Consider the following 1,118,198-nt stretch of genomic DNA (forward strand, 5'->3'; position numbering starts at 1 on the left):
CCTCTTTTCATGTGTCTGTTGGCCGTCTGCCTGTCTTCTTTGGAAATGTCTGTTCTTGTCTTTTGCCCATTTTGTACCTAGATTATTTGTATTTTGGGTATTGAGTTGTATCAGTTATTTATGTATTTTGAATACCAATCTTTATTGGATGTGTCATTTGCAAATATCTTCTACCAGGCAGTAGGCTGTTTTTTAGTTTTGTTGATTGTTTCCTTCACTCTGCAGAAGCTTTTTATTTTGATGTAGTCCCAATAGTTTATTTTTGCTTTTGTTCCCTAAAATTGAAGTTAAATTTTAAATTATCTTTCTGAGAACTGCATTTTCTGAAACTATTTTAGTTGACTTGAACAGTTTAAGATTTTGACTTTTTTAAACACTTTTTCATCCCAGAGGATTTTATATAAATCATATCTAAATTGAAAACAGCATATTAAACACACATTGTTGGGAAAAAGGATTATTGAAGAAATATAATGCCAAGATAAAGACAATGAATATCCTTATTAGGTGCATAGTAAGTAGTAATTGCCAATACCTTGTGATTTATGTAGATATTACTTCTTTTCTTTTGGTCCTGTGTGCTTACTTTTTACTTTGCATTTTTTTTGTAATTTTTTTTTGGCTATTAAAAATAATTAGTATCTTGAACCTTATATTAGAATCTGAGCTGACTGCCTGGAGTATATACTGATACATTTTTGCTGTGTTCATGGCTAATTGAGTATTTTCAAATATAATTTTCAGAAGAAACAAAATGTATTTCAAATTGAAAAAATATGCTCTGTGTTACATATAAGTGAATTAACATTTTGCTATCTATTGCTGAATAACAAACCACTCCCAGTATTAGTAAGGTAAAACAGCAACTGTTGGTGAGAAATTCAGGTGAGGCACTGTGGAGACAGATTCTCTCTTTTCCGTGGTATCTGGGACCCAGGTAGGGGAATAATAGACTTTATCTCATATTAACATCTATATATTTTTTTAATCTCTACAGATAGTTCTTAAGATCATGTAGCTTTGGGATTTACTGTTCTAGGCTCAAACTCCAAACAAACTGAAAAAAAAAAAATCACTGATTATATTTCACAAAGCATTTCTTTTGAGCCTACTTAATTTGCTATCTAAATGATATCCATAGATTCATGAGTAAGGCTTTGCCAACAAAAACAATAACGTACAGATTATAAATCTTTCAGAATAGAAAATGAGGACAGATGTTGACTTCCACACTCACCACCCAGACCAAACTGGCAATTACCAACAGCTGGCTCAGAGTGCTACAGGTTTTCAGAGGGAAGACTTCTGTATGTATGTGTATGTGTTTGAGCAAATATTTATTCCTGGCGATTTACTTTCATTGCAACTGCTTATTCCCAATAAGTGGTTGTCCCAATTTAAAGGTGGAGGGGCTGTAGGAACGAAGAGTGTCAGACCCTGAGAACGTGATAGCGGAAAGGTAAAGTATTCGTAGCTTTGAATAATGATGATCTAATGAAAGATACTAAGGACAAGGTTGTCCACAATATTGTTTGGTTATCATTAACTAATCACATTATCTTCCCCTTCTCTCTGTAGCAGTCAGTCTCCTGAAGCAAACTACATGGTAAATTCTTTTGACAAAAGGCAATTCCTTTTCTCCATTTCCTCCTTAACTCTGTAATGAAATCCTAATGAGTAGTAAAGGTTTCTGTGAGTAGTACAATAATCATCCATTGTATTACTGATTGAAAAGAACTTGCTGCATATTCAGAGAGATATAAAGGACCTGGTTTTCAAACAAATAGTTTTGATAGGCAGATTCAGGACAAATCTAAATTGTATTTAATTACGCTACTGTGCAGTGTTCCTATAACAGTTTTTCACATGTCAAGTTAATATCTTTAATATCTTTAAGAACTACTTTAATGTGTAGAGTCTATTTCCTGATTAGCTACATCCATTTTAATACTATTTCTACATATCAGTACTCTGGGAATAATGACATAATGGTAGTCTAGGAAGTCAAAATATTGTCTTAAATAAAACCTTTAGGGATAATGTTTTGAAATATGTATGCCTATAGGGAAGGGGGGTCTTCTAACATTAACTTGATGGCCTTTCTAAAAATGAAAATCTTTTTGTTTTCACCACACTCTCAATTGCCTACAGCTTGAAACTCCGTTTTGCAAAGGAAACATATACATATGATGAAAAATGTGCTGTGTCAAGTGTGTTTGTTATGGCATCCCCAACCTAATGAATGACTTGCTGTAGCCAAGAGCTTGAGGCCTCTTACCTGAACACGTGTACATATATTTCATCGTGTGTGCTCACTGTACCTTTACAATGTTAACAGAGAAAAATATGAATACATCCAAAAAGTTTTACCCAGAAGAGAAAACAAAAGTGATTTTTAAAAGTTAGGTTTCAAAATAAACTCAGTTGAGAAATTATGGGCACATGGCACATAGCTAACAGTTCACTGGAAAGTTTTGACCTTCTTGCATTCTGTCTTTGCAGTTCAGTCTCCTCAAAATATACTGTCCTTGGATTTTTACCTTTTGGTATTATTTTCATTTTTCATTAGTTCCTTCTTTAATACATCCTTTACATCTGACTAAAATATCCTCGATTATATCTTAGCTCAGCATGGAAAATTACCTCTCCCACCCCAGACAATCACAAAATTTAACAAAGCTTGGTGGAAAACAAAACAGGACAAGTAACCTAACAAAAGATCTTTGAATTGGACCACTTGCTATTTCACAGTTTTACTTCCTTTAACTTGCAAGATAGATGACAGATTGTATTCGAGTTTAGCTATCAATATAATTTATTGATACCATTTTAGCTTGATTTTGTGATTAGTCTATCACCATGAAACCATAGGTCATTCACTTAAAGTTTTAAGTGGCATATCTTCTGTGATTACCCTGATTTATTTCCACAATTGAGAAACACTTAGGTCAAGTGATAGAATTGAGGTAGAAAAAAATAAATTTCTTTCCAAAATCATTTCTTCTAAATTTTCTTATCAACTTTGTATACTTGTGTAGGACATAAACATAAGGAACAAATATATAGGAACAAATACTGTAAGGCACTCTTTGATTGTGGAGACAATTATGCCCTGTGTTCACTATTAAGAATGAAGTCACAATGGGCCATTTCTAAGGGATAAAACTCACTGTACAAACTCATGAATTATCAAATACTCCTAAGAGGAGAGGTTAATCATCAGTAAAATATTACTTCTAAATGTGTGGCTGAGAACTACAGAAACACTGAAGTACGATCCAGGTGATGAGGCTACAATCCCCTGCAGCCAGTACTAGAATATGATTGTAATTAAGAAAGGCGGAACCCAATCAACTGTATTATAAATTGTCAAAAGAAAGAAAGTATCCAAAGAAAAATACATGAAAAGATAATTCAGAGATGTGAAAATACAAATGGCTAATGAACAAAGTTGCAAGTTCAGCTAGCAACTTAACACAATAGTAATGAGATATCATTTTTACCTATCAAATTATCAAAGATCATGCATACAGTAATACCAAATGTTTGCAGATGTTTAACAATGTCTCATACCCTTCTGGTGGAATGTAAATTTTTATCTATTCTAGAATGCAGTTAGTAAATGTATATTACTAACTGTTAAGTATATTTATAATATTTTGATTAAGTCTACTTTTGAGAAGTTATCCTATAAGGAGTATCCCAGACATATATATAATTATATACAAAGTTGTTCAATGCAATTGTTAATAATAAAAAGTTATAAATAACCAATATATCAAAAAACAGGGCACTGATTAAATGTATTTTCTGATACAATGGATTATTAGTTATCTTTAATTATGTTCTTAGAGAACTTAATGACATGTTAAGTAAGAAAAACAATGCATAAATATTTTTGTTTCATTTATCTATATGCATCGAAAAACAAAAAATTAGTCAGAAATGCCAAATTGTTAAAGGTTATTTTTATGTTCTGAAATTGTGGTTAAATTGTGCTTATTATTAAATGATTAGACAATAATTATTTACCTTTATTTAGTAATCTTTACAAGTAGGTTTTCAAACTTTATGTAGATCTCTGTGAGTTGCTTTTTGAGAAATTAACAATGTTACTGTGAGTCTATCATGTTTTATGTAACTGGAGTTCATCTCTTTTTACTGGGCCCACCATTTGGTTTTTGCTATATAACAAACTATCCCAAACTTAGTAGCTTAAAAGAGCAATCACATTTAGCGCACAATCCCATGGGTCAGCAGTTTAGGCTGAGCTCAAGTGGGCAGTATTTATGCTGGTTTCCCTGTGCGCGCACATGCAGGGTGATTGGCTCGTAGCTTTATTTGGAGATGGGTTGTTCGAGGACAGCATCCTTTATGTGTCTGATGGTAGGTGCTGGCTGTCAGCTCAGGTGATGGAGTTAACTGGGACGCTTATCTCCAACAGATTGGCCTGGGCTTATACACAGAGTGGCAGCTTCAGTGTTTCCATGAGCAACAGACTCCAATGAAGAAGCACTTTTAAAGTTTCTGCTTGCAGCACATGGGCTATCCTCTCATCGTCCAAAGCACACGGCTAAGCCCAGAGACGGCATGCAAAGGTACTAATTAAGGACATGAATTTAGGGAAGAATAAACAAAATGAGGGACCGTCACTGCTGAAATGTACCATACTCTTCTATGTTATTTCAAATATGCCACAGTTTACTTACCCATTATCCTCTTGACAGACATTTAGTTTCTGGGTTTTTGTTTTTTATTTTTTGTTTTAGCAACAGTGTTATTATGAATGCTCTTGTATATGTCTCCTGTTCGTAAGTGCCAGTTTTCTTAGATAAGTAACTAGGAGTGGAATTGGTAGGAAAGTATGTGGTCAATTGTATAAGTTAATGCCATTTTTTCCCATTAAGGCTATTCCAATTATACTCTCACTGGCAGTGCAGAGGAGTTGTAGAGATTAGAGAAATCAAGCATTAACAGCAACAGCTAACACTTACTATATGCTTTATATATACATATATATATATATTCATATATAGTTTAAGTATATACTGTACTTATGCTTTCTATATACCAGATGTTGTTCCTAGTACTCGACTATTGACTTACGTAATCCTCACAAAAGCCCTATGAGATAGATACTATTTTCATCCCCATTTTACAGATAAGGGAACTGAGGCAAAGGTTAAGTATTTTGTACAAGATCACCCAGCTGGTACATGGTGAAACCAGGGTTCAGAGCCAGGAAGTCTGGTCCCAGAAGCTGTGCTCTTAATCTTCCCTCTACCTCGTAACTCTACTAAACATTCAAGAAGGTAGTGAGAGCCATTATGGAGGTCAGTACACCACCAGATTAACATGTAAGGCAAGTTTATTTGGACTTGGGCCTGACCTATTTAATAACATCTCTGAGGTCTTTATAGCTTAACTGCCAAAGAGCGCAGTAATTGAAAAAATAATGTGATCATGCCAAAAATTTTTCCTTGGTTTTTAGTCAATAATGATTTGCCAGAGAATGTGTTTTTATACATTAAATTAGCTCTGGCTAAATTAAATAAGAATCATTATTCTTTTTTCCATTATGTGAACCAATTATGGGATATATATATTCACACGTATCATATCGTATATGGCACATTATGTATTACTTGTTTGTATAATATATATTACATATTATATGTGCATAAACACAAAAATGTAATACATACACACACATATACAATCCCACACTCAGTGAAGATTTGTCATTTTGCATTCTTCATCATCCAGTTAGCTTTTCTCATAGCAGTTTAATTTAATTTGAAAAATTACCCCTTTCAAGTTAAAGAGTGGTCTTGGTGTAATAGTAAATTTGAATGCCCTGCTTCCAACCATGGGAGACAAAGGAGTAATTGGAAGAGGTTTTCTTTACAACTAAGGTACAGGCAAAGCTGAGTTATGTGAATGACACCCCAGGTATGACCAGACTTGGGTGCATGGTACCACTGATGGATAATTTGCAATCCAGGGAACCATACCCTATCAATACACTGCTCATTAAAGCAAAGTACTCTGCACTTATTTCAATAATGGAATTTTAAATGAATGGTCATTAAAATATTATTTTACGAGAATTCTGCTGATTACATGTATCCAGTGTTCTGGAGCTAATGGATAGCAAACTATAAATAATGTAAAGATCTAAGTACAGTATAGTTTATGCTAATCCAGAGCCTATTCCTCTACTCACCAAATCTCTATCCCTTCCCTCCTGAGTGCCAAGCTAATTTGTATTTCTCAGTCTCTGATGTATTCAGACATCATCCTGTGCCTCAATTCTGGTCAATGAAATGAGGAAAAGTAAGATTCTCCATATGCAAGAATAACTGATAAAACCTTTCATGCATTCCTCCACCCTATTTTCTCTTGCATCTACCACTCATTATGAATTTCCAGAGTAACCTTGGAAGTCAGATGACAAATTGACAAATCCTCCATCAGTCTGAATCCCTGTTGGCAGTGTGGCCATTTACACTTCTTCCCCCTGCCTGAAAACCCTTCTCAAGAATACCTTCTGCATTATCTCTGTCAGTTTTCTGCTTAAATGCCACTTTATCAATAAGGCCTTCCCAGTCCATCGTATTTCAAGTGGCAGCCATTGGGGGTGCCTGGGTGGCTCAGTCAGTTAAGCATCTGCTCAGGTCATGATCCAGGGGTCCTAGGATCAGTCAGGCCCCCTGCTCAGTGGGGCATCTGCTTATCCCGCTCCCTCTGCCCCCCACACCCTCACCCCCTGCTCATGTTCTCCCTTGCTCTTGCTCTCTCACTGTCTCAAATAAATAAATAAAATCTTTAAAAAAAATAAACAAAATGGCAGCCATTTTTGAGGATACTCTGTGCCCCCTTTCCTGATTCAATTTCTTCTTATAGCATTACTTCCTTGCACACTTCTTTATTTTTCTATTATCCATCTCTACCTATTAGAGTATATGCTGTAGGAAGGGAAGGGTTTTGTATTTTTTTAATGCTATGTACCCAGAACAAAATAGAGTGCAACAATGAATATTTATTGAATGAATGAATGAGTGAGTGAATGGCTATTAGGAATTGTATCTACATATCACAGATTTCAGTAAAAGGACTCATGAAAAGAGTCCTTATATATTAATATTTTTATTATATATTTTAAGATGTGATACATTTTTTTAGAAACAACCTAAATACGATGAGAGATAAGGAAAAAATCCTGCTCTCAGAAAATAGAGCTAGGATTTAAGTGGGAAAAAAAGAAAGAACTGGAGAAATGACGGAGAGTAATTACAGTGAAAGTTCAAAGGAAGACTGGTTTAAACATTACTTGTAAATTGTCTCTATTTTGATTAGCTGGTAATTCTTATTCTGTCACATGGATTACAGAGCCAGAAGAAAGGTGAGGGGGAAAAAGAAATACCAGACACTTAAATTATAACCCAGCAAAAAGGTCAAAGAAATGCTGGTTAACACTTTGCTTTTTAAGGTTGATGAAATATTAAAAGAACTAAAAGCTCAAAAACAGAAAGAAGTCTTTGCCACATTGGTGCCAAATTCGGACTGGTGCCCAGAGGAACAATACAAATGCCATCCTTCTGGCAAGCAAAAAATTCTGAAATGAAACCTAATAATACAAATAGAAAGCAGCCATCAGTGTGACTAAGTATCCATTCCGTGGGCCTGCTTCATCGGTGGTTGTGTTTCTCAATCAGTTATAGTGTTAAATATCACCCAACAGATTAGAATAGAGCGGAACGGCTCCAGCTGACTTGAAATTAGTCATGATAATGGGGAGAAAGAAGCTTCTGGACCAATCCCAAGCTTCATTTATCTGCAGGTTCTGAATTTTTGAATCCAAACTTCATAAGAATCAAAAAGGTTTTTTAAAAAAGGATAAATATAGTTTTCACCATTTCTTAAATTACCTTATTACTCTTATAGTATAAATACAGAGAAATGACAAAAGCTAGGTTGTAGGAGTTGGGAAGAGAAGAGCGGGGGAAGCCTATCTGAATATCTGTGAATTCACCAAATCTATGACTTTTTCCATTGAACGCTTGTGTCAGTCCGTGTAACCCAGCGCTGCCAATGTAACAAACACTGCCACAGTCTCAGTGGCTTAAAACAATGGAAAACTATTCTCCTGTCCACGTCCACTCTGGGTTTGCCAGGGCTTCTGCTCTATGTGATCCCCGTGATGAAACATCTAGAACATCGCCCGTGATCAAGGCAGAGAGGAAAGACAAGGCAGCAAATCGCACAGGTAACATATAACGTTTTTTGCCTATATTTTATTAGCCAAAGCAGATATTTGCCACGCCCAACTTCGAACGAGCAGAAGTACGCAGTCCAACCATGTACATAAGAAGAAAAGCAGAAATATTTGCTTGACAGAAATAGCGAATACTGCAATGCTCGCAAAAACTTATTTGAGAACTGAAACTAAGCCTCGGGCTCGTTAAATAACTCCTCAACGACACTTGTAAGTGGCAAAGCCAGTTTTGAAACCCAAGCATTTCTGACTCCAGGAGAGAAAGAGATGGGAATAGGGAAACGAGGACAACGAATTTTTGATTATTCAATATTACTCAACCCTTGCTGCTGGAAATTGTCTTGTCTTTGGAACAGCAGCATCAGTATCACCTGGGAATTTATTAGAAATGCACAATCTCAGCCCCATCCAAGGTAGTGAACCAGAATTTACCTTTTAACAAGGATTCTTGATGATTCATATGCACATTAAAGTTTGAGAAGTACTGTCCTAAACTTCATCTGTCTTTGCACATACGTTAGGTTGCATCGGAAATAATCTGTGGCTGTTCTCGGCTCTAAGCCTACACCTATTCATTCAGGAATTATGAATATCTTCCCCCAAATTTCCCACCACCATCAGCCTCTCATTTCTGGGACGCCTGTGCAAGAATGAAACAAATACACTTGTGCTCGCTCAATTCTAACACACCTCTCTCTACTTTCTCTCCTGTGATCTCCAGATACTGGGACTTCTCTTTCCTGCCTCTGGTAACCCTTAGGATAATAGATATATCCTATTATCTGTGCCAGAGTTGGGAAGAATGCACCTCTATGGAAATCATGTTGAAGCGGGAGAGAGCAAGGTTCTTGTCTCACGGAGTCAAAAAACCGAATCTTGTGGACAAAGGAGAGCAAGTAAAACAATAAGGTTTTGTTAAGTGAGGATACAGAGAAAGCTCTCAGGAGTGAGAAGGGGCCCAACAAGGTTGCCACTGAGGGCTTTGAGGGTTGGTCTTTTATAGAAAGCTAACCAGGGAACTTTAAAGGTTTTTAACATCTCTACTGATAGCACCATTGAGTAGGGACTAGTGATAACACCTTCAATGGCTTACTTCCTTTTTAGGGTCTGGTAATTCTTGGTTGGTCACAAGTTGCTATTCTAACAAGACCACACCTTTGACACCTAGGACAGGATGGTCGGATTTGTTTTCTTATCTCTGGTTTCCTTTCCTCTCCAGATTTTTGAATTTTTGTGAGCCTGATCCCGTAGGTAGCCCCCTACCTCCTCCCACCCCCACCTAGCCCCGCCTGTCCCTTACTCAATGTCACAACTGACCGTCTGGGCCTCTAAGCACCACTGCTTATGCCCAGAATCAAACACATTCATTCACATACACAGCTCCCTCAGCTTTCCATTGGAGCAACACGTTTCAAATGGCTCAAGATCAGTCTAACAACCAAGTGTGGTCAACAGTGATTAGGATGACAGACAACCTTCTCTCATCTCTATTGTGCTCACAGCTCTTCTTTTTTTTTTTTTCTTTCCTAAAAACATCAACCTCCAGAGAACTATGTGCCACACACCCACTTCAGCCAAAAAAAAAAATGAAACTCTCTTGCATATTATTAATTCATGTAAATAACACTTGGGGTAAAGAATACTTCAGCCCAGCAGAAATTATCTTTTTATAATTAACATTATATCTAGGCTATCAAATAGAAAGTGATCATTTGGAATAAATCGAAAGACCCTCTTATTTTGACAAGTGGCTTAGCTTCATACTACTTTCTGTTCAAAAAATTACGGTAGAAAATATTATCCTCAAGTGTCGACATCTTTCTCTTGTTAAAAACAAGACCACAGGCCCAAAATGGAATTGCTTCTACTACGCTCCATGTGACCAGACTAAGACTGAACCAACTATAGTTTCAGCTCTCTGAGAAATGGAATCCGAAACCAGTCGGTCAGGACTCTCCTGCTACCAGTAGTTAGGTAAACTGCCTGAGAGATCCCTGCCATCCTCTAAGGGAAAGTCACCTTGTAACCAATCTCCTTTTTTGCCTGGTATAACTTCCTTGCTCTTCCTCCCTCTGCCTAGAAAATACTTTCATTTTGTACAGCCCCCTTGAGCTTCCTTTCTCTGCTAGATTGGATGCTGCTTGTTTTGAATTGATTTTTGCCCAAACTCTTAAAAATGTTAATACACCTCAGTTTATCTTTTAATACTGTTATAAATAATAAGAAATTAAATTTCTATAAGAAAATCTATAACTCATAAAGAAAGAATGAAAAAGAAAAGCCTAAATAATAAGTACATATCAACAGGACAGAGTGTGCTACATGAAATATAAGCCGACTTGAATTTTCCTACACGGGCCTATCCTTCATTTTAGAAACAAATCCCTCCTGCCCTGAACTGTGGCTAAGATGTCTGCCTAGATAGAACATTTCCCAAACAAGAGGGCCAAGCATTCGCCCATGGGATAGGAGCAATTCTCAGGTCACATACTCTAGAGGAGCTGTTATCTTCCACTCACTCATTTCCACTTTCCCAAGCCTAGGAAGTAGCAACCACCAGGAGTGGTCACCTTGGATCCACGGATGGAATTTGTGCGATGATGGAGAAGCAACTCTTCCCAATCTGATTATGTACCAGCTTAGAATTTTATGCAAAAGAGACATAAATCTTCTATCATGTGTAAGTCTCTGCTAATTGATCTCTCAAAGTATTTGGATTAATATTCTAATACAAGACTTCACATAAAAATAATTTTTTTCAAAAAAAATCTTTTTCAACAAATTCCAACCTCTTAAAGAATATCCATGTAACTGAAGGTCTTGCTTTGACTGCTTGAATGAGAACTAAAAAAAGCAGAATTATTACAAAAGAACAGAAGGAAAAGACATCTGTATTTAACTTTAGAAAAGTAAATAATCTTTACTTTTTAAAGCAAATTTGGAAGAGTTTAAAATTTTCACAGGCATAAATTCAAATTGATTTGCCAAATACTTTTGCATGCAGTAAAGGAGGATTTTCCAAGTCTATACGTTTTATTTATGCTTTTTCTTTTAAGATTTTATTTATTTATGTGACAGAGAGACAGCCAGTGAGAGAGGGAACACAAGCAGGAGGAGTGGGAGAGGAAGAAGCAGGCTCCCAGCGGAGGAGCCCGATGTGGGACTCGATCCCGGTACACCAGGATCACGCCCTGAGCCAAAGGCAGACGCTTAACAACTGCGCTACCCAGGCTCCCCTATTTATGCTTTTATTTAACCAAATGTATCACGTGAACCTTTAAATCTCCTCTTTCTGGATTTCTCTATTCCTATAAATGAGGTCCTCATTTTCCCCAGCTCCAAACCATTGTTCCAGCCTTCATTCCTCTGTCTTTCTGCCTCTTTATTGGTCCTTTCTTCCTCTGTGTTGAGAGCTTCCCATGTGAATTTCTTCCCTTTCACTTCCCTGCTCTATCTAAATCGTTACCCACTTCTTCCAGAATTTTAATGACCATTACTCCAGCTGCTTCCAACCCCTTGTCTTTTCTCTTCTAGTTCAGAATGCACTGGGGCATGTTTTTAAAATCTTCATTGTGCAGATCATTCCCTTCTTCAAATAGCTTAAAAGATAACTATACATTTCAAACTTAAATGTTCTATTACTGAAATCTATTGTGATATGTTCCCTTTCTTCATCAATAGTAGTCCATAGGATCCTCCCACTCACCTTCATCCAAAGATAGTTACTCTTTATTTCCTGAATACAAAACACATAGTCACACCTCCATTTGCTCACTCCATACTCTGCCTGAAAAGCCTTCTGTATGCAAAACCTCCCCAAGGCCTCTTCCTCCTCCAAAACGCATATCCTGGCTCCACTCTTTCCCTAAGATTGTCAACTGTCCTAAGGGCTCAACCTCTCTTCTTCTGAATTCATGGGGTTATTATCTGTTTCATTCACCTGGACCCTCTACACTTTCTCATACTTCATAGGCCAGCAGCAAACAGTTGTAATACATATCCAATGTACGGTGCATGAGGCATTATGCCTAATGGTGGGAATTCAAAGAAACGAGAGATATGGTACCTGCTACCTTTGAGAGTCTTACATATGATTTGGAAAAACCTAGCATCAAAATTAAAAGAAACAAATCACAAATCAAGATTATATAGAGCCCTCAGAATTTGGAAGTAAGGTTGTGAACACATTCAAAGTTATAGCTTTCACCCTAGCCCCTGGGATTTTATCATTTCATTTGTCATTATTCTCCCAAAACTCAATTAGTTTTAAAACTATTCCAAAAATTAATATTTAAAGCTCTTTGAAATAATAAAATGTAAAAGACCGATAACATATATATAACCTTTATGTTGAACAAACATCTCTCTCCTACTGTCAATTCAGTACCTTTTTGGGGAAAGAGTTTTCTTTCTTTTCTTTTTTTTTTTTTTTTAAAGATTTTATTTGTTTGACAGAGAGAGACACAGCGAGAGAGGGAACACAAGAAGGGGGAATGGGAGAGGGAGAAGCAGGCTTCCCACTGAGCAGGGAGCCCAATGCAGGGCTCAATCCCAGGACCCTGGGATCATGACCTGAGCCGAAGGCAGACGCTTAACGACTGAGCCACCCAGGCATCCCTGGGAAAAGAGTTTTCTAATGTGTCTTATATGAAAAGTGGGATGATTCCATGCTTTCCCATTCATCTTTAGGTAATTAAAAAAACACACACACACACACACAATCACTTTAAGTCATAAAACATCTCAAAATCACTAATAAAAACATCCAGTGCCACATAGTAATTAACATTGTGAACCTGAATTCAAATGGAATCATCTCTCTCACATGTCACGTGGAGATGACTGAAAGCAGAATGTAAGCAAATGGGGAGGGGCATAGTTTTTCTTCCCTCCTTCTGTCCATTCATTCTGTGATTTTGACAACTAAGGTTTCTGAACCTGCCCCACGCAGAACAGAGCAGATGTAGTGGGACAGGAAGCATCTTACTTACTCTCAGAAGGGAGGCTCACACTCTTTCGGCGTGGTGGGCTCAGTGCTGGCTTGCCCACTCCTTGCTACTCCTGTGGATTCTTTGGAAATCTCACTTATTACACTCTTGTACATGAAACTCCCTTGACCCACACAAATACACTGTATTTTGTGCTTGCTTATTCTCTTTTCAGCTTCTAGAAATTAGTTCTCTACTTCTGGCTTCTCCTCTTCTGAGTCCAGGTCTCCCATCTAGGAGCATGCCTTCCTTGCCATGTTCTACATCTGGGCAATGGGGGAAACCATTTTTTGCTCAGACAAATGAGAGTGCAGGCTAATCTGAGCCTAAGCAGACTGCTGGCCCATCTCTTACTCTCTAGATTTCCCGGGCATTTCGGAGACACTGGTCAATTTGCCTTAATTCAGGATATCGAGCTCTTCTGGTTAGGGCTGTCAGATTTAGCAAATTAAAGTACAGATGTTCTAGTAAATTTGAATTTTAGATACTCAACAGATATTTTTAGTATCAGTATATCCCATGTAATATTTTAGACATCCTTTTTACTAAAAAGCTATTTATTGTTTATCTGCAATTGCAATTCACTTTTAACCGGAGTATCCTGTATTTTATGGGGACACTCTGCTCTAGTAGTTCTGCTGATGTCACTCTTTGGACCTGAGGTGACAAGGGGGCTCCCCCAGCTCTCTACGTGGGAGAGGAGTCAAAGGAATCTCTCAGTTTCCCTTACACACATACACAAAAAAAATCCTTTTTGTTAATCCTCTACCAATCTCTACTCTTTGAAGTGTTTTAAATAATCAACTTTAAAGATGATAACCTTTCTTAATATTTCCTTTGAAAAGTTTCCTCTTGATTTGCTGGGGATGCAAGGATAAAAGGAATTTCATGCATTGCTGATAAAAATGTTAATTGTTACAACCACATTTGTTTACAACCTGACAGAATCTGTTAAAACAAAAATTACATATACAGTTTGGAGAACCCTTTCCTGAGAATCATCATATCCATATAAAATGACACTAGTATAAAATGTTTTATAACAAGGATATCCTAGCAGCATCGGTTCAAAGGAACTAAGAAGAAAAAAATCAGTAAAAATTTAAATCACCATCAATAGAGGAATAACTGAATAATTTATGATACAAACCTCACTCTGAAATACTAAAGAGAATAAATTAGACCTATTCTGATTGATTTGGAGAGATTTCCATAAGGTATAGTTAAGTGGGGAAAAGTCTAAATTCATGAGAAAGTACATATTTCTGATAAACAATCATTCACTGAAATAGAAATGTCTATAATTTTTCCTATAACAGGATAATGGAGAGAAATATAGAAGACTACATATAATTATGCTTATGACCCAGGCCATGGGGAATAAATGTGTTAAGCGTTGGGGAGTCTAGTGGAAGATAAGATTTTAGAAAATAGAACAAAAAAAAAAAGTCAGGAAAAGTGTGCTTTTATATATGTACATGTGTATATATATATATATATATATATATATATATATATACACATAAATTTTGTACATACACATGTAGCATTTAATTTAAAAAACTAAAATAAAATAATAGCTATCATTATTTTACTTTTTGCCAGTGTAAAAATTTGCCAGTGTAAAAATTCTACTTTCAAAAGCTCTTTTACAAAGTATTGATCCTTTCCATTAAACTAGACCGAGAGCTGGTCTTTATTATTGATTTCAGCATACAACCTTTACCCCTAAGGCTTCAGGCTAACTCTGTATAAGTAAATTGTTCAATCATTAAAATAGTTTAAATACCACAGATAGTAGCTTTAGCTCTTTAAGAGCATACGGTAACCAAAAAAAAGTAACTTTACTGTAAGTCTTAAAAGGCAAACAAGCTGATTTTCAGAGAAACAGTAGTGAATAGAGTAAATCAAAACCATCCAACAGGAACTCCTTCAGTTTGGTAAAAAACACAAAACTTACAAACCTATTCATGCAGGCATAACATCTTTTCCTTCCTGTTAGATTAGAAGAGATGCCACTTCTCTTTTATTTATTTATTTTGGGGGGTGGGGGGAAGTGTCCTTTTTTTTTCATAATTTTTATTTTGTTATATTAGTCACCATACAGTACATTCCCAGTTTTTGATGCAATGTTCCATGATTCATTATTTGCATATAATACCCAGTGCACCATGCGATATGTGCCCTCCTTAATACTCATCACTGGCCTATCCCAATCCCCTCCCCCATCCCCTCTGAAGCCCTCAGTTTGTTTCCCAGAGTCCACAGTCTCTCATGGTTCATTCCCCCTTCTGATTACCCCCCCTTTCTTCCCCTACCGATCTTACTATTTCTTATGTTCCATAAATGAGTGAAACCATATAATTGTCTTTCTCTGCTTGACTTATTTCACTTAGCATAATCCACTTCTCTTTTAAACACAGCCTTTAATCCGTGCTTTGAGATCTATTCAATTTCTGTTCTGAGGATGCTTGTATTATTAATTGTTGCTTCTAATTCCTATTTATAAAACCAGTTCCTCTCAACCGAATCCCTTTTTCTAATATAAAATTACACAAAGTCATCCTTCAACTCCATATTTGCCTCCACTTTATCATGTACTCTTACAGAAAAATTGTTCATAGTTTCATCTCTACTTCAGCTCATCATTCCTGAATCCACTCCAAACCAGCTTTCTCTGTCTTTTCTATAGTGAAAACTCACCGATAGTACCATTGACCCTCATGTCACAGAATTCAATGGATATTTTTCTATCCCCATCAGATCTGATGTTTCCACAGCATTTCTATTGTCTCTGATATTTTCTTTTTCTCTTCTTGGCTGATATAATATCACCATCTCTTGGTTTTCCAACTATGTTTCTGTTTTCTTTTTTATCAGGTTTATGTCCATTTTTCTAATCCTGACTATTTAATGTTGTAATTTCTCAAGGCCCAGATATCTTCTCTTCGCTTTAAAAAATTAGATGCATGTCCTTAATACTCATCTCTATGCTGATGACTTCCATGTTTCCATCTTTGTAGTTCTGGCTAGACCTTTCCTCTGGGCCATACCATACATTCAACTGCCTGCTCAGCGTCTTTACTTGGAGGTCAGAAACATTTTAAACTCTTCATATCTGTCACTGAGCACATCATGTTCCTTCAAAACCTTGACACTCTCCCACTCTTAGAGTACAGCACCGTTATCTTCCAGAGGCATAAACCGGAAGCCTAGGAGTCATTCTTATTACCTCCCTCCTCTCATCCTCCCATATTTAATTGATCATTAAATCCTTTAAATTGATCATCCAAATGTATTTCAAACCTCTGCTCTTAACACCATCTCCTTTTCAGTCAACCATTGTCCAAGCTACACTCTTCTTATTCATGGACAATATTTATAATAAATTAGAATATATAAATTATTTATTATTATTATTATTATTTAATCCACTGACTGCTTTTGCTTTATCTATATTAGGTCTCCTCCCACTATTCTCCATACTAGGCAGTAATTGTTCTAATAACAAATTTGATCATATAGATTTCTACTTAAAATTCTTCAATGACTTTGAATTGTCCTTAGGAAAAAGACTTAGGTCCTTAATATTGCCTACAAGCCCTGTATGATCTGGCACTTTTCATCATATTTAGTCTTACCTTTTCCCAGATCTTCCTTTCCCAGGGAAATATTTTTAAATCTCACAATCTAAGTGAAGTTGTTGTTGGTGGTGGGTTGGGGTTTCTTTTTATTTTTTGTTTTTGTTTTTGGTTTTTTTATGTCTTATGGTATTACATTTCCTTCCTAGTGCTTATCTCAGTTTTTAATTAAATATCTATTTATGACTTAACCTTTCATTTGTAGCCTCCATTAGAACAGAGAGAATTTTTATTTTCTCATTCTTGCATTTCTAGCTTGAAGCCCTGAACAGGCACACAATCTACACACAAAAAAATTGGTTATTCAATAAATGAAAAGAAATGGGCATAGGATAATGTAGTGTTTGAGAGAACAAGTTCTAGAATCAGAAAACCCTGAATTTCAAATCTGATTTTTCCCTTACTATTTGTGATCTTGGGCAGTTTATTTCTCTCCTAGTTTCCTCATCCTTACTAAGGAAATAACAATTCTTACCTCATGTGGTTATTAAAAAAATCAATAGCTAACATTAAGTAAGTACATTGGGCTTGGCACTGACCTAATTGTTTTTACATGCACTATCTCACTTAAAATTAATACCATGACTACGGTAGGTGTTAATATTATTCTTGTTTTAGACGTGAGGAAACAGATAATTAGAGGAGTAAGTAACTTTCCCAAAGTCATGCAGGAAGTAAGTGGAAGAGTTACGAGTAAAAGTTAGGTCTATTTGACACCAGAGTCTGTGTTTTAAGCCTTATTGCTTTACTTATTCTTCTCCTCTACTAATCCAATGTGTGGCTCCAATGAGATTATATACCACTGCTCACCACCGTGTCTAGCACATGGTAAATTCTCCAGCAAAAGCAATCAATGGTTTTCTCGCTGTTACTATTGCTACTATTGCTACCATTATTATTATTATTAGCACAGATTATAAAACCTAGGAAGTAAAAATGATACTCATTTCCCAAGAGGATAAATTTATATCATCTTAATAAGTCCCCAGTCAAGTCCATCTGGTACAAAGCCGGTGGCTTGCTTCTAAGAAAGTAAAGCTTTCTTCCCAATCTTCAAGTTCCCTCCAAATCCCTTCATGTCTAAGAAGCCTGCCCAATACCTCCAAAAGAAAGAAACTCACCCTCCTCTGACCTCAGTGCAATTTGAACTTGCACCAGTGATAGAGTCTTCAATCACAGGCCATCCTGCATAATTTCTCTTTAGTATCATTCATCTTCTCAGTTTAGAGACACCATGGCCTTCCAACTGCATTAAAATTTTGCTTAACTCCAGCCTTTCACTACTTTATATTCCCTAAGCACCCAACCAAATGCTTTGCACACCATTAGTGAGGGAACAAATATTTGTTAACTGATTGATTGAAAAGAGACACAAAACATCATAATTGAAAAACATTCTTTATATCCTCTTCAGAGACCAAAATGTCAATGTTCAGATGTGAGTAACTCATCAGAGGGACGTTGTAAGTTCAGAGAAAGTTCACTCAGAGCTATAGTTTCTTCAAAGGCTTCTCACTAGATAGGCTAATTTCTCACTAAGCCTACTGATTTCCACAGAGACACTATCATAGCTTACAGAGATATTTCTGTATTCTTAAATTTATAAAATTTAATAGCACAGCTCTTCATAAAGATTTAATGACTGATTTTCTGAGGGCTATTGGCATTATTTATAACTGTTCCAATTGTAGTTATAGCTGGCACCCTAACATAATCAAAAGGGTGAAAGTAGAACAGTGAGTTAGAAAAATAAAAATATCATAGATGTAATACATACACTTCTTATATACTGAAGAACAATTCTGACATACTTGACACTGTAATAGGTAAGCATTAGGTTTTTCTAATTGACATTAGAAAATAAGTACACACACACAGTACTATCAATAAGCTCATTCATTATACCTTTTGAGCTACATGTATTTCATTCTTTTTATTCCTATTTGTGTCCACTGACCTTTTTCCCTGTAAGAAAATTAACAGTTTAATAGTATTCCTGTGTACATATTTATCCAATGAACTGATAAGGTTATTTACCTACTTTTGAGATTGACTTAAAATCTTAAAATCAATACAATCCAGATTTCCTTACAATAGTGGTTTAGGAGTAGAAGTTGGTTGAAAAGATGAGGGGAAGACAGGATAGGCCTAGAAATTGTTTTGAAACTGCACTTACATGACAAGTATACTGATTTGTTTAGACGAAATGATTTCTTGGATTGTCTTTGAGGAACTGATGGAATATAGTTGGGAAAGACTATGCTCCCCTCCTCCAGTCCCTACTACTTCCACCTATTTTTTCTGGTGGCAAACCAGGAACACACTGGCTGAAGAATCGACAGAGGACATTCATGTGTTTCAATCTCTCAAATCAGTTAAAATATAAAAATAGAAATGTTAACTTTCTACTAAACCTAATTTATCAAAATTTCTTCTAGATTTTATTCGTCCTTAAAAAATAGCCAAAAACATGTTTATTTTGAACTGTGTATGCAAAATTTCTGGAGTCCTGAATTTTAGATAAAGAGCTTTCTTGCTTTTTTCTCATATATCAATGTATTCTCTAGTCATTTTGCGAATAAGTACTTGGGAGCGCTAAGTACCTCTTTTCTGCAAGGATGTCTTTCAGGTTAGGCAAAATTGCAAGTTAAGAAATTTACATTTTTAGTCTTATTTTTCTCTGTTCTCATGAAAACAAGGTTTCTCCAAAAATATCTTCAATGCATTGTTTAATCAAGAAATTGTGAAATAAAGAAATCTGTAAACCCTCACAGAAACTAATACTAATGACCAGTAGTTAAAACGCATGTTTCAAGGGTACAAAAATGTTATATAATAGAAAATGTGCAATCAGACCCAAGTCATGATGAAACCACAACATGTTTTGAATATATTTGATTGCAGACAACATTGTCACTTTGACTTGTAAATTGTGTTGGCAAATATCTTGTTCTTTTTCATCATTTTCCAAATAAAGAACTAACATCCAAAGAGGCCAAGTTGCTTATCCAAGATAAACTAGCCAGATATTAAATTATTCATTACTAAAATAAAAATTTCTTAATACACTTCTCATTGCCTAATTTCACAATCATTTTCTCAATTAAAACATGTTATTCTTTAGTAATGTTATAAAGAAACATTAAATATTCAGGTTTTAAAAAGAAGCCCATGTCTTGCCTATATTAAATACATTTCATTTAATGACTTACAGGGAAATTTAATCTGTTACAAGCATTGGATAACCTACCAGCAATTTCTGAAGTGTATGTACATTTTCTTAACTTCTATTTAACTTTTAGAACACAAACTGTAGGGAAACATGGGAAACTAACTCTATCTCAGGCAATAATGTAAAAATGAAATAGAGTTTTGTAAAGAATAGTCTCTATATTATAAAAGAACATAGGTCTATAACATCTAATAAAGTGTATTTTCTTCTGGCTTCTAACAGACATTTGTCTAGAGGTTTTCTATAGCATTTAGAGAATAAGCTGAGGTAATTTTCAACTTGTGATAAAATGATAGATTGCAAAACCTTCTCCCCACCAAAAGAATACTTATTGATATAAAATATCTAAAAATTCTTGTTATTAGGGCACCTGTGTAGCTCAGTCAGTTAAGCGTCCAACTGTTGATTTCCACTCAGGTCAGGATCTCAGGATCGTGAGATTGAGCCCTGCATAGGGCTCTGCACTGGGCTTGAAGCCTGCTTAAGATTCTCTCTCTCCCTTTCCCTCTGCCCTTCCTCCCACCCTCCCTCTCTTAAAAAAAAATCGGCTTATAACTAATATCTTTTAAAATACACAACTGAATTTGTGAGAAAGAAAAAAAAAAATTGTGAGAAAGTGAGGGGAATCTCCAGGGACCAAACACCAAAGAAGCAACAGAAAACTAAGGTGACAAATGTGAGAGCAAATTACAGTAGGCTGTTCTGGAAAGAAGAAAGGACCTTATATTTGAGTTGAAGGACCCTAGGGAAACAAAAAATAAAGAAGGACAGAATGAAAGAAAAGGAAGGAAGCAAGGAAGGAAGGAAGGAAGGAAGGGGGAAGGAAGGAAAGAAAGAAGGGAAGGGAAGGAAGGAAGGAAGGAAGGAAGGAAGGAAGGAAGGAAGGAAGGATGGACGTACAGATAATTTTAAGGGTGATGACATAGAGATTGGCAAAATGACTGTTTTAGATTGGATAGTCTAGGTCTCTCTCTGCAAGTTAACATTTGCTGAAACATTAATAACACAAAAGGAAACAGCTACATAAAAACCAGGCAGAAGAGCATTTCAGGCAGGAGAAATAGTAACAATATCATTATCTATTATATTCATTCAGTCATTAAAGATATCATGGAAGATTAACCAAAAAATGTTCAAAATAAAATTTTCAGTTTAAAATAATGTCTGAAACATCAAAATATATTTAGTATGGTGCATTTCTGTAGAGAGAGAGAGGCATCCAGAAACAGAAAAATAATTGAGAGAGTAGACAAACACTGCTTTAAGTGGGACTATATTAAACTAAAAAACTCTTCACAGAAAAAAAAAAATAAAAACTATCAACAAAGTGAAAAGGCGACCTTCTGAATGGGAGAAAATATTTGCAAACCGTATGTCATATAAGAGGTTAATATTCAAAATATATAAAGAACTCATACAACTCAATAACAAAAAACAATCTGATTCAAAAATGGACATAGAAACTTGGAGTAAACATTTAGAAACTTAGAATAAACATTTTTATAAAGAAGATATTCAAATGGCCAACAGGTACATGAAAAGGTGCTCAGCATCACTAATGATCAGGGAAACACAAATTAAAACCACAATGAGATATCTACTCACACTTGTCCGAATGGCTATCTTCAAGAAGACTAGAGATAACAAATATTGGCAATGATGTGGAAAAAAGGGAACCCTGCACACTGTCGGTGGGATTGTAGATTGGTGCAGCCACTGCAGAAAACACTATGGAGATTCCTCAAAAAAAATTAAAAATAGAACTGCCATATGATACAGCAATCTCACTTCTGGGTATAGATCCAAAAGAAGTGTAAACAGTATCTCAAAGAGATATCTGCACTCTTGTGTTTTTTGCAGCATTACTCGCATAGTCAAGTTATGGAAACAACGTAAGTGTCCATCCTTGGGTGAATGGATAAAGATGTGTGATTTTTATACAATGGAACATTATTCAGCCATGAGAAAGAGGGGAATCCTGCTATTTCCAATAGCCTGGATAGATCTTGAGGGTATTATGCCAAGTGATAATAATTCAGAGAAAGACAAATACTACAGTGACATCACTTATATGTGGCATCTAAAAAAGCTGAACCCATAGAAACAGAGAGTACATGGTGGTTACCAGGTCCATGGCTGGGGGAGGGGAAGACAATTGGGGATATCATTTTAGGGTAGAAACTTGCAACTGCTAGATAAATTCTGGAGATCTAATGCATAGCATAGAGATTACAGTCAACCATACTATATTATAAACTTCAAAGTTGCTTAAAGGCTAGATCTTAGTTGTTCTTACCACAAAAGAGAAATGATAATTATGTGACATCACAGTAGGGTGAGCTAATGCTAAGGTGGGTAAGCACGTTTCAGTACGTAAAGGTATCAAATCAGCATGTCGGACATCTTAAACTTACATGGTCTCGATTTTAAAAAGTGGTTATATCTGGGATGGAATTATAGGTAATGCTTATGTTATTTTGTTTATTTGCATTTTTTTCACAATAAACTTTATTTTGAAATAAGAAAAAATGTAATATTAAACAGTTAACACCATTATTATTATTGAAAGACTCTAGTCATCAGTTTATCCATTACATTTATCCATTGCCCCAGTCAAAGCACCATGGCCTTCGTTTCAAAATAACAAACTGCTCTTTGGCAACCTTTTTGATTTGAGGTAAAATGAACTAAATTAAAATCTCAGGAATGAGGGAAATGGATATGCTCTAATCTCAGCTATCTGTTATCAGCTATCCGCTACGTGTTCCTGACTCCCATACTAAGCTTTCCAGAAATTGAGCTCACTGCAAAATTAGCACCAGTGACTCAGAACAGGATGCGGCGGGAGTTTCACCACCAGCTGGTTTCGGGGCATGTGATACCCCATTCCTCAAAGCTTGCAAATGATGGTCATTAAGGATTTGCTTCAGATGTCCTAATACATACCTTTTACTTCCAGAATCAAAGCAAATCTACAATTACCCGGGGAGCACAGACTCAGGCGGACTTCCACTAGAGCACTAGATAAAGAAATCCATCTTTATTTCCCTCAGGGGGACTGCAGCTGGCGAGCATCCCTTCTTTCTCTCTAGTCCCAGAGACACATTGACCCAGTCGGGTACCCAATCTGGCCTCTCTCACGCCCCATGATGCACTCAGAAATGATGTTTACAGAGGGCTGACAAAATCGCAGAGTCACAGCTACAACAACACGGAGAACATTATTTTTCTAGATAAAGGAGATTATTTGCTACTGGTGAAATTACTCAGAACCACAGTTCATGGCTGTTCCATGGGCCTAACCCATGGTTAGAACATGAGCAAGTCTGGGAAATACTAAATCTAACAATCCGCAGACTCTCTACAAAAATGTTACTGTTCTTTTCATTATTAACAAAAGCTTGGTTTTGTCCTCTTGAGGCTTTCCTTTCTGCACTCAGGCCTGTTTTCATGAATATTACAACATTCCTGTTTCCGTAATAGAGGCTCCAGACCGACCTCCTTACTTTGCTGAGGGTGGCAAAGACCTCACAGATACATTTCCTCGTCCTGGGTGCACACAGAGATTACATTTCCCAACCACCTTTGCATTTAGGTTTGGGTCAAGATGCCAGTGAAACGCGAGTGGACATTTGGTATATCTTTTCCTAATTGGGCCCATAAAATCTCCAGGGGCGGTCAGCTCCCTCTTTCTTCTCAGGAAGTGAAGACAGAAATGGCCCAGATTCGCCATACGACAGATGCCTATATCCCAGTCTCTGCTTGGAAGAAATCTGCCTCGGAGAGACTCCTGATGTACTGAGGACCTAAACAAAGTAAGAAATAAGGTGTTATGATTAATGTATAGGCTTCTAAGATGTGGGGGTGGTTTGGATACAGCAGGCTTCATTAACCGTCCTAATACACTGAGTCTGAGTTTTCTCATCCGTAGTAGGGGCAATCTTATATTTATTTCAGAGTGGTGAGAAATCAATGAGATAGTACATTAAAAAATACCTAGAATGGTATATTACCTTCATTATTGCTGTTCTTTGGGGGCTATCATACTAGTTAAGACTGGCCTCACCCCTGGGGCTCACAGACTTCACAACAGTCCCACCAATCAAGCTATCCATCCCATCCCTTGGTCTTTTTGCTCAAGACACTTCACTTTTAGATAGCTGCTCCATTAGAAACTATTACTTAGGAGCTGTTAAAATTAGCTTAAAAGGTAACCTTACCCACAGGGTATTTGCATCTTAATGAATAGTGCTTAATGAATGAATGGCCTTTAAGACAAAAAAGATTGAAGTTCTAACCGTGTAATTAGAAAGAAGCTAGTAACCCTTGGGTACAAGAGTAATTATGACAATTATATGTTAAGTACTAAATGTGTACTCGTCTCTGAACTAAACACTTTGTATTTATTATCACATTTCATTGTCATAGTACGCCTATGAGATAGGCACAATTAAAGCCAATATTCTAAGTGAAGAGACTGGGGTTGATTGTGGTTAAGTGACATGCCCAAGGTCACATAGTAAGTGGAGAAAGTAGAACGAGAGCCCTGTTTAGATTTACCAGCTGAAGTCTGCACCCTGACTTTCTTCACCATGCTGCTTTCTGAGATTTGGGGTTGGGCACACAGTGAGCATTTGATAAATGTCAATTTTCCGTATCCTTTCTTAATACTGTCCTTCCAATCATATTGGGTATGAAACCCTCAGTTCTGCTTTGTGATATGGATGGTAATGATACCTGACAAGTTGTATTTAGACCAGGTCCTTGGAGATACGGAGCCTCAAACACTGCTGTATAAGACACACGAATATTATTTTTAACCAGAGGTACATAAAAACATAATATCTGTGAAGTTCTAAAAAATAATTGCTTGGACACCATTGTTGGAAAAATATAATTAAAAACAAAATCTTCTTCTAACCCAGAAAGACTCTCCACAAACATAGAGAAAGAAAACAAGTTTGTTGTTGAATAAACTTTAAACCAGAATATAATGGGCATCTCAGGCAATCCTCTAAGAAATGCGAAGACAAAAAGAAATATCACCCTTTTGCGTAGCTGACCAGATACAACGCATTACATACATGTTCTCAAAATAAACAATAACTAGTCCTCAAGTAAGGGGACTTGACAGCACTATTTGTCACACATAGTTCAACCTAAATTTACCTGGTAATTGAAGTGACTATCATTGTTAGTTAACTGGCTTTATACAAAGGAAAAAACACATTTCTCCTACCTTTATGACAGGAGGTAATTTTACAACTCAGAACAAGAAGCCCAAGGAGGTTGCATTTCTACCCTCCGAAAAGACTGGGAGATGGGGACATTATTCCCCTTGATGTTTACATTTCAAAGGAATGGCTCACAGGTCCTTGAGAAAGACATTCCTGGGTTGTAAAACAGGCAAAAGTCTTACTTAGCTATTGAAAGGATTTACATATATTTCAAGAATAGCATAAGAATTAATAACGAGTTTTCTAAAGTAAATTCTCTAAGAAAAAGGAGTAGAAGGAAATCTCTTCCCCTCTTTGCAACGTGGAGAACTAAGCCTCTTATTTTTAACTTTTATTTGTCCATACACCATTCCCTATGAATGGAACCTAGTAGTATCTGAGATCAGCCCTAGACTACTCTGTCGTTGCTGTTCCCCAGTTCCCCAGAACTCCCTGTGGGCAAACACAGGATACTCGCTCGTTGACTAAAACAGCGCATGTTCGGTGGTAGGAATTGGGGAAACTGAGTCACTGAGTAGTTCGATTGAATAGACTGTAAACTCCTAATTTAATACTGTTAAATTGAAATCGTTCTGAGAACCACTGGCACAGGACATCCGAGTTGAGGAGAGACTCTCTTGTATATCAGTCCAGATGTATTTAACTTTGAGAAACAGAAATCCAACTCTAATTATTTGTAGAACCCAGGAAAGGCTTGAACAAGTAAGACCTCCTTGAACAAGTAAGACACAGCAGCTGTCTGGATTCACACTCTCTTCTTCTCTTGTCTCTGTTTCATCCTCTCTTATCGCCGAGGCTTATTTCCCTGCCCAGGGAAAGAGAGGCGGAACTCTCAAACATACATAGGGAAAAATCAAGACCAGGGCTAAGTTCTGACTGGTTTGACAAGTAAAGAGACAATGGGCCACTTTTTGATTCTTGATACTTAACATGGACAGTGAAAAGGAGAGTAAGCAAAGGTGCCGGCTCCCCAGGAATTTTATACCACAAACCAAAAAGCAGGACCCTGAAACAAAAGGGACCAAATGACCTCAGCATGAGTTGTAGGGTACCCTATCACTGAGGATCCAATTCTCAATTGCAATTAGGTGTTTTACATCCTGCTGCTGTATTCCGGGGCGGGGAGGGGAGACAGAAAGTCCCATGCCTCATCAGAACCGGGGAGGGGATAACAAACGGTCTCATGACAGCCTTCCGGGAGTAAGAGAGGCAGGAGGGGCATCACCGCCTAGCAGCTCCTTACAAGCCTCCCATCCTTCCCTACCGTGGGAGGCTCACAAGGCATTCTGCCAAGTTCAGGTGAGCTGTAGGTCAAGCATTTATTTTCCTGTGTAGTCTGCATGAATATGTAAAGGTCATCAGGGCACCACGGTGCAGCCATTGCCCAGCAATAACCACTAATAACTCCCCGTTTTGATAAAAGTCTTGCAACTCTCTCACTGAAGGGAAACTGATCTAGAGATACATTTTCTTAATCTATGTTTTAAAGAAAAATCCCAGGAAAGGGACTTATTGATGCAATGTAAATTAAGTGCCCACATTTGGATTAATCAAGAGCTTTGTACTATTGGAGATCCTCTCTCATGATCTAAAGGGAGCTAGGGGGAAAATGTGTGTGTGTGTGTGTGTGTGTGTGTGTGTGTGTGTGTGTGTGTGTGTAAAAACCTATGTAGAATCCCGAAGTGCACACTGAGAGGATATCAGCACAGAAGAGGGTAGAGGAGTCCTAGAGAGCAGGCAATTCAGAAATACAGTATTAAATTCAACAAATAGGGAATGGTAGTTTCTTATTGTCTCAGAGTTTCACTGAAGTGCCATAACTGAGAACCACTGGTAATCAATAATTTACCCATCATCTTTCCAGACACATCTCCACAGAACTTGCAAAGAGGTGGTCAAATCCAGTCCTGTAATTCCAACTAATTTTACCTTCAATCTATACAAGCGTTCCTTAAACATTTGCTGTAATGAAATAGACCAAGTAAATCCTCTAAAACTGATTATTAGTTTTAAAGAGATATGGGTGTTCCCTCCCTTCTCGTGCTTCCCCAGCTCAGGATCCAAGTCAGGAGGTCCCCACAAGCACCATCACAGAGATGAGATTTGACAATCTGCAGGAAAGGCTGCGACCTCACTTTCTAGCTGGATGATTATGGAGCTTTTGAACTTGATAGGCTCTCCCAGTACTGGGAGAGAGTATGAGAGAAGAGTCTAACTTGAGTCTCCTGGAGTTTGGGTGCTAGCGAGACTATATCCTGGTTTTCATCCAGAGAAGTCTGAGGATGGAAGGCTGGATGAAGGAGGTGCCATGGAGGCAGCCTGCATTTCCAGGGCTGGCTGGGCAAGTGTCAGCGTGTCCATGGGCCCAGTGTCCAGAGAAAGAACCCCACTGGAGAGGGCTGTGTGCTATGGTGAAGAAGCCAGAGGTGCACCCGCAGAGGGCAGGAGTGAGAATGTGGTAAGAGGTTGACAGGATAGTGCATCGTCCAGAGAACAAAATGAGGACTGTTCCATGAAAGGTTTCTGAAGGAGTGGAAAATATCCCAGGAGAGAACGAGCTTGATACTCCAAGAACACAGGATAGTAATTGCTAACACCGGTGATCTAGTAATTTGAAACCTTCTTGATCATCACCTATGGCTGAAATACACTTGCCTGGCAATTTGGTACACACGTGCGTGTGCGCACACACACACACACACACACACACACACACACACACACAGGGACATACACTCTTCTCTATCTTGAGAGAGAGGAGAGAACCAAAATTTCACAAAATAATGCTTATCCTTCTTACACAGATGCATTCTGAAATCTTTTCGCTCAGTCTGTGCTATGCAAAGTGATTATGTGTCCATAATCAATGAAATTCAGTATACAAACTATAAATGAATCTTGATCCTACAGTCTCCCAGGAGCCAGAAGGAACAGAAGCGGTGGGACAAGACCAGTGGTAAAGCAAACCCTCACCTGCTGTGAGCCTGCAGGGCTGCTTACAGAGTGAACAACAGATTGAAGTTATGGTTTTATATTTAACTGAAATTTTCCTCTGTCTGTTCTAACATCCTAACACACTTGGAAAAACCATGACATCTGCCTGACAGGGATGAGCAAGGGAGACGGACCTAACCTGTTGGAAGGCAGTGTTTGGAAAAATAAAATAAACTCATTTCCTCTTTGTACCCCATTGAGCTCGGCACACACAATAAACTTAGTTTCATAATAATTATTACTTTTTCTTATGGACAGAATATTTGTGTCCCCCCCAAATTCATATATGAAAGCCCTAACGTCCAATGGAGTTGTATGTGGAAGCAGGGGCCTTAGGGAAGTAATTAGAGCTATCTAATCTCAGGGTGGGTCTCATTAGAAGCCTTGTAAGAAGAGGAACGGCTCCGTGCGTGCATGCGTGCGCGTGCGTGAACCTCAAGGAAGGCACTTGGAGGTGGCTGGCTGCGAAGCAGGAAACACGCTCACTAGACACTGACTTTGCTGGCACCTCGATCCTGGGCCTCCTCGCCTCCTGTCCTGTAGGAAATATATGTCTGTTGTTTCAGCAGCCGGTCTATGGAACTCTGTCATAGCGGCCCAGCTGATAGAGACACGCTTTATAAAGACCTGAAGTATTTGTCAGGTGTTTTCATAGCCATTACCTCATGTGATCTTTAAAATAGATAGTCATAGGTAGTTTTAGAGAGGAGTTTGATGTTTTCAGCTCGAGGGCTTCAGTCTTCTCATCTTCTGATCCCGAAAGTCAACTAGTAGAGGTATTTGTGGCGAGAACTCAGGAGGAAAGGAGAAAGGACAACACAAATGCCTAGGATTAAGAGCTCAAAGAGGGTGTTTTTTTTATGCAGGTGAGCAAGGAAGGGTCGCTGAGGAAATAGTTTGAGGAGCTGCTCCTGCGTGTGATGGGAAGCCGCGCCGGTGACAAGGACATAGGGCTGGGACTGGAATTCAGACCAACTCTCAAGCTCATGCTGCCTCGTTTATTTCAGTTGGTAGATGCTACTGGGTATCTTCCGAGTTGTGTCTGAAATTTACGTATCAAAGAACAAGGCATTATCTTCAGATTGTGAAGTAGAAAAGAGAATTTGGCATAGAGAATTGACTGAGAAGGAGCGGCGCTCTGGATGGGAATAAACAGTGAGATATGTGTGGTAAGTAATTCCCTCCACCTGTGACAATAACAAGGAAACACTATAGAAAAATTGTTCACCCTCTCATATTAAAAAGCGCACACAATGGGGGCGCCTGGGTGGCACAGCGGTTAAGCGTCTGCCTTTGGCTCAGGGCGTGATCCCGGCGTTATGGGATCGAGCCCCACGTCAGGCTCCTCTGCTATGAGCCTGCTTCTTCCTCTCCCACTCCCCCTGCTTGTGTTCCCTCTCTCGCTGGCTATCTCTATCTCTGTCAAATAAATAAAATCTTAAAAAAAAAAAAAAAGCGCACACAAATAAATAAATAGTGCTGTGGTATAAACAGACACGAATATAGAGCCCTGACAATCCATAAATTGAAATAAGGATCCTAATTTCTGGAAGGTATAGAGGCCTGCATTATACCATTGTGAGACTTCTAAACTTGGCTGCTTGAAACTGTATTACACAAATTCATTTAATACCCTGAAGAATTCTGGATAGCTTTTTTTGTAACATTCTCTGCCATGGAAATTATCAGTGAGTTTGATAGTATAAACTATAGTAACAGGCAAACTGTGCTTAATAAGAATGTCACAGTATTGCAGTGTTTGTTCAGATCTACTTAAGAAATTATTAGTGGCCTAGAGCTCCAAGGGCTTTTCTCAAGAGTACCTCATCCTCGGGTAATTTTTTTTTTAATTGTTGATGTCACTATGACTAAGAAATAGAGCTCTTAACAGCACAGAGATTTTGTACATCTTGTAATTGGCTTCACCTTTTCTCAGAAAAAAAATAAAAAACCTCAAAGCCCTTCCATGTATATACTCTATATCACCACAATAGAACGTTGAAATGAGAAACCGGAGGCGATCTCTTCAAATGTCTCTGGAATAATCTGTGAGTGCTAACAGAAAGAGAAAGAATATGTATGAATAACATGAGAACTGCTATACTGAGTTAAAACTCCGTAGACTCACTCTGATGCCCAGAAGGGCTCCTATACCTTTTCTGATAAAAGAAAAAGATGTAAGAGAAGTTAGGCTGATGCCTTCAAAACTGTCATTTCACAATCTGTTGTAACTTTATCTGTGGCCAGGCTCACTCAGTAGCAAGACTAGAGCTTGAACCTTTGTGGAAATACAAGCTGAGTTAGTATTGGCATGTAATAGGTGTGCCTGGGTGTCTCAGTCCGTTGAGCGTTGGACTCTTGATTTTGGTTCAGGCCATGATCTCTGGGTGGTGAGATCCAGCCCTGAGGACAGCTCCCCACTCAAAACAGTCTGTGTGTCCCTCTGCCCCTCCTTCTCTGCCCCTTCCCCCTTAAACAAACAAACAAATAAATCTTTAAAATATTGGCATGTAATAGTCATTACAAAAACTTAAAACATTAATTAATCTGATAAAATCCCAGCAAAGAAGCTGTGATTTTAGGGCTGTAGGCAGATAAAAAGAAGAAAAATCACGAACTTTGTTGTTACTGTAGAGCAATCATCCTTTATTTGTCATTTCTTCTTTAATCTGGCTCCTCCCAGCCTTCCATTACAAAGAAAAGGCATGAAGTTGTTAATTTCAACACTGTTTCCAGTAAATGAAACTAAGGCTAAGCTAAACTAAACCAAACTTTTCTCTATGACAATAAGCAGCCTTCAGATATTTCATATCAAAAGATAAAACAGTAAAAGACATTGTTTTATTTTTATATGTTATTCTTTCAATTTTTGAATAATTTGATTATGTTTTAAGAAAATAATTATTTCTTGAAGTATCTTGAGATTTTATTAGCATTGTGTTTATTACTACTTACTACCTTTCATCATTATATTTTTGTAGGGAGGCCTGGGAAGCACAAGGTACAAAGAAAAAATATATATCTTCTGCAATAATGACAATAATAAACCAAACTGAGAAATTCTAGATGTAAAAGGAACTTGAAAGATTGTTTGGTCCAATTGCCTCATCTGACAAATGAAGAAACTAAGGTTCAAAGAATGTCAGTAGCTGGCTTACCTCACTTGTCCAAGATGGTTAGCAAATTACACATTGAGTTCAGTGGGCTGTCAGCTATTTCATACTGTCTTTCTTCAGGGACAGATCCTTCTTAAAAGCACTTTTTCCTTTAGTCATTTACTTTATCTTGTGAAGAATAAAGTCTTGGTGGGTTAAATTATAGCAGGTAACCATCCTTCCAACTTGACTGAAAGTTAAATAATCAGCTATCCAAATCAAGACCAAACACTATTTTATTAATAGTTGCTTGTCATATCTGACCTTCTAAAATGACAGAAGATTTTTGTTGTTCCAAATAAATATTAAAAATTCATGAAAGTGTTTTTGTAAATAGCTTATTACCTATAAAGGTATAGCCTTTTAAGACACCCTTTAGTATAAAATATGTATAACTGTCTTATAGATTATTAATAGGCTCCCAGAATGTTTAGCACACTAGACGTGTTAAAAAAACAAATTGGAATTTTGATCCCAAGTTTTGTTTCAAATGTGTTATTTGACTTGTGGGAGAATTTTCTTAAATCATTCATTTCTAAATGTTGATTTGCAAATATGCCCATGCTTACCTCTATTAGTAGTCTCAAAATAGATCAGCCAGAATGATCTCATACCAAAGGGAAAAAAAATAAATGCCTTTGTAATCACAAAAACAATCTTAACTTAGTTCAGTGATTCAGGTCACTGATGTTAAATATGTCAGGATTAGTTAGATCATAGTATAATACAAATACAATAACACATTTCTGTACATGAATTCAGATTTATCTACTGGACATTTTTTCCATCAATAAAAGAAGAATGCGAACTATGGCATTCATGACCTAAATAAAAAGATGAAGATGTTAAATCAGTTCCTTGGTGACTGGATAAAATATTATTAGAAGGCTAAAAAAAATTCTAAAAATATAAGAGCAAATATATATCTGAAAGTGGCTAGTCAGAACTTGTTTCAAAACCTTCAAGATGAGTCACAGAGAGAAATTTTCATATGATGCATTTCTTTTGTGCAGTAATTCTGTTCATTTGACAAATATTTAACGAACACATACTTTGTGCCAAGCACTCTACCCTGTGTTGAGGACACAACAATGAACAAAATTCCCTGTCTTCATGGAGCTTATATTCTGTTGGAAGGAGACAGACGAGATGTTGTATGTAAAATGCTGAGAAGCGCTGAGGAGGACAAAAGCAAAGGAGAGAGAATAGTTTGGGACTGGGCAAGGGTGCTAGTTTGGATACATTTAAGTAAAGGGAACAGCAAGTGCAAAGGCCCTGAAAAGGAATGAACTTGGCCCTATTGGCACAACATCAAGAGGACAGTGTGGGTGGAACAGGGTGGGTGAAGGAGACCATGGCATTGATGAGGTTGGGGAGATAACTCAAGCAGATTATGGAGGGCCTGAAACTACTCTAAGCACTCTGGATATTGCTCTGTGTTAGTTGGAAGGCATGGGGGGAGGGGCGATTAGGTCCAAAAGTGATGTAAATCCAACATCTATTTTAAGAGTTGAACCTGCCCTCTGTGTGGAGAATAGTCTGTAGAGGGCACCAGCAAAGCAGTGACTGGTTAGAAAGCTGATGCAGTAATCTGGGCAAGAGGTGATGCTGCTGGTGGAGCTCCTGGGTGGCGCAGTCATTAAGCGTCTGCCTTTGGCTCGGGGCCTGATCCCAGGGTTCTGAGATCGAGCCCCACATCAGGCTTCTCGGCTAGGAGCCTGCTTCTTCCTCTCCCACTCCCCTTGCTTGTGTTCCCTCTCTCACTGGCTCTCTCTATCTCTGTCAAATAAATAAATAAAATCTTTAAAAAAAAAAAAAAGAGGTGGTGCTGCTGAGCAGAAAGGGATGTGAGGTGGTGGGAGTCAGATGTATTTGAAAGGAGAGTAACAGGTTTCTCTACTGATATCAATTTGCTATGTGGGAAGCACCATAATGGCCTCCCAAAGTGTCCGTGTCTAATCCCCATAACCTGTTAACATATTAAGTTACATGGCAAAGAGAAGTTATGGTTGCAGATGAATTAAGTTTGCTAGTGAACTGACCTTAAAATAGGACTCTCTGGGTGGGTGCAATGTAATCAAAAAGGTCGTTAGAAGTGAAAGAGGGGGATGTGAGGACGATCTGGCTGTGACCTCTGTCACCCCATTGATCACCAGGATTGATTCAGCTGATCTGACTGGCAGATGTCCCCTTACTCCCTCACCACCCCATGTGTGTCCCTCCCAAAGCGGAGCTCTGCATCAAAGAGGTCGACAGTCCCTTGATAGAGGAAGGCTGTTCTTTGGTCAAGGGTATATGAGTAGCTGTGGTTCCCTGCTAGAACCTTCTTCTTCTTCTTCTTCTTCTTCTTCTTCTTCTTCTTCTTCTTCTTTTTTTTTTTTTTTTTTTTGGTCTTTTAAGCTTTTATTTAAGGGCGATGATCTATGATGTAGATTTTAGATCTTATTAAAAGCAGCCACGTCCGTGGAGCACATACTCCTCAAAAGCAGTGACCCGCTCCTCCAGCATATCTGTTCCAACTTTGTCATCTTCCACTACACACTGAATTTGAAGTTTTTTCAATTCCATATCCTATTGGAACAAGTTTCGAAGAGCCCCAGACCAAGCTGTCTGCCTGAATGCTTCGGACGCGCTCCTCTAGTTTTGCCATATCTGTCTCATCTTCCCAAGGTTTCACATCTAGTAATAGGGAAGACTTGGCAACGAGTGCAGGCTTTTTGGCCTTCTTTGACTCATGCTGTGCAAGGCATTCCTCTCTTAGCCTCTTCGCTTCTTCGCTTTCCTCCTCCTCATCAGATCCAAAGAGATCAATGTCATCATCATCTTCACTATCTGTAGCTCCACTTCCTGCTAGAACCCCTCAAAACAAACCGTGAGATAACAAGTTTGTGTCGTTTAAGCAGTTTGTCATGATATGTTACAACAGCAATAAAAAAATGAACCCAGATTAGTATGGGGTATCACAGAAAGAGTCAAGATTCACTAGAGGTTTAATATAATTTGAATTTTATAACTTGTTCGGCTCATAGAGTGCTGATTTATTATTTGCATAGCTAAAGATGCTTTTTGTATCTTTTGAAAATCTAAGTATACAAATGAAGTCTTTCTGATTCAAATGTTGGTGCCTATCAGTAACGTGACCATCTTTCCTTCATTTTCCATTTTCTGAATATGAACACAAACTTTTATTAAATTTGATAGTTTAACACAAAGCTCTGTGAAGTGTGATTGTAAAGCACTGAAAATATTTTTGAAATTAATGTCGTAGTACTTAAAAACACGCATTGTCTTTCCAGATTGTCAGCTTGCAAGGTTAAGCCCTGATAGCGTTTGGTGTCATATCAAAACAGGTTTGACTCTCTTTCTTTAGCTTTGCCTTCCGAGCCCGTTTACAAATCTTGCAAGCAAACCATACTATGAATTTACAAAATCATCTATTTTTTTCCCTGAAAATAAGCTAGCAAAATATATTGCTCAGTTAACTTTATTTTTTATTTATATCCTCTCTATCGTGTGAAAACCAATTGAGGCCGAATCACTCACTTTCTTCATTCATTCAACAGATATTTATATTTTTATATTTGGTTCACTGGACCTATAAGAAAATCACTTTTGTCTGAGACCATAACACTAGCTGTGTTATTCCCTTAGCAATAAGTTTGAAGGCAACCAATCAGCTGGGGAAGACAGGTTTTAGCCCAATTCTTGGGATCCAGAAGAACAAAGATATGACAGCGATTGTTCCTAGAGATTTGGACATATGTCAGAGATATTTTCAATACCTGAGAGATGAGGTGGGATCAAACTCCTGGAAAAACCAATAAGAACAAGATCAAGGACAGGCATAAGGCTCAAGTGAGAGATGTAGTTTACATTGACGCTTTGATCCTAGAGGCAGGAATTGGTGAAACAGAACGAATCCTTTCAAAGTAAGGAAAGCCTCAGTCCTAAGGACTTATAATGGGGACCACGGTGATGCTAAACTTAGTGACCAGTTGAGCATCGGGGGTTATATCTCCCACACTTGACGCACTGTTTTGTTGGCAGTTAAGGGAACATGCGGGAAAAAGCTTCGCAGAAGGTGAATGGCTCTAGGATCTCAGGTGCAGGACAATGATTTCATCCAAAGCCAACCAGACCGGGTGGAGGGAGTTGAGGAAAGGCAGATTCTGTGATTAACTCAAAAATTGTGTGGACCTGGACCTCCATGGAACTGTGTGGGAAAGAGGGAGGGTATAAAAACATAATAAAGAGGCAAAATAGAAGAATGTCGGTTGGGTTCAAGGGGCAGAGCTAGAAGAAGCTTAATTCTAAAAGCTGAAAGGAGTAAGAGAGCTCAAAAGGGAAAGCATGAATTCCCAAAGGCTGCTTTTTTTTCCCTCAATGCAAAACTGAAACCCTTCCTCTCTGTCTCACTCCAGTAGGGGCTTTTTTTTAATTGTGGGCCTGTCCATGATCTCTCTTCTCCATTGTTTGTACTTCCCCTTTCCTGTGCTTAGACCAGGAGTTAACTTTCTAAACTTGCTAAATGAATCTCCTCATCCTTTTTTCAAAGGAATGTGCAGCCTCGCAATAATTTAAAAGCTTCTCTCTTTCAGATGTATGTCAGGCCTTCCCCTGGGGAGCTCTAACTTTCATTAGAACCGGTCACATCAAAAAGTGGAGCTTATCTGAAATAATTAAGAAAATATCCAGAATATCTTAAGCAGTTCCTCCAACTATAGGTACTGATGCTGCAGACTTCTTGAAATCACGGCTGGTCTCAGCACCCAGTTCAAATCGGTCATGTCGCTGCCTCGCAGGATGGAGGTGAGGGTAAGGACACAGACTTGCAGTAGGCACAGAAGTTAAGACGGTGCCAAATAATTCAGCAATGAAGGTAAATAATATCAAATATCCATCAAAAGCTAAATGAATACCAAAATTAGAATGAGCAAAATATCAAATTCATGAGCAAAATATCATTATTTTAAATAAAAATGGGGTACGTACCTTAGTCTTTTTTTGTTTCTCTGGTAAAAGAATATTTGGCCAAAGAAGTGAGAATGGACTTTAAATTATGTATGCACTAATACATTCTCTAGCAAAGAAAACAGGGTATTTAGCTTATTGATTGTTCTATATATAAATGTGAGCATTAACTGCCAAATTTTGCTTCCAATGAAGCTGTGAAATCAGTTGCTAATTAATAAGCCACTGAATGCCTAATAATTCTGATTTCATTTAACTTTCACTTTTACTTATCTTTCACTTATCATTTATCTATACAAAAACATTTTGAATATTTGTATGGGATGTTTCATCACCAAGTTTCTATATATGTGTTCCTCAAGATACACTAGATATAAGAGCTACGTGAAATTTTTAAGAATGCTCCAGAGATAGAAATAAATCAATGCAAATGGTGTGTAACCAGTTGTTAGACATTCACCCCACTTCCATGTAACCCATCTGTATCAACTGGAACTTAAACTTGACCCAAAACCAGCCATGACACCAGCTTTCTGAAGAAAGCCAAACACAAAGCGTGTAGCTTACTGGATACAGGAAGGACTGTCGGATGGTCACCGTGCATGCTGCATGACCTGTCGCAATCATCAGGCTTTCTTGGATGCCCAGCCTTTCCTGGGAGCCCCAGACACCACGTCACATCTCTCCCTTGGCTTTTTCTGCTAGAGTAGGAAACTCAGCTCCTCTCTCCTTTCTCCGGTCTTCCTCCAGAGGAAAGCCCAGTGCCAGCATGAGTTGTCTTCTACTCCATAGCTGACTGATGAAGTATCTCTTTAACAAGCAGATCACTTTTCTCAGGGATATTTCATGTCTGCTGTTAAAAAGATTAAAGTTTCACAATGTTGCTACATACTCCTAAAAAAGTTTACTTCCAGCATATTCCTTATAGAGAAACCCTCTCTCCCCTGGGAGATGTGAATACACAACAATTACCTGGGGTTCCTAGACCTACCCCACTCCTCTGTTTTAGGGAGCCTGCAGTTGTGTCAAAGGATGTCTTCCTGGCTTCTCAGTCTCCTAAATACATGAAAAGTTTTCCTCTCTCCACCTGGGACACATCTCCCAACACAGGCAATTTATTCTCTTTGCCTCTATTCCCTTCCCAGGGGCAGCTTATATCTTCATTGGTTCATACCTAGAAAGCACCATAGATAGGCAATAAAGAAAGAAACCACATCAGCAGCTGGGTCCCTTGCCCTACTTCCTCTGCTCTCGGGACAAAGGTTTGTTCCTGTGTACACGCTGCCCCCTTCAGCAGCTTACTCCAGGGGCTCTGTAGTCTAAAAAGCGATCTCTTACTCTTGACCACTATGTAGTGGTTTTCTTTCACGTACTAAAATTGTTTGTCACTCCAGCCCATCTCTCGATTTCCAATATTCTTGCCTGAACCACTAGGTTGAAGTTTTCCTTACGGTGCACTCGCTCCCAATAGTCCCTGTCTGTGTCAAACCACTCTTTTCCACTTCATGTAATTCTAGGAACTCCTTTTTGTTCTCTCTGAATCTATGCTCAAATTCAACGTGGGACCCCTGCATGTTAAGGAGGTTTTACAACCGCTCTGTTTGTGCTAGGAGTTAGCCAATTGTGCTAAGTGGGAGTCAGACTTCCTGGCATCCTCTCTGACTAGATCCCCTTGGTATCTTTGGAGGACCTTCCTGGCCAGAGGTGGATGATCTGTGGCTCCCGCTTCCTGGAATTAGACTCAGAGCACGTCCTCCCGGCCACATCAGTGTCAGCTCCCTCCATCTGAAGTGTGCCTTCAGTAGCCATTCCTTCTATCCCATCCATTCCTACTATTCCGTCATTGTTTCTTTAGGAGTGTTGCCCATCCTATTTCCCTGCTCTAATTTAATTTTACTAGCAGTGAGAAATTGAGGGACTTAATGGTCTGTCCTGGAGCCTGCAATTCTCTTCATTGTAAATGGCTGCTTCAGCAACTCGTACTAACTGGACATAATTTTTCACACTGTGCTCATCGGTGCTTCTATACAAAAGTCCCTCAAGTCTTGACATATATGTGAAGGTACTTTCAATGATATGTGTTTACAAACTTGACATAAAATCTCCACATCTACCTGCATTTTTTAGTAACTTTCCGACTGATGTCAGACATTCTACTATAGAAATGGAGGCATTTGTAGTTTTTGAAAGTATATATAATTCTTAGTGCCGGACTCTACACATTTTGTATTAATCTCTGTTGCATCTATACTTCAGAAGCTTCTCACCCCACCAGCGTTTCAATGATGTGTTCCAACCACAATTCAAAATCTTCTCAAGTTCCTGGCGTAGGAGTCCCTCCCCTCCCCACCCCGACTCAGGTCTCCAGAGCCTGGGTAGCATAATTTCTCAACCAAGAGCTCAAACACTGGCCCTAATATGGTTTTCAATAGCAGTCCAGTTACAGCTAATAAAGTCAGTCGGGTCCCTTAATTAGCCCAAGCATGTGTGTGATACATCCCCTTTTTTCTTCCTTGACACGTTCCAGTTTTCTAAAAAATGATGTCAAGGTTGGTTTAAACACAAATGTACAGCTGGATACTTCATCAAGGAGTTTCTTTGATCTGTTCTAATAAGTTCACAAAACACTGGGCCTGTGAGGCTCCAAGTGAAACACTCAATATCCAATCACACGTTGTTCCAAAGGTTTTTCTGCAGCATCTCTCTGCCTTTCAGTTTCTTTACCGGAGAGCAGCATTGCTCCTAGTACATCAATCTCCACTCCCTGCACCATTAGCCGTGAGGAGCAGCCGGTAGGGGCTCTAGTAAGAGTGACATTTTAATCTGATAGGCATCTAGATGCCCTCTGAAGATAAAGTATCTCAGAAAATTCTCTAAGGCCCAGGTGTCAGACACCCCTTAACAATACAAGTTATCTAGTTCTTCCCCAAACCAACTCTGATTTAAAATATAGCTGGTACTTCAGTTTCCAGAGAATATCCAATCACATCACACATATTGAGGGTTTTTTTTTTTCTTAGCTCTACTCAAGTTTTGTGGGAACACGTCATTTATCTTAATTTCATTCCTCAGCTCCATTCACTAAACCTCTTCCGTAACTTAAATCTCACCCACACGTGGGTGCTGAGCAGGCAGTTTGCAACATATGCCTAGAATTCAGGAAGCTCATTTAAACTGGAGATAAACATTTGAAGCTTTGAGAGTCCATAGAGTAGAGAAGATTTTGAAGCCTGAGCTCTGGGGCATTCCCAATTTTAGAAGTTAGGGAAATAAGGAAGAACCAACAAAAGCAACAAGGAAGGAACAGTCACTAAGAAGAAACCAGAAGTATATAAAAGCTAAGGAAAGAAAATAATGAAAGGACACTATGCCAAATGATGCCAATAGGCCAAACAGAGCGAAGAAGGAGAGTTAACCTTTGTGTTTGACAATACGGTAATATGTTCCTGGTTATCTTGACAAGAACAGCTTCAGTGGAGAGGGGTAAGGCCTGGCTGAGGTAAGTTCAAGAGAAAATGAGAGGAGAGAAGCTGGAGACAGTGAGGATAGACAATACTTTTGAGGAGTTTTGCCACAAAGAGAAGCAGAGAGAGAAGCCACCAGAGTAAGTAGGATCAATATAATTTTTTCATTGAGAAAAAATAACATAATTATATGCTTGTTAGAAGAAAATAAAAAGATACAGGAAAGAGAGGGCAGATTTGCTAGAAGGATCATCTTCAGAAGGTAAGAGATCATGGGTGAGTGCACCAGTGCAAAAGTTGACCTTTGCTAGGAGCGGAGACTGCATCCACAGTAATAAGAAAAAGGGCCCAGTATATGGACCCTGATGCCTGTGTGAGAGATTTGGTGATCGGTGCCAGTGGTAATTCTCTTCTGATAGCTTCTTCGTTATCACTAAAAAAGGAAGAAAGATCACGAGTTGAGAGTCAGTAGGGAGTAGGAGGTTGGACTTTTAAGAAGAAAAGTAAATAGGTGTGAACTAATTATGTAAAAAAGTAGAATGATTAATGGACTGGGAATATATATATATGCTGAAGTCCAGGCAACATTAAAGGCTCACTTGAGATTAGTAATCAGGAATTTAAAGTGAGATGGAGCTATAGATAAAGGTATGGAGTCATCTAGTTTTGTTCAGTTATGTAAGTTCAGGCATATATTAATGGGAGAATTTGATTTAATTAAGGTTATATTTTGACCAAAAAAATGTATAACAAAGTGAGAAAGGAACTAAAAAGTTAAACCTATATGCAATAGGCTGACAATAATGACTGATGAGGAAATTAAAACAGAGGAGCGAAGACATGAGGCAGATAAGAGAAAATACAAAGGGGTAGAATCTGTAAATTGGAGGTGCTGTGAGTATTATGGTTTCTGGATTTGGGATTTAGAAAAAATAAGTCTGACCGAAAAGTAAGTGTTAATTGTGATGAGAGAGAGACGCTTGAATTGAGACGAAGAACAGGATGTGGTTTTCAATAATGAAAAGTTCTAAATGATAACTTGGGCAAGATGGGCAAGAGTATAGGGCAAGGTCATTGGGGGAAGGAAGATCAAGAAACTAAGTAGCCACATCATCATAGGACCATCTAGGTAGGTCTTGAAATTGTCAAGAATTATGATCCATGTAGGAGACAGAGTGTATACCAGGAGCAAAATCCTTCTGGGCATCAGAGAAAATGACTCAAACATTTACAGGAAAGCCATTTTTTCTCTCTGGCATCTGCTTTAAAAAAGGGAAAAAAAAAATGCCTGGGTGGCTCAGTTGGTTAAGTGACTGCCTTCAGCTCAGGTCATGATCCCGGGGTCTTGGGATAGAGTCCCACATTAAGCTCCTTGCTCAGTGGGGAGCCTACTTCTCCCTCTGCCTGCCACTCCCCCTGCCTGTACTCTCTCTCTCTGTGTATCAAATAAATAAATAAAATCTTTTTAAAAAAAAGAAGATGATTTTTTTCTCCTTATCATTTTCCATATAACGACAAAAGGCAACAAGTAGATCATTCAGAGGATGAATTGAATATTGTTATTATAGGCTGCTTATCTTATTTATCTCTGCCTCCTTCCTATGGGAATCCTGATTCTATTCAGGTATCCACACTTTCATATTGAAATCATATGTCAAAAGGACTACTGACATTACCTGTCATCTTCAGATGGTGCCTGATTTTATTAAGGATAATTGCATCACGCTTGCCAGTGGTTGGTTAAGGAATGGCATGTGACCTGACTTGTGCCAATAAAACAACAGAAAGATTTTCCCAGAGGCCCTAAGTTCCTCCTAGAATTCCACCCCCTCCCAAAGGACTTTCAGAAATGACAATACCTTTCAACTTCCAGTTGTTATCATGTATGGATGTTAAGCCCATGCCCTCCTTGCTATCAATCTGAGGATAAAGCAAAACAAGAAAAAGGAAGAAGTCAAATAACCGTAGGTTATAAATGTGTTTACCCTGAACCAGACTTCCATTTATATTAGTCTATAAATTTCCTTACTGTTTAAGGATAAGCCCTTGTGATGGGAGTTTTCTCTCATTTGGATAAAACAGGATACTCAATTTATGCAAAGGAATTTCAAAATATTGATGAAATGCTGTGTATCAGAGGTATGGAAATATTAAATGGAAGCAATGAGAAATCTCATCCTTATGGAGTAAGTCAGATTTTTCAGGGATATACACTAAATTACTGGTGATCAGAATTCTCCAGAATACCCATATAATATGTATCTTATTTTAGGCAACTGGAGAGTCTCTTATTTTTATAAATTAAATTAAAAACACTTTATTGCCTAAAATATGAAACATTTAATAACAACAATAAAAACGATATCCTGGGCTGTCTATAATGGGAATGAATTGATGGGAAGCATGAGCATAATTGGAAGCTGGTGGTCAAAGGGTGTCAGAATAGGGAATAGTTTCAAGCATACAAAATGGTCTCATACAAAAGAAAGTAGGTCCAATAATAAGAAAAAATATCACTATGATATTTAAATGGCTAACACTTATTTAAAAAAATAAGAGATCAATTAAAAATACATTTTTGGTCATGAAGTTCTCAAGGTATCAAGAAAAACTGAAGACACCAAGTTCTCATAAAAAACTGATGGTGACGAATTTATCATTATACCTAAGCGAACATTAAAATAAGGTAGAAAAATAGCCATACTGAATAGGAGGCCAAACATGAGTGCGTTAGTACTACAGTACACCTACTCAACCAAGATGTGTAGGAAGGGGAAAATAACTCTTGGGAAATAAAACATGTTTTTTTTTTGTATAATTAAGGAGCACATAGATTATTGGATTACTGATACCAGTTATTCCTTGCGAGTACAGTGAGAAGACTAATCATCCCTACACATTGCCTCATGTCCTTACTACAGACGTCAGGTATGTCAATGGAATATGAACAGGTGAAGTTTATTGCAGAAATTTTAGGAATCGTTGCTAGGTTTTGTGTCTTTTCCTTTTGCTCTGTCACGAGGACAGTAGCTCCCCCACAGGGGCTTATTCTTCAGTCTGGATCTTAGAATGAAGACGACATGTAGAATAAAGTCAAAGATAACCCACAACAGACACATAAATGAGCAGCCTTTTTTTCTGCCTTAAGCCAGAAAGCTTTGTGGTTGTTTGTTATTACAGCAGGACCTTGTACACACGAATGCAAAGCATTCAGACAACGTGTATACATATGGGATTTAGACAAGAGAGTTTATCTAATTGAAGGAAAATCCATGTAAGGGTCAAAAAAAGAGATGCATATATAAAAGAGCTGGTCCTGTGTTATGTAATCATAGATTATAGCACATTGGAGATAAAATTAAATTCATATTAATAATCAAAAATAAAAATTTATTTTCCTCTGCCCCCAGCTGCTCTTTATCCTCTTGATCTTCATGCACAGATTCCTTCCAGACATTTCCAAGAAATACCTTCGGGACATATCAAGGGAGATGCAAGATTAGTCTTGTTGGTTATCTTGCAGCAGCTACCACTTGCCTCCTCTCTGGCTCAGCTTGCTGCACAGATGTCCTCTGTGTCTGCCAACATAAGAAAGATTATTTCCAGAGCTAGTGCACACCAGAGGCCCTGGCATTGCTGTCGACATTTCCTGGAGTTTGTGCTGAGGCTTCTGACGCCAGATAGCCAGGGAGCTGACGTCTGCAAAGCAGCATGGCCTGTGTCCCTGCTGAAGTGTCGATTGTTAACTGAACTTCTATCACCAGTGCTGTTGAGCCCTTATTCTGTCATGTCCCTCAGAAATTTTAGTAAGCAGCTCATTTTCTTTATCACCCCTTCCCCCCACCACTCTTTCGATCTTTCTCTCTATTTCCCTCTTTTGCTTTGGTTTGTGATTCCGGGCCAGATGACTTTTTCACTAACTTTACTCGTATTCAAAGTGGTCCCTTCTCTCCATTGCCTTTAAACGCAACATCTTTAACTTCACAATAGGTCACATTCTCTCCCAGGTGAGTCCACAGTGCCCCATATTCCTAGATCCTTGCCCCAACAACCCTCCAGTGGAATATGCCTGGAAATTCAATCAGTTGATGTGTGTTGAAGGCCCATTCCATACTGGAGATGCAATGATGAATGAGAACAGAGTCCTGGCCCTTCAAAAGCTTAAAATCTGTGGGAAGAACTGAAAAGTAAATAAGAAAATTGTTTTAAGACGCCTCTAGCATTAGCAGGAAGCTAATGAGGGTAAATAGGCTAGTATTAGTGGTCAGGGAAGAATTTCTTGGGGAAAAGCATGTCTAATTTCAAACCCAAGGCATGAGAGGAATTACAGCATTAAGTGGCAGGAAGAAAAGCAAGGGAAGCAGAGAGAGCAGTATTTGCAAAGGCTTAGAACTGAAAGACTGTGATCAGTGTGGAGAACTGGAAGTCAGACAACACAGATGGCTCCATGAAGGGCATAAGCGCTATGAGGGCAGAAGAGTGTCACTGCATCCCCCACACCCAGCAGTTACCTGGTACACAGGGACGACTCAGTGAGAATGAATGATCTCAGATTGTGAGGAGCAGAGAGACTGATGAGATATATGCTAGAAAGTCAAGTGGGAACAAGATCATGAAGGTGTTTGTGAGGCAGCTTAGGTGTTTTGGGTCAGAGAGCAATCAATAACTGCGGAAAGCTTAGCGTAAAGGAGGATGTGATTACATCTGCGTTCCACTGCAGTGTTAGGATGGTGTAGATTGATGACTAAGAGTTGAGAAAGAGGTTCTACTTAGGAGGTCTTTGCTCATTCTGGTAATAACTAATATTTATTTTATGTAGGAGTCATCAGCTCATTCTGGTAATAACTAATATTTATTTTATGTTTATTGTGAACCCAACTCTATTCTAAATGTTTTAGTTGCCTTATCTCATTTAATCTTGTCAAAAACGCAGTGAGGTAGTTAACATTATTTCACATCTTTTACAGGAGGAGGAACCTGAATCACAGAGAGGTTAAGCAAGTTGCTCAAGGACACATGGCCAGTAAAGAGGTAAGAAGCAAAATCAAGATTCAAAACCACTTAGCCTCTTTCCGGGTCCTAGACTCTTAATCTCTTCCTTACAGTCTATGTCACAAGAAGGATGATAGTGATTTATTTGAAAAAGGGTAAAAAAGTATTATATTGGAGAAAAGTTTTATGAAAAGAGGAAAGTTAAGGAGGGAAAATTGACAAGATTGGAAATAGGATTAGATGTGTGCTGTGTGGACAAGGAAGACAGAATCCCGGATGGCATCCAAGTCTCTTGCTTGGGCAAGTGAGAAAGTACAAAAGAAGGATTTTGAGGGTGGGGATAAATTGGTATAAGACACATTTTACTGTAAGTGCTTGTGACATATCAAGTGGAGAGGTTGAACAGGTGGTTGTAACTATTGGTATGGATGGCAGTGTAGAGTGGAGATCTAGGTTTGAGTCTTCACTGTAGGATGGTCATTAAAGCCAGGTAGGGCATGCTCATTCAGAGACTATGAAGTGAGAGAAGAGGACCAAGGATGGAATCCCAATATATGTGAAAATTAAAGGGACATCCAAAGGGAATGTCTCATTAAAAAATAATAGTAAAAATAAGAGTCAATCCAGGAGAGTGTGATGGCATAGAAGCCACAGGAATCAGGGGTTTTAAGAATGAGGAAATGGAGATTCAGAAACAAAGACCTGATTGTCTCAAACAGAAGTTGCAGGAAGTCACAGAATTGCAGGAACACTTAAAAGTCAGTTTTGATGAATTGCCAGAGGCTTAATATGGACTAATATGAGACAGAAAAATTTGGAGCCACAGCCTTTGGAGATCCCCAAACTTTTGAGGGCTTTCCCTCCAGGAACCCCACTAGGTTCTCATAGTGGGAATCCAAAAAAGATCCCTTCAAGGCTCTGGCAGAAAGGAAGAGTAACCATGTAAAGCATCTCGGTTTTTCTCCATAACATAGATTTACTCTCCAAGGGAAGGACTACTGGCTGAGCTTAGGAAAGGGAATCCACATGTTATCCCTCTCTAGCCTTCCTGTCTCAGGGTGGAAAAGCACATAGTCAGGAAGGACATGGCTTCACAAAAATAGACTGGAAATGTGACAGCCAGGGAAATGAGTAGGAGGCAGGGGGGAAAAAAAAGCTAATCACTGGAAGAAGGACAGAAACTCTAGTGAAGACGATGACCAAGATAGCCTCGACATTCCCCTCAGCGGGACAAAACATTAGACAAGCTTCCTCCCCACTCTAGGCTTCTGACTTCCCTTTTTTGGATTGTTTCCTTTACAAAACTTGTCATTGTAAATTCTTTCCCTGTCCCTTTGAGTCCCCCAAAAATTTTTAAAAGCCTCTTGCCAGGACTTGTTCAAGGATCTGGGAGCCAACCCGTTGCAATGTAATGATCACAGAAGTGCCCCTATCTCACAGTTTCTGTGGGAAGTTGGGAGCCTAGCCTTGGTGTTCCAAATTGTACAACGACCTCCTATCATGGAGACAGGAGAAAGTTTACTTTTCCTTTGGGGAAAGCCAATTGGAAATCAGATTGCCTAAGATCCACTGCCCTCTCTCTTTAAAAGTTCTCCTACTTTTTGTCAGAGTGGAGCTGAGTATCTACGGCTGGTCTTTGCTCTCTACCCTATTCTTGGCAATAGTATCAGAATAAAATCAATATCTCTTTTTAAACAAACAAACAAAAACACCGAGCAGCTAACAGTATCGAATACTGAGGAGATGTCAGTTAAAATGGTCTGAATCTCTCCGGTAGACTTTAACAGCAAGGAGGTGACTTAGGACTGTGAAAAGAAGAAAATTTGGGGATAGAATGTTCTTGATGGTGAAAAAAATCCAACCTATACTAGATGCTCCAAAAAGTTGGACTTTTAAAAGTGCAGTTTAAAAACAGAGAAATTGGACTTAAATAACTTTTCTGTTTCAAGCAGAGGGAATCAACTCTAGGTAACTGAAAAACAAAATGGAAACTTTTTAAAAGACTAAAGTGTCTCAGCCTCATCCAGGACAGAAATGCAAGACCTCTAAAGGATGGAGTAGGCAGCCTCCAAATGCCTCCCCCTGATCTTTGCCTCCCAATATTCATGTCCTTTTTAATCCTATCCCCTTGAGTGTAGGTTAGACTTAGTGACTCACTTCTAATGAATAAAATATGACAAAAGTGACAAAATGTCATTCCCAATATTAGGTTGCAAAAATACTATGACTCTTGTCTTGATCACCTTCTCTCCCTCTCTTTCTCCCTCTCCCAGTTTTTGCTCGGGGGGATATAAGTAGCTCTATGTTTGGTGTATGGAGTAGATGACTTGTTTCTTCAGTTTCACAGATTTGTGGATAAAAGGAACTGTATCCAAGGAACTATACCTAAGAAACTGTCTGAGGATCGTCATTTGCACCTGAACCTGATTTCTATACAGCGCTTCTGGGCTTCGAGGGTTGTTGTAATAAAATGAGACTTTTGGGGACCTCAGGAAAGGCTGGGTATCTTCTGGCTATGGTTGGGACATGAATCATTGGGGGCTCGAGGGTAGACTGTAGCGGGTAGCCTCTAAAATAGCCTTTACTGATCTTCACTTCTTGGTGATCTTACCCTTGGGTAATCCCCTCTTCATGAATGTGAGCTGTTCCTCTTTTTTAAATGATGAGAATACAGCAAAAGTGATGGGATATAAATTTCAAGATTAGGTAACAAAAAACTGTGACTTAGGCCTGATTCCCCCCATTTCTCCCTCTCCTTCCAAACCTAACTCTGGGAAAGCAGCTTTGAAGAAAGCAAGTAACCTTCTAGAGAGGTCCATGTGGCAAGGAATTGGATCCTAGCCCACATCCAGAGAGGACCTTGGGCCTGTGAATAGCCATAGGAGTGACCTGGGAAGTGGATCTTCCAACAGTCAAGTTGAGATGGCTATAATCGCAGCCCACACCTTGGTTGCTATTTTGTGAGAGATCCTCAGAGGCAACCAGGAAAGTCGTGTTTTGTTTTTTCTGGTAAGTCTTATTTGGATTCCAAATACATAAAAACTATAAGATAAAAAATGTTTATTTTATTAAGTTGCTGTGTTTGAGAGTAATTTATTATACTCTAACAGATAATTAATATAAAGGAACAACAACCAGGGAGCATAACTCTATCTGAACATCCTCTTTATTTCTATTATCTGGTCCTCTGTACTTCTCTGTGTCCATCATGGTAGAAAACACAGAGGCCCTTGGGGCCCAAACTCCTGGGGAATTAACTGGCCACTCTTAAGTCAGTTATCTTCTCAGGTAATATGAAATATGGTCAAAGGGGCAGAATGCCACTGTGCACCCCCACAGCTACCATTGCTCATGGATGGGGGTGGTGGCAGTTAAGGGAGGTCCTAAAAATCTAAGCACACACAGCCTGCGCATAGAAACTAAAAGAGATTACATTTTGAGTTTCTTAAAGGCATGTTTTACAATTGACATGACAAACATCTCCAAATATACATTCTGTTGAAATTTCAATATTTCCCAACCTAACAATTTCTATCATGAATTTTAAGTCATGTTGGATCATTCAACTATGTGGTTTTTTAATTGCTTTTCACATGCCTGAGGAAACTCTTTTTTGAAGTCAGAAATTATTGCCACTTGCAAAAATATTTAATACAAAGGAATACTAATCATTCCTGATCTGTATTTCAGAGCCAAATGCTCCTTAGGTGGGTTAGGTGGAAATAATAATAAAATTAAGGAGGAAATATGGCCTTCCCCACCCCACAGATAAGAGATTTGAATTCATCACTTTGAATACCTCAAGGTAATACTTGAGATGCTATCATACTTATAAAAATATTTATTTATAATTATTTGTAATAACATGTAAGAGCAATGAAAAAGTTGCTAGATAATTAAATCAAAATGCGATTAGGTTTAAAAAGATAAAAATAGTGCAATAGGCTAATTTTAAACTTGATCCTGTTAAAGTATTAAAAAGCACAGGATACTAAATACAACCAAAATAACTGATAACATAGAAATATGGGTGGAGGCAGAAAAGGGAAAGATTTGATTGAGGTATAACTTTTTTTGCTTCTAAAAAATTTGTGATGTGGTACAATAAAAACATAGGTGCAATAAAACTTTAAATGTGTGGTTAAAAGAAAGAAAAGAAAAGAAAGGAGAGTTAAAAGACCAAGGGGACAGTAACAAACTTGAAAATGTTAAAAAGTGATTTTTAAACTTTGAAATTTTTTATTCATTCATGTGTTGTACATTTATTTACTTATTTATTCATCAGATATACATTCATTAAGACCTATTTTATGCCAGGTCTTTTGATAAATTCTGAACAAGACAGATGTTGTACTTGTCCTCTTGGAGTATTTTGAAAAATTTTTTTTCTTAGAACAAATACTAATATTCCGAAAATATGCGAGCCCAGAGTGAAAGAAGGAAAATGAAAATCTAAGCAATATATTTTGCAAATGTCGAAACATGTCTGGAAGTCAAGAATACTTTTTTTTCTATTGCTACATCATTGATGGCAAGATTTCCAGCACAAGGCAGATTAGGGAGTGTGAATGCCGTGACCACTACTGAGTTATTTTTAGGAATTAAGTATGCAGGAAATGCTGCAGCTTATATTTAGATACCTTGGGGATGCTCTAGTGTTTGATAACCTGATTGAGCTGAGTCCTGTTTAAAGAGAGCAGACAAAGCATAATATGCAACTTCACATTCACAAACAGATATTTAACCCAATCTCACTTAAAATATTTTCTATTTGTTTTTAACATGGAAGTGTCCTGAGTTTTTTTTAACAGAGGTGCACCCATGCATACACGTGCACACGCACATAGGAAATTTTAAAAAGGAATTGAATTGTTAGCTTTTTGTGTGTGATGTTATGCTACTCTGTTTCCTTTCTACCTGGGGTCCAAATCTGAAAACTTGCAAAGACCAATAAGAACAGAGAAGGTGTCCATTTTTCTTATATGAGTTAAGCAAGCAACTGTAAAGCAAAAATGCAAGCCATAAATAAGACATCCCAGGCACCAACACTACATCTACCTGTAGGTTATTAGTCTCAAGTGCTGTGCCTCTCACTTATTCATTCATATATTCCATGAACAGTTATTGGTCACAGTATATATCAGACATTAAAGGGATGGGAAGATGGTAATGTCAAGACACAGCCCTTGTCCTCACAGAGTTTATAGTCTAATGGAAGACTATACAGGCACGGACTAACGTATGGTTCAGTTAGTGCTAACTACTTTGAAGACAAAGAAAACAAGGTAAGGGGATAGAGAGTGATGGGGACGTGGTGGTGGCTATTACAGTGAGATTATAATGGAAAGTTTCTCTGAGCAGATAGGCTTTGAAGAGAACGCATAAAATGAGTGGAAAACCATACAAAGATTGGGGGAAAGAAAATTCTAGAAAGGGAGAGCAGCCAGAGAATAAATTGTAAGAAAAAAATAGGCTTGACATAGTCATAGAATTGCAAGAAAGACGGAGCTGTAGAGGACAGGGAGAAAGGAGGTCAGAGAAGGAACATATACCACAATATACACAAATGTAACACAGTTAATACAAGATTTTGTAGGCCATATGAAATATTATGGTTGCTGTTGATTCCTTCTTCTTCCTTAGCTCCCCCCACCATGTGAAAAGAAAACTAAAATAGACATGTGAGTCCCTAGATTCTAGTGTTTACTCTGTAACCTACTTGCTGAATGGCATTTAGCAGGTCACTCAACCTTTCTGTTTTCTCAGCTGCAGACAAAAATAATAGATGGTTGTTGTCAGGATTATCATTTATGATGTGCCCCATTCCTCACGAACAATCGATCTACGGTTCAAGAAACTAAGAAACAGGTTGGCAAATTAATTTGGCTTAAATTAAACATCTAGTAAGGGGCGGATTGGGGGTGGAAGGCAATTTTCTCACTGCAGAGGTGAGGCATTTAATACGTATGTTATTCTTCAAAATGAAGTTGTATATGAGAGTAAGCTTTGAAACAAAAATCAAAGTATCATCTTCTTCACCTGTTACTTGACATACTTGATAGCTCTGACTTATTCAGTACTTATTCTAACATTCCGATCCATGTCTGCCCTGGGGATAAAGATAGGGAAGACCCTAATGTTGCCCTCAACTAGTGCCAAACTTTTAAAGGAACCTTTACTGTATTTTGCAAGAGACTATTTCAGTTAGGGACAGAGTAGAGAGGGAAGGTTGCACGTATAAATAGGCACGTAAGTCAGCCTTAAGGATAGTGTTTTTTGGCTAAAGTTCACATTGGTCCTAGCATTTCCCTGGCCACGGCCCTGGTGCAAGTCTTCATTGCCACGGGGAGCTTGAAAGTTGGAAGCAACCTTAGGAATCAACATTTCAGGTCCGTTAGTGTCCACTTGTTGGAACCGCACTGCACGTGCTCAATGTTTGCGCCCATGCCCTTTTTTTCCCACTATTTTTTTCCTCTCCGTTCTGGCTTATTTTTTAAACCTCTCTCCTACCTTCCTTATTCAGTTGTTCGTCATACTGACTTAGCAGATTCCAGTGCCTAATTGTATTTTAAATAATATAATGTCATATTTTATTTGCCTTTTTAAGTTTTTCCTTAGCTCTCTTAAGTCTTTTTGTTTCTTACTTTCCCCAAACTTTCATTTCTTCTTCCCTTCAATCCATTGAGAGGGTGAGCCACCCGTCCTGTGCCTCGATGGTGCCGTCTCAAATTATACCGTCACTCTCTTTCTCCTTATTTTGTTTTATTTTTCTTCTTAGCACTTATCTCTGCCAAACCTACTCTAGTCTTATTCATTATCTAACTTTTCTATTCGAATTCAGTAGGATTCTTTGTCTGTTTTTGTTCACTGCTCTCATACCAATCACTGCAGCCCAATCCATTTTTGTTGAATGGATGAATCTTACTTTTTAAAAATTTCCAGAGGTACATGCTCTTCTAATGTGAGCTTCTTAGTGTTCTTTTGTGAGTTATGTTGCTTTCCTTCTTTGTTATAATAGTTTTTAATAGACTCTATCTTGGGGCGAATTTATCTTCATTTACATATCCCTGAATGTGGGGCAAATTTATAAGCATCTGTTCTAACTCAAAATAGAGTAGATATATTCCACTAACTTCCATGGCCTGTTCTACCCGAATATCACTTGTCTCTTCCCCTTCAACTATGAGTTGGAGTCTTGGCTCCTGAGGTCTCACCCATTCAATTAACTTGGAGGAGCAGAGAACGCTAACACGGCTGGCAGCCATAGTTAGGGACTTTTATATCTGCATTTTTTTTTTTTTTGGCCCTCTGTGTTTCTTAAAATTCTGCCTAAGTATCCTGCTTTGCCTATTGAGTTGTGAGCATATGCTGTCCAATTAAAGTACCTTATAAATGTGATTCCTGTCTTGGGACGAACTGATCACTTCAGTGACAAGTTCATTTGAAAGATGTGGATTCTTTTAATTTAGTATAGATGTGTAGTTTTGCCCTGGCAGTTTGTTGCTATTGGTCTTTAGTTTTAAAATGGCTTTAGGAAGTTCTTTATCATTCTCCTGCTTTGTGCCCTTGTAGTGGGTCGAATGGTGGCCCCAAAATGATAAGTCCATGAACCTATGAATGTCATCTTATTTGGAAAGAGGATCTTTGCATACATAACTAAGTTTAAGAATCTTGAGATGGGGGACGCCTGAGTGGCTCAGTTGATTGAGCTTCTGCCTTCGGTTCAGGTCATGATACCAGGGTCCTGGAATCGAATCCCACGTTGGGCTCCTTGCTCAGCAGGGAGCCTGCTTCTCCCTCTGCCTGCCAATCCCCTTGCTTGTACCGCCCCCCTCTGACAAATAAACAAATAAAATCTTAAAAAAAAAAAAAGAATCTTGACATGAAATTATCCTTGAGATGAAATTATCCAGATGGAGCCTAAATCCAATGACAAATGTCTTGATAAGAGACACACAGAGAGAGGGAAGAAAAAGGCCATGTGAAGGAGGCAGAGATTGGATTTTAGGCAACCACAATTGAAGAACACTTGTAGCCACCGGTAGCCACAAGAGGCAAGGAAGGGTTATCCCCTAGAGCCCTCAGAGGGAGCAGAGCCCTATCTGCCGAGACCTTGTTTTCAGATTTCTGGCCTCCAGAAACTGTGACAGAGTAAGTTTCTGTTGGTCTTAAGCCGTCCAATTTGTGATAATTTGTCGTGGCAGCCGTTGATGCTAGATATCACCCTTCCAGGTAAGGGGGCAATTCTCTCTTTGATTTGAATGAACACTGTCATTATCAGAGAGTGAAAGCAGAAAGAAAACCAACGGAAATCTCTGGTCACATGTATCTTTTGAAGTCCTTGCATTGAAATGTCAGCATGACATTAATATGCCCTCAGGAAAGCAGTTTCCAAACGGAGTATTCCCTACTCTCCCTTGTCAGCCGCGCCCCACACCCAGTTCATCCTTCATTTGCCGAAACAGCACAGTGTTCTTTTGAAAACTGTATTCTATATGTTGTCTGTGTAGCAATCGTGTTTGTGGAAAGGTCCATAATATGTCCCGGATTCCACCTTCATTTTGTTGCAAATTATAGTGTATTTAGCAGCTTGTCCAAGCAATGTAAGTGGAAGAAAAAAAAATTCTTTAGTTTTGAGGTTAAGGATTTTTTCCCCATTTTAAAATCTTCAGTCGTGTTTTAGGCAGAAAAAGAGTTATAAACCCGCACTTGCAGTCATGTCTTTTTTGCAGTACTTTGTTTTGCTCTTGTGATCTAAGAGATAGTTGTTACATTCACTAACTTCTCTCCCCATTGTCAGTCTTGGTCAGCATTTATATGTTTGTATGTACGTGTGTTATTAAACACAAACTTAAGTACCATAAACATAAATTCTTGATCTTATAAAATTCCTGTGCAGCTAACATAACAATTCTAATAGCGTACACTTTAACATTAATGGTTCACTGCTTATTAGACACGCTTATCACCAGAGTTCCTTCCTGGCCCCCACACATTCATGGTGAATATCTCAGACTATTCAACATTCCACAGAACTAATGTTTTGTAGAATGTTGGGGGTGATACCACTGGCTGCATATTCTGCCTACACCACGTGACAACCCATTGCTTTCTCCCCAAATACATATTCCACAGAGCCATAGATTACAATTCCTGTCAGAGGAGAGCTGTCTAAAAAATACGACATAACTACAAACATGTGATCTTATCAAATATTTCTTTAACATCTCAAATGCCATAATCCAAAATACATACCAGTACCATACTCCACGAATTCTCCAAAGCAATGCAAATGAATGGAAAGGCTATGGGGGATGTTTCTCCAAAATGTTCCCCTGAAACTTGAGATAAAGCCTAGTCTGATCTAATTTAACTTCTTCATCAATGACCTGGAAAAGGGTGGGAGCCAACAGCACATTAATTAAATTTCCAGCTGTTGCTTAATTGAAAGGTGTTGCACCTGCCAGCTGAGGACAGAGACGCTGAGGTTAAAAGCAGGAGTATAGAAAATATATATACCCAGGCTGGAAAATAATCTAAAAACCAGATCCCATGGTTTGAAGATACTTAGGATGGTGTTCATAGTTGAGTAATTCTCAGGTTGAAGATGGGAGTACAGGATATGATAATACTGTTATCCATTTTAAGTGACCAGCAATCCAGTGTAGGAGAGAGGCACATAGAAGGACATCATACAGCACACAGAGATGCAAGCAGCTCCTTAAAAGATGTGCAAATCTCTAGTTAGAATAAATATAGACGGTCACATTTAAAAAATAGGAAGAAGAGATAGCTGAAAAAAATAATGACTTGTAAAAATAAAAACGTATGTTAGCCTCATAATTAAGTCAAACTTGCAAAAAAAAACTTGCAAGGGTGAGGTCACATGAACTTTAAAAATACTCTCAATTTATAGGTAAACAATATGACACCATGAAAGCTTAAGGTACTAGTTTGGGCTCCTAAAGCAAAAATCTGACAGAAGCAGAGCTAAAGTTAAGTCTCCTGACAACGAATTTCTGTACTGGGTCCCTACACCATTGCCAGATCCCACCTGAACATAGCATCAGGGTGTGAAAATATCCTGATCCTAATATAGGGGGTTCCTGGTAAGGAAGCTTTAGTAGAAGGTTAAAATTCCCCAACTGTTCGGAGGAATAAAGAAAGCAGAGAGAGAATCAACGTTAGATGAATTCAAGAACAGTTGGTTGTGGTATCATTTCTTCTCTGCAGACCATTTAGTGATGGTTTCCAAGCTGACTTGTGAATAGTGGCAAAGAGCTTCATACTAAGAATCAGAAGAATTTTCTTTAGAATCTTGAACATTTATTTTAGTATTGTGATATTCAGCTTCAAGATTTGCAAATTAAATTCCAATAAAATTAATTAACTAATTAAATTGCCAATTAAGTTTGATAACCTGTATTAACCATTTAATAAGTTTATGGTTAGGATCAAATTTAAAAAATTATAGGAAGGATTCTGTAAGAGAGAAAACTCACATAAATTAAGATATAATTTGCCTGAATCCTGACTTCATGACATGCTCTAACTTTCCAAGCAGGGTCCACTCAACTAAGGTCATGCAACTGCCATAGATTGTTTAGAAAGTCCATCCAGTAAAGGAATGGATAGTCAGGAGAAGTAAATTAAAACAAAGGTAAAGAGATAGCTCCTCCAAGGCACCTGGGTGGCTCAGAGGGTTAAGCATCAGACTCTTGGTTTGGCTCAGGTCATGATCTCAGGGTCGTGAGATCGAGCCCTGCATCGGGCTCTGCACTGAGCATGGAACCTACTTAAGATTCTCTCTCTCCTTCTCCGTCTGCTCCTTCCCACTCGCTTACTCTCTTAATAAGAGAGACAGAGAGAGATGGCTTCGCTGAAGTGAAAGGTTGCTGCATGTAACATCACTCAGAAGATAGTAGGTTGATACTCTGTATGTATAATCTGTAAGAATACTAAAGATTTCTAAATTCATTGATTAATAAGACTGTCCCAGGGAAGTCAGCCCAGACTTAATATCTAGGACCTAGTAAGATGTAGAGGAAATGGCAAAATTTTAGAATCGGAACGATCTGTGTCTGTACCCTAGCTTCACTGTTCAAGGGCAATGTGACTTGGGAAAGTCACCAAGCTCTAGCCGTTTCCCTTATAAAAGGAATGATAATATTATTAATGTCAGAAAATTGTTGTAAGGATTAGAGGAGTACATGCACATTCTCCAATACAGTGCTTCCCCTACATCATAATTACTTCTATACCTTATAAAGCGGCTATGGGAAATTTCCTCCCAGCTACGAAAACACTCTCATGGATTGCACACAGGTCAACTTCTAGGAGATTTATTTAAAAACCCCAAGATTGAACCGAGCTGTCAAAGTTAATGAAAATAAAGACAACGGGCATCGAATGTACCTAGTTATAATTCCACAAGTGGTACGTGATCATACTGCGAGAAAATCTTGCCCTCACAAAATGACAATATGTTAGATGATTTCATAAGTCCTTTTTCATTTTTAATTTCTCTGGCTGTGATTTTTCTAAGTAAGGAACGATTCAAACCTATGTTGAGGTAGCTAGGGAAAAGCCTGTTCAACTACCTTTTGCTGTGCTATTAGTTCCATTAAAACCAACTTATTAAATATGGGCAGGTCAGGTCCAGGGAACAATGAAAATTAGAAATAATGTGTCAGATCTTTTGAGCCACAAAATAATCACAGCCATGATTTTCCCAAAGCTAACCATTCATTTGCACCCTAGCACTTATGAATCATTATGTTATTGTTTTTCTCTTAATGTCTGCTATGCATCAATGGTCATAATGGATGGAGATTGATGGGGAATTGAGACTTAGCAGCAACTTAGCAATTAAAATGCTCAACTGGTCTTTGTTCTAGTGTTCCCTGGTGGATATGGCCCTGTTCATTAGTCTGCATGTTGATTATAGCCAGTGTGTGCTATCGACCTGTGTTTCCCAGCCCCATGATTGTAGGAGCATTAAGTTGCCACAGGCATCTATAACAATTCATACCTCTGAATTTAATGCTGCTGACAATTATGCAATGAAAAAATTATAGTCAGCTTTTGTGCTGACTTGAGAATATCTGAGAAAAATTTCAAAACCTGTCTACCTCAAATTAGTTTAATAAGACAAATTGAAAGCCTCTTTCACTTCATATCATTGACATGGTTCTAAAATTGTCCAGGTACTAAAAACATATTTTCTCATTGACTTACTTTATAAATTTCAGGTAAGGTTTGTTTTTAGATTCAATTATTGGTGACTCCATTACATTAGTTCTAAATTTCTCTCTTCTGCTCCCAACCTTTTCCTCTCTGTCAAGTAGTTAATGATGTGTAAACCAGCACTTAGGTGTGCTGAGAGAGCATGTTATTTCAAAGAATGTGATCATGAATCTTTTTATGAAATAGCTTTTAAAAATGTGGACAATGAGCCTGAAATATATGTTTATATTAGCTTTCTTAAAGCAGCATATGTCAAAATAATTCTGATATGAAGAATGAGGATTTTTAATTGACACAAAATGAAGACTTAGTTTAGATCACAGTGATTGAGAATGATTTTGTAAGACTTTTATTTAGTAAACTTTACTTAACATCACAGGTGTTAAACATGAATATTCGAAACACTGTTAAACTCATCAGCAGGACCTATAAATACTTTCACTTAAATGTTTGCTTTAATCACTGAGGCATTTTAACAATGTAGTTAATTTTGGGGGTCCTGTTTTAACACCAGTAGTAACACCTACAAACTCTTAAGCATTTATCTTTCCCAGGGATGTAACATGGCCTTTGAGCATGTAACTCTGTTAGGAGGAAGAGAGACATGAGACAATGCTTACTTCATTTTTCAAGGTAAGGATAATTTTAGATTGAAGTAAAAATTATGAATCTGTATGAATGTGAACCCTATGCCTATATAAATTAGGATACTGAAATTTTGTTCTTTGCTAGAATTTAGGTATTATCGTCAAGTTTCACTACCTTGTCTATGTCTACAGAAGCGAAAATAAGGGATAAATTAAAATGTTTTTCAAATACCAAAAACGGAAGCCAGAAGAAACAGGTTAAACGACCATTCAAGAAGTAGTGATGTCTTCTGACCTATTGCAAGTGAACTGTTAACACAGCAGCTCATCCGAGTACATTTAAAAGTCATTCTGTGAAAGACCAGCCCCTACATCACACTGCTCTGTTGGACGTAAGGTCACTTTATGAAGTTAAGGCAGCGCAAAACATATTTCCCATTATTTCACATTACCCTAGGTTCGGAAAAGACCTCTTGCCTGGTCTAATGCAGCCCATTGAATCACTTCCTATGTTTCTAAAATATGCTGTAGTCGCATTGCTGGTTAGTTTGAATATACTCTTTATAGAGTTACTTTTGTTAGGGTTTAAATGACATCACAGTCTATACTAAATTCTAGATGATCATGCTACCCTGACATTATCTAAGTCCGCGGACCTCTGTTGTACCTCTCAGAGAAGTTCACGCAGAGACATTGCACAAGTAATGCTCGTCTGGTTGCAGAGCAGCACCTGCTTCAGGGGGGTCTAAACGGAGAGACATCTCACGGCCTCCCTTTCCAACCGTGACAAAAAAATCACTGACTTGCGTGACATTGCTGGAAACCCTCCTTTCCCATCATCACACTTGTCAATTTTTTAGTTACAAAATTTTCTCATTTGAAGACCCTTGCTAAAATTGCGGTGTATTCCCTTGGGCAGAGAAACAGGTGAACTCTCTCCCATCCGTTAGGTGAGGAAGGGGAAAAGGAAGATGCAAAAGTCAAGGCTATTCTGCTATTGACTGGAAGGAGGTGGAGCAGGAGACTGGTAAGATTCAGGGAATCGAAGGATCCAGGTATGAAGAGGTGGGCAGGAAGGAGAATGAAGACCTAAAGAGCTGTGATATCAAGAGGAGCAAGAACTAGAAAACATAATTTGCTGTCCTACCAGAAGCATTTTCATTATTTGTAATTTTTTAGGTCCTTCCAAAGCTGTGCTACCCCTTATTTTCAATTTTTCACCAAGTAATCAAAATGCAGAAACCCTAATTATCACTTAGAGCAATAGAATCTTTATTCCTAATTTTGTTTACTCAGTTTTAGATTACTGTGATGACATTGGCTTCATCTTTTCACTGCTAGTGATAGTGCTAGATCTCGGCTCATCTACTGCAGAGTTATTTTAGTTTGAGAATTTGGGCAAACACACTACGATTTAAATCTTCATAAAAGCCTTCTTTTTGCCTACAAAACAATGCTGATTTTAATGATATTTTCAACTCTGATACCAACCAAAATAAATTCTTTATTATTTCCTATCATTTCCCCTCCACCTAGATTGACTTAAGTTCTTTTCATGAAAATAAAATAATGATTGTTTTTATTTGCATAAATTTGATTTAAATTTGTTATTTTTTCCATGGAGTTTTAACTTCCCCTGTTTAATACATATTTACTTTCCATTCTTAGGTACCAGTAAGAAGCATGGAAGTATAAGTCAAAGATATTGTCCACCCATACTGCTTTCTCAAAATAAATCACTTTGTGTATAATAATTTAATATAAAAGCTATAAATTGTAAGAGCTTCTTATCTGAGAATCATGGAGTCCATTCCAGGACTCATCTATTTCCTTTTACCCTCACCCCTAACCCACTCTCTAGAGTGCAACTGAAAGCCAGACTTGCAAGATATTTGTTGAGATTCCCATCAGCTAAAAAGAATCAGAACCTCTTGTTAGTCATTTTTCATCCGAAATCCCAATAGCACCTTCCATCATGATGTCCTGGTAATCAGAAGTAAGAGTTACCTCCTCCTCAGCCTCTGAGACCCAAAACTCACGGACATAATTCCTGTTGAAAGGGTGTTACAATAACAATTATTCCTAGGATCTCCTTGACAACAGTAATTGTCCCAGGAACCTTTGTTCTTTTCAGTATTCTTCTCTAGGACCCTATACATTTTGTAGCATCCAAACCGTCCTCTTGGGTGTCTAATCTCTTAGCATAGTATTACATGAAGAATTATCTAATTATCCTGTCTCATTTTTCTGGATACTGTAAAGATCATAGCTTATGAGTCCTTAGCAATTTTTGGTGTGTGCTGGCTAAAAAATACGACTCATGCTGCGTCTAATGTTAGCTTCAGCAGGGGGAAAATATGAACAAAGTTTAATAGGGAATGACAACATGGACCATTATGCCCCACACGTGTTTTCCCTACTTTATGTTGTATATCATCAATTCCACAGAGCTCTTTAATTCTTATGAACCTGACTCTGCATGTACAAGTTGTAGCTGTGTAATGTAACTTTTCTTTTCGGTGATTGATCGTGAGCCTTAAAGCAGAGTCATGAAATGTATGGGGAAATAGAATCTGAGTTATGTAGCTGCAAGTAAGTACTCAGATAATGTAATTCATACAAAATGCACAAGAGAACTAATATAGCTAAAAGATACAAGTCAGATATCAGGCATTCTGTATAGGATAAATATTTTTACTGAAGACACACTTTTCAAAAAGCATTAGAAAAAGATCTGGTCTCTTAGCAGGCAGATCCAGAGAGAAAGGGATAATGTGTGTTGAAAACATAGAGGAAAGAATCCAGGAAATGGAAAGATGGAATAGACTTATGATATTATTTACCATGACATCGCAAAGAAAAATAAATAGAAATAAGATCTGTGAAGTAGACAAGATAAGACATACAAGGTAAGAATTTGAACACATTTGAGAGGCTTAGCAAAGCAAAAGTGGCCAGGAAAGGAAGGTGATGAGAGTCTTTACAACAGAAAAGAGGGTGATTAAAATCAAAGAGGCAAGACATTATATTTGCCAGGATGAAAAGTTATCCTAATATTGAACAAATGGTTTTAACTGTAGGATAAAAAGTAGAAATAGTTAACAGGATTCTTCAATGATCTGAATGAAAACAGAAGTTAATATCAACCCAAAAGTTGTATTTTGAAGTGGTAAGAAATAACAAGATTTCAGCAGTGGATTTTGTCAAGAAAATATCATAAGGCCTATAGGCAATAATACTGTGTAGGTACACACACACACACACACACACATATACATAGATATATATGTAAAAACTTGCTATGAGAGTAGATCTTATGATGAGTGCTCTTATCAATAATAATAATAATAATAATAATAATAGATAAAGAGAGCAGGAGGAAACTTTTGGACACAATGGGTATTTGTATGGCATAGATTGTGGTGATAGTTTCACCAATGTATACTTATCTTAAACTCCTCAAGTGGTACACATTAAATATGTACAGATTATTGTATGTCAATCATATCTAAATAAAGTAGTTTAAAAAAAGAGAAAATATCAGTAGTATGCAAAAGTTAAATAAAAGATATTTCTTATTTGGAACATATACCCTTCAATTAGACCATTTTCAGCACCAGTATGAATTTGACAAGGTATATCAGCTAGCTATTCTGGCATAACTAGCTACTGCAAAATTTAGTGGTTAAAAACAAGAAGTATTCATATAGCTCAAAAAGTTTATGGGTCACCTGATCATTTCTATTGATCTGGGCCAGAATCAGCTGATTAAAGCCCCCATGCAGCTGTACTCAGCTGATAGATCAGCTGACCGGCCCAGGAGGGCCTCAGTTGATATTATTAGTCTGTGTTCCATGGGGCCTCTCACCCTCCAGCTGGCTAGGCCAAGTTTATTGACAGGTGTTAGCAGTGATACTAGAGAGATCTGAAGCATGCAAGATCTCTTATGGCCTGGGTGTAGAAGATAAACCATTACTTCTGTCACATTCCATTGGCTAAAGCAAGACACAGGCTATTCCAGATTTAAGGAGAGATGAAATAAACTCTACCCGTATATGTGAGCAGCTGCAAAAATTACATTGGAAAGGCAAAGGACAGGGGTTTATGTAAGTATTAAGTTATGCTGGCCTGAAAACGAGTGGTGCTGGAACTTAGTTTCTAATGGAATGGCTAAAGAGTGGGCTGAGTGGGGAAGAGATAGCAGGCTCAGATGGCTTGGTTATATTCTATAAGAAACATAGTCTACAGGAAGACAGCAGTAGGGGCAAGCCTGAGAAGTGGAAATACAGACATACTGATAGGAAGCTGTTAAAATAGTTAAGTGAGAGGGGCACCTAGGTGGCTCAGTAGGTTAAGTGCCTGACTGTTGATTTCAGCTCAGGTCATGATCTCAGGGTCGTGAGATGGAGCCCCACATTGGGCTCCACAGTGGGTGTGGAGCCTGCTTGGGATGCTCTCTCTTTCTCTCTCTCTGTCCTTCCCCCCTACCCTTCTTTTGCATGCACACGTTCACTCTCTCTCTAAAAAATAAAAATGAGCAGTTAAGTGAGAAAATACAGAGTAGCAATTAGATTGAAGAGTTATTCAGAGTTAAATGGTTGATAGATTGGGCGTTGGCATATATGAGTGAAAGCCGATGAATACAGAAGAGGAACTAAAGGGTTTAAGTGTAGACAACTGGGTTGATGTGGCACTATGCACTGAAGAACATTGCAGGGATAATTGGTTTCTTCTTTTTGTGTGTGAGGGGAGTAACAGGGACTGTTGAGAATTAGTAGAGTTTTGGAAATGTTAAGTTTCCATGCCTCCGTTAATGCTGCATTTCAGTGACATAGGGGAAGTAGCAGCCGAACTATAAATTGACGCAAGAGTGGAAATTAAGCAGAGACATCTTGTGCAAATAACTCTTTTATGATGCTTCTCTGAAAAGAAATAAAAGTTGTAGGATGTAGCCAGAGGAGAATGAAAGATTGAAAAAAAAAAAGTGTTTGCTGTTTTAGTGTTTCCTTGCTTTTGTTTTTAGGATGGGAAAGGCTCCAGCATTTTTATATGTTTGGGGGGAAAAGGAGAAATGCAATATACAGGTGGTGAGAGGGCTGGGGATAGGATTGGCTTTTGAAAAAGAAGACAAAACAATTTTTTTAAATGTACATTAGATGCTTTTTTATGTGACAAGATGGGAATTTGAGAGTTAAATCCCTTATCAGCTCTTTTCTCTGCTCAGATGGTTTCGGTAGAAGAATAGAAGATTTAGGAACATGAACAAGATATAGAATAGCTCCTTTGGGACATCTGGAGGGAGAGCAGTCTGAGGACACATACAAAGACTGTGACAGAGGCTGAGGGTACTCCTAAAAGGAGGGAGCTTATTTGTGTTGCCAGGAAACACCCTCAGCCTTTTCACAGGTGTTACTACATTGAAATCTCTAATCAGCTCTTTCTGAGGCAGGAAATCCCATTCTACACATGGAGAAGTAAAGGCTTCTGGAGGGTGCATGACCTGCTCATCCTAACAGAAGGGGGAGGACCAAGGATTTCAATCCAGGTCTATTTGGATCCAAAACAGATCTTCCCGTATCATACTTCCCCTCAATTTCAATTTTCTATGGTTTTCTCCTGGTCCTTGCCTACAATTTATGACCTCCTAACTCCCATCCTTGAAGAGAAAGAGCTTCTTCCTTTATCGCAAGTACAAGTCAAGGGTTGGTCTTTCCTGAGGAACCATTTATAAAGATAGGAAGTTGCTGCAAGGACAGACACTGCTGTCTCATTCCCCATCCACCCATGGTGGATGCCCACTCAGGCAGCAGGCTTGTTGATCTGCTCTGATTATTTATTATAAGGATGCGATATGGAGCAGTGGTGGAGTGGCATGCACCCCAGATATAGGGTATTTCCTTTGGGTAAAGGAGTATCTACAGAAGGTAGCAGGGCTTGTACCCAAAAAGATTTCGTGCAAGATGGTCCTAGAAGAAGAAAAGAAGAAGAAGGGGGAGGAGGAGGAGGAGGAGGAGGAGGAGGAGGAGGAGGAGGAGGAGGAGAAAGAAAGACTGAGAAGATGATGGAGAGTGCCAGAACAGGTTATCTCAAAGTACTCCTCCTTCATCTGGTGCCTGTACAGCAGAGACACCTTGTTCAGGAGTCCCTAGGAATCCACCCACTCATGTCCTCCACTAGACAAGAAGCACGGGGTGCCCTGCAACAGATAGCAACTAAAAAAGGATGACAAAACCATCCAGAGTTAGTCAAAAAGAGGAGGGGGAAGCTTTAAAATAGGTATGACATCAAAACTCTAGCCTGGACTAAATTGAACTGTGCTTTCTAGAATCTAACAGAGCAAAAGAGCTGGAAAATCCATATGAAATATTTAGTAACAAGAATAGGAGGAACAGCAAATTATGGTTAAATAAGGTGATTGCAAAAGCAACCAAAATCACTTCTTATTTATGCCCCCACTAAAATCAGATTCTTCGATAAGCAAGTAACATGGAATCATAAAAATTTGAGTTAAGGGCGCCCGAGACTTAACATTTGACAGGGTTTGGAGACAGCCTCAGCATGAAAGTCAAGACTGAGGACTCATATACCTAGAGATGGTACATGGCATGCAAAGGACAAAAATCATGGTAACATTCATAAGGGGTTGTTTATTGCATAATTTGAAATGTGTTTTTACCATAAGCATCATCTTCACTCAAAGAGCCAGGTCCTGTATCTTGTTTACTTCTCACATTCTTTTTTTTTTTTTTTAAAGATTTTATTTATTTATTTGACAGAGAGAGACAGCCAGTGAGAGATGGAACACAAGCAGGGGGAGTGGGAGAGGAAGAAGCAGGCTCCTAGCGGAGAAGCCTGATGTGGGGCTCGATCCCAGAACGCTGGGATCACGCCCTGAGCCAAAGGCAGACGCTTAACGACTGCGCCACCCAGGCGCCCCTACTTCTCACATTCTTGTCCTTCATCTCCATGCCAGGTGAAACTCCGTTTTCTGCTTCACTTAAAAATAAATCTTCTCCATTTCATTGATAACTTCTGGGTTTCTTTCATCAAAAAATATAGCTAATTATCTATCCTCCATTTGAAATGAACTCCTTACTCTGATTTTTCTTTTCTGGTTAGTAGTCAGTCAAGGTTAAGAGGTTTAAATGGGCTGAGAGAGTCCTTCAGTGAACTCAAGAACACCCAGGAACGGGCTCACAGCCACTGTGTGTCTAATTATGTGATTCTAAGTTCTTCCTATCTGGACTAATTTTAAAATGCAAGTGCTCTGTAATCCATTCTCTCTATAATTAAGTAAATAAATCCTAACTGAAAGTCTGAAGGTTTTAGGGAGCACAGTTCTTGACACAAATTGAATGTCAAGTCCTTTATTGTGTTCAGTGATGTCTACCTAGATATCTGCTATTTAGAATGATAAAGAATCCCTCGAAGAAAATCCTGATGCTGCAAAAAAGATGACAGATACTACTGTGGTGCCATGGAAACTGACAGACCTGAGTTCAAATCTATATGTTAGCACCTTCATTTCCTCAATTGTAGAGATACTTCTCACTTCAGAGATATAGAGAGTCACCTGGGTGGCTCAGTTGGTTAAGCATCTGCCTTCGGCTCAGGTCGTAATCCTGAAGTTCCAGGATCGAGCCCTGCATCAGGCTCCCTGCTCAGCAGGGAGCTAGCTTCTCCCTCTCTCCCTCACCTCCGCTCATGTTCTCACTCTCTCTGTCTCTCTCTCAAATAAATAAATTAAATTAAATTAAGTTAAAAGATAAAGTGACCAACAGGATATCAAATTTAAAGTGCCTGCAACATAACAGGGGTGTCTGGCTGGCTCTGTCAGTGGAGTGTGCAACTCTTGATCTCAGGGTTGTGAGTTCAAGCCCCAAGTTGAGTGTAGAGATTACTTAAAAATAAAATCTTAGGGGCGCCTGGGTGGCGCAGTCGTTAAGCATCTGCCTTTGGCTCAGGTCGTGATCCCGGAGTCCTGGGATCGAGCCCCACATCAGGCTCCTCCACTATGAGTCTGCTTCTTCCCCTCCCACTCCCCCTGCTTGTGTTCCCTCTCTCGCTGGCTGTCTCTATCTCTGTCAAATAAATAAATAAAATCTTAAAAAAAAATAAAATCTTAAAAAAAAATAAATAAGGTAGCTGGAATTTAATATATGTTCACTTTTTTTCTTAGTATTCATATAAGAGGACTTGTTATATTCATTCCTATAGTATTGTGATATGTTATAAACATACTTATAAATTGGGAGCCCAATTTTACAAGTGAAGTAACTTTGCTCTGTGTTTTTGACCAAAACAAGGATGGAATAGGTCTGGGAAATCTCTCAAATTCATTTTCATCATTTAAATCTCCCTGGGGTGCTTTTTTCCATCTGAGTTTCATGCCTTCCCCTACGTTTCGATGTTGAGATGCTTCCTCATTTCCTACTAGATGTCTCTACTGTATTTTATATACCTATGAAAACAGTTATGCCAATCAATTCTCTCTCACATCCGTTTGGATTGTAAGCTTTTCCCGCTTTATCTCTGACTTGGTGCAGGAGTACATGTTACATAGCAACTTTCTGTTAAATACATGTTTAAATAAAAAACAGTATGAGATGGAAGAATAAATTACCTAAACTTCTTGAGTGCTTACCGTGTATCTAATCTGTGCTAAGTACTTTACATAGATTATCTCATTTATACGAAGCTCTTGAGGTAGGAATAATTATTATTGCCATTTTACATATATGACAACTAAAGCATAGAAAAACTAAGTAGCAGAATGTTGTCACATGGATATGATGAAATGCGTGTGAGATTCAAACACAGGGAGTCTGCTCCTCAAGCCTATGCTATTATTGTATTAATGACTATTTTTTCTTTCTCCTTCCCCACCCTCACTTCAAATTCTATGAGGCGACGCTTAAGGAGAACCATTTATAGAACTAGGTGGCTTAGCAGAGGCAAAAGCTATGTTAGAACATAATACATCATAGAACACATACATGGACTCTATTAGTTACTTATTACTACTATAACGAATCACCACAGACTTAGAGACTTAGTACAATATGAATTAATTATCTTAGACGTATGGAGGTCGTACATCTGAAATCAGTTTCACTGGGCTAAAATCAAGGTGTCAACAGGGCTATATTCCTTCTGGACGCTCTAGGGAAAAATCCATTTCCTTGCATTTTCCAGGTTCTAGAGGCTACCTTTATTCCGTGGTTTGTGGCCCCTTCCTCTACCTTCAAAGCCGGCAGTGTGGCATTTCCTCTCCCGTCTGGCATCTGCTTCTGTTGCTTTGAATAGACTTTTGGTAGATCCTGCAGGTGAGGGCTTAGAAAAAAGGGAGAGAGCAGTAGAGGGGGCCTCTCTTTTCTTAGAGAATAAATATATTACTGTAAAAAGAAAGTTGATATAGACATATATGTTAAAGGCACTGCTGGTGAGTGCTCAGAGAGAAATGAGGAATAGATTATTGGAAGTTGAAGGAAAAGACATCCTTGCTATACAATGGCAGTTTAGCTGACTTGTGGCTTTCAATTGTGTGGGATGCAGAACTGGAGAACAACGAATTTAGATATTAAGCTGAGATTTCTAGAGTGTTGAAGGTGTGATCTGGTTTCTTTTTGCTGCTTATTCTAAAATGCTACATAAAAGAGATGGAAGAACTGTTAAGAAAAGAGAGAGAGAGACTGAAGACTTGATGATGTGGGAAATTTCAGCTTATCCAGATTGCAGAAAAGCTAACATTAGGAAATTCACTGTCACAAAAATGTGCTCTGGAGTGAAAACCAAGTGTAGCTGGACAACCTTGTACTAGCACCTCGGAAATATCAAGAGCTCAGAGTATCAGCTCACACAGAAGGTTCTTTGAAGTGATTAGTCGTGTGACTCACAGATCCCCTTAGTCTTCTCAGCAGAAGCCAAAATAGGACATGCAATTTTCCAGGAGGAGCCCCTTGCCTAATAGAGGGAATTCCTGTGATAGATACTTGAGACTCATGAGTTTTTGGAAGGGTTATACCAGCAGAAACACTGACCATTTGTACTGAAAGGGACAAAGAGGACAAAATGAAAAAAGCCTGCCAAACTCCTAAAAAGCTATAGGCAGGAAACAGGATCATAAAACTACTCACCTGTAAACACATATTACTCTTCATGTGAAAGAAGTATGACTCCAAGAGATGAACTGTGAGCCAGAGGGTGGAGCCACAAACCACCGAGGATTATTCCCCGTCCTTGGAACTTAATAGAGTCCATCTCCTGGAATTTCAAAATGGCTTGGAACTAGTAACTCTTTTTTAAAAATTGTTTATTATTATTATTATTATAATTATTATTATTTAGAGCAGGTTTAGTTTAACCTGCTCTTAAGGAAGGTACAGATCTTTTCTTCTCTTTTCTTTTCTTTTCTTTTTTCTTTTCTCTTCATTTTTTGAATGGGAATGTCTACAACTGTAATTGTATCCTACCCAACCATTGTATTTTGGAAATAGACAATTTGTTTTCTAGGTTCACAGGTTTAAGATAGAGAGGAATTTTGCCTCAAGAGGGATTACTCCCAGCATCTTATACATACCTGATTTAGATGATGAGATTTTGGACTTTTGAGCTGATAAGGCTTAGATGAGATTTTGGACTTGAGCTGATGTTGAATGTGTTGAGATTTTTGAGACCTTGGTATGGGATGAACATATTTTCATGTGGAATGGATATGAATCTTTGGAGCTCAGAGAATGAACTGTAGTAGGCTGAATAATGACTTTTCAAGGTGTCCCCATTCTAATCTCTGGGTGCTGTGAAAATGGTACCTTACATGATAGAAGGGTCTTTGGAGATTTGATTAAGGATCTTGAAATAGGAGGATTATCCTGGATTATCTAGGTGGACCCAATGTAATCATAAGAATCATAAGAGAGAGGAAAGAGGATCAGAGTCCAAAAGAGGAGGTGTAATAGAGAGAAGAAAAGATGCTACACTGCTGACTTTGAAGTTGGAGGAAGGGAACATGGGCCAAGGAATGCAGGCAGCCCCTAGAAGCTGGAAAAGGCAAAGGAACAGATTCTCCTATAGAGACCCCAGGAAAAATACAGGCTTGCCAATGTCTTCATTTTAGCCTAGTGAAACGGATTTTGGATTTCTGACCTCTAGAACTATCAGACAATAAATTTATGTTGTTTTAAGCCACTAAATTTGTGATAATTTATTACAGTAGCAATAGGAAACAAAAACATGATTAGCGAGTTGTCAGCTTTATTTGTTTAACGATATAAACATGATTTTTCCTGAAGACTGAAATTAAAACAAAGATAAAAATGAATGTCGATCCCACATGAGCAATAGAGATCGACCATACCAAGTCAAGTCTCTTCCCTGCAGTTATGATATCTCTTCTAATTACATGGCACAGCATTAGAACACGGCAGATATGATGATAAAAATTCTGGATGTACAAGTACTTACTCCAGCTATTAGTACTTTTGAGTGTATACACTCTCATTAATAGATGTTAATATACAGAATACAACTGTCTTTAAAAAATACTTACTTTGTATCCTAGAAACTTGATAAAACCACTTTTTAGTTCTAGTAGCTTCTTCCTAGATTCCTTAATGATATACTCTGTAAATAAAGACTGTTTTGTCTTTTACAATATATATGTATTTTATCTTATTTTAATATAATTTAATTTAAATTGTTTTGTATTATATTACTTCTTAAGACCTCTAGTAAACAACTGAAAAGAGATAGTGAATTCAGACAACCATGCCTCATTCTTAATCTTAGAAAGAAAAAAAACCATTTCAACTTTTGCCATTAAATAAAATACTAGCTTTTCCTTGGGTGCCTTTTATTGAGTGAGTTCCCTTCTAAACAGATGTTGAATTTTGTTATGTGCTTTTTTTTCATCTACCGAAATCATCCTATGATTTAATTTTTTTTCTTTTAGTCTGTTAATATGATGAATTGCATGATTGCTTTTTAGTGATAAACTGTGTATTCCTGGATAAACTACATGTGGTCATGATACATTATTAGTTCATGTATTGGTAGAATCATATTGCTAATATTTTGTCATATTTTGTCAAGGGTTTTTGTATCTTTGCTCATGAAAGATATAAATCTGAAGGGTTTCTTTTAGTAATGCTGGTTTGGCCTAATGGAATGAGTAGGAAAGTGATTACTTACTATCTATTTTCTAGAACATTTTGTGTAGAATTGGTACTATTTCTCCCTTGAATGTTTAATAGGATTCACCAATAAAGCCATATGGGCCTGGAGTTTTCTTTATGAGAAGAGCTTTATTTAAAACCTTGAGTCCTTTGACAGAGTAGAGATATTTCTTTGTAAATAGTTTAGTAGTTTTTCCCCTCTAAGGAATTTACCTATTTCATATAATTTGTCAACTGTATTGGCATAAAATTGTTAATAATATCTCTTTATTATCCTTTTTAAAATTATAGGATCTGTAATGGTATCACTTCTTTCATTCCTCATATTGATAATTTCTATAATCTCCTTTTCTTGATGTCTGGCTAGAGTTTTATCAATTTTATTCTTTTCAAAAACTGGCTTTGAATTTATTATTTTTCTTTATTGTTTTATGTTTTTACATTTAATTGCTTTCTATTCTTTATCCTTCTGCTTACCTTGGCTTTAATTTCCTCCTTTATTCATAGTTTGTCAAGTTGGAAACTTAGATCATTGATTTTCAACCTTTCTTATTTTCTTATATAAACATAAAGGGCTATAAGCTTTTCTGTAAGCACTGCCTGCACTTCAGATTTTTTTTCCTTTAATTTTTATTTGGTCACAGAGGGTTTGTTTGTTTGTTTTTTAATTTACCTGTAGGGGCACCTGGGTGGCTCAGTCAGTTAGGCAGTTAGGCATCTGATTCTTGATTTCTGCTAAGGTCATAATCTCAGGGTAGTGGTGTCAAGCCCCAAGCTGAGCTCTGCACTCAGCATGGATTCCGCTTGTCCCTCTCCCTCCCCACATCCTTCCCCCTGCTCTCTCTCTTTCTCTCCTCCTCTCTAAAATAAATAAATAAATATTTTAAAAATAATAAAATCTAATTTTAAAAAGAAAATTAAAAGAAATTATTGACCCATGTGTTTCTAAGAAGTGTGTTAGTTATTCTCTAAATATTTGGGGTTTTTTCCCAGATATCTTCCTATTACTGTTTCTTGTTCAACTCTGATATGATCAGATGACATGCTTTATATGATTCTAATTCTTTTAAATCTGTTGATACTTGTTTTATATCCCAGAATATATTATGTCTTGGTGAATGTGTCTCTTGTACATTTGAAAGAAATGTTTTCTGCCATTGTTAGATACCATGTTCTATTAATGTTCGTTATGTCAGTTTACTTGATAATGTTGTTTGGCTTCTATAACCCCACTCATATTTTAGATCTGCTTATTCTGTCAATTACTAATGACATATCTTATTGTCATTGTGGATTTTTCCACTTTTCTTTGCAATCCAGTCAGTTTTTGCTTCAGGTATTTCAAAGCTGTTATTAGGTGCATTTACATTTAGGATTGTTTTTGTTTTCTTAGTTAATTCGATCAAGATTGAGACAAAAGAAGCAGAAAATGATGAGACAGAAATGGGACTTATTTGGCAGGAGTTTTATAAAAAAGATTTTCTTAAAATAATTTCTAGTTCAATGTTCTATCAAATCACCCAAACAGAAAGGCATTTTAATTGTCAGGATGCAATTCGTTTAACAAATAAACTCCCACTGAGTTATGAATGGTGCAGAACGGGGTGCAGAGAGAGCAGCAGTGAAGTTTTATAAGATACCTGTAGATGGATTTCCTTCTTAGGCATGCTTCATACAGGAATTCTCCATGCATAAACCGCCTTTACTGTTCATAACTATGTGCCTCGCATACAGGAGATGGCAGGAAACAACACTTGCAGAGAGAAAAACTGTACGTAAATTATCTTCTCAAATTTGAAACACTAGAAAGCACTGAAGAAAGGAAGATGGGTTAATATTTCCAACCTTTACAAATAATCTCTGTCCTTCTTTTTTGGCATATATAGATCCCTCTCTGCCAAACAGTATTTTATTTATTGTTTGAAAAGCTTCAAAGGCAACCTGGCCAAATGTATTCCCAGGAGGTTGGTTCACCATCTGCTCCAGCAGTAAAACTTCATAACACTTGGTAAATATCAGTCCCGGGCTATGTCTACACAGCAGCAAAAAGAAGCAAAGATTTCATAATGCTGTAATTATTTTTGGTTACCAAAAAAGACAATTTGACTTGGAATATGTTCTAATTCACATTAATTGATAATAATCCTAATCATTAAATATTAACCAAAATTTGACTTTTAATGATGTTATGTGACCAAAGTAGATTACGAGAAGCCTTGCCCTGAATAAAGTTTATGCAGATAGAATAATCCCATTGTATATTTATTTATCTAACAAATATTTACTGAGCACTCATTATGTATCAGGCGCAATTCTGGAAACTGGGATAGAAAAGTAAATTAAATTAGATGTGGCTTACTTTACATTCTAATGTAAATATAGTCAATGAGCAGATGAACATATGTCAGTGTTAAGTGCTAACAGGTTAAAAATGATGCAGATACACTTTTAATGATGGTCAGGAAAAGTTCCTCTGAGATGACATTTTAATAGAGGTATGACTAATGCCTTGTTCACAAGGCAGTTATCTGAGGGAAAAAATCATCCTAGGTAAAAATAATAGATGGTACAGAATCTTTGAGACAAGAGTCAAGCAAGGAGACCAGTGTGCCTCATGAAAAGAAAGTAAATAAGAGGAGAGGACCAGGAGGTGAACTCCAAGGTACCTGGAGGTAAATGGGAGGGTCAGATCACACAGTGCCTTTTTCGTTCTATTCCAAGTGTGACAGAAGATCATTGGAGAATTTGAGCAGGGAGTTATTTGATCAGGCAGTCATTTGATGTTTTGAAAGGATCCCTTGGGCTGCTGAGTGGAAAAGAAAACAGACAGTATGAATATAGGCACAAAAGGGGAAGCAGGGAAAGCAGCTAGGAAGACAAGGGATAGATCCAGTGAGGGAGGGTGGTGGCTTAGGACAGGCTGTAAGTAAAATAAATAAGTAGTATGATTTGGGATCTTTTCTGAAGAACTTTTGCTAATGGGTCAGATGTGTGAGAGAAGGAAGCGTCTATGTCGCTAGGGTTACCGGGTCAGTGCGGGGTGAATGGTTGGGCCAATTACTGAGCTCAATATATCAAAAGTGATATGCTTATTATCTAAATGAGATGTTGATGAGGCAATTTGTAGAATTCTGGAATTCAGGAATAGATGCCTAAACATTAAGACAAATTTGCGAGTCACCAGCATATAAATAGTATTTAAAACCACGAGAATGGGTAGAGAAGAAAGATCTGAGGTTGGAGCTTTGGGTTAGTCTATTTTTGGTAGCCTGGAGTAACACGTCACAGAGAGGAAAGAGTGTCTAGAATGAAGTAGCCTGAAAACAAGAGCATGTGGTCTCCTGGAAGCCTAGGAACAAACGAGTTTCAGAAGAAAGAGGAAGAGATTAGCTCTGTGCATGTGCTTCTTAATGCTTTCTCTCATTTTATTTCAATCAAAATCAATATGAGTAAGAACTAATAAGCACATTTTATCTGTGGAAGAGCTAGAAGATTAGGTTGAAGTAAAAATAGAAAATCCATGAAAAATATAGTGTTACATATATTTCCTTGTCATAACACCTGGAATCCACACAGAAACACCCATCTTTTTATTTATCAGGTCATCAGAGCTCATAAAATAATAGCATCTCCGATGAGCAACACACGTGAGTATATATCTGCATTAGTTGTTATGTTTAATCACAACAACAGAATCATTTTCCTTTCTTTTTCCATTTCTGGATTATCAGTAATGTGGGTAATCCAATATATTTAGAAATGAATCATTCTCACTAAGAAACTAAAATAACTGTATTGGACTCATTTCCAAATGTGCTATTCTTAGCTAATTAAAGGGGGGGAAAAACTTTGAACTTTTATGTATTACTTAAAAATTTGAATATTAGGATGCCTGGGTGGCTAAGTCAGTTAAGCGTCTGCCCTCGGCTCAGGTCACGATACCAGGGTCCTGAGATCAAGCCCCGCATCAGGCTTCCTGCTCAGTGGGGAGCCTGCTTCTCCCTCTGCCTGCTGCTCCCCCTGATTGTGTGCTATCTCTATCACTATCTCTATATCTCCGAAAAATAAAATCTTTTTAAAGTTTTTTGCATCTTATCTTCATGCTAAAACTCAGTGTCTTAGTCTACATAGGGCACCAAGGATATTGTATTCTGTTTTCTCTGATGTTAAAAGAGCCAAAACTAGTATATTCCCTTGATAAACACACTGTCTGTCTATCCCCACAGAAGCCAGTCTGCGCAAGTTAATTGCTTGGACCTGACAGTGCAGAGAACAGCATTAATAAATGGGGTGTACTGGGTTGTAGAAAGAACAGATGTGAGTTTTCTGCTCCACTGTACGGTGAATTAATTCTCTATCTCTCCATTTATATACTGCGGTCACCATTGAAGACCTGTGTTTAAAGACTCTATGGTAAAGCACTCTTCATATGGTTTTCACTATTTCAAAAGTCTCCAGTGGCACTTAAAATTTCTCCTTTAAGTTATAGTCCTTTGTTACAGTGTTGGGAAGCAGGGATGTTAACTTGAAATGCCACTAAAATACGATTTTTGTTTCTCGTTGCTCTAAAAAACTCTTCCTTACAGACCTACTGCCTGGAGAAAGTAGAACTGTGTAATTACCTATAACTTTGTTCTAGTGGAAAATGTAGTTGAAATACATTTTGTAATAAATTTTGCCATTTTATTTTGTATCTGACACGAAGGATGCACATCTCTAAGCTCCTAGGAATATAGCATTAGCTAAGGGTTCAGAAGATTGATCCATGAAAAGAATGCACATATTTAAATATCACACACAGTAAAAGTGGTTTGATTTTTTGTTTTTTGGGGGGTTTTTTGGTCATAGATTTCATTATTTGAAGCCAAATGTCATGCAAACCTCATGTGTATTTATTGCTTCTCTGGGCACACATCAAACTCTTGTGGATAAAAAACATTCTGAGAATCTATTACTAGACAGATTAGGGCTCTGGGAATATGTTTCCGGCTCCTGCTTTATTCCAAGTGTCGTGCCAGGTGAGATCCAGCTCACTCAATCATTAAAATAGTTGAGTGTAATGGTAAGAAGCTTTGCTTCTGAAGGGCTACTTCTCTGATTAAGATTCAGTTTCCTTATTTGTAAACGATAGAGAACAATTGTACATAACTTATAAAGATTAAGGAAATTATGTCTCTAAATTGCTTGGCACAGTTCTTCCATAGAAAGCTCTGCTAGCTATATACAGCCTATGAATCAAAAAACTGGTAACAAATGAAGAAGCAAATTGCTTCCTATGTAATGTGTCCCAGGTTCCATAGACCATAAGAGGAAAATCTGGAATTTAAAACCAAGGCTATCTATCTCCAAATACCTATCATCCCCACATGTATTGACTACTTAACTGTACACAAAGCTAGGAATTTACATGCAATATCTCACTCAATTAAAAAACAAATACTTGTGGCAATGGTATATTTTTTCCATTTTACAGTTGAGGACCCCACAGATCAAATGTACTAAGTGATATTTCTAAAGCTGCCAAGGTCATAGAAGCAAGACTCAAAACCATATCAATTACAATGCAAACTCATTGGAGGAGGGACCCATGATCAGATTCTGTGACTAGCACGTAATGAGCATCCGTTACATGATTGTGGAATGAATGGACCTGACTCAAAATCTGCAGCTTGTTTCTGTTTCATCACTCTACCATGCTCCAAGAAGATCTCTGCTAAAAGTCATGCTTCACTGAATGTTACTACATGTAGGACTTCAAACCAGTAACCTAGCTGCCAAGCCAAAATAAGTTTTCAAGGCTGCCACCGTCCTGCAAGGGTGCAAGATGAATCCTCGTGTCACATTGTATTATTCGTTAAATAGCTTGTTTTGAGAAAGGGAAAAGGCACCTAAGCAGAGTCAGAAAGACAAATACGTATAGACCCCTAGTTTCCTCATCTTGCTGCTGAAAGGACCAGGGCATCTCCTGGACATAAAACGGATTCTGATCCAGTAGCACCAAGTAGACTAGGTTTGAACTTTCCCCAATTTGTAGAAATTATGTAGAAATGCCACCTGCAATCACCCGGAGACTTTGAGACCTGATGAATATTGTGGCCCTCTTTATCAGGGGAGGAAAGTACCCAAAATGTTTCAAACTATGCTGAGATATAGCTGAACATGAGTCATTCTTGTACAATATCACTTGGCTAATCACGGAAAATTTGGCTCCAGTCCTAATAACCTTTGAACTTCCATATCATGTAAGTGGCTTCAATAAATTTAATGTACTGTACTGTGTTCACTTTATTTTAGTGATCAACAAATTTAACATGATGTCAATGTAATGTGAATAAAAATGTACATTTAAACATAATTCTACATTATCATCCCATAAGTATTAGAAATTTTAACAAATATTTCATCTTTTTATTTTCCTTGTTTATGTCATTAGATTTCCCCAAACAAGGAAAAAAAAAAAACAACTTCAAAGTTATTTTTAATGTTTTTGAATCCAGACCTAACTAAAATGGTCTCTAGGGTCAGGTGTAACTGTAGTTTAGGAAGAAGATTCTCCACACAGTTATGCCCAAATACCCCGGCTCTTTTATTATTCAATTCAGACTCTCACTGATCATTTGCCAAATCATACTAAGGCAGAAACAAAGTCAAAATAAGACAAAATAAATTACAGCTGTAGAGACAAAGTTAGCTTTCCCACACTTACAGGTAGCAGGGAAAATGCCTGATATTCTTAAGATTCAAACTGATTAATTCCAAGACACAGGATGGATGAACTAATGCTTCAGTGAAATGTACATTGGTCAGGATCTGGGTTTTCTGTTTAAGGGTTGACATTTAATATAAAAAGGAAGCCGAAAGCAACAAATTCATTGGCAAGCTTGGCCTAAGGAAACTATGAAACCACATCTGCTGAGAAAGCATCTCATATGGAAAATCCAGAAGCATTAGGAATGCTAAGGATACATAGTTAAAATTTCAGCACGTATACTTCTAATAATCACAGAAATAAGGCTTTACATTTGCATATATCTTTCATTTTAATTCTCATTTGCATATATTTTCATAAAAACTCCACTTTTGTATATGGCTAGCATGACTGTCACCCAAACAATCATGCTCATTCCTGTTTCCATCACCTCTCTTACTCCCTGTCACGGGAAGACTTTGGGCGCGCAAAGTCAGAGGCAACAGGAGAGGTGGTGTTGGGATGGTGACATGCTGAAGACGGAGGCTGGACTGTAAAGCAAACTTGGAGTTGAGAATCAGCTCTCCCTCGTGCTGGCTGTGTGTCCTTGAGCAAATGGTTTAATTTCCCTAAGCTGTTTCTTCATCAGTAAAATGGAGATAATAATTTCTATCTCACGGAGATGTGGTGAGCTTTTAAATGAGATCACAAATATAATGAGTTTTGCACAGAGCCTCAGGCATAAAGACACTCAGTAATTTTAGCCAGAAATATGATCGTAACTATTATAAACTACCAAGGAGTCCTTAGCAGTGAGCTCTGTGCTAACTACTTTACATGTTCAAAAAGATGCCGTGAAATATTTTCATTTCTCTGCGCAATCCCCCTTCAACCTGTACTTAATGTTAACCCAAGATTTTCCTCAATTTGGGGGCAAGAAATGAGACCACTCTTGCTCCAAGCAGGGGTTATCGATAGAAGATGGGGAGAACCGATGGCCAGTTATTGCCTTTTAGGGTCTGAAAACTCCCAATCTAGGTAAAAGCTGGTCAAAACAAAACAAAAACAACTTTTTAAGTTTTTCCGGCACTCTCCCCACCACTGACAACTCCAGTTCTGCTTCCGAGCTGAGGAGAAAGAAAAAAAAAAAAGAAGAGTCGTGGAGACAGAACTGGAGGAAGGAGGTCAGAAGGACAAATTTCCAGTGAGAAGATGAGGAAGCACTAGGGGGGTAACGTGTAACACAGCGATTGTAGCCTGCACTGCTCTGTGATGGGACGGCCGGGGAGGGAGTAAACCCTACGAGTTCTCCTTACAAGGAGAATGTTTTTTCCCTTTTTTCTTCTCTTCTTTCTTTTCTCTTAATAGTATCTATCTGAGAAGATAGATGTTAGCTGAGCCTATTATGATAATCATTTCACAATATATGTAAACAAACCATCAGGCTTACACAGTGACATATATCAATTAAATCATAATTACACTCGGGGGTGGGGGAGAATTAAGAAAAATTGTAGAGAAATATAGAGCTTAGCTGCCTGGCTGTTGATGCACCTTCAAATTTGGGAAAGCAAAGGTAGAGGGTATTCGAGGCCCAGTTTCCGGCGGAGCTCTAAGAGGCCTGCAGGTGTGCCCCGGGTCACAGTGGTGTGGCGGCCAGTTAAATGACAAGGACTGCCTGGGGTTTCCGTGGCAGAGAATATCTGCTGAAAACTCAGTTTCCCTCAGTCTCAGTGAGGTTGAGAAAAATCATCAAATCTTACCTGCAGCTAGAAGAATGACATAAAATTAAGCAATCTTTAACTCAATGGAGATATGCTTTCACAAATGGTAGCCTGCGCTGTGTGGCAGGAGGCCACCGAAACAGAGGCCAGTGGACGAAGAAGCCAAACAATTGTGTGTCTCCTTGGATACCAGCACAGGACTGGTATCAGACCAGTGGACCAAGAAGTGGAGCTCTCTCCTTACCAATAATACAGATTTTTTTTATTTATAAGCCCTAAATCTTAGAATCAACCCCAGGGATAAAAAGAGTAAGGAGAAACAATTCTATATTTGATTTTTAGCTTAAAGTCATTGCCAAATGTCTAAGTTTCCCTAGGATGTATTGCTTGCAGGTCCTGATCCTGGATAAAACTGAGAATCAAAATAAAAATTAAGTTCAGTTATGAGAAAATAAAATTATTTTTTCATACAGTTGGACTTTTAGCCTGTGAAAATATTGTGTGTCCTACGTATGCAGCTCTCACGGACGGTTCAGGTTAGGTTTGATTACCATATAGCAAAAGAATAAACCATGTATCAGAGAGCTTATGTTATTAGTGCAACACACACCCAGACCCTGTGACCACAGTTATGGTAACGGCCACCAGGTATACAGTGGGTCCTAGCCGTTTGTGAGTAGTGACGTGGTTCTCAAACATGGAGGTGCAGAAGGGGCTTATAAAATCGCCCTGTACCGCAGAAGTTCTCACCCCCTAGGTCTTTGGTGGAGTGCAGGGGTCTAAAGCTTTTTTTTAATTTTTAAATTTTTTTTTTTATTTTGAGAGAGAGACAGAGCCCAAGCAGAAAGGAAGGGCAGAGGGAGAGGGAGAAGCAGGCTCTCCACTGAGCAGGGAGCCTGATGTGAGGCTTGATCCCAAGACCCAGAGATCATGACCTGAGCCAAAAGCAGATGCTTAACCAACTGAACCACCCTGGCACCCCAGGAATCTAAAGCTTGTACATGGAGTCTAGGTTATTTTGATCCTGGTTAAGCCATCTTAGCAATGCTGGTTCCAGGTAAAAAAGAAGGAGAGACAGACTAAAGTCTATGACCAAGTAGTAAAATGATTACATACACACAAAATAGTTACTAGGTAGTAGCATTATAGTCACTCTTTAAGGAAAGATATACTGTCTTGCAATATTTAGGAGAATATAGTTAAGTTTAAACAATTGGATTGCCCTCTACATTTATCTATTGTTGTCCAGGCAACTACAACCATAAATCCACCATCGTGAAAGTAATACAAAAGTTATTAGAACAATCATGGAATGTAAGCATTACTTCAATATATAAATCCGTTGTAATAGTAATTCTTTTACAAGTAAATCACAAGAGGAAATACGAGTTGACTAAATGAATATACAGCAACTGTTTAAAAACAAATTTGAGAACCTAAACTAGCAGTTTAGTGGGCAAAATAAGGCATTTTACTGGCTGCATAAAGCATGGGCGGCTGCATCTAGTAACTCCGTAGAAATCAGCCATTGTGGTGTTGGCCAGAAGGTCAACAGGAAGACACAAATTAACTATGACGTGATCCAGCCACCCTGTCCCCCTTCTCATGTCTTCTCTAATCTCTCACCTCTTGTAGGAAGAGAAGGGTTTTTTCAGGCTGAGTAAAGTCACAGAGACTTTTTCAGCATATTATGACAATAATATTATTCTCACAGTTGCTCAACAGTTGCTCAACATTTGCCGATTGTGGGGCGTGTGTGTGTGTAAAAACTACCTCCATTTACCCAAGACTGTCCCAGTTTTGTCACTACAAGGCTCACATACCAAGAAAACTGAGTCTCAGCAAACCAGGATAGTTGGTCACCCTATTTGCAAGAGAAAAGATAACGTGCTATAAATATTCTATTCAGAAGAATATGAAGACGTGTAATATTAGGAATAATGTTTTGGACAGTATTCATGAGTTGTCTTTTTTGACTTTCTGAACACAAGACTTTTCATTGGTTTACTCAAAGCATCCATCTACCTGAGGCATGGCCCGTGAGGAGCTCTTTGACGAGAAGTAAAAAGTTTGGGATTTGCAGTGGAAGGGGTTCTTGGGTGAAGAAACAGTGTAATGTTTCGCTTCGTATATGTAACTTAGGGCTATTGGGACAGTAGTTTTGCCATTGTCAATATTATGCTTTGAAATGATTGTTTTTCCAGTGAGCCTATATTCTTGAGAGAGGAATAGCAAGATTGCTTTGTTCCCATTGTAGTTCACCGAAATAGAGACTCAAAGACAGAACACAGAGTTCACCTGTAGCATAGAAAAGATCTTCCATCTACCTTGAAGAGCTAAGTTACTTTTGTGATAGAGAGATTCTATGACACTGGCGAAGTGAAAGAATTTCTCTTCTTGCCCTGGGGCACTGGAGAGAGAAGGAGAAAAGTGGGATGTAGAGGAGAGACAAGCGTGAATATGTCCTGTCTCTAGCTACCACTGAAATTGTGCCCCACGGGGTTAATGAGGTTAAAATTAGCAGAAAATTTAAAGCTTGGTTTTCAGAAAACTGTTTTCCCCAATCAGCTAATGTTTCTTTTCAGACTCCACTAACAAATATACTAGCGGTCTCTATAGAATCCGGACACTGATACGGTCCAGCCTATAAACAAGCAAGGTTCTGCATTCCTCAGGCCGAATGGTCTTAGCAGCCAGCCTATAGCAGCTTGAGCTTAGCCACCAAGTCAATGCCTGTGCAGAGGAGCCGAGAACTGTCTGTCAGTTACTTCTACTTTATTAGAATGTTAAAGTCTCCACCCGAGGAAGAGCACACGCTTCATTAACCTAACACACGTATCAACATGTTTCTAAGTACACCTGCGTAACCTTCAGCCCGCCTTTACATACAATGGCAAAGCTTCCCTTTCTAAACATTTACCCTAAACCCTAAATACCAAGAACCTGCTCATCCCTGCTCTGAGAGTCACGGATTTGGATATTATTCTTGGTGATCTCCTTATTTGCTACAAATAAAAATTACTTTTGTTTGACGACTCCACCGATTGTAGTCTCTGTTGGTAACTCATCAAGGAGCCAACTCACATTAATCCAGTTACACCACCAAGGAGGAGCGCAGAATGTCCCCACTCTCTGACTAGAGTTCAAGAAGGAGCCTATCTCACCCAATGCCTGTAGCAATCTGAGGTGTTGACACGTCAAGGTAACTGGTGGCACAGAGAGCCCCAGGTTGCAACATTTCCAAACCACACTTGATTGCCATGTTTCATGGATGCATTAAGAGTTAATGGATCCAGATGATATGTATTATGGACAAGGAGGGTGTCCCCTCCCCTGGCCAGAGTCTGGGAGGATCTCTAGGCTAGAATGACAGATAGAGAATCGGGTAGATGCCCAATCAGCAATCAGCAGCAATCAAGGTGAAAGAGTGCCACACCGGGCATTATCAGGGTCAAAGTAACTATAATAACGAGTTCACCAGCCTCTTCTTCCAACTCAAGGCCACTTAATCCCCACACATCTCCACTCATACACGAGACCTCACCTGAAGGAGAGAAGCAGGGCAAGAGGGAGTCTCAGAATCTGAGACACCGAAAAAATGTTGTTCGAGAAAGCCTGAACTCTACCATAAGGATCTATTTAATAATTAGTTACAGCTAAGCTCCAAACCAAACTAGACATTTACTCATTTACTTTCTACCCTCCTAAGGTGGGTGTTCAGAAAGAAGTCCGAGTCATTGACTCAAAATAGAAACTACTTTTCTTTTGTTGTTCTTGAATATCCTTGTTGTAGTGTAATTGAATGACATTTTTAAAGGTGTCCATGCACTGACCCTTTTTCTTAAACACAGAATCAGTACTCTGGTATGAGAGGCTGTTAAATGTTCACCCAACTCTCTTTTCTCTTTTCCTGGGGCAAGTAGCTGAACTATACTTAGAAGGCTACTTTGTAGGTCATGTCAGTAAATTCTAGCTAAATGAGTGAGTGAACTAAGAAATGTCACTATATGGTTGGCTAATTAAAACCTCTACATACATCTTTTTCATCTCCTTTCTGCTGAGTAGACACAAAAAGCTGAATCAGGTGATATAGCCACGGGCTGGCAGCATCCAAGTCCCTGAATCACGAAGCGGAGGAGAGCCACCCATGAACCACTCTGATTGGCTGAAACTTGAACTTCTTCCAATTTTCTGGGGTTCTGTGAGTGGAATAGTCACAGCATCTGGGATTTTCTCCCTGATCATGTAAAGTTCTCCCATAGATGTGCACAAATTAATCCCTAGCGAAAGACCCAAGGGAACCCCAATGCAGATTGCTAAAGCTCTTTATAGACGTGGCTCCCTCTCTCCAGTAGTTTGCCCTACAAAATTTAACTATCTCTGCCTCCTTGAATTCCTATCTCTGACTCTTCACCTTAATGAGACATGGCTCTGCCTGCATCTCGCTTCCCTCCGTCGTTGTCTGGAAACCAGCTTTAGGAGATAGCCAGAGCGTGGTAGGATCCACATCATTTGTTTCCTTCTCTCAGGGATCACCAGCTTCCTCTGCTTATTGTCTAAGTAAATGGAAATCGTTGCTTCAAATGTCTTTTCCCCCTACTTTTTGGTTGTTAACGGTAGGAGGCTAAATACCATCTTCTTTCCTTGGTAGATAGGAGTGGGAATCCTAAAAGTTATGTGATTTAAAATGCTTATTTTATCATGGATGTCAAAGGCTTTGTGCCCAAAAACAATTCATTAGAATTTTGCTAACCTTTGTGTTTATGTAAAGTGCCCTCTTGTTTCCATTTGAGAAACGTAAGTTTTCTACATTGGTGTATAAATACATAGCTGGTCAATTGCTTGAAGTGGCTTAATGTCAAATGCAACTTTATACAAATATTTTCATACACTTTTAGCAAAGACATGCTATATATTTTAGGATTATGTTTAGACTTGTAGTATATAAAAATCTTTTACAAAGGTTCATTTGCATTTTTAGCTCTTCTTCAATTCTAGAAGGAAGGAAGGAAGGAAGGAAGGAAGGAAGGAAGGAAGGAAGGAAGGAAGGAAGGAAGGAAGGAAGAAGGAAGGAAGGAAGGAAGGAAGGAAGGAAGGAAGGAAGGAAGGAAGGAAGGAAGGAAGCTAACTGAATCGCTAAGCCAAGCTCATTGTCTCTTTGGCTGCTAGATTCCTTAGCTCAAACAGAGCAACTAAGCAACTACGTCATGTCTCTAAGTTATGTCTGCGAGCCAAAATAACTGTATTGAATGATGGGTCTCATGGCTTATAATAGGCCAGGTTTTATTGGTAAGGCTACTGTGGTAGGCAGAATTCTGAGATGGCCTCCAAGATTCACACCCCTGGTGTACATGCCCAGTATGAGATTTTCCCCTTGAACATGGACAGGGTTTGTGAATATGGTTGGTGTCACTCCTGTCATTAATTTTCATTCTATGCAATGGTGAAGGAGTTTTGCAAATGTAATTAAGTCACTAATCAGTTTGATTTTGAGTTAGTCCAAAGAGAGATTATCCCAGGTGGGCCTGACCTAATCAGGTGAGCCCTTTATAAGAGGGTTTATGTTCTTCCTGAGATAAGAAAGATTTTCTTGTCCTAGAAGTAAACTGCAATGTTGTGGGAAAGCCAATAAAGTACTTGGGTAAGGACCACATTATGAGGAACTGTGAGAGTCTTCAGGTTGCTTAGGGTAATAGATGAAACAAGAAAATAGGAACCTTAGTCTACACCCAAAAGGAACTGAGCTTTCCCAATAGGTACGTGAGCTCCAGAACAGAACCCAGTCTAACCAAAACTTTGGTCAGACTGTAGATTTGCTTTGTGAGACTCTGAGCAGAGGACTCAATCAGGTCATGCCTGGATGTCTGGCTTACAGATACTGTGAGATAATAAATAAATGTTATTTCAAACCAATACTTTTTGGTATTTTTTATGGAGCAATTGATAACTAATGCAGCTGGACTGGTTAGTAAAATATTAAATACTTCTACCAGTTTGGAAATAACCCGTCCTCAAGCTCCTAAGAATCCTACCACCAACACTCAGTCATCCAAGCTATCGTTGTTCTCAGCTGAAGGGACATTCCACAGTTCAGCAACTCTAGGACCCTGCTTCCTCAATATGGCAGTTTCCCTTCTGACTGGCCAGTGATCTGGCCACATTGATTGTTAAATATTTTTAATATAATACTTAATACATTACATGTTATTTAATTATACATTATATGTTTCATATATATTACTATATTATATACATAAAAGGTACTTCAAAGAGTTGTAGAGATTGTAGGGTATAGAACAAGAGAAGTCCCTACCTTCATGGGGATGACCTATAGGCTAGGGAAAAGATAGAGAAAAAGAAAATCAAGTTAGCAGGGGCGCCTGGGTGGCACAGCAGTTAAGCGTCTGCCTTCGGCTCAGGGCGTGATCCTGGCGTTATGGGATCGAGCCCCACATCAGGCTCCTCTGCTATGAGCCTGCTTCTTCCTCTCCCACCCCCCCTGCTTGTGTTCCCTCTCTCACTGGCTGTCTCTATCTCTGTCGAATAAATAAATAAAATCTTTAAGAAAAAAAAAATCAAGTTAGCAAATACGATTTTTGACAATGATAAATACTATAAAGGAAACTAACAGGGTCTACACGACAGAAACAGCTTCTTCACGTCCACTTTGCCAACTTAGTTTTCTGAACTGCTCTATTTTGTCACAGCTGCCTTTTTGGCTGCTTTTCTCATTTTATGATGATGATGATGGTGATTACAATGATGACTATTATGTACTTATATAATCAAAATATAATATTATTATAGAATTATATAATTAAAATGTGTAGCATTACAATATAATAACCATCACGAGTATGCATCTAGTGTTTTCTCTGTGCCAGGTGTGGTGATAGTTGCCTAACGTACATTGTCTTACTCAACCCATTGAATACCTCTGTGACTTGAGTACTCTATGAAGTACTTGTTTAATATACATAATGTAGTAAGTGTGATCTTCAAAAATTTAACAACCAGTATGACATACTCATTGGCCAGGGTGATGAAGAGTGATTGGCAGGCAGAGAGAGAACTCAAAAAGGTGGAATTTGAGCTAAGACCCAAAGATTGAAAAGGAGCCAGCCATGAAATAATCTATAAAAGATGAGGGTAGAAAAGTAAACCTGGTCAGTTTATTTAACACCATTCAAGCCATTGTAAGGAATAGAATTTTATTTTTAAGTGAAAGAGGAAGGCTTTGAAAGCTTTGGAGCAGAAAAGTGACATAATTTAGTTTGCTCTGTTCCCTGTGGCTTTGGCCCCTAGCACCTAATAGCCAGCCGTGCCATATTGCCAGGAGCTAGTCCTAGGAAACTCCTTTACCACTCTTTTCTCCACGTACCCTACTAGCGGTGTGCCCATATGGCCTCTCAGGTGAATGAAATTTAGTTGAACTGTTGCTACTTGTCTTACTCTTGACACCCCAATTTTTAGGAAAGTTTTAAGTCAAACCATACAGCTTTAGTACTTGCTACATTTCCAAGCATATAAATGAGGGGTCTTAGTTTATCCTGCCCCTATTTCTGGGGAATTTCTGGATTGCTACATAGAAACAAAATTAATTGCTGCTCTCTCCCCATCGTTCTTTCCTATGCTTTCCTAATTAATATGGTGTTTTGATGTCGTATTTTGGGCTAGTGTTTTAATCACACAAGATTTTCCGACACAGAATGGTCTGCACGTGCCCCAAAGGGGTTTGGATGTCATGACACGTTTTAGCTGGGTAGTGTGGACGACAGTTTGGGTCTGTGTGCTCCTCCTGGTGCACTTTCAGCCTCGAGCAGTGCCGTTAAGGACGTGGCTGGTCTGGCAGCTCAGGCGGGGGTCTGCGTGACAGAAACACCCACTGCCCGCCCAGAGCTCGCCAACTTCATTTCCCGACCTGCACTAATTTGGTGTTGCTACACCCCACTCCTCGCAAATTCTCTGCTTCTTAGCTTCTCCTCTCACTCTGTGACGATGATGGTGATGAAGGTGACGATGATGATATAATAATGACCAGCACAACTATGCTTCCGCTGTACCAAGCATGGTAATAGCTGCTGAATGCATATTATCTCGCGGAATCCGTCCAACGACTCTGTGGCTTGAATACAATTTTAAGGCCATTTTACCAAGGAGAAAACTGAGGCCTAGGAAAGAAGATCTCATAGCTTGTGAGAAGTGAACCCAGGCTTACACTCAGAACGTTCTGACATTGGAGCCCATGGCCTTACCCACTCATTCCTTTCCGGACCGCTGAGTATTCTTGTCCCTCCAAGCTACCCCTGCTTTGACTTAACTTGCTGTGCTCATAGCCTCACTTGGGTACTAATGCTTCCAGCTCTACCTAGCCTTAGGAAAAGCCTTTCCATATACTGTCCCTGAGTAATTAGGCAGATCCCTGGTTTGTTTTTGTGACTTACCCATAATGCCTCTTACCATTCTTTCTTACTGGAAGCTAACAGTGGCTCATAGATCAAATGGAAACCATGATATGAAAACTTTATAATGTATACAAACGGAGTTATTATTAAATTACTTTGTAAAGGCCAAAAGAGTTTTTATAAAAGGCAAGAAGTATATTGTTTCGTTGATTAATACCCACATTGTTCCCCCAAAAGGATTTAGGGCCATTAGAAATGTAATTTCAACTCAACCTGCTGTTCTTTAACACAGCCTTAAAAATAGTAAGAAAAAATTAATTGAAAAGAAATTTATGTTATTAAGTAATACTGTTTGGCTTTTCCCTTGGTCAGAAGTGAATTATATTTGGATTGTTAGCCAAAAAACACTTAATAGTTTTGTAAAAAAAAAATCTGTTTTTCTCTAACCATAATGTTGAGAATGGTAAAAAAAAAAAAAAAAAGTTTTCTTCTTGTAGAATCTTCTAGATTCCCCTAGTCATTTATATTTAAATATGAAAAAGTGTTCTCTTCTCCTCTTCTAAACTGTAGTAAAAAGAATATTCACGCTCATTTTCCATAGATGTTTTGAATTTCCTTTGTTATGTACTTATTTAATCTGCTTTTCATAATTGGTCTATTTTGCTTTTTTTTTGCTTATCTATTCGTCATAGAATAGCATGGAAGGCAATCTATGCTTCTTAACAGCAGGCAGTATGTATTTTGTGTCTAACCTTCTAATGGATGCAGACTTCAATGAACAAGATAGAAATATTTTAAAAAGTACAAGTATTCAGATATCTTATATCTCCTGGCTGACCACAGTACTGCGACTGAGCAATTACATTGTTCCAAATGGAGATAATTCTTTAAATGATATTGCAGCATCACACAGCTAATGGTCCACTAATACTCAAGACTAACTTTTCTTGTTATCAGAGCAGATTATCTCTGCATCTTTATATATGCAGACACATAGGTAAAGATACACCTGACATTCTTGTCCTCAGAAATTCCTTTGTGAATTAATAGGTGGGAATTTTTCAGTGGTAAGCTTCAGATTTACAATAAATTCAAAATATATTAATAAGTAAAAATAAAAATAATTATAAAGATATTTTTTCTCAGTTTTAATGGCAATAGTGTATTTTGAATGCATTTTTAAAAATTTGTTTAAAGATTTTATTTACTTATTTGACAGGGAGAGAGAGAGTACAAGCAGGGGGAAGAAGTCAGAGGGAGAGAGAGAAGCAGTTTCCCTGCTGATCAGGGAGCTGGATGTGGGGCTCGATCCCAGGACCTTGAGATCATGACCTAAGCTGAAGGCAGACGCTTAACCGATTAACTGACTGAGCCACCTAGGCGCCCCTTGAATGCATTTTTGGTAAATTTATTTGAAGTGTTTTCCCTCTCTTCTGTAAGCTGAATTTATTTTGGCTCCTCATTTTATACTCAAAGTCACAAGAATTGCTATATGCAAGGAATATGTGTTGCAAATATATGTTCCCTTCTATTTTCTTTTGGTGATCCAAGCAATCTTTTAATGACTTGCTATGGCTGAAAACATACATTAGAATGATGGTGATGGTTTATTATTATTCTTTTAATGGAGGGCATTTTGAAAATACTTGTTAAAGTACAGGATAGGAGGGCTAGTTGGCAGTGAGACGTATAAACATTTTCTTATTCATATTGATTTAAATTGTGCTAATCCTGTTATCTACTCATGGAATTTATATAAAATCCAACAAAAGGATCTTTTAGTTTACTCTAAGTGTGCAATTCAACGACAGCTTAGTTTTAGTTGTGTAGACAGGGACATAAAATTTATGTGATTCTTCTCCAGAATAATATAGATTCTTGGATATATAGTGACTTGGATATGCTTACTTTGTTGGTTTGTGTCCATATATGAGAAGGTGGAGTTTATTTTTTTTTTATTAAAGCACATTACATTGGCATTTTCTCATGTAATCTTTCAATTCGCCTAGAAAGTTGGTACTGATACACATACCAAATATTAAGTAGCAAAGTGTCTCATCAATGTCTGCCTTTTAAGATGATTTTGTTTAAAAAAAATCTGGTTAAGCAAATTTACAGCTAAAATTATGTTTTCCAAAGATTTTATTTATTTATTTGAGAGAGAAAGAGAGCACAAGCAGAGGCAGGGGCAGAGGCAGAGGGAGAAGCAGACTCCTCGCCGAGCAGGGAGATCGATGTGGGACTCGATCCCAGGACCCTGGGATCATGACCTGAGCTGAAGGAAGACACAACCCACTGAGCCACCCAGGTGCCCCTCAGCTAAAATTAAAGAGATAAATAAGTCTACTCCAATTCCTTTATGATCCTTTTTCTTCTTCTAGAATCCTCATAACTACAGTGCCAAGATGGTTTATATCAGTTTTCCTACTTTTTCTTCACTTTATTCTTATTTATTTTTCTTGAGGTCTCAAATGCTATGATTCATCGTAATTTTTTCCAATTATCTAATTACTTCTCATTTTTACAAGCCAAACTGATAAGGGTATCTTCCCTGTGTTCTATTGGGAATTTGTCAAATCTTAATTATTCGTGTTGGTAGCAAAGCCTTTCCTATAGACAATAGAATACTAGTCAGGGATGATTGGAGTGGCTTCTGGGGACAGGAGATGATTTCATTGTGTGTCCTGCTACCATGAATTCATGTGTATAAATAAAACCAGACTAAAATGAATCAGACTAAAATCAGACAAAAAATACCCATGAAAGGTAACACAAATTACTAGAAATGCAGTGGGTAGATTCCGAGAGCTGAGAAGATGTTAGAAGTGTCTGTGAATGTTCAGCATACTTAATGAAAGCATGGACTCCAGACCCAAACTTTCCAGCTCAACTGCTTAACAAATTGGGCAGTGCCCTCAACCTTTCTGAGCCTAATCAGTAAATGAGGGTAATATTAGGTACTGTGGACTGTTGTTAGCACCAGGAATATAGCAATAACAAAGCATAATTTATGAGTTCACAAAACTCACATGGGGGAGAGATAATAAATAAATAAAGATATAATTAGGCAAGGTGTAATAAAAACAAATAATACAAGATAAAAGAATAAAGTGGAAGTACAGGAGGTTGGGGAGGTTGTCAATATTTTAGAAAAGGTAGTCAAAGAAGATGTTGCTAAGAAGTTGTGGTCTAAGGGAAGCCAGAGAGCAAGCCATGTAGATTTTCTGGAAAAAAAAAAAATCCTTCTAGGCAAAGAATAGGAAAAGAAAAGGCCTGAGCCAAGGACATGTGTGGTGTGTACAAATAGTAGCAGGGAAGCTAAAGAGGATTCAGCAAAGTGAGACGGAGTGAAAGTAAGAGAAGGTAAATTTCAAGAGGTAGGAGACAGTGAGTGGGATGGTAGCAAATCATATAGGGTCTTGAGTCAGAGTAAGGATTTTGATTGTTACCTTCAGTGAGATGAGAAGCCATTGGAGTATGTCCCATACAGCAATGACATAAATTTGTTTGTTTTATAGACTAGCCATGATTTATGTGTTGCAAAGGACTATAGGAAAGAAAGAGTAGAAACATAAGGGAAATTAAGAAATGAAGTAATTGTAGCTCCAACTAATTCAGTAGCTCAGTGGTCATGCTGAGAAATGATCAGAATCTAGATGTAATTAGAAAGTAGGCCTAAATGAATTTACTAACATACTGACTGTGAGATAGGAGAGGAAAAAAAAGGCATTTTGCCTTAGCTTCTGGAGGAAAGAAATTGACATCTACTGAAATGATGACAATTAGAGGAGGAGCACTGTTGGTGGGGAAGTTAAGGGACATAATATATTATAGAGGTGACATATTAATATATTAAGGGTATAATATTACATATTAATACAATATGTCCTTAATATGTAATATTAATATATGATACACTAATTATATTATTTTAATATAAATTATATAATATATTAAGGACATGATATATTAAAGATGCCTATTAGTAGGTAGCTTCCTGCAGAAGTCTGAAGTTTGTCATGGAGGAATGTAAATTTGGAATCAATCAGTGTATGGCTATTATCTGAAGTTATGACACTGAATAACATTCTCTGGGTAGTTGTGTTGATAGATGATGGGTCTGAGAACTGAGCTCTAAGGCATTCCAACGTCTGAAGTTAGAGAAGATCATAGAAACCACCAAAGGATGCTGAGAAGAAATGGCTTAGTGAAGAAGGAGGAGCACTTAAGGAAATCCAGAAGATTAGGGAATAAAATGTTTCAAATGCTATCAATAGATGAGTAATGGGGAGTGACCACTGAATTTGGTAACAAAGAGATGATTGTTGACCTGTGCAAGAGAAATTTTGGTAAAATGGTGGGGACAAAAGCCCCATTGAAATGGATTCCAGAGAAAACGGAAAAGAAGCAACAAGAGACAATTGTTCTTAGCCAACTTTTTCAGGAAATTTTGCTACAAAGGAAATAAGGAAAAAGGGTAATGCCTAGAGGAGGATGAGTGATCAAGAATTTTTTTTTAAATTCAGAGATTGTTGTAAATATTAAATTAGATAATACATATGAGATAAATAGAATGGAATAGGGCCTGGCATGAGTGAACTCAATAAATATTATTATTATTAATTATTCACTAAAATTATTTTCCATAATAGCAGCAAAAAGCCAACTCTGTCATTTTCCTTCTCCCATAATAGCAGCAAAAAGCCAACTCTGTCATTTTCCTTCTCAATCTCTGAATAACCAAGCAATTCCAGGAGAAGAGAAATAGAAATCTCCAGAAGACAGAGAAATCACCTTGACTTGTGATGACCAAAGTCAGCTGAGTTGGGGACAAGGAAATAGAGATAATTCAAAGCCATGAGTTATCAGATAAGCCAAGCTCTGTATTTTTGCTATGGATTTCAAACTTTGCTGCATTTGACACTGATAACTGCCTCCTCCTTCATGAAGCTCTCAGCTCTCGTGAGTCTATGACAACTTGTGACAGGTTTTTCTGCCTCACTGAACATTTCTCTAAATTGTCTTCTTCCTCTCTAACTGTAGATTTTTCCCAACATTCTGTTTTCACTCTTGGTCCTTTCTCTTCTTCAAAGATCTCAACATCCAGAGAGGCCTCATTCTGACTCTGTTCAAATATGAATACATTTTCTTAACCCTACATCGGCTCTTCCTACTTTTTTCACTGTTATAATTGAATCATCTTATTTGGTGGCTACGAAAAAATCCTATCATTTTCAACATCTTTCCTTTTCACTCACCTCTCAAATCCAGTTACTTGTCCGGCCCTGTAGTGGTCATCCTCTTGTCTATTTGTTTAAATGCCCTGGACCACTATTGATTCACAAATTTATGTTTCAAGCCTGATCCTCTCCCAAGAATTCTAGACTCATGACATCTCCACTTGGAATGCCTAATCATCACTTCAAATTTGACATACCCAAACTTGCAATTCCTCAAGGTTCCCTGTCACAGTAAAAGGCACCTCTGTTCATTCATTATACGAGTCTAGAACTTCACAGTCATCTCTGACTATTCTATTTCTCTAACATCCAACCTCCCATTCATCAGCACATCTTTCAATTCTGCTGTCAGAATGCACCCCAAATACATCTCAAGTCTGACCATTTCCCACCATTTCCACTGTCACTACCATTATCTTTCCTCTAGATTACTGAAATACCCTCTGTGGAAAACAGGTGTTAGCCAATATCTTGTTCTCTCCTACTGTGGGAGAAGTACAAAGAAGTTGTGCTTTTGTCTACCTGCTGTGATTAGCCTGGCAAGCAAACTAGATGCAGGTTATGATTTGTTTCATTTTCAGATGAAGTCACTTCCCTGTAATCACTGACTCTCTAGATCTCGTTTTCCTTCCTTCATCAATTGTAGAAGTACTTGTTGATGTGGAGGTGCCAGAGAATTGAAGGAACCTATAATACTACATAGAGAGTTGCCTCAAACCACAGCACGCTTTGCATGGGTCATTGTCTAGCCTGACTAACACAACCTCCAAATTGATCTCCTTGATAAGCTCTTGCTTCTGCATCCCTATAGACTATTTTTTTTAAAGATTTTATTTATTTATTTGACAGAGAAAGACACAGCCAGCGAGAGAGGGAACATAAGCAGGGGGAGTGGGAGAGGAAGAAGCAGGCTCCCAGCAGAGGAGCCTGATGTGGGGCTCGATCGCAGAACGCCAGGATCACGCCCTGAGCCAAAGGCAGACGCTTAACGACTGAGCCACCCAGGCGCCCCCCTATAGACTATTTCTTAACAAAGCTGCCAATTGCTCTCTTAATTCATAACATACCATATCAGTCTTCTGTTCCAAAGCTTCTAATGCCTTCCTGTTATACTTTGAATAAAACCCAATGCCATTACCAACACCTTCATGGCCTTGAGTACATGATTTGGTGCCTGCTTAATAAGAAGTCTTTCCATACCTCTTCCCCTCATTCTCTACTCCAGCTATACCGGACTTCCTTAACTCTTCAAATATGACTAGTATGTTCCTGCTGGAGCCAAAACCAAATTGTCATCTCTCTTCTTTCTGCCATCTACTCTCTGGTCAGTGCATCCATTAGCAAAAGTTAGCCAGAGCTTAGCTGCTGAGGAAGTCTGGAAAATGTTGTTTGCAGCCTTCTAGTTTCAATAGTACAGAGAAGAGAATAAATGAACAAGTGTGAAGCTAAGAACCAATAAACAACGATCTAGTGCCCTTGGCATAATATAAATTGCACAATAAATATTTATTGAGAAGGCAAAATGAGTATGTCCTCCTCAAAGTTTCTCCTATTAATCAGCACATGTTCATGAGATTCTGAATAATAGAGAGAGGCACAAGTAAATGGCAATGCAGGTGGTGTTCTGAGAATTATATAATGAGTAAGCAAAATTTTCCTGAAAACTCAGACGAAGCAAGCCAGTACAATGAGACTCTCTTCTTATCAGTAGAAGTTGCTTTACAGAAATTCACTAACGCTCGCATTCAAACTCCCCTCCTGGAAAAGTGAGATAGAGTGCTGTCCTGAAGCTGGAGTGCCAGGAGCTAAATCTGGCAGTGATGATGGGGCTGACGTGAGAGTCACAGGGCACGAACGGAGTTAGATCTAAATGATGGCAACCAAGGGTAGAACAGGAATTAAGCCAAACTGGTATTAAAACTCAAGCATCAATTTCATTAAACTAGATAGCGAGGCAGAAAGCAGGAACCAGGCATCAGGACAAGAACTAGTCACTGAGGGATGGAGAAGAGTCTCAGAAAGAAGGAAAGGAGGCAGAGCTTTCAAAAACTTCCTGTGGTTCTGGAGCATAACTCACTGCAGTGTGGTGAAGATGAGCTGTGTTCGTAACCTCTGCATGGGGGAGAGCAGACGCGCGGTAAAGTTAGGAAAACACGTGGCAGATGAAATTTAACTTCTTGTTATTCTGTTAAGCTCCGGGAACTATGATAAGCATTTTGTATGAATGCATTATCTAATTTTCAGTTCACAAAACCCCCCCAAAGTTATTCACAGTCTCAATTTTACAACCAAGAATAATGATACCCAGAGAAGTTAAGTCACTTTTCCCAAGTCACACAGTTTAGTAAGGGGTACAGACAAAAGCAAATAATGACCTAATTTCACAGCCTATGATCCTTCCCGGTAGCTGGTAAAAGCAGCTGGCATCAAACATATTAAATGTATAGGACTCATGCATACATGCACACAGAGGAAAAAAACATTTTATCAATAATGCAAAATATACTTACAACTGCCTTTAGAACATATATGGTGAACTGATTTATCTTGCTAATTAAGTTTCTTATATTAATATTATAATGCACTTTTTTGCCCAGCAGCACATTCCAAGCAATGAAAGCAATGAAGGAAGGCAGGAGCACAATGGTGTTGGCTGGTGGGAATGCACATTTGTGACAATAACCCACAAAACAATGTACACATGGGTAATTGAGAGAAGACTGCATTTTTCTACTTTTGTTTTATCAATGCAGTATTCATTCCGTGTTAAATGTATGTTGATGATAAACCGCCCATTGGAATTTTCTTCATGCTTGTAATCACTCTTATGAGCTTAAGAGGAAAACACACAAAACATAAATTTGAACTTTTGAGTTCTACTGTGGAGATATTGCAATTAAGTGCTATTGAACCAGGCTTTGTAATTTTTTTTAAAGCTGTAGAAAAACACATCAGTTTATATGTTCCACCTTTTTACCCCTTTTCTCAATGTGTATTGGATTAAAAACAATGGGCTGTCTTTGAACTGAAAATGCGGCATTTAAATCAGCAACACCTATTTCCCAGCACATTTTTGTAGCAAAGCCCAAGAAGAAATACAATCAAAAGGCCAAATTTTACACACAATTTAAAGATGTAAATTTAAAAAACAAGTGACATAAAGAAATAAGATATTTGTCTCTTAGAACTTGACAGGAGGTAACATTTTACCTGAAAATTGTTTTGTTATTAAAAGCTAATGTATGTAGCAAAGATTTGCCATTGTTTCTGCTCAATTTTTATCTCCCCTGGTGATTCCCACATCCTTTAATGGAACTACTACTCTTTGCTCTTCCTCTATAGCGGTGTTAACATCTCCAGAGCACTCTTTCACCTCCATTCAACTCACTACAATTTGAATCTGTCAACCGTGGGGATTGTCCTCCCAGCATTTCTAGGTGCTATATATTTAAGGAGTACTTGACAGTTCTTACCTAATTCGACCTCTCTAAAACATTTAATACTATAAACCATTAACTTCCCTTTAAAATTTTCTTCCTTTGAGTTTTGTTTTAACATTCTTCTCTGGTTTTCTTCCTGCCTCTCTCATTGCTCCTTCACGAAATCTGTTGAAGCTTCCCCCTCTTTCTTTGTCAATGCTCAGTGTTGGTGTTCAATGAGATCTACTCTCAACTCTCCTCTACAATTCTTTTTTGGGATCTGATCTACTCTAAATTATTATTTCAAAAATCATTTTTCCAGTCTTGACTTCTCTGGTAAACTCTAGACATTTTAATCATACCGCACATTGAATAATTCCCCTTGAGCCTCCACGTAAGCAAAACAAGAAAGGGGTCATATTCCTGAACAATCTGCTGGCTCCCCTGTGTTCTGTATCTTATCCAATGTCATGCCTATTCTTGTAGTTTTCTTAGTCCAAAATCTGGCAGTTGTCCTTAACTCCACCCTCACTTCCAACACCCACCATACCCCAAAGAAGAATATATATCAGTTCTACAATTTGAATATGTGCAAAAGTTTCAGTCCCCTCTCTCTTTACCACCTCTCTTACCTTCTTTCTCTCAAATTATTTCAACAGACTCTTTTCTTTTTTTCTTGATTCTGGTCTTGCCTACCTCCGATATAGTCGCTGCCCTTTTCTTATGGTAATTCTTATCCAGTAGGTTGCCATTTTGTTTTGTTGATGGTTTCCTTCGTTATGCAAAGCTTTTTAGTTTGTTGTCATTCCATCTGTTTATATTAGCTTTTGTTGCTTGTAATAACTTTGTATGATGACAGATGATAATTGGGCTTATCATGGGGATCATTTTGTAACGCATAAACGTAGTGAATCACTGCGATATAAACCTGAAACTAATAGGGTATTGAATATCAATTATACATCAAAAAAGAAAGGGGAAAAAAGTATTCCCATCATGTCACTGTCCAGCTTACAATCCTTTAAATATTTTACATGGACTTTGTGTCTCCTGCCAAACTCTCAGGCATTGGGTACAAGGTCTTTCATAATCTGACTCCAGCTAACCTCTTGTCAGTATCAACCTCTATCCCAATACCCTAGTATTTTAGTATCTTAATAGTATTTTAATAGTAAAAAATCTATCAAACTATGTAGTTTCTCGAGTGCACTATTGTCTTCTTTCTTATCTTGGCACATGCCGCTCACAGAGAATACTGTTTCTGGTATGTCTCCTCATTTGGTTCACCTCCCCTACATCTACTTCTTTTTTACTCAAGTAGAGAGTTTCCATGATTCACCCTTCCCAAGACACACACACACACACACAATTTGGGCCAAGTGCTCTATCTCGAGATGAGGATTTACTAACTTCAGAACTATTGGTATTTCAACAAGGATACTTCTTTGCTGGGAGGCTGTTTTGCACAGTGTAAGGTGTTTGGCAACATCCTCAGCCCTACACACTCAATTCCAGTAACATCTTGGCCTCCAGTTTTGACAATCAAAAATTTCTCCAGACATTGGCAAACGTCCCACGCTGGGGCAAATTGAGTCTTGCAGAGAAACACAGCTCCCGGTTCTTCCCTTCAACACTGAGTAAAACTATTTGGGCTACCTTATTATGTACACTTTCCAGAAGCATAAAGAAAAAAAAAAAGAAATCTTAGAAATGTATCTCACAAAATCAGAGTAAAGGTGCTAACCAAAACCTAAAACTCATGGTACACAGAACTACAAATTGTACTTTTGTGCATGGGTGCAAAACCTTAAAATTAATAACAAAGGGAATTTAACAATGAATTAAACAACAGTATACCATTATTAAATCAAATTAATTTCACAGTTGCAAAAATCCTTCCGTAAATATCAAGAGATTAAATTTACAATTCACTGTATTTGTTGGCCAAGGGGAAAAATATAATTATTTCAATAGATACTGAAAATTCATTAAATTTTTTCATTTCTTTACTAGCAGAGTGCCTTGTTTCAAACTAACATTTTCCCCACTCCTAGCCATGAAGAAGGGTTAAATTACTCTTTTTTTTAAGATTTTATTTATTTATTTGACAGAGAGAGACAGCAAGAGAGGGAACACAAGCAAGGGGAGTGTGAGAGGGAGAAGCAGACTTTCCACCGAGCAGGGAGCCTGATGCAGGGATGACCTGAGCCAAAGGCAGAAATTACAGCATTGAATAAGAGCTCTGTGGATGTTTATTTCAGTTGCTTATCAGACCTTGGTAGAAGAGAGAATTCATGAAATGGAAAAGAGATTTGGGGAAAAAACACCTATACATAAGCAAATAAAAAGGATGGAAAATTTGGAAAATTATATGAGAGACACATAGAAATGGTGACAAAGATTAACAGAAGGTGAAGAAAGAGGAAATGGGAAGAATCAATATTTGGTACATTAATGGCTACAGGCATCAAGCCAGGTATCCAAAAGTTTTACAAATAATAAATATGATACATTTAAAAAAATACAAAATAAAATACTTAGGCAAATTTCATTTAAAATTCTAATATTCCATAAAATAAAGAAAAAAGAATCTAGAGAAAAAATATATGAATAACTATCCTAAGGACAACAGTGAAAGTGATAACATAAACAACAGAAGGCAGAAAACACTGGAAAATGTTCAGACTGCCAACACTGTACTCGAAACATACACACACACACCACTGGAAAATGAAGGTGAAAATAAAAATAGTTTTAAGAACAAACACTACAAGAATTCATTCCCATAGACCTACACCAAAGAAATACCAAAGGGAGATCCTTAGGAAAGGTGATGATTTCAGACAAAAACATGGAGATGTAGGAAGGGATGAAGAACACTAGAGAAGGTGATTATGAAGGTAACCTAATAAATATTGACTATACAAAATTATGGTAATGTCTTATGGAACTAACATATACAGGGTATTAAAATGGCGATGACAATAGTAGCACAAAAGGTGAGAGAGAAATAATGTAGTTAATGATTTCTATGATCATCACATTATCTGGGAAGTAGTCACAGTAATAATTTATATTTTAATAGATAAAGAATTCATGATGTTATCCTCAGGTTAACCACTGTAAGAATAGCAAAAGAGTATATAACAATCAAATTTAAGGGGTGGAATGTAGAACATTTAAAAAATATTTAATCCAGAAAAGCAAGAGAAAATGATATAGACAAGATGGAACAAATAGCAAACAAATTGTATGTTGCTAGATTTGGTTCCAAAGGTATCAATCAATAGTTTAAGTGAATTTGACTAAAATATTAAAAGACAAAGATTGTTAGACTTGATTTTTAAAAACATGTGCACTATATGCTCTGTAAGAGATAAAATTCAAATATAAAAATACATAAAGGTTCAAAGTAAATTGATGGGAAAATTAAAAGGATGAAAACATTACCAGAAGGAAATGAGGGTAGTGATATCACTATCATACAAAGTAGACATAAAGACAAAAAGTATTGATGGGGCGCCTGGGTGGCTCAGTCAGTTAAGCGTCTGACTCTTGATTTCAACGCAGGTCATGATCTCAGGGTCCTGAGATCGATGCCTGTGTGGGCCCTATGCTCAGTGAGGAGCCCACTTCAGATTCTCTCCTTCTCCCTCTGCTCCTCCGCCCTCATGCCAGCTCTCCTCTCTTTCTCTCTAAAGTCAATCAATCAATCTTTTAAAAAAGACCAAAGGTATTGATAGATAAAAGAGGGATTTTTCATAACATTAAAAGGCAATTCATCAGGAGATATAATAATTTGTTTGCAAGTAATAATATAGTCTGAAAAATACAGAACAAAAATGGACAGAAAAAGAACAATCCATAAATGGGCTGGGAAATTTTAATACACATCTCTCAGAAAGTGACAAAATAAGCTAATCAACAAAGCAAATCAAAAACAGGTGAGATACAGATCATTTGAACAATGCAATTAAGAAATTACCTAAGCATCATATTTAGGTCACTATATCCAGCAACTGAAGAAAACACTTTATTTTCAAATGCGCATCTACCAAAATTGACCATAAACTGAACTATATAATGCGGTTCAAAGGATTGAAATCATGTGACTTTTGTGACCAGTCCATAACAAAACTTTTAAATTCTATTTTAAAAAGGTACTTAAAAACCAAATATTTAAACATAAAGCAATATACTTCTAAATAATCTGTGGGTCAAGGAGGACATCACTAGGGAATTTTTAATCATTTTGAAATGAATGATAATGAAAATATAATATCAAAACTTGATAATAGATAAAATCATGCCTTAAATTCATACATGAAAAAGAAGTGCTCAAAACAATGACTTAGGTATTTTTCTCAAATAATTAAGTAAAGGATAATAGCAAAAATGAATGCAACTGAAGAAGTTGCATTTAAAAATTTCATAAAAACTTGTAAAAATCAATTTAAAATAACTAAAAAATAATGAAATCAGGAGTTCATAATTATATCATTACAGATTACACAAATATTAAAAAGATATAAAATCAGCATACCAAAAATTTGAAAGTTTAGATAAAATTGGCATATCTTTTTTTTTAATTTAAATTCAATTAACCAACTTAGAGTACATCATTAGTTCAGATGTAGTGTTCAGCAAATTATCAGTTGTATATAACCCCCAGTGCTCATCACATCATGTGCCCTCCTTAATGCCCATCACCCAATTCCCCCATTCCCCCATTCCCCTCCCCTCCAACAACCCTCAGTTAGTTTCCTACAGTTAAAAGGCTCTCATGGTTTTTCTCCTTCTGTGATGACTTCCCATTCTGTTTTCCCTCCCTTCCCCTATGGTCCTCTGTCGTATTTCTTATATGCCACATGTGAATGAAAACATGGTAACTGTCTCTTTGATTGGCTTATTTCGCTCAGCATAATACCCTCCAGTTCCATCCATGTCAGTGTAAATGGTAAGTAGTCATCCTTTCTAATGGCTGAGTAACATGCCATTGTATATATGAACCACATCTTCTTTATCCATTCATCTGTTGATGGACATCTTGGCTCTTTCCACAGTTTAGCTATTGTGGACATTGCTGCTATGAAAATTGGGGTGCAGGTGCCTCTTCACATCACTACATTTGTATCTTTAGGGTAAATACCTAGTAGTAGAGTTGATGGGTCATAGGGTAGCTCTATTTTTAACTTCTTGAGGAGCCTCCACACTGTTTTCCAGAGTGGCTGTACCAGCTTCCATTCCCACCAATAGTAAGAGGGTTCCCTTTCTCCACATCCTTGCCAAAATTTGTTGTTTTCTGTTTTCTTAATTTTAGCCATTCTGACTGGTGTGAGAAATATTCTTGTAAGATTTTCTTAAGCTATGCTGGCAGGGATAATGGCTATCTCTGGGCCTAAGAGCATGGATTCTTTTTCAGCAAGGGTAATCTGCTGACTATCGACCAGTCAGCCACAGAACTTGACACTAAACTCTCAGTATAGTAGCATCTTTTTAAGAATGCAGCCAGTCACTGGGTGGCTAGTTGACTGTATTGACAGTAATTCATCTTTCCTGAGATTGATATGTAGAAGTGCCAATAGTGCCTCAGCTACCAGAATTGTCAAAGGGCTCACGGAGTGTCTGATTTAGTGTCAAGGGATCCCTACAGACCATTGCCTGGGACTAAGGACTCACTCTGGGATTAAGGGGGTACAACAAGGGGCACTTGACCATGGACTCGACAGGTCAGGTGATCTTATAGAATGTTGGAAGGGCCTCTCAAAAGTGCACATAAGGTGTTAGTTTGGAGAAGACATTCCATAGTATTAGAGCATTGTCCTTCAAGCTGTGGTACCGTATACTTCAAATCAATGAGACTGTAAGGCAAAGAGCTAAAAGACACGGGTCTATGAAACAAATGGTGGAAGTAGAAGGTCTTCAACTCACCATGACTCCTCTTTATCCTCTTAGAGAATTTGTGCTTTCTGTCCCTGCAGTTTAGTCTCTAACAGACTAAATATCTTGGTGCCTGAGTAGGGCATGGAGTGGGGTGGAAACCCCAACCAAGGACACAGTAAATGTTCAACTAAATTTAAACCTAGAGCTGCTACCCAGTCATTTTGGGCTCCTCATACCAGAAGACCAGCGGGTAGATAAAGAGTGACCACACTGGCAGGAGTAACTGACCATATTCTTATGTAGACCCTGGGGCAGTGAGGAGTCTGTCAGGACTCTGGGCATTCAGCAAGTTGCTTCTCACTGTTTCCATGTCTATTGATAATTATGAATGAGCAGTTTCCGGGACCAGGGCCTGACAAGGGTAAGGTGACTAAGGGCCCAGACATCTCATAACAAATGTGTGGAGAGACACCAAGTAAGCAACCTAGAACAGAAGGATGTCCAAAGATGAGGGGAATCTAGAACGAATGCTGGAGGAGGGAAAAGATGAATACCCAGGACAGCAGTTTGTTCATTAGGCCTTATGAGTCTTCTTTTCTGAAGAAATTTTGACTGGCCACTAACTTGAAGGAGAGATGGCACCTAGTGATGTTATCTTAGGGTGTGAGTAGAGCAATGGAAGATGTGGACATTAGCAGAAGCTGCTGACACAACTCTCATAACCCACTAGCATTCCTATCCTCATACATGATGGTGTCTCCTATAAACACCTGCGACTTCGCACAAGGGCTTTCTCTTGGCCCTCCCGCAGGGCAGGTCATAAGTATTAGGCCTCAGCAAACAGCACATGGAATTTGGAGCATAATTACCACAGGTTTCTTGTCTCTCAGTAGAAACTAACTCTGAGGCTGGTTTTACATAATCTCCCAGGGTTCTGTGGGGCTCAGGCTCACATGTCCATAAAAGTAATGTGTTCAATAATGTTCCTTTTATTGATTTCCTTCCTTTCTCTGCTTCATTTCCTCATTCCCCTGCTGGTAATTCCTGGGATTCTCTCCCCAGTAAAGGACTTGCACTCAAATCTGTATCTTCAGGGTCTCGTTCTAGGGAAATCCAACATGACACCTTGTTCCTGGTTTATAGTTTACATTCTATTTTGTCATTATAATCAGTCTTAAAGGCTTTGTCTTTAGATTCATTTTAAAAGCCAAAGAGCACAAAACAGACTTCACATTATTATGACTAGTTATATATTGTTTGCTGCACAACAACATGGATCATGTTTTCTTCTCCATATGTCCGGCGATAAGCTTGCTGAGCCACTTGAAAGAAAAAGCTGAAAGTTGAATTAATTCCTTTTTCTCACATTGCATCAATTTACCTAGAATGCTATGCATTTTTATTTACTTCACATTTTTAGCATTCAGACATCAGCACCCCCATGTTGCTAATTCTCTCCTTTTATAATTTTATATGTATCCAAATGCTATTATCTATCTATCATCTATCAACTATGTTTATATCATTTAACATATGTATGTATGTGTATGTATATTTTTACAAGCATGTGATCATGTCATCTGAGAACAAGGTCAATTTTATTTATTTTCAGTCCTTATTCTTTTTATTTCCTTTTATTTCCTTATTGTATTAGCTAGAAGCGCTAGTATAATAAGTAGAAGTGATGATAGCTTGTAAAGGCATCCTTGTCTTAGTCTGAATTTCTTGTACAAAGATTCAATATTTTACCCTGTTTGAAATATGCTTTTTTGTAGGTGCCCTTTTTTTCATTTAAAGAAGTCCCCTTCTGTTCTTAGATTGCTAAGTGTTTTTATCATTAATGGGTATTCAATTTTATCAAGTATTTTTGCATCTATTAAGGTTATTTTTTCTCTATTATGTTAATGTAGTGAATTACATCCATTTGCTTTTTTATATTCTGAGAAAATATAAAAAACTGGTTTGGTATAGATTCCTATTTGTATATAATGATATTTGATTGGCTAATATCGTGTTTAGAAATTTTTTTTTCCTTTTGAAAAAGAACTTGGCCTGTAACATTCCTCTTTTGTAATATCTTTGTCAGATTCTGGTAACAAGGTTATTCTGTCCTTATCAAAACAGTTGGAAAGTGTAAATTCTTCCTTCCCCCCACCCCGCCCCTTCCTCTTACCCTTGATAAACTTTGTGTGAGATTTGTTTTATTTATTCTTTAAATATCTACAAAACTTCTCTGGTATAGCCATCTGGGCCTGGGATTTCTTGTGAGAAGATTTTTAATTACAAATTATATTTTTTTCATATTCGATTAATTGTGTTTTATAAGATCAGGCCCTGGTCCCTGAAACTACTCATTCATGATTATCAGTGGACATGGAGACAGTGAGAAGCAACTTGCTGAATGCCCAGAGTCCTGACTTTACAATGGTGCAAAAGCAATACACATTCAGTAGAAACTATACTTCACATTTTGAATTCTGGTCTTTTCCCAGGTAAGGGTATGCCATGGGATACTCTCACATGACTCTGGGCGGAGACAATGAGCCACAGCTCCCAGTCAGCCACGTGATCACGGGGGTCAAGAACTGACACACTTACAACCCTCCCGTATGCATACAACCATCCTGTTTTTCAGTACAGTATTAAATGACATGAGATAGTCAACACTTTATTATAAAATAGGCTTACTGTTTGGTTATTTTGCCCAATGGTAGGCTAATGTTAGTGTTCTGAGCATGTTTAAGGTGGGTCAGGCTAAGCTGTGATGCTTAGCAGGTTAGGGGTATTGAATACATTCTCAACTTATATTTTCAACTCATGGTGAGCTTATGGGGACATAAACATATTGAGAAAGGTCTGTTCTTCACTTCTTGAGCCAAGCTGAGACAACCGTATTTACTGGCCTAAAGGCAGTGTTGGGAGGCAGGGGAAGATCCTGAGGAAGGCAAGCATGCAAACAAGGAGAGGCTTTCTCCTCTTGCAAAGAGGGGGATGTGGAACTCCTGATAACCTAGAACATTCAGGGAAATATAGGAAATCAAGCTTCTCAAGTCTATTTATCCAAATATCTGCACCCGGCTTTAGGGTCCCACTCCTTCCCTCTCAGGTCTTGACTTTGATGTGAGGATGGATAATTCAACCTCCTGTATGACAGTGTCACTCTGAAACTCCAGGTATTGGACATGATTTTTCAGCAGATCCTAGCCCCTTACCCGCAAGATTTGAGATTCTCTTTATTATCACCACGGAGACCTTCTGGCTTTTGTACAATCCCTTTGTTACGTGGTAGCTGACCTGAGCCTTGTACACTCTTCCTTCAGGACTCCTATGGAAGCTAGCAATAGCAAATCAACTCCGGGAGTCATATAATTTTTTTCCTCAAGCCTCACAAGGGCTAAAGCTATAACATAAGCCAGTGCATCTCCTTCCACCTGTGCCTTATCACAATTTGTCACAGATAAGAGCTTTAGTAATTGTGATGCTAGGCACATCGAGGTATGCATCCATCTTTTACCAAGCTATGAAGCACTTCCCAGGAGTTTGCTTACCCCAGATCACTTTTTTCCTGCCCTGAGGTATATGACCAGGTGTCCTGAATGACATGGTGTCCATTAGGAGGCTTTTCCCTCACTGCTGTCCTGCAGAGCTACCTCTCAGTGTAGCAACAGTTCTTTTTCCACTCATGCCAACGTATCAAGCAAACCGTCCCTGACCCAGGCCCAGGTGTTTGCTTCTCCACTAACTAGGCCTAAGGAACACCCTAAGAGGCCATCACGGTGAGCTTATGGAGAGTTGGTGAGGGAATTCTTACTGCCTTCTGACTGATAAGCTCTCCAATTCCAGAATCTCACATCAAGGGGTCGACTTCTGGTATAATGTTGAGTTTCTCCACAGCAAACCCATATACCCTAAGGAAGAGGTCCAAGGATAAGTGACTTATTTGAGAGTTGTGCCCAAAAAGTACTGGCAGGGGAAAGAGGGAAATAAGGAAAGAAAGCCAAATAAAGAGTGTGTTATCAAGCAGGTTACTGTGATGGGCAACTAAAATGCAGTCTCACTGGAGAACTTTTAGAGACAATGTAAAACATGCCTCAAATTCATCCTTCCCAACGGGGAGGAAAGCTGGAGTATTTATCTTCGAACTCCAATCCATCATTGGCCAGGGACTGCTCCTGGGGTGGTACGTCCCGCCGCTACTTCCAGAGGCCCTGAATGTAAGTTGAGAAGCCCTGTGATTTTAAGAGGCAGGAAGTGCAATAGGGCGCTGTGGTACATACGGGCACAGTGAGGGACAGGCGGATATGGGCCTAGCATCGGTTACATATGCTCCATACAGTATAGCTGATGGAAAGTGAGGAAATTATGGGCACAGGAAAGATTTTATTTCTTAGAATAAAAAGCTAAGATATTATTACATAGGTACTTCCACATGCCATGGCTTTAAAGAGATAGCTTATTTTAAAGTTCCTGGTCAATAAAGGGTTCCTCTCCATACAGTCATTCAGAAACCAAGCCTATGACAGTTCTGCCATATTCAACATGCAGTTTCCGAGGCTGCACTGAACATCACCTTTCAGCCAGAGAAAGGGGAAGAGGACCGAAGACAGAGATTTTCTCACAAGCAAGGATATTGAAGCTAACAGACATCATTTCCACTTATGTAACATTGGCAAAATTTTTGTCGCACAATAACACTTAGCAACCAAGATATCTGGCAATTGTTGTTCGTAGCTGGGAAGCCACATTCCAACAAAACTTTTTTCCATGAAAGTAAAGGAGAATAAATTGTAGGGTCATTTCTCGCTCAAAAGGAAGAGCACTAGAGGGGATTCCGGATACTAATTAAAGTTCATGAGAACAAGAAATAATTATAAATATATTATTCAAAGTTGCAAAAATAATCAATATAAGTATCAAACATTAGGGAAAAAAAGAGGATTATTAGTTCTATTTCTAATTTTTTGAGGAGGCTCCGTACCGTTTTCCACAGCGGCTGCACCGATTTACATTCCCACCAACAGTGCGTGAAGGTTTCCTATTCTGCACATCCTCACCAACACTTGTTTCTCCTTGTCTTTTTGATTCTAGCCATTCTGACATGTCAGGTGATCCTTCATTATGGTTTTGATTTGTATTTCTCTGATGGCTGGTGTTGTAATCAATGTTGAGCAACTTTTCTTGTCCCAGCTGGCCATCTGCATGTCCTCTTCGGAAACATTTATTTTCAGTTCTTTTGCCCATTTTTCAATCAGATTATTTTTTTATGTTATTGAGTTATATGAGTGTTTAAAATGTATTTTGGATATTAATCACTTCTCAGATACACGATTTGCAAATATTTTCTCCCATCCATAAGTTGTTTTTTCATTTATTGATTGTTTTTCTTTTCCTCTTTTTTTTTTTTTTAATTTTTTTGCAGTCCCTCTTGGGTGTATATCTTAAGAAAATGAAAACAGGATGTCAAAACTGTATCTGTATCCCCATGTTCATAGCAGCATTATTTATAATAACCAAGATATGGCAACAATCTGTCAACTGATGAATGGATAAAGAAGATATGGTGTCTACCTACAATGGAATATTACTCAGTCTTGAGAAAGAAGGAAATCTTGCCAATTGAAATGACAAAGTTGGACCCTGAAGGCATTATGCTAAGTGTGATAAATCAGAAAATGACAAATACTGTGTGATATCACTTATATGTGAAATCTACAAAAGCCAAATCTGTACAAATAGAGAGCAGAACGGTGGTTGCCAGGAGATGAAATGAGGAGATGTTGGTCAAAGAGTACAAACTTCCAGCTAGAAGATGAATAAATTCTGGGGATCTAATGCACAACATTGTGATTATAGTTAACAATACTGTATTATATACTTGAAAATTACTAAGAAAGTAGATTTTAAATGTTCTCACCACAAAAAAGGAATGTGATTATGTGATGTGATGGAGCTGTTAGCTAAAATTCTTGTAGTAATCATATATATATATATATATATATATATATATATACATACATACATATATATATATTTCAAATCAATATTTTGTATACTTTAAACTTACACAATGTTATAGGTCAATTATATCTCAATAAAGTAAAAAAGACATAAGGTACATTTTAACCGTAGACAGTTAAAAAAAAAAAAGAGGAGAAGGAAGAGAATCAATATAAATTAGCCAAATACTTGTTTCATGAAAGGGAGTTGATAGTGATTGTCTAAAGGCAATAATAGAAGTTCACTCGTATAATTTAGTGGCTTGAAAGAATCACCAAAGGAATTTAAAGCAAAAAAAAAAAAGGTTTTAAAAATCACTGCTTTTAGATATGAGTGTGGGAAGAGGAGAGTAAAATTTAATTTTACCATTGCTTTGAATATAATTGAAATACATTTTGAAAATATAAAAAAATGAAGTATGTCTTGATTGGCTAATATAAAATAATTTCTAAAATATGTTATTGGGGCACCTGGGTGGCTCAATTGGTTAAATGTCTAAGACCTTGATGTGAGACAGGAATCCATCAAAATCCTAGAGGAGAGCATAGGCAGCAACCTCTACGACATCAGCCACAGCAACCTTTTTCATGACACATCTCCAAAGGCAAGAGAAACAAAAGATAAAATGAACTTGTGGGACTTCATCAAGATAAAAAGCTTCTGCACAGCCAAGGAAACAGTCAAAAAAACTAAGAGGCAGCCCACGGAATGGGAGAATATATTTGCAAATGACACTACAGATAAAAGACTGGTATCCAAGATCTACAAAGAACTTCTCAAACTCAATACACAAGAAACAAATAAACCAATCATAAAATGGGCAGAAGATATGAATAGACACTTTTCCAATGAAGACATACAAATGGCTAACAGACACATGAAAAAATGTTCAAAATCATTAGCCATCAGGGAAATTCAAATCAAAACCACACTAAGATACCACCTTACGCCAGTTAGAATGGCAAAAATTGACAAGGCAAGAAACAACAATTGTTGGAGAGGATGTGGAGAAAGGGGATCCCTCCTACATTGTTGGTGGGAATGCAAGTTGGTACAGCCACTCTGGAAAACAGTGTGGAGGTCCCTTAAAACATTAAAAATTGAGCTACCCTATGCTCCAGCCATTGCACTACTGGGTATTTACCCCAAAGATACAGACGTAGTGAAGAGAAGGGCCATATGCACCCCAATGTTCATAGCAGCATTGTCCACGATAGCTAAATCGTGGAAGGAGCCAAGATGCCCTTCAACAGATGACTGGATTAAGAAGATGTGGTCCATATATACAATGGAATATTACTCAGCTATCAAAAAGAACGATTTCTCAACATTTGCTGCAACATGGACAGCACTGGAGGAGATAATGCTAAGTGAAATAAGTCAAGCAGAGAAAGACAATTATCATATGGTTTCTCTCATCTATGGAACATAAGAACTAGGAAGATCAGTAGAAGAAAGGGAAGAAGAAAGGGGGGGGTAATCAGAAGGGGGAATGAAGCATGAGAGACTATGGACTCTGAGAAACAAACTGAGGGCTTCAGAGGGGAGAGGGGTGGGGGAATGGGATAGACCGGTGATGGGTAGTAAGGAGGGCACGTATTGCATGGTGCACTGGGTGTTATACGCAACTAATGAATCATCCAACTTTACATCAAAAACCAGGGATGTACTGTATGGTGACTAACATAATATAATAAAAAAATATTATTATATTAAAAAAAAGTGTCTCAGTCTTGATTTTGGTTCAGGTCATGATCTTAGTGTTATGGGATCAAGCCCCGCATGGGGCTTTGTGTTCAGCCTTGAGGATTCTCTCCCTCTCCCCACACTCACCCATGCGCACATGTGCGTGCTCTCTCTCTCTCTCTTTCCATCTAAAATAAATAAACCTTTAAAAACATATATTAACTGATAAAAGCAAATACATAACAGTATACTTAATGCAATCCCATTAGTGTAAATAAGAAAGGATTTACACACACACACACAACAGAATAAGCTTCTTTATGCTTATATATATTTTTAGAATGATACATAAAAGATTTTCAAATGGTTATCATCAATGAGTGAAATTGCTGATCAGAAGTTTGGATTAGAAAAGGAAATATTTCAACTTTTTGGATTTTTTTAAACCACTTCATTACTTTTGTTCACAGAAATTTTCAAGTTACACTTAACAGGGAAAATAAACCCATAAGGCTAGAAAGTCAAACACTCCTAACTACATTTTCTAGCCATGTAACTTAAACTGTGAACGATTTTAAATTCCTCAGCGTTCACTGCAGCCGTCTGCCTCCCATCAGTCGGAATCACCGAATTATAACACTACAGAGTCGCATTAATCTGGGCACAGAAGAGCACTCCTTCCTTGCATTTTCCGTCAGTGCTATCGGAGTGACTTCCATCCACCGAGAACAAGACAGTTCTAAGTTTGCATGCATTCATTCATCCATTTATCAATTCATCCATCTCCTTAAAATTTCAAGTCAGAAGCAGCAACAAAATCATTAGAAGCAGCTGATGAAACATCATGACGGTGATGGATGGTAGAAAGAGAATTTCTGGAGACAGCGATGTTTCGGCACGGCTATTTGCATTATTTAAAGAGGCTCTGCCAACTCTGGGCAGAGCCGGAAGACAGTCTTAGTCTTTGTCCAAATTTTTTTATTCTTTTTTATCACAATACCTTTAGAAATAATAGCCCCGGGGGGGAAATATTAAAAGGGGAAGGTTTTATTAGTAATAATTCCTTCTCTAGAGCACTTTAATGAATGTGATTATTTAAGTGTGGCAGATGTCCTCGTGCATCTGCTCACCTGTACACGCTGTGTACAACCAAAGAGAACTAATGACCACTTTTAGTACAATATGCATTCATGAGTTATATTTTGAACATAAGGTAAGATTTCCATTCCCACATAATGAAACTTTTTATGATGTGATTATTTTTACTTTTCAGCTGGCTCGATGCATTTTTTTTCTTCAAAAGTGGTTAAATGTGCCAGATAGTTTATGCACTTAGGTCCCTGCGGCCATTTAGAACATCACTCGGGCATTACCTTTGCCTGATGCTTCTGATCACATGGGTGCATTTCAAGTTGTTCTCTGAGATATCTAGTTAAGTCATTTAAAAGCATGGTGTTGGTTGAATTCCCACTCTTCACCCAGAGAGACAGGATAGGCTTGCTGCTGAGTGGGATTGTACATTCTGTTGGGCCGAGACCAGAGTTCCAATCTTACCTATCAGGGTCATGGAGGCCGAAGAAGAAAACAGGAAAAACAAAACAAAACAAAACTCAAAACCTGCAACATGCCTAAAACCAAAATGGCAGGAGGTGACTCAGAGGGCCGTAAAATCTGAGACTATCAGAAGCAGACTCCAGAGTAGAGATATAGAGAAAGAAAAGTCTAGAGCTAGGAAATGAGTTCAAGAAAAAGAAAACTGGACAAGAGGCCAAAGGTAGGCAATTGTCTAAAGTGGGGGTCAGTCTGCTCTCTGTGACAACATCTGCCCGGGTAGAATCACTGTGTGCGGCTCTTCAGCGGGTACAGTGGGTAAAAATAGCAGAGGGTGCCAGTGGGGGCGACCCCTTCAGGTCTCATCTGCCCAAAGGCTCTGGGTAAGCCAGTGGGGCTGAGCTCAGGTTAAGGAGCCAAGCCTTCACTTCGCTGCATTATGACTTTTAGACACATCCCCCTCTCTAACCTAGAACAGTCCGTCCTCCCTCAGTCAAGTAACAAGTGCATAAAAACACATAACAAAACCATAGACGAACAAACAAAAACAACAACAACAAAAGAAATGAGGTAAAAGTTAGAGGACAAATCAAAGAATGCAGAACAAAGAGTGGATACCAGCTTGACTATGACTTAGGATTTTCGGTAGCTACTTCTCCACACAATAAAAAAAATCACCAGGTGTGTAATGTGAGGGCAAGACCCCATGCCAATGAAACAATACTGTATTTACTCCTCTATTTTTTTAAATGATGGGATTGCATCATTTAACTTCTTCTACAAATAGGTATTGAGTTCTTACTGTATATGTTCCAGGGAGGTATTCTGGAAGATGCTATGGCTTTTGCTCTCAGGGAGCAAAATGTGCTCAGGGAGTTTATAATCCAATGGGAGAAAAATCAGCAATTCCCCTGAGATGGGCTTTCCAGTCCAAAAGAATAAAAAGAGTGGAACAATGGAAGAATGGAAACTGGCTGGGAGGAAGGGGTGGCTGAGGCAGGCTGCCAGCTTCTTCGCAGTAGTAGGTGACATTTCATGGAAGCACAGTAAGACACTGCAGTCTCTATAAGATTAGTGCATGGCTTTTGAATTTATAGACGCTTTAGTAAAATAACAAATGCCCCATAGAAATTACGTAAGTGTTCTGATGCTCCAAATTCCAATTGACAGGAAGAAATCTAGTTACAGACACTAGGGAGGGATCGCTTTCTTATGAAAATGGAAAATGGTTACATGGAAGGGCGGGGAGCTGTCACACCTGAGCTGAGAGGCGGTTCAGCGTCATCCCAACTTTCCAATATTTTGTGATGAAGAAGCCCATCTTCTTCCCGCTGTCTCTAGAATCCGGAAGACTTGGATCTGAATCCCACCACACTACCAGTTACTGGGCTCTTCTGCAAGTGTCACTATCTGTGAAAAATGGTAATAAATAACACTTGTCAACAATGAAGGATTAAATGAGAAAATGGAAAAAAATGCATAGCTCACAATGAACTATGTGGTCTTAAAAATAAAATGAACTACATCCTTGGTGAGATTTATTTTGATATATTTTAAAGGAAAAACTGGCCGTGGTCATAGCTAGTGCAGGGAGAGAAAACTTAAGGTTTCCCATCTATTGTCTGAGACTTCCACCCAGCCACAAGATCAGAGCTCCGCATTTCCCACTTACCCTGTGGGACCATCAGAAATTAAATAATTCCATTAACATATAGCTCAAGCCTGAGCTGTCATTTTGTAAGACAGAAGGAGAAGTGGAAAGGTGACTTGTGGGTTAACATTATTTTGCTGCCACAACGAATTACCAAAAATTGAGCTGCTTCAAACAACACCATTTGTTATCCAAATTTCCCATGGGGCAGAAATCCAAGCACAGTGTGGTTCTGGGGGGTTCTCTGCTTAACTTCATGAGGGGGAAATCAAGGTGCTGGGGAGAAGCCACCCCAAGCTCATCTAGGTTATTAGATTATTCTCTTGTGGAAATAGTAATTATTTGGAAAAAGTAATTATTTGGATATTTCCTTGTGCTTGTAAACATGAGGTATCTGTTTGCTTGCTGATCGTCAGCCCAGAGCTTCTCTCAGTTCCCTCAGACCACGTGCATTCCTCCTCCCATCATCCTTTCCATCTCCACACCGGCAGTGGGTATCAATTACCTCTTACCGTTGAATGACTCGGACTTTCCTTCTGCTGCTTCTGGCTGGAGGACGTTCTGTGCTCCTAAAGCTCACGTGATTAGATTGAGCCTACCCAGATAATCTATTTAAGGCCCCTAACCGTAATTCATCAGCAAAGTTAATAATAGAGTCACAGTTTCTGAGGGATTCGGGTATGGACATCTCTGGGAGGCCATTACTCTGCCCAAATCAGTTTGGTTTCACTATGGGAGCTAACGGAAATGGTTCGGCTATGGAAGAAGAGGAGGGACGTGATTGAAAAGGACTTACAAACTGTGATCGACTGGATATAAAGAAGCCGAGTCTGTCTGGGGGTTTTGTCTGTTTAGCACAGTGTTTGCTGTTTGGTTGGTTTTTAACTTGAATTTGAATGTCTCTAGGGTCATCGTGCATATACTTAAGAGTTCCAGATTCCCCAGCGTTCCCATGGTCTGACCCCACCGCATTCACGCAATTGTCTTACATCTTACAACCGTTGCCTCTGAGAACATCTGTGCTTGCAAAGTCTACCTTGAAATGAGGTCCACAGGAGACAAAGGAAGAGGATAGGAGTGGGGTATATGGAAGTCAAGCATGTATTTGGTCAGGGGACGACAGTGTCATAATTCCAGCCGTCCCACCCCATGAGGATCTGAAGGGTGCTAGTAGATCACCTTTTGTAGAGTATTTTCCAGAACAACCAACCAAAAGATGGCTCCTATCTTCAGTGATTCTATCATCAATTCCCCTGATACTTTCTCCTCTAGAAAGGAATTGCGAGCATGCCAAGAAGAACAGAAAGGAAAAAGTCTGCTGAACATAACTACACTAGTATATAGCAGAGGCTCAGGAAATGGTGACTAGTCCACTAACCGGTCTCTCTTTTCATAAACTCATTTCTTAACTGTTCAGTAAAATGTCTACAAAGGAAGATCTGTGTGCTTGGCATCTATCACACTGACAAACTCATAACATGAATACTTTCACAAGAAGCAGCACAGTGTGACCCAATGGTTAAGAGCACAGCTCTGCGATCAAACTGCCGAGATTCAAGCCTTAGCCCTACCATTTACCAGCCGCTTCCTACGTGGGGAAGTTCTTTAACTCCTCTGTGCTTCACTTCTTTTTACGAGGAATGAATAGGAGATTATCTGATATCTAGTAGTTATTCAATAAATACTGAATATTATTATTATTAAGGCATCTTAATTGTTTTTATATCTGTGGTCTCTTTTTTAAAGGCTGGGTAATGTATTGGTGAAACACTAAAATGTTGTTCTTAAATTTTGCGTTTAAGATTTAAAAAATGTGGGGGCCTGGGAGGCTCAGTTGATTAAGCGTCTGACTTTGGCTCAGGTCATTATTTCAGGGTCCTGAGATCAAGGGCTGCATTGGGCTCCGTGCTCAGCAGGGAGTCTGCTTGTACCTCTGCCCCTTCCCTGGCTCCTGCTCTCTCTCTCTCTCAAATAAATAAAATCTTAAAATAAAAAAAAAGATTTAAAAAATGTACTGGCTTCTCGCTCAGTATTCCTGGAAGATGTTAAAGTAAACTGATCTTTCAGGAAATAGTCACAGTGGGGAGGAAGGAACAGGGGTAGGACAATAGATCTGAATGTGTGTGGAGAGGGGGGACTGTAACTGACAGCGATTAGATAACTTTGTGCCATTTAGACCTTAGCCCGAGGTCGATGTTCCATGAAGCTGCCGAAGCTTACACTTTGGGAAACTTCACAATACAGTACTCCTCCAAAGCTTGGGAGGGGACCTAGCAATGTGTGAACCTAGTTTTGTGCTGGCAATTGTAATCATTTTCTTTCTTTCTGTTCTTCAGCTTTACTGAGGTGTAACTGACAGAATTGTGAAATGTATATTTGATATATGCATACATTACGAAAGGATTCCCCCCATCGAGTTACCACAGCCATCACCTTACCTATTTACCTTTTGTGCGTGAATGAGAGAACACTGAAGTTCTATTCTCACGGTAAAATTCTGTGTGTGTACCTCCTTCATAATCATTGCCACATTATCTTCAAGGGCAGGAGTCATTTATTTTCTTTATTGTGACTTCTAAACATACCACATTTCTAGCATATTGTATGTTACAATAAATTTTTAGTGTAGGAATGATAAAAGGAATGGAATAAATGAAGAGAGATTAAAAAATCGTTGGTAGAAGTTACTTCTTATGAATAAATCTTGCCCTCCCAAGAAATATTTCAATAAGTGTGTCATTGACAAGTGTCATGTCTTTTCTTTCTGTATTAGTCTCCTGAGTACTTATCACAGTACAGAGCACATTGTAAATACTTCTTAATTGATTAAATATTGTCAGCAAGGGCAATCTAAAACACCCTCCATTTAACTTCTCTGATAGAAAAGCTAGAGTGCCACAGAGTAGAAAAAGGGGCAAATAAAAACCAGCTTCTACCCAGAAAGTGGAGGATTTACCTCCTTCCTTAATATCTTTTAAAAAAATACTGATTACCCAGTTTAGGGAAGAATATTTCTGTGATAAGAAGCCCACAGCCATTTTCATCTTGTAGCAAAAGCCAGCTGGAGTCATTAGTTCCTTTCATAGATTAATCTAATATAGGATTTTATTTTCCCATGACTTGGAAGTACATATTGTTTGCATTTACTGATTTCAAAGTATGTAGTTCTGGGTTCTGCACACAGTAAATGTTGATATAATTTGTATATCCTAATTGCAGAAAACTTGTAAGTAAAACTTAAAGAATAAAACTATTTTAATCCCAATGTAAGTTTTAAAAAGTGAGAATTGGTGTTCTTTATAGCTCTTCTAATAAACTCATAACATTTTTTTAAAAAGCAAAATACTTTCTCTTTTTTTAATATTTAATTATTTTTTTGAGGGGGGGGGCAGAGGAGGAGGGAGAGCAAAACTCAAGAAGACTCCCCGCTGAGTGGGGAGCTGGAGGCGGGGTTCAACCTGAGGACCCTGAGATGAGACCTGAGCTGAAACCAAGAGTCCAAGGCTTAACCGACTGAGCCACCCAGGTGCCCCAAAAATGCTTTTCTTAAACATCCATATTACCATTGAAAGTGCATGAAAGAAGATCAAGCCAGGAAAAATACGATTGGGGTCTATATAGGTACATGCCAAATATAATCATTGGAAGTATTTAACTATGTTTCTATGAAAACATACCCTGAAAGAAATGTATTTTGTCATTTATTTCTCTAAAAGCTGGCACTTAATGCAATCTAAGATTACAAGCATAAAATTTGCATAGCATTATAGGAAATTAGAATAGCAAGGATCTGGGCAGCAGCACATTATGAGATGCCATTAGAGAAAAATGGGTTTCCACCTTCAGGAAATATTGAGAACTCTCCCTCTTCTATTTAAATGACAAATAATCATTATCAATATATATATTTTTACAACCACAAATATATTATTTGCCAATCTTCCTTTCCTCCAAATGAAACCTGGGCAAATCAGTGCACCTGAAATCAGCTTGCACTGATGTAACATTGCATGCCCCCAATCCGTGGTCGTAATGATAATTGCAGCTACCATTTATTGACTATCCATTCTATGTTGATACTTTTACATACATTATTTTAAAATACACACTATACCTCTAAGAGCTAAGTATGATTATACCCCCTTTCTATAGTTGATTTAACAGAAGCAAGAACGCTCACGTTGTCCAAGGATACAGGCTTGGCTGGGAAGGTGCAGAGTCAGGAATCAATGTGGGGTGCCAGCTTAGCTCTCCTCCGCTGGGTCATTTTTACTCTGGGGAGAAATCCTGAATCCCATAGGCTTCTATCAAGGTTTCCTTCCTCATAACTTTCCATTTCCTCTGTAAGTCTATTTCTTCCAATTCTGACCCCCGGGGAGAACAGCTGGTCAGTGCCCTTCTAATAACATTAACTGATTCACTGAGTAATTGAGTAATTTTTCTTATGAGAGATTTTTAAAACCCTAGAGAACCAAGTATTTACTCACAGAAGGGAAAATACCTACATTGAACTAATCCAAGAAGAATGTTCCTTGAGCATCAAGCTTTCCCTATATTTTCAGTGTGTGGGGGATGGAAAAAAGCAGACAATGTAAGAGAGCCAGAAGTAAAGACATTTTCTTCATTTTTTTTCCTCTTAACTATGATCTAGAACTTGCTGACTACAGACAGAAAAGTTGATGGAAACTCAAAAAATACTAAGAAAATACCCACGCAAACATTTTTAGTGTTTACATCCCAAACCAAATTGTCAAAAATTGCTTAAAGTATTACAAAAAAAAAATGTTCACTACAATAATATCTGGTTTTAGATAAGGCCCTTCTTCTCCAATTTATCATTCAATAATCACTTTGCAATTATTCTTATTTCATGAATATTTTTTGCTGTTTCTTTATGTAAGCTCGCTCATCAGACTCATTTAATGCCTCACTATGGTTTTACTCATTAATCTCTGCCTCTCCTGTGAAAAATAATCTGTGTTTAATGGCTACCTTATGTAATATGCAGCAAGGCAGGACTCTCCCATACATTTCAAAAAGGGCAGCACTGAAATGTGTCAACAGACTTACCTTTGCATCAAAATCTCATTCATTCAGTTACCAATCTGGGGGATTTTAGAGGCTTATTATGATTTATATAAATTTTTTTTTTCTCGTAGTGACTCCAGGGATTGGAATTCTGAATCGTTCTGCTATTTTTCAAGGGATTACCAATATCATGGGAAAGATAAATGCCATTATAAATTAAAATAAAATACAAACTTAAAAATACATTTAAAGCACTAAATACATAGAGCAGGACAATTCTTTGGTTCTCTCAGGGTATTAGAACATGACTGCAGCTTTTAACATTTACCAGGCCCAATAATGAATTCAAAAGGTAAGGCATTTCTTTTTTCTTGAGTGTAAGCATACTTCTGAGTCCTACCTGAAGCAGAGTGGCTGGACTGAACAATTCATAATAAATTATCTCTAAAATAAAAGTAATTGAAAGTTAATATGTTTGTAAGGAGATAAAGAAGAAATTAATGTCTTTGGTGAATGAGTAAATGAATGCGTGTTGAAGTAATTGGGTTGTTTAGTTATTATTCCAATCTGTACTTCCTTCCCTTGTCCTTGCTCGGAAATTTCCAGGATATGGCAGGCCTGCAAGTCCACAAAGGAAAATCCTTACAGAAAGTATTCCCCTTCCCTTACTTCTGTTTTTCAGCTCATTGTATTGCCCTTCTATGTACCTATTTAACTAATGTTAAATACTCCTAGTATATGCCAGATTCTGTGCAAGCCACAAAGAATCAAAGGTGAACAAAAATAGTCTTGTCCTCCATGTGTTGACATTCTAGTAGGGAGATGAATGGATAAAGAGATTATTTCTAGGGGCGCCTGGGTGGCGCAGTCGTTAAGCGTCTGCCTTCGGCTCAGGGCGTGATCCTGGCCTCGTGGCATCGAGCCCCACATCAGGCTCCTCGGCTGGGAGCCTGCTTCTTCCTCTCCCACTGCCCCTGCTTGTGTTCCCTCTCTTGCTGGCTGTCTCTCTCTGTCAAATAAATAAATAAAATCTTTAAAAAAAAGATTATTTCTATGCAGTGTGGGAAGTATAATGATTGAAGTATGATTCAGTGAAATGAAAGCAAGAAAAAAGGTAACTAACCCCTTGGCATAACATCTATCACATCACGTTTTAAACTGGTACATACCGGTTTAATGTATGTCATTTGTCATACATTTCATCCATGCATGCTAAGCTTGAGCCACAAAATCACCGAATTACTTCATAAATAGTGCCAGCCAGATTTTTATTGAGTGCTTACTCTGTGCCAGGCATTGTTGTGGGTTTTTAATGTATATATGCTCAGTTAATCTTCCCAATTCCCTATGTTAGTTACTATTACTAAGTCATTTCGCAGATGAGGACACTAAGGCAAGAGAGGTCAAGTTACTTTCTCAATGCAGAGCTAGAAAGATCTAAAATTCATACTCAGACACTCTGACTCCAGATACCTACTTCTCCAAAACTCGACTCCTCTCTTTCTAGTGATAGAGAGTGCAACAAGTAAGAACATTTGGTTCTAATCTCGACCACAGCACCATTTCGCTTTGGGTTCTTAGGCAACATTCCTAATTCTTCAACTTTCACCTTTTTCATTATAAAATAATTAAGTTTTTCCTCTGGGGGCAGTTCTCAGTGTAATTCTAGAATTGACGTTCTTTCATTGAGAGGTAGGGTTTATGTTCCTCCCATTACAACTAAGCTCTGCAACTGACCAGCAGAGTTCAATAGAGGTGACACAGTTGCAGTTGCTAGGCCTAGTCCTTAAAAAGCTTTCACCTTCTACTTCTCAGCTCTTTGGATGCTCTTGCTGGGAGCCTAACTTCCATGTGTGAGGAAGCCCAGGGAAAGGCTATGGATAGGTGTTCAAGGCAATAGCCCAGGTAGGGCTGCAGCCCATACCAGCCCTGGACATGGTAGACACAGCCACAGTATGACTGCAACTGCAGGACACACCCCGGGCAAGAAGCGCCTGCCCTCGGTTTGCCCCCAGATCCACGAGAGATCATTAAAAATGATTACTTGTTTTAGACTACTAAATTTTAGGGTGATTTCGTAAGCAACACAGATAACAGAACCATTCTTTACTTTGTCAGTATTATTGGGACAAGTGTGAGAGTCCTTGTACATTACAAAGTTTCTTATACAAATGTAATGAACTATGACTTAGCCAATATGGAGTATTTATAAGTAGGTGACACCACACTGAATAACGCAAACCACAAAGATCTCAGTCTTCAATACCAACGAGGGCCACTTGGTAAATTTGTTTAAATCCAGTGGGTATTCTTTGAGTGTCTATGCATACCTAGTAGCAAATTAGGTTCCCTAAAGATACTAAAACAATAAGAGTAGGAGTGTCCCATGCATTCAAAGACTATACTAAAGGCATCTTAAAATAAACAATAAATGAAAGGAAATATTCTATTTAGCATCTAAATTTCTCTGAAACATTGTTTTAGTCCCTGTAGTTCACTTCTTAATAGGAAGTTGGTGCTGATGTCGGGAGAATCTGAGTCTCAACCTTTTTGAAATACTTTCTTGAGTGAATACAAAACATCTATGGGTGAAAGGTCCCTGTTAGTAAAGTGAGGGTAATAATACCTACTATGCAGGAGTCTTGGGAGGATTAAATGATACAATGTATATTAAAAGCTTAGTACCTACACTGAGCTCAACAATGGGTAGTGCTCATTCCAAGTGACCCTTCCAGTCTCCACTGCAAATTTGCAGTAAAGTAATATCTTAGGTATCTGTCATCCTAGTTCAGAAATATGGCCACCAAGTTTTCCTGAGTTCAATTCTTAAGAGTAATAGGCTGCATTTGTTCTTGAATTACTTCTAATTCTCCTTCATCCAACCATACATGCATGAGCAAATCCTGTTGATTTTATCTTTTTAAAGTATGCTGGATCCAATGCTGCCTTGTTGAAAGAGGGAAACTGAAGGGACCCCATGAGAGAGAAAGCTGATTTTTTCCCTTTGCTTTTTAGCTGGCATCTATTCTTGCTAGGACCTGCACCCCCACCCCACCCCACTCTACACATGTCTCTGAATGCAAATAGAGTATGTCCTCCTTGTAAAGGACAAGGGGTTAATGATTTCTCTAGAATAGATGACATCTGAAGAAGGACCAGGTGACAATGACCAGATGAAATTATACACATATCCAGACCACCAGCAGTGGACATCTCAATACCAAAGGCCCCCGGCATCAGGGAATAAGTGACTTGTGATGGACACCTGGACCTTGTCCTTGTTCTGACCAATTCCTGGATGCTTGAGAGGACATGTGCATCAGACTACAATTGTCAATAAAGGCCCCCAGACCCCAAACAAAGATGAGACTCCCTCCTTTCTTTCTCAGTCTCTGAAACACTCAGTCCTATCTGTATCTGCTCTATCTTCAATAAACTCTGCTCTCACCTCCCGCTGGCTCATGTTTGATTTCCATCTCATGTGAAGACGCGGACTCTCTTGGCTGGTCCTGCAGGACACCATCTGGGTCCTCAGACTCTGCCTGCTGTCATCATAATGACCACCACCAGTACCAATCGGGCCAGCGCCATCATCTCTCACATGAATTAATGGCCATGACCCCCTGTACTCGTTTCCTAGGGCTTCTGTAAAAACAGTGCCATAAGCTGAGTGGTTGAAAATGAGAGAAATTCATTCTGTCATTTATAGAGGCTTAAAGTCTAAAATCAGGGTGTCATCAGGGCTGTGCTCTGTCTGAAGATTTCAGGAGAGGATCTAGATTTTGGTCTCTTCCTAGCTTCTGGTGGTTTCTGGCATTCCTTGAACCATGCAACATAATTCCAATATCCATCTCTGTCGTCACATGGCCATCTCCCTATGTATGCCCAAATTTCCTTCTTATAAGGACACCAGGCATTGGATTAGACCACCCTGATCCAGTATGACCTCACGCTAGCTTAGTGAATTCTGCAAAGTTTCTATTTCCAAATTAGGTCATATGCACAGGTATCAAGGTGGGGGGGCGGGTAAGGACTTTAACATACCTTTTGTGGGGACACAATGCAACCCATAACACTTCCTGTGTTGTCTCCTGCTTTACCCTTGACCCCTTTTAACTATTTACCTCATCACAGCCAGAATGTTTCCCACGTCAGATCATGTTCCACCTTTGCTCAAACTTTCCAGTGATTCTCCATTTCTCTTGAAGGAAAAAAAAAAATCGAAGTCTTGAAAAAGGACAGTAAGTTTCATCTTGGTCTCCCCATACCTGCCTGCTTACACCAACTCTGTGGCCATTCTTCAGGACTTCTCTTCCTGGGACTCATTCTACTCCGACTCCGGTCTCAGGGCCTTTGCACTTAGTATTCTATATATATCATATAACACGATTCCACATATATCATGAGGCTACGGGAGTTGAAGGGAGAGAGAAATACATATATTTAACCCACAGCCTCATGATATACTCCCTTTCTTCCTACAGATTTCTGCTGAAATATCACCTTAGCAGAGACCATTCCTGATAACTCCATAGAAATTAGTACTCTACATTACTTAGCATTATTATCTTGGTTTGTATTTCTTCACTGATAGCACATTCTCTAAAGGCCATATTATATATTTATGTATTTAATATCTGATTCTAACCACACACGTACACACACAAGCTAGAACATGAGCTCCAAGGAAGCAAGGACTTTGTTTTCTTTACTCCTGTATCTCCAGTGCCTAGAACAGTTTCCAACAAATTACAGAATATTCAAAAGTAAGGCAAGGTACTTGTCCACAGAAATACAAGTTGTTTTTGCTGGAGATGTGTTTGATTATTGCTGGTGGATATTGACCAGCTTGACAGTTTTTTGTCTAAGAAATTCATATCAGCATTCCTGATGGCCTTACGTATGTGTAGTTCTTTGAGTTCCTTTGAACATCTTATAACATCTTACTAGTTCCTTCATTAATGATCTTTTAACAACATCCACATTGATAAGTTTTCTGGAAAGGGGAGCATGTGAACTGAGTTTGAGAGACAGTGTAGATACGTACTGGAAGAGAAGGAGGCACAATACGTGTAGGGACTTAGAGGCGAAGAAGGCAATAAAGATTTATGTATAGTAATCCCTGTTAACTCGTAATTTTCAAAGAGGCAAAATCACGACTCTCATAAAAACATAAAATGAACAAAAATGTAAAATGAACAAATCAACAATTTTATTTAGCTCATTAATGAACATGGAAACTAGTAAGATGAAAAACAAAACAATAGAGCCTTAATTGTCATAAAACCAACTCTCTACAGTACCGTGAACAAGACCAGTTCGCTCACTGTGGACAGGAAACACCATGATGCCTTATCTGTGCATTGCCATCTGTCCCCTGAATGGCCATCTTTATCTCCATAAAAGTGCAAAATACACCAGACGGAGACAATCAAAGGTCCACACTCCACAAAATAAAATAATCCCTGGAGAGTACCCTAGGTAACACAGCATTCCTTTGAAAGGGCATCTAGTGATCCTTCTCAAAAATCCTTCAGAATTTTTCTAAAATCAGCAAGCAAGTTATGCAAGGTACAGAGACTCACATGTTTCTGAAAGTGATGAGTATTTGTTTGGTTAGATGAAGGGGTAGTCCGGTTGGTGAAAGATGTTATTGCAAGACAAGTTGGGATTTTATATAACAACTTATGGAAAATTAAATGTTCAGGCAGAGGAGTGACTTGATGAAAACAGTTTGAAAAGAATCATTTTAGCAGAGGTGTGTAGGATGGAATCTTAGAGTTGGAGGGGAGGCAGGGAAAAGACAGGAAGCAAGGAGACACACTTAGAAATGTTCTGTAGGAATTCAGCCCCCATTTAGGCCTGGGCCATGCAAATGATCCAGGTAAGGTTGGATGGAGAACGCTGTGGGGATAGAGAAAATAACCAATTGGGTTGTTTAGGGGAGAGTCAGCTTTCTTGGAATTCTTCAGAGGATATCTGATTGTGGGAGTCTTTATATTTTTAAAATGTGCACATGCTAACATTTGACAGTTTATTTTTCTGCATGTCTTTTACTTTCTGACAACATGCTAATAAGTGACTTTTCTTTTGTATTCAAACTATTCCGTTCACCTTTTATTTGAGCCTGGAACTTTTGTAGTTTTCGTGCCTAACATATTTTCTCCCTAAAATGTTTTCCTTCCTTATCATTTGAGAAAGCATACATCTATAAAATATTCAAGTGTGTCTACTCCATCCCTGCAAAAATGTGTCTACTCCATCCCTGTAAAAGTAAAAATTTGTGATATCCTTTCTATGATGGATGCAATTTAGATGTCAACTCTAGTGTAATTTATTAACATAATTTCACTAATACTTAATGCCTTATTTAAATGCAGTATTGAATGATAATTAAGGCTCCTACAATATTTACAACAGGCTTAGAGAAATCAATTCTCTTTCTGTAAGCTTTATTTCCCAGCTTTACTGAAATATAATTGATATACGACATTGTGCAAGTTTAAGGCGTACAACATGGTGACTTGATACATGTAGATATTGCAAAATGGTCACCACAATAAGGTTATTTATGTGAGTTTTTTTTTTTTTAAAGATTTTATTTATTCGACAGAGATAGAGACAGCCAGCGAGAGAGGGAACACAAGCAGGGGGAGTGGGAGAGGAAGAAGCAGGCTCATAGCGGAGGAGCCTGATGTGGGGCTCGATCCCATAACGCCGGGATCACGCCCTGAGCCGAAGGCAGACGCTTAACCGCTGTGCCACCCAGGCGCCCCTATGTGAGTTTTTTAGAATCAGTACTTCAATTATATTTTGTGTGAATGTGCTTTACTAAATTTTATCCGATTCGCAAAAGAGAAGGAAAAGCATCATGCCTTTCCAGTATTAGAAAGAAAAACAAATCACTCTGGTCGTTTAAATCCATAGCAACACATGTTTAGAGCGGTTAGGTTATGTTCTGATTTCAGAAAAAATAGGTCCCAGGAAACACACATCATAATTGCAGCTGGACAACTGAAGTTCAAGCCATGCTTCCGGTCTTCAATTTGAGAATGCTTTCTTTGTCCACTTGGATTTTGTAGAGATTAAACAGTGGCATTTTTGAGAAAATGCTCTTTTTGTAGCTTGACATATTCTAAACAAATATACACACTCTAAAAATGCGCACCCAAAGTTAACCTTTTGAAAATCCAAACTGTACTTGAGGACGTCATAAATGATTCAGCGGTGACAGACATGTCAGTAATTTTTATGACCTGAGCCAAGAATCGTTCTTTAGTTCTTGATTCAAGTGACTACTTTCCACTATATTGAGCCATGCGTTTCAAAAATAAACCTTCTGCTGATAAGGAGATTTACAGAGAACAAAAAAGCCTGAGTCAACTATTTATCTGGGACCAAATTCTGTGAACTAAGCTTAGTTCAAGCAAGAGGTTTTCTAAGCAGTTCATTTATTTTAATATGGTACAAGCACTTCGGAGTTACACTGTAGCTTATGTTCACAGAGCACTGACAGAGGAAGAGGGGAAAGGCCTGGAGGTAACATTTCATGCATTCTTGAGATAAGAATTGAGCACCTGCTCGAAGCAAAGCTCCATGCCAGATGCTCCGGAGATACGCAGGCCTGGTCTGCAAGAAGCTTATCCCTATTACAGAGGGAATAAAACAAGTGTGCAGGTCATTATGTTATGACAAATTATAATGTCAGACAGGATATTATAAATGTTATGGGAAGGATACAAAAGCAAACTTTTTTAGAAATTTCAAAGACAGATAAAGTACATTGGTTTTCTGGGGCAGTGAAAAAGACTTCGCCGTATTTGAATAGTTCGGTGTTTCTCAAACTTCTGCATGCATGAAAGATGCCTGGGGAGCTTGTTACAATTTAGATTTCTGGACCATCCCTAGAGATTCTGATTTATGCAGTCGGTCTGCATCTCTAACCAGCACCCCAGGTGACTGCGACAGAAATGGCCCAAGCAGCGTGCTTTAAGAACACGTGGTTGGAGCCTTAAAAGATAAACAGCATTGAGAAGGCCATGATGAAGGGAGAACGTATTCAGATTAAAGGAATGATAGGACAAATAAAGAGATGGAAAGGTTTGATGTACCATCTGATCTCTGTGAGGGGTTTGGAATTCCATCTCTCACTCTAGTTAGCCTATTAAAATAACAATGGTTTCTGATAAGCAGTTCTGGAAAATGGAGAGACTTAGAGTTTTGCAATAGAACAGATTTCATTTCACCACCGCAAAAGTATCCCTCAATTGCCCAAACGTTGATGAAGAGTAATTGATAAAGAGTATGTGAAGTATCAAAAAGAGGTCCTCATGTGGTTCGGTGAGCTCATTTAAACAGCTACAGAACTCTTGAAGGAAAGGCATCGTAGAGCACTCACAAGGATGGTCAGCAAAGTCATGAACTCTTTTTGGAACAACATGCGGATACTGGGTTTCTGTGGGTGTGCTTGGAGTAACTGCCCTATCTTGCTGGTGCCAGGCTGACTCAACTTATCCTTGCAATCAATGGGCAGTAGTATTCATAAACGTGTGCCAATGACTGTCATGGCAGGGAGGGGATGGGGGAAATCAACTATGATACTCCTTTGGCCTACGGCAAGCGACTGGGAATTTAGTATGTCCTGTGTCTTTGGACATAAGCTCAGATTCCTTTATTCACATTTTACTTTCATCATGTCCCTACTTTATATCTTATCTGTCCTCACATGATATTCTGCTGGAGAAAATGCTGGTTCACAAACCAGGGAGTTCCCCAGGTGACATCTGAAACTGCCCACCCCACCTCCCGCCCCGCTCCCCAACATGGACAGCAAGGAGAGACTGAGGGATGAGGCCGACCACTCCAGGATAGTCACTCCAGGGAACTTACTTCCATGGCTTGTCTTGGGCAACCAGAAGACAAGTAGATCTCTGCACCAGCCAGCCAGAATTTTCAGTTTATAGAGACCCTCACTGGGTTCAGTCATGTATTCAGTCCAGATGGTCTCAGAACACCTCACTCTTTCATGGCTGCATCCTTGGTACAGTTTCTAGTGTGTGGGAATGGTAGGGAGGATATGCATTCTAAGGACAGAGGAGGGAGTGAGGAGCCTCTGATCGCCTGGGTTTAGCTTGCAGGTCAACCAGTTGTCACACCCTCTCCATGACCTCCACCAAAAGGAAAGCAACCTAGCATTCCTTCTCTGTATTGGCATATGGCTAAAGCAGTAAAAGTGGAGGCTAGGACTCAAGGAGAAACATTGTAGGATTGTTTTCCCTTGAGTCCTAGCCCCAGTCTCCTTGGGGTTCCTTTTCCCAGTACAATCATGATCTTGCAAGGAATTCCAAAGTTGTAAGTGGCATCATTTTCTTGGCTAGATTTATATCTTGTGGTAATAGGGAATACTGTGAATGTTTTCTATATGAAGATAATTTTAGAAGTCAACATGTGTACAAAGTCAAGTGTATGTGAAGTTGATAGAATAGTAAATGGAAGATGTGCTTTGTTATCACAGAACCTTCATTAACAGTGGGGGGAAAATCTCTTTATGGGAGCAATATAGGCACTTTTTTAAAAAATTCTACTTCTTGGTTATTTCAGTTCTCCAACTACAGTTTCTTTCCCCCTTGCACATTTTGCAACCTTTTGGCAGCTTTATTGTTGAAAAGCCAAGGTACATTCATAATTGCACCACAGTAACATGCATTTATCATTGGCAAAGGTTCCGTACTATAAATGAATTACTGTAATAGATGTGTCATGAAATAGCATCTTATTATCCTCCTCTTCTTCTACTTTCTCCACCAAGCAGGTCAAAGTCGATAACAAGTGTTACTCTAAAGTGATATTTTTGAACAAATTAAAGGAATGGAGTGAGCTTTAAAGCTCTAACTTTACAATATTTTTAAATGATCAACACTTTTTATTCTAGTTATGCTTCTAAATCCCCAAAAGCGTTTCTTGCTCTGTGCTGTTTTTGCTCATACTGGAAAAGCCATCGGTTTCTATACTGGCATTTAGGTTGTTCTCAATCAAGAAAATGTGATTGAAAATTTATTATACTTCAAGTGGCTGTCAAGAAATGGAAAAAGATATCATCTCTACCTTTGAAGAATGTATAATCTAGTTGGGAAATAAAACATATTGATATAAACTATCAAAGAAGTGTGAAACGGATGGTGTAGTCAGTAAAGACTATATACACTAAAAAGAGAATCTATTCAGAGGAGAGAGATTTCAAATTGACCAAAAAAAAAAAAATTAACTGTGAATAAATCAACATCTAATGTAGATGATAAGATTTTCAACTGGTTTTATTTGGGTAAGTTTGAAAACTGTGAGAAAGAAAAAAATCCACTCTACTCCTCTTCAAAAAACTTCAGCAACATATGAGAGTAAAAACATTTCTTGGCTGTGTGGTATGTCAATAGCTATCATTTCAATGTTTCTGAATTAGGGAAAGTGAAATTATGAGAAACACAGTGCAGTGTTCTTTTACCATGATATGTTGTCTCCCTTAATGAACCCCTGAAGGAGGCGGTGCATAGTCTGTAAGCAGAGAAGTTCTCCCCAAACAAGTCCTACAAAAATATCGACTAAGCACTGGGTCTACACGTCTAATCGAGTAAAAAACTCCTGACAAGCATCAGATCTGCTGGCACAATGATATCTGGGGGGAAAAATTCCCATCTCATGATTTAAATGGGGATGAAGATATGCTGCTCACATGGAAAGAGAAGTTATCCGTTGCACCGACAAGGTCAGAATCCCCAAATTCTAGCATGACAAAATTTAACAAGAACAAAAATTTTGATTTCTTGGTTTGGGTCCAAAGAACAGGCAATATTTAACTTCGATGTGGTTTAGCAGTATTGGACCATTATTTAACTAAGAGCTATGTGGAACGAGTTGATCCTTTTAAGGAAAATGCAAATTTAGGCATTACTAGAAGAATACAGTACATAGGGTATAACGTGTGATATTTCGCTTGATTCTTGCAATTTGGTCAATCTGTACAAGGTCTGTTTTACAAAATAAAGCCTCTCAAGTGATGATGAATATTAGAGTAAGATAAATATCTGTAGTCAAAGCAAGTGAAGTTTTTACACACAAAATTCAGACAAAGCATTTGCCATCACTCAAGTTATTCAAGTAACAAGAATGAATAGAGACTGAACACATGGGGACCCTTATTTTAAAATGAATTTGTGACAAAACAGGCAGATACTCAACTGTATCTCTAACCTGGAGTTCCTATGTTTTGTTATTAACCAAAAAAGACAATCTGATTTTTTTCCTGCTTCACTTATCCAAAGTTCGGTTTTGGTATTTCTTTTTGCACTCAAGACAACACCCCATTTCGATGTATCCAGAATCTTATTTGACAGTTCTAGAAACTCATGTCACTTTCTATTGAACCAAAACTAATAATATCACATTTCAGTCTAAATCTCTCTCCTAAATCACCAGGTATTTTTTTTCATATGCAACAAGATGAGAATTTTCAAACTAGCAAATTGAATAAATTGAGTCTAAAAGATGAGAAAATGATTTTAATGTGTAATGTGGGACTGTAATTTCATTTTTTTTTCCATGTGAAAATAGGCCTGGTTTAAGATTCCTTCCTCTGCTCTTAACTCTCCTCCTCTCCCCCTCCATCCACAGCACACACCCACACACGACATTTAAATTTGTGTTTATTACATGCAGCATTCCATTTATCTCAATTATTTTCACTCAAATATCACTGAGAAATGTTGAGGTCATCCAAGCACAGAACAACTGACTTGTATATTATCTGCAGTCCTCTAGACACTTGTTGCCTCTTTGCAATATCTCTGTGGGCTGAACGCCACCGCCATCTTAAATATGGCAAACCTACTTTCCCATCCCCTTTTTGTGCTAAATTTTGGTGTATGTCTACCTAGTAATGTTGGATTAAAGCCATTCCCATTAAGATTTTAGCTTTAGGACTTCTACACAGATCTTTGCTCATTAAGCAGTTCCCTCTTTTACGCTACCTGGCAGCCAGTTAGAATTCTTGGGTAGACCTGAATTTGTCAAAAAATGTCTCAGTGAAGTTAGTCATTGTACAAATTTTAACAACTTAATAAAAAGCTACTAATTTGGAAGGTCTTCCTCCACAGCAAAATTTCCTTTCCGCCTGCAAATTGGCTCACTATTAAATCGTATCAAGACAATCACATATAGGGTAAAAGATGGAGAAGAAAAAAATAGCAGAAGTAGGGATAGAGGGGATTAGGGTGCTTTTTTGTCGGATATGGCTCAAGAATTCTCCAATTAAATAATTCACCCTCCACTAGTTTGCTAAAATGTTCCAGAGGTGGCAATGTTTCTAGTTCCCTTTTCAGTGAAAAAAATGAATTCGTTTGTATTCTGAAATCTCTAATTAGCCAGGGATTTTAGGAAAGGAAAGCAAAATTTAACAACCCAAGGGAGGCCAAGAACTAAAGAATTGATGAACGAGCACAAAGAGTCAAGAGCATAACCAGGCAGTTTCAATGTGCCCAGATGCCCTTTGGGCCTTGTTTGACAATCCCAAGAACACATGTCACTTTCTATTATGCACACAGATATGGCAACAGCTCAAAACTTTCACTATTCTTTTCGCAATGTCAAGTGAAAATATAGTGTCTATTGCTGAAGAAGGCTCAGTGCTCAGCAGGCAGGTCACAACGAGAGAGAAAGAGAGAGAGGGAAAGAGAGAAGTGAGAGTAAAAGAAACTAGAAAAGAACTAGAAAAAAAGAATATTCCAGATGATAATTGTTTATAATAATAGTTTATGGTAAGCTTATTTCCCTGATGTGGCCAGTTTATCCCATGTGTCAGGCCTGAGCTCCAATTTCAGGCACTTGCCAGTTGAGGTGCAGAAAACAATTGCTCTGCTCGGAAGGGCAAAGGTGCAGTCATCTGATGGAACACTCTGCCAATGGGCCTTCCGTTTATTTCAAAGCAAAATAAAAGTTGAAAAACTGTTATTGCTGATAATTGATGTGGATATAGTCATACTCATTAAGACTGTAGAGAAATGATGTAAGACAAAGCGGGTGATAGGAGAATGTCAGTGTCAGAGCACAGGGAAAAAGAGGCATGTACACGGATGGCCTGGCAGCACTCGGCTTCCTGCACAGCGCCGGTGATGGGTTACACAGCAGGGAGAGCCGTCGTCCAAGCTTCTCACTTGCTTCTCACTATTCAGCTAAGCGACAACACAGCTTTTACTTCTGTATTGAGTGAAGAAAGTCAAACAATAATAAGAACCTCTTAGATTTCTAAAAATAGGTACTTGGGTAACATTCCGGAACTATTCCTTAAGGGACTTATTGTTCAATTTGGCATCGGCTGCCCAGAGCTTCTTAACCATGATTGTGTATTAGAATCATTGGGGGTCTTTTAAAAATGCTGATGCAGCTGCCCTATGCCAGAGATTCTTTTTCATTGGCTCGAAGTACAGCCCAGGCATCAGTGTGGTTCAAACGCTACCTGGGGGGATCTCATGCCAAGTCAGGCGGAGAACTGGAGCCTAGCCAGTGTTCCTTAAACTGTGGTCCAGATGAACTACCTCCCCGGGAACCACCTACAGTCTTGTTTGAAATGCAGATGACCACATCCCACCATCACCTACGAAGATAGAATCTCTAGGGTTGGGGACCAGGCAGAATGGCTTCTTTTTTTTTTTTTTTTTGGTCTACAGTCATACCACCCTGAATGTGCCTGATCTCATTAGAATTGCTTCCTGATAAGTTCCTGCATGATTCTTAGAAAATTCCTGCATCATGCTTCTATAACTTAATGATCCATTTGACAGGCTCTTCAGGTAAAAATGGTACCTACGCAGTACTCCCCCAATTGATATTTACAATAACCATTTTGACTTCTGTGATTGTTCCACAGCACGATTTTCATTTGAGCACAGAAATATACAGACATATATGTGTATGTATAGATGATATAGATTTGTAGAGATATCTCTCTATGTGAAATAGGTATATACATCTACATATCTCCAGTATATACGCACGTAGACACTGGCTATAATACATATAGGAATAGTCTTGATTCTTGTTTTAAAGGACTTCCATTTCTAAAAAAAAAAAAAAAAAGCCTTCCATTTCTTATTTTCATGCTCATGACAGAGGAGGATTTCCTACGGCTGTATAAAGTATCAGGGTTAAAAACTCAAATGTGTGGCTATACAGAGACAAATTTAATGTTCTCTTAATAACCCTTAGAAAGAGAAAAACCCAGAGACATTGAAAAATTTATTTTGAGTACTACTTATGAGTCCTGATTATATATATTTTATAGTCCTGTTGTTACTGAAGACTGTTCTTGAAATTCAGAGATCCTGACAGTCTGTCCAATGTGGGAAACCTATTAAAAAGCAATCTGAAATGCATTGCAGGTAAAATCACTTTTACCAAAGTGCAGATCATTTAATTTATTCTAAGGGCATATAATTGGAAAAAAACCACCTTGGTATTTTGTTTTTTTACAATATTGCATGAATACATACTTCTTTATTCTAGCTGCAGTATGTGTATAGTTTTGGAAAAGCCCATATCAGAAAAGCAAGTGACTTTTTTCTCTTTTCATGGACCTCTACGGTGTGTATACTCAGAATTTTAAAAATGGATTCTTCAAGTGAAAACAGAAGAACGAAAAAGCAGAAGGTATTATTTATCTTGGCCTTATCTGCACATGTCACAAAAATTAAGACAGTGATGAATTACATATTACTGTACAAAATTTTATTGTCAGAGGCAAAATTCAAATTTGTTCTGCTTAAAATATAGAAGACAAACTTTCTCATTTAGAAAAATCCACTTTGTTAGTGCTTGGTTGTAATGGAATAAAAATTCCATGTTGAATACATACTGATTCAATTTTTACTGACTAATTTTAAAGGCATACCATAGAAAATATCTATCTGCTAAACTAACACAAAGTTATTTATTTGGTAAATGCTTTAGTGGCTTGTATTTAGTAAAAGAATAATTATTGTTTTGTTTCTAGATCATAAAATATTAAAAAGAAAAAAAGTGCTTCCATTTGGCATATTTTAAATTAGTCTGTCCATTTGGGAAATGGCTTTAGGAAAATAAACTTTGTTGCTGAATTACTTTAAGTTCATTAGAAATAGTCCACATAATATTTTAAAAGATTATCTGATGATTTCGGTGGTGTCCGTGAAGCCACTTTTGAAAGCTCAAGGGCAGAGTGTGTCCTCTTGCTCCAAGTAACTGGAGAGTGCATAAGCGTCAGAGAAATAATGTGTTTTATTTTATAGTCTGAATGTTTTCAATGACTATCAGATCATAAAGGGACTAAAATACAGCAAAGGAAAATGGCAAGTATATTCATACGTGACGACGCACAGGGAGCATTTAAAAAGATAATGTGAGATTACCATTAAACCATACTTTAAGAGGAAGAAACCACATGTGAGGAGAAATTCATTTGAAAAATGTTTTGTACTTGAGAGGTGAGAGAGAAGAAACCTATTTTAAATAAAACTGAATAACACAAAATGAAGAGCGAATGTTCTCACCCTGTAGGTCCCGGGTTATACGAAGGTGGGAACAGGAGCGTGTCCAAGAGCAAGGGTAATATTGTGAACCTAGCAGCGGTTAACGGGAGAGCGACTGAACGATTCACTTGGAAGATAAATGCGCTGTACATTCAACGCAGACGTTCTTCACCGTAATATTTGCTATAAAACATTTCACTCTCTCATTTACTTACATGACATAATGAAAATGGGTGCGATTAGAAGTCCGTTGACCTGTGTCGAGCTGGGTCAAAGCAGTTATCTTAAACTGAATCTACTAGCATAGCCGGCCAATGGAAAAGGTAACTGAGTAAATTCAGCAGCTGCAGTCCCATCTATCGGGTTCCAAGCAGAAAGGAATAGTTCTCTGACCTCACTGCTCAGCGAAAGGAAAGTTCTGGCTGGACTAATGGGTCTCCTCTGCATGTAGGACAGAGGTTTAACCTGATCTTTTGGTCCACCGGTGAAGAACTTTGCAAACCATCCTTTTTACTTATTTTTCGAGGCTGATGGTCTGGAGTGTCCGTTAATTATGGTTTGTAGCTTAAAACCCACCAGGAAACACACTAACGTCAAACATTTTGATGAAAACTTTTATAGGCCATGGCCATGTGAAGTAACTGTTAAGAAACGAGTGTCAAACATGCTCTGATTGACATCGTTTTCTCAAATGAGTCAGGGACAATGAAACAGTAAGCAAGTATTCGAATCCTCCATAGAGAGTGGTCTCTATGGATAATCGTTATGCTTCTATGTATATAGGAGGCGGATCAATGACTGATTTGAGCCACGTAAGGCTTGGTTTGCAGGGTTTTGAATCCCAGCTAATACCTACCACCAGTCATGTAAGCTGATCCCAACCCTTAACCTCAGTCTCCCCATTGATAAACTGGAACTGATGGCGTTTCAGTTATTAAATGAGACGATGCCTATAAAGTGCCTGGCATTTAGTAGACACTCAAATGTTCGTTCTTTTCCTCTATTTGACCTAACTTAACATTAATACAGCACACAAAAAATTAATTCAGATAAAAATGAATGATTAGTCATTATTTTTCTTTTTTCTTAGTGCATTAGTACATGAACTGGGAATGTACAAAAGACAGACATCTTCAATGTACTATCCTTAAAGTACCGAATATTCAAAATAAAGTCCCCTAAGGCGCTATGTGTTCAAAATCTGAATAAAATCATACTTTCTACTAATATGACCATTTGTGAAAAACTTATTTTAAAAATACAATGCATATACTTATACATAAGCAGTATACTTAAAACTAGAACGTATATTTTTCACCAACTGCTTATTTTTAATATTAAGACTCTTTAAAAACTTTTCTAAACTTGGAAATAAAATTTCATAAAATAAAATCGAAAATAAAAGCTCCTAGACTTCCCTTTTGTTAGTTTTCCTGAATAGAAACCACATTAAACAAAATATTTTAATAAAAAAATTCCTTACTCAAGGTTACTCCTACATAACTAAAATTTGAAATTTTAGAATATTTATAAGAACATTTTTGTACTCAAAAGTTCACATATACTAAGGATTATTACCTAGGATAAGAATTGTTGAACCTGCTTTAAAGAATGTATGATTAACTTAAAATTAACACATTGTGAATACACAAATAGTATGCTAAATCCATTTTAGAAAACTTGAACTTCTTTTACGTAAGTAGGTTAAATATCCTTCTGCAACTTACTGATATTATTAAATTGCTCAAGTAGCTTTTCTTAAAGATAAATTCTATCCCAATTTATATTCCAATTATAAAGTTTAAACTACGTGGTTTTATTATACTTTCTAAATGTTACACATTTCTGTAAAACACAGTTAAGGCTGTGAAATCAAACATTGAGAATTATCTTCAAGTACCATAAAAGTTTTGAAAACTAGTGTACAAAAATAATTGCATATTATCTATACCCAAAATTTAGTTTTTCTTCTGTATTTCATGTAATTCATGTAATTACTTTTCATGTTGCCCTCACTCTGATTGGTTCATGATTTATGTTTGTTGCATTTATTGTGGTGTGAATTCTTCCAGGCCTTTCTCTGCTCTTCCTTTCCCTTCACAGAGTGCTTTGTGAAATAAAATGTGCTCTATAAATATTTGTTTAATTAAATCGAATTTTGCCCTATATAATTAGCAGTGTCAAATGATAATAATCCAGCTATGACCTCTGGTAAAGGAAGAAAAAATCAGGTGTAGAAATCTTAATTTCTCATTATATAAAATTTTACCACGTCTTTAATAGGTATATATGGTTACCTCAGGATCATCCTGAGAATAATTGAGCTATTTTAGGTCTTCAATTTCTTAGAAAAAAAAAAAATTCCTTAAAATTTTAACAGCCAGTAGATTTTCATCAAATATATCATTGTAAAGTTTCAGGAATCCCTGCGCTGCAGCCGTCCAAACACTGCTCCCTCACAATTTAGTTTGCATAGATTTATAAACATTTTACTGAATATTATTTTCGCTGAGTTAGATGGAAACCATTTTATCTGTGGTCTGACCATCTGTTACTACAGATAGAGTTTACCAGAGAAATGTGTATAAAAATGAAGCAAATTATCACCATTTTCAAGTCCTATTTAAACCGTGTTCCCCAAAAGATCAGAAAAGGAAACTATAATCAATGAACTATATTTTTCGTCCCAATATTGGGCTGCTAATACGGACTGAAGTGAGTTGCTGGTGAACATTTCATCCAGTTGTTTGACATCATGCCAATTAGAGACACAGACTTTAAAAAATAATATAATTCTTGTAGGCCTATTTCCTCACATATTTTGATGCTACTTCTGGTATTTGGAAAACCTCCAACTCGTGCAACGGATAGAGGCATTTCAATAACGTCTTTCTAGTTTCGTCATAGGAAGGTTTTCTTGAAAGTCTAAGGTTATTGTGCCTGTTCCCCAAATAACAACTATATAATTTTCAATGGTTCATGTTGCTACCCTGAGCCTCAGTTTTCTCATCAGACTATCAGGGCTAATATAATTTATTATGTTTCTGAAAGGAGCCCAATAAAACAGCATGTGTAATAGCTCTTTGCAAATGAAATGCAATTTATAGGTATGTTATAATCTTAATAACCTTGTAAGATATTATAGCTATGTTTGTAAATAGCACTGCCACAAAAATCTCAGTCTTATGATATAAAGTATCTTAGAAATAATAAAAGCCAAAGTCAGCTGAAGCTCCAATTACAATCTGGGTTATGGAAACTCAGGAATCAACCTCACATTGTAGAAATTAACCTTAGAGGTAGTGCTCGTCTATTTTTTAAAAACTTAAAGATTTTATGAAAAGTTTAAGGGAAAATGGCTGAAAATGGGGAACATTTTTTATTTATAAGTTACCTGGTGATATTTAATATTCGGTATGGTAAAGAATTTAGTCCTGTCTAATTGAAACCAAGTTTTGTGTTGTACATATATTGACACAGATGTAAGCCTAGATATTGAACATCTACAGTTTGCTATTTCATGCATATATAGGACTTGTGAAACGTACAAAGAAGAGAAAAAAGATAAAAACGCTATGTAGAAAATAGAATTTTATAACTACATTTTACAGAATATTCCAAGAGATCTCATTGGTCATTTTATTATTTTGAAAATATTACTTATTTAAACAACTAAAAAACGTTAAAGCCTGATATAATCTTCAACATTGGAAAGGATAAATTATTGAAAAATATGTAGAACAGAAATTCCATCTCAATGCCATTGATACTACTATACCGTTGAACAGATATTCTATGAGGTATCGAACATTGCACATACACATTTAGGATTTGACATTGTAGCTAAACCAGTTGTTCAAGGCCACTAAAATACTGAAAGAGGATTAAGGTTATTAACAGTGGGGAGGAAAAAAAGAACTCTAAAATCCTTTCTAACTCAAATCTGGAAATGGTGATTTCACTCAAAAAGAATGTCACAACTACGAAGAATTTTCAATAATTCGTGACACAAAATAAGACACCCACCTCTAATTTTTTTTTTATCTATTTACCTCTATTCCATGAATCCAAGGATGATATGGTACATGTTTTCGACCTGCACAGCAGTGTGATATTTACTATCGTGATGTCTCAGAACTTGTCCCTTAAGGATTTTATATATGTGATAAATACTAGTTAAATTTCACGACTTCTGATTGGCAGAATGACTTTTAGATTTTATACTCAGTATTACTATGTCTTACTAATACCACACAGTGTCCTTAAAATTCATGTGTTTTAAATGAAGTGCCGAAAATGTTAGGTATGAGTAATAGATATTAATTGCTAAAAAGATAAGATTCAATTGTAGGTGATACTTGTTCAAAGGATTAGTTATTTGCTCCTTTTTATTACAGACTCAAAATAAATGTATGGCTCTGATTTCTAAAATACCTATTTTCCCCCCAGTGTTCAGTGACTGTTAGAATAGATTTCTCTCAATAATTTGCAAGAAAATGTGGAGGAGTGGAAAACCTCAGGACAACAGAGAGTGGTCCACAAACTTTTGGCTTGGGTTGTGTTGGTCTTTTATAATGGCAAAACTTAAAATATGTTCATTTTGGATCATCTAAACAATGTTTCGAGAGCTGGCCTACTGGGTGAGAATACCACTTAAAAGCATTCGTGTAACATAACACACAGCCATGACAAGGGCTGTTTAGAATTCCTAGGCATTCCTGTCAATGCCAAAGGAAAAGCTTTGCTCAAGGAAAGTAACTTTCCTCTGAGTGGATGCCACAACTGGGATCAAAGGTCATTACATGGTATCAGACCTACTTGAGGTCCAGTCGCTTAATGGAGGATTAGATTGACACAGACACAAAGACCAACACACACACGCAGAGAGAGTTTTTAACCCTCTGGACCACCCAACATGAGATGGAAAAACAAACAAGATGGAAAAGACATGCTTTCTCGGCACTGATAATTATTAAATGTGCCCAACTGTTTTATGCAACAGGAAGTTTGACCAGAATGATGACGGAATCTATATTTCGGATACGTGGCTGCCACTTTAGAGAGTTAGAAGAGTGTTTATACATAAATTTTGTTCGAATTCATTTTCATGTAGTAGAACAGACCGTTGTTCAGGAAATAGATGAAAAAAATCTGTAACGGCTGAGAAATTTAGTCAGGACGTTGTCAGGAAGGACAGTGTTGAGATCAATTCTTTTCAGCCTTTTCAAAGTTTGCATAAGTTTATAAAAAGAGATAAAGTTTCTTTGATTGGAAGAGATTCTTTGCAGAAGCGTGGTGTACAACATACTATATACATATAGGGCCTCCCTCTGTACATATACATATGCATACACGCTCTATATGCCTTTTTAAACATATACACGGCTTTAACTCGAAGAAAATGAGTTAGCAACACAGTCATCATTGCAAGACAATCCAAGTGCTGAAAGAAGTGATAATGATCACTTAAAGGGCTATTTCACCTCCCACATTGCCCAGGACTAAGAATAGAATTCCTGTTTTAGTTTTTCTTTCATTGCAACACTGATTGTCATAGGTAATCTTTGTGCTTTTGTATAATGCCCATCCTGGATGTAACATATATTCACATATGACGTCGGACAGTTTAAAGAAGCATGCTGAACACAGGCAGGACCATACAACCATGCACAAAATATTCTGAATATGTTTTTCCAAACTGACTGCAACATCAACATGCACCACGATCATATTTGGTCCTGTACGGCAAGGAATGTACAGCTGAGGCCATTATGGCTAGTTTCACTTGCAAGAGTTTCTTTAGAGAAGAACACCCAGTAGAGAAACAAAACACAATGAATGAAACAAACAAAAAATCCCCCAAAACCAAAAACTAAAAAAAAAAAATTTCCTCCCACACGTTAACGCTGAAAATCTGGCCATTCTCCACATAGCACGTTTTCCTCATTCCATAGAAAGCAGGTCTTCTCCCAAAATTCGGAGTTGAATTGTTCATGAGAGAGATTTTAGTGTCTCAGAGCTTTTCCTAACCACTGGAAAAGCTCATCTTGATAAAGCATTTTCCAGCGCACGTTGGCTTCGACGGTTTCCACAGCTCTCAAGAAAGAGGCAGCAGCTACGCCGTCGTAGTTCTTCATGAAGTTCTTCAGCTGCAGAGAAACATTTTTGAATGGTAAATATGCACGTCTCAAACAAACTCCTGTCTAGCATATATAAACGAGAACGTATGTGAAACAAAATGCCACAGTCATTACAGAAGGCACATTTAATAGGAGAAGCAAGCTCACTAATGAAATACAATATAACAAATTGCGTCCATCAGGTGCGATGTCGTTTCTTCTGGAACTGGAAAGAAAAAAGAGTGCACATTACAGTTTCAGGAGCTCCAACTTCAGCTTCTTGTTTCATAAGTAAATATTAAAATAGATGTATTTATCTTTTCATAATAGGTTGATGGGATTGTGGCCAAGGCTAGTTCTAATTACAAAGCCTATCCAATGTACAAACAGACTTAAAAACTGAAGATAAGGATTAAAGTTCACTCTCTGTTGGTAGAGACCCAATTCTTCTTCATCTTCTCCAAATAAGTAGCACGAGGGCTTGACACTACCTTTGGCAGCAAGGGATTACCAGTTATTGGGTGGTGGGAAGAAAGTAACGATGCTATGAAAACTGGATGATTAATGACACTTCAATTGACTGAGTGACTCAACTTAGAAAGAATGAAGGAAAGTTAGACGTGGACTCATTTAGCTAGATACTTTGAGCATTTAATTAAAATAAGTTACAATTTTAAAATGCTTTGCTATTATTTTTCTGGATATTAGATTTTCTCTAGAGAGTGCACGTATTCTGAGAATATTCAGGGATTTTATTTCAAGATTAAATATTAGCACTTTTTCTTTTTGTTTGATATGCCTTAAGAAACTGGCAACCAACCAACAATTGCAATGCTAATAGGCAAATGTGAAAAATCAACTTGCAACACAGAAACATTAGTGGTGTAATTAGTGTGGGGTGTGATTCATCACATGGTGGGGGCCACATGGAGAATATGCCAGGAGGGAAATGTAGCTCATCAAGATTGACTCAGGGACAGGGAGATATGGGGGAGGGGCATTTAAAACGGACTTTTTAATGCCCTTCTGAGTTAGTCTAGAAATTGGTTCATTGGTAGCTTGGTTTGTTTATGACACTGTTACTTTGATTACACGATACCCATGGGTATTCTCGAAGTTTTTCCTTTACTTTCCTACAAAGCCCCATGCCTCCTGCAGCATTAGCAATGGATAGCTTCAGCTCAGAGCTATAGCCTTTATAAGACTTCAAAATCACTACGCTTTGATAACCAACATGTAAAATATCCAATATATAACAAAGATTAATTGATGCTATCCTGAAAATTGATTTGACATTTTACCAAATTTACACATACTAAGAGGAAGGAGGGAAGACCTGGGAATTTATTGAATGTCTTCAATATTCCAGGCCCTGTGCCACACACACATATGCCCGTAACAGGCACACAGATATTAAAAGGAAGTCTAATGGAAACATTGAATCATATTTTTAAACTTTACCTGATTAATCCAATAATTCATTTGTATTTATATGTTTGGACTCATTCAGTGTATATTCCTAAAGCAACAAGTAATATATTATGCTCTATGTCTTGAATTGTTTGATTACAAAAATATGTACATTACAGTGGCATTCTTTACATAATATATGTCAATCAGGAAAAAATTATATCTACTCCTCTTAAAATACATTCTGCATTACTACATTCTTTCCTCGGCAGCACTAAACATGCCGGATAGTGATGAATGACCCTTCGGCAAATTTGTGCAGCACGCTCTTGGCCCCTCATGAGAGAGACAGCAAGCCAGCCTGAACACGTGAAGTAAAACGCTTAAGTCCTCCTCAAAGGCAAACTATGGGTTTGAATATGAATGTGTTACTGACACAAAGACAGTAGGTCAGATTTTCCTGCAAGAGAACCATCAATAAAAAATGTAAGTGGTGGGTCCCCAGGGGTTCATTTCTTAAATCACTATTTAAGTGCACTAAATACTTGCCTCATGAGCTCAGAGAGCCTGAGGTGACTCGTATGAATCTTGGGAGTAGCTTATTCGTCAGAACGCATATGGCCCACTTTCTAGAGTTGGCACAAATTGATTTTATGCCAAGATGCCTCTGCAGCTCTTCTGGCAAACATGTGGTCAGGGAGCCATCTAACGGGTCCTGGGGTGTGGGATCATAGCACCTTCTGGACCCCTGCCTGACTTTAGAGGGCACGGGGTAGATGGAAGGCACTTGGCATTCCCGTCTGCTTATTTCTGCAGCTCTTTGGTAGATTTTCTGCTGTTATTAGCTTTTATTATTGTGTTTCCTAAATATTTATGCCATCTTATGCTTTTATTTGAAAATGTTGCAAGTTTAGACATTTTTATAAAATAGCATTTAGTAAGATGTCAGAGTTGTTTGTGCTTCCTGTTCTTAGCATAAAATTTCTAGACATGCTTGTTAATTTCTCTATTAGAAGACATTTTCACATTTACAAAAACTCTGATTTTAGGGTACCCTAGGCCCTAAACACCACAAAATAAATTATTTGTAAATTGCAAAACATAATATACTCTCAGTAACCATATAAATGAATTGAATTAGCTATTGCCCTATTATGAGGTTTATATTTTCAACATTAAAACTGTAAATGGGATGTCTGTGATGCACGGGATCGCTGTTCCTCCACAACAGGGTTGTAGATTAGGTTCAAGAAGCAGAGAAACGAGTGCTGGAGAGAATTGCTTAACAGACATTAGTATGAAAAACTGGCATAGGGCCTCTGCAGCTCCCTCAGGTTGTACTTCCGTTAGTTTAAAATTAAGGAAATAACACATTGTTTCATGGAGAAATAGTGTTCAAATTGCTAGAGCCACGTAATTAGAAGGAAATTGCCAGTTGCAGATACTAGAATGCGGTTTTGAGGAAGGGACCTTGCAACGATACGTGTTTCTCGACTGAACGCCCCTAAGGCTGGTGGGGATCATTAACATCTCAACTGAGTTTTCAGAATTCAGAAAGATGCTGATTCCCTTCTGAACTATATATACTCTTGAAAATAAGAATATGCCCCCCCATCCAAAGGGAACGCATTGGGTTTTCTGCTTGTGAGACTCAGTGAGTATAGGAAGATGAGTCTGGAATGTCCTCACCCTCTTTATATTAATGGTGGTGGGGGGGTTATTAGCAATACGAAGCAAACTCCCATCCCACTCCACAACAGTGGTCCCCAGTCCTAAAGACAATGATGAGATAATGAAAGGATGGAAAAGCCTCAGAGGGCAGTTGTCAAACTAGAAAGTCAGCACAAGCGGCCATGTCATGAAGGGATTCCTTGCTCATACCACAGAGACATGGCTTTGTGAAGTTAGCCGCTTGGTAGGTAATAGAATTAAAGCCACAATTTAGTTTCAGTTTTGAAACTGCACTTTTCATTATAAGCACATTTTAAATGCAATTAAATCAAGTGGAAAAACATTAAAAATATGTGTGAAGTAAGTAAAACAAAATGGTCAGCATATCATAAAATCAAATGACTATCCATTTAAAAGATGTCTTCCCAGGGCCTGGGTATACCTGAAGCAAGGAAAGTATGAAAGATAAAGAGTTTGAGGAAGAAGAAAATGGAGCAGGAACAGAAGAGAGGCAGCTGGAAAGGGGGCAAAGGCAGAGAAGACCTCGGAGAAGATAGGAGAAAGAAGGGAGCTACAAGAGAGAAGGAGGAGGGGAAGGGAAGGATGGAAGAGATTTTTCACTTCTGTGTTCACGTCAATGGCTTCACAGGTTGTGACTCAATGAGTCTTTTACTCACTGATTATTGAATGTAAAATCAAGAAATTAAAAGTACTTCATTTAAATACAGAGAAAATTGGAAGCAATCATTCATTTAATTGTTCTTTCGTTCTGTTTCATATGGATATAAAAGAAGTTCTTCTCATTTAGCCTCCTTTATTAAAAAAACTCAGTAAAACATGAGCTGGGGCTTTCAGAACAAAATCCTTGAGGGTTGGGAACACATAGCAGGGAAAAAAATTGAATTTTACAATCAGAGACTTAGCTTAGCTTAGCTCTTCGTGTACGAGAATCCAAGTTAGTGCACAAGGGGTGCTCATACAACACTGGGCAATATTCGAAGATGTTAAGGATGGTGCCAGGGTTGATGCTTCTGGGGAAATACTGCTCAATATGATTAGCTCTGGGTCACAGCCTCAGGCATTCCGTCAGTGAGAGCTGAGGAAGCCATGATTCTCAGGGCCAAATCCCAGCTATACTTTATCATGGAGTTAAGCAGTAGATGAAAAAGTGATAGATGGTTGAAGTCCAGCTCATCTGAATCATTTAAAAGTATCTGTATTTTTTCCCTCCCTCCTACATACTTACTCCTCCCCATTTCACACCCCTCTCTTTTATCAATGTGAGTATATATAATCATAAAAAAAATAGCTGGTTCAAATTTCCAGAGAAATAAATTAGAGAAAAAAAAGGAAACATTAGATACACTTAAACTGGACACTAGTCCTTAAAGAATTATTTTCTTTAATGAAATTCATGTGTGATAATATCAAGCAGAATTTTAAACAAACTCAATCTCAATAGATATTGCCAGATACGTTCTCTTTCATACACATGAATTCATTCCACTGAACAGACTACATAGCATGAAGCATCATTATCACACCTAGTGATCCACTCCCTGTACTGGCCTGACCACGAAGCAGGGAGACTCAAGCCTTGATCCTTTGTACACACATCCTGAGTCACCGTGACAGGATGGTTCCGTCATTTCTAGGACCCTAAGCTGGGTGCACAGCAGCAGCTGAGGAGCTGCTGATTGGATCAAAGATATCTGGAGTAGATCTGGAGGCCCCCAGTTTGAGAATCATTACATTCAAACATCTCTCAAAGGCATTTTATGTTTGTTTGCTTTGCTTTGTTTTGTTCTGGATTTTATTTACTTATTAGAGAGAGAGAGAGAGCATGCGCTCACATGTGCAGGGGAGCAGGTGGATGGGGCAGAGGGGAAGGGAGAGGGATAAGTAGACTCTGCACTGAGTGCACAGAGCCCTAAGAGGGGATCTCAAGACTCTGAGATCATGACCTGAGCCCAAACCAAGAGTCAACCGACTGAGCCACCCAGGCGCTCCAAAGGCATTTAATGTTTAATATCATAGAAATCCATTTGCAAATGATGAATTAAGTCAAGCCTTTAGCATGAACGTGTATTTTTTAAGGAAATGGGTATAAATCTATTGGGAAAAAATGGTTAAAGTAAATGTATAATTTCATATATTTATAAAAAAAACATTAGAACTCATATATTAAAATATTTACCTCTTTGAGTTCACCTTCAGTATTAAGAAATTCTGTAACTCCACTAATGAGTTTGGAATTCATAAATAATGCCTCTCCATACCTGGAAAGAGGAAAAAAAGTCTTGATGTTATTAATATAGGCAGTAATTTAAGAAGTACTACTCTATAGATTTTTTTAGAATCCTTTTCAAGGGCTCCATTTGACCAATGTTATCTTGTTGCCATTAAGATCTCTGAACATTTCAAGGTCATTTCTCCAGGGAGCCAGGGAGGTGCAAAGAGCTATGACTGCAGAGTACCATCAGATGCCCCCTGATTTGGTTCAAAATGTTTCAGAGAGGTCTAAGTTGTAGTAAATTAAAAAAAAAAAAAAAGGAACCCTCTAAAATTAGATTTAGGAATTACTGTTACATTTTCAATCCAAAGCCTGAGGAAGAAACATTTTAAAACTTTCAACTTTAAAGCAACCTAATTCACTATGAGGGGGGGAAAAAATCCCAACAAAGGAAATAGGAGTATAAGACAAACTTGGGCCTTATCAGGATGTCACACAGATCCTTTGGTCTGGTCAGTCATGACTGACATTGGCATTCTCCTTTTGCATGCTTAGGAACTGAGCCAAATTTCTCTGAAATGCTCCCCCAAGATTAGTATGTTTGCGTGTAGGCATTAAATTAAAATAGTGAGCTGTTCACTTGGACTGCATAATCCTTGTACCACAGATATAAATTCTTGACTCATGACCCACAGTAAGGAACAGTCTGTGTCGGTGAGTTGGAAAGGTTTCTCATTTTATTGATTTATCTCTGTTGTGCTAAGGATACTACCACAGGCTATCATACTCTTAGAATTAAGAAAAGTACACTAAAAAAGATTCTGAGGTTTTAGAAGCAAAGGCTCAGCCCCATTATAAGAGGTTTTCTAACGCTGCCCTTACGCATTGTGGGACCTTTCTTTTAGGACTTGTTAAATTGACAACGTCTCAAACCTAACGGTCATATATGGCAAGGGGGTCACACAGTTTTCCAAGTGCCTGGCTTGAGGCAGTTGGTGGACGGCCATATGATGTCCTGAGGAAAGGAAGACAAGAGGATAATGATGGGTTTAGCCTTGCAGGTACTCCTCAGTAGGGGGTCCAAACAGACAATTGTCTATCACAGGGTGAAGTTTAGACAACACGTTGGAGTAAGAGGTCTAGATTTGGGAGTGACTGAAGGCATTGGAGTAGACGGCAGCTAAAAGCAGGGAGAATCTGCAGGGCAGGAACAGAGGAGAACCTTGCACACACCGCCATGAACTCCAGTGTACAAGGACTGACAGAGGAGTGGGAATAGATGAAGAAGACAGTCTTATTTGTCAAGATAAACTGTCCCCTATCTGCACATATGCTGAAATCTCAACCTTTCTAGCTTTCGGGTAGAGACCATGGACTCTCCGTGGGACAAAACAAGCATACCAGGAACCAAACATTTTTTGGTAGGCCTAGACTGAACTATGCATGCACTATGGGGAACTCTGATAGACAAAACCACTCCCTAAAAAGACTGCGTATTGGCAGACATTTGACAATCTTTAAAGTAAAATGCTTGTATATATTAATTCCACCTTGTATCTGACTATCCACGATACTTTGGGGCATGAGAGCAAAGCATGTTCTAATCTTCCCATCATTCCAATTTCTGAGCTGCAAATACAAAAAAGCCAATGTGTCTTCTAGGCATATCAGTGCTTTCTGATAATGAAATATCTGTAGATAGAACTGCGTTTTAACAGGACACATCCATTCAAATTGAGCCCTTTACGCAAGGGCAACTGAGAAGGTATACCTTAAAAACGTCAAGTTTAGACACCAGTTTTTAAAAGACAGAACAAGAGGTCTGCTCACTGTTTGGGAACACGCAGCATCTGCATATGCTCTATAATAAATTTAATTGTAAAGTGCCATAGAGATTATCAGAGTAATAAATCAACACTTATTATAATATATTTAAATACATAATGAGACATTTTCTTAAATTGAGGCTGAAGAATTCTCACCATGACACAGGATGTCTCAGGAATGAATTCTACTGCAACTAGAATTATACAATGATTCAAATGTTCCTTCTCTATATCTTGGTTTTATTTCAGGTGTTTTATGATATTTATATTTAAAGGAAATTTAAGACAATTCTGCAGAGATAAAATTTTCTCATTATATAATATAATAATTACATCTGATTTATAAATAATTTTTTCTACAACACATTCAGAATATAGTTTTATGATATTTCTTCAACCGTAGACAGCTTAATAGATTTTCCACAAAAGCTGTACTGCTAAACCTTTTTACCCCCACATTTCCATATATATAATCACAGTTTTTAATCTTTATTACATGAGTAATGTTATAGGATCGTTAAAATAATTCTGAGCTTCACACGAGTGGCAACACCCATCTTGGTTGACTATTTTAAAATCTAATTCTATTATCTGGACCTTGGTTTTAGCACAAAAAGTTGGGCCTTCCTCTCTCCTATGTCACCTTTAATTTACTCACTCAAGTTTGAATGATTGAACTCTTATTTCTACCTGGTATTTAATATCTTCCATTTATCTCTGAAAAACTTCCAGGCAAGGTCTCGGCCATGTGGATTTCGAGCGACATGGATTATCACATCAATTGCATCTTGATCTAACACCACTTCAGAATTCAGTGATAGATTCAGAAGCCTTTAAGGATAGAATCGTAGAAAAACTTTGAGTCCAATGACTTAAAACATTTTTATAAAATTACAAAAATTACACACATTAATTTGTCATATTCTTTAAAAGAACAGTCCTGTGTAAACTACCAATACAACTTATCAACAGAACAATTTTCTGTTAATAACGGGGAAGAGCAAATTCAGGGCACTTTAATTAGCTCGTAATTAAATTTTTAAAAAACCTCGCGGGTGAAGAAATCACAATTTTGTTCTGATGCTATCATGTCACTTTTAAAAATCTTTATAGTAAACATTTACTTCCTTTTACAATGAAATGTTGTCTTACTATTGAGTGGGAAACAATGGTATCGCTTTCAATTCAATTAGTTTTAGTCCTGTCAACATAGCAGTTTTCCTTAGCTGTAGAAGAGATATCTTAGAGTGACTAGTATATATTCAAGGAAATAAAATCAAGTTCAGTGTCATTTGATTAACAGACAGTACTCTCATTACACAAAGAAATTTAGAAAATTAATTGACCCACCTATTTAATAAGTTCCTGTCATCACTGCAAGTTAAGGCTTCCAGTAATATTTTCTTCTCGGAAACTGCCGTGGTGGAGTGGAATTTCATCCATATGAACTCCCAGACATCCTCATCTAGTAGTGACACTCCTGTACAGTAGACGATGTCTCTAACATTTAGAGGTATTCTAAAGAAGCAACCCAGGGTGGTTTTCTGTTAATCAAAAGCTTCACAGCATTGAAACTAAAGAAAGATGCTGCTTTACTACGGTCAGTTTCTAAAAAGATGATTTTGTTAATTGATTTTGTTAACCTGAAACACAATAATACTATATAGTAACAATATTCAAAAATATTGGCAACTGAATGATGGAAGACAATGTATTCTGAATGCAAGTTTTGTTTCTACTCTTGAAACTATATTTAAACAAAAATCAGAACACAAGACTTAAAAAAACAATGCAGGGGCGCCTGGGTGGCACAGCAGTTAAGCGTCTGCCTTCGGCTCAGGGCGTGATCCCGGTGTTAGGGGATCGAGCCCCACATCAGGCTCCTCTGCTGTGAGCCTGCTTCTTCCTCTCCCACTCCCCCTGCTTGTGTTCCCTCTCTCGCTGGCTGTCTCTATCTCTGTCAAATAAATAAATAAAATCTTTAAAAAAAAATGCAAACAGGATGCTTTATATTTCCACCAACATTAATACACTTATCAACCAAACATTTTGCTTTCATAATTGGTAGACCCAAGGGTGACAAGAGAGCACAGGTTGAAAAGACTGCTAACTTGAATAAAACATTTTCTCCTAAAATCACAGAGAAGTCTCCCTAAAATTATTTTTCTCAACTAGGCCTTCACATTTTGGTACCTAGAAGATTACTGACAGAGATAATAAACAGATAAAACATAAAGTAATAAATTTTGAGAAAGTAGAAATTTCTTTTTCCCTACATTTATAAAAGTGACTATAAAAATAGACTAAATTTTGACTTGGATTCCAAAATAAATATTACGGTGGGAAACTGTGAGTGGATTTAATTACTCTTGACTATTTATAAGTTGTAAATGCTCATGTTTACCTTACCATAGCAAATTTTTACTAAATATTGTTCTCTCAAGTCTCAGTATATACCCCACATTTTAAAAAACGAATTCTCTGAAAGAACACTAGAATAGTTACAAAAAGTCAAAAAATACATTTCTGCGTTGTGTCATATTCAGTGATGTACCATTTAAATTTCTCACTTGTAATTTGAATGTGGCTGATAAGAGATGTGTTCTCTGGATAGCAAGATAAAACAATCTCTTCTAAAGATTTAGGACCTTGACTGATGGTTAAAACACCACTATGGTTGAAGGCGTATTTAGAAACCAGGAGGAGGTGTCTGAATGACTACCAGTAAGATAAGCTTCATCTTCCTCTGTTCAGCAGCTAAGCAGGGCTACCACTCAGAATATTGAGGATTGTGTTTCAGAATACCACATGCTTAGATTTGCTAGAAGTATCATACAAAATTAGTTGTTCCCAGAAATGCCTAAAACTCTACTATTCTGTCTCTTCCTAGAAGAGTGTTTGGGAGAAAAGTTACTTTTAACCTTGCTGACTGAAGCCTTTTTTCTTTGTGGTATTAGAAGGCAAGCGCTCTGTTTGTTTCGTTTTTAAAGAAACAAAAGGAACACAGACATCAGAAAAAACCAGCCAAGAGCTTTGGAAAACATTGCTACCACGTTTAATCATGGTAGCTACGATACAGGATTACAAACGTGCCTCCATCTTTACTAACTATAATAAGAAAGTTAAGAAACCTAGTCTTTCTCTAAATCAACAGCTGGAAAAGAGGATGAGTCTTTTCTCTCAAATATTATAGGCTATAGAGCAAAACACTCTATCACTGTTATAACTTTGGCCAAGTGATCGATATAAAAACTTGCGAGAAAAAATAAAATGTCTACTGAAATCATCAGCTCATCAATCAATGTATATTTTCTTAATGTATATTTTCTTAATGTTAGACCTAATAGAGAGTCATTAAGCTATTAATATACTGAAGAGGATATAGGGATAGAGCCCACGGAATTAGGTTTGTTACTGCCTATGAAACCCATCTCCAGGATCAATGGTTTCAAACAGAAAAAAGCATACAGAAATATAGGAAATGCAAAAACCAAACCAAAGCAAAACAAAACCCACCAGATATTAAACTATCTTCCTTAGATATAACTGGACTGCCATATATCATAGTCGCTAGCAATAGTCCATATTTCGTTATTCAGTAGATGCTGTTGGCTGATGCGAAACTGTGTAAAATGCACACACAAATAAATGGACTGGCCTGTCCAAAGCCCTGGGCACTGGCTGGAGGAACATGAGAGGCAGAAAATAACACTTCTGTGCAATACCACGTTCCAGGTTACACATTCTATTTAGTCTATATAATCATATCATGATGTCTGCATTACAAACTTCCTTTTGCAAGAGAGGGAACTCTGCTCTGAGAAAGGGTATTTGGTACTATCACCACCACCACCTGAGATCCAGGATGATGTATACATGAAAGTCTTTCCCATCTTTATCAGCTTAGAGATGGTTAATGACAACGAAAAGTATGATACACTGTTTTCTATTAGTAGTAGTTGTGAGAGTAACACGGACACATTCAACCTACCATTCTCTCAGTGCTGAACTGGCCACACCGCTGCCCTCTAGCCTTTTTTTTTTTTAAATTAATTTTCTAATACACAGTTTAATCAGTCATCTTTGAGAAATATTCAATGCTGGCAAGACTGGATTTCCAACAGTATGTATCCATGGTGCTCACCAGCACTGAAGCAGTTCTTGTTAAAACGCAGCCTCTGGGCGAGCATAAGGACAGAGGTTAGTGGTGTACTTAAGGAACTGCTGTATGGCAATCTGGTCATACACACAGCAAGGAGAAAAAAATCTTAAAAGGGCACTCAGCAATAAAGTGCTGGATGAAATGACAGACAGACCACCCTGAAGGTATCTCGCAAAAGTTATCCTGGGCAAAGGAGGCCTTTAAAAACAACTGCCCAGAATAGGGGCAGATTCTGGATCTCAAGCTGGCAGTCCCCAACGAAGAGAAAGACCCCCATAATTTGGATTTGCTCTGCCGGAAGCTGCAGGTCAACTTTCAGGCTTGTCAGCAGCTGGCCCTCTGTGCATAGCAGATGTATCAAATTTGATTACTACAAAAATGAGACACACATATGTTTACATATACAATCTCAAGCCTGTGGATGAGCCATTGAAAAACAGCCCTCGGTCTCAGCTGCAAATCTCCAAACTCTCAGGAAAGAAGCGGCTCTATTAGCAGATGCTGTGCGTACACGCGGCTTCCGGGTCACAGGTCTCCTTTGAAGAGCAAGGACGGAGCTGATTAACCGGCGATTACCGCTCTCATTTTTGAGTCTCTCTTCCCACAGCAGCTACTGCTCAACTTCCTTACCCACCCACCAGCTCAGGAGTCAATGGAGAGTTCACAACATTATTGTACTCATTGCTGAAAATGAAACAAGGCTGGTGAGCACTGAATTTGGTAAGGGCCTTGATTCCCAATGATTTCCATTGTTAATGAAGCCCCTTTTGTTGCTAAATTTGTAAAGAAGTTCTAATAACATTTTAGCAAAATGATTGCTCTGGGGACACTTTAAGATCTCTTTGCATAAACCAAAGTCATTAGGAACAAATGAAAAAGCTCATTTGTTTGGAGAGCATGGGCTGAAAACCCCACAGAACCCATAGTTATGAGCAGTACAAATGAGTTTTGTGAGATTCTTGATATCCGGATTACAGGGAGACAGGGCCCCTTCTCGTGGACATGGAAATTGTTTATAAGAATGTGAATATCCCACGGTCATTTCTTTTAACCTCCTGCCTCAGAAATAAATCTTTTAATGGAATTTGATTATCCGAGAAGGAAAGCCGTGCTTATTTTTCTCTATGTGTAGTATACATATACAAGACCAGGAAGCTAGTCTCTCCTAGTTGCCTTCGGAGGAGGTGAACGGAGTAATGCTTAGCCAAAGGGAAGTGTCTTTATCTTCTTGAGGGTCTAACACTGCAGAAAACTATTACCTAGTTAGTGTAACTTGTACTATAGTTTTTATTCTATTCTCATTTTAAGTAGGATCATGACAAAGTTCATCTGTATGGCGAAAATTTTGAAAGCAAAAAAGTTTTGAAAACGTAACAGTATCATCTTGAAATAATCTACTTTGTATTTTGGTGATATGTTGAACCTTTTTTACTTTGCCGAAAGCAAATGCATGAAAACGAAATGCTTTGGGGTAGAAGTTAAAAAAAAATTTAGTAGGTGGAAAAAAAGGAGGATTTTAAAAATTTAGAAAAATTTAGAAAAAAATTTTTACCAGGTTAAATAATCATGGTGGAATGGGACTAGTATTTTAAATCTTAGTGAATTGGTATTTTAGTTATTAAATGGAAATTTGTGAAGTAGGTTGATAAATTAAGATAAATAATTAGACAAATTTCTGAAGATTTTGCTATAAAAGTTTTCTTTGTTACAGGTGTTTTTTAAGGTAAAAAATCAGGACACATCTCAGATAACAATAAGGGACTGGTTTAAGATACAAATAGCAACTGGAATGATACATCATAGATTAATTTTTGATGACATAAAATACATTATTTAAAATGATGCAATACATTAAGGATGAATATAACACATCCATAATACCACTATATTAAGTGAAAAAAAACCATAATGTGTATATTAGAAAGAAAGACTAAAAGAAAAAACAGGAGAATGTTAACATTTGCCTTTGGGTTGGAGATTACAGTTACAGTCTTTCTTTTTTTAATTCATATATTTCAAATTTAATCATTTAATAAATTTGGCAGTTACTTTGGAAATAAGTATATGTATAATTACATTTATAAAGACAAAATTCCATTACTGTTGGAGTAAAACATATTCCAATATAGAAAAATGTTATTGAATAGTACGTAGAAACAATTCTGATGATACAGTTAAAATACCTCCCAGAGGAAATTATACAGGCCAAAGGAAAAAAAATCATACTATTTTAAAATATAAATTTTGATGCTTAATCATGAGAGGGGCCTATTTTTAAGCAGGTTCTCAGTAGACCTCATTTGGCCAATAACTGCCTCTAGGACCGGGCAAGTCAAGGTCATTGCTTTGGGCTTCATTTTTCATCCTAATTGGACAGGGCTAAAGTGCATGAGTTCTAAAGTCCCTTCCTGCTTTGTTAGTATAGGATTCTTTTCATTAGCGATTGTATTAACATTGAAATGCAGATTTAATTATTTTCAAAGACAATGAAGAAAATCTCTCAAATCACTAGCCTCTCTAAGAGCACCTGTTTCTTTCAGTGGCACTACACATTCATTTAGCTAGCGTGTGGCCTACCATTTAATTACTTTTAATTAATTTGCAGTTAGTTAATGCATTTGAAAGATCATTTGCCTAATTGAAAAGGTAAAAGACAGCTTTGGTTGAGGCTTCCTCATCAATACTCTAAATCTTGTTTGACCTTATAAGTACTAGTACTCTTACTTCTTTCAGGGCAATCGCTGACTTCAAAATATCAGACTGAAAAATAACCAGCTTTTACAAAGGTTGACCCTGTTCATAGGATCCCTTACGGCCATCTCTCATTCTGTCTACATTCCTTTGTCCCTTGGCTGGTCCCAAGAAAGTATCTTGAATAAAACTGAAAGCTCTTTAGAGAGAACATGTGACTTTTTGCACCTAAGCATCAGTTTCCTCCTCTGGAAAATGGGGAAAACCATTCCTTACAAGATTATTACAATGATTAAATGAGATCATGTCTATCCAGGGCTCAGCACAGTGCCTGGTACGTATGGGCATCATCTCAATGCCACGCATAGCCAAGTGCAGGGTACAGAGAAAATTGTCTCAATTTGTGGTAGTGACATTCCTCCTCATTGTTTTCATAACTATTATTAGTAGTATGAAGTGGCCACAAATATCTCCATCTTTCCCAAAAGAGTACAGGACCAAAAAGAAAGCAGAAATAAAGTTCTCAGACAACCTCACTACAAGTGAATGAGTAATTATAAAATCATGACTGACAATACATTAAGGCATTACAGTAAAACACAGTTTTAGAATCCCGCCTAACTTCACCGGTATACTCGTCAATCAAACACACCACCGAATCCATATAAAAACCCTGGCACCCAGAAGCAGTACTGTTTCACAGTATCTCTACAAGGCCCCTAGCAAAGAATCCCATGGGAAGTGTGCGTCAGTGACCGATGGAAAGAACACTGGGGCCGCAGCGCTGTGGGCACCTGGGGGGCAGCACCTAGGGCTCCTCTCACTTGTGCCCACACAGCACCGGCTCATTCCCACCGAAACTGAAGCATAACAAAAGGAATCCTAAAACCTTGGAACGAAGGAAAAGGCAGTTCAAAACCAGTCTTTGTGGCTCTTTGGACCTCAAAAAATAGAGGTGGATAAACCAGGTGGATAACAGACCAACTATATTTAAAATCACTGTGTTCTGAAATGTTCAATACCTCTTTATGTTTGAATTTTGCATATTTGCAAAGAGGCATATGCCGCTCTTTCCATATGAAAGGAAAAAGGATTGCTGAAGGGGGGCTCACCTTACCTATTATCCAGAGTTTATCAAAAGATTATCTTTTAAGATAACAGCACTCCTTTTAAATGGTTTTTATGATTAAAATAATGGTACTTTAAAAGAGACATTCACTTCACTTAAGCTGAAATAATAATATATGACATTACATTTTAAACTTTGAAGTCCCATATAGAAAATAGCTATTATTTCTACTGGGTACGAAGGAAGAGGGACGATGAGGGTAAATATTTAGGCTATAAGAACACTTTATAAAATATAATTGCTAAAGCACAAAAACGTAAGAACCCAGGTGGCCCAGACAACATTACCAAGAAGAGGATAAAAAGAAGGAGACATCAAAGAAAAGGTAGAAAGAAAGAACACAAGTGAGAACCGTACAGAGGCCAAAACATTCAGCATGATGATGACAAAGACAGGCAATGACAAAGACCTACAGAAAGGTAAAGAAAAAAAAAGCAAACAATTAGAGAATTCGTGACTTGACTTGTTTAAACTGTTTCTTTGTCCTGGATTTTAACCACTCCACTGAAAAGCCTAGAACATTGTTATTTAACATTTCACAACTCAGAACCCTTATGACATCCAGAATCAATTATACCCATGAGAGCTCAAAAAAATCCCACTGCTTTATAACAAAAGGAGAAAAATTAAGATATCTCTGATGACTCACTCCGAAACAGTGAGCAGCAGGCTGCTGGTATAAATAGTTCTAAGAGCATAGCATCATTTAAAACTTAAGAGGTATACAGTTGTAGTAGACATTGTGAAATGGATGATAAATTGCCCTATTTATAGATGTCCGTGTTAGAGATGAGATTAATTGTTTCCTGATTACCAGGTGCCCATTACCATGGCTTCTCAGGGAACCTGCTCTGTCTTGATCTGTGATACCTCAGTTTCTTTCCTTCGGCTCTGGCCGTAGCGCTGAAAAGCTAAGGGTCTGCTGGGATAAGAAGTCTAAATTTACATACGTGTGGTGGTGATGTCTGAATCACAACGATTAGGAATCAGTACGTTAACTATGAAGACACAAGGTAATGATGGGAACACCACATTAGTAACATCAGCAATCCATAAGCTCTGTTCTCATTCAAATCATGACCCAGGCCTGAATGTTTATAAAAGCCCCACTGGATGACACTGGGCTCCACCTTGACAAATAACTCTTATTGCCCAGGCATAATTTATAGCAACATTCATTGTCTTTTGTATTCTTCATAGAAAGGTTGAAAATTACACAGATTTATTGTATCCATCAAAATACTACTTCTATAAATGGGAAGGCCTGTGCAAATGTGGTTTACTTTCATTTCTAATGCACTGTCAAGGTCACTGAGGTTAACAAGGCTGTTTCTCCAGCCTGGGAAGAATCAACTATGGCAATTTAGTTAATTTTTTAGGCATAACCACTAAGCTGTCATGGGTAGGCTATAAGTAATGTATTTTTCCCACTCGCAAGGTCCCCAACTAAAAACAGATTTTACTTTGGCCAAAGTAAATTTTACTATTTGTGTGTGTGTGTGTGTGTGTGTGTACACACATACAAACCAACATGTAATTCTGCAGGTTTTCAGAGATTTACTTGGCAGATTCACTGCACAAAAAAATACTGTACTTTTTAAAAATAGAGACATAATCTTATTCATACCAAATCCTAGATGTTCTATGGTTTCGCTTTGACCCTCCTGTGAAAAAGCAGTGAAATCCACAGTAAACTTCATATATGTGTGTGTGTGTTAAGGAATAAGGATAAATATAATTAAATTTGATAATTAAAAATAGTGAAAAATAATTTATTCCTGTTATATAAAGCAACAGAAAATTAGTGGGAAAAAACCTCCCACAATCTGGGTCCTGGAGGAGAGGGGAATGGCAAGATTGGATGACAAAGTTACAAAACGAGGCAAAAGGCGTATGTTGCATCGGCGGATGATAAATCTAAGAAAAACACATATCTTTAAAAGGTCACCACAAATTTTATGATTTACTGAAATAACAAATGCATCTATGCACGCGCCCGTGTAACTGGCAGGTACCGGCTGTAGCACTGATGCGTGTGAAGAGAACAGAAGGCAGAGTATATACCGGACGCCTGTGCTCTATGTTACAGAACAAAATAAGCAATGATTACGTATATGTGAAAATAAAATGGAAGTCACATGAATTTTTTTCTGTTTGATTTTTTTAATTATAAAAAGCATCTCAAATCATGAAAAAGAAAAAAGAAGAGACTCTTTCAAAATATTGAGAAGGGATCCTAAAACATGAGCGTGGGTTCTTTGCTGTGAATTTTAGGGGATATTGCTACATAACTATTCTACTTTCATACCATTGACCACTCCCATGTATTTCATGTACACATTTACGAAAATAATTGTATGAACACTGATGATAGTAGTTTTGTCTGAATTCTGCGAGGACGAAGAACTGCCTTCTCGGTATCGTATTCCGGATGAAAATCTTAAGAGCAGGAAGAAGTCAGTGAAAGTTAAAAGTTAAACTTGCAATCTGTAGTGCCCCTTGATATTTCATCAAAGAAAGAAAAACAATGCAACGTGTTGATCATAAACCAAGTTTTGAATAGGAGGCAGAGCTAAAGGTGTGTGTCTTACCACAAACTTGATGGCTTAAAACAACAGAAATTTATTCTCTCACAGTTCCTATGGCTACAAGTCTAAAATCAAGGTGTCAGCGGGATTGCTTTCTTCTCGAGGCTCCACAGAATCTGTTCTACAGCTCTCTTCTAGTCCCTGTGCCTCCAGCAATCCTTGGCATTTCTTGCTTTGCAAACACATTACTTCAATTTCTACCTCTGTCTTCACATGAGTTTCCCTCTGAGTCTCTCTGTGCCTTCTCTTCTCTCTGTGAGTACCATCATCACGGTAAGCCCTAAATCCATGTGAACTCATTGCAAAGACCCTATTTCCAAATAAGGTCCAATTCACAGATAGGATTTAGGATTTAGACATATCTTTTAGAGGCCACTATTCAACCCACGACAGGGTGTGCATGTGCTTTTATTTTTCCTGTTATTGCCAAGAAATTACAAGTCATCAAAGTTCTTTCTCACTTTTAGATATTTTAAAATATATATATATGTATGTATTACAAAATTTAAGATATATATATCACAAAACAATATTTGATGCTTGTAGAGCATTTTCCATCAACATTATCATAATATTAAGTAAACATTATCACGCTATCATTAGAAAGACTAACATGAATTATTTTCATTTTCATTTTGAGCTAGAATGAATTACACGTATAGAATCAGTCCTAAGTCTTAATATCAAGGAGGAAAAATAAACAAAAAGGAAACGTCATTAATGTTGCTGAAGGAAACTTCTCTGCATTTCTATTATCTTTGGAAAAGGTGGAGGGAATTTCTTCGGTATAGTGGTTGGGAGCAGTTGTCATAAACCTGAATCTGAATCCATCAGTATAATCCACTCTCCATGAGTAAGTAAAAATGTTCTGGAAGCTGCAAATATTTCTGTTGGTGCTCCAGCCCTGACTTAGTAAATAACAGTGATCACTACTGTGAGTTAATCAACATTGCTCCCTGTGTTGCCCATGGAAATCCATATTCACTTAGCACGTGTACTGTGACAAACAGGCGGTTAAAATAGAGCTATTCTATAGCTAATCAATAAGCATATCTTTTGATAGATGGCACAAATTTCAATAGCGTTATGCCTGAAGTTGGTATAATATCAGGCAAACAATACTAGCATGATAGGAAAATTACTATTGGCAGAAATGGGGGAAAAACCAATTATACTGAAAAGAAAAACAGTTAAATTAAATCAAGTCACCTTCAAAAGCATGCTTCTGTAAAAATTAAAATACCTTAAAAAAATGCTATTGACTGTTTGCCTCTATACATGGCCGTAATAGAAATTTTCTTCAAAAAAAGTAAAATGTCAGGAAAAAGCCAAAAGTGTCAGGAAAAAGAAAACAAGTGCAGGATTATTTCTGTGTTTTAAATTAGAATATAAAATCGTTAGTGTGTTTGGATTAAAAACTAAAGATGACCATACGAAAATGAATAGAAATATGCACTTACTGAGGTTATATTAGCTCTTGAGGCAATCAAAGTCCCTGCTCCAAGAAGAAGTAAATGAAAAAAATACATCCAGATTAGCTAGTCCCTCAGGTAGGTCATTTAGTCAAATATTTATCCCATGATGGACTGAACTAAGCCAGCATGCACTGAATTCTCCAAATGGCAAGGAAAAGTGCTACTCTCAGTGGGACTCCAGAGAAGCTTAGGAAAAGAGAGATAACAAAGCCCTCTTCCATACAGAGGTATAGCCACTACTTGAGTAATCTTAACAGATGACCTCTACGTCCCCAAACGGTAAATCACATAGGATTACTGGTTAGGAAGGAGATTTCTAGTTTGACAAAGAAATTCACAATTGGATTAATTCAGATAGCAAGCATACTTACTATGCTTCATAAATTATTTTTCTTCTACATGGCTTTTCCAAAACACTTTTGTTTGGTAACACTCTAATTTTAGAAGAGCGATTCCCCAAAGCTTTGATGAAGGCGCATAATCAATGAACTGGGGTTTTCGCTCTTCTCAGCAAATAAAAACAAAACAAACATGATTAACTGAAAAAAAAAAAATTGCAAGGCTCCCAGAGGATGTCCTTGGTCAGTATAGATTCTGCCCAAGCAGTTACGCCTTTGGAAAGTACCGAGACTTTAATCTTGAGAAATGATGTTGAGGGAGAAGGCCATTCTTATACATTGTTTCTTTTGGGTGACATCTCCTTTCTGCCTGTGCCTGATGAATGTGTATTTTTCCTATAGGCCCCAGGGCAGTTGTCATTCTGCGGGAATGTCAATCTCACTGACAGGTCAAATTGTCCTTTTCTTAGAAATCTTCCTTCTGGCTTCTCAATACAGCTAAAATCTTAAAGCGTTTGTGTGACCTCTGAATTAGTCTCAGGCTATCCCACTGGACTGTAAGCTCTAGGAAGGCAGAAAATGTGTCCTTTTCTTCATCATTGGATCCCTGGTGTCTTTTAGTATGATGCCTGAGATGTGGCAGAGGGTCAAGATATATTTAGTACATGAATCAAGTCGTATAAAAGTCTGAATTAATATTGATTACTATGGAAGAAATGTGCAATACTACTTCATTTTAGAAATAAAGCTGAAAGCTAAAAACCAAGTCAACTATTAACCAGATATCCCACTATCATAATCCCATAACATGGCCCTGGAATACTACGTGAGTCACAATGAGGGAGGGAGGCCGCATATAAAATACGCTTTAGCTTCGAAGAACTACAGAGGGATAAATTGATGTCAATGACAGTGATGATTTTTTATGGTAATTGTGAATTATTCCAGAGTTTCCCATACCACTTTCTGCTTTAAATAGTTTCATGAGCAACTTTTAAATCTCCGTGCTAGTGTTACACGGGCAACAATTCATAACCAGGTGACTGGCCATAACTACTAAAATATACAATTCCTAGGGCAGAAAGATGATGGAAGGGAGGTGACTACCCCTTAAGGTTTATTTTCCAAGTATATGATCAAAGTGAAAAATCTGTGTGCTCAAATTTTGCACTGGGGAAAACTAGCTGAACGTACTTAAAAAAAAAAAAAATCAGCCTTACAACCATTCAAGTAGGTAATTCGCTATATTTTTCCCTCGCCTCAGTGGGTTTGTTAAAAAGAATGTTCAAGGTAGAATTTGCATGAAGTTCTCCATTAACAGTGCCCACAGTGTCTCACTGTGGACAGTGAAAAATAAGGCAAACGAATGAGAGTACATGATGCCATCTTATCTCACATGCAAGTAAAAATGTGAATGACTCAAAGTATGGGTCAATCAGTCTTAAGCTACTTAACATAGTCTACTGAGAAGAGGACTATCTTTTACAGCATCCTTCCTAAACTCTAAGAAATTAAAAATGAAATAATTTCTGATATTCTGATTAAAAAAGAACAGTTTGTAGGCCAGGTGTTAGTTAGGAGTTAAAGAGATACATAACTTGGTTTACTGTAGAAAAATAATGCTTTGAGTTAAATTTTTAAATATGTATGAGAAAATCATAAAAACTATTTTGAAACTAAGATATAAACTGCCTATGTTGTAAGGTAAAATAGAGTGGAAATAGTGGGATTTTTTTAAGGAGAAATAAGTTTTAAGAATTGTACAGGTTCCTGGGGACATATTTATAAGAATAAATTCCAGACATATTTTTAGACTATCCACTGTTTCTAGATATTTATATCTACAGATAGATCTCTATTTTCAAATAGATAAAATTCTTTGTATTCATAGTGAAAAGGATTAATAATAAATTTAAAAATATGAACATTGGTAGAGGGAGTAAGACAACTTTTAGAAGACCCTGTAAATGTTAAGCTTCAAAGGCCACAACTCATGACTGGATGACACCCAGCTATTCAATATTGTGATTTCTCGATTCTTCGCCTTTGCTCTCCTTTATTTACATTCTCTCCCTAAACAATCTAATCTATCACTCATTCTTTCCATTTCTACCCACCTCCTAGTGTCATGGCCTTCCTTACCCCCAGACATAGGTTTTCCTATCTCTGGGGGTAAGGAAAGACTTCTTAAAGAATACCTAAGGATATGGGTACTTTTACAGCAATCAAGTTCCTCATTCTAAACTTTCACATGGATGCTTTTCTTTTCATAAAAACCCTTCTCCCACTTTCCCTCACTTTCCAGGAGAAAGGTATATTTCTCATTCACTTATCTCACATCTTCCGAGGGTACAGTGAACTGTGATATCAAATAAAAATTCTAAATATTGGTGCTGATATCTAGAAAATGAGTCTTCAATTTTTTAAAATTCTTTGCTTCCATCAAAATTGAAGAAGGGCCTAATCAAGTTGTCAGGTGATAATTTAAAAATTTTGGTGATAGATTACTGTGTAATTTTTGGCACAACACTGGGAAAGACAAAAGAACTGTATTATACTGCTATAACAAAACACCTTCCATTCCTATCTGTTTATTTTTATGTATAAAGTTTCTCAGTACTTTAACATAAAAATCAAATAGAATTGATGGTGAAACTTTTCTCATTCTAGCCGTGAGTAATATCTGTCTGTGAATATATAAACTGGTTGGGGAAAAAAGGCCAATCTCAATTTTAATGGTTATATTTAACAATTTTTATGTTTGGAAATTACTTATCAGAATTTGCCATGTATTTATGTTAATCAATTATATACAAGTAACCATTGTAATGAAAACTTAATTTTGAAAAAAAATGAACATAGGATTTTATGACATGAAAAAATTATGTGTGTATGTGTCCGTATATGTTGTATGCATATATTTCCTATAGCAGAAAAGTATAATAGGGTGATCCCAAAAGGATTCTCCAGAAAAAAATATATTAGAACATAATTTGGGGGAGAGGAAAGAATAATATAAAATCTGTGACTGTTAAGTAAGAACATAAATCATATTTTTTAAATGACCAATGGTGGGTATAAAGTAGCTAGGGTGTTTCAATTCCACTGGATACATTAGGGGTTTGAAAGAATTTTGTTTAAAAAAAAATGTCTATTTATGCTAATATGCTAAATAGGTAAATCCTTGCAGTTATTTACATGTATGATGTAGATTTTCGGAAAGAGACTGAAAAATGTTATCTTTGGCAATTCGTATGTATAAATGTTTGAGCTCTACTGGATTATTCTAGTGGACTGTCATTAATGCCTTCCTTTTTTACCATTTATATGCAAGCAGTCATTAACTGCTCTCACTCTTCCTTCCTCAGTCATGCTCAAACATGTCCTCTTCATTTCCACCGCTAGCTCTCAGGGCTGGAAGTTTTCCCTGGTCTCTCTGATCTAGTCAAATTCCCATGACAGTGTCTGAGAACACCACAGACTTCTTGGCTGCATTTCTCTTGAGTTTCATTTTTAGGTGTGTGTTTATCTGAACAACTTGTTTCCCTCCTACACTCTCTCCCTGCCTCTACCACCAACCTTCAGGGTATGTCAGGGCATGAACCACATATTCTCAATGCCAGGTAAGTCACAGGGGCGGGCATGAGTTGAATGAAGGAACTCTGCCTTCTAAGTGTCTAGCACAGGGTTGACACATCATAGCTGCTCAATACCCACTGACTGAATACGGGTATAAATGAAAACACACCCTTTAAACTGCATAATAATCAAATAACTATATAATAATAAGCAAAAGAGAACCCAAAGTGGACAAATCATGAGGCCATTGTATGATTTATGTTCATGGACAGGGAGTACGAAATTTTGGACTGTTCCGTCTAATGCAAGCCCTGGAGATTTGGGGGCAATGCCCTTGCTTTAGAAACAGGGTTGAGACTTGGAGTAAACACAGACCCATCTAAAGCCACAACTGTCTAATGACAACCTAATTCCTCACCCCTGCCCACGGAGGTTTGGGCAGCCCTGTCCTTTCCATTGCTCCACACAGACTCCCTGCTGGCTTCACCTGTCTGCAAAAGGCATGTGCTGGTAACTGAGCAGGAAAATGGCTGGTCTGGCTGGTATAACTTTAGACTATGAACATTTATAGTAGGACAGTTCATAGTAAGAACAATACAAAAAGCAGTGTACAGAACAAGGGGACTAGGACCATAATAACTTGGGAACATGGACAATAAGTTAGGATCCATGTTTTTAGGGGAAGAAAACATGAGGTTTCTGAACCAGATATACAGACTATAGCAAAAAGAGCCTTTTGTCTGTCCTCCTTTGTGTTCTCACATAAGAAAAGCGAACACTGATGGGCAGAGAGAGACACAAAGAAAGGCAGAGAGAGACACAAAGAAAGGCAGCTGAACTGGAGCTCTTTACCTATGAGATACAATGAGCTATGGCTGATGGACGGACATGAGTAGCAGATGAAGGGGAGGGAGGAAAAAGAAACATTTTTCTAGAGGCCAAGCCAGGCAGGATTTCTTAAAGCAGGAGGAAAGGGCAAACATCCCCAGGCTCCTCTTTGAAAATCTCTCTATGGTAATATTTTGTTTTATATTTTATGTGACAGGTCACATGCTTATAACCCCCAAACTTACAGAGAAGGTTTGCTAATGAAAGCATTCTCTACGTGTTCTGTACTGCTCTATTCTATATTTTTTCCTACTTTCCCCATTTAAAACTCACACCACCCACCTGTACGGTCAAAACAAGTAGAAGGCAACTCCAAAGATGATTCATGTTTTATGATTTCCTATAAAAGCCAAATAATGAATTGGCATTCTTTTGTATAATTCTTACAACTTGTTTGGTTAGTAATATTACTGCCATTTTTCAGATGATGAAACCAAGTGATGTTCCTCAGGTCATTTAGTGGCACAACTGCATTTTGACCACGGGTGTCTTTGACTTTGAAGACAGTAGCCTTTCCCTACACCAGTGGTTCCTGAAGTGTGGTCGCCAGACCAGCCCATCAGCATCACACGGGAACTTGTCATGAATACAAATTCTTGGGACCCATTCAACCTACTGAATCAGAACTCTGGGGGTGGGGTCCAGCAAACTGTTCCACAGGTCCTCCCAGTGATTCCTACACATGACCCGATGTGAGCCCCACGGGCTTCGTTCGTGAGCACAACCTGCAGTCAACTCCTGCTTATACTCATCGCAGAGAGTAGTTAAGTTCTGGTGGGTGTCTTTTTTTTTTTCTTTCTTCTTTTTTAAAATCATTTTTGAACAAACATATACTACTGGTATGTGGTAATTTGACATGCCGCCGCAGCATGACACGCGGTCGGGTTAGAAGGGCAGGTGGTCTGGGAAAGGGATCCCACATCCACTGCCTGTTGTCATGCGGTCTTGGCAAGTTATAGAACCTTTGTGAGTTTTGGATTTGTCTTCTATACAAATGAAATAAAAATGAGGAGATCGTGCACAAAAAGCAGTTGAAATGTACTAACCGCTCAATAAATACATATATCCTGCATTATGATCATCATTAAAGACGATAATACCAGTAACATGATGACGACTTGCATGAGTAGTGAAGTTCATGTATTACGTATGTTGCGAAGCTCCAGAGATGCTCCTCTACTCCTAATTTTTACTACGGAAGGGCCCTAAGTTTTTCCATTTTCAAAATGATTTCTAATTCATTTCAATATACATTTTTGATATCTCATAGTGTGGAAGGTGCTCCACTGTTTCAGGATATTTTTTAAGAAGAGTGATGATACCAGTTATCACTAATCTGTTAGGGAATGGATATCAGTATCTGTTGAATACTTTTTAAAAATTAAATATTTTAAATCTTTGTTCTGTATTGGCTTAATAAGAGCTTTAAATTGTGCCTTTTAACATTATTTGAAAAATAATACATTATCACTAAATTAAGAGGCTGTGTTATTATGGACACACATTTAATTTCAGATTAAATTGTTTATTTAAAAAAACCCATATTACCATGTTGTGATATCTGTATAGTTAACTGTACAATCTCAATAGTGTTTTAATACAGAAATTTTCAAATAATAATTCACCTACAGTAATAACATAATCCCTATTTTGACTCAGTGAAGCTTATGCCAATTATTTCTTGTTTATTTGTACTAATCAGGGAAAGAAACCAATTTCTGTCCCTTTTATTATGTCTTTTATACATACAAAAGGCTATCATCTTCTCTTTTTTTTAGAGTGAAATTTTCAGGTCTCACAACGTCCTCTCGCAGCTCCTGTTTTCAAGATCTTATCATTTGTATTGTTCTCTACTGAATGCTCGGCAATTCGTCTCTTTTCGGAGCTGTGGTGTTCTGCTGGACTCAGTCCCCAAATCACAGCCTAACAAGACCTGAACGTAGCTCATCCGTTGTGATGCATGACATCACCATTACAATTCAACACACTGTAGCGTTTGAATATATTAACAGGGATCAGAACGCGGACTCATTCAATCTATCATTCACTGTAATTCTTGAAGTTTTCTCTCTCTGCTGCTACCACGTCTAGCTTTGCAATGCACTTTTTGGTCCCATTACCTTTCCCTACACCACCTTTCACATCCATTCTAGCTTCCTAAATCTAACCTCGCTAACTGGACCTATCTCCCCAGCACATCAAGATTGGTCTACAGAGTAGCACAGCACCCCAGATTCGAAACCCCTGCTACCTTCCATGACTCACTGCCCTTTAAATGTATTAGCATACACACAGCATCTCCCAAAACGTTTTATAAGTATCCTATTGCATTACCTTGGGAGGCTTTCCTTAAAGATGATTTTTTAGGCTCCTGTGAAACAAAAAACAAGCAAACAAACACAACTGACTGGTGTGTTTCTTCAGGCACATTTAAAAAGAAACCTTTCCCTCCCCTTCATTGACTCGATTTAAGAAAGTTAAACTCAGCATCGACCACAGGATCACACGACTGAAAAAAATACAGGTTAAATCTCTGATGCTCACACACAGGTAGCTCCAAGAGTACCATGTCCCCTCACCGCAGGTCACTTGTGTATGCAGGGACAGGTCACATGGTTGGCTGAGCAAATCTGAGTGAACACAGGATGAGTTCCACCCAGCATGTGCAGTAGCCGGTTACAGAAGAAAGCAAAGCAGGAGAATGTACAAATGATGAAGGAAATAATGAAAGAACCTTCAAGTATTAGACCCAAATTTAGTTATTTTGTCATAAAGAAGTGCCTGAGTTATCAAAACTGAAATGAACTGGTACCTCATACCTAAACTTTCATGTATAAGGGAATTTTAGAAGTGGTGGATTGTTCGAATTCACACATCGAAATTTACTACACTCGTTAGGCTAAATATCAATCCACATGCCTGCCTTCCACCTGGAATCCCCATCCGCCCCCTCCCCCCTTAGGTACTCGTGCACCCGCCCCTGCCTCCCGCCTGCCCTTGTGTATCCAACAGGATCCCGCTCATCCTTGTGAGCGTGAATGTGATTCCTCTAAGGCAGTAATCCCCCCTTCCTGCTGTTCACACACTGTGCTGTGCTACAACAACTATTTGTTTATAGAGAGGCTCTCTCTACTTATTTACAGCTCTCCCTCTTCTGTTTGCTTTCTGGCCACCAGCTGGTATTGAGAATTGCTCAGTAAAATTTTGTTAAATAAATGAATTATTTTAAAAATGCATTTTCCCAATAGCTGTATTTTTATGGGTTAAAAAGCAACTGTCAGGGGTGCCTGGGTGGCACAGCGGTTAAGCGTCTGCCTTCGGCTCAAGGCATGATCCCGGCGTTATGGGATCGAGCCCCACATCAGGCTCCTCCGCTGGGAGCCTGCTTCTTCCTCTCCCACTCCCCCTGCTTGTGTTCCCTCTCTCGCTGGCTGTCTCTATCTCTGTCGAATAAATAAATAAAATCTTTAAAAAATAAATAAATAAAATAAAAAGCAACTGTCAGGTTTGAGAAAAGGCATGTGTCCATAGCAAGATGAAACAAACAAAAGACTAATCAAATAAAAACCAAAATGGCAGAGACCATGATCTTTAAATAATATATTTTACCCTTTCTTCTCATGTGTATTTATGATTATGCATCCTAATACAATTTTCGATGTACTGATTTTGGATAAATTTTTATGTGTTCATCACCTAAGTACATGTGGTAGAATTGAAGAAGGTTGTAGGAAAAAAGGAAAACAAAAAGGTTTTATTATAACATTCTCAAGATTGATTTAATAGTTTTCAGAAGACTTAGCAAAAAGGATAATTATTAGTAAAAGTTAATAAATGAGAATGCTTTAGTGCTAGAGAAGACCGGTGACAAATTTAATCACTGAGAGACGTGAGTGATAAAGAATTTTCCTTCGTAGCTCAGGATAAGACCAGAAATGGTTAACTTGGAGAGCAAACAGGACAATGGTAAAGAAGGTGACAAGTTACCTAGTAATGCAGTGGAAGATCTCTCTCACAGATCTGTAAAGCAGGAGAGCTGTGCTTTGCTCTGGAGTCAGTCAGACACTACATTTAAACCTAAGTAACTTTTGACAAGACAAAAACCAATTTGTTCCTTAAGTAGGTTATGCTCTCTGTGGTTCTGTGCTCACCTAGAACCGGTCCCTTCCTCTGTTCCCAGGGAGTCATCCCAGCCACTCAGCTCAGGACAAGCCAGGGGGGCAAGCAAGATAGCACCCTCTGAATCAACTGTCCCCCAGCTCCTCACCTTTCTGATTGGACTCTCCTTAACACAGGGGCCAGAGACTGGGGAGGAGTGACTGTAAATTGCCCAAAGTGTAATAAGAAATGGAACATTGGTCCTTGGAAATATATAGATACCTAAGAAGGCTTAAAAAACTGTAGTGAAAAGAACGTGATCTTCCATTTTTTTATGTTTAATATTCTTTTCATTAACAGTAACAAGTGACATTTAGTTTAATATTTTTTTTTTAAGAATTTATTTATTTATTCGACAGAGATAGAGACAGCCAGCGAGAGAGGGAACACAAGCAGGGGGAGTGGGAGAGGAAGAAGCAGGCTCATAGCAGAGGAGCCTGATGTGGGACTCGATCCCATAACGCCGGGATCACGCCCTGAGCCGAAGGCAGACGCCCAACCGCCGTGCCACCCAGGCGCCCCTAGTTTAATATTTTTATCAAAGGTAATCCTATTAAGCAATTTTAACATCCCATTATGTATTAAAATCCTGTATTGTGAAATTCCAAGATAAGATACAAGTTTAAGGTCTCTGTCAAGGGTCACTAAAAGAGTAGGTTTTTTCTGTAACCTTTTTGGTTTTTGGTTTTTAATATTAACATATGTTACACTACTTTACTTCTATCATATGCTTGCAGTTGTTTTATGAATAAATACCACAACCTTTATAAAGAACCTTAGAATCTGGCCTACATAAAATTATTTTATTCTCACAGAATAGCAAAGCTACCCAAATTCAAAATAAGCTGACACCTTATGTATGAAGAATAAAGGCCCAGATTAAGAAAGTTGGTTTAAAACTCCACAAAACACTCCAGAGGTAAGTGTATTGTGGCTTTTATGTGTTGCCTTGTAAAGCAATGAACCTGAAACACCGTTTCGCAGTGTTTTTTTTTCTTGTCTTGTTTTCCTCCAGTTGATAAATGCAATGCATCAACTGAGAATCTGAAAGCAGTATTAAATCATATCAGAGAAACAGGATTTGGTTCCATTTACCTGTTCCTGTTGCTGGAAATCCAATCCGAAATAAGTGTCGATGCCTGTTGGTGACAATGCTTGTTGCCAAAACTGCACGCCAGCATTATAACTTCTCTCCGGAGTTCTCTAGGTACCATCGAAAGGAGAAACAATGAAAAAGCAGTGTTACTATCCGGGGAGGAAGGGTAACTCATTACATAAGCAGTAGATAAGTAAATAATCAGCACAAAAATCATTTCCAGATACAGAACTCCTATTTTGCCAAGGAAGAGATGGTTAGGCAGAGAAGTTCAGCATACTACAAGTCTTTTCTGGAAACAGTAATACAGCGTGGGGGGGGAGGGAGGGGAGGGGAACTGGATTGGGTTCAAATCTCCCCTTTACCAGTAACGGCAGATCTTACAATGAACCATGGCAAGGATATGGTTTGTTCTCAGTACCAAGAAGTGGAAACTGTGCTACCCATCAGCAGGCCTCCCAGCAAAAGGCAATGAAAGATGCAGAATGAAAGAAGGATCATCTCATGCTGCCAAAGTCACAATGGTACTAGTCATATGTTATTGTACAGCTCTGGGGGAAAAGAAGTGAAAAAGAAAATAAAACAGTACTCATGTTGGTAGGATGCTTGAACAAGAGATCCATTAAAATTGTTTTTTGGCCATCCAAGCTTGATGTACGTGGTTGCAACTTGCTTTAAAATATATTCCTAAATGGGGGTTAGGGGAAATAAAGATGATGTCAGTTTCAACCCTCTCCATGCTGATAATTGCAATTACATAATATGATTAAAATATTTTCTAAATGCACCTACTTTAAAATATCAGTAAAATTATGAGCATGGTAAGTGCTCTAATTTATCCAGCTCAGTGTTTCAAAATAAGAATAAAATACAACTGCAATGGTGGAAGTCTACTCTTCCTATTAAATCATTAAGTAATTTGCACTATTCACTATTTTAGATGACAATTTTTGTAGCAAAACAAGGACACTGAGGAATAGTGACAATGACACCCACGCACACAGACATACAAATGTAGGGAGATCTAGCTCACGGAAAATAAGCACCTAACATTTATGCATTTCATGTCAATAGAGCGCATTTAAAGGAAGACTGTTATATAAGCCCAGCCGATAGCCTAGCATTGTTGAATCTGACATACACAGAACACTCTTCAGTAAAAAATATGGCATTTCAAAGTCAACAATCCATTGAGCTAATGACATATTTAAATATTAGCAGCAATGTAAAATATGTTCTCTTCACTTTAATGTGGTCCTTGAATTTTATCAAAGGAATGAAAGCACTGAAATTACAGTAAAAGCAATTCTTAACTTTTACTGAAATTGAGGTGTCTGACATGAAATACTATTCCAAAGTACAAATATATACAAAAATGTATTTTACTTTTACAGAAGTTTAACATTGCAGTGGCTCTGTTAAGAAGAAAAGAGAAGTGTGATAAGTCTTTCTCTAGCCGATAAAAGTTCTACCGGAACTGTAAGGACCTTTTTTTTTTTTTTTTTTGCATGTCTGTTGTGAGCGATTAGACCAAACTAATGACAATGAACAGTCAAGCCAGGATTATTCCAATCAAAAAAATATTAAAACAGAGGTGTTTGCGTGCAGACTTAGAATAAGGAAACAAGAAGCAACTCCGATGGCCATCAGACAATTTAGAGGTGGCTAAGAAACGGATTCCATGCCGTGGCAATCTAGTCTCAAGTAACTCCAAACGTGGAGGTTCATTAGCAGAGCCAGCGTGTCATAAGACATAGGAAGACTTTATAAAACACAGGGCAGACTCGCAAGATAACTGAAGGGAACGAAACAGGGACCAAAGGTGGGAGAGAAGGCACAGAGACATAGTTTCATAGGCAAAGCCTCACTGGCCATAAGAAATTTAGGACTCAAAAGCTCATTAGCCATACTTATCCTAATCTTATTCCAAATGGTTATTAGATTACATTAGGTGGTATCCACCGTGCAGTGTTGGCTTACCAGACTTCAGCTCAGGAAATCTGGTCAGGTAACATTTTGGAATGTTTGTCATGTCTTTGTGTCTATTTGGATTATCTATTGTTTGCTCTCCTGGATCCCCTTGGACCCAATTATGAATGGACTCTCGCCTCAATGTTGATCTTATCCTTGTTAATTAAGGAAGCGAATTGAATTCACTATGCCCTTTTGGATAAAAATAATGACTAAGAATCTTTACTGAAACTGTCTATATTCTGTTAAGATCTTTGGGATCCCTCCACCCAGGTTAAGTCCTTTGTGAACACAGAGCCCTTTAACTCTTGGAAAGTAAGTTTGAACTTTAAGGATTTGCCATGTATATTTGTTCTTAAATTCTGAGGCATTTAAGCTTAATTGACACTTTTAGGCCACAATAAAAAGGAGCTCGTACTACATTTCTTTTTCAAGTAATTGTCATCAGTGTTGCACAGAAAATCAAGACAAAAATGATAATACAAATTAGAAGAAGAAACACAAATAACTCAGGATCAGTTGCATAAAGTGGATAATGAGAAAACAGTTCATCATCTGAAAATAAGAAAGAAGAAAATGTGTCTTTTTACATTGAAGACATTGTATTTCTCCATGCGGTCCAGTAATTTATCAAGGGGATAAAGAGCGCGGCTGGCAGCATGCCAAGGAAGAAAATCCTTCTCCTCGGACAGGTATCTGATAATCTCCAGGGGAATGTGCTGAGGCAAATAGCCGGCTCTGCACAGTCAAAAAAGTTAATGTTAATTATATGCAGAAAATATACATGATGATGCAAAAATGAAGATTTTACTTATGCAAATAAAAGGCAGAAAGCAAGATTCATCACAGTATAACGAAGCCACACTCAGTGCTATAAAAATAAAATTACTCACTTTTTAAATATAGTCCTACTTAGGATGCCATGTGCCTTAATATATACGGAGTTAGAGAGTTAAAAATTTACATACACAAAAAAATGCATATTTTTTTAAAGGAAAGAATTCCGGAATTTGAATAGAATCAACTCTAGGTATTTTCCTTCACAGGAACTCTTCAGAGGTCACATGTAATTGAAAATAATTGATCACTGAATGCAATTTCAGTTCTCAGTGCATCCCCTTTACTCTTCATGTAGTTCTGTGTGTAATATTTAATACAGATTATTTTCAAGAGAACAAACTAAAGAGACAACCCACAGCTTTGACTATGTCTATGTCACGTTACAATTTATACATTTTTCAAAAGAAATGGTTTCCATAACACCTATGAAAATCTCAGATTTTAATAGAGCCCAATTCCAAAAAAGTTGAAAGAACAGGCTCTTCCCATTTATTATTTTTCTTTCAAAATAGATGCTGTGTCACCTTGGGGACCAATGTCAGATTCTTTGGAGAATTTAGCTTTTTAAAATGATCTGAACACATGTTGCCCATATTTAAAGAGGGTATATCCAAAAAAGGATCCAAAAAGAAGTGTATATCTCTACTCTCCAGGAGACTGCATGTAAAATCCTTGCAAATCAAAGCAATATAAATGACAATCCACAGTATATTAAAAGATGGTCTGTCTTAGCCTCAATGTCTCTGATGCATACACATCATGACACTATGTGTTCTGCTGGATTTTTTTTTTTTTTACATGAATAATCAACCGAATGCAGACTTCTAACACGGGGACCAGCTAAATATGAAAGCGACCAAACCCTGCTTATCTCTTTTATCTACCTTTCACACTGTTATTTTGTAACATCACAAAATTAGACGGGCCTTTTAATTTGTGCTTGGTAGAAGGTGGACAGGCAGGGAGCAAAGCCTTGTCTCATCTTCACCTAAAATAAGTTTGCCAGATTATCTAACGCTTATTCACTGTGCCAAGCAAAAGTTACTCTACGGTAAACTTGTGGCCATGTTTACGATGTTCATAAGAAAAACCAATTCCGAAGACTGTGCTTCAGTTTTCTTAAGTTTTTTAAAAAACGGATGTGTGTCACTCTAATGATTTTGGCTCACTCATGGCATAAGATCAACCATCAGCCACAGTTAATGCCTGCTATAAATACAAATGATGAGAATAACCCCAAATTTCCACATAACTTCAAAATTTCCTGAAGCTTGTATGATTTAGACCACATCTAGACTCGTGCCGCTTTTCTTGTACAGTCGCAAGTTGCCACTTGCAGAAAAAGCATGAAATGAGGCTATGGCAATGACAATTAAATAAGGAACTTTATCTTTGTTGCTAGGGGAGCATAGCATCTCAATAACACAGTTACATTTTGCTTTTAAGAAAGTACCCACCGGAGCACTTGGATGGCTCGGTGTCTGCCTTTGGCTCAGGTCGTGATACCAGCTCCTGGTCTCCCACCATTGGGCTTCCAGCTCAGCGGGGAGTCTGCTTTGTCCCACTTTTTCTGTCCCTCCCCCGCCCCCCACCTCACACATGCACTCTCTTCTCTCTCAAATAAATATTTTACAAATATTATATTGCCTTTTTAGTGGGTAGCAAACTTTTTTTTTTAGTATTTTATTTATTTGAGAGAGAGAGAACATGTAGGGAGCAAGTGTGGGGGGAAGGGGCAGAGGGAGAGGGAGAAGCAGACTCCCCGCTGAGCAGGGAGCCTGAGTGAGGGGCTCGATCGCAGGACCCTGAGATCATGACCTGAACCCAAGTCAGACACTTAAGGGACTGAGCCACTCAGGCACCAGGCAATATAATTTTTTTAAATAAAAATAATGATTTAGCTTTCCCTCCTAAAAGAAACATACCCTCCAATATTTCAGATTTTGTCATTTGTTTCCCCTGAACTTTTAATTCTAAATAATAATTGGCATGGTGATCATAAGCTTATAATCTACATGCCATGGATTATATAATTTTAGAGTTGTAGACGATTTATCTAGAAGCCATTATTCTTTTGTTGAAGAAATCAGAAAAATAATGCAGTAAAAAAACACGAGCCCTTGGGTGCGCAGCTAACTTATTATTGATCTTCAAGTAAGTTTGGAAAATCTAGAAAGGTATGGGATCTGTTTTATCACAGATTTAAACATACTAGCCTTACGTCAGTTATAGTTTATTGTGTTTTGCTTCATTCCTGTAAATGGATGGACATTATTCAATGACTTATGCTTTGTAGAAAATATGACTAAAGAAGATGACAAATAACGTTATGGAAGAGACTTGGATTTGAGAAAGAGCTGGGAACTACTAATGCTTCCCATAGAATTAAACAAATTCATCTTGCCAAGCCTCACATTCCTTATCTATGAAATCAGAGGGTTGAAAAAGAAGACCTCTTTTTTAGCCCCCAAACCTCTTATCTTAACCTACCTGTCCACAATTTAAACTTCAACAAATATGACAATAATATGGTCACAGTTGATTTGTTTAAAAATTTGAAAAAATACTTTGTAATTTTTTTATTCCCCATTCTTCAGTTGTTTAATATATATAAATCTGAGAGGCAGGGCTTAGATCTAGGTTTTAGAAGATACCTGACAGAGTGTAAAGAAAATAAAAGCAAAGCAAAACTGACAGAAGTTCCAAATAATGACAAGCCAACGTAAGTAGTCATTAAAAAGGGAAAGAGAACAAGTTCTGTTTTGAGTCCTTATCAAAAGGACTTAGCAATCCATAGCAAAAATTGCTAACAGCTCACCAAAATCCATGCTTTCCTGTACTTCTTAGGATAGATTATAGTTCCCACTTTTTTGGTAGTTAGGTATGGTCATGTGACTAGCCAATAGCACATGAATGCTCATCGCTGCCAGGGTTAAGCCCAGAGATCTCTCCCATTAGCTCCTAAATATTCTGTTTCCCTGAAGTGAATCTTCCAGGGTGACCTTGGAACTCTTGTACTGAGTATGTCAGAGAGCCACCTGGGTCTCTGGAGGACTGCGTGTCCCAATACTAGTTCTCACACCACTTCTGTTATGTGAGCAGGAAAAACACTTCTACTGTGTTTGATCCAAATACATGCTTGGGTCTATTTTTTAAAGCAGTTAACCTTCTCTCATGCAGCCCTCAAATAGAATAAGAAACAGATTACATTCAAATTGCTCTCATTTGTGTTGTTACAAACATATGTAAGTAATTACCTATTACATAATTCAATACACTCACATTTAGCCTCCTAGATCAAAATATGTAGCTACACTCAATTGGACAAGATGATCAGCTTCATTACAAAATTAAGACTTGTAAGAGATAATGTTGGTGAATAAGTTACCTAGTTTAGATACGTGTCTATGTAATTGGCTGGTAATGATATCTGTGATTACTACTACTGATAATGCAATCAATACGGGGGAAGTGCGTGGAATCCAATGAATGGAACACTACATTAGCTCCAAGTAATCAGCCCAGTAGGGAGCACATTTAGGGTCCTGATGCCGAAATGTAGTTGCCCTAGATTTGTTTCATCACAAAGAAACGTTGCTAACAAAGTAGGGGAAAAATAGCAAATTTAAAGAATATTTCATGTACAGCTAAGTGTGTTTTATTAATATTCTAGGAAAAGGTTGTAGATGATATCTATCTTCTGTACTATTGGGGTATAGGTTGGCATAAGAAATAATTTAGGGGGGTGCCTGGGAGGCTCAGTCAATTAAGTGTCCGACTCGTGATTTCGGTTCAGGTCATGATCTCACGGGTCGTGGGATGGAGCCCCACGTAGGGCTCCCCACTCAGTGGGGAGTCTGCTTGAGGTTCTTTTGCTCCCTTTCCCTCTGCCCCTCCCACCACTTACATACACTCTCTCCCTCTAAAGTAAATAAATAAATCTTGAAAAAAAGAAATAATTTAGGAACCAAAGAAAAGATAATGAGGAAATGAAACAAATGAGGAAAGTTAAAGAGATAAAAGATTGCCCATGTACGCCTGTATATACGGTTCCTCCTCCCACCCCTTCCCGTCCCCACACACACATACCCTCCTCTCCTTCAATGTACTGGAGCTTGCAGTGACATACATCTTTAGGCATACAAGAGTATGTTTAATGAGAAGAAGATTAAAACCAAACAATATTAGCTGATATTGAAATGCACTGATCTTAGGTGGCTTTGTTTTCACCCAAGATCCAAAACTACTTTTTAAAAACTGCTCCGAATTCTGTGAATGTTAACTCCTGAATCTATGGAGATGGGTGGCTCGCACACAAATAACCTATTTTATGTGAATTTCCTTGAAAAGCATTTGGCTTCTGGGTGCTTGAAACTTGGAAAAAAATAAAAAGCACAATCAGAGTCTTCAGAGCATCACACGCCAGGCTCCACTAATGGCATATTCACTTAAAACTAACCAATTACCTACTAGATATTTCACAATATGTCCAGGAGACATTAGATCTCTCTTTGAGGGCCCAGATTTTTTTTAAAGCAATTGCTCACATGCTTAATCAAAAAGTTTACTATTTAACCTATTATCTTCTGTTATTCATTGTTAAAGACTTTTTTTTTTTTTTAAGATTTTATTTATTTATTCGACAGAGATAGAGACAGCCAGCGAGAAAGGGAACACAAGCAGGGGGAGTGGGAGAGGAAGAAGCAGGCTCATAGCAGAGGAGCCTGATGTGGGGCTCGATCCCATAATGCCGGGATCACGCCCTGAGCCGAAGGCAGGCGCTTAACCGCTGTGCCACCCAGGCGCCCCCATTGTTAAAGACTTTTATGTGTTCTTTGTGAGAAGATCGTAGGGCGGTGAAACTCCGGTAGCCCTTGGAGTACCGCAGGCTAAAAAGGGAAATACACCGGGGAGGTGTATTTCCAACAGTCTGTCTGGTCAGGTCATAGAGAAACTAAAGCTGTGATTCAGGCATTGGAGAAATGTTGTCTGCAGAGACGGAAAGGAAGTTACTTATTTGTAGCCCCATGAAATTAGAACCATAAAAAGGTGTACAGTACAGAGTGATACCCCTCCTCCTCCTATTCCTTCTCTTCCAGGAAGCCTTCTTCCAAACTGACTCGGCCACTTCTTTTCTGGGCTCACATAACACCTTGACAACAGCAATCTTTGTAATAATCATCATGCTATTAATGGTAATTTTATCATAATATGATCTCTCTCACTCACTGGACTGAACTCTTTAAGGAAATGAAGCGTGCTTTGCCTATCTTTGTATTCCCATAGCCTAATGCAGATTCTAGAACAAAATAGGTACTCCACAAATGTTTTTTTGCACTAAATTAAGTTATAGCAATAATGTCATTGTTCTTAAAAAGAGGAGCACTCTACAAGCATATTAAAACTTTAATACACACATATATATTTTTTAAATTAAGCATTTTCTAGGGTTAAAAGATACTGGCAGGATGGGAAAGGTGATATAGTGATATTTACAGTATTTTTAGTCATCTTGTGTATTAATGGTATACATGATAGAAGATAAGACCATTGCTATCTAGCTAAGGAGCTTTGAATAAGCTAGTCTGTATCTAAATGAAATAGCTTTATAGCCGGAGAAAGCAGAAGCACTGAAGAAACATCTCTGTTTGTTTGTTTCTGATTAGCAAATTACTTTCCTACTCTCCCAGAAGCAACACCATTATTTTATAACAACTACTTAAGTAAACTGACGGTGGGTCTGGAAATCTCTTTCTCCTAGTCAGTAAAAGGACAAGGATGAACTACATGATCTCTAGGGCCCATTCTTCAGTAAAGATTTGAAGATTAAAAATAAAACATTCAAAAATAAATCTTTGCAATTTGTACAGTCCCCCTACCACCACCATAACCAGCCTTTCGTCTCTACACACACACTTGCTTCTTTATTTCCGTGTATAATTCCTCAAGAAATCAGCCATCATCTAAATACAGGGATCCCCTGGGTACTCAGTAATGTTACAAAGCAGAGCCAATGTTTGGTTATTAATTGGAAGAGTTAATAGACGTTAGCTGTTCACCTGAAAAGAAAAACATCCTTAGCTTTATGGCTGAAGTTAATTATTTTTTTAAAGGAAAACTATCCACTTACTTTAAGCTACCATATATTGAGAATATACCATATGGTATGGTGTTATGGAAAGATGGCCCAAGTTTGTTTTAGTTTACTATCCTTAAAAGCTTCAGGATCGGTGCTATTATGCAGCCCCCCCCCCACCTTATTTTTAGATAAAGAAGCTACAGTTTAAAGATAAGCAACTTGAAGCAACTTGCCAAGCCGACTTCACTAATAAGTGACAGAGCGGGAATTGAAAACCAAGACTGACAAGAAAGCTCTCACTGATTCAACCAAGTGAGATGGCCTCCCTAAATATCACTTTGAACTAGAGTTGAATGCTTTCTGTCTCCTTTCCTTTAACATCTGTTTACATGTCACTATCACAGCACTCTTCATGTTAAGTCTAGTACATGAGGAAAAACATAATCAAATCCCAGGTGCTCCGTAGGGCAAGTGAGTGGTAGTAGGGACAGGAGGATTATGGGAATGATTTCAAGAGGAGGCTTAGACCAGGCATCCGTGAGGACACCTGTCTGCATGACGTTGAGAGAGCAGACTGAACAAATCCGGTGGGGGAGGAATTTGGGCCTCTTGGGACACAGCAAGGTCGAAAGTCCTAAACCAGGGATAAACTGGGGACATTGGCAGAATCACAAGGAGGTTTCCGTGGCGTGGAGGGAGCCACAGAAGAGTAGGCTAGGAAGAGTGGGGTAGGTGTGAGGAGGTGGCCGAGGTTGGTGGTGCTAGATCATGAAAGCCCTTAAATAAGAAGGGCTTCAGCTTGTTTTTCTATGGGTGATAGAAAGCCACTGCAAGTGTTTGATCTGATTTACGCTCCAAAAGGGTGACTCTGGCAGCTGTACAGAGGAAACCCGAATATGCCATGTGGTCCTCCCAAATGAGAATGGAGTGAAATATGATCTCCTAGCTGATCCTCTCCCTCTCTCACTATACAGGCTATGCTAATGAGAAAAATATACCTAGCGAGTGAAGTTACTGACATTAAAAAACAGACAATGATTTTTTGAGGTAGGCATCACATGGGATTTGTTTTAGAAACAGTATCTTATGCAGGTATCAGGAAAAAAAAATTCCAAAAGCTTATCCATGCATTATTTATTGTTACTCAATTGATAAAACAAAAACAAAAACAAACAGCATCCGATGATATGGGACTGAGACATTGCTTAGGCAATGAAGACATTTTAAAACAATATATACTATATATATAGGAAGCTGCACATTCCATTCTGGGTTAATTAGCACAATTATTCCAGAATTTAAATAGTGAAAACAGCCTGAAAGACCATCAGGAAAATAATCCACATAGCTTATGATTTCCACGGAAAACACAATGCTTAAATTTGGTATGGAATTCTGCTTACTGGGCAGTGAAATTTTCCAATGTTCTACATAGCCACACAGGAGTAAAAAGAATTTAAAAATCCAGCAGGATTTTACTGAGATCAGGGTATCAAATCATTAATCTACAAGTCCATAATACGATGGAGTTTCTAACTTCCTATTTGGCTGCTTCTTAGAGAAATGTGTGAATAATAGGAAACTAGAAAAAAGAAAAATATCACTGAAACCAAACCACTTAAAAAGAACTAGGGGGCACCTGGCTGTCTTAGTCAGAAGAGCATGTGACTCTTGATCTTGGGGTTGTGAGTTTGAGCCCCATATTGGGTGCAGAGATTAGTTAAATAAATAAAAACCTTTAAAGAATCTTAAAAAAAACCTGGTTCTATATATCCTCTTATCTGATATTATATCAAAAGTTTTGCTTTTTATATAGATTTTATTATACTACATATAAAAGTTTACACATTTTACTTATAATAATTTTCCATATTATTAGGAATTCCTCATAATTACTTTTGGATTAGTTCCAGCAACATTCTGTTGGAAAGATAAATGGAGTTCACTATTGTCGAGTATTGGGGGTATACAAAAGTAACAGAGCTATGAACATTTTTGTGCCCAACGTTTTTATACACTCTGAATGATTTTCTTTGGAGGGAATGCCCAGATTGGAATTATCATGCTAAAAGTTACAGCACATTGTGATTCTTGGCAAATCTAAGCTCACGTTCTCAGGCTTCATCATTCAGCAATCGGTCTAAGTAAAAGGAAAAGACGTCGACAGTCCCTGTGGTGACCAATGCTGATTTAGCACTCCCTGCTGTGCAGACCCTGTGCTAAGTGCTATATATGCATTACGTTATTAAATCCTCACACACTCTTCTGGGCTTAGCAATATCACTAGCCCCATTTTACAGATCAAAGTTGAGGCTCAAAATGCTATCTCACCTCTCCAGAATCATACTGCAAATAAGGGTGGTGCTGGTATTTGAACCCAGTCTTCCTTCACCAATATTCTTATCACTATACCAAAAAGGCCTGGCAAGTCATTTTGTACTCCCTCTCCTATCTTCTAGGGAAAGAAAAAAATGAAAAGAGGAATACAGGGGACATCTAGTGGGAGTAATCTTTGGAGGCCTAATGAAGGAAACATAATGTAACAGAACCTATGGGGAAGGAGAGAGGCGTTTGGTCCATGGCTGTGACTTTGAAATGGAGAGTTCAGTGGACCTGTTGATATAGCTTTTAGATTTTGGTCATTTGGGGCCACTTCTGGAAAAACCACTTTGTTCACCACTGCCCCTAATTCCCTGGGTTCCTTCGGTAGCTGGTCTAATCTCCATAAGACAATAACACTCTCAGCTCAGAACCTGGCCTGGAAAGCCTGATGCCAGTTAGCGGCAATATATCTACCATAAAGAGCATGCATTGCAACAACATGTCGCTTTCAGAGATGTTCTTGGTGCAGGCCAAACAACAGAGTACGAGGATATTGTCTACAAAAGAAAGGGAGTGGTAATCACGCATTAATTATAATCTTTAAGTAAGAGGAAATATTTTAAACTACAGAACATATTTGCCATCTCAAAGTCTTACAAGAAAGGAGAAACTGAGGCTATGGAAAGTGGTGTGAGGGTCCTAGACACAGACTGAGAAGGAAAGAATGAAGACTTGAATACTAGCATATGGAGTATGGGGAAAATCGCTTTCTGGACATAACTATAGGGCAGACTCCTGAGCCTGGATAGTGTACTTCAATTAAAAACCTCACGGAGAACGGTCAAAACCAAACCAGTCCCACTCCCAGTCTATTCATAGAGGTATCATTACAAATCTATGTGGCCATTATAATTCTGTACATAATCTTCTAAACATACAGCCAAGGTTGGAAGTTTAGACGGACACAAAGGTAAATCATTAAGCAGGAAGATTCAGTCCAAAATGGATGCATTTAAAAAAAAGGAAAAGAAAAACATTTTTGAGAGTACAACCTAGCCACGCAGAAGAGAATAATGACTCAGATGGAAAGGTTTTAGAAGAGCCACCAAAAGCGATAAAGGGAATCTAACAAGTACAAATTGACAGCAACCCATTAAATCTGGGCTCGGCAATCAACTTGAAGAAGCTCCTGGCCAAAGTGAGAACACCTTGAGTATCAATAAGAATAAAAACTGCAGTGGAATTAAACTTATCAAATATACTTAAATCCATAGGACAAAATGGTACTTAACTAAAAACAAAACAAAGCAAAATAATTGGTCACTACGGAGCATGCTAGAGAACTGGCTCATTATTTCTGACACTGAGAAGTACAAGGAAACATTCAGGCATTTATCCTGCCTTTTCTTAAAAACTGTATCACTGGGTCACCAAACAGAAAGTGAGAGCAAGTTTCTCTTGAGAGAACTATTTTGTTTATGAATGGAAAAAGAACCAGTGAATCACCATTTTGCAACCTCTAGGAAATCAACAGATTTAGGCATTAAACAGTAATAGCTGCAAATGTCATAAGAAGATGACTATTTCTTTTATGAGTTCATAGAGAGTCCACTGTGAAGCAAACTTGCTAAAAAGGTGAACTTGTAATGGATCAAGGCCCTGGATTTGATTACCAGTTTACAGGCAGTAGAGACGACAGAGGAACATCCAAAGTACACAGCGAGGAGGCCGTCAGCAAAATCTAGACAGTGGGAATCGGGTAGTACAAGCAACCTCATTCCTCACCAAATATCTTGGAAAGAATTTTTTTTTTAAGGTGAAGGGGAAAATCAATAGTTCAAAAGAGATTGAAAAGATATTTAAACTAATCACAGAGCAGTAATATCATTTCACTCCTAATTCAAACAAAGTGTAAAAAAAAAATATGGCACTTATGAGACCATTGGAAATTTAAACACTTCCTGGATTTTGGTATTATTGAAAGAAATGCTAATCTTAGGTCACCGTGTTTAATAATGTCATTTTTAAAGAGACATAGAGTGACAATTATTTTTATGAAATGATGTAATGTCTGGAATTTACTTCAAAATGGTACGAAAGGTTGGCTCGAGTGGGTGAAATAAGACTGACCACGAGTTAATCACTGCTGATGCAGAGCAATGGATACAGTCTCTACTGGCTTTTGTGTATATTTGGAATTACTCATAATAAATAGTTTTAAAAAAACCAAAGGAGGGACTAAGTCTTATTTATCTGTGTATCCTCAGTGTGCATCAGAAAGCCTTCTTATTGTCTATGTTTAAAAATATTTGCGGAAGTGGTGTCTGGCTGGCTAAGTCCGTACAGCATGCAACTCGCAATCTCAGGGTCCTGAGTTCAAGCCCTATGTTGGGAATGGAACCTACTTAAAAAAAAAAAATTAAAAATATTTGCTGAATAACAAACTCAAGAAAGCCAACATTTCTGGTCTTGGTTTCCTTCTTTACAAAATGAGAGAAATGGTATTTCCCTCCCAGAGTCGCTGTGAAAGCTAAAAGACAAGAAATGGAAGAGTATTTTGTAAACTGTAAAGGTCCACAGAAATGTGGAGAGCCTTCGGGCTGAAGAACCAGGACGAGAATTCGGCAACCACGTATTCCGCATTTGTATTCTGACCTTGATTTGTTCCTTACACCGAGCTACTAAACTCAGGGATAGATCCCAGCGCATTCATTTTCCCCTTAGGGACAAAGTACCAAATGGTAGTGTAATTGCCAAGGGAAAATTATTACTCTGTTCTGAATTATCTCTATCATAAATCCAAAACCAGTCAAACAGGCTCTGTCACAAAAACGACAGGGTTGCTGTACAGTGATGAGAATCCCACATACAAGTGCCCCATAAATCCATGAGTATTACAACCCTCCAAAGTCATTCTGACTCATGTGTTTAAATCAGAAGTGGGAAGCCAGGCCGGCAGCATGTTGGTCAACACTGTGGAAACAATGGAAATGAGGTGATTTACTCAGCCATCAGTTAGAGAAACAGCCCATCATCTGTCTTATGTAGATTGTACAAAATGTGACAAGCATTTTGTTTGTTTTTCTTTACATATTTTCTATTGAATCGAAGGAGAAAAAGTCTTTTTCATTTAGTAATGATAACAATCATCCATATTTCTCCTAAATTCAATCACAACTGCTCTTAGCATGTCAAAGAAATTATTTCTGGCAACAATGGTGAATGATAGAAAGGGAGAGAGAAGGACACAACTTCTCTGCGCCATGCATTTTCTGCTTCTCTAATCTTAGTAAAATATTCATCTTTACTTATGGGGAAATGAAATATCTAATCTAATTCTTTATGATTTAAAGTGATATTTTCCTGCCTCTCAGAATATTATACTCCATTCCAAATTAGAGTTAAAAGCCACTCAGTGGCATTGTAGATGAAATGTGGAAGGTAAAAATACTTTTTATTACCAGTGAGATAGAAAAAGGACTTCAGCTATATAATTCATTGTATAAAAAAAGGATTAGTATCTTGAAAAAGAAGAGAGCTGTACCCACTTGAAATCACCGTTAGGGAGGCAGGCATGTTAGTCAAACTTGTGGTACCTTGCTCTCTTTCATAAGGGGGCTAAATGGTAACCTAAAGAAATGAAGGACGTAGATAAACAAATCTGCCAAGCCACAGCATGTAAAATAAATGGGTGGCCCCATAACAATACAATCAACTTAGCTGAGAATTTGTACCCACAAGGAGTTCTGCATTTATCTGTGGATATTTTCAATTCTTAGAATTAAACTACATTAAAATCCTTTTGAGATCAGCCAACAACTGTATACCAAAATGACAGATAATTCTTGTCGTTTGGGACGGTAACATACAAACAAATCATAGAACCTCCAGGAACAGAAGTTCAGGAGGGAAATAGCTTCCTCCACCAGCTACATAGCTCTCCATCTCTCCATTTATCCTTCAACTCCCAGGGGCACAAAATTCTAAAGATATACTATTAATATGGAAATAATTAATCCTGGATCCCCAGCTCAGAAATATAAGACCTTAACCTTTCCTTGATTTTCTTTAACACGGATGATGTTCAAATAAAACTTAGGAAAAAAAGTAATGACAATGATGTTCTAACTCCTTAATGATGATTAACAATTAGAGAACATTAATGGTATAGATTTACTGTGTTCTAACAATGACACTCATTAATTTTAATAATAGTCCTATAGTTAAGTCCTTGCTCACTGTCTAAAAATTTACCCCTCATTACCACTTGTAGGAAGAAATGTTTTGAAGCTGAAGCATCAATGAAAATACAAAACAATTTAAAAAGTACTAGTTAATTCACATTATTTTAAAAATTATAATATAAAAATAAAATATTGTCTCTTTTTAATAAGAACCATGTGCTTAAAACATTTTATATTTTGCTAAAATGATGGTGTGTAGTTCAAAAATATTACTAAAATTGATGTGAAATTTTAAAAATTAGAAATTTCTCTCTAGTAAGAGAACCACTTTTATGGGAAAAATAATTCTGGAATCTTAATTTAATAAAAGTTATTATCATTATTACTTAATATGTAATTCTAATACAACAATAATTTTCACAAGAATCATGTATTTCATATAAAAAGGCAGAAATTTAGAAGAAAAATGACAAAGTGATGGGGTCTCTCAAAGAATTTGTAGTTTTAGAAAAATGGCAGGAAAGTGTCACTCCGTGTGACTAAAATACTCTTTAAAAACTTACATTTGCTACTCTACCTGTTCAAAAGGAACTTCATCTCAATTAAATTAGGCTATCTGAAAAGAATTTTTTTTTCTATTGATTTATTCATGGTTTAATCTGTATCCACTGTTTCCTGATAAGAAAGATGAGGAAATCATCAGATTTACACTTTCTACTAAACTCCGTGTCCCCACTGGATTTTCACTTGCTGAATCATTTCTACATTTTCTTGGTTTAAAGATTTGCCTTCTATTTTGTAACCTTAATTCTCTTGTCTCTTTATCCTTGGCTCCCTGTGCAAGTGCATTCAAACCTCATCACCATTCTTTTGTAGGCAAAGGATAAGTTGACTGTATAAAAGATTTTGTGTTCTATCCACAGGAATATTCTGGGCTTATAGAAATTTGAATCAGTCTGAATTTTCCACTTTCTAGGTAACTTGTTCTTCTGCTTAATTTTGAAAGTTCAGGCTATTTATCAAGCTACTCTCCATGTTAATCCTTCCGTGTTTTTTTCCTAAAACACACGGTGCCCCTTCAATCTACTTATTCACATCTTTATTTTGAGAAAGCAACTCTTTGCATGTCTTCAAGTTTCTTTGTTTTCTTCTTTCTCATGAATATTAAATGCACACACATACACATACACCAACACACAAACACATTAGATGTGTCTTATTTACATTATGATTTTCATTGTTTTTTCCATTTCATTGATCTCAATGATCTCGAGCTTGTTCTCCGCGTCCCTGACGACATTGCCCCCACGTCTATGTAATTTTTACTGCTTCTCACACGGCTTTCTTTCTTGTAATGCCAGATCACCTTCATTCTTCTTGTTGCCTTATCTCTTTTTGATTCTTTTTTGATGTTTTCTTTAAATTCTTACCTCAAAAGACAAACCCCCCTCAAACCCCCCACATTTCTTTGTTTTAATTCTTTGAAATCACATAGATGGGTATATTTGAGTTATTTCTTGATGTTTTAGTTCTTCTGTTGTTATTACGATTCTGTTTTTTAAAAGATTTTATTAATTTATTTGAGAGAGAGAGCATGATCAGGCGAGGGTCAGAGGGAGAAGCAGACTCCCTGCTGAGCGTGGAGCCCAACATGGGGCTCAATCCCAGGACCCTGAGATCATGACCTGAGCCGAAGTCAGACACTTAACTGACTCAGCCACCCAGGTGCTCCTGTTATTATGACTCTGAAGTATCATTCTTGCAGTATCTTTCCACGCTCCTATGGATTTAAGGTTGGATTGTGTTTAAACACCACTCATAGTTGAAAAGGAAATTTCTATCCGGTAAAAATAGTTGCTGATAAGTTGTGGCTAAAGAGCAATCATGGTGAATAGGTAGGAACAGTAGCAGTTTACATTAGGGTTGCTACCTCAGACCTGGTTCTAATCAAATCGGTAGTTCCATCTGCTTAGGGGCATATTTCTTTTTTTTTTTTTTTTAAGATTTTTTATTTATTTATTCGACAGAGACAGAGACAGCCAGCGAGAGAGGGAACACAAGCAGGGAGAGTGGGAGAGGAAGAAGCAGGCTCATAGCGGAGGAGCCTGATGTGGGGCTCGATCCCAGAACGCTGGGATCACGCCCTGAGCCGAAGGCAGATGCTTAACCGCTGTGCCACCCAGGCGCCCCAGGGGCATATTTCTGCTCCATAGTTCCATTTCAGAATATGCTGTATAGCTGTGTGATCCATACTTCGACCTCGCATATTGCAGGTTCTCATTGTGGTGATTTAGCATTTAATTGTTTCTCTCCAGCTGTCTCTATCAATGGTTGCCAAGCCAAATGCCATTTACATGTCTTCCCCACCCCATTTCTGTCCCCTGCTTCCTGAAAAAACTGGGAGTGCATGTCTTCTCTTTCAGGTCTGAATTTGTTTCCTGTTTCTTCATGTGGAGAAAGATTCAGCAATGTAACCCATTATGCCTCAAGATTTTATTATTCTAAATAAGGCAGTCCCTCCAAGGAGCTGCCTTCCCTTTTTATAGATTTCTGTGTCCCATAGAGGATCTGTAAATATCTATAAATAATGTCATCTATTTTCAGAATCATTGTATATTTGGTCCATAACTCATTGTATTTGTTAGTCATTCTTTTTCTTTCTTTCTTTCTTTCTTTCTTTCTTTCTTTCTTTCTTTCTTTCTTTCTTTCTTGTTGCTGGCAGTTGGTGTTGAGGTGGAAATGGATATGTATTTCATTTCCTTCAACTGAACATCCTTAAAAAACAATGCAGAATAAACAAACAAAAAATGGTCGTGCCAGTACAAGTCCTGGTAATGCTATGTTGAAACCAGCACTCTCATCTATTTCTGGTAGGATATTCAATTGGTATCTGTGGAGTACTCAGCTTGCTCTTGACCAAATCCCTTCCTTTTTTCATCCTGAGAACGTGACCAGATTTCATTTATCTGATTCCTTCAAAATTAGGTCTTACCATGTAATCTGATTTCTATCAGAGGAAAGTAGGCAGAAGTGATGCGTCTTCCAGACTGGCAATATAAAGCCCACTATGTGTTTCTGCATGCCCTGTGCCCTTCTGCCACACTGGAATGGAGACAATCCCAAGTCGACGTGGGGCTATTTGTTAAAGGTTACAACCTTTGGTCACAAAGGAGGTCTACTTGATAGCAAATCTTTTCAAATAGAAATGTAATGCAAGGGAAGAGCCCAAGAGTCTGGCTCTCCTGTTGAAGATTGATGAACTTAAGATAATCTCCAATATGAAATTGCCTGGAATGAAAGAGGAAGCCTACTAAGTTTTTAAGAGAGTTCTGCTACCAAAGATGCTATAATCTTGGACTCAGAGAATGTGTAACTGTTTAAGACTTGAAAGAATCCTTATGTACTCAACCTTCTATAAGCAGAAAGTGGGATATAAAGCTGTAGGGCATCCAAGGAAGGCATATGCCCAATACTCATCTCATATACACCCATGTAAGACGATGGAAAAGGAGGTTTCCCAAAGGGCAGATCCAGAGGATACTAAGAAAACTTGACCAGGGAGCTATGCTCGACCAGCAAAATCAGAATTTAATCAAGAAACTACTCATCCCCAGGAGTCTTTCACAATGGTTCCAATGTCTCCCATTTTTCCCTGTCTTGAATGGCAAGGTTTTTTTGTATCCTTGCCCCATCATGGAGAATTGGTTGTGTGAAAGACACCAACTCATTAATTCATAGGTTTCCAGAGTTGATATAGAGATCTCTCTGCTTCACTTGGAGATATTGAACTTTGGACTTTGGTTTGTATTCAAAAGATAAAATTTCAGAACTTATCGTTTGATTCCCCAGTTCACTGACGGAGAATATAAAACAAACTTCAGGAAACTAGCATTTCATGTATTAAAAAGAAAAAGTAGATGGCAATCTTATTTGCTCCTTGTACTTTATCAAGTGAAGGAAACATTTTCTTTAGGATTTTCTACTATGGAAAAACAGTGTAGGACTTAAGCAGGGACATTTGGAAACTGAAAGTAGATAAAGACAATGTTGATTCTAACTAAATATAAAAATATGCTCATTGATGTTAAGCTCTGGTAATTACTAAGTGTAAGCCAGTGGATTTTTTTCACCACATCCTAGGTACATTACACTATCCATTTGTGGAGGACAGAGTTGGTTAAGTATACTTAAATTTGTTTGGGCAATTAAATAAGTATCACTTAATAATTTTCTGCAGCAAATGCTTTTTATGAGAATACTGTATTTTAAGAAAAAGAGATTATAACAGGTTTTTTTCTCTTTTTACCTCCTCAATTATCGCAAGCAGATTAGGAGAAATAGCACACTAGCAGCTTGAAAGAAGCCAAATGTATAATTTCTATTTTAGAATATATATTAAAAAGTCTTATATAATATATACTTTAGAATACACACACACACAAAACCCTCTCTTACTTTTCCTAATCAAAGCACAAGTTGCTTTTGACTCATAAATACAATATAAAAAGGACCACAAGAATTATTAACAGTTAAAAAGGAAATGCATGCACTATAATAGTCTAAGCATGAATCCAACAATAAGAAATTCCAAAAGCTCTCTAGTTCAATGAGGCTTAATGGGGAGAGAAATCTGTATTTCCAGATCATCGTTAAATTCCCATCTACAGCAATGTATAACTAGAGACACATTATATTCTCCAGAATGACAGATTTTTTACTTTCTTATAATGCTATCTCATTAGTGATTTAATTCAGATAAATATGGTTTAAAACTGAATCACATAAAAAATGAATCTGGTTAGCCAAGGAAACATTTTTAAAATGGCCTTTCTATTGTAGCAGATCACTCTAACTAGGTAAAGCTGAAATTTGGACATCCTCTATGTGTCCAGAGATTTGAATCTGAGCATGCTTCTTAATCCAAAACTGGGAGCAGATTTTTATAATGGCAAGGAATTCCTTTCTTAAAACCTAAATTTCAAAAAGATGCTATCATTTTAAATTTCTCATTCTGACCTCTTCGTGTCCACCTTCCTCTTCTACATGTGAATATTGTAGTCATTTTATATTGAGATCTCTTTGAAGATTATCCTGAAATACCACTGACTGCTAAAAAAGCTTGAGATGGAGACAGGTCAAGGAAGATGGTGGAGCAGGAGGACCCTAAGCTCACCTCTTCCCATGGATACAACTAGATAACACTTTTATCAGTGTAAACAACCCAGAAAATGACCCCAAAACTGGTAGAACAAGCTCCACAACTTGGAGAAAAGAGGCTACATCTAAGAGGGTAGGAAGAGCAGAGATGTGGTGGGATGCTAAAGAGGTCTTGGGCCATTCAGAGGAGGTGAGGGAGCCCCTGGCATGGAGAGGGGAAACAGGCTACCACACCAGGGAGCCTTCATGGGGAAGAAGAATCCCCGTAACATTTGTCTTTGAAAACTAGAGGGGCCGAATTTCATGAGTTCTTACAAGCAGTAGGACCTAAAGACTGGACTTTTAAAAATCAGCAGGTTCCATTCTGGGAGAACTGGAGAGCGATAGGAATCTGAGTCCCCACCCTTAAAGAGACAGAGGGACAAAGGGCCTGTGGAGACACACCACAGAAGCAGCAGTTTAAAAAAATGGCTGGGGCACACAGGAGGGAGAGTTATTTGCTAATCTTGGAGCTTTTCCAGGAAGGGCAGGGGTCTCTGAGGGACTTCCCCAGGAACAAAGGAGCAGACAGGTGTCAGGTCCCTTCCCAACTCCACAGCATAAACACAGGGCCACCTGCAGGAAGGAGCAGGGCATGGACATTCACTACCAAAACTTGCTTACACCAAGTCCTGCCCCCACCACTGCTCTTTGGTGGAGCCAGCCTTCCCAGTCACACTTGCTTCAGTCCTAGCACTGCAGGCTCCTCCCCCAGAAGACTGGCACAAACCCTGCAAACACCACACCTCCTGACTTTGTGGGGCCTTGGTCTTGGTGTCAGCAGCACAGTGGGCCCCCTCCCACAAAAGACCAAAATGCACCTTGTTAAAATTGGTCTACTAACACCACAGGGACCAAACACTGCCCACAAGAGGCAAAGAGAACCACTGCAGATGATTGGATTGAAGGAAAAAGTAACCAAGACACAACAGCAGGGTGCACGCAACACACATAGGAAATATCCTTGAAGTGCCAGGTTTGGTGAACAGGACATTGAATTGCAGGGAACTACAGGACCTCTTCTTCATAAGGCCATTACTTTCAAGAGCAGGAGACATAGCTGACTGTCCTAACACGTAGTAATAGACAGAAGGAGTGAGAGAAAATGAGGAGATAGAGTAATATGTCCCAAATGAAAGAACAGGACAAAACCACAGCAATAAACCTAAGTGAAATGGATATAAGTAATATGTCTGATAGAGAATTTAAAGTAATGATCATAAAGATACTCACTGTACTTGAGAAAAGAGTGGAGGACATCAGTGAGACCCTAAACAAAGAGATAAAAAAAGAACCAATCTGAGATGAAGAACACAATAAATGAAATTAAAAATACACTAGATGAAATCAACCGGTTAGAAGAAGCAGAAAAAGGATTTAGTGACCTGGAGGACAGAGTAATGGAAAGTAATCAAGCTGAGAAGTTGAGATAAAAAAAGAATTATGCAAAAGGAGAATAGACTTACAGAACTCAGCAACTCCATAAAACATAATAACATTCACATTACAGGGATCTCAGAAGAGAAAGAGAGAGAGAAAAGGGGACAGAAAATTTATTTGAAGAAATAATAACTGAAAACTTACCTAATCTGGGGAAGAAAATAGATATCTAGATCCAGGAGGCACACAAAGCCCCCCAATAAAATCAATCCAAGGAGTCCCACACCAAGACACTTAGTAATTACAACGACAAAAGTAGTGATAAACAGAATTTTAAAAGTAGCAAGAGAAAAGAACACAGATACATACAAGGGAAACCCCATAAGGCTTTCAGTGGATTTTTCAGAGGAAATTTTGCAGGCTATAAGAAAGTGGCATGATATATTCAATGGAAAGGAAAAAATCTGCAGCCAAGAATATTCTAACGAGCAAGGCTATCATTCAGAGTAGAAGGAGAGATAAAGAGTTTCCCAGACAAGCAAAAGCTACAGGAGTTCATGACCACTAAACCAGCCCTACAAGAAATATTAAAGGGGGACTCTGAGTAGAAAGAAAAGACCATAAGTAAGAATAAGAAAATTAGGGAGCACAAAAGCAGTAAAAAATAAATATAGATGTAAAAATCAATCAAGGGACTCACAAAAAAAAGGATATAAAGTATGACATCATATACCTAAAATGTGGGGAGGATGAGTAAAAAATGGGTTCAAGCATAAGCAACCATCAACTTCATATAGACTGCTATATGTAGAAGAAGTTATACGCAAATCTCATGGTGCACAAATCAAAAACCAGTAATGGATTTTCAAAAAAATAGAGAGGAATCCAAGTATATCACTAAAGAAAACCAGCAAACTGTAAGAGGCCAAGAGAAGAAAGTATCAGAGAAGAACTACAAAAGCAACCACAAAACAAGTAGCAAAATGGCAATAAATACATGCCTATCAATGATTACTTTGAATGTAAACGGACTAAATGCTCCAATTAAAAGACACAGGTGACAGAATGGATAAAAAACACAAGACTCATATATATGCTGCCTACATGAGACTCATTTCACCTAAAGGCACATGCAGTTTGGAAGTGAGGGGATAGAGAAACATTTATCATGCAAATTGAAATGCAAAGAAAGCTGGGATACCAATACTTATATCAGAGAAAATACACTTTAAAACTGTAATAAGAGACAAAGAAGGATACTATATAATCATAATCATAAAGGGTACAATCCAACAAGAAGACAAAACAATTATAAATATTTATGCACCCAGCATGGGAGCACCCAAAAACATAAAAAAGTTAATGGCAAACATAAAGAAACTAATCAATAGTAATACAATGATAGTAAGGGACTTTAACACCCCACTCATATCAGTGATCATCATCCAAACAGAAAGTCAATGAGGGAATAGTGGCTTTGAATGACACACTGGACAGATGGATTTAACACATATATTCAGAACATTTCATCCTAAAACAGCAGAATACACATTCCTTTCAAGTGCACCTGGAACATTTTCCAGAACAGATCACATATTAGGCCACAAAACAAGCCTCAACAAATTTAAAAAGATCAAAGTCATATCATGCATCTTGTCTGACCACAGCGCTATGAAACTAGAAATCAACCACAAGAAAAAATCTGGAAAGAGCACAAATACATGGAGGTTAAATAACATGCTACTAAACAATGAATGGGTCAGCCAGGAAATAAAAGAAGAAATAAAAAAGCACACAGAAACAAATGAAAACAAAAACAAGACATTCTAAAAACCTTTGGGATATAACCAAAGCGATTCTAAGAGGGAAGTTTATAGCAATACAGGCCCACCTCAAGAAGCATGAAACATCTCAAATAAATGACTTAATCTTATACCTAAAGAAGCTAGAAAAAGAAGAACAAATGAAACCCAACTCCAGCAGCAGAAGGAAATATTAAGATTAGAGCAGAAATAAATGATACAGAAATTAAAAAAATAACAATAGATCAATGAAACCAGGAGCTGTTTCTTTGAAAAGATCAACAAAATTGATAAATGTTCAGCTAGACTCATCAAAAAAAGAAAGAAAGAAAGAAAAGAAAAGAAAAGAAAAGAAGAGAGAGAGGAAAACTCAAAAAAAAAAATCACAAATGAAAGAGGAAAGGTAACAACTGACACCACAGAAATACAAAGGATGCTAAGAGATTATTGTGAAAAATTACATGCCAACAAACTGGACAACCTAGAAGAAATAGATAAATTCCCAGAAACATATAACCTACTAAAACTGAAGCAGGAAGAAATAAAAAATTTGAACAGACCGATTACCAGCAATGAAATTGAATGAATAATCAAAAAATTCCCAGCAAACAAAAGTGCAGGACCAGACAGTTTCACAGGGGAATTCTGTCAAACATTTAAAGAAGAGTTAATATCTATTCTCAAACTTTTCCAAAAATAGAAGAGAAAGGAAAACTTCCAAATTCATTCTATGAGGCTAGCATTACCCTGATACCAAAACCAGAAAAAGAGGACCTCTGATGAACATTGATGCAAAAATCCTCAATAAAATATAAGCAAACCAAATCCAACAATATATTAAAAACATCATTCACAAACACACAAATCATTCACCATGATCAGGTGGGATTTATTCCCAGGATGCAAGGGTGGTTTGATATTTGCCAATCAGTCAATGTGATACATCACAGCAATAAAAGAAAGGATAAAAACCCTATGATCATTTCAATAGATGCGGAAAAAACATTTGACAAATACAACATCTATTCATGATAAAAACCCTCAACAAAGTAGGTTTGGAGGGAATATACTTCAACATGATAAAGGTCTTATATGAAAAACCTACAGCTAACCTCATACTCAGGGAAAAACAGAACTTTTCCCCTAAGGTCCACTCTCACCACTTTGACTCAACATAGTACTGGAAGTCCTAGGCACAGCAATCAGACAACGAAAAGAAATAAAATCACCCAAATAGGTAAGACAAATATAAAACTTTCATTATTTGCAGATGACATGATATTATTCCACTAAAAAACTACTAGAAGTGATAAATGAATTCAGTAAGGTTGCAGGATACAAAATCAATGTACAGAAATCTGTTGCATTTCTATACACTAATAATGAAGCAGCAGAAAGAGAAATCAAGAGAACAATCCCATTTACAATTGCACAAAAAAACAAAAACAAAAACAAAAAATGAGAATGAACTTAACCAAAGAGGTGAAAGACCTGTACTCTGAAAAGTATAAAAATTAATGAAAGAAAATTAACACAAAGAAATGAAAAAACATTCCATGCTCATGAATTGGAAGAAGAAATATTGTTAAAATATCTATACTACCAAAGTAATCTACACATTTAATGCAATCCCTATCAAACAACCAACAGCATTTTTCACAAAACTAGAACAACAATCCTAAAATTTGTATGGAACTACAAAAGACCCTGAATAGCCAAAGTAACCTTGAAAAAGAAAAGCAAAATCAGAGGTATCACAATTCCAGACTTCAAGTTATCTTAAAAAATTTTAACAATCAAGACAGTATGGTACTGGTACAAAAATAGACACATAGATCATTGGAACAGACTAGAAAGCCCAGAAATAAACCTACAAGTATATGGTCAATTAATCCTTGATAAAGGAGGCAAGGATATGCAATGAGAAAATGACAGTCTCTTCAACAAAAGGTGTTGGGAAAACTGGACAACAACACGCAAAAGAATGAAACTGGACCACTTTCCTACACCAAGCACAAAAATAAACTCAAGATGGATTAAAGGCCTAAATGTGAGAATTGAAACCATAAAAATCCCAAAAGAGAGTACAGGCAGTAATTTCTCTGACATTGGCTGTAACATCTTTTTAGATGTGTCTCCTGAGGCAAAGGAAACAAAAGCAAAAATAAACTATTGAGACTACATCGAAATAAAAGGCTTCTGCACAGCAAAGGAAACCAACAAAACTGAAACACAGTGTACCAAATTGGAGAGGATATTTGCAAATGACATATCTGATAAAGGGTTAGTATCCAAAATATATAAAGAACTGATACGACTCAACACCAAAAAGCCTACAAATAATCCAACTAAAAATGGGCCTAAGACATGAGCAGATACTTCTTTAAAGAAGACATCCAGATGGCCAAGAGACACATGAAAGATGCTCAACATTGCTCAACATCAAGGAAATGCAAATCAGAACCACAATGAGATATCACCTCACACCTGTCAGAATGGCTAAAATAAAAAACTCAAGAAATAACAAGTGTTGGTGAGGATGTGGAGAAAAAGGAACCCTCGTGCACTGTTGGTGGGAAGGCAAACTGGTGCAGCCACTGTGGAAAACAGTATGGAGGTTCCTCGAAAGATTAAAAATAGAACTACCCTACAATACTGGGTATCTACCCTAAGAATATGAAATCAGTAATTTGGAGGGATAGATGCACCCCTGATTACTGCAGCCTTATTTACAAAAGCCAAAGTATGGAAGCAAGCAGCCCAAGTGTCCACTGATAGATGAATGGATAAAGAACTGGTAACTATATCTACATCTATCTATAGATCTATATCAACCATAAAAAAAGAACAAAATCTTGTCATTTGCAACATGGATAGATCTAGAGAGTATAAGGTTAATCAGAGAGAGAAAAATACTATATGATTTCAATTCTATGTGAAATTTAAGAAACAGAATAATAAAAAAAAAAAAAAAGAACAAGACAAACCAAAAAACAGACTCCTAAATATAGAGAACAGAGACATGGTTACCGGAGGGAAGATGAGTGAATAGGTGAAGGGAATTAAGAGTACATTTGATGAGCACTGAGTCATATATGGAATTGTTAACTCACTATATTGTACACCTGACTAATATAGTACTTAACTACACTGGAATTAAAATTTTAAAAATAAATAAATAAATGAAGTCTTAAAAAAGAATATATCATGATTTGTTCAAAAAAATGCTTGAGACATATTACCAGATAATCCTGGATGCAGGTTTCATGTCATTATTTGTGTGAGGTTACTTGTTTCCTTCTTTCACATGTTTTTCAAAGATCACCCTAAGTTCTCAATTGCTACTTCTTCCATGAAGCGGTAGGAGACTGGGAGCATATCACCCAGACGTGATCACTCTTTCCTTTAAAACGGTGTTTAGATATGCTATTAAAACACCTAACGTTTATATTAGAAAAATCTGAAATACTTTAGACCAATGTATTACATTAGATAGCATCTTACATTAGATAATTGTGAGATTATAGTCTCTCTCTAAATTCTAAGGCATCTGAGGATATTCTATGAAATTTTATAGTTCATATGTTTAATATAATACACCAGTATGGTAGGTTCTTCATAAACTTTTACTTAGTGAGCAAATGAAATACATGCATTTCTAACAACTATAAAAAAGCATGTTTTGAAAAAAAAAAAAGTATGTTTTGTATGTGAATGTTGTTTTTAAGAGGCCACTTGCTTTCAATATCACGAAGCTAAATTTATCCAGATTTATTTGCATCTCTTTATCCACTTAATTATCAAAGTGACTAAATTTAATGTTAATATGTAACCTTCATACTTAAAACTGCATGGCATATATTGGAAGGAGTATTCTAGATTACAATGATATTAGTTATTAAAAGAAAGCTAAGAAAAAGAGTGTCAAAGAGAAAGATAAAGTGGAATGAAAACTGAGAGTCGAAAACTTCATCAGAATAGACTTGAATTAAACGTGGGAACACATTTTTTACTTGGGTATATGGGTATACATTTACAATAAAATCAATCCTGAATGATTTGTTTTGAACTAAGCTGAAACTAAGGGAAAATGGGCATAGCCTGAACTAACTATTTTTCTAGTCCTAAAGTCTCAGTTCAATATCTTATGTCTCCTGAATGTCATGATAGATGCTGATCGGTCATGGAAGGTCGTATAATAACAGAAAATATTGGTTAAGCACTTACTGGGCCCAGGGCTATACAGAATGTTTATTACATAATCTCTTTTAATATTCAAAATAAGACTTTGATATAGGTATCCATTTATCCACATTTTTTAGTTGGAGAAATTAAGGATAGAAGTCAGTAACTTGTTCAAGCTAACATTTTTTTTTGAAGCTAGGACTCAACCTTCATATTAAATCTAGAGTCGATGATCTTAACCACTCTAATTTCATAAACTAAAAATTAAAGAAGAGGAAACAATTTATTTTTTACAAATTAAGTATTCCTTAAGCTTATTTTCATCTAGAGAGTAAAATAATATAAAAAGTAAAATAAATAATATCAGTTTTAAGATTAGTCATGCTAGAAAACACTCTATTCTTCTTGAGAGAAATGCACCCATCTTTAGTGGCAAATTGACCACATGTTTCACTGCTATCAACCATGTTTACAATCATGGACTCAATAATCAAAATTCCAAAATGTATCTTAGTAAACAACCAACAAATAATAAAAACTGCATGCACAAAAATTTTCTTTAGAATTATTAAGTGAAAGTTTGAAAATATCCTAAATTTCTAATAATACAAATATGTTTAAGTTAATTATGACATACATAGTCATACAATTGTATAGTAGAGAGCATTCCAAAATTGTTCTATGAAGATAGGGAAATAAAATGCACAAATATTGGAAAGAAAGAAGTAAGACTAGTGTTATTTCTAAAAGACATTACAATGTTTGTAGAAAACCCTAAGGAAACTATTTTAAAACTATAAGAAAGAATAAGCAAATTCAGCAAGGTTGCAGGCATAAGGTGAGTATAGAAAACTCAAGGGTATTTCTAGATATGAGGGGTTGGCATTCTCTTTCTTAAAGGACCAGGCAGTAAAATTTCAGGCTTGCAGGCCACACAGTCTCTGTTGCAAAATTTTAATTCTATTTTTGTAGTGCAAAAGGAACCATAGACAATAAATAAGTAAACGGGCCTGGCTATTTTCCAATGAAGCCTCATTCACAAAAGCCAGTGCCTGGCACATGGGCCACAGTTCGTCAATTCATGATGTGTGTGTGTGTATATAATTATGCAACTAAAACTCACGTGCAAAATTGAAAAGACAACTTTATTTATAGTAAGTAAAAGATAAAATATGCAGGAATAAATTTATTAAGAGATGTGTAAGATCTGCACACTGGAAACTACAAAGCATAGCAAAGGAAAACTTTAAAAGACCTGAACAAATAAGGAGCTAAGCCACAGACACGGCTATCAAGATGGCAATTCTCTCCAAATTGATTTATATTCTTATAGCAATCTCAACCAAAATCCTAAAAGACTTATTGTAAAACTATAGTAATAAGATAGTGTGGTGTTGGCATAGCGATAGACTTATAAATCAATGGAACAGACTACAGAGCCCAAAAAATAGATGCATAACTTACACAGTCAACTGAGTTTTGACAAAACTGCCATGGAAAGTCAGTGGAAAATAAGTCTTTTTACCAAACAGTGTTAAAATATCTGCATGAAAACAGCTAAACCTAACCCCTACTTTTTACACCAATCACAAAAATTAACTAAACATGGGTCACAGACTTAGATAAAAGAGCTAAAATTATCAGTCTTCTGGCCAAAAACATTGAAGAAAAACTTTGTACTATTGGATTTAGCAGAGATATCTTAAATAAGGCATAAAAAGCACATACTATGAAAAAAATTAATAAAATTGATCTCTTCAAGATTAAAAACTTTCAATTTTGAGAGACAAGTCAAGAAAATAAAAAGGCAAACCACAAACCTGGAGAAAACTTTGCAAATTGTGTATCTGAATATTGGGCTTGTCTCAGAATATTTAAAGAATTCTTACACGTCCATAATAAAACCACCCAAATTTTTAAAAATGGGCAAAGGATTTGCATAGATACTTCACAAAAGAAGATAGGCAGATGGCAAATAAACACATGAAAAGATTTTCAACATCACTGACTGTCAGAGAAGTACAAATTAAATCAATTACTATAAAAGGCCTTACAGGATCAGTACTTTGTTACCTCCCTAACCTCATCTTATCCTGCTTTGCCCCTTATCACTCCATTAGAGCCACATGCATCTGTTTTCTTTCTCTTGAACATGCCAAGTACCTTCCACCTCAGGGCCTTTGCACTTGCTATTCCTCTGTCTGGAATTCTCTCCTCCTAGATAGCTCCCTTATTTACTTCTTTTAGGTCACTCATTGCTCAAACGTCAACTGAAAAGTTGACTGCCTCCCTCATCACCATATTTAAAATATTTAAATATTTATTATATTTATAAATATATAATATTTATATTATATATAAGTATATATTAAATATTTTAATATTTAAATATAAAATATTTAAAATAAATTCCTTCTCTGTGCCCCTTCCCCAAACACTCCCATTCTTTGCTTTACTGTTTATTTACTGTAAAAATATCACCATCTAACATATATTTGTTTGAATGATAATCTGACTGCAATCACTCTACACTATAATGTAAGCTCTATGAAACAGGGACTGTGGTTCTTTCTTTGGGAGGGGAAGACTTGGGCTCTTTTGTCCGCTATTATTCACTCTTGTGTCTTGTAACACTGCCTGGAACACAGTAAGTGTTTATTAAATATTTGTTGAATAAAGAAACTTGAATTATACATAGGCCACTTTCATCTTTATCTACACATATTTGTGACCTACATGTGTTTTCAAATGTAAAAAGCTGTTACTATAAAACCAGAGCGCTGACCAACTTTGTATTACAGAATTTTCCATTTGTGAATTATTCGTACTAATGACCATCAAAAATTAAAATAAAGAAAGTCACCCCACTAAAAGCACTTTGAAGTGCTTCTCATTGTTTTCATTAGTTCCATTTTGCCTGTTTGTGAAAGATGCTCTCACATCACTTATCTGTTAAGGATAAGGAGAACTCACAGTTCATTTTAATATCATGTATATGCACTTTAGAAACTGATAAACTTACCTGCAATGAAAAATAGATAATCAATGATAGCAGCACACACAAACAGGGAAGTAACTATTGAAAGATTTTCCTACTAATTTCTATGCATTTTTATGATAAAATACAGACTAACAAATAAAGAACATATGTTTCTACTTTCCTTTTAATGTGGCGTATCTTGGAAGTAAGTAAATATTTGAAAATTTCTTCATCAAACCCTTGTAACCCTCTATTGTTGCATATGATAATTATTTAGTATGCAGTTCATGGGTATAAGATATTTATCTCAATAGTACCTTCCTTTCATTAAGAAAAATCACTCGAATTTATTTTAACTAAACATTGGCTATGATTCTGCATTACTTTGCTCATATGAAAATAAGCATGACAAAATAATCTTTCTTAATCCAAAGATAGTGATTCCATCAGAGCATGAAATAAGTACCATGGCTCTGTCTGTTCTCTACCCACCTTTCAATCCATGTATCTGTCATTTACCTATTGGTCAACAAACTCATTAACATTCGTACTGTGTATATGATTTATTGAAACACCCTACATGTTACTTTAGCATTTATTGAGACACAAACTTTCATATGGATTTCTCAGCTCTGTGCACATACTCTGAGAAATAACTGATAGTCTATCAATGTCAAAATTTGAGAGAATGCAGTGACATTTAAGAAATGAGTAGGAAATCAAAGAAACTCTACAAAGATGGAAATTAAAAAATCCAGTAAGCTAGGAGGCAAGGGGCCTAATTGCTCTGCACAGTAACTGTATTTCTGTAATAATTTTAGTCTCACTGTTGGTGGAAAAGGGAGAAGTGAAATTCATGATCTGCCCCCAGCGTACACAATGAACTTCCGATACATTAGCGCAAGGGGAATGCAAAACCAGCAACTTTCCACCTGCAGTCCTTTCTACTTCGGCATTCCTGATAGCACTTCCAAGAACCCTCCACTAATTCAGAGCGTGTCTAAGTTAGCATCCACAGAAAACTCTCTGATACTCAATCATTATTCTCTTCAGGGCCTATTTGTCCTCCTTGAGTTGTCACATATAGACTGCTAGATTAACATTTTCTTTCTTATTACAAACTCTATTTTCACCTCTTTCAGTTAGCATAACCACCTGGTGACCTGGAGAGTTGGTACTGAACTTCTGTTTAATCCTCATCCTAATTAGGTAAAGCAGAGAAGCAACCGGAAACCTCTGCTTACCTCCCTTTGGAGGCTCCAATCAATGGCACTCCAGGCCGTTCCTAGCTTAGGAAGGAAGAACCGGATCTGAGATGCAAATGTGGTGTGACTCCGCAGGTCCCAGCACTACTTCTTGGCTGCGGAGTTGGCCTGTGTTCCTATCTTTAAATAACAGTAAAGGCGGCTTTGGCACAATTGTAACGAGCCAGGTTTTCCTAATCTGATGTTTTCTTACATCCAAAATAGTGAAGGCCTCTTCACTGGTACTCCAGTGCACATAAGGGCATTTGAAGCATTCCACACAGAATAGTTCCAATTGCATGCAATTAAGGGAGAACATCATGGATTTCAAATCATCTCCCAAAGGCTTTAAGATTTGCCTCATAAGCAAGAGTGTGTGTTAATTTGAATTAATCACTCACCTTCATTGCACAAAACGTTAGAACTAAATTTCTTTTCCATTCATTCCCAGCTTCCTCAAATTATTGCCTCCTCAAATACAAAAATGGAATCTTCTATATTTTCCTGGCAAGTAGAAACTACTATAAAATGCCTATTTTCCACTGCCTTTATCTAAATTTCTTTACTAAGGTAGCGCTGCTATTTAGGTAAATAACTGTTGAAGTCCAAAACAGACTTTGTGAGTTTTGGGAGAAACTCAAGAGCAGCTCTTACTTGATCATTGACTGATTAGCATGTTTGTTAAGAAAGATGACTATCAGAAAGGCCCCTTTGGATCTCTGTTCTAAGGTGAGAAACTATCATAAAATACGTTAAGCAGTAAGTAATTACTCCAACATAAAACCAGTATTAATACTTATATCCGTACAGTCCTCATTTTAAAGACTTCTTTATAATTTATCATAATAAAAAGGAAAGGAGGCTTTTTGGGAGCCAGAGTATATATAGCTCTTTGTGAAAATTAGGCCTTTACATTAACAAGCCAACTGGCCAGAAGGATTCATTTAATTTTTCCACAAACTGAGTCTACCTAAAAATTCTCATTTTCTTCTTTCTTATTACATATTACTTGCTGAAGGAACTTATTTACTTTTCTTCCCTTCATCTTTCTTGCTTTCTGACTCCCTCGAAGAACATCACAGAGTAATCACAAAAGGCGAAGGCTGGGACACCTGGGGGGCTCAGTCAGTTAAGCGGCTGCCTTCGGCTCGGGTCATGATCCCAGGGTCCTGGGATCCAGCCAGCATCGGGCTCCCAGCCTTCTTCTCCCTCTGCCTGCTGCTCTCTCTCTCTCTCTCTGACAAATAAATATATAAAATCATAAAAAAATAAAATAAAAAAGAAAACCTGAAGATACCCCTCAGTTAACACTTGTTTCAGATAGCTCAATTGTTCTTGCCTACCTGCATTATCAATAGAATTGCAGATTACTCCAGGTGTGGATGCCAAAATAATTTGCAGGAAAATTCTGCTATGCCTTTGAACAGGGAAAACTACTGAATACCTTGCAGATCAATACGCAGATGCATGACTGGTATGTGCCAGTCTACTCATTTGAACATACAGGTACCTCCTACTGACATGAGAACCCTCCAGTACTTTTCCATGCTTGGGAAGATTTCTGAGACACCCAGATTATGAGGTTTGTTTACAGCTGTCAGGTGGAATATTTGAGACAGTAACATGTTTAATAGTAAGATTAAAAAGATGTTTTTGAGTACTTAAAAGTGATTCCCTGACATCCTGATTGTTGAATGGTCAACTCTTGGCTCTAGGATCCAGAGAAAACCATGCTTGCCGCTGTTACGGATGCCTACTCTGATGACCTCGCAGCCTCAAAGCAGTACCTGCCTGTCTAACCTGATGCCATAAACAGCCTCTGGGACTCAAAAGCAGTGGTTTTCTCATTGTTGTGTGTGCTGGGATCACATGCAGTGCTTCACAGAATGCAGATTTCCGGGCAGTCTGGGGGATACACAATCTTTAATAAAATATTTCAGGTGATCTTGATGTAGGTGGCCTTTCAGAGCACGCTCAAAGGAGCAGTGGACACAAGATGTCCAGCAAGCTGCAGATGGGGTAACTCAAATTCATGAAAGGAGAAACACGAGGATAAAACTATCTCAGTTCAGGAATCCCAGATCAGAGGAATATTCAGGCCTTTATTTCAAAAGTACGCCTTACGAATATCTAGTCAAGGAAAATTGGTGGTATAAATGGACATTTTGGAGGGACTTCTGCCTAAGTAAATTCTTTGTGAATTCTTAGGAAGGTCAGAGAGCCTAGAAGCAAATTCTTATGAAATCTCAGGCTTAGCTTTCAAAATTCTTAGAGAAATAAAAGAATCACAATTGGTGTTAAATATGACCAGACAGTACTAACTACAGAGTGAGTTACAAAAATTATGTTTAACGTGTGAGATACTAAAGAGCATAAGTATATATACTATTCAACCAAATTTGTACTTGCATTTGGAAATTTAGACTATTCAATCTTTAACAAGAATGGCAAATCCGCGTAACCGACAAGTATCACCCACACTTTTGTAACTCAAGAGGGCAAGCTGCTTGCCATGGAAATGCAGCAAACCTATAGAATGATGCCAAAATCTCTCTCTCCCATCTTCTACTCAACACTGTCAGACATTAGGCACTAACATTAAGACGTTTTTACCTACAGAGCTGAAGCGTAAATTTGGCAGTGGAAGGGTACAAATTTGCCTTTCGTTTAATGCAGAATGACTCGAGTTTCCAAGAAAGTTTGCCTCCGCAAGAGCCACAGGCCTTCCCCCTAATTCTTCAGGGGGATTGTACTTCTCAGAAGTACCTCAGAGGGTAGCTCCCGCCAGTCCTTATCCCAAGATGACATCGGTGACTCCAACCTCAACTGATTTCTAAAATAAAGCGCAACAGAATGTGTTACCTGACTTTCACCTTGAGCAAGCCCGCGTATGCCTGCAGGAACAGTCTAGCTTGAAAACTGAGGAAGATACTTCAGGCTTTTACTGGCTCATCATAGGAAGAAAGCTGAAGACATTGAGCTCATTATAGTAAAATGTCCTGAAAATGCTCTCGAAGTATTTTTAACACTTACTGGTGGCAAAGTGTTGCATAAACTAAGACTAATTTAGAGGTCTTTTGGATATGAGCTGTAAAATAATTGCATGCCGAAAGGTGTAAAATGAGAGGGTTCTAAGGTGATTTTTTGTATACCTCAAGAGAAGCATTAGCTGATGATGAGAAATAGATAATTAGAATCCTCAGCCTCAGAGACGTGAAGAATGTTGTGATTTTGCAGGGATGGCCACGAAGCTCCTAAATGGACTCGCTGTGAGTCACTCCTCATCGCATGGAAAGAGCTGCACTGCTTAGAAAGGCTGAGAGGATAACTACGAGCTAATTTTAATAGCTTTTGGTCAATGGCAGAAGACTGGAAGCATAGGGCCAACAACAAATCTTATTTTGCAATAAACAATTTTATCACTTTCAGAACTGCATAAATATTTAATTGTAAACCTCTTGCACACACATTCTGGTGGCTTAACAGAAGATAAATAAGAATATAATCATACATGGATACTTCTCCCAAATGAGCCTAATACAAACAACTAAAGAATCATCCTTCTCTCCTTGCTCAGTGAGTACAATTTAAGATACACTTTAATCAGTATTCTATTATTATTAACTCACGATTCCATTATAAAACACAAGAAAGAGAAATGTTGATGCTGAGATTTTACAGTACTTTGAAAAAAGAAAAGGGTAGGGAGTGAATAAAGAATAAACATCCTTCATAAAATCAGAATTTACAAAGCAGACGACAGTTTCAGAAGGACCCAGGATCCTTAACCAGGTTTTGCATAGCAACGTTCAGCAGAAGTACAGTAGTCCTGTTACCTCTGGAACACAGTGGGAAATCAGGACAAAAAGTCCTGCCTGCCACCTGTTTCTCACAAAAGATGTCTAAGTCATTCCTTCTCAATTTCATCTATGAGAGGCCAGCACATTACCTTTAAACAGCTAGCCATCAAAGTATGAAAAGCTGCTCTTCATCTGGCCTGATCAGGATGGAATTGCTTTTCAGGCACATCAGGCTATTTTCTGCATTGACTGAAGAAAGATCAACACATGTTTTGCAAGAGTAACTTTAAACAAGGTACAGGAGAGCAATCAAGAAAACAAAGAACTTTTTTTTTTTAAGATTTTATGTAAATTCAAGTTAGTTAACACATACTGTATTATTAGTTTCAGGGGTAGACTCTAACGATTCATCACTTGCTTATACCACCCAGTGCTCATTACAACAAGTGCTCTCTTTAATGCCCATCACCCAGTTACCCTTCCCTCTGCCCATCCCCCCTCCAGCAACCCTCAGTTTGTTCCCTGTAGTTAAGAGTTTCCTATGATTTGCCTCCCTCTCTGTTTTTATCTTATTTTATTTTTTCGTCCCTTCCCCATGTTCATCTATTTTGTTTCTTAAGTTCCATATATGAATGCAATCATATGGTATTTGTCTTTTTCTGCCTGACTTATTTCACTTAGCATAATACCCTCTAGTTCCATCGACAGCGCTGCAAATGGCAAAATTTCATTCTTTTTGATGGCTGAGTAATACTCCTGTGTGTGTGTGTGTGTGTGTGTGCGCGCGCGCGCGTGTGCACGCACATGCGTCTACCACACATAGAAGAACTTCTAAAAAAACCATGATGGAAGAAGTTCCACAAGGGGCAGATTACTACCACTCAATTTGTAAACACTGTTAAGGTGATTTTAACAACGTGGTTACTAGTCCTGAAAGCAGGACTCAGAAATGAAAATATGTAAGAGTAGATTTTGGATGTTCTCATAATTTGCTTCTTCATGAGCCATTCACTGGTTCATAAACTGAATTTCCAGTTTTCCTAACATATCTCAGATTTATAAACTCTGAAACAAGTAGATAAAAATTAATGCACTAATTTTTTTAACTCACATATGCATTAAACACATATGAAGCACTACCCATGACTGCTCACCAATCAACTTAGAGTACTTCTGGTTGTGAAATTCATAATCTCCAGATTTGTTGTTAATATAACACTAATATTTTAAATGAAATAACTGCTATTTTATTCCTTAACAAAGTTTTTAAACTAAGTTGTAATAATGTGCCCTTGTTAAAGCTTTTTAAGTGTTTGGATCCTTAACCAAAGAGTCTATAACAGAAATTTTTAAAATACGTAATGCAGGCCAAAAAAAAGTTATGTTATTAATAACGCAACAAATTGGCATGTGTTCTCCACAACTGAATGTTCCAGGAAAATGGCCACTAAATAAATCAATCAGTGCAGTAACTGCCCAGGGCGATGATGATGATGATGATGATGATAATTTATCTCTCAATTCTTTTGAATATTAACAAATTTTCCAAATAATTTTCATTTATTTTGAATATTTTCAAACAAAATACTACACAAGTCCAAGACCCACTGATACACCCTTTTATAGCTTAAAATTGTACTCAGAGCATAGTAATAGCTTTAAATATTCAAATCCAGTGGCTATTATACTTCCTGTTGCAAATCTTCTAAATTTTCAGTTTCTCCCACATATTAAGCTAACAAATGCCTTCAGTAAGAGTTCTACTTTCTCTAGCTACTAATTCCACTCTTCCTCAATCCCTCCTTTACTCAGGTTGCAGCACAAGTCATGAATATTGTAACAGCTCTCCTGCAAAAGTCCATCCTCTAGTTTATACTCTTCCTACTCTCATTCTCCTACTTTTAAACCTTTAAGGGATTTTCATAGTAAGCTCAATCTTCTAATATTGTTTCCCATATGATGTCCTCCATAATCTTCCTAAGCCTCATTAATTCTTTACTTCCCAATGCTTTCATAATATTTTATTCATAGCACTTATATACTGAATATAATTAATTATCTACTGTGTATCATCCCTGCCAGACTGTGAATTCATTGAAGACAAGGAATGCATCTTGTTCATTTTATGTCACCCAATCTAATAATGCTTTATCAAAACAAAAACCAAAACCAAACACGAATATCCATCAACAACAAAAATCTAGGCATTTTCGTCACTAATTTCAAAGTTCGAGTCATAACACGATGACATTTGCAAGCAATTGATTGATTCCTTATACACAAGCAATAAAAATCAGAATACACATGTGCAGAAGCAGTGCCATTTGCTATAGAAGCACATACCATAAAAGGTGAGGAAGTAACGTAATGTTACCAGAATTCATGTACATAAAATCATAAAGCTTGACTTAGAGACCTGACTAAATGGGGAGAAGTAGCATGTCTTAATACTGAAAGCTTACATTTGAAAAGATGCTAATTCTTTACAAATTAATTTATAAATCCAATGCATATCGAGTCATAACTACAGCAGGATTTTTAAATGGGCTTTGTCAAACTGATTCTAAAATTTATATTGAAGAGAAAATATGTAAGATTTTGAACAAGAACAAGAGAAAACTTTTTCAACCACAACATACTATAAAGCTAAATAAACTAATTAGAACAATACGATAGGGGCTCAGAAAAGAACAAAGAACCAAATAAACAGAATCCAAAAAATTCCCTAAAATAGGACCACTTGCATTAAGATAAACATACCACTTCAAATGTATGAATAAGGAACTCCTTTTAAATATGATGGAAATAACTGGTTAAAAATGTATTAATGTGAGGGGTTCCTGGTGGCTCAGTCAGTTAAGAATCTGACTCTTTATTTTGGCTCCAGTCATGATCTCAGGGCCATGAGACTGAGCCCCGTGTCAGGCTCCCTGCTCAGTGGGGGAGTCGGCTTGAGATTCTTTCTCTTCCTCTACCTCTTCCTCCTGCTAACTCTCTCTCTGAAATAAATAATTAAATATTTAAAAATGTATTAATGTGAAAGAAAATTAGACCCCCTACTGCATTCTATACACGAAAATTAATTAGAGGAGGAAGGGCTGAGTAGATAGATGTAAAAACAAAATAGTGTTTTTAAAAAATGCGATATTTTCAAAATCTTCAGATAGAGAAGTCCTTCTAACTGAGACAGAACCAGAGTACTAGGAAGTTATAAAAGGGATGACTAGACACATAAATTAAATGCCTTTGAATGATGAAATACATCACAAAGTAAAAAAACAAAACAAAACAAAAAAACCCTGACACAATGTTAAGAGAAAATACTGTAAAAATGTATGCTACAAAAAGAATTAATATCCCAATACATCCAAAATATATAGGAAAATATAGTGGGAAAAATATCTTTCCCTTTTTCTGTTAGGTTTTTAACCGCTTTTTTAATCAGGTAATAATTCAGAGGAAAAAATACAAGTAGCAAATGTGTATGAAAAGATGAACAAGCTAATTTAACTAGTATTGTAGCAACTCGTCAAAACTCTGAAACTGTCAAAAACTTAAAAGATGCATATGATTCATCATCATGGAGGGCTTGAGGGGACTAAACCCTCACATACATGGTTGATGGAGGGTTAAAATGGTAAAGCTTTTGGAATCCAATTTGCAATATTTATCACAAATTTTATATTTTGTGAACCCGAAATTCCACTTGCAGGTATGTAGCCTATAAAAATACACATATGCACAACAAAAGACTACTCAAGGATACTCATGGCAGTCTTGATTATAACAGTGAAAAATTAGAAACAATGCAATAAAGCTCCCCAGACTAATTTGCAGAAATGAGTCCAAGAACAGAATGCATTTCTGTTCATGTAAAAAAAAAAAAAATCAAATTCTAAGGAAATGTAAAGAAAAAATGGCTGGATTGATACACACCAAATATTGTTAATTTTATCTGTGAGGAGGATAAACATGACGGGAAGGCATGGAAGGTAGTAAAAGAAATTTTTCACATTGTATTGCTCTTTTGTTTTGTTTTGTTTTTTTGTTTCTTTTTTTAAGATTTTATTTATTTTTTATTTATTTATTTATTCGACAGAGATAGAGACAGCCAGCGAGAGAGGGAACACAAGCAGGGGGAGTGGGAGAGGAAGAAGCAGGCCCATAGCAGAGGATCCTGATGTGGGGCTCGATCCCATAACGCCGGGATCACGCCCTGAGCCGAAGGCAGACGCTTAACCGCTGTGCCACCCAGGCGCCCCTCCTTTGTTTTAATCTTGTATAATTAGAATGCATTCATGTGGTTTTTATGTATTTAAAAAACAACTATAAAAAGAGTACCCAAGAATATGTTTACTTAATTGCACAAAAAATAGTAGGCATGAAAGTTTATAACTTGAATAATTAATAATTAATTACCAATTCATGCAACAAATAAATACTGACACAGTCTTGTGCTAAAGATTAAGCGAGGCAGTAGTAATACAAGGATGAGATAAAGCCCTATCTTCAGTTACCTAAAAATCATCAGGGGATCAGAAAGGAATTGAACTAAGGGGTGACAACTGCTTCAATACAGATTCACAGGATGTTACCTTATTCTCACTGGAGAAGACAGATTTCAGTCACGGGAGTGCAAGTGAAATTTTTTTTTTTAAGTTAATAGTAATATTCCCAACAGATAAGAGGGAATGGGAGTGGGAAGGAATTTCACGTAAAGGGTAAAGTCATTCTGACTTGAGGTCATGGGCTCTGCTGTGCCAGTGTTTGCTGTTGAATCTCACCTCCGCCCCTCACTTAAAAGCTGTGCAACCTTTAGCTAAATGACTTAACTCCTCTTAACCTCCATGTCTCAGCTATAACATGGCTAGAGTAACCACAGCCATTCCAAGGGTTTACTGAGAAAATTGCACAAGACCATTCATAAAAGCCTCAGTATAGTACCTGGAACATATGTTGTAATAAGTATTTGCTTTTCTTCTACTTCCTATCTTTAAAGAAGCCAAGAAGAGCATGCTATGCTTTGGAAACTGAAAGAAGGTTGATACAGACTGGTAGCAAAAATATGAAACATTTACTAGGAAACAGTGACCTATGATAACCTCCAATTCCAAGTGCCGGGCATTTGCCTGTATAAATCTGATTTTGTATTTATTCACTTGCATACGAATAGGACAATTATCGCACTATCAGTAAAACAAATTTTAATATATATTCAATGAGATTTGCATATTTTCCTGGTGAATTTGTATAAATGATAATGAAATTATTTACTTAAAATATTTAAGGCTTCCAAAACTGGAATTGAAAGCAATGTTCTGTCTTAGTCAACAAGGAATTTAATTTTTGAAAAAGAATAATTCATCCACCAGAATTAAATTAAATATTCCATTAAAAAATAATTTAATCAGATGAGCCAAAGATCCCTTTCTTTCAGTTTTCATCTGCCCTCCAACTTTAGGACACTTATTACTTATATGCTTTCTCACCATCATTTCAAATCCATAATAAGTGACATAAATATATATATATGTGTATATATATCAGCAGTAATAGTAATTGAATTAATTAAAATAATTAAATTATTATAATTAAAGAAACAGGCAATATAGAAGGACTGATAGGATTTGAAATGGTAGTTCATGTGAATATATATAAAAATATATCAGCAGTAATAGTATTTATTATAATGAAAGAGTTAACAGCGTTGGGCTCTGTAGCCAGACTACCTGGACAAAGCTCTGGTCCTGTCAATTGCTAGCTGTGTGACTTTAGGCATGATACTTGACCTCTCTGAGCCTCAGTTCCCTTGCCTATAAAATGGGAATAATAATAATGGTAATAATAATAATAATAATAATAATAATAGATATCTATGTATCTCATAAGGTGGTTGTGAGAATTAAACAAATCGCTACATGTACAACGGTTAGAAGTGTCTGGACCCTTATGAGTGTTTAAGTAGCTGGTGGTATGAGGTCTCTTCTAGTTCTCAAACCTTTCCTTGTGGTGCTCGCAACATAATTCTCTCTCTTTCCTGCTTCTCTTTCAATGCAATGTTACATTAAATACACTGTCTTACTTGCTTTCTGCCCTTTTTAAACTTTTATGTCAAAGTAATCTTCATGTCATACTGAATACTTTACTCTGTGTCTTCATATCTCACTGTGTAGTCCAAGCTACATCTTAATCATTACCTCCATGCATTGCTATCTTGGTGGGCCTTCCTCCAGCACTATTATTTCTAAATTTTCACCCGATAACATTGGATTATTAAAATTAAAATTGTACTTGGATGTGAAGCGATTCAAAATACTAAAAGGACTGAGTTTATTTTACTGTTTAATCTCACATTGAGTAAATAGCTTGGGTTTACAATCAACATTATTTTAGAGAAATAACTGTTTAGTGACTTTTCAAAGGAATAACTCATTTTAACATTATAAGTCTAGTGATGAAAGTAATGTAAATATTACTATAACAAGTATAACTAAAGGCTTCTGCTATAAGATTGATACACATTTTGTCCAGAACACTTTACTCCGTGGAATATTTATTTCTGTCTCACAGCACAAGCTTCTCATAATGAATCACATTCAAAAAACATTAAAAAAAGATATACGAGTATATGTTAAGAAAAAAATTGCTGTTGCTTGAAGGTATTTTCCATCAAAAATTAAATATGGCACAATGGTCATTTTGTAGAGTTCATTAATGAAATTGGGAAGGATTATTAATCTCCCGTGTTAAATTGAACTTGCAGTGAAAATTGATCAAGCTTCTCCTGACTCAGAAATACCCTATGGCTACTATTGATCAAGAGTTTGGGACACTGATTATAATTCATATCCAAATACAAAAAAAAAAAAAGTGAGATAGAAATTGTTCTTAAAAAGTTTCTTATTCAAAACACATGGTATTTAGCTTAATAGAGGAAGGCTTATGGACATCAGTTTTCTTGTGAAGATCTGCTGGAAAACATACCTGGCCAGGCTGAAAGCATCATCAATCAAACCCGCTCTGTTACTGACAGAGAGAACCTACGAGATCAACGAGGGGAAAAAAAAAAAGAAAAAGAAAAAAAAGGAATCAGGATTAAAATGGCAGGCATTCACATATGGGAACAGATCTTTAATGAGTAAATCCAGTTTACCTCATGGTTCCTGATTAATTGATCAATTAATAATCTCCAATTCCTTAAATCATAGTTGACTCTAAAATAGCCAGTTTGATTGATGTTCCCCAGCAACCAGCTTCCTTTGTCCAAAGTTATTTTGTGGTGCTCTGAAAACAGCGTTTTGGGGGGTAAAATAGATTTTAAATTTATGAATTAAAATGAGATGAAGTATATTTTCTAAATAACAGATATTTCAGTACCAATAATTAAAAGAGAACACCATCATAAATACCTAATTGAAATCTACTCTTTAATCAATTCACCACTATTTCCAGAATTCACTAGAAAACCTTTAGTTGATTACTCATTATTATCTCAATTACTTATTTTCTTATAATTAACATTTTTGGTTCTTGATAAAACCCCATTACCTATACACATTGTTCTTCTCAAGATAAATGTCACCAAGAAATCTCCTGTATTCATGTGGCTTCTAGATTAGACTGTATTTACATAAGAGGGCTAGAATAGAAGAAAATGTTTTAGGTGCATATTCTACTTATTTTATTCAGTAAGAAAGTGATTAAAACAACAGGGCTCATTTATGTTAAAGTCACTATTGTTTCTTGCCTTTTTTCTTGTGCTTTTTTTGGAAGTACTAATAAATAACAGACTTTCAGCATCATCAATAATGTTGGAAAAAGGAAACTCGTTTAAGACTCTAATATTTCTACATATAATTAGAAAGATAATAAATTCTGTTTATTGGAATCACTTTGGAAAATGGTAACTTGATTATATTTCCCAGCTAATTCAGTTAAAGGAAGCCAGTAACAGCAATCTTATAACTTACATATTTAACTCCTTCGAATATGGTACAAACAGAAAACTCCATTCACCTTAATGTCAGCCTCTGTTGACTTCACAGAACCAGAGCTTACAGTTCTAATCATTTTGTGGATGTCCTCAGGACTCATGGTTCATAGAAGTTATGAAATATATTAAGTTTACTTAAAATTTATATTTTACACACACACACACATACACACACTCCACACACCAGTCTACCTAATTTCCACAATGACTCAAAACCAGATAATGCATCACAGAAACCATATGTGTCAGTTTTGAGTGAGACGCACAATCTCCTGTTCTCACCTTATTATCAAGGTTTTTTACACAGCAGGCTACAAAACATTTTTCTTTTTCTTTTTCTTTTTGAAACACCGAACCTATATTCTCTCTCAAGTAGAAGCCACACAGGAAGAAGGTGTGACCACAAAAATTTTTGGGTGAACATTAATGACTATCAATTGCCGAAACAGGGTGGGCTCTGAAATGGGGCGGGCTCCTTAATTTAATGCCTGTTACATGTTGCCTATTTTTATAAATGTATAGGAGAACCAAAAATGTATGCTGAACATAAAAATCTAATCTTTAATGTTTCAAATAGCACATCAGCTTTTTGCCACTTTTAATAATAGTATCTGTTGGAACAGATAAAGAAACGAGGCTCAGACAGGCTAATTGAATCGTCCAAGGAAGCTGGACATGGCCCATCTCAGGTCTCCTGACTTGGGCATCCTTTTTACTAAATTTATACTCTATCGATACAAGATGGTATAGCACTTTTACTGTAACATGGTATACATTTCTCACATTCTTACATTGATTTGAAAATGAGGGACACAGCATTGGAAATAAGAATTAGAACAGGAGCAGGATAATTAGATCTTTGTTCCAGTTCTAGGCTTAAATGTTTGCATTTAGGCCACTCATAAAACCTAAGGGCCAACTAATAGCATTTAAGGTCCCTTCCAATTCTATGACTCAATAGAAGAAGGAACTGTTTTCTCAGTGTGAAATTTTACCAGGCTTCATCTACGGTACTTGAAAAAATAAATCTATCAGATATTGCTTTAAAATATTAATAGTTTCCCAACTTTCTGATACTTTGTTTTTGGATATTTTTCAAAACTTTAATGTGCTTATCTACACAACTCCTTTGAAGTTTTGGAATGTCATCCCATTTTACGGATATAAAAATAAAAAATAATTAACAAAGATATGACATTTTAAAAAACTAAACCATATGAAGAGAGATTTCAATTAATCTTGTCCAAATTCAGTGAAAAAAATTAAGATTAAAATATTGAGTATACTGTTTCTCTTGTGTAATCCTAACTATGTCTTCAAGAATACGAGGTTTTTTACAACAACATGTTTTTAAATTCTGATTAAATCCATTTGGGTTAGGTGCTCACTTTGGCAGCACATACACTAAATTCACTGGGGTTAAGAGTAAATTTGATCGGGGCGCCTGGGTGGCACAGAGGTTAAGTGTCTGCCTTCGGCTCAGGGCGTGATCCCGGCATTATGGGATCGAGCCCCACATCAGGCTCCTCCACTATGAGCCTGCTTCTTCCTCTCCCACTCCCCCTGCTTGTGTTCCCTTTCTCGCTGGCTGTCTCTATCTCTGTCGAATAAATAAATAAAATCTTTAAAAAAAAGAGTAAATTTGATCATTTTCATCTAAGAAGTGGTTATTTTTTGAAGAAATTATAATATTCAAGAATCAAGTTTAATATATGAATACATGATTTAGGTTTTTACAATTCTGAAATAGTCATCGAATCCTATTATATTAAATCTATTTTTTAAAGTTATTTCTTGTTCACATTTAGAGAGCTGCCACAATCTAACCTCATGGGACACATTTGGCTCTAAACGGTGGTGGGCAGTAAGAAGGGCCCTTGAGGAGCACTGGGTGTTATATGTAAGTGATGAATCACTAAATTCTACTCCTAAAACTAATATTACACTGTATGTTAACTAACCAGAATTAAAATAAAAACTTGAAACTACAAAAAAAATTAAAGAAATAAACTTATTGAATTCATCAACTTACAGGTAGAAAAGAGACAAATTAAAAAAGGAAAACAATCCCTATACCTTCTATTTCATCTGATAAGAATAAAAAAGGCAGGCATCTATTGTTTTTAAGTATGCTATTATTAAATTGATAACTAAAACCTGAAGGTTATTACTGTTCATGAATATTTTTATGCCTTTGTTGTAAATGAAATCTTTGGAGAAATGATTCCCTGAAAGATTTTATAATAGATTTTTAAATGTCTTTTTCATTCTAGTTAATTATATCTTTAAAATGTTCTTCAAATTAACTAATGGCAAGCAATGAATTTTAAAGAGATCTTTTCCAATGGCCTAATGAGGTATGGTATGTGATGAGTACCAAAATAAAAAGTATGGAAGTTATACTTTGAATGTTAGTAATAACAACTTAAAATTGTATGTAGAATATATCCAAAATGGCACAAAATTTAGATTATATCAAGGCACAGAGTAGTTGGAATTTTATTATATTTTGGTTTTATATTCTACACTTTCAGAATAAAAAGAGGAAGAATAAGCCTGTCTCCTCAGGATTGGCTGGCTGCAGAAAAATCAGAATTTAAAACAAACAAAAAGTCAAACAAAGTAACATGGATAGCAACGTAACAACAAACCCAGGTATAACACCTATTGGTTTTCTTGATGGACTTGTGTGAGAATCGAATTAGAAAATCCTCTATAGAACCTATAAAGAACCATGTGTATGAATATGATGGCAATGTGCTGAGTAATTGGCACGTCAGCAAAGCAACCTACCAAATTTTAAAATCTTACGTGTGTGTGTGTGTGTGTGTGTGTGTGTGTGTGTGTGTGGTTTAGAGGGAATACATTTAGAAAAGAAAATCAAGCTCCTAAGACAATTTGGGCAAGTTATTTCTCAAGTCCTAACTTCCTCATTTGTAAAACAGGGATAAAAATAACTCATTCTAAAGGCTTGCAAGTCTTATATAAACCAATGCTTAAGGCAAGCACTGTATCATTACACTATTTTTAATGTTTATTTGTGATTCCAGCACCAATTTCCCTTTTATTTTGAATCTTTTCTTTCCGAACATTTGGCATTAAATTTATTCCCTTCCATTACACATTCATTGTCACCATACAAGCTGCTATATTTATAGACATCTGCATTCTCCATATTTCAATAGTAAAAACAAAAGAGATAAATCCTTTTACCTGCTTTCAGTAATTTAAAAGTTGATTTAAAAGCTATTTTAGGCTAAAATGAACTACACCTCAACTTGGAATTAATTCGATATTCATCTAAAGGGTTTAACAAACTGAAGTGTCAAGAGTATATGATGATTCAAATCAAATTGATACTTTATATTATTTACCATGACTGTGTCTTAATACCTGGTGAGATCGAATCTATGTGACTGACAATGAAAAATTATAAAAACACTGATCTTATTATTATAACTAAAAGGTAGACTTTTAAAATAAAATGTTGATAAGAACTGACCAGAATATTTTCTTAATGTTTTTACGGAAAAACATTATTACTGATACTAATTAACTATATTTTTTATTTGGATTGATTGATTGATTGACTGATTTTTGGAGAGGGGGGTAGGGGCAGAGGGAGAGAATCTCTACCAAACTCCCTGCTGAGTAGGGAGCCCAATTCGGGGCTTGATCTCAAGACCCTGAGATCATGACCTGAGCTGAAACCAAGAGCTGGATGCTTAACTGACTGAGCCACCCAGGTGTCCCTAGTGAACTGTATTTTGAAAAAAGAGAAAGAGAGAGGTAATAACACATAAAAGGAGACAAGAGTTAAAAATCTTTTTTTTCCCCTAGTCTGTGCCTTGTGTTAGTTTTTTATTTGTCATCAGAATGAAGGACTTTAAGACAAAACTAAAGACAGAATGAGACTGAACAGGGAAAACAGAATTGTTGTCTTTCTTCTAGGTGCCTCTTGGAAGCTACTTCCAGATTTACATATTTATAAAGTTTTCAAGAAACATTTACTTGGTATGGGCATTCCCACAAAAGCGTCAAAACTTCCATCGGGACAATGTTTCATCAACCAGAAGACTCTGCTGTAATTTAATGGGAACTGACGCACTGTAGGTGGCACGAGTCAGTATCAGAGTCAATGTAAATATCACCTCCCAGAGTTACGCACTGCACACACTATGTAGTGAGCATGACATGTGTATTAATATAGGTGACATTTTAGGCAAACGTATGCTTTGAAATATCATGTTGTTATTATTTCTGATTAATAATGAGAGACTACAAATGGAAACAACCTCTTAAATACACCTGCGGTTATTGGTCAAGAAAAGCTGTGACTCTGTTCTGCATACTCTTGTGTGAAACAAGAGGATACTGTGAATAACAGCACACAATTAACTAGGGAGTTAGAGGAAATGGACGCGGGGAAAGTATCCAAGAAGAATCAGACTTGCCCTGGATCCACTCTCTAAAAGTGACGTTTTGGCTTGATCCTGACTTTTAATCAGTATCTTTGCACTCTTGTAATTGTCCCTTTTCCATTGTACCCCCCAATGAGATAGGTTATACTTGGTTTCTGAAAACTGTTCTATTCCATGTTCCTAGCAATCCCATGGAGGATCTAATAGTTAGATCATTAGGTTAATGACTCACTGTTTTCACTCATCATTTCATAACAAATTATGTAGATAAACAAAACAACTACATGAAAGTAAAAAAGCAGTAAAAAAAACCCCAACAAATAATACAGTACGTGAATTAAGAATCATGGTATAAATGCTAGCTCTAAGAAATGAAAAGAATAGATTATGATAAGCAATTTTAAAAGGAGAAACACCAATAAATTTTAAAATAAGCATTTGAATTCATCACTACATTACTTATGAATCTTTTATATACAATGCATATAAATAAAAGCACATATTTTCATAATATGTGATTATGTGTTAAAAAACACAACAACATGAAAATCTGAATAAAAATTCAACTGAAAATATAAGCATTTATATTTCTGGTAAGCAGATTAGATTTTGCTGTAAGAACTTTTTCTTGTATGTATTCCGAGCACTTATATCTCCGTTATAATAGCAAGACTGAGGGGCAGACACAATGTTTATTTTGTTATTTATTTATTTATCCCTCACTTATTGCAGAAAGAGATTGTTGGCTGGCTTACAGTGATTACAAAATAACAAGATCACATCAATTAGTAGAATGCAAGAAAAGAGTACAAAAAAACAAAATGTGGACATGCTTGATCACCTAAATCTAAATAAAATGTTACGTAAAAGATGATAATTGGCTTTTTCTCCAGTTCAATAGAAAATAGAAATTAAAGAGACCTGTTTCACATCTAGCATGAAGGAATTAGATTGGATTCAAGAAATAGCTTTCTGACAGTGAATTGAAATAGGTCACTATCTTATTTGAAGATATTTAGGAACAGAATAGAATCTCATCTTTCTCTGCTCCTTGAGAGTTGACTCTAGTTTAGGTGATGCTTTGATGACCTATCAAGGCCCCTCCCTTCTGTCCCTATAATTATCTAATTTTATGGAGACTATTGCCTTGTCCATTATTTAAAGAGCCAGTCTGGCAAAAAGAAGAGAGCAGGAAAATGGAATTGAAAATGTGGCCTGTGTTTCATTATTTGGCATACTGTTCTACTGGGAGTTATGATTATAATTTAATTACATTTGGGATTATAAAATGATACAGTTTAATACAGCTAAAATTAGTACTACAAATGCTTTGTTTTAAATTTTCTCTTTACCATCAATGACACAAATAAACTTAAGAATTATATAGGCAGACTAAAATTATACTATGTACAAACTATACTATATTTTACTGACTTTTGTAGAGTTGATTACCATTTTTCTATATTCTCTTTCTAATTTGTCTTTATTCACATTTTTACAACAGCTGAAACCAGAGGTTAAGTTGCTAAACAATTATCTGAAACCAAATAGTTCCTGCGGGGAGCATATATATTTTACCTGATTTGTTAGACACCCAAATAATTGCTTCTGAAGACACATGGCTTCTATTTCCTACCACAATAGTTAATGGAATCTGCCACAGGTAACTGCAAAATAAAATAGAAGCTTTAAGACTAAAAACGGTTATAACAAATAAACAAACAACATTTGCTACGCACCTTCCCCATGATTTCTATTATTCTCTTTAGGGGAAATTAAAAAATTCCCCAGTCACAAAAGTAAGGAATAAGTCAAGAAGATGAATTCACTTCTTCAATGCCACTAAAGCAGACCTAGCCTGTAAGAGTTTTAATTTTAATACAAAAAGGGGACTTTCAACAAAACAATTTATCTTGTAAAAAAACAAACGATTTGCATTTTACATTACAGCATAAAAAGTAGCTAAAATCAATAAATCAGAGCTACACCATATATTGATTAAAGTCTCAAAATGACTCCTTTCTACTTGTTTCTATGTCAAATTAATACACATTTCAGTGGCTTCACGCATTTACATTTCAACATTATCCTTATTTATTCACATAACTATCCTAAAAAGTAGTAGTCTCACATTTTGCAGAAAGGTTAATACAGCACACCTGAAGTTACTCAGCAAAGCAGGAATGAAAGGTGAAACTAATCAGATGCCACTAAAATCCAGAGCAATACAAAGAACAGGGTGGGACACACTTAATGCTCTGTTTTCCGAAATGAAATTTCCAAACTGATGTGTGAAATCATCAACCAACATTCAGGATCAGTCATGAGTCTCAGCTATTAAGAGAAGCATTTTCTAGAATTTGACTCTTTATAGGATAAAAACGGAAGCCTACACTTGTACATGAAGTAGTATCAATTTAATCTCCAATGGCGACCCATAGATAAACTGGATGGTCTTACAATAAGTTCAACGACTACATCTTGTTTCTTTCCCTGCAGTACAGCCAGATTATGTTGGCCTATCATTGCACCATTAACAACAAGGGTAGCCAACAATATCTAGTATGTGAAAAATATTTTTGATTTTATGAAAGAGACACTGTGTGAGCTCTGTAATTGGGAAAGTAAACAGAGAATTGAGGATTTTTCAGGAAACATACCCAGGATTATATAATTACAAATGTAATGAATATGTTTTGGGGGGGAGGGGAAGAGAGGGCCTCCCCTCTAAATCTGTTAAATGGAATTTGATTATTTTATCATTTCATGTTCCTCATTCACAGTAGAGAGAAGTCAGTAATAGTAACAAATCTAAATGGAAGAGGGAAAGAAATTAATAATTTCACACCAATTGCCATTTACAATATGTAAAGTTAAAATAATACATTTAAAATTCTAAATTTTAAAAATATATGCTGTATTTCATCAGCAAAATATTTTTGAGTGCCTACTACATGGAGACACTTAGCTATATTGCAGTGGAATCCACACGGTTGGTCAGGAAATCAATAACCTATAGTAGCCAAACGTATTGTTTTTAAAGTAGAAGTAAGGGAACATAACCCACGTAAGCTCTTTATCAAACACTTCCAAGCTCTTAACATAATACTAAGAATATGGCAAATAATTATAATGGTATTACTGTGAGGAAGACAAAGAGAATTGATATATATTTAACAGCTGATCTCTAAAAATAATGACTTTTTTGATTAATTGAAAAAATTAGTTAAGAGACAATAACGATTGTGCATCTGACTCTCACGTTAAACTATGAGCTCATATTTATAAACTTAAGATCTTGAAAAACCCTAGAAATGGAAGGCATTCCAGAAATTGCTGTTGAATTGGCTCAAACGGGATTAGACCAAAGTAAAATGAAAGGAACCAAATCAGTCTATGGGCAAGAGAGAGATTAACTTTATGAACTTGACTTTCTGGTACAAATCTTCCACATTGAGTTGGGTCAACTAAATTGTGAAGTCAAGTAAGTATCCCTTAAAGGGCAAGAAATATACAAAATTGATGATGTTTAAAAATCCTCAAAGATAAATGTGTCTTTTTAAAGCATGATCATAAAATCTGAAATATTATTTGCCCCTAATATAAATAAATATACTTTTGCATTGATTTAAACTGTATTCTTCTAAATAGTGGAATTAGAAATGATGATAACATTTCTATGGTATGCTTCAATATTTGAGTTTTAGCAAAAATCTCTACAGTACAAGAAAAAGAGATTCATGTCGATACCTGCATGTTGCTTACAGTCAATGCCACATCCCTACAGGACACTTCCTATGTGGCGGACACTTAATCACACAGCTGTTCAGACACAAAAGAGTTAACTGACAAGGTACTGGGATACAAACACTTGGGCATTTTGTAAAACTTTTGAAATAGTCTTCTGTATTTTTCCTAAGAATGTTTCTGCTCTCTCTGTGTCTGTGTGTGTATACATGTCTGCATGATTGTGTATGCACACACTAAAAATGTATACATGGTCACAAAAACAAAATAAAAATTACAAATTACCAAGCATATCTAAAATTTGTACTCATTTCTGAATTGCTATACTATTAATCCTGTATGTTATTTTTCATAACTTTCCAAACAACACATATTTGATCTTTCCCCAAATTTCATTTCAAAGATCAAAGAAAGCACGTTGCTTTATGGTTACAGCATAAAAGGGTGGAAGACACTGAACGCTGTCGAGTGAAGCATGGTGTGCTATAAAGAAAATCTCAGGCTGCAGTGGGTTATGTTTCAAAAAAAGATTAGAAAAAAGTATTTGTGAAATTAGATTGTGTCCCAGCTACCCAAGTTTAATTTTAGTCATCTCATTTTAAGCAGAAAAAAACCCCCCAAACAAACAGAAAGTGCATTTCAATAGACCTCTAAGGTATTTTTTCTTTAATATTCCCTGGGGTTCTCTCTCTTTCCATAGTTCATGGTTTTATAATAAAGCAATGTTTATCCTAATAATCATGTTAAGGTAGACAAGAATAGGTACTTATTTTAGCTTGAGTGAAAAATCTTTTTTAAAAATGGTACCAGTATCAGTGAAGCATTGACGTAGACACCACGAACTCTAAGGAAGTTGCTGTCATCTGATCAATAACAAAAGGAAAATATGACTGTGGAGATAGATACAATTGTCTGCAGCACAGGACTCTGAGAAACTCCGTTAAGTATATGAGGAGACACTACTTAACACTGCAATGTATGAACTTCAGAAAGAAAAAAAGCTACACAAATTCAGAACTTCCAGAATACGTCAATTCTAGCAAATATCTTATTTACTTTTACATATTACCTAGCTCTCTGCAACGATTAGTTATGTAACAGTCTATCTATGCTATCATACAGTTAGTCCATTACTACATACATTAAATTACTACATACATTAAAAATGTTCTGGGCATGTTGTAGTGATGTTCTAGTATCCTTTACAAAATTCGGGACAAAGAATTAATGGCTCAGAAAATACCCCCAATTCATGGGATTTCTGGTATCGGTGGGCACTGTTTTACTGCATCAACAGCTTGCATTGTATAATAAAGATCTAGGAAGGCTACGTACAAAGGACTGATAGAATTGGTACTGAAGTTCTGACCACAGTGTTAGAGGGAATGAAATTGATCAATTATATACAATTGAATACTGAATTTTTAACTGCAAGCTCTATTATTTCAAAATAGATAGAAAATAATTTTTGAGATTAAAGGGACTCCATGCATTTTCTTACTCTTAATATTTTATACGCCAGGTTCTCAGGGTTCAACATTATCCATATGATTTTAAAACTCTAGCAAAAGCAAAGCTCCATTCATGTTACATATACAGCCTGGGAGAAATTCTGCTTTTAAAGAGTCAGACTCATAGCTGATACCTCTGATGCATGTTATAGGCTGACAGCATATTTTTGTTCAAAATTTGTTCTGTCATTTGCAGGTCCTTTATGTTTTTCTGCATCAGTGATGTTTGTGTCAAACTGATCATTCTCAAAGGCATGGCCTAAATCTAACTTTGCCACAGTCAAGTAGTTTTTATGTACTTCCTGCAAGGCTGGGGTTGATGCCTAAGCAGGTTTAGCCTGGGGCCAGAGGGTGCAGGATAAGAAGCAGCATTTGGCAGCTGTGGGGAGACCAGGTGGGTAAGGAATCAGAGTCAGACCCTGACAACGCGGCAGGGTAATACTGTATTCCATAGCTGGAAACCGTTGGCTTGCAAGGGCAGTTTGTTGAAGGCCAGTGTATATATTGACGAGGAGATTTAAGACAATGCTTTCCTAAACGACATTCCAAATTTAGTAACGGAAAGCATTCAGGAATTCCTCAGTCACTTCTACCTGTAGCCCATGTAGGAGCTAGCCTACTTGGGAATGATTTCCATCCCTCTTAGAGATTAAAACAGAAACAAAAACCAAAAAACATTTCATGCTTCACACCTCCTAGCTATTGGTGGACGATAAAGTCAGAGTCCTAATATGCCAGTGTAATGGGAGACAACATGACCGACCTAATCCAAACACCTCATTTTAGTTATTAATTTTAAATTCCATCCCTTCTGTCCTCTCCCCCTCCAACCTTTTCTTAGGGCACCTTTTAAAAAATGAAATGAACTGACTTAAACTGCATTATCTTTCTCTGGCTCAGCCTTTAATAAGACACCATACAGTAAGAAAACATGAAGTAGAAAAGAAACACTACATGCTGTTTTCAGTAATTAAAGGAGCTTCAAAAGAAAGTTTAACAACAAATATTCTATGTACGTTGTCTGTTCAGTGGTTTTACACGTGAAAACTGAGGGAGGAGAACATATTTTGATGCTAAGTATCATTGATACTTAGACCATTTAAAAATGGATCCACTTTGAGTTCTTTTGGCTGAGACACTAGTCTAGTTGTGGTTTTTGTTTATTTTAATTAGTCTTTCTGGATTGTTAGTTTCCATTCTCATCTATTTTATAAATCTCAGTTTGCTCAATTCCATTTAATTGACTTCACTGCATCTTAACTTTCTTGATTTTAATTCAACAAACATTCACAGGGAAAAGTAAAAAATCCCATATTTTTCTAAATCACCAGAAAATTTAAACTCTGCTTAAACAAAATAACTTGGGTGTGCTGTCACTTTGATGGTTAAAACATCTGAAAATGGGAGTAAAAGAGGAATCAAAATGAAAACACCATATGTAAATAAAGAAATGAAAACCATATTTCACTTACATTTTATAATTGTGCTAGCAATCCTTTTTAAAATGTTAAAAATGCAGAGTGAAACTTAAGAATTAAAGCAATTGCTTTTTTCATGTGAAAGAGTGTTGTACCTGTTATTTTGAAGTTCAAGTGCTTTAGTTTTAGCACTGATGTCATAAATAAAATGTTGTTGGGTAATTATTATTCTATTTTCTGCTGTAGAATTTCCCAAGATGGTGATAACAGGGTAGCCCATCTGGAGTGTCCACTGATCCATTACTTCTTGTATATTTACAAATTTTCCGTTCCGTTTTAGAGCCTTTATAACCCAAATTGTATAAATTAGCTTTATGAACATGAATTATAAACATAATTAACGTTAAGCCATTTTTATTTTTACCTTTATGATTTACTTAAGGATGAAAACAGGCAAAATCAGTGACGCTAATATAACATGTTAGTAAAATTAATCTCCTTGCCTTAAGTGAAGCCTCACGTACATATAGAGAAATGAAAGCTTTATTAGCAGTAAGGTTTTTACTTAATGGAAGATAAAGCATAGCTGCTTGTTAAAACAAGTACTTGTAGCATCGTTAAGTATCCCCAGTATGTCTAGTACCAAATTTAAATATTTGTTATTCACCTAGAGAAAAAACTACTTTAACATCAATATTTCTCTCAAACATGAACATGTGACAGCATATGAATGTTGTATTTCAGAAGAATTGTCTTGTTTGAAAGTAGGCAAGGTACTTCTTACTACCGTTTGTAGTTTTAAGTAATTTTAAACCCCATTACTTTTATAATATATCAAAAATAAAATGATAAAGCAATATGAGAAAACACAAACAATAAAAACAACCGTCAGTGTCAATAAAAGTTATGAATGGTTTGTAAACTCAATGTAAATATTCAAGAAGAGGTTTTGGTATTCGAGCTTCCTATACTTTACCTCTGATAGCGTATTCCAGAGATCATTTCTGGCTGCGTTGCCATACTTATGAATGGTTAAATAATCCTACAAAGAATATAAAATTATAATTACAATTCGGAGGCTAAGCAATTTCCAGTAAACACACTTATTTCTCAATTCAATTAATAATTTCTATTTGTTAGAATTACATTAATATGAAGACAAGGAGAAAGCCATGGGAAAAGATGAAGAATCTCATTTTAAAATAACCCAAAGAGCTTTAACTGTAACACATTTCTTAACTCATCAAACATTAAAAATTATTTTCATAACCACAATCACTTCTTATGGATTTCCAGGGTCAAAGACCTTCCTCTAATTTAGTAAATCAACCTCAAGCAATTTTAAAGAAACGACCCCTGCAGTGACACATTTAGGAGAGACTTCCCCATCAGGCTTTCCCGTTGAAGTGTTGAAAAAAACAAATTCTGTTTTATAGAAAAGAAAAAAACAACAGAAACCCGACTGATATATGCTGACGTGAAGAGGAATTGCTTTGCTGAAAGAGTGGTGACTGTCTCCACAAGCTGTCCAGTTCCCTAGTCTCTCTGCAAGGGACAGGCTGCCTAATACAAAAAAGGACACATACTTATTTCCATGAGCTTGAAACACATATTAATACTTAATAAGAAAAAGTTGATCCTAAATTTATTTAACATTTTTGAGTGTAGGACTTTCCATTTCCCAGTTGCCACCATCTGTAGTTCAACCAACGCACTTTCTATCTATCTCATGCCTGCTCCCTCTACGAGGCATGGTTTACGTCACTGCGGATATGTGATGGCCAATTGGCGTTACTCTTTTTCTGAATCCAAAGTGGAAAAATGAATAGAAAATAGTGTTTTCTATTATAAAACAGAGGGTCTCCTCCATTTGAAATTCCATCATCTCTACAACATGTAGGTAGTAGACAAAATCCTAATTTACATCACAGTACTGAAAATGAAAAAAAAACTTGCTGACTCTTTTCAGTATTTTGTGTAGAGTACAATACTTTGGGGATAATTAAACTTGAGGACGAAATTTTTCTGAAATACAAATTGTAGCACCTGTGACAGATTCAGCTTTGTCGGCAACTCACAGCACAGCAAATGGCAACTCCCACCTAATCAGACTCTAAGGATGCAATGCCTAACACTAATTTAGCAACCACAAATTCATCACCGTCATCAGGGATTATGAATAACTTTATTGAAAAAATATAACCCCAAATAACCAATCTGAATTCCACCTTCGGCTTTGGATATGCCATATGAGTCATTTTCCATTAGAACTCAGAGACCAGGATTTAAATAAATTATTACAGACTTAACTGTCAGCATTATCTTTCATGCTTTTTTAGCACCTACATGAATAAATCTGGGAACAATAGGAATTATGAAACACAAATTTGAGTTTTATTTGAGTGATGTGATAAGAAAAAAAGTATCAAACAGTAGAACTATTTATTTATTGGGTTTGGCTTATGGAAAGTGCTGCTAGGATTATCCGAAAGAGGGAACAAAGGAATACTCCACGAACTTTGAAGGGTCCAATACCTAACTACAGGATTCTCTTCACAGACAGATCATAAAAATCCAACTGTTCATGATATGAGTTGAGCTTGGCCCGATACTGATCATCAACTCAAGCTCTTGGTTCCTTCCCAGATTCAGAATAAAGTTCAAATTTACATTTCAAGCAGGCTGTAATGACAATTATCTGGGCTTAGGAAGTGGCTCCAACCTGCTTGCCCTGGAAGTCAGGGCAGAAAGCATCTTCTTGGATTCCCAGCAGTCCCAATTTTCAGGTGTTACTGGAATTCTACATAAGTCAACTCTTGTTTTCCAGAAACAGAGAAAACCCCAAGTGCTTTCCTTAGTTATTCTAGCCTTCCTCTTGCATGAAAATAGTCATATTTTAAGTTAAGGAAATTGTGTTTTGTCCTTGTTGAATTACAAAGAAACTTGCAGAATAGTAAATGTGGTTTTTCTGATAATCAACCATTTATTTATTCATTCATTCCACAAATGTACGGTGTACTTTGCATGTACTGGTAGCTTTCGTGTGCTGGGGGAATGGTGGTGGAGAAGAGGTTACTGAGAACAATGACAGACACTGAGATGGGATTTGTGGAGGACAGTTTCTGTGACTGAAACTGTAGAAGTCTTGGTACAAAAACTACTTGACAAGATGAATTTAAACATTTGCTATGCAATTAAATAAGAAGATTTTAAGTTCCTTTCAAGCCTACAAGTCGATGAATATGAAAATGGCTGGAGTTATGAATCTGAAATGGAAATATATGTTTATATGTATGTGTATGAAAGTCAATCAGCAGTAGATTTGACATTATGATACAAAGTAGAAGAATATTTTAATATTAACTATACAAAGAATTTCAGAAATAGGGGAGTTGTTCAAAAGATAAAAAAAAAAATAGATGACCACTGGAATATTCTTAAGGGACGAAACCAACATTATAAACTGATTAAAAGTTAAAGGCCTATCTAGCAAAAGTATATTCTCATACATAAAGTACAAGAATGGGAGTCTGAATGCCTTTGTCCAAATCTGCACCCCAACACTCCCTACCTACATGATTTTGGCAAGTTGCTTAATCTTTTTGGGTATGAAAGTAACTGTTTCACAGAGTTATGCTAAGGAATAAATGATTTAATATCTGTACAGAATCAGAAAAGTGAAGAGTGTCTAGTACACAGTAAGTATTCAGCAGACATCAGCAGCCATAATCTGTTTCATCGTGTCAGGAGACCAGTTGGATAACAGAGTAACAGAAGGAAAAGTATCACTGACAACAATAACCAAAGAACAGAGCACAGGAAAACAATATCTGCCTCCTTTTAAGCACTGCATGAGTTGCATATTTTATCTTGTTCAATCCCATGACATTCATGAGGTAGATATTATCATCATCACCACCTAATAAATCAGAACACTGGAACCAGCCCATGGCCGAACCCCGTACCTGTGCACGCAACTGCTGACCCAAATCCGATGTCTGCTAGATGCCCCACGTTCAACTAAGAGCTGAACTCACTGTCCTCCCCCATATCAGCTCCTTTTGGCAGCCCTTCCCCGGTGATGACCTGCCATCCACCTCAACCAAGGAGTCCCCTTGGATGCCTCTCTTTCCCTTTCCACCACAGTCAAGTCATGATCCACATTGTAAATCTTCCCTCCAGGTTCCCCTTTCCTTCCTCCTATCTGACAGCTTCTCTGGATGACTAGCTCCGCTGCTGCTTCCGCTCTGTCCCTTTCATATCGAATCTCTGCCGTGCAGCCAGAAGAGCTTTCCTCGAATGCACACATGGATTCCTGCTGCATTCAGAACGGTCCAAACACTCTACAGGAACAATCCCTCTGCACTTCTGCGACCCCGTCTGTTACTCTGTTGCTCCCTGCCTCCGCTTAGCCACTTCCCGCTAATCTGCAGACACCTGTGTACACTCTCTCCCTTTTCTAGTCCCCTGCACGAGCCCTTCTCCACATATGCTTTTCTCTCTTACCTACTTCAAGTCCATTCTGTCTCCGGGACTCACACTTGATACGTTCCTCCCAGGAATCCTTTCTTGGCCATTCTCATACTTTCCTGAGTTACAGACCCCTCTTACACGCCCATACATTACACCGTATGAGAGTATCTATCACACTGTGTTATATTTGCTTGTTCATCAGTTTGACTGCCAACGTACTCTGTAAACTCCATGACAGTAAAGCCCCTGGTACTCCTGCTGACCACTGTTTACCAGCATCTACGTGCCCAGCCTGGTACACAGCAAATGCTGAATATATTTGTGGGATTTTTGACTTTCCTCATTCAATATGCCTTTCTGTTAACAACTGACGGTGCTGTCGAGAGACGTTTCTCGTATCCATCAGATTCCTCCAAAATGTCATATTTAAACAGTAACATAGGACATAATTTGTTATTTCAATGCATATATGTCAGCTATATAACTTGCATTGATATATGCAGTTGCATATGATGTCACTGAAAGACTGAAATATTGGGTAGGAGACCATTTTTATTTTACTTTCTTTGCTAACAAGTGACATGATCCACAATTTTTCATGTACAAAAGCCAATGGGACTAAGAAGTAAACAGGAGAAAAGGAAAAAGTGAGCTGAGGAAGTAAAGCACTATTATCTTTTAATATGTTTACATGGAATAATTATGCTTTCCTAGTAATGAGCCCCTTAGCATGTTAAAACAGCAGACTAACTGCACAAAGGATTTATTCCTCAGGACATAGAAGGACAGTTTAATAAAATCCAAAGATATATGGACTGGTTTATTTGTGTTTAGCTGCAAATTATTAAAAAATCCACCCTAGATTGACCTTTATAATGACAAGATCTATCCTTTCCTATTATAAGAAGGTAAGACAGATGCAGCTCTTTTTCTCTAGAAATTCTTTGACCTCGCCCTAACTTGTGTTTTGCCTTCATGCTCGGGTCTGAGCCTCGATGGCACAAGCAATCCCAACCATCACATTCAGACAGGACATTGCACAGAGGAAAGAGACAGAATTTCTTCCCGAGAATCTCTTCTTAACAATCAGGAAAACTTCCTCTCAGTTCCTTCATCAAACTCTCCATGTTTCCCATTTGTAGAATTGCATCATGGGCACCAGCCGAAATCTGCTGATGAAGCGCTCTGGGGATTTGTTTTGGAAATGCACAAGGCAAGCCTGGACCTATGTTTTCTCCAATGACATAAGAGAGGCAAGTCTGGGCCTCAGTGACACTGGCAAGTAGGAGCCCTTCTACTTGTAAGACTCGTCTGGGAAATGCCAGGTAAATCCAGGCATTGATTTTTCTGACTATGTGACAAGAAGGTTGAAGCAGGGGTTTGAAATACTGTTCCTTTCTATTAAGAATAATTGTACCTCAAAAAATGTGTAGTGGGCATTTGTCATTCTTTTGGCTTTCCAGCATTTAAACACCACGTTTATATGGGGGCAATAACTCACCACGGAATCCCGCAGGAAGGTGAGGGCTCCACCTCCCACTTGCAATGGAAGGGACAAAACAGTAAATCCTCCCTTCACCCCTCTCCCTGGCAGCTAAAGCATGCACATGTGCCCTGGCCTCAGATGAGTACATACTTCATCCCAGGACTGTGAACCCTGCAGGATCAAAGCAAAGCAGCAGGAACAGTTGAAACACCATCCCAGGCTCCAGAGATGGCCACACTAATGGTAGCAGTTGAACCAGCCACTCCTGTGGCAGGACCTTGGCTAGGTTTCTTAATTTCTCAGTCCCCCTTAGATCCTACTACCCATTTTGTAAGCCTAGTGTTCCAGCCTTCCCAATGATTCCAAGGCCTACTGTACATATACCCTTCCAGCAAATTCCTTTTTGCCCAATTTAGCCAGAGTTTGTTTCTATTGCGTCCAACCCAAAACCCTGACTGCTACAACACTAATGGGGGTATAATCAAAACAAACACAAACATCTTAAATTTTCTTGGTAATAGAAATTCTCTCACATGACTTATACAAAATGAAAAGCAAAGGACATCCAGTTTTATGGAATAAATCTTCTAGGCTTTCATTGTGTTAGAAACAGTAGGTATGGGGGGGAAGAAGGCAGATATTTAAGTTAAAAAAGAAAAAAAAAAGAGGCAGACAAGAAGACTGTAGAAAAAGTATAAAAGTTCCATAGACAGGAATGCACAGAGGGTAACAACAATAAAAATAAAACTATGTTAAACTTTTGTCTTAAACAAAGCTTCTAGAGCAAGGGCTTTTAAACTGGGAAACTAAAGCTCAAAAATTAAGTATTTGTGAGTGTATGCATTATTAGAGTGTGGTGATTTAAAGGGATCCATGGGCAATAAGAAAGCAGATTAAAAGCTCCCAGATCAAAGCAATATCACACAAAGGTTGGATCAAACCCATCTGAAGCCCTGGCCATACACTTCACCAGCTGTTTCTACATTCTCTGACCTTGACGAACAGCAGCAAGGAGACCACACCAGTGACAGATGACCAACTAACACACGCAAGAAAGCCAGACTACAGATCAAGATATTATTTTGGTTTCTATCTGAAAAGTGGCTGGAGATTATGAAATTAAATAAAAATGAGTAGCGCAGCACTGGAAAAGCATATGTAAAATAAAAAAATGTTTACATTTTATTCTATTAGATAGGAACCAAGGATGAAAAGGTGTGAATAATTGTTAAACCTTTGTTATTAAATTGTAACAAGTTTCTAAGGAGGGAGCCCAATAAAGGAGGAACCACTACTCAACTTTTCAAGGTACAGGAGTGTCTGGCCACTAGACACAGTAAAAAAGAGGTGGTATTTAGGAAAGAAAATTATTTGAATGGATAGAACAAAATAAGTTATATCATTGTTTGCATGCATTTTTTATTTTTATTTTTTTAATGTATGTTTCACCTAGATTTACTATTACAAGTTGCTTACTTAACACCTAGGAGAATTCAGATATTTCTCTAAGAACAAAGAGGCATTTTACATGTTTGAAAAACCCATTACCCACCTAATGAGTATAATCTTGTAAAATCAGTATACTTTCTTAAAGGGTTGCAAAGTATACCAGAAAACCAGAAAACCGTAAATCAAAACAACCTGCTGGCACATAAAAGATTTGTTTGCTTGTTTTAAATATTAGACATGGCATATTCTCACATCAGTTTTGTTTTCACAGATCTCTTATTTAGCAATTACATATCATGCCAGCAACACTTCAATATGCAGAAGCATCACTAGAGGTGTAAGTAATATTGCTACTCTGCTGACACTGGACATTCCAGAGCAAGCTGCCAGGGTCCTACACCTGTCAGTAAAATAATGTGAATGTAAGTCTATAGGGGTGTTCTAGGGTACTAAAATATCCCCACCTCTCACTTCTGCCACTAGCTTGAAATATCACTGAGACATAAAATGAATCTATTGGCAAAACTGAAGTTTGTGAATTGCTTTTCCTGAATGCCCTGGTAAAGGACTTTGCCCACAACGAGCTCACAAAAATAGATAAATTATATCCTGACTGGTAAAAATACACTGCCTTTTGTAAATCAAGATGCCCACGGACTGTAGGGCATGTACGTGGAGTTCCCCACTTCCAATTCTTTTCTCAATCAGCCCTAGAGCTGTTGACAAGTTGAGCAAAAAATGCAACTCAAGTGACAAAGAAGTGTGTGTATATTTAGAAAACTAAATAGGAACTTAGGCTTATCAGCCATGTGATCTTGAGTAAGGTATCCCTGTTCTCTAAACTTTAATTTCTTCAACTGGAAAGGGTAGATAATATAGTACTTACTTAGGAAGACTCTGCACAGAAAATGACATAGAACAAGAAAAGCACTTAGAAAAATGCTTGCCATACAAGAACCCAAGAAGCGTTAGTTATTATAAGACCAAGCTCAAGGGAAAAATACCTCTAGAGTCAACATCTTCAATCTCACCTGCAAGAGTAGTCAAATTATATGGACTAACTGGAAGGAGGATAGAGGGACCTTTTTTTTATTTTTAAAAAAGTAAAAATGCAAGAAAAGAATTGAGGCCAAAGTTTTCTTAGACTTGGGGAAAGCTTAGAAACCTTCCCCCTCTTGGGTCTGAAAAAAGAAGGAAAACTAGGAGGGCTCCTGAGTTGTACAGTCTAGCGCCCTATTTTTCACAGAGCTCTACTCAGGTGACAAGCCACTGATGGCTTGTGACTTGGGTGGCTCTTGGAATAAGGGCACTAATTAGATACCTCAGCACAAAATAGCCATACCTAAGTTGGCATAAAGCCACAAAAACACTAACATTCAGGTGACCAGAAAGACAAGGCTTGGACAAGATATATACCAAACACTCAAGCAACGTGTGCTCTCTCACTTCTTTCCCATTCTCTAATCAGCCCACCCCAAGAAACCAATTATGACTGCATATCAGTGTGGAGAAGAACAAAGGGCTCTTCACCATATGTTCGGGACTGAAAAAGTCCTCTAGAATAGTCTCATATTAATGGACATGACACTAGGGGAATTCAATAAGGGCAGATTAAATTTCCCATATGCTCAGAAACATGGGGATTTCTTCTAGTCAGTGTTAAAATCATATATACTTGTTAATACATTTTTTATCAATGGCGGGTATTTGCCTATTAGATCCCTACTGTTTTTGCTCCCGTGATTATCCAGGTTATATTCCATAGCTCATCTTAATCAATTCATAGCAAATAGCCTCATCTCCTTTGCAGCTCTGTCCTTCAAGTTTGCTAGTTGGCAAAACCCGAATCCTGGATGAATTCAACTACGTGCCTTCTCTGAGCCTGCAACATGCCACTGAGCATCATGGGAGAAAATAATGCAATCGAGCGGTTTGGTTTTATCATAAATTCCCAAACTCAAATAGGCACTCAATACAACAGTCATGCCATCCTCTTCCAAATCCTCATTCCTCAAACCCTCTCCTACCCAGTATTACCCCACTTTCAGCTACTGACTTTGCTCAACAAACACAGAAAAAAGTAGAATTCATCAGAAAGGAACTCCCTCATGTTCCCATTTCCAAATCCCCAAGTTTACTAGAAGTGTATCTCCTATCAGAGACCAGTTCTTTTACCTTCTCAAGGACCAGTGTCCCAGCCACCTCTCACTTCTCTAGCTTCTGTCCACTAAGATTTTCCTCTCCTGACTCCTTCTCTACCAGCCTAACTCGTACAACTGACCCCATCTCTAAAAACAAAACAAAACCATAACTTTCCTTACCCTTATCCTCCTCTAACAACCTACTTTGGTTTTCTTATCTCTTTCCTTGGCAAATTTCTTTAAATTTTACTCTCCAGACACTGTTTCTACTCAGATATTTTCCATGTACTCTTTAACCCATTCCACAGATAATCAAAAAATTTGCCAGCTGCCAAAAGACACTTTTCAGTCTTTACTTCACCTCTCAGTTGCATTTAACCTCATTGATCACTTTCTTTTTTTTTTTTTAATGTTTTTTTATTATATTATGTTAGTCACCATACAGTACATCCCTGGTTTCTGATGTAAAGTTCAATGATTCATTAGTTGCGTATAACTTTCTTGAACTAAACTTTCTTCTTGACTTGGGGACACCACACCCTTGGTATTCTGCCTCCTCTCCCCTTACCCTATCCCGATCTCTAGCACGGGGCCCCTCCTCTTCTCACAACCTCCAATTGTTAGAGCCCCACAGGGCTTGTTTCCAGGCGTTTACCCCAGAAACGGTAGAATCGTTCTCAGGTACCTCTTCTTCCTCACCTCTCCTATGTACCCTTCACCCAATCTATCCCTAGATCCATGTATTTGGCCTTCAAAAAACATTTTGAATCCATCCATGTCTCTGTGTATCTACCGACTACTTACATTGCCATCATCTCTCCCCTGAATCTTCAAATATTCTCCTACGGTTTATTACCTGATTCCTCTCTTGGTATGCTGATTGCCCCACTCTCAATGTACTATTACAAGTTGCCAGATAGCTGTTTTAAATATAAATAGAACCACATCACATCCCAGTTTAAAACTGTTTAATAGCATCCTGCTGCACTCAAAATAAAATCCAGCCTTCTTAGCACCGTCCCCCTTGGCACTGCATGATGAATTCCTGCCCTCCTCTCCTGCCCTCTCTCTTGTCCTTACTAACGCTGCTCAGCCACACCAGTTTCTTTCTTTTCCTAGAACTTGCTCAGTCCTTGGCCTCAGCCCTTTGCACAAGCCCGTCCATATTTCTGGGATGATCTCCTTCCTCCTCCAGCTTTCTCTCAGCCTTCAGACCTCAGTATGCATGCCTTTCTCTTAAGAAGGAGTTCCTGAGCACCCAATCTAAAATTGCCTGACCCATCTCCCCATATGTTCTCTTACAGTGTTCTATTTTTTCCTTCCCAGCATTTCTCACATTCAGTAAATACATACGTATTTGCTTTTTTTTCTGTTTAGGGTCAATCTTATCCTGTTCTATATGATTCATGAGATCAGGGGCCATCTCTGCTGTGTGCAGCATGCCCTGAATACTTGGTACTTCTCACGGGGTCTGACATAGAGTGGGTATGTAATAAGTTTGCGTAGAATAAATGAGTAACCGAACATGCCTGATGGGGGAGCAACGTGTGCCGTGGATATAAAATGAAGCACATCTGCTGCAGGAAGTGAAATCATAATTTTGGTTTATTAGCACAAAGCATTAAGAAAAGATCTTAACACTATAATGAGCAATGGCTCTTTAGGGGAAAAAATGATCTGTAAAATAATCACGGGGAGAGACCTTGAGCAGAAGAGAATAGGTGAATATAAGAGACTGATTGCAAGAGGAAATGAGATTCAGGATGACAAATGAACATCGCCATCTCTGTGTGTGTCATACTAGCACAGAGTCCTCTCTCCTGTGGATAGAAACACAGAGGTAGATCAAATGTTTTGAATGCATTTGAACCTTTTGTAAGTCATTTTCCAAATATATAACTTAGGTCTTTAGCACTCCTCCTAAGCCACTAATTTATAACATGGGCTTTTTCACAATAATACTAAGATACTTAGATATCATGGGGAAAAAAGAATGTATAGTAAATATGTTATGGTTTATTATTTTTACTGTATACCCACTTATACAAAATTATGAGAATGAGAGTAAAACTTCAATCTTCAAATGGGTAGGATACATGGATGATTATGTCACCAAAGAGTGGAATGCAAGAGAATACATGAAATGTTTTCAATATATTTTGTGATAAAAACATATACACTGAGATAGCAATTGGGTGATTTTTTACTTACTAAATTAGTAAGAAAATTAGTTTGAAAATAAGACCTAAGGCTATTTGCTTAGTGCATTATAAAAAGAGAGCTTTCAAACTTTACTTCTACCACTATATTGGCTAAACATTTTGGGAGAAAAATTGATAATATGGTTCCAGAAATGGATATGAAGAGACAACCAAAATGTAATGGGAAAATCTATAATTTGAAGATCATGACAGTATTGTTTATTTAACAGAAACTGGAATGTGATCTGGGTGTCCACAAACAAGGAAAAAACTAAATATACTACAGTACACCCAGTTTTATCCTATATAATACCATCACCAAGAAGTTGGGAAAATATGAGTAATGAGAAAAACCACCTTCCCAGCTCAGAAAGGTTCTTTTTGCATCAAAATTTACAACATTGTCAGATATGTGGTTCTAGGCTATTACATGAAGGTTCTGAAAAGAGAACATTAAAGGAAAAGAAAAAGAAATTAATAGAGAAGAAGAAAGAAAACTGCTGATGTAGGAGTTATAATAGGTCAGGGAAACAGATGCCTGTGAGGCAAGTATACTGTATTCTGGGCTAGCAAGCTAATCAATTGGTACAGTCTGCAAGGAGTGAGAGGCACTTTGCAGATCGGTGTACCCAAGGACATGCATATTTAAAGACTGGTGTACATATGCACACATACCCACATACAAATATATCCACTCCTAGATTTTAAATTAAGTTATCTAAGACATCATTTTATAGGATCAACTCTATTTAGCTAAAATGTATAAAATATCCTGAGCCCTTAACTAACAGGTAAAAGAAAACCAATAAGTATAACTTTCTAAGACTTCCTATTTAGCTGGGTAAATGCCTACAGAATGACCAAATAGCGATATTTGTCATTAATAATAAAGGTTTTTAGTTAATGTTACATAGTCATAGCAGTCACTTAACAACATTGAACTCAGAGGCAAAATGATAAGGATTCAATCAGTAGCTGTACATAAATTAGTTGAAACTGATGAAATAGAAGTTATTTCTCTCTGAGAAATATGAGTAACTACTGCTATTTAATTTTTAAAAGTATTTGTTTTTTACTAGAGATAGTATTCTTGATTCTCAAATCCATGGAATCTTTCCTTATAATTAATATTTTTTCTACATTAACATTCTCAATAATTTTAGCTTTCTAGTTAGGTCTAGAATAAACTAAATGCTAATGAGGTCAAATCCAATGATTAAAAAACACCAGCAATGATAACATTATTATCATATGGTATTGAGTGATCACAACAAATTAGTGTGAAGTGTTAGCCTTTCTACCTATAGTATATCTAAACTGCCCAGTAATTTAAGTGAAACGTGGAGAAATTTGAGCAAAATCTGTCTGTGGTTATTCATTTTAGATTAAACATGATTCAGCTACCATCTGGATGAAAACACAGTACTATCTCTTCATAAAGAAAATGAACTTCGACACACCGTCTCTGTTCCTCTATTATTCTATGACTTTTCATTTTTCTGAAATATCTACCTGCAAGGGAGAAAATGCTCTCTCAGAAATGCAAGGTGGAAGTTATCGAATAAAAATCCTGTGTACACATGTTAACATAGAACTTCTCACTGGAACACAAGTTATTGAGTATGTTGTTGCTACTAATAATCCCTCCGGCTTCATGCCTCTCATTACCTTCAGGCTATCAGAATTTTATGAGCACAAACCAATAATAATGATATTTCCCTTTTGCTTTTTATCCACACCTCATTGCCTTACATTGATTTGCATAAGCAATTTCTACCCTGATAATTGGAGCCAAACATCTTGTTCTGGGTTATCTTATGGAAAAGAGCAGTTAAATACTAATCAAGAGAAATCTTTTTTATTCAACTACATTTTAGATGATATTGAATTACCCTCATTGGTTGAGCCAGAAGGTAACTCATTTTCTGACATGGATTTCAGGTTTTGAGTTTATAGCAAGCTTAATAATGATGTTTCTTCACAATTTCAATTCCCTGGTGTTGACTCATAATAACATGAAGAATGGTGTCGCGAGGTTCAAATCATTATAACAATATTGTTTTGTTTAAAAAAGAAAAAGCAATAGTACTATGTAATAATTATTTTTTAATAGCTACTGAGCCAATCAATGTTATCTGAGGGTTCCATAATTATAGCTTTATTCTTTTATTTCCAGAAAAATAAGAGAAAAAGAGAAAATGTAACTAGCAGACATGTAAAAAAAAGTTTATCTAAAAGAAGCATTACTTGAATTACTTCAGAAATAAGCCTATAGCACTTACAAAGAATGAGGATTTGAGCTATAAGAACTTCAGTTACAAAAAAAAAAAAAAAGTAAAAGAAGTACATCTTAATTTATTGACCATTAGCATAAACATTACTACGTGTGGGTGAAAATTAACAAACATGCACTGAAACAATAAGAACCCCAGGAAATAAAAAGACGTAAGAACTGCTGAAAGATTCAGCAATACTTAAACAGTATTATGGATTGAACATGGAGTGAACTATGACCACACTCAGGAGACCACAGTGTCACCAAAGCCAAATGAAGAAAGTCTTTCAAAGCGCTTCTGGATGAAGACTGTGCATTGAACCAACCCATCTAATTTCACTCTCTCCCCAAACCTAACTAGAACTACACCGAGTGTATGGGTATCAGCAATTCTTTGTGATAACTAAATATCTTGATTTTCTGAAGTCTAGCAGTAGCTTTCCTGACGTTCACTCCTCTAACCCTCCTAATAGTTTTAGAAAATGCATATATTCTGTGTTAAATCCCTTTCTGCTTGAAAGACCTAGAATGGGTTTGGTTTTGCGACTGTATTATGTACCAGGAGGGCTATGTTCCAGGGGATAGACCCTCAAAGATGGGAATCTGCAATCTGTATTTCCACCTTGATTAGATTTAGATGAGTGATATCATTGATCATGGGTAATAAGGTCCTGATAAACTATGGTATTCAGGGTAAAACAGTTTCTTAAATTATCATCTACAGTTGCCTAAATTGAAGAAGAGGCTTTGGGAAAACAAATGATTGCTTCAATAGAACATCACTACAGCATACAGAATCACAAAGTCTTTGAGAACAAAGGCTATTTCTGACGGGAGAGAATTGGGAGGGGGACCTTGAAAGTCTAAATTCCACTGAGCCTCCTTTAGGGTCAAAAGCAGCTCTTCCTGTCTCTGAAAAAGTTAGTTACCACTAGTTTGAATCCCTTATAATGACACTTATCTGGGGGATGCTGATTCTCAAGACCAACACCCACTATATCTCAATGCTATCAGACCCACAGGTACAGTTGACTCCAGCTGATTCCAGGATTATAAGTAGAAATTCTGATTTATAAAAGATAGCATATACACTAAAAATCACCAAGAAATTTCAAAAAGTCCTTAGAAAATGTCATCTGAGACAACTGCAGCTTCATCATAAAAATGTAAAGTATCCAGAGCAAAATATGAAAGTGTAACAAAATATGAAAGAAAACTAAAAAGCAAGGGAAATATAAGCAGTTTTTTAGCAGAAGGCAAAAAGAAACATCACCAGCAAAAATTCCCTACAACGACAAATGCTGGTCTGGTTTGATTACAGTTACAGTACTATGTATATTGAAGGCTGTATAGCCTTAATATTCAGATAATAACTAAGATTCAACAGGGAGTCACTTTTGCACATCTAGTTTATAAATTTTTCTATCAAATTAAAATAGTTGTTCCCAAATTAAAATATCAAACCCCTACTGTCTAACTAGCAAAAAATGCATTAGATAAAGCTTACATTTGGAGAATCTGAAAGATGAAAAAAATCTTAGAGAGTATAAAATCTTAAAGAGTATTTAGTCCAACTCTTGCATTTTATAACTACAGGGCAAGGGGCCAAGAAGGATTTCGTGACTTGTAGAAAGCCCACCATTAATTGGAAACAGAACTGAGAATCATTTTCATTGCCTCATGCTTCCCACAATACACCAGCTATTATTTTGGGAAATGGATTATGTAAAACAGTAGATACGTAGAAGTTTGCAAAACTACAAACATTTCTATGTTTTAAAAATATATTACTTATGAGGGCATACATAATCCAACAAGGGTTCACATTTGGTTTCCTCTACATTTCACTTTCAATTTAAACATCAAAACCGAAGCTGACTTGTTAATGGTAGCCAGGATGAATTTTTTATAACTATATATACTGTCTATTTACAAAAAGAAGTTTTGGGGCAATTTATTTTATTTTATTTTTATTATTAACATATAATGTATTATTTGTTTCAGAGGTAGAGTTCAGTGATTCATCAGTCTTACACAACACACTGTGCTCACCACAACACATACCCTCCCCAATGTCCACCACCCAGCCACCCCATTCCCCCCACCCCCTTCCTCTCCAGCAACCCTCAGTTTGTTTCCTGAGATTAAGAGTCTCTTATGGTTTGTCTCCCTCTGGTTTCGTTTTGTTTCATTTTTCCTCTCTTCCCTTATGATCCTCTGCCTTGTTTCTTAAATTTAGTGAGATCATATGATAATACGATTTACTTATTTAGCTTAGCATAATACCCTCTAGTTACATCCACGTCATTGCAAATGGCAAGATTTCATTTTTGATGGCTGTGTAATATTCCATCAAATATATACACCACATCCTCTTTATCCATTCTTCTGTTGATGGACATCTGGGCTCTTTCCACAGTTTGGCTATGTGGACATTGCTGCTATAAACATCAGGGTGCAGGTGCCCCTTCGGATCACTACATTTGTATCTTTGGGGTAAACACCCTGAACACACCTGATCTTGTCTGATCTCAGAAGCTAAGCAGGGTTGGGCCTGGTTAGTACTTGGATGGGAGGCAATATATTTTAAAACTATGCTACACTGAACCATTTAAGCATCAAATGAAATTCAAGAAATAAGGGAATTAGATAAAAAAAAAATCAAGAAGACCAGACCAAGGAAAGTTGTGATTATTCGGTATGAAACTATTTATTAGACTTTCTAATAGCTTATCAAATGAATTGCATGGTTATTAGGAACAAAACTTTTCTCAAAAAGTCTCTAGAGTCACTTCCTACTGAGGAATATATGGGTAAGTGAAACTGAAAATGTATTTTCCAATACAATACAATACAATACAAAAGGTAAATGAATATAGTTGAACTGATACTCAGATACTTTGTAAGTTAAATACGAACATTTGAACTGATCCAGAAATGTTCCAGAAACCTACCACCTTTCTATATTACTTTTATTATATTTAATATATAAATATTATATAAACTATTTTATACTATTAATATTTCTTATATATTAGTATACATTTATATCTGATTTTAAATTTTATATTGTGTACATTATACAATATATACAGCTGACCATTGAATAACATGGGTTTGAACTACACAGGTCTACTTATATGTGGATTTTTTACTGTACAGTATTGTAAAGAATTGTCCTTAATATTTAATAACAAATTTTCTCTAGCATACTTTATTGTAAGAATACAGTATAAAATGCATATAACATACAAAAATGTATCAATTGACTGTTTATGTTATTAGTAAGTCTTCCAGTCAACAGTAAGCTACTAGTAGTTAAGTCTTTGAGCACCAAAAGTTATATGCAGATTTTTGGCTGTGTGTGTGGGGGGAGAAGGGGGTCAGCACCCCTAACCTCTGCATTGTTCAAGGGTTAACTGTATATATTTTATATATTTGTGGTTGTATTTGTAAAAAATAGTTGACTTGTTCCCAAAAGGGTTTAAGATGGGTCTTAAATGGTTTAAGGATACAAAACCATCCTTAATGGTTTAAGGATACAAAAATTGTAGAACACAAATTTTAGAAGAAACCTCCATTATAAGATTGTTCCTGTGCGGAACATGAAAGGTCCAAGTAATAAACTGAAGAACAAAAAGGAGGAAAGGAAAGGCAAGAAAAAGAGGGAAGAAGGAAGAAAAGAAAGGAGGAAGAAAAATGTATATGAAAAACATACTATTTGTAATCTGGGATTGACTACGAACCTAACTCTGGGTCTGTCTTCAACATAAATTTCTATTTGCCAACACAGAAACAGCCATGGTTAATGTAAAAACAGTTAATAGGTTTTCCAGCAGAGGTAAGCACTGACAGCCAGATTAGCTCCTGCAACAACGTGTAAACCAAGACTCCCCAGAGCCTTGTGGATGGGAAATATATTAATATCAACTCGGTGACCACTCAGCACCAGGACACGAACTATCTGTTCAGGAGGTCATTTCCAAAATGTATCCCATACATCTTCATGCACAAGAGATGATAATTTATCACCTAGACATAGGGATCTACTGTAAACTAATCCAAACTGCTGATGATACACTAAATCAGTTTGAGTGATGAGTATACGTAAAGCTGCAAGCGAAGTACTGAAGGATAGAGATCTATCTGATCAATGAGATGTCACAAGGCAAATGAAACGCAATGTTGACAAACATAGAGTCCCCTCGGTTGAAATTAACCAAATCATGTGTCAGAGCATAAAGGCGCACATTAACACAAGCTTCGAATAAAAGTTTAATATCATAGGAGTCCGAGGCTATATTCTTTTTCAGATAAAACTGAAGAGACTGGACCAGTAGTAAAGGGTGTATTAAAAATTGATGTGTTTTTGCATACCACCAAAAAAGCAACAGGATAAAGAAAAACTTTGCAAAACAATAATCCTTTCCAAATAATATAACTAGAGTTATTCAATCTGCTGAGCAAATCCATACACACAGATGAGGAAAAACAATAAAAATTTTATACAGAAAGTGATTTCACATCAACTTGCTACCAGGAAATCAAATTCAATTTGTGTTGCCCTTATGAAAGCTTAGATATTTTCTGGAACTGTCACACTACAACTTCAAGGGGGAAAAACAAAGGACTGGGGATAGGAAGGACATTCCTCCAGACAGTTGATATTCATGGAGGGCACTCCCTGAGAAAAAAGATTTTCCCAACTATGTGATCAGAATACAGACTTCAGCACCCGGCAAATAGGTTCAATAGAATTCAGCCGTTCTGAAGATGTCCCGAACAGAAAGAGCTGATTAAAGTAAATTTCAACCCCTGCTGGAACAAATCTGTAAGAATATTTTCTAAGGGAAGTTATTCTTCAACAAATTTATATATATTTTTCTTTGTCGTGTTAAGTATATGTAACTTTGTCGTAACATAGTTAACTCTTGCTTTGTATTTTATCTTTTAGTTTATTCTGGGTAAAGATAGAATTACACTACTAAAATTTGACCTAACCCCACATGTAGTTTATTAAAATTTCAAAATGAAAAGCTTACTAAGAACAGATAAGATTGATTGCTCTCTCTGTCTTAGCATAATTGTATTTCAGGTGAACATCAATTTACTTTAAAGGACACTTCTAAGTAGCAGAATGCATCATAAATAATTCATCAATCACAGCTGCTGGAAACATGATTTACTTCAACAGGTTCAATGGAATAAAAGTTCTATTTTTCTATATTTGTGTTTGCTTTAAAGTGTTTAAGAATCCTCCTTTTTTAAGAATCACTCTTAGATTCCATACTTCATACTTTAAATGCAATATGATAACACTGCCTCTTTTTTTTCCCTTTTATTTAAAACACTGCATTTCCAATTTTAAAAACATTTAAAATATCTTTGGAACAAATAACAATTTAAGCATATCAACAGTAAAACAATAACAACATAAAAGACACATTCTGAAAAATTGCATTAAGATTTTGAGCCTAACATAATTTATTTTCACTTTATATTAACTTTTATACCAAAGGAAAGAGAAGTAGGCTTTTAGAAAATCTTATACCAATTATTTAGAATCTCACATATTTGAAAAATACTTCAATTTAAAAATGCATATTTAACAGCTCTAAATTGCATAATAGTTCAAGTTTTACCAGTTGATACAGTGAGAATCCCATCTACCACTTTCATTTGTCATATGGAAAGCCACCACTTACCTTATTCATCTTAAAGTTTTCCATCAAATGCAGCAATTTCATATCGGCAATTTCTCAAGCTGTGAAATATCTTTAAAATAAATATATTGACAAGGAAAATGTAAGAAAAAATAGAAAGCATTTTACTCACTTGCAAACCCCTTTGAAATACTGAATGGCCCATAAAATTAGCCAGCATTCTAATTAGAGCAGCACCCTGTAGGAAAGAGTATTAAAAAAAAAGAAAAAGAAAAAAAAAAATTCAATCAAGTAACATGATTCTACAATTATCCTATATCCATTAAAAAGTCTGCTTCATTCATGCTGTTGTATTCTTAGAAATAGAAAAGAAACAAGAGAATCATGAATACAATATCCCACCTTACAGAGAACAATTGAATTTTTTGTTTTGTAGATCTAAAAGTTCTGTGGACATAAAACCAGTGACTTCTGGACAGTCTCCTGGACAGAGTGAGTATCTCAAGGCAATAATAAGCTATAATTCAGGAGTAATAAAATTTTTATTGAACACCATATATGACAGAGTTAATAAAACATGGTTCTTGTTCTTACAAGCTCATAATCTAGTAAGGGAGGGATACCCATGTTAATAAATAATCATATTAAAATAGAGCTTTGGAGTAACATAGCTACTTACTCAACCCCTGGCTCAACTAAAAGTTGGGCTATAAAAGTGGAGAGGAGGGAATACCAAGTATTCGGACTGCTTGGGGGGTTCAAATCCTGGCTCTGACCCTTATCTTCTCATATATCCACAGGAAAATTATTTAACCTCTCTGCTCCTCACTTTTCTCACCTTGTGAAGTGTAGGCAATACTAGGCTTTAGTTAATGTAATTGTCCTGAAGCTTACATGAATGACTATATGTAAGGCAAACTGGGTCTGAGAAACAGTAACCGTGAGAGGAGTGTTAGCTATCAGTACTATATGAGGCTAATTGTTGTTATTTCCTGTCTACTTTGTTTAGAGGCTGGAGGTAGCCGTATGTCCAAGAAAAACATATGATCGATATAAATATTTAGAATCATAGAAGAAAATCCTCGTTTAAGAGTTTACCTCAACTATAACAATTATCATAATACTGTGGAACAGTATCAGTGAGAAAGGATAGACATGTAATCAATATGAAACATTCCAAATGGTGATTAAGCCTGGATAATCACAAATTTGTATGTGAAATATAAGTAAGACTTCAAGAAGATGCTTCAGCCTGCACTCGGTTGTTTTAAGTATGAAGCAATGGGTTATAAGCGGCAGAAGTATAAATATAAATGATAGCCTGGTTTTAGGGGGGAAAAAATCCCTTGACGACTACATACCCCACTTCATACTCATCACAAATTCACACCCTCCAACAACTCATTTCTTACTCATCATTTGTTTTTTATAAAAGAATCATAAGAGCCACACGTGGATTCATCCTGCTGGGAACTGAACTGTGGCAGCCCGTCCAGAGACATAAAAATGCATTTCTATTGTTTGTTAAGAATTGTTTCCTAGAACTCTGGAATTTTAATGCAATCCAGTAATCAGGCTCCATGAATTGCCGTTAAAGAAATGTCTCAAAAATTTTCAATCATCACCAAAAATGCTCCCAAAATTGGTATTTTATTCACAGCTCAAGAAACGATAAGCTGGACAAGTCACAGAGTTTTATGCCTCTTCTAATATATTTTCCTCCCACACCTTCTACTCTTTGCTCTTTCTTTTGCTTCTTCCTCTTTATCTTCTGCACACTTGTATAAGTCCATAAAATATAAGCATTTATGATTCAATCAGAGGACCGGGTTAGAATTCCCTCTAGAACTTATCAGCTCTGCTCCTTGAATTTCCTTGACAAGCTCTCCTCCTATACATTTCCCAGTCTAATCTACCCATCCAGAGGGTAGAAACTGTCAGTTCTGCAGCAAAACTAACCCTTGCCACTTGGGAAGTGAAACTTAGAATCTCAAGCAGTCAACTCAAACTTTCCTTCCGAACAGAATAGCCGTCTTCACATGATTTAAGTGTTTCCCTCTAGGTAATGATGACTTGGTCTCTTGTCAGGCTATAAAAACTATCAATTTAGCATGATCTAATGGCAAAAGAGTCCTTTCTAATCATAAAGAATGTACCCGTTTTCCTGTCTGGGTTGAGTGCTAACAGGAGATAAAACCTAGAAATAAAATCAATATTTAAAAGTTATATAATGCCACTGGACTTTTTATTATTACACTGTGTAATTTAGTTAACTTTTAGAAAATATGTCTGTGTTGCCCACTTGAACATTTAAAATTCTCCAGAGTAGCATGCACTCTTCTATATTTAACTAGCCTTTTCTTTCCAAAGCTAAATTTTGAAAATCCCTATATCATAGAACTGCGTAGACAGATGGGCTCTCCAACTGTTATCATTCAGACAACATATACTGAGCACCTACTAGGTATGGATTATAACAAAGATCACACCTCTTCATGCAGGCAAACTCACCACAAACCTTTAAAAAAAAAAAAAAAGAAAGAAAGAAAAGAAAACACCAAATCCCCTTTCAGCATGTCTTTAAAACATTATTTTCACCAAGAAAATACCGTTTAAAATATTGTAACTTATATTCACCTGTGATTCAAAATTCCAGACCCATTCAAACAAAATGGATCTTAGACAACCTAAGTAGCTTTATGGGAAATAAATACACTATTTCTGCAAGATTTTTATAATTTTAAGACTTGCTCAAGAAAAACCATCACTGTATTTGCCATAGGAAGGTTCAGAGAGATATAAGGATGGAAGCTACTGATTTCTTTTGAGGTTTCATAAAGAATATTCCAAAAAAGTATGCTTATAAACCCATTCCTCATGTAGTAACTCTTCTAAATGGATTACTTTTTTCATATAAGTTCTCAGCTAAAATTTATTTCATTTTACATTGTAGTCATCTGTATGCACGCCAGTCTTAAAGAGAGTAAACATCTCCAGAGAGATGACTGTGTCCCCATGATTTGGTACCCCTGCTCCCTGTGCCTGGCTCAGAAAGGTGTTCTCTTAACATTGTAACTGGATGAGAGAGGGAGAAATTAGTAAAAGCACACTGATTACTTTGTATTCTTGAAGACCACTCAGCCGGGATACACAGTTTATTACTTCATCAGTGTACTTTAGTGGCAAGTAACTACTTTGGAAGAGAGGAAGATTTTCTCAACTCATTTATTCCTTTAACATATGCTTATCGAGTAAGGCAGCGGACTCAGTATCCCGTAGAATACAAACAGGAATGCCCTAAGTCTCTGGCCTCAAGGACCTCAAAGCCTCCTAAGTGAAATGAGAAGATACAATATAATGAATGACAAAGAAATAAAATGTTCTATTCTGTTTCAGAAGGCGGGAAAAGTCCTTCTGTCTGGAGGGACGAAGGATAAAGGGCATCTAAAAAAGCGATGCTGGAGTTGGACCTTGAAGGAAGGACGGGATGCTAGGAGCAAAGTTAAACAGAGATTATGGTATGGCAACAGTGGCCTTTGTATGGTCATGCAGGTGTGAAAGTGAGAAGCACAAGTAGGGAAGGTGATGCTGAGGGACAGAGGGTATAAACCCAGGCAACAGAAGTTTGGATGGAATATAAGATTTAAGCAGTCATTAGAGAAGAGAGAATACGAAGGCTGGGAATCAGATCTTGTTTAGAAGATGAGCAAGGATTTTGGAAAGGTGGTTTTAAAAATACAGTGGACCCTTGAACAATACAGATTTGAACAGCACAGGTCCACTTACATGCAGATTTTTTTCAATAAGTACAGTATGATAAATGTGTTTTCTCTTATGATTTTAATAACAGTATTCTCTTACATTACTGTAAGAAAATAGAATGTACTACATATAGCATATAAAATATGTGCTAATTGACTATGTTATGGGCAAGATTTCCAGTCAACAGTAGGCTGTTAATAGTTAGGTTTTGGGGAAGTCAAAGTTATACATGGATTTTTGCATGGGGTGTCAGTGCCCCTAATCCCTGCATTGCTCAAGGGCAAGTGAGTTATCTGTGATCCTCCAAGAAGGAAGTAAAAGAACTAGAAGCAGAAGCAAATAATGGTAACAATGAGGATAAACCAGAGATAGGTTTAAGGAATAGAACAAAGATCACTTTAAACCTTAAAGCCTCAGTGACTGGAAGATGATATTAGCAGATAGGTGCAATTTAAAAGAAAGAGTTAGGTGAATATGGTAACATCCATTTAAAACATGTAGAGTTTGAGGAACAGGCAGGAAACCAGAAGAATAGAAGGCATACATGACCACGGGAATGAAATTCAGTGGCAGGTTATGATTGAAGACCTAAATTAGCAGTTGTAGTGGGTGAGATCGCTGAGAGAAAAGCACTGAGGTTTTAGTGAAGGAGAGAGAAAACAGAATCTTAGACTCTCTCTCCAGAGTCTGTGTGATCTGCACTTGAGTGCCCATAATAGGTAGCCAATAAATAACTGCTGAGAAAATCACTGAAGAAATGGAATTATGAGCAAAGGATGACACGTTGTGATAAAAAAAAAAACACACACAGAAGTAGCACTGAGTTTAAGTAGTGTCATGTTTTAAGACATGTTTTAAGAACAAGTGCTTCAGATTTCAAGGGAAAAAATAGCTGAGAAGTCCACAGTAGGTCACGTTTAAGAGAGAGCTATTTAAGTAGACTTGGTGTGAAAGCCAGATTGAAAAACAATGGAAACAGAAGGAAGAAAGAAAAAGCAATAAGCATGTCTACATGAGGTTTGTTCGTGTTTTTCTTTGTAAGATTATGGGAGAAAATTGTATGCAAAGAAAAAGATGATCTAGGGGAGACAGAGAGTAGACACACAGTAGATCAAGAAACAGTTTTTGAACCAAGATTCTAGGACAGCTGGGTAAGAAAAGAACTACGGAGAGTATTGGAAAACAATAAGGACAATCTTCCTGTGAGACAGAACTACAGCAGAAAAGGGAAGTAAAGATAAATAAGACATTTTGAAGTATACAACACAGAAGTTGAGGAAATGGATTGTAAGCTTCCCTTGGTTGAACGCTTTGTTCGAACGCTTGGTTTGTCTGACTCACTGCTGTAGACTAATTGCAAAAACTAGTTCCTGGCACATAGTAGGTTCTCAATAAATACTGAATAATTGATGGCCTGCCACTTCTCAGTAATGTAGGGGATGTGGTCCTAAGATTATGTGAAGTAGAAAGAGTGGAACTACGTTTGAAGTAACTCTAGTAAAAAGGTAATAGGGAATCAAGAACGTGGAAATGTACAGAAAACTCATAAGTCCTAGTTGAAATGATTATTAATGTACCTTTCATTCATTAAGCACCTTCTACGTGCCATATTTACAATACCATAAGGAAAATATCACTATCTTATTTGTCAGATCAGAAAATTGAGGCCTGAAAGGTTGTGTAACTTGCCCAAATTAACGTAGGTAGTAAGTTATGGAGCCAGGATTAGAAATCAATTTATATTCAACTCCAAAATCAGTACTCTTAACCAATTTGATTTACATTATCTTGTCCTAAATCAAAATAGTTACACGATACTCTTCAGAAACACTGGATACATCAAGAACTTAGAAAAAGAAAGGAAATTCTTAGAGTTACTCATTTCTTAGAATCAGTAGATGTTCCCAAAAGAGGATGAATGGAAATCTAATTCAATGAGACATAGTTGGAATAGCTGACCTATATGCCCAGGATTGGGAATGAATTAGAAGACATAAATTGGCTAGCATAATAGAACATATGGATAGACTAGGAGTCACGAAGCTAGCTTAGGACAGGTTGAGTAAGAACAAAACACTAGCAAGGTTAAAAATAGTGATTTTTTTTTATCAGATGCTACATGCAGATGTGGCAGCTGTGAAAATGCGCCATTCACAATTTCTACTGTTGGCCCTCAGCATTTGTCACGGCAAAAGCAGTGCTCTCCTCAGTGTACTCCCAGCCAATGACTAAGCACAACAGTGGCATTAAGGTGGGCCCATTCCATTGAGACAGGGACTCCTCTAACAGGAAATTCTGCCTCGAGGAGTCTCCATTGGCCTGGATGAATGTTTCTTGCAATTGGGCTGTGGTCTGAAACAACCAGTGCTTCTTCCTTCCCTGTCTCCTTCCACAGGCTGTGGACTGTGGACTGCAGTGTAGTCTTATGGAGGCTCTCCCTACCTTCTTGGGCTCCCATCCAAAATAAATATCTCACACACTACATTGTCTTCTTCTTAGAAATCTGACCCAGTAGGACAACTTTAAACACTGAGGTCCAAAAAAGTATAACTTGTTGGGAGGACAGGTCACTGGAATAAGTTGGCAATGAGTATACTCTAATAATAACTAGCACACACACCAAAACCAGATCGTCCCCCTTCTTACTCCTCTCAGGAAGCCCTTTAGTGGGTCTATTCCTACATTTCACATAACAGATGTGTTTTTCCTTCTTCAGCAGGTAAGGAATCATTATATTCAGCTTACATATGGGAGTGACTGAGTCTAAAGGATAAAGTAATTTATCCAAGTTACACAGGGATAGTAGTTACTAGAACTTGCCTCCAGACTTGGTTTCATCTATTCAGTTGTTGAGTTCTTGGATTAGCACAGAAACCTAGAAGGTAAGACTTTCTTGTTACTATCTAAGTTACTGGAAGGATTAGTCCATTGATTCTAAATCAAAGTATTTTTAAAGTATAAATTACTTTTTAAAAAAAGATTTTATTTATTCATTTAAGAGAGAAAGAGAGCAAGCACATGAGTGGAGTAGGGGGTGGATAGAGCCAGAGGGAGATAAGAAGCAGACTCCCCACTGAGCAGAAAGCTCCACATGGAGCTCAACATGGGACTTGATCCCAGGGCCCTGAGGTCATGACCTGAACTGAAGGCAGACCCTTAACCATCTGAGCCACCCAGACACCCCTAAAATGTAAATTTCTAAATGATGTCCGTGCATGAAACCTGGACATATGTGGAGATAACACGGTGTTCTCACATCATTTGGTATTGAAGAGTGGCTTATGGTCTGGAATAAAAGCATATCTTAAATCCTCCATGATTTTTCAAAAACATGATTTTTTCCTTGTTTTTCCAACAGTATGGTAGCTATATTTAGGACCTGAGGAAGAAAAAAAATAAATATCTAATCCCATATATCGTTCACTCTTCAATTGACTACCAAAAAGAAAGGCTGATGGGGCAAGAGAGCAGAAGAAGAGAAAAAGGGGACAAAAAAGGTAAAGAAACTTAACATAGGAAAGCAAACTTAATGTTCCATTTACACAGTCACCCATGCTTGGAAGTCTGAAGTCCTCTTTGATTTATTACTTCCTAAGGCCAAGCCTCTATCACCACATGGCAGAATTATTCGACAGCCTCCCAGCAACAACTCTAGATGCACTCTTTTTCTCAGCTCCATCCTATGGACTAATTTTAACAATTACTTCTGAAGAAGCATGTTTGCTAAAAGTCCTAGCTCTGTCATCTACTAGACTAGATGGAAAACTTAGGCAAGTTAGATGAGCTCCTCAGTACCTGCATTAACATATCACAACACTCACTACCGCTACTGATGAGTGCGATGCTGTGGGGATGCTGCCGGTGAAGATGATAGCTACCTCAAGATTTTTCTAAGTATTCATTTAAGTCATTTATAGGAAGCACTTGAAACAGTGCTTAGTATATAATATGCTTCAACAAAAGTATGTAGTTATTATCATTGTCTTCATCCTTACCGTCATTTTTATGTTACCTCCCTATCCCCAAACTCTGCTTTTTAACACATTTCTTACAGTAGCCAATCAAGCCCATACACAATGAAACTCACCATTGCCTACCAACACATTTTCCCCATATGACCAAATAACCAGCTTCTACTCTAGTTAAGCTGATTTTTTCATGATCCCATGAGCCAATCTTATACCTTCATGTTTTAATCATACTATTTACTCCAATAGCAATAATATTCCTTTTCGATCTTACATTCTAAGTCCTATACATTATTCACAAGCACAGGGAAAGTCCATACTGTCATAGAATACATTCCAAAATGTTAGCCCTCAATGCTTTTCTCTCTGCTGCAGTCATAAATCCTTTAAGCCTGACTACACAATTTATCAAATTATTTTACATCACTCACTAATTGTTTCAATATGACTGTTCTTCTTTCCACAACTGGATGCAGGTCATGTCATTTAGACTTATTATTGGCACACCTGTTAGCTGTCAATGCTGTAACTTTTCCACTGCCAGTGAAAGATGTTCCCAGCTAAGAGAAGTATTCAACAACTACTTGCTGTTTTTAAATCAGCAATCCAAACCATGAGCTTGGAGCCAAAACATTGGTCTCAGTCTTCCCTGTTATAAAATTCAGCATCTCCCCTATACTGGGAACTTTAAATTTTCACTATTCTCAGGCAATGATATTCAAACAGTGCAATCTATATTTAAGTCAGTAGGAAATCAAAAATGAGGACCACAGATCCAGAGACAAAGAAAACAGGGAGCTTTCAACAGTGTCTGAAACAGCAATTACATGAAAGTGTTCAATTAAAGAAATTTTAAAAATAACAACACTGTAAATTCAAATGAATGCTCATGGACGGACACAACATTAGAGCAGAAATTAACAGAATAGAAAATAAAGAAATGGTTGAGAAGATGAAAAATAAAATAACCAGATCTATACAAAGACTAATAGGAAAGTTCTGGGGAAAAAATTGATCAAGGGAGAAAAAAATAAAAAATACATCAAATGAACGATATTAGGAATAAAAATGGGCACATAACTACTGAAAAAAATGAAAAATAGTAAGAGAATACTCTAACAACATGCTAATAAATGTGAAAACTTAAAAGAATTTTCTATAAAGCTACAAAGTTATTAAAAATGACCCAAGAAGTAAAAATACTAATCATTGGTGAACAATAAAAATAAAAAACCACACACACACACACACACACAAATCATGCCAGTTTTACAGGCAACTCAACTTTAAAGGAAATTCTGTAACATGTTACCCTTGTCTTAAACAATTACTATAAGAAAATAAAAAAGAGCAAACAAAACCTTAGCATTTTTTATGATGCTTGTGTAACTGATAGGCAAACTGGACACAGTAAATGACAGTCTAATCTCATTTTTGATCATGTATAGATATATAGATATAAAAGTTCTGGGAAAAGTCCCACTTACACACTATATATACTAATATATAAATGCAACTTGGTTATATATATGTATTCTATAATACAACAAATAATATATGTACACATAATGCATATTATATAGAGGAAAAGAGAGACTTTAAAAGCAGAGCTTAAATAAAAGTAGAGTTTATCCCAGAAATTCAATAATGGTTTAATAACAAAAATTCTATGGATGCAATTCATCCCATTAATGGACTAAAAGAGATAAACTGTATGAAGATCTCAATGTATGTGAGAAAAACACTTGCTATGACTTAGAATCGTTCAAAATAATACACCTTAGTAAAGTAGCAAGAAAAGGGAATTCACTAACATGTTAAAGAGCATCTTCAAAAAATGCACTGAATAGTGAAACATTGTATGCATTCTCCTTAAAATGGCAGAGACAAAAATGGCCTCTATTAATACTTACATTCAATAGTACAATAGAATGAGTAAACAAACAACAGAAATATGAAGCAAAAGATAGCAATAAAGCAACAAATTAGTATTATTCAAAGATGACGTAAAAATCCCCATAGAAATCCAAACAAATGCATAGAATTATTGTATAAAATCAATAAGAGAGTGCAACAGGGTTGCCTGACACAGATCAGTACATAAAAATCAAGAATTGATGTATATTAGTAAAAACTAATTTACATACGTAATTTACAAAGAGTCCTATTCTCAAAAACAAAATACACAAATATAACAAAACCAAGTATCATATGGAGAAGTTAAAAATTACTCAGCACTTTCATGGAAAAAAAATCACATAGCTGACACAAGGACCTAACAATGAAGAACTATAGTTCTTATTAAGCTAGAAAGAGCTGTTATTATAAAAATGTCAAAATTAATCTATAAAAACTTCAAAAGACTTTTCCTAGAAACTGTCTTCATCTGAAAATTCATATGGATTGGCATAGTTAACAGTAGCAATTTTAAAAGAGAACAAGACAGGGAGAATCATCATACCCGTTATCAAACCTAAAAGGCTATAATAGTTAGACCAAAGGCAGAAATGTTGAAACGGCAAGACACAGACATCAGGGACCAGAATAAAAGACTGCAGGTCCACCAGTGCTGATACTGGTGATAGCTGACAGAGCTGGTATTACAGAGAAGTGGGACTAGCACAGGGAATTCATAAATAGCAACGAGAAGATTGACTATCTAAACAAAAATGAAATTACATTTACATCATGACACACAAAAGGAAAACTGAAAATATCCATGTCAATTAAAGAACTTACTATAAAATGCAAAATTTTTTAAATGTTAGGAAAAAAAATCAAAGCATGTCTTTGAGCATTTGCATTAGAGAAGGATACTGAAGTAAAACAAAAAGCATGAATCATAAAAGAGAAAATGGACAGACTAAAACAGAGCTAACAACATCTGTATGATAAAAGACATCATAAATTAAAAGATAAATTACAGTCTTACTGGCAACAAAAAAATTAGTATTCAGAATATAAAAAGGACTCTCATTAATCAATGATTAAATAAATAAGCAAACAAATTTAAAAACAAAGACCCCATTGGAAAATGGGAAAAGGATGAAGTACCAATAGTTTATTTTTCCTTTTGTTTCCCTTACCTCAAGAGACATATTTAGAAGGAAGTTGCTACGGCTGATGTCAAAGAGGTTACTGCCTGTGTTCTCCTCCAGGATTTTTATGGTTTCAGGTCTCATATTTAAGTCTTTCATCTATTTTGAATATATTTTTGTGTATGGTGTAAGAAAGTGGTCCAGTTTCATTCTTTTGCATGTCACTGTCCAATTATCCCAACACATTTGCTATGATCCAGCAATTGCACTACTAGTTACTTACCGAAAGGATACAAAAACACTAATTCATCAAAATGATACACACGACCTGGTGGTTATAGTTGCCTTACCTATAATAGCCAAATTATGGAAACAGTCCAAATGTCCATCAACAAATGAACAGATAAAGAACATGTGAGCTATATACATAGATAGATATTATATAGCTATAATGAAATATTACTCAGCTATAAAAAATAATGAAATCTAACCGTTTGCAATGACATGGATGGAGCTAGAGAGTATTACACTAAGCGAAATAAGTCAGAGAAAGAAATACCATATGGTTTCACTCACATGTGGAATTTAAGAAATAAAACAAATGAGCAAAGGAAAGAAAGAGAGAGAAACCAAGAAACAGACTCTTAACTATAGGGAACAAACTGATATTTACCAGGAGGGAGGTGGGTGAAATAGTTGATGGCGATTAAAGAGGGCACTTGTGATGAGCACTGGGTGTTGTATGTAAGTGGTAAGTAACTATATTTTATACCTGAAACCAATATTACACTGTATGTTAAGTAACTGGAATTTAAATAAAAACAGGAAGGAAGGAAGGAAGGAAGGAAGGAAGGAAGGAAGGAAGGAAGGAAGGAAGGAAGGAAGGAAGGAGGGAAGGAGGAAGGAGGGAGGGAAGGAAGGAAGGAAATGAGCAAAGGATATACACAGAAAATTCAAAATATAAGATCCAAAGCGCAGTAAATACACAAAAGAGATTTAATCTCATTAATAAATAAAGAAATGCAAATTTAAAAAGTAAGATAGCATTTCATAGCCTTAACAAACCAGACAAAAAATTGGGGAGTTTAGTAATATCAAGTATAGATAAGGACCTGAGGCAAAGGGATCTCTCAAACATTCTAGTGGGAGTATGTATATAAACACACTGGTGGAGAAAATGGCACACTCTGGCAAATTTAAAGATTCGTTTATTTGGAAACTAACACATGATTATTGAGTACTTGCTGTGCCAGGCACCGCTATAAGGACTGAAGATAATGCAGAGAACAAACCAAATATAACTTTCATGGAATTTACATTCTAGGGAGAAGAGACAGTTAATAAACAGCTTAATGTAATCATGCCAAGAAACAATTATTGCTATGAAGAAAAATAAAGCTGGACAAGGGTGCTGGAGAGTGCTAGAAGAGATGCTCTCTCAAATTTTTTGTAAGAATTCCTTTAATAAATTGATATTTGAGCAGAGGCATGAGTCAAATGGAGAAGTCATGTTGATAATTGGGAAAGAGCATCCCAGGCAGAGAAAACAGAGTTGACTTCTGAAATCTAAAATTCAGAAGAGAGATTGGGGCTAGAAATCTAGAAGTCCCAGACTCCCACAAGAAGCAAGTATAGATTAAAAAGATCTATTTTTATATTATATATATACATGTTGTTTTATATTATACATTTCATAGTATATGTTTATGTTATTCATATATTTATTATATATTAGTAATATTTATAATAATTATTTTTACATTTTATATTATAAAATATAAAATAAAATTACCAGGAATATATATTATAAATATATAACTACATATATTAAATTTTATATATATATATATATATATATATATATATATATATATATATATATATATTCTGAAGAATAGTTCCTGGGGTATTTCCACATTTAGAGTCCGAGAAAAGTAAATGAGTTCATCAAAAAGTTGAGGGAGGAATGGCCAGTGAGTTAGTAACAAACCAAAAAGAAAAAAAATTTTTAAAAGAACATGGCATCTAGAAAACAAAATGAAGAAGTGTTTCAAGGGGAGAATGATAATCACTCTAAAATGCGCTTGAGAAAGCAAGTCAACTAAGTTGAAGACTAATTGGATTTTTCAATGTGGCGTTAATTTTTGAACTGACAAGAAAACAATGTGGCGTTAATTTTTGAACTGACAAGAAAAATTCGGTCAAGGAGTAAAAATGAAAGTATAATTAGAGTAGTTTTAAAAGAGAAGGAGGAATAGGAATTGAGATTTTGCATTAAAAGACTGCAAGACATAAGGAAATAGCATGGGGGGGTGTAAGTCAAGGAATTTTTATTAAGAATAAAATATAACATTTTATGCAGCTAAGACTAATGGAGTAGAGAAGGGAACTTTAAAGTGTCAGGAGAGGGGACAGCTCTGCGTGAGTAATCTCAAGTAGGCGAGAGAGGATAAGACCCAGCTCACACGACCATCCACTGCCCCAAGAGCAAGGGAAGGGGAGTATTTAGGGGTCGACAGATGAGATGTCTAATTTTGGAGGTGGGACAACATTGATATGTTTTTTTCCTAATATCTCGGTGAAATAAATGCAGTCATCAGGTAAGAGTGAAGAGGAATAATAGAATGTGAACACTGAGAAAAAAGAAGAAAGTCCTAGCTGTCTGTAAGTAGGGTAAATTGGAGAAACATAAACGCACACACCCAGCAATTACCCAGTAATTTCTCTAGCAGGTAGATACACAGTGCGAAACACTTGCACAGGATGCACCCAGACACATGCAGAAAGATGTCATCTGCAACATTATTTTTCATTTCTTCTTTTTAAAAGATTTTTATTTGTTGGAGAGAGAGAGCACAGCAGGGGGAGCGGCAGGCAGAGGGAGAAGGGAAGCAGGCTCCCTGCTGAGCAACGAGCCAATGCGGAACTCGATCCCAGGACCCCAGGATCACGACCTTAGCCGAAGGCAGACACTTAACCGACTGAACCACCCAGGCGTCCCTATTTTTCATTTCCAATTCAAATTTCAATAGCTTGTAATGAACAAAAACTGCAAAAAAACTTGGGTGCATGAATGGGGGGCTAGATAGATTTATTTTTGTTTCAAGTTTTTATTTAAATACCAATTAGTTAACATGACAGCGCAATATTAGTTTCAGGAGTAGAATCTGATGATTCATCACCTACATACAACACCCAGTGCTCATCACAAGTGCCCTCCTTAATACCCATCACCCATTTAACCCATATTCCCACTCGCCCCCCCCCCAACAAACCTCAGTTTGTTCTCTCTAGTTAAGAGTCTGTTGCATGGCCTGCCTCTTTTTTCCCACTAAGTTCATCTGTTTCATTTTTTAAATTCCACATATGAGTGAAATCATACGGTATTTGTTTTTCTCTTACAGACTTATTTCACTTAGCATAATACACTGTAGCTCCATCCACATCATTACAAACGGCAAGATTTCATTATTTTTTATGGCTAATAGTCTACTGTGTGTGTGTGTGTGTGTGTGTGTGTGTGTGTGTGTGTGTGTCTGTGTCTGTGTCTGTGTGTCTGTGTATCACATCTTCTTTATCCATTCATCAGTCAAAAAGTTAAAAACAGGGGGCACCTGGGTAGCAGTTATGCAACTGACTCTTGGTTTCAGTGCAGGCCATGATCTCAGGGTCCTGGGATCTAGCCCTGTGTGGGGCTCCAGGCTCAGCGTGGAGTATGCTTAAGACTCTCTCTCCCTCTCTCTTTGCCCTTCGCCACTACTTGCTCTCTCTCTCTCTCTCTAAAATAAATAAATCTTTTAAAAAATAGCACTACCCTATGTTCCAGCAATTGCACTAGTAAGTATTTACCCAAAAGATAAAAAATACTGATTCAAAGGGACACATGCACTCCGATGTTTATAGCAGCATTATCAACAATAGCCAAACTATGGAAAGAGCCCAAGTGTCCACTGACGGATGGGGGATAGACTTATAACTTGTGCTTTAATCATATTGCATAGATACCTGTGCACAGATACCTGAAGATAAATGGCATAGATACCTGGGCATAAAAATATAAATGAGATAGTTATATCTATCTAATGGATATCTCTGGGAAGAGAGGAAGGGACATGGTAAAGATAATAATGAAATGATGATATGTGTTAAATTTGGGTCTTGAGTACATGCATATATTATTCTCTGAAAAAATTGAGATTTTGCTTAAATATAGAGGTCTCTGGGAAAATTGCTAACCTGAAACACCTTATAATTAATCTCCATTTAGTTCAACCTTCCTGTTTTATATAAATCTTGAGTTCCTCTTATCTTGATCTTAGTGGTAGAGAACCCTCTATTCCATGACTTATCTGTGGATCCTTCTAGGAATATTTTGGTGCTATTATTTATTTATTTATTTATTTATTTATTTATTTATTTATTTATATAAAATGAACTTATCTGACAGAGGAAAATGAAATAAATTGAATTGAATTAGCCAGGCATTTGCAGTAACTCTTTATACAATTCAGATCTTATGAGTAATCATTTTCTTTTAAAAATAAAATTATTAATGAACATATTGTAATTCCCAATACAGTGCAAAGGTTTAAAAATACAGGGTAAAAATATTACCATTTTCTATTTCTGGAGCAAATGGAAAGCTGAAATGTCCCAAACCAATAATACTGTTGAATGAGTAAAATAATTTAAAGAATTATAAGAAACACCATTTGTTTGTAAAACTCTAAATATTCTTTAACCTCAAATTTATTTGAGATCTTGAAAACAACAGGCTGTAAAGTAATTGCACAAAGATGTCAATATCATTTGTGTTTTTTGAATATCAGCCAACAAATGGTATCCTTGTCACTTATTATAGAACAATTGTTCCTTGTTGGAGTTAAACTATCACAGCTGGAAACCCATATGAAATTTAGCTTATTAAGAAAAATACAACATAAATTAATGTTAGTGAACAAGGCATATCAAACATGCTACATAAATAAGACTTTTAAAGACACTTGCATAATACTGTGTTGCCAAATGTCACAAATTAAATACTAAACAGAATCATTATGAATTAGGTTTTAGATATGCTTTGAATACAAAACACTTCCCCAATTTCTGTCTAATATAATAAAAAGGACATGGTACTTCTTAAAGAGGCATTGCTGGATTAAGTTGAATGCTAATAACTTGAGTAAATATGGTTTATTATGCAAACAACATACTTTGGTGTAATGAAATTTTAGTGTCAGTAGGATATTTTGTCTGAAAATCAGAGTGCAGCGCTAACCTCTGATACATTAAGTTGAATAGATGTATTGCATAGATTTTATTTATTAATTTGAGAGAGAGAGAGGGTGTGAGAGTGTGAGCGCACAAGCAGGAGGGGGAAGAGCAGAGGACGAGGGAGAAGCAGGCTCCCTCCTGGTGCGCGGGGCTCTTCCCAGGACTCTGAGATCATGACCAGAGCTGAAGGCAGACGCTTAACCAACTGAGCCACCCAGGCTCCCCTCCTAAATTTTATTTTTATTATGTATATTGATATATGTAATGTTGCGGTGTATAAAATATATAGAGCATGCATCAGTTCCTTCATATTTTTTATTTGACTTATTGAAAGATAAAAGAAAATGAATGGGCATGTGACTTTTAGGGAATAGTATTTTCTTAAATATGTCTTTCTTTTATAATCCCTCTTCCAGATTCTGGATTGCATTGTATTTTGAGAAGCGAAGTAAAGAGCTGTTTATCTGGTCTCCCTGCAATTTCTGTTATCCTTGACTTTGAATGACTTCTTCATGGCGGAAATGCCCCAATTGCCCCAAATCAGGTCTTAATTCTAACATGATTAAGTCTTTAATATCACCTTTTTTCCTAAGAAATCTTTCCTAATTCAAAAGAATTAAAATTGTTCTCATAATTCTCCTACAGTCCTTGTTTTTAATATCTATTTCTGTATTTATTTTGACATGGAGTACAGTCTGTCTTATTTTGAGAACTCATATATAACAAATGTTTGCCAGCCTAGTACTCAGGAGGGGAGGGGCCCTGTTCTACAAAACCCAACACTTTGCTGCATGACTAGACATTCAGTGCATGTCTTTTAAACGAGATACCTAAGTAAATGTACTCACTGTGTAATGTTAACAGAAAATGACAGAAGAAAAGAAAGCAGTAAAAAGCATGGTTGCAGCATTATTTGAGACAAAGTATTTCTCCTGTTTTCTAGAGATCAATCCAGGTGGGGATGTCAGGAAGAAAATGATTGTATGAAACTATATACAGATTTTATTATTCATCTACAATGACTCTTCTCTTTAGGGATTCCCAAATTCATGATTCCCTTTTATAGATTTGCCCTAATATTTTCAATATTTCTTAATATTTTTTCTTAAATAATTTCATCCATTCAACCATTAAATTATAACCTTTAGTTATAAAAGGTGCTTTTGGCATTTATGTTAAAGTTATTAAGAGACGTTCCTCTATAGCTTCGCTATCCATGTGCAGATACCTCACCGACTCTATGTCAAGTGAAGCCGTATTGAAGGTGATACGTGGAGAAGGGTGAACTTCAGAGAGTCCAGGCACCTCTGTGAAATCCTCATGTCACCAAAGAAAACCTGTTTGTAGGTTATAGGAATTGATTTTAATAGTAATGGGAAAATGTCTCCACATACTTACTTTTAAAGAATAATTTTGGGGGCGGCTGGGTGGCTAAGTTGGTTAAGCAGATGACTCTAGGTTTTGGGTCAGGTCATGATCTCAGGGTCGTGAGTGGGAACCCTGTGTCGGGCTCTACACTCAGCACATAGTCTGCTTGGGATTCTCTCTCTCTCCCCCTCAACCCCTTCCCCCCAAAAAAGAATAATTTTGAACTCTTACATATCATCAACAGAACATTTATAAAGTAGATATTCTACAAACATGAAATATCAATTGTGAGCTTAATAATCAAATCAAAAGAAGCTGTAATCTTCAGGTACTATTTCTAAATCGTCTACCAATGGCTGATAAAAAGTAAGCAATTGTCTAGAGTTGCTAAAAAAAAAAAAAGAGGATTTTAGCAATAAGTTATCTGAAAAAAGTATACAGAAATCAGTTCAGTGAAAGCACAATAATAGAATGAATGACCCTTTGCTCATGAGTATAGCGAATACCCGGAAGTGCTATTCAGAATGAGCACAATATTGGGATGTAAAATATAATGCAGGAGAAAAAAAACTTTATATTGAACATGATTTGAAATAACCATGTGCTGCAAAAAAAAAGTTATAGGTAAAAATGTCAGAGGGATATCAGAGAAAATCCAGAGATAGAATAAAAAGTTTTAAAACTAGATATAAAGATTTTTTTTTCCTGAGAAAAAGAAGGCCCTCCAAACGCTTAATAATAATTTTCAAATGTAGGAAAGTTTCATATAAAGTAGATACGGTCAGTTGATTTTCAACTCCACTGGGAATTAAAGAACAACCATACAGGGAAAAAAAAGACTAAGAAAGATATTCGAAGGAAGGAAAGTATTTCTTAACCATGAAAGACTTAATATTTGGTATTAATCACCAATGGAACATGTAGATTGCCCTTTAAAGTGTAATTTCAATAAAATATATATATTTTGTGTTAAGAGTGTAAGTATTAAGCTGCCAGAAAGTAGAATATTCTTTAGTAAGACCTACCACAATGAAACAGCTGTGTATGGACTCCTGTTTAGCCCATCTCCAAACTGGCACATTTATTCATCCATCTGACAACCCAGCTACCTACTAATAAAATTGCTGCATAGCTCACTAGTATTCCTTTTAGGAAAAAGACAATGGCCTAAAAATTACCAACTACCCATACACACACACACACTAACAAGTAACAGAAGAAGCCTGGTATAGTATCTTATAGTTTTATATGGTTGTATATATAGTATATACCAAGAAATCTCTTTCAATGATATAGTCCCAAAATATACTGGACAGAACCTTTTTATTTTTTATTTTGTAATTCATCAGGCTAGTTAATATTTAAATATTTTATTATACTATGCTATTGTTTAAATTTAAAAGAGTTGATATTTTTAGAAATGCGTAACCTTAGGAAATAATAAAAGACCTATGAATAGACTACTTTTCAACTTAAAAATAATACACATGTCTATTGAAATGATCGTATGGGTCTTATCCTTTCCTTTATTAATGTGGCATATCACATCAATTGATTTTAGAATATCAAACCACCCTTGCAACCCAGGAATAAATCCCACTTGAACCATATGATCATTTCAATAGATGCTGAAAAAGCATTTGACAAAGTACAACATCCGTTCATGATAAAAGCCCTCAACAAAATAGGTTTAGAGGGAACACACCTCATCATAATAAAGGACATAAATGAAAAACCCACAGCTAATATCATCTTCAATGGGGAAAACTAAGAGCTTTTCCTCTACAGTCAGGGGCAAGACATGAATGTCCAGCCTCACCACTTATATTCAATATAATACTGGAAGTCCTAGCCACAGCAATCAGACAACAAACAGAAATAACAGGCATCCAAATTAGCAAGGAAGAAGTAAAAATTTTACTCTTTGCAGATGGCATGATACTCTATATAGAAAACCCGAAGAACTATGCCAAAAAACTGCTAGAACTAATACACGAATTCAGTAAAGCTGCAGGATACAAAATCAACATACAGAAATCTGTTGCATTTCTACACACCAATAATGAAACAGCAGTACAAAAAATTAAGGAATCAATGCCATTTACAATTGCACCCAAAACAATAAGATACCTGGGAATAAACCTAACCAAAGAGGTAAAAGACTTGTACTCTGAAAACTATAAAGCACTGATGGAACAAACCAAAGATGACATAAAGAAATGGAAAAACATTCCATGTTCATGGATTGGAAGAATAAATATTGTTAAAATGTCTATACTACCCAACGCAATCTACACACTTAATGCAATTCCTATCAAAACACCAACAGCGTTTTCCACAGAGCTACAATAAACAAACCTAAAATTTGTATAGAACCACAAAAGACTCCAAATAGCCCAAGCAAACTTGAAACACAAAAGCAAAGCTAGAGGCATCACAATTCTGAACTTCAAGTTATATTACAAAGCTGTAGTGATCAAAACAGTATGTACCAGTACAAAAGTAGACACAAAGATCAACAGAACAGAATAGGAAATCCAAAAATGAACCTACAACTATGTGGTCAATTAATCTTCAACCAGGTAGGAGAGAATATCAGATGGGAAAAAGACAGTCTCTTCAACAAATGGTGTTGGGAAAATTGGACAGCAACATGTGAAAGAATGAAACTGGACCACTTTCTTATACCATATACAAAAATACATTCAAAAAGGATTAAAGTTCTCACTGTGAGATCTGAAACCATAAAAATCCTAGAGGAGACAACAGGCAGTAACTTCTTTGACATTGGCCATAGAAACTTCCTTCTAGATATGTCTCCTGAGGCAAGGCTAACAAAAGCAAAAATAAACTACTGGGACTTCATCAAAATAAAAAGCTTCTACACAGTGAAGGAAACAATCAACAAAACGATAAGACAACCTATGGAATGGGAGAATATATTTGGAAATGACAAATCTGATAAAGGGCAAGTATCCAAAATATATAAAGAATTTATAAAACTCAACACCCAAAAAATGAATAATCCAATTAAAAAATCGGCAGAAGACATACAGGCATTTTTCCAAAGAAGAAATACAAATGGCCAACAGACATATGAAAAGATGCCCAATATCACTCATCATCAGGGAAATACAAAGCAAAACCTCAATGAAATATCATCTCACACTTGACAGAATGGCTAAAATCGACAACACAAAAAAACAACAGGTGCGGCAAGGATGTGGAGAAAGGGTAACCCTCTTACACTGTTGGTGGGAATGCAAACTGGTACAGCCACTCTGGAAAACACTATGGAGTTTTAAAATAAACCTACCCTGCAATCCAGCAATTGTACTACTAGGTAGGTATTTACCCAAAGAATACAAAAATACTAATTTGAAGAAATATATGTACCCCAATGCTTGTAGCAGCATTACCTATAATAGCCAAATTATGGAAATAGCCTAAATGTCCATTGACTAATGAATGGATAAAGAAGATGAGGTATATGTATACAATGGAATGCTATTCAGCCATAAGAAAAAGAATAAAATCTTGCCATTTGCAACAACATGAATGGAGCTAGAGAGTATAATGCTAAGCAAAATAAGATAGTCAGAGAAAGACAAATACCATATAACCTCACTCACATGTAGAACTTAAGAAGCAAACAAATGAGCAAAATGGGGAAAGGAGAGAGGGAGGCTAACCAAGAAACAGGCTCCTAACTATAGAGAACAAACTGATGGTTACCAGAGGGGAGGTGAGTGGTGGGATGGGTTAAATAGGTGATGGGGATTAAATAGTGCACGTGTTATGATGAGCACAGGGTGTTGTATGGAAGTATTGAATCATTACATTGTGCACCTGAAACTAACATTAGTTAGCTTAGTAAGTTAAGCAACTGGAATTTAAATTAAAACTTCAAAAAATAAATTCCATGGCTTATAAACAAAAATAAATAAATAAGTAGATAAATAAAAATAAATAAATAAATGTCTAAAAGGTAAAATTATTTTATTTTTATTTTAAAAGGAGAGTCCAGATTTTCAAAACTTTTTTTTAAACTACGTATACTGTTAAGTGACCTTTTTTTTTTTTAAGATTTTATTTATTTATTCGACAGAGAGAGAGACAGCCAGCGAGAGAGGGAACATAAGCAGGGGGAGTGGGAGAGGAAGAAGCAGGCTCATAGCAGAAGAGCCTGATGCGGGGCTCGATCCCGGAACTCCGGGATCACGCCCTGAGCCGAAGGCAGACACTTAACCGCTGTGCCACCCAGGCGCCCCTCAAGTGACCTTTTTTGAAACAATTTTAAAATGAAGTAAAGTGTGGTGAAACTATATTCACAGTATTTCATGTAAACTGTATTCATCGGGTGTTTTATGTAAACATCCATAGTTTGTTGTTCTAATTTGGAAACTCTAGATTCGAATTTATCTTGGATGGTATAAATGTATCTCTGAAGACAGGTATTAAAAGAAGCCTCCATGGAAAATTAAGGAAATTCAAGGCAAGAGGACTTTAGAGTTGGAGGTCAGTTCTCTGGACGTTGAGGCATACTTTCCACATGAACAAAATTCACTAGACATGACCATAAATAACTGTGTCCTTCATGTGGGCTCAGAATTGTCTTTTTTCTGTGAAACCCAGGATGCACTAGCTGCTTACTCATCCAGATAAAATGTTACCGGGCCTCCTCTTACAGCAGAAGCTTTATTTAGCGGTTGTGCCGAACATCTCATATGTTCTGACGCCACTGACAAGGACAAAAGCATAGTATATTTTTTCATTAAGCATCCATATGAGGAACTCTTCAAGGATGGGCTCACATAAGAGGTTGATGAGATTATTTACAGAGATGGGCCATCACAGAGTTCAAGAACAATACTGAATAACGCCACACTTCTCAAACTCCACTGGGCTATAAAACTGAATTTACCATCTTAGATCCATAATAAATAAAATACGTATTATCGGTGAATACCAGCATCACTAATGTTTTGATCATTGAAATTAATCCACAATGGGAATGGATCAACGGAACCTGCACATCATCTTATCAACTCGGGTATACGTAGAAGAGCAAAGAAGAAAAACTTGTCTAGGGCATGGGCTTAATAGCTGACTGACACTTTTTAATCTTCATTGTTGGATTCATTCATATGTGATATGACCGATTTTCTGGAAGCAAAGGAAATTATTTTACTGTACTGATATTTGCAGGATAAGGGAAATAATTGCTAGAGTAAGGTTTTCTCTGTCTCCCTTTCTGCTATTCTGACTTCAGGGTGAGTTTACAGAGAGAATGAAATGCCCAGATTAAAGTTTCATCAAACCACCTTCAGCTGTTCTCAAGAAAATAAATTAGCCTCTTCATGTATTTCATTGAGAAATGGATTATTTCTTTCCTTGCTTCTCCTCCAGGAAGGCAGAAGTCATAACTTCAGTTTCGATGCTTGTGGGCAGCAGAGGATAACGGGGAGCAGGTTAGTACTGAGGACCTGATAACATCTAGAAGCCAGTCTGTTACATCCAGAAGTCAGGAGCGTGTTCATCACCTGCCCCTCTTGTAAAACATACGGACAGCTTTTGCCTCCAGCTTTTGATTTTTGTTTTCAGTGTGGCAAGGCACAGAGGTATTCTGTCCCCAGAGAGTTTCAAAGCTCAGAAACATATCATCCAGGGAACCAAAGCAGCAAGCCATTTATCACGAAACAAATCCTCTGACAGTGGTGGATCATAAGCACAAAGAATCAGCCCGTTTCTACATATAGATAAGCAAATGCAATCTTGCGTTCATTCAGCAAGTCCACATAGGAAATTCGTTGCTTATACTTTTCATTTAAGGTATAATTTTGTACCTTAAGCCAAATCAATAAAATATGGAGTTTTAGTATCTGAGTAAAGGGGAAAAAATAGCTGTAAGGGAATATTTTGTGGTGTTCCATAGATCGCACTTTGGGAAACACCACCTTTGCAGGATAAAACTTTCCAAGACAAATGTGTAAAAATACACAATGCCCTTTGTCTGGGAATCTATGAGGAAGCATTGGACACCCTCTAAGCAAACATCTACATCACAAATTCTGTTGTCCCAAACTTTAGCTCTTTGTATTGGCAGCAAATTTCTACCACTAGCTTTTATTCATTCTTTTTATCATCAACCAAAACAAGAACACTGGTTATTGTCCCTGCCAGAAGTCTAGAAGAAGTAAACCACTCTAACACCTGATGATCTAATACCCTTTCACTTTAGGAGCAATTAAAGGTCCCCTTGACTTCTTAGAGTTTAGCACAGAGAAAATGTAGAGGGGAAAAATTAACTGAATCTTGTTTCCTTATTTCTAGGAGAAAATAAGTGTTCTTGGCTGGCAGCAAATTTCTCCCATATTCTACTGGCAACATCATGGCTTCAGTTGGCAACAAGGTCACTGGAAAGAGACATTAAAATGAGCTGATGAAAAACGTTTGGTCCCAAAGCTATAAAAATGGTTTCTCAAGCAGAAGTGGAAAATAGTGAAAGATTTGGCTTTTAAAGTAAACAAGAGTGGAATTAGGAACAAAAGTGCCATAAAGGGGCAGATTGATGGCCCGTCAGACTGGGGGCTGTGTCTGAGAGAGGCACCGAGGGATGCTGAGAGGCAGGGATGCTCGTTGTTTTCTGTGGTCTGCATCTCAGAGGTGAGGAGTGTGCTCTGAACATTCCTAACTTCTCCATCAGGTTTGTCTAAGGAATCATATGATCCCAGAACAAGGGAGTATCACGTAATCCTCGAGGCAGGTAATTCAGAACAAGCAAAAGAAGTTTCACTCTGCATTATTTTTCAGGAAAAGTGTGAATAATTCAAACTAAAGAACTCTTAAAAAGGTAATACTAGCATTTAATAAAACATAAATCTGTGTAATGGTACAGAGCCATATTCACTTCTCTTTTGCATCCCAAATGTTTAAAATAAAAAAAACAAAAAACGTCTCAAAAAGATACTATTGTTAGGAATTTGAAACAAACAGAAATTAAATTTGCATTACCACCTTGTCTCTGAGGGTTTTGAGAGTAGAATAAATCGCTGTGAAATTTTCTTAAACTATAAGCATTTATTGTATGTTCGCTATCTATACGGCACTGAACTAGGTAATAACTAGGATATGTCTAAGCCTTGCCTCTAAAAAGGACTAGTGAAGCAGATATATACAAATAATGTCAAAATATAAGTGCTCTACTAGGAATGAAATGAGTGCCTTTTCATGTTTTATGTTCAACATGTTCTGTAAACATAAAGAGAAATTGAAGGATTACCAGTCGAGTGTAGTTGATGAAGGCCACAGATAGAAACATCACTGTATGAATCCCAACTCCAACACTTACTAACTTTGAGATGCTGGATAAGTTACTACTTAAGTTTCCCCATCCATAAACTGGGGATGGAAAGAGCGTCTGTATCATGGGTTGTTACAAGGATTAAACGACTTAATATACATAAAGAACTTATAGAGAAGAGACTGGTACACAGCGTTACAAAGTGTTAGCTGAGGTTATTATTTCAGACATAAGTCCCTTTAAACACGCTAACTTTCCCCAATCCTACCGCCATACTCATTTCACACTGGAAAAACCATTTCAGACATTAGATAGCACTTAAAACTCTTGCTTTTACTCTTTCATGAATGTGACCAAACTGTTACAATTTAGTCATGAAGTTCCTGCTGTGACTGATGCCCTTCCAGAAGGAAAATGATGTGGCATTAAATGTTTGCACATTTCATCTTAAAATTGTAGGGCCAGAAAACAGTTTGGGGAATATGTAAGCAAAACACAGACATTCAGCTGCTTGATCATTGCTTTGCTTTGGCTTATGGTACTTACCAGGGGGATACAAACCAAAAATTCTTTCCTGTAGGCCAGATATTTTTATGGCACTGAGCTAATTGTATCCTAGTGTAAAATTATAGCAGACATGCAATGGACAGCTGAACTGCACCAGTTGGTTTGCTTCGGGATGAGTTCTACTCTACAGAAGCCTAACCATGCCTCCAAGTTACCTAGGTCCACACAGCTCCACTCCAGCTAATGCCCACCTCTACTCAGAGTCTCTCAGCTCCAAGACAGTCTTGGCATAGAATGTTTCTGAGGGTCCATAGGTTATTGGCTCAAATGTAGTAGAAGGTAAGCCAAGAAGAGCTAGGTAGGATAAAATAAGGATAGATGAGAAGGGGAGGACAACGAAAATGAAAATACCTAATCAAGGTAGACTCTTCAAGAACGATAAAATAATGATACTGGTTTTCTTAGACAGGCAAGAAATTGTATCTAAAGGTCCTTTTAAAAGAGGGATTAAATAAATGGTCAGAGGAAAGGCAGAATCGTTTGAATAAATGTGTAACCTTCTCTGTTAGGAAAGTCAGCACCTATTTGACTATGTGATCAGGCAATGAGAGAACAGAATTTGGAGTCAGGTAGGCTGGGTTGAAATTTTGGTTCTTCTACTTATGAGCTGTGTAAGCTTGAGCCAAAAACAAATAAATAAATAACAATTCTAGGCTTCAGCTTGATGTAGGGTGTAAAACTCCTAGAACACAGGGAGCACTCAACACATAATAACTATTATCTTAAGAAAGTACACTTAGTGTTTAACTTTTAAATTAATATCATTGTTTTATTCAAATTTTTAAGACGGTAATAAAAGAGAATAGAGATGACAAAACAGTGCTTTGTTGGTGGCTTATATTTGTTAGATTAAAGAAAATCTTAGATCAAACACAGAGCTTTAAGAATGATGTCACTTGTTTAAGGCAAAAATGTTAGTCCTTCAAGCTAAGAAGCAATAACTTGAGGAAGAAACAAAGGATGGAAAAAGTAAGGGAAGCTAGGCCTTGAGTATATGTATTGACGAATGATCACAACTTTTCAATCTCTCTCCTGTCCCTTAACCTCTCTTGCGAATTTCCCATCTCTTTGTCTCTCAGTGCCACACAGTGGATAGTTTCTTCAGTTCTATCTTCCTGTTTACATTTCTCTCTTCAGCTCTTTCTAATCTGTAATCAACCATCCACTCCATGTACTGTATTTTTAAATGTAGTTATTACATTTTCATTTCTAGGAATCCTCATTGGTTGTACGTAAAATCTGCTTGCATTTTGCTTATACTTCCAAGCCTCTTTTTATTCCCTCAAATTTATTAACATGCCATTTTATATTCTATGTCTCACATACCCAATATTTTCAACATTTGCATGAATGATTCTGCTCTCAATTGTTTTAGCTATCTCAGGTTCACAGGACTTTGGTTCCGTGCATGATTAGTGATTTTTGACTGTGAGATGCTCTTTTTCTTTGGGATTCTTGGGATGTATCTGTGGAAATCTTTTGAGATGTGATATGAAAGCATGTATTTCTAGAAAGGATTTGCTTCAGCTTCTGTCTGGCATCTGGGGACACCTCTAGTGCAGGAACAAGCATTTTAAATTAAAATCCTGTCTTGAGGTTTAAATGTACCAAGGTCATTTTCATTTAAGCTGCAATGCCATGCAAGTGTTACTTGTGGTCGCAAATTTTCAGGGGAAAGTTTGGAACAGACAATTCCTCTGTAGTCCCCCGAGGAAGGAGATGGGTTTATTTCCAGCTCACCTGTGTGCTAAGGGTACAGATCTTTAAGGTCCTGGCTTTGTGGGAGGCCTCCCATTAAACTTCTCACCTTAGGCTTTGTCTTCTTTTCCTATCTTTGTGAAACCCTGAAAAGTACGCTCAAATTCTCCTGGTTGGAAAAATGCCTTCAAGACAAAAGCCAGCTTCAGTATTTTTTTTAATCTCTCTGTTTTTTAAAGGTAAGAATATGTTGTATGAAATCACAGTCAAGCCTTCTAATACTGACATAAAGACAACCCAAAAAAGTTGTAAGACATTCTATTTTAAAAAAGCAGAAAGACCAAAAACTTGGGTCAGTGTTACCAGGAAATATGCAATAGCATGAACGATAAAGGATGTAGAAAACATGTAGTCTCTACATAATTTTCTCAGTAGGTCATCAAATGGCCCTTATCCTCCACTGAAAGAATCTGTGAAAGTGTGCCAAAAGAACTATTTTCATTATTTCAAAGGAAATAGCATATTTACCTTCAGAAAGCCGACATGGGCCAAACAGAAAGCGTTTTTGTTTGTTTGACTAGAATTGTAGTAGCCCAGCATAGTGACACAATTTGGCCTGTTTGAAACAAAAACCCTGATTGAGACTTATATAAGTCTTTGATAAATATAGAGGCACACTGTTTAATACTTAGAAGGTACAAGTTTTTTAGTAATAAAATTAGAGACTCTCTGGGTTCACATGTAAAAGGAATGGTAATGAAAAGGGTCCCTAAGTGTAATTAGGGTAATCGGGGAATAATTCTTTTGAACTTTTCATGCAACACTGGTAACTATATACGGCTATTAAAGATTTTTATATTATATAAACACACCATGTATGGTTGATTAAAAATGGATGGCGGTTATGTTGAGCAAAAAGGTATGGATCCATCAGATGCTAAAACATAACCCATTCATGATTGTTCTTCAGGAAAATTCATCTAAGTTCAACCTCTTCCAACCTATTCCATTGTCATAAGTACACAAACAAAAATTACATTGTGAATGTTTTTGCTCTCTATTTTCTCCAAACATTCTTTTTTGTGAAAAGGAAATTTTATTCTTGTTCTCCTTTTGCCTCTTCTGTACTTCTCATTTGTCAAAATGTCAACCTTTAATTCCAGTTGCCTTGCTTGTTTATCCTTTAAAGCTTAATTTATTCCTAACTTTACTCGTCCTTTTTCTAACCACCATAGAAGCCTGTTGTTATTCCAGAAAATCTATTCAAAACATTGCAATCCCCAATGCACTAGGGGAGTATACATCTGCTGACTCCCAACTCTTTTTGGTTTTTATCTTCAATTGCTATTTTTCCCTGAATATCTTATATAAAATAATTTAAGATTCACAGGCCTACTGACTGCATTGATCTTGTTCTGTTAACAGAAACTCATTCCTCTCTGAGATGCACTATAACTGCCTCCTTGCCTAATGGAATTGAAATCACATAGAGTCACATGGTGAGCAACTTATAGGAATGGAATACTCTTTGGGTATTACCATTTATACTAACCAAAATGGTACTTTTTATTCTTAATTTTTGCTATTGATGAAGTCTGGCATGAGTGAACCATTGCAAAAATCATTAGAATTAGTCTTTTGCATAAGCAAAACATTAAGTACAAGTGTAACTGTAAAAGTATTTCAGAAAGCTGCAGAAACACAGTCTTGCTATAGCCAAGTTCTACAAGCTAAGAGTTACACAGCTCTGACTCTTAAGCTTCTTACATTGTGTGATCACCACTCTGGCTTTCACAAGAGGAGCAAAAAAATGAAATCAAAACCAACACTGTACCTTCTTATGCATTTCAGCAAAGTCAAAAAGACAGAAACTGTGTGGAACAGAGGAATTCAAAAGTAGTATACTGAACCATTAGTTAATATAAAAACTGTGAAACACAGCAGGGCGGGAGAGTATGAGAACCCTTCCAATGGGATTAACCCATTCCTTATATGATGGAGTAACCTGCGACTTATTTCCACAAATATGTACTTTTTCTTTCAGTTTCATCAAGTAACTCTAAATCATACATGGAACCGCTAATGGGGAAGAAGTACAAGTGACTCAAAAGAAAAAGCAAGCTGTTTTAAGAGTTGAGAAAGGAAAAAAGAGAAAGGGACTATCAGCCAGATGGTGATGAGTGAGTCAAACACACATGCAAAAGAAAACTTGCCTCCATCAGCAAAATGCACAAATTAATAATTTACCAGTAAATGGTAAAGACATTTATCAGAAAAATGTCAATAAAGTCATCTCCCCCCACCATGTACATTTTCTTCGCAAGGGCAAAAAGGCATTTCCTTTACATGATGTCTTAAAATCAGAAAATGGTAGTAGAAAAATGGTAATTCAAGGCCAAGGACAAAGACAAGATTCATGGCAATAAAGGGAAGGTATTTCTAAAGTATGTTCTATCATGGACATTCTTTCCATCATTTTTTACAGGTATCAACGGATGATTCAGAGATGTATGAGAACTATCTATAAATTTTCCCATTTTACCTAAGATGCAAGTAGTTTGCTGCTTTTACCATTTACACTTCTACAATTATAATCAAGAAACTGGGTGATACACACATAAAGATGGGCATGTAAAACAAATTTCTAGTAGATTATAAATTTTATATTACAGTATTTGACTATGATATACTGTGAAGTCAAGATGCAGGGGAACTTTTTTAGTGCCCTTCCTCAATTTAGTTTGCTAATTTGGGAGCAGATTCTTAATTTTATTTTTAAATAATATCAAAGAATGAAGATTTTCTAATCCTTGGTATTTCACACCGAAATGTTTCATTCCCTTTTATGTCAAGAAGTTCTTTCTTAGATGGAGCTGAAATTTCTTCCTGTAATTCAAGGCTATTTATCTTACTCTGACCTTGATGTTGACAGGGAAGTAGTGAGCAGTCTTCCTATAATGACCATTCATATATTAGAGCCAATTATTAAGTCACCTCTTTGCCCTCTCTCCTCCAGGCTGGACATATGTAAGTTCTTTAGCTTTTTCTGATAGGATTTATCTCCAATTGTTTCTAAATTAATCTCTCTCTCTCTCTCTCTCTCTCCCTCCATCCCTCTCTCTGTCTCTCTCTTCTCTGCTTAATTTGTCTCAGTCTCCTAAACTGTTCATATTTTCTTTATGAGACGATCATAACAGTGATTATTACCTTCCAGATTCCATAACCCTTTATTTTCAAGTGTATGTCAGTCCATTATTTATTTAAAAAAATACTGTACTTTTTCATTCAGGGAAAATCCCTTACTTTATTATATATAACCCAAACCATACTTCCCACTGAAACAGTGACATAATAGGCAATTACTTAAAGAAAGTGTCCTGGTAGAGTGGAAGGAACATGAGTTAGAAACAAGATGTAAAACCCAGGTCTGACACCTAAGAGCCTGTGGACACTGTTAAACTCTCTGGGCCTCTGTTTACTCTTATGAAAACTGACAATTATTGTGCCCACCTTGCAGGAGAGGGAAAACAAATGAGATAATTAAATGGATGTCCAGTGGCAAAACAGATCCTCAAGGAACAACTGATACTATTATTCCCACGAATAGTATATTGCCATTATGTACCTGACCCAAAGCCTGTTGTCCAACTGTTTGGACAGAAGTGACCACAAGTGTGATGGTTAATCAATATATATACTATACCACGTGCACAGCAAAGCCATACATACATACCATGCTATACAATAAAGCACGCACAACTGTGTCAGAGAGGCCAAAATAGTCATCACTTCTATTCGTTTGATGGTATCTATGTAGTAGACTGTGAATGAGAAAGCAAAGGCTATGAAGAAGGACTTGTGTAGAAGAGCAAGGGCTGGAAAGACTTGCAGAACAGGAGGCTACTGTGCCTGAGGCAAGAGAATGCAGAGACAGCTGGAGGAGAGCTGAGCTGCCAGGAGAGGTGTGCCATGAGGTCTAGGGCTCAGGCCACATGTGACAGAACCCATTAGGAACCAGAATGATTGGACAACACAATCTTCCTTCCCCCTCTGGAATTCATATGGAATACATCTGAAACTCATTAATCCTATTTCAAGTGCCAACTCCTTTTCCTAATTCCTATAAACAGATGGGATCTTTCCCTCTGAAACACCATAATGTTTCGCTTATATCACTTTCCTTACATTTATTTTAATTCAATTCAACAAATACTTGGTGACTGCCTACTTTATGCAGGCAGTATAATGAGCACTGGAAACTAATGAAAAACACAGACCCTTTCCCTTTATGAAGCTCACATTCAGTGGTGGAAAGCGGGAAGCCAGATAATATAGTAAACATGTTATCGAGAAAACTGTATAACATGTTAGAAGGTGACTGCTACCAACACAGCCCCAAACAGTAAGTGGATCAGAATAAGAGAAATGAGTGAAGAAATATTTGAGGGTGTCAGTTGACGTGTTAAAACGGGCATCCTCTTTGAGAAGGTGACATTCCAGTAAAGGCTGGAAGGAGAACAAGTTAGAACCATGACAACATCTGGAGAAACAGCCAGTTCAAACACCCTTGTCAGGCTGGGGGGGGGGTTTGGTTGGATTTCAGGGAAAGCAAAAGAGCTGGGGGAGCAGGAGGACCATGAGTGAAGGGACGGTGATAAGAGACAAAGTCAGGGGGTGTGAGAAAGAATAAATACTGGAAATACTCTGACAGCAGAGACAATAAGATTTCCTGACAACTAGGATCAGAAAAAGAGAGGATCGAAGATAGCCAGAACTTGACGCTGGCCATCCACTGAGATGGTTCATATCATTAACCTGCCTTAAAATACATTTATTTGTGAAAAGTCTTGTAGATCTGACTTCAAATCCTTGGCTTGTTCACTTGCTAGATGTCTGACCCTGTAGATATCACTTCATTTGTTAAGTTTCAGTTTCCTCATCAGTAACATGGGTTAAAAATGCCTACATTCCAAGTATTCTGTTAGGAATAAATGGGATAATACGTGCAAAGCATCTCACAAAATGCCTTGTAAATAGTAAGCGCTCATTAAGTGAGAGATGCACTTTACTGCCATGCTTAGTAAAACTGCTATTTTCATTTCATATGTCTTATGTCTACTACTGGGTTATATTCTTGAAGGAAGTAACCATCTTGTTTTTGTTTTTGTTTTTGTTTTTCTACAGAAGTGACCTGCTCTGCTTATAGAGTTGGTATGTGCTTTCTCCGTGTCCTAATCATGGCCTGGCTGACACGATGCTGTGGATGGGAAACCTGTTATAAAAAGGACAACAGATGCAAATGGCGGATCGGCCTTTTCCTATTCACTTCTAAAGATGATGGAAATTGTACCCATTTTCCTCATTAGCCATACAAGGATTTTCATAAAATATGTCAGCTTTGATACAAGAATTGTTCAAAAGTATTCTTGTTTTTAAAGGATCCTGCTTAAATTTGTTTAAGTCATTTGGCAATCTCTTCTCTCTTCCAAGCTTGTAGCAATTCTCTTCAATTTGGCATCATATGTAAATTTAATGAGCATTCACTCACTTTCATCACCCAGGTCATTGGGTCATTGATTCTTATTTCCCTTTGTGCTTTTAGAGCAAAGAGACTATCTCAATCCATCTTTTCCGGTCTTTCTACCTACGGACAGTATTTTCCTTGTTTCCATTGTACTTCAGGAAAAAGCATCTTCATTTTCAATTACTATTAAAATGGAAAATTGTTATTTCACTGGAATGTAATTTTTTTAACAGACTCTCACTTTTTTCTCTTCCCATTCTAAAAATGTGTATGCAATTTTAGGAGTTTATCTTTCTTTAAATCCTGGCCTTGAGGGTATCCGTATTGAATATCACTCAGTATTTATTCAAAACCACTCAGTTCTTAAATTCAAATCTATAAAAATTAGTATTTGGTCTGTTGGTTCCTAATATCCAATATATATTTCTGTATAATATTCTCTACACCTATAATGCATTTCTATATTTTAAAAAGTTTATTTAAAGTGTAATGAAATTACTATGCAGGAAGAATAACAAGAAAACAGAAGTGGGAATAATCTGAATAATTATTAAAGGAATAATTACAAGACATGATAAGCCAACAAAGCATTGATGCAATGAGAAGTTGATTGTTGGCAGAGGTTAATGATGTTTAGAAACAGGATCTTCAGGGAGTAGAGCACAGAAAAGTAGTAGCAAAAAGTTTTTATTAAGTACCACATACTACAAAACAAAAAATAGTAAGTTCTATATGCTACACTCTAGTCACTACAATCTTTCTAAAATGTCTAGATCTATCATATTATTTTAATCTCTTTCACACCTATAGGAATATTGTTTCTAGAATACGATTTTAATTATGTTACTCCTCTGCCTGAAACTCTTCATTGGCTCCTCCTGGCCTTCTGGATAAAGTTCAAACTTCTTAGTATTGCATAAGAGGTCCTCCAGTTCCGACGGGCTTATCTCCTCAGCCTGTCTATTACCCCAAACCCTCACTATCATATGTTGAACTTGATGTTCTGCTCAATCAAGGAACAACATGGTCTTCCTTTTCTAAACCTGCTCTACAGAATGGGGTTGTTTGCCTCTTTGTCATTCCCTCCCCCCTTCCCCAGCAACTATATATTGTACGTATTCCTATCATAACACCTAAGATTCTGAGATTGACATCCATTACTTTTTTTTAGCTATCTTTTTTTTTTTTTGGAAAACCTCCTTCAGGTGATCTCAGGGGCCTATTGATTATGTGGTCTAGGTCTTATGCCAGTGGTGAGCTCATGACCCATGCTAGCTAGTAGAATATCCATAGGAATTGTTTATCCTTCAGACATAGGGATTGGCCGGTAGTGATCTATTACCTAAGTCAGAAAAAATCATAGCCCTTTGTGGAAACAGATAGATTCTATTGTGATGAAGGAAGTTTGCTCTTTCTCTGAGCTCATTAGAATCATAAAGTTGAAGACTCTACCAGCCTAATTTCTTTGGGGCCACCTATCTAAGAATAATCTAGATAGAGATGAAGAGCTAAGAAGCTGACAAAAGATAGATTTCAGATGACTTGTTAAAATACTTAGAGTCAACGATTACTAAAACTACTACTACATCTCAGATTTATCAGTTATTCAGTCAACAAATCCCTTTTTATTGTTTAAGATGGTTTCAGTTAGGTGCCCACATTTAAAATGGGTATATTGCCACTAATACTCAATTACTGCACTGACTTATTTATATGCTATCTCTCCTTTGTGCCTTGTTATATTCCAAGTACTTAGCACACAGTGCCTGGAATATGAGCAGAGGCTTATCAAATCATTTTAGAATGAATGCTCCAGGCAAACTGGTTGATAAAATATGGTAGTGCTTAAGAACAATGGCTCTGGAACTTAAGTTCCCAGGAAACATATCCTTAGATTGACCATGATTCAATGTCCTCATCTTTAAAATGAGAATCATGGAAATAACGATCCAATTAGGGGATTATGAGAATTCAATGAGTTAATAGATGTAAAGTTTGGCACAGTGCCTGGCACCAGGTAAGCGTGCAACAAACGTTAGCAGTTGATCTTATTTATAGCTGTACAATTATCCATATGACCTGTCATACATCCCAGAATGGACATGGTTTACCCATGCTACCTACAAAGGGAAATTGGTTATTGCATCTTATCCTGACAGGAAGAGCCTGAGAGAAGCCAAATCAGAGACCTAGACTAAGGCACAAGGTGTTCATCAAGGCCTGATACAGAGATTCTCAAAATGAAGTCCCTCATATTTCAGCCAAAGTGTTCTAATCTTTATTTTTCCACATTTACATTTGAAGATTATTTTTCAGATATCCCAACAGTACCTGGGCCACTATCTTTCACTAAATTTTTAGATGTTTGATTCAGTACGATCTGAGTGAATCTGAACAATGAGGGCTCATCAAGAAAGCATGATGAACAGGTAGACAGAAAATCAGTAAGGATATAAAAAACTCAAACAACTCTATCAACCAACTTGACCTAAGTGGCATTCATAAAATATTCCAGCCAACAAGAGTGGAGTACACATTCTTTTGAAGCGCAGATGGTACATTTACCAACACACACCAAATTCTGGGCGATAAAACAAGCCTCAACTCTAAGAAAATTCAAGTCATACAGAATATATTTTACTGACCACAACAGAATTAAGTAAGAAATAAACAACAGGAAAAAAGTCTAGAAAATCTTCAAATATTTGTAAACTAAATAACACAAGTTAATTTACCCATGGGGCTACTAATAATCAAATAGGAAATTTAGAAAGTATCTTTTAAAGTGAATGAAAATGAAACCTCAATGTATCAAAATCTGAGGCAACCCTTAGGCAGTACTCTTATGAGAAAATTTATGGAATAAACATCTGAATTAGAATAAAAGAAAGGTCTCCAATTAATAACCCGAACTTATACCTTAAGAAACCAGAAAAAAAAAGTAAGTTAAATCAAAAGTAAAAAAGAAGAAAATAGTAATGATTAGAGAGGAAATCTATAACATAGAAAGTAAGAGTAAAAATCAATTAAGCCAAAGGCTGGGCTTTAGAAAATAAAATGTATAAACTTCTAGCTACACCAGTTAGAACAATAAGGACAAGACTAAAAATTAACAATATCTGGAGTTAAAGAGGTGACATCATTAGAGATTTTGTGGTTATTAAAAGGATAAGAGAATATCATGTACAACTTGATGCCAATAAATTAAACTTCTTAGATGAAATGAGCCAAATCCTAGGAAAGATACAAACTACAAAGCTTTCTCAAGAAGCATAAATAACCTGAATAACTGGCTAATAATACCAAAATTAAGTTACTAGTTAAAAATCTTCCCATGAATGAATTCCATGCTATATTGGTTAAACTGCTGTACCGGTAAGTTCTACCACATATTTAACAAAAAAAGAACATAAATTCTATATAAATTCTCTCAGAAAATTGAAAAAAAAAAAGGGTAATAGTTTCTATGAGGCTAGCATTATAGTGATAACAAAACCAGAAAAAGATGTTACAAGAAAACAAAACTAAAGACTCAGATCCCTCATGAACATAGATGCAAAATTTCTAAATTATTAGATAATTCACTATCACGAAAATAAGGTCAGGTCACAAATTGGGAATAACATTATTTGCATATCATATATCTGATAAACAACCTGTATTCAGAGGATATGAATAATCTTCAAAAATCATAATAAGAGGGGCGCCTGGGTGGCTCAGTGTGTTAAGCGTCCAACTCTTGATTTTGGCTCAGATCATGATCTCAGGATCATGAGACTGAGCCCCACAGCAGGCTCCATGCTCAGCACAGAGTCTATTTGTCTCTCTCCCTCTGCTCCTCCCCCTGCTCAAGCTGTCTCTCAAATAAATAAATTAAATTAATTTTAAGAAACACTCAGTAATAAGAAAACAATCAAATTAAAAAAAAAAACAAGGGCAAAGGATTTGAAATGACTCTTCACTAATGAAGATACATGAGAGAAAATATGCAAATGAAAAACTGGTCAATATCATTAGTTGTTATGGAAATGTAATATACAACTCAGTGAGATACCATTACAATATCTAAAAAATTGGGGGTGCCTGGGTGTCTCAGTCATTTAAGCATCTGCCTTTGGCTCAGGTCATGATCTTGGTTGCAGTATCGAGCCCCATCTTGGGCTCCCTGCTCAGCAAGGAGTCTGCTTCTCCCTCTCCCTCCCCCCAGCTCATGCTCTCTCTCCCTCTCTCAAATAAATAAACAAAATCTTTTAGAAAATATCTAAAATTAAAAGAACTGATTATACCATGTTTATGTTGGTGCAGATGTGGAGAAAGTAGAACTTTGATACATGTTCAACAGGAATATACCATGACACAATGGTATAACTACACTGGAAAACAGATCAGTAGTCTTAAAACATTGAACATACCTATCATATCATCTGGAAATTCCACTTCTAGGTATTTACCCAAGAGAAATAAAAGCAAATATACATACAAAGACCTGCACGCAAATGTTTATAGCAGCTTTCTTTTTAACAGACAAAAACTAGAAACAACCTAAATATCCAGGAGAGTGTAGAAATGTAATATATCCATATATTCTACAACAGGAATGTATCTCAGAATCATTATGTTGAGTGAAAGACAGCAGACAAAAATGACTACATACATATGATCTCATTTATAAAAAACTCTAGAAAATGCAATTTAATCGATAGTGAGAAAGTTGATCAATGGAGGAGAGAGGAAAGATGGGAAAGGGATTACAAAGAGGCATAGAAAACATTTGTTGGGTATGCTCATTAACTGAATCGTGATGATGTTTTCACTGTGTATCTATATGTCAGAATATATCAAATTGTACCTTAGTTTACTATATTTATACCTCAGTATAGCTGTTAAAATTTCTGTCTTGTGAAGTCTTCTTTGAAAATCCAGTAGATCTATCATCACTTGAAAACACACAGGAAGGACAGTATTTTAGTGGTACTTAAAACATAAAGATACATAATAGCTATGAAGACAAACCCATAACTAACATCATACTAAGTGTGAAAGTTAAAAGCCTTTCCTCTAAGATCAGGAATAACAAGGATGCCCACTCTTACCATTTCTATTCAACACAGTACTGGAAATCCTAGCCATAGCAACTAGGCAAGAACAAGAAATAAAAGGTATCCGAATCAAAAAGGAAGAAGTAAAATTATCTCTTTGTGTAGATGATATATAGAAAACCCTACAGACTCCACCAAAAGTACAACTAATATTTTAAGTCAATAAAATTGCAAGATACAAATTTAACATACAGAAATCATTTGTGTTTCTATACACTAACAATAAACTACCTAAAAGAGGAATTTAAAAAGCAATCCCATTTACAATAGCATCAGAGACAAAGAATACTTAGAAATACATTTAACCAAGGAGATGAAAGACTTGTATACTGAGACCATAAGACATTGATGAAAGAGACTGAAGAAGACACAAGTAAATGGAAAGATATCCCATGATCTTGGATTGGAAGAATTAATACTGTGAAAATCTCTATCCTACCCAAAGCAATCTACAGATTCAATACAATCCCTATCAAAATTCCAATGATATTTTTTCACAGAAATAATTTTTTATTATAGATTTATAACCTAGGATAGACGTCAAAGAGCCAAAACAATCCTGAGAAAGAAGAATAAAGGTGGAGGCATCTCATTTCCTGATTCAAGCTACATTACAAAGCTATAGTGATCAGAACAGTATGGTACTGGCATAACAAAAACAAAAACAAAAATGGTTACACAGAACCAGTAGAGCAGAAAGAACAGAGTCCAGATATTAATCCAAGCATATGTGGTCAACTAATTTGTGATAAGAGCACTAAGAACACACAATGGGGTGTCTCTTCAATAAATGGTCTTGAGAAAACTGGATATCCCTATGCAAAAGAATAAAACTGGACCCGTATCTTATACCACTCACAAAAATTAACTAAAAATGGATCAAATATTGCAATGTAAGACCTGAAACCATAAAACTCCTAGAAGAGAACATAAGGAAAAAGATCCTTGACTTTAGTCTTGGCAACAAATTCCTGGATAAGACACCAAAAGCACAGGCAACAAAAGCAAAATAAACAAATGGGACTACATCAGTCTAAAAGCTTTGGTACAGCAAAAGAAACAACCAATAAATTGAAAAGGCAACCTACAAAATGGGAGAAAATATTCGCAAAATATATATTGGATAAGGGAACAAGACATACAAAATGTATAAAGAACTCACACAACTCAATAACAAAAAAACCCCACAGATAACGCAATTAAAAATGGGTGGAGGACCTAAATAGACATTTTTTTCAAAAGAATACAGAAAATTGACCAAATGACCCATATAAAAAGGTGCTCAACATCACTAATCATCAGGGAAATGCATACCAAAACCACAGAGAGACATCACTACATAACTGTTAGAATGGCTACTATCAAAAAGATAAGAGATAGGGGGCATCTCACTGGCTCAGTCAGTACAGCATGCAAGCAACTCTTGATCCTGGAATTGTGAGTTCAAGCCCCATGCTTGAATTGCACTAATAGGTATTTATCCAAAGGATACAAACATAGTGTTTCGAAGGGGCACCTCCCCCCAATGTTATAGCAGCAATGTTCACAATAGCCAAAATATGGGAAAAGCCCAGATGTCCATCAACTGATGAATGGATAAAGAAGATGTGGTATATAAATACAATGGAATATTACTCAGCCATCAAAAAGAATGACATCTTGCCCTTTGCAATGACGTGGATGGAACTAGAGGATATTATGTTAAGTGAAATAAGTCAGAGAAACACAAATACCATATGATTTTACTCATATGTGGAATTTAAGAAAAAAACAGATGAACATAGGGAAAGGGAAGGAAAAATAAAATAAGATGAAAATAGAGAGGGAGGCAAACCGTAAGAGATGCTGAACTCTAGGAAACAAACTGAAAGTTGATGGAGGGGAGGTGGGTAGGGGGAAGGGGTAATTGGGTGATGGGCATTAAGGAGGGCATTTGATGTAATAAGCACTGAGTGTTATATGCAACTGATGAATCACAAAATTCTACCCCTGAAACTAATAAAGTATGTGTTAACCACATTGAATTTAGATAAAGAATTTTAAAAATATATAGTAAAAAAACCCTCATATATAAATATATATATATTTTAAATTTTGATATTTTACATAAATATATTAACATATATTTTTTTATTTTAATTTTTTTATTATATTATGTTAGTCACCATACTGTACATCCCTGGTTTCTGATGTAAAGTTCGATGATTCATTAGTTGCATATAAACCCAGTGCACCATGCAATACATGCCCTCCTTACTACCCATCACCAGTCTATCCCATTCCCCCACCCCCTTCCCCTCTGAAGCCCTCAGTTTGTTTCTCAGAGTCCATAGTCTCTCATGCGTCATTCTCCCTTCTGATTACCCCACCCTTCTTTATCCCTTTCTTCCCCTGCCGATCTTCCTAGTTCTTATGTTCCATAGATGAGAGAAATCATATGATAATTGTCTTTCTCTGCTTGACTTATTTCACTTAGCATTATCTCCTCCAGTGCCGTCCATGTTGCAGCAAATGTTGAGAACTCGTTCTTTCTGATAGCTGAGTAATATTCCATTTATTAACATATATTTTAAATATGGTTTTATACTTCCACTTATTTTTCCAAATCATCAAAAAACCTTTTATAGCCAATGCAATGATCAGTGACTTGAAAATACATTTTCCAACACGATTTGTATCTTTACATATTATAGCATATAACATTAACTCATAATCACTGAGATAGTCGTTTCCTGAGTACAAAACCAAATATCCAAATTAGTGTACCAAGGAATCCTGATGAATCATTATTTGACCTCTAGTTGTAAATAGGAATATTTCAGGAAAAATATTAGCAACAGTTTTTAAAAACTTAAAAAATTTATAAATCAATAAAGTACATGGAAATTCCAGTCAATGCAATTCAATCTACACCAAAGATGAAGTAGACTTTAACATTATCTTAACAATTTCCAAGTAGCTATAAGTATTAAACAAAGAGATATATATTACGTTAAATTAGAACAACTAAGGGATAGAGATAGAAGGAAAAATCTTAATCCACATAACAATGGGAAAAAGTTCAGAGTGTGTCTTATTTCTGTCTGGTCATTGGTCCAAAATCTTTGTCAGTCAAAGTCCAGTCTTTAAAATTTCATTTATCATGATTATTACCCAAGAAAGATGTTTAATCCCTTAAATGTCCCTCAAATAATGTCTATAAAATACATATGTCACTGCCTACACCCATTTGTATTAGCTAAGCAAAATAAGTATTTAAGGGGCATTGATGACAAATCATTTGTCACTGTTTAGGTCAGCTCTCTTATTAATAAAAATAAACAATGACATTCACACAACACAATCTGTACAGCAATTTCATATCAAGGCTCCAAACATTTATTCATTAATACTTCCAACATTTCTATGCATTATTTGGCAAACATTCATCTCCATCTTGCTGATTTATAAAGCAAAGCCCTAACTCATAAAATGACACGAACCTAGTGACTCTATTTTCTAACTCAGTCCATTTCTATCAGCCAGGAAGAAAAGAAGAATATATCTATCTCACATGAAATAGTTCGGCTGCCCTGGGATAGTGAAATATCCAATTGGCACTTGGGTCTTATCTATTCCCACCTTTTTATAGGCGATCCAGTCAAACACCCTGTCAATATCTGTTGCCTGTAGCACTTCCTGTGATACTGGATGGGAACTGGCCAAGCCGTCAAGCAGCATCACTTCATGCAGAACATCCGTCAGAAACCTCTGTTTCTCCTGCAATACAGTAGACGGGGCAACATCATAGGTGGTTCACGGTTATGACAGAGTGCATGTGACAACACGAACAGAATGCGTGTTACTTCACCGATGATGCTCGTCAGCCTACGTGGTGAGACTGAACTCCATGAAGAACCCAGTAAATAAAATGCCTCTAAGTTACTCTGAAATGAAGGTGGTTGATTTGAGCACGACATGAAACAAAATCAATGGGCTACAATGGGCCCTAAATAAATTTAAAAGCAGTGGTTAGAGCAGATTCTGACAGTGGGCACGTAACTGAAAGAGACTAGGTTGTTTGTGCATTCTAGAGGGTCACGCCTACAATTCCAGTCCCAAATAACCTTTTCAGTTAAGTTCAATGAATAAGAACTAAATTTCCGGGTTCCGGTGCCATTTTGCTATTGACACCATTTATTGGTAGTACCATTTGAACAGCTCATTCTCTCTCTCTCTCTCTCTGATCTGCCCACTTTTTTTCCCTCCTCCCCCCACCTCATTTTCTAATACACACATACACACACACACACACACACACACCCACACCATTTATCTTCTGAAAGAATCTCAGGAGATCACAACAAATAGCAAAAGGCATATTGGCATAAAACTATAATATCTATGGATATATATATGCGAATTGAGGATAATGAACATAAAGTGGAGATCAACAGGCATTAATAACGCATTACCATAAAGTTGTGAAAACAAACAAAATCATAAAACTTCTATTCTGTGGGATGTTTAGACCTTTGTATTTGCTCTGATAAAAGCTGATTTGTTATGTTGGAAATAAACTGTAAAGAAAAAGCACTTCTCTGTCGTTTTGTTTTAAGAAGCCTGCTTTAAAGGAACAGCTTGGGTTTTGTTAACAAAAATGCTGGCAGCTATTAGTCCTCCTGGCCTCCTGCCTTCATTGAGGGAGGAGGGAGAAAGAAAAGAAGTTGCAAGAGATAACAAGGGCTAAATAGCCCCTAGGTAGTTGGGACTTGAGGAGTATCATTACAGAGATTAAAGACTGCAACACTTAAATTGCTGTAGCTAATTCTGAGCTCACTCCTGGAGCCTCCTAGTTTTGAGCCAGCAGATAAACAGCATGTTATTTCTGAGTGAGTTGTAATTTCAAGCTGGGAGTATACCAATCCTGGATTTTTACAAAAATGGAAATGGAGAATAAATATGCTAAAAAAGGAATAGTTAACTAGGCATATATATGTGTGTTCTTTAAATTCTGGCTTTAAAGAAGCATCTTACTTCATCATCATTTGTTCAATGATTTAGTATGTTTAATCAATAATTTAATTAGTTCTCCAGCCAACTATATACTGTAAGGTTCATTTCTAACAGCATATTTTTATAGTCTGTGGACTATAGATCTTATTTCTTCAGTCCTTTTTTAGTCTGAGAGTTTCACATCAATGGTCTATACTCCATCACACTGAACTGGAACTGAACTGATCCTAGAAGTCTGCTCCAGACCCTAAGAGCCGACGGTGAGAAGTTCAAACTTACAACAAATTGACAAATATGACATAAACTAATACTGTATTTCTTCTCAAATTAAGTTCCTAATTCAAGACAAATTAAGGAGAGGGAAGGTGGACCTTGTGAAAATTTTAAGAATAAAAAGACAGATGGCCTAGATTGAGAGAATAAGAGAGAATTGTGTAGTTCCAAAATAAAAATCTTAATGTTACTTTGAAGCAGGTATGCAATCTTGTTACTTCTTCAATTTAAAAATGCACATTAAAACTATTTGATATTGAAATTAATGGGTGGGAACATGAAATATATCATCATACTTCAACTTGACCAATGAACACTTTCATTTATAAGAAACACCAATTGAAGATGTGGTTTTCCTTCTGAAGAAAAATAATATTCAACTCTTTAAATACTGATTGCCCACTCCATTATGTAACTCAAACATCTGATAGAAACCACAGTGTAAAATGAACTTAAAATGGTGTTTTATTTAATCCTAATTTTTAATATATAGCACCCATAAATATATATTGATCAATAATGAAAATTTAGTCCACATATCTTGGTGTGCTAGCAGTGTGATTTTTAAATGATATAAAGTAAATGGCTAAGTAATTACAAAAGTGAAACCTAAGGTAAATTTCTAAAATGAAACTCTCTTGTTCAAGGAAATATAAGCTATACATGATATGTTGCTTCACGCTTCTGGAGGAAAACAAAAACTAACATTTGCCTCATCAGTAGAATTTCAAGAAACTGTTTAAATTTAGCAATGTTGAGTTATTAGCAAAAGACTCCTTTTCTACATTGTTGGAGAGAATGACATTGTGTAATTGAGGGGGAAAAAAAGGCATTAAAAGAGATTAAAAGAGAAGAGAAAAAAAAAGAAGAAAGAAAAGCCTGGCAGAAGAACACTCACAAAACTCAGAAGAGAGAACACTTTAAATTAAAGAAGAAAAAAAAGAAAATTCTAGCCAGAGGCAAACCCAATTTAACAAAACTACAAAAAGTTTCCAAGAGGGAAGGTGCTAATTTTTTATAAAAACCTGTATCGCTATAAAATAAAAAAACAAAACAAAACAAAAAACAACAACAATCTTAGCTTGTCAGTCACCTGCTGGGGCCCTTCCCCCTCCCCCACAACAACAATAATAGTAACGGCAACAGTTACAAAGTATTGATTAATTGCCTACTGTCAACCTGAGGCCATGAAAGTTTCAAAATAAAGTTAAAGAAATCCTGGCTCTAATGTGAGATAAGAGATCAAACAAAATAGTTGGATACAGTGAACAAAATAATGGTTTTCTCTTACACACTAGAAATGCCAAAGGAAATCTGAGGGAAAAAAAAATCTGTAAAATGGAATTATTTATGCAAAGTTTAGTGGAAAAAAAGTAGAATTTGTTCTGATCCTTGAAGGAACTCTAAAGGGGTGTGTGTGGGGGGGAATAATATATTGATGGTGCACATTTAACAGCTTTTATTCTCGTTCATATTTTAAGGTCACCACGATAAGCTATTCTATCAAAGCAGCACAAGGTAAAATGTGGAACTTTAAAATTTGTTTAAATAAGTTTAATGTTAATAGTAAAAATAAATCCTACCACTCCAATATAGACCCTTCTTAGAGTTGTTGCAATATGTGTCTACATTTAAACAGTTCAAATAATGCCGAACATAACATATCATTTTGTATTGAACTGTTTTCAAAAATATACTACATTTGAATTTTTGGAGAACAGTGAGAAGGTTTTTCAGCTAGGTAAAGAAAGTGTGAATAAATTCAGAGTTGAGAATAACACATGGAAAAAAAGAAAGCTTCCCTTACTTTTTTTCTTATTCATTCATTTAACCAATATGTATTAAATTCCTACTCTATGCCAGATACTACACTGTGTCTGGGGAGGAAATATATGACTAAAACTTAGTTCCTAACCTTAAAGAACTCAAAAGTGTAAGAGAAAGACCGATAAACAGCTAACTGTATTATAATATGATGGATGTTATAAAACACAAAGGATGAAATGATTAATTAGTTCAGAAAAGGCTTCACAGGGGAAGTGACATTAAAGTGGGTTGTTGAAGGATGAAGTGTTACCTAGATGAATGGGGGAAGCAGCTTTTGAAAAAAGGACAAATCCAGGCAGAGTAAACATGAAAAAAAAGCTCCTCTGTGTGAATCCTCAGTTACCAGGTGGAAGAGTTTGGTCTTAATAAATAGGCAGTAGCAGGCATAATGACATAATAAAAGTAGTGTCTTAGGAAAATTAACTTATCTGCGGTATACAGGGAGGCTTGATGTATGCAGAGATGGGAGACAGAAAGTGGCTATTGTGCTCAGAGGGGAGGTGACGATGATGTATTAGAACGAGGTTCTGCTGAAGGACTGCCGTATCCGAGAGATATTTTTTTTTTAAAGATTTTATTTATTTATTTGACAGAGAAGAGACAGCCAGCGAGAGAGGGAACACAAGCCGGGGGAGTGGGAGAGGAAGAAGCAGGCTCATAGCAGAGGAGCCCGATGTGGGGCTCGATCCCATAACGCCGGGATCACGCCCTGAGCCGAAGGCAGACGCTTAATGACTGAGCCACCCAGGGGCCCCCCGAGAGATATTTTGAATGAAAAATCCACCAACATTGATACCGTGCTGCACTGGTCCCCTTCGCGGATGATGGAGAGAAAGTATTAATGACTTGATGGAATTTTTTAAAAGTGGGGGGGGGGGCTACTGAAAGAAATGGCATCGTGGAAAAAAGTTTGCTTCGGAGGGCAAGCTAAAAAATCACTTTTAGATATGTTGTGGGTAATGTGACAGTAAACATCCAAAAAGCAATATGCTACAGGCAACAAAAAGTGAAGGCCTGTATCTAAGGAGCAAGCGTTAAACAACTCTTGGCAGTAAATTGTAGTTCGTATGAAAAAATAAATACGATCTCAGAATCTACTCTTTTTTCATTATTTCTTACAATATCAGCATTTCATAGACTGGTATTTAGTAATATATGTAAAGGAAGTTATTAAGAATTCTTATTACACTTGACAAATTATATTCCTTAACATCCCCAAATGGCTTCTGCCTGGACATGTCAGATTCTAAAGGGTTAACAGTGAATATGCCTGGTCCAGACACAGGCATGGTGATGAGTAGGAAAACGGGAAGTACTATGGGGGTGGGGGTGCCATCAAGTTTCTATAGGAAGTCTGAGTAGTTTTGGTGAAGAGCAATATAAGGCGGACACTTTGTCACCAGAGAAGAAAGAAAAAAAATTAGACTAATCTGAATCAAGATCAAAGGAAGTCAGATACATCAAACCAGACGAAGATGACAGCCAAGCCTGAGCCAATTCAAGTAGTGGCGAGGTGTTCACAGGCATGAAAAGAGCAGGAAAAACAATTCTCAGGGCAGCAGTGGGTTATATCAGAGCAGCCACAAGGACTCAATTTTCTAGGAGGATGGATGTGAACACAAACGGCTCGCTCTTTGGTATTCCCAGGAGAAAAGGCAGGCACGCTCCTGCAAAGTTGATGAAAGTGTCCTACACTCGAAGTAAAGTATCTGCCATTCACTGGCTGTGTGACCTTGGGCAAGTTACTCAGTATTTTTAGACTTCAGCACCTTCATTTGTAAACATATGTGGTTGTGGAGATTAAGTACGAGAATTTGTTCTACAAATATGTATTGAGCACCTGCTATACCCCAGACGGTATGCCTGGTTCTGAAGATAAAAAAGATACAAAGACGTGGACTCGACCTTCAAAGATTTTATCGTAGTAAAAGGAGAGACAGGGATGAAAACAAATATTATAAAACCACTGGCTGCATGTAAAAGTGGAAGCAGGTTCAGGAGACGGTGTGCCTACACAAAGAAGGCTGTGGCTTGTTCTGCCTGGAGGAAGGCAGGGAAAGCCTCTGAACTTATAGTCGGTGTTGAATCTTTAAGGATGATTTGAGTTTTCTAGACAGATACAGCAGAAAAGGGCATCTGGGACAGAAAGGAGTATCTTGGAAAAGTCATGGAGATTTACTGGCTTGTTTGGGAGACTACCGAGTTTTGTGTGGCAGAAGGCAGGGAGTAAAATGGGGTAAATGATCATCACGGAGAGACAGAAAAGAACAAAATCATCAAGGATCCTCCAGGCCAAGTGAGGAAGCTAGAATTAAGGAGTGACATCACCAGACCTACATTTAGAGAGATTAAATAGCGGAAAGTGGACTAGGGTGAGGAGCAACCAGAAACAAATATAGGACAATACTGCATAATTATACACAGAGAACACACAGGATGGACATTATCTTTGTGATCACGAGACACTGTAGCAATTATTTCTCTAAAATCGAGCTCAAATTTGTGATGATCACTGGTGATCAAGGTATTTATTTGGAATTCCAAGATGTATGAATCAAATGTAGATTTAGGCATAAATACAAAGACCTATATAGATATGTATGTAGATACATATATAGATAGCCAAATAGACACAAATATTTCCTTTTTCTGTATTTTCATTTGTTTAAAGCAGCGTCTTATTGAAATATTTCATGTGCACAATGTCCTGTTGGCTATAGATAAAGGTACTTTTCTAATCCATGGAGTCAAATCAGTAAGAATATCTGACAAAAAATATTTGAACAATACAGTCTAATTCTATACATGTTTACTGATTGCTTTGTATGTGACATCCTTTTAGAGGCTGGGGAAACAAACATGGCTGGGACCCAACTCCCGCCTCCAAGCAACTCCCATTATGATAAGGGAGACAGATAAGTGTACAAATCATTAGTGCCATCTGATGGGTGAAGTATTAGTAGCATAAATTAAGTACTACGGGAGTAGAGAATAGAGGGGAGGTTATGGGTAGAAATGTTTTCAGTGTCTTTGACCATGTCGATTCAACCTCAATTGATCCATCAATACAAAGAAATAAGATATAATATGTTATTTATGTTTTACCCCTCTGGAAATCTATTCTACCATGAGATAAAGACTTTTAAGATTGCATAGGTTCAACAAAATGCCACACAAAGCTTTACTAATCTGAGCCCCTTTCTACACAAGACTAGAACAAGTGATAGAGCTTTGCATAGTTTGGTTTTTTTCAGTCTTGTTCTCTGTGACTTATTCAAACCATGACAAAGGTTAAAGCAGAGGAATATGATCAATAATTCAAAAAAGAAAAGCAAATGTATGGAAGAAAAATATTAATCAGGTTTTCTTTATGTGATACAGCATCTCTGTAACTTTGCAATTATCACCTTCATAAACAGCACAATGCCATATTTGTAAAAATTAGAAATTATCTGGATTCCAAGTTTCCTAAAATATTAAAAGAATTTTACTCTGTAATTTTATACTGTCGTCCTACTTATACAAAGTTCTAAAATGTTCCAAAGTATTTCAAACTTCACTCGGTTGAAAGTTAGCTAAATGTACTTGTGAAGTATGTCATTATTTAGCTGATTAGTTAACATTTTACAGACAGCTAAATCATATGGACGGAAGAAATATAACTAAAGAGCTAGCGAAAATAAATGGCGTTTCCCAATAGCAATGTATCTTAAGAATTAACATTTTAAAATCTCGTGTTTAAAATACACAGGCCCAAGACGTTAATAATCATTTTCATGGGCAGTTTGTTAAGCCGCTCCATTTATATGAAAATCAAACTTGTGTAAACACACATATGTAGTAGCCATTGAAGGATAATTTTTAAAATAATCACCATTAACGCCTACAGTGAAACAAGCACTGTACTGAAAATTTTACTTCTGCATTTGTTTACATAACCTTTAACAGAAAATGATACATAAACACAATAATCCAGGCAGATCTCTAGTGATACAACATTATTCTGGGATTTCACACAAGCTTTACAGTAAGTAACTAAAATGAGTTCTGTATGTTCTTATTTCTTTTAACTATCAACCACATTTCATCCCCTGCCAAGCCACAAATGCTCTAAGATGCCTTATTCAATGCATAAACTAAAAAAGCAATTATATTTCTATAAGCCTATCTCAGATGACTTTGTAAGCCTCTCATAACCCCAAATAACCCCCTGCACAGGTTTCTGTGAACTGCTATATTCCCAAACGTGACTAACACAGAGAAAGTGGGTTAAATTGTCTCTCCCATGACTACATCCTTCAGCTGCCTTATGTTTTGTTTGTAACATCCAAGTCGAATGTGTCACATCTCATATTATCCAAAATGTGGCACAGCTAAGGGAAAATGCTAAGACAGAACACAAAATGTACTGCATTGTATACAACGAAATTATGAACCTTCCGCAGACTTACTCAACAACCTGAAAAGTATGGCAGTACTGATAGGGCAGAAGTTATCATCAATTAGTCACTCATGTTTTCATTAATTATGATAATCCCAGGTCTTATGGAACAATCATGAATGTGCTTCAAATAATGTCAATCACAGTAATAATTACGGACAGGTTGTCTAATTACATAGCTCATTCTGCTTCTAGCAGCCCAAAAAATCACTGTGAATAATAACCATATGCCATATGCTTTCCTATAACCCTCTTAAAATGTTCACATCATGTAGCTTCCCTTCACTTTTCAGGATTTCTTGACACCTTTCCCTTGGTTTTCCTTCAAATACTTACCCAATGCGGTTGCATATATTTTAAATCTCAATATCCTTTTTAATTCAATGAATGAGTTCCTAATATAGGTACAGAAACTGTTATGATCTTTCATAAGTGATCTATTAACCTTCATTTCATAATAACTTTTGATCAGACTTTTATTATTGAACACCCCACAGATGCTATACTTCAGGTTAAATTCTGAGAAATGAGGGTAAAATCAAGTCTCTAGCCTGATGAAGCTCATTGTTTAGTAAGGGAGATTTACTTTCTGTCCTTTGCTGCTTAACAGGAAATAATTCCCATGCTTCCACATGTCACTTCAGGAGCCTTTCCATAGATTTTAAGCTTCTGACAGAGAATAGCTTCTTCATCTTTTTCAATAATCCTATCTCGACTTTGGCAGTAAGAATCTTTTTCTCTATTTCTATGCTTAATTTTTTTGACAGGCTGATAAGACATTTCAATGAAATCAAATTTGCCAATCTTCTTTGATACCCACACGCTTGTTTCTCACATCCATCACAAGGACTCGGTAATATTTTGCAGACATGTTAATAATAACCCAATGAAGGCACTATAATATTTAATTGATAAAATGTAATTCAGAATATTTTTAAATGCATACTGACTACTCATCTTAAACAGAATCAATTTCTGGTTAAACTCTAATGGAAACTTTTTTATACCATTCAGTCTGGAAGAATTCCAAGGATAAGCTAATCAACTCTCTGAAGTTATTAACATGGATACCAAGTGGCTAATTCATTTTATGTTATTTTAATTTGTGAAATAAATAATAATTCAAATGACCTTAATCTGTAATAAAATTCTTATTAACTTGATGAATGAAATTTATTAGCACATTTTTTGTACTTCAATTTCAATATTTAGAGCTATAAATGGTCAGTTCATCAAATAACCTAGCCTGATAAAACTTTACATTTGTTGGGGCACCTAAGCGGCTCAGTCATTTAAGCATCCAGCTCTTGGTTTTGGCTCAGGTCATGATCTGAGAATCATGAGATTGAGTTCCTCACCGGGATCCACGCTCAGCAGAGTCTGCTCGAGATTCTCTCTCCCCCTCCCTTCCTCTCTGCCCCCCTCCTGCTCTCTCTCTCTAAAATAAATAAATAAAACCTTTAAAAAAAAAACTTTACAGTTGTTGCCAGATCACAGAAGTATGTATTTTCAATGAAAATAAAAAGTATTATTTTTTTTCAAATTTGAAAGATTTAAACCCATAACGAATCCAGAATATATATGGTACTTATGGCCCAGAAAGTTAACAATTCAGAAAGGAAGTTCCATATTTATTCCCAGATTTCAAAGTAAGCTACTACAATATTTATACGTTAATTGTAATATTAATAGAGAAAATTTTCAACATTCAGAATGCAAAATCTGGACTAGCAATTCATTTATAAAGTACAAATATTAAAATACTAGCATTCTAGCATCATTCAGAAATGAAACAGGTGTACTCAAAAGTATCTTGTAAAAGCACTTTCTTTGCTCTTACTAATTTTTACGGTATTATTATTAATAATGAGTGATACCATTGTGATCCTCATTTTACAGAAAGTTCACTGGCTTCCTCAAGGTTGCCTAAGAACTAGGGATTGAACCTGGGCAGTTTGGCTCTAGAGTCCATTCTCTTAGCCACTGCACCATGTTGGCCTGCATCAGGAGAAATAATAGAACGACTGTTTGTATGTGCTCCATTGGAAACCATTCTCAAACTCAACTAAGACCCAATGGACATAAAACACTGCTGCTGGTATAACCAGAGAGATTAAGTTATGGGCATGACCCAGGTCCACTGCTAGCCCAGCTAGGAGGGCTGTCCTAGCACTGAGATGTTGCCAAAATCAACAGAGAGTCTGTTTAATATACTCAATAAAGACTGAGGTGGACTCGGACAGAAATTCTGATCTTGAGTCTAGTTACAGTCAGGAAAAACAGATTTATCATCTCTGCTTAGCTGTAGCAAATGTTGGTCTGGCCAAGAACGTTGTTCACCCACTTTCTTCAGCTGCCTGAGGCCAATGCTGAGATTGTGTGGCTAATTTCCACAACAGCTATGGTGTAGACATGAAGCAACTCACTCACTACAAATGTATTAGAAAACAGGGGTGCACGTGTCTACTCACAGGCTTCCCTGTGGCTGGCCTTATTTTGTTTCGTTTTGTTTTTTCTGATTCTACACAGAAGTTTTTTTTTTCTTTCTTTCTTAAAAGATTTTATTGTAATTCCAGTTAGTTAACATACAGTGTTATTTTAGCTTCAGGGGTTCAACATAGTAATTCAACAGTTCCATACATCAGCCTGTGCTCATCCCAACAGGTGCACTCCCTAATCCCCATCACCTGTTTCGCCCATCACCCCACCCACCTCCCCTCCAGTAATTACTAATTTTTAATATGTGATTCACAATATTCTCCACTGGAAGATAATTCTCCACTGGACTCTAAAGTTAAGTACCTAAGAGTAACAATAATATTGGTGACAATGATAGTAAAAACAACATTTTTTTTTCTTAAAACTATCCCATGACAAAAACAGCATGGGTATTTCATACATATTTTGAAGATGAAGAAACAAGATCACACAACTAGTAAGTGTCAAGAATAAAAAATTTAATCCATGGAATAGGCAGAAAAGAGGAAATGAAACTCATTCTAGGAAACTGTAAAGTAGCATTCCTTGATGAAAATAATTTAACTAAACTGGTAAAAGAGATCTGTGAGGATTTGATATTTCGCACTTTATCAGTGTGTTCCCCATCTCTGGCAGAGAAACTAGCAAAAAAAAAAAAAATGGGTATCCAATAAATGTTTGTTAAGTAGTGAAAAATGAGTCAATATAGATTAATCCCTGGAAATATTTTGTCAATTAAGGGCCCCAAAATGCCAACAAAATGCTTAGCAACAAGTAGAAAAATGTTATTTTGTTGTGAAAAGCCAAATTATTTTCAGGCCTGGGAAGTGATATGGCTTGTCAGCTCTCAAAAGAAACCAACAATTCCAAGAAAAGCTCCTTATTGCCTTAAAGCTAAGGCAAAAGCTTAATTTAAAGAGCTCTTATTTTTAACTAGTCATCTTCAATGGTGTAGTATGTTTAAGATTCTTCAAATTGGACCAGTCATGTGGGCAGTTAGAAAGAGAATGTAATTAATGCCAAATCTGCTCTGAAGGACCAACTGACCTAATCTTATCTTTAATAGGACAACTTGGGAAATAAATGATATTTAAGTGAAAATATCCCACCATACTACCAGCACCACTACCACTACAACCAAGAGAAGACAAGTCTTCTTCATCAAGTACTTATTTCTAAGCAAATTTGTAAAGCTTACAGAAAGAACAGGACTCAAAAGCAGAACTTAACTGAGCAGAAAGACACTCAAAATCTAAATGAAAAGAAATGGCTATTGTAACCAGATACATTTAACTAAATATTAGAGAACATGCTTGAGCCATGTAATATAAACATCATAATAGGTAGCTAAATGTTCTATTCTATCATTTGACTAATCTGCTGAGACTAACTGTGCTAAATTGTACTTTCCAAATGTATCTTCAAACATGAACAAGACTGTTCACTGGGGTGATAGATCTGTGTTTTTGAGCTATTCCATAAACAAAGCAACTTCTGACAGAGGCATGATTGGTCAACTAAGAGCCAAAAAATCCTAAATTTATCCACACCTACTAACGGAAACCACTACACCAAAGACAGAATACAGTGTATACAAGAAACTGACATATAGCAGTTCCATGCTTATAATACCATGAGGTTTGTTCACAGAAATTAGCAAAACAAAGGCCTCATTTTAAGTGCTTGATAATTCTTTAACTTAATTAATAAAGAGAACAAATGAAATGTATGACTGAATGTAATGGCAAACAGTAACAGCAATCCATCAACATAGTTTACATAAAATTATTGAGCTATTACATCCTTAACAGCACTCAAGAAAGGCATCACTGGACTATATCTGGAGAGGAGAAAATAAAACGATTAAAGGAATTAACCAGACACAGGTGTATCTGAAGTAGGTAAAGAAAGCATTCCCATATATCTTAATTTTTAAAGACAAATATAACACAAAGATGACAAAAGACGGCACTCCGATCATTGTAAAGAATTCTATTTAATCAATCCGAGGGAGAGGTGAAAAGCCAAAGATATAAACGGTTCATATAAAGGGCTTTCCTACATTTGTGAATGTAGAGCCACAGAGGTCATTCACCTCAATGCCAAAACACGTTCTACCCCAAATCATCTTTTTGGAATCGTGGTTGAGGAGAACTGCCTGAGTGGTAAACTGCATGGTGGGCTAGCCATTACCACACTTGTCAGATGCTTAGGAAAGATGGTAACAAAAAGGTGTACCCTTAAGACACCTGGCAGAATGTCTTACCTATTTCACAGTGATATGTAAAATGTTTAATGCTACACAGTAAACGCTACCTAAGTCTTCGTCATTACAAGTGTTAATGGTGGGGGTGCCTGGGTGGCTCAGTTGGTTAAGCGGCTGCCTTCGGCTCAGGTCATGATTCCAAGGTCCTGGGATCAAGCCCCATGTTAGGCTCCTTGCTCAGCAGGGAGTCTGCTTCTCCCTCTCCCTCTGCCATTCCCCTGCTTGAGCTCTCTCTCTCTCTTTCCCTCAAATAAATAAAATCTTAAAAAATAAACAAACAAGTATTAAAGGTATAATTGAGGCAAAATCTTCAACAACCTCAAACTATCTTATTACCCTTTGTAGGTTTTTTCTTTTTTGGTTTTCTCTTCACAGGATGCCCTTTTACATTTTTTTATTCATATCACTTGAACTCACTACTTTCATTTCTCACATTCTTGTCTGGTAACATCTGAACAGTATGAAAGTAACCTTGATGAAAAGGGAAAAAAAAAAAAAAGTCCCATAAAGTGTTATGGACTGAGACAGTCACTCCTTGCTTAGAAATGAGTTGTGTTCTAATGTCTTTGAAAACATATAGCTGCTGGGTTAAGGATGATTAATAATTAGGAAGTTAATAAATTAGCTTTTGGTTGCCCTCTTAGTCCCCAGCCTCCAGTTTTGGTCATATTTGTGTTAAAGGCTTTGCAAAGCAAATTTTTTTAACATATCTGGGAAAAGGCTGAATGATATCAAATGTTGAACAACACATATATTATAGGGAGATAAACATTTTTACTAGTGGTGGTAAGAGGTACAGATTAACAATGGTATAATCTGCTATCATAAATAATGTTGTTTGTGAACAATGATGTCTAACAGAACATTTCATCATTTTGGTATAAATTTTTGGCATTATCAGTTTTTTGGTGTATCAAGTACTGACAAGTTTTAGCAAGTGGAAGTATTCTGCTTACAAAGAGCTCTTACTTGAAAAGGGAATGAATGGGTTGATTTTCCCAGCAATATTTCTAGATATGAAAAAGGATGGCCCTGCATTATTGTTAGGCTCCAGGTTCAGAAGAATTTTCTTCTTAGAAAGTATCTAATCTTGTCAGTTTATCATTTCCTTTTGAAATTCCTACGGAAATGCTGAATGACCTTGACACCATGCAAACCTGAACATGGTCTTCGGAAGAAATACTTTATTCCAAAGAGAATGCTCATTTATCTTTTATCTCTAAGTTTAAAATATACAAAACCTGAAACACTTAGTGTATTTCTGAACAAAATGACTTCACTTTAAAGAAAATTCATTCCTTAAGAACATACAGGAGATTTCCATTTGCAGCTTTGTTTTAAATTTTAAAAATTTGCATGGAGGAAATCTGAGGTGATGTGACTAAGAAAACCTCCCAGATACATACCTAAATATATAAAAGGATAAGTGAATGAATATATATGAAAACTAAGGAATTATGTTTGCTTTTTCTTCCCTTCCTAAAGATATCTTACTTAATAAAAGTTGGTCTTCTATTATAAGCAGTAAATGAAGCAGAGTTACATTTTCTGAAACTTAACACACCTTGATAACAAGCTCTTCAAAAGCTCGCATTTCCCGAACAATCGTGAAGCCAATGTCTTGATTCTTATAAAAGAAGGACAAGTGTAAGTAAAAGGGTAAATGCATCATCTGTCCTTCAGTTGGAATTTCATCCTCAAAAATGTATTTGTGTCATAAAACTTCTAAAATCGTTAATGTATTTTCACAATTAACAAACGACCCCTCAGCCTTTTCCATCCCTTTTGTGAAGAAATGCCCTTAACAGGGCTATTGGCCCATCATTAACATATTTTGTAAAAAAGCACAGAATTAGCCCTAAAATGAGAGAAAATGTAAACACAATTTGCTATGGTAGTAGCCTTAGTGAGAGACATCGTCACGTGTTAGTATAATAGGTATCGTTCCTGTTTTCACTGCTAGACCCGCTCGAGATTCTTCATGTCTCTTCAGCCACCACTGGTTAGAATCCAAGTCTCTGACCTGCTTCTTAATACTGACATCCTTTTTGTATGAGCCCAATTTGTACACTCTGAGTGTTAGTCTAACCCTCAGTGCACTGGGCATATACACATTAGAACTCCTCGGATGTTTACTCAAGAGTTCGGATATGGCGGATGAGACCCTTTCCTTCAGGGCCATCTGCTACTGTCCTCACTGCAGCTCTTACTTCCTCTGTGCACTTTGTTTCTTTGTTACAAGCCTGTTGTCCACTAATGCCCCAAACTGCTCTGATCACAAATGCTAAGAAAAAAGCAACCCTTTCTCCCAGAGGAGAGGGCTACAGATCTACTCAAATAAAGAAAACAAATTTTTTTTTTATTTTTTAAAATAAAAAATCTCCGTTTTCGGCAGAGAACTTGCTTGCTGAAAGGGGGTGGAGGGAAGAGTAAAGGGAGAGCAGGAGAAGAGGTCGATTTTGAAGGCTGTGGTCCCCCAAGAGACCCAGATACACACTCCTTCCAGCTTCCTTCTAGTCTTTCAATGTAAATGTCACTGCTAAGCTACTGAACAGGATCAAAAAGACCATAACCCCATGGAACTAGTCATAAGAAGCCTTCAAATTTTTCACATTCAACGTGTGTTAGTCATTTGAAAAAAAAATATATCATTGACCAGTTGAAAACAATTGGATCATCTAATTTACTGACTCCTCAGGAGCAGAAAGAATATTATAATGTGGATTTTGATCATAATAGACAAGCACAACTATATGGAAAATCATGAACATATATACATACATTCATTTGGTATTCAGTATTTATAAAGTAAGATTCAAAATAAGTAATTTCCAAGTGATCCGTCTGTGACACCATAGCCTTACTGGGCAAATGTATTTTGATATTGATGAAGTATAGACAATAGCATCAATATACCAACTATTACTGAAACGTCTATTAACAAATTTTGAAAAGCGTGCCCAAAAAAAAGCATTTTTCCCTGTAGACATTAAGTCAAGTATGGATTTGAGAAATGAAGAGCTGAACAAGTAAAATATTAACCAAAACCGAGATGTTTATCTCTATCTTTCTATTCCACCCTCTGAATAGCAGTGTATATCATTATCTGGAACGCTGAAGCAGTATATCTTCACATTTAAACTGAAAATAAGCATTGAACTCAATCAACTCTATTTCAGTTCATCAATGGTTTCCTCAACTTCTTTTTGAGTAAAAATAAAATAATTTAAAAAGTAAAGATAATTTTACTGTAATGCCTGTTAACTTCAGCAGGCAATTTTTATTGGACCACATAAAAATGATACTGTCTAATGGCAGAATTCATTTTTACTATTTTAGTACTATCCATGATAGAGACAATTGAGAACATTTTTCAAGATTTTGGGCAATACACTTTAAGATATCTTAAGTATTTAGCATAATGAAGTTTAGTTGCATGATTCTCCCTTAATAGTTATCTTTATGCCCAGGTATGTGTCCTCATAAAAATTTAGGGAGAATTCCCAGTCTGCAGACTTTATCAGCACACAAAGTTACTGCTGGGTGAAGCTCCAGAGAATCCCAATTCATTTAACAAAAGAACATACACTCGTGTTTAATAATTCTCACTATAGCAGCATGTCCTTACAATGCTATATTCAGGAAACTAAAGGACATGCCTACAATGTAGATACAAACTATAATGAAAACTTATGCAATATGCACAGGAGATATGATTTTGCCTGCATCAGCACCAGGTCTGTAAAATAAGAAATTCATCAGAGCAGCATTTTACCGTGCATCCTTTTCTTGTACTAAAACGCTTTTACCATAGACTTTTTCAAATTAAAATGATCTAGAATTATTGAAGAATAGTAACTATGTTGAGTCTTCCCTTTTTTTTCTATCCCTTCCAGGGAACACAGTGAGATTTAATACGACTGCCATCAATATCATACTGTAACTTGATCCATCCAATAACATCACGAACAACCAACTTTGATGAAATAGCGTCAAGCAAAAGGACTACATGCCCCTGAAATGTATCCTTAGCCCTGAGCTGAAGAAGTTGCTTCTGATGATCTTGACACTTCTGTTTGATGAATGAAACATTATATAAGGCTTATGTTCCTACAGAATAATCCACATTGCCAGTATACGCAAGAATTGATTTGGTGAGACTGAGTCTAGTTACAAAGATTATAAAAGTTATTTTGTAATCTATACATAATTGTTATAAATCCAGGGTGTCAAAACAGATGACTGGGCTTGGAAATGTTAGGGCATCTATACGTAAAATCAATGCACCTTTCTAATGGAGCGTTTATTTTCCAGGTACCTGATGCCCACTCACATTTGTATTGTGGCTCATACATTTCAAAGATTTTGCAAGTTATTTTATCTTCACAAAAGTTCTGCGAGCTTGATAAGTCAGGACAATTGCCCCCATTTTTCAAATGATAAGAAACAGTCAGAGAAGTGAAACGCTTTTCCTGGAATTTGAATTTCTTCTTTCCAATCCATTCCCCTGACCTTACATCATACTACTTATAAAGGCCCGCATCTACAAAATGGTAACCTTGATTAATTTGTTGGGAACAAAGCTATCATAACAGTTTTTATTCCATGTAGTGTCTCTAATATAAAAACTGATGACTTCTGCATCAGAAACTGGCTCTGAACACACACACACACACACACACACACACACACACACGATTTTACTAACAATCAAGCAGACTAAGCAAATATATTGGCCTAAATCAGAACAAGAACTTCTTTGACGACATTATGTAATTCTGGGCTGCTTTATCGCTATTCCACTGAAGGTAGATTGTCATAGCAATCACCCTAGCAAACTGAAATTATATTTTAGTGCTTGAGACTTGGTGCGTAAAAATGATAAAAGCACTGTTTTTGACATTAGAGACCAAAAAGGTCAGCTTCCTGAATTTCTTTACTCCTGACACGAGCCAGACTTCTGATTTTTCTATTTTAGGCTAAGCTCTAGTGAAGCCCAAGCCTTGCACTCCTAGGTAAGCTTTTGTGCATATCACAATAGTATGAGTTACTGCTGACACAGCCGTCACTCTTGTTCTTTCTAGTATTTCTTCCACTCTTGCTGATGCCATTATGAAAAATCGTGCTGGCATAGCCTCAAAGTCACTTAATATCCTTTTATCTGGGGGGCTAACTTACTCCTAAAATTTTGTTTGCAAAGACGATATTAATGATATACAGAGGAGCAAGTTGTTTATAGTTTCTTCTCATAGGTTTTTTGAATTTAGTGTATTGAGGTACTCTACAAACTAAATAAAGGTACTAAAAAGCAAAAGCAATCCGAGGTCAGAAAGTATTTATAGGGGCGCCTGGGTGGCACAGAGGTTAAGCGTCTGCCTTCGGCTCAGGGCGTGATCCCAGTGTTATGGGATCGAGCCCCACATCAGGCTCTTCCGCTATGAGCCTGCTTCTTTCTCTCCCACTCCCCCTTCCTGTGTTCCCTCTCTCACTGGCTGTCTCTATCTCTGTCAAATAAATAAATAAAATCTTTAAAAAAAAAAGTATTTATAATCTTTACAATCTGAACATAAAGAGACCTCATAATAAGACCTGCACCTCCTCACTACTGACTAATCAATTGCAATGGAGTTTATTCTTTCATCTGTTAGTTTAATAAGGTGAGCTTTCTATATCACTATACTTATACCATCATTAATTCTCATTTCTTAATTATGAAATATGGATTTATAAGAAATAAAATCTTGTATCTTCTGCCCCAAGGTTTTTATACTCTCAGTTCACCGTCTGTATTCTATTAAGATCAAAGTCCCAGGTGGGTTATTTATACCTTATGTTCATTTTCAATACATCTTATAGTATGTCCTCCAGAAGGCCTACATTTATAACTTAACTGATAAAAAATGATGAAAGAACACAAAAAAATTATGCAGAGACAAAATCCAGTATAAAGACATTGAAACTTGGGATAGATATATTGCCATGCTAACGCCATCAAAAGCTGTCAGTTTTCAGCCCATGTATAATTCTGTTGATTACTTTTTAATCCAAGATGTATTTTTCATAATGATGAATAGAGGGATTTTACGATAGATAGCTGAATGAACTTAAAAAAAAAAAGCTTACCTATATGAGTAGCATGTCACTTGTAATAAGGTCATATTTTTAATATTGAAACAAAATGAAATTATAAATCAGTAATAATTCACAGCATAATGAAAATTAAATGAAAATTTTAAACAAAGTTGGTTGAAAGTCATCTAAAAATCAAAAGATATTTTAGGGAATTTGGGGAATATTTTCAATATCCTTAAACACTTCAGTGTTAAAATTTCACATTTGTTAAAAGAATATTTTAATTAATATCATATGATATTGGTGATTTTTCTTCAAAGTTCTTTAAAGGCATTGTCACTTATATCCACTGCCATGATAAAGCAGTTCCAGTAAGATTTTTAGAATCGTGTCATATACGCAGGCACACCTAGATACAGAGGGCTAAGTAAAAGTATCTCATTATATGAGGAAATGACCCATGTTGCTTTTACAAAATAAGGACAAAACTGCATGAACAGAATGAAAACATATCAATATGACATTACTATTGTCATGGTTCCTCTGTGAGATATGCAAGATCACATTTTTTTATGCAGAAGTTGGCTGAATTGATGATAGAGAAGTTATATCATGATTTACAGACACCTTCATATTTCACCTTGGTTTAACACTTCAAATCATACTCATAATTATGGCAAATAATTAGATAATCTCTTACTATTAATAATTTAAACATCAAAAAAGAGCAGTGTAAAAGAAATACATGTTATTGCCTATGCTATATTGCAGGCGAGATATGAGCTTCTGGAAGCTGACAAATGTTAGTATGTAGCAACTTTTACACAGTATCACTTAAATTAAATTTAAAATTCAAGCTCCAAAACAACATATACCCTGGGTTTCATTTAATAACAACAGTCACTTATTAATAACAACATACATAAAATGAAAACGTTATATTAAAAGACACATAAAAACCACACCTTCCCTCCAGTTTTTCTGATAGGATGTTCTAGAAACATCGTGGCTTAAGGGACAAAAAATCTGACTTCAGGTTCAGATATACAGATTAGTTCTTAGAGTACAGATATAATATGCATAACTCCTCATGAAGTTAATGATATCTTACTAAGTCATTTGATTCTAAAGTATATTTTCAACCACAATGTATTTTATAAATAAGCAAATATTTTGGCTAATTTTTAGTCACAATGAAAAAATACTAAGGTCTCATTTTTCTGTACATTGAAATACTCTATATATTTAAACATTACTTATTAATGACTGTTACCTTCTCAATCTTAAAAGAATTTTCCTTTGTTATCAAATGCAACAATCTAAGATATTTCTATGAAGAAAATCTATACCATTTTGAAATCAATTTATAACCAATCAAACTCTATTCAGTTCTAATAAATAAAACAGAACTCTTTTGGAATACTTCAAATTTAAGTTAAACTTAAATTTTGGTTACTTTTTCTTTATTGGACATGTGATTTTCCAGATGGTATTTTTAGTCACCTCTAATGATAATATAAGCTCTGTAACACGAGACCAACCTTTCACTAGGAAGTCCAAACTAAAAAAAAGTGCACCTACCATGTTCCAGCCAGGGTAGAGGTAGTCTGTGCCAACAAATTCAAAGTAGTGAGCAAACCCTTCCTTCAGCCACACATCTTCCCACCATACTGGAGTCACGAGGTCACCAAACCACTGCAATTGAAAAATGAATGAGCATCAGATAAAATCACATTTATCCCAGAATTATTTTATCTAAAATTAAATGTATTTAATTAAATTTAATTTGATTATTTAATATGACAGTCTATGACTGTCATAACTGGAATTCATTCCCCAATAGATTTTGTGATCTTAAAATGTATTGTGGCAAGACTATTGATTTGTTGAACTACTTGGTGACACTTTGTTTGTTTCATAAATGCATTCAGGGAAGAACAAAAATGCAATGACCAAGGAATACAAAAAGAATATTTAACCCGGAGAAAAAAGGACTCAGGAGAAAAAACTGATGACAGCTCTTTTCAAATATTTGGAGGCCTAGTATGCAGAAGAGGAAGAGACTTGTGTCTTGTGGCCCTACAAGGAACCAATAAGGACTAATGGATGGAAATCAAGGTTAGTAGATGTCTGCTGAAAATATAGGAGACCCTCTAACAGAATGAGATGGCCACAGATGGAAAACACTGCCTCAAGTGGTGAGCTATTCATCACAGGAGGTATGGAAGCATTGCCTCCCAACAGCACAGATGACTCAAAGAAGCCATGGGCTGATGGAAGGAACTGAGGGCTTTCATGATGCTCCACACCTATTCTCCATGATCTTGTGATAATAAGGGGCTGGACCAAAAAAATCTCTAAAAAAAAATCTCTTCATGAAAAATAATGTCTTTTTTTTTTGAGAGAGAGAGAGAGGAGAGAGAGAAAGCTAGGGGGGGTAGGGGAGAAGCAGAGGGAGAGGGAGAGAGCGAATCTTAAGCAGGCTCCACACCCAGCAGGAAGCTGGCCATGGGGCTCCATCTCAAAACTCAGATCATGACCTGAGCTGAAATCAAGAGTTGGGTGCTTAACCATCTGAGCCACCAAGGTGCCCCAATAACGTTGTCATTGTTAATTGCTGTTTATTTTTATTTTATTTATTTTTATTTTTTTATCTTATTTTTTTAAAGATTTTATTTATTTATTTGACAGAGATCGAGACAGCCAGCGAGAGAGGAAACACAAACAGGGGGAGTGGGAGAGAAAGAAGCAGGCTTCCAGCAGAGAAGCCTGATGTGGGGCTCGATCCCAGAATGCCGGGATCACGCCCTGAGCCGAAGGCAGACACTTAAGAACTGAGCCACCCAGGCGCCCCAATTGGTGTTTTAATTAGACCATGACACGCCACTCTGAAATCCTTGCTTAGTTCGGTAAAAAGTTAAAGAAATTCTTTCTTTCATTAAAAATAAAAATAAAAACATCATACGCCTAGAGTGATCCTAAAGACTGGGTGTGATGATGAAAAAGGAAATGTCCCTTCCTGTGCAGCCGACACTTTATTGTGGAGGCAGGGGAATGAGGTGAGATACAAAATAAAAAATGCATAAGCAAAGGAACAAGACAATTTCAGTTCCTAATAAAATGTGATAGGAATGGGGGAGGAGCCACTTTGATTGCCAAAGGAAAAATGCTCTCTCTAAGCTGGTGACATTTGAGCTCAGACTTTAATGATAAGAAGGAGACAGCCATGAGAAAACCTTGGAACAAGATTCCAGGCAGATGTAAGCAACAGTTAATGTGAAGACCGTAAGTGGGAATGAGATATTTAAGAAGCGGAGGGAGAAGGCGGACAGTATCAGACCAGGTACAGCTTTAGGAGCTCCAGTGAAGAGCTTGGTGATGGAGCGTTTCAATATTAATAATAAAGTATCAGTGACTCAAGAGGATCTCTAACTGAAATACAAGTAAGAGAGAACTCTATGTGGATGACCATAAAATAAATGATATTTAAAATAATTTTTATTCTTAATCAAAAATTCATGCTTCTCCTTTAAATTGAAAGCCTGTCTTAAAAATCATGACAATGCATAGGTGGGAGAGAGGGTAATGTAGAAAATAATTTGGTAATGAGAATGGAAATTCTGTTTCTCGCAGCTTCTGGTCCATTTTCTCATGGTAAGTAGCCTGGCACTACTAAGTTATAACAAGAAAGTAATGCAGAATATGGAATAAATGAAAGCCAGTTCTAGGAACAACGATAAGATCATTGATGTGCTATTATTTCAACAGATCTATACAAGTAACCTGTTTCTAGGAATCTGCAAAAAGGAAACTGCTTATGCCTTGAAGAATTATTATGCTTCACTGGAAAGCATCCTCTTTGGCACAGTGGACGAACCTTGATTATCTGTGCAAGGGATCCCCTTACGTCTCTGAGCAAGCGACACATGCCTGCCCTATCCAGAATGACAGGTACAAATATCATCCAGGTTTACTTGCAGAAGGGTGGCAGTGAGGGAAATGGCCCTATGGCCTGAACCAATTTATCATTACGTCAATGTTCATGTGTTAGCATTTAGCACGTCACTTTCTTTCGCCGACAGCATTTTCCACATAGTTCCTTCTTGAGTTTTTCTAGCTTTTTAGAAAGGTTTTGGGTCTATAACACATAGAAGCCATGCAGTATCACAATGAGATTTCCAGTGGTTTAACTTAAAACTCTCCATACTCACCAGGGCAGGAACTGCTTTCCATTAGCATGAACATTTATTTTCAGTTTTGTCTTTTTTTTTTTTCACTAGAATCAAGATTCAAATAAGCATTGCAAAAATCTCTGTAATACCTTCCACTCATTGTAAGAAAGTGCATAAAATCAAAATGAAATTAATTTTATCTTTGCTTCACTACAAAGTTGGCTAATTTACATATGAATTTCTAAACATGCCAAGACAAAAAAATATCAATCACTGAAGAACAAAGACTCTATGGCTGAGTTAGTGAAAGACTTCCTAAGTGTCTATGTGATGGGGAAAAGGGAATAACAAATTGATTTCAGCAAAAGCAAATTTTGACATGTACACAAAACTCGGCTGCATCTTGCAGCGATGCAATAAATCACTGCCATCACTGCACTTACCATATATACACACCAATAATCACAAGGAAATAAAGCAAGGTTGACAAGGACGCGTGACTGGATAGGGTCTCCAAAGAGGCTGCTGGGTGGCAGGGCCATCTCACTCCTCAGCTAAACTGAATGACAGTTGTTTATTCAATATCATTAGTGTGTTTGCTTTTGTTTGTGCTGTCATCTGAGAAAAATGACATAGCATCCAAAAAGAACTAAGCAGTACTCTCTATATAATTAAAACTTAATTGGGAGGATAATAATTTAGCTCCTAATCTAAGTATCTGAAATCGTTCCGCATTCTCAATAGTTTGCAATTATACTTACACCTGATCCTTTTTCTCATACCTGGTGACATATCTCATGAACAATGACCATGGTGACATCCAGTAAATAAGAAATAGATGAAACACTGGGATCCAGCAGAATTCTTTGCTCCACAAAAATACTTAGTCCCCAGTTCTCCATAGCAGCATACGGATGCTTAGGCACAGCTAAAAGATCTAGAAATAGAATAAAACAATTCCAAAGGCTTTAACAAACACGCCGGATTCTAAATTCATATCCTAAAAAAGTCCAGAAATCCTAATGAAAGGGGAAAGGGAATATTTGCTCTTTCTCAGGAATTTTTTTCTTTCTAAATTAAACTACCTGCCATTTCTACATGACAGCAGAAATATAGGCTATCACCGTACACGCTGGCCATATCCATTCATCACCGTTCATTTTCAGACCCAGTGCTGGAGGAGGCTGGAAGTATCGGCACCATTATTGATGGGCCCATCCTAATAAGTTTCAGGAAGTCAAGGAAACCAAATGCAGCAGAAATCTACAGAGTCAAAAGGCATTGTGCCTTCTAATGAAAATATATTCAGCTCATTGCAGTGAATACTGTACTCTTCCCTTCACCTCGAATGTTTTCGAGAGAAAACATCTTCTAGCAGTTTAAAAGTGTGACGTGTCATTTTTCTAATTGCACAGATTCTCCTGTGTTTTTTGAGTTCTGTTAAAAATAAAATGTTGCATGCAAAGATAGCTTAGAGACAAAACTGTAATAGTGGAAATTGGCAAAAGGACTCCTGAGGGAGCCCGCAGGCTTTGGTTTTGGTCCTGCCCTCCACCATTAGCTAGATATATGACCTCGGTAAATCACTTAATTTCTCAAGACCACAATTCCCTCACCTATAAAATAAGGTTATTGGCCTTCATTATCTCTAAAATCCCTTCCAGCTCCAAAAATCTATGATTAGATGATACTAAGATGTGTGCTTATTTTAAAAGGCTGTAGAGGTATTATCAACTTCTGGTTAAGGTGACACAATAAGTTCATGCTTTGATGTACTCCCTCTGCTCCAAACACACAGCAGTGATAAATAAAATATTAAAAGGGAAAACTAAAAAATATCTCCAGGCTTGAAAATAAACTCTTCATGGATCAGAAATGGTACAGAAATGCAAAGCAGTGATTGCATGTGAAGCCACAGTCCTGCTGGGTTCTGGCTCCAGGGGCGGGCAGTGACAGCTGGGGACTGGCTCCAGCAGGATCCACCGGAGCCAAAGGGACCTGAGCCAAGCTGACTGCATGATGCCAGGGGTTGAGGTAGGGCATGCATGTTCACAAGGGCTGTAAATAGCTGCTGCTCATTGCTTCTTGGAAAAGCTAGGAAGTGGCAGAGTTAGGATTCGAACCCAGGCAGCCTGATTCCAGGGCCTTGCTCTTCATCACAACGACATAATGCTTTCGGTCTCTGACCCAAAAGGTCCATTTCCCAATAACCCTAGAGTAACTACCTGGGATGCCAAGAAAAAAATGGTACGAGAATGTTTGCTACAGTATTGTTTTTAAGAGTGAAAGGGGAGGGGTGCCTGGGTAGCTCAGGCAGTTAAGGGTAAGCATCTGCCTTTCAGCTCAGGTCATTATCCCGGGGTCCTCAGATTGAGTCCCGCTTTGGGCTCCCTACTCAGCGGGGAGTCTGCTTCTCCCTCTCTCTCTGCCCCCTGCCCTCCCGCTCATGCTCTCTTGCTCAAATAAATAAAATCTTCAAAAAAAAAAAAAAAAAGAGTGAAAAAGGAAAAACAAATGCCTTTCACCAAGATAGTAGACAAAGAAACTATAAAATAGTTAAAATAAAGGAATACTATACAACGATTGAAATACAGGATCTTACCCCTAGATTCTTATACTACATAAATCAATATGGATAATCTGAAAAACATAATGTTGATGAAACCAGTAAGGTGTAAATTGACTCATACCATGTGCTACTTAAATATAAGCAGAATAATACCATATGCTATAAATGGACACTCACACGTGCACACACATACCCAGACAGATAGTAGTGGTAAAATGCACATGCAATCACACATGTATTTGGATGATGAACACCAAATTCAGGATCATGATTGCTTCAGGAAAGAAAGGGCAGAAAGGGGATGAGGGACAGTCTTTTAGGTTTGTGGACCCCATTTCAGCATAGGATTGGGAGGATTCCCACACCACCAAGCAATTCTTGGACACTAGAGAATATGAGAATTCAACTCAATTCTGCCACTATCTACCCGGAGATAGCATCAGATTCCACAGGTTAAGGGTTCAGTCCTACAAGACTGTCCTGTACCCCCACTTGAGATGTCAGTAACAAGCCCAGGTTGTTATCTGTATTTCTGACTGGCTAGAAATCAGAGGTTCCCATGACCTCCTCCTTAGGTTTGATTAATTTGCTAGAGAGGTATGCAGAACTCAGAAACGTTTTTACTTCCTAGATTACCAGTTTATTACAAAAGGATATTACTCAGGAACAACCAAATGGAAGCAATGCATACGGCAAGATACTGACAAAGGGTATGAAGCTTCCATGCTCTCTTAGAGTGCACCATTCTCCCCAGATCTCTCTCCTCACTACCAGGGAGGCTCTCTGAACTCCATCCCTTGTAGTTTTTACAGAGACTTTGTTACATACACATAATTGACTGAATCGTTGGCCATTGACAATGGACCTCAATCTCCAGCCCTTTCGCCCTCCCTGGAGGAGGAGGCCAGAGGGTAGGACTGAAAGTTCCAACTCCCTGATCATATGATTGGCTCCACATCGATTAGATCTGCCCCCATCCTTAGGCGAGGTCCAAAAGTCACCTCATTAACATAACAAAGACACTAACATTAACATAACAAAGACTCTCAAACCTTAGGAAATTCCAAGGGTTTTGGAAGCTCTAAGCCAAAAACCTTGTAGGAACACCAGATATGTTTGAGAAATATGTATCAAATATATATGAGAAATACATATTTGGTCATTCAGATGACCAAATAGATATTTCTTATAAATCACAGTACTCCAGATGGTCACAAACGGATTTCAAATCTGTCTTTAATATTAATTTTTTAAAAGCAGGTGATGGGTACATGGATACTATTTGTAATATTATTGTTTCTTTTCTGTATGCTTTACATATTTCATAATAAGAAAAAGAATAAAGTGGTCAGCAGTCTTATAATATGGTTGACTGTCATGTATTCATCATTTCAATGAACATCTTCTCATCACTTGCAGTGTCCTTAAGTCTAAGATGTATAATAAAATAAATTATATTTTATTTTAATTTTATATATTAAATTATATATATTTATTTTTATTAAATTATATATATTAAATTATATATTTAATTTTATATATTAAAATGTAGCGGGGAGTCTGCTTCTCCCTCTCCCTCTGCCCCCTGCCCTCCCGCTCATGCTCTCTTGCTCAAATAAATAAAATCTTCAAAAAAAAATTTTTTTAATCTAAGAATGGGGACAGGGGAGTATAATACAAGAAACAACAAAAGAATAAAAAGTGCTGTGAAAGAGAGAGAAAAGGTCTGGTTGGAGATGTTCTTGAGAGTTAGTATTTGAGTTGGACATCAAGAGCAAATAGGATTTCAACAGGCAGAGAGGTACTATCTGCATTCATTGACACAAGTATTTATTTAACATCTCCTTTGCTCAATATAAGAATTGTCCCGTCCTTCGAGCTCTCCTTGCCCCCTGCTCTAATGGCACTTATATTCATATGTAGGTGTGTGGAGGAGGAGGAGGTCAATCAACAAAGAGTAAATGAATGAAAGAAATTCAGTGAACAATAAGTTCTACAAAGAAAATACAACAGAGTAAGACAGTGATTGGCGGATGGGGCTGGTGCAATGTGGTCAAGGCAGGCCTCCTAAGGTAATCACATTCCACCCGAGGTGTGAATAATGTTCGAAGTCAGCTATCCAAAGACTTGTCGAAGTGCGTTCTAAGAAGGGACAACAAATGCAAAGGTCCTCAGGAGGAAATGAGATGGGAAATTAGATGAGTATATTGGACAAACAGGAAGAAGGTCAGTGTGGCTGAAGGATAGAAAGGAGAACAAATTGCAAATACGTCACAAGTAGACATTCTTCTACTTAAGATTTTAATTTGAGACCTTCCCTAAGTATGACCAAACTAGGCAGCAGTCCCATCCTGTGCCAATCCTGTCTGCCACCAGCAGATGGCAACAGCAGTAACCCATCTGGGGTCATGTACTTGAAGGAACACGTGAACTTAGGAACAATCCTTTGGAACCATGGCTGTTGAAAACAGACGCACTGCTGTATGCTGGAGTTCTCCAAGAGTTGAGAGCAGTCAGGTCCCCAAAAGGAAGTGAGCAGATCAGGCCACACACTGGAATCTGGATTGGCTCAACTGGTACAGAGAGAAGATTCCTGACTTGAGCCAGATGGAGACTCTAGGAGTTTGTAATAAATAGGAAGGTACACTTAGGGGGCAGTCATCAGACAGCAAAAGCTTAACTAGCAGCATAAGCAGGTACAGGTACGGTGAGGGGTCAGTTAAAGGTTGGTGCCAAAGAAACCACTAATGACCTCAACAGGCAGCTGGTTACCTATTGGTTTCCAGACTTCCAAGGGCACAGAAGCCAGGCCTGGGTAATAAGGCTATACATCAACCAGACAAGAACTCTCGAGCAAATGGAGCTACACTCAGAAAAAGTGATGGAGAACAGAGTAAAACACAGAAGCATTAGGGGCGCCTGGGTGGCTCAGTCGTTAAGCGTCTGCCTCCGGCTCAGGGCGTGATCCCGGCGTTCTGGGATCGAGCCCCACATCAGGCTCCTCCGCTGTGAGCCTGCTTCTTCCTCTCCCACTCCCCCTGCTTGTGTTCCCTCTCCCGCTGGCTGTCTCTCTCTCTGTCGAATAAATAAATAAAATCTTAAAAAAAAAAAAAAAAAAAACACAGAAGCATCAGTAATGGGAAGCAGCTTCTTGGACACAGAAAGTTTTACAATAGATATAGGAAACCATGTCTATGGATAGCAGAAGGGGGAAAAAGTGGAACTAAAAAATTTAGATTAGGCTACTATGCACATAATAACCTTGTAACAAAATACCAAAGAAACTTGGATTTTGTTCTAACAACTACTGAAAGATATTTTAACTGGGCCTCTCTGCTCTGTGCCTTTATGCCTTAAGGACTCTTAATATTTTTATATTTGTATATAGTTCTATATTTTAAGAATACTTTTGGGCACCTGAGTTGCTCAGCTGGTTGAACGTCTGACTCGTGATTTTGGCTCAGATCATGATCTCATGGGTTGTGAGATGAAGCCCCAAGTCACCCTCTCCAGTCAGCGGGGAGTCTGCTTGAGTTTCTCTCCCTCTGCCCCTCCCCCCACTTGTGCACGCACTCTCTCTCTCATAAATAAATAAGTCTTAAAAAAGAAAAAGAATACTTTCATGAAACATACATCTGTATTAACACCAATACACAACTATTCTTAACAGTTTTACTTCCAACAGCCCAAAACTAGAAGTCAATCAAATGTCTATCAGCAGGTGAATGGATAGTGTGGTATATCAACAAAATTCTATTCGGCAATAAGAAGAAATGAACCATCAATACATGTAGCAAAGTTGAATCCCAAAATAGCTCTATGAGTAAAAGGAAGAATATATACATATATGTACAGTATGAATCATGCATTTATATGAAATTCTAAAAAATGCAAACCAACCTATAGTATCAAAAAGCAGATCAGTGGTCTCCTGGGGACAAAGATGGGAAGTGTTAAAGGATTACAACAGGAAACTTTTAGGGATATGCTCATTAGGGTGATGATTTCGCGGGTGTATACATAACTTAAACAATCAGACTGTTCACTGAAATGTGTGTACTTACTGCACTTACTATACCTCAATGATTCTGTTTTTAAAAAGTACCTTCAGTGAGTTGAAATATTCTTTTGCTTAGCTTTGAAGTTGTTAAGATTTATTCACAATGAATTAGGTTATTTTAATTTTTGCAAAAATAAATTTGTCATGAGGCTAAATCCATTAAAATGTGCAACCATCCTCTTTAATATGCCTTGAAAACAGAAGAAAATTCAAATGTTTCAGAATCTAATTTACTTGGAAATTCAAAGAAAATCCTGGATAAAATTATGCATAGTACTCTGTTTCCAATTAATTACTACAGTTTTAAAAACTATAGGCAGATAGCAAATATTCATATAATTCTAGTGAATGCAATTACATACATTAACATAAAAATCTGACTTTCTCTACTTGTTCCCTTCAATGCACTATAATTTGCCTTCTCCCTTTAATACTGTGTCAAAACAACTCTTGCTAACTAAAATCACAACATCTCATGGACACTCTTCAGTTCTTATTTGTTTGATATTGCTGAGAACTATCATGCTGTTTGTTGATCAGGATCTGTCATAACAGGATATATCAATATTTCTCCTCCACTTCTGAGATTAGCCTGTCTATATTTTTGTTGCTTGTTTGTTTTGTTTTTATTTCTTCATCCTGACTTTTGAAAATCAAAGTTCCTAGGATTTCCATCTGTGAGTTGTTTGGTGTGTTTTTTTTTTTTTTAACTCATTCTACTAGTTTCCTTTGAGTGTTCTCACCCACTCTAATGTCATCTGTCACTTCCCACATGCCCAGAAGCTGTCTTTGAGCTCCAGAGGAAAATATGGAAGCATCTTTGTGGTAGACTGTTATTTGATCGCTCCCCAGTGTATTATTCCTTCTGGAATGGATCCCTCCCATTAATCTGGCTTAAACATAAAGATAACCTCGCAACTTCCTCTTTTGCACTCTGAAGGAAAGTCAGTCACCATGAAAAATGTCCTGCTACCCTGACAACAAACACTATGCTAAGAGGAACACTGAAACTATGTGGAAAGGTCCAAAGAATCACCAAACAGGGTCTAATAATACATGCAAACCAAAATAGGCTCCAGTATTAGTGGCAGCGTTCTGATGCATAACTTTGTAAATATCTACTCTAATGCACTCTACATTATTAAATAACCACTAGCAAAAAAAGTGTGCAATATCAGGCTTCTCTATGCCATGGTCAGATTCTGGGCTCACACATCATTGTCGGCTGTCATCTAGAATAAGATGTATTGGCCCGAGCTCTGGGCTCAGCCAAGCCCTGGCTCTCGGGTGAGTGTCTAGTGTCCTTCAACTCAGATACTTTATGCCACAATATCAAGTTTGCACTCCATGTTCTAAGAGTAAAAGGAGTAGAGGAGATACCATTTGAAACACGACATCTAGGTACTTGTCCATTGTCTTGCTCTCTTAACACTTTCCCTTTTGCCTAAGCCAGACACCCTAAAGTCCTGGCTCTCCTCAGCAATATTTCTTCACCAGCCAATTCTGCCTTCCATTGTCCACACCCAAACTTGTCAATTCATTTTGCATTTGCCATCCATTTATTTATCTAGATATTCTGAGAGTAGTAAGAGAGTCCCGGCTAAGATCAGAATACACAATGACCCAGACTTCAAACCTGAACCTGAACAAGGATAGAAAGTCCTGGAAGATCAGAGGTTAAATACCAAAGAAAAACGTTTAACCCTCTGGCAACTCAAGACCATCACCTCAGCAGCCAATCCCTCCAGACCTGAGCGAGGACGGAGCTGCTCCCAAGCCTGGAGTATGACCAGAGGAAGTGGCTCTTCCTTAGAGAAACAGCAGTGGTCCCTGGTTGTGTGTGAGATTTTCTGCTCAGAAAATCTAAAGTGCCAGACATTAATCCTAGAAGTTTTGGTCTCACAATAGGGAAAAATCCATAAGGCTTTCTCATGGGAGTACCCAATCTTTCTTATTTTCCCTGTATATGCAGTATATTTTCTCCATTCACCCAGTCATTCATGAAGTTTGCTGAGTCCTTACTCTGCCTCAGGAATGGAGTCTGACAATGACCTGACTCCCATGGGGCTCACGTTCCAGCTTTGGGGCTAGAGGATTGTTGGGGGAGGGGGGCAGGTAAGGAGCCAAAAAATACTCAGATAAATAAATAAAACAATATGAGATTAGGATTGGGACTGCAATGAAAATAACACAAGGGATGTTAAAGAATATGGGGTTGTGGGGAGGATACTTCCTGGTCAGAGTGAGTGACCAGGAAAAACCTCTCTGGAGAGATAGCATCTAAGCTGGAACTCCAACCCAATTGAACTTCACCTCCATTAAGGCAGGTCATTTTTTATCTCAGTCAATGCATTTCTAGAGCCTAGCACAGTGCCAAGAACACGGCTAATGTCCAAGAATTCATTGCAAAATAAATGAATAGTCTTCTTTGCGATGACAAGTCATGCTGAAGGTAGCTTACAACTAGTTTTGCTGGTATTACAAGCCAAACAGGTACATAACCATTTACCAATACCCATCTAAGAAAGAGCATTAAATTCTGCAATCCTGGTCAGCAGGCCCATGGTTCTCTGCCATGTGAAGTGTTCTGCTGCTTCTTTAAACTCCTCCACTAAGTAGCACTGGGAGGCACTCCCTCCAGATTCACAGAAGCATTCTGAACCCTGCCCTGGTCCTTCCACCCAAATCCATCCTGCTCTCAAATCCCCAACTTCGGACCTCACTCTTCCTTCTGTGTCCTGCCTCAGGTCGCCCTTTAAACTGTTCCCCCAACACTGTCCTCCATGCTCTACCCTAGCAGCACAACCCAGGTTCTCTCTCCAGCTCTGCTACCCAGGCCTCCTTGGCAGAGGATAGTGAACCTAACAGTTAAACGCTGGAGCTTTGGAGTCCACGGTCTGGGATCCAAACCCAGGTCCAACGCTTGGTAGCTGGGAGACTTGGAACACATGGTTTAATCGCTCCCAGTTTCCATTTCCTCATGGATAAAATGGGGATATTAATGGTACCTTCCTTACAGGTTGTTGTGCAGATTAAATGAGATGGTCCATATAAAGCACTTAGTCTTAATGACAAAACATGATAAATCAATGCTATCACTAGTTGGGATCTTTAGAGTTCAGCCCCATCGTGGGGAATTGAATGCATCACAGGCTTTAGCTTAGAAGAGGAGGACTCTTATCTTTGAACAAAGATGAAGTGTTGGTTACTATGTTACATCAGGCATTTTAATTTCTGAATTGAAATTTTAAGTCAGGATGTAAAGCCAAATAGGACCTACCTACAAATGAGCAAACAAAACAAAAGAGACTACATCATAGGACATTTCCATATTATTATTCAGGGATGCTAAGTTTTAAAGGTGTAATAGGTAAAAACAAATGTTATATTTTCATTATGCCATGACCAGCGCTTGCTCAAGATACTATATGCATATGCATTTATGCTTCAGTATAAAAAAATAAAACTCCTTGCTCTGACAATTAGCATATGTGGCTAGTAGAAATGTAAGTTGCATTTGAAATAGTAATATAAACAAGATAAAATTCACAGAAGTCACCTATTACCAGTATTGATAAAATGAGAACCACCAACTTTTCTTCTTCCTTCCAAGTGCAAATTCTGAAGTTTTATTTTGTTTTTTTGTTTTTGTACTCACAAACTCGTTAGGTTCTGAATGGCTGTTTTTAAGTTCATTTGACAAAGAGGACTTTAAGCTTTGCCCTTCCCTGGGTACATTTCCACCAAATTTAAGAGTGAATCAGTCCTTCAAAGCTTAAAACAAAACACACTTTCTCCTGATGGACTTTCTATTGGGGTGTCTTTCTATCCAAAAAAGGCTAGTTTCAGCTACACCTTTTGGCCTATAACGGAATTTTCATCAGTACCACTTGTATTCACAAGCTTAGCATTTCAGTTCTCAAATTCCCAGCATTCTCCCAAAGTAGCATTAGGCCATAATACGCAGTCTATGTTTCTGCTGATCCTCCTGCCACATACTCAAAAGATTTTTTTTTTTCATTTCTGCAATCATTTTTTTCCGACACTTACTGATTACTGTCAATTGCAAAGGAGGAATGCTTTTCATGTGTTGCCTAATTTCCTCTTCCCTTGAAAAAGAATTTCTACGCCAAAGGACTTATCCTATATGCACAAGGAATATTTGTCATTTTCTCACCCATTTAATTTTTTTTAATTAGCTCTACTTTAGTTTCCATCATCATATTTTGCATCTTCTTTCAAGCACTTTCCAAACTCATGGTCTTTGCTTTAATGGGCACGATTAGGCATAAACATTGAACACACACTGAATGACCCCTATCTTCATCATTTGGTAACAGGCCAAACCGACTAATGCTCGTTATATAACAAAGATTGTGGTTATCTAAGAGAATGTCGGTTGAAAGTAAAGGTTGCTCTCTATTAAGGTTTCATTTATGATGCATTTTCATTTATCCCTAAAATGCTGATTCATTACCTAATATGGGCCAGACTGATCTGGACACTGGATATATAAACCTTGAACAATAAAGATGCAGTCCCATTAAGCCCCAATGGTAGATACAGTCAAGTTAAAAAGTAGAGCCGTTGTAGACAAACATGCAGTACAGTGCATATGCTGGGATGAGCACCTGGTATATAATGGATGCAGCACAGAGCGGAGATTAAGACCATGGGCTCTGAAGCCAGACAGCCTAGGTTCAAACTCAATTCTGCTACTTAACGAGGCATGCTGCTTATCATTTCTGTCCCTCATTTTCTTTACCTGTAAAATGGAGATGATTATCATTGCAACTATTTCACAGGGTTACTGCGAGGGCCATTGTTGGGACACAATTCTCAAGGGTCTCTCACATTTCTATGTGTCTTATGAGCACAGATCTGGACTGTGTTTTGTTCCAGGCTGTCTTTTTAAGAATATTTGTGTAGCAAAAACAGAGATCATGTCCTCTCCACAGCAAAAGACAGGCAGAGATGCCATCATTTATAAAAGAATCGGGTTCTGTAGGCTTGGGTTCCTCACCTGTAAGAGAATCCACTACATAGGCAGGTATCACCTGGCCCTCCTTGTATTGCTCTTGGGAATTGGGGCTCAGGGAACTGGCACAAAAAGTACTGAATCTCTGGCTACTGCTATCTCTAGAAGCTGTCAAGATTTTATCTCTAACCCAGGAATTTAATGTCTTTGGCAAGCATTCCTGAAACAATGCCTGGCTGACTTGTCAAGCTTGCAAATGGGATAAGGTAAAATCTCAGCCCTCCACAGTTCTGGACAACCATACACGTGAGGTGCTTAGAATCGCACCTAGCGAGCGGGAAGTTCTCAACAGCTGTTAGATATCATTGTGGACAGCAAAATGCCCCTCCAAAGATGTCCATGGCCTCATTCTTAGAACCTGTGAATATATTAAAGTAGTTGGCAAAGAGAAACTAAGGTGCAAATAAAAGTAAGGTTGCTAATAAGTGGACCTTAAAATGGAAAAGCAACCCAGATTATCCAGGTGCACCCGATATAATCACGAGGGTCCTGAAAAGTGAAAGCAGGAGCCACGGGAGTTGGGGTCAGAGTAAAGCAATGTGAGAAAGGCTCTGGAGGCCATTGCTGGCTTTGAAGATGGAAGGGGGTCATGAGCCAAGGCACGCAGGCAGGCAGCCTCTAGAAGTTAGAGAAGGTGAGAATATTTAGATATGCCCCCCCGGCCAAAGCCTTTTGTGAAAGCAGTATCAAACTGCCAATGTACAGAACTGTAAGATAATAAATTTCTGTTGTTTTAAGCCACTAAGGATGTGGCAATTTGTTACACCATCAATAAGAAACTAATAGAGCGTCAGTGTCATCATCACCATTACCTTTATCATTATAACTGTATTGATAAGTACACTATATTACTATTTAAACTATATAATATGTATTAATATTATATAATATATTGCTACATTATAAACTATATTACTACAGCATTACTATATTATTGTCATTACTACTATGTAAAAGAGCTCCCAAATCTTAGCATAAGAATGGGGAAAGGCTATCTGGAGAAAGTCAGTTATGAGATTTATTGAGTCAAAAGGAATTTTCTGGCAGGAAAGTATATTTCAGGTTAAGGCTATGTGCAAACAAGTAAGAGAGAATATGGTACTTTCAGTAAATAAAAACAAAATCAATGTGGCTGAAGAACATAGCAACAAATCCTGTTTGGGACATGCTGAGTCTGAGATGCCCGTGGAACCTCCAAAGAGAGCTATCTAGTAAGAGAGGCTGAATATAGAGGTCTGATGTGTTGGGGAGAGATCGGGGCTGGGGGAGCAGATTTAAAAAGTCATCAACATGTATACACTGGACTGTGACCAATACAGAGCATAGAAGAGGACCAAGAAGATGTCTGAGGAGCACTGAGATTTAAAAAACAGGCAGAAGGAGGGGGAAATGGAGCAGGACACATAAAGGGTATTAACAGGCACTGTCATAAGAGTGGGGGGGGGGAACCAGAAGAGTGTGACATCACATCATTCAAGAGCAGTGAACCACCCAAAAAGGAGGCGAGAGCAGACAATGTCTATGCGTATCTTCAGTAAATTTAGGCGAATGTATAAAGTGAAGTTATTATGCACTCATGTAATTAAATATTAATTAATTAAATATTAATGCTTTCAAATAATACTAGCTTACCTTTCAATATCATTCTCAACAGATTTTTTAAAATGAACTATAAAACCCTTTACACAAATATAACACAAAGTCTAACCACATGTGTTAGCATCATCACCTGAAGGGGAAAAAAATACAATACCATGCTAGGGGCTCTCATTAATCAGTTCTTTATTGAGTGTTAGTTGCTGGAATGGGCCCATCCCACAGCATGCAACTGAGGAGTCTTTCTTGTTTCGAAAGCGAGGTAGCTGGGAGTCATTTTGGAGGTTTGGATAGCTCTTTGACACTCTTTAATTGACAGATTCACATTTCCAGCTGAAGAGAGTATAAAAATAGTACTATTTATAAATGAGCATTCTTAACTCTTGAAACTTGGAGTTGTCAGTAAAACGTATCTCCAAATTCATATGCACTTTAGACAGTCTGAGAACAAAGTGGTTACCTCTTAAAGAAATTATTTATGTAGGTCTGGTAAAGTGGAAACAAAGATTCATTGCACCTTAAAGCCACTCCCTCTTAGCATAAACTGTACAAGCAGTACACACAATATTCGATAAAAAAATGTAAACACATAATTCAAAGGAACCAATGTTGGATTCTTAGCTTAAAACTTCCAAGCATTAATTTCAAGCAAAATCAAATACTTGTTGAAGCCCCTGAGAAAAAAAATCATTGAAGCCTATGGTGGTTGTTTTTTTATCACTTCTTAGTGCGGTATAAAGTATGACCTGATATTAACTGGCATCTAGACAATGGATGTATTTGCAGAGAGCTAGCCATATAAACAGGAAATACCAAAATTCACTGGGAATTTTAAAGGTTTCTAGGGAAATCTCTGATGGTGTTTGGGGTAATGAAGGCAGAGGAAAAAGGGAGGGAAAATACAGTTTAAAAAATAGTATAATTACAGACCCAGAAAACGTGGTGACACTAAATTTTAACACGACTCCAAGCTAATTTACCTTTAAGGGAACTAAAATAGAACCTTATCAATTTGGTCCTTGGCATGTTACTAAAATACTTTTTTTTAAATAATCCAAACCCACAGATTTACCATTTGAAATAGCATCAAGTCACTCAGTGCCATCAAGAAAAATGAATGTCATGTCCCATTCAGGCTGAATAATGTATCAGATGGGAGGTGTTGCTCAAAATACAAACCATGTCTTTCATTACCGAAGGTACCTGATAATTTGCTATAAATATCTTCTTGAGAGTATAAAAAGAAAAACAACCCTACCTTTTCCAAATTTTTCTACAGAAGGGTTTCTGAGAGTTTCTATTCAATGATTTTTTTTTTTTTCAAAACCCATTACTAGTGTTCCAAATATTCCCTAGGTCAATTTACATTAAATCAAGAAATGAAGTACAGAAAGAACTAATAATGAGCCAGAGACTGAACTGAAACCTTGACTTCTCCAAGCTCCAGTATCTAATGTGCATCACTAAGTTATACTCCTAAAGTGTATTTTATAGGAAGGAAAACATTTTGTATGCCTAATGGGGAAATGCTGAGAAGAGGGGATTTTTTTTGTACCCATCATAAAAATGTTGCTCCTAATGTAAATATGCGGGGAATTGACATGATGGAAAATTGCCAGAAGCCATTTTCCTAACACCACAGTTAATAGAGCATGAGGGTTCTATAGCTCAAACCGACATGTAACTGATCACTGTACACTTGTGGCAGGGCGGGGAGGCTACTGTGAAGCAAATGGCAACACCCCTCTCATTTTTTCTGCTTTTTCTTGTCCTCTTAATACACTATGCAAATTTCTTACTTGTGCATTAGAACCTGTCTGGATAGTTACTAAAATCAAAACCAGTATTCTGTGGAGTGCTGCACTACAATGCACAGGTCCAAGGGCACTAAGGCTGCTGCTCGTGTTTTGCAGTAGCATTTGGGATAGCCTGTCCTGGATGGGGGATGGTACTCTGAGGACCTGACTACCTTACGGCCTGAGCAGAAAATGTTACAAAGTGTTTGGGATGTTCTACAAGCTAACTACCTCAGGGAGCTTGTGTCCACTTCTCTGGATCTCAGGGCATTCATGTATATATATACATATGTGTATATGCAGGTACGTATATACATAATATTTATACATATTATGTAAATATACATACTGTATAGAAGTGTATGCGTTATATAATATTACATATATACAGAGTGTACACACATACATATGATTGAAATTAGCTGAATTTTGGTGACTCCATTTAATTTTATGAGTCTACCATTCTAAATTCATGCTGGAAGTAGACCACTCTGTATCTTGTCCTATGTACCTTCAGGCAGATGTAGGTATTAAAATCAGGCCACAATTGTGGGCTTTGTCCCAAGGGGTCTAATTTAATACAAATAATAGCTAACAATACTTTCCAAAAATCATCCTCAACGTCTCCAAATTAGCTATACAAATACAAGACCTCTAACTTCTCAGTTGGTTTTACTCCTCAAGTTTCATCAATTGTTGACTACTGGGTAAGTTCTCCTATTTAATGAAATCTCCATCAGACTCTCAGGACCAGCTCCATATCTCCTGAATCAGAATATGTCTTTTAACAAGATCCTCAAGTGATTCACACACACATTCAAGCTGGAGAAGCACTGACCTACAGCGGATCATGCACGGCGGGATATCCCCCCCGCCCCAGAGTTTTATAAGACTATCCGTGAAGGTGTGAATCTAAAGTACAACTTTTATTTGTATTTACTTTGGTCTGATAGAAAAAATACTCTCCCCTGGCCAAATTATTCAGGACCTTGGAGAGAGAGCAGGAGTTCCACAGACATCATGGCACTGACTCTCCTACTGGTTCACTTTCAAGGGATTAGGGCATGTGGTACCCAATTAAATGGCTTTGTGAATTATATTACCTAGTTCAACTAAACCAACCCTAACAAAACAGGTGGTTTAAAAAGACTCCTGCAAAAAAATAATAGATTGATCTTATATAATAATAGAAGGACAACAGAAAATGACAAAAGCTGACAGCACTTTAATTCTAGGTAAGAATAATTGATGTTTTTTGAGCACATACTAATAGCCAGGCACTTTCTAAGTGATTTGCATACATTAACTCAGTTAACGGTAACAATTCTTTGAGATGGACACTATTCACAACTCCATTTCCCAGATGAGGATTTGAAGCACAGAGACATTAAGTCAATTGCCCAGGCCAGTTTGGTATTGGAGAAGATGGAATTCAAACCTTGGCAGTCTAGCTTAGATCTCCCGATCACTATACTCTATTCACTCTATCGAATTATAGGTTAAAAACAAAGATAATATTACTTATTACAACAAAGGAAAAGAAAACAAATTTATCTACAAGAGTACTTACACTATTGATCTATATCCATTCTCACTAACAATGAACTTCACTTTAAGCACATATTGTGCCTTGAAATTTAGCTGGTATAAGTATTATGTGTATTACTTCAAAGTAAATAAATGTAGCTAAATAGGTATGAACATGCTAAAAAATTTCATGCTAGTTACGCACAATCAAAAAAAAAAAGACTTCTGTCATAAAGCTGTGGTTCTTAAATTCAAGCAGTCATTGGAATAGTTGGTTAAAAATACATATTTCTGGGCCTCAAGCCCAGAGTCTCTGATCCAGTAGATCCAGGGTGGGGTGTGAATTTGTATTTCTAACAAGTGTCCAGGAGATGCTGATGCTGCCGCTGGTCAGGTGATCACACTCTGAGAATCACTGCTCTAAGGAGCAGGTAGAACAGAGGACCTCAAATATTCTCATATATTTAAGTTACCTGGGAAATGTTTTAAAAATATTAATGTCTGGTTCCTCTCCCAGAGATTCCAAATTGATTGTTCTTTTTTTTAAATCCATTTAATTTGGATATCATTTCAAGCCTACGTAATTCAATACAAAGAATACGTATATACTCTTTATCAAAATTCCCCAACTGTTAATATCTTATCACATTTTAGTTTAAATATAGTCTGGTGTTTTTGTACATGCAAATAATGAAAATAAATATATAAATATTAACCGTTTCAGGTAAATTGAGAATATGGTGCCCTTTACCCCTCAATCTTTCATGGGGTATTTCCTAAAAAACATGGTCATCCTCTTACTAAGCACCTATAGTTACCAAAAAACAGGAAATCAGCATTTAGAGGACTATAGACATCACTCAATTTTAGCCAGTCCTCCCAATAATGTTCTTTGTAGCAAAAGAAAATTTAGTTACATGTCTTGTATTTAGTTGTCTTGTCTCTTTAGTCTCCTACAGTTTGCAACAGTTTAAAGACAAAGTCCAAATTGACTGTTTTAAGGAGGGACATAGGCTTCCTTACTCTTTAAATAGTCCTCATGTGCAGCAAGAGTTGAAAATCACTGCTTTAGGAAGAGGGAAAATAGAAGGACAAAGACTAGTTCAAATTAGTCCAGGTAAGAAATAATAGAATCCTATCTAAAATATAGAGGTGTCTCAGAGATGGAAACAGACAGGACTTGGTAATTAATTAAGTACAAAGATAAGAAACCCACCAAGGATGCACAGACCATGCTACCTAGTTGAACGAATGGGTAATGAATAGGATCATGGTGTTTCATTAACCAAGATTGTGAATCCAAGGAACCAGAAGGGGCAGGAAGATAAGGAGAAGAGAAAGGGAAAAATATTTTTATATTACAAATAGAACAAATTATTTTCATAATGCTAACCTCAAAAGTCCATTTTTGCTAGTAATGGAAAAATGATACAAAAAGTTCCTTTCCATTAACAGCATACATGTCTTTAAATCCTTCCAATAGTTAACACCCAGGCTGCCTAGCTTCAGAGTTCATGTTCTTAATCTCTACTCTATGCTGCATCCTGTTCTATTTTTATGTTAATGAGAAAGAAACTCAATTAAAGGCCAAACAATAAGTCAAAAATAGTAGGGATTAGCACCCAGGGCTATGGGATACTAAACTGATCATGCCTGCCCTAGTCTGTCTATCTTTTTATTCCTGATGATGCATTCTGAACTAGTCTATTGTTTTAGGAAGCTTTTGGAAGAAACGATAATAACAGAGGTAGTGTGTTTGGAACTCTGGGAAAAAAGTGCTGAAATTTCAGATCACGTGGACTTACGCTGGTGTCTAGGAAGACATGAAATAAACAACGTTTTCAGGTTTATTATGGACTACCAGTGTTGATTTCCACAAATGTTCAATCCCCTCTTACAGCATTGTATTATAAAAGGCAAGACCCCCAGTAAATTAGCTCCAAATTCCTTTGCTTAAGTGACAAAAAGTTCATGTAAAAATACAGTCGGTTCTCTATTTTAAACATAATTTTGTTGTCAACTAAGAAAAATTCCTCAGTATGGCATTTTACCTGATGTTAATGAAAAACATCAAAAGCTGCTCCCCCATCCACAAACACCTTATAACAAGAATGAGTGAATTTTAATCTTTAGGGAGAAGAGGAAACAGGATCTGATGCAAACCACACTCTGTTGACATTCTCAAATTAAGAAAATATATATGGCAGGGTACTGACTGCTACGATATAAAAATGTTTCATTTCCACTCTGGCTGAATACAACAGCAGGTGGTAAAGTGGCATTACAAGACAGTCACTTTAAGCCCAAAGGCAAAAGATCCATTCTATTTGCAGAGTTAGCTTAAGTTATTCTATTGCTTCTTCCATACGCATGCGCGCACGTGTGCACACACATACACACACACATCCCTAAAAATAAAAACTTTCCATTATCTCCAAAGGCAAACAAAATGACTAGCTGATATCATGTCTCCTTTTTTTTTTTCTTTCCAAGATTGCTTTCTACAATGCTGTCATTCAAATCATTGGGCTAACGTACAACAGCACTTTGCTTACTCTAAAATGCTTTAGTGATATTAAGTGTTATTTCTTAATAATCCTATAATTCAGAATGCAGTACATAATAGACAAAACTTTTAAAAATAGTTCTCAAATAGTCAAATGAATTAGACATTAATATCTGGCTTTCAAATACATTTTTATTGGAACACTCCCACCCTAAGTTTATAAAAGTTAATTAAAACCTATTAAATGCTTAACACTAATACTAAACCAAGCCACTGCTCACTTGCCAAATGATTGATTACTCAGAATGTTTTTCATTTGAGGGAAATCTGTTTTATCAGGAATTTACAGTGGTCTCATTTGTTAGACTAAACACAGCCCTACTGCTAACCCATTGACATCATCATACAAGTTACAAAAAGCAACCTCTTTTCAAGGCACTGTACTGCCATCTGCCAGAAAATGGTCTTAATAAATATACAACTCTCTGATGGTTGAAAACACAAACAATGCCCTTCTAGAGTTGTGCATCACCTAACCTATCAGATTGTGTCAACAGAATTAACACAAAGTGATTCCTGACCCATGCAGCTCGGAAGTCTAATGCACTCTGCAAGGAGATAGGGAGATGGGCTTCCAAAATAAATACACTGTGAAGAGATGATTTCTGAAATACCATAGTTGATCGCAGAACCCAGTAATCATTAAGAACATAATGGGAAGTCAGCTGTGCTTTCCTTCACATAGGGTATCCCAAAAAAACCAAACGGACTTAAGTTAAAAGTGTTAGAGTTTAAAAATTTTTTTCTGACAAGAGCAATTGAAAATTCAGGTAATGTGCCAAGAGAATCTCCTTACTTAGCACTGTTCTCAGCTCTGCAGCACACTAGAATCAATTCAGGAGCTTTTAGCAATACTGACGCATAGGCCACCCCCGATTCTGTCTGAATCTCTGGGCGGTGGGGGGGGGGGGGCAAGCATCAATCTTTTTGGAAATTCCCCAAATGATTTTTGATGTCCAGCCAAGATCTAAAACCTCTGACTTAGGTGCCTTTATGAACAATGTTTCTACTTGAGATTCGACTAGAATGGTGGTTCTCAAACTTTAGTTTGCATTAGAATCACCGGGAGGGTTTCATAACACAGATTTCTAGGCACAACTCCCAGAGTTCATGATTCAGGAGATGCTGATGCTTCTGGTCAAAAACCACACCTTGAGGATGACTGGTTTGGAAGCTTAATACACAAAATGTTGTCCTGAGATGGAAACTTTGACATCACTTGGAGCCTGTTAGAAATGCAGAATCTCAGGGAGCATCTGGGTGGCTCAGTCAGTTAACCATCTGACTCTTGGTTTCGGGTCAGGTCATGATCTCAGGGCCATGAGATCGAGCCCTGTGTCGGGCTCCACGCTCAGCATGGAGTCTGCTTGAGATTCTGTCTCTCCCTTTCTTCTGCCCTCTGCCCCTCAGATAAATAAATAAATAAAATCTTAAAAAAAAAAAAAAGGAAATGCAGAATGTCAGGCTACACCCACTATTGAATTAATATCTGAATTTTGACAAGATTCCTGAATGATTCATATAGAGATAAAAATGTGAGAAACACTGGTCTAGAGCATAGACCAATTAAAAAGTTTACTAGAATAAAAAAAATATAAATGGAGATGAAATAGAGTAGGGACTTATAAATACCTAGAGAGCTCATATTCTAAAAACTCCCATGCTAACTAACCAGTGTCCATGTGGGAATGCAGACTGTAACCAGATATTCTAATTTTTCAAGAAAGATACCAATCTGGATTTTTATGTGAAATCCCCTGACCGTAAAATATTAGCAATTAATTCAAAGGTTTTATAACACCTTTAAGACCAAATAAAATACGTCCATAGGCCATATTTGGCCCATAGCTTGCCTGTTATGTGACCCCCAGTCTAGAAAGAGTCGATCAACTAATTGAATTAGAGTCTGAAATAAATCACTGGAAATCCCCTTAGAACTCTTCCTTTAAAAACTGAAGATAAATGATATATTTGACAACAGTTAATTATTTCCCATAGGGCATACTTCTGCCTGACATGAACTCAGCAAAGCAACAGAAATAAATGTTAGACAGGGCAGCTTTGATATATGCGTTATGGAAGAAAAACTACGTAGCTGTAAGGGAGAGGTGAGAGAGGCTGTTGAGATGCCTGGGTTGTGTCTCTGAAGAACGGGATGCATATACAATCAATCTCAAAATAAGCAAAGTGAGGCATTTGACTGTGTTTGCTGATAAACACACAGATGGCCACAGCCACATTTCTAATCCCGAGCCTTTCAGAGCAGAAGAAAAATAGTGGTATTATATATGTAGAATTTATTTTCACTTGTAAAGGAAGATAAGGTAAAAAATACCTCCGTTCCATACTTCTTCTCCCATCTTGATTTAACAGCATTGCATTGTGTCATTTCCTTGAACTAGAAAGCAGCCTGAAAAAGTTTTCCAATGAGGCACACGATAGCCTTCGTGGATGCCATTTCAATGGTCACTGGGTGTTTTTTCTTTAAACCTTATACGATCACTTATTAAAGTCATCTTAGAAGCTATCTAGAGAATAACAAGAAGGCACCTTTCAGGAAGGTCACACAGGACTAGATAAACACAAAAGGAGTCACTAAGCAGGTTGAAAAGCATCATGAAAGTCAAATTCTGTATCTGAAGTGGGAGAGAAGAGAACAGAAATTTATGAAAACTGCTTATTACTCTGCTAGAGTAGCAGTGAACAAGTGAAGTTTCAGAAAGGGTATGGCAATGGTACAGGGAAATTTCTCTTAAAGAGAGATATCTGCTGTCTCCCAACCAGGCTGGCCTTCCTAGCACACCTCTTCCACCATGTGACCCTTGAACTCCATAACCTTGAAAGGCATTCTCTCCAGCGTCAGTAACATTTCTTAAGCCTGTGATAAAAGGCATTCATAATACAGTTTAGCTCTAATCCTAAAAAATTATTAAATACAATCTCACACGTTTCTCTCTAAATCCCTTCAATTAGGCCAACAATTAAGACGATAGATACTTTCCTGTTCTCTAAATATATCCTTATAAACTTTTCAAGCTTTTGCCATCAGAATAATGAAACAAAGGTTAGGAGGATGTCCTTCTCGGTTCAGTATCTGAGAGAGCCACCACCATCTCTCTTTCTCTCATCAGCCTATTTAAAAAAGTCTTGGGTATGCCAGTGACATTTTACTAGCAAAGGTATATTAGATGAAATTATTTCTTCAAAAAAAGAAAAAAAGTGAAGTAACACCTCAAACTGCATATGGCACCTTAAATGACATATCTTAGCCGATGAAGGACAGACTTCTACAGGCCTACCAAAATAAGGGACTTAGCAGTTGAAGCTGCCAAGGTTAGAGACTGCAAATGTGAGTATATCCTAAGATCTATATTTAGGTAACTTTTCATCATTGGGAATCTTTTTAAATATAGAAATTAGAACATGATATCAAAGAATTCACTGAAAATCAGAAGCACTTTGTTTTTTACCACTGCCTGCAAGAGACCATGTGACCTAAGGCCAAAGCATTTCAGTTTCTTTATTTTAAACCGATGTCACAATTTCATTTTCATTATATAGAAAAGGAGGAAAGGAATAAATTGGCATTTAATCAAGGCCAAATATCTGCTAGGCTCTTTTTTTTTTTAAGATTTTATTTATTTATTCGACAGAGATAGAGACAGCCAGTGAGAGAGGGAACACAAGCAAGGGGAGTGGGAGAGGAAGAAGCAGGCTCATAGTGGAGGAGCCTGATGTGGGGCTCGATCCCATAACGCTGGGATCACACCCTGAGCCGAAGGCAGACGCTTAACCACTGTGCCACCCAGGTGCCCCTGCTAGGCTCTTTTTGAAAAAATCACCAGCCAGATGAAAGGATGAACTAGACGATCTTTATAGCCCCTTTAATTGAAAACTTACCTTGTTTCTGAGGAATATTTCACAAATTGATATGTAAATCACATGTAAATCCTGACCACAGTAAGTTAGTTACATAAGGACCATAGTTCTCTTGGAATCCATTCTCTTTTGACCATAGCCTCACTCACCTACGATGAATAACTCTTTTATCTACTTATTAGTAAGAAATCCAGAACTCTAGAGAGGGTCTACGATAGGAAAGAAATAAAATGCCTTTCTTTTTGGTCATGTTGTCTTAGCACATTACAATGTTAGAGCAAGGGGAAAAAAGAAGAAAATATATATACACCACTTACTGCAAAATGTTCCAATCAACGTGTTTTCCATTTTTCCTAACAATATTCAAGTTTTCCTTTGTTTTTCCCAGTTCACTTCATTGACATATCTATGTTGATATTGCCCTACCATACTAAATGCTAGAGAAGCAAAAAGGAATGATAACTCAGTCCAAGCCCTTATTTCTGAGGACTCAAAAAGATCATAAAACAAATTGTTTCGGTACATAGTAAGTGCAATATGCCTAAGACGCTAAGAAAACACAAAAAAGAGAGTATCTGATTCAATCAAGGAGCCAAAACGAAGGTTTCCTAGAACAAATGATGCTTGAGTAGGTCCCCTGAAGATGAAACAGGGATGGAACAAAAAAGCAAAAGGGGACACGAGGCAACCCAACAAGAAGGAATAGTGAAAAGAAAGACACAAGGGTCAAGTAGCAATGGTACACATGGAAAACAAGCTATAAAATATTATGGAAGTACCGAGTGAGACATAAAGAGTACGGGAAAACGTAGTGATTGTCAGTGATGAATCATGGAGGGCCTTTAATTTTAGGGACAACAGGAAACCAATGGAGGGTGCAGGAGAATAGCATGGCCAGATTTGTCTTTATTGTGTTGGAAAGATGGATCTGAGATAGAAACGAGAGAAGGCAAGAAAATCCGTGACAAGTGTGTCCTTATGTTGTGCAAAGTTAACAGTGGATAGAATTAAGAAATATTTAAGATTTAAAATCAAAGGAATGATCTGAGGGCAGCAAGATGGAAGAATCTAAGAATCCTCCCCTTATGTCGGCTCTAGGGCCAATTCCTTACATAGGAGTGCAAACAATTCAGATATGAAGTAAATGGGAAGAGTGGGACTGGTTAAGGGGCAGAATGGGAAGTAGGGAAGCAGAATTCTGTTTGGATCTGTTGCAAAAATATGAGTCATAATCCATGAGGGGAGATTCAGCAAGCCATTAGTCAAAGTGAGAGAAGGAGGAACAGGAGGTAGTGCTATCAGAGGAAATTAAGTTCTAAGACTGAAAGAAGGATCGATAATGCCAAACACAGCAAGCAGATGCAGTTAGATAAGTACTGAAAACGTGTTTATTGGATTTGGTGATTTTGCCTTTGCCAGGCAGTTTCAAGGGACTACTGGGAATGAGAGCCAGACCGCTGTGGGCTGCAGGGACTAAGTGGTAAGGAAGAGATGGCCGAGAATCTTCCAGAGATGACACCCCCGTGCAAATGAGTGAGACTTGCCCAAGTATCTCTGCCTTCTCTTTCTGGAGTTGAAATCTCATTTGTACTTTATCACGTGTCAATGAGGAGCTCTATCAAGATGGCTTGAAAATAGAATCATTTTCATGAGACTGAGTAAAACACCTTAATCACATGTAAAAGTCAGTGTGAATAATAGTTATCAACCACTATAGTAAGTCTTCTGTAGAGGGACAGGGTGAGCAGGACGGCAACCACAGATCTTAAATCAGCCCAGCATTTTTAGGGACCATGCCTTCTTTGCAAGGTAGAATGTTGTTCTAAACACACACCAAATATTATAAAGGATATCAAGAGACTTGTGGCTTCAGTTTGGCCACCCCATCTTTGGCTTTGTGTACAGGGAAAGTTCTAGAGAATTCTGTCTCTCGTACCCAAGCTTACTCAGGGAAAAAGGGTGCCAGAAAAGGAGAGAAGGAGAGAACGCTCATCCAAATTAATGTACTTCTTTTTTTATATTTCAAGCACTGCCTCTGAACTACTATTGTTCTTTTCTATTTCTTGCAAGCATTGGCTTTATTGTCTTGTTTATCACTGTCATTTGATGATTAGATTCAACACATATATGATGAATTTGGCCTAACAACATCAACAGGAATGGAATAGCTTCTAGTTCTTTGGAAGTAAGAATGCACCTATAACAGCTCTCTTCATTAAACTCAAATCTGGTATTACTTAAATTTTATGATTCTTCTAGTAACAGTAAACCACTTAAAAAGATCTTAAGAGATTCTTTTCCAGGAGGATTAATAGGAAGTTGCACTTCTCATCAGACTTTTCCCACACCTCCTGTCACTTTCCCTTTCCTGCCTGCCCAGCTCCATGTCAACCACATTGTGTATTGCAATGATGGAAAGCCTCATCCAGGGATACTCGTCTCAGGAGGCTTCTGCAGGGACAGTGAGTCAGTCACTGTGGGGGCAGGGAGGAGGCAAGCAAAGGGAGCAAAGGAAAAATAAAAAAGTTATTATCAAGGTAATTTTACTTCTGCTTCAACCAAACCACAAATTACCTTTTCTGTTTGCAAATAACTACAGAGCTTCGATGATAAAAAGGGAAAACTTTATCTGAGAGGAGGGGGAAAGAAGTGTCAGTTAAAAACAACAACAGAAATAAAACAGGAAGAACCTGTCACAATACAGCCACTGTGAATTGCAAGTAGTTAAAATTTAGGTTGACTTTTTTTTTTTTAAGCCTTTCTCACCTACGTAGTACTAAAATCTAAAGCAATAACATGGGACTGAGTAAAATAGTATTTCAGTCCTCCCTATTTCATCCTTATTTTTCTCATTTCAGAAAGTTATAACAGACATAAATATCCTTCACCTGAAAAATATCACCCAGTATGTATTGTTTATTAATTGAGCCATTTGTTACTAGATCCTTGGTTAAAATCTATTTTGCATGTACACACTTCCATCCTTTGCAGTCGTGGTGAACGTATGAGGTTATCTGAGTTCCAGTAATTGAAGTACTGGTGGCCATTATCAACAAATACTTCCCGAGCATATCTATGGCAGACGCTGTGCTGGGTGAGACCTACTGTCGACGTTCTAGGCACACGGTAGCTCTCACTCAAAGAACAGTGGAGAGGTCTAGATGTTAGATGCCAGATCCATGCAGGCTGCCTAGAAGTGAATCTTGACTCTGCCACCTTTGGCCACTGCTTAACCTCTTTGAGCCACAGTTCCCGCTTTGGTCAAAATGTCATAATACAAATGTACATATGGTAGGATTGTCATGAAGGCTACATAAGTCAGTATGTACGTGCTGGCATGTAATACATGCTGAATATGTCTCAGCTAGCATTATTATTATTTTTTAAAGATTTTATTTATTTATTTGATAGAGAGAAAGCACAAGCAGGGGAAGCAGCAGGCAGAGGGAAAGGGAGGAGCAGACTCCCCGCTGAGCAGGGAGCCCAATGTGGGGCTCGATCCCAGGACCCTGGGATCATGACCTGATCAGATGCTTAACCATCTGAGCCACCCAGGCGCTCCTCAGCTAGCATTATTAACATGAATGTAAAGAGGTATATATATTTTTGACCCCTCTACAAAAGAAAAAAGGTTTGCAAAGAATCAAGTCCTGTCTCATGTCAGCTTATTCTCATAAACGTCTATGTAAAAATTGAAGAGTCAATCTGCATGTGGGTAAAGATGAATTAAAAATGGACTTCTGAAGATTCTTACCATGCTCCGATTCCATAAAAATTATTAAATTATATAATAAGCTGAAAGTGTCAATAGTTAGTTCAAAACTTGCTTGACTCTGACCTGACATTTGGTATTTGGGGACAAAAATGAGAGGTCCTGAGGGCAAGCGAATGGGGTAACAGACCTCTTTTAACAGCCTGCCATATTCCATGGACAAGTGTTGGATTATCATGTGAGATGAGGCTGTGAAACGGTGTCAAGAGGCCAGAGAAGGAGGACTTAGGGATGACTGGGGGTTAGAAGAAAACGCAATAATTCCTTTCCTGGGATGCTCATTCTTGTCAGGCAGTGTTCTAAGTGCTTTACTCATATTAACTTGTTTGACCTTCACAACGACCTAAATTTTTAAAAAGGTACTAGTATCGTTTCATTTTTCACGTAAGGAAACTGAGAAAGGTTAATTAACTTGCTCAATTCATACTATAACCAGTAAGTGGTATAGATGGGGATTGTGACCAAACCAGACTAGCTCTTGTTCATGATACTATATTGCTTCCCTCAAATATAACGTGATGTAAATGTTTAGCTTGACTAGGTCACGTATAAGCTGGTTATAAATACCTGAACACCTACAATGGAGGGTATGATTCACGGTGTAGTTCTTCAATCAGATATTAGCATAGAGCGAATATGGAGACAACAGGTGGCTGCATGTTAAAGTTTTGCTTTAATATCCTGGAATCTGTGAGGTTCACAGGAATGTCTGTTTGATTATGACACTTAAGAAGGGAGTTTATATTGCATTTCACCTATCCAGATCCCTCCTTGATAGTGCCAAATAAAAGAAGATTCTAGAATCTGGAGAGCAAGAAGGGAGTTCAGAGAAATAGCTCTCTGTCCTTCAATACCTCACCTTTCCTGAACTTTCAAGCATCCTAATTCTGGAGAACATGTTGGGCCGATTCCCTTGGAATACTATTAAAGAAAGGAGTAGTACTGATGCCAGACCACGTCTTATCACTGCGCCTGACCTCATTGGACCCTGTGGAGCCCAGCAGACAGCGTATGCTTGAGTAAATTAGACAAAACAGGACATCATTATTTTGTAGCGACACCTCAAAAAATAATCCCTGTGAAGTAATTATGATAATGTCTTTAGAGAGAGAACATGTTCAAATTTTAATAAGTTTGACTTATGATCATCAAACCAGACTAAACATCAGCATGACAAAGAGGAAGAGTGAATGATTTAATTGAAAAAGCTGGTGAATTTTCAGGATTGGGAATAAGCCTGGTCATACCCCGTATCTTTATTAATGACCTGAAAAAAAGCCCACAATATGTTAATTAAATCCATACATGCAACTAAACTGATATGGTATTTCCAAAGGTTAAGCTAGGACAAAAGTTAAAAAGCAGCATCCTCCCCTTAAGGAAAATATTTTTAATAAGTAGAAGTTCTGTCATAAACTCTCACTCAAAGCACCATCAATTATCGTCGAACACAGATGCTCTTTAAATAAAGGTCAAAGTTCGCATAATAAGACACTTGAGGACAGACACATGGCCTGGCTTGAAGAGAGGCTTCATCGTTTATATATTCATTTAATGTAAAAAACCTCCCTCTTGTTTTTATTGGTCAGAGGGGAAAACATGTGAACAAGCAAAAAAATTAAATTTTCACCTTTATCATTTATACTTATTTTTTGCCTTTCCTACTTAATGAACCAGAAACTCTCTGTTTGCTAGTAATAGCATAATTATGTCCTTGGGAACTGGTTTTTATATTACAGCTATTTATTCCTTTACCTATCAGGTCATTAGTTCAGAATTATATGTTTCTCTTGTAACAGCTGATAATAACAAATTCTTACATAGCATCCCAAAAGAACTATGAAGAAAACTCCTATTAACTACTTCATTCAGAGCAAACACAATGCACCAGTGGACTGAGGAAATTTTGACCAAAAAAGTATGCCCAATTTTCATTCGAGTATTGTATCCACAAAATTAAATGAAGTACATTATGAATGAGAGTGTAAGAAAAGCAGGACAATGTTATTAATGTCATAGAATTATAAGGTTTTTAAAAATATTCTAATCACACATACAACAATCTAATTTAGAAGAGACTGAGGTGGGAAGCATTCAGTCCTGAATAGCAGCCCCCACCCCAGTTTGGAGGAATTTGGCCTAATTCTCCAATTCAGCGGTCTCTCAACCAAGAAGACCACCAATACTACCAATATCATAAAGATCAATTCCTGCAAGATTAGTTAAATGAGCTGCTGTGTTTTGAGGGAAGATTCCTATTCCTTGGAGAAGGCAGATTATTAAAGTGGATACTAATTTTATCTGATTGCCAGATATAGACGACAGCCATGTTTTGCTTGACCTACAGGGTTTAGTTTCATTTTTTAATTAGTTGTCAGCAGTTGAATATTTGGGAGCTTTCACATATAAAATAAATCTGGATTTCTGGCTGCTCTTGAATAATGGCAAGAACTTCTGAAGAATGACAAAAATGACATCCACCTGGAAATAATCATACGCTGATGAGGAATAAATTTTCCTTTCAAAGGTCGCTCATCTTCTTTCTCTGGTTTGCCTCAATTTCCAATTCTCTGATTCCTATTACACTCTTGACCCGTATAGCCATATTTACACTATTTAAACTTGGCCATCTTTTTTCTATAGTCCAAAAACCACATCTCACTGCTCTTCTTCTACTCTGGAGTAGGTCTTACCTTAGAGAGGAAGAAGTGTGGGGTACAGAAGGAGAAGAGTGGTGGGGTTCATTCCCATAAATGTGTGAGCATATTGGGGGTGGAGACTGATTTGATAGACAATTCTCCTCCCACCACCAGAACCCTTGATTTTCCCCATGACCAATGTAGCCTGGAAGTTAAGAAGTATGCATTAAAATATGATATCTTAATATTAGGAAGAACCTATGAGGTCATTTTGTCCATAGGTTCCTCCAAACTAGCCCCTCAGAAGAATTTCAAAAACCTTTATTTTTTGACAGGAATTTCAGTAGTGACTAAAAATCAAATCTAGAAATTCAGAATATTTCTGGAATAATGGCATGGGGTACTCTACAGACCCAATCCTCAACAAAGTGGTCATAACTGGTGAGAACTATAAAAACAATAGACATACACAATCTTTGGAAATTTTCCTAAGGATACATAACAAATGAAGAAATATTTATTTAAGAAAACCTACTAAGTCTCACTAGGAAACATGAGAGTCTATGGCATGTGAACCGCAAAACAATCCCTCACTCACCCCTCTCTCCACATCAGCATGATGGAAGTTCCACTACAGACAGCTGTGGCCAACAGGAAGGGGACCAGGAAACTCAGTCTCCCCAGCTCCCAGTTACCACCTACAATATCTCACCTGGAAAGAAAGGCTGCCAGCATTTCTACTGTCCCCCAGCTTCGTGTTATAGAGGTTAGCATCCAGGCATGTGCCACAAGAAGATATCAGGAGTTTCTTTTCTATACCCCCAACTTGTATGGTAGAAACTCTACTTCAGATATGGCAGGTTGAGAACACTGCAGCCTCAACTGCCTTTGCTTCAGCTTTCTCAAAGCTTCCATGCTAGAAGAGGCAAGCCAAGAATGCTAGGCTCACTGCTCCTGCCTAGAACCTCTCTTATTAATCAGGGGTTTTATTTCAAGAGAAGCAGGTCACTCTCCCCAGAACCAGTTGTAAATCAGTGGCTCAGAGATTTTGCCCATAGAAAAGTCAGGGTAGAAGAACAAAGGACTCAGTAGTTATCCTCATAGGTATCTTTATTTGGAACAGAACAGGGAAAAATCCAAACCTAAAGGTACTCTCAGAAACCATGGATATTTTGGTAATAAGCAATTAAAAGCAGAGCAACAAGCAAAGCCATAGGCCAGTTTGTTTACCAGAGAGAATCAGAGAAAGAAACCGCTAAGAAGCACCCTCCAAGGTCAAAACGAACCTCAGTGATTAGCCTCATAAAATGTTCCTGCAAAGAAGCCTAAATTTAATTGGACCAGAGTTTAAAGAAGAATTCATACTGGTTCACCACAAACTTTTTCCAAAAAATAGAAGAGGAGGAAACACATCCCAATTCATTTTATGAGGTCAGTATTATCCCACACCAAAAGCAGACAAGACATCAAATAAAATAAATATATAGGTCAATATCTCTTATGACTATAGACACAAAAATCATCACCAAAATACTAACTAACCAGATCCAGAAATATATAAAAATGATTAAACACCATGATCAAATGAGAGTTATCTCAGGAATGTAAGGTTGGTGTAATATCCAAAAATCAGCAATATAATATAACATATCAATAATAAAGGACAAAAACCACACATCTCAATAGAAGCATTAAAAGCATTTTTTAAAAAACACTGCTTCGTAATAAATAAACAAATAAATGGGAGCTTCCTCAATCTAATAAAGGATATCTATGAAAAACCCACACCTAACATACTTAATGGTAAAGGACTGAATGTTTCCCCCCCTAAGAACAAGACAAGGATCTTTACTCTCTCCAGTTCTTTTCATCATTGTACTTGATGTTCTAGCCAGAGCAATTAGGCAAGAGTGAAATAAAAGGCATCCATATTAGAAAGGAAGAAGTAAAATTGTCTCTATTTGTAGATGTCAAGATATTTTACATAGAAAATTCTAAGGAATCCACTAAAAAACAATTAGACTAATGAATGAGTTCAGCAAGCCTAGGAGATTAACTTCAATATGCAAAAATTAGTTGTATTTTATATACTAGTAATGCAAAATCCAAAAATGAAACTGAGAAAATAATCCCATTTACAACAGCATAAAAAAGAATAAATGCTTAGGAATAAATTTAATAAAAGAAGTACAAGTTGTGTGCACTGAAAGCTACAAAACTTCACTGAGAGGAATTAAAGACCTGAATAAACAGGATGACAACATATGTTCATGGGTCAAAAGACCGAATTTTATGATAACCCTCCCCAGACTGATTTAAAGATTGAAAGCATTCTCTATCAAAATCACAACTGGCTCTGTAGCAGAATTTAACAATCTGATCCAAAAATCCACGTGTTAATTTAAGGGGCCCAAAATAGCCAAAACCATCTTGACAAAGAAGAACAAAGTGAGAATACAAGCACTTCCAATCTATCGACATCAAGACATTTGTGGTACTGGCATAAGGATAGACATAGAGATCTGGCAGAAGGAAATGACTTACGGCTCTACCCAGAAGCTGAAGAGGAGAGGATGGGCACTGGGGAAAGCACACAGGTTGAAGGGCTTTGGAGAGAGTCCAAGAAGAGAAGGCGGAGCATCTAAGCAGGGGGCCCCTTCTAGCTCAGGCACCATGGCACCCACATGCAAGTTATGATCATCTTCCAGGTGATCCCACCCTCGAGATCAGGGGTTGGCAAACTATAGAGCCAAATCAAGCCAAGTCCACTTGTTTACAGATCATCTATGGCTACTTTTTCAGACTGCAACAGCAGGCAAAGTTAAGTAATTGCTACCATCTGTATATAGTCCACAAAGTCACAAACACTGCACTGCCTCAGAGCTTAGACAATACAATTTGCCAGATTTTTGTTTTAGAACCTGATTAACTACAGACTCATTCTTAAGTTTTCTGGACCATCAGAGGGTCAGGACCAAATACAGATGATTGGGCCACCTAGTGGAAATGAATAAAAGGAAGACAAATTTCCTTTTCATGGGGAAAAAGGTTTGACAGTGATGAAAATATGAGGGAAAAAAGAATGAAACAACAAACAGAGCATTGGGAGTAATTTTCTCTGTGGCTTACTAAAGGATATTTTTGACTTCCTGATAACTACTCCCTTCCCCAGGAAAACAAATCCACCAGAACATAAATTACAAAAGAACTGGATCTCTTAAAAAATAAGTTTTGTTCCTGTTATGCCTCTAACACCTAAGAGAGTACCGAGCACGTAGGGGCACTTGTAAATAGCTGTTGATCCCACCTCTACCACTTATCAGCTGGGCAGCTGCTGGCAAATAACCTATTATTTCTAGTCCTCAGGTCCCTCATCTTTTGGGGGGGGTCTTTTCTTATTTAAATTCAATTAATTAACATATAGAGTATTATTAGTTTCACGGGTAGAGTTCAGCGATTCACCAGTCTTACATAACACCCACTGCTCATTACATCACATGCCCTCCTTAAAGCCCATTATCCAGTTACCCCATTCCCCCACCTCCCTCCCCTCCAGCAATCCTCAGTTGATTAAGAGTCTCTTATGATTTGTCTCCCTCTCTGATTTTGTCTAGTTTTCTTTTTCCTGGGTTTGTTTCTTTTAGTAACCAGAATCATGCTGTATGTATTTTTCTTTGATGTGCTCATTGGAGATGTTCTCAGCCTAGTACACTCCTTTTATCCATTATATATTCCACAAAATTAGTGTCACTATTTGTGTTGCTTCATTCTGGTGTTATAATTATGCCCACTTATGCGCACGAACTTAAATACAGGGGCCAGAATTTGAGGGGGAAGAGTGACAGTTTGAATCCTTATCGATCTAAGGTGAAGGCATGTTGACTTGGCATTGAGCAGGTGGCAAGCAGTGCATGCTGACTCAGGCAAGAGGGTGGCTGGATTGCAGATTTGGGACCCACAGGCAGATGGCATCATGTGTGACAGGGATATGGCTGGTTTTGCTCCTGGTTTTGAATTCCTTTAATTTTTGTTTTTCTGGGAAATTCTCTCTCTCCTTCTATTCTGAATAAAAGCCTTGCTGGATAGAATACTCTTGGCTACAGATTTTTTTCCTTTTAGCACTTTGAATATATCATGCATTCTCTTCTGGCCTGCAAAGTTTCTGCTGAAAAACCCACTGAGAGCCTTATGGGGTTTCCCTTGTATGTAACTGCTTTCCTTTCTCTTGCTGCTTTTAAAATTCTCTCTTTATCACTACTATTAGCCATCTTATTTATTTTGTGTCTTGGTGCAGCCCTCTTTGGGTTGGTTTTGTTGAGGGCTCTCTGTGCCTCCTGGATCTGGATTTCTCTTTCCTTCCCCAGATTCAGGAAGTTTTCAGCTATTATTTCTTCAAATAAATCTTCTGCCCCCTTTTCTCTCTTCTCCTTCTGGGATCCCTATGATGTGACTGTTATGCTTGACAGTGTCACTGACTTCCCTGAGTCTGTTCTTATTTTGTGTATTCTATTTGCCTCTCATCTGCTGAGCTTGAATACTTTCCATTACTCTGTCCTCCAGGTTGCTGATCCTGTTCTTCTACTTCCTCTTGTTTCCTATTTATTCCAGGTGGTCCATTTTTAATTTCATTTAGTGAGCTCATTATATCTAATTGGTTCTTTTTTAGGTCTCCTATGTCTTTGTGGAGGGTCTCATGGAGGTCCTGCACTCCTTTCTCAAATCTAGCAAGTATCTTTATGAGCATTGCTTTAATTCACCATCAGACATATTATTTATCTCCATTTTGTTTAGGTCTCTTGCTATGATTTTGTTCCACTCTTTCATTTGGGACATATTCCTCTGTCTCCTCATTTTGTCTATTGCTGTGCCTGTTTCTATGTGTTAGGAAAGTCAGCTCTGTCTCCCATACATGAAAGTAGTAGCTGTATGAAGAGGTCCTGTAGTGCCCCATAGTGCAATGTCTCCTTTTCACCAGAAAATGGTGCTTCAGGGGTGTCTCCTATGTGTTTTGCTACGGGGGTGTCCTACTGTTGTGGCAGAGATGTGTTTGCCTTCAGTCCAGCCTGCGATGGCTCTCTGCCTGTTGTGGGCAGAGTCCGGTGCCTTGGGCTTGAGTTGAGTCAGACCAGGTGTTTGCCAGAGATGAAGTAGCACCAAACTGCCGGGCACTTCCCTGTGTTGTCCCCTGAGAAGTTTTTATTGGTGGGTGGGGCCTACAGTCAGAGCAGCTGCCTGCCCCCAGCCCACTGCTGCGGTTGCAGTCAGAATGGTGTGTTGTTATCTTCTCCCCTCCCTGGAGCAGGACTCACTTTGGAGTGGTGTTGGCCTTTGTCTGGGCTGCTTGCACACTTCCAGGCTTATGGCACTGCTTTCAGGGGATCTTGCCAAGAGTATACTGGAGGGGGGTGGATCCACTTCGCTGTGGCCTCTGGTCTACATCCAGCTGCAGAGAATCTGTTCTGCCAGTCTTCGGGTGGCTTTCTGGGTTATTTATGCTGATGTGGGTGTTCTCTAGGTGGCCATGCCACAAGAGGTTAGCCCACAGTCCTCCTACTTTACCATCTTCCCAGCAGCCTCTCTCAAGGCCCTCATTTTAAAGCGGAGGAAAACACTAATACTACCTCATAGGTTGTTATGATTAATTGAGTTGACATATATAGATTATTTAGAACAGTGTCTGGCACAATGTATTTAATATTGCTATTTTCTGAACGTCTTCAATTAGAATATACAGTTCGTTATAATCACTAAGTGTTATTCTTAGAAATTTGGAACCATGAGAAAATAGTGTATGCAACTGTATTTCTTCAATCAAACATATGCATACTATATTTACTTGCTATGTAATCAAATTTACTACACAGTGTGGCAAGTGTTCCTTAATGATATTAGCTTAACCCCTACCACTAACTTGATTGATTCTATCACCAAAGCTGTTGGCATGAACACCTGGTATCTTACTTTTCCTTTCTAGATCCTCCGTGATTTTTCTAAAGTTTTTATTAAATTCCAGTTAGCTAACATACAGTGTAATATTAGTTGCAGGTGTACAATATAGTGATTGAACATTACCAGACAACACCTGGTTCTCATCATGACAAGTGCACTCTTTGATCCCCATCACCTATTTAAACTACTCCTGCCACCGCCCCTCTGGTAACCATCAGTTTGTTCTCTATAGTTAAGAGTCTGTTTCTTGTTTTGTTTTGTTTTCCCTTTGCCCATTTTTTTCCCTTTGCTCATTTGTTTTGTTCTTAAATCCCACATATGAGTGAAATCATGTGGTATTTGTCTTTCCTGATTGCCTTATTTTGCTTAGCATAATACTCTCTATTTCTATCCATGTCATTGCAAATAACAATGTTTCATTCATTTTTATGGCTGAGTAATATCCATACATATCCACATCTTCTTTATCCATTCATCAATTAATGGACACTGGGGCCATTTCCATAATTTGGCTATTGTTGATAATGCTGCTATAGGCATCAGGGTGCATGTATCCCTTTGAATTAGTGTTTTTGTATTCTTTGAGTAAATACCTAGTAGTGTGACCGCTGGATCATGTGGTAGATCTATTTTTAACTTTTTGAGGATCCTCTGTGATTTTGCGGCTACAAGTTTTAGCAACTCCAATGGTTCCTGGGCTTCTTAATTTCTTCAGCAAAAATGTGTTGATATTGCTGTGGTTGTTATTCACAACCCTGAATATGGTTTATTTGTTACACACCCATAGTAAAAAGCAAATAGTTAAATAAATAAGTAAGTACAAAAGAACAATATGAGGCAATGTTGAGGTTTTCCTCCTAAGATGGTTTCTTTCAAAGGAGGGGTGGAAACAGGAAGATGGCACAAAACTTCAAAATGTTGAAGAAATAATTGCTCAGAATTGAGATGAGAGAACAATATTGTTTTCCCATGTATTTCCAATGTTATCTTATAATGAAAATGTCTTTCAAGAGGGTTCCATCAGCTGTCATGAAGTGAGGATCTTAAGTGAAGACAAAAACACCATTGATTTGAGAACTGAAAAAACAGTTGCTAAAGTAAATGGAGCCAACACACACACAATGGACAATCTGGTTAAGCGATTTGTCCAAATTCTACTATAAGTAAAAATTTTAGAACAGTATATGCACTCTGGAACCATCAGGAACTATAAAACAAAGTTTGATATTAACTATATATTTTGGGCATATTTAATCAGGAACATGCAATTTGCATTAGCTGCAGAAATTGAACAAGTAGGGGTGCCTGGGTGGCTCAGTCAGTTAAGCATCTGACTTCCACTCAGGCCCCGCATCAGGGTCTGTGCTCAGCAAGGAGTCTTATTCTCTCTCTGCCCCTCTCCTTGCTCGTGTTCTCTCTGTCACTCACTCACTCTCTAATAAATGAAATCTTTAAATTAAAAAAAAGAAATGGAACCAAGGAAAACAAAACTGATCCATTCAAACTTTTCAAGGGAAAACTTCAAGGGTTTTGCTGGCCAAGAGAATGCCAATATTTTTCATGCTACACTTGAAAAACGCTTTCGGAGTCAAAGTCACACTAACAACAACAATGAAATGCATGTACAGTTACTCTTTTTTATAAAGATACTCTAAAACCACAATAAAATTTAATGTAAAACACAAGGCCAGTATTGCTTTCATTTCTCTTACAGGAATAAAGTTTTTATACTGTTTAAAAGTTACTATAAAGTGGTTTTATAGGTTTTAAAGGATTTTTTTCCTTTCTTAGATTTCTTCAATCTTATTTTAGTTTTAAAATAGTTATTCTGAAAGAATCCCTTGACACTATAACAATGGGAATTATGTTCTGGATAAGAATTCACTAGATAGTTAAAGAATGCCTATCAGGTGCTAGTTACTTAAGGACACACATAGGTGAAGAGCTAATTGACACTTCCCTCAAGAACTTTAGAATTAGAGGGATATAAGCATAATGAAATAACAAAGAAATGATTAATGCTTAATATTTAATTAGAAAAAACTAAACAAGTTGTAATAGGAGAAGAGATGGAATTTAGCAGGGGAGATAAGGGACCTCAGAGATAAGACATCATTTGTGTTAGTTTCCTTGCCTCATGGCCCTTTTTCTCCATCTTCAAAGCCAACAAGGGCAGATCTAATTCTCACATCACACTACTCTGAGCTCTGCTTCCACGGTTACATCTCCTCCTCTGAATGAAAGTTTCCTCTTCTGCTTTCCTCTTCCACTTTTAAATACCCCTGTATTTACATTGACCTTCCCAGATGAACCAGAAAAATTTCCTTATTTTAAAGGGCAATTGATTTGCAACCTTAATTCTATTTGTAATCTTAATTTCCCATTTAACATGAGGTATTCATAGGCTCCTGAGATAATGATGGGGACATCTTCAGAACACTGTTCTGCCTACCACAGTCCGTAAAGTAGAGTTCTTCAAAGTGTGCTGGACAGAGCACCTATATCAGAATCACCTAGGTGTTGGTTAAAAAGGCAAACTCCTAGGCCTTGCTTGCTACATTATGAGTGGGGACCAGAAACCCAAGCAACTTTAAAAGAAGAGTAAGATTTTTGACCGGTAGTAAAGACAGAAAAAGTATCTCAAATGGAATACTTTGAGTCTACCTATAAAAGGAGGAAAATAAAGACCGTGATCACAGAAATGTAAACAGTGTAGTTTTACTATGGTGAAGGATAACCTAAAGGAGGTTCTGGAAAAATAAGCTTGAAAATGAAGATGGGGCCAGAGCTGAAATAACTTTAAAGGCCAACAACCTAACTAAGTTTAACTTCATTTGGAAAGTCAAGAAACCAAAGACATTATAGAGATAGAATCATCTATTTCTTGGACATGTTTGCTTTCTCTCCAAAAAGAAATTTATACCAGGAATATTAAAATGAAAACATTCTGTAGAACTTGAAGACATAATTGAAATAATACCATTTTGTATTATTCAGTTATGAGGACTTAAAAAATTACTATTCCTATCTTAATCCATTTCTCTCCAAGAGTAAATCATTAGCTAGAATTTAAAAAGATAGGTTGCTAATCAAAATGTTTTAGTCACTTGATACCGTCTATAACCAGAATACGGTATCTCATCCTTCACTGCTAATGAATATAAACTCAGAGAACTGTATAGGGAATGCAAAGATTAAACGGTACAAGCTGTAATAAAAGTTAGCCTTTTCCAATTCAACATGATGTTAATAGCTAGTTAACCAATTTCAAACTCTTTCCATTGTTTTAAGGGGCACTATAAAATTGGCAAGATTTTCATACTCTTGTCACTATTTCAAGGAACCATAAAATTCCAACGGCAAAAGAAACTATTTCTAGAGATAAAAATTTAATATAAGAGATGAATGGCAGCAACCCGAGAACATTTTAAAACAATTGTTTCAGAATGAGAGATAATGATTCATTGCCAACTATGAGAAAGACACCAGATTCTTTATAACAATAAATCTATGTCAATATTAAGGAATAAAGGTGGACATACATATCTATCATTGCTGTACCATAAAATATTTGGCATTCTGGTTTACACATTTCTTTTTAATAGGGTATTAGAATATATACTTAGCACAGCTAAATGTCCTGAAGCTATGGAGCTTTATAAGTTTTTTTTAAATGTTTTTTTATTATATTATGTTAGCCACCATACAGTACATCCCTGGTTTTTGATGTAAAGTTTGATGATTCATTAGTTGCGTATAACACCCAGTGCACCATGCAATACATGCCTTCCTTACTACCCATCACCAACCTATCCCATTCCCCCATCCCCCTCCCCTCTGAAGCCCTCAGTTTGTTTCTCAGAGTCCATAGTCTCTCATGCTTCATTCCCCCTTCTGATTACCCCCCCTTCTTCTTCCCTTTCTTCTACTGATCTTCCTAGTTCTTATGTTCCATAGATGAGAGAAACCATATGATAATTGTCTTTCTCTGCTTGACTTATTTCACTTAGCATTATCTCCTCCAGTGCTGTCCATGTTGCAGAAATGTTGAGAAATCATTCTTTTTGATAGCTGAGTAATATTCCATTGCATATAGGGACCACATCTTCTTAATCCAGTCATCTGTTGAAGGGCATCTTGGCTCCTTCCATGATTTAGCTATTGTGGACAATGCTGCTATGAACACTGGGGTGCATATGGCCCTTCTCTTCACTACGTCTGTATCTTTGGGGTAAATAGCCAGTAGTGCAATGGCTGGGTCATAGGGTAGCTCAATTTTTAACTTTTTAAGGGACCTCCACACTGTTTTCCAGAGTGGCTGTACCAACTTGCATTCCCACCAACAATGTAGGAGGGATCCCCTTTCTCCACATCCTCTCCAACAATTGTTGTTTCTTGCCTTGTCTATTTTTGCCATTCTAACTGGCGTAAGGTGGTATCTTAGTGTGGTTTTGATTTGAATTTCCCTGATGGCTAATGATTTTGAACATTTTTTCATGTGTCTGTTAGCCATTTGTATGTCTTCATTGGAAAAGTGTCTGTTCATATCTTCTGCCCATTTTTTGATTTATTTGTTTCTCATGTATTAAGTTTGAGAAATTCTTTGTAGATCTTGGATACCAGTCCTTTATCTGTAGTGTCATTTGCAAATATATTCTCCCATTCCGTGGGCTGCCTCTTAGTTTTTTTGACTGTTTCCTTGGCTGTGCAGAGCTTTTTATCTTGATGAAGTCCCACAAGTTCATTTTATCTTTTGTTTCTCTTGCCTTTGGAGATGTGTCATGAAAAAGGTTGCTTTGGCCGATGTCAAAGAGGTTGCTGCCTATGTTCTCCTCTAGGATTCCTGTCTCACATCGAGGTCTTTCATCCATTTGGAGTTTATCTTTGTGTATGGTGTGAGAGAGTGGTCAAGTTTCATTCTTTTGCATGTAGCTGTCCAATTTTCCCAGCACCATTTATTGAAGAGACTGTCTTTTTCCCACCGGATGTTTTTTCCTGCTTTATCAAATATTAGTTGCCCAAAGAGCCAAGGGTCCATTTCTGGGCTCTCTATTCTGTTCCATTGGTCTATGTGTCTGTTTTTGTGCCAGTACCATGCTGTCTTTGTGATCACAGCTTTGTAGTACAGCTCGAAATCCAGCATTGTGATGCCCCCAGCTTTGTTTTTCCTTTTCAACAGTTCCTTGGCAATTCGGGGCCTTTTCTGGTTCCATACAAATTTAAGGACTATTTGTTCCAGTTCTTTGAAAAATGTCATTGGTATTTTGATCGGGATAGCATTGAAAGTTTAGATTGCTCTGGGTAGCATGGACATTTTAACTATGTTAATTCTTCTGATCCATGAGCATGGAATATTTTTCCATCTTTTTGTGTCTTCTTCAATGTCTTTCAAGAGTGATTTATAGTTTCTAGAATATAGATCCTTTACGTGTCTGGTTAAGTTAATTCCAAGGTAAAGTATGGTTTTTGGTGCTATTGTAAATGGGATGGATTCCCTAATTTCTCTTTCTTCAGTCTCATTATTTGTGTATAGAAATGCAACTGATTTCTGAGCATTGATTTTGTATCCCGCCACATTACTGAATTGCTCTATCACTTCTAATAGCTTGGGAGTGGCTTCTTTTGGGTTTTCCATATAGAGTATCATGTCATCTGCAAAGAGAGACAGTTTGACTTCTTTGCCGATTTGGATACCTTTGATCCCTTTTTGTTGTCTGATTGCTATTGCAAGGACTTCTATTACTATGTTGAATAATAGTGGCAAGAGTGGGCATCCTTGTCGTGTTCCTGATCTTAAGGGAAAGGCTTCCAGCATTTCCCCATTGAGAATGATATTTGCTGTAGGCTTTTCATAGATGGTTTTTATGAGATTGAGGAATGTACCCTCTATCCCTACACTCTGAAGGGTTTTAATCAGGAAAGGATGCTGTATTTTGTCAAATGTTTTTTCGGCATCTATTGTGAGAATCATATGATTTTTGAATTTTTCCTTCTGGATAAAATCTATGACACCAATTGATTTGCGATGTTAAACCACCCTTGCATCCCAGGGATGCATCCCACTTGTTCATGATGGATAATCCTTTTAATGTACTGTTGGATTCTATTAGCAAGTATCTTGTTGAGGATTTTGACGTCCATATTCATTAGGGAAATCGCTCTGTAATTCTCCTTTTTGATGGGGTCTTTGCCTGGTTTGGGGATCAAGGTAATATTGGCCTCATAGAATGAGTTTGGTAGCTTTCCCTCTGTTTCTATTTTTTGAAATAGCTTTAGGAGAATAGGTATTATTTCTTCTTTGAATGTGTGGTAGAATTCCCCAGGAAAAGAGTCCGGGCCTGGAGTTTTGTTTTCTGGAAGGTTGTTGATCACTGTTTCAATGTCTTCATAATTAATTGGCCTGTTTAAAAAATCAATTTCTTCCTGTTTCAGTCTTGGTAGTTTATAGGTGTCCAGGAAGGCCTTCATCTCTTCCAGATTGCTTAATTTATTGGCATAAAGCTGTTGATAAAAGTTTCTAATAATCCTTCCAATTTCATTGGTGTTGGTTGTGACCTCTCCTTTTTCATTCATAATTTTATTAATTTGGGTCCTTTCTCTATTCCTTTGAATAAGTCTTGCCAGTGGTCTGTCAATTTTATTAATTCTCTGAAAGAACCAGCTTCTAGTCCTGTGGATCTGCTCTACTGTACTCCTGGTTTCTAATTCATTGATTTCTGCTCTAATCTTGGTCAACTGCTTCCTCGTGTGTGGATTAGGCCTGTCCCTCTGTTGCTGGTCCAGCTTCTTGAGGTGAGAATATAAAAACTGCATTTTAGATTTTTCTATTCTTTTGAATGAGGGTTGGATGGCTATGTATTTCCCCCTTAGGACTGCCTTTGCAGTATCCCATAGGTTTTGGACCATTGTGTTTTCATTCTCGTTGGTCTCCATAAATTGTTTAAATTGATTTTTGATTTCCTGGTTTATTGAATCATTCCTGAGCAGGATGGTTCCTAGTCTCCAAGTGTTTGAGTTTCTTCCAAATTTTTCCTTGTGGTTGAGTTCCAGTTTCAAAGCATTGTGGTCTGAGAATATGCGGGGAATAATTTCAGTCTTTTGGTATCGGTTGAGACCTGTTTTGTGTCCCAGAGCATGGTCTATTCTTGAGAATGTTCCATGGGCATTACAATAGAATGAGTATTCTTTGGTTCTGGGGTGTAGTGTTCTATATATATCTATGAGATCCAACTCGTCAAGTATGGCATTCAAAGCCCTTGTTTCTTTTTCGATTTTTTGCATGGTGTTCTGTCTGTTGCTGATAGTGGAGTGTTGAGGTCCCCTACTATTAATGTATTTTTATCTATATGTCTCTTTATTCTGGTTAAGAGTTGGCTTGTGTATCTTGCTGCTCCCCTGTTGGGGGCATATATATTTATAATTGTAATATCCACTTGTTGGATCCATCCTTTAAGAATAGTATAGTGCCCTTCTGTGTCTCTAACTATAGTCTTTAGTTTAAGATCCAATCTGTCTGATATGAGAATTGCTACCCCAGCTTTCTTTGTAGGTCCATTGGTGTGAAAGATGGTATTCCATCCCTTTACTTTCAGTCTGAATGTATCTTTAGGTTCAAAATGAGTCTCTTGTAGACAGCAAATGGATGGGTCATGTCTTTTTATCCAGTCTGCAACCCTGTGGAGTTTTATGGGAGCATTTAGGCCAATTACATTGAGACTGAATATTGAGAGATATGATTTTAATGATGCCATGTTGCCAGTAAAATCTTTGTTTCTATCAATTGTGACTTTCTGTTCTGTATCACTCTTGGGGCCTTTTTACCTTTATAGAACCCCTCTTAAAATCTCCTGTAGGGCTGGTTTCGTGGTTATGAAATTGGTCAATGACTGGCGATTCTGGAAGGTCTTTATTTCTCCGTCAATTCTGAATGACAGCCTTGCTGGATAACGGATCCTTGGCTGCATGTTTTTCTCTGAAAGAGCTTTAAAAATGCCCCCCCCCCAACCCTTTCTCTCATTCCAGGTCTGTGTAGACAGGTCTGACATAATTCTGATGCCTTTGCCTTGGTACGTGAGAAATTTCTTTGCCCTGGCCACTTTCAATACTGTATCCTTGGATCTAGTATTTGTGAATTGCACTATGACGTGACGTGGCATAGGTTTGTCATGGTTGAGCTTAGGAAGGGTCCCCTCTGCCTCTTGGACACGAATGTTTGTTTCCTTTGCTAGATTAGGGAAGTTTTCAGCTACAATTTGTTCAAATATCTCTTCTAGACCTCTGTTTTTCTCCACCCCATCGGGGTTGCCGATGATTCTGACATTGGAATGTTTCATTGAGTCAGTAATCTCCCATAACCTACATTCTTGAGAATGGATTTTTTTGAGTCCAGATTCTATTTTAGCTTTCTCTTCTACTAACCCATTCTTCAATTCGCTGATACATTCTTCTGCCTCATTCACCCTGGCCGTCAGAGCCTCTAGTTTTGACTGCATTTGCCTCATAGAATTTTTAATTTCTGCCAGATTCGCTCTCATTTCCACCCTTAGAGATTCTATATTCTCATTAACATTTTCGTTAATACTTTTTTCAAGTCTATACATCATCTTGATCATTGTTACTCTGAATTCCATTTCTGATAATTTGGTTATATCCATATCCATTAGTTCCGTGGCAGAGCCCACAGACTCATTGTCTTTTCTTTGCTGGGGGGGATTTCTCCTTCTCGTCATTCTGATGAGGAGAGGTTGCGGGGTTGTCCAGAGCCCAAATTATTGACCGGTACCCAGGCAGTGCACACTTATTTTATAGGGATCTTAGGGATGTGGGCTTCTTGATTTCTCAGTCTGCCTTCTGGGGGAGGGGCCTGCCTCGCTGATACTCAGGCAACCCTGTTTGGGTAGAGTCTCCTTGTCCCCCGTGAGGGGGGCCGGGGATGGGCACAGTGTGAGCAGGTATTTCCAGGCTTTTGTTCTCTGGCGGCTTTCCCTGGCGGTTTGCTGTGCCTCTTCTGAGAGTCAGAGCAGCAGTAGCCGAATCTCAGCCTCTGTCTCATAACAGAGGGATCACGCACCATTCTCCACTGATGTTCTGGCCACTTTAACTCTGTTTCTGTTGGTGCTGCTCAACCCTGCAGCGTCCCGGGATACGTGCCCCACACCCAGCATCCCAGCCCTCCCTTCCAGGGCCGGCGCATCTCTGTCCTTTGGGTTTCTAACACCGACAGCCGCCAGCCACCCCCGCGCGCTCCTGGAGCTCCCAGTCTCAGTCTGGTTCCAGTGAGCACACCGGAGCTCCGTTTCAGTCTGGTCGCGCGCGTTCCCCAGCTCACGGTCTCAGTCTGCTCTCTTGCGGGTGCCGGTCTGCGAGTCCGCCCACTCCCCCATGCAGGTGGCTACTGCTTCCTGGCGCCTGAACGCAGCGGCTCCCTCCCCCTTCCGTTTATCTTCCGATATCTGTGTGCGGTTTCACGGCTCCCTGCTTCGTACCTCAATACTCAGCACTGGAGATGTTCATTTGTAGAGATCCAGATGTATCTCCCTGCATCTCAGGCTGGTTTCGTGGATGTTCAGGCTGGTCTGGTACCTATCCAACTCAACTCAGGGGAAAGAGTCATCTTCTCCGCCATCTTAACTCGCTCTCTCTCCCGCCATCTTAACCAGATGACTGTTTCATTTTAATCTAATTTTAGTTCAAAGAGTCATTCATCTCTGGTTCCGGTGCAGACATGGCGTCAGCCTTCAGGAACATGAAGCGAAGTGTCGGAGCTTTATAACTCTTAATTGAACTGCCATTATCACCACAGACAAGCCTCAAAAAGCTTAGTTACCTAACAAGAAATAACTTAGAGATTTCTTTTACATTTTCCCATTTTATTCACTGTCCAAGAAAAACAAGTCAATCACCAAACCAATTAACTGAAACAGCACAATGTGGTAGATATATTTTTTTTCAAAAATGTCCACAAAAATATCTCTCATCCCACAGGATCTTCCATAATGTGATCTTGCGAAGTGCCCTCCCCTTTGAATCTGAGTTGGCTTTAGAGATTCTCATAACCAATAAAATGTAGCAAAAATAGTGCTTTATGACATCAGAGACCAGATCAAAGGAAGCTATATAGCTCCTGTGTTGGTCTTTGGGAATGCTCTTCCCTGGGCTCCCTCTCGGACCATCACTCCAGAACGAGTCTCCATGTTATAAGATTCTGGCCAAACTACACAGAGAGGTCACATGTATACACTCTTGCCTCAGTCACAATTGAGCCAGCCATCAATTCCTCTTGGCCCAGATATCAGACATGGAAGTTAAGAAGCTTCCAAATGATAACCCAGCCATTTGAGAGTCGCCCTAAGCCTCAGAATGTCCCAGCTGAAGCCCAGACATCATGGAGCAGGCACAAGGCACAGAGTCCAGGAACACAGCAAAATGGCTGTTGTGTGATATCACAAAATTTGAGTGGGTTTGTTATGCAGTACTGATAACTGAAATATTCACCCTAGTTCATATTTTGTATATAAACTATATTAAATCTCAAATTTAGTCCGTTAAGAAAAGAATCCAATACATAGGATGTATTCCTCCATTTAGGAATGATGATATCTGCACCAAAAGTCTACCACCTACATGTTCAGACCCATACCCAGCCCTCAACCAAGATGAGAATTTAGCTTAAAAGTTTTAGGCATTTTTGCCCTACTAAAGATTAGAATCTATTTCCCCACATCTGATGTCGCAAATTTGGAGACAATCTCAATATATGTGAAACTGATCTAGAGTTTCCCTATATATCTTCTATGTGACCAGTCTGTGTGATTGACTCTATGTGCTAATCTCTGGTGGAACTGAACTCAGTCTATTCAGATGGTACCTTAATCTCCTTGGCTTTTTTCAAGATCTTTTCTCTAGGGCTGAACGCTACTTTCAGGAAGTTATTCAGATTCTCCTTTCCATGAATGAGAACCCACCTAATAATAAGTACCGTGGATAATATTACAGATCATATCATGCACACCCATTGAATATGATGCTGGCTTAGATCAAAAAGGTCTCAAGTCCCTTGGACTCATTTTGTAAACAGTTTGTGTCTTCCAAGCACTAAGTCAGCCTTTCTGTTCCAAGATTGTTCCCTCAGCTCCTGACCTTCATCCTATGAAAATTAAGATACTAGAAGTGGCTGCCAAGATAAGGGATCAAGAACATTAACAAGACAAGGCTGCAGTTTCCAAAATTAGGACTGGACTGCCTGGATTCTAACATTCAGGGTTCTAAGCTAGAGTTCCATAATTACATTCAACCTAATTTTGAACCTGACCTTAGAAACGTGAGGTGGGCGTGAATCTACAGTGAGGGTCAAAGTGCCCTGGTGGTAAAATGTAGCAAAAAGTTGAGGCCAGAAAAAAAGGCACTGTTTAATAGAGGTGATTGCTCTTTTGTATGGAGTACGGCAGCAATCGTTAACACAATGCATTCTAGAATTATTATTGTTAATTGATTTGTTGGCTATGGTTTTACTAATTTGTCTTTTTGCTTCTTTGAAAAATGGAACATTTCTCAATTACCATTCTTATTTTCCATGATTTTTCAAAGATTTACCCATAGTAACTTGGCAGATTCCTCTGTAACCCACTGGGACACAATTCCTCAGGGTCTGGGAAGGAAATATAAAGCAAATAACATTTATTTAAGTGGCTACCATTCACCAGACCCCAGATTCACCAGATTATTTTTCATGATCACCATGTAAGGAAACTGAGACTCACAGAGGTTAAATACCTAGGCCAAGTTCTAAACCAAGAAAGTGCCATAAATCAAGATTTGAACCTACATCTGGCTGGCTCCAAAGCCCATGTTCCTTTCACCATGCCTCACTGCCATGAAGTTCCAACTTGTTTGGGACCAGTTATTTACCTCCCATAATCTCCTCAATTCTGGATTTCTCATTTTTCTTTATAAACATTTCTCTCATCAGTCTGAGAATTATTTTTCTTCACAAAGAAGAGATAGAGAAATTTGAAGCTGAGAAATTTCTCTTCTTCCTGCCATCTGTCCCAACAAGTAAGCTTTCTTATCTTGCTCCACACATAACTTGCCCTTTTGATTATTATTAGCACTTTTTTTTTTTCCTTTCAAAAAGTCTCATCTAAATCTGTTTTACCTTTCAGAAGGTTCTCTTTTATACTCATCTATGACCTGGAGTAACTTGCTTAACCCCTCTGAAACTTGGTTGTCTCATCTTTAAAATGAAAAAACAATAGTATCCAACTTATAATATGTAGTGAGATTTTATTTTTTCAATTTTTTAACAGGTAGTTTTATTTTATTTTATTTTATTTTATTTTAAGTAATCTCTGTGCCCAATGTGGGGCTGGACCTTATGACACCAGATCAAGAATCACAGCTTCACTGACTGAGCCAACCAGGTGCCCGTCTTGTGAAATATTAAAACACAATGTGGTTGTACTGAGTGCTCAGCAAATGTCATCTATTATTTCCATTTTCATCCTTGGTCATCTACCTCCCCCTCCATCTTTTTGTATGCATCCTGTTATATCTTTACCTTGGCAAATTTATCCAGGAGCTTCCTAGTGAGACACATCAATTTCTTTAATCAATGATTATACTGTCAGAATTTTATTTGGTTATTTTTCCATTCCTCTTGATCTATCTACTCATTCTTGAGTTTCTATCAAAAGAATTCTGCATAGTTTTTCCTCTATTAATTTTGAAATGTGATGTGTTCAAATAGCTCGTCTGTGATTAACTCTTGAATGGCAGAGCTGTTTTTTTCCTAGGGTTATTTCCTATCCCTTCCCTTTTAGGGTTCAATGTCTCCGTGACCAGATTTAAGACAGAACAGCAGTATTCTACTCACTACTCTGTCTCCCAAGAAAATCATTAAGTTCCACTCATCATCATAATCCCTGCGATTCTCTGATGACTTTTAAAAACTAGAGACTATTCTGAAGCATTTTCTTCTTGTTTAGTATCAAAATGCCCAGGAGATAGCAATACTTCTTGGAAGCAGAAACAAAAAATGAAATTCTATTATAGACTTGATCTCTGACTCAGCACGTGACTGGAAACAACAAGACCACTTGATACTTTCTATTTCTTACCAGAAATACTGGGACAAAAATGTATTTTCCATTATTGGGGTAAGGATTAATGAGACATTTGTAAAGCTCTTTGAGTGCCTCCAATGGAAGTTGCTCTATGATCACTCTGATTTCCCCTTAAAAATGTAGAAATCAATTTACCAGTCTCTATGGAAAGTTTTCTGAAAATTCACTTTGCTCACCTTTTGTACCAGCTGGAAGAGAAAGAAGAAATTCACATGGTAAAAACTACAGATTCAATGATTTTGTATTGCATGTTGTCATTAGAACCATGAAGTACATTAGACATAAGAAATTTGGCATGGAATGGACAGCTTTTAAATATTTTAAATATGTATTTATCAAAAAAAGTAAATGGGCATTATTCCAGTGATTATCACATATTTTTCAATCATCCACAAAAGCATTTATCTTATATTCTGCTACTAAAACGGGATACAAAAAGAGAAACACTGAGGTGATAAAAACTTTGAGTCATGCCTGAATAAATGTTAGAATTAAAAGTTACTCTTGAAAACCACTGTTGCTTCACATCTTCATGCCTCAAAGAAATTTAAGCAACACACTCTCTCTGCCAGTTATTTTTGATAATAATAGTAAAGGAGGAATTATGGAGAGATTTAAGTTCACCATAAGTTCTGAAATACTAAAAATAATGCTTAGGACATCTAAAAACACAAAATACCCTAGCTGAGTTCACAGTGTCTACTTCCAGAAATTGCTATATATGAAATTTCCATTTTTCTACTACACTTGATAAATAATTACTATATACAATGGATGTTTCCATGTAATTTAGAAACACAATAAAAATATGAGAAAGACTTATGAAAATTTATCAGTAAACTTAAAAGAAATAAAATATTAACATATGCAGGGAGGAACTTTATGACTATCTAGAAATACCTAAGGCTTATTTAGATGTTTAGACACAGAAGGAGTGATGTTTCTAGGAAATTCAAGAATCAAACTGGGGGAAAACCTCCAATAACAATATAAATTGTATGCACTAAATAGAAGTTCACAGCCTAGATTTTGGAAAACAAACTATAAAAATCCATCATAGAGCATGAATGCAAATAAAATCCAGTAAAGAACACTACTAAGCTCCACCTCTCCAGCATTACTTTTTTTCCCCTTTGGAAACAACTTTAAATCCAAAATCATCAACATTATACTTGGTGAGAAAGTATCAGTTGCTCATAGTAACTCCAACATGCAAAGCACGGTTGTTTGGCCAAAGACTCAGCAATGTCTTGGTTTGCTCCAGACTGCACAGGGTAGAAAAGAAAATGAGAGTAATCAAATAAGCCAAAACTGGTGTGAAACTGCAATAATAAGAGTATAATTCTATAATCCTCACCAAGGCTAACCTCCCACTGATTTCAATTATGTATCTATTGAGAAAACACAATTGAAATTTAAGACTATTGAAGTCATGTTTCAGCCTCCTTGTGGTTACTACACTTGTCTTATACAAGTTAGTGGTAGAACCAAAAGAATTAAGAACCAAATATTAAAGGAACAAACTATAGCAATGGTTTCCCAAGTGATGTGTTGAAGGGCCGGCGATGTGAGGCAGTGTTACATCATATACAAAGATCTCATTTGTATAAAGGACTCCACCGTTAAAATCCTGAAATACAAATTTGTGAAATAACAAAAAGTAGGAGATCCGGCCATAAAGGCAACTGCACAAGCCTCAGAATCAGACAACTATAATTAAATTCAAATCCTTGTTCAGAGCCTACTAATTGTACAATTTTAAACAATTTACTTAAATTTTCTGAGTCTCAGTTTTTCTTAATTAAAAATAAAAGCATATTAACACCCCCTTCACAGGACTGTTATAATGATTCAGTGTTTTAATGTATGTAAAGAGATCAGCAGAGAGTAGTAAATGAATAAATTATGTCCTCCCCTTCTTCACTCCAGAAGACACTAAACAGGGATCAATTAAGACATCCCTATATCTCCACCAAAACTAAATGTTTTACATATTAAAGGCTTTGAAAGAAAGCAGTTTTACAGCTAGCCATCTCTTATAGGTTATCATAGCGATTTACAACCTTACTGTCAAGATGCTGGTCCCTACTGCTTACCTAACTACAAATTGAGTCACTTTTTTCTTGACCTTATTCAATTACCACACTCCGTTCTTAATTTTAGGCTTCTAGACAAGGTTTATTTGAGAAACGCTTTGCCTTTTAAAATTCATTGTTTTAAACTAAAATCTATTAATGTATTTTTAACCTTTCTTTGTTCTTCTAATTCTGTGCAAATGAACACTTGCATCAAGTAGCTAGTACCTAATATTGGGTTAGTACTACAGCACATGAATTTCATTGTCTCTGTATCTCCACCAGTCTTTCCAATTTATCAAAGGTGTCAATGGTCTCTGATTTCCCCCACTACTCATTTATAAAGCAGCCCATTTCATTACTTCCTTTAAAAAGCCTAAATCTAAATTAGAACTTTGCACTGTCACCAATTTGCTATAATCCTTGTCAAAACTATGTAATTATTCACTTCCCTATGTATAAGATATCACACCAAGCAAATAATCATGGAAGACAAAGACAATTTCAAGCCACACAGAAAGAGTAAGCACAAAAGAATCAGTTTCTCCAGAAGGCTACTGGAGGTAGCCAAGTAATTACCAAAATTAGTGTTTTCTGTGGTTATAAAAGCACATTTTTTAGATTATTTATTTATTTATTTGTTTATTTATGAGAGAGAGAGAGTGTGAGTGGGGAGTGGAGCAGAGAGAGAGAGACAAGCAGACTCTGAACTGGGCACAAAGCCCAACACGGGGCTCAATCCCATGACCTTGATATCATGACCTGAGCCAAAATCAGAGTCAGACACTTAACCGACTGAGCCACTCAGGAGCCCCCAAAGCACACATTTTATAAAATGTTGATTTAAAATTTGACACTGGACACTTAACTAATATTGCATATTTTGAAAATTTCTTTTAGCACATCTCCCCAGCTATATCCACAGCAAGTTAGCATCCATTTTTAGAAAGCAGTAAAATAAAAACACAAAGAATAATAGGTCTTGATCCTTAGATAATATATAAGCAAATGGAAACTATGGCAGCAGTGCTATATCCCTATAAATGCTAAAGGGAAAGAATTTTTAAAAGATTTATTCTGACAGCCACCATGCTAAGAACTGGCATGTAACTTATCTCATTTTACTGTCAAAATTACTCAGTGAATTAAGTAATGTCACATGATTTTATAGACAAAAAAATCAAGACCTAATTAAATTACATAGCTTTATGAATAGCTACTAAGTTGTTCTGCTGAGATGTGAACCCAAGTCTATATGACAACAAGGCCAATGTTCTTCGTATTTAACCACAGCCGTGTGACAATATAAAAAGTTGTGGAGGACTATGATGCTCACGATCTTTTCCTAACTCCAAAACCCTCAAGAAAATTTTAAGTTGTGATGTATTTTATGTAATAATGATAGACAAATTTGAGGGAGGGCAAGTAACTTACTATATTTGGGATATATTTTCCCATAAATAAAATGGTCTGCATCAGCAATGTTCATGAGGAATAAAATGTGAGCCAGTATGTAATTTAAAATTATCTAGTAGCCAAGTTTAAAAAAGTAAAATGAAACATTTTAATAATATTCAACCCAATATATCTAAATATCATTCCCACATGTAATCTACATGAAAATTATTAATGAGACATTTACATAATTTTTTTTCTAAATCTTAGAAATCCAGTGTGTATTTCAGACTTACAGCACATTTGAGCTGGCTACATTTCAAGCGCTCAATAGTCACATGTGTCTACTGGCTGCCATATTGGACAGTCTAGTTCCAGACAAGCTTCAAGTTTCTCTCTTAACCTAGAAGTCTAGAAACCTATCATTCTATAGTTTGCAAAACTTGCAACATAGTTACTCAAACTATCTTTGTGAGATTCATATATCTTTTATATATAGTTTATTCACTTTCATCATTATGTTAGTGCACTGTGTGACTATTACCATTCTACTATTGATTTACATTCAATGTACATTTAAATGTTCAATGTTTCATCATTAAGTTGTATTTTACTATATAATGGGTGCAAATGACCTTTCATTATACTAATGCTGATCCTAATTTGCTAGATATTCGTCATGAATTAGATATTAACTTTGATTAAATATTTTCTGCATCTACTGAAACGATCATATATTTTCTCTTTTGTATTCTTTTATTTTGCTGGTTTATGTTGATTAATTTGCAAATGTTCAACCCATCTCACACTTCTGGAATAAAGTCAACTTTGCAATGATTTATTTTATATTTGCTATTCTTTTTTTGCTTAGAATTTTTGCACATATTATTCATGAATGAGAAACATGTAATTTTACCTTTTAGAATGGCCATGTCAGGTTCTGATATTAAAGTTATAATGGCCATAGAATAAATAGAGTGAATTGGGAATATTCTTACTTTTCTATTTAATTTAAGAATTTGTGTAAAAATGACATTATTCCCTCTTTTTACTAATTGATAGGATATGACAGAATTCAATAATAAAGCCAGCTAGTCTCAGAGTTTTCTTTGAATGAATATTTTAACATAGTCAATTTATTTAATGGATATAGAACTACTCATATATTTCCATTTATTCTTTGATCATCACTAGTAAGTTTTTCTAGGTGTTTGTCCATTTTACTGAGCTGTCAAAACTATTGGCATAAAACATTAATAAAACCCTCATTATTTTTAACATATACAACCTCTGTGGCGACAGCCTATTTTATTCCATACATTGATTATTCATACATTCTGATTTTTTTATTTACTGGTTAATATGCTCAGATATTTATAAATTTGATTTTTCAGAAAATCAACCTGTGGTTTTGTTTATCACCTCATTTTGGATTATTTTATAATTTCTGCCCTCTTCCTAGATCATGTAAGGACCTTAGAACACTTTAACTACATTTATTCCCCATCCATTTTTTGTTTTCATTACCAGCTACTTTATTTCTACTTTAAATCTAATAATACAGTGTTGTTATGCCTCTTTTATTATTTTAAATAATTAATATTACTTTATTTTTGCCTAGATATTTACCAATTTTTTTGGTCATTCCTCTTGCTTTTCAGACCTGCCATCCGGGATCAGTTGCCTTCAGCCTGACTGACATCTGTATCAGAAATTTAAGCCAAATTATGCTGCAATAACAGACAACTCCAAAATATTATTGGCTTGGAACAACAAAGGTTTAATCCTCTCTCACGTTTATGTCCATGATGGATCAACTACAGTTCTGCTCAATGTATTCTTCATTTCAGGATCAAAGCTGAAGGAGAACCCCCTATCTAGGACAACAATTTTAAAACTTCCACTTGGAAGTGTTACATGATACTTCCGCTCACACTTCATTGGCTTATAAATTGTTATGGTCAAATCTGATGTTGCTGGGACATGAAAGAGCCAGAAAACCTGACATTAATAAGATTTACCTTTTTTTTTTTTTTTTTGGAGTTTCCATTTGTTAGGGTCTGTAAATGACAAACTCAGTATTTGTTTGCCTAAGAACATGTCTTTAATTTACTGATGCTTCCTGCTTCAGTAAATTAAATGATAATGATATCATTCCATTTTCCTCTGACTTCATTGTTATTATTGAGAAGTTAGCTGTCAGTCTAACTGGTACTACTTTAAACATAATCTCTTTTTATCTCTGGCTATTTTTAAGATCTTAACTTGTATTTGATGCTCTGCAGTTTCACTATGATATATATATATATATATACACAGGTATGTATTCCTTTGTATTTATCATGCTTTAGATTTGTTGGGCATCTCGAATCCACAGACTGTACTATTTTTCTGTTCTGGAAAATTTGTAGCCAGCATCTCCTCAAATATGTCTTCTTTCTCCTTCTTTTTCTCTTTTACTTCTAGAAATACAGTTAGACATATATTATACCTCATATATTAGATTTTTCTCTTTCTGTCCTACATGAAGCTTAATGCCTCTTTTCATTCATATATATATATATATTATAATCATATTATATTATTTCATATATATGGTCTCTTTGCCTTTCAGGCTATACTCTGTAAAGTTATTCTCGCTAATTTTTTGCATAATTATTCTAACTGATTCATTGAGTTTTTAATTCCAGTTATTGAATTTCTCATTTCTAAAACTTTTATTTGGGGTGCCTGGGTGGCTCAATCGTTAACTGTCTGCCTTCGGCTCAGGGCGTGATCCCAGGGTCCTGGGATTGAGCCCTGCATTGGGCTCCTCTGCTGTGAGCCTGCTTCTTCCTCTCCCACTCCCCCTGCCTGCGTTCCCTCTCTTGCTGGCTGTCCCTCTCTCTGTCAAATAAATAATAATGAAAACCTTTAAAAAAAATAAAAATGAAAAAAATAAAATAAATTAGAAAAATAAAACTTTTGTTTGATTCTCCTTCAAATCTGCTGCAGGGTAGTTTTACAGTGGTCTAAATTCAAATACATTTTTATTTCTTTAAACATTATTAGTATGGTTGTTTTATAACATATAACCATAATTGCAATATCTAAAGTAGTTACACATTTGTTTTTGTTTTATGTTTTGTCAGTTGGTTCCTGCCTTTGGTGCCTTGTTTCCTTATCTGATTGGTTTTTATTCCAGTAAGTACCACTGAGTCATTTTCCTAAGAAAAATACTTATAGATACTCTTTGTGGATAAGATGAAGATACCTCAGCATTAAACTGTCTCACTTCCTTCCACCCATCTTCAATAACTTTAGCTTGTTTTGTTCTGGAATCTGATGTATTGGAAGGGACCACTTTGTTATTCTACTCTACTGTACTCCTCTAAATGCAATTTCATTCCCTTTCACTAACAGCTAATTAGCCTCTCTCCAGGGTCAAAGTTGTGTATGGCAGTCATGAGGATGGAAGGAACAAAAGTTAAGGAAACAAGAAAGTACTTACTTAGACAGGCAGATCTGGACTCTATGCATCTAGCAAATCATGAGACCTGACTATGGAGTACTTTGTGGGTGCGGTGGATGATCCCTGACAGGGCACATGAGATTCTATTCCTGATGGTCATTTGAAATGCCTTCCTTAAGCCCTGGCTACTGATGATATGTTTCCAGGCCTTTTCTTCTGAGGATGACCCTTGAATAAATCCTGAGGCAATTCTATGCTAGATTTCTCCCATATAGCCCATATTCAAGCCACCGGAAATGCTCCACATCCCCTTCCCTGACCAACTCTGGACGTACAGGTCAACTAGTATACTTCAGGACTCTCTTAGTTTTGTCACAAAGCAGTCTGTCAACTTTTTATCACCTTCATATTTTTCAGGGACGAATCGGACCTCAGTCTTATGCCTGCTTTAGCTTTTTTCACGTGTAGGTCACACATTGCAAGAAACACATATAAGTTCTAAGTGGTCTCACTAATGTCTTCCCTAACTAGCTTTGGCAAGAAGAAACAGACCATCCTTCTCCCAAAGGCTGTGGAACAGAAACTCACCATGGGGCCTTAGCTCTCTAAAAAGAAACCTCTCTGGCAATCTTTCTTCCAAATCCTCTGATCTTTAAGACCTTGATCTTGATGAGGAATCCAAGAATCATGGAATACCTTACCTTCATTCTCTATAAATTCTGCACTGGAAACGAACCATCCTACTCTTACTTGGCATCCTTCTAGCTACAGTTTTGACACTTTGGTAAAAAATGGGACATTCTGTACACTTTGATAATCATTTTTCATAATTGATAACAAATTTTTAAATTTCATAGTAGTGGATTGGTATAATTTTATAATTGCTAATTGACAAAAAATTCAAACTTTAGTAGTAAAAACAAAGGCAATAAATACGTATCTCGCAAAAACAGAATGGGGAGAGAAACTTTAAAGTTTTCTAAAAGAGCTAAATATATTTAGATATTTTTAAGACTTTTAAAAAAGAAGGGAAAAATTCACGCTCACCAAAAACATTCAGGTATGCTTCCATTCATCTCCTAATAAGACCACTACCACTTACCTTACAAAAAGCAAAGGTTCATGCAGAGGTAATAGTAATATTAATTAATGACAGGAACACTGACCATGTATTTGATATTTACACAGGAAAAACCCTATTTCCTCTAACGGCTGTGTGCCTCTTACATGAGGAGAAGCCTGAATATCCTGGTCCCTGCTCAGAAGCAGTGACACTATAAGCTGAGATCTTTGCCGGACTTCTACTGGGAGTCTTAGTGGAAACAATAATCTGTTGACATTATATAGAGCACTATACAATGCTCTGAGAAGCTCTAATTCTTCTAAATCAAAGTTCTACTTGAATGCAACTGATCTATTTTGGGGAAGGCAATCCTACTCAGGATCAGATTTGTCACGGCACATTCCTTTAATCCTTAGCTGTATGAGCTCTGTAAACACAGTATTGGAAATAATATAACACATTATTTTATAAAGAAGGCTTCAGAGTCCTGCATCCCTGAATGCTTTCTAGTAAAGCAGTCAAGTTACTTACTTAATCTTTTTTTTTTTTTAAAGCAGGAGAGAAGTAAAAGTCCTATGGGCCAGTGAACAAAGAAATGTTTGAATATTGAGAGGAGTTAATGAGACAGAGAAGGAGCTGTTTCAGTTGGCAAGTCCTACAAAGGTTAGTGTAAAGGTAATAGTGATATGAATTAAAGATGGGGACGCTGACCATCTTTGATATTTATATGCCAGAATCTTGTCCTCAGTAACAGTTCCATGTATACAAGACTGCCAACTTGCTTGAAAATATAATCCTCATGAAATGTTATGTTTTCCTTTACACTGACCAAGCATTCACTCTTTCAGAAACATCACAAAGGACTCTGCACGAGCCTTTAAATCAATCTACATAAAACCTCTTTGAATTAGCTAAGCAGGTTTTTGTTTATTTGGTTTGTTTTTAATTTTCCTTTCTGTGGTCCATGCACTTGAAAAACAAATATAGATAGAGAAAAAGAAAAATAACAGAAGGCTTCAATGAGACATGGTTAAGATAAGTGATGACTTTGAAGAAAAGCACAATTAGGAATTAATATATGGTGACTAACATAACAATATACAAAATTATTCTTTAAAAAATTAAAAAAAAATAAATGTTATATATTATAATAAAAATTTTTTTTTAAAAAGTAATTAACCAATATTAGAGACAAGAGTTACCAAGGTACAACTACAGAACTAAATCAAATCATGGAAGAGAACCATTGAAGAAAGTGGAGCTAGAGTAGTGAGCTATGTAGGGGTCAATTTAAAGGAACTAAAATAAGTAAATTATACACAATGTTTTATAAGTCAATAGATAAAAACATTAAACGTTATCTCCTCCATGAGGCTTTCCATGACCTTCCTGTATACCCACCAACAGAGTTAGTACAGTGTCCTGAGATGATGTTCTACTATACATTCCCATATATTGTTCTCCTTGTCTCAGTTCTCTTTTGTAACTGAATTTTCTATTAATTGAGAAATTACTATTCACTAGGCACTGGTCTACATGTTTTACATGTAGATTCCATTGTTACCCTTATTTTACAGACAAGAAAACAGGGACTGATGGGGCAAATAACTTGCCCATGGCCACATGTCTGGGAAATGGCAGAGCTAAGACTTAACTCAGGTAGTATGGCCCATTGGAAGAAAAACATACTGAATATTATAGAACTCCCTCCCCCCTGCCACACACACATTTGCATGCATTCTACTTAGCTATAAAGACAACAGATGTCAAGATCAATCAACTTGATCTCCTTTATATTTTCCTTTCTACCCCTAGTCAAAATCAGAAATGCTGCTAAAACTAACTTAATTAAGACCCACCTCTTTCACTCTGAATTCCAAGCCCCTTCTGGTAATTCTGGTTTCTGTCCTACTGGGTTCTGCTTTTCTGACAATCCTCATCAAATAAAAGTCCAATATAGAATTCCTACCTGGATTTCAATGTTAGCTTCATTCCAGAATCTAGATTACCCTTTGGTTTGAAATCCTGTTATCTTTGGATATGGCCTATCCTACTCCTGTGTCTGATCCAGGTCCCTGGGAATCCACTCTAGGCCCTTGTTCTGGAATCCACCTTTCCCTAAAGGCAAGTATGGATATTTAGATCAGTCTAATTTAGGATTGAGTCCCAGTGATCCTAAGCAACTTTTTAATCTCTCTGAACCTCTGAACCTCACTGGAAACAGGTGGAAATTATTAGGGCCTGTCTCACCAGGTTGCTGGGTGAATGAAATAGAACAACACGTAAAGCAGTTACAGTGCAAAGGTACACTGAATGAAAACAAAAAAACCCAAAAGGTTGGAACAGAATAATTCAATCTGCTTTCATTATTTTGTCTACCTGAACATGCTTCCTATTCTTCTCTTTCCCCTCATTCTTTAAGACTCAGCTCAATCATCATCTTTTCAAGGAAGTGCCCCTCCTTTGTGTTATCACAACAATCTCAATAACTTTTATCTTCAACTTTGCTGTATTTTATATCATGTGTGTCTTAGTCTATATGACTAGGTTTTTAGCTTCCTGAGAAAGGCTGTGTGTGTGTGTGTGTGTGTGTGTGTGTGTGCGCGCATGTGTGTTTGGGGAGATCATATACTACTCACCTATGTTCCCCCATCATAAACACTGGCTTTTTCTGGACTTAACTGAACTGAGTATATGATCTTATGTCACAACAAAGTAATAAAACAGTGATCCCTGGCTAAACAATGAGTTTGGATGGAGCAGAGGGAAGTTAGTGAGGAAGTATTCATCAGCCTACAACTGCTTCTCAGCCCCCAGGCAGAGTGAGGTACTTTGAACCTCCACCGTACCACTGAATCAGGTAGTCTCCACAGTGTAGATTAATCACCTTTTGCCTTAGGAAGTAAAGAATGAGAAGGTGTGTCCTGCTAAAAATAAGTTAGTGGGGCTATTTCATAAGAAACACAGCATTATCAAAACTAGAATGCGATATCATTATGGGTTGAACTGTGTACCCCAAAGAGATGCTGAAGTCCTAGCCCCCAGTATCTATGAACATGATCTTATTTATAAATAGGCTCTTTAAAGATGATCAATTTATGAGGAAGTTATTAGGACAGCCCTAACCCAATATGACGGTGTCGTTATAAAAAAGAGGAAATTTGTGCAAAGAGACAGATTCATGCAGGAAGGAAGACACACACATGCAGAGAATGTCATATGCAGATGAAGGCAGATATCGGGGTGATTCTTCTATAAGTCAAGGAACGCCAAAGACTGCCAGCAAACCACAAGAAGATATGACAGAGGCATAAACAGATTGTCCTTCAAAACCCCCAAAAGGAATCAAACTTGCCTATTACACCTTGATCTTTTTTTTTTTTTTAAAGAGTTTGCTTATTTATTTGACAGAGAGAGACAACACAAGCAGGGGGAGTGGGAGAGGAAGAAACAGGCTCCCAGCGGAGGAGCCTGATGTGGGGCTCGACCCCAGAACACTGGGATCACGCCCTGAGCCGAAGTCAGATGCTTAACAACTGAGCCACCCAGGCGCCCCTACACCTTGACCTTGAACATCTAGCTTTCAGACTGAGACAAGAAAATTTCTGTTGTTTAAGCTACCCAGTTTGTGGTATTTTGTTACAGTAGCCTTAGTAAACCAATACAGATTTATTCAGGAAACAACAGGGAAATCTCAGTAAAAGAGAAGTATAAGAGAATCCAATGGAGAAAATAATATAAGCAATTTAACCAAAATGCTGAAACAAAGAAAAAAAAATGGTACTCATCCCAGGACAACATTCCATTTAGCAGCTTATCACCCATATCTGGAAAAGCAAGCACTCTCCAGCCCTAGCCATTACTATTCTCTTTCCAATGTTCATGGTCCATTCTTTCTCATCTATTTCTAGTCCTCCAACTGAAATTTAGGAGCCTTTTGTTATGCTTATTTTAATATAAAATGGTTCAAGCCAATTTTTAAATGACACTGAATGTAAGATTCAAAAATGTCTTATGATATTCCTATGTGTTTTATAAAATTTGTTATTAATGTGAGCTTGATCACATTTCTCATATTTATATTGTCACTTGCTAGTACAGAAGAAACATCAACTACTATGTGTAATGGTCAACTTCAGGCCCTGTATACAATGCTCAGGTACAAATTCATACTTTTCCACTTGCTTTGAATGTGAGTAAATAGGGTCTGGTACCAATTCCAATGGAAGCTCGGGGTTCCCCACACCAAAAAGCTATTCTCTGGGGCACCTGCCAGGTGTCCTACAGTTCAACTTAATTTGGACACTTTCTACTTGGAGACAGCATAAGATTCCACAGATTAAGGATTCAGTCCTATAAGACTGCTCCCCCTCCACCCCCCACATACACACACACTTCAGTTGCAAGTCCAAGTTGTTACTTGTGCTCCTGACTGACTGGCTACACTACAAACTACAGATTCCGATTCCTTCCAACTCAGAATGCCAGTCCCAAGTCCAGGTTGTTAACTATACTTCTGAGTAACTAGCTAAGTTCCAGTGTCCCCCTCCTCAAGTTCAATTAATTTGCTAGAGTGCAGACCTCAGAGAAACTGGGGTGCCTTGGCTGGCTCAGTCAGTGGAGCATGTGATTCTTGATCTTGGGGTTGTGAGTTCAAGCCTCACGTTGGGGGAAGATTATTTTAAAAAATAAAACTTAAAAAAGAGCTCAGAGAAACATTTTACTTACTAGATTGTTGGTTTCTTATAAAATTATATAACTCAGGAACAGCTGGATGGAAGAGATGCATAGGGCAAGGTGTGGAGAAAGGGCAGGGAGATTCCATGCTTTCTCCCAGCTGGCCACTCTCCCCAAATCTCTGTGTGTTCACCAACCCAGAAACTCTCCAAACTCTGTATTTTAGGATTTTTATGGAGGCTTCGTTACATCGGCATGGTTGATTAACTGATTGGTCATTGGCAACTAATTCAATTTCCAGCCCCTCACTGGCCTGAACAATCCAACTCTCTAATCCTGTTCTGGATCTCTTGGCAACCAGCCCCCATCCTTAGGTGCAATCCAAAATTTACCTCATTAACATAACAAAAGACACTTGTATCATTCTCATCACTTAGGAAATTCCTAGGGTTTTAGGAGCATTGTGCCAGAAACTGGGATGAAGACCAAATATATCTTTCTTATTATAAATTCAATATCACAGTGACACCAACCACTAAACCTCTTCAAGGCTGTTTTCTCTTCCGTAAAATGAAGATAATAGTCATACTTACCACATAAGGATTACAAGAATTCAACGAAATAATGGGTGTAAAATGCTTAGCAAATGCCTTGAACATAGTAAGACCTCAGCGAATATTAGATATCTTTGTTGCTGTCATTAGTATTCATGATTAATTTGCTAATGAGATATTGAAAAAAAAGGTAACTGTCATGGTTGTCTGTCCTAAGAAAAGACAAATGCTCCCCAAAACCTAAAAATCACTTTAAAATATTATCGTTTAAAATTTTAAAGGCTACAATTTATTCTCTGATTGTTATGTTTTCCCCTAGTACATATAAGTCATTTACAAATGAAGTGAAGTTGAATAATAGTGTTATACATAGAGACTTCTGGAGAAGAAGGCAGACTAGGAGGACCCTCAGCTCACCCCCTCCCACAGATACAACTAGGTAACAGCCACATCAGTGTAAATAGCCCAGAAAATGACCCAAAGACTGGCAAAACAGACTCTCCACAGCTAAATATAGAGAAGAGGATAGGAAGGATGAAGATGCAGCTGGAGAAGACAGACCTGTGCAGGAGGGAGGGACACTGCAGATGCCAAGAGGGGAGAAAAGGAGATCCTCATACCAGGCACCCCAAGTGTGGGAAACTTGCATGGGGAAGACGAATCCCTATAATATTTGGCTTTGAAAACCAGAAAGGCAAAATTTTGTGAGATCTTAAAGGAGGGCTTAAAACCTGGAACTTTAAAAATCAGTGGGCTCCTGGGAGAGTTGGAGGGCAAGAAGAAACTGGGTCCCCACCCTTAAAAAGACAGCACAAACAAACAGCCCTGTGGAGATACACTACAGAAGTTTGAAAAAATCCTGGGATACGTGAGAGTAAGATCGTTACTAATTTCAGAGCACATGCTGGAAGGGCAGGAATTGTTAAGAGACTTCTCTAGGAACAAAGAAGCTGGCAGGGACCATTTCCCTCCGAGGCCCCCCAGCCTAGACACACAGACACCTATCAGAACAAGCATGGTGCCCACACTCACTACCTAAATTGCTAACAGCACACCCTACCCCTGTGTTCTACTGCAGAAACACCCTTCCCAGCCAGGCCTCAGCTCCAGGAACCCTCCCAAGGCAAACAAACCTTGTTAACACCAAACCCCACCCGCTCCAACCTGCCTGCCTTGGTCCCCAGCTCCCCCAGTGGAAGGTCCCCTTCCTGCCAGCTCAAACCTTGCTAGCACCATGCATCCCACCCCCACATTCCCCTGCAGTTCAGTGCCACTGCATCTCTGGCAATTACCTGGTCTGACTCAACTTAAGCCCAAGGCAGTCCCAGGCTGGCCCACTAACAACACAGGGGCTGAACTCTGCCCACAATAGGCAAACAGGCATTGCAGGCTGAGCTGAAGGCAAAAGTGACTCAGCTACAACAGTAGAACACACACAACACACATAGAAATAGACACAGAGAGTTAGTCAAAATGAAAGGGCAGAGGAATATATCTCAAATGAAAGAAAAGGACAAAATCACCACAAGCAACCTAAATGAAACAGAGATAAATAATATGCCTGATAGAGAATTTAAAGTGATGGTTGTAAAAATACCCACCAGACTTGAGAAAAGAATGGAGGATCTCAGTAAGACCCCAACAAAAATACAGTAAACATAAAAAAAAAAAGAACCAATCAGAGATGAAGAACTCAGTAACTGAAATTAAAAATACACTAAATGGAACAGTAAACTAAAGGAAGCAGAAGAATGGATCAGTAACCTGGAAGGACAGAGTGATGGAAAACAATCAAGCGAATAGGAAAGAGAAAAAATAATCATAAAAAATGAAAAGAGACTTAGGAGCTTAATGACACCATCAAGCATAATAATATTCACATTAGAAGTATCCCAGAAATAGAAGAGAGAGAAAAGGGGGCAGAAAACTTATTTGGATAGTAATAGCTGCATGCTTCCCAAATCTGGGAAAGGAAACAGAAATCCAGATCCAGGAGGCACAGAGAGCCCCCAACAAAATCAACCCAAGGAGGTCCACACCAAGATACATAGTAATTAAAATGGCAAAAAGTAGTGAGAAAGATAGAATTTTAAAAGCAGCAAAAGGAAAAAAAAATACAGCTACATACAAGGGAAACCCCATAAGGCTTTCCGTGGATTTTTCAGCAGAAACTTTACAGGCTGGGGGGGGGGGCGCCTGGGTGGCACAGCGGTTAAGTGTCTGCCTTCGGCTCAGGGCATGATCCCGGCGTTCTGGGATCGAGCCCCACATCAGGCTCCTCTGCTATGAGCCTGCTTCTTCCTCTCCCACTCCCCCTGCTTGTGTTCCCTCTCTCGCTGGCTGTCTCTATCTCTGTCAAATAAATAAATAAAATCTTCGAAAAAAAAAAAAAAAAAAAGAAACTTTACAGGCCGGAAGAGAGCCACATGATATAGCCAAACCTCCAGCCAAGAATACTCTATCTAGCAAGGCTATCATTCAGAATAGGAGAGATAAAGAGCTTCCCAGACAAATAAAAGTTAAAGGAATTCATGATCACTAAACCAGCCCTACAAGACAACATTAAAGGGTACTCTGAGTGGAAAAGAAAGACCATAGCAGTAAGAAAAGTAGGAAGCACAAAAGCAGTAAAAATGGGTATATTTGTAAAAACCAGTCAAGGAATTCACAAGATAAAATGATGTAAAGTATGACACTATGTATCTAAAACATGGAGGGAGAGGAGTAAAGAATGGGTTCAAACCTAAATGAGCATCTGAAAAAGCATTTATCATGCAAATGGAAGTAAAAAGAAAGCTAGGGTATCAATACTTAGACAAAATAGACTTTAAAATAAAGACTTTCTATAATTTGGCTATTGTTGATAATGCTGCTATAAACATTGATGTGCATGTTTCCCTTTGACCAATGAACGGACAAAGATGATGTAGTATATATATACAATGGAATATTACTCAACCATAAAAAATAATGAAATCTTGCCATTTGCAATGACATGGATGGAGTTAGAGACTATGACGCTAAGGAAAATATGTCAGAGAAAGAGAAATACCACATTATTTTACTAATATGTAGAATTTAGGAAATGAAACAAATGAACATGGCAGGGCAGAGAGACATGCAAACCGTAAAACACACTCATCTATAAAGAACAAACTGAGGGTTGCTGGAGAGGAGATGAGCAGGGGAATGGGTTAAGTGGGTGATGGGTATTAAAGACGGCTCTGGTTGTGATGTCACTGGGTGTTGTATGTAAGTGATGAATCACTGAATTCTGCACTTGAAACTAATATTACACTGTATGTTAATTAACTGGAATTTAAATAAAAACTTGAAACTAAAAATAAAATAAAATAAAATAGACTAACAAAAGACAAAGAAGGGCACTATATAATCATAAAGTGGACAATCAAACAAGAAGATATAATGATTATAAATATTTATGCACCCAACATGGGAGCATCCAAATACATAAAACGGCTAATAACAAAGATAAAGGAAGTAATCAATATTAATAAAATAATAGTAGGGGACTTTAATAGCCCACTTACATCAATGGACAGATCATCCAAACAGAAAATCAACGAGGAAACAGTGGCTTTGAAAGACACATTGACCAGATTTAACAGATCTATTCACAACATTCCACCCTAAAACAGCAGAATCCACATTATTTTCAAAGACACATGGAACATTCTCCAGATTAGATCATATATAGATCATATATTAGGCCACAAATCAACGCTTGACAAATTCAAAAAGATCAAAGCCATACCATGCATCATTTCAAACCATAACACTACGAGACTAGAAATCAACCACCGGAGGAAAAAAAAAAAAAAAAAAAAAGGAAAGAACACAAGTAAAAGAAGGTTAAAGGAGGTTAAATAACATGCTACTATACAATGAATAGGTCAACCAAGAAATCAAAGAGGAAATCAAAAAATATGTGGAAAGAAATGAAAATGAAAACACAATGATCCAAAATCTTTGTGATGCAGCAAAACCTATTCTAAGAGGAAGTTTACAGCAATATAGGCCTTCCTCAAAAAGCAAGAAAAATCTCAAACAACCTACCCTTATACCTAAAGGAGCTAGAAAAAAAAGAACAAACAAAATCCCAAACAAGTAGATGGAAGGAAATAATAAAAATTAAAGTGGAAGTTAAAAAAATAGAAACTTAAAAAATAATAGAACAAATCAATGAAACCAAGATTCCTGGTTCTTGGAAATGATCAACAAAACTGACAAACCTTTAGCCAGACTCATAAAAAGAGACGGAGAGATGGAGAGAGAGAGAGAAGACCCAAGTAAACAAAATCAGAAAAGAAAGAGGAGAAATAACCAACACCACAGAAATACAAAGGACCATGAGAGAATAACATATGCCAACAAACTGGACAACCTAGAAGAAATGGATAATTCCTAGAAACATTTAACTTCCCCAACCTGAATCAGGAAGAAACAGAAAATTTGAACAGAACAATAACCAGTAAAGAAATTGAATCAATAATCAAAACACACCAACAAACAGAAGTCCAGGACTAGACGACTTCACAGGGGAATTCTACCAAACATTTAAAGAAGAGTTAATATCTATTCTTCTCAAACTATTCCAAAAAACAGAGAAGGAAGGAAAGCTTTCAAATTCATTCTACAAGGCCAGCATTACCCTGATACCAAAACCAGATAAAGACACTACAAAAAAAGAGAACTATAGGCCAGTATCTCTGATGAACATAGGCACAAAAATCCTCAACATAATAGAAACAAACCAAGTCAACAACACATTTTAAAAAATCACTCAGCACAATCAAGGGGGATTTATTCTTGGGATGCAAGAGTAAATGTAAATCATTGATTGATGCAAATCAATCATTGTGATATATCACACCAATAAGAGAAAGAATAAAAATCATACGATCATTTCAATAGATGCAAAGAAAGCATTTAACAAAGTACAACATCCATTCCTGATGAAAATCCCCAACAAAGTAGGTGAAGAAGAAAACATACCTCAACATCATAAAGGCTGCACATGAAAAACCCATAGCTAACATCATACTCAATGGTGAAAACCGAGAGCTTTTCCCCTAAGATCAGGAATAAGACAACAATGTTAACATTCACCACGTTTATTCAACATAGTACTGGAAGTCCTGGCTATAGCACTCAGACAAGAAAAAGAAATAAAAGGCATCCAAATTGGCAAGGAAGAAGTAAAACTTTCATCATTTGCAGATGACATGATTCTATATATAGAAACCCTAAAGACTCCACCAAAAAACAACTAAAACTGATAAATGAATTCAGTAAAGTCGCAAAATACAAAAGCAATGTACATAAATCCATTGCATTTCTATACACTAATAATGAAGTAGCAGAAAGAATTTAAGAAAACAATCCCATTTACAATTGCATCAAATATAATAAAATACCTAAGAATAATGAATAATGAACTTAACCAAGGAGGTGAAAAACCTGTTACTCTGAAAACCATAAAACACTGATGAAAGAAATTGAAGACGATATGAACAAATGGAAAGATATATTAACCTCATGGATTGGAAGAACAAATATTGTTAAAATGTCCATACTACCCAAAGCAATCTATGGATTTAATGCAATAAAGAGCATTTTTCACATAACTAGATCAAATAATCCTCAAATTTGTGTGGGACCAGAAAAGACCCCAAATTGCAAAAGCAATCTTGAAAAAGAAGAACAAAACTAGAGGTATCACAATACCAGATTTCAAGACAAAATGCAAAGCTGTAGTAATCAAAACAGTATGGTACTGGCACAAGAATAGATATGTAGATCAATGGAACAGAACAGACAGCACAGCAATAAACCCTTCAACAAAGGAGGCAAGAATATGCAATGGGAAAAAAAACAGTCTCTTCAACAAAAGGTATTGGGAAAACTGGATGAAACTGTACCATTTTCTTACACCATATACAAAAAATAAACTCAAAATGGATCAAGGACTTAAATGTGAGAGCAGAAACCATAAAGTCCTAGAGAGAGCAGAGGCAGTAATTTCTTTTGACATTGGCCACACCAACATTTTTCTACACATGTCTCCAGAGGCAAGAGAAATAAAACAAAAATAAACTATTAGGACTACATCAAAATAAAAAGCTTCCGCACAAAGCAAAGGAAATAATCAACAAAACTGAAACACAACATACCAAATGGGAGAAGATATTTGCAAATGACATATCCAATAAGGGTTAGCATCCAAAAATGTAAAAAACTTATTCAACTCAACCCCCCAAAAACAAATAATCCAACTTAAAAATAGGCAGAAGACCTGAATAGACATTTCTTCAAAGAAGACATACAGATGGCCAACAGACACATGAAAAGATGCTCAACATCAATCGTCATCAGGAAAGTGCAAATCAAAATCACAAGGAGGTATCACCTCATACCCACCGGAATGACAAAAGTCAAAAACACAAGTTGGCGAGGATGCGGAGAAAATGGAACACTTATGCACTGTTGATGGGAATGTGGCCACTGTGCAAAATAGTATGGAGGTTCACAAAACAATTTAAAATAAAATTACCATATGATATGGTAATTCCACTATTGGGTATTTACCCAGGGAATATGAAAACACTAATTTAAAAAGATATATGCACTCGTATGTTTATAGCAGCATTATTCACAATAGTCAAGATACGGAAGCAACCCAAACATCCATCCATAGGTGATGGATAAAAAGATGTGATACACACACACACATGCACACACACATGTGTGTGCGCACATACACTGGAATATTAAGCAGCCATAAAAAAGAATGAAATCTTGCCACTTGCAACAACATGGATGGATCTAGAGAGTATAATGCTAAGTGAAAAAGTCAGTCAAAGAAAGACAAATACCATATTACTTCACTCACATGCTGAATTTAAGAAAAAAAACAAACGGAAAAAAAAAATAGACAAACCACGAAACAGACTTGTAACTATAGAGAACAAACTGATGGTTACCAGAGGGGAGGTGGGTAGAGGGATGGGTGAAATAGGTGAAGGGAATTAAGAGTACACTTATCACAAATGGCACTGGGTGATGTATGGAATTGTTAGGTCACTATATTGTACGCCTGAAACTAATATAACACTAAATGTTAACTACTGGAACCAACATTTTTAAAAGATGGTATTATGCATATTTTTTCAAAGGAGAGATAATGGCTGAGTAGGAACTTCCTAATATATTTTATCTTAAAAAATTGCCTAAATCTTCTCAGCAGATTACCTTAACTGAATACAAACTATAATAATTCAAGAGATAAACTATTTTAGTCCATTAATGTACTCCCTTTCTAGTTGACAATTACGTTTTTCAAGCAAAGAAGATGTAAGAGAGCATTATTCAACATGCAAAATATTTCAGTAATCACAGCCTCCCCAATTAAGAAAAAGATTTTTCTCAAATCTGAATAGGATACAATATATGGTAAAATCAAATATGCGATTTAACAAAACTTACATGATCTATAATTCAGTCCTAATATGGCTTATTTAAAATTGTCTCTATATGCTAGGGATGTGATTTATTAAGTTACTCATAAATATATGGTAATATCTTGAAAGGCATTTCTGCCAGTATCTGTGCAAAGTTTTGAGAATATGCAATGCATGTTGAATGGAAGCTCTCTAGGTGTAGGGCTGCTAATGTGCATACCAAACACGTTTACCCTGACAGTTTTTATTTGGCGGTATGTGAAATCTGATTTTGCTTATGGCTCCATGTTAAATATATGTATGTGTAGTCTAAGATGTATCTCTCTTTTGAAGAAAAGAATTACTCATAGCAATAGCAGTTAATACTAATGCCTAGTTTTCTACATTTACAGTGTCAAAATGATGTTTTGACTAAACTTGAATGCTTTACAAAATACTTGCTGCTGCAGTGTCCTTTAAGTGAATTTTTGCTGTTTAAAATGATTCATTTTACTAATACATTAGAAGACACACTTGCTTAATTGAACAGAAGAATTTAACACACTTTCATAGGTATCTAATCTATATTGACCAAATAAATCTGACTCAAAAGGCTTGACACTCATCTGTCAATATCCTAGACAAAATGAAAATGACAAGTAGTAAGATCCCCATTTATTAGATTAAGAAACTGAGGTCCAGAGAGATTTTTGCCCAAGATTAAACAGTGAGTTAGTAGCAGAGTGGGAAATTAAAACTGAAATCATTGCACTCCATTTTCTCCCTTGATAGCCTATTCATCTGCATTTTAAAATAGACCACAGACCATTGAGATACAGAAGCAATAAGGAACCTAGAAATCTGTCAGTCATTTATCATTGAAAGTTTACTCTTTAAAAAAAAAAAAGTAGTCTTTTTTTCTGGAGTCACAAGAATGACTACACTTTAATAAAGAAAGAGAAGAAAAGAACACTTTTAATTAAACTTGTGCAGGAGTTATCTAACACCCAGTGAAAAGGAGTTATTTTGCAGCTTATAGGTCTCATCAATTACAAACTAGGTTTTAATTTGAAATTTCTGCATGCAAACCTTAGCTTTTTCAAAGAAATACAGGTTTTTCATGATAAAAAAAACTGTTTCTTGGCGGCAAATATAAGTCACAACATTGACGTTTATGTTCTCATGTGAATAATATAATAAATAAATCATCCCTATTTCCTATACTTTATTAAGCAGCACAGAAGTAGTTTATTATTATTAAGTAAACAAAAATTATCAAGTTTCACATCAGATCATTCCAGAAATTGGAAACTTACTCAAGTGCAATGGTTTCCTAATAAGAATGAGATATTCTCCTCTTGAAAATACAATTTCATGATCTAATGTTTAGGAGATTCTCCTAAACCACTGTGCAAAGATTTTTTCTAACACTGGCCTTCTGTAGTCCTTGGAGTGGAATTTTTCTATTAATTTGGAAACACCTCCAGCTTAGACTAATAAAAATATTTCTATCAGATACGTTAAGTATGTAATACTTCAGTTTGCACAACCTGAAGAAAGCGTAGAGTGAGGGATACCCTATCAATCCCCAGCCCTCTTAACAAAACAAGCTCTGCTTGCATTTTTCTGTCTATATTGGGGATCCACATAAGATTTAAATTTTTTAATTTGGGTTCTGCTGACTTAAAATAATTGAAAAGTTGTCCATATTTACACAAGGGAAAAAATAGTGAACTAGGGATGATTTAGAATTAAACACTGATATTTCAATAATTCACTTATCCAATGAATATTTATTAAGCAGCTAGTACTTTTCAGTCACTGAGAAACCATATATAATTAACAAGATAAAATTCCTGCCTTCATGAAACTTGCAACTGAGTACCTAGATGCTGTTGTGTAAATGGCAAACATATAACACAATGGCATACAAGTGCTGTAAGAAAAATAAAGAAGGACAAGGAGATGAGTTCTAATGAGTAGCTGCTTTTGGTAACTTCACCAGAAAATGTTCGTGTCTCCATAGGAGGCAGCATTGGAACATATTCCCAAATCCATCTCTACTGAAAAGCATTTCAGACCTAGGGAACATAAATTTAAGTTTCTGAGGGGGAAACAAGAGTGGAATATTCAAGTAAGCTTATAAAGTCATATTATTAGAGAGGAGTGAGCAAAAGGTCAAGGGTGGGTTCTGTCGGAAAGGTAACCAGAGGTCAGATCATGGAGGGCCTCCCATGCTGACATGAAAACTTGTTCTAAATTTGAAGGGAAATAACACAGGGAGAGACTGATGTAATGCTATTCACATTTTTAAAAGCTCACTCTTGAATGTTGTTTGGACAATAGAATTGGGTGGTAGGGAAAGTCGCAAGAGAATAATTTGGAATCTGTGTCAATAACCCAGGAGGAAGAAGATGGCGATATGGAATATAGAGTAGCAGTAGAATTAGTGAGAACTAGGAAAATACAGGATACACTTTGAAGGTAGAAGCCTACAGGACTTGCCAATGGACAGCATAAAGGGTGTGTACAGGAGAGAAGAACCAAAGCTGACTGGTCAACATTTTACCTAAACCTTCTGGTGCTTGGGGCTGCTTTTGCTAAAATAAAGATGGAACAAGGAGCAAGCTCAGTGGGGAAAACAAGACTTCTGAGTTTGGGTGTTTACATTTGCCTATTTGGCATCTGAAATGTCAATAAGATGGAGCTTCACAGAATATCAGAGGTGAAGATATAAATGTGTGAGTCACCAGCAAACCTAAGTCTCCAAATTCATGACTGAATGTAATCAATAGGGAGACACCAAACAGAGAAAAAAGAGAGAGAAAAGATTCCATTCTTGGATTAGCAAATATTTAGACATGGAGAAAATGAGAATCCAAGAAAGGAGTCTGAGAAATCCTAGCCAGTGAAGCAGGAAGAAGCTACGGTAACATTCCAGAAGCCAAGAAAAGAAACGTTTGAATAAGTGAGAGATCAGCCATGTCAAATGCTGTTGAGGGGTCAAGTAAAATTAAGTTCCTTATCTAACCATTAAATAGAAGCCTTAGACCTTAGAGGTATTGGTGATACTCAAAGCCTAATTAGAGTAGGCTCAACAGACAAGGGAGGGAAGGAATAGAGACTGTATGGAAAAGACTCTGAAGAGTTTTGCTATAAAGGAACAGAGAAATCATAGCTAGAGGCAATCAGTGTCAGGGAATATTGTTTGTTTGCTTGCTTAAGGCACAGTATATTGAAACCTATTTGTTTAAGGATAATCTAGTTAGGAGGGGAGGATTTGATGATGTAAAATTGAGAGGGTAATTTTATTTTTTGTAAATATTTATTCGTTTATTTTAGAGAGCGAGAAGCACCAGCAGGGGAAAGGGGGAGGAGCAGAGGGAGAGGGAAAGAGAATCCTCAAGCAGACTCCCTGCTGAGCATGGAACCTGAGCAGGGCTCAATCCCAGGACCCTAAGATCATAACCTGAGCCAAAATCAAGAGCCAGCCACTTAACAGACTGAGCTACCCAGGTGCCCTGAGAGGGTAATTTTAAGAGCAACATCTTAAAGGAGGTTTAAGATTGAGACCATTTATGGAAGAGCTGGCCTCATATAGGTTGGTAGGAAAGTCCATCATGCCAGGAGGGAAGGCAGGGCATATGGATGTGGATGCAGATGAATGAAGAAGGAAATTCACTTCTGAATGCCTCTTCTTTTCTTCTTTTTTTTAATTAAATAAGCATATAGATCACAGGCTCAGACTGAGGAGGGGAGGAGTGTGCTGGAGATTTGAGGAGAGGGAAGATGTGGGATCATTGTCCTGGAGAGGGGGAGAGCAAAAGGACAACAGAAATAGAGTATGATTGCTGCACAGCATCAGGGCCCACTTAACTTTGTGGTCATGAATTTAAAGTGAATGCCATGACCCAGGTGATGCAGGCCCAGGACAGACATAGAGTAGGGCTGTGGAGGTTTTGGAGAAGAGACAATGATGGAGAGAGGGGCAAAGGAGTTGAAGATAGCAGCAAGGGAAAGCTTGAACAGTTACAGTGATGCCTCACATTATCTATCCTGGGTGAAATGGAATCTAGGAGATGAGAGGAGGAATGGCTGTGAAAATGTGTAGAATTAATGGGTTGGGAATCCCAGGCAGGAGGAGGGTGACGAATTTTTGGAGCAGAAGCAGAAGAACAAGGCTGGGAAGGTAGGATGCTGCAAAGAAGGACTGGAATGCTTGACATGATGACATTTGCAGGTGCTAAAGGCATTGGAAAAGATAATGTCCAGGGTATGATAACAGACTGGGTAGAGACAATGAAAAAGACTTTTGAATTAGGCAACTGGATTTAATTCCAGATCTGTAGATCTAATAATAAGAGATATTATTTTTTACTAATAATAGTTATTAATAAAAATTATTAGTAAAAATAGACTTCTCGAAGCCCTAAATTCACTAAGCCTCATGCACCGCAGCCCTGTTTCAGAACTTGGGCCACAGGAAGGTGGCCCTCACATTGCAATAGCTACTTCTGAGAAGTGCAGGGTGGAACAAGGCAAGGGTGGGGAAGGGAAGTACATAACAAACAGTCAATCCCAGAGAACACATAATATGTTTCAGAATCTGTCACATTTTTAAACCTAGCAAATAGTAAAATTGAGGATCTGTTCCGACAGCGTCAGATTTTTGTATATCTGTTGTCAAACATATCAGTCACGGAAGATACGAGATGAAAAAAACCCTACAAATAAATGATCACAAAGAAGGAAATACGCTGATCCTCATTCTTAGATAGCGGTTGATTTATTTTGATAGATATAATGCTGTGTTATAGTTGGTGTGTGTGTGTGTGTGTGTGTGCGCGCGCGCGTGTATGTGTGTGTGTGTTTTGTACTGAGCCTAGAGAGTGAATCTTAGAATGCTGAGATCAGATGGGAAATGCGTCACAAGTATCACAAAGATGTTACTACAAATTTCATTAAACTATTGAGCTTACTATTAATAAGTCCTTTTTGTCTTCAAAAATATAACAGAATCAAAAAAATACAGCAGAAGCTAGATTAATATATCAGTACAATTCTCATGCATTTGCTTTTTTCAGTGCTTCCCCGGGAGAGAATGAATGGGTTGGAATTGCAAGTGGTAATTCACCTGACTCACACAAACACGCTCAGGTATACATTACCCATTAGTGCACTGAGGGCGGTAAAAGTATAAGAAATACTAGTTGAGGCAATTAATTGCTTAGACATGGAAATGTTCAGATGAACTATTTTCAGGCCTACCTTAATGTCCTTAATTTAAATTTGTTAACAGTCACCAGTGTCTAATAAAATGGGGGCAAGACAACACTTTCTGAGCTCTCCAACTCTAAACACTGAGAAACTTCACTAACAGCCTAGGTAACAGGTAGATTCTAAAGATGCTACTTCCGACAGGATTTACAGGAGCTCTATGGAGCAGTGTGTATTTGTGACATGAATTTTATGCCTCTCATCTCCCAAAACAGCTCTTAATTTTCTTAGGTACAACAAACTGCCTAAGAAAAAACTGTACAAAGAAGAAGGTCATAATTAGTTCTGATTATTGGCCTACCTTAATAGATTATCAAGACTATTCAATTCCACACCATCATAATCCCAGGCATCTGGGACATCTCTCATCATCTTGAGTCTTTCCCACATTTCTATGTGTGCATTCCCTAATCTTCAAATCCACATCTGCTCCACACTCTTCCATTCTACCCTTTGGAACTCCCTATGTGTTATTAGCAAGTTCTACATTCTTAACTTCTTTTCTGAATGTTTTGTTTACTTTTTAGCCCTAACCAAAACTTGTCTGTATTTTGAAGGACATCTATTTTCCTGTGGGTCTCTCAAGTGGAGGTTAGTTTTCTTTCACACCCCAAAGCCTGGAAATATCATCCTTGTTGTTGAATGCTACTTACATGTACCTTCTCTACCACCTTTCTAAAATCCCAGCTTACTTGAGTTAATACAAGTAATTATGCTGCCCTTTCCTCATCTTGACTGAATTTATCCAGTATTGCCTTCCAGGTATGCATTTCATTAAACAATGTCTCACTGAAGATCCTGAAACACTGACTTTCTTTCTACCACTGTTCTGCCGGTTGTTTCAATGTCCATATTGATAATCCCTCAAAACCTTTGAGAGGCTTTGATCTCCTGAGTTCTAATGATCTTTTCCACTGACCCACCCCATCCATGTTCATACCCTGGACATTATCTTTTCCAATGCCTCTACCACCTGCAAATGTCATCATGTCATGCATTCCAGTCCTTCTTTGCAGCATCCTACCTTCCCAGCTTTGTTTTTCTGCTTCTGCTCCAAAAATTCGTCACCCTCCTCCTGCCTGGGATCCCCAACCCATTAATTCTACACATTTTCACAGCCATTCCTCCTCTCATCTCCTAGATTCCATTTCACCCAGGATAGATAATGTGAGGCATCACTGTAACTGTTCAAGCTTTCCCTTGCTGCTATCTTCAACTCCTTTGCCCCTCTCTCCATCATTGTCTCTTCTCCAAAACCTCCACAGCCCTACTCTATGTCTGTCCTGGGCCTGCATCACCTGGGTCATGGCATTCACTTTAAATTTATGACCACAAAGTTAAGTGGGCCCTGATGCTGTGCAGCAATCATACTCTATTTCTGTTGTCCTTTTGCTCTCCCCCTCTCCAGGACAATGATCCCACATCTTCCCTCTCCTCAAATCTCCAGCATACCTTTCCCTTCCTCAATCTCAGCCATTTCTCCCTACTATCTCCCTTCTTAACTTGGAACATTATTAGAGGTTGTAGAGAAAAATGGGCATGTTAATCCCGACCAAAAAAAGTCAAAGTTTCCACATATTATTCATTTTAAGTATGAATGGGAAATAAATTATATAAGGGTATTCCGTATAACAGTCTACATGTAAATATGTAATATGTAATTAGCTATATAAATTAAGTTTAAAATTAATATATTAATAAATTGATACATAGTATATAAATAATACATTAATAATTATTACTATAAATGCAAATTCTATTAATTTATATATTCTGCATGTACTTATGAGTAAATGGATGTCTTCAAGAAGAACAAAGTATACTAATTATTTTGAATGTACTGATTTAGTTTGATTCTTAAACATTTATAAAAATATAGAAAACTAAATCCCTAATAAGGGTCTCTTGGTTTGAGGGATTTGTAAATTTTATATTGTTGAACTGAAGAGGTTATCTACTAACGCAGGACTCAGCAGACTATAGCCTATGGGCCAAATCTGGCCAACCGTCTGTTTCTATAAATGAAATTTTATTGGAACAAGGCCACATTCATTCATTTATATGTTGTCTACAGCTCCTTGCTACAATGGCAGAGTTGAAAAGTTGCTACTGAGATGGTATGATTCACAAAGCTCGAAATGTTTTCTTTCTGACCCTTTACAAAGAAAGTTCGCCGAACACTATGATATTGATTATGGAAACGTCTTTAAATGATTAAAATTCTTTCTAATCACAGATCTTTTTTCAGTACAGATGAGAGGGCAGGGTGAAGCAAAGAAACAGATATTTAAGAAGGTAAATCAATAATTTCTTCTTAAATGATCAAAGTAAATTAGGCAAAATAGAATTGTTATTGGAAGTCCTGAATAATTCAAGTGGGTGCTAGGATCTTTATTTTAGCCATGTCTTCACTGGCATCCTACCACAACCTAAGCAAACAGTACTGAAAATTACCTATAAGATTATTATTCAGCTTGGGCTTCCATAACAAAATACCACTGACTGGGTGACTTATACAACAGAAATTAATTTTATCATAGGTCTGGAAGCTAGAAATCCAAAGTCATGTTGCCAGCCTGGTTAGGTTCTGGTGGGAGCTTTCTTTCCAGATTGTAGACAGCTGTCAGGATCTCACATGAAAAATAGAGACAGAGACAGATCTCTCTTTTCCCTTTCTTATAAAATCCTAATCCTATCAGATTAGGACCATTCTTGTAACCTCCTAATTATCTCTTAATTACCTCTGATACCCAAGGAAGGTCACATTGAGGGTTAGAGCTTCAACATATGAATTTGAAAGAGATACAATTCAGTTCATACTGATAGGTGTAAGAAATTATGATTTGGGGTATACCCAAATCTCTGATACAGACATGAAATGTTGGTTTTGTCCACTAGAGAAATTTGGCTCAGCAAGTTTCATACCATGTACCAGCTGACTTTACTAATATTAATAAAAATTGACAGGCTATATCTCAATGTACTTAAGAAGCTAAATGATCCCAAACATTATCAATCTACCAATTATTTTACAGCTTAGTGAATATTTTTCAGTCTATAAAATAAAAAGAAATGCTCAACAATTTAAAAGCTTAAAAACACCTTATTCTATACTGTTGAAGACACACTCTAGGTCATTCATGAGTTATTTCCCATACAAAGACAGAATCCATAAAGGAAAAAAATAAAGCCAATAAAGAATAAATCTAAGTTACAAACCATTAAAATTCCTCCAACTGAAAAATGGCATATGGGACTCACCCTCTCTTTTAAAATTACCCTTTAAAAAGCTTCAGAAATGCCCTCAAGGCTTCATTTACAACTACCATATTAGATTCGCTCTGTTTGTGTATTGCAACCTCCCTTACAGGCTAAGGTTTGTTTTACACTTCAGTCTGTTTTACATTTCAAAGTCCAAAAGCAGCAGCATCAAAATTCTCACAGACAGTAATGAAATATTTTAACACAAAAAGGTGGACCAGTAGCACATTTTCCACCTGAAATCTCCAAAAGTTTCCCGTCTCAGTCCTGGATCCCCCAATGTCATAGTGAATAGAGTCACAATTTTTAAACTTGAAAAAATAGCTGATTTGATAATAATAATACAACCTAAATAATAACATCATCTGTGTATTAGGTACAATTTTTTCCCTAAGGTCCTCTTTTCTTGTAAAAATCTGTCAATATCCGTCCAAGTTGAATTTGATATGGTTTGATGGATTTGATGAGGACCCTTCTCCTACATTAGACAACAGAGTACAAAGTACACCCTCCTCAGCTTACAACAGCACATCTGCTTTCCACCCTATGAAATTCTAAACAGATATTCCTTGGTTTACAGCAAGGATTTTTATTACCCTCCATTATCTGATAAGATCAAAAGACCTTAATGCCAAAGGTAAATATGCCCTGATCAGGATTACCACTTAAATTTCCTAACCCTTTGAAATGATAATCAATTAGGAAATAATTACTGCATATCTTTACCTGGAAACATTTGAAAAGTTCTGAATTGGATAAAGACACCATCACAAATACACTGAAACAAAGACAAGAAAAAAATGTATTTTGACTATTTCTGTCTTATAGAGCATCTTGCCTTAATTGACTTTTAGATGCTTAACCTTAATTTACATAACTATCCCTCAGTTTCAGTTTCTTGAAATGAAGCTATTCTGAAAAACCTTCTGATCTCAATATAAGCTATTTTAGCTCTCCAGTTTATGGGAATGGTCACCTTTCTTTTAAAACCGCCTGATTGTCAGTGCTTCTGTCAGCAGTAATCCCCAGCCTAGAATTTAATGAAATGTTCCTCCCTTTCTCTAGGGCTTTGGATTGCTATTTGGCTATAATTAACTCCAGACTGACCAGTGAAGCCAGTGAAGGAAGAACTCACTCCCAGAAAAGGATTATTACAGCCATTATTTTGTTCTAAATACAGCTGCTCTGTCTAGAAAATACAAATTATTTATCTTGCTATGTTAATTTCAAATAACCAAGAAAGAGAGAAAGAAGCATAGAAAGATTGCTCCCTTTCACTGTAGCTACATAGGAAAGTAAGCCACAGGGGAAAAAAGGAAAGCTCATAGTTTTTCAAGCTTGTCATAATCTTCTAAACTCCAGTTGAGAGGAACTGACATCAAACCTTCATTTGAAGACCTATTGTAATGTAGTAAATCCTGTTGAATTTCCTTTCAAAATATATCAAAATCCGCCCGCTTCTCACCATCTCCACTGTCACCAAGCTGGTCCAATACAACATTATTTCTCAGATTAATGCAGTAGCTTCTCTCTGCTTTGGCCTTGCCCCCCACCCTGCCCTTCCCTCAACAGTCTGTTCTAAATGAGGCAGCCAATGTGGTCCCTTAAAAATGGAAGCCATGCCAGGGGCACCTGGGTGGCACAGTCAGTTAAGCATCCGACTCTTGGTTTTCACTCAGGTCGTGATCTCAGGGTTGGGAGATCGAGCCCTGCATCAGGCTCCATGCTCAGAGTGGAGTCTGCTTGAGACTCTCCCTCTCCCCCTGCCCCTCCCCACTTAAGCTCACTCTCTCTCTAAATAAATAAAAATCTTTAAAATTAAAAAAAAAAATGTAAGTCAGCCATGCCAGATCATGCCTGTTATGAACGGAATTGTATCCCCTCCAAATTCATATGCTGAAGCCTTAACTCCCCATGTGATGGTATTTGGAGATGGGGCCTTTGGAAGGGAGATAATTACATTTAGATGAGATAATTACATTCATGATGGGATAGTGCCCTTACAAGAAGAAATGCCAGAGAGCTTGTTCCCTCTCTTGCTGTGTGAAAACACAGCAAGAAGGTGGCCATCTGCAAGCAAGAAAGAGAGCTCTCACCAGATACAAGCTACCCAGGTACCCTGATCTCAGATTTCCAGCCTCCAGAACTGCGAGAAAATAAATTTTGGGTGTTTAAACCACCCAGTCTATGGTACTTTGTTATGGCAGCCAGAGCAGACTAAAGCCATGCCTCCAATCAAAATAAAAGTGCATATCGTTCAATGGCCAACCAACAAGTTTCTTCACAACTTGGCCCCACTTCCTCACAGACTTCATCTCCCTCCACCCTCAGTCTCACTCGCTTTGCTCCAGGCACACTGGTCTCCTTGCTATTTCTTCAATAAGTCAGACACCCTCCTTCTCAGGATACCCTCAATCTTTCAGATTTTGAATTGAGTGTCCCCATTTCAGCAAGGCATTCCCTGACCATTCACCCTGTTCAAAACGGCAACCTACTAACATTTCTGATGCTTTCTTCTCTGCCTTATTTCCTCTACAGCAGTTATCACTTTTTAACACTACATATTTATGTATTATTTACCTCTCTCCTTTATTAAAATATAAGCCCAGTGAGGACTGTTGTCTCTTGCTAACTGCTGATTCTCCAGTACCTAATAGAACAGTGTCCAGTAGATAGTAGATAGTCAACAATGTTGTCAAATTCATGCATAAATGTTGTTTTCATCTCAATGAACAGTAAGAGGGAAAAGAGCTGATAGACAACTAAATAGTTATTTCATTTTTAGATTGCAAAATCACTCCAAGTGCAAAGTATAGCTTCTTAACAGCTTTCTTCCCTCTAGAATTGCCACGATAATAAACCAAAAGTTCAACACTTCTTCTACATATCAACTCACTCGTTTTTCACCAACAATTTCCTTTACAAGAATCCTTAATGAAAAACTGGCTGTAGCTATAGCTAACTCATCTTTCACCCTTTCCACTTGCGTTTAAAAAAAAAAAAAAATTTCCTTAGAAGCTTATAAGGTATATTACCATTATTTCTTTGTTTATGCTACTGAAAAATAAATCATATTTTATTTGACTCACAAAGCAGCCAAAGCTTGGCCTTCTCTCCAATGTGATGAAGATGGTTAAAACAGGAAGAAATTGGCAATTGCTCATTCACTCAACAAGAATTTATTAAGTGCCTACCTTGGGCCAGGCAATGTTCTAGGCAAAGAGAATGGAGCAGTGAACAGACAAAAAGGTCTGCTCTCATAGAGCTTGCATTTGGGGTGGGGGTCGTGGGTACCTGGAGACAGATAACAAATAAAACAAATACATGTTAAGGGAGGCAACAAAAGGTGCTATGGAGAAGAGTGAATCAGGGAAAAGAGATAAGAAATAATCAGTAAGGTTGCATTTTAAATGGAAGGGTCAAAGAAGACCTCACTGGAAAAGGTGGTAGTTCAGCTATGCATGTATCTGAAGGAACAAGTGCAAAGGCCCAAGACTGGTGCATGGTTGGTATGGTGGACAAACAGCAAGGAAGGCACTGTAGCTGAAACAGGGAGAATGAGTAGGACAGAAGTAGAAGATGAGCTCAGAGTGGCAGCAAAAAGCCAGATCCTCAGGGGTCTTGCAGGACAATGGAAGAATTCTGGATTCTATTCTACTACTAATGGAAAGCCACTGGAATGTTTGAGCAGGAGAGCAACATCATCAGACACGTCCAATAGTCTTCATAAGAACCAAGTAAATTCAAATATCTCATGTTCTCACACCACTTGAACTTCACATTTCATTTTGGTTGGACTCTTGACCCAGGCAAGAAAGCAGGGAGGCTGGAATGAGAGTAGTAACCATGGAAATGGTGAGAAGTGGTCAGATTCTGGATATACGTAGACTATGAAACCAAAAAGTTTTGTTGATGGTTTAGACATGTAACATGAGAGAAAAAGATTATAGTTCCAATCTTTTTTTTACCAAAACAACTTGGAGGGAATAAAGTTGCCCTTTCCTAAAATGGGAAAGGCTACAAAAGAAGGAAGATAGTGGTGTAAGATCTGAGCTCCAATTTGAACATATTACATTGAGATATTCTTTAGGCATCCGAATATAGATGTCAGATAGTCAGTAGAATGAAGAAGTTTGGAGGGGAGAAGAGAACCAGGCTGGATCTGTACATTTGGAAATCATCGGCATCAACACATAGTATTTAAAGCCATGAGGCTAGAGGAGGTCACCAGCAATGTAGATAGCAAAGAGAAAAGGTCCAAAACTTGAGCCCTGAGATACTCCAAAATGAATTAGCTGGAGAGGGAAAGAAACAGGGAAAATAGACTTGGAAAGAATGGCCAGTGAGTTGGTGAAAAAGAAAAAAAAGAAAGAAAGAAAATGTGTTTTCCAGAAAGACAAGAGAAAAATGTGTTTCAAAGGGTTGGAGAGAACAACTGTCAGATGTTGCTGACAGCTCAAGAGGAGGACTGAGAATTGGCCATTGGATTTAGCAAGGTGAAGGCATAATTGAATTTGACGAGAACAGTTTTAGTACAGTGTTGGGGCAAAAGGCTGATGTAGAGGGCATTCAAGAGACAAAGGAAAGAGAGAAATTGGAGCGAGTGCAGATAGACAACACTTTCAAACAGTTCAGCTGTAAAAGGAAAGAGAGAATGGTGCAGTAGCTGGAGTGAGTGTACATGTGTGCGGTTGAGTTGAGAGAAACAGCCTCATATTTTTAATGTTGATGGGGAAAGGTCCGAAAAAGAAAATTGAAGATTCAGGAGTAAGAAGGGAAAACTGCTAAAGTGATATCTTTGAGCAGGTGAGAGAGGTTGGGATCAAGTGCACAAAGGAGGAGGTGCCCAAAGCTGGAGCGACACCACCTGACCTACAGTAATAGGAAAGAATACAGAGTCTATGGCACAAGGCCTAGGCAATGACTACATATAAAAACACTGGAAGGAGTTATTTCCTAACTTAATGGCCATGTTGTAAGGGCCAACTAACTCTGTTGGAAAATGAGCAACAATGCCTTGGAGGTCTCTTTATAAATATGCCCTGATTAAATTAAGCACTTTCTAAAATTGCATTTATTTTCGGGATAAGCAATTTTTCACAAATCCTGATTAAATCAATGAAAATATACTTAGGAGTAAATCCAAAGCTGTGAAAGTTTGAAATTCTTAAAACTGGAAAAGGAGGAAGGAAGGTAGCAAGCAAACTGAACATGGAACAATACTGGTTAACTAGCAAAATAATAAAAAACATCTCTTCAACTAGATTTTAAGCTCCTAGTGGAAGAGGCAATTTATTATCATTCCTGAGTACAAAGTACATACTAACTACTCAATAAATGCTTGCTGAATTAATTAGTTAATTCAGTTCTATAGTTGGTTTTTGTTGCATTAAATTCTTCACTCAGTATCCTTGTGGTTTGCTGGTTTACTGCAGTAATAATCTCATGCATCATTCCCACTAAAATGCATTGTTTCATTGATTTCTTTCTCCTTTACTGTTCTGTTTCTCTTTTTTTGAATTAGTGATTAAATATCATAAACACTGAATATCATATACATGTTTTGTTTGTTAGTATAGAAGTGGATAGCATGTAATAGCTGCAAAATAGCTTAACAACAACAGTTAAGTGGCCATAGTATGGAATAATTAATGAAGGGGAAAATGCCTTGTTAAACTGTGTTAAAATAACTGTAATATATTGAAGTAACTGTGTCCATTTTAATAGGATTTGGTGTTGTTTTACTACAAATGGTTGTTAGAGTGGGGGTTAGGAATATATAAAAAATATTTCCCATTGAGAGAAGTGATAACTGCTCTTTTGGTTTATGAGAAAATCACCATATGAAGGGTTTTTCAGAAATGGACTACCTTTATAAAGTAGGGAGAGACTATATTTATTTGATTCTAAAGAAGGGAGAAAGGATAGTCACTTAAGGAAACTCATTTCTCTACATTACCTGGTAACCCGGAAGGCAAAGTACTGCCCCATCTGCTCCCTCAACAATGGACTAGGACGTGAAGCCACAGGGACAGCCTTACATTTGTTTCCACTAAAAAACCATAGAATTAAACAGATCCAGTATAACTCCAAATATTTTTAGGAATTCTGATTGAAAAAAGCATCTTGGGAGTAAATTGGCATTATACATAATTAGACCAGCCTATATAAAGAAACTCTATAGAGATTTTATTTTTATAAAAGCAGCCTTACTGGAGTCAATAAATATATACATAGTATTCAATGTTTACCTAAACAAAAGCAAGGTAAAAAAAAAAAAGTCATACTTTAAAAAAAAAATGAAGTCTCAAATAATAACTGAGGTATGAGATGTAAACTAAGATGGAAATAGGATTATATAATTATCATTTCAAATTAGAAACAACAAATATATCCACTACTTAAAGTAAAAAGATATGGGGCACCTGGGTGGCTCAGTCAGTTAAGTGTCCAACTTTTTTTTTTTTTTAATTTTATTTATTTATTTGACAGAGAGAGAGAGATGGAACACAAGCAGGAAGAGAGGGAGAGGAAGAAGCAGGCTCTCCCCTCAGCGGGGAGCACGACGCAGGGCTCAATCCCCTGAGCTGAAGGCAGATGCTTAACGACTGAACCACCCAGGCACCCCTAAACCTCCAACTCTTGATTTTGGCTGAGGTCATGATCTCAAGGTGGTGGGATCGAGCCCCTCCTCAGGCTCTGCACTCAGCTCAGAGTCTGCCTGTCTCTCTCCCTCTGCTCTTCCCACCCGCCCCCACCCTGCGCTCAATCTCTTTCTCTCTCACACCCAAATAAATAAATAAAATCTTTAAAATAATAAAAAAATAAAGAAAAAAATACATAACCACAGAGAGTGAAATACTTAGCAGTCAATACAAATATTTTATGAAGGAAAAATCTCCAAAGCTTTACTACTTGCAAGTAGCCCATTATCATCACCATCATCACCATCACCATCATCACCACCATCACTACAATAAAAAAGTGAATGTATCTGTGATAGCTCAAAATGCAATCATTCAAGCCAGCCCCTCCTATTCATGAACTTCAATAGGGCCTTTTATCTCATAAGTTACCCCATAACTTATCCCATTATAGAAAAATAAATAGACTCTATCAACATGATACATAAAGTCCAAGGTATCCATGGGCTTTCCCTAGTACACAAATCTCAAAATGACTTCTCCCCCTTCTTTCCACCTCCGATTAAATGTATTTCTTTTTTCAGGACTGAAATAAAGATAAAGCTTCTTTTTATGTGCATTTCATGCCTGTAGCATTGTGCAACAATCCCACATTCTTAACTTAACATGGTACTATATTTTTGCTCTACAAAATTTCGGTGTTTGATTATATTCCCTATTGTGTGAGTCTCTAATCCATTAATTTTAGTAAATATGGTATTCTCTCCTCAACAAAACCACAATCTCCTTGAGGCCAGAAATTCTTGTTACAAAATACCTATGGCTCTTTCTACAATCACAGCACTGTGCCAAGTAGGTAATGAATTCTTCATAAAAGCACAGTGTACTGAAAAGAAGCAATCAAGCAAGCTCCTTTACAAAACTTATTGATTTACAAATTACAAAATAGCAGCAAAAGGAAACTAAAAACTATCTGCCATAATTAATTGAAATATAAATAGGATGAATAACAAAATAATACATATCTGAGTCACTTTATCTGCCATCTAATTAACTTATAAAGCAGCTATGATGAAGAAAACATTTAAAATATTCAAGTATAGAGTGGGGGATGGGCAAAAGAAAAGATGGGGATTAAGGAGTCCATTCGTCTCATGATGACCACTGGGGGATGTATGGAAGTGATGAATCACTATATTGTACACCAGAAACTAATATAATACTGTATGTTAACTATACTGGAATTAAAAGAATAAAATAAAATATTCAAATATATCTTCTATTAGTTGATGACATTATGAGTTATAAAACATGTGCTTCTTTAATTTTAATGTGTCTCCAAATTTTCTACAAGGACCATATATTACTTTTAACATCAATATGAAATTAACAAAAAATAGCTATTACACTATTCCTCCAGCAATCAGATTATCTAGTTTATTAAGGTGATCCATATTTAATTCTCTGAATTGTCAACATTTCTGGGATCCATTTCAGCAGAATCTCAAGGCTCTGGAGCCAGCCAGCCTGGCCTTGAATTATAAATCCACTAATTCCTGCTGTGTGAACTGAGTACATTACAGAGTCACTTAGTCCCTAAATTACTCACCCAGAAAATGAGAAAATAACAGGTACTACCTCAAAAGGCTGTGAAAAAAAGAGTAAATGCATTAGAATGTACAAAGTCCTTAAGAGTGGCCCATATTTTGTAAATACAAACCCATTCACTTTTGTAGTTGTGTTCAATGTTTTTGAGATAAGAGGAAAGATAACTTACTTCTTTATATATCTACAATAACCTTGTTTTAAAGTAAACCTCCATGTCTCCGAGAGTTCTTGAGAAAATAAGGCACATAGTTATAGAAAGGCTTCCTGTATTATCTCCTCTAGACTCTATACCTCTCATTATAACCTAACACCAATAAAGAGGAAATCTCTACAAACCTCATACAAATAAGTTTTAATTCCCTAATTTAGAGATTTTAAAAACAAATCCTCATACAGTGTACGCTGGCTGCTTATTTCGGCTTAAAATGTTAAAGGAATATCTTTGTGCAACAAGGAGAATAAATTATTGTCCTAACAGCAAGCATCAGAATACCTCTTAGAGAACCATTCTGATAAACTACTTGGAGTGGAAACTCAAATCTTTAGAGATGAGCTCGCACAAGATGATGCCACAGTAGAGGAAGTTAAACAATTCAGCATTGGAAATGAAAAAGAACTTGGTAAGAAAGAAGATATTGCAGAATTTATGACAGAACAGCAAAGTGACTTTTAAGGAAAGGAAGATCCAATATCACATTTTATGAGTTTGTTTGGTTTCATTTTGGTTTTTGCAATGTAACACCCTGGCATTCACACATGCACACATCGCCTCCCAAGCTTCAGTAATATCAGGTTAATGGGCAGAGAGTTTTCTTACTTGTTTTGATTTTTGGTTTTCCAATGCAAATCAAAGAAAGGCAAGTCCGTGTCTCCCTTGACATGGTTTGGGAAAGGTACAGATCTGCAAACTACCAGTCCACAGAAACAGCTCTTATCTAGAGGTGAGCAGTACTAGATAGAATGAACAAAAATATTTCTCCCTTCCCCTCTATTCCCAGAGGAATATTCCCCATGGGGAATTTTCAGAAGTTCGGATCTGTAGTCTAAATTCACTGACTCTAGTCATTGTATCCCCTCCCAGTCTCATGCCCATTTGTTCCTGAACACACTCATCAGGGCTTTGCCCTGAAACTGCTCTTATCAAGGTCACTATGGCGTTCACATGGCTAGGACTAGTAAATGGTCAATTCTCAGTCTCCATCCAACTTGGCTTTCCACAATTTACCATCTGCTCATTTTTGAAATTCTTCACTAGTTGCCCAGAAATACTGTAGATACCTGTTTTCTTAGTGTCTCAACCAGTTGCTCCTTCTCCATAGCCTTTATTGGCTCTTAATGTCCTTAACCTCTAAACACTGGATTAGTCCCTCCTTGTTCCTATTCTCTTTTCTATCTGCTCTCACAGCTCTGGCAAGCCCATCCAAACTCATAGCTTTTCTATATCATTATATGCTGGCAAATGGGTATCTCTAGCCAGATTAATCTACTCACCCACACTCCATATCTATAAATTCAACTGTCTATTTGAATTTCTTTCAGACATCAAGGTGCTACTTAAATGTTTAATGTACACATCAGTCTCAAAAAGCAACTCCTTCCACAATCATTCTGCCTCAGTAAAAGGCAATTCCATCCTTCTCATTTCAAAAAACAAAACAAAAAACAAAACAAAACAAAACAAAAAACAAAAAGAAACACCCAACTTTGGAGCTGTCCTTGGTACCTCTCTCTCACATCCCACATTCCGTTCATCAGCAAATATTTTTGCCTCTGTTTTCAGTATATATCAAGAATTGGATCACTTCCAACTACCTCACTGTTAACATCTTAGTCTAAGCACCCATCATACTTTGTCTGAATTTTGCTGGAGGCTTTCATCTGTTTTTCATGCTCTGTCCTTTCCCCCTCATCAGGGTCTCTCAACCTCAGCACTACTGACACTGGGAGCTAGTTTTGTTGTGAAGGCTGTGCTCAAAACTGACCAATAGATTTCCATCTCATCCAGGAAAAAAGGAAAGAAAAAGCCAGAGTCCTTACCATGGCCTGCTGGCTCTACATGATCGGTCACCCACCCATTAGTCCTTCCTTGACCACATCTCCTTTCTCACCCACTTACTCACTCTGTTCTAGTCATACTTGCCTACTTGCCTATCTGTATATCCCTCAAACATACCAACAAACTCCCATCTCCAAGTCTGGGCACTTTGTTCCCTCTACAAAGACTTATAGGTCTTTGTTCCTATATCCTTGTCCACAATATCCATTTGGCTTGCTCCTTCACTCCCTTAGATTCTTTGCTCAAAAGTCAACTTCCCAAGGAAGCCTTCTGTATTCACTCATTTTAAGATTTCAGCTCCCTTCCCATGCCTCACCTGCCCCCCACATTTCTTATACCTCCATTCTAGCTTTATTTGTAATGGCATTTATCTCCATTTGATATACTACATGTGTTAATAATTTCTTTAATGCCTGTCTCTACCTAACAGAACATAAGTCCCAGAGGAAAGGGATTTTTGCCTATTTTTATTCACCGCTGTATCCCCATCACATGGAAAAGTGCCCACAGGGGGCAATCAACAGTACTTATTAAATAAATGAGGAAAGAAAGAGAGGAGGAAGGGAAAGAAGGTAGGAAGAATGGAAGGAAAGATAGAAGCGGGGAGGGAGAGAGGGTAGAATAGGTCTTGGAAACCACCCTAGGTAGATCTGAAGGGTTCAAGGCAGATGCAGCTGACACCTAGGATACATCTACAAGCACCATTAAGAAAGACTGAGTTGGTTTCCATAGACCTTATTTAATCATTATATACAATGGAAACTAAGGATTTGTCAAAATGCTTCTGTGCTTAGGAATTTTATGTAGGGAGTATTTAGAAAACATACTCATAAATCCATTAATATATAGATCTAAACACCTACAGATATATAAAATAAGTAGAACTTTAAAAGGAATTTTATAAAGTGCCATGGGCTGTGGTAACTCCCCCGGATATATACAAAGGAATGTGCTGGAATAAGTCAAATCATTCAATTATATACACCATAAGGAGCTTAACAAGTAATAGTAACAGTGAACAAAGCTCTTTTCCACCAGATGAAAGCCTGCATGGTTCAATTGTGAGTGAAAGAGAGGAACAGAAATGCTTCCTGCTGCAAGCTGACAGTTACATGGAACCCCCTGAAGTTATAAATTGAGTTCCTCTACTAATTACTGGTCTGAAGGGGACAAAGATCCACATTTTATTTCTCTTGCTGAACTTGCAACATAAGCACTTGTGAATTTTACATTAGGGTCAAGCTGGGAAGTTCCCAGCTGGTTTTACCTGGAGTAGAGAACAGTGTCACCTCCCATGCAAATGAGGTCAGATAGTCCTTCCTGCCTTGGGTGCCCACCAGGGAGATTTCAGTGTAACAGATTCTAATAGGGAACTTGATATAGAGGGGAAAAAGAGAAAGAAGGAAAGAAGACAGAACAAAACTAAACTAAGTATAGATACTATCTGAAATAAAATTTTGTTTAGAAATCTGAAATAAAATCGTGTGGATTCTAAGAGCACACATTTCAAAAAGACCTCAGAATTTTGTAATATCATTCCTTAAAATTGTGTGCCACACCCATTTTGGTAACAATATCAACTATTCTACCTACTTTCTAAACTACTCATTGTAAGACCAATAAAGCTACACAGCAGGCAGTTACTTTAATAAAATAGGCCCAGTTCTCCAGAGAGACGAACCTGTGGTTCAAATACCAACACTTTTGATCAGGTAAGCACTTTATTCTTGCCAATGTGCAATCACTTTTATGTGGATGCTGATTAGAAATGTTCTGGGAAGAAAAAAAGATGGAAGGGGGAAAGGAACAAAAGACTGCTATTTCAAAACAGGTTTTCTGAGAAGGAAAAATAACTTCAGCACTTCTAATGGGTACATATACCCTTTCTAACTTCCTGAAAAGTTATAGTTCACTCCCCTGCAAAAGCAGGAGCTTCACTCAAATTAGGATAGTAACATTCATTTATTCATTCAACAAACTATTGAACATACTGTCTTTATAAAAGGAAGAAGCGTCAGAGTATTCATGGTGAACATAATCTCCATTATACAATTTCCTTTTCTCTTTTGTTTTTATTCTACTTGCTACAACTGTATTGAAACATAAATGGAAAAAAAATAATCTGAGGGATAGCAAATACATTGTGGTCCAAGATCTGAGAATTAGGAAACAGAAAATAATCAATGAGTGTCTTCTCAGTATAAAACACAGAAGAGTTCTGGGAGTCATCAAGCCTTAGCTTGAAATCCCAGCTCCACCACTAACTGGCTGTGTGAATGAAGAAAAGATTCCCTGGAGGTCAACCAAGTCCCCTGAGTTGAAAATGTTCTAACAGTACCTACCCATCTAGTACTTGCAAGGATTAAATGAGATGTTGGCAAGCACCCCTCCAAAGCACATATTCAATGAATTATAGCGACTTGAGTTATCTTTTGGAAACCTAAACTTACATAATGCCTTTCTTAATTCCTACGAGGAATTCTTGGCAATATTTAAGAAACATTAAGTTTCATTTTACCTCTTCAGAAGAAATTATTTTTTATGCTCATCTTCTCTAAAAATATAATTCTTGGAATTTTCACGTCTCAAATAAATGCATGATGACAAATTTCTACCTTCAAGGATCCCTTCCAATAAAATAACCAAGAAAATACTTACCTAGTTTTGGCAAGGAATAGGGCACTTTAAAGTAGTCTTCATAAAATTCTATCAATCTTTTTGTTATATGGAGAGCATAGTCCCCAGATCCTCTTCTGATAGCATCGGGTCTTGCATATAATCGTACCTAATTAAAAATATATATAAAAGTTACTTTAGCCTTTTGGTATTCAAATTTTATCTTCCCTGCACATATGAATCTACACAAATCACTGTGAATACTACAAAAATTAAACAGTATTCTTATTCATATATCAAAGCACGCTGTGGCTGAAAGAACCAAACTTGAACAATTAAAGTAACCAAGTTGAGCAAGTCACAATTTCCTCGCTTTACAAGATGACATAGAGAAGATTTATACAGCTTGCATCAAAATAAATATTCAAGTTATCACTTACATGTGCTTGCTAGAGATATGAAGGTACGGTGGATTAGTATAATGGTTTCCTGACTATGCTGTAAGTAGGCAGGATATGGAGGCTCCGCAGGAGAGAAAATTCATGGTTTGTTAAAAACACATTGCATCAAGCTTTGGAGGTATTACCAGGCTGAACAAAATATAATTTATGCTTCCTTCTTTTCTTTGGAACCAACTGTCCTTATTCCCAATATGCAAAGTAGGAATAGAAAACTTTTCATGTACATAAATGATTGCCATTCTGGAAGGCCGTCTGCAAGTGCTCCCAGCTTCAAAACCAGCTGAAGTATTTCATATTTCTAACACAATTCAGATACTTAATATTGATTTTTAAATCAAGCATTGTATATTATCTAGTCCTTGGCCAAAAAGAAGCCTGAGGCAAATAACATAAACTGAACACAACTAACAATTGTACAGAAAAGGTTAAAATGAGATTAGTTTTCATAAAGATTTCATGAAGCTATCCAGCATCTTTCTTTCCAAAGGCTAAATCTATTTTTCACAGATGTGGTCCCTAATCTTCATATCAATTCTGTGAATAAGAAATATGCATTTTGTAGAGCAGTGGAGAACACAGCAGCCTGGGAGTTGGGCGTTAGTCTTGCTCTGCCACTAAGCAAGCTGGGTGATATTGAACAAATTACTTAACCTCTTTGGGCTTCAAATGTTCTCACTTATAAAATGAAGGTGTTGACTAAAGTGCTTTTAAGTTCTAAAACACATTACTTCCAATCCCGTTTTATAGATAAAGGAGTTTGTGTTCTTTTCAAATCACTAAAAAAATAAAATAAATGGTTTTCTCAGCATGTGGAAATGGATATTTATATTCAACAGGAAGACAAAAGAAAGCTGTACTCAATCATATAAAAATTGATTATACAATTAACTCTGTTATCCTTGCTTAAGGAGAGAAAACAGAGATGTATAAAAAATAAAAAGAGTAGAAAGTTATGAAAAAATGCATTCTGACTTGATGTTAGAAAGACCTGTAATTCAATAAGATATTTACTAAATTCAATAACAATTATTTACTGAAATAGTGAAGTTACTTCCTACCCAACAACCAAATCAAATATCAAATTTAGTTCACAGTCACCTTCAGTTTTGGTTGGCAGTAATATAAAACCAAAAACTATTGGGAGCTACCAGCTGCAACAGCAGAACTTAACACTCAGGGAGAGTGTGGATATGATTCCCTGACCCTGACATTAACTGATCATAAACATGCACCACCTTAAGTAAAGCTCCCAAGAAGTAAACCCTAAGGAAAGGGTGAGCGTCCAAGTGATTCGCTAAGAAAGTATTCTTGGGAGAAACCTATAAGAGAGCAAGGCAAGCAAGATAGGGAGGCTAAGAAGCCAAGCAAGGGTACATGCTATTTCAGGCAAAGTCCTGGCCTTAGCTTGATCCCACAGGGAGCTCTAGAGTATAAACTGCACCTGCAAGTTTGCACTGCATTGAGGCATGACAGCTAGACCTCCATACTCTTGCTGGATATGGGTTACCAAGGGGAAGGCATAAAATCCCAAGGACTTCTTGTTCTTGGAACATCTAGGTGATGCAGCTCCAGTGGCCCAAAGATAGTCCTTTGGAAAAGATTTTAGGTATGAGTTACTAGGAGCAAAGCAATGAAAAGCTGGGGGATAGGCACATCAAACAGGAAGGAGATCTGGTCTGTGCATCATCAACACACCACAGACAGTAATCATTCATTCATGCAGTCATTCATTCAACAAATATTTATTTGGCATCTTACTTGCACCATGGCCTGGAATAAGGATTTTTAACTTAGTGATGAAGACATGTTTTCTAACCAGAGATGGTACAAAGGACTTTGAGGAAAAAAATCAATGAAGGTGTAGTCCCCGTTCTCAAAGAGTTTCCCATGTACTCAGTAGGTTAGATAATAACAGATAATGATATATGCCATATGAATGGTAAACTAAAATAACAAATGTATTCTGAGAAAGAATGGATAGCTTTCAGAAGGCTCAAAGGTGAAGTAAAGAGTAAATTCATGTTGAAACCAAACCCAGGACCACTGCAAAATGATGCAGCAAAAGGTTGCTGATTTTATTCCTACGAAGCATCATTGACTTTGTTAGAAACACAGCCATTCCTGTCAATCAGCTCTACCAGTTGGTCAAGCTATCTATAGGCCCAGACAAGAGAAACACAATTAAATCAATCTGGTTGTCAAGATTTGATGGAAATAATCCAATCTGAATGAGAAGATAAAACATACACAGGCTTAGCACAGTGACTTCATTTGCTCCATTCAAACATTTATTGCATGCTTCCTGTGTGCCAGGCATTGCACTAAGGAATACAAATAGAAGAATACAAATTCCTACCACAAAATGAATGAGACATTTACACCTACTACTCTTAAGAGGTTCATAGGATGTGGAAAATAAACAAATCCACAACAAAAATATATGAACAATGTAACAGTGTACCCTGCCTTCCCCTCCTCCCCATTACAAAGAATTAACTGACTAAGCTCCTACATGAAGCCAAGCTGCCCACACTCAACCTCTTCTTGCCTTTTCAAACATCATGACCAAATGTCTCTCCTTTATCTACCACATCATCAATTTATGCCTCCATACTGGATCATTTTCATGAGCAAATACTCTGTATTGTTTCCTATGTTTTCAAACAAAAAATCTTTCTTGAGCACATTTCTTCCAGCTATGGTTTCCAGCAATGCCCGTTGAGTTTTCCATATAGTTAGTAGGAACATACAAGTTAACATCCAAACTGAAACACTTTTGAGGATGAAAACAGCCCTTATACCCTGAGATAATACATGTAAGTAAGGTGGTTGTCTATTTATACTGCCTGCTTCTAATTCTTTTCGAACTCACTGCAATAGGGCTTTCATCTCCATTATATATCAATAGTGTTCATCCCCACTGAGATCACTAATGGCCCTAGGATGCCAAATCCAACAGTCAGATTCTAGTCTTCAACATGCTTCACCCTCCTTGAACCACTGCTTCCCCTCCTTGAACCATTTTCTTCCCTTGGCTTCCATCTTACTTTTCCTTCTATCTCATTAACCACTCCTTCTCGGTCTCCTCAATGACTCCTCCTCATCCTCATCCCTTTCATCACTTAATTTTGGAGGGTCCCAGGTATCAATCCATAGACATCTTCACTTTTATGTCTATGTTCAGTGTCTCAGTGTTAACATCTAGTCTCATGGTTATAAATATTAGATGCTGAAGACCTACCCTGTAATTCCAACTTCCAAACTCAGTAATCTAGCTGTCCATTGGATATCTGCACTTGGATATCTAAAAGGCATCTCAAACTTAACATGTTTGAAACCAGATACTAGATCTCTCTTCTCTTCTCTTCTCTTCTCTTCTCTTCTCTTCTCTTCTCTTCTCTTCTCTTCTCTTCTCTCTCTTCTCTTCTCTTCTCTCTTCTCTCTTCTCTCTTCTCTCTCCTCTCGTCTCTTCTATTCACTCTTCCTCTCTCTCTCTCTCTCTCACACACACATACCTATCTGTTCCCTTTAAAATCTTTCCATCCAGCTGCCCAAGCCTCAACATTATCCTTGTCTCCCTCTTTCTCTTACATTCCATTTTCAATTGGTTATCAAATCCTTTGGCTCACTACTGATGTCTCATTCCTTACTCCCTTCAGTCTGTTGTCTACACAGCAACCAAAATGTTCCTTTCAAATGAACATCAAATCATATCACCCTTCTGCTTTTTCTCTTCCAGTGATTTGCCACTCATTCAGAGAAAAAGCCCAAGTTTTTATAAGGGCCCTAAAATCCCTATAAAAATTTAGTCCCCTTAATTTTTCTGGCCTCATTTCCTACTACTTTGCTTCACACTAACCTTACTCAACTCATACACTAGCTTCCTTGACATTCCTCAAACACTCCAGAGATTCCTCCATCAAGGCTTCTGAGATTCCCTTACGCGTATCCATGGCTTATCCCCTCTTCTCCTTTAGATACTTGTCCAAATACCTCTTGTTTCTGAGAAGTCTTTCCTCCCACTCCAGGACTCTATCCCCCTTCCTTGCTTTATTGTTTCCTGTAACAATTATCACCATTTAACAAAACATATGTTTTGCTTATTCATTTTGCTTCTTGTTGCCTTTTTTCCAAGAATGTAAGTTGCATGAGAACAAATATTTTTATCTATTAGTTCTAACTATGTGAAAGTGCCATTTTTGTAGGTCGAATATTTTGTTCAATTTACCTCTCAAGTGCCTTGTATGTAGTAGACACTCAATAAACCTTTGATGAATGAATGGATGAATTCCACAGGTGTGTGCAGGCCCTAAGGGAGTATATTAACAGGAACCCTTTGATAAAACTGTGAGATTCTCAGGGAAGGGAATGTTTCACCTACATCTTGAAAGATAAGCTAAATGCAGTAAGCTACCACGTGGAGGGTAACATCACAGACCAAAATAACATTATGTGCTAAGGCAACAATGTTGATGAAATAATAAGTGATTTTAAAATTAATAACAAATATTGGCACTTTATTATAATAATGATGACACTTCATTGGTGAATATTAAGCCAGAAAATAATGAAATTATTTTTGCATTTCAGAAAGACCATATCAGTGACCTATAACAGGTGAACTAAGGTATAGGGGGCTACTTATTAAGTCTGCCCACAGACAAAATGAAAAAAGTGAGGAGACACAGTGATAGATGACACTAAAAAAGTAAAGAGAAATTTCAAACCAGATTTATAAAGGGCCTATAAACCAAATTGTAGGATATTAATTTAATACTATGGGCACAGGGAAGATTTTAAAGCACAAAAACACATAATCAGATTAGGTTTTAACAGATTACATCACTGCAAAGAGAAATTAAGGAATCAATTCCATTTACAATTGCTCCGAAAATAATGAGAAACCTAGGAATAAACCTAACCAAAGAGGAGAAAGACCCGTACTCTGAAAATCATAAAACACTGATGAAAGAAATGGAAGATGACATATAGAACTGGAAAAACATTCCATGCTCATGGATTGGAAGAACAAATATTGTTAAAATGTCTATACTACTCATAAGAGACTCTTAATCATAGGAAACAAAGTGAGGGTTGCTGGAAGGAGGAAAGGTGGGTGGAAGGTTGGGATGCCTGGGGGATGGACACTGGGGAGGGTATGTGTTGTAATGAGCACTGGGTATTATAAAAGACTGATGAATCATAGATCTGAAACAAATAATACATTATATGTTAATTAAAAAAGAGAATCTAAATCCAGAAAACAGAAGGAAAATTTAAAAAAAAATTTACATTAAAGCATTTTAACGATTAGTCAATACTAAGAAATATTAATCTTTTAAAGGGAACTAACCCAATAATTTCATCATAGGCAATGCCATCACAGGTGTTTCCGTGGCTACATAACTTTCCATTTGTCACAAGCGCAATTTCTTTTTTTTTTTTAAAGATTTTATTTATTTATGTGACAGAGAGACAGCCAGTGAGAGAGGGAACACGAGCAGGGGGAGTGGGAGAGGAAGAAGCAGGCTCCCAGCCAAGGAGCCCGATGTGGAACTCGATCCACAAGCGCAATTTCTAACATTAGTATTTATAATAGCCACAAGGTACCAAAGCTATTATTTATCATAACAACATTCAGCTTTTCAAAGTCTGAAAAAAAAATGTCTATACTACCCAAAGCACTCTACACATTTAATGCAATCCCTATCAAAATACCAACAGCATTTTTCACAGAACTGGAATAAGCAATTCTAAAATTTGTAAGAAGCCACAAAAGACCCCAAATAGACAAAGCACCTTTGTTAAAGAAAAGCAAAGCGGGAGGCATCATAATTCTGGACTTCAAGGTATATCACAAAGCTGTAGTGATCAAAACAGTATGGGACTGGCACAAAAACAGACACAGGAATCAATAAAACAGAACAGAAAACCCAGAATTGAACCCACAATACATGGTCAATTAATCTTTGACTAAGCAGGAAAGAATATCCAATGGGAAAAAGTCTCTTCAACAAATGGTGTTGGGAAAACTGGACAGCAACATGCAGAAGAATGAAAATGGACCACTTTCTTACACCAGACACAAAAATAAATTCAAAATGGATGAAAGACCTAAATATGAGACAGGAAACCATTAAAATCCTAGAGAAAAACACAGGCAGTAACCTCTTTGACATTAGTAGTAGCAACTTCTTACTAGGTAAGTCTCCTAAAGCAAGGGAAACAAAGGCAAAAATAAATTGTTGGGACTTCATCAAAATACAAAGCTCTGCACAGTGAAGGAAACAATAAAACTAAAAGGCAACGTACAGAATGGGAGAAGATATTTGCAAATGACATATCTGATAAAGGGTTAGTATCCAGAGTATACAAAAAATTTACAAAGCTCAACACCCAAAAACCAAATAATCCAAGTAAAAATGGGCAGAAGACATAAATAGACATTTTTCCAAAGAAGGCATACAGATAGCCATACAGATAGCCATAGACATACAGATGGCCAACAGACACATGAAAAGATGCTCAACAACACTCATCGTCAGGGAAATGCAAATCCAGCTACAATGAGATATCATCTCACGCATGTCAGAATGGCTAAAATCAACAACGCAAGAAACAATAGGTGTTGGCAAGGATGTGGAGAAGTGGGAACCCTCTTGCACTGTTGGTGGGAATGCAAACTGGTGCAGCTACTCTGGAAAACAGTATGGAGGTTCCTCAAAAAGTTAAACATAGAATTACCCTACAATCCAGCAATTGCACTACAAGTATTTACCCAAAGAATGAAAAAATGCTAAGTCAAAGGGATACAGCATCCTGATGCTTACAGCAGCATTATCTGCAATAGCCAAATTATGGAAACAGCCCAAGTGTCCACTGACTGATGAACGGATAAAAAAGTTGTGATACATGTGCACGTGCATGCGCATGCACACACACACACACACACACACACACAGGAATATTACTCAGCCACCAAAAAGAATGAAATCTTACCATTTGCAATAACATGGAAGGAGCTATAATATTATGCTAAGCAATTTAAGTCAGTCAGAGAAGGAAAAACACCATATGATTTCACAGTCACATGTAGAATTTAAGAAACAAAACAAATGAGCAAAGGGAAAAAGGAAGAGAGCTGCAAATCAAGAAACAAACTCTTAACTATAGAGAACAAACTGATGGTTACTAGAGGGGAGGTAGGCGGGCATGGATTAAACAGGTGATGGGGGATTACTGGTCTAGTGCCCTCTGGCCACCTTGTGATTGGTGCAAGCCAAGAACTCTTAACTAGAAGAAATTGTATTGCCTTGTAAAATCTGAACCCAAACACACTGAGGCCACACACTAGTCTAACCAGTGCTAATATTAGGTCACAACCTGTTTGATACTTTTAGCTTCCCATGAACATTTGTAACCACTGCTTTAATCACTTCCCAGCTCTTGCCACCTGCTGCTGCTATCTGTCCTTACTTGTACACTTCTCCATAGTATGCCAAGAGCTGGCATTTTTGAGTGAACTTTGATGTTTTGTAATTGAGAGCTCATTTCAAAAACAGAAAAAGGCAAAAAATATTAAAGCAAGGAAAAGTGTCACTGAAACAAAGAAAAAAACCATATTACATCACTGCAGTGTAGATGATGAGTTGGAAGGGAATAGGAAAAAGTAGAAGGAAATGAGTTAGATTATTGTAGAAGTCCTAGTAAAAGAAAATTATGGTTTGGACTGGAAAGGGCAGTAGGGATGCAGAAAAAATGGATGGATTTATTCAACTAGTCCTAACATTCTATCTAACAAGTTCTTTAGTTACCAAGTAAAGTCAATTGTAGTCACATTCTCACTTAAGGACAATCATTCACCTTGTCTATACTCATCCCATACCAGTGCCCTGTTGGAACAAATGAGATCCAGCTGAAGGATGAGGGGAATAGTTCAAAATATGTCACCAACTGGATAATTCTTGTGTGGTCAGTCAGGAGTTTGCCGTACAATAATTCATTTTATACTGTGAAAAAAAATCACAGTTGCTTTCTTCTTTTAGAAGAACAAAGTTCTACTTAATCATAACATAGAAACTAAGTCTTCATAAATACAGTTATCACTCAAAAGCAATGAAATATAATTTTATTACACCTGCTTATTTACATTTTCTGACATTCCATGATAAGAGCCCAGCTCTAAAAGTGTAAATCACTTACTAGGGTTTTTCTCTCCCTCTGCATAGCTTCTTCCAACAATCAGTATAAACCAAACTGCACATTTAGTCCACTGGAAAGGACACAACACTAGGAACATGCAGGGATGTCAAACTCAGCTTTCTCCCTAACTACTTCAGTCAACCTGTGAAAGGCAGTTAACTTTTCCAGAACTTTGCTCAAAGTTTCTTCCAGGGATAAGAGTTTATCGTTACCTATATATATTAGGTAATATATTCTTCTCATCTACCCCCCTTATTTTGAGAATAAAATAATAAAAGTGTTTTCTTTAATCTTCACAGGGTTTTAATCCTTTGTATTTTTCACTTCCCCTGGAAATACATACATACCAACTGCTCAGCTAACATCCTTTACTCTTGATAATACCTCTTTTTTTCCTACCAACTGCCCATGAGCTTGGTACTGATTAGACAGAGATATCTTTAGTAACCGATATGGAATAGAAGATGCTGGCTTTTGAAAAATATTCTTATGATGTAGTAATACAGCATAGCAATGAACTAAGGTTTGGAGAACCTTTGATCTCGTAGAACACTTGAATGCCCCAAATAGGTGTCCCTAGGGGGGTGTCTATTGGACCCAGTAGCCTTTACCTCGTAGTTTCATGGACTCTCTATATTTAAAGTACACTCGTTTCATCTTTTTACAGGATTTTAAGTATTTTAATCATTGAAGGGGAAAAATGCTAAAGGCATTTATCTCAAATTCGTTTGTCACAAAAATAAGAATGGCAATTAAGTCTCCACTATCCTGACAACTGAGAGTAGCTGCGTAGAGGACACATTGGGATGAACCCTGAGACCACATCTGCAGATGGCAAGAGAAAGTGCCATGATCGGTGAAATGCCATCTGTGCTCTGAAGGGTAGGAGAAGTGGCAATGGTGTCAGTTTGTGCCATTATTAGGATAGAATACACTTTGGAAGGGAGTCATAATGCAAGGGAACTTTAGAAAAGTTCAAATTGACTTTGTCTCTGATAGCTGTGCAATTCTAAAAAGAACATCAAAGACTACTTAAGGATTTCACCAGTGGGACATTTATGTATTCAGTTAATATTTAATGAGCATCTACCAATGGCCAACCCACCGTTCACATGTTGAGTGTCTAAAGGTAAGCAAAAGAGAGATGGTCTCTTTTTTCAAGGAGTCTGCAGTCCAGTGGGGAAATACAGCAACAAAGTCTTAGAATTGAAAATAATAAAGTGGATCTAATTTACACTGGCTCTTCAGAGAAGACCTCTCCACAGAGATAGTGATGAGCAGAACAGGGACAGAGCACCATGGAAGTAAAGGAACGCAAGCCATTGTTTAAATTCTTACATATAATGTTCATCTTTCATCGTAGTAAAGATTTCAAAGGAAAGGGAAAAATACATATATAATTGTCATATAATGCAAAAAATGTAAGCAAACACATGCAACTGTCAGAAATATTTTTAAATCATATACTAAATAATTCTTCGGACTTTCTTCTAATAATTTTAAATAATTCATAGACTTTCTTGTTTATCTTTTAAAAACAGCTGTAGAATAAGCATGGAGTTAGCAGTACATTCCGATTTTATAGATGAAAAATCTGAAGAGGTTTTTTATAGTCATCAAGTCACACTAAAGGACAATGAAACTAAATCTCTCTGCATAGAAGCCTTTCTTCTAGATTGTTTTAATTATTTGTTGTGTTAAAAGTGAATGGTAGTAGTTGCTATATAATTATGTGAAACAGTGTGTAGTTATGCCATTCAGCAAAGAAGAAAAGAGAAAACATTTACAATAGTAGTACACCTGCTAAATAAAGACTTGAATAACACTTTCTCTGATTTGACATTTGCAATTAGGTGCATTAAGTTAAACAAACTTTCTGGTTTGCCAGAGTTATCCTCTGAGAAAATTTTGCACGGCAGGAATACACTAGGAACTTTGGAAGATACAGTAATTATTTCATGGCTTTAAAATATCACTATAGTAACTATAATAAGTTTACTTTTCCTTCCACCTAACTGAAAAATCAGTCCCTTTCTTTAATAACTGCAAAATGATGATGCTGTTATCACTAAATTCTCAGCCAATAAAGGTGAATTAATTTGCCTCTGTGAATATAATTTGATTTGGGGGTTCTTCATACAAATCAGTAAAACAGAACAAGCCAGGGAGAAGGGAGCAGGTGCTTTTGGCACTATGTAGACGACAAATATATTGATACCAAGAGGAAAGGATCTTGTAAACAAGAAACTAAAAGCCCAAGAGTATTCATCTTATTTAAAATTCAGAAGATAACTTTTTCTTTTCTTTTTTTCTTTTCTCTCTCTCTTTTTTTTTTTTTTTTTGCAAAGCAAAAGGGAAATCAATACAAAATTCTGACAGAAACAAAGAATCAGTGCTCAGACGCACAAGCCAATGAACATAAGAGGAGGCAAGGAGGGGCCTGGGCCTGGGGAAGGAGCTGGCCTACAGCAGGCAGTGTGGGCCCGGGAGACAGTGACTGGTGAAGCCGGACATCTCAAGCGAAGAGTTTTGGTTGCTGTTCTGAGCCACTGAGAGCCACTTCAGGGTCTGAAGCAGGGTAACATGATTGGAAAAGACAAAGGGAGATGATTGAGGCAACAGAATTCAAGACATAGTATTGAGAAAAGGAGGCTCGTGAGTAGAAAAGCACAATACAAGTGAAAAATTTGTTCTGTAGCTTTTATAGCAAGAACAGCCAGTAATAGGCAGCCTCCATCACTGGAGTCAAAGAACACATTCCAGGAAGGAGGAGGATTTAGAATTGGGGACGGAGAGGTAGTAAAATCCCAGTGCTGTACTAGGAATGAGGCACGTGATCATAGCAACACCACAACTACTTCCGGACCTACCACTCGAACAAAACACGCCGCACACACAAGTATTAGAGCCTCTCCGGGAGGCTCACCGTGGAAGGCGTGCCACAGATCCCCGTGACGGATATTCTGAGAACAAGTACAAGAACATGAGCAAGGCCAAACACTAGCCTTATACCCAAATCCACTTCATATCAAATACCATCATAAGGAGACTCCAGAACACGGCCCCTGGTCAAGGTGCTCTGAGGGCCTGTCCCTACCCCCGTCTTCCTTCCTCCACCTGCAGTGTGTTTTACTAAGGACTCTGAGGCAGGTTTGCTACGTCTGTGGGGTTCCTCTTGGACCCAGTGGCCTTTACTCTACAGGTTCATCGGCTCCCTATATTTGCAGTGTGTTCGTCTCATCTCTCAACAGGACAACAAGTTCTTTAAGTATTATGTCCATCTTTTCGATTTCTCCTTTCACGCCTTACTATGTCTAATACAGGGCCATTCACCCAGTAGGGACCAACAACATGTTGCTGACTCCCATAAAATGGCAATAAACTTTGAAGGTCCTTGGCCGCTCCAGCACTAAAATGCTGTTATAATAGATTGATTACACCTTCCAACTGCATTTTGCTTCAGGCGAGGAAATTAGCACTGTGGCAACCTGTCTAGTCTCTTCTTGTAAATCACTTCACATTTATTTACTAAGCACAGTATTTACTAGTTCACGAGGGAGTTTACAAGTTCAACTTACTTACGGATACTTCAAGGAAAAGACACGGCTTTGCCATAGTCACACTGCTGTTGTCACATTTTTCTAATATATACGTGGTAGGCTGAAAAATGGCCCTCCAAACACCATGCCCCAAACCTTAGAACCTGCGAACGTTACCTAAAGGGACTTTGCAGTTGTGATGAATTAAGAATTCTGAGATGAGGAGATTATCCTGGATTATCTGGGTGGTGCCTCTATGGAATCACAAATGCCCTTGTAAGAGGGAGGCGGAGGGAGTTTTGAGGACAGAAAAGGAGAATGCAACAGGATGACAAAACCAGCAAGAAATCTGCAGAATGCCCTGAACCAGAGAATATAAGGAATACAGTTTTGGAAGCTGGAAAGGCAATGACTAGGTCATCCTCTAGAGCCTCCAGGAGGAACCAGCTCTGCTAACATTTGGATTTTAATCCCGTCAGGCTCATTTTGGATTTCTAACCACCGGAACAATAAGAAAATAAATTTGTGTTCAGTCACTAAGTTTGTGGCAATTCGTTACAGCAGCAAGAGGAAATGAACACCTTATACCTTTTTTATCTTCCCACCAGTTAATACACTGTTTGTTTTGTGTTAGATTTTCAGCTTCTTGCAGGAGCACATTTTGTATTTATTCGTGTGCTGCTCTTTCCGTTGTAAGCATATTATTTACAGCTTTCAAACTGCTGATGTTGGCACACTTATTTTACCCACACATATTATTACCATGCACCCAGCGCATTACTGCACATATCCCGTCCACACGCAAAAAAAGTGAGATGATTGAGTAAAAGAATCTACGGCAATTTTTCTCCAAGTGTTGTTGCATTACACTTTGCATCAGAATCACCTGGGAAAGGTAACGTTAAAGTTCAGATTCCTGGGCCTACATACTCCAGAACTTCTGAATCACCTCTCTCTACGGTGGGGCCCTAAAATCATTCATTTTAATAAATTTACCAATCGAATCACAGGTCTACCAAAATTGCGGAACTACTGGCCCAGAGTCACCTGAACAACCTTTTGTTCATTCGGCTCCACGGCAAGCAAACAGAGAAATATTTAGCAAAGGCCTAACACACAGGAAAACATATGTATCTTTATTCCTTACATCTCTTTCAACATCAGAATCTTCAATGAAGATACATTCAACATGCCTGGCATTATTTTTAACTCTAACAACCAATCTTTCTTTCCCCTGCACAATAAATGATAAACAACAGATGAGTCAAGTCCAATGTTTGGAAACCAGTAAAAGTCGTTTAATACTGTCACAGACTATAGATAAAACAGTAGCTTTTAACCCCTCTCTGAGATAGAGTACCTCTTTTGTAGTTAATTGAATTGCAGGGTTTTTTTTTTTTTAATGACATAGAATAAATATAGAGAATTTCCTTATTAAGCTATCTATGTTATGACTGGTCAATTTCTTCAGCAAGACAGACAGCCAAGTACATCTATTTGTACCTACAGAAGCTCAGTGCTCCCTTGGATTCAGTTTCAATTTGGTTTGGCCCACCTGTCCTTTTATGCCCTGATTTCCCCACTGCCTGCTGACCTCACTTTTGCATATGCTACCTTCCCCTCCAAAACAACTACCAAGTTCAAACACAGTCCTGCCCCTTCGGCTCTCCCGTATCTTTCAACGATTCGGGTAGCTCTCTATCATCTAGGGTCAGAACCCAGAATTCATTTGTTCATTCACTCATTTAATAAAAATATTTATTGAGGGCCCCTGGGTGGCTCAGTCGGTTAAGCATCTGCCTTCAGCTCAGGTCATGACCCCAGGGTCCTGGGATGGAGTCCTGAGTTGGGCTCATTGCTCTGCGGGGAGTCTGCTTGTCCTCTTCCTTTGCCCCTTCCCTCCTCCCCCACTCATGCTCGTTCTCTCTCTCTCTCTCTCACATAAATAAATAAAATCTTAAAAAATACATATTTATCGAGAGTCCAACTTTGTGCCAGGCCCTCTTCAGGCTGCTCTAAATATAGAAGTGAACCAAACAGACAGAAACCGCTGTCGCGGCGAGCTGAGTAAGTGAGATAAATACAAACAATATATAGCGTGCTAAATTAACAATAAGTGAGCAACACAAAAATAAATCAGAGAAGGAGGAAGGAAATGTCAAAGGCCAGACAGCCTCACTGAGAAGGTGATATTGAAGGTAAAAGATAAAGTAAGTGCGGATGAGAGCAATGTGGGTACAGATTTCTGGGGGGAAAGAGAAGAGCCACTTATCAGTGTCCTGAAAATCACTGTTTCAGTCCTCAAGCATCTCAATTCAACTCCTTCTCTAAATAAAATGCAAAATATTCCAATCCCACAGAAAAGTACAATTTCTACTCAAAGGAGTGGTACCAATTTACATCCCACCAGCAGTGTATGACAGTCCTGCTTCCCTATATCCTCACCAAATCTTGTACTTTGAAATGCCTGCTAATCAATGGGTATGAATGGTGTCTTGTTCATTGTAATTTGCATGTTTCTGATACCAGTGGTGTCGAACATCATTTCATATGTTTCTTAGCTGTTATATTTTCTTCTGCAAACTTTGCGCAATCTTCCAATGGATTTATTGTTTTTCTCATGATTTGTAGTCATCCTTTATATATTATGGACAGTAATCATTTGCCAGTATACGATTTGCAAAAATCTTCTCCTAGTCTGTTCTAGCCTTGTGCACTGCCTCTGATCAAATAGAATGTTTTACTTTGAATGTAGTCAAATATCAAATGTTCCCTTTAGGGTTTTTCCTCTCTGGGTCTCTTTAAAGAAGTCTTTCACTGCCCTCAAGGTCAAAAAGATATTTTTCTTATATTTTCTTCTAAAGTTTTTAAACTTTTGCTATTCCAAGTCAGAGCTTTAAATCACGTAGAATGTATTTGTGTGAATGATGTGAAAGAGAGATCTCATTTTATTTTTTTCTATGTGGATAATCAATTGTCTCAGTACTATTTGTTGAAGAGTCTTGTCTTTTCCACTGATTTATAAAGCCCCTCTCCATAAACCAAGTTCTCACATATACTAGGATCTCTATTTCCATTATTAGTCAGTATGTCTATCATCGTGCCAATAGCACATTCTGTAATTATTAAAACCAAATAATAAATTGTGAGGTCTAATAAGACACTGCTCTTAGTCTTTTTCAAAGCTTTCTTATTATTCTATATGCATTTTAGGATCATTTTCCACACTTACACACAAAATCCTGTTGGGAATTTTGCTAAAATTGCACTGGAGTTGCATGTTAATTTGACATCTTCAAGCATTATATCTTAACATCCATGCCCATGGAATATCTCTTGATTATTTCAGTCTTTACCCCACTTTTAAGTGTTACAATAAAAGCCTTACACATCTTCTATTAGATTTTATATCTAGATATATTATGGTTTGTTGTTACTGTGAATGGAATTTGAAAAATCATATTTCTAATCTATTGATATAAGCTACTGACTGGTTTTCATGAAGTGACTTGGAAACAAGCCAACTTTCTGAATTAATTCTAATAGTTTTACTGTGTTGTTTTGTGTTGGCTTGTCTCAGTCAGGATTCCTAGAACAATGCCAAATAGGAGCAGTGAAAGAAGGCATCCTTATCTAATTTTTACTCTATTTGGAATGCTTCTATTGTTTCACTACCAACTATAATTCTTGCTGCAAGATAAGGAAATTCCCTTCTATTCATTGTTCTCCAAGAATTGCAACATGAATAGTGTTGGATTTTTCTAATGCTTTCATCACATCTATTCAGATAACATGTTTCTTCTTTTTTACTGTGTTCTGTTAAGGCAGTGAATTATAGTAATAAATTTTCTAGTGTTAAACTGTTTGCTTTCCTGGGCAGGGAGAAAGGGGAGAAGACAACCTACTTAAGACATGTTGGGAAGCTTTCCTCTTCGTTTAAGATAAGATGTAACTTAAAAAGCAGAATCAGACCTATAAATCCAGAGAACAAACTGGTGGTTGCCAGAGGAGTGGGAATTGGGAGGGGATGGGCAGAATGGATGAAGGGAAGTGAGAGATACAGGCTTCAGTTTTGGAATGAATAAATCATAGGAATAAAAGGCACAGCATAGGGAATATAGTCAATGGTACTGTAATAGTGTTAGATGGTGACAGATGGGAGCCATACTTGTATAAGCATAGCATAAGGTATAGAGTTGTTGAATCAGCATGTTGTATACCTGAAACTAATGTAACATTGTGCGTAACTATGCTCAGATAGATGGACAGATAGATAGACGTAACTTCTCCCAAAAAGTTGATGGAATGTACCTATAAAACTATGTAAACCTGGTAGTTTTGTGTGTAGGAGAATAGATTTTTGATTAGTGATTTGATATCTCTATGGTTATTGATAATTTATAATTTTCTTAAAATCATGCATTTCACCTGAGTTTTAAAAGCATGAGCATGAAATTCTTCATAATAGTCTGTTTTTAAAATCTCTTCCTTATCTATAGGCATTTCAACTCTAATAATGCTTGAATCTGTTTCTCTTGATTAAGACTGTCACATAATTTCTTTCATTATACTCTGTTATTTCTGTGAACTCTTCAATTCATGTTTTAAATATGGCCTTATATACTTCATCCTTTAAGGCTTTAAATTCCTTCTAAGTATAGCTTCATTGCATCCCATGAAGTTAAATTAGCAGTATTCTTATTTTTCATTAATTTCTAAATATTTCATAACTTCCTATTTGACCCATAAGTTATTTAGAAATATGTACTTAACTTCCTAATGTATGTGATTTTTAAGTTATCCTTTTATTATTGCTATCTAACTTTATTGCCAAAACCATGGCCTATTTGATACTGATTCTTGATATTGCTTCAGATTTTTTGTAGACTAGTAATTGATGAATTTTGTAAGTAACTGATATAGATGCTTGAAACCAACGTTTAACGTCTATTGTTTAGGTATATGATTCTAAATATACTATTTAGATTAATATTGTATTTTCTAATGCTTCTAAATCTCTGTTAGGTATTTTGCTTTATGTTTCCGAGAAAGGTGTTAAAATCTCCCACAAATTCATTAATTTGGACTTGTCCATCTGTAGCTCTGCCAATTTCTTGCCTCATATTTTTTGAGCCAATATTATTTGTTGCACACAGGTTCATGTCTTCCAGATTAAACCCTTTTATAATTTTAGCCTCAATAATGCTAATGCCTTAAAATCTATTTCACCAAATAACATCAGCTTTCTTCCTTTCACATGTAGAATTTTGGGCTTTATATGTAAGATGAATCGCCTGTTAAGCATAGTATTGGATTTTATTTCTTTTCTTTTCTTTTTTTTTAAAGATTTTATTTATTTATTTGACACAGAGAGAGACAGCCAACGAGAGAGGAAACACAAGCAGGGGGAGGAGGAGAGGAAGAAGCAGGCTCCCAGTGGAGGAGCCTGATGTGGGGATTGATCCCAGAATGCCAGGATCACACCCTGAGCCCAAGGCAGACACTTAATGACTGAGCCACCCACGCACCCCGGATTTTATCTCTTTATCCAATTTTACCTTCTCTATGTTTTAATGGGCAAATTCAGTGTAAACAGATATATATATATATATATATATATATATATATATATATATATATATATATATACACACATACACACACACACATATATATACACATATATATAAATGCATGCAGATGTATGCATATTTGGATTCTATTGTACTATCTTATTCAATATTTCCTATTCATTTTTCTTTTACTATGCTTTTTTTTTCAGAGGGAGATAGAGAGAGAGAGAGCACAAGTGGGAGTGAGGAGGGGCAGAGGGAGAGGGAGAGAGAGAATCTTAAGCACATTCCACACCCAGCATGGAGCCTGACCTGGGACTTGATCTCACCACCCTGAGATCATGAACTGAGCCAAAATCAAGAGTTGGAGGCCTGGGGTGCCTGGGTGCCTCAGTCGTTAAGCATCTGCCTTTAGCTCAGAGTGTGATCCCTGGGTCCTGGGATCGAGCGCCACATCAGGCTCCTCTGCTGGGAGCCTGCTTCTTCCTCTCCCACTCGCCCTGCTTGTGTTCCCTCTCTTGCTGGCTCTCTCTCTCTGTCAAATAAATAAATAAAATCTTTTAAAAAAAAAAAAAAGAGTTGGAGGCCTAACCAACTGAGCCACCAGGCACCCCTCTTCATTTCTGCTTTCTATTAGACTGATCATGTTTTCTTTATTCCAATTTTCTCCTCTCACTCATTTGGAAATTGTATATTCTATTTCTATTTACTCCTTCAGTGGTTGCACTTAGATGTTTATGTATAATGACCTTATACAGTTGAATGTTAATTCATATCTTTACATGTCTTGAGAACAAGGGCCTGAATACACTATACATTCAGTAGAGTGTGGCTGTCTCGTGAGTAGGTCTGAAGCTAGATTACCTGAATCTGGATCCTTGCTCTACCTCTAACATTTAGCAGGCAAGTTACTGATCATGTCTCTGCATCAGTTCCCTCATCTGAGAAATAAAGTTAATAATAAAAATTTTAATAATAATTGCTTAGGAATTATGAGAATTAAATTGGTCATACAAGGAAAGGGCTTAGAGAAACACCTAGTACATATACCAGCTATTACAACTGTTCATTTCCCTATTACACTATAGTTACAACTCATTTTTAAAACCACCAAAGTTAGGGGTGCCTGGGTGTCTCTGTCAGTTAAGTGGCTGACTCTTGGTTTTGGCCCAGGTCATGACCTCAGGGCCCTGGAACCAAGCCCTGCATGGAGCCCCATGTAGGGCCACTAGTCGAGCCCCATGCAGAGCCCCACATCGAGTCCCCAGTCAGGCTCCGTGCTCCGTGGGGAGTCTGCTTGAGGATTCTCTCTCTCCGTCTCCCTCTATCCTTACCCTACCTCATGCTCACTCTCTAAAATAAATAAATCTTTAAAAAAATAAAACAAAATAAAACCACCAAAGTTAGTCATTATTATTTTACAGGTGATGCTTATTTAAATTTACCAACAGATTTACCAATTCCTTGCCTCACCATTGCTTCTTTGTTTCTACGTTAAGTTTCCTTCTCCCTGGGGTATATCCTGTGGTCAGTCTTTTCACAATAGTCTATAAATAGAAAAAGGCCAGTACTTTTTGTCTGAAAAAGTCTGTATTTGTCTTTACTCATAGTTAATAATTTACAAATATATGGAAGCCTAGGTAGACCATGAATTTAACTTTCTCCTGACACTTTGAAAATATGGGTTACACTATCTGTGGAACTCTGTTTTCCCTAACGAGAACTCTATGTGTCATTCCATTCTTAATAGGTGATATTTCTTTTGTCTCTGCTTGCTCTTTATTAAACATGAAAAGTTTTTAATTTCAGAAAGAAGCAGAGAGAATAGTATAATGAACCCCTGTATAACCATCTCCTAGATTCAATAATTATCAAGAATTTGCTTCATCTATATTTTTTCCTTTACTGAAGTGTTTTAAAGGAAATCACAGATATCATGCCATTTCATCCATACCATATGCACCTCCAAAACTATGATTTTTTAATGTAACCACAATGTCATTATACATCTCACAAAATGAACTACAACTTCCTTTAAGTTTTTTCTTTGAGTTTGGTGTTTCATAGTTTTACCATGATGTTTCCAATGTGGCTTTGTTCTTATTTATCATGCTCAAGTCATTTTGACCTCTCCTCTACCCCACCACACTATCCCAAATCCAATCCATCACTGAGCCCTTTTAATTTTGCCTCTTTAACAGATTTTTAATCTACCACTTCTCTCCATACCGACTGCCATCTGAGTTAAGTGAACGCATCTCTAGCCTGCACTACTATAATTTCACAACTTCTCACATTCCTTCCTTCCCCTCTACGTTCAATCTTCAGAATTCAGCCAGAGGCTCTTTCCAGAATCCAAATTCAATGATGTAATCTCCATCTGAAAATCTTCACTTCTCTGAAAAAAAGGTCTACAAGATGTGTGTGGTCAGTCTCTCAACAGCTATGCATAAACTATTAACTTAATCTTGAACACCTTTCCCAACCTCTACTCTCCACCACACCCCCCAATGACTTCCTAATTAACTTTTGCTAATCCTTCAAATTTCCCATCTCTTCTTCAGGGAAATCATCCTTGGAATCCAAATCTAGATCAAGGTTTTGTTTCATTCTTTTTTATAAGTTCTCCAAGAGAATGCCTGGCACAATAGCAATTTTGTACCTTTCATTTTTTGTGTATGATTATTTGATTAATATCGGTCTCTCCTGGAGACTGTTTCATGAAAGCTCCTCATTGTATCCCCCCACCTAGAAAATAAATTGGCATAAAGCAGGAACTCAATCACTTTGCTCGAATGAATGAATGAATACCGAGGCATTTCTCCTCCATGCTTCCAGCCTAATCTGCAAAACCCTATCTTATAGTACTTATCACACTTGACATTACTAACAGTTTTCCACTTAATCTCCCCAAATAGATTATGAGCCCCTAGAGGGCAAAATTAAATACAAATAGATTCGCTTTTGTTTCTCTCACAACCAGCCTACTGCCTATATGTAATACGTATTTAGTTATAAAATATGAAATAGGGGGAAGGATAATAGTTTTGATTGATTCCCAGGTATATGGAACTGAATCGGTCATTCTTCTTAATATGTACAACCAGTCTTCATTCCCGTTTTACTTATCTGAGCACCTGCTATATTCCAAGTACTGATTCAGGCAAAAGGGATACAGCAATAAACAAAACTGAATTTCTGCTTGCATTGAGCTTCTGTCATGACATGCTTGCGTCAGTGATCTGCGAAAGCTTCCTCTTCTGTTTTATATTTGGTTTTCATTTTTGTTTCCCCCTGTATTCCCTATTCTCAAGGCCATTCTTTTCTCCTTATTGGTAACTACTCATATGTACTTTCTATCCATCTGCCATACCTGATTTTACATGTAACAATATCCAGGAATACATACAGTAGTGTTTGTTTAATTTTTTATGTATGATATTATGCTATTATCTCATTTTTTTTACTTTTACTGTTTGTCCATTCAACTAATTTTGAGATCTAGCCATGTTTCTAACTGTAAAATCTAGTTAATTTCTTCTGAGCATTCCATATTATACCATCCTATAAATATGCCAATGTATCAATTCCCCTAGGGGAAAAAAATGCTGCATGTGATGAATCAGTAAATTCTACACCTGAAACTAATATTACACCATATGTTAAATAACTGGAATTTAAATAAAAACTTGAAACTACAAAAAAAAAAAAAAAACCTGCCATGATTCTTTCAACTCCCCACATCCCCAACATCAAGGCAATAAGCATCCTAGTGTATGCCTCCACATGCATTGACTTGATACTTTCTTTCTGGCACATGCCCAAGGGTAGAAGTGCCAGGACATCAGGATTAGCATACCCAATTTCCCTGAGAGCTATAAGCTGCTCTCTGAAATGGCCATACCAGCCTATGCCCCCGCCCACCAAGAGTAGAAGAGGGCTCCCCCATTTTCTCATCCTCACCTAGAATTTAATATTATGAGATTTTCACATTTCTGAAAATCTGATTGTTATAAGGTATTCTTTGATCATTATTTTAATACATATTTCTCTGCTAACTAGTGAGATTGAGTATCCATAAACATATGAGAGATCTGAAGCCAGATTTCCAATGAGCATCCAGCTAGTCATAAGTATATCACTAATTGCTCTATGACTCAGTTGCTTCCTCTATAAACTAAGGATGATAATACTTCTTTAATGAGAAATTAAATGGTTTAAAAACTAAGCACCAAGAGAAAATCTGGCATAAAGAAGTGTTCAATACAGGTTGGCTATTATTATCACTTACTATAATTATTTACTATTATTTTTCATTCAAGTTTCCTCTTCTGTAAATTGTCTATTTAAACCCCTTAATGATTTTTAGACTATATTTTCCATATATTCTTTTCTGGCTTACATGAGCTTCTTGTATATTCTGGATATCAATTTCCTGCAAATGTGCTTAAATGAATAAGTGAGTGAATGATCAGAGATTAAACATGCCAGTTTTGTCTTAACAGAGCTCCAACTGTTTGCTCTTTCTGCTCACTGCATTGCTGGGTCATTTCTGTGAACAAAATGTTGAATCTCAATGTATTTTTAATCTGGTCAATAAATTTTAAATAAAATTTAATTTATATTCCATTTTTCTAAGTCAACAACACACAAACCCACAACTGTAGGGGAGAAAATAGCTAGCTCCACAGTGAAAACTTTAAACAATTCTATTCGTGGTTTTTATTGGGCAATTTTTTAGAAAAGCAGAAAGAGAGTACAAAGAGTTACTGATTTTGTCAAATCCTATCAAAGACAAGTACTTCGTCTCAATTTCAAACTCATTATTCAACTAGAACAATCCCTACAATGGGCTGCCAAAACAGTATAATTTTCTGCAAGACTACCAAAGGAACTATTTATCACCATTAAAGGGCCACTTTTAATAAAATTCTAGTAATCATTTAGAAAAACACACAGAAAAGCTTAGAAAACTTCAAAATGAGCACTAATAAACATTTGATAGAACTAGTGTTTAAGGGAAATCTTTGTGGAGAGCCCCCAAATTTGTGGCCATTTTCCTAGCAACTCAGGACATAACACAAACTGATAACATAGTGGCAAGTAAACTGCTCAGTTCAGATCTACATAGGAAGTCTATGATTACTCGATCATGTTTTTAAACAGAGATTCAAAAGTATCAGTGAAGAAAAAAGTAACTGTCTCCATCTTGAAGGTGTGCAATCTATATAAAAATGGTGGTGGGGAATCATAGCTAAATAAGACATAGAAATGATGACCAATCACCACCACTTCCACCTGCCACCCAGATGGCTTTCTAATACCTGATGCTGCTGTATGTTTTTTATTTTTAATGGAAATGATGTAGATAAGAATTAACACATTGGCAAAGAAGGCATCTGGGTGAATAATGACTTGTTTCTATCTGCATTAGTAATATTCTTGGTAGGTAAAACAGACGCAATTATGAAAAAGCTGGCCAAATCTCTTCTTCTCCAACAAACTCCAAAGCTGATGGGCAAATTCACTCAGCTTATGTTTAATGAACATTCTGGAGTTACAATTATGAGTAAAAACTGAACATCCCTAATGGTTTTGACTTAGCAGGGAAGAATGTTAATTTGAAAATCACACCAAGGTGAAATTATTCTGAAGGACAAGATCATGGTCAATGTTCTTATAAGAGTCTATAATACAAGAATCTGACCTAGTATGGAAGCTTAGAGAAAGCCTCCCTGAGCCAATATTTGTAGGGAGAAGATGAGTTAAGGTGGGGAAGGGAACAGCATGTTCAAAACTCTATCACGGAAGGGAATGTGGTGAGTCCACAACTATGGCAGGAAGGGAGGGTGTAAAGGAGATGGAATGTAAAGCTCAGAGGTATCCAGAATGGGCCTGGTTACTTGGCTATCTTAAGGGTTTACTCTGTAAGGGAAACGGAAAGCCAGTGATGGGCTTTAAGAAAGAAGGCTCTCAGGTATCAAGAAGAACGATTTCTCAACATTTGCTGCAACATGGACGGCACTGGAGGAGATAATGCTAAGTGAAATAAGTCAAGCAGAGAAAGGCAATTATCATATGGTTTCTCTCATCTATGGAACATAAGAACTAGGAAGATCGGTAGTAGAAGAAAGGGATAAAGAAAGGGGGGTAATCAGAAGGGGGAATGAAGCATGAGAGACTATGGACTCTGAGAAACAAACTGAGGGCTTCAGAGGGGAGGGAGGAGGGGGAATGGGATAGGCTGGTGATGGGTAGTAAGGAAGGCACATATTGCATGGTGCACTGGGTGTTATACGCAACTAATGAATCATCGAACATTACATCAAAAACCAGGGATGTACGGTACAGTGACTAACATAATACAATAAAAAATATTATTTTAATAAAAAGTAAATAAATAAATAAATATTTAAATATAATAAATAAATAAATAAATAAATAAATAATAAAAAAGAAGACTCTAATTCAGGGAATGACTTCGGGGAGAAGCAAATAATAATGTTTCCATAGTCCCAGTAAGACAGTAACTCGAACTGAGGTGGTAGTGATGGAGATGAAGAGAAGTATAGCAGGTCTCGAGATAATGAAGAGGCAAAATCAATAGGATGAGTTAAGTAAGAATAGAATAGGCAAAAAAGCCTCTTTCATAATTTCTCCAAGAACCTTCAGGCATTGTACTGCTTTCTCTATTATGGCTGCCAGTCAGTCACACCCTGCAGATTAAACAAAAACTACATGCTTGCAACTGTTTGGATACCCAGGCAGGACTTTCCATGTATCCACTAAAGAAATCATTTTGGTGCCATTTACAATAAAAGTTTTAGTCGTAGATACCCTGTAATCTACACTCCTGTGACGTGGCAGAACTGATTTTCCAGACCAATGTATGATCCAATTTAACCCTGTAGCACACAAATTATTTTCATTGCTGTTAATTTTGCTTGCCTCTTCAGCATGTCAGATTATCGCACATAGGATGCCCACTTCCCAGGGCTTCATTCTTTTCTACGGATTTGTTCCAGTTTATAAAACATTTTACCTGCAAAACCTGTAAAAATTTAGAAAAATTCCTCAGCTTTTCCTTTGGGTCGACTATTAGTTGAACAAGATGTGTATGACAGAAATAAAAATATGTTTCAAAGGTTCTGCTACAATTTTACATTCAAGTTCACGGTCAGTTGTATGCAAATGGATAGTTCTACTTGGCTAGGGTTGGATTCTTTCACTATAAATTCTCATAGTAAACACTGACCATGATCCTGTCCTCGGAGTAATTTCACTTTTGTGTGCCTGTGTAATTTCCAGATTAACCTTTGTCTCTCTTGCTAAGCCATAACCACTATGGATGCTGTGAGTTTTTGCTACATTCTCTTCTAAATGGACTATTAGATTTATTTGTTAACATCCATTCATATATTCTGAATACATACCTAGTTTTAATTTTTAGGATACATCTGTACTCCCACTTTTCTATCAAACCTCATTTCTCATGAGCAACTTCAATAAGGGAGTTTGGTACCTAGCAGATCTACCCTAGCCAAGTAGAATTAGCATATAACCATCTGCTGGAATTCTGGGCCCATACAACAGCACAGGCAGGCACTGGTTAAAATCATGGGCTGTAGGGGTGGTGCAGTCCGCTAAGAGTCTGACTCTTGGTTTTGGCTCAGGTCACGATCTCAGGGTCGTGGGATCGAGCTTCCCATGGGGCTTGGGGCTCTGTGCTCAACAGGGATCTGCTTGGGTTTTCTCTCCCTCTACCTCTACCCCTCCCCCCACTCTCTCTCTTTCTCTCTCTCTAAATAAATAAATCTTTTTAAAAAATGGGCTTTGTTATCAATCTGATATTCTACCATCTACCGGTTATATGGCCTTGGGCAAGTTATTCAACCTACACAAGCCTCAGTTTCCTATAAAAAATTAATATAAAATATATTATGTTCTATATTATATTACAGAGTATATAATATGTTGGGATATATAAAGTGCACAGCACAGAGAGGTGTGTGGGAGCTATCTTCACCATCACTGCTGTCACCACTGTTAGGTTTCCCACTTGCCTCCAGGCATGGCCATTCACCAAAGAAGGAGGGATGCTCAAGAGGGAAAAATTGTGCGAATGATGTTCTAATTCCTGAAATACTGAAAGATGTAATTAACCATAAAAATGGAGACTTAATGAATTAGGTAAGTTCAGCAAGAATAAGTGGAGAGAGAAGGTGTGAAGTGGTGTTTGCATATGTGTTTGTTGAGTAGGTTAATATAGATCTGAAGAAAAAAGTACATGGTATATGGAAAATGGTATATTCCACCAACTGAAGAAAAAGGATGACAGCACTGACTTGAATCCAATATCCCTATTTTTGTATTACCTCTCAGATTTGTGTTGAAAACAAGCATGTTCTGGTGTATAAGTAACAACGACAAATGAGAAATGCATGACAGCTATTCCCATTTTACAGATGAAGCAAGTTAAGGCCCAAGTCACACATCTAGGAAATTATAGGCCAAAACCTAAACCAGGTTTTCTCTCTTCAAAGTCCATGCTCTTCTTCTACACCAAAGTCAATCCCAGAGCCACACAGGTTGGCCTTCTTTGATCAGAGTTGCACATGCAATTAGCTGTAGTCACATACTCCCATCCTCAACAATTAGACATCCGTGGAAACTAAGCAGGTCTTACTGCTCAGGACTGTAAGGGTATATATCTGTCTACAAGTCAAAACAATGCCAATTACCTTTTAAGGAAATCCTCTCATGAAAAGTAAAATAGAGGAAAGAAAAAAATGAACGATGTTTGAATTCATTGTTCCCAGGCATCAAATAAAGTCACTCTAATAACAGCATTGCTGGTGATATTCCTTTCAAGATTGCCATAAAATGCTTAGAAATTTCAGAGGCATAGAGAACACCTATTTGTCTAATAAGGGCAATAAAACAAAATAAAGTCAGGCAGATTAGAAATAAAACTATGTATTTCCATGATGATTGTAGAATATTTGTATGAGCAAATGAATTTCTGATCTATATGGTTAGCATTTTTAGGAATGCAAAGATATTCATAGGAAAAAATGGTAAAAGTGCATGCTTTGCTAAACTCAACTTTATGTATGAGAAGTCATAACTACGGTATAAAATCCATAGTAGAAATGAAACAGGATTACATCACTGACGGTTCCTAATATTAATGGACCAGAGGGGACTACATTCCCTGAAGCTAGAAACATGTCAGAGGGGAAAGACATACAATTCAGCTTGAAAAAGCAAAATCCATTAACCATGAAATAGGGAAACAAAAAAATCAAACTTTCCATATACCATATCCTACTGGAAAAAATCTATTAGCAAAAAAGACCTCTACTAAACAAAATGTTTTCAACTCAAAACAAATATAGAAATAAATGATTTAAAGTCACAAAAAAATTCCAGAAAATTTATACAGTTGATATTATGCTGGCATTACAGATCCATCAAAGTACTAACATACTTCTCGGAGTGTACAGATCTCAAAAGAATGCATGTCAACTGAAGTGTACTAAAATGCTTTTTTTTTTTTTTCGTTTAAGAAAGTATTGTATTAGCTACCAGAAATTTGATGTGCAGTGTTCCAAGTTTTCGTTTCCATTGTGAAATTACTCCAAAACACATTTAATCTGGAAAAGAATCCTGGTGTCTCCGCTATTAAGAGTGGGACAAATACAAGAAATGTGACCCCCTCAGTATACTTAAATATGCTAAGACTTGTAATGGCTCCTTGAACAATCTCTTTAAAGCAGTACACACCAAAACAGAGAAAAATAGCCTGAATCAATTAGACATCTGCTCAAAGAGCAGCACTCCTCGACAGAAAAGATCAAGGCCACTGTCAGGGACCCAAGTGAGTAACTGCTTTACCAAGAGTCCAGAGTAACACAGAACGGTGACACAGCATACACACACTGAGAATTAAACCAGAAAACAGAGGCTTTCTACTACTGTAATGGGATTAAAGAAATAAATTCCAAGATGACTGGCACATACAAACTTCCAAAAAGTTGAGTAGCTACTTCAAGTGCAAATCTTTACTCACACAAACAAAACATATGTGTAGACAGACTCTCTAAGACAGTCCCCAGTGATCTCTGCCTGCTGGGACGCATGGCCTTGGGTAATTGCTTCCCCTTAAGTGCTAGCTGGACCTGGGAACACGCTGCTAATGCACAGGATATGGCAAAAATAATGGGCTATCCGTTCTGAGAGTGGATTACAGGAGGCTACGACTTCTGTCTCGCATCTACCTGGTTCTTTTAGTTCACCCACTGTCATGAAGCCAGCTTTCATGTTGTGAGATGCCCAATGGACAGACGCACATGACAAAGAACTGAGGGCAGCCTCCAGCCAATGCCAGCAACCCACAAAGAATTGAATCCTGTCAATAACCACGTGAGCCACTTGGAAGTGGCTCTTGCCCCAGTCGAGCTTTGAGACGACTGGAGCCCTGCCAACACCTTGATGGCAGTCTCATGAGGAACCCCGAGCCAAAGGAGGCCCCAGCTACACCGTGAGATAATGAATGTTGTTGTTTCAGGCCACTCAATTTTTGAGACAATTTGTTATGTAGTGAAAAATAACATACAATATTCAACAAAACATCTTAATGGCCTCCACTTGGAATAAATGTATTACTGATTTAGAATGGAAAGATCCTTGTCTCACCCCAATTCATATTATTCAATTCCTGGACATCAGTATCTCTCACTTAGCCTTTTCTATTTCCTTCTAGTTTTGTCCCCTCTGAATCCACTGTTAATGGGTTTATGTCTCTCAAAAACTCATATGTTAAAGTCTTAACCCTCAAAGTGTAATCTTACTTGGAAATAAGCTTGTTGCAGATGTAATTAATCAAGATGAAGTCATGTTGGAACAGGTGGGCCCCTAATCCAGTGTTACTGGTGTCCTTATAGAAAGGGGAAATTCGGACACAGATGCATACACAGGGAGAATGCTGTGTGAGATGAGTTATGCTGGCACAAGCCAAAGAACTACCAGAAGCTAAGAGAGAGGCTTGGAGCAGATCCTTCCCTACTACCCCCAGAGAATGTACTGTCCTCCTGACACCTTGATCTCAGACTGCTAGGCTCTAGAACCATGAGACAATAAAATTCTGTTGTTAAAAATACTCAGTTTGTGCTATTTTGTTACAGTAGCCCTAGTAAACTAATATAGCATCTTCTACACACTTGCCAAAGGAGATCTATCTGAAATATGAATCTTACCATGTCATTGCACTTCCTCATTCATTTATTCAACAAGTATTTACTCAGTGCCTTCTATATGCCAGGCTCTAAGTTAGGTACTGGACATTCAGCAATAGACAAGGGATACAGCTGTCACACACATTAGTACACTAGTACAAAGGGGATCTTGTGCTTGAGAAAAGAGGGGCCATCTCCAGGCAGACAACTTGCAAAATGGCACTCCCTCGTGAAGGATGAATTAATACAAAGATGTTCCCCTGAAAGAACAATTAGACAAAACTGCAACACGTGGGCAGACAACTCCATTGGTTCTATCTGGGCAGAAGAATGACACTTGGTAAGGGGACACCAACTGGATTTCAGCCTGCATATCCACCCTCTTGGCTAGATGCTTTTATGAGGAGACAACTTCCACAGCTACCTCTCTACCCGTACAGATCTTTCAAAACTTAACATTTCTTCACAGCTCCCCATTGATTCCTTGTTGGGGATATCCAGGAATCCAGAATCCCATGCTCAAACAGCCCAAATAGTGGTTTGCTGGAGCTGGCTCCTACAATAGGTCTCGATGTCCACTGAATGGCCCATAATACCAGAGGAAAATGATAGAATTTTCTAGTATACAGAAACAGACGATCTCAGACATGAAATTTGTTCTGACATCTACTTTGAAAAATAAATGCAAATTTACATACATCTCCATGACACATTCACTCTTACTGTAATAGAAGATAATGTTCTTTCCTCTCAAACACCTGAGTACAACTGATGCTGTATCAAGATGTGTTATACTTATGCTGTAGCTTCACTCAAATAAGGAACACTGAGTCCCCTAAACACTGTTTGAGGAGTACCAAAAGCAGACGAGAAGGCACTCTGTGATCTGGCCTCAGAATTGTCTTTTAATGAGAGACCAGAGCCCCTACACTGGCCTTAAGCTTTGGAGCACCTCTCTCTTCCTCTTCTCCACCTGTGTCTCTCCCCAAAGGCCAAGGAGATATGCCCCCCTGGAAGCTGACACATTTCTCCACCGCATTAAACAATGCTTTAGATACCCGAGAACCCAGAATTCCAGGCCCAAACAGTACCGTAGTGTTCTGGATCTGGCTTCTACTGTTTCACAAAAGACCACTGTTAAATTTCCAAAATTCAGTAAGTGGGATATAAAAAGTGCTCATAATTAAAAATAAATTCCATAAATTTAAATAAGTTATATTGAAAACAAACATAATAAATAATAAAAACTCATAATTTCTTAATCATTTTGCCATTATTTATGAAGTTGAAGTAATTTGTGTCTACTGTATCTGTATGGTAGAATCTACTTCCAGTAGTGTGCTATTGCACATTTTTTCCCAAATTTGTATGCATACATCATGTTAGTAGCTTAAAATTGGTCACGGTGAGAGTATTTACACCACAGGAATCAGCAAATGCTATAAATCAGGACTTGACTTAATGTTTTCTTGATTCTTTAGGCATAAGAAAGTGATGGAGAAAATGTTACTAATGCGGAGTAAACTTAAACATGTACTGTGTCTCTAGCCATTACATGTAGACATGAAAAAATAATGTATCCACTATTCAAAAACTATTATATAATTTAGCAAAAGAGTCACCATGTCACTAAGGAGCAAATGAAATTCCACTTCACTATTTCACCTTCATCTTATTCATTAACATAAATAAAAGTGTCAACTACCATGCATGGATGAACTATACCCAAAGGCAACATAACTACTCCCAAAAGCTACAGAACTATTCCTAATGTTTACATACTACCAGGCCCAGAGTTCATTACCAGGGCCAGTGCTGGCCTCTTCTTTGATCCTTCCTCCAAGAGTGGATCATGCTACGTGGGGTGTGCAGGCTTAGGGGACAGATATGCGGGCAAGGGTGCTCATCCATAACCAAAGTGTTTGACCATGATGTCTGACTAAGCCAGGAGTGGAAAGACAAAAAGAACAGCAGATGGTCAGAGCACAGGGGTGGGAGCCTGGGCAAGGCTTCAGCTTGTACGATGACTGGTTCTGCAGGTACTAGACTAGGGGCAGTCCAGGCCCCATACCACTCTTTGTAATTGTCTTGCCTTCTGTATGCCAACTGCAGCAGACTGCCTGCAATGTTCACACCTCCCACAACATGTTGTTTGACCAACAAGCCCTTGCTCATGTCACTCGCTTGCATGGGATGACCTTTTATTTCCATCATTTTACCACCAGAACCCAACCCAGGGCCTGGCACACAGTAGGACTGAAACGCTTGATTTGAATTAATGAATAAATGAACTGTATGGGCACCAGGGCTTGGTCCATGACCTACTAACTATGTGCCATTAGACAAGACATTTAAGCCCTTCAGACTTTAGTTTCCTAATAGGGAGGATAAATAAATCTCACCTTGTTGTAGAGACTAAGTAAGATACTATATGTGATAATTACGGTAGCGACATCTGTTAAGCACTTACATGCCAGGCACCGTGCTTGGTGCTTTCCAGAGACTATCTCATTTTAATCCTCTCACACTTTAATTCTAGGAGCTAGGTACTATTACTAAGGCCATTTTAGAAAGGCAGAAACTGAGGCTTCCACAGTTTATGCTCACATCCTAGAACTCAAATAATAGCTTTTTATCTACTCCCACTAAAGCAATAATGTACTTGAATCAGTGTTTAACCTGCAATAAATTCCAATAAATGATTATTGAAATATTAATAAAGAAGCAGCCCATCTAATCCGGCCATATGTTCAGTAAATCTTGTACTTAAAAGCAAATATTAGTGAGTCCAATGACAACAAATTATAAGAAAAGTAATCAATATAGTCCAAGGAAATTAAATATGATTCTACTGTAAAGCTGGTTTAGACAAACAAGAATAACAACCACAAGGTAAGTTTTCAGTGAAAACAATACATATAAATGACCTATTCCAAGATATAAATTAGCAATCAGTTCTCCAGCCCTGAGAAGGACTCTCTCCTTTTAGAGTTAAGGAGAAAGAAGATATTTTAGGAAGTTGAACCCTTTCTTTAGATCTATTAAGTCTCTCTATACCATATCCCTAGTCATATAGTCATGCTCCTTTTTTTTTCTTCAAAGAACCCTATAAGACTGTATATGCATCAAGAAGAGTACTAATAAAACATCAGTTATAAACTATCTCAAACAACTGACACTAACAACATAAACTCGGCACAGTAAGCTGAAGGGCACATAAAATTAAATTTAAAGTAACACATAATAAGTTTGTTAATTTCACCTGGCCCAAGACAAGAAAATATGGAGTGCTGTAAACTATAGTTAAGAATAATATGGCACTAAATTTTTCTCTTTCAATAATTACTCTGAATGTAAATGGACTAAATGCTCCAATCAAAAGATAGAGAGTATCAGATTGGATAAAAAATAAAACAAGACCCATTCATATGCTGTGTACAAGAGATTCATTTTATTTTTTTTTTGTGGCACCCCAAGAGACTCATTTTTGGACCCAAAGACACCTCCAGATTGAAAGTGAGGAGATGGAGCATTTATCATGCTAATGGACATCAAAAGAAAGCTGGGGTAGCAATCCTTATATCAGACAAATTCGATTTTAAGCCAAAGTCTGTAATAAGAGATGAAGAGGGACACTATATCATAATTAAAGGGTCTATCCAACAAGAAGATCTCACAATTATAAATATTTATTCCCCTAACTTGAGAGCAGCCAATTACATAAAACAAAATAACAAAATTAAAGAAACACATTGATAATAACACAATAATAGTAGGGGATTTTAACACCCCACTCAAAGCAATGGACAGATTATGTAAGCAGAAGATCAACAAGGAAACAAGGGCTTTGAATGACACACTGGACCAGATGGACTTCACAGATATATTCAGCAAATGGCCAACAGACACATGAAAAAAATGCTCAACATTATTCAGCATCAGGGAAATAGAAATCAAAACCACAATGAGATACCACCTCCCACCGGTTGGAATGACTGAAATTAACAAGGCAGGAATTGATAGATGCTGGCAAGGATGTGGAGAAAGGGGAACCCTCTTCCACTGCTGGTGGGAATGCAAACTGGTGCAGCCACTCTGGAAAACAGTATAAAGTTTCCTCAAAAAGTTAAACATAGAGCTACCCTATGACCCAGCAATTGCACTACTAGGTATTTACCCAAAGGATACAAATGTAGTGATCTGAAGGGGCACCTGCACCCCAATGCTTATAGCAGCAATGTACACAACACTAAACTATGGAAAGAGCCAAGATGTCCGATAGATGAATGGATAAAGAAAATGTGGTAATTATACACAATGGAATATTACTCAGCCATCAAAAAAAAAAACCAAAAAAAAACGAAATCTTACCATTTGGAACAACATGGATGGAACTAGAGGGTATTATGCTAAGCAAAATAAGTCAATCAGAGAAAGACAATTATCATATGATTTCACACATGCAGAATTTAAGAAACGAAACAGAGGATCATAGGGGAAGGGAGGGAAAAATAAAATAAGACAAAATCAGAGAGGGAGACAAACCATAAGAGACTCCTAACTATAAGAAACAAACTGAGGGTTTCTGGAAGGGAGGTGGGTGGGGGGATGGGGTAACTGGGGGATGGACATTAAGGAGGCCACCTGATGTAATGAGCACTGGTTGTTATATGCAACTGATGAATCCCTGAACTCTACCTCTGAAACTAATAAAATGCTATATGTAATTAATTGAATTTAAATAAAATAAAATTAAAAAAAAAGAATAATATAAATCTTAACATTTAAGTTTGCCAATCAATATTTATACAGCAAAGTGACTTTCTCTGATTTCTTCTTCAGGCATGGTTGACATTCCCAATATATGTTATTTAAATAGCATAGCGACCATAGACTCCGGAGCCTTACTGCTTGGATTAGAATCCTGATTATGACCATTTTTAGCGGCATCACATAACCTCTTTGCTCCTCACTTTTCTAATCTACAAAATGGAGATAGTATCCCTGCCTCATGGGATACTGGGAGTATTATATGTAAAGCACTTGGAAAAGTGTCTGACACATAATAAATGCTAGATGTTGGCTGTGATTACTAGTGTTATTGTTGAAATTAAATAATATCTTGTTATGGACTGCATGTTTGTATCTCCTTCCAAATTCATATGCTGAAATCCTAACCCCCAACATGACGATATCTGGAGGTAGAGCCTTTGGGAGATAACTAGGTTTAGATGAAGTAGAGTTGTACTGATGGGATTAGTTCCTTTATAAAAAGGATTAGCTAGCTAGAATGCTAGCTCTATCTCTCTCCACAGTGCGAGAATATAGCAAGAAGGCTGCCATCTCAAACCAGGAAGAGGGCCCTCACCAATCTGCCAATACCTTGATCTTGGACTCCCTTGCCCCCAGAACTACCAGAAATAAATGTTCGTTGTTTAAGCCACCCAGTCTATGGTGTTCTGTTATAGCTGCCCAAACTGACTAAGACATATCCCAAAGCCTAGTTGCTACAATGGCTGCATTCCAAAAAATGAAAGAAAAAATTTCTATCTGAGAATCATGTTCAAACAACTATATTAAATGCCACTATAATAAAGAGAGAAAAGCAATGAATGTGTTCTAATTCCTATACGTTCAGCCTCATCTTCCTCTAATGTTAAGAAAGACAATAGAACTAACTCTTCCTCAGAGGTATTAGCTAAATCTACTTATATAATACATAAATTATGCTCAAATGGTGCTCTTTTTTTCATTAACTGCTTACCTCACAAGTTAATGAAAATAAAAAAGATGGATTCTTCCAATTCCACATCTCAATCACCTACACTAACCATATTCTCTTCATTATTGCTTTCTTTAGGAAATAGAATACACTCAAAGATATACTCCTTGCTTTTTAGTAGATACGGGGGAACTTCTCTCTTCTTGAAAACCTATTCTGTTCTCCAAGAGTTCAAAACACTAAAAATTAGTTTAGAGTATACATCTAAAAAGAAATGATTAGTTGAGAACTAAAACAAGTCTGTAGCACTGGTAGATTTAACTCATATGACTTACACCACACCTCTCAAGTATTGGCTGGTTTAAGAAAAAGGTTACATCCACAGTTTTCTTTAAGTTAGGTTATTGTACAATGATGCAAGTAAGCGAAGAGAATCAAAATATAACAATAAAACATACTAACAATTCAGAAAAATAAATACCAAATATTGGCAACTCTTTCTGTAAATGAGCTCCAATTTTATTTCACATAGCTCCATATTTACAGAAATTTGGGACTTTTTAAAGTCTCTTCTTTCTACTCATATTTGTATCTTGAGCACTGATTTTGAATTGTATTTCAATCCTTTCTACCACTTATCTATTTCCTGCTGTTCTGTAGCTCACCATTTCTGTAGACTAGTACTTTCAAAACATTTTTCAAGTATTTTCTCTTTCTGAACATATACCCATAATTTATAAGACCAGGATTTTAAATAAATATTGTATTTCATTTGTTTTTAGAAAGTTCTTTTAGAACTGTCTTTGTAAACACCAGCTTCATCTTTTATTAATGAATATTACTGGTCCACAGATATGCAGTTTTTTAAATCCTGTGGTCTCTACCTTCCAAATACTTTTTAAATACTGTATCTTGGCCCCATCCTTATTGGCATCTCTAAGCTCAGCCCCTTGCCACTTCTCATCTAGCTTCACGCACTAGTTTTAGAGCTCTCTCTGCTTCCAATCTTAACTTCTTTCAATTCATCCAATTCTGAAGGTTTCAAAAAATGTTTCCAAGACAAAAATCTGATAACATCCTATTCTGCTTAAAATTCATCAATGTACTCTTTCATCTCTAGAATTATGTCTGAATCCTTTAATGTAGTTAATATGGTATAGTCATTAGGAAATTTTTTTTGCAAGTAACAGAAACAACTTTGAACTAAGGAAAGACACAGGGTGGCTCACAAAATCAAAGAAAAGATTGATTAATTAGGCTTAGAAAAGTAGGTTCCAGGGTGCAGGAACACGTGGATGGTCTCTTCAGAATACCAACCATGTCAATCTTCGGGTCATTCAGATGATATTCAAATATCATGGACACAGCATATGATTAGGGGGTTTACATCATCTGTCCACGCCTTGGTGTCTAATAAGACTGTATCCAACGGGAGGTGACAGTTTCCACGGCAGAGAACACTAATTATTCACAATATTATATCTTTTCATATTTTTTACTTCATACACAGTCTCTTATAATAAATACCACATTTCTATCCTCCCAAAAATAGTGTGGCCATATGACTGAGTTCTGGCCAAGGGAGCATAAATGGAAGTTGTGTGCAACTTCAGGAAATATCTTTAAAATGGGGGCATGTTCTTTTTTTTCTCCCCCTCCTTCTTTCTGCTGCCTGGATGGGGCAGGGATAGATGGATCCAGCAGTCATCTTGGACATCAAGCGGCTTTGGGAATGGAAGCCATCTCTGGTGGAATAATAGCATAGAGTGAAGCTGGGTCTCTGCTACCATGAAACACCACAGCAGCACTAGACTGACTACGTCTATACTCTTTTTATGTGAGAGAGAAACAGACACATTTGTAGTTTAAGCCACTGTTATCTGTGGGGCTCCCATCACTTGTAGTCAAATCTAAGCAGAACTAAAACAGCTCCTCATAGCAACTCAAAATGTTAATACTGGAAGAAAGAATAATGGATGCTGGACAAGAATAGAACAATAGATGCCCACTACACACAGCCATTCATGATTTTCAGTCACTCCATTTACCCTTTGCCTCATTTTATGCAGAGTTCATTTCTATTTAGGGTTTCCCAAATATCTCAGGCTCTCCTAGCAAAAACATTCAGCTGCCTGGATTGCTTTTTTATCCCCTTCATCTAAATGGCTAGCATCCATACACACAAGTGTCAGGTCATCAATCCTTACTTCCTTATTGTTTATTGGATTCCCATAATCCAAGGTGTCTTTTACCCTTCCTGCGAATTCTCACACAACTCTGCAGTTTCACCATTGTGCTTACCATATTTACTTTTAATGACTGGTTTTCTTGTCAATCTCTTATACTAACTGAAGTATGAACTCTTGAAAAGCAGCATCTTAGATTGGTTTCTCTAGAAACCAACTCTCAGGGGGGAGAACTGCATACAAAACATCTCTTGGGATGCATTCTAAAAAACACACCTGTAAGGAAGCAGGGAAGGCAGGACCGGGCAGAGGGAGAGGCTGACCTGCAATGCAGTTTAACCAGATGGACCTGAGGCTCCAGCCCATTCATGGGGGCAGGAGGGCCCTCAGGGGCTGGGGTGGCTCTTCAGAGTTGTCACAAATTGAGGCAAGGGAGTAGGCCTTGTTTTCTTTACATGAACCAGTTATTTATTTTGCCCCTTCTAGTGCCACCCCTCCTTCACCTCCCAGGGAGATAAACCTGGAATGAGAAAGATACCTGTGGCCAAGGGCAATTCCCAAGGGCAGACTCAACTATGATCCTTTAGCAGCAGGTATCCTCAGCAACAAGGGGACAGGTAAGCACCACAGTATCCGCTATAGTGAGAGACTGTGTCTTGTTCATCTGGAAATAATGCAATGCTTAAAATACTGAAAAAAAAAATATTTAGTTTTGAATAAATGGATGGATGGATGGATGGATGGATGGATGGATGGACAGATAATGAATAATGATGTCTGTTCTCAGGTACAGGGGATAAAATCGGTAAAGGAGAGCTAGAAGAGGCTCACGAAAATGGTAACTATGGAAGCACAGTCCTGCCGGAGAGAGGAAGACAGAGTTGCAGTAACACATCAGCTCTAGGCTGACATTCTTTAGAGATGAGGTACATAGGAGGGACGACAGTCGAGACATATGTAGACCAAAACAGTCCTGAAGATGAGGAAATAAGGAATGATACTTCATTTGTTATGATAACAACAAAAGAAGCTAGTATTGATTCAAAGAAGAAAAAAAAATATTGAGGTCATTTGAGGAGGCAATTTGAAGGTAAAATCTTCAATACTTTCAGCAAAATGGGAGGTAAAAATAATTAGTGAAAATTGAATAAAAATATGTAAGAACGTTAAAAGGGTGAAAGTTTGGGGTGCCTGGGTGGCTCAGTCGTTAAGTGTCTGCCTTCAGCTCAGGTTATGATCCCAGGGTCCTGGGATTGAGCCTCGCATCAGGCTCCCTACTTGGCGGGAAGCCTGCTTCTCCCTCTCCCACTCCCCCTGCTCATGTTCCCTCTCTCGCTGTGTCTCTGTCAAATAAATAAATAAAACCTTTTAAAAAGGGGCGCCTGGGTGGCACAGCGGTTGAGCATCTGCCTTCGGCTCAGGGCGTGATCCCGGCGTTATGGGATCGAGCCCCACATCAGGCTCCTCCGCTGTGAGCCTGCTTCTTCCTCTCCCACTCCCCCTGCTTGTGTTCCCTCTCTTGCTGGCTGTCTCTGTCTCTGTCAAATAAATAAATAAAATCTTAAAAAAAAAAAAAACAAAACCTTTTAAAAAAAAAAAGGGGGTGAAATTTTGTAAAAACGTTATATGAGTGCCTCAAGAAATGAAGAGATATACAGAAGGTGGGCATCTAGATAGGCGATTGTTCAGCCACGCCGGAAGTTCAGTTAAAGTGCGATGGCCATTATTTGTCATACACCAGGGCACAATAGTCAATGCTTAAAGGAGAAAAGTTATTTTTAGAATTTCTATTTCAAAAAATATTCTACTGAAAACATAGGTAGACCGAATTTGTTCAACTTAATATTATCCTTTTCTCCTATGTAAGGCCAATCTTTTCTCAACCAATGCCATAGTTTACCCTAGAGTCCTTTCTTGGTGTACATTCTATGGATTTAGACCAATGTATAATGACGTATATCCATCATTATAATATCAGAGAGTATCTTCACTGCCCTAAAAATCCTCTGTGTTTTGCCTGTTTAGCTCTCTTTACCACCCCCACCCCCCAATCTCTGGCAACCACTGATCTTTTTACTGTCTCCATAGTTTTTTCTTTTCTAGAATGCCATTTAATTGGAATCATACAGTCTGTAGCCTTTTCAGATAGGCTTCTTTCACTTAGTAATATGCATTTAAAATTCCTCCATGTCTTTTCATGGCTAGATAGCTCATTTCTTTTTAATGCCGAATAATATTGCATTGTCTGGAGGTATTACAGTTTATTTATCTATTCATCTACTGAAGGACATCTTGACTGATTTCAGGGTTTGGCTATTATGAAAAAATGTAAGGCTAATTCTCAAAGAAAAAAACGTTTAAACTCTTTTTCCTCTTTAAAGAACTCGAATTATGTTGATTGTTAAATCCCGGAATTCTTGGGAGAGGAAAGAAGTCGTATACTAATAGTCTCCTTTTGTTAGTAGCTCTTTCTAAAGACATGTTGTTGTAAGTTCACACAATTCATTTAGAATATGTCTTCCTTATGGGATGTAAGTTTCATTACCATAAGCAAAAGCAGCATCTTCATCATCATCTGCTACTTGGTACGTTTATGGCACATCATTGTTTGCCAAGGGCTTTACATACATCAACCACTCAATCCTCCTTAAAGTATTACGAAGCAGAAAGTTATCCTCAGCAGAAACAAGTGACTTGGGCAAAGTCATATAACCAGCACACGGTAGACCCAAAGCTAGAACCTATACCTAACTCCTGACCTAGTACTTCTGATACCTTCATACACTGATAATCAAATATACTTTCCTCTACTTTCAATAATTCCAAACTCTGAAGGTCAATTTAGCTATTAAGCATCTATTTCTTCATCATCCTTGAATTCTTTAAAATTTACCAGGTAAGTGCTAGAAGAAGGAACTACCCAATTGGAGAAGTCACATTCTATCCACACAATAAACCGTGATCTTTGGTGTAACAACTGCCAAGCAGAAAAGCAATCACCACCATCCTTAGTTAGAAAACAATAGGATTTTTGCCTGAGGTGGGATGGTGGAATAAAGCCCCAAACTGGCAATAAAAAGCTTCAGAGGAAAAGCTTGGCATCCATCTAATAAATAAGTTTAGCCGAGAAAGAGAAAACACATTCCTTTCCAAGGCTCTGTGTGAAAACATAAGCAGCACAGTGACATTTGTTTAAAAAGTCATCTGAAACATATTTACAAGTTCCAATTAGCAGAAAATTTCTACCAATCTGAAATTTCTACAAGTTATTTTTTTCCAGGATCTGTTTGCGGATTTATCTGATTTTGTTGATTTGTTTTCACAGATCTCGAGTTCCGACCGAAAAGAGTTCTTAGCATCAAGCTTCAGCACAGCCAAGTCCACGCGGCAGGAAAACGGTGTATTTATCCACCCTACTACATTGAAACCTTTGCACCGGGCTGATCATAAAAAAATAATAATAATCCCAGTGCAACTCTCAGCTATGCATATTAGGAACAGCATGTGAAACCAGGAAGGCAGCGGTGAATCTAAACCGGCCAAAGACCATAAGCAGGAACTCTTCTGACTCCAGCAGTTTAGGAACAATGCAGATAAATCACAGAGCAAGCAAAGGGGAATAGAATGCATTTCAGGCTTGGCTCAGAGGAAAAGACATATGAGACACACTCGGGGAAACTAAATTTATACAGTCTAGAGAATGAGCTTCAAGGAGGGAACCTGATCATAATCTATAAATACCACCAAGGTAACACCATAAATAATTAAGGAGAAGAACTATTCGTTGTCTCTGAAGCAAGTCTAAAAATGAAGTTTTAGATTTACTTTTTCCTTCCTTTCTTTTTGGCATCAAAACATGTTGGTACTGAGAGTCGTTTGCTCCTGCCTGGGATATACTGGGACAGAGCACCAGACAGGTGGGTGCCTGTAGCTAGTCTATCCTGCATGAGGAGCATGACTCTCTCTCTCTCTAGCCATGCAGCTCAGGACTATAAAGAGCAGGTGCAGAAGCAGAAATGTAGGACCTCTCCCAGCACACACTTCTATACTCCAGGAAGTCGGAGCATCCACACTCTTCTAAAACCCAAGCATAGAACTGAGCTACAAGGATTTTTTAAATTTTATTTATTTATTTAGAGAGACAGAGAGAGAGTACACCTGCATGTGTGCGTGAACCCAGGGAGGGACAGAGGGAGACAGAGAAAGAATCTCAGATTCCACGCTGAGCACAGAGCCCCAGGTGGGGCTCAAACTCATGATCTGAGATCATGACCTGAGCCAAAACCAAGAGTCAGACACTTCGCCGACTAAGCCACCCAGGTGCCCCAAAGATTTTACTTATTTATTTTAGAGAAAAAGAGAGAGAGAGCACAGGGGGGAAGGGAAGAGGAAGAGGGAGAGAGACTCCAAGCGGACCAAGCACTGAGTGCTGAGCCAGAGGTGGGGCTCGATCTCAGGAACCCGAGATTGCAACCTGAGCCAAAACCAAGAATCCAACACTTAACCCACTGTGCCACCCAGGCGCCCCAAGCTACATGTATTTTAAATATTGTTTATTGTTGCATCCATTTGCTCAAATGAGTGCTTACCTTGCGCTAGGAGAGTGATTCTCAATCCACGTGCAAACAAATCACATGGGGGTTTCCTTAAATACAGATTCTGACTTAGTAGGTCTGGAGTGGAGTCTGAAATTCTGTGTTTTTAACATGCTTACAGGTAATGTTGATGCTGCTGAGTAATGAGGGCCTAGGAGCTTAGTCCTTTGATATAGACAGACATCAAGAGAGATAACTAAAACACAAGATATTAGTGCAATTAAATATCAGAAGAGTACCCAGGAAATTCCCATGATATTCATTCACAGGTGATTAATACAGATATTTTGACGATTAAGAGGGATTCTACCAGCTGCTGACTTGCTTGGGTTAGTCTACGAGATTTTACAGTGCTCTAACATAAGAAGCGTGTGGAGTAGAAATAGCACAGGCTTTTCGATCAAATCGCCTCTTCTGAGCTTCAGTTTCCCAGTAGTAAAACAGGCATAATAAAACAATACACAACAATTAACGCCAAATAAATCAAAGACCAGGCTGTTAAGAGCTAAACTATAAAACTCTTAGAAGAAGACATAGAGGCAAAGCTTCATGATGTTGGAGTTGGCAATCATTTCTTGGATAGGAGTGCCAAAAGACAATGAAAGAAAAAATAGATAAATAGGGCTATATCAAAAGCAGAAACAAAAAAATTCTGTACATCAGTGGATACTATCAAATGTCCTTTGACTGAAAGAATAAAAAAACAATCCACTTACTGGGAATCATATATCTGATAAGAGGTTAATATCCAGAATACATAAGGAGCTCCCACAACTCAACAACAAAAAACAAACAACCCTATTCAAAAATAGGCAAAGGACTTAAACAGTCTTTTGAATTTCTCCAAAGAAGATATACAAATGGCCAATAAGAACTTGAAAAGATGCTCAACATCACTAGTCTTTAGGGAAATGCAAATCAAAACCACAATGAGATACCATCTCACACTTGTCAGGATGGCTATTAAAAACAGCAATAACAACGAGACAGGAAAAAAACAGTACTAGTGAGGATATGGAGAAATTGGAACCCCTCTGCACTGGTGGTGGTATCATAAAATGCAGCCACCATGGGAAAAAAGTATGGTGGTTCCTCAGAAAATTAAAAATAGAATTATTATATGGTCCAGCGATTTGTTTCTGGGTATATACCCAAAGAACTGAAAGCAGGGACTTGAACAGGTATTTGAACACCCACCTCCTTAGTATCATTATGCACAGTAGCCAGAAGATGAAGGCAACCCAAGTGTCCATTCATGGATAAATGGATAAAGAAGGCATTGCATAGCTAGACAATGGAATATTATTCAGCCTCAGAAAGGAAGAAAACTCTCACAGATGCTACAGCATGGATGAAGACATTATGTCAAGTGAAACAAGCCAGTCACAAAATGACAAATATTGTATGGTTCCACTTGCGTGAGGTACTTAAAGCAGTCAAATTCAGAGAAAGATGTAGAACGGTGGTTGCCGAAGGTGAGGGGGAGGGAGAAATGGGAGTTCCTGGTTAACGGGTACAAAAGTTCAGTTTTGCAAGATGAAGAAGTTCCGGAGATGGATAATGGTGATGGTTACACAACAGTGTGAATGTACTTAATGCCACTGTACTCTAAAAAATGGTTAAAATGATAAGGTTTATGTTATGTGTATTTTAGTACAATTAAACATAATAAAAAATTAGAAACAACAAAAAAAAATCCTTACTAATCATTCCACAATATATGTATACCAAATCATCACCTTGTATGCTTTAAATATATACAATTATATTTGTTGATAATTTCTCAATAAAGTTGGGGGAAAAACCAACCTGACTACAGGGTTTTAGAAGAGATAACAAATGTCAGTTCTTAACAAATATTAAAGCTCTCTGTTTCCCTTTTACTAGCCCCTAAAACAAACTGCATCTCCAGCCTCACCATAAATGCTTTCCTTTCCCTCCCATCCCACTCCATTCCTGACTACCCTAGATGTGCCCATGCCTAAGGAAAATCACATTGAATTTACACATTGCACTTCTTTTGTTTTAATGTTTTAAGTGTATTATCCCACTTGCTTACTAAGCATTTTTGAAATAATTACTCATGAACCTATTCTTTTTTTTTTTAAAGATTTTATTTATTTATTTGACAGAGATAGAGACAGCCAGCGAGAGAGGGAACACAAGCAGGGGGAGTGGGAGAGGAAGAAGCAGGCTCATAGCGGAGGAGCCTGATGTGGGGCTCGATCCCATAACGCCGGGATCACGCCCTGAGCCGAAGGCAGACGCTTAACCGCTGTGCCACCCAGGCGCCCCTCATGAACCTATTCTTTAACAGAAATACAGATAGGGCAATCATACACCGTAGGTCCTTTAAGGTAGCTCTGATTTCAAATATTCTGCCCACTCATCAAACAATTGTCTCCAATTTTTGGCTTAAAACTATTATCACCAGAAATATAAAACAGAATATTCTGAATGGCTGCTGTGGCCTCTGGAAAATGTTTTACTAAATTTTTTATTCAATAAGCTCAATTTGATAGATGTTTATCTTAGAATTCCTATACAGGAGGCTCTACAGGACAGACCTACCGGATTATGACATTGTCCCTGCCTTCCGGGTATCATACTCTAGTGGGCACTGTGTGTGTGCCAGGAGGCGGCTGGCAGGACACGGGGAAGCACCCTGGAGTGTAGTCTAATGTTTGGTGCCAAGTCACTTGTTTTAAGTCCCATCTTCTTTATTTCTCTGGCCCACCAAAGAAAAGACTGGAATAAAAGATGCCTAAATGTCAAAGTAATTTCTAACATCACATATGTGTGCCCACTGGTTCATGTGAACTTCACATCTGTGGCTCAAAGAATGAGTCTTCCTAAAATAGATACAAAATGGCATTTAAGGGCTATGCAGAAATCACAGGGTCTACTTCTTGAAACCTCTTGACAGAATATGGAATTCGCCCCCAAGAGAACATAAAGAAAATGCTCTGTGATTGGCACGCTGCTGAGGAATGTGCAATCACAATAAACTAGAATTCGAGTGGAAGCAGATTTGGAAAAGACACTGTTCTTGTCTCTGTTCTATCATGAAGGATAGGATTGAACCCTATAGCTACTCTTTAAATCATTTTTACTGAAGAAAAATTCTGGCGAGAAAGAAAAAATCTACAAATGAGCAAAGTGTCGAGTGTGGCAATTATGATGATGAATGATCTGCTGGACAATATACTACGCAGAGATTCTTGCTCTCTGTGGGCACTATAATGTTATTATTTTACACCGCGTCCCCTTGAAATACAATTCTAACAGTAGAAGCCACTGCTGTCTTCTCTTTCCGCTTTAAAAGAATTAAAAGAAGAGTAATTAGAAAAGTCATTCAGAGGATTCTGAATAAACCTAAAATTATACCATTCCACTAGCTATAGAAAATCAAAGGTTGACTTTAATCCTCAAATATCTGGACCATAAAACATCACTTCTCTCCAGGCACTGTCACTTAAATTTGAATGACCCAGTGTAAAAATACTTTTTTTAAAAGCTTATGTTTCTTGAGTAACAAGATTTCCAATAAGTCTATCGGCTCCTAAGAAAAAAAAATATACAGATGACCAAGGTTCAAAATAACCCTTCATCTCAGCCCCAAATCCAAATCACTGACTCAGTCTGGTGGTGTTGATATTTTTGTCCCCTGTTCCATCTTCAGAAGTGTATCCAGGCTACATAGTCAAGAGGATCAAACAAGATTTACTAATGGCACAGCTATGCATTCCTGACCTAATATATACCTAATCATCAAGGTTTGTGAATTTCCACCTACTGGGTCCCTTCAGCCCATGTCCATCCATTTTAATGCATGGAACAAGAAATATTCAGTAGTGCAAAGCTATTATTTTAATCCCATTACTGTCACAAATTCGTCACAATATCTCCCCAAACCACCTTCTTTTCTAAAACTAGACCTCAATTATCTTCACCTGGATTACCTCTCTTTCCTATTCCGAATTCTGAATTTTTAACATTCCTCAATTCAGACAACTTTCAAATCTGCTAAAAGTACCTTTCCTTACAATTTTTGTCCTAGCTTTAGATCTCACAGTAAGACATTAATATATATTGGTAAATACTCAGAAATAATCTCTATTTTCTTATTTAATTTTTATTCATTTCTCACCATTTGAACAATCCATCAGTCCTCATTGGGCACCACCAAAGTGATTGGCCCTGAGGCAGAAGTTGAAGAAGAGATAAAGGATAATGAGCATCCTCCCTAATAGTAGAGACATTAAATCAAGCACCAGATGACCATCGGGACTTTATTTCCCTCACATTTTTATATGTTCCTATTTACTTTGTTCATTCTCGGAAATGTATTCATCTTCTCCTAATTCAGACTATCCTTCACAGACAAGGGTAACTTCACTGAATGAGAAGAATAGAGAAAAGTGCTAGAAGCTGAATTGTTTAGTACTTCTCAAACATTAATGTCCAAATAAAAGGCCTGGGAATCTTGCTTAAATGCAGATTCTGACTCAGTCGGTCTAGGCTGGAGCTATATGCCCAGCATATAGTAAACGCTCAATAAATATCTTTGGAATGAATAGTCATAATTAAAGAAAGAGAAAAGAATATAGAGAAGGAGTGCATTCATCTCAACTCAATTTTTCTCTTATATTGAGTTGGTCAAACCATTTTTAAACTCAACTTTGCATCCCACACAGCAAACTGATCCATATTTGACTCACCATCCCGACCTTTTGCTTTTCCCTCCACACCGCCCCCTCGGCCTGGGCCATTTTACTCAATACAAGTACATAAATGCATGCCCACCTATAACCTACCTGTTCCTGTTCCCCTATCAAACCTGGGTTCGCCAACCTCTTTGGCTCACGTCCCACCTCTTCCATGAAGTTCTGCCCAGTGTCCTCGGCCACACCCAATACCACCTTCCCAGGAAGTCTGTATCTCACGGTTCTTTTGGACACCAGATATAAAGCAAAATGACACGTGAGCAGCTCCACAGCAGATATAATTCATAACTTTGATGGCAAAGTAATGAAAAGTCCTTTTGTCAGGGTAAAATTCATTGAGAGAGCTGTCTTGTATTTGCACCACCTCTGCTAAGTAAATAAAATTAATCATCTTCAGAGGCTTTCTCCATTCTTGGGATACAGGAACAAGCAAAAAATTTGAGTCAGGCCATTTGTAAAGACAAGACACCAAGACATGCTGTGGTGTCGTGGTTAGAGCATGGGTTTTGGGGACGAACACTTGGGTTCGAATCCTGACTCCAGCGCTAGTTATGTCTATGGCTTTGGCCAGTCCTCTGGCTTGTGGGAGCCCAAAGCTGTGCATTTAAAGGGGAACAAAATGACATCCAATAAGCTTTTTGTGAAGATTAAATGAGATAACAGACTTCAGCTGCTGAGCAAAGTGCCTGGCATAGAGGACGAGGTACTCAAAATTCGCTATTGTAACCATACCACAGAGGGTTTTACGTAGACAGTGGTTCTCAGAGCCCTCGGCACTATCACCTGGGAACTCGTTAGGAGTACAAACAAATTCTCAGGTCCCACCCCAGACTTCCTGAATTCCAAACTGTGGGAGTGGGGCCCAGCAATCTGTTTTTAACAAGCCCTGGGAAATCAGACACTAAGTTTGAGAAGCACTGTTCTAAAGGTTAAAGACACTGGAGATGTTAACGATCTATGATTAGTGTCAGGCACAGGAGGAGACACTCATTAAATGCCTCCTCTTATTTTTGCTAGGAAAGCCCTTTCGTTCTACTTCTTAATGCTAACACTCCTGCCCAGTGTATCCAACTGCTTAGTTGCTTCAGCTACCAAGCTGCCTGATTGCCAGCCTTTGAGAGTGCCCCAAACTGCTGCTCACAAACTATTTAATTGCTTATCCAATTGCCTACCTAGGAACAGCCCTGGTCCTAATTACCAGCGGCTGACCCCCGGCTGCAGGAGCACGACCCCGGAGTTCTCCCATCGCAGGAAAGCAGCATTGAGCCCAAGCGCTGCACACAGAGCTCCAGCGGCCACGTTTCTCCTCGCACAGTTCACGTCCCAGTGGCCACAGGGACCAACTACGTGCGTGACTCTGAATTGCTTTGGCTTTTTTGAGCTTTGATTTTGGAGTTCTATTTTTCTTTGCTTTTATTTTTTATTTTTTTAGAGTTGGGGGAGGGGGTTGGGGAGAGCTGCTTTTGTTTCCTTAACAGCAAACAGTAAAACTTTTCCATAAAAACTGTGTATTGCTCAAGGCCAGACCGTTAAGCAGCTGGGGCATTTTGGGCACTGCCTCTTACTGATTTTATTTCCTTTTCACTGCACTTGCAAGCAAGTCATTTATCTTTAAGTTAGCAAGCAAGAAATGGGAAATAAAAGAAATATGTTTTATTTAAAGCAGTGTTTGGGGCTAGGCATGATGAGGGAAATGGGCACTGCCTACACTGATTTCATTTTCATTACACTGCACTGACAGCAAAACCATTTATCTTTTTTGGGGTCCCACTTTCATCTCTCTGCATCCCTTATGTTTCTCTTGGTTCTGTCCCCCCCACCCCTCCTGTCATACCAGTGTTCTTGAATTTTGATGAGTACAAACTGGTGGAATCCAGGACAAGTGAGTCCTTTGGGCACCAGGCCCCAAGACATCCTTTTCCTCTCTGAGGGACTTGACGTAGGATAAATAAGCCATCATTTCATGGTGTAAACCGGAAGAAAACAAAAACAAAACACTTTTTTCCATCCAAATGGGATAAACAAAAATCAAAGAAAATTATCTACTTTCACCACTTATTCTTCTTTAAAATGAAGATATATGATTCTACCATCTACCAATGCAACCTGTAATACAGTAGTGAAACAAAATTGGAACAAGCTAGAAATTTCCTTAAAAACCAAAGAATCGATGTTCTTTAATAAGTTCCATCTGCTTGCTTTTAAAACACGACACAACACCCACTTCAAAGACTCAGTGGGAAAGGGACGGCATTATCAACATGGAGGATAAAAATGGGTTCAATGCATTTCAGTATCATTTTAGTAATTCTCTGATTCCCATGTTTTGCCCTTAGATATACGAAATTCACATTTCCAGATCAAACTGGATTTTTCTGTAGCGTAAATCTTGCTTTAAAATTGCTGAGTTTATAGTCAACTATAAAATTTAAAGACTGATCTAGCTGAAATGGATGAACTCTAATGTTGTTCTCCATTTAATATTCGAAAATAAGAATATACCTTTAGCAGTTCCATTATGCCCTCTGGTTGGTCAATGACAGTAGACAATGTACGATAATTACTGATTTTCTTATCTGTCTCCTAATTAGCTGTGAGCTGAGAAGCATGCAGGATAACCCAAGTCTAGCAAAAGACAAGAATATGGTGAACTCTCCATCAACGTGTTTGTGATGGAATGAATAAGAACCTTACAAAGCTTAGAAGAAAGTATTTTTCTTAATGCAGACAGTTTTGATAATATCAGAGAAATGGGACCAAATAAAATGGGGATATCAGAAGGCTAAGTTATTACTCAAAAGCTTATGTGATTTAGCTGTTAAATAAACTAGATAATATAGTATTAGCCAAAATAAATAATAAACTATTTACTCATGTAGGATTATGTCAATTAAGAGAATCCCTTGAAAATATGCCTTGAAAACTAACGGTATGACAAAGTTAGCAGCAAACAAACTTTTCCTCACTGTAAAATTTCTTCATTCCATGTAAAGTTAAATCTTGTCATGTTAAACCATTTCAGCAAATTTTTTTCTGGCTCAATCCACTTATGATGCATATGAAGTATAGTTTCTCTCTAAAATATAACATGGTGGAAATGTACTAAAATGTCAGAAGTATCTAGCGTAAAAATGATCTGTATGCTTCCCACCCAAGGCCCCCAAATCATAAAAACACAAATTGCTTTCCTATTCTATCTTCCTAAGATCGTGATGAATTAAGTCATCAATAATTCAAAGGTACATGTAAGATTATCTCTTTTATCTTTAGGCATATGCACAAGCATTTAAAAGGGATACCAACAGAAAATGTGTGAATGCTGTTTATAAAAAATATATAGATCAAATTTAAATTTGAACCATTAAATTGTGGAAGGTGACCTACCGCAAAAAAGAAATTCCGAATTAGGCTATTACTTACAATACGTCTGTAATACCCAGCTTCTGTCTTTACGATCCCTGAACACCTAACCCATCCTATAATGCCAGCCTTTGTAGAAATCTAACGTTAGGATTGTCAGTACACAGCAAAAGGAAAGTACACCCATGCTAGTGTCAAACTCAACATGGAGTTTTGGGGTCTCAGATTTCACTATTTTGGCTTTGGTCGATACAATTTATAACCTGACATTGTTTAAATCTGGTAAGCCAGGTTTTTCCCTCTGATACTCCTGGGCCATTTACAATGCATGTCAGGATGCAAAAACCAGAGTGACTGGTGTTGATTAGGTAAGAGCCAAGCAAGGACAATTACTAAAACTGGGCTGCTTGCCCTATACACACTCCTAGTGAGAAAACGGGAAGGAAAAATGTGTAGGAGAGAGACAAGTGGCAAAAAGAAGTCTGAGTAGAAAAGATTCCCAAAACAATCTTCTGAAAGTCAAATCTAGTTCTTTTATATTTACGGTCTGATGTGTAATCAAATGGCTTAGGTGTTAATTTTATGTTACATCTTTTTATTTTCTTTTAAAATTAATCCCATAAAAGAGAACAACTGCTAAGAGCTAGTTTCATCTGGGATTTAAGAAGTTTCAAAAGAAAAAAAAAAAAGTGTGTAAGTCTGCAAAAGCAGGGGGAAAAAAGAAGAAAAAAAAAAAATCATCCCTAAAATGATCTACAGCATCTCTTAATTGTGGCCGCAGAGCAGTTTCCTGTATTGACAATGTCACTATGAGTATTGTGTTGAAATCGGAAAAGAAATCTCTATGGTCAGTTTGGTGATTCAGTGTGTCCCACTAGGTGATCCATGAAATTGTAATGAGTTCCCAAATACAAACAGTGTTAGAACATCATGAATCCAACTTAAGTACTTTCATCAGGGGGACTTAATGATGTGAGAAAAAATTCATTAATGTTTATTCATTAATTCATCCATTCATCCATCCATTCATTCATTCTCCCAACCAATACTTACCAACTTGGGAAATCTACACCAGACTTCTATGACTGCCCAACCCACAGGTCTCACCACTATGCCCCGTTTTTCTCTGCATCCCCTAAGATTCATTAAAGGGATATAAAAAAGGGCCCTCCCACTCAGACTTCATGCTCACTAATTTGAGCTCCTGCTTAGTGTCTCCAACCTCTGCGCCCTTCCTTCTCACTGGACATGTCAGCTCAAACCATTTTCCGAAATAACCTCCAGTTGGTAGAAGATATGAGTAAGATAAAAGTCCTCACAAGAAGTATCAAAAAAAAAAATCAAAATCTGGCAATAGACTTTATCTTTTTATAAATGTATGCTTATAAATGTATGCTTAAACAAAACTTAGAATCATAAAATCAAAGAACTTTAGAGCTTGTAGAAATAGAAGCAGAAATGGTGATAGAGAGATGGATAATAATCTAGCCCAGAAGTTTCCAAATAGGGGTCCCAAGGTTGCTGCTGCTCCTGCCTGATATCTTCACTATTCAAGTCAAAATGAGAAAGGTCAGAGTAATGCAGCAAGTTTTCACAAAGCTTAATTTGTTCAATATGAAGAATTATCTGTTATTCCAAGAGTGTAGTTCCTACTTGTGTGATGTTAAAATACTTTCTTTGATGGGATGATGGCAATAATGATGGTGGTCTGCTGGGGGACGAGTGACGAGTGCTTATGTGGCAGACTAAAACCTGGCAAACCTATGCCCATCTACAGTATTTGTTCCTTAATTTTTCTGTTCTGTGAATTCCCTCAGCTTACATTTTATCTAGTCCAAACACTGTATTTTATAGAGGAAGCATGGTGAGGTGAACTAGAACAAAGGCACATGGCCTAGTAAGTACCATGATGGGAGATAGGATTAGTCTCTTTTGACAACAAATCAGTACCTTTTGTTTTTGAACTGTATTGGTGTCCTTTAAAAATAACAACAATTGAAAAAGGACTATTTCCTTATGAACATGCAACAGTTGGCGGTTAAAAAGAAAGCAGAGACCTTTTCAAATGTTCTCGTTGTTCTATTGTCTCTATGTTCTAATTGCTTGTTAAGAATGCCAACTACTTGGAGGACTGGATTGACATTTGTTTTGAGTGGCCTACAAGAATAAGACCTCCCCCCCCCCCACAAATGGGCAACTTCCTTGATTGAATACACCACAGCAAGTGCTTGGTCTATAGTCCCATAAACCAAGAATCAAATTTTGTGTAGAAGTTAAGCGAATTGCACAACACCTAGTTATCTAGTTAATTCAAACAAAAAGCCCCTAACCTACTATTCAAAAAGGAACTGGCTGGCTGTATTGTCAATTTCACTAAATAATTCCTCATTTTAAGGTAATGAAAATCATCCTTACAATAGAAAGGTTTCACTGCAGTGCTTAAGCAGAGACTTGGCTTCATAATCATTGATTAAAATCTTCGAAAGGCTAAAAACAATGGAGATCTACAGGCATAGGAAATGGTAAAATATACATAAGATATTTCTTTTTTTCCTAGCTTTTCCCCCGCCCCGGGGAAAAAAATCCCTTATTTTGGTGTCATTGTTGCTATGTGTTATATGTAGATAGCTTCTTCACTCCAAAGCATCAAATTCTGGATACAATAGCAAAATCGCCATTGTGGTTTCTCTTACAAAATGCTGTTTGGTAAACAAAAGTGTTCATTTGTTTTACTAGCTTTCTTTCTTTAGATTTCTCCTTTCTGGGATTTGAATGAACATGTAAAAATATATAAATCTCTGAAGATGAAATCAAAATCTCTTTAGCATGCCATGTTTTAAAATACATGAAGAATTGTTAAGAAGAAAGGTGGTGTGTGAGAACAAAACTGGAGAGTGCAGGCTTACACTGAAAAAACTAGCACTTAATTTAGAATTAATTTTTTTCTACGCATAACCCTGTTATGTCGACAGAACAAATAATAAGAGAGTTTTGGTTTTTTTTTTTTTTCAGGTTAAAAATACAGAGCAAATGACTATGGGCAATGTTTAATGCCAAAAGAGTTCCACTGCGTTTTGTTTTGTTTTCTCTTTTAATTCTTTTTTCATTTTGTTTCAAACAATTTGCAGCTTTTTTGTGCTACCCCTGAGAGGAATATTTTAGCTCAAAAGCTCCCAATTGATGATCGACATCTCAGAAGCACAATTCACCATACATTTACCATTATTATGACCAGTGTTTTCTGAAATGTCAAGTCATACCCAAGGTCTACAAAGATGTTTATGGCAGAAAGATGAATGAACGTCACTTATGTATAGTCCCTCATTAAGGAGTTTCATGAAATAACACTAAGGTGGTGTAAGAGGCCTTCTGATACAAAAATCTAGAGATGTAAATAAAGCTCTGCAAAAATCCAAAGGGGAAAAAGTATTCTACTTTTTCAGGAAGAAGTCATCCTCCGTATAAAATAGTTATTTATGCAGTTACAATCTACCCCCTCCCTGACTGTGATTTTTTTTTTTTTTTTCAGATCCACCGCACCTTTAACCTTGTCAAAATGGGGCATGGTTCCCTCATAGCCACTGAACTTCCCTCCCTAATTCTGGAGCCTTTCTATGACCACCAATCTGGACCATACTGAACAATAGGAATATTTAGCTCATGTCTGACCTTTCACCCAATGTTTCCCACACTTATTTCCATTGTATGGACATCTTGTGATGTCTGTACTTCTATGTGTGTTGGAAAAGGCAGTCTCGTGCATGCAGTCTCTTGACCCCGCTTGGCTGTGGAAGAATGGGCCTTGGGCCTGGAGCACTCTAGCAGGACAGAAAGTGCCCTCCCAGCTTGTACCAGGCTTATCCCCTTGCTTGGGACTATCTTTCCCTGTTTCAGACTCAATGTGTGCTCGCTCCTTCATTCGGCTTAAACATGTGCTTCTTATGGCACCTGGCCACCCCCACTGCTATGTGTGTGCGTCCTCTGCGGTCAGGAGAGAGGGTCCCTCTGCTGCAGCACAAAAGGGGTCAATTACCCTATGTTTGCTGCTGGGAAGCACCCACTGGACGGTGGGGGCTGACGCCCACTATCGGAGCTGGCCTTGCTCTCTCTTCTCGGTGTGAGTATAAGCATTGTTTTAATCAGTGTTGTGCTTTCCTTGGCAACTCCCAGACTAGGACACAGTTGGCAGAAGTGCCGACGACCCAAAGTCAGACTTCTAGTCCTGCTAACAGGCAACAGATGCCATGTGATCAACAATGTGAAAGACTCATCTCTCCTTTCACTGGAAACCCTCCCCATCACCAGCACCCCGCCTCCTTCATGAAGCCTTTTCTACATTCATGGGGACGGTATGTAACAATGGAGGACTGTAGCAACAGGGAGACCCAGGTTCTGGTCCTGGCTTTGATGTACTTACTTATTTGTCTGTCATTTAACCCTTCTGAGCCTCAGATGTCTCTAAGCAGAGACCACCCTACTGGTTTTAAACTGATGCAACAAATAAAAAGGATCAAGTAGGTTTTCACTAAACACGATTCATGTTGATTACTCCAGGTTCAATACTCAATCTTGTTATACACTTTGATTCCATGGAAGAGAAACACGCACAGGGAAGCACTGACCAACCTGGTTGCAGAAAGGGCAGGAATGTGAAAGAGCAGCCCTTCCAGGGGTGTGACCTTGTAAGCAAAGCTATGGGAAGGACACATCTCAGAGGATGGCAAGGACACTGTGGACCTTTTCTCAAAACTCATACAACACTCATTACCAAAGGTCTGAAGTCTTTGGAAAAACACATTCTTATTTTCTTAGAACAGGACAAAGCGGCGAGGGGGTTTTATGTAGTTAATCTGAAAAATTCTGCTCCCCACCAGGTGATTCTGACGAGCCACCTCTAGCCAAATCTCTACCATCCACGTCCAAATCGAAGCCCATTGCTCAATAGGATCTAATTTATGCTTAATTACACATCATTTCATATTTGCTTACTGTTTCAGTTTTAGTGTGTTATCCCAAATTGGTTGTGACCTTCTTAATTATAAGCACTCTTCTCATTATTTTAGTGATGAGAAAACTGAGTCCAAAGAGAGTAAAAATAGCTTGTCCAAGATCATATAGCTAATCAGGGACGGGGCTGGGACAAGAACCCAGGTGGGTTAGGGTCCCAGCCAGTGCTTGTGCCCCCTCTATCTATTGTTATATGATACACAAACAGGGATATCTCCACTAAAAACTCATTTACATTTTATTATGTAGCTACTACTGAATTTGTCAGATACTTCTCTCAATACTAAAGTAGAATTTACAAGTGTGTGTACCTACTGAAAAAATAGTCAATTATCTCAATATTTTCACATACAGTCTACTCAAAGTACTTATTTGCAGTCGTTATGTTCTGGGAAGTTGCTGCAAACTCTGATTTAATGAATACTGAATCATTGTTCCTAGGGAAAGTACAGGGTTAGGTTTCTGAAAGCCTCTGGTCACATTCTCTTCAACCAATCAATACAGATCCGTGCCTTACGTCTGCTTCTGTTCAAAGACAACTTAGTTACTATATACTGTTCATTCATAACAGCACAGTCATGGTGTAACTCATGCCTACACAAAGCTTACCCACCTCATGTGCTTTCTCCGTGAGGCACATCACAGCCTTCCTGTACTTAGGAACAGTAAACAGCATTGCAGCACTATGCTTAGGGGCCATTTTAAACAGTGACATCACCACCACCACCAACAACAAAAAAGCCTAGAAATGCAGAAAAAGAAAAGAAATGACACTAAAATAACCATGAAAAGGACACTTGTCTACAGTAGGAGAGCTGAAACAAGTGGGCAAACAAAACGTTGCCTTATTTGACCTCAGCTGGGAACATTCCCATCAGGTGACTCAAATTTGTCACCATTCTGCACATGTCTGAGCATGACCGTGAAAGTGCCATGAGTATTGACTTCGAGGCTACAACTAAATTTCAGCAAGTGGGCAAATATGCAAACATGGACTCTGCAAATAATGAAGACTGACTGTATTTATATATAATCTAGGTAATTAAATTGCATCCTACTTTCTTCCTGATATTTTTGTGACCTCCTATCCATAGAGAATACTATAATAAAATGAATAGCCAACAGTCTTTGATGTTAGTGGAATACAGCCTCCAGAACTACCATATATCTATAACATTATGTCATCAACGCCTAGGCAGAGAACATCAACACTAAGCAAAATTGTACATTATTTACAAATAATCATTTATAAATGCTGCTACTTTTGTATTTTACAACCATATTAGCCTGGTGTTTTAATGCATGCCTCTAAAATGCATTCACGGTAAAGAGTGCCTTTTAGAAATGAAACAATATATTTGAAACACAATGTATAGGTTTTAATGAATATTCACTAGAGAAAAGGCTTTGTAACACTTGGTAAAATAGATGCACACTTGCTTTCTAAAAACAACTTATGAATGTACCCTTTCTTGAGTCTATGTGGCCTCAAACACAAGGTGGATTTTGAAAACTCTTTCCACAGCAAAGATCATGAACTAGTAGCCCAAAGGTTGAATACAATATCATTTTCCCCAAACAAAGTCACACAGTGTATTTTTTAGAATTTGAACTAATTGCTAAAGTTATAAATCAGGAGAACTATACAAAATCTAATTTTTGTATTCTCTTGAAGAAAGTCATCTGTGAACACCATCTCCCATTCCTGTCTGGAAACCACTACCAAGCACTCAACAGTAGTTGTCTCCTGCTCAGGGCACATTCCCTCTCCTGTTGGCCTGTTTCTGCCACATCCTGTTACCCCGCATATCCTGGCCGAACGTCAGTTGCATTTTTCCTATTGTAAAATTAAGATACAGGTTAAATACGTCTCTTACTAATCCTCTATCAAAAAATGAGACGAAAAACTGCTGAGAATCACATTTTTTCCCTCTCACCCTGTTCATTCATAGTGCCATTTGAGTTGGCGACTTCTGTTCTAAAGCTAAGACAGATAGTCTTTAGACTATACTCCTCACAGAATCAAAGCCTGAATAGCAATCCTACCTGTACCTCTTTATAGCTTACAGAGGCTCGTGTCTTACCTAATTTAATCTTTGCAATAAAGTAAGGTAGGTAGAACAGGTATTTTCATGCTCACCCTACCAAGAAATCCAAAGCCCACAGAGATTATAAACAGCTTGCCCAAGGCCACACAGCTAGTAACAGACCAAGAAAGGTGAAATCCAATCTTCCGTTCTCAAGTGCAGAGCTTGTCCTAATACACTATGCATATAAGCCACAGGGCTGACCCACATTGTATCACATATTGTAGTTTTTTAAATGTCTTTGCCATCCAGGGAAAACTCCAGAGTGATAGAGATTAAGGTGTTGCTTTTAGCCTCCACAAAGAAGAGCCAACTTCCCTTGAATTAGAACACTTTTGTCCAGATCACTCCATTAATGCTACTAAAAAATATATGATTCTCTGTATGTGTGTGCATGCTCCAGTGCACATATACACTCCTCATTCTAAACAAGAACTGGAGCAATTTACCATTACAAGACTAGAACAACCGAAAAAATTGTGTTTAAGGGGAAATAAAAATAGGAGAGAGAAAATAAAACTAGAGGTATGGTGTACGTGAGCACATACAATAATAATCGGATGCTTCACTCCAGACCATATATTTTACTCTGAGCTTCCCAGTGATCAGTGCACAGAAGGAAACATCATCAGCCACCCAATTCACCATGTCAAGGAAGGAAATACGTTATTGACGCCTGAGAGAGATTTTCTCCCGCGAGTCCTCATAAATTCCCTTGTGCAATATAAAGACTCTGATTCTCCAGTATATTAAAACAGGGAATAAAAAGAGTAAACCATAGTTCCCTTGGTTGTTTCTTATAATAGTTCCCAATGCAGGCTGATGGCATAATGCCAAATCACAAGTCACTAAACACAATCCTACTAAGAACCAACCTGAAACAACCCAGTTACCCAGGAAATCTGATGGCCAGATTAATAAAAATAGAGGACAGAGGACAGATAGATGGATAGATGGGTGCATAGGTGATATATAAAACATCTAATAAACTATCTATAATCTGTACACCTTTCAGGCATTCCATACATACGATTTTTCTCATCCAAGCTTTTGATTAAGTATTGTGCAGAAAAAGAGTTCAAGGTTAAAAATCTCTGACAAGATCTTGGCGCAGAAAAATTCCATGTTGTTGATTAAAGACAAATCCATAACTTTTGACAGTCTACTGAGGTGGGTCTAGGTTTGATACTGCATACCAAATGACTGAAGCCCTTTCCCACAGTCCTACAGACGGGAGCCAAGGGAGGCTCGGAGGGCAAGGTCAGTGGCACTTCTTTTCTCACCTAGACAGCTGGCCTCTCTATGAGAGATCAGAAAGTGCAAAAGGCTATGGTGCTTGACCTCTCCCCTGAGCCTCAGTCCTGTATCATCAGCAGCCTGCTGAACACTTCCATCTGGCTGTAATGTCTGCTTTGCAATGTGCTTTTTTCTATTCTTGTATTCCCAATCACTAGTGGTTGACCTCACTTCCTACCTATTCATCCAAACCAGAACCAAATGGACACTGTCTCATTTCCTCTCCTTCCCTTCAACCCACCACTGGTGAACAAGTGATCCGGGGTTAGTGCTCACCGACCGCGCCCTCTGTCCATGCCTACCTCCGCGGCACAGGTTCGAGAGAGAACCCTCTATCATATGTATTCCTGACCAGTGCTCCTAATGAATTTCTCCATCGCTCCTTCTTCATGCCTCCTTTCCCCTCTGATGGAGTTATCTTGACAAAATACCACTCCTCTTCCTCCCCCTCCTCCGCCTCTTGCAGCTGCTGCTACTACTACTACTACTACTACTACTACTACTACTGGCATTATTGAGACTTTACCACATGCAAGGCACTGTCCTAAGTATTTTACATGTATTATTGCATATATTCTTTTTTTAGTTTCAGTTTTATTGATGCATAATTGATACATAAAATTGTAAGCTACTTGAAGTGCACATCACAGTATTTTGATGTACGTCTACTTTTTTAAAAAGATTTATTTATTTATTTTAGAGAGAGAGAGCATGAATGGGAGGGGCAGATAGAAAGGGAGAAAATCTCAAACAGACTCCCTGCTGAGCACGGAGCCCAGAAGCAGGGCTCCACATGGAGCTGGAAGAGGGGCTCCACACAGGGCTTTATGCAGGGCTCTACACGGGGCTCGATCTCATGACCATGAGATCAGAACCTGATCCAAAACCAAGACTCGCAGGCCTAACCGACTGCACCACCCAGGTTCCCCTGATGTGCTTATACTTTGTAAAACGGTTCCCCCATCTAGTTCGTTAACACATCCATCTTCTCACGTATGTATCTTCAACTTTTTTTTTTTTTCCGGTGGGAACACTGAAGTTTTACTCTCTTAGCAAATTCCAATTATGCAATACAGTGTACAGTGTTATCAACTATAGTCACCATGTTTTACATTAGATCCTCAGACTCCATTCATCTTATAGCTGAAAGTGTGTACCCTTTTACCAACCTCTCCCCATCTCCCCCAACCTCCTACACCCCTAGCAACCACTTTCTACCTTCTGTGTCCATGGGTTTAACTTTTTTCCTAAGACTCCACATATAAGCAATATTGTGCAGTATTTGTCTTTCTCTGGCTTATTTCACTTAGCATAAAGCCCTTAAGGTCCATCCATGTCTGAAATGGCAGGATTTCCTTTCTCATATACAGTGACTAGAATTCCACTGCCTATATATACCGCATCTCATTTATCCGTTTATCTGTTGATGGACACTTAGGTTGTTTCCATGTCTTGGCTTTTGTTAATAAGGCTGCAGTGAACGTGGCAGTGCCAATATCTCTCTAATAACCTGTTTTCTTTGTATATATACCCAGAAGTGGGACGGCTGCAGCATGTGGAAGCTCTATTTTTAATTTTTTGAGCAACCTCCATATTGTTTTGCATAGTGGCTGCAGCAATTTGCATTCCCCCAACAGTGCACAGAGTTCCCTTTTCTCCACATCCTCGCCAACATTTGTTTTCTCTGGACGTTTTGAACAAAGCCATTTTAACAGGTATGAGGTGATATTTCATTATGCCTTTGATTTGCATTTCCCTGATGGTTAGTGATAATGAGCGTCCTTTCAGGTACCTATGAGCTATTTGTAGGTCTTCTTTGGGAAAATGTCTATTCAATTCCTCTGCCCATTTATTAATCAGATTGTTTGGTTTTTGCTATTGAGTTGTAGGAGTTCTTTACATATTTTGGATATTGGCCCTTTACCAAATACATGGTTTACAAATATTTTCTCCCACTAGGTAGGCTGCCTTTTCATTTTGTTGACGATTTCCTTTGCTATACAGAAGCTTTTTCATTTGATGTAGTCCCATTTGTTTATTTTTACTTTTGTTACATTTCCTTTTGATGTCAAATCTAAAAAGTAATTGCCAAGACCAATGTGAAGGAGATTTCCCCCTGTGTTTTCTTCCAGGAGTTTTCTGTTTCAGGTCTTACAGTCAACCCTTTAATCCATTTTGAATTGATTTTTGGTATGGTGTGAGAGAGGGGTCCAGTTTCATTCTTTTTCATGTGGCTATCCAGTTTTCCCAACACCATTTTATTGAAGAGACTATCCTTTCCTCATTATACACTCTGCCATAAATATACTCCTCTATCAGAAATTAATTGGCCATATATGTGTGGGTTTATTTCTGCAATCTCTATTCTGTTCCATTTATCTATATATGTTTTTATACTGATTCTATATTGTTTTGAATACTATAGCTCTGTTATATAGTTTGAAATCAGGAAATGTGATACTTCCAGCTTTGTTCTTCTTTCTCAAGATTGCTTTGGCTATTCAGGGTCTTTTGTGTTTCCATACAAATTTTAGGATTGTTCTATTTCTGTATTGGAATTTCAAAGGAATTGTATTGCACATTGCTTTGGGAAGTGTGGATATTTTAAATATATTATTTTGTCAATCCACAAGCAGGGAATATCTTTCATTTATTTGTGTCTTCTTCAATTTCTTTCACCAATGTCTTTCACTTTTAAGGGCATAGATATTTCACCACCTAGTTTCATACCACTGGGGTCAGAAAAGATGCCTGCTGTGACTTCAATCTTTTTAAATATATTAAGACTTCTTTTATGACATAGGATCTATCCTTTTTTTTAATATTTTATTTATTTATTTGATAGAGAGAGAGACAGCCAGCAAGAGAGGGAACACAAGCAAGGGGAGTGGGAGAGGAAGAAGCAGGCTTCCAGCAGAAGCAGCCTGATGTGAGGCTCGATCCCAGAATGCCAGGATCACACCCTGAGCCAAAGGCAGACGCTTGAGGACTGAGCCACCCAGGCACCCCCATAGGATCTATCCTGGAAAAATGTTCCATGTGCACTTGAGAAGAATATGTATTCTGCTGCTGTTGGATGGGGATATTCTGTAAATGTTTGTTAAGACCTCCAGGTCTAATGCGTAGTTTAAATCCAACATTTCCTTATTGATTTTCTGTTCAGATGAGCTATCCATTGTGGAAAGTGGGGTAGTGAAATCCCCTACTATTACTGTATTGCTGCCTATTTCTCCCTTTAAGTATGTTAATATTTGCTTTATACATTTAGGTGCCCCTATGTTGGGTACCTATCCCATATATTCTTCCTAACTCTTCAAAATAGCCCCATCTTCAGATAAGAAATTGAGGCACAAGGAAAACACGAATCTCTCAAAGGTCACTCAGCTGGGACGTAATGGATCCAGGATTTGAGAAGGGCCAAACTGAGTTTATACACTGCATTCCTAACCACTGAGAGACAGAAAAGCAGCCCCTAACATCCAGAAATCGGCCTGAAACTCACAGCTAGACCATGGAACTCTTCACTGGTATAAACAATCTCAAAGAATGCCAACATCAGACAAGGTTACTGTGATGAAACGAGACCAAAACCAAGACCACTTCATGATCTTTCCTATGCACAAATAGGTTCATGGTGCAAATGACAAAAATACCAAACACCCCCTCTCCAACTAATATGAGGGGCTGCTGCACCTTCGCCAAATACAGCTTTAAACCCCTCTTTTCTGCCTTCTTTTAGACAAGATTATGGTACTAAATCATAGAATTACCCCTATTTCCTGATAGATTCTGATCCCAAATGAACCCCTGCTTTTTCAGACCCTCCCAAAAATCACCCACCTGTAATCCAGGTCCAACAAGTCTTTTCTAACACCTGCTTACTGAGATGTCCCTCTGTTGCCCATAGCACAGATTTTCCCTCATTGCAATGAGCAACAAATTCAAGTTTTCCAATTACAGATGTGTCTTTGGCTAAAGGACATTGACCCCAGAATAGTCTCCTACCTATAATCATGACTTTTCCATGATGAAAAGCCTTTTGATGACTCCACATTCCTTACATGGAAAAACCTGAGCTCATTAGGAGGAAAACCTAGTCCTCTGTGCTCTTATCTATGCTTCCTCCTTCAGCCTCAATCCTACCGCATCCTTTCTTCTGCACCCCACCCCAGCCATCCACCTTGATGCCTTACTATCTCAACATTCCCAAATAGTCCATACTTTTATATGTGTCACCGCACTGCCTTGAATGCTCTCTGATCATTCCGCCCTACAACAACTCTCTGCTTCTGCAACCTCTTCCTCCCTCTGTAGGCTGCCTCCGGCATTTCCCTCCCATGTGCTGATAGCTCCCATACCGCTCTTATAGTTTTTCTCTGCCATATTGAAATTCCCATTTAATCTGTCTGCTTTGCCCACTCTCTCTGTCAAATAAATAAAAATCTTTAATAAAACAAAGAAAGACTACAGCATTACTTAACACAATCCACCTTTATGTTTTTAATAGATTAATAAATTTTGGTTCACTCATATGATGGAATTTTGCCACATGCATCGACGTGAATGAATTTTATAGACATGAATGAAAAGTCAGAAAAAAACAGCAAGAATGGATGATCCCATTTACACAAAGTTTAAAAAGATACAAAACCAATGTATGGTGTTAGAAGTCAGGATAGCATTTTCCTTCAGGAAAGGGGGTGGGTTAGTTACTGAGAGGGAGCCTCAGGGGGTCTTTATGGGTATTGGTAACATTCCATTTCTTGATCTGGATGGTGGTTACATGGGTGTTTTTACCATGTAAAAATTTCTCAAGACATAAGCACACGACTTGACCACTCTTCTGTATGCTTGTTACACTTCAAAAAATGTTTTTTATTAAAAAAAAAAAAAGTAGCCCCAAGGATTAGCCATATTCCATGGTAGCTGCCAGACTCCCGGTGATACCTGTTCTACAGGCAATGCACTTGTTTGTAAAATGAGAAGGGTGCAGCAGCATAAGTGACTACCCCAAAGTCGTATAACAAATCCATGACTCAGAACTAAAACCTGCAAGTACTGATTTTCTTGCCAGGGCTCTTGATTTATGTGTGTATAATGCTATTTCAAGTAAATATATCAGTGTCTTCTCAAGGAAAAAGTTCCTTGGATCTGTGCATTCGGAAGCTGGAATAGAATATATTCGATGAAAAGCTGCTCTTTGGCCATATCCCAGCTATTACGCTGGCTGCTGGCAGAACATCCTCTGAATCTGTGAAAATTTGCAAATCAAGGCCAGGCCTCAATCTGCAGCTGGTGCAACACATTTCTGTTTGAAATGAAATTTAGTTGCGTTCTTTTTTTCCCCAGCTAAATTACATATAAAGGAGGAAAAAAATCGTTACGTATCCATTTAAAGGAACCATAATTCCAAGGCCACACAATGCATTTAAAATGCTCCAGAAAATCAGGCTACGTGGGAATAAAGCTGCATTGCCATTTCGCCTCTTCCATCAGCACTGGGAGGCTGGTCAGAGTAAGCCAGGAGTGAGAGGGCACCAGTCCATCTTTCCGAACCGGGGGACCCAAGGCCGAACTGCAAGAAGACCAGGCCCCCTGGCAGCCTCAGACGCCAGCCCCGGGGTTCCTGTTGCCAGCCACGCTCTCCAGCAGCTCGGCAGATGCGCCTCTGGGAGGCCCTGCTTTGCACATCATCTGCTCAGGTTCAGGAAGAAGTGCACACCATAATTTTGCAGGTACAAGTGCTAATATCCTGCAGCACTTTACTCTTCTCAGTATTTAGATGGCAATAAGGCTGGGGCTATGCATAACTAGATGCTGATTAAAACCTCACAAGAAATCATGAGTTATGGCACAGATGGCCGCTTGAAAAAAAACCTAAAGTGTATATGGACTTTATAAAATCTAAACTACTTGTTCCATAAAATATTGCCACCTTGAGGAACTTGTGGAAGACTTTCCAGCTTGTTCACTTTTTTTTCTTACAAAATTAGTAGAAACCAACCCATAAGTATCACTTTGAAATACTTACAAATCTCACCAAAGATGAAGGTAAAAGTCTATCTTCTTCACATAGATCATGCAAATGAAAGATCTTAGGGCAAATAGGTCAACTTATAAATAAATAAATAAATAAATAAATAAATAAATAAATAAATAAATAAGACAATTTTCCCTTAAATGAAGCAAAAAGTCTTCTTTGAAAAAGCCACGGGTAAAAATATTCTAAATACACGTTAAGATGCCATCCTAATATAAATTACACAGATAGACCTGCCTCACTATTTTTAATTATGTAGCACAAAGTTAATCTGGTCAATTTGCAATGAAAACAAGAGTTATATTAACAGGTATCTGTGGTTCAGTGAGTGCAAACTTGCCCTCTAACTGTGGAACAGTGGTCCTGAATGTAATGTTTAAAAACTTTTTTTAATATAACCACATATTAAATCCCAATTCCTAGTTCCAGCATTTAGTCAGTGGATCTGAGTCTGGGGGGGAAAAAAAAGAAAAGGCACCATGTCAGAAGCAAAACAAGATCATAGTCTCCAGGAATCTTTATTCTTTAAACTCTGAGTGTTTTTATGCAGATGCTACAATTCAGGTATAAACTTTACTGGCAATTCTTTGTAGGGCCAAAGGGTTGAACTCCAGAGAACTACCATTTTTCTTTCCGTGACATTCATTTGAAATAGTAGCAGTTTTATGCAAATAAAATTAATTTCATATTCATGTACTGTGTCTACCATAAATGCTGCCATAATGGATTATGTTTTATCAGGCAAATATTCTATATGAACGATTCATTCCCAGTGCATTTAATTTGCAAAATCAACCAAAAATCAGGAGTAACAGATTGCAAGTTTGCAATTTATAAGATGCTTTTGTTCCTTTTTTTTTTTTTTCTTTAAAAAGAAAGACCTGGTGCTCTGGTCTTTCATATTCAGCTCACATGTGATAGAACAAGTTTTTGTCAAGAATTGCGAAGGGTCTGAAATTTTATCTTGCTTGTAGGGAGGGAGGGATAAGGAAAGAGGCTTCTTCAAGAGAAAAAAAAATTTAAGAAAAGTTTTGCTTCAAGACCTTCAAAAACTAGAGATTTCTTCAAATATGTCCACAGAGATGGAGAAAGAAAGGAGGAGAAAGGGGAGTAATAGTGGTGATATATGGGTCACTATTACTTAACAAAATAAAATATTTTCTCCTTAGCCGAAGAAGTTGCGTGCTTATTTTATATTATTTTAAGTGGCACAACCTTAAAAAGTTTATATAACTATAACCTTCATGAAATTTTATTTAGGTTTGAGAGAATAATACAGCCCAATGAAATCTGGCAAATTCGTGGCCTTCCGGAAAATGTGTTCATCTACTCTGTAAGTGGAGTAACGGGAAATAGTCACAGGCTACCAATATTACCTTTTTAACACCCACCACACTGTTACATAATAACCAAAGTATCATTTGTTGGGTTATTTATTTTTTTTATTATTTTTAAAACAATGGCTGAGTGCTCTTGGATCATAATTAATAGCAGGCTAGAGAAGGTCTGGTCATTACTTTACAGGAAATGTCTGACCTAAAGGTCATCATATTTATTATAAGTTGTTCTAACCTCCTAAATATAGAAAATAAAAAGCAATTCCTGTTATTTGTTGAACAATTGTACATAATCATGAAGTTGACGCACTGTGAACAGTATCAATACATTTAGCCAGCAGATAAATGGAGCATCAGGGATAACACTGAAAAGTCATCTTACAGCATAAAAAGCAGCAGTACGAGAAATCAGCAAGGGCAGGTGCGTTGACTATGACCCTGGAGGACAGACGTGGTCTGACTAGCTGTGTGACCCTGGACAAGTTCCCTTTCCACCTACTTATCTGTAAAATGGTGATAATACCTACTTCTCAGTGGGTTTGTGAGGATTGAGTGAGATATATGGAAAGTGCTTGCTGCCCGTGTAGCAGAGACTCAAAAACCATGGGTTCATTTTGCCTCCCTGTCTACCTACACCCATGCTGATGCTACAATCCAGGCTCTGAAATCTATGTAATAGTCCTAATGAAGAAAATAGGAAGAAAAAAAGAATTGTAAGAAAAGAAGACTTTCTCTAAGGAATGTACTAACTGATTTGAAGCTATCACAACAGACAGTTAAGGAATGAGCTTCATTCTACCCCAGATGTTATGGGAAGAATTTACTTTGCCTCTCAATCGACCTTTCTTCAATCAGTTTAGTTTTCTCTAGCTGTGTTACTGGATATCTACCAAAATGTACGGACTCAACTATGGTATTCCAAATTGGACAGGGTAATGGGCAAAATACAATTAATTCTGTTACTATTATCATGATTATCATACAGATTAACTGAGCTTCTCCCTGGCAATAGTAAAGCAATTTAGTTAGTGTTCCATTAGGGTATCACTCATTTGATGTCAACAATATCTACTGAGTAGCAACTGACAAAAATAATCTCTTCCTTTTCCTGGATTTTCATCAATGTTAACATGCTGACACCATCTGTGACGATCACACCTAGGTGCTGTTAAGTCCTAAATGAAGCCCGCATCTGGGGACTCATTAGCCCATCTTCATTCGACTACCCATAGCCAGCTACCTAGACCCATACATTCATACACTCACACATGCATAGGTGATGAATAAATAAGGGTGTGATAAGTAATGCAGTTTAGTAAGAAGCTTCCACAACCTGTTTTAAAATAGCTAACTGACTTAAACGACATTCTGGAAAGGACAAAACAATGGGAAAAGGAAAAAAGACCTGTGGTTTGCCAGGGACTAGAGGTCAGGGAAGGGGGACTAACCACAAAGAAGCTTAAAAGAACTTTTGGGAGTGATGGAAATGTTCTATATCTTGATTGTGTTGGTGGTTACATGACTGCATGCATTTGTCAAAATCCGTAGAATTATACACCTAAAAAGGATGACTATTACTGTTTATAACGTATAACCCAATAAACCTGACTTTAATAAAAGCCAGCTAATTGGAAAAGGGAAAAGAAAGTCGAGGGGGCCCTTAGTGACAACAAATGCTATAATTTATCCTCCAATAATGCTCCGTGAAGCTAAAATGCAGAGTTGTCACAAATCTTTAGAAGAACTTGCAACATTCTGTACATGAATAAATTCTTGGACTCAATACCATTAAAGGTCAGAATCAACTGAAATTGGTATTGATTAAGTACTGTCAAATTTCAACTCCACATGCTAAGGCAAAGGGAGGAAATGAGATCCATGAGGAGAGCAAAAACTTTCTTTTAATTAGGAATTAAAATGGCTGCCCTCTCTCCAATTTATTTTCTTCAGAGCCACAAGTGAAAAAATATAATCATATTAATATATAATTAAATTATAATAAAATCCACAAAACATTTTAATTCCCAATGCTGCTCTACATTTAAATAAACATTTCATTCTTGAAATTTTCACATTCATTACTTTATATAATTCTTGTGTAACTGGACACACAATTAATGCAATATATTACGTGGGAATAATAAGACTTCTTTATTTTGATTAGTATTTCAGAGTTATAGAGTACTGCCACATGTATTATCTCCTTCAATTGTCACTACAGCATATGCAGTAAAGCTTATTAAACCTGTTTTACAAATGAGGTGAGTGAAAAGCAACCAGCAATGGTTGGATGGTTTGCGCACAGTCTCAGATTTAAGGCTCTGATTTAGACATGCGGCTCGAACTCAGGTTTTCTGACTCCTATTCATAATAGCTAGACTTACCAAATAGCGTATATTAAAGCATTTAATTTGCACATATGAATGGAGTGCTATTATTGTCTCCCTTTAGCAATGAGGAAACTGAGATACCGAGAGGGTAAGTAACTTATCCAAAGTCACACAGCTAGACAGTTGAGGAACTGAAACGCAGCCACAGGGACTCCAGAGGCCACGGTCCAACACCATGGAATACTGTGTGTCACGGCATCCTCTGTTGTTCCTGCACTGGGCAGAAGGCCCTCAGTAACCAATGTACACTCGACTCATGTTTGTTTCACGGAAACTGAATTAAATTAACAAGTTATCAATTAAAATAATCAGTGTCTCACTTCTTTTTCTTTTTACAGGGCTTCATATCTGAAAGAGAACATGAAACGTTTTTCACCCTATCCTGAGTCCTGACACTGACTCGTTCCCCTAAAACATTTAAACTCCACGGCGTATAATGTCATCTACTCCACTAGAAACATTCGATCGCCTGATTTTTCTGGTCCTTCCACTCTACGGTCTTTGCAACTTCTTCTCAGCTTTGTAAAACCCCATCTTCTACTTCCCTTGCTGCTATCTCCTAGCCACAAAGCACAACTGAAAGAAACAATCACCATGAGATTGGTTCCACCATGAAGTCCTGACTTCTGAGGTCAAGGAGAGCTTTAGTGCCCCTTAATAATCCTCGTTGTAGAGGACAACGTCTGCTCCCATTCTCTCACAGCTGCTATTCCAAAGCCTCATTATTTTCCTCGGGCACCCTCTTGCTTCTCTTCTCCATCTCTCTCAACACATGAGCTTTCCTGGCACTCGATAAAAGAAATCGAACCATCAAGATATGAGCTCTTCAGCCCTGTCTTGAAGTACAATAATAAACCTGTTCTCTGCTTTGTCTCATACCACCTCACCTCCGCTTTTTGAGAAAAAATTCTTTTTCTTCTTGTTTCCAGTTATTCCCCCAATTATGCTTTTCACCCCAGGCCCCATTTCTTTCAGCAACTTTTCCATCATGGATCTCCAGTCTCCTCAGTAGTTTTAAAATCCCCCTCTCCACTGCTTTTTCTACTCACCATGTAAACATGCTAAAATCTTTTTTTATTTTTAAAAATTCCTCCCTCAATCTGCATCTGACTACTTCTCTTAGGCTTCCTCCTCAATCGAATTTCTTTAAAGAGTGGATATTTGCTGTCCCCTCTTTTCCTCCTCTTTGCTTTTCCAACCAGTGTCAGATGTCTTCTGCCTCAAAACAACTTTGCAAAGGCTTGTAGAATTAAAAGCAGACAGTAGTGGGCTGGGGCTGGGGCTGGGGCTGGGGCTGGGATGGAGGAGGGGCATGAGGAAACTTTGGGCAGTGACAGAAATGATCTGTCTCTTCATTGTGGCCACAGTTTCACATCTGCCAAAACCCAATGAATTGTACACTTTAAGAGGGTGCCCTTTATCATACACAAATCACATTAATTACAGTTGATTAAAAAATAAACTCAGTATGACAAGAGTTCTACTGTTAAAAAAAAGAACAAAGAAATGAGCTAAAAGTAAGTGGACTAGCATTATCAAAGAGTAAAATAAGATAAATTATGCAACTAGACACTAAATTGAGACGTGAGTTTCCTTTCAACTCAGAAAGGGAATAACATTGGTGTAGAGAAATTTCTTCAATGACGAGTGTGTCATGTAGACTTTATAGATGAGATTTTAGATAACACCTCTAAAAAATCTATAAATAACCCTTAATTGAACTTTATATATATCCCCTCCAATTTTTAAAAAATGAAAGCATAACGTTAAATTATTACTCAACAAAAGCATTTCTACAGTTACTGCTATAACCTGGATGGGGCTTGTTACTTACTGACAATATAATACACTGCAGGAATCGGTAAGGGTTGGAGAAAAATCATCTTCCACACGTCAGGTACTTTATATATGTGATCTCATTTTGTCTAACATGCATAATAAAAGCTTGTTAGGTTAAATGAAATTACTTATTTAAAGTGCTTAAATAACACAGCTAATATGTAGTAGAACCAGAATCAGTTACGTTCCAGAACCTGCCAACCTTTAAAATCCTCCCTCGGGGCGCCTAGGTGGCTCAGTCTGTTGAGCATCTGCCTTCGGCTCAGGTCATGATCCCAGGGTCCTGGGATCAAGTCCCATATTGGGATCATTGCTCAGTGGGAAGCCTGCTTCTCCCTCTGCCTGCCACTCCCCCTGCTTGTGCTTTCTCTCTCTCTCTCTCTGTCTGACAAATAAATAAACAAAATTAAAAAAAAAAAAAAACCCTCCCTCTATGCTGTATACATCCACTATCTAAGGGAACGCATTGTCAACATGCCCGTTAAACGATCTCTCTCAGATATCAATTGTCTAAAGAAGTCACGGGCAAATGCTGGGTCACAGGCAATCTGTCCTCACATTCACTGCTGTGTGCACCGTGTACTAATAGTCTATGGGACAGGGGGAGAAATAAATGTGCTTTAGCCACCTAGAGTTGCCCTGCTTGGACAGCCTACTTGTATTGTCTGTCAGTGCTCTCAAGTGACGTAAACCAGAGAAGAATCTTCGAGAAAGCAAAAGGGATATGATCAGCCTTGATTCTACTGAAGCCTCTAGGCAGTTATTCGTTGAATCCCAAGAGTTCCACACCATATAATAGGGAAGAGACAAGCATGACAAAAAGGGGACCTTTGCCATAAAGCATTTGATTTTTAATAAAAACTACATTTTTATAGGTGAACATAAAATGCATTAGCTACAAAACTCATTCTCCAAAATTCAATGAATTACCTTGTTGGGTGGAATTATTTAGTATTATCTATTTGGAAAATGGAAAGATTTCAATTGTAGCTTTAGTGGAACAGATTTGGGACTGTTCTCTCTGATGACAATGAGCCTCTAACTCAGCGGTTCCGTGTGACACAGAAACCCAACGTTATCTTCTCCGCATAAAACAAACGAAGAGTCTTCCTTGAATTCTCTCATTTTCTCACAACCCATATCCAATATATCATGAATCCTGGCAGTCCCACCTTTACAATATAGCCCAAGTTCTACTACTTTTCTACACTCCACTTCCTACACACTGCAGCCATTTAGATGGTCCCCCCGCTTCCATCCATTACCCGACCACCGTATATTCCCACACTGCAGCAGAGGGATTTTTTAAAATATAAGTCTGGCATGTCATTCCTCTGCTTGAAACCTTTCAAGGGCTTCCCATCACACTCAGATTGAAAACAAATGTCCCTGTGCTCACCTCTAAGATGATACCTACATGCACGCGAGCACGCACACATACACGCACACACACACACACACACACACACCCCTGACCCCATCATCTCCCACTCTCCTCTTCACCTCCAAGCTCTTCTTGAAGCACCTGGGACACTCCAGGTATTCCTCCACCTCAATGCCTCGGCGCTGTCTGTTCCCTCCACCTAGAATGTTCTTTCCCTAGGTGTCCCAGTGCTTACTCCTTCAGCGCAGGTAAGTCTTTACTCAAATATCCATGTTCACAGAGGTCTTTCGTAAGCATCCCCTTTTAAATTAAATCACTCTCTCTCCCTGCTCTTTCTCGTTAGCACATATCACCATCTCATGTATTATGTATTTTATTTTCTCGTCAATCTCTATCTCACTGAAATAGAATGTAAGCTCTGTGAAGGTTTGTCCGTTTTATTTACCATGGTGTCCCCCCAGTGCCTAGAACAGTGTGGAATATGTGAAAGTTCCAGTAAATATTTGTTGAGTGAACATTACTGGATGACTGAATGAAAGAGATCATGACGTCTATACAGAGAAGGTGTATCTTGTTTGCTACAGCTGAAATACGCACATCTGCTACATCTAATACTGTTGCCAAGTTGTTTCATGTAAATTTAAAACAAATGAGAAATTAGGGCAAAAGTCTGCTTTACGTGATTGAGTACTGGAATTATATGTACCATAAAATGCTTCCTATCCTCCCCGATTTAACAATGTTAGTATTATGTAGATTTTCAAAAAGCCCAGCGCTTACTAGGCTGTGATTTACAGAAATATTATGCTTAGTCCATCATTACTTTCCTACATGGAATCAAAAACAAATGAAGGAATTAATAAATACTGTCTTCTAGCTTGTTTTCAGTGAAAACTATAGGCATAGGAAACATTCATAAGAAATAGACGTGAATAGGGGAGCCTGGGTGGCTCAGTTGGTTAAGCGTCTGCCTTCAGCTCAGACGTGATCAGGGTGCTGGGATCGAGTCCTTCATTGGACTCTCTGCTCCGTGGGAAACCTGCTTCTCCCTCTCCTTCTGCCTGCCATTCCTCCTGCTCGTGCTCTCTCTCTCTGTCAAATAAATAAATAAAATCTCAAAAAAACAGATGTGAATAAATTCTACTTTGTCCAACAAAATATTAGATTGTCATCTAATCTCATAATTTTTTTGGAGAAAACCAAGAGTTCCAATTGGCTATGCAGCAGCAGAACAAGGTCTCATGAGGCAGGTTGGGGGGGGGGGTGACAGAAGAATCCAAGCTGCACAGAATCTGTCCTAGGAGTAGCATCTCTCACTAGGAATGACCTTGGAAGATGGACTCGTTTGGACAACTGAGCTGTACATCCACGTTGGCTAAGAAAGAGTAACAGCCAAGGCAAAGGAAGGCAGAACTCCAAGACAGAAATCCAGGAGTGTCTTCCAAGATTTGGAGCATGAGGAGGGGTAACAGAGCTATGTTCGAGGAGAAGAAAGGAGTTTAAGGCACAAAATCAGCAGAACCGGTAAAATTACTGGAGAAAATTATCTACTCTTGTCAGATTGCACCTACTCATTTAGACAGACCCTGTATCTTCAATAATAAAATTTCATCACTTCTGGGGTTTTTGGCCTAGATTGGGATTGCTCCCATACATAAACCAGAAAGAAATTCCTTCTCTAGTCACAGATACATCCTGCTACAACTATCCTCATGTAGTTAGAAGCTATCCTACTGAAAATATTAGCACCTATGACCGAGGAGGCAAATGATTCTGCAGCCAATATCCTCCTGGATGCTTAGTCACTATTTGGGGATTAACTGTTCGGCTTGTCATCAATGGCAATTTATGCCTCTATGATTGCACTTGCAAAAGTCATACCATGAGCACCAACAATGTTCCAACATCTTTCTCAGTAATTATCCGTGATGATTGAGCCTGGAGTCTTTCAATGGGATTTAGAACAGATAAATTGTTAAAAATGACTTAACCTAATCTGTAAAATAAGAATTTATTATTTTCTAATGAGAATCTCACATGTTACCTTTAAGACCTTGCCAGAATTGTTCTGTTGCCATTTGGGGGCTTAGGTAGTCTTGAATAAAAAATACAAGAAAAAACATTCAATGATATAATCCTCATGAGACTATCTCCCAGAATTAAGGGCTTTTATTGTTTTTGAAATTTCATTAGGGTCTCTCTTTTTTTGGTGCATTACTCTAATTAAAAAAAAATCAGTCTCGATCTCTCACTCTCCTTCTCTCTCTCATCAGAATATTAATCCAACCACAGAATGAGACATGATACAGTGAGAGACACATGATATAGTGAGACTGATTTCTGTTCATCTACTACTACTTACAGAGGAAATACCTTCTTAAGGAGACAGTTCACTTAGTGTATAATCTAGCTGGTTCAGTGAGTGTATAATCCAGCTCAGTGATACTGGGAATCCAAAGAAATTTAAGGAAAGACTGTAGAGGTGACTAACCATCTCAGGGACAGACCCAGCTATAAGGAGCTCATTATTAACCTCTTGATTAGACAGACTGCTCTAAGGCTTCTAAGAGGCTGCTGTTTGTGTCATCTCAAGATGATAAATAAGCTTAACCAGGTATTTTTCTATTTAATTCATGAACTAGCTATCATGCAGAGAGAGGTATATATATATATATATATATTTATATAAATCCAAACCAAATTTTTCATAAATCATACCTCGTAGAAACACTGCAATGCCAACATTTCCTAATATTTATGTATGATCCCCTTGATTATTGAGTACTATATACTGGAAATGGTGCCAAACTTACTAAATAAAATTAGGCTCTCTCTGCAGCCACCCTATCTTAGGTGATATTTTTCCTTTCCGCATTTAGAATAAAAATAACAAAGTAGACATCAAGTTTAAAATTCACAATAGTAAAATTCCAACAAAATCTGAAGGATAAAGGAATACTGACATTCCCATTACCAATAAGGGCCAATTATGTTTTATATCTAAATCTGAAGAATCTGAAAACTGTAACTAGTAGGTTCAGTGGAGGCAAGAGAGGTAATTAGATTGTCCCATGGAAAATGTTTGTAGAACTAGATAGAACCTGTTTAATATTTTAGCTCTAACATCCACCAACTGTGACAATGATCGAGTTGTTAAGCTGAGATTCCATTTCCTTACCTAAAAAAATAGGGATAATGACAGGACAGCAGCAACATCACATGGTGACTTTTCACTGCCCCCGGCACATGCTTAGTGTTCGATAAGTGTCTAATGCTGCTATTGTGTTTTAACGATAATATTCTGTGACAAGGACTGCTGATTGTCCGGCAATGTCCAATCCCTTTGTTCTTTACTTTTAGAACCCCACATTTTTATCTCAACACATGACTTTATAGAACACACTACATTTCCCAACAGCCTTTGCACCTAGGTGTAGCAAGTCAGGAAGTTACCGCCAATGAAAACATTTTTTTAATGCTTTACATGTGACGGAATGACTAACGATCATCCAGATAGACAGCACGGGAAGAAAACCTTTCATCCATGACCCTCATTCAGGAATGTACATCAGAGCATGTTAATATCCTCTCAAACCTGAGACCCTATGTCTGAAGGTTTGGGTTCAGCAAGTCTAGAGTAATGCCCAGAAATGTGATTCTGAGAAACAGTCACCAGGTGATTCAGATATGCACCTGTACTTTAAGAACCACGGCTGTAGAGCCTCCACGAAGCACCATACCTCTAGAATATGAAAAAGTAAATGAACATCTATCGAACAGTACATTGGAAACTCTTCAAACTGAACAACGTGCATGGTATCCGAAAACAGCCAAACACTACCTGACTATAGAGCACAGTATGAAAGTGCCTTCTCATTTGTTCTTTCTACATGATGAGCTCATTTTCTTGAATTATGAAAATCTTTGTCTCTTAATCCTTCTGTTTCCCATCCAGAACCTCAAAGTCTCTAATGGTGTATTCTCGATTTCCTCCCATGGCCTTTGTGTGCACATCCATCTACAGAAGTAGGCGGTTATCAGTGAGTGAAATAAGTCTTGATGAGTCCTCCGTCACCTCTTGAATACATGCACCAGGTTAGCTACGCACTTCGGGATGGAGTCACCTCCATGCCTTTTATATAGGCTCATCGACCACCAAGTCATTCTTCTAGAGTAAAGATTCTCGATCACGGTGATGTTGCACATTTGACAGCATCTGGAGACAGTTTTGGTCATCGCAACTGGAGGTGCTACCAACCTTGAGCAGGGCGAGTCCAGGGATGCTGCTGAGCATCTCAGAATGCACAGGACAGACCCTCACAACAGAGAACTACCCAGTCCAAAATCAACAGTGTCGAGGTTGAGAAATTGTTCAGAAGGATGTTGAAGGAATCCCTCCCCCTATAGATCTGTGGTGAGACTACCCAAAATACACAATCCCTAAGAAGTATCTCACACCAAACTAGAAAATCAGCTCCATGAAGAGAGAAGCCATGTTTCTCGTGCACACACCCCTGTGTCTGCCGTGTAGACTTGAATCTTAACATCCGTGAGACAGTATGTGGAGCAGTGAGGAATGCAGGCTTTGCAGTCAGACCACCTGAGCTTGAGCCCCCGCTCCAGCATTTAATACTGAGTTACAATGGATAAGTGACGCCATTTCTCTAAGCCTCTTATTCCCTCATGTGCAGATGACAAAAAATACTGTGATGGAAACTTCTTAATCGCATTGTCATAAGGATTAAATTAGATAATCCGTGTAAAGTTTTCAGAACAGTATCTGACACATAATGCATGATTAATAAAATTATGCTATTTTAAAATAAAATAACTAATTTGCTGAATGAATGAATAATTTTACAATGCTCCAATAATGCAGAAAATCTCCTCCTTTCTGTCTTTTAACCTACACTCCTTTGCCCTCCACCCCACCTTTTATTGTAATCTTATAACTAACAGGATATCACTTTATTTTTTATATGTGGACAAAGACGACAGACACAGACACTTCTTTAATTCTGGTTTAATTCTCCACGTCTTCAAATACTTTTCTCTCCCTGTTTTCTTCCTGAGAGCAATAATTCTTCCATACACCTAGAAAGATTCCATCTTCCCCCAAATGACAGAAGCATAGAAAAACATCCATCCCTCACACCCATCTCATCTCCTCTAAAAATAAGGTTATAAGTTACTTGCACGATTTTGGTAATCGCAAGAAAAATAAACATTACACATTTTTCAGCACTTCTCACGGTGCCATGATGCTGGGGTGTTGAGATGTATGGCAATGCTTCTGGTCTTCCCCTCTAAACAATCCTCTTTTTTGTAGACTGTCTTTTTTAAGGTGTTCCCACAAAGGTTCCCATGTTAACCTTCAGTTCTCTTCCTTCCCGCACGCCATCTAGCCTGCTCACTAGTGAGACACAAACATAGAGACTCATCTGTAGAGGTGGCCATGCACTGAGCGTCCTTCTGTGTCCAACACTCTGAGGCACACTTCACTTCCATTATTTCTTTAAGCTTCTCAGAAGCATTAGAAGGCATATGTTGTTAACCCCATTCTATAGAACAGACTATAGCTCCAGTGAAGAAACCTGCCCTAGTAAATGCAGGAAATCCAAAATCCAATCCTGAGCGCCAAATACCAACGCTACTTCCACCACCCTTCTTTTCCCAGCCTGCACTGGACTCCTGTACGGCCTCCCAGAAAACACACATCATGTAAGAGAATCCCTTCACTCTCGGGTGATTCTTCCACACAGCATTATTTTACTCACCTGCTGTTCACATTGCCTCTCCCGAAGGGAAGGCAAAAAGGACTGCCTCCACCAGAAGCATCTCTTGTATTTCCACAGAGGCCCTTCTGATGGAAGTGCTCATTGTCTAATGAATTACTGAAGAAGAAAAAAAAATAAGAACACTCGCCCATTCAGATGAAGTGATCCTGTTTCAAATGATTATTTTTCCCCATGTGAAATGCTGAGACACACTTCTGCATTAATTCCAGGCATGTGTGGAGATAACCTAACTTTCAGCCTGACTTGCCGTTTAAAAGATTTACATTTCATCAGAGAGACATGTATAATAAATTTGCCATATTAAAAAAAAAAAAAGAACTCCGTATTTCTTCATTTTCTTTCACTGGCATGACAGGAGTGTGTAGTATTAAGTTGGAGGGGAAGAAAGAATGAAATGTCTCACTCTGGCCAGGCCTCAGCCTGAATCCAGAACTCTATGGGAAAAAGGGCAGAGAAGGTACGAGAGTAAGGTAAAGAATGAGGGGGAAAACTACCAGAAATCAGGGCACGCTACTGACGCGCCATCCTCCCAGTCAAGCGACCTAAAACTCTGAGGTTCTCTGATTCACTTTTATCTATTCTTCTGTCACCCAAATCAAGACACTTGTTAAGGCTTTTCAATTTTTCCTCCAAATGCATCTCCTATCATCCATGCTTCAAATATTTACTGAGTGACTGCTGTGAGCAAAGAATTGTGCTACACACCATGGAAGATACAGAATATGCTATACGTATCATTTCTCTGAGCTGCCCCAGAATGTGTGTGTGTGTGTGTGTGTGTGCGTGTGTGTGTGATTATATGTGTAATATAGCATATGGGTGTGTTTGCCATTGACAACAGTTCTTCTCACAGATCTTGCAATCTAGTGAGAAAAGATGTGCAGAAGACAACAAAATGAATTCATTAGGACAATGATCCAAAGAGAATTATAACTGAAGGGCAATTACAGTTCAAAGAAGGGAAGGAATCTAGCTGCTCAAGGCTTCATGGAGGCAGTGAAACCTAAAACTGCCTTGAAGAACAGTTAAATTCTTGTGCTAGGGTAATTCTTCCTTGTTACACCAATATTCTTTAAAATTTTAATTCGGTAATTGAAGCACAGAGTTTTAGAGACTTATGGGGTATTTGTTTTAAAGATTTTATTTATTTATTTGAGAAAGAGATAGCACAAGCAGGGGGAGGGGTAGATGGACAAGCAGACTCCCCTCTGAGCATGGAGCTCAATGTGGGGCTTGAGCCCAAGACCTTGGGATCATAACCTGAGCTCAAGGCAGATGCTTAATCAACTGGACCACCCAGGCACCCCTAACAGAGTTATGTTGAAAGAAAGTTTCATTGTCATATAAGAAACACATATGGACAGTCGCTGTATTTGGCTTTACAAAGTCTAAATCTTCATTACCCATGCTCTGTCATGACCTTCTATGGGGGGAAGCTGGGGGGCCTTTCAAAACTACAGGCTTCCTTACCCTCCAAAATTTTTGGCACAGGTCTTCAAAGACGAATATTTCTTTTTTTTTTTTTTTAAAGATTTTATTTATTTATGTGACAGAGAGACAGCCAGCGAGAGAGGGAACACAGCAGGCGAGTGAGAAAGGAAAAAGCAGGCTCCCAGCGGAGGAGCCCGATGTGAGACTCGATCCCGGAACGCCGGGATCACACCCTGAGCCGAAGGCAGACGCTTTAACGACTGCGCTACCCAGGCGCCCCAAAGACGAATATTTCTTAAACTTCACATTTATCATGTCATTTCCTTACCCTTTGTGGATCCTTATTTCTTTCCATTTCCAATCTAAACTGGTGTCTCTGGCCCCACTCTATCTATCTAATTTCACTTCCCACAATCCCACCTTGCATCTTCCTTGGGACCCATCTTCCTTGAATACAAGCTTCGGAGCTCAACTGCCTGGGTCTGAATGCTGGCTCTGCCACTGTGAGCCACGTGACCATGGGCAAGTTCAGTATTCCATCTCCTGGTGCATCACTTTTTTCATCTAGAAAATGGGAATAATAATTCTTGCCTCAAAGCATTAAATGAAGTATTAAACGAAATGATACTTAGAACAGTGCCCAACAGCTGGTCAGTACTCCATAAGGGATTTGTCTGCTGTTTTTGCTTACAGGATATACTTTCTCCTTTCTTGATAATGTCATACTATTTTCCCTTTGAAAAACTCCCCAGATTCCATCTGCCCTGAGAGGTGTGTTGATGAAGGAACACCAGCATCTGCATCATCCCTAGAAGTGGGCACTCTATTCAGGCAAAAGAAATTGCTCTTTCTCCTGAGAATTTGAGGACTACAGCTAAAACAATCTGATGACAGTACCCTGAGAAGATTCTTAATTGGTATGCCATCTAGATCCTCAAAGCTATTCTTCTCAAGACCTAATTCTTTAATTCTTCCTTTCTGTGAGCTGTCCAGAATCTACCATTGATTTTCTCTTTTGCTTAAGTTTTCCTGAGTTGCTCTCAGATATTTGCAACCAACTACCTGATATATTAATCTTCTCACTCTGAAGAAAACCCCACGGTCTTTCCTTCCTTAGACGTTCTCTTCACCTCACAAAGCAGGCTCTCTAATTTGCCTTCCACCTACCCATATCCACCCATCCCTCAAGACTCAATACTTTTCAATAATTATCTGCGCCCTCATTGATTTTCTTCTCTGTCCTTCAACATCTAGCATACCATGAATTTACCTTTCCTTTATAAAATAGTGCCTATTACCATCCAGCGTATGGTTGCCTGTTTACCTTGTCTCATCAACTGGCTTCTAAACCCTTTGGAAACAAAATCTATACCTTACACATTGGTTTATGTGCAGTATTTAACATGGTGCTAAGTCCAGAGACGACATTGGGTATCTATTTGCTTACTAATTAAGGTTAATCAGGAAAGTTTAGAATTTTCCCTCTCCTTGTCAGTCAAAGTCTTACATCTAAGTGAACTTCTTATGAATTCTGCTCAACGTCTCTCTTTGATCTTAAGCATGCCATAATTTTCCAAATGCCAATAGTTCATTATTGAGCACAGTTGCTCAATACATATTTGTGAATGGATAAAGAAATGCTTTTCTATGATTCTTAAGAACTATAACAAGAAATAAGTCATTTTCAGTGCTGTGTGAATAGTACATATGGGTAATGATTGATTTTAGGCATTCACCAGTTCCTCCCCAAATCAAACCTAATCAGAAAGCAGCATCTCACAGACCTAGCGAATTTCCTTTCTGCCATCTGGTTGAAGAGGAAATCAAGAAACATTAAGTAGGTGGCAGTAGCTAAGGACAGACAGTACTATTAGCACCATGATGCCTTCTTCCATTCTGAATATTCACTTTTATATCCAACTGAATACAAGGGCCTTGCAGGCCTGCCTTTGATTCTTTAGCAAAGAGTATTTCTCTTTATTTCCTGTAAGTTCCATCTCCAGAAATATTAATATATCTCAACCAAATATCCTAGTCTTTCTAAAATTTGATCTTAAGTCCTATAAGAATCATTTGAATCTGAGTTACATCAACCTTTAGAATATGATTTTGTTTCACCATTTGTTTTAGATCATGGTTACCCAGAGATTTTTCTCTAGACTGTGGCACATTTTGTGTCTGAGACTAAATGCAAAAGTTTGGCTCCTTTTTCATGTCAGCCACAATCTAAGCGACGGTACTTGTTTGTCCTACATCCAATTACTGCCTGCTCCTTGATCCTTAGGAAGGTTGATCTAGACTGGCACGGCAGCTTTAATCAAACAGGAAAACAGACCCTGGTCAGGTAAATAATGGGAAAAAGGAACTGAGAGTCTTTTAGCAACAATGATAAGACATTTTATATTATCCCCATGTTTCAACAGAAAGCTCCTGATATGATCTGAAGCCCTCCCAAGCTCAAATCCTTTAATGGTTACTTCTGCTTAAAGGATAAAATCAAAACTCCTTAACATGACTTACAAATCCCTTCATGATCTGGCCCCTGCATAAATCTCCTACCACTCCTCTCCTCAATATTACACAATATTCTATCTACCTCTTTTACTCAAAACAGTCCTTTAAGTACAAGTCCTAGAGGCACCTGGGTGGCTCAGTCGGTTAAGCCTCTGCCTCTTGATTTTGGCTTAGGTCATGATGTCATGGTTGTGGGATCGAGCCCCTCGCATCAGGCTCCGCACTCAGTAGGGAGTCTGCTTGAGATTTTTTCTCTCCTCCCTTTCTCCTCCTGCCCCTCCCCCCACTCGTGCATGCTTACTCTCTCTCTCAAATAAATAATTAAAAAAAAAATGAATCCCTCTTTATAAAAAAATAAAAAAAACAAAGTAAAAATCCTGAAGAACTAGAAGGAAAAAGAATAAGGAAGATCAAAAAATAACAGTAATGAATCTGAAGCTAGAAGGAAAGTAGACAGCAAAGAAAAGAAAATTCTTTTATGTTATCAGATTACATGCTACTACTTAGATATGTGGGCACCGTATCTAAAAACTACTGAATTGGTGGTGGCCTCTGCTGTGAAAATCCTAGCAGGAAGACTGGGAGAAGGAAGATCACAGCCAAATCACCCTCCCCTTTAACAAAGAGAGTAGTGGACCTCCCTATGTACCAGGCAATCTATCACACGCACAATCAAGAATAAACATACTACAACCATGAATACTCTACACTGACTAAATTATTCTGTTCTGTAGGTTTATTTTTTTTTTTTTACTTCAAGCTTTTCCTGTAGCTTCTATTAGCCTCTTCAATATGTAGACTCTTAAACCTCAGGACAGTTGATAAATTGTGGATTGTATAACAAAACCCATTATCATCCATCACTGAAGTCACCAGCAGCCCAGGCCAGCCACCAGGGGATGGATATTTGCTGAGGCACACTCCATTACACCAACATTCCAATGGAAACTTTGGGGCAAGATAGTTCTATAAGCTCCTCCATTAACTAAATTCTGCCTTCTCAGTTCTCTCCCTCTTCTGTTAACACGTCCCTTCAGTCTACCATTCCACCCTCTTTGTAAGTAATCCTTATTATCAACAGCTCTTATCCTTTACACAAACCCTGGACACCCACCACTTCGGCCCACATTCTTATCCTTATTTAGATCTGTTCTCATCCACCCTCAGAGCCAGAGAGAGACATGAGCACTCCTAGCTCCTCAATGGTGATCTTACACCACTATTCCTCCACTTCCTTTAAAAAAAAAACTCTCTTCTTTTGGAGTTCATGGCTTTCACCGATCTTCTTCCACATCTATGCATCTAGGTGTTACTCACACTTCAAGAATCTGAAGTCTGGCATAGTTTTCTTGCCACATTCTCAAGGATTCCCCCTTAGTGTTTCTGATGTTTGCTCCAATATGGCCCCACAGGTCTCTGTTCCCTCCATGATTGTATCTTCAGTCCTCTTCATCCACCCAACTTTGCAATTACAGGCTTACAACTCTTTCAACTCATCCCGAAATCTGAAACCCCCCTCTCTATCCCAGACCATCTTTCCACCTTACTCCCTTTATCATTCCATACCTACCTTTTATTCTCACAGTCACTTCTATTCGTCAACTGTCCCAATCCATTTCCACAAACATCACTCCCATTGTGGGTTCTCTTGCCTTTCTGCCTCCTTGGACACCATGGCCTATGATTTCAACAGTGCTTTTGTGATCACTCTTTTACTGTTACCCTCGTGACTACTGGCCTTGTGTGCCTCATCAGTGTCCCGGACGGAATCTTCCCACATCTGTTTTCTCTATTCCCGTTCCTGGGTTCTTGAAACAGAAAGGTACAGATCAGTTTTGGCTATTTCCCCTACAAAGACCAGCCATTAAATACCAAGTAGCCACTGGCTACTGTCTGGGATCTTTTTTGATCTCCTCCTATAGATTCAGCTATCCTGTATCTAAAAATCACCTGTAGTAGGCTCTGCATAGATGTATTTTCTTATCCCTTCCATAACTAGCACTATTAAAAACGGTCTACAATCACTGCATGCATTTCTTCACTCTGTACTCACTTAGCAAAACTTATCAGCTTCATTCCCGCCACAGTAATGAAATTTAAGAAGGTTCATCAATTAAATTATTTTTCTTTGTATGTTTTCAAACTCCTTGGCTCCAGTAAACTCCTGATCTGTCCACATAGCTTGCTGACAAGACTGCAGACCTGGCTCAAGCATATCTCTCATGCAGGAGAGGTGAGCTGGGTGTTACAATCCCAAGGCAGGCACCCACAGGACAGCCAACCTAGGTCCACCTCACTGGCAAGCCCAGTTATCACCAGCCAATCAACAACACTCAGGAACTTTGCTTTCCTCATAGAGGACAGAGATAATCCCCAGTCCTTCAGTATATAAGAGCCACCCCATTTCTCCTCCCCTATACTAGATCCTCCAGAACCTAGACTCTGTTCTTAATTCAATTCCCTGTCTGGCGGTAAAAATTTGCCCCTCTCTTTAACAACGCTTTTCACCTACATGTTGCTACACAGTGCCTAAAAATGAACGATATCTGTATTATAACTTTTGCTATTTATATTTTGATATTAGTCAAACTTATTTTTCACAAATTTTCATGTCATGTATTAACCAAAAGGTTTTGGAAAACCCCTGACATTGTGACTTCTCCGAAGGGAATTCACTCATTTACATGTTCAATGGACTTTCACCGAGTACCTATCATTTTCTAGGTGCTGAATCTTACAAAGATGAATAAGATATGGCACCTGCCTCCAGAGAGATCACAGTCTAGAGGGGCAAAGAGCCCAGCAAGAAAGGGCTATGAACAGTGAGATAATGACTATAAGAGATGAGTTTACAAAACATTCTAGGAGTAAAGAGGAGGAGGATGACTCTCTCTTATCAGGGTCACTTGGAAGCCTCTATTTGTCTTCCTTAATTGACTGTAATCTAACTCTTTTATTACTATTTTTCTTTCTTGATGGGCACTTATTATATTTGTAATGCAATCTAGACAGAATGTCTAATGACAAAAGATCTCCTACTATTAACATGAATTTTTTTCGAACTGGCATTTGTGCTTGGAGCATATTAACCTACACTTGCACTTCTCTTGTTAAAATGAGACCTAAGTTTTATTCTCAGTAGGAAACCACACAGAATGATCCCATGTTTTAAGTGTGTATATACAATATCATCACTAGAACTCTAGCACCAGAAATGTGTATCACATGTATCTGTGTGTATATTTTTCTGGGTGTGAGTATTTGTAATATTTATCACTACTATAAATTTTGTGTATCCCTCTTGTGGTGGTCAGTCCACAAAATAAAACTAAAAAATACATTTGCGGCACTTGCAGTAAATTTTTCCCAGCATGCCTTCTCTAGAAACTCTCCTTCTTTGCAACACACCCTCCCATCCATGAGGTAGAGCAGAAGACGCCATGTTCCTATGATGTGACTCCACGTGTGTACTGTCTAGACACAGTGACCAGAGATGATCACATGACCCAAACAGGGGCAATCAATAATACTCCCTGTGAGTCTGGGAGTTTATAAAGGTCACTTTCCCTCTTGGGTCCTCCATGGCAATACGCAAAACTCGGGAACTTTTGGTGGCAATATTACGCCACATGAATCAAAGAACAGAAGTCTGTCCACAGTGAGAAAGCAAAGCAGAAGCAGCACTGATGAGGACCTTGCATAGGATTCCCAAGTTTTTCACAGGGCTCCAAGCCCCAGTTCTATCCCTGACCTGGGATGCCTTGAGATATCCCAATACCTTTCTACTAAATTTTCCTTTTTGCTTAAGCTCAAATTGAGTTTTTATAACTTGCTAATAAGAGAATGCTGACAAATAAAGTTGTACATACCCAGTTATAATAGGATGAACAGATCACTTGGGCAGTATAGACTGTGCATCCCAAGAGACTGGCCAACAAAAATGAAAACCCTCACTGGCTGCAATAGCCAATTCAGAATACATAGTGAATCTGGAACACAGAAACATTCTATTATATCACATTCTTGACTCTTTGCTCTTGTGCTTCCCCAATGTTTACTTATTCCTATCTTTTGTCCCTCACCAAGTCCTACCAATTCTTCCTTTAAATGCCTTTCATATCTATACTACCCTATCCATTTATACTATAAGGACTCTAGTCCAGAGTTTCTTAGGTAAATGGGACCCTAACCCCACTCTCCTCATGTCCACATATTTTCCATGCTTTTCTCAGGCAGATTATAAAACTTATATATGTCATTACCCCAGCTTTTAAATTTTCAGTGCCTCTTCTTGTTAACTGAACAAAATCTTAAAACTTAGCCAGGTATCAAGCTCTTTCACAGTCCAGTTACCATCTACCTATCAAACTTCTATATCCCTACTCCGTTATAGAATTTCCAAATATATTATCAATTTAATTGTCATCATCAGAGTGAGAACAATGTGTCAGGCACTGTGCATATGATTTTATAAACATAATCTCCTACACTACATATAACAACTCTGATGGTTTCAAAGGAGTCTGCAAATTCTTTGACACTATTCTCATTGAAAGATGGGGTCTACGTTCCCTTTGCTACAATCTGGGCCAAGCTAAGTTTGTTAATACAGTGCATTAAAAGTGCTACTGTTTAACTTCTTAGGCTTGGTGAGATAGCGCTTCCTTGCTAAAAGAAAGAGGGGGAAAAAAGATGGTGACTAATACAATCTATGTAACCATTTATAATGCAGTGAACAGGCAGTGTAAATCCCTCGGTACACTCACCTTTGGAGGCCTGAAGCACCAGTAATGAGTTTGACAACTTTAGGCCACAATGCTGCAAGGTAGCTCGGGCCACATGGAGAGACCACTCGTGGATGCTCCAGATGAGAGCCCCAACTAAGGGGCCAGAATCAGCCAACATCAAGTAAAGACACTTAGTAAAGATGCCCCCAGATGATTCTGGCCCCCAGCTGTCGAGTCACTCCTGCTATCCAGCCCTTCCAGCTAGGGCACTGTAGAGCAGAGTCCTCCCCTGCTCTATACCGCCCAAGCTCAGGATGCACAGAATCCAGAGGCATAAGAAATGGTTGTTTTTTTATTGCTAAGTTTCACAGTCGTTTCTAATTTAGCAATATCAATTGGGACCAATTTTAGTACCTGGAAGTACAGTATTGCCATAGCAAACGACTTAAAACATGAGGCGCCGGCGTCGGGACTGGACTGCGGGTGACAGTAAACAATCACTGAGAGGATCCTGTTTCAGAAGCTTTATGGCTTTAAGGAAGCTGTTGGCGGCAGCACGAAGGGTATTAAGGTAAATGGTATTGGAAGCTGAGAGAAAGGGGTCCGCCGTCACGTAGTAGAAACAAGTCTGGCAACACTGCTGCCTGTAATGCTATGGAAAATAAGAAATATAACCATTAAACTATACTTTCTAGCTCAGAAGACGTTCAAGCAGAATACGGAAGGTGCCACCAACGCCTTCTCTCTGGCCATAAAAAATCCAAAACAGGAGAGATGAGCTTAAGAACAAACTGTCCAGTTTCCAAGCAAAATTTGGAATAGGACTTACTGAGCTTGAAATTAGAACTCCTCTCCTTCCCAGCCTCCCCAGATGGCAAAAGATTCTCAAAGTAAGAAATGGACTCAGGGAGGAAAAATATAGGTCACTGTCAGGAAAAGATGATCTAAAGATGAAGCCAAGGACTCAACTTCAGGAACTGTTAAGACTTCAGACACTTTTAAAGTGATGCCCTTCAAACCTTTTCAAACAGACAAAAGGTTTTCTAAAAACATAAAGGTTGTGTCTTGTGAACCTTCTCTGTTCAGTAACAGAGCATCTAAGAGTGTTATGAGCATAATTTTACAAAGCCTCATGGTAGACAAAGGCTCAGATTAAAGAGACCCATGGTTTAGTTTTGTCTAATGGAATGGATATAACTTGATACCCCAAAAGTCAAGTTTTTTCAAAAATAATTATACCTGGTGGTGCCTGGGTTAGCATCTCAATCGGTTAAGCGTCTGCCTTTGGCTCACATCATGATCCTGGAGTCCTGGGATTGAGCCCCAAGTCGGGCTCCCTGATCAGTGGGGAGTCTGCTTCTCCCTCTGCCTCTCACCCCACTTGTGCTCTTTCTCACACTCTCTCTCTCTCTTAAAGAATTAAAAAAAAAAATAATTACACCTGCTTTGACTTAAAGCAACAGGGCCAATGCAAAAATAAATAAATAAGCATTTGGACCCCTCATTTTTTACTGATAGGAAGCAAGCTGAGAAGGCTACTCAATTGCAAACACAAACTAATTTTTAATTACAAAAGAAAAGATGCCTTAGAAGTCAAAACTAAGAGCCCAAATGATGGGCCAAGTGCCAGGAAGGACAACTCACAGGGAACAGCACTAAGTCATAATTTTAAAATTGCCAACATGTGCCCAGGTGGATTTCAGAACTGCTATGGGCCAGTGACTGCTATGTCCTCCCATTTTTTCCATTCTTGAATGGAAAGATCGATTGAAAAAAATCATATTCCCATCTTTCCATTGTCTGTTGGGGGAGAGAAGATAGATAACAGGTCTTTAGAGCAAGAGAAAACACATTCAAGAAACGAAATCCAAATAGTCTCATCTGCACCTAGACCTAAATTAGATGGTTAGATCCTGGATCTCAGACTCCAGCCCAATGTTGTAATGCAGTGAGACCTACTGGTGAGTATATTTTGTATGTGAGATGAACGTAAATAATTTGTGGCCTGAGAAACTACATACTGATTTGAAAACATTTCCACAAATTTTTCGACACTTCCTATCAAGAGGCAGAATATAAGCCCTCCTCCAGCAAATCAGAACCATCCTTAGTGACTTACGTGTACCCATTAGAATATAGCAAAAGTGATGATGTTTATGAACATAACAGCCATACACTATCTCCCATAGATAGCCCACTCTCTTTGTCTTTTCTTAGTAACGTTTGCCACCAAGGATTATATGCACACATGATCTGCTTTTCTAAGACCAAACCATCATTCAGGGTCATATTAAATCCCATTTCCTCTGTGAAGCACATCATTAGACTCCAGCCTTAGCAATTTCTCCCTCTTCTAGACGGTCTCGAACTTATTTTCTACAACTTTCATTTCACAATTAGTGAACACCAGTATCACTAAGACACAATTAGTGAATTTATTGCTTTTCTGAGGCATAGTCCTTGGCTACCCTCTTGAATTATGTCCCTAGACAAGGGCTGAAAATCCAAATGCCTACAGAATGAAAGCAGGTAATATACAACAGTGAAGTTGACATGGTGCAAAAGAAAAAAGTGGTCTGAATTAGGTTACACAAGGAAGGAAAAGCTTCATGTAAATGGGTCAGCCACCATCCAGCTATAGCACCCTGAATTTCTTCATAGCAAATATTACCACCTGATATACATTTATTTGTTTATTGTCACTCTCACCTCATTAGAATGTAAGTTCCCTAAGAATAGGAACCTTGTTGCTTTGTTTGCTGCTATATCCCCAGAGCCTAGAACAACACCTGACACTCAATCAGTAAATATTTACCAAAAGAAAAAATGAGTGAACAATTATTGCCAAGTGAAAAAATGAGCCCAGTGTCAAAAGATCTTCCCATTTTTCAAGAGAAGCCAGAAACAAATAATTTTATGTGCAATCTCTCAATTTCTAAATATCAAACATTAATTACAAAAATATTAAGCCATTTTAGGGATGGGTAAACAAAATACGTCTACCAGCTTGGAGCCATCTGAAAGATGCACGTGCATTCACTGTACCAGAGGGATCTTAGAGGTTTTTACCTTTCGAATTGCTTAGGACAGTGCCTTGCAAAGGGTAAAAAACTCGAGAATTAAATGATGATGCTTCAAATACACACGCTTGAGGCACCGTTACATTTCAGCTGTAAATTATTAAGATGCTACCCTAGTTACGCTCTCACATCTCAAAGAAGACGGCATCAGCTTCTGATCCAAAATGACCAAATTCACATGACTGTCCCACCCCCCCAAGATCCTAAACCTAAACTTCCACTCCTTCCAGCTGTTAAGAGTTCAGATATGTGATTCCTATGTGCTCCTCCCCAGTAATAAAGAGGAAATGCAATGGAAATAAAAATAGATTGAATATCGAAGGGGTGACCAAAAAAAAAGAACCAGGTTTTTAAACTATATTTCCACAGTTGATAAATAAGGGCTCCCAGTGGCAATTTTGTTTTCCTTTTTATTATCCTTAGTACTTTTAGATTATACAACTGAATAATTTTATTTCAGTTGACCTTTCGATGTTCTCTGGTAGCATGTTTTATCTTTTCTACATAAAAATTATTAAGTAGGAATTTTAAAATGTTTACTAATTACTTGGATTCTTAACTCTAATAAAAGTCACATCTAAATAATTAGAGTGTGTCTGGTTTTAAATATGGGTCACTTAGCAACAAGCTTAATTGTGTAGGGCTGAGAACACTTTTAAGATGCTTTAAAGAAAACATACTAGAAAAAACAGTTCCAGGGCGCCCTACACTGCAAGCTGATGCACAACAAGCCAGCCATCAACTTTGGAAGACGTCAAAGTAAATGAGATGTCTTGGTGTTCCTTTCCTGTGTGGGTCCAACATGTATAGCCTTGAAGCAGCCATAGGAGACATCAACAAACATCAGAGGAACCCAACGTATGAAATGAGTGCAAGTCCAGAAGAGCAAAATGTCTTCCGGCCCTCTATAGCCAGCATTTAGGACCTAATTTTAACGGCTATGTAGATTAATTCATTATACACAGTTCTTCAATAATGGCACTAATTTTTTATGCAGACAGATTTTACTTTTTAAATAGGTTCCACAGTGATTTAAATTGAAAGTAACACTGAGAAAATTTTATTTATCCAAACCTATTTTTCAATATTTAGGTTGTTATAGACCTATGAACTTCCTACAGAACAAGAATATGAATTTCTATTAACTCCTTTTGTTACATTCAAGCAATGCTGAATACGATGGCCACCAGATAGGGAGAATCATTACTTGAATTCTCTTACAGACATACAGCTGAAATGACGAAACAGAGTTCCCAGGGCACGTGGCAGGAAAGCCCAAAATTTGGGATCAGACCAACAAAAGTTTGCCTTGAAGCTCTACCACTTGTTTACTTTTTGACCCTGGGTAAGTTACTTAATCTCTTTAAACCTCAATTTACTTTATTCATCAGGAAAAACAAAATCATAATACTTTGCTTTACAGGTGACACAAAAACTAAAATAGATGCATATTTATTGTGTAAGCCATTGAAATGAGGAGGAAGTTGTTAACTCAGCATGGCCTGACCTGGCCTGACCTGCCTGACTAGAGCAATACAATAGCATGCCAAAGATGCTTAGAACACCTTGCTGTCACAAATGATAGTTATCACAGAAAGTCCAATTGATTCGTATTATAAATTAAATGCAGAGCATGACTTCTCCAGGCTTCCTACACATCATGCTCCCCTAAGAACATATTTCTACACTTGGGTGTTATGGGCTAAGAGAAGCTTTATAACCCCACAGAAATTCTAGCACACTGACAGAAGAACTCATGGACAAAAGTGTTCACTGAGCATTGTTGCTAATCTTTGAAAATCAGAGAAATTAAAATGTTTATCTACAGGAGGATGACAGATTTGGGTATCTTCACTCAACCCATTCTATTCAAATAAACCACAAAAACATAATTTTAAGCAAAAATTAAAATGAAATAAAAATAACTTACAGAATGATATCTATAATATAAACCACTTATATGAAATTTTAAAGCATGGCATCTATTGTAGAAATATATGTATACACACTTGGTAATGTATGATAATATGCACAGAAATGGCAAATATCAAATTCAGGACAGTAGTTATCTCTAAAGAAGGAGACAAGGCAATGAGATCAGGCAGGCACACACAGAGGGCTTCGACTCTATCCAATACGTTTTACTTTCTCAAACACTAAATTAGACTAGAGCAGAGATGGTAAAATGTTTAGTTTCTCTAGAGCTGGCTAGTAGGCTTGTGAAGTTTATTATATTATTCTTTACATTTTCTGGATATTTGAAATATTCACAATAAAAAGAAGTAGTTTTCCCGGTCATATAAATAAAAAGCAATTTCCCAAAGCAGACAACAGTTGTTTCAGAAATACTCAGAAGATGAAGAGGGACAGGGATGATGGGGATGCGGGAGGTGGTGAAAGGGACAAGAGGGCTGGGTATGGAAAAGACAGTCCTCTTTGACTCTAGAAACCAGGAAGATAATTTCCCGCCAAGGGTTAACAAAAGAACTTAGCTATATAAGACTTGAAGAGGATAAAAATGATTCATTATTAATCCAGAAATCAGATTACCACACAGTGTGTACATTATCTAAAAAATTTTTAAGCTTAAAATACTTACTGCAACCCCACTCTTGGTGGTAGTTTCTCTGTATGTAAAGTTGCAGATCGCCCAGGCTAAATAATATGTAGACATGAGAGGAGTCTGTGAAAAGTGATCCGTAACCCATCCATCTTCCTCAAACACGGAAGTTTCCACTGGCATATTGGATAAAGATAAATAGGTTGCTTGATGCTTGATGCTAATTTTGAAAGTAGCCTTGTAGATTGGCTCGTCAAAACAAGGAAACGCCTTTCTGGCATGTGTAGGCGAAAACTGAGTAACACCAAGGAACCTGGAAAAAAGAAAATGACGTTCTCAATTACATTTATGACTTAAGTTACAACCATTTTACATGCTTCTGCTGATAAAATAATATATTTTGCCAAATAACAAGGTACTTTTTTCTGAACCGAACTTAAGTTCATGAATAGCATGGAAGTATAATTCATATATATTTCCCCAACAATAAAAATTCTTCAGGGAAGTTTTTATCTCAAAGTAAATTCTCTAAACCTAGGCCAGTGCTTATTAGACAAAAACATTACACTTTACAGAAAAACAACTCACTGGCATCCCATTGGATGCCCACTGGAAAATAACAGTTCTCCTTTTTGGTATGCCCCCACTGTCTCCTCTAAAGGTGTACAAGTTAAGACAGTGAAACTAAAATCCAAAAGTCGTCATCAGATACATGTAGAATATAGACCATCAGTGGGAAACATCTGTGCCCTCAAATTTCAGCTACACGTAATCGGATTTTGTTAAGGACTCTGAAACCTGACAAAAGTTGGCCTAAACTCTCGCTTTTCAGCATTCTCAGCCATATCACCTTGGATGATTACTAAATTTCCATAAGGTTTAGGTGTTCATTGCTTGAAAGGAAATAATCAAGCCTAACGTTTAAAAAGTACTGTAAAGCTTAGTGGGGAGAAAGGATATAAAGTGCGTATCACTGTGAAAGATGAAGAGCAACCATCAGGCAGTTAATAAATGGCAGCCAGTCCATAAATGGCACCCACTGATCCACAATGGCTTTTAACCTTTCTTGGAGTGGTTTAACACGTTTATATTGAATAATCCAGAAAATATTTTTATGACTCATAATACATATTTATTACATAAATTATAACTTTGATATTATTATGTTAATATAATACATGCAAATTTATATAATCAATACCTATATAATAAACATGTTAATGTGTATATATGTGTGAATATCTATCTAAAGTATATTTAATGCCCTCAAGTTTTCAGATCAAGCTGCAAAGTTGCATTTCATTAAAACTAACCAGAAGCAATCTCTACATTCTTTCAGTTATGGTTACAAATGAAAATACTCAAACTATGTACTTTAAGGACACTCTTTTAACTTGAAAAAGAAGCTATTATTTATGAAAACATTCATGACACAAATCAATTAAACTTTTCTGAATATACTAGTTACAAAACTCAATATAAGGCAAGTCAATACTAGACCCTTCATAAAATATTATTGAGTGCTGAAGTCATTTCTTTAAAAGACTCTTTCCCCCATAAGTAGTTCTGCCACCACTCCCCTCTCCATCATCCACAATGTTCACGGTTAATCTAACACGGCACACTTTCCCACTGAGCTCAAACTTGGCCTCAAAATTATTCTCAGCATAGCACTTCAGGCAGCTACTAGCAATCAATCTTATTGGCTATCCCTGGCTCAAACCATCAGATGTAAACGTTTATACCTTTTTAACATTATGAAGCTTACATTTATCATTGAGAGTCTACTTTTTTAAAAGTTAATTTTGAAATAGAGAAAAATAAGACATTTTAAAGATTAATTGTATACGTACTCACAGAAAGAGGATTTTGGGGAGTTATCTTGGAAACAGTACCAGGGTTGCTACATACCAGGCTTGGGTAACTGCTTGAGCCTATTTTTTCATTAGTAGAAGGAAAATAATAATGCTTTCTACGCTTTCCTTCCAAAGCTGTCGAGATGATAAAATGATATAATATATGGGAAAGAAGTTTTAACTACAAATCTTCAGACAAATATAAGGTTAAAGTTGGAAGCAGTCTTAGAAACGAACTGTCCAGCTCTCATAAATTTCTAAAATGAAAAAGTAATTCCAGTTGGGTTAAGTGATTTGTCCAAAGTTACACTTGCAATTAGTGCAAAGCTTGGTCTAGAAATCACACTTTCTGCATCTGAGTAAAAAGTAATTATATTTCAAGAACAGTAAAATAATCTTTAGCCATAATTTATAAACAATGTTTTAAGTTGACGATTGGTAATAAAGGTTCTTCTTTCCCAAAATGCCAGTACATGGTAATATTTTTCCTTATGATTTTCTATTGATAGTAATATAGTTTTGTTTAAAGAAATGTCAGTACCTTCTAGTTAAAATGGACCCATTTACAATTTGCTCTTCACAATCTTTTGCCTTCCATAATGTTTTTGAATCTCATCTTTCCATCTTATTAATTGAAATGTCCACTGGACTTGGTATTTCTTTTCTGAGCTGTTTAAAAGTTACCTACAGGATTCCATATACAGGTAAAAAATTGTTCCTTTTTAATTTTCAAGTATATGAGAACTCCAGTTCCACCACTGACAGACGTTGTCTGCTGTGTGTGAGCTTTCCACTATATTAGATACATGGTAGGTGTTGTTTTTTTTTTTTTTTTAAGATATAACCTTTTTTGTCCTTAAGGTCATGATAAGGTAGACAGCTAATAATATTGGGGGAAAAGTTCTACAAGAGTTCAACAGAAGGGTTGCAATTAGAATGTATTAGTCATTAAGTAAAAATCAAAGGTGTCTTTGGCATTAAGTAATTAATGGGTAAGAATTTATTAGATGTAGAAGATTAAATACCTCCGGGTTAATGAGAATTTCATAAACCAAATATTTATGCAGAAGAATCATGTTGTATATACTCTTTTTGCCTTATATAGTAGGTAAATATGTTAGTAAAGCTAGCAATTTAAATCACTGATTCTCAGGGTTGAAAGGAATATAAAGACCAACCAGTGCCTTTTCTGCAATTAATATTCTTAATGAATTCACACACACAGTATATATCTATGCACAGAGGGCCACCATATATTCTGATAATGTCTAAATGAGGAAATACCAATTTCACAGTCTGGCAACTGAGGACGATTGCAACTGAATTTCAATTCAGTATTTAGGAAATCAAAAGAAGTCCCTAGGAAAAGAAGAGCAGTTGGACTAGATTACTTTTTAGGTCTTTTCCAAGCTCGAGATTCTATAACGGAACAAAATTGAGAAATAAAATATTCCCTAAATTTGATGAGGTTTTTTTTAAATATTAAATCCTACTACTGCTAAACAGCTTTTTATTACAAGCTCTATAATGCATTTGTTTCTCTTTATCATCATTCTTGAGTATTCAATACTGAGGAGAAAAAGATAAATATATATGCTTCCTTCCCTCAAGGAGTTTATACTCTAGTAGAAGAAATTAAACAAATACCTAAACAGGTATTCTACAAAAAGCCATGACAAAAAGAAGGAAAGTGTACGAAGACATTACATTCTCCTGAAGCGGGGCTTCTCAATCTCCACACTACTGACATTTTAGGTTGGCTAATTATTCTTTGTTGGGGGCTGACCTGTGTCCTGGAAGATGTGTAGCTGCATTCCAGGGCTCCTACTGCGAGATACCAGGAGTACTTTCCATCTCACCCGAGCTGGGACAACTAAAAGTGGGGGTGGGGGGGTGGCTATTTACCCAGTGGAGAACCACCGGTCTTAGGAACCAAAGAGGCTTCACAGAGGAAGAAGCCTAAGAATTGGTCTAAAAGTCTGGGTAGTATTTTAAAGGTCAGAAGCAGATGAAGAAGTGAGGCAGTTGACTCCAGGTAGCACAGAAATAAGCCTTTAAAACATGTTGACTCACTTATTAAGTTAGTGTGCTGTCTGTCCTCTCACAGAGTCTGGCTTTCTCAGGTCTCAGCATTGCTGGTCCATCTCTAACACCTGTCTCACCCTCGATACCCCCCCCCCCGCCCCGCTCTGGTCTAACAAAGAGACCTAGTTCAAAGCTCTGTACCCTCAACAGGCAACAGTGTTGGATTTCAAAAATATCATACTGTCTCCATCGTCTGTATGTTAGGATTGCCTTCAACTGGTGGAAGTGAGACTTCTTTTCTGTTTACTGTCCTTAAAACCATCAAAGAGGCCACTAAACAAGGTGATTTGGAGTAGAAAATAATGAATTTGGGTTTTGAGTAAATTCGAAGTAAGTCTGAGGTGGTAGAAAGACACAAGATAGAAGAAATACAAAAAAATTAATTAAAAATAGAAAACATTTTAATATACAGTATGGATACGAAATACATATGTAAATGCAGCAAGAAGTAATATAAAACAGCAGGAGGCAGAAGGTAATAGGGACAAGTATTTCGTTTTCCGCTTTTCTCCTGCTTTTTTAAACAAAATCATTTTTATCTTTTAATGAATCTCTCTATTACCATAAAAAGTGCCACTTCCAAAAGTGACATCCTAGAAGTGTCATTCCAAGAATGTCACTTTAGCATAACTAGAAAAATATAAATAATATACATGTATTTTAATTCTCTTCTATCTAAAATAAATTACTTTATTTCTTAACAACTTGCCTATTTGACATTTTGGTTGAGCTAGAAGGAGGGCGTAAAGCTCTGTGCTGTCTCTGAAGGATACAGAGAATTGATTTCTTCATATTTCTGCGGAAGTTCACTAGGCAAGCTACTTGTGTCAAGTCATTATGATAAGATCCAGCAGAAGTAATGCATTAACGTTGGTTGATATTGCCAGCAAATTATTGCATGTGATACAAAACAATTTCTGTTCCATTATTTTCAGTTTGCCTTTTCGTAAAGTCAAAATATGCAGAGGAAACCAACATTTGCATGACACTGTTAGCATTCAGATTGATTCATGACTTTTCACTGTGCAACCCACCCAGACCAAGAGAACCTCACAAATGGCATGCCCTATTCGAGAAGTCTCCGTCTGGACCACAGCTATGCGTACCACACATACAGCAGTGAAAAATGATCTTTGAGCTTCCTTCTGTCGCAATTGCAATTTGCCTGGTGTTGCAATCATTTCAGACTGTTAATAAAAACTCCCAAGATCTAAAGAAAAGCTCCAATGGAACATCTAGTTACTATTCCACTGTTTGCAGTAGATGGACCTAGTTACAAGGTCATGGAAGTTACACATGTCCCATTTAAAGTTAAGGTTGTTAATCAAAATGCAAATTATTACTCAATGACAAAACATTTTAAGCCAAAATGGGTCGTTGTTTAGACTGTGTGTTTTTATGTACTTCAATGAGTCATTAAACCTCTGCCATTTCAGAAGAAAAGTATTCCTGCTGAATATTCAGTGCTATAAGCAAGCGTGTAATCTATTTTTTTAAATAACCATTCTAGTAAACTAAAAACATAACGCAATAATGCCAGCAATATGTATGTAGGAAGTGGTGCATATGTGAATAATCGTGTTATAAAAACAGAGCACAATATTCATAATTGTTTTCCTATTTATGTACTAAATACTCCCATCAAAATTGAGTCTTGAGTGCTTGATCACCATTGATGAAGAGTATTATGAATGCACTAAAATTACCTTTGCAGGCCATAATATTAGGTTCTCATAAGAATAAATAGTGTCTGAGATTCATTTGTTTAATACTGGAAGGAGGCAAAGCATTATGTAAGTATTATGAGGTACTGCTACTGTCAAAACTCAAAAGTCTTGGGAACAATAGCTAATGACTAATGTGCCTTTCCCGTGGTACTTGGGGCTTTTCTATTTAATGCACTGGCTTCCAGTGACAATGAAGGCACCCACCCCCCACCCCCTCCAACCCTTCAGCCACTGGTCTCTGCTATCCTCACTGCTGATAGAGAGCAGTACCATAATTTGAGAGTTGTATGTTCCTTTTTGTTTTACACCCTCTTCCTGCTGTCTCAGTCCTCTCCAGCTCACGGTGCCTGGACCAAGCATGGGTTTCTCTTGCCATGCAAAACCACAGCTCTTCTCTTTGCTCTCCAGGGTGGAAAGGCTCAGCTTCCTCCTCTCTGTCTTTTGAATTTTGCTTGGGGGGCAAAACAAAGAGCAGTAGAAGGAACTTCCACGGTGACCATTCCCCCACTGTCTTGCTAGTAGGGAAAAACCGCAAGGCAAGAATACTGACCCTGTATGACCTTGTACCGATGCAAATAGTATATCTCCAGCCATGGACAAATATGATAATATTAATACCTACAAAAGAGCTTACCAATTGTCAGACATGGCTCTTAGTGCTTTATTACTTAACTCGTGATCTCACAGTACCCCTATGAAGTAGGGGATCATTATCCTTATTTTCCAGATGAGGATACCAGACACAGAACAATTAGGAAATATTTATGGCCTGGGTCATAAAGCTAGCAAGTGGCAGAGTCAGGACATGAACCCAGGCAGCCTGGATCCAGAGTCCCTGAACACACTAAGCACACACATGCTCTTCCATCCAGCAACACAACCAAAAGTGGCTTGAGCCTATTCATAAAAGAGATAAAAAGTAACCAAGAGTGGTAATTTTAAAACTTCATTCTTTGTCTACCCATCCTCTGATTTTTTTTTCAATTGTGTGGTCATAGGAAAAGATCTGAATAATTAAATTAAAACTTCACCCTGCAAGTGAACACAGGTCTACACTGGGAGGAATCAATTCACCCCATCCCTGAAAAACCAGTGCTAGAGCTCCCTCAACCACGCAGCCACTCATTTATTCAGAAACAGGGAAGGCAGGAGGGGTGAGCCGGGGGGGGGGGGGCTCCCCCCACTTCGGCCCCACCCAATCTTGCCAGTCTTATTCCCAACACCACCATACACTGTGGCTGTGTGAAATCATTCCAGATTGGCCAGGAAACTGAGAAGAGAGGGGAGTATGTTTCTTTATATTCTCCCAATTTCTATGTAGTGAGACTCTACTTGCCGGAGAGAGCATCCACTCTCTAGTGGCAAAAAGCAGGATGACATGGGACTCTGAAAATCTCTGGAGGAACCCAGCCACCCTTGCAAATCTGAAAGCACGTAAAGGACAAATAATTAAAAGGAAGTCAGCGATTTTAACAGTGATGATTGTCATTGCTGACTGGTGGGAGAATGAGCATGGGGTGAAGAGGAATACCCTTCCTTACAGACTGTAAAACATTCCTGTGTTAAAGACCAATCATTTCTTCCTTGCTCCTTTTATATAGTTCTTTGAAGCTGTGCTTAAAGAAGTGAGTCTTGTCATCACTTGGACAAATGTCCTCACTATCAACTAACCTAAACCGTCACCCCATACTACTGCTCAAGCCCATCCCCACACGCAGTGGCGAGAACTGGTTTGAGGAAATAAACGTGGTTTGCAAACCAGACAAATACCAGAGAACCAGTCACAGGTCCATCTTTGTTTGAAAGACACCCAGAGCAGATAGGCCCTGTTTAGGATTTAGAGTACTTTGTATGCATAAAAACCAAGGCAAACTAACTGAACTCTTTGAGAGGAAGTATATATTGTATTACTATCCAGGTAATCAGATTAGATGAGCCATGGAAAACACAGCAAGATAGACACCAATTGTATGGATTTTCGTACCTAAATGAGCCATTATTCATTATTCACTGACCAAAGCTTTTTAAAAATATTTTCTAAATTTGGTTTACTGGTGGCATTCTGAATTGTGACCAAAATCCAGCACTGGACTCAGTTTGGCCATATGGTTATGTGTGCCGACAGGAAAACAATGAGCTAAGTACATTAAGGAATTCTATTAAAAAGTTTTCACAGAAACAAATGGTTCTTACAGATTTTTTTAGTTCCGAGCCTTCTATAGACAAGTGAACAGACCTGAACTCTAACTTGCTCATAGAAAGACATCTCCTCACCAGACTGAATGAGAGAAATGAGCCTGCTTTCAATATAAAAGCAATGTGGTGGTTTTCTAGTATTTATTAAATATCATGATTATTAATTCAGTCCAGGAAAGTACAAGGCATCAAACCATGTACACTGATACCACAGATCAAATGGCTACTCATAAAATCCTCTAGTCTCTCCACAAGATTTCTGCAAGAGTTTTTTGCAATTCTCTTTGAGAACCACAACGTTCTTTTCCCATTTTATTTGGAGATCACGGTTTCTCTTTACAATAGTCCTTTATAGAAAAAGACCACCCATTTTTATTTTGCCTTCTCTCACTGTGGCATGTTATAGACCCAATCAAAGTTTGCCAAAAAAAAAAAATAAATAAAAACAAAAAACAGTCTCCCTTTTGAAAGTGGATAAAATATTCATTTTCTTTGAGTAAATTTCCTCTTTCAATCCAACCATCTGGTTCTAAATTAAGGTACCCTACTTTGAACATGGGTATGCTTGCCATCTGGCTACCCGAATGCACCAATTACTTCAGGTAAATGAACATATACCTATTCTAAGCAAGTATATTCTACTGAAGGATACTATGGCATAAATACACACCCTTTTTATCTGCCTGCTATGCACCAACTTGAGGAAAAAAACGGGTATGTGTTCGGACTAACGGAGATAATTTACCGCCGTGTGTAAACATTTCAAATTAAAGAAAATTTATTTATTCGCAATATTCAACAAGTGGTGAATGTTGTTACCCGAATTATCAACTGAAAGTAGAGGAGCCTTGGGTTTCAAGGCAGAGTTTGTCCTCTACCCTTCTCCAGTGCAGTATGGGAACCGGGAAAGGTTAAGTGTTCCCCGTAGGGGAAAATCAGGTCCCATTCAATACCTAGTGGGGGATAAAACGTTCCAAGGGTGATAGGTATACAGCAACAGTGAAACCTAATTTTCCTCCCCTCACCCAAATTCTTTCTCTCAGACCTCCCAGAAGTAAATCAAAGAATTAGATTGTCTCCTGGGTATTAATGAGTTATCTCCATATAGGCTAAGTAAGGTGGACTGATTTGTAGTACTGCTCTTTTAAATATTTCCAGTTGCTCTCTGTGACTCCCCATTGGCAGAATAAATATTTTTATTACAAAAATTATCCAATAATTAACTTGGCAAAAACTACAACTAAAGACCGTGATACTTAATCATTAATCAAATGAAATTTTAAAACGTGCATCTATGTCCTCTTGGAAAAGTGTTTTAAAATATTTTGGGGACGAAATCATCACTAATCAAAGTTCAAAACTGGCTGAGTTCCTGACATTGGTATGTTTAAAAAATTCTCCAAGTAGCCATAGTAACGACAACAATAAAAAAAAATTTAATTGATGTAACGTTCATATAATTGTGAACAGAGACTTCCTTTGCCATATCAACTCCAGTTAGAAACACTCAAGAAATTATCATATTCACTCTGGTATTGAAGGAAAGAAAAAAAAACATAAAGAGAAATGAGGACTTTCTCTAAGATGCTGTTTAGAAACAAAACCATCCTGAGAGCTCCAGAAATACTGAATCCAGATTTGCTATTGGGATGCAGAATACAGCCACATGTGCTCTAGGTTAAACTTTCAACCAAGTCATTTACATCTTTGGGAGAAAACTGAAGGAGAGAGTTTGAACACAAATATGCACTAGGGGTACAAGAAAACAATTATGGGTCAAGCAGAAACAGCTGGTCTTTTTAAGAGTCCTGTTAATTTGAACGCACTGACCAAAACAAGCTCAGTTCCAACAAATATATTTGGGCATGGCTCAAAAAACAGGATTTGTTGGAAGTACTTATTTCACCAGAGCAAGACTTATCAGTGATATGCAACTCCCACTATTGACATTGTGACATAAGCTTGTTTCCAAACACAACATGCAAATTTGCCTTCTATGCGTTTTCCCCCATATTTGATATGATGGTGGGTTTTAAAATATATATTTATTCTGTATTGTTTAGAATATGTTGAAGGAAGTGGTAGAAGAGGGTTTAAATTATCCACATCTGATCTTAGGAGTTTGAAAGTGAATATTACATATATTCACTTATAGGAGGCTTCAACTATCACACAACCACTAAAGCACTGGAAAATTTATCTGAGGTTGCTTCATAGCACTCTATAAATAATAAAACTTTTGTGTTCTCCCATAACACACTGAAACTTCCCAGCCTCCTATACAATAACCTCTTCTGGGAGTTTCTAGCCACCATATGCCCTGGTCCATCAGAAAACCAAAGTTCAAGTCTCACCTCTCCACTGACAAGCCTGCTGATCTCAGGCACCTGGGGCTGCTCTGAGCCCCAGTTTTCTGCTGTTGTGAAAATCATTTGAAACAGGAGAGGCTCTGCCAGGGGCATCGATGCTAATCTCCAACCTGCCTCTACTTCTAAGGTTGTCGATTTCTTTTTTTAAGTTCATTTCGGTTGTTTGCTGGCCCTATAGTCATTTAATTAATCAAAGTTATTTTAAATGCACTGGATTAGGGCAAAAAGCAAAAATCACTTGTTTATTCATTCAGTAATATAAGCTTGAGTGCTGGCTACCACAGGACATTCATAATAGCTCATATTTATAGAGGACACTCTATATGCCAGGTATAGGTTTAAGTGCTTTTCAGTGCATTTGCTCATGGACACCCGCAACAATCCTGTGAGGAGTGTACTACTATTACTGCCACCAGGTTAAAACTAAGAGTATGGGCTCTGTAGCCAAACTGCTTGGGTCTAAATCCCTGCTTTGTCAGCTCACTGCGTGACAAATTACTTCTCTGTTCCTCCATTTCCCCACCTGTAAGACAGGAAGTGTGGACAGCACCTTCCACATAGGGTTCTTGTGGGATTAAGTTAATATATTTTGCTGGATAAGCACTAGAGGTAGTCACTGTCAGGAGCTGGTGACAGATTCATCAGCGTCTTCAAGCCTTCGCCACAGCTAGCGTTGCATCTAGGATTCGAACCCACTTCTGTTAAACTCCGAAATCTGAGCTCTAAACAAGTGGTGAAAAGCCCCATGGCCTCTCAGAAAAACAAAAAATAAAATACTGCCCAAATCTAAAAAGCATCAGAGGCACTCATTAAGAAGGCATTTGAGACTGACGGCCAGCTTTCCCTCTTTTCACCACTGGAGTCATTTCCAGAGGCAGTAACTCAAGAACAACAACAACAAACTAGAGTCCCTCTGTGTCTGTGTCTAGAGAGCTGGCAGCACCTGCAAGGATATTTCTCCTTGGCATTGGCCATGGCAGCCTCCCGGAACCCCCGTGGCCCTCCCCCTGCGGTCTGTCACCTGGACCTGATCTTACTGCTCCGAATCTCAACTTGCAGTTTTGGAAAACTTCATGCAGCCGAAGCTCACGCTCTGCTCTGTGCCTGCCAGAGAACGGGCGGGGTGGGCATGTTAGGGGGAGGGAAGGATTTTGCCCTGCACTGCCATCTTACCTGGATGCGCTACAGCCCTGGCCTTTGGCCCTCACGAGTATTTTCCCTCGACGGTATCTTGGCAGGCTTTTGATGTCACCCTGGCATCGCTCAAATTTCACACTACCCTTTAAAAATTGCTGGAGCCATGCTGGCTAAGGAACTTTGACGGGAGGGAGTTCCACGCCAGAGGAAGGGGTGGCATTCACCGTTTGGCGCTGGTGAGTGTGTGGAGTCGGCAGCAGTGAAAGCCCGGCCATCTGGGAGACCCCAAGGGTTCTGGGTGATGGTCCTACCTCACCTTCGCTTCCTTCACCCACCCCTCGCTTTTCGGTCTCGGAAGCCAGCCCGGTCCCCCGGGTGGCCGGCCGCCCAGCCGTTCGAGCACCCTGGCTGGGTGGGGCGGTGCCCGGCACCGCCTCCCTCCCTACCTTCTCTCCCCGTGGAGCACGTAGGAGCTGCGGAAGAAGCCCAAGAGCTCGTTCTCGATCAGGGCGTTGTAGATGATCTTCAGGTTGTAATTCCTCTGCGCGTCCAGGGTCCTATTCAGCACCACCACCAAGACCTGGGTTTGCGGGTAGAGGAAAAAACCGGCCACCGGGACAGCCCCGGCCACCCGGTCCTCGGCCACCTGCACCTTCTCGACCGCCACCCGGGAGGCGTGCAGCACGACGTAGCGTGTGGCGTTCCGGCACGCGATCTCCACGTTGACCTCGCCGGAGAAGGTGAAGTTCTCCATGAAGGCGGTGAGCATTAGATTGTAGTGCAGCGGCTTGAGGTGGCCCGACAGGCGCAGCTGCGTCCACGGCTGCCACTGCTCCCGCTCCTCCTCCGACGGCGGCTGGGCGGACGGGGTCCCAGGGGTGGCCTCCCCGCCCGCCTCGGGCTGCGAGGAGTCCCCGCCAGCCTGGTGGTTGCGCCGGGCGGAACCCGGAAGGCTGCCGTTGCCCCCGCGCGCTGGGAAGCCGGCGAGACCGCCGTCGGCGCCCGGCGCTGCGCTAGCTCCGCACTCGTCGAAGCGCAAGCTGAGCAACACGGCGAGCATGGTCACCGCGAGCAGCGCCACGATGGACACGGCGAAGGCCAGCACGAGCCGCTTGTGCACCGTGATGTGGCGCTCCGTTGTGCGGGGTCTCACCCCCACGGAGTCCGTCCACGGGTCCGAAAGCCCCCTGCCGCCGGCCCGGAGCGCGGCGTCGTTCTCCCCCATGGTAGCCGCGAAGGGTGAGCTGTTCTTCTCAGCCCCCTCCTCCTTCTCCTCCTTCTTCTTCTTCCTCTTCTTTTTCTTCTTCTTCTTTTTCTTCTCCTCCTCTTGCTCCCCCCGCTCGCCGTCCAGGGCCATCACAGAGCCTCCTCCTCCTCCCCCGCCCCCTCCGGCACCCCCCGCCGGCGGGCCACCCGGGCCACCGCTAGCGCAGGCATCAGAGAGCGCACGCGGGCCGAGGGCGCGACGCCAGCTGGGACCCTGGAGGCGCTAGCCCAGGTTCTTTTAAGACGGGTTCTGGCCGCAGGCAACAGCAACCTCGGCGCCCCCCATCAGCCCCGCCTCTCTCCGGACACTCGCGGCCGAGGCGCGGGGCGGCGAGCTCTGGGACGCGCCCAACTTAGGGAGCGTCTCACTCGCCCCACCGCGCGCTACTTCTCCGGCCGGCGCGGGGCGCCGGGGCACATGCTGCCTCCGCCCCTGTGCGCCTGCGGCTCCCGGCTCTCCCTCCCCTGCGCCCAGCTCTCGCCTGGCTTTCCGCGGGAGCCTTCCAACGGGTCCCCGGCTGGAAAGGACAGGGAGCGGTAGAGAGGGAAGTTAGGGCTTCCGCTTTCTCTCCCCACTCCAGCGGTGGCGTTCAGTCCTCTGGGTGGGATGTGCTCGCGGCGGCGGCGGCGGCAGCAGCAGAGGAGGCGCCCGAGCCATGCACTCCGCAGCCGGGGGCGAGAGGATGGCCGGGGAAGAAGAGAGCGGGGTGAACCAGGCGGGCGAAGTCCCAGGGCCGCAGAGCTGCGCCGGGAATCTGCCCTGAAGAAGCCGTCTCCTCCAGCCTGGACACTTTAAGCAGCGGTGGCGGCAAACGCCGTGAGGTTGCAGACCGGACAGCGAGCCTCCCTCGTTCCGACGTTGCTCTGACCTCCGGAGATGACAAGTGAGCAAGAAGTGTCCGGTTGGGCCATCCCCTTCAGGTAGATGATGCTCCGGGTTTGCTCTGTATCCCCGTGGGGATCGCCGGAGTGCGTGTGTGCAAGTGCGTGTGCATGTGTGTGCGCGTGTGTGCCTGTGTGTGTACACACAGTCTCCAGGTCCAGATTGCCAAGGCTACTCTGACTGCATTCAGGGACTGAAACTCCCCGAGAAAGGCAAAGGAGAGAGCGAGAGAGCGCGAAGAGGCAGGGAAGGCGGGAGGGAGGGGAGCGGCTGAGCGGCAGAGGCAGGCACTGGGAGATTAGAGAGCTTTTCTCCGCTCTGTCACACCAGACACCCACAGCCACAGAGGGGGTTGCTGAGCCGCCTGCAAGAAGTACACTGTAAATCTTCAGCGCAGCCAGCCCGGCAGTCTCCCTTTTTCCCCCGACTCCTTAGCCTCACCGCGCCTCCCGTGAGGGATCCTTGGAGCCTTTGGCTATTAACACCGAGTGCAAAGGAAGATCCTGCTGGGGAGATGTGGCTGTACCAGATTTCACATCAGGATCGCCAGAGGATTTGGAGGATTGTATGTAAATTGAAACATTCTCCAAAGCCTGACTACATATATTATACTGTGTGATGAGTCCCGGTGTGCAGTAGGAAAATAAGGGTTAGCAATGAAGTATTAGAATCCCCCAGAAGTAAAGGCTAAATAAAAGAAGTATTTTCTCCAATGAATAATTTATATTTTTAGATTGGGGAAATTATTAAAATCTAATTCCTACACGCAGTGTAACATACAGGACCAAAAACTTGAGACTGAGAAAAGCTAGGGATCTGAGCCCCATCACTGGGGACTCATTAGAGCACTGAACAAATAAAATATATTCCATGATTAATCAGTTTTTCACTTCACCCAGCCATGATTACTTTTTGCAGTTTTTAGTGTTCTCAAGAAAATTGTTTAAACTTTTTTTTAGAACAGTTATCAAGAGGAAGTTTTGCTGATAGCAGGAGCATCAAAACAGGTTGATAGACCGTTGGTTGGTTATGGACTTTAAGTTTATTGAAGTTTCATAGTGCAGAGTGTATATGAGTATATGGGATAGGCAACCCTCGGGATTTGTGTGCAAAACTTGAATTGGAGCAATATTCAGAAAACAGCCACACCACAGGTAACAACTAAGAGGCAGGAGTCTCTAGTTTTTAATAAAACAAAGTGTGATAGACTTCAGAGTCAATAAAAAGAAGTAATTCCTTTTTACATGTTTCTTTCACATCTTCAAATCCTGAAGGCATTTTAAAAATCATGTCCATAATTATTTTTCTTACCAAAAGGAATGTTAAATGCTCCTGGCTTTGTAGTCCTGAAAATATACAACTAAAATATTGTGTTTGGCTTTAAAAGCATGACCAAACAGAAGAGATGGAATACACATCAACTTTAGCCTGACAACCACTGAAAACACAGCCCTGCTCAATGAAGCTCTTTGCTATTTATCCCCAGATGGGATACATTCCCAATGCCATACATTCTAAAGGTCCATTTGAATCATTTTTAAATGATGATGAAAAGAAGTGCCAGGGTGGGAATTTTTTTTTTTTTTAAGCATGTTGTATGTGGGCCGTTAGCAACAGACCAAGGGAAATGCCACATTCTGTTCAAGTTACTTTTTTCTGCTCTGTTTTTAAATCTCCATGCTCTTGCTGTCCATATGTATCTGGCTTTATGCATTTTAAGAGTTGAGGAGTTGGGACTTGTTAGTTTGTTTTCACAGAATCAGGAAATATGGTATAGGCAGGCAAAAAGCCCTCTGTGACTCGTAGCAGGTCACCAGACTTCCCTGATCTCAGAGTACTAATCTGCCAATTCAGGATTATTGACCTAAAATCCATGGATTCAACTCACTGGGATTATCAGAGGGATCTGGAACCCTGAGAAGTTTTAGAATCACTACCTCAATGAAGAGTTCATCCACTAAGGAATCTCTAAGACCTTTCTCTAAAATGATTTATTAGTCAAGAAAAGATTCAAAGAAGAAAGATATTTTAAAATCTTATTTGCATTTTATTGAGGCGTTTATGTACTTCTGAATATTACTACAAGGCAACTCTGAAATATTTGGGAATTTAAGTATATGTTTACCAATTAGTAAAGTCAGTACTGCCTGTGATTAAATTAGTAGATGGATTCTCTCTGAAACCCAAGTGGGGCAGACTCAAGCTTGTTAACACAAAGTGGACACAGCTTATTAAAATATTGATTCCCTTAAAATGTAACTTTATCCAATAAACTCAATATTAGGTCAAGTGGGTAAATATTTCTTCCTCTCATGTTACAAAAGGGTCCCAGTAAGTCTTATTTTAATTTCTGAAGGTATATAGTACCCTTCCCCTGAGAAGCAAGCACTTTGTAAATAGATTTTTAATACTGTTTTTTCTAGAGAATGTCCATCCTACCCTCAAAACAAGAAAAAAAAAAAGAGGCAAAATTTCAGAGTGTGTACCTGACAAAAATATTAGAGAGATGACTCACTAATATTTCCATAAAGAAGTTGCCTTCAGTGTTGTCGACTGGACATAGTTTTGACTTTGCTAAAAGCTAGAGCCATTTAGTAGGATGAGACTTTCCAAAGTGCTCGACGTTCCTCTCAGAAACATTTTTATTGCCGGGAGAATTTTATGGTTGTTTCTTTAGCTAACATGTGTCTTACAGTCATTTTGTAGCCATATTTGATTTAGGGACTTGTAGAAGTGTGAACATTTAATATACACGAAGCCAACAGACTTATGTTTAATTAAATCTACCCCTCGGTGCTGTAAATAATCAAAATGAACTATCTACAGTAAATGCACTGGGCCAGAGTCTTTACTCTTCCATTGTTGACACCAGAACTGCTTTTTTTCTTTCACTCTGCTTTGTACATACAGGCACAACTTAAGTGTCCTTAAGTACGCAGTCCTTCAAGTGTGATTAGCACTTCACATGCAGAAGCAGCTTGGCTTAGAAGAAAGAACTAAATCCCACTGTGCCCTCACCTCCCTATATTATCTTAACCTAGTTACTTTGGAACTCAGTTTCTTGATGTGTTAATGTAATAGGACTTAGGTAGCTCAGAGGTCTCTTCTGGTTCTCAAAGTCTATGAAAGAAATTCCAAAGCTAATACTCTAGTCTCTTTATGCTCTCAAGTGATTTTTAATTAATCTTCTCTATTGAGAAGCCAAAAAATTCAATTAAAAACTCAAAGTTCAGTGGGTAAAGAGACTTTATAAGAATACACTGTATTAGCAAAAAACATGACAGCGGGGGGGGGGGGGGGGGAGGGAGCGTTGGGAGAAAACAAGCCCCACCACTCTGGCAGTGAGCAGAACGGATATGTCTTCTGAGTGGGATGTGTTCCTGAAGACCCCACACAATTAGAGACCAATGCTGACAATGACTGGCAGAAGCCTGTTTACTAGCTGAAGTGGTGCCGCCATGTGGCAATTATAAAAAGGCAGTTTGAAATTGGAGATTGTGTTAATTTTTTTCTTAAGTAGGCTCCACGCCCTACGTGGGGCTTGAACTCACAACCCAGAGATCAAGAGTCGCATGCTTTACTGATCCAGCCAACCCGGTGCCTGGAGACTGGGATAATTTGATGAAATTTTTAATTTGAGGAAACTCACCTTACTGCAAACTTTGTTCATATTTTTATATTGCATCATTTCAGAATTTCATACCCTTGAATCACTGCATCTGCTGACATTGTTGAGGGGTTTCGTATGAGAAATATTCTTCTAGATAGAATATTCTTCAAGATCTTAACGAGAGAGAGAGGAGAATTGTTTAAAATGAGCCATAATTGAGACAGTGCAATTTTTTTCATGATGTCTGTAGTTTGCCAAGTACAATTAACACCTTGATTTAACTGTTAGTTGTCTGACCTCTATTTATTTAAAAATGTTAATCTGAAAGGAAATTATATCTAAATTCGATTATGTTTCTTTTTCTCACAAAAAATCTGTAAAATTATCAAGTTTCTTTAAAAAAAAAAAAAAACATTCCCTAACCTGTTTAATATATTACTACATGTTGTCAGTCCTAGGAAAGTCTCAATAATTACAGTTTCACCAAAACAGGAACAAGTCTCATAGAAAGAACCTCTCTAGATGGCGAATATAAAGAGAAGTACAACCAAATCTCCATAATGTCATTCCCAATTCCAGCATTAAGTGTTATATCCAGGGAGGAGAGAATTAGGATCTCAAGAAAGTTGTACTGTTATTTGTGGGCTCTAACACGAGGTTAAAACTCTTCAGTGCTCACTGTGGGCTCTTTGGTTTATGATCTCAGTAGGAAGTTTCCATAAAAAGGCAAAAAAATGTGTCATGGAAATGTTTACAGTTTATTCATGAAACCTGAAAACGTAATATGTGCCAAATTCTGCAAACAGAATAGAAATTGGGTAACTTTCCGGATATGTTTCTGTTGAACTACTCGATTTGCTAGTAGCTCAAGAAATCGAAATAGCAGGGGCGCCTGGGTGGCTCAGTCATTAAGCGTCAGACTCTTGGTTTCAGCTCAGGTCATGATCTCAGGTTCTTGAGATCAAGCTCCTCATCACACTCCATGTTCAGCGGCAAGTCTGCTTGAGATTCTCTCTCCCTCTGCCCCTCCCCGTCTCCCCGCGCTCTCTCTTTCTCTCTCTCTCTCTCTCAAATAAATAAATAAATCTTTAAAAAAAAGATATCTGAATAGTAAACATACCAATATAGCTTTTACCATGAATTTAAGTTGCTCAAATCCATGTTTCTAGAGAAATATGGTAGGAAGAATTAAGAATAATCATAGCTAAGATTTTTCAAGTGCCCATCTTGCACCAGGCATTTGTCTAAGCACTTTATGCTGTTTTATTTAATCATGAAAATTAATCCGTAGGTGGGTGCTATTACTTCCCCCATTTGACAGATGAGGAACTTGAGGCTTAGCGAGATGAGACACCTTGCCCAAAGGCATCTAATTCGTGGGTGGCAGAGCTGGAATTCCAAATTAGACAACGTTACTTCATCACCTGTACGCTTAAGCAGCATGTCATGCCACCGTCTGACGATCAGCCAGCTGTAAACTACCCAACTGCATATCGACATCTGCTGCACGGTTATGAAGTCAGTGCTGGTAGGGTGCCAGAGGTGCAGCACTGAACCAAACAGCCACGATCTCCACCCTCTTTGGAGGGTACAGTGCCTGGCACATGATAAGCGCCACGTGAGTGTTTACTGAATGAGATGAATAGGGGCGTCTGGGTGGCTCAGTTGGTTAAGCATCTGCCTTCAGCTCAGGTCAGGATCTCTGGGTCCTGGGATGGAGCCCCACATTGGGCTCCCTGCTGAGTGGGGAGTGTGCTTCTCCCTCTCCCTCTTCCTCTCCCCTCCACTCATGCTCTCTCTCTTTCTCTCTTGAATGAATAAATAAAAGCTTTTTTAAAATAAAATGAATGAGATGAACAGAGAAAATGTAGTATGATCCTGAGTAGAATAACAATTATAATTTTATAAAATAATGACAGACAAAAAAGAGGAGCATCGTTCATCCTGGGTTGAGAAGTAAGTAGTTGAAAGAGTTGACTACAGCTTATTTTCATATTGCAGAACCAGCAGTTTATATGCCTTAGAAATCTTACCTCTTGAATGCATTAAAAAATGTATCTTTGACCCAGGCTTATTTGACAACTCAAATTTACATGATTTGAAGGGTGCCTCGCCTCTTTGAAACCACAAAAAGTATCTGCTTCAAAGGCATACATATCAATATTAATGTAAAATTTCATGAAGACATAAAATACCCCGTTTTATTTCTTCTACAGGTACCTCCTGATACATGTTTTTTTCTCTCTTTCCCAACCATTTATTTACTCTTCTTCCATTTAACAATAAAATATATTATTTATCTCTTAAAATCTACACTTCCTACACTTGACTGCACCTCTCTTTACACCTACACTTTACTGATATGTAAATGTTTATCACTGTAGCTCTTTAAGTGAGGTAATGACGGTATTTTCTTACATTTGAGCAGCAAATGATCATTGTAAGTGGGTTGATAAATTAGGAGAAATATAATGAAGTTTTTCTCTTTTAGATAATGAAATATCACTAATCCTGAAGTCATATACTTGTGAGTTTTTGAAAGCTGATTCTGATCTACAGTGTTTTTTTATTTTCAATAACAGAATACAAAATATATAACACAGGGTTTTGCTGAGTCACTATTCTAGTCAAAGACAATTATTTCAAGTGAGAAACACATCTTCTGTTAGACAGTTTTTCACAATATCTAAAGAAGTCATAGCAAAAATTAAAATTGCGTTATTTTTCAACTCATTGAATTCCTACTTTGAAACTAAGAAGAAAGATGAAGCACAATATTTTTCTTCAAGTTTTAGACCTGTGAATGAATACCCTCTCTCTTAACCATGAACTGAACAACAGCTCTCTGTTTTTGGTCTATACCTTCTCCTTGCTCATACTGAGAGCTATTTCCTACTACCATGTGGCACTGTAACCAACGCTCCCCCGTGCACCTTTACTTTTAGGGTTAGTACCAAGGCTACGCCAATGTCATACCATCTTTTCTTTCTCTATACATGGTTTTCTGAGCACATTTCCCCATTCACATCCAGGGAGTACTCTCCTGCCTGCCTTGAAAGTTAGGTGAAATTTTATATTTCAGGATTTAGGAATTATTCTTAGAATTTAAACAATTAAGACTTTGGCTAAAATTCCTTTTCCTTGGTGCTTTAAAAAAGTTATTTATAGGGGCGCCTGGGTGGCACAGCGGTTAAGCGTCTGCCTTCAGCTCAAGGCGTGATCCCGGCGTTATGGGATCGAGCCCCACATCAGGCTCCTCTGCTATGAGTCTGCTTCTTCCTCTCCCACTCCCCCTGCTTGTGTTCCCTCTCTCGCTGGCTATCTCTATCTCTGTCAAATAAATAAATAAAATTAAAAAAAAAAAGTTATTTATAAACTATTACTACAAATACTAAAAGTCTAAATAAGTCATTACTTTATAAATACTATAACGTTAAAAAGTTTTTTTACATTTCCATAAAGAATGTATTATATTAGGGATGTACTGTATGGTGACTAACATAATATAATAAAAAAACATTAAAAAAAGAATATATTATATTTACATTATATTTTTTACATTTATATTTATATGTAAGTGCTAGGCACTGTATAAAACATAAAAAAGAAATGTTCGTAATTTATAACCATACAGTGGTCATGGAGTCTGCATATGGGGGGAAAAAAAAAACTTCCCTACAAAAGAACTACATAGAAATATTCAAACTACTAACTTTTGAAAACAACCAACCGCTCGATTAAATGACTCTTCTTTACTCCAACAAGTCTATAAGAAAAAAGCAATGAACTTGAATATCAATGTTTTGAGTTATTAGGATATTAAAATGTGGATGATCATTTCATGAAATAAGTTTAGTTCTCGTACTAGACTCGATTTAGTATAAAAGTTGCCTGTGATCACTTTTGTCACTTTTCTCTTTAGTGCCATCTTGTGGGTTAGCCGGTAACAATAAGTATATAGGGTTTTGAGTTGGGTTTTTTTTTTTCCCTGTGCTATGTTAAAGCTCCTTAGAAAATATCGCAGTAAAACTCAGATGCGAAGCAATTTCTTTGTTTTCTCAGAGAAGCAAGCACTTCACTAGAAGATATTTGCCATAATCCGGCAAGTGACCATTCCAGACACCAGAACAGTTTCTCGAAGGTTGGAAAGACTGGAGTCTACACAAAAATTGATAACTCATTTAGAGGATAATCACCAAACTTATCTTGGATAACATAAGTGGCAAGCTGTGACTTGTGATTTTTCCATAAGAAAAGTGTTTTCCAAACTCAGTGTCATCATTTCTACAACAGCGTCCCAGGAGAATTGATTCCAGGTGATTCGAAACACTGCTTAATCCTGTTGTAAAAGCAGCTCCCGTATCTGCTTTAGACTTGTATGCAGCTAATTTCTAGCATCATATTCAATTTGCATTGCGCTACCTTACTTAAGCTTACTGTTTAATTATGCTGAAGTTATGAGGGAATAAGGAAAAAGTTAGTACAGTATGTTGAAACGTCTCTTTTATATGAGACACACAGGAAATGCGTTCTGTGTTCTCTAACATTCTCCATATACTGGAGATGCTATAATAATCTTTTGAATAACCAAACAAAAAAGAATAGTTTGTCCTCTCTTTGAAACACCTAAGTATGTTAGAATTTATTGCTAAGTTTTTTGTGGTATGATGAAGAAATACATTTTGAAATTGCATTTATGGAGTCCTTTCAGAGCGAGTGAAAATCGTGTATTCTGGTCACTCTAAAAGCGTAAATTCCATATCTGAACTCCTCCTGCCCTATTAGGAGTTAAAGGTTGTACTAGGTGTTATTCAAAAAGTAATTTCCCCTAAATGTGCAATAAAGCATCAGATTTGACCTATAACCTGAGTATCATAATCTATCAGTTACCTATCCTGGAAGCACACCACCAACAACAACAAAAAAACTGTAAGTATTTTTATAGGCTTACTAAAATCTTATTATAGAACCAAAGTAGCTAAATAGTATCAAATAAGGCTGCAAAAACTTTAGAATTTAACTCCCTAGTCATTTTTTAACTTCAGCAAGTCTTATGTCTCTAAAAGTAGTATATTGTGCTTTCCAATTCAGGAAATGCATTTTAATTGTTAATTTTTACACCCTTTGATAGTTGAATTTTTCCATGACATTCTGACACATAATCAGTTTCCCATGGACTTGGTACAGGAGCAAACTGAAAGGTGCCTTAGAATGGCAACATTCAATCTGTGGTCCTCCATTTAACCTTTGTATGACTATCATTAAACAAGTCCTTGACTTAGAATTTATCCTAAGAAACAAAACCAGAAAAATTAGGGCAAGGGCTTTCTTCTCTGGGGACCAAGAAAAGTTGTGACCATTTTTTCTGCTCCTGCTTCAACTTTAGCTTTAATAATGAGGGTGTGTCTTCCCTCACTTTAAGCTGAGTAAACTGCCATGCAGTGCCTTCCAGAAGACTCCTTGGACACGTGTGTTGGCCATGGTGGGGCTGCACTATATTCAAATAAGCAGGACCTCCATTCACTGTGCAGCGTAACTCTAGGAATGAATTTTAGCTGCTTCTCGTTTTTATTATATTCATGTTAAACATATGGGGTTGGTTCTTTTTTTAAAGATGTTATTTATTTATTTGACAGAGAAAGAGCACGCACAAGCAGGGGGAACAGCAGAGGGAGAGGGAGAAGCAGGCTCCCCACTGAGAAAGGAGCCCGATGCGGAACACGATCCCAGGACCCTGGGATCATGACCTGAGCCTAAGGCAGATGCTTAAGGCAGATGCCACCCAGTCGCCCCCATATGGGTTTTTTAAAACAAGTTACAAAGCAACAAAACATATTTCATATCTACTCTGTTACAGATTCCAAATTAAGCAGATCCTGATTAATTGGGCTACATTATATACCAACAGCCTTTCCCTTTAATATCAAAAGGCTTTTATGATCTCTATTCAGTTCCTCTTAAAGCGAGATGGAGCAAAATGTTTTCTTGACATTTCTGAGAATTTCGGTTTCAGTTTCAAAGGATCATGTATTCTTTAATCTTCCAATGTGGAAAAGTAATGAATATCGACTCGTTTTTAGAAGTGCTAACATTCAACTAGGTAAACTTAGTAAGTGATAGCTATTAATGTTCTCTTTTGTCTTCTAGACAGAAAATCAAAGCTATTTAAAGTAAAGGATGTGTTTAAAATCCATGTATGTCCAGAAGTTAACACTAATGTTTACAAACACTTTCTGTGGTCATTAAGTCTTATTTGTGTGTGTGTCTTTATTCATCTATATCCATCTGTAAAGATATAGATACAAATAGATGAGAAAAGTATCTATGTTTCTATATGGTCTGAATAGGTGTTTTATTTGTCCCTGTGCTAACCTGCAAAGTTATAAAGCGTGCAAATAGTTCTCTGTGCCTCTCTGTTTTCCGTGCTTGCCATGATAGTCAAATTAAACTGCTGGCATGACAGTCATCCAAATATATAATTCTAAAACCGTGATTATAGGATCATTTCTTTATTTCTATGAGATTTACCTGTAGTAATTATCTGTTCAGTGTTCAGAGCTCTATAGCAGTTCTCTTTTAAATGTTCAGAGCAGGAGCTATACCTTCTAGGATGGGCAAATAATCAAGTCCTAGCAACATTATGAAATATAATCCACATTATGAATTGAACAGAATGAGCCCTCAGATCTGATTGCCTAAGGCTCAAAATGTTAATGCTCGTGACACACCTCATACGTTTTAGCAAGTTGAAATGGCATTAAAACAAGAGAATGAATTGTGACCTTGACCTTAGCCTCCCTTCACCAGCCTTTCTGCTCCTGCCAACCCGAGAGGAGACTTTCTGCTCTGCAGATACAGGGCTGGTTGCAGATCCTCGCCTCCTATCTGTTCCCACAATTCCAAAAAGGATCGGCCTGAGGAATTTTATCTTCTCATGTTCCATTGTGAACTGACTTAATTAAATTTTTTCCCAAAGTGCAACATTCTCCAGTTCTTTCTCTGGAGAGCAAATTGAGGAGACACAGAAACAGGTCTAAATGAAGTGCTTTTTTTTTTTTTTTAAATTAATTCAAACAATAACGCCATGAAAAAGCACTTCGAATTTTTCAATTCCCAGGCAATTGGTTCTAAAAAGAAAACCATTCTAAATTATCCACATGCTCTCATTTATTAGTCTAGAGCTCCTGCCCAAGGAATTCTTTGCAAAGGTAATATATAGAACATCATGGTGATTTACTTGCTTTTCTAATATCTTTTGCCCAAAAACTATAGAACCGAAAGCATGTCAGCAAAGAGAAGTGACTATACGAGAAGGCTCACTAATAAACAAGAAGTAACTAAAAATAAAGATAAAAGAGCCAAATCCCATTTTTAAAAATCAAATTTTGTTGAAGGTAAATGCCACGGACATCACTGCTTATTTATTGATAATGACTTAAGAGTAATCTGTAATTTCTTCCTAATCCTCAAAATAGGTTTCTGCCAGTCATGTTATCTCCTGGGAAGAAGTGGCTTATGAAATTACCACTTGATTTTATAAAGTCCAGACAAGCTCTTAAACAAAACAGAATACGCTTCATTTGCCCAATAGCCAGTCACAAACGTTAAGATAATGAACAGTCAACAAAATAATAAGTTAACAGTGTTTTAACTGAAAGATAATTCACACCCTTTGGAACCCAATCCAGTACCATCAAGAAGCTCTAGAAAAATACAACCAGTAGAGGCACTGGTTTTTGGTTTTTGTGTTTGGTTTTTTTCAAAAAGCCATTATCTACTGTCTTGGTACTTATTTAACAGTTCAGGAAGGGGGAGCGGAATATCCTAGGTAGGTTGCAAAGTCTTATCTAAACCTTTATTAAATTGTGCCTTTCAAATACATGACATATTGTGTGAAATGGGTTGTTAAGTATTTAGAAATGACTTTCCAACTCTTATTAACCTTATGGAAAGCAATTTAGCAACAGCTGTCGAAATTCACAAATCTAAAAACTACAGTAAGACTTGTGAGATATCCTTTATTGTAACTGTTGGAGTGACTCTCTTCTGTTCGAATAAAAGCTTCTTCAGGGCAGGAAACATATATGCATTTATGTATCCATAAAGCAAGCAAAGTCTTTGGGATATACTGAAAAATTAGTAAGCATATGTTGAATGAATGAATACTCCATTCAGTAGTATTGTCATCAGCTTCTTGGCCCCTTCTTCCTCCTTCCTCTCTTTGGAACACTCCTTGGCCTCCACGCCTGGTGAGGGTACCCTTCAGCATGGCCTACTATGAATTGCCCCAGTGAGCCACCCTATTGGGTTTTCCCATGACCAAGACCCTAGCGCTGGCCTAGGAACATGGAATCAGAGTACTTATCCACATTTTTGAGGGAACCAACTAACAAAAATGATATCATTTTCTCTGAATAAGTAAATACAATCTAGAATCAGTATCTGATCCTCTCAGCTTCAATTTTGGAAACCAAAGTGATGTATTCTCCTGGAAGGAGATTTTGAGACAATTTAGACCCCACAGTAGAGTTATCCTTTACATAGGAGTTAGATTCTGAAATTGTCATATAAAGTGAAAAGCCCCTATGGTCAAATATGCCCTTGAAAATCCCCTAAAACTGGGGTCAAAAGGCATTAACGATAGTTTTGTGTATCCCTTCTTATATAGAAATATATACATATAGATGTAAGTGTAAAGTATGTACAATAATACAATATTTTCCGTATTTTTAATTCAGTTGAAGTTGAGTAAAATACCAATATGCTGTGACTCCACTGTTATAACAACACTGCTGCCAGTTCACTACCATGTTTCTAAGATGCCAAAATAACCAGCCAGTGCAAAAAGTCCAGTTAAAAACAAGGGTAATGCCTGCCTGCCTCTGCAACAGGTAGGACCCAGGGCTCACACAGGGTGAGCTTCTGAGCAGGTCAGAGACCCAGCAGGATTGGATGATTAGCTACACACACAGGGAGTCAGGATTTTTAGTGCTGGAAAAAGAAAATCCAAGTTTGGAAAGGGGGAAAAGTTCAGATGAACCCTGTGAGGTTGGATCATTGGATTAGAATTGCAAGAGTAGATATAAACTTACGGTTTTGTAAATATAGAGAGAGATAAAGATATTTAAGTGTGTGTGTGTGTGTGTGTGTGTGTGTGTGTGTGTGTGTTCATTAAGAGGACCTGAGAGTAATAACACCTAAGTAGCAATGAGCAAACTTAATGCCCAAGTCTTGGTTTCTAAATACGTCTTTCCAGGGCTCACTGCAAATTCTAAGGGAGGAGCAGGAAAGCATAAGATGAGCTAGGAACACAGTACTGTGCCAGAAAATAAGGAAGTTCTCAAAAGAATAATGGAGACATAACCAAATAACATAGAAGCCACGTTGAAAAAACTCCCACTTACTAAATCTAGAACAATTTGAGCATTGAAATTAGAAAATAACAGTAGTGGATTATAATCCACTGAATAAAATATGAATCCATGAATCTACACTGATGTAATCATAGATAAACAGGAAGAAAAGAAAGCTTTTTTAGATTAGAATTCCAATTAATAAATACAGGAGGAATTCAGGCAAGACACATGAATGAATGCTAAAATTAGTGGATGAAAATAGGATGAGGAACAGGCTCTTACACAGTCTTGATGTCTCTCTCTACAAAAAATGTATTAACTACAAAAGAAAAGAAAAATTATAGTGAAAAAATCTAAGAGACACCATCTGAATCAAATGTCCAAAGTTAACATTACCAGTCATGGGCCAGATCAATACCATGTGCCTCTTGATAGGATGCAGTGAGAACACAGCATCACTTCTTTCGTACTTCAGCAAGGAAAAAATTCACAACCTGGTTATAATCAGGAAGAAATGTCAGACAAACAGAACTTTAGAAAACTTCTATAAAATAACTGACCTTCAAAAATGTCAAGGTCATGAAAGTAAAGTAGACACTGAGGAACTCTTCCAGACTGAAGGACGCTGGAGGGACAGGACAATTGAGTACAATGCGTAGTCCTGAACTGGACCTTTTCGTATAAAGATATTATTAGAACAACCGGCAAAATTTGAGCCAGGGGTCTGGAAGAAGGCATTAAGTTTGCCATGCTATTCATGCAGCTCTTCTGAGAGTTTGAAATTATTTGAAAGTAAAAAGTTAAAAAAAGTCCAGGCTCATTAGTACTTTTTTAAACTCCCAATGTGCAGCTCCAAATTTACACAAGCCAGGAAAGGAACATTGGTTGAAAAGCAGTAATAACAGCACCCATAACATGTCAGAGAAGATGAACTAATCATATGATGTCAACCAACCAATTTCTTCACAATGCTTTTTGGGTTTCATCTACTCTCCCGGCATCCCAAGGGCACCAGTTTTGCTCATTCACATTTTTCTTTGATATATCCCATGCACCCATTTTAAACACAGCAAAAGATATTTTGAGAATCCCTTTTGTGACTGCTTTTATCTTTTTCTTTTTTTCCTCCTTGTCTTCCCTTTCTTCCCTCGTTTATTTATTTTGGAAGCAGCATTCATCCTACTAGAAGAACCCATCCTACACATAAATTACCTAGCCTCACCCCCTTGACAAAGGAGCAGCTGATAAGTCAGAAGAGAGAAGCACCATTATGCATCTACCCTTCTTCATCCAGCCAGCAGTCTCTCACGCTTGTTCTTCTCTACCGCTATTTTCCTCCTTTCTTCCCTGGACCAGGAATGTAAAATTGTTCTTGAAATTAATTAACAGAAGTGAGGGGCGCCTGGGTGGCACAGCGGTTAAGCGTCTGCCTTCAGCTCAGGGCGTGATCCCAGCGTTCTGGGATCGAGCCCCACATCAGGCTCCTCCGCTGGGAGCCTGCTTCTTCCTCTCCCACTCCCCCTGCTTGTGTTCCCTCTCTCGCTGGCTGTCTCTCTCTCTGTCAAATAAATAAATAAAATCTTTAAAAAAAAATAATTAACAGAAGTGAGCCTCCAGCAGCTGTTCTTGCCCTATAATCTAAAGTACTCAAACCCCTCACTTAAGATATAAAAAGAAAGGAAATCAGGACTGGAACCATACCCCCTTTCTTAACTCTATTTTTTTCTTTTTATTTGTTTTACCATCTGAACCACCTTTCCCTGCATTAAGTCAGCTATGAAACAGTCTGCCACTCTAAACAGCACTTGCCAGGAATACTGGAAATTGTTAGAAGAAACTTCAAAAGATCTAAATTCAAATTACCTTAACTACAATTAAAATAGCCACCATTCTGTAGTAATGAAAGGAGAGGTGGAAAGAAGACAACAAAGAGATGGTCTAAGATGTCAAGCAACACTCACAGAATACCGGAAGCATCTGAGAAACAAGAGCCTCCAGTTATATTTGCAGAGATAGTTTCGTTCTCCTGCCAAAACCTGCCCCACAAAAACTTAGGAAACAGACCACTAAAAAGCCTAGTGCTTTCCTCCTATAGTCACTCTGATTTGATGATGATGATGACAAAAACAAAGCAACTAAGCCCCTAAGCAGCCCTATTTGTGGCATCATGAAAACCACTGCTAACATCTTCATTCCCTTGGAGATCTCTGTAGTCAAGAAGTATTGCATCTTAAACTGCATACCACGTTGATTGCTCATTTCCTGTGCTGCAGTGTTCACACATAGTTGGTATGAGAGCTGTTGCTTGATTTCATCCAGTAGCCCCTCTCATTCAGCTGGATCTCTGTGCTGAAGAGAATCTGGGTCTATGTTCTTCTAGCCCAGAGTCTGCCCCCACACCTCTCAGAGGACTATGGCTTTCCTTAGGCATTACGAGTACCACAAGGAGGGAACTGGGATGTGTTCCCCAACTTACATCGATCTCTTTTCAGTATGGCCACTAATGTAAGTGTTAAATTGTAAGGTTTCTTTTCTGAAACTTGTCCCAAGGTTGTCATCCCTGTGCTTTATTTATATATTAATTCATTTTTCTGGCTAATATTTATTGAGAAGCAAGAGTGCAGCAGGTACTGCTCTTGGCATAGTGAACAAAATGGATTAAAATTCCTGACCTCATGGAGCTCGCATTCTAATATGGGAGACAGACAATGAAAAAAATTTTAAGTAAAATAAACGAGAATAAGAGAAGGGATATAGAGTGTATATCCAGGAAGAGAGGTTACAATATTAAAGATGACAGGGAAGTCCTCACATTTTAACAAAAACTTGTAGGAAGTGAGATGTGTACATCATTGAGGGAATGGGAACAGCAAGAGCAAAGGCCCTGAGACAGGAAAGTGACTGGTGTGTTTGAGACATGGCAAGCAGACCTGTGGGGCTGGAGGAGAGTAAGTTAGTGAGACAGGAAAAGGAGTGGGATCGGAAAGATAATGTGGAGCCAATATTGTATAAGGTTTTGTAGGTCTTTATAAGAACTTTGCATTTATTCTGAGAGTGATGAAAAGCCACTGGAGGTTTCTGAGTTGAAGGAATGACATAATCTGTTGTGAGTTCTAGAGAAATCCTTGTGGTGGATTTGATGAGAATTCACGTAAGGATAAAGGAGAAAGAACAGTTTTGAGGCGATTGAAATAGTCCATGCAAGAGATGACTAGAAGGGTAGCAGTAGAAGTGGTAAGAAGAGATTTGATTTGCTAATTGTACTTGGGGTATGAGTGAGAAACCTCAGGGTTGATGATAGATTTTGATCTGAGCAGCTAGCTGGATGGGGTTGACATTTATTGAAATAGCAAGATTTTTTGTTCATATTGCTGATTGTTAAGAATATGTGGTCAAAGAATTGATCATTATATTTGGCAATGTGGAGGTCACTAATGGCCTCACATGATCAGGCTCAGTAGATGTTGGAGGCAAAAGCCTAATTGGAGAGGGTTCAAGAATGAATGGGAAGAGAGCAGTAGTAACTGGAGCATACAGGCAAATATTTCTAATGTTTTTTCTGTAAAGGGTGGTAGAGAAATGGATTATTACCCAGAAGAAGATGTTGGATTAAAAGATGGCTTGGTAGTTGGGGGTGGGGGGGTGGGGAGTAGATTGGAGTTAATTATAACAGGCTTATATGCTGATGGGAATGATCCAGTCAGGGAGAAAACCTTGATGCATGAAAGAATGGGAAGAGTTTTTGGGATTATGTCCTAGAATGGGTATGAGAGGATGGGTTCTAGAAGTAAAGGGGTGGGCCTTGGGTTGAGGACAGACAATTCATCTGTAGGAACCAAGAGGAAGATGGTTAAGTGGGTACATGTGGTAGTGGGTGCTTGTGAACATTTTCTCCCAATTGTTTCTATTTTCTCAGTGAAAATAGGAAGCAAGGTCACTAACTAAGTGGGTAAGAAGGTATTGAAGGTTTGAGGGAAAAAGTAAAATATATTCTATAATACTCTAAAAGGATGAATAAATAGAAAATGGAAATGTTGGGCTTTAAGATTATTGGGCCTAAGTGCCCACATGATATTAGTAGACACAAATTTAAAGTTTTTCTGTAGCCACTCTATGCCATGTGGATGCAGGCCCAGAGTAGTTGGAGAGTTGGATTTAATAGGATTAAGGTTCAGGCAACTGCAATGGAGGGAGAGTGAGGAATGGAAGATAAAGGGTATCAGCAAGAGAGCAATTGTAAATATGTACAGTGGAATCAAGACTGAATAAGCAGGAAAATAAGGATATGAGAGTTAAAGACAGTGAAAATGAGGTAGATTTAATAGATTGTAGGTCCCTGAAAAGTTGAAGAAATATTATTGTTTAATATTAGTTATTGAAATGAAAGTATTATATTTTTAAGGCACCATGAATCCCAGAAAATTGTGGCTCTTGTGTCTCAATAGGTAATACATTCCTCTTTGCTCCAGAACTCAAATATACATATATCCTTTTCTATTCTCTCACTTACTAAGAATTCACATTTAATTCCAATGACCACCCCCCTCAACTTTAATATATGGTATGAAATTTCTGTACCATAATGAATCCATTCTTTGGACTTTATTTTCTTCCAGCACTCTTCCTAATTTTTCCTAGCCATGACTGACACCGGGCTGCCCACCAAGATTCCATTTTCATAGCAAACTTCATCACCATAAGCCCTCAACTTACAGAATGAGGTGGAGGAATTGGTAGGATTGTATCAATTAGTGGTGAAAACTCATTCGTAATTTAAAAACCGTAACCAAGTTAGACATAGACAATATCTACCTCAATTCAATAAAGAACATCTTTAAAAAAAAATCTATAGAAATCATTCCTAATGGTAAAAGATGAATACTTTCCCCTGAATTAGGGAATAAAGCAAATATTCATTTCTCACCTCTCCCATTCAACATAGTATTAGAAGTTCTAGCCACTGCAATAAGGCAAGAAAAGGAAAGAAAGGGCATACAAATTGGAGAGGAATAAATAAAACTCTCTCTGTTTGCAGATGACATGATTGTCTATTTTAAAAATATCAAGGATTCTACAAAAACAAAACTCCTAGAACCTAAAAAATTATTTCAGCAAGATCACAGGATAAAAGATCTACACACAGAAATCAATGTCATTTCCATATAGTAACAACATATGAAAATGAAAATTAAAACACATTTATAATCACTCCAAAGAAAATGAAATACTTAGGTATAAATTTTACAATACATGCACACTGTCTATATGCTGAAAAATGCAAACGCTGAGAAAAGAAGTCAAGAGTCTAAATAGAGAGACATACCATGTTCATAGCCTGGAAGACTCAACATACTAAAGATATCAGTTCTCTCAAATGTATCTGTAGGCCTAATGCAATTCCATTAAGTAAATGTGAATTAAACCACAATTAGCTATCACTATATACCTATCATAATGGCTAAAACGAAAAAAAATAGTGATAACACCAAATGCTGTCAAGGATGTAGAGAAACTGGATCACTCATACATAGCTAATGGTAATGTAAAGTTGTTGTGCTATACTGGAAAACAGTTTGGCAGTTTAAAAAAATAGTTAAACATGTGGTTACCATGCACAGTAATTCTACTCTCCAGCATTTATCTCAGAGAAATGGAAATTTATATTTGCACAAAAACCTGTATTTGAGTGTTCATAAGAGTGTTATTCACAGTAGCCAAAAATTGGAAATAATCCAAAAGTCTTGAGTGAATAGTCAAACAAACTGGTACATCCATACTATGGACTAGAACTCAGCAATAAAAAGAATGAACTATTCATATACGCAACAGCTAGGATGAATCTCCAGGGAATTATGCTGGGTGAAAAGAAATTATTCCCAAGACATTATATACTATACGATTCCATTTCGGTAACATTCATTAAATGATAAAATTATGTAAATGAAGAACTTCTTAGAGGTTTCGAGGAGTTATATACAGCAGTAAGAGTGAGTAGAAGGAAAGTGGGTATAGTTATGTAAGGGATCCTGGTGGTGATGGAACTGTTTCATATCCTGACTTGTGATGGTCACATGAGTCTACACATGTGACAAAATTACATAGACTTAAGTACACACACACCACATACATAACACACAGACACACTCTCAAATGAGTGTTAAACTGGTGAAATCTGCATAAGGTCAATGAATTGCACTCAATGTCAGTTGTCCAGTCCTGTTATTATACTATAGTTATCCAAGATGTTAACACTGGGGGAAGCTGGGTGGTGAATATACAGGATCTTTCTGAATTGTTTCTGTATAACTGCATGTGACTCTCAATTACCTCAGAATAAAAAGTTAAATAAATTATAGTAACACAGAGCGGGAGAGAGAACAAGAGAGAAGAATAGGTAATTCAAGCAATGTTAAACTTTCGAAAAGAAGCAATCAAAATCAAACAATTTTAAATCTGTAACTTATATAAAAGTTATACACCATTTTGGGCAAAAATGAAAAGTAAAAACAGGAGCATACATTGTTAGCTTTAACATTAATCTTTTAGACTATCTCTGGTCTTTTCTCTGTCCAAAAGAAAAAAAAAAAAACTCTTCAGATCCACTCTGAAGCCTTTCTTAGACTGAGAAGCCTCTGATACCTTTGTAAGCAGCTTAGTGTCAGACATTCTTTGAGTCTGTTTATAACTTATTAGAAAAAAAATTGTAAGTTGCTTTCTCACCACAGCACAATGAATTCTCATTTTATCCAGTTCCTGATTACTCTGTGATCTTTAGCATAACAGAGAAACACCTTTCAGTCCCTTACAATCTATAAAAACAAAATTTAGATGAGAGGAAGAGTCCTCAAAGCTGGACTGTCAAACCCCCACTCCAGTGTGATCTTGTGACCATCTTCAGCGGCCTTTCCCGGAGTTTAGCCACGCCTGACATTTCTACATTCTAACCTGCCAGCATGTAATCTCCCTCATCCCTGAACTTCTCTAACACTTATTACCTATACTACTGTGTTGACTTTAAACGAAGGCGTATTTATATGCAATAAAACAGCATTCATTTTAAGTGGAAGCTAATGCATGTTGCAAAATTAATTCACCTCTCTGTAACCATTATAATTAAATTATGGAACATTTCCATCACCCCAAGTTCCCTTGGCCTCTTTCTCCACCTCTCAGCCCCAGGCAACCATTATTTTGTGTTCTATCACTATGGATTAGTTTTCCTATTCCAGAATTTTACTGAAATGGAAGCAGAAGGTGTATATTCAGCAGAAGGTGTCTGGCTTATTTGACTCAACATAATGTTTCTGATATTTATCTATGCAATTGTGTGTATTAGTATTTGTTCATTTTCATTCTATTGTGTATATATACAGTTAGACTGAATAAACACGCATACATATATATAGAGAGAGAGTTGTCCGTTCACATATTGATAGCCATTTGGATTGTTTTTAGTTTCAGACTATTACAAATACAACATCTATGAATAGCCATGTACATGTCTTTGTATGGGGTCATATGCTTTTACTTCTCTTGGGTAAATACCTATGAGTGGAATGGCTCCTAGGATCAAATGGTAGGTATATATTTAACTTTATAAGGAACTGCCAGACTATTTCACATTGACAACATATGAGAATTACAGTTGTTCCACATTCTTGCTAATACCTGTTGAGTCTTTTTAATTTTAGCTCTTTTCGTAGGTATGTAGTAGAATATCATGTGGTTCTAAGTTACATTTTCCTGATGAGGAATAATGTTGAAAATCTTTCTCTGTGCTTATTAACCTTCATGTATCTTCTTTTATGAAGTGTCTGCTCAAGTCTTTTTTCATTTTTTAATTGAATTGTTTGTCTTACTGAGTTCATGTATTCTTGATAAAATCCTTTGTCAGGTACACAGATTGTGAATATTATCTCCCAATCAATGGCTTAGTATTTCATTTTTCTTAAGAATGTCTTTTGAAGATCATAAGTTTCCATTTTAATAAGATCCAGTTTATCATTTTTAAAATTTTATGATTGGTGCTTTTAGTTTCTTTTTTATGAAATTTTTGCCTACCCCCAAGGCCATGGAGATTTTTTCCTATATTTTTGTCTGGAGGTTTTATAGTTTTATTTTTTGTGCTTAAGTCAATAATATATTCCAATTCTCTTTTGATTTAAAAATAATAATAAAAGCCAGAACTCGCCTCCCTGTCTTCATTAATATTAAACTTATTTAAATTGAATTTATTAGTGACTCGGTGTTTTATTTTAAAACCCCAAGAATTACTATCAATGTAGTAAATCAGAACAGTAATATCTATTAATGAGGGTTTCAAATATATAAACTGCTTAGTTTCTTAGCAAAAATATCATGTTTCACATGTACCAAGGTAAAAGCACTAACCATAAGAATTTCCGCCTTAATTATGTTCTCAAGTACTATGTCCCGCTTCTCCTTTTACTCCCAGAAAGATCTCAATAGATCTATCTTATAAGGAAAAGTGACCAAAGGAGACAGAGCTCAGTAAAAATTCCACCTCCTCTCATACTCGAGAGTTGGGAAAACTACTACACAATCAGTATATTCTAAACCTGCTCTTGCTCTCCTTTTTCTTCCCTCGTACCCTGGTATATTTCCAATGATTTATGCTCTAAAATGGATTGGCCTCAGGAGACATCAGAGGGAGTTTTATAATGACTTAGGAAAAAATTCATTTTTTTCTGTAAGTAATGTGAAAACACATATGAATAAGCATTTCACTCTTTGATTTTAATATCTACTTCCATACATATACACACACACACATACATCACACATATATGTACACATACAAATACACACAGAGAGATTACCAGTGGTCTGTACCTGATGAAAATGAGGTTCCAAGACACCATCCCAATGTCTGTAATTCCAGAAAAGTGATTCTTGAAATTGCCCTGGCCCATTCTCCACACAAAATAACCTTGGTCTACACAATATTTTGTCTTTTAAATGTTTCTGTGCTTATGTGTTTTTCAGTACAATCCCAAAATAGATTATGAGTGTCTACAAAGAGAAGAACACCATGCTATGTTCTATAGCAGTGATCTTGAACTCTGGCCACATGTTAAAATAACCTAGGAAGTATTGATATAATACCAATGGCCAGGCCTACCCGATCTGATTGAATCAAGATCTCTGGGGCTGAGACTCAAGGTAACCCAAATGATTCTCATGTTCAGGCAGATGGAGAGCCATGGTTCTAGATTAATGGTTTTAAAGTGAGGTCTCTGAGACCCTTTCAGGGGGTCTATAATGTTAAATGGCAAAACTTTCCCCCAAACTGCTATATAATTACTGAATAGAACTTTCAGCATGCAATATATACATTTTGATATATTGAATTGAGTTAATCATGATTTTGCTTTTCATCCAACTTAATACAGTACTTTTGAAACAAGATATTCTTTGTCAGTAAAACAATTGACAATAAAACAACAAATGTTCTGGTACTTTCCATTTTACTCAGAGGTTTAGAATAAGAAAACAAATTATTATTTTCAAGTTCACTCTTCTCTGCTTATAGAAGCAATTTGGTGGAAAAGTTTCAAAAGCATCACCTTAATATAAAGAAGAAAATAACTTTTCTAACACTTAATAACAAAGTGTTAGAAACTAACCAAAAGCAGGAGGAATGGAATGGAAGGTGAGGTGATTATTCTGTTGGCCCTTCAGGGAGTGTCCTGGGTTTATGTTCTTGCCAGAAGCAATATCTAGCTATTTATGTTAAGCAAGTCAGCTGCTTGAGGTGAAAGCAAGCAGGCTTGAGGAAGACTGCTCTATACACTTCATCAAAAAAGATGAAGACAAAAATAGAAAAGAGGAAATGATCCAAAAAAGAAAACTGGAAAATATGTTTTTTAGGAGTCAGAGGGGAATCAAAAGCCATATCCAAATAATACTGAGCAGATAAATATGGCCTAAGGGAAAAAGAACAGCAACTTAGTATTACTGGAACTCAAATTAAGTGCATGCCTCTTCTCCCAGAGTAATGCACCAGAAGTCAGAGAAAGGCAAATTTAAATATTCACAAGAAATCATTCTTCGTTATTTGATTGGCAAAACATTATAAAAGTTGCTTCTATGCATTTTGGGGAAGGTATAAGGAAACACATATTTCTTCCATTGTTATTTGAATGTAAAAATGGCACAGTTTTTGGAGGATAATATCCATTAAAAGTTAACATTACTTTGACCAAGTAATTTCACAAGAATCTATTCTTGAAAAATAATCAAACATGAGCACAAAGATACAGTCACAAGAATGCTCTTTGCAATATTATTTGTGACTGAGACTAAGCACTGAAAACTTCTTACATGGCCATCAAAATGGACAGGGTTAAATATAGCCTGGTACTTTGTATCTTGTTGTAGTTAAGAATAATAAAGTGGATCAAAAAAATATATACTATGCCCCAATTATATAAAAATACTTCAACTCAATGTGTGTGTGTCTCTGTGCATGGATTTAAAGACATAGAAAAAAATTTAAATAATTTCCTACATTGGTTCATGTAATGTGGGAAAAGGTATTGAATAGATAATTAGATATAAGGACATATACATGTATTCCTACATATATGAATATACCCAGATCAGTAAAAGTGGACTTTTTAAAGAGAAAGCAATACCCTGCTGCTTTTTGTAAGGGTCAGAGAAGGGAAAATTCCCACAGAAGAGACTTGGGAATCTTCTAAAGAGACTATAAAGTCATAGAGAGAAAACAAGGATTTGTAGCATTTAGGACTGTGGGATAGTGGAGTGCTTTCATTGTGTTTTCTCTCTGAATGTTGGAGTATGGGAGGAAATAGTATATAGGAAGTGAGTAGCTGGAGATGGATATAGATAAAGATATAAACGCTTTTGGATTTCTAAACATAGTGAATTAGGAATGTATTCATGTCACCCAATTGGTGAGATATTGACCGACACACTATCTGACTTTTTCAATGGGAATTTATATGGAATAAGATGAGTTGGAAAAAAGAAATATCCAGATAAAATTTGTCAATTTTTACCTTTTTTTTATAAGATTTTATTTATTTATTTGACAGAGAGCCAGCCAGCGAGAGAGGGAACACAAGCAGGGGGAGTGGGAGAGAAAGAAGCAGACTCCCAGCGGAGTAGGGAGCCCATTGCAGGGCTCGATCCCAGGATCCTGGGATCACACCCTGAGCCGAAGGCAGACGCTTCACGACTGAGCCACCCAGGCGCCCTTGACAATTTTTACTTTAAAACATCAGTTTCTCCTGCACTCTATGAAACAATTTTTTAAATTATAAATACCTTTCATATTTTGGGGTTAAGGTCTAAAAATGTTATCATATATATAAATGGTTGCAAAGGATATAATTTCTTGTGTATTTTAAATAATGACACTTTTAAATAGAACTGTTCCATCGTGTTTAATGTGAGTCAAATGAATCTAAATGCTATAATAATTCAAAGAATACATGAAATGTTCTTCTCTGTCATTCTTAAATCACTCCTTTTTCTATCTGAATGTACATTTTCATTCCCCAGTCCCAAAGAATTTGATCTTAATGCAATATATTGTTATGCTTAAAAGTCTTATTGATCGGGGCGCCTGGGTGGCACAGTGGTTAAGCGTCTGCCTTCGGCTCAGGGCGTGATCCCGGCGTTCTGGGATTGAGCCCCACATCAGGCTCTTCCGCTATGGGCCTGCTCCTTCCTCTCCCACTCCCCCTGCTTGTGCTCCCTCTCTCTCTGGCTGTCTCTATCTCTGTCGAATAAATAAATAAAATCTTTAAAAAAAAAAAAGAAAAAAGTCTTATTGATCAACTTGTCATATTCTCTTTAATAAAATATGTATATAAATCAAAATTTTAATTTTCAAAAATTTTATGGGACCATTGAGTATGACAGCCTTTCTTCTGCACTGAATTATCATTAAAATAGCTTTTAGTACATAATCAATCAAAACATAAATATATTTAAAATTATTAGAATTAGTAAACATAAAAGTAAAATTTTATTGAGAATTCCCCCCTTACTGAAATTAAGGTGCTCTTTATTTTTCAATGAGTTCATGTATCCATGGATGATTACTACTTTTATCTATAATGAGAGGTTAGTGGAAATTAACAGCCAAAAGAAGAGACATATTAGACCACCATTAGGAGCTGGACTTAAAAATAGTGTTGTTAAATGTACCATTTACAGTAGAATTCACAATGTGTTTCTATTAAATTACCCAACTCTAATACCATATCCCTTGGAAAAGCTCATTTACCTCGAGTTATGTGTGCCCCCATTTGAAAATCAGTTATAGAATATATCAGGATGACATAAAATGATGGCAAGGGTCAATAGGTCACATGAGAAAGTCACTAAGAGAAGGATCAATAACATCAGAGTCTCACATAAATATACCAATGTGCAAGCAATAGATAATAAGTAAATCTAATAACATAGGTGATAAATAGAGCCTCATCCTGAACACTACAGCTGAGTAAATGATGTGAAATGATGGAAAGCTATAATGTGTTCCAAATAGAGATATTTGAAGGAAGGCAGTGTAGGACTTTATGTCATTCGTCCCTTATACACCTAATTTTGGTAGCATTCTGAGAGACAGTTAGAAAAATATCCCAGAAATCATGAATTAAAATGATACTATTATTAAAATATACCACAGACAACAAAGCCAGTTAGAAGAATTTGATGATTTTTTTGCAAATTATAAATCGTAAAGAAGCCCCAATAAATAGCATTTCTCTTTCCCACCATCGCTTCTAGTGTAATCCCTGAATTAGGAAAATGAGGCCAGTTATTCACAGGCAATGATGGTTTTAAAGGAGGCTTACATCAGCTTATGACAAGGATGAGCAAAGGAAAATTTAACCTTTCTGTGGACATGCTCCCTCCTAAGTGAAATAAGGGAAAAGCTGAAATAAACATTCCCATTTGCTCTTGCCAAATTCTCCAGTCCAAAACCTCCCAGGGACAAAGTAAGTAAATGGAGCAGAGAGACCCATAGTTCATTACTTTAGCTCCCTATATGAAAAAGATCAGGAGTAGGAAATAAATATTCCCCATTAATATAGATTATAAAACAGGCAAAGAGAGAGGAGGAGATATTAATTATGAAATTAGCTATCTGGACATTTTGCTGGAAATCTTACTTTCCTCTTAAATAAATTGTCAGTGAGGTTTTTAATTGCACCTGCTAATATTTTCAACCCTCAGAAAGAAAATGAAATAGTAGGTGAAACTACTCTAAAGTTATTACTTCTTTCTCTTTTTTTTTAATTTAAAATTTGAGTATGGAATAAAAGTATATCAAAATTCACAAGATAACAAAGGGTAAACTGTGACAAGTAAATCTGAATGATGTTTAATGAGAAAGGAAGAAATAATAGATATGGGGTGCATTCCATGTGCCAGCCACTGTTCTAGATGCTGAAGATTCAAGAGTGAATCCGATAGACAAAATCCCTGCCCTGTTGGAGCTCATCCTGTGGGGGAAGATAGAAAATAAACAATATATGATGGTAATAAGTACAATGGAGAAAAATTAGGACAGATAAGGGAGACAGGTATGCTGGAGGTAGATGGTAAAATTTCACACACTTTTGGGTAGAGACCCAAAGGGAGTAAGAACAAGCACTATGGAGATGTGGAAAGAAAGGCATTTCAGGTAGATGGATCGTTAAGTACAAAGACCCTGCAGGAGCTCCCTGACCAAGTGTGAGATCAGCATGAAGTCCACAAGGCTAGAGTGAAGTGAATGAGGGAAGAGAGCTGGAGATGATAAGGCCAGAGAGGTGGCAGTGTTCTGATTGGAACCTTCACTCTGAGTGAGCAGGTATACCACTGGAGGATTGTGAACAGACGAGTAACACAATCTTACTTCTTAGAAGGACCATTCTGGTTTCTATTTAAAATAGAGACAGTTTCAATAATACAGGCCATAGATGACGGCAGCATGAATTCAAGTAGAAATATAGAAGACAGTGCAATGGGTGCGTTTGGATCATGGATGGTTTTTGAATGTAGGAACAATAGATGTGAAATGTGAAAGAAGGAACCAAAAATAAATTCAAAGTTTTGCCCCATGTAACTTGAAGGACTGAGCTGTCATTTACTAAGGTGAGAAAGACTACAGAATAAGCTTATTTGAAGAGAAATTGAAGAATTTGATTTTAGACATATTAAGTGAGTTTGAGGTCCCTATTCGACTTCCATGTAGAACTATTGAATAGCAGATGGACATAGGAGTCTGGGATTCAGTGCTCTTCAGTAGAAATATAATGCAAGTCACATATGCAATTTTAAATTTTCTAGTAGCTGCATTTTAAAAAGTTAAAAGAAACAAGTTTTTTTTTAGTAGTATGTTTATTTTGTAGGAAATATTATCTTTTCAACATGTAATTAAAATAAAAATTAATGAGATACTTTCCCTTCTTTTAAAAAAAACCTAAGTTTTCATAATCTGGTGTATATTTTGCACTTCATAGCACAGTCTCAATTCAAAATAGCCACATTTTAAATGTTCAATAGCCACATATGACTGATGGCTATATTGTTGGACAGCATGGGTTAAAAAAACAGATGACTACAGAGGAAATGGAAAAGTTCAAATAAAAAAAAAAACCTTGAATGAATTATAGAAAGAATAATACTGTACTTTAAGATACTTTTGGCAACAAGTAAAAGCCTCACACCCCAAACCTCAAACAAGCTTAGAGGAAAGTATGTAACAGCCATTAGAGCAAGTCCTAAAGTGGGGCAAACGCAATCATGTCATCAAAGACCCAGGTTCTTTCCATGTTTTTACAACATCATCTGTGTGTTGCCTTATCTGGTAGAAAATGGCAGCGTTAGTCCCAGATGTCACATCTTGATACAACAGCATTCAGGAATAAAATGAAGCATTTCTTCTTCTGTGTCTCTCTTAGTAAGAAAACTTTCCCAAGAGACCCACCCTCCCCATAGGATTCATTTCACATCTCATTGGCCAAAGTTGAGTTAAATGCTATTCTTTAGTCACTGTTAAAAAGTGGATATGGGGAGTTCCAATTCTGGATAAGATGAAGTAGGCATTTCCCAACCTACCTAGAATAATTAAACCAGGAAAATATTAAATGGAACAGATATTTGAGGATTCTTAAAAGTGAACATCAGCATACAGATTTGGGAAGAAGATAGGGATTCAAATCACCCCTGAATCAACAGTGAGTCTATTTCTTTTTCTTCCTCCAGTACCCCACAGCCTGGTTTCAAGGTAGGCCAAAAACCAGATGTACACATTTGTGTGGATAGATCTCAAGAGGAAGCCCTCTAGTCCAATCTCAAGGAGCACAGAAGTCTACTGGCAGCAACAATCATTTCAGCAGAAGCCCACAAGCACCTAAAACTCCAAGAAAGAGAAACTTTCCTCTCTGACCAAAGGAGCTGTGGTCCCAAGAATGCGGCAAGAACTTCTGTTGTTTTCTGTTGTTTTTTATCTCTGTGTCCTGATGAAAATTGATGATTACAAACTCTCTAAAAAGTTAGTGCAAGTTTTGGTTTGGTCCTGAAGTTGGGTGCAGGTGCAAGAGCTGTATGTCAGAGCAGAGTGAATAAAACCTCAGCTTTCCAGACAGAAGACCATACAAGGGAGCCACAGGAACCATAAACTATAGAGGAGCTAGTGGAGAGGAAAGAGCTCAAGAAAGCAACATTATAGGGTTTTATGAATTCCTGGGTTCATCCTGGAGCTACACATCCATGGATCTAATCCTAAACGGTATATTAAATACTTTGATAACTGAAATGAGAGACAAAACCCTCCCAGGTCCCGAACTGGCCACTGGATGTGGGACAAATCTGCATAGTTCAGCAAAGGTTTTGAAATAAAACTGAATTAAAGCCACAACTCATAGAAAGCTGACTGGAACTAATGGCTTGAACTCCAATAGGTCATTTGACTGCTAAACAAAAATATTAATGTCCATAATATTTAAATAAGACCCAAAGTCTCATAACCTTATATTCAAAATGCCTAAGTTAAATCCAAAATAACTCAATATATAAAGAACCAGAAAAATCTCAACCTACATGGGAAAAGATGATCAACAGATGCCAATACTGAGATGACAGAAATTTTGAAACTGTCTTACAAAGACAGGTAGCTAGTACAAAAATGTTCAACAAGTAATGAATGAATGGAAAGATAGTAAATCTCAGCAATGAAATAGAAAATGTAAAGAAGACCAAACAGAATCCTTAGAACTAAAAAATACAATAACTAAAATTTACAACTCACTGGATATTCTCAATAGCTGAATGGTTATGACAGAGGCAAGATTCAGTGAACTTAAGGACAAACTAATAGAATCATCCAATCTGAGCAACAGAGAGAAAAACATTTGAAAACCCGAACAGGGCCTCAGAGATCTGTGAGACAATACCAAAAGGTAAATATTCATTTCATCAAAATCCCAGAAGAAAAATGTTACAGTGCAGAACATAATATTTGAAAAACTAATGGCTAAAAAATTCCTGTTTCGTAAAAGGTATAAACTTACAGTAGATTCCAGAAACTTGGTGAATCCCGAACAGGAGAAAAGTCATTAGTATCTTCATATCCATGCTCATACACATTGCACTCATACTACTGAAGACTAAAGAAGAGAATCTTGAAAGAAGTCAGAGAAAAATGACACATTATTTATAGTAGAACAATAATTAAAATGACTGAGGACTTCTCATCAAAAATCATAAAGACTAGAAGGAAATACAACAACACTTTTTAAGTGCTGAAACAAATATCTGTCAACCCAGAATTCTCTCTCCAATGAAAATATCAGAAATGAAGATGAAACAGACATTCTCAGCTGAAGAAAAATTAAGAAAATTCATTGCCACTAGGCCTGCAGTAAAAGAATCGCCAATGGAAGTTATTCAGATAGAAAGGAAATGATAACCAAAGTAAATCTGGAATATCATTTATAAAGAAAGCGCATCGGAAACAGTAAATATATTGGTAAATACAATATACTACTTGCCTCTTCAGTTCTTTAAAATACAATTGATAGTCGAAAACATATTATTACACTATATGTTTTCAATAATGAGGTATATATGAAATCATATTACAAACAGGTAAGATAAAGCCACCTATACTGTGTGGTAAGATGTATACATTCTGCTTGAACTAGTTAAGTACTGATTTTAAATAAACTGAAAAAAGTTAAGTATGCATATTATAATGCCTCCATTAGATCATCCACTAAAAAAGAAAATGTAAATGAGGATATATATTTAAAATTAAAATGGTATCCTAGGGGCGCCTGGGTGGCACAGCGGTTGGGCGTCTGCCTTCGGCTCAGGGCGTGATCCCGGCATTCTGGGATCGAGCCCTGCATAGGGCTCCTCCGCTATGAGCCTGCTTCTTCCTCTCCCACTCCCCCTGCTTGTGTTCCCTCTCTTGCTGGCTGTCTCTATCTCTGTCAAATAAATAAATAAAATCTTTAAAAAAAATAAAATAAAATAAAATGGTATCCTAAAACAATGTTCAGATAACCCAGGCAGGAAAAGGGAAACAGAGGAATGGAAAACAGAGAAAACTAACAGAAAAAAAAATGGTATATACGTCTAACCAAATATATCAATAATTATATTAAATGTTAATGGCCTAAATGTGTAGACTAAAAGAGAGTGTTAGAATGGATTTAAACTGTCTGATTCAACTATGTGCTGTCCATAAGAAATTCACATCAAATATAATGCTATAGATATATTAAAAGTTTTTAAAAAGACAGAAACTAAAATAGAATAAGATAAAAGGACAGAAACAAAAAATATACTATGCAAACACTAGTCAAAAAAGCTGGTAACACTTTATTAGTATCAGACAAATTAAACCTCAGAGTAGAATAAATTAACAAGGTAAAAGAGAAACATTACATAATGATAAAAAGAGCAGAATGACTAATTAGGATATAACAAACAAAAAATGTGCATATATAATAAGAGAGATTAAAAATATGTGAATAAAAATGACAGAATTGAAAGGAAAATAGACAAATCCACAATTACAGATGAAAAGTTCAAAACTCATTTCTCAGAAATTGATAGAATTAGTAGGCTGTAAATCAAAAAGTACATGTAAGAACTGAATAATACCACAACAAACTAGACTAGTCAGCACTTATAGAACACTCTAGTCAATGACATCAGAACACGTCATTTTCAACTAGACATAGACTATCACCAAAATAGACCATATCGAGGATAAAATAACAATAAAACTTTAACAAATGTTAAGAATTAAAATCTTACAAAGTACTTTTCTGATCGTAATGGAATTAAAGTAGAAATCAATAAAGATGATGGGAAAATCCACAAGCACTTGGAAATTAAACAATATACTTCTAAGTAATTCATGATTCAAAAAGAAATTCTCAGGTGAAAAGAGAAAATATGTTTACCTTAATGAAAAAAATCGACATATCAAAAAACCTGGCATGCTCCTAAGTGATGTGGTTTTTTTTTTAAGATTTTATTTAATTTGAGAGAGCAAGAGACAGAGAAAACACGAGCAGAGGGGAGAGGAAGAGGGAGAAGCAGACTTCCCGCTGAGCAGGAAGCCCAATGCAGGGCTTGATGCGGGGCTTGACGCAGGGCTTGACGCGGGGCTTGATCCCAGGACCCCTGGGATCATGACCTGAGCTGAAGGCAGACACTTAACCAACTGAGCCACCCAGGCACCTACTCCTAAGCAGTGTTTAGAGGGAAATTTATAGCAACAAATTCTCATATTAGAAAAGCAGAAAGGCTTTAAATCAATAATCTAGCTTCTAACTTAATAAACTAAAAACAGGAGCGCCTGGGAAGCGCAGTCGTTAAAGCGTCTGCCTTCAGCTCAGGGCGTGATCCTGGCGTTCTGGGATCGAGTCCCACGTCGGGCTCCTCCGCTGGGAGCCTGCTTCTTCCTCTCCCACTCCCCTGCTATGTTCCCTCTCTCGCTGGCTGTCTCTCTGTCACATAAATAAATAAAATCTTTAAAAAAATAATAATAAAATAAACTAAAAACAAAATTTAAAGTAAAGCCAATCAATGCAAGCAGAAGAAAGGAAATAATAAGAGCAAATATCAATGATTTTGATAACAGAAAAACAAGAGAGACAACCAAATCAAAACCAAGTTCTTTGAAAAGGTCAATAAAATTGATATAACTCTACAAAGGCTGACGTAAAAAGAGAGAAAGAAGACATTAGTTATCAGGAATGAGAAAAATCAGGAATGCAATTTCAGGCTATCAGGAATGATGAAACAGATAATACCTCCAGAAATAGAAAATATAAGGGAATAATGAACACTTTTATACGTAATAACAAATTAAGTAATCCTATGACTACTTAAGAAGTTAAATTCTTATAAGGTACTTACCTTATAAGAAAATAATCTTTAGGGGCACCTGGGTGGCACAGCGGTTAAGCGTCTGCCTTCCGCTCAGGGTGTGATCCCGGCATTATGGGATCAAGCCCCACATCAGGCTCCTCTGCTATGAGCCTGCTTCTTCCTCTCCCACCCCCCTGCTTGTGTTCCCTCTCTCGCTGGCTGTCTCTATCTCTGTCGAATAAATAAATAAAATCTTTAAAAAAAAAAGAAAAGAATCTTTAACCCACATGGTTTCATCAGTCAATTATACCAAACATTTAAAGAAGAAATAATACCAACAATTCTAAAGTCTTCTAGAAAATCCTAGAGGAAGTAATACTTCACAACTCATTTTATAAGGCCAGAATTACCCTGATACTAGGAAAAACTAGAAAAGACACTACAAAAAACAAAACAAAACAAAAACTATAGACTAATATTCTTCATGAATGTAGATGCAGAAATCCTCCAAAAAATACCAGTAAATCAATTGTAACAATATATAAAACAAATAATAGAACGCAGCCAAGTGAAATTTATCTCAGGAATACAAGGCTGGTACAATACTCAAAAATCAACCCATGTAATCCATCATATTGACAGCATAAAAAGAAAAATCATGATTATATCAATTTATGCAGAAAAAGCATTTGAAAAAGTCAACATCCATTCATAATAAAGATCCATAGCAAACTAGATTTAGCAAATAGAAATTAACTCAACCTAGTAAAGAGTATCTACAAAAACCCTATCACTAACATCGTACTTACATGGTGAAAAACCTGAGTTTTTTTCCCTAAGTTTGGGAATAAGGCAAGAATATCCACTTTTATCACTCCTAGCCAGGGAAGGAAGGAAGGAAGGAAGGAAGGAAGGAAGGAAGGAAGGAAGGAAGGAAGGAAGGAAGGAAGGAAGGAAGGAGAGGGAGGAAAGAAAGGCATACAAATGGGAATGATGTATAAGATTAGTCCTATTTACAGATAACATAATTGCTTCTGTAGAAAAATCCCAAGAAATTTACAAAAAAAAAATCTTTTGTTTAGCAAAATCACAGTATATAAGGTTAGTACAAAAATATATACACATATTTCTATACACTAGCAATAACCAGTGAGAATCAAAATTTCAAAGGCAATACCATTTAAAATAACTCCAAAACAAGAAATAATTAGGTATAAATTTAACAAAACGTGTACTGGATCTGCATTCTGAAAGCTATAAAACACTATTTAAAGAAATCAAAGAAAACCTGAGTTAATAACAAGACACTCAACATTTTTAGATTGGAAGACTCGACATAGTAAAGATGTCAATCCTCTCCAAATCAATCTACAGATTCAAAGCAAGCATTCCAATCAAAATCCAGCAGAATGTTTACTGGATATAGACAAACTGATTCTAAGAGTCATATATAGAGAAATATGAAAAGTCCAAAGGAACTAGAATAACCAGAACAACTTTGAAAAAGAAGACTAAAGTATGAGAAATCACACTATTCAATGTTAATAATTACTATAAAACTGCAGTGGTCAAGACAGTGTGATATTGGCAAAGGGAAAGACACATAGATAGATCGATAGAACGGAACAGAGAGTACAGAAATAGAACCAAACAAATAAGGCCAATTGACTTTTTACGAAGGTGGAAAACCAATTCAATGGAGAAGGGATAGATTTTTTCCAAAAAATGGTGTTGGAACAATTGAACATCCACCCAAAACAAGAGAGAGAGAGAGAGAAGAACTTTGACCTAAATCACACATTTACAACAAAAATTAACTCAAAATGGATCATAGATGTAAATATAAGATGCAGAACTATAAAACTTTCAGAATAAAACACAGGAGAAATTCCTCATGGTTTGAGAGAACTAAAGTGGTGTTAAGTATAACACATAGATATAAATCCATAAAACATAAAAATTAATAAATTAAAATTTTTTTAATTGCTCTATGAAGCACACTTTAATAAAAAGACAAGCTGCAGACTGAGAGAAAATATTTTTAAATTATATATCTAACAAAGGACTTGTATCCAGTATATAGAAAGAGCTATTATAACGCAACAGGAAAATAACCCAATTAAGAAATGGATAAAGAACTTGAAAAGACACTTTACCAAGGAGGACATATGTAAGTTACATAAGCACATGCAATACAATCAATCATTGGAGAAATGGAAATTAAAGCCACAAGGAGACACCAGTACCTACCTATAAGAATAGCTAAAATTAAACACTCCGAGTGGACAAAGATGCAGAACAATGGGGAGTCATAAACTCCTGATGGCCATGCATGATCCAGTCACTCTGGAAAATGGTTTGGTGATTTCTTATGTTAAATAATATACTTACTATATGACTATCTATTCTACTCCTTAGTATTTCCCCCAGGGAAATGAAAACTATGTTCACAAAAATACTTGTGCACAAATGTTTACTACAGCTCTATAAATGATCACCAAAAATTGGAAACAATCCAGACGTCCTTCAACAGGTGAGTCAATAAACAAACTGTGGTTCATCATTATAGTAAATACTACTCGGCATAAAAAGGAACAAAGTATGGTCACATACACAACTTGGATGAATTTCAAAAGCATTATGCTGAATGAAGAACGCCAGTCTCAAAACGCTGCACACTGTAAGATTACATTGCTAAGACAGTCTCAAAAAGATAAAATGATATTGACAGAGACTAGACAGTGATTGCCGGGGGGTGTGGGTAGGGTGAGGCTGTAACTACAAAGGGATGGCACGATGAAGTTTTTTGGAGTGAAGGAACTGTTCTGAATTCGGACTGTAGTGGTGTTACCACCTATCCATATATGAGGTAAAATCTTTGGTACTGCCTGCACACACACCCACGAAGTGAATTGTACATTAACTTAAAAAATTAAAAAAAACAAGTTAAATGGATTATGCACATGATTGCATGTATAAGGGGAGTTTCGGGTAGGATTGAAATAATTCAACCACACAGGAATCCTTTTAGGAAGAAAGGGACAAACTACGTGTTCAATATGCAGAACCAGCAGCGATCGCTCTAAGTAGACAATGAAGGACGAAGAGATAAAAGAGAGTGGCTTAGATCACTTAAAAATTGTGGTAATGGATAAATTCTAGATTGAATTGAGATGTCTGAAAAGTAATGCAAAAATAAACTTGATTTTTTTTTTTTTTTTTTTTTTTTAGTTATTTGGAGCAAAAATAAGGAAGCAATAAGCCCTCTGTGGGCAGATGGCAAAAGGTTAACAGATGTCAGTGAGAACATGGGACTATCTAATTGTTATTATGCCTCTATTTTCTCTGTCAAGGAGATGACGTTACATACACCAACACACAATGTACAATATAATTCCACTTGAAACAGATAGATAGACACAAAGACACACACACACTATGTGTATGTGCATAGAAATAACATGGGAAGGATATACACTGAAATGTTAACAGTTGTCATTTCTAGGTGTAAGATTTTCATTTTCTTTCTTGCTGTGCACATGTATTTGCCGAATATTCTTCAATGCACACTTAATACTTTTAAAATAAAACAGAACGAATAAGTGGTTTTAAAATGAAAAATAGCGTAAAAGAAACTTTAAGAAAACAGAAGCTCCAGGTGAGAAGTTTTTAAAAGAATATAGAGATTTTACGAGAGTTACAATTACATACTCCCCAAAGCACTGCAAGAAATTTTGGAGTATGGAACACATGCAAAAGTAATTCCAATCTTCAAAAAAACAAAGTTTCTGAAAAGTATGGCAAGACCTTACACCTAATTATTGAAGGAGTGGATTTGGAGAATTTAGAAAAGAAATACTACTAGGATCCTAGCTTAGGCTCACTAAAAATAAGTCATGACAGACAAACTTCATTTCCTTTTCCAGACAGTTATTACGAGAAGTCCTCAGACTTGACCAGTTCAACACATTTTTCTCTCTTTCTGATGAGAGTGTCTTGATTTTATTTGGGGAAATTACTTTGGCTATCTGACAGACTTCTAAAACTTATCACGTCCAATAGTTCATTCATCTTTTCCCCTCAACCTGGTCCCTTTAGTATCTTTCCCATCTCAGGACATAGCAACTGCAACCTTCTGTTACTCCAGCCAACCATCCTGGAATCATCCCTGATACATCTCTCTTTCTCACACTGCACCTTCCAATCCACAAGTATTTTAGGTTTTACCTTGATCCAACCACTTTCTCACCACTGCTGCTACCATTGCCCAGTGGCCCAGTGCTCAGTACCATACACCACCTCTTCTCATCTGGCTTGTTACAATAGCCTCTAAGTGAAATCCCTACTTCTATTCTTAACTACCTACACCTTATTATCCTTTTAAAACACAAATTAGATCATGTCATTCCTGTTAGAAAACTTTCAGATGATTCCACATTTTACTCAAAGTGAATGCCAAGGTGTTTACCATGGCCTTCAGGGCCCCTAATGAAATGCTTGGGTTTCTACTCTCCCTCCTGCTCTCTCTCTTGCTCATCTGGCTCTAGCCAGGATGCCTTTTTGCTGGGCCTTAAACCAGCCCTGCACACTCCTGCCTCAGGGCCCTTGCACTTGCTCTCTTCTCTACCTGGGAGTCTCTGCTTCCAGATCCCCACATAGCCAGGATGACCACATGCCAGGTTTGTCTGAGAGAGTCCTCATTTGTGCCTGCTATCGCAGAATGACAGGCACAATATTAAAAGCTTCCCTATTTGGATAGTAAGTTACATGGTCACCCTATTCATGGATCACTGCTTCATCTCTGTCAAGTCTGCTCTATCTCAACTTCTCCTTGAGGACTCTCTAAAATCTGATTTAAAATTATAGCCTCACCACAGCACACTTAACCTCTCCTTGTTTAATGGGGTTTTTCTTAAGATTTTATTTATTAATTAGTGAGAGAGAGAGCAAGAGAGAGAGTGCACAAGTGGGGGGGAGAGGCAGAGGGAGACGGAGAAGCAGACTCCCTGCTGAGAGGGGAGCCATCCCATCATGACCTGAGCAGAAGGCAGACGGCTCAACCGACTAAGTCAAGCCACCCAGGGGCCCCTGGGGTTCTTTTCTTAATGGTTCTTTTCACTTCCTGCTTTACTACATTTCTTTCTTATTTATTGTGTTTGCTATCTGCATTCTGCACTAGCTATGTAAGTTCCATGAAGGCAGACATATTGCCTATTTTATTTTCAATATTGTATCCCTACCACCTAAAACAGTATCTAGTATAAAGCAGTTCTCAATAAATGTTTATTAATAAATGAACACACAAATGAGTGCCTAGAAACTTGTTTTCCCCACTAGATATCAAGTAAAATGAAATACAAATTTATCTTTGGGAGCCTTGAAAAACAAATATTCTATAAAACATTTCCAACATGCCTTATTATCTAAATAGAATGCATGATCCTAGTCTTAAAAGATGCTGGAGTTTTCATTTAAATATTTTCCTGATTCAAATAAATGTAGATAATTATACTGAAAAAGTATATGCTGTGGGGATACTGTGGAGTCTCGGAGGGATGAAGGACAAAAGCTTAGCGCACAGCTTCTGGGATTTTTAGAACCTAGACACAAGAATTCAAAAAGAGACAAAATCCTCTCCTCTCTTCTCTGTTCCTGCTGTATTTTGGCCTTACTCTCTCCTATTGCAGACTGACTGGAAATTCTCCCAGCTGCAGTTAAGACGAATAAATAAATAAATCCCAGGAAGGACTGACTTCTATTGGTCTCAGCTTGAATCACACGCATTTTGGAAAGAGCAGGAAATGCTATGCTGCCCCCCTCCCCCATTCCACCCACTAGCAGTCCCTGTGATCAAAAACGCAGATTCCTATCACAAAATGACAACAACTGTTCTCAGGTGAACAGAAAAGAGGGAAAGAGAGGTACGTCCTCAGCAGAAACCAAGTCCTTTACCCAAAAGAAAAGAGGTGAGAAAACAAAATATAAAAAGTCCACTTTACTATCTTTTTATGTTTTTAAAATGCTGCATAATGGGATGCTTGGGTGGCTCAATCGGTTAAGCAGCTGCCTTTGGCTCAGGTCATGATCTCAGGGTCCTGGGATGGAGCCCCACATCAGGCCCCCTGCTCAGCAGGAAGCCTGCTTCTCCCTCTGCCACTCCCCCTGCTTGTGCGTTCTCTTCTCTCTCTCTCTCTCTCACAAATAAATAAAATCTTTAAAAAAAAAATAAACAAAATGCTGCATAATGCTATAACCTACTCCAGAGATTAATAAACACAATACATTGTTCACTTCTAAATGCATAAGACTTTTCTCTATCCACTGAATCTCTGATTCAGCACTTTGATAAGCTCTTTGCAATTTTACCATCCAGTAGCCAATTTACTTTACTTTAATAAGACACATTACCAAAATACTGTACGTCCCATAGTCATTGATAGTCTCTCTTTTTCACTGTGTTAAATAGTGATATATACTTTCAATTTATCTATGGTGAATGTTGGAATATGACAGCTGTATTTGTTTTTCACGACGTAAAGTGAATGATAATATCTCACAAGCTGATTTATTTCCTTCTTCTCTATCCACAATGATCTCACTGCACTATTTCAGCTTAAAAATATGAATATCGAGGCACCAGCTGCTTCAACGTGGAGAACAGTTCTTTCCCATGAACCAACAATTTTACCTAAAAGAGGAAAGAGATAGAAAATAAAGGAGCATTTCTCGGGACCACCTAAACCAAACAAACACCAACTCAAAAAAACCAAAAACCAAAAAACACCTAAGTTTTGACGACACTGCAAGATTTCTTGTGTTAAGGTACAAGATATAAAAATTCCCAGGAAAATAACAAAATCAGGTAAACCACGAATTTTCATAATTAATGTTATCGTTATTATTACATTGTTGACACAAAAGTGCCTCATCCATATTCCAGATTAAATTTGCCATCTACCTCATGGAAAGCCAATGCTATGAACTGAAACTACAATGTTGTGGATGACGTGTAACTATTTTTTTCATTTTGTTTTGTTTTATGGGCTTTTCACTTTAAAAGAATCTAACAGCTTTTGTCTCCTTTTAGAAAAGCATGCATGCAGAGGCTGCAGCCGTGATTTACACCGTGACATAATATGTTTTTGACACAAAAAGTACTTGTCACAAAGCAGGATACAAAAACAACTCTTCTAAGTGTCTTAAAGGAGCAAGGAAAACCTAGCTTTTATCAGTCAATAATACATCTGACATCAATAATGATTGAAAACTGACAGCTCCAAGATGCGATCGAGGTGCTTCCAATCCCTGAAATGAAAAGGTAAGAAATACCAATTTTGTATTTCACCGTAATTTTGCTGTAATGTAACTGAACTACTCATTGCAACAAGTGTTGTAATAATTGTATTAGTAATTGGTGAGTCATATCATGAATAACATCTTTAACTGAATACTTGTTTTCTTAGTAGAGCTACAACTGTGCCTCAAAATTGAGTTCGATTTGGCACCATAGAAAAATAGATTTAATCTTTCATCTTCCACCTGTCTTTTATGAGTAATTTTATTTTTAAAAATACACAGAAAGAAGAGGAAAATCAGGAGGTTAAGTAATGATGGAGAGTTTTAACTGGTCATCGTCCTCAAAAGCAGTGAAGATTAATTGGGAAGATGTGACTTTTCCTGAAACCCCGCAAAGCCGCAGTACACTTTCATAAAACCAAAGAGAAATGTCTGTTCTAAATGGCTTCAGGGAAATCATGCCATCACAAAATATTTTCCTCAGAAGACTCATATTCTGCTTAGGGACTTCAAAACTTCCCATTTGTACGTATTGACTGCTTTGTTCTGGCGGAGACTCTGGGCTTTCACACTCCAGGCTCATTTTTACAGGACAAGCTAGAGGTAAGAATAAGTAGAGATGGCTTCCTCTTTTCACGGGACCGCTCTGCCCACTCAGCTCCCCAAAATGCCAAGACTTTCTCATCTCCATTATCATAAGGCTGTGATTTTATACTAAGATCTTATCTTCATTTTAGAAAGAGACTAAATATATCCAAGTCTTCCTGGTTCGGGCTGTATTGTGGTACCATGAAGTACAAGCCCAAACACCCAGGCTTTGCTGTACACTCACTTGAACACCTTTGCTTACAAAAGTACGTCACCCTCCATGACAAAGACTGGCTAGATGCTCTCACCAAATCCATTTATCCTTCTTTCTGAGTTCACAATTCTATTTTATCTCCAGCCTTTCTTGGAGTTAGGAGCCTCCGGGTGACTGAGTTCTAGCCAACAGAATGTGGAGAAGGAATGCATGCGACTTCCAGATTTGGTCCCCAGCAAGCTGTCATGCCCAATCCACCATTCTTCTTCTGGGTCTGCTGGCTGAACGAAGAGGTCTCTGAGATCGCAGAGGAGGCCAGAGGCAGCATGCTTGGTTAGGACCTTGTTGGCCCCATAAATGAACAAGTAAAACACTGCCCAAATGCAATGTGCATGAGAAACAAATACTATTATGTTAAACAATTGACATTTGGGGACATATCTAATTTAGTAGCTAAAGTAATCTCAATTAATACACAGCCCTACTCCTAAACCTGGTTGAGTGGTAACTAGGGTAGAGAGACATTAATTGGATTGCTATTCAGAAAACATTCACTACCCACTTCCTCCCGCTGTGGGAAGGATATACCTGTTGCAGGACTGATGTGCTCTGGCCAATGGCATGTTAGCAGATGTGACTGAGTAGAGGCCTTAAATATGCTTGTGTAATTTGGGTCTTGGTGGCAGCACTCTGCTGGACATCTGAGAAGATGCCTTGGATGGCTGCTGCCCTTCAGCCCAAGGTCCACAGCCTGAACCTAACCCACAGCCTGGGGCAAAGGCCATCTGACCCACAGTTGGAGGCAGAGTGATGCAGCTGAGCCCTTGGTAGATCAGACAAACCACGGTTAGTTAACCTAAAGATTTGTGGGCAAGAAAAGTATACGCTTGTAAGCCACTGAGTAAGCAATAGCCGATGATACAGACAGGCAGCCTTAGTGTAGTGTGGATAAGGGTGTGTACTATTAGGCCAAATTCTTTATGTCAAGGGGCGCTTGGGTAGATCAGGTGGTTAAGCACCTGACTCTTGATTTTGGCTCAGGTCATGATCTCAGGGTCATGAGACTGAGCCCCGCGTTGGGCTCCATGTTGGGCATGCAGTCTGCTTAAGATTTCATCTCCCTCCCCTTCTCTCTCCGCCCTACCCACCCCCACTTGTGCTCTCTCTCTCTCTCTCTCTCAAAAAAAAAAAAAAAAAAACCAAACAAAAGTTTTCAAATTCTTTATGTCAAACCTATATAATTTATTAGCTATGTTTCCTTGTGAAAGTTATTTAAACCATGCCTTGGTTTTCTCATTCATGAAATGGGATAATAGTACCCGTTTCATAATAGTACTCAGTATTATTACTGAGGAATAATAATAGTACGTATCTCATACGTTTAACGTTTATAAAGTGCTACAGTGCCTGGCACATAGTGGACACTGCCATAGTGTACATGGGATAAACAAAATAAACCTCGTTAACCCATAAATGTATCAGCAAAATAACCCTATCAAGAACATGACGATTTCTACATTGGTTGCTGCTACCAGAGGATGCTTGAATTCCCCAGAGAGACTCTTCTCTGTAATCAGGAGTCTGTGTTACATAATGTTAAGAGTTCCATCTGTTGAGACTTCCTTCTGATGAGTCAAACAGCCTGGATTTAAATTCTTGTTCCACAATCTAAGACCTTGTTCCCAATCCAATTCCCTCATCAGTAACTAGAAACTGTAACAGTATTTAGCTCTGCAGAATTATCAGTATTATAGTAGGTGCTCTATAGAAAACATTGTAACACAATAAACAATGCATTATAATTGCTTAACAAATGTTAGTTACTTTTAATTTAGGCAAACAATTTTAGGAACCACAAGGTCACTTTTAGCTTGTTAAGAAGTGGATTGTAATTTCAAAGTATTGTTTACCAAAATTCACCAAAAGGTAACCTCTAATCTATTTGAGGCCAAGTTGATTTTTTCTAAATAACACCTAAAACCAACAAAAATAAAAGTAGCATTTCTCTCCTCTACTAACACAAATCTCTTTAGCTTTTATCTTCATTTTGTTTGGATATATCAATACAAATCATGAAAATCATAAAAATTATTCCTATTATTATGTCTGTGTTATCTTCTCCTTATTTTTATGTAAATAATGTTGTCTCTACCTGCTATTTACTAACAATATTTCAGGTATTAATCAAAAAGAGCCCTCAGATCACATTCAATTCAACAGCAATTTAATTTAAAAGGTAAGAGATGTGGATTATGTGCAATGCTAAGCCACAATGTGTGTATCTTTTACATGAAAATAACCTTAATTTCCCTGCTTGACTGAGAAAAGAAATAAAAAGAATGATTGCTATAAATCAGGAAAAATTCATAACTTGCTGGAGGTGTAACAGCTGTTGATTTAAGGTTTGCATCTTTGATAACATGATGCTGCTGAGAAGATAACATCTTCTTGACAAAGCCGTGAACATAAAAATTACATGGCTTTATTCGACATTTAAATATTTTCTCTGTCTCACTTACAGAAAAAAATTTTCTTTTATTCACTTATACTAAAATGTGTTTGAAGTCTACTGTATCTCATCAGAAAGCTTTATAATAAAATTCAGTGTTTTCTGGTTCTGTAGGTATACAGTAGACTTGTCATATCACAAATAAAAATAACTTAAATTATCCTCACTTTAGAGAAATGGTCTACTATTATTATATACAAGTAGTTCCTGCCATTGGTAATGCAAACACAGAATTGCATATACGCTCGGGATATTATTCATTTCTTTTATTATCAGCTAGAAGTAGGTGACTGAAAAATTAGGTGACAAAACAAAGCCAGTATTGCATTGACTGGGAAAAAATATCTGCAAAGTGGAATCTTGAAAATGCGTTAAAGAGAATAACTTTGCCAAGCACTTAGAAACAATAGCAGTGTTTTTATTTATCTAAAGGCTGCTGCGTTATTGTACGTGTCCTTGCACTGTTGACTCACAGACGATGGGAAATTTTGTGCTGAGGTTTTGTGTTTCTTATGTATCAGTGAAATGCACGGAGATCATCAAGGAAGAACCAAGAATGACAGTAAGATTGACCTTGTCTCCTCACTCTTGGACAAAACTCAGGGTGCTTTCTTTCTTGTATGAATTGCACTTACTTTAGAAATTTGCTTCTTATTATTAAATATAGTGCTCTTTAAATGTTCTTCTACCTACGACTGTCTTCCAATGTCATTGTAATGCATAGGTATTCCAGCACTCCAGCCATCAGAGTCACTCTATTTGTTGAATATTCAGATTAAATTATTTGATTGCCCCTGCCACGCACCTGGGGAAATCCAACCCTCTCTTTGGCCCCCTAAGAACTGGAACAGAGTTGCCTATAGTTCTTCTGGATTACCTGTCACTCTTCAGTTTTACTCTGAATTCTTACTCTTGCCTATTTCTTGATCCCTACCCATGGTTTCTCCTCCTGGAGCTACTGTCTTCTCCCTGTACCCTTTCATCCCCAATTGGACACTATTCCCAGTTCATTGTCCAAAGCACCATTCCCAAGGTTGTGTGTCCAACAGGGTGTTACTGGAGGTTTCAGGAGACCAGAAAGCAGCTTTCAGTTTCATGTTGAACATCACTGCCCATTCATTAATTAATTCATTCAACTAACATTTATTAAGTACCTACTATGCACAGGCATTGTTCGAGATAATGGAGATGCAGCAGTGAACAAAATATTTTTTTAAAATACTGCTTTTATAGAGTTTGCATTCTAGTTATGGGGGAGAGACAATAATAAACAGTAAAATGCATGTTATGGAGTGGTGTGATCAAGAAGAATAAAGCAGGGAAGGTAGAGGGACTGTTGAGAAGGGTGCAACTTTATGTAGAATGGTCGAGGAAAGATTTACTCTAACAGTGTTATTTAGATAAAGATGTGAAGGAAATAAGGGAGGAAGCTATGGAGAGATGTTTGGAGAGCTTAGGCAAAAGGAATAGCAAATGCAAAGGCCCTGAGGCAGAACCTTCCCTAGTATGTTAGGATAATAGCAAAGAGGATACTGGGGCCAGGTTCTGAAATTTTTTACTATCTAGACTCTTCTCATTCCAGAGTCCTATATTAACTATATTTCTTTATTTTCTTATTCCTGAAGCTCTGATGTCTGGGGCCTCACATCTGGGGAGAGACTGCCCCTCCAGGGCCAGCCGACTCTTAGAGATAGCAAATTACTGTCCAGGAGGAACATCTCTCACATGCACATTCGCCAATCCAGAACCCAAACTCAGAACCGTCTCTGCTGTTTGGCTTTTACACATCAGAAGGCAATATTCCTCTGCCCTAATCATCGTAGGACCAGGTACTAGACAACTAGAGACCAGCCCCAGAGCCCAGAGTCCACCAAATTATTCATACTAATCCAAAACCTGCTCAGCCGCTGACCCTGCCTCACTCATTCCTTCCTTGGAAACCCACAGTTGAGACTCTTGCCCATGCTCTCCCCTTGCTTCTTATTGGCCCTGGTGCTTATTCATGTGGCCTTGCTCAGCATGGCGTCCCGTCTCTTCTCGGGAACTGTAACAAACTATCCTTGCAAAGGCAATCATCTCCTGAACTGTTGGCCTCACCATACCTGAATAAAACCAAAATCCCAGGTATATTTTAAGATAAGTCCCTACCAGGCAGCCAGTGATAGCTTACGAATTCTTTTTATTCCTCAGTAGAAAAACAGAGGTTCTTTCTTTCCGGTAATGGCTGCTGCTTAGGCCAGGTCTTGAGGTCTACCTTGGCCTAAGTAACAAACACATTAATCAGCTCACGTACACAAAATAAAGCTCTTCTATGGCAGTAAAATTGAACCCCACTTCTGACTACATGATCATAAATCCCTGCCATCACCCCATAGCCTCATTCCAGTTTCCACACCATTTAATTCTTAAATATAAGGGATGCATCCCAAGTCAGATGTAATCTACCACCTTAATTCTGAGCGGCATGTTCACTAAGGAAGTGACCAAATCTAAGATAAACATATCCTTTTTTTTTTTAAGGTTTTATTTATTTATTTGAGACAGAGAGCGAGTGAGAGGGAGAGAGAATCTGAAGAGACTCCGCACTGAGCACAGGGCCCGACATGGGGCTCGAACTCACAACTGCAAGATCATGACCTGAGCCAAAACCAAGAGTCTGGCGTTCAACAGACTGAGCCACCCCGGCGCCCCTAAGCTAAACTTTTCCTATACACAAGGTCTTGTGGCCCAAGAAAACTTACAGGTTTTTCAGAAGTAATGATCTACAGACCTTAACAAGTTGCTTTCCCTAGAGATTCTATGTCTTGCATTTGTCTGGACTTCAAGAAAACCATCCATCTGGTTTGATGACACAAAAGCATCTAAGCCAGGAATGGTATCATGGGCCACACTTCACTCTAGATGGGAACATGAGTCGGGTTTCCCAGACTGTTGTATACAACAGAACTCTCTTCATACTTGATGTTCCTCCAAAAGAGAGGCTTTCTTTTGGGGGGAGGCGGGAGGGGAGAGGAAGAGGGAGAGAGAGTGAGGTGGGGGGAGGGTCAGAGGGAGAGGGAGAGAGAATCTTAAGCAGGCTCCAAGCCCAGTACAGAGCCCAATGCGGGGCTCAGTCTCATGACCCTGAGACCATGACCTGAGCTGAAACCAAGAGTTGGATACTAAACCAATGGAGCCACCCAAGTGCCCCAGGATTTCCTTGGGCAAGTAAATATTGTACATACTGAATAATATATTCCACCTCTATGACCTTGGAAGTTGACTATGCACATCAGACTGTTGCAACTATCTGATTTGAGTGGGGGGAAAAAAGTAAATAAATGCTGAAGCCATTAAAAACCTGATCTCACAGATTGTGGGCATCTCAATGACATAGTGAAACATGAAATATTTTGTTTTATTTTGCTTTGTGTTTTCATGTTTTTCTTCTTAATTTTCATGTTTGTTCTTGGTTGTCAAATAGACATATACACATATTTTTATGGACTTTCAATTTTTTTCTCAAAATACAGTTAAAACTTTTAATCTGCTGAAATGCTGCCTCGTATGTGAATTAATTCTTTGGGAACAACAGAGTTCTGACTTCTAAGTGTTGATAAATGTCCAAATTCCAAAAATGACAATATCATTTCTGTTACTCGTTTTCTTTTCACAATTTATGTTAATTCTTAGTCCTAAAATAACCCCAGTGTGTTATTTTTCAATTACATTTCTATAGAGAGATGAAAACAGAATCATGATTCATAGTAACAGTATGTTTGCCTTAAAAAGAATTTTGTGCTACTGGAGGGGAAAGACTACATATCTGTTTAACACATTACCATATTTTCTGGTTTATAAGCTTTGGCAGTTTATAAAGCACAGCCAACTTTTATAAGCATATGTTGGGGATTGGGGGGAATTTTATAGCAAGGAGAGCAGAAGGAAAATGCATCTCCCTGCCCTGACAAGGTCAGCGGGTCTTTCTACTAGGGTGCTCTGAGAGCTTTTGCAATCAGACACTCCAGGGAAAAGCTTAGGGCTCTGAGTGGGGAGCTCCAGAATTTGTTTGAATGTCACTATACTGTGTTGTCATAGGATTTCACCATCTAGTGGCAGTTAATGAAAATTATAGCCAGTTACCCTGAATGACATGCATTTGGGGTGTGTTGTTAAACAATTTACTTCTATATACAGTTTTTATGTGACAGTGTGAATTTCCATATTCTGAATTGGATATGATGTGATTGATAAATTGCAAAACATGTTTTGCAAAACAGAGATTATCTGTTACAGCAGGATCATGTCTGGGTGCCAACGTATTCATATAAGAAAAAAAATGGAGCAACTGTTACAACAGCTGCTTTCTTTATCATAATAGGGGTAATAAGGATGATATGAATGTATGGAAGCACTATGCTAATGGTAGGGTTATTGATAATGAGAGCACAAAGACCATTATTAATGACTAAAACCTAGATAGGATCTAAGGCAATATTTATTAAACCTTCTAGAGGAAATAGGGTTTTATTATTGCAGTTTTCAGACTATTTAGGACCTGAGGCTCATTTTCTAGGAACAAAACTATCAGGTGATGGCAGGCCAGAAGATCCTCTTGCTAGCACAGCTAGAAACCGACAGAATCTCTGTCATTTCTTACATTGTAAAAATACCCATTTTTCTCCAGATCCCACAAAACGAACGTTGAGTTGTAATATCTGAGAAGTCCATTCTGTTCTATAACACCATTTTAGCATCTCACCTCTCTGCTCTTTTAATGGTTCTCACTGTCTTTAGGGACCAATTGTTCCTCCAGTGCTCATTCTGGAGCTTTTCGTTTCCCTCTTTCTCAACTCATAGATGGCTGCTAAATCTGATCTCTCTTTTTTATTTATGAGTTTATTTTAGGCAATGTGTCATTGTAACTAGTTAAGCTAATTTTAATTAAAATTTTGAGTAAGCTTTCAAAAGGCATAAAACAAATGATTTAGTGAAGTCCAGATATATCTACTGAGTTCCCTTCATCCACTTTGTAATTTGATCAAAGGAATGAAATTGAGTATGTCTGCTATACTGTGTTCTGTATAAGTCCATGCTGTTTATCTCCCAGGCTTCCACTATTCTCTTCATACATATATAATACTTTTTCTCTTAATATCCACTCTGTTATTCTACTAAGAATTTAAGATAGTAATAGCCAGAAGGCTTCCTTCTTTCTCTTTCTTTCTTTCTGAAGTATTTTTAACTTGCTTATTGTTCCTATTGTTTTTGAAATGCTTTGGTTGCCCCAATCCCAAGAAATATTTCCCAATGAAAACATAAACACAGTGGGTAATTTTCCTGGCAACTAAGGGCGCTTTATTTAAACCAACTGTGCTTAATTGCTGTGTTCCATGTGTTCATTTTTAGCCTATTGAGTTCAAATAGCTTATTGATGTTACCATTAATCTTAGGCACCAAGCTCATCCTTTCAGCTAATTATTCCCTGATAGAATCATAAGAAAAATCTGTAGTTTCTGAATCATGTGCCAATTCAATCAGAGGTTATGTTTGTCATGCATTTTAGAGTACTTTTAAATAGCTTCTACCAAGTCCAGGACATCCTCAAGTATGCAAGCCTCAGCATATTTAAATGATAATTCTCTTTGTCACGGGTACATTCTTTACAACAGTAAGTCAAACAATTACTCGTTGGTCCCAGGAAATTCACAAATCAGCAATGATGTTTACAGTCTATTTATTTTACATGATAAATTAAAGATTGTAACTTGAATTTCTACTAATTAGAAGTAGTTTCTATTTTATTAATACAATGTTTATTAACATAACTGTCAGTTCAAACACACTGCAGTTAAAAATCAGTTGGACCTATTTTAGAGTTTCCACAAAATAAAAAGACTTTCTACAATTTTGTACGTACAGTAATTTAAAGAAAATAAAGATCTGAACAGCGAGGAATAACACTAATCCGTTTAGAAACTCTCTGCAGGGGCGCCTGGGTGGCACAGTCATTAAGCGTCTGCCTTCGGCTCAGGGCGTGATCCCGGCATTCTGGGATCGAGCCCCACATCAGGCTCCTCCGCTATGAGCCTGCTTCTTCCTCTCCCACTCCCCCTGCTTGTGTTCCCTCTCTCGCTGGCTGTCTCTATCTCTGTCGAATAAATAAATAAAATCTTTAAAAAAAAAAAAAGAAACTCTCTGCAGTGAACAGGGTAAGGTGTGCATACTAATATAACCAGAGCACCTCATACCCAAAGTGCGATGAAATGTCACCCTTCTTATTATGTCACATCATGTCTACCTCTGGCCCCCCGATTGCTATGGTCAGCAATGTCACTCATTTTAAATGGCTCCCTTTCTTCCCTTAGGAGGATTGCAGAATGCTGAGCTCGCCTGAGCTTATGGAATCCCAAGGAAATAAGGGAGGACAGATCTTGGTCACAGTTGAGACACTCATCACGCTCCTCCACGTGCAAAGGAGGACCTCTCCACAGGTAGTATCCATGTCCTCACTGCCCACTTCAGCTGTGGTCCCCATAGGACAACCTTGGTGCACAGCCCTCCCTGACAGCCACACAGACGTCACTGATGAGCTACGGCACTGCCTAGGCTCTGTGTTCTGGTGAGACCTGGCGTCCGCCACCCGAAAGGGCAGTCTGCCTTCGGCCCCTTCTTCTCCGAGGAATTCTCCTGCCTTCCCAAAAGTTAAGCTTTCACTTCTCTGCTCCTCCCCGGACAAAACAATACCAAACAGAATACAGAACACAATACAGAACAACGACAGCCCAGCCTTTCTTTCTCTGATCCTTTCCTTTGTGGTGCATCATGAAGTACTGGACAATCAGATGGCCAAGCTCCAAACCCAAAGACCACAAAAGAAACTATCCACGTTCCTGAGCTCTCTAGGGAGGCAATAACTCATCTCCCACCTACCAAGGAGGAATGGCATGCTTCTTATAAACACAAGAAACAATACAGCTGTGTTTTCAAATATCACCACATTAAGTGCTTAATCACTCACCTTTCATACAAGGAAACAAACACAACATTTTCTTTAAAGCAGGACAAAAATCTTTTGAATGAATTTCAATGCCTATATTTGAAGCTAATTTATACTTTATCCCATTACCCGTTTCTGTTTCCCAGCTTTCTTCTATCTCTCCGCTGGCTCTTCCCTAATTCCCGAGACAGTTGGAGACAAATTAACACTATGCAGAAAGCAGTTGGCATCAGGCTTTTAGTAAACAATAGGTTATTATACATAATAGTAATAAATACTACTTTAGCAATTCACTTGATTAGAAGGTATGACGCTTATGAGGCTAAAGTTGCACATTCATTCCTACCTGAGCCAATTAACTTCACGGAGAGAAAATTCTTTCTACAACAGACTGCCTCCCTAACTACAGTCAGCAGAGTGATTCAGCATGATCACTAGAAAAGATTTCAGAGAACACTTCCTGACAGTTGGTCAATTGCATCACTTTAGTATATGACAGACAGCATACTATTATATTATTATTCACTAGGAAGAGGTGTATTTCTCTGCAGAACTTCTTGCAGAATCAGGAGTTACCAACGCTTCAAGAATAAGAAAGTTGACTTAAGCTCAGTGCAAATTATTAATTTCAAAGTAAACCTAAAATTACTTATACTCACTGTTAATAAATAACACTGTTAGAATAAACATTAAAATTAAATGATGAAATGCTGAGTTGGCTAATAAGGATTTTAAAAAGAAGAGGGAGGAAAATGACTAAAGTGTAACCATGATATGTAGTTGCATTAGTGGAGAGATATGACTAATAATCACACCATTGAGATTCTTTATAACCCACTTCAATATTTTAAGGTGATTTATAGGATGCATATGCTGCAAATTACTCATTAGTATGAAGCTATATGCTAGCAGCTAATTTTGTTGTTACTGAAGGATAGCTTATTGATTGCTATCTTTGAGCAGCTCATGATGGCAATTCAGGGGAACCGTCAGTGTGATGAAAACCTACAGAGAACACTACTGTTGCCTTAGAATACAGATCTTATTACCACATCTGAACAGTAATCTCTGCACAACCCTCCACTGGGGAACCATATGACCCTGATGCTTCAATACCAGGTTCCAAGCAAAAATAATATTTTGTATTCACCAAAGTCCAATTGGTGATGTGGAGCAAATTGGTATGGAATATGAGATGATACGAAGATACTGAAAGAGCAATGTGAGCAGCTGTCCTCCCCAGGGTACCACGCCCCTTATCCCTGGGCTCTACATCCTATCATGCTTTCTTGGGTAGATATCACCTACAAAGGCCCCAGGCTTTTTAATGCCTTTCTCTCCTCATAGTCCTTGTCCACCACAGGAACCCTTCTTATTTGCAACCACAGTTATGAACAGGATATAGTTTTATATATTGATGCCAGGGTTTGGTGCAAGGAAGAAGAAATCAAGGCATGTTTTCAGTCCGTAAACTTAAAACTGGAAGTTTTGAGTTATTTTGTCCCAACAGGGAAAAAATATTTTTAAAAAGATAAACACATGAAATGACAAAACCAAAAGGGGAAAGAAGGCAGAAAATAAACTAGAAATCAAGAATACAGCTAGTACATACAAGGCATTCTATGTCATTCTGCCAACTTGCTGGACACAGGTCAGAAATCGAAGCTTTCATTTGCCCAACACAAAGAAACATGGTTAGACACATGACTCAAGGTGAATAGTACTCAGGAGAAGCTGGAGTATCCCAGTATTGGATCAGAAATAAACATATCCTGTTAGTCTGCACAGAAGACCCTGTGTAACATAAATGATATCCCCAATACTTATTTGTAGAAAATGTAGTGTTGAGTTTCAGGGTAGGCCAGTGACATCATGCTAAAGCTTAATGTGGCAAAACAAAACAGTTCATACTGGGATGCACCAATGAGATGGTCTGGCTTAATGTTTCAAAAGAAATGTTTTTAAACCTTGTCCCACAAGGGAGGAACCATCCCCTAGGGAGCATTTTGGAAATTTGAGAGGTTTCGTTTTTGTAATTACTGTGTTTATGGGGCACTACAGGCATTTGATGGGAAAGAGGCAGGGGTGCCAGACATGCTTAATGCCCAGGAGAATCCCACGCAATGAAGATTTGTTTTACACCTTCATATCTTTCACATGTCTTGCTAGACATTAAACTACTGAATATATGCTTGCACATGTGGTGGCATTTCAAGTCAGGAAGTATGTTTTCTGTGTTATTTGATCATTTGCTAATTCTTAATTTTCTCCATTTTGACAGTTTGTAATTTGCCATGGCATCGTTATCCCTACCTTGGTTAAGGTTCTTTCCTTTTTTCCTTATCATTTACATAGAAGCCAGGTTATTATTACTTATCATTCTGCTCGTTTTAATTAGGGTCCACCGGCTCTCTGCCCTTTAATTTTCTTTCGTATATACAGAATGACTTCCGGCTTCTTTATCTTAAATCCATGGACTCATCATAAGTAACTGCAAGCATCTGACTACTTCATTATGTTTTCCAATACAGTCATGCCTGAGCACTTACATATTAATATATAGTCTGTTATTTTATTATAAATTGCATTCTTTTTCTTTTCCTTTTATTTTATAGTGTTAAATTGTTCTTAAATTATGTTCTTTTAAAAGTTAAAATATTTTCTTTTATGGTATTTTATTATCTCTGAATTTTATTTCATGATTTAAAAAAAAAAGAGGATATACGAAGTATTTATTATCAAAGGGGCCTTTGAGTATGATAGAGATGAAAGCCACTTGTAAGGATGGGAAGTGCCTGCAAAGAAAATAGACTACCCCCTCAATTCTTGATTGGCTAAACACTTATGTAGCATATGAAGTTGCCTGGGTGGACCAGGGGAAGGAATTGGAGTAAATTAAAGTAAAACAGTGTGAAATTGGGGAGAGGGGTTAGTGGGCTAGCCAGCACACTTCCATTTGAATCCTTGAGTTTGGGGTGGGAGGGAACACCCTAGAAGACAACTAATGGGGTGTCTGATGGACAAGGGAAACCAAGCAATGAGAGGCTACAGGGTGCACCACTGGACCCAAGGCTGATGAGACTTGGAAGAAGTCTTGCAGGAGCCCATCTCCCATGTCAGGGAGGATGCAGTGGAGACTCTCCCATGGGGCCCTGAAGAACAAACATGTACATCCTATGGGGAGGCCAGGCTTTGCGTGCCTGTCATACAGAAGTTATCAACTATAAAAGGGCCATAGTAGTACTATTGAGTAGTGCTATTTAATATCTTCTCTCATTTTTCTTGCCAGACCTCAACACCCTAAAGGATACACAGTGGCCCCCAAAAAGAGGGGAAAGCAAAGGATAGGCTCCTCCCATTCCCTAGCAAGCCTCCCTCCCTGGTCAAGGGTGAGTTAGAAGACGGGTAGTGCTTCGAGCTAGATGTGAGATAGAAACTTTAAACTGAATTCTGTAAACCTGCGAAGGACTAGAAAACAACAGAACTTCTCCAATTGTAGGTAAGGGATGAAGAAGGCCATTCAACTGAGTATGTTTGAACTCAATAATTGGAGAAAAAGTAAAATATTTTATATATGTATTGCAGAGTTCATATGTCTGATTATACGGATTAAAAAGGCAGACAGATATTAAACTAACACATCTATAATTTGAGGCTAAAAATGATTCATCCTTTTAGAAAAAAAAAGTTGAACAATTTTTTATCTAGTCCAACTAAACAGACTATAACCTGGATTAATACAGACAAGCATCGGAGCCCAACATTTAAAGTTGTCCTTGAAAAGTATTGGGAATAGATGCTCCTCTCTGCCTGCTTTATTTGCTTTGAGCATTTAAGTCAACTGTGAATAAGCTTTACCAGCCAGAATATCCCAGTTTCCACAAAATTCAGAGTTGTTAAACTTGGGTTGCAAAACCAGGAAAAATAAACCTCCAGATGTCCTCTGAATGCTGAGTTTCCATGACATCATCACCAAATTCAGGAGACTATATTGTATAATCTGGCCTCTTTTGTGATTTTACAGCTAAACTCAGATCCTCCCACGTGGATTAATTATATTTGAAATTGTTACACCACTAAAGAAGATTATAAGACTATTTCAAGGGTACCTGGGTGGCTCAGTCTGTCAAGCGTCTGACTCTTGATTTCAGCTCGGATTATGATCTCAGGGTGGTGAGCTTGAGGCCCGGGCTCCACACTCAGTGGGGAGTCTGCTTGAGATTCTCTCTACCTCTCCCCCTGCCCCTTCCCTTGTGATCATGCTCTCTGTCTCTCTCTCCCTCTAAAATAAATAAATACATCTTTTAAAAAAGAAAGAATATTTCAATTTGCTGTGACCCCACATTGCTTCTTCCAATTTGTTTCTCAGATCACTACACTGACTTGGTGAGGAGTTTGGGGCAGTCCAGAAACCCCTGTCATCTAAGACCCATCAAGGGTGAGTTGCCCTTCGCTGTACAGACAGAACTTGTCTAGGTTATCAGCAGCCCCTTGAAGGAAAGAAGCTTCCCAACTGGGACCTCAGGCAGAATTTGTTTTTACTGGTCAGAAAGCAACAAATTGTCTTCTGTGGTGCTCCCTCCCACCAAAAATTCAAGTTTCCTTGCCACTTCAAATGGACACCTATGTCAGCTTTTCAACAGGAAGATGACATGACCAAAGCAAACTTCAAGAAGAATAACTCGATGACAACTCTTCAGGATTAAAAAAGGAGAATGTGGAGGCTGCAAAGACCTTTAAGAGGCTTGCTAAAAGATGCAATCCAAGTCATGCAAAACTTCCACTCAAGCCCCTGGCCACATTTTGTACTCTCCCCACCACACACCCTTTTCCTAGCCACCCTAAACTGATCTGCAGACATGTGGTGCCCTTTGAAACGCCCCTGCCTTTTTACGTGCCATTTATTATCTATGCCTGGAAGGCCCACTCCATCCTTCTCGTTTCGTTTGTGAATCTCAACCTATTCTAGGGTTGGTTAGTTATTTCTTCATCTCTGCAAATGGCGCTTTTCCCATACCCCGTTAACCATGGGTAGTTAACCATGTTATATTTTAACTAAATGTTTAAAGTCATTCTTGCCCACAAGAATGATTATTGATGATAAGGGTCTGTGCACTATTTATCTTTATTCCCCCAGCATTAAACAAAACATCTCAACCTGCTGCCGGTGAATCAATGCACAAAACCAACACGAAGATGAGCAAAAGGACCACAGACCATCAGTAAAGACCTGAGACTGAATATCACGAATTTGTAGTGCACAAAAACAGTGTTGCAATTTCCTCTAGCAATGCTCAATCTCCCGGTAGCAGAAGGTCATAAATATCTTTTGCTTTTGTTTATACAGGTTCCATTCCCTCCTGCTAGCAATAAGCCTATCCTGCGGACCTCAGTGCTAGGCATGGGACCCAAGCTGGGTTGATCAGAGAACCTCGCTCACAGTCACAGTGATTGGTTCAAGGGTGGGCAAGGCACATAACCTAGGCTGAGCCAGTTGGGATCCTTCTCTGAAAATGTCTTTCACTGTAGCTGATTGGAATGATTCTCACCCCTTGGTGGCCAGGTTAAAAAATGTAAGTCATTACAATGTGAGCTTCATGAGAACATGTGCATTTAGTGACTTTTTTATAGGTGGAGTTCTGGCTACTGGCAAGTAAAAGTCCTAATAGAGAAATCAGATTAGGAGCTTTATTACATTAGTATGGTCTTTACCAAAATGTGCCCTCCCGCCTCCCCCAAAGAACCTCCACTTATTATTATTATTATCTCTATTATTATCATCACATTTGAGTGAGAAGAAATCAGGAAGGAGTAATCTTGGAACAAAAGATCATTTCTATATTTAATTCATTTGACTTTATGAAGAATTCACTTCATTATCACTAATTCTCTTATTTCTCTGCCATCTGGGAAACGCGGGTCAGACTCGAACCAATTCATGGAACTAGGGCACTTAGGGAGTGTGTAGGTTGAATACGGGGTCTCAAAAAGATATGTCTACGTCCTAGCCCCTCGTACCTGTGACTGTGACCTTATTTGGGAAAAGGGTCTTTGCAGATATAACTACATTATGGGTCTCAGGATGAGGTCATTCTAGACCCTAAATCCAATGATGAAAGTCCTTATAAGAAAAATGCAGAAGGGAATTTGAGACCCACAGACATAAATGGAAAGGCCATGTGAAGACAGAGCCGGAGATCAGAGTTACGCAGCCGTAAACCAAGAAACATCAAGGATTGCCAGCAGCCACCAGAAGCTGGGAGAGAAGCATGGAATGAGAACCTCCAGAAGAAACAAATCCTGCTGTCATCTCGACTTCAGACTTCTGGTTTCCAGAGTTGTGAGAGAATAAATCTGTCATCTTGAAATACCCAGTGAGTGATAATGTTACAGCAGCCCTAGGAAGGGATCTGTTCGATTGGAGATTGACAAACAAGGCATTAAGAGAATGTAAGAAAAAGGAGGAATCTGTAATCTGAGACAAGCCATTGTGTTTAGTATTTTAGGCTGGAAGAAGAGTATCAAAGTGACAGCATCCCCAACTTCGCATTTCCTTTGGCTCAGAACTGATAACTATATAGAGCCATAAAAGACAAATTTTAATCAGACTTGTTTGACCAAATTTATTATACCCAATCCAGAAACCACAGTGTAAATTTTTCCATTATTTGCTTTTAAAATCTCATTGACATAAAATCGCAATCACACATAGAGTAACTTCACATTTTTTTTTTCCTGTACCTATATTGCCTATACTCACCTTGGAATCTTTATTTGAATAGATACGTAATATCATTTCATTACTTATCTATGAAGGAAATTAAAAGTCAGAGTTACTGATGTAGGTAGGCTACCTTTTTTGCCATTGCTAAATCATGAACTCAGCTGTATCATGACTCATAATCATATACATATTCTTTGCTGTAGACAAAGGAAATTAAAATTTAAAACTGATTTTAAATTTTATTTTGATAATATGCAGAAACAAATGAGGAATGAGTATATCTGATTCTGGGTCTCTGCAAGGTAAGTCCAATATTTTGTTCTAACATTTTCCCATCAAACATAGTAAAAAGAAGTTGAGTTGCTGTGGTTCTGCAATCTGACATTTAGGCTTATGTTTTTAAAATTTTTATGTTTCTCATGTTTCTGATTCATTATATTGTGCAACGAAAGCATCTCTGTTTCACTTAGCATTCTGTTGAATCGGCAGAGATCTTGCTACTTTAAATGTATATGCACTGTTCTTCCAGCATAAAAATCAGCCATTAAGTTGGAATGATGGAACAGCGATTTCTGATTTTCGTAGTGATTAACAAGGCTTACTTCCTCCTACAGAGATCATGTTGTATGTACATTGATGACCAAATAAGAGATTGACAGATGCAAGTAACTCTCATGTCCTGTCAGACATCCATCGGATTTTTCCAAATGCAGTAAATGATCTTTGGCTTTTCGAGTAGCTGTTGAAGAATGCTACCATCCATTAATTACCAAAGGCACTAGGGAAAGTCCTTCACCAAGATGTGAATGGATAGTTATTTAGGAAACCAAAGGCTAGAAAGAGAGCTATCTAGTATTAATGAGATTATAGAGTAATTTGATTCATTATGGCTACTAGCTGAAATTGAACGGAACAATCAAAGTTCATTACCAGGCCTGATTTCCTGAGCAGGGAAATAGTAGAAATACTGTGTATATGACTACCTTCCCTACACCTTCATTTGAGCTTTTTTTTTTAATTGTTTCTTACCAGTAAAAATTATCCTCTTCCTATTTTCTTTACTTAAGGTAGCAGTGCACACCAATAGACATTCCGAAAGAAATCATTTATGGTATGTGTAATGAAATCGGAAAACTATAATTTATGCTCATCTGAACAATGCCCTTAATACAATCTTACTTTAAAAAAAAGAAAAAAACTGACACTACCTTAAAATCTTTTCAATGACAAAAAAAAAAAAAAATCATCAAGTTAGGTTGCTGTTTACTTTCCATGGCCAATACCATTAAAATGAAATGCCAAGATTTCAATTTATGTAAATTTTTTCAGTTAAATTATTTATAATAGGAAATTCTCTCACCTTTCTGAAGCGAAATAAATGCAAATTTAATTCATTAGGTGACTAGACTGGTATAAAACCTTACAGGAAATGCAAATGGTAACTGAAAATATAGAAATGATACTTGTTTTGGTGACACAACAAATCAATCAGCATAAATTGTCAAGCTTACAAAAATATCACTAAAATGTATTCTATGTTGCCCATTAGAAGGCATGTTTTCCTATTTAAGACACGTTTCAAAGGAAAATGAGAGAAGTAGCAACTGTGGGTTCAAGTCAATCTTAATGCCATAAGCCTTGCACCGTGACCATGTCCCCCCCTCTCAGGACAGACCCCTAATGAAGACACTGATGAAGGAAGACCTGGCTTTTATCCTAGCGTCTCTCCCTGACAACCCTGATTTTTCCTAAGTTATGTGACCTCTCTGAGCATCAGTCCCCTCATCTGCATTAAATGGAGCTTAAATAGTAGATATATAAATTGCTCGTCAGGCCCCTACTGCGAAGATTTTGTAAGAATCACGTGAATAATGAAAGAATGCTTGGTGTGTGATAAAACACCGCAGAGCTGGCGTGTTAGCAGCTACACCTGAGTCCAAGCCGCCAGCCTGGACGTCTCCCAGAATCAAGTACAAAACCTACCCAAGTAGTCGCTCCTTGGCTGTCCCTCCCCCCTGGATTTCTGGGGAGTATGAGGCCTGCTGACATTTGTTGAGTGCCTACTCCCTACTCCTTTTTATAACCTAATTTCATCCCCATGCCAATTCAGAGAGCTAAGTTTTGCCATCCACATTTTACAAATAAGGAAAGAGACTCGTATGGACTAACTTGCCTCATTTCATTTGGAAATAACAGCAGAGATGAGATGCAAACTCAGCTATGTCTTGCTGCAATGCCCAAACTTTTTTTCCTACCTAAATCTGTTGCCCCTCCAAATTTCTCCTTCTGGCTACAGTGCAATTGGAGGGGAAGATTCACAATTCAACCATAAGCACAACCACAATCCTCTCCTGTGTCCAAAGGCAACTGCTTACCTTCCAGATTGTCAGTGTCCAACCATCCCTGAGGCCCCCAGGGAACTCAGGTGTCACTGCCGCCATCAAATGAATTCCAGGGCACTGCTGTGCCACACGCACATTTCCACCTGTCCTTTTACGCTCTTGATGGAGACACAAAACAAAGCTGCCTCATGCGCGGACGTTAATCTAAATTTTCACGGGCCCTGATAATTTAGCTGCGGGATCCCAGACTATACGATCGTCAGGACAATTTGATGAGGACAGTTGAGGATGGGCAAAGAGCTGCTGAATAGGGCAGCAGAAAAGTACACAATGAGTTTAGGGACCAAAGCTGGCTCCAATGCTTCCCATCACTAGCTCGGTGACCTTTGGCAGTTACCAGACCTCTGTGAGCCTCATTTTTCTCATGTAAAGATGAAAATAGCACCTCAAAGTGTTGGGAGATAAGTGAGGTCATGTAGGGGAGGCTCCTAACACAAAGAAGGCACTCAACAAATGAGAGTTTGGTGGGATTAAAAAGGGAAAAGATACACCTCTTCCAGTAACAATGCCTACAAAGCGTTTAGAGATTCGGGACAAGCGCTGCCAGGAATTAGAAACATAGGAGAATGTGCGGGAAGAAAGAAAAAAAAGAGTTTGATTCTTTGACCAGGCGCAGGATGAAGAGAAATTATGTGAGAGGAAGAAGAGTACAGTGAAATACCATTTCAACCACAATTTAAAATTTGTCTTGTAGAATCTATTTCTTTTTTTTATTTCAAGAAAATGACCGCTCATTCAAGAAAATAAGTAAACATTATTTGCCATCGATTTTTTTGTTGTTGCTTCTCGTTACTGTTTTATATTGTAGTCATCGAGTAATTTTGTTTGAAAATGTTTTCTAAAAACCGAGTTCAAATGTAAAACACCGAACATGGTATTACAAAGTCACAGAAACCGTATCATTAGCTTTGCTTCTTACTCAGCTATTGAGCGAGGCAGCACTTTAAAAAACATCTGAAACATCTAGAAAACCAAATTCATGACCTCAGAAAAAGCAATAATTGTTTTGCAAATTAAAATCCTTTTCCCCACTCCAGTCAGTAACTTAATCTTTGAATGTAAATGTGGTCCCCGCGCTGTGAGTAACCTGAAGGAGGATCACACATCAGTTTGCCTTAGTGCCAGCAAAATATCTCCAGTTGACAGTTATTAATTTCTAGTCAAATTACCCCAGAATAGGGTCAAAGAGAACTAATGGTTTTATTTTACATTCCAGGAAGTGCTGTGTTTCAGCATTCGGAATGCAGCGCTCTGTAGAGAGAGCTGCCGCAGAGAGCTGGAGACCTGCGTGACCTCTCCAAAAACAGTATTAGTGAGATTATTAAGTGTATTAATCGTCCCCCATGTCTCAGGCACGTTCCCACAAACCATATTAAAAGTATCAAAGCCGTTTATTTATTCTTGATCTGCAGTGAGTGAAACATACAAAGTTCTAACTTATCTAAAAATATAAATGTCTAGTTGTGTATGAGTGACGAAAGATTAAGAGAGCTGTTGTTTTCATTCTCTTTTCAGTTTTGTTTTTTATTGTTTTCATTCTCTGATTTTGGAATTTGTATTTGAATTTGAATTGTATTTGTTTTGTTATTGTTTTCATTCTCTTTGATTTTGGAATTTTAGCACAGTAAATATGCATATAAAAATAAAAGAGGTCTGGAGTGCCTGGGTGGCTCAGTCATATGAGCACCCGACTCTTGATTTCGGCTTAGGTCATGATTGCAGGGTCATGAGACCAAGCCCAGTATCCAGCTCTGAGCTCAGCCGGGAATGTGCTTGAGATTCTCTCTTTCCCTTTCCCTCTGCCCCTCCCCCTGTTTGCTCGTGCTCTCGCTCTCTCTCTCCCCCTCTAAATAACTCAATAAAACCTTAAAAAAAAAAAAAAAAGTAAAGGAGATCTAAAGACTATCACTTCTATAATTTTTTTTTTCCTCCTCAGTTCCTAGCTAGGTGATCTGTGTAATGTGGACAATATCATGATAAAATCAATTGTTTCATTCAACTCAAATGTAATCCTTTCAACTGGCTCACAGAAGTGTAAACAAATTCAATGTTACAGCATCACATGTAAATAATTCCAAACAATCCTGTTTTGGATTTTACAAAAGTGTGGTGCCCATTCAGGTATACCGTTTAGGTAACTACGGAAATCATACTGAAATTTGATAGTTGCTGGTGTAATATAACCAGTAGCATGGTAAGTGGAAAGAGCAGGAGATTTAGGTTCAGATCTAGTATCTTCGTCCTAGCTAACATGGCCTTGTGCGAGTCACTCTCTTTGAGCCTCAGTTCCCTCTCTTCAAAAACTCATTGAAAATAATACCTTAAAAATAATTAAGAAATAGCAACAAAGGTTACTGTGATGTTTAAGAGAAATGTGTAGGAAAGTATCTTTACTAACTATAATGCGCTCTAAAGATACGGTACTTTTTAAAGACTGATTGAGATATAATTCATGTACCATATAATTGTACCCATTTCAAGTGTACAATACAATGTTTTTTTAGTATATTCACAGGATCGTGCAATAATCTAATTTTAAAGCCTCTTCGCCTCCCCTAAAAGTAACCCTATACCCATTAACAGTCATCCTCAATGTTCCCGCTCCTTCCCCCCCTCATCTCCAGGCAACCAAAAATCTATCTGCTATCTCTATGGATCTCCTATAATGTACATTTCATATAAATTTACTCCTATAATACATAATCTTTTGTGATTGGCTTCTTCCATTGGTGTAAATTTTATAAGCTCCATCCCCAGTGTGCATGTGTCAGTACTTTATTCCTTTTTATTGCCAAACAACTTCCCATTGTGGGGATAGACCACATTTTATTTATCCATTCATCAGGTGACGGACATTTGAGTTGTTTACTTTTTTTTTTTTTGGCTTTTATGAATAATGCTGCTATGAACATTCATGTACAAGTTTTTGTGTGGATGTGGGTTTTCATTTCTAACGGGTATATATCTAGGAGTGCAGCTACTGGATTCTATAACTGTTTAACATTTTGAAGAATCTGTCAAACCATTTTCTAAAGCAGCTGTGCTGTTTTACATTTGCCAGCAATGCAGAAGAATATCAGTTCCTCCATCTCGTCACCAGCACTTGTTATTGTTTGGCTTTTTTATTATAACCATCCTAGTGGGTGTGTAGTGGTATGACATCATGGTTTTGATTTGCATTTCCTTAATGATTAATGAGCTGAATACCTTTCATGTGCTGACTATTTGTATAGCTTCCTGGGAGAAGTGTCTAAACCCTTTGTCCATTACATAATGGAGTTATTGTTTTAGTATTGAGTTGTAAGAGATCTTTATATATTCTAGCTACAAGTGTCTTATCAGATATATGGTTTGCTATTTTCTGCCATTGTGTGGATTGTGTTTTTACTTTCTTATTTTTATTATTTGCACCACAATGTTTTAATTTTGATGAAGTCATTTTTTCTTTTGTTGCTTTTGTTTTCACTTTTGGCATTGTTGAAAAGAGGCTTTGCCTAACCTAAGGTCATAAGATTTATTCCTAAGTCTTCTAAGAGTTATATAGTTTTAGTTCTTACATTTAAGTCTATGATCCATTTTGAGTTGATTTTTGTTAATGGTCCCAGATAGAGGTTCAACTTACTGCTTTGTCAATTTAATATGCCCAAAGCAATACATGTTCATTAAAGAAAAATCAGGAAATATATGTAAGAAAAAGGAATAAAATAAAAAATATCCACAATCCTATTTATCCCTAAATAACGACTTTTAGCATTCTGACTTATATGCTTCCAAAACCTATTCTCTGTCTGTGTATTTTATTTATTTTTTAATGGGATCACATAATGCACATAGTTCTGTAGGTAACTTTTTTCCTTTGATAATTGTAAACATATTTACATACCAGTTTTTTAGACTTTTGTGAACTTCAAGTTCTTCAGCTGTATAACAGCAAGTAGTTGTTAAAATCAAATAAAATAATGGTGTAAAAGCATTTTGTAAGACTTCATTAATAGAGTGAATTCATTTTGTTTTTATTATTGTGCTAAATTAGTCCTTTTTACTGAAATGCTTTCTTCAATTACTCTATAAGAACAAAATTCATCCTGCTACATTATCAAATCAATTATTTTTTAATGCCTATGTCCACTAAATTCTTCAAGATTAGAGGTCTATATCTTTGGGTCCCCAAAGCCTGTCACAATTCCTGGCCCATATTAGTGCTCAACAATTGTCAGAATTAATGTTTACTGTCAATACCTCTGAATCTTTTAGAAGTGTTGTTCTTTGATCATGAAGTTTACATTACCAAATGTTTGATGAATATATGTTTATAACTGTTATATCTCCCTCATGGATTGACCCTTTTGTCATCATACAATATTCCTATTTATCTCTAGAAATATTTTTTATTTTAAAGTCTGCTTTGTCTAGTATTAGCATAACCATTTCAGCTGTCTTACGGCTGTTGTTTGTGTGATATATATTTTTCCATCTGTTACATATAAAGTAAGTCCCCTCAGCTGCAACTGTGGAGCTCTTCATCCTAATGGTCTGCCTTTCTCCCTAGGCAGAACTCCAGCACCACTGCAATGGAGCTGGGAATGGTTGCCTCTGTTCTTCTCGGCTTGCCACTTCTAGTGCAGAACCTGCATCAGATGAGATGGCTGGGAAGGGGAAGATTATGCTCCCAGGATTCAAGACCTGCCACACCGAAGACAAAGTTCCTACCCTATGAATGGGAGCAGGATGAGGTAAGGTCAACCTGGTCCTCTTCACATTGGCTAACTGGAATTGAAGCCGGTGGGGGGGTAGGGGTGAGAAATACGGCAGCCTGCCCTCCTAGGATGAAATTATAGCCCAGGATGGGAGCTGGGGAGGAAGAGAGCTCCCAATTCCCTCCCTACCCCTGACCAGATTAGAACACACCAGGTAGATCTTCATAACATGGGGGAGATGATAAGTGGGTGTGGCTGAAATACCATAGACTCTGGTGTTCTTACCAAAAGATTTGGTAGATTTTCCTGAATGCTTCTCCATTCACTGTGTATCCTCAGGAAAATTTCCAGAGACTGTAAATATTTTTTTTATAATTTTCACCACTTAAAGTGCTTAGAGTCTACTGATCTCCTTACTCTGCCATTCCCATTACGATGATTTTTTTAAATGTTACTAAAATTTGTATAGTGGAAACTTTCCAGGAAAAAGCATTATAGGCTCAGAAATATCCCCTTAGAAGCTTTCAAATTTCTTGTTTTATAAGAAAGGAGTTGGAGAGGAAAAAAAAAGGAGCCTAGAGGCAAAGGCCTAAGGATACAGATGCCTTAAGGCAGGTACCAAAAGAGATGTGAAGTCTTTAAGAATAACAATAAAATGGACCTAGAGGGCATTATGCTGCATGAAATACATCAGACAGAGAAAGGTAAATACTGCATGATTTCATTTGTGTATGGAATCTAAAAACAAAACAAATGAACAAACAAAACAGAATAGAAACAGACTCATAGATACAGGAAACAAACTCTTGGTTACCAGAGGGGGTGGGGGCAGAGGAGATGTGCAAAACACGTGAAAGGGACTGAGAGGTACAAACTTCCAGTTATAAAATAAGTAAAGGGGATGAAATGTACAGCACAGGGAATATCAATAATATTGTAATAACTTTGTATGGTGACAGATTTGGTAACTAGATTTATTGTGGGGATCATTTCGTAATGTATAAAAATATTGAATCACTATGATGTACACCTGAAACTAATAGGCTATTCCATGTCAATTATACTTCAAATTAAAAAATTAATAACAATAAGAGTTTGAGATTGTGCTGACAATGTTTTCAGAACAGTTATGACTGGAAGTTGCCTGGGGGTAGGGCTGTTCTCACACTTGTCAAGGCTTGCTGGGTAGTGAATGGCAGCTAACAAGATTGTGTTTGCCTTTTCTTTTTTTTAACAGAAACCAAATTAACATAAAATCCAATACAACTTAGTATTATGATATAACCTATAGACCTTGGTGCCTGTCCTCTTCCTCATCCCTGGGGAAAGGATAAGTTTCTAGAGGGAGGAGAAGTTGGGAGATGAGCTGGAGAAAAATGGAGGAGAGCAAAAGAGGAGGGTGCTGGGCTGGCAGACAAAACTGCCTCTGAAAGCAGCAAGGAGAGAGAGGCTTTCTGCTTCCTGGTAGTTACTTGACATTCACAATCTCTTTTAAGTGGGGGTTCAAATGCCACAGAAGTGGAAGCTAGCAGAGAGATGGCATCAATGGATAGGCATTAGGGTCAGCCAGCTGCTAAGTTTCCATAATTTCATTAATTTTGGAATAAAACAGTACTCTCTTTGAAATTTTTCCTCTACTTATGTTATAGTAGGGTTCAGGAATTGTATTCATTTTCTATGGTTGCCATATCAAAATTCCACAGACTGGGGGGCTAAGAAAACAAAAATACATTATCTCACATGCTGGAAGGTAGAAGTTCAAGATCAAGGTGTTGACAGGTTTACTGTCTCCTAAGACCTCTTTCCTTGGCTTGCTGATGGCCAGTTTGCTGTGTCTTCATATGGTCTTTTTTGCATATGCAAGTAAACCTGGTGTCTCTTCCTCTTCTTAGAGGGATACTAGTCATAGTGGATTAGGACCCCATCTTTACAACCTCATTTAACTTTAATTGCCTCTTTAAAGGCCTTATCTCAAAATATAGTCACATTTGGGGGTTAGGGCTTCAACATATGAACCTGGGAGAACACAATTCAGTTCATAAGTATCATGTATACACATGTCAGGAAAAATTGTGAATGACTTCTAAATGGTTAAAAAGAAGAAGAAAGAAATTGGGGTTCTGCTTAGCTCGGATCCCTAGGGTTAGCTCCCCCTTTGACTAGCCTATTTAGAAAACTGATAATAATGAAGAAGTTTTTCGTCCATAGTTAAGCAAATGGTTCCTCTTCATTCAAATGCAAACAGATCTGTCCCACAGAGAATATAAATTTAATTTCTCTTTTAATCAGTTGTAACATCTTACTGGTTTCCTCATTAACTAATGAGTTAAATAAAATCTTTGACACGGTTCATTTTATATTTGTATGAAAATCATGATTTTACCTTTTTATTTTTTTTTTAAGATTTTATTTATTTATTTGACAGAGAGAGAGCCAGCCAGTGAAAGAGGGAACACAAGCAGGGGGAGTGGGAGAGGAAGAAGCAGGCTCCCATCGGAGGAGCCTGATGTGGGGCTCGATCCCAGAACACTGGGATCATGCCCCCAGCCAAAGGCAGACGCTTAACGACTGAGCCACCCAGGCGCCCCGATTTTACCTTTTTAAAAATATGATCCTCAAAAATACTGAAGATTATGTGGGCAGTATTATTGCTGCTGCTCTGACTTCTCTGCCCTTCGTTGGTTTTCCCCTCTTTCCTAACTTTTCTTTCCTGTTCACTAAATTTAATCTTCAGGGTTAGACACGGAAAATAGCAGGCACATGCAACGCTCATGATGGACAAGGAAGCAACGGAGACCGCATCCGAATTCTGTCATGTTTCAATAAGGAACCATGTGACTGAGAAGAATGTTCCTGAAGCTTTTAATGTCATAGATTAACGGTTCACAGATTAATGTCAGAACGTCAGAGATTAATATATATCTATAAAATAGGTATCTGCTGCTCTATCAGAAAAATACATATATATTTACATTTATCTCTTAGAACTTAGAATCTTTGTGGTTCTAGATATTCCAAAGTTCATGTTTAAATACTAAGATTAAAATTTTAGATACTTGAGATTTTTAAATTAACTTGGAAAAGTCCATAAACTATGTCCTTTGCAGTTATTATAAATTTCTCAACCAGTCTTAAATAATGCCATACTATTTTTATTCTTTTTAAATCTCAAAAACGTCTATGCCTTGGTCTTGGAACATTTTTCCTTGATTTCCTTTACCACCAATTCAGTGATCATAGAGCATTCAAGCAACATGAAGGATTTAATCAACACTTGCGTAAATGCATCGGAAAACACTGTATAAGCAGAGATAACTTTAAGCAAATATGTACTGTTCTTCTAAGCCATAATTTGTTTGAAAGTAGGTTAGTTCCAGAATACAGTGTAAAGTAGTTTTAACCTTAAGTGAAAGCAACTTGCCTCCATCTCTTACCAAGGTGAACCTGTACCCAATATGTCATAACAAATATGTTTGCCATGATTTTGATGTAGCAGGAATCTTTACAAAGGGAAATCAGATAGACAAAGTAAATAACCTAATACCTTAGATTATCCAAAGTCATCTTTATTCTTCTCCCACAGTAAAAACAAATTAATTTGCTTTCTGGCCCTTGGCACTTACGAATGCTAATTTAATCACGTAAATTTAGACTTCCTATGGCAGAATTTGAAACCACATTGTGAACATGACTTTCACATAAGGCTTGTTCCTTTTTCCTGAATTAGAAAGTAAAATTAAAAAAAAAAAAAAAAACTCTATGCTTGTATTAGACCCTAGGCAAAATCAGCATAACCCTGCCATCTCCCGTTAAGTTGATTCAGGACTCTGGGGAGCCATGTCACCATCTGGACTGGAGTGCAAATGGTCAGAGGGAGGCCTGGGAGAGTGTCCTCAAAAAGACCCCAGCTGGCTGAGCAGCCACCTGTTGCCAAGATAAGTGAGGGCACAATATAGCGTGTTCATCATAATCCATCTGTTTCTAGTCTCCGAATATCTGATGCTGTCATGGCAGAGGACATCTGACACCAGGAGAGGGCTGACTCAGAGAGGCCAAGACTACAAGTCCAGCTAAGCAAAAGATGTCTAGAAGTTACTCATGATGACAGAACCAGAAGGCCGATTTGGTTCAGGAAGACAGAGGTAGCAGGCTTGGAGAAGCAGAAACACAGGAATCACCTGGAGCCCAGGAGCTCAGAGAAGCCGTAGGAGCAGCATTAGTGAGTGCGTTGTTTTAGTGGCCTGCTGAACACAAGTGTCTCTGGATCCAGAGATGTTGATTGTAACTTCAGAACAGACAGAAACATGTAGATTCATTCAACTCCTGACTAAGGCAAGGATACAGAATCTAGGATTAATTTATAGGCTCAGTGGCAAATAATAATAATAATAATAATAATAATAATAATAATAATAATAGTAAAGAACAATAGCCAACACTTATATAGTACTTAGTAGTACTTTGTATATATTCATTAATTCCATCCTCACCATAACCCTGTGAGGTAGATACTATGATTACCCTCAATTTGGAGAAGGGAAAAATTAAGTGCAGAACATTTTAGTAACTGCCCCAAGTCACGTACGTGGTAGAGCTGGGTATGAAACCCAGCAGTCTGTACTCTTCACCAGTACTGTATGCTGCTTTCATTCCCTTGTACCTTCCAAGAAACTCCAAAAGATGAGCTCTTCTTTTCTTATTTTCTTACTTTACACCCCGCTTGCCCTATTCAACCCCTTTCACTCTGATTTGCCCTTTCTATCATATCATGAAAATCGGGTTGGATATTCATGGTGGAACCTGGGCAACTGACTGCAAATACATGGAGCATGTCCTCCTCTTCCTCCTCCAAACCCATTTGCTTGGATTGAAATGTGGAAGGACTTTTGTTTTTTGCTGGAGAGGTCTGAGTGCCAGAAGTGTGTGAAGGACGTGAGGGTGTGTGTGTGTGTGTGCGCGCGTGTGTGTGTGTGTGTGTGTGTGTGTGTGTGTGTGTGTGTGTGTTTATGCACAGGAGCATGCTCATACAGATGCAAAGGGCAGTGGGTAGGATACAGAAGGTGGAGATTGAGTAACAGCTAAAGGTTGAAGATAGGAGCCGGAGAGGCTGTGTTTAGGAGGAACTCGCTGAAACTTGTGACTTACACAAGCTGCGTAAAGCCCAAGTGATAAAATGTGGAACAGTTGGGGAAAGGGCAACAGAAGGGACTGAGACACTCAGCACAGCACCAGCAAGTGACAGTGGGTGACTCACAACCAGCAGACTTCAAAGAGACAAAAGCAGATTAATGGTCTTGTTCTTCAGGTCTCACGAGAACTCTCCCAGAGAATCCTAGAACTAAAAGGGAGGTTTTGAATGGGAGCAGGAAAAAGTGGAGGCCCCTGAGCTGTACAAGGGACCACCACCAAGGAGTAAAATGCAGGTATTCATGTTAATGTGACCTCACTGTTTGCAGAGACTAGCGAGGCCTGGGGACACCGAGCCTGCTGGATACTCAAGCCAGGGAAGAGTAAGAGCAAGGCAATATAAGCCAACCCCTGCCAGCATGTGGAGCACAACTACCCAACATACTCTACTTACTAAAGGTCACCACAGATATTGTGCTAGAATAGCTTATAATCCATCAAGGCCTTTTTTTGTTGCGGTTTTATTTTTGTAGTCGTTTTTACAAATATTGAATTTTAATCATACATTAAAATGGTTGTCTTTTGTGTTATGGAATTCTCACAGTGGGCAAATTTTTGTGCATTTTTCCCACTAGTACTGACACTTGGTACTCAAGCTTATCCCTCCAGATGTGATTCAATTCGAGTCCTAAGAAATTTGAGTGTGACCTTTTAACTGTCCACTGAACTTGTGCTTTCTTAGGTTGCCTAAAGTTAGATTCCAAGGACCAGGTGACGTAAGATGAAAAAAAAAAAAACCTCAAAAAACCAGAATAAGCGCTTCTGATCTAAGCTAATGTGACTGGACCATATGTAATAGCCCTGCTGTCCTTCTCCTATTTTTTATTTTGTACATATCTTTTTGATCATCATTGTAGCAGGCAATCTTAGGGGGGAAACAGCCTTTAAAAAATTCTCAAAAGGATGAAGTATGAGCAGATGTCCAAGAGAAAGATAAAATAGCATTGCAAATAAAATGCAGAGATTTACTGGCACACTTTAGCCAACTGTAATAGAAAATGTGGAGGACCTTTGAGTACAACGCTAAAAGAGAAAAGGTAAAAAGTCTTATTTTCATCCCATTGTGTTCAATAAATCATGCAGTTCCAGTTGTGTTTGAGAAGTTTATTCACTTATTGTGAGTTGTCATCAGTTGTTAGATCCAATTTATCATATGCAAACCACTTTCTCCTATATACATTATTATAGATAAACACATTATATGTGAGTACGCATTTAGGTATTAATTTATAGCATATAACACTTTAACTTAAAATAAAGCTCTTATGTACAAAACAATATAATGATGTTTATTTCTTTTTTAAAAAAATCTTCATTTTGGAACAGTAATAGAATAAATACACCAATACGTCAATCAAATTTCATGGGAAAAGGAATAATATTGAAACGTAGTTCATGTTCTTCTCTTTTAAAAGGTAGAGGATGTGTTTGGTGTTAGATCAACTCTTTCTATACATACTGGCAGACGTATAATCAATAACAAGTAGAATATTATTTACCTACTACCAGGAATTAAATTAGTAAGTATGCCTTGAGCACCTATTATGAACTAGGCACCATGAGGTTGCTATTAGTAGGCAGTGCTTACTCCCTGGTTGGTGAAGAAACAGACATGTAAACAACTAACTGAAGTGCAAGACAAAATTAAATAAGAATCAGCGCTTTGGCACAATGAGATATTACCTCATACCATTAGAACGACCACTATAAATATATATATAAAGTGTTGGCAAGGATGGGGGGAAATTATAACCCTTGTATGCTGTTGGTAGGATATAAAATGATACAGCTACTATGGAAGAAACAGTATGGAGTATCCTCAAAAAATTAAAAATAGGGGGCATCTGGGTGGCTCGGTCAGTTAAATGGCCCACTCTTGGTTTCGGCTCAGGTCATGATATCAGGGTTGTGAGATGGAGCCCCATGTTGGGCACCACAGTGAGCACAGAGTCTGCTTTCTCTCTCCCTCTCTATCTCCCTCTCTCCCTGTTTGCCCCTTGGGCCCTCTACCCACTTGCTCTCTAAACAAACAAACAAACAAACAAACAAATAATTTTTTTAAAAAATTAAAACTAGAACTGTCTGGGGCTCCTGGGTGGCACAGTCGTTAAGCGTCTGCCTTCGGCTCAGGGCGTGATCCCAGCATTCTAGGATTGAGCCCCACATCAGGCTCCTCCGCTAGGAGCCTGCTTCTTCCTCGCCCACTCCCCCTGCTTGTGTTCCGTCTCTCGCTGTCTCTCTCTGTCAAATAAATAAATAAAATCTAAAAAAAAAAAAAAAAACTAGAACTGTCATATGATCCAGCAATCCCACTCCTGAATTTTTATACAAAAGAGTTCAAAACAAAATCTCAAATAGATATTTGCACACACATGTTCACTGCAGCATTATTCACAACAGCCAAGATATGTAAGCAACCTGAATGTCATCAGTGCATGGATGGATAAAGAAAATGTAGATTATAATGTATATTATTCATCTTTAAAAAGAAGGAAATCCTATCGTATGCAAAAGATGAGTGAACTCAGAGGACATTATGCTAAGTGAAATAAGCCAACCACATAAAGATATACACTGCATGATTCTACTAATATGAGTTATCTAAAGTAATCAAATTCATAGAGACAGAAGGTATAATGGTGGTCGCCAAGGACTAGGAAGAGGGGGAAATGCGGAGTTGTTTATTGAGTATAGAAATTCAATCATGCAAAATGAAAAAGTTCTAGAGACATTTGTACAACAATGAGCATACAGTTAACAACACTACAATGCACACTTAAAATTGTTAAGAGGGTAAATTTATGTTATGTGCTTTTTACCACAATAAAAAGAGTTCTCAAAAAAAAAAATAGTGCTGTGGTAGCATAAAGAAAGGAAAAATTAATTCTGATTCAGGAGAACATAGCTTCAGAGTGGTGGCAGCATTTGACCTGAGTTTTGAAGAGCGAGTAAAATTTTGATATACAAAAAGGCATGGGAAAGCATTAACAAAGACCCAGATAAGTGAAAGTTCATGGATTGCTTGAGGAACCAGTAATCTGGGTGGCTAGAATATAGGGCATGTAGGATCAGCTCAGAGCACTTATCAAACAGCTTCTTTTAAAGGACAATAACATCTTCTCTTTATCTATAACAATTTATAGCTATTTTACCAGGATAGAATGTTATTTTATATTCTCATTGTAAAAGTCTTATACATCAAAGCTTATTTAACACCCCTCCTAAAAAGTGTGGAAAGAAATAGACTGTGATTCCACTAAGTCTTGATATTTTTGCCTTTAAATTTTGAACAGTTGTTTATCATGACTTGACATGGGACAAAGCAACTCAACTCAAGAAATATAGACATTAAAAAAACTATTGAGATAAAAAGTATATACGAAGCTCATTACTTAGTTTGTAATTCTGATATATAATAATATATTTTGGTGTTGTCAAGGTCTCTTATTCTAAGATAGTTATCAACCTTAATGGCCAAAACTTATTTCTGCCTAATTTGACAAAGATATTGATAATGAAAATAGAAAGAAGGAAGGAAGGAAGAGTAATGAATTTAGACTGGACATGTTTGAGAGGCTTATGGGACATTCAGATGGAAATGTTGAATAATCAATTATAACAGGAGGTTGGAACTTAGAAAAGAGGTTGACTAGAATGAAACTCACACATATACAGTAAACTAATTTTGACAAGGGCACCAAAAACAAACAATTGGCCAAGGATAGTCATTTCGATAAATGATGCTAGGAAATCTGGATAACCATATGCAAACTAATGAAACAGGAACCTTATCTTACACCACTCACAAAAATTAACTTGAAATGGATCAAAGACTTAAATACACAATCTGAAACCATAAAACTCCAAAAAAAAAAAATGTAGGAGAAAAAATCCTTAGCATTGCTCTTGGCAATAATTTGTTGGATAAGACACCAAAAGCATGGGCAACAGAAGCTAAAATAGACAAGCGGAACTAGATCAAATTAAAGAGCTTCTTCACAACAAAGGAAACAGTCAATAAATTGAAAAGGCAACCTCAGGAAGGGAGATAGTATTTAGACACTAAAAATTAAGGAATTAAGGAATTAAGACACAAAAAAGTAAGGAATTAATGTTTAAATTATATAAAGAACTCATAAAATTCAATAGCAAAAAAAAGCAAATAAGGTAATTTAAAAACGGGCAAAGCACCTGAATGGACATTCTTCTAAAGAAAACATACAAATGACCAATAAGTGTTTGAAAAGATGATCAACATCACTAATCATCAGAGAAATGCCAATTAAAATCATAATGAGATCATCTCACACCTGTTAGGATGGCTTTTATCAAAAAGAAAAAAGATAACAAATATTCACAAGGATGTGGAGAAAGGGGAACCCTTTTGCACTGTTGGTAGGAATGTAAATTGGTATAGCCATTATGAAAAACAGCATGGAGTTTCCTCAAAAAATTCAAAATTTAACTATGATATGAAATAGTAATCCCGCTCCTGGGTATATATATATGAAAAAACAGAAAACAATATCTCTAAGAGATACCTGCACACTCATGTTCATTTCAGCATTATTCACAATAGCCAAGATATGGAAACAACCTAAATGTCTTTTGGTAGATGAACAAATAAAGAAAATGGGGCCTACATATTATATATTATAGAAAATAATAATATTCCATTGTATGTGTGTCTGTATTATTCAGCCATAAAAATAAAGAAAGAAATCCTGCCACTTGTGATGCTATGAATGAAACTGGAGGACATTATGCTAAGTGAACTAAGCCACATAGAGAAAGACAAATATTGAATAGTGTCAATTATATGTGGAATATAAAAAATAAATAAGACCAATGTCATAGAAACAGAGAGTAGATGCCAGTGGATGGTGAGTGGGGGAAATGGGTGATGTAGGTCAAAGTGTACACATTTTCAGTTATAAGTTCGGAAGATCGAATGTACAGCATGGTGACAATAGTTAGTAAGAGTATTGTATACTTGAAAGTTGCTGAGAGTAGTTCTTAAGCATTCTTACCCATACCCACATGAAAGAGTTAACTATGTGAAGTGAGGAATGTGTTAATTTTCTTGATCTTGATAATCATTCCACAAGTGTACATCTATGTCCAATAACCTTATTGCACACTTTAAATATATACAACTATATTTGTAAAAAAAATTAATAAAATACATTTTAATTAATTAAAAATCTTACTAAACTAATTTAGGATTGACACATGAGCGAGGAGAAAAGAATGCATCTGGCCTATGTGATGTGGGGAGTTGCAGCTGAGATGCTGTCATAAACCCATGTGCCTCAAAGCCATTATAAGCTCAATTAAAAGGTGGACTAGAAAAAATCCAGCCACCAGCACAGGGAGGTACTGATGAAACTTGTTTGATTTCTCCTGACTTCTGAGTGAGTGAACAACCAAGAAATTTCTTTTGAGATATCAAAACAACAGGCCTATCCATGTAAGTCTCTGGTGTCCAGAACACCAAAGCCAAGAAATGAACATAAAATGAATTCAGATTTTTCATATGTTCCTGGGGCTCCTTGCAGAAACAAATGCTTTTCAGGGCTCTCCCACAATCTGCACCACAAAACTATTCTCCTTCTCTCTCCCTCTCTCCTTCCCTCCCTCTCTCCTAAGCGGACATTAAATGGCAATAAAAATGTCCCATGTACTAAGCCACAAGGCAAATTTCAACAAAAAATAAAGACTGGAAATCATAAAGACCAACTTCTCAAAAATGCAATAAAACTGGAAGTGAATAACAAAAATGTAATTCTGAAAGACTCACATTTGAAATATTCAAAACACCCTTCTATACAATTCATGGATCCAAAAGAATTCATAAAGGAAATTTAAAAATATTTAGAAGAGAAAATAACGAATTATTACTTAACAATAATGAATTTAGCTATAGTAGTATTTTTAGGAAATATTACAGCCTTAAATGTATACAATAAAACAAGGAGAAAGATTTAAATTAAATTAAGGGGGGGCAAATAAAGAGTTCTATTTTGGACTTGTTAAGTTTGAGGTAAGTATGAAATATCTCCTTTAAACTAATGACCTTAGTATAGGTGTCTAGAGTTCAAAGAAGGGTTCAAGTCTCAGGAGATGAATGTGGCAATTTTCTCCATATAGATACTATTTACAATAAAGACAATGGATGAAATTACCCAGAGGAAGAGTCTATATAAAAAAGATGGGTAAGGACAGAGCCTTGGAGCCCCCCAATATTTAGAAGAAAGGAAGATGAGAAGCCATCAAAGGAGACTGGAAAGAAGCAGGCTATAAAGGAGGAGAAAACCAATAAGTATCCTGAAAAGGAAGGTAAGAAATAAACGTGTTTCAAGAAGGAAGAATTAATCAACTGATTCATATGCTCGTAGGAGATGAAGTGAGATGGGTGCAGAGTTAACCACTGATTGCATTTTGTGAGATGGAAGACTGTTCAAAGGACTGGGGGGGAGGGGAGAGCCTGAATCAACCACTCAGGTAAGGGCGTAGGCTTTACTTAAGAGTAGGGCTCCAGCTCCACCTGTGACTGGAGAAAGACAAGGACAGGTGAAGATATAGGTAAAGTTTTCACTGAAAAAGAGTTAAATAGAAGATATAAACAGAAGCTAAATTGATGGTCGCGGATTGTGCGAGATATTCAGAAGGGAAGGGGTATATTCAGAACTATGTGTTAAGCTGGCTTGGCCTGGATTGGGACTGGAGAAAGGCAGTAGTCTAAGCCAAAGACGTCAATGGCTTCAAGTAGGGAACAGTCAGGGTTCCAACAGGAAGTGGATGGCACACTCACATTAAGATAATTCTTGGAGAGTTTATTTAAAAAGAAATTCAATTTCATGATCTGAGTGGGGAAAGGGAACCTCAAGAGATAGTGCAGGAATCAGGAATCAGAAGCAGTAAAACTGAAATCAACCTTCCCCTTAGACTTAAAGGAAGACAGGAAGGATAGAGCACCAAAATTCAAAAAGGGAGTTGAGAAAAGCAGATTGCCTTGAAAAGACCCACATCCCACAGGAGAGACAAGAAAGTTTTATTCGACTTCTTAAACTGTATTAATCATTCTTATAAAGAAAACTAAAAGAAGTTGTCTTGAGAGCTTACATGTTCCAGGGACTGTACCGAGTTTACATTATTTAAATTCTCAACAACTACATGATATAGATACTCCCTGAGGAAACCAAAGGAATAAATACCATGACCCTACTTCCTTTGTTCCTTCAGAACTCCTATCAAGGCTCCCCATTGGTGAGAGCCAACAGTTAATCAGAGGACAAGGCATCACACTAACAGAAAGAGAAGAGTCTTAGCAGCAAAGAACCATCAGAGCATCCAAGGCCTAGGCCTACCATGGAGATGGAGGCAAATTAAAAACCAAATCTGATTTCAGCCATCTCACCAAGCAACCATCATGATTGATTAGTTTCCCATTTAGGTTGCTTGCAGAGAGAGACAAACTGTTGAGGCCAATGCAAATATCTGCTCCACTTAGCATTTTATATTCTCAACTCAGAATTAATAAAATAGTATTCTGGAGTTATTAAAAATAGAACCTTTATCAACTCTTAACCAATAGCTTACGTGGTTTGAGGATTCAAACAACACAAATGATTGGCGGTAACTGTGATATAAACAAAGGCAAAGACCAGAGGAAATTGTGATCAGCTGTCATCACTTTACAAAGCAGAAGATGTGGCAGTGGATGCCAGCGCATGGTTGCTGGCCGCATAGCAACAGTGGACTGAGTAGCTACGTCTCCTTTTAATGGCGCACGCTGATCCCGGTTCATTCCCCTCCCAGCATGCTTCACTCCATTAAACTAATGACCTCACTCCTACCATACTTGAGGTGCTCCCTCTTGTGATCCACCTGACAATCATGTTAGAGGGTCTGCAGCTTAAAGGGGTCCCAGAATCATCCCTTGGGTTTCCACATCTTCTACAGCTAGCGATAGTACACAGAACCAACTAGGAGCTTAACAAAGTTAGGCTAAGCTGGGGGAGAATCTAATTTCAAAACCTCAGCCAAAAATACTGATCTCTCCTTGTTGTGTTTTTTTACTTTATCTTTTTTATCTTTTTCAGCTCCCCTAATATCATTTTCTAAAAACACTTGTGAGTACAAGCTACTGGATTTGGATTTTACGACTCTGTTTGTTGTTTACAGCTATCGCATTTTCTTTTCCTCCTTAAATGTTTGCATCTCATTGACTAAGATCACTTAACCTGGTTTTATGAGGCCTTTGTGATCTGGAGCCTGCCACTGCTCTAGCTGCACCTCTTTACGTGCTTCCCGAGTTCCACTGCCACGCTGACCTTCTCTGCAATACATTAGAGAGAGACAGAGAGAGAATCTCCTGGAATATTAAACCAATGCACTTAACGGCATCATTCTCCAAAATTTTACCCCCAGAAGTTTAGGCATACTAAGAAGGGAAGTCTTCCCTCGTCACTGTCCTTCTCCAAACTCCCTACTAACACTCAGTGTAGCACACAGCCACTCCCAAGGGCTTCCCTGATACCCACACTCACAAAGTTGGGTTAGATGCCCTGCCTTTGAGGTCCTAAACAGCCTGTAAATTAGCCCTACCTATACTACAGGAATTTTTAATTTTTCTGTCTTCTCCACTAGACAAGTAGATTCTTGCGAGCAGGACAAGCCACACAGGTGCTGAATGAATCAGTACCTAAAGCTGAATCTGGGTGCCAATCTGGACAGCTGCATCCTCGCAGCTGTACTGGACATACGACATAACCTGGACCCCTAGAAGTGATTTCTCCATTTTATCTCCTTTTCATTCCCCATACTTAGTAATCCCAAGCCACAAAGCAAACTTTCTAAAAATCATTTTGAATTGTTTCCAATAGTCAATACCCCCTGCTTAGGCATAGGGAATGTGTATTCTGATTTCATAATCAAGGATATAAACCGTCATCACAAATGATACTTCTGCGGGAAATGTAACTCCAAGTGAGACACCAAGTTTCTCAGGCAACAAATGTTTGTTCTAGAAACTATCTCTGAGACAGCTTACTAAATGGAGCCCTCTTATGACAGAGATCGAGCTCCTTAAATACACTGTGGTTTCAATCCCTACTTTATAGTGTTCCCTCTCATTTTCTGTTCTACCCCCACTTTCCCTCCTCATAACACATGCACAAGTCCACAAGCAATCTCTAGGACACACACTTGTTTGGCTTTCTGTTACAAGACATGTCAGCCTAATGGATTGGGGGTGTCACTGTTCCTATTCTATCCAAGGAACACGGTCAATAGGAAATAAATCCCCATCCATCAATTTGCTAGAAATCGGAGGGTTTCTCAGGTCACTCTATTATTCACCTAAGAATACCTTGGAACTCAGTAAAACTATTCAGTGGCACCCTACATCCAGCTGAGAGACACACATCCCTCCCTATCAGAAACAATTAAACGTGTGCAGATAACCACTAACGGGATTTTAAGGAGTTCAGGCTTAATTTCACCACAACCAACCACATTTAGCACAAAGAAGAAGAAATCTCAAACAGGCTAGCTCCTTAGAATTTAAATTCATACAAGGATCTAAACACCAAAATCACATGAGCTCCCTAATCAGAATGCACTGGTGCACAGAGACCAGAAGAATCTTCACATAATCCAAGAATTTAATGGCAAGCCCCCAAATCACTGAATGAATAATGAACAAAGTAATTTAATCAAATTACCTGCCTCTTGAAGGCTTATTTCGGTTCCTGGAGTGGCCTGCTAGTATGCTATGTCTTTGTTTTCCTAAAGGCCATTTTTATCCTGTTACCTGTTTAAGCCACCACAGTGGCGGCTCACTATTTGCAGGAGTTCGTGGGCACAAACATCTCTCGGCGTCCCATCTATAGCATATTCTCATCCCCCTCATGGTCTTTAGTTTGTCCCTCCAACATGTTGCCACAACTTGACACATGTGTTTCCACACAGTTTTGTCAACCTAACAGACCCCCATACAAATCTATTATCTATGAATTATAATCAATTTTAAAATGAAAAAAGTAATCACCATTAATCAGAGATATGAATAAAACAAAGAGAGTAAAGTGGTACAGAATAATAGAGGGAAACCTAGGAAACATGATGGTCAGGGAAAGTCATTCTGAGAGGTAGTACTTAGTCTCATACCTAAAATAAGCAGGATCCAGATACACAAAGAAAGAGGGAACAGTGTTCCTGAAAGGAGGAACAGAATCAAGACCTTGAAGCAGAAAGAATTTTGGTGTGTTCAAAGAATTCAATGTAGGAATGAGAGAGGGACACAAGAAGTTAGAGAGGAAGAAGGGGGCAGATCATGCAGGGTTTTAGGCCACGGTGAACATTTGGATTTTATCTATTTTTTTTTAAGATTTTTTTTTTTTTATTTGACAGAGAGAGAGACAGCCAGCGAGAGAGGGAACACAAGCAGGGGGAGTGGGAGAGGAAGAGGCAGGCACCCAGCAGAGGAGCCTGATGCGGGGCTCGATCCCAGAACACCGGGATCACGCCCTGAGCCGAAGGCAGATGCTTAATGACTGAGCCACCCAGGCGCCCCTGGATTTTATCTTAAGTGAAAAAATAAGCCATTGAAAAGTTTTAAGCAAGGGAGTGACATCTGTTCACTCATCCAACAAGATTAATTTTCATCTACCATGTGCCAAGCACTGCTATGGAACAGAAGGTACAGCCGTAAACAATCCAATCTTTTACCCTCATGCAACTACCATTCTAGTGGAGGAGACAGTCACCTAATCAGTAAATTAATGTAGCATAGTATATGTAGATGGTGATTGCTGCTATGGAGGCAAGAAAATCAGGGAAAGTGGCAGAGTGTGCCAAGGTGGGTTGCCATTTTAAATAGGGTGGTATGATGGTTAATTTAATGTGTCAACTTGACTAGGACATGAGATGCCCAAACATTTGGTCACGCATTATTTTGGGTGTGTGTGTTTCTGGATGAGATTAATATTTCAATCTGTAGACTGAGCAAAGCAGATTGCCCTTCCTAATGTAGATGACCTCAATCCATTGAAAAACTGAGTAGAAAAAAAGGGAGCTGAATAAGAGGGAACTTAATCTGCCTGAAATCCGCTTTGCTTGAGCTGGGACATTGGTCTTCTCCTGCCCTTGAACTAGAACATTCACCATGGTTCTCAGGCCTTCCAACTCTGACTGGATGGGCAATCTGAGTCCAACTCTACTCCTTCATCTCCAGCTTGCCAACAGCAGATCCTGGGACTTAACCTCCATAATTGAGTGACCCATTCCTTATAATAAATCTCTCTCTCTCTCTTCTCTGTTTCTCATGGAGATATATATATATATCTCTATCAATTCTGTTTCTGTGGAGAATCCTAATACAAGTAGAATAGGAAGACCTCATTGTGATGTGATATATGGGCAAAGTCTTGAAAGAAGTAAGGAATCAGGACATGAGTGGTCCTGAGGGAATCTAAGAAAGAGCTGCCAGTGAGGTAGGAAGAAAACTGGAAAGGGTGATGGCCCAGAAGCCTACTAAAGATAGTATTTCAAGGAGTAACGAACAATCAGTTGAGCCAAATGCTAGCTATTGCTCAGTGAAGAGGAGGGCTAAGAATTGGTTGAACTTTACAATGTGGAGGTCAATGGCAAACTTTGATAAAATAGTATCAGTAAAGTAGTGGTGGGTATTGGCCTAATTAGAAGGGGTAAGAGAGAATGGGAGAAGTGAAGGAAATGAGTATAAATTACTATTTAGAGGAATTTTTCTGTAAATGAGAGCAAAGAAATAGGGCAAGAGGTTTGGGTAGATATGCTCATAAAGATCACCCAATGGAGAGGGAAAAGTGGTGAAGCTGGAGAGAATGGGGAGAATATCTGGAGTCATTTTTTTAGTAAGTGAAAGAAGATGACATCTCATCCACAAGTGGAGGATTGGCTTTGGAAGGGAGAATGAAGAGTTCATCCAAAATAATAGGAGGCAATGGAGGTGAGAGTGGCAAGGATACAGGTAGGTGGATAGATGTGATGGTGAGAGTCTGTGCGTATGATCGAAGCTAAGATTGAAAAGTTAATTCTGACTGTTCTGTGGTCAATAGGACAAGTGTGAAAGTAGGGAGTCCAGAAAGAAAGCTGGTGCAATTATACAGACAAGAGATTTTGATGGCTTGGACTAAGGTAATGGCAATGACAGTGAAGTTTTATATTATGATTAAACAAATATATATGCTATCTCATTTCTGTGTATCATCAACAATAATCTAACAAGAATTTATTTATACATTTATTTTGCAAATAAACTGAAACCACATTATGCCTCAGAATAATTACAGACATACGGAACATTCTAAATTCCTATCACAAATATGGCTAGAAAATAACTTTCCTAGAAGTTTTTATGTTCCATCAGGTATTAACAAGTTCTTTAATCTTCTTTCAACATGATATTCTGTAATCAGAAAAGAAACATGTGAATAGATGACAATATTTCTGCTCTTGTCTCCCTCAAACTTCCACCAATTTCCACAATAATAGGTATGTGACAGAAATAGTCCCTGTGGTTCTCTAGAGATGTTACTATATGTTATTGAGATTAAAAGCTAACTGATGGGAGGGGCAGTATGCATCCTGTTCATAAGCTCTGAAAGATTATCTGAAGCAGAAAATTCCCATAGAATTGAGACGGAGAAAATATACCTCCTATTTCTATTTTCTACATATTCTTGATCATTTTTAACTCCACCATAATGTGCATTTGTTCTTTCTGTCTTTTTTAAAGCTTCAACAACAAATGTATTTGTAACCATTTTGCTCTTTTATTTAGTCACCTGATGTGAAACCGTCTAATATGCACAAAATATAAGATTCAACCCCACACTTCCCAGTGAGATTTGAAACATGCCTAGACTTTCTGGTAGAAAATAGGTAATTCCCAGGGAGGGAAAATGTTATGCTGTAAAGAGCTGCCTCTTGTATTAATCCACAGCCTTTACTATTTGCTCCATTTTCTTTCATAAGATTAACATTTAAAAGCCTCTTTGTCACAGACTGAAATTGAATTGTGAAATGTGCTCCTGAATAAATAATTTCTTCCTGAATGTTAATTACATAGGCAATTATACTGAAGTATAATTTTACATAAATACAGTGTTAGAAGTTCTACAGATATGAACAATTGCACAAATGCCTCCTCAATGGGAAAAAAAAAAAGTTTCTGAGGTTGAAAGTATCTAACATGCTGGATAAATATGGAACATTTGATGTACTGAATATTAATCTGTATGTTTATAGAATTCCATATTACAAAGCTTTTGGGCAACTACACAGCTAAATATTCATAAAGGCAAAATGTACATACTTTTTAATTTTCCTTACATATTCATGACAATAACAAAAATAAGTACATGGATATTTATTTATTTATTTATTTTTAGTTTTTAAGTTTTTATTTAAATTCCAATTAGTTAACATAGAGTGCAATATTAGTTTCAGATGTACAATACAGTGATTCCACACTTCCATACAACATCGGGTGCTCAACGCAACTGCACTCCCCAATCTCAATCACCTATTTCCCCCTACCCGACCCCCATCCCTGCCTTCCCTCTGGTAACCATCACTTTGTTCTCTATAGTTAAGAGCCTGTTTCTTGGTTTGCCTCTCTCTCTCTCTTTTTTTTTTTCTTTTGCCCATTTGTTTTGTTTCTTAAATTCCACATATGAGTGAAATCACATGGTATTTGTCTTTTTCACTGACTTATTTAGCTTAGCGTAATACTCTCGAGCTCAATCCACATAAGTATACGGATATTTAAAGGTCTAAGCCAAAAGCTATAATGAGACAAGTCCAGTTATAAGTAATCTGAAAATAGAATGTATCCAATTTTGATATTCACAATATTTCTTCCAGGTGAAGTACTTTATATGCAATTACCAGCTTCTTATTTGATAATATGAATACAATGATACGATGATAATGGCATCAACTAGTTTTCACAAAGCAACCTCACTAGTTAGAGCCACTAGGCTTTTAGTCAAGAATTCCTACTCCAATAAGAGTCACAATCAACTTGTAGCTAGACTGCTCATTGGAGATAATAACTAATGAAGCAGATCATCTTTACTGAGCACTTCCTATATGCAGGCACACTGCTAAGCATTCCCTGTATTGTCCCTTTTAACTTCACTGCAACTCTATGACATTGTGACAATCACCCAGGGAATCAAGCTTAGGAATTTTTTAAACTTGCCCACGTTCGTACAACATTAAAGGTAAATCTGATCCAAATCCAGGTCTTTCCTTTCTTTTATTTTTTTTTTTTAAGATTTATTTATTTATTTGAGAGAGACAGACTGGGGCAGAGAGAAAAGGAAAGGAGAGAGAGAATCTCAAGCAGACTCCCTGCTGATCGTGGAGTCCAATGCAGGGCTCAATCTCACAATCCTGAGATAAGGACCTGAACCAAAATCAAGAGTCACACACTCAACCAAGTGAGCCAGACAGGCACCCCAACCCCGGTCTTTCTTAACTCAAGTCCACACTATTAGGTAGGCTCTGTTTTGCCACATAGAAATAAAAGCTTTAGTTAGCCCAGAGTTGAAAATCTGCCAGTATTTAAAATCACAACCTTAACTTCTCTGCCTTTTTTTCTTTTATAAATATTTATCCTGGGTTGACCCTGGGACTGCATTAAGTGCAGGATCCAAATAATCTGCCTGAATTAGAAGAAGGAATCAAATAATTAGCCATTAATTTTAAAAGAAACACATTGATTAAGATTTTAAATTTCAGCTTATAAATCCTTCTTACTCAAAGTGTGATCTGCAGACTGGAACTATCAACATCACCAGGGACCTTGTTGGAAATGCAGAATTCAGCCCCCTTGCTGACCTGCCAAAAAAATGTCTCCAGTTTAAGAAGCACTTACATAAGTAATAGGTCATCCAGGGGCGCCTGGGTGGCGCAGTCGTTAAGCGTCTGCTCAGGGCGTGATCCCGGCGTTCTGGGATCGAGCCCCACATCAGGCTCCTCCACTATGAGCCTGCTTCTTCCTCTCCCAGTCCCCCTGCTTGTGTTCCCTCTCTCGCTGGCTGTCTATCTCTGTCAAATAAATAAATAAAATCTCAAAAAAAAAAAAAGTAATAGGTCATCCAGGTTTATACAGATCCAGCACTAATATCCTTGAAAATTACATAAAAGCGCAGTCAAGTTTTAAAGTATCATTTGCAAGTAGATACTATAAACTTCTAGTACTCGATGACAATGATGGAAAAAGGAGGTCAGCAGATGCACTGGATAAGTTTCAGGAAGTACTTTCATTGGCTTTTCAAATTTCCCCCAGTTTTCCAATCTATAAAGCTAACCCAGAAAAGCTTCTATTTAGAGACCTTTAAGCAGACAGCGTTTACTACTGCTTGACTTCAGTGGGAGGATTCTGTTTTCAAAAAGTATTTCAGTCACTGATTTTTGTAAAAATAATGAATAGATACGATTTTCTCATTATATTACGGCTTCCTTGTATTTCGCTTCTGTAGCACATTGTTATGAATCACAAAATACCCCATTAACATCTCCAATAGTTTTGACATGTTGAAGAGAACACATTGCTATTCGAAATTTACAAAATAGTCAATGACTTGTCCACGTGATCACATACTCAGTAAACATTATTATTATTGCTAGTTTAATTTCACATTTTTTAACTTAAACTCCCCAAGAACTCGCACCAATACTCTTTTGTCCCTTTCTCAAAACCTGCTTAGCATTAAGACAGCAATGAAACATTTTGGGGGCACATATAATCTGCTGCTATTGAAACTTTTTCAAAATGCTACCTGTTAAAGGCACAGGTTAAAACTGCCTTTACTCCTTTACATGGAGTCAGTTTTCTGCCTACTTTTGGATTGGGGAAAGACTTTCCTGCCTGTTATCAGTCAGGGCTCAGTTGCAAAACAGAAAATCCATTCTAGCTAACTAAAGCAGTATGGGCATTTTTACAGGATATTTAATGACTTCATCTTTAGGAGTCCTGCAGAAACTAAATCTAGGATCACACCAGTTCTGCCATGATCCACACAAACCAGTCTCCAGTAGAGCCCGCTGAGCATTCTATAAAGCCACTGTGGGATGGATCAAGAAAATCTGCATCTATGTACAATGGGATACTATTCCATCTTAAAAGGAAACCCTATCATTGGGACGACAAAGATGAACCTGGGGAACGTTATGCTAAGTGAAATAAGCCAGGCAGAGAAAGACAAATGGTGCATGATATCACTCATATGTGGAAGCTGAAAAAAAAAAAAAAAAGTCAAATTCATAGAAACAGAAAGTAGAAAAGAGGTTGCCAGGGGCTGGGGGAACTAGAGAGAGGTTGGTAAAAGGGTACAAACTCTCAGTTAAAAGATGAATAAGGCTTGAGGATATAATGTATAACATGGTGACTATAGTTGATAACACTGTATTGTATAATTGAAATTTGATAACAGAATAGAACCTAAATGCTCTAACCAAGAAAAAAAAGGTAAATATGTAAAGCGACGGTTGTGTTCATTAACTCGATGGAGGAAATCTTTTCACAATGTATACAAGTATCAAATCATTACATTGTATACTTGAAATATCTAACAATTTTATTTGCCAATTATACCTCAGTCAGGCTGGGGGGAAAAGCTATCTGTGATTCATGGAGTACATGTTAAGACCAGTGTATTCCATGAAAGCCCATCCTCTTTTATTTTTTATGTAAAATTCTTCACTTGGCCAGACTCAATGTTCTATGGGATAACATAAATGGAAGTACATAAATTAAGTGCTTACAGAAAGATGGCAACAGGGAAGACAAAATAAAATCTAGGACAAATGAATATTCCAGTGAGAACTAATTGCCAGCCCTTTCATAACTGAAAGTCTGATCTAACTGACCTGCCACTAGATGGCTTCCAGATTTTTCCATTAAGTACAGTGCAGATGGACACTGAACACAACACGGGAGCCAGATCAGATTAAGTGAGGGGAATTCTGTCTTGGAGTCCATGCATTACTTCCACCCCTGCCACCACTTGTTCATTAGCCCATTGGTCAAACACTGGGATGGCTAGTAACAGATACTTAATGAAATCTACAGGGCAAGTTATCTTGTTTACTGAAATTTTTTTCTATAGAGGGGGCACTTTGGTGAATAATCACATGAGATATAAACAATGTTATATGCTGGGCCCGTTCTTAGAAGTCTATCTACATATCTCTTTCCCAAACCTACTTATCACCAATCCTCCAATCATGATCTTTCCAAATCCCTGAATATCTAGCCAAACTATTAGCCTCTGTCCATGAATTCGTATTGATCCATGATTATGACCATCTCTCCTTTCAGACAAACACATGGAAAATCAGTTATATCACCCAAATTTCTGCCCACTAGAAGGATTTTGTCTTCCTTGTTGTCCTTCAGGCCCACCCCTCTGTGGGGTTAGATAGCTACAGCAGGGCACTGGTGCAAAGCTCTATTATAAGACAGAGGTATCTGCAAACCAGAACCGAACTTCTTCCTCCATTAGCTAGAGAAAATTCTACATGAGGCCATGGTGGGCTGATGGAAAGGTGTCACTGTAACAGGTGTAGTAAGTGCATGGGGAATGTGAGCCACCTGGTCTTGAAACTTATTAGTGCCTACGGCACACGAGTAGGTCTGAGCTCATACGTGCAATTTTCACCTGATCATGGAGTGCTGCTGGACACACTGAACAACAGTTCCTGGTGGAGCAGAAAACACCTACGTCATTATTGGAGGCGAAGTTCACATGGTCAGACGTTCAATGTCTGACAGAGCCCATTAGCAAGCCAAGAGCAGTTTCTCAACAGTCGAGTATTTATTTCCAAATATTACAAGCTTGCTTTGTATATTATGCTCTGCTAGGGGTCTGCTAGAAGCTACACAGGGCATCCCAAACTGCCACAGACATTTCAAGCACCATTGGACCTGCTAGCTCCTAAGCACTAAATCGCAGAGCTTTGCTCTGAGGCTTGGACCAGCTTCAGTGGCTTCTCTTACTCTTGGCCTCATTCAAACCTAGTAACTTTATGGGTTCTTTCAGTAAATAGATTCCAAATGTGGGACAGGTGGTCTCCAAAATCCAAAGTGACCCACAATGCAATGCACCTCCTTAGAAAGTACTTTGGAAGGGATATTCCTTCACACCTCAGATCACTGTTCTCCCAGAAATTTTACGAAAGTGACTGACCCTGAATTCTCTTTGGATTTTTTTCCTACTCAGTAAATCACATATTTCCTACCAGAACTTCTAGACCACCTGTACTGTCTATTTACCAGATCCTGCCATTATGAGGTCATAAAGGAAACAGGTCAGCACGTGTTTTCTTTTTTGTTTTTGTTTTTGAGATGGGGAAATAATCAAGATCCTACATAATAAAGGTAGCTACAGTGAAGACAAGTTTTATAATCCCCATTTTAGATAAGAAAAAAATGAGTTGGAATATGAGTTCATTCCTTGAACAGTAGGTCTGTCTCCAAATGCTTTTCTCTTGAGCTTTACGACATGAGCATCTGGATGGGGAAGAGGTTTTCAGCTTGTCACACAGTGGAAGGAATGTGAGTCTGGTGAGATAGATGGGATGGGTACTAAGGGCACAGGTAATGCCCAACAGTCTCTGTTTGCATTTGGCCTGTCTCCCTTATGTTAGTAGTCGACAGTGCTCTCACAGGCATTCAGTTTACTATTACTATTCCAGCTCTACTAGGAACAGAGTTGGGGGAGTGGGAAAGAGTGGGGCATCAATAATTTGGTCTAAGGTACATCTTGAGAGTTGAGATACAGAAACACTATCTTCTTTTTTGATGTCAATTGTTTTAAAGATCCATTTTCACAAGGGCTTTAACTATTTTTTAATTTATTTTATTTTACTTATTTCTTTGAGAGAGAGAGCATGAGAGAGAGATCACAAGCAGGAAGGAGGGGTAGAGGGAGAAGCAGGCTCCCCCCTGAGCAGGGAGCCCAATGCAGGACTCAGTACCCAAGCTGAAAGCAGACACTTTACCAACTGAGCCACCTAGGTGCCCACAATGGCTTCAACTATTTAAAGAAACTGAAACTTGTCAAGTTTGATTCCAATGTCGATGCAATTGAATGAATTTACTTACAGCCACAATGAATTCTATCTTGCTCGAGAAATTAAACTAGAGACTACTGCACCTCTGTCACCAAAATCATCCTTGTAATTAATTTAATCAGTCTGCACATCTGATTTAGCAATTCCTCTGAATGATATACTCAACAATATATGCCATTGATGGATAAATTCTGCATATCCTTGCTTCATGGGGAAGTAATATCAGGAGCCATGACTATTTTTTGTTTGTTTGTTTGTTTTGTTTTTAGATTTTTCTTTATTTATTTGACAGAGAGAGAGAGAGAGAGACAGCCAGCGAGAGAGGGAACACAAGCAGGGGGAGTGGGAGAGGAAGAAGCAGGCTTCCAGCAGAGCAGGGAGCCCAATGTGGGGCTTGATCCCAGGACCCTGGGATCACACCCTGAGCCAAAGGCAGACACTTAACAACTGAACCACCCAGGCGCCCCTGTACTTATTTTTTTATTTTTTTATTTTATTTTTTTTTTAAGATTTTATTTATTTATTTGACAGAGAGAGAGACAGCCAGCGAGAGAGGGAACACAAGCAGGGAGAGTGGGAGAGGAAGAAGCAGGCTCATAGCGGAGGAGCCTGATGTGGGACTCGATCCCGGAACGCCGGGATCACGCCCTGAGCCGAAGGCAGGCGCTTAACCGCTGTGCCACCCAGGCGCCCCGATGTACTTATTTTTTTTAAAAAGCCAAATCCAAAAAAGTCAAATCTTTGTGGTAAAAAATCTTTTTTGTTGATATTATTATTTAGTAATGGGCAAGGTCATATCATGCCCAAATGCTAATAGAAGAAATATACTTTATTCATTTGAGATAATACTGTGTTGTCTAGGAAAAAAAAATATTCTTACCTTGCTTCTTAGGGAAAATTACTTTGGAAATCAAGCACAGCACCTGCCGAAGGGCAGACTACTCCGAAATTAGAGGATTTTACTTTTCCTCCACGTATGGGGCAAAAGGCCATCTCCTCCATCTCCAGACTGGATACAGTGAAGCCTGAAGCCCTCAACACACAGGAAAGAATGGGAAAGGGGGTGGGCATGGAAACTCCATTCTATGATCTGTTTAGATGAGAAACTTAGAAAAGTTGACTGTAAAATATCAAGGAAAGAGAAGTCAGTGAAGAGAGAAGGAGGCCTTTGAAGGCTTTATTAAATGAAGGTTCTTTATTATGAGAGGGAAAGAAAGTAAGACAGTCTTCACCTCTGTTCTTTCTTTACAGTTTTGGTGTTTTGAGACCTAGAAGACCCTTCATTAGAGAACTTGAGAAATCTCTACAATAATCAGACACGCACTTGTGCCGGGGAAGAAGGGAGAGTGGGAGGCGCCAGGGATAGAACGATAATTTCTCTCCTCACCTTGCTCAGGCTTCAGGAGAAAAGGAACTGGAAGGAAAATGCCCTGACACTGCATTACAAAGTAGAGCTATGCCTGTTTATCAGGCAAAGAAGAGATACAAGGGACAGCATACAGAAAGATACCAGGGGTGAAGATCTTCTTCTGAGGATAGAAAGAAAGAACTTTTGGTGCTCCATAAGTTATTGCATGAATAAAAGAAAGAATAAAGAATCCATGACAACCGAATGGCCTGTTCAGCTTTCAGTGTTCCTTACTTGCCTATATCTGTGTCATGCTGCTTCTGGTTATTCTGTGGGCCTAGGGGTGGTTCCTGAACATTTGGCTATTACAGAATAGTAAAACATCAAGAACCATTTGAAGGCTGATATACACTTGCCATTATTTTTTCCAAGTAAGTAGATTTTAAAAGTACCATCTACTATAACATCATTTTACAAAAGAAAAGCTATTTTAACCTTCCAAAATCCTCTTATCTCACACGTTCAAAATTGAAGAATTGTAACTTTTTTGAAAATAAAAATCTTTACACTATTATTATTTCTCTCATTTTGCTCAGACACGTTTCAACTTAGTCATGAACTAGGGTTTGTAAACTACCTCCCTAGACTTTAGTCTGAATCAGAGCCTAGACAATTCTCTGCACGAAGAAACCTTCATCGCTCAGATACACAAAACCATTAGCACTATTATAACACTATTATGGTGCATAATGAGGCTTACTCAAAGGAATTTGCCTATATTTGCCCATTTGACCTACAAGAAAATGTTCTTATGGTTCAAACGAATATCATGATCTTTTTGTCTGCACCTGAAATGGTCAAATAAATGTTAGAACTATTACAAATGTATTCACAGAAATTCTGTGGAATTACATCTTTTCTTGAAGAAAGTGTTCAATAATTCTTCACAAATGAACCAGTGGTTTGGTTTTTGTTTTGTTTTTTTTGGAAGGGATGGATTTTTAAAGTGCTACTTACCATATTCAGCACAGTTGCTGGCAGTCTTTTATAAGGGCAAAGGGGACTACAGAAATGGTAAATCTTTTAAATATCAAAATTTTAATGACTAAATCTTTATTTATGTCCATTATAACAAATCAGGCTTTCCCTAAATTAACTAAAGAGTAGCAGGTATAATACCACAGTGTTTAGCACGTAATAAATGTTCTAAAACCACCAAAGGTTAGTTAGTATCTTAAGGATGACTTGGTTAAAAAGAGAGCAGCTCATAAGCCAAATTAAGTAGTCAAGGTTTGTTTAAGGAGTTGGAGGACCGGGACACCTGGCCTGCTCAGTTAGCAGAGCGTGCTCCGTACAGCATGCAACTCTTGATCTTGGAGCAGTAAATTCAAGCTCCATGTTGGGTATGGAAATTACTTAAAAATAAGATTAAACAAACAAATGAATGAATAAATGGAGTCAGAGGACCTTCACAGAACCCATAACAAGAAGAGGCTGGCCTCATGGGAACAGAGATGTCCAGCAGCTACTTTCTTTGCTTTTTGTCAGCTGTGTGACCTCTCCCCTCGCCTGTCCTTATTTTTTCTCTCTCTGCACACTCCGAATCCTTGCTCCCCTCCAACAACGGCTTACAACGTGGTTCCGAGGCTGTACTGGAGAAATGAATGTCTCCTCCTCCCCAGATTCCTGCCTGGCCTATAAAACTGCAAGTGTTCCCTGTTTAGAGAGTATTGGGCAGGCAGTACACCTTCTCTTTACCCCCTTCTCTCACCCTTTCCCTGGGAGTAACTTATCTCATTGGTGGAACTGAGAAGAAGACCTTTGTGTGTGTAGAGCCCAGGATCTTCTTGATTTTCTTTCTTTTGGGGCCTGATCTGCCCATTAGTTTTGGGTGCTCTCTCCTCCAGGGGTGTGTGATCTCTGTGCAGAGCACTCATCCAGTCAGGCCTTGCCCCAGAGGGTGGGAGCTATAGAATTCTAGATGCTTGCTACTGGAAGGAAATTTCAACTATAAAGAGTAAAGATAGGAAGCCAGTCCATTTTGGTCTTGCATCAGATCTATTTCCAACTCAGATTTCCTAAGAACAAAGTGAATATTTTGGTACCTATTTAAAATCCCGTATCTCTCCCTTAGCCTAACTACTTGACCCATTCATTCCTTAACGGCAAACAGCTCTGGAGCCTCCAAATGTCTACCTCGGTCTCTATCACTCTTTTTTTTTTTAATTAAAGATTTATTTATTTATTTATTTATTTATTTATTTATTTATTTGACAGAGAGGGACAGCCAGTAAGAGAGGGAACACAAGCAGGGGGAGTGGGAGAGGAAGAAGCAGGCTCCCAGCGGAGGAGCCCAATGTGGGGCTCGATCCCAGAACACCGGAATCACACCCTGAGCCGAAGGCAGACGCTTAACGACTGCGCTACCCAGGCGCCCCTATCACTCTTGGTTCAAACAAAAGACAGTGAGATAATCTGACTGCTCGGTTGAAATCAGCGGTCTACCCCGATTGTGCACAGTTATTTCAGTTATGACTGATAGTTGAGCCTAGTTCTGCCACTTCAGCAAAAACCACAGGAAAACTACCCCCAAAATGGGTAGTAACTTGGGTAGACCCACCAAGAGTCCAGGGTCTCTATGAGCTCTAACATTCCAGGACTCTAAAATAGCATTCCCTCCTAAAGCTGTTATCATTCAATGAGTCCCACATAATGAACTCAGTAATAGGATGACTCTTGATTTGACAGATAGAAGGTCTTGCCATCCGAACTCTACGTTAAAGGATTTCAGGTATTCCCCACTTTTGTTTGCAATGTGGTCATGAAAATGATGTCATAAAGTGGATTGCCATTAAGCAAACCATAAAAACAACAGTACAAGTAGGGGCTGTGTGCCATCAAGCACATTACAGCCATGTACAATGCACTGGAGGTCAAAATGGACTGGCTTCGTCATTCTCTACCCCAAAGTTGAAGTTACCTGCACGGTTGCAAGCAGAACAGCTAGAAATTTCCAGGCCTCTCCCCACAGAGGCCTTCTCTGATAAACATTTCAAAGCAATAATTATAGAAACCAGGCTCTGATCAATTAAAATTACATTTCAAATATTATAATGGGTATGATGTTCTCTACACAATGATTATGCTAGGATCAATGTATTATTAGCATATAAATACATAATTCTAAGTCATGCCGTACGTAAATAATTAATTTTATAGCCTCAAAATTTGACCTAAAACTAATATGCAAACTATAATAAACATCAAGTACTTGATTTAAATTAGTTTTGTTTGAAACCTAGTAATTCAGAAAGATGTAAGTGAAATGGTTTGGCTAGCCCAGGGCTCTCAAAGAGGCTGCACGTGTAAGTCAAAGCTGAGTTTTTTTCCTCTCAAAAAATTTCAATAAAGCTAGCAGAAAAATTCATTGTCCTGCCCTTGGATATGAACTCAAAGCACTAAACCAGGTGCTCAGTGAAGGTTTGCTGCTGCCGCTAATGATAGAGCTTCTCTGAGTGGAAAGCATTTTAAAAGTCAGGGATGACCCTACATGCCTCTCCCTCACCCCTTTCTGCTACCAAATTTCATCTACAAGGCCCTGCATACTAGGCACTCAGAACCAGTAGCACAACCGGGAAAGATGGGGCATTTATTCTCACTTGTCCTCTGCCTACTTGACATTTGTTACCAAAGATCAGATGCCACGAGCAATTACCAGTTCATTAGCATGCTGGATTATTTAGTATAGGGCAACTGCCATAAAAGAGACCTAAATAAATGAAGTTTTACCATAGAAGTGTATTCCTTCTTCTGTTCTATTCAAACAGTAAACTTACGTATAATTCCAACAACTGAAGCTAAAAGACTAGAACTTGCAGAACAATTCTGAGAAAAGCATCATTATACTTTTTGATCTCTCAGATTTAAAGTTTAGAAATTTTTTTTAAAAAAGAAGTATATTGAGAAACAAACTGAGGACCTCAGAGGGGACGGGGGTGGGGGAATGGGATAGACCAGTGATAGGTAATAAGAAGGGCACGTATTGCATGGTGCACTGGGTGTTATACGCAAATAATGAGTCATCGAACTTTATATCGGAAACCGGGGATGTACTGTATGGTGACTAACATAATATAATAAAAAAATCATTAAAAAAAAAAGAAGTATATTTCTTGCTCACATAACAACAGTCAAAGCCATAGCAGTCAGTAGCTCAGCTTCCCTACAGACAGAGTCACAGAAGGGCCCAGGTTCCTTCAGTTTTGTGGCTCTGCCAAGTTATCGGGTCTCTCTGTCTACAGCTGGCTATCAGAAGGAGAAAGACAATGGAGAAGTCTGCACAGTAGGTTTGCATGGACTAGGCTGGGAAGTGGCACGTGGGACCTCTACTCCATTCATTGGCTAAACCCCATCTCATGACCACACTGAACTGCAAAGGAAGCTAGGAAAGATAGTCTAGTTCTACCCCCAGGACAAACAAATCAATTTTAATAAATAGCTGGTCGTCTCTGACATACCCTATCTTTTCAAAAGAAGCTTTAAAATAGGAATAATGAACTCAGAGACCTAAAATGGACAAAAAAAGTACATAAATGAGGAACAGGGGCCTGGCCAGAACTGTCCAAAACTGGAAAGCATCCCATGTCCCCATATTCAAATCCAGCAGTTTGTTGCTCTGAAAAAAAATGGGGATGGAGTAATTGTCAGATTTGATTTTTCAAGAAAAGCCAGAAACCTGGTAGGTTTTTTTTAAGGTGAATTCTTCCATTATTAAAATGTTGGCAACTATTCAATGTTTGAAAAAGAATAATACGCAGGTCACACAAATGTTTCTGCATGTCCTATTTGCCTCCAAAATATGTAAATTGAAAAGTACTTGAAAAATTTAACCAGGCTCTAAAAACAAACTAATTTAAAAAAAAAATACACCATAGTACCATGATGCATGCTTCCCTAGGCTAAAGTTAATAAAAGAACAAATAAATTTCAGAGTGGAGGAATGGGTATCAGGTGGTATTAACAAGTTACCATGTGCTACATGGTTAGTACAACCCAATGTAAAGCAACCAATAGGAGAGACTGCCTACACTTTTAAAAGTCCTATAAATAACAAGAAGAATCATGACTGGACTCAACCATATTTCTTAGTTTATTAATTCCTCGGAAATTAAACTATGATTTGTTTAATCATTTAACAAATGCTTCCTATATGTACCAAGTATTGTTAGCTGCTGCAGAGAAAATAAGAACAATTCAGATTAAACTCTGCCCTATGAGGAATGTTTTAATAAGGAAACAGTACAGAACAAAGTATAATCCAAGGTCAGCAAATGAGCCATAAGGGAGTCGTGGCTGTATCGGTCAGACAGGGAAGAGATTCCGTCTGGCTAAGGATGATCAGAAATGACTTCATGGGGAGAGTGGTTTGTGAAGACACGTGAAGGTATGATGTGGATATGTAGAAACAGGAGGTAGGGGGTCCCATGAAAAGCAGGGAGCATTGGCAAAGACATGAAACTGGGAAAAGAAAAGGTATGTGGGACGGTGTTGTGTTGGCTAGAAAATGAGATACGTGAAGGCAAATAAAGAAAGACTATAATAGGTTAATGATTCATTCCTTCCGTGATTAGTAACATCCTTGAAGCTCATCAGTGGAGATATTTCCCTCTCAAGAGGATCAATCTTCCATAACAAAACTAATGCCAATGGTTTCTAGAAAATTTGTAAAATGTTACTGATCTAAATTTTAGTGACTTCAAAAGAGTGTTATTTACAATTACTACTTGCTTTCCAGTCTAATTACAGTATTCTTCTGATTTACTCATGATATATCCCGCAACAACTCCAAGTGTTTCGTGAACTTCTTGTACCAGAACTCTGCAATAAGTCAGAATCTGAGCTTTCTGGTTACAGGCTGCTTTTATCGTATCAGTCACCTCCTGTTCAGATTTCCAATAGGTTACATTTGCATGGTTCCATCTGTCTAATTTATCTCTTCTCAAGGCCATATTGTTTCAGTGACATTTGGGAACCTTCCAAATTGTGGCTTCCATATATCTTCAGTTGGTAGGAATTATGTCTATAGGCAATTTCTCATAGTAAGTAGTCTCAAAGATATTTCTGTTCATTTTAAAGAAATATTTTGATATTTCTTGCCCTGGACTTATAATTTATGTTTGTTTTTGCAGGTCCGATAAATCTGTTCTTGAGTCAATTTAACGTACCAGGCAAATACATTATAATATCTTTTATTGGGGTTAGAAGTATCCTGATGTATGACAAGTAGCAGGAAGCAGTAACTTTTTAACTGATGTTGAAGCATAATAGATTCTCCAGATGTGTAATATTTCCCATTAGCCATTCTGAAACCACTCCACTCAGCAAGATAACTACCTCTACTTTGATATTCTTCAATTTCCATCTCTCATCAAATCTTGTCAAACCCACAGGCAACACCAATATTGCTCCCCTCTGTTATTGAGATGTTTCTGTTTAGAACAGTTATAAGCATAGGTTCTTTGATATTATTAGTTTTAGGGAATAAAATGTATGGTTTATTGGGCAAGATTTTTTAAATCAGTTTTTATAGTTCTAAACCAGTGTATTTATTGTCACTATTTTTTGCCATTTTAAATTTGGGCTTGATATTGTCAATGTTGTTGCTATTAGTTGTTATTACAAATATTATTATTTATGATAGCAGTATATATTATCTGATGATTTAATACCAGAGCCTGAATTTCCTGATATACAATATAGCATTCTACTTGCAGCACCATCCCGCTAAACTAAGTCAAAGTAAATATTCCTCCTATGTATTTTTTTAACTTCGAAATATAAGCTATTTAATCAGAAAAGCTTCTGGATCAAGTCAGTGAGGCAAATTTATCAAAGCAAGGGCACAAACATTTCAATTAATGGTGCTTGACATCATACAAATTGCTTATTTTCTGAAATGTATGTTTAAAATGATCTTCAAAAGCCTATTTGATACTTTCCATTTACATTTTTGGCACTTATAGCCCCCAGACTTATCTCTCAAAAGGATCTTTGTTTTTTTCCTTCGCAAAAGGCGGCAATGGGGCCTTTCCCCCTGCAACGGCTGGAATACGGACCTTGAAGCTTCCTTTGACAAAACAGAGTATGGAGTGAAGTTAAAACACAGTTCTAGGGGCGCCTGGGTGGCACAGCGGTTAAGCGTCTGCCTTCGGCTCAGGGCGTGATCCCGGCGTTACGGGATCGAGCCCCACATCAGGCTCCTCTGCTATGAGCCTGCTTCTTCCTCTCCCACTCCTCCTGCTTGTGTTCCCTCTCTCGCTGGCTGTCTCTATCTCTGTAGAATAAGTAAATAAAATCTTTAAAAAAAAAAAAAAAAACACAGTTCTAAGTATTCCCTTGTTTTGTTTGTCTTCCTTTCATAGGCCTAGAAGTCATGATTGCTGGTTAATGTAAATATATAGACTCTAAGGATAGTTTATCATTTTGCACATTTGGGCACCGTTCAATAGCTATCTGAGGTTTGGGCAGCTATGCAGTATAAAATTTTTCATTTTGTGGGGCACCTGGGTGGCGCAGTCGTTAGGCATCTGCCTTCTGCTCAGGGCATGATCCCGGCTTATGGGATCGAGCCCCACATCAGGCTCCTCCACTGGGAGCCTGCTTCTTCCTCTCCCACTCCCCCTGCTTGTGTTCCCTCTCTCGCTGGCTGTCTCTATCTCTGTCGAATAAATAAATAAAATCTTAAAAAAATTAAAAATAAAATCTTTATTAAAAAAATTTTCATTTTGTAAAAGAGAAAACATGTTTCTTTGTCTAAATTCACACCTCATCGTGGCACGCTGTAATCCTAGTTTTGTAGAAAACATGTTGGCATTTAGTCTTTATTCTGCATGTGTAGAATTTATAGTGTGTATTTATTGATGATAATATTTACGGAAATTTCCTAATTTTGTTCTCATTGGTCAGAGAGTTGCTAGACTGTAGTTTGGAGCGTTTGTACTGCAGCTGTTGACTCCATCTTCCGCATGCCTGTGTTTAGCACACATTCCTGCACAAGCACCACTGAGGGACCTGAACTGATGAGACCTCCTGGTATTAGGGTTCCAGGCACAATGTATATTTGCCAAACTGTATTTATAAAATCAAGTCTCAAAAGTACCTCATTCTCATATTTTTTGAGCCAACGTACCATATAGTAGAATTGTTGCAAGTGGAAACCTTCCATGTTTGGTACTTTTGAAAGAACTATAAATATGAGCAATCCAATTTAGCAATGATAAATGCTGCCTTCCAAATTCCAATCATATCTGTCCTTAGTTATAGCAATTTCCAATAAAAAAAAAAAACCTTTGGTGATGCTCAGACACATATCATTTTTAAGACCTAGAAATAAAGACCTGGACTAAGGCCAGTCACTTGAATTGTGGGGATATCCATTCCAAGAATATCTTTTATTGTTATCACTGCTCACTTGTCGCCATGATGTATGGGACTGCCCAAGCTTCCTTACCACTGGAAAAAAACCTTTTTATTTTCCATTATTTATCTTGTTCTTCTTGTATGCTTTCTGCCTCTCTGTAAGGTATTATTCAACTTGTTCTTTTAAATAAATCCACAAGAACCCTAGTATCAAAATACCAAAATGACCACTTTGGTTTTGCTACTATCATTTCCTCTGAATGAGAAGTAACTCTTTTGAAAGTAAAGTTTTCAAAGTTCCTTTATATACTATGAAATAAATGGGATAGGACAGGAAACTTTCAAACAAGTTAATGACCACTTTTCATCTAATGACTCAATCTCAATTGCTGTATCTTTTTCATTCAAAGATGACATTGGCTGTACATGCATCATAAATTTAATAACAGCTCTTTAGGAAAAGCATACCACTACATTAATGCACACAATTAGTTTAACTAACTGAGGACTGCATATGTTTACTCCTATAAATACACATCACTCACATTTTGAGTATCTCGGTGTGGTAGACACAGAGATGAACCGCCCAGAAGGACCTGCTGCCAAGGTATGGGGAGGGTAATCAGCAGATAGCCTCCAAACCGTCAGCTCCTTTGGGATCTGCCTCAACTTCGGAGAGTCACTCAGCCTGAGATCACAGCCTTCTCAGGGGGAGAGTATAAAGGACCAGCAATTTTGGCCATATCCAGAACACTGTGGCAAGCAATACTCTATTCGTTTCCCAGATGAAATCTGAAACTGACCCCTGGACACAAAGGGCAAGGAGAGACCAAAAAAAGAGGCAGGCCACTCCAGACTGGGAGATGGCAGGCTTAACACACAAAGCAACTTATGTGAAGCTTGTCTCCAGCAGCTATCAGATGAATAGATCTCTGCACCCACCTACCAGAATCTTAAGAGTTTATATAGAGTCTTTCACTGGGTTCAGTCACGTATCTAGTCCAGATGGTCTCAACAACACACTGCTTTCCCAAGGCTATTCTTAAAATGGGCCCGGCTATGGGTACCACGGGCAGAACATACATTTCAAGGACAGAAAAGGGTGTGAGGAGCCTCCAATTGCCTAGGGGCTAGCTCACAGTTCAACTGGTGGTGACATCCTCTCGATGACTTCCTCCCAACACCCCTCCCACCATGACCAGCTCTTACAATCGATTCCACTTGCCCCCTCTTCCTCAATGTGACCTGAGCAGTCAGCAAGTCACTGGCATGGGAGCACCTCGTTTGGTGACTATTTGGCTACACTTGAAAGCAGATAACACAGCAATAATACAGACACATGCAAGAGAAAAGACAGATTAAGATAACAATATTCAACATAAGTAAAACCATTCTACCAAGAGCCCCATAATCTGAACCATTGATTTATTAAGTCCCCTTGGCTGGGGGGTTGGATCATTCAGGGCATTCACTTGGGTCCTCATATAATTTAATAAAGATAATATATAAACAGACTCATCAAGTATGAACACAAAACATTCTGTTTGGATAATGGCACAGGTGCCTCCTCATGAGGCAATAATAATGTCCAAGGCCATCCTATTTTGGAAGACAGCTTTTTCTCATTAGACGCATTTCAGTGTTCAGTAAAGACACGCTTTGCTGGCTACGAATTAAGGCTTGTTGGGTGAATGTAGTGAGGGTTTCTATGTGTGCTATAATGTCCTTCAGGCTGATGGAGGGGTCAAAGATGGTAGCCAAATGATTGTACCAGTAGAAAATAAAATGTGCCCAATTGGCCTTGAGGAGAGGTAGTTTGGCAATTTTTGTTTCTTTGGGGCAGATTCTCCCCTGTGTTCAGGGAAACCCCAAGCTGCAGTAGCTCAACCACCCAGGTGGAAGCCACAGCCACTGGGCAGTGCCATACCCAATAAATACCTGGGCAGTATGGCCAGTCAGTGCCAAACCAGCCACTATCCTGTAATGTGACAGAATGAAGTACACAGTTCCAGTGATATCTATCCCATAGTCATGGTACAACTGGGCTGGTTCTGTTTGGAGTGATTTTTCTGTTCCCAACATAGGAGTGCCTGGGTTCTCAAATGTCCATAACCTGGGATGAGCCACATGAACCTTTTGCAAATCTGAGCATGGTCACCCATGGCTGTAATGGTAGCATTTTTAGGACCCTTTTGGGGAGCAGTTTGATGGGTTGCCTCCATAGTTCGATTGACAAAAAAGAAATCCATGCCCAATATTACCAGGCTCTGGATCAGTATTGGTAATACCAGATGAATTAAGAGTACTAGTTCTACCTTGTTCTTCCTTAATGCACTGCTTTAGGGCCTTCTAATCCCCTCCCTGGTGTGGTGATACCTAATAATAGCAAAGGGAAATATGGCAATCTTACAGTAGAGAAATCTGGTGGACACAATCTTAAGGAAATGTCAAAGTTAACATAACCAATAATGAGACAAATTAACATTCTGTGCCTTTTGATCTTAAGCACTGAGAAGGATACAAGAACATTTATGTAGTATTCTTGCAAAAAAAATGAAATACTTAAATCTAATCATAAGGAAATATCATACAAACTCAAACTGAAAGACATTCTTCAAAACAACTGCTCTGTACTCTTCAAAAATGTCAATTATGGAAAAAAATGGCTAAGAGATCTAGACCAATGAAAATTAAAGAGACAAGACATTAAGTTGTGCAAGTTCCTTACATATTTTGGATATTAACCGTTTATCAGATATATGGTTTACAAATATTTTCTCCCATCTCCCGTTTCATAGGTTTTGTTTTGTTGATTATTTCCTTTGTTATGCCGAAGTTTTTAATCCCATCTGGCTGTGTTTGCTTTTGTTGCCTGTGATTTTGATCTCATACCCAGGACATCATTGCTAAGACAAATGTCCAGGAGCTTTTCTAGCAGTTTTAGAGTTTCAGGTCCTACGTTTAAGTCTTTAATCCATTTTGAGTTGAGTTTTGTGAGTAGTGTAAGATAAGGGTCCAATTTCATTTTTCTGCATGTGGATATCCAGTTTTCTTAACATGATTTATTTAAGAGACTATCTTTCCCCACATTGTATTCTTGGACCCTTGTCAAAGATTAGTTAGTCTTATGTGTATAAGTATATTTGGGGCTCTGTTACTCTGTTCTACTGATCTATATATCTATATTTATGCCAGTACCATACTCTTCTGATTACTGTAGCTTTGTAATATATTTTGAAATCAGGAAGTATGATAAGCCAATTTAAAAATGGCCAAAGAAACTGAATAGACATTTCTCCAAAGAAGTCATACAACTAGCCACTGGGTATATGAAAAGGTGCTCAATATCACTAATCATTAGGGAACTATAAATCAAAACCACAATAAGATATCACCCCACACTTGTTGGAACAGCTATTACAAAAAAAAAAAAATCAGAAAAGGTGGCAAGGATATAGAGAAGAGGGAACCCTTACATACTGTACAATGTACAACTTTGCATATCACATGGTACAGGTAAATTGGTACAGTTATCATGGAAAACAGTACGGATGCTCCTCAAAAAACCACAAGTAGAACCACCATGTGACCCAGCAATCCCACTTTTGGGTACATACCCACAGGAATTGAAATCACGGTCTCAAAGGGATAGCTGCCCTCCCATGTTCACTGCAGCACTATTTATAATAGCCAAGACATGGAGGCAACCTAGATGTCCACTGATGGATGAGTGGATTTTAAAAATGAGGCATACACATACAATGGAATATCACTTGGCTTTAAAAAAGAAGGAAATACTGCCATTTACAACAACATGGAGAAACTTGGAGGATATAATGATAAGTGAAATAAGCCAGACAGAGAAAACAAATACATGATGCCACTTATATGATGAATATGTTGTCAACTCATGGAAAAAGAGCCTGAAATGGTGGTTTCCAGGAGTTGAGAGAAAAGGAAAACAGAAGTATTAGTCAAAGAGTACAAAGTTTTGGTTATACGAGGTAAGTAAATCCTAAATATCTCCTATATAAAACAGTGCATGGAGACAGCAAGGCATATTGTGTACTTAAACTTTTCCCAAGACAGTAGATCTTACAAGTGTTCTTATCACAGTAAGAATAATACTGATAATAATATTAAAAGGGTAGAAGAAAATTTTCAGACGTGATAGGTTTGTGGCATAGATTGTGGTGATGACTTCAGGGGTGTATACTTATCTCCAAATTCATCCAGTTGTATAAAATAATAATAATAATTATGTACAGCTTTTTACATGCCTAAAAATAATAATAAAATGTGAAAACTAAAAAAAGAAGAGAGAGAAACATGACATCTAATTGCATTGCATGATCCTGGATTGGAACATGAATTGGAGAGAAAAAAAATGCTATCAAAAAACATTTTTAGGACAATTGGAAGAACTTGAATATGGCTTGGATAATAATATTGTATTAAATTTTCTGGTTTTGATCATTTTACTTTGTTGGTGTGCAACAAACCACCCTAAAACTTAATAGCTTAAGACCACAAATATTTATTCCTTCTCATGGTTCTACGTGTTGGCTGTGTAACTCTTATACTCTGAGCTATTTCTGCTGGAGCTGTATGGTCTAGATAGCCTCACTCATTAATGACACTTGGCTTGATGCCAGCCAAAATGACAGCTGCATGTCTCTGATCCTCCAGCAGCCTAGCCCAGGCTTGTTCACACGGTGGCAGAAAGGTTCCCAGCATCAAGAGAGGGCAAGCGCCAAAGAAAAAGCACTTTTCAAGCTTCTGCTTACATTAATGTTTAATGTCCTGTGTCCAAGGCAAGTCACATGGCTAAACCCAGATTTAAGAGTGAAGAAATAGACTCCCCCTCTTGATGGAAGAAGCATCAAAGTCACATTACAAAAGGACATGCATACAGGTATAAGAGGAATATTTCACCATTTTGCAATCCATAATACTGTAATTAAGAATGTCCTCATTCTCAGAAAATACACACAGAAGTATTTACGGATAAAGGTGCATAATGTCTTCAACTTACTTACAAATAGTTCAGGAAAAAATATGTGTGCATGTGTAGGGAGAGAGAAAGAAACAAATGCCAAATATGCATGATGGGTATAAAGGATACATGGGAGTTTTTTGTACTATTCTCATAACTCTTTATGTTTATAATTACTTCATAATAAAAAAAATTAAATCTCATTAAAGTATTGGGTCACCAGTTTGCTCCCAGGGTTATAGGATCACTATAGCAAAACAGCAGCACATGAAGGAACAATATGGGTGGGATGAGAAGTAGGTCCTTTTATTTATTTATTTTTTTATAATATTTTATTTATTTATTTGACAGAGAGAGAGACAGCCAGCGAAAGAGAGAACACAAGCAGGGGGAGTGGGAGAGGAAGAAGCAGGCTCCCAGCAGAGCAGGGAGCCCGACACGGGCCTCGATCCTAGGACCCTGGGATCACGCCCTGAGCTGAAGGCAGACTCTTAACGACTGATCCACCCAGGCACCCCAACTTTTATTTATTTTTTTAAGTAGGCTCCATACCTGGCATAGGGCCCAGCATGGGACCCAACATGGGGCCCAACATGAGGCTTGAACTCATGACCCTGAGATCAAAACCTGAGCTGAGATCAAGAGTCAGATGCTTAACCAACTGAGCCACCCAGATGCCCCAAGACGGAGGTCCTTAAGGGAGAGTGCTGGAGAGACCACTACGAGGAGAGCTTATATTCTAGATTTTAGGTACTTTCCTATTGCGTTAAACTCATATTTGCATCTTTTTCCTTGTAAGAGTTCTATATCACGGGAAGTTGTGCCACCTCTCTTTCACGTCAGTTAAAACCTTTAGTTAGATAGCTGGTGAGCCCCTGAATGATAATCCTTCATGCCCATTAACAGGTCACACCAACGTCTTCTTGCTTTGTTTCAGTTTCAGGTCTATCTGGCTACGAAGTCATACCATTTCCACCTCACCTTATTCTTCCCAATCGTGGCACCATAACAGTGATTACAAGTGACGTTAGGGTCTTTAAACAAGTATTTCTAATTGTTCATACCTGACTATATTGTTTAATTATTTATTGAGTATATAGAGGCAATAGAAGTAGTTAAAATAATTTATTTGGGAATGAGCTATTTATAGCTAGTCAGGAGCTTAAATTTAAAAATAAAAATTTTAAATGCAATACAATAATAAAAGATAATATTCTGATATAAACCCAGTGTGCTTCTGAAGTTGACTACTAATCTCATTTCACTAAGCAGTAGAACCTTCTGGATAATTTGTTGTTACACATAAAAGAGATCTGCAGCTGAATGTTTGAAAAATGTTGGGTAAAATAACACTAAACCGGTTCTGGTAATTAGCTAATGTATACTGTTCATGTTTAAGAAGCAGCTATCCTCTGCAGCATCCAGTAAGTGTACTTAACAATGGAATTGTTTTTTATGAAGTGTCTTATGAGACTGGTATTATTAGGACACTGAAGAAAACTTTGGCCGTGAGTGGCCATGGTGTTATCTTGTACTCCATGTCACCCTCTCTTTTCATCTTCTGGACTTGTAATCTCCTTTGACCTACTCCCACCTCCCACTCTAGTTTGAGTCCCTCTGATGAATACCAGTCAGTGTCATGTAGTCACACCCTTGAATCTAAACTGGAATACAATAATTGCATAACTCTATCTGCAGAGTCAGTGTAATGCTGTGCTCTAGAGTCAAGCAGACCTGAAGACTGGCTCTATCCCTTCCCAAGTGTGTGATGTTGGATGGGTTACAGGACCTAAGTCTAGGTTCCCCCATATTTAAGATAAGAAAATTAAAATACATGCTGTATAGCATTGTTGGGAAATTCAATGAGATGAAACTTACAAAAATCTTAGCATTGTATCTGGCATGTAGTATGTTCAATAAATGTTAGCTTTCATGAAGTGTTCTCAGTCTTCATGTCTGCAATCACAGGAAGGTCCACACATCACTTCAAAAGAACCAGATATTTCTGGTCCATTTGCTACTTAATAGATGAATGAAACACTGAGATGCAGGCAACGTGGCTACCTATGTCTAACAGAGATATTCCCTCCTCTATCAGTACCTTCCCTGGATGATACTAATATGCCTTAGCCCTGCCCAATAGTAGAGATAAGATATGTCCTTCCCAACCCCTTACTCTACTGAATGTCCAGAGCCCTCTTGAGGTTTAAGAATGTTAATGGGTGTTTCTGGGAAGCATCCTCCCAGAAATAGCTGAATGGTGACTATGAGAAGACTCGAGATTCACGCAGGATATCACTCCCACTCATTTGATGACTCTGAGTATGCGCAGCTTAAGGTCTTGCATATTCAACGACTAGAAAATTGGTAAACTAGTTGTCAGGCATGAGCAGGGTGAATGTATGACTCAGACAAAGATCAGACGATCAATAGGAGAGATCTTGAGAGACATAAGCCATCCAACTCTTAGTCACCATGGATCCTCTCTTCCGGTCAGCTATACCAAGGCAGTGGATTTGTGCTGCATCTCTGGTTCCACTTAGCTCTGGAACATGAGAGAGATGTCCCTCTCATTGGTCCTTCTCTCAGACCATCCACATGGCTACTTCCAGGCATCAAAACAAATATGAGAGAACTCCCACAACTGACGCCTGGGCATCTGGGCTGTCACACCAGATTCTACACATTGTCTCTTTCTGTCTCACCAAACTCCCCTAACCTGAGATTCTTTGGGGCTTACCAACCCAGTTGGAGACTTTATGCAAATTAAGAAAAGGCCCTTCCCTCATCATAATTTCCTGCCATCTCTCTGAAAATCATCCAATGTTTTACATCTAAGTTAGAAAGAGCACCTCTTCCATTTGCACAAATCAGAACTGGCATATTTGTAAGTGGGACCCTGGGTCTTTTCTCTTCTTCTTCAAGCTCTTGGGCCAACAAAACTAGTCCTGCTCTTTTCCTCTTGAACGTTTAGATAAGGGATGCCTTCCCTAAATTCTAACCTTCCCTTTGAAGATAATCTATCTTCGGTGGTTTTTGATGTGAAAAAGTGTCTGGGGGCAAAGCAAACATAAGTTAATTTATATCAAAGAATTCAGATAATATGCACCCTGAAAAGTGCCTGTGAACGGTGCTAAAACACTCTGCCCCTGTTGTGATGGAAGAGGTTCTATTGACCTCCCTACCTAGCTTTAGGGAAAAATAACAACTTCTTAGTTGAGTGTTATCTAGAGGATTCTTTCTCATTACTCAGAAGCTGTTAGGATGGATTTAGCTTCCTGTGCCTCTAAGAGCATTCTGTCTCCCATTACCAAAAGTTATTCTCCTGCCTTCTCCAAGTTTGACTATTTAGCTATTTATTCAAGGGAAAGAAATAAAAATTGTAGCAACAGGCATGTATATATGATGATTTACATTTTAGAGCATTTACATATACAATGTCTACTCCATGCAGACAGGATTGTTGACTCTCAGAGTGATCTCCACACCAGCAGCATCAGTATCACCCGAAAACTTGTTATGAGTGCAAATTCTTGGATCCCACCCCAAACCTACTGAATCAGAAACTTTGGGGGTGAGGCTATGCATTCCATGTTTGAAGAATCACTCCCGGTGATCTTGATGCTTGCTAAAGTTTGAGAACCACCACTTTGGATAACAGACCAATGAGAGCCATATCAGAGATTAAAAAGAATTCTTTCACTCTGCCAACAAATGAGATTTAACAATAGCCAGCTGTTCTCATATCAGTTAATCATGGGGATAGATTTAGCCTCCTGTAGGTTCTTTCTCTAACCTCTCCACATGGGCCCTAGTTGGCTCTTGAAGACTGTCTCCAGTTCTCACACAAGGTCAAGAATGTTGTCCCAAAAACCTGTTCACACGGTCATGCATCCATTTCCTACTGCTCCTGTCACTGAAGCTGGACCCTGATTCTCATATTCTTGCTATTTACTTCAGGATTCATGACTTCAAGAACTCTAGCCCTTGTAAGTCTCAATATTGAAACCCACTCTGGGGAAAGAATGCTTTAAACACCTTATGTCAGCTTGAATTGGACTGGAGTCTACTGTTCTACTCAGACTAAATGTTCCAGTTCACTAGCTCCTGCCCTCATCCCATATATTTCCCTAGTTAGTGTTATTTCCCTCTATTCTACCCAGCAGAAATTGCCAAATTGCCACACAGTCTAAAGCTGATGGATACATCATTGTAATTTATCTGCTTTTTCTTATGCCCTAAAATTCATCCACCCCAAAACCAAATGATTTCACTAAAGCAGTGGTTGTCAAACATCATTGTTATAGACTGGATTGAGTGCCCTCAAATTCATATATTAACGCCCTAAATCCCAATGTGATCGTATTTAGAGATAGGATTTTAAGGAAGTAATTAAGTGAGGACATAAGGATGGAGCCCTAATCCAATAGGACTAGTGTCCTTATAAAAAGAGGAAGAGACATCAGACACCTTTTTCTCTCTATTAGCACACAGGGGAAAAACCATGAGAGGGTATAGTGAGAAGACAGCCATTTACAAGCCAGAAGAGGGGCCTCATCAGAAACCAAGTGTGATGACACCTTGGTTTGGACTTCTAGCCTCCAAAACTGTGAGAAAATAAATTTGTTGGTTAAGACACCCAGTCTGTGGTATCTTGTTATGGCGGTCCAAGCAGACTAAAGCAATCATCTGGTGGAGGCTTTAAAAAAAATCCTTCCCCTAAGAGAAGGATTAAGTTTGTCTGAGGTGTGGTCCTTGCATTAATACATTTTGGAAGCTTCTCAGATTCTACTGTGTGCAGCCAAGGTTGAGAACCACTGGGACTGTCCCTGGTTTATAGAACTGAAACCTTAGGCCTATTTTTTAAAGCCTGTCCCATTGGCATCGTTTGAGAGGATATCTTTACATTTAGATAAATCTGCTATCCTATTTCAAGGAATCTCCAAATAGATAAGGAAGACATGGTTATAGATTGCCAGCTTGAGCAACAGAATGTAAAGTGAGCTAGAAATTAAAATAACTTTAGAACAAATCAGTCCAAGATTTTTAATATAATAACATTAAAGATCTCTTATTTTTCTGTTGAAAGTAACTTTCAAAGAGAGAAGCTAAATTAGTAAAGAAACCCTTAACAAACCTATAAACAAGACAGGGTCCTAACCTTACAACACAACATTTAAGAAACATTGTCTAAATTTGGACTAAATTAAAAGGAGTTGTCAGTAATCTACGTAATTCACCTTCTCAAGAGAATAGCTGGAAATAAGTAGAAATTTTTCTGGGAAAAAAAATAATAATCTATTTCACTAATATCTCCACATTGGGAGGCAGGAATATTGGACAGGGTTCAGTTGCAGAAAATAAAATCCACTCTAGTTAGTGGAAGCAGAACAGGATTTGATCAAGGAAATTATGTGCTTATAAAAATGTTGGAAGGCCAGGAGAAACAGGACCAAATCCGAACAGTCCCCAAACCTACGCGGCCTCTGCTACCATCAGGAAACTGCAGAAACCTGCTGAGTCAGGGAGACGCATTCTACAGCAGGAAGTCTGAGCAGATGACCCCAGAATCATGCAACCTCCACCATCCTTTATCTAAGCAAAATGGTGCCCCACATCTTGCCTTTCTATCCGTGTGACTCGATTGCTAATCGCCATATCACAAAAATGTTTCTGACTGACGTCATCTAAATCATGTCCCCAACTCTAGCTGCAAGGAAACCTGGGAAATGCAGTGTTCATTTTTGAAGCTTTGATTCCAGAAGATTGGAATATTTGTTTATAAAGCTACTTTCTATCGATTTAGCATCCCTATATAACCTGCTTTCCACACCTGTATTTTCAAACAGCAAAACGAGCTCCACCACATGCTTATCTTCTGCAGTTTTTCAGCAGTAGACTAGTCATCATAAGATGTACACAACAGGATTATTAGTGTTCCAAACATATTCCTCTATTTCCCCCTTGATAATTAGGATCAATTATGTCAGCCAATATAGGCTTAACCTCCTTTTCCCAAAATGACCAGTCAATAGTCTCATCTTCCAATTAAGTTCTTGGATCCCCTGGAAAATTCAATCCTCTCTTAGATACTAAGAGCTCTAAACCAGTAGAGCCTAAAATTTCAGCAACAAGCAGCAAATTTTTATAAGTAGGTCATTTGGAATTACATTGGTGTGACAGTAAAGGATGCCATTCCCAAGTCTCTCACTTTCTTTTCAGGCCCTACGTATTTCAGATACGAGCAAAATATGTTGGCAGTGGTTCAGAGAAAATACCACATCTGTAAAATAGCATTCCAACCTCACAAGCTGTTATATCTTAGATGCTGCCAGAACTGACTCGTCAATGTTCCATTCCACCATTTTATAAGGGCAACTGCTTCTGGATAAATATTACCAGTTAATCTCATAATTATGAACCTGATACCTTATTTCTTTTGCTATAGAACTTGTTCTTTGGCCAGAAAAAGTATTGTGTGGGATACTGCAAATAAGCTATTTAGTAAGTACTCAGATGTTTGCTGGCAGAAACATAGTAAGCAAAGAGGGCAAATCCAAATCCAGATTGATTAATCCATTTCCAGTGAAGAAAATCGCTGCTCTCTCCATGATAGAGTGGTTTAATATGATCTATCTACCACTAAGCCATCCACGTATCATCCTGTTTCTGGCAGTTTGGACATGGCGACATGTCAACTATGCTGGAGGAAAAGTCATGTTAGTGAGCTGATGTAGGACCTTCACGTGTGCTACCAAAACTTTATTAATCCACTAAACAAACACTGGCACGGCTGGAGAAAAGATTTTCTCTCATGTACCGAATGACCATCATGGTCACTTGATTTTGATAACCTCATCTTCAAAGTGGGACCTTTTGCAAAGCAGTCATAAAGAACACATGACGTAGCCTCTGGGTCTATCCAAAAGGTCTACTTACCACACCTCTTCTTCAAACTTCATTGTCACCAGTCCACCAATATTATATTTTCTAACCCATTAGCCATTAGCCATTGCCCATGAGTCAAAATATACACATATATTCAGCTATTTTTTATTCTAGGCAAGGTAGACCACTAGACACATAACTATTTGTTCCATCCACTGGGAGGATTTCCCTCCTCTCCTGTCTTTCAGGAACATCCCTGAGCAAAGCTGTGATGCTTCAGTAGTCAGTCCATTTACAGCTTCTGCCACATATCACGAGGAACCATCTATAAGCAGACTTGAGGTTTTTTTCTATTCCAGGTTATGTGGAACTTCCCATTAAGGTCCTGGGGACAGATGGAGGGAAGAATAGAGTGCAGCAGAAGGACTTGCCCAAGCCTTATAGCATATATTATAGTTCCACTTGACAATGCAGTGCTGCTGGACATGTCCTAATTTATGACTTGACAAATCAGACACCGTTTAGCTCAGTTCGCATCCTGTAGTTATATGCCCAGTCTCTGCTACAGTCTAACAGCACACCAAGGGCTGCTTCTCAAAAGGAGAATAGTTACTTGCCACAGAGAGCATGGCATGAGTAGATTCTGCTAGTTGTTGAAAATATATACGTATATTTTTTTAATCCTATACTTAGGAATTGGAAAAATAACCACCGTGTCCATACATGAATCCACCAAAAACACTCTGAGATGGACATGGACTAAAACTCCATTTTTTTAAAATTTATTTATTTATTTAAAGATTTATTTAAACATTTATTTATTTATTTAGAGAGAGAGAGCTTGCAGGCACGTGTGCAAGCCAGGGGAGGAGGGAGAAGGAGAGAATCTCAAGCACACTCTGCACTGAGCATAGAGCCCAATGCAGGACTGCATCTCACAACCCTAAGATCATAACCTGAGCTGAAATCAAGAGTCAGATGCTTAACCAACTGATCCACCCAGACACCCCATCCATTTATCACTAGAACCCATAGGCCCCCATTCTGACCAGTAGACCATATGGGGGCCAGAACCACAGGGACTGATGCTATCTCAGAACCGGTATCAATAATCACTGAAAGGTCCGATATCTTCCTTTACCCCAAACATCGTTACCTTGTTAGCAGCAATGGGAGAAAGATTTACAGCACGTACTTGTGATGTTTTAGTAGTCTTTCTCTCGGGATATTAATCACTAGTTGACTGAAAATTTGAATTTAATGGTGACCCAGGATGAAAAAAGAGACGACTACAGAAATCCCTTATAATAAAAAAGGGGGAATCCCAAGTCTCAGGGAGAGCAAACAATGATTCCCTTTCACTCAAGAGGCTCTGGGTCTATGTACTGACTCAGGTCTGGGAATTTGTAGAAAGACCATGATGATTTTGGTATCTCAGATTAAGCCTCTATTCGCAGACCTTGAGCTTTTAGTGAGCTGCCCATCTATTTCGTTTCTGGGGTTCCAAGATCAGTAAGTCCCCACTAAAAATGTTTGCCATCAAACCTCTTCTGCTACTAAGATAACTGTGCTCAGCCTATCTGACATAATACCACATCTATATTCCGCTGCATAAAACTTTATCATTCCCACTGAAGTTGGGATTCCGTCTCAGTGGCAATGTGCTCTGTCTTTTCTTTCAACCTACAGAGGACACGCAGCCACGGCTGTCCCTCAGCAGTGTATTTATCAATGATCTGGGTATTCTTGAGAGACACAGTTAGGAGGAAGCTGAGTTGATCACACATGTTAATCCCACTCTAACATTCCTAATTCCCTAAGATTTTAATTTCTTCTTTTTCATGATACTAAGGAATTTCTAGCATCTCTACTTCATTCAGCCTAAAGTACCTTTAAGTCTAGGATTCTGTCAGCCATCAGAACAAACAAAAACACTCTCAAATGCTCAAGCTACACACTAAATCCCAACTCTCTGGTAATTGTGTCCATATCAATAAATTCAGCCCTATCAAAGCCTTGGTCTACTATCCTCAAAATCTATTTCCAACACATAATCCCCAGATTTCTGTTGCTATAACTATATTAGCAAACCTGTTTAACTCCTTTGTTTGTCAGCCTTTTCCTCTAAGGCTTGGTGTTGCAGTTGTTTTCAGGAACATGCAAGGATCTGATCTGGCTATAGGTGTGCATACAATAAGAGCAGTAAGGGTGTTACAAAAGAACTATCGCCCCTTTGCTAGGGACTGCCTCAGAAAGGGCTGTTTTAGGGTCTTCATGCAAAGCAAGATTAGCATCAGCAGACCAGGGAGGAGCTGTTCCTGCCGCCACGGGAGTCTTGGTGAGGTTCAGGAGTGAGAACTATGCAGACTTACGCAAGTCCTTCCAAGTGACATCATTTCAGTGATGGGGGCCAACTTTTTCCAAAGCAATGTTTTCAATTTTGTGAAAAATGAATGAACCAAACTATAAATTCCATCTACCTTATAATGCAACAACCTGCAGCAAAGGCCTTTCCAGATGATTTCCATCTAAATTAGTCTTGAGGCTACAAAAGATGAGAGATTCTTTAAGGACAGTTATAAAAATTCCATAATTCTCAAATTGTTACTAGAGCTGAGACTTTAAAAATATTGAGCCTATCCCTTTCTTTCCTTTAGCTCACCAGCACAATTTAGGGGGGAAAAAACCACTCCTAAGTCCTTTTTCTCTTCAGGTCCCCCATAGTGGTCTACCACAGCAGTCACCCTCTCTTCCAAACCCTTGCCTTCAACAGGTGGATTATTTCAGATGATCACAGATGATAAGTTAGTAAGTGCTCACTTTGTGCCACAGTTGCCTCTTAATATAATCAAGTCCTATTTCTTTGATGTTTTATTGCCTATAACCATTTCTGGTACTAATTACTTTATCACTCAGGTCTCAGCTGCACACAACAGAATCCACTTTAACTGGTTTAAGCAGAAAGAGTTTTATATAGAAAATTGTGTGCTTCCATAAATTTTGAAGAGCTAGAGGAACAGGCTCCAGACTAATCTCTCAGGACCAACTGCTAGCCCTTAGAACCACTCTGCTTCTGCTGTGATTGAGAAAGTGACCCTCACTACTGCAGGAAGGTGACAAATCGGGAGTTCACTTGTACTACTGCTGACTGCAAAACCATACTCACTCTGACATGACTGGGAACACTGCTGTGACAGGAAGCACCTGGTCAGGAAACCAACTGCCATGTTAGGGGATCACCAGGTCATATGCTGGCTCCAGAACCATGTCGCCTCTCTCATAACCTGTGCCCCCACACTCTAGCTCTCTTGCCTATGTTCATATTTTAATCAAATTCTCAGACCATATCGGTATCTGATGAGACATAAATCATATCTGAATCTGGTTTCTAGAAATCTGGGAATATAGTTTTAGCTTTCCATTCTCAGCGTACTGGAGACTGCTTTGGATGCTTTGGATTGAGTTAACCATTATCATTTGTAGTTTGCCTTTTCACTGTGTATCAGAAACACTTCAAAATCACAATGATAGGCCTAGAAAAAGTGCCATGTCATGCCATATTTTTTTTCTGACCCACAAATGGTAGAAAGACAGGTAAAATTTACTCAAGAGCTATAGTTCGAACCAATGATCCACACCCACAAACTATACTACAAAGCTAATTATACTGACAGACACAAACTATAAAACTCAAGGGGCTTTCGTAACAGCTTTATGGAGGTGTAATTGATGGGCAATATACCATATATAAAGTACAGCTGACTCCTGAGCAATACAGGGGTTAGGGGCATCAACCCCCTGCACAAAGATTCACATGTAACTTTTGACTCCCCCAGAATTAAATTATTAATAGCTTACTATTGACAGGAAAACCTACCGATAACATAAACAGCCAATTAACACATATTTTGTAAGTTACATACATCATAAACTGTATTCTTATGATGAAGTAAGCGAGAAAAAAGAAAATGTCATTAAAATCATAAGGAAGAGAAAATACATTTATAGTACTACACGTATTGAAAAAAGTCCACATAGAAGCGGACCCATGCAGTTTGAATGGATGTGTTTCAAGGATCAACTCTATATCACACGGTAAGTTTTTATATATGTAAACATCTGTGAAAACACTGACGCATCATGATAATGAACATATCCATTAGCCTTAAAGTGTTCCCACATTTCTTTATAATCCATCCTTATGGGGGTTCTTTTTATTTTTTTTAAAGATTTTATTTATTTAAGAGAGAGACAGAGTGAGAGAGAGCACGAGCAGGGAGGAGAGGGAGAAGCAGGCTCCCCGCTGAGCAGGGAGCCCAGTGTGGGGCTCAATCCCGGGACCCTGGGACCATGACCTGAGCCGAAGGCAGACGCTTAACTGACTGAGCCACCCAGGTGCCCCATGGGGGTTCTTTTTAGTTTGACAATGCATCAAATTAACCAATTCATTCCTAAATAGGGAAAAAAACCAACCTCCCCCCACCAACAGAGCAGGCTATGTTCTCAAACCCAAAATGCTAAACTTCCATTATAATTCTTCCAATTCTTTCATAGATATTCCAAGAAAAAAGATCAACATTTGGGGCATAGCCCTAGTTCTCTCCTTATTCATCATAAAACTCAATATAACTGGACATATACTATAAATCATTGGCTCTTAAATGTGTGTAACAGAACACCAATGTATAGTTAATACCACAGATGTCTCTCCAAATTTGGCTCAGTGTGAACATTTTTACATGTTACAACTGAGAAGACCCACTATCGACAGCAATGTCTATCAGCAACTAAGATGAGCAGGTCATACAACACAGGTACAATTTGCAACTAATGAGCCATAAAAGGTATAATAAAAACAGATGAGAAGAACCAAAAAATATTTTGTATTTACTGAAACAAACCAAAAAAATTTATGGTGCTAAATATATGACAAAGAATGCCAGAGTAGTAAACACTTCTATTCAAACAGAAATATAACACTAAACACTACCAAGGGAACAGTATAATACATTTCAAATATATTACTCCAAGTATTAAGAAATGTGACATGAGCATAAATAGAATAGGAACCATTGGGGGTGGGGGTGGGGGATGAACACACGTATAAACCAGTGGTTCTCAGACTTGTAAGCTTTAGAATCACCTACAGGGTTTCTTAAAATACAAATTTCAGGGTCCCACCCCAGAGATTCTGATTCAAGAGATCTGGGGTTGGTGGGGGCCCAGGGATTTACATTTCTAATAAATTCCCAAAATGATGCTGCTGGTGGTGGTTTGTGGACCACAGTATGAGAGCCACTGCCTGACCTAGACTTCCAGTTTAATTCATAGAAATACTGACCTAAGAGTCAGAGAAGAAAAAGGAAACCCATTAAACCTTGGCCAAGGATGCAGGCATTTAGCATAACCAGAGACAATGTCCTCCAACTAAGGAATAAATGGCAGAGGAAAAAAAAAAGAAAACAAACATGGGATCTATGCAAAAATTCTATCCCCCAAATGAAGAAAAAAATGAAAGCATGACATAAAAATGATAGAAAAAGAACACAACAGGAAGAGGTAATTCAGGTAAGAAGTATTTAAAAAAAATAACTATTTTGTCCTCTAAAGGAAATGAGAGAAATCAAGAACTCTATAAAACAGGAGATAAAGGAAAGATGATATGACCAAAAAAAAAAGCAAGGTGAAAAGAGAAGTGACAAAGAAAATTCAAGACATTAGATACACCATTGGAAAACAGCATTTGAAGCGGCGAAAAGCAAAAGAAAAGTAGAAAAAACGAAATCTGTAGAGGACAGACTTGAGAAAGTCTCACAGAAATAAAGAGGAAAGGGACAAGGAGAAAGAAATTAAAGAGAAAATGGTGGATATGACATAAGAGCCACACAAAACCAATATGGAGTTAATAATTAGTATGCCTGAAGAAAACAAGAAAATAATTGAAAAATAAAAATTTTTTCCATATGTTCTACTGAACTGAGACTTCTTTTTTTTTTTTTTTTTTTTTTAAGATTTTATTTATTTATTCGACAGAGATAGAGACAGCCAGCGAGAGAGGGAACACAAGCAGGGGGAGTGGGAGAGGAAGAAGCAGGCTCATAGCAGAGGAGCCTGATGTGGGGCTCGATCCCGTAACGCCGGGATCACGCCCTGAGCTGAAGGCAGACGCTTAACCGCTGTGCCACCCAGGCGCCCCTGAACTGAGACTTCTGATTTGACCTTGAATACAGTCAAAAATACTTACATATCCTCTTGAAGAAATGAGAGTTCAAAGGCTAAAAAATTTAAGAGCTCCTAAGCAGAAGAATCATGTCACCTCCCTTCACATGACTGAAGTCCTGCCTCCAGGTTTTGCCCCAGTCTCATCTCTGCCTACTTGAAACACCTCAAATAGCCAGTCCTTCTCATCCTTCTGTTTTCAAGTTTAATGTCAAATTCCCAGAACCCTTTCCTGAACTTCTATAAAGCATACCTTAGAATGACTATCATTTCACCCTAAGTATTTATTTCTTCACAACAATGGCTGGTTTTTTTTTTTAAGGTATTATTCTTGGGCACCTTGGGCACTTGGGCCCAAGCATCTATCTACCTTTGGCTCGGGTCATGATCTCGGGGTGCTGGGATCAAGTCCCGCATTGTGTTTCCTGCTCAGCAGGAAGTCTGCTTCTCCCTCTCCCTCTGCCCCTCCCCTCTGTCACGCTCTCTCTTTCTCATGCACTCTCTCTCTCAAAATAAATAAATAAGGTATTTTTTAAGAATAAAATATAGGTATTATTCTTTTGTTAATTATCTATGATTTCCCAATAGAATTTAAGCTCCACAGAAAGAAGTCATGTTTGTTTCATCATTGTGTTCCTAGGGTCAACTACAGTGGTTGGCACATAATATTTAGTCAATAAATGTGTTGAATGAATGAATAAATAATTATAAAGTTACTGTAACTAAAACTATATTTTAGGCTATTGGATCAAATGGAATAAACTAACAAGTCTAAAATTAGACCCAAGCATATACAGGAATTCTGAATACATTAAAAAGGCATTTTAAGTTGGTGGAGAGGTCATCAGTACCTGGTATACTGATTGGTCATTTGGAAAAAAAAGTAAAGTACAATCCCTTATGTGAATGGCATTAGAGGAAGGCAAGGAATGGTAAATAAATTGGCATAGAACCAAAAGAAGAAAACAGACTCAGAAAGTGACATGTGCATTCCTAATAGGGCAGGAATTCAGAAAATACTATGAGATATAAGCCATCAGGAATTTTCAAATGTTTTAGGAAAGGCTTCCTATGGGACATAGAGGATTATACAAATCTTACTTAATTCTGAAAGGAAGGCTGATATCTGGGCTATGTAAACATAATGCCAAAGAAAGAACTTAAAAATGAAATGATGAATAGTTTTGACTCCATACAAATTTAAACCTCTTCCAGTACAAAAGTAATACCACAAATAACTGAATAATAAATGACAACCAAAACGAGAAGTTGTAGCATACTTGGTAAGTGATTATTGTTTCAAACTGCTCTCCTGCTCAAAACCTTAGAATCTCTTCCCATTATGCTTTTTTTAATAATATTTTTTATTATATTATGTTAGTCACCATACAGTACATCCCTGGTTTCTGATGTAAAGTTCGATGATTCATTAGTTGCATATAACACCCAGTGCACCATGCAACATGTGCCCTCCTTACTACCTACCCATCACCAGCTTAGCCAAAAGAAAACTAAAATCCTCCCCTGGCCGTCAAGACCCCTGGCTCCCTCTCTGACTTCATCACCTAGCACAGCCCCAGCATTCCGTGCTCTCAGTCTGGCCACTCAGTTCTCCTGGATTGTTTAGGCCTACCATCTAGAAGACCATGGTCCTTGCTGACCCCACCATTCCTTCTGCCCAAAACAACCATCCCCCAGATATTGGTTTGGCTCACTTTTCATTGCTTGTGGATCTCTGTTAAGTGTCATCTCCTCTAAAAGAACTTCCAGACCACCAGCCAAAATTGCACGCGCGCACACACACACACACACACAGGCACACACATACCTGCACCACTATCCTGCCTTAATTCTCACATATATTGCTACCCAACATTTTATTATATGAAGCTAGAATGTCAGGTTGAAAAAAGCAGGGACTTTCTCTGTTTGGGTCATTACTGAATCCGTGGCATCCCCTATATCCTAGGAACTAGAGCATGGCTGGCATGAGACAATTGCTCCATAAATATCTGATGGAAGAGAGACTGAATAAATGAGTGATTCCTTTGCTCCTTCACCTAAAATCAGCACCCCACACACACTCACTTAAATTCCTCTAACAGCATTTAGAGCTTTAAAAAAAATCTACTTAGAATAAAATCTAACTCCTAATCACATTCCATGAGGTCCTAAAGAATCAATCTCTGCCTACTTCTCCATTCTTATTTTCTTCCTCTTCTTCTAATGCTCTCTCTCCAAAGCTCTTTGCACTGGAGCCGCACCAACTATACTCTGCTCTTCCAACACTCAAGGTCATCCCAGTCAGGGCTGGGACAATTGCCTGGAAAATTCTCCTCGTGACTCCTTCTGTCCAAGTTTCTGATAAAATCCCATTTCCTTAGAAAAGCCTTTCTTGACTACACTAGCTAAAGTTATCTGTCTGTCATTCAGGTGCTCTCATATCTGCCTATTTTGTTTTCTCCAAGCATATATCACTATTTGTAATTATCTTGGTTACTTATTTGTTTGATCTCCTCTCTAGAATGTTAGTTAAGCAGAGGTTGTAATGGTCCTATTCACTACTATACCATCAACATTTAGAATAATGTCTGACACACAGAAAACACCCAATAAAAATTTATTAAATGAATTGTACAATGATACATACATGTTTTTGAACTCACATTACTTATACAGGCTCAAAACTGAAAATAATTTAAAATACGTCCATGGAGAATTAAAGTATTTATGGAGTATGCTTACACTGGAACACATTGCAAACATTAGTCATGCTAATAAAAATCTATAGATTGATATGGAATAATGATCATAATATATGAATGAATTAAAACAGATTATAGCGCCCCTGGGTGGCTCAGTCAGTTGAGCATCTGCCTTCAGCTCAGGTCATGATCTCAGGGTCCCTGCTTAGCAGGGAGTCTGCTTTTCCCTCTGCCCATCCCCCCAACTTGTGTGTTCTCCCACCCCCCAAAAGTAAATAAATAAAATCTTAATAAATAAATAAATAAATAAATAAATAAATAAATAAATAAAACAGATTACATATTTTGTTTGATCCAATTTTAGAAGTATGCTTATGTTTCTGGTGGTATAGTTATAGGTCTGATAAGATATTCGTCAAAATATCAACAATTGTTGTCTTTGAGTGATAGGATACATTTCACGTACTATTTACCTTCTTCTGTGTGTGTGTGGGGTGTGTGTGTGTGTGCGTGTGTGTGTGTGTGTGTGTGTGTGTGTATGATGTGTGGTTTGGGTTTGTTTACAATGAACATGCATTATTTATAATCAGCTTTTATTTTGAAGGGGGGAAAGGCACAGGTGTTCTTCTTTGTGAATATACAACACAACTCTAATCATCTTGTTTTAAAACAAAATATAAATACCCAGCCGAGTGACTTTGATTTTTAGAGACAGAGAAACAGCAGCAGAAATTTCTTAAACATATAACGTTTTCTTTTTGAAACTATACTGGCTTCAAAAATAAACAATTACTGGATGGCTCATGTACAGTGCCTTCTTCCTAATCTATCTTGCCTGAAGAGTTGAATGGAACATTTTATAATAATAAAGTCTTTTTCCCCCTCTCGATCTTGCTATATGAAAGAATGAACTATGAGGACTTATCACCAATTTTGAGTTCTCTTACTTAGTACAAATCACACAGTTTACAGTGTACCCAATATACTCCAAATTACATGTTAAACAAAATTACCTTTAGTCACTGGACCCTTTTCAGTCAGTTCCTTAGTCTAGTCTTAACTCAGAGAGGTTTTTTTATTTTATTTATTTATTTATTGCAATTGTCAAGGCCAGAAAAATTCGTGTCAGAATTCACCAAAAAGAAGGTACAAGGTAATCAAAGACCACTTCTACTCAAACATTCAATAATAACCATGTAATTACAGAAGCATTAAAAAAAAAAAATCTCAGGAAATTCAAGTAAAGCCATTCTTGTAAAAAGCATTTATGCATATCCACTGTCACGTATGGAGTTGTCTGTTCATCACAGCTGAGAATCACAGCAGTTCCTATAAATCATACTGACACACTTTGTTCTAGTCCAGCTTGCAAGATAGCTGCTTTACCGACATCCCAAAAAATCACCAAACGAGTAGCAGGATGTAGTCAAATTACTTTTCCGACAAAGAAAATAGAACAAAGAAAACTTGCAAGGATGAATTTATATGAGAATGAAACGTGCTTAGAAGACCAAGACCAAAGAGATCCCTGTGATTCCTGTGGGCGCCATGATATGCCAAAACTGTTTTATGACACTTAGCCATAATTGCAGCTAACCACACTGCTGGGGCTCTTTTCTTGGCAGGATCAGAGCCTATGAATATGCGTGTGTATTTGTGTGTGTGTATAAATTAATTTCCTTGTGAAGATGTGATTGCTCCACCTGTTATAGTCTGTCTACGTCTTAAATTTTCATCAAGTGTTGCCAATTAGTTCACAAAACAGAACTGAAGAGTGAAAATTGAGGTGCAAAATGTCTGGTTTATGGACGAAATTAGTTATGTCCAGTGATTTCTGTGGCTGCTTTAAATATTCTGTTATTAAATTGATTAAATAATTAAAGCTGCTACAAACATGTCAGATGGAATTTCACATCAAATTTCAACTCGTGCCTTGGAAATGTCATATATTTTCTAATGCTGCGGGGTTCTTTACACTTCTGGAAAGTCACCTGAGGTTTTCGCCATCATACAAGAGATAGTTGTGGCAGGATGAAAGAGTTATCCCCCAGGAATTAGAAGGACTGGATTTTGTAATTTATAAGCACCATGACCCTGAGCAAGTAACTCACCTCTTGGAGATCTTTTTGTCATATCTAAGAAATGGAAATAAGATTTGTTCTGCCTATCTCATAGGATTCTTTAAAGATTAAATAAAGTAAGCCATGTCATTTGAAATGCACTTTGAAAATTGTGAAGTACAAAATAAATTCAATAACATTATTATTTAAGAAAAGTCACTGTACCAGGAACTAGTTTGAAGCAATCATAAAAGAGCCATTCAGCACAACTGATATCACTCAGTGTCTGTTGAGCTTCTACTCTTTGGCAAGCACTTCAGGTGCTCAAAGATGACTAAAACATGGTCTTCCTTCAAGTTCACACTCTAGTAAAGACTACATAACACAACTAGAACTATAAAAACATGTAACAAGATGGAAGTGCTAAGTGATGGATATCAACGGATGACTGATAAAAAGTAAAAGATTTCATCAGGACCTTCCATGATGACAGAAGTGCTGAGCCTTGATGGACAGAAGCTTTATCCCCCCCCTTTTTAATGGCTTTTTAGGTTTGGATATGGAGATTTTAGACTGATAAGTAATCATATTCCTTTCCTACTCCAAGTTCAAAGCCAGTTGATAAGTAGATACTGTTATCAAAGAGATGCATATTTTTTTTAAATTGGCTTTGTTGCAGATAAGATTAAATTATAAAATGCAGTTCAGCCTATTGGCACTATACAGTCCCCTAGGAAAACTCAGCACTCAGCTCAGGCAGATTTGGAAAACTGCCGACCTCCTTAGTAGTAGCGAGGCAAAAGAGAACATATATACATCCTGCAAAGAGACCACGCCACAAATACCAGGAGCCCTAAAGGAGCAGAACTGAGCCTGCTGAGACCCTTTTACAAAATACTTCCATCAGGTAGGTCACACCTTCTTCCTTGGGGAGGAATGAGTGAGGCAGACCACAAGAGGCCATGAGGTTACTCTATAGAAATAAATCCTCTCCTGGAAACAGGAGTCCAGACAAGTAGGGGTTTCTTGTTAGCATAAGAGTGAGGTGTAACCATAGCTTCATTTTTTCAAATGAGTAGCCATGTAAATAACCCAACCTTTCCATTTAATTTGAAAGCCACTTGTTCATATACGAAATTTTCTGCTTCGATCTGTTGCACACCTCTCTTTTCTGTACGATTGCTTTATTTTATCAGAAGGGGGAATGAAACATGAGAGACTATGGACTCTGAGAAACAAACTGAGGGCCTCGGCGGTGGGGGGGGGGGGAATGGGATAGACCGGTGATGGGTAGTAAGGAGGGCACGTATTGCATGGTGCACTGGGTGTTATACGGAACTAATGAATCATCGAACTTTACATCAGAAACCAGGGATGTACTGTATGATGACTAACATAATATAATAAAAAATCATTAAAAATAATAATAAAAATAAAAATAAAAAAATATATATTTGTATCTGGAAAGATGAGCTTCCCCATGCTATTATGCTATGCTTTGAAAAATAATTAGGAGTAATGGATGGAAACTGTTTAGGGAAGCAATCCAGGTGGGGGAGGTAGCAAAGCAGGAACAAGAGATGAGAATGGACATTACATACTCAGAGGAAAATGAATGGACCACAGTTGCTGGAGTTGAGACTTTCTGCAAAGGAGTTGGAAACCATAACTTAGAGCAGTATTTGAAGTAACGTGACAGAGTAAGTAACATTTCCCTATAAACATTGACGTGTTTTGAACAGGGTATCAACATGACCAAAAGGGTCTTTGTGAAGATTATTGCTATATTATCCTCAATAATCTAGAAATGAAAAAGAGAGAACTCCACTGATTAAAACAGTCTAGGAGTAAGAAAATAAGGACAAGGATGACAGCTGAACACATATGTTTCCTTGAATGTTTAAACAAGACAAGGAATTTGGTTTCTCAATTTAGTCTAGCCAATTATATAACTAAGGCAAAAACACACCTCACTCCTAAATATCTTTGCTAACACACAGTCCTTGTTGTGAATTATGTCCTTATTATTGTGGCACACTTCTAGAAATGAGGAATGCTTAATATAAGAGATAAGAATTTAAAATATGATTAGCACCAGGAATGTCTGTAGGGGAAATTTTAAAGTTAGAAAAATTTACTTTCAGGAATTTCTACTTCAACTCCCAAAACATATGAAGAAACAATTCTTAATTTTGATGGAAATCATGTGTTATTAAGTTTTTTGTTTAAAATATTTGAGCACTACTTGACTGGAGGAACAGCTAAGAAAAGAGATGGCATAGAGATTCTAGAACCAGGAAATTAGTTATCAGAACTAGGAAAGCCTAACCGGTAACTAACCTCAAAATCACCTTTGCTACCTAAATGAGCTGAGGACTGAACGGGGTTTTCATAAAAGAAACAGGATGAAATGGATTGTACTGAAGGGACTGAAGTCTTTGACACAGGAGCTAGATCAATTATCTAAAATTGATATTGTGAAAACAGATTTTAAGAAAAAATGGTACTTACTGTCAAGCCCATATGGCCCATTAGTGAGACTCTAGCTAAACGGTAGCATAGAACCATCTCTAAAACCTCAAGGGACTTAAAAAATTCCAGATTTACGTGAAGATCACGGTACAGCGATGACCGCAGCAGTATTCTTATGTGTTATAATTAAAATGCCCAAAACAAAAAAAGAGATTGAATAACGTGTAATTCTTTCTCAAAATGGAATTCATAACAATTCATAACATTTTTAAAAATGATGTAAAAGAGAAACGCTTCTGAATGGTGCTATGAGGATCTCTGTGGACCTTCTCCTGTGCAAAAGTACCATAACTGGAGAAAATTATATTTAAAAACAACTGAAAGTCTATGGAAATTGTCCTAAGGGTGTATAGCAAATGGGGAAACATTTATCCAAGAAAACTTAATAAATCTTAGTAAGAACAGCTCAGTGTGATGGAAGCTCTACTCCAGGCAGGTGCAGCCAAGGAGACGGAGCTCCTTCCTCCCCCAGCTCCCAGGCTAGGGTGCTAGCTTCTCCCTGGAAAGGAAAGTCTGGCAGCATTTATCACACCCATTCCCTGTCCCCGGAGCTGTATTTGCAGAAACTACTCCAAGCAAGAGTAGAAGAGTGGTCTGGAGCTCCCTTTCTCCACCAGCACCCACTAGCAGAGCGGAAGCTACATCGCGGGCATGGCAGACGGAATACTGGGCCCCGGATCACCCTCCCCTCAGCTCTCTCAAAGGGAAATATTCCACACCAGAAGGGACAAGCTGAGGACCAGGCACTACCACACATCCTCAGTACCCACTCATAGAACATGATTGTCCTTCTGAGAGAAGTGGGTTACTGTCCCTGACCCCAGCTCCCAAACAGCGGTATAGACATTTTTCCTAGCGAGAGAAGGAGGCCATCAGGAGAGCCCCGTAGCTCTTTCTAGAAGGACTGACTTAATTTGCAACTGTGAGAGGCTGTTCAAGCCCAGGGGCATTATTGAAAATCAAGCCCAGGGGCATTATTGAAAACAATGGAAATCTCCCTGTTGTGTGATTAACAGGTGCTCGCAGGTCCTCCAGACTGCCACAGGTAAACACCAGACTGCCTAGGAGTAGAACGCAGTGGGGGAGGCTACGTAGAGCGTTCCTGCGGCCAGAAAAGGCCTTGAAGGACTACCTGGGAATAAAGGCCTGCCTTTAATTGGATGAGACTACAAGCAAGTTGTGCCCCAGGGCATTGTCAAAAGCAATAGAGCAATCAGCTCACAATTAGAGAAGCAATTAGCTGGATATCATACCAACGGAGACAGAGCAGCCAAAATCTTGAGAGAGAGATCAGAGATAAAGACAGTCAGTGTCAAAGAGAGCCAAACAAAAACCAAGGTCATCCCACTAAGTTCTGCCGTGCATGACCTAGAAATTCAGCCTCCTCCACTTTATATGTTCTCCCTGGAAGCCGTGAGTGCCTCCTCTCCCCACCATTTCTCACCTGGCTGTTCCAGAAACTCAGCTTTGGGCTATGACAGAATAGCACAGTCAAAATTCTATAGGAAAATAGGAAACTTGACCTGCCGAGGACAGGGTCTAGAAACCTAGCTAGAGGCTGGTTCCTTAAAAATAGTGTTAATCTGCCCAATCTCTAGTTTCAAAAGTCAGTGATCAATTTAAGCATCAGTAAGTTTATCAATAATAACAAAGACATTTCAGTCTGGTAATTGAACACGGTGGCAACAATAAACCAGTGAAAACATTTGAAAGTATTTGGGTGTCTCGATACTATGTATTGAGTAATTCAGGATAGGAACCTAGTTCACTCCTGACCTTCCCTCTCCCCATGCACACACACTCCCCATCACTACCATCATGACCAAGGAAGGATGAGAAAGAGCCAAGAAGAGTGGTATAACTCCTGCCAAAGGGGTTAGAACAACACTCTAGCCCCCACAGAACTGCCAAGGACACTAAAAAGAAAGCTGACAGAGGCCTAGTCAGTCCATCAACATGGGATTGTAGGTGAGGAATTCCAGAGTTACCTGTCAATACCCTGACATCAAACCTAATAGAAACCGTAGATCTCAGCATAACCCACTACTTGTAACTCTCTGGACACATAATATCCTCTCCTTTTTTCCTGAATGTGCTAATCTCTGCTTAGAAGGCCCTTCCTTCCTTTTCCCACTCCCCCCACCTGGCCCATTCCTAATTATCATTTGAACTCAATTAAAACATCACCTTCTCAATAAGTTTTCCCTAATACCCCCAATCTGGTTTGGGGTTCCTCTCACTTACTCCCTTGACATTTAGAGCCTACTTCTAGTGCATCCCAATATTACAGCAGAGTCACCAGTTACTGATGTTTTTGACTATAAACTCATTAAAGACTCATTAGTCCTCTTAGCTATAGTACTTGGCACAGTGCCAGGCATAGATGAGCTCCACAAATGTGTGGTGAGTGCAGCTTCAGGGGTACAAAATTGCTAAAAAGAAGCCAAGGCATCCCAAAAGTTGAGACCATGACCACAAACATAATTCCAGAACCCACTGTTGGTCATTAAGCCTTCAAACATATTGTCCATCTTCATCAAGAGCCAAGTGGACAGAGCTAAGCCCACAGGTTACGAAGACTCCCTGTAGCTACTGGAGGCTCTAGAATAGAAAAGATAAAATAATGTGATAATGTGTGAGAATTTGCATTTAAGCAAAGACATCTTGGATATTATGCCTTAACTCATAGAAATGGTTTAACAGTAGAATTTCGCGCATAAAAGCAGCCAATGGGAGAAGATATTTTATATATAAAAACTTTCCTTGAGGCCTTGCTCAAGTCTCACTTCATAGGTGATCCCTTCTTTAGGGTCACTAGATAAAATAGGAGATGCTCTATGTTTCAGTAGATGTGTGCCCCAAATATATAAATATGTAAGTATATCCCCAAAATTGCATGAGACAGATGTACACTTTTGAAAAATTGTTGTTTATCTGAAATTCAAACTTCAGTGGGCATCCTGTATTTTCATTTGGCAGAAAAAAACTTTGGAAAGAACATAGTGTTATAGGAATTTTCTGATTAATTTAGGTGTAACCCCTTACATCAAGAGTTACTTGTCCTTCTTCATCTTCTCCCCAATTTAATTAAAAATTAAAGAACATTTTCTATTCTGCACCATGTTCATTCACTATTTCTGCCAAAATTCTGTGACAGCCATTGAAATGACTGTCCTAGCGTATAGTTGAAAAACTCAGGCCCATGGCGAGTGGGCAGCAGAGAACTCCCAGCCTGATTACCAAGCCAGCCAGCTCCTTAACACACTCTGTCACTCGTATTATGGTTGTTACTAGTCACAATAAAAATAATTATATTCTCATTAAATAAGACTATTTCTCATAATTGTCTAATTTGATCTCCAATAAGGACCTGATCCAGCAGTGCTTGGGAAAGCACAGTGCTGTTGATCTCAGTGGCAGTCTACTTGGCACAAGGCACAGAGAATTATGTTTTCCTGTTCAGCATCACCACCACCTGTGACATTCCTAAGGTTCCTTCTTCATAAAAATTAAATATCCTGCTCTAGCTGAAAATATTTCCATTCATAATAGTTACACGTAGACCCTGAGGAGGATTCAATAATCCCCAACTTCCCCTAGTGAGGCTTTCCATGTCTTTCTTTAGAGATATTTTGTATAAAACACACATCTTGCTATTTTATCACCCTATTAAGATTAAAGTCATACGAGTATGACTATTGTCATCTTTATGAACTTTTTATCACTATAAATTTTTCAAAAACCTAAATACTGTCTACAGAAAGACTGCCTTTTGAATGTACCCTTCAAAGCCATTTTACCACATTAAAAATAAAAAATCAGTTGTGCCATTTAAAATTCAATGGTGGGGGGCGCCTGGGTGGCACAGCGGTTAGGCGTCTGCCTTCGGCTCAGGGCGTGATCCCGGCGTTATGGGATCAAGCCCCACATTGGGCTCCTCCTCTATGAGCCTGCTTCTTCCTCTCCCACTCCCCTTGCTTGTGGTCCCTCTCTCACTGGCTGTCTCTATCTCTGTCGAATAAATAAAATCTTTAAAAAAAATAAAATAAAATTCAATGGTGGAAGCAGAAACATGGCCAGCATCTTCGTGTGTATTTCTTCCTTTCACACTCAGTTCTGCTAGTTATAATTTTAAATGTACTTTTAAAAAGAACACCTCAACTGCACCCAACCAGAGCGCCAAGTCCTCATATATGTCCAGGTGCATCAAGCATTGTTTCAAAATCACCATGGTAACCCCTAATTAGGGGGAAGAACAGCAAGTCAAAGGCTGAGCTCACACAATTCATTTTCTTTCTAAAGTACACCTACTGTTCATCATTTGATTTTGTTGAATATCCTTTCTTCACGTAACAAGAGTGAGTTTCAATGTGGTCTGGCCCTGCCTCCTCCAAATTCAGGTGCTGCTCTTTGCATAACCTCACCGTACCTCCAGTGTACCTTCTTTCTGTTCCAGGGCCACTGAAAATGGGAATGTCCACCAGGGAGGTCTGAATGGGACTCAGCTATGTCCAGGCACAGGTGAGCGCCGCTTCCACTGTTCAACTCAGGCTGAACTACACACATTAGACCGTGGAATGTCCTTCCCAGAGAGTAAGGAATATGGCTAATAGGACTCCCTGGAGAGTCACATACTCAAATGGCAATATCATCGCTTCAAATCCCACACAACTACCTCATGTTAGCAGTAGGTGGGATTGAACAATTTTTCACAGTTTCACTGTCCAGATCTTGTCTCCTGATCTCAGTCCACAGTTACGTCCTCCGAGGGCAAACATTATCCCATTCTAGATCAGAATGTGGCTGCACATAAGAAAAATCCACATGGTTTTGTTTGCTTGGTTTAAGCACCAATGCCCAGCAAGCACTCGGAGAGATTCTGGCTCAACTGGCCTGGGGCAAGGCCTAGGAATAGGCATTTTAATAGTTCCCCCAGATGATTCTAATGCTCAGCCAGGGTTCAAAGCACTGCCTTTTTTGTTTTCTCATTTATTGCTCTGGCATAAACTATATGCCAAGCTTCCTTCAGGGTCTTCCCTTTGGGATCTCAAGATGGTTTTCTTAGCTTTTATAGAACTTGGCTCTTGAAAATAGAAAGCTTGGACTTTTAAAACTACTGTTTCTCATGTGGACTTCAAGGATCCGTTTTGGAAGTCACAAACAGAACAGTGGCTGTTTTTCTCTCTCTGCCTTCCCACTACCACAAGCCCAATTCTCCCGAAGGAGGATAGTTCTGACTGATCAGGAACTGGGCATATACTAAGAACACCAGAAAAGATGATGCAAAGATGAATATTTACAGATATGACCGCACCATGTTCACTCCCTAAACTTCCCTTTCCCTCAAGCGCCCTTCTGTTGAGAGAAGATTCTCTTACTGATATTGCTCCCAATAATCATTACGAGGTCTCTCATAATGAACCATGATTAATGGTTCTCTCCAAAGGGTAACTGAAATGATTATATAGGAACCTCGAGGTTCTCAGCCCCAGCCTAGAACTACAAGGATCCCCAAGAAGGAAAACGGACACAGTTTTACCAGCACATAAGTAAGTCTAACCCATAAGTGATCTTACTCAGCTACATCGTGACCCACAATGAGCACTGTCACTAATGGGAGCCTCTCCCACGTATGGACCTATCCAAAATGCCCTGCCTAGCAAGCTGAGGATTCAAAATCAGGCCACTTCTCCTAATATATGCAACTTGAATGACTCTATGTCCTCAACCTGCTACCTTGAAAATGCCTTCCTACGATAAGCCCCAAAACCTTATGAAATCACCCTTTCCAAGAGACATGGCCCCCAGAGAAGAAATGAAAAATCTGTTCTCTATTCCACTCACTGTTGCTATTGCCCTATGACATCGCGGTGGAGAACAGGTGGTCCAGAAACCTGTTGCAGGGATCCAGGCACATACTACTGTCACAGGCATTAAAGTGTTTGCTCAGGTTGTAGGAAGAGGAAACTTTTCTCCATAAAGGTTACAATCAGCTAGTGACCATGCCTGAGAACACCGTGCAGCAGGATACGTGTTTGACCACCATGGTGCCATAAAAGCAAATACTGGGAGCTGTCCCCTCCATGCAACTTCTACCCCTGCTAGGTACCAAAGAACCATGAGGGGCTTGTCAGCGTTACAAACTGGTAGTGACACAGTCCTCTCACCTGAGACACACAGGAAGCCATTGTCCTCAGGATATACCCACAGACCAAGATACCAGGTAAAAAAGAGTTTTGAGCTCCAGTCACATCCTTGTCCAGACTAGCCTCCCTGCAATCTCAGAGAAGGAACATTGTTATTCTTGGGGCCAAAGAGCCACTCGTAGGTTCTCTCCAGATCATCCTATAGGGCTGTATCCAAGCCATGCTCCTTTGATATCGAGGCTCAAACACAGAAGTTGTTGCTTCCACAAATGGTATCCAAGGAAGGACTCCTGAAGACTCAGTGATAGCATTCACTCCAAATCTGCTTTCAGAGACCCTGCTTCCCCAGGTCCCCACCCCAAATCTGTACCTGGTCGATGTCTCCAGCCCCAGCCACCATACCTAATAGGAGCCTCCCCCTTCTCTCCATCCAGTGTCGCCTCAACTCAGAATGACAAAAATTTGTCATTCTGCTGCTTTGTCTCCAAGCACTCAACGATCACACTATAGTCTGAAGTTGACTATTTTCCCAAGACCCAGATCAGTAAGTCTTAACCATTCTCACCTTATGACATGGCACAGGAGTGACAGAAGAGAAAGCAGATGAAACACTGGTTTAGATCAATGCATTAACTTACCGATGAGGAAACTAAAGCCCTAGGGATTTTGTGAGAGTGACTGCAAATTCACTAGACTAATCCAGTCATTTTCCATTCAAAAATACAACTGCCTGTCTGTGAGGAAACTCCTCAAATGCATATTCCCTCACTGTAGAATGTATTCGGTCCTACAAAATACCTTATCACTATAAGCAAATTGCACTGGGGTACCTAGAATATTCACTGCTGAAAATTTTACACAAATCCAAACTATGATTAACAAATATTATTTGTGCCATTACCAACCACACACTGGCCAGATAATACACTAAGTTTATCTTCTTTCTTTCTTTTTTGTTTTTACCCTCTTACAGGTCAATGGGAAAGTGCAAGCCTTAATTTAAATTCCCCGTTACTTTGGACATACATGCCTCTACTTCGTATCATTTCAATGTAGCCTATTTAATTGTAAATTACGAGTCCTATGAAGAGAGCTTTATTGCATTTCCCATTTGCAGTTGTTTACACTTTGCTATCAATATTTTCCTACCAATATGCAATTCAGAGGCTGTTATGCTGACACTAATGCTAATGGGTTATATTATGCTTCTGTTCCACTACAGTGCACGTTTTTTAAAAAACATAAAGAGCCCATTTTGCAGATGTTCATATAGCCTCACAGCACAGACTTGCTTATATTCTGCGCTGAAAATAAGCCTAGACGTCCTACCCCCCCAACGAGCTGCAATTCAGAAATTTCAGAAATATCTAAATTAATTGAGTCCTGAGTCTTTCACTACATATTCATGGTCCAAATGAAGGACAGGCATCGGTAGCCCTGTCGATGCAAATGAACGGCGTGCTTATAGCCGCATCAAACCAAGCAGCAAAAGCAGAAGAGCAGATGTCTCCAGGAAGAACGAGCCCCAAGATTACCATTACCGAACTGTCCAGTGCCGTGATGTCAGGACTGTCACAAAAAAGGAGCTGTAAAGAGTCCAAGCCACGGGGGCAGCACATCTGTCCCAGCAGCATAACTCAACTCAAGACCTAGACGGGAGCATGCCAGCTTGCTTCTAAAGGGAGAAGAATCCTCAGTGAAGGCAGAACAAACTTAATCTCCCCAGAGTTCAGCAGGAAGGCTAGAGAACACTACTTACTGATCTCATCCCGCAACAAGCACTTGTATTTTATCACCAGTAAATAGCCCTTGTGAGTCTTTCCAGGGACTCAAGGCAGCTAAGATAAGAACCCATTTTTTCGCTGTGCCATTTATTTAAAAATAAGTGGTCAGTTAAACACACACACACACACACACACACACACACACACACACACACGAGAACACCGTGAAAGCATGATGTCCCAGCAGCCTGGTATAGAACTAGCAAGTCTACCTGCCACTGCTGAGCTTTGTCCTGGGGACTGACCGAATGTGAGACCTGAGGTGAGCTTCTTCATCTCTCCCTGTCACCAGCGGAAAGGCCAGCGCGGTAAAGCTGCCAACGGTACCTCATGGGGGTTCCGCAGAGCTTGTAATGAACAGAAATGTGCTTCAAATGAGAAGATTGTGCTGAAATGCTTGGAAACAACATGACAAATTAATAATAAACAGAGGAGAATCAACAGTGCTGAAGAGGCTGTGGAGACATGGTCGTTCTGATTATACTTCTGGAAAATGACACTTCAGTGCCAATTCTGAGTGACTGAGCCAGAGTCCAAAACCCCGCAAGCGTTAGGCTTATTGCCAGTTTTGATCTGCTTTTGTGTAGGAGCTTAATGCATTTTTATATTCACACTCTCAGCCTTGTCTCTTTTTTCCCCTTTTTCTTTCTTTTTTTCTTTTTTTACAGTGCTCTCCATGTTGTGGTGACTAATTTTAAAGCTCACACATACATCCAAAACAGAACAAGCATAGAGAAAGAGTCTAGCATCAAATGACATATTACCATTTTGTCGACTTGAAATAATTAGAGCAGTATCACAATGACTAATAGTCATTGCTTTCATCATTTGTTTATCTTGAATTATGCAAATGACAGAAGCAAAGCGGCCAGCTGAAATCCTGTCTCCCACTCGCTCTCCCATCCCCCAAGCTCCGAACTTTCCTGCTTGGTAAACAGCTGCATTTAGGATTGTAGGGTGATAGTGAGCCAGATAAAGCTAAGATGTAGCATAGACGGAGCACAAAGAACTCCAACATATTAGGATTTTTTCCTTCCCCTTCTTTTTCTAGGGCCATAATTTAAAAGTAGATCTAGGTTCTGTGGAGCCTATAAATTATACGGTTTGGGGGCGCTCTTTGAGAATGAGAATTTACAAAGTTTCTCAAAGACATATATCTATGTCAACATATTGTTCCCAGGAATTTGGAAGGGGCCCAGGTGAGGGAGAGGTTCCGAAGCTTAAAATAAATCTGCCTCTAGCCCTGTGTAAAAGGGCTGGCAAGAATTGTCCATATCTCACTCTCCCTCTCACAGCCCACGAGACTACTTACCATGATGCTCTTTCACTTTTTTCCCAAGACCCTTTCCCTTCTACTCCATGTTTTTCTGGAGCCTGGGCCAGCGATGGATTCTGCAGTTATGTCAGAACATACCCTATCTGTTAGATGAAGCCCAATAGGGATGAGCCCTCTTTCCAGAAACTTCCAGGACATGACCTTAAAGGGGAAGAAAAAGACCAAGTACTCTGCAATTACTACCTTGATTTGAATTTTCAAACTATGCTTACTTTGAGGCTCTAAATCCAGAGGAAGGAAAATCAGAGATCAGCCCATGCCAGGGACAATTAAAGAAACCTGTCAGTTCCATCACAAGCTATTCATGATTATTCCTAAGAAAAAATTTGACCAAGGACCTGGCAAATTCTAATTTTAATTAGAGCGGGGAGGGAATTAACAACTTGAGCTGCCAGCATTGACAGAAGCCTCGAGAAGCCAGTGTGCTCCCCTTGCAGTCAGCAGCATCACCTGTCTCCAGTGCTTGCTATCTCTCTGCATATAGAACAGCCACCCAGGGAAAAGCTGAGGGGGAGGTGAAAGCCGATGCAGCTGTTGTCAAAAAAGGGATGCGGCAGCTCCGCAGTCCCAGCAGTGCACCTAGCCCGGGCCAGGCAGGAAGATGGGCAGCCTTCTGCATGCAACCAGAGATGCCGCATGGCCTGGCTCTGGCCGTCTGAGTCAGCATCCACACGTGAGCTCAGTATCAATGCTCTGATGTGCATACAGTTTCAATCCACCTTGAAATCCGACCAACGGATGGAAAAATGAGACTGCAAAACTGTTGGAGTGCTTCACGGTCTAGCCCAAGCATCCTATAATAGGACCTCTTCTGGGATAATGAGATCAGCCCCCCAGCACCCCGCCCCGTCTTTCAAGCCTGCTCTTCTTGTGATCTCTCACTCTTCTACCCAGGCAGCAAACCCCAGACAGACACTGTCGGCTCCTCCCTCTCTTACTCCCCACATCCAAATTGTTGTCAAACCCTGTCACTTCCCTCTCTGATAGATCCTTTGAATCTGTCTCTTGCCATTTTCACTGCTTCTGCTTTCATTAGAAGGCATATTAATTTTTTCTCTGATGGTTGCATTAGCCTCCTACTGGTTTACCAATTTTCAAACTTATTTCTCTAATTTGTCTTCAAATTGTCAATAGCTATTTTCTGCAGCACAGATCTATGTGCTTTACTCGGTATGTACACTTATAAAAACTTTCTGGGGCTTCTCATCACCTCTAAATAGAAATCCACTGCTCGTCACGGCTGTGATCTAGCTCTGCAGACACCCCTCACACCGCTCTCTCCCACCTTCTCCCTGCTTGGGCCCCATGGGGGTCTCTCTGTTTTCTCTTTTCTTTCCATCTCCATGCCTTTGCTGTCTCTCTGCTTGGAAAACCTCTCCTCCACCTCAAGATCCAACTTTAATGTAGCTCCTCTGAGCCTCCATCAGACCCACCGTCCTCCCAGCCAAGGTAATATGTCCTTCCTCTGGCCCCTCTTCCGGTATCAGTCCACCTTAAAAGATGATTATCTGTGCTCGTGTCCGTGGGAGACAGGTTCTGTTTATCTGTGTGTCCCCATCACCCAGCACAGAGCTGACATGTGAAAGCACTCCATAAATACTTACTGAAATCAATCTCCCCAAGCACCAAAGATGGATGTGTAGAGCAGATTTAGAGCTGAGGATTGTGCTAATTTTCTGACACTGTTTTTGGAATGTTCGAGTGTGAGTATGAGAGTATTAGGAGGAGGGCAAAGTCATTCACATCAAAAGAACTTTACTAATCAGAAAAGGTTTGGGGACTAGAAACAGGAAGTGCTTGTATCTTGATGCTGTGTTCCTTCCCCTTCCCTTCCCTTTCAAAGTCTTGCACCCAAATGAGTCTAACTTGTCTTTCTGGTCTGCTCACTGTTGGACACCAAAGTTCCCCCAAAGCAATGCCCCCTGAAAGACTGAGAATTCCAGATTCTCTCAAAATCCATACACACTTCATGCCCTCAAAGCCTTTCTTGGCTATGAAACCCCAGCTCTTTTCTTCAAGTGCTATGAATTGCCCGCACTACCACAGTCAGCCAGCCAGCCTCACTGGCCTCCAGCAGGCAACCAGCAGGTTTACCACATTTCCTGCTTCAATTAAACAACCCAAGTCAGCTGCAGGCTGCCACCTCCGAAAGCTACAACGGGATAATTCGCACTGTGAAAACACCCTTCCCTGAGACACCCCTATTCTACTGTGACATCCATACAAGGTAGGAATAAAAAGATTTGAATTAAAAAAAAAAATCATCACCTGCAAATAAGCTCTATAGGAACTTATACTCCTGCTCCCTATCACTCGTTACTCCATTCCCGGGGAGAGGATTATCCATTCCTGCCCACTGCTACATGACTTCCTGTGCATCCCTGTAGGTGGACTTTATTTCCCCGCCTCGCTTTGGCTAACGATGCAGGAGCACACATGCCAGATGCCAGTTCAGAGCAGAAGCATTAGGAGCCGGTATATATCTCCATCAGTTCTCCTGACTTTTACCCTTTACCACACAGAAAAAAAGGTGAGGTCGCTCTCTGAGCTGGAACCCTAGAATGATGAGCATATGTGGCCCAGAGCCTGGCAAATCCCAGAAGTGCTGTCACCAGCCAGCAGCCAATGCATAACTGATATTTTGGAGCCATTTATAACTGTAGCACATTTGATAGACACAGCAGATCAAAACATTTTCATGCAAATACATCAAAAGAAAAAAATACTTTTTATATGAAAGCTCATATGAAAGCTCATATGACTCAATTAGAAGAAAATACCAAGTTCCCAAAAGATTAATGGGTAAAGGAGATAGACAGCTTTGCTATTAATTTAAAAATTAAATGACAGTAGCAATAGGATTCTTTTGTAAATGTAAAATATACATAAGGGATACAGTAACAAACATCAGAAAGCACTGCACTCGGGAGAAAACAATTGGCGACATGTACAAAAGTCCTAAATTCTTATTTCTGCCACACTGCTTTCCAAAATGGTATCTTCAGTTTATAAGCCCACCCGGAGTACATGAAGATTCTAGTTTCCCTTTTTCTTCACCAGCAATTGATATTACCTAGTTGTGTGTCATTTTTGCTCAGTGGTATTAAGTTGCTTGTAGTCACATATTCATTTGTTGTTGTTGTTTTCTGATTAACAGTGAGGTTGAGACTCTTTCATAAACTTATTAGCCATGTCCTTTGTCCATTTTTCCACTGCACATCTTCAGCTTTTCTTGTTACTTTACAAATATTTTTCTGTTACCTAATTGTTAACCTTGTCGTGTTCTTTGATGGACAGAAATCTTTTTATTTTCATGTCGACAAATCCATTAATATTACCCCCACTGGTTTTTGTTCGTTTCTTTGGTCTCACAGAGCAAATCCTCCCACATCCCAAGGGCACAAAGATATTCTGTGACATTTTTCTCTGGTTTTTCCTCTGTTTGGAGACTTTATTCCAAATAATCTATCCTTTCTCTTCTTACACTTTAACGTATTACTGCTGGTCTATTTATTGGGTGCAATGCCAGTACCGTACTGTTGTTTTAACAATGGCTTTGTTTTACGTCTAAAGTAGCAAGGCAATCCTGCATATCTGTTTTTCTTTTTCAATATTGTCTTAGCATTGAATTTATAGAGTAATCCGAAGCAAAACTTAAATCTTAAAAATGATGACTTGTTTCACTATGAACATATCTTTCTATTTATTATTATTTTATGTCTTTTAATAGAAAAATTTCTGCATTTCTCTCCTTGGGTTTTGTGCACACTTTATAAAGTGATCTGCTAAGTACTCTGCAGTTTTTGTTCTATTGAAAATGGTATTACATTTTTAATTGGTCTCTACTGATATAGGGAGATACTTGTAAATTTTGTATCTAGCAACCTTACTGACCTCTGTTGGGTTGTATATGAAGGAACTATTTTTTCTGCCTATTCCAATGAAAGTGTTCCTTACTTTTTCTTTGCTTATTACAATATCCAGGACCTGTGTAGTGCTATGTTGACAATAGCAAAGTGGTCATCCTTGTCTGTTTCCCAACATTCAAAGGAATGTATCCAAAGTTTCTCTGTTAAATATGTAAGTTCTTGGTAAGAGGTTTTAACATCTAGAAGTTTTCTTCTAATTTTAGTTTTCCAAGAACTCTGTACCCTAGGGAAATCCTTCATAGACACATGAGAAAATATGGGGACGTTTATCACCATTGCCTGAGTGTTAGGAAAGTGTTGAAGGTGACCTAAGTTCTTATCACTGTAGGAATGGATAAGTAAATATGGTTTAAAAACATTTAAATAAAAAGAAAAACTCAGGGTGGCTGGTGATGGACACTGGGGAGGGTATGTGTTGTGGTGAGTGCTGTGTATTGTGTAAGACTGATGAATCACAGACCTGTACCCCTGAAAAAAATAATACATTATAGGTTGATTTAAAAAAAGGGGGAAAAACCTCATTTCATTTTAAAAAAAGAAAAATTTACCCAGTTACCATTTCTAGTGCTCTTTATTTCTTTGTGTATATCTGTCTTTCCATCTGGAATCATTTTCCTTCTGCCTGAAGAACTTGCTTTAACATTCCACTTAGTTCAGGTCAGCTGATGATAATTTTTTTCAGCTTTTGTATGTCTGAAATAGTCTTTACTTTTTTCTTTTTGTTTTTAAAAGACATATTTGCTGGGTATAGAGTTCTAAGTAGACTATGTTTTTTCTTTCAGTACTTTAAAGTACTGCTTCCAAAGAGAAATCTGCTGTCATCTTTATCTTTGTTCTTCTGTATATATGTGACATTTTCTCTAACTGCTCTTAATATTTTCTATTTAACCCTGGTTTTGAGCAATTCAATTGTGATATGCTTCCTCCTCCTGTTGTTGGGGTTCTTTGAGCTTCTGAGATCTGCGGGTTTATAGGCTGCCTCAAATTGGGAAGTTTTCAGCCTTTATTTCTTCAAATATTTCTTCTGTTTCTCCCTCTTACTTCAGAGACTCCAACTACATGTATATTAGGCTCCTTGAAGTTGTCTCACAACTAACTGATTCTATTTTCTTTTCGTTATCCTTTTTCCTCAGTGTGTTTCCTTTTGGAGAGTTTCTGTAGCAACGCCTTCAAATGGATTCATCTTTTCCTCGGCAATGTCTCATGTGCTGTCAATCCCATCAAGTGAATTTTTCTCATCTCATATATTTTGGCTTTAATCCCTAAAACTTTGGTTTAGTCTTTTTTATATATGTCATCTATGTTTCTACTTAAATTTTTTGAACATATGCTATAGTTTTAGTTCCTGCTTTGATGCCCTTATCTGGACTTTTGAACATCTGTGTCAGTTCTTGTTCACTTTCAACTGACCGATTATGGATCACACTGTCCTGCTTCATTGCACGCCTGGTAACTTTGATTTGATGCCAGCTTTCCCATTCTATTTGTTGTGTATTGGATATGTTTGTATGCCTATAATTATCGACCTTTGCTCTAAAATGCAGTTATTTATGAACACTTTGATAATTTCAGGTCTTGCTTTTAAAATGTGTTAGCGGAGCTGGGGCAAGGATTATTCCTGGGCTTGTCATTCCCCACTACTGGGACAAGACCTGAGCACTCTACCCAATGTCCCATGAATTATGAGGTTTCCTAGACTGGATGATGGAAACAGACACTGTTCCTGGCCCTCTGTGAGGACGCATCGCAGTTCCCTCTAATTCCTCCTGACGGTTCCTTCCCTGGCCTCACACACACATGCACTGGTCAGGGCTCTACTGAACGCTCTGGGCGCCCTCTGTACATCTCCAGGGCTCTGTTTCTGGGCAGCTTGCTCCTCCAGGACTCTGTCAGCTCAAACCACCCTGGTCTTCCCAGGTGATCAGTTCCATTTGTTCAACTCAGGGAGTCTTCCAGGATCCACCCAGGCTCCCTCACCCCTGCATCATGGCTTCTCAAGGGCAATCATAGGGATCACCTCATTTGTTTCCCATCTCATGGGATCATTCCTTTTTATTGTCTGACATCCAGGGTTTAGAATACCATTGACTGAAATATTTTGTCTGGTTGTTTTGTTTTGTTTTGTTTTGTTTTGTTTGTGGAAGGGTATTACTCTTATTACTCCATCTTGGCCAGAAATTACTAATGTAAAATTTTAAGGCATAAAAAATACTATGTACTTTTCAAGGATAAAAATGTATACCTGTATGGACAATGCTGGAAAGGCATATATTAAATACTTAGAAGTGGATGTTGGAGAAACAAGGGAGGATTGGAGATGGTAGATGAAGGGAACAGCAAAACAATTAAATGAGTAAAGTTCTTGCCTGGTGGTGATCACGTGTCCCAATACCACAAATATGATCAACTCTATGATGGGTACCTGAGGCCCAATTTTTTTTTTAACAAGTTAAGCAATCAGCTCAAGTAACTAGGAAAACAACAGAAACAACTCTAAGAAAGTAAAGTCAAGGAAAAATAAAAACAGATATAAACAATCTGAAAGGAGGGGCGCCTGGGTGGCTCAGGCTTTGGGTACCTGCCTTCAGCTCAGGGCGTGATCCCAACGTTCTAGGATCGAGCCCCACATCCGGCTCCACCGCTGGGAGCCTGCTTCTTCCTCTCCCACTCCCCCTGCTTGTGTTCCCTCTCTCACTGGCTGTCTCTCTCTTTAAATCTTTAAAAAAAAAAATCTGAAAGGAATCTCTCCTACCATAAGGATCCAGAATTTACAGATAAATTCTATCATACTTTCAAAGGAACAATAGCCAAAACTATTACCAAGAACAGAAAACCAGAGGGAAAGCTACTCATACTTTATGATGAGAGTGAACTTAATATCGATGCTGAAAAAAAAAATACCACTAGAAACTAAATTCTAGGTTAATTTTATTTTTTAAGTAGATTTTAAAATCTTAAAATATAATGAATAATAATTATATATATAATAAATATATATTTATATATCATATACATATATACATATATATAAAATAAATTGAGTCTAACAAGGTTTTTAGGAAATAATATACCTAAGGAGGATTTAATCTTAGGAATATAATAATGATTCAACATTAAGAATTCTTAAAAAGTAAAAGAAGAAAGATTATGTCTTTTTTTATTAGAGATTTCATTTATTTATTTGAGAGAGAGAGAGCACAGCGAGAAAGAGAGAGAGAGAGAGAGCACAAGCTGGGGCGAGGGGCAGAGGGAGAGAGAGAAGCAGACCCCCACTGAGCAGGGAGCCTGACCTGGGGCTCAATCCCCAGACCCAGGGATCCAGGGATCATGACCTGAGCTGAAGGTAGACCCTTAACTGACTCAGCCACCCAGGCGCCCCAAGATTATGTCTTTTGTTATAATAATTTACTTCTTCAAAATCTACCCTAAGTAAGCAATAGACAATTCATAAGCTTTATTCACAACAATGTTCATAGTGACATTATATATAGCAGTGAAAATTGAACAAATCTAAGTGTTTGACGATAGCTCTGATTAAGCAAATTATGACACAACCACTCAATTGATTATTAATAGCCATATGTTTACAAAGAATTACATAGACAACACTATGATAAATAGATCTTTGACACTGTCAGATTTTAAAACTCAGACCTCACCGAGGCTTACTCAATTTAATCTTAGAACTTATTTCTATCCTCCAAACACACTATTGGCACTCCCAAACTCCTTACCCAGCTCCGTTGTTTTCGTTTTTATGGAAAACTTATCAACCTCTAGTGAACAGGACTATTTACATGTTTACACTTACTATTTATTAGAAACACAATCTCCTATCTTCTATTCCAATATGATCTCAACAAGGAAAAATACTTTGGTAAGCTCATGTATGTTAGGTACCTAGGAGTACCTAGCAAGATTACACAGCTCAAGTGAATAAAGGAACAAATGAATTTAACAATAGGGATTTGGATTATTTGCAGTGACCTCAATTCTATGAATTATGAAAATATGTAATTGTGTCAAGGCACGAATTTAATTCACAAGCACTATGAAACGAATGTATGGGAACTGCCTGTCACCTGAATCTCAGCGTGGTTTTGTTGTTCCCCACACATTTTATGGAAAGAAATTACATGCTATACAACAGCGTACCACTCAGTGATAAAAAGGAACAAACTACTGATACATGTAACGACATGGATGAGTCTCAAATGCATTAGGCTGAATCAAAGAAGCCAGAGAGAAAAAGCGCCTGTTTCTAGAAAATGCACACAATGGTAGAAAATAAATCAGTGGTTGCCTAGAGAGGGATGATTGTAACAGGGCACAATAAAACCTTTGGGGGTGATAGAAATGTTCGATATCTTGACGGTGATGGTCATTTTGTGTGTGTATCTGTCAAAGCTCATCAAATTGTCTACTTCATGTGTGAGAAATTAACTGTACAAAATTACACCTTAATAAACGTGTAAAAAAAGACAGGTAAAAATATATGCTCAAATGGTATTGAGGAATTTAGACATTATCGTAGGTTTCACTATGAATCTCTGATAAATTTCAAGGGTATTCAACAATGCTAAATAAAAAAATCACCAGGATAAAAATCATACACACTCTGTAACATAAACAGGAAAAAAAATTAGAAGAAAATATGCCAAAATGCCAACATTGCTTGAGACTCAGTGATGATGACTTAAGGTGTTTTATTTCCTTCTTTTCACTTCCATGAGTTTTTCAAACTTCCTCTAATGAGCATGAGTTACTTTTGCAATAGAAAAAAATTCGTATTTTACAATCTATTTAATTACTCTTGTACTTAAGCATCATGTCTGACCCATCTTTCTGACCCATGTCTCCATGGTATTAATCATCCTGAAATATTGCTTTCAGTTCCCTGCTCAAGAATCTACAAGTGTGGATAAGTGTATAGATCTTAAGTGTTCTCACCACCAAAAAAAAAAGGTAATTACGTGAGGTGATAGATGTGTTGTCTGACCTTATTATGCCATCATTTTGCAACACATACATGTGTCAAATCGTCACATTGCACACCTTAAATTTACACCATATTTTATGTCCATTACATTGCAGTAAAGCTGGGGAGATGGGGAAATAACCTATGGTGGTTTCTACTGGCCAGCGTATCAAATCCAGTCCATTCTGCTGGGTACAGACTTATCAGAACTTGTTTCCAATAGGTTTGCTAGATCTCAAGTTTTGGAGTAAACAGAGCCATATAGTATTAGTACACTACAAATTAAACTTAATTAAAAAAAATGTTTTAAACCTCATACATGAGGTTGGGTTGTCTGCCAGTATAACAGTTGCAACCATGCATTAGAATTGAATTTTTTTAAATGTATAATTCAGGACAGTGTTATCTTTTTGTTAGCTTTCACTTCTGTTTCCCCCTCACAGTATTCTTTAAGGTAAGAAATATTTGGCAGCTATATTTTAAAAGGGTTTTTTTTTAAACATATGTTTAACTATATTTTTAAACAATATTTAGGTTTGAAGTTTCTTGTGAAGAAAAGGAAAAACATATGCTTAAGATCAGAATTCCTACTTACATATAAAACACCTATTTTTGGATTAGATAGTGAATGCCATGACCTCCAGAGTAATGTGTACATTAGAGCTCTCAAATATTCAAAGATATAACTTCCTTTCAAATGTTACCATATGATGCTCAAAGTATTTAGGGTTTGGCTAACAGTGAAAAAATCATCTCCCTAATAAAGCAATTAAAATATAAACATTATCGCTACAGAAAAAGAACTCCCTGGAAATTCTTTTTTACAAAAGTCACTGTCTTGGACACGATGTTCTGCTACAGGAAAACATTTCTTAAAATATGGAAATTTTTTCAGCAAGGAAGTGGCTGCTGCAGATTTGTTAAATCTGGCCAGTCTGTTTATCTCTTGTCTAAAATTCCTATGTAGAGCAAAGGCAAATGTCATAATTAATCAATGAATCAATTAAATCAATAGGTCAGTGCTGATTTAATAAAAAGCTGTGTCAGGGTTCAATCAAAGGAGCAGAACCACTAATAAATGATACAGAATAAGGGACTGATTGTAGAGATCAAACCCTATGCAGCTGTGTAAGCTGTAACATGCTTCCGCTTCCAGTGCGGGGTCTGAAGTCAGGCCAGAAGTACAGAAGAAAATACGAGTGTGAAGTGGGGGAGAACAAACATGAGTGGGGAGGACAAAATGGAAGCCAACAACAACAAAATGGAATCCTCATTTCTCTCATCACTTCCATCCTTGATGGTGAGTGACGCGCAGGTAGTCTTCACCACAGAGCCCAGAAAAGGATTCAGAGAATCTGAAGGAGAGTGGTGGTAGGGGATGGAGGGAGAAAACACAGAGCTGAGCTCACTACTGCCCCATGCCGACCAGTAAGTGAGCACATCATGCAGCAGCATCTGGCCCGACAAGGACATCTGGCTAGGGCTACACTTCCATTTTCCAAATCTCAGTCAGATTTCTCTTGAGGTTAACCCTACCTGCCAGAACCATACTGGAAACATAGTTCCAGCTTAGGTTGACAGGGAACAGGCCACTAAAGAAACAACTTCTTGGATTGTTTTTCCTCCCTTGCTCCTACATTCTGTACCCTCTCCCCAGCCTGTATTACATATGGATCTTCAAATTCAAACTATGAGCCATCTTCCCTCTCACCTCCAAGCTACTACACATATTCTGGCATGTTCTTGAGGTGTCCATGAAATATTTAGAGAGGAATGTGTGACAGAGAATTTGATACTGGAGTCTAGAACTGAAGAAAAATACATTGGAGGTAAAGATTTTGGAATTAATCAGCATAGATGGTATCATCTTCCATGGGCATAGATGATGAGACCACCCAGGAACAGCATGTGCCCAAGGTAAGACTAATGATGAAGTCCTCAAGAACACCAATAAAAGGGCACACAGAGGGACAGGAAAAGGGAACTATTTCTGTTATGTAGAACAATCTGATATGTCCATATTTGGGAGCTCAGTAAATTTTAGTAAATGTATTCTAATCTTTGAACCTCATAACACCTCTGTGAGGGGAACAAAAACTATTCCTCACATTTTGCAGACATGACTCAGTGAAATTAGTTTGCGGCTCCTGACAACTTCCTCTGGTTCTTTCCCCTGTAATTATGATGCTGCAGAGAAGCAGAAAAGGACACACTGGGAGGGGAAAGATGCGACCAGCTGGGTGAGTTAGCGCCCCAGCGTACTCTTCTTTTTTTTCTTTATCCTCCAAAATGATAGTTCTAGGAGCCCTTGGCATAAAACTAAGCTTCTCAGAAGTTGGAGGGTATCACTCCTGGCCTTAATTTCCCAAATGCAAGACTTGCAGCCATTCTTGGTCTGGTAAATCAACCACATAGAGATGGGAAGAGCCAATGAAGATCCTCGTCAAAGAATTCTAAGGTAAGGCCTTGAGAAATAATTATCTGACTTAATATATAACTTAGAGGCAAGGAACCTTCTGTAAACCATATGCTGAGCATCACCTAAGCACTACGATGGATAACCAAAGAGGACCCACATGGTGTAGAAAGTTGATGCCATTTTTCAAAACAATTGCTTGTTGATTCCTCCCAATGCCATGAAATCAATTACTGTAACATCCCACCCAGGATGAGGAGTTTAAGCTTACCGTCATCTTCCCTATGGGTCCCTCTCTTTTCATCAGCAAATATGTATCATGCCAACGTCTCTTTTGACTCTTCTGATTATAAGAAACAAGAACCCACTTAAGTCACATCACGAAATAAAAAGGCGCATTATAAAAATGCACACAGATGGAAGAAGAGGTTGTCACACTAATTCTCCATCTCTTTCTCAGGGACCTTATGATCTCATCAGCAACGCATGATGTCTCAGATTCTCTGTACATTTGTTCCCTTCTCTTCCCCACCAAGCAGATGTCTCACTTGACTCTGTCAAAGTCAGCACATGGCTTTGGCTTGCTATAGTCAACGCTTAACTCATGGTCTCTCTTCATTTTCAGCTTCCCTTGTAGATGGAAATTTTCTCCATGTTTTTAATTTCAAATTCTTTTTTTTTTTAAGATTTTATTTATTTATTCGACAGAGATAGAGACAGCCAGCGAGAGAGGGAACACAAGCAGGGGGAGTGGGAGAGGAAGAAGCAGGCTCATAGCGGAGGAGCCTGATGTGGGGCTCGATCCCATAACTCCGGGATCACGCCCTGAGCCGAAGGCAGACGCTTAACCGCTGTGCCACCCAGGCGCCCCTTAATTTCAAATTCTTAAGAGAAAATCCACCAAATTCAATTCCTCTTTGGAAACAGAGACACAGGTCAAACATCACTGGCCAGCCTATGCAATGGCTGCCCTTGGGTGATGCGTCTGCTCCTGAGGTCCACGTAAGCCCAGGAAGGTGACGTGAAAGACGACAAAATGGAATAGGATCAAATGGTTTAAAACATGGCTTGACAGCCAGCAAGGTCTCTGAATCAGGCAGCTTCCCATAGACTGGGGTATGAGCAGGGCAAGCCTTAGAAGTTTAATCCATCTAGGAGTGTGAACAGTGGCTTGCCAAAGAAAAATGAAGTGATCTCATTATGATTAATTTCTTACATTAAATTCTTCTGACATTAATAATATCAAATTAAGTCCAGTAGAATATTAGCGAGATCAAAAAAGCTGATGTCTGTGAAAGGACATTGAAAAGTACTTATCACCACGCAAATGTGAGGGCTGTTATCATCAGGAATTCAAAGCTTTCATTCATTCATGTAATAGATGGCGCCTACTATGCGCCAGGCACTGCTCTACTTGCCAGGGAAAGTCAGTCCACACCTTCCAAATTCTATTTACACCAATGCTGTGAGTGTACATGTCCTTTTAAAGCAGCGAAATGATCTTCTTTCTTTTCAGATGAAATCTGAATGGCTAATCACAGTTACTTATCAGCTCCTAAAACCGAAAGAACAGGCATGGCCAGTCCCTGAGTGAGACCTCTAAGGAAAACACAGCACGCTACAGGAAGCGTATTGCTAATTCAATGAAGCGGCATACATTGCTTTGCGTCACGCTGAACGGATACCCCACTACATCAGGAAACCCTGCTGTTGACAACACCGTATTTCAAAGGTACTTTAAAACCAACTTCACAATCCCCTCTTGGTACCCAGATAGTCCATGGCTCAGATATTAGAAGCAGGAATAGGTGTATGCTGAGCAAATCCTTTTGTGTATACCCACATTTCTGCCTCCCAGCTCCTTCCTAGAGTATTAACATGGGGTTTTAACTTTTGGGGGCTTTTTGCTTTTCTTTTTTTTTTTCCTTTTTTTTTTTTTTTTTTGTTACTTTATACCCCTCAAACACAATGCAGCTTTGCTGAATAATACTAAACAGCTGCAATGTGCTACCCAGTGGGATTGCTGAAATTTTTGGCAATGGCTGAAATGACTCTGTGTAGACACATATTCACACATGTGGAGATAGAAAAATTGTTTAAGAACCAGGGGACCCATAGGAATGAAAGATGCCAGCTAAGTGCCAAACATTATTATTTCATCTGAAAGGAGAACGAGGCAGAGAAAAATAATTTCTGATAAGGCTGAAAATGCCTCGGAAGTATTATGTTAATTATTATCACAAAAGTTCATCAGAAGCCTCCAAGCTCAGCAAACTTGACCAGAAATCCATTTCCCTTCTGACAGTCTTCCAGCCTGTATGAGCATTCTGGCTCCTAATTACTTCAATTAAAGGTGTTTTATAATAAAGTGTTGTCATTTCTTCTCCTCAGACCTTAGAACTATGGAGATAATTGTCAAATTGTTCTTTCGCACTCCCAAATGAGATTTTCTTCCAAGTACAATGAATGTTTCATCCCACTCTCTATTTACAAAGACTCAAGAAAATAGCCTTTCTGAATTTCTGAGAGAAGGTTTTCCTTTTTGCATGTTTGTTAAACAGTATGAGAAACTGAGCAGAAGCAGTTAATACGCAGAGAGATTCTCCTTTTGCATATGGCCCTTTTATTGCCAAAGGCTGTCACACACACATACAAACTCATGTATCTGGCATAAGTCATCAGGATGCTGGAATCAGTTCATCGATAGAACCAGTCTCCCTGCTCTCTGAGATGGACTACTTCATTGTTCCGATCACATCTGTAACATGAGTTAATGTTCAGCAGCAAAAAAACATTTGTTCCCTTGAAGAGGGACTCCAATAACTGAATTGTGCTTCAGATTCCATGCAGAGGACATGGGCTAGCTGGTAATGACAAGCGCCGACGGTGGTGGAGTTGACTTGGTCAATTACCCTCCGCTGACCTGAATAGAGGATGCATCTCACAAACTGAGACTGCTTGGGAGTGACAGGAAAAGAGACATGGTTGTACTTGCCGATTTAATAGGACACAGTTCTCATTTGAGCAAATTGGGATTTCACCCGATTTTCCATCATTTCCTCCCATTAAAACAATAACACAAGCCATTTAGATAGGTTTACAAAACAACAGTTTCTACTGGAGTCATAGATCACTATTTCTTCCCTCCTTCCATACTGAAACAACTGCTCGATGTAAAATATCCTACCCACGGTTCATATGAAATAAATCATCAAAGGACACTGATAATGGCATCGCCTAGAGTCAGAATATTAATTACCTGTATCTTATCGAAAGAATCTAGTGTTAACCTCAGATACTTGATTGCTGAAGTTTTAAATTATTTTCCCACTGAGTTTGTAATCTTGCAGGACTAGAGAGGTATGTTATACAGAAATTAGCACTGGATAACAAGGAAATTCGCAACAGACAGGAAAACCTAATAAATCATCCTTGGATTCAAATGACTTGACTTCTTTGCTGGGCTTTAAGAAGAAATTTGGTGCAATGGAAAAAAGCAGACTTGCCATCAGGCCTGGGTGGGTTTGAGTCCCTGCATGTTATTTAACCTCACTGTACAGAGTCTAGGGCGCCTGGGTGGCTCAGCTGGTTAAGCATCTGCCTTCCACTCAGGTCATGATCTCAGGGTCCGGGGATCAAGCCCTGCATTGGGCTCCCTGCTCTTTGGGGAGCCTGCTTCTCCCTCTGCTTCTCTCTCTCTCTCATGAATAAATAAATAAAATCTTAAAAAAAAGAGAGAGAGAGAGAGAGTCTTACCTCACCTGAATGTTATAGGGATGAAATGCCCACAGGATACAGTGCTGTATAGATAATAGATATTCCACTTAAATAAGGCCACTTTTGGACAAGGTAATCAAATTCTACACAGAAGTTTGGTAAAATTATGACACAGGGAGAATGTATCATCTGCACTCTCAATCTCAAATTTCTACATGATTTCCCCGTTTTTCCTCTTCAATTTGTAGACTCCCAGTGATTGTATGGTATCCCACTATCTCCTATGAAAATTTATTCAACAGGCTGAGGTATCACAGACTTGATGTGGTGTCATTCGCAGAAGCATTTGCATTCTTATAAAAAGATTTTTGAAAGATTATTTAACCCAGAAGGAAAAATTAGAAATGTACAAGTACAGGGAAAGTATCTGTAGGCGTTTCCATCATCTCTGACTCCACACAGATGCCTGTGCAACCAAAGCCATTCTCCCTCATCCTTGCTAACTGAAGACTGATTTTAATGAAATGGAGATGTACCCAGCCCAGGCAATGAGGAGTTATTTGTCATGCCACTACAGTTCCCTTTTGCCAGTTAAAGTCCTAAGTGTAGGCATGTGACCCAGTGTAGGCATGTGACCCAGTTTTGGCCAGTGAGACATAAGGAGGAGTCTTCTGTGGTTTCTGGGAGGTAGTAATTCTCCCCTAGGAATGATTTCTTCCGTTATAGGGAAGGTGTTTTTGTTCCCATCCCCTTTCTTCCTGCTTGGAACATTATTGTGTAAAGACATTTTGGTAGCCATTTTGTTACCATTAGGGAGACATTACCAACATCGAGAAAATGCTGGATCAGAAAGAGTGGAAGCCCGGATGTTGGTGACACCATTGACCTGCTACACCAACTCTGGAATTTCCTACTTATTATGTGAGGTTAGTAAACCACACATATAGACTTTCAGTCAGGTATTCTGTTATTTGCAGCCAAGCATATACTAATTTATAGGCACTCTATTATTTTGCTATCCTTAGAGAACTCGAGAGAAATCACCAAGATAGAAACAAAGTCTAAGGGCTTAAAAGCTAAAACAACATTTTTAACCCTTCCAGGATGAGTGAGGCCAGGAGTATAGCTCTGGCACTAAGGATACTTCCCTACCTTTAAGATGGAGCCAAATAGATCTCAATTTTACATGGACTAGAAAATCAAGGGCAGGAACTTTTGTCTTCTCTGTATCTTTAGCACCTGGCACACTGCCTGTCACATAGTAGGCAATCAATAAACATTTGTTGAATGACTGCATGAACATTGTGGAGTGATTCATCTAATTAGTGGTAGCTTTCTCGTGCTCTGGACTGTGGGCGCCCAAGGCACCCCCTGCAACAATTTGATTTGAAAACACAGCCAGAACACAAGAATGGCTTTCTGGGCTCCATCTTTCTGTTACAAATGGCTTTAGACTACAGACCACAACATAAATGCTTAGCCTCCCCAGTGCCCCAAACAAAGCTGTGATTTTCTTCTGATTCTCTATTTTTAAAAAGCCCAAGACCATCAGTGTGTTTGTGTTTCTTTGTGTTGACTGTAGGTTTTGATGTTGTTGCCAGTTCCCTTCTCACACTGTCAAATTTTGTTTTATGTTCCCTTATTCTTTCAGCCATTTCAGGGGGAAAATGCTAATTACCATGAGCTTAATAGCAGTTCTGAACTGCACCAGAACACCAGGGTCTCACAAATACCTGTCACCGCAGAAGTTTTCAATTACCATAATTCCATTCCTAATTCAAATTACCATAATTGCCCTCCATTAATGCAACTTTCTTAAAGCTGAAACATCAAAGAAGAAACTGGCACATTAGCTCAGTTGACTACTTACAAAAATAAACAGTGTCTGTCCATTTTGCAAATAAGATGATGTTAGCCTAAAAGAGTGTATGTGTCAGTGCTCTGAGCTCATAAGACCTATCATATTATATTTTGACTCTTCTGTCAACATTTGTAAAAACTGAAAACCATCCATATCTTTCTTCCTCTCTCCTCCATTCTAGGTGAAGGGGAAGAATTGCTCTTCTGATTATTGCAGCATTTACCACAACAAAAAAATTCAGCCTGTCAGCTCCTTGACTAACTTTGCTCTTACAAATCCATTCATTTGGATGGAAAGCAGTTTTACCACCCTACAATCATCCGTTCCGCTGCTAATGATCTTTGTTTTCCTGAATAAGTCATGCTTGGGGTTTTTCACTCACTAGTATGGAGCAGACCACTGCCCAGAGTTGGCTGGATTGAATATCAGTGCTACGCCATCCCTGGACTGTCCTTGGCATTTTACCAGAAAGCCATAATTTTGTAATTTGAAATATAGGCAATTCTTCGTACTTAAACTGAGAAACTGCCAGAGGAAACCAGTCAGAGCAAAAGGTCACGTTATAAGTTGGACTATTAGAGTATCTGGTTCCAAAGAAGCAAGTATACAGTCCTTTACATCAAGTGAATCACCGAGGCATTCTTCAATAAGTTTACCTAAATCAATTCGTTAAATGAAACATTTCTCCAAAAGAGTGTCCAAGCAAGCACTATAAGAAGTTCATTTTAAATTCTCAGCAAATGATCAAAGCCACTGATAATTCTCAGTCCTGCAGAGTCTCCGTGGTATCGCAGTATCCAGCAGTTTCGTCAGACAAGCCACGGTAGCTTTGAAGGTTGAAAATTCTGCCTTCCCAAATGCCACAGGCACCTTTAGGATTTAGCTCCCAGCTACGCCACTGCAGAGCTCTCTGCTGAGGACAGGAAAGCGAAGCTTGTTCCACTGGAGGCTCTGAAGGGTTCGGAGCGAGTTCAGCTAATCACCACCTCCAAGGAGCCGCAGGATCCCCCGGCGGGAGTTACCGCTACACCCTTGGCGCATCTCTCACTTCCTGTGCTCCAAGCACTTGGGTGTATATTTAGGTTATTGTTGCGTTTTGCTCCTCAAAGTTGGGTAGACGTTCCTGTTCAAGTCCCAGCTCCTCAACAACTCGACCACCCTCTTTCCCTTCCCTGAATTATGATGGCAGTTTTAATCCGGACTGTCCACCTGGAATGTCAATCCTTATATTGCTACTTACACTTCACAACATACTGTCTTGTTCACCCATGAAGGAACTTGTTCTGAGAAGAAAGCTCTAAAGAGTGGGGTCCACTTCCTTGGTCACATGATTTGCATGGCCGGTTAGTCCTTCCTTGAAGTACTGCACGCTGGAGTGGAACAGAAGAGCCCTCTCCTTTCTGGCACAGAGGTGTTAGCTGTGAGCCCAAAACTACCAATAGCCCCATGGCCCCAAACCCATGTAAAAGCTAGTGTAAAGGCATGAAGAAGCACAAAGAGAGGCATAGACGGAAGATGGAAAGTGGGAATCTGGATGGTGTTCTACTCCCTGGTTCCAAATATCCCTGAAGTCACCTCTACTTGTCCTTTCTGTACTATGGTCATTGGGTTATGTGTCAGTAAAGTTGCCTCTTCAGCCTTTAACGAGTTTGACTATTAATAGCCTGGTATGGATACTGGCAAATATAATATCTTCTTCCTATTGATGGGCCTCTGTCCCATGGCTGGGCTATTTTCAGCATTAATTATATGACTTGTCCTTGTTCATTATCCATATACAATTGAAGAGCAACAAAAGTAAGTGATTCATTGCTGACACATGGCATTTCTTGAGCAGCCATTAATTAGCAAAATAGCACTTGAACTTAAATTGTTAAGGAGTGTCAGCAAATAAAACTGTAATCGGAATTTTTTTTCTCCCTTCTTGTGTATGCACCTTTGTGAATTTCACGAGGCAATTTCCAACTTTAATTTAAAACTTATCAGGGAAACCGAGTTCTACATTAATCTTTAAGAACTGTGTCTAAATGTGCGTGGCCTTCTCCATTCTTTGAGAAACAAGAGATGACCTGAGCCACAGCCTATTCACCTTCTCCAGCCTACCCGTTTCTCAGCCCCTGGCACACAAGGACCACAGTCTGGTCTCGTCTTTAAGGAATTCACAAACAATGACTGAGCACGCACTATGTGCCAGACACAGAGCCATATTTCGGGGGAAATATAAAAATGAATAACATAATTCATGTCTGAGTAGCCCTTGTTGGCTTCTTCCCCATACCCATATATTTTGGACTTTACCAATTTGGTGTGCTCCAACTTCTATCTGCTAGTATCTCCTTCACTGAGACAGGAATTCTGCTAGAAAGCTACTCTTCCGCACTTGGAATGAGCCATCAAGGATGGCAGGACGTGGGAGTTGTTGAAATAGAGGGGAGAATATTCAAGACACAGAGAACAAGAGCTGGAAGAAAAAATGTGGACTGGAGAAGGAGTGGAATACGTATGGGGTCAGTGACCTGGAGCATTTACCTGGAGTAAAAGGTGTGTGAAGGGGAGGACAAGGTGATCATATCATCAAGGAAAGCTGTAGAGGACCTTGTGGGTCAAAATAAAGTGGCTGGGATATACTACACTGCTTTCCTCTGTTGCTGTTACCAAATAGAAGTGAAGTGTAAGTTTGTTAAGGCTATCATCTGTATCATCACATGGGTCTATCGGAGTAGAATTTGCAAGGCTTCTGATAGTAACATGGTGCTAAGTCACATAAGTCGGTTCTTTCCCCCTCCATCCCTTTAAATAGCTAATGTTATTATTAATATTAACTTTTTGCACTGAGTGGTATCAACAAGATGAGACAGATCACCAGCGAGTATCAGGCTGGGATAAATCTGGAGACCTGGGTTCTAGTCTTTCCTTTGTCACCAACTCAAGGAGTAACCTGGGGAAAGTCATTTCTTTGCCAACCTTGGTCTGTCCTCCCATCTGTAATCTTGCAGGGTGGTTATTTGATGGTTGCTTTCTTACCTTTTTCAAGTCTGTAATCACATACCCATGACCTCTCCAAATCATTTCAAATAAAGTCATTCATTATTTGGGTACTAGAAAGAAAAGAAAGAAGGAAAGAAAAGAGAAAAGAAAAGGAAAGGAAAGGAAAGAAAAGAAAAGAAAAGAAAAGAAAAGAAAAGAAAAGAAAAGAAAAGAGAAAGAGAGAAAGAGGAAGGAAAGAAGGAGGGAGGGAGGGAGGAAGGAAGGAAGGAAGGAAGGAAGGAAGGAAGGAAGGAAGGAAGGAAGGAAGGAAGGAAGAGGAAGGAAGCAGGCTACTCTTCCAGAGTACAGCAGGCCAGAAACACCAGAGAATTAACACTTCCCCATGCCTCCTCCACTCCCCATATCTCTGACTCCCAAAGCCCTCCAGCAGTGACTGACAGAAGTGGATGTACAAATACTCCAGCTCCCTTGATGCTTGGGGGACATGATGCTGACACGCATGAGTAGCCCACTATAACCGCTTAATAATGGACATTTTATTGGCCTCCTCTCCTTTGCTCTATTACTTTTCTACTTCCTATCAGTGTTCCCTGTATCTCCCCCTGGGGGGAGGAAGGGGTTATTTCCATTCAAATGTTCATTTCCTGCTCTGCTTCCAGAGTAAACCAACCTGAGACAATGCCCGTAAAGAACTTATACTTTAGTGGGAAAGACCAGCCTGCAAATAATATTCCTCTACTAGAGGAGTAAAGACTATGGAAAGAGAAAAATAGATGCTTCTGTTCTTCCTGACTTAAGAGCTTCTCCTCCAACCAGAGGATTCAGAGTAAATGGAAATCATGTAACAGGCTTTGGGCCGGGGAGGGGGGGGGGCGGGCGCGGGGATGCTGTAAGCCTTGTCTTTCATTACCACTGTTATGAATACCTGGCTCCCTTCTACCATGTTGGTCTTTTTTTCCCCGTGACCAGGTTGGGGACTTCTTCCCTCTAACCCCGAAAAGTGGGATTCCTTTAAGTAGAAGGCTTTCCCATGAATTCACTGAAAAAGGTGATCATTTAGTCATATTCTGCACAATACTTCTCTAAAATACTTTTTAAGAACTGCACTTGATACAGGTAGTACAGCAAAGGATCTAGGAGCAAAGGACTTTAATCTCTGCCTCCTTTACCTTTCAGATCAGGATACCATCATTCTTCCTCACTAAACTCCAGCTGTATTTTCAACTGAACCTTCGATGTCCACACTATGTCTCAGACTGGATGCTCTGGGCAGCAGACTCTGACACGGAATTTAGTGTGCACGTAGTACGTGGGAGAAGAAGGAGAAGAAAGCAGAATTGGGTAAAGGAAGAAGTCATACGGCAAAACGTATTGATGCTAGAGGGCACTGTGACGAAGACTTGTCAGAATTGACCAGAATTGACCTGTGTTGGGCCAAAATGTCCAAGTCTTTATACCCCTGTCTACATCAGTCATTAGAGACAAGCTGGCAGGAAGGTGGCCCTGGGCACGGTGGTTGGTTCTTTGCAGCTGAGACAATGCTGCCTACAGGCTGTCTGGTGACAGTGCTCCCCTCACGTGGGATGACAAGCCCTTCCCTGAAAGGGGATCTGGACAACGCATCCCACTAGTCTTCATACACTGGGATCTGCCTCATTTCTCGGCCTGGTGACCACCTCTGCAGGGGCGTTTTCTGCAAGTTGTGAAGTGGAGAGTCCCACAAAATCGGCAACTTCTCACAGTCTCCACTTCTCTTCCCCTTAAACTCCCGAGGCTTTTGCCAATACATTTAATCTCCAAATATACTTTCTGGGATCCCATGAGCTGCCTATTATCAAGTTAAAGTACGAGATTGGAATCGAATGGCATAAATAATCAAATTTAGGTTAGGGTTAGTGTTGGGCCGGAACATAGAATCGGGATGGCCCAGAAGACTCAGGTCTAGCAGGTTTGGTTCATCTAAGACAGTCAGGTTATTTGAATATTCAATGGATCCATCAAATTACTGGCATTTCTTTGTGTATCCCTGCAGCCAAACCCTTCTACCACATTTGAGGAAGTCCCTGGACGACCGAACCAGTCTGGCTCCAGAAAAAGCTCCTTTGAGGTGACCATGAGTTTAAATACATCACTCTGTCCCTCTCCCAACGCCTTACTCAAAGCCCTGCTATTTTCTGGGGGAGAAGGGGTCCCCAAATTGCCTAGTTCCTGGGATGTAGGTTAAGCATATCCAGTTACCTATTTACCCAAGGGCTAGGAAAAGCATAATTTGCACCAAGTCTGCGCTTCCAGTGGTGGTCATTCTGCTCTATTATCGCTTTATAAAGATTCCCTCTGTTCCATCAAGGGGCTCTTTGCTTTAAGCAAAGAATCACAGAGGAGAAGAGATGAAAAGGACAAATCTGTGCATTTAGCAACACACTTTGAAATTTAAAATGATCTAAACAAAATAGGCTGTCGTTATAACTAATTATGTTTTTAGTTTGGAAATGAACTTTGCCTCTAATTCAAAGTAAGAAATTACTTATGCATTTATCATTTTCTAGGGTACTCACCCCTGTACCACTTCAAATTTCACATTTTTCTCAGTGTCTCTTCACCAAAACAGTCAGACAAAAGAAACAGAAAGATAATAGCACAATAACAAAGGGACATGAATAATTGGAATGTCTCTTCAGTCAGAAGTATTTTTGCTTCTACTAAAGGATTTCACTATGATAAATATTATTACCCTCAAGATCAATGAATGAAGGATCTGCCAAATCTAACTCAATGCCAGGAAAATCTATATTGTATTTACAGATTCCAGATGGAAAGATCCAGCATTTATAGCACAGAGCATTTATATTCTCTTTCCTCCACTCTCCTCTCGATGTTCTTCCAGAACCAGAACTATTTGCCAGACTTATTGGCAAAAAGCTCCTTGTTCATAAAGACGATACTGTAACCAGCAAACCGAACACTTTGAGGATTGTGCATCAACCATCCTTAAAACCCGGACTTAATACGGATGTTCATCCTGCCTCTATGACTTCATTCCCTTCATGCCATTCTCTCTAAAAGAACGAAGTCGTTATCGAGATAAAATTTCCCCGCCTAGATTGTGAGCAGGCAAACTGAGTAGATCAAATGGATTTGTAAACATTTATTGGCTGTTTGAGTAAAGCTGTGCAGTATCATCACGAACACTGAACTCTGCCTTCATTAGCCATGCAAAATTCCGCAGGTCAGTATGTACATTTTAGCAGCTTATTAAGCTGCTAGATGCTCTGATTCAATCAGCTTCACAGAATCCACTGTGGCATGGCTACACTGACACAGAAATGATGGAGGCCAAATAGATTCAAATTAGTCAGACTGCAGTCACCCTGGCATACCACTTTACCCGTCATTTACTCCTGCATTTGGGTACATCCCATGCGCCTTTATTTGCATCCAGAAGATCCAGAACGTATGCCCCTCATGATGAATTTAACAGCCAAAATGAATCATGGCTATTCAGAGGAAAGAATGAGGAATCTTGTTAAGGACTGGGCTGTCATCAATTCCCAGACTGATACAACCCTATCATGTATGTGAGGGGGTCAATGACACAGTCAATGCTTCAGTAAATGGAAACAAGCCTTGCACTTTGGTGGAATGATGGGTCATGATCGCAATACATCTTGGAGAAGTAAATACAGCCCAAAGAATTTCCATTTCAAGGGGGCTATTCTTCACCTAATCCCAAAGGAACTAGGCAGCAGCAATTTTCAGAAATCTTCATTTATTTATCTGCTGCCTCAGAAAAAGTAGAAGGGATATCCAGAGAAGATAAATAACTACAACAATATACCATGGTGATCCAGTCGAACCCATAGAGTTTCTCTCATGCAACCCATTGCTGACCTCATCATAAATGTTTATTAACTGTTACAATCAAAAGCTTGAATCAGACAAGTCATTAGTTTTGTGTTAAATGTTCAGAGTCTTAGAGTTATGAGAAAAAGCTAGAAATAAGACTATTCGTATCAGTGATCAACCAAGGAGAGAATAAGGAGTGATAATGGCGGCAATCAGAGGAGAAGTAAAAGGAGGTACAGTATTAAGTAACATTTGAGTAATTAGTATGTGGTAGAGAGTGCATTTTTCCATAAGAAACCTGAGAGAGGCATTATTATCATCCCTATTTTACAGATAAAGGAACTGAGGCACAAGGAGATTAAGCAATCTGCCAAAGGTTCTACAGTGTGTAAGTGATGTGGTTAGATTTTAAACCTGGGACTCTAACTCCAAAGACTGATTTCTTCATGACTACGCAGAGCTCTATCCACTGGTTTATGTAATTAATCTTTAATATATCTAAAAGAGAAATGTTGTAAAGAACTAGTAAATATAAAATTCATATTTTTGCAATCTACAGAAATATCTTCATGTCCAGATACCTTCTTGGGATTTCGGAAATGTATCCTTTCAGATCACATCTAGTTAAAGATTCATCATGGGTATTAACATTAGGAGCAACACAAAAATAAAAGTGATAGGAGCTGAATGTTTGTCAGAAAACACAAGCGGTCTTTAAATTGTCATCTTGAGCCAGAACTCTGGATTTCAATATTTATTTTACAATATGGTGATAGGGATTTTTCTACTGAAATATTTATTTGGCTATGTTTGAGTCTACATAAATATTAACCTAGGAAACCAGGTTTGGGTCTATATCTACATAAAACCACTAAGTTGCTTTGTCAGATACCATTAAAACTTCTGTATGCTAATAAGAGAGTGATGAGGTGCAGGGGATACTGATCAGATTTTCTTTCTTTTTTTTTTTTTTTTAAGATTTTATTTATTTATTTGACAGAGAGAGAGACAGCCAGCGAGACAGGGAACACAAGCAGGGGGAGTGGGAGAGGAAGAAGCAGGCTCATAGCGGAGGAGCCTGATGTGGGGCTCTATCCCATAACACCAGGATCACGCCCTGAGCCGAAGGCAGACGCTTAACCGCTGTGCCACCCAGGCGCCCCCGATCAGATTTTCTTGATACGTAACTGAGTAGAAACACGATAAGACGAAAGCAACTGACAAGTAATGTACTTAAGGAAAAAAAAAAAAAGCAAACTACACATAGTTGACCCTCACTTGCTAGTTACTAGGTCATAATCCAAAAATAAAACCTGAATCTTTACATCTAAAGATTCTCAATATGAGATGTTGCTGTCTCAGTTACCCTCTGCTATGTTTCAAACATTCCAAAAATTAAAGCAACAGTAATCTCTTATTTCTCACGATTCTGTGGGATTTGACCAGGCACATCCTCTACTACTGGTTTTACCTGGGCTTACTCATGCATTTAGCAAGATAGTTGGCTGGGCCAGGAGGTCAAAATATGGCCTCACTTACATATCTGACAGTTGGTCCTAGCCATTGGCGGAGGCATTTCAGTTTGCCTCTGCATGGTCCCTCATCTTCCAATTGACTAGACCATTTTCTTCTCAGGAAAATGTATCAAGACAAAGAGGATAAAAGATGAAAGGCCTTTTGAGGCCAAGGCTCTAAGACTAGCACAACATAACTTCTGCCACATTCTATTAGTCAAAGCCAAATAAGTCTGGTTCAAATTCAAGATGATGAAATGAGAGAATTTACCTCTGGATTATAGGAACAGCAAACTCACATTGCAAAAGAACATACAGAGTGGATGGAAAAACTTTGTGGCCATGAGACAACTGACCACACACACACACACACACACACGCACGTGTACACACATACAAAGAAAATTCAGCCAGATTATCTGTATCAGTATCAACATCTCAATATCCTAGTTGTGAAATAGTTTTGCATGATGTTACCACTGGGATGAAACAGGATAAAGAGTACATGAAATCTGTGTTATTTCTTACAACTACATGTGAATCTATAATTATCTCAAATAAAAAGGTCAGCTTTTAAAAAGTCAGCTGGAAAGAATTTCATCAGAAAAAGCACAGAAAACAAAGCGGAATTCATTATCACGACATTTTACTAATCCATCGTGAGGCCAGATATAAAATAACATATGTAGTTTATCTACCCACTTATTCAACAAATATTTTTGAGTGCCTCTCCTGGGTCCAGTACTCTTCTAGGCACTGGATATGTAACAGTGAGCAAAAGGACTAAACCCTTTTCGTCACGGGCCACACTCCCCACTATTTCACTCTAAATACTATGGCAAAGCAAAGAATAAAACAGAAGACCCAGGGGCTGACAATAGTCAGCGAGAAGTTGACACTGTGTGGTAAGGAGAGACTATATTCTAAATCTCCATTCTAGAACTTTGAAACCTTCCAGGAAATGTAATTTGTTTCTAAAACATTGAAAAGACTCTCTAGCTTAGACTTTCATTATTTCCAGAGCTCAGTTATCCAGAACCACGGGATATTCTACAAGTACTTGTATATGTGTATCAAATACACACACACACACACACACACAAACACACACACACACACACAAACACACACACACACATATGTGGTATAGAAATACATTTTAATTTTATTTGTCAATTGTACCTCAATAAAGCTGAAGAAAAGAAATATTTTTAAAGATTTTAAAAAATTGAACTATTCGAGACTGAGCTCCTTAATTCTCTCTCCTGCTTCTTGCCCACCTGCCAGACGCAGTCTGACTGCCCAAACTTGACAAGGATGCTATAGTGTATTCTACTACTTCTGTTTACCAGGCATCCATCCTCCCTTTCCCTTTGAGAAAACTGCCTCTTCTTTGCTCTTTGTACATGTGGGTTGATTGAGGCCAGCCTTAAGTATGAAGATGGACATGATCCAGGGTAAGTGAACCAGCACATTCAAGGGTGGACGTATGACCTAACTGGCCAAGGAGAGTCAGGCCCAGGACTTCTGTTAGAACTCTTGGGAAGCATGCTCTTTTCTCCCACGGTATTAAATGAACAGAATGTGAGCAAGTGGCTACTACTGTTATCTTGCCAATACTCAGAATGAGCTAGCCCCCAAAACGGCACCAAAACAGAGGAAAGCCAAGCAGAGAGACGGGGAGAAAATGGGTCTTAGTGACAATATTGAGGCTCTGATTTCTACTCCAGAACCCTCTTCAGAACTTCTTTTATTACATAAGCAAATAAAATTCTCTTTTGACTTAAACAAGTTTAAGTTGGGTTACTATCACCCACGACTGAAAGTGTCCTAACCAATACAAAAAAAAAGAGGATGAAGAGGATGTAGGAGTACCTCGGGAAAGCAGAATAGAGGACTGGATAGGAGAGTGATTACCAACATTTCAGAGAAAGAATGAAGACTGACTTACTGTGTGCTTGCTTGCATGCCTTCTCTGGCAGTGGACCCAGAAACTTGCCTCACCCTTCAACAGGTAGAGTCAGCAGCACTGGTCTCAGAATTTGACGAAGACACATCAGGATTCCACTGAAGTGATCTTCATTACCGAGGAAGAAACAAGAGCATTGTTTTTAGAGGTTATCTTGTAGCAGCAAAATAAAAAAGAAGCATCTTTGTGCTTACAGAGAATAAGAAAGAAAGACAATAGCACATGATGACCCAAAATATCAGACAAGATCCTCTGGGTACAAATATTTAAGGTCCAAATGCTGGATTAAAGAAACAAGTATTTCACTAAGTGTATTAGAGTTCTCCAGAGTAACAGAGCCAATAGGATACATATCAATCCATACTCCATATATGTATATGGAGAAAGAGAGAGAGAGAGAGAGGTAAAGAGAGGTCTATTTTAAGGAATTGGCTCACTGAATGGTGACTGGCAAGTTTAAAATCTACAGGGTGGGCCATCGCCTGAGACCATATGAGGAGCCATAGAGACCCATGAGTAGCGAGTATTGATGTTTAAGTCCAAAGGCCATATGCCAGCAAAGTTTACTCTTGCTTGAGGGAAGTCAGTCTTTTGTTCTATTCGGACCACCAACTGATTAGATGAGGCCCACCCATGTCACAGAGGGGAATCTGCTCAAACTCCATGGATTTAAGTATTAATTCCATCTAAAACATCTTCACAAGAACATCCAGAATAATGTTTGACCACATGTCTGGCACTATTTCCAGCCAAGTTGACACATAAAATTAACTATCACACTAAATATAGGAACAACAGTCTTAGCAAATTTCTCCATGTAATCAACTAAACTTTTCCAGCTTACAAAATCAGATCTATAGAAAAATATCCTCCCAGTGTGCTATCATTGATTTCAAAGTCTGAAATACCCAGGAAGCACAGTTGAATATGACAGGAAGAACACTGCCCTGGGAGTAAGAAAGCCTAAGTTCTAGTTACAGGTCTGGTGCTAATTTAACCAAGTCATCTCACCACACTATATTTCAGTTTCCTTATCTCTAAGGTGAAGGGTGGGGGTAGATCTAGTGACCCCGCCCCCAAAGTACCTTCTAACATTCATTTACACCATGTTTCTAATCTTCTCTCTGATCAAAGACCACCAACCTCACTCCTTCCTAGAATCTCTAGTCTCTAGTATTTATTTCAAATGCCCGATTGGATAATGTCCTCTTTTGTAGTTCCAACCTTTATGCTATTTAAATAAAAGTGGGACATGTGCTGCTGAGAATAGCAATGACGGGGGTCCGTGGGTGTTGGCAGCATCCTAGCCAAGGTGACGCTGAATTGTTAAAGGCAGCCCACACTACAAGGTTTTCTCAGCTATATCAGGTGAAAGTGTTTCCAGTGGAAAACAAATTTGATCTAAAAGACAAAGATGATGACAAAAACATATAGCCCTTCCATTGGAGTTGGTATATTCTTCAGAAATTTCTGCTGAGAAGGGGGAAAGGTGTTTCAAGATGATCAAGAAAAGTTTGAAAGCACACCTGAGGAAAGAGGACTTGAGTTAAAGCCAAGAGTAACCCACTTCAAATAGCATTTTCACTATTCCTGGCAACCCAGAAATGCTCTTTTAGCCTCTGTAATACCTATAATAGCACATTTATGTTTAGTATCTAAGATGTGATAAAAATAATTAAGAGAGTTACAGTATTGATGGGAATGAAAAATGGTGTAGCTGCTATGAAAAACAGAATGAAGATTCTTAAGGATATTAAAATAGAACTATCATTTGATCCAGTAATCCCACTTCTGGGTATTTATCAAAAAGAATTGGAATCAGGATCTCAAAGTGATATTAGCACCCCAATGTTCATTGCGGCACTACTCACAACAATAAGACATGGAAGGAACCTAAATGTCAATCAACAGATGAATGAATAATGAAAACGCTGTATATACATACAATGAAATACTATTCAGCCTTAAAAAAGGAAATCCTGCAACATGTGACAACACAGATGAACCCTGAAAACATGATGCTAAGCAAAATAAGTCGATCACAGAAAAACAAATCTTGCATTATTCCACTCATACGAGGTATCTAAAACTATTAAACTCATATAATCAGAAAGTAGAATAGTGGTTACCAGGGACTGGTGAGAAGAGGAAATAGGGAATTGCTAACCAATGGCACAAATTTTCAATTATGCAAGATGAATAAGTTCTAGACATCTATTATATAATAGCATGCTTATAGTTAATAATATTGTATTGTACGCTTAAAATTGTTAAGCAGATAGATCTCATATTAAGTGTTCTCACCACAATAAAAGAAATTTTTTTTAAAGATAAGAAAGTTGAAAGAGACATATGTTCTAAGGGACATACATTCTAAGGGGGAAAAAACAATGTAAAAAGTAGCAAATAGGAATTATAAAGAAGATGGGACAAGAGATTATAAAGGAGAAAGTGTGGATCATTAAAGACCACTCTGAATTAAAAATATTTTATGGTTGTTCCAGTGATCTTACTTGACTTCAGGTTCTCCATGCAAAAGGATCACGTTCTTTGTGTTTCTCTCTTCACTTGGTACCTTGCCTCACACATGATAGGAGCTTGACATGTTTGTTGGAGAACAAAGAGATAAAGGAATGCCACTCCAAGTCACAGCTATCACTGTGGGTTAAAATTTTAGTCTGTCAATATTTCTAATTCAGATAAAGTCTTTCAGAAATCTTGTAGTTCATGATTAAGAAATGTTTTAAGTACATAACCTTCCAACTTGATGGAGATCTTTCACTGAAATATTGAGAGAAGTAGAATGCAAAAAGGATAAAATATTGAAAACATGTTCCTGCCACAGTTTGGTTCACTGTAATGATATGCCTTGCTTTTATCTGCAATATGAAATAAATGTAGCAAAACTTCACAACATAAGAATGATTTCCAGTTTTCAACAAAGTAGTGAGAAGTTCAGAACAAATAAGTGCTGACGGCTCCCACTCCCAAAACCTAATCTCTTTCTCACAGGAGAAATGCGCATGTTGACAGATTTCAGAGCCACGACTACACATACACTGTAAGAAAGCTCTGGGGAGCCAGATGGTGGTCAGGTCCCACAGTAAAAAAGAGTAGTGTGCTGGAGACAGAGCAGGCTTGAGGCCACAGTTCAAAATAGGTTAGGAGAGCTTTCTATTAATTCTTTTTCTCTCCCCCACATTGCCCTGGGAGAATATTGACCACCATTTCACTACAGTAATTCAGATACAGATGTTAAAGAAGTGATATCAGGGTAGCCCTGGAACGCAGCTGGGATGAAGGGCCTAAAGCAATGAGACCTAACGGAAGGGCTGGCCCTGAATATTCCCTTCCCTCCTTCCCCTGCCCACTCCTTGGGCCAGGAAATTACATTTAAAAGGTGCTATTCCCTGAATGGAGCAAGGTACGGTAACACCTGAAGCAGAGAACATTGGAATGGGCAGAACCCAAAGTCTCGCCCCATGCACTGAAATCTTAAAAGTACCTAAAGGAGCCCAAACCAAGGCCTGAACTTATGCCCATCCCCCCTGTTGACATTACAAGTCAAAGGAGCTGGTAGCCATAAAGAAGTAAAAGATACATCCAGAAAGTATTACGAGAAATCTGAGGAGAACACACATTCCAAAAGAAATACTATACTAAAATATGCTAAACTATACTAAACCTAAACCAACTCTATAATTTTTTAAAAAAGAAAAATTAACAAAACTCACAGGAAAAGAAAAAATAAAGTATCAAACAGATAAGTTTTAAAAACCCATACCTAGTGAAGTTATACTGAAATATTTCTAATATTTTAAAATCTTTACAGTAAAAAAGCAGATAACTTACATGTAAGAGGAATCAAACGGATATCAAATTTATCAACAGCATTAATACATGAAGATACTGTAGTAAAAATCTTCAGAATGTTGAAGAAAAAGTGTTTTGAAGCTGAGATCTTATATCCAGTTAAATTATCACCTAAATGCAATGATGAGATAAAGATCAAAGATTTATGAAGCTACAAAAATTTGCCAGACAAAGACTTTGAAAGAACTCTTGAAAAACATACTATAACAGAATAAGGAATAAATCTGGAAGAAAAAAAGCAAGATGTGAGAAGTAAGGATGAGGTAAAACTTAATTTATTATTTTAAGAAATAACCAGAAATATATGTGCACAAAAATCTAAAACTAAAATTCTAAACAATAATAAGATGTTAATGAAGTTTGAGGGGAGATACCAGAGGGAAGTGAGAGAAATTAGAATGTACTAAGGTTCTTGTCTTATTCAATGAAAAAACATAGATATTGATAAGTTCTCTGATGAAAAAAATAAGCACAAGTATAAATTTTACTAATTTGGAAATAAACACCATAAGGATAAAAATAAAATATATAGCTTTCAACACTGAAAAAAATTTTTCTCATTTACATAGAGTATATAAAAGCAGAAAAAATAAATGAAAAGGAAAAAGTGTAAATAGAATACAAAAAAATAAGATAACAGAAATAAATCTTAACAAAATTAATTACAATGAATATAAATGGATCAAACTTATCAATCAAAAGACAGAAAATCGCAGAGTGAATATTAAAAGCCAGGGAGAGCAATAAAGAAGGTATACAAAAGTGTTGATAATGGAATGGAAAAAATATACCAGGAAAATAAGAAATAAAGCCAGGTTATAGAACTTATAGTGAAAAACACCATAAGGGAAAAAGAGGAACGTCATATATTGGTAAAAGGAACATTATATCAGTCATGAACAGATGTATGCATAAAGCCTTGAAATATACATATTCTTTAACTTACTGAAAAATTAGAAGAGATAAATAGCTAAATCAACAATTGTAGGTGAAGATTTTAACATGTTCATCTCAGAAACTGCTAGATCAACAGACAAAAATAAACCAAACGGAAAATGTGTAAATCCCACAATAAGCTTGATCACATAAAACATAACCAGTAACACAGATTGCATATAATTTTCCAAACCCACAGGAACACTCACAAGAATTCATATTTTAGTACATTTTTCAAAACTTAATACATTTACTAAGTTGGCATTTTGTCTGTAATCCAATGTTGCAGACGCTCTCTTGAGAATTTCATAATCTCTTTTTAAGAGATGGCTTTTAAGAATGCAGGCTAAAAGTCAACACGCTTACATGCTGCTTTACGACTTACTTGTCTTACTGCTTATTCCTTCCGGTCTTTTTTTTTTTTTTTAATTTTATTCGTTCTGTTTTAAATTAGGAGATAGCTCCTCTGAGTAAACTGTATTTCCCCAGGTATGACAGCCTCCTTCCTTGGAATGGATAATACAATCTGAAACACATTCTCCTGAATACCTCTGATGCTAGCAAATTATTATCTTTATTGTTATCAAAAGTTACTTAGCACCACATCCCATAAAGAAGGTGGATATTTTGAGTCACATGTAAGTTGTGACTTTAAAAGAATCATAGTAACTGTAGAATGAGTATCATTTGTATCCTTTTGCCCTTCTTCCAACAAAAGTCTCCTATGTTGACTCTTAACCTCCTCCCCCACTCTTAGTTCAGACACATGGGGTGGAACGAAGACTCCATGGGGAAGCACATGCCCCAGAATTAACCAGAAACCACGTTGCATTCCCTTGTCCTCAGAGACGGTTTCACTGTCAGCATGCAGTCTACATCTCTGTAAACTTCTCTGGTAGCTACCAGAAATGATGTTCACTGCTTCCAATGGATTTCAGCCTGAAAGGATGCTACAGTCACTTTTGTTACTACACAGGAGAAGCCTATCTGAGAATGGAACCAACACAAAGAAGCAGGGCCCAGGGACAAGGAGACAAGTAAGATCCTGATCACACTATTTGAGTTTCTCTGTCCACCTGTGTTTGAAGATAGACCTCCCTGCTAAACATTCCAGTTACATGGACCAATAAATTCTCTTTTTGCTTAAGTCATTTGAGTGGAGTTTTCTGTAACTTTCAACCAAAAGTTTTGATAATGTGACTTGCTTATATAGCTCATACATTTGCTTTTAAGGCAATTCCAGAAGCAAAAGTACTTCAAACCATGACAATATAATTGAAATGAAATCTCCTAAAGTGATTACAGTGGAAAAGAAAAATTCAGATGCATAGATTCTTAAATATTTGGTAAATGTCAGTCTGCTTAATTTTAATTCATGCTTTAACTATTCTAAAGTTAGATATTCTTCTTGCTGCAAACCGGATCACACGCCCATCCTTGTAATATGGTGATTAGGCAGTGTTACCAGAAGAGAAGAATCAAATGGGTACTAAGCAGATAAAAGTAACAGATATTCATTATAGTTACCTTTGAACAAACATGAGCATTTTATAGGAAAGCATTTTAATTTTTCATGATTTACCAGATTTTAAAAATTTTTTAAAGAGGGTTTGTGCTTTATATTAAAGATATTAGCCTAGAATCCATAGACTATTATAGGATTCAGATTGTCCATAAATCCTTTGATAAAAAAAGAAAATTTGTGCGCATGACCATATGGAGATTTGGGAGAAGGAAATCTATAGCTTTTCTTGGATTCTCAGAAGAGTCCATAGTGCAAGAAAGGGTCAGAAATAACTACTGTCTTATAGATGGTTTTGATATCTAATGAACATTTCCAAGAGAAATATATCCAACTTTTGAAATGACTCAAGACAGAACATGCCCAGTACACCTATATGTGGTTATCTCTGGTGACGGGATAAGAGCCAGTTTTTTTCTTTGAAATTTTCTGCATTTCCAACATTATCTATGATGAATATGAATTATGTCAGTAAGATAAAAAGTTAATTTAAGGAAAAAAGGTCTACTTATATCCCTGGGTCTACCATAAAATTCCCAGGTCAAACATAGCAGTTAAGCCATTTCAATATTTAAATCAATGGGCAATACCAGAACAAGGCATCAAAATTCAAAAGGCATAAAAACTCACTCAAGTAATCAGGAAATCCCATATTCTCTGAACTAAAATTTTGCAATTGTCTCTTAAACTCACTAATTGCCCAAACATTCAAGATATAAAAAAAAAAGAAAAGAAAAAGTATGGAAAATGTGAACCACCACTCTTAAATCAATCCTACTATCAAGTTCTATTCTCATTCAAATGCTCCCCCAAGAGCTTTAAAAATTCAGTGGTGAACAGTGTCTTCCAATAAAGTGCACCACTGCGTTCAGTGCCAAAAGATTAATAAAACTTAACAAAGATAATTACTTAAAAGTAGTCTCCACTGGGTGAGTCAGGGTGAGAAAAGATTCATTCCTGCTAGTAATAATTATCCCTGGGTAAATTATTTCTTAACTATGCTCTCCCAAAGGTGCCTTCTGCCAGAGAGCTCTTACAGGGAAACCAATAGGCTGCTAGGGTTTATTTTAAGGTCATAATCCACTTGCCAGCCTATGTCAACCTAACAGTCTTCTTCTCTATCACTATTCCTTTCAAACCTTTCTAGAATATATTCTTCATTTATTTCTTCCCCCAACGAAAAATTACAACAATAATAACAGGTAACACTAATGGAGTACTTAGTATAATGTCCGGCATATAGCAAGTGCTTTATGGTCACCCATTCCTTTATTCATTATTTTAGTTACTCCACAAATATTTACTGAGTACCCTCCACTTGCCAAGCACCATGCTAGGTTCTTAGTATACATTAGTGATGAAAGCAGATAAAGACCCTGCTCATATGGAATTTTGTATTGCATAGAGAAATGGGCAATAAAAAATAAACATAATTAGCAAATTGTATAGTATTTAGGGAGGTGATAATAAAAAGTAAAGCAGGACTAAGAAATTGGGAGTGCCACAGTGGGGCTGGAACACAGTACATTGCTAAGAGGTGGGGTTAGCACAGTTTCATTAAGAAGGTAAGATTTGAAAAAGGATTTGAAGGGAAGGAAGTTAGCTAAGAAAACACTTGAAGGAGGAATATTCTAGGCAGAGAAAATTGTTAGTACAAAAGCTTTACAGCTTAAATGGCCTGTTCAAGGAATAAGGAGGCTGCACAGACCGCCGCAGGTGAGAAAGGAAAAGAACGATGGGTGGTGAGGCCAGAGAGGTAAGGAAAGTGCAGAGTATGTACAGCCTTGCAGGTCTTTGTAAAAACTTTAATTTTTTGAGAGAAATGGAATCCACTCATCAGCATTAGAACAGTGATATGACCTTACATTTTTAAAGAACTCTCTAGCAAAACTCAAGCGATGTTGAGAAAAGACTATAGAAGGCAATGCTAGAATCATTGTAGGAGGTGAACTCAGATAGAGATGGTAGCCACTGGCAGGAAGTAGCTAGATTCAGGATATTCTTTGTAGGCCTGAGGTGTGTGTGAGGTCTGAGAGAAACAAGGATGACTTCAGAAGGTTTGGCCTTGGGAAGTAGATCAATTTGCCATCAGTGGGATGGAGAGGGCTGTGGGTGTGAGGTCTGAGAGAAACAAGGATGACTTCAGAAGGTTTGGCCTTGGGAAGTAGATCAATTTGCCATCAGTGGGATGGAGAGGGCTGTGGGTAAAGCAGGTTTGAGGGCGAAGTTCAAGATTTCAGTTTTGGACATGTTGAGTTGGGGATGTATATTAGCTCTCTAAATGGAGATGTCTAATAAGCAGGTGTATATATAGGTCTGAAGTTTGGAAGACAGTTCTGGATTAGAGATAAAGATTTACAAGTCATCAGCATATGGATGATATTTAAAACCAGGCTGGCTGATGGGGATGGCACAGGATGGGAGAAGAGGAGAGGAGGGAAAATAAAGCAAAATGAGGTCTGAGCCCTAAGATACTCCAACATTAAAAGCCCAGGAAGACAAGAAAAAAAATAGTGAGGATGAGAGATCGGTGAAGTGGGAGAAAAGCACCATAGCATTTAATTCATAGAGCAACTAGGTACTATTATTATTTCCATTTTACAGATGAGAAAATCAAGGCATAGCAAAGTTATGCCACCCCAGGTCTCAGCTTTAATAGCATGGATTTGATTCAGATTTGCCTGACTCCATAGTTCATATTCCAGTCCAGAATGCTAAATTGCTACCTACCTAGTCTTCAAAGCATGTCTCTCCCCTAAAAATATTGCCTTCTTTATCTACCAAATCCTCATTTTCCTACAGCACATGTATTTCAAGGTTAAATATTTAGAGATCACTCTCCCTTCTCCCATTGTTTCTTACCAATCTTCTCTACCCTTTCCACCCTTGTCTTTTAAAAAAATGTGCCTTCACATCTTCAAGGTTCATCTGATTCCCCTGTAAATCCTTGCAGCCTTTCTTATTATTATGCTCTACTGACCTCCAGATCACTTCTCCAGATTCATTGAAGACTTTCAAAGTTAATTCCCATCAATGTGGATGACTGTCCAACAGCTAAGACTTGAGTCAGTCTAAGCAACCACGATTGTGATGCTCTCTTCTGCAAAAACAGCCTCTTGGACTTTCACATAGCTCACTCCCACATTCCTACCAAATGTGATGATCAACTTCTTCAAGACCTCCAACAACCCCCATTTCCTTCTTCTCTTTAGACACCTACTTGACCTCACTTCCCCAAGAAATTCAACCCTTGTAGCAGCTCTACAGTCCTCTTCCGCTCTTAGCACCTCAGCTGCTAAGGATTGCTGAGGCAATCACCCCCAAAATTAATTTGACTGCATCTGTTCCTATTCCTCCTTCCTTTCTTCATGTCTCAGAGGAATAGGTACCACTTTTCTGGTCTAAGATTAATCCCTCTGTCTGCTTATGCTTTGAACCCCATTATTGAATAAACAGGATCTAGTGTCGTAAGACAAGTTTGTGTACATGGACTTTTTTTTCTGGCACTCTTTGGATTTAGAGGGCTTTCTCCTCTCTCTCTCCACTAGAATCCTACTGTTCTTTACAAACTTAGCTCAAAAATTCCCTGACTCTATGATCACCCCTAGCTGGAACATATCTCTCTTTTTGAATTTCCAACACATTTTTTGGTATCATTTTTAGGTCACTTATCTCATAATATACTGTATTAGAGTTTGTCCTTCATTTCTTTGTGCCTTTAACACATACTTTCATGTAGCACTTCCAATATCCTAGACACTGTTCTAACTAACTTATTTAGCAATATCAACAATTACAAATATTTTGTCATTCAAATATCTGTGTATACTTTGCTATATTGTATTATAAAGACCTTGAAGGCAAAATTCAGAATGCTCTCTCTTGTCTTCTTGCTATTATACTCTCCTAGACGGGGTGGGCACATTGCACATCATAGGCATTCAATATGTTTTCCAAATATGCAAATGCATAGAAATAATTTGGACATCCTCCAATCTTCATACAAATGCCAAAATTCCATATCCTCTCTTATTGTATAAAGTGAAAACACATCTTACATGAATTTTTAGTTATGGTGGGGAAAAAAATCAATATAGTCAGATGTACCTTTGAAAATGTCTTAGAAAGCTGCCATGCTGTTGAGGTCCTCCATGCTGTATTTCAGTAAGTCTAGGAAACCTGGTGTTCCCTCCAGTGTTGCAAGAGATACCTGTTTACTCCACTGAATGCTAAATGAGGTTAATTGGTTCATGTCTTGGAAGACAGTGATGTAGCTTTAAATCCTAGGATCACTATCAACTGGTGAGATGTTCACACGCTGAGAGGCAGGTGGGAACTGGAAATTGAAATCAACTGACAGACCTACAGATTCCTATTTCCACAGCATATGCTTATCAAGTGTATGCGGTAAACTTGCCCAAATTTCTCACGCTACCATATCTCATTGACTCTGAAGACATTAACTACAAGACATGTAATTTTATTTACCATGAAGAGATTTTAAATACCACCTATCAGGGGCGCCTGGGTGGCACAGCGGTTAAGCGTCTGCCTTCAGCTCAGGGCGTGATCCCGGCGTTACGGGATCGAGTCCCACATCAGGCTCTTCTGCTATGAGCCTGCTTCTTCCTCTCCCACTCCCCCTGCTTGTGTTCCCTCTCTCGCTGGCTGTCTCTCTCTGTCGAATAAATAAATAAAATCTTTAAAAAATAAATAAATAAATAAATACCACCTATCAAATTAGGTAATGCCATCAACCAGAATAAGAAGAATCCTGATTTTAGAAAGGTTAAAATGTGTATCTTAGAATCAGTAAGTACAGTATTAACACTTTGAAACCAACTTGTAGGGACGCCTGGGTGGCTCAGTCGGTTGAGTGTCTGCCTTCAGCTCAGGTCATGATCCCAGGGTCCTGGGATCAAGTCCTATATTGGGCTCCCTGCTCAGCAGGGAGTCTGCTTCTCCTTCTCCCTCTGCCCCTCCCCCTTCTCATTCTCTCTCTCTGAAAATTAATCTTAAAAAAAAAAAACCAACCTGTAAGAGCCTCAAGAGCAAGGATATTCATTTGTGTACCCTATAGAACCTAGTCTATAGTAGACAATAATCTTTTGTTGAATTTAATCAAATATATGTAAAAGCCAGTTAAAAGTTTTTCCATATGTTAAGGACCCTCTCTCAATCTATGAAGAATCATAATGAATCAGTATCTCATAAGATCACCAGATTAAAATTAGGTCAGAGGAAATTTCAATCAAGCACATAAGCAGATTCCTCTTTATTAGAACTACAAAACCCAAAGCATAAAGCATTTTGACAGTAATACTCATTTATAAGCAAGTGTAATCTCATTAAGATAAACCCTAAAAATGGTCTGGGAGAGGAGGCAACAGGTTCCCTGAGAGTCGTAGGTAGAACCAGGAAGGTAAGCAATTGACAAATTAACCATGTTTACTATTTATATATGAACTTCTGGGTTGGGGTTCATTACTGCCTCTTTCCTTGTATTTCCACTGCCAATATCCACCATTGTCCACTCCCTTACTAGATAACTTCCACCTCCCACGCCATTCCCCTGGGCCCAACTAAGGAAAAAAATGCTACCAGAAGTTAATCAGAGCTAACTGAACCTGGATCCATTTCAGAAGGGGACAGGATTGCTACAGCGAAAGTAGAGACCTTAATTCTCAGTGTGTGGCTGGGTGAGTCAGATGGGTCTGTCCTGCAGGTCTACCATCAGGTCAGAGAGAACTGGGAAATCTGCTCTTAGGTTTCCAGCCCTAAGTCTTACGCTCTAGCATTTGTTAGGCAGAACCATCAGTCAACTACTTAGACATTATTTTCTATTTAAATAGAGCTCTCAGTGTCTATCCTCCCTCTTTTGGTAGCCCTAGGAAAGAGAATAATAAAAACTCCACCCAAAACTCTTAAAGTGAACCTCCTCTCCCCATCCCCACAGCCACCCCACTGCTCTGGCATTGCCACGTAATTCCAACCATCTGGGTCACATCCATCTAATCTTAGTCCCCAGCCCACATCCTTTCCCCTCACACCCAACTACCACGCAGGAAGACTAGAACAATTCCTGGCCCTGTTATAACAAAAAGTCAGTGAGAAACAAGCCTCATGCATCTAAGCCACTTAACAACTTCACAAGAAACTTCATTCATTCATGGATGGATGGATGGATGGACAGATGATAGTATAAATTTGTTGTGAAACATGCAATAAGATAGAAAAAAAACAAAGAAAACATAGAGAACCATTCAGAAAGTATGTCCTCATCTTCGGTGAGTAAAGATTTATGTGAAACATTATTGTTCTTTCTTAGATTTTCTTGGCAATTTTGCTACATTGTTAACTCGGTATCATCTGCTCAGATAAAATTTAAATAGAGTATGTTATGTCACTTTATAGACACAGAGGACTTCACTTTCCCTAGGATCCCAGACTTCTAGAAATGAAAAGGACATTAGTGGTCATTAAATTCACTCCAAACATATTCTGGATGAGGATCAATGGATTGTCCATGACTTGCCTTAATGCATTTAGCAACTGATTAAGAACCAGTGCACTAGGGGCGCCTGGGTGGCACAGCGGTTAAGCATCTGCCTTCGGCTCAGGGCGTGATCCCGGCGTTATGGGATCGAGCCCCACATCAGGCTCCTCCGCTATGACCCTGCTTCTTCCTCTCCCACTCCCCCTGCTTGTGTTCCCTCTCTCGCTGGCTGTCTCTACCTCTGTCAAATAAATAAATAAAATCTTTTAAAAAAAAAAGTGCACTAGGCAAATACGCTTTTATTAAGGAACCCCAGCCAGAGAGTCTGATCAGAGTTAATAGAAGGACAAAAAGAATTTTTACTCTTTCAATATTTGTGTGGGGGGAGGATGTATTAGGGGAGAATGAAAAAAAGTACAGAATACAGACAAATGGAATGTTAGCAGGGACACTTGAAATACTGCCCAAAGAAACATTATAGAAGACTGGGAAGCCCGCATAGTTATTGTTTAATAAAACCAGTTTGATATTTCAATATAAAAGCAAGAACAGGTGAAAACTGAGTAAGCATCTCACTTAAAACCATTCTTAAATTCCACTTTTCAAGGCTCATCAGAATATCAAAGAAATAGCACATTCTTTTCACTGATAAACTATCAGATATTCTTTCACCGCCATCATTGATTTATTCTAAAAGCCCATAAGTATTCTGACAACTTTATCAGGTATGTAACCATATTCTGCATTTTTGCATGCATACATTCAAATATCTACCTAAATATACAAATTATTGTCGCAATTTTGTGTTTCAAAAACTAAATAACTAATGTAGTGATGCAAATTTTAGTGCTTTTAAAAAAAGCCTGCTGTGTTTCTTTGGACATCTGTACAAATAACACGGGCTTATCAAAAAAAAATTTTTTTTAATCCCTCAGGTACACTCCTCTTAAGAGAATCAACTTAATTTCATTTGACATTGTCCTTTCCAGAACTGCAAATTCAATGAACGCAGCAGGGCCTGATCTTGGTTTTTAACAGATGGCCTCAACAATATGACAGTAATAGCATCTGACATGTGTTGTTTCAATGATCTCCTTTACTCTTGGAAAAGTATGGAAGCGTTAGATCCCGTGTGTTCCTTCAGATTGTTATTTCTGGCACGCTCCTCTTGGCATATGTTATGATGAACCATTCATAACAAATTAAATTTTCATTAAGGTAAAAAAAATCTTTATAATCCATAAGCCTACAATTTGTCTCAGTTCCCAAGGTAACATATTCTGTGCACAGGGGCCAGTTCTACACATAATTGAGTGCGGGGCTGGTATAAATCTATATTTTTTAAGAATCGGCTCTTTTGCGAAAGGGGAGGGAGGAAGAAGGCCAGTGGGAAAAAACCTGGAATCCCAGGAATGGAAAAGAAAGGAGAGGTCTGGAAGATTCGTGGCTTTGCTCGCAAAGCATTTTGTGGGGACACAGTAATCAGAATCCCAGGAAACACATCCAAAGAGCCTCGGCCACATGGCAGCACTTGAACGGCACCACGTGGGCTGGAGATACAGACCAGCTGGGGCAGGCAGAGTTCCTGTACCTTTAAGGCGGAGCTTCAGAGCTGAGTGTGGCTGTAATTAACAGTTTCCTCTAACAGAGCGATGGAATTTTCCTGAAGGACTCGGTGGTTTTACTCACTGGAGGGTTTAGTAAAATGGGATTTCAGGCAGCGCAGTGCTTTCAACTCAAAGGAGCTAAATCTAGTTAAAGCAGAAACATCAATGATTTTCAGTCAGCGCACATCACAGAAATGTCTGAGCATCATAAACCACTGCTGATTGCTTCTTTCAGAAGCAAGCTGCAACGAAATGGGGACCAGAGGAGCGAGAAAGCTAGCCTGGGCCTCTCTCTTCCTGAGCTGGCACTTAAATCCCATATAATTTTTTTCCTTTAATAACTGTATTCAAGCCTACTTAGTAACTGGTAAGACTATTTTCAACGTATGCTAGAAATACTGGCTACCGTTTGGGAATGAATTTGAATGTAATCCCTGACCTTGCCTCCCCTTTAGCACTGCCTTCGCTTTGGTGATGTTTCAGAAACTTACTTAAGAGAAAAATCTCTTCCTCTGCGAGCTTTTGGCTATAATGCACTTCATGGGACTCTTTTCAATATTTTCTTTCTATGGAAAATTGAGGTCAAGGATTCACAAAGAGAAAATAAAAGTGCATAAATTGAAGTCCAAAATTGTAGGGCATAAGCAAACAGGTTTACTGTTGAATATTTTATTATAATAACAAGTACACACATATTACCTACACTTGTGAAATAAACACCTCATACTTTCCCAAGTAGGTTCAGGTAGGAATAAAGAAAACGAAAAACAAATGAGGCGAACGCCGCGAGCGATAGGAGTTGGGCAGGAGTTTTCTCTGCTTGGCCACTTGCTGAAAAGGAGAAAAAAGAGGCTAAACGAGTATAGGACGAGTGGCAGTCATAAGACAGTCGCTCTATTGCAGAGCAGCTGCAAAGTATTTCACTCGAAAAAGAAGTTCCAAGAAATGCATGTGCGTGAGATTCCGTACTTCAAAGAGGCTCCCAAAGAACTGACAGAAACAAGCGTTTGCGGAAAAAAAGAGGAGGGAGCATCTGAGGGAGTCAAAGGGAAGTCTGCACGTGAGGAAGAAGCGTCTGTTGTACGCAACGAATGAATCATCGAGCCTTACATCGGAAACTGGGGATGTACTGTATGGTGACTAACATAATATAATTTAAAAAACATAAAAAAAAAAAAAAAAAAAGAAGCGTCTGTGAAGGAAAGAGCAGCGTGTCCCTGGAGCCAGCAGGTCGAGCAAGGGATCGGAACAGTCCCGTGGCGAGACAGTGTCCCGGACACTCTGCAGCACTCCAGCCTTCGGCAGAGGCACCCCTTTGGAAGAGGACAAGCTTCTTTGGACAAAAGTCCAAAATGAAACCACCTTTTGTCCAAGTCACATCTAGAGTAAATGCGCTGCAGCATGCACTCACTGTATTCACCTGAGAACTACGTGAAAAATGGTATGACATTACCTGCTCGTGAGATTAATTTTGTATTAGGTATTTTCACTGGCAGAGCAAATCAACCATTATTTTATATTTTTTTTAAAGATTTTATTTATTTATTTGACAGAGACAGCCAGTGAGAGAGGGAACACAAGCAGGGGGAGTGGGAGAGGAAGAAGCAGGCTCCCAGCGGAGGAGCCTGATGTGGGGCTCGATCCCAGAACGCTGGGATCACGCCCTGAGCCGAAGGCAGACGCCCAACGACTGCGCCACCCAGGCGCCCCCCAACCATTATTTTAAATAGAACAATAATTCTTCTTTCTTGAAGTAGATCGGGGTAGGAAACTCTGATTGGCCTTCTGAGATGTTCAAGACTCAGTAAAATGCAATGAAGATAAAATAGGTTTGTGGGGTTTTTTTTTCCAGAAGAACCAATTTTATACTGGCTACAAAGAAAATCTCGATTAATTTATAAAAGCAGAATTTGGACAGACTCCATTTTTTAACCACAGTAGAATAAAAGAAGTCAATAACAAAGCCAGAACTGTTTAGGTATTTTAAAATATTCTCCCAAACAAAACTGGATCAAAAGGGAAAATAAAAATATAATAGACTATGGAAGGGAAACCACCAAAAAACAATCTTATCATTGATGATAGGGTCAAACAGAAATGCTGTCAATTTTAAAAGAAATAGTAAGGGAACTAAATATTCAAGGTAAGAAATTAGAAAAAGAACTTATCCAAAACTGAGTTCTGATTCTACCTAGAACTTAATCCCTCCCCTCCCCACTTGAGGCGGTTGAGGAGATGGCCCCACCATCCACTCGGCTGCCTCAGCCCCAGATCAGGGTGGCATCCTTGATTCTGTCCTTCCCTTGCTGATTGTAATTCATACTCCTCTACTTCACAGCCTCCACCACATCCCAAGGCCCATCATCCTTCACTTGGACCATGGCTATGACTTTCTTCCACTCTTGCCCACCTAGACCCCACACAGTAGCCAGGAGGTGCCTTTGGGAAATGCAAATTAGATTATATTCCTGCTATTTAAACTACTCAATTATTTCCTATTGTGTACATATTAAAATCCCAATTTCTCCAAAAGATCTCACCTCAAAGACAGCAGATGGGTGCCTGTGAACAGAATCTGACCCACAGACAAGTGTGTTTGCCCTAAAAGGTGTTTCGAAAGATTTTTAATTCCTTGCCAGTACTTTTTTTAAGGATACTATACATTAAACGTAGAGATTTCTGAATTTTTTTGAAGATCTGAAAAACATGTCTAAATTGGAACCCATGTTTCCATACGGTGAATACTAACTACAGTTCCTACCACCTCATCGTGTCTCCAGGTCCTAGTCTGGGGGTCAGCAGTTCTTTACCATCAAGCCTGCATGGGCTCCTTTTCATGACTGCATCATAAATATTTTTCTAGATGGAAGTATCTTCTACTAATGAGAAAACAAAACCTGGACTGAGAAAACCACATTTTCTTACAACTGGGCATGGTGCTTGTTTATGATTCCTGTTCCGAAACTGGATTGAAATGGAATGTCTCCATCTTCTTCCATAATACACTAAATAGACTTTTCCAAACCTCCAGATGTTTCAGAACATTTGGATAGTTGGCGTCACACAGAAAAAGAAAACTTCCACGTGAAAATGTTCACCTTTCATCTCAGTCAATAAAGGTCTAAGAGGAAGGCAGGAAAGAAAGAGGGAGGGGAGGGAGGGAGGGAGGAAGGGGCATAGGCAGGAAAGCGAAAAGAGGCAAAGTATATAGCTGACATAGAGACAGAACAAGAAAACTCAGAGACTAATGCAAGGCTGCTTAACACAATGACACCTCTAGATGTTATATATAAGATATGGATATGTGTTCATTTGCATTTCTACATGCAATGCTGGGGAAGAAGATGGTCTGCCATCAACAGATTTCAAGCTCCTGGAGGAGGAGGACAGTATTATCCCTGACCCACCTAATCCATTTGTAGCATCTTTCAAAATCTCCCTAGACACAAAGCAGAAAGAAACAGTAACAATAATGTATTGTCTTTAGATAGGATTCCTTGTGAAGTAGTTGGAAGAACCTTACAACAAAAATTACATGTATTCTTATGTCTCAATAAGGTAGGTAGATAAAAAGCTTTTATCTGCAATTCAGACAGGATGAATAAAGGTGTTAAGTGACTTGTCCATGGTATGTTTCTGGCTGAATTTCAGGTGACTCTCTATAATTATTTCGCTTTTCAGGTGGCTTTGGAAATTTCTGCTCCTGTATCCCAGCAGAGTGCTTCCATTGTCTTCCCCACTCCTGCTGCAGGGCTAATAGGTCTGTGATAGCAGGCTGCAAGGGTGTCATTAGCCTCTCCCCAGTCCATCAGCTCATCTCTCATCCAAAAAGAGCTTCAGAACAGTTGGCTAAAAGTTTCCTGTTTGATTTTATTCCTTTTTTTTTTTTTTTTTTTTTTTTTTTTTACTTTATGCACTCTGGTTTTCCTGAACGAAGGCTGTACACAGGAAAATTCAGCTGGAACCCAAAGATACAATTGGATCTACTCAAACATCCCTCTGTATCTGAGCCATTTCGGACACAAATCAGGTTTTCAACAACCCTCATATACAGGAAACCAGTGCTTCCAGTGTAAATTATCAGTCAACCCATGTTTTCAGCTCAAGTGAGACAGAAGTATTAAAATTTTAGATCTCCTTTTCAGTCAATCCATGTAAATAAAATTACAGTCATTTCTGTCATATTGGAAATAGAAAAAACCTAGAAGTCAAGGAGGCTGAATTTTAGACCCAACTCTGCCATTACTTGGTGGTTGATGAAGTGGAAATAGCACTAACAGTCCTATAGGACACAGCGGAAGTTACTGAACTTCTCTGACCCATCTGTAAAATAAAGACAATACTATTTAATTCACAAGATGGTTACAAAGATCAAATGGATTCACTTGTAAAAAGCATTTCACAGGTGGTTTTCAATAATATTAGTCTCCTTTCCTGTAAAATGAAAGAGTTGAATTAGATGAGCTTTAAGGTCCCTTCTGGTGCTAACATTTTTTGTTTCTACTATTTTTTCCTACACACTCTAAATTGTATACCAGCCTGATTCCCTCCCTTATCCTCCAAGCTGCACAGCTGCAAATACTTAACTCCCACCTGTAGACTCAAAATAGGTCTAGACACTGAGACTCATGACCAAACCTCCACATCATACCCCATTTTCATGGGGCACAAGTTGCTGACTGATTTCCTATCTTGTACCCTATTCCTCTGGGATATGAATCCCATCTTTCTCCTCTTTCCTCTCGGGATATGGAGGCCAGTCCCTGAACCCTATTTGCATAGCATGGTCAATAATACCTGCTAGAAGTCCTCCCTGTACTGACCACCTGCCTGCTTGGACACTCACTGTCAGCCTGCTGCCAACTTGAGAGCCCTAACCCACCAGCCAGGACATCTGTCTGCAGACCACTGCCAGGCCTCCCAGATACCAGCTCCCACCTGCCGGCCTGTCTCACGGTGCTCACTGTGTGAAAGCCAGCCCTGTTCTCTCCTATCTGGCTGGGCTAGCCCCCTTGTGGGTCCTACACCACCAGCCAAACCCTGGACCTAACCTGGACATGGACACTGCCGTGAATGCAAAGATAATATTGTTTCTTATTTCTAAAAAGAATATGTTTTCCTTATACATTTGAGATGAATTACCTTAATCTCTTTATTTAGTCTATTTTATAGCCTACTTTATTGCCTAATTTGTTCTTTTCATTAATTTGCATTTTATGGAGATAAAACACATATTCAGAAAAGTGCACAAAACCTAAGTGCATAGCTCAATGTATTATGACAAAGCAAACACACCCATGTAACCACAACCAGGTCAAGAATATAATATTGGCCCCTCAGAAGTTTCCCTCATGCCCTTTTCCAATTGCCACTTTTCATTCCTCAACCAGGACAACTACTATTCCAACTTCTAAGTCCACAGTTCAGTTTTGTGTATTTTAAATTTTTATTTAAGCAGAAAAAGACATTATACATTCTCTTTGTCTGCCTTCTTCTGCTCAACTTTATAAGATAAACCCATGTTTATGTGACCGTAGTTCTTTCATTTTCATTCTTATAAAAAATTCCATTCAAGCAAAGACGCGGAGAAAGGGGAACCTTCTTGCACTGTTGGTGGGAATGCAAACTGATCCAGCCACTCTTGAAAACATACGGAGGTGCCTCAAAAAGTTAAAAATAAAAAGTAAAAAATACCCTACAATCCAGGAATTGCACTACTAGGTATTTATCCAAAGGATACAAAAACACTTCAAAGGGATACATGCACCCCGACTTTTATAGCAGCATTATCAATAATAGCCAAATTCTGGAAGCGGCCCAAGTGTCCACTGACAGATGAATGGATAAAGAAGATGTGGTCATGTATCTACACTGGAATATAAAAAAAGAATGAAATCTTGCCATTTGCAATGACATGGATGGAGCTAGAGGGTATTATGCTAAGTGAAGTAAGTCACTCAGAGAAAGACAAATACCATATGATTTCATTCATATGTGGAATTTAAGAAACAAAACAAATGAGCAAAGGGAAAAAAATGAGAAAGAGAGAAACTAAGCAACGGACTCTTAACTGTAGAGAACAAGCTGATGGTTAGCAGAGGGGAGGCTGGGGGGGCAGGTAGGTGAAACAGGGGATCGGGATGAAGGAGCACACTTGTTGTGATGAGCACCGGGTGTCGTACGGAAGTGTGGAATCACTATATTGTACACCTGAAACTAGCGCACATGTATTATTTATAATCAGCTTTTATTTTGAAGGGCGAAAAGCACAGGTGTTCTTCTCTGTGAATACGCCACACAGCTCTAATCGTCTTGCTTTAAGACAACATGCAAATGCCAAGCTGAGTGACTTCAATTTTTAGAGATAGCGAAACTGAGGCACTTGGGTGGCTCAGTCAGTTAAAGCATCCAACTCTTGATTTTGGCCCAGGTCATGATCCCAGGGTTGTGAGATCCAGCACCGAGTCAGGCTCCACACTGGGCATGGAGCCTGCTTAAGATTCTCTTTCTCCCTCTCCCTCTGCCCCTGCCCCTCTCCCTCTCTAAAAAAATAAATAAATAAAACTTTTTAAAAATTAAAAAAAAAAAATCCCATTCTATAAACCAACCATAATTCACACATCCATTCTACTCTTAATGGTTATTTGGGTTTTTTCCCTTGGATTTGAACTATAATAATACCGCTATGAACATTCTTAAAATGTCATTTGAGCACCTCAGCTTGTGTTTCCGTTGGGAAAATACTGAGTTATATACATACGTTCAGCCAGACTGGTTTTCAAAGTGGGTGAATTACAATGCCTACCAGCAGCGTGTAAGGATTCCTGTTGCTCCACACCGTCACCAACACTTGGTAACTTTTAAGTGTTTTGAATTTTAATATTCTTATAAGACAGTAGTGTTATCGCATGGTTTCAAATTTGCATTTCTCTGATGACTAGTCATGTCAAGCACCTTTCCATATGCTCATTGGTCATTTCTAAATCCTCTTTTTAAAGTGTCTGTGCAAGTCTCCTGCACATATTTCTAGTGTTAGCGCCCTTTCCCGTGTGTTCCTCTTCTTTATAGGAGTTCTTTATATATTCTGAACAGGACTGTCAATTTTCTGTACTGAAAATACCTTCTCTCACCCTGTGCCTTAAGTTTTCATCCTCTTAATGGTATCTTTTGATGAAGAAAAATTATTAATTTTAATGTAGTTTAATTTATTAATATTCCTTCCTAGTTGCTAATTTTGCTGTCCTGCTTAAGAAATCTTTCCTTATCTCAAAGTTATTAAGAAAGTCTCCTATAATATACTCAAGCACTGCACTGCACTTTACTATAGACACTAGCTGCATGTGGCTATTTAAATTTAAATGGATAGCAACTAAAATTTTTAAGAAGTAAAAATTCAGTTTCTCATTCACACTAGCAACATTTCAAGGGGTCAAGAGACCCAGCACTAGTGGCTGCTGTAATGGACAACACAGTTACAGACTACCTCTGTCATCACAGAGAGCCCTATTGAATAGCCCTGGCCTAGAAGCTTTACTGTTTATTTGTTTTTGCGCTTTTCATTTTTATGCCTTTACCTCATCAGGAATGAATTTTTGTGAGATACAGGATATTGTTCTCCATATGGATAAACACTTGACTCAGCACATTAGTTGAGAAGACTATTCTTTCCCTACTGTGCTATAATGAAATTATTGTCATAAATAAAAATATATATGTATAAAAATACATTAAAATATTTTATATATTATATATATTTATAAAATATTATATATATATGTACATTTCTAGATATATAAATTATTTTTATATATTTATTTTTACTTATGACAACTATTGAATAAAATGAATCCTCCAATCTTCCTCTTCAAAGGAGTCTTGGCTAATCCTGACCCTTTGATTTCCATATAAATTTTCAAATTAGCTTGACACATTCCACTAAAAGAATTTGAATTTCAATTGATATTCCATTGGATCTGTAAATTAGTTTGGAAAGGGTTTTCATATGTATTGTATTGAATCTTCTAATCCATGAGTATGGCACATCCATCAAAATACTTAGGTCTTCTTTAATTTCTCTCAATAATATATTTTTCTGTGAAGAGCTCTTACGCATTCATTAGATTTACTCTAGGGGACTTAACACGTATTTTCCTACACTCTGTTGCTATTATATAGAAACATGGTCAATTTGAAAAATTTTGCTGGCGTACCTAGCAACATTGCTAAATTTATTTTTCAATTCCACTCATGTGATCCTGTCTCGTGCAAATAATCCTTATACCTTTTATACTTTTCCATGACTTACAGAGTTGGTTAATAACTGCAGTGCATGAATCTGTTGAGGGTCCCTGAAAGCAGGATTTGAGTCATAAAGAAGGGCTCACAGCATTCAGCATTTAGTCATACTGAATTATTACAGCAGAAGGATACAAAGCAAATTCAGCAAAGAGAAAAGGCACAAGGAGTAAAGTGTGAAGAAAACCAGGAGCAAGCTTCCAAGAGTCCTCTCCTAGTGGAGTCAGACAGGACATGCTTAATTTCTCCCACACTGAATTGCGACAACACAGAAGTGAGGTCCCCCAGAGAAACTCATTAGAGATGCCGTGCCTGGGGTTTTATTGGAGGCTGGTCACACAGGCACCCCCATCCCAGCACATGCTAAAACTTCAGATTTCTAAAAAGAAAGCAGACATTTGACATAAACCATGTACAGACAGTAAGGCCCAGTGAGTCACTCTTATCAAGGAATGATGGGAATACTCCTGAAATCCAAGTTTCCAGATGCCAGCCAAGGACAACCTTGCCAGCAGGCCTTTGTAAGGATGACAGCCTCAGACCCGCTATGTTAACTTTTTTGCACACTGACTGAGACCAATAGTATCCCTTTTTCATAATATTCTTGTCAGGACTTATTGTTATGCTAACTTCATGAAAAAATTGGAAAGTATTCTCTCTATTTCTTTTTTCTGAACGAGTTTGTGTAAGATTGACATTATTTCTTAGTATCTTCTGGAATCAACTAGCGAAGTCATCTGAGCTGGAGTTTTATTTGTGGCAAAGTTTTTAGTTATAAATTTATTCAATTATAGGACTATTTTGATTTTATATTTCTTCTTATGTTGGTTTTAGTAAGATTTGCTCTAGAATTTGGGGCATTACCATCATCATCCCATTTATAGATGAATAAACTGAGGCAAATAATTTGCCCAAAACTGCACAGCGAGTAAGTCGTGTCACTGGGATTTCGATCTATAAATTCTAGGTCCAGAAGACATGTACAAAACTATTATACTACATAGCTTCTTAAAAGCATGTGGTATATAGAGGAGCTTCATAGAAAACCCATAAACTCTGAAGTTTCAATAATCAGACCCTCCTAGGGCCTGGTGTTCTCTAAATAAATTCGGATGCATTTGAACACAACTTACAGCACCATTTTAGGTCACCAGGAAATATGCTAAAACCAGTACATCCCAACCTTGGCAGAGCGTTTGAGGTATTTTGTCAAAAATATGTAACACAGGGCTCAATCACTGAGCTACTAAATCAAAATCTCTGGTGGTAGAATCCAGAAATATGTCATTTTAAAATTTCTCCCAGTCATTACTACATGCAGCCAGACTTGTAAAACATCGCTCCAGAGCTAATGAACCTAGAAGTCATAACGGCTTAGTTCATGTGCTCAGAGTATTAGCTAAAATAAACATTGCTCCGGCTTCGTGCCCACGAACAGCACCTCTGTCCCTGGCCACGATGTCTCCCCGAGTGTTGGCTGCTCCTCACCTAGAAAACCAAGGGAGGATAGATGACCCCCTCCAAACCCACCACCAATAAAGGTCTGCGTCTCTTCCTTTTCTTAGAGGAGTACCAGCCCTCAGATTAGAGTGCTTCCCTCATGACCTCATTTTACCCCAGTTACATCCTAAAGGCACTAACTCTAAATACAGTAACATCTGAATTTTGGAGGAACATGATTGCATTGAAAGCAGCTGAAATAAATACAATATCAATGACACAAAAATAACTTTATAGCTTCCCTTTATTCCGTGGTTCAATACGCCAGTGCCAAGCGTTTTATTTGCACTCTCTCCTTCAATACTCTAGCATCCTAGCGGGTAACTACCATTATTGTCCACTGTTTATATGTCAGAAACACATCCCCCCAAAGATTAAATAATAAGAATCTGGAACATATCTTTCTCCTCATTAACATTTTCCAACATTACTCTTAAAAATTGTATCCAAACTCTCGACTGTGGCATGCGTGGCCCTCTCAACTGGACCCTCCACCCTCCCTTAGCTCAGTGCTCCCCAGCCACATCAGGCCTCTGTCCCTCGGCCAAACCAAGAGCATTCCCCATCAAGGCCTCCCTCTCTCTACAACACTCTTCTCACAGATCCCTGCCTGTTTGGCTACTTTGTGATTTAAGCCCTAAATGAAATACATCTTCTCAGACCTGGCCATACTATGTCGTGCTGTAGCTCCCAACTGCCCCCCAACACAATGGCCTGTTTTTACTTTCTTTTTAACACGCTGTTTCTCTGTAACAGTAAACAGCCTATATTTATTTTCTTTATAATTATTTCTAAATAATTCCAAGTTATTTTATTTTATTATTTTGATATATTTTTGGTGGTCTAACAAGTCTTATTAAACTGTAAGCATCATACAGATAAAGGCCTTGTCTTTCTTCCTCACCTCTTTATCCCCAGTGCCTAGAGCCTGGCACATAACAGCACCAAATGACATTGAATAAATGCATGAGTAGGTGGATGAATGAATGAATGAGTGGCTTGTCTATGATCCCACAGTTAGGTATATGGTAGAATCTAAATTTTAAGCTATTCATTCTCATTGCAAACCCTACAGAGTATTGTATGGAAGAATTTATTCCAAAATCATACATCGAACTTAAAAACAAGGAATAGATTAATTCCTAGAAGAATTTGATCCAACAACTATGATAACTACCATTTATTAAAGGCCTACCCAGTGCCATGCACTCCGCTAAGTGCTTTCCAAGAACTATACATATAATCACCAAAAACACTCTGTGAAGTTGCTGTTATTATCCTCATTTTGCACTAAGGAAATTGAGGTTCATAGAGGTTGAATAATTTACCCAAGTCACACCTAATAGGTGAGTGAGCTAAGATGGAACCAGGTCAGTCTCCAGAATTTAAACTATCACAGTCCATACCATAAAATCTGGGTGTTTCGAAATACTATGCCACATTGTATATAGTTCCCTAATCTAAATATGTATTTGCTTGATACTTTAAAAATAAATTTAAAACAATTTGTGTCCAAAAATAATATGTAAATTGTATCATCATACCTGACACTGTTCTCATCTTCAATTCTTTCCCTCAGTAGAGAAACAAGATGTTACTCGATGATGAAATTTTCCCAGCACTAAAATCTAATATGCTGTATAGAAGGGCAGTTCCACTAGATAGAAATTACAGATGGCAGATGTCCAGGGCTAATTCATTGCCTTTTAAATGAAATAGCAAGAATGCCTTTGAGGGGACATTTGTACCACCTAATAAGTAATCTCCCAAAGTGCAGTGTGTTAGCGATTATTAACCAGCACAAACTGCTGAGGTTAATGAGTAATGCTAATCTGAATGCATCTGCATACACTCCCTCCACTCAGGATTTTCCCCCTACTTTTCTCTTGAGATGACTACAAACTGAAGTCGGAATCAGAGACTTGCAGAGAGTTATCAGACGCCACGTTCTTTAAACATCTCTGGATGCAGAATGCTGACTTAACATGGGAATCAGAGATCATACAGGCAGTCTCTCGACTGCTTCCTCTCCAACAGCCTGTCTCTAGCTGGCCTGGAAAACCAGCTTGCAACAGAAGCAGCTGAGTTATAATCTCTTAGATAAACAATTCTCCAGGGACAAGGAAATACCAAAAAACATACACAACTAAAACAACCTGCCTCAGCAATCCAAAAATGGCGATGAGAAAACACGTTTGTGTATGTGGGTAAGCTGGATGATATTCTGAGGCAAGTGAATAAAGCAGAGACTAGTTACTTCTACTGAAGGAGGGGGGGCGTTAAGGGCTTCCCACTGACAGCCTAGACCAGCATGTCATCGCAAAGCCAGCACCTAAATCCAGTGCATCGAATTTCAAGAACATCAGAACATCAAGTGGTACCACCAATACGGATTTTTCTCCACATAGTTTAATTTTTCTAAACAAAAACTAATGTTGGGTTGCCTGGGTGGTTCAGTCGGTTAAGCATCAGACCCTTGATTTCAGCTCAGGTCTTGATCTCAGGGTCGTGAGTTCAAGCTCTACACTGCGCTCTGCGCTGGGCTCCACACTGGGCATAGAGCCTACTTAAAAAAAAAAAAAAAAATCATGTTTATCATTCTGTCCAGAACCTTAACTTTTCTCCTTTATTTTTTTAAATATTTATTTATTTATTTGAGAGAAAAAGAAAGAGTACAAGCAGGGGGAGAGGCAGAGGGAGAGGGAGAGAGAATCTCAAGCAGACACCCTGTGGAGGAAAGAGCCCAACACAGGACTCGATCTCATGACCCTAAAATCGTGACCTGAGTCGAAACCAAGAGTCGGAGCTCAACCGACTGAGCCACCCAGGCGCCGCTCACTTCTCTCCTTTAAAGGGTTGGTGGCAGAGGATCAAAATCAGTAATACAGAAGTTCTTCAGTGTCTCCAGAAGAAATCTGAAGCCTAGATCCAGACACCTCATTCTTACTCTTCTTTAATATGCAAGCAGCATAAAAACTCACCTTTATCAAAGACAAGAGAAAGATGATGGGAAATGTTTCCCAATCTGGCCCTTCATTTGCACTTGTTGAGTGTCTTCCTAGACGGAAAACAGGCTTCCCAGCCTCTGGTCCGTCCGTAGCTAGCCATCATGCCTGCCATGGTTGAAGGAGTTCATTCTCCCCTTAAACTCAAATATAAGCATGTCTCTTCCTGCCCCAAACCTCTGATGATGACTATTTCCTACAGGATAAAGTGCACATCCTCCAGCCTTCAGGCCCTCTCCAGTTCTGCACGTTCCTACCTCTTAAACATGCGTCCCGCAGACCTGACCGTGTTTCGGTCACAGGATTATATGCTGTTCCTAAACGAACTCCACAGCTACAGATCTCTAGGCCAACATTTCTCAAACACCAGTTCTCCAGTGGGCCTCCCAGAAACAGTTTAGGAAATCTGCTCTGGCCTTTGTTCAGCCAGCTTCCTCTACCCTCTTTCTCCCCACCTCCGACGTCCCAGCCTTCTGTAAAGGTCCACCTGCAAGTCTATCTCTGCCAAGAAAACAAGTGAACCTCTCTCTTTCCCCAACACTCTGAAGATATAGAAGCTCTCTTTTATCATTCTATATTTCTTAAAGATTTTATTTAATTACTTGAGAGAAAAAGCCCAAGAAGGAGGAGGGGCAGAGGGAGAGGAGCCCGATGTGGGGTCCTCAATCCCAGGACCCTGGGATTATGACCTGAGCTAACGCCAAGAGTCGGATGCTTAACTGCCTGAGCCACCCAGGCGCCCCTCTTTTATCACTTTATAAACAAAAATCCATACACAGCTTTTTGGTTTACCAAAAACTTTTGTATATATTATCTCTACATTTTTACAAAAGTCCTGCATTTTCCATTCTATTTTTTAGGAGGTGGGAGAGATTGTCTAAAGCATGGTCAAGTTACTTCTATCCGAACCTCATTTTTGTCTATAAAATGGGAATATTAATAACTAAAGAATCATGGGAGGGGCGCCTGGGTGGCACAGCGGTTAAGCGTCTGCCTTCGGCTCAGGGCGTGGTCCCGGCGTTATGGGATCGAGCCCCACATCAGGCTCTTCTGCTATAAGCCTGCTTCTTTCTCTCCCACTCCCCCTGCTTGTGTTCCCTCTCTCGCTGGCTGTCTCCATCTCTGTCGAATAAATAAACAAAATCTTTAAAAAAAAAAAAAAAAGAATCACGGGGAATATTGTTATTATTAAAACAAGGTACTTATTCCCAAGGACCTTACACAGTCCTCACACAGAACACAAACTGTTGGACCATAAACAAAACTTGACTAGCATGTATGTTGAGTTTGGTTTGCACAGTATGTTTTTAGTTGAGCCAACATTTAAAGATTAAGAGTTCACATAAAATCCAGATCAACAATTTAGCTTCTATCTCTTAAAAAAAAAAAAAAGGTGAGAAGAAGGGGAAGAAAAATATTTAGCATTCCTATATGACAAGCGAGTAGCTGGTGTGTTTCCTTAGAAGAAGGTATTCATCTACAGTGTGTCACAGTCCCCATCAGCCTCTCTGACACTAAAGCCAAGTGTTAGTCCCTGTTTATCATCATATACTGTTGCTTTTCTCCTAGGAGAGAAATATATCTCAAATATGTCTCTATCAAAGTTGGAAGAGTGAAGCATAATCCAAAAGGAGCTCATCTTTCAAGAAAATTAGGAAACAGCACAAACTCTATGGAAGTGAAAACTACTTTTACACATATAACAGTCAAAGAAAGTAAGCCTGTGTCTTACACTTCGTGCTATGTTCTGAATGTTTGTGTCCCCCAAAATTTTTATGTTGAAATCCTAAGCCCTAAAGGGATAGTACCCAGAGGAGGGGCCTTCAGGAAGTGATTAGATCATGAGGCTGGAACTCTCGTGAATGGGATTAGTGCCCTGATATAAGACACCCCAGAGAGCTGGCCTGCCCCTTCCACCTTGTGGGGGCACAGTGAGAAGACGGCTGTCAATGAGGAAGCCAGCTCTCACCAGACACCCAATCTGCTGGTGTCACGATCTTCGACTTCCCAGCCTCCAGAACTATGAGAAATAAGTGTTTATTGTTTATAAGCCCACCCAGTATATAGGATTTCGTTCTAGCAGCCCAAACAGACTAAGATATCTGGGCTTCTTTGCTCATTCACATTACTAGCCTGGTCCCTGAAAACATTTGGAGTTGCAACCCCAGATCCTGACTGTGAACTGCATGGAGAGAGAGAAAGAGACGATATTTTGTTGTTGCTTATGGCCATAACTTCCATGCCTAGAGCAATACCTACCACCCAGGAGATCCTCAGCAAGTGTTGACTAAACACAGCCAAACGGTCAGGGAGACAGCTAGTTCCAAATAATCACTGCCATCAGACAGTGGCAAGTGCCCTCTAAACAGGACCTACAGGATACAGTGCAGACACCGTGGGCGTAGCCGCTTCCTCCAGCGCAACGTGCAGCGAGGGGGAGCAAAAAGGTGTCTACGCCTCCTTGACCGCTACGTTCCACGCTCCACACTAGCTTCGATAGCAGGGGTTGGTAAACATTTTCCGTGAAGTGCCAGCTAGTCAATATTTTAGGCTTCTGGAACCAGAGTCACAACTATTCAACCCTGCCCCTGTAGCACGAGGCAGCCATGGTCAACGTGGAAATGAAGGAGCACGGCTGTGCTCCTTTTTATTTACAGGCAGTAAAGCCATATTTTGTCAATAGGCCATAATTTGCTGAGTCTTCTTCTAGAGGATAGGAACTAGTTTTATCATCTTTGTGGCTTCTTGAATGGAATTATTTGGAGGACTCTGCTCTTTGAATTCTGGACTCTGATCTTTGCTGATATATGTATTTATTCACTTGAAACAGTGGAAACTGACACTAACCACCACCAGAAAAATGCTGCTACAGAAACGGAAAAAGCATTTTGTGTGCGTAGCTTCTTAATGGAAATGACAGTCTTTGGACTTTTTTGCAATTAAAGCCCTGACCTCAATACTACTGCTTGGTCTTAGAAAGATCCAAGGGAGTATCAGCTTAACAACCTAGATACTTGTTCTGATAGACAAAACTGACCTCATTTTCTCTGATGAGAACTCTAGGAATGATATTTACTGGGATTATGTTGCTTCCCTACGTTACTGGAGATACCTGGGATAGAAAAAAAGAATAATGAACATATATCAAAAAAATACGTATGTGATATTCTCTTAATGAGAAAGTAAAGCAGCTCTTCACATTAAAGGAAAGAAAACACCTTCCCACCAGAAATCAACAGTCTCTTTGGTCCTGCTGTCCCCAGTGGGGCTGGGTAACAATTATTCTGGAATAGATAGTAGGGGAAATACAGAGAAAGGGGACAGAGAAAATGGAGAGATGGAAAGACAAGGAAGACGGAAGAGAATAGAATAGGAGGGGCAGAAACAGTAAGAAAAAGAGATGAGGAAGAAAGAGACCAGTGAGCTTGTGGTATGGTAGCAGATTATCAAGGATTCCTTCAAGGTCATGTAAATCTTCTAGGGTCACAGATGACCAAAGTCCAGCTCACTGGATTTTTTAAAAATCTAGTACATAGTATTTTATAGAAGTGAGGGTAATTGCTTATTTCAATTCTATCTGTTAGGTTGCAAACTGGCCCCATACATGGAGGGCAAGGAGAGAGCAGAGAAAGAGGGAGGCCACTCCAGATTGGTAAGTGGCAGGTTTCAATAAGCAGGGGAACTAACTCATGTGGCTTATCTCAGGCAGCCTCAAGAGAAGTAGATGTCTGCACCAGCCCACTAGAACCTTAAAATTTTATATAGAGGCCTTAACAGGGTTCAGTCACATATAAGATACAACAGATAGGCTCAAAGATACTGTTCTCTCAAGTCTGCATCCCTGAAAACAGCCTCGGCTATGGGAATGGTTGGTTGAACATACATTTCAGGGAAGGGGGGGGCGGGTGAGGAGCCTCCAATTATCCCAGTACAGCCCCGGGTCAAGTGGTAGTTACTTCTTCTTCATGACCTCCAATACTACAAAACAAAACATCTATTTTAAAATTCAGACAAAATATAATACTTGGTGTATTTGGGCCCCTCAGATCCGTGCTGGTATGCACTGCATTTCCACCATTCAAGATCTCCGTTGTGAGAAGTATCATGCTGCATTTGCCAATGGAAGAAAATTCATGGGCCATAATGTAGGCCAGAAATGACTAAAACTGCATTGACTGCCATTTAATAAGACTTGTTGATTTCAATGAGTGTCAGAGAAGAGGCCCTTGCAATCTGAAAGGAGTATGTGAGCGACTGGAGAAAATGAGCTCCCGCATTCCACACTCTAAAACCATGTTGAAACCAAAATGTGAGATTAACATGTGTTTTCTTTTTCCTATAATTTTACCTCCCTGTTCCAAGATGGCCACCGAGTCTTTATGTTTTCTTCTTAAAGGAGCTGATGCGGCAAGGTCCATGCAAAAGTTGCCCAAAGATTATGCATCTTTCTGGACTTTTTTCCTAAAAGCCAAAACTCATTTAGAGAGTTATGCTAGGTCTACAGGGGAAGAAAGGAAGGAAATAAGGTGAATGCTTGGAGGGAGAACTCCCAAGACAAGAAAAGGGATTGAGCTCTGTGGGTTTGACAACAAAGAGGTCCACAAACAGAGAAGACGGCAGGACGGCCGAGAGAAATGCTGGTCTGTGTATGCTGGCGGAGTGGCCAGTAGGTGTGCAGACACGCAGCCTCGCAGAGACCCAGACTCCGGCCTGGAGCCAAAGTAGCATACAGAGAAAGACGAAAACTGTGTGGTATCTCTTATAGGTGGACTCAAAAAAAAAAAAAAAAAGCAAACTCAATAACAGAGGGTAAAATGGTGGCTGACAAGAGTTGGGCATGGGGGAAATGAAAAGATATTGGTCAGAGGGTACCAACTTTCAGTCTTAAGATGAATGAGCTCCGAGAATCTAACGTGCAGCGTGGTAACTATAGTCAGTAATACTGTATTAGATACTTGCAAATTGCTAAGAGAATAGATCTTAAGGTTTCTCAAAAAAAAAAAAAAAGGTAACTGTGTGGTGATGTGTTTATTTACTTGATTTTGGTAAACTCCACAGTGTGTACATATATATATCAAACCCTCATGTAGTACACTTTAAATACATATAATTTTATTTATGATTTTAATCATAACTCAATATAACTCAAAAAAAAAAAAAAAGGCAGCAGAGCCTGTCCGTACCCAAGATAGATGTGAGCTGGGGCACACATCCGTATGAATGAAAGATATGAGAATCACCCCCAAATATTCTCACTGTAGGCTTCATCCCCCGCCCACCCCACCCTCGCCAGCACCTTTGCCCAATATGGCAACAGAGAAAACTCCGAAAACCGCTGAGCTGGAATTTCCAAAGCCAACACAATGACATGGAGGCTTGGATCCGATTAAATTTGATTCAGGGAAGTAAAAGAAATTTCTTCCACCTAAATGTTAGGGTAGAATAAAACCTTGCTGCTGCCCCACTTTTTAATGAGTCACTTTCATTTTGTAGAGTTCAGTCACATCTCACATTACATGCAAAGTAGAATGTTATTCTCAGCTTCCTCCACTCCCGGCTCATGAGCTACAATGTGTCAGACACTTTTCTCAGCTCGTCATTGCAGCTCTGTGAGGGAGATACTATTATTGCCCCCCTATGACATAGGAGGAAACTGAGGCAGAGAGAGATCAGAGAACTCACTGAGACCGTAGCCCGTGAGCAAGAGAAGCAGGACTCAGACCCTGGCAATGGGACTTCAGGGGCCTTGGCCTCTGCCAGCGCGCTGCTACCCTCACTCTGCAGGCTGGGTGGGGCCTCTGGCCTTCAGACAAGAATCCAAACCACTTGGAACCAAAAGTTCCCTGTGCCCTCAATGTCCTGGTGAGGCCATATGATAACAGATGTGAAAACTGAACATTAAAACAAAATAAGCCTCAGTGAATAGCTGTTGATGAACCGAACGTTTTCCTGGACAAGCTCCAAAACTAGAAACTTAAAATCTTCTACCATAGTGCTTATTCTAGTGCTTTTAAGTTTTAAAAATAGTGTACTGAGGTCCAACCAGTCCTTTTTTTTAGTTTTCCACAGAAACAGAGAAAGCCTTATCAGCACCTGTCTCATTAAAGGCCATGTGCCTTCACACAAACGAAATGACAACCCCCCTCCGCCCGAGTGCTTGCGGGCTTGGCTCCAGCAAGGAGGAAACCCTCCAGCAGCGGCTGGGCCAGTGACTGTCACAAGGTGGCAAATGGGAAGGGGACGTGCAAAATGCACCACCTCGTCTCTGAAGTGCCATGCTCCCTCCACTCTAGACCCAACAGGAAGACCACAGCCGGCCTGACCCTGGCGGGGTGGGGGGGGGGGGTCGGTAATAAAAAAGAAGCAAAGATCTGATGAAAATCTTCAGCATATTCTCAGTCTGACCTCTTCTTTTCATTTCAACACAATTTCAGCAATTATGTTTATCCCTTAAAGGCCTCCTCTTGTTCATAACTTTGATGATTCTCACATGGGCTGTAGACTGTTTACTCTAATTGTGTTCTTATTAACATTCCCATTCTAAATGGCTAAAAATAAGACTTTGACCTTCCAAAGTGAAAGCCTGTTTACTGCCCTTCCTCTGGGAGAAATTAACTTTGGAAATATCAGCAGAGTATGTCCAGGGCGATATGTCCATTCATTTTTTTTTTTTTTTCTGATATGGTTCTTTAAGATAGAGTCTCCTATTTCCTTTCTGAAAGAGATATGGGGGCAAAGGGTCACTGGGCCCCAAAGAAAATATCACAAGACACTAGCAACAAATGGAAAAGGTTTTCACAGGAGACTGCTACAGTGACTACTCTTTCCCACACACCCACTGACCTCCAGCTTTTAGTTTTAGGAAGAAGATCAAATAATGAACGTAAAGTATTTTTCTTAGTAGGTGCCAGCAATTAAAAATGATACCATTTAAGATCAAATTTTTCATGTAAAGAAAACTATCATTTGGTCACTTTAGGGGGAAAAACATAAACCTATGCATTTCTACCAGAAACACACACACACACAAAAACAAAACAAACGACCTCTGGAAATGTCATCCTGAAGAAGCAGTATAGTAAGGACTTTTTTCTACACAAAATTGAAGGCTAAACACTATGAATTAAAAAACATTTAAATGTGAATTAAAACAATCAAAGATCCAAAGAGTTATTTGCAAAGACTTGGAAAACCCAACCCAACATATTCCCTGTGCCTTTATAAATGTGTGTGATAACCGTGAGTGTCAGTGCCAAATAATAATTCTATACATTTTATTGTATATGGAAGGAAACATAATAGTTGCAGGAAATTGCAGCAATATATTTAGTCCCTTTAAGCCTCTATTTCAATCACCTTTCATAAAGTAAAAGAAATGAAAGGAACTTTGTAAGATATACAAAGGAAACGAAACTTATTGATATATGCTGGAGACCCAAACCAATTCCTTTCATCCAGACACACATAATTCTTACTGCAGACCAGGCTCTATTTTTTGGATGAGCAGTCACTCCCTCCCATTAGAGCTTGGGAAGAATGACTATCTCTGATCATGTATCACTATCATTAAAACTAAGGAAATATGCCCACCCACCCGTTGCAAATGAAAGGGAAGAAAAGTAAAAAATAATCATCATCAGTGCTTCCAAGCACTGACTTTTTATAACTTTTACAGGGATCCATGAATCTTCCAAAATTAATGACAATGGATAAGCTTCCTCAAAGACTTTGCAGGATGCTGCTGGCACTTTTCTGCAAGGTAAAGCGATTTACTTTGCCCTCAGAGGAGGAAAAAAAAAAAGGAGGGCTTAGAAAAATAAACCAGCTTGAACATAAAATTATAAAGTTGAAGAAATAACATATGAAAGAAACATCCCACCTATTCTCTATTTTAATCATCTCAAAACCTAAAGGAGAATTAAACTTATTTATTTCCCCAACTGAGGCCATTTTTGCTGAAATTGCAAAACCAGTCATTTTGCAAAAGAAAGGGAACAAATAATATTTTGTGCTGTCCAGAGTAAATGCCATAGATTAAAGAAGAAGAAAAGATGAAAATAAAGCTCAGTTGAAAAGAAGTAATTTCAATAAATATATTCTCTACCATGTACTTTAATAATAATTGATTAATCAGCATTCAAATTATAAAATTTTTCTGACAAAATAATTTCTAAATCCACAGCTGACTTCAGGAGCTTATAAGTGATCAACAATATTTTGAAAGTTAAACATCCCTAAGATATTTACTGGTAATTGTTCACAATTAAGTAAAGGAATGCTCTTTCTGCCCATTATGACTTAAACACTGATGAAACAGTAAAATTCATTCAATTATTTTTTCATTCAAAAAGTATTTATTGAAGGTCTACTATGTACCAAGCATTCTTCTAGACACTGGAGGTACAGCAGTAAACAAGAGGGGGGGAAAATCTCAGCTAGAGAGATGTAAGAATAGAGCTTTTATTCCAGTAAAGGAAGACAAAATATGAATGAAATACATATATGTTTGATGGTGATAAGTACTATGGAGAAACAATGCAGGAAAGGATGATGGAAAGAGCTGAGGGTGGTAGGATTTGAGAAGGGGTGGGGAGGGAGAATTGAACAACAATGCTTCACTGAGAAGGTAGCTTTTGTGCAAATACCTGAAGGAAATAAGAGAACAAGATACTGATATCCAGAGCAAAAGCATTTCAGGCAGAAGAAATAGCAAGTGCAAAGGCCCTGAGGCAGGGGTATGGTTGTCATGTTCAAGGAACATCAAAGAGTGTGTCATTTCTGAAGCAATATGAGGCAAGAAAGAGTAAAGATGATCTCACAGAAGTAAAGGAATGAGATTAAAATAGTGTACATTCTTTTAGGCTATTGTAAGAATTTCGGCTTTTTCTCTAAGTTGGGAAGCTTTTGGAGGTATTTGAAAAGAAAGACATGATCTGAGTTCCATTTCAACAGGATCACTCTGGTTGTGATACTCAGGAAGACCATCAGGAGAGAGGGACAGTAGCACGGAAACCAGATAGGTTATTACAGTTACCCAAATAAGACATGATGGTGCTAGGACCTGAGTGCTGGCAGTGAAGGTGGTGGGAAGTCATGAGATTTGGGATGTATTTTGAAGGTAGAGTCAACAGGATTTATTGATTAAATGTTGGGAGCTAGTATGAGAAAGAAGAATCAAGTATGACACTGAGGGTTTTGGTTGAATGTGGTCAACTGAATTATTGACCCTAATTCCTCATGTCTCCCAGCATCAGTGTCCTTCTCATTACCTTAATATGGGCAGCACCTGTTTTCCCACACTTTGACCATGGGCTCAACCACACACCGAGCTTTGGCCAATGACATGCACGTAGAAATGACTGCCTGCTGGTCCTGAACTTGGGCCTCAAGAAGCCTTACACATTGTTTCTTGCTGTCTTATACCTCTGCCCTCAGCCTGAAAGGATATTCCCTGCCCTGCCTGCTTGTTCCACAAAAATAAGAAACAAGTGGAGTACAGCTGCTCAGGTGACCCACAGACCTGCAACAGGAAGCAGAGCCACCTTAGCCTCTGAAGCCTGAAGCCAATTGAGATAAGCCAACTCCAAATCAGCCTTTAGATGTAAGAGTACTAATAAACGATTCTTGTTTTTAGCCTTAGAGAGTAGGATGGTTTGTTACGAAGCAATAGCTAACTGATATGCTGAACAACTTATTAGATAGAATTGTATTTACTAAAACAAGGCAGCTTACAAGAGAAGCAAGTTTGGGGAAGAAAATCAAAATCTTAGTCTTGGGACATACCAAGTTTGAGTTTCCCACTAGGCTTTAAAGTGGGGATTGAATAGAAATTGCACATATCGGGGAAGAAGTCTAAGCTAAAATATAAATTTAAGAGTCATAGGTACTTAGATGTTATTCAAAGCCATAAGATCAGTTACGATCTCTAAGGAAATGAGTACAGCTAAAGAATGGGTGCAATCCAAGCCTTGGAACACTTCAACATAGAGAGGTTGAGGAAATGAGGAAGAACAAGCAAAGGAGATGGAGTCGGAGCAGCCAGAGGCGTAGGGGAAGACCCCAAAAGAGGACAGTGCCTGGAAGCCTAGCGAATAAAGTCATGTACAGAGTAAGAGAGCCATGGGACCAATTGCACTGACAGGTGAAGTGGGAGGAAGCCTGAAACATTACCATGAGGATCCCGCAACGTGAAGCTCTGATGATTTGACTGAGTTTTGGTAGGGTGGTGGGGCCAGACACTTGGTTGGCATGAGGTCTAAAGAATGGGAGAAGAGGGACAGGGTCAGTACGTATAGATGGCACTTTAACAACTTTTGCTACATAGGGGAACAGAGAAATGGGGCAATAGCAAGAGGGAGAAATGAGATTTTAAAAAGAGTCTGTTGAGTTGTTGTTGTTGTTTAATGGTAGGGAAAATAGCATTTTTTTTCATATGCTGATGAGAATGATCCAGAAGAAGATGAAAACTTCATGACGGAGAGAGGCGGACGGTTAGTAAATAGGAGAGAAGACGGCGTGGGTGGAATGAGGGCAAGAAGACAAGTAGTTCTGGATGGAGCTTATGGAAAGCCTCTTGACCGCTTGTATTTTCTCAATGGAATAGGAAGCGAGGTCAGCTAAGAGAGGGGGTGGAGCAGCCGGTGTGAGAGTTTAGAGAGAGAGGAGAAAGTAGGACATAATCTAAGAGAGTGGGAAAGTACACAGACCACATAAGGTCAAGCTGCATAAGCCCCACTGGGGTGAATGATCACAAATATAAAGTGAGACCAAGCAGGGGACGCCTGGGTGGCTCAGTCGACTGGGCCTCTACCTTCGGCTCAGGTCATGATTCCAGGGTCCTAGGATGGAACCCCAAGGCAGGCTCCTTGATTTGCAGGAGTCTGCTTGTCCCTCTCCTTCTGCCCTCCTCCAGCTCTTGCTCTCTCTGTGTCTGTCTGTCTCTCTCTCTCAAATAAATAAATAAAATCTTTAAAAAGTATAAAAAAATAAAGTGAGACCAACCATGGTTCTGTGTTTGTCTACAGCCACATTCTGTTGCTTGGTTATAGGCATAGAGTAGGAAGACAGCCCAGTGTACCCAGGTTGGGATTTTCCCCAACAAAACTCAGAGTGTGCCTGGGCGCAGCTGAGGGTATATGCACTATCACGGTAATGACGGACCCTGGAATTTAAGCTGGAGAAGAGGGGAACTCTGTACATGGCAGGTGAGGGAGAGTGAAAAGAGGATGCCAGGACTTTCACAGCGGAGGTCACCAAAGGGAGCTGCAAAGTTGGGGTGGTGGCAGGAAGTAGTTGTTCGAAACAGAACCTGTGGAGAGGTCACGGTTATGCACAACAACAAAGTCAGGATATGGCTGAAAATGAAGAGCTGCAGGGGGCTGGAGGACAGGACGGGTAGGGCAGAGGAGGGCAAGGAAACGCAAAGCCAGCGTATTAAAAGATTCAGCAGGGCTCTGATGTTACATTCCAAGAGTCCCATCAAGAGGAGCGTTAGAGAGAGAGCCAGTGGAATAAAAGATAAAATCTTCCAGAAACGCAAATTAAAAGATTTGGGGTTTCTGCAAAATATTTATGTCACACCTTAACCGATTTCTTAGTAAGTAGTATTCGAATTTCCCTATAAAACATTTAACAGGGATCCTAGAAGTATAGTGGAACTCTGTTAACCTACCTCCACGTAACCAACTGGCCAGGTCACCTGCTACTCCCTGGCTCCCTGGTGGAGCCCAGAGCAGCAGAAAGCCGGGGGGCAGAGGCCACTCCGCAGCCAGCTCACTCAGCGCTGCTCCCATCCGCAGGGCTGGATGCCGGGCAAGAGGCCGCTATGTGTGTTCCCAGTCCTGTTGAGGCCGCTTAAACTTGCTTGTGTAGCTAGTTGCATGACTGCATCATTTGGTGAAATATCATGTAAGTCCATGATGTTTGAATGCGAAAAGAGTCATGGCTTCTTTGAAAACCATGTTGAATGCTTCGGAAAGACGTTATTAAGGGGCATCACTAAAAAAATATGCTGTCAGATTAGATATGAGACAATCATAAAGTACTTTTAAAGAATCATAAAAATGAAGGTGTCAGCACCCACGCTGCTGTGCCCGTGTCTTAGATTATCGCTCCACTTGAAGAAGCCGAAGCAGAACTCACAGACAATAAATCATGGGTGTGGTTGATGCCAGCAAGATGAGGCTGAACCCCAAAGGGGGCACATACTCGACACGAAGACGGCAGCTCTAGAGCAGAATGCTGGTGAAGGAACGTGAATGTACACGTTCTTAAGGTAAGTAAAATCTTTAAGGTGCCTTTTTAAAATAATTTCCAGCTTCAAGCCACTTCTTCAATTAACCAATTTAACCACTGCCCTGATTGCATGAGATTAAAGCGCTTCCGATGCTACTTTAAACTAGACCAGAATTTAGACGAGCAGACCACAGAGATGAAACGATTCATTCCTAAAGTAAGTCCCTTCTAAACATGGAAAGAACGTTAACCTGGTTGAACCAGGAAGAGACTTTGATCTTCGTTGTTATTTGTGTAAAGTCGTACCATTATCAGAATGGGAACAACGTTACACAAGCAGCAAGGCCACATAGTTGCCTTTAAGGCAGGCTGCTCCTGGATTCCTAAATACATGAGAACCTCTGCCTTGAAGCTTCCCTCTGATTTCTTTCACATTAGAATAAGAGTTTTGGTGTGATGAATTATGTTGTAACTTTACGTTCATCTTTCACCAGGGTGGGCTGCACGAATGTGGTTATGAAGAGAGTCAATAATTAAACTGACCTGCTCTTGTCCAGAAGGATCTATATCAGTGTGACATGGGAAATATAACCATGATTATGCTACTGCACAATTTGACCCAGTATTTCCACCCAAGTCCAGAATGCTGGCTGAACCAGGCAGTCCAGAGGACAGAGACAGAGGACCCTACAGGGCAAACACTGCCAGGGTAGGAAGGAAGAGATGAGAAGCGTTCAGCATGGGAAAAGAGGAAAGCCTTCTCTTTTGAACACTGTGATGGACTCTATATTTTAAGAAACAGAAGGAAACTAAAAATTTGCTGCAAATGGTAAGAAATGTCCTGTTCAAAGGAAGTAGCCTTCTAAGTGGAACAAGATCACCATGAGATACACAGAAAAGGATAAAAAAAAATAATAACTTGAGTGACACAAAAAAGAAAGCTGGAACCAAAACTCTGCTCAGCCACATTTAATTAAGGTTTCTGCACATTCTTTAATGAAGATGATTGAAATTCTCGTCTCATTAGCATCATTAAAATTTACCATATATGCTTAGACTGAGGTTAACCAAATACTATACTCTATATAGTTTTCATCTCAGAGCATGGATTCAGTCAAAATGAAATTTCAAAGTGAAAGAACCCTTCCAGGTCTTGTAGGAGCTGAGTCAAGCCTGAGTTATGGCCCTATTAACTACCGCAAGCAAAACTCTGGTACCCACTGCTGATAGCATCTCTTTCAGAACAATTTAGTGAAATGTATCAGGTACTATAAATTCTTCACACCTATTCACCAAGTGATGCTACATCCAGGAATTTAGTCGATAGAAATGGAGAGTGAACAGGCATTTATACACAAAGATTTAGAAACAATTCACACTAACAACTTCAGAGAAATGGATAAGTCATATGGTGGTACATTTAGATGTTATTGGGTCTTCAATGGGACCAGAGAAGTAGCAAAATGGGCAACGCGTACGTATATAGGGGAGAATATTTGTTATTTTGAAAGCTAGGCCCTGTGTTCTTATTAACATAGAAACTATTTTGTCATGGTAAAGAAGGAGCAAGATCGCACAGCTAAAAGAGAGAGGCAAGGGACAGAAGTGAGTGAAATGGCCCATGTCTAAAGAGATAACGTGGAATAGTGGGAGTGGGAGTGAGGCTCACTGAAGAGCGCTTACGTAGCCATAAAGACAACCAATCCTCAGTTCTGTCTGATTGTATCTGGGAATGTGCATTTGTGCATCTGGAAATGTTGCCATCTCTTCTGATTTTTTTTTTCTAAAGGAGCTAACCACCTGGATTTTTTATGCTTTTTGTGTAATGGCCAATATTGTAAAGCCCCACTTATAGCTCAAGGGCTGCCAGGGTGCCTTAAGGAGTGTGTGTGTGTGTGTGTGTGTGTGTGTGTGTGTGTGTGTGACAGAGAGAGAGAGAGAGAGAGAGAGAGAAAGGGACGATGGCTATCTGAGGATAGCCTGGGTAGGCTGGGACTAGCCAAACCGTAGATAGTTAAACTGCCCTGCAAAAAAATTTAATTTGAGGTTGAGAGAAAGAAGAAAGAAAGGGAGGGAGGTGAGGAAATCAGAAACCAGCTAACATAGCAGTAGATGGGGTAAGGACTTAGAAGAACAAGGATTTTTTGAATATCCAGTTCTTGGGGGTTGCACAAACCTTCAGCAAAGTATGCCATGTGCACGAATAGCCCGGCTAATAATATTAGGGGGAGAGAAAAGGACAAAAGCTCTTTGTTCTCCCACCTGGGTTAATGTGGTCAAGGAAGAAGAGAACTACTTTACAAGTTGATAGATAAGTGAGTTTCAAGGCTTTAATAAAACAGGAAATCGGAGAGAGAGGTACCATAAAAATATAATCTCCAAGAACTGCCAGAAATCATAGCTAGGGCATTGGACATCCCATGAGACAGAAATTAGTGAGTGTATTAATGTAACCTTATCTGCTATTCCTAGATCTCAGCGGTTTAAAACAATAGAAATTTATTTGTACTACACATCACAGTTCATTGGTGATGGATAAGAGACTAGTAGCTCTGCTCCACACAGTTATTCAAATTTTCAGACTGACAGACAATGCGACACATGAATTCCGAGGTCACCCTCAGCATTCAGCTAGTTCTTGGTAGGAGACTCTAGACTAGAGTAGAGAACCATGCATATTATTTCTATGACCCACATTCTACTATCCATAATTCAATCATACAGCCATACCTAACTGTAAAGAAGGCTAAAAGTGTGGTCTAGATGTATACCCAGGAGGAATGAAAAACTACGTTCTCTGACCCAGTTAATTCAAGCCAACTTTATTTAAATCTTCAAGAACTGGGTAACATGTACATGGATGGATGGATGGATGGATGGATGGATGGATAGATGGATGGATGGATAGATGGATGGATAGCAGGATATATAGATTTGGAGGAGGAATCCCTAAATGTTATATGTATATATATGTCCATATTTGGGGGGAGTATATATATTCATACATAATGGCACTTTGTATGTTTGTCCCTTCTTAGTTTTCTCCCAGAACCTCTATGATGTTGCCATGGTTCACATGATCCCACCTCCCCAAAGATTGACTAAAGAGGGTGGACACCTTACCCATCCTAGACCAGTCAGAGCCCCATTGAAGAGAGTTTGGAATTAAAGAAGAGGAGCTGCAGTTTGAGTTCTTTTTATTATTATTATTATTATTATTATTATTATTATTATTATTTAAGATTGTATTTATTTGAGTGAGAGAGAGAGGGGGAGAGCACAAGCAAGAGAGAGGGAGAGGGAAAAGCAGGCTCTCCGCTGAGCAGGAGCCCAACACAGGGCTCGATCCCAGGACCCCGAGATCATGACCTGAGCCAAAGGTAGACACTTAACTAACAGAGCCACCCAGGCACCCCTGAAGTTTGAGTTCTGGAATTAAGAAGTCCTAGCAGAGGCTGCTAGTTGTCCACAGCTGGACACCTGAGAGCACATTTGATATTTCCCAGCCTCTAGGGGCAAACCGTGCTTAAGTGGGTCAGTTCAAATCAAAGGACTGAGAGTGGAAGTTAGGTATGTAACTTCTAGATCATCTCCTACTTGAAAGGTAAGCCCTTTCTCCTGAACTAGTGCTGCCTTGACTCCCTCCCATGAATTGGAAACTTGGATATGCCCATGAACCCATTTCAACCAGGCAGACTCTGTCAGTACTCCAGGGAGTGGCAGAGCAAAAAGATGGAAGAAATCTAGAATCCAGAACGGCTGCATGGACCAGACCTGCCCCATCACCCTGGAGAGAGACAGAAATACACTTCTTTTAAGCCACTGTATTTCAGAGGCTCTTTGATGCAGCAGCTCAGCCTTTACTGACACTGATACAAAGGCCATGAACTACAACAGCCACATGCATGTCCAAAACTAAAAAAAATCAGTGTTCAAGAGCAGAAAAACACCAAAAGGAAGCAAAGATAAGAAAACACTCTGTCTTAGAGGAATGAGAAGAGTAAACATTATTGCTGTCTTGTCAATGACCAGAGCCCTTCCTTCTTGATGTTCTTGAATTTCATGGATGGCCTTTCAATAAATGTTCATTTTTGCTTGAGCTAATTTGAGCTTCTGCTGCTTATGGCTATAAAACCTCTAAGACTGTAAGAGAGCATGAGTTTCAACAGCAGCGGTGTCTGTGACGTAGGTGGACAGGTCATTTTTTTTTAAGTAGGCTCCACACCCAGCATGGAGCCTTACATGGGGCTTGAACTCATGACCCTGAGATCAAGACCTGAGCTGAGATCAAGATCAAGAGACTGGAGCCATCCAGGCACTCCAATGTACGTGCCATTTATTTACTTTTTCTTTAATTTACCAAACATCTTATAATGAAAAGACATTGTTTTGTTTTTTTTTTTTAAACAGGAGAAAGGTTATATTGAAATTTTTTTCTACTACAAGAGGGGTTAAATAGGAAAAATAACACTTCTAACAGAATTCTCTCTTGGCCATACTTCTTGTCTGGGTGTGCCAGATAATACATTAATAGTAATGATACTCTTCACCATATATCTATCATGGGTGAGACACTGTGACTATGAATTTTTAATATGTAATTTCATTTACTCTTTGCACCCAATGTATGAGAAAAATAATATCCCCATTTTAAAGATAAAGAAATTGATTAAATAATTTCCCCAAGGTAAGCAAAATTATGCCCCCCTCTAAAATGTCCATATTCCTAATCTCCAGACTCTGTGGATATTTTAGGCAATGTAGCAAGAGAGAACTAAGGTTGCAGATGGAATTAAAGTTGCTAATCAGCTGGCCTCAAAATAGGGAGATTATCCTGGATTAGCCAGGTAGACCCAATGTATTCACAAGAGTCCTTAGAAGTGAGGGAGGAAAGCAGAAGAGTCAAGAGAAACAGATGTGATCACAGAAGCATGGTCAGAGTGATGCAATGTAAGGACTCCACCCACCATTGCTAGCTTTGAGGACCAAAGAAGGGGTCATGAACCAAAGCATGCATCCAAAAATCTAGAAGCAGGAAAAGGCAAAAACAAAAAAACAAAAAACAAAAAACAGATTCTCCCTTACAGTCTCCAGAAAGGAAGGCAGCCTATCAGCGCCTTGATTTTAGCCCTGTGAGACCCATGCCAGACTTCCAACCTAGAAAACTATTGTTCCAGGGGCTAAGGTTGCAATGGTGTGAGAGCAGCAATAGAAAAATAACACACTATTAATGTGAGAGAGCTGCTTGCGGACGTAGGTAGAAAAGAAATCAAAAATCAAAAAAAAGTCTGAGGTGAAAGAAAATGTATCTCTCCGTGTGGCTCAAACTGGCCTCCGAGAAGGCTTCCTAAAAGTGGTTAGAGGAAGTGGCAATTTGTGATTGAGGCATAGAAGGGAAGGGCTAGTGTTTTATGGTGGGTGGACCCTGAGAAATATCCGAGAATGTTAATACACTTTCTGGCAGATTAATCCGTTCTGAAAACCCTGAATCACCATATGACAGAGGAACAGATAGGTTTTGTGGAGTCTGGGGGAAATCTGGCCCACAGATATTGTTATGGATATATTAAACGAATTTTGAAAATGGAAGTAGTTTAGAAGTTATATAATCCAATCCTCTTATTCCAATTTATTTATTCATGTATATTTTAACAGCTTTATTGAGGTATAATTGATATACAAGAAACCTGCATGTATTTAATATGTATAATTTGATGAATTTGGACATATGGTGAAACCATATGTCAAGGTACTAAACATATCCATCCCCACATGCCCCTTTGTTTTTATTTCAGTTCCGGTTTTGGTTTGTGGATTGGGTTTTTTGGGTGGGGGGAGGTTCTGGTAAGAACACATGACATAAGATCCATGCTCTCACCGAAACTTTTAATTGCATAATGCAGTGCTGTTAAGTATAGGCACAGTGTCATACAGGATATCATTGAAATTTATTTATCCTGCAAACTGAAACCTTCTACCCATTGAACAATTCCCTATTTTTCCCTCCTCCCCAAACCTGGAAACCACCAGGTTACTCTCTGCTTCTATGAGTGAGACTAGTTTAGATACTTCCTATAAGTGGAATCACACAGAATGTGTCCTTCTGTGGTTGGCTTATTTCACTTAACACAATGTTTCCCAGGTTTATCCTTGTTGTTGCATGTGGCAAGACTTCCTTCTTTTTCAATGCTGAATAATATTCCATTGTGTGGATATACCACAGAAAAAATAACTTCATTTTCCAAAGAAAGGAAAATATCACTCCTAGAATAAGGTAGGAATCTGGGTAGGAACGTACAGTCCATATGCATGGAACTCGACTGGCTGTGCTCATGCTTACTGCCAGGACACAGGTGCTCCATTCACACCTCTAGGGGCTGAGAGCTCAGTTCTTTGGAGTCCATAGCCCCTTAACCCTTAAAAGTTCTTCTCCTTTGGCTTCTAGAATCACACATTCTTGATTCTCATACTTTTTTTTTTTTTTTGACGCTCCTCCTCTGTCTTCATTTTCCCTCCTCTCTGCTCACCACCTTAAGAGCCCACCAAGGGATCTTTCCAGCCTGCATGTTAGATGATGTCAAGTACAGAAGTGGGGAGAGAGTAGCGAGGTCGGGAGAATGGACTGGTCAATGGTGGTGTTTACCACTAGTATAAACTCACTTTATCCACTCCAAAAACAGGGACATTTGATGAGAAGTCAGCACATGCAAAAGGGGGTGATTAAAATGAGACATGGGGGGTAAAGGCCCACCCCAACCCTGATCATTTAGGAGCTAAGGACAAGCTCCATTAGGCACAATGATTTTTTTAATGGGGCAATAGTTGTAGTCTGGATGATAAAAACCTGTTTGGGTTTCTGCCCCTCCCATCTTCTCCCAGAACTGACTCCCTGCTCATAGGAAAGGGTCTCTGTAGTCACATTTAAACCATCCTACCTTTCCATTCTGCCCCATTGGACCAGGAATGGAAGCTGACCCACACTGGAGCAATCAGATTCTCTTTCCCAAGATTTTGAAATCTGAATTGAGAGGCAGTGACTCTGTCTTTCCCTAAAACTATAACATGTAAAGCTCAGGAGTTCTAAAGTCCCCATATTCCACCATGCAGATGGGTAAATAGAAAAATCCCATCTGCAGATTTTTAAAAAGATTAAAAAAGAGTCCTGGAGGGGCGCCTGGGTGGCTCAGTCGTTAAGCGTCTGCCTTCAGCTCAGGGCGTGACCTGGCGTTCTGGGATCGAGCCCCATCATCAGGCTCCTATGCTGGGAGCCTGCTTCTTCCTCTCCCCTTCTCCTGCTTGTGTTCCCTCTCTCTGTGTCAAATAAATAAATAAAATCTAAAAAAAAAAAAAAAAAAGAGTCCTGGAAAGCAGAATGAAACAGATGTGCAGAGAAGGCAAAGGTGAAAACAGAAAGCAAATCCAAAGTCTTTCCAGTTACCAGCTCTTTTTGGAGGCCCACTGCACCCCTGCTCTTGGGTTGCATGAGCCATAATGTAAGAAAGCTCCCCACCGTTCGCCAAGCTAACCCAAATGATACGAATAATACAAAAATAAATGTCAACGAAGTAACCATTCAGGAATGGAAGCTAAAGCTAACAGTTGATCGGTTTTTGATTACGATGCTTCCTGAAAGGAGGCTCCATTTCAGTTCACACGTCAAATATCCCTTCTCACCACATGTCAGTTTTTGTCACACCTGACCTCGGTCCTCAAGTAAAGACCACCACAAGGACAATGACTCTGTCTACACCGGTGGTTAGGAAGAGCGCTATATTCAAAGTTGTTTAATTTAAAACCAAGATGAAAAGGATGCCAGAATAAAGCTCAAAGGAGAACTGAATCCAGCTACTGTTCTCCTTCCCATATGAGAATATTTTTTGAAAGCGAATTCTCCAGGGAAGAGGACATCACAAAGGAAACAGATGGTTATTTTAAGGCAAGTAGGAGACACTCCATATTGCCTTTCCCTCGCTCCTTCCTTCAACAGGAAGGATTGCAGCAGTTTCGGCTACTCCTCACACACATTTCAGCCATCCCGGTTATGCAGTGCGATAGATAGACAGATAATTGTGCTACCGGCTACAGAACAAGCGGCTGAACGTGCAATGGGTCTCCGAGATGGAAACCTCGTCGGTTCGCGTTAGCGAATCATCGCACGAAACAAATTGTTCACTTTCTGTTCAGTCCATTAGCTCCAAGGATGAAAGGAATTGCTCTCCCAATACATAATATTCCAATTTCCTCTTTTCACTTAGCACCTCCCTTTCCTGCTTTACAAATAAAATGCATTTATATTCTGAACTGAATGTGTTCCCTCTGACCAGGGCTTCATTTTCCTTAGAGACAGCCCTAAGCAATTGCTCTCTGAAATGAAGCCTTGGGAATGCAGTACCTCTGACAGTGAAGAGGTTGGTTGGACCTGCCTTTTAGTAGACGGACTGGTGACTAGAACATGTACCCACCAACCATTCTGCCCTCTGGTTCAGTTTTTCTGAGATAGAGTTGTAGACTGGCCCAGAGCCAACTTGCCATAATTCAATGAACTATGAATAATAGTTTGATCTGCTTAGTGTGTTTCTTCCAGAAAGTTCCAACCTTTTATATTGTTTCATTAATTTAAACAGGTTTTTATATTTTTATCCCTATTTCATAGATATAAATTTTGATGTCCGGAGAGAAATGCAAAACATCTCTGAGGTCACTGCATCAGTGAGTATCCATTGCTTTTGAATTTCCAGGTAGTGATTTAAGGCCATCATGCAAATGATCACAAGCCTACAGATTCACGTCTGAATGAGATTCAGTCAGTTCTATTAAAATCTAGTCAAATGAAAGTATGGAAAGTCACAGAAATGAAAACAATGACCCGTAACACTGGTATGGTACTTCTTTGGGCCATTAAGGTACAATGATTTCATCATCCAAGTGTGGGAAAAGCTGGAGATGTTTAAGGGCTGATTTTAAAACAAGAAGGGAAGGAAATTAACCTTCGCGAAGTAATTTTTTTGGTTAGACATATATATAAAATTAATTTTCATGATAATTCTGTAAACAACATATTCTCATTCCCATTTACAGAAAACAAAACTGAAGCTAAGAAAGTGTCAATATGTCCATAGAGACCACCCAGCTAGTAAGCAGAAAAATCAGACCGTGTACTTCCATTTACCTGATTCCAGAGCCCGTGTTCTCCTACCATACTCTGAGAATTTTTGTTTAGAGCTGCTCAATTCTACTGCAAACCAGATCCTCCTAACAGTTATAGTAAAAACAAGAACAACGACAAAAACAAAACAAAACAAAATACAAACCAAAAAAAAAAACAAAAAAAAACCCGGTACAAAAAAGTCTTATCCCAGTATCTTCAGTTTAATTTGCCGCGATATTCTCTCTCCACGGAACAAATCAGTGGCCTATGGATCAAATCTCAAGTGGTCACCTAGAACCCAATTAAACACTTGCACTGAGCAATTCTGCTGCTGGCCGAATCTTACTGGAAGTCATACCGTTCCCAGCATTAGAGGGGGATAAACAGGTCGGACATCCCGGACTTCTATGGCATGGACTAAACCAGAAGCATATAAATAGTACTTCTTCAGGAAGTTGTGATTTCCAAAACCAAGAGGAAAACTGTGAAAAAAGCAAGTCTAAAATCTCTTGCCACTCCTTTTGTGCTTTTAGACTGGGCGTTGGTGCTTTTTGGAGCCAGTGGCAGCAGCAGGAAATGAGAGCAAGGGAGGAGAGGCCATGTATTAGCTCACAGACCTACCTGGAAAGTCCAAAGGTACCTCGAGCTTCAGGCACAACTAAATCCAGGAGCTTGACAATGGCATTAAGGCTTCGTCTCTATCTCTTGCTCTTTGGTCCTACATTCCCCACACGGTGGCTCCTAGAAATTCCAGACTCAAAAACTACCACTTCCCGGTCACAGAAGAAAGCAGCACGCCTCTTTCCGCAAAGGTTCCGGAAAAAAACAGGGTTTGACTTTAATTGGCCCACCTCTGGGCGTGACCCACCTCTGCCAGGGTTTGACTTTAATTGGCCCCCCTCCAGGCGTGACCCACTCCTGCACCAGTTGCTATACTGTATCTCACTGACCAAGCCTAGGCGGTCAGCCCATCCCTGGAACTGGGAGAATCCGCTTTACCCAAGGTATGAACAAAGCATGGGAGGTGTTCACAAAAGGAAAGCGGGGAGTCACAGTTACTGGTAGGTGAGAGGCAAACAGCAGCTGGCCTATGTCAGTAGAACGACAACCACGCTCAAAGGCGTAGTTCCAACACAGAAAACCCTCTGTCCAGGCTACGCAGGAGTCGTGGGGATTTTTCCCTCTGTTCCCAGGCAGAAGCTCCAGAGGCCAACTCCTCCTGGCAATTAGCTGTCAGCTGATCACCAATCAAACGTGCTGGAGTGGGCTGTGCTGATGATCCGTATTTGCAGTAATCATTTGGCTGGGTGAATCAAATTATACTTTCCAATGCCACTTCCAATCAGGATTTCTATGTCGGCACTGGTTTTCAGCAGTCAGTATTACCCTGCAAGTTATTTTCTTTGATATTGACTGTACATGGGAAAGGGAGGAATTTCGGCTTCTTTTAAATTCTGCTCAACAGGAAAGACCAAAAAGTTCTAGAGATTTGTGAGGAGGCTAATTAGGATCCATTCCAACTTAATGGCTAGGCTTTCTCACTGAAATGGATAGGGGAACATGTTCCGCCCTTGCAAGGTAGAGATTTTTCTTCCGAGTACCTATCTGATTTGGGGACCTCATTCTTTCATAATGCCATGTGCCGTGATCAATCAGATGTAATGATCAAAAGGAAGTTTGCCTCAATCAATCCCAATAACAAATAACTGCTATAGTGGCAAACCTAATGTGTTCTTCACTTCAGATTCACTTGCCAATAATTGGCCTCATTAACGTCTGTGAAGTTAGCTGTTCACTGAAATTGGGCAAGCTGTACATTAGATGTGTTCAGTGGTTTTCAGCCCTTTGGGAATAATAGACCTACTGAATCAGCATCTTGCTAGTTCCATGAAAATTAACAAACTAAAAAGTAAAGAGACTGCAAGGGATCTGCAAGGAGTGAAGGAGGTACCAGGAAATTCCCACCACCTTCCTATAATTAATATTATCTTTCTCGACCTAAAAATGAGGGTTAGGTTTGCATCTTTTTTAAAGATTTGATTTTGACAGAAAATGAACTTGATTTCTTTGTGCCACAATCTTTCAAATTACCCTACCCACATCTGTCAGATGTTTTCGTTGTTCAGTTATAAAAACTGTATCCAGACTGGATTATGAGAATGCTGTTTGCAGGCACCATAACCACAGATGCCCTTAGGTTGAACGTCAGGCTCACAAGATCTTCCCCGAGAAGGAAATACACACCCAGCTGCTGCACCAGACCCATCCTTCTTGGGGAGAGGAAGAAATCACAGTAAGTGAACCTTTCTGGGGTATCTGAAATATGCACCTGGGGAGCTGGAAGGCAGCAAGACGAAAGGAAATAGACAACTGATTCACTTACACTTAAGGGTCCATTCCCACAGAAATGGCTGGGTGGCACGGTGAGCACAGCTCTTCAGTGTGCCTGGAAGTGAGGGAGCTTTTTTGTCCAGAATTATCCTAAATGTCAGTACCACCAGTGGTCACCAGTAATGCCTCATTTTCCACTTCATTTTTACTTATGCAGTTAATATTTGTGAGTCACAAGGAAAAAAAATCCCAGGGCTTTTTATCCTTAAAAGCTGGCCAGGGAAAGTTTAACATGATGTTGCTTTGTCCAAAGAAGCTTTAAGTATTTGCAAAGGACACAGGATATCATTGGATATCTGCTTCTCTGGTCAGATGATAACCCAGGTACCAGTTATTCCAGTCTCCTCACTTTTCATCTGACAGTTCTAATCCACCCACTTAATTTAATAACTTACTTAATTACAACTAGCTTTAATAATGTCCACATGATCCAGCAAGATACTGTATTGCAATGGCCTCCTAATTAATTTGACCCCACCCTCCCATCCCCCTTCAATTCTTTTTTTTTTTTTTTTAATTTGTCAGAGAGAGAGAGAGAGAGACAGCACAAGCAGGGGGAGCTGCAGGCAGAGGGAGACGCAGGCTCCCCGCTAAGCAAGGAGCCCAATGCAGAACTCGATCCCAGGACCCTGGGATCATGACCTGAGCCGAAGGCAGACGCTTAACCGACTGAGCCACCCGGGGGTCCCCCCCCTTCAATTCATTTCCACACTGCAGTCTGAGTAACCTCTTAAACGTAAATCAGATCTTGTCACCGTCTTGCTATAGTTCTCCAGTGACTTTCCACCCCATTTAGAACATACCTGACCCTTTCGGGGTACCTGGGTGCCATCGTCTGGTAAGCAGCCCACTCTTGGTTTCTACCTCAGGTCGCGGTCTCAGCGTCATGAGATGAGCTCCGTGTTGGGCTCCGCACTCAGCAGAGAGTTTGCTTAGGATTCTCTCCCTCTCCCTCTGCCCCTCCTACTACTTGTTCTCTCTCTCTCTTTCTCTCTCGCTCTCTCAAATAAATAAATCTTTAAAAAAAAAAAAACCCATACCTGAGCCCCTCTGGAACCCTGTATTATCTCATCCTTGCCTCCCAGGCTACCCTCTTGTCCTTCCTCTAAAGCCTTCCAGTGGCTTTGATCTTACTGTCCCCTCTTCCAGAAACACTCTTTCCATGGGTTTCTTCAGGCCTGGCTTCTTCTCATCCCATGGTTCCTAGTCAAACGCCATCTGCTCAGAAAGGCTTTCCCTGGCCACCTTACTCCTTCCCCCTTCCCATTGCTCCTTATCCCTCCAGTTATTTTCTTCATAAAATCTGCCATGGTCTCAAATAATCTGTTTTTTTGACTGTATCTGTTCACCAGAATGTAAGTTCAAAGGGGGCATAAACTTCTCTGCCTTATTTACCACTATATCCTCAGTGTCTAGAAAAGAATGTCATACAGTCCCCGATATGGTCTAAGCCACTGAATAAATGTTTTGAGACCCCAAGTCATATTATAAAGAATCACCATTCATGTTCCAGAACTGGTTTATTTTGAACACATGCAAATCTAATATCAGAAGAAGCAGCATCTCACCATTAATTCCCTTGCCTCTTCCCAGACTATGGCAATCTGCATAAGAATCATTTCCCAAAATAAGAGAATGTCTTTGGAAATTGAAGAAGAAGAAAAAAAGAAGGGAAAAAAACCCTCAGACACACTAGAAAACTCTGGGCTGCTTTCTTTTTCATTATAAGTAAGACAAGGTTCATGAGAGTAAGCATCAGTGCTTGATTCTTTAGAAGTTGAAAATTAGATCAAATGAATTGGAGGACAACTACATCGTGTGTTAATGTTTTCTTTCTCCAATGAAGAAAATGAGATGATGTGAGCCATGACTCCATTTGAAAATGAAACGTTGTATTTCTATTTGCTTCCACGTTAAAGCACACTGTTTTTCATTTTAGACTTTTCATGTTGGTAAATGTTGCAGTACTTTACATTCATTAGGCACAGGCCCATTTACTATGTGCAAGTAAGACACACACAGATATATCATCCCCATAAAGCATCATTTCTAAATTACACAGTAAATAAATGAGACTAAGCCAGAAACCCAAGTTCCACAACCTTTACCATCAATGTAAAAAAAAAATTAATCTTGGGTCAAAGTTCCCTACTTTAAAACACGTAATTTATGGGGCGCCTGGATGGTTTAGTTGGTTAAGTGTCTGCCTTCGGCTCAGGTCATGATCCTGGGGTCCTGGGATTGAGTCCCTCATCGGGCTCCCTGCTCAGCGGGGAGTCAGCTTCTCCCTCTGCCCCTCCCCCTGCCCATGTTCTCTCTCTCTTTCTCACTCTTAAATAAATCTTTTAAAAAAAAGATGCAATTTATGAAAAATCTATTGAGCTCTCATTATGCCAAATAAACTGATCATCCAAGAATACTGCCTGACCCTAACTCGTAACAGACAAAAATGCTTAAAAAAAAAAAAACTGGACTAATGAGATTCTGTCTTTTGCTAATCTGTGATGCGTAAAAACCTGGTCTTACTAGGAATCTCTTGTTGATTTCTGATGAGCTGGTTATAGAAGTTAGGAGCAAAGTCAAAATAAAGTAGCAATTCACAATGAGACAACAGTGAACAAGTGTGTTCAAATTTATAATTGTCCTCGATTCTATTTAATTTAGCTTTAAGTCATGAGTCATAATGGAGACAAATGATTACACAAAGCAGGTATCAAATATGATGAGAAGCTAGCTGTGATTATCTTGTTGTACTATTTCCATTTGGGGACTTTTTCTGCCAGCACTTTTCCTATGATGGCTATTAAATTTTATAGGATTTTTCCCACCATTAGTCGTAATGGCATTTGTGTGTTAAATGCTCGCAACAAATGAAAACCATGGTTCCATTGTTTCACACGGTGAAAACCATCATTACTGCTATTCCAAATGGAGAACAAATCTGGAAAGAATCAAGTAATTCCTCCACCGTGTATGGTACCTATATAAGGTCTGTGGGAAAGCCTATTTACTTTGCAACGCTTCTATTTTTGAAACACAGATTTTGCGCATATTAAAAAAAAAAACTGAAGATGCCACTGTAAGCCAAATCAGAAGACAGCTCAAATGTTATTTTTGTTGAGGGAATTTGTTTACAATTAAATATAATTCTTGTTTCAGTCCACTTAACTGAAAACCTCCCCCTTCATGGGGCTAGAAGGGAAAAACCTGATGGTTACTTACGGCTATTTTTTAAGGGTGGGTAAAGCAACACCAAATTATGAAAACACCACAAAAGGCAGACATTAAGAGTTTCTTAGCCAATTTTCTTCTTTGAGAAAATTCAGCAACAAGTTCGGGAAACTTCTGGATTTCTTGTTCTGGGCTACTGTTCTAGATTAGTATTTATAAGTAAATAATTACTCAGGGTCATCTATATCTAGCAAAACAAGATATAAGAAACTATGTATTCGGGGACCTATAAAATTATTGAAATCTACACCTACTGGATCATTCTAGATCCTTTTGGTTCAGCTAGCTCATCACTTCTCTACCACCAATAATTTTTCGAGGCACTATCTCTTTCATCTAAAATAGCATTTAAGTTGCATGACTCACATTCTGTCTACCAAATCCCTTTCCAAAGCTCAGTTGTTCTGAGAATCCTTCAGAAATGAAAGGTTCTCAGTAGTTAAGGAACCACTATTCAAACCTCTGATTTATTTTCATTTTACCTCTCTCTAACACACATTTTCACTCTTTTTCATGTTCTTCCCTAATATACCTAGTCCAAAAATTTCTGACTCAAAATGGGCCCATGTGAGTATCAATGAGTTTGAAATTACATGCAATTTGTTAGTAAACAAAACATCTTAGAAATTGCATATGTAAATATTTTAGAACTGTTAACTTAAAAATCATCTGGTCATCTTTTTCTTCTCTACTTTTTCCCAGCCCCTCTTTCCTCCACCCAGTATTCTGTATGACGAAAGGAGAGTGAGAGGAACAGTGGTTGTGTTTGTTGAGAGAATCAGAGGAAGAAATTTATTCACTCATTCAGCACTTTTTTATTTGTTCACTTAATCACCTGATGATACCTCTTACGGCAAAGATGACCAGAGATTTGTGATGTATCACTACCGTTTGCCCAAATCTGCCCAAACGTTGGGCACACCAGACAAACTCTGAGAGATCTAGCTTCGTTTGGGGCTGTGGGAGGTGACAGCTGTACCGCTGGCAGCCCTTGATCACAAGCCAAATCCTATTTAGTGATACACATTAGTTTTGATAAGTATTAGTTTCCCTTCTCTGACTACACACAAATCCACCAAGCTGAATTTCTTTGCAATCCGAAAGTGGGATGCAATGGGCTGTAAATGTTAGTGCACGCTGGCTGTGCTTATCAACCTCTCTGAGACTCAATTTCCACATCTCTGAGATCAGAGCTCTAGGATATTAGTGTTCTCCAAAAGAAATGGGCTAAACACCCAAGCGTGATAATTCACTTTCTTCTGGCATAAAATTCGTAGTCCCAAGATTTTTTTGCCCACCGTTCAGTCTTTCCTAATGGCCCCACTGGAAGTATTTTCTTCCAAAATTCTTTGGAAAGCATGCCACCCCTCAGATTCTACACGGTCAATGCCACCTATCTGTTGCATTTGTAAGATATTCTCTTTTCTTACATTGTATAAATACTCGATCTAAACCCTATTCTAACTAGTGTGTTTGCTAGTTTTCCTTTTTGAAACAGAATACTGAATCCTTTGTTAATGTGATAGGAGGTTTCACACAATTCTGGGTTTATCTCAAATAATGCTGTGGAAACACTGAGACTATAGAAACAGTTTCACTGCTATTTTCATTTTATCTAATGAACACAGAGGCAACACTCAGATCTGAGAAGGAAAAAGTAATAAGCTAGAATCAGAAGAGGGCTATTTGTTACAAATTTTAAATAGGTGCAGTTTGGTTAAGGACACCAAGCAGGAATGTCAATTCTACTGAAGACGTTTAAATAGGTTACAATATTTCAAACAATGAGCGGTTATCTGTCATCAGGTTCCTTATGGTGTTTCACACATTAACACAGTAAATTACAAGTAGATAGAGATACACAGAATTGCATGCTTACTAGCCAAGCCATGACACAGACAGTTATCGGTGTTATATGACATTGACTAAATTGCTGCAAAGCCCCAAAAAGATCATGCTGGTAATGACACTGGTCCCAGGCATCAAATCCCCAGATACTGGTTCATTTTGTTCAAAGCATCACACACTGTGTTCAAATCACTGCGAAGGTCCTGCACCACGTTTTCAATACTCCGAGTGTCTTTCAGAATTTCAATACTCTGTGTGTAGGGATTGAAGTACACGGAGAAGGGACGGGTGATTGACTTTGCAAAGTCCCTGCAAAATAAGCGGAGATAGAAGGATATGCGATCAACTCTCATTGGTAGAGGAGATACAGAGAGAAGGAAGGAACAGAGCCAGAAAAGATAAAAAGGTATTTTTCTGGAGATGGAAGAAAAACGAGTCTACCTCATCTTTTCTTTGGCTTCTTCAAAACTTTCTGAAACAAAGTAGGCTTCCTGGAAAGTGGTGATAAGGCATTCCTGTAAGCAAGTTGTCTTTGGGTCAAAGGCTTTCACACATGCCTTGTCAGAAAGAGCATGCTGCAAAACATACCACAAAACCCGTTAAAGTCCATAATGAGACTTCCAAAGTGCCATGATGTCACGTTTCTACAACACAGCTCAGTATTTTTACAGAACTGCTCACTTACTAGTCGGCCATGAAATACGGTACTCTCCCATATGCAGGGTAAATTGAGTGTTCGGGGTTTTGTTTGCTTTTGTTCAAGTCTGTTAGAAGCCGAGGGGGGAAAATGAGATTATGGTATTATTTTATTTATTATCAGACAAATTCATATGGAAGGACAGTTCAGAGCTATATCCCCAAAGAAATGGAATTTTAAATCTATGCTATGAATAGAAGCAAGGAGAGAGCATAAATATGGCCCTCAATTTATTGCCATAAGCAATGTACTGAAATTTCACTTAAATGGCAGAAGTAATCATTACCTGCGTGGAAAGGTAATTGGGACTCTGACTGAACTATTTGTGGCCTCACTGCGAGACATTTTGAGGCCAGGCACTGTGTATCAACAGTCTGGACTGGGCTTGTATATTTAAGGATACTTGCAAAGCATTCATTTCCCTTCCAGCAAGTATAGCAGAGCAAAATACTGCAGATAAATATTGCCAGGTGGGCAAAAAGAACTAATATTAATAGTTACAGTTATGCACAGAGCAGGCGTTAGGAAAACAGGGAAGCCAGTGTAATTACTCTTTGAACCATCATTAGCTCCATTCAACTCACTACATGACTGGCGCGGAGAACAGCAAGGAACAGTGAATGACTGTCTTCTCAAAATAAATTCGGTGATGCTAAAAGTTAGTGGTCACTTCCTGCCACATGCCACCTACCTATTCATAGGCCCTAATGGTTCTCAAACCTCATGTGCATAAGAATGACTGAGAAGCTTGTGAAAAAATGCAAATACCCAGGCCTCAACTTGATTTAGCAGGTCTGGGTAAACCCCAGAAATCTGCATGTTACAGGCATCCGAGGTGATTCCAACCCAACCCTCGTGGTTGTGAAGTCTATTTTGAGAAACGCTCCTCTAGAGTCCCTGTTTTCCTTAAAGGGTAAATGAGCCGAGGAGAGGGGCAGGCTGACAGAAGGGGCAGCAGGAACCGCCTTGAACTGGGAGAAAAGGGGCTCCACTCCAGATGTTGCTGCTGTCACGCTGGGTAACCCTGCCATGGTGTTTCACCTCTCTGTGCCTCTGTTTCCTTAACTGTAGATGAGAGGTTTGGGCTGGATGATTTCTGAAGACACTGCATTCCAGCCTCCGGGTTCCACCCAAAGCACTTTTCTACCTTGCGGTGCAAGAGGTCGACTGCTACGGTTACCAGGAGGAATGCTGCAAACCTTTCCTGTTCCAACTCTTGGCGTATTCCCCAACAATTTCAAAATGCATGGGACGATTTGCAGCCTTCCGTGAATAAGGCTGCGGTTCCCTAAGTTTGAAAATACAACTGCAGACCAAAGGACTAACATGTTTGAAAAAGGGCACGCGGCCCTAATCCCGCCTGTGATTTGCTTTCCCGCAAAGTTGCATTGTCCACATCAATGCATGTATGAATCAGGGAACGCAGAGGGCCTCTGGGAATGAACTCATTCTTTTTGGCCCACAGAACAACTTCATTAGAAGCAGAAGGTCACTACACCTGCAAATGCATTTGTGCTAGATTCAATCCAGTGCAGTGAACATCAGGGGATTTGGGTTCCACATGACTAATAATTCTGTCCACGTTTTAAAAACAACTTCACAGTTTCGAGAAACAAATGTCCTTTTCGGAGAGCCGGTGCTCCTCTGCAAAGAACAGGCCTCCTACTGACTTGCTGTGGTTTTCAGAATTAGAAGCGGCTTTCTTCTCAGCCTCGTACTCAGGGCGTGCTTGACTTCAGTACGTTGTTCTAAGTGTGCGCTCCCCCACCAGCACATATGAAAGGAAGGACAGTGACTGACTCAGTGTCCTTGATCTTTCTATTTTCTCATCCTCACAATCAGGGGCATGGGAAGAGCGGTAGCCGGACACACTGTGAGAACATTTAAACCACTGCTCCTTCAGGCAGGGCAATACCGCTGAGCACTGGGTCAATACAAGCACAAGAAGGAGGTGAAACTCAACTGCTTGGGTCTGAAATGCTTTGATGGGCCATTAACAGCCTTGGCGGCCACCATGTGTAAAGGAGGCCTCCCGAGTGTGTGTATACAGGAACAGAGACTGAAATCAGTGTCGTTTTAGAAAGAACTGTCATGTGACATTCCACTGGATACTCAGATGAGCTCACGTAGTCATTTTAACTAGTAAAGGGGAGGAGAGTGGACCAAGAAAGAGCCCAGAGGGCAGAGCGCTGTGCCCCAGACCTCAAGGACGGTCAGTGGATTCGCAGCATAAAACTTGAGGCCAAGACCATCAGGCAATGCATTTCGCGCTTGCCTAATGTGATATTCCAAGGAAAAACCGGGAGCTGATTGTTGCAAGCTCTCAACAAGGCAGTCTATCCTCAGGAGCCTGCTGTGTCCAATATGCGAATTACCTACGGGGGACCTCTCCATCCATGGGGTATCGGACCAGTGCTGCTCCGTGGCCCTTACCAAAGCGGTAATGGTACCCCAGTATTAGCCTGGAGAATGACAAGAGCCTGGAGTTCGGGGGAGTGGGGACAACCGGTGAGTGAGGCCCACAAATGAGGTGGTGCTCCCATCGCTAAGTGGTCTCATTTACCTGACAGGGAGCACTTCTGTGGGATGTCTGCCAGGAATACCCACGCAGCCTGTGAGGGTCCCTGTTTCTGAACACTGGAGTGTGGCCCCAAGGCTATGAGACAGCGTCCATGTCTACACTGATGCCCCAGGGGGTGAAGCCCTGTTGAGTTTGTTCTCCACTCCTGTGCATGTCTCTCTCTCAGCTGCCTCGGCTGGAGGGAGCAGCTTCCAAGCCCTCCCTTCTAGGTCACAGTGGCTTCTCTACAAACATTGAGCCACACTGTTTGATGTCCCCAGGGAACTCTGTGGTGACTCCTTCCCGAAGTGTCAACAGTCTGATACCCTGAAGTCTGCAAGAATCCATCCAGCTTCGGCAGACAGAGGCTCTATAAGGCTGAGAGAATGGCGCTGACAGTCTTTCAGTCTTGAGCCATTTTAAAAGTGCAGCAGAGCCTGAGAATCACCTGCCCTCATCTAAACGCTCCCTAAAAGGACTATTTGGGATTTACCCAGAGTGCTAAAGAGCAGTACACAGCACTGGGAGCTGTGACGCCTGGGTCCTAAACATAGTTGTCCCAGAGGCATGATATCAAAGGAGTGAAATTGCCCCAGGTTGGGACAGAGTTTCCTCTTCGATAAACTGAAAAGATTGATCGACATGAATTCTAAAGCTCTCCTTACTGTATCATTTGCAAAGGGCCTGCAGATCCACGGAGCTCCCTGGCATTTCCTCCCTCTGCCCCAGGCAGCACAACTGGCCGTGGCAGCCTTTCTTATGGGCCTAGGCAGCCTTTCCCATGGCCCTAGGCCTAGCCTTCCCACCCTTCCCAACAGAGGGGGCCACTGGCAATTAATTGGCTTTGGTGCACAAAATTAAGGCTTATTTGCCATGCTAGCCTTTTAAATACAAAAACCTTTTCTCAATATCAAGTGGCCCAGAACCCAATTGTTATCTAAAGTTTCTATATGACTTTGAGCAAGTTTTTCACCTCTGTAAGCCTAGTCTAGTATTCATCCGGAAAATGGCAATACTAATAATATCTCCAAGCCAGGGTTGTGGTAAGAATTAAATGAGGGGTGCCTGAGTGGCTCGGTCAGTTGAGTGGCCGAGTCTTGATTTCAGCTCAGGTCATATCTCAGGGTTGAGATCCAGTCCCGCATGGAGCCCCGTGCTCCACAGGGAGGCTGCTTTTCCCTCTCTCCGCCTCCCTCTGCCCCTCCCCTCAATTGTACTCCCCCCACCTAAAATAAATAAATAAGTCTTAAAAAAAAAAAAAGAATTAAACGAGGTAACACATACGAAGTGCCTGGCACATGGGGCGTACCCGGTGTACAGTGATTACTGCCCGTTCAGTCTGGCGGTGATGCACACAGGCATTCAGCCACACGTTCAGCACTGGGGCAGCTCTTCTCCCCCAGGGTCCAGAAGCCCACAGAAAGAAACATGGCCCTAGCCAGGAGGCTTCCAGGTTTTAGACTACAACAGTGCCTGCCCTAAGTTCAATTTAAAATCTTCCTTCCTCCCAGCCACCTGTCTCTGCCGACACAGAGTTACCATCTCAACTATTCTCCACGTACATCCCGGGATCCTCACCCTCTATGTTAGGACTGGTTTATGCCAGGAAAAAACTCAAGTGTGAAGTCAGGTTTAGAGGTAGCGTGGGCCCTAGATTCTGAATAAGAATTTGCAAACACTCCTACATTCACACTGCAATCATCTTTTCCCCCCGTCAGAACAGCAAATATATACATTTGTATATGTGCCTATGCATGAATGTAGATATTTTGTTTGAACTTCCCTCAAATGTCCCTCCTGCTAACCATGTACAAAGTGGCATCAACATGCCTATTGCTCAACTGAGTGGTAACAGCATTGCACCTTTTTTTTGTTTTAATCAGTGATGTTGCAAGTTTCATCAGTTTGAATAAGCTGCAGGGGCGAGAGAACAAACTCCCTCTTCAAACAATCTCTTCATGAAGGCCAAAGACCTGTTTCCAGCTCCCCATGCTCCAGAGTTCACTCTGTCTTTACTAACTGTGCTGGTTTCAGGAAAAGGAGCGTGGGGGGGGGGGGCATCTGTGCAGGGGTAAGGTGGGGGAGCTCTGCCGCGGTGAGTCCTAACTCTAGCCACACTGGTGACAGGACCCACAGGTGCCTCCAGCCTCTCCTGTACAGGCCTGGTGGGAATTCTGACCACTGGACAGAGTTGATACAAGTGGCAGTAAACAGAAATGATTGTAATAAATACAAGTCTGTTGTGTGAATGCTGATTAAGCTATAAAAAAAAAAAGCAGTACAATAAAGTCACTGTGCAAGGAGATCCTAAAACTAGAGATGAAAAAATAATAGTAATCAAAAATTTTAAAACCATCAGCTTTGTCCAAACCTGAAAACAGAACAGATGGATTTACCTGTACTATTTCAGTGACTACTACGGGGTAGGTGCTAAAGCTGTTTACAAAAGAAATCTAATCCATGCCCTTAAGGAAATAAAGAATTGGACTTTACCCATAAAAAAAGGAGAAATTGCCTTTTTGCTTTTAAGATGGATTAACTTTTTGGGATAAGACTCAGCCAATTCATCAATTAGCAATCATTTCCTTACCACCACCTGTGAACAAACTTCACTGTTGCTTGTCCATGAGATCTGGATTCGACAGAGACCCATATCAACCACTTTTGTAGAACTTCCCTACTAGAGACTCCAAGTTCCTTGAAATCTTAGCCCTTTAATTGTGGGTTTGTTGAGCCAAGTGAATAAGTGAATGAGTGAATAATAAATTAAAAAATGAGACACATATAGTAGGGTCAACTCTGAGGTAGAAAAAGTGTGAAAGACACATGCTGACCATGGGTAAACAGCAACTGATTACCCTACTATCAACCTTTTTTTAAAGTCAGATTTCCAGATGAGTTAGCTCATTATCAGCTGCTCCCAGAGTGATGAAGGTATGGTAGAGGCCTACCCAAACACACTTCTGGAATTCCCGGAAGTACATCACAGAACAGAGAAGAGAGAGCAACCACTAGAGAGGTGAAGAGAGGAAGTCTCTGTGGCTATCAGATGTAGCTAGTACAAGCCTTTCCATATTTATTCTGTTCCTCTCTCCAAAGGTTGTCAAAAACAAGCATTGAGTAAGAGGGAAAATGAAAGTTATTCTCCAAACCCTTGGGACTACTTGGCCAGCTCTGAAGTACAACATCTACACCCAGGAAAATTTAGCCTCTTAAAGCACAAATTTTAAAATGTGTTCTGTTCAAGGAGAAAAGGTGAGTCGTGGATATTTACGTAAAAGTAATAAAGACTATACCAAAACCTCCAACAATTTAGCTGCGACCTACATTTGGGCTGCAGTTTGAAACGAGATATTTCACTACAAAAGGTAACTCCTTTCAAAATTGTAAGCGTGTTTTACACAGGAATTTTTATAACGCTATCAAAAAAGTTACCCCCCCACCTTGCGTTTAGGATTATCATATATCCATTCAAACAAAAGTTAGACAGAAGTACTCAGAAGCTGTGAGAGGGTTCTGGACATTTGCACAGCGTGCAGCAGAGATGAGGGGAGGGAAGCGGGTATAGGAAGCATCCTGTGTTATGTATTCCCTGTGTATAATCAGAAGATACTTCTCATAGCAAGAATTTCTGAATTGTAAAAATGGTCCAAAGTAGCAATCATTGGGATGTTGGAGTGTAGAAATTTGAGAATGGAAGAATGCTAATGACTAGAGGTGATGGACCAGAACAAGATTCACGGCAGACAATGCCCTTTGGTATACATAGCCCTGGCTGATTTCCATTTCCAGACGTTTCTGTCCACACCAATAGGAACAAAAACAACAGATTCACCCCAGTGCTGCCTACACATGCCCCATTAACTCGATTAGAGGACCCTGCCAGAGTTGGGGCAATGAGAGAGATTTGTTTCTTTTGTTTCTGGTATAATTTACAAACCTTCTGAGGAGAATGTAAATAGATGTAGCCCAAGAGCTAAATCATTTTCTAATTCTTTCTTCATGGAAATCAAGAAGCGCTCTCCAGAAGGCAAGGGTCTTACAGGGATATGACATCATGCTCTTGCTGTGGGCTTTGGCCACTGTACTGAAATTAACCCCAAGTGGCTTTTTGTTGTTGAGAACTTCATTTAAAAAAAAAAAAATTACCACATTACATCAGGCTTTTATCACGTGAAATGTTACCATCTACCCCAGCCACCTGGAGCCTCAGGCAGCTCCCTAAACAGGCCAGGATTTGACAAGAGCACACACGCTGCTGTCCGCTCGCGGTCCTGAGCATCCCATCCTCTCCTCATTCATCCTTCCCACTCCTCCAGAATCAGCTTGGGCAGCAAGGCCCTCATCAGGAGCCTTCCCCCGCATGACCTAGTAAGTGCGAAGCCCATGTGTCACACTTTGCATTATCTGATTGGCTGTTCATCCCTTGCACTAGAATGTAAACCCTCTGATAACAGGGACCCCAGGCAGTACAGCCTGCTGGTTAAGGGCTGGAATCCTGCAGCCTCAGCCAACTGGACTTGGGTCCAACACTTAGTAGCTGTGTGACCTTGGGCAAGCTCCTCAACGTCTTCATGCTTCAGTTTTCTCATCTGTGATAATAATACTGCTTATCTCACTGGGTTGTTATGAGAAATAAGTGAGTTAATATGTTTAAAGCACCTATAACACTAATTGAGGTCTCCTTAAGTGTCCACTGAGGTTGCCGTTATGTTGTTGTTCTCCTTCTCCTCCGCCTCCGCCTCCCCCTCCTCCCCTCTCCTCTTCCTCCTTCTCCTTTTCCATCCTCCTCCTCCTCCTCCTCCTTCTTCTTCCTCTTCTTCTTCTTCTTCTTCTTCTTCATTATTTATATCCTCAATGACGGGCACAGTACATGGCACATAGTAGGTACTCAATCAAATGTTTGAGGAATTAATGAATGAATGAATGAATGGAATCATAAAGTGAATACTCAATAAGACTATAGTTACACTGTACCTTTCAAGAATATAAACAACCCAAAAGTTCCAATAATCATCTATTTCCCAACTGCATTGTATAAGGATAATCAATACCCCAAATAACAATCTTAGGGCAGTCAACAATCCTGATTAGTCTGGGTAATCAAAGAAAGATCAAATGATCTTCAGTACCATTTCCAGATCATACATCACACTGCATTCCAAATTCATCAAAACCTGCTATCCTCCAGCGGTACAGATAGCAATTCTTAAGTAACCAGGATATTTAAATGATCAAATGATCCAGGCCCCAACATTTCTGCATAAATGACCATTTTACTGTATTTTAAGACAAAAAAAAAAATAGCATTCCTTAAGGCATCACTACACATGTTAGCTACCTCTCTGAATGTAGGTTTATTTAGGGTTTTTTAATGTTTTAATACACATTGATTTTGAAGAAGCTAAAATAACCTCAAATTCCCCTTTGAGGAGTAAATTCTACGGTGTCCATGGGAGCCATGGGGATAACAGAAATGAAAATAGCCAAGCTATCCTTACAAGGAAATTTCAACCAGGAGGATCGCTGCTATCTTGCTGCCCACTTTGCAGCACTAAATTTAGGCCAATCGTATGTTAGCCAACATTTGAGCATACATTTGTCATCCCTGCTGATCTGTGCACATGGCTGCTCAACCATTTGAGTCACACGACAAACCCAGAAAGGCATGACCCATTTTTCAGAAGTGCAAAAAGTTAGGTCAGCACCCACATCTGAGGTGCCAAATCCTCTGTATTAAATATTTATGGGGTACCTACGACTAGAACTGCTCAGACAAAGAAATCAATATTTCCATGACCTTGAACCAGTTTGCCTGGGAAAGATATTTTCATTCACAGCTTCATACCTTTAATTCTCCAATGGAGGAAAGGAGTCCTGCTCCATATGCCCGCAGTTGCCCTTCTTGCTTGCAAAGGCCAAACTCGATTGTGAAGAAATAGCACTGGAAAAAAAAAAAAAAAACAACATGGACCCACATCCAGTGACCTAGTCAAATAGTTCTTCCATAGAATAAAATGGCACCCAAAACAAAATGGTACACTGGGCATCGTTTCTTCAACACTGTCAATTTAAACACGTTGGAATGAAGAACATTCATTGAAATCTATTCCCTTGCTTAATAATCCCTCCCTAGGTTAAAGGTCTATGGAAAAGGTATTAACTACTAAGAGTTTTATGCTTAGCAGATTCAGAAACCCTGTAAGTCAAATCACATCCATGGCAGTAATTTTTAAAATTAAAAAAAAAACAGACTTAGAAATGAATGAATATGTCATAGTCATAACACCGTAAGAATATGCTACTGTTGGAGCACCGGGGGGCTCAGTCTTGGTTTTGGCTCTGGTCGTGATCCTATGGGTCTCCTGGGATCAAGCAGTGCACTGGGCTCCACGCTCAGCAGGAGTCTGCTTGGATAGTCTCTCCCTCTGCCACTCCCCCGCCCCATCTCTCTCTCTCTCAAATAAATAAATAAATCTTAAAAAAAAAAAAAAAAGGACTATGCCACTGTGTTTACCAAGTTGTGTTTCAGCAGACATAAGAAAGTTCTTGCAGATGTGGAAAAATAACTCGGAACCCAGTCATCCCAAACTGATTTTTGCAGTTTGTTTATTCATTCGACAAGCATTTGGAGATTACCTACTAGGTGCCAATGCTTAAAGAACCGTGGTAAAGAAACAAGAGTGAGACCAAAAGAGCAAGTACGTGCTTACCAAATTACCAAAACCACAATTTTAGTATGATTTTTTAGCAAGATCTTACATATATCTCCACATAGGCTACACACGTAGACACATGTGTGTGTGTATGTAAAAAAATGTAGAGTAAGAACCATTTCCTTGACTGAGTTTCACCAGCATCAGTAACTACAGCTTTCCCAAGACACTGAAATCTATAACTGTGTCTGTTGATTTTAGGAAACCGACCTAGACAGACAGAAACCTCTGTATAACCAAAAACCCCAGGATGCTCTTGCGAGAGGCTGAATCACACTAGTCTTGCTCCGAGAGGAGAGTGAGAAGTTGACAATGAGCAACACAAACTGCATCGAATTAACACTGCCCTGCGTGAGTGATGACAGAGCCCTGACACCGTCGAGAAAGAAGAATTCAAACACCCCTGAAAAGTGGAAAATGATAATTATTTCTAGCCCACGGCAGTTTGCTCTATTTTCATTTGGAGGTTGCGATGTCCCCTGGTTCGGAAGGGTTTTATACTTTTTACATGCGAGGATGGTCCGTGACGTTGAGTGGGCTGAACCCAAAGGACTGGTCCTTGCGGGTCATGGAGCTCAACCTCCCGCGGCAAAACTTCCTTTCCCGATTCACTTCCCCCAAAAGGGTAAAATTAGAGTCCTTCCTACCCCCACCATCACCCACAATGCCCACCAGCCCTCCTGCTTACTCTGTTCTGCTTTTCTTTCTTCTCCATCATACCATCTTTCCAACATGGTCTTTAATTTCCTTACGTATGATACACACTGTCCTCTGTCTCCCCGCCCCAAACTGTAAACTCCACGAGAGCAGGCATCCGCTCATTGGCAACAGGGGTCCCCAGCCTCAGCACCGTCAACATCTCGGGCTGGACAATTCTTTACTGTGGGAGGCTGTCCTGTGCATTATAGGACATACAGAGGGCAGCATCCCTGACCCCCACCAACAAGATGCCAGTAGCACCCCCCACCCCACTTGTAACAGCTAAAAATGTATCTAGACATTGAAAAATGTTCCCAGGGGACCAACATCACTTCTGCTTAATAATCACTGCTATAGAATAGTGTCTGAAACATAATAACAGCTCAATAGTTGGAGAATAAATAGTGAACAAGAGAATTATGTCTAAGTCAGGCTTGCTGTGTGGTAGTGTGACCTGGAGGGAAGAAACACATGAGGGGGCCTGAGTGCTAGTCTTGCCCTGCTTTTTTTTTTTTAATCAATTAGTTAACATACAGTGTATTATTAGTTTCAGGTGTAGAGTTCAGCGATTCATCAGTTACATATAACACCCAGTGTTCATTACATCACATGCCTTCCTTAATGCCCATCAGCCAGTGACCCCATCCCCCCATTCACCTCCCCTCCAGCAACCCTCAGCTTGTTCCCTATAGTTAAGAGTCTCTTACAGTTTGTCTACCTCTCTAATTTCGTCTTATTTTATTTTTCCCTCCCTTCCCTTATGTTCTTCTACTTTGTTTCTTAAATTCCACCTATGAGTGAGATCATATGACATTTGTCTTTCTCTGACTGACTTATTTCACTTAGCATAATACCCTCTAGTTCTACCCATGTTGTTTTGCAAATGGTAAGATTTCATTCTTTTTGATGGCTGAGTAATATTTCATTATAGGTGTATATACCACATCTTCTTCAGCCATGTATCTGTCAATGGACATCCGGGCTCTTTCCATAGTTTGGCTATTGTGAACATGGCTGCTATAAGCATTGGGGTAAAGGTGCCCCTTCGAATCACTATGTTTGTATCCCTCAGGTATATACCTAGTAGTACAATTGCTGGGTACTAGGGTAGCTCTATTTTAACTTTTTGAGGAAACTTCATACTGTTTTCCAGACTCTCTACACCAGCTTGCATTCCACCAACAGTGTAGGAGGGTTCCCCTTTCTCCGCATCCTCGCCAACATCCGTCAATTCCTGCCTTGTTAACTTTAGCCATTCTGACTGTGTGAGGTGGTATCTCATTGTGGTTTTGATCTGTATTTCCCTGATGCCAGGTGATGTTGAGAGGTTTTTCATGTGTCTGTTGGCCATTTGTATATCTTCTTTGGAGAAATGTCTGTTCATGTTTCCTTTGGCCCTGCTTCTAATTAGCTCTGTGACCGTAACCTCTCTGGCATGTAAGTTTTTCTACCTATGACATTCATTCATTCATTCGTTCGTTCTATAAACCCTCCTTGAAGCACCTATTATATCCAAGAATCTGCTTTAGCTGCTAAGGATATGCAATGAACAAGGCAACAAAGTCCTTAATCCCATGAAGCATATTTGCTACTGGGATGAGATGTAACAACAACAACAATCGATATACAGGGTAATTGCAGGTGGAATATGCTATATAAATAATAAATCCACGTAACGTGTCAGGTATTAAGCAGAAGAGGTGGCTGTTTTAGACAGCGTGGTCAGGGAAGGCCTCTCTGAGGGAGTGATATTTAAGCTGCAACCCACTTGAAAAGCAGCCCTTTGTGCAAGATCTTAGGGAAAGAGCGTTCCCAGCAGAGGAGGCAGGTGCAAAGGCAGGAACGGATTTGTATTTCCAAGGGCAGTGGGAAGTCATGGGAGGGGTTTTAGGCAAGAGACAGACATGTTCTGATTTCGTTTCAAAAGACTGTGCTGGTGCTGGGTAAAGAACAGACTGTCAGCGGGGCCAGAGTAGAAGCGAGAGACCAGTCAGGAGGCAGAGGCAAGCAAGCAGCTAGGAGCTAGGAGGCGAGTGACTTAGAAAGGAACTTGGGCCAGGGGGAGCAGGGGATGGGGAGAAGTCAGTGTCACAGAGACCTCAGGAGAAGAACCAAAATAAGAGATCTGAGTATGTGTAGAAAAGGTAAAATACAGCCCTCAAGTCCATTCTCAAAAAAAAAAAAATGTATATATATACATATATGTGTGTGTGTGTATACTTTTTAATTTTTTTTAAGTAAGCTTCATGCCCAGTGAGTAGCCCAGCACGGGGCTTGAATTCACAACCCTGAGATCAAGACCTGAGCTGGGATCAAGAGTCGGACGTTTAACTGACAGAGCCCCGTAGGCACCCCTGTCCTCCAAAAAATTTTGCACAGTCCTAGGCACAATGAAGAGAAGTGATTGTATCATCAAAGAACAAGAGTCCTGGAAGTTCAGCCTCCCGTTTCACCAAAAGAAAAACTCAAGTTTAAGGAGATAAAGTGATTTACCCAGGACCAGTCTAGATGATGATATTTAAGAGATCTAGAGCTCCGAATTTTAAAGAGCTCGACATCTGTCATGTTTTAAAGTTTTTAGGTAAAAGATTGATTGATGTATGATTCTCCCTTACAACCAAAAATGGAGAAATAAAAGTCTACAACAGGAAAACTAGGATCTCATGGCATCTTCTTAGTGTGTTTTTGGCTGATTTCCCTAATTTATGTTGCATTTACAGCGCATGAGGTAAAAATCCTTGGAGCCTTAACATTAAATACAGAAGAGTTTGTAAAAAAAAAAAAAAGAGAGAGAGAGAGAGAGAGCGCTCAAGAGAGAGCTGTCATGTTCAAAAGCCTCCAAAATACAGATATGGAACCAGCTACAGGAGCATTCAGGTCAGCCTGTTAAGAGCATTTTTAATTTTCCTTATGCTCCGTCGGCACGTACGCAATGATCTAAAGCAAGACAGGCTGAGAGCCCCTGAGAAAGTCTGGTGTGCCCCACACACGGCCTTCACATAGATTTGGCTTCCCATCCTATTCTAAAGCAGGAATAAAAAGGTCTGCATCAACTCAACTACAGGTTCAAAGTTAAATCTATCAGTGTGTCTTCGGTCCATGTGCTTCTAGAATCCCGGCAAGCTCAGAGGAAAGAGCCACTGCGCATCTTCCTTCCCACCACTCAGAATGCTCTCTGGCCCCATACCTGGTCCGGGAGTCCTTCCAGAAACTCTGACCGTACAAAGCTCCATCTGCTCACCCGCCATCTACCTTGGTTTCCTGTTGTCCTCAACCAAGGGAAGCCTACACGCTACTTCTACAGCCTCCTCTCCCCAAAGAATTAGACCTTTGACTTTAAGATGGTTTTCCATTTGCAGCTCCATGTGCGGCTAACGGATAAAGAGAAATGGCGAAACGTACCCAAACCTCAGGTGTTGGCAAAATTTGAATTACAGACGTGCTCAGGACGATTCTCCTCTGTTTTCAAGACTAGCGGAGATCTCACAAGACAGAGGGGCCCTGGGCATGATCACTGATGGGAAGCTGGGACAACTGCACCTTTCTTTTGCCTGGTTTTAAATGCAAAGCCTGCTTAGAGTTGGACTGGATGACCCCTGGGAGACCTTTTGGAATGCAAAGATAACTAATTGCGTCCCAAAATTTTAAGAAAATATAATTTGTTTTCCTCAGAGTGCTCTCCAGATGTGGATCTATAATATATTCCCTAGAGATTTACCAAATAAATATCCTACTTATGAGTAAAACAAAACAAAAACCAAAAAAAAAAAAAAAAAAACCACTAAAAAGAACCCGAACGTTACAAGAACACCTGTAAAACACAATTGCAGATTGCAGATTCTTGGCCACTAATGTCTTTCAAACAGAAACAAATAATACTAAGACTATCACCTCCCAAATTGAAAGGTACCTTTCATCAAAGCTGATGTTCATGAATTCCGAATTTTACATAGCACTAATTATATGTAATTATTTATAAATATTTTATTTGAATATAATTACATATAATCATTAGCTGAAAACCCAAACAGGAGTGATAGATCAGACCTCTTCCACAGAAGAAAAGCAGAATCATTTACATACATACAGTCATTAAGCAGAAAAAAGTCTGAGTGACAATCTGAAATCCAAACACTGCTGGAGCAGCGCTGCAGAATGTACCAGGCAGCGCACGTGCTTAGGAAAACGACATAGGTCGCCCAATGCTGCCATCTTCAGGTCACTACTGGTAGTACACCACTCTTGCAACAGTTCGGGCTGTAGGGCAAGCTTGAGGCAACCAAGTCCACAGACACCGACCAGACCAACAAATATACACTGGCCCCACATGGTGACTTCCAAAAGCAAACGCTGCAGCAGCTCTCTTCTGTTTGGTGTTAGGTACCTGAAGCTTTTGCTAAGGCACGTATTCCAGTTAACCTTTTCAAAGGACTCTTGATGAAAAAGACATCTACTATTCCAGTTTCCCTTTTAAAGAGTCCCTTTGCCTCCCACTTCCCCCACTCCCTGCATCCCTTGAAATAATTATATATCCTCTTCCTGAGAGTCATTCTGTATTCTTAAATTGGATTGAAATGATGCACACAAACTTCTAGGAAGAAGCCTGGCTGTCTACTTCCTTCACTTTCTCCAGGAAAATGGCTTCCACACATCACTCAGTTAATGCTTGAGGGAGGGAGCAAGTGATATATTTTCTTTACCACTTTCACTAAAAATTTGATCCTTACATACTGGTAGTATATATTTTAAAATAACCACATACATCCTTCCACATCTAGAATTTCCTTATCCACATATCCAAGACACGGGCACAAAGCAAGAAGCTGGCAAAGAGAGTTCAGAAAAGCCCTGAGATGTGCTAAACATAACAAAATGTTCCATACGAAATTTGAATTACTTTACATCTAAAGGAATCTCTGGCCCTCGCTGAGATCTTACTTACCCTTATCTCGTACACAGTCCAAAGTCTACTTATGTAGTGTTAAGCCCATACCCTAACATAAGAGGGGAACTTGAAAAACTAGACAAAATTCAGACCCAACAACTCAAAAACACAGACATAAAATCTGACGCGAGCATACAAACACTTCCGCACTTGAGATTATCACTAAATAATTCAACAGTGTTGCTAAAACGTCAAGATAACAGGGAAATTTAGCCAGAAGGTTGTCCAGTGTAATGATGTGTTCTCATGGATGTCACCTTACTACAAACTTGTTATCTTACTGCTAACTTGAGATAGAGCCATTATTACTACACATTTCCATTTTACAGATGGCAAGACTGAGATCCCAGTGATTTTCCCAGATTCCACAACTCATGGTGGGCAGAGCTAGGAGTCAAGCTCATTTCCTAACTTCAAACCCAGCATTCTCGCCTCATCAACAAGCGCACTTAGGGATGCAGGGCCACGGTCAGCCGGTCACACTGGCACAGCGGTTCCTGCTGTTGAAATAATGCAATCCTTCCAGAATGGGGGTAGAGCTATACCCCTGCACTCCCCAAGTTCCCCGCCCCCACGCTGCCCAGGCTTTCAGGTTCCATCCCTCACACCCTCCCCACCACCACCACCACTACCTCGGTCCATAATCTCGCACCTAAGGCTCAGTGCCTGCCTATAATGCTGGACCTCAGAACCTGGTTCTCACACAAGTGCTACAAGCATCTGTGCTATGTGATGCCTGGATCCTAACAAACGGATAAAGGAAGAATGCTCAAAGATGTTCTAACATCAGGGGTCTGCACCTCTGATAAAGGGGAAAAAACAAAAAAAACAAAAAACAAAAAACAAAAAAACATAAAAGGGACTGTGGGTCTCACAGCCCTGCGTTCACGGTGCTTTCTCTAACACCTTTCCATCTTAGCTCGGACAAGCAGCACGTGAAAATACACACTGGAGGACTGGTTGAAAGGTGGGACCATTCTGGGTCGCCTCCCACTCGCCCCTCTCCCACTCAGCCCCAGCTACTGGGGTTTGAATTTCAGCTCTATCAACATTTCCGTTTACAAGCAGCAGCGGGTATCTTCTCTCCTTTGGCCCCAATTCCCTTCATCTCAATTAAATTGCAAATGACTATAGGATTGGGACCAGAATGAGGTGTGATAGCTGAGCTGGAAGCTTTGGGACAGAAATGTCAAGGCAACACAAGTCACCATCGGCAATCAAAAGTGAACACGGGGACGGCACCGCTTCAGCCACAGAAGAGGCTCATACCCTGAAACACACACCACCCCCCCATCACCTGACATCAGTATCTGTTGTTGTTTCTTTGACCATTTAACCTGCAAATGCTCTCAAGAGTAGCGTGGTGGAAAGCCACATCCCACTAGGGTGCAGCGACCACCCCAGGGCGGTGTCTCCAGAGCAAGGCGTCCTGAGTGGGGAAGGGTTCAGGGGCCAGGTTTCAAGAGAAAGTAGAAAGGGGGATTTTGCGTGCTTTGCTATTTGGCCCTAGGGTAATTCTGTGTAAAATAAGAGTGTAAGAGATGCTGGGAACTGAGAGCTAGAATCCATGCGTTGGTCTCCTGCAGTCCTGGGGCCACCGCTACTCTGGAACCACAGCCCTCACACCATCGCTCAAAGTCTCCCCTGGCAGAAGGAAGCCACTGTTCCTGTGTTCACGGACCTGTGGGCCAGTGGCTGTGCAGATTCCAAGGACGACTGTCTGAATGCCTTGTGTGATGGTAGCTACGCCTGGATTTCATTTTACCGTGGGCCTCGAAATGGGCTCTGGCAAGTCACAACTTCATCCAGATACGCTTCCTAAATTGATATTTACTAAATTCTTCTGTGCTAAACTCTAGTTGAGATTCCAAAAGTAGGGAAAGATGTGGTCCCTGTGCTCAAGAAATGTGCAATATGGCTGGGGAGACCAGACTAATATAAAAATAATAATAAAAAAACGGCTGTTTTTCTCCTACCGCAAACTCACTCTGTCTTGACATTGCAGTGTGCTTATCTGTCTCAGAACACAAAGAAGATGAAGTTTGTGTTGGACTTTGAAGGATCAATGGGATCTTAGAAGGGCTGTGGGAAGCGTGGAAGTTACCGGAAAGAGTAATGTCAAGAGGCTGGGTCAGGGGGGGTGACTTATGGGAACCCAAAATGAGCATCAAAGGAAGGTAGAGGTGAGTCAAATTATGGAATGTTCCAGATCACAGGCTCCACTTGAACCGGCAAAGACTGCTTCTTTCACCAGTGGTTCTCCTCAAATCACGACAGACAAAAACAAGGAGAGAAAAAGAGGAGGGTTGGGATTTGAGTAGCGTCTTGTCAGCTAGAAAACAATGATCCTGTATTGTGGAAACAGCATATATTGTCTTAGGTTAAGAACTGCCATTGAATGAATTAAAATGTAAAAACCTAAGCTCTGAGGAAACATTATAGCAAACCTTGTGGAAAATTGATCATCAAATATAAGAGGAACATCCGTAGGGGGAAGAAAAGCGTCAGCAGAAAACAACTTTTATTGAAGAATACATCGACACAGGCGATTTTCGGCAGCACTGCTTTCGTTGAGATTTTTCTGTGCATTTCCTAACTATGCTTCCTATATCTTTCTGGTTGCTTCCAAGAACAAATGGAGGATTTTGTTTAAGAGCTCTCTGGCCATTTCAGTTTGTCCCTCCTTCAGTGTATCTCTGAGCAGTTTCAACTTCAGAGGAGCCTACCTGACTTATCACTTAACATTTACTAGTTTTTACATGAGGCTTGAGAGTTTGTTTTTGTGGTTTTTTTTTTTTTTAATTAAAACAAAGGAGAAGAAATAGAAAAAAGAGCTGTCGTGGACTAACAGGAGTGACAAGAATTCACTCAACCAGAGCCACCCAAGCAGTCGGTCCAGCCCTGAAATCCTGGCAAAATTCACTCTAAGACTCTCCAGCCCCAGAGCTAAATGTTAGGAACGTCAGGTCACAGCAGCCATGTCCTGGCCCAGTTACAGACCTTCACCAGGGTAAGGTCCATACTTCTCCATAGGGCAGAAAAAGGCCCTCCACGACCCCACCCCTGCCTCCTCCAGCCTCATCTCTCAACCTTCTCAGTGGTCTTGTGGTTAAGTGGCCCCTGGCCTTCTTCATCACGAGCAGTAACCCTGAAAACCCACCGATTCCAACATCTGGATCCTCATCAGAAAAACTGGGGGGGGGGGGCGGGGGGTTCAGCTGGCCATGTCCGAAGCTTGTAGCCGACGGGAGACCTGCCAGGGAACACGGTAGCTACGCTTCGTCGGGGTGGGGAGGAGTCTGACTGTGACAGACCCGGGGCTTTACAGTGCCTCACAGCCCAGGCGGCTCAGAAGCAGCAGCCGCGAGGGATTTCTGTTGGCATCACCGCCCAGACCCCGGTTTAGCAGATGATGACACGTGAGGTCTGGCAGATGCTCTTCTCTCCTGGAGCTGAGTTGTGAGGTGACCACCCATCCGAACCTCTTTTCCACAAAATTCTGTGGCTCTTTAAAAGGTATTATGAATACAAATAGGTATTATGAATACAAATTCAATGCCCTCTGGACCTACAGGTATTTTGAGTTTAGCAAATCAAAGCTGGTTCTACATTCAGCAGCATTACTCCTTGGACCCGAGATGCAGTCCCCGAATCTCGATACGACATCTCCGCAGCAAAGCAATTCACATAGTTTGGCTCTCTTTTTAAAGCAGTTCCATCTTTTTCCAAACGACCCTCTACTGAACTTAGTATACAGCTAGCTACCTTGAAATGGCTAAACTTCACCCTAAGGACGGACAGACACACACACACACACACACACACACACACAAATCACTTTCATACCAGGTGCACGGATGTACTCCAATGATATCTGTGCCTCATCTACATTGCACAGAAGACCTACTTAAGCAAATGCTATCTGTCTGGAAGTGCCCGAGAACTGACTTTTATAACCTAAGCGATTCCGAGCTCCTTGAAGGAGAAGAAAACTGATGAGCACGTTTTCAGCCATTCATCCTATGGCATGTCCTAAGATGTTCTGCATCAAATCACACATTCTCCCCAGATGTGGTGATTTTAAAGGTCAGCTCTCAAAGGCTAGTATGAAAAATGAGGTTTTTACTGACTCCCAAGTAAGCGGTGGGCAGTCACCACTGCCTTTAGAGGGTCGTTTTATTTTTATCCCTGCGTTACTAAAAGCAACACCCTCCCAGACTTTAGGGCAAAAGAGCTTGTACTTGCACACCTATTTCTTGGCAGGCAAGCCCAAGAATCCTGGAGACGATTACAGGTCTGAAAACCGACGAGGAAGGTATGTTTAGTGGGGAGAGCCGTTCTCGCCACTCCACTGCACCAAGCCGTCTTCTATTTTAAGTTTTTATTGATGAAGTCATGTTTCTTCTCTAGTCACAAACCATCAGCACTACCATCATCATCTCTCACAGTCAGAGTCGACACTCACCATCTCTTTGTGTAAATGAGGCTGAGAAGATTTACCTGTGAATTGGGGTCCCTGTCACAATGAGGGTCTACAGGTAATTGAACCTCCAGATAGCATTTCAGCTCAATCGAGCTCCCCTATCTCTAATAATAACCACTGCCCGTTACTGAAAGCTACTCTCACGACGGCGCTAAGCACTTTACATCGTGCTCACAACAACTCCGAGAGGCAGGCACTGTGACGGTAATATAACATGGCAGCTTGAGCGCTTTGACTTTGGAGTGAAAGATCAAGCTGCAAGGGCAGGCTCTGCCATTTCCTTGACCTTAGGAAAGTTATTTAGCCTTCCTGAGTCTTAGGTTGTCCATACAATGGAGAAAATAAAACGAATAACTAACATTTATTGAATTCTTACTATTTACCAGTGCTGAATCCTCCATCTTACAGCTGGGGAAACTGACACTTAGGTTCAATAACTTCGGCAAGTGTAGGGGTGACAGAGCTGGACTGGAATCGGTTGTGCCCAACCCCCCAAGTCAATGGTATCTGCACGATACTATACTGTTTGCCCCCTCTTGTCAGCGACTGAATGCTACAGGCCCCTGGAATTGATGTTCTCTAAGAGCTGGGCATGGCATATGCCAGGAAAGCTGTCTAGCTTGCCTGCAGCCACTCTTCCATGGCTTGCACTGGAGGGTACGTGCCTTCAACGCCTCTGTGGCCCCAGAATCAGCCAAGGAACACAGCGCACGCCTGTCGGGAGCCAGTGAAGAGCGCGGACTAGAACCTCGTCATTAGGTAGCCATGTGCTCTGAGTCTTGCAAGTGGGAAAGAGCATGGCTGTCAGGCCAGCTCAGGAGACCTGAGACCACAATAAATTAGGCAAGGAAATAAAATACATTGTGCCCAGAGCACCAATCCCTCTGTTCCCTCTCCCTTCCTGTAGCCAGGAGATTTCCCTAATCATAAAGGGGGGACAGGCAGGAGACTGAAGATGAAATTTTACTTCTTAATTCAGGATCATGTACCCCTTCTAATAGAACAGCAACCCCGCTCTGGCCAATTGTCTCCTTGGGTAAAATCAGTCTGACTCCCAGAGACGCTGGTCTTTTTAAGAGAAGCTAGGAATCCGGATGTTCATGTGAGATAGCCTCAGATGCGTAAACGCACACCACTTTTTCAATCTAAGCAAAGTGTAGGCTCTGTATCTATGTATTTCCCCCCTCACTCCCTGCCCTCCACCCCCCCCCCCGCATTACCCCCCTCACCCCCACCTCACATTAGCCTGAATCCTGCTTCGGTAACAATAACTTGCCTCCAGTACACCAAGCGCATGTCTCCGTGGCCTCACCTGGTCACACCTTGCTCTGACACCCTAAACTCCTGGTGAACTAGATCAGGACTCAGAAAACCTCAGAGCTCAGACGCTGCCACGATTTTACTGTGTGGTCTTGGACAAGTCGTTTCACTTGTCTGAACCACCCTTTATTCATCTATATAATGGGGATTTCTTTCCTCACCAAATTTTTATTGAGTACCAATTGTGTGGACAGCACCCTGTGTTCAGGGACAATAACAGGAGTCCCGCCAGCCTGAAGGGCCCCTGTGAGACTCAGATGAATAAACCCACGTCCCATGCTCCAGCAATGCAAGAGCTGTAACTCAGACGAAGGTTCCCTGTTCTACGGTGATTAAGACCACAGATGTCTTCGTGGCTGACTCATCCCTTCTCAGGGTTCTGAATCTACAGAGTCATTTCTACAGAGAAATTACCTTCCGGGTGGGCGATTGTGGGCTTAATTATAGGTCAACAGTTCCTGAAACTCAATCAGAGGAGCTTTCTGATGTGCAGACAATCCATGGAGATGCAAAAGTTTCCTGAAGTACCAACAGCTCTTCCATCAGGAACCATATATAACAGCAAATCAAAAATTATCTGACCGCTAAGAAAGTCTTCCCCCCAGAAGCCCCCTCTGGTCATCCTCAGCCTGACATAAGTGCCTTCCTTTCCCTGTCTTTGAATTCATCAAGTTCTGTTTAAAGCCCTGTTCACTTCTGTGTAGCCCTCACTAGACTCTAAGTCCCCAGGGAGCAGGACCATGTCTGTCTGCTTCACAGTCGAATTCCCACTGCCTGACACATAATAGATGTTCAGTAAACGCTTACCGAATAAATAAACGAATGGGCCACGATTCTGCCAGGCTGTGGGACAGATGTGTAGGAGGGACACGGCAAGGTCACGCCTTTGTTAAAACGCCCCTGCGAAGAAGCAGAATGCAATGCCCCTTTTCTCACCAATTACAGCTTCGGCTTGTATCTTGGAAGAACTAGGTCCTCTTCATTAGAGTTGGGGGAGGAAAAGGTGAGCAGCCCAAAAAAAGTTCTTGTGAGCGCTGCACATTTAAATGTTTCTGAAGTATGCCATTTTAAGGCATCTTCCCATGTTTTATTACAGAGAACTTTTAAACCTTGCTAGTTAGACACCGACATAGGACCCCTGTGTACAGACATAGAGACACATCCAAAATGCATCCAAACTAGAGCAAACAACGTATTTTGGAACTCTTCCAGTAGCTTCTTCGCATACTTTTATGCTAATGCAACCATCTTACAGCCAAAACAGCCAAACTGCAAACACCTGGCTTGAATCCTCAGAAACTTGAACTCATCAGGAGGAGCAGCCGAGATGTAAAACCCCAAATTTATGGCTTTCTTCAGTTATTAAGGGAGTGCCGCGTGTATCCCTCCTAATCTGCTTGCAAAGTTTAGTCAGGAATTCATATTTCACGTGCTCTCACGGGCACAAACAATATTTATTCATTTGTTCTCCGAAGCTGTTTCCTGCAAGTTGCCTTTCTCGGTGTTCACTCAGGGGAGGTGTGCTATTAACTCTGGGGAGGCCTCCTCCATCTCCAGGGAGAAGCCTGACATCTTTTAGGGGAGGCCTTACCTTTGTAATTTATGGTTAAAACGCTTTACATTGCCAAGTGGCATGCTGCCGCCATCTGAAACCCCTTTGTAATATAAACTGCATAGTCTGCATTTCAGAAGGGAAAACCGGAGTTGTTGCAAGGTAGAGAATGACTCAAGGTCACACGGGGGTCTTTCCTGCCCTTGAATCTTACTGATACAGCCACCCTGATATCTAAGTGCACAGTCACACTGAATATGCCAACTAGCAGGGATTGGAACCCCCACCCTGCCCTGCGTTAAGCAGCTTTACAATGCATTATCTCGTTAGTCCTCAACAGCTCTGCGAAACTCAATCCTATTACTGTTCTCACTTTAAAGATGAAGAAACTAGGGCACAGAGAGTTTAATTAACTTATCTACCGTTGCCCAGCAAATCAGTGACGGAGCCTGGATGGGAACCTAGGTAATTTGACCCGAAAGTCTGCACTCTGAATTTACCCACTCACTGGACGGCCTCGCTAGCCAGTCCCTAAGGCACACTGGCTCACGGGAAACCACGTAGTGTTGTACAGGGTGGGTTCACTCTATTTTATTCCAGCTTTCCCTGTTACTCCCTCCCAGAATGCTTCTCTGAGATCAAGTCTATGGGGAAGGATATTGATGACTTTACACAAAAAGAGAACAATAGGAAGGATGAATATGGATTAGATAAAAGTAGCCCTCACTGATAGGGACAGCCTAACACAAAGTCAGAAAATGGAAGATTAAAACATGTAGGGAAACCAATTTTTAGTTAAAAAAGAAAAAGAAAAACAAACAAAGCTCATTAGCTGCATAGGATGTCCATCGAAACATTCTGCAACTTACCTGAGTGAAAAGTCATAAGCCCATATTTCCAGAGTACCTCCAATTGATTCTTGCTTCTGGAGATGTAAAAGATACAGTCTCTCCTGACAGCACAGGTGTTTGATAAATGGAGGAACATCTCGTTGCTCCCTTTTCCAAAGCCAGGACTCCCTTTACGTTCCTATTTGACGTGGCGAAATGACTTCGGAAAAACGAGAGGCTATATACCAAATGTTAACAGTGGTGATTGCTGCTCTGATATGACAAATGATCTTCAGATTCTTTTCCTTCCTTATCCATTTTTTAACATTTTTTTTCCTACAGTGAATATATGTCACTTTTGTCATAAGGAAGAGAAACAAAGAGTTTTTGTAAAGACTTTTCAATAAAGGAGTCCCCAAGTCACCCTGCCTCAGCCTCCCTTCATCGCCGAAGGAATGATTGTTTACGGACACTATAAAGGACAGACTGGCAGACCCTGAAAAGAGCAATGAAGCCCCGTGGGTGATTTATTCCCCTCCGCCCTCCTAGCATTTCTTACTTACACCCACTGCGGATTTAAGCCCTCAAATGACAGCATTTCCATTCTCTGGGAAACCTTTCCCCACTATGAAACCCATTCATCGGAAATATTCCAGAAATGCCCATCTTTACAGTGACAAGCATATAAAACTCTAAGCAAATTATAATATTTCTACGAAGGGAACAAAGAGATTTTTAATCACCGTGTGTTCAATCTCGCGTCGTGTTTCTTATTGTGTTTCCGTTCATTGTGGTGCCTCATAATGCACAGTAATACATTTTACGTCTACTAAATGCGCTCTGGGTTTTTATATCACAGTTCAGAAGAATAGCTTCGAAAATCCTTTTGACTCCTTTATTTGAAAACTACATTTGTGGAATGGGGTAATTAAATTCCTATAGTTCGATATAATATTACCTCTGCTATTCTAGCTCATAAAAAGAAAAAACCCAACCATCTTCTCCCTGCTTTTGCTAGAAATGGAATTATACCACAGATATTTCTGTTAATACAAGTCTAAGATTTTGAGAGCCTACTCCATTGTAGTTAAACCAGAAAACTCCCTCTTTTGTACATCTTTATGGAAATTAAAATGACTGCAGAAATCTTCTGTGCTTGATGAATGCATACTAGCTTACTTTGAGGAGAAAAAGTAAGAAGGGCTCCATGTCAGGGCTTTTGAATCCCAGGAAGAAGTTATCTCTAGATGAAGAGCTCGAGGATTTAGGGCCTTAAAATGACTCTAAAATTAGGAAATCAATAATACAGAATCTTTGGTGCAGTTAGGATTTCTTGGGTAGTGGTAAGATCGAGTGCTATCATATCTGAGCATGATGTAGATAACGGCGTGGCATATGTGTCACAGAAATATTTCATCCCATCTGCTCCTCATTCAGTATCAGGTGGTAGGAGAATATCCCCATTTTAAAGAAGACATTGGAGGCATGAGGTGGCAATGTAATCTGTCCCGGAACACAAGTTTAGGAAGTAACCAAGCTGGTACTCACATCAAGAAGACAAGAGATAACATATGTTGGCAAGGAGGTGAGGACAAGGGGACTCTTTTGCCCTGTTGGTAGGAATACCAATTGGTGCGGCCACTATGGAAAGCAGTATGGAGTTTCCTCAAAAAGTTAAAAACAGAGCTAACGTATGATTTAACACTCTCGCTTCTGAATATATGTCCAAAAGGAATAAAAACAGGCTATTAAAAAAGATGTCTATGCTCCCATGCTTACTGCAGCATTATTCACAATAGCCAAGATATAGAAACAACATAAGTGTCCATCAATGGACAAATGCATGGAGATGTGGTACTCAACGGAACGCGATTCAGCCCTGAGGAAGAAGAAAATTCTGCCATTTGCAACAACACGGATGGACCTGGAGGACATTATGCTAAGCGAAATAAGTCAGACAGCGAAAGATGAATATTGTAAGATCTCACATATGGAATAGAAAAAAGCCAACCTCATAGAAACAGAGACTAGAATGGTAGTTACCAGGGGCTAAGGAGTGAGGGATAGGAGGAGGGATTGGTCAAAGGGTACAAACCTCCAGATATAAGACGGAGAAGTTCTGGGGATCTTAATGTCCAGCATGAAGATGAGAGTTAATAATACTGTATTACATATTTGAAACTCTCTAAGCGTATACATCTTCACAAAAAAGAGATGGTGATTATGTGACGGGACACAGGCGTTAGCTAACTACTCACTCATATTGCGATAAATAAGTATATCAAATCAGCACATTGCACACCTTAAACTTCCACAATGTTGTATGTCAATCACACCTCAGTAAAGCTGGAAAAAGAAAAAAAAAAAAAAGCTGGCACTCAAGCCCCACTGGACTAACTTGGGGTTCAGGCCCTTTCCATCACATCGCGCCACACCACACACTGCCCATCAGACACCCCAAAAGCTGCTTCATCGAGTGCTGAGAGACTCCAGCTGCTGGCTCTTGGTGCTCCTGGATGGATAAAATGAAGAGGGCACAGCGCTCACTCGGCCCGCAGACAGCACGCACTGTTGCCAAGCACCTCGATGTGTGTGAGTCTCCAAGTACCTAAAGTAGGTTGTTGGGCTTTTCTCCCCCTCATCTGCAGTTACACGATGGCTCTCCGAAGCCGCTAGGATACGGTTTTAAACGACGAAGAAAGATTCAAGTTGCAAAAATATACAACTATTCTGGATTGCAAATCAATTTGTTTTTAACCAGAGCGAGTAACGTAGAGCTCACTTTTAATTCCAAATAACGATGGTGTCCTCATCATAACATACATAGATGGCGATCACCTCATAATGGCAAGGATGAATGTCATAAGTGAAACATACAGAGAGAGAGAAAATACCCTTGGCTCCAGCATCCAAGTTCCCAGAAGAGAGTTACAGTCAGAAGGAAGTGAGCCCGGGCAAAAGGACGCTAAGGGAAAACACTGAAAAAGTTATGCTTTATGGGGCTAGCTGAAGAAATACAGTGTTCCTACAAGGTGCTACAATTTTTCTATATGCACAGAAGACATAAAAGTGAAAGTAATGAGTTGGAATAGATACTATTAACTTTTAATTAAGTTACTCTTAGAAATAACACACACACTGATCATTTGCCCAAACATCTCAATTAAGAATGTATAAAAGTGCATTCCTTCCAGCTTTTTGTCAGCTTTGTATCAAATGATCCAAACAGCTGAACTAGTTCAAAGACTCTACATGGACTAAATAAGCCTGGGGCTTATTTCAAGCTTTCTGGAGAGATACTGAAATGGTCATTTTTAATGTCATCCATCTTCAGAAAGAACTAGAGCTGCGCGTTAAGTCTCTTAAAAGCATACCTAAGTTCCCCCCTCCCAGGCAGGTAGGCAAAGACGAGTAACCGGGAAACAAGCTAATGTCCTCCCACAGGCAGGAAAATATTAATTAGCAATTCATAAACTAAGGTTACCTTTACAAGTACACTTCGAGTGTGAATTATGGTCGATTATTAGTTTAAGACTGACTGTATATTTCATTACCACTCTCAGCGTGAGAAAGTCCTGGTTATAACTGGAAATTCAAACACACTTGATTCATGACCATCAAAAGCCGCAATCAATGCAAACTCTTTTACTTGGAACAAATAAATTATTTCTTTTGATAAAGTACAAACAGAACCTTATATTATTAATTTCCTGACAATCCTATTCTGGAAAAAAAAAATTAAGCTGGTAACTGGTTCTCTGTTCACAGTGAATTCTACCCTTTCAAAAATCATTCTACACTTGCATCTCCTAAACGTTGTTCCTTGGACTATTAAAAGCTTAGGATGCTAATATGCATTCCATAGAAAGAGACTTCTGCAACCATATAATGCATTTCCTTAATTCTCAAGTTCACTGTTTTCACATTTTAACATTTCTAAGATGGAGCTTTATCTTACAATGTCAAAAACTTCTAACTAAAACTTTTTTCCCCTTTAAAAAAAAGCTATTAAATTACAGGTATATTTTACAACCAATGACATCTTAAAATGGTTGGAAACATGGTAAGTTTGGAGAAATAATTTTTTTTATTACCTGTGGACATTTACCCTGCAGCTTACCACATTATAGTCTCTGAAAAGTCCTATACTTTACAAACAAAGCTGTTTTCTTTATCTAACTCAATGTTTCCCAAACATATTTGCCCATGGATCCCTTCTTTTCTAAAACTCATAATAACATTTCATGAGACTAATGTTCTGGGAACACATTCTGGGAAAGATGGCTTATTCTTTTATTACCCTTGGCCAAGAGTCTTCGCTCATCAGCTTTCCAAGACCCAGTGACAGAAACCTTCAATCATAAAGTGAAGGTAAACATGTTTCAGGGTCGACAGAACTAAATGGATGACCCAAAACTCTCTGTAGAGAGAAAATTCCAACTAGGCCAGAGGCCGATTTATTCTGCTTGGAAACATCTGTGGTGTATTCATACTGATTGCTTTCTCCACAAATGATGCACGGCTTTGTCTGTTTCAAATGCTTTTATGATGTGAAAAATGAACAGACTGAATTGAAGCCATCTGCATGGTAGGATGGGACGCACCGTAGGATGGGACGCACCATTGGGTGAAAGGCACCCCTGTACATTGCCCGACATTTGGAGGGAAGAGAAATCCATATTTTTCTAGGACTGGTTCTTAAATTTACTTCATCAGCAAATTACTATTTGTGCATTCCCATAAAATTGAATAAAATAAGTCATATGGCCAAAGAGCAGGCAGCAGGAGAGTTTGAGAGCAGACACTCAAAATGAAACCAATGACATGGCACTCATTGATGCAAACGTCCATTTTTAGCCCCAATCTACGTCTTAAATAAACTCATCTCATCCCACACAATATCTATCTGCCAATATTCTATTAATCCAGTTTGTAGAAAAAGTATGGAAATACGGAACTAGGACTGGAAGATTACTGCGTGCCTTTTGAAACAGACTCAAGCATTGTCCAACAGGACCCCTGGCTAGCAGGACAACTGATTGTCCTGGACCAGCAGCAGTGGCATTACCAGGGACCTCGTCAGAAATGCCAGATCTCAGGCCCCATTCCACACCTCCTTGATCAGAATCTACCTTCTCACAAGATCCCTAGGTTATTACATACTACGGTTGGGGCAGCATTGGTCTAGGCAATATAACCTTTCTCGGACTTCCTGTTTACTACTCACCAGGGCCCAGATGTCATGAAGCTAGCTGCTCACTTGTGAAGGTGGATAACTCACAAGTTATTTTTGTCTACTAGACACGCAAATGCATCCTGCCTGGTAGGAAAGACACCTTCAAAGTTATGGGGGTGCTACCCTGTAGAACATAAACCATTTTGCACCTTATTCCAGAATTCTCTTTCAGGGACGACATGGTCTCAGTCCCTCAATTCATCATCCTGCTTCTCCCTCATTAACGAGTTAAATAAACCTTTGACACGTGCTCAGCACACATGACAATCATGCTTCAAACTGTTCACGGGTTCATTCAAACCCAGTCATCTCTTGACAGAGATAGGATACTCATCTCTAGTGAACCCCGCAATAGCCACCCTCTCTTGGGAAAAACAGTCAGCCAACAGTAATTAAGAACATCCACTCTGACAGAGAGATGAATCCAGCACGGGTGGAGCCCTCAAGGATGGTAGGTCTAATGCATCACCTAACTTCAGCTACAAGGGCTGGCCACTGAAAGCGTGTAGTTCCGCTTCAGCTTGCAGGCACAGTGTGTAGCCAGAGAACATTTTGTTTTGTTTTAATTTTTGGATTTGAGGGCCTTTAGGTGTAATGTGTATTCTCCGGTTCTCCACAAGCTCCTATACTCCTTATGATCGTATATGAGGCTGTTTCACACGTGTTTGCGACCTAGCTGGCCCCTGAAGGCATTGACGTTTACACCCCTTAAAGAAGGCACTAAGCTATTAAATCCACTTAAGCCAGCGCTACGGTGGGAAATGGCTCGTCTCGGAATCACAGCACACTCGAAGCGGCCCTTATTGGGAATATTTTTGCATATCTATCATGTGCAGACCCTGGACCGCTATGACGAGTATAAAAAGAATGCAGCTGCCAAAGCCAGTGGACTTAGTCATTATCCACCAGAGGGCAAATTATTTACACGTCTAACAATGCATTTGAAATACATTTATGAGGCGTCATCATCAATTTCTTCAGATACAAAAGAGTTTCATTGAAATGATTCTCCGAGCATAGAAACCACGGCCCACATAAACAGCAGAGATAGCTTCATTCTCAACACTGAGCATTATTGAAATGTCAAAATAAATATCATGCAGAAATACAGCAAGAAGAGGCACTTTAGCTATAGGCTGTAGCCTGGTCCCTCTGAAATCAGACCCAGGAGTCCAAAGGCGGCTCCGGACAAAACAGAGTTTAGTGGGGCCAATTTGTCCTAGTGGACGTTGCTTTCTTCCTTGGATGGACTTGTGGACAGCACATCACAGAAAGTTCTTAAGTGTCTGCCTTCACAGGCGTGACTCTGTTTCCTAAGTGCTTAAATTCACTAAACAAGGAAAAGCAGGCACTACATAAACAGAGTCATTAATAATATAAATCTCACCTAGAGGAAAAGAATAATATGGCCTGTCTCATTGTGCTGCATAAATAGTGATTTCCGTGGTTTTCCATTTGTCCTCTCTATGGATTTTTCTCCTTTGGTACATTTCATCTCTCATTTTACTCCAGTACTTCTTCAGGGGACTTAATGGGAACAATTTTGAGGAAATAGCTAATAACACCTCCATTTCTCATTGGGACAGCTACGAGGCCTCACCAACCACCACTATCCCCCCACCACTGGACTTTTCACACCTCCCAGTGAGGCCTTAGTTGGCCCTTAATTTTTTTTTTTTAAGATTTTATTTATTTATTCGACAGAAATAGAGACAGCCAGTGAGAGAGGGAACACAAGCAGGGGGAGTGGGAGAGGAAGAAGCAGGCTCCCAGCAGAAGAGACCGGTGTGGGGCTCGATCCCATAACGTCGGGATCACGCCCTGAGGCGAAGGCAGACGCTTAACCGCTGTGCAACCCAGGCGCCCCAGCCCTTAATCTCTTAGTCTTTTACCTGAGTCATTAAATTGGGCTTCTAGCTACAGTACATGGCTTGAGGGTCATTAATATGCAGTTATCCAATAGGTTATTTATTCCAGGGTTTACTGGCCGGAATCTGTGTTTTCTTTCAAAACCACCTTCCAGTAGTTTTCCGTTCACTTTCTTTTTCACTGAGAGATGGGATGTGGTTTCAGAAGTCAAGAGAAGTTTTAGTAGGGTTTCAGGGAAAATCTCCCTGGCCTCCTTGCACTGGGAGTCTTTCCTCCATACTCCCCACATCACACAGAAAAAGCTTTCCAGATTTCTCTTCGGTCTGTGAGCCACTTTTCAGAGTAAATGGGCAGTCTATAAAACTGGAAGGAACTGGAGGAACTGGAGCTGCAAGGCTTGTGAGAGGCGGGAAAGCAGAGGGGGTTGGTGTCAGGGCTGCTCAGACAATATGGGGGAAAGAGGAATGAGTGGATCAGGCAAAACTCTCCCCTGCATTTAGAAGAGATTCGAAATCTTTTGTGTTAAGGTCTTTTGCACGTTTGTACTCTCTTGGGTTTGGTTGGTTGGTTGGTTGTTGTTTGCTTGTTTCAACTGTGAAAGCTACTGCAAGAGTCCAGAAAGGCTGGCTCTCTTAGGGGACACTTGATCCTCCTTAACTTGTCACCAGGTACTTCTTACATACAAATGAACCTGTCTGCTGGCCCCTGCTCCCAATTCCAAATCCCAGTCTCCACCACTGAACTCAGAACTCAAACACGTTCGGACGACTCCCCTTAAGCCCACTTCTCCGTATCTCTCCTAATAAAAGCTGGGAGCGCCTGGCTGGCTCAGTTGCTTGGGCATCTGACTCTCGATTTTGCCTCAGGTCATGATCTCAGGATCACAGAATTGAGCCCCACGTCGGGCTCCATGCTTAACCCAGAGTCTGCTTGAGATTCTCTTTCTCCCCCTCTGCCTCTGCCCCTCCCCCTGCTTGTGCTCTCTAAACTAATTAATTAATTAATTAAATCTTAAAAAAAAAAAGCTGACGCTGATTCTGGGTTTTCCGTATTTTTGCGTACAAGGTCATGAGCTCCTTGATGCAAGTACTACCTTTCTGTCTTTTTCCTATTCCTACCTCATGGTATCTAGGACTCTTTACCCACTTAAAGACTAACTGTTGATTGGTGTTTGCAGAGGTGCAGATACATTCCAGGAAAAAGCAATGAAAAAAATGAGAGAGAAAGAGAGAGACATGATTAATGACCTAATGATCTCTAACAGATGGAAGTATTTCTGGCTGTTGTAGCTAGGGCAATCCACAGAGAAAGGCATTAGAATCATGCTAAGGAATATAAGTTCCAAAAGAAAACTTACTCATACTACAAATTTACTGGTCCTAGTAGAATAGGTTTCAAGGTACAGTGTTTGTTCTTTCTTGCAAATGTAAGAATAGAAAAAAGAATAATGCCCCCCCTCCAAAGATGTTCTGCCCTCTTCCCTGGAATATATTCTCTTTCCAGATATAGTTAAGAAAATGGATCTTGAAATGGGGAGATAATTATAAATTATTTGGGGGGGGCAATCTAATCACATAAGTCCTTAAAAGCAAAAAACCTTTCCCAGCTATACCAGTGAAAAGAGATGTCACAATGGAAGGAAGATCAAAGAAATGCCACATTGTGGCTTTGAAGACAGAGGAAGAGGGCCATGAGCCAAGGAATGCAGGCAGCCTCTAGATGCTGGGAAAAGCAAAGAAACGGATTCTCCCAGGGGCCGCCAGAGAGGAACACAGCCCTGCTCACACCCTAATTGTGCCTCTGTGTCAGACTTCTAAGCTTATGAAACCGTAAGATAACCAATTTGTGTTGTTTTAACACAAGTTAAAGTCACCCGTAATTTGTTAACGGTAGTGATATAAAACTAATACAAAAGGCTATCCTCGTTTTCAGCATGGCCCTGTAAAGCGCTGAGCAGGCATTCACTTCTGGACCCCCAAGCTGGAGAGATGTCTTATCCTGGCTGAAACTGTCCCTCCAGTCCCTCTTCCTCCCTTCTCAACTTGGCTGACTTTGTCATCTTTCAAGATTCCACACAAACCTTCTCTCCTGTGACGAGGCTATAAATTCCCCAAATGTGAGGCCCTGTTATATTCTTGATGAATGTTAGCTTGAATGATGGACTTAATTAATTATCATTTGATGGAGTGTAAAAATAAGGGCCAATAAAACTATTTTCTTGTCACTGCTTTTAAGAAAGGTATAAGAGGGGCGCCTGGGTGGCACAGCGGTTAAGCGTCTGCCTTCGGCTCAGGGCGTGATCCCGGCGATCTGGGATCGAGCCCCACATCAGGCTCTTCTGCTATGAGCCTGCTTCTTCCTCTCCCACTCCCCCTGCTTGTGTTCCCTCTCTCGCTGGCTGTCTCTATCCCTGTCAAATAAATAAAATCTTTAAAAAAAAGAAAAAAAGAAAAGAAAGGTATAAGAGCCCTTGCTAGGATCCGCCTACATTCACATCCATGAAGTCCTACCTTATTCCTTCTCCTCTCTTCGGACACACACACACGCAGAGCCTGGCAGAGTGGAACCCTGGTTTGTGACTGTTCAGAGTCATATAAGTAAGCAATACGCACACCCCTGATGAAGAGTACAAGCTGTAGGGGCTCAAAGACTGAACCCAGAAAGTTTCAAGGGAAATTTTCAAGGCATGGAAAAAGTTCTAAAATGTGGAGATTGAATCAGAGCCAAGGTTTGAGAATTAAATAACAGAACTCAGTGGTGTGCTGGTTTTAAAATATGCCTACAAATATACAAATAGTCTGATACGCCTTTCTTCAAAAGGTGGAGACTAATTTCCCTCCCCTTGAGTATGGGCTGGAGTGAGTCCCTTCTAATGAACACAATATGGCTGACATCAACAACATGTGATCAAGTCACAAAAGTCATTACCACTTCCTCCCCTTGATTTCTCTCTTTCTCCTCCCCGCCCAATCCCCTCATTACTTGCTTTAGAGGAAGTGATTTGCCAATAGCCACATGAGTGAACTGTCTTGGCAGAAGATTCCTAAATCTTCAGACAACTGCAGACCCGACCATGTCTTTTTTTTTTTTTTAAGATTTTATTTATTTATTTATTTATTTATTTATTTGACACACAGTGAGAGAGAGTGAGAAAGCAAGCACAAGCAGGGGGAGCGGCAGGCAGGGGAGAAGCAGGATCCCTGCTGAGCAAGGAGCCCAATGTGGATCCGATCCCAGGACCCTGGGATCACGACCTGAGCCAGAGGCAGACGCTTAACGGACTGAGCCACCCAGGCGTCCCCCCTGCCCACATCTTGACAGCAATCACAGGATGAGTCCCTGAGCCAGAACTACTCAGCTAAGGTGCTTTCAAATTCCCAAACACAGAAACTATGAGATAATAAATGCTCGCTGTTTCCAGTGCCTAAGTTTTCAGTGATTTGTTATACAGTAATAGATAGCCATATACATGAGACACAAGCCCTCGGGCAGAGCTTGCAAATTGGAAGTCAAGATCCTGATTCAGTCTACAAATATATTTTCCTCAGCTCATCATGTTTTTTATGAGCCAAAATTTAAAAATCATTTAAATTCATTTAGAAATCTAGATTTCCAGTCTCTCTCAAAAATGTGGAGATCTGGCCACAGAAAGGCCTGCATGCCGGTCTGGCAGCTGTGAGTGAGAACTGAGGACCTGCCTTCTGCTGCCGGCTCTCCCAAGCTCCCCGGAGCCCCCACGAACGCCACTAACTACTCATCGCTACGCCGACACTAACAGCCTGGCCTTTGCACTGCTCTTTCTCTTATATTAGAAAAATATTTCTCATTTCTTATATCTCTGTGAAAACTAGGAAACAAAAGATAAACTGAAAGGGCTTATGTGTCGTAAGAAATCTAGGAGAACAGGGGCACCTGGGTCGCTCAGTTGGTTAAGTGTCTGACTTTGGGGGCGCCTGGGTGGCTCAGTCATTAAGCGTCTGCCTTCGGCTCAGGGCGTGATCCTGGCGTTCTGGGATCGAGCCCCACATCAGGCTCCTCCACTGGGAGCCTGCTTTTTCCTCTCCCACTCCCCCTGCTTGTGTACCCTCTCTCACTGGCGGTCTCTCTCTCTGTCAAATAAATAAATAAAATCTTTAAAAAAACAAAAAGTATCTGACTTTGGTTCAGGTCAAGATCTCAGGGTCCTGGCATTGAGCCCTACATTGGGTTCCATGCTCAGCGGGGAATCTACTTCTCCCTTTGCCTCTGCCCCTCCCCCTCCCCTCACCCTCCCTTTCCCCCTCCCTCTCCCCCTCTCTTTCCCCCTCCCCCCACTCGTGGGCTGTCTCTCATATAAATAACTAAAATCTTTAAAAATAAAAAAGAAAGAAAGAAATCTAGGAGAACACTTATTTCTTGGTGGGAGAGAAGAATATCCCTGCATGCCTAATATGCCATCAATGAGTATCTGTGTCAAATACACACAACTTAAGATTCTAGAAGCTTTGTTCATTTAGGCAAATGGACTGGCCCTGTCAATGAGTTAGATAAAGCTGCTCTTTCTCACCCCGGGCTCTTAGAAATGGGTTAAGGTAAGGACAATGAGTTTGCTAGATTTGGCTTTGAGCATCTGAAAGGAAGCCACCAACATGACACTTTTCCCCTCGTATTGCTTGTTTTGAGAAAAACCTTGTTGAGAACACAGCAGCTATCAAATCTTCTGGTTTTGTACTTACAATAATTGCTTGGCTTCAGCTTCTTCTTGCTGACTCGGATTATGTCTGACCACACCCCTATTGACTAATCGGAAATAATATCAAGCTCAACCCCTACTTTTCCATAAATGTATATATTACTATTCCTAATGTCTCTAGGAAATAAACACTGAACTAGAACACGAGTCAACGAATATCAGCACACAAGCCAAATCTGGCCCACTGCCAGCTTTGATAAATAAAGTTTTATTGGAACACAGCCACACTCATCTATTTTCATGTTGTCCACGACTGCTTTTGCCCCATGGTGACTGAACTGAGTAGTTGTGACAGAGACCTTATAACCTGCAAGCCTAAAATATTTATTATCTAGGGACATCTAGGTGGCTCAGTCAGTTAAGCCTTTGCCTTCAGCTCAGGTCATGATCCCAGGGTCCTAGGATCAAGTCCCCCATTGGGCTCCTTGCTCAGCAGGGAGCCTGCTTCTCCCTTTGCCTAGAGCTCCCCCTGCTTGTGCATGCACTCGCTCTCTCACTCTCTCTCTCTCTCTCTCTCTGACAAATAAATAAGATCCTAAAAAAAAAAATTTTACTATCTAGCCACTCCTTGAACAAGAAGGATAAAATGCAAATATTTTGATAGTTAATAAGCTAAGAACACATCGTGCTTCAAAGGAACAGAACATGGGAAACAGTGAAGTCATCACGCCCTCTCCAGGGCATAGTCAATAACTCTAAAGCTTGCTTTACCTTACAATGGACATAAATAGAACAGTGCTTTAAATTGAAAATGAACTCACGGTGGCTAGTTTCTGAACATCTTCATCTGATGCTCCCAGAGATGCCAGGCCTATTTCTTGCGAAAACTGAGCAAACTTAGGGTCCGCGAGTAGTGGAACATGTCCCAGGAGTTCATGACATGTGTCTCTGACAAGAAAAACATCGTAAAAAAATGTTATACCAAAGGCTTTAAACTCTCACTGGTAGAACAAGACTTAAAATCCTAAATATGACCTTGGTATTATAATCACTGTGACCAAATTTCATCAAGTCTTTGTTTTAATCCCCCTTTAACATCTCTGAGATCCAGATGCACCTTACAATTCACGGCCTCTTCAATTATATGATATCCAATATTTGTAGTAAATGACAGCAACAACTATTTTCGAGTGCTTACCATATGCCAACCACATGGATACATACACTATCCCATTTTATCCTCAAGAGAAACTTCGAGCATTAGAGTAACTTACTAATACAAAATCCTATAGAGCAGTGGTAGGCAATCTACAGTCGCAGGACCAATCTGGCCCACTACCTGTTTATAAGTAAAGTTAATTGGAACACGGCCATAGCCCATGCGTTTATGTATTGTCTGTGGCTCTTTTTAACTAGAACTGCAGAGTTGAGTAGTTGTGACTAAGACCATATGGCCTGCGGAGCCTAAAATATTTACTAGCAGGCCCTTTACAGAAAAAGTTTGCTATGGTGATAAAGCCAAAATTTGAATCCAGCTTATGGTGACTTCTAAGCTGTTGCTTTTAACCCTTAAGTTGCACTGCCGGTCATGTTACACGTTGCAGACACCGGGAAACAGAAGACGATCACATTGTCATCATCAAAGTGGCTTTCCCCATCAACGAGTTATCTGCCCATCACACAAGCAACTCCCTTGAGCCTTCACAGTGGAAAACCTTCCCGGTCCTCTGCTTTGGTTAGGCTGGACTAGGAAATAACAGAAGCTTGGATCTGCTCTCATTTGCCTGAGCTTCCATTTGGAGCCAATGATCAGGCAAAGGCAGGTACATGTCACAGGGAACAAGGCAGATGCCTTCCTGAGTCATTGTCATGAATCACAAAGTGTTCCCTGATACCAAGCTATATTGGAACGAATTCCCCTATGATTCTCTGGGAATGGATCAAGAAGCTGCAATATTTTATTTTCCTGGCAAAAAGTAATTAGCAGGTAGTATTTGAAAGATGTTTCCTAATTTCACCTGGGCTCCTCTCGAGTGTATCACTTCAAATAGATGCTAGAATATAAATGCCAGGTGCTGTCACTATTATTAAAAGTATCAAGTACATCGGGTGGTTATGTGGTTGAAGCAAGCCAATGGTGGTCAAAGGCACAAAATTGATGCCTACATAAAACAGATGGCGTTACTCAATCAAAAACTCTTGTTCCCACAACTCAAACCACATGCCCAGCCTGGGCCAGCACTTCATAGGTACATCAGGTTGAACGAGCAGCCACATGAGAATGTGGGGACAGGATACTAAAAGAAATTCCCAGTTAATTCCCTGTCAACCGTGTGCCAATAGCTTTCTTTATACACATGACTGAATGTGTGGGAAAGAATACATGGCTGTTACTCTCCAATCATATTACTCAAGGCAGAGAATTAGACTCATTGGATTTTAGGGCATAAGGAGAATGTAAATATTATCTGAGTCCTTCATTTTATCTATAAAGACATTAAAGACAGAAGGGGAAAAAAGAAAGCAAGCTGACATATTCTGAGCTCCTATTATGCGCTGGGTACTGTACTAAATGTTCTCATGTCATATCATATTCTTTCCTTACAAAGAAGTCTCATTATTCCCATTTGATAGATGGGGAAACTATAATTCAGTAAATTTAAGCATCTTCCCAAGGTCACACTCTTAATAAGAGACAGATAAGATGTGAAATCAGGGGCACCTGGGTGGCACAGTGGTTAAATGTCTGCCTTCGGCTCAGGGCATGATCCCGGCGTTATGGGATCGAGCCCTGCATCAGGCTCCTCCACTATGAGTCTGCTTCTTTCTCTCCCACTCCCCCTGCTTGTGTTCCCTCTCTCGCTGGCTGTCTCTCCCTCTGTCGAATAAATAAATAAAATCTTTAAAAAAAAAAAAAAGATGTGAAATCAAATTCCTCGAACTTAAAGCTCTGCTTTTCCTGTTCTGTTGTTTTAACTAGCAGATGCGGAGTAAATGAGAAGGGGTAGGTTAGAGGGCACGGCTTACACTGTAGGTAGGGAGAGAGTTTAACCAAGCTGGTTAGCACAAGTGAAATGTAGTCAGTACGTTGCAAGTCTCTTTTCCTGCCACTCAGTGGCCCTCAATCCTCTAAATTACCTGAGGGGTCTTTTTAAAAATATCAGTGACAGGATCCTACGTAAAACCTATTCAATCCAACTCCTCGGGATAGACCAGAGGATCTGTTTTGTTTCAAGAGCTCCGAGGGTGCTAATAAGACAGCCAAGGTGGAGACCCACTGTCATAACAGATGATGCTAGGAGCTCTCCTAGCGGCTTCAAGCAGCAAGGAATTGAAACGAAAGCCGAATGTGATTTTGTAACTTTGAGCTGCCCAAACTTAATTCCCCTGAAATTACATCAGAATAATGGGAAATAATGGAAGGTGGTGAAAGAAAGTTTACTAGAGAGCTAATTACTCCTCGCATGTATTTGATTCAGTTAAAGCGTCTAATACTTCTTTGCTGGGAGCAGACCCTATCGATGCACTCCTGTGACTGGTTTCTTAAAAGGCCATCATGCAGCCTGCACTGATGCTGGGATTAGGGTCAAGGGGCCCATGATGGATAAAGCTGAACACCTCCATTGTGGCCTATAATGTAAATACTAAAGCCCCCTTACCTATCCAGGCAGAAAATATGACAACAATAATTCCAAAATTAGACCAGATATCAAACTTTGGGGAAATACGGAAGGTGGCGTAAATAAAATAGGTAAGCGAGACTAAAATAACAAGTATTGTGACCAACACATATCGAATGCTTGCTATGAGCCAGGCAGGGTGCTGAGTGCTTCGTCATGTGAGAACGAGACAGGTCACTGCTACCATGGCAGTGCATTTGGGGAGCAATACTGGATTTACGTTTGAGCTTGTTACACCCTTGAAGACGGCTGCTGCAGAAGACCGTCTTCTATCCACCTAGGTATAATGGAATTCAAAATCATACGCGTAGAAGGAAGTGAAAAGTTGGCAGCTAAAAAGGAAAAAGAAGGAAAATACTAAGATCCAAAGACATTAAGGAGTCAATTCTCTGTAATAAAAAAGGAGCTATCACCTAGATTTTAAGTTAAGGGCCATTATCCGAAACCGATAACTCACAGCCAACCTAAGAATGTTTAATACCATTCCAATGACAAGGTAAGCAACTATTTGTAGAAGAGGATAAAAGAAATATATCTGAAAGAATGAAATCATACACTACGGCAGAATTTACTGTTTCATTAAGAATGAAAGTCTGGGGGGTACCTGCGTGGTCAGTTAAGCGTCCGACTCGATTTCGGTTCACATCTTGATCTCAGGGTTGTGAGATCAAGCCCCACACCCAGCTCCATGCTCAGCAGGGAGTCTGCTTGAGATTCTCTCTCTCTCTCTCTGCCCCTTCCCCAACTCCTGCTCATGTTCTCTCTCTAAAATAAATAGGTAAATCTAAAAAAAAGAAGAAGAAGAAGAAGAACAAAAGCGTGAAGCAAGATGTCTAACAGAATTACTGATGGAACGTGAGGGATGCCCTTCGCCCTGTTGTAAGTAGAAATGATACCGCTGTTTCTCACTAGTTTGTGTCCTCCTCTCAGTTCCGTGTCCCCGCAGAGACCCTGAGAAAGAACCACCACTCAGACTCCTGAGCAAGTGTGTGTGTGTGTGTGTGTGTGTGTGTGCGCGCAGTATGGACAGGAAGCCCACTTCTCATTGAGCCAAGGCTTTAAGCACCTGTATTTCAAGACCAGAAACAAGGTTATCGTCTTTTATGACTGGTGCAACGTTCTCAGAAATAAACCCTATCCCAGTGTCTTTGGTTTAGACAAAGGGTATAGACAAAGGAAACTGAAGTGCCTGGAAACCCTTCAACCAACAGCAAAGAAAGATGTTTAATGTTACTCACAAAAGCAGTTACTTAACTTTGAAAAGTTTCTTTAGTTTCTGTGACACTGAAGGATTTAGAAGCTAGGGTTGACTATGACATGGAGACTGAAAGAAGTTCCAGACTATTGGGAATCTGAAGGGAAAAGGCTGAGTCTTCTCTCCAACCTTTGTATTAGTCAGGTTCTGTTGGGCTGGAATCACGCGGTTTCACCCTATTTTACAAAGTGCAACGGTTATTATGTCCTGCATATAAAGTAGTTCACGATCCCTCCGTCAGTTGTGTCATCCGCAGCTGGGACCCCTGAGTATCTAATTATGAACAGGTTTCCGAGGTGAGCCCACAACTAGTGCCTTATCACACCAGATCTCTCTTAAAAGATTCAATTATTTGGCTATAATTGCACCTGTCAGCACATGCTGCCTCCAATCTCTACATCGGCAAACTTTTCTCTTTTTAACTCGCATCCCTTTGATGCATTTTCGCCTGAATAATGCTTTCAGAAGCCTTTTCACAAAAGCGCTCTGTTCACTGGAAATGTAGGGCCTTTCAAAACTGTTAACACTGTAAAACATCATGTCTCCTTTTGAAAAAAAAAAAAAAAGAATGAAAAAGAAAAGCCAGAGCTGGTATCAGACTCTAAACTTGTGCTGCTCTAAACTGGAATCTTCTCTGATAAGCCCTGTTAGGAGGATTTTAAAGCCTGCTGAAATGGGCCCACAAAAGGGCCTGGGCAGCATGCCTCCGGGGAATTCTTAAATCATTCTAAGAAAGTCCCGATCATCTTGCCGCGGGGAAATAAGGGTCCTGGTTGTTAAGTTCACATTCAAAATGAGTCTGGCATTTTTCTCCTCTTATCAGTTTTCAAAGCTGACTCCTCACGCTACGGGTTGAACAACTCCTTTTTATTTCTGCTGTAAATTAAAGCCTTTAAGAAGCAGTGAGCCAGCATCCAACACTTGCTTCCCATCCCAAATCAGTGCATCTGTCTTTTAAATCATATTTCTATAGGTTTTGTTTGTTCCAAACGACAGAGAAGCCAACACAGTAGCTAAATCATGAAGAGAAGGAAAGCAAGATGAGTGGGAGGGGTGGGGAGCTCGCGCTGGTGAAAAGAAACAGGAGGATGAGCTGGGAGGCAAAATCGGCTGTGTTTTTCAGCTTTCACACAACATTTGGTGGGTGAGTGCAAGTAATCTGGGATAACACTCCAGGACGCATTGGAAAGGGGGTGACTTGGTTTGTTTTCACCGCACGAAGGAGAGAATAACAGGAATTAAGTTGGTATCGAGGCAATTTTTCCTCAGCACTTGCCCTGCAGCCATATACAGAGTTCCTTTGGTTTAGACTTAAAATAGCAGACTGTAAAATCTGGCCCAGATAAAATTTTAGGCAGCCCTTATGATCACCCCCTCTTCTAGCCCTATCGCCGTGTAGATAAATAGATATGCGGCCCTCTTTCTATGAAGCCGAGCACTTGGATATTGCCCTGAGGAAATCGTCTTTACTTTTCTCCCCCTAGGAATCATAAGGAAGGCCACCAATGTTACTTTCCTTCACTACAATTCTTTTGAGACTGACAGAAGATATTATAGTTATCTTTTTTGAAATTTCGTTCAAGAAGCATTTATTGTATGCCTATTATGTACCAAGTACTATGCTAGGAACCGATGCTTAAAAGTAAATAAGACATAATCCTAGAATAACTCCTAGCAAAGTCACCTTATGGTTCCATAAAAGGGCAAACAGCAAGTACTAACTTTCCTGATCAGGGAGAGACATAGTTTCCAGTTCTTACAAGTCCCGTAAAAGGGCTGCAAGGGAAACTTCGCTATGTCTCTAGTTCCCCTGTCATCTCAGATACTTCTTATTTCTGGAATAAATAAATAAAGACTTTTAATTCTTTCCCTGCCGCCTCCCCGAGCTTCACTAAATATTCAGGATGCAGTATAAGAGAATGGGGAATAGTCTACACTCAGAAGTCAGAGCCAAGTCCGTTTCCCACATTCCTGCACAGGCAAACGACTCAGAGGGGTTCCGTGCAATTTCCATCTTCATCGATGGGAATAGTCTGTATCTCTGCTGTCCAGTATGGCAGCCACTTGGCACGGGTGGCTACCGGACACTTGAAATGTGGCGACTGAGGAACTAAATTTATAGTCAATTTAATTTTAATTAATAAATTTAAATAACCACATCTCTACTGTATTGGACAGCACAGATGTATTGTTTCCTCCTCTTCGGAATGGAAATTACATGCGTTCCTAGCTCATGGAGTTCTTAAACAACGTAGTAAGATAACACATGGAAAACACAAGTTCCCAATGAGTTAGGTATTATTCCTCATATTACATCGAATTATACTCACAGCAACATCTACCGCACTCCAGTAAGGTTGCTCTTTTAGAAGATATTTTATCATGTATGCAAGAACTTGTTATCTTCTCCAGGACAGACGTCATGCCATGTTCGTCTTCGGATGCCTGGCACATAATAGATGCTTAACTTAACTGTCGTTTTACCTCAACCAAACGGAGCAGCGATGATGGGACCCTACGGCTCCATAACGAGGTAAATCCAAGCGCGTCCCAAGTACAGTTTTCCTCATTTCCGGTGTAGCATAAGGGCGTTGGACTAGGTCTTGGTTTTGCTATTTCCTAGCTGTGTGACCCCAGGGAAATGACCTGACTCCCTTGGACGATGGATTCGCCACCTGTTAAATGGTGGCGGTCCTGCCTACCTCATAAAGATGAGTGGGATGATGCCAGCCCGACAGAACACATGTGGGAGAGGTCAGATCCCTTTCTGCTCTTTTGTGCTGGCTTCCGTACCTGTCAACAGACGTACTCTCTGCCCAGCAGTGAAGACGTGGCACCAGTGGTTACTTCTTCCTTGCCTAAAATTCAGTCACTTTGAATTTCTTCTTCTGAACTTGCAGTTTAAAAATGCAAATATTCCCGAAAAAAAAAAAAATGCTCCCAGGTCATCTCAGTCTTCCACACGTGAAGGCACAGAAATGAGCTTCCCCCTGACTACATGGCGCTGAGGGAATGAGAACTGTGGTTCAGGTGTGGCGTTAATTTTAGATGACAAGCCCCATGCAAGGAGGGCAGACCTTGGAGGGTGGGGGTGGGAAGGAATCCTGCTTTGAATCTGCTTATATGTATCTGAAAGCTATGCCCCAAGTCACTGTGGATAACAGCCTTAAAGAACAGCAACAGCTCCAGCAGGCACTGAGATATAAGTTCAGTTTCAAAATGCACACGTTTTAAATAATGTAGACTGCTTTTTTTTTTTTTTTCAGAGACTATCTATTGTTAGAGTGCTTGGGGCTCTTGAGACAAAAGGCCCTGTAAAAAGTCTTAGGGGTTATTTTTGCTTTTAGGCACCCCACAAAACTGGACACAATTTTATGATTGAAAACTTGGGGGAGTCCAGGTCTAGGAACGTACGTGGCCTTGTAACCATGCCGGAATTTTATGAGGCCCATCAGCCTGCTCATGAATTTAAGAGGTACCAAGAAAGAGTGGACCTATTTGGTATTTATATAAAGCTTTTTTTCTCTCTGCAAAGATCAAAGCATTATTTCATTATCCCTCACACAGAGAGGTTAAGTGGCTTGCCAACAGTCACGCTGAGAGCTGATAGCAGGGCCTGGATTTCAGGCAAGCAGCCCATAGGTCCTTCTGCCTGAGGACACGGACACAGCAGCCTCCTATCTGCATTTCTACCCTACAGAGAGGAGCTAGCCTCTTTTTCCCAGGGAAAGAGGAGATGTGTCCTCTTGATAAATAGGGCAGGCTTTGGCCCTGTGAAGATCAAAGGAGAGGCTGGGCTTCGAAAAAAGAATGGTAGGACCAAAGACTAGATGGGACCTCATAGCTCTAGCCCATCTAATAGGCACAGACAGTACTGAGGGTCCTGGCAAAGCAGGGCCACCAAATTAAAGAAAGCGTGTTCCTTTATGTTACTCGTACATAAAATCTGTAAATTAGAAAAACTAAGAAAGAATCTATTCAACTTCACACATAATAGGTTTTGAGCTTTCCTGTTTAATGGTACATTTAACATAGAACAGTCACTAATCTCCCTGTCACTGACACGACTACTCGAGTTCAAATTCTGACTTCCTCCCTTACCACCAGCTGTGTGACCTTAGGGAAGTTGCTTAACCTTTCTGGGCCTCAGTTTCCTCATCCATAAACTCAGAATAGTAACAGCAACAACCCCTCAGAGGGCTGTTGTATTAAAGAGTTCAATCCACATACAACACTGAAAATAGTGCCTCGTCCATAACAGTCAATAAATACATACTTGTTAATAGTAAAAAATATTGTTGTTGCTTCTGCTGATACCGATACTGCTGCTGAAGTTATGCATTAGTCTAGAAGGGATGGCAATACTTTCAGGTCTTAGGACCTCCATCTAATGTCTTAACTGGCCCAGGTGGAGCCCAAACCAAACCTCTCCTGAGGGGGAAGACGGCTGCCATGCTGAGGGGGTGAGCTCTGGGTTCAAATGCAAGAAAAGGACGCCGGATGGGATCGGCTTTCTGAGAACATGCCATTTTCTGAGAATCGCTAGTACTAACACTTCTCTGCAATCCTGCACGGCAGCAATGCTAATAGCGCCGAGGAACCCAGTTGGCCAGGCAGGGAGCTCGGTGCTGTGCTCCGGTGTCCTCCGGGAAAGAGCACGTTTAAGCTACACAGAGCTCATAGGAATGAAGGTTAAACTCTCTAAAGGTCTGGTTTATCTTCCCAGCGCCACAGTAAGACCTTGCCCGGACTTGCCTTCAGCGAAGCCCGATATTAAAACACCCGAGACAGTCCGGGCTTAAGGCACACAAGTTCACATGCCCAGAATCTCTCCAACGACAGCAAGGAGGGAAAATCGAGAATGGAAAGATCCTCTTTTTCCTCTCATTACAGACCTAGTGAGAGGCACCTGTTAGATCAAGAGAGGGGCAGCCAAATTTTCTTATAAATGTGAAAACCTACATCTTTACCTGCTGGTATTATTACTTAACAAATGAGGATTAATGTCTGAGCCACAAGAAAAGAAAATAAATGACATTTCCGCCAGTTTTAGGGAGGGTTCTGTTCTAATAAGCAAAGGCTAAGCATAAGATTCATTTACTTTGCTTAGAAATAGAAGAGAAATACTGTCAGAAATAATTCGCTTTTATTTTTCTTGTAAAATTGAAACACAGCAGCAATTATAAGAAAAATCACCTGACTGCAAAGCCTTTTTTAAACTTTAAAACAGTTATATTTAAAGATAACATTAATTGCCCCTAAAATGTTCAATTGCGACAAGAAGAATTCCCTTAATGCAAATGCATTTAGTGGTCTTACGGCAATAGACCCTGCAATATTAGTCAATGGTGTCATGAATTATTTCCTAATGGTGGAAGTTTGCCCTTTGATTTGAAAAGTGACATGCCAGGAAAGAGCAGAAGATATACCCACATCACTTTGTGCTGAATAATCGATCACCCCTTCGCAGCTCTGAATTGGGGACTCCCGGAATGAAGAAGCTTATCCTATGTTGTGCCAAGTATATTTTTGTTACTAGTATGTTAAGCCCAACATCTGAAAATCAAATAGAATGAATCTTTTTAAATGTTTTCACTCAAACATTGTTTAAAGGGATTCCTGGTGCAGAACTGCATTATTACTTTGGCAATAGTTCTTCTGGAAAGACAGATACTGTCTTGGCTTGATCTCAAAAAACTGATGTTAAAGAATGTAGGTTTATATTTAAAATTCCTGGTTGCTTCTCCCTGAGCAATACAAGGGGTAGAGAGGTTGCGTTACGGATGTGTATTTCACCACGGCTCTGGGCAATGTTTACGTTTCAAAGGATACCCCGTGCAGAACCACGAAGCATCTGGCCACCTCCGTCCAGAAATCTAGATCAGGGTAGATTAGGCCTCTATGGAGAAGAACAAGATCAGATTATATAGGAATGTGTGTGTGTGTGTGTGTGTGTGTGTGTGTGTGTGTGTGTGTGTAGGATTAATGCCTTAGAAAATAGGGTCTGCTTGCCCTACCCTTCTTCATTCGTGAGATTTCAGTCAACCCACACAGCTTCTGGAGGAAAGCATAAAATTTGGCTCCAGGAGAATACAGTTTTCTTGAACTACATTTCTCATTAAAGAGCGCTGCGTTTCTAAGATACCACTGGGCATCGGGACTAGAGAGGTCATTGAAGATCACATACATGAGTACATGTGCACAGGCAAACTCAGCTAGCAGGTGCTCAACCTCCACCTTGCACAAAACACGTTCAAGAAGCCTATAGGAACTACGACGAATAGAGACCACAAAGCCCCTCGAAGGAAGTGTCCAGGGAAGAAAAGGCAAAGGACTAAAAGCAGAACTAGGGGGAGTGGAAAATATACCACATCTGAAAATCCAAAGCACCTTCTGGAAACCAGAAGCCTGACGTCAGAGACCAAACCAGAGAGGGAGGGACAAGGCCCTCCCTGCAACTTGCTTCTCTTCCCAGTATGCCTCCTAAATTGAATTACCACCACTCCAGCAGGAAGCTTCGAGAGACCAATCCAGAGATGTTGCTGCCTCTCTGGTCCACTCTCCTCCCTGGGGGAGGAGCACTTACTCACGGCAGACACGGATGACACGTCCATCCACGTGGCAGCCCCTAGGGACCTGCACCAGTGCTTGGCAGAAGTTGCCAATCGTGCAGAACTTCGTCTTAATGCAATGTTTTAAATATTAGTTCAAATATGATTCAGAACAAGTCACAGAATGACACTCTGGTTAAAGTTGGGGCCATGAGCTTCCCTGCCTTTTAAGTGGGACAATATTTAGGGTTAGTTACCCAAAGGGAGGAAATATCCTTTTTTAGCACCAGGTAAAGTGCAGTTTCTTTCCCCTCTCTCTCTCCCTCTCGGGTTCGGTCCCTCCTTCCTTCTCTCGCTCTCTTTCTCTCGTTTGAGTAAGGGGGACGTGGGGACAACCTGCACATTTCCTTTTGTTCCTCAGCTCCACGGTGAATAACCACTTCCTTATTCTGAAACTATCTATATCCCAAAAACAAAATAGAGGAGGAGAGCAGGTGACCCCACACTGGGCGTGCTGGAAGAGCGGGCTCTCGGAGCCAAGCGACGTGCCCTCACAGCTTCCCTCGCTGCCTAAACTCTCACCAGCAAATCCCACCAGCTGCCTATAATCCCACCAAAATCAGTTCAGGATTTTACCTGAAGACACTGAATGTGTAAAAATGCCTTATTCCTGGAAGGGTGTCCAGATAAGTCCCTGAAATCAGAGTAAAGCTACTGGGGAGAGTGGAGGGCACTCCTCAGTACAGGGCTGCAGCCTTTCAGAAAGAGGTCCCACCACCACAGCGTGCATGCCCAAGACTTCAAATGACCCCACAGCATTCACTCCCCTGGACTCCCCCACTCCACGGATCTCAGATGGGGTCTGGGCCTTTGAGTGGACCTTGAACCTGACATCTCTCAGTAGCAAAGCTGTTTATGGCTTCGGCCCACAGAGGATTCAGTTTTCACCTTATATGCCAGGATTGGGGATCCACTGCAACCTCAGTCTGACCTCCTTGCTTCTGCATCGCCTTTGTCAACGGGCTCTGAGTTCATTACAGTCTTAGGAAGGAGACTGACATGTGAACAAATAATTGCCGGTGTTGTTAGTGCTAAATTAGAAGGCAGAGTATTACAGGAACGTCCAGCTCTGCCTAGAAAAAATCCAGAGAAGGTTGTGACTGAGTTTAATCCTAGGGAATTGAGACGATTTTACTAGAATCATTCCAGGCAGAACGAACTACCCGTGCAAAGGGGCGGAGGCATGAACCAGCAGCATCACTGGAATGGTGAGAAGCCCAGTGTGGCTGGAGCATGAGGTTTCAGAGGAGGCGAGAGAAGCAGGAGATACGGTTTGATGAGATCACACTTTTCTCTCTCTATGCAACAAAGAACAACAGAAGTGAAACAAGGGAATGCTAGGCTGCCTTTGTGTTTCAGAAAGGAAACAGTCTACAGACTGCTTCTAGAAGAAAAGAAAGCAATAATTAGGGGTGTCTGGGTGGCTCAGTAGGTTAAGTGTCTGCCTTCGGCTCAGGTCATGATCTCAGGGTCCTGGGATCGAGCCCCACATTGGGCTTCCTGCTCAGCAGGGAGTCTGCTTCTCCCTCTGCCCCTCCCTCTCCCCCTTCCCCTCCCAGTCCCCCTGCTCATGGGCTCTCTCTGTCTCATTCTCTTGCTCTCAAATAAATAAAATCTTTAGGGAAAAAAAAAAAAAGAAAGCAATAATTGGCAGACAGAGCAACAATGTTAACATGACCTGGCAAATTTCTTCTAGAACAGTGGTTCTCGCTGGGGGCAATGTTGACCCCCTGAGGAGACATCTGGCAGTATCTGCAGACATCTGAGGTTGTCACCTCTGGCTTGAGTGGAAGGGTGCTCTTGACACCTAGTGGATAAAGGCCAGGTATGCTCCCTAGCACCCTACAATGCACAAGCCAGCCCCCCACAACAAAGGACGAGCTGAGACACCCAAACTATCAATGCCGAGGAGGAGAAACCCTGTTCTAAAAGATGAGGTGGCCAGGGGCACCTGGGTGGCACAGCAGTTAAGCGTCTGCCTTCGGCTCAGGGCGTGATCCCGAAGTTATGGGATCGAGCCCCACATCAGGCTCCTCCGTTATGAGTCTGGTTCTTCCTCTCCCACTCCCCCTGCTTGTGTTCCCTCTCTCGCTGGCTGTCTCTATCTCTCTCGAATAAATAAAAATAAAAAATCTTAAAAAAAAAAAAAAAAGATGAGGTGGCCAGAGGGTACACCAAGACACGGCCACTGTGGATGTCCCCGAGATGCAGAGAGGAGACGTGGAGATGGTGGCCCTTCTCAAATGCCTGTCCTGCCACCACTCACGTGCCCGGGGGGGATGCTCACACACCCAGGCTTCCTGGAACTCTGCATCTCTCCCTCTCATCCCTCAGAATGGGAAGGACACTATTACTGGAATAACCTTGAATTTGACCCAATTGATTTACGTAAAGGAAATTTTTTACAAACTTCAATACTCGATTAGTGACAAAGTTGCATGTGATCACAGCAGATCAAAGCATGCCGCTATGCAACGGTAAAGTGCTCTGACTTCTAGCAAAATCGGTGACCTTTCAATATAGAAACACATGGAAAAGCAAGTCCTCCCACCAAGAAAACCAAGAGTCACTGATTCTCCACAACTTTCACTGCTGTCCTCTAGGCCAGAAAACTTTTCCGGGGGAACCAATCCGATCTGCCATCACTTTTTAAAGTCTCACTATCCGGCCGAGTTTAGAGAACACAGAGTCTTCAAAATGTAAAATGTAAAAACAGGCCAAAGACAGGTTTAAAACCTAATATTTGTTGAAAGCTGGGATATCAGGATACACTCTCCCCAGACTGAAAAGGAAAATAAAATTCTTTTTTTTTTGGATAATGTCTTTTCACTCTCATTTCTACCGGCATCTTCAAGGGTTCACCTCTGTCTCATTAGCACTGCCTCCTCGACAACAGCCCAGCAATTGAAGGCGGTTATTTGGAAGCAGAGTACAAGCACCAAACACAGGAGCCGAGTTGAACTTCACAAATTGGAGACTCTGCCCTCTCCTTGGTTTTCAGTTGAGGAAATGGGATTTCATTACAAAGACAATGCCTGGAAAAGTGCTTGGGCAGGAAACAGCACTCCCAGCGTGGGGTCCCATCCATTCAAGACTGCAGCTGCGAAGGGACTAAGGACTTTGCAATACATCTGGATTGAAGGGATCTTCACGGAGAATTGTGTCTGCCTACTGTATTCCTGGGAGGGTGCAGGGGAAACTGGCAGCAGTGGTCACCTCTGGGGAGGTGAAGTGGATGTCAAGGGAGCAGAGGACGAAAAGGAGTCACTGTTCACAGCAGGCTTTGAATTCTGAATCATATACATGTATTACCTACTCATAAGATAATAATAATTTTAAAAAAGAATGAAAATTAGTTACACACACACTCACACACACACACACACACACAAAACAAATGAATGACATAAAACCCACTCCCCCAAAAAAGAGTGTGTTAAAAAAACCCAAGTTAGTGAAGCCCATGCTTCCAACCCCTGACTTAAGCCTCCTCTTGTCTGGGTAGTCATGGGAGTCAGGGAAGAAGAAAACACTCACATCTGTGGTGGGAGCTTTAAATTCACTTCTGAACTCCCAAGACTTATTTGCAACTATCAGGGCATTCTCCGAGGTCTCACCCATGAGCACCCCAAAGACAACAAGTCCCAAACCCAAATCCTCCTCTTCTCTCCCTCCTTCCTTCCCCCTTCCCTCCAAGCCTGATCCTGCTCCAGTATTCTCAGTCATTATTAGAAAAAAAAAATATCCATTCAGCTTCCCAATCTAAAAACCTTAGTGCTACCTTGAGGACCCTCTCCTCACCTTCATTATGTCACCAAATATTCTTAATTCCATCACAATGGTGTTTTGCAAATAGATGACCTCTTGTCCTATCCCACTGACCTTTTCTAGTTCAAGAAATTATAAACTACATTCCTTCACTGGAATGGGAGCTCCTGCTGGTTTTCCAGCTAGTTCATTCTTTACACTTCCCCAGCCCCCAACCCCATCATCTTTCTCAAACACAATTATCTGATCATGCTTCAGAACCTTGGCTAGCTCCCTATTGCCTACAGAATTTAGCCCAAATGTCCTAGTTCGACGAATGATCATTTACGCTGCAGCCTGAAAAAAAATCCCATCCCTAACACATACCCTATGCTCTGGCCATTCTGGTGTAACAAGCCTTGTTCATTTATGCCTCTTGTGAGCCTCCACAACTTTGCACTTGCTGTTTCCTTGACTTGAAAGCTTTCCCCTCCTTCTCCGCCCTGCCTTGGACAAAAACAATTTCCTATTCCCCCTTCTAGACCCCCATTCAGTTTATACCCTCTCTGACAAGCCTCTCAGGACTGCTCCCTATTCTGTACTCCTCTAAGACTTTGTACACACCCTCATCATCGCCCCAAGCACACTCTTCCATAATTATTTATGTTTCTATCTCCCCTGCCAGAATGTGAGCTGCTTTAAGAAGCAGCTGCTATATTTTATTCATCTTTGAATCCACTGCACCTCCCTGCTAACACTGCACATAAATGTTTGCTGAATGAATTGGCTGAAAGTACTTTGGTAAAAATATAACACATTATCCCAAAATTTTATAGACCTCTGTGGCTAAAATCTCATTTCTTTGCCCTCTCTCTCTGCATACCTATTGGCACGCTATCACAGGTCTCAGGGGGGCCAGTTATTCAAAAGGAACTAACAAAGTGCCTGCTATTTGTAAACAGGGCCATTTGTAAACCCTCTGGGCTAGATTTAGAGATTGCCTTTCTAACTCTGACAATGCTCCTTTGAGTACTCACTCCACTATAAGAAGCATTTCTTTTCCAAATGTCTTGAGTCCTATAAGTAACCTTTGTTTACCCTGAAAACACTTTCAGGGAAGCTGAAAGGAGCTTAAAAAAAAAAAAAAAAAGCAATGTAGTGACCCTGCCAGGACCGACCTGGTCAGTGAGCCTCGTGCAGCCTAAGAAGAGGAGGGGAGCCTCAGAGACTCAGCTCAAATACCTGCCTACTTCCACCACCAGCAGCTACTCAACTGCTTGAACCTCCAAGGACTCTCTGCTCCCCAGTGAAGATCATGGCAGTCCATCAATCACAAGATTAGTCTAGTAAGCATTACAAGCGAAGTGATAACCCCAGTGTCCTGAAGAACAGTGGGTAACAAATTTAGGTAAGATTAGGGGTAGACACTCATTCAAATGGAGCCCAAGGGGACAGACAACTCCCAGCCTCAGGGTCTTTGGCTCTCGTTCTCTTTTTCCCTCCACTGGAATGTTCTACCAGGAGATGATTGCATTTAGGTCTTTGCTTGCATGTGACCTCCCAAGAGGCTTCCCTGATGACTCAACCCAGAAGAGCACTGTCCATTATTGGTCATCTCCTCAACCTGCTTTATTTGTCTTTCCAGCACTTTGAGCACATCATAGCACTTGTACCTGATACCATATTGCCTATGTGTTTGCATGCTGACCATTGTCCCCCACCCTCCTCATTCACCCTAGAGAGCAGGGACCTTGTCTTGTTCCAAGACAATCCAAGGACGTAGTAACCTACCCATAAATGTTTATTCATTTTTTTAAAAAGCATACAAAGAAATATTCAAGTAGTTGACAGTTTTGGCAAAGATGTAAGACCCAAGTTAAAATGTTAAAAGCTAGCAAGGCTAAATACTTGTAATGGATGATGAGGGAAGTAAATGGCAAATTTGTTGAGGAAGGAGTGATTGTGCCTGGGGATGGCAAGAGAATGTTTCCCAGAGACGATGGGATTCATGTCTGCCTCGAAGGCACTGGAAAATTCAGTAAGTTTAAGAAAACGGGCCAGTGTTTCACCCTGGGCGACTATACAATCCATGGGTGATAAGGCCAAATGATTAACACATGAGGGTTCACAGCTTATCCAACCCTTGGCCACCCACTGTCCAGGAGAGAAAGGATAAAAGCCCCAAAGGTCGATTCTCTCAAGGAAAACTGACAGAGTCAAAGAAGAACCAGGAACCGCATATATATCTAGAGGTGGTGGGTAGGACTGGAGGAGTGTGCAAGAAACGAAGACAGGAGGAGGAGCACAGTACAACGTCCTGAGTTCGGGGGTGATGAAAAACACTAAGGGAGAGCGATCAGTAATGAGCACTGCATGAGGACTGCATCGGTGTGGGCGCCTGAATACGCTTAACGAGGAGAAGCCTCCTTGCGAGAGAGGTGCGCGAGCCCCGGCTGTGTCAGCGTTGACTTAACCCCTTTGTGCCTGCATCTCCCCATCAGTAAAACTGGACATAATCATCTACACCCCGGGATTGCTATGGGGATTAGATGAGTTGATGAGAACAGCACCCGGCATGTCGGGAGTGTCCTTATTATTCAGATTTGGAACGCTGTTTCTTTTAACGCAACATTGACCTCATGGTCTCTATGGATCGTGGCTTTTGTACAAATTACACATTTTAAGGAGCAGTAGTATCAATGGCCTGGCCAACGCAAAAGGTTCAGTGTTGGGATAAGGGTAGAGAGACGAACTAAAGGGAGGCTACTGGAGGCCCTACATCCCCAGCTGAGGAATCTGATCTTTCAGGGAGCACTGGCTTCTTTAGGTGAGCACGGTGGCTCTCCGGTGAAATGACTGTGGAGGTAAAAGAGGGCCTGAGCAACTTCCAAGTAAAGTGAGCACGGACCACTTGACAGAGTGGTCTCCAGCCAGCCTAGGAATGCAACGAGGGTACTCACGGCTCCGGAGTGTAGAGGGGGTCCGAGCCGTGCCGGACGTACTGGGTGCAGTGGAACACTCTGTAGGCCAGTCCCGCCAGAAAGTCTCTCGGACTCAGGTATCCCGCCACCGGCCTCACGGTGAAGCCTGATCTTTCTGAAATGCCAACAGAAAGAGCCAACTAAATATTGACTCGACAAGACTTGAGGTCCCAAGCAGGCCATCCTATTATTGATAAGGACGTTTTAGAAACAAAGTAATCAAGGTCTTGACAACTGAATGACATCTGCTGTTAATGGCTCTCACGTCTGTGGCTTCTGATTACTAAAGCAGACTCCCGCCTGATGGTTTCCAGGGGAACAAGACATTCATTAAAGTGGAAAGAAAGGTGAAAAAAATGTTAAAGATTTAAATTCAGAAGCAGAATTAGGATAAGAAAGCTCAAATTCACAGGACAAGATTACATTTAAAGTGATGCTTACCACGTATTACCTGGTATCTTTCTCCAAGACACACCCATTCTGTCTGTGTTAACACACAGCTAATTCACCCCCGTCACTAGCCTTGTGGAATCAGTTCACTCTACGGCTTTCTATTGTCAATACCCCCTTCCTCCTTCATTCCGTATTGTTGTTTTCTGTGATGTTATGACAACAAGCATATTAATCACTGTCACCTGAAGAGGTACACTAAAGCTCTGCATGCTCTGTTGGCTTACGGGGGGAGGAGACAAGGCAGTCTAGGCAGCTGCCCTATACCGCTACCCCAGTCAGGCTGTGGGTCAGCAACGTTCTCAGTTTAAGGGTTACCTATGCTTGCCCATCGTGAAGGCCCAGGAAATTTACAACAGGAGAGCTACCTTTATCTCTGACACCAGCATCATAAAGGCTCCCATTCTGAAACACTTGTCTCATTAGGAGAGCACCTCAGAATGGTTAGAATGGTTTTAAAAGGCAGGAACCAATTAAGCTTACAAATCCCATCCGGGGATTTCTGGTATCTATGTGAAAAATATTCCTGTTCTCAGGCCTCCTCAGACCCATAATTCTAATGATATTATGTTCATTCTAAAAGCTTTTACTTTGGATTGTTCCCTACTGAATATCAAAAAGATAAGCGTATTTTCTTCTTTTTCTATTTTATTTCGATTAAACCAGTATATCCCACATGTGGGACTTGAGTGGTGGTACACAGAGGAATGTTCTTTATTTGAAGTTATGTATCTTATTTTTATATAAATTTTTTAAAAATATGTAACTAACACATCAAGAACTTTGAATTTGTGGATATCATTGCTTTAAAAGTTTCCCTTTTAAAGAAATTAGGTATTTAAAAGTGAATCAGTTAAAAAATGATTAAATAAAATAATTTTTAAAAACATATACATTTACATTACACTTGCTATGTGCCAATGAATGATGCAGACTGAGCTTCCAGTGTCCAGTTCACAGGGATCTTGAAAAATAACAGCAAGAACAATAGCAGTAATAATTAAGACTCTGCTATGCTTAACATGTGTCAAGAAATAACTTTAGGGGCACCTGGTGGCTCAGTTGGTTGAGCCTCCAACTCGGTTTGGGCTCAGGTCATGATCTCACAGGTCATGAGACCTAGACCTGCCTCGGGCTCCATGCTCAGCGAGGAATCTGCTTGAGATTCTCTCCCTCTGCTCTTCCTCCAACTCCTTGCGCGCACTTGCTCTCTCTCAATAAATAAATAAAATATTTTTAAAAAGAAAGAAATAGGGGCGCCTGGGTGGCTCAGTCAGTTAAACATCTGCCTTAGGCTCGGGTCATGATCCCAGGGTCCTGGGACGGAGCCTCCCGTTGGGCTCCCTGCTCAGCAGGAAGCCTGCTTCTCCCTTTCCCTCTGCCTGCTGCTCCCCCTGCTTGTGCTCTCTTTTTCTCTTTCTCTCTGTCAAATAAATAAAATCCTTAAAAGACAAAAAATTTAAAAAAGAAGTAAAAAAATTTTTTAAAGGAATGACTTTAGGGCTTCTAGATTTATCAGTATCAATTAGTATCCCTTCCCGACCACTTTGTGAGCTAGATAAAATAACTATCTCCATTTGCAGAGAAGAAACTGAGGCCCAGAGAGGTTAAGAGAACTCATCTGAGGTCACACAGCCAAGAACTGGCAGAGTGGGGATTCAGCCAGGCATCCTGCAGCCAAAATCCGTGCTATACCATACAGTCTCCCGTAAAAATATTAAGTTGGGAGAGAGATGTGGCAAAAATTACGGGATGGTATTCTAATTACTGGGGTTTGGGAAACAGTGCAGTAAAAAGCAATTCCCATATATGAGCAATCAAGCCCATGGTAAATCTATAATATGCACATAACTGTGCGAAACAAAGAGGGACACGTTAGAGGCAAGGCCATTAGGGAGAACATAATCCAGTTAAGCAACAATATAAGGCATTAGTAATTAGGCACTAATTAAATGATACTGATTAGTGGTTCTCAGTGTTTTTCCCCATAGTAAGGAATATCCTGGACGACGTTCACACGCGGGGCTCTCCCATCGCGGTGGGCGTGGTTCTCCGTGCACCTGCTCTCAGACCACGCCTACCGCTCTCAGACCAGGCCTACCTCTTCCCGATACACCGTGATCTAGGATGAATCCGCGAAGGGAAGGTTGTGGTGACTGTTAGGATCAGGATTCAGAGAGGAGGCAGCCCTTGCCCTGAGTCTTAAAGAATAGGTAGAATTTGGTAGGTGGAGGAGGAGGATTTTTCTAGCAAGGGACAGAACCTGAGCAAAGGCGTGGAGAGCCCACAGTTGGAACGGGGGTTTGCACGGCGCAGTCGTCATCCTGCACAATCTCAGAAAGCCAGGTCGGGGCCTTGAATTGAGGCTGAGCAGCTCAGAACTAGATCATGTAAACCAGAGATCAGCAAACCACGGCCCGTAGTCCAAATCCAGCTTGTCCCATACACCCATGAGCTAAGAGTAACTTTTACATTTTTTTTTTAATGGTCACATTTAGATGGTTATATAGAAGTACCGACAGAAGAGCCTCCATTTTGCCTCCCGGCCCACAAAAATGGAAATATTCACTATCTGGCCTTTACACACACACACAAAAGTCCAACCCCAGTAAAATCAAAAGGGAACCACTGGCAGCCTCTGGAAGCAAGTGATGCTTTAGGAAGCTTCATCTGGAAGCAGAGGACGACAGGGGGAGGGGAGAAAATACAGGCATCCAGGTTGTAAAATGGGGACCTCAATTTGGGTGGTGGCAGTGGGTGGGCTCAGGATAGGTAGCAAAGCTAGAGGTGGCCACACCTGGAGACGGCAGCAAGCTAACAGCCTCCAAAGACGCCCATGGCCTCACGCCCTGAACCTGTGACTCTGCGGCAAAATGGGCTCTACGGGTGTGACTAAGCTAAGGATTTTCAGATGGGCCATCATGCCGGATTACTCAGGTGGGTCTGATACCATCACAAGGGTCCTTAAAAAAGGGACACAGGGAAGGACGGAGTCAGAGGAGACGTGACAACGGAAGCAAGAGGTTGGAGCCATGTAAGGAAAAGGCCAGGAGCCAAGGAATGCAGGTAGACTCCAGAAGCTGAAAAAGGCAAGGCAACAGAAGCCTCCAGAAGGAATGCAGCCCGGCCAAGTCCTTGATGTTAGACTTCTCATCTTCAGCACGGTAAGGTCATACATTCATCTTACTTTAAGTCACTAAGTTTGTGGTGGTGTCTTATAGCAGCAACAGGAAACTAATACAAAGACTGATGACATAGTGGGGAGGGTGGGGAGGAATTCAGAGGGGGGTCCTGAGAGGTGGGCCCGATGAGTCTAGAGAATAAAGCGTCACCGATAGGAAGAGGGTAGGCAGGTGAGGAAGGGAGTTTCAGGAAAGAAGCAAGGCAGCAAGGCTTCTGCCTTTACAACTGCTGCACTTGAGACAGGAGGAGAGAAAAGACCGCAGAACACGGGACTCAAACGCAGGGAGGCTCAGAGGAGGGAGTGGGGCCACCCTGAAACCTGGCCTCCTCCCGCCACCCCTACAAACTTCCCCAGTTGCTGTCCCAGGAGAGCCAGTGAGGAGTGACCACACAAGGACATGAACTTGAGGTGACACTGTGTCTCATCTTGTTCCCTACTATATCAGCCATGAGCATAGCCCCTGGCACATCATGTATATATAAAAATATTTCTTTGATTAATTGACTGGTTTCCCCCAAAGGAAAGTCACTAGTGTTCAACATTATCCATGATATTTCTTCATGCAATGCATAATTTTTAACAAAGCAAGTAAAACGTCACCTTTGAGGTCATTCCATCCCCATGCAGCCCCCACAGAGTAGTTCCTGGATAGAAGGAGCTCAAAGCTGAACTTGCAAATATCCTTTGGGGTTTTCGGCCTAGAACAGCCCACCATGAGAGACCCCACGAAGCCCCGGAGCAGTGTGAACAGCGGAGTCCCTTTCCCTGCCCACAGTCCCTGCTCTGCTTCCTGCAGGTGGCCCCAGGAAGTCGATGGCTCAGGGCTCCTCTCTTTAAATCACAGGGAGCTTTTCCTTTTTTGTAAAAAGAGCCATTGCTGCACCATGCGTCCTTGGGAGGCAAGGCTAGGAGGGCCAGAGACAGCTGTGTGAAGCCTTACCTTTCAGAAACACGGAGACATCTTCGAGTTGAGGCACGTTGTCCTCCCTGTAGCCACAGTACTTGGTCAGCAGAGGGAAGTTTTTCAAATACTCCCGGCAAGCGTGAGTGGGATAGAGCTTGGAGAGCTCTCGGAACACGACGCCCCATGTCTTCGTCTCTTCCTCTGTGTACTCCACCCTGGGAATGGGCTGGCCGCTACGCAGGAGAGAGGACCAGTGAATGACGCCAGCTCCGGAACGGAGTTCAGTGTCTTCTCACGTCATACCTACCGTTAGTCAAGCTCTTATAAAGTGGGACACCTGAGTGTCTAAAAGGATCCCACTAAGAATTATTTTTTTAAATAAATGCTAACTTTATAATTTTGTGTATTTGGACTTCCATATAAATGAGTTAAGTTACATCTTCACACATCCTTATAGAAATTTGATAAGATTTATGTTCTTTCACGGAGATCAGTAACGAGTAAGAGTTGGAAGAAACTGGTTTAGATACAAAGCTATACTCTGGAAGCCTTTTCTTCAGTCACCGAAGGGTGGTAATAAATGGATGTTGTCTCTAGAAAATGAAATCGCCTGTGGGTTCTCTTGTTCCCTTGTGGTGAAACCACCCCAATCTCCACGTGTAATTTTGAGATTTTTTTGTTCAGTGAGTAAAATGCCTGGAAACGACTAAAAAAAAAAAAAAAAAACTATGCTGAATTCTTGGGGTGCCTGGCTGGCTCAGTCAGTAGAGCATGTGACTCTTGATCTCAGGGTTGTGAGTTTGAGCCCTACATTGGGTGTGGAGATTACATAAAAATAAAATCTTTAAAAAATATCTACTCAATTCTAAAGAGAAATTTGCACAATGCACAAGAGGGGCATTCATTACACACCATGCTGGGAGGGTCATACATTACACACCATGCTGGGAGGTTCACTTTAGGAGAGGGGTCAGCAGACATTTTTGCAAGGGTCCAAAAAGTAAATATATATTTTTTTAAAGATTTTATTTATTTATTCGACAGAGATAGAGACAGCCAGCGAGAGAGGGAACACAAGCAGGGGGAGTGGGAGAGGAAGAAGCAGTCTCCCAGCGGAGGAGCCTGATGTGGGGCTTGATCCCATAACGCCGGGATCACGCCCTGAGCCGAAGGCAGACGCTTAACCGCTGTGCCACCCAGGCGCCCCCAGAAAGTAAATATTTTAAGTTTTTGTGTATCAGTACAGTCTCTGTCAGAACTGTTCGATTCTGCCGTTATATCTCAGAGACAGCCAGACAACATGTAAACAAATGAACATAGTTGTATCCTAATCAAAGTTTCACTACTAAAACAGACAGTTGGTTAGAGTTGACCTACAAGCAGGAGTGTGCTGATGCCTAGGTCAGAATAGTGAGAGGTGGCTCGGGACTGGAACGGGCACAGAGAGCCTCCTGGAGGAGGCTAAGCCTCGTGGGCCAGGTAGGACCCGCAAGTTCCCAGACAGAAAGGTAATGGAGGAAATGCTGTTCTAACAGCCCCCAGCAGCCATGAGCAGGAAGCAGCTGGGGGACCAGAAGGAGGGCAGTATGGACATGTGCTTTGGCAAGCCACTGTTTGACAGACCAGAATCCGAATGTAGCCTCTGATTAAGATACCTATTTTAAAAGTGAAATTAGGGTTTTGGGGCGCCTGGGTGGCACAGCGGTTAGGCATCTGCCTTCGGCTCAGGGCGTGGTCCTGGCGTTATGGGATTGAGCCCCACATCAGGCTCCTCCGCTATGAGCCTGCTTCTTCCTCTCCCACTCCCCCTGCTTGTGTTCCCTCTCTCACTGGCTGTCTCTATCTCTGTCAAAAAAATAAATAAAATCTTTAAAAAACTAAATAAATAAATAAATAAAAATAAAAATAAATTTTTTTTAAGTGAAATTAGGGTTTTGAAAAAGCTCTCAAGACATCTTCAACAACCTCCTGCAGCACTCCCCCACTGCCTACCGTGGCCACCGTCCGAAGTTCTGCCCCTGCCCCCGGCAGATACACACAGACAACCCATGGAAGTCCAAAGACATGCACATAAAACTCGGAGGGCTACTGCTGCCATCTACAGAAGCCGGCCAGGAGCAGGCGGCTGCCACAGGAACCAAAGCGCGGGCAGCAAGTGCCACTCAGGCTGCAACAGCTGCAGGGCCCCTTCAACAAGCTGGGACCACCGGGAGTACCCCCTCCCCCCAACCCACCGCCCCAAACCCGCACCCTCCCCCACCACGGAGGCAGTAAAAAAAAAAGGAAGGAAAGAGGACAAGAACAAGATTATTAGGCTAACAAACAGATTCCCCCACCCCCCAACCATCTCTGTACTTCAGAGTGTTCTTGCCCAAATGCTTTCTGTTTAAACTTTAGGTCCCAATGTGGCTCCTCCTGCCCCAATTATTTTTATTTAGGAAAAAAAAAAAATGAACTGCAGTATATGAGGGATAAGGGAAAAACACACTTAAGAAAGAACAAGAAATAAGCATTTGCTTTCTCTAAGTACCAAGACTGGGGCTTGAGCAAACCAAATTAGAAAGCGATTAGCCTTGTTTAAATTTGGCTGTTGATAACAAATAAAAAATTACAACCTGGCAAATATTTGCTGAGAGGATCAAGGCTGCTAAGGCTTAGCATCTGTGACAAGTTGAGAATGAAAGCTTGAAATGGAAAGATAAAAATAGAGGGGATGCAAGGAAATAAATATATAAACGGTCTGCCTCCAGTTCCAGAAAATACAACGAAATCAATCTGAGTCAGGTAAGCCAATAAAGCTAATAAGAGCTGTGCACACGCACGAGGTAGGAAAGCGATGAGGCTGAAACAGTAAATGAAATATTGAGAAGCCGTTTGAAAAGAATCGGTAGGTCAAACTTTTCCCTTCCATATGACTCTGCAAACCTTTGGCATTTCAAAGGGGAGCTGAATACAGCGGACAGCAAGCAACAGAAGGAAAACAAGTGTGAGCTAGAATGGGAAGAAAAGAGCTTTACAGATCTGTTACTTAATAACGAATGTCCAGCATCAGTCTCTCTGTCCTGCCTGGGAGGCTCACTAGCCTGCTGTCCAGAGTTCTCGACCCAGGCGCGTATGATTGCTACCCTGATGGCAGGTCAAGTCTAACTCTGATCATCTCCAGATTTCTCCTTCCACTCTAGCCCCGGGTCACTCTTTAAGGCAAATGTTTAAAAGTCAACTTCATCAGAAAGTAAATGCTAATTTTATTCATTTTATTTCTATTATTAATAGCCACAATACCAAGATCCAAGAAAAAATAAGAAATTTCCTGTTTTTTCTCTGCAGCTAGTAAGATTACATAATAAAAACCCATCTTCGAGAGCTCACTATGGGCCAGATACTTTTCTAAGGTTTTTAAGTGTGTGTGGTTTTTTGGGTTTTTTTTTTAATGAACTAATCCACTTGATTCTCACAGCAACTCTGTGAGGTAGACACTATGATTATCCCCGTTTACACATGAGGAAATCGAGGCCCAGAGAGATTAAGCTATGTGCCTAAAACCATGGAGCCAGGCTTAAAACCCCGTCAGCCAGGCTCAAGACTGGTTGTAGTCTTAATTGATTGGTATATACCAATGAAATAAAAAATGTATTCCAGACACCAACTTATTTTCACATAGCAAACTGAAATAAGGCTTGTAGGTATGTGTATTTACACATAGAAAATCTCATATACAATCCCATGTAGTCATGGCACTTGTACGTATTTGTAGATCACATAAAGTACGTCCGTATTTATTCACTTATTAAAGCCTCTCAGTAAGACAGCGGTTGGGGCACTGGGAATGCAGATGTGTTTTTAAAACTTTGAAATTTGACATTTGGAAAAATAAAAATTGTAATCATGGGAAAAACAGAACGCACTGCCCTTCTTTGCCCTTGTCTGGATTAAGGTTTTTTGTATGAATTGTATATAAGAAGGATGACGGGCGGGTGTCCTGATCTTTGGGGACCTAGGATATATACCCATAATCATTTCACATCTATCTGTGGGCATGCATTTTAATGTACGTGTAATAGGTGTCATATTTCAGCGTCCTAAAACTCTGCTCTGGACCAAAATTAAAGTCACTTAAGTACTTCACATTCTAGAGAAAGCCCCCAGCACCTAGAGCTAGCCAGCTTATCGAGAGGCGGCAGAGGGCCACCTGGGTGGCTCAGTCGGTTAAGCGGCCAGCTCTTGATTTCGGCTCAGGCCATGATTTCATGGGTCATGAGATCGAGCCCTGCGTCAGTCTCCGTGCTCAGCAGGGAGTCTCCTTGAGGATTCTCTCTCTCTCCACGTCCCTCTGCCTTTCCCCCTGCTCCCTGCTCATGCATGCGCGCTTTCTCTCTCTCTCAAATAAATAAACAAACCTTTAAAAAAAAAAAAAAAAGGCAGCAGAAATGGCCCTACCATTAAACAAGTTCTCTCAGGGGCACCTGGCTGGAACTTGCGACTCTTGTTCTCCGGGTTGTAAATTCAAGCCCCACACTGGGTGTAGCGATTACTTTAAAATAAAATCTTTAAAAATAAATTGTCATACCACCCTTCCCACCCCACCCCCAAACCTTACCCACCAGTCTAACAGGAAATAAGAGAGGCGCAGGATTGCGGGGAAGGCCAGTGTTTGAGGGAGAAGGCAGGCTCTTTCCCCTCCCCCCAGTGAGGAGGGTAGGCTGCGCCATGACAATCATTTAGGAGGACTGCCCAGGAGAAGTGGGGCCTGGCATTGTGTTTCCCCGCTGGACCCCGGCTAAGCGGCAGGACTTCCCGCCGCCCCCCGCCCCCGGTGTGGCCACCAGAATGGAGCAGCAGGGAGACATGAGGTTATGTGGAAGCTAGGAGCGTAGTGCTCTATGAGAAAGAAGAGGGGACCTTGGACATGCGTCCTCTGACATTTGAGGTTCACATGAACACGGAGCCAGATGCCCAGCGAACTCTAGAGATTTCTGTGGAATCCCATGCGATGTGCCTGGGAGGAAAATGGGGGAAGGCTCACTGCATCTAGTCCTGCTCAGCTCTCAGGAGGCAGAAGGGGCTCTCATCACTCCTGATTTGTGAGGGGTTCCCAAGCTCTAGTGTGCACAGCCTAGAGAAGGGGTTGGTGGCACGACCACTGCCAAGGCCACGGGGATGCAGGGCGCGTGTCTGTAGGGACGGAGATGGAGGGAAGGGTGCTGGCTGAGAAACTATATATAACACTCGGCAGAGACCATTTCAACAGAGACCACCCCCTCAGAAAGAATCTGTCTAAGCCAGAGGGGGTGTGGCCTACAGTCTGCCCACGACTGATATTCTAACAACCTTGTAAAAAGCTCTCAGCCAACTCCCTCCCTCCTCTCAGCTTCCAACTCCAGGGGAGAGAGGTCCTAGAAGAGAGAAGGAAAGATGTCTCAGAACCAGCACACACGCGCACACACACACACACATACACACTCCCTCCAAATAACAGAGGGGGAAGGAGGATACACTTTGAATCAAATTTGAGATTAATCTTTTTTTTAAATGAATGGGACTAGGCCTTAAATACCCAAATGAGACTATTCGAATAATTGAAAATGACAGCAAATTAGATGTTGCTAAGGAACTCGCTTCCCAGCAGGAAGAAGAATTCAACACGATACAGCTGAAAGCAGCGAGTGGGGAAAATAAAACCATTTTACCCTTGGAATAAACCCCAACAAGATGAGACTTCTCAACAAACTAATGACATGTACATATTATAATTAGATCTTTAGGGAGTCTCCTCCATTTGTATGGAATTAGTTGGGATTCCAGAATTCTCAGTAACCACCAAAATTATTATTCGCAGATCCCTAAATCACTGGAGAAAAACAGATGCGACTTCCAGTAGCTTCGACTCACTGCAGATTCGGCCCTCTTGCCAAAGAAGGGTAAAGTAAGGCCTGAGAAACACGACAGGGAACGAGCGCTCAGTGAAGACGGAACTGGGAAAAGCACGACAGTGCTCACCACGGAATCGAGGCTTGACAGTGGGAAAAATCCCTGGTGCAATACGTTACTCAGAGATGACGAAGACCTTTCTTTGGAAATACTGAAGGCTGTGGGGAGGCGTCTTTCCGCCTGTGAGGTGAAATGCCACTCTCCCCATGAGGCAGGGCGATGACCCTGCAAAACCTGCCCCGTCCCCACAGACGCGGCAAAGCAGAACGTGCAGAGACAAAGGAACATTCATAGTTATTGTAGGTCAGTCCCGAGCTCGTTCAAGGTGTTTAACAAATACGTTCTGGATACTGACATCCAGGGACACATACCCCACAGAGGCTGAAATTTCCGGAGTTCTTTCTCTAGCCAGATGAATAAGCAGCAACACTTTAGTTTTATTTAACAATCTCTTTGATCTTCTCCTCCAGCAGTTCCAACCACAAGGCTGGACTTTTCTTATACTTTTTTTTTAATTTGGGGGATTGGAAAATATTTGATTACAGGGGTACTCCTGGAGTCCTTGCTACTAGAATTCCAAACGTGAGATGTGGTTTCTCTGCTTGCATTATCGTTAGAGGAACTCCAGCGTCGGGAAGCAATTCACGTAGTCAGTGGAGGAAGATGTAACAGGCTGCAATTGACAGTATTTACATCAAGATGGCAAGACTGGCTGCAACACAACGCGGACTGTGTTCTTTGAAAACAGCTGGATCTCCTCAGTGGCAAGAACCACACAGAGCAGAAGGTAAACAGAGACTCGGCTAAGAGGATGGGTGACTCTGATCGAAGCAGTTAGGAATGAACTCATTTTTTATTTGATTTCATTACATGTTCCTCGGGCCAGGAGATGCCTCACTTATTCAACAGCTGTTTATCTGCCTGGAATAGACTGTCCCTCTCATCTCTGCCTCATCTTTTCTTCCTTCCCTACCTTAGGCAGTTGTCTCCTGATTGACACTTCCACCTGGGGGGTTTGCAGAAGGGAAATGAGAAGAGATGAAATGTAAAACCCCATCAACTCTGCAACTCATTAGCAATTAGCAGCTCCTCTAAGGGTTTGGACAGGGCCTTTGGAGAAAGAGTGTGGAAACGTGAAGGCAGGAGGTCTTTGTCTTTGTTCCTTCTTGACTAATGACACATGCATGTGCTGCCTCCTCCATGAGCATACCCTGAATTCTGCATAATTTTCAGGCAGCTATCTGTAATTCATCCTCTTTCCTTCCCATCCAAGAAAACATACAAGAATATAGGAGAGGGGGGCGCCTGGGTGGCTCAGTCGTTAAAGCGTCTGCCTTCGGCTCAGGGCATGATCCCAGCGTTCTGGGATCGAGCCCCACATCAGGCTCCTCCGCTGGAAGCCTGCTTCTTCCTCTCCCACTCCCCCTGCTTGTGTTCCCTCTCTTGCTGGCTGTCTCTATCTCTGTCAAATAAATAAAATCTTTAAAAAAAAAAAAAGAATATAGGAGAGGAAACTGACATTATTCTAACACTATAAGAACGATCTTTATTTCGATCCAATGTAACTTCTTTTAAGATTTTATTTATTTGAGAGGGAGAGAGCATGAGCAGAGGGGAGACAGAGGGAGAAGGAGACTCCCCGCTGAGCAGGGAGCCCTGGTGTGGGGCTCAATCTCAGGACCCCAAGATCATGACCTGAGCTGAAGGCAGACACTTCACCAACTGAGCCACCTAGGTGCCCCCCAATGTAATTTTTTGAAAAGAAACATTCATCATTCACAAAATTTACTATCAATTGTTACCAAGCATTTGTTACACTTCTCACAACTGAGATGACACACTGGTGTAGAGAAATTTCAATCAGATCTCATGTAGCTAATGACCATAATGTCACCTAGTACTGTGCCAGTGGGTCCCGCCTTCACAAAATAGTATCACCCGCAGCCAGGTGTCTTGAGCAGAGAGCTATATGGTCAATGGGAGTTCAACAGGAAGATGGCTTCCACCTCTGAGACTGGAAAATATGTTGCCACAGGCCAGGAAAAAAAATCCTAAGTGGAGTCGATGGATTCCATTAAAGTTTAACCAGAAAGCAAATGCCATTTTTTTCTACTGATTTCCAAAAGTCAATGAGAAAAGTCTAAGAGGTCTGTAACTTGATAAAGTTACACTTCAGAATTCAGACCATAAAAGACACTCAATAACTTTATGATGAAATAGTGTCACTAATACCCAGGGGAGCCAGGGGCGGCGGGGGTGGGGTGGGGGAGTAATATTTCCAAAAGATTAGTCTGCTAAATCTATTCCCCCATTACAATGTATGCTCCTTGAAGGCAGGAATTTTTGTTTGCTCTTTCATTTTTATATCCCTGCTACCCAGAGCAGAGTCTGGAATATATAGGTATTCAACATATATGATTTGTTGAATAAGTGAATCAATCTGGCTGCAAAAAGCCGCAAATTTAAAGGTTGAGCAGAATTATAGTTGTGTATCACACCGTCTGGCAGATCGCATGTCTTACTTCATCCCTGCCTCGTATTTTAATTGCTTTGGAAAAAGCAAGTCCAAAGACTTTGAGATTTTAGTAAGTTTTCTGGTAGTGTCCAATTATCCCCAGGTACTACATACTTGATATGTAAGTGTTTCTTTTTTTCTAATTTTCTTCACTCGGGGTTCCTGGGCATACCCTACTTGTAGCCACAGTTTTCATGAGGAAAGAAAGCAGCATATGCAAACCCAAAGGGACATAAAAGCCAAACTTAGCTGAACGCAGAGATGTTTCCTTTGCTGGACCTTTGAAGGAATGAACTTGCAAAGATGTTTCCAAAGCTAGAGAGCGGGATGATTGAATGCAATTTTTCAAAAAGGAAACTCACAAATCAGTACGGTGACATAACAACCATCTGAGTTATAACCAGATTTCAAACCATCGCGTTGTCTGACAAATAAAGTGGCTCGATGAGGGTTCATTTGCTAAGGAGATCGGACAGCCAGAGACAGCTACGCTACGCCATAGAGCAGACGTAAAGGCACAAACTCATTTTCAGCTAGTCCCCTAGGCCAGTCAGGTAAAGAGCATTCGTGATCACATATTTTATTTGCTTTTGCAAATGAGTTTTGCACACATGAATTTTCGCAAATGAGTCTATGGGCCCTAAGGAACTTTCAGATGGTAGCAAACAAAAATGTTAGTTTGTTTTGTTCACATTGTTCATATTGGCGCTGCCTTTACAAGAGACATAATGAAAATAAACTACCGCACCTTGGGAGCCTCAGGGAGAGTGAAAATTTAACTCCTCGAAATTATTTGTTTTTATTTGTCCCGTGCACCCCAGGATAGGGCTTCCCACCATTTTCTCACCTTGCAGAAAGCCCTCTTCACATTCTAGAGGAGTGATTCTCTTCTGCAAAAACTATCATGAAATTAACAACGAACAGCCACCACAATGGGTCTCACATCCATCGCTACGTGCGTGTTCAACACACAAAAGGAAGTAGGACTCAAAAGAATGCAATCCAGAAACGAGCTGAAATTCAATAGCGGCCAGTAATCTCAGGGCACTGATAGGGAGAGAACCAGGCTGGGGGCTCCAAGGTCTCCAAATTTAATCCCACACATCTCGTGCCTTGACCAACAGGGACCGGGTGTTGCTGACTGGGCCCCGATGTCTTTTAGTGGTGGATGAGAGAGCATGGCTACCCTACAGTTCATGGTCCTAGGGAAATTAATAATAGCATCCATCCATTCATCTACCTGTAACAATAACAATAGCACATCACTTGGATAATGTCATATAATGCTCACCTTATAGAGTGATTAAAGAACTGTTAGTCTCCCTATTTTATGGTGAAGGAAACTGAGGTTTGCACATAGTAATCTAAGATCAAACAGCTAGTAAGCAGCACAGCTGGGACTCAGATTATGGAAGGCTAGCTCTAGAGACCCCACTCTAGAGACCCCAGATTATGGAAGGCTAGCTCTCTACCCCGCTCTAGAGACCCCAGATTATGGAAGACTAGCTCTAGAGACCCCGTGTTAACCAACACACCTCAGGGCAAGGTACTGAGTACCTGATGTGTATGAAGCATTGAGTTGGCCTCTGTTTCCTCATTTGAAACTGAGGGAAGTAAGACGACCACACAACACTGAGAAGACCAAATGATGTCATCCGTAAAGCACCTGGGCCGCTGCCTAGCCCCTAATGGCCACTCAGTATGGTTGGATCCCTTCCTCCAGGCGTACAGGAATGAACACAATTTCATCCCCTCCCTGCAGGGTCGGGAATAGGTCTGGAGATGACAAAACATTGCTCTTCTGTGTGAATCCATTCACCTTTCAGACAGGACTTGTGGAAAGTAATTTCAATCCTTCATGTTCATGGAAATCATTTTAAAGTAAAATACTCGTACCTCAGTCCCTGTGAAAGGCGTTAGAATTTAGTGCAACCCCTGTCCCTGTCAGAAAGTGACACCAGGCCATACCGTGCTAATGTTCTCCCCAGCTGTGGGAGCCACGTTATAATCAGACAACATCCTACTGAGGCATTCACGCACATCTCAAAAAACCCGCCAAGCTCAAAAAATGAAAAGGAGAAACCTTTTCCAAATCAATTTTCCCTTTTGTCTTTCTTTCAATTCTCAGGCTCCCTTCCCTTCAGCCACTGAACTGAACTTCAGGTAAAGAGAAACATTTGACATGAAAATGATTCTTCCATAAAGCCTAACATCTTTTAAATACTTCCAAGAACTGTGCATTTCAAATATGCTGAGAATTCTGTAGAGAGCAGAATAACTTTTCAAAAACCCAGTCATTTAATTCTGTTGCTCTCGTTTTCAACTTGAGGATGATATCATCTATGTCAAATGGAAGCTGCTATGTATGAAAAAAGGGAGGGGGGAGGTGTGGCCTCTTGAGCAGAGAAAGATATTTAGATTCTACGGAAGAGGCACTCTTGAAAACGCTAATGTGACCTTCCTCAGAAACCATTCCAGTCATCTGGGAAACGACCCCAGCACAACAAATATTTGGTTTTGTTCTACTTTTCAATTTACCGCTCCATTTCAGAGAAATTAAAGCATCAACAACTGGTGTTTATGCAGGAGTCACAAAGTACGCAAACAGCCACATATATCTCAGCTTCGTTCAAAACCTGGGAAAGCAAATCAATGGTGGATAATGGAATGGGATAAAATTAGCTCCGTTGGGGAGAAAACATATTTGCCTTCTAAGGTGTGTCTTCTCAAAAAGGCGGAGAAGGGAAAAAAAATTAAAGCTTGGTCCCACCTCACGACAGAGCCCACAATTCATCAAGGTAACCATCTGCCAACGAAACTGATGAGAAAAATAGAATTAAAGATAAAAACTTGCCACCCCCCAGTTAAGTTTTCTTCCCTGTGTAGAAAGCATAACTTTTCCCTTTCATCCTTCTTCCACCTTCTATTTGTGATGTTTCCAATTAAGATTCGCCTATCTAAAAATAGGTAACGTGGCACTCACAACTCCTGTTCGTAATGTATTTCTTTTCGCTACATTCTGAAACCAAGCAGGATCCATAAATCATGCCTCTTCTCGCATGAAATGAGAAATGCTAAGGTCAACTGAAATTTCTGGGAAGGTGGAGAGGTGGAGCCACCCCAGTTATATTTCTGCAAGTTGCAATGATTGCAAATGCCTCCTAGGAAAGACTCTGCGTCAGTAACCTTCCAGCTCAAACAAAAGCTAACTCGTCACAAGTACCTGGGAGTCGGGAAGGCCGCCGGTGCCCAGTGGTGGGCACGGGCAGCATCAGCTCTACCCAGGAACTGCCAAACAGTCCTCGCGCTGTCTGGAGCCTACCTTGTTTGTCTCTGATCATTCACCTCCTTCCTTTTCTTAGCAAAACTAGAGCAACTCCTGCGGAGTCACGTAGCACAAGAGGAAAGAAGACCTCCTGAGAAGCGAGATGCTGGCTGGCTCGGAAGGCACGTCCATTCCCTATTATGTATCTATTCAACGTCAGAGTGCATGGCATTTCGGTCTCAGAGAGCTTCGTGTTGACCTGTGGTATCTGGGGCTGTGGGTGGGGGGAGAGGAGGGTGGCAAAAAAATGCTCTCCTCTGCTTGGATGAGGAAAGGCGGTTAGAATCATCTCCACTCCATGTTGAATGAGAGGCTTCTCTCTGATGGAGTATTGCAGAATATTCACAAGCTCCCCCAGACTGAAGGAGCTTGCTGGGCTGGCGACGGCACTTTTCAAATACGCTAGTCCCCGTTCCGGACTGCTTTGTTTTAGAGTCTCTGTTTAGCTGTGGACTGACACCCACAGCAAATGAATCACAAAGGGTGCAATTCTGTTAAATCAAAAAATCAAGAAATAAATAGTGTGGTGGCTAGAAAAAGCCAGAGAGGGACAAATCCCTGGCAATGGTTTTTCAAGCGTCAGCCAGCTGTGTTTATTTCCATCCATCAGAGAGCCCAGGGGGTCAGGTCCTGACAGGCGGGCCTGGGAGAGCACAGTACGGTGCGGAGCCGGGCAGAACGCCCAGCAGACTGGGGCGTGGCTCTGCCCCGCGGGGCCCCGCCCACGTGCCGCGCCCCCGGGACACGTGCCGCAGACTCGAAGTCAGACCAAGCCGGGCTGAGTCGTGGCTCCCGAAAGGCTGAAGTGAACTAAAAACAGACAAGAACCGGGCGTTTCAAATATGCCGAGAATTCTGTCAAGAGAATGACTTTTTAAAATGCCGAGTCTCCGTTCTGTGACTGCTATTTTCAACCTCTGTCCGATACCGCCTGTGTCAAGAGGAAGGGCAATGGCCACGTCCACACGGACAAAAGAATACATGTGGCTTCTTGGACAAAGGAAGAGAGAGTCTTTAAGAGAAGCACACTGACGGCCCCGGAAGTGACCTTAGTCAGAAACTATTCTGGTCATCTGGGAAATGAACCAAGGCCGACAGTATTTGCTCTCGTTCTACTCTGTTCTCTTCAGCTGCTCCATTTCAGAGACATGGTAGCACCCACAGCTGATGTTTATGCAGGTAACATGATCAGCTGTGTCGCCTTCAGTAAATTTCTTGATGTCTCTGAAGCTCAGTCTCCTTGTCTTCAAAACGTGAGTACAAGATCGGCACCTATCCCAAACACTTTTGAGCTTAACCGCGCGAACATGAGCAAAGTGGCCAATGCAGTGTCCAGCACATGGCAGGAATGTAGCCAAAGGAAGCTAAAACTACCTACATATGCCAGCTGAGAGGTCCCTATGGTGAACATTTCTACCACCATCAGCCGTTCAGGGACTGATCCCACACAGCCCAACTGCAACCTGCACCCTCTGACCTTAGCTGAGACTCCCTGGCCTGGGAAGGCCCTGGAGAGGGCCAGTTTGTTAAGAGAAGAAGGAAGCTGTATGCATGAGTTACAGGAAACTGAAAAGCGTACATACACGTGTGCGCCCACCCACACACAAGCATGTATTTTTGAAAAGTTCCTTTAACCCGGCCCACCGTGGAGCCTGAAATTCCGTAATTCATTCACTCCTTAAGGTCCTTTATTCACTTTAAATGAGCTTAACACATGATTATATGGACTCAGGAACCGTTAGCTACTTAACACATGATAATAATAGTCATATCTATCATAGATTCAAGCCCAGCTTGTACCAGCCAGCATCTGGGCCCTGTAATCACTGCTAATCCTCACAACCGCACAAGGTAGCTAAATACTGTGCCTGTTTTAAGGTAAGAGCACTGGGACTCAGCAGGGCCAAGGTGGCTCAATTGGTTGAGCGTCTGACTCTTGATTTCGGCTCAGGTCATGATCTCAGGGTCATGAGACTGAGCCCTACTGCATTGGGCTCAGTGCTCAGCGAGGAGTCTGCTTGAGATTCTCTCTGCTTCTCTCTCTGTCCCTCCTCCCTCCCCACCCGTGCTCTCTCCCTCTCTCTAAAATAAATAAATAAATCTTAAGGAAAAGAAAGAGCACTGAGACTCAGAGAAACTAGGCCAGTGCTCATGGCCACAGAGCTTATAAGTGGTGGAGCAGAAATTCAAACCCAGTACTGTCTAGCTCCAAAGTCTGCACATTCTGCCGCATGTTCTGCCACAACTCTGCTTTCATGGGGATTACGTCTATGGATACTACATTAGCGCCCATCGTGGTAGAGCTCATAGAGAGGGTCTTGAAGAAATAAAATTGAACACAAGTTAAAAGTATATGGTAGCCAACCTCCAAGACAGTCCCCAGGGAAGCCTGCCTCTTGGCCTTCATCCCCATGTGCAGTCCCCTCCCACAGTGTAGCAGGGTTGGGCTATGAACCGATAGAGTACATCAGGAGCGACAGTATGTCACTTCTGAGGCTAGGTTATAAAAGGCATGGTAGATTCTACCTTACTTTCTTTGGGACCACTTGATTTGGGGGAAGCCAGCTGCCACATCTTGAGGATACCTGGCAGCCTGGTGGAGGAGGCCATTTCGTAAGAAAATTTGGCCTCCTGCCGACAGCCATGTGAGTGATCATACTGGAAACAGATCTTCCAGCCCTAGCCTTCTCTGGTCAACACTTTGACTCCAGCCTTGTGAGACACCCTGATCCAGAACCACCCAGCTAAGCAAATCCCTAATTCCTGACCCTCAGAAACTTTGAGAGACAATAAATGCTTATTGTTTTAAGCTGCTCAATTTTGGAATAATTTGTTACACAACAATAAATAAGTCAGTATAAGAATCAGACAATTTTAAGGCTTAAAGAACCTTGGCCAAGGGGAGTGGAGAAGGATGTTAAGCACAGGTAAAAAAAGATTTGGAGGAGCCCCTGGGTGGCTCAGTTAGATATGTATTCGACTCTTGATTTTGGCTCAGGTCATGATCTCAGGGTTGTGAAATCAAGCCCCACGTTGGGCTCCACACTCAGCGGGAGTCTGTTTGGGATTCTTTCCCTGTGCCTGTCCCCCAGCTCGCACGCACACGTACTCTCCCTCCTAAATAAGTAAATAAATCTTAAAAAAAAAAAAAAGTAAAAAGATTTGGAACATGAGGATAGACAAAAAGGAGAGACCAGTTGAAGTGAGAAAAATTAGTTCAAGTGAGAAAAATTATAATAATATTAGCAAATACTTATGTAGCATTTCCTATGCAGTGTTCTAAGTGCTATTATGTTAGCTCACTTAATCCTTATAACAATCCTATAAAGCAGTAGAGTTATCCCCATTGTACAGATATGGGAACTGAGGCACAGAAGACAAATCATTTTCAGGGGTCACTCAGCTGGCAAGTGTTTAAGGCTGGAATTCACCCCAGGCAGTCCAGTCCGGCTTCTGCCCTCTTAAATACATCGCACCCGGCCTCTCAGATTGAAAGAAAAACTGGAGGAAGCAACCAAGGCCCTCCGACTGGGCCAGGGAGCTGAGTAAACCCCAGGCTCTTGGTCTAGATTATTTGATTATTGTTTTGAGAGAGAAAAGGATAAAGTACACTGTATAGCAATGCTCCACTGATTTCATTTAATCCTCAAAATACTCCCGGGAAAAAGGCAGAGGAGATACTATTATCCCCATTCCACAGAGGAGAAAACTGAGGCTGAGAGATGGATTCAAGTGGTTCTCCCTGAATTTGAAGTCAGATGAGTTTTTTGGCAAGTTAGGGAATTTTCCAACTTTAAGCAAACTCTGGCGTGTTGAAATTCCCTTGTTTAACTTACGAATTGACATCACATTGACCTATTTACATTTCAGATTCCACGGACTAAAAAAAAAAATAATAAATCAGAGGAAGCAGCCCCATGAGAAGGACATGAGGTTCATGTACCACCGTAATTTCAGCCAGAAGAAAGTACATTCATAACAAAACACAATCACAATAATATTCAAAATCAATTGAACCAAACAAGAGTGGCATAATTAAAGTCAGAGCTCGGGGCCTCTTTCCAAGAGAGGAAGATGGATTGAAATAACTACCACCACCCCCACCAAAAATATAATTAAATATGCATGCATATTGTTGAGGAATAATCATTATAATAGCCTTCAAAGAAAAATGTGTTTATTTCTAGCCAATTGAAAAAAAAAATGTATTACCGATTTTTCTTCCCCAATAATATAGCAATTGTGGACCCTACAGAAATGCAGCAAAGCAAATGCCAAGGTTAAAATATGAAGGTGCCAATGACAGAAAGCTGGATCGGTTCAGACAGACCTAACAGCTACCCCCTCCCCGACATAATTTTCTCTTCCTCCACACGCCATCTGCCCCCCACGCACTAGCATGTTCTCGGAACTGTCTGTAAGCGCTCCACATCGTCTAATCGCAGGCTACTGCTTTCTGTTTCCCCCAAGAACGTCTTTTATTTGGGTGGGGGAGTACAGGGTGGGATGCGCACCCTCTCCCGGGGGAATGCAGAAGCAGTGCCCTCTCAAGCCGGGGCGGGCGTTCTGGGGTCTTCTATGGAGAATGTATTTGCACTCAGGAAGTCTCCTCTACCATTATTGGCCAGGCGATTGGGCCTCCCCGACACTGGCGGCCACGCGGCTCAGGCAAGTCTGCGGGCGGCGCTGGGCCTCTGGGTAATCAATCCTGTTTCTTGGCAGCGCTGTCAATCAGAAGCGCGCCGCAGTGCCCCCTATCGACAGCTCTCAGCGTGCGGCCGCCTTCCGCTCGTGCTCCTCCTTCGGGTTCAGGCTAATACAGACCTTGAGCCTGCTGGTTTTTCATCAGACACTGGAATTTTTTCATTTTCTCTGCTTGTGTTGATTCTTCCCCCCTGCTTTATCCTTTCAAGACTATCATAGAAAATACAGTATTCAACACGAATCCCCCGGGGGGCTTCTTGGCCAGGGTTTCAATATCTATTATTCTGTATTTCATTCCTTCTCCCTCCCCTTACCTTCAGACACCTCGGACTGCAGCCTGCCGATCCCTACAACAACCCCAAACATCTGAACTCCATCTTCGTCTGTATTTCCAACCATCTATTTGACCTGCTCAGGGTCCAGAAAGTCTTAACGAATTATTAACCGGGGACTGAATTGTTCTCCACGTGTCGGAATGGTCCCTCCTTTTATCACCAAATTGTATTTGCTGGGACCTCACCTGCCGGATTTTTGAGGATCGCCCCAGTTTCAAATAATCTGCTTCTCATACCAGGGGTTCCAAGCGTCGGTTTGGAAAATCAGATTGCAGCATGCTGCCAGAAGCTACTCTAATGAGCTTATTTTAAGTAATTATCGTGTACATCCTTTTCTTTTGCTCTCTCAGAAAGCCATCAGCACTAGAAAAATACCTATTTCAATTAGAAATTGCATCTTGATTCTTTGTGAACGAAAAGGACACCTGACTTACTTCATGGCAAACTGGAGGCGACAGGGACAGGCCCACTTGTGATTTGTTGGCACCTGTGCCCCACACCCACTAGCACCTAACACAAGCTTGACCTCCAGCCCTGTGAGCGTGCACGCGCACACACACAGACACACAGACACACACACACACAGATAGCTAGCCCTTAACCATCCTCAAACTCATACTCAGAGAAGCCACAGCAGCAACGACATAAAAGTCATTAAGGAATGATTCTTTTCTCTACTTTCCACAGGCCCTGGGTTTGTGCTTTCCAAATTTAACCACCCCTGCTAGGCACCTTCCCCCCTCTGTCAACTTACAAGAAGCACCAAGGCAACTGACAATCTGTTATCCGTATTTTGGCACCTACACACACACACACACACACACACACACACACACACACACACACACACACACACACAGGGGAACATGATTGCTTTCTATGAAATCTTTCCATAAAGAAGGATGTTGGTCTGCCCCAAGAGCTTCGGTACAGGCAACAGTCTTTAAATGGGGAACCGAAGGAGTTTTCATCCAAGGATGACTTCTAGGGACACCGGAGCTATAGTATTTGTTAAGGTGGCTGCATAAACAATGGTGTTAACATAGCTAAAGAATTCAACAATAGTTCAACTGGAAACTGAAGACAGCCCGTGGAAAAGGGGCAGAGGAAGATCTAATGATACTGAGAGACACGATCACAAATCAAGTGCCAGGCCCTGTGCTAGGCACAGCACGTGCCTTCTCTTGGGCAGTCCTGGGAGATGGGTCCTACGTATGCTGAGATGCTCCTTTCCGGATGAAGAAACAGGCCCGGTGAGGTTGATCACTCAGCGAGGAAGCTGTGGAGTCAGGACTCGAACCCCAGACTGGCTGGCTCCAACGCTGTAATCATTTTGTTGTTTTTCATCTCTTTGCTTTTGGAGGTCGTTAGTCTGGACTTAGCACTGTCCAGGGAGAGGGTTATAATGCCCCTGATTCCAGACTGTCTTCGTTAAACACCCTTTGCTTTGACTCGATAGCCACCAAATCACCATCAGGTTAATGTTTAGCCTCTCCTGGGGGCTGACAACAGGGAGTTTTGTGAATCGTGTGGGAGTAGGTTCTCCCTGTAAAATGATGAATTGGCAGTTTCCTGCCTACCTCCAGTTACTGAGTCAGGGCCCTTAAACCTAAGCACTCCCTAGCCCTGTAAACAGGTGCCAGATCCTGGGACGCTCCAGCCTGTCCCGTGCCTTCTTTTTATAAAATCTCCACCATTTGGGGCACCTGGGTGAGCGAATGCCTTCAGCTCAGGTCGTGATCCCAGAGTCCCAACATGGAGCCCCGTGCCAGGCACCCTGCTCTGTGGCGAGTCTGCTTCTCCCTCTCCCCCTCCCACTCTTGCTCTCTCTCTCACTCGCTCACTCTCTCTCTCTCAAATAAATAGATAAAATCTTTTTTTTAAACAAATATATAAAATAAACTCTCCCCCATTTCCAGCTGGGGGCCCTGCGGGTCTGTCTCCCGCTCCAACAGTGTTTGAAAGGAGCAGACCCAGGGACGCCCCTTCCAGCCTCCCATTACCCTCCAACCTCTTTTCCAGTCGTAATGCGCAGAGCCGTCCTCTCAGCCACCCTCTGCCTCTGGAACCAGCCAACACCATCTTTTGAGCTTAGCTTCCTTATTGGCCACCAACCACGAGCTCCCAGATTGGTCAGAATTATTCCGCCGAGGTAGCGCCCCCTGTCAGCTGCCTGGTCCGCGCACCTGCAGGCCGCCTGCACCTACCTCTCTCTGGTCTTCTGTTTCTACCAGGCTGGCGTGGCTCTGGAAGGCGTGGGCCACTTCCTCCCCAGATCGGCCGAGGAGAAGCACAAGGGTGCCCAGCACGTCTCGTAGAGGCCAAAACGCGGCAGCCAGGCCCTCCTCCGGGACGCCCGTCCCGTGGAAGCTGCGCGGTTCTGGAGAAGAACCTGAAGCTGGCCCTTCTGGGTCGGCCTGCCCCGGTTCTACCCGCGCAGCCCGCCAGCGCTGTGAGTCCCGGAGAACCACGTCCCATCCGAGCGCCGAAGCTCAGCAAGAAGATGGCAACCAGCTGGCTAGCTCCGCAGGCTGGCGGCCCCCAGGCTGGGCTGGGTGGGTGTCTCTTCCAAAGGCTCACCCTTTGAGACGCCCGTCTGGCATCGCCCTGGTGCCAGGGCTCCTGCCTGAGCCTCTCCCTGCAGCCGTGACGCAGCTTTTGAGCCACTCTGGAGCCTCCTCCAGAGCAGCCGACCAAATGGAAACAATAAAGCTTTTTGCACAAAAAAAAAATCTCTACCATTTCCAACGCCAATTTATACTTTTGCTTTGCATAGACACTGCACCTCAGTTTTCCTCTTCAGCTAAGGGAAGGTGGCAAGTGCAAACCCCTGCTAATGCTTTGAGAACTTCACCCTCCATCATTTTGATCATATGCTCTTCTCCTCTCCTGCCCATATCAGTATGTTTTCTTTAAAACCAAAAGCCTCCCCATGATCAATGCCCCTTGAAAGTGTTCACTCAGACATACCAATTCTATTAGTGTCACCACAATATCCGCTTGCCTTGTCCCATTTCTGGGCTCTCTCAAGAAGAAATAAGTAACATTTGAGATAGTTCCTTGATCATTATGCTAACAAAATTCTTTATAGACACACATACATACATATATTTTTACATATGTATAATACATATACCATCTATGCATAAAATACATATTTATCCATCTGTTCTACCTAAAGAAAAGGCTCTGCCAAGCGCTCAGCTTTTATCATGTCCTGGGCAGATGACGTCCTAAAGGCCAGTCCTGCCCACACCCTGAGGACCCATGATGACCTGATTCCCCAGGGACAATCTGTGAAGCAAGGGAAGCCAAGCTGAAGGCTCACAATCGATTTTCAGACCCTGATGTGAAAAAGTGAGCCCAACCCATCAGGCTCCTCTCTTGGTAATTTGGGAAACAATAGGAGATGGGGCTCACGCGTGATGGTGCTGAGGGTGGAAAGGGGGCTTGGGCCCGGACGAGCCTCATGCATGCTGACCTTGTGAGGGGGTAGAAACCACAGGAGGCTAAAGGCAGTCAAGAAGCTGCCTGGAACAGAGGAAAACAAAAATGGAGTAGACAACAGTATGGAAAAGCAGGGGGCAAGTGGTCCTGGTTTTAAGGATCATAAACATGGGGAAAAAGAACAAAGGACGCCTGGGGCTTAGGAGGAGGAAAGGGAGAGCACCAAAGCACGAAAGGAGGTTAGAAATGAGCAAACAACTGAGCAATCACAGGTGTGATGTGGGATCCTCTGACTTGGCTTTAAGCCCTTATGTGTCATATTCCTTTAAAAAAAAAAAAAAAAAGAAAAGAAAAAAGAGGAAGAGAAAAAAAGCAAACTCTGACACTCTCTCTAAAACACACAAAATGGGGCGCCTGGGTAGCTCAGTTGATTAAGCATCTGCCTTCAGTTCAGGTCATGATCCCGGGGTCCTGGGATGGAGCCCCACATCAGACTTCTTGCTCAGTGGGGAGCCTGCTTCTCCCTCTGCCTGCCACTCCCCTGCTTGTCCTCTCTTTCTCTCTCTCTCTCTCTGACAAATAAATAAATAAATACAATCTTTTTAAAAATAACTAAATAAAATAAAACACACAAAATGTCTGAAACTCTCATCAAGGACAAACTTGCCCCAAAGGACAGTCAAGCTTCTCACCTATTTGCAACTAAATTAAGAAAGAACCTTCCCTATGGGGTATGGATTTACATTCTTTTCTGAAGACAGGGTCCATGCAGCTGAGCACATGCCAGACAAGGGAAAGGCAGCACCATGACAGTCCACACGTTTTATTAGTGTGAACAGAATAAACAGAGCCCTACCATGCACTCTAGCAGTCAACACGTTACATTATGGCCCGTCTCGAAGTTTCTGTCCCACACCATGCACGAGGCACGGTCCTAACCCCAGTCCCAAGGTCGCCAACTTCATCCCAACCGGGATCTGGGATTAGGTATGAAACTCTCCCGTTCGCCCTCCATTTGACAGGGAATTTCCCTTTCTGTGTAAAGCGAACACCTTTATTTTCTATTATGGCTGCTTATAGGAACCTTTGCACCATTCCTGCTGGAACTTCTACTTTCACCGGGGAAGCTGGACACTGAAAGGGGTTACTGACAAGTCAAATCAGAAGTACAGTTCCAACGCATTTTCCCGACCCTGCAGAGTATATACAAAAACGGCCCCATGCCTTGGGAGAGCAGCAAACACAATGGTGAAAATGGAGCGCTTGGCATGTGGCCTGCCAGTCTCATTATTTTACAATTACAGCTGGATGTGAAACATCAGTGTTGGCATTTAAATCCCAAATTGGTGAGGGTTTAAAATGGCTCATGTCTGCCTTCTGCAAACGTTAAAGTGAAGACAAGGCTGGTGTGTTCAACCAGCATGTGTTTCCCCTAATCAGCTAGCCGCGAGTCGCAGAAAAGAGTTACACGGGTACTTACTACTTATAACCCATGGCCACATCCACAAAATACTTTCTTCTCTGTCGATAAACATTGTCCTTAAATCCCTTAAACAGAAAAGAGATTAAGTTATTTAACAAAGTGCCAAAAATTCGGCTGCAGCAGGCCTGAAAGAAAATTGCTGTGGTGTTTACTGAGCGTTCGAGTCAAATGTGAATTTTATCCTTGGATGACCATCTTGACGGCACAGGCAGAAGCAAACGGCGCTTACAGTAAAACCTCATTACATTTGGGTTGGGCTAATTTGGGGTGCGTGGGAATTCAGGCTAAAGTGAACGGTATCTTTGGTGTTCAAGTATCATTTACGGGTAATTGATGTTAATCACAAGTTAATCTTACCCTGTTCATTAAAACGGGTCCCTTTAACATGGTTATTCAGTAAGTTAACCTAAGTGTAATTGCTTTGGGTAAATAGCCAATAAATGCACATTTGTTAAAAATGCTATCATTCAGAATAATCACTGAATCCCCCAAATTAGCATGGATTAAAGAGGTTTTGCTGTTTTTTATGAGTATAGCCACATAATGCAAAATTGATGATAAGGGATTCGTGCACAGGGTACAAGTGAGCTCCGTTCCACTCTGAGTTCCCCTTGATTCTGTTTAGTCTGCAGGAACCGCAAGACTTCTATCCGTCATCATGCTCTGGGGGAGTTCCACATCCTGTCTGTCATCATTCTGTCCAGTGGAATACTTCTGAGAGGAGCTTCCCGCTTTACTCAAGAATCTCTCCTCTTGTCAACAGACCTTCCAGTGTCCTTTCCTTCAGGTACTTTCAATCAATTCTTTCTGGGGTGTTTTCTTCAAACCCAGAAAGGAATTGTTTTTATTAAACTTATGTCTGCAACCCTGTGACCTCAAAGGGTAACCAGGAAGCAGTGGAGAATGGCAGCCAGGCGAGACAGGACACTGGAAACATGGGCTCTGAGAGGAGAGCTGAGACAGGCCATGAAGGCCCAGACTACCCCTGCTCTGCCTTGCACGCCTCTGCAGAAAACCTCAAACACAGAGAAAATCATTCTGTTCTCTTGTATGGTTGCAGGAGAACTGACCTTGAGGACTGTCTGCTGGGCTGAGGTAAAGGACTTCCACTGCCAACAGCCTTTCTCTCAAAAGAGCATTACTGTTAGCAGAAGACAGAGAGAGGACCCAGGGATCACCCAGACACCCTGAAGAAATGAAGTATGCCTGCTGGAGAAGCTAACACTTTCTTCTGCTTTGAATTGAGAGTTTTCAAACTGGTGTTCACAGGCAGGCTTCCAAAGCCTTACCACGTGTATACACAAAACGTTGTGATCAAGCTACAGCATTCACAAATGGGTCTGTGACCAAAACAAGGTCTCTGCTCTAGAGAAGAAAGCACGAGTTTCAAGTCACTAGTAATACCAGGCAGCCTAGAATGGCAAAACTGAAGAGTTCGGAGCACCTTCATTACTCAGAAGGAAAGCAGGCCACGACAAAAGGCAGAGTCATGTGAAAAGCACAGCACCTGTTCCCCAGTTCCTGCCAAACCAGACACCATCCTGCAAGCATCGTTATGGGCTGGGCTTCCTGAAGATTCTCAACTGTCTCTCCTTGGCAGACACCTGCACCTTTTCCAGGCATGCAAGAGAGTGATTTACTCATCATGCCTCATTAGCCTAGTACGGCAGTGATTATGCAAATGTCGCAGGCGATCCGGAGCTGCCAGGATTGAACTGCGGACTAGCAAAATAAAATAGGACGCTAACTACACCAGTGATTACAGAGACAGAGCACTCCTTGGGCATCGATTCTGGACTGAAGGCAGGGGTAAGTTACCAGATAACATAGAGGACACCCATGCAATAATTGGGGCACACTTATACTAAGAAACGATTCCTTGTTTACCGGAAATTCAAATTTAACTGGGCACCCTATTTATGTATTTACTAAATCTGGCAACCCTAATCCCCAGAGAATATCTGCCGACACCCCTCCTTCCTCTCTCAGTTGAAATCAAGGGGAACCAGCCAGCACCCTAAAGTGCTCAGCCAAGCGTGCCTTGGCACTCGGGTAGCTATCCCAAATAGTTCAACTCTGGTGACATATTAGAATCCCCTGGGGAGCTTTAAAGAATACTCCAAACCTAGACACATTCTCAGAGGTTATGATTTAAGCACTCTGAGGTGAAACCCTGGCATCAGTATTTTTTTTTAATCCCCCACAGATTATTTGAATGGAAAGCTCGGTTGAGAATCACTGAGCCAGCACATTAGTTCTCAACACTAGAGCTCATCCGAATCTCCTGCACATGCTTTTAAATGCAGATTCCAGGGTCCGTCCTGAAAGTTCTGATTCAGTGGGCTTCAGATGAGCCCCAAGGAACTCCATTTTTATTAAGCACTTTATGGCTGGGCCTTGAACCACACTTTGAGAGACCCTCCCAGTCTAGCTCCTTGCCGCCCCAAGTGTAGCAGACTTCCAGAGTAAGCCTCAGCTGGGAGCTCGCTAGACACGCGTAACCTCACTTTGCACGTTGAAAAGATCTTCCAGGTGGTTTGCCCAGCAAAGTTTGAGAGACACTGACCTAGATAGATGTTTAATGCTTTCTAGAGAGCCTCAGCAACCTGGCTCTTCCATTCCAGCTCCTTCTGAGCCATCTTTGTACAAGGGCACCATCCTGGTGCAGTAATCCCTGTCTCAGAACTGGGATTATTCCCAGGCACCAAAAGTCCTTAGACCACTTTTTCCATGCTCACCAAATAATAACTTAAAAAAACACCAACCTACCAATACCAGATTTTGCATAATGAACATTTGGTGCACTTATAAAAGAAACACATGTGGTAAAAAAAAAAAAAAATGGTGAATGAGGTCGGAGATTGCTAAGTACTTGTGATTAGTTCAACTGGCTGCACAGAAAATAAGAGAAGGTATCATAAGGGGGGTATAATTAGGAGTAATGGAACAGAATTAAACACAAGAAAATTGACACTGGGTATCAGAATCGATTTTTTCACAAGGTCAGTGATTCCTATGTTTGTTTCACTAACAAAGCTGACCCCCTTTCTCCGGGTTGAGTAATTGAAGAACTAGACTAAGGGGAGCATTTGGAAATAGGAGGTTAGCAAGAAATCCTTTACTATCCTGGCACTGATCTGAATGATTTGATACAGCATTTAAATTCCTGGGATTAGGCATTTACTCTTGCCAAAATGCTTTCCACTTGTTTTATTAACTAGGCATTTCAAATGCACCTTGGAGGTCACTAAGGATTTTATTTCCACTTTTTACATAAAGAATTTGAGGTGCAGAGGTAGAGGGACTTGCCCAAGGTCATCCTGCAAGTTAACAGCTGGTATCTGGAAAGTCCTGTTACTGCTAAGCTCTTAAATCAGGCTTCTGTGCAAAGTCTGACTCCTCTGAAAGTGGGCCGGGGTGGGGAGGGATAACAAATGGATGATTCTTAAGGGCACTTTGACTGCTCAGGAGCCTTACATTTGACTTACTGTGAATTATTCTGAAATACTGGATTGGCAAATGTAACACACCATGTCTTTGAGTAAATTCAGCATCTAGAAAATAATGCAATTGAATTAGGTCTGTTTGACCATTTGCTTGAATGGTATGCTATAAATTGGTCTGAACTGGTATATTTTGCCAAATGACTAATTTGATTGAAACTTTCCCTCTTATTAAACTTGTCATAGGATCCTCTATAGCAATGGTTCTCAAACTTAACGTTGTTAAAACAAACTCCCAGGTAATGCTAATGAAGCCAAGCCTGGGACTACCTGGGAGACCCACTGCATAGGGTAATAGTCATGCGTCAGATTTCTAGATTTCCTCCATTTAAATAAAATGAATATCTTTAAACAATGACGCTCAGACCACAAAGCCCTTCTGTGAGCATGGCTGATCTGCTTGGGTTTTACCCTTTTATCTGCCCATTTGTACAAAGGGGCACTGGGGGGGAAAAGTGCTTGTAACAAATGAGTATATTGCTTACTTCTCCCAGACTCTTAACTGTACTTCATTCTGACCATAAAGAAGTTCCAAGTCTCTTGTGTGAAATAAAAACTGATGTAAAGGGGGAGGGAGGAAATAATGGGAAATGCTTACCTACGTATCATATTTCTTTAAAGGTGGTCGTTTTTATTGGAATAGAAGAGAGATAGTGGTAAATAGATTCAGGGTAGATGTGGGAAGAGATGTGTTTTCTAGCACGACCTTATTCGAAAACTCTCTGCCTTTCCATTGAGACTGAAGTCCACCGCATTATTCTACTCCTAACTACCTCCAGTCAAGGAAAATAGCAAGGAGAATTTTATTCTCTCACCAAGCCCCATAATGCCTAGTCCTCTCTCATTTCTCAAAGGGGTGATCAATTTCAGTTCATCGTTTTTCCAAGGGTCACCATCTGCAAGCATACTTCACGCTGTCTAATGCTACAGAAATATTCTCCAAGGTTTAGAATCTCTTCCTCTATCCAACCCTTTTAAGAACAAATGTTACGTGGAAATGCCATCCTTCTAATCTGCTTCCAGCCAACACATATGAAAAGGGAAGCTTTATCATTGGAAAGCCTGCTCTCAGTGATGGGGAATAACTAACAAATTGCTCTACAATAAAGCACACAACATGGGAGGCTGCCTGGCACATGCGTGGAGCTGGACCAGCATGTATGGAATGGATTTGACTGGACACTTACTGGGTGGTCGGCATCAAGCTCAGAACCATACATGAGAACTCTGTGAGAGCATTTGTCTAACTCAGAGATCTTCCGGGGGAACCAGGGCACGTCCTCTAGCTCTGTTGAAAACACAGTGGAGGTTCAAAAATATTAGCTCACAGATTGTATTTTCCTTGTTTGCAACATTTGTCAGATTGCTAAATCACCCGACAAGGAAAAGCTGGTCTTGCCTTCTTCCTCCGTCCAAACGTTCTCCGGTGGATTCAGCGTCACAATTGTAGTTTGAAATTTCAGCAACTGAATGAGCTCATTGAATTCGGTTTTGCCACACTCACAGTCCACGAAGATTTCAACCTCTGAACTTCTTCGCCGGGATTTCCTAGACTCAATGTGAACCATGTTGACATGTTTTTCCTGTGGAAATAAAAGCGACATCTCTAAATTACCTTCATGGCACAATAAAAGGGACGCCAAGGCTGTTCTTGTTCAACTCTTAACAGGTGCTAAGTGCCCACAAAGGAGAAAAAGACAATCCCTTGCTCTTTGGTTGACTAAACCATTGAAATGTTTCCAACCAGTGACTCTGTTAATTGGAATATAGACTGTATGTAGGTTTGCCCGTCTCATTTTTTAAAAAAAAGAAGAGGGTCAGGGTGCCTCGGTGATTCAGTCGTTAAGCGTCTGCCTTCGGTTCAGGTCATGTCCCAGGGTCCTGGGATCGAGCCCCACATCGGGCTCCCTCCTCTGCTGGGAGCCTGCTTCTTCCTCTCCCATTCCCACTGCTTGTGTTCCCTCTCTCGCTGTCTCTCTGTCAAATAAATAAATAAATAAAATCTTTAAAAAAAATGATGAATTATAGGAAATACTTTAAAAAAAAAGAGGGTATACAAAAGCATATAAAATGTATCATAATTATGAATAGCATCATTTTCCTGCATGGTTCACATCACACTGGGGGTGTGCATAGCTACTTGGGGGGGGGTGGAAATCAGCTTATCACATCATCATATCATCCCCAAATTTATATTTTTATTTTCATATATTTCCAAAAAACATAGCTAAAACTCAACCCCCTGAGGGAATAGTGGTATAAGGTTTCCACTATACATTAAATTAAAGTTTAAAAATAACCTTTGAAAAAATACGTAAATAGTACAAATGACAGGCAAATGAGGCAGACGTTGGGCAGGTGGTCTGCAAAGGACTGCCAGCTGGGAGACACAAGCCAAATAAAAGGAAGAAAAGCAGCCAAGAAATTACCTCTACAGGCAAAAACAAAAACAAAAAACAAAACAACAAAATAACAACAAAAAAAGACACCTCAGTGGGACCATTCATTAACTGTTCTGTTTCAGCGACGTCCAGACCAGCTTCATGCAAGGATGCATTGTTGTAACCACCCCCCCACAATGGATTTCCAGGGTAAAAGTCTCCTTACAATAAGGTGTTCAAGGGGCAGGGTGGGGTGGGCAGCAATTCAATATTTAAACATCAGGTTTAAACTTGCCCAGTGAGGCATCTTCCTTTCCCCTGAGTTAACTGAAGACTAAATTCTCATCTCCACCCTAACCCACCCCTGAATAAGCCCACACCTCCCCATCACACCGGCTGATATGCTGTGATTATCCATTCACATTCCTAATACAATCCTGGATGGTCTCGGAATTTTCAGCACAGGAGCAGGAGAGGTGGTTTCCAGAGCCAAGTTAACATCGAATCAAACAGCACCCCCTCTGTACAAAGAAGCTAGTCCTGTGACTGGGAAACCAGACGCCCTATTTCTGTTTTTATTAACCTTTACAGTCACGCCGTATTTTCTAAACTGGCTGATAATAAAGGTAAGACTAATAGGAAGGTCAAGAGTCTTCACACACATTGTGTCATTTTGCACTTTTAATGCCCATTGGTTGAAGCCGAGTGGATATTTTTAGACAAGGGAACTGAGGTCCAGATGGGTTAAGTGGTTTAGCTAAGACCCCATGACTAGCTGATGGCCAAGTGAAAACTCTGGGCTGCTAACTCTGTCTCCAGGGATTCTGGCCTGCCTTGGGGCGCCGAGGGGAGACAGCACTGGATGATATAATTATGTGTAAAATATTTCCTCAGATTTCCATTACCACTGTTTATGGGGCCTGATCCTTTCTTCCAGGTCAAGAGAGAACAGGGAAATATTTGCCAAATCAGGCTGCTAATTCCTGGTCTCTGGTCATCAAAGAGACCTCACAATAGAGGCCTCATATCTGTACCCTTTACAAGGCACTTTCATTCATATTTCTACATCACAACTACCTTGTTAAATAGGAATTATGATTGCTATTTTACAAGTGAAGAAATGGAAGTTAAGAAGCAGCTAGTGATTAACCAAGGTAGGAGAGCACAGGTCTGAATCCTCTGATTGCAATTCCAACCATCTTTCCGCGGCACTAGCAGCCCCAGGTACCCCGCAGAGCTAGGCTCCCTATCTTACAGCTCAAATCAGCAGCCAGCACCCCAAACAAAACGCATTTGTAAGGGACAATGCTTGCTGAAGGGTAAGGTAGCCATCAGGTCCTCCCTGGCCAGAGGGCAACAGTTTTTCTGGGGTTCCCTAACCTCAGCCTCAACCAGGCTCTTTCTTGAGGGTTCAAGCCACCAAAAAAGGACCTGGAAAAAAGGCTGCTACATTTCTGTAAAATAGAGAGCTAGCCCTGGCTTCTATAGGAGAAGAGTGACTCATCTCCCCAACAGACTTGTTAAGTTCACGCAACAATGAGGCTCCAGGGAATACCAAATGCCTCTACTCATGCATCTCATTTGATGCAATAAATGTGCTCCCAGGACATGTGCACAATTCAGATGTTAACAAATCAGATGAGGCTGCAGTCTCTTGATATTTAAAGATACCCTCTTTGGCTCCTTTTGCCAAACAAAAGGGGTGAGGCTCACTTTTTTTTTTTAAGATTTTATTTTTTATTTATTTGAAGAGATAGAGACAGCCAGCGAGAGAGGGAACACAGGCAGGGGGAGTGGGAGAGGAAGAAGCAGGCTCATAGCGGAGGAGCCTGATGTGGGGCTCGATCCCATAACACTGGGATCACACCCTGAGCCGAAGGCAGATGCTTAACGACTGCGCCACCCAGGCACCCCGAGGCTTACATTTTTTAATTACTGACTTTCTTATCTGGCGATAGTCTGCGGAATTACTAGTAGGTTCACTTGGAATTAATAAAACATAGTAGACACAAATCTGCTTATTTCATTGTTTGGCAGACAAACTTCCCTTATAAAGCTTCATGAAATCTGGCTTCTTCGAATCTTGGAACATATTACCCAGAAATGGACTCAGTAAGCTCTCACAGCAGAGGACAGGTTTGTAACTGGGCACCCGGTCCCTTTTAAGGTTAGGTCATGATGTTGACATTCACCTGGAAGAGGTTCAGCACTTTCACCAACCCTCCAACTTCGTTTCTCAGTGAGAATACAACAGCCGTCTTGCCGCCTTCGGGACTGGTTTCACTTTTGCTGTTTCCCTTGTTGCTTTTTTTATCCTCCTTTTTGCCAGAGTTAGCTTTACTTAACTTCAAGAAGGTAGAAACACACACACACACACACACATTGGTTAGGACCCCAGAGTTCTCAGAACTAGATTTTTGGTCAGATATTCCATTCATATGCTAGAAGCTACAGCAATCACATAAACTCAAAGACAAGTTGTCACATCTCTCATAACTTCCAATCCTAAACACCCATCTAATTTGCTCTGGGACACTAGTTTCCGGTGCTCTAAGATACCCAGTGGTTGGAATTAAAGGGGGTCAGATTTCCTTCATTTTATTTAATAGCAACAAAAATCTGACCGTCATAAATTATCAAGTCTCATATATGACTAAGTCCCGCTTTACTTTCTAGATTTATTTTACAGCATGAAATTTGGTCTGTGAGCCTAGTTGCATAACATGGAAACTATATTAATTACTAAACATAACAAAAATAAGACCAAACATATTTTTCACAACAATAATTTTACTTTCAATTACATCTTTAAAACAAAATATTCATTTCATTCTGAAATATGTCAGGACATGCACGAAAACTGACCACCTTACTTTCTGCAATTAGACCCACATGGTCAGTGTGAATCTATTTACAGAAGTTCAACGCAGAGGAGCATATTCAATTAAGGTCATCTGTGTCAGCAGATGATTCCTGAAAAGTGGCTGTGGAAATCCAGCCACGAATAAGAGAAAAAGGAGAAGGAAGGAAGGAAGGAAGGAAGGAAGGAAGGAAGGAAGGAAGGAAGGAAGGAAGGAAGGAAGGAAGGAAAAGGAAAAGGGAAAGGAAGGGAAGGGAAGGAAGGAAAAGGGAAGGGAAGGGAAGGGAAGGGAAGGGAAGGGAAGGGAAGGGAAGGGAAGGGAAGGGAAGGGAAGGGAAAGGAAAAGGAAAGAAAGGAAAGGAAAGGAAAAGGAAGGAAGGAAGAGAAAGAGAGAAAGAGAGAAAACTAGCTAAGCAGCTAGAGTAAAATCTGAGACACTGAAAAAGATTAACACTGCATTAGCCACTCAAGTTACTATAATACAGAACTAAGTGATGACTATTAGTTCTATTGGTTAAAGACAAAAATGGCAGATTTCAGAAACTCGGATCACACTATCAGAAATACCGAATAAAAAAGCTGGAAACTTTCAGTTAAAAGACAAAGTGAAGTTAGGGTGTACTTTTTTGTGTTCTTTTTATGCAAATGGAGACATGGGCGAACAGAGAAGTTTCTCCCTGGCTAATAGTAGTACAGTGCAATCAGACCAGTCTATCACTTCCTCACGAAACTGAGAAAAGTACATGTGATACGGAACCCAGTGAATAGGGACTTGCCACTGTCTTCCTCTGACTTCCCCACTGGCTTTATTTTCACGCGTGTCACATTTTCTCATGGCCTCACTCACTAGATTTTTATATCATGGAAGTGAATATTTTATTAGTTATGACTCGAAGGAGGAAAGTGTATGCAGACATTGGCATTTGACAGTATGTTTAGTCATTAAAAGCGCAAATGTCTCTGTACTCTCAACATCTGCCTTCTTCCCACCACATAACACAGCTCTTGTATTTTTAAGTAGAATTTTTTATATGAAAGGATCATACATTAACCATAACTCTGAGTTCTTTGTTTTCCTTCTAGCAGTTCATTATGACTTCGAAATTCTTCAATGTAATATCTCATCCAAATATTCATGCTGTTTGGATGTTAAAAAATCTATTTACATTTTTGGTCTCGTTTCTGCAAATTGATTTAAACAGTTCTACAAAACTTGCCCTGATTACTTTTCAACATTTTTAGCAGTAATAATACACCAGTACAATCTAAACCTTCTGGCACGTGTTTGGAGCTGTGATATTAAAACAGAATTTTCTATGATACAGACTGAATTGTAATTGGTTTGATAAACTCTGTTACAGCAATGAAACAGCATGTAATATTTTTAATGACTAGGAATCTGAATACTTTTTTTTGTTCACTGTCTTTTTTATTAAATCCCATCACTATTACCTCAAATTAGGATCTAAAATCCTGCAAAATGTTAACTTTTTTCCCTGGTAATATTTAAATACAAAAACTGCCTTAAATACTGAAACAAATGGTGTATTGTGTTCATTACTCCGTCAATTAAAATGAAAGATGGAGTAATGAGGAAAGCAGGAAAACTTTTGAAAGGAACCGATCTTTCTTTTATCCCAGTAATCAGCACCTATAGGCAAGAATAAAAGCATTACTTGTGTGTTTAAAGAACAGGCTTTGTAGATGGGAAGGAGTATAAGAGACACAATAATCTTGCAGGAACCATAGAAATCTATTTAATTTCTTCTCCCTGTTCCTACTCCTAATAAGTGGCCTTTCAAAATCCTACACACTTTTTTTGGTTGTAGATATAAGACATTGGTTCATACAACCTCTTGCTCTTGGTGTTTAGGAACCCCTTTACTTTCTCATAAACTTTGAGGAAAGGAAGTTTAGAACACAGTAATCAGGACACCCACTTTATGGAGAGAGAAGGAAGACTGAGGCAGACAGGAGGGAGGCAGAGTATACAGATGCTAGAGGAACGAATTGAGGTGTGTGTGCTTACTCTACATCGGGTGTCCACATGGCAAGGATAAGACGCTCGCTATCCTAGAAGGCACTCCTCTAGAGTGCCAGCTACTCAGTACTCACTGTTAAGCTGCCAAGGAGCTGAGGATCTTCAGGCACCGCTGAATCCAGAGAAAGCCCTCTCCTTGCCCAGTATTTACTGGAAAACATCATCATTGCTGGCTGCATGGATCCCGATGTAATTTTCTTCCTCTGCAGCAGGAGGGCACTAAAGGGGCAGTAGCAGTGCTGGCGGAGACAGAGAGGAAGGGGTGTAGGGAGAGCAGCCGGCTCCAGGCTCTGTCCAGAACCCTGGTGCTGAAGAAAGAGCAATGAGAATCGTCCTCTCCCCAGGCTCCTTTATATGAGTGACTGGGGACTGATGGAAAGCTGATTAGAAAAAAACTCATTTCTGGCTGCCGATGGCCACGATCAGATTACAGACCTGAAGCCTGGGGTTATCTGTGTTTCTGGTGCAGTCTGTTTCATAGGTCGAATAGACGTTTGGGTGTGGGTGGTGGAGAACAATACATAATGGAGTGTTATATGTAAAAGAAAACATCTGTCCCCTGATATAGGCTCTCATCTCTCAAACCTGATATTGGCAAGCTAACCTCAGCCTTTAGGAGACTATAAGTTCAAAGGTTTTGTGCTTTCTTCCCCAAAGGAGGAAAATTAGAAAGATCAGCATTACTGAATCCTTAAGCCATTGCATCTCATGTTAATAAGTGTTTTCTGCTCTGATGTGTTACGATTATAGTATATGTGTGTGATGGTTTTCATAGAAGGCACTGCTTCCCAGTCCTGTGATGCCGCTATGTGGTGATGTTCAGGCAACTGTACTGCAAACGAAACGTAAGGCTTTGATTTAGCCACATACAGGTACAGTTGAGACACTAACCCTAGAATCTTCCTCACTACGTGGGAAGGAAAGGGAAACTAAATGCCTATATATCAGTCATTCCTTTGATGCTGTTGATGGTTACTGAATTTTTCCTCTCCACTTATAACTAGATCAAACCCAACAATTTGAAATGCTGAGATCAATTGAAGTACTTACTATTCAAACTTTAGTAAGTGATAAAATTCACCATGTCACGGGAAAATATTACCAATATCGTAAAGGATGGAAGACTCTTGATCAAATGTGCTTGTTTGACTGCAAAAACTAAACAAAACCTGGGGGTCACTGCTTCTCTGTACAGAAAACAAGATGAGAAATTTTCAAAACCAAATGGATGATTTAATGTTAACAGGGCATTGTTTCTGGAATCTTGAAGGACATAATTATTATTTGACCTAATTTTGGAAATATTATTTGGCATGAATTTCCTCTAAAAATCACCTCTGATGAATAGGAAAGTGAAGCGTTTTTTTTTTTAAGATTTTATTTCTAAGAAATCTCTACATCCAACTTGGAGCTCAAACTTACATCCCCAAGATCAAGAGTCACATGCTCTACGGACTGAGCCACGCAGGTGCCTCCAGGAAGGTGAAGTTTAAATACATTGATTGAGGTTTAGAATATAGGATTTTAAGGTTGTCCAACACTGTTCTAAAACATTTAGTAAAGTCATGCCACTTCTTTCTATTAAAAAAATTAAATAAATTCATACATTGATTGAAGTAATGATAATAACAATAACTAATGTTACTGAGTGCTTAGTATTTGCCAATCTCTATTCTAAGAAAATTTTTTGGTTAATACGTGATTGATCATCACAACAACACTTGCAAGGCAGTACTATTATTTCCATTTTATATAAAGAGAAACTGAGGGACAAAGAATTTAGGTAACTTGCCAAAAAGGTTCATGCAATTAAAGAGGAAGAATTTAAATTCAGGCAGTCTGGCTCCAAACCCCATGCTCTCAACTATTACATTCTACAGCCTCTTAAGTATTTCAAACAAGGAAACATAAGTAGGCTTGAGAGACCACACATAGATAATTTCAGCTAGAATAGGGCTTGGGATGATGTGTAATTCAACAAAACTTTGTTAAGTGGTCGCTTTGTGTTAGGCATTGAAACTGAGTCCTGGAGATGCAAAGATGAATGAGATACAGTGCCTCCCCTCAAGGAAATCACAAACTGCAAGAAGCATACAATAAATAAGTGAAACAAAATATATCAACTTATCTACAGAAGACATTAGAAGCATGAAAGTCAGGAGAGGCTTCTAGGAGGCATCGCCTGAGCTGAATATTTAAAAGTGAGTTTGTTCTCAGTATTTACTCTAGAGAAATGAACCTATATTCAAACAAAAACCTGTACACAGGTCCATAAGGTCAAATACTGGAAACAGCCCGAATGTCCTTCAGTGGGTGAATGGATACACAAACTGTGGGACGTTCACAAAATGGGATACTACTTAGCAACAAAAAGGAACCAACAATTAATAAACACAACCTAAATGAATCTCAAAGGCATTATGCCAAGTGAAAGAAGTCAGGCTTAAAAGGTCATGTACATTTACAGGACATTCTCAAAAAGATAAAACCATAGTGATGGAGAACTGATCAGTAGTTGTCAGGGTTTATGGGTGGGGGAGGGTGTGACTCCAAAGGGATAGCCAGAGGGAGTTTGAAGGACAAAATTATATATCCTGATTATGGTGGTGGTTACACTGATCTATCCATATCAAAATTCACAGAACTGCTCAATAAATTGATTTTACTATACACTGATTTAAAAACAAAATTCTAAGGGGCACCTGGGTGGCTCAGTCAGTAAGTGTCTGCCTTCCAGCTCAGGTCATGGTCCCAGCATCCCGGGCTCCTGGGATCGAGCCCCATGTCAGGCTCTCTCTTCAGTGGGGAGCCTGCTTCTCCCTTTCCCTGCCCCCCCCAACTTGTGCTCTCTCTCACTGTCTTTCTCTCAAATAAATAAGATCTTTTAAGAAATTAAATAAATAAAAGTTTAAAAGCTTCCAAAAAAGGTTTGTGTTTATTAATCAAAATGGAAAGGGAGACATAAAGGAGGTAATTCTGGGTAGAATATAAGAAAATATACAGAGAACTGTTGTTCAACAATGCTGGAGTATGGGTCTGGGGCAAGAGTGCCCAGTGAGAGAGAAGGCTGAGGAGGAAAGCAGGGTCAAATCCTGCTAAACCTTGAATGGCATCCAGTGGGGTTTATACTTTATCACCTTATGCTGCAGGTGAAAGAGAGCAATTGGAAGGGCTTTATGCAAGTCAATAGCATAACCACATTGGTATTCTGGAAAAGCAGTATCTTGGAGGAGGACTTCGAGACTGAAGTCATACACCACTTAGGACTTGAAATAGTGTAGCCAGGAGATGATGTCCTGGATTAAGGCAATAGCATTAAGGATGCCATGAAAAAAAACAAGAGATGTTAAGGGGCAAAATCCATAGGACATCTCTACTTGGATGTGGGGGCAGGAAAAAAGGTGTCAGAACAACTTTCAAGTTTCTGACTTGAGGCACTGGGTAAATGATAGGCATCATACACTAAACTAGACCACACATAAATACTAGCTATTTAGGAGAGAATTCCTAAAATTTGGATTTTATACAGATCACATGTGAATGGCCAAGTGAAGATGTCCAATAAACACTTAGATACATGGATTTTAACATAGAAATGAGACCTAAGCTGGATACAGAGCTTGAGAAATTGTCAAATAATTGAATTTACGTGAGTATAGCTTCACTCATGGAGAATATGTTGTCTGAGAAGACCGCCAAGAACAGAATCCTGACCAAATTTAAGAAGCAGTTTAAAGTAAGTCCAAAAAAGGAAAATAAGAAAGAAAAAAGTTCAGAGAGGTAGGAAAAGAAAAGCCAAGAGAAGATAAGTTTCCAGAAGACAAATATAAAATTTGAAAGGATAAAGATTGATTATTTGGAAATTTAAATGCCAGGAGCTAAAAAAATTATATTTGAAGAGGAAGCATTTACCATTTTTGCATTGGGACTATAGCCTGTGAAAGCTATACCTTAGTAGGATTTCGTCTGGGCGAGACAACCAGTTAGAGGGAGGAAAAATGACAAAAGCTTGAGTTAGGTGGTGGCAGTTATGAATAGAAAAAGGATGTCAAAATGAGAATCAACAAGGAGTTGGAGGCTTACTGAATATTACTCCAAAAAAAAGAAGACGAAGTCATATATAAGAAAAAGATTAAACGATCAAGCTCCCATGGATGGAAATAGTGGCGTGTCCATTATTTCCAAAGAAGGAATAAGTTTTGGAATAAAAGAGGAATTTTAGAGACAGGGAATTTGAGTTGACTGTAGTACTATCAAGAGACTTTTTAAAAAAATTTTTTTTGATTGATGCATTTTTTTATTTTCAGCTATGGTGATGTGTTGTGTCATATATTTGTTTTCTATGTATTTCTTTTTTTTAAATTTAATTGTATTTACATTCAATCAATTAACATATAGTGTATTATTAGTTTCAGAGGTAGAGTTCGGCGATTCATCTGTTACATGGTACACCCAGTGTTCATTACATCATGTACCCTCCTTAATGCCCATCTCCCAATTACCCTATCTCCCCAACCCCCTATCAAGTGACTTTAAATAGCATACAATTATGAATGTGGGACTGGAGTTTAGGAAATAGATTATAGCTGGGAATAGAAATTTTAAGGTAATTCAGTGACCATTAGCTGGCAAAATAAAAAAAATAAAGAGGAAAAAAGGACTGAAACCCTTGTACATTGTTGGGGAAAATGTAAACTGGTACAGCAGCCATGGAAAGCACTATGGCAGTTCCTCAAAAAGTGACAACAGAATCACATATAATCTAGCAATCATACTTCTGGATGGAGAGAGAGAGAGAGAGATATCCAAAGAATTGAAAGAAGGGTCTCAAAGAGATACTTGTATACCCATGTTCATAGCAGCATGATTCACAGTAGCCAAAAGGTTGACACAATCCAAGGGTTTGGATGAGTGGATAAGCAAAATTTGGTACACCCGTACAATGGAATATTATTCAGCCATAAAAAAGAATGAAATTCTGACACATGGTACAACATGGATGAACCTTAAGGACATAATGCTAAGTGAAATAAGCCAGTCACAACAAGACAAATACTACATGATTCCACTTATATGAGTTATCTTGAGTAGTCAATCTCAAGTAGAATTGTGGTTACCAAGAGCTGAGGGGGAGAGACAATGGGGTACAGAGGGACAATGGGGTACAGAGTTTCAGTTTTATAAGATAGAAAGTTCTGGAGATTGGTTGCACAACAATGTGAATATACTCAACACTACTGAGCCATACATTTAAAAACGGTTAAGATGGTAAATTTTAGAATTTTTTAAAAAATTAAGAATAAATAAATAAAAACCAAGAGAACCCAGGAACTAAACCACGGACAACACTCACAATTAAAGGCAGAGGGAAGGGGCGCCTGGGTGGCTCAGTCGTTAAGCGTCTGCCTTCAGCTCAGGGCGTGATCCCGGCATTATGGGATCGAGCCCCACATCAGGCTCCTCCACTGGGAGCCTGCTTCTTCCTCTCCCACTCCCCCTGCTTGTGTTCCCTCTCTCGCTGGCTGTCTCTATCTCTGTCAAATAAATAAATTAAATCTTTAAAAAAAAAAGGCAGAGGGAAAAGAGAAGTCATCAGGTGACAAGATAATTAAAGAAGGTGAAACATGAAGGCTTAGGAAAGAGATAAGAAAGACTTCCGGTCAATAGTTTCAAATACAACAGAGTAGAGGAAGGAAATGAGGACAAGAGGAAGACCATTAGATCTGGCTATGAAACTGTCATTGGTGACCTTAGAGAGTGCAGTTTTAGCAAAAAAGAGAATATAAAACCCAGATTACAGGAGTTAAAAAGACTGTGGGGTGCTGAAGTGCAGGCCACACGTCAGATCATCTATATAAGATATCAAAAGAGTCTTGTAAGTAAGAACGTAGATTTAACTACTTCTGCCCCTTCCAGAAATCCAACTAGAGCAATAGTATAAGATTTCCTTTCCTTTTTAGGGCACAAAAGAATAGCATAAAGTCGAGAAACAACAGCAACAGAAAATTTGGAGCTGGAAGGAAATGAAGGGTGATCAGACTTTGCAGACAGGAAGAAGCTAAACCTCAAGCTAGCAAAGACTAAGAAGCAACTCGGTTTACACTGGAGAAGCCTCTAGAAGTGGGAGCAAATGGAGGAGACTGACAAAGAGTGGTTGGAAGCCTGTTTATGAAGCAGTTAATTTCAAAACTTAACAAAGTTATAGTAATCAAATCTTGACAGTATAGGGGCGCCTGGGTGGCTCAGTCGTTGGGCGTCTGCCTTCGGCTCAGGGCGTGATCCCGGTGTTCTGGGATCGAGCCCCACATCAGGCTCCTCCGCTGGGAGTCTGCTTCTTCCTCTCCCACTCCCCCTGCTTGTGTTCCCTCTCTCGCTGGCTGTCTCTCCCTCTGTCAAATAAATAAATAAAATCTTAAAAAAAAAAATCTTGACAGTATAGGGAAAGCAAGAAGGACTTAAGTCTGATAAAGCTACTGGTCTGAGGCAAGAGTTAAAAGTTTCCGTTCGCTTGGAGACAAATACCTCCTTCTGGGAAAGAGAACAAATGAGAGATAACAGCTGTTAGGGAGTAATGGTTGTTTGATCAAAATTAGAAGTAACAATTTAAAGCCCGCTTACACAAGTATTTCTATTTTCCAGGAGCTCTAAAGAACGTTGACCATGAAGAAAAGCATCCTGTGATTGTCTTGTGTCCACTAAAAAGTAACAACCACAAGATAATGACCGTGGGACTGAAGAACACTTCCCCAATCCCAGAGTCTCACCCTTTGGGAAACTGCCTTTATAAGCCTTGCTCATTCCCCTTTGGAGAGCCAGATTCCTCTTCTTGTTGGCTCCCTTGTATACAAGCGATCTCGAATAAACTCTGCCTGCTTTCTTTCTCTTGAGTTCGGTATTCATTTCTGTGACACTGAGACACAAGAAGCTGGTGCTGTGGATCTGGTAACAAAGTCAGTGTGGTACTGTGAAAGGATAGACGTATAGGTAAATGGAATCAAATTTAGAGTGCAGAAATAAACCCGTATGTTTATGGTCAATTGACTTTCAACCGAAGTGCCAAAACAATTTAATGGGGAAAGAATAATCTTTTTAACAAACGTTTCTGCGAAAACTTTGGATATCCACATGAAAAACAGTAAGCTGGACTCCTACCTTACATCATACACAAAAATTGTCTCAAAATGGATCACAGATCTAAACGTAAGAGCTAAAACTATAAAACTCTTAGAAGAAAACATAGGACTATATCTTTATAGACTTGGGTTAGGGAATTGTTTCTCAAATATACCAAAAGCATAAGCAACCAAAGAAAAAATAGATAAGATTTCATCAAAAGGAAAAACTTTTTTAAAAAGATTTTATGTATTTATTTATTTATTTATTAGAAAGAGAGAGTGTGCACATGAGTGGGCAAGGAGCAGAGGGGAAGGGAGAGGGAGGGGGAAAGAATCTCAAGCCGACTCCACACCCAGCATGGAGTCTGATACAAGGCTCAATCTCACCACCCTGAGATCACGACCTTAGCAGAAACCAAGAGTCAAATGCTCAACCGACTGAGCCACCCAGGTGCTCCAAAATGAAAAACTTTTGTTCTTCAAAGAATGCCATCAAGAAAATTAAAAGACAAAAAGAAATTAAAAGACAACCCACAGTCTGGGAGAAAATATTTGCAAATCAAGGAGACAGTATCCCAAATATATAAGAAACTCTTACAAATCAACAAGGAAAAAACAAATAAACTACAATTTTTAAATGGGCAAATGATTTGAATAGACATTTCTCCAAAGAATATATGGCCGATATGCACATGAAAAAAGCATTATAAGACACAATTTCATAAAGCACTAGGTGGCTAGAACAGAAAAAGCATGCGAGTGTTAGAAATGGAAAAATTGGAGCCCTCATACATTGTCGGTGGGCTTGAAAAATGGTACAGCCATTCTGGAAAAGTTTGGTAATTTCTCAAAATGTTAAACATGAAGTTACTGTATGACCCAGCAATTTTACTCCTAGTTATATGTAGAATGGTGTAGTCGCTTTGGAAAAATGTTTGATAGCTCCTCCAGAAGTTGAACCTTAAGTTATCATATGACTCAACAATCCCGCTCTTAGGTATACACCTAAGAAATTAATGAAAATACATGTCCCCACAAAAACTGTACATGATTGTTCATAGCATCGTTATCCATAATAGCCAAAAGTGGGAACAACTCAAATATCAACTGAGAAAAAGACAAAACAAAACATGGTATATCCATAAATGGCAACATAAAGGAATGAAATATTGATATGTGTTACAACATAAACATTGAAAACATATGCTCAGTGAAAAAAAGTCAGCCACAAAAGACCATGTATTTTATGATTCCATTTACATGCAATGTCTACAAGAGGGAATAGAGAGGGGGAAAAAAGAGACAAAGGAACACACAGAAAGTAAATTAGTGGTTGCTAAGGGCTGCAAGGAAGTGGGGGGGAAGGTAAGCATGACTACTAAGGGGTTTCTTTTCAGGGTAATGAAATATTCTAAAATTACATACTGGTGATAGTTGTACAACTTTGTGAATATACGAAAAAGCATTGATCTGTGTACTTTAAGAGGGTGAATTTTATAGCATATGAATTATATTTTTTTAAAGGTACTTAATAAATAAAACTTTTTTTAAAGTTTACTAAAACCCTATTCTTTCCCTCCCCTATTCTACAGAGCCAAGCCACTTCCCTTCCTGCCCCCAGTAGATGAATGGAGCTTATTCTCTGGAAAGGGTAAAATAAAGGCCTCTGGACTGATGGGCTCCAGACAAAGTTGAGAATAGAGGTTATCATCCTGAAAGGAGAGTGGTTAAATGAACATATGCACTGGACACTGAGACTCACAGACCTCAGGAGGCTGACCGCCAGGCATTTACCCTCCAGTCAGGCAAAGGGAAAAGCCTAGAGAATCTGAACAAAATGGACAGATCACCCTATGGTGAAGCCCACAGTTGACAAATATTAAGTTAAAAAAAAAAAAAAAAGGGAATCAGCTCCTAAAGGAAAATGAAAGTTGGGGCTAAATTGCCTCAGCTAAGTGCTTTAATCAATATTATGATATCAACTATATTGGAAGATGGAAAGATAAAGAAGTTTGCATGTGTATAGTGGGGGCTGAGGGGTGGGGAAAGAGGGGATATAAATCCACATCATCCAAGATGGGAAGTCAGCGGATAATGCCTAAAACTGAGAACTAAAGTAGTAGCAACACAGCATGTTACAGCACCGAGAGATACAGAAGTGAATACCAAGAGAATCAGCTGAAAGCTGGAAATCTTGCCACTGGGAAAGAGGAATTGGAGAGTGAAGGAAAAGGTTTCTCGTAACAACACATCTTGTGAAAAACATGTGCATGTGTGACATTGATTACAAAAACAAAAAACTTTGAGAATAAATTTTACTGCCTCAAAAAATTAATTAATTAATTAAACTGCATCAATATAGGGCATTGGTTGTGCATAAACCTGAGCTTAAATCTTAGCTTGGCCACTTGCCTCGCCGTATTCGAGGACATGTTACCTCATATTTCTCAGCCTCCATTTCTGTCACGCAGGTGATTTATATTTACATTTTATAGGGCCGTTATGTCAATTAAATTGGATGTGTTGGTGCTTATCACAGTGTCTAACAGATATTAGATGCTCAAAGTGTTAGTTATTTCTTCCTGTCCCTCATTGATTCTGAAACCACAGTAATATAGACTTGGGCGCTGGTTTGGAATCTTTGGCAGAAATTAAAGGGATGTGGACACCTAGGTTTTCATGAGGCAGCTGTCCTTATAGTCTCAATAAGCAGACAGCCAACAGTCATAAGATGAACCAACAGAATTTGTTTGGACCAGGCAGTTAAAGAGTCCATGAGTCAGAAAGTGGGAAATGAAGTGGGAATGTATAAAATGAGATATTGTCAGATAAGAAGAACTCCAAGATCTTATACGTGAAGAGGGCCATGTAATCATGAATGGTTATGCAAGTAAATAGTTCTGAGATGAGACAGGGTCTACAAAATTATGGAAGTTTTATGTTAAGGACATCGATGAGTCCTGAACATAGGTATTTGTCCTCATTGAGGACAGTTGTGAAAAATAACATAATAACATAAGCCATCCTTTAATCACCTGAAAACGGAAGTGGGTCCTGGGAGGCTTCTGACTCTCAGGATGAAGATATGGAAAAGGCGATATAGACTAAGGGAACCAAGGACTATACAGGGTCCACAACTGGAAGACCAGCCTTCCCACTCTATCAACTTCCCCCACTCCACACACACACTTCCCATTCTGTAGGCAAAAGACGAGAAAGAACCTGAGGACTTCCCATTCCTCCCTCATCATTCACCCCCAGCACTCTGGCCAAATAAAAAGCCAATCAGGTATACAATGACATCAAGAGAAAGATAAGCTTTAGACACAGAAAGAAATGTGTTGGGGGAAATGATAGAAGGAAATAAATAAACTGAAAGAAAGGAAGAATTCTCCTGGCCACTCCCCAGGCCACTCCAGACAATTGCACCCAAGTGGCCTCCACAACTTCAACTCATATTACAACAGATGAAGATATTTATAACACAATGGAAATGAATAAATACATTTCGGGTACCCCTAAATATATTTGGGTACCCCTAAATATCACAGAAACTATCATTTTGAGGGGAAAAAAGTATAAACAAAGATAAAGCTCTATTTAAACTTTGCAAGGAGGTTGTCTCAACTCGCCAGATATCTAAACAATATAATCTAAAATTAAATCACAAAGGACAATTTGGTACCAGTCTGACTGAACTGACCTAATGCTGAAAAACAACCTAAAACAGCAGCCCACCACCTTGGGCACCAATTTGTTCCCTGATAAAATGTTCACTGTCAGACACTGTAATTCCCCATACTACTAAAAATACTTACTGCAGACAGGCCTTGTGATTGATTGTTTTTAATTGTTATGATTACTGTATTTGCTATATTGAGGGTTGACTTGAGAATGATTAGACTTCATTAGCAAAACATGAGAAATATCATGCACTGGTGTTCTCGTTATGTTTTTATAACAACTCTCACAAAGGGAGACTGATAAAAGACAAGCACAATTGGAACAAGAGGACAGAACGGAAGCACAAAGGGGATAGTGCTTTATTTTGGAGTCAGTGAGGCAGGGGCTCAGATGAAACCAGAATACATAGTCCAGACTTAAACTCAACATGATCTCAGTCAATGGGAAACAAACCCATATGGTGCCCCAAGGCCATTCCTGTAGGAAGGTATGTTTTGGGGGAAAAAAAACAAACCGCAGAGCTTTAAGATTAAAAAAGACAGCCTGTGGCAATATCTACTTGGTTGACATTAGATAACAATGATAGCATTTATCAATGCTTAATCATGCCAGGCACCATATGAAACACTATGTATATTTTCCATTTACTCCTCACGACTGGGGTAGTATCTTCACCTACAGATGAGAAACAGAGGGCTCGGAGAGAGCAGTTATTGTCACAGAACTAGGAAGCATCTGAGCCAGGTCTCAAGTCCATGACCACCTGACTCCAAAACCTGGGCTCTTACCCAGATAGTTTAACTTTCCTGTTTCATATTCCTAAGGGCAGTGGACATTTTCCAGTATGAACAATTCGATCAGTTTGACTGAATTTCTTTTCTGACATCTGACTCCCAGAGCTTATAAGATAAACCCTATGTCCGCATCATGAACCTTATAAAGCACGAGGTGACGAAAGCGTCCACATCCTACTCTAGGCCACCTTGAACTCCTTGAAGAAACAAATGCCTCAAGCAAGCTGTACTCTTTGTCCAGAAGTACCACCTACCAATTAGTACTTTGTCTTCACTAGGCATGTAACTCTAAATTACGACTAAGAAACTTTGAATCGGTGATAAATAATAAGAAAAATAAGGCATGCAAAGCTCCTAAGGTTTTTAAAAGCAAGTTTAACAAAGAACAGCATGTAATTTAAAATCCACAGTGATGGTCTCGGACAATGTGAGAGCCCTTAAGATAAACTCGGGAAACTTACAAAAGAGATTAAAATAAAAGGGACCCCCGTAGACTGGGGCCAGGCTTCTTATGGATTCTCTCTGCTGTGAAGCTATCACATGATATGCTCATCCACAAGCAAAAGAATGAAACGGAACCACTCAAATAAACAAAAATCAACTCAAAATGGTTTAAAGACTTGAACGTTAAGAAATGCTCACAATTATTTGAGCCCTCACAGAATAAACTCCCACTCTTCTAAACTTACCTTTTTATGTCTAATTCTGAAATATAGACTTGAAGAGGGATATGGAAATCTCAGCAACCCAGGCATGTGAAAGGCACTGCAAAATCAAATTTAGAGAGTGACCAAAAGAAACAGGAATTTCTGTGGTAAAGAATCTCTGTTTCCCCCTACAATCCAGTAATAACACTATTGGGTATTTACCCAAAAAATACAAAAACGCTAATTTAAAGGGATACAAGCACCCCTACGTTTACTGCAGCATTATTTACAATAGCCAAAATATGGAAGCAGCCCAAGCGTCCATCAACTGATGAATAAATAAGGAGATATGGTATCGGGGCGCCTGGGTGGCTCATTCAGTTAAGCACATCCAAGTCTTGATTTTGGCTCAGGTTATGATTTCGTTGTCCTGATATTGAGCCCCGCATCCAGCTTCCCTCTCTTCGGGGAGTCTGCTTGTCTCCCTCTCTCCGCCCCTCCCCCTGCCCTCAGACTCCCTTGCTCTCTCTCAAATAAACAAATCATTAAAAAAGAAGACGTGGCATATATATTCAATGGAATATTACTCAACCATAAAAAGAATGAAATCTTACCATTTGCAACACGCATGGAGCCAGAGTATAATGCTAAGCAAAAAAGTCAAAGACAAATACCATATGATCTCACTCATATGTGGAATTTAAGAACCAAAATGGAATACTACTCAGCCATCAAAAATGAAATCTTACCATTTGCAACAACGTGGATAGAACTAGAGGGTATTATGCTGAGCGAAATAAGTCAATCAGAGAAATACAATTCTCATATGATCTCACTCATATGTGGAATTTAAGAAACAAAACAGAGGATCATAGGGCAAGAGAGGAAAAAATAAAACAAGATGAAATCAGAGAGGGAGACAAACCATAAGAGACTCTTAATCTTAAGAATTGTTGGTTACCAGAGGGGAGGTGGTGGGGAGATGGGGAAAACAAGTGATGGGCATTAAAGAGTACACTCATCATGATGAAATAAAGTGATTTAAAAAGTACATAAAACAAACCGAGGGTTTCAGAGGGGAGAGGGATGGGGGGCTGGGCTAGCCCGGTGAAGGGTATTAAGGAGGGCACGTATTGCATGGTGCACTGGGTGTTCTGCGCAAACAATGAATCATGGAACACTACATCAAAAACTAATGATGTACTGTATGGTGACTAACATAATAAAAATTTTTTTTAAAAATTAAAAATAAATAAATCTTTAAAAAAAAGTAAATAAAATGAACTAAAAAAAAAAAAAACTCTATTCCACAAGTTATTTAAAAAGAGAGAGAAGGGGACCAAGTTCTCATGTCTGGAATGAGTCCATTGTTAGGACCAAGGGAATAGATTAGGGAAAGGATCCTGTGATGGCCCCAAGATCCCATCACCTGAATTGAATCCGTTGGCCATGAGCTCATGCACTATTCCTTAAGATGTGCCTATGCCAAGGCTAACCCACCCATTTCGTAAGTTGTAGTTTATTGAAGCTAGGGTTTCTTTTGTCTCCCTTCCTAGGTACGAAATGTCTAGGAAAAGGATTCTGTTCCCCTCTATCCTCAGCTATCAGAACTTTGGCACGAGTCGTACTAAACACGAAGTTTAAAGGCTAATTTGGAAAACCAGGTAACAGGACGTGAAGGAGGCTGGTGAACCGTTACGACTGGGTTTCCCCTCCTTTGGGAAGTCCATTAGCCTCTATAGAATCCTTAAAAGCTCTCTAAGCCAAAAGAGAATAAGGATTTGTCCCAAAGTTATTCAGAAGTTGAATTTAAATTGAGCAATTTAACACAATTCAGTTTTTACACTTAACTTCTTAACACCCTAATAGGTGCAATAGAATGTATCTTGAATTTTGTCCTTTTTTTGCGAGGAAGAGGGTATAGGACCATCTATGTGTTTACAATAACAAGTCTATTAAGAGTACAAAAAGTAAAAGTACTTAAACAATTTCACTCCGAAAACTTAACAATTTGATCTTCACATTGTCTATTCGGGTTAGATGCTGTTAACTGCTAACAACTTCCTAGTCAGCAAATACTCCATTTGGCTCATTTAACACTTGACTCAGCTAACCAAAAGCATGTGGCCCAAATTTCCTTTGGGTGTATCCTGCATAGTTGTGCCCAACAGTGACAGCAGCATGCAGTGTAAACGCTGAGCACTCAAAAGTACCTTGATGGCTTCTTCACTGGAGAGCAATTTGCTTTGCGAAGTGAGCCTGTGACCCTCATGGAAGAGATTCTAGTCACTTGTACGATCTGGCCACACAACATCTAAAGCAATCTACAACCAGCCCTATTTGTGTTTTTAAAGCTGTCTACTAACCCATTGGGTCTTGTGCCCCCAGTCAGACTAGTGTGGTGCTGGAAACATCTCTATTTATTGACTGTCACAGCAAAAGCCCATCTCTGAAGTTAATAAGTCTTCTTAATTAAAAAAGCTGAACCACAAATGGACTGCTCATTGATCACAGCTAAGCTTACTGGAATGTTCTTTTCATTGTCTTCTTTCGCACAGAGATATATAGGAAGCAATATACCATATAGACATCTGAGAAGGAAAGGCATATTTAATAGCTGGCCCCCTATTATTCTAACATTCCAATTCTTAATTTAGGCAAATATGATATTTCTGATTCCTGATAGTTGTTAGAGATTCTGATTATAATCAGCATTTCTCTACAGTGTTTGTAAACAGTGTAATTTCCCATGGGCTAAAAGTGCTTTGGATATCTAAAAAGAGTTACAGAAGTATGTCCAGTCTAATTGCCCTACCCCACCCTCACCTTTGCCTCTAAGAGCAACACAATGTTCTTCACTATGTCAAGATGGATAACCTAAAAAACAGGACTCTATTTACAAGACACTGAGAAAAATATTTGTAATCAGAACAATATTCAAAAATCTCTAAGTTAAGGGGTGCCTGGGTGGCGCAGTCGTTAAGCTTCTGCCTTCGGCTCAGGGCGTGATCCTGGCGTTCTGGGATCGAGCCCCACATCAGACTCCTCCGCTGGAAGACTGCTTCTTCCTCTCCCACTCCCCCTGCTCGTGTTCCCTCTCTCGCTGGCTGTCTCTGTCAAATAAATAAAATAAAATCTTAAAAAAAAAAAAAATCTCTAAGTTAAAATCCCCATAAGACCCCAAGAGAACAGGCCACATACATTGCATTATTCAAATGGCAGTGTATTCACATTAAAAGTACAGATAAGTACAGATGTTAAGTATCAGGTAATGACATTAGATACTGATGGAAATCTTTCAGATTCATTTTATTTTATTTTATTTTTTTAAGATTTTGTTTATTTGACAGAGAGAGAGACAGCCTGCGAGAGAGGGAACACAAGCAGGGGGAGTGGGAGAGGAAGAAGCAGGCTCCCAGCGGAGGAGCTCGATGCGGGGCTCAATTCCAGAACTCTGGGATCATGCCCTGAGCCGAAGGCAGACGCTTAGCGACTGAGCCACCCAGGAGCCCCCAGATTCATTTTAAATTTAATCCTGTTTAGGGGCGCGTGGGTGGCTCAGTCGTTAAGCATCTTCCTTCGGCTCAGGGCATGATCCCAGAGTCCTGGGATCGAGTCCCGCATCAGGCTCCTCCACTGGGAGCCTCTTCTTCCTCTCCCACTCCCCCTGCTTGTGTTCCCTCTCTCGCAGGCTGTCTCTCTGTCAAATAAACAAATAAAATCTATAAATAAATAAATAAATAAATAAATAAATAAATAAATAAATAAATAAATTTAATCCTGTTTCGTGTTCAGAAATAAAGTAACACTGGAAATTTATCTCCAAAATGTACAATGGAGGAGGAAGTCGACATAAAATAGGCCATGACAACTGTCATCACCTTATACAAAAAATGGTGGCCCACACTGGGGCAAGTACACCTTACAAAATCAAGAAACTACTTTTTAAAACTCAGGGATTTGTCTACCTGACCGTAAAGTCAAAATGTTAACCTATGAAATACAATATATGATGGCGTTTCTCTAACTTCAGGGAGCTCAGGAACCACCCGGATGCTTGGAGAAAATTAAGAGAAACTTCTGAGAAACTATGTGATCTGTCCACAAAAAAAAGCACACAAAACTTCAAATATAGTAAGAGGTTCATACATCTCCTGAAAGTAAAGAAATCCAAGCTAGAAGGATGTTACCTGGTTACACAGTGACACACAAGTCAGGTAAAGTTTACATCAAAAACTAGGGATGTACTGTATTGTGACTAACATAATATAACAAAAAATATTATTATTAAAAAAAAAGTTCTAAGTTCAATAAACTTTTGGGTTACTTTACACAAACTACCTTTAATGATGGACATAATTATATGAATTTCCCATAAGAATTAGTCGGTATTCATTAAAATCCTTGGAAATGTCAGGTTCAGCAAGAGTAACTATGTATCCCAAAATGCTCTTTTCCTTATCAAAAAAGCTCTAGTCATCACCAAGACTAAAGTTCCTAACATACTAAGAGATGAAAGAATCCTAGGCATATGAGACAATCAAAATAGGGATGTTCCTAAATGCAAAAAGGCTTCCCACAGACTCTCATATCAGAAATGAAAACTTTTTGCAGTTAAATTAGGAATTACTTAAATTCTAACATTAAAGATCACATAATATAGCACGTAATATTTTACGAGTACAAACAGAACTTCTTGTGAAAACTGAAATAAACAAATCTTCAAGAAGTTAGACTAACCAATTTACCCAAACTATCTATTTTAGCAATCTCAATAACTCAAGTTTATATAGCATTTGCTAACTGGATTCTGTAGACTCTCATTAGACTTTATCCAGCACTAGGATGTATTATTACTTCCCCATCAAAAATGAGCGAGACAGAAATTCAGACTCTTTGGTAAAAATGTTTTAACAAGTAGTTTTATAATAAAACTTGACAAAAGTTCAAGTTACTAAATGTGTTAAGATTTTCTTAAACTCTGAAGTAGATATGACATTACACAGTGGGGGAAAAAACTCCCCCAAAGCCCCTGTCCAGGAAGAACAAGAAGGACATCAAGATGTTCTAGGCAATTTCCTGAACAGCAGGAAATGAAAGGCTGGAGATGCCGAGTGTCTGATCCGTTTACTTTTTGTGTCTAAATAGGCTTACTCATTATTAACTGATGAAAGATAACACATATGATATTAAAAACTAAAATCTAATGGTTCTACTGTCATGATTGTCAGTTAATACTCAAGTGGGAAAAAAGTTCATTTTGTTCCCTAGTTTTCTGGTGGGGAAAAAATCTATCTCCTGGAGCATTTCAGAACTGCATAACTTTTATTTTACATTATTAACATCAATTGTAGGAAGTTGGTTTCCTGAGTCAGACAATTATATCCTCCAAGATAACACTATGCCCAAGTCTGTGCTGATGAAAATTTGTTTTAGGTTATAAAAGGGTCGTGTTTCTTTCTCACGTCCATAACTCATTTCAATGATTGTTTCAATCACATAAAAACAGAAAATGTGCTGGGGCCATCTTGGATTTTTTTTTTTTTCCAATGAAGAACTAGAAGACTTCTTGTAATTTAACTGAAAACACTACTTCAACTTCAAATTTATTTTAATGATATGTACAGGAGTTAACAAATTACAATTAAAATGGAATCAGTTATGTTAATTCCACATAACTTAAAATCATGCAACAATGCATGGTAAAAACAGCTTCGTTCATATACAAAAAAGTATTATCTTGAGACTCGTGATAGTATATTGAACTTTTTGACATAAGCTTTTTGCAAAGAGCATTTTATAAAAATTTAAAGACCTGATTAATCAGTTAATGCATTATTAGGAAAGATAGTAAACACATTATTAGTAAAGTGAGATTACAAGCAATTAATTTTAAAATTACACCAGGTACAGGGTTGAATGTAGTCCCATGAAATAAATGTTTGGTTAAGAAAATAGTTTTGAAAAAGGTCTCATATTGAAGCTATGTATTACTTTTGTCAAATCAGGTTATATAAATCAATAGTCAAGTTTATTCAGTTAAAGAAAATATGCCCATCCTTTCTTATACTCATAAATAAGTACTTATATAGTCTTTATATACAAGTGAAGAAAACTTCAATGTAAAAAATATACTGCCAATCCACTTATTATGGTTGAAATAGCTCTTTTTATCTACACATTAAATTGCATTGATGAAAATATCCAATTTAAATCACATTCAACCAGCATAAATATTTAAGCTGAGTATTGTTGTAAACAATAGAGAAAAACAAATTCTTTTATCTCATCACTTGGGTAACACAATCTACTTCTCAGCTTAGAATGCTATAGAAAGGCCCAACATTTAATTTAATCAAATCCAAAACCCACTAAACTTAGAGTAAACAAAGTGAATGTTTTTCAAAGTGCATAATTTCCAACTCATCCACTTGTAATATTTATCCAATTCCAGTTCATCAGCAAGAAAATAAAATGTACTTGGCTATAAAAATACTAAGGAATGTTATTGAAAAGGAAAGGCTATTTGGTAGAAGTAACTACAAAAATAATTAGTTTAAATCTTTGTAAAGCTTTAATGCAAGAACATCAGTACACTTTCTTTCCATAAACCTTAAAGCATGATCAATACCAAGATTTTAAATTTCCACCTTTCAAGTACTTGAAAAAGGTTGCAACAAAGTGTCTCTTCAAAGATTAAGCAAGAGGAATGAATGATCATGCAGGTGTTAGTCTGCTAACATTTGGGGACACTGATATCTGTGTTGGGTTGTCATCTCTGGTTCCACTGGTAGCAAGTACAGGCAAGGAGTCACTCTGAAAAGTAGACGTAGGACTACCAGTCATGCCAACATTTTCATCTTCACCAGTGTCTGAATCTGGAGTTGTAACTTCACTGTCCTGAAGTCCCAGGATCTCACAAACTGCTTGTGGCAATTCCTGAATATGCAAAATCAAACACAAAACCATCCTTCACTATAGAGGAAAAGTAATCACAAAATAACACTTCTACTTAAGACTATACTGATTCCAGAATCTGAACATTTATTCTAACAGTGTGATTGTTATGTATCTTCTCACACCTTCCTTCTCCACTCCAAATGAAATCCTAACCACTTTTTTTCATAAGCGGTTCCGGGATCTTCTATTCCAAATCAGTCACTCTCCTCCCCACCCTACCACTCCCACAAACAAGTTTCTAATATTTAGCATTTATTTCATTCTCCCTGTATTATAGAATCTCAGATTTTAAATGAGATCTTATTTACACCATCTTTCTCCCTTAATGCACAAGTTTCCTTAAAGAAAGAAGTGTCTCACTGACATATTTTGAACAGAATAGCTATCAAATAAATGTTTGTAGAAGTGAACCAAAATAAGTACGTGGAACCATGAACAAATGACATAAAGACCAAAGAGGAACTCTGATAAAAATACAAAAGCCAAAATACATTAGAAGAATGATTTGGTTTGAATTCAGATCATAATACATCAAATTTGCCTTGTTTTTAGAAAGAACTAAGAGCTTGGCTGATACAGTTGTAAAGATACAGACTAAATACTATTCATTTAATTATTTCTGATTAGCATACGTCTTTATTCAGGGATACCACATTTAATATAAGGTCCTAGTCTGTATTCAGACTGGGTAATACATCAATACTTAAATTCTACAGCCTCTATACTTGTCTCAGAAACGTTTTCATTATTTTTGCCATTTTGCTATACTATATTTCTTAGCTAGTATAATTAATCAACTGTTTTCAATTAAGTGCCGTAAATACATAATGGTAAACAAAATCCTAGCTAATGCTTGGTGCCTGCCTTCAACTTGCTAAAATTGCCATTTATCTCACTTCTACGAAGAAAAATTTTCTTGACTTCAACCCACCAAAAGCATACAAATAAAATATCTTAAAATTATTTAAAACACTGCATACCTTGCATTTTACCATCTGTAGAGAAATTGCTTCTGCCTTGCATAGTACATCTTCCACATCAATTTTCATGGACAATTCATTGATATGCTAAAATGAATCCATAAAATAAAATGATAATTGAAACTAAAAGCACTATTATATTCTACTATATAAACAATTTATTACCAGTTATATTTCACTGCAGATAAAATACTTAAAAGTATTCACATACTACAAATAAGCAGGAAATTCAATATATCTTTCAGTTTTAAAGTTAAAGAATAGCTAATAAGCTTATAGAACATTAAATCCAGCAGCTGTCCCAAGTCTACTATCTCAAAGTTACAAGCAAAAGACAATTTTTTTAAAAGAAAACTAAACTACATAAAAGAGCATTTGCTGAATTTCCTTTTCTTCCTAATTAGCCAGGTAAAAGTAACTGGCCAGTATGTATTCATTGAACTGTCATTCTCAAAGTCAGTTTAGTAGTAACTGTTACTGATATAATTTAAGTTTTAGTCAGGGGATTCAATAAAGCTCCAAGAAAATGTTTTGTATATTGGTACCACCAAAGGAAAGAGCCAAAATATTAAAAACTAAATTAAAAGAAGAACTACCTTTAGTATTTCATTAAAGCCATAATGCTTTTCCATTATTTGCTGCTTTTCTGATTCCAGAATAGCACAACAGAGAAGAAGATGGAAATTTTTACAAGGCAGTTCAGTCCACATTACCTATAAAAAATAGAATTATTTAGTAAAATGTAACAATTCTAAAATATTTTCCTCATAGAAACAATGCTGAACTCTGAATGACTTCTACGCAAAGCAGAAGTTGCCTAGATGGGGTAGACCACTGTTTTTCTAGTTAGGAAATGAGGAGTGCAGAAGTCTTACCTTCACCTACGCCGTAACTAATATCGAGTTTAACATTATGTGAATATGATGAATTCCAAATGTGGCCCTTTAGGTAACTACAATAAGCAAATCACTGAGCCTAATTTACATGATAGATGATATTAATAAAGAAGCTACATCATGAGTTTAAGTTTAAGGTATAAGGTTAGAGGCATTTTCAGCATTTTTCTGACCCTTCAGTTTCTCACTTTTAAATCACCTTCAATCTCTGGAGGAAAAAAAAAAGCTAAATCGTAGGTATAAAAGAAAAAAAAAATTCAGTTAAATAGTGCATGGGATCAAAACCACCCAGAGATAGCTCTACATTATATTACATAACACAGAGTACCCCTGATTGTGACAAAAACTGAATCAACAACCCAAAATTTATACCCAAATGTATAAAACATTTGATCAATAGCCACTCTTCTTAAATATAGATAACGACCTCAAATTTAAAGCCTTAATTTCCTGTTACCGTTTATAACAATATCTTATCTGGAAAGCGAAAAGACCACATAAATAATACCACTAAAGCATACCTGAAATGTTTTTACTTCCTTCATCAAGGGTAAATCAAACTGAATAATTTTCAGACTAAATTCAATTTTTGGAAGTTTAATTACAATGCAATTAACCTCAAACTTTTTATTACAAGTTCAATTTATTTGGTAAACAGATTGAGGGTTATTCTAGCTGTACAGTAATAATATTCTCAATTCATCCTTCGAAAGAAGTTGAGATACTTATTTAACCAGACTGATAAACTTTACGATTCCATACAGAGAACAAACTGGTGATTTTCAAAGGGAGAAGGGGGATGGAAGATGGGCAAAACTGAAAGGGATTAAGAGGTACAAAATCCCAGTTATAAAATAAACAAGTCATAGGGATGTAAAATACAACATAGGGACTATGGTCAATAGTATTGTCATAACTTTGTATGGTGACAGATGGTAACTATACTTACATGGAGAGCATTTCATGATGTATATAAATGTTGAATCACTACATTGTACATCAAACTAATAATACTATATGTCAACTATACTCCAATTTATAAATAAATTTTTTTTAAAAACACGATGTTGTCAGGAACATATTTACTGGAAAATTAGGATATGATCATTATTATTTTTTTTTCTTAATCATCAAACCATTACAATTAAATTTCATAATGACCCTCAAAAATAAATTACATTAAATTAAATACAATTCCAGCTCAAGAACATGTGAGTTTTACTTCTAATTTCAAACAGAAGTCATCCCACACAAAGCAATGATCTTTCAATTAGCACATCACCTTCTCTAATGGTAGCATGGTCACCAAAAGTATAAGAACCAATTTCCAGCTGTAAAAGCCTCAGAGGACACAGGGGTTCCACTATATGTCTATTTATTATCGAAATGGATTATTTCCCCCATTCTTTCCTTGGGAGAATTTCTGTAATCCCTTGCCTTTATAAAGATAAGGTAGCAATCAGTCATTACACCAACATTCTATTTTAAAAGCATACTGATCTGTTAACTTAACAATTAACATATTTTAGAAGAAAATAATGATTTTCTGTTTTTCATGGTTATCCTGGGTCCAAAATAAATAAAGGATATACATTCATGAATATCCTCTAGACTCGGGGACAGGGAAATGGGACTTGGGGTGGAGATTAAAGATGTTAGCTATATCTTTAATTCTTTTTCTTGGAAAAAAAGAGAAAAACTAGAAGTAAATATGGCAAAATGTTTACATATGTTAAATATGGATGGTGGGATGTTTGTTTGTTTTTTAATCCACAATTATGCTCCACCTCCTCAACGCTAAGTAATTAGCTAAGGTCATCAGGTCAGAGTCCAAGCTGACTGCGAGTGATTAAATGTGGCCTTACCTACCTTTGGTGTGCCCAATTCTGAAAAATAATCATCTCTCACCTCTTCCTGAGAGTAATTTGGCAATATCTATCAACAGCCATAAAAACTGACTAGTCTTTGATTCAGAGGTATCTATAAATTTATTCTAAGGACATATTCAGAGGTATACATGAAAACTGAATATTAAGATACTTGCCTTAATGTTAAGTATGATGTTCATTGCAACACTGTTGGTGCAAACAAGCAAAATATCTATCAGGTAGAAACTAAGTAAATGGTTGTATATTCACAAGATGTTTGCTGTATTATTCTTAGTAATTTTCTCTACCTTAAAGTTCTCTAAAAAAGCAAAACACTGATCAGCTCCCTCTGAATACTTCAGACTACAAAGTGCCTTCTTAACTGACTGCCTGTCAAAACTTCCTTGAACTCTATACAAATCTGTACCAGAATGTGGAAGAGCCTCACATAAAGTCAAGCCTCCCAAGGAAAGAACACAATCACAAATGGTCTAGAAAAGTGGTTCTAGGAACCTAGTGGCCCCAAATCTCATGAGGATTGTGATTTATAAAAAATGCTCTAAAGACCAAATAGTCAATTCAAGATTAAGGAAAGACCACAAAACAATCAGAATTTCATAACATACGTGCTTTAGAAATTTCAGTTAGGCTATTATAATCTGTTTATACTCTATAAAATAAGTGTTTCTTTCCATAATAAATATTACATTTGTATAATAATTTAAGAACTTACCTCCCATAATCGAAGAATATCTAGAAAACTAAATTCCCTTTTAAATCTGATTAAAAGCCATCTAAAGCAAAAATAAAGGTATCCAGAGTCCTGAGATTCTATACAGAAAGAGAAAAAAACATATATATGGCTTACTCTCATGCTTATTATCTCAGAATACAGTAACCTATTTAAAACTCAAATTTTTCTATGCAGCTTACTAGAAGTCCTATACATTTAACTGCCTTCTACTAATCCAAGGAAACAATTCAAATTTGTTTAAAAGAAAACCATAAAATAACAACAAATAATTCATTTTATGAATAAACTATTTAAAGGAATAATTATACAAACAAAGTCTGATCCCACACTTTTATCCCTCAAAGGAACTCAGGCAACAGTAATAGGGTATATGTATCTTTAAAACAGTTCTTTACATTTTTTCTCTCTGTATATTACCCTACAATCTGCTGTGTATATAATTTGATTCACTAAACTTACCTAAGTAACTGCAAAATCCACTGTCCAACAATCGAAGTAAGGTACTGAGTTGAATTAGCTGGGTCTTCATGCCTTGCATTTGTTCTTCAAAATTTTGATGCTTTAAAGGGAAATAAATGTCACCACATAAATAATACTTCATAAATATTTTCTATTACAAAATCGCTGATAACTAAACCATGAGTTTAAGAACAAATGCTGGACTTACACCACACTGGTTATATTTTTAAAAATTACAACAAATTAAAAACCTAAAGCAACATTAAAAAGGAGGGAAAGAGAATCCTTGGTCTCAAACTAAGGATTATTTTTTTTTCCTCTATTCATTTCACTTAGATGAAGAAGAATGCAAAGCTATAGACTAATACACTTATTTCTTTCTTACATCAAATAAGAAACTTGGTGAAAGAAACACATATCTGGGCAATAAACTTTTATCAAACCACTCCCATTGTTAAATATTTCTTCAAACTGTCACATAAATTTTAGCTTAAAATATATCTTATTTTGAAAACTAGTTATTTTAGTTGTTGCTTAAATTTGATGACATTAAGGGAATCTGTGAAGTCAAAACCATTTTCATGACAATTTCTAAAATACTATACGCATTTTGCACTTTAACAAGGATAGACTATATGAAGAGTGATATCGCAGTAGACTGAACACAGGGGCAGATATGAAAATCTAGCTGTCTCCCATTAAACTAGACATCAAAGAAAATGAAAAATGGAAAACAATCCCTCTTCTCAGTACATTGTTTTCTGTTTTGGAAAAGTTACTTTTCGTTAAAAAATAATATTATGTATGTTGAAGTATGTTAAAAGGTTTATTGTTATTTTTAAATAACTAATAAATATTTATATACTTCTCAGTATTAATTTTTCATATAAACATCAAGAGACATAACCTACATAAACAAATGTTCTCAAAGTCCTCAACAGTATCTAAGAGTGTGAAGGGGTCCTGAGATCACAAAGTATGAGAACTGCTACAGTTTACATAATTTTAAATACTCTGTGAAGTTGAGTAGACTCCTTACCAAACTTTAGTCAAGGGTTGGGAGTTGGGTGGGGAGACCAAAATAACTGGAAGTCTCCTTAGATCATTTCAATCCCTTTTATCCATGTGCCCCAACTCCTCTACGGTGACCTACAGTACTAACACTTATAAAAAGCCTAAGTGGGGCGCCTGGGTGGCTCAGCTGGTTAAGTGTCTGCCTTCGGCTCAGGTCCTGATCCCAGGGTCCTGAAATCAAGCCCCACATCGGGCTCTCTGCTCCGCTCAGGGCCTGCTTCTCCCTCTCCCTCTGCCTGCTGCTCTGCCTACTTGTGATCCCTCTCTGTGTCAAATAAATAAATAAAATCTTAAAAAAAAAAAAAAAGCCTAAAGACAACATTCCCTCTTCCCTCAAACTTCTATTTAAGTTTTGGAGACAAAGCATCATTCTTGATTAAAAAAAAAAAAAAAAAAACAATAATAAAGTAAAATAAAATTTTGAAGCTACTGATTCTCAAAAAACTGGTATCTTGGGGCGCCTGGGTGGCTTAGTTGCTTAAGTGTCCGACTCTTGATTTCGGCTCCGGTCATCATCTCAGGGTCATGGGATCCAGCCCCACACAGCAGGGTGTATGCTTAAGATTTGCTCTCCCTCTCCCTCTACCCCTCCCCCTGCACACACACTCTCTCTCTCTCTCTCTAAAATAAACAAATCTTTTTTAAAAAACTGACTTTTCCTTTATGCCTTAAAGAACTAGTTTACTAGACTGACACAAGCCTTTGGGATATTGTTTCTTCACATTTACCACATGGACCTGTAAGGGAAAGACAGAATCAACTCTCTGATTAACAGCATCATTTTTATTATGACAGCCAAAGGCTAGAATTGGTTTGGGAGTACCAACATGGCACAATCTGCTATAAAAAGAAGCACTCCCAAAATGATGGCTACTTTGGAACAGTAGCTACTCCAGGAGAAGGGAAAATGAGATCAATAAAGGATATACAAATGGCTTCAACTGTATCTGCAAAATAAATACATGTGTGCATACAAATACATATGTATGTGTACATATACATATATATGTCTATGTCTACATATCTGTCTGTATATCTGTGTATATATATATGTCTGTATATCTATATGTACATATACGTGTGTGTGTGTGTGTGTATGTGTGTATGTGTGTGTATACACATATATGGGGAGGGAGGTGAGGAGAAGGAAGGGAGGAACTAAATTACATGGCAAAATGAATGGTGGGTATAAGAAAGTTCATTGGATCATTTTGCTAATCTTTCCATAATATTTCTATAATAGACACACAACCTATGCCTACAGCTACATTAGATACGAGTATATACAATAAAAGTAAATCTATGGACATTAGGTTCAGTCATCATAAAAGAAATAAAAACTTACATGAAATAAAGCTGTAAAACAAAAAGAAGGAGTCAAATAGCAGTACAGATTTAAGGACACCAAACCAATAGCAATGCAGTAAAAAATAATCATGCAGATTATTTTGATTGCAAAATATTACCCTTTTATTCAAATCGAAAAAAAATGTTAGTAGACAATATATTAAGAGATTTTTTTTAGAATAAAGACTAGAAAAATCCCCAGACCATCCTCAATGGAAAAGGCAAACACAGAGAACATTTACTATGAAAAAGAAGAAAGAATTTGAACCTTCATACACAAAAATGACAAACAGGACTGTAAAGTATGTATTACAGATGTTCAGAAAAGTCTTTTTGCATTTGAGACCTAAATACATGCACAAGTATGTACGTACGCACGCATGTATGTGTATATATACGGCATCATAAGCCAATTTTTTGAACATGCCAATATTGGCTCAATTTTATGAAAGCTATTATTGTAAAAATCTAAATGTAGTATGTTCATGTTAATTTTTCTGGAACACTTACTATAAGTAAAGGTCTAAACTAAACACTGGGGAAATATTCATGTGTTTATTCTACAAAAATCTGTTGCACAAAAACCTCATGTTGGCATTAGGAAAATTCTGGAAGCATACCAGAAACTAGTTAAACAAAGACATGACCCTTTTATCAAGGAACATACTACCTCTAGTGAAAAGAGGATAAACAACAAAAACACAAGAAAGGCAGACAATAGTTTTTATACAATTAGTATCAGTTGTACAGACCTTTATAACAAATGCCTCAGGTTTCTAGAGCACTTGGGAGTAATTGGAACTAAGAAGGCAGGTAAAATCAATCAATCAAAAAGGTAAGGAAGACAAACTATGATATTAGCAGATTACTGCAATTAATAATCTTTCTAAATAATCCAAAACATTAATTCACGTTCATGACTATGTGCTTTGAATCCTTATTAATTTAACAGGAAAAGATATTTTTAAACTATCAAAGCTTATCAAATATGCATCTGGAAAAGAAGTAGAAGCGAGGATGAGTTGGCAACATGGATATGAGAGACTTGAAGAAATAGATAAAAGTGGGAAAAACTGGAAGGGAAAAGAAAAACTGGCAAACAAGAGGCGAAGAACGAATTGCGGAAAAAAGAGAAGGGTACTTTTTCTAAACTCCACATTTGTATCCCAGAAAATGAATTAAACCCTCTATTACAGGGAAACATAGTATATGATTACATATTCAGAATCTTTATCCCCTTGGAAGCAAGCCATTTGAATACCCAATATCAAAGTCCAGCATCAAGTATATTAGTTTTTCTCTGAAACAGTACAGTGGACCTATGTAGTCAGGTCTTTGGATTTCATATGCTTTTATCTACTCTTAGCTCTCTGCTGTTTTTTTCTTTCTAATAGATTACTTGAGAAGACTATTCTATTTTGTTTCCCTGTTAATACTCTCTGTGCTATTGTCCCAGAATTCTGTCTCCAAGCTATTATCAATAGATAAAACGTTCTTTGTAATAATACATATATATAAACATAGTTCAACTCTAATAATCACATGCTTCTGAGAAAATAACAATGAATTACTAAGCAAGTGTCACCGTTACAAAAAGTTCAAACAGATCTAGAAGAAAAATCAGTTACTATAATGACAAAATCCAAAATGTTCACAAAAAGTAAGGATATTACTTGGCATGACTAAGCTTTATCTCCAAAGCAGATGATATGAAAGTTCAACTACTTCACAAGCACTGAATTCATCTATTCCATCAATATTCTATGACTCATAGCTCTTCTGCAGAACAGAAGGATTTACTGATATTAAATCCTGATTATTCCTGTGCTACAGGCACTTACTATCTGCTTTTTGTATTAAAAACAGTGTCCACATTTTCAAGCCCCCTGAAAAGGCTATTTAAAAAAGAAACAAACAACATGGAGCAATTTTTTTTAAGTTCCACCATAACTGTCTAAATATAAACATCAATCTTATATAATAAGATTATACAACTAAAATCTTCTAAATTAGTTTGATTAAAGGAAGGAGCCCCTGTTCTTACCATTTGGTCCATATAGGAGGCAAAGCACCAAAAGGCATCCACTTCATTTTCCATCACATATAAAAGAGGGGAAAGTAAGTCACTCATTCCCTGAACATACCCTAAGAATAGAAAGAAAAAAAAAAGTCTCTGAAAACCTAAGCTTTATGTATCCTTCTGTGCATATCACCACGATTTCACTTAAAATTTCATCTTTTCTTTGCTTTCAGAAACTGGTAGATACTGACATTTACCAAGAAAAGAAAATAAATGAGAAGGAAGTCTAGCAATCACTAAGAAAAATGAGTTGTTTTAGACTGAGATGTCAAGCAGATAGATAGCTGCTATTAGGTGTCTTAGTGTAGGTATCATTTTCAAGAGAGGGTAATATTAGTAAAAAATAATGTGCAGAATTATTATGATAAAGAGGAGGGGTGAGGAGAAAACCCAGAGGAACATCAAAGGTAAGAATATATACTCAAAGGACAATTGACAAGGAGTAGTCAGAAGTAAGGAGGGGGAATAAAAATCAAGGGAGAAAAGTGTTGTGAAAGTCAAAGGGGAAAAAAGTTTTAGGACCCAAGCAACCAACAGCACCTAACTGCCATGAACAAGCCAAATAAAACAGGAATGAAAATGGGTCCAACTGCTTTAGCCACCAGATCACTGGTAATCTAAACCGAAAGAAGTCATAACAAAATTATGTACTTCTTTTAAGTACTCATATCTATGTTCTTCTTGCCTTTCTTTCCTTGTTACTCCATGTATAACTAATGCTAGCAATTGGTTTAATCCAATTAATACTCAGTACCTGAAACTATCACTCTAATCACCTTTCTCTTGATGCTGTTACAATTTCTCAGTCATGACAATTACAGCCCGTGATTAAAAAGAAAAACTGGAAAGTTAAAGAATCAGGCCCCTCACTTAAAGAGTCTTGGTTTTGCTTTCCACCTAACATGTCAAGGTTCTTATTTTTTAGTTCCACCTTACAAAACTCTCAATTTCCTTAACTGTTTAACAACTGATTTCAGACATAAGACACACATTCTTTTTTTTTTTTTTTTAATTTTACTTATTTGACAGAGAGAGAGAGACAGTGAGAGGGGGAACACAAGCAGGGGGAGTGGGATAGGAAGCAGGAGATTCCCAGCGGAGCAGGGAGCCCGATGTGGGGCTCGATCCCAGGACCCCGGGATCACACCCTGAGGCGAAGGCAGACGCTTAATGACTGAGCCACCCAGGCACCCCTAAGACACATATTCTTGAGCCAACAAAGGGACAAAAGTTCATACTATGCCTTTTTACATACATATTATTATTCAACTTTGGTAACTTCTATACATGTGTTAGTTATATAGAGATTTTTTTTTCCCCAAGGTAGCTTGAAGTCATGGAAAATATAGTCTTTCATGTGTAAGTCCGAAGCTTATATTCTTATCATTCACAAAAATTGATGTGCACTGAAGCCATTAAAAGAGTATTTATTTTAAAGGGGAAGAGGACATTTCTACTAGAAATGATACACAATTCTACATCTCTCTTCCTATTTTGGAATAAAACTTTAACAAATGACCTCAGGAAGCATGTAGGCCAGAGTCTCTTGAGAAATCTCAGATTAGAGGTATAACACAGAGACAATTCAGATCACCTCAGGATCTCCCTACAAATAAAAATTTATCTCTATCTGTTCTGAGCCTCTGCCCCATCATCTACTGCTATGTTCCTATCAACCTATGTCTACATGACACCCTGTGGAAAAGTATGGCTCTACTCACATTAGCATAAAAGAACACTTGGGTTGCTATGGTGGATATTCCATTATTACGGTACCAGGGATTACATTTGGGGACAAGTGCCAGAAAAAATGGCATATGACATGATATCTAAATGTAAGAATTTCTACAAATTTATCACAGACTTTTTAAAAAATCATGCACACTTACAGTGATTAGTTTTATTTGTCAACTTGGGTAGGCCTCAGGATGCTCAGAAGCCTGGTTAAGCATAATTTCTATGAGTGTCCTGAAGGTGTTTCTAGAAGAAATTAGCATTTGAATTGATGAACTGATGAAAGTAGATGGCCCTCCCAATGTGGTGGGTACCGCCCAGTCCATGGAGGACCCGAACAGAATAAAAAGATGGAGGAAGGTTGAATATGCTCTCTGCCTTGGCTTTCTGAGCCGGGATATTGATCTTCTTCTGCCTATAGAGCTCATGCTTACAGACCTGAACTGGCATCTACACCACTGACTCTCCCGATCTCAGGCTTTCCTGGGTCTCCAACTTGCAGACAACAGACTGTGAGACTTCTCAGTCTCCATAATTGTGTGAGCCAACACCTTAGAAGAATCTGTTTCTTTCTCTGTATATATATGTTAAAATACATAAAAAATATATATGTAAACAGAAATAAAAATATATAAACATACATAACCTTAATGGTTCTGTTCCCCTGGATTTAACCCTAATAAAAAAAAAAAAACACTTTTAATTAAAAAGAACAGGGGTGCGTGGGTGGCTCAATTGATTGTCTTGCCTTAGGCTCACGTCATGATCCCAGGGTTCTGAGATGGAGCCCGGCGTTGGGCTCTCTGGTCAGTGGGAAGTCTGCTTCTCCCTCTCCCTCTGTGACCTGTCTCGCTCTTTCTCTCTCTCTCAAATATATAAATAAAATCCTTTAAAAAAGAATAAATAGGTTGGAAAGAATACTAAATTGTTATCAGCATTTTTCTACATGGCACTGACACAGTGAAAGAAATGACAAATATAAAGCTTAAACCAATTAAAGCATGAAGGAAATTTGATCTGAATTCAACAAAATGCAAAAAAGTATTACTTTACTGAGTCTGACTGCATATAGTCCATAATAAAAATATTTCAAAGTGTGCTATTCAAAAGATTTACAAAGCACCTTTCGTCTGGGGGAAAAAGTGCTTTATTATAAAGTTATAATGAATAAAAATTTCTAAGAAGCTAATTTAATCATTTAAGTCTTCAGCTTTCATATGGGATCACTACCATATTTCTTATACAAGTCTTAGCTGAAGCCAGTAGTCAAATTAATCTTCATACTCTAGTTGCTTTTAATCTATTTTATTTTATACATGATGTTCTTTGGGGTATGTCATGGGTTGCGGGGGTGGAATTAATGTACAAATTCCTTTTAATTAAAGAAAGATTAAAGCTATTTAAATTAGCACTCAGTGACACTAAGAGCCTGCAGTAGTGCTGACTGACGCACATCTTAATCAGCACTACAGTTTCTCAAGTAGTTCCCTACACTTATTTTCATAGCAAATTTGTTGCAGGGGGGAGGTGGGAGAAATGAACTCCTTATCGTAGTGTACACTTTCTTCCACTAAAAAGAAAAATTTCACCCACATATAGGTCAATTTCCAGGTTAACTGAAGCTTAGCCCTTATTGTATCAAGTAAAAATAGTAATCTTAGGAGTTGGAAATAATTTTTTTTTAAATTAGACACTCTCTGCCTCCTTACATACAGTATTCTGAGTATAATTTAATGTTTTATTAGTTATTGAGGATCATCATTATGTACACACATCATTTAAAAAGATTACCTCCCATAGAAACATCCTAAGTGTAGTGTCTTTGAATTAACGAAAAATTATTCTTCCTTGAGTTCTTCTGTCTGCTTTTGGTAATTTCTGTCTCCTTCCTCACTATTAATGAGATTGTATTCAATGTAAATATACCTGTACCTCATCTATATGGTACATATAGATATGACAGAATTACCTACAAGAGTAAATTTACAGCCCAGGTTACTTTACCATGGTAAAAGACAAGAAATATGATGCACTGGCTTTATGAAAACTACGTTGGCTCCTTACAAGGCCAGAGTTCTTAACAGGAACCTTGGCTATGTTTCAGATAACTTAAGTATTTGACTAGAAAGAATGAGAGATTAATACAGATAAATGAAGACAGCAATTTACCCAGTTAGCTGGTCTGGCACTATGCCCTGAAAAAACTGAGCATTCAGGAGCTCCTAAGAATATGCATGAATTCCTATCTCAAAATTATCATCTGAAAGTACAAGGCAATGCCTCTTGCTCCCTAAGACAATGGTCCTAGTACCTGTAGCAAAATGGCAATGGGTCAGCATGGTGGGTACATAGAGGTAAAAATGCCAGCCTGAAATAAAGACCTGGGTCTCTACCCCAGTCCAATATTTACTACTTGGGCAACCTTGAGTCACTCTCTAGAACAATAAAACCTTACTCATAAAATTGGCATTATTTCCCCACTTCTTCAAAAGGCTGCTATTAGTAATGACTCAAAATCAAGTATTACAGTGCTTTAACCTGAAAAGCACTCTACTAATATGTTTCAAATGAGGTGTGATAGATAGGACTGGCTAAATTTTACATTTTAAAGAGAAAGCTGTGGTTTTCAATTTACTGTCACCAAAGAGGCTGATGCCTCAAGATCCACAAAAGAGTTTACAGCTTCCCCTAACATATAAAAGAAGAGGAATTCATATAGATACAAACGATGAGGAAAATGTATCATAATTCAAGGTTCATTTAGGTTTAATATGCTAACTATTCACTTACCTTCTCCAAAAGCTGTCTCAAGCTCTATTAAAATAATCTAGAAAACATCTGTCTGCATTATTGTCTACTTGGGAATCACTCACATGGTAGATAACTCAAACTTTTCCATTACTTATACAAAGGTTGATGCATAGAGAATTTCCTTTAAGGAAACAGCCCAAGTTCTCTTACCTCTTAAAATATTAATTCCTTATATTTTCTACCCCTTAACCGTTCCTCACGCTATCCGCTACTGCCCCTATCAGCCCATCTTGCCAACCCATTTTGGTAAGAAACACAGTTACCAAGAAAAAAGAGTAAAGTTCTACATGGTCTAGATAATATTTATCCACATGGCTTGTCCAAGATATCATTACATCAGTATTTTCCTTCACAAGGCAGGAAAGCATTTCAAACAAAGTTTCCCAAACTTTGTCAGTTCAGACTCCATTATGTCTTAGTAATTTTCCCTAGGCTCAAAGAAATAACTAACATTTCCATTTATTAAGTACTTGGATCCAAACAACTTAATAACTATTTATGTCCTATGAACTTAGCACCTGTTGGGCACTGCACTACTTCTCAAACCTTGGAATCCAACCGGATACCACCATCCTCATTTCCTGTCCCTCATCTATTTTTGCACAATACTTGCCTATCACGACAAGGCCAAAAGCCCTGCTTTGTAAAACTGTAACTTCTTCAGGAGGAATGTGGAGATCTGATGTTGAAACTCTGAACTACTTCAGCAAAGACTGAGAGCAGCACCCTTACAGATGTCACTATCTTTCTCAAAAATTTAAAAATATCCCACATTGCCCCACAAGTATGCCATGGCAACCCAGTGCTCTTCAGTGCACAATCTGGGAATCACAGCTTTCCAAGTTCCCAGCTCAATAGAACAATCCCTATAGAAACTAGCCCACAGAGTGGTTACTTATGTCTAACAGGTTAATAAATTTAAATTCTAAAATAAATATATATAAATCTTTTAAAATTAGGATATTAGAAGAGAACTTACCTAAATCAAAATCATACATACAGTAGGTCATCAAAATGTCATGAAGCAAAATCAACCCTGGATTATCTTGGCCTTCATAAAACTTGTTTGTTCGATCTGTTCTGTTAACATCTTTTTCTGAGGAGGAAAATCATCATATATTTGAAAACTTTTCAGAAAACAGATTTTTATAAAGCTTACATCTTAAAAGAACAAAATTATTTTTCTTGCTATTAATTTCACTCTCTTGCTAACCTTTTACTTAATGAAAAAATTCATCAAATTCCATTTCAGATATGCAATAAATGTAAGATTTTAGAATATTTTTCAAAAATCAGTCTACTTCCTCATGGGTATATTTTCAAATATTTTTCAATTCTTATCTAGACACAGAAATTTTTAATAGAAAACACTTATTTAATTAAAAGCAACACCAATAATTCATATTAGTTAGCAATAAAAATGCCAGTCATGAATGCATGTGACAGGCAGTATTATTTGAAAACAGTAATAAAAAAAAAAGCTACTACACAATCGACTGTAATCAAAGAGATTTGCTTGATTCATATTTGCTTCATTCATTATCACCTTCTTTGTCATGTTCCACAATCATCTTCAGGACAAACTACTTCCATTCTTATACATTACTCAGTTTATATATTAGTATAAACAATTTAGTTAAATTTTGAAAAAATGAAAACCCATATTATGCTAGAAATGATTTCATGACATTAAAAACAGGTTTGGAAACATCGCCATGGGTGTATCCCAAGCTGTACTGACAATTCAATCCAGAAACCCTGATACCTACTAAATGCAGCTTATTGTGGAAGGCTTTGCAATTAAAAAGGTATTCCCCAAACGAATCCCTCAGTAAATTAGGAAGAAATATTTTAAAGAAACTCAAAGTGTTTAATCTACTCTATAATCAATTCTGTTTAAAAGTTGTAACTGACCGAGATCTCCCCCCGCTTCACCCATGAAAACGAATAAATTGAAAACATTCTCAATACAGGTACTCCTGCTTTTCAAAAGTTTGCATTACACCACTTCACTTTTACAAAAGACGTACATCAGTACCTGTTTTCACTAACCAAAAGAAATCCAAAGATTTTCACTTTTACAAAAAAAACAATGAAAAGTGAAAATAGCATTCAGAGTTTGTTTTGCAGTGAACTGTTACGGAGGCAGCACTCGCCCTGGGCAGTTAGAGGTGCCCACACCACACTCCTTCCCCAGGACCTACACTCAGAGTCTCAGCATCAAGCCACCATAGCTTTGAAATGTGTCTGTGGGCAACTGTGCTGTATCTTGATTGATCTGTTAGCAAAAAGCCTAAAAGAGGTTATTTTTTGGGTCTGGGAATGCTTAAAAAATCTTCCAAATAAGTTAACAGTTATTATTTATTGCTTTATACCATTCAGACTCATGAAAGGTCTCACAGAACACCCTACTTTCAGATAGCAGGGTAAACCTGTACTTGTGAAGAAATGGGGAGGTATTTTACAACAGAGTAGAATCTAACGAAATAAGATGACATGAGTTTAGATTCTGTAAGGACATTTAAAAAAATATGAGAACAATATTATAGCTTTCTATTAAAATACACTATATTAAATTTAATAAAAGCAAGTACATATCTATAAAATTGTGGATACGTTTTTCAAACAAATAAAGTAATACCAAAAAAAGCATAATAAATGTAAAATTTCATTTAAAAACATCAAAATGGCAGCACATGGGTGATTCGGTTGGTTAAGCATCTGCCTTTGGCTCAGGTCATGATCTCAGGGTCCTAGGATAGAGCCCTGTGTCGGGCTCCCTGCTCTGTGGGGAGTCTGCTTCTCCCTTCTCACCCCCCCCCCCGCCCCCGCTCATCCTCTCTCTCAAATAAGATCTTAAAAATGAAAATAAAAAATGAAAAACATCAAAATGTTTCATTCTCAAATCAGTGTTGGTAAATGGGTACGTAAGTTTATTTTTTTATTAAGCACAACTGACATAGTCATAGTGACAATATAGAGTATTTGCCTTAATAGGGGTTTTAAACATGGTAAAAATTATTTGTACCCTCATGAATTATCTGCATTTCTTTCCTCTTGTATATTTAGAAGTGACATGACGGGCAGAAAACAAAAAGGGATCAAAAATGATATGTAAAGTATTTTATAAGGAAAGTACGTATAGAAACTGTATCTAGAAAGAAAATTAGTACTTACAGTTTAGAAAATAAAGAGCCCTCATTAAATCCAACTCTCCATCTAACTTGATATAGCTAAAGAAGACTGAAGAAAACACAACCATGCCAACGGACTCCATCTTACATTCGCCATCACTAACCTCAACTGGGCCCCTAATGTGCCTGGCAGTTGTGCTTTATTTCCTTCATCCATGCCTTGTCCCCATTCATCTATTTTATATCTTCTCCTTTGTCCTCAAGCCTCCAATATGATATCTCCTCCCAACTCTAGCTCTCAGATAAGGACCTTGCTTCCTATTTCTAAGAAAACGGAAGTTATCCAAGGAGAACTTCCACAGGATCTTGCTATTTTAACCACATAACTGCATTTGTATTCACACAGTCCCCTTCTCTCCTCCTATCACTCTAAATGAGCTTCCATGATGGTGGTGAAGTCCAACCCCTCCTCTAAGTGCATGACATCCACCCTCTAGTGGCTACCCAAGGATACTGCCCTAGTTAATTCCTGTCTCCCTCTCTAGTTTCATGAGTTTTTCTTCCTATTTGATCCATTCTCACCTAGCTTTCAACCATACTGTTGTTTCTCTCATCTTCATAAAAACCTTACTTAACCTCATTTTCCCCTCTAATGGCAGCCCATTTTGTCTCCATCTGTTTAGAGCAAAACTTCTTAAAAGAGCTATATATATTGTCTCCAAGTCCACTCCTCCTGTTTCTTCCTAAACTCACTCCAATCAGGTTGTCACTTCCACCACTCCACTAAAACTCCTTTCTAATCAAAATCTCCAGTGATCTCCTTATTACCTTGTGCAATGGTGAATCCAAGTCTTCAGCTCACTTGATATCCTAGTCACTCCTTCTGTAAATACTTTCTTCACTCGACTTCAAGGACAAACTCTCAGGATTTCCTCTTTTTTCTCTGGCTCTCTTCTGAGTCTCTTTTGCAGATTTCTCCTAATTGTTCCTACTTACAAGTTAAAGTACCTCAGGGCTTAGTTCTTGGACCCCTACTTTTCTAAATACATCACTCCTTTGGCAATGTGTCATCCAGTCCCCACCATCTATATGCTGATGACCTCTAAATTTCTATCTCCAGCCCTATCTCTCCCCTGAATTCCAGCCCTATGTAGCTACCTCCTACTCTACACATTAATACAGAGACATCCATTAGGCATTCTCACACTTAAACACGTCCAAAACTAAGTTCCAAATATTCCTTTCCAAATTTGCTTCTCTTATAGTTTTCCATGTCTTAATAAAAAACCCACAACTCCATTCCTCCAGTTACTCACTTTAAAAACTCTGGGAGTCACTCTTGAGTCTTTGCTTCTCTTGTCTGACACTGATAAACACACACACACACACACACACACACACATATATATATATGTTAAGCTTTCAAAATGCATACAGAAACCAACACTGAGCTCTCCCAACCATTCACTTCACTCCAGCCACACCGGTCTCCTCCTTGCTCTTCTTCAAACATATGGAGGCCCTGAGACAGAAACAAGTCTAGACCATGGCGTTCCCCTCCACTCAGAATGCCCTTCGTCCAGATAGCTGCATGGCATACACTCTGTTTCTTCAAGTCAAATCTCAGTCACTCAATTGCTAGCCCTCTGTATCAAGAAACCATCATCTCTCGCCTGAATTAGAGCAATAGCCTCACATGATCTTTATATTCCCTCCCTTGCCCCCCACAGCTATTCTCCAGAGAGAAGCCAGAGTGATTTGTTTAAAAGTCAGATCATATAACTCTCCTGCTGAAAATCCTCGAGTGGCTTTTCCATCACACTCAGAGGAAAAGCTCAAGTCTTTACAATGAACTACAAGGCTCTATGTGATCTGTACCTATTCCTCCACTGTTTCTCTGACTTCATACGTTTCTGTATTCTATTCCAACTCATTATAACCACATTTACCTCCCTGCTATACTTCAAACATGCAGAGACCCTGGGGTGAAAACAAGTCTAACATACATTATTCCTTTCTACTTGGAATGCCCCTTACCTGGATACCGGCATAGCTCAGCCTTCCCCCTTTAAGTTTCTACTCGAATATCACCTTTTCAGTAAAAGCTTTCTCGGGTCACCCAAGTTAAAACTGCAACATCACACATAAACTTCCTAACCATCTTGGCTGCCTTATTTTTCTATTTAGCACTTCTCACTAACATGCCACAAAAGTTACTTAATCTTGTTTACCATCTGTTCTTCCCCACAAGAATAAAAGCTCCTTGAGGGTAAGTATTTTGTCTATTTGTTCACTAATAAATCCCCAGAGCCTAGTACATAAGAGGCACTAAGTAAATATTTATTGAATGAATGTATGAATGTTTAAAATAATGAACGTGATTTTCAAAAAGATTCCTGGTGATTCTAGCATACAGCCAAAGTTAGGAACCACTACTCTCAAGACTGGGATTCCTGGGCCTTCTTATCTGCCTCTTTTTTCCCCCAGGTGATGTTATCTATTCCCATAGATATTTATACTAGTAATACCCAAATTTGTATCTCCTAACCAGACTGCTCCAGACTATTCAACTAGCCACTTGACTTTCCATTTGTATGTCTCACCTTAAGGAATATATAAGTAACACTTAATTCAATTTCACCATACCCATTCTCCTCATCTCCATAAACGGAACCACCAAATGGCCAATTTCTCAAGTCAAGAAATGTAGTCCCATCCTAAATTCTCTCTTTCCTCTTCATACCCTACATTCATTACACCAAAAAAGTCTTACCAATTCTATCACCAAAATGTAAGCTGAATGCATTTACTTCTCTACATCTCCACTACTATCATCTTTTGCTTATAGTTGTTCCCACTTATTGGTCTCCTTGTTCCTACTCTTACCTTGATTCAATCCATTTTCCATAGAGCAGAAATACTAATTTTAAAATATAAATAAAATGGTCTTACTTAAAATGATCCAACAGTTTCTCTTCACACTTAAAATAAAATCCAACTTCTTGGCACTAACCACAAGATCTTTAGCTTACCTGTGTATTTTCTAGTAAAGCAAATTTATACCAAAGAAAACAAACAGAAAAAAGCTTCTGGTAATCTTTCCTAAAAAATACTTTTGAGAAAAACTATTGTAGAAAAAAAATGTTTCAAAACCAACTTATTATATATACTTCTACTGACAGAAAGCATGGTACAGTTCAAAGGCTACTGAATTAGGAATTAGATCTAATTATGAATGAGTCTGGGCTATGAAACTAACTACACAGATGACTGTGTTATCTGCTAACAATGAAAAAACTGGACTAAAGTATGGCTCAATTCAAATTATATTATGGGGATTTAAAACATCTACATTTTTCCACCAAATTCCTGGAAAAGTGAGAACAGGACACAAAACAGATTGAGAATATCAGAGCCATTATCACTGCTGCCTGATTTAAAAAAAAAAAAAAAAGGGGGAAGATGATACAGCATGTGGAAAGAAAAGGCTTGAGGGGTGCCTGGCTGGCTCAGTCAGGGGGAACATGCAACTTTTGATCTCTGGTCATTAAGTTTGAGCCCCACGTTGGGTGTAGAGATTACTTAAATGAATAAATAAATCAAAACTTTTAAAAAAAGAAAAAGAAAAGGCTTAAAATACTGAATTACTTAATATGTAACATCCCTTCCAGTTCAAATATCTTATGTCCAAGAAAGAAAAAAGTCCATTACCATTTTCCCTATTGAAAGTGAAAAGAGCAGACTTCAGTTGGAAACTTCACATAATCCCATGCCTCAAGATTCCCAACCTTTTGCCTTAACCCGAAGAAAGAAACAGTTTATTCTGGTATAATTTATTTTTCAGAAAAATAAAGTTCTTTTACAATCAAAAGTACTGGGGTACCTGGCAGGATCAGTTAGAGGACCATCCAACTCTTGATCTCAAGGTTATGAGTTCAAGCCTCACATTGGGTATAGAGATTACTTACATGAATAAATAAGAACTTTACAATCAAAAGTACTATCACCAAAAAGATCTCATTGGGAGGGGAAAAAAAACAAGATAACATCAGAAAGGGAGACAAACCATCAGAGACTCTTAATCACAAGACACAAACTGAGGGTGGCTGGGGGGGGGGCAGGGGGATGGGATAGCTGGCTGATGGGCATTAAGGAGGGCAAGTGATATAATGAGCAATGGGTGTTATATAAGACTGATGAATCACTGAACTCTACCTCTGAAACTAATATACTATACGTTAATTGATTGAATTTAAATTTTAAAAAACTCATAATTTGTCTTTATAAGTCTACAAATGCTACCGAATTGGGGCCCCTGGATGGCTCAGTTTGTTAAGCGACTGACTCTTGATTTTGGCTCAGGTCATGATCTCAGGGTGTGAGATCAAGCCCCACAATGGCCCTGAGCTCAGCAGGAAGTCTGCTTCAGGATTCTTTCTTTCCTCCTGCCACTCCTCTCTTGCTCCTGCTCTCTCTAAAATAAAAATCTTTTAAAAAGGGGTGGTGCCTGGGTGGCTTAGTCACTTACGTGTCTGCCTTCAGTTCAGGTCATGATCCCAGGGTCCTGGGATGGAGCCCCTCATTGGGCTCCTTCTCAGTAGGGAGTCTGCTTCTCCCTCTCCCTCTGCCTCCTTGAGCCCCCCGACTTGTGCTCTTTCTCTCAAATAAATAAAATCTTTAAAAAAATAAAAGAAAAAGCTACCAAACTGGCTATGTTGCACTTTGTTGTTGTTTTTTTTTTAAAGATTTTATTTATTTATTTGACAGAGAGAGAGAGACAGCCAGCGAGGAAGGAAACACAAGCAGGAGGAGTAGGAGAGGAAGAAGCAGGCTTCCCAGCGGAGCGGGGAGCCTGATGCAGGGCTTGATCCCAGGACTCTGGGATCACGCCCTGAGCCACAGGGAGACGCTTAACGACTGAGCCACCCAGGCGCCCCTATGTTGCACTTTCTAACTATAATTTAGAGATTTTCCTCTTCCATGGGAAGGTGGTACTGAACATGGTGGTAAAAACATCCCCTGTCTTTATTTATGAAGCTATAAATAAATCCAAAAGCAATTATCAGAATTTTAAAAATAAGTTCCACTACTATCCAAAGCTATCCTAAAATTATATAGAGGCTAGCTAACAAGATAGTTAAGAATCTTAAAACCGGGTACTACCCTTAACCATGTTATCTTGGACAAGTCATTTATGCTTTCAATGGTTCAGTTTTCTGTTGTAAAACGGGGGTTATCAACAAAAAGTTAGAGACACGGAGAGCAGTAAATATGCATTCTTTCAATAACTTATACCAACCTGGCCTTTATCATAAGAGCTTGATAACCCAGTACTCACTCTTTGGAAATAAGTCTAATTCTTTTAATGTAAAATTCTGTCAAGCATCGCTTTTTTTATGAAATAGTTATTCCTAGATAAGAGTTATTCAATTCTCAAACACTGACAAAAATTTATTATCTGAAGTCATTTATTAAAAAAATGAAATATATGCATATTTAGAGATGGTCTGGAGGGATATAAACCAATGTCTATTAATTATAATTATCTCTGGATGACAGAAACAAAGCTAAATTTTATTTTCTTTTTGCTGATCTATAGTTCCTAATTTTTCTATTAATAAAAACGAACTTTTTGTAATAATGGAGATAATAATTTTTTGATGAAATTAATTTCATAAGCAAATAAACCTTTTTTAAATTCACATTTTGGAACTGGCAATGAAATATTTCAGTACTTATACTGACTGAATTCATATTCCTATTGGAAAAGGAAAAACCAAGAACATCAAACACATTCTAATGTACTCTCCAATTCTGATTTCTCTTTTGAGCCCTATCTCTGCATATTATCTTCACTTCTTAAATTTTATCAAGACTTCATTATAGACCCCTCTCATGCATTTCCAAAATTAGGAAAAAATTACCGATAAGACTTCTGTAATCTCTTAACCTCGAATTCCTCTTCTCTTGTTCTTCACTGACAGATTTCCACTGTAGTTTCATCCTGAAGTATTCGTCACTACAGAAAACAATTTTATACCAAAAAAAAACCTATGAACATGGTATTTTTAAAAATTCTGATTGGGTTTTCCTATTAACAATATATCAAAGCATTTATGATGCTAGTGAGATGTGAGGTTATAAATATGATAGTGAAATGTTTAAAGTTACAATACATAAGTGAAAACAAAGGAAAAATTAAATAACCTTATACATACCATAAACTTTGTTTAAAACTACTAGAATAATTAAGGTATGATTTTAAGAAAACATTTACCTCAATCCTTAATATGATACCTAAAATTATTCTAGTTATTAAATATTTTAATCACTAAGCTTCTGAATAATTACAAATACAAATCTACAAATTGCTGGGTTTTTTTAATGTGGCATAAGATTTCCATTTTCTAGCCAGTTTATTCACAAACTTGTTAATGTGAAATGTCTTAGAACTGGCAATTGGGGCACCTGGGTGGCTCAGTCAGCTAAGCATCTGCCTTTGGCTCAGGTCATGATCCCAGGGTCCTGGGATCAAGCCCCACGTCAGGCTCCCTGCTCAGCAAGAACCAAGTCTGGTTCTCCCTCTGCCTCTCCCCCCTGGCTTGTGCTCTCTCTCGCTCACTCTTTCTCAAATAAAATAAAATAAAAAAGAATTGGCAAATATGTTGAAAGAGAAAGGATTGTCTGAAAGTTTAAATATACACATAATGATTTTGCGTGAGATTTTTTTTTTCTTAAGATTTTTTAAATTTATTTGAGAGAGAGGCAGCGAGAGAGGGAACACAAGCAAGGGGAGAGGGAGAAGCAGGCTTCCTGCTGAACAGGGAGCCCGACTCAGGGCTCAATCCCAGAACGCTGGGATCATGACCTGAGCCAAAGGCAGACGCTTCACTACATCTGTATCTTTGAGGTAAATACCCAGTAGTGCAATTGCTGGATCATAGGGTAGCTCAATTTTTAACTTCTTAAGGGACCTCCACAACTGTTTTCCAAAGTGGCTGCAGTGAAGAGAAGGGCCATATGCACCCCAATGTTCATAGCAGCATTGTCCACAATAGCTAAATTGTGGAAGGAGCCGAGATGCCCTTCAACAGATGACTGGATTAAGATGTGGTCCATATATACAATGGAATCTTAGCCGTCAGAATGATCGTTCTGATTTGCAGCATTTGCAGCCACATGGACAGGACTGGAGGAGATTATGCTAAGTGAAATAAGCCAAGCAGAGAAAGACAATTATCATATGGTTTCACTCTTTTATGGAACATAAGAAATAGGAAGATCGGTAGGAGAAGGAAGGAAAGAATGAGGGGGGGGTTAAACAGAAGAGGGAATGAACCATGAGAGACTGTGGACTCTGGGAAACAAACTGAGGACTTCAGAGGGGAGGGGGGTGGGGGACTGGGATAGGCCAGTGATGGGTATTAAGGAGGACACATATTGCATGGTGTACTGGGTGTTATACGCAAATAACGAATCATGGAACACTACACCAGAAACTAAGGATATACTGTATGGTGACTAACATAACATAATAAAAAATTATTATTAAAACAAAAAACAAAGGCAGACGCTTAACGACTGAGCCATCCAGGCACCCCTCAGCGTGAGCTTTATTTTTTTTTTATTTTTTTTTTTAAATGATTTTTTATTATATTATGTTAGTCACCATACAGTACATCCCCGGTTTCCGATGTAAGGCTCGATGATTCCTTAGTTGTGTATAACACCCAGTGCACCATGCAATACGTGCCCTCCTTACTACCCATCACCGGTCTATCCCATTCCCCCACCCCCCTCCCCTCTGAAGTCCTCAGTTTGTTTCTCATAGTCCATAGTCTCTCATGTTTCATTCCCCCTTCTGATTACCCCCCCTTCTTTATCCCTTTCTTCCCCTATCGATCATCCTAGTTCTTATGTTCCATAGATGAGAGAAATCATATGATAGTTGTCTTTCTCTGCTTGACTTATTTCACTTAGCATTATCTCCTCCAGTGCTGTCCATGTTGTAGCAAATGTTGAGAACTCGTTCTTTCTGATAGCTGAGTAATATTCCATTGTATATATGGACCACAACTTCTTAATCCAGTCATCTGTTGAAGGGCATCTCGGCTCCTTCCACAATCAGCGTGAGCTTTAAATCACAGGGTAGACTGATGAAGTGGGAGTAAGAAGGGTACCTGGAAAGTTGGTCTAAGTTTCTTTACAAGTCTGAGAAATTACTTAAAAATAGAAACAGTCGGGGCACCTGGGTGGCATAGCGGTTGAGCGTCTGCCTTCGGCTCAGGGCGTGATCCCGGAGTTATGGGATCGAGCCCCACATCAGGCTCCGTGGATATGAGCCTGCTTCTTCCTATCCCACTCCCCCTGTTTGTGCTCCCTCTCTCGCTGGCTGTCTCTATCTCTGTCAAATAAATAAATAAAATCTTAAAAAAAAAAAAAATAGAAACAGTCTTCCAAAAAAAAATGAAAGACTAGTTTATGTTACAAGAGCACCAGGAAAACAATTTAAAGGTAATTAACCTAAATGGTAAATATACTTCTTATGGGACATTTTATAATTTCATAATAAATTTTAAAAATGAATAAATATGAATGATATATTTTAAAATCCCTACCTAATTAGTTATTTTTCAAGTATGCAAAATGTTTTTACAAGGGAAGTGCAATTTTATTTTTTTACCATCTTTCTACGTATTCACCAACACAACCGCAGTGAGTGTTTGAAAAGACTAGTCTGAATAAGTACAGAGCTCATAATTTTTCAGTTAAATAGATGAAAACAAATTTATTTTCACATATCCTCATCTATTTAAAATAATCATCTAGAAGCTCTATACTAAGTTGTATGGGTGAGTTATCTGAATTTCTTTGATGGACACACAAAAGACCTCACTTACGTTTTTTGCTTTTGTAATTGAGTCCTTTCCTCCTTGGTACTGTCCCAGGGAAAATAACCCAAAAGAAATTTCCATGCTTGCTTTCTCAATGCATGACTAAGTCCCTAAAGAAAACATGCATATTAAACACATTCGTAAAAAAGAACGCAATACTTTAAGTTCATAAAACTTGCATATAAATATACAGGGAGACTAATATTTAAAAGATAATTTTATACATAAAATAGCTCAATTTAGTGAATAGTAACTAACTTGTTTTTTACCTCCAGACTCTGAAGATTTAAGCAGCTGCCAGAAAGCTTAAACGATGCAGGATATACAGATTATATAGAAGGCAGCAGGACTAATTAGTCTTTCTAAGTCCAATCCTTATTAGATAAGGCAACTACAACTACGGTACATACATGCCTCCTTCAACAGAACGGCAAGTAAGGAAGACTATTCTTCCCTAGGCTTAATGGTATGCCCTCCCCACGTCCCCAACCAACCTTAAGGGACAAAACAAGGACCTCACACTGTCCTACAGGGATTTTAAGGCATCATTCATCAAAAAGTTCATTCCATGACTACCTCCACACCTCCCACAAAAAAGAAAATTTCTATATCACAAGTGTCAAATATCCTCCATATTAAGGTATTTACCCCTCTAAATATCATCTGCTTCATATTATCTACATTTAAAATTCTTCCTTCGGAATCAATGTTCTTAGTCCATTCTTCCAGCGATACTGGCTCTCTCCTTTGAACAACAGGTCGTTCTCCCAAATCAATCTAAAAGAAGAAGATAAGCAATAAAGAGTACACTTTTAACTGGTGAAATTAAATCAAGGTACATGAAAACCCTAATTAAAATACTATTTATTACTCAGGCATGAGTTTTAACATTTCTAATATCTTCCTATATTTCTCCAATGTTTAGTTTATAAACTTTAATAGCATTCCATACATTTTCCTTCCTAGTAAACATACACATAACAAGGTTATAAATTCAGAGACAGGAATACATTCGCTATTTTGAGTTTCAATTACGTAAGTACAAAACATTTGACATGTAAATTCCATACAAGACCCTTCAAATTAAATGGTATGCTGTATTATTTAAAAAGACAGTATTATTCCACTAATCATATTCTAAAATTAGCTTTTCTTCCAAATTAAAATTTGTAGCTCTCAGAATTGATTCATGATCCATTAGCTCCACTTGGTATTTTCTACAGTTTTTTATTCAATTAACAGATGTTGGTAATTTAAAATGCCATTTGCAAGATAAGCCCTTTAAGTATTACAATTTAGATATTTATAATAGTTTAACTATGTACAGCCTAGAACTGTAGCAAATTCAGAAGTCTTGTTGAGCATATTGAAAGATTTGCCATAATTCAGGGCCAAGATCCACCTTACTTAAAAAGAAAAGATTCACATGAGCATAAAAGCCCTAGAGTAGTGTCCTGACTAGGTGCCTCTGGTCCTTACTGAGAAAACACATAAATTAGGAACAGAACTAGGAACAATATGTAAGGGTCACTATTCACTCGCTGCTATACACTCAAACAACCAACCTGCTCATTATCATCAAAAAGTAGTCAAAGAAAAGAGATCCAACTTCATAAACAGAAAGTATAAGTAGTAATCGATGAAGAACCACCAAAGAATTTGGTGGGAAAACAAGTATTAGTTGTTAGATACGTTAGCAAAAAAATTATAAGGATTTTAAGAGGCAGATATAACCAAAATTGAGTTTCTATTTCTATTGCATTCAGTACATGTTTAAAAAGCATTTCTCCTGTTAAAATGTAAGAGCTATGTTAATATAAATCTTCACTCACTCTTGTGATGACTTCAAATCCTGGTTCTTCTTGTTGATTTATCTTTAAACCTGGAATAGCATCACTAAGAAAATCTGCCATTTCTGAAGGCGGTCGTTGATGTGTAGAGGGATCACTGCCTCTCAAACTATCAAAAATGTAGTTTGTGACTTTGGAAAATCCTACCATAGTTGCTGTATAAGGATCCTTTTTAATTTTCTATGTAGTAAGAAAAAAACATTAGCATTATTAATTCAAATAAGGAATAAAAACACCTTACAATGGGCAAAAGGGCCACATTTTTAAAGTGGGGAAATCAGAACTAAAACAGTGTTCTACGATTATTAAAAAAAAATTTTTTTCTGGGAAGAAAAATTTATATTTTCTAAGCCAATCTTTTCATTTAGTTAAAACAGAATATTACACAGCAAGGTAATGCTACTGATTGAATTGCAGATAAACAAATGATTTGCAGGCTTTATTCAATCTGCATATATCACAAATATATGCAGTGCTTACTTTCCACTGATGAATGGCCCACAACAGCTTTCTTCTGTCTAGCGGTCCTGCCTTCACAAAAAAAATACTTCTTAACTAATGATGTACTGTATGGTGACTAACATAACAAAACAAAACAAAACAAACATAAAAAAAATATTTCTTGAAGTGTGCAGAGCCACACTAGTCCAAGAGAAAATATTCGATAGCTAAGTTTTAAAGCTCACAATATTTAAATATTAGCTGACATTTTAATCTACTTATATGATTAATAAATCATACCAATGAGTGTAATTTGTTCTAGAAAGTGCTGCCCTGGAAAACAGCAAAAGGTTTTTCTATTGCTAGGGTTACTTCTAAATCCCAAACTGCCTACTTATTCATACTTAGCAAAAGCAGTTACTTTTTTAAGGTCTATCTTTTAATGATTATTCTCACAATAAAAACTATTCCCTAATTTTTTTACTTAATCAGTGTCTAGCTATCTTGTCCTCCTTCCTAAAAAGTTCCCCTTTTATCTTGTTATCTTCAGAACCAAGAAGAGACCACCTGGGAGAGAGTAAGTACTCAAACATTTGTTGAGTGAATAAGTGAATAAACAACCATTTCATTTGTTTACATAAAAATCTGAGTGAAAAATAACAACTTTATTTCTGCCGGTGTTGAGTGCATATTTTTAGCCAAATATAAGAATACAGTCAAATACTTTAGTGGGAATTAGATTATCATGACCCAAATGAACCTACTTAAAATTGAAAATAAAAATTCAAACCATATTTTCAACTAAATGTATCATCAATGAATTCAAAGTGGCTTACCCAGTGATCTTGCACCTAATCAGTAAAAGCTATGATAATAAAAATCTACCAATGTCCAATTTCAGTATTACAATAAAGGGAAAAATTGCCCTAAGAGTAACTAAGAACCAAGGAAGCTTCTGAGTCTTACAAATAATACAAAACATATTATTTCTAAAAAATTAGAGAAGAGTTCCATGAAGTTTACACACAGAGACACTTGCCTTGTTCTGTATAATCTCTGAGAAAGTGAGAGGTAGGAGGTATATGAAATAATGGTGTCGGATTAACAGATTAATACAAAATAGATTAAGAAACATACTTGTATTAAACCATACGCAGGTTCATCAAGAAGATTTTCAAAAGACTGTGAAAGACTCTTATTCTGACAATTCACGAGAAGTGTTCTTTTATCCTGTGGAGATCTGTAATAAAAGAAGGGATCTGTAGAAAATACTAGCACACTGCATCAATTACTACCTGAACAATTACTGATGTCTGGTTACTTTTCCTTAACAACAACGAAAATCCCAAAACTCAAATGTCCAGTTATAGAAATGTTTCCCATTAATACAATATTAGCAAGTATTTAGTAACTATCTTAAAGGAGCTCCAAAACTACATAAAACATGAAATACTAAATTAACAAATATAAAAGGGTTGAAGTATATTTTTATTCTAGATAAAGCCAAGAGAACTAAATTGTAATGGACCCAAGTTTTCATTTATAATTACAGTAGAAAAACCTTACAAATGTATCTGTCTTTATTATCATAAAAATTAAAGAAAGTTAAAGCACACTTTAGGATTCATCAGTATATATAATATGTACAATCCAGGAAAATGTCCTATTTTGAAAGGGTTTCCAACTTCATTCCACAGCTTGGGAGCATTGCAATATAAGATATTAAAAACACAAGATAAAACAGATTATTTGTTAAAGATCATTAATTATGCTAACCATAATTATAAACACACATGAACATGTTTAACAAGGTTATAATCTATGGTTCAGGTAATAGTATCTTTTTAGTTCTTGCTTATTAAGCTCTAGAGGCAAGTTTTTCTTCACATTTCTTAATAACTGCAGAATAAATGTTTTCCAAATAGACATCTAATTTCAAGTAATCAGATGGAATTATCCAGTCTTTTTTCTATTCAATAAGTCTTATAACTTAGTAAGTTCACTATAATAAATCCACAACTTTTCTGTGTTTAAAATAAAACTTAAATGTGTTATGTTGGGCTATCTACTTCTAGTTTATTATAAATGTTTGAGATAAGAACTTTAATAACAGTTATCTCTTCTCAATTCTAACATAACAGGATGCAACAGCAATGCTGGAGGGGATATGAACTCCAAAGCAGTATCTTATTCCTACACATTCAGAAACAACACTTGATCTTTAGAGACAACAGTCGCTTAATAAGCCCTTTGGCTTTTTAAAAGGAGATGAGGTTGAGTCATTTGAGGTAAGAAAAAAACAATGATTTTTAAAATGTTCAATTTTCATTAAATGTCATTTTTCTGAATACTTACTGGGGTTATGCTTAATATGAAGACTTATATGGTCTCACAAGGCATTTTTTAATAAGTCTTTTAAATATAGCACTAGAAAAGATAACTAATATAGCAATATACAATTTTCAAGATTTTCAAACTCTTTGCAGCAGCAAGACAGAACTTTCAATGATGTTAACATCAGCAATTCTATTAGAGTGTACTAAAGGACTTAAAGAAAACCCTTGTCTAATATCACAACTACAGAAGTATATTTACTGAAAATTCAGAAATATTTCCTAGGCTTTGGAGTGAGCCTCTCCTAAGACCTCAGAATGAATTCAGAAATGGTAACAGTTGAAGAATGTTTTGTGGGCTGACATGTAGTGGTAACTATTTTCCATTGCTACTGAGAATAACCAATATGGAAAGGTAAAGAAATCAATAAAAATATCACCACAAAGGCTATCAATCCAAAAAAGTTGATAAAATTAAAAAGTACAGAATATTCACAACAAAATTACATATATATATATACATATATTCTTATACATTTAATTCAAAGGGAATAAATGAGGGTTTACAACCTAATCTTATAAATGGTGTTATATGATAATACAACCAATTGGGCTTTTTAGGAAGTATCTTACTGCTTAGATATTTATATATTAATGTAAAAATGGTCCAATATACACAATAATTTTAATGGAACCTTTATATCACAATCTTCATTCATATCCTAGCAACCAACTTGGTTCCAGAAAGGTAACATAAATGTATTTGTGACTCACTCTTTATCAAAGTATCATGTTTTAAATGGTGATAAATCAAAGAAACGAACAAATATGAATGAAAAGGACAATTTGTTTTTCCCAGGAGATAAGAAAACCATCTGAGAAATAACAAGTCACAAGAAGCTAGCCTATTTTGCACTGCCTGACCCAGCTGGTGAGAATGAAAGAAGGAACTATGTGTGCACAGCTGGCCCAGCCTCATTCTCATTCTTATAAGGCTGCACATCCCCAGGACATTCATGATTTCTGTTCATCTGTATGATAAGTCCCTTAATTCGTTAGGGCAGTATCAGGAAGAGGAGATGGCCACAAATGCAAGCCACATCATTCAATTTTAGTTAATCAGAGAAAAAAGAGAATGTGGTCTCTCATTCTGGTTGGTTCTGAATTGAAAAGAAGACAAGATGGGTGACCCTGGCATAGACTGCCTGGCACCCCAGAGGGGCTATGGAAACCAAGGTTTTCCGGAACTATCATTCTTCCTTCTGGTCTCTACAACAATCTCTGACCACAGGAACGTGACTCTGGAAACATCATTTTGCTTAAGATAACTGCTCTGAGGATAGGAAATCAGATTGCCATGGCTGACATCTAGTAGAGTGAAAAACCAGGAATATTTGAGAATTTTCATTTCCTTGGAGTTCAACTTAATAGAGAATTCCATTTATTTAGATCATAACTAATGAAATAAAGAACAAGGATCTTTAATATTTCCCTAAGAATCTGATAGAGATGGCTTATACAAACATGGAATTTTTTTAATGTCAGTGACAGTTTAGTTGGAGTATCCATATTCTACCACTTAGACTCAACATATAATCTCTGGTGAGCTCTACAGTGCAACATAATTGGGTATAATTTATGATGGGAAAGAGAACAGAAAGTGTTTATTTTCAGCTTAGGGTGCAGAGGGGTCTTGGAGATAAAATATCTGATGTATTATTATTTTTACATATTTCAGACTACCCAGGGGGCAAAGAGTAAATTAGCTCCCAGTGTCACAGAAGAATACACCGTGAAGAAGTGGCTGGTATTAGCAGTGGTTTTTGAAGGACTCACTTTAGGCTATCTCTATCACCACCTCCTCTCCCCCAGAATGGCCACATCCCTGGTTGACCATAAACTGAATAAAAAAGCCCAGAAGGAAGACAGAAAAGAAGAAAGTATAGGGAGGGAAGTCAGTCTCCTCTGTTAGGTTCTTCTCTTTGACCAGGTCATTAAAGGCTGCAACTGATCACTGATGCTCACATCATGTCCCACACTTCAGCCTCCCCTTAATTTCATTCTCTCTCAGAGCTTCAATTACTACTGACACACAAAAAGCTTACAAATTATCCTATTATATGCTGTCACAGTGCTACACATCTCTCATTTGGAGTACTTATTACAGCGAAAATACTACATTTATTTGTATAAGTAATGTTTGTCTCCCACAACAGTACAAACTTCAAGAAGGCAGGGCCTGTATCTTCTTTGATTATTGCTTTTTCCAACAAGTTAGCACAGAGTGTCTAGGACATAAGTGGTCCTCAAAAATAAACTGGTTGAATGAAAAAATTTTTAAAAATTATATATGTATGGAGGAATACCATTTCCATGGCTTTGTGTTGTCAAATGGAAATAAGCACTTCTATTAAACTGTCCTTCGCTAGGACATATCTGATTACTGAGATCAGGAAAGAGTAAGGTGCATGCTTGGCATAAATAATCCCTTCCAGGCTTGCTCTCTCTCTCTCTCTCTCTCTCAGATTTGTCTATCAACACAGAAGGGGTTTTCTAGTCTGCTTTCATTCACATCATAAAAAGTCTGTCCTCAATAGGAAGACCTGTAGTTGTTCAAAAATGATAACTAGGTAACTTCAAAACTACTTTGGGGGAATTATTATGATGCTACACCACTAGGCCTCACCAATAATGATATTTTTACCATCATCCATCTGATTCCTATATTTACTCCTTACTTTGTTTCCCTTTCTGTATTTGTAAAGAAGTTCATTTACAACTCTCACTAAAACATCACCAACATACATTCAAGGTACACACATTCTTATAAGCACCTAAATGATTGTTGAGTCTATCCTTGAACCCATCCAGGAGAGAAAACTCTTTAACCTCTGAGCTACAACCTGTTTTCTTCTAATTGCTCTTTAGAGCCATAAAAAACAGATCAATGATATGTTTCTTATAACAACTCTTTCAAAATTATTTGTAGAACTGGTTAACTACTATGCCATTTATTCATTCAACTGAAATTCACTGTGCAAATACTATGTGCCAGGCACTTTGGCTAGGAACTTAAGTGAAAATGCAAACAAAATAGATGCAATCTCTGCTTTTGTGGCGATACATTCTAGAGTAGAATACTAAAAAAAGTAAACAGATAACATTATTCTATTCTGTTAAGAGTTATGAAGAAAGCAAACAAGGGAACGAGACAATGAAAAAAAATGGGGGTGGGAACCTACATTACATGGGGGAGGGGGGCATCCATAAAAGCCACCCTAAGAAAGCAACATTAAACTGAGACGTCAGGATCAGAAAGGGAGAAGAATATTCCAGGCAAAAGAAACAGCATACTTATAGGACTCTAACGCAAGAATATGGGACGTTTCAGGAACTGAAAGAAAACTATATAGCTAAAATATAAAAGACAATGGCATGAGGTGAGGCTTAAGAGATAAACAGAGTTAATAAGGCAGTGCAGGACTTCACTGACCATAGTGTAAGTTTGGATTTTATTTAATGTTGCACCAAAACTCCTCTTCAAGTTAAATCCCCACATTCTTCTAATGTTTTTCATACCACTCTGATCCCTCTCATTACAGTGGTAATCTTTTCCATGTAGTATAGTCTAGCACATTTAAAATGCAATGTTTAACATCAACCTTAGTTCTCTAAAGTAAAGACCAGTAAAGGGTAGAGAGGAACTACCACTTCATCCTAAATACTATGCTTTAATCAATGGTGTCAAACTGAATTAACTCTTTTCTGACAGTTACATGACAACACTGACCAGTACAGAACTTGCTATGGTACTAAAACCCCCAAGCCTTTAACACCTGCTATTCAACAGCCAAACCTTTTGCTCTAATCATGCCCCTCCTGAATCTCCTTAAACCCCCTACCCCCACCCCCACGCGGTAACCTATTGAAAGCTTCCCACTTCAAGATCCAAGACCCACATACTGCCAACCAGGCCTGACTTTCTTATAGATACTGGTACTGATCTACATCTAGTGCCAGCCAGAGATGGTCAATATGGTAGGAGGGAGAATTTCGTATCAGAGAAAACAGCCAAAATTTTCCAACCTTTGGATCACTACTAGATTTATATAATCTAAATTTAGATATCATGTTACTCTATTATCAAGTGACATTATTAACAAGGTTACCACTCATCCCTACAGTTCCCCAAGCTAAAAATCTCAACTTCTCCCTTCTTCTCACCTCCACATACCCAAACACAAAATCAAACCCTAAATATTTTTTCCCAATACATCTATTCTTCCTGTCACTCTCCTAATTCATGTCACTATAATCTCATCTACACGACTGGAACAAACAGCTAAAAAGATTTACAAGATCCTCATGCTCTGGCATTTACTCAGCTCTCTGGCCTCATCTTTAACTTTGGTACCCTCTGGCCCCCAGTACGCAGACCTGTGATATTCAACTACTCTGTTCTGTGATTACATCATGTTTTATACTCTTCCCTCTATCTAAAATCTCTCCCTCTAAATATTCCCTTCCCTTTTATGCTAATGTTCACTCATTTGTCAGATCTAATACAGATACTATTATTTCCTCCAGAAAGTCTTCCCTGAACCCTACCCAACTCCTAGTCTAAATGAGGGACCCTTATTCCCTTCGTGGGATCTCCCAAAACACCTTGTACTTCATCTCAGTTCTTGAGTTTTCTTGCCATTGACTGGTTAGCATCCTTCACAAGACCATAAACTCTCAGATATCCAGGAATAGCTTGTTGTGTTCACTACTAACTATCGAGCAACTAGCAGAGCGCTCAGAACTTTGATACCCGAAATATATTTGTAGGGAGTGAAAGCAAGAAAGAGTATGTGTGTACAAATGCACACAGGTGAATAAATATAAGACACCAGATTTTTGGAAAGTGAGAAAGCCCTGTCTTCCACACCTATAATAATTTTATAAAGGCCTTAGATTTGCTGGATTTAAATATGCAACATTACAAATAAAATTCTATCTTTAACAGACAATATGTTAATAAAAAGTTAATTACATAAATATATAATCCATAAGTTATTAATGCATCATCATTCATTTAGATGTATATAAAAAATATGGGACCAGTCTTTTCTTTAGAACAGTAATAAGGTGATAAGTTGCAGATCCAAAGTACTAAAATGGCAAGATTTTATTCAATCATTCATCCAAAGCAGTCAATACCCCAGAAAAAACAAAGCTGCTTGTTCCCTCATCTGCACAGGTCACTGATGCCCAATGACAAGTAAAAATTGTTTGCCTTGGGACCAATACAACAATCCAGTTTCAATAAGTAGAAAATAATTTGATACTTACTTATACAATACCACATATTTTTCAAGACAGTCAATCAGTAGTTTGCTATCTCCTTGATGAAAGTGCAGAGCAGGGAGAACGACGTCATCCTTTAGACAGAATACCAAATACGACCAGCCCATACCCTCTTTGTTTTGCTTGATTGATTTCAGGTCTGTCAAACTGAACAGGAATGACCATTTGCTTTTCCCATTTCTATGACTTGGAGCATCTTAAAAACAAGAAAGTGGGGCAAAATATTTTTGTTCACCTTTTTAAAAGGTACTGACAGTGCTCTTCATGACTGCCTTACAGATACTTGCTGAACCTAGGGAATGACTACAGCATTCACATTACTATGGTTTCTACCTGTATTAGAAATGGCAACATACATTTCCTTAAAAGAATAGTTTTGAAAATAATCATCTTACTGCATACAGAGTGAAAAAATGTTATCCCTATTTCAAATAAAAGCTTGTCCGAATGCCTATGGCTTTGGAAGCAGGCAGGCTGGATTCAAATTACAGCATCACCATCTTACTAACTGAATCATCTGGGGCAAATAATGAATCTCTCTGAACCCTGGTTTCTTCATCTGTAAAAATAGAGAGAATTATACTTACCTCCCAATGTTATTCTAAGAATTAAAAGAGATAATACTTGTCAACTAACTAGTATAGTGCCAATTATATAGCAAATACTCAATAAATGTTAATCTTTTCCACTGCCCACCCCCGCCCCCCGCCAAATAGAAATGGCATGATGCTCTTGGACAGTCATTATAAATAAAGAAAAAAAACCTTTACTTCCTCACTTCCTTTTGCAATTATTTTTACTAGACTACACTAAGTAAAGGTAAATACACTGGTATAAAAAAATAACCCTGGAGTAAATATACCAACAGACATTTTATTTGTAAAAACCCAAACAGCAGTGGGAGTTGAGGATGAAAATGTAACTAAGTTGTGAGTGCTTCAAAAAGAATGAATACAGTGCTTGCTTCAGCAGCACATATGCAAAATTGGAATGATACAGAGAAGATTAGCATTGCTCCTGTGCAAGGGTGACACGCAAATTCGTGAAGCATTCCATGTTTTTTTTTAAAAAGAATGAATACATTCAATCTTCCTACTAAATCAATCTACTAAAGTAAGACCTCACTCAGTTCAACCCAAACTACTGTAATGTAAAATAAAGTATTTTCTCAGTTTGTGGGCCAATAAAGAAGCTTAAAAATCCTAGGTTTGTGAACAATATCATACCTGATAATAAGCAGCTTAAAAAATATCTAAATAAAAATTGAAAGAACAAAGGGAAAAATGTTACTTTCCCACTACTACTTATAATTTCTATCCAAAAATGCGATTTTGACCTGTTTTAACTTGGACATAAGCATGCTGTGTCTCTGAAATTTTAAAAATCCATTTTTCTAATGTTATTTCCTAAGAAGTGCTGCACTATCCTGTTATTCAAGATCTTAATTCTACTTCACACTATCAACTCCACAAACACAAACTGCATAAAAGATATGTGCTTATAGAACTTGATCAAAGGGTAGATGATGTTGACCTGCATATATGCCACTTTCCTATATTGTCAGGAACACCACAGCTCCATCAGCTCTAACAAGATCTCCTTAAACGGACACAAAGAAATCTACAGGTTACAGAAACTACTTACAAGGAATACAGGTACCATCACTATTTCATGGACACTTAAGTATCATTTGAAAGAAGTACAGAAAGGCTAAAAAGTAATTTATCTCTGCAGTGACCTGCCCAGGTTCCACACCAGTTCAGATGGTGAACTCGTACCTAAGGCTGATACGAGATTAAGTGCCATGTGCCTACTTGACTACCATACATATTTCACTGGAATTTATATCATAGAGCTCATAATACCACTACAAGCTAATATCAAAGTGAAAGCAATTCTAGAATTCCAGCGTCTTCCTGAGTCATTTACATGTGAATGTATTTAAGGACTACTAAGTTATTTGCAAAGACCAAAAATATTTTCAAAGCAATGAAACACTAGATATGGACAATTTTTAAAATCAAATTCTTAAATTACACAAAAAGAATTAACCTAAATTAACTCAAGAAAATCATATGGAGAATATAAATACATGCAAGTTATATGAATTATCAGGAGTTTGTGCATATTCAAAAGTAAAATTTTTACAGATTTTTCCACATTGATGGAAGAAACACATCACATATGAAATAGAAAATTTTCTATTTAAGCTCCAATAAACAATGAAAGAAACATTACAAGTCAATTCTGGAAGCCCCTTTACTTGAATATAATAAGCTTCATGAAAGCAAGAACTTTATTTTGTTCATAATTATATCCCCAATGCCTAGAAGAGTAACTAGCACATAGTAGGTACTCAAAGATGCACTGAAAAAATGAATAACCTAGTACCAAGTCAACATAAAAGAAACCTGCAATTTAGTCTACCACCAATAGCTAACCAGAAATAGGAAGGCTTACACGAAGGAAAACTAACAAATCTAAAAGTTAACTCAAAATTTCCTTTTCTCTCTTAAAGAAAGGTAAATAAAGCTAATTGGTTCTGGGGCGCCTGGGTGGCTCAGTCAGCTAAGCGTCTGCCTTTGGCTCAGGTCATGATCCCGGGGTCCTGGGATCAAGCCCCACGTCAGGCTCCCTACTTAGCAGGGAGTCTGCTTCTCCCTCTCATTCTACCTCTGTGCACGCATGCGCGCGCTCTCTCTCTCTCTCTCTCTCTCTCAAATAAATAAAAATCTTTTAAAAAAAAGTATTAGTTTTGATGAATGATGTTACCAAATATATGTAAGAAGTATCCCCAACATAATGACATGGGAAAACTAACCACAAGGGCAGAAGAGTAAAACTAAAACAGTTCAGTAAGTCCCTATATGTCTTGAACAGAATTAACACCAAAGACATGACATTTGGAGGGGTGTACAGAACATGATGGGAGTCTGTTGTTCTGGGAAGAAACATTTTCAAAACATTTCATCTGGTATATAAAAACAAAGACTTAGTAATAGAAACTCTTAAAAAATATAAAGAAAGTTAAGTCTTTGATAGTCAATTCTTTAAGTTTTGTCCCAATTTCCTTTGTGACATGAAAACTATAAAATGAGTAAAATTCGAAAAAATGCTTTTTAAACATATAAAAATGTTTTATAATGGCAAAAATTTGAATTTTGAAACATCAAGCTTAGAAAGTGTCTCCTTTAGGAAGAATTTCTGATGAAATATAATTGGATGAGATAATCTGAGAGAAGAAGGGATGGGACGGGATGGAATGCACTGCGCTCCGTAACTCCTGTTCTGTCAAATATGTGCACCTGCATGCATACTGAGCCATACTATGTTCAATATTGTTTGCTGCTGCTGTACACATTCATAACATTTTTTAAATACCGAGAAAAAAAGAAAATGTCTCAACTTTCAATAACTGCTAAATAAAGGCTCTTTGTAAGTCACAGTGCATGGCCAACCCATATAAGCAGTATTTACATCTTTGGTTTTTGCTAAACTACACAGCTACACACAGGTTCTCAGTTCTGCACATTAAAATCAACAGGACAGCATTTAAAAAGCAGAAATGCCCATTTCCAACTCAAGTCTGATTTAATTCCCTGGGATGAAACACAGGCATTAGTATTTTTTTTTAAAAGCCTAACCTCCCCAGGTTATTTCAGTGTGCAGCCAAAGTTGAAAACCACTAATCTAAAAAGACGTTTATTGTCAGATTATGCTCTTCTCATAGACGTAATGCTTCTTTCTTCTATGAAATTCTGAAAACTCACTCCTTTGCTCTTTCCTATAGCCTGTCATTTTCATTTTCAAGGATTCAATAATATTAGGCAACAAACAAACAAACAAACAAACAACAATTCACATAACTTAATCCTGAAGATCTAATCTACAGCAGTTAAAAATCACTTCACATGCCAAATACACTAAAACCCTGTGGTCTTATCTTAATACTCTGTATTGTTCTGATAAGAACCTTCCCTTTCAACAGAAAAAGAATGCCAAAAAGGAAAAAAACAAAAAACAAGACACCAGCATGAGCTGATTTTAATTTAACAAAAGCTTATGAATTACTATTAACTTCTTAATCGCCACTGTTGCCAAGAAATGATACAGTACAAAGTGTAACTATGGTATATGAGAATGATTCCCCAGGCCATACATGAAAATCAGATTCACCGGGTAACAACACTATATAAATGCAGCATTACATACTCCAGCCAATCCTGGCCAGCCAGCTTTTTTCAATCTGGGAAATGTGGATAAATCATACACTCAGACTAAAATCAGTAAGAGATTAAATGTCCTTTTAGTTATAAAATACAAATTAATAAGGAAAAAAACATTTTAACTCTGTACAAGTATTTACTCTTTTAAAAAAATCACAAATAGATGTGACTACATCATTAGATGGGCTACCTAAATCATGCTTGGCATAGTACATGTGTTCTATCAGGCTGTTAGCTTGGCTCTTTTTTGTTATCTACATGTAGCTAATCACCACATGGCAACACAGATTTAAATATATACATGTAATATTTAAAGGAGAACAGTCACTAAACATATATATAAATGGGAGATTGTAATGAGCTGTGAAGATCTCTGTGAGCATTGAAATTAGAACAGTATGGTTTAGTGGTATACTCCATCTCCCCCTGGTGCTTCAGGATGAAATAACATGATTTTTTTTTTTTTTAAACGCTAGAAAAATGCAAGAGAGACACTTAAAGCAATTTTTTAAAGTGTTTCTATTTCCTGCCATGAATAACTACAAAACAGAACACATATTTCTAAAACCTTTTTTTAATAAAGTCACAACCAACAAAACAAAAAGAGAGATGAAGAGGGAATATAACTAAAATATGAGTTCTATGTATTAAAGCACCAAATCATTCTTGTGACAAAGAAACACTAAAGAATTTTCTTTGCACTTTTATTTTTATTATATGTAGCAAACCAGTTTAAAATTTCAAAAGATTTAATTCATACCTCCATTAGTATGTGGTTTCTTTTTAGACGGAACTGTATTGACCATGTCCCATTCTGCTTCATAACTGTTTAGATGTTCCGATCCCCGATGACCTCTTTCCTTTGGGGCCTGCGTCCATTCTACAACTGAACTGGAGTCCTCAAAAAAGTATAACATACAAAATCTTTAGGGACTAAAACTAGAATTTCATTTCAATTAACAATATATTCTCAACTTCTACATAAATTAAGTTTGGAGACGGTGACAGACATTACTGGTGGGAAAACCAACCACTATTTCCTATTCCTTTCTTTCTTGCCTATTTTTACCTGACACCCACCCCATCCCCCCCCCAATTGCAAGAAAAAAGAATAGAAGAAAAGCCTGTCCAGATTCCCTTGCAGTTAGGGTTGCCAATGAAATAAAAGCAGAGGTCAACCACAGGGCTTTTGGAAATGCTTTTGCTTTCCTAATAAAAAAGCCTCATCCCTTCCCCCCTTTCTCCTGCTTTGAATGTCGCTATGACGCCTAAAAATATGGCAGCCATGTTATGACTGTAAGAGAAAAAAACAGGAGAATCACTCCAAAACTGTAGATTTGTAATTATTTAAGGAAAATAACCAATGGTGGCTATTTTATTTAAGCTACCACTGGTTGCATATTTCTCTGCCAAAATTAGCTAAGAGCTACAAATAACACACCTACATGTATAGTTCTACAGAACTTACCACTTTAAAAGCGAAAAATACCAAAAGTCTAAAATTCAAATTAATAATTTAAATCAAAATATTTAATTCCTATACAATAAAAGGTAGCACACATAAGTTGAAGATAAGCAAGACTGGGTGAAAATGTTTTGAAAATATATGGCAGACAAAAGAAAAACATCCAGAATACAAAAACAATATTTACCAAATTATTTAGAAACTGGCAAATATCAAAACAGAAAAACAAGCAAATGGTATGCACAGGCAAGTCAAAGAAGAAATATGAAGCAACATATAAGAAGATGTCCAACTTCAGAAACAAAGAAAAGTAAGTTAAGGGGCACCTGGGTGGCTCAGTTGTGTCTGACTCTTGGTTTCGGCTCAGGTCAGGATCTCAGGATCCTGAAATCAAGCCCCACATTGGGCTCACACTCACGGTGTAGTCTGCTCAAGATTCTCTCTCTCCTTCCTCCTCTGCCCCTCCCCCTGCACATGCATGCGCTCTCCCCCAAATAAATAAATAAAATCTTCAAAAAAAAAAAAAAAAAGAGGCACGCCTGGGTGGCTCAATCAGTTAAGCGTCTGCCTTCAGCTCAGGTGCTAATCCCAGGGTCCTGGGATCAAGCCCCAAGACAGGCTCTCTGCTTGGCAGGAAGTCTGCTTCTCCTTCTCCCTCTGTCCCTTCCCCTCTCATTCTCTCTCTCTCAAATAAATAAAATCTTAAAAAAAGAAAGAAAAGCAAGTAAGATGCATTTCAATTTTTTGCCCCATTCAAGTAAAAAATAAAAATATGAAAGACAGTGTAAAGACAGAATCTCACACTGCTGATGACAGTGCTAATTAGTACTGACTCCAAAAGGGCAATATAGCCATTATTTATTAAAATTCAAACTACGGGGGTGCCTGGGTGGCTCAGTTGGTTAAGCGTCTGCCTTCAGCTCAAGTCATGATCCCAGGGATGTGGGATCAAGCCTCACATCGGGCTCCCTGATTGGCGGGGAGTCTGCTTCTTCCTCTCCCTCTACTGCTCCCCCTGCTTGAGCTCTCTCACTCTGTCTGTCAAATAAATAAGTAAAATCTTAAAAAAAAAAATTCAAACTATACATGTGTGTCACTACAATAATTCTCTTTGTATCATCCACTCTGGAGAAATACTTACACATGTACACAAAGAGGCATATGCAAGAATTTTCACTGTAATACTGTAAAAATGAAAAACTGAAAATACCTTAATACTATTCAGTGAAGGAATGAATAAAAAAAGTAGGGGGTAGCCAAGGAAATACTAAGTCATACTTTAAAAATTGATATATGTTAATATTTACTCTTAAATAATAAAGAAGTTGCAAAACTGTTTGCAGTATAACTATGCAGCATATGCAATCAGAAAGATCGATAATGAAATGTATACAGATAAAAGTCTGGAAAGATACACACTAAATAGGGACAGATAAAGGACATGACTGTAGTCAAATGGGACTTCAATTTCTAATGTTTCTATTATTTGAATATTTTTACAAGAATGTATTCATGTATTGCTACTGTTTTAATTCTTTTTAAAAAGGGAAAAAGGAAAATTTGTAGGAAGAGAAAGATATTATAAAGGCATGAGAAAAATTAAGAAATAGAAACAGACTGACAAATAGAGAGGAAAACTGACTAAGATCAATGGGGAGAACTAGAAGTATCTACAGCGCCCCACAAGCACAAAGGCTTGGAACTGGTCGATCAAGTACTTCTGGAAATTAGGACAGAGGTCAAACTAGAGTACTAACAAAAGTCCAGAAGGCTGGAGGGTTATTCATTAGAGAAAATGAGACAGATTATCTCTGGATTAGGAGAAACCAAGCACACTGAGCAAAAGGATAACACACTGAAAACAATAATTAATTAAAAGCTCATCTATACAATGAATTGATAAGATTCCCAGCTCTCTTTCTCCACTCAGCTCCCAGAACACTGGATTCCAAGCACACTTTCTCCAGGCAGAGATCTGCAGGAATCTCAGGCAAATGACTAGTCCAAGAGAAAGGATCTAGTTTTAACATTAGGGATTCCCCCAAGGGATTACCAAGCCTACCCATACCTATCTGTACCTACAGAGTATAGTTGATCACTTTTTTGTGTCTGCTGTTAAATATAAGTACCACACCACAAAGATCACCAAACATCAAAGGCAAGTGTCTACACAAAAGACAAAGTCCAAATGAAACAAGGGGAAAAAAATCAGTTAGAAGAACTAGATTATATGGAGAAATAAAAACATCTTAAAAACTACCTTTAAACTCCTTAGAAATAAGGAAAGCTATAACCACGAAGAACAGGATGCAATTTTTAAAAAGGATTGGAAAAGGGGCACTTACAATAAGATGTCTTAGAAATTAAAAATACAGCAAAAATAAAAAGGCAATTGAAGAACTGAAAAATAAAACTGAAGAAACTTGGGATGCCTGGGTGGCTCACTCGGTTAATCATCTGCCTTCGGCCCAGGTCAGGAAGCCAGTTGTAGGATGGAGCCCTGCATCGGGCTCCCTGCTCAGCAGGGAGATTGCTTCTCCCTCTGCCTGCCACTACTCCCCCTGCTTGTACGCTCTCTCTCTGACAAATAAATAAAATCTTTAAAAAAAAAAAACAAAACTGAAGGAACTTCCTAGAAAATGCACGTACGCGCACGCACACACACACACACAGATTAAAAATAGGAAAGAAATGATTAAAAAAGTAGAGGACCAGTCCAGGTCTAAAGAGCTCCAGAATGAAAACAGAAAATGGAGAAGAAAAAAATCATCACTGAAATAATTCAACATTTCTTAATAACTAAAAGACACAAGTTTCCATATTAAAAGAGCCCATCAAGTGCCCAGAACAATGGATAAAAAAGGACCACAAAGACTACTGTTAGAACATCTAGAACACTAGAAATAAAGAGGCAATCATAAAAAGCTTCTAAAGTGAAAAAAAACATACAATGGGGCAGGATTTGGAATGCATTAGACTTAACATTAATAAAGGAAACTAGACAAATGTAGGACAATAATGTTAAAAAATACATGGGAAAATTTCTTTTCAGTTGTAATTCTATGCAAGTCAAGCTATCAATTCAGAATTGGCATTGAAAAGTCTAAACAAAGAAATTTCTTTGCTCCCATGCACCCTTTTCTCAAAGCACTAGAGCTACATGAAAACAAAGGAGTAAACCATAATAGAGGACAGCACGGGATATAAGAAATGGGGATAAAAATATGGGGAAGAGGCAAAAAGAATCTTCAAAACAATTGCTACACAGCAAACCAAAAGGGCAGCCAGTTCAGATGAGCTTTTAAGAAGGTTCCGGGAGAGATGTCTTTAAAAGGTGAAATCTGTGGGCACCTGGGTAGATCAGTGGGCTGAGCATCCATCTCTTGATTTCAGTTCAGGTCATGATCTCAGGGCCCTGGGATGGAGCCCCAGTCAGGCTCTGTACCCAGCAGGGAGTCAGCCTGGGATTCTCTCTCTCCCCCTTTCTGACCTTCCCCCACCCATGTGTATGCGCTCTCTCTCAAATATATAAATTAATCTTGAAGGAAAAAACAAAGATGAAATCCGAAGATCATCTATGTGTTTAAATATTTTGAGAACAGGGACGCCTGGATGGCTCAGTCGGTTGAGTGGCTGCCTTCGGCTCAGGTCACGATCCCAGAGTCCTGGGATCGAGTCCCACATCGGGCTCCTTGCTCAGTGGGGAGCCTGCGTCTCCCTCTGCCTGCAGCTGGCCCTGCTTGTCCTCTCTCTCTGACAAATAAAATCTTTTAAAAATAAATAAATAAACAATATAAATATATAAATAGATAGATATTTTGAGAAGAAATGTAGAGAACTGAGCCTGAGTTTCAGAGTGAATTAGAGATAAAACAGGAATCTCTATCTTGCATAGTGAGTCACACAATACAAATGGCAAACACACAGTGATCATAAAACCCAACAATTCCTGGGGCGCCTGGGTGGCGCAGTCGTTAAGCATCTGCCTTCGGCTCAGGGCGTGATCCCAGCATTCTGGGATCGAGTCCCACGTCGGGCTCCTCCGCTGGGAGCCTGCTTCTTCCTCTCCCACTCCCCTGCTGTGTTCCCTCTCTCGCTGGCTGTCTCTCATAAATAAATAAAATCTTAAAAAAAAAAAAAAAAAAACCCAACAATTCCACTCCCAGGTTTTTAAGGGAAAAATACATATCCACACAGAAACTTGTGTAGCAATGTCCATGTCAGCATTATTTATATTAACCTAAAAATGAAAACGACCCGAATATCCATCAACTGATGAATAAACAAAATGCAGTTCAGGAGTCCCTCCCCACCCCATATCCATGGTTTCTCTTTTCCACAGTGTGTTACCCTCAGTCTGGTACCCGCAGTCAACAATGGTCCATCCAGAGGCAGATGATCCACCTTCTGGCAGTATGTACACACAGTTAGTAGCCTAACATTACTTCACAATGCCTACATCATTCACCTGCCTGATTTATAAATTAAACTTTATCATAGGTATGTATAGGAAAAAACACACCATGTATAGGGTTCAACACTACCTGTGGGTTCAGGCATCCACCAGGGGTCTTAGAATGTATCCCCTATGGATAAGGGGAGACTACTGCATTTCCATAAATGCAATGTTGTTCGGCAGGCAGGCAAGAAGGAAGGCAAAAGATACAGAAAGAGAGAGAGAGAGAGAGAAAGGAAAGAAAGAAAAGAAAAAAAGAAAAAGAAGAGGTGCTATAACATGGATAAGCCCTGAACACAATAGGCTAAGAGAAAGAAGCCAGTCATGAAAGATCACATATTGTATGATTCCATTTAGATGAAATGTCCACAATAGGCAAATTCTCAGAGATAAAGTAGATTAGTGGCTGCAAGAGGCTGGAGGTAAGTGGGAATGAGGGGTACACTACTAAAGGTACACTTTCTTTTTTAGGAGTAATGAAAATGTTCTAAAATTAGACATTGGTGATGGTTACACAACTCTGTCAATATATTAACAACACTGAATTATACACTTTAAAAGATAAATTTTATGGCATATGAATTACAGCCCAAAAAAGTTATTTTAAAAATGGCATTCCTTACACTGGAATGAATAAATGAATACATGAATGATGAATGAACAACAAAAACAAAAAAATAAAAATAAAAATGGCATTCCTTTAGCCACACCCTTTCTTTCTTAAGTACCTTTCCAGCATAGAGAATACTAGAAGAATCTAAAGCATCATCCAATGGTCTCCAGTCCACTATTACTTCAGCATCCTAGATAAAGAAATTATGGACTATATTTACTATTCAGCAATATCTTACATTCTTAGATACCTATTTTTAATTCCCTGAACGCAAAATGAAAATTTTAAACCCTTAAATATTAGCATTTTAAATATGCAATATATCATAAGTAAACCACTATTTGACAATAAATGTTACATACATTTTAAAATTCTGCTTATTTTTCATGACAAAAAAATTATAATACTGAAACTTTTACATAAGTTTTTAATATTCCATGCCATTTTACGGGCTTATCTAAAGTATTTTTTCCTGGGGTGCCTGGCTGGCTCAGTCAGTGGAGTATGGGACTCTTGATATCAGGCTTGTGAGTTCAAGCTCCACACTGACTGTAGAGATTACTTAAAAATAAAATCTTAAAAAAATTTTTTTTAAATAAAGTATTTTTAACATCATTTTCATGTTAAATTTACAACCACTGCTCAATTACATAATTTTACCTTACACATGAAATTCAAACTTACTGATAATGCCCAAAGATAAACCACTGCCAAAAACAATTATTAAATAAAATCATTTACTAAAAACATACCTTTTCTAACACACGTAATATTCCTGAAATCAAGCTGTCTTGGTCATTGGTCTTTCCACAAGATGAGTGAATATAGACCCCTTCCTGTTCATATATAATCTGGAACAACAAATAAAGAATCACACCATTATTATTCAGTAATATTTTGACGTTTGTTAAAAAAATTAGATATTTTCATATAACGCCTGAGCCACATTTCTGATTATTTCATATATAAACATTTTATTTTTAAAATACCACTTAGGCTAAAGAGCACTTCAAACTAAAGATAAATTGGAAGGAAGTTTACTATATAGAAGTTTGTTGGTTTAGTGATAATCACCATCTTGATCCTTTCCTTAAACGAAGATATCATGCTAATTGCTATGTATCTCAAGTGAATTCCACTTTACAAATTTTTAACAAACATTAAGCAAGATACTGGATTCAAACTGAAAAAGGACATGAAAATATTCAAGAATAAGAACAGATGAAATACAATAAGAAATCAATGCTTTCTAACTATTCCTAGAACAGCACATGTTTTACTGTAAGATCATTTCAGTGTGTTTTTGTAGCACAGTGGCATAGAAATTCAGGGAATAATTTGGGAATTTTAAAGAGTAATGATGAGGACTTCTAGGAATGATTAAAGCAGTTCATGCACACAAATATTTACTGAATGCTTCTATATGTAAAAGCATGCAAAAGACTATAGTTATATAGACAGGATTAAGACATGGTCCTGAACAATACCCTACAGGAATGTAAGAGAGACTGAAGTTAATTCCTGAGTAAACTGAACCATGTAGAGTTAAGTCTTATCTTCTATTAGCATAATATTATAAATTAAGATTCCATTCCGGCACCCATTTCAAACAATTAAAAATTTTTTTCATTATGAAAATAAGAGAAATAAAATCACTTTGAGACCTAAGTACTTTTGACATATATAAGTCTGGAAGAGAGTGTAAGTTTCTATTTATGTAGACCTCTTTCTAATTCCAGTATAATTAACATACAGTTATATTAGTTTTAGGTGTCCAACATAGTGATTCAACAATTCTATACATTACTCAGTGCTCATCATTATAAATGTACTCTTTTCTTTTTTTTATTTAAATTCAATTAATTAACATATAATGTATTATTTGTTTCAGGGGTACAGGTCTGTGATTCATCAGTCTTATATAATACCCAGTTCTCATTACAACACAAACCCTCTCTTAATCCCCTTCACCTATTTCACCCATCCCCCACCCATCTGCTCTCTGGTAGCCACCAGTTTGTTCTCTACATTTAAGAGCCTTTTTTGTCTCTTTTTTGTCTCTTGTTCATTTGTTTTGTTTCTTCAATCCACATGAGTGAAATCATATGGTGTCTTTCTCTGACTTATTTCATTTAGCATTACACCCTCTAGATCCATCCACGTTGTTGCAAATGGCAAAACTTCATCTTTTTATAGCTGAGTAATATAGCATTGTGTGTGGGCGGGTGTATATCACATCTTCTTTATCCATTCATCTATCATTGGATAGTTGGGATGCTTCCATATTTTGGTTATTGTAAATAATGCTGCTATAAACATAGGGATGCACGTATCCCTTTGAATTAGTGTTTTCATATTCTTTGGGTAAATACCCAGTAGTGGAATTACTGGATCTTATGGTAATTCTATTAATGTTTTGAGGAATCTCCATATTGTTTTCCACAGTGGCTGCACCATTTTGCATTCCCACCAACAGTACATAAGGATTCCTTTTTCTCCACATCCTCGCCAACGCTTGTTGTTTCTTGTGTTGTTGATTTTAGCCATTCTGACAGGCATGAGGGGGTATCTCATCGTTGTTTTGATTTGCATTTCCCTGATGATAAGTGATGATGAGCATCTTTTTATGTGTCTCTTGGCCATTGTACGTCTTCTTTGAAGAAATGTCTGTTCGTGTCCTCTGCCCATTTAATTGAATCGTTTGGTTTCTTTGGTGTTGAGCTGCATAAGTTCTTTATATATTTTGGATATCAACCCTTTATCAGATATATCATTTGCAAATATCTTCTCCCATTCCATAGACTGCCTTTAAATTTTATTGATCATTTTCTTTGCTGTGCAGAAGCTTTTTATCTTGATGTAGTCCCAAACAGTTTATTTTTTATTTTGTTTTCCTTGCCCGAGGAGACATATCTAGAAAAATGCTGTTACAAATATGTCAAAGAAATTACTACCTATGCTTTCTTCTAGGATTTATATGGTTTCAGGTCTCGTAATTAGGTCTTTAATCCATTTGGGGTTTATTTTTATGTACAGCATAAGAAAATGGTCCAGTTTCATTCTTTTACATGTACTGTCCAGTTTTCCCAACACCACTTGTTGAAGAGACTGTCTTCTTCCCAATGCATATTCTTGCCTCCTCTGCTGAAGATTAACTGACATGAGTTTATTACTGGGCTTTCTGTTCTGCTCCACCCATCTGTGTGTCTATTTTTGTGCCAGTATCATACTGTTTTGATTACAACAGCTTTGCAGTATATCTCGAAATCTGGGACTGTGATATCTCCAATTTTGTTCTTTTTCAAGACTGCTTTGGCTATTCAGGTCTTTTGTGGTTCCATACAAATTTTAGGATTATTTATTTTAGGTCTGTGAAAAATGCTGTTGGTATTTTGATGGGGATTACATTAAATCTGTAGACTGCTTTGGGTAGTATGGACATTTTATATTTACCACATCACTATTCAGAAAACCATGGGGACCAACATACAAGACAAGCACCATCACAACCCATCACCATCACGCCCTAGTTATGAATGTAAATGGCTATGCATCTTCCTGTTTTTAGCTAACATTTATGGAATACTTATGCACCAGGAACTCCACATGTTATAGCTTAATCCCCATAAACCTAGACCACAGCCTCCGTAACTGTATCCCACTACATCATTAAAATGGAAAGCCCATTTGTGTTAATGAGAAAACTGAAAGAGAGGTTAAATAATTTGCCTAAGATTGTTGATGCAAATAGTAAGGGATGGTTAAGGAGTAGTGTGATTAAAATCCAGGCAGTCTGATACCAGAGAACTATGCTCTTAGCTACTACGTTATAAAGTACCACATTACTTTTACTGTTTTTCCCGTGCTATGTTAGTCACTTGTGATATGAAGTTATATGTCAGTAAAAGAGTCCTTCTAGCAATCAAGATCACCAGAGAAATTCTGATCTCAAAAACCCAAGATGGCCTTCAGTGAAATAGCTGTTAAGCACCAGACCAGCATTAAGCAGAAGGGCAAGACTGGGGACAGTACCAGTTGGGAAGCAGTGGAAGACAATTCTATGCTGTTTGTATAAAGATAAAAACTTTTAAGGTACACAGATTTATTTACACATGTGCATAAAGATATGCTTAAGACTATTCACAGTACTATTATTTAAACATCAGGTGGGGTGAAGCAGTGAGGAAAAAAGGAAAGGGAAGTTATGAATCTAAATATCCACAGAGAGGGAGATGATCAAACATATCCAGGGATAGTCATTCTATGGGAATACTATTCAGGAATTAAGGATCAGACAGATTAAACAAACAGACAAACATGGAAAAAACTGCCCATTATATATAGTATAATGACATTAATATTTTTTTAAAAGCTTCTCTAAATCACTGTAAAATACCCAGAACAAGTTATGAAAGGACACACTTTAAGCTGTTAACAGAGATTACTTGTGAAAGAGAATGGGACATGGAAAGGCTGAAAGAAAACTGTAACTGTCTATGTTAATGCCTCTATCTTACTTGAACATTTCGAAGTTAAAATACAGTTACACATTGCCTAGTAATACAAAATAATTTTCATAAGTAAAAAAGGAAATTGCAGAAGTATAAACGATAACCTTTCCAGACTTCAGTTTATCAATTTTTAAAACAAGAGGTTAAACTAGATAATTACATCTGGGGCCACAATATGGAAGTATGGAAAGGTTAAGGGAAAGAAACCCATTAAAATCTCAAGCTTTAGTGAGAAATAGATCAGAGACATATCTGAAAACTACACGTTAGCATACTTTCACCCAAGTCTCAGCGAAAACAATAATCAAGAGCTTCATAGGTCTCAGGTCGCCTGGGTGGCTCAGTTGGCTAAGCCTCTGATTCTTGGTTTCAGCTCAGATCATGATCTCATGAGTCATGGGATCAAGCCCCACATCAGGCTCCCCGCTCAGTGGGGAGTCAGCCTGAAATGCTCTCCCTCTGCCCCCCCACTCTCTCTCTCAAATAAAAAGTTAAATATTTAAAAAAAAAAAAAAAAAGGAGGTTCATAGCTCTCATAGTAGAAAAAGGGACACTCATTTGCCCAGAAGAGCTTGGTGTCATTAACAATGCAATCTAAGATTCTGTGATACTATTAACACTAAACAGACTGGAACTTAATTATTAAGTAAGTGAATCCTAAAGAACCAAATGAACACTTTACCTAACTGAAGCACATTAAGGAACTCTTTCTTTCCTGTGCACATGTTGATCAGGTGTTGCTTATTTTTCTTCATTTACGAAAAAGTTGAGTTTCCTAAGTAATTTAGCTGAGAAAATATTTAAAAAGCATTAAAGTGCCAGACACCTTACAAAAAAGTCCAAGCTGCACTCATTCTAGGTTCAAAGTGTTCCTTAAACTCTTTAGCACTTTTTGATGAACAAATCCAGAACTCCAAACCCAGACTTGTACTGTCTTTAGAAAGCAGTCATGTTCAGCTTTCTAATTCAAGGGGTGTGATGTTAACCAGCACAAATTACTAATTCTGCCAGAAATGGAGTGAAATTAATAAACTTAACTTCCTGAGCTCCTAAACTTTATGAAGTGTTATGAGACTCAAAGGGACCAAACAAACAAGTTGCATCAGTACATAATTTACTTCAAATAGTAAACAACTTAATGATAACACTTTTAACTATTTACTGTTTTCAAAGCACTCCGATCTCATGTAATCCTCAGAACCAAATTGAATGTGTCAGAAATAGACCTTATTTCCATCTCCATGTTACAGAATAATAAACTGAGACACAAAGCTGTTCAGTGACTACTCAAGACCACATGCATACCAAAGGAAGGAGTGGATTTCAGATTTCCCAACACCTTCATCCATTAAATTTCAACTGTTACTGCCTCAAGAAACTACCAGAAAAATTCCACATGGCTTCCCTAGAGGAAAGCAGTTTCTGAAATTGCTTAGATGTAGAAAATGCTGCTGCTTAGGACTAAAAACAATTTTTAAATGTCTTTAATTTAAAATCAATGCAACAGCTAACTAATAATCTGGACTTTAAACAAAAATCTTTGGTTTTCTCCCATCTGTACTTCTAAATATTATACACAAAAAGCTTAGTACTCCTTTTATATCATCTTGGTTTGAATCATTCATTTTAATATAGTCCTTCACTCTATTTTTGCGGGAATGATTTTACTTATTTCTTTATTTACAGTATATGTCAGTTCATCATTCCAGCTTCTGAGTACATGTGCCTAGTAAAATACAACTCTACAGGTATCAACTACCTTCAATAGCCCAAAAAACAAAAACAGAAGTCCCACTAAAATTCTGAGCTTACACAATATAAAAATGGTATTTCTTCTTCCTTAGACTCTATAAGTGAATTGATTCCTGAGGGTATCTTTCTGCCATAGGACCTTCTGCTTCCTATCTTCATCAACAGTAATAATTAGAATTTGAAAAACTATCTCCAAGCTTGTTTGATATGAGAAAGTATTTCACTACAGGGAATAATTATGATATCAGGAATTTCATCTGAGGCAATACATTTAGTAAAACAGGTTTCCAACTTCTTTACTCTGGTTTTGTTCATAATCTCTAATGCAAAATAAAAAGTTAAAATGCTATTATCAGCATGTAATATTTCTATTATGCATCACTTACACAGCATTTGTACGTTATCACATTTGATCCTCATAACACAATTAGATACGTGTTATCATTCCCACTTTGTAACTGAGAAAAAATGCAAGAGAAGTTAAGTGATTTGATCAAGGTTCTTCCACTAGTCTGGGGTTGAGATCCAGAGATCTGCTCCAACAAGTTTTATTTGTCCAAAGGGTACATAATAACAAGCCAAACAACATAAGGCGCAGTATATAAAGACACTAACAAAATTATTCCAGTATACTATATGCTCATATTCCAATCTGAGGAAGTCAGCAATTACCAATGCTGTGAACATGAGCAGGCCCTCTGTGCTACAGGAAGCAAAGAAAGGACACCAGCAATGCCTCTCTTTCTACTACCTAAGATTTGAGAGAAGATGAAGAGGTCATATGCATAATAGGAAAAAAAACATAAGTCAGAAAGAAAAACAAGAAAAAAATCATATTCCAATTAGGTAAAGGGCAATGAAAACTAAGGTCAGGAAGTCGGCAAATGGTATATGTGCCATGGAACCAAGCACAGGAAGCTGGCAAATGGAAAGCTAGGAGAAGAAAAAGACTCAGACAAAAGTCTGCACTACTAGAGATGCACAGCATGTTTGAGACTCCTTTCACAGCGAAACTAGACTCTCAGTTACCCACACCAAGCATCCCAAATGGGAACACAATGTACAGGCAGTAAAGATATCGCATGATTACTACCCTAGGGACACAGGCACTGAATGTAAAAATAAAACAGCCTCATCATTTCCCTAGCACACGTATCTGAGATAATGTAAAAAGTCTATGTCAGATTCTCCAAGCCTAATAATTTACTAATCCATGATACTCTACAACGCAACGAGTTATATGGCAAAAACACATCTGCGATACATCTCTAATGAAGATACTAATGGTGCTTTCACTTCATCTTCCAATTTACTTGGCAGGGAAAACAAAGTATGAAAACTGTACACAACAGGATATATAGCTGTCAAAATCAGGATTTGGGTGGTTTGGGGTGGTTTTGGGTTTTGGCTTTTGGACCATGATTCCTGTATGGTTCAATCTCTCAAAATCAAGAAATACCAAGTTTGCTGAGGAATTTAAAATGAAACAGGAGAATAAACAAACTACCTAAAGAAAAATAAGTACCAAACACCATAAAAGACAAAAGGTGCAAGACTGAGAAAAAAAGAACTGAAAGAAGTATCCAGTAATACTAAGTAGAGAACAGAAAAGAAGAATTTAAATAAAAACAAAAAAAGACAGGACAGCAGTGTTTAAAAAATGCTAGCACCAATAACGAAATGCAAGAAAGTAAGTACTACAGAAGTTAGGACAGTGGTTACTTGGGGGGAAAGGGTACACGGAAGGTCTTCTGGAGTGGCTGTAAAGGTCTATTTCTCTACTGAAGTGGTGGTCACAAGGATGTCCGCCTTATGAAGATATAGACGTGCCAATTTGCTGTATGTAAGTTTTGTTTTACAACCAAAATGCTAAAAATCACTGGTAATAAAACCAAATGTGCAGTTTTAAAAACAATTTAAACCAAATCTCATAGGTAGTGGAGGAATATTGTCAGATGGAAATCATGACATGAATTCAACAATGAAAGGAGAAAACTAAACAGAAGGATACATCAAGCAAATTTGAGGGAATAGCACCACCTATCACTAAACATACCAGCAAAATAAAAGGAAGGGAAGGAAGGGAAAGAATTGTTATCATTACAGAGACTATACACAGACTACCAACGAAATGTGGAAAAAAGAATGAAATGGTTACTACAAAAACTCTGGAAAAGGGGCGCCTGGGTGGTTTAGTCAGTTAAGCGTCTGCCTTCAGCTCAGGGTCCTGGGATAAGGCCCCACGTTAGCTCCCTGCAGAAAGGACTCTTCGTCCTCTTCCTCTGCCCCTCTCCGCTGCTCATGTGTGCAAGTGCTCGCTTGCTCTCTCTCTCTCTCTCAAAGAAATAAATAAGTCTTTAAAAACAAAACAAAAACAAAACCAAAAACCTCTGGAAGAAAAAGATCATCTCAGAGTTCCTAACAATCAAGGAAACAAATTTGGAACACAAATACTCAGCCTGAGCTTGAGAACAAAAGACACATAGCAGAAACAGGTATTAATCCCACCAAAAACAGAGGGAAAAAGCCCCTATAATATACATGCAGCCAAGATAGAGTGAAAGAGACTGGACTGATCTTCTCACCAGAAAACAAAAACAGGAACAAAAAAGCAAGCAAGCAGGCTGGCCAAACCTATGAAACAATTTTTTTTTTTAATCAGGTAATGAAAAGACAGTGAATGCTCAAAGGAAACAAATGAGGTGAGCCATACAACTGCCGGAGCTTACTGTCTTGAGAGAGGTTCTAGCTGGCAAAGGGAGAGAAAATCCAGCTGATACCTAGAGTTGTCTCCTGGAGTTGAGGACACAGCTGAGAATTGGGGGAGGCCAGGACAGAGTTCACAGGACAGAGTACCAGGGAAGAGAAAAGGGCACAGAGAACTCAAAAAGAGATCTGCAGAGGTTCCTCCCTGAGTAGCCAGCAGAGCACTGGTCAGTGCATGTGTATCAATAATTTACATTAAATTACCTAAGGTTAGGGGGGAAAGCCACAAGAAATTATTAGAAGAAACAATATGCAAGCTCACACAGAACTATTACCATCAGAGTGGCAAAGCTTATAATTAAGAGGGCACTGGATAAAGTACTCAGAACAGCCTAGCCTCAGCAGTGGGCCTAAATTAGTCTCACACTAAACGCTGTGCTGTACCCATCTAAAAAGTTGAAAAGCAAGACCCAAAAGTGTTGGTTTCCACGTAACAGAATAAAGCCAAAAATATTTCATATGAATACAAAAATATCTACAACCAACAAGATAAAATTCACAAGAGCTAACATCTAGTATTAAAAAAAAAATTTACCACGCACACTAATAGTCAGGAAAATTTGACCTTAATGAGGAGGAAAATCAACCAGTTAAATATGACCCCAAATGACACAAATAATAGAATAAGTAGAGAAGGATATTAAAGCATTATTATAACTGAACTGGATATAGTCAAAACTCTAGAAAAAGTTAGAAATCACTGAGAAGACATCTAAAATATAAAAAACACCCAGTGAACTTCTAGAGATGAAAACTACAATGTAAGATGAAAAATACACCAAACAGGGGCACCTGGGTGGCTCAGTCGTTTGCCTTCGGCTCAGGTCATGATCCCAGGGTCCTGGGATCGAGCTCAACATCCAGCTCCCTGCTCAGTGGGAAGCCTGTTTCTCCCTCTCACACTCCCCCTGCTTGTGTTCCCTCTCTGTCTCTCTCTCTGTCAAATAAAATCTTAGAAAGAAAGAAAGAAAGAAAGAAAGAAAGAAAGAAAGAAAGAGAAAGAGAAAGAGAAAAGAAAAATACACTGGTATAATGGCAGATTAGACACTGCAGAAGAATAATCAAACTGAAGTTACAGCAATAGAAACTATACACACACACACACACACACACACACACACACAGAGGGGGGAAAAAGACTAAGAAAAGGTGAATAGAGCATCAATGAGCTGCAGGAAAACTTCAAGTGGTCTAATATGCATATAACTGAAGTACTTGAAGATGATGAGAAAAAGATCTCTTTTGAAAAAACAATTGCAGACATTTTTCCAAATTTGATGAAGACTATAAACCCACAGATCTACACAGCCCAATGAACTGTGTGCAAGAATCACAAAGAAAACTATATATAGGTACATCATAATTAAACTGCACAAAATCAGTAATACACAGAAAATCTTAAAGTCAGCCAGAGGAAAAAAATGTTAAATATAACGAGTTTCTTTTTGGAAACAAGACCAGAAGACAATGAAGCAACACGTTTTTCTTTTTAACCATGTTACTAAGGTATGACTGACATGTATTTAATGTGTACAATTTAAAATTTTTTATTTATTTGTTTGACAGAGAGTACAAGGAGGGGGAGCGGCAGGGAGAGGGAGAAGCAGGCTCCCGCTGAGCAGAGAGCCCGAAGTGGGGCTCAATCCCAGGACCCTGGGATCATGACCTGAGCCGAAGGCAGACGCTTAACCAACTGAGACACCCAGGCGCCCCAATAATGTATTATTTTTTTTAAAGATTTTATTTATTTGAGATAGACAGCATGCGCGCAGACGTGTGTGCAGGAGCAGGGGTAGGGGCGGAGGGAGAAGCAGACTCCCTGCTGATCAGGGAGACTGAACGTGGGGCTCAATCCCAGGACCCTGAGATCATGACCACAGCTGAAGGCAGATGTTTAACCAACTGAACCACCCAAGCACCCCTTTAATGTGTACGATTTGATAAGTCTGAGATAAGTATATACCCATGAAACCATCATCATCAAGCCATAAACATATCCATCACCTCTCAATGCTTCTTCCTATCTCCTTGGAACATCTTTAAAGTATTGAAAGGAAACCACTGTTAACCTATAATTCTACACGCAGAGAAAATATATTTTTTTAAGATTTTATTTATTTATTTGACAGAGAGAGAGAGCAAGAGAGGGAACACCAGCAAAGGGCGTGTGAGAGGGAGAAGCAGACTCCCCACCGAGCAGGGAGCCTGATGCGGGGCTTGATCCCAGGACCCTGGGATCATGACCTGAGCAGAAGTCAGACACTTAACGCTGAGCCACCCAAGCACCCCGAGATATATCTTTCAAAAAAGAAGATAAAATACTTTTTCAGACATATAAAAGCTAAAAATAACTCATCACCATTAGACCTACACTACAGAAAATGTTGAAGTCTTTCAGGCAGAATAAATTATACTAGAAGGAAATCTGAATCCACACACAGAAATGAAAGCCAACCAAAATGGTTAACTATGTGGATAAACACATTTTATTTCTTGTTAATCAAATCTCTTTGTTTAAAGCATAAGCAGAATGTTCGCTTCAGCAGCAAAAAAACTAAAATTGGAATAATACAGAGTTTAGCATGGCCCCTGCACAAGAATGACACAGAAATTCGTGAAGTGTTCCATGTTTTTTCACTATATTGTACACCTGAAACTAATAAAACCCTCTATGTTAACCATACCAGAATTTATTTTCTTTTTATTACATTCAGTTAGCCGACATATTATAGTACATTATTAGTTTTGATATAGTGTTCAACAACGCATCAGTTGTGTATAACACCCAGCGCTCATCACAACACGTGCCCTCAATACCCATCACCAGGTTACCCCATTCCCCTCACTCTCCTTACCTCTGCAACCCTCAGTTTCTTTCCCGAAGTCCAGAGTCTCTCATGGTTTGTCTCCCTCCCCGATTTCTTCCCATTCAGTTTTCCCTCCCTTTCCCCATGGTCCTCTGCGCTATTCCTTATGTTCCACATATGAGTGAAACCACATGATAACTGTCTTTCTCTGCTTGACTTATTTCACTTAGTATAATGGCCTCCAGTTCCATCCATGTCGATGCAAATGGTAGGTATTCATCCTTTCTGATGGCTGAGTAATATTCCATTAACCATACCAGAATTTAAAATAAAAGAGAAAAAAAGAAAGCACAAGAAGATAAATGTATGTATATCTTTGTTTTGTGGGTTTGTAACACATGCAAAAGTAAAATTACAAATATTGCACAAAGGTCAGGAGAAGAGAAATGGAAGTATATTATTCTAAGTTCTTATACTTAACACCAAGTAGTATAACTCTTGAAGATAAACGTTAAAGATACAGAAATTAAGGTAAGTGAAAGTAAGTTTAAGATGTATGCTATAAGCCCTAAAACAATCACTATAAGAGATATAGCCAATAAGTCAACAACATAAACATGGAATAATTAAAACTAGTTTGTTAATCACAAAGAAGGCAGAAATAGAAAACTAAACAAAGAAAAGATGGGACAAATGAAAAACAAAAAGCAAAATGACAGATTTAAATTTAACCACATCAGTAACTGCATAAAATATAAATCATCTAAAGACTTCAACTAAAAAGAGGTTGTTAGACTGGAGAGAAAACAAAACCAAACTCTGTGCTACCAAAAAGTATTTTAAATATAAAGAAAAACAGGTTAAAAAAAAGATATATCATACTAACACAATAAAAAGAAAGCTAGAATGGCTATATTAATATCAGACAAAAATAAATTCATAGTAAAATAAAATTAGCAGGTACAAGGATAATTTCACAATGATAAAGTAGTCAATACATCAAGACAATCTAACAACCCTAAATGTTTATTCACCTAATAACAGAATTTCAAAAATTTTAAACATAAACTGATAGAACTGCACAAACAAATCCACAATTAGAGTCAGATTCCAATACACCTCCTTCAATAACTCCTAAAACAGATGACAAAAAAATCAGTCACAATGTAAGACTTGAATAACACATCAAACAACTTGACCTGAATGGCACTTATAGAACACTCTACCCAACAAGACAATACATGTTCTTTTCAAGTGTATGCAAAACACTTACCAAGACAGATTATACTTTGGGCCATAAAACAAATCTCAGTAAATTTAAGAGTTGAAGTATATAGTGTGACCACAATAGAATTAAATTATAAATCAGTGATTGACATATCTAGAAATTAATAACATGTTTCTAATCCAAGGGTCAAAGAAAAAAATCAAAAGGGAAATTAAAAAATATGTGAACTGAATGAAAATGCAAACACAGGATGGCTCAGCCGGTTAGACGTCTGCCTTTGGCTCAGGTCATGATCTCAGGGTCCTGGGATGGAGCACCTTGTCAGGCTCCCTGCTCATGGGGAGCCTGCTTCTCCCTCTCCCTCTGTGCCTCCCCCGCTTGTGCTTTCACTCTCTACCTCAAAAAATTAATTAAAAAAAAAAAGAAAATATAAACATATCAAAATGTGTGCAGTGTCACTAAGCAGTGCTTAGTGAGTGTGAAATACATAGCACTACATGCTTCATTAGAAAAGAAAAAGGCCTCAAATTAATGGCCTCAGCTTCTACCTTAAGATACTAGAAAAAGAACTGCAAATTAAACCCAAAGTAAGCAGAAAGAAAGAAAGATCAGAGTAGAAATCAATAAAAATAGAAAAAAAAATGGGGGGGGGGGAATCAATGAAACCAAAAACAAGTTCTTTAAGAATAAAACTGGTAAAACTCCAGCCAGACTGACTGATAAGGAAAAAACAAAAGACACAAATTAAACAATATTAAAAATTAAAGCATTAACATCACTACAGATTTACACATAGAAAAAAGATACTGAAAAGGGGGGGAGATACTAAGCTATTTCTTGAACAACTTACACTAATAATTTGACCACTCAGACAAAACAGATAAATTCCTTAAGAGACACACCTATCAAAGCTCACTCAAGATGAAACAGGTAACCTGAGTAGCTCAAGATCAATTAAGGAAATAGAATTTGTTGTTAAAAACCTAAGACAAAGAAAATTCCAGGCCCAGATGCTTCTACTGATGAGTTTTGCCAAATATTTAAGAAGTAATACCAATCCTACACAAACTTCCAGAAAACTGAAGAGTAACTTCCCAACTCATTCTATGAGGCCAGCATTACCCTGACACCAAAATGATACTAAAACATTACTATATAGAACTACAGGGGCGCCTGGGTGGCACAGTGGTTAAGCGTCTGCCTTCGGCTCAGGGCGTGATCCCGGCGTTATGGGATCGAGCCCCGCCATCAGGTTCTCCCACTATGAGCCTGCTTCTTCCTCTCCCACTCCCCCTGCTTGTGTTCCCTCTCTCGCTGGCTGTCTCTATCTCTGTCGAATAAATAAATAAAATCTTAAAAAAAAAAAAAAAACTACAGACGAATGTATCTCATGAACTTAGATGCAAAAATTCTAAACAAAATTTGGCAAATTGAACCCAACAATATGTACAAATGAAAATACTTCATGACCAAGTGGGGTTTACCCTACTTGAGGTTGGTTTAATATTCAAAAATCAATCCCTGTAATTCACCACAGTGAAAAAAAATTTTAAAGAAAAACCATATGATCATCTCGAAAGGTTAGAAAAAGCATTCAACAAAATCCAACATCCATTTCTGACAAAAACTCTCAGCAAATTAAGAATAGAAGGAACCCTTCTCAGTCTGATAAAGGGCATCTATGAAACACTACATCTGATACCATACACCATATAAAGACTGAATGTTTTTTTCCTAAGATCAAGAACAAGATAAGGATGTCCAATCTTACTACTCTATTCAATACTGTACTTGAGATTCTATTTTTTTTTTTAAAGATTTTGTTTATTTATTTGACACAGAGAGAGACGGCCAGCGAGAGAGGGAACACAAGCAGGGGGAGTGGGAGAGGAAGAAGCAGGCTCCCAGCGGAGGAGCCTGATGTGGGGCTAGATCCCAGAACACCGGGATCACACCCTGAGCCGAAGGCAGACGCTTAACGACTGCGCCACCCAGACGCCCCTGTACTTGAGATTTTAGATACCACAATAAACAAAAAATAAATAAAAGGCATCTAAATTGGAAGAAGTAAAACAACTTATTTGCAGATAACATGATTGTCTAGGTAGAAAATCCAGTAGAATCTACATAAAAGCTGTTAAAACTAAATGAATTTATTTACAAGGATCCAGGACTCAATATCAATATGCAAAAATCAATTATATATATATTATATATAATATACATAAATACATGTAAATAAATATATATTAAATATAGCATTTACAATAACATCAAAAAATATCAAATACTCAGAAATAAATCTTTTTTTTTATTTAAACGCAATTAACCAACGTATAGTACATCATTAGTTTCAGATGAGGTATTCAATAATTTATCAGTTTCATACAACACTCAGTGCTCATCACATCACAAGCCCTCCTTAATGCCCACCACCCAATTATCCCATCCCCCCACCCGCCTCCCCTCCAGCAACCCGGTTTGTTTCCTATAGTTAAGAGTCTCTCATGGTTTGTCTCCCTCTGTGATTTCTTTCCATTCCATTTTCCCTCCCTTGCCCTATGATCCTCTATGCCGTTTCTTCTATTCCACATATGAGTGAAACCATAAGATAACTGTCTTTCTCTGCTCAGGTATAAATCTAATAGAAGATGTGCAAGACTTCTAAACTGAAGATTATAAAAGTATTTGAGAGAAATGAAAGAAGAACTAAATTAAATACAAAATACACCATGTTCACGGCTCAGGAGAATCATATTGTTAAGATGTCCATTCTCTCCCAAACTGACCTCTAGATTGATTGCAATGCCCATCAAAATCCCAGCAGGCTCTTCTGGAGGTATTAACAAGCTGATTCTAAATTTGGCGGAAATTCAAATGACCTAGAATAATCAAATCAGCCTTCAAAGAGGATAATGGTGGAGGACTGACATACCTCACTTTAAGACTCAATCTAAATCTACAGTAATCGAGAAAATGTAATATTTATGTAAAGAGAAATAAATAGACTGACAGTACAGAATAAAGAGTTCCAAAATCAACATAAACATATATATATATATATACATGGTAAATTTATTTTTGACAAAAGTACAAAAGCAATTCAGCAAAGAAAGAATAAGTCTTTTCAACAAATAGCGCTTGAAAAACTGTATCAGTGTGCAAAAAATAAACTTCAATCCATACAATGCACCATACACACAGATTAAACTGAAATGGGCCACAGATTTAAATGTAAAAAGTAAATCTACAGGGGCACTTGGGAGGCACAGTCAGTTAAGCGTCTGACTCTTGGTTTAGGCTCAGGTTGTGATCTCAGTGGGGTGAGATCAGGCCCCATGTCAGGTATCACACTCAGCCGGGAGTCTGCTTGAGATTCTCTCTCCCCCTCTGCCCCTTCCCCTGTGCTTGCATGCATGTGCTCTCTCTTTCAAATAAATAAATCCTAAAAAAAAAACAAAAAAAAACCACGAAAACTACAAAATTGAGGAAGAAAACATAGGAGATACTCTTATGGCTTTGGTTCAGCAAAAATGTTTTAGAAATGATACCAGAATGATGGGTAGTAAGGAGGGCACGTATTGCATGGTGCACTGGGTGTTATACACAACTAATGAATCATCGAGCCTTACATCGGAAACCGGGGATGTACTGTATGGTGACTAACATAATATAATAAAAAATCATTTAAAAAAAAAAAAAAAAAAAGAAATGATACCAGAAGCATAAAAGAAAAAAACTGACACATCAACAAAATTAACACTTTTTTTTTAAAGATTTTATTTATTCGACAGAGATAGACAGCCAGCGAGAGAGGGAACACAAGCAGGGGGAGTGGGAGAGGAAGAAGCAGGCTCATAGCGGAGGAGCCTGATGTGGGGCTCGATCCCATAACGCCGGAATCACGCCCTGAGCCGAAGGCAGACGCTTAACTGCTGTGCCACCCAGGTGCCCCCAAAATTAACACTTCTGCTCTTTAAATGACATTATCAAGCAAATGAAAAGCCAAGGCTCAGTCAGGGAAAATACAATGCAAATCACATCACGTTATCTAATAAAGGACCTATATCCAGAACATAAGAACTCTCAAAACTCAGGAACAAGAAAATGAATAACACAGTTTAAAATAAAATGGGCAAAAGGTTTGAACAGACACTTCACCAAGGAAGACATAAGGATGGCATACAATCACATGAAAAGATGCTCAATATCATTAATCATTAGGGAGATGCAAATTGAAACCATCATGAAATACCACACATCTATCACAATGGCTATAATTAAAAAGACTAACATGCCAAATGTTGACAGAGATGTGGAACAGTTGGAACTTTCATACACCACAGTGAGAATGTAAAATGGTACACCTACTTGGGAAAATAGCTTGGCAGTTTCTTAAAACGCTAAGCGTGCAACTAACATTATGATCCAGCCATTCTACTCCATGGTATCTGCCCAAGAAAACAGAGAGCATCTATTCATACAAAGGTATACCAATTTTCATAGAAGCTCTATTTGTAACAGCCAAAAATAGAAAAAACCCAAATGTCTACCAACAGGTTAATGAATGAACAAATCTTGGTATACTCATACAAGGGGATACTATTTGGCAATAAAAATGAATAAACTAATGATACACACAACATTAATGAATCTCAAAATAACTATGCTGAATGAAAATCAAAAACAGAGTACAAACTATGTAATTCCATTTATATAAAACTCTACAGAATGTAAACTAATCTATAATGACAAAAAGCAGCTCAGTGGTTGCCTATGGACAAGGTAAAGGTAGTGACAGATTACTATGAGTCAAGAAACTTTGGCAGAAATATCATCACCTTGACTGTGTTGATGGGTTCACAGTGTATACATACATAAGTTATCAAATTACACACTGTACATGTACAACTTATGGTCAACTGTACCTCAAAACTGTATGAAAAATAAGTTATATGAAAGGTCCATTGTTTTAAACTGTAAAACCCCATATAAAAGTAAATATGTAAAAAGGGACAGTTCCCTTAAAAAAAAAAAAAAGTTGATCCTGCCTCAAAAAGAAAATTTAGATTATACCCTTTTTTCATTGCAGATTAGATGTCCATAGGGAGCAAACTACTATCAACAAAGACTTGCCACTTAGTGGTATTAAGCTAATTTGATATAAAATTGATTCAAACTGAAACTTCTATTAAGCACTTACTATGTGCCAGACATCATGAAGAACAGAAAAATAAACAAGATAAAGTTCCTTCCATGTACCTGGCAATGTTACAAAAAAGGTACAATCTTCACACAAGCTAGAATATTCTATGTGCTACCCCACCCTCTTGGGGGGGGGGGAAGAAAAATGTAGTAAGGTACTAAAAAAAGGAGAAGAGTTGTCCGTTTGGAATAAAACTGCCTCATGCCCTCCAGGCTCTTACCTATTCTTAAATATCTGCTAAGATGCCTAAGCAGTTAAGTATATTTATAAAACTCTCAGTGATGATGGCCTGCTGATGGCAACATAAACTGCAGACTTTTTTCCTTTAGCAAAGGAACTCTGCCAGATGTAACTTATTAAAAGAACTCTAGACCACAGCAAATGTTTTAGAATAAACTTGCTGACCTCTAATTTATCAAAAGTTAAAAACAGAAGGCAAAACTGAGGCAGGCAAACAGATAAATTCAACTTTCTAGATAAAAAGAAATGTACTTGGAAACAAATAATCAAATTTAAAAAAATGGGCAGAAGATATGAACAGACACTTTTCCAATGAAGACATACGAATGGCTAACAGACACATGAAAAAAAGTTCAACATCATCAGCCATCAGGGAAATTCAAATCAAAACCACACTGAGATACCACCTTACACCAATCAGAATGGCAAAAATTGACAAGGCAAGAAATAGCAACTGTTGGAGAGGATGTGGAGAAAGGGGAACCCCCTTACACTGTTGGTGGGAATGCAAGCTGGTGCAGCCACTTCGGAAAACACTGTGGAGGTTCCTCAAAAAGTTAAAAATAGAGCTACCCTATGACACAGCAATTGCACTACTGGGTATTTACCCCAAAGATACAGACATAGTGAAAAGAAGGGCCATATGCACCCCAATGTTTATAGCAGCATTGTCCACAATAGCCAAACTGTGGAAGGAGCCAAGATGCCCTTCAACAGACGAATGGATAAAGATGTGGTCCATATATACAATGGAATACTACTCAGCCATCAGAAAGGATGATTACCCAACATCTGCATCAACATGGATGGAACTGGAGGAGATTATGCTAAATAAGTCAAGCAGAGAAAGACAATTATCATATGGTTTCACTTATTTGTGGAACATAAGGAATAACAGGGAGATCATTAAGAGAAGGAAAGGAAAAATGAAGGGGGGGGGACAGAGTGGGAGATGAACCATGAGAGACTATGGACCTGGGAAACAAACTGAGGATTTTAGGGGGGGGGATGGGCAAGCCTGGTGAAGGGTATTAAGGAGGGCCCGTATTGCATAGAGCACTGGGTGTTATACGCAAACAAGGAATCATGGAACACTACGTCAAAAGCTAATAATGTACTGTATGGTGACTAACATAATAAAAAAAAAGGAAATGTACTTGGGACAATCCAACTCAAGACCACACTACTTTCTGACAAAAAAAAATCTGAAAAAGGTAAGTTGCACGATACAGCAGCAAGTAATTTTTTATACTGTTCCTACACTTGAGTGGAATTGGATTTTCATTTGTATTATGATTATCATAATCTTTATTTTCAAAATTTGACAATTTAACCCAGATATTTTTAATTTATTATTAAGCTTAGGAATAAATTTCTTGCCCTAAATATCTGTTCAAACATGTAAATTCAACACCTACTATGCATAACATACTTTCTTGAACCGTAGTAGCTATGTGAGTTTTATAAGTTAAATTTAACAACAAAAAAGTTTTAAAAATTGTTTCTTTAAAACCATTAAGTATATTGAAAATTTAAACTTTGGTTAGAGAAGGTATCCCCACAAAATACCAGAGTGAACCTAGAAATTCTAATGAACTCCACACCCAAATATCTAAGCACCTACTTGGTATTTTCATTTGAATAATCCAAAGGCATCTTAAAATTAGTGTTTTACCCTAAATCTGCTCTTCTGCTATTCCCAGCTCTGTGAAAGACATCCCATCTACCCAGTTATCCTAACTTTTTTTTTTCCATCATCCCCATCCTATCTCCTAAATCTCTCAAACCTTCACCTCCGACTTTGACCCCTCATCATTTCTATCCTGGGTTGCTAAAATAACATTCTGGTCTCTCTTCTCCCAATCTAGTCACCTTCCAATAATTTGTGTAAAGTGTGTAATGTGTAAACACTGCCAAAATCGTTCTTTACAAAGTGTACATTTGACCACGCCATGCCTGAGCTTAAAAATCCTTCTGACTCCATCCTCTATACCTGTATTTTACCTCTGCAGCTAATCAACACCTGACACTCCCCAATACATACAAACTTCCTGCCTTGGGCCACTCTGAACTCACCTGTTCCCTCAAAGCCTTGTGCCTTTTTATGTGTGCACTCTGTTCTCTCTTCATTACACATTCTGCAAATAACTTGTAAATCCTCCAAAAGAGCAACAGCCCATCCAAACTCTTCCCACCACCCCCACTCCACCTAACCTGATTTAGAAGTTTCTTTACTCATACACTGAACACATTTATTGAGCTTCAACTAAATGTTGGGAATAAAAGATTTTGGGAGAAAAACACACACCAAAAAAAGTGTCTGCCTAAACTAGTAATGTCATGTAAACCAGCAAATAAATGGTCATAGCACAGTGTGATGGAAGTATGCACAAGCTCCTGAATGAGGTGTCATTTTCAGTTATTTCTCCAAAAAATATATAATGAATGCATACAATGTGCCAGGCACAGAGGGTGTTTCTAGGTATAAACACATATTATTCAGTCACTGCTTCAAAGCACTTACAATCTAAGAGGGAATTAGGACAAGAAAACAGATAATTACAATATATGATACAAGCATGAATAGGCTACAACAGTAGGACCTAATAAATGATGTCTAATCTAGACCTAAGGACTCGGCAGGATGAGAAATCAGAAAGACTAAACTAGAGGGACGTATAAACTGAGACCTGGAGAATGACAAATTTTAACTAAAAAAGGATTTACGCTCTTGGCAAAGAGTGTATGTTCTACACAGAGAGCAGTAATTCAGTTCATGGCTACAATCCAGACCGGACAGCAGAGGTTAAAGAGTTTAGAGACAAGAGTAGAGACCACACCAGATCACAAAGAGTTTTATAAACCATGCTCACGAATTTGGGAGTTTGGGGACGCCTGGGTGGTTCAGTGGGTTAAGGGTCTGCCTTCAGCTCAGATCATGATCCCAGGGTCCTGGAATCGAGCCCCACATAGGGCTCTCTGCTCAGCAGGGAGTCTGCTTCTCCCTCTGCCACTCCCCCTGCTTGTGCTCACTCGCGCTCTCTCTCTTGACAAATAAATAAATAAAATCTTTTTAAAAAAATTTTTTTGGGGAGTTTGGAATTCTTCCTGAACAAAACTCTTTGCCACTAGAAAGCCATTAAAAAGTTCTAGCAGGGGAATGCCATGGTCAGACTTGCCTTTTCTAAGCAAACACACTGGCTGCAGAGCCAAGAATCAACAGCTGCAGTAATCCAGGGAGGGAGAGATTCATGGTGGCTTGAAGTACAGCAGAGGCAGTGGGGATGAAGAAAGGCAGATGGCTTAGAAAAATATTTAGAAGGTCGAAATGATAGGACTTCGTGACTGATTAGATATGGGAAATGAAGAGAAGAGAAATCAGGGACAAAACTGAGTAGATGTGGTTATTCGCTGAGATGGGAACACAGAAGGAAAAAAGTAAACAGTGAGTTTTATTTGGGACAAGTTAATCAGTAATGACTGTGGAACTGAAGAAATGTAGAACATAGATGATTTTAAGAGTAACAAGTCACAGAAATTCTGAGAATGAAGATACAGAGATGTTGAGGTATTAGGATGTTACAATTCTCAAAGGGCAGGCAGCAGAACTATTATTGCTTCTTAAGGGCAACAGTGTGCCAAACAATGTCAGACAGAAGGACAAAAATATTTAGCAGTCTGGGGAGGTACAATGAGGACTAAATGATTGACTTCTCTTACACCAACGACTGCATATACACTATAATACTACACATTAAGAGACAGTAAATGGATTTCATATGGATTTCCTTCCACCAAAAGTAAAAATAAAAAAGCTGGGTTATAATTTTTCATTTAGTCCCAGCAGCTATGTCCCATCGAAGACCTAACATTTTAATTCTTTCCCCAAAAAGCCATGTTTTTATTAATCCATAAACTAACCTGTTAAATTTGCAAACTACTGTATTGTGTAAAAAAATAAAGTCTATGAATTATCATATGACCTCACTGATACGTGGAATTTGAGAAACAAGACAGAGGATCACTGGGTAAGAGAGGAAAAAAATGAAATAAGAAAAAACCAGAGAAGGAGACAAACCATAAGAGATTCTTAATCTTGGGAAACAAACTGAGGGCTGCTGGAATGGAGGGGAGTGGGAGGGATTGGGTGGCTGGATGATGGACATTGGGGAGCACATGTGTTGTGGTGACCACCGTGTATTGTGTAACACTGATGAATCACAGACTTGTACCCCTGAAACAATACATCATATGTTAATAATAATTTAAAAAATGAAAAAAAAATAAAGTCTATGTTTAACCATTCAGTATCCAAAGAACTCAACATACAGAAGGTACTTAAATGTTTGCTAAAGAATGCCAGAAAAGGGGATGCCTGGGTGACTCAGTCAGTTAATTATCTGACTTTGGATCAGGTCATGATTCCAGGGTCCTGGGAGCAGCTCCTGCATCAGGCTCCTTGCTCAGCAGGAAGCCTGCTTCTCCCTCTGCCTACAGCTGCCCCTGCTTGTGCGCGCATGCTCTGACAAATAAATAAAATCTTAAAAAAAAAAAAAGAAAAAAAGAAAAAAGAATGCCAAGAAAAAAAAAAAAAAAAGACAACATACTCATATTGTATTTTACACCAGAAAGGTATTACCATGTTATAAGATCTAATCTAGGGAAAAAAAAGTTCTCCAGGAAAACCTAGATACTAGAATATTCTATTTCTTAAGCACAAGGGTTTCACAGTACTATACGCATATCTTATGGGAATTAGAAGCAGCCAAATTTAAGTTACAAAATGAATTCCTACTAAGAATGCCATCAAAACAAACTCTTAAAAAATAACAGCTGATTTCCCAATTGTTTCATGTTTTTTTTCCCAACAGAACTAAATTCTAAAACAATCACAGTAAAAATAGAATAAAACCTAAGTGTACTAAAATAGGACTTTTTAACTCCAAAACAAGAGTACTCAGCAATTCTCTCTCTCCCACTCTAGTCCCCACTCATTTTCTCTACCTTTTTGCTCATTTGTGGTCACTGAATACCTACTATGTGCCAGAATCTTGGCTGGATGCAGGTGAAACATTTCAGGCCCTGCCCTCATAATGAGTCAGTTTACTAGTCTTCAGCATACAAACATTCAATAAAAATAGCACCTACTTCAAGGACTTGAAATTCATTTTGCATTTCCTTTTTAGACAAGGCGAAGAGTTGGGTGCTACTGAGTATTTTCCTTCTAAAGAACCTAAGTCTGTAGGATAGAAGGTAAAGGGCTATCTGATACACACCCAATGCCTAATATTGTGCCTGGAACAAATCAGATGCTTATAGTATTTGTTGAATAAATGAATGAAAGTAAACTAACAATCAGGGCAGTGGGTCTAAGGCCAAAACCTATTTCAGGCCATCTCCTTTCTCCCGTGATAGGTAAATTCAACTCATTCCATTAACTCAATTCTGTCCACCAGTTACAGAAGACACAGGATGGTCTTGACAGGCAATGCCCCTATTTCTCCCCTCAATATTCACAAGAGAATGTCACTTTCTCTGTATGACTATTAAAACATATTGTTCTACAGACAATTAAAAAAAAAAGCTGAACTCTAAGAACTAATCAGGGTTTATAATCAAACTCAAACCTACTTTCAAAAGCTCAGCTAAGAACAGTATTTACGCAAAATTGAATTCATCCACTCATGATGACAAAAACCTACCCCTGATTTAGTCAAATCATCAGAGACCTGAAGACGTCAAACTGGTATCCTATATTTACTGAACTACCCACTGGCATAACACCATCAGCATACTAGAGGCATTATAGGGTCTTTTTTCTTACCAAAAAGATATAGGGGCACCTGGTGGTGCAGTCGATTGAGCATCCAACTTTTGGTTTCGGCTCAGGTCATGATCTCAGGGGTCATGGGATGTAGCCCTACATCAGGCTCCACATTCATCTAGGAGTCTGCTTGAGTTTCTCTCTCTCTCTGCCCCTCCCCCACACGCTCTCCCATTCTCCTCCTCCCTCAAATAAATAAACCTCTCAAAAAAAAAAGATGCAATATGCCATATAAGTACATACATTATATTACATAGTACAAAGAACCTACAGGAGACTTTGTTCTCTGGTCTACCCTTCAGAAACTAGTTGTTTGGGGTTTTGCTTTTGGTTTTATTTGAGTGTGGATCCTATCGTCCTTACAATGGATCAGGTTCCCCTCCTTACTTTGGCTGCTAAAAAACTTAGAGCTAAATTGTGGTCCACTAAAGCATACGGTTTATTTAACAAATGTACTTCCAGTACCATTTACCTTTTTTACCCTTACTTTCCTTTTACCTTTTTTCTAATTTATTTTACATAACTATATTGCTTTTATATTTGTGAGCAGCTTAAATCTTTGTGGAAAATGGCAGGAAAAATAAAACATTCAACTATTTTGTAACCATTAATAACCTTATAATGTTTAAGAAGTCTGAAAGATTTTCCTTAACATTAGTAGCAGCTAACATTTACTGAGCACTTACTTGACACCAGGCACTACTCTGAATGCTTTGCAAATATTAACTCATTTAATCCTCTTTACAATTCCATGATGGAAATACAATTATCCCTCATTTACAAATGAGAAAACTGGGCACAAGGAAGTTAGGAAATTTGCCCAAAGTATACAGCCATAAGCAGTGGAGCCAGGGTTTGAACCCAGACAACTGAGCTCCATCTCCTTAACCACTGCCCAATTGTGATGATTCTTCATTCATCAAAACTACACGATTTCTAAAACATGGTATTTTTCGATTCCTAAACTAACAATGAGAATTAGAGCTAGAGCTAACTTCAAAGATGAAGTTTATACCCATACCAAAACCATATTGTAAATCTTTAAAATGCTGCTATACCCAAATAATGACTTGCAGAGAAACTGAGATTATGAATAACACCTACAAAGCATCTACTGCGTGCCAGGCTTTGTTCTAATATATTTACTTCACAATCCATAAAGTAGGTAGTATATCATCCCCATATTACAAACGAGGAGACTGAAGCACAGAAAGGTTAAGTAATTTGACTGAAGTCACTAGAAAGTGTGAAATTAGTTTTTGAAACTGGTTTGGATCCAGAATCCAAACTCTTAACTGCTATCTAACACTGCTTCTCCATATGACAGAGATTAACTTCCTTGATTACTTCCTACACTCAAAGTTCAAAGCAAGCAAAACAGAATTGTTAGAAAAGTTACATCCTAGATCTCAAACTGATTCTATACACCAGCATCTGTATTTTTTAAAACTACCACACGTGGCTCTTGTGAGCCTTGGTTAACATCCACTGCCCTAGATTTCTAAGCTAGATAGGTCTCAGCTGAACCTTTGGGTGCGAGGGGTGTGGGGATAAAGCAATACACACACAAATACATATACACACTCACTCTCTCACATCTAAATATTCTTCCCTGGTCCCCTTTCCCAAAGGAACAAGACTGAAAAGGAGGGAAGTGTAAGATAAAGCCAGAAAGGGAACATGACTTCTTATGTCATGTTAAGCAGCCTTTAGTATTATTTTAATGGTGACAGTTAACAAAATAAATATTTTTTTTAAGATTTATTTTGAGAGAGAGAGAGAGTGTGTGTGTGTACACGCGCCCACGAGCAGGGGAGGGGCAGAGGAAGAGAAAGAATCTCAAGTATACTCCGTGCTGAGAGTGGAGCCGATGCAGGGCTCTATGTCATTACCCTGAGATCGCCACCAGAGCCAAAATTAAGAATCAGATGCTTAACCGATGAAGCTACCCAGACACCCCAGATTTTGTTTGTTTTTTTAAAGCAAGAGACAGATTTGTACATTACAAAAAAAAAAAAATTCCTCCAGTAGTGGTATAGAGAGGGGACTATGGGCAAAGAACTGCAACAAGGAGAAAAATTAGCTAAGAACTCACTAGAGGCAGACTAAATGAACTAAACACAGAGAATGAAGGTATGTAGAAATTTAAGAAACTTATTTGCAGTAAACTGGTAGAACTTGGTTCTTGACAAATTATTATTGAAATGGACGTCTCCAACTTTGTTTTACATGCAACCACTGAATGATATCATTTAACTAGATCTGAACTTACTGAGGGAAGAATAAGTGGGTTTTGCTGGTCATAACAGTATTATCTAGGAGAGGGGCAGCTTTTAGCATAGAAAAATAGTTTAGGTGGTATGATGGTAATGGGTGTCAATTTACAATGAGTGAGAATAAATGCGATGGTGAAGTACAGTTATGAAATAAAAGACTAATTTTAAGAAGTCAGATTATGGGGGCATCTGGGTGGCTCAGTCGGCTGAGTGAGCAACTCTTGATTCCAGCTCAGGTCCTGATCTCTGAGTCATGGCATCAAGCCCTGTGTGGGGCTCCATGCTCAGCAGGGAGTCTGCTTGAGATTCTCTCTCTCCTTCTGCCCCCCCACACCTCCACCCCCGCTCATGCCATCTCTCTCTAAAACAAATAAAATCTTTTTTTTTTTTTTAAAGCCAGATTATGAAAGAGAGTGACTGGAAGGAAAGGGTGAAAAAAGTCTTATATTTCACAACTAGGCTTCATCATCTCAAGGATTCTCTCAAAAACAATCCACTCCTGAAAGAGGGAAGCGTAGTTCAAATGGAAAGGATCCCTTCTTGGAAAGACCTAAACTGGATCGGTCCAGACAGAAAATCAAGCAGGATAACTTTCAAACAGTAATGAGTCAAACAGAAAATCAGCATCCACAATGAAGACTTAAAAACTAACAAGACAATCAAAGAGCAGGAATAATCCAAACAGCTATGACCAACCTATCATTTAAAATAGTCAATATGTAGAAGTATGAAATCTTTCTTAACGTTTTTATTATTTCATGTAATCCTAACAACTCCAACACAAAAAATAATAATTGGCACCACCACTATTCTGGAGAAAAAATTTACGAACGACAGAGAAGTCATACCTGCGCAATTTCCCAAGGTCACACTTCAAAGTAACAGCAAAACCAAGACCATATGTTTTATTCTGCCACAAGTCTAGTGGTCCATACACCAAACCACAAACGTTGTCAAGTAATTCAAAATGGGATAAGGAGAGCAGTATAGAGAAAATGACTGAAACTCGATGAACAGAGGAAGCTATCGGTGACAAGTAAATATGTAGTCATTAGTTTTCCATGAGTCATCACCAGACCCAACTGTTTACGAAATACTCCCGCAATAGGAAATGCTGCCTGCGGCATGTCATGACAGTCCTAAATAACAGGCATTAAGATGTGCCCTCGGAACGAATATAGGCAATATACAACGAAATCTCCGCACCTAATCCTAGTTCCTAATGAAGTAGGAGGGAGTTAAGACAGTATCACAGATACTCCCCCACGAAAACATCATAGAGATCTCTAAGAAATAAATACCTTAACTAACGCCTTCCTAGACAAGCGTGGGATGGTGTAAATCTGCTACCTGAGTGGAAACATGCCCTGCTGCTCACAAACACCAGCCAACTCGGCAGTCTGGTAAAATGACTCCAATACACTCTTTTCTTCTAAGCGCACAGCTGCACAGCACCTGTTTTCAGCTCCTCCGAGAGGGGGCAAAGATGCCTCTACCAGAGTGAAGCAGAGAAAGACGGGCAAGTTAGATTAACCCCTCAAAGGAAAAGAAAAGAAAAGAAAAGAAAAGAAAAGAAAAGAAAAGAAAAGAAAAGAAAAGAAAAGAAAAGAAAAGAAAAAAACACGCTGGAGTCAGAAGAGTAGATCTAAAGAATCAGAGTCAGGAAAAAGTGAACCACAAAAGGAAAGGAACTAGGCAACTACCTGTCTCTTAGAAAAAGCAATACAAATTAAAGCTGCCTGCTGCGGGGCAGTGCAGAACAGCGCCGAGGCCTAGCCGGCCTTGGAACAGTAGCCAGTCTCATTCCCGACTGAACCGGCAATCTCGAGAAACAGCTGACAACGACCAAGTCCTCTTCTCTTACATTCGCCACAAGCTGTTCCTGATACAGAATGGCCTTCACGTCCCTCCCCGACCGGCCTCCAAGCAACAAAAGCACCCCTATGCCAGAGAAAAGTAGGGACGTTCGCCGGGGCCGTTACTTACCTTCCCGCTCACAACACCCACCGCCGCCATCTTTCCTTCGCGTGCCTGTGATGACGTAGCAGCGCCTCACGTGTCTCTGGGATTCACAACAACATCCGCCAAAACCAGGTTGATATCCGGGCGGGAAAGGGGCGGGGAGTGGCGGTAAAAGCGCGGAGCGAAGGGGCGGGTGAGTGGAAGAGCCTGGCGCATGCGTGGAACAGCGTGGCGCATGCGTACTGAGTGGCTCTCAGGCCGCTGGGGTGGAGTCTCTGGTGCATACCGTTCATGCGCCGATTTTTTTTCTCATGGAGGGAAGCTAAATTAAAGTGTTTTTACTCTTGTGTTTTCCTGAGGAGGAGTCTTTGAGCCACTCACAGGCCATTTCTGTTTGGTATGTTGGGAAGAACATATATTGGGAGCCAGTAAACGTGGTCCTGGCTTTGTGGCCATAGGTAAGTCACACCTTCAGCCTCTGTTTCTTATCTGAAAATCGGGGATAGTAAGACTGTGGCGAAGGTTAAAGGAATCCCAGCCCTCTCTCCGAGCACCCACACAGAGACTTTCCCCTTCTGTTTGTGCAGTTTCTGAATTTGAGTCTGATCACTGCAACTCAACACACGACCTTGAGTAAGGTATTTTGATAGGAACTGCGATAATGCCACGCCCTCGTTGCTCCAGAGTCTAAAGCACAGAGCTCATAGCTCCTACAGAGTTAATAGCTGTGTGACTTGAAACGAGTTTCTAAATTCATCGAAGCTTCAGGATGTAAAATGAAGATTACCCATGAAATGGTTGTAGGGATCTCGGGTCAGTGCGTGTGTGTCAAGATGATTTGTTGAGATACTAAGATATTGTTTTGTTCTCAGGGCTGTGAAAGAATGCGGGGGGCGGGGGTGTAGAGAGCAGAATGCCAGAGGATTAGATACCACCCGGATAGCTCTGTGAGTTTCCTTGCCCCAGGGCAGAGTAAATGTCCCCTTTGTGTCAAAACATCTGTACCCACTGAGGTACTTCTCTCTCCGAACAATGGAGAGAGGTTAGAGACTTTGAAGGTTGGTTAAGTGGCAACCGAAGGGAGTAACAACAGAAAAGGAGGGTTGAAAGTTCTGTGAATACCAGGAACCTGATGGGTAAGGAAAGTGGCAAGACCTTCCAAGGGAATGGATTTGTAGTCTCCATTAGGGAGGCTGCACACTAGGCATCAGAGATTCCAATCACGGCCAAGACCCCATGTCCAAGTTTGGCATCGAATGAGCAAAGCAAGTCACCCTCAAAGGATAAATGAGCTGGAGAAGAGCCTATTAGTAACCAGCATTGAGTGAAGACTTGTTGAGGCCTTTCCCAAAAGTACTGGATTGAATAAGACCCCTAGAACCTTCATACAATCCTAGGTGTGGTGTGTAGATCCTTAATAGTGACCCACATTAAGCTTCCACCAGCTCAAAGTAAATTGGGTGTGGTTAGAGGACTTTTTTAACAGACATTTCTCACACTCTGTGTTTTGGAGAAAAGTTGAAGCCCTTAGTACACTGCCTGGAATAGAATACTCAATAAATGGTAGCTATTATTTATATAATAAGTTTGGGAATTAAAGCTTTCTCACTGAACACTTGGTATCCTAGTTTCATTTGCTGCTTCCCTGTCTTAAAGCTTCATCCTCCAGATGCCACTTAAATACTGGCACTAACTACCCATGGGCTATCCTTGGGCTTCTTTTACTTTTTCCAAGCACATTCCTAGACTATTATCTTTATATATTCTGACATCACCACCTCCTATGTTCTAATGACTGAAATATCTCCAGCCCAAGTCTCTCTCTTCTAAAATCTAGGGCCTACACCTGTTGCCTGCTGGACCTTTTTACTTGAATGACCCATCACACCTCAAAAAAATCCTAAATCTTTGCTCCTCAAAATGTAGTATGCAGACCAGCAGCATCTGGAAGCCTGCTAGAAATGCAGACTCTCACCTTGGGGGGGGGGGGGGTATGTGTTGTAGTGAGCACTGGGTATTATATAAGGCTAATGAATCACAGACCTGTACCCCTGAAACAAATAGTACATTATATGTTAATTAATTGAATTTAAATTTTAAAAAATAATACTTTAAAGAAAAGAGAAAAAAAAAAGAAATGCAGAATCTGGGGTCCCCCCCACCCAGAACAACTGAATCAAAAGCTGCATTTTAACAAGATCTCCAGGTGATTTTTGTGCACATTAAACTTTGAGAAGCATAGTCTTAAATGAAATTAAATTTTGCTTTTGTTCTCTGAAATTTACTACCATTTGCTGAATTAGAGATGCAGACAGAGCAGAATTTCTCCAGGTAAGTGTTGCTATCATGTTACCCAGTTCTGGGTAACTCATGGCATGAGTCTTCTGGAGAACTTATGGCAGACATCCCCACCGTGTCTCTCCTTCCTAGTCCCACTACCACTCCTACAGTTGAGGTCTCTTGTTACCCCTGATTTGGACAACTACTGTGGCATCTTAATTCATTCCCTTGCTTTCTGCTTCATCTTCCTCCTAATAATTCATAACCCCACCAGATTTGTCTTCCCAAAGCATAAATGTGATCATGTGAATTCCCTGCTTAAAATCCTTTAATGGCTTTCCATCTCTTCAAGGAAAAAGTCCAAACTCTCCAGCATAATATACAAGGCCCTTCATAAACTGTTCTTGCCTACTATTTTAGCTTTATCTCTCAACTTTACACACTCAGACCCAAGTTGCCAGCCATAGCCAAATAGCTGTTGTTCCCTGAATATACCATGCTGTGTCCCAAGATCCCTTGTAACTGTAGCAGACTGGCTTGGCTTGGGTCATGGGACCATCCCTAAACCAATCACTGTGACCCAAGGTATATAGATGTTCTCATTGGCCAGATTTGACTTATATGCCTACAGCCCCAGTCAAAGTACAGAGAATGACGGGATGGGTAATTCCCAGAGAAAAATTCAGGAACCATTCTAGAAAAAAAGGAGAGTAGAAAGCAGACATTAATTACAAAGGATCCATCTTTCACTACCATGGTATGACCCTGTAAGATACCTAGTTTACTGACCTGCTTTCCTTTCCCTGCTAGGCTAATGGAAGGTAGGAACTATACTTTTCATTGCTGTGATCATCACTCCTGACACACATGCCTGACCCATAGCAGATACTAAATAAAGGTTTAACAAATTCAGTTCTCTACAAATGGCACAGTTATGCTTTATATTCAAGAGGAAAGAGACCATTTTCCTTTTTCAGTGATATCCTCTATCTATATGCAAACGGAAGAAACAAGGTCAGTTTGTTTCATGTTTTATTTCTTTACTATATTAGAAGGAAAAATCATAGTACACTTACATGAAACAAATGGACAGGTTTTTAAAAGCAGCATGCATATAAATTTAATGTAAATAAAGTTATGGGGCTCCCTATAACTTAAAATAATTACTGTTTTCATGGGAGTGAGTAATTTTATAGTTCCTGAGTTCCTCCCATGAACTATATAGTCATTCACTGATTATAACTTATCACTCAAAAAGTCATCTGATGTAAAAGAATCTTAATAAGTATCCTAAAGCAACTTTTGACCTGGGCGGAACTTTAGCATTTGTCTCCCCATGTTTTTCATTTGAAGAAATTGAGTGTCTTAAGAGATTAATGATTTGCCAAAGTCACAAGCTGCTTTACAGCTGAGTTAAACTTCATTACTGATACATGTCTTAGTCAGCTGTGCCACACTATCAGCTGAAAGTGATTACTCCCCTCTGTAAACTACAACATTTAATTACCCATTCAGTTGGATTCCCTATCACCTCAGTTTCTGACCAAACTGTTTGTTTTTCAGGGCTTATCCCATGTCACACATCATCTGTTAAGACTTCCCAACTTTGCCACTATTCATTGACCTCTACCTTTCCTGAATTCTTAGGACGGTCAGACTAAAGGGGTGCCTGGGTGGCTCAGTCGGTTAAGTGTCTGCCTCTGGCTCAGGTCATGATCCTGGGATCCTGGGATCAAGCCCCACATCGGGTCCTGGGATCAAGCCCCACATCGGGCTCTCTGCTCAGTGGTGAGTATGCTTTTCCCACTCTGTGATCTCTTTTGCTTTCACTCTCTAATAAACAAAATCTTTTTAAAAATTTAAAAAAGAACAGTCAGACTAAAAACTTTGTTTTTCTGTTTAACTATACAAAGTAGTACCATGAAGAGAACTGACAGCCAAAAGATTGTAGGATTTCTCTCTGGGTAAATTGACCAGCTGAAGAAATCAGACTGATAGGTATTGATGGTTGGGGATCTCCACTGAAATAACCAACCACATCATCCTACAGTGAAGACCAAAAATCAACAAACCCCACCTGTATACCTAAAACTTCCAATCAGCTTTTGGTTTTAGTTCCTTAAATATGGACAGACAACCATGGATCAGTCCCCATTTGAAGAAAATCTTTAAGCCAAAAGACAAGAGACCAAAATGAACAAACCAACAAAAAAAGCGATTCCATACGAACAGTGCAGAGAACAGAAGAAAACCTTCTAATTGCAATAAATGCCACCGAAGGACTCCTGGGTGGCTCAGTTGGTTAAGCGACTGTCTTTGGCTCAAGTCATGATCCCAGGGTCCTGGGATCGAGTCCCACATCGGGCTCCCCCTGCTCTGCGGGGAGCCTGTTTCTTCCTCTGCCTGCCACTCCCCCTGCTTGTACTCTCTCTCCGTCAAATAAATAAATAAAGTCTTTTAAAAAGAAAATAAATACCACTGAATTGTACACTTAAACAGTGGATGAAATGGTAAATTTTATGTATATTTTACTGCAATTTTTAAATAATTGGAAAAAATAGAGGAAAATATTCAGAATGTATGGCAGAATTCTTAGCCTCAATATCAAAATCGTGATCCATAAAGGAAAAGTGGATAAATTAGACTTTATCAAAATTAAAAACTTTTGCTCTCCCGATTGAAAAGGATGAAAAAAACAAGCTATCGACAAGGGTAAAACATTTGCAAACCATAAACCCAACAAAGGACCAGTACCTGACCTTTATAAAGAACTCTCAAAACTCAACATTAAAAAGCCAATTAGAAAATGGGTAAAAGAAATTGCATTAATTTTCCATTGCTGCTCTACCAAATTACCACAAATTTAATTGCTGGAAAAAACACGTCAGATGTCAACTACAGGTCTCATTGGCCTAAGATCAGGGTGTCAGCAGGACTGTATTCCTTTCTAGAGGCTTTAGAGAAGATTCTGTTGCTATGGTGTAAACTGACAGTTGGGTTGTTTTTTCTTTTCTCTTTCTTCTTTTTGTAATGCAGGTGCCTGACTTAAGCTTTGACTGCAAAGGCATCCACTGCAAAGAGACGCCCACTTCAGTGATGGCTATTTCAAATAAACACATTGCCAGCCACAGGACTAGATAAAGAGCCAGGTTACCTCCCCGCACTGAGGTTCCTTTGTTTTAGAGATCTTGGTTGTTTTTAATAACTGACCATTTGGGCCACACTTTTTTTTCTCTCCCTGCACTTTAAATTCCTACTGTTATGTTTTAAATTTACTACTAAAGAGTGAGCCTGGAAAACCCTAGACTCTCACCCTTGATCCCAGGGGTGAACCCCAGGGCTCATAGGCTCTCTCCCTCCCTCTCTCCCTTCATCCATGCTGCATGGCCCCAGGTGTGCTATGTAATATCTAGATCTTGTAAGTAATAAACCTTTATTTTTTTCAAAGTTTCCTGATGGTTATTGCTAATGGGCATCTTGCAATCATAATAAGGACCACAGGGTCAGTCCAACTACAACATCGATCATTGATAGGCTGAGACCAGCACAAAACAATTTTCTTGACTTTGGAGTTTCTAGAGATCATCCAGGTTCCTCAAAGCTAGCAATATTCCATCTTTCTGCTATCTCTGCATCTCTGATCTTTATTTCTTAGTCACATCTCTCCCTGAAAGTTTTTCCACTTAAAGACTCAGGGGATTAGATTGGTCCCTCCTGGATAACTCACAACAGTCTCCTCATTTCAAGGTCTGTACCCTTAATCACATCAGCAAAGTATATTAGCTGTGTAACGTAAAATATTCTGAGGTTCTGGGGATTATGGCATGATATCTTTAGTAGGCCGTTATTTTGCCTATCAGACATAAACAGACATTTCACTAAAGAGGATATAAAGTTGGCAAAATAAGCACATAAAAGATCTTCAACTTCAAGGTGCCTGGGTGGCTCAGTCAGTTAAGCTTCTGCCTTTGACTCAGATCACGGTCCTGGAGTCCTGTGATCAAGCCCCGCATCAGGCTCCCTGCTTGGCGGGGAGCCTGCTTCTCCCTCTCCCTTTGCTGATCCCCCCGCTTATGCGCTCACTCTCTCTGTCAAATAAATAAATAAAATCTTTTTAAAAAATGTTCAACTTCATTAGTCATTAGGAAAATGCAAATTAAATCTACATTGAGGTATCCCTATGTAGTTATTAAGAGTAGCTAAAATAAAAATAGTGGGGGCGCCTGGGTGATGCAGTCATTAAGCGTCTGCCTTCGGCTCAGGGCGTAATCCCGGAGTTCTGGGATCAAGCCCCACGTCAGGCTCTTCCGCTGGAAGCCTGCTTCTTCCTCTCCCGCTCCCCCTGCGTGTGTTCCCTCTCTCACTGGCTGTCTCTCTCTCTGTCAAATAAATAAATAAAATCTTTAAAAAAAAAAAAAATAGTGGTAACACCAAATCCTTGTAAGGTGGAGAAGCAGAATCACTAACACATTGCTGGTGGGAATATAAAATTCTAAAGCCACTATAGAAAACAGTTTGGCAGTTTCTCAAATCTAAACATACACTCACCATATTACCCAGCAATTAACTGTACACTTGGGCATTTACCCAGGGAAATGAGAACTATGTACACAGAAACCTTTACGTTAATATTCATAGAGACATTATTTTTGATAGTCAAAACTGGAAACAAACCAAATGTCCTTTAGCAGGTGACTATTTAAACTGTGGTATATCCATACCATGGAATACTACACAACAATAAAAAGGAATTAACTATTGGGGGCGCATGGGTAGCGCAGTCGTTAGGCGTCTGCCTTCGGCTCAGGGCGTGATCCCGGTGTTCCGTGATCGAGTCCCACATCGGGCTCCTCTGCTGGGAGCCTGCTTCTTCCTCTCCCACTCCCCCTGCTTGTGTTCCCTCTCTCGCTGGCTGTCTATCTCTGTCAAATAAATAAATTTTTTTAAAAAATTTTTTAAAAAGGAATTAACTATTGATATATGCAACAACTTGGATGGATCTCAAGATACTGATACTGAGTGAAAACAAAGTCAAATGGTTACATGCTTTATGATTCCATCTACATAACATTCTTAAGATAGCAAAATTACAGATACAGAGAAAAGATTAGTGGTTCCAGGAGTTTGGGATTGGGGAGGAAGAGGGGTGAGTGTGGGGGTGCTGATAGTGATGAAACGATTGTGTATCTTGAGCATAGTAATGGCTACATGAATCCACACGATAAAATTGCACACTATACACACCAGGCACATACAGTTACAAATAAGTGCAGCTAAAACGTGAAATCTGGGTAAATTCTGTGGATTGTACCAATATCAATTTCCTGGTGTAAGACATTACCTTTGGGGAAAAGAGGTGAAAGGCATATGGATATACCTGTACTTTTTCTTTTGCAAATTTTCAAAGTTTGTATTTGGGGTATTTTTTAAATCAGTTACATATTTTTACATACATATCAGTTAGGATGCCTTTGGCTGCAAGTAGCAGACCATTCCAAATAAAACTGTATTAAATAAGTAGATTTTTTGTCTTAAATAAAAACTCAAGAGATAGGGCAGTTTCAGGACTCGTTAATTCACCACTTTAACATGATCATCAAAGACCATATTTCTTCTTGCCATATTTCTGCTCTTTCATTTGCAGAATGTTGTCTTTTGTCTTAAAATTGTTCAGTCTCAGGATAGCTACAGCAGCCCCATTAATCACATCCTTCTACAAAAACATGCAAAGGCCAGAAGACAGAAATTTCCTTTCGTGGGTTCCTTTTGTAAGACTAACGAAAAGTCCTCAGGATTCTTTTTCTCAAATCTTACTGGCCAGAATTGCATCTCATTCTCATTCCTAAATTAGTATGGTTCTGGGAATGTAGTAGGGCCCTGAAGTATATTTGCTCAATATCAGAGAGCAGTTAGCAAAGAAGGGAAAGATGCTTATTGGGTAGACAGCCTCTATGTCTGCAACATCATTGTAGAGTTGGAATTAAAAAGTTTGTTTCATCCTTAATGCAAGTGAAAAGTAATAGCTTTAGTTATCCTTATATCTAAGGCCACTATCATCTAGCCCATGAATGACTGTACCAACTTCTGTATACTCCCTGCCTAAAGTATTGTTCTCTTCCAATCCTTTCTTCACAATGAAGCACAGTAATATTATCTTTTTCTTTTCTAAATAACAGTCTCATTAGCTCCTTAAAATGATTCACTAATTTTTCATCCACATCAATGAGGTGAAAGCCAGGCCCCTTCCTTAACTCTTCAGCCGATTTTCTACCATTCCCTGCAGAACTTCATACTCTAATGACCCCAAACTATTTATGGTTCTCTGAACTCCTATGCTATTTCTTCCTTTGCTTATGAAGTCCTTTTAGCCTGGCACGCCCTTGCTTTCCATTCCCAAACCTACCCATTTCAACCAGGAAATGACTCCATCCTTTTAAGAATCAGCCAGGACATCAAATCTTCTGGAAGGCTTCTCCACAATTCTTCATCATAGTAGTGATAGTCAAGAGTCTCTATGAATAGAATTGTAGGAGTGAGCTGGAAAAGCAAAGAGCTACTGAAACACAAACAAAAACTCTGAATCTGAGGCATGGCTATATAGAGAGAGTTTTTGAATAATTGTCAGCTGTTCGGCTCTCAGTGACAGCCTGTATATACCATATTTCTTCTCTGGTGCTATGATGCTTTGGAAATAAAAGATCTACGAGGCAAATAATAACATAGCTTCCCAAACTGCTGAGCATTCATAAAATGTTTCCATTTATCTCTGAATCATAACAGAGCTAACTATTGAGAAATGTAGTTATTGTTGAAGCCTGAGGAGGTAGTCTTGTTTTCTTCTATCAAGGCACATATTACCCAATATTGAATATTTCCTTTTCAGCTTCATTGCTTACCCAGTCACATTTCTCTCTCCTTTCATATGTCATGAAACTATGTTAAATGCTTTTTTTTTTACTATTATAAAATGAAGAAAGAAAACGAAATTTATAAGCTACTTGGGAAGAAAGGGGATTATCAATGTAACAATCATTTAAGATTATATTAGCATGAATCTACAACATTTCTCTTTCACACTCTGATGAAGCTAATGGAAAACAAAACTAACAAATTCAAATATTTGCATAAACTGAACACTTGAAAATAGCAGTTGTTGCCATCTAACTACTCCATCCAAAATTTGAGAGGTATGTTTCTGTATAAAAGCTATTTAAACATCACATGTGAACATTTCCTACATAACAGCATATGCATGCATAGTAAGCAAACTTTCTCTTACTTCACACCCCCAACCTTGAGTCAATATTAAACATTAAGACATATGGTATACATGGGACCTAATTCAATTAGCCAATAGATTCAAGAAGCACACCTTCTAATCCTATTATTAAAATTTAAGAATGTTTTGGAGCGAATGTTTCAGGTGAACTATTTGATATCCTTATTTGTTAAGGGCATAAAGAATACAAGAGAAAAAACAAAAGCCCTAAGGATCTACAGTATAGATTCTACACCAAATGCCAAAGTCCTAGGACTGTATGAAGAATTCCATTCTCTACTTTGGGCAATTTGTATGTCTGAAATTTTATATTGCTTTTCTTCCTTCTTGCTAGAAAGGTCTTATACTGAATTGGATTTCCTTTTGGCAGTGGAGGGTGGTAAAGAATATGGTATCTGGAGACAGTCTTGGGTGACTCCTTACCCACAATATGACGGGGCAAGTGGTTTAATCTTCTGAAATTTGTTTCCTCAGCCTGTCAGTGGTTTAATCTTTAAATGTTATGGTATACAAGTTCCTGAACTTGTGTTCCTATGCGTCAGAAGCTTGGCAACTTTACTGGGAGAGCCACCAGACACCACACAAACCAGCAGGAAGTCCAAACTAGAAATCTGTATGAATTGCTGGAGGCCAAGCATAGACCAACTCCAGAGTATGAAGCTCCTGGGGCTATAGCCCTGGGGCCAGGGAATAGGGGGAGTTCCCACCTTCCCACTGAATTTTCCCCCTGGAAACCCTGCCAGATTCCTATAAGGAAGAATCCAGAGAAAGCACCCCCTCTCCATAACACTAGCTCTATATTACTTTGAAAATCATCAAATAATCAGAATATATTTTTTTTAATAATCAGAATATTTTAAAGAGGGCACCTGGGTGGCTCAGTTGGTTAAGTGTCTGCCTTTGGCTCAGGTCATGATCCCAGCATCGTGGGATGGAGCCCGCTTTGGGCTCCCTGCTCAGCGGGGAGTCGGCTTCTCCCCCTCCCCCACACCCCCACCCCTCTTCCCACTAGTGTTCTCTCTCACTTTCTCAAGTAAATCTTTTTTTAAAAAAGAATATTTTAAGGGCGCCTGGGTGGCTCAGTTGGTTGGGCATCTGCCTTCTGCTCAGGTCATAACCCCAGGGTCCTGGGATTGAGCCCCGTGTGGGGCTCCCTGCTCGGTGGGGAGCCTGCTTCTCCCTCTCCCACTCCCCCTGCTTGTGTTCCCTCTGTCTCTCTCTCTCTGTCAAATAAATAAATAAATAAAATCTTTAAAAAAATGAATGTTTTAAAGACATGCCTGTAATTCTGTCTATTCTTTCATGAGAAAAATCAAGAAATTCAAGCCACAAACTTTCACTCCATTTACTCTATACAAATAAATATAAATATTTTACTTGAAGGGTGGGATATCAGTAAAAATTTCTAAATTGGCTTTGTTCTCTTCCTTTAAAATGTAGATATTCAGGATGCCTGGGTGGCTCATATGGTTAAGCATCTGCCTTCAGCGCAGGTCTTGATCCAAGGACCCTGGATTGAGCCCTGCATCAGGCTCCCCGCTCAGCGGGGAGCCTGCTTCTCCCACCTCTCTGCCTGCCACTCCCTGATTGTACTCTTGCTCCCACTCTCTCTCTCTGAAAAATAAATAAAATCTTTTTTAAAAATGTAGATATTCACTAATTCTACATTTTCTTTTTTTTTTTCAAGATTTTATTTTTATTTGAGAGAGAGAATGAGCAAGAGAGAACGTGAGCAGGGGAGGAGAGGGAGAGGGAGAAGCAGACTCCCTGCTGAGCAGGAAGCCCAATGCTGGACTCCAGGATCATGACCTGAGCCAAAGGCAGATGCTTAACCAACTGAGCCACCCAGGTGCCCCTCGCTAACTCTACATTTTCTTAGTGCTTACTGTGTCAATACACTATGCTAAGAACTATGGAAATCAAGAACACATGGGTGAAGCCCTAAAGAGGAACATCTAGGAATGGACTCAAGAAAAGTGCTACTACTTAACTGTTGTTTAACTGTTGACAAATCAATCAATACTAAATTAGGGATTTCAGTAAAATGCAGGGATGGAGGTAAACGATTTCTCCATCACTGCGGTAGATTGCAAAAACAGCCACACTTACCCATCCCTTCCTGTATGCCCACCTCTTTGCAAGGTGACTTTATATTTCCTTAAATCAAGAGGTGAAATATATTTCCTTACCCCTTGGACCTGAGCTATCCTTGTGACTTGGCTTTGGCAAGTCATGAAGAGCACCAGAATTTTTTTATATAGAGAGAGACTTTTCAAAAAGAAGGAATTAATCCTTTGAATTCCCCAAAACATCACTAGACCTGTTACTAAAGCAAAGCTATTAATTAGAAGTTATTTCAGTAAGAGAGAACACTACCTGGAAGAATCTTATTAGTGTTTCAGGAAGGGAAGTCAGAAATGGAATACTTCCTGAGTTTTGGATTTTGAGTTCAAGTGGTTTAAGATGGATCTTTCAAGGCAAGGAGATGATTGGGATCAGGCAAATATGTGGTGTAATTATTTAAAATTTGGTGCAAAGAGGATCTTGAAGTGACTTTTGTTGTCATTTGTTGCAAGTGTAAATTGTTGTAGATACCTGCAAGCTAATTGTGGAAGTGAATAGTCTACTGTCGCAGATAAATTGATCTGTGGGAATTTTCTAAAGAAGCGAAATTATTGTTTATAGTAATATCCATTCCAGGCAAAATTTCCTTGAACAACCATCTAAGTCAAGTTGACCTAGGTGGTCTACAGTCTTACCTAAGTCATATTGTCACACATATTCTCAATTTTTAGTGCATTTCAACTTTATGGGCATAAAATTATTGATAATATTTCCTTGTTATCTTTTACATTTCTAATGTAACTATAGTTATGTTTTGTTTCTCATTCATGATATTGCTTAGGTGTGCTTTCCTCTTTCCCTGAAATTTTTTCCAAAAGTTTTCTGTTTTAAGATTCTCATAGAACCAATTTCTGGGGCGCCTGGGTGACTTAGTCGTTAAGAGGCTACCTTCAGCTCAGGGCGTGATCCCAGGGTCCCGGGATCAAGCCCTGCGTCAGGCTCTTCCGTTGGGAGCCTGCTTCTTCCTCTCCCACTCCCCCTGCTTGTGTTCCCTCTCTTGCTGGCTGTCTCTCTGTCAAATAAATAAATAAAATCTTTAAAAAAAAAAAAAGATTCTCATAGAACCAATTTCTGAACTTATTTTTTCTCTTTATTTTATCTTAGTTTTCTCTTTCATTGAATTCTGCTCTCATTATTATTATTTCCTTCCTTCTGCCTTCTGTTTTCTTTGGGTTTTATTCTGTTGTTCTTTTTCTAATTTCATAAGTGATATCTTAATCTTATTATTCAGCCTTACTTCTCTAATACAAACTTTAAATCTATAAAATGCCTAAAGGACCACTTCTGCTGCACCCCACAGGTTTGGGTATGTAGCATTTTCACTTACTCAATTCTAAGTATTTTTTAGTTTTCAATAAGATTTCTTCTTTGACCCATAAGCTATTATACATGTGTTTTTACATGTTTTATATTCTTGGGGGTTTTATTTATTTTTATTTTTAGTTCCTTCTAGCATTAGTGACATATAATTGACACAACATTGTGTAAGTTTAAGATGTACAACATACTGATTTGTTACAATATATATTGTAAAACGATTACCACAGTAGCATTAGATAACACTTTCATCACTTCACAGAATTACCATTTCTATTTGTGGTGAGAACATTCAAGATCTACCCTCTTAGCCACCTTTAAGTATGTAACATTGTATTATTAACTCTAACTACCATGTTATACATCAGATTCACAGAACTTATTCATTATAAGTTATAATTGGAATTTTGTTCCCTTTGACCAATATCTCCCCATTTCCCCCAACATCCAGCCCCTGGCAACCAACATTCTAGTGTCTCTAAGAATTCAGCTATTTTAGATTCTACATATAAGTGATATTATACAGTATTTGTCTTTCTCTGTTTGGCTTATTTCACTTAGCATAATGTCCTCAAGTTCCATCCATGTTATCACAAATGGCAACATTTCCTTCTTTATCATGGCTGAACAATTTTATATATTGTGTGTGTTACATATATAAATATACATATATGCTACATTTTATTTATCCATTAATCTGTAGATGGACACTTAGGTTGATTCCATATCTTAGATATTGTGTATAATGCTCCAATGAACATGGGAGTGCATGTATCTCTTCAAGGTATTGATTTCCTTTCCTTTGGGTATATACACAGAAGTGAGATTGCCAGATTATATGGTAGTCATATGTTTAATTTTTGAGGAGCCTCCATACTATTTTCCATAGTAACTGAATGAATTTATATTCTACCAGCAGTGCACAAGAGTTGCGTTTTCTCGACATCCTGGCCAACACTTGCTATGTCCTATCATTTTAATGATAGCTATTCTAATAGGTGTGAGGTAATGTCACATTGTGCTTTTGATTTGCATTTCCTTGATAATTAGTGCTGATGAGCATCTTTTGATCAGTGATGTTGGACATCTTTTCATGTACCTGTTGGCCATCTGTATGTCTTCTTTGGAAAAATGTTTATTCAGTTCCTCAGCCCATCTTTTAATCAGATTGAGTTACCCCCCCCCATATAATTGCATAAATTTCCCTCTATTTTGTATATTAACCTTTTATCAGATTATTTGCAAATTTTTCTCCCATTCCATAGGTTGGACATTTTGTTGATCATTTCTTTTACTATGCAGAAGATTTTTAGCTTGATTTAGCTTGATTGTCCTTTATTTAGTTTCTTTTGGTACCATATCTAAAAATCTTTGCTGAGACTTACATGAAGAAAAATTTTCCCTATATTTTCTTCTAGGAGTTTGTTTCAGGTCTTACATGTCAGTCTTTAATCCACTTCAAGTTAATTTTTGTGAGTGGTATAAGATAGGGGTTCAATTTCATTCTTCTGCATATGATTATCCAGTTTTCTCAACATCATTTATTAAATAGACTATCTTTTCTCCCATTGAGTATTCTTGGCTCCCTTGTCAAATAGTAGTTGACTGTATTATGCATGGGTTTATTTCTGGGCTCTCAATTCTGTTCTATTAGCCTATGTGTCAGTTTTTATGCCAGTATCATAATATTTTGATCACTACAGCTCTGTAGTATAGTTTGAAATCAGGAAGTGTGCTTCCAGCTTTGTTCTTTCTCAGGATTACTTTAGCTAATCAAGGTCTTCTTTGGTTCCATAGAACTTTTAAGATTCTTTTTTCTATTTCTGTAAAAAATGCCATTGGAATATTGATAGGATTGCATTGAGTCTATAGGAACCTTTGAGTAGTGTGGACAGTCTAGCAATATTAATTCTTCTAATCTATAAATACAATATATCTTTCCATTTATTTGTGTCTTCTTCAATTTCTTTTATCGAAGTCTTATAGAAGAGCAAACTAAGTCCAAAGTTAGCAGAGGGGAGGAAATAAATCAGAACAGAAATAAGTGAAAAAGAAAATAGAAAAAAAAATCAATGAAACTGGGAGTTAATTTTTGAAAATACCCACAAACTCCTAGCTAGACTAAGAAAAAAAGAAAGAAGACTCAAGTAAATAAAATAAAAAATAAGAGACATTACAACTGATGGCACAGAAATAAAAATGATCATCAGAGATATTTATGAACAATTATATGCCAACAAATTGGATAACCTAGAAGACACGGATAAATTCCTAGAAACATACAACATACCAGTTAAATCATGAAGAAATAGAAAGTCTGAACAGGGCTATAACTAGTAAGAATATTGAATCAGTAATCAAAAATTCCTAGAAACATACAATATACCATAATTAATTCATGAAGAAATAGAAAGTCTGATCAGACCTGTTATTAGTAAGAACATTGAATCAGTAATCAAGAACCTCTCAAGAAAGAAAAGCCCAGGACCGCATGGCTTCACTGGTATATTCTAATAATATTTAAAGAAGAATTAATGACAATCTATCTCAAAAAATTCTAAAAAGTAGAAGATGAAGGAGCACTTCCAAACTTATTTTATAAGGCACCATTACCTTGATACCAAAGCCAGATAAAGGTACCACAAGAAAAGAAAACTACAGTCCAATATCCCTGATGAATATACATGCTAATATCCTCAATGAAATACTGTCCAACAGGGGCGCCTGGGTAGCGCAGTCGTTAAGCGTCTGCCTTCATCTCAGGGCGTGATCCCGGCGTTGCGGGATCGAGTCCCACATCAGGCTCCTCCGCTGGGAGCCTGCTTCTTCCTCTCCCACTCCCCCCTGCTTCTTCCTCTCCCACTCCCCCTGCTGTGTTCCCTCTCTCGCTGGCTGTCTCTATCACATAAATAAATAAAAATTAAAAAAAAAAAAAGAAATACTGTCCAACAGGATCTAACAGCACATTAAAAGGATCATACACCATGATCGAGTGGGATTTATCCCTTGTGTGCAAGGATGGTTTAACATATGAAAATCAATTAATGTGATACACCACAATAAACAGAATAAAGAATAAAAAGTACATGACTGTCCCAGGAGATGCAGAAAAAGCATTTAACAAAATTCAACAACCTTTTATAACAGAAACTCTCAACAAACTAGGAATAGAAGGAAATTACCTCAACATACTAAAGACCATACTAAATACTAAAGACTCACAACTAACATCATGCTCAGTGGTAAAAAACTGAAAGCTTTTCCTCTAAGATCAGGAACAAGGCAAGGCTACCCATTTTTATTCAACATGGTACTGGAAGTCCTAGCCAGAGCAATTAGGCAAGAAAAGAAATAAAAAGCGTCCACACTGGAAAGAAAAAGAGAAAATTGTCCCTGTTTGCAGATAATATGATTTTATATATAGAAAACCCTAAACACTCCATAAAATACTTAAAACTATTAAATAAATCCATTAAGATTACAAGATACAAATTGAACACACAAAAATCAGTTGTATTTTGAGGTGCCTGGCTGGCTCAGTCAGACAGCATGTGCCTCTTGATCTTGGGGTCGCGAGTTTGAGGGATGGAGATTATTTAAAAAATAAATAATTTTTTAAAAAATCAGTTGCATTTCAATACACAAACAGCAAACTTTCTAGAAAGGAAATTAGGGGGAAATCTCATTTATAATAGCATCAAAATGAAGAAAATACCTAGCAATAAACTTAACTAAGGAGCTGAAAAACTGTATTACTGACAACTATGAAACACTGATGAAAGAAATTAAACAAGACACAAACAAATAGAAAGATATCTTGTGTTCATGGATTGAAATGTAATATTTTTAAAATGTCCATACAGCCCAAAGATATTTATCAAAGCCTCCTTGGCTTTTTTTTTTTTTTTTACAGGAATAGAAAAAAATTCTAAAATTCATATGGAAGAACAAAAGACCACATATAACCAAATCACTCTTGAGAAAGAACACCAAACAGGAGGCTTGGGGCACCTGGGGGGCTCAGTTGATAAGCATCTATCTTTGGCTCAGGTCATGATCACAGGGTCCTGGGATGGAGCCCCACGTTGGACTCCCCGTTCAGCGGGAGAGTCTGCTTCTCCCTTTCCCTCTGCCCCATACCCCCATTCATGCTTTCTCTCTCCCTCTCTTGCTCACTCTCTCAAATAAAATAAAATAAAATAAAATAAAATAAAATAAAATAAAATAAAATAAAATGGAGGCTTTACACGCTCTGGTTTCAAAATGTATTACAAAGCTATAGTAATCAAAACAGTATGGTACTAACATAAAGATAGTCATATAGACACCAATGGAACAGAAGAGAGAGTTCAGAAACAAATCACCACATACAAGGTCAACTCATCTTCAACAAGGACACCAAGAATACACAATTGAGAAAGTGTAGTTTCCTTAAACAAATGGTGATGGAAAACTGGATAGCCACGTGCAAAAGAATGACACTGGACTCTTATCTTACACCATACAGAAAAATCAACTCAAAATGAATTAAAGACTTTAGATGTAAGACCCCAAACTAAAATTTCTAGAAGAACACATAGGGGAAGAGCTTCATGGCATTGGTCTTGCCAATGGTTTTTATGGATAAGAGACATCAAAAGTATAGGCAATATAAACAAAAATAAATAAGTGGGACTACATCAAACTAAAAAACTTCTGAACAGCAATAGCAACAACAGAGTGAAAAGGCAACCTATGAAATGGAAGAAAATATTTGCAAATCATATATTGGAAAAGGGGTTAGTCTCCGAAATCTCCAAGGAAGTACTAGAACTCAATAGTAAAAGAACCATTAATTAAAAATGGGCTAAGAACTTGACCACAACTATATGGCCAATTAATCTTAGATGATGCAGTAAAGAATATCCAATGGGAAAAAGACAGGCTCTTCAACGTATGGTGTTGGGAAAACTGGACAGCAAAAGAATGAAACTAGACCACTTTCTTACACCACATACACAAAAATAAATTCAAAATGGATTAAAGACCTAAATATGAAACCTAAAACCATAAAAATCTTAGAAGAGAACACAGGCAGTAACCTCTTTGACATCAGCCATAGCAGCTTTTTTTCTAGAGATGTCTCTTGATGCAAGGAAAACAAAAGCAAAAATAAACTATTAAGAACATCAAAATAAAAAGCTTCTGCACAGCAAAGGAAACAATCAACAAAACCAAAAGGCAATCTATGGAATGGGAGAAGATATTTGCAAATGACATATCTGATAAAGGGTTAGTAGTCAAAATATATAAAGAACTTATGCAACTCAACACCAAAAAAAATTAAATAAACCAATTAAAAAATGGACAGAAGACATGAACAGACATTTCTCCAAAAAAGACATACAGATGGCCAACAGACACATAAAAAATGCTCATCATCACTTAGACCATCAGGGAAATGCAAATCAAAACTACAATGAGATATCACCTCACACCTGTCAGAATATCTAAAATCAACAACACAAAAAACAACAAGTGTTGGGGTGGATGTGGAGAAAAAGGAATCCTTATATACTGTTGGTGGGAAAGCAAAAGGTACAGCCACTGTAGAAAAGAGTGTGGAGTTCCTTAAAAAAGTTAAAAAGATCTACCCTATGATCCAGCAATTGCATTACTGGGTTATTTACCCAAAGAACACAAAATCACTAATTCAAAGGGATACATGCACCCCTATGTTTATCACAGCATTAATGACAACAGCCAAGATACAGAAGTAGCCCAAGTGTTCATCAACGGATGAATGGATAAAGAAGATGTGGTATATATATGTAATGGAATATTATTCAGCCATAAAAAAGAATGAAATCTTGCCATTTGCAACAACATGGATGGAGCTAGAAAGTATTACACTAAGTGAAATAAGTCAGTCAGAGAAAGACAAATACTATATGATTTCACTCACATATGGAATTTAAGAAAATCAAAAGAACAGAGGGAAAAGAGAGAAAGTGAGAAATCAAGAAACAGGTCCTAGCATAGAGAATAAACTGATGGTTACCAGAGGGGAGGTGGGTATGGGAATGGGTTAAATAAGTAATAGGGATTAAGGAGTGCACTTGTCATGATGAGCACCAGGTGATGTATAGAATTGTTGAATCACTGTACTGTATACCTGAAACTAATATAACACTGTAAGTTCATTAATTGGAATAAAAGTAAAAACTTAAAAAGCCAAAAAAAATGGGATAAGAACTTGAATAGACATTTCTCCAAAGAAAACATAGAAAAGGCCAACAGTCATATGAAAAAATGCTCATTGTTACTAATCATCAGGGAAGTGCAAATCAAAACTACAATGAGTTACCACCTCATACCTATCAGGATGGCTATTATCAAAAAGACAAAACACAACAGATTTTGGCGAGGATGTGGAGAAACTGGAACTGTTGCACAGTGTTGGCGGGGATGCAAAACAATGCATGGGAAAGTGCATGGAGATTCCTCAAAAAATTAAAAATAGAACTATCATATGCTCCAACAATCCTACTCTGGGTATTTATCCAAAGAAACTCAATCAGAATCTTAAGTAGATATTAGCACTCTTATGTTCATTGCAGCATTAGTCACAATAACCAAGATGTGCAAACAAGCTAAAAGTACATTGATAGATAAAGGGATAAAGAATATGTGGCATATACATACAAGAATGCTATTCAGCCTTAAAAAGGAGGGAAATCTGAAATATGTGACAACATGGGTGACCCTTGAAGAAGAGAGAAATAAGTGAAGTGAAGCTAAGTGAAATAAGCCAGTCACAGAAAAGCAAATACTACATGATTCTACTTACATAAGCTATCTAAAATAGTCAAACTCATAGAATCAAAGAATAAAACAATGGTTACCAGGGAATGGGAGGAGGGGTAAACGGGGAGTTGCTAATCAACATACATAAAGTTTCAGCCAAACAAGATGAATGAGCTCTAGAGATCTGGTTGTACAATATTGTACTTCTAGTCAACAATTATGTGTACTTAAAAATTTGTCTTTGTCAAGGAGCAACTGGGTGGCACAGTCAGTTAAGCATCTGACTCTTGGCTTGGCTCAGGTAGTGATCTCAGGGTTGTGAGATCAAGCCTCAAGTCAGGCTCTGCGCTCAGTGCAGAGTGTGCTTAAGATTCTCTCTCCCTCTACTATGCAACTGATCAATCACTAAATTCTACCCCTGAAACTGATAATACACTACATATTAAGTAAATTGAATTTAAATTTAAAAAATTTTTAAAGAGAGAAGGAAAAAAAAAGATTCTCTCTCCCTCTCCCTCTGCCTCTCCCCCAAATGCTGTCTCTCAAATAAATAAATCTTTAAAAACAATTGTCGGGGCGCCTGGGTGGCGCAGCGGTTAAGCGTCTGCCTTCGGCTCAGGGCGTGATCCCGGTGTTATGGGATCGAGCCCCACATCAGCCTCCTCTGCTATGAGCCTGCTTCTTCCTCTCCCACTCCCCCTGCTTGTGTTCCCTCTCTCGCTGGCTGTCTCTGTCTCTGTCGAATAAATAAATAAAATCTTTAAAAAAAAATAAAAATAAAAAAATAAAAACAATTGTCAAGAGGGTATATCTCATGTTAAGTGTTCTTATCAGAATTTTTTGAAGATTTTATGTATGTATGTATGTTAGAGAGAGATAGAGCATGACTGGGGGAAGGGGCAGAGGGAGAGGGAGAGGGAGAGGGAGAATCTCAAACAGACTCCCCACTGAGCATGGAGTCTGACAAGGGGCTTAATCTCATGACCTTGAGATTATGACATTTGCTGAAATCAAGAGTTGAACGCTTAACCAACTGAACCACCCAGGCACCCCTTACCAGATTTTTTAAAAAGTGAAATAGAAGATAGGCATACTCTGCAACCCAGAGATGCCACTACTAAATATATTCCCTAGTGAATCTTCCCCATGTTATGAAGAGTCATATGTAAGAATGTTCACTGCAGCATTATTTATAATAGTAAAAACAATGTGAATGATCACCAAGGAAAGAATGTTGTATAAGCTATGGAATACTATACACCAATTCAAATCAATAAATGAGAGCAATTTATATTAGTATGGGTAGATTTCAAAAAATTTTTAAATATTTTTGTAATGTTTTGTTTAAAAATGTTTTTCAAAAAATCTGTGGCTCACTTATTTTTATGCACTGCTAGAAAATTGAAGTCTTTTTGTGTCTTTTTCGTCCTTAAATGAATTGTCTTTACTGTCTCACCATCTCCTCTTTTCATTTGTTAAGAAATAATTTTCTAGCTGTTATAATAGGAAGAACAATACTTGTTTCCTAGCTTGTTATAAGATTGTATTTCCATTTGCAAATTCGTCATGGTATATTAAAACACAAATGAGGTAGCTATAATCAATGGCAGTGGAACTCTAAAATACAATTATAGTGCTTCACAATTTGACTGGAAATGACAGACTGTAATTTGGATTACAGCGTATTACAATTAATGCTAAATTGCCAATAGCGAATACATTTAACCCCCCTTCACACTTGTAATCAGTCAAGCATGAGATAAAGCATATGAGAGAACACAAATCACTACAGAATAAAAAGTACTGGCACTTGCAGAAGAAATAATGCAATATCCATTTCTGTTAAAGTCAACTTTTGCTTAATGCTTTTGTTTTGGAATTTAAAAGGCAATTCTCGTGGTAAACCATTCCATCAGATTTACTCACAAGAACCTGTTAATGGGAAAGGAAAAAAAGTTCAATGTATTTCATGAAAATATTCTTTACAAAGAACTGGATTATAACACGTCTTTCTTTACATGGAGAGTTCTTCTATTGTTGAAATGTATTTTCATAAAGAGGATAATAACAAAAACAAGGCACCTGTGACCAACATTATGTAACCTTTGATTAATAATACTTATCTGCTAATAAATCAAAATGTGGTTGTTGGAAAGCCTCAGGTATTGTCAGTAGCATATGTTTATCCTGAGTCTACACTGAATCACAGAATATTGGAAATTTCCCTTGGGAATAATACTACTACACCATTAAACTCATATACCCTCTTTCTAAGATGCTAAATTTCACTTTATGAATTTGAAATTGCATTCCAAGAATGAATTTTTCTCTGTATTGGATTGTGCCTGTTATAAGGTTATCATTCTACATGCAATTATCCAGAATTGTTCAATATGCAAGCTCAAACCAAGGATTAAGTTAGCCTCTTCATGGTGACAAATGAACAACGGAGTACCATTTAATAAGAATAATTAATCTATGGTAGTACCACAATCTCCTAATAGAATTCATGCTCCTCTTTCTAATTCACTCTCAGAAAGTAATTTAAGGGTTGAAAGAACTGGTTGATAATTAACCTTTTAGAAAGCTTCAAGGAAGAAGGATGGCTTTTTTGATTTTTTTAGTTCTTATTAGTGTCCCATAAAGTAACCATTAAGTACTTACTTGGTTTTGCTCTTATGTCCCTTCGAGTGTCTGGATCCAATTACTAGTCATGCCTATAAAATACCAGTAACAGGGACTGTCGATGGCCCAGTATTACTAAAGAGGACTTTAAGTAACCACTAGGGACATTTTGCCTCTCTCAACAGACTAGCCTTCATCTTCCCTTGTAGCCTTGCCCCATTTCTAAAGGATGACCTATTTCAGTGGTTCTCAATGCTGGCTGTTAATTAGAATCACCTGAAGAATTTTAAAACTGTCTATGCGTAATTCTCAGCCCTGACTAACATTTGTGGAAATGGGGCCCAGGTATCAGTATGGAAATGCCCCAAGTGATCCGAATGTGCACGCAGTGTTCTATGTCCTCTGTTCTTTGTACTGCTTTCCCTCTTCTGTCTTTTTTTTTTTTTTTTAGAGAGAGGGAGAGAGAGAGAGTGCATGGGGGTAGGGGCAGAGGGAGAGGTAGAGAGGTAGAGAGAATCTAACTTATCCATCTTATGACCCTGAGATCGTGACCCAAGCGGAAATGAGGAGTCAAACGCCCAATCAACTGAGCCACCCAGGTGCCCCTCCTTCCTCTCTCTTTGGTTTAAACTTATCGTTTTCAAACTTATTTTAGCAGGAGAACTATTTTTTATTAAGCTTTTAATTCCAGTATAGTTAATACACAATGTTATATTAGTTTCAGATATACAGTGTAGTGATTCAACAGTTCCATATAATACTTGGTGCTTATCATAGTTAGTGCACTCTTAATCCCTTCATCTATTTCACCCATTCCTCCCACCAACCTCTCCTCTGATAACCATCTGTTTGTTCTCTATAGCATCTGGTTTTTGGTTTGTCTCCTCCAGATTGTGAGACTTCTCAGCTTCTATAATCACATGAGGCAATTCCTCTTGATAAATCTCCAGATAGATGATAGAGATAGAGATAGATAGATGATTGATTGATTGATTGATTGATAGATAGATAGATAGATAGATAATCTCCTATTGGTCCTGTTTTTCTAAAGACCACTAACTAATACAGTTTCTTTAGGCAACTCAAATCTCCATTGTTTGCAAAATCTTCATACTAGCTCACTGGAGCTCTAGGATTGCAGAATAGAATTTAAAAACCACTTTCTCAGACTTTGGAGTATCCTCCAGAAGCATTTACCGAAAATACTGCAACCACAGTGTCTCCCCATGAACCTGTCATATTCACACTCCCATTTGGGCCAGGCTCTGAGCTAATAGGGCTAGTAAAGAGTAAACAGTTCCAGTCTTCAAAGTAGCTCCTGGTCTAAAGCAGAAGACAGAAAAATAAATAATTACAATTCAGTGTTCATTCATTCAATGAATATTTAGTGAGTGCCTATGATGTTTCAGCATTATTTTAGGTAATGGGAATGTAGCAATAAACAAAGGAGACAAAATTCCTGTTCTCTCTGATTTTACATTCTAACCAGGGAAAACAGATAAAAACAAAATAAATAAGTAAAAATTATACTACGTTAGAGGGGATATGAAGTGTTGAAAAAGTTGTAATTTTAAGGTACTCAGGAGGCCTTGGGATACAACAGAAAAACATAGGAGAGGCATCTTGAAAATAGTTGTACTTGAACTTGGTAAAAGTATTTTGTGACATGATGGGGTCAAGTAGAAGACTGCAGTAGTTTGAGGAAGGAAGGGAAAATAGAAGAACATGGAGGTTCCAGTGTGGACTTTTAATAAATTTGATTATAAAATAAGAAAGAAAAAGAGGGGCACCTGGGTGGCTCAGTCGGTTAAGCATCTGCCTTCAGCTCAGGTCATGATCCCAGCGTCCTGGGATCGAGTCCTGCATGGGACGCTCTGCTCAGCGGGGAGACTGCTTCTCCCTCTTCTGCTGCTGCTCCCTCTGCTTGTGTGGGCTCACTCTCTCTGTCAAATAAATCAATAAATCTTAAAAAAAAAAAAAGATTGCTTCATCAGAATAACGTGGCTGATGGACCCCGAACACGTGGTATTTCGGGGCGCCTGGGTGGCACAGCAGTTAAGCATCTGCCTTCGGCTCAGGGCGTGATCCCGGCGTTCTGGGTTCGAGCCCCACATCAGGCTCCTCCACTATGAGCCTGCTTCTTCCTCTCCCACTCCCCGTACTTGTGTTCCCTCTCTCGCTGGCTGTCTCTATCTCTGTCGAATAAATAAATAAAATCTTTAAAAAAAAAAAAAAGAAAGAAAAACAGATGGTCACAATAAGGATAGACTTTAAGTGTGAGGTTCTTGATCATGTTTATAATTCTAGAAGAAAGAATATTGTTCAATATGTTGTGGGAAAAATGAGATCATCTATTCAAAGATCACCAGGTGGGAGGAAGTGGGATAGAGTTGGTGGGAAATATTAGCCTTGGGTGAAATGACACAAGCAAAATCTTCTCCTAATAGTAACAACTGCTAATATTTATTAAGAATTTGCCATCGTGGGGGTGTTCTAAGCACTTTCTATGTGATGACTCATTTAATATTCTCAGCAACCTTACGAGGTACATACTATTATTATCTCTATTTTATAAATGAAGAAGCTGGGCAAAGAAAGTTAAGCAAATTGCCCAAGTCTCACTGGGACATGCAACATAAAATTTCAAACCCAGGCATCTGGCCTCAGTCTTCAGTCTCAATCCTTATCCTCTACTGGTAAGTATGAAAAGAAAGGAGAAGGGAGGGTCAAGCAGTTTGAGTAATGACTTGAATTTTTACAGAGATGGAAACATCTGAGGATGGACAAAGGGTTAGGGGTGTTCAGGGAGTGTCAGACTAAATACATAGCCAGAATTTTGAAACAAAGGGGACCAAGGAGGTTGCTCGCTCTGTTGAGGCCCAGAGGCGCCCACTAGACTAAGAGCACTATCAGAACAGGGATCATGTCCATGCAACACCTAGCACTGGACCCAGTGAATAGCAGGCACTTACTGAAAATACGTTTGCTGAATTGAAGTTAAATATGTGCTTTGGTTAGGTTGGTATTGGGTTGAATGTTATAAAATTACCATTTATATTAGTCTTAATTCTTCTGCAAAGTGCTTACCTTTTCCTTCTTATTTCTTCTACCAGGCCCAGGGCCCCACCACCACCCCAGTCAAGTCAATTTGCTTGCTAAAATTTGCCACTTCCCATTTTCATGCCATTGCATATATCTTCCTCTTAAAGTGTCTACTTCGCCCTCTATTCATGTCTCTCTTTCAAAGTCTACTGTAAATATTATCTACTCTCAAGTATTCTTAAATGATTAAATCCACCTTTGTTAATTTTTTTTTTTAAAGATTTTATTTATTTATTCGACAGAGATAGAGACAGCCAGCGAGAGAGGGAACACAGCAGTGGGAGTGGGAGAGGAAGAAGCAGGCTCCCAGCGGAGGAGCCCGATGTGGGACTCGATCCTGGAACGCCGGGATCACGCCCTGAGCCGAAGGCAGACGCTTAACCGCTGTGCCACCCAGGCGCCCCTGCCTTTGTTAATTTTTAACTTTGTGATCTCTTGTGTCACATTCTTAAGATGTTTCTTTGCAAAAATATTCAGTTTCTTAGCAAATTCTGTTTATACACCTAATTTTTCTTTCTTAAGCTTTATTTATTTTCTGGAAGAGGCAACATTTTTGCATGGCTCCTACTTAAAAAAACACACAAAAAGTATCCAGTGAGAAGTATGCTTCTCAGGGGTGCCTAGGTGGCTCAGTCAGTTAAGTGTCTACCTTCAACTCAGGTCATGATCCCAGGTTCTTGAGGAGGGAGCCCCGCATCAGGCTCCCTGCTCACTGCTCTTAACAAAAAAAAAAAAAGGGGGAAGTATGCTTCTCATCCCTTTTTCAATCCAACCCAATTTCTCTCTTCAGAGGCAACCAACGTTATCAGTTTCTTATGTATCTTTTTGGAGCTATTCAAGGTCTATGGAGACAAAAGTGTTTATGGTTACTCTTTTTTTCTTCATCTTTTTTTTTTTTTTTTTTACAGATTTTTTAAAAAGATTCATTTATTTGACAGAGAGAGAGAGCACAAGCAGGGGGAGCAGAAGAAGCAAACTCCCTGCTGAGCAGGAAGCCTGATGCAGGGCTCAATCCCAGGACCCCAGGATCATGACCTGAGCCGAAGGCAGACGCTTAACCGACTGAGCCACCCATTTGCCCCTCTTTTTTTCTTTTTCAACAACAAAAAAGATCAGGAATAAGGCAAGGATGTCAATTCTAACCACTACTATTCGACATTGTACTGGGGGTTATAGCCAGTGCAAGAAGGCAAAAAAATAAGTAAAAACACATCCAAATTAGAAAGAAAGAAATCTCTTTGACTTCACTGACTAATGACATAATATATAAAAAAAAATGTAATCTACAAAGAAGTTATTAGAACTGATAAGTGAGTTCAGCAGAGTTCTAGAATGCAAGATAAGAGACAGAAACAATTTGTTTCTATATGCTAGCAATAAAAAATTAGGAATTGAAATTTAAGATACCATTTACAATAATATCAAAACATGAAATACTTAGAAAAATATCTGGCAAAAGACCTGTACACTAAACATTGTAAAACACTGCTGAAAGAAATAAAGAAGACCTAAGTAAACGGACAGTTATACTATCTTTATTGGTTGAAAGATTCAGTAGTTTGGTCAACTCTTCCCAAACTGATCTGTAGATTCAATGCAATTGCAATCAACATTCTAGCAAGGTTTTTAAAAATTATTTTTATAGACATTAAAAAAACACACAAATGAATTCATATACAAATGAGCCTAAAATAGCCAAAAACAATTTTGGGGAAAAAACAGAGGTAAAAGACCAACACACATCAAGACCAACTACGAAATTGCACTAATCATTACAGTGTGGTATTGGCATCAAGATAGATAAATCAATGGAATAGAATGGTGTTCAGAAATAGAACCACTCATCTGTGTTCAAATGATTTTCAACAAAGAAGCAAACACTAAGCAATAAAGAAAGGATAGTCTTTTCAACAAATGGTGCTGCAGCAAAAAACAAAACAAAACAAAAACAAAAAACCCACTTCAATATTTACCTTCTATCATATTTTAAAAAAACCCTCCAAATTAGTATGGACCTAAAACTATAAAATTTTAGTAGAATACATAGGAGAAAATTGTTGTGACCATGAACTAAGCAAAGAGTTCTTAGAAACAACATCAAAACACAATCCATGAAGGAAAAGTCAGATTTCAGAGGAAATACTTCCAAATTGTGTATCTGATAAAGAACCTGTATCCAAAATATATAAAGAAGTCTCAAAACTAAATAATAAGGGGCACCTGGATGGCTCAGTCATTAAGCGTCTGCCTTCGGCTCAGGGCGTGATCCCAAAGTCATGGGGATCGAGGCCCGCATCGGGCTCCTCCGCTAGAAGCCTGCTTCTTCCTCTCCCACTCCCCCTGCTTGTGTTCCCTCTCTTGCTGGCTCTCTCTATCTCTGTCAAATAAATAAATAAAATCTTAAAAAAAAAAACTAAATAATAAAAAAATCAACAAATATGGGCAAATGATTTGAACAGATATGTCACTAAGAAGATATACAGAAATCAAATAAGCACATGAAAAAATGTTCAACATCATTTGTCAGTAGGAAAATACAAATTAAAACCACAATGATATATACATCTATTAGAATGGTTATAACTTTAAAAAATGCCCATATCAAGTGTTGGCCAGAACGTGGAGGAACTGAAACTCTCATACTACTGATGGGAATATAAAATGGCACAACTAGTTTGGAAAACACCTTGGCAGTTTCTTGAAAAGTTAAACATACACCTACCAAATAATCCAACCATTTTACTCCTAGGTAGTTACCCAATGGAAGAGAAATAAAAGCATCTGTCTTTACAAAGACTTGTATATAAATGTTTACAAAAGCTTTATTTCTTTCTTGTTTTTAAAGATTCTATTTTTAAGTAATCTCTGCACCCAACATGAGGCTCAAACTCACAAGCCCAAGATCAAGAGTCTCACTCTCCACCTACTGAGTCAGCCAGCCACCCTCACCTAAGCTTTATTTGTAATAGCCACAAATGGAAAACAACCCAAATGTCTGCCAACAAATAAATGAATAAACAAAAAGAAGTATATCCATACAAAGGGATAGCAATAAAAAGGAACGAACTATAAATAAATACAACAACATGGATGAATCTTAACATAATTACATAAAGTAAAAGAAGTCAGACTCAAAAGTATACACACTGTCTGATTCCATTTATATAAAATTCTAGAAAATTCAAACTATTGTAAAAGAAAGGGGATGGGAGGAAGGGATTATAAAGAAGCATAAGAAGACTTTTTGGGGTGATAGATATATTCATTATTTTGACTGTGATGATGGTTTCATGCATCACGTTTGTCAAACTGCACACTTTAAATATGTGTGCTTTATTTTATGTCTATTATACTTCAACAAAGTTAATTAATTTCTTTTAAAGCAGTATACACAGTTCTGTTCCCTGGACTTTTTTTTTAAACTTGATATGCCTTGTTAATTTTTTCTTTTAAATATACAAAGTTTTCTCATTCTTTTTTACCTACCTAGGATTCTATTATATACATGCAGTATAATTATTTTATGATTCCCCTACAGATGTCAGTTTACAAACAATGCATTGAAAAACCTTGGACAAACTCATTACTTTCAGATAGAGAATATCTATAGAATATATTCCTAGAAGTAAAACTGCGAGGTCAAAAGGAAATACATTTACAGTTCTGATTGCCATTGCCAAATGGATCAGTCAGTTTTCAATGCAGGAAACAGAAGCCATTCTAGAGATTTTAAACAGGAAGGCACTTGTTATAGGGACTTTGGTACTTAAAAGGTTATTGGAAGGGCTGAAAGAGCAGGGCTTAGGAATACAGGTTGAGCTTCCCGGAATGAATCCCACCATGATACAGAATTTACTGGGGTCTACTACCTCTGGAGTCGTCTACTACCTCAGGCTGGAAGCCAGAGACCACCACCATCTGCTCTCACTCCTGGGAACCTGGAGAAAGAAGATCTAATACCACAGTCTAGAGATTAAAATGTAATTTTAAAAAGCTGCTACCACCATCACTACTTCTCCATATCTAGGAAGTTGGAGGATAGACCTTTGATCACTGCTGCATGGAAACATGTTTCCCACAATCTTGCAACATTCAGGAACCTCAAAAAGATGGCCTCTGCCTCACTTCTCTTTTCAAATCATGCGGGAAACAAACAATTGGACAGTAGCTGCACAAACAAATCTGGGAAATGTATGTATTTTCCAACCTCTCTGACTAGGAAGGAAAATTGGTGGTTGAATGAGTAAATCTAGAATAGATAGCACACCATTTTTAGTGGTTGTTCTAATTTACACCTCTACAAGCAAAAATACTTGCTCCCCAATTCTTATCAGTAATATCTAAGATGTAACACAATGTTTTATAAAATTAAAAAAAATTCTTGATCAAATAGGTTAAAAACTTGTATTCAGTATAGTTTTTATTTTGTACTTCTCTTAACAGTGAAGTTGAACTTTTATTTTCAATTTGTGTCATTGATATCCTTTTCTGTGAAAACGGTTTATAGTTTTGGATCTTTTCCCTTTTGGATTGTTGAATTTTTTCTTATTAAATTCTAGGACTTCTTTATATATTAAGCAATGCATGATATGATTTGCAAATATTTTTTCCAAACCTATAATATGTCTTTGCTTTGGTGGTTTTTGAGATGAAGATTTTATTTATATCTATCTATCTATCTATCTATCTATCTATCTATCTATCTATCTACCATCTACCTATACATATATATATACACACACATATATATACACATACATATTACATTATCATTATTATATATTATACAAATTATATATTATACATTATTATAAATTAATACTCAATACCTTTGTTTATTTTTTCTGGACTTTATACCAAATTTAGAAAAGACTTCACCACACTAAAATCTTTTAAGATTCTCCTATGATTTCTTCAAGTACTTTAAACATTTCAGTTTTCACATTTAAACTGGATTTTATTTTGGTATGAGGTATGAATCCAACTTTTATTTTTTCCTGCAAATTGCTACACAGGTGTCTTAGCACCTTTTAATGAACAAGCCATATTTTCCTCACTGAATTAAATGTCATCTTTATCTTGTGCTAAGTTCCCATATCTGACTCTATTTTAGACCTATTTTATTCTAATGATCTGTCTAGTCATATGCCAGTACCAAACTGTTTTAATTACTGCAGTTTTCTGTTTTTAATATTTTGTAAGACTAGTCTGTCCTCACTGCTTTTTTCAGAGCTTTCCTAGCTAGTCTTATTTCTTTTTCAAAGGAACTTTGGAATCAGCTTTCTAGTTTTAGAAAATTCTGATATTTTTATTGAGATTGCATTAAATTTATACATTAACTTACAACGAACTGGTAAGTTTTCCTATCCAAGAATGATATGTCTCTCCATGTGTTTGTGCTTTCTTTTCAGGAGAAACGAAGTTTTCCTTTTGTGGTCTTGCACAGTGTTTATTCCTAGGTATTCTTTTCTCCTTTGTTCTTTATTTTTTTAAAAGGTCTTTTTATTTATTTGAGAGAGAGAAAGGAGAGAGAGTAAGCAGGTGGAGGGGCAGAGGGAGAAAGAATCTCAAAAGGACACTGCACGGAGCACGGAGCCCCATCCTGGGCTTGATCTCATGACCCTGAGATCACCACCTGAGCCGAAACCAAGAGTGGGACTCTTAACCACCTGAGCCACTCAGGTGCCCCTCCTTTATTCTTAATTTATTATTTTTCTAAAAGATTTTATTTAGTTAGTTGTTAGAGAGAGTGAGTGAGCACAAGCAGGGGGAATGGCAGAGGGAGAAGCAGGCTCCCTGTGGAACTTGATCCCAGAACCCTGGGATCATGACCTGAGCCGAAAGCAGACTCTTAACTGACAGCTACCCAGGCATCCCCTTTGTTCTTACTTTAAAAGGAGCTTTTTCTTCCTTATATCTTCTAATTGGATGTTGTTTGTATAAATAAAAGCTTTTAATTTCTATGACTAACTTTATACCCAGTGACTTTATTATTTTAAGATACTTTCAGTTGACTCTTAAGCTTTGCACTATCTTTTGCAAGTACTAATTTTACTTCCTCCATCTTTAATGTCTCTACAGTCTCTCGCATGTTAGATCATTCTTCCCTAGGTTTTTAAGTTCCTTGAGAACATGAATTATAGTAGTACATTTTGTTTATCTTTCAGAGCACCAGTAAAATGTTCTACATAGAATATTAGGAAAACAGAAACACAAAGTGCCTGCTAAATTCTCTATCTGCTTATTTATTCATATCCTTTCATCAGGTCCCCACTCACAAATGAATCCAAAACTGAAAAACTTTTGAAGTGTCACATATATATTTTGCAACAAAGTAGGCCTTTTAGCTACAAGTTTTTTTCTTGGATTTACATATGAAATTGCAGGCAAAATCTAAAATTTTTAGTCTCAGTTTTACTTAAACATTATTGGTGAAATTCATACATTGTCTATAGCAGGTTTCCTAAAGCCGTGTATAATTTCATTTAAAAACTACATATATTAGGGGCACTTGGGTGGCTCAGTTGGTTTAGCACCCCACTCTTTGTTTCGACTCAGATCATCATCTCAGGGTGGTGGGATGCTCAGTGGGAGTCTGAGCTTTTATCCCTCTTCCTCTCCCTCCTTCCTGCCCTACCCCCTGGTTCCACTCTCTCTCTCTCAAATTAATAAATAAATAGAATCCTTTTTTTAAAAAAAAACTACATATATTAGGTGAATTGTGAGGGGGGTGTAGAATGGCCATTAAGGCTTAAAATCAAATGCATGAAACAGAAGACTGAGTTCTATTCACCACACAAGAAAATCAGTCTTCGGGTGGCTCAGTCGGTAAAACAGCTGACTCTTGGCTCAGGGTCAGGTCATGATCTCGGATTCCTGGGATTGAGCACTGCGTTGGGCTCCGCACTCAGTACAGAGCCTGCTTGTCCATCTTTCTCTGTCCTCCCCGCGGTCTCTCTCTCTCTCCCTTGAATAAATAATCTAAAAAAAAAAAAAAAAGAAAGAAAATCAGTCTTCTTACTTCATAGGTAGGAATCTCATGTTAAAATATTTCCAGGTACATACATAGAAAGGATAATTCAGTCATATGTGCATCTTAAAAATATTACATCAGAAGTTCCTGAGGCTCCTGGGTGGCTCAGTTGGTTAATGTATCTGACTCTTGATTTTGGCTCAGGTTGTGATCTCAGGGTCGTGAGATGGAGCCCTGCAATGGACTCTGACCTCAGCGTGGAGTCTGCTCGTCCCTCTCCCTTTGCTCCTCACTCTTTCTCTCAAATAAATAAATAAATAAAATCTTAAGGAAAAAAAAAAAAGGAACAGAAATTCCACTTGATAAAGCAAATGTTTATTCCCCAGGCCATTTCCAAGTGTGGTAAAAATTCTAAGTTCTAAATTAAACTTTTATAAGGTGCAGAAAACAACTGTGTGATACAGTGAAATAAGATGAAAATTCAGGAAAGTACAGATAAATAGCAGCTCTTAAAACTGCCCAGCAAAATGGATGAATATTTGTAGATTTCCCTCACAGGGCCATGAGACACTCTCCCCCAGCCTAACTCCAAGGCTTTTCTTAAACATGATGAAGTTCTTTCTCTAATAACTAAATCGTCCTTGTGCCATATATTGGATCTTATGTCCCTTGGATCTTACATTGACTGTATATGCCACACCCCAATTTTCAAAAACTGAGGCATAAATTTTCAAATGTGCTAGTTTTTAAAAGATTACCATCAAAGACCATCAAAAGCAGATACAGAGATTAAAGATCTAACCACTGACTTTGTAACACCAGCACGTGAATCCTGACCACAATACTTAAGTAAGTGCAATCAGTTTCAATTATTTATTATTCAGATAAATAAATGTCTACCTACAAGGCTAATCAGTGTAAGTAACCACCTGAGATCATGACTCAAGGTTGTTTCACTGTCTCTTCTCCTGTCCATTCACTGTTTAGTTCTCAGCTCGAGTGCCCCATTAAGCACATGCAGAGGCTCCTTTCAGCGTTTCTTGGTGAGTATGTACCTAAAGATGGCATAAAAATTCATGTGAGTTAATAAGGTAAGTGTAATGATTTGCTTTGAATAGCCCATCAGATGTATTGAATTAATAAGTAACTGGCACATGCAATTTTTAATTGCAAAGGAGCCAGAAAACAAAAACAGCAAAAATCATCTTGAAAAACTGAAGCTAAAAACTTAATACAAATTTTTAAAAAGTTTCTCTTAGAGATTAAAAATTTGGGGACACTGATATTGTTTTCAACACTAAGGCAAAAAGGGTGGTGAATAGCTCAAGTTTTCTAATTCAAGTTTTTCCAAAAGAGAACAGGCAGCCCCCAAGTCAGTTTCAAAAAAACAGAGCAAGATGGTAAGGGAATTTAAGACCAGCTTTAGCAAAAATTGTGGCATCTGAAAAATTTAGAATTCATCATGCAAATGCCAAGTATCTGGAAGATTCTGTGTAATTTACTGATCACATAGAAAGGCAGAATTTAGGGTGAGGGCTACTGACTAAAAAAGGTATTAGTTAACCTTAGTGAATAAAGGTTTTAGAACCTATCTCAATCTTCCCTCGTGATTTAAAACTGACCTTAAATACTAATATTGTATGTCAAGTACACTGAATTAAAAATAAATGAATTTTTAAAACCCTGATTTAAAATAATGTCAGCATAAGTCATTATTAGGCCAGGGATATCCCCAAATTTCTCTATAATCATTAAATACAGCATTTTTTTAAAGCAGTACTTAGCTTAAAACTTCTTTTTCTTTTTCCTTCCTTTCCTCCTTCCTCCCTTCCTTCCTTCTTCTTTTTAAGCACCACTACAAATACTGTGATCCTTTGACAATATATATTTTCTAGAGTGTCTTTTTAAAAGATTTATTTATTTGAGAGATGGGAGCAGGCAGAGGGATAGGGAAAGAGAGAGTCTCATGCAGACTCCATGCTGAGTGAGGAGCCCAACACATCCTTGGTCCCGTTCTCTAAGATCATGACCTGAGCCAAAATCAAGAGTCAGATACTCAACTGACTGAGCCACCCAGGCACCCCAACAATATGTATATATATATGTATATATATACACACACACACACACACATATATATATATTTTTTTAAGATTTTATCCATTCACTTGTGAGAGAGAGAGAGAGTGTGTACAAGCAGGGGGAGCATCAGGCAGAGGGAGAAGCAGGCTCCCTACTAAGCAAGGAGCCCAATGGGGAACTTGAACCCAGGACCCTGGGATCATGACCTGAGCCGAAGGCAAATGCTTAACCGACTGAGCCACCCAGACGTCCCCCGACAATATATTTTTAAAAGGCTGTTTTTGGATTCTTGGCTTTTAATATTCTGATTCACAAATCTTGCCCATTTTTCTTTCTCTAATTAAAGCCACCCATATTCCTATGATTCACTGTCAATAAAAAGAAACGAATAAGTCACTTACCAGATTGAATGAAGAAGCTCTCAATCAACACCACTCTTAAGCTTTAGCTCTTCATTCTGCCATTTAAGGAAATTCCTAATTTTTTAGAATCATATCCTTGTCAAACATTGCACAGATGAGAATTTCTTATACATGGTGATTATTTTGCAAATCCAGTTAATATATATAATATATTAATATTAATATATAATATATATTAAAATATATAATAATATATCCAGTTAATAATCTTTTAAATGTTTGATTGGAAGAGGCAGCAGCACAGCTTTAGTTCTGACAAAGCAGTGGACTAATTGTTGGGGAATTAGGGCTGCCAAATGTCAGTCTCGAAGCAACACAAAGATAAATAATCAGTGACTTAACAGTGCCCTATCTGACCATCTTCAGTAAGATTCCTCCAAAATTACATCCTTCATAAATTCCCTGTGCCACTACTTTTGGCTTTAAAATCTTTGAAGGGGAGAAACTACCCATGCCACTTCTTCAGTTAAACAGTTTCAGATTTTAAAATACTAATATGGGATTCAGTTGTGGCGTGGGAGCTACCATTGGATAGCTTTGGACAAGATGAATAATTTTGTCACCCAGGAAACAACAAAAAGTCCTAAAGTATCTTGTCCTTGCTATATAGTTTTTCTTTCATGGGGCTTTACATTTTGAAGAACTGTCACTAGATCATTAAAATTATTCACCTTTTGGGGCACCTGGATGCCTCAGTTGGTTAAGTGTCTGCCTTCAGTTCAGGTCATGATCCCAGGGTCCTGGAATTGACTCCTGCATTGGAATCCTTGCTCAGCGGGGAGCCTGCTTCTCCCTCTGCCTGCCACTCCCCCTGCTTGTGGCGACAAATGAGTAAATAAAGTCTTAAGAAATAATAATTCACCTTTTGTGAATCAGTGTAGACGAATTAATACAGATGAATGTTACTAGTTTTTTTATTTATTTGAGAGAGAGAGAGACAGAGAGAGAGAGAATGAGAGGGAGAAGCAGACACCCCGCTAAGCAGGGAGCCTGATGTGGGACTCGATCCTGGGACTCCGGGATCATGAACTGAGCTGAAGGCAGTAGCTTAACCAACTGAGCCACCCAGGCACCCCCTGAATGTTACTTCTTGATAACTGGCTTATGAAATAGTTATTTAAAAACTGATTTCACCCTATTTTCTCCCAAAAAGGGCCAAGAAAGGACTGTGATAATTTGAGTTAACTCTAACAATAAACTGTAATATAAAAAATATCCTCAAAGCATCTTATCCAAAAATATCCATTGAAAAGATTATTGGAAAATTCAGACATTCATTAAGCTTTCTGGTTCAATCTTTCTGGTCTATGTCTTCAATTTCAGGTAGGAAAAAGGGGACTTACTTCCTATTTGAAAAGTGTATTTAGAAATACACAAATTAGGGGCCCTGGCTGGCCCAGTCAGTAGAGCATGTGACTCTAGATCTCCAGGTTGAGTTCAACTCCCATGTAGAGCCTACTTAAAAAAAGAAAGAAAGAAAGAAAGAAAGAAAGAAAGAAAGAAAGAAAGAAAGAAAGAAAGAAAGAAAGGACACAAATTATACTATGATACACTCTCCAAATGGGCCTACTATGACTTAGGGATGGATTGTGTCCTGGGTTATTCTTTGGTGACAAGACAACATCTGTCAAAAACAAAGAAAATAACACCATTGCTTTTTAAAATGCATTTTTTTTCTAGGTTAAAAAAAAAAGCAGCTGTCTAAATAAGCAAAAAGCATCTGTTTCTTCACTGCTATTACAAAATCTGGAAAAGCAATTTGGGCTTAAGGATCACTTAATTGTCCCCTTGAAGCTAGAAAACAAGTTATTCTATTTTAATTTGGCTTGAAAATGTATTATTTGCAAGACTCAAAATCATTCTGTCCAGCTTTACCTCAAATTCACGATCAGCTCCAACTACTGTCATTCTAATTACCTCAAAAACTGACGTGTATATATCTGATCAAATACAGAATGTGAACACGTGTGCTCAGTCAACCTCATATATACAGATAAGCTGCTTATATCCTGGACTATAGGAAATGGTCATCTGCTCCCCATCTGTGAGCTCTCACTACAAAGGAAGCTGGTTCGCCTGCTGTATGTGCACTGGACACAGAGCAGGTACTCAATAAATGATTGAAACTGATAAATAGTCATGATGAGCAGAATGTGCTTTAAATTTTTAAAAGACCATCCAGGAACAATTAACAAAATCATGTAAACTTGTGCTTAATTTCCCATCTGAATTATTTTCATTAAAAATCAAATATGAATAAATTTGTTGTTCTGGGGCATGCGCAGCTAACTTTGTGTCAAGGCACTCACATGCTAAGCTATAACCTTAACAGTGAGAAATACCTATAAAGTTAATTGTGGGGGACAACTGCAAGGCTTAAGTAAGAGAATATGCCAAGAATGAGCCCAATTCAGAATTACACAGGTACCAGCATGCTCCTCTTTCCCTACCCTATTTCCACAGGATATAGAAACCAATGATTTGACTTTCCCAGAATGCTAGTTACTCTTTAAGCTTAATTTATGATAAACATAAAACATACTAAGAATCAAGTAGTTAACTTCCAATGCAAGAACTGTCACCACTGATTTAACTTTCTTTAAAGAAGTATGATTCTGGTTTGTTCTTGGTAAATTGGTCAGTTGAATAAAGATGGAATTTGACATAAGGTAGATTTCAGGGAACTGAAAATTCATAAAGGCCAAATATAAATAAAAACATTTATATATGAGAGATATAGACACACACCATTAACAATGGTTATCTCTTAAGAGGGATAGGGATGTGGGATGTTGGGGGAAGGGAAATCTGAAAAGGGACTTTTCATTTTTTCATTAAAGGCACTGACCAACCAGAAGTTTTAATTTTCGGCAGCATGAAGTCCTGTGTGATGTAACTACTCGGGAGTTGTATAAAGACTTTACTCTGTATTTTCCCTATAAGCTATTCCTACCCCCTTTTTCCTTCTTCCCTCCAATAAAAACCTATTCTGAATAAAGAATCTGCTAAATTCTTGAATTGTATATATTAATCAGTTAACAGTAGGCCAAAAGTAATGTACTTCAAATCAATTATAAACAGATGTCTTTCTAATATTCTGATTCACATGCTTAAGGGAGACACTGATTCTGTCTAAGCACTGGCTTGCACTTAAATTCTATGATTCTAGTGAAATCCACCTAATTGACAAGATTCCTTTTGGGAAGGTTTCATGGAGAGTCAGAAGTTATTTTGAAAGGCAAACACCCCAAAGAGATGTGGGAGAAAACAAAAAAGTCTGCATAACTGACATAACAACTCCTAAACATGATGGTAAGAGAAAAAAGCAAGTTGCAAAACATATGCATAGTAAGAGAGAATTTATGTAAAAATTTAAAACCTATGAAACTATGTATTTCTATAGGTAAATATATACGTATATAAATGCACAGAGAAAAGGTAATTGAAGAGTATATACTACAGAGCAATATTTTCCATCTGGGAGGGGAGTACTTTTTATTCTTTTTCCTAGAATATATTCTCAGATAATTAAATACAAAATGAAGAACTTTTACATTTCTAGGAAGTACTACATATGATGGTTTCCTTAAAATAGTCTGCTACCAAAGACACAGTTTAGCAAATACCACTGTTGTCTATATTTCAACATTACCATACTTTATCCTTGCTGTCCCTCACCTTTCTCTCATTGCTCTACACAAGCTCAAATTTAAGGAAGTCATTTTAGCTTTTTCTTGAGTATTTGATAATGAAGAGCTGATACAGTTGTTGGGAAGTATCCAAATCAAGGTGAGAACTGATACAATGAGAATAAAGGTAGGCAGCTTCATCTTTTGGTTTTAATGTGATGCATTTGGAAGTATGAGCAGGCCTCTGAAGACAAGATGCTTTAAGAGTAAGATTCTTACTGGGTGTGCCATGTAACATCAACTTGCCATGTTCATTTACCTACTGCAGAGGAAAAGTTGTAGTAGCAAGGTTAACACTTAAAAGCACACTTGGCTGCTCAGAAGAGAGATGATATATAAATCCCAGAGAGCACAAGCAGTGCTATAAGTCTACCAAATTAAAGTGACATTTGTTTAGAAGCAAAGCATCGTTGCTTGAAATTAGAAATTCTTGAAGAGTATTTGATTTTTTTTTCATTACATATGATTAATACTAAAATACTTGCATTTAGGAAAATTTGCTCAGAATTCTAATTTGTTTCCTTTGAAAGGGGAAAAGCCATCAAAGGCAGACATATGTGTAACATGAATTTTGGTCCACAACACCAAATATATTATTGTTTTTGTTAACTGAAAACTACAGAACAGCAACATACTAGAATCAATGCCTATTATGAAATTAAATAAATGTATGTATTCAATGAATCCCAGTTTTTAGTTATTAAAATCTAGGTAATACCTTTTGTAATTTAGAAAAGAAAGAAGATCTACTTAGTCGCTATATCTCCAGACATTATTTTAAGGCTGCTGCTGGCTGCAACCATCTATACCCTTTTCTGGGAGAGCTCAACATCTTCAATAGTCACAGAGTATGTATTCCCTCTCTGCCACACTGCATCTATAAAGAAAACTATAATGGCAAACAGAAGTCAAAAGATGAATTTCAAAAGTTAAAGGCACAGATCAAACCACTTCTGGAGATAATATAAGTAATAATTATAAGGGTAAATTCTATTACTTGGCGATAACATCAATGACCTAGACTCCTTGTAGCATTTATAATATAGAAAATTGCAAATTATATTAAAAGACATAGTATCACAATTCATTTTTTATATGTTCTAAATATTTGGCATAATGCATAACTCACCTTATTTAGAAATGACCTGATAATGTATTTTCAAAGCGATTATAAAAATGTCAGGTTGTAGAGTTTCACATCTACCTGACTTCCATTCTCCTCACTATCCTCCTTTCGTATTTCCCAAATTTTATCTTTTCATACTGAGAACCTGTATCATTCTTTCTTACTTTAATGCCAAATAAAAAGTAATCACTAATAATATATGGCTAATACTAACAACAATAACAAGAACAAAAAAGACATCAATTTAGCTGTAACAGCCATAGCTTTAGGGTATTTTCTGGAGATATCCCCAGAACAAAACAAATTCGAACACTCATATTTCATACAATAATGTGATGCTTTTTTTTTCAGATTGCTGTTTACCCCCAAACTGTTGCAATATACATTTTTAAAAACAATATTTTCCTCTATAATCACAAAGCAAAACAAGATGCAGAATACCCATCATTACAGAAACAATGATTGTATACTTTTAACATAATATTCAGGTATTTTTAATGACTATCTTATACCAATTTTTAAATATATATACTAAATGTATACACTTACTAGTTGAAAAATATATTGGTTCTACCTACCTACTACTTTTAATACACAATACAGTTACTTGTGTCTTCTTCCTAATAGCACAATTTATAAGGACAGGAACACAAAAGATATGTTAAAGAGGTGAAGAAACTATCAGAGAAATTTCCTCAGCCTTAGTTTACCATCTCTTTACCTCTCCTTTATGCACATACTGCAATTGGCTGGTCCTCTTTTATTTCTCTTTCATCCTATTCCTACCTAATGACCTCTCAGGCCTCAGGGTAAAGACAAGTATTCCATATTATTTATTGTTGCTAATGAATTAGCTTAAATTACAAGTCAAAAAAAGAAGAAAGAAACACTTGAGGTTAAGAAAGATACACAGAAACCAAAGGAGAGTAAAGGAAAAAAAATATGGAGAGTGGTTTTACCCCATCAATAATTATCTGGCAAATCTGGAGCAGAGGTTCCTATCTGGACTTAATATCATTAGTATTGGGTCAAAAATCGAGAGTTCAACTCTCCAATTATCAGGCTTTATGACTTTACTTTTTGGAATAAAGCTCAATATCATCTCTAATTAGTGTAAAAAAATTTCACTCCAGGGGTGCCTGGGTGGCACAGCGGTTAAGCGTCTGCCTTCGGCTCAGGGCGTGATCCCGGCATTCTGGGATCGAGCCCCACATCAGGCTCCTCTGCTATGAGCCTGCTTCTTCCTCTCCCGCTCTTCGTGCTTGTGTTCCCTCTCTCGCTGGCTGTCTCTATCTCTGTCAAATAAATAAATAAAATCTTTAAAAAAAAAAAAATTTCACTCCAAAGGAGAAGAGTTTATTTCCCATCTGCATGTATACTAGTAGAAACGGCAAGGCTTTCTTTACTATCTGTGGAAGAACCAGGGGGACAAAAACAATTTTTCCTGTATTTGTACTCATGATTCTCCTTGTCTCTCCTGTTGCCCTGCATAAACACAAACTTCACAGGACACTGAGAGATTATACAGAGTACAATCATCTGATTTAAAAAAAAAAAAAACAATTTTAGCTTATCTCCGACTCTTCCCACCCCACCCTCCCAAACACACACAACAGAAATCAAATCAGTGTGTTGAGTTTAGCAAGGAGAGTAACTAAAGAAGGTAAAGGGAGGGCTCACAGAACACTTAATAAATACTACGCTAAAATTCTAACATCATAACATCAAGGTGTCAATTCAACTTTAAACCCATTTGGGAAAGTTTAAGCTATTAACTTAAAAATACGGTAGTACTTCTATAGTAACTGTAACCTCTTTATATCCTCTTAATTGCTCATGCTAACAACTTTATTGCATACTATTGCTTCTTATAAGAAGTAAATCCAGGGACCATTCCATTTTATCTTAGACATAACATTTACTAGTTTTCCAAGCATGACAGAAATGGAAAAATATATATATTAGAACAAGAACAACTTATGTTAATCTCCATAATTTGTGATCCTTCTGTGAGCAGTGTCTGATTCCATTAAAATGAACAAATTTAAGTTCAGTCCTATGCTTAAGAAAAAAAAAAAAAACCCTAATGAGACTAATTTACAAAGTATACAAGAATATAATTTCATAATAAATCTTTCCAGTGTTTGCTATAACCACATTACATGAAATGTTTCCCTTCACAGAAACTCAGAAGGACAACTCTTATAAAATGGAACAAACTTTTCTGTGTTCATCTCTGGCAAGCAATGAACAAATACAATTTGCTCACAAAGGGTTTAAAAGTGCTGCCCCAGGAGAATAAACCACCCACTAACATGCTGTATGAATGAGTCTTGGTGAGTGGCAACTCTCTGGGACCTCTTCCTCTCTTCTCACACCAGTGAACCCATCTCACATAAAGTCTAAGAGAAAACTAAAGCCATTGCAGAAGTGAAACTCAGCATGCTCCACTCAAATACTTCTAAGGTAACCACTCTAAAGCAAAATCAGCAGAATTCATCTCTTTATCCAAAAAAATCCCCCCCAAAACAACAAAAAAAAACCCAAAAAACCTCAACAAACCGAAAGGTAAATGCTGTTGTTCAATCATCAGAAAGACTTACAGAGGCAAAAAATATGACAACAGCAATAATTCAAGTAAAGTATATATGAAAATTGAAACACGCCACTTTCAAGTTAAGACAAAAGTGAAGGGGAGCTATGATCTTTATATCAGAGTCAAAAAGCTTAGGCATTATCACCAAATGTTAATTCACTTTACAGTCATCAATGAGACTATTGTATATATTTTTGCACCTTGCGCTTGTAAAGCAGATAAAATATTTAATATGTAATTTTACAATGTATTTTACCAGCTCAGCATACAGGTTGTATATAGATTATATCAAAGTAGTAGACAGTTAAGGGGCCTGTGCAAACCCTGCAAAAATAGTACTTCAGGTATCTGCTAATTAAAAAAAAAAAAAAAAAAGAAAACAAAAACAGTTTGCCGTTTAGAAGTGATACAATTCAAACTACCACAAAATACAAAGGGCTGCAAAAATGTATACCATTCCAACAACATATATAAGTTATTAAATAAAGATTTGATTTAAAAGAATATAAATGAAGCCTTTAAGTAGGTCTTTTCTACATGCATATTATTCCTTATTAAAGAAAAAAATATGTAAAAAGGCCATTGGTAATTGCTTTGTTAACATTTGTAGAAAAATGCCAATTCTCTGGTCACAAACTCCACTAAGTTTAGCACTTAAGGTCTCTGCAGTGTTATAAACGTAATTTAAAATACTGTTAATTCTATAATTCCATTGGTAAAATAATGTGACTTGGAATATGGCAGTCTTCATGTTGAGGGCAATGATCCACAGTTTGTTTGTTTAATTTCTTAAGTGTGAACAGTTATCCAGAAGAACAGCACCCTCCACCACTGCTCTGAGCTTGAGGTTCATCATCAATAATCTGTACACCTCGCCTTGCAGATCCTGGCTGACTGGAGCCATTGCCTTTCGCTCTCTCATCCACTTGTGCTGTTTCTATCATCCCTAAGAGAGGGAGGAAACAAATTATTTAGGACCACAACCTATGAGTTTTCTCTTTCTTATAAGTTTTTTTTCAGTGTACCACGATAGCCATTTCTGACTTTCAACCAACAAGGAAACTAAATATAATACACATTTTGTCAGCTCACTAAATAGCTTTTCCTGCAAATTATAAATAGTTAATAGCAAGTGATCAATAGAAAAACTTTTGCTTTGAACAAATGACTGTATACAAGTATAATCCTTAAGATTTTCCAAATATTCTTAGCAACATGTCAAAGAAGTTCAAATTATTCCAAGTGCAACTAATATTTAGGGAATAAGATTTATTCTTCAACTAGTAAAGTAATACTTTTAAGCAAATAATATTTGAAAGAATTAAAGAGTTTTAGATGAGGGAGGAAAAACAAAGCCAGAGGACTCATGCTATTTGACTTAAAGATATATCAGAAAGTTACTCCAATAAAGAGTGAGATATTGGTGAAAGGAGAGCTCTAAAGATCAATGAAACTAATAATACACTATATATTAACTGAACTTAAATAAACAAACAAACAAACAGAGATCAATGGAACAGAGTCCAGTCACTTGATTTTTTATGTATATGCGAAGATTATTCAATGAAGAAAGAATCTTTTCAGAAACAGTATTAGAACCGGACATTTACATGTAAAAAATAAACCTTGATCTATCTATATCCCTTGCCATATATAAAAATAAAAAAATGAATTATGGACCTAACCAAAAATTTCTAGAAGAAAACATAGGAGGAAATCTCTGTTGGAAAAAAATCTTTGTGACTCTGAATTAGGCAAAGATTTCTTATATAGGACACACAAAAAATGAATCATAAAGAAAAACTGACAAATCAGACCTTATTAAAATTTAGAACTTCTACTCCAAAAGACACAGTTAAAAAATGAAAATATAAGACACAGACGAGGAGTAAATACTCACAAAATACATATCTGAAAAAATGAAGAAAGAAAAGAGGGAGTCCTTAGAACAATAATTCTTAAACTAGGGTCCAGAGACTGCTCTTAAACAATGGTTTCCAAATTTAGATGTACGGGAAAATCCAGTAAGATGAAATAAGAAAACATGACAAATTCTAATTTCTACTTATTATTCCCAAACCTTTCAAATTTTCTATTTTTTTGTGTGTTTTATAAAAATGTACAACATATAGTATTTGTATATGTTCTCTAATTTTTAAATAAAAATGGGAAATACTCAAATTTTTTTCTATAAAGATGTGAGATTTAGGGGCATCTGGGTGGCTCAGTCGGTTAAGTGTCCCCTTCTTGATTTTGGCTCAGGTCATGATCTCAGGGTTGTAAGACTGAGCCCTGTATCAGGCTCCATGCTCAGTGCAGAGTCTGCTTGGGATTCTCTCTCCCTCTCCCTCCACCCCTCCCCCCACTCCTGCATTCATGAACACTCTCTTTGCTCTCTCTCAAAAAATAAATAAATAAAATCTTAAAAAAAGAAATGTGAGATTTATAACATTTCTAAGCTACAGATCTAGAACCTTGGTACTCAAGTACCCATCATCACATGGGTGCCTGTTAGAAATGAAAAGCTGAGGCCCACACCAGACCCATTCTAATCAAATATGCATTTTAATAAGATCTCCAAGTGATTGATAGGTATGTATAAAAGCAGTGAAAATAGAAAGAAATTCTCAAATTTCAGCGTGCATCACAATCACATGGAAGGATTGTTAAAACACAGATTCTAGGCACCACCTCCAGAGGTTCTGATTGACTTGGTTTGGGTAGGGCACAAGAATCTGCATTTCTAACACACTCTCAAGTGATGCTGATGCTGCTGATCAGGGGACCTAACTTAGAGAATTAAAGCTCTACAAAAACTTTGAATGATCTTCCAAGTTTTCATAAAACTGAAATCTACTCCAAAGTTTGCGTATATGTACATTTTCCTAGAGACAAAAACCACAGTTTCATCAAATTCTCAGAAGACTGTGAGGTCCATAAATTCAAGGAATATAATCTGACAAAATCATTTCAATCTATTATTCCATAGACGAGGGTTTTCCTAAGTATGGCACAATTCTATTGGTGATAAACAGTTTCCTCTCTTTTAAAAAAAACTTTGTACTATGAAAAACTTCAAATACATATAAAAGTAGAAAAAAATGGCATAATGAAAATCCATTATGTTCATCACGCAATTTCATCTATACTCAGCAAGGACCCTACTATTATTTTGATCCAAATTCTAGACACATTTTATTCATAATTTTAATATGCTCTCTAAATATAAGGGCTCTTTTTTTATTTTTTTATTTTATTTCATTTTATTTAAGATTTTATTTATTTATGTGACAGAGAGACAGCCAGCGCGAGAGGGAACACAGCAGGGGAGTGGGAGAGGAAGAAGCAGGCTCCCAGCGGAGGAGCCCGATGTGGGATTCGATCCCGGAACGCCGTAATCACGTCCTGAGCCGAAGGCAGACGCTTAACGACTGCGCTACCCAGGAGCCCCTAAGGACTCTTTTTTTAAAAAACAAGAACTTTTAAAAAATATATATAACCATAACACCATAATCATAACTAAAAAATTTACAATAATTTTTAAAATAAAGAATAATTCAATTTATTTAAACTAAAAACAAACAAAACATTTCAGCCATTTCTCCCACCCCCAAACCGTCTCTGGCAACCACCAATCTGTTCTCTGTACCTACGAGATTGGTTTTATTTATTCATTTTTAGATTCTACATATAAGAGGGATCATATACTATTTATCTTTCTCTGACTTATTTCACTTAGGATAATGCCCTCAAGGTAATATTCCACTGTGTATATAATACACCACATTTTTTTTATTCAGCCATTGACGGACACTTAGGGTTGTTTCCAGTGGTTGGCTATTGTAAATAATGCTGCAATGAATAAGGTTTATCTTTCCAAGCTAGTGTTTCTGTTTTCTTCAGCTAAATATCCAGAAATAGAACTGCTGAATCATATTATAGTTCTATTCTAAATTTTTTAAAGAACCTCCCTCCATACTGTTTTCCATCGTGGCTGGACAAATTTACATTCTCACCAACAGTGCACAAGGGTTCCCTTTCTTCATAACCTCACCAACACTCGTTTCTTGCCTGATACTAGCCATTCTAACAGACATGAAGTACTATCTTATTTCATTGCAGTTTTGATTTGTATTTCCCTGATAATGATGTAGAACATCTTTTCAGGTTCTTATTGGTCACCTCTTTGTCTTCTTTGAAAAAATGTTCAGATATTTGACCGATTTTTTAATTGGATTAAATGTGGGGTTTTTTTCTATTGAGTTGTAGGCGTTTTTTAAAATATATTTTGGATATTAGCCCCTTATCAGACATACGATTTGAAAATATTTTCTCCCACTTAAGTTGCCTTTTCATCTCGCAGACAGTTTTCTTTGCTGGACAGAAGCTTTTTAGTTTGATATAGTCCACTTGTTTATTTTTGCTTTTGTTGCTTTCACTGTCAGATTAAAAAAATCACTACTAAGACCTATGTCAAGGAGCTTACTGGCTATATTTTCTTTTAGGAGTTTTATGGTTTCAGGTCTTAGGTTCAAGTTTTAAATCCTTTTAAGTTAATTTTTGTGTACGGTATAAGTTAGTGGTCCAGGTTCATTCTTTTGCATGTGGCTGTCCAATTTCCCCAACACCACTTATCGAAGAGACTGTCCTTTCCCCGTTGTACATTCTTGACTTCTTTGTCATAAGTTAATTGACCATATATGCATGGGTTTATTTCTGGGCTCTGCATTCCGTTCCATTGATCTGTGTGTCTGTTTTTATGCCAATACCACACTGTTTTACTATAGCTCTGTAATATAGTTTGAAATCAGGGAGCATGATGCCTCTAGCTTTGTTCTTCATTTCAAGATTGCTAAGGCTACTCAGGGTCTTTTCTGGTTCCATACAAATTTTAGGATTGTGTTCTCTTTCTGTGAAAAAATGCTACTGGAATTTTGATAAGGACAACGCTCAATCTGCTTTGGGTAGTATGAACACTTTAACAATACTAATTCTTCCAATATATGACCATGGAGTGTCTTTCCATTTACTTGTGTCTTCTTCAGTTTCTTTCTTTAATGTCTTATAGTTTCCAATATACAGGTCTTTCACCTCTTTTTCATGAAACTTTTTCATAGGTATTTTACCATTTTTTTATGTTAACTGTAAATGGGATTTTTTTTCATAGGTATTTTACCATTTTTTTATGTTAACTGTAAATGGGATTGTTTTCCTAATTTATCTTTCATTATTAGTGCATGATTTTTGCATGTTGATTTCCTATATCCTTCAATGAACCAATTTTATTTATTAGTTCTAACAGGTTTTCGATGGGAGTCTTCAGGGTTTTCTTTGGGGTTTTGACATATAATGTCACCTGCAAGTACTGACAGTTTTACTTCTTCCTTTCCAATTTGTATGCCTTTTGTTTCTTTTTCTTGCCTAATTGCTCTGACTAGGACTTCCAATACTATGTTGAATAAAAGTGGTGAGAATGAGCCTCGTCTTATTCCTGATATTAAAGGAAAAGCTTTCAGCTTTTCTCCATTGAGTATGATGCTAGCTGTGGGCTTTTTGTATATGCTTTATTATGTTAAGGTGTATTCCCTCTATATCCACTTTGTTGAAGAGCTTTTATCATAAATGGATGTTGAATTTTGTCAACTGCTTTTTCAGCATCTACTGAGATGATCATATGATTTTATCCTTCATTTTGTTAAGATGTTATATCACAATGATGAAGTTGTAGATGTTGAACCATCCTTGCATCCCTGGAATAAATCCCACTTGATCATGGTGTATGGTCTTTCTGATGTATTCTTGAGTTCAGTTTGCTAATATTTTGCTGAGGGTTTTTGCATCTATGTTCATCAAGGATACCAGCCTGTAATTTACTTTTCTTATGGTGTCCTTGTCTGGCATTGGTATCAGCATAATGCTAGCCTTGTAAAATGAGTCTGGAAGAGTTCCCTCTTCTACTTTTTGGAAGAGTTTGAGAAGGACTGGTATTAATTCTTCTTTGAATGTTTAGCAGAATTCACCAGTGAAGCCATCTGGTCCTGGATTTCTGTTTCCTGGGAAGTTTCCGATTACTGATTCAATCACCTTACTAGTAATCAGTCTGTTCACAGTTTACATTTCATTATGATTTAGTATTAGTAGGTTATATGTTTCTAGGAATTTATCCATTTCTTCTAGGTTGTCTAATTGGTTGGTATATAACTGTTCACAGTGGTGTCTTATGATCCTTTGTATTTCTGTGCTATCAGTTGTAAAGTCTCTGTTTCCATTTCTGATTTTATTTATTTGACTCCTCTCTTTTTCTTGGTGAGTCTAAAGTTTTTTCAATTTTATCTTTCTAAAGAACCAGCTAGTTTCACCGATCTTTTCTATTGTGTTTTCAGTATTTATTTCATTTATTTCTGCTCTAATCTTTGTTGTTCCCTTCCTTCTCCTTTGTTCTTTTTCTAGTTTCTTGAGGTATAAAGTTACGTTGAGACTTTTTTTTTTAAGTTTTATTTACTCTTTTTAGTAATCTCTACACCAAGCGTGGGGCTTGAATTCACAACCCAGAGATCAAGAGTTGCATGTTCTTCCAACTTAGCCAGCTAGGTGCCTCTATTTGAGACTCTGTTTGATTCCGGAGTTAGGTATCGCTATGAACTCCTCCCCCCCACCTTTTTAAAAGATTTTACTAAGTAACCTCTACACCCAACATGGGGCTCGAACTCACAACCCTGACATCAAGAGTCTCACACTTCACTGACTGAGCCAGCCAGGCGCCCCTGAACTTCCCTCTTAATACTACTTTTGCTGCATCCCATAAATGTTGGCAAATGTGTTTACTTTTTTGTTTGTTTCAAGGTATATTTTGATTTCTCTTCTGATTTCTTCTTTGACTTACTAGGTTGTTCAGTAGCATGTTGTTTAATCCCCACATACTTGTGAAATTTTCAGTTTTCTTTATGTAATTAATTTCTAGTTTTATGCCATTGTGGTTGGAAAGGATGCTTGATATGATTTCAATCCTCTTGAATTTATTTAGACTTGTTTTGTGGCTTAACATACAGTCTTGGAAAATGTTCCATGTGCAGTTGGGAAAAATGTGTATTCTGTTGTTTTTGGATAGAAATGTTCTGTAAATATCTGTTAAGTCCACCTGATTTAACATGTCATTTAAGGCCAATGTTTCCTTACTGATTTTCTGTCTGCGTAATCTATCCATTAATATAAGTAAGGTATTAAAGTCCCCTACCATTATTCGTATTGCTGTCTATTTCTTCCTTTAGGTCTGTTAATATTTGCTTCGTATCTTTAGGTGCTCCTGTGTTGGATGCACAAATATTACAAATGTCATAACTTCTGGGGCACCTGGGTGGCTCAGTCATTAAGCGTCTGCCTTCGGCTCGGGTCATGGTCTCGGGGTCCTGGGATGGAGCCCCGCATCGGGCTCCCTGCTCAGCGGGAAGCCTGCTTCTCCCTCTCCCACTTCCCCTGCTTGTGTTCCCTCTCTTGCTATCTCTCTCTGTCAAAAAAAAAAAAGTCATAACTTTTTGTTGGCTCGACCCCTTTATCATTATGTAATGCAGTTCTTTATCTGCTATTGCAGTCGATGTTTTAAAGTCCATTTTGGCACTGGAGGAGATAATGCTAAGTGAAATAAGTCAAGCAGAGAAAGACAATTATCATATGATTTCTCTCATCTATGGAACATAAGAACTAGGAAGATCGGTAGGGGAAGAAAGGGATAAAGAAAGGGGGGTAATCAGAAGGGGGAATGAAGCATGAGAGACTATGGACTATGAGAAACAAACTGAGGGCCTCAGAGGGGAGGGGAGTGGGGGAATGGGATAGACTGGTGATGGGTAGTAAGGAGGGCACATATTGCATGGTGCACTGGGTGTTATACACAACTAATGAATCATCGAACTTTATATCGGAAACCGGGGATGTACTGTATGGTGACTAACATAATATAATAAAAAAACATTAAAAAAAAAAACCAAAGTCCATTTTGTCTGATATAAGAATAGCTATTCCAACTTTCTTTTGGTTTCCATTTGCATGGAGTATCCTCTTCCATCCCTTCACTTTCAGTCTGTGTGTGTCCTTACATCTAACCTAAGTCTCGTATAGATAGCATATAAACAGGTCTTGTTTTTTTTATCCGTTCACTGTCTTTTGATAGGAGAATTTAGTTCACTTATATTTAAAGTAATTATAGGTATGTGTTTACTGCCATTTTGTTTTCTAGCTGTTTTTGTAATTCATTTCTGTTCTTTTCTTCTTCTCTTGCTATTTTCCTTGGAAGTTTGATGACTTACTTCAGTTGTATGCTTATATTCCTTTCTCTTTATCTTTGGCATATTTACTACAGGTTTTTACTTTGTAGTTACAATGAAGCTTACATATATCAGCTTATACCAATATATTTTAAGTTGATAACATCTTAAGCTTGATTCCATTGTAAAGCTCAACGTTATTACTCCCCCACCGATGTTTTACTTTTTTGATGTCACATTTTATAACTTTTCATCTTATGCATCCCCCTCAACTAATTATTGTAATTATGGTTATTTTTACTATTTTCATCTTCTAACCTTCATACTAGCTTTATAATCAATAATATATTATCTTTACTAAATATTTACTTTCCAGTGAGATTTCTTCTCTCAAGTGTGTTCTTGTTACTAATTAGCACCCTTTCTTTTCAGGTAAAAGAAGTCCCTTTAACATATCTTTAGGGCAAGTCTGGTGATGATGAACTTTAGCTTTTGCTTGTCTGGAAAATTCCTTGTTTTTCCTTCCCTTTTGAATGATAATTTTGCCAAGTAGAGAATTCTTAGTTGGAAGTTTATTTCTTTCAGCACTTTGAACATATCATGCCATTTCCTCTGGCCTGCAAAACGGCTGCTGAAAGATCTGCTGATAATCTTATTGGGGGGGGTATGTAATGAGTTGTTTTTTGCTTGCTGCTTTTAATATTCCCTCCTTCTCTTTTACTTCTGACATTTTACTTATAATGTATCTTTGGTATGGATCTCTTTAGGTTCCTCTTATTTGGAACTCTCTGGGCTTCCTGGACTTGGATGTCTGTTTCCTTACCCAGGCTGGGGAAGTTTTTGGCCATTATTTCTTCAAATAAGATTTCTGCCTCTTTATCTCTTCTCCTTCTGGAATCCCTCGGATGCAAACGTTAGGGTGTCTGATGCTGTCAAGTCCCTTAAACTATCTTCAATTTTTTCATTTTTTTTCTTTTTGCTTTATCCCTTTCATTTTTTTTCTTTTTCCTGCTCTGATTGGGTGAGTGCCACTGCCTTGTCTTTGAGTTAACTGATCATTTCTTCTAATTCACCTAGTCTGATGTTGAACATCTCCAGTGTATTTTTCAGTTCATTTATTGTATTCTTCAGCTCTTCTATCCAGTACTTTCTTATATTTTCCATCTCCAGTTGAAGTTCTCACTGTGTTCATCCATTCTTCTCCCCAATTCAGTGATCATTTTTATACCATTACCTTGAACTCCATATCAGGTAAATTACTTATCTGTTTCATTAAGGTTTTTTCCCCGAGGTTTTATCTCGTTCTTTCATTTGGAACATACTCCTCTGTTTCTTCATTTTGTGCGACTCTCCACGTTGCTTTCTATACAGTAAATGGAACAAGCTGCTTGTCCAACCAGCCTATTATATTTTTAATAGCTCCCAGTAATGGAGGATGTCCCAAGACCTGTCAGTGTCCCAAAGGGGAGGATCTCAGCACCTAGATTCAGTGTGACTGGAAGTCAAATCTTTAGGCATCAGCTTTCGAAAGTATGCAAATATAGGGACACCTGGGTGGCTTAGTTGGTTGAGCCTCTGACTCCTGGTTTCAGCTCAGGTCGTGATCTCAGGGTTATGAGATTGAGTCCTGTGTGGGGCTCCGTGCTTGGGGTGGAGTCTGCTTGGGTTTCTCTCTCTTCTCCCTCTGCCCCTCCCCCCGCTCATGCTCTCCCTTTCAAATCTTTAAAAAAAAAAAAAAAACCAAAAGTATGCAAATATATAGTCCTATAGGACTGCAATCATAAGCCCCACTGGCCACCAGGGCCAGGTGATCTGGAGGTATCCCCTGAACAGCAGTCACAAAAATTAGGGCTCCAGACAAATGGATAAGCTCTTTCTAGGTGATAGAAGCAAGCTAGAACAAGGTAGAAGAAGAGCACCAAAATGGTGCTCACGGCCTACTGTCCTTGAAAGCAGCTCCATAGGCCACTAAGTGTCCCAAACCTGAAACTTGCCCCTCAGGCCACAGTCATGATGACTAACAGTCCTCCTTCACAGAAAAACTAAGCTTGTGGGTCTGTTGTCTCTTGCTGTGCCCTGTGGGTGGTAGCTGTTTAAGAAGTCTTTCTCTGTTGGTTACAGTCCCATGGGACCCATGACCATAAGCCCCACTGGCCACCAAAGCCAGGTAATATAGAGGTGTCCCCTGGAAGCAGTCACAAAAATTGGGGTACCAGACAGGGATATGAGCTCCTTTCTGAGTAACATCAATTACTTTAGTCCAATGGGACCAAGAATATAAGCTCCCCTGGCCTCCAGGCCAGGTGATCAAGATGTATTTCCTAGGTAGCAGCTGCAAATATTGGGGCATCAGATGTTTGTAAAAGCACCTCTCTGGGAGATAATGGTGCTCTGGATCACAGCAAAGGAGGAATACAGCAAAGGTAGACCACGAAGATGGTGCTTACCAGTCTCTACCCTTGGAGAGTATTCCATCATCAGACTCCTAGATGTGTGTGTTAAATTACATGCCTTTAATATAAGCAGGTGAGCCTCCCTCACTTTAAGTTGGTAAGATCAGTTGCCTCTGAGCTGGGACTTGAGATAGGTGAGTCCAAGTGCAAGCCCTTTAAGAGCAGTTTTTCAGACTGCTTCAGTCTTGTAGGTCTTGGGATGTGAGCCATGCTGGTTTTCAAAGTTAGATGGGAAAATCATCTCTCATTTATGTCTTAAAAGTTGAGATGCCCACTGTGGGGTTCAAACTCAACTCCTTAGGGAGAAGTTATGAGTTTTGAGTTCCCTTTTGGTTGTGGGTAACCACACCAGGGATGGGGTTTATGGCAAGATTGTGTACCCTCTTAGATGTGGTTTTCTTCTTGTTTGTCCAAAGTACAGCTGTCATTCAACCAGCCTTTAGGTTTTAAGAGGAAGTTGTTCCATATATAGCTTTAGACTCAGTGTGTCTATGGGAGAAGATGTGACTACCTTGAACCAGAACCTCAATAATATTTTTTTAAAGATTCACTTTACTGTTTTTATTTATTTTATTTATGTTTTCTTTAGGTAAATTCTACACTCAATGTGGGGCTTGAACTCAGGACCCTGAGATCAAGAGTCACATGCTCTACTGACTGAGCTAGCCAGGTGCCCCTCAATAATTTCTTAATATCATCAAATATCCAGTGAGTATTCAGTCCCCACTGTCTGACAAATTTTTTTACTACATTGTCAAATCAGGATCCAAATAAGATCCATCTACTTCAGCAGGTTGTTACATCTCTTAAATCTGTGTATTCTCCTGTTTTGACAGTTATGCATTTATTTTCATGTGTATTTAGTACATACCATATCCAACGATTTCATGATTTCACGTCCATTAACTACTTCTTGAAATGGGGCTAAAGTAGGTATTTAAGCTTTAATAAATGGTTTAAGAAAAAATATTAAGTAAATAATAGTACTGGTAGATGTGAGAAATCATCAATGTGGTCATTGAGACTATAAAACATTACTTAAAAAATATTACCAATATTTTTAAAAGAACAATTTCTAAATATACAAAATCTGAGTATACCTACTTTTACAAAGGTCAAGAAAGAGTTCCTCAATTCCTTTGTTCTGTTTGGCTGAAGTATGATAATGTTTTGCTCCCACAGATTCTGCATACCTTAAAAAACAAGTAACATCAGTGATTGATACAAGAAAAGTTTTCATACTTTGTCATTAACTGCTATTTGAATTTTTGAAGTAGCAATTTTAGTGACTTATTACTAATTAACCCACATTTAGTGAAATTAAGATACACTGAACCAAATTTTAAATTAGAACATAAGAATAACAAGACTTGACATTTTTAAGTTAATTGGGAACCCAAATACTTTAATAAAAGCTTTTGTGACTCACTATTTGATTAGGATAGGGTTTTTTTGGGCATCACTCTTTACATTTTTTTACTGAAATCAAAAAGAGAAGTGAGAATGGAATATTTTTAGATGTTGTCAAATGTCCAGAAATTACCAATGCTTCACTGAATCCAACAGCTCATTTTATATTAAAAGGTTTGAGTAATACCTAAATGGTAAAGCACATTGTGCAAAGAGAAAGACTGCTACTAGGGAGTGACTAGAGGGAGGGGGGAAGGGAGAACACTTACGATTCTGCTTCTTGAATGGAAACGTGTCTCTCCTTTTCCAGGTCTATTTTATTACCTAGTTTGAAAAAGTAGAAATGCCATTTCTTAATATTGATTCATTTTTATAACAAAACAAAGCCAACTCTAAATACACAACTGCCATTTTAATCACCTGGAAAAATAATACAAATCCCCATCAGACTTCTACATGTCCTAAAACTACAAAGTTAAAGCCTATGATAGGAGGGTTGATCATGACTGTCAAGGTAAACGCCTCAACCTCCCTCAAATGGCTCAATGCATATCCCTCCTGAAGCCGCAGCCTCTGTCAGAGAAAACAACTTTTCCAAAGAGACAGGCACTATTCTTTGATTTAGGATATAACGGAGACTAAGAGTCACTTGGGAACCTAGGGATAAACTATGATTCTTAGCCAAATGTAAATGGTCCCCAATCAACATACAGCCAGTCAATAATTAAGCAAGGCTACCTTACTATTGATGAAATGTATTAGGCCAGCCTCTTGGACCCTAAGGGTATTTTGGTTTACTAACTGATAATGAACTGGTTAGAGAAAGCATTTCACTACCACAGAAGAGGAAACTGTACTGTTTGACAACATGTGAGAACTTAATACATGCACATCATGCAAATTTAAAATTACTGAAAATAAGGTTAGCTCTTCTTAAACAATGGGACAAAACTGAGATTATGCTAAAAAGCCACCAGAATAAAAGTGAGGAAACTGCAAAATGCAGATTCCTTATTAAATACAGGGTAGAGGTTAAAGTGAGTTGGCTGGACACAGAATACTAAAGGTAATAGAAATAACAGAAAAAGGGGGAAATACCCTAAGAAAGGATATTTCAGACAAATATTTTCATTTCTATTATGACTTATAAGGGGGGGAAAAGGAAACCTTTGTAAATAAGGTCATCTTTTCTAGGAACATTAGAGAATCTAGAAGATAATTTCAGATAAGGACTGAAGTAAGCACCCAATGAAAGATCTGATGCTTACAATTGAGAAGTACAAGCCCAGAGAGTCTGTATATAGAGGACCTCAAATAATCTGAGCACCCAATTATGGGCAGCTGCAAGTAACTATCTGACACCATAGCCAAAGCATGACAAGGAAACAGAGTATATACTAAAGCTCAGTGATTACCAACAAATTCAGTAATGAACTGTTCCTTCTTTGAACAGTTCTGTTTAACTCAGCAAGAAGAACATATTCGGATTTCCTACATTATATTTGTCAATAAAATTTTAAATCTGCTAAATATTACAATGTATCTGACAGTCACCTGAAGAAAAACAAGTTGTTTTATGCTATGAAGAATGCAAAAAGCACCACCTAGTGGCCAGTGGTTCCAACAAACAGAAGCACAGTATTCTGCCACTCGTAAAACGGGAGACTTTTGTTACAATTAACTAAAACCCTATGAGTTGTTTTTCTCAATATATAATGCCTCTGTTTTCAAATTCTACCAGAATTATCAACATCCATTTTTTAAAAAAATAAGGATAGAGAGAGATAATTTGAGTAATGCCTCAAACGAAATTTGGGGAAAATTATTCAGACACTGCTTTCTTACCTAATTACATTCTAAATTTACCTAACTTTAATAAATCTAGTTATTATTAAAATAACTCTTTTAGCAAGCTAATTATTAAACAAAAAAATTTTGTTTACCACTATTTCTTTCAACAATCAGTGTCCATAAAGGTATTGATTACACAGATTAAGTCATAAAAAACTGCATTTTGGTGACTGACATCTTTCCAAACTCAAAACCTTTTTAGTGCCTATAGTTCTTTTAAAAGCAAGACATGTAAAGGATTAAGGCTTTGAGGCTCATCTATTTCAATGCTACTATGCAGCTATATAGGGAACTTTCTAATAGTTTTGAAACACCTGAAAAAAGGATTACCACCAACTAAGTATAGTACTATAAAGATTAGGGGGGAAAATTGGCTGAAGCAGGTGGAAAAGCCACCCTGCTAAGAATAGTAAAAACTTTATTTTCTTTATAAATACACATTTGAATTAAGAACATGAAAGGGATATACCCATTGGTAGGGGCAGATGGCCTAATGGCAATAAAGAGCTAGAACCCTATTTTGCTTAGATTGTATGGTGGTTTGTGGGCTAGTCAAAATAAGTTTTCAAAGGCTTTAAACCTGATAAAGCTTGTTTTTGTCCTAGATCACTTCATAACTATATAATTTGGGGGAAAATTACTAATCTTAGTATCACTCTATACAAATGTAGCTAACAAACAGCATGGTTGATATGAAAATATGATAATGTAAAAGATCTAGCATTTGGTACATACTCAATAAAAGCAGTTATTAATATCAGCTTATATTCATCACAGTGAATGATCAAATGGAAAATCAATATTATTATGAGAAAATTAAAGCCCATGATAGGCAACACACTTTTTATTACCACCCTACTAGTTTCATCTAGCTAATTTAGTTAATCCAACACTCTGGGAAGTCTTCCTTTAACTTCCCTCCCCTCCAAATTTAGTTAGGTTTGCTTTAATGCTATCACAGCACTCTGTACTTCCCCCTTCATAGCATTTATTGTAATATAGAACAATAGCTTGTTCTTCTCCCTCTCTCTACATAATAAGCTCTGGGAAGACAAGGACCATCTGTATTTGTTCACTTATTCTTATACTAGAATACTCCCAAAACTGGTATATAGTATATGTAGTAAGCAATATATAGTGCTGGTTAAGAATATGGGCTCGATATAGCAGACAGACCTAAGTTAAAATCCCAGGTCTACCTCTAACTAGCTATGTACTTTGGGAAATACCGAGCTCTCAGCCCACTTCTCATGTGTGAAATGGAAATGGCAACAATACCTTCTTGTAGTGCTGTCAGAAGACTTAATGAATGCATAAATGTATAGTTCTTAGAACAGTACCTAGGACTCAATAAATGGTAACTACTACTAAAAATAACTACTTGTTTAACAAACATACAAATGTTAAGGACAGACTAGAAGCAAAATATTATCAAATAGAGCAACCACAGCTAAGAGTGCTAATCAGTGGACTAACTAAAACAGAGAGGGAAAAATCTCTGCTAGCAAGGTATGGGGTTCTCCATTACTGGTTAACACACTGTAAGTGGTTTAGGTAAGGACGTAGAAGGTTAAGTATTTAATTTACATGAAAAAGCCAGTAGACGATATCATCAAACGTAAAGATTCAGAAACATGAGTTGAAATTCCTACACTTAAGTTTAAATAACTTAATTATATAAGAAAAAGATGGGAAAAGCTTGACAGAAGAGCAATACTTATAAAAAAGTGATTCGGAGTTTTGTTAACTACAATCTACATAAAAGAGACACTGTGACATGGATAGTAAAAAATGTATGCAATCTTGGGACAGTGTTGGTAGAACGGTAATGGGAGAATTTTAAAAAGAGAGCCATTTAAGTATACATTGGCTCAACAATATTTGGATTCTAGTGTTCTAGTGAAATAAGCCTAGAAAAAAAATAATCAGGATGATAAGAATGTCCATAAGTTATACCAAATGAAAAGCAACTGAAGACTAGAGACTATAAGATTTCAGGTAAACCATCCACATGTTTGAAAGATTGTCTTATTTAGAGGAAAAGGAACAAATATTTGTCAAAGGCCTTCTCTATGCCAAGGGTTTTCCAAATTACTGTTTAATTTTCATTAAATTACATTGAATCCTGGGAAGTAGTGTTATTATTTTGAATTTAGAACTAAAACAGAAAAACAAATAAACACTGAACTACTCTAAAAAACAGAATGAAAATCAGTATGTAGAAAAAATAATGTAAATGCCTATCAATAACAAAAGGATAAATTGTGGAGTATTTATAGAATAAAGTATTAGAGAACAAAGAGAATAAAATGAACTACAACTATATACAAAAACAACGAATCCTGCAAACATAATGTAAAGCCAAAAAATCAGATACAAGAGTTCATACTATATAATTTCATTTATATAAAATTCAAAACAAAACTAGTCCATGCAGTAAAAAGTCAAGACAGTGTCTGGAGGTGGGCAATGGTGAGGGGAAGGCAGCTGGGACAGTGTTGGGATGAAAAAGAAACACAGGTGAGACCTCTAAGTTACTGGTTACACAGATATAGTAACTTTGTGAAACTTTCCTTTTGTGGTAAATGGGCTCTCAAAATTCTTTCAACAATGAATTACAACTAAAATTCCATGTCACACTAGAAACAGAAAAGGAGTGAGAACTTTTTAGGCTTTATACCAATCATTAATAGACATTATGTAACATTAAATGAGAATTATCTGTCCCTACTTGGGGCAGTAAGCTACCATCAATATTCCTAAACCTTCTTATAATATGAACATGAAAAATATACAGTCCAAATTAATTATTCATAAGCTTTATTTATCCAGCTATTTTTTTAATGTTACTTTGTAACGTGGGTCAAGTAACAAACTCTTGACGCTTCTTTGACTTCAAGTATATGTTAGTCATTTCTTTCCCTCTTCTGAGAGATAACCAGAATCCCAAATAATCATATCTTTAGTCATTCGCCTAATGTGGCCACTTCCACTCCCATTAAGTCCCAGATACCAGACAAAGCCAGGTGAACTCACTAATGACTAGATATAGCTTTGGCCCAAAGTCCCATGCAGTCTACTACTTTAGAGTTCCATTCTGAAATACTCCTGCCATTAGCCTAACATCTAGCATCTAGACTTAAAAAGTAGGCCAAATCATCTCCTTGGCCTCTTCCCCCAGATATGTACCCTGATCTGGAACTGCAGTTTGCCAATCTAATGGTAAGACAATGTAAAAAATGTAAACTTTATTTAAAAAAAAAAAAAAATTCTTGCGATGTCTCGGTGGCTCAGAAGGTTAAGCTTCTGCCTCAGGCTCAGGTCATGATCCCAGGGTTCTGGGATCGAATCCTGCACTGGGCTCCTGGCTCAGTGGGGAGCCTGCTACTCCCTCTGCCTGCCGCTCCCTCTGCTTGTGCTCTCTCTCTCTCTCAAATAAATAAATAAAATTAAAAAAATAAATTAAATAAGTAAAAATTTTGAAAAGTCAAATGTGCCCACATTGACCATTCCATTCTAGGTCCTCCACTAAAATTACCCTGGTTTCTTCTAGACCATTGTTATTCTAGCAGTCATGCAGAAAGAAAGAAAACAGCATGAGTCTATTCATCATAAGGATTAATAACAAAGTATAGGAATCAGAATGACTTCAATTCATATCCCATCTCCATAGCTGCTTGATATTGCACAAGTTATCCAGTATCTCCAGGACTCAGCTTCCTCTATAAAGCCCTCATAAAATTAAGAGGATTACATGAGATAATGTCTACTAAGAACACAGCATAGTGTCTGGTATACTTTATTGCTCAATAATTAGTTATATTATTGAAATAATAATCTAAAGAAAAAGGGAACCAAAGAGAAATTTCAGAAGTCCAAGAGTGAGTTCTACAGTTCCTTTATTTTACCCATTCAGAATATTCCTCCACCCTACTATCATGATTTGGTCATATACTTGGGAGTCAAATTTGTCCTTAACTCAAAAATGTGTATAGTTAAACATATAAAACAAGAATACTAGCCTAAGTCATTAGTTTTAATTTTATTTTAAAGTAGTTCCTAAACTATTTTTTTCTACAGAAAATCTTATGAGGAAAAACTAAAGATCAAATTGAAGCAAGGCCGGGAGTTGGAAGTTTACATGGTTAATTTCCCACTTGTGGGTGCCTGGGTGGCTCAGTTGTTAAGCGTCTGCCTTCGGCTCAGGTCATGATCTCAGGGTCCCTGCTCAGCAGGAAGCCTGCTTCTCCCTCTCCCACTCCCCCTGCTTGTGTTCCCTCTCTCGCTGTGTCTCTCTCTCTGTCAAATAAATAAAATTTAAAAAAAAAAATTTTTTTTTCCCACTTGCTCCCCAAGGTCTTCCCTGAAGTCTGAATCTCCTGAAAGATCACTTCCAAATCATAAGTTATTCTAAAATATTAAATATTAAAATATCATTCTTCTTTCTTTCTCATAACTTTAAAAATGAGAATGACTTATTTGCTATTCTCTAATAAAACATTAAGGAAGCAGAGCACTTTTTTTTTTTTTGAAACAGAGGACATTTTAAATTTAAAAAAGTAATGATGCTTACCAACTATACATAAACAGATTTCATTTCCCAACATTTTCCGTAATTCTTTGACCCAGTTTTTTACCTGTGTATACAAAAGAGTAAATATTAAGTTCTGTTGCAACGACTATCATTACAACACCCCGAACTCCACATTGTCAAAATACCTCAGAATTTGTCTAACAGTCCATACATTTAGTTACTAGAAATGATTAACTGTAGGATCAGTTATTGACAAATTATATTGCAAACCACAATATACAAACATCCAATGGAGTGAGAAGTCATTCCACCTCTAATTATAAATTTTCATAAATATTCCACAGACCTAAGCAAAACTATTCGCTAGAGCAAAAGCACATCAACTCCAGCCTATGCTTGTAGAGTCACTTTGGACTTAAAAACATCTTAAAATTGAGTCTTTTGTATTCCAATTGGTTCCAAATTAGAGGGCAAAGAAGCTTCTGTGCCACACACTTAAAAGGGGGAAAAATGTATATGGGAACCCAAAAGAGTACCAAAATAAATTTTCAACCTTTAGTGGATGACAGGTTTTTTTTCAACTTCAGCACTACTGATATTTGGCTCAGATTAACTCTGTTGTGAGGGACTGCCCTGTGCAATGTATGAAATTGAGCAGCATCCCCAGCCTCCTACCACTAGAGATTAGCACCACCCTCTAGCTGTGATAACCAAAGATGTCTCCAAACATTGCTACTGCCTGGTGGAGAACCACTGGAATACAATGACTCTAGTAACAGATTTTTCACCATGGATGAAGCACAGCAGTAGGTACAGTTGGGTACATTCAAATTAAGTAAATTCATCTTTTGAACTCATGATTTTAAATATGCTGATTACAATAAAATAGGATAAAGAACAAACTTGAATACCTCCTTCATTTTTTGTAATGGAATTTAATTTCCATGTAATGAAATCACACAGAACTTATATCTTCTTCAAAAAAATGCACGCACATCTTTAAACTACAAAACTTACATTAAATACGTGGTAAGTAAGCATTTACTGTACATCTGGTCCTACGGTACAAATGTAACAGTTCCACATTCCTGTTTTCTACAAGAATGCAGAGGAACTGTCTTTAATAAACCCCAAACCTTTATAAAAGGAAAGGTAATCAATATCACCACCTTATCTTAGAGCACTGAACCATAGTTTTCTCAGTACAGCCCCATCTTTTTGTTTCATTCACATGTATGTAGAAAGTTTTTAGAGAAGCACTAAACTTCCATCCCTAGTTGATGTCACATAAGAAAAATGAGACAATTTGGTATAAAATGTACATCCTCATTTCAAAGGAAACATGCCAGAATCCAATTACAAATTACTCTACTCCCTATATACATAGTATCATAACCTACTAAATCTAACCAACTTTTTAAAAAAAATGTGTTATTCATCTGCAAATTAGATACCCTTCTGCAGGCATCCTACTCATCACCCCCATACATTCTGTGGTGAGTTAAGAGATGGCTACAAATTTTTTTACTAATCCTCTCATCAAGAAGTAGAGTCTGGGCAGGGAGCCTGCCTCTCCCTCTTCCCCTGCTTGTGTACTCTCTCTCTCTCTATCTCGCTCTCTCTCAAATAATTAAAACCTTAAAAAAAAAAAAAGAGGTAGAATCTATTTCCCTTCCCTTTGAAGTTGGGCTAGCCTTCTAACTTGCTTTGACCAAGAGAATGTGGCAGAAGTAATGCTATGCCAGCTCCAGACTTAAGCTTTAAGAAGGCCTGGCAGCTACTCTTGGGATCCAGTTGTCATGTAAACAGTTTAGGCCAGAATATGGAATAATGAGGGAGCATGCGGAGACAGCACCAGAGGATGACACACCAGATGGAGTGAGAGACCATAAGGAGGAGAACAAACCTTCCTAGATGGTCCTGGCCCCACCAAACTCAAAGTTCAGTGCAGCTGTTTGAGTGACTCTTATAACACCACATAACCTGCCCAGTCAACCCACAAAATCATGAGAAACAATACAACATTGTTTTAAGCCACCAAATTTTGGGGGTTTTGTTAAACAGCAAGAGATAAATGGTCACTTTTCAACCTAAAAGACTCAACCTTCTCTTAATCAATAAAACACTCAAACCATTTCCATTTATGTCAAAAGGCAGGAATGGACAACAAACAGCAGCTCCCAAATAAATTTTTCAACTATCATTAAACCTGCAAGTTACTTTATCATTCCCTTTTTCTACTCCTTGGACTAAATTTTTCCACATGTAATAATCCAAGGACTAACTTGCACAGTTGCTTCATCAGTTAAACACTGAAAAATAAATGGAAAAAAAAAAACCCCACCTAAAACTGAAACTAAAAAGGCAAGCAATTTCAACAGGAACAAGCCTGTAACTCAAGGCGAGTACACTTTCTGCTGTGGAAATTACCCCTTTTAGTTACATACCCTTGACAAATTTATTCCAAGAGGGGCTTTCAGAGGAAGGGTGAAATAAGTAATTAATCACCATCCTGACTGTGACGAGAATTCACAGGTAAGTTTAATGATAACTTATTTTTGGTTCCAAACAACTTTAAAAGCTCTACATTTGTGGTGTATGTTTAAAAGAGGGGTGAAAGGTGCCTGGATGGCTGTTAAGGGTCTGCCTTCAGCTCAGGTCATAATCTCAGGGTCCCGGGATGGAGCCCCATTTCAGGCTCCATGCTCAGCAGCAAGTCGGCTTCTTCCTCTGCCCCTCCCCCTGCTCATGCTAATAAATAAAATCTTAAAAAAAATTTTAAAAAAAGGGGTGAAAAATAATGAAGAAGGTTTAAAATAAATACTAACTAGGCTGTCGTTTAAAATTTATATTATATCCTCCAGGACATTTAGTGAGAAGAAAGGGCTTAAAATTGATTTAGTTCTTCTTTTTCCTCTTTACAACTAGGGAGCCCATGCAGCCATACCAAGTATTCACATGCCTAGTGTATACGGAATCAAGAAATACATGTGATATTTTTTTAATAGGGAGAAAAAAAGCTCCTTGATTTTTATAAAGTTTTATTTCAAATTAGCTATGTAATAAACTTATTAATAACTGTTATTCAAAATGTAACCATGAATTAAATATTGCATTAACAAATATGAGCAGTAACCATTTATATACAAGTTTATTTTACTTTTAAAACCAAGACTAATTACATTAGTAAACAAAGGCATGCGAATGGAGACTTGAAAAATTAGTGTTGTTATTCTATTTAAGTCATCTACCCATAAGTAAATAGAATACCTTCTGAAAGGAATCTTCATCTGTTATATCATAAACTAAAATAGCTCCATTTGAATCTCTGTAGTAAATTGGACCCAAAGCGTGGAATCTCTCTTGACCTGCTGTATCCTAAATAAAGCAACAAACACTTATTAGATCAGAAGAAAAAAATTACATCTGCTATTGCAACTACAGTAAACTTTGGATTAATTGGGGGACATGAAGTTACAGATAACCTCAAAACACTGTTAAGAGAAAAAAAACAGGTTACAAAAAATTTTTAGACATTACAAACAATATTTAATGTTTTACCGTTATATGAAAGTTACTTCTCCCCTCCCAACCCTCTTACTCCTCAGCAAATTTCCCACCCCCACTAAAAAAAGAGTTAAGAATGCCCAAGATGCATTATAAGCCAGGAATAGGCCTTGCCCTAAATTTAGGTTCCCCACAGAGGGAGAAGACAAGGAAAGAAAGCATGCACCAGGACTACTGGCCAAAAGGTATTCTGATGCATTACCCTTGCCCTATTCTCTACTAGCCACTGCTTTGGAAAGTGGGAACATAGAAACACAGAGGGGAAAAAGGCCAGACAGGCTGTCCACCCACCCTGTTCTTATTCTGACATGGGATCCCTCTGAGTTTACCCTTCCCCCAGCTCAAATGTTATGATAAGCAATATTCATGTATACAACTGTGTAATTCTTAGCCTGATGTTAGAAAAAATGTTTATTAAAAAACAACTTTGACTAAACTTAACTTAAAAAAAAAATCCAGAAATTCAAATTCCTATTCCTTGAGCCAATTATTCAAATTCCTATTCCTTGAGCCAATTAATTAGAGTACAAAGAATAGCAGAAGCCTCCATTCACTCAATTGAAAAGGTTAACTTACCCATATAGCTAGGTTTACTCTTTTCCCACCAATATTTAACTTCTTCGTTAAGAATGATGCCTAAGAAAAGAGATATACGTTAAACAGTATTTCATATAAAGTAATGTTTCTTATCCCAAGAACTATAGATGGAAAAATAATCTCAATGTGAAACTCAAGTTATCTGGGAGAAAAAGTAATCACTGAGTTCTTATTAATTACCAAACATTATTTTCACTGAAGACAGAACATTATTTATATTGTAATCTAAAAAAATGGTATTTTGCTTTATGAAATTATGAAAAACAGAAAGAAAAACATGGCTCCTGGCTGGCTCAGTTGGTAGAGCATGTGACTTTTGATCTCAGGGCCATGAGTTTGAGCTCCATGTTGGGCATGGAGACTACTTAAAATAAAAACAAATAAAAAGATCTAAAAAAAAGAATGAAAAACTGATAATTAAGTATTTTCTTAGATTTTCCCCATAAAAATTTTTCTTAGAGCATTTAATTTGATGTCACCCTACTGACTCATTATAGAAAGAGCTAAGAGATTTCTAAATGAGATAAAAGATATATATTTACTGGTAGTTTACTTAACTGTATGAATACCAATATAATTTGAAATATTCCTGCAATTATTTTATACTTCAATTATTTATTTATATCTAATAATTATCCCAGGTACTAATGTTACAGAAATGAAAGGAAATGGTTCTAGCCTTCAAGGAGTTTATAGTCTACAGCAGAAATGAACATGTAAAGAACAGTACAATATCATGTGACAACTGTTAAAATGGGAGGGTCTTGCCAAGTAGACTCTAAAGAGAGTGCTGAGAAATGAAGTGTAAAGCCTCCTTGGATGAGTTAAAGCCGGCTTCAGAAGAGAAGGTGATGATCTCCCCCGTTTAGGAGTAATAGGGGCTCTTCCAACATATGGGTGAAGCCACTGAAGCTGAAACACATAACTCCCTCCCCATGGAGAACTCCAACAAGTTAGTATGGTCAGTGCCAGAGATGAGACCAGAAAGATAGGCAAAGATAGACATCAATGTCTAGATGTATGGACTCTACTTTGTGGGTCTTAATAAAACCTGTTTCAAGACAGATGTATTTTTAAAAAAATGTATAAATGTATACTACAGTCAGATGTATTAGGGAAGCACAGCATATTGCTCTGTATTCCCTTTGAACACTCATAATACACATTAGCACACTAAGACTTGGCCAAAAGAAAAGCTAACTGCATCTATACGACCATTTCCCAAACTCATTTGACCTCTTTTTTTTTTTTAGAGAAATGCCTAATTCATCTTAAGGAGTAAGTGTTAAGAAGAATAATACTGTTGATGATGGAGAATCACTGAAGGATTTTAAAGCAGTGGGGAGGTATAAGATCTATATTTTAAGAGAATGACTCTGGGATAGGAAGGGAGGTTAGACTGGAAAGGACAGGACTAGACCTGGAGACAGAAGGCTATTACAAAGTTGGAGAGAAAAACAAAAAGGGCTTGAACCAAGCCCACAAAGATAGAAAAAAGAGAATCCACAGTAATTGAAGAGGAAATATAATCAGAATCGAGTCAGCTGACATATTTTAAAAATATAAATAATAAAAAATATATAAATAATTAAAAAGTATGTATTAAAAAAAGGAATAGAGAGCCAAGTCCAAAGCTATGCAGAGACAGTCACAGTTAGGTGTACCTACAGAAAATAAAGTACAGAGAAGTAAGGTAAAACAGATAAAAGGCCAGGATGGTGAATTATTACTGAAGGAGAAGGAGCCCAGATTTCAGGAAGGACTTTCTGCTGTATGCACGCCAAAGAATTTTAGAATTAAGAAAAAGCCAATGAATTTAGTAATTAACTAAGGAATCCACAGATCGATACAAATGGCAGAGCTGAGATCAAATCCAGGAATGTCTTCCTTTAAAACTCAAACTACACTAAAGATCGTTTATCAAATGAAACAAAGATTACATAGAAAAGGGTATAAAATAAATAGCAAAATAACAAAAGAAAACTTGGAAAATGAGAAGACCAAATACATGTCTTGACAATAAATGTGACCAAAGGACTTCTCCCACTCATTATACCACAAGAGCTAAGAATATGAACTTCGAGGGGCGCCTAGTGGCTCAGTCTGTTGGGTGTCTGACTCTTGATTTCAGCTCAGGTCATGATCTCAGGGTTGTGAGGCGGCTTTGGCGCCTAGCGTGGAGCCTGCTTAAGATTCTCTCTCTCCCCTTTCCCCCTCCCCACCCTCCACCCTGCTCTTGCACACACTCTCTCTCTCAAAAAAAAAAAAAAAATGTGAATCAGAACTTTGGAATTGAATCTCAGCTTTGCCCCTTATTAGTTGTATAATTTACTTGAACTCAACCATTTTCATGGTTTCAATATCAATGCTATATAAAGAAACTCAAAATCTGAATCCTATCCAAATATTTAATAGGTAGGTCAACTTAAATGCCTCTCTTCTCTCAAATACCTTTAAAATTAAACTGATCTTCCTTCCAAAATTGGCCTTCCATTCCAACATTAGTATTTTGATTACATTCCCCAAGTCACTGAAGTTTAGAATCTTAGAAATATCATCATTGAACATTCTTCCTCCCGTGACATTCTATATTCCAAAAAAATCCTACGAAGACTTGGCTTCATATTTACTCTGGATTTCTCGGATGACCAATCTCATATTATTATAATATCTTTGGTCTCACCTCACACTCTAGTTGACATGCCAAATTATCTTCCTAAAGCCTCCATGATTAAAAAAAAAAAAAATCTTACCATAACTCACTGAAGGATTCTAGTAAGATACCATTTCTAGAAAGTTTACTTGAACTACATCCCTGCTGGTAGCTAATATCTAAATAACCTTTTTGTCATGAGATTTGTGGGGACTTCTCAGTAGAGAGGAATGAATTAGAGCTGATAAAGCTTCATCATTTCCTTTTCCTCCATCATCTCCTTGGAAACTTAATACCACCTTCCCATGATGAGTTTAAGGGACAGTGTTAAGTCTCTCCAACGGAACAATGGATATACAGTTTTATGGAAAGATGCTCATCAGTGTCAATTATAAAAGAAAAAAGAAATAACCTAAGTGTCCCTCAATAGGCAATTTTTAAAACATACACAGATAGCCCATCCATACAGTGAAATCACATCCATAGAGTGAAACTCTATACTTTCATTTCTACTACTATTGTTATGCTAGCTAACAGTTACCTGAAGGCTTACCTTCCACCAAGTACCGTGCTGAGCACTTTTTATAGTATCATTCACAAGCTTCTCCTTTATAAAAGTTAGGGAGCCCTAATCCACAAGCAAAAATCTGTTATCTTTGTATTCAAGGACCTAAACAATTGTCCACATCTATCTTCCTAAGATAGCTTCCAGTATTTCTCCACTTACTCTCCAACTTACATGGTTTACATACATACCTCCAATTCTGCTTATTCATAAAATTCCTAATCTGATGTATTCTCTTTTCTCTATTTGAATCTCATGTATCCAAGTTCAGTTCATGACCCATACTCTTCTTTCTTGAATTTTTAAGCTTTCTCATACCACCCATACAACCCACACTGACTTTCTCTAACCTGAAGAATTACAGGGAACCTAACCTTTAATATACAGCATATACTGCCTTGCTTATATCCTAAGTTATCTTTTTGTGAGTATAAGTCTTCTGTCAACTAGATTACATATTTTTATTTAACATGTTCATGATGCTTACAATGAAATGGGCAGTATCCTAAAAGCTTTTCAGTATTAACTCATTTGATTGTCATAGTACCCTGAGTAAGATATAATTATCTAAATATTACAGATGTGGAAACTTAGACACTGGAAAGGTATCCTGCCCAGGGTCACACAGTAAGTGACATAGTGGGATTTGAAATCCAAGCAGTCTGGCTCCAGACACGACTCATAACCACTATGCTATGATATCTCCCACACTGAGATCTGAAATAATACTTCTCTTGTGGAGAAAGCAGGAAGAACCAGTGTTGACACACAAATATTGTTATTGTAGATGAACATATCTACAATGTGCCTAGGTAAATCGGTGCAGGTAAAAATATATGTAAGAGATGTGCTCCTAAAAGTCTCCTTATAAACCAAATTATTTTAACTCAAATATCTGATATATTATGCAAGGATCCCCACTACATCTTTTTTTTTCTCCTTCATAATGAAATACTTAAGAAGCACTATATGGAAAGATTCCTAGTATAATATAAATTGTCCCATTTTATATATATTCTTAGTCTTTAATATGTTACAGATATTTTCTTAAAGAACAAATATCATGTTTAAAAAACAAATACAATTATATGTGAGACTAAAGCTGAAAGATTTTATGTAAGATCAAGATAGTAGTAATCAATCAAAAGGCTGGCATTTGTCTCATCTTTTTTTTTTTTTTTTTTTAAAGATTTTATTTATTTATTTGACAGAGATAGAGACAGCCAGCGAGAGAGGGAACACAAGCAGGGGGAGTGGGAGAGGAAGAAGCAGGCTCATAGCAGAGGAGCCTGATGTGGGGCTCGATCCCATAACGCCAGGATCACGCCCTGAGCTGAAGGCAGACGCCTAACCGCTATGCCACCCAGGCGCCCCGTCTCATCTTTTTTAACCACCTCTATGAGGCATACTTAATTTGGATAGACTACTGAGATACCACTTGTAGTTATACTTAATCTGGGGCACGGGCTCTTGTTACATGGGAGTGACAGTGAGAAGGAGGAGTGATCATTGACTTCTTTGAGAATCTGATGAGAGCCATGAACGGATTTACTCCCAAGAACACTACTCATATGCACATACCAAAAACAATTTCACACACTTACCCAGTGAAGAATTCCCAGTCTAGAAAGGGGAGGGAAAGTGGCATTACAGTATCAATTTAAAAGGTTCTAGAAATATAGGAAGAAAAAAAATAGTACATCCTGTGGGCCAAACACTGTGCTGGACTTTCTCATTTAATCTTTGTAACAAAGCTGAGAAGTAGCTAATTAGCTCAGTTTTACAGTTGTGAACCTGAGATTTAAAGAAATACAGTGACTCACTCAAGGCCAGACAAGTCAGTTGGGTGCTGCAGTTGGTAGAAGACTGTTTGACTCCACAGTGCTTTTTCCATTGCACAAAGCTGTTTATTCTAGAACACATTCTTAACCTGGCACTCCTCCACATGAATGCTAAGTGTTCCTGGATACCAACTCAACTCCCAAAAATACATTCTCAGGGTAGGCACAAAGTAATGAAGATCAAAACAATGGTAGATCTCCCACCTTATTCCTCTGAACCCTGAGTTACAGCACCACTACTTATAATTCCAATGACTTCATCTTCCAAACTTTAGGGGTATTAACAAATCAATAATCACATTAGCTGAGGCCAACATCTGTCATTTGCATGTGATGCTTATTTACCCAACATCGTATCCAAAAGCATAGTGAATACTTTTTAAAAACCTCTATTAAAAAAAAGAATTATAGGAAATAATAAGAAAAAATACATCTGCCAAATGAAAGTCTTTTCTTAACTTGTTTAATCAATTTTTTTTTTTTGTATTTGTTGTTGTTATTAGCCAGATCCACTTGCTGTGCTTGCAACCCCCTGGCAAAGCAATATACCTAAAGCAGCAAAGTAAATGAATTATAGATAAAGACTTTTCTGTTTTTATCTAATATCTTTTAAGTCCAACAGACTTTCATTATTGTGTGTGTCTGAGTGTATACATAAAAACTAAACACTGACATTATTTTTGCTATAATCACTAACACTGTTCCAGACTTAAGTATTTAAAGTATCTATTACTACTTCATTAAGACATGAAAGGAGTTAGGTAATTTATAAATTAGTCCTCTCTAGCAAGGCAATAAAAATTAGCTATTGGAGAACTAAACTGGATTGCTACGATGGCAATCTTATCACAATATACAAATGTAACAAATTTACATATTATAAACCTTAAATTTACACATTGTTGTGTGTCAAATATATTTCAATTAAAAAAAAAGAAAACTGAGTGCTTGAATACTTCAACATTTCTTGTCCTTAGTTTCCATAAAGTACAAGGATTATAATCAGTTTAGAGTTCAAACAAATACTTTGAAAGTAAGAGTCAAAAAGTTACTTCTGAGGAGTAGCTCAAAACCCAAAGCAGAAAATGGCAATCAGACATGGAATAATTATATACTAGGAATTTAAAACAATTCAGAAAAACTCTTTTCTCTAAAAAAAAAAAAAAAATCACCCATTCTTCGATAGCACATATGTATCTAGTAAAATACCAAGGAGGGGGGTGTGGAAATTTCAACTATTATATTTTATAAAGATGATGTGAATGAATTGACTGTTCAAAACTGATGGGACTTCCAGAAATACTTGGAAGATATTTCAGACATTCAAAACACTAATCTTACCAATAAGGAAACCAAGATTCCTAGACCAGAGATTATGATGCCAAGCATAAAAGCGACTGCTAGAACCTGAATGCCAAATGTTGCTCAGAAGGTTAAGGTGCATGCGGGGAAAAAGTAGTAGACTTAGCATAAGAAAAAATGGTACACCATTACTACTTGTGGGACCCTAAAATTTAAAACAAATCTTGGTTTCCTCATTTGCCAAACTATCAGTATACTATCTGTGCAGCCAATCTTAGAGGACTGCTTTGCTCATCAAATGACAGCCACCTACCCCAGACTACAGAAGGCAGATAGGTGGAATTCCAGTTAAGAGTCCTAAAAGGGAAAATGACTGATGGTTCTGATTATAAACAATGTTACTTTTATATAGAGACTAGTGGAAAGTGATAGAAAGCACTTAAATTAGAGTGCATGATCTTAGAACACCTTCATATAAGGGGGAAAAATGGCATACAACTAAAGAAAATGAAATGATCACCCAAGAGCACAGACATAAAGAGACATACCATAGATAAAAGATGGTTACAATCAAAATGGCACAAACATTTCGGAATAAAATCAAGAAAGCTAATTGATGGTTAAAGTACCTTAATCATTTTTATATTCCCCAACTACCATAATGTTTGATATTCAACAGTTATGAAATATACAATCATTGAATTTAATTGCTTAGGTAACCACATAAGAGACTGTGGGAACTTAGATCAAGTTTCCTGGGCTAGGTAAAGGATCTTGAGTTAGAGAGCTCACCTACAAGATTCCTTCATAATTATTAGTAACCTAGGAGAAGGTCTGCGTAAAAGGAGCAGTACTAAAAGGCAGTGATCCTTCAGAGACAGCATGGATTCTCAAAATAATAATATTAATAATTATTCATGTGAAATTAATCCCATTACCCTTTTGACTGAATTACCATGAAGGAAACCAATGCAGACGAAGTAAACATTTCTTAAACAAATACGTGCCAGGCACTGTGATAGGAAGTTTACCTATGATGGCTCTCTATTTAACCAACATAAAAATCCAGTAAGTGAAGGGGTACCTCACTGGTTCATTCAATAAGCATGCAGTTCTTGATCCCGGGGGGTTCTAAGTTTGAGCCATATGTTGGGTGTAGAGATTACTTAAAAATAAAATCTTAAACAAAAAAATCCTATAAGTAAGGTCCTCTCATTTTATAGATCAAGAGTCAGCTTACAGGGGCGCCTGGGTGGCACAGCGGTTAAGCGTCTGCCTTCGGCTCAGGGCGTGATCCTGGCGTTATGGGATCGAGCCCCACATCAGGCTCCTCCGCTATGAGCCTGCTTCTTCCTCTCCCACTCCCCCTGCTTGTGTTCCCTCTCTCGCTGGCTGTCTCTATCTCTGTCAAATAAATAAATAAAATCTTAAAAAAAAAAAAAAGAGTCGGCTTACAAACATTAGAATAACCTGCCAAGATCATGATGGCTATGAAGCAGGAGCCAACATGCAAAACCAAGTCTATCAAAGTCCTGTCTCTTTTTACCACATCATATGGCCTCCTAATGCAAAAACACAGTGTATCTTGTCTTTGCAAGCATTTGACAAAGCATCTCATGATATCCCCTGTGGGCAAGACTGATGTAGCTAAGGCAAAAAAGCTAGATTTATAATGCTGGAATAACCATTTTCATTAAAGGCTCTGTGTTCATTAGTTAGTAGCCCATAGCAATCAATCTTAAACTGTTTTCTGTTTTCATTATCATAATATGTACAACACTCCATTGTTTCTCACTCAAGAAGACAGACTATGGCCCATGCATAGTCTGAAAAAGCCCCACCCTAAAATTCTACACATCTAAAGAAAAATACACCTTGGGTCATGCATCACTGGACAATAATGAGACCTGCTGCAGAGCTTTGTACTTGGCCCTCTGTCTCCCTTTTTCAGTCTTTATTAATGCCTCAGGAGAACAATGAAGACATTCTTAGCAAATTTTCAGGTGACTAAGTTAAAATGAGTTGTTAATCTGGACAGTAAGGAACATACGTTCTTCTTTGCATGCCCAGAACCCAAACAAGTGCCTGACCCACAGGTCATGTTTCTTGAATTATAAAATCAAACTTAAAAGGACATCAACAGGCTTTAACCACTGGAGTAAATCTATCAAAGCCAATTTTAATGGGTCAAATATTCTAGGGACAAAAAACTTAACTATAAAATTAAAGGAAAAAGAATCGGAGGGATGTAATGTCCTTTTTGGAAGCAAGACTAAGACAGCAAGCTCAATACTAATCAATGTAACAGCTGTCCACAAGCTCATAGAATCTTTTCTATTTCAGTGTTGGAAAAGGATTCTCAATAGGGAAGGTGATACCCTGTGCTTTGCTCAGCTCAAACCACACTTGGAATCATTTCTATAGCTCAAAGAATCACATTTTAAGGAAAGAAGACAATGATTAAATAACAAGTGTCTAGAAAAGATGTCAAAATAATGAAATGACTTAGAATGATGTCATTGGAGATTCCTTTAGAGGAACCAGAGCTGTTTACCCAATAGACAGACCAAGGGGTGTGATAGCTATCTTCAACTATCAGAAGGGATGTCCTGTGTGACCAAGATTCGGAGGACAGAACTGGAACTGGAAACTACAAAGAAACAGATTTTGGCTTTATATACAGAAAAACTTACTGGAAACTAAAACTGAGCAAAATGAAGTGGGCCATCTCAGGACACTGTGAGTTTTCCACTTTCTATACCAGTTCATCTACCTCTAAGAGGAGATAAGACAAAAGTGGACAATCACTTGACTGAAATATTACACAAAAGACTGAAACAGTGAACGATAAAATACTTCAGGTTCCTCTCGGTCTTATAACTCTTTGAAATAAGATTGCAAGAGAGTGTACTTTGCACAACACAAAGTATGTTACAAAGATAGGTTATAGGTAGTTTTGTTGACAAAAAAGAGGGACTCTTCACGTCTTCTGATCTTCTGATCCATGATCTCCTCTCCACTTGGAAATTAAAAGCATACCCGGTTATGTTTTATGGGTCACAATTCTCTAAAAAAATTAAAACGAGATAAACATATATAAGAGAGAGTAGACACAATGCTGCTTCCATACATTGGTATGCAACAAAATCCTCAATTCTGTAATATAATCCAGACACTGTTTGTGATGACAGTCACGTAAATATTAATATCAGGACTGCTATGTTTTTGATACTGAAAATCTACCATAACTTCATCCTTTCCAGCGAAGGGTGCAGTAGTTTCTCTCTAATATTTAAAAATCTTTAGCCTGCTTTTAGCTTCAAGGATGTCTTTGAAATGTACAATGAAAGTGTAATTTTTAGGTTAAAGGACTAAATTATCTTAAAAGGGGGGAAGGCTCCATTACAATGATTTTCTCTTTTATCTTAGATCTGTAGCACAAAGGTAACAACTAAAGGGGTGGTTTACCAATATCCAGAGGCAGTGGGATTTACTTGCTCAAAAACTTAAGTAAGATCTGTGCTCAAATATCAGCTTGGGCATCATGCATGACTTGTGGAAATATGACTGCCAGTAAATTACTCAACTTAACCAAGCCTGTTTCCTTGCTTGCAAAATGGGACCAATAAAACTACTTCATAGGCTGTTATAAGAATTAAATGACAGAAGAAAAATAAAGTATTCAGCACAGTAAGAACTCACTAAATGTTAGCTATTATTACTTTACCTAAATGAAGTTCTAAATTCCAAATAATCATAGGTATTTATGCTACAAACTTCCTTGATTTCACTAGCAACACTCAACAATAACAACTATTAAAATTGTGTAAGTGCTCTTGTTCAAGGATGTAAGAAAAAAAGAAGTTTCCTCACATTCATTTTTTCAGATATTATGCTTTACTTAAGAGAAGTAAAAACAGGAATAAAAATAGAACATGGAATCAGAGCATCTTTGTGAATTCTAGACTCAGTAGTTTAATAATAGCATCAAATATCAAATGTCACAACAATTAGAGGAGATTATGCATTCTATTAAATAGTGTCAATGTTCTTACCCACTACACAGTCACTAAGATCTATTGTGCAATTTGGGCCATTAATAAAGATGGAGAGCTTCCAATAAACCAGGTCCTAAGTGATTTTATGTATGCTTGTCCTGACAACCCTATGAGCTAGATATAGATACTATCATTATGGCCATTTTAGCACATAAAGAAACCTAGGCACAGACAGGTTAATTAACTTGCCCAAGATCACACAGCTAGTTAAATAGATGGAGATGGGATATGAACCTCAAAAATCAGGCTCAAAAGTCCACTCGATTTTACTACCTGTAACTAAATTGATCAAGTCAGATTAGTTCGAAATTTTTCTTCCAACACGTGCAAACTAATTTCTTTGGGAGAGGGAGGAGCCTACATCTCCCTCAAAGGACTGACTTCACCCCCAATCAATGATTACACTTTAACACTTTTCCAGCGAACTATAAGATAACTGCAGAAGAAAGCCGGCCCGAACCTACAAGCAAAGAAAATAAGTAGCAGCAGCAGCGACTAAACTGTTAGTTTGGGGGACCAACTGTTGGCTAGTAGTCACATGACGTTTCCATGTGCATGTGGATCGACCGACCTCACAGAATGACTGCCCCATAAGTCAGACCCACGCAGGCAGCAATGCAACTGCATAACCCATAACCGGCAAGCGGTCATTTCAAAAACCCTCCACAAATGACTGTTTTGCCAATCAGCACGTTACTCGAAGACAGGACAAAATGGAACTTGCGTAAACACTTAGTCATCAGTAAGCGCTGAAGTTACAAATCACCTAGTTCGCAAAATCAAATCCGCAGCTAAGTTCCTAATTCCGAAAGAAAGAAAAAGGGCTGACAGTCGGTAACTGTAGGGTGAAGGCACCTAGGGCCCGAGCGGAAGTGAATCAAAGGCGAAAACTAGCCAAGCGATATGGGGGACTCCACGATATGCGCAGCCACACGGGGGACTTTTGAGGGACCTTCCACTCCCTTCCCAAAAGCCTGTCCAAATGTCTACAGGATGCCCCGACCCCGCGTGCCCCTAGGGCGAATTCAGAAAGGCAATTCGAAGACAGAGGTGACAGGCCTGAGATTTGTGAGCCCAGATCCAGAGAACCATGGTAGTAAAGTCCTCACAGCCCCGGAGGGGTAGGGGCCCCAAGGCTCCACCTTCCGCTCCCTGGGGCCCGCACCTGCAGAGTGGTGATGTGCTTGTCGTTGAACTTGTTCTCGCAGTAGCGCAGCACCAGCGACGTCTTCCCCACGCAGCCTTCTCCCAGCAGTACCACCTTGAATGAGTAGGCTCTGCCCGCCGCCGCCCCGCCGCCGGCCGCAGCCATCCCGTTTCCCGGCCGCCCGAGCCCTAAAGCTGCGCGGAGCACCCCACAGCCGCCGCAGCGCCTTCAGAGTCGCGGCCGGCGCAGGCCCCTCCGCACCGACCAGCCAACCCCAGGCGCTGTCTCTACTCCCTCCTCAGGGCGAAGCCTGGAAGGGCAGAGGGAAGTCCGAGAATGAAGGACCCCGCCACCACGTCAGGCACCCGAGAAAAGGCGAAGAGCACTCCCTCTCCGCCTCCCTCTAATGGCGTCTCCTTCCTCCTACGTCACACTTCGGGTCACGTGACCGCCGCCGTCGCGGACGGCCCCTGGGACTCGGCCTAGGAGAACGTGCCTGGACGTGGGTGGAGCTTCTGGGGCCTCTTCCCAGGGTGGAGTTGGCTGCGAGTGGAGCTCCTCCGCGCAGTCTCCGGCAGACTGGCTGGCTGCTGGTCACCGCCGCTCTGCAGTTGGTGGAAACCTGCGGGATTAAGGAATGGATAATTTGAGGTAAACCCAGTTCTGGTGGAATGTGGAAGGGCAGAACGTTACGCTTGCCCAGGGAATGTTCAGCAGGCTAATGACCTGGGTCACTGTAAGGCAAATCTGCCACGGTGCCCTTCAGTCTCTTGCCATTCTCTGTGGGATCCCAAATCATAGCTATTGAACTTCATTCAGTTCCCCAGACCGTCAGATCTCCTCCTCATCTTGCAGGTCTCAGCTTAAACCAGAAAGCCTTGCCTGAGCACCAATCCATCTTCTTTCTCTTTGTCCTTCCCTCTTTTCCCCTATCCCTCAAGTTAAGTATTTCGTGACACTGCTATACATACCTTCCTTAGCAGCACTTCATGGAAATTACTACGCTGAATACAGTCTCTCAGCACGCTACAGATTTAAGGACAAGAACTGTGTAAGACTTGCTCACCTTTGAATTTCCAAATCCCAAGTTCCAAGCACGTAATAGGTATTCTATAAATATTTGGAAATGAATGAATGAACGGTACATCTTAAGCCATTATGTCTTGGTTCCCCTGTTTTTCTGTCTTCCATGAAGCTTCTGACATTCCTTGTTGATTCCACCTTGAGAGACCTGGCTTGTTTGATGATTGTTTATCTTTCCTGACCTGCCTCTCCTTCCTTTATGAAATACACTCTTCCAAGAAACCATAGGGGTGTTTCTGAAATTTTACAACTAGAAATCTGGTGTCAGTCAAGCAAAGATATTCTTTTTCATCAGACTCCTTTTCCACTTCAAACCAGATAGTTCATTCATTCATTCAACAAATATTTGAAAGTGCCCACCACCTGCCAGGCACCGTGCTTAACAACATACAATGTCTCTGTCATCAAGAGCTTACACTTTAGGGTCACCTGGCTGGCTCAGTTGGTAGAGATGTAAATCTTTGATCTTGGGGTTGTGGGCCCATGTTGGGTGTAGAGATTGCTTAAAAATAAAATCTTAATAAAAAAAAAAGCTTACATTTTAGCAGGGGAAGACAGAAACAGTCAATTACACAATGAATGCTTTCATCTTGATAAAGCAGTTCAGAGTATTTTGCAAAGGTATATCGGGACCCAACTGGTTTTGCACGCCAGAGAAGCTGTCCCAGAGATTGTTGTCTTTGGAAGGAATAACCTAGGCCAGAAGGGAGGCGAGCTTTGCAAGTAGAGAGAACAGTATGTCGTCCAACAGCCTTGATGTAGGAAGGAGCATCTAAGGTTGAGCAACTGAAAGTGTGATAAGAATGCAGAGAGGAAAAGAGCTCTGAATGAGACTGGCAAGGAAGCCATTCTGAAACGGCCTTTCAGCAAATGAAGCATTTTAATCAAGAGACTGACATAATCAGATTTAACTTTTAAAGAAAACTACTCTGCCTATAATTTGAAAAATGGATTGGAGGAGGATAACACCGTAATCTGATGTGCTGTCCTCTGGGGGCTAGAACTGTGTCTGTCACATTGTTCTAAATCTCTAGACCTTGGAATGTAGTGCCTAACTAACATTTATTAATCACACAAGTAAACAAATAAAGCTAAGCCTGTAAAATACTGAGGTTTGAGAAATGCTCTTGGATATATGGGGCTTTGTTAAATAGAATTATCAAAGCATTTTCCATTTTAAGCATCTAATAAGAGTAATTAAAAAATAGTTATCATCTGTGAGCTTGCTATAAACTAAACCCATTTGTAGGTGCCTGGATGGCTCATTCGGTTAAGCGTGGAACTCTTGATTTGGGTTCAGATTATGATCTAAGGGTGGTGAGATTAAGCCCCCTATTGGGCTCCACACCCAGTGGGGTGTCTGCTTGAGATTCTCTCCCTCTCCCTCTAACCCTCCCCCCCTTGCGCTCTTACAAATAAATAAACAAATAACACACACACACACACACACACACACACACTAAACCCATTTGTCCCTTTATTTGCTCATTCAGCAGCCTTTGTGGAGTGCCAGGCAAGATGTCTCTGCCTTCTTGGGGCTTGTATTTTAATGTGGGAGGCAACACAGAAAAAATTACAATAATGTGTAGTGGCCATGTTTGATGCCAATCTGGCATCCACACCTCCTTCTGCTTTCTATCAGAATCTGGTCCTTGCTCAGGTATCCACTGCTCCTATGCAGTCCGTGTGCCCCTAGTTTCTAGTTGGTTCTTTCTCTGTGGTTCTTTCCAGCTTTTAGACTAAGCAACCATTCACACATCTGAAGCAACAGTTCAGATGCTTCCGGCTGGCAAACAATACTGAGCTGTAATAGTAAGCACCGGCCACAAAGGGGCACAAGCAGCTCATTGAAATTTACGAGGTTGGCCCGCAAACGCTCAACACTGTAACTCCTAAGTGCCTCCTCATGAAAAAGAAGGAAACCATTGGAAGATTTTCTTCTGAGTTATAGAAAACAGGAATATTCCGAGAGATATATGGTCTAAGGGAAGGGAGGAAGGATAGATTCCAACCTATTTATCCCTAAGATGACAATATTAATTAAAAGTGTCTCCAAAAAAATAGTGTCTCAAGAAACTTAACATTTTTGTCAAAGAAGGAATTTAAGCCAAACTTGGAGATTCTCAGAACTTACCAACTTCTACTAAAAATATACAATCTCAACAGTTAAAAAGTGAGGACAAGAAGGCACTTTGTTTATTTGTGATGTGTATTTATATTTACATTTATAAATTGTATTTTGAAATAACCAGAACATGAATTTGTATCAGATGAAGTGTATGTTTGACATGATTGGCAATAGAATCGTGTACCAGCAGTTTCTAAATTACGAAAAGGTTCAGTTCAGAGTGTTAGCAGTCTCATTGAGTCAAGCCAGTATGCTTGCTTCTTAAAACTAGATGTCAGTAGTTATATGGAGCTGGAAATTTTAGAGACCTGTCCACTTAAACTAGGCCTGAATGACTATACTTTTCCATTTTCTTGAGAAATAAGTCAGTATAGTGATGGAAAGGCCTCTTAACAGAGAAATTTTGTTCTGGTGAAATAATTTGGTTGAGAACTCTTATGGGACATAAGATTTCTGATTTTGATGAGCTTCTCGACAGCTGTGGATGCTCCAATGGGAAGTTTGTAAGGACATATATACTGAGAATTATAGCATTCAGTACCACTTGCTTGAGTGTTTTCTCGTATTGGCCACTCACTCCTGCGTGGTAAGGTGTCATTTTAAATCTTACCATTCCTCTATACAACTTTCTAAGTACTTCCTACATGTATCATTAAATATTACAATTACATATTTATCAGTATTAAAGCTGTCAGCCCTAGGATAGTAAAGATCTGTCTGCCTTGCTCACCATTCATTATATCCTGTGTTCAGAATAATGCCTAGAACGTGTTAGATATAAAATAAATGACCAGCCCTCCAAATACCAGCTCTCTGATGCCTTCATTTTCAATAAACCTTTTTTTTCTTTTGTACAAACCTCCAGTTCTTTGAACCTCCATCTGCTGCTAACTCCCCAACCCCATTTGCATAAGTGTCCCTCCCTTGAATCATCTAGACTAAATTTCAATCTTGTGTGTAAAAGGTGAAACTCCCATGAAGCTGGACAAAGAACAGCTGCTGAGGAAAGAACATTTACAGAGGAGCTGAATGCAGAAAATTCACCCCCGTCTTGAGTCCATCTATCAGCCCTCTCTTGGTCTCTCCATCCACCCTGTTTCTAGCTCCCTCATACCCCTACCTTCCATCATCACCAGCTTTGGACTCCATATTGAGCATCTAAACTCTTCTTTTACCAGCATCCATTATTGTCTTATATCCTTATATTTCCACAGCATCATCACAGAACACCAACCTTCAAGTAAAGTTCTGGAAAAATTCTCTGAGCCACCTAATTTTGTGCAAATTCGTAGTCACCAACTTCATTCTCAGGACCACCTGTCATTTCCTTTTCTTTTCTAGCTTCGGCTTCCTTCCATACCTTTTTATCACTATTAACAAACTTTCCTCAGTCTACTTCTGGTTTCTAGTTTGAGTTGTTCATAGTATTTCCTTATTAGTCTTCAATGTGTGTAGGTCTGTACTGATCTTCCTCTTATTCCTGATATTGGTTATTATGTATTCTCTTTTTCTCTTGGTCAGTCTCAATTTTATTATTTTATTATTTTATTTTTTTATTTATCAATTTTATTTATATTTTTTCTAAGAATGAGCTTTGGTTGATTTTTCTCAATTATTTTTCAGGTCTCAATTTCATTCTCATATTTTCATTTTCATTATATATATGGATCTATCTATCATCTATCTCTCTATCTCTATATATATTTATATATAGAGAGAGAGATTTTTTTTTTCCCCTTGAAACTTCTTCTTCTTTGACCCAACGATTATTGTGGAAGGCAGGATAATGTCCCTCTACTTCCCCTTCTGGCCTCTCATTACTGGAAACTGTGAAGGTGTTAGATTATATGACAAAGGGGAACTAAGGTTGCAGATGGCACTGAAGTTGCTAATCATCTCACCTTAAAACAGTGAGATTATGCTGGATTATCCAGGTGGGCCCAGTGTAATCACAATGATCCTTAAAAGTGGGAGCCAGAAGAGGAGAGGAGATGTGATAACAAAAACAAGGTGAGAGTGATGTGCTCCAGCATTGCCAGTTTTAAAGATATAGGAAGGGACTCATGAACTAAGGTGGGCAGGTGACCCCTGGGAGCTGGAAAAGGCAAGTGTTATATATCTTACCCATGGAACTGTAAGATAATAAATGTATTTTGTTTTAAGCCATTAAAATTTTGGCAACTTGTTATAGCAGTAATGTAAAACTAAGTTACTTATAAATGTGTCATATGATTTCCAAATATTTGAGGATTTGCCATATGTCTTTCTGCTTTGGATTTATAATTTGTTATAGCTTGTATGATGTTTATTTAAATTTGTTTTAAATTGTCTCGTGGTCAAGAATCTGGCCTTAGTGAACATTCTATGTGTATTTGAAAGGAATGGGATAAGTTTTTTTTATAAGTGTCAGTTAGGTCAAGTGAATTCATAGTGTTATTAAGATCTTCTCTATATTGATTTTCTATCTAATACTTCTGTGGTGAAGTCTCCAACTCCAATTGTGGATTTGTTTATTTCTCTTTTCAGCTCTATCAGTTTTTTTGTTTCATCTATTTTTAAGCTCTGTTGTTAGGTACATATACATTGACTACTGTTACATCTTCTTGGAGAATTGATCCCTTATTATTATGTAATACCCCTCATTATTCCTGATATTCCTTGTTTTGAAGTTTACTGTGTCTGATATTAATATAGCTATTGCAGGGTTGCCTGGCTGGCTCAGTTGGTGGAGCGTGCAACTCTTGTTCTGGGGTTTTGAGTTCAAGCCCCACATTGGGTATAGAGAATAATTAAAAATAAAACATTAAATATATATATGTACATATATATGTTTTAACACTTTTAACACTCTTGATTATTGTTTGCGTGGTATATCTTTTTCTTTCTACTTTTATTTTTTTTTTAAAGATTTTATTTATTTATTTGACAGAAAGAGAGACAGCACAAGCAGGGGAGTGGCAAGCAGAGGGAGAGGAAGAAGCAGGCTCCCCAATGACCAGAGAGCTCCATCCCAGGACCCTAGATCACGACCTGAGCCAAAGGCAGATACTTAACAGACTGAGCCACCCAGATGTCTTATGTTTCCACTTTTAATCTATGTTTATGGGTTTCTTATAAATGGTATAAAGTTGAATTTTGTTTTGTTTTGTTTTAAATCTAGTCTGACAACCTCTGGCTTTTAATTGGTATTCCTGGTCTAAATTAAATCCACAACAGGTACTCTCATTAAATGACTCTGCTGAGATCACTAAAAACTAGGTCAACAGGTATATCCTTGCTCAACTTCCAACTCTCTTACCTAATAATAAAAGGAGTAGTGACAATTATTCAGTCTTTTTCATGTACCACACTTCTATTTACATGTATTTACTAATTTAATTCCAATAACAATGCTATGAGGTGGGTACTATTAGTTTCATCCCCAGTTTACAGAGAAGAAAAACCAAGGTACAGAGAGATTAAGTAACTTGACTAAATCACATTAGGAAACATTAGATCCAACTTCCAAATGCAAACAGTATGGATCCAGATATTAATCTCACATTGTATGACACATCTTTATTTTTTTTAAAGGATTTTATTTATTTATTTGGCGCAGAGAGAGAGAGAGAAAGCACGAGAAGGGGGAGGGGCATAGGGAGAGGGATAAGCAGAATCCCCGCTGAGCAGGGAGTCCAACACAGGGCTCCATTCCAGGACCTTGAGATCATGACCTGAGCCAAAGTCCTTAGACACTTAACTGACTGAGTCACGCAGGTGCCCCATGACCTCTCTATCTTTAAAGGAGTCTTCCATTTCAAATTCGTGTTTTAAGTAAGATGTGTTCATGCATTGTCTCCACTTTTTCAGTAAAAAAAACCCACTCCATCTGTTTCCATAGCACTCTTCAGGTATGATTAAAAATTATCTTTATCTTGCAAATTCCAGTAGACGTGTCTTAATTATCTGTCTGGCTCCTTCTACTGCATTTGCCTTTATTAACCACTCCTATCTAAACTGGATTAGGTATTTCTTTTCTGTGCTCCCATAATGGCCTATATATATATTCTTTTTCTTTTTTTTTAATTATTGATGACTTTTTCTTGTTGTTGTTAACATATAGTGTAATATTGGCTTCAGGAATAGAATTTAGCACCCAGTGCTCATCATAACAATTGCTCTCCTTAACACCCATCACCTATTTAGCCCACCCCCCCCCACCCATCTCCCTCCATCAACCCTCAGTTTCTTCTCTACTGTTAAGAGTCTCTTATGGTTTGGGGTGCCTGGGTGGCGCAGTCATTAAGCGTCTGCCTTCGGCTCAGGGCGTGATCCCGGAGTTCTGGGATCGAGCCCCACATCAGGCTCCTCTGCTGGGAACCTGCTTCTTTCTCTCCCACTTCCCCTGCTTGTGTTCCCTCTCTCGCTGGCTGTCTCTGTCAAATAAATAAATAAAATATTAAAAAAAAAAAAGAGTCTCTTATGGTTCAAAAAAAAAAGAGTCTCTTACGGTTTGCCTCCCCACTCTCCTCTCTCTCTCTCTTTTTTTTCCTTTCCCACATGTTCCTCTGTTTTGTTTCCTGAATTCCACGTATGGGTGAAATCATATGGTATTTGTCTTTCTCTGACTGACTTATTTTGCTTAGCATGATACTCTCTAGCTCCATCCATGTCGTTGCAAATGGCAGGATTTCATTCTTTTTTACAGCTGAGTAATACTTCAGTGTGTACACATAACACATCCTCCTCATCTATTCATCAGTTGATGTACACTGGGGTTCTTTCCATAGTTTGGCTATTGTTGATAATTCTGCTATAAATATCGGGGATACATGTACCCCTTTGAGTCTGTAGTTTTGTATCCTTTGGGTAACACCTAGTAGTGCAATTGCTGGATCATAGGGTAGTTGCAGTTTTATCTTTCTAAGGAACCTCCATACTGTTTTCCAGAGTGGCTGCACCAGTTTGCATTGCCACCAACAATGTAAGAGGGTTCCCCTTTCTCTTCATTCTAGCCAACATCTATTTTTTCCTGTGTTGTTAATTTTATCCATTCTGACAGGTGTAAGGTGGTATCTCATCATAGTTTTGATTTGTAATTCCATGATGATGAGTGATGTTGAGCATCTTTCCATGTGTCTGTTAACCATCTGTATGTCTTCTTTGGAAAAATGTCTATCATGTCTTTTGCCTTTTTCTTAACTAGATTGTTTATTTTTTTGGTGTTGAGTTGTATAAGTTCTTTATATATGTGGATATTAACCCTTTATCAGATATGTCATTTGCAAATACCTTCTCCCATTCTCTAGGCTGTCTTTTAGTTTTATTGATTGTTCCCTCACTGTCTGAAAGCTTCTTATCATGATGAAGTCCCAATAGTTCATTTTTGCATCTGTTTCCCTTGCCTCCAGTGATGTGTCTAGTAAGAAGTTCCTACAGCTGAGGTCAAAGAGGTTGCTGACTGTGTTCTCTAGGATTTTGATGGTTTCCTGTCTCACATTTTGGTCTTTCATCCATTTTGAATTTATTTTTGTGTATGGTGTAAGAAAGTGGTCCAGTTTCATTTGCATGTTGTAGTCCAGTTTTCCCAACACCATTTATTGAAGGCACTGTCTTTTTTCCCATTGGATATTCTTTCCTGCTTTGTCAAAGACTAGTTGACCATATAGTTGTGGGTCCATTTTTGGGTTTCCTATTCTGTTCCATTGATCTAAGTGTCTGTTTTTGTGCCAGTACCATACTATCTTGATGACTACAGCTTGAAGTCTGGATTCGTGATGCCTCCCACTCTGCATTTCTTTTTCAGGATTGCTTTGGCCATTCAGGGTCTTTTTTGGTTCCATACAAATTTTAGGATTGTTTATTCTAGCTCTGTGAAAAATGCTGATGGTATTTTGATAGGGATTGCATTAAATGTATAGATTGCTTTGGGTAGTATAGACATTTTAATAATGTTTGTTCTTCCAATCCATAAGCATGGAATTTTTTCACATTTCTTTGTGTCTTCTTCAATTTCTTTCATAAGTGTTCCATAGTTTTCAGAGTACAGATCTTTTATTTCTTTGATGAGGTTTATTCCTGGGTATCATATTGTTTTTGGTCCAATTACAAATGGGATCAGTTTCTTGATTTCTTTTTCTTTTTTTTTTGTTTTTGTTTTTGTTTTTAAAGATCTTCTTCACTTATTTGACAGAGAGAGACAGCCAGTGAGAGAGGGAACACAGGCAGGGGGAGTGGGAGAGGAAGAAGCAGGCTCCCAGCGGAGGAGCCCAATGTGGGGCTCTATCCCAGGACTCCGGGATCACACCCTGAGCCGAAGGCAGATGCCTAACGACTGAGCCACTGAGGCGCCCCCTTGATTTCTTTTTCTGCTGCTTCATTATTGGTGTATAGAAATGCAACAGATTTCTGTACATTGATTTTATATCCTGTGACTTTGCTAAATTCATGTCATGAGTTCTAGCAATTTTTGGTGGAGTCTTTTGGGTTTTCTACATAGAGTACCATGTTGTCTGCAAATAGTGAAACTTTGACTTTTTCCTTGTTGATTTGGATGCCTTTTATTTCTTTTTGTTGTCTGATTGCTGAGGCTAAGACTTCCAGTACTATGTTAAATAGTAATGGTGAGAGTGGACATCCCTAACTTGTTCCTGATTGTAGAAGAAAAGCTCTCAGTTTTTCCCCATTGAGAATGATATTAGCTGTGGATCCTTCATATATGGCTTTTATGATGTTGAAGTATGTTCCATCTATACCTACTTTGTTGAGGGTTTTTATCAAGAAAAGATGCTGTATTTTGTCAAATGCTTTTTCTGCATCTATCGAGAGGATCATATGGTTCTTATCCTTTCTTTTATTAATGTGATGTATTACGTTGATTGATATCACCTCTGCAGCCCAGGAATAAATCCCACTTGATCATGGTGAATAATTCTTTTGACGTACTGTTGGATTCATTTTGCTAGTCTCTTATCGAGAAATTTTTGCATCCATGTTCATCAGGGATGTTGGCCTGTAATTTTCCTTTTTAATGGGGTCTTTGGTTTTGGAATCAAGATAATGCTGGCCTCATAGAATGAGTTTGGAAGTTTTTCTTCCATCTCTATTTTTTGGAACAGTTTGAGAAGAATAGGTATTAACACTTCTTTAAATATCTGGTAGAATTCCCCTGGGAAGCCATCTGGCCCTGGACTTTTGTTTGTTGGGAGATTTTTGATTACTAATTCAATTTCCTGGTTGTGGATCTGTTCAAATTTTCTATTTCTTCCTGTTTCAGTTTTGGTGGTTTGTATGTTTCTATGAATTTGTTCATTTCTTCCAGATTGCCAAGTTGGCATATAATTTTTCATAATATTCTCATAATTGTTTCTATTTCTGTGGTGTTGGTTGTGATCTCCCCTCTTTCATTCATGATTTTGTTTATTTGGGTCCTTTCTCTTTTCTTTTTGATATGTCTGTCTAGGGGTTTATTAATTTTATTAATTCTTTCAAAGAACTAGCTCTTAGTTCTGTTGATCTGTTCTACTGGGTTTTTTTGTTTATTTTTTCTATATCATTTATTTCTGTTCTAATCTTTATTATTTCCCTTTGTCTGCTGGCTTTAGGCATTATTTGGTCTTCTTTATCTAGCTCCTTTAGGTGTAAGGTTAGGTTGTGTATTTGAGAATTTGACTTCTTGAGGTAGGTCTGTATTGCTATGTATTTCCCTCTTATGATCACTTTTGTTGGATCCCAAAGATTTTGGACTGTTGTGTTTTCATTTTCATTTCCTTCCATGTATTTTTTTATTTCTTCCTTAATTTTCTTTCCATTCATTCTTTAGTAGGATGTTCTTTAATCTCCATGTATTTGTGGTCTTTTCAAATTTTTTCTTATGGTTGACTTCGAGTTTCATAGTGTTGTGGTCTGAAAATATGCATGGTATGATCTCAATCTTTTTATACTTGTTGAGGGCTGATTTGTGACCCAGTATGTGATCTGTTGTGATCTAGAATGTTCCATGTGCACTCAAAAAGAATGTGTATTGTGCTGCTTTAGGATGAAATGGTCTGAATATATCTGTTAAGTCCATCTGGTCTAGTGTGTCATTCAAAGCCATTGTTTCCTTGTTGGTTTTCTGCTTAGATGATCTGTCCATTGCTGTAAGTGGGGTGTTAAAGTCCCCTACTATTGTTGTATTGTTATCAATGAGTTTCTTTATATTTGTTATTAAATGATTTATATATTTGTGTGCTCCCAAGTTGGGGGCATAAACATTTACAATTGTTAGATCTTGTTGGATAGACCCCTTAATTATGATATAATGCCCTTCTTCATTTCTTGTTACAGTCTTTGTTTTAAAATCTAGTTCATCTGATATAACTATAGCTACTCCAGCTTTCTTTTGGCATTCATTAGCATGAAAGGTGGTTCTCCATCCCCTCACTTTCTGCAGATGTCTTTAGGTCTAAAATGAGTCTCTTATAGGCAGCATATAGATGGGTCTTGTTTTTTTTTTTTTTTTTAATCCATTCTGATACCCTGTGTCTTTTGATTGGAACATTTAGTCCATTTACATTCAGAGTGATTATTAAAAGATATGAATTTAGTGCCATTGTATTACCTATAAAGTTGGCATTTCTGGTGATGCTCTCCGTTCTTTCCTAGTCTTTATTGCTGTTGGTCTTTCTCTCCCACTCAAAGCATCCCCTTTAATATTTCTTGCAGGGCTTGTTTAGTGGTCATGAATTCCTTTAGTTTTTGTTTGTCTGGGAAACTCTTTATCTCTCCTTCTCTTCTGAATGACAGCCTTGTTGGATAAACTATTCTTGGCTGCATATTTTTCCCATTCAGCACACTGAATATATCATGTCACTCACTTCTGGCCTACCACGTTTCTTTAGACATATCTGCTGCGAACATGATCTGACTTCCCTTGTAGGTTAAGGACTTTTTTTCCCTTGCTGCTTTCAGGATTCTTTCCTTGTCTTTTTATTTATGTTCCTTATATTTTGTGAATTTGACTATGATATGTCTTGGTGATGGCAGCTTTTGTTGAATTTAATGGGAGTTCTCTGTGCTTTTTGGATTTCAATGTCTTTTTCCATCCCCAGATTAGGGAAGTTTTCAGCTATAATTCGCTCACTTCTTCTGGGACTCCTATGATACAAATATTATTAAACTTTAAGGAGTTGCTGAGTGCCTAAGTCTACAGTCATGATCTGATACCTTTCTCTCACTCTTTTTTTCAACTTCATTATTTTCCATAATTTTCTTTTCTATATCACTGATTCGTTTCTCTGATTCATCTGTCCTCATTGTCATTGCATCCATTTGGCTTTGCATCTCGGTTATAGCATTTTTCATTTTGGCTGACTACTTTTTAGTTCTTTTATCTCTGCAGTAAGGGATTCTCTAATGTCTTCAGTGCTTTTTTCAAGACCAGCTAGTATCCTTATGATTCTTGTTTTAAATTCTGGTTTCAGACATCTTAGTTGTATCTTTATTGATTAAATCCCTGACTGTGAATTCTTCCTCTTCTTTCTGTTGGAGTGAATTCTTCCATCTTGTCATTATGTCTGGGTCAATGGTTTGGTGTGTGCCTATGTGATTGTTAGGAAAGCCTGTTGTAGTTCTGCTCCTGAGAGTAATGGCTACATTAAGAAGAGGTCAAAAAAAAAAAAAAAAAAGACATGAAGCTAGATGCTCGGTGTGTATTGGTCTACTCATTAAAAGAAGCTAGATCCAAAATAAACAATACAATACAATACAATACAGCTGTATTGTATTTCCCCTAGAGCTGAAGCTTTCTAGCACTCTATGATCAGTAGACGTGGTGTGTGGGAAGGGTTTGTGCTGGTCTTCTGGGGGAGGGCCGGCCCGTCTGATTCTCCAGGGGAAGGGGGGGGAGTTGCCCTAGTGGAAATGCACCTGCAGGGTGCAGGGGTGCAGGGCTTGGTGTAAGCAGCTCTCACATCCACTGGATGGCGCTGTTTTGCTCCCTGAAATTGATCAGTGCTGATGGGGGAAGAGAGAGAATGGTGTCGCCCCACTCTCTTTTCCCTGGAGTGGGGTGCTGGTGCCCGCCACTCTTCATGAAGCCTTCACAGAAGAGCAAACAATTACCTCTCCTGTGTCCCTGGCTTCTGCCAGATCCTCACCCTCACCCTGCCTGTGTCCAAGCTGTCCACCTGTTAGGCAGCATAACACCCCTGTGTTTAATCTTAGGCACGCAGCTGGTTTTCAAAACTCCAAATTTTAGAGATCTGCTTGATGTGGACCAGTGTTGGTCCTCTGGGGGAGGGTCTTGCTGCACTGTGACCAGTGCTGGCTTGTCCCAGAAATCGGTTGTGTAACTGTGCAGCAGTTCAGAGTTTATGGTAAAGCAGAGCTAAAAGCTGGCACCAAGGTTTGCTGCCCTCAGCCTGTGTCTTTGTTCCGGTGCTAAGGAATGGGGCAGCTCAATGGCACCCTTGGGTCTTTTGTCCCGACACTGCCACTCCCAAATGCACTCCAAGCAGGGGAACTGCTTCTCCCCGTGCAACCCAGGGGATCATCAGACCATGCTGCCAGCTCCCAGGTCTCCACCCTCCTTCCCCACTGGAACACTGCTAAGCCTACCAGGCATGACCCTGGCGATGGTGCAGATCTCTGAACTTCAGACTCTGCGCTCCACTGTTTATAAAAACTTGTATTTAGTTCCTTTCCCAGTCAATAGTTTTGAGGAAAGAGTTTTCCTTGTGCAATTCCCTGCACGCGCTTTCACTCTCTCTCTTTCTTTCTCTCTCGCTCCTCTCTCTGTGATCAGGGCTCCCTCCCATTTGTAGCACCTGCAACTCTTCTCTCCCCCAGATCAACTTTCTGCAGCTCCTACTTTCCACGATGTGCAGTTTTTTCAGTTTCGTTGTGCAGTTTTGCTTTCTCAGCCCTCAGATCAATTTCCTGGGTGTTCAAAATGATTTGATACTTATCTAGTTGTTTTCAAGAGACGAGGCAAACCTAGGGTTCCCTTACTCCTCTGCCATCTTAACTCCTTCACCCTATATATATTTTTATTTTTGCAATTATATAATGCATCATAATTAAATGTTTAGGAGCTTGTCTTCTCACTATCTCATAAGCCTCCTGACATTAGAGACTTGTTTCTTATTTTTGTATGCCCAGTGCCTACTATAGTGCCTGGCACATTGTAGGCATTTAAAAATATTTTGTTTAGTCAATGAATAATTGAAAACCATTTACTGATAATGAGCATATTATTTGTTGTCATGTCTATGCAAGCAAACAGAAAAACCCCTCAAAGGCACAGATTTTATGAGCTACGTTATTTGTTAAGATTGAATAGAAAGGAGGTGAAGCTTAGCTGAAACTCAACCATTCTTCTCTTTCCCAATGGAATCCCTTAGGATGCTCTGTAAAAAAAAGAAATTAACGAGATTTGTCTTCTCTATGTCCCTATAATACTCCCCTAGTGTGGTTTTCATTAAAACAACAACAACAACAAGAACACAAGTTTCAGTGAACTATGGACTTGACAACATTAATAACATCTTTACTGCTTCCACCCTCACGTGTTTTCTCTGCATTTAGGAACAAAGACACTTTTATCAGCCATTTTCAGATGCTGTATCTGTTCAGTTCAAGAACAGCAGGGACTGCTATAAAGAATCAGTTTGATTAAGACTAGAATTCTGCTGCTCTGAGAGTCCTCCTTCCTAACTATGAACAACTAGAATAGGAAGGGGGGAAATGAAACAAATGGACACCGGAAGCACAGGCCTGTGATCTTTGAGCAAAGGAGAAAGAAAGTAGGTAAGCACTAGGATTGCCCTGGCTTTCTGCCCATGGAAAATTTTTGGTCACAAAAAGGTCTCATTAAGATAAGAAGATAAAGATTGAAGTTCGGGGATGCCAAGACAGCTAAAATTGGTGGAACAGGGAATAGGATAGAAAGATGCTAGAAAAACAACTCTAGAAATTTGCATAGGTATCCTTCCTTTGAAGCTTTCAGACTAAATTCCATCTTGTGAGTGAAGGGTGAAACTCCATGAGGCCAGGCAAAGATCAACTGCTGAGGAAGGAACATTTACAGAGGAGCTGTAATGCAGAAAATTCCTAGAGCTCACACAAGTCTTGGAATTATTCTAGTTCCCATCAGAAAGAATGCAGAGATCTCAGTGAATAAATGGGTCATTCAGTAGAGATCTCAGAGGTCCCACCTTAGTCGTGGAGCTAAACTGGTTCTATAGGAAAGACTACCTATACACACACACCTTAAACACTTCAAGTCAAGCCTCAAAAAGATGAATTTGACCAAAAGTAAGTTAACTACCTGCCAGAAAAAAAAGTTCAATACTCTTTAATGAAACACTCTATGACTTTTAAAGGGATATTACCAAAAAAGTTGGAGAGGCAGAAATCAGAGTTCAGGGATATTGAAGCTGCTAGAACTTCTGAGACAGAGAACTAGAAAGTAGGGTGCTGCACAGAGAGACTTCTGGAGAACTGTAGAGGTGTCTCCTCAAATATATGACTAAGAATTGATATATATATATAAGTGAGAGGAATCTTGGAAATAGCCACTGGAAAGGAGTAAGCAGAACAACTCCTGGAGTTCCCACGGGACAGGGAATAGTTTGTATTCCCACCAGTCACAGTAGAGAGACCTCATCCTGCACAGGGCATTGGGTACAACCCTCAAAAGGGCCTTGATAGCAGGGATAAAAAGCACAGAGTAGGGGCACCTGGGTGGCACAGTGGTTAAGCGTCTGCCTTCGGCTCAGGGCGTGATCCCGGCGTTATGGGATCGAGCCCCACATCAGGCTCCTCCGCTGTGAGCCTGCTTCTTCCTCTCCCACTCCCCCTGCTTGTGCTCCCTCTCTCACTGGCTGTCTGTATCTCTGTCAAATAAATAAATAAAATCTTTAAAAAAAAAAAAAAAGCACAGAGTAAAGTCTTTGCTGGACCTGACCTACCATAATAAATTTTAATAATAAGCCTGAAATGGATCAAGCTAATCATCAAGTAGATTTAACAAAATCAATACTCTCTCTCTCTTTTAAGATTTTATTTATTTGACAGAGAGATAGCACAAGCAGGGGGAGCAGGCAAGGGAGAGGGAGAATCAGGCTTCCCGCTGACCAAGAAGCCAGATGTGGGGCTGGATCCCAAGACCCTGGGATCATGACCTGAGCCGAAGGCAGATGCTTAACCAACTGAACCACCCGGGTGCCCCCAAAATCAATAGTCTTTGAAAGGATAACCCTGTGTACTATTGGTGGGAATGCAAAATGGTACAACCACTATGGAAAACACTATGCAGTTTCCTCAAAAAAATAAAAAAAATGTCATATAATCCAGCAGTCCCACTCATGGGTACATATCCAAACTAATTCAAAACCACAATAGCCAAGAAATCGAAGTAACCTGAGTATCCCACTGACAAATTAATAAAGAAAATGTAGTATACACATACAGTGGAATATTACGCAGCTTTAAAGACAGGATATCCTGTCACATGCTACAACATGGATGAACCCTTAAGATATTATGCTAAATAAGCTAATCAAAAGGACAAATACTGTACGATTCCACTCTATAAAGTTTGTCAAGTAGTCAAAATCATAATGACAAAGTAGGAAGGTGGTTGTTATGGGCTGCAGGGAGGGAGTGAGGTGAGGGGGAAAGTGTATAGTTTCAGTTTCTTAAGGTAAAAGGTTCTAGAGATCTATTACCCAACAATGTGAATATACTTAACACTACTGAACTATACACTTAAAGGTAGTTAAGATGGTAAATTTAATGTTATATGCCTTTTAACACACAAAATCCATTCTCTCTCCAGTTAATCTCTCACCTTTGTAGTATCATATATTCACATGTGTATATGTATAAAAGTTTTTTTCTCTATTCTAATCCATTGAATATTTGTCTTTTTATAATATCATATTGATTTGATAGTGTTTGTATTAAATGCTCGAAATGTAATAAGACAAATTTCACTTCACGGTACTTATTTCTCTCTCATAATTTTCTTGACTCTTCTGTAGAATTTAACCTTCCACGTAAATGTTATGTGTATTTTATCCAATTCCATAATACACATAATTGGGGTAAAAACTAATTAATGTATTACTGGGGCTTCTGGCTGGCTCCCTTGGTACAGCATGTGACTCTTGATCTTGCGGTCATGAGTTCAAGCCCCGTGTTAGTATATTACTTTTGGGAGAAATATTTTTATGCCAACTTTGCATCCAAGAATATAGTGTGTCTTCCCCTTTCTTCAGGTCTAATGTTTTTATATTATACCTATCAATAAAATTTTAGAGATTTCTCTTCATATATTTAATCAATTTATTCCTAAGCATTTTATAGTTTTTCCACTATTATGAACAAAATATGGAATATTTTTCTCAGTTTTTATTGCTAGGTGCTTGCTGTCAGAATATTGAAATTGAGGGGCGCCTGGGTGGCTCATTCGTTAAGCGTCTGCCTTCGGCTCAAGACGTGATCCCAGCGTTCTGGGATCGAGCCCCACATCGGGCTCCTCTGCTGGGAACCTGCTTCTTCCTCTCCCACTCCCCCTCACTGGCTGTCTCTCTCTGTGTCAAATAAATAAATAAAATCTTAAAAAAAAAAAAAAGAATATTGAAATTGAGAAACCTAATGAATTTAGTATATTGCTTTTATACATAGACACATTTCTAATCTCTTATTAATTCTGTTAGTATTTATTGAATAACTTAGGTATATAATGTCAGCAGAAAGAATATTTAAACTGTTCTTTTAAAATTTTTATCTTAAATAAATAGGGTGATTCTATCTATGCTTAGTTTCTGATTTTAATTTAAATTGTTTACCTGGCTTGCCACTTAGAATACTAGCTGTGCTGTTTTTAGAGGTTTTTTTTTTTTTTTTTTTAAGATTTTATTTTTAAGTAATCTTCACCTCCAGTGCAGGGCTTGAACTCACAACCCTGAGATCAAGAGTCGCATGCTCTACCAGCTGAGCCAGCAGGTGCCCCTGTTTTGTTTTGTTTTTTAAGATTTTATTCATTTATTTGACAGAGAGAGTGAGAGAGGGAACACAAGCAGGAGAAGCAGGCTTCCTGCTGAGCAGAGAGCCCGATATGGGGCTCGATCCCAGGACGCTGGGATCATGACCTGAGCTGAAGGCAGATGCTTAATGACTGAGCCACCCAGGTGCCTCAAGTGCCCCTGTTTTTAAATAAATGGTCTTTGTTATATTTAGGTAGTTTCCTTCTATTTTATACTTTGAGTTTTTATTAAGATGGCTGTTAATTTCATCAATAACTTTTTGGCATTTATTGATGTCAATGTATGCTTTTACTCTTTATTGTTACAGTAATAGATTATGTTGATAAGTTTCCTGTTATTCAAATACCATTGCTTTCCTGAAACAACAAATCTTACTTGAATCTATTTTTAATCTTTCAATATATATATATACACATATATATGTACTCTATTTGCTGGATTTTGGAAGAGAATTGTGCACCTATGTTAGTGAGTTAGGACTATAGATTTTGTCTTTATAAAAAACATATATTTTGGGGCACCTGGGTGGCTCAGTTGGTTAAGCATCTGCCTTTGGTTCAGGTCATGATCTCAGGGTCCTGGGATCAAGCCCCACATGGGGCTCCCTGCTCAGTGGGGAGTCTGCTTGTCCCTCTCCCTCTGCTCCTCCCCCTCCTTATTCTCTCTCTCTAATAAATAAAATCTTTTTTTAAAAAGATTACGATATATATTTTTTAAATTTATTCTGACTTCTTAAAATAAATGAAGAAACTTTCTAATTTAAACAATAACTTTCTTAAAAAGGAACAGAATTATCTGTTCCTTAAAAGTTGTGAATCCCATCTGGTACTGGAGCCTTTTTCAAGTAGTAAATTTTAAAAAAATCATCTTTACTATATCTTTTATAAAGATGGCAATTTTATAAAGAGTGCACATATTTGCAATTTATATTTTGCTAAAAAATTATCCATTTTATCAAAGGCTTTCACATTTGTTGTTATAAAATTGCTAGTCATATTCTCATAATTCTTTTAATATCTGCTGAATATGTTGTATGTCTCCTTTCTCATGCCCAATTGTGTCTATTTTTGCTTTCTTTTCACTTAATCAGACCCATGAGTTTATCTGTTTGTTATCTTTTCCTTAATATTTTTCTAGATAAGGCATGTGAATGATCTATTCCCTGAATTACTACACATTTTCAAAGACTGTTCTTTCACTTGACAGGCTAATTACATCACAGCTATGTAAAGAATCTTGCCTTTTCTCATTCTAAAGACGCTATTCTACTGCCTTCAAGCTTCTAGGATTACCAATAAATTCAATGCAAATCTGGCTCCTTTTTTTCTTTCTCAGCAATTTGTTCTTTCTAAATGGTAACAAACAGTATTTGCTCTTTATTCTTAGAGTTCAGGAATTTTTATCAGGTTGTGTACGTGTGTTTTCTCATCAATTCAGTCTACCCTGGATTCTGGGAGCCTTTATACGTTACAAAATTAGGTCTTTTAGCTCTCTTGAATGTTTCTTTTTGTCTGTCCAGAGTGCCTATTGTTTATATGTTAGGTCTCTTGCCTTTCTGCTCTAGTTGCTTGTTTTCCTTCTTGATGTCCATGTCTGCTTTTATTTCACACTTTGGAAAAGTTCTTAAACTTTACCTTCTAGGCCACTACAATGACTAATCTTTTTTTCAATTTATCTACCAACATATTTAGTTGGTAGATAATTTTACTGTACTTGAATTTCATTAAGTAGTTATAAAAAAACCACGAGTTGTTCTCTTTGTGGGAAGAGATTATTTTCTGTTTATGACTTTTTTCCTGGTCTTACCTATATAGGGTTCTTTTCTTTTTCCTTTCCTTTCCTTTCCTCTCCTCTCCTCTCCTCTCCTCTCCTCTCCTCTCCTCTCCTCTCCTCTCCTCTCCTTTCTGTCCTAAGCTCTATGCCCAATGTGGGGCTTGAACTCACAGTCCTGAGATCAAGAGTCACATGCTCTACTAACTGAGATAGCCAGGCACCCCTAGAGTGCTTTTCTTTTTCTTTCTTTTTTCTTATTAGGGATCAGTTCTAGTTTTTTGGAGCACTTGAAGTCTAACAAGCAGTTATTAAGCTTGTGCTGGCAACGCGGGAAGCAGGCAGGTTATCACCTCTCTTCTGATTCCAGAAATAGAGATCTTATAACAACAAAGCGGATACAAATGAAGACTTTGGAGCTAGATTGCCTCAGTTCAAATACCAGCTCTGCTGTTTACTGGTGATATGGCCTTGGGCAAATTATTCAAACTCTATGTCTCAATTACTTTATTTATCCATTGGGGAAAATAATCGGAGTATTCTTGTGGGGTTATTGTGAGAATTAAAAGAGTCTACTTTTGTGAAATACTGAGAACAGTTCCTGGCAAGCATATTGGCTGTCTTTAAAAATTCCTTCTGAAAACAGATTCATATGTGCTGGAAGAAAAACTGTTAAAACTTTGAGCTTTCTAGCTTTCCCTCCCAATTGTTCCCAATTTTGGCTGCACATTTGAATCACTGAGAAGCTTTTAGAAATTCTCTTGCTGTATCCCACACTAATTAGATGACATTTCTCAAAAGGGGGAACAAAGCTGTGGGAGTTTTTAAAACTTCCCAGGGGATTCCACTCTATAGCCAACAGTGAGAACTGTTGCCTTAAACCCTATACCAAAGAAAATTCACTGTTTGCTTATTGATCTACTCTTCTATTTTAGTCATTGTAGATATGAGTTTTTTCAGACAGGTTCTTTTCCTCTGCAGAATGCAGATTTTAAAGAGAGGTCTACAGAGTGAGGCTAAGTCTCAGATTCAAGGAACTCTGGGAAAATGTTGCAGTTATTTTGCACTACACTACACTACAAAGTTATTTTGCACTGTTTTGCACACAAAATCTGACAAGGCAAGGCTCTTTGGGGATCCAGTCCCTGTCTGTTTGCTTTTCCAGCCTCCTCACATCATTTCTCCACTGCTCACTACGCTCCAGCCTACCCAGCTACCTTTGTGTCAAACTCTTCCTGTGTCAGGGCTTTTCTGCTGGCTATTTCTTGTTCCAGGAATGCTCTCTGCTCCCTACCCTTTCTTTACCTGGCCATTGCTTAATGTCACTTGCTCAGAAAAATATTTCATGAACTTCCAGTAAAATCAGTCCCTCTAGGGCTCACTATTCACAAACACTGTAGTTTCCTTCACAGAACCTACCACAATGTGTAATTATTTACTTGTGTGATTAGTGGCATAATGCCTAACTCCTAGCTAGATTATAAACTTTGTTTATTTTGTTCTATTTATCTTAATGCCTTATGGCTAATACTGTGCAATATACCCAAGAGCTCATATATAAATATTTAATAAGTCAATAATGAAAAGTGTTAGTTCTTAATTTTGATCAGTGATTAAAAGATTGAAATTTATGGGTGCCTGGGTGACTCAGTTGGAAGAGTGTGTGACTCTTGATCTTGGGGTCATAAATTTGAGACTGACGTTGGGTTAGAGATTACTAAAAAAGAGAGAGAGAGAGAGAAAGCTTGAAATTTAGTCTTGAAAAGGGTTTTTGATTGTCTATTTCAAATAGTTTGTGGTTTGAAGAAACTGATACTCAAGTATGTAAATTACTTGCCCCAAATCATTCAGCTAATTAGTGATGGATTAGGACTCAGTCTCATTTCTTCCATTTCTAAGTCCAGTGAACTTTCTGGTACTAAGTGATTTGCTACTGCAGATATAAAACAAGAAGATCAAGAAAGTAATTTTTATATATGGAATGAATGAAGATTTAATACACTCATCATTCAGAAAAATGATTTTTACTGAATGATAATATAAAGTGAGTGTTAGAAGATACTGAAAACTGAACTGAGTTTCAGTTTTCAAGTGAAAGCAGAAGTGAATAATAAAGGCTTTGTTTAATCATTGTGAAAGGTTGCTAATCCTTAGTCCAGATTAGATTACTACTTGGAATGTTCCCAGTTCCTCAGAAAAGTGTGCCATCTACCAATAATAAAGCAACACTCATTAAATTCCTATAGCATGCTAAGTGCTTTGCATGCATAAACCCCAAATCTCTGCAACTTTGCAAAGTAGGTATTATTCACAGATGAGAAAATGAGGCTCATTATCACACAGTTCATAAATGGTTAACACTGAAATCACATTGTTGACTTCTGATTCTTATCTGACATGCAAAGAGCTTGGAAGTCATCACTTCCAACCTAACAACAAGAAAAAAGCTGAAGAAATTGAAATCGACAACTCTTCTTAGATGTAGAAGAGAACTGAAGTCACACGGCAAACTGCTGCCCCGAAAACTGAGAGACAGACAGAGAATCATAGTTTATGGGGAGCAGAAGACCAGGAGCAAAAGCCAGAAGCTGGAGCCAGTATTAGTAGGAAAACTTTATTTTTTTTTATTTTTTATTTTTAATAATAATTCTTAATTATATTATGTTAGTCACCATACAGGACATCCCTAGTTTTTGATGTAAAGTTCCATGATTCATTACTTGAGTATAACACCCAGTGTACCATGCAATACGTGCCCTCCTTAATACCCATCACCAGCCAGTAGGAAAACTTTAAACTGTAACTAACAAATTGTTGGAAAACGCATTGCAGACTAGCTTGAGAGTTAAAGACTCCTAAGGGGCCCAGAATTAGGAAGGCACCTACACTTTCCTGAATTTTACCTCTAAGAGCTATACCTAGTTTTCACTATAAGGATCAAAGAAAAAAATCCCTCCAGGGGAAGGGGAAAGTAATCATTTTTATTTTTAATTTTTTAAAAGATTATTTATTTATTTATTTATTTGACAGAGAGAGAGAGAGCACAAGCAGGCAGAGCAGCAGGCAGAGGAAGAGGGAGAAGCAGGCTCTCTGCTGAGCAGGGAGCCTGACGCAGGGCTCGATCCCAGGACCCTGAGCCTCCTGGGATCATAACCTGAGCCAAAGGCAGCCTCTCAACCAACTGAGCCACCCTGGTGCCCCAAAAGTAATCATTTTTAGAGTGCTAAAGAGCTCTCAGTTATCCTTAACAAAGTCTTCCCTCCAGGAAAACAATTTTACCAGAGCCCAACTGACTGGGGTTTTCCCAAGCCTAACCTACCAGCCTCCTCTAGCCTTTCTCAGGCTCACTGAAAGACTGACACTTAATTATAGGATTATAGAAAACTTCTTCTCCCACACTTTGCCACCTCATCAATAGGTTTCCTGCATAATAATAGGAGATTAAAGCTAAAAGAACTGCAAGCCTCAGACTCTATTCTTACATTCCTCTTCTAGAAATACCCAAAGACAACAGGGGAGACAAAAACAAGGACCCTAGAGGAAATTTTAGCCTCTGACACCACAGCAAAGCAAACATTAAATATAGCCCAACTCCTAGCAGGTAAACATAAAACCTCACACTAAGGCCTATACCTGGTATTGATATACCAGCTTTCAACAAAAAATTACGAGGCATGCTAACAGGCAAAAACCAGTCTTAAGAGACAAAGCAAGCATCAGAACCAGATTCAGATATGGTAAAGATTTTGGAATTATGAGATGAGGAAGTTAAAATAACTAATTAATATACTAAGGGCTCTAAAGAAAAAAATGGACAATATGGAAAAACAGATGAGTAATGTAAGCAGAGAGATGGATATCCTAAGGAAGAATCAAAAGGAAATGCTAGAAATGAAAAAGTAACAGAAATGAAGTGCTTTTGATGGGAATCATCAGTAGACTGGACCTGGCTGAAGGAAGAATTAGTGAGCTTGAAAATATGTGAGGCAAAGACTGATAGAACTGCAAGGAGAAATAGATATATCCACTATTAGAGTGTAATACTTCAATACCTATCAGTAATTGACAGATCCAACAAGCAAAAAATCAGTAAGGTTAGAGTAGAACTGAAGAGCACCATCAATCAACTGAATATGATTAACATTTATAGAATACTTCGTCCAACAAAAGCGAGATACACATTCTTCTCAAGTTCACATGAAACATTCACCAAGATAGACCACATTCTGGGCCATAAGGCACACATTAACAAATTTAGAAGAACAGACGTCATACAAAGTTTGCTTTTAGACCACAAGGTAATTAAACTAGAAATCAATAACAAAGATAGCTGGAAAATCCCAACATATTTGGAGATTAAACGATACACTTCTAAATTGTACATGTGTCAAAAAATAAGTCTCAACAGGAATTAAAAAAATATTTTAAGGGGAGCTTGCCTGGCTCAGTTGGTAGAGCATGCAACTCTTGATCTCAGGGTCATGATTTCAAGCTCCACATTGGATGTAGAACTTACTTCATAATAAAAAAATAATATTTAAAAAAATGTTTTATAATAAGTAAAAATTAAAATACAACCTATCCAAAGTTGTGGGTTGCCATGAAAGTAGTGGTTAGATGGAAATTTATAGCATTGAAATACATTTTATTTATTTAATTAATTTGTTTATTTATTTTTAAAGATTTTATTTATTTGACAGAGAGAGAGTGAGCATGCGCACAAGCAGGGGGAGTGGGAGAGGAAGAAGCAGGCTCCCCACTGAACAGGGAGCCCAATTCAGGGCTTGATCCCAGGACCTTGGGATCATGACCTGAGCCAAAAGCAGACACTTAACCGATTGAGCCACCCAGGTGCCCCTGAAATGCATTTTAGAAAAAAAGAAAAAGATCAATAGTCCAAGCTTTCAATTTAGGAGAGTTTTAGAAAAAGAAGAACAAATTAAATTCAGAGCAAATTAAAGCAGAAGAAAGGAAATAATAAAAATTAGATCAGAAATTAAATAGAAAAACAATAGAGAAAATTAACAAAACAAAAAGTTTGTTCTTTGAAAGATCAATAAAACTGGAAAACCCCTAGCCAGGCTAACCAAGAAGAAAGAAAAGAAATTAAAAAGAGAAAATATAAATTACTAATATCGGGAAGGAAAGAGGTGTCATCACTACCAATCTCATGGACACTAAAAGGATAATAAAGGAATATTATAAACAACCATTCCCACAAATTTGAAAACTTAAGATAAAATCAACTAATTCCTTAAAAGACACAATATACTAAAACTCACACAAAAAGATGTATCTGAATAGGCCTATCTATTAAAGAAACTGAATTAGTAATTAATAATTTTCCAAGACAGAAAGCACCAGGCACAGATGGTTTCACTGGTGAATTTTACCAACCATTTTAGGTACAAAAGATACCTGTTCTCTACAATGTTATAAAAAATAGAAGCAAAAGTCACACTTCCTACCTTACTCTTTAAGGCCAATATTACCTTAATACCAAATCAGACAAAAACATTATTAAGAAAGGAAAACTACAGAGGGACATCTCTCATGAACACAGTTACTGTGGGTCAGGAACTCAAGAGCATCTTAGCTGGATGGTTCTGACTTAATCCCTCATAAAATTGCAGTTAAGAATTTGGCCAGGTAGAAAAGAGGATTTGTATCACATGGTGCAGGTTGTTGACAGGAGGCCTCAGTTTCTCCCCACATGGGCTTCTACACTGGTTGCTTAAGTATTTTTATGACATGGAGGCTGGCTTTCCCCAGAATGAATGGTCCAAAAGAAAGCAAGGTAGAAACTATAATGTCTTTTATGACCTAGCTTCAGAAGTCACATACTGTCATTTCTCAAAATCCTATTGGTAGCACAGACTAGTTCTATTCCGTGTGGAAGGGGACTAAATCAAGAGCCGTCTTGGAGGTTGTTTACGACAATATACAATGGAATACTTTCTAGAGATGAGAAGAAATGACTTATACATGCAACCATTTAGATGAAGCTCAGATATTATAATGAAAAAAGAAAAAAAAAGCCAGATGTGAATGAGTACATATTGTATTCTATTTATATGCTGTTCTAGAACAGGCAAAACTAATCTCTGGTTGTTACCTCTGGGAAGGGGAGGGATTGACAGGAAATGACACAAGGGAATTTCTAGGGTGATGGAAATGTTCTATAGGGGTGTGCTTCACACGGGTGTGTCATTTGTCAGAGTTGTACAATTAAAAATACTTGTGTATTTCAATGTAGAAACATTTACCTCAAAAAATAGTACCATAAAATATCAAGTGAGGACTGGGAATGAGTGGTAGTATAGGTAAAACAAGAATGGCAGAACATTGGTTAATTGTTGAAGCTAAGTGATAGATACATCAGGACTCATATTATTCTGTTTACTTTGTGTTTGAACATTCCAAAATAAGTTTAAAAACTAAAACCAAGCTGTTTTGTGTAATAAGTTTCTAACTCCTTTGTGTAAAACTTTATCTTTTCTTTTGTTCTACGATGCCAATTATAAGAGCATTTGTATCTCGTGAAGGCTGCATTCTGAATTGCACAGCAACAAAGGGCACCTTAGTCACCCTGATGACAATTAGGGGCACACAGATCTGGTGGTGGAAGATGGGTAGTGAGAAAATCTACCAGGAGCACATTTTAACCTGTTTAATTAATTATGCAAAATTGGTGAAACCCAGCCAGCTCTTAGGGAAAGTAGGCCAGCAAGCATGACATGAAGATGGTTTAAGACCATGTTTCCTCTCAAGCCAGTCGATTTTTCCCTTCTTCCACCCAAGAGAAGCCGAGCAGGGACTATGGTGAGCTAGACAATTACAGAGCACCATCTACTTGTAATATCTCTTGTTTCTTCCCTCAGAGGCTCTAAGGGTATTTGGCTGTGGGATGGGGGTGGGAATTAAGTGAAAGAAGGGATTTGTCAAGTGGACACAGAGGTCTTTTAACCATATTCCTATCACTTGAGGATCTAATCTTTAATGTGAAAGTACATATGTACTTCTCACAGGTGCCAGTGAACTTTCTGCCAGAACCCTCTGGTATGGAATAATGTGGAGATATTAGAAAGTACAGGATATATTCTGGGACTAGTAATAGTCCAGATGACCTGGATACATGAAATATGTGTAGGGCAAGAACTGCTGATAAGGCTAGAGAGCCTAGGGAGCCTTGTGCCTAATAGTAAGCACCCATTATCTCATTAAGAGAAAAGTGGTACTGAAAGGTTAAGAATGAGGTTTTGGTTAAAATAGCTTGATATGAAAAAAAAATCTTTCTTACCTCTTGCAAAGTGAATTACATGAGCACAACTCACTCATATTATCCTTTTCATAGAATAATAGCAATAACAATAAATACAAAAGAACAGACGCACCTTGCAGTTGCATGGTACCACAGACATGTCCTTATGGACATGAGGACAACTGACTGCTCAATATATACTAGAAACTGTGCTAAATATGTTAGATGACTTATTTGATTCTCACAACTTCATGAGCTAGGTGCTATTAATAGCCTCATTTTATGGGTGAGGAACCTGAGGCACAGAGAGGTTAAGCAAATAGGGTCATGCAGCTAGTGAGTGGTAGAACTAGGATTTGAACCCAGGCGACTGTTCTGGCTCCAGAGCCTGTGGCTGCATTGTGCTGCCTCTCAAAGCTGACATGGTCTATTAGTTTTCTGTGGCTGCTGAAACAAATGATCACCACTTTAATGGCTTAAAACAACACAGATATACTGCCTTAGATATATTGCTCTTGAGGGCAGCGGTCCTAAAATTAAGGTGTCGGTAGGCTTGCATTCCTTTCTGGAGGCTCTAGGAAGGAATATGTTTCCTTGCCTTTTCCAGCTTCTACAGGCTGCCCCTATTCTTTGGCCTATAGCCTCCTTCCTTTTCCTCCATGTTAAAAACCGGCATCTCACGGGGCGCCTGGGTGGCACAGCGGTTAAGCGTCTGCCTTCAGCTCAGGGCGTGATCCCGGCGTTGTGGGATCGAGCCCCACATCAGGCTCCTCCGCTATGAGCCTGCTTCTTCCTCTCCCACTCCCCCTGCTTGTGTTCCCTCTCTCGCTGGCTGTCTCTATCTCTGTCGAATAAATAAATTAAAAAAAAAATCTTAAAAAAAAAAAAAAAAACAAACCGGCATCTCTCTGACTCTTCTTTGACTGTTGGCGCATCTCTTTCTTTCACCACAGCCAGGAAAGGGTCTCCATTTTTAAGGGTTCATATAATTAAATTGGACCCACTTGGACAATCCAGGATAATCTCCCCACCTCAAGGTTCTTAACCTTAAACACATCTGTGAGTCCCCTTTGTCATGCGAGGTATATAGTCACAGGTTCCAGGGACTGGAACATGGACATCTTCTGGGGACCACTATTCTGCCTCCTACATGTTTTCTCTAAAGGCTTTTCATATATACTGATTCATTTGATATCAACAATATGGTGGAATAGAAAATATGCATATGAACCCCATTTTCTGTACAGAGAGAGGAGTATTGTTTTTTTGCGCCAAAATCATACAGCTAGTATCAGAGTTCTTTACAAATGGATCTCAACCTACCTCTTTGGCTTCATTTTATACAGCTGCCCTCCACCTAATCTCTAGTCACAGTGAACTTGTTCTTCCCCCCTCAGAAGTCATGCCCATTCAAAACTCAGTCTTTCGATGTGTTATACCTTCTAGAAGGGAGCACCTTGACTTGGCAAACTTTTACTCCTCTTTTTATCTTTTTATGTCCCACTTAAATTAATACTCTCTGCCAGGTCTTCCTAGATCACCCAAGCAGCTAGTGGCAGAGTCCTCACTGTGTTAGGTTGGGAATGACTCAAACTGCTGTTTCACTGGAGATGGTCGAATGATAGACATCAGGAGACCGAAGCGAGGTTACCACACACAGTCTTCCGTGGAGAACTTGAAAACTTGTTGCACATCTCGTGGGCTGCTCAGCCAGACCAGAGTTGTAAAGTGAGGCCAGAGGGGAGAGTAATGAAGGGTTTATTTAAGTGAGTAATAGCTGGGCTGAATCCCCCAGTTGGGGAGGGGATTTCAAGTATACCTTTGGAGAGTGTTTCCTTTGGTTGACAGAGAGATGACTAGTGTCTGACTCATGCCTAAGAAAGTTAAGACCTCCTACCAGGGATTCCAAAGGGCAAAAATGCCTGACTCTCTCTTTGCTGCTAAAGCCAGAGAGGGGCTGCTGCACTGAAGCTGGCCAGCACTTGCAGGGGTGCTGAAAGCAAGAGATTTTTCCCATGGAGCTTATGTAGGTTACCTGGCGCAACCCTATCATGAGGTTGTCTTGGGCCTGTCCAGTAGGGCTGCCTGAGAGGTGAGAATATCTCAGCAGAAAGAGGCTAGATGGCCAGGAACTGAGGAAGTAAGAGTGGTAGATTGTTAGAATAATGGCCCCTAGTGCATCACACCTCTCTATCACCTTTCTCCTCTACGATGTAACTAATCCTTCAATGAAGAGGTGGAGTACATTTCCCCACCCCTTGAATTGTACTGGCCTTTTGACTTTTTTGACTAATGACTAGCAGAAATGACATCATGAGACTTTTGAGGCCAGGCCATAAGAGAAACATGCAGCTGCTACTGTTGCTTTCTTGGAACACTTGCGTCATCACGTAAAGAAACACACACTGGAGGATGCCAGACAGGTTATGTACAGAAGCCCAGCCAAGAGTCAGCATCAAGTGCCAGACATACAAATGAGGCCTTGCTGACTAGTCCCCCAACTGGCCAGTCAACTCACTGCAAACCTGAGTGGGCCCAGCTGACATCACGTGGAATAGAATTTCCCAGCTGATCCCAACCCAAATTGCCAGCCACAAAACTATATGCAAGTAAATGGTTTTTGCTTTAACCCACTAAGTTTGGGATGGTTTGCATTAATGGATAGCTGATCCAGGCAGCCACTTGAACCAGAGATGCATCTGCTGGTGTAAGAACTGTTAAAGAGGGTCTCAGCAGGAAACCTCCAAAGAGCTCACAAAAGCACCCCGTAAGCTAACACCAGCCTTAACCTTCTGTCTACCAAACTCATCCAGTAACACCAGCTTTAGCCATCTGCCATGCCTACACAACCAAAACGACCTTCACATACCTCTCTTCTTCCCGCCTCTGTCTCCCTCCCCACTTCTACACCAGTGTCTTAATCTGTTCAGACTCCTGTGAGGAAGTACCACAGACTGGGTGACTTATAATCAGAAACTTCTATCTCACAGTTCTGGAGGCTGAATGTCTGCAGTACCAGCAAGGTCTGGTTCTGGGCAGGGCTCTCGTCTGGGTTGCAGATGGCCATTTTCTTGTTTCTTACGTGGCAGAGAGGGTGAGAGAGCTCTCTGGGGTCTCTTTTATAAGGGCACTAATTCCATTCATGCAGGAGCCCTTCTCATGACCTAATCACCTCCCCAAATCCCCATCTCCTAATGCCATCACATTGGGGGTTAGGATTTAAGATGTGAATTTTGGGGGCATACAAAGTTCAGTCCATAACAACCAGTATCAGGCAAAACTTCAATTTAACAACAGTCTCAATTCAGCATTTGGAATAGCCAAACCTGGGTTAAAAACAAAAGCCAAAAAAAAAAAAATCAAGTTTAACTTAGTCTTCTCCCCACCCTCAGCTTGAACTTGCTTCAGGCTGGAAGCCTACAGTGGGAAAGGGGAACACGGTTTTCTGTTCTCTCACAGTTCACCGACCTACTCTTCCTCTAGCTTCTAAAAACAGGAGAAATGTCAAGGGCTTATTGGAGTTTTTATATAAGGTTATGGGAAATTTAAAGGGGCAACAGAAGGCAAAAATAAAGTCACTTAAAAAAAATCACAGTAGACACATCATCTTTGTTCATGGTAGTTATACACATTTGTCTTCCCCACATTTATCAGAAGTGCAAAGTCCTTGTCTTATTCATCTTTGATTCACCAGCTTCAGAACACAGGGCATAGAAGCACCAAATGAATGTTTTTGGTTGACTAGAAGCTAAAACTCAGGTTTCCTTACTTCAAGATTAAACCCTCTTTTTTTTTTTTAAGATTATTCATTTATTTGACAGAGAGAGAGAGCGAGAGAGAGAGCACAAGCAGGGGTAGCGGCAGGCAGAGGGAGTGGGAGAAGCAGACTCCCCACTGAGCAGGGAGCCCGACATGGAGCTCAATCCCAGGACTCTGGAATCATGACCTGACCAGAAGGCATACGCTTAACTGACTGAGCCACCCAGGTGCCCCTTAAACCCTCCCTCACATTATTTCACTGCTCAGGTGTTAGACAGGACATCAAATAGTGAGAAACAAAACAGAATGTTATGCCTGGGACCAGACCCCTTCAACAATCATGGTTTCTTCTGCACCAAGACACACAAAAGGATTTAGGTATTTTCTTTCATTCCTAAAATACTAAATATGCTAAAATAATAATCCTGTCTTTGAGCAGGATTATGAAATCTTTTTTCCCTTCTACAGCTTTTTCTTATTTTTTAAATTTTATGTAATGAATATATTACTTTAAAATTGAGAAAAAACGGTTATTTCAAAATATATTTTGACATATGCCAGAGTACAGGTTGTATAACTGAAAGAGAAGCTGCTTGTTAATCACTGAGGAAACACACTTGAGGATGGTTAGTGTTTGGACACCATTTAGTGCCCCACTTTATGGAAAAAAATGAGGAATTAATCTTGTTCAATAATATATTAGTCCATTATAAAGATCAACTTCAGGATCAAATTTTATCAAATTATAATTGAGTTATTACATGCAACATTACACAGATGATCATGACAGAAATGTGGGGACCTATATCTACCACATCCAGTTCCAGTGAGTTATTCTCTGGTAATCCTATATGGTATCACCAGTTTTTTTTTTTTTTTCATTTTTATTATTCTTTATTTTTTTAAAGATTTATTTGAGAGAAAGCATGCAAGCAGGGGAAGGGGCAGAGGGAGAGGAAGAGGAGTAGACTCCCCACTGAATGGGAACTCTAACGGAGGGCTCAGTCCCAGGACCCTGACTGAGATCATGACCTGAGCCAAAATCAAGAGTCGGATGCTTAACGGCCTGAGCCACCTAGATGCCCCTAATCCTATACGGTATCGCTGTTCAAAACATTGTAGCCTGATGAGATTGAGAGAAAATAATAGAATCCCTATTATTATTCTAGCCCCAGAAACTATATTTAGTCCCAAAGAAATGTTTAGAGCCCTTTCTCAATGTGCATTTCTAAGAACATGTACATAGTTCTTAACAATAGGGAGACCAGTAGTTTGAAGAAAAAGGTTAAGTATTAATATGCTGAATCAATAAATGTTCATTGTGTGTAACTGCTGCAGTTAAAGTGCAGAATGTCTATGGAGATACCTAATTCAGCCTGAGAAGATTCTTGGAGGAAGTGCCACTAAGCCAGTGTTTGAAGTATCAGTAAGGGAAGAGGAGGGGAAGGAATTCCAGGCAGAAAGGACGGTGTATGTAAAGGTAGGGAGGCATTCGTGTTAGAAAACGATACACCCACTCATATGAAATGGTATACATATTTTTTAACTTCAATCTGGGCAATGAGCTGAGAATATTCCTTAAGGCTCTTTGTCCTAGAATTCTATGACAACGTGTTGGGAATTTTGTCAAAGGTGTTTGCCATCTATAACGCCAAATGCAAACAGCTAAGATCAGAATTTGAAAAATTTGCAAAAAAAAAAAAAATCACACTTAAAATATACCACAGGTACAGAGATATGTGATACTTATATTAATTTTTGCAACAATCCAAAAGTGAAGGTATTCAAGTATTGCTTTGAGTATCCACGGTTACTTTTCATTATGTTATACTCAACTCCCATTTTATTCTTTTTTTAAAGATTTTATTTGGTAGAGACTGAGCCATCCAGGAGCCCCTAAAGTTAAAGCCTTTAACGATTGGATTACACTGTTGCCTCAGGCTTCAAGATAGGGAATCTCAAAAAGAAGTTGTGTGGTTTTTTTTAAGATTTTATTCATTTACTTGAAAAAGAGAGAGAGAGCGAGCACAAGCAGGGTGGGGGGACAAAGGGAGAGGGAGAAACAGACTCCCCGCTGAGCAGGGAGCCTCCTGAGGACTCAATCCCAGGATCCTGGGATCATGACCTGAGCTGAAGGTAGACGCTTAACCGACTGAGCCACCCAGCCACCTCCATTTTATTCTTTTAATTGATTGCTAATAAGGCAATTTATAAAGAAAAAGAAGACCATTTAAAATGATGCGGGGGGGTGGATGGGGAAGTGGGGTAATTTTCAGAGATTATTTTGAGTATTTTCTTGATTTGTAAAAGAAACACATTTGATTGTAGAAATTTTAGAAAGAACATATTAATATTTTGGTATACATCCTTCTAACCTTTTTTCCTTAATAAATTTTTCTTGAGTGTAGGCATCCAACTTAAAGCCGCAAAATGATGGTATTAATTATAACAAAATTTCATTGATTAAAAAGAATGTGTGTTAAAATACACCCAAAACAGGGATGCCCGGGTGGCTTAGTCAGTTGAGTGTCTGCCTTCAGCTCAGGTCATGATCCCAGGGTCCTGGATTGAGCTCCACATCGGGCTCCCTGCTCAGTGGAGAGTCTGCTTCTCCCTCTGCCTGCTGCTCCCCCTGCTTGTGCACACGCTCTCTCTCTCTCTGGCAAATAAATAAATAAAATCTTAAAAAGAAAAAATTTAAAAATACACCCAAAAAATTATTGTGTAGAAGATATCTCAAATTTCTAACAGTAGTTATTTTGGGCAAGGTAGAAGGTTTGGTTTATTAAGGGGGTTGTGAAGCCAAAAGGATATTTTAGCTTTATCTCTAATATTCTAATATTTTTAAAAGAATAGATTCAGTGTAAGGGCACCTGGGTGGCTCACTTGGTTAAGTGTCTGATTCTGGCTCAGGTCAGGATCTCCAGGTCCTGGGATCCAGCCCATGTCTGTCTCCCCACTGAGCAAGGAGTCTGCTTCTCCCTCTCCCTCTGTTCCTCCCCCTACTTTTGCGTGCATGCACCCTCTGTCTCTTTCTCTCTCAAACAAAAATTTAAAAAATCTTTTAAAAAATTAATAGATTCAGTGTATTACATAAATATTAATAAAAAAAGAAAATAAATCTGGGGCACATGGCTGGCTCAGTCAGTGGAGCATGTGACTCTTGGTCTTGGGGTTGAGAGTTCAAGTGTAACACTGGGAGTAGAGATGCCTTAAAAAAATAAAAAACAAAAAGAAAGAAAAAAAATAACCAAACATAAAAAAAAAATAACCAAAAAAAAAAAAAAGAACCACATGTATAAAATAAATATTGAAGGGGTAATGAGCGTTAACATGTCTAGTCTTGGCAGAGAAAACAACTTTAGGAGACTGCCCTTACTATCATTTCCTGACTTACTAGTTCCCAAACCATTAAGAGCACATCACATGATTGAGAAATGTTGGAATCATCACAGCCCTCAGAAATTCAGGTAGCTAAACTAGGTTTTTTTATTTTTGATTTTCCTCCAGAAAAATGTTCCTGATTATCAACTTTCAGTGACTCTTAAAGGAAACACTGATTACAGTCAAACGACTTAATTTAACAAATATATATAGAACATCTATGTATTTTTAAAATATTCAGGACCATTTGGAATTACAGCAACAGATACTCCATTGGGAGATTAAATAATTTAGCTGCATAATTGTGTTTTCATCTTTAAAGCATATGCAATTCACCTGAAATTTGATGGCTACAACACTTTTTTTTTTCATTGTGATGACATCAGAGTAGCAGATGAAACACCAGGGACATCAGATGATTGGGCTCCATCCAGTATACCTACTGTGTGTAACAGGGAGCATCTGTTAATACTACAGGCATGAGGCAAAGTTTATGATATCTCATCTTGCATGATTTCTCTCTGTACTAGGTCTTAATCTAATTGGGATGGGGTTGGCATTTCCGAAGCCAGGATCTTACATATATAGGAGTTAGAAACAAGGAAGAGATATACGCACCTTGGCTGAGGCATACATAACCCAAGTAATGAGAAAAGCTAAGAATGGAATGACTGATTTTATCAAGTCATTGTTCTCCTGGTACCTCCATTTGATGAGTCCTCAAATGCCACTCCTTTGAGTCTTCAGGTCTCCTTCAAAAGCTTCAAAAGCCTTGAGCCACATACATCTTCCCCTCCTCTACTGCGTTAACAGTGTTTTAAGAAATGGTATGTACCCCTTTAGGCTGCCGAAGTAGGCAGTACACATTGTTTTACTATACTGTTACATGGAATTCAATCAAGTGTTTTTCAAATAAATTGTTCACTCAGTAAAGAGGAAAAATAGATTGAACTAAATATCCAATTACAAAGGATGTTACAATAACATACAGCTAAGATTAAAGCAAAAAGAGCCACAATTTCTTATCTATAATTCTCATATCCAAAAAAAGCTCTGAAACCAGAAAGTTTCTTTCTAAATTTGGTGACAAAACTGACCTGACCTGAGGCTCTTTATAGTCTTCAGTTATCACACTTAGTGGTGCTACTCATACACTCACCATAGAAATATTAGTGTATTTGAGAATGGTTGCTATCTTAGACTCATTTGAGAGTTTGAGTAAAATATATGTATTCTATTAGTTTTCTAAAATCTGAAAATTCTAATTTCAAAACACAGCTAGCCCTAGGTTTTCAAGTAAAGGCTTGTCAAGCAGCATTTCCCTAACCTGTTAATGGTATGGTGATTCTATCAAACCCAAAGATGGTTGCAATAAATATTTTTATTCCATGGTATGTCATGAGGATGAGTCACCAGGAAAAGAGAAAAGGCATGTTGGAACAGCTATAGGAATAAACAGGCTGCATCAAAAACGGACAGAGGAATGATCTGGTAAGTGATGTAGCTATAAGACACGCTATAATTACTAGAAGCTATTACTGCATAAAGACAGCATACAGCACTGCTACTAATAGTTGTCTGCATAAAAATGAAAAGCCCCACTCTTTTGAAGCTTCTTTTATGTATAGTGCTTTAGGACAACATTCTGACAACATTCTTAGTAGTTCTCAACCTGTTTAAAAAATTAGAATCACCTAGAGAGCTTTCTAAAAATAATCTATGCATCAGCCTCACCTTCAGATATTCTGATTTACTTGGTCTAGAGAGGGGACTTGGCAGGTGTTTTTAAAAATGCCCTATACCTGGCTGGCTCAGTTGGTGGAGCATGCAACTCTTGATCTTGGGGTTGTAAGTCTGAGCCCCAGGCTTGGTATAGAGATTAGTTTTTAAAAAAAAATCTTGAAAAAACAAAAAACACCCTATGTGATTCTCATGTGTAGCAAGAGCTCTTAAAAAGTCCTAACACCCAGGTTCTACCCCAGAACAGGTAAATTGGAATCCTTGGAAGTAAAGCCCAGACACAACTATTTCTTTTAAAAGATGTTCAGGTGATTCCAATGTATACCCAAAGGTGAAAACCAATGATTGGAACCCCCTCTTGTTGCTTGGATTAAGGATTAAGGGTGTCGACTGTTTTGGTTTTTTTTCTTTCTTCCAGAATCAACTCAGTTCACAATTATCACTGTAGCAGAGTCATCAATAAAGAAGTCTAAGCTTTATCCACTCTAATAATGGTGACTTATTCATGGAATCTCTCTTCAATTTCAATTTCAATGCAAAAGAAGGGGGGAGAATGTATGGAAATCACGAGAAATATTTTTAAATACTTTCAGCAAAATAATCCATACCATATCAAACTCCTTTAGCATACAATAAATCATAGTGAAGAACAAAACAGAAGTTGAATTCATTTTAGTTGAGTCTATATTGTACAGGAGAGTATAACTTAAGCACAGAATAGGAAATCATAGCATCTTCCAATGAATTCTAGGTAGCAAATCAAAAAATAATTACAATAGTTTTCCAGTGACTAAGTGTTCAGGGTGCCAAAGTAAAACAGATTCCTATACAAATTTCAAAGAAAGCTAGAAAATACATTAAAAATATTAAATTCAAGATAATTTCTGCTCAAAAATCAACTGAAATATAAGGTGCACATTTTTTTCAACAGAAGATAAATCTCTTTTGCTTTTACTTAAAAATAATTTTTTCATGCATTTTAATGGTAATATGAAAAAGACATTTACTTTTTTTTCATTACTAACCCTGAGGAAGGAAGAACACACGTGGAGTAGCTCACTAAGAACCATCCTCCACACTTGTCACAACTGGAAATGGCAAGTAATGGAAGTGAGGACTACACACTTATTCAGGCTTCCACACACATCAGTTAAACCACCCAAAACTAAAATTTGGGTAACTGGCACAAGTGGCATTACACTTTTAGTCCAATATTTAGGGATATTATAGCTTCATTGCTCAAGAAACTATTCAGCAGAAGAAAAATATGAGTTAAGTTCTATGTACACTTATCTTTCACTACAAAGAGATTAGCTGTTACAAGGGAGTTAATGAGAGGGAAAATGTGGAATTTCATCACAATGAATATGGGAAGAGCTGGTGTTTTCTCTTTGCCATTATAATTATTCTTCTTAGGATGAAACCTGGAATTGCAAATTTAGCTGAATTTACCAGAGTTTCAACCTTTGTAAATGAAGAAAAGTTCACTCCCTGGGCCAAAAACCCCAAGCAGCAGTTGGGAGTAAGAGGGCAATGAGGACAGAAGAAAACAGATTCACTGCGTTGTTATCAAGAATCGGTTTCCCTGCTATGTACTTCACCTCATTCGCTGGGCTGTTGACCACCATGCCAGTGCTTTCGTCTAAACCTGGAGTGGAAAAGAAGCAAGTGAGGTGGAAAATCCAAATGACTTGATTGAAAACAAATTAGCTTTTCTCCTCCAAAGAATATAATCTTTGAAAGAGTCTCAACCACTTACAAAGTGGCTTCAGTGAATAATTATATGGTTAGAGATATGGAACCCTTGATTACCAAGGACTTTTTTGAAATATGAGTTTTAGTACACCTCAATACTATTCTCTCAACACTGTTGGAGTTCCTTCACAGGAAGAAGGAAGAACATTAAAAGCAGACATAGCATGAAACTAGAAGACTAGGCCTCCAAGACCAACCTGTGAGGTCTCTGAGAATAGGGATCATGTCTTTAGCTTCTGTGATGGAAACCCAGGACCCAGCATGGTGCCAGCACAAAGGAGGCACACGAAGCATTTACTGAAGGAGTTAATCTTTCCCACAGCCCACACTAATTTTTTCAACCCACTCAACATGATCAGAAACTTCCCAGTTAGAGCCCAGTGTAGAATAAAACCTAGGCTCCTAAACAAACAAACAAACAAACCCAAAAACACAGGGGGGAGATAGAGAAGAGAGGGAGAGAGACAGAGAGAGAGAGAGAGAGAGAGAGTGTGTGTGTGTGTGTGTGTGTGCGCGTGCGCACACACGCGCACGTAGTTAGTGACCTTTAGCTTGAACTAAAATCAGACTGTTTCCTCCTTAGTATTTAGATAAGAGAAATGAATCTGAGAGAACAAACATTTTGATAGGCGGGGAGCAAAGCAGAAGGGCAAGAATAGTATCTTGGCACGTGAAAAGAACTGGGGGGGCTGTACACAAGGAAACTCCCCAAACTCCCAGCCTCTTAAGTCTATGAATTAAAGGAGAAAACATGGTCAGAATGTGGAGGAAATACACACCTCACAGAGTATGTCAGTGCACTGAAATGACAAGAGAGCTTCAGAAGCAAAGCACAGAAAATTCTGGGGAAAACCAACTCTCCCATTTATCTTGAGTGGGGCTAAAAATTCAGTGGGGACAGAAAGCGTTATGTCACAGTAGTAAGATAAGTCATATGTGTACAGAGTAGTATAATAATTCTCTCTCAAATGGACTTGGAAAACAAATGGAAGGTGGATCGTGAAAATGATCTGATCCCAAATGTTCTGCTTTCTCTGGGATTAGGTGAAGTCACCAAAGCAAAAGCATCTGTTTCCTGCACTATCATCCTTCCCACGCAGCTTCTGTTCATTGCTCTGTGGGACTAGTTCTCTTTCAATTAATTTAACCAAAAAAAATTTAAAAATCAAAATTGTAGAAAAGACTCTGTCCTGTCATTCCTGGCCTCTCGATTTCCTGTCTTTGGGATTGTTTTCATTGCCATGTTTTTCTCCCCCATATTTCTTTCCCATTTAATACACCAATAAGTTGCAATAATAAAGTGATGTTCTTACCAGTAAATTGCATTGTAGCTCCTAAATATGAATCTATAACTGATCCTAGTAATCCAGCCAGACCCCCAAATGCAATAATTGGCCACTGGGGAGCAGAAATGTCTAAATCATTAACAAAAACCAACTGCGTGAGGAAGTACGTGATGCCCACAAAGGTACCACCAAGTAGACTGGAGGCAAGGCCCACCATTGTGACCCCTCCATTGGTCCCTGAAGAAAAAACACAGATAAAATAATTGGGTTAACAATCAGCAAACACATAAAATCAAGGAAAGCAAAAAAAAAAAAAAAAAAAATTGGCACCTATCTTATCAAGACTAATTCAAAGAAAAGGTTCTCTTTCATACAATCCAAAGACCATAGTCTAGTTAAAAAGTAGTCTTTTCTCCTCATTAACTCCTGACAGTCTAAGCAATGCAGGGGGAATGGTTCAATGGAGCCAAACTGCCTGGTTTCAATCTTAGTTCTGCCATTTCTAAGTTATGTGACTGTAGTTAAGTTACTTAACTTCTTTTAATTTCCTTGTTAGTAAGATGGAAATAATAAAAGAACCAATTCACATGAATATTAAGGGTATTAAGGATGATGATGAAAATGATGAAGAGAAAAAATGAAAAGGACATGAGAAAAAAAAAGGAGAAGAAAGTAGGGGAGGAAAAAGACGAGGAGGAGAAGGGAAGAAGAAGGGGAGGGCAGGTGATGACAAAGACAAAAATGTAGTAGTAATAGTAGTAGTCGTAGTCGTAGTCGTAGTCGTATTGGTAGTAGTAGTGGTAGTCGTAGTGGTAGTAGTGGTAGTAGTGGTAGTGGTGGTGGTGGTAGTAGTTGATAATGGTACTCCCATTAGTACCATTAATGGTACTAAGGGAACTCAGATCTATGTTAAAGCACTAACCACATAACAGGTCCTCAAGAAACACCCTATCATTCTCTTCCTTTTCCTCTCCTCCTGATATGTCTCTGTGTTTCTGTATTGTTTATCTAGGACTTGCTAATATTTCCTGCAAATATTATTTCTTATCAATTTAATAGCCAACAGCAAGTTTCCAGTTAAGGAGACTAAAATTCTTAAAAGGCTCTTAAGTAAGAAACACAATAAGTCAGATATTTTTTGTTCATTTCATTTTTTAAAGAAACTTAAATAAAGACTCACCAACTGGAACTTTTTCCCAGGTTGTTATTAGCCTTGGCGGGCTCTTACTCAGAATGGGACCAACTTCTGAAGCCCACGTGTCTCCAGCAGAGCAGGCCAGGGCAGCCAAGAGAGACAAACACATCCAGGAAGCAGTGTACTGCTTGGAAAAATCTATTGGAATTTCCCCAGGGCCATTTTCTATCATGTAGAGCAGGGCCAGCTCTGTGGGCACGGCTCCATTACAGAACACCTGAACCCAATTCCTCTGCCCACCTACAAACAAACAAGCAGATAAGAAGGACAAGAAATGTTTTTCCTCAGAAGGAAAATCATGCAGTTACAGGAACTTATTTTAAAGTTTAAGGAAAGAAAAATGACTACAATTTTAAAAATGACTAAAAGTCAGATGGTACCTTTGCCTACATTCTATATTGTTTTTTTTTTTTTTTTTTTTTTTAAAGATCTTCTTCACTTATTTGACAGAGATAGAGACAGCCAGTGAGAGAGGGAACACAAGCAGGGGGAGTGGGAGAGGAAGAAGCAGGCTCATAGCGGAGGAGCCTGATGTGGGGCTCGATCCCATAACGCCAGGATCACGCCCTGAGCCGAAGGCAGACGCTTAACCGCTGTGCCACCCAGGCGCCCCTACATTCTATATTGTTTTAGGATAATTAAAATTCTAAAATTCTTCTAAAATTCTGCTGTTACTATTGTGGTGAAGTAATGATAAACTAAATTAGGCCACTACTTAAAGTTATTCTCATACAAAATTTATCTGTTTTAACAGTCTAAACATGTTCTGATTATAAGCTTATGATATTTTAGGATGAAATAAAGGTTACTATTTTAAGTGATGTCAAACATAATTCATCTTACCTTCTTTGTATTCTGAATCTAGACGCTTCTTTATTTCTCCCTTCCATTTAGTGAGTTTTGAAGAAGAAAGGAAAAACATCAGCAAAGAAGTAAAAAAGCTGAAATTTGCAATGGTTAGGATAAATCCAACCACAAGCCCTGAAAGAAACACATATATACACAGAATTATACTTCAGTCCATACATTAACGCTGTGAAAAAAAGAATGGGATTTTTTTTCAGTTATTTTTTGCATTATAACCTGAAATGTACATTTCCAAAACATTTTCATTTTTACCAATTCAGGTATTACCAAATAGTAAACTAAGTGTTGGTTTGATTAAATTGAGATACTATTTTTTTTTACCATATTTTGACCTCCTTTCAACAAACTATGAACATATGAATGTACGTTATTATAGACATACTTTTTATAATCAAATTGCAGAACACAATAAATAGTAGTGATTTATTATTAAACAGTTTATATTATATATGTTATATATAACATTTGGACAGATAGCTAACTTTCCAAATTAATGGTGGATCTCCCCAGGGAGGTTAAGATTGTAGAGTCTTTCTAGCTTCTAATTTCTACATATTCCTCTTATAGCCTAGATCTTTTTTTTCTACTTAAAGGCTAGCTTTTTATGCTTTTCAAAAAACTTTCAAATGCTCTTTGTTGAGCCTCATAAACTATGTGAGAAGATGGAGATAGTGTTTCTTAGCTATGTTTTACTATGTAAATCTATGAAAATAATCCTGGATTTTATGTGGAATTAAAAATGGAATATTGTCTGTAAATATGATTTCAGATTTTTAGACCTTTTTTTGTTTCTTTTAATTGGGCAAAGAAGAAAGGGAACATCCTTCCTTTTTCCATGAGTAACTAAATTCAAGGAAGGCTTATAACACCTACAGTCTAATCAGGAGAACAAACAGGAGTGAGCACATGCATAAGCAAGTGGGGGAGGGGCAGAAAGAGAGGGTGAAGGAGAGAAGGAGACTCCCAGCTGAGTGCGGAGCCTGACACAGGGCTTGATCTCACAACCCTGAGATTATGACCTGCAACAAAATCAAGAGTCAGATGCTCAACTGACTGAGCCATCCATGTGCTCCCCTCCAGGTAGTTCTACAGAGAAAATGCACATCTACTGGAATTAGCTTCTTAAAGTAGTCAGATAGGGGCACCTGGGTGGCTCAGTTGGCTAAGTGTCAGATTCTTGATTTGGGCTCAGGTCATGATCTCAGGGTTGTCAGACTGAGCCCCAGGTGTCAGGCTCTGGGCATGGAGACTGCTTGGGATTCTTTCCCTCTCCCTCTGCTGCCCCCACACCCTACCCAAATGACTCAGATAATCCTTAAAGGCCTTTGTCACAAAATTTGAAAATGTTCTTAGGAGTAAAATTGGTGGTTGAGGTAGCAGAATATTCTTGTTTCTAGTACCACAATGGTTAGTTAATCTTACAAAAATGAATGAAACAGAGGATTTGGGGAAGAAGGAAGAGTAGAAAGCACCAGGAAATCTGTCTTCCCACCTAGACAATAATTGCACTGGCAGAATCTGTCTGACAAAACAATTTTGGAACTCTGGAGTCTACTGAAGCCTTATAACTTTCAAAGGAAGGGAAGGGAATGGAAGGGAAACTGCAGTTAATTTTGGTCAATTTCAGTTCTTACCAGTGCAGCAGCTACCCATTACCACTCCCAGCCCCATGGCAGGCAGGGCAGGAACTGCAGGTGCAGCCTGCACACAGCTTGTGGGAGCCAGGCTGGGCAATAAGGATTTGTCTTCCACATATCAGGATTTGTATTCTGATCAATGACTGCTGCTTCTGATTATGGAGGTATAGACATAGAGGCTGGCAGCCATTGTTACGCTCCACCCTGCACTAGTTTCTTGTCTGGCTGAAGGGACTTCCAAAGGATTTAAAGGATCGATGCCAACCCCCCTTCATTTTTCTGTTTTTCCTCCTTTGGAGAGCCAGGCATTAAAGACTAGGACATTCAAAAGAAACTGCATTTATGGGGAAAATTAGAAAGTCACAGTGCATACTCTGGGAAAGGTATAAGCTCAGAAAAGACTGGGAAGATCTTAGGTTTACACCTCAAGGTGATTCCTGGCAGAGAGACAGCTGCCACAATCAAAACCAAGACAAAACAAAACAGAAAAGAGCAAACCCTGGGGACAGAGGAAATTCTGATTTCCACTTGCCACATTATTAGATTTAAATGTCCTGTTTTCAACAAAAATATCACAAAGCATACGAAGAAAGAGACAAGTATAGCCCATTCAAAGGAAAAAAAAATCAATGGAGACTGTCACTGGAAGGACCAGATGGTGGACCTACTAAGCAAGGATTTCAAAACAACTGTTTTAAAGATGCTTTAAGAACTAAAAGAAGACATGAAGAAAGTCAAGAGAACAATATGGAAATATTAATAAAGAGACAGAAATCTAAAGAGAAACTGAAAGGAAATACTGGAGTTGAAAACAACTCAGTAGATTCAAAGGCACATTTGAGCAGGCAGAAGAAAGAATCAATGAACTTGAAGACAGGCAACGGAAATTATCCTGTCTGAAAAAGAGAAAGAAAAAAAAATGAAGAAAAGTGAACAGAGCCTGAGGGACATATAGGATACCATCAAGGAGAACAACACACACATGTGGGAAATCCCAGAAGGAGAAAAGACAGGGAAAGGGGGCAGAGAAATCATTTGAAGAAATAATGGCTGAAACCTTCCCAAGTTTTTTTTTTTTTTTTAACTTCCCAAGTTTGATGAAAGACATACATATAAACATGCAAGAAAGAAGCTTAGCAAACTCCAAGCAGAATGAATTTAAAAAGAGCCACACTGGGGCACCTGGGTAGCTCAGTCATTAAGTGTATGCCTTCGGCTCAGGGCGTGATCCCAGAGTCCTGGGATCGAGCCCCACATCAGGCTCCTCCTCTGGGAGCCTGCTTCTTCCTCTCCCACTCCCCCTGTCTGTGTTCCCTCTCTTGCTGGCTATCTCTCTCTCTGTCAAATAAATAAATAAAATCTTAAAAAAAAAAAAAAAAAGCCACATTGAGACACATTATAATCAAACTGTTCAAAGACAAAGACAATCTTGAAAGCAGAAAGAGGTAAGCAACTCATCACATATGAGGGATCCTCAATAAGATTATCAACAGATTTCTTATCAGAAACTTTGGAGGCCAGAGGGCCAAAGGCCAGAAGACATTACTCAAATAATATACTCAAAATGTGAAAAGAAACGAAAAAAAACCTGTCAAACAAGAAGCTTAGATCCAACCAAACTATTTTTCAAAAGTAAAGGAGAGGGCTGCCTGGGTGGCACAGTTGGTTAAGCAACCAACTCTTAGTTTCGGCTCAGGTCATGATCCCAGGGTCCTGGGCTCCACACTCGGCATAGAGTCTGCTTAAGATTCTGTCTCTCCCTCTCCCTCGGCCCCTCCCGCTCATGCTGTCTCTCTCAAATAAATAAATAAAAATTTTTTTTTTTTTAAAGAAAGGAGAAATTAAGAGAGTTTGTTATTGATGTTATGCTGGCAAGAATTCAAATTAGAATGTTGTAACTTTAGGATGTTAAATATAATCGTCATGGTAACCACAAAGAAAATAGTTATAAAATATACACAAAAGGAAATGAAAAAGGAATTCACACATTTCACTACAAAAATTAATTAAACACAAAGGAAGACAGTAATTCTAGAAATGAGGAACAAAAAAACTATAAGAGAGAAACAAATAGCAAAATAGAAAAAATACCAAAATGACAGAAGTAAGTTTCTCCTTAGTAATTACTTTAATCCTAAGGGCACAGGGGTGCCTGGCTGGCTCAGGTGGTAAAGCATGTGAGTCTTGATCTTGGGGTTGTAAGTTCAAGCCCCACATTGGGTGCAGATTACTTAAAAAAGAAAAATCTTAAAAAAAATAAGTAAATGTAAGGGGATGAAACCCTCCAATCAAAAGACAGAGATTGTCAAAATGAAATAAAAACACATAGTCCAATGCTATCTATAAAGAACTCACTTTAAATCTAAAGACACAAATGGGCTTAAAGTAAAAGGACTGAAAAAGATACTCTATGCAAATAGTAAGCAAAAGAAAGCAGAGGTGGCTATACTAAAACCAGACAAAATAGATAAGTTCACCTCTGCACCATGTGACATAACCCTGTATTTTGTCTTCTTTTTCGTATTTCCTTTCTTTCTGGCATAACAAGATGCTCTAAGCTCTTCCCAAACCTAGTTTTCCCCAGTCCTGGAACCAGTTATTTCTCTGAGAAGCTTTGGTTCATTTTAGTGGAGAAGGATATTGAGGGTTAAGATCTAGGCTCACAGTGTGCTCATTGCTACTGGGGTATATTTGCTTTTTGTAGACAGGGCAAGTGATTACACACACACACACACCCATGAACATACAAATATACACACAGGCATATACATGTGCATATATACATGTATATACACATACATATTTTAGAAATCACAAGATCACACCACTAACTCCAATTACAGTCCATCTCTACAGGCTTTCTCTTGCTTTTCCCCATTCCACATCTGTATGCCTCTTTCTATGGTAAGAACCTGGCTTCAAACAACAATGATAATTTCACTCCACTAACACATACGAAACTTTCAGTTTAGGATTTGTTTGCCATTCTCCCCTTCCCTTAACCCAAGACTGAAGGAATATAGTTAAATGCTATGTTCATTAAGTTGTCTTTTTTTCCCCTCCAGTGTGCTTACAGCATTGACCTAAAATACAACTGGGAGAATGCCTGGGTGGCTCAGCCAGTTAAGCCGCTGCCTTCAGTTCAGGTCATGATCCTACGGTCCTGGGATCCAGTCCCACATCGGGCTCCTTGCTCAGTGGGGAGCCTGCTTCTCCCTCTGCCTGCAGCTCTCCCTGCTTGTGCACTCTCTCTCTCTGACAAATAAATAAAAAAATAAAATCTTAAAAAAGAAAAATTCTTTGGTTAGTTCAACATTCAGGTACCACAACTACTGACACAGTTACTGACTGATCTATCCAGAGATACTCAAAACATTGGCATTTTACTCAAGTTTAGTACATTTTAATTCAAAGTGCAAGAAACAGGGTAATGCTATATAAAGTATTAATAAAGTGCTTCAGCTCTGAGGTTGAACAGTCTGGAGTTCAAACTTTGGCTCCTCCCTTTATCTCAGTTTGACTAAATGTTCCCATCATAAGCCTCAATTTCTTATTGGTGAAATAAGAATAACAACAATTCCTTCATTGGCTTGCTGTGAAAAGTTAAATGAGATAATTTTACAGTATGCTTATTAAATTACCCAGATGTAGGAGGTCTTTCATAAATGTTCACTAATATTACTGGTAATAATAGCAGCTATTAGTGGTAAAACCTCAATAACATTATTTTTGTAATTATATATTATTATTGTAACAAAATTAATGATGAATATTATTCTTGTTATTCAACTTTTAAGTTTTTTTCAATTGGTTTTAAAGTATTACAAAAGTAGTATATGACTATTGGAGGGGAAAGCCAAAAAATATGGAAGTATACATAGTAAAAATCAAAACGTCTCTGTGTACCCCCACACTCCCATCCCTTTTCTGTAGTCACTATTAAAAATTTGTTCCACTGACTTTAAACTAACTCAGAGTAAGGTGGTCCTAAAACACCCTATACTGAAATGCTACAAATCATCTACGTCCTTTTTACTTTGCTCACCTTAAAATACCACATGAAGTGATCAAAGTTCATGTTGATGACAGGTTCAGAATGAGGAAATAAACTGAAGGCAACGTACTTTGAAAGAATGATTTCTTTCGTATAGTCTAAAAATATCTTGGTATTTTTTTGCAACTCCTAGCTATGTCTGAACTCTTAAATTAGTAACTGCTGTATCCGGTTCTTGTCTATTCCCTCTCCCCCAAACCACCTCTGGAATCTCTAATTGTCAATGATAAGAGGTGATATGCATAACAAAAGGGTACTCTCAAAGCACTTTAAGACTAAAGAATTATGACTGCCTTCTGAGTTTTAAATAGGTAAACTCTGCACTTAACAGAGCCATATGGGGAAGTACAACAACACTGTCTACAAATGTCTCTGATAGCAGGAGTAGAATTATACCAAAAATTTCAACAAAGGTGACTTGGGTACAATAACCCTGAGAGGCAGAAAAGAGAAAGGCAGGACTAGAATTTTATAATTTAATAAACTCAAATCTAATTACCTCTGTCACAGGTAATCTACCTACAGAAAGACTGTGGGAATCAACAGAAAGCTCATTAACCCAAAATACAGAACATGAAGGCCAAAAAACCAGAAGTTGGCAGACTTGTTGAATCCTGTACAAGGGATGGGACCCTTTGATCTAAGGATCTGCAATATCTGAGATAGGGAAACTGAAGGACTCCATAAAAATATGCTTTTTTCTCCTTTTCCTTCTTCTTTTCTTCCTAGGACCTGAACTCCCACTTTATATATGCTTCATAATGCAAATAGTGTATGTCCTCTTTGTAGGGGACAGGAGTTAATGATTTCTTTAGACTAGATAACTTCTAATGAATGACCAGGTAAGAATGAGCCGAGGAAGCCATCACACGCATATTCCAGACCACTGGCACTAGACATCCAGATGCCAAGACCCCCTGACTCCAAGGAATAACACCTGGGCCCTCGTCTTTGTTCTTACGGATTCCTAGGTGCCTAAGAGGGCACACACCCGGACCACAATCCTCAATAACAACCCCAGACCGCAAACAAAGATGGGACACTCTCCTTTCCTTTCTGAGTCTCCCAGATACTATCTCTATCTGCACTCTCTCTGCATCTTCAATAAACCCTGCCTTTACCTCCTGCTGGCTCACATTGATTTCTATCCTGCACACAGCCAGGGACTCTGCTGGCTAGTCCTGTGGCACCCCCTCTGGGTTCTAGACCCGGCCTGCTGGCATCATGTCGACTGTGTCCCAGACTTAGTACTCACCAAGAAATTTTCTAGTTATACTCTGACTTCTCAAATGGCTCAACTACAACAGGGCATGCCTGAACAGTGATGTTTGTACTTCAGTCTGCAATTGACAAGTTCTACATATTTTTTAAAGACACACTTTATTTATTTTTTATTTTTTTTTAAGTAGGCCCCGAGCCCAATGTGGGGGGCTTGAACTCATGACCCTGAGATCAAGAGTCACATGCTCTACTGACTGAGCCAGGCAGGCACCCCGACTAGTCTGTATTTTATCAGATTAATAAAGTGGCATTCTGAATCATATACCAGTCCCTTGTGACCATGAGCAACATAAACCGGTTTCTCTTAGGTCTAATCAACTCTGGGTACCTGAAAATGAAGCTTCTACTTCAGAAAGACTAAACACCAGACCCAGCTATGATGACCCAAAGAGGCAAGGCCGCTCTTGTGAGACCACATGAAGCACAACCACTGGCCTTTCTAGACAATTTTCCATTTGTGTGCATTTCCACTACACTTAAAGCATATAGTTCTGGGGAATAAATGCCTCAAACCCATCTCTTTTATCATCCGTGTCCCCTGACTAAAACTGTAAGCTTTCTGACAATGGGATTGATTGATTGATTGATTGATTGATTTTTTAAAGATTTTATTTATTTATTCAACAGAGACAGAGACAGCCAGCGAGAGAGGTAACACAAGCAGGGGGAGTGGGAGAGGAAGAAGCAGGCTCCCAGCGGAGAAGCCCGACATGGGGCTCGATTCCAGAACGCCAGGATCACGCCCTGAGCCGAAGGCAGACGCTTCACGACTGAGCCACCCAGGCGCCCCTGACAATGGGATTTAAATCCTAAGTGCCTGGAACAGTGCATGGCATATAGGAGACCCTAACTATACATTTGTTGAATGAATGATTGAAAAAAAATGGCAAGCCACTAAGCTGAATAGTCTCGGTAAGTGAAATTAAATTTAAACTTGTCAAGTCAAGGGATGCCTGGGTGGCTTAGTTGGTTAAGCATCTGCCTTTAGCTCAGGTCATGATCCCAGGGTTCTGGGATGAAGTCCTGCATCAGGCTCCTTGCTCAGCGAGGAGCCTGCTTTTCCCTCTGTCTGCTGTTCCCTCTGCTTGTGCTCTCTCTCTCTGACAATAAAATCTTTAAAAAAAATAAATAACTTGTCAAGTGAAAAATCTGATGACAGATTGTCCATACCGAGTTCAAAGGAACACAATGAACAACTAGACTATATGATACCTCCTTGGAGCAAATCATCTACACAGTGCTTTACAGTTTATAGTCACTTTCCCATATATCCCCTCATGTGATCCTCCTTATTCTAAAAATAATCTCTCTCAAAGAGATCAGAGGCCTTCACTTCAGTGTCTATCTTAAGCACCATCTCAACCCTTCCCCTCTTCTATCACTGAGATATGTGTTCCTGTGTCATGGGGGACTCTTTTAACACCCAGATCCTGAGGAAGTTCTGAAACTCTTCTCAATCGCAAGCACACACTGAAGGGATGATATGGCAAAACGCAGTAAATTCCTAGCACTGTGAACAGTAGTAGTAGAAGGTAACATTTATAAAATACTTCTGTGTGCCAGGTACTGTGCTAAGCTTTTCACATGGATGACTCTTCACCGTGAGTCAATGCTGTAGATCATATTCCTTCCCGTGTTACAGATAGGAAAAGTACAGCGCTGACAGTTTAAGTGATTTGTAGTCATACTCCAGGACAGTACTCCCAAGTACTATATAATTTGAAGTAGCATTACAGTTTTTTGTCCTAAGTAAAAAAAAACAACAAACCCTCTAAACAAAAGATACCAATATTCATGGAATGAAATGATTAGAAAAAGAACAGAGGTTTTAAAATCAATGTACAAATATTTCCTAAGCACCTATTCAAAGCATGGGCCACAGAAGCATAAGATCCACTCCACTCCCTATTTTCAGGGAGTTTATACTATGGTTGAAAGCCGATAATAAATCACTAACAGTGAATGTTTATATGATGCTTTGTAGCTTAAAAAGATGTACTGTCCCAAACATTATTTTGTCTGAGCCTCACCAGTAAGCCCTAAGGAACTATTTTCTAAGAGATAAAGAAATTGAGGCTCCCAGGAGTTAGGAATGTGGTAAAGTTCACAGAGACAGCAAGTGGCAGTCCTAGAACTCAAATACACACCTTCCAATTCTAAATCAGGCTAGGTAGGAGAGGAGTAGAGGCCCAAGGACTAGAAAGCAGAAAAGGAAATGGTAGCAGGAAAAAAACATAAGTAGACGGATACCTGGGTGGCTTAGTCAGTTAAGAGGCTGCCTTCAGCTCACGTCATGATCCTGGAGTCCTGGGATCAAGCCCCACATTGGGGTCCATGCTCAGCGGGAGTTTGCTTCCTCCTCTCTCTCTGCTCCTCTCCCCACCTGTGCCCGCACAGGCACTCTCTCTCTCTCTCTCTTGCCCACTCTCTGTCTTTCAAATAAATAAATAAAATCTTTAAAAAAAAAAAAGCATAAGAAGAGATCAAAAAGGAAGAGAAGCAGGGCAGTATAAAACAGGGAAACCACAGGAAGAGAGAATTTCAAGAAGGACTTGACCCTTCTTTCTATAGGTCAAGAACAATAAAAACCAAGGTAAGACTACCTGAGAAAGGATATTTTTAACAAAGCATAACTCTGTGTGATTACATTCAAAGAGAGACAGTTCAAATTATTTGCTGTAAATGAGTTAATACTTCCAAACTGCCAAGAGCAGTGCCTGGTACACAGTATGCAGAACATAAGCATTTGCTAAACAGATAAAGCATACCCATTCCTAATGTTGGTTACATGGTAAGATAAAAATATAAAAATGTCACTATATCAGTTAACCGCAATTCTCAACTACTCCAAAGAGGGGAAAAAGTCTTTGAACAATGTTTCTCAATTATGAAGAAAAAGAATTAGCATGATTCTGAAGAACTGTGCATAATAATGAGCACTCAGTAAATGTTGGCTATGTCTACACATTGAGCTAAGAACTTTTTTAAAAAGTTTTTATTTATTTCAGAGAGAGAGGGAGACAGAGCCTGAGTGGGGGGAGGAGCAGAGGGAGTGGGACAAGCAGATGTCCATGAGAAGCCCAACTCGGGGCTCGATCCCATGACCCCGAGATTATGACGTGAGCTGAAATCAGGAGTTGGACGTTCAATCCACCGAGCCACCCAGGTGACCTGAGCTAAGAACTTCATAGTTATTACCTGATTTAATTCTTACTTCGACCCGTAAGAATGAAATCAGAGGTAGATCAAGGTTTTGTAGGGCCTGAAGCTTATAAATTAAAAAAAAAAAAGAAAGAAAGAAAAATATCTTTTACTTTTGTAAAATTTACAAATCCATAGGACCATGACAGCGCCCTGCTAGGGCTCTTCCCAAGGCCTTGGAGGATGCCATTGCCAGTCAAGATGCCATGAAGTTTAAGCTGTTTTTGACTTCATAGGATATCTTTCTTTAGGCTGGATATTAAAAACCCATTTCACTGAAGACAAAACTGAGGCACAGGGAGGTTAAGTGACTCTCTCAAAGCCATAACTATTATTCAAACTCATCTTGCCTGATTCTAGTGCTTGTTCTTTTACCCATCATGCTATTTTGCCACCACGAAGGCCTGCTCTAGTTTATAAAACTTTGAGAAACCTCTGTTCTATGTGAATACAGGGGCAGCAGAGTGTGTTTACAGTGCTAAATTAGGGCTCATGATCAGTAGTATTTTGAAGTCTGGGTAGATAGCTTCAACACCTGCCAGTTCTAGGAGAGGCACCTGGGTGGCTCAGTCAGTCAAGTGACCAACTCTTGATTTCGGCTCAGGTCAAGATCTCAGGGTCGTGAGATGGATCCCTGTGTTGGGCTGTGCACACTCAGCACAGAGTCTGCTTAAGACTCTCCCCTTCTCTCTCTGCCCCTCCTTCCCCACATGCATGCTCTCTCTAAATAAATAAAATCTTAAAAAAAAAAAAAGACCTCCCAGTTCCAACTAATCATCATTTTGTAGTGATCTCATCCTACATGTAGTATTGGGGGGGGGGGCGGTTCTTCATGTCTTATAACACTGGCAGTATATGAAAGTCCCAATGTCACATCAGATCACGTCACCCCCTTGATTTGAGGCAGGGGAGACTCCACTTAGTTTGAAATAAAATCTTTACTCTGGGGCGCCCGGGTGGCTGAGTTGGTTGAGCGTCAGCTTCAGCTCAGATCATAGCTCAGAGTCCTGGGATCGAGCCCTGCATCACGCTCTGTGCTCAGCGGGGAATCTGTTTGGGATTCTCTCTCTCCCTCTGCCCCTCCCTCGCACGAGCTCTTGCCCCCCACCCCACACACACCCCACACACACTTATGCTTTTGCTGCCAAAGTAAATAAATCTTAAAAAAAAAAAAATCGTTACTGTGTCCCACAAGCCTCCTTATTATCTGGTCCTTGCCTATTTCTTTAATTTTCTATGTTCCTTTTTTTTTTTTTTTTAAACTATTTTTCAGTCAAATGAGCCTTATTCTCACACCCGAATAAGCCAGGGTATATGTCAGGGTCTTTACACATGTTATTCTGTCAGCTTGGAACATGCTTCTCTCAGACCTTCTCATTGCTGGCTTCTTCAGGTCTTAGTTAGAGAAAAGGGTTATGCTTGACCCTATCTACAAAAGAATGCCCACGTGCCCCAACATACACACTTTATTATCATAATTGTTCTCATAAACTTTATCATTATATAAGAAGTTTTTTGTATTTTGTTTGTTATCTAACTGTTCTAAAGAATAAAAGTTCCATAAGAACTTGAAACCTTGTCCTTGTTCACAGCCATATCCCCAGACTCTAGAAGAGTGGCATATAGTAAGTGCTCGATAAATTTGTCCTAAAAGAACAAAAATTTGGCCTATCCCTAACTCAGTTCTGAAGAGTAAATCTAGGATACTTAGTTTGGACTGCTTTGCTCGAGGCTACTAATAGCAATTCCCAAGAAAGATTCTTTCCAACAGCTCCTCTAATGTATGCCTTGCAGGAGTACTCCAATGTTTCTGCTAGCAGATAATTTAATACAACTAAAAGAGAAGAATAATCAAGGAACTCAGAAATCTATCCTATTAATCTACTTGCTATCAATTACAAAGTGAAATTTGTACATGGCACTGAATATGTCAGTATCTGAAATTTTGACAGAATAGGAATGCTGAGCAATAAGTAACTATCATTGTCTAAAATACATAATGGGATTTATAGTCTTGTATGTTCAGAATTTAGAGAACATGAGTTTCAATTATAGAAGCAAGCACTTATTATATACACATTTAAAAGAAAGACATACCTCCTAAAGCCCCACTGTGGTCTAGACTTTTCTTTTTAAAGCCATTAGAGACGATCAAAACAGGAACAACAACAGAAAACAGCCAACGCCAAGGAGAAATAGGCTGTAAATTACCTAAAAAATTAAATTCACAGGTTAGTCTCAGCTATAAGCTTTGATAATTGCATTCTGGATTAAAATACTGTCATACGTAGAGCAACTGAGATGAAGTCACCAAAGTAAAATAACTATGTTGAGACTTGTATATTTCCAGAGAGACAGTCCTTTTGGGGAATGACCAAATAAGTCCTGTCCAAGTTTTGATATTTCATACATATTTGGAGATTTGGAATGAATCTCTAATTCTCCGTTGTTTTGGAAAGGAGGCACGTATTAAATCTCAAGAATTGCACAGAGCAAACTACTTCTTAGCAGGATACAATTATTCCTCTTTCTGCCTTTTAGAGAGATTTATTTTTTAAAGTAAATTCTTACAAGCTAACCATCTCCATTCAACAATTAGCAACTGATTTTTCCAAAGGTTGCATCCACCTCACAGATGTTTTTTTGTTTTTGTTTTTGGCTAGCATAATGTTTTCAAACAACTAGGAGTTAGTATTTAAAGATTAGGAGATTTCATATAAAAATCCAGAATCTTGGCTTCTGTTTTAAAAACTGGATGCTCAGGCCCACATGGCAGAACTGACCACAGTGGGGAAAGGCCACCCCCTTTAGACAGGTCAGAGCTTTCTTGTTTAAAGACCCCACCATTCCTGACAGACTCCTAAACACCAAAACTAAGTCAGTATAGTGAAGAAAAAATGTGAACTATTGCTAGGGCCCATGTTTCTACCAAAAATGGGAAAATGGAAGACAAATTGGGCCAAAAAATTCTATTTCTGAAAATGAAAACTATTCTAATGTGTTTAAGATGCAAAGATCAGGTGCCTGGTTCCAGAGGGACACTTTGGTTTACAAATCCTGGTTTACTCCATTGAGTTCAAGTCATAGTTAATACTAGCACAAACGAGAGAATCTTCTCTCAGACCTCTTCTCCTCAAACCCTCATCCTCTACTGTGAATCATTATGAATGAAGTCTGAAAGCTTCTGAACCTGAAGACCAACCATTGGATTAGTCACATGCAAAAGGCTAAGGTCTGAAATGGCAATCCCTTTCTCACTCTACTTTTCACTTTTTCCTTTCAGTGGAACAGTATTCCATTTTTAGAGTAGTACCAAGGAAATTTCTGTAAAGGCATACTTAATGCCCTAAGGAAGCTTCAAAACGGAAAAGGTTTGAGTCCAGAGTATCTTATATATATGCAGTGGGGCTTCAGATTTTAAAAGAAGTCCCTTCTTTTGAGGTGACCAAAGAGCAGACAAATCCTCCAAATCTCCAAATGTAAATATTACACCACCTTTTATTTTTACAGGATACATAAAACTGATAAACTAGTTACGAATATTCTTACTAAAAACATCACTGCAATTTGCTTCACGAAACTATTTCATTTCATTTCTTTCTCATGAAGACAGATGTAATAACTACATACAACAATACATTTTGAAATATGTTTAACCAGAATTATCAGAGGCAGCGTTTATTAAAGGCTCTTAAATGTTCAAAGCAGTGTTTATATTTTAATGTTGGTAAATTAAATTCAGGCTGCAGAAGCTAAGTAAACAATTAACAACCACTCAAAAGATAAAAGTTTTGGATTTCATTAATGACACAATTTTCAATTCCACCAATTAGATTATAGAAAAACAACTCAGAACATTCACACTTACCATAATAGGTGCTTGCAGTCATAGACATAATCCAGAAAGCTAAAGAAATGCAAATGATCAGGCTCAATATAACTATATTAGTTATCATCTTTATATATTTTTTGCAAATATTGTCGTCAAGATCTGTCATGGAAAATAAGGATATAAGCCCCTGAGGGAATGAATAGTGTTTCTAAGGAAAAATAAGTCGTTTAAGTTGCCAGCAAAAAACTCGCGCAGAGGCGAACATAAATGCCAACATCTTCCACCGACCGCAAAAATAATATAAACCTCAACTATTTCCAGAAACTGCGGCTGAAGGATGCTCAAACTCGGGTGAACGAGGTTAAGACCTCACTGGAAAAGCAAAGCTCATTGCCTCCGGGCGCCGGGTCCTACACCGGCGGTCCCTTCACACCTGAACCCCGCAGCCAGGAAGAGGAAAGGAAAGCGGAATCGGCCAATCGCCGGTACTGGGACCGCGGGCTCCGCCTCCACCGCGGGCTCCGCCTCCACCACACGCCCACGCGCCGACGCGGGGGTCGGGGGGCCGCTCGGCCGCAAAGAGGGTGCGCAGCGAGAACCCGGCTGAGTTCCGAGGGTGAGCCCTGCGTGGTGGGAGGCTGTCACTTCGCGACAACAGCTGCCGCCGCCTCAGAGTTCAGGTCTAGCCCACCAGGGCCAAGGCCCCTGGAGTTCAGTCGCCCTGTCGCGTCTCCGCTTCCTGCGCGCATGCGCCGCGGCCACCCGGGGGGCCGTGGCTTCGCTCACGTGAAGATTTAAGGGGTGGCTCCAAGGCCTCGTGGCCTGGCAAAAGCACCCAGGGGCTCTAGGGTTTGAAACGCGCTTGGGAATGCTGATTGTGGAGCCTTAGATCTTTGCATTTGAGAATATACTCAAACACGGAAGGACGAAACCACCGTGAGGGTAGGAATAGAAAAAAGGAGTGCAAATGAATTTAGACCCAGTAAGTCCATTTCAAGCATAATTGAATGCTTTTGCATCTATAAAGAGTTCATGCCATATAATAATATGAGTTTTTAAAAGGATTTACTTATTTTAGAAAGAAAGCACAAGTGGGGGGAGGGACAGAGAGAATCTGAAGCAGACTCTCTGCTGAGCGTGGAGCCAATGGTGGGGCTTGCTCCCAGGATCCTGAGATCATGACCTGAGCTGAAATCAAGAGTCAGAGGCTTAACCCACTGAGCTACCCAGGGGCCCCTAATGTTATGAAATTTTTTTAGGGGAAGGGTGATATATTGTGTTGTAGGAGCAACTTTATGAATGAGAAAATTATTTAAAATGACAGTGTTTAGTACCTATAATGTGCTGGACCTATAACGTGCTGGTTGCTAGAGATGCAAAGATAAAGCTGCACACAGTTCTGCTATTGAGTTCAAATTTATTGTCATGACACCACTTACATTGGGGAAATGTGTTCCTATACCTCTCATTTTAAGTGTGTGCATTCAGTCAACTCATTTAGAAAGCAGAACGTCTTGTTAATATGAAGTCTGGGGGCGCCTGGGTGGCACAGCGGTTAAGCGTCTGCCTTCGGCTCAGGGCGTGATCCCGGCGTTATGGGATTGAGCCCCATATCAGGCTCTTCTGCTATGAGCCTGCTTCTTCCTCTCCCACTCCTCCTGCTTGTGTTCCCTCTCTCACTGGCTGTCTTTATCTCTGTCCAATAAATAAATAAAATCTTCAAAAAAAAAAAACAAACCTGAAGTCTGAATCTTGTGGCTTATGTCACGTTTTATTTGAAATTAGCTTGTGTGCTTGGGTAAAAATTAAATGATAATTACAGCATATCTGATTTTTTTCAGTTGTTGGCTGACAATGTAAGAAGAGGAGGCAAATGAGTTTCAGATATAGTACCCAAATGTGTTTTAACCCAGAGTACTTTTTATTTGAAAAGTAGTTTGTTTTTTTTGCACTACTGAGTACTTTTTAAAAACACAATTTTAAATTTAAGTAACATGCCAAGACAACATCCTTTTCTTTGGTAAGACATCTAATTAATTGTGAAGTAGGATTAAATAGTAGTGTACATCTTATTTGACTACATGTATATATGGTCTTCCTGCAGAAATTATGTACTCACTTTATTTTTGTCTCACTCTGTTCAGTACAGGTAGATAACTGAATTACCTCAGCAAGCTGACTGGCCAATATCAGTCACACCAGATAATTGGGTCGAGTTAATGTCACTTCAGTATGTTAAGGGAAGTGTCATAGAAAGAGGCACTGTCAGAGCTAAGACATGAAAGATGACAAAGTTTGTTAAGTGACCAAGCTAAGGCAAGGGCACTTTGTAGTTGGTTAAGGAGAGCACGAAAATAAGAAGTCCAAGAGAATGGAGAAGAGTTAGAGATAAGGTTTAAAATATTATATCTAAACAAGCCAAAAGTTCACCTAGGAGATAGGCACATATCTGCTTTCTTTCCTTTTTTTTTTTTTTTTTAAAGGATTTTATCCATTAATTTGAGAGAGAGAGAGAGCACTTGAGCAAGCACGAGTTGGGGATAGGGGCAGAAGGAGAGAGAGAAGCAGACTCTCCACTGAGCAGGGAGTCCAATCTGGGGGTCAATTCTGGGACCGAGATCACCACCAGAGCTGAAGGCAGTTGCTTAACCGACAGAGCCACCCAGGCACCCTACGTATCTTTTTTGATATTAAACTCAAAAGTTTTTCTTTTTTAACTTTTGGAGCACAAATGTTAAAAGCCTAAGCAACAATCTGAAGACTAATTTCTTATACTACATTCAACTCATTCTAAAGGACATTAAGAAGACAGTAGGGAGCAGGAATAAACAAATGGAATATGTCCTTCCAGAAGTCTTGAGGACAGGGACCTTGTCTGTCCAGTTCATCCTAGTTTGTTCAGTGACTTTTAGTGAATATTAATATGGTATTTTTTGAAATAAAGTGTCAAATAAAAAATGAATTTAAAAAATCACATCTTATTTTGTTATTAAAATCATGCTTTGGTAATCATATTTGCAAATAAATCTTTGTGTGAGCCTCTAATTGTCAGGATAGAATTTTTATAGCCCTTTATATATCTGGTTTAGATTACATAACCAGTATAAAACAGTGCAGTGGCACCTGGGTGGCTCAGTTAGTCATCCAGCTCTTGATTTCAGTTCAGGTCATCATCTGGGGGTCCTCTGCACTCAGCGTGTTGGGCTCTGTGCTCACTGTGTCGTCTTGGCCCTCTCACTCTGCTCCTCACCCCGCCACCCTGGCTCATGCTCTTGCGCGCGCTCTCTCAAATAAATAAATAAATAAATAAAATCTTAAAGAACCACCCCCCCAAAACACAGTGCAAATAAACTATAATGTATGCTTAGATATAACCTGAGCAATGAAAATAAAAATAATTCCTCTTCTAGGCTTTACATATCTTTCTTTTTTTACAGTTTGCCTCAATTTAGGGTCAAGGACTTCTACGGAAGTATCTTAGGGAGTCCGTGTAGGGGAAAGACTACTGTAGGGATATTCATGTACATTTTGTAAAATAATAGTCATGACAGTAATTTCCTTGTAAAAAAGGTTTTAATAACATACTCAGAATACAATATGTAATTGTTTAATATACATTATAAAACCATTAATTGTAGAAAGTTTCCAACTGTCTAAAACCTACAGAATCCCATATTCTGGCATAAAGATGAACTATTTTCTCTATTATAACAAAATTAAAATTTACCCGTATTCTAACATTCAGAAATGAGATAAAATACCAACATTACAAAGTCGACCTAGAAAAAATCTACAGTGACGTCACAGATTATCTTAACTATACACATATATAAAATTTTAGTTTTTTGAGACACAGGACTTGTCCTACTTTAATAACATGATTTATATGTTGTATAGGGGGTTATAATGTGGAAGGCAGAGCAGAAGATTTGAAGGCTGAAGACCAATGTTCAATCTAGGATTGAACTTCCTAGACTGCTGGCATTTCTATCCTTTGTGCCAGCTGGTACATATTAAACATCTAAATAAATAAATAAGCATTAGCAAGGATTTCTTCATCCGTAAGCTGGAGATAATGCCACCCACCACACAGGATATTTGTAAAGAGCAAGAGATCAAAATGGATGCCACAGTGCTTTGTTAACCTTAAGACTCTGAGCTAAATTATTTGTAAATATCTGTTAGTAGAGTTTGTTATTTTATAAAAATATCAAATAAACTTGAGTTCTTGGCTTTGAAACAATAGTTTATTTAGTTGTTTTCCTGTTAACCAAGATACCATTAACAACGAATTCGTTCAGTGTTCACTTTCAAGGGGAAAAATGTCTTACAACTCATTGATTTAAAGAATACTGTATATAATCCAGGTCAATTCTGATGTCCTTCTGTCTCCTCTGGTAAGTCATAAGAATAAATCTTGTTTTCTTTCAAGAGGAGTTTTTTGGAAAAAGGTCTAAAGTTTATATGCTTATTAATTCCCAATTCAACAGCATTTACCAAAGCACCTCACATAGATTTCTTTTATAGCATTTATCATATTGTATTACAAATATTTTTTTTCTCTCAGGAGACTTTTGAGGAACTTAGGGCAGAGAATCATGTCATCTTTGTATCAAGTCATTAGCCTTTGGCTGGTTCTTCATAGAGGTTAGTGCCTAGCAGGCATAGAATGAGTAACATAGAATGAACAGAAGATATATGTTGGGTCCATTCTCTATGAAAGGGTTTTAAGGTAGACAGATGTATGTATGTTAATGAAACAATTTGATGCAGGGAGAATTTTGAGCATGTTATCAGGACAGTAACATGAAAATGACATCGAGAAAACACCAAAAAAAAAAAAAATACTTTAAAATTACTGAGTGGTAGTTTATTCAGTAGTCTCAAATAATAATGAATGAAGTCTAGTTAACTTTGCCAAAAGCTTGTATTTTATACTTTCGTGATTTTTAAAATGTTATATTAAGATATCAAGATACTATGGTAGATGGGAACTAGCCTGCATTAATTAGTATTTTGTTTTATATTGCGGAGGAGTGATGAACCACGTGAGAGTTTATACTTGTTTAGGTGATTATTTGCCCAGCTTATTTTAAGGTATAAAGCTATGGTCAGTAAGTGAAGAGATATTTGAAACCATATTAGAAAAAAAACACGGAATGACAATTTCCAGGAGCTATGTCCAATATTTGATAAAATGACTAATAAGGTTTATAATATTCACAAAAGATTTTCATAAATACTTGTTTTAAGTGCCTCATGATAAGCAACACAGACTTTTCTTACCTTTGCCTTTGTGAAATCTAGTTCTTGGGAGGCATTCCTTATTAAAAGAAAGGGTGTTAATACTGTAAAAAGACTATTGCTGGCATCCAAGCAAGTGTCACCAAAAACAAAACAAAACAAAACACAACCCAAACCCTCCCCTCCCCAAATTTCTTTATAAAATAAAATAGCCATTACGTTAAAGGAAAAATTTATAACAATTATGGTTAAGTATATGCATGCTACTTTCATATGGCAATGTCAGAAGCTTGAACTAAGATTGAATAGCTTGATTACACATTAATAAACTTAATGCGATTTGCCCAAAGCTATTTGAAGGAAAGGATTCTTACTAAAATTAAAAATTTATCTGGGGAAATAAGGTGAACTCTTTAATTAGTTCAAGTGGCAACTATCATAGTTTTTATTTTCTATTTTGTAAAATAGTTAGCATTTTCATAGCTTTATCAGACATATGTATTTTTATAGAATTTCATTTCCCTTATGCAGTACAGTTGCTCTATTTGACTTGCTAAAAAAGGAGATAAACGCAAGCTGATATGTACAATAAATTGATTCCATTTGAAGTTATAAGTTGTGAAGACAGAATATGGTAGGTACTTTTCTGTAATTAAATCCTAATGTGGGCTTATGGGGGGAAAAAAAGCTTACGAGTTTTGGTTATCAACATACATGGGGGTAGGGGAGGTATTCCTAACATGGAATGTTGTATCACATTGCCTAATTAATAATGCATCAATTTTGGAATTGAAAATGTAATATTTTTATTATGAGAAAAAAGTAGTATAAATTTATCTTTTTAACGAAGGTAAAAGCTGGATCACAATGTCTACATTATTTCACAACATATAACTGGCTCCCAGTTTTTCTAGTCTGAGGTACTTCAGGCCTTACCTTGCTTGGATGACTCAAAAGTACTTCACATTCAAAATATTATTTTCAAAATATTTTATAATCTATTTTAAAAGCTAGTATTTTCATGAAGGAGGCCACTTTTGTCACTTTTGTTGGTGAGCAGATACAGAAAGTTTAAATAACAGAACTTGCCTTGTACCTCAGATTTTGTTCCTATAAAATTTCCAAATCACAGTGCCAATAATAATTAATACAAAACCCAGCAGTTTTAAAGTCATATTTAGTGTTGGCTAATTCTTATTTAGAATCCTATTTAGAATGTATTTCCCAACACTGCTACAGGAAAAAAATTTTCTTTTTTTTTTTTTTAAGATTTTATTTATTTATTCGACAGAGATAGAGACAGCCAGCGAGGGAACACAAGCAGGGGGAGTGGGAGAGGAAGAAGCAGGCTCATAGCGGAGGAGCCTGATGTGGGGCTCGATCCCATAACGCCGGGATCATGCCCTGAGCCAAAGGCAGACGCTTAACCGCTGTGCCACCCAGGCGCCCCAGGAAAAAAAATTTTTTTTCTAATAGAAATTAAACATATTGTCATAGACAGTTCTTTAAAAGTAGTTTTAAAAGACAAAAACACAGAACACCTTTCAAACACACAATTTCCTAGCAAAAATTTTAAGTACATAATTCTCATGTAAGGCACTTCCATTCTTTTTCAAATATAAGTTTCATAGAAATTTCCATTTTTTAAATAATAAGTCTTTATAAATTATACAGTAATACTGTTACTTCAAGTAATACTTTAGTAAATACCCAATTTTGGCATAATTTCCTTAAATATTTTTACCTTTGACTAGAATGAAGGATGGGCATCAAGTTCTTTGTGGGCTAATCTTAAAGGAATGTTTTATACAATTGGTAATGTTTTATCTTGTTGATCAGGTTCAAGAATCTTGAAATCCTCCAAAGGAAGCCTGCATAAGGCAGTTGGTAAAATGTGTTCTGATGTGCCCTTAGGTAATATGTTATTTGCTTCCAGATTCTTCACCAAGCACGTGGCTTTGATCCATCTTCGTGTTGCTCTGCGTTCTTTTTGTAAGCAAGTTTTCATTTTCTTTCTTAAGCTTGCTATTTCTTTTTCCAGTTTAATTATCCTCTTTTTTGCCTCCATAGGATTCCTAAAAGCATAACTGTGTTCAAGTAGTACTTGCTGACTACTAATGTTTGATTTTAAATTAGATGGTCCTGTCGGGGTACAGTTGTTGTTTTTCTTCAAAAGATGCCTTGACTTGAGTTTCTAAGCCAAATAAAATTAGAGGGTTGAACATAAATTATGGAATGTCACAAATAAGTAAATTTTGCCCAGTTTTGTATAAAAGTAATTAAACAGCTCTTTTAAAAACTGATTTTAAAAGTTTGATAGGAAACATCAGCTGCCCATCTCATGTAATCGTGGATTCAAGTTTCTCAACTTGTTGAATTAGCCCCAGCCACCTTATTTCGTTTTGTCTTTTCTCTCCAGAGGGATACAAACATCGTCTGAAAATAGACAATGGACTTACAAGGTCTCTTTCAAGTTATCGAGTATGATTTTAGAGAGACTTTAAAAATCTTTTGCAATTCTCACGAAGGCCAATTTAAGGTATTCAGACATTTGGTTTATCTCTGATACTGATTTAATCTCTTTTTAGGTAAACGTTATTCTTTCAATTTGGTAATATTTCAATCAATAAGATTTACTTATTAAATGTTCAGTTACATCTCCCATTCAAGGATTTAAAATCTGGCCAGGAACTTTATATCTAAATCTGAGGACCCTGAGGACTACCCCCCCCCCACTTAATCTATTTTATTTAGTCATCAAGTTCAATTAATTCTACCTCCTAAATATTGTCTATCATAAATCCTTTCCTCTCCATCATTCTTGATCAGGCCTGTATCGTATCTGGCTTGAATATACTAAAAAATTCTTTAATGATGTCCACCTCATTCTGAACCTCACTAATTCATATCCTGCCACAGAATAATTTTTCTAACAGATTTGTTGTTCTGTAATTGGCTAACTTCCTCTTTGCCTCATTATCTAAAGACAAAAAATCTTTACATAGCACACTTACAATTTAGGATCTCACCCCATTCTGCCATTCACCATCTTGATTTATACTCCCACAATATTAAATCAGTTCCCAGATTATGTCATAACCTCATAAGTTTCTTTCTTTTATTGATTCAACAAACATTTATTAAAAACACAGGAATTCATTTGTGGACAAATACATTTTCCTCTCTGATCAGATTTTTCCCAACTAGATAAAATACTGTTTTAATACATTTCGTCATGTACTTTCTCTCCTTCCTTTTACGCATCACTTGTTAACATTTGATTATTTTCTACTTACCCCTCAACCGACTGGCTTTTGTTCTCCTCATGTTATCGTAATTGTCCTGTGCAAGGTTAAGAACCCTCTCCTAAGTTCCAAACTCTAGCCTAAATGCCTGAGCTCTATGAAGTTTTCTGTGATGCCTTCCTCTGAACTTATATTCTTTGGTGTAACTCTGGTATTCTTTGTGTGTGCTGTTCTTAAAGCTCTTCTCACACATTTTGAATGTTACCTTAAAATCAAGAGCAGAATGATGCTAGAGGTTTCATTACTCATGATTTTTCAGTTTTACCATTGGTTCAATTATTGATAATAACCGGAAGTAATGTGAAATTCCAACATAGTAAAATCAGTTTGGACAGGGAAAAGCATACTGGAGTGAGGAGACCTGAGCTCTAATTGTAGCCTGTACCTTTACTGCACAAGAGGAAGTTTTGTGACTTTCTTGAGCCATATCATTATGTATGAATTTTGATATATTCTGAATTGTTCTAATTTGTAAACAAAAAAGAATGGGTACCAAAAATGGTAAAAATGGGTAAAAGAAAAGTAATGTTACCTACCATAGACTTTAAATGGGTACAAAAATCAAAAATGGTTGGAACAGCATCCATTTTAAGTCGTCGAGTTTGTCCTGTTAAGTCAAAACAGGAGGCTTCAAAGTGCTTGGAACAAAGAAAAGTGTGTTTTCCTGGCACAAAATTTTTGCGCCTAAGCAAGCGAACCCATTCTTTTCTTCTTTTAGGATCCAAAGGAAACCTTTAAAAAAAAAGGGGGGGGGGAAGGCAACTCATTCCAACAATCACATTCTGGCTGCACCTTAATGGTTAAAAGAAATTTTAAAAGATGATGATTTAAAGTGTCTTTCATCCACATACAAAATTTTAATATCCAGACACTGGAACAAAAACCAATTCATGCTATTTTTTATAAGTTGCAAAAAAATTAATGAAAAATTGAATTGGGTGCTTTTATTTTTCAGGATTTTAAAGAGACCTTTCTTCCCAACCTAGTTCTTAACATGGGCATTAAAAATAAACTATACTGATCTAGGTCAAGGTTACGTAGAACCATTATTAGCATGAGTAATTAACAATGCTATGATCTGCTGATGTATGTACATGGTCAAGACAAATCAAATATCTGCAGATTAAATTTTATCAAGGAAAGCCTAGACAGATTCTGGTTTTCCTTCCTCTGTGTTCCTTCACTGTGACACTTAACACATTCTTTTGTAATTTTTCCATCTTAATAAATTTCCAGTGAAATAAAAGTAGATTGTAAGTTTCTTGAGGACAGGGATCATTATATCATCTATTTATCTTTAACACTTAGCACAGTGCCTTGCAAACAGTAGGGGCTCAACAAATATTTGCTTAATTGATATGAAACAATATATAAATTAACAATTCACTGTATTAATTCCATGTAAACTGTATATATTTTTAAAAAATGAACTCTTAAGCTATGTAGTATAGTAGAAAGCATAATTATTACAAAAAGTAAAATGCTGCTGACAAGCCCAGCAGGAATGTTATTCCTTTCATATTTATCTCAAATACAAAATATACTGATATGTATCAGTATATATCTGCTAAGGAAGAGAAAAATATAAGGGACTGACCCAAAATTCTAGTGGTAAGTATGCTGACTTGAAAACAGAACTAACTCATGTTTAAAAAGAACCATTAAGGGGCGCCTGGGTGGCACAGCGGTTAAGCGTCTGCCTTCAGCTCAGGGCGTGATCCTGGCGCTTTGGGATCGAGCCCCACATCAGGCTCTTCCGCTATGAGCCTGCTTCTTCCTCTCCCACTCCCCCTGCTTGTGTTCCCTCTCTCGCTGGCTGTCTCTATCTCTGTCGAATAAATAAATAAAAAAAATAAAAAATAAAAAGAACCATTAAAATCATGTTAAAAGATCATGTAGCTCAGAAACCCCCAAGTGAAGCTTTACTAGGTAACAACGCTTTGACTAGATCAGATATAGTAGGTTTGCCCAGATTACCAGCAGGGAGGGGCACAAACAAATAAAAAACCAGATTAACTGGTAAGCACCCTCCCATCTCCTATTCCTATCACACCACATAAACATACCGTAATCTAAAAATATTAACATTTGTATGTCACTCTACAGTTTGTGTTTTCATATATGTAAGTTTTTTCTATCTCATTAGAAACCTCTGATAGAGGACTTACCCACTCTGCCTAGCCCTTACCTGTTAATAATAATGCATTCTCATTTCAAAGATCTCTGTTGTAATACTTAATGGTTTGAAAACGTTTCCTGTGGCCTAAACTAGAAGCCAAACTTTAGTTTACAAGCACATTTCTTGTTTGGGCCTCAATAAAGATGCAGAACAAGTAAGTATCATTGTATTATCATTGCTGTAAGAATTTTCAGTAATTTTCAGATATATGAAGACTGTCAGATGTTGTCTTTCAACCTTTTAATATTTTTTAGCTCTTTGTAGAAAGCTATTTTTTTCTTTGCAGAAACTTTTATTTTTAAAATTTATTTTTATTTTTTAATTTTTTAAATTAACATATAATGGACTATTTGTTTCAGGGTACGGGTCTGTGATTCATCAGTCTTATACAATACCCAGAGCTCACCACAACACATACCCTCCCCAATGTCCATCGAAAACTATTTTTTTTAAAACAGGCTCCATGCCCAACATGGGGCTTGAACTCAAGACCCCGAGATCAAGAATCGCATGCTCTACCAATCCAGGTGTCCCTAGCTCTTTTTAAAACTAGCTCCCTAATCATGAAACCAATACCTAACTGACCTTAAGCCAATTTTCCTTCCTTATTTTAAGATTCAATTTAGGAATCCCATATTCCTAAGGAAATTTTTCAAGGACTAGGCTAGATATTCCTATATCATACAGAGTATCATTATATCCTAATTGTTTACTTTTCTATTTCTACCCCTAGATTCTAAGTTTCTCCTGGTTAGGAGATATGTTTTTCACTACTTTATCCTGTGAAGTAAGTGCTCAATGAACTTTCTCAGTGAATCAATGAATGAGCAAACTAATAGGATTAGTTTGGCAATATTGATGTTCAAGTTACCTGTGTTGAAATAGAATAAAAATAATCAACTATTTTACATATGACTTTAGACAATGCTTTTATACAGCATTAACCTTAATTATGTTTTTCATGAGTTTGGATTTTTCTCAGCATGTTCAAAGGGTGGGAGATGCGGCCCATAAGCTGAATTTAAGTAATAAATCCTCTTGTAAATATTAAAAAATTAACATGGTGGTAACTGATGGATATATTCTTGTCTACCAATAATATAACCAAGCTTTCAGAAACATTCGATGTTTTGGAAAATCAGTGTTTTAAATAATGCTATTTTGCTTGAGTCTTTATTAATAGCTGAATGCCTTTTATATTCTAAGACTGTCCTAGGCGCTGAAGACATAGTGGTAAACAAAACTGACCTACCTTTATGGTATCTACTTTTTATGTGAGGATATATTATAATTAGAAGGGTAGAGAATCAAATGGCTTGACGTAGTAAAAACAGTGGCTGAGAACATTGTCTCTGGAGTCAAATGAAGGTGCCAATCCGGGTTCCTTCAATGTAATACCTGAGTGATGTTAGGCAAATTGTTAGCTTTTTTAGGCTTCAGTTTTGTCATTTATACAGTGGAGTAATAATGGTACCTAGTATGGTTCCAGGGATTAAACGAGATGATGTGAGTAAATAATTTCCCCACTGCACAGTACACAGTAAATACTAAATAAATACTATTTATTAATATAAAAGTAATTACAGGTACCATGAGTGTTATAAAAGGGTAAGTATAGGGTGACCAGGAACCATAAAACAGCAAGAGCTTATCTATCAGGAGGTTTTAGGAGAGTAGGAATTAGATAGAGAAGGTAGGGTGGGAGTAGTGAAGAGTATTAAGTATCTTGGGGAGAGGAAGAGTGTTATGACACGAAATGATGCTGGAGGGCCTTCTAAATTAGAGTAATTTTGAACTTATTCAAAATGGCATTGGCAGGCCATTAAAAGGCCTAATTTAGAGAGCTGATTATTAACATAAAATGTTTTAACTAGCTGTTAAAGACAGCCATTATTAAAAATTATGTACATCTGCAATTAAATGAAGAACAAAGGTTATAAATACTGAAACCCATCATTTCTTAATTACTTTACTATTGTCTATATTCTTAAAATTATTTATGTCTGTTCTGTGTTGTATAAATGCTATAGAAAATAGAAAAGTGTGGTACTGCACATTTCTTCCCAACTCTATGATTAGTGATGTCATACTGGTAACTTGAAACCAGCACGGCAGAGTATTTATATCATGGAAATTGGGCAAACAGGACAAATCGGTGCTTTCCCCTTTTCCTGGAGATCCTGTTGTTAAACCTTTAGCAACACACTATTGATTATAGAAGAGAGGTTAGGAGTGCCTGAATGGAAGCAGTGAACCAGTTAAGAGGCTGTTGTAATAATCCAATCAAGAGCGAATAGGGAAGAAGTCAAGGGAGGATGACCTCCCAATTTTGGGATGGATGGTGTATTCATTTACTGAGAAAGGGAATACAGGAGGTGGTAAGAGAAAGTTCATAAATATAGTTTTAGTATGTTGAACCTGAGCAACTGAAGAGAGACAAGGGACATACTGAGACACCAAGGAGTCAACTGAAAGCACAGGAACAGCTGATATCATTTTAAGAGTGGTAAGACCTAGGTTAGAGGACAGAGAAAGGAAGAGGCTGGCAGAGAAAACTGAAGATAGATGAGAGAAGATGAAAATCACAAAATTAGTGTCAATTCAAAAGTTGAGAGTATTTCAAGGAAGAAATAAAGACATGCCATGAAAAAGAAATATAAGAGTAATAACTCATCAGAGCAAGAGCAGTTTCCAGTTTCAGAAGATTATTGGGGGACTTAGACTGGAATGGGAGATAAAAAAAAAAAGGAGACAATGAGTTTAGGGAACATATGTTGTACACAGGAATAACGAAGTCTAACAACTTCCTAGGAAAGAAATAGTCAAATTTTGTATTTATGAAATAGGAATGTAATTTATTATAATGTTAAGATCTAAATTTCCATGAAAAGGTTAATTTCATAGGAGGCAAACAGTCAAGTATGCATGTTACTGTATCACTGTGTATCTCTTAAACATTCAAGATTACTGGTGCCTTTGACTCCCTCATCTTCCACATCAAATTACCCAATACAGTAGTTTCTACTCAAACATTTCTTTAATCTGTTCACTTCTTTCCATCTGTCAGTATCACTCTAGGTTACTGGTGGACTCTTGTTTTACTACAGGTTCCTGTTTTTTCCCTACAAACTCTTACTCTTCTCATCTAGTGCTGGTTGTGCCAGCAATGAAGTACATTGTTTAGCTCAGCTGACACTGTAGAATTTCCCTGTGAAAGAAATAGTAGGTAAATTAATATTGTGTAATAAGCTCATTTCTCATCAAATTCACTTTAACACCTTAATTCTCCACACTGCAGCCATGCAGTTCTTTTAAAAACCTTCATGTCTTCTCAAATACTCATTGGATAAAAGAGAAAATCTGCAAAGTAGCATACGGGACTAAATCCACGTCATCCTTTGGTATCATTTGAAATTTCACATCCTTTGAGAAATGTTCTTTGACTTTAAAAGGCTAAGTTAGGAATCCCTGAGTGTCTCTTCTGTGGTACCTAACCATGATTATTTGTGTCTTTCTTTCTCACTACCTACTCAATTCAAGGAGTAGAAGAATTTTCTGAGGGTGGGAGTTGGGGGACGCCTCGTGGCTCAGTCAGTTAAGCCCAGGACTCTTGATTTTGCCTGAGTTCATGATCTCAGGGCGGTGAGATCCAACACCGAGTGGCGCTCCCGACTTGGCGGGGAGTCTGCTCAGTCGTCTTCTCCCTCTGCCCCTCCCCCGCTCACGCGTGCTCTCGCTCTCAAATAAATACACCTTAAAAAAAAAAAAAAAAAGAATTTTCTGGATTGCTAGCACAATATCAGGGAAATAAGAACCCTGTACACATCTGATGGATGAATGAATGAAGCACTACATTTCCATGAAATATCTGAAAAACAAACATCACAAGGATTTTTTTTAAAGAAGCTGTTTTTAATAAGGGATCATTTAATCATAATTAGGTAAGGAAAGGGTCAAGGATATAATTTTCCACATTCTAAGATCGTACTAAGTTGTGAGATATATAAAATCAGAACTATTTGCACATAACTTTTTTTCAATGCTTCTTTTCTTCAGGCACATGGCAGTCACTTGCACAGAAGGTAAACATTTACCGAGTACTTACTGTATTTCATGCAGTGTTCAAAATGTTTTCAAGAGTTCTGATTTGACAGAACTGAAGACTTTTTGATTGATCGCTCTTCCAGCAAACGGAGGAAAAACAAAACCTAAGTTCTTTTTATTACTTTATTCTAGTAAGAATAGAAAGCTTATCTTTTGCACTTTCATTAACATCTCTTAATACCATGGTATCAATGATGACCTAATTCCTCCGCAGTAACTGTATGTGACTATTAGAAATCTAAATGCTTCCCATGTCAATTTAGCTCGTGAGACTTTCCTAATTTTGATGGAAGCACAGCAGGCTTTTAAGGTGATTGCTGACCTGAACAGGAAGGCTTCGCTTCCTTTTAAGGCATCATTCAGGTCAAGACTCAGTCCAACATAAAAAAAAAAAAAAAAAATTAAGATATTCTTTTACTTTTTCTTTAAGGAGTAACCACCATACAGAACTTGGGTTTCTTTTAGTGAGTTAACCTTCCCCAAAGAAGAAAAAAAATTGGACAGATTTGAGAAACGCACACAAAGGGCAGAAATGATGCTTCCCTACTAGCTAGGTAGTGAAGTCACTAGAATTAGTAGAATCCTCTTGTTCCTTCCACACAAGCGACACCCGATCTAGGAGCTCCCGTTTTCGTCACCCCCACTCCCTGCCCAGGTTACCTGTGGAAGCTGATGTTAATGTGCTTGTTGTAGGTAGTAGCACAGCCCGCCGCGGCGCAATTGGTCGGCATTTCCCTTTCCCCCTCATTCGGCGCTGTGTTAAGACTGTTCTGAGGCGCTGGCTGCTACGCTTCCTTCGGGCAAAAGCTAGGCAAGCGAATCAGGGGACAGGCCACCGAGAGGAGTCGTAGAAGCGGAGTGGAAAAAAGTGTGTGTGTATGGGGGGCTGGGGGTGGGGGTGTCAACCTTCCCCGTCTCTTTATTAATATGGCGGACTTGAGCCAGCAAAGCAGACAGTCCTGGAGCTCCGGTCGCCTACGTTTACCTTCACCAACATGGCGGACACAAACCGCTCCCTCCCGGCCCCCAAAAGGGAGTGGGACTACTGCGTCTCTTTGGAAGCGGTCCTCGGAGCAATTAAAAAGGTGTCTCTCCCCCTCCCCCCATCACTATGAAACTCTCTTGCGGCCAAGATTAAGAACGTGCCCGCCCACCCCGCCACGCACCCAGATATCCCAATCCGGAGTCCGGGTTGGGTGTGAGATAGAGGTTGGAAGGACAAACCCGAGAACAGAGGAAAGAAAGACTACAAGTCCCACTGAGAATCGCGTTGTCCTAATTATTATCGCGTGAACTGGGCGCCTTGTTTCCTGCGTGCCGCAGGAAGTGACGTCACGGGAAGAGCCACTTCCAGAGTCCCTTTCTCGCGAGGCGGAAGAGCCCCGATCGCGGAGGAGCAAGGGGGCGCTAGGGAAGGGAACTGGGTTGCGACGGTCCGGCGAGAAAGAGCTGGGGTGCGGGGAAGTTGGGGAGCAAAGCCCGCTAGGTGTCCAAGTAGGGTAAGGCCGCACCGACCGGGTCCGTTAGAAAAAAAGGGAACCGAGGAGGAAGGCAATTGTCGGGCGGATCCCCGGACGGAGGGCTAAGGTTGTGTGGAAGGCACTGCTCCCGGGATGGCGACCGCAGATATCCCGGCCCCGGCCTCCAGTGGCCTCTCGCCCAAAGAAGAAGGGGAGCTAGAAGATGGGGAAATCAGCGACGACGATAACAACAGCCAGATACGAAGCCGGAGCAGCAGCAGCAGCAGCGGCGGCGGGCTGTTGCCGTATCCGCGGCGCAGGCCTCCTCACCCGGCCCGGGGCGGTGGATCTGGCGGAGGCGGTGGCTCCTCCTCGTCGTCGTCCTCTTCTCAGCAGCAGTTGAGGAATTTCTCACGCTCGCGGCACGCGTCGGAGCGGGGCCACCTCAGGGGACACAGCAGCTACCGACCCAAAGAGCCGTTCCGGTCTCACCCGCCCTCCGTGCGGATGCCTTCGAGCTCACTGTCCGAAAGCAGCCCCCGGCCGTCCTTTTGGGAACGGAGCCACATCGCCTTGGACCGTTTCCGCTTTCGAGGCAGGCCTTACCGGGGTGGAAGTCGCTGGAGTCGGGGGCGAGGAGGGGGTGAGCGAGGAGGCAAGCCGGGGGGCAGACCTCCTCTGGGAGGAGGAGCAGGATCCGGATTCAGCAGCAGTCAGAGCTGGCGAGAGCCCTCTCCACCTCGGAAGAGTTGTATCCTTAACGTGGCGGTCCGCCCTGGGTGTGTCACTTAGTAAAGTTCCCTTTAGCGTCATTATTAGGTCTATGAGATGAGTAACTTTTCTGAACCATCAGAACCGCTTATTTGTCACTGTGTCAATATACTTAAAGTAGGTTGTTCTTTGGTAGTCCCCATGTGTCACACTATGTAGTCCTGTTTCTTAAGGTTGCTTTATTGGGTATATTGCTTTTTAACCTTAACGTATTATGGATTGGGGCCAAGTTAGTGAAATCAGATTTGTAATAGTACAACAGAAATCAGGTTTCATTAGCATTTACATTCTCTGGTACAAGAACTTTGTTTTTATATGAGGTTGACTTAGATTGTAAGAGGGAGAAAAAAGTCATAAACAATTTGGGGAATACTGTTGCTTACACAGTATTGAACTTTGGACATTGAAAATTGCGAAGTTCCATTCTGCATAATGCTATAGTTTTTATTAGTGATTCTGCTTTTACCTTTCCTGATTTATTTTTACACGTGCTGCCTTTTAAAGTGGGGGTGGAGGGAAAGACCCGTATCTTTACCAAGTCTATTAATTTAGAGGTTTTAAATTCATACAACTTTCTGTAAAACTTTACCTCCTTCTCTATTTCTTATGTTCAGTTCTTGGACATTTTATAACTCAGTGCCGACAAATGTAGGTTAGAGAGAGAAAAATTAACAGTATTTTAATTTTAATATATTGAAAGCCATGGGGTGTATGGGAGAGTGGAGATTATGGGGAGGTTGAAAAGGAAAATAGCAAAATACCTGATTTTTGTTCCCTCTGATCCCATTATCTGTAACGTTCTTAAGTTTACTTAAGATTTATACTGGGTAGTCAGTCATCTGAAGCTTTGCTAGTTTATGATGGGTTTGTAGACCTAGGTCTTATGATAACTGCATAAAAATCATTTACTAAGTACAATTATTACTGGTTGTAATTTCTATGGTATAATGATTTTTTAACATATATGAAACTTAAATGTAATATTTGTTTGGAAGACACTCAACATTATTTTTATAGAATACTTAGGATCAAATGGTCTTTCCCAGATGTTGGCATATAAAGGGGCAAGAAATGTAAGTTTAGGTACAAAGTAGCAGCTTCTGGTGCTAGTGCCCTGAAAAAATTTAATTCTGCAACCAAAAATTGGGTTAGGAGCACCTAGGATTGTTTCAACAAAAATCATGTGGGGATTTGGCTTTTTAAAAGACAAGGATGTTCTTTAAAAAAAACCAAACAAACCTGTGCCCAAGAAATTTTTTTTAACGAAGGATTTGTTTGTTGTTGATTCTGAATCTAAAAACAGGCTGCTTCAGAACATGTGTATTTTTTTAAGAATATAAAAGAGGAAACAGAATTTGTGTTGGAGAGACAGATGTGAATAAGTACAGTTTAATGTAAAAAGTTCGTATTGAGGTATGTAAAGAGTACTGTGGGAGCAGAGTTTTTTCTTCATTTAATCCGTATTAGAGAAGGTGATGATGAGGGGACTTGTCCAGCTCCTGCCTTTGCCTTCTTTCTGTCCATTCATTCAATACCAATTTGGCCTTTGCCATATATACCTTTATTAATTGTTAAGCTTATATGTTTCTATTAATAAACAGGCATATGATGTGAAAAAGGTACAGAAATATAACCAGTCTGACTTCTGTAGTAACTTATCAGAAATGAGCTGTCTTGCTGTTTTTCGTTTTTTCACAGATGCTGCACTTAAAAGGATGCTTGTTTTGATCCTCTGCTCATTGTTTTCCTCATGAAGTATCATTAATCCATCCTAGAGGTGGTATTCTTTGTTAGAATTTGTGAAGGAAGACATAGTTTTCAGCTACTCTTATATAATGTGAGCACACAAAATTTGTAATACAAAATTTTAATTCAGATTCCTTTAAACCAAGACTGTATTCAGGCTTTTTCACATATCCACTGTGCATTTATAAAAATGATATTTTTATTTTATAAATAATTACATTAAGAAAAAATAAGGGTTATGGGGCACCTAGCTGGCTCAGTCTGTAGAGCATGTGACTCTTGATCTTGGGGCTGTGAATTCGAGCCTCATGTTGGGGGTAGAGTTTCCAAAAAAAAAAAAAAAGGAAGGAAGAAAAATAAGGGATATACTGTGGCTCATTGCCATAATCTAGAAGTGAGGTAGCATGAGTACAAGTGTGGGGTTTTTTTTTTTTTCTTTTTTGACTTACTTTTCTGTAGTGATTAAGGTATGCTAGGTGCAGCTTTAAAGAAAAAATGAATCCGATTCCAGTGTGGCACTTAGTTTCATTCTCATTCATTTAAAATTTTTCTTAGTGATAGACACTTTGTCAGTCCCTCTTAGCGTATATTTCCTTTGGTTAACTACTGTTTTAAACTTTCTAATCTGATGAGAGCTAACATAATTAGGCCAGTGTCTCTCATCAGTAGACAGTCATTTCATTTTCATCTGCAGTTGAAAAGCAGTTCTTTTTTTAAACCAGATTTCAGTTAGAAATTGCATCTTAACTAGTTTAAAATTAAATTGTTTAAGTGTTGGTTTCATCCTAGTTGTCCTATATTAGACAGAAGTAGGAGATTTCATTTAGCCTTGACATAGTTTAGTTACAGTTGTAACTCAATTGTTTTTCCTCATTTTACTGTCTTTTTTGTTACTGTATTGAATCTTTTCCCTCTACAGATCTCTCCAAGATCTTCAGTTTTATTTTTTCTAATCACTATGGTTGTGCCTTTGGATGGCTCCATTGAAAAGTGAGCTGTGGATGAGGATAATTATAGAATTTGTGTACAAAGAGTATATAATCGGGAGGGGGGGAGCAAGTAATGTCCTAGCTTTACATAGGAGGTTCATTTGAATTTTGGATTGGGGTCAGTTTGAAGAACAGAAAAACCTAAATACAAAGCTATGCATAAATTGTGATGAACAGGGGAAATGTGAGATTGGAAAGGAAGTACAGGTCAAATCATGAAGGCATTATATGCCATTGTAAGTATTTTGGACTCTATTCTTAATGAGATTTAAACAAGGGGACAGATCTGATCAGATTTGTCTTCTAGATAGATTAGTCCAGCAGCAGAATAGGGGATGGCTTGTGGAAGATAAAACCCTGAATATCTATCAAGAGGCCAAACCTCTCTTACCTTACGTAAATGTAAACATACGGGAGTGCATTAGAATGTTCAAAAGGAAAAGCGAAAGAGGCTAGATAGAGCTCACTGGAGAACACCATTATTGCAGGAGTTAGAAAGGAGTCATGAAATGACTAAAAGGAAAAAAAAAGGTAGGGAAATCAGGAGAGTGGAGTTAGAAAAGCCAAGAGAGAAGTGGTTTGCAGTGTCCAAAACTGCAGAGAAGTCAGGTGAAGAATACTTTGAAAACATGGTGGATAAACTCAGCCAGCAGAAGCCAGATTCTGTTTGGTTGAAGAGTAAGACAGGTTATGAGAAACTATTACTGTTTGAGGAAACTTGTCTCTGAAGAGCTTAGATTACAGAACCAAAGATTTACTAAAACAGTTTTGTTGCAGAATTGTTAAGATTTTCAATTGTAATGCTGGTTTAGTTTCTAAAATAACTGGTGGTTAAAAAAAAAATTGGTGATTCCCATTCTTGTATTGGTCATTAGGGAAATTTTAAAATATCTGGTGGTTGATTGTACTGGAAGTTGTTAAACAGAGGAACCATCTTAAGGGAACTGTGATGTTAAATCCTAGCCAGTTTAAATGATCCATAAATGACATATTATTAAGACCACATAAAGTACTTGTCTTTAAATCTTGTTAATCTCTAGGCTAGAGAAGTGAGGTGTAACAGTTTTTACCTGTGTGAATTATTTTGAGTAAAAATTATAGTTAGGAATTTTGTAGCCACTTCCAAGGAAAAAGTTATGTTCTATGTATCACTATGATAGAGAAGAAAAAAAATTTTGGGTAAAGTTATCTTTATCTTCAGAGACCGATTAGTTTATAAGATACATTTTGAATACCATGGAAGGGTTTTTTTTTTTTTTAATAATGTAATTCCCTCATTGTCTTAGTTGTGCGTATGTTGGATATTAATATACTTGAGCTTTAAGATTGTTATGTATTAGGTTTTTAAGAAACTAGTTTTAACTATTAGTTGTCAGTGTTCTTTTTTTATTTTTTATTTATTATTATTATTTTTTAAAGATTTTATTTATTTATTTAACACAGATAGAGACAGCCAGCGAGAGAGGGAACACAAGCAGGGGGAGTGGGAGAGGAAGAAGCAGGCTCACAGCGGAGGAGCCTGATGTGGGGCTCGATCCCACAACACTGGGATCACGCCCTGAGCTGAAGGCAGACGCTTAACCGCTGTGCCACCTAGGCACCCCAGTGTTCTTTTTTTAATCTCCTTTTTTTTAAAAATTTGAGACCTGAGAAGAAACTAATTGAAAAGAAGAAATGTTTCTTCCTGATTATCCGAAGTGTAAATTATCCGTATCTGTGACAAACCATTCTGTTTCTCCTCTCTTCCTTTAGGAAGGAATCTTTAACAGACAGCTTATTATGGGCTTTTCTGATACTGCAGAAGGAATGCTGTCATAACCTAAGGAGGTGGAATACCTGTAGGTACTGTGGGTAATAACTGACACCAGTGATTTTCTAAGTGGACTGTTTTATATGGTTACTTCTTAAATACGAAATATGGGCACATTATGAAATTGGGCATTAGCACATATGTTAAATGTAATTTAGTAATTAAAAATACTAACTCACCTTTTTTGAAAAACAAAAAGGGAGACAATTCATCTATAACGTTAATGTGTTTTTGTTAAATTTACTGGAAAAATTTTGGAAATTGGTTTCCTTAATATGCTGTTCAGCCAAAAGTTTTGGAAGATCTCCATCAAGAAAACAAAATTATTCATCAAAAAGTGAAAACTGTGGGGAAGAAACTTTTGAAGACTTACTTTTGAAGTATAAGCAAATACAGTTGGAACTAGAATGCATCAATAAAGATGAAAAACTAGCTTTGAGTAGCAAAGAAGAGAATGTGCAGGAAGATCCTAAAACATTGAACTTTGAGGACCAAACAAGCACTGATAATGTCAGTATTACTAAGGACCCAACTAAAGAAGTAGCTCCTGAGGAGAAAACACAGGTCAAAACTTTTCAGGCATTTGAATTAAAACCACTCAGGCAAAAATTGACTTTACCAGGGGATAAGAACCGGTTGAAAAAAGTTAAAGATGGAACAAAACAGCTTTCCCTGAAATCTGACACTACTGAACCTAGTCAAGGTAATGTAATTAAAAATTTCAATTAGTTCTAAGATTCTTCTCTCTCTGTAGGGTAACTAGTTATTTTGGTAGTGTGCTTCATTGAAATGATTTTAGTACTTTGTGAATTACTTTTGCAGTTTGCATATAGACAGTCATATTTTTCAGTAATGATAGGTTTAGTTTCATTCTGATCTTTCTATTCTGGCCTTCTAATACAATTTTTAACGTAAGTGTATCAGTGGACCTTTGTTTCCTAACTTACAGGAATGCTTTGGATATTTACTTTTAACACGATGTTGGGTTTTTTTGGAGGTATCCTTTATTGGGTAAAAAGCTTCACCCCCCCCCCCTGTTCCTTGTTTGAGATTTTCAGCATGAATGGATGTTGAAGTTTATCACATCTATTTTCTTTATTATTGAGAAAAACATATTATTTTTCTCTTTTAATTTATTAGTGTAATCGATTATATTAGTTAATTTTGTAGTGTTAAACCACCCTGGTATATTTGGGTTAAATCCAGATCATGATATGTTATTTTTGTACATCATGGATTTGATTTGTTAAATTTTTTCTTTTTCTCTTTTTATGAAGGTATAATTTATATGCAGTAAAATTTACCCTTTTTAGTGTATAGTTACATTTTGACAAATGCAGGCAGTTGGGTAACCATTGCCAGGCACCACAATTAAGATAAAGAACAGTTTTGTCAACTCTCACAGATTCTCCCATGCCCCTTTGCAATGAGTTCCTTCCTCCCCCAGCTGTCAGCCCACCAGGTGACTACTGACTTTTCTTTCCCTGTGGTTTTGCCTTTTCCAAAATGTCATATAAATGGAATCATGCAGTATATTGCCTTTGGATTCTAGCTTCTTTAACTTAGCATAGTGTATTTGAGATTCATCCATGTGGTTGTATGTATCACTAGTTCATTCTGATTGCTGAATGTGCCATTGTATAGTTATGTACAGTTTGTTTATCCATTTCCATTTGAGGGATATTTGGGTTCTTCAAGTTTGGGGCAATTATAAAGTCTTCATAAATGAAGGTTTGCTAATGTTTTATTTAGCATTTTTCATCTGGGTTTATAGCCTTTAATTTTTCCCCCCTTTTCCTTGCCAAGTTCTAGTATGAGGTTATCATATGCTCAAAATGAGTTGGGGAGTGGTTTCTTCTTTATTCTTGGGATTAAATTAAGATTAGAATTGTTCCTGGGATATTTGGTAGGTCTTTTTGGTAGAAGTGTCTGGGCCTGGATGGAATTTTTTCTGGAAAGGTTTTACACTGTTGACCGTTCATGCTTTCTGTTTCTGGTTAAGGCAGTTTAGGTAAACTCTGTTTTTCTGGTAATGTGTCCATTTCCTATAAGTTGTGAAGTTTATAAAAAATTATTCTTAAGAATCTCATTTTTTGGGATGCCTGGGTGGCTCAGTTGGTTAAGCGTCTGTTTTTGGCTCAGGTCATGATCTCGGTCCTGGGATGGAGCCCCACATCTGGCTCCCTGCTCAGCGGGGTGTTTTTCTGCCTCTCCCTCTGCCCCTCCCCCCTTCTCTCTCTCTCTCAAATAAATAAAATGTAAAAAAAAGAGAATCTCACTTTTCTATTACTTGTAGCATTTATAAGTTATATCCCTGGTTTTAAATTTCCCTAGAAATAAGTCCATAGCTTTTAAAACTTGTTAGTTTTGGGGCACCTGGGTAGCTCAGTCGTTAAGTTTAGCGTCTGCCTTGGGCTCAGGTCATGATCCCAGGGTCCTGGGTTCGAGCCCCTCATGGGGCTCCCTGCTCAGGAGGAGGCCTGTGTCTCCCTTTCTCACTCCCCCTGCTGTGTTACCTCTCTCTCGCTGTCTCTTTCTGTCGAATAAATAAAATCCTTAAAAAAGAAAAGAACTTGTTAGTTTTCAGCCTCTCTTCTATTAAGATTAATTTGGGTTATGAAATTTCTACTTTAGCAGTTTGTGACATATAATTTTTTTCTCATTCATTTCTAAATATTTTCTAATTTTTGTTTTTCTTTAACCTTAGGCTGTTTGGAAGTGTGTTTCTTAACTTCCAAACACAAAGATTTTTTAACTACGTTTTTTGTTACTAATTTCTAAGTCAACCATATTGTCAGAGAATTGTATATTAAAGAATGAGAATATAGATACTGTCATATTTATTTGTAGAGAATTGCTTTATTGTATGCGATTGATTTTTTATAATTGTATATGTGTTTGAAAGGATTATATTGTTAGATCAAGCTTTTTATGTTCACATCTTCCTTCATTTTTTGATCTGCTTGTTTAATTAGTGAAAGGTTTGTTAACATCAGCCACGATTTATGGTTTTCAGTTTTTATTTTAAATACTTTGAGGCTGAGGAATTGACTCATTATTCTTGTTATTATGTGGTGGCCTTCTTTATCTCTGGTAATGTTTCTGCCAGAAAGACTTAGCTTATGCCAATAGTCACACCATCTTTCTTCTGGTAAGTGTATACGCCTTGTATATCATTTTCCATTCTTTCAGTCTTTCCATATTCTCATGTCTCAGATGTCAATTGTACATAGTATAGAACTGGATTTCTTTTGTAACTTAGTCTGACAGTCTTTGTCCTTTACTAGAATATGTAGTCTGTTTGCATTTTTCATTATTACTGATACTTGGGTTTTGTCCTTTTTCTCTTTCTTGCCTCTTTTGTGCCCCCCCCCCCATACAATTTTTTTATTTTCCTTTTACTGGTTTGGAAGTTAGATATTCAGTTTCTTGTCTCCAAGTGGTTCCTTTCAGAATTGTAACATGAATTCTTACCGACGTTCAAAATTAATCAAGGTTTTTACCCTCTCCATATACAAAGGCCAGTATTTGCCTTGCTTTGCTCATATATTTAACACTTTCTTGGGTCACTATTCTGTGTTTAGAATCATTTATGCTTTTTAGAATTTGGATGTGTCTGCTGGATAGAAAACTTAATTCTGTTTGCCCTTTTTTAAAGATAACTTTCTAGGTTTGGAATTCTAGATTGGCTAAGTATATTCTCAACATATTGAAGATATTTTCTGGCTTCCATTATTAATTTTGAAAAGTAAGCTATCAGTCTTAATGATTTCTAATTTGAAAGTAATTTATCTTCTTTCTCTGCTTGCTTTAAAAATCCTATTTTTGTCTTTGATATTCTGTAGTTTATGGTGTGTTCTTTGTGATTTCTTTTTATTCAGCTTTGATCTGTTGTGCTTCTTGTTTTCATTGATTCTGAAAAATAGTCATTATCTCAAATATTTTCCCATTCTCTCTCTTTTCTGGAATTCTGTATATCTGTGTGTGTATCAAATCATCTTTATCTTCCATTTGTCTTCATTTCTTTTAAGTTTCCATCTCTTTGTAAATCTGCTACATTCTGGAAAATTTCTTCTGATGCATCTCTCAGTTTACAGATTCTCTCTTTAGTGTGTCTAATTTGCCTTGAGCTCACTTATTGAATTTTAAATTCCAGTTACAGTTTTTATTTTAGTATTTCATTATAATTTTTTTTCAAATTGCTTTGGTCATTCTTTTTAGATTTCTCTTATTCTGGTTCCCATTTTTGGTACCTTCTTTTCTTAGTGATTTTTTTCTTTTCTTTTTCTCTTTTTTGTTTCTTAAGGTGCTCATTTTGTTTCAGTTTTTTTTTTTGGTGGGAATTTTTTGAGGCCTGGGACAAAGATGGACTTCTAAGAGAGGGTTTGCTTTTGCCACTGCCAGGCACCTGAGTAGACTTTTGTCCTGGGACTGCTTTATATTCGAAGTTTTCAAGGCCACCCATGTGGTGTAAATTGGGCTGCAAACCTGAGTGGTGACTGATTTTGGTTACATATTCTCAGGGACATGTTTTTTCTTCTTCAATTTAGCACCATGACTCCAGGCAGGCAGTTTCAAAAAGTATAACTCAGTGGGATAGAAAAAACACGCAAATAACTATTATAGAGGATAGTAAGAGTTAATGTATGAAAGCCTGCAGTAGTACAGGGGAAGGATCAAATATGTCTGCCTGGGTTTAGAAAGTTTTCGTAGTATGGAAATGTTTGATATGTGTCTCAAAATATGAGTCTTTTCAAGTTAGGAAGTAAGAAGGAACCCAAATGAGCAGATAAAAAGCACAGAGAACTTTTAAAGGATAATTGAGATTGATCTAAAATGGGTGCAGTGTGGGATATATGGTATGTTTCTTGGAGCAGTTGGGTATAAATTTATAAAAGGGTAGATTGAAATCAGATTGTAGAGGGCCTTGAATGTCTTGGCTAAGGAATTTAGATTTTCTTAAACGCCACGTGGGCCATCAGACTCTTAGCTCTGCCGTCAAGCTTTTAAGTTGTTAGTGATTAGCTGCTTTTCCATTTTTCTCAACAACTCTTCTAAACCTTTATTATTTTTTTCAGGCCTTTTACTCAATTTTATTCCTATTGTTCAGCCTATGGGTGTGCCTCCTATTTCAAGTATTCTCACTCAACTTTCAGCTTCTCACTTTCTGACTGTAAATTTATATCTGTATTGATTTTCACTTCATTTCATTTTTGTTTATGGCCACTTTGTTTTAACCTGTATTTCTGGCTCTAACTTCTCCTTTCTCTGGAACATTGCTCCATCTGTTGTTTATTTTGATTCATCTTTAACCACTTTCTCTTAAGGAGTTCTTAGTATAAACGTATTTACGTCTTCCTCCCAAAGTGTAATCACTCTCTCTTCCCCATTCTATATTCTCCCTTAACTTGTCTTTTCAACCAGATTCCTTGAAAGGCTAGCCGGTGCTGACTCTCTTCACTTTACCTCTCAATCCAGTGCAATCCGCTTGTCTACTCTTCACTGAAACTAGTCAGGGCAGAGTTACTTTGATGTAATTACAAAATTAATTTTAATTTTCCTTCATTTTTTTATTTCATTTTTCCATTCATTCAAAAATTGAGCACTTTTGGGGCGCCTGAGTGGCACAGTGGTTAAGCGTCTGCCTTAGGCTTAGGGCGTGATCCCGGCGTTATGGGATCGAGTCCCACATCAGGCTCTTCTGCTGTGAGCCTGCTTCTCCCTCTGCCACTCCCCCTGCTTGTGTTCCCTCTCTCGCTGGCTGTCTCTATCTGTTGAATAAATAAATAAAATCTTAAAAAAAAAAAAAATTGAGCACTTTATTCCAGGCTCTTAGAAATCTATCCATGAACAAATAGTCAGTTAATGCCTTCATGGGCTTGTATTTTAGAAAGAGGAAGAATAGATATGATTAGTAAATAACAGTTATGGGAAAAGTGTAGCAGGGTAAGTAGGGGGATAGCAGGTATAGGTTGTAGTATTAATGAGTGATCAACAAAGGCCTGAGTTTGAAGGTGAGATTTAAACAAAGGCTTTGGAGACCATGAGGGACTAGCCAAATGGATATCTGAGGGAAGAGCTTTCTAGGCAGATAAAAAATAGCTAGAGCAGTGGTTTTCTAACTTTGGTCCTTGGACCAGCATTACCTGGGAACTTAATGAAAATGCAAATGCTGGGGTGCCTGGATGGCTCAGTTGGTGAAGCGGCTTCCTTTGGCTCAAGTCATGATCCCAGAGAGGAGCCCGCATCTGTTTCCCTGCTCAGCGGGGAGTCTGTTTCTCCCTCTGCCCCTTACCCCACTCATGCTCTCTCTTGCTCCCTCTCTCAAATAAATAAATAAAAATCTCTAAAAAAAATTAAATGTAAATGCTCAGGCCCTATCCTAGGTCTACTGAATTGGAAACTCTGGACACGGGGCCCAACAATCTTTATTTAATAAGCCACCTTGTTGATTCTAATACCTGGTAAAGTTTGAGAATCAACAAACTAGAGTAACTATTGTTAAGGCAGAAGGGTACCTGGTATATTTGGGAAATATCAGGGAGGCCTGTGCCACTAAAGAAAAGAGAGTGGGGGTGCTGAATAGTGGGAGAGAAGAGGTCAGAGATGGGTTGGGATCGATTATGCACAGCCTCATAAGAACTTTGTTTTTTATTCTGAATGAAATGTGAGCTACTACAGGGTCTTGAGCAAAAGACTGGTATAATTTGTTTTATATTCTCAAAGGACCAAACAGGCCACAATGTTGAGAATATTCTATAGGGAGTACACATATCTACTATATTTAGTGATGTTTTTCTTGATAAATGTGAAATTTGGGGGTTTCAGTAATACCATATACATCTGGAATTTCTTATAATCTTCTGATTTTCCTCTTTTTTTTTAATAGTATTCTTTTGTAATTTCTTAACTGTCCTCTGTGTTCCATTGTCCAAGGGTGTTCTTAATTAGATGGTTTTAACTACTACCTATGTCCTGATGATTGTCTTTAGCTCAGTTTAGAATTCTGGATAATAATTTTAAAAATACTGCATGACTGCCTAAGACCAATCTGGGAAGTACTGAGTCAGAATTGAAATAGTTGTATCGTAGAGACCCGTAACAGTGGTAGGACAGTGCCTAATTATGTTTGGTGAATTAAACAATGACCTGCTTTTATAAGTTTTGTGTAAAGTTAGATTTATAGTTTGAAATTTATGGTTTGTACTTGTTTTAAAGGAAGCATTGTGCTCATAAGTTACTGCCAGCTTAATGTAAATTCTATTATTGAAATAATTACTTTCAGTTCATAAGTTATTTTATCAAAGTACAATTTTAACTTATTTAATATTTTGAGTCATTTTGCCTGATAACATTCAGTAATGAGGCTGATATGAAACGTTTGGTCAGATTTTCATTCTAATAGCATTCTTTCCTTTTTGGTCAGAGATTGTGAAAATGAGAGACCCCTTAAAATAATTATTACCAAATATCATATAGCATTTTATTTTAAATTGATGGTAGCTGTTTTTCAGAGTATTCAAAGTATGCTGTTTTATTTCAAAGGATTAGAAGATAAAGAACAAAATTTAACAAGAAGAATTAGTGCCTCAGACATTCTATCTGAAAAGGTAAGATCCTCCTTTTTGGAATTGGGTGTCTCTGTAAGACTGATTCTTATACTGCTTTGCTCTGTTCTTTTGAAAGAGGATTCTGTCTTGTTTTCCATTCTTTTCCTTTACATCATTTCTTTCATCATTACCTCCATTTGAACATAAGCCTAAAAGATAAGAAAATCTGGAGAGATGTCCTTCAGTATCTTTGGGTTGGGTTCAGTCAACTTGAATTTAATTGAAGTGTTTTTTTATATATATCCGTAGATAGATCTTTTGGTTATTTTTTTGAAACTTTTAATAGTCACCCAGAGTTTTCCTGCTTTTGGGGGATTATCCTGTGTGGGAGATCTTTGGACTTAGACCTTGACCTGCTGTTCAGTTCTAGCTCCTCCTCTTATTAACTGAGTGATCTTGGTGTAAGCTCTTGCCTTTGCTTGCCTCTGTTTCCTTCTCTGCACAATGAGTTTGATGTCATCTGTTCTCTGGATTGTGGTGAGGTTCAGCAGGATAAAGTACAGAAGCGCCAAACACTGTGTTTGACATGTAATAGCTCTCAATAGCCCAAGCCTTTTCTCTGTTGAATTAGAGATCTGGAATACCTTTATTCCTTTTAAGATTTCAGTTAGTTTTTATGAGTAAATTAAAATGATGCAAAGAGCCTAGAAGCTTTAGGAAAGAGATGATCCTGAATTTAAGATTGATAATATAATAGATACATGTGTACACACACACACACACACGCATGTGCATGTGTATACATTTTTTAATGTCCTTACAATAACTTCATAAATTAAGTTGACATTATTTGATTTACAGATGAGGTAAGATTCATATGGGTAGATTAAGTGGCTTGCCTAAAGTTCTGTAGGACTTAAATGTCGGAGCAAGGAGTTAAATGGGGTTCGGTGCTCTTGCTGATCAGGTAACTGCTTGAAGTAGCATATAGTTGTATGACAGAATCAGTACCTTCTTTCTTTCATTCCTAGAGGAGTGGTTGCAAAAAGTAATCAAAGACTTTTAAGTCTCAATGGAACAGTGATGATAGCTTTATTTTAAACTCTCTAGATCAGGACTATCCAATAGAATTTTCTACAATAATGGAAATGTTCTTTATTTACACTTTCCAATATGGTAGCTATTAACCACATGTGGCTTTTAAGCACTTGAAATGTGATTAGTGTGGCTGAGGAACTAAATTTCTTATTCAATTTTAGTTAATTTAAATTTATATAGCCACATGGGGCTCATTGCCACCATACCAGATAGCACAGCTCTAGAACTGCAGGACCAAGCAGTAGAATTTGGTATGTTTAAGTGACTTAGAGTTAAAAAAAGATAATTTTTTCAACTCATTTGTTACGTGTATTTCCCAGTGGTGGAAAGGGTATCTATAGCCTGGTTTGGGTAAACTGAAGTACTGAAATATGTGGTGGCAATTCAGTTAGGCATTTATGATAGTTTATAGTAAAGTGAAACCAGTAGGAAGGACCCACTGCTTAGGAGTTAAATAATTTAATAGGATATTAGACAAAATGTGATTATAATTCACTTATAAGCAAAAGTTATTAGGTAAGTGGGCGTTAACCTTTTTGAATCTAGGTCTCTTTTGATTCCCGCCTTCTTTATACATACACATAAAGAAAAAAAGAGTTTTGCATTTGATTTCAAAGGATAGGGAGGCCAGAGGACTCCTAATATGTCTCTCCCCACCATATCTATGTACTCCAATTAAGAATCTGTGCTTATGGGGTGCCTGAGTGGCTCAGTTGGTTAAGCGGCTGCCTTCGGCTCAGGTCATGATCCTGGGGTCCTGGGACGGGCTCCCTGCTCACCCTGCGGAGCCTGCTTCTCCCTCTCCCTCTGCCCCTCCCCCTGCTTGTGCACGTGTGCTCTGTCAAATAAATAAAATCTAAAAAAAATCTCTGCTTACTTTGCCTGACATTTTCTTTTTTTTTTCTTTTTTTTTTTTTTTAAAGATTTTATTTATTTATTCGACAGAGAGAGACAGCCAGCGAGAGAGGGAACACAAGCAGGGGGGTGGGAGAGGAAGAAGCAGGCTCATAGCGGAAGAGCCTGATGTGGGACTCGATCCCGGAACGCCGGGATCACGCCCTGAGCCGAAGGCAGATGCTTAACCGCTGTGCCACCCAGGCGCCCCTGCCTGACATTTTCAATTATATTTTAGCTAAAATGTTAGAGAATGGATTTTTTAAATTATTTTTAAAAAGGTAGAGTGAAAAAATTAAGATATTTCAATTGGAAAAAAGCTTTCAAACATTGGCTGTTAACCTGTTTTCCTGTTTTAGCTTCCCTGAAGAAAAGTCTTGGGTGGTCAAAATATTTTAAATATTCAGATAAGTATCTGTAGTTTTAGAACATGTAATGTTCAAATATAAGTAAATCTAAAGAATTATAAAATACGTATTTTTTAAAAAGTTTGCAAATTTCAATCTTGAGATTCAGTGTACCTGTTCTCTGTATTACTTGTAAGACTAGTAAATCACATGGTTCTGGAATCACTTCATTCTTCATTCTTGACCTCTCCTGGGTCAATTTCTTCTTGGATTTCCTGTCATCAGATTTTTACTTTCTTGTTTGTCATCAGATTTTTACTTTCTTGTCAGTTAAATGCTGATCTCTGATCCTTAACTTCCTTTTCGCATCATCCTGTTCCATCAGTTGTACTTATCCCCTCTAACCCTTCAATTTACATATGCACACACCCTCCACAGATTGATCTTCCGTCTATATCATAGGGATTGGATTGGGTTGTAGGGCTGTGATAAGTAGTTTGTTTCCTTACTTTACTTATATTGCCATTTAAATGTTTCCTTTACAACTAACTCTAAATTCTGATCCTTGGAAAGGTTTGACTTGGTAAAATGTTTAAGGTCAAATAATAGAACTAAGAAGTTACAACTATTTCTTTTTTTAAAGAAACTTGGTGAAGATGAAGAGGAACTGTCTGAACTACAACTTCGTCTTTTGGCTCTTCAGTCAGCCAGTAAAAAATGGCAACAAAAAGAACAGCAGGTGATGAAAGAAAGCAAAGAAAAGTTGACTAAGACGAAAACTGTACAGCAAAAAGTTAAAACCAGTACAAAAACACATTCAGCCAAAAAAGTTAGCACTACAGGTGATCATTTCTGTTAAATTCTTTTGAATTCATATATCAGTGTAGTTTCAAGATTTTAACTCAGAAAGTTTTGAGTTTGGGAAGTATAGGGCCCTGAATGGGGGACAGTCCTATATAAACAACTTGGAGGAGCAGCTGTATATTTGATTTAGTGATAATGAAAATAAATATAAAGCATTTGTTTTCCTTTATCTAGAAAATTCTAACTAATAGATACTGATGTTTCTGTATTTTCATTTAAAGCTAAACAGGCATTAAGGAAGCAGCAAACAAAGGCATGGAAGAAACTACAACAGCAAAAAGAACAGGAAAGGCAGAAAGAAGAGGATCAGCGGAAACAAGCTGAAGAAGAAGAGAGAAGGAAAAGAGAAGAAGAAATCAGAAAAATTCGGGATCTCTCAAATCAGGAAGAGCAGTACAATCGATTCATGAAATTGGTTGGTGGAAAGAGGAGATCAAGAAGTAAGGTAAAGAGTGTAAAAATATAAATCAAAACAATATTCAAATTTAAGTGTCCTTATTGTCTTACTTCATAAATACAGCCAACTAAGAAAAAGTATAGAGTTACTGTGTTTGATAGAACTTGTTACAGCTTTTTGGGGGAGAAGGGAAGGTTGGTTATAATTGAGAATGAGTTTTCTATAGTTGTAGATACTAGAAACCGAAGAAATGAAAGATGAAAGTTACGGTTAGCAAAGTCTGCTTTTGGCTTTTTCATCTTTCTCTGTTTAGAAGAAAGTAAGATTACTAACTTGTAGTGAGGACTTACCCTAAAAATGGCCATACCCTAAGTATTAGGGGAGAATTTCATTAGGGTGTTCTGTTGTATTTTTTTTTAGCATTTGTTTAGTATTGTAGAATTAAAATTGTGTCATGACTAATTGGTATGGACTATTTTAAAGAAAGTTAAATCATCATAGCCTTAGTGTTTTGGCTACTTTAGTTATTTAGCATTTGTGAACCTTTACTAAGTAAAGTCATTGATAATGATTGTCATTGTTTTTTATGAATGGTGTCAGGCGGTAAACTGGAGATTTAATATTGATCTAGTGATATCAGTGACAGATTTCAGGATTTTGAGATTTGAAATTAGACTTGTGAATGAACTACCAAAGAAGAGAGGGATGTTAGAGTAAGAGCTCTTTAATTGTAGGGAGTCAGGAACTAGGTTTGCTTAAGCAAGGAATTTATAAATATACTTCGAATTTCTAAAAAGTACTTTGTTAGAGTCTTTTTTAAGAAAAAAGTATTGTAGTTCCACGTTACTGTTATCAATCTTGATAGGTTTTCTTAGCTATGAACTATCTCTGTGAGTGAAACGTTGTAAGAAATACAAAAAGAAAACTACACACAAACACATCGCCTAAGAGTTTCTGGTAGTCAGCTGTCATCAGTGTATTCATAACTAAGATGTTACTTTATTTTTTCAAAATGCTCTAAAATATAGCCTTTTTTTTTTTTTTAAAGATTTTTATTTATTTGAGAGAGAGAGAGTAAGGGAGAGGGAGAGAGAATCTGAAGCAAACTCTACACTGAGCACAGAGCTTGACATGGGACTTGATTCCACAACCAGGAGATCATGACCCAAGCTGAAACTAAGAATCAGACACTCAACCAACTGAGCCACCCAGTGCCCCTAAAATATAGTCTTGATGACATAAAACTTGAATTTATTCATCTAGTTTCTCATACAGAGAGGCCATAAGTGTTCAGGAACTTGGTGTCATCTTATTTTTATAGAGGAATATGATTTTTGATACTGTTCCCTAGAGGATAACTGTCAATTGTTTCATAATTTCTAGCCTACGAATAGACTAAGACAGAAAATGCTTTGAAACTGAAAAATATCTTGTGTTATTAGTCTTCAGATCCTGACCTAAGACGATCCTTAGATAAGCAACCTACTGATAGTGGAGGAGGCATTTATCAATATGATAACTATGAAGAAGTTGCTATGGATACAGATAGTGAAACCAATTCTCCAGGTATGAACCAAAACTTAAAAGTCACATATTTACAAATTTTTATAAATGGAAAATGATCATAAAGCTACCCAAAAGCTTGAAAGAAATGTGTAATGAAAGTGACGTTTGCTGGTGAATTGTGTAACCATAGACATTTGGTGGAGTACTTTGAGAGCAAACGTCAAATGTATAATATTAACCTTTCTTTCAAGTGTTTCTTTCTAGATAGCATTTAAATAAAAAGGCAGTGTTTAAACTCTGCTATTAATCTAAAAAATGAAGATTGTGGGAAAGATGAGAGTACTGCTTTTAAATAAAAAAAATAAACTTTCAATCTCTTATCTTTATATCGTAATTTCTGCTCTAGTTAAAAAAGAAAAATGTTTCTTGTTTTTGGGCTTCCTTTCTCCTTCCAGTGATGGTACTTTGTAGGAATTTGGAGATGATAAGTGGTACTACTAGTGGCATCTCAGTAGAGGCTGGTTAGAACTGGTCAGGGCAGTACTTCAATTAGATTGCATATTCTAGGATGTGACTCTTCTTGAGGGCTGGAGACTTGCTTTAATTGATATTCAGGGGTGATTCTGTGGGAGACCTATTTTCTCACTAATTAAAACACATAAAACTGAGGCCGATAACTGAATGTAGTTGGCATTCTAGGAACTGGAATGCTTACTTGAAAGATCATATGTATTTCTCCCTGTGGTCATATTGTCAGAACATATCAAAACGAGATTCTTACTTTAGTGTGTCCAGACAGAAACAAAGAAAAATCTGTATGATTTGGGTAATGTTTACCAAAAATGCTTATTTTTGGTTATTGTTTTTAGGCTTATGTTTGATAATTTCATATTATGTTTTGATTTCAAAATTTAACTCTTTGGTCAGTATTAAGTTTTCTTACTTCTGGGTTCTTCAGGATAATTCATAGCATTCCTAAGTATTGACAGTATTAATAGTCTTTATTTCTATAAAATAATTTTATGAACTATGCTTCAAAAGAATTTTGTAAAAAATTGAGAATGTACTCTTCCCTCAGCTTTGTCAAATTGTAGCTTTTTGCTCTATTCGCTACAGGTATTTATTTTTAAGAAGTAAAATGTTCTAAAGGACATTGTATTTTCAAATGGTATCATTTGGGCACGGGTTAACTATATAAATCATGTGGGTAATAGCCATATTGACTTAAGAGACAGCTGGGAGAAAGAAGCAGCATTAGTTTTTCCCTGAGGTTATACAGTATTGGGTAGCAAGAGTAGTCTTTGAATCTGTCCTATTTCACTGACTCATAAGAAACCACTGAAGGTAAAATGCACAATTATTTTTACCTGCTTCCGGGGAAGGAAAAAAATGCTAACAATTTAACTGAGATTCATTGATTTTTAACTATTTCAGAATTATTAAATGTGACAAAGTGTACATTTAATTGATTAAATACAGCAGTAGGTAGTTCTTTTCACTCCTACTATTTGCTTTCTATACAACTTAAGTAGTTCATTTTTTCATTCCACATAAAGGGAGGAATGGAATTGCCACATTACTGGTTTGTTTTTTGTTTGTCTTTTGGTTAGGACATTTTAGTAGATTCAGGGGAGTTTTTTGTTTTATTATTCCTTAAAAATATGTTTGTAAAACATATGCTCTTTTTCCTGTTAGATGAGTGAAAGGTGGAACAAAGAGTTTTAAGGTGTTAAGAGCCAACTTAAGTTGGAAGGCTTTCTTCATGATGGTAAAGGACAATGTTGAATAGGTGGCGAGGTCGCATGGAGTTTAAAGATACTAATTTGCACTCTGTTTAGGTGTATTTTTATTTCTTCAAACGTCATTATCTTTATTCCTTTCAAAGTATATTCGTAAACTCTTAACCAAAAAATTTTTTACAGCCCCTTCACCGGTGCAACCACCATTCTTCTCTGAATGTTCACTGGGGTATTTTTCTCCAGCACCATCTATTTCTTTGCCTCCGCCACCTCAGGTTTCTGTAAGTGAGAACTGATGTGATTTTTAAGAAAATTATTCTGTTGTTTTGTGTCTTTACTAATTTGTATTGAAAAACTGGCATTTAACGAAATTAGTTAATGTTTGAAGAGAACTTAAATTAGAATTGTTTACCAAAATTAATAGCTATGAAACCTATAGAATAAATAGTTAATTATGGATTGGCAGGCTGTTCATTTGGGAGATTTTTTCATAGCTAATTTTTTTTTGAAAGATTTTTATTATTTATTTGACAGAGAGAGACAGCCAGCGAGAGAGGGAACACAAGCAGGGGGAGTGGGAGAGGAAGAAGCAGGCTCCTGCGGAGAAGCCTGATGTGGGGCTCCATCCCAGAACCTGGGATCACGCCCTGAGCCCAAGGCAGATGCTTAACAACTGTACCACCCAGGCGCCCCTCATAGCTAATTTTTAATCTCATGTGTACTTTCTTTCAATATTTAGCACGTTTCCTTTTTCCTTCTCAGCTAGTAGCTCCTCCAAAAATTTATTCCAAAGCAGAATAAGATTATCTACTCTTTTGCATTATCTTCTTTTGGCAGTTGGGATTTAAGTGCATTAGGATACTTTTAGAAATGAATTCTTTCCTTTCTCCTCTTTTGATAAATACAGTTATTTTTAATTTGAAATTTTAGCAAAAGAACATTGTATGTAGAAGTTAGTTTCTTTTTTCCCCAGATTCCTTTTAAAAGAACTGCCAGGCCCTCATTTAAAAGAAAAGAAAAGAAAGAAAAAAGGAAGTGGGGGAATCATAAAGTAAAAGTTCTGAAGTTATTTCTAGATTGAAAGAACCTACAGACCAAGTTGGATCTCTCTCAGTAGGTTACCAGGGAACTTTGCCATTTCATAGTTCCTAGGTGGACATCTGGTGTTCTCCTTGGAAGCTTAAGGTGAGGGGAATATTAGAGCACAGAGTGAGAGAAAACTTTTTTTTTTTTTCCCTTCTTCCTCGAAATGTTTCCTTTTGGGAAATGGAGAATGGATGAACTAAATGACAAGGGAAATTCTGGCAGTTCTTTGAAACAAAAATATATCCAAACTCAGAGATTGGTATAAATTTGGTTTTCTTTGTAAGTAATTTGTTAAGAAGCCATCACACAGGCATTTAAGAGAGTCTTCTTAACAGTTCTTGAAATACTCTGGACTATTTCCAGAATCCCTTTGGTGCCTAATTTTTGTTTTTTACTCAAATATCTATCATATGTTCTTGGCTTTCAATATCTTCACTTGTTTTCAGGTAGTCCTTTAGAGGAGAGACCCCATAAACTTTGATTTCTGTCTTTTGGAATACTGAATGAAAATAAGAAAGGGAGTGGAGAAGTTTGTATAATTACCTTGAGGTTCATAAATTAGATGTTTCAAATATTATTGATTTTTTTTATTGCAAAAATTATACTTTTTTCATGGTTGAATATTGAATTTGGTTTAGTTTTAAGATGTGTACAAGACACTTCGGTCACTTATCATTACAACTAAAGTAATAACCTAAAGGTTACCATTTTAAATTTAATGTTGCTCCAGAGATAAATATTTGAAATTTGTAAAATTTGCACTGTAATTATTTCTTCTCTTTTAAAAATAACCAGTCTATGCCACCTTTGAGCCAGCCTTATGTGGAAGGCTTGTGTGTTTCTCTTGAACCTCTACCTCCTCTACCACCTTTACCACCTCTCCCACCTGAAGATCCAGAACAGCCTCCAAAACCACCTTTTGCAGATGAGGAAGAGGAGGAAGAAATGCTGCTTCGGGAAGAGCTACTTAAATCTCTTGCAAATAAAAGAGCTTTTAAGCCAGAGGTAATTTAGGTGCCTGAACCTCTAGGTGGTGCTCTTGACCTTAGTTTTAGCTTTGCTTTTCTCTGGGATTTATTGGGCTTTTCAGTAAAGCGTAAGTCTGAAGCTAATTTACTCAAGATTTTTCAAGATGAAGAAATGTCTTTTTATTTAGAAATGTTTCATATTTCTCTTTTCCTTACTTAGGAAACATCCAGTAATAGTGACCCACCTTCACCTCCAGTTCTGAACAATTCACAGCCTGTGCCAAGAAGCAATCTATCGATAGTCAGTATTAATACAGTATCTCAGCCTAGGATACAGAACCCAAAGTTTCACAGAGGACCTCGTCTTCCACGAACTGTGATCTCGGTAAAAACAAGCAAAATATTTAATCCTACGGTTAAACAGTTTGTGAGAAATTTTTATGAAATTTTGCTGTCTTATTCCCTAACTCCTAGTTTATTTATATATGTACATATATAAGAAAAATTTATTTTTTATTTATTAATAGTGAAATGGAAGCAGTTTCTTCTCTTGAAAACTGGTGGAGTTTAGTGATAATGTTTTTGGAGAAGCATTATTTTCATTATTACCTTTGCCATTTTTTTTTCAATTTTTTTCTATATAAATTGGTCCATTCAGATTTTCTTTGTTCCAGAGTTACTTTTAGAAAATTGTATGTATATTTTTTATTTCTCCCATCTTCATTTATGTCTTGCTCATATTTTTCCAATTAATACCTATACTGTAACAGCAGAATTTATTTATGATGTTTACTAATGTCCATCAAAGAGATTGAAACGACAATTTCTTTTTACCTTGTTTTCCAATGGCTTTGAAGTAAAATAACTGGAGCAAAGCCAAGCTGAAATCTTGCCTCTGATAGGTAAACCAATTTTGGCCACTTGCCCTGTCTATATAACCACAAAAGCCAAAAAGTTTTGTCAATAACTATGCAGAATTATTAATTTTTTGTTTGGTTGTAAAATAGCTAATTTAAGTGACATTATGGTTCCTTATAGAAAGTCGGAGAAAATAGGGCGCCTGGGTGGCTCAGTTGGTTAGGCATCTGATTCTTGGTTTCGCCCCAGGTCATAATCTCAGGGTTGTGGGATAGGGGGCCTGCTTAATTAAGATTCTTTCTCCCTCTCCCTCTGCCCTCCCTGCCTCTCTAAAATAAATGAAAGAGAGAAAGAAAGTTGGAGAAAATAAAACTTAATGAGAAAGGTGATCATGGTAGTGTCTAGAAAGACTGAAAATACAGAATATTTTATGTGGTGGGCAAATAACAGTATTGGTGAAGTGGAACAAAGTTAGTTATGCAACATAACGATAAGAAACCACAGACTGTCTACTTGGAGTCCATTATTTTTAGGAATTGAAATTCAAGAGGTTAAATGACTTGTCCAGGGCCACACATCTAATTGGGGTAGAGCCAAGAAAAGAATAGTTACTTTTGTCATCAAAAGTAACAAATATATTGGGGCGCCTGGGTGGCGCAGTCGTTAAGTGTCTGCCTTTGGCTCAGGGCGTGATCCCAGTGTTGTAGGATCGAGCCCCACATCAGGCTTCTCCGCTTGGAGCCTGCTTCCTCTCCCACTCCCCCTGCTTGTGTTCCCTGTCTCGCTGGCTGTCTCTCTCTGTCAAATAAATAAATAAAATCTTAAAAAAAAAAAAAAGTAACAAATATATTATCTTTGCAGCTTCCAAAGCATAAGTCAGTGGTTGTAACACTGAATGATTCAGATGACAGTGAGTCTGATGGAGAGGCTTCCAAGTCAACCAATAGTGTTTTCGGTGGATTGGAGTCCATGATTAAAGAAGCAAGACGAACTGCTGAGGTAAGTGCAGTAATGAAAGATGAAAAGAAAGGTGATTTATTGATAGTCATTAAGGTTTTTTTCCTGCAAATTAGACCTTAGAGGTCTAGATTTTTAATATATTAAATTGTGGAAATATTTTAAGTATTTGTGTTATTTAGGACTTTACATAATGAAGAACGTATAAATTTAGTTAGATTTAACTATTAAAAACCTGTTTTTTTCCAATTGACTAGTCCCGTTTTCAAAATAGTAAAAATTGAGTGGATAATTGTCCTCTGTACTAAGGAAATTTATTGCTTTGAAAATTGTATCATCTTACCAGAAAACAGTTTTTATTAAACTATGTTATCTAAGTACAACTTTTACCCCTATTTTTACTGTACATGTTGGTTACATATGATTTAGTTCAGTTATTTTAAAACTGTAGAGCTTTAGTGGGTCATGCAGTTAAGTTGTGGTTAACAGGCTGCATTGTTTTAAGAAAAGAAATAGAAAATAGTTATGAAGTTATTCATTTGTTTCTAAATACATAAATGTGCACTGGGTTGCAATATAAAATATAAATCTCAGTGTGGGATTATTGGAAGCTGTTGATTTGGTTGACTTCAACTGTTCTCTAGCAAGCTTCAAAACCGAAAGTACCTCCAAAATCTGAGAAAGAAAATGATCCCATGCGAACACCTGAAGCTTTGCCTGAAGAAAAGAAGATTGAATATAGATTATTAAAGGAAGAGATTGCCAAGTAAGTGGTTTTTTGTAATTAGTTGTAAAGGTATGTGCTATTTCAATACTTAACTCAGTCTTTATAGTTTATTCACATTGGGAATTGAGTGGTGCTGATTTTACCCAATATGCAGAGTTAATGTTTTTATAACTCACAGGAGGGGGAGCCAGATGATCATTTATAGACTTGAATACAGTGGTGCACTGAGATAGAAGCAGCTTGGAAACAGGTGAAAGCTGTTATAAAGGATTACTACACTCTCAATTTTTTTACACTTTAAATATATAATTTTATTTGTCAATTATACCTCAGTAAAGCTGAAAAAATACTTAGTAGAATCAGCAGTATTCTTCTTTTTTTAAATTAAAGTGTTGTTGACACACAGTGTTGCCCTAATTTCAGGTGTACAACATAGTGATTTGACAACTCTGTTCTTAGGCTGTGCAGACTATCACCTTTGAGTGCCAGCTTGGTCATGCATATTGGTCATCATCATTATTAGTCAATATGATTAATATTTTTATTTTGTGAAATAGAGCTTTAAAGATAAGTAATTTTAGTTTATTCTTTGGTATAATTCATCTACTTTTATTGATTATTTTAGTCGAGAGAAACAGCGTTTGATTAAATCAGATCAGCTGAAGACAAGTTCATCATCCCCAGCAAACTCTGATGTGGAAATTGATGGGATTGGCAGAATAGCAATGGTTACTAAGCAGGTTACAGATGCAGAAGCAAAACTTAAAAAACATAGGTGAGCCTCTTTATCTGATTAAATACTGGTATGTATTTAAATGTTTCTGTATTAGAATGATACATTTTTGTGGTTGTATGTCAATAACAAATATACTGTATGATTACAGATTCTTTCATACTTGGTAAAACTGTAGAAGGGTGTCATTTTACTGAATTGAACGTTTACGTAAAGTAATAGTATTAATGTTTAAATAATATATACATGGCTTATTCATTGCTAAAAACATTTATGAAACTCCTTGTTTTGGAATTTTCTTTAAAACTTTTACATCTTTTTGAAATACCTTCATTGGAACCGTACTGTTGTTGTTAAAGGTGGGCTTTATTGTTGGAAATAGTCATTACCCCGTCTGTTCAATAAGACACAGTCAAATATGGTGTTATTATGAATGTGTGAATATTAAGTTACAACCCTAAACATACATGTTTTATGAAATTATTGTGTTGTTGAGTGGTGTTTCAGAATTTTGAAAACGTACAACCTCACAAGATGAACATAATGAATTGTAGAATTCATTAGTATATTTGGGGAAGTTATTTATTTTATTGAGGTATAATTGATGTATATTAGTTTCAGGTGTACAACATAATGATATGATATTTGTGTGTATTATGAAATGATCACCACAGTAAGTTTAGTAACATCTGTCCCCATGTATAGTTACAGATTTTTTTCTTGTGATGATTACCATTAGCATATATTTGATAGAAATGATTATATTCTATTATGGCTATACATCTTTTTCACTCCACACACCTTGAAATCATTAGTTGATGAAAAACAAAATGGCTTTAGTTGACATCAACACTTGTGAGTTTTGTTCTGCTAGTCCTCCTGTAGGTTTACACATGTAAGGGGGAGTTTCTGTTCAAGGATGGTAAGACTTCCCTTATTGTGTTTTTAATAACTAACTGACTAATTCTTAAACTTCAAAGCTTGATTGTAAAAATTAATTGCAGTGATGAATTAACTCAATGTTAAAAATCTTTAGCAATGGATAAATAATTTAATGGTTTTTAAAACAAGCTTCAAAAGTTCATCCACCTTTAGTTAATTAATGAAGGGGAAAAGGTAGAAATTTACAGCCACCTTGGTACTCTTTATTTTTTTAAATCATGAAAAACAGTGTAATTTGGAGTGTTTTCGTAAGGCACGATGAATAGCTCAAGGACTTAGTGACGATGTATTTTATAAGTAAACAGAAGTATGTTCTGTTCTCATTTCTGAACAAGACATTGGAGATTAAGTATTCTGAACAAAATAAAATACATTTAAAAATAGTTTTTATAAATGTCTTCAGCATTTTATTACATCTAAAGTATGCCATTATTTTATGCACTAAGAAAGAAAACCTGCTGCTAGCCAAACAATGATACACAGTAATGTTAAGACATTACTGATACTAAAGATCTGAAAAATGTGCTTCATAAGTGAAATGGTGTGGCGGCCATAAATCTCCAGAATTACCAATAAGAAGTGGTATTGTGTGCGTTTTAAAAGAGATTAAAATAAATTCATTTAGGTTTCATTTATTTAGTAGCTTCAGTAAAAAGTGTGAAAAGGTTTTAAAAATTTGTCTTTCTGTTCCCCATTCTGTCACATATTCTCTGTCTTTATGATTCCTTCTAGATGTCAGTTGTTGTGACTGTTGACATATGATATCTTCTGGGAAAGATCCTTCATTTTTTAACCAATAATACTCAGTAGTTGAGAGAATGAAACTCTGTATCCATAAATTTATTTTTTTGTCCTTATTGTCATTTCCAAACTTTACATCTGCATATTGTTTAAAAATTTAGGCTTCCTTTTCCCCTTGCTTGCCTTGCTTTAGATAAAATGGGTTAGAGATTTGTAAGTGCTTGATAATGTTTATCAGATGTTTATTTGTATGGATAGTAAGAACATTATAAATGATGTTAAACAGTAGTTTTCTGTCCTAAGTCCTCATCTTTCAGGAGTACTCTGTGGTCAGATTCAGTCACATCTAGTAGTGGTTTTTCAACTGTAATTCACATTACTGATTTTTTAAGAAAAAGATCAGGCCCATTGTTGCTTTCGTAAAATGTAATAATGTCTATTTGAATACCTGTGTGATTAGTGAATATGAAAATAGTCATCCTTTTAAATCCTTATCTGTGTGTTATCAGTATATATATATATATATTTTGAAGATTATTTACTTGAAAGAGAAAGCACACGCATGCAGTGGGTAGGAGCAGAGGGAGAGGACGAGAGAGTCTTAAGCAGACTTCCTCATGGGGCTCCATCTCACCACTCAGAGATCAGGACCTGACGTGAAACCAAGAGTTGGATGCTTAACCTACTGAGCTACCCAGGCACCCCATCAGTAGATTTTGTAGAACAAGCTACTGCTTTATAAATTTTTTATTCTGTTGATGTTAGTCTACTAGTTTAGAAAAACATTAATAAGAATTTTGTTACTTCTCAATTAGGATTCTCTTGATGAAAGATGAATCTGTTTTAAAGAATCTTGTACAGCAAGAAGCTAAGAAGAAAGAATCTGTTCGAAATGCTGAAACAAAGATTACAAAACTTACAGAACAGCTTCAGGCAACAGAGAAGATTCTCAGTGTCAACAGAATGTTTTTAAAGAAGCTTCAGGAACAAGTAATGTTCTTTTTTTAAAATTAAGATATTGTAGTCTCATGTTTACTGCACATTTTTATGGTCCAGATTTTTTGTAAAACCAAACCATAAACCAAAGCCATCAAAATGTATAACCTTTGTACTGTTTTCCATTGTGACATACTATTGGAATATTTTTACTTTCAGGTGAATACCCTAAAGCTGCTGTGTTTAAGAAGGTATTTCCTCTCCTAAGGTTTACATTTACATTTCCAGAATTATCCTATATTTTCAGATTCACAAAGTTCAACAACGTGTTACCATTAAGAAAGCCTTGACTCTAAAGTATGGGGAAGAGCTTGCTCGGGCAAAGGCAGTGGCTAGTAAAGAAATAGGAAAACGTAAACTGGAACAGGATCGCCTCGGAGTAAGTTGTTTGTAGGAATATTTTATTTTTGGAAAGGAGAAAGTTATCATGGTACTTTTAAGGGTTAAGAGATGTATAAAATAACTCGTTTGTTTTTTGTTTTTTTTTTTTCTTGCCTGTTCAGAAAGATTAAAGCTTTGTTTTTAAATGACATCCACATTCTTGGAAGCTTTATTTTATAGTTATTGTTTTGATTTTGTCTTTTGTTTTTCATAGATTATAGATTAACTGGTATAACTGTTGGGGACTTTTGCAAAACTGTTCTCATCAGTGATTTAGTTTTATAATATTGGCATCATATCGTAGGGATAACACATTTATCTTCCCAAAAATTGTTTATGAAATCACAGTGATGTAAAATATGTATGTCATTTTTTCCCTCCAGCCAAACAAAATGATGAGACTGGACAATTCTCCAATATCAAGTCCCAGAAAGCATTCAGCAGAGCTGATTGCTATGGAAAAAAGACGATTACAAAAGCTAGAATATGAATATGCCCTGAAAATTCAGAAACTAAAAGAAGCCCGGGCCCTTAAAGCTAAGGAGCAACTAAATATTGCTCCAGTTGTGGAAGAGGAACCTGAATTTTCTTTACCTCAGCCATCACTTCACGATCTGACCCAAGATAAATTAAGTCTGGACACTGAGGAAAATGATGTTGATGATGAGATTTTGTCTGGTTCAAACAGAGAACGAAGAAGATCATTTTTAGAGTCTAATTCTTTTACTAAACCTAACCTTAAGCACACTGATACACCCAACAAAGAATGCATCAACAAACCTACTAAGAATACAGTGGAAAAACCAGAACTTTTTCTAGGGTTAAAAATTGGTGAATTACAAAAATTATATTCAAAAGCTGACAGCTTAAAACAGTTGATTTTAAAAACCACCACAGGCATTACGGAAAAGGCTTTGCATGGTCAGGTAGCTGAACATTTCATATGCTTTATAAAATCTAGGATTCACCCTAGCTTATTTGCTTTATGTAATTATTGTTTTCTTTTGCAGGAGATTTCTGTAGATGTGGATTTTGTGACAGCACAGAGTAAAACAACAGAAGTGAAGCCATGTCCGTTTAGACCCTACCATAGTCCTCTTCTAGTTTTTAAGTCCTACAGGTATAAAAGAAACATTCAATAAGCTTGAATTTCAGGACTCCTCCTTGCTGTTAATGACAGTATAACTTGGATATCATGATAATGAAAAAAATAATTATGTCATAGTGACTAAAAAATGAACTTGTCCTTTTAGGGAAAATAAAATTGTCTTGTTGTCAGATTTGAACCAAATCAGGAAGTGAGGTTTAGCTCATACTGGGTTCATTCTTACCAAATTCTAATTTCTGGCTACTGAGGGAATTGTGGAGAATTCTGGATTACTGTCTATTAGGGATTTTAGGAAAAATAACTATAGAGTCAGATGAGAATTTAAGTTTTAAAAAGAATTTTACCATTATTCTAAGTAATTCATTGGCCAGCTTTCATAAAATTGATTAGACATTCTCAGATGATTAACTTTGTGGAGGTTGTCTTTTTTAAAAAGACTTCTGGAAGTTGTGAGACTGTTAAGTGGGTAGGATTTAATAATAGAATCATGAAGCACCTATCAGGTAGTATAGGCTTTTCCCCTAGATTTTTTTTTTGGGCTGGTAACATGTGCAAGAAATACCAGTGTTGGGGCACTGGGTGGCTCAGTTGGTTTGAGCATCTGCCTTCAGTTCAGGTCATGATTCCAGGGTCCTGGGATCCAGCCCCGCAGCTTCTCCCTCTCCCTCTGCCTGCTGCTGCTCCCCCTGCTTGTGCTCTCTCTCTCTCTGCCAAATAAATACATAAAATCTTAAAAAAAAAGAAATACTAGTGTTATATACCCTTTTATTTTGTGATAAAACATTACTTTTAAGGATTTTATTAGAGAGAGAACGATAGCAGGGAGCCTGCTGCAGGGCTCCATCCCATAACCCTGAGATCATGACCTGAGCTGAAATCAGGAGTCAAACCCTTAACCAACTGAGCCACCCAGGCACCCAGAAAACACTACTTTTAAAATACAGGGTTTTTTGTTGTTGTTTTCTGTTTTAGATCATCTGTGTTCTAGGTATAAAAATAGTTGTCCCTATCATTGATATTCTGGTTTTTTAGAGTTCACTTTGATATTAAGTTTTAGATAAATAGTAAGCTCAAAGCATAGAAATTTTAATTAAGAAAAATGAAAAATTTCTTAATTTTCTGGGGAATATTTATGGAGCATAATGTGCCTGTCCACCTTTCTTCTCCTTAGATTTAGTCCATACTATCGAACCAAGGAAAAACTTCCCTTAAGCTCAGTATCATATAGTAATATGATTGAACCAGATCAGTGTTTCTGCCGTTTTGATTTAACGGGGACGTGTAATGATGATGATTGTCAGTGGTGAGTAGTTTTTATTTGTGAATATTTTATAATCTAAAAGGCAGTTTTGGTTGTTTAGCTTTGATATGTACATGATTATCTTTTCTGTGTTGTCATTTTATTTTAGGCAGCATACACAAGACTATACACTCAGCCGAAAACAGCTATTCCAGGACATTCTGTCGTATAATCTGTCTCTGATTGGTTGTTCAGAGACGAGCACTGATGAAGAAATTGCTGCTGCAGCAGGTATTTAAAGACCTCTTATTGTTCCCCAAGTGAAAATTTGAATGTAGGCAATTAAAAATTATTATGTTCAGTTGTGACATCATTAAGTAGTTGTAATCAGTACATTCACCTATGACATTTTATCCAGATTTGCTCTGATATAGTAGTCACTAGCCATATCTCGCTATTCAAATATAAATTAATTAAAATTTCTTCCTTAGTTGCAGCAGCCACATTTCAGGTGCTTGATAGCTGCTTTTGAGCTCAATAGCTCATTAGTGGTAAGTAATTACCAATAGGATAGTGCAGATATAAGACATTTCATCATTGTGGGTAGTTCTTTGGACAGAGCTCATCTAAATAGTTAAGTTTATTTAGAAGAATGTATTAACATATTTGTATAGCAATTTTATTAATGATTTTTAAACAGATCCCTATTTATTTTACTGTTTTAAAAAATAGAGAAGGATTTGGAAATTAAGATGATTGTGGTTTCAAATTCAAAGTCAAAAAAGGACTTTATACACTTTGATATTATAGAAAGCATAGATTTCTGTGACATTGTGAATAAATACTGTTAAGGTTTTCTCTAGATTTATTGCCAAATATTAAGCCTTGAACTGTAAGTATTTTGGAAGTAAAGAAATTGGTGTTTATTAAAATTGAGTGTTAACCACAACCCAGAGTGATTGTAAAGTCATTGAATCTATGTAATCATTCTCAATTTGGGACTTTAATTTTCACTTGCTTGTTTAGTTTGTTTCAGGAAATACTTTTTTTTTTTTTTGAGCCCAATTTGGGTGCATGATGTGGTAAGATGTGCCATAGTAGTTAAGGTAATGGAGGCCTTGCCTTCTAGGAGGCATATGTGTTTTTGACTAGTAACATATACTTCCTTTTAATTTTTAAATTACTCTTCACTTTATACTCTTTAATTAGCCTTGTCTCTGTAATCCGTGTTTTTCATGCTTTTTATAAATGAAGATAACATTCTTCTAATTTCAGAAAAATATGTTGAGAAACTTTTTGGAGTAAATAAAGATCGAATGTCAATGGACCAGATGGCTGTTCTCCTTGTTAGCAATATCAATGAAAGTAAAGGCCATAGTGAGTATCTCTGTCTCTGTCTCTCTCTCTCTTTCTCACGCGCACACACGCGCGCGCGCACGGACCTTGTAGTTTCTTTATGATAGCAAATTTTCTGAGGTTATATTCTCCAAAATATATATGTATGTGTATATATGTATGTAACATGCTTACAGGATAAATAAACATCTCTTCCTCTAGGGCAGAAAATATATGTTATTTCTGACTAACAATAATTTTAGCTCTTTTTGAGTATTGTTTGGATAGCCTTTAAAACTATAAAAAACGAGTTATATCAGGTAATAATCTTCTCCTGTCTACTTTAGCACCTCCATTTACAACCTACAAAGATAAAAGAAAGTGGAAGCCAAAATTTTGGAGGAAACCTGTTTCCGAGAATAGCTTCAGTAGTGATGAAGAACAGTCTACAGGACCAATTAAGTATGGTAAGAAGTAATTTAAGGCCCTGAATCATTAAATTATGGTGTTCTATCTAAGATGTCTGACACTTTATACTAATTTTTTGGTGTATCTGCTAGCTTGGGCTTTTTGGAGTTTTGTTTGTTTTTTGTTTTTCTATTTTTTTTGGAACAGTGATGCCTTTTGGCATTTAGTGCAATTCCTCATTGTGCTGGATTGCCCATTGCCTGGCCTGTGTCCATGAGGGCAGGTGTAGTATTTTATTTTGTTTTTGAGTCTGCTTTCTGACATGCAGTAGGCTTACAGAATGAATAAATAAATGAATAAACAAAGTAAATATGAATGAGTGCTGTATTGTCGAGCACATCTTATATTTTTGTAAGTTTGCATTATTTAAGTTTGCATAATTTGTTTACTATTTGTGGATTAGATATCTAATAGATCCATGTTCCCATGTGCTTATTTAAATTAATGTAGTAGTTTTTCTCTAAAGGTGGTAGAATAAATTACAACTTTTTTACTATTTAGTGAATGTGAATTATTAGGTGATCTTACCTTTAAAGTAGGTTGACCATACTTCTGGTTTGCCCAGCAGAATCCTAGTTTATACCTGTTACTTGGTGTACTTTTTAATAACACCCCTTTCACTTTTAGAAGTGTCCTGGTTTGTAAATTATATGACATTCGACCTTAAAGCTGTGAGCTACTGCGTATATTTTGAATCTTTAGATTTTTAGATTATTTTAAAGATGAGGCCAGTTGTTTTTTTCTTGGTCAGTGGATAAGAGACAGTATAAAGCTAATGATACTTTGCCTTCCAGCCTTCCAGCCAGAGAACCGAATAAATGTTCCAGCTTTAGATACAGTTGTCACTCCAGATGATGTCAGATACTTCACAAATGAGACTGATGACATTGCTAATTTAGAAGCAAGTGTGCTTGAAAATCCGTCTCATGTACAACTTTGGCTCAAGCTTGCGTACAAGTACTTGAATCAAAATGAGGGGTAAGTCTACTTCTGATCTTTGTGTCATCTGTTACACATTTATATTTTTATGTTTGAAGTTTGTTTCACCTGTGGTAGTCATGTTTCCATCATGGTATCAATGAAGTCTTTGTTTTTAACAAAGCCAAAAGCACTTTATTGTTTAAAAGCTATTAGAAAAAGTTTAAGATTAGATCTTGACTTGTGTGCATGGCTCAGTGGTTTGGGTAATAAATTAGCCCCGGTTTTTAACTCTAGTAGGCTCTTATTTCAAAGTAAGATTAGTTAAAACAGTAAATTCTGAGTGGTATAAAATAAAGATTAATTATTGATTTTTCTTTTTAAAAGGCAGGTAGTGATAGTATCTTTTTTTTTTTTTTTAAATATTTATTTATTCTTAGAGGGAGAAAGAGAAAGAGCGCACGCATGTGCGAGCGCACCTGGGAGAGTAGCAGAGGGAGAGGGAGAGAGAGTCCCAGGCAGACTCCGAGCTGAGCACAGAGCCCTGCACAGGCCTTGATCTCACGACCCCAAGATCATGACCTGAACTGAAACCAAGAGTCACCCACTCAACCAACTGTGCCACCCAGGCACCCCCAGTAGTGATAGTCTCTTAAAATTATAAAATCACAATAGAACAACTTAAATATTATGTTAATTGTTATTTAGAGATTTAAAGCTTATATAGGAACATCTAAATTCTGATGAATTGACTTTTTTCTCTGTGGCTGGTGTTATATTATGTGTCTTCAAATAAGGTAAATAGTAATTTTTTCACTAACCTGTTGCATTTTCTAACTCCTACTCTTTGATAGTATTAGCAGGAATAATCTTTTATTACTAGGAATAGCCTTTTATTACTGTAATCTGAATATCTGTCTTAAAACTTGTATAAAAGCTTTTTTAGTAAGGCAGCATTACGGAATGCTATCACACATACCTAAATATGGTGTTTATTTAACTTGCGTTGTGTGTCATTTCCATGTTAATGGGGTAAGTTACAGTGTTTTCTTTTCTGACTCATATACTGAGTGAAGGCCAAAAGAACTGTACATTATTTTATGAATAGGATCATGAGAGACAATTATCTTCTTCAAGATATAGCAAGCTTTTGACCGTTGTAAAGAACTGTTATATTGAAAGCTTTGATATTTTGTGCTGGCACTAGCTGGCCTTGAGGGGGAATTGTTTAACTTTTCCCATTCCCAGACGAGTGTAACTCATAAAGCTATTGCTGAATATGGACATAAAGTACATTTGAAGTTGATAATCTAGGGGTTTTACAACATTGTGTTTTTATCTGGTAAATGCTCACTGAATATCAGTTTAAAAAGGAATTGTTAGGTCTATGGGAAATCAGGACCTTTTTTGGACTGATGTGATTTAAAATCCTAATCTACTTCTCTTCGTCGTAGGTGATTCTGCCTTCTCAGTAGGTTCTAGTAGAAAATGGACTCATTAGATCATCCTGATTTAAGAGTATTTTGAAGCATAAAAAAAAAAATGTTCTTGTGTTTTCTTTTAAACGTGTAGGCTATGTTCAGAGTCCTTGGATTCTGCTTTAAATGTTCTGGCTCGAGCTTTGGAAAACAACAAAGACAATCCAGAAATTTGGTGCCATTACCTCAGATTGTTCTCAAAAAGAGGAACCAAGGAAGAAGTGCAGGAAATGTGTGAAACAGCTGTTGAATATGCTCCCGATTATCAAAGTTTTTGGACTGTGAGTAGAAAAGATAACATAGTTCTGTGTATGTGTATGTTTATAATTCTTTGGATCATCTTAAATATTGATATGTAGCTTAAGTCATATACTCTATCTGCATGTAGATAAAATAACTTTTCATTGTCCCATAACCTCAAAACCACTCCTGGGTCAGGTTAAATTTAGAATAAACAAGAAGAAAATATTTAGTGAAGAAGTAAATTTTCTTGTTGTTAAGTAAGGAAAAAAATATAAACATTTTAAAACTTTTTACACTTACCTACTCATAGGCAGTTTTAGTTTGGACAAAAGTTAAGTGAATTTATTTTTTGCAAAGCCCCTGAAAAAAAAGGTTTTTAAAAAATTGATGTTTATGTAACATTTTCATGAATGTCAAGAAACATTTTATTATTTTTATTATCTGTTCTCATTACTTATGAAAATAATATTAATCTATAATTCATACTAATAATTGAGCTTTGCCAAGATACAAAGATTTGGTGAAAAAATGGTTTCTTCTTTATTTTCTGAGACAATGGGATGTTTCCTACCCATGCTTAAACTTAAAATTACAATTAATCCCCTTGTAAAATAAATATTCATTAATATTTGAATTTTTGCCAGCTTAACAATCATAAGGTTTAGCTAATCTTTTACTGTCAGATCTGTCATTTACTTGTTAACTGAAATTCAGAACAGCTGGATATGGATAACATGGTAACCCTTATTGAATGACCTCGCCGCTCTCTAACTCTCCTAACTCAGATACTGAAGTGAAAGATGCTTGATTTTTGACCTGGAGCCTTATGCCAAAGTTACTGTTACTGATCATTGTAAGATTTTATAGGGTATAATATTTTTCCTTAAAGTTGTTTAGTCTTTAAAGGACCTCTTAATTCCTTAGGCTCTTTTGTTTTGCCACATATATCTAATATGAATGCTATTCTCAAAACTTGTATACGGGCATATGCCTAAGCAGTGCAGATTGTATGTGACCCTAAACCTGAACTTCCGAAAATCTTTCGTGGTCTACTGCCATTTCTTTGTTGATTCAAGAAAAGGAGAGATGAAATTGCTTCAGGGTTATCCTAAGAGTACATCTGTATTACATTAGTTTTCATCTGAGTCCACTTTCCAACTTGTAGAAAGGGAAATGTAGGTTATAGTACTGGAAGATGGGGTTTGTTGTTGTTGTTTTAAGTGAGCTCTGCACCCAACTGGGGTTTCAACTCATGACCCCAAGATCAAGAGTTGTACGCTCTACTGACTGAGCCAGACAGTTGCCCCAGGAAAATGGGTTTATACATATTTATAATCATCCTTTTTGTAAGAATTGAAGATTTAATAAAACATTTAATGAAATGTAGAAAATCTGTAGCTTTACAGTTTATTTTTGTGAAATATAATTATATGAAACCTCTTTGGGCAGTTTCTGCACCTAGAAAGCACCTTTGAAGAAAAGGATTATGTATGTGAAAGAATGGTGGAGTTTCTGATGGGAGCAGCCAAGCGGGAAGCATCAGATATTCTGTCCTTTCAGCTCTTAGAGGCTCTCTTGTTTAGAGTTCAGCTCCACATATTTACTGGAAGATGCCAGAGTGCACTTGCAGTTTTACAGGTATACATTTATTATAGCATTTAATTACACTTTATAGAGAATTTTTAAAGGTCTGAAACATTATAGGTTAGCATTGTTTAATAAGAACACAGACTTTACATTTGAATCCTTGTTTTGCCACTTACTAGTAAGTTGGATCAGTTTATGACTGTTTCTTCATTTGCTTAGTGGGAATAATGGGTTTTTAAGAGTGTTTATGAGGTTTAAATGAAAATAATGTGTGTTAAGTACCCACCAGAATAAACTTCAATATTCACACAATAAGGGGAAAAAAAATAGTCCATACTGAAAATCTCCTCTATGGGTATGGTGGGGATTTTTTTGTTTTACTATTTTCTTTTTATCTTACTAGATTTTGAATGTCAAGACACTTAAAATGTACAAATAAGTTGAATCTTTTTTCATAAATTGTATCATAAACCTTAGCATAGTAAAAATTAGTCTGACGCTGACATCTTAAGTTTTTTTCATTTAAAAAATGGTTGATTATCAGTATTTTGACTTCGGTGTTTAAGAACCATTCCAGAGAAGCATGACATTTGTATTCTTCTTTGCCTTTATATTTGAATCTTACGAGAAATAGGAGTCATTATTTTTAAAAACAGAGATTATTTTTTCATTTTTACCTAGAATGCTTTGAAATCAGCTAATAGTGGAATAGTAGCTGAATACCTTAAAACAAGTGATCGATGTTTGGCATGGCTGGCCTACATACATCTTATTGAATTCAACGTTCTCCCTTCAAAATTTTATGATCCATCTAATGCCAATCCTTCAAGAATTGTTAACACAGAACCATTTGTAATGCCATGGCAAGCAGTTCAAGATGTAAAGACTAATCCTGACATGTTGTTAGCAGTTTTTGAAGGTAAGTATAAATGTTTATAAGTTATTTAGAATATCAACTTACGGGGCGCCTTAGGTGGCTCAGTTGTTAAGCATCTGCCTTCGGCTCAGGGCATGATCCCAGAGTCCTGGGATCCAGCCCCACATCGGGCTCCTTCGCTGGGAGCCTGCTTCTTCCTTTCCCACTCCCCCTGCTTGTGTTCCCTCTCTCGCTGACTGTCTCTCTGTCAAATGAATAAATAAAATCTAAGAGAAAAAAAAACATCAACTTACCCTTTATTATGAGTCTTCATAATTAATTGGAACAAATTTGTATGTATATATTGCAAATTGTAGTTTCACACTTTGTTATATAAATGCTTAGAAGATTAGAGATTGAAAAGAAAAGACGATTAGGGATTGAATCACGTAAGATAGACATTTGGCATATATGAAAGCCAGGAACTGTGCTATATTACATAATTTTTCTGTTTATGGCAAAAAATACCAGCTAAATATGTAGATAATAGAGATTATATAGGTTTAATGAGTTGATCGAATTAGAGAACCAGGTAGTTTTTTTAAAGTAGTCCATCAAGGTGGAAGTTAAAAGATTATATCTTATCTTTTCAAGCAACTGGAAAACAGTAAGGTATAAAGCCTATTTCCTTTTAGTAGGAAGCATATAGCCTAGTCAGAAGATAAAATCTATACATTTGATATAATTATTAAATGTATGAGGCCATGTAACTATATTGGTATATAGTCTAAATTCTGTGCTTACAGAAGAGACAAAGATCTGTGATTTATAGAATTATATTGTATAGGTCATAAACCCAAAGGAATGAGATTATTGTAGGTTGACATGATGAAGGAATTCTTCGTAGAAGAATCAGGACTCAGAGCTGGACTTTGAAGCTTGACTGTGATGTGACATAGTTGGCTTGCTCAAAGATGGACACTTGTCTTACTTATCTCTGTATTTGCCAAGGACCTATATTGTCTGGCAGGATACTGAGTGCTTAATAAATATTTATTGAATAAACCAGCGAAGAAAGGAAGGAAAAGAAGGATATTCCCATTAGGGGAGCTAAATAAAAAGCAACATAGAAATTGGTGCAATGGATTTGAAGGGAGATTAGGAGAAGGGAGAGTCCTTATCAAAGCGAGAGTTTATGCTGTAGAATAGTAAAAATTAAGCTTGGTAAGTAGAATAATACCAGATTTTCAAGAATTTTGTGAGTGTGGTAGACTTGATGACAGTGATTCTTGAAGAAAGGAAGAGTGTGCTGAAGAGGAATGATCCCAGAGGTATGAAAACAACCAGAAACTGATGGCCAGAAGTGAAGCACAAAAAAAGTAACCTGGGAAAGAGGGACTATTTATTGGAGACATTTGAAGTTATCACATAGAGATGTGGGGGACTGATTAAATATCAGGGAGGAAGAGAAGAAATAGTGAAAGATGATTTCGGGGTTTTGAGACTGGGGAAAAGAAAGTGTATGGATAGGAAACAGGTAAATTTGAGAGGACTGATTTTGGTAGTAGGAGTAGTATTTGTGAATGGTAGGTAATTGGTCATTCAAGTGAAAATGCTTGTTGGCAGAAGGAAATAAGGCATTGGTCCTAAAGTGGATGATTATGGATAGAGAAATGCTTTGAAAGTTATTAACATAGGAGTTATTGTATTATAAAGTGCTTTACAGTTTTTAGTGTGTTTTTGCAATAAATTATTCCATAGTTGAAGCAGTGAGATATTTTCTCTGAGGAAGTGGATATTTAAGAGTATAGCAGTAAGGAGTTAAAGAGAAGAGAGTCAATGAATGAGACCAAGAGGACACATAAATGAAGAAGAAGAACATTATCAAATGCTAATCAAATAAAACAAATGGAGAGATCGGCTTTTAGGTTTATTTAGATGATTTTTATAAGTGAACTTCAGAAGTGCAGTTTCAGAATGACATTCACTTTTAAACTCTAAGTCTGGGAAATCTTGCTACCACTGAGCAAGGAGGAAATGGTGACAGCTGTGCAAAGTGAAGCAGTGACCCACTCTCTGAGATGTAGAGTGGGGGCTCTGCAAGGGGGAAAGGGTGTTTAGAAGGAGTAAAGATCTAGTTTAGAGGGAGACATTTAAGTGGCTATAGAACAGAGAGCAGGGCCTCTTGAGTTGGGTCAAAGGAAAATGAAAAGAGAATTCATTCTTTATTTTTTTTTTTCGAGATCAGTTTTAAGGTACTTAGGTAAATGCAGAGACGCTTTTTAAGTGAAAGTGTTGATATATGTGAGAGCTAATATTGAATGGTTTTATTACCAGGAATGTGAAGGTAAGAAATTGAGTTTTAGGGAGTTTGGAGATACCTGAAAATACCTCCTTTGGGTAATAAGCCAGGAGTTCAGTAAAGACAGTAAGATGATGGTCAAGCAAAAGGGTAGGCCACCATGTTTCATTGGTCTCTCAGAGTTTAAAAAACATAGTCAAATCATTTTATGTTTGCTTTCTGTTGCTGTGATGTTTTTGGATAGATGCGGTGAAAGCTTGCACAGATGAGAGCCTTGCTGTTGAGGAAAGAGTAGAGGTCTGTGTTCCACTTTACACAAACATGATTGCTCTGCACCAGCTTCTAGAGAGGTAAAATGTAATTGACAAGCAGTTAACCTTGCATTAAACATTGATTTTTTTTCCATGTGTTTAGACATGTTTTTTTCATATTAAGGTATGAGGCTGCAGTGGAGCTTTGTAAATGTTTATTGGAAACATGTCCCATGAACTGCCAGTTGTTGGAAGCCCTTGTTGCTTTATATTTGCAAACAAATCAGCACGACAAAGCCGGGGCAGTGTGGCTCAGCGCATTTGAAAAAAATCCTCAGAATGCAGAGGTTTTCTATCATACGTGCAAATTCTTCATCTTGCAGGTAAAAAAAAAAAAAAAGCCTCATAATTCTTAAATATTTTTTTGTGTTTAACAGTTTCTTATTTATTCTTTACGATGTCTCAGGCATCAGCCTCTCCAGGAAGCTTTTCCTAGTCTTTTTCCCTTTGGAGAATGTGTTAGGTATTCCTTCTCTCTTTGCTAGAAATACTCTGCATAGTTCTAGCGTTGCACTTATTATATTGCTTCGTAGTTTTGTTTCTAGCTGCTTTATATACTATAAGAACTTTGTGAGGGCCAGGACCATGTCTTAATCAGATTTAGAGCCCCCCCACACACTTAGCACCAGGGCTAAACATGTAATAGAAGCTTATTAGACATTTAATGGATGTTGTATATTGGGTGTTAAGCTATTTAATGGTTGGTTGGATTTAATTGGAGATCAGAATGTAGAAGTTATCTCTACCCCCATCTATTCAAGAAACTTAATCTAATCGGGGGGGTGGTTAAGGGCTTTTTCCTCCCTTGAAAGATTTAATTAAACATTGTAAGTCTAATATGTATCCTTCCTCTCTTTTTTTGAAATAGAATCAAGGAGATAATCTTCTTCCATTTTTGCGGAAGTTTATTGCATCCTTCTTTAAACCTGGGTTTGAGAAGTTCAGTAACTTGGATCTGTTTCGGTAAGTTTTGAACTCCTGATTTTATAGAAGAAAGGGACAGTATAGTTTATTGGAAAGATTACAGATTTTTTGTGGGTTGATTACATTTTAGACTGATGTAAAAAAAAATACTGGAACACTGTTCAGAACTGTTAAGAGGGCAATAGAACTGAATAAAAACAGAGAAAAGATGTAATATGCTTTGCATTCTTTGGGTTAAAGACACTAACAAAGGCAGGCTTATATTAACATCATGGTGACTCATTCTGCTTTAATTCATTGTTATTAATTTTAGCACTTAATACTATAGCAGTGAGTTATCTGAGACAATCTTAAGTGAGTTTTGAAAAAAGGAATTTTAATTTATTTGATTGGTGATCTCAAATGGATGTACATAATATACCTTTTACTTTTTTTTAAGTCTAAAGAGAACCGCTCTAGCCTCTGAAATACAGAGTGAGAAGTTTTCAAGCAGACTTTTCTCAGGCATCTTCTCAGTAACTTATGTAAAGCTCTGTATTTACTGCCTTTGCTTGCTTGGTTGTGAGTTCTTACTCTAACAAGAGAACAACAATAAAAGGCCACAGGAAATCGTAAAGAATTATTTGGGGGGGAGGCTTCTTTTCCCTTCTTTCTCCCCATCTCTCTGTAGGCATCAGCAAACTTTTTCACTTAAGGACCAGATAGCAAATCTTTCAGGCTTGCAAACCATATGGTCTATCACTGCGTGTCACCTATGCTGTTTTAGGAAGAAAAGTAGCCAGAGACAACATATAAATGAATGAGCATGGCTGTATTCTAATAAAACCTTATTTACAAAAATAGGTGTAGTCTGCTGTTTCCAAGTAAAACTGCATCAAAAGGAAAATACTTTATCATCACATACTCTATGTTCGGAAGAACTGAGAGAAGGAAGGCCCTGGGGCAGCTGGGTGGCTCAGTCAGTTAAGCGTCTGCCTTTGGCTCAGGTCATGATCCTGGAGTCTCAGGATTGAGCCCACATCGCATGGGGTTTCCTGCTCAGTGGGGAGTCTGCCTCTCACTCTGTCTGCTCCTCCCCCGACTTGTGCTTGCTCTCTTGCTCATTCTCTCCCTCAAATAAATAAGTAAATAAAATCTTTAAAAAAAAAAAAATGAAGGCCTAAGCTGAATATCTCCTAAAAATTTTTATTGTAGAAAACAGTACAGATAACATTTTGGTTTTATACATGCAAGTCTAATGCTTAGAAATATTTTTCTTTATTTAGGTGCTCCCTATGCCGACCGCACAGTGTAGCAGTGTTACATAAAAACATATTTTTAAAAAGTAACTCACATTTTGTTAATTTGGTGCTTCATCTACCCTAGAATTTTTGTGAACATTCCAGTTTTAGTTGAGATTTGACAAAAGTGGGGGTCCCTATTCTTTCCTAGACTTGAGTCTTTATGTCTGTCCTTTACGATAACCAGTTTATTGACATAGTGATTTTAGTACTGTTTCTGAAATTCTTTCTGCTCTGTTACAACTAGATTAATACCTTATAGTTAATTACAAAAGAATAATTTAAAATACAAATTAATGGAGAAGAATTAAACCATTCTCTAAGGAACTTAGAGATTATTCAGCTTCCTCATGCTGACTTTGTCCCTGTTTAAATTAGAGTGCTTTAATGTCTCAAACTTGGGCACAGGACAGATCCAAAGCTGACCTTTTTACAGACTTGCTGGGTCTGATCTTCCCTTGGGCATGGAGGTAATTGGTTTAGCTTGAAAGAAGATGCTGCCAGTTTCTACTGTGGTAACTAATCAAAGATCTTCAGATCTTCTTGATGTCAGCTTAATGAAGCAGACTAAATAACTGTCAATAAAAATTTGGAAATGGGCTGCCTCCAGATAATTTTCTCATTGTTTACTAAGTCACCTTGCTTTATTAAATTTTTCATGGGAATAGCCATAATTCACAGTACACTAAGAGTTAAAAGAAAAGAGTACCTTGTGCTTAGTTTATTTAAGTAACACTGAAGACCTTATTTCCACAGAGTGTGCATTTTCAGTTAATTTAGGAAATACATTTTGAGTCAGTTATTAGAAGAATGGCAGTAGGTGGGAGAGTTTTTAACATTTTCATACTTATTGATATTGATATAAATTTTTTAAATTTATAAATATAGCCAAAGTTTATTAATAGGGTAAGTCAGTGCTCTTACTAGGTTCAAAAAAAATTTTTTTTTTACTTCATGAGTAGAAACTGTAAAGCAAAATGCTTAGAATATTGTATGTATTGTAATATTTACCTAGAGTTGGATTCTATCTTTTCCCTTTTTATGTAACATTTATTATAAAGACAGGGGGGCATGTGGGTGGCTCAGTCGGTAGAGCGTCCAGCTCTTGATTTTGGCTTAGGTCAAAATCTCAGGGTCGTGAGATCAAGTCCTGCATCAGGCTCCGTGCCCAGCGTAGAGTCTGCTTCTCTCCCTCTTCCTCTGTTGCTCTTCCTTCCCCCCCCCTTGCATTCTCTCTCTCTCTCAAATAAATAAATCTTAAAAAAAAAAACTAGATAAGGTAATTTTCATGCATTTTAAGTCCATTTGAAGATTTGTAGGTAGCCACAAAAATTAACTTGGGAATTTTATTCATTTTACCGAAGTTAGCCTAGGAATGGAGTCTTACATAGATTAGATTTGAAGTCATCTCTTAAGTCAGTTTTCAGTTGACAAATCTAGTATCTTTAGAAGTTAAGTGATTAACTAAGGGTAATATAGTTAGTTATGGCCAAGTTCGCAGGATGGTAATAACCTGACTTCTAGATGTCTCGCTTCTTCCTTTGCTTATGGTTCGTCCTGCCCTCTGCCACCATACAACTTCTCTAATCCATTAAAACCTAGTTCCTTGAAATAATTTTTAAATCCAAGAGATCAGTGAATTTCCTTTAAAAACATTGTTCTTGCGGATATTGGTAAACGTACACACAAATTCAGATATATTGGGGAGAAACCTAAATTAGTGAGAGTCAAATAGATTTCTTTACTGATTGACTTCATACAGCCGTTTAATATCCTATTAAATATCCTACTGTGGCTTTTTAAGAGGGCTGTAATTTTCAGTATTTCCCAGTCTTATTTGATCATGGACCTCTTTTGACAAGTGCCTTATGGACCAGTATGTTGTAGAATATGCTTTGATATCATTAATAAAATGAAACCTATAATGGTATATATGTGTATGTGTGTATATGAGAAAGATCGTTTTCAGAAGTCTAGTTTTGTAACTTTTAAAGAACTTTTTTTTTTTTACAAGAAAGTATAGATTTTGTGGGTAAATTTTAGAGACATGATAATCCCATTTGTTCTCTGTTTTTAATTAGATTTAATTAGATGATTATGGGTTTTGTTTAATTTGGAGGGTAAAATAAATTCATTTTTGAAGAGGGGTTACTCATGTAGGGTATAAAAGAGTAAACTGTGTGATGCAAGGATGAGACCAAAGTCTCAAGACTTAAAATATTTCAAAGACATTTAAGTTGAAGCAGAGTGTTTTTGTTTTGTTCTGGTTTGTTTTTGTTTTTCTTAAGTATTAGTAATCCATGTGTGCATAGGCGTAATTTCAAACAGAGGTTTTGTATTTTTGTGGTTTTTTTTCAGGTATCTTTTAAATATACCAGGACCACTTGACATTCCAGCCCGTTTATGTAAAGGGAATTTTGATGATGAGATGTTTAACTACCAAGTTCCTTATTTGTGGCTGATATACTGGTGAGACATTATCTACTGTGGAGAGATATACTGCATATTAGACTTGCATTTGTTACTTACTACTGAATTACACTGTATTAAAACGAATTTGATGTTCTAATCATTGAAGCAAAATTAAAGGGATGCTAAGCTTTATACATTATTAAAGAAGAAACCTCAAAAGAAGGATTCCATTGTAATAATATCTGTAATGTTTAAAATAATACTTTGTCATTCCTTTACCTAATTGAATTGAGCTGTAGACATACAATGTTTTCCTTCATTTTTTAAACAGCCTTTGTCATCCTCTTCAATCAAGTATTAAAGAGACAGTGGAGGCATATGAGGCAGCATTAGGGGTGGCCATGAGATCTGATATAGTGCAGAAGATTTGGATGGAGTAAGTTTAGTTCCCGTTAATAAGAATGGGATTTGGAATAAAAGGATATGGTGGGGAAAGGGGTGATCATCTTTCTGAGTGAGAGAAACACTGTCTTACCTTAATTATTCTAAATTACAATATTTTTCTTTTGGCAGTTATCTTGTCTTTGCCAATAATAGAGCTGCTGGATCCAGAAACAAAGTCCAAGAATTCAAATTTTTTACTGATTTAGTGAATAGATGTTTGGTTACAGTCCCTGCCCGATACCCCATTCCTTTTAGCAGTGCTGATTACTGGTCCAACTATGAATTTCATAATAGGGTAAGAACTTAAAACTTTTTTTTCTTTAGGTAGTTATACAAAAGAAGGGGACTTAAAAAATGACAGCAAAACTCTTGTTTTATATCAAGAGAGCTTTTTCTTAGGACCACTTTTGTAGCATTTACTGTTATTCTTGACTATGTTTCCTACTTATGACTTAAATCTAGGAACAGAGCCCTTTAAGTTAAAAGTGCATATTGATTGTTATATTTAAGAAAATTTAACATTGAAGTAAAATTGAAGAAATGTTAAGATATATTAAAGACATATTAAAGATGAAAGACCAAAAGAAGTAATTATAATAATATCTGTAATGTTTTGCTTATTTGGAAATTTTACTCAATGAAAATTCCATAATATACAGTGTAGCTACTTTTTTTGGTTAATATTTTGTCAAGTGAATATTAGCTATACATAGGGCATAAGAAAGCTGAAATTGCATGCTGTTTAAAATTTTAATAGTAGAATATGACTAGTGGTATATTTATAAGGTTATTTTCTCATAGGAAAGGAAGCACAGGTCTGGTTTAGTTTATTTTCAGAGTCCCCTTTCATTCAGTGCAATGTAGGCTTAAAGCTCCATGTAGAAATATATGTATTTTATTTTATTTTTTGGTGGGATGGTTTTGTTGCTAATCGGGATAACCAATTATTATGCTTTGTACTTCTATGCCATTCTTTATCCCAGGATCTCAAACCACTTTATGGACATTAAGTCATTTACACACGGGCATTCCATGAGCAAGATGTGGCAGGTATTATTAGTCCTATGACTTGCCCAGCTATACAGCAAGTAAAGGTAGACTCAGGAATGTAAACCCGGACTCCTGGCTTCTTGTCAGTTTTCTCAGTCCATGGCTGTCATCACTAGATCATATTTCCTAATTCATATTTGGAAAGTCACTAATATAATTAATGGTAGGAACTGTAACTCACAGCATCATATGTTGTTATAATTTATACATTCATGTCTTAAAGACCATTTTGGTTTTCTCATTAAAATACATAGGTAATTGGATTTCACATTTTGTTGCATTCATTTTCCCCCCCTCAACCTTTACAGGTTATTTTCTTTTATTTGAGCTGTGTTCCAAAGACTCAGCATTCCAAAACCTTGGAACGGTTTTGCTCAATTATGCCAACTAATTCTGGACTTGCACTGAGGTAAGAAAAAAAAATATTTTTGGTCTCAGCCTAATAGTATATAGCTCTTCATATAAAATTATTCTAAAAAAATTTGATAAGAGTTGTCTGTTCTTTTGCATTTTCTCATTGATATATACTACTTTAATTTCAGAGTTGTTAAACAATACACAGCTATTCATGTAAAAGTCAGTATAAAAATCTAGTTACTTCAGAAAACTACAGATTATAAATAAGGGGCATATAATTCAATTAAAGTTCATCTGCCTTCCCTAAGCACACACCATCTCTCCTTAGCACATACATTATAAGCAGTAAGTATGTTTTACATGCTTTTTACATTCCAATAAAAAGGAATATTGCTTAAAAAGGTTTATAAAGTGTTAATGGAGATAGCAGTCAACTATACATAGTTTGGTTACTATGACTTGTTTTCATGTAGGTCAGTCGCTGTCAAGTATTATGCATCAGAGTCTCCTGGGATGCTCATTTAAAATACAGATTCCTGGGCGCACCTGGCTGGCTCAGTTGGTAGAGCATGTGACTCTAGATCCTCACAGGTTAAGAGTTCAAGCCCTACATTGGGCTTGGAGCCTGCTTTAAAAATCAATTAATTAATTAAATAAAATACAGATTCATGAGCTTGAGTCTTCCAATACATTTGAAAAACACTTATCTAGGAATTTCATACCTTGAATTAGAGGGAGATTTCTGAGCATTTCTTTGTAGTTTCTCTGCTCTGACAGAGTAAACTTATTCTCACCCTCAAGAATTGTGCTTAATTCAAAATGGTACCCTCCGTGGTAATGCTTTGGCTTCTGCTTGTGCAGTCACTCCCACTGCATCAGTTGTGTATGTTTCTAAGTTTGTTTTGTGGATCATAAGGTACCTAAAATATTTATCAAATATTTCCTTGTGTTTTAAAGTATTTACAGTCCACTTAGCATGTATGTGAGAAAATGGTAAGAGATTGAAAAAAATTTAAAGGCTTAAGGCTATGACAAAAATAGTGCTTCATAATAAAAATTCTTAGTAAGCATTCCAGTCTGGAGACGGTAATGCTGAAATTTCTATTATAAAGCATCACCTTTGAGGTGCTTGGGTGCCTCAGTCAGTTAAGCTTCTACCTTCGGCTCAGGTCATGATCCCAGGGTCCTGGGATCAAGCCCTGTGTTGGGCTCCCTGCTCAGTGGGGAGTCTGCTTCTCCTTCTCCCTCTGCCCCTCCCCCGGGTTGTGCTCACTCACTCGCTCTGAAATAATAAATAAAATCTTTATTAAAAAAAAAAGTATTACCTTTGGTAAAACGTGAAAAACAGAAAATGTCATATTTTGACTAGTTTCTATTAGGGTAGGCATTTAGGAATACAGGTAGTTTAATTGTTGATTTTGATGATAGACCTCCACTTCTGTGTTTTGATAGTTATTTCCTTGTGGTCATTCTTGTCTTTTTTTTTTTTTTTTCTTCCAGAATAGAGAACTATTATAATAGTCACTGTACTTACATTTTAACCCAAGAAGCATTCATATTTACATCTACTCCATTTAATAAAGAAAAATACAAGGAAATTGTATTAATATATCAAGTCATTATTTTCAAAAATTTGGGGGAGGGAGCACATGGAGTGAGTGCTTTAATAGGAATACGTGGACAAATTTTAGTTTGTTGAATGTGGCATGGGCCTTGACTGGGCATCTTGCTAGTTTGCCTATTCCTGTCCCAGGGCAGTTTTTGTAAGAGGCATTCTACAATCACTTGCTGAGTAGCCTTGAGGGAATTTAACTGATCAGAAATTATACCTCGTCAAACATTCTGCTCATAGAGCACGTTTGGGGTTCCCTACACTTGCAATGCTTTGTTCATTTTCCTGAATGTACTTTGCAGGCTACTTCAACATGAATGGGAAGAAAGCAATGTTCAGATTCTGAAACTTCAAGCCAAGATGTTTACATATAATATTCCAACATGCCTGGCCACCTGGAAAATGTAATGCAGCAATCATGTACATGTTTTTATAGCTATTGCTTTGATTTGTAAGGTTTGCTCCATACAGGTAAATCTGAAATGACATCTATTTTTGTTTTTCCCGGACAGATTTCTACTCTAATTTAGATTTATTTTTGGCACTTGCTGAGCTTTTCTACTGAGAGTAAGGGTGTGCTCATTAACAATTGCTCCTAAAAACAGAATGGATGGAGTATTAATTTTTTTTTGAAGCAGAGCACTTAGATAACAGTACTACTTTCAAACAAATCTGTTATACACATTTTAAGACCATCTTTTTTTTAAATGTGGGGTTTTCCCCCCTCTTATAATCTGATGTCTTCTTTCTTTTAACGGTTATTTTTAGTGCCAGGTGTTTTTACTAGTAATTATGAGTATTTTTCATGAACGTTATTTATGTTCAAAAGACTGGTCTGCTTAATTCTTGTAAAGTTGATAAAAATTGTTGAATTTTTCTTTTCACTATAGGTTACCCTCCTTGGAAGTTTAGCCTGTTACTTTCAGGAAGTTTTGTACTCAGATTCCCACAGTCAGTATTCTGCCAGTGGTAGTATCTCATTTCGTTCAAAGATATATAAATTTTTCTTTTCCCTTTTCTATGTTCCTTTTTTTTTTCTTAGAGCCATTGCTGCTGAGATTGTTCTAAAGGGACAAAGAGAGGTAAGCTATGATTGATTTATCAGATGGGTCACTTTGTTTTTAAGCTGTTCGGCCCTTTTGTTGACTTCTCAGTTTAAAAGGATTAAAACATAAACGTTTATGTGCTAAGAACTCTATATGTTTGGAAACTTGAAAACCCAGTAGCCGTTTTGTATATTATGAGGTTCCAGTGAATAATTAGGATTATAAAGGTGTTCCTCATCATGTTTCCTGATGGAATTGTGTGTATATCTATCTTATAGGTCCACCGTTTATATCAGAGAGCCTTACAGAAGTTACCTCTTTGTGCATCACTGTGGAAAGATGTAATGCTTTTTATCTTTTATTTCATCTTGAAGTTTTCCTATAAATTTTCTGCATGTGCCATATCCATTGATGTGGTGATGCTCAAAATCTAGCTAAGTCTTACTTCTGTGCTTCCCTGTCTTTTACAGCAACTCTTGTTTGAAGCATCAGAAGGAGGTAAAACTGATAACCTGAGAAAACTAGTTTCCAAGTGCCAAGAGATTGGAGTCAGCCTAAATGAGCTCTTAAATTTAAACAGTTACAAAACAGAAAGCAAGAATCACTGAACACTGGGTGCAGTCAGTTCTAAGTCCTTATAATAATTGCCAAAATTATTTGAATGATCCTTCAAGATTAGGCTGATCCCTGGCTAAGGTCTGCGTAAGGCAGACAAGCATTACTGATCATATCAAGTCCCCTACAATATCCTATCCTCAAAACCGGAAGCAATGAACATGACCCTCTTCGGTTGGATAAATGAACTTCCTGTTTGGCCTACTTCTGGGCCCTGCCAGATTCTCATAACATCATGTACGTAAGTATAGTTCCTCAAAGTGACTGACATTTATTTTAATTTTGCTTTGTTTTTGTTTTTATTTTTTACTTTTCCCCCTTTCTTTACGTTGCGCTATTCCTGATTCACTTGACACACTCTGATGCCTGAGAGATTCTTGTTTGGGATTTAATTTCCAGGGCTGTGTTTACAGTAAAATGCAGGCAGTCCCTTTTAGTTCTTCTTCTTTAAACCTTTTGAGATTCTTCATTTCAGGATTTAAAACTTAAGCAGTCCATCTTAAGGAAAGTGTAACTGCCATGGCCACAAGTCTGCTAGTTGCACTTGAATGCTCTAACAGGGTTGTTTATTGCCCTTTCTACGTTCTGGACTCCTTGCCGAGACTGTTTAACTTGAAGATTAAAGAAACTATTGCAAATGCCAGTGCATCAGAACCTAAGAGTGGTCAAATATTATGTGCAATTTTTTTGTAAAGAAATTTTAATTTATAATAAAGTTTAACAGTTTAAAGAACAGTTAATATTTGAACTGCTTTGTATTGAAATACTACTTTGTAGTATTAAAATTGTTTATAAACAAAATATTTTTAATATAAGTTTAACTTTTTAAAAGATGTTGCTGTCTTTATTCACTTTTCACACTGTGGTGGGCAAGGGTTGAAGGTAGGAGATACGGATTTTCACTCTAACTATATCCTAACCTGCTTTCCTATAAAAACATTCTAGTGACTTTTAAATTTATGACAGTATAGGTTCTGTTCTGTTTTGAGGACAGTGAACACATAGGTTTGCATTACCATTAAATTCCTCGTTCTCAACACCCAGTGTTTAGAAAGTATCTCCCAACTGTAGTTTGAATGATTTGCTTAGTGACATGCTGTCTTATGTTGAATACTGGTATGACCAAATATAAAGACCTTGCAGTGTTTTTCCCGAGTCTATAGTCGGTGGTTTGCACCTGGTAAAAAATTGGTCAATGACATGCATACAACACACATACACACTCACTCACTTTCATAAATCTGGTTTTATAGCCACAGTTCAATCTAACTGTTGGAGGCAGAGCAGCAGCCCCTGTGAAATAGTAGGCAAATTTGTACATCTGGACATTTGTATAATGCTTAGTCAAAATAAACCATGTTTTGAGGCCCTACTATGTGCCTACCAGATGGTGCATATTTGGATAGTAAGTGCTGTTGAATGAGGTCAGGAATGAAACCCACTTCTCTAGTGTCTTTCATTAAATCAAAAAGAGGCTGATTGATTTACCTCTAAAACCAAAGAAGTTTGGGTAGAAGATCATTTTCTTCCATTTGATGCATTTAACTATTTAACCTTGAAAGCTTTTCCTGCTCTGTTGTTTGAAAACCATTGTTAGGTGCTTAGAAAAATTTTTCCAGTCTGTTCCCTCATAGTGCAACAGTTTCGATGTTAGTAGCTGAAGTGTCTCAATAGGTTTTATTTTGAGACAGTGCTAAGTTTTGAACTTCTGTATATTCTTAGACTTACCATTTTGTTGCATTAACAATTCATCAGCAGTAACTTTTACATCTTTTTAAAAAAATAATAGTTTGTGGGCACCTGGGTGGCTCAGTCCATTCAGCGTCTGCCTTCAGCTCAGGCCATGATCGCAGGGTCCTGGGATCATGCAGTGGGGAGTCTGCTTCTCTCTCTCCCTCTGTCTCTCCCTCCTGCTGGTGCTCGGTTGCATTCTCTGTCTCTTTTTAAAAAAGAAAAAGAAAAGTATACTTTGGGGGCCCCTGGGGGGCTCAGTCAGTTGAGCAGCTTCCTCTTGATTTGGGCTCCGGGTCCTGAGATCAAGCCCGGTGTCAGGCTGTGTGCTGGGCCAAGAGCCTGCTTGTTATCCTCCCTCTTTCTGTGCCCCTCCACCCCCAGCTGTCTCTTCCTGGGGGGAAAAATGCTTTGGTGCATCAGCTCCAAGACCCAGCCATGCAGGCTGTACATTATAACCACTCCAGGGCTCGCCGTCACATGCTGTGCTTAGTCAGGCAGCCAGAGGACCTAGCATATGTAGCTGTTTCCTTTGTGATCAGTTGTCCTATTGCTATATAAAATCAAGAAGCTTGGGGTACCTGGCTGACTCAGTCAATAGAGCATGTGACTCTTGATACCGGGTCTGTGAGTTCAAGCCCCACGTTGGGGGTAGAGTTTACTTAAAAAAGCAAAATATAAAAGTATTTTAAATAAATAAAATCAAGAAGCTATTTTATAGAAATTCTGTTGCTTTTAGGATACCCTCTTATGTCATTTTAGGATACCCTTTCTTGTCATTTCACAAATTCACTTCAACCTCAAAAAAAAAAAAAAGTAAGCCCTGCTTACAAGTGAGGTTTATGTATATATTTTGGTCATCTTTCCATATTCGTTTTTACCTGTTTTTTAATTAATTGCTTTCAACATGTAGTAATTAGAATATTAAAACTTGGGGTTAAAGTTGGTAAAGTTACTGGGGTAGGATAAATATGATATTTAACATGCTGTATGACTTTCCATGCAGAGACATGGCATACAGTGAGGAAAGGTTAGTCATTGAGAACTGCAGTTCTTTGCACTCCCTTACTCCCACCGGGCGGGGGGGCGGGGAATACAAAAGAGGCATTTTAGGCTTTGGGGTTTTATCTCTGATAAAGGAAGTGGTGTGGCAGATTGCGGTGTATTTTTATGTGTTTTCCTTCATTTTAGAGAACAGCCTAATATTTCTATTTGCCTTTTAACGGAAAGTGGACCTTGTCACATTGTTGTCACTGGATTATCTAAGGCGGTTGCTTTCAATTAAAGGGCATATAAACCTGCATCATAAAGCAAGCAAGAATCTCCAGGTGCACATCTAAGAGCTAAAGCACTAAGCAGACAAGCAAAAGGTGATTAAGACTGACAACAACTGTAGAGAGACTTTATTGAAGATTGTAGTTCAAATATTTATTTTTCAAGGTTGTTGAAAAAGTAGGAACATGTGGCTGTAATAGAAAGCAGGGCCAATATTCTTGCTTAAAGCTGTCATGTGTTCACAGATAAGTCATAATTTCCTTAGTCTGCTTTCAGATCTGTGCGTTAACATTAGTGTGAGCGAAGAATGGGGAAATACAATTTCAGAAACCTTTTAGGTTTGGGTATTATGCCCGCAAATGTTTCATTGCCCCACAGTAGAAGTTAACAGTTGCTACACAGAGCATTTTGGAATAAGAACTGTTCAAGTAAAGGCCGACTTCCAAGGAACATTGTTGGCATTGTTTCTTTTTTGTTCAACCTCACAATTTCACAATTGGGTCTGTATCTTTGTCTTTCTGAGCTGTGGTACTTAATGTAGGTGGTAGAGCTGAGCTGGAAGAGTTTTTTCTTTTATTTATTTTTTTAGGGCTGTATTCCATTTACCACCAAAAAGTCCCCTCACTTCCTGAAGGTATTCTTCAGTTGTGCATTTATTATTTTGGGGGCCAGTGGACGGCCATGTAAGCTCGTGCTGTCCTGCCCTGCCTTCCTCACCATGGCCCACCTCTGCTCACACTGCCTCCGCCATAATAATTATGCTGTACTTAGTACTACTTGATTGAGGTGTCTGCAATAAATGTGAAAAGGTTTTTCATTTTTTTTCTATGACATCTTTGAGGTAGATTATAGAAAGCTGTGTCTGTCTTTCATGATGGCAAAATGGATGTAGAATTTGTTTCCACTCTTCATTTCATTTGATGTTCACAAAAGGGACCACACAAATTTTCAGAAACCCCACAGAACAGAATCACTTTTTTTTTTTTCATTTCAGAATGAATTGGAGGGGCATCTGGGTGGCTCAGTTGGTTAAGTGTTGTCTGCCTTCAGCCCAGGTCATGGTCCCTGGGTCCTGGGATCAAGCTTCACATCCACATCGGGCTCTCTGCTCAGTGGGAAGTCTGCTTCTCCCTCACTCTCCCTTTGTGCTCCCCCCCCCAAATAAATAAAATCTTAAATCCATTTGAGCTTTGTGCTAGATATACAGAGATGAAAAAAGAGGCCACTGAATCTAATAGAACAGAAGAGCGGGGGCTAAGGAAGCATTTTTTTTTTTTTTTAAAGATTTTACTTAGAGCATGGTGGAGGGGGCAGGGCAGAGGGAAAGGGAGAAGCAGGCTCCCCACTGAGCCGGGAGCCTGACCAGGGGCTCAGTCCCAGGACCCTGAGATCATGACCTGAGCCAAAGGCAGATGTTTAACCGACTGAGCCACCCAGGTGCCCCCCCAAGGAAGCATTTTAAAGGGGCTACCAAGTTTGGGCTGGGAAAGGTTGGGAAAGTCTTCCTGGATGGAAGTGAATTATCAGTGAAGTCATAAAATAGGAAAAGTTAAGGCCAATAATATTTTTTGAAAATTACATGCTACTTATACTTGAATATTATAGAAGGAATGCGGGGCTAGAGCCCAGGACCCTAGGATCACTACCTGAGCTGAAGGCAGATGCTTAATCGACTGAGCCACCCAGGCGCCCCAAAACCTGTGCATTCTTTAAAACTTCCTAAAAAGCTGCTTCGACTTTGTACTAATTTATTCACAACTGACTATTCGTTAGACATGACAGCGGGTAGGACATGTAAACTCCATACCAGCCGCTTCTGTCCATCTTGGGGCACATTGTGCTTCCAAATCCACATAAACACGCTGAATAGAAATCAGTCTTATCAGGCCCAACTTAAACAGCCTTGATGTGGAGAGTGTGATTTTGGAATTACAATTGGTGCAACTTGTTTCCTTTTTTCTTTCTTTCCCTAACTCCTTTGGTGATGCATGAATGAAATGCTACTCTGAACATTTACTAGTCTGCAAATGCTGTAGAGCCCTCTTTCAATCCCAGTCAAGGCTACAAAGTTCTGTTCCATGACTCTCTTTCAAGACTCAGTCCTATTTTCCTATCTATAAAAGAACTACCTGGAGATAGCCCAGCTTTCAATGCTTTAAACTGATTTTTCCAAAAGACACACTTTAACCCAACACAAGAAATGTTTCAGTCAGTGTGGAACTCAGTACTGCCAGGAATGAAATAGTTCGGCTGGGGAGCAAAATATTTTACATGAGCTTAGGAGTATGTGCTTCCTGGTTTTCATCAAGGAGGCAGAAGACCCACAATATCTGAGGCAAATTTCATTGGTCTTAAGCGATGTGACTTTGCTGTGAGCGCTGGTGGGCCGGAATTTTTCCCTCCAGTTTAAAGGTACAACTTCTGCATAGAAGACAGCGAATAGAATTAATTATTAAGAATGTGTGAGTCAGCTGTATCACAAACACCATAGGATAACAAATATTTTGCTTTTATGGAAGATGTTAATAAATTTGGGGGGCCACCCAAAATATCAAGGAATGCGACTCTTCAAAGGGCCATCTTCTATGAATTAAGTAAAAGCCTTAATCCCAACAAGAAAGCTGTTTGCACAGCTGTTCCAAAAGAAAATACTGCATTGCCCTTAACTTGGTAATTTAAAAACTTCAAGATTATCAACTTCAGCCAAAATCAAAGGCGAGATTACAATATTGTTTGGTCTATCAAGCAAATTAAATCTTGCAAATATTCTTACCTAATGATGAAAGCATTATGAAAGAGGATGATAGCCATTGCCTAAGGGAGCTGAACCAATTAGGAGGAGTGCTGGAGGACTCGTGAGCCGTTTGCGTTAATGGAGGCAATCGGGACATCTGTTGCCAAGGCCAACACAAACACTCAACTTAGCACATCATACACTCAAAATTATGAGACTGCCTGTGGACAGATTAGGCATTTCATGCTAGTTGAAATGGAGCTACGAAGAAATAGTTTCAGGAATATGAACCAACGTGAGTAATGAAAAAGGCACGTACCTAAGAGATCTGGATGTGATTTAACTCCACCATTAACTAGCTGTGTAATCCTGACAGGTCATGTCATTGACGCTTGTTTGTTTCCACATATACAAAATATGGAAATATACGCATTTACCTTAGGGGTGTCGAGAGATTATATAGTAGAAATTATCTTTTAAAAGTAAGAGTAATATTTTGAGTTTGGGATCATCATCTAAAATTTTGAGGGCAAAGATGCTACAAAACAAATTTCCTTTTCGGGGGGGGGACATAATTTCATTACTGTCCTTTGGAGGATATGACTGTACAAATAAGCATGAGTTAGTTGCTATCTCTAAGAAACACAATAGAAAGCACTACCATTTGAATTCAGTGGTGTTACTACCCAAAATAACAGGTAAAACTATGCATTAGCGGGTCTTTACTTAAGGTTAAGTCAGAAGAGATCAATATGAAGGTCTGTTACCAGTTGTGAGGTTTCTCAGGATGCTAGCTGGCGTGTTTTTAGTGGTGTAATGGAGGATAAAGACTACTTAATTCAGGACCCTGTTTTCACTTCTTAATGGGTGTAGAAAGAGCATTCATTGCTAATTTAAGTATAGAGAGTGCCCAATAATCCGAGCCACCTTCCACTTTTTATTGGAGTTGCCTGTGAAAGGCATGGCACGAGTGACCGATTTCAGCTTGCTTATTGCAGGCCAGGACTAATAAAATGACCGAGTCAGGCAAGAGTCTGCATGATCCCCAAGCTGGAAGACAACCCTCCAGGGACATTATTTAAAGAGAAGGGAATTGTCTTTTTCTCTTCAACCATAATTTCACTCTGTACGGTAAAGAAGCCAGTCCTGGTGGAAACTCTGGTCCCAGTGGTGGAAAGAGAAAAAAAAAATCAGAGAATGTATAACAGAGGGAAATTGGTAGCATTCACTTTTGGCTATTGATTAATGTGGGACTAAAGAAAAGCAATGTGATGGGAGGGTGGATAAAAAATATGAGTCAAAGTAGCCAAGAATAAAATCCAGGGCTTTCAGTATGTTGCAAAAGAGCCGTCTATGTCAGGATTGGCAAAAATGAGAATAGCAGTGGCTTCAACAAGGTGGAAGTTTCTTAAGTAAAAATCCAAGTAAGGAGACAGGCTGACTGGTGTGGCACTTCATGGTGATAGAGTCTTAGGCACCTCCTGTCTTGTTGCTATGTCCTGTGCGACCTCCGTTCTCAAGAGGGCTGCCACATAGAATTCTGCTGGTCATTTCCTGCACATGGCCAAAAGGCGGAAATAGTAGGGGTTGGAATTAAGCCCATGATCAGCTTTTACCAAGCATCCTAGGGTACTGGCAGAGTCCGTCTGGAGGAAGGAGAACTTTTTCTAATTCACACAAAAGGATCACCTGACCCCAAGTTCTCTGGGAAGGTGGGCCTATTTCTAAATTGTGCAGCAGCCCTCCAGGTGGTGGTCTCGATGATTCAAGATGGCTTTTCCAGTCCCAGCCCTTTTGTTCACATTACATTTAGCAGGAAAGAAGAACAAGGAGAACAAACTTCCTCTCTTAAGAGTACTTCCCAGAAATTGAACATAACCACATCTGCTTCTGTCTCATTGTTTAGAACATAGATGCTTGGCCACTTCAAGGGAGGCTGGGATACTCAAGGATGAAGAACAGAATACGTATTTGGGGACAGCTAAGCATCTGACACACAACCATGAAAGAGTAAACAGACTGTAGGATGAGGTTAGTGACTTTCTAATGGCAAAAACTGTCTAGTGGCAAACCACTAAAATCCCTTCCAGTTCTATAATCCTACTCTATAAATCTTTAGTTTGGTATAGAAAAGCAGAAAGTGCATTTCCCAGACTTAGCCGGTCAATGTAGGTTCAGGGATGGGCATTCAATGAGAGCTAACGCTTAACTGAGGCCTCTGTTAAGTGCTCGAGGTTTATGAACTTATTTAAATTCTCACAACAACCCTATGAAATATTGTCATAATCCCCATTTTACAGATGATAGAGTCAAGAGAGGTTAAGTCACTGTCACCAACACAGTAAATGACAGGAAGTTAGCTCCTGAGTGCATGCCCTTAACTGGCAACTGGGAGTGAATGTGAGTTTAGCTGGGCCACTGAGCAGCAGTTGGAGCCTTTGAGGGAATTACTGAGAAAAGATCTTCCTTCTTGTTGCTAAGCTAGTAGAATGTGAGCCTGGAGCTGTGATAGCTTCCTTACCACAGTACTGTGAAGGCCCCCGGGGAGTGAGGCCCACGAGGAAGTCAGAGCTGAGGGTGGAAAGAGAGCTATTTGTGGTGGCAACAGGATTCAGTGTGCCTGAAACCAGATACCCCCGGATTTTTCAGGTATTTAAAAATTTTCATTCTCATCAACTACCTCCCTTCCCTCCCCCACTACCCACACCTTTTTAAAATGAGCTTCTGAGGGGCGCCTGGGTGGCACAGCGGTTAAGCATCTGCCTTCGGCTCAGGGCGTGATCCCAGCGTTCTGGGATCGAGCCCCACATCAGGCTCCTCCGCTGGGAGCCTGCTTCTTCCTCTCTGACTCCAGCTGCTTGTGTTCCCTCTCTCGCTGGCTGTCTCTCTCTGTCAAATGAATAAATAAAATCTTTAAAAAAAACCAACAACAACCTTCTGAGATTCAGTAGGAGCGCTGGTCCTCTGACAGCACGGTAGGTTACCCGAATTCCGCTAAGCACCTGTGGACCTGTGCCTGAAGGCCCTTAGCCTCACTGAGTAAGACACTGAGGACAGAAGATAGAGTAAGCTCACAGCCACGTGAATGAAGCAACTTAAGTAGTAACTTTATGTTGAAGTTGAGGGCTCTGGAAGAATGGAGAGCCAGAGAGTTGCATATTTAGAGATGTAGGAACTGAGGCTGAGAAGACAGACTATTCAGAGAGAAAAGTATGACTTAGTGCGTAAGATCTCGGTACTCTGAATTCAACACCTGGCTACTGACCTTGGGAAAGTTCACTTCACTCCCCTAGGCCAACATTTCTTCATCTGTGAGATGAGATTAATCCTGGTATTGATCTCACTTGGCTCGTAAGGGTTATAAAACCACGCAAGTTAAGAGCTTAGAACAGTGCCTAGAGCACGAAATACTCAATAGCATTAGCTCGCCAGAGCAGATGTGACGTTACAGAGGCAGTTCGAGGAGGAAGCCTCAGCAGTGTGGGGTAGGGCAGCGGTTCAGCATAACGAGAAGGCTTGCGTGTGTGTGGGGGGGTGCGGTGGGGGGGGTCTAATTACTTGATAAAACTTCCCAAGAGTAAGGAAGACCCGAAGAGCAAAATTGGGACAAAGAAAGTGGAATAATCAAGTAAATTACTATTATCTATATTATTATTGTCAAGTTAGTTTGTACCCATATTTATTTGGCAAAATAAAGTTCTAATGAAGGCTTGAAAACAAAATGGTGCTGATGGATGGGGTGACACTTGAAAGAGATGAAAAGAAAGCATGGCTTTTTCAGTTGGAGATTCCCTAGTGTGCGGAATGTACTAAAAAGATGACAATGATCCTCAGTGTAGTTCTCAGGCACATCTGGGAACCCGTTAGAAATGCAGGATCTTGGGCCCCAACCCAGACCTACTGAACTAGAATCTGTATTTTAATAAGACCCCAGGGTGATTTTATGTACATTAACATTCGAGAAGCACTACTCTAGGGTAGAGAGAAATTCATGGGTTTTTATTTTTTAAATACAAAAGAGTAAGAAATGTAGTCTGACATCAGTGGTGTATTGATTGAAATATCTGGAATATAGTGGCTACAAGCTGCATGGTTTTCTCCAGGCTCTGTCTCCTGAGTCGTGTTCCCACCAGGTTTCAGAAGACAGTACTAACCCCGGATGCACATCGTCTTCAGTGCTCTTCTCTGAAACACACTAAGGAACAATTCTGGCTCCGCAAGTTTTAAATCTTTAGGTGCTCTTGAAATTTAAGTGAATGATAGATAACTCCTTGTTTATTCACAAATTACCCCCCAAACTAAGCAGCTTAGAACAACACACTTTTGTATCATGTGTCTCTGGGTCAGGAATCCATCAGGGCTTAGCTAGGCGGGTAGGTGGTTTGGCTCAGGGTCTCATAAGAAGTTGCATCGAGCCGTTGGCTGGGGCGCAGTCAGTCATCTGAGGCCTAACTAGAGCTGAAGGATCTACTTCCAAGCTTGCTTACATAGCTGTTTGCAGGCCTAGGTTTCTTACTACTGGAATGTCTCCATAGACTGCCTGAATGGCTTCATGGCATGGCAGCTGGCTTCCCTAGAGCGAGAAAGCCAGGGGAGAGAGACAAACACAAAGGCAAAGACCGAGAGATAGCACCAAAACATGGAAGTTGCAGTCTTTTATAACCTAACATTGGAGATGACATGCCATCACTTCTGCCATATGCTATTAGTCCCACAGACCAACCTTGGTACAGTATGGGAGGGGATTACCCGAGGGTGCAAATATCAGCAGGTAAAGATCATTGAGGGGCCATCTGGAGCCTGCTACTACTGTGGTGGAGGACGTTCTTCCCTACGAGCAGTGAAACCCATCAACAGTTCCAGGTACAGCTCGTACAGTGGGAGTGTCTTCAGCCTCCATGGGTAGGAGGGAGCCCAAACAATAAATGACTTACGGATCGCACACCCATGTTTGAACTACTTCAAGAGCTACTGATCCAAGCACAAATGGATTCTAATCCTAATTGGATGTGGAAAAGAAGGGAATCTGAAAGCAAAGAACGCCTATTCAGTTGAGACAGCCTCTACATTCCAAAAAATCTGGATGTAGAGTGGTCTCAGCAGTTCTTTAATTCATAATTGTATCAAAAAGTGGGGAGGGATGTTTTACCTGAAAATAGTCAACCTGATTCCTCTAAACAGGCCATACTCGTCATGCGCAATGACCTTCCCACATCAAAGGTTGACCTTTTTGATCTAGAGCCAAAGAAGCAGTGAATGATGAGTATAACCAAATGGAGAAACTTCTACAACTCCTCTTATCAGTAGGCCACCAGAAAAGAAAAAAAAAATTCTGTTGCTCTGGTATCATTTCCCTTTAAAATGAGACTGAATCCTTTTGCTTTGGGTGATGCCACCTGCTTCTCAGTCAGGCTCTGTGCATCTTTCTGCCACCTCCTACAATGGACCAAGCATATGATCAACCCAACTTACTTTACATCCCATTGTCCATAGACTCTTAAAATTGAAAAAACTTGTGTAGAGGAGCTATTGTCCATCTCCACTAAATTTTGGCTAGGATACATGCTTCTAGTCACACATGACAAATGCTTAAACTTTATTTCTCATTACAAGAGTATTCAGAAGAAAAATTGGATATTGCAGAGTTCGTAGCAGGCAAAATCAGCTAACCTTTTCTAATTATTATAACAAAGCCACACATCAAGAATTCTCATTTTTCCATTGGAAAATAAAGTTATGTTCATCAGAAACAATGACATTTGGTCTACTTTAGATCAAAGGCCCCTCCATACCCCAGGGGGCCAATTCTGCTCTTGTTAAGACAAAAGCCTTGGGTAAAAAATATGAGAGTATTTTTTTCCTTCTTTTTTTGTGGACCGTTTCCTTATTGTGGCTTCCAATAAACCTCTCAGTGGTTAGCAAGTTTTGACCAAAATGTCAAGCAAGATCTTTTTCTACTGTGGAGTGGAGATTTAAACTTTGAGGACTTAATCACATAGGTGTCAGATAAACATGGACTGCAAATCCCTCCAATGAAAACAACTCTTCCAATAATTAATATAGCTTTGTGCCCCATTTTACTCTTGATTTTTACAGTTAATTAGAAAATGAACTTTGTTGACAGATGCAGTATACGGTGGGTATTTCATTAACCCCATTTTATAGTGAGCAGTCTGATAAGGGAAGTGAAGAAACTTGCCCACTATTAAGCATTAGAGCTGGGATTTGCACCCAGGCCACCTGGCTTCAGAATCTGAATGCTCACTTTGTTACATTTCTCCCCATGTGACCACTCAATGCATGTTTACTAAATAATTGACTCAAGTTAATGTGTGCTACACAAATTCTTTGCAGACAAATGTTAAACAAAGGATGAAGACGTTTATAGAGTTTTATAAATATTTCTCTTAGTCAATGCTTTAGCCAACATTTTCCCTCATTTTTCTTTAATTTGAAATGAATTTTCTCCTGTCTGCCTCTACTGCTCTCCTTTTCTCTACACTCAAGATAGCTACTTTTCTCTTCCTTTTGTTTCCTGTTCTTCCTTGCCCAAGCAGTGATTGTTCAGTTCCCCCTAAAGACCTAGCCCCCCTGGGCAGGAGAGTGTGTTGGTTCTCAAATATGACCCTGTGAGCCTGCGTCAGAATCAGCTGAAAGGCCAATTAAAACACAGATCGATGGGCCCCAGCCCCAGTGTTTCCCGTTCACTAGGTCTGGAGTGAGGCCTAAGAGTATTCATTTCTAAGTTCCTAGGACCACACTTTGAAAACCATCTGAGACCCACCTTTACTATTTATTAGGCAAGTAATCAAACCTTTGTTCGATCAAAACTTAGTGGGGCAACTGGCTGGCTCAGCAGGTAGAAGCATGTAACGCTGGATCTCAGGGCTGTAGGTTCAAGCCCCACGTTGAGTGCCAATTACTTATAAAATAAAATTTAAAAAAACAACTTTGTACTATAGCTTCCTCATCTATAAAATGGGGATGATAGCAAGACCCATCTCATAGGCTTATCTCCTAATTAAACGAGGTATTGTACATGAAAGTACCTAACACTGCCTGGCATAATCAAGCCTCCAAAACCAGTTAACTATTATTACAAGCTGGCTTTTCCAGACGTGCATATCCTTAAAATACATTTAATACTGAAATAATAGTTATTAGCAATTAAAAAAAAAGTATTTCTTGATAATTACTTATCAGTAGGGAAGTTTTTTCTTCTGTCATGATCCTGGCCTCTGAGCCTACTTCTCTCAGGGGAGTAGGAGAGAGAAATCTTACTGGAAAGTCCAGGAAAGGCATCCGGCTGGCTTCCCCTCTTTTTTAAAATTTGGACCTAGTCTATCCTCAGGAACCATCAGTTCTGCTGCTCCATGAAGTAACAATAGAAAACCTGATCTCCGTGTGGGGATCCAGTGCTGCCCGTGTCTGGGAAAAAAATATGGCTAATTCTAGAAAGCTCACTTGCTGAGATTTTTAAGACACATTCTGAAATATTTAGTTTATTTTTTAAAAATGTAACAGATTGATCCATATCTGCTTTATTTTTTCTTATATCTCACTTCCTTAGAACTCGCCGAGAGAAAGGATGCCTCTTCCCGGAGCTCTTCTGCAGTATGAGGTCTGAGCCTTTAGCTACATAGTGTTTTGACCTTGGCAGATTGCTGAGGCTTATCGAGTCTGCGTCCACAGACGAGTATATGTTTTCATACAGGCTGCACTGATGTCTGGGGTGTTGAAAGGCTGAGAAAAGACTGGGCTTTTTGGAGATCATGGCATCACAGACCTTCTGGAGATCACGTATCCTGTTCCTGGTGGTCCCGGGAGTATTTCCAGAAGCTGTGCTTGCTGTAGGGGAGCGGCTTTGCGAAGGTAGAAAGAGCTGCCTAGATACGCAGCTGATTCCCTCTCCTGAGAGAGCTACACGCAAGGGTTTGGGTCCCAGCCCTACTAGGGAGGCCGGAAGGACTGAGTTGAAAGAAGAGAAATGGTGAAGGCTGGAGCTGGGGGTGAGGGACCAACTGCCCTGCTGCCCTTTCCTTCCACGTGGAGGGAGTGAGTGACATGAACAGAGCGACACTCCTGGCAGCATTCCGTCCTCTCACTGCCTTGTCCTGGAAGGAGGGTAAGTGACATGGCTATTAGAACTTAGGAGAACTCAGCCTTTTCTTCCCTCTGCTAGTGCCCTCAAGAAGGTTCTGTACTTCCGTGCTGTGATTTCACGGCCCCCGTGGGGAGGTGGGTGGCGGGCCAGTGGTCCCTGTGACTCCGTGGACACGTCTGCCTAGTTCTCACTTAGCTCTTAGGAAGCCTCCTCGTCTGCAGATGAGAGCCCTGCTGTCTTTCATCAGCTTTATCAGCAATAAAGCTGATGTTTGCTCTTCAGCTGCCTTAGTCCTTGTCCCAGTTTTCAACAGGTTCCAAACAAAGGCCGGGAAGAAGGTTTCTGTTGATTGAAACTTCCCAAACACCAGACAGTAGTTAAGCACTTATTGAGCGCTTGCGACCTACCAGTTTGCACAATAACAATTCTTCAAGGTAAGCTGTGAGGTAGATGCTATTATTATCCCCACTTTAGAGATGAAGAAATGGCTGCTTAGAGGAATTAAGGAATAGGCTCATGATGAATTAGAGAATATGCCCACCCAGAATTAAGTACTCTGCCCACTCGGCTGGTAAAGTGGCAGCACTCGCACTCAGGGCTGGGACTGTCTGGCCAGGGACCCTGCCATTCCCTTTGTCCAGATTTTCTGTTTGAGAATAGAAAGGCAGTTTAAAAAATACGGTTTAAAGTTTTTTGGCAAAAAAAACCCCAAAATTTTATGTATTATATATATTTTATGTAAATGCATGCTTCATTTTGGAAGTTGTTTAAACATAACCAATAAACCAGTGAGTAACCAAATGGAGGAGAAAATAATGGTCTGTGGAAGGGTTGGTGGTTCACTGCTCTGTTTCCCCTATGCCAGTGGAACCTGGGAGTGGGAGGGGGAAAAGATCTTACCTAGGAACTTAGGAAAGACAATACAGCTGTATTTAAAAACATTTTAGACAGGGAAGGTAGGCACTTTAGTTGGGGAGGGCTTGTTTGTGAGGGATGGTATCAATAAAAAGCCCTTCAAACTAGCTCAAGTAAAAAAGAAGGTTAATTGAGAGGATACGACAATTTCTTGGACCTCTAAGAACAGGACAAAAAGCACAACCAGGCCACCCAGGGAATGGGACTTTCTAGAAAATCAGTCTTTCAAGGGGGGCTGCTGGCCACTTCTATTCCTTTCTGCTTGCTACACCAGTCTTTTGTTTTTCTCTGCAAAGTACCTTTTTCTGCTTTCCAAAACTTAACCTTCCACAGTGTTGGCTTCTCAGGGTGTCAGTGCTAGCCAAAATTCCGTTTGATCTTTCAGTTCACGCACCCATCCCATCATCATCTGGCTTGGTTGGACTGTCTTTTTTTTTTTTTTTTTTAAAGATTTTATTTATTTATTTGACAGAGATAGAGACAGCCAGCGAGAGAGGGAACACAAGCAGGGGGAGTGGGAGAGGAAGAAGCAGGCTCATAGCGGAGGAGCCTGATGTGGGGCTCGATCCCATAACGTCGGGATCACGCCCTGAGCCGAAGGCAGACGCTTTAACCGCTGTGCCACCCAGGCGCCCCTGGTTGGACTGTCTTAATGTCCTAATTCCACGTTCTTTGGAAAGAGCATCTGATTGATCTGTCTCAAGTCAAGGAGAATGAGATAGGGGTGGTGGCTGGGAAGCAATTGCCAACCTGGCGCAGGCATGGGCTAGGCAAGGACCTTCCATCTGTCTGCCTTAGTAAGGAGAATCAAAACGTGTCACCTCTACAGCACAGGCCAATCAGGAGCCCCCAGACTCTCCTGAAAGATCCATGCCCATGGCTGCCTGGGACGGAGGCGACTCTGGCCAGTTCCTTAAGCACTGATGGCCAGGCTTTTGAACATGTGACCCTGATTTCTCCATATCACGATCATGATTAATTGGATCAGAAAGGGTTATATGACCCAGAGGCAGCCAGAAGTGATCTCTGAGATTGCCTAGCCCCTGAAGCTCTGCTGCACGAGGACAACAGTGATCAATCAACGTCTTTCCCTTCTAGAGTAAGAGTGGAAGACACAGAATGAGCCAAGGCAAGGATAGCAAGTGAGAGTCCTAAAGCGAGACCTGGGGGATGGTGGGGTCCTCTTGGGAGATATTAGGCTGAAGTCATGAACGATCCCAAGTTACAAATATCCACAACTGTGAATTAAAGAGAAGTTACAGAATCGAGATGGTCATTTGGTAGCAATAGAAGTAGTTGAAGCAAAAAGTCTGGGTCACTTTAAAGATGAGAGATCCATACATTTAAGGAGTAACAGAATGTTCCATTCCTAGAGCTGGGTTGAAGGCTTCTAGTTCTCCAACACCACACTAAGGTTCTTAGGACCGGTTTTATTGTCCCTGTGTTCCTATGAGATTCCTGTTTTTCATTTTTTCAAAAACAATATTTATTTGAGAGAGAGAAATAGTGCGGGCACACGGAGGGGGGAGGGACAGAGGGGCAGGGAGAGAGAAAATCTCAAGCAGACTCCCTGCTGAGCATGGAGCCCGGTGTGGGGCTCAGATTCCACAGTCCTGACATCATGACCCAAGCTGAAATCGAGAGTCAGACACTCAGCTGACTGAGTCACCCGGGCACCCCGAGACTCCTGTTTTTCTTATTGTCACGGGTGTCCTCCCACCTACTCTCTACTCTTCCTCATTACTTAAGATCACAAGAGCCTAATTAACTGCAATCACAGACTCTGTCACCTCGTATTTTAATATGTACAGCTTGGGTCGGAAATACAGGGAAGGAAGAAGAAAGACAAAAAGGGGAGTATAAGGATTTGAAACAGCTAAAGAGAGAATTTGATACGTGCTGCATCAACTTGGCTACCCATGCTCTTTGGGATGGTACATTCTGGGACTTTGTGCTGTGACTCTCTGGCTTACTTGGCCTTTAACCTGCCATTCTCACTACCTGCGGAGAGACAGCAGCAGAAAGAACAGGCC

The 1,118,198-nt window shown here is 38.3% G+C and overlaps 7 protein-coding genes, 1 long non-coding RNA gene, 1 other non-coding gene and 2 pseudogenes across 14 annotated transcripts; 4 read left to right on the plus strand and 7 right to left on the minus strand.

The window, feature by feature from the left end:
• Positions 1-33,960: 33,960 nt before the first annotated feature.
• On the minus strand, positions 33,961-39,269 carry LOC123801229 (elongation factor 1-beta pseudogene; annotated as a pseudogene).
• Positions 39,270-136,406: 97,137 nt separating this feature from the next.
• On the minus strand, positions 136,407-502,361 carry TRHDE (thyrotropin releasing hormone degrading enzyme). The gene is made up of 19 exons (XM_087868922.1): positions 500,588-502,361; positions 488,811-489,084; positions 397,722-397,848; positions 307,813-307,967; positions 304,440-304,553; positions 284,128-284,265; positions 243,078-243,143; positions 224,194-224,259; positions 223,373-223,560; positions 218,120-218,208; positions 211,281-211,411; positions 211,112-211,167; positions 170,706-170,853; positions 168,734-168,831; positions 168,144-168,251; positions 147,391-147,558; positions 146,731-146,871; positions 144,179-144,260; positions 136,407-138,930 (listed from the first exon to the last, which is right to left on the minus strand). The coding sequence occupies exons 1-19, from the start codon at positions 501,496-501,498 to the stop codon at positions 138,787-138,789; spliced, it is 3,204 nt and encodes a 1,067-aa protein (XP_087725048.1). The 5' UTR covers positions 501,499-502,361; the 3' UTR covers positions 136,407-138,786.
• Positions 502,362-505,766: 3,405 nt separating this feature from the next.
• Positions 505,767-824,616, minus strand: TPH2 (tryptophan hydroxylase 2). Of its 2 annotated transcripts, none has more exons than XR_015727189.1 (12): positions 821,288-824,616; positions 809,080-809,313; positions 806,297-806,449; positions 803,123-803,306; positions 802,911-803,011; positions 798,218-798,285; positions 776,521-776,717; positions 771,926-772,061; positions 754,494-754,620; positions 727,199-727,294; positions 661,990-662,115; positions 505,767-506,073 (listed from the first exon to the last, which is right to left on the minus strand). XR_015727189.1 is itself a non-coding variant. In XM_087868923.1 (12 exons), the coding sequence occupies exons 1-12, from the start codon at positions 821,351-821,353 to the stop codon at positions 718,228-718,230; spliced, it is 1,671 nt and encodes a 556-aa protein (XP_087725049.1). In that variant the 5' UTR covers positions 821,354-824,616; the 3' UTR covers positions 716,473-718,227. The 2 variants fall into 2 exon arrangements, 1 of the variants encoding a protein (XP_087725049.1); XM_087868923.1 differs by lacking the exons at positions 505,767-506,073; positions 661,990-662,115 and adding exons at positions 716,473-718,402; positions 718,535-718,668.
• On the plus strand, positions 537,356-547,195 carry LOC123787120 (uncharacterized). The gene is made up of 5 exons (XR_006778111.2): positions 537,356-541,495; positions 541,721-541,951; positions 542,212-542,532; positions 545,673-545,802; positions 546,866-547,195. It is a non-coding gene; the product is annotated as an uncharacterized LOC123787120 (long non-coding RNA).
• A 2,222-nt stretch (positions 824,617-826,838) lies between the features above and the next one.
• On the minus strand, positions 826,839-903,680 carry TBC1D15 (TBC1 domain family member 15). 5 transcript variants are annotated; one of them, XM_045789570.2, is made up of 18 exons: positions 903,566-903,680; positions 875,722-875,820; positions 875,085-875,159; positions 869,196-869,334; positions 864,195-864,405; positions 857,665-857,767; positions 856,567-856,617; positions 856,069-856,266; positions 854,885-855,013; positions 854,243-854,346; positions 851,267-851,361; positions 843,188-843,304; positions 837,628-837,728; positions 833,163-833,262; positions 832,683-832,780; positions 829,782-829,898; positions 829,186-829,272; positions 826,839-828,184 (listed from the first exon to the last, which is right to left on the minus strand). In XM_045789570.2, exons 1-18 carry the CDS (start codon positions 903,593-903,595, stop codon positions 827,963-827,965), a joined length of 2,076 nt encoding a protein of 691 aa, XP_045645526.1. In that variant the 5' UTR covers positions 903,596-903,680; the 3' UTR covers positions 826,839-827,962. The 5 variants fall into 5 exon arrangements, with proteins under 5 accessions (XP_045645526.1, XP_045645527.1, XP_087725050.1 ...); XM_045789571.2 differs by lacking the exon at positions 903,566-903,680 and adding an exon at positions 890,823-891,014; XM_087868924.1 differs by lacking the exon at positions 875,085-875,159.
• On the plus strand, positions 865,166-865,271 carry LOC123787336 (U6 spliceosomal RNA). Its single transcript, XR_006778147.1, has one exon. It is a non-coding gene; the product is annotated as a U6 spliceosomal RNA (small nuclear RNA).
• On the plus strand, positions 886,533-886,632 carry LOC123787338 (U6 spliceosomal RNA; annotated as a pseudogene).
• Positions 903,681-945,413: 41,733 nt separating the features above from the next.
• Positions 945,414-980,624, minus strand: RAB21 (RAB21, member RAS oncogene family). The gene is made up of 7 exons (XM_045789573.2): positions 980,200-980,624; positions 968,595-968,654; positions 967,722-967,829; positions 964,491-964,554; positions 958,336-958,390; positions 957,761-957,849; positions 945,414-946,888 (listed from the first exon to the last, which is right to left on the minus strand). The coding sequence occupies exons 1-7, from the start codon at positions 980,344-980,346 to the stop codon at positions 946,746-946,748; spliced, it is 666 nt and encodes a 221-aa protein (XP_045645529.1). The 5' UTR covers positions 980,347-980,624; the 3' UTR covers positions 945,414-946,745.
• A 36,353-nt stretch (positions 980,625-1,016,977) lies between these two features.
• On the minus strand, positions 1,016,978-1,035,891 carry TMEM19 (transmembrane protein 19). Its single transcript, XM_045789574.2, has 6 exons — positions 1,035,465-1,035,891; positions 1,033,694-1,033,807; positions 1,021,400-1,021,537; positions 1,020,542-1,020,796; positions 1,019,389-1,019,598; positions 1,016,978-1,017,968 (listed from the first exon to the last, which is right to left on the minus strand). Exons 1-6 carry the CDS (start codon positions 1,035,592-1,035,594, stop codon positions 1,017,805-1,017,807), a joined length of 1,011 nt encoding a protein of 336 aa, XP_045645530.1. The 5' UTR covers positions 1,035,595-1,035,891; the 3' UTR covers positions 1,016,978-1,017,804.
• A 3,100-nt stretch (positions 1,035,892-1,038,991) lies between these two features.
• THAP2 (THAP domain containing 2) lies at positions 1,038,992-1,051,435 on the minus strand. Its single transcript, XM_045789576.2, has 3 exons — positions 1,050,921-1,051,435; positions 1,044,514-1,044,709; positions 1,038,992-1,042,866 (listed from the first exon to the last, which is right to left on the minus strand). Exons 1-3 carry the CDS (start codon positions 1,050,989-1,050,991, stop codon positions 1,042,477-1,042,479), a joined length of 657 nt encoding a protein of 218 aa, XP_045645532.2. The 5' UTR covers positions 1,050,992-1,051,435; the 3' UTR covers positions 1,038,992-1,042,476.
• A 176-nt stretch (positions 1,051,436-1,051,611) lies between these two features.
• On the plus strand, positions 1,051,612-1,102,146 carry ZFC3H1 (zinc finger C3H1-type containing). Its single transcript, XM_045789575.2, has 35 exons — positions 1,051,612-1,052,471; positions 1,057,323-1,057,739; positions 1,064,582-1,064,646; positions 1,067,569-1,067,767; positions 1,068,011-1,068,234; positions 1,069,629-1,069,752; positions 1,071,615-1,071,712; positions 1,073,313-1,073,522; positions 1,073,706-1,073,870; positions 1,075,205-1,075,342; positions 1,075,945-1,076,066; positions 1,076,653-1,076,802; positions 1,079,259-1,079,433; positions 1,079,687-1,079,818; positions 1,080,204-1,080,746; positions 1,080,831-1,080,940; positions 1,082,100-1,082,231; positions 1,082,338-1,082,459; positions 1,083,444-1,083,545; positions 1,083,851-1,083,970; positions 1,084,766-1,084,949; positions 1,086,462-1,086,648; positions 1,088,060-1,088,248; positions 1,088,879-1,089,116; positions 1,091,600-1,091,705; positions 1,091,791-1,091,989; positions 1,092,535-1,092,629; positions 1,096,229-1,096,339; positions 1,096,614-1,096,718; positions 1,096,856-1,097,021; positions 1,098,085-1,098,185; positions 1,100,048-1,100,149; positions 1,100,788-1,100,827; positions 1,101,070-1,101,132; positions 1,101,262-1,102,146. The coding sequence occupies exons 1-35, from the start codon at positions 1,051,874-1,051,876 to the stop codon at positions 1,101,397-1,101,399; spliced, it is 5,970 nt and encodes a 1,989-aa protein (XP_045645531.2). The 5' UTR covers positions 1,051,612-1,051,873; the 3' UTR covers positions 1,101,400-1,102,146.
• Positions 1,102,147-1,118,198: the final 16,052 nt, after the last annotated feature.

This window comes from Ursus americanus, chromosome 17 (genome assembly GCF_024610735.1).
Source record: "Ursus americanus isolate L20-20 chromosome 17, mUrsAme1.1.p, whole genome shotgun sequence".
Classification (NCBI taxonomy): domain Eukaryota; kingdom Metazoa; phylum Chordata; class Mammalia; order Carnivora; family Ursidae; genus Ursus; species Ursus americanus.

Excerpts from the sequence above, each read along its gene's own strand:
- THAP2 (XM_045789576.2), bottom strand. The coding sequence starts at position 1,050,991 with ATGCCGACCAATTGCGCCGCGGCGGGCTGTGCTACTACCTACAACAAG. Across the intron at positions 1,044,710-1,050,920 it reads ATTAACATCAGCTTCCACAG|GTTTCCTTTGGATCCTAAAA; the intron begins GTAACCTGGGCA and ends TTTTTTTTAAAG. Across the intron at positions 1,042,867-1,044,513 it reads GTACCCATTTAAAGTCTATG|AAACTCAAGTCAAGGCATCT; the intron begins GTAGGTAACATT and ends TATTTGGCTTAG.
- TPH2 (XM_087868923.1), bottom strand. The coding sequence starts at position 821,353 with ATGCCTGGGTTGCTGAGATTTCCATATCCCTCTTCAAGTCTATATTTC. Across the intron at positions 803,012-803,122 it reads CGTTTGGACGGAGGAAGAAG|AGCTAGAGGACGTGCCCTGG; the intron begins GCAAGACCAGCT and ends TGTTTTCAACAG. Across the intron at positions 718,669-727,198 it reads CCTCCATTGGAGAATTAAAG|CATGCTCTTTCTGACAAGGC; the intron begins GTATGAAGCTGT and ends TATGTTTTGCAG.
- TRHDE (XM_087868922.1), bottom strand. The coding sequence starts at position 501,498 with ATGGCCCTGGACGGCGAGCGGGGGGAGCAAGAGGAGGAGAAGAAAAAG. Across the intron at positions 223,561-224,193 it reads TCTGGAATACGCTATCAGAG|GCTCTAAAACGGAACGGAAA; the intron begins GTAAAGTATAGG and ends TGGGTTATAAAG. Across the intron at positions 147,559-168,143 it reads ATTTCCAGCAACAGGAACAG|AATACCTCTAAATGTTAGAG; the intron begins GTAAATGGAACC and ends TTGCTTCTTTAG.
- ZFC3H1 (XM_045789575.2), top strand. The coding sequence starts at position 1,051,874 with ATGGCGACCGCAGATATCCCGGCCCCGGCCTCCAGTGGCCTCTCGCCC. Across the intron at positions 1,067,768-1,068,010 it reads CAAAAAAGTTAGCACTACAG|CTAAACAGGCATTAAGGAAG; the intron begins GTGATCATTTCT and ends TTTCATTTAAAG. Across the intron at positions 1,098,186-1,100,047 it reads AATTCTGGACTTGCACTGAG|GCTACTTCAACATGAATGGG; the intron begins GTAAGAAAAAAA and ends TGTACTTTGCAG.
- TBC1D15 (XM_045789570.2), bottom strand. The coding sequence starts at position 903,595 with ATGGCGGCGGTGGGTGTTGTGAGCGGGAAG. Across the intron at positions 875,821-903,565 it reads TGGGTGTTGTGAGCGGGAAG|ATTATATATGAACAGGAAGG; the intron begins GTAAGTAACGGC and ends TTGTTGTTCCAG. Across the intron at positions 856,618-857,664 it reads CTGCGTATGGTTTAATACAA|GCAGGACCGCTAGACAGAAG; the intron begins GTATGTTTCTTA and ends TTTTTTGTGAAG.
- RAB21 (XM_045789573.2), bottom strand. The coding sequence starts at position 980,346 with ATGGCTGCGGCCGGCGGCGGGGCGGCGGCGGGCAGAGCCTACTCATTC. Across the intron at positions 968,655-980,199 it reads AGCACATCACCACTCTGCAG|GCATCATTCTTAACGAAGAA; the intron begins GTGCGGGCCCCA and ends CTCTTTTCTTAG. Across the intron at positions 957,850-958,335 it reads TCCATTCAAGAAGCAGAATC|GTATGCAGAATCTGTGGGAG; the intron begins GTAAGTGTTCTC and ends TTGTTTTTTAAG.
- TMEM19 (XM_045789574.2), bottom strand. The coding sequence starts at position 1,035,594 with ATGACAGATCTTGACGACAATATTTGCAAAAAATATATAAAGATGATA. Across the intron at positions 1,021,538-1,033,693 it reads CCACAGTGGGGCTTTAGGAG|GGCTTGTGGTTGGATTTATC; the intron begins GTATGTCTTTCT and ends TGTTTCTTTCAG. Across the intron at positions 1,017,969-1,019,388 it reads AGCTACAATGCAATTTACTG|GTTTAGACGAAAGCACTGGC; the intron begins GTAAGAACATCA and ends TTTCCACTCCAG.